The sequence below is a fragment of the Mustelus asterias genome, chromosome 6 (assembly GCF_964213995.1).
Source record: "Mustelus asterias chromosome 6, sMusAst1.hap1.1, whole genome shotgun sequence".
NCBI classification, from domain to species: Eukaryota; Metazoa; Chordata; class Chondrichthyes; order Carcharhiniformes; family Triakidae; genus Mustelus; species Mustelus asterias.
This window is the reverse complement of record NC_135806.1, coordinates 50,203,872-51,257,009: the sequence shown is the minus strand read 5'-3', so window position 1 is coordinate 51,257,009 and position 1,053,138 is coordinate 50,203,872. Positions and strand designations below refer to the sequence as shown.

The 1,053,138-nt window shown below is 43.9% G+C and overlaps 3 protein-coding genes across 9 annotated transcripts; 2 read left to right on the top strand and 1 right to left on the bottom strand.

Annotated features, from left to right (window-relative positions):
• Nucleotides 1-94,526: 94,526 nt before the first annotated feature.
• LOC144495292 (zinc finger protein GLIS3-like) lies at nt 94,527-693,277 on the bottom strand. The gene is made up of 11 exons (XM_078215378.1): nt 693,264-693,277; nt 688,549-689,054; nt 554,112-554,307; nt 528,637-529,672; nt 287,019-287,180; nt 281,768-281,878; nt 223,934-224,075; nt 198,591-198,756; nt 179,014-179,195; nt 122,500-122,682; nt 94,527-94,663 (listed from the first exon to the last, which is right to left on the bottom strand). The coding sequence occupies exons 2-11, from the start codon at nt 688,940-688,942 to the stop codon at nt 94,527-94,529; spliced, it is 2,709 nt and encodes a 902-aa protein (XP_078071504.1). The 5' UTR covers nt 688,943-689,054; nt 693,264-693,277.
• An 80,627-nt stretch (nt 693,278-773,904) lies between these two features.
• slc1a1 (solute carrier family 1 member 1) lies at nt 773,905-864,671 on the top strand. The gene is made up of 13 exons (XM_078213859.1): nt 773,905-773,995; nt 812,801-812,968; nt 816,351-816,443; nt 816,842-816,956; nt 825,306-825,348; nt 829,521-829,601; nt 829,750-829,818; nt 836,311-836,495; nt 837,164-837,271; nt 838,963-839,085; nt 839,775-839,969; nt 854,279-854,413; nt 864,425-864,671. The coding sequence occupies exons 1-13, from the start codon at nt 773,905-773,907 to the stop codon at nt 864,669-864,671; spliced, it is 1,653 nt and encodes a 550-aa protein (XP_078069985.1).
• Nucleotides 864,672-1,007,055: 142,384 nt separating this feature from the next.
• Nucleotides 1,007,056-1,045,888, top strand: plaa (phospholipase A2-activating protein). Of its 7 annotated transcripts, none has more exons than XM_078214292.1 (15): nt 1,007,220-1,007,381; nt 1,009,228-1,009,279; nt 1,014,321-1,014,514; nt 1,016,067-1,016,167; nt 1,016,541-1,016,661; nt 1,018,360-1,018,527; nt 1,020,554-1,020,689; nt 1,022,898-1,023,067; nt 1,027,496-1,027,653; nt 1,029,664-1,029,883; nt 1,031,994-1,032,062; nt 1,039,149-1,039,220; nt 1,041,367-1,041,483; nt 1,041,700-1,041,867; nt 1,044,959-1,045,888. In XM_078214292.1, exons 3-15 carry the CDS (start codon nt 1,014,343-1,014,345, stop codon nt 1,045,525-1,045,527), a joined length of 2,241 nt encoding a protein of 746 aa, XP_078070418.1. In that variant the 5' UTR covers nt 1,007,220-1,007,381; nt 1,009,228-1,009,279; nt 1,014,321-1,014,342; the 3' UTR covers nt 1,045,528-1,045,888. The 7 variants fall into 7 exon arrangements, with proteins under 7 accessions (XP_078070415.1, XP_078070417.1, XP_078070420.1 ...); XM_078214296.1 differs by having other exon boundaries at nt 1,007,221-1,007,381; nt 1,014,474-1,014,514; XM_078214289.1 differs by lacking the exon at nt 1,009,228-1,009,279 and having other exon boundaries at nt 1,007,056-1,007,381.
• Nucleotides 1,045,889-1,053,138: the final 7,250 nt, after the last annotated feature.

The following is a 1,053,138-nucleotide window of genomic DNA, read 5'->3' as shown; positions in this document are numbered from 1 at the left end:
AGAGAAGGAGGGAGGGGGTAGAGAGGGAGGGAGGGGTAGAGAGGGAGGGAGGGGGTAGAGAGGGAGGGAGGGGGTAGAGAGGGAGGGAGGGGGGTAGAGAGGGAGGGAGGGGGGTAGAGAGGGAGGGAGGGGGGTAGAGAGGGAGGGAGGGGGGCGTAGAGAGGGAGGGAGGGGGGTGGTAGAGGGAGGGAGGGGGTGGAGAGGGAGGGAGGGGGGTGGAGAGGGAGGGAGGGGGGTAGGGAGGGAGGGGGTGGAGAGGGAGGGAGGGGGGTGGAGAGGGAGGGAGGGGGGTGGAGAGGGAGGGAGGGGGGTGGAGAGGGAGGGAGGGGGGTGGAGAGGGAGGGAGGGGTGTGGAGAGGGAGGGAGGGGTGTGGAGAGGGAGGGAGGGGGAGTGGAGAGGGAGGGAGGGGGGTGGAGAGGGAGGGAGGGGGGTAGAGAGGGAGGGAGGGGGGATTAGAGAGGGAGGGAGGGGGGATTAGGGTGGGAGGGGAGTTAGAGAGGGAGGGGTGTAGAGAGGGAGAGAGGGAGGGGGGTAGAGAGGGAGGGGGTAGGGAGCGAGGGGGTAGACAGGGAGGGGGGAGGGGGTAGAGAGGGAAGGCGGGGGTGGAGAGGGGGGGTGGGTAGAGAGGGAGGGCGGGGGTGGAGAGGGAGGGGTAGGTGGAGAAGGAGGGCGGGTGTAGGGAGGGAGGGGGTGAGGAGGGAGGGAGGGGGTGAGGAGGGAGGGAGGGGGTAGAGAGGGAGGGAGGGAGGGAGGGGGTAGAGGGGGGTAGAGAGGGAGGAAGGGGGGTAGAGAGGGAGGGAGGGGGAGGAAGAGAGGGAGGGAGGGGAAGTTAGAGAGGGAGGGCGGGTGTGGAGAGGGAGGGAGGGGGTGAGGAGGGAGGGGGGGGTGAGGAGGGAGGGAGGGGGTGAGGAGAGAGGGAGGGGCTGAGGAGGGAGGGAGGGAGGGGGCTAAAGAGAGAGGGAGGGGGTTAAGAGGGAGGGAAAGAGGGAGGGAGGGAAAGAGGGAGGGAGGGAAAGAGGGAGGGAAGGGAAAGAGGGAGGGATGGAGGGAAGGGAAAGAGGGAGGGAGGGGAAAGAGGGAGGGAGGAGGGGGAAAGAGGGAGGGATGGAGGGAAGGGAAGGAGGGATGGAGGGAAGGGAAAGAGGGAGGTAGGGAGGGAAGGGAAAGAGGGAGGGAGGGGAAAGAGGGAGGGAGGGAGGGGAAAGAGGGAGGGGGAAAGAGGGAGGGAGGGAGGGGGAAAGAGGGAGGGAGGGAGGGGGAAAGAGGGAGGGGGGAAGAGGTAGGGAGGGAGGGGGAAAGAGGGAGGGAGGGGAAAGGGAGGGAGGGGGTAAGAGGGAAGGAGAGGAAAGATGGAGGGGGGAAGAGGGAAAGAGGGAGGGGAAAGAGGGACAGGAGGGAGGGAAGGGAAAGAGGGAGGGAAGGGAAAGAGGGAGGGAAGGGAAAGAGGGAGGGAGGGGAGGGAAGGGAAAGAGGGAGCGAAGGGAAAGAGGGAGGGCGGGGAGCGAAGGGAAAGAGGGAGGGAGGGGAGTGAAGGGAAAGAGGGCGGGAAGGGAAAGAGGGAGGAAGGGAAGGGAAAGAGGGAGGAAGGGAAAGAGGGAGGGAGGGAAGGGAAAGAGGGAGGGAGGGAAGGGAAAGAGGGAGGAAGGGAAGGGAAAGAGGGAGGAAGGGAAGGGAAAGAGGGAGGAAGGGAAGGGAAAGAGGGAGGGAGGGAAGGGAAAGAGGGAGGAAGGATAAAGAGGGAGAGATGGGAGGTAAAGAGGTAAGGAGGGGGGAAAGCGGGAGGGAGGGGGAAAGCGTGAGGGAGGGAGGGAGGGGGAAAGCGTGAGGGAGGGAGAGCGTGAGGGAGGGAGAGGGTGAGGGAGGAAGGGGGGGAGAGGGTGAGGGAGGAAGGGGGGGAGAGGGTGAGGGAGGAAGGGGGGGAGAGGGTGAGGGAGGAAAGGGGGGAGAGGGTGAGGGAGGAAGGGGGGGAGAGGGTGAGGGAGGGGGAGAGCGTGAGGGAGGGAGGGGGGAGAGCGTGAGGGAGGGAGGGAGGGGGGAGAGCGGGAGGAGGGAGGGGGCAAAGCGGGAGGGAGGGAGGGGGGAGAGCGGGAGGGAGGGGGGGAGCGGGAGGGAGGGAGGGGGGGAGCGGGAGGGGGGAGGAAGGGGGGGAAGTGGGGGGGGAGGGAGGGTGGAGAGCGGGAGGGAGGGGGGGAGAGCCGGAGGGAGGGAGGGAGGGGGGGGAGAGCGGGAGGGAGGGGGGGGGAGAGCGGGAGGGAGGGGGGGAGAGAGCGGGAGGGAGGGGGGGGAGAGAGCGGGAGGGAGGGGGGGGAGAGAGCGGGAGGGAGGGGGGGAGAGAGCGGGAGGGAGGGGGGGAGAGAGCGGGAGGGAGGGGGGGAGAGAGCGGGAGGGAGGGGGGGAGAGAGCGGGAGGGAGGGGGGGAGAGAGCGGGAGGGAGGGGGGGGAGAGAGCGGGAGGGAGGGGGGGGAGAGAGCGGGAGGGAGGGGGGGGAGAGAGCGGGAGGGAGGGGGGGGAGAGAGCGGGAGGGAGGGGGGGGAGAGAGCGGGAGGGAGGGGGGGGAGAGAGCGGGAGGGAGGGGGGGGAGAGAGCGGGAGGGAGGGGGGGAGAGAGCGGGAGGGAGGGGGGGGAGAGAGCGGGTGGGAGGGGGGAGAGAGCGGGAGGGAGGGGGGAGAGAGCGGGAGGGAGGGGGGGAGAGAGCGGGAGGGAGGGGGGGAGAGAGCGGGAGGGAGGGGGGGAGAGAGCGGGAGGGAGGGGGGAGAGAGCGGGAGGGAGGGGGGGAGAGAGCGGGAGGGAGGGGGGGAGAGAGCGGGAGGGAGGGGGGGAGAGAGCGGGAGGGAGGGGGGGAGAGAGCGGGAGGGGGGGGGAGAGAGCGGGAGGGAGGGGGGGAGAGAGCGGGAGGGAGGGGGGGAGAGAGCGGGAGGGAGGGGGGGAGAGAGCGGGAGGGAGGGGGGGAGAGAGCGGGAGGGAGGGGGGAGAGAGCGGGAGGGAGGGGGGGAGAGAGCGGGAGGGAGGGGGGAGAGAGCGGGAGGGAGGGGGGAGAGAGCGGGAGGGAGGGGGGAGAGAGCGGGAGGGAGGGGGGAGAGAGCGGGAGGGAGGGGGGGAGAGCGGGAGGGAGGGGGGAGAGCGGGAGGGAGGGTGAGAGCGGGAGGGGAGAGGGAGGGGGAGGGAGAGAGGGGGGAGGGAGAGAGGGGGGAGAGCGGGAGGGAGGGAGGGGGGAGAGCGGGAGGGAGGGAGGGAGAGAGCGGGAGGGAGGGAGGGAGAGAGCGGGAGGGAGGGAGGGAGAGAGCGGGAGGGAGGGAGGGGGAGAGCGGGAGGGAGGGAGGGGGAGAGCGGGAGGGAGGGAGGGGGAGAGCGGGAGGGAGGGAGGGGGAGAGCGGGAGGGAGGGAGGGGGAGAGCGGGAGGGAGGGAGGGGGAGAGCGGGAGGGAGGGAGGGGGAGAGCGGGAGGGAGGGAGGGGGAGAGCGGGAGGGAGGGAGGGGGAGAGCGGGAGGGAGGGGGGAGAGCGTGAGGGAGGGAGGGGGAGAGCGGGAGGGAGGGGGGAGAGCGTGAGGGAGGGTGGAGGGGGGAGAGCGTGAGGGAGGGGTGAAAGTGGGAGGGAGGGCGTGAGGGAGGGGTAAAGTGGGAGGGAGGGGCGTGAGGGAGCGGGTGAAAGTGGGAGGGAGGGCAGGGTGAAAGTGGAGAGGGGACAGGGTGAAAGTTGGAGGGGGGAAAGCATGTGAGAGGGAGGGGAAAGTGGGTGGGAGAGAGGGAGGGGAAAGTGGGAAGTAGGGAGGGGGGAAAGTGGGAGGAATGGGAAAGTGGGGGGGGGGGGGGAGTGAGATGGAGGGAAGGAAAAGTGGGTGGGGGGAGAAGTGGGAGAAAGGGAGGGGGGTGAGGGCGGGGGGAAGTGGAAGGGAGGGAGGGAGGAAGTGGAAGAGAGGGGGCGGAAAGTGGGAGGGAGGGGGAAGTGGGAGGGATGGAGGGGGGAAGTGGGAGGGACAGAGGGGGAAGTGGGAGGTAGGGGGGCGAAATTGGGAGGGAGGGAGAAAGTGGATGGGGAAAGTGAGAGGGGGGGGGGACGTGGGAGGGCGGAAGGGAGGGATGAAAGTGGCTGAGAGGGAAGGGTGAAAGTGGGAGGGGGGGAAAGCATGCGGGAGGGAGGGGGAAGGTGGGGAGGAAGCAGGAGGGAAGGAGGGAGAAGTGCGATGGAAGGTGGGGGGAAGAGGGAGGGCGAAAGTGGGAGGGAGGGAGAGGGGAAAGTGGGAGGTAGGGAGGCCGGAAAGTGGGAGGTAGGCAGGGGGGAGAGGGGGAATGCAGGAGGGGGGAAGCAGGAGGGAGGGGGAAGCGGGAGGAAGACAGGGAGGGGAAAGTGGGAGGGGGAAAGTAGGAGGGAGGTGGAAATCGGGAGAGAAGGAGGGGAAAGTGGGAGGTGGGGGGGGGAAGCGGGAAGGAGGGGGAAAGTGGAGGGAGGCTGGAAAAAGATGGAGTGAGGGAGGGAGGGGGAAGCTGGAGGGAGGAGGGGGGAAAGTGGGAGCGAGGGAGGGGGAAAGTGGGAGCGAGGGAGGGGGGAAAGTGGGAGCGAGGGAGGGGGAAAGTGGGAGCGAGGGAGGGGGGAAAGTGGGAGCGAGGGAGGGGGGAAAGTGGGAGCGAGGGAGGGGGGAAAGCTGGAGGGAGGGGGAAAGTGGGAGGGATGGAAGTGGGAGGAAGGGGGGAGAAAGTGGGAGGGAGGGAGAAAGTGAAGGGGGGAAGGGAAAGGGGAGGGAGGGAAAAGTGGGTGGGTCGGAGGGAGAGGGAAAGTGGGTGGGTGGGAGGGAGGGGGGAAAGTGGCAGGGATGGAGGGGGGACAGTGGGAGGGATGGAGGGGGCAAGTGGGAAGGAGGGAGGGGGAAAGTGGGAAGGAGGGAGAATCTGGAGGGGGGAACTGGAGGGAGGGAGAAACTGGAGGTGGGGAAACGGGAGGGAGGGGGTAACAGGAGGGAGGGATGGAGTGGGGAAACCGGAGGGAGGGAGTGGGGAATCTGGAGGGGGGAGAAACAGGAGGGAGGGGGTAACAGGAGGGGGGGATGGCGGGGGGAATCTGGAGGAAGGGAGGGAGAGGGGAAACTGGAGGGAGGGTGGGAGGGGAAAGTTGGAAGGAAGGAGGGGAAAACTGGAGGAGGAGGGTGGGGAAAATGAGGGAGGAGGGGAAACTGAAGGCAGGGAGGGGGGAAACTGGAGCGAGGGAGAGGGAAACGGGAGGGAGAGGGTAACAGGAAAGAGGGATGAAGGGGGAAACTGGAGGGATCGAGGAGGGAATCTGGAGGGAAGGGGGAAATGTAGGAGGGGAAAAGTGGAAGAGGGAGAGGAAGTCTGGAGGGAGGGAGAAAACTGGAGGGAAGGAGGGGGGAAATGTGGAGGGAGGGAAGGGAAAACTGGAGGGGGGAAAAGCAGGAAGGAGGGGGCAGGAGGGAGGAAAGCGGGAGGGAGGGAGGAATGTGGGGGGGAAGGGGAGGGAGGGAAGGGGAAAGCAGGAGCAAGGGGTGGAGGGGAAAAGCTGGAGGGTAATTCAGGGGAGGGGTAAATAGAGGAGGGTAAACAGGGACAGTACATTGGAGGGGGAAAGCAGGAAGGGGGAAAAGTGGGAGGGAGGGGGAATGCGGGGAGGGAGGGGGAAGATGGGACGAGGGAGGGAGGGGTAAAGCTGGAGGGGGAAGGCTGGAGGGACGGAGGGGGAAACCAGAGGGAGGAATAGAGTGGAGAAACTGGAGAGATGGAGGGGGGGAACTTGGTGGGATGGGGGAAAACTGGAGGGAGGGAGAGTTGGAGGAGGGAGGCTAGGGAAAATGAGGGAGGGAGGGAGGGGAACTCGGGAGAGAGGAGGGGAAACTAAAAGGAGGAGGAAAGCTGGAGGGAAGGGGGGAGAACTGGAGGGAGGGAGGGAGGGAGGGGGATCTGGAGAGATGGAAGGACAGAACTGGAGGGAGGGAGGGAGGGAGGGGGGAACCTGAAGGAAGGAAGGGAGGGAGGGAGGAAACAGGAGGGAGGGGGGAAACTGGAGGGAGGGAGGGGGGAAACTGGAGGGAGGGAGGGGGGAAACTGGAGGGAGGGGGAAACTGGAGGGAGGGAGCAGGGTGAACTCAGAAGGCGAAAACTGGAGGGATGGAGGAGAGAATGCTGGAGGGGGGGAACTCGAATGAATGAGGGAGGAAACTGGAGGGAGGGGGAATATCTGGGGGGTGGAGGAGGGAAAAACTGGAGGGGGAGGGTGGGGAACTCTGGAGGGAGAAAGGGGAAACGGGGGAGAGAGGGGAAAATTGGAGTGAAGGATGGAGGGGGAAATTTGGAGGGAGAGGGAAATGGAAGGGAGGATGGGGGGGAAACTGGAGACGGAGGGGGAAAACTGGAGGGAGGGGCAACTGGACGGAGGGATGGAATAGAGAATCTGGAGGGATGGAGGGGGAATCGGGAGGGAGGGGAAACATGGGGAGGGGGGAAACAGGAGAGGAGTTAACAGGAGGGATGGATGAGGGGAAACTGGAAGGAGGGGAAATTTGGAGGGAGGGAAGGAGGGGGGAAAGCAGGAGGGAGGGGGAAAGCGAGAGGGAAAATGAGAAGTGGGAGGGGGAGGGGAAAGTGCGAGAGTGGGTGGTAGGGAGGGGAAAAAGCAGGAGGGAGGGAGGGGAATGCGGGAGGGAGGGTGGGATGGACAGGGAAAAGTGGGAGGGGGAAAGGGGTGGGAGGGAGGAAAGTGGGAGGGAGTGAGGGGGAAAACAGGAGGGAGGGAAGAAGGGGGAAAGCAGGAGGGAGGCAGAAAGGGGGGAAGGGAGATAGGGGGGAAGATGGAGGGAGGGGGAAGATGGAGCGAGGGGGGGAAAGCTGGAGGGTAATTCAGAGGGAGGGGTTAAGAGGGGTGAAAGCCGTTGGGGGAAAGCCAGAGGGAGGGGGGAAAGCGGGCAGGAGGAAGGGGGGAAAGCTGGAGGGAGGGAGGGAGGATGATGAGGGAGGGAGGTGGAAAGCTGGAGGGAGGGAGGGGGAAACTGGAGGGAAGGAGGTGGAAACTGGAGGGAGGTTTGGAGGGGAAAAGTGGAGGGGGAGTGTGGGGAAAACAAGGCAGGGAAGGGAACTGTGGAGGGAAGAGGGGAGGGAGGGGGAAAACTGGAGGGAGGGAGTTGGAAAACTGGATGGAGGGAGGAGAGATCTGGAGGGAGGGATAGGGGAAGGCAGGAGGCAGGGAGGAGGAAAGCAGGTTGGAGGGGGGAAAATGGGAGGGAGGGGGAAAGCTGGAGGGTATTTCAAGGAGAGGGTAATTTAGAGGGCGGGGTAAACAGGAGGGTAAACGGGAGGGTAAATTGGAGGGGGGAAAGGGGAGAAGGGGGAAGATGGAGCGAGGGTAGGAGGAGGAAGCTGGGGGGTAAGTCAGGGGGAGGGTGATTCAGAGGAAGGGGTAAACAGAGGAGGGTAAATTGGGGAGGGTAAATCGGAGGGGAGAAAGCGGATGGGAGGAGGGGGAAAAGAGGGGAGGGAGGGGGAAAGCTTGAGGGAGGGGAAAACTGGAGGGAGGGAGGGAAATTTGGGAGGGAAGGAAGGAGGGAAACTGGAGGGGGAAAACGGAGGAAGGAAGGGAAAATGAGGGAGGGAGGGGAGAAACAGGAGGTAGGGATGGAAGGGGGAATCTGGAGGGAGGGAGGGGAAAATTGGAGGGGGAGTGTGGGGAATTGAGGGAGTGGAACTCTGGAGGGAAGGGAGGGGGAGAACTGGAGGGAAGGGATAGGGGAAACTGGAGGGAGGGGGGAAATAGGAGGGAGGGAGGAAAAAACTGGAGGGAGGGAGATGAACTCTGGAGGGAGCGGAAAACTGGAGGGAGGGAAGGAGGGGAAAACTGGATGTAGGGGGAGATAGACTGAGGGAGGAAGGGGGCAGATGGAGTGAGGGACGGAGGGGGAAGAGGGAGGGAGGGAAGGGAAAATTGGAGGGGGGTAAAACGGAGGGAGGGAAACTGGAGAGGGGGGAAATGGGCAGAGGGGAACTGGAGATGGAGGGTGGGGAAAACTGGAGGGAGGGGGTAAACTGGAGGTAGGAAGCTGGAGGAAGGGGGAAGATAGACCGAGGGAGGAAGGGGGGGCAGATTGAGTGAGAATTGGAGGGGGAAGAGGGAGCGAGGGAAGGGAAAACTGGAGGGAGGGTGGGGGGAACGCTGGAGGGAGGGGGAACTGGAATGGGGGAGGGGGGAACTGGAGGGAGGGGAGGAAAACTGGCAGGGAATGGAGGGAAACTGGAGAGGGTGGAATGGGTGGAGGGGAGGGGGTGATACTGGTGGGGGAGGGTGGGGAAAACTGGAGGGAGGGGGAAAACTGGAGTGAAGGACGGGGAAATTGGGGGCAGAGGGAGGGGAGATTGGATGGAGGAGAAATCTTGAGGGAGGGAGGGCAAACTGGAGAGAGAGGAAGGGAGTGGAAAACGAGGGAGGGAGAGAGTGAGGGAGGGGTAATATGGAGGGAGGGAAGGTAATCTGGAGGGAGGGGAAGTGAAAAGGGATGAAGGAGGGGGGAGAGGGGCGAAGGGACGGAGGGAGGGGGGAAAGGGAGAGGGCAAGCAAGAGAGGGACGGGCGAAGGGAGGGGGGTAGGGAGGGAGGGGGTAAAGGGGGGGAAGAGAGGGAGGGGGAGGCAAGGAAGGAGGGAGTAAGGGGGAGGGCAAAACTGGATGAAGGTAAAACAAGAGGGAGGGAGAGAGCGGAGAACTGGAGGGAAGGAGGAAGAGAAAACAGGGAAAAAGTGGAGGGACGGAGCGAGGTTGGGGGAGAAGACAACTGGAGGAAAGGGGAGGGAGGGATTGGAAAAGGGAAAATAGGTGGGAGGGAGGGGGAAAGAGGGGGAAGGTAAATGAAAAGGTGAGGGAGAGAGGCTCGGGAAGGAGGGGGAAGTGGAAGGAGGGTTGGAAGTAGAGGGAGGTGGAAGGAGCGGAAGAGAGGAAGAGAGGGGGAAAGGAGGGGAAGGAAGGGTGAAGTGATGGAGGGAGGGGGAAAGGGAGGGTGGAGGAGAGAGGAGGAGGAGAGAGTGGGAGAGGGAGGGAGTGGGTGGGAGGAGGGAAGGGATGGACAGGGAAAGGAAAGGGAGAGAGGAGGGGAGGGAGGGGGAAAGCGGAAGGAGGGAGGGTGGGCGGGTGGGAGAAGGGAAGGTAGAGAGAGAGGGAGGGGGAAAGGAAAGGGTGGGAGGGGGCGGAAATGGGTGGAAGAGATGGAGGGCAAATGGACAGGCAGGCGGGTAACAGATGTGTTGGAAAGGGGCAGGAGAGGGGAAATGGGGGAGGGAGGAGAAAACAGAGGGAGTGATGGAGAGGAAAATTGGAGGGAAAGGAAAATGGGAGGGACTGGGGGAAACCCGAGGAGGGAGGGAGGAGGAGAAACTGGAGGGAGTGAGGGGGCACAGCTGAAGGGAGGGGTCAAATGAGAGAAGGGGAAAACTTAAAGGAGGAAAGCAGGGAATCTGGAGGTAGGTCCTAAATTGGAGGAAGGGGGCAAATTGGAGGTAGAGAAGGAAGGGAAATTAGAGGGTAGGTAAACCAGAGGGAGGGGAACCTAGAGAGAGGGGAAATTAGAGGGCATGAGAGTGGGGAAAACTAGTGGGCAAGAGGGGCAAAAGCTAGTGAGAGGGAGGGATAGACTAATGGGAACGGAGATGGAGGGGCAAATTTGTGGGAGGGATGAATGAAGAGAGGGAGCGGGAAACCTGGGTTGCTCAAGATAAAATATTCTCTATCTCTGTGTTGGATTTTAAACTGGACTTGAGATGGGGCTTGACGTTGGAAAGAAGAGAAGGGAGTTTGCTTCATTGGCCAATTTTTCAGACTGCTGTTGCATTAAGTTGATCTTTCTCTATACCCTAGCTACGACTGAAATACGACATTCTGCACTCTCTTGTTTCCTTCTCTATGAATGGTATGCTCTGTCTGTATGGTGCACAAGAAACAATACTTTTCACTGTATGCTAATACATGTGGCAATAATAAATCAAATCAAATCAAAATCAGCTTTATTAAAAATACAATCAGCTGTATTAAAAACAATTTCATAAATGGTTATTCCAGTTACATGATCTCTCTCCCCATAATGGCCTCCTTCTGCACTATGATAATTCTGTGATTCATGATAATGATTCCAGAATTGCTGATATCTAGGCAGGTCTTTTGTTTATTGGCTGAGGACATTAGATTCTGTTAAGTCCCAGCCATTAGCTCCTGATTATCTATTGTTCAATTTGATGAGATAGGAAGAATCCCTCTCCATGTGGCTATTTTCCTAATGGGCTTTCTGTCTCCACTTGAGAAATAGCCTTATAGAAATACAGACGTAAGGTCCAGTTTCAGTAAATCTTTTGAAGTAGTCATTCGCATCAGAAGGTGTGAAATTGCATGAGAATTGTGTGGCATGTCTGAATTATAATTTACATTGGAACAATCCAGAAACTGGTCGGCACAGGAGCACAGTGGTTAGCACTGCTGCTTCACAGCTCCAGGGACCTGGGTTCGATTCCTGGCTTGGATCACTGTCTGTGTGGAGTTTGCACATTCTCCTTGTGTCTGCGTGGGTTTCCTCCGGGTGCTCCGGTTTCCTCCCACAGTCCAAAGATGTGCGGGTTAGGTTGATTGGCCATGCTAAAATTAGCCTCTTAGAGTCCTGAGATGCATAGGTTAGAGGGATTAGCGGGTAAATATGTAGGGATATGGGGCTGGGGCCTGGGTTGGATTGTGGTCGGTGCAGACTCGATGGGCCAAATGGCCTCTTTCTGCACTGTAGGTTTCTATGATTCTATGGTCAACTTGCAATACCAAATATCAGCTGATGTGTGGCAGCCATCTTAAGCCAGTGTCATTTCTTGCTTTTAAAAAGTCCTTTCTACAAATGTTCAAGAAACATTTGATCAACAAATGAAATTAGAGATTGATATCACTTTTACAAAAGTCACATCACTGTGATACCTTCACCTGACAAGCAATGAAACACAAATTTTATGAACATTATATGATAGTGTTCCAAATATGAGAATTAAAAATAACACTTGCACAGTAATTTACACTTTTAATCTGATTGCATCCATTCTACTCCACCGTGGTTTTGATACCCAGATGATCCTGAACTGCATTAGACTCTGGACTACATGCTCTTACATTGCTTTTCAAGTAGTCTCACTGAGTCACCTGATGAAGGGGCAGCGCTCCGAAAGCTCGTACTACCAAATAAATTTGTTGGACTTTAACCTGGTGTTGTGAGACTACTTACTGTGCCCACCCCAGTCCAACGCTGGCAATTCCACATCATTGCTTTTCAATTCAGAGTGTTAGTTGCAAATAAAACCTCTCTCCATTTGAAAAGATTAGACTTGTATCAAGGTTCTGAACTTGCTTTATTCTTTTGGTACAACAGATAATTTTGTCAGAGCGCTTTGCTGTAACTCCAGATTAAGCATTGCCTAAAGCAGTGGTTCCCAAAGGGTGCGGCGTGCCACACTGGTGCGGCAAGAGAGGATGGCAAGTGTGACGGGAAGATTCAAGGACAATCAAAGGAACATTTAAACATGGATTAGATATTTTTCCAAAGTGATTGTTTTATACTTTCTGGATGTCCCGTGATCATATTATAAAGTAATTGTGTTCTATGTTATGAATCAAGCACTGCTAGGAGTTCTTTTTTTTTGTTTTTGAATGTATTTCTTATCGATAAAAAATTTGGTGTGGCGCGAGCAAATTATTATTCCGAAAGTGCGGCCCAGTGAAAAAAGTTTGGGAACCAGTGGCCTAAAGGGTTTGGTACTTTTACATGGCTGTTAACTCCCAGGTATCTGGTAACAACCAAGCTGTTCTTGGTTACCATCAGTGGTAGGAGTATTCGGTACATCTGATTGGATCTGTCTTCATGCTGCTTAGCTCTTAATATGCAAATATTCCTGATTGCTAGCCCGTTCTTCTCTGATCAGTTTTAACCCTTCACTCATTGTCCACCTCTACAACCTGTGAATTTATTAGCTCAAACCCAGGCACTCCTACAAAGCTGATTTTTAGGCTGTTAATAGGCTGCAATTTGTTTTTTGCTTCCTGGAGAAATTCTGGACTAATGTTCAGCACTTTCAGTGAATTTTCCATCAACAATACTGGCCTGGTTGAGGTATAAAACTTTGTCTTGTTCATTTCACTTACCAGTGGCTAACCCTGCTTGGGTTTCATGGTGATTCCCCTTGTGGTCTCAAGTGTGATTTGGTTTGGGGGAGATTCCCTTTCCTTCCTCCTTTATCTTGGAAATGGGTTTCCGCCTATTCTGCTCCATGTCCCCGAGAACTCAAATGCCCCTAAGTGATGTTTAGCTCCTGCTGTACTCCCCTGTGGTTCTTCAACTGAGTGGGGCATCACCGTCACTCTCTTGGAACTTCCCTGGTCCCCCTTTAAACCTACCATGAAGGTATCTGTTTAACAGATCACTGTCTCTCTTCCCTTCATCCTTTTTAATCTTTATAGGACCTTCATAGACCTCTTTGACTTCTGCTGATCTGGCTTCAGCCATTTTAACTTCAAATGGCTGTTCCTTTCCTACCTCAGCCTTCACAGATTCTATCTTGACCCATTTTACTTCTACTGGCTTGGTGTTGCCCTTTTAAAATTCAAGTGGTTCTCTGTTAACCAGTTCAACCCTCACTGGAACCTCATGAGGACACACTGATGCCTGAGATTACGGAGTTCAGAGCAAGTTTGGCAGAGTTTGCCATTATGATGAGGCAATTTACAGACCTACTGGACATGCTTGTCCCAGATAAGGATACCCCCAGTCACCAATCGCAGATGCCTTCAACTAATGTAAGGACAAGAGGATGTCCTGATTGCCAGCAATGAAATGTTCACAGTGACAACTGCTGTGTGTGTCTCAGCTGAACATTATGCTAGAGGGTGCCAACCAAAAATGTCCAAGTCATACTACAGGATATGGTATTGGTTTGTTGCCACAGGACAGGCAGTAACTATGAACGCTTCCCTACCAAAGTCCCAGATTTATAGTATCTCTCCCACAAAGCAGGAAAACATTTCCAGTTAGTTGGGCAGAGATGCCTGACAAGCTGGGCCACTGGGGAAGTGAAGGCAAGAGCACATTGGGATACAGCAGCCCAAATCTCCACTGGAATGAAAAGATACACACTTAGCAAATATTCCCTGGTAGCCATTGAGGGAACTCATGGGACAAAGCAATCTCAACCTTCCTGTAGCGAATGAGTCTGATACCCCTTATGATGGATGAATTGATGTCCTCTTCCAGCTGCCATCGAACCCAATATCAGGATCACTGTCCCGTTTGCGGAGTCTAGAATTATTTTATTTATTAGTGTCACAAGTAGGCTTACATTAACACTGCAATGAAGTTTCTGTGAAAATCCCCGAGTCGCCACACACCGGCACCTGTTCGGGTACACTGAGGGGGAATTTAGCATGGCCAATGCACCTCACCAGCACATCTTTGGACTGTGGGAGGAAACCGGAGCACCGGGAGGAGATCCACGCAGACATGGGGAGAATTAGGGGACCTAGTTTAAAAAGTAGTCGTCTCGCATCTAAAACTGAGATGAGTAGAAATAATTTCTCACAGAAGATTGTTAGTCTGTAAAATTTGCTCCCCCCGAGACCAGGAGGCTGGTTGAGTTGGATAGATTTTTGATCGATAAGAGAGTCAAGGGCAGGGGGCAGGTAGGAAAGAGGAGTTAGGTCAGAATCAGATCAGCCATGATCTTATTGAATGGTGGCAGATCAAGCTCAATGGCCTACTCCTGTTCCTACTTCTCGTGCTCTTGTGTCCTAATTCTTGTGGCCCAAATCAAAGACATTCCCATTATTGGCTACAATGTAATAGAAAAGGTGGTAAGGAGAGACACCAGTGAGTTATAATCAATTCAAATAGTCTAAGCAGCATTTCCTGAGACGGGAAACAAAGTAGCTAATGCCCTAGTCTGGCAAGAGCCTTCTAAAAATCCTAGATGCATATCAGTGAAGGAGAAGGAAGATGTCACCATTCCAAAATGCAGATCTGTTGCTATGCCCTGTAGAGTTCACTCAACCCTCTCAGTTCAAGACCTCAAAACCATGTTCATGTGAACTGTACCTCTGCAGTTAGCTGAAGACCTACATGTTGACTCTTCACTTGCATGATTGCAGCAAAGGGACTGTCCCTTGGCATACGTCTCTGTCCTTGTGCCAACGACAGCCAATTGTGATGTAAAATACAAACCCCCATTTGGCTCTCTACAAATGGTTGATGCAATCAAAGCATTGCAACCCACAACAGCACCAGATAAGCTGAATTCTAACACTGCTTCTCTAAAACCAGTACAGGAGGACAGGGCTGTAATTTGGATTAGTTCTTAAAACAGAAGATGAACATTAAGGTGTCACCTGGTTGTTGAGAGAAGAGGCAGGAGAGGTGAGCATGACCTTCAATGCATCAATGACCTTCAGACACATATTTGCCTCAAAGATGATCAGCCTGTGCAAGAAGACGTACATGCTTATCCCGCATCACTGAATAGACAGGGGTCAGAGCATACTTCAAGACTTGGAAGTATAGAATCAAAGAATCTTACAGTACAGAAGAGGCCACTTGGTCCAACAAGTCTGCACCAACTCTGACAGATTATTTTACACAGGCCCATCTCTCCACTCGATCACTGTAACCCCACGCACATTTTCCATAGCTAATCCCCCTAGCATATACATCTTGGGTCTCTAAGGGGCAATTTACCCTGGCCAATCCACGTAACCTGCACATCTTTGGAGTGTGGGAGGAAACCGAAGCACCCGAAGGAAACCCACGCAGACATGGGGAGAATGTGCTGACTTCAGAGTCACCCAAGATCAGAATCGAACCCGGGTCCCTGGTGCTGTGAGGCAGCAGTGCTAACCACCGTGCCACTTGGTAAGTTGAATGGGATTACTAACCTGAATCATCCTATTCATCCCCAATCATGTGTCTGGAAAAATATGGGACCCTTTGCCTCTATACCAGACCCAAAAGAAATATTGGCTTGAATTTTATGTTCTGAGGTGTGCATGAGCCAAATGAACATAAAATTGCGCAAAATGCTGTCAGGCATGCATCCTGATATCATCGTGCACACATACAATATTGAGGTCGGTGAGTGCGCGGGAGCAAGAGCCACACTCGCTGACAATTAATGGGCCAATTAAGGCATTCAAAAAACCTATTGACTGAGATTTTATGTTGCCTGTGCGATTTTGTGCTCATCACTAGGGCAATACTGGCAGGCAGGCAGCATGTTTTATCAACTTGTCATCCAAGAGTGGGATAAAAGGCCCCTGGAGCACAAGCACTTTCAGTTTATTGGCAAGTTTGCTGCTGTCATAGTTCAGAGTTTTGCCAGATTTCCTTTCGATTGCTGTTGCTTTTTAAGCCTAACTCGCTCTATTTGAGCTCATTCTCTTCTCGGGAAGCTTTATCTTAGGATTGCAGCACAATGCATCCTTAGTTACAAGGCACAGGTCCTTGTGTATCTCATCCAATGGGGATAGTAAACTCGGTGGGATCTCCTCTTCTGAAGAGGAAGAGAGGGACAGGAGGAGAGGAGACTGGGTGAGCAGGGGCAGTGTCCCAGGGAGAGACCTTTGGGAGGAGTGACAAGGTCTCAGTTGGTGCAGGGCCAGCAGAGAGGCCAAGGCAGTAGAGTCCACAGAAACCACCATTACCCAATCCACAGGCAATGGTCCAACTATCTCAACATGTCCGAGGTCCAGTGCCGAAGAAGGCTCTGCCTCTTTAGGGACACAGTGACAGCCATGTGCTAGATGATTGGGCTGGAAATCGCCTCCAACTGCGAGGGCACACACCCCATGCCAGTGGCTTTGAAGGTCACAGTGGCTTCAACTTCTACTCCACCGTTTCTTTCCAAGGTGGGTGCGGCAAGGGCGGGGGTTGGTGAGGTAGGATCTGTGTGGTGTGCACCAATTAGCATCCATTTCTGGACCGGACAGATGAGGCCAGCCAGACTGAGAGAGCCAGAGACTTTGCAGTGATTCTTGGGTTATCCCATATCCAGGGTGCCAAAGGTTGTACTCATGTGGCCATCACGACGGCAGCAGGTAAGTTGGGTACTTTCGTCAACCGAAACGGCTTTGATTCAATGATCGTCTGTGACCATAGGACACAGATTCTGCAAGTCTGTCCTCATTACCTTAGCAGCTCACATGTGCTTACAACTTGCAATACCACATGTACCAAGGCTGTTTGTGGCTCCTGCAAGATTGGATGGATGATTCCTGGGTGACAAGGACCAACCCTTCAAAAGGTGACTCATGATCCCACTGTAGTACCCAAGATCAGAAGTGGTGGAGTCATGCTCCCATGAAGGTAGTGGAGGAGAGGGCCATTGCGCTGCTCAAATTGTGCTTTAAATGCCTGGACCATTAGAGGAAGCATTGTAGTATCCTCCAGAGTGCGTCTCGCTTATAGTCGTTACATTGCTGCACAAACTGGCTCTGGCAAGATGGGGATCCATTGGAGGCTAAAAACAGTGAGGCAACTCCACAGGGCACAGAGGATGATTGCAGTGATGGGTCTGAGGAGGAGCCTCAGGGTCAGGATGTGGAGGCTGATGGGAAGAGCCATAAGGGAGGCAGGGAAACCAGGATGCCTTAATCTTGAGATTCTTCAGCTAGGCCTCTAAGATATTGATGCTTCCTCATGCCAATGGCACAGCCTCCTTACCAAACCATCATGATATGCTAGACCAGCCTCAACTTCCATCTGCAGACTATGCAATTTAGTTACAAGCCTGTGCTGCATCCAACACCTACAGCAACGAGCAAACCAACTTCGCCTATTAAAGCAAAAATCAATGTTTGTGTCATTTTCAATGCACCAACAAAGGCATTCCGCCATACAGAAACATCAAAATATTGAATGCAAAGAATGTCACCCAACAAAGAAGCCTTTGTTGTGCTCAAAATGCTTTACACTAATGTTTGAGGATGCTGCAATTTGGGAGGATGCATCGAGCCCCATGGTTGGGCATTCCTCTGGCACTGCGGCACCATCAGATGCAGCAGTCACTGGAAGAGGGGCAGAGGCGAGCATCCTGAGAGAAACCCACACAGAGGCCAGGCCACCATGTATGAGGTGCTTTTGGACCTCCCTCCTCACCATTGGTGGATGGGGATCCAGCTGAGAGTCTAAGGTGCCTCATTCATTTCTCACATTGGGAGTGACCTGAGTTCAGTGGCAGTGTGTGGGATTGCAGGTCTGAGCACAACCCCAGAAACCCCTAATTTTGTCCCTGGAGCTGCCACTAGAGTTGCCACTGTCTCAATCGAGGGAGCTGTGTACCCAGTACTCAGGGTCAATGCAGTGGTCACATTCTATGTGGACTCCTCCAAGACAGAGACTATGACATGCAGACCCTCAGGGATGTCCACTGGATTTTCCCATGCATTTGCTGCATATCTAACATCTGCCACCTGCTGGACGATTACAGAGGCTATCATCTGTCTCAGACTCAGCATGGTCCTGGTCTCCAACCTGACTCTGACTGATGGTACCCTGAGAACACTCTGCCTCTGCTAGTCCTGCAATACCCACAGAGTCGATGGCTTAATGCCCACGAATGCATTAGTATCTATGCTGACACTTGCTTCAGATATATGGTGTGACATGGGTGAAGATGTCAGTGCCTCATCATCCAAGGTTAAAGAGGGGGTTTTTGGGGTCACTGGAGACACTTGCAGATGCAAGAAGAAAATGACATATCAGTACGTTCAATCATCACATCGTGACTGTGGGCTGGTAGGACAATGAAGAGCTACAGCATGGTGCCACCTGGACTGGAACTTCATGGGGCAATCTTGCTGCAACATTTCCATTTCAGATGAGAGGACCCCACAATGTTTGCGCTCCCTATCACACTCGCATCTGTGCACTGCACTCTCACCTTCATCCAAAACTCCTGCCTCATCACAACAAATGGAGCCAGCTCCGCAGTGGCATTCTAGTTTTATGGCATCCATCTTGTAGCAGTTCAGAACATGCAGATTGGGCTTCCCATCACCTTTTCTCCTGCGCTGTGCCGCATTATGGCTTCTCTTCTGAGAGGGAAGAATAAAATTCATCATTTTCATTCCTTCGCTCTGAAAGATCATTCCAGTTTGCCGCTTCTTCCCCCGCCCCCTTGCCGAGGGCCAAGTGGCAGGGTGTGTCAGAGTGGAACACCTCACCCTCCAGTGCACTTAGGCCAAGTGTGCAGACATCCCAGCCTTGGCAGCATAGGCTTCAGTGCCAGCTGACACACGCACTCTAACAGCCGAGCATCACGAGGAATGACCACCTGACTTCACTTCTCCACACAGTTCCATGTCATCGCTGTACTCACCCTAGCCAACTGCAGAAGCTCATTGAAGCTTTTGCGACACTGAAGCCACGTGTGGTGCACCGCGTCATGTCCACTGACCTGGTTGGCAACCTCAGTCTAGGCCTTCTTGGTGACACATAGCAGCTTCCTCATTTGTGTGTGTTATGGTGAGAGAGGCAAACCTGAACTCCTTTATTTGCTCACCATCTGTCTGTAAGTAAAGGTCTTTACATTTTTGAAATAGGCTGCGGTGTGTTTCCAGAAACCTTGGTTTGTGAGGTCAATTTTTAAAGTGATTCACAGTAAACTCTACTGAGGGTTAAAACAGAAGGATAGTTTATTCATACATTCAAACCTGAGGAATGGTTGCAACTTCACACACACACACACACACACACAATAACAAGATAAAAGAAAAAAGAATTTTTACAACTTTGAATAACTTAAAAGGGAAGGAACCACAGATATGAATATCAGTTCACATGATGGTCAGAGTCCAGAAAGTCATAATCCAGTTAGGATTCCTTCATGGAGGAGTTACAGGTCAGGCGAGTTCAGCTCGCTGAAGCAAGAGTTGCAGAGCTTATTTAATTGGGGATTTTCACAGTAACTTCATTGCAGTGTTAATGTAAGCCTACTTGTGACACTAATAAATAAACTTTAAACTTGATGGTGATGCAGTGAAATGAGGTTGGTATACAAGAGACTTGGTCTGTTCAGCAGGTAATGGAAGGAATCTTCCAGAGAAACAGACTTTGAGGAGGCTTAGACTTGATACAGGCTGTTGGTCAGCCTAGAATCCTGCTGTGGTGTTTGCAGGTTGGACATGAAACAGCAGACCAAGTTTGGTAAGTCTAGAAATGTAATTTTCAAAGGCAAGAAGCTTGGATCCTGTGATGTGGCCTGTCAATGAGTCAGTTACAAGTTAACAAGCAGTTTCCATGCTTCTGGTCAAGATCCATTGTTTACCTCAGGAGACAGATGGTGCATTTAGTGTATCAACTGGTCTAGTAATTTCAGATGGCTCTCCTTTTGTTATAGGATCAGAGTGGGCTGAGAGATTGTCTGCTGGTCCATGGTGTTTTTGATTGTAATGTGTTCTCACATTAAGAGGTGTGAGATTCAATGAGGATGAGTGTTGAGCTTTTATCCTGCAACTGCTATTGAAGATTTCCAGAAACTGTAGCCAACATATGATTCGTGTGACCTGCAGCAGCCATCTTTTTGTTCAGCAATGTCTAGTTCTTAAATAAGCGATAAAGTTTGATTTAAATAGTTTACTTTCTCTTTCATTTCTTAGGGAGATGAGATGTGCATATCAGTGTGACTTATTGTGGCTGACCATCCCTTGTGGTATGAAGACCAAAAGCTACATCCATTGGTAGCCATGGTGATTTACCAAAAAGGAGCTGAAATTGTGGAAGTTGTAACAATTGTGAAAATTAAAGTTCCATAATTATAAAAAAAAACCCTATCAAGTAATGGAAAATGATTATTAGCCAAACACGGCCTTCAGTCAGGCCTTCAGTAAGGCCAACACTGACGTACGCAGGATAAGCGAGTATATCTAAAACCTTGTTTCATAAACACTGCATTCCAGGTTAGGACAGCAGGATGAAAACAAAGAACAAGTTACCATGGTGATTACCAAATAGCAAGACATGGGGACATATTATGCTCATGAAGGATTGGTTTTCTATTGGATAAGAAAGGGCAAAAGGCTATGCTATGATTGGTGGATATGTATGTCAATGACAGATGTGAAAAATCTCTTGTTCCTGATTTGCTGTAATTGGCTATAACTGCTGAGCTGTTTCTCTGTAACCTCAGAACTGCTCCAGCCATTCCGTGTTGGCCATAGAGAGTTCTCCTTGTGCACAAGTAATTAAAGACCTTGCATTGGATGCATGGTGTCCCGTGCTGTTTATGTAAGGAGTTGACTGAGTGCCTTTAGATTGCTGTTACTCAAGAGAACTCTAACAAAATGGAGAGTAACCATAAACAACCTGCTGTTTGAAGTTGCATGCATGCACAACCTTGTTGACATGGTCTTTCCATCTGGACGTCTCATGAGAAGACAGAGTATGAAACATCCCCAACAGAGTCTTGTTAAAATCCACTGCTTGGCCAGTATCCTCTGGGTGGTACACAATTGAGTGGGACTTTTGGATTTTGCTGTAAAGGTGGTGTTGGTTGAACAACTGATTCTCAAATTCTGGTCCATCCTCATGGTGCATTTTCTTGGGAAATCTGAACATTAGTATAAAGTCAATGGACCACTTGTTAGCTGCTGCAGATAAACTTGTACAAATATGACATATTGATCCATGATCACCAATACCCTCATCCCCCTGTACTCTACTCAAGATGGAGGAAGTCTAAAGAGGCTATGTTTGGAGGGCTTAGTGGTGATTGGGTTGAGAGGTGCTTTGAGAGGGGTATTGGTATTCCGTAGTTTCAGACAGTACATGATCGAGTGGTGAAACGACTATCTGAATTTTCCTGTCTTGCCCGCCATCGGAATTGTAGTGGGCGGGACACAGACCGTGCAAAGGCCCATTGACCTCAGGAGGGATTTTCCGACCTTAGGGTGAGCATGGTCGGAAAATCTGTCCGACGTGCATATCAGTGTGGCAACATGTTGTTGCTTGTATTGTCAGTAAATTAAACTTTTCGCATAGTTGGCTCCAAGGTGTCCCATTTTATTATACAGCTGTTGAAGGGTCACGTTGTGATACTCAGCTGGAAGTACTAGCTGTAGATGATTTGCGGATCTCCTATGCGAGATGCCATTTTCATAGAGCATTTCCACTCATGAAGGAGGTTTCCATATAAGAAGCCTTTCCATGGAATCTGCACCTCATGTTCCTACTCATGGATGAACTCTGCTGTTTTGCCTTGAGTGCAGAGGCAAAGGTTGGGTCTTGCTCTTGGGCACCCCTTCCTGGTCAACGGCTATAAGGAAGTGAAGAGGGCTGCCCTTCCATCTGACAGATCTGATAATTGATTAATCAGGACACTCAACCAGCCTTTAGCACTGTTGGATTGCACTTGTATTCCCCTTTCCATTGTTCGGATCTATAGCCCAGTCTTTCCCGATATTTGTCAAAGTCTACAGGATTTCTACGAACAGCGTCTGCCACACTATTCTTCTTACCAGGGAGGTACTGGTTGGTAACACTGTAATATGCCAGCTCAGCTACCCATTGCCAATCCGTCACATTAAGCCTTGCTGTGGAGAGAATGTAAGTAAGCAGATTATTGTCAGTATGTACGGTGAGATGGGTGCATAATAAGTCTCTAAATTCGTTAGTCGTTATCCACTTCAAAGCTAAAAAATCTTAGCTTTCCTGAGTGTAGGTTGTAGTTCTTCTCTGAAAGGTTGAATGTTCAGGATCTGTAGCCTATGACTTGCTCTTCCACTTTTGCTGTTAGTATAGTGCAACAGCAAAGATCTTGTTTGAAACATTTTTGTACAGGATGAAAGAATGTACAGGATGAAAGGCTCATTATAGTCCAGAAAACTTATAACTGATATAGTTGTAAAGTAGTTCATCAAAACCTCTAGGGCTTTCTGATGGTCCTCTGGCATGATGGGACTTAACTACTGTTTTGCTCACTGCCTTTCCCCAAAATTTCTTTGTTGACATTGCTGGGAGTTCCTCTTCTGTGCTCTCATTAGACTTTTGCAGTAATTGGTACAGGAGCTTAGCAACGCTTGAGAAGCTGGGGATATATTGATGGTGGTATGTTAATATGCAAGAAGCTTCCTTGTAGAGTTGTCAGTTGTTTGTGACGGAGGCCGTCAACTGCAGCTATCTCTGCAGGAGCCATCTGAAAACCCTTGCTTGAGATGATCTCATCTAAGAACTTGACCGCATGTTTGAACAAAGATTATTTGCTGGGCTTTAGCTTAATTCCTCATTCCTGAAGGTGTCTCAGGACATGCTTGAAATCCATTATATGTGCCTCAAGGGAATTACTATACACCAGAATCTGGTCCAGATGTACAATGACAATTTCTCCTATCAAGTCACTAAGGTATGGCTCTATGCACCTTTGAAAAACCATGGGTGTGTTTGCTAAACCAAGGGGATTATGGTGCCAATCATATAAGCTCCATCGGGTGATGGAGGCAGTTGCTGCTTGAGTTTCTTCTGCAACAAAGTCTTGGTGGTCGGTTTTCCCTTGGTTCAGGATGGAAAAACGTGAACTTCCCCCAAGGTTATCCAGGACATCCTGTATCTGAGGCGTTGGTTTGGTATTGTTTTGTTCCTAAGTTTCTGATAGTCTATACAGAGGTAAAGGGTTCCATTTGGGGTGCCGGAATTTTTTGAATATGGAAGGGGGTTAGTGGAAGGGGATAATGTTTCCCCTAAACAAAAGATAGCGAGTGGCATTCTCCCAAAAAAATTATGTGTCGAATTCGCATGAAAACTGGAGTAATTCACGCTGTTTTTTCAGTGGGCGTTCGGAGAAGAATCGCACACATTCTGGGCTCAATTTTACCAACAAGTTGTGCCCATTTTCGGGTGTGAAAACTTGGTAAAGTCAGGCGTAAGGTGAGTAGCGTGATCTGTTCCTGCCTCCACGCCCGTTCCCCCTTTACCAAGTGGCTAAAATGGCCGCGATTGGCACCACGCCCAAAATGGACACAATGTCAATTTAAATGCATTTGCATGCATTTAAATTGACTTAATGGGCTGCACGCCCAAACTTACCAGCATTTCCCCCTTTACCACCGCATTCGCCCATCCAGATTCGGCGCAAAACAGACATGCTCGGCAAAAGTCTGTTTCGGCCGCACCAACTTCTGAGGAGGTAAATTCAGAGCTTCCAGCGACTCTCTAACTCAGATCGGTGATGGGGGGGAGGCGGGCCTGATCATTCTCTGGTGGGGGGGAGGAGGAGGAGGAGGGAGGTGGGCCAGATGGATCTCTCGTGGGGGGTGGGGGGGGTGAAGAGAAGGGAGACGGGTCAGATCGTTCTCTGGTGGGGGTGGAAGGGGGGGTCCGCTGCCACTCTGCGTGCAATCGGTGGGGGGGAAGTGAGGCAGGGGGCTGCGATCGGTATGGGTAACGGGGAGGTGGGTGGATAAGGGGGACAATTATATTGTGGGGGTGGGGCAATGTCTGTGGGGGACATCTTTATGTGGCCCGGAAGCGATGTGGCAGGGGAGCGTTTTTCAAATTTTCTTTACTGCGCATGCTCAGTTGAAGGCTCCGATCGGAGCAGCAGCGTTTCGGGCACGTTAAGCCCCGCCCACAGGCTTCTGCAGTGCGATTCAGAATCACTGCTTTTTTTTCAGGCAGAGTGCGTAAGGGGTCTCCAGAGAACAGGTTTACAAGTCGGGTCTGAAACACTCCCAGATTCAGCATTTAGAATCAAAATGGTAAAATGGGGCCCTCTGAGCACGCAGGGGTCACCAGGCCGAATATCATTAAATTTCAGGGGGCAGGACTTGCTGGAGAGGCAGAAATTACCGCGCTGAACAGGCTACTGCGCATGCACCGATCTGTCAGCACCGAGATCGGCCCATGTGCAGTAGTCCCGCACTATTGGCCTCCCGATTGCTGGATAGTTTGGTTGTTGGCCAGTCCTGTGACCCCCACAATGCCGGCTCTCTGACCCTTCATGGCCCGATTGCTGGTCCCGCAACCATTCCCAGGCCCAGCCCTGACCCCCCTCCTCCCGGCCCGCCACAATCGCCAAGCCCCCCTGACAGTAAACCACCCCCCTGCAGTGCTGACCCCCGTAGCAGGCTGACTGCCCCTCCCCCGCCAGCTGACCCCCACCCCCCAGGCTTGCTCTGATCGCTGGCATCCCTCCTTCCCCCACCGATCCCGACTGCAGAGTGGCAGTGGGACCCCTCACTCCCACCTTGGCTCTCCCCCATCAATTCCCTAGGCCCTGCCTCACATAGGCCTCACCCCCTTGGCGCTGCCTCATGCCCAATGGGCAGTGCCAAGGTGCCCTCTGGGCTTTGGCACTTTGCCCCTTGGGCAGTGCCAGAAGGCACAGGCTGGTACTGCCAGGGTACCCATGTTCGGGGGAGGGGGGGGGGCGTTGGGGGGACCATTCCCACACATGTGCGCAAGCCACATACACGCGCAAACCCAACAAATCGGCTGCCGTGGGATTCTCCAGGCCCACTGAGCTTATTTCATTAGCGTAGCGGGATGGGAGAATCGCGGCCAGAATCATAGAATCCCTACAGTGCAGAAGAAGGCCATTTGGCCCATTGAGCCTGCACCTACAACAATCCCACTCAGGCCCTATCCCCATAACCCCATGTTTTTACCCTGCTAGACCACTGACACTAAGGGCAATTTAGCATGGGCAATCAATCTAATTCGCACATCATTGATATAACAGGAGACATATATATATCAGCTGAAGTAGAATAAAGGAGTGGCCTTTGATTTAATACACAATAATACAATTGCTCATGTAATACAAGCTCATGAAACAATCAAGCAGATATAATAATGCAAACTCATTGCAGTGTACCTTTACACATCTCTCTAACAAGTCAAATGATCCAAGCTTCAATAATAAGTCCAGCTTCACATTAACTAATGATTATGAATGTGTGTTGATGCTGAAATAATTATAGTCATGGCTTATTGAACTTTAAGACTATGTCCCATGGATTATAGTAAACGAAGCACTAAATAAGCATTCTAACATTGAACCCTACCTTTACTATGTCTGTTATGCTATCCTAATCACTGGAAATAATAAAATTGCAACTTGGTTCAATGCATGGAATAATACCAGGTTTTTAAATAAGTCAGTGTGAATCATAGTTAACAACCGTCCAGAACATCTTAAACATAGTCAAAATTATACCGCTTGTATGCATCTTTCTTTACTTGGTTATAGAATACAGCAATTTATAAATATAAAGATATCAACTTACCTAAAACAAAAGAAAGAACTGGACATACTTATATAGGTTGAAGTAGCACAAGGGACTGGCAATGTGACAACAGCACAGTATCTGAGCAGACTGGTCCTTGTGTTTATGGGGGTGATTGGCTGTGGAGAAGAGGGTTGTGCAATCACACAGCCTTGTTTGATCCCAATCCAGACTGAGAATGGATTTGTGCTGGTGAGGATCACAGCTCACATATCATCATGGAGTAGGCTTGGTGACAACACAGTGAGGGTGCTGAAAGATCCTTACAAAACCATTCCAGTCTATCTACTGAAATTAAAATACAAATGATTTGTAAGTAACAGAAATATTATTCAATTAAATAAAAAAAATCAGCTCCAGCAATGTCATGATAAGATCAAGGATTTGCTATGTTAGACATTCCATTTCCCCGAGTATTGATGTAAGTGTACATAATTGATTGAATGTACATTCATTTTCTTATTCACTCTGATTGCATTTGAGATAAATTAATCTGCTTTGTGACAAATCAAATGACATTTACTGGTAACCCTGTCAATTTGGTTTGTGTGAGAGTGCGGCACTGCAGCCATCAAGAATTGATTTTTAAAAAAATCCAAGGCTGAACTACAAAATTTACTGCTGGTGAAAACTTTCGAGCAACATTAAAAAGTTAAAATAAAAACAAAAAAAAGCTGGAAAAAATGCACAGGTCTGTCAGCATCTGTGGAGAGAAAGAGTCCTCAGTGGAGATTTTCTGCTCCAGTTTTCATCTGGCCATTGGTTAGATTCAGCCACAGGAGTGGAAAATCTTATGAGGCGGCCATATTGTACTTTACATCGGTGGGCTAGGTCGTCCCCTCCCCCTGGCAGTGGCGGGGGTACGTTTCCCACCATGAAATGTTGGGAACATCATTTCACTATATTTACATCTAATTATCAGGCCTCCCAAGCAGGAATCATCCCCTCTGTCAAAATGTCCACCCACGGCGGTGTGACATCATGACGGTGTGAATTACAACTGCTTTCAAAAGGCAGGAATCTGGTGAACCGACCTCCGGTAGGAGATCAGAGAAGAGTGCAAAGCTTGCGAAAGTGCACTGGGAAAGTACTTAGGAATACTGGGGAAGGCCTCATAGAAGGCCTTGGGAGAACTGAGTAAGGCCTTGGGGGGACTGGGGAAGTACTCAGGGGTAGTTGGGAAGTCTTTGGGGCTAGAGTATTAGGGGGTTCTGGGGCAGGCCTCAGCAGTACCAGGGAAGTACCTGGGGGAAGGGGCAAGCATCTCGGAGTTGAGGAGTAATGACTCAAAGCAACTTGTGGATGATTTTGTTGAGGAGCCATGACTCAGACTTACTTTTGGAAAATTGGAGGTGAGGGGCGATGACTTGATGTTGTCTCCTCAGGACACGGGGTGTCCACTGAGGACTCCTATGCAGAAGCCACAGAGTACAGCTGAGACTAAATACGGTGAGGCTCTTGAGGATGAGGGTGTTGGCCATGAGGTCATAGCGCTGTCCAGATGAGGAAGAGGAACTTGGGATGTGCTAATTGCTGCTAGATATATGGAGGTTGATGAGGATATCCAGTGAGACCATTCCATTATCTTCACCTGACATCTGTGAGCATTGTACTTGCAATTGACTGATGGCAGCACATACGTGATAAGGCTCCTGTCATGGAGATGCAGCAGATGTCCATGGTCACTACATTGCAGGAGGATGATGATACTGATGGATGCCAGCAAGTTCCTTAGCCATTGAGTGCAGCCGCTGCAGTATTGAAGGATAGATGTCCTAGACCAAGGTCCCCTGGCGGCCAACACTCTACCAGTGTTGACCTCAGTCCTCTAGCATGTCAGTGCAATCACCTCAGTCTGAAGGTGGATGGAGTCTTCCATTGTGCCTTGCAATCTGAGGAGTGCAGCAGACATCTCTTGCTGATGTTCCTGAGCTTGTCTTTGCAGCTTCAGCAACTGAGGTATGATTGCGTCCAGAGATCCCTCATCTGGCTTGGACTCAGCAGATTCCTGGCCTCCACAATCCTTTGCATGCTGTCTGTCGATATGGATCAGATGGTGTGTTATACTCCCCAGATTGTGACCCTGAGGCATTTCTAGAACGAGGTCCCTCCGAGGAGTGTGTTGATGGAGGGTGCGGATGAGCGCTGCGACAGTTCTGGTGGAGGGAACAGATGAGTTCTGAGAGGGTCAGTGAATCCCTCTTCTATGCTGTTATCAGACTGGATTTGAGGAACTGGTTTGTGGACACCCTCAGCTGATCCTGATATGTCTGCAAGAGAAAGGAGAGATTATTAGTGCATGGCAGGGGTCTGAGAAACCTGAGGTATGACTCACAGCATAGCTTCTGATGAATGTTGCAGTCTGGATCCTCATTTGGTTGAGCAACGCTGACCTCACCATCAGCACAGAATGGGCCACATTCTCACCGGCCAGCTGAATGGCTCTCTACCCAACGTTCATGAGGACCTTGAGTTCTAACATCCCTCTACCCATCTGGGATCTCTCTCTCTCTCTTGTGAACCAGCTTGTCCTGCATGAAGACAAATGGAGAGAGTGTAAGCAGGGCATATGCAAGGGCAGATGATAAGGATGGCTGACATATGTGGATGGTGAGTGGGACCAGCGAGATGATAAGGACATGACCCGCAGGGGAAATAAAGATGTGTGTGGGAGATTTAGTGATGGTGTCCCTTGTGTTGACATTGATTGAGATCCCTGTAGATGTGTGGTGGGTTTTTAAGTGGTAAGTGCTGAGAAGAGTGACTTACCCTGACTGAATGGAGGGGGAGATAATTTATCCTCTTGCAGCATTGGATAGCTGCCCTCTTCTGCTCGGCATTTGTGCTGACTGCCACCACCTCCCATGCTGGATTAGTGACCCTACTTGCAGCTCTTCACCAGAGTGTGGGTAGCGCAGTTGAGGGCAGGCCTCCAGCAGGCGCTCAAGGGAGGCGTCAGTGCACTTGGATGCCAAATGTTTCCTGGGATCGGCACCCATAACTTCCCAGCTGCTTCCTAAGTGTGCTAGCTGTGCGGAGGGTGGCTTTTAAACATGGCGCCTAGATCATTGAAGCACTGAGGCGGTGGCAGGGCAGACAAACCAAAGGCCAGCTTCCAGTGGTGTGGAACCGTGCCTGCTCATTCCTTGAATTTAGTGCCACACAATACAATGGAAAAAGCCACTATTGCCGTCAACTGGTACAACACTTCTTTCCCTGCCTGAAATCGGACTTTGCCGATTTCTGGGATGATTCTGCCCTGTGTCTTGGGTGATATCGCTGAGGGTCAGAATGTAGATGAAAAAGAGGAGGGGGCCAAGCACAGATCCTTGGGGGACATCAGAGGTAATAATGTGGTAGCAGAAAGAGAAGCCATTGCATGGGATACTCTAACTATGACTGGACAGATAAGAATGGAACCAGGTGATAGCAGTCCCAACCAGCTAGACAATGGGGAGGCATCGGAGGAGGATGGTGTAGTCAACCATGCCAAAGGCTGCAGACAGATTGAGAAGGAGGAGGAAGAATAGTTTACTATGTCACAGTCACATAGGATGTCACTGGTGACTTTAATATGGTGTGGAGATGCCGGAGACAATGTGGAGATTTAATATGGAACAGGAAGTACAAGATGAGCTCAGAGAAAGCATGAGGGGCAATAGAAGTGAATATATGAACATACGAACTACGAGCATGCTCCACCATTCAATGAAATCATAGTTTATCTGATTGTAACCTTAACTACGTATTTCTCCCAACCCCTGATAACCTTTCCCCCTCTTGCTTATCAAAAATATATCTACTTCTGCCTTAAAAGTATTCCAACACCTTTTGAGGAAGAGTTCCAAAGATTCACAATTGTCTAAAAGAAAAATATCTCCTCATCTCTGTATTAAATGTGCAACACCTTATTTTTAGACAGTGACCCCTAGTTCACAAGAAGAAACATCCTTTCCACATCCACCCTGTCAAGACCCCTCAGGATCTTATATGTTTCAATCAAGTTGCCTCTTACTCTTTCAAACTCCAGAAACTGGAGAAAGGTTTTGAATTCAGAGCTAGGGACAGGGGGATCTTTAGGAGGAAGTTTGGTTCAGATGGTCAGTGGAAGGGAAGAACATGGTAAAGCTGATTGGATGATCTTGATTTTCATGAAGAAGACATCCATGACCCTATCTCACTTGTTATTCGAGGTGATGATGAAGGAGACAAAGCAGAGGAATTTAAAACACCATGTTTTTTAAGCTCTTTCATGGGCTGTGGGTGTCACTGGCAAGGCCAGCAATTATTACCATTCCTAATTGTCCATGAATCGAGTGGCTTGCTGGGCCACTTCAGACAGCAGCTAAGAGTTAACCACATTACTGTGAATCTGGAGTCACATGCGCGCCAGACCAGGTAATGATGGATGGTGTCTTTCCCGAAAGGACAACAGTGAACCAGATGGGGTTTTACGACATTCACTCATAGTTTCATTGTCATAATTACTGAGACTAGTTTTTCAATTCCAGATTTCATGAACTAAATTTAAATTCCACCAGCTGCTATGGTGCAATTTGAACCCGAGCTTCCAGAGCATTAATCGGGGCCTTTTGACTGTTAATCTAACGATGTTACCACTGCACCATCATCACAGCCCAAGACTGCAAGAAACTACAAGAGGTTGTGAATGTAGCCCAATTCATCATGCAAATCAGCCTCCCATCCATTGACTCTGTCGACACTTCCCGCTGCCTCGGAAAAGCAGCCAGTGTAATTAAGGACTCCACACACGTTGGACATACTCTCTTCCAACTTTTTCCATCGGGAAAAAGATACAAAAGTCTGAGGTCACGTACCAACTGACTCAAGAACAGCTTCTTCCCTGCTGCCATCAGACTTTTGAATGGACTGACCTTGCACTAAGTTGATCTTTCTCCACACCGAAGCTATGACTGCCACACTACATTCTGCACTCTGTCCTTTCCTTCTCTATGAACGGTATGCTTTGTCTGTATGGCGCGCAAGAAACAATACTTTTCATTGTATACTAATAAATGTGACAAAAATAAATCAAATCAAATTTATTTTGAAGGATGAAAGAAGCCAGGGATTATGATTAGATTCTGGAATAGTAAGATGCTTAGCAGATGAGGGTAAAACTTAATAGTGCTTGTGGTCCAGTCAGATTTGGTGGCCGGTGGCTAAACCAGTTGTCCATCATATCCTTTCAGGTTTTTGCGAGTTGATCTTAGAGGAGTGAAGATAAGGGCCATGCCAGGAGGAATGGTGTGGGTGAAACAGGATAATGCTGTTACCGGAAACTATGGCATCAAAGATGGAGGTGAGGGTGCCATCGAACAAAGCAGTAGCTTCAGAACTGTTGCAGCAAATGGAGAACCAACTGGGTCAGGCAACTGGGAGTTTGAAAGTGCTATTGTTAGTGAACTGAGGGATAGTTTTTTTTAAAAGCTGAGAGGATAAGAATGGAACTAAGAAAGATTAACTGGGAAAAGAACTCCAAAAGAGATAGAACAACAATGTTTAAATTAATATTTTAAACATTGATCAATTGCTGATTCAAAAACCAGCCCACAATAAACATCATGGATGAATGAGTAGAAAAAGCCAACATTAAGATCAAAAAAGGGCATAAAATATATAAACAAAAGGAGAGGATAAAAAAAAGGAAATACAAAGAGGTGGAGCAAGAAGATAAAAAACGTTAAGAAAGCAAAGATAAACTGCAAAATATATTATTAATGAATACAGAAATAAATAATAGAGTATTCTGCAGGCAGAATAAATAAGAAAAGAAAAATCATGATGGGTTTAGGGCCACACGATAAACACAAAGGTAATGACAATTAAATGGTAATTTAGATTAACAGGATGGCGCTGGAATTGAAGAGAGCTGAATTTAGGGCATTTAAGACAGAAACAAGGCAGTTCATTGATAAACCAATTAAATTCAGAAACAACCAAACCCCTGGTCTGGATGGATTCTACCCATGCATAGTAAAATAAGATTGGGAAAAGACAGCAAAGGCACTATAATAAATTCATGAGAAAAGGGAATAGTGTGATATCTGATTTCCTATGGGTGCCTTTTCCCTTTTGATTATTGACATTCCTCCCTCAGTGACTTTCAATTCAACCTGTAGAATTTAAATAATACCAGTCACTTTCGTCACACAATGAGGAGGACATTTCTGGTCCCGGGGAGGGGGCTGGGCGACGGAGTTGGGAATCGGAAAGTAGTGAGCGGCCATGCTGGGTCATCTCCCTGAGGCAGACCCACCGCCACCAGGGAAGTTTTCCAGTAGAGGGATTGGCACAGAGACGGACAGACAATTTAAATAATGAAAGGCCCTCTTAAGGGCATTTTTATCAGCCGTGCAGGGGTCCCGCCAGGGGAAAGCCACTGCCTCCCTGTTGTCAGCTTTCCTGCGGACATCACATGGTGGTGGGGGTTGGGGGGATCAGGTGGCCTCTGTGAGGAAGCCAAAGGTATGAAAGGCTCCAATGGGCCAATTGGAGGGGCCTATCTGAAAGCCCCTCTTGTTTTTAATCTTTGACTTACCTAGAGCATCTCAAAATTGAGGCATCCTCTGGAACCTGACCCACCTCAGCTCCTCCCACCTCTAGTAAGGATGCTGAGGCTTCAGAGTTGCCAGCTCTCTGATTAGGCCAGCAGCATCTATATCCTGTGGAGCCAGGAAGCCACCTCCGGGTTAAGTGCTGAGCTGGTCCCGCTGCTGGCAAGGTTTGACTCAGGGCACCCACAGAGTCCTGAAGCCTGTGGTAAAATCCAATAACTCGAAGGGCATAATTGTACAGTTCCCTACTGGTGGGTTTGCATGCAGTGGGGCCCATAAAGTTCCACGGGTTGCCTTCTGTGTTAAGCATGCCCTGGGGTGTGGCTCAATAGGCCTGCACTGGCATACAATAGGCAGACCCTGCTGCATTTTCTGTGGAGGAAGACAGTAGGCTAAGAAGGTGAATGATTCACTGGCCTCTGTTTTCTCTGGGCCCGCTTCACAGCAGCTGAGGTTTTTAACATTTCTGTTCATCTCTTCCAATACCTTTCTAAACAGTGAGCCTCCAGAGGTCAAGATTATCAGTGACTGTCGTCCAGTGGTCAGTGACCTTCATATCTTGCTGGGAGGTGACATTCTAGTAAAGATATGGACACCCAGGAGGTTGTGACCCAGTGTCCAACTCACAGTACATAGGGTCTTTGCATGTATGGCAATCATCCATCTGATGAATATGGCAGAGCCAGCAGAGACCTCATTGGCCTGAATGTATGCTGACTGTAATGAGCGTATGCTGAAAGAGTTAGCGTGCTGCAGGACCTCCGAGATGGTGACCTTGTCCTGCCAAGAGATGCCGAGGATACAGCTGAGATAAAGGCAACATGGGTAAATACTTTTCCCACAATGTTCAGCAGGGAGATGCCTTGATACCTGTTGCAATCACTGGGGTCACCTTATTATTATTATACATGGTCATCATTTTTAAATCATGTCTATCCTGGGCACTGCCACCTCCTTACAACAGAGATAGAGCAGTTCATGCAAATTCCGCAGGAGTGCACATTTCACAGACTTGATGGGTTCAGGCAGTATAACAACAGCACTGGAGCTTTCCCCATGGCTAGTGATTCCAAAGCTTTAGAAGCTCCTCTACTGCAAGTAGCCAGCTCTGCCATGACAGGTTAGCATTTTATAGTGTCTAGAGCTTCCATGGTGGCAGTGTTCTCTGCAGAGTGCAATTCAGGATAGTGTTCCACCCATTTCATCAACTGGTGATGACTTCCCTGCCTTTGTTTTTGATGGAGTCATTTTTTTTGCTGATCCCTGACACTCCCTGTGTTGAAGGATATCTGGATATTCTGGCAGAGCTGGAAGCAGTAGTCATTGGTGCACCACCTAGCAGTCTGCGGGAGTTTACTTTGATTGATTCTTGGTGTGTGCAGAGTTTTCTCACACCGATCAGTCTGAGAATAGACTGCTTGCTTTCAGTGATATTTTCAATCAGAGTGATGTTAACCTCAAACTACTCAGGATTCTTCTGCTCTTTCTTCCTTTATGTTGAGAGTATGGTATTGTAGATGGTGTTGAAGTTTGCATCTGCACTCTGTAATGGAGTGCTGGAGAGCGTGTGTTGAATTGAGTAATGGAACTGTTGATCTTTGTCTGGGTAGGCAATTTGGCTGACACTGATAAGAGGACAGTATCTCTGCTTTGAATGAAGAACCTTCCAGTGTACGCCTGAGAGTGATTTTCATCATAGTCAGCGCTGTGATAGCTGTGTGTGTTGTGATTGCTGTTCAGAGAGTCAAGTCTGGTGATGATTAGATCCAGCTGGTGCCAAGGAACATTTCTTGGACGTCTCCAGATTATAGTGTGGCATGACTTGTTCCGAAAGAAACTGTTAGCCACAGAAAGCTCAAGTAATAATGTAAGCCTACTTGTGAAACTAATAAATAAACTAAACTAGTCTCGAGTTACGATTATCACTTGTAACTTGTGTCTCCCATGCTGTGTTAACTCTAACAAAACTGGAGTGTCCTCTCCGGTGCTCAAGCCTGGGCAAAATTTATGGAGACCCTGGGCTGCCCAAACATCAGGGTCCCCATCTCGACCTTCCTGGTTGAGTCCAAAGGAATGCAAAGCACTGCCTCTGACACTGGTTGGTTGCAGGAGCTGCCGGAAAGATGGCATATTTAGACATCAGTCTGCCTTTGGGCTCCAGTACCAATTTTCTGTCAGGGTTTACTCCCTTAGCCTTCAACTCTCCTGAGGGGACCACAAGGCAGTGGAGCTCGTTGCGCAGAGCTGGGAGTTTAGTTCATGAGTATCTGGTGTGTCCAAAAGCCAATGGGCCGTCACACTGCCTGTCTGGAGGCCAAACCTCCTCTGGCTTCCACTGAAGTTTTAGCCAATGACTGTGAGGGACACATGTGTGGCCATGAGGAGGCACAGCTGAGGACTTGCCGATGGAGTGGGTGTGAATACACAGAGAGGCTCTCTCTTTTCGTATTGCTGCTGGCAGCAGTGTGGGCTGAAAATGAGAAGCAAACTAGCACCAAAAGCAGAAAGCATACTAACTCTCTTCACTTACACACTAGATGCTTCGCATTGACCTTTTGGGCACACAAGTGGTATTGGCCACTTAAGAGCCTCTTCTCACCAGGCTTCAATTTTGAGGCTAGCAGGAGCAGTGCAGGGACAGGGGAAAAGCCTGGTAGGTCATCCTGCTCAGGTCATGGGTAGGAAGTGTGTCGGGTGGGTCAAAGGCCTCCTTTCCACATTGGTGCCCCTCCCTCCCAAGGTCTGCCCCTCATGGTGCTCCCTCCATCCCTTGCCTTTCCATCAAGGCCTGCACCCCCACATCCCATCCGGGCCCCAACCTACCTGGCCCTGGATTCCACAACTCCTATTCTGGCAATTACTTGCAGTTCCAGTCCTGGTCAATAGTGCCACAGGCACTGTTAAGACTACAGAAAGCAGAGTAACTCTCTTCACCCCACACAAGACGTATCACATTAACCTTTTGGACACACAGAGCTGCAGAACAACCATTGGTGGTAACTTTCTGAGGCAGTATTTCTGCTTGAGCGATATGCAGAAGTTCTATCTCCAGCCAAGTTCAATTGGTCTGAGGCTGCTGTGATCGCCAGTAATGTGCCAACTCTACGGGTGATAGGGAAGGTAACCCCACCCATTTAAAAATGTCCTGCCCCAAATCCTGCTTTATAATTGAACAATATGTACAGGAAAAAAAAAGATCTTTCCACATCTTAGCCCCTTTGCACCCGGTTCCTCCCTCTTCTTGCAAACAGTTTCACAGTTACTGGCCATCCCTGATATCACACACAAAGGACTATTCTTCATTTGTTAACCTAGACAGCAAGGATTGGCAGGTTATTCAACCTTATGGAGCATTTTATCCTAAATCAATGTTCACAATGGCATTGTGGGTCAGCCCACAGCACGCGGACCGCAGCGTTTCAAGAACACAGCTCACCACCATCTTCTCAAGGGCAACTAGGGATGGGCAGTAAATGCTGGCCAGCCAGTGACACCCATGGCAGCATGGTGGCACAGTGGTTGGCACCATGGACCCGGATTCGATTTCTGGCTTGGGACATTGTCTGTGCGTTCTCCCCATGTCTATGTGGGTTTTCTCCAGGTGCTCCAGTTTCCTCCCACAGTCCGAAGTATGTGCTGGTTAGGTGCATTGGCCACGCTAAATTTTCCTTCAGTGTACCCGAACAAAAGCCAGAGCGTGGCAAATAGGGGATTTTCACAGTAACTTTATTGCAGTTGCAATGTAAGCCTACTTGTGACACCAATAAATAAACTTAAACTTAAACCTGTCCCACAGTTGAATAACAAAAAAACATCTTCAAATCAGGGATTGACAGTAGGGATTTTGACTAGTTTTCCTCATCTTTAGCCAGGATGTTATTGCCAGTTGTGAAATCCTCACTATTATCTTAACTGAAATGGATTAAGTCAGTACTGAACACAACCCACCATTTTTGCATTTATAAAAAAATTTGAGTTGCATCAAATGGAGGATGTATGAAATAAAACATAATTTTGCAAAATTGTTAACTTCAGATTTTGTCTCTCCTGTGTTAACATATCTCCATATCCTGCATTATCCAGTTGCTCCCCCCCTTGAGTTTAGAAACGTAGAAAACAAGAGCAGGAGGAGGCCATTTGACCCTTTAAGTCTGCTCTGCCATTCATTGTGATCAGGGCTAATCATCCAACTCAATTCCACCTTCCCCCATATCCTTTGATCCCCTTTGCCCCAGGTGCAATATCTAACTGCTTCTTGGAAACGTACAATGTTGTGGCCTCAACTACTTTCCTATGGTAGCGAATTCCAAAGGCTGACCACTCTCTGAGTGATGACATTTCTCCTCATCTCTGTGCTAAATGGTCAACTCTGTATCCTCAGATTGTGATGCCTAGCTCTGGACACCCCCACCATCGGGAACATCCTTCTTACATCGACCCCGTCTAGCCCTGTTAGAATTTTATAGATTTCTATGAGATCCTCCCTCATTCTTCTGAACTCCAGCGGATACAATCCTAACCAACTCAATCTCTCCTCATACATCAGTCCTGCTATCTCAGGGATCAGTCTGGTAAACCTTCTTTGCACTCCCTCGAGAGCAAGAACATCCTTCCTCAGTTAAGGAGACCAAAATTGCACACAATATTATAGGTGTGGCCTCACCAAGGCCCTGCATAATTGCATCAAAACATCCCTGCTCCTGTACTTGAATCCTCTCACTATGAAGGCCAACATACCATTTGCCTTTTGTACTGCCTGCTGCACCCTCATGCTTACCTTCAGTGGCTGGTGTACAAGGACACCCAGGTCTCATTGCACATTCCCTTCTCCTAATTTATGGCCAATCAGATAGTAATCTGCCTTCCAGTTTTTGCTACTAAAGTGGATCACATCACATTTATCTAAATTATACTGCATCGGCTATTCATTTGCCCACTCACTCAACTTGTCCAAATCACACTGAAGGATCTCAGCAAGCTCCTCACACCTTACCCTCCCATCCAGCTTTGTGTCATGTTTCCACATGTGTGCTGTGGACGTTCGCTGTCAATGCCACGCTGTAATCATTTCCACAGGGAAGCAGCTTGGGTGGAGTTGACCAACATATTTTTTCTCACCTTTATTTGTTCCTGTGCATCATTTTGTAAAGATTTTGGAACGTCTCCATGTGAGAAATAAAAGGAAGTAACATTTGGCTTACGAATAAGCATTGCAACGAATGCCATTACTGTAACATAGAATAGATTCATAGAATCACTACAATGCAGAAGGAGGCCATTCGGCCAATCGAGTCTACACCAACCACAATCCCACCCAGGCCCCATCCCCTCAACCCCACGTATTTACCCTACTAGTCCCCCTGACACTATGGAGCAATTTGCCCTGGCCAATCAACCTAACCCGCACATCTTTGGACTGTGGGAGGAAACTGGAGCATCCGGAGGAAACCCACGCAGACATGGGGAGAATGCGCAGACTCCGCACCGACAGTGACCCAAGCCGGGAATCGAACCCAGGTCCCTGGCACTGTGAGGCAGCAGCGCTAACCGTTGTGCCATATCTTTTCCATAATCCTTCCTTGATTTATCTTGGTACTGTATTCTTGTGTGTATTGTTTTAACTGCTGTAGACACAAAACCTCTGATTAAAAGTTGAATTATGTGGGATTGCTCATAAAACTTTGAGCCGGCCAGCACCGTCAAACTTTCCATTTTCAGCAGTACTTATTTCCTTCAACAGGTGTCACTGAAGCTCTATTTCTTACCTTACATTGACTGCTTAGTAACATTAAAGGTTAGACAGGAAACACCATTCATTTCAGAAGATTAACATTTCTCTACAATGTTCACTATGGCAGTTAGTTTTACAGCAGAGATTATCCAGGGAATGTGTCTCCTAGCTTCGGTTACAGCAGGAACATTTACATGCCTCTTGTACACTGAGCTGCCCCATTAGCTGATTGCAATCGGCTGTGTACCTGACAGTGATTAACTTGTAGATTTCAAGTAATTGATTTGTTCAAAATGAAATACACAGCTCCTCTCAACAGGATACATTTCAATATATTATGCATAAAATTAATAATAATTTCAGGGAAACTCACTTTCTCTATTTCTTGCATTATATCAGTTTATTTAAAGTTTATGCATTAGTGTCACGAGTCGGCTTACATTAACACTGCAATGAAGTTACTGTGAAAATTCCCTAGTCGCCACACTCTGGCGCCTGTTCGGGTATACTGAGAGAGAGTTTAGCACGGTGAATGCACCAACCAGTCTTTTGAACTGTGGGAGAAAACCAGAGCACCCGGAGGAAACCCACGCAGACACGGGGTGAACATGCAGACTCCACGCAATGGGCCAGATATTACCATCGTGTTGTGCCCATTTTCGGCACAAAAACTTGGAAGTGATCTGTTCCCGCCTCTGCGCCAGTTCCCCCTTTACCAAGGCCCGAAAATGGCTGCGATTTGCATGCATTTAAATTGACTTAAGGCTGCATGCCCAATTTTACCGGCACTTCCCCCTTTACCACTGCGTTCGCCCATCCAGAATTGGTGCGAAACAGACATGCTCCATAGAATTCTGATTCGGGCACTCCAGTTAGTGAGGAGATAGGTGCCTAGTGACTGATGGCTCCCTGCTTGAGATCGGTGGGGAGGGAAGGAGGAGTCTGCTGCCACTCTGCTTGACATCGGTGGGAGGAGGCAAGGGGGGGTCTGCTGCCACTCTGCCTGAGATCAGTGGAGGGGAAGGGAGGGGTTCGCTGCCACTTTGCCTGAGATCAGTAGAGGGGAAGGGGCCCATGATCGGTCTGTGTGGCGGGGGGTGGGGGGATAAGGGGGACAGTAATATTGTGGGGGTGGGGCAATGTCTGTGGGGGCCAGGGAGAGGCATTATCCGGCTTGGGAGGGATGTGGCAGGGGAGCAGCATTCTATCATTCCTTTTCTGTGTATGTCCAGTTGGAGGCGCCGATCGGAGTTGCAGGGTTTCGGGTGCGTTAAGCCCCGCCCACAGGCTTGTGCAGCGCGATTCGGAATCGCTGATATTTTTTCAGGCAGAGTGCGCATAGGGGTGCCTCAGAATGGGTCTAAAAGTCGGATCTGAAACACTCCCAGTTTCAAGACCGCCCACCACTTAGAATCAAAATGGTGAAATAGGGCCCTGTGAATCAAGCCGGGAATCAAACCCAAGTCCATGGCACTGTGAGGCAGCAGTTCTAGCTACTGTGCCTTGTGTATTTAGTTTTGAATGCATTTCATTTTAGTTTAACTTTGCACTTGAATATCTCGAGAACTCTTGATGGAAAATACAGATTTGCTCGCTGACTTAACAAACACTGGCCTTAACGGACAAATGCATTGGGTGCACTGATGTTAAGTGAGAACACCTTTTGCAAGCAGTAATTAAGGGTTACTTAATTAAGCATTGGGAGCCAGATAATCATTCAATGGGTTTAGTACATTGAACCGCATCTACTCAAGAGATTTTTTTATTGGATTGTGTTTGGACTAAGCACTGGTTACATTGAAGTGAAATCAAGCAGGCAACCATTCATCTTAAATGAGCAAAATTGCCCAGTGATTATCATTAACAAAAAATGATATAGAATGCTTTTGAAAAATATAAAACTAAACACATCATCATGTTTGCTAAATTAGTCCAGTGAACCATTGCAAAATGTTACTTACCTTGCCACTTAAGTCTTTTAATATTTTGTTGTTGGTTGGAATAAATTACAAACGCCACCAGATTATTTATTTAGTGGTTTTGTTGCAATTATAGAATCATAGAATCCCCACAGTGCCAATGAATGAGGCCATATGGCCCAGAGAGTCTGCACCAACCTCAATCCCACCCAGGCTCTATCCCCGCAACCCCACATATTTATCCTGCTAACCCCCTGACACTAAGGGACAATTTAGCATGGTCAATCAACCTAACCCACACATCTTTGGACTGTGGGAGGAAACCAGAGCACCCGGAGGAAACCCACGCAGACACGGGGAGAACACGCAGACTCCACACAGACAGTGACCCGAGGGCGGAATTGATTTTTTGATTTGATTTGATTTATTATTGTCACAGGTATTAGTATACAGTGAAAAGTATTGTTTCTTGCGTGCTATACAAACAAAGCATGCCATACATAGAGAAGGAAATGATAGAGTGCAGAATGTAGTGTTACAGTCATAGCTAGGGTGTAGAGAAAGATCAACTTAATGCGAGGTAGGTCCATTCAAACGTCTGACAGCAGCAGGGAAGAAGCTGTTCTTGAGTCGGTTGGTACATGACCTCAGACTTTTGTGTCTTTTTCCTGACGGAAGAAGGCGGAAGAGAGAATGTCCGGGGTGTGTGGGGTCCTTAATTATGCTGGCTGCTTTGCTGAGGCAGCGGGAAGTGTAGACAGAGTCAATGGATGGGAGGCTGGTTTGCGTGATGGATTGGGCTACATTCATGACCTTTTGTAGTTTTGTAGAACCTGGGTCCCTGATGCTGTGAGACAGAAGTGCTAACCACTGTGCCACTGTGCCGCCCCTATCAATCATGCCCCTTATCAATCTTGATAAGTCCCACTTTTCCCTCGCTGGAGTGAGTTGATTTTCAAATATTTTTGTATAGGTACACGGAAATATTTTAAACTTTATTTTAATAACATAAAGCCTCAGTTATTACTTGCATTATGGTGTTTCAGTTTTTAAATAGTTTTTCATGGGATTTGGGATATTGTTTGGTTTTTGATTATGTCTGTCTATTAACTCCTCACTGTGTGGTGTGCTATTAGTCAAACATGGGTGTGGTGACAGAGTGGGTCAAAATCCTGGAACTCCCTTCCTAACAGCAATGTGGATGTACTGACACCACATGGATTGCAGTGGTTCATGAAAGTGGTTCACCACCACCTTATCAAGGGCAATTAGGGATGGGCAATAAAATGCTGGTCTAGTCAACGATGCCATGATATCCCATGAATGAAAAAATAAAAACAAAAGCTTGAACTGAAGCAGGAAGCTGTAAGCACGAGTGCAGACATTTTAAAAGTACTGTAAATAAAGTTCCCATTTAGAAATAGAAACCAGTGTGTCATTTCTACTTATCTTTGAGGCAATGCTAAGAATACCAGCATTTATTTCCCATGCCTAGACTCAACACTTTGATTTACATGGTCTAAATATTGTGAGCGTTAATACAACAAAAGCAATTAATTGGTTATTTTGTGTAAAATTGAAAACAGTAGTGGATATTGATATAATGATATTTGTAAAGATATCCTTTTTGCCCAATTGAATAGCAAGACAGTACACGTGCCTAATATACAAAACACTTCCAAATTGTTGTAATAACTGCTCATAATGTAGTTGGAACACACCAGGCTGCAACTGGATGCAAAAGCTTCTACATTTTTACTCAGTCCCAAAGAACACAGAGTTAAAATAATGTAGATGGAGTTAATGTGGTTGCTGTTTTTCCTTCTACCTGAGTTGGGCCCCCATGTATCTGACAGTTCAATCAGTTCAATTCTTTTTGTGCGGCTGAAATAGATTAGAAGGTCCCGTGAACCAAAACTATTACCATATTGCAGCTTTTTAAACAAAACATTGGAAGAGAATGAGAATATTTGGTGCTCAGTGCTCCGTTTGGTCAGATCTCCACTCACCAAACAATGATTCCGAATACTTACTCCCTAATTAATTTTGGTTAATTTGTGTCTTTTGTGTGAGATATATTGCAGAACTGAAGAGGTTTTGAATACTTTAAGGTGGTACAGTGGTTAGCACTGCTGCCTCACAGCGCCAGGGACCCAGGTTCAATTCCGGCCTTGGGTGACTATTTGTGTGGAGTTTGCACATTCTCCCTGTGTCTGTGTGGGTTTCTTCCGGGTGCTCCGGTTTCCACCCACACTCCAAAAGATGTGTTGGTTGGATTGATTGCCCATGCTAAGTTGTCCCTTATTGTCAGGGGGACGAGCAGGGTAAATATGTTGCGTTATGGGGATAGGACCTGGGTGGGATTGATGTTGTCAGTGCAGGCTCATGGATCGAGTGGCCATGGATCGAATGGCCTTCTTCTGCACTACAGTGATTCTATGATTCTTTTCGATGAAAATTTTTAAAAAACTTTTGTATTTTAAAATACAGCAAAATACATCATTTTAAAAATGAATACAGTAACAGAGATTTAATTAGAATATAAAAGATAGATTTATCACTCCATCAGAGCGAGGAGAAGCAATTTAGGCCCTCTGGATAGAAGAACATCAAGCTGGTTACTCATGATTGCACCAAACCTCTTGAAAGCAGGCTTCATTCGGTACTAATTCACAAAACTCCATTCAGATACACTGCAGGGTGAGAACTTCATTTTCTATCATGATTTTCACTCTAGTCAAGTGAATCTTAATTAGTTAAATTGCATATCAGAACAAAACCCACCCTCCACATGGAAATACTGCTCCGGCCACCATGGGAATCGGAATGGGAGAGGGGCGGACAACGGAAAGGTCCATTGACCTCAGGGGGGACTTTATGGTTGCTGGACGAGCGAGGCAGTAAAATCCCATCTCAGCTGGAGAATTTTGAACAAAGTGGTCACTCGAATTTGTCAGCTCGGCTTCTCTTTGCAGTTTTATTGCAAATCTTACTTTGCTTCAAGAGGGCTGATTTATTTTAAAAGGCCAGCTTCCAAATAAAACCTGAAGTGGTTACACTTTGACAGTTTGGGACTGTACTGGAAAATTGCTGCAAGGTCCCATGGACAGTGTTCACTAATTCCACTGGAATTGTTTAACTGTAAACAGAGTAAGTGAGAAAGCCAGATCTGAGCACGCTCAGTTGCTGAGGCCTGCATTGTTTGAGTCAATTGAGTTGTCTCCGTGTTTGCAATGACATTTCAAAGAACGGGATCAAACTTCAAAACATTTATGCGACAAAAATCACAATCAGCATGCCGTGCTTCCCTTTGAAAGTTTCATTTCAGAAAGCAAAAGGGAAAAACACTGCATTTTAGTCATCCAGTAGCAGCAGTGTGTGCTATCTACAAGATGCACAGCAGCAATTCACCAAAGAACCTTAGACTGCACCTTACAAACCCAAGACCACTTCCATCTAGAAGGACAGGGGCAGTAGATGTATGGGAACACCACCATCTGCAAGTTCCCCTCCAAGCCACTCACCATCCTGACTTGGAAATATATCGCCGCTCCTTCGCAGTCGCTGGGTCAAAATCCTGGAATTCCCTCCCTAACGGCATTGTGGGACAATTTACAGAACATGGACTGCAGCAATTCAAGAAGGCAGCTCACCACCACCTTCTCAAGGGCAACTAGGGATGGACAATAATTGCTGGCCAGCCAGCGACGCCCATACCCCGTGAATGAATAAAACAAAACAACAAAAAAGATTGTAGCAGATCTCCAAATGTAGCTCCTGCTTCAAACATATTCCTCCCTGAATAGTTCTCTTCACAGCCCAGCAGACAGAATGATTTCCAAATCGTAGAATTTTGTTAAGGTTTAACCGTCTTACAAAGACCCAGTGAGCCCATCTACATTATTTTAACTCGGTGTTCTTTGGGATCGAGTGAAAATATAGAACCTCTTGCATTCAATTGCAGCCTGGTGTGTTCTAAATACATTATGAGCAGTTGTTAGAACAATTTGAAGATGTTTTGTATAATAGGCATGTATACCGTCCAGCTATTCAATTGGGCAAAAAGCATATTTTTAAAAACATCATTATATCAATATCCACTACTGATATCACTTTTACATAAAATTACCATATTTATTATTATCACAAGTAGGCTTACATTAACACTGCAGTGAAGTCATTGTGAAAATCCCCCAGTCGCCACACTCCAGCATTGTGGGACAATTTACAGAACATGTTCAGGTACACTGAGGGAGAATTTAGCATGGCCAATGCACCTAACACATGTGCAGGTTTCACAGCCTTCCACTGCAACAGATTCCAATTTGCAGGCTTGCCAGCAAGGAAACATTACTGGTGACTCTGGCAAAATCCTTATAAAGAATGTATCTAGAAAGACTGGAAAATCCCGTCCATACTTTCAGGAGATTTGCCAGTCTTTTAGGGGAATTTTGTCATTTCATACTTGTGCTTGTGTTCTCAGCATCCTCCTTTGGAGTAGCAAGGCATGGACAACTTATGCAAGCCAAGAAAAGTGGCTGAGCAGCTTCCACCTCTGCTGTCCTGGACAAATATTGAGCATCGCCTGGCAGGGTAAAAATGCAATTACTCCAGTGTGCCAGGTACATCAGCATGTTTGCCCTCTTGAGTCTGCAGCCACTCTGTTGGCTGCGTCATGCAAGCTGAATGCATGATGGCTGCATCCCCAAAGACATACTCTCTGGATTGCTATCAACACAAGGTCAACAGTTCACTCATGTTTATGACACAAGGATGTCTGTGTGGTGAACCATTGTTGGTTCCCACCAGGTAGTGCTGAGCCAGGGCCTGGCCAGTACTATGAGTCTGTATATACGTTACTGTTGGGGTTAGGGTTGGGCTGTTCTACATGTTACTGTTGGGGTTAGGGTTGGGCTGTTCTACCTGTAATATAGTTCTTATGGTACATCCCAGTCGGGCTCCACCTCCTGGGAGAGGTATAAAGGTCACTGCTCTGTCTGGGACCCTTTAGTCTGGGATTGTGTATTATATATGGTAGCTCTATTGTTGTAGTCAATAAAAGCCTTTATTTCCCCGAGTACCTCTAGCCTCGTGAGTTATATCGCGCATCAGTCTGCAAGTGAGATTTTAAGTTGGCTGGGATTGGATTCAATGGGGGCAGTTCTTCCACCCCGCCACACTAATTTTCTAGCACAGCGTGGTGGGAGAATCTCGCATCAAGGCATGTGTGGGATTCGCACATGCGTTCTTGCCGCGCGCGCATCTCCCATGGCGCCATCTGATTCGCGCTGGAAATTGGCAGGAATACCAGGTAGGTACTTTACATCGTATTTTAATGACTGAATTCTCTGGGCCTGCTAGCATCTCCCACACTGCCAGGACTATTTCACTCCAGCTGTGGGGTTCAGACTAGCTCCCCAGTTTTGGGGAACTAGTGGCCTGACTCCCCTGGAATGAAGGAGGGGCAATTGGAGTCCCCCAGGGGATCAGGCAGTGGGGGGGTGGTGTCCCTTGGGCATGGGCACCCTGGCAGTGCCAGCCTGTGCCCTCTGGCACTGCACAAGGGGCAAAGTGCCCATGCCCAGGGGGCACCTTGGCACTGCCATTGGGCATTGGGCACTGCCAAGAGGGCAGGGGCTGGTGGGGGCAGTGCTTAGGGGTAATCAGTGGGGATGGGGCTGGGGGTCCAGCTGCCACTCTGCATGGGTGTTGTGAGACTTCTTACTCTGCATGGAGATGGTTGGGGGCAGGAGTGAGGCCAGAGACCTCTGAGGGGTGGAGTGAATCTGTTTTGCAGCGGGTTGGAGATTGGGGCAGACTGGGGAGGGGTGCCTGCTGGGGAGGGGGGGTTTCTGTGGAGGGGTGCTGGGGGGATCGCCACTGCTGGGTGGATGGTGCTGGAGGTCGGGGCCCTCCAGGATTGGGGAGGGAGATCCAGGCTGGCCCAGGAATGGTCATGGGGCTGCAGTCGGCCATGGAGGGATTTGGGGGGCAGCACTGTGGGGGTCCCAGACTGGCCAGCGATTGAACTGGTAGCAAATGGAGAGCTTGACATTTCGGGGCCACTGCACATGCGCAGAGACCCGCTGATTTCAGCTTCTCCAGCGTGTACAGGTCCCGTCCCCTGAAATCTAATGATCTTCACGCTGGTGGCCTCTGCATTGCACAGAGTGTGGGAGATTCTGGTGTGAACTTGCACTAAACAAAACAGTGTGATTTACTCCAATTTGTCCATGAATTCAACACTTAGAACTTTTTTGGGAGAATTCCACCCAAATTCTCATTGCTGACTGGAGTGCCTGGAGCCAAGCAGTTTGGAAGGCCATGGGAAAAGCAGAGGACAAAGGAAATGACCAAATAGCAGAAAAGAGAGCCCGCTGGAAGGAAGGAAACATCAGTCAACCTCTGTCCAACGCTGTGTCAACTGCAGAATGGAATGCCACTCACAAATCAGCCTCAACAGCTACAAGAAACGATCTTCAATCCAGAAGTGACTTACACCCTGGGAGCAGTCCATCGTCTCCCGAGCTATATTTTCAATACCAGAGAGGTTGCTTCGCAGCAATTAACAATTCCTACATTGTTAAATGATACGTGGACTGGAATGGGCAAGCCATAACGTTTTGTGAAAAATTTAGTCCATATCTATAAAATCAGGACAGGAACTTCATGATGTTAAAGAATGTGGAGACAACACCTTTTTCACACAATTTATGAAGGAACTATACATCGAAACAGCAACTTCCAGATTTTCATGTTGAACTGCCCATCTGTCTCCTCTGGAATTTGCTACCAATTTGTGCATAAACAATAGTGAGCACTGTTAGTCTCACTATTATTTTCACTGTAAAATCCAGTGGACATTGCCCCTTTCTCAGTCTGATTCTGTAGCTCTTTCTTTAAAATGTAGTCATTGTCCTTAGTTTAACAGCAAATTAAAACAAAAATCATTGTCAGATTATCCTGATGTGGTAAAAGAAGGAAATATAGACTTCAATTTATATTGTAAAGTTTGTTAGCACCTATCAGGTAGAGGTAGGTCGGTGTATATTTAGCTAGTATGTATGGACATGATAATTGGTTCCAATTGTTTTTGACAGTCACTTTTTTGAAATTTTCTGCATGGCTAATTGTCATGCCCATCGAGCCCCATTAATTATTCTGCCAGCACAGTAACTGGCACTTGGATAATCTCAGAAGAAACACTTTAAAAGCGTCAGCGAAATCATCAGACATTTTTAAAATTTGAATTTAAAATTAAAAGATGAATAGTCCTGAAATGAATAATTCTCTGTATAAAGTTTAATTTAATTCATTGAGTGGTCACCTCTTACATTATTTACTTGAGGAGCTGTTACCACAACTTACTTGCAGCTCACCACCATCTCCTCAAAGGCCAGAAGGGACGTGCAATAAATGCTGGCTTTGCCAGTGACACTCACATTCCAGGCACAAATATAAAAAAGATAAAACATGCTGTACTAATGCTTCATTGTACTTTTATCACTGTGACTTGTTAACTCATTTGTTGTTCATTTAATAAATTTGCTTGCTTTTTAAACTTTTAAATTACATCTGCTATGATACTTCATAGTTTTGAAAGATTTTGAAAGTAAATTTTATGGATGTCCAAGGTAGTCCCAAAAAGTTACCTTAAAATGAATTAGCAATCAAGGTCTGCTGTTTTTTCTTTTACCGTGGCACTTTAACTGAATCCCAAGTTAAAGATAAACCTGCTCGGATGAAAGTTGGGAATCATCCATGAGGTCGAGTTAAGATGGGAAAGCCAAAGTAATTCATGGTAAGAAGATTTAAAAACACTCAGAGCAGTTCCTATTAATTATTATATGATTTGAGCTGGAGATATTAAGCAATTTAGATATTAGGACTGAGAAGTGATCGAGTCATGAGGGAACAGGAATCAGATTAGCTCTCTCCAAATACCAGATAGAGAAAATTCAAACAGGAGAAGCCAAGAGAAAGAAATATAAACTGAACTAGAGCAGAGGTGCCTGGACTTCACTGACATCATTGCTAGTATTGAGGGACTATAATGGCTCACCAACGTTTTTTAAATCATTCATGGGACATGGGTGTTGCTGGCTGACCACCATTTATTGCCCATCCTAATCGCCCTTGAACTGAATGGCTTGCTAGGACATTTCAGAGGGCAGTTGAGAGTGAACCACATTGCTGTGGCTCCGGAGTCACAAGTAGATCAGACCAGGTAAAGATAGCAGATTTCCTTCTCTAAAGAATAATTACTGAACCAGATGCGTTTTCCTGACAAGCGACAATGGTTTCATGGTCATCAGTAGATTCTTAATTCCAGATAGTTAAATTCCATCATCTTCATGGTGGGATTCAAACCTGGGTCCCCAGAACATTAGCTGAGATTCTGGATTAACAGTCTAGTGATAATACTACTGGGCCATCAACCCCCTGTAGATTGGACACTTTGGAATTAGCAGTTGATGTCTTATTGAAATTATGCCTTTCTACTCAAGGAGCTCTGTAAACTGTGTTGATACAAATATGTAGGAGTTAAACACAACAATGATTGGAAAATCTGACCCAGAGCTGTGTTGTTTTGAGTCCTACTTTGGTCCTATAGTGAGTGATTTTTGATTGTGGAAGCAACAGAATGACCTATTACTTTACAGTATGCTCATTGAGTTGTGAGAATTGACTGAACTTTTAAAAATTTATGATTGAGCAAATGAAGAAAATACAATCCATATCTTTTCATTCCCCTAATTACCCCATAATTCCATAAAAAGGATTTAAAGGTTGGAAGAGTCCCTGGAACATTTTAAAATTCAGGAGTTCCACTCTGAAGTGAAGACAGTGAAAGGAGATTGAAATTGACACAGACATTAGGAATTTGCTAAAATAAATTGGGAATGAGCACGTGGAATCTTTTCCTGGTGCACTTTCTGTCAACATTTTCAGCCTGATTATGCTCAGTGTTACAATTATTAGATTTGTAAGAGTAACATATTTTGTGAATGGAGTTTTAAATTTAGGCTAAAGGAATGACCTGTTCTGAAGTCTGCAGGACAGTAAACCAGTGGGTTTGTTTGAGATCAAGTAGAGACATAGGCGTTTTAGTGAGAGGACAATGCAAGGTATTTGCATTCAGAGACAATTGGCTGAATTTTATGGCCTGATCATGGAGGGACTGGGGCTGGAAAATGCGGTGAGCCATTCAAAGGTTCATTGACTTTGGTGGAAGCAGAAAATCCCACTGGCGGAAAATTCCACTCAGTGGCAGCAGACTCTGTATTTACAATGCGTAAACTTTGAGGGAGCGATCTTACCTTCTTGTTCCACCGGTCAATGGGCGGTGTGAGCTGGTAAGATTGCGAGATAGGTGCAAATTCGGGCTATCGCGATCTTGCCAGCACCAGATATCAGGCGAGATCAGCCTCGCGCTGAAATAGGGTATGAAGGTGATCTCGATATTTAAATTCTATCTAAACTAGAATTTAATTATTATTAGTGAGCCCAGGATGGAATCGTCCGGGGTCACCTGCCTTAGCAGCCGCGCTGGTGCACACGCTGCACACTCTGCAACCGCTGATCGACTGAGCCGAACCGAGGAGGCCGATTGACCAGGCTGGGGTTGGGCCGTGCAGGGCCCGTGCAGGGAGGGGGATACGATTGGCCATGGAGGCCAGTGATAGTGGGGGGGGGGAAGCAATGACAGCTCTCACTGTTCTGTGTAACAGCACAGAACAGAGAGATCTGCGCGTGATCGATTGCGTGCTCCGCTGTGAGCTGCCGGCTTTTGGGTGAGCTTAGGCCCCACCACCTCCCCCTGCTGGTGGGAAACAGATCTTGCTTCATTTTTTTGCTCAGTGTGTGGTAAGATTTGGTGCGATTCTCTCCCATTTTCACGCTTGTTCGGCACTTGGAATGTTCTTGGTAAGATCACCCCCAAGTCTCCTGAAGTCTCAGAAAGGTATTGTAGGAATTAGGTTGTAAATAGTTGTGCTGTAAACTGTCCATTTACTTCTAAGATGAAAGAGAGTTGGGATCAAGAATAGCTAGTCATCATTTCTACCTAGGTGCAAGTTTAATGTATTTCACATCGCTCGGGGGGAGGACAGAGGAAGGCATTTTTGAGATCAGGTTGCAGGTTTCCCTACAAATCAATGAATATCACAGATAGAATGAAAGCAAATTGCTGTGGATGCTGGAATCTGAAACCAAAAGAGAAAATGCTGGAAAATCTCAGCAGGTCTGACAGCATCTGTAAGGAGAGAAAAGAGCTGAGGTTTTGAGTCCAGATGACCCTTTGTCAAAGGTCATCTGGACTCCAAACGTCAGCTCTTTTCTCTCCTTACAGACAGACAGAAGTTTGGTGTGGTCAGCAGAGAATAGAGGCTGTTTGACTTTTTGAGTTGCCACGGCTAGATTCAGGAAACAGACAACCTCCAGCCAAAGATATGCAGCCTACATCCAGGAGAAGGTTCCAGGAGATTTGTCCTAGCATGACCATAGTGAAGAAGAATTAATAGAACAGACTTTGCTCTATTGGTGGTTTTAAGGAACTCTTTGAAAATGAAGGGAGGTACCTGGAGATGGTCACTCAAAGTTAATACTCAGCAAAATGAAGATATGGGAACCTATTGGAAACTGGGAGCAACACTGGACTGTTTGCTAAAATGACTGTTTGCTAATTCCATGGAGTGTGTGATGGGTGCTAAGTATAACAGGGAAATGCTCCTCTCTATAGTTTAAAGTATAGGTTGCCTTATTTAGTCAATTGTGTTTTTTAAAGTCATTTGTTACAGTAAAAGTTTTAAGATGTGAAATGTTGTCTCATTCTTTCAGCTAGTAATTAGAAGTTCAAATCTTATAAAATGTTATTAGTCTCTAAGGAGATTGTTACATTGGTTCTTGATTCTTTTGGAAACATCTTTCACGCTCCCCATCTCCTTTGTTGAAGGTGTTAATCTCACGGGATAAATTTTAATACCCTTGTCAGGCATTCTTGGGTAGAAACTGCCTCAATGGGAGATTGGAAGCGTTACTAGCCCATCAATGCTGGCTTCACTTTAACACACGTCTACTGCTGCACCTGTCTGATTCAACCAATAGGCCCTCTTTGATATATAAATCAGGGCCGTATATTGTAAAAAGGTCTGGTTGCAATTGGTTGAAGCATGCACAACATAAAATGGAAGAGCTTCACCACTGCAATAGATGGCCCACCAGCATGTTCTGTTAACTGGCTACCAAAAAGTCAAAATCAACCCCCCTGCTTAATCTGCACATGGCTTCTAAAATCTCACCCAAGTAGCATTCTTCCTACATGGGTCCATACAGCAAACATCAGCAGCTAATTATTAGCCAAACCTGATCCTGTCCTCAGCTGAGATTCCCATACACACATATCTAGTGGGAATCACTACACATAGTGACCAGGAGCCAGAATTCTTCGCCCATTTTCCCATTCTAATGATTGTTCAATGGTCATCTGGCAAAATGCTCTCTAAGTGAAGCCAGACTGTAATATCTCATTAATATTGCCTCTCTGGGATCAGCGCTTCAGACATGAAATGTAATGATGCCAACGGCCAGTTTAATGCAGCGTAATGAGAGTACGCTGCGACAGAAATAAAGTGGGCATTGGACCAACAAAGCCAATTTAATGGTGGTAAAATTGTCAGTCAAGACTAGAACTGGTACTTGGTTTCCTCGTTGAGGGTCCAGTGTTGTAATAAAATCATAGTATTGTGCTTATTCGAGCTGACTGTTAAAATTCCTTTATTTGAGGTAATTTATTACATCTCAGAGGAATTTTAAAACTGAAATAAAATGGGTATAAATTTACTGTTAAAATTCAAAGCATGTAGATAATTTGATTATATTTGTACACAATGAAAGCCATTTTTCCAAACATCGCTTATCTGAACTGACAGGTTATTGAAGCTGGCTGCACTCCCATTATTCCCTGTGTAATTGATTATTTCATTATGCTATATTTAAGTAGCTGTACTGCATATGCTTTCATATAATCCGCAGTAGAAATAGTATGTCATTCATTATGCAAATTATTCCCCGATCAAAAATGTCTGAATAAATAGTGTTCCACTGTTTTAGCTTTGATGACTTTTAATATTTATTGAATAAGTCTATGGAGGAGAAATAAAATTAAAAATATATAGTAGTAACCTCAATTAGTCTTATAAAGAAATTTACTGTTCTTCTTACCTCTGCAATTTAGATTTGCACCCGGCCCAAACCAATTAACACACATGCAAACATACGGATTAGGAGCAAGAGTAGGGCATTTGAACTCCCCCCCACTGAGTCGGCTCCGCCTTTCAACAAGATTATGGCTGATGTGATCGTGGCATCAACTGCACATTCCCACCAAACCTGATAACCTTTGACTCCATTGTTAATCAAGAATCTATCTTAAAAATAGTTGTTGACCTCTCTCCACTTCTCTCTGCGGAAGAGAGTTCCAAAGATCCGCGACCCTCTGAGAGAAAAGAAAATCCTCTCATCTCTGTCTTAAATGGGAGCCTCCTTCTTTTTAAACTGTGTCCCCCAGTTCTAGTCTTTCCCACATTGGGAAACACCCTTTCAGCATCCATGCTGTCAAGTCCCCTCAGGGAATGAAATGTTATAATAAGGACACCTCTTGTTTTTCTAAGTGGCACGGTGGCATGGTGGTTAGCACTGCCACCTCACAGGTCCAGGGACCTGGGTTCGATTCCTGGCTTGGGTGACTGCTGTGTGGAGTTTGCATGTCCTCCCCGTGTCTCCGTGGGTTTCCTCCAGGTACTCCGGTTTCCTTCCACACTCCAAACATGTGTGGGTTAGGTGCATTGGCCATGCTAAATTGCCCCTTAGTGTCCCTGGATGCGTAGGATAGAAGGATTAGTGGGGTAAATATGTGGGATGACGGGGATAGGGCATGGGTGGGATTGTTGTCGGTGCAGACTCGATGGGCTGAATGGCCTCCTTCCGCACTGTAGCATTTCTATGATTCTCCCAAAAGCATATGGATACAGTCCCAACTTGTCCAACCTTTCCTCATAAAATAATCCCCCATCCCAGGTATCAGTCAAGTGAACTTTTTCTGGACTGCTTCTGACACATTTATATCCTTTCTTAAATAAGGAGACCAAAATTGTACACAGGACTCCAGACGTGGTCTCACCATTGCCCTATAAAACTGCAGCAAACATCCCTACATTCCCCTTGCAATAAAAGATAACATTCCACTTACCTTCCTGATCACTTGCGTATCTGCATACTAACGTTTTATGATTCATGTACCAGGACACCCAAATCCTTTTATACCTCAGAGTTCGATAATCTCTTTCCATTTAAATAATATGCTGCTTTTCCATTCTTCCTGCCAAAGTGAACAATTCCACATTTTCACTTATTATACTCCAGCTACCAAAATTTTGCTCACTATCTTAACCTACCTCTTTTCATTCCTTGGTTTCTGGAACTTTCTATTATTTTGCTTCTGGGACTTGTTTTCTGCCCCTCTGTATTGTCCCACCTGTACTGGCAACTTCTGTGGAAACCTTGTTTCTTCTTGGGTCACCTGGTTCCAACTGAACTCAAATGCTTCTGCTTTTCAGTGTGAGCCTCTGGTTGCTAAGCAACAGCATAGTTTTTTTTAAAGCCTGCAATTGCTTTTATGTCGTAAATCTTCAATTATAATGCAGACAAAATTTAAAGTGGAACAGAAGCATAGAATTGCAGGCATCTCTGTTTAACATAAAGTAAACTAAAGTTTTAACTTTGTTAGCATGCAAATACAGAAACACAAATTAAGCTTAAATTTAACTTTATACCTTATTCCTAAAAACCACAATATAAGTATTAATTACTTAAACTCTCACTCTTTCCTATCAACCTCACTGCAGTTTCCTTTCTTCCTCTTCACAAAACCTTCCTACCTATCTTTCTATCATTAACAAATTTAGCAACCGTACAATCAGTCTCTTTATCCAAGTCATTGATATAAATTGTAAATAGTTGAGGCTCCTGTGGTATTCCACTTGTCACATCTTGCCAACCAGAAAAGGCACCATTTGTGGCTACTATCTTTGCTTATTAGCTACCCAATGCTCTATTCCTGCTAGTATATTACCCCCTGCACCATAAGCATTTAATTTGCATACTAACTTTTAATCTGGCACCTTGAAAACTCTCTTTTGGAAATAAAATACAGGAGATTCACACGTTCTCCTTTTTCTTTTGCTTGTTACTTGTTCAAAAAAACCAATAAATTAATCAAACATTATTTCCCTTTTACAGATCTATGTTGACTGTCCAATTGCATTGAGAATTTTGAAGTACCCTGCTACAACCAACTTAATAATAGATTCCAGCATTTTCCCTATAACAGATGTTGGAGTTGATTTTCCTGGCCCGCTGGACTACTCGAGGAGCGCAGTGGGCCGGGAGACATCAGTAGGAGGCCTGTAGCGGGACTCGCGACTGGCGTCCAGCCAATCACGAGCCTCCCAGGCAATGTTTTATGACATAATCAGTCCTATGCCAGAAATTGGCACGAGACTGATTATAATATTGAAATCGCAATTTCAATATCATTAGCGAGCCCGGGACAGTAGTCTCCGTGTCTGCTCTTGTCTCCATCCCAATGGGAAAGGTTTCCATCAGCGGGGATTATAACTAGTCCCCATCAACAAGGATCAGGCGTGATCACCCCGTTGGTGGGGACAGAGTCAGGGACAGGGGGGTGCCCCTTGGGGCACTGCCCACCAGGTACCCTCTCACCGGGTACCCTCCCCAACCTCCCAGGGGGGATCCTGGGGGAGCAGAGAGTGCTGGAGATTTGTTCTACTAAGTACGCCCAAAAAACGGGCAGGAAAATCTTCCGTTTTCCCACCTGTTGGGCACTTAGTTCTTTTTGGGAGAATCCCGGGCGTAATCCCTGCCTCCCTTCTTTCTTGAACAGAGGAATTACATTTACTATTCTCCAATCTGATGTGATATTTATAGGGAATGTAGGGAATTTTGGGAAATTAAGGTCAATGCACCTACTATCTCAGCAGCCACTTCTTTTAGACTCTAGCATGAAGTCAAGCAGGACCTAGGGACTTGTCCACATTTAATTCTGATCATTTTCTTGGTACCCTTTGGGTACAAGGGTGATTGCAATTGTGTTAAGTTCCTGCCTTCCTTTCACCTCCTGATTCTTTTCACCTCCTGATTATTTCTGGGATGTTACTGCACTTTTTTACAGTGAAGGCAGACACAAAATATCCGTTCAATTCATCTGCTATTTCCTTATTTTCCATTAATAATTTCCCAGAGGACCCAGAGGACCCAGAGGTTCTATAGAGGACCAACACTCATTAATTTTCCTTTTCAAATATCCATAGAAATTCACTCTGCTTTGATTTCTTTTGCTTTTTTATGATTATTTTTGTAAATTATTTTTGTGAATCTCTCCTGTCACGCTGTCCAATGCCTTCACATTGTTCCTCAAGTATGGTGACAGAACTGGACGCAGTACTCCAGATGAAGCCTAATTAATATCTTGTATAAGTTCAACATGACCTCTTAACTCTTGCACTCAATGCCCCTATTAAGAAAGCATTAGATACTATATGCTTTCATAACTACTCCCTCTGTCCTGCTATATTTAATGCGATATGTACATTCACATCTTTGATCCTGCACTTCCTTTAGAATTTATTGTCGCTACCAAAATGAATCACATCACATTTCTCCCCATTGATCTTCATCTGCCGGTTGTCTGCCCAATCCACCAACATGTCCAAGTCCTTTTGAAGTTCGAGACTATCCATATCACAATCTTCGTATCATCTGCAAACTTTGAAATCGTGCCCTGGCGCCACAGTCTATGTCATTGTCATATATCATGAAGCGCAAAGGTCCCAACACTGACCCCTGGGGAACTCCACTACAAACCTCGGTTTTCTGTCATTCAGCCAACCTTCTCTGTTACTTCTTCAAAAATCTCCATGTTGGTTAATTAAACATGGTTTTCCCTGAATGAATCCATGCTGGCTTTTCTTAATTATCCTGCACTAAGTGGCTATTGATTTTGTCCCAAACTATCGTTTCCAGAAGTTTCTCTCCCACTGAACTAAAATTGACTGATCTGTAGTTGCCAGCTGTATCCTAACACCCTTTTTGAACAAGTGTGTAACATTCGCAATTCTCCAGTCCTCTGGCAACACCCCTGTGTTTAAGGAAGACTGAAAGATTATCACGAGTGCCTCTGCAATTTCCACTATGCTTTCCCTCAGTACCCTTGGATGCATCTCATCCGGTCCTGGGATCTCATCTATTTTAAGTAAAGATGACAGGTGGAATTCACTGTTTTTGAGACTAAATGTGGTGGCGGGGGGCTCTGGTGGCACCTTTCCTGCTGGCCAGAATGGCAGGATCCCCTGCCAGATTCTGCACTTGGAATATTCAATTACATTAAATATTTCCTCTCCTATCTCTGGAAAAATTGGTGTGAGCATGCACAACTCGACTAAGTGTTTGAGGTTACCTTTAATGGTGTGGTGACATTTAACCAGATTCAAAAACTTTCTAGTCTTGTCTAATCATAATTTACCTGTTCAAATATTACATTGATAACATTAATTATACACAAGCAAACTCCCTCTGAATTTTCTAGCAGTTTGGAAGCTGATTTGTCCACCCGCAATCAGCTGGGAGGTTCGAATGTCCCATGCCATATATACACACAAGTCCAGCACACTCATATCACTCTCTCTAACCCACCGGTCTTCACCAGATCACACAGGATGCCAGAAATCCAGAGAAAAAAGGTTAGCAGCCTCAAGAAGAAATCTGTTCCTCAATTCTGAAATGCAATTATCAGGGAAGTCTAAGAAACTGGAATATATTCTGTGGGTTATGTTCTGGGGGTATATTTTAAATTGTGGGGATATGTGAGTAAGATAATTAAGGCAGGGACAGAATGACTGTGTGAATGGAATGAGTGCATTTGAGATGTTAATGAGCTGAGCAACACAGCAAATAGATATTTACCCAAGGCAATTTAGTAACAATGGATACAAAGCATGAATAGGTTGTTAACAATTCAAAGGAAGAGATGCAAGCTGTGAAGAAAATATGTCATTGGGAAGTAATTAGAGTGAGTTTACTTTGCTTTAAAACTTTAAAAGTTAAAGTAGAGAGATGAAGGTAAGTAAGTCTGGGAGGGGGTAGTTCTAACAAATTAGGTCAGATAAGGGAGAGATCAAAGGGGAAAAAGTATGTGAGGGGATACTGAAACATCTGCAAGAGAAATGTTTTTAGATCTCAGTCAACAACAGGAATGACTGTTTACCTCCCAGAAAGCAGTATGTGTGAAGGAAACCTAATGTGAAAAGAAAGCTGCTGGGTTACCTCAGAAGCAACAAGAGACGTAAAAGCCCTGTGTGGTAACAGTTGCTAGATTTTTATAGATCTTAAATTCTGTAGTGGAACAGAATGGGGAGAGTTAACTCTGAAGGTAGTTAAGATTGTTTGGAACTGTGTAAAGTATTGTCTTGGTTCCATTTTACTTTATTGTTTTTTCTTCTATTTTGTGATAAAGATTTACTTTACTAAAGTCATCACAAAGAGTCATTACTGATACCACTCTCTGGATTTCAAACATCTCTTCATACTACACAAATTGCAAACACACTTGAGGATAGTTGTTTCAAGTTTTCCTTATGGAATTTGAACAACTAGGAATTTACCATCAGCCATGCCCTTAACAATTCAGCTCCCCCCCCCGGCCCCACCGAGCCCATCACCTGTGAGGCATCTTTGCCCCACTTGACCTCCAACCCCGCATCTGGAGACTTTGTGCATCCTCTTCCTATAAACAATGTGGTATCCCTTTGACCCCCTTGTTTGTGAACTTTTCATGCATCATTGTTGGGATCCAGCTTCCCACTCTTCAGTCTTCCCTCTGCCTTCCATTGTTTCTCTCCTTCACCCACCCTGCCTGCAATTATGAGCCCTTGCCCTTCCCTCACTCCTTGCTCAGCCCTCCTTTCACATTTCTCCCCTTGCCTTTGTCAAGCCCCACCCCTCCCACCCCGGCCTCATCTTTCACTCCACCCCGGGTCAAGCTTTGGACCTTTGTTATCGTGGCTACAAGAGACCCATCACACAGTACTGTCCAGATAGACACCGATGTGTGGCAACAGTGAGAAGGAGATCCCTGTATTCCCCAACCCCTGACACAATACTGAACTGAGATGGTGACATAGGAGGGTCCATGGGTCCAGCAGCTGCCTATGAAGACCAGCCCCCCAGTATGGAGATGGAGGTAGAAACCAATCTGGCCTAGCAGAGTGGCATACAGTGCATCAGGAGCAATGCAGCACTATAGCAGAAAGACTTTGTTGCACTCATCTTGAAGCCTCTTGCCAATTTAGGACCACCTGGAATACACACTCCTTATCAATTGGGTTTGCTGCTGAAGTGGTTTCCTGTTGGCGTAGTGCAAGATTGGAAAGATTGATGGGATTCCGGCTGGCAGCTGTTTTAATGAACATTCATGAAATGCAACTGAATGCAAATGGTGTTCACGCCACCAGCCAGTAGTAAGACCAACCCACTATTAACCCGCCATTGGGAGAATTGCAATGTGATTTTACGGCAGCAGGTTTCTGACTTTATAGCTCCTGCTAGATTTTCCGCTTCTGCCCGCCAAACCCACCTCAGGCGGAATGGGAGAATTCCGCCCAGTGATTTTAACATCTCCTCCTTTTCAATTGTGAATCATTTGAGTGTATCAGTTATCTCCTCTCTTACCTCGGCCTGGATAACATCTTCTTCCTTTGTAAAGACTCGTTGCAAGGGACTTGTTTAATACCTCCGCTACTTCTCCTGCTTCCATGTGCAAGTCTCCTTTTTCTATCCCTAATTGTCCCTATTCTTTCTTTGATTGCCCTTTTATGATTTATATGCTTATAGAAGGCCTTGAGATTCCCTTTTATGTTAGCGGCCAGTCTCTTTTCATGTTTTTGTTATTAGTTTTTTTCAATTCCTCTCCAGTTCTTCGATATTCAGCCTGATTCCCCATTGTATTTTCTACCTGACATCCTTTGTATACGCACTTTTTCATTTTCACTATCACCTCTATCTCTCTTGCCGTTTAGGATGCTCACTGTCTAACCTGTCCCCATTAGGCGAATATACCTGGACATTGCCTACAATACCTTTTCTTCGAAGGTAACCCATTGTTCAGCCACCATCTTTTCTGACAGCATTTGATTCTGACTCACTCGACTCATTTGCATTCTTATCCCATCAAAGTTGTCTTTCCCCCATGTTTCTTGTCTTGTTCCATGGCCAACTTAAACCTTATGATAAAATGGTCACTGTCCCATAATGGTCTCCTACCGATACATGATTCACTTGGGCCAACTCATTCCCCAGAACTAGGTCTAACAGTGCCTGCCCTCTCATTGGTCCAGAAACATACCCTGCAGAAATGATCTTGAACACATTCCTTGGAACTCTTGCCCATCTTGTCCCTTTGCACTATTCCTAACCCAGTCTTTATTTGGATAATTGAAGTTCCCCGTTATAATTACTCCGTAATTCTTGCACCTCTTTGTAATTTCTTTGCATATTTGTTCCTTTACATTACTTCCACTTCTTGAACAGTTCTCCCCTGCCCCAGAGTTGATCCCAAAGCTTCAGAAATCTCAAACTCTCCCTACTATTCCATTTTTCCAACTGCATGTTGAACTGCTCAAGCTTCCAACTCTTACGCTCATTAGTGAGTGGTGCTGGGAGTAATCCCGAGATGACTGCTCTTCAGGTCCTGCTTCTTAATTTCTTTTCCCTCCCTAAAATCTGCTTTCAGGACTTCATTCCTTTTCCTATCTATCTCACTGGTCCCAAAGTAGACCATGACCTCTGGCTGCTCACTCTCCCCTATAAGAATGTTCTGTAGTCACTGTGTGACGCTCTTGACTGTGGCACCAGGGAGGCAACATACTATCCTGGAGTCATGTCTACTCCCCTGACTATGGAATCCCGTAATGCTATAGCAGTTCCACTCCTCCTCCCTGCTCCTGTGCAGCTGAGCCACCCATGGTGCCACAGACCTTGTTCTTGCTACAGTCCTCTGAGGAACCATCTCGCTCGCTAGTGTCCAAAATGGAAAAGTGCTTAGAGACCCTCTTGCACTTCCTGCCAGTTTAACTTAAATATTCTGGTGGTTTTGCATTCCCTCTGCCTTCTTAGCTGAGGTGTAACTATCTCTCTAATGTGCTATCCACACATCTTCCTCCTTGTGGATGCAACACAGTGACTCTAGCCACTGCTTGATCTTGTAACCCAGAGCTCAAGTTTCTGCAGTTGGTGACATTTCCTGCAAATGTAATAACTGAGGGCACTTTGTGCACATACGACTGCCCACATCCCACAGGATGCGCATTCCCACGCACTGACATATCTTAAACTTTATATAAAATGTTTACTAAATTATAGTATAATATAATAATCCACTTACCAATTGCCTCTGTCCGTACCGAGTCGAGAAAGGCCTAACTTAGCAACCAACTTACAGGAGCCCTGTGATTTTAGATTTTATCCAGTCTCTCTCTCTCTCTCCCTACTGATTTTTGGACTCTCTTTGTCTCCAAAGTCCCGTTACTTTATGAATTCCCCACATAGCAAAATAAAAACCAGATACTGGAGGCTGAGGAAAGGTAGAAAATGAAATGAGCGCCTCTTTTCCCCCTCTTCACCAAACTCTCTCACTCATCAAACTCCAACTTAACCATTCTATTGCAGCTCAAAGCAGCGCTCTATCAACACACAAGGTTGCACTGAAGATGACTGTCGCAACATGTATACTAACCTATCCCTTAACCAAAGTTCCCAGTTCATTTTAGTGAGGTGAATGAGGTGAAAATCTTTCAGTATAGCCTGTAAGAATCCTAGATGAGATTTGTTTGGGCTGTTTTAACCTAAGTTAATGAGATAGAGAATCTGGTGAACTGGTGCAGCAACAATAATCTCTCCCTCAATGTCAACAAAACAAAGGAGATTGTCATCGACTTCAAGAAGTGTAAAGGAGAACATGTCCCTGTCTACATCAACGGGGATGAAGTAGAAAGGGTGGAGAGCTTCAAGTTTTTAGGTGTCCAGATCACCAACAATCTGTCCTGGTCCTCCCATGCGGACACTATAGTTAAGAAAGCCCACCAGCGCCTCTACTTTCTCAGAAGACTAAGGAAATTTGGCATGCCAGCTACGACTCTGACCAACTTTTACAGATGCACTATAGAAAGCATTCTTTCTGGTTGTATCACAGCTTGGTATGGCTCATGCCCTGCCCAAGACCACAAGGAACTACATTGCATTAAGTTGAATGTAGCCCAATCCATCACGCAAACCAGCCTCCCATCCATTGACTCTGTCTACACTTCCCGTTGCCTCGGCAAAGGAGCCAGCATAATTAAGGACCGCATGCACCCCGGACATTCTCTGTTCCACCTTCTTCCATTGGGAAAAAGACACAAAAGTTTGAGGTCACGTACCAACCGATTCAAGAACAGCTTCTTCCTTGCAGCTGTCAGACTTTTGAATGGACCTACATTGCATTAAGTTGATTTTTCTCTACACCCTATCTATGACTGGAACACTACATTCTGCACTCTCACATTTTCTTCTCTATGAACGGTATGCTTTGTCTCTATAGCGCGCAAGAAACAATACTTTTCACTGTATGTTAATATATGTGACAATAATAAATCAAATCAAATCAAAGTTTGAGCAGATAAAAATAAATAATATATAATTGTCCATCATTTGCAAGCAGTTGCCAACCTTTGAGAAATCATCAGTATTGTTTGTGTGAGAATGGCAGCATTTCACTGATGCTCTACTAAGAGTGCTTCTGAGGATATGTTCAAGCTACTTTGCTGGGACAAGTTAGAGGTCCTTTTCTCTACACTTAATAAATGGTACAGTTTAAGTTTAAAGTTTATTTAATGGTGTCACAAGTAGGCTTACACTAACACTGCAATAAAGTAACTGTGAAAATCCCCTAGTTGCCACACTCCAGCACGTGTTCGGGTACACTGAGGGAGAATTTAGCATGGTCAATGCACCTAACCAGCACGTCTTTCAGACTGTGGGAGGAAACCGGAGCACCCGGAGGAAACCCATGCAGACATGAGGAGAACGTGTGGACTCCGCACAGACAATGACTCAAGCCAGGAATCGAACCCGGGTCCCTGGCACTGTGAGGCAGCAGTGCTAACTACTGTGCCACCGTGTCGCCCTTAAAAACAATGACACCCAACATGGGGCTCGAACCAACGACCCTGAGATTAAGAGTCTCATGCTCGACCGGCTGAGGTGGCCGGGCTACTGTAACCGGGAAGAGATTGATACGGAGACCAGTGGAAGGATATTGCATCATATCAGGAGCACAAGCACAAGGAAAAATAAATATAAACATTGAACATGGTTTGGTTAATAATAATTATTTCCATGTTTAGAAACTAAATTCTTAACCATGCTATGGAAAATATATAATTAGCACAAATATTTCTATGGAAACACCTACAATCCTTACTCTTGGCTATGGTTTTTTATGGGCTCCTGCTTAGTTCATTACACTCTGTGATTTAGAGAACAAACTGTACCAACTTTAACCACCTTATATCACGACGTGATAATACCAGTAAAGTTATGTCAATGAGCCTTTAAAAATTGAGAAGCGTTTCTGAATTTGTTCAGGGGTTGCTAATAGTGACAAGTTTAATCTGTGACAGGCCTCGTTCTAAAGTAAATTGTTTCAGTCTCAGCGATGGTGAGGACTACCTTCAGGCGCATACATTTCAAATAGATGATTAAACCGTCAACTTTAATCTTAATTGCTTTTTGGATCCTAAATTTATTCAGATTTATTCAGATTTTGAAGGTTTCTGTCATGTTTAAAGCCCAAGTGTCCGAAAACATGCTCCTCCTTTAAACATTGTGCAAAAAACCGATGTGAGGAGGACACTGGGTTGCAAGGGAGTAGAATAGACAGTATTACAGTTGATAAGGAGGATGTGCAGGATATTCTGGAGGTTCTGAAAATAGATAAATCCCCTGGTCCGGATGGGATTTATCCAAGGATTCTCTGGGAGGCAAGAGAAGTGATTGCAGAGCCTCTGGCTCTGATCTTCAGGTCGTCGTTGGCCTCTGGTATAGTACCAGAAGATTGGAGGTTAGCGAATGTTGTCCCATTGTTTAAGAAGGGGAACAGAGACTTCCCCGGGAATTATAGACCGGTGAGTCTCACTTCTGTTGTCGGCAAGATGTTGGAAAAAATTATAAGGGATAGGATTTATAGTTATTTGGAGAGTAATGAATTGATAGGTGATAGTCAGCATGGTTTTGTGGCAGGTAGGTCGTGCCTTACTAACCTTATTGAGTTTTTTGAGAAAGTGACCAAGGAGGTGGATGGGGGCAAGGCAGTGGACGTGGTATATATGGATTTTAGTAAGGCGTTTGATAAGGTTCACCATGGTAGGCTTCTGCAGAAAATGCAGATGTATGGGATTGGGGGTGATCTAGGAAATTGGATCAGGAATTGGCTAGCGGATAGGAAACAGAGGGTGGTGGTTGATAGTAAATATTCATCATGGAGTGCGGTTACAAGTGGTGTACCTCAGGGATCTGTTTTGGGGCCACTGCTGTTTGTAATATTTATTAATGATCTGGATGAGGGTATAGTTGGGTGGATTAGCAAATTTGCTGATGACACCAAAGTCGGTGGTGTGGTAGACAGTGAGGAAGGGTGTCGTAGTTTGCAGGAAGACTTAGACAGGTTGCAAAGTTGGGCCGAGAGGTGGCGGATGGAGTTTAATGCGGAGAAGTGTGAGGTAATTCACTTTGGTAGGAATAACAGATGTGTTGAGTATAGGGCTAACGGGAGGACTTTGAATAGTGTGGAGGAGCAGAGGGATCTAGGTGTATGTGTGCATAGATCCCTGAAAGTTGGGAATCAAGTAGATAAGGTTGTTAAGAAGGCATATGGTGTCTTGGCGTTTATTGGTAGGGGGATTGAATTTAGGAGTCGTAGCGTTATGTTGCAACTGTACACAACTCTGGTGCGGCCGCACTTGGAGTACTGTGTGCAGTTCTGGTCCCCACATTACAGGAAGGATGTGGAGGCTTTGGAGAGGGTGCAGAGGAGGTTTACCAGGATGTTGCCTGGTATGGAGGGGAGATCCTATGAGGAGAGGCTGAGGGATTTGGGATTGTTTTCGCTGGAAAGGCGGCGGCTAAGAGGGGATCTTATTGAAACATATAAGATGATTAGAGGTTTAGATAGGGTGGATAGTGATAGCCTTTTTCCTCTGATGGAGAAATCCAGCACGAGGGGGCATGGCTTTAAATTGAGGGGGGGTAGTTATAGAACCGATGTCAGGGGTAGGTTCTTTACCCAGAGGGTGGTGAGGGATTGGAATGCCCTGCCAGCATCAGTAGTAAATGCGCCTAGTTTGGGGGCGTTTAAGAGATCCGTAGATAGGTTCATGGACGAAAAGAAATTGGTTTAGGTTGGAGGGTCACAGTTTTTTGTTTTTTTTTAACTGGTCGGTGCAACATCGTGGGCCGAAGGGCCTGTTCTGCGCTGTAATGTTCTATGTTCTATGTTCTATGTTCTATTTGAAACAAGATTGTTTGTAAACTATTTGCACTGGCAAATGCATTGTCATAATGTTGAATACACGAGGAGACTATTTATCCCTTAAGTCTTGTCTCAAATAGGCACCCAAAGAGTGTGACATGGGGCTAGCATGCATTCATTGCGATGCCTGCTTTAGCATCAATAACAGCCAGCATAACAGATTAACTCCCTTTACTGGCATACAAATGGTGGCTACACGTTGACATTAGGATCAGCTGATGGTCCACTCTATGTTGATATTAAAGTGATTTAAAATTAAGCTTGACAAGTATTTGAACATAAGATTGCAGCAAATCATAGGTGTAAAGAAATTACTCTTGAGAGGTAATTTGCAACAAGTGCAACAAGACTGTCTCCGAGAACTGGTCTCCTATAATATGGCCTGAAGTGGACCATTGACTTGTCTCTCAAATGGTTGGCTGGAAATTGGATATCCCATTTTGTACCTGGCAACACTCTCAAACTGTGCACCACTTGCCCAGCAGTACACTCTGACACTCAAGACTCAAGTCTACTATCCAAATACTTTACCTCAGTCTCTCACGGGCTTTCTATGCTACCAGCCTCACACACATTTCTCATTGCCTCCAAATACCTCCAGTTATTCAGCAATAGCAGGCACGTCACTTATTCACAGTGGTATACAACCACTGACATTCTGCCCTCTCTTCTGCAGGACTGCCTGATAAAGAATGGAAGGAAGCAGAGCGGAATCAATGAGGGGCAAGGAAACTTGCATCTCTTAAGCCTAATGGAGGAGATGGTTGTCTCTATCATGGAAACAGCTGCCCTGGGGCCTGTGACATCCACTGGAAGCATTGAGGATGATGGCATGTTCCTGTTTTATGTACCTTCTTAACTCCCACCTCACCCTCATTCATGATGAGCAAGCTCTTGATGATGTGACCTCTTCCTTTACACCCACCACTCTTTTCTCAAACCAACACCCCTCTTCTGAATTCCTACTTTCAGATACCCAATGGGATGCTATCCTTTATTATGAAAGGAATTGAACATAAAAGTAAGGATGCTATGCTTCATTTATGCAGGAGAATATATCTAGAATACTGTGTGCAGTTTTGGTCTCCTTATTTAAGAAAGGATGTAAATGCGTTGAAGGTGGTTCACTGATGATTTACTAGACTGATACCTGGAATAAGCAGGTTGTCTTCTGAGGGTAGGTTGGACAGACTGGGCTTGTTTCCACTGGAGTTTAGAAGAGGGAGGTGTGACTTGATTGAAGTAAATAAGATCCTGAATGGTCTTGACAAGGTGGACGTGGAAAGGATGTTTCGACTTGTGGGTGAGTCCAGAACTAGGGGGCACTGTTTTAAACTTAGAGGTTGCTCTTATAGGACAGAGAAGAGGAGAAATTATTTTTCTCAGAGGGATATGTGACTTTGGAAGTCTCTACCATGGAAGGTGGTGGAAGTGGGGTCATAGAATATTTTTAAGGCAGCAATAGATAGATTCTTGTTAGACAGGGGAATCGAAGGTTATTGGAATAGGTGGGAATGCAGAACTCAAAATACAAACAGATCAGCCATGTTCTTATTGAATGGTGGAGCAGGCTCGAGGGGTTGAATGGTCTATGCCTGTTCCTATTTCATATATTCATATGTTAATTGCTACCTGCCCAGACACAATAGCCCCAGAAGTTTTATGTAAACAACACCACATCATTAATGAAGAATCCCCCATCACTTGATCTGACATTCCACAGCCACCAGTTCAGATACTGACAATGCATATACTTTGGAGGCTACTATCAGTTTGGGATCAGCACATGGTAAGGCAAGAGGGGCCTGTAGCCAGGCAGGGTAAAAGATGTTTTATTTGTAAGCTTTCTGAAAGGCAGGGCTGCAGATGAGTTACAGTGCAGAGGGTTCAGAGAAGGGGTTCAATGGCACAACATGCATGAAACCAGTGAGGAGTATGCACACTGTGTTCGCTGGGTACACTGACTGTCAGACAACCCCTTGCCACTGTCAAGGGCCCCAGCTTGGCAGAGGATGTAGTACAGAATTTTCCCTCTCCTCAGCCGCTATGCCATTTCCCTATCATGTTGCGGACACACAGGCATAACCATTGCTGCCCCATACCATTTCTAGTCTTGTTGTGTGGACAGCTCACCCACTCCTCTGGCCACCCCAGTGAAGATGAAGCAAAACTCTCTGGAAGATCCAGGAACTCACTAAACATCTCCCAAAGCACTTCAGAGTAATTCCAGACAATTTTTTAAAAACTACTGTACCTGAAAGTTGGGTGCAGGAAGACACTCCCTGCACATTGCGGACTAAACTTGGAATCCTACTGATGCATCAGTTGGTTTGGCTGTGTAATATCAAGCTAGCATCCTTTCAATGTTTTCTCATGCATGTAGGGGTTGCATCTCTTTGTGGTATCCATATCCAACATTAGGATCGACTACGCAACACAAGAATCGGCTAACTGTGTGGGGAAGAGAGAGAGAGAGCAATTTAAGGCCTCTTTAGTGCTGCTGTAATTGGTGCTATGTGAGGCAATTTTACAGGCCACATATCTGTTTTTGTTACCTCTGCCACTGAAGGTTGTCCATGGTCAGGATTTTTAGGATGGCAGTTTCCCTTCCTGCCATTCAAGGAGTTTGCGGAGAACACATCCCCACTGTTATTGCCAGCCCTGCAGCCATTTAATGCTCCACAAAGCCTTAACTGTAGGAGGATCTGTAGGGGCCAGTTCTTTGGTGGAGGGGAGAGGGGGGTGGGGGAGGGGAGGTGCGGTGGTGGTGCTCCCAACATTAAAAGGAGGCTGCTGATGGAGCCAACAACCCCCTCACCCCTCCCAATCTCCTGCCCAAGGCATGAACAGGATCACATTTCAGGCTTTCCCACTTTCCACTCAGCCCCTTCGACCAACCTGAAAATTGAGGCATGGTAGGAAACAGCCCTTAAGTTGTCAATAATTGACCACTTAATGGTCTTGTTGGCGCAAGGGTGGGTGGGCTGGTCAAGGCCCCACCAATCCCAGTGTAAAATTGTGAAGAGGTTGGGGGAACACTTACCCTGTGGGAAGGCTGCCTGAGAAGTTTTACGGTCGCTCCCTGCCTACCAACCTGCTGGTGGGGGAATGGAAAATTCTGCCCCATCTGTCTCCAAACCATCACCGGGATTCTCTGGCCCAACCGCGGCATTTTTCTCAGGGGGGGGAGGTGGTGAGCCATTGGCTGGCGGCGGGATCTTCTGGTCCTGTCTCTGTCAATGGGATTTCCCGTTGATTTCACTCCATTGGCAGCGATGAGATGGCATCTCTTAATAAAGTGAATTCTTTTTTCAACTTTATAATCGTAGAGCATCAACCAGGTAGGGACAAAACTCAAGGAAGAGATGAATAATTTTAATAACATTAACACAGAGTGGCGGAGATATGCGCTTTACTGAGTGTCCTCTCTACTTCTTTCAACGTGTGGCTGAAACTGCTTTGCTTTGATGCAAAATTGGGAATTGAACAAACACTTTTAAGTATCATTAGGCTCTGGATGTAATTTTACCATCCCGTCCGCCATGGGAATCAGAGTGGGCGAGGGGCAGAGCATGGGATGGTCCGTCGGGATTTTATGGTTTCGGGATGAGTGAGGCTGTAAATTCCCACCTTCTATGTCAGTTTGCAACAGAAACTCAGTGCCAGAATAGGAAGAAAAATTATATTGAAAAAATTCTCAATTTTATAAATATTGTGAACGTTAAATTGCTTCTTGATGATCATGAGATAGCAATCTAGCTCTGACAAACAACATAATGTGGAGTTGCTGGCGTTGGACTGGGGTAGGCACAGTAAGCAGTCTCACAACACCAGTATCACCTGATGAAGGGGCAGTGCTCCGAAAGCTCGTGCTACCAAATAAACCTGTCGGACTTTAACTTGGTGTTGTGAGACTACTTACTGTACAAACAACATAAGCTGCTCAACATTTGAGTTTGTGGTTTAAGGCATAATCCGGACCTTAATTTGAATTATCATCTTATATTTCACAGATGGGTATCCATTAGACTCCATTGAATTTTGGTCAGACAATGTACTGTACCTAATATCTTGAATTTATTCTGAATATATTTTATATATGGTGAAGTCACTGAACTAACCACACCACTATGTGTGTATCTGCTCAGAATTATTATACTTGCATTCTTGCTTTGTTGCAAAATCAGGAGTGAAGAGAAATGAGCAGGTTTTACTTGGTTAATTGATTATAACTCATGTATGGATTCTAAATCAAACATTGCAAGCCAGCCTTCATATATTCCAAGATTTCACAATGGCTTTGATGATCACTTTGGTTTTGCTCTTGACTTTGTATTTCATTGAAATTCAATTATCCCAATTTTTACTGCTTGACATTCTTGGATATGTTTTTCCCCTTCCGTGATTAATTATTTCAACTAGCGTGACTCAATGAAGCAGTTAACCCAGAATGACTTCAGGGTACATACTGTGCATCATTGGCAATTGATCCAACTCAAACTATGAACAAGAAAGAAAATGGAGAAAGTTGGACACCTATTAACTTTCTGTGTAGTACCATGTGTGAATAGGGTGAGTAATGATAAAACACCAGTGAAAGTAAAAGTTGATTAGAGTACTTCTAGAACCTTGCTGCGTACACCATCTGTCTTTACTTATCAAAGACATCTGGGTAAATGATTAACATTTCATCTGTCAGGTGTCCTTTGTCCTACCTCCTCTCTCCTTTCTGATAATTGGTCATTACTCAATAATACTGCCTTTGTGAAATACTTGCTGGGTGAAGTAACTCTAGGACAGTTGCCAGCATTTCTAAATTCACCCACTAGCAGCAAAAAGAGAATGTTTAGCCAGGAGCTTTGGTAGCGAAAGTGCATTTTTCTTTGTTTTGCGGTAAGTCAGCATATTTCCTCATTGCTCTTGACAATTTAGAACAACACATTTTGCTGAGGAAAGGAATTCTTATTCCAGGCTGTTTAATGTTATAAGGACAAGACTCGTCAGTCACTGGAAACGATGGTGTTAACAATAAATGCATCCTTGCATGATATTGGTATTTTCTGGTCACTTTCAAAAGTATGCTGTGAAACTTTTAAAAGAAGACCATACTTTCACAAACTAGTCATTTACTTTGTGAATCATTAATTTCTTACATTGGCAGATCAATTCATTGTATATTTACAAATGGAATGAAAGGATATGGTACACTGATTTTCATGGGTAGATTTAAGCTAAATTTAATTAAAGATGTATTTTCAATGATCAGCAGGAGGACAGCTATGAAGCTGTCCGCTCTTATTTTGGTTTATTGATAGTGCAGTTAACTGGTAATGCCATAACACAGTTTTATATAGTTCTGATTCACCAAGTTTCTGCTGAGCTTGCATAACGTTTAGCAATTTAAGTAATTGGTTAAAAGCAGAAAATATTGAAAATATTGGTTTATCAGCATCTGAAAAAGGCGATTTAGTTGGAACACTCATCAAACTAAAGTTTGTGTGGGAATCATTACTAGCCCTCTATAATGTTACATACATTGTTGAGTAGAATGTAAAGATATAACGGATGGGGTAATGTTGATATGAAGCTTCTACTTTTACTTTAACAGGTCGCAAAAGAATGTGAACCCAATAAGTAGGACACCCAAGGCTAAAGATATTTTCCCTGAGATTTCAGTCAGCTTCACCTCAATGTCAAATGTGCCTACGGTGAAGAATGAGGATAGATCACTCAAGGAGATTGAGCGTGTAGCATTTGCTTAAAAAAACTCTGACATTAAATTCCTCTGTATGAGGACAATGGGCAGAGTTTTCTCTGAAAAATTCTAAGGGTTTTCTAACCTCTAAACGAGAGGTTTTCTCGCTCGCTTTTCCAGCAAGTAATTCACTTCACTCTGTACAATACAGAGGCCATAATGTGATTCCCACCAGTAGTGGGGTACAGAGCCTATTCACACTGGGAACCGGCTGCAGACTGCTAGGCATGTTGCTCCGATCTCCTAGTATAGTGCGTTCACCGTGTACACAGTGTACTGGGAGATCTGTCAACTCCCCCCACCCCACCCACAAACATCGCCTCCGCCACCCCTCCACGGACCTCCCTCCCCACAATCATCACACCTACTCCCATGGACCGCTCCGATTGCCGACTCCCAAATCACCGGCCCCTCGATTGCCTTCCCGGGCAAAAGGCTGATTACGCTGGCAGAACGCGGATGGCAATATCAGAAGAGTCAAGAAATCGGGCGTGGGCCTGATTTTTCGCCTCTCCTTCCTATTTCCTGCCCCGCTGCGCTACTCAACCAGCACAGTGGAGCGGAAAAATTATATGCAATCATATCAGATCTTTGTGCACAAGTTACTAGCTAAAGTTATCAATTGAAAATTGCACTGATATATTTTTGACTGCATCACCATTTGTAAAGTGTTAAATTACACCTTTTACCGAGGGACATTTTTGAATTGCAACCTGAAATGATGTTGCATGAGGTCTAAAAGGCTGATGATCTTTACTTCCTGTGAGGCTGTCAGTTATTATCAGGGGATGTAAATTTTTACATGAGGGTCACATCATTCCATCTCAACATTGTACCTCATGGTGCATGGATGCAGTGCAAGAAAGGGAAAATAATTGCAGAGCTGTGAAGACAATAACACAGCTCCCTTTGTATCCTTTTTCATTAAAGGTGATTGGCTAGGCCGAAACATGTACTGAACAGACTTTGTTTCTTCAGGTAATTATTTCCTTGACTACAATACAGGAGTTCTACAATTTTAGCTGCTTTAAGAGCCAGAGGACTGAATTGGTTTACGAGCTGATGTAGGATGAATCTGGCTGGTCCGATGTCAAACCCAGGGTAAATAAATGTTGGCCTCTCCACTGATGCAAACATCCCATGAACGAATGAAGAAAATGCCTAGGGTAAGGACTGTATAGTGTTGCATGAACTCAATTTGCAGGCATGCTGTGGGTGAAGTATTTGGCTGCTGACGTAAGCATTTCTTTCTGGACGGCTTGTGTGTTTATGGTTCATCTTGATCTTGAATTGCAAATTGATTTATTTTGTAGCCACCACTGAGATTGGGGAATGTGTTTAGATTTGGTTAGAATATTCAGATTTGACTTTTGCTTCATGCTAATGTCACAATTCCAAAAAATTAATGATGCAGGTAAGAGTTAGAGAATTGTCAATGGAAAACAAGAGAATGGAGAAATAATAAAGAAAATGCAATGTGCCAGGGTGCTTCCTCAACACCACAGGCTGAATTATTAACTATTTCACATTGTGTTAAGAACATTACTTTTTAAAACTCAATGTTGACGTGTTGCAATAAATGAATGGAACTGTGAAACCATGGCAAATTACAAATACCAGTGATGCATAACCCAAGGTTATCTTACGCCATTGACTATAATTTAGGTAAAAATAATTCGAGTTGATTCACGGGCTGGGATTTTCCAGCCCCATTGTGGTGGGACACGCCACGGGAGATTCAGCAGCCCAGCCAAAAGTCCATTGACCATCGGTGGGACTGGGCGATCCTGGTGGTGGACAGGGGCCGACAATCCCACCCACTATCCACAAATGTGGCTTTGTGCGCAGCTCGGTTTGGGTAGTTACTGAGTCGGAACAATCTCTTTCCATCATGCATTAAAATAGTCGTCTCATCCCTTCACTGAACATAAATATTCAATGTAAAATAAACTCAAACAATCTCAAATTATTTCAGGGTGGCCATGGAGCAACTACAGAATCAATAAAATTGGCCGTGTATTGGCACTAAATGGATCATTGGGTTAAAAAGTATGATTTTTAAACAATGGGAAACAGCTAGAAATTCTAACCAAGATACTGATGAAGCACTTATACATTTCTAAATAGTTATATTAGGAGAGGAAACTGGAGTACCCAGAGGAAACCCACACCGACACGGGGAGAATGTGCAAACTCCACACAGACAGTGATACAAGCTGGGAATCAGACCTGGGTCCCTGGTGCTGTGAGGTAACAGTGCTAACCACCGTGTCACCGTGCCACCCCTCCTGTAGCAAGGAGATAGAGTAAATAAGGTGTGATGGTTTACTTACTGGAGACTTTTAGCAAGAAAATTCTTGTGACTATCGAGGTGGGTTAAAGGCGGGTCAAGCTTCCCAATGAACAATGTCAGGAAGCCCTTTTTGCAAACATTAGCAACTTACACTCGCTCATTAAAAGTCTATCTTACTGGAAGTAAGCTCGCCCTCCAAATTATGTTCCCCACCAGCAAGGAATAGAACGTTTGCATTTATGAGCTTGACTTTCAATGAGTTTGAAGTGAATAGTCGCTGCTTTGGCTTTCTTGGCGACCACTCACAAATCACAGTCTCTTGACTCAGGTCAGGTGCCAACAGGATAAGCTGCATGAAGGCTACATGTGGGAGGCAGGAGCGGAGGCTGGATATGGGAGGCGGGGATGGGTGGAATGGAGGCTGGACACTAGAGGAATGCTAAGGATTGAGTGGAGGTTGGGCTTGAGAGGCTGGCTAAGGGGGAGGGTAGGATGGAGCGAAGGCTGGACACTGGAGGCAGAATAAGGGTGGGGCAGAGGCTGGACATGAGAGGTAGGGGAAAGATGGAATGAAGATAGACACAGGAGGAAGGTAAAGGAGGGTAGGGTAGAATGGAGTGTGGACACTGGAGGGAGGAGAAGGGTGGAATGGACGCTGGACAGGAGGAAGGCTTAGGGGCATTGAACAGAAGGGTTGAGGGGAGGCTGGAGATGGGAGGCTGGCTAAGGGTGGAAGTGAGGGAGGCTGCATGAGGAAGGAAGACAGATTGTCTCATGGAGAATGACAGTGAGGGAATTCGAGGGTGCAGGGATGTGTGAAAGATGGAAAGACCAGGTTTGTTGAGGTGAGGGTCCTTTGGTTAGATAGGAGAGGTGTTTTCTGATGGTAAAGAGATAGTCCTGGCGGGTGGGGTTGGTTCTATCTACAGTGAGGTCCTAGGGGTTGAGCTGAAGGTACTGGTAGTCGAGGGTACAGTCACAGTGAGGGGGGAGTGAGATGCAGTAAGGTGGCAAGTCCAGAGTGATAGTCAGGTAGCTGAAGGTTTCATGGGGGTGAGTTAGTTTTAGAAACAGTGGCTCGGCTAACAGGTGGTGTCAGGGGCTGGGTGGACATGCGGAGGGAATGAGTGCTGCCTCAGAGGGAGAGAAGGCAAGTGGAGGGTGATGGTTAAAGGCGCAAGGGTAATTGGAGGAGGTTCAATGGTGTCAGAAAGGAGAAGAATGGTTATATTGGGTGGGTCAAGGATGGGGGAAGTTGATGGCTGAAAGGGGTAGGGTAGAAGTTGATGGAGTGAGTTTCGAACATGACACACACCATTTTGTGATTCTCAGCTACACAACGGCATCACTTTGAAACTGATCTCTCAAAGTGGGAGGAGAGTCGTTATAGCTGGGTGGGATTCAAGGTCAGCACAATTGGCCAATGAAAGGGGCATCCTAATAAACAGGAAGCATGAGAATCATGCTCAGTTTTGTTCTCCTCTCTATGGTGAAGCCCATATGATCACGGGTTTGTTCCCTGATCCATGGGTCTCATAACATTGAACTCTGGAGAAGAGCCATAGGGACTCTAAATGTTAGCTCTGTTTCTCCCTCCACAGATGCTGCCAGACCTCCTCAGTGTTTCCAGCACTTTCAGTTTTTATTTCAGATTTCCAGCAACAGCAGTATTTTGCTTTTATATTAATAAAGGTTTTTTTCTATATGGTATTTTCCTCCTCACAATCACTAAACTTTTAACCCATCTCTTTGCCTTCAGGGGGTTATAAAACTTAATTTAAAAAGTATTCCACAAACAAATGCAAAAGGCCTAACCTTTCAGTGAGCGGTCCATCCAGATTTCTCAGCACTAAGCTTCACAAAAAAAACAAAATAAAACTGGAACCCTTTCACCTTACTTAACACACACACACACACACACACACACACACACACACACACACACACACACACACACACACACACATATATTCAACTTAAAAATATACATTGTCCCTAACAGATTGACCATTTGAATTCGTGCAGAGATTCACTGAGGCCGAGATGATGCAGGGGCAGGTAAACCTGTCTTTCTATTCAGAGGAGGAGGTGATGTGATCAGCACAGGTTGGCACGGTGCCAGGAGCAGCAATGACCTGCAGCAAGAAGCTGCGGAACCTCAAGAAGGTCGGAATGCTTGTGACCAGAAGCTGGTGTGATGGCGCGCATTGGCTTTACGACGGGTATAATGCAGGGGTATCAACAGATCAGCGAAATGCATAAGGTTTTGGCTGCTTACGTCTGACAGCTTCTCCAAAATGACTTGGGGCCCAATTTTACCATTGCATCGTGCCCCACACTTGGTAAGGTCGGGCGTGTAGCCATTAACGCGATCCGTGCCCACGTCCGCGCAAATGCCCACTTTACCAAGACCCAAAAATGGTCACGATTAAATGGGCGCAACGGCGATTTAAATGCATTTGCCCGTCCAGATTCAGCGCAAAACAGACATGCTCGGCAAAGGTCTGTTTCAGCTTCTGAAGAGGTGAGTTCAGAGCTTCCAACAGCTCTCTGACTCAGATCGGTGGTGAGGGGAGTGTGGGGGGATGGGTGTGGGCGGGGGGGGGGGGGGGGGGGGGGGGGGGGGAGGAGGGAGGTAGGCCAGATCATTCTCTGGTGAACGGGGGGGTGGGGGGGCAGGGAGGAGGAGGAGGCGGGTCAGATGTATCTCTGGTGGGGGGAGGGATGGGGGGTGAGGGGGGAGGAGGGAGGCCAGATCATTCTCTGGTGGGGGAGAGGGGGAGGGGGGGAGGCGGGTAAGATGTATCTCTGGTGGGGGGGAGGCCCTGTCGTTCACTGGTTGGGGGGGAGAGAGGACAGATGGATCTCTGGTGAGGGGTGCGGGGGGCAGGGGGGGACCGCTGCCACTCTGCAGGCGATCAGTGGGGGGGAAGGGGGGGCAGAGAGTTGTGATCGGTCTGGGTAGCCAGGGGGGTGGGTGGATAAGGGGGACAGTTATGTTGTGGGGTGGGGCGATGTCTCTGGGGGCCATCGCTCACGTTTTATCCACTTTTTGTGGCCCGGGAACGGTGTGACAGGGGTGCGTTTTTCCAATTTTTTTCTCTCTGCGCATGTGCAGTTCAAAGCTCCGATCGGAGCAGCAGCGTTTCAGGTGTGATAGGCCCCGCCCACAGCGCGACTCAGACTTGCGATTCTTTTCTCAGGCTAAGTGCATAAGGGGGCGCCTGAGAACAGATTTCCAAGTTGGATCTGAATTGTGCCCAGATTCAGCACTTAGAATCAAAATGGTAAAATCAGGCCCTTGGAGGACATCCCATGACGGTGGCATTGAAAGTCACTGCTGCCTTAAACGTCTTTGATGTGGAGATGGCGGCGTTGGACTGGGGTAAACACAGTAAGAAGTCTCACAACACCAGGTTAAAGTCCAACAGGTTTATTTGGTAGCAAAAGCCACTAGCTTTCAGAGCGCTGCCCCTTCGTCAGGTGAGTGGGAGTTCGATTCACAAACAGGGCATATAAAGACACAAACTCAATTTACAAAATAATGGTTGGAATGCGAGTCTTTACAGGTAATCAAGTCTTAAAGGTACAGACAATGTGAGTGGAGAGAGCGTTAAGCACAGGTTAAAGAGCTGTGTATTGTCTCCAGACAGGACAGTTAGTGAGATTTTGCAAGCCCAGTCAAGTCGTGGGGGTTACAGATAGTGTGACATGAACCCAAAATCCCGGTTGAGGCCGTCCTCATGTGTGTGGAACTTGGCTATCAGTTTCTGCTCAGCGACTCTGCGTTGTCGTGTGTCGTGAAGGTTGCCTTGGAGAACGCTTACCCGAAGATCAGAGGCCGAATGCCCGTGACCGCTGAAGTGTTCCCCAACAGGTAGAGAACACTTTTGCCTGGTGATTGTCGAGCGGTGTTCATTCATCCATTGTCGTAGCATCTGCATTGTCTCCCCAATGTACCATGCCTCGGGACATCCTTTCCTGCAGCGTATCAGGTAGACAACGTTAGCCGAGTTGCAAGAGTATGTACCGTGTACCTGGTGGATGGTGTTCTCACGTGAGATGATGGCATCCGTGTGGATGATCCGGCACGTCTTGCAGAGGTTGCTGTGGCAGGGTTGTGTGGTGTCGTGGTCACTGTTCTCCTGAAGGCTGGGTAGTTTGCTGCGGACAATGGTCTGTTTGAGGTTGTGCGGTTGTTTGAAGGCAAGATATCCTGTTCTTATATATCCTCATAAGAACAGGACATGGCGCTCGACTCGTCACTTGACAGTTCCGACGCGCCACAGCAAGAAACCGCACCGACCTCCTCAGAAGACAAACACGGGATACGGTGAACAGAGTACCCTTCGTCGTCCAGTACTTCCCTGGAGCGGAGAAGCTACGACATCTTCTCCGGAGCCTTCAACATGTCATTGATGAAGACGAATATCTCACCAAGACCATCTCCACACCCCCACCTCTTGCCCTCAAACAACTGCACAACCTCAAACAGACCATTGTCCGCAGCCTTCAGGAGAACAGTGACCACGACACCACACAACCCTGCCACAGCAACCTCTGCAAGACATGCCGGATCATCGACTTGGATGCCATCATCTCACGTGAGAACACCATCCACCAGGTACACGGTACATACTCTTGCAACTCGGCCAACGTTGTCTACCTGATACGCTGCAGGAAAGGATGTCCCGAGGCATGGTACATTGGGCAGACCATGCTGATGCTACGACAACAGATGAATGAACACCGCTTGACAATCACCAGGCTAGACTGTTCTCTTCCTGTTGGGGAACACTTCAGCGGTCACGGGCATTCAGCCTCTGATCTTCGGGTAAGCGTTCTCCAAGGCAACCTTCACGACACACGACAACGCAGAGTTGCTGAGCAGAGACTGATAGCCAAGTTCCGCACACATGAGGATGGCCTCAACTGGGATCTTGGGTTCATGTCACACTATCTGTAATCACCACGACTTGCCTGGGCTTGCAAAATCTCACTAACTGTCCTGTCTGGAGACAATACACATCTCTTTAACCTGTGCTTAACACTCTCTCCACTCACATTGTCTGTACCTTTAAGACTTGATTACCTGTAAAGACTCACATTCCAACCATTATTTTGTAAATTGAGTTTGTGTCTTTATATACCCTGTTTGTGAATCGAACTCCCACTCACCTGACGAAGGGGCAGCGCTCCGAAAGCTAGTGGCTTTTGCTACCAAATAAACCTGTTGGACTTTAACCTGGTGTTGTGAGACTTCTTACCGTGTTTAAACGTCTTTGCCGGTGGCTTCTTCCGGAGCTTCTGTCCTGCACCTCCCAGCCAGTGACATACCTGTGCATTGGGGAGATGATGGATGCCCTGTTTAGGACAGCACACCAATGTTTCCAATTCTGCCTGAATTCCATCAGCCAGGCTGCAAGAGCTTTGGATTTTGTTCTCGTTCTGGTGGACCAGTTTTCTGTTCAGCATCATAGAATTCCTCCCGGACAGAAGGAGTACATTTGGCCCATCAGGTCTGCGCCAACTCTCCGAAGAACATTTTACCCAGGCCCACCCCCCCTGCCCAATCCCTGTAACCTTGCACATTTACCATGGCTAATCCACCTAACCCACAGATTTTGGGACACTAAGGGGCAATTTAGCATGGCCAATCCACCTAACCTGCACATCTTGGACTGTGGGAGGAAACTGGGGCACTTGGAGGAAACTCCACACAGTCACCTCAGGCCAGAATCGAAATCAGGTCCCTGGTGCTGTGAGGTAGCAGTGCTAACCACTTTGCCACTCTGCCACCCCTCAGGCACAGTGGCACAGTGGTTAGCACACATTCTTCAGTTTGTCCTGCTGGAGGAAATGGGATTACTGGCAGTGAGGAGGTGGAGCAGCAGACACCCTTGAAGGATGCTGGGGTGAAGATCTTGGGGTGTCTAGCTGGTGTTCCTCCTCACAGTGGATGTCCAATAGAGTGAGGCACACATACAGTGCACATGTCCCATCTGCTACTGCGTCCTGCAACCCTGTCCGACATCCATGTGTACTGGTGCACTCACAGTCCCTGAAGCCCTTATGAGTGTCACTTTGCAGTGAGTAGGATGTGCCACTGGCAAAGAACTGAAGATCATTCATTCACTCCCAGTACTACTGGGCACTTCTTTTGCCCATGGGTGCTAATCTCTGCTGCCACATCCGCCCATGCCACAGTAGTCAGTCGGATGGGAGGGCTTCCTGTTGCTATTCCTGTGAACCAGCACCGCCTGCCTTTCCTGGACGAGCTGGTGGAGAATTTTCAGGAAGTCTTCAATGAACTGCGTCTGGTCTGCAACGCCCTGGTCTTGGCAGAATCCAGAGCTCCCGGCTGGCAGTGAATGAAAGGCTGCCTAGGTGCCCTTTAAATATGGCGCTGGGACCTCCAACCCAATGAAGTAATGGCGGGGACAGTGACTTCCTGCCTGCCCCGCCATGGCATTTTGCAAATTCCTCGAGGATGTATATGTGAGCTGACCAGCGTGAGATTGTGCGTCATTGGGTTTGTCACCCACGGAGAGAATCATTCTGACATCTGTGTCCGCCACCAAACACAGACTCCAGAACAAAGGATTCTGGCCATTATTTCTCATTTAGTTGCTTGAAGGAAAGCTCTGCAATTTTGTTTCCCTGACCTCGAAAGACATTTAATTGAAGATCTTATCTATCCCTATCATTTACATTATATTCAACCCTGTGATCACTTGCCCTCTATTGGTACTTTCACAGTTCCATTAAATCTGTATCCTTCTGGACCATTGATGTGAGACAGGTTCCAGATCTCTAACATGCTGAAAGGCAGGTCCACTTAATAGTCTAGCGATAATACCACTAGGCCATCGCAAGCACCAAGCTAACATTAGATTGACAACTCCAATTCATTCAGACATCCACTGAGGCCTAGATGATGCAGGTGCAGGTAAGCCCGTCTTTCTATTGGTTTTGTCCAGAGGAGGCCTAGCGATGGCCGAGTGGTATTATCGCTAGACTATGAATCCAGAAACTCAGCTAATGTTCTGGAGACCTGAGTTCGAATCCCGCCATGGCAGATAGTGCAATTTGAATTCAATAAAAAGTATCTGGAATTAGGAATCCACTGATAGCCATGAAACCATTGCCAATTGTCGGGAAAACCCATCTGGTTCACTAATGTCCTTTAGGGAAGGAAATCTGCTGTCCTTACCCGGTCTGGCCCACATGTGACTCCAGAGCCACAGCAATGTGGTTGACCCTCAACTTCCCTGAAATGGCTGGGCAAGCCACTCAGTTCAAGGGCAACTTGGGTTGGGCAATAAATGCTGGCCAGCCAGCGACGCCCATGTCCACGAATTAATTTTTAAAAACTATCAGTATGATGATGATTCTGTCACTCAATTGGATATGGTCCACCCATTTCTACTTGGCTCATGCAGAAAGCAAGCTGATATGACTCATTTTGTTTCATTTGATATTAATATAAAACTGGATCGGTTGCCTTGGAAAATAAAGGCTGTTTTTTTTGTTTAGCTGTGTAGTATAAAGAGTTAACAGGTGAGCTACGCTAATATGTGACGTGGATGATGATGTACCACTGACATCAGTCAGGCATGTGTTAGACTCTTTCGCACCTTCCCTGTAACCTGTTTAGATGTAGTGCTGATAAACAAGTATTAAGCAGATACCAGAATATGTCTCCAGTCTGTCGAAGAGCTAAGTCACATGCTAAGAGTTCAAGTCCACTCACTCTCCCAAATACAGCTTCATCTCCCCTGTAAATCATCTCCTCATCAACTCACTCACCTATCATCCATACATGCCAGATATCCTTAGCATCTGCCCTGGCACGTGGCCTGCTTACACTCTCTCCATCTGTTTTCATGCAGGACAAGCTAATACATAAAAAAAGAGAGGGATGCCAGATAGGAGGGATGTCCAAGCTAAAAGTGCTTCCCGATTTTGAGGGGAGAGCCCTCTAGTTGGCCGGAAGGAACTTGTCTCCTCTTGTGTCAAGTGAAGTGGACGGCGACAAACCCAATGAGGGTCCAGGACACCATCATCCGTCACACAAAATTAACGAGTCATTTTTCCTGTATCTGAAGACTCCTGCCACATACGAATGAAATCTCCATTCCCTTGCAGACACATAGAAACAAAGAAACATAGAAAAACTACAGCACAAACAGGCCCTTCGGCCCACAAGTTGTGCCGAACACATCCCTACCTTCTAGACCTACCTATAACCCTCCATCCTGTTACGCTCCATGTACTCATCCAGTAGTCTCTTAAAAGACCCTATTGAGTTCGCCTCCACCACCACTGACAGCAGCCGATTCCACTCGCCCACCACCCTCTGTGTGAAAAACTTACCCCTAACATCTCCCCTGTACCTACTCCCCAGCACCCTAACCTGTGTCCTCTCGTAGCAGACATTTCCACCCTGGGAAAAAGCCTCTGAGAGTCCACCCAATCTATGCCTCTCAACATCTTATACACCTCTATTAGGTCTCCTCTCATCCTTCGTCTCTCCAAGGAGAAAAGACCAAGCTCCCTCAGCCTATCCTCATAAGGCATGCCACTCAATCCAGGCAACATCCTTGTAAATCTCCTCTGCACCCTTTCAATCTTTTCCACATCCTTCCTATAGTGAGGCGACCAGAACTGAGCACAGTACTCCAAGTGGGGTCTGACGAGGGTCTTATATAGCTGCATCATTATCCCCGGACTCCTAAACTCAATCCCTCGATTGATAAAGGCCAGCACACCATACGCCTTCTTAACCACCTCCTCCACCTGCGGGGCCGATTTCAGAGTCCTATGGACCCGGACCCCAAGGTCCTTCTGATCCTCGACAGTACTAAGAGTCTTTCCCTTTATATTGTACTCCTTCATCCCATTTGACCTGCCAAAATGGACCACTACGCATTTATCTGGGTTGAAGTCCATCTGCCACTTCTCCGCCCAGTCTTGCATCCTATCTATGTCCCTCTGTAACTACTGACATCCCTCCAGACTATCCACAACCCCACCAACCTTTGTGTCGTCGGCAAACTTACCAACCCATCCCTCCGCTTCCTCATCCAGGTCATTTATGAAAATGACAAACAGCAAGGGTCCCAGAACAGATCCCTGGGGCACACCACTGGTGACCGACCTCCATTTAGAAAAAGACCCATCTATACCCACTCTCTGCCTCCTTTGGGCAACCCAGTTCTGGATCCACAGGGCAGCAGCCCCTTGGATCCCATGCCCTCTCACTTTTTCTCGAAGCCTTGCATGGGGGACCTTATCGAACGCCTTGCTAAAATCCATATAAACCACATCTACCGCCTTCCCTTCGTCAATGTGTTTAGTCACATTTGCGAAGGACTCCACCAGGCTCGTAAGGCATGATCTGCCCTTGACAAAGCCATGCTGAGTATTCTTGAGCATACTAAACCTCTCTAAATGCTCATATATCCTGTCCCTCAGGATCTTCTCCATCAGTTTACCAACCACTGAGGTTAGACTCACCGGTCGGTAATTACCTGGGCTATCCCTATTCCCCTTCTTGAAAATAGGAACCACATCCGCAATCCTCCAATCCTCCGGCACCTCTCCATCTCCATCGTCGACGCAAAGATCATCGCCAGAGGCTCTGCAATCTCTTCCCTCGCCTCCCACAGTAACCTGGGGTACATTCCATCCGGACCCGGCAACTTATCTATCTTGATGCCATTCAAAGATTCCAGCACAACCTCTTTCTTAAAGTCCACATACTCAATCCTTCCAGTCCACCGCACGCCCGCAGTACATCCACCCAGGTCCTTCTCCTCTGTGAAAACCGAGGCAAAATACTCATTGAGCACCGCTGCCATTTCTACTGGTTCCGTACTGACTTTCCCGCCTTCACCTTTTATAGGCCCTATTCCGTCACGTCTCATCCTTTTACTCTTCACATATTTATAGAACGCCTTAGGGTTCTCCTTAATCCTACCTGCCAGGGCCTTCTCGTGACCCCTTCTGGCTCTCCTAATTTCCTTCTTTAGTCCCTTCCTACAAGCCGTATCCTCTTCTAAATCCCTATCTTCGCCAAGCTCTCCGAGCCTTTTGTACGCTTTCCTTTTCTTCTCGACGAGGTCCCGCACAGCTTTCGTGCACCACGGTTCCTTTAACCGACCAACACCTCCCTGTCTGCTCGGAACATTGTCCTGTCAAACTCTAGACAGACATTCCTTGAAAAACTGCCACCTCTCTTCAGTACATTTCCCCAAGAATACCTCCTTCCAATTTACTCCTCTAATTTGCTGTCTAATGTCTTCATATTTCCCCTTCATCAGGGAGAAGCCCAGCCAGTCCACCAGCCAGGTCCAAGAAAGCTCTGAGACCAGCAATGAAGATTTCTCTGAGGTGGAGATCGGAGACTGGTCACAGTTTTCACCCTCACCCTCCACCAACGCAGACGCACACACCTTGGTGGGATCTAGTTTTAGAGAGACCTCAGGGTCATAAACTGGTGAGAATCTCACCCTCTCTAATCCACAGCAGGCGGAAGTAGGGATGTCCCAGGATGCCAGTACTTGGAGGATGGCTGGAGGCCGGGAATTGGCTGAGGTCCAGTCAGATGACATACTCTGGACTCGGAAATCCTTCAATTGCTGGAAATCTATAGGCAAATCGGAAACAACTGCTTGAAAAGCACTCCAAGGCAACCGGGTCAACACAGTGAGGGTGGTGGCCACAGGGCATTAGTTGTGTAGTATAAAGAGTTCTGCTTGACTGCTGTCCTGCACCATGCGCTCCATGGTTCAGGCACTTGTGGGCATCCCGTAGTGCCAACACCAGAGGACGGCGGGACTCCTTGAACTCACTCCAGCTGCCCCTCTATCCCAGGGAGGAAGGCAGGGGCATCCACAGTGAGGAGAAGAGGCTGGTGCACAGCCCAGGGCCACACACCCAGGGGACCCCAGGGGTGTCCAGCCCATCTGAACCCCCTCTTCCTGTGACCACTTCAGCTCCACCTCCACAGGTCAAGGTGGATGGCACTGCCACACAGCAGCACTCCGTAAATAGCTCAGGGTCCTTCAGGTCTCAGCCCTCAATAGGACTCCTGCTAAGGTCATCACAGACAACAGGGTGTGACAGATCCACCACCGCTGTGGATCCTGGGGATACACCAAGATGTGGCAGGAAGGGTTAGAAAGGTTAAGAATGTCTAGTTTCATTGTGGACATGGGCGTTAGGCACTTGTCGAAAGCGTCTCCCTCTGTAATAAACTCTCACCTCTGTGAGTAAACTCTCACTTACTGCAGCATCTCTATGGCTCCTTGCTCTGATGAGCTGTCTTCCTGTTGAGCCACTCAGACAACTGGATTCCTGTGCCACCGAGAGGCTGGGAGCTCAGTCCTGCTCTTCCTCCATGTGCTTTCTGCAAGGTTGCCAGTGTATTAGTGGCGACCCCTCACAGAGACTGAACACATCAGTTATGCTATCTCCTATGGGGAATGAGGATTTCTCCCACAAGGTGCAATGTGGCCGTCACTCATTCCAATCAATGCCAGTGCGACTCTCTGCACACATTATCCTGCTGCTTGTCCCCATAAACTGTTAGTCTCGGCCTCCGTTGACACTGGACCTCAGGGGCACAGATCACTAAGGTGGACCTTAGATCAGGAGAGGTGAAAACCTCCACGTCCCATTGCCATGGTTTGACCCAAGATACTGAAATTAAACAAGCTGCCATCAGCCAGTTAGGAGTCAGACATTCATGATAGCTCTTTAAGGATCTATGCAATAAAAGTGGTTAGCACTGCTGCCTCACAGCACCAGGGGCCCGGCTTCAATTCCGGCCTCAGTTGACTGTCTGTGTGGAGTTGCACATTCTCCCCATGTCTGCGTGGGTTTCCTCCGGGTGCTCTGGTTTCCTCCCACAGTCCAAAGATATGCGGGTTAGGTTGATTGGCCATGCTAAATTGCCCCTTAATGTCAGGGGGACTAGCTAGGGTAAATATGTGGTGTCACGGGGATAGGGCCTGGATGGGATTGTTGTTGGTGCAGGCTCGGTGGGCCGAATGGCCTCCTTCTGCTCTGTAGGAATACTATAATTCAAAGTCAACATTATCTTTCTGCAATGTAGGGACTATGGGCGACCTCTCCCTCCTCATTTCAGAAGCCTTATTAGTGCGTTGTCAGCAATCAAACAGGAGAGCAATGCTGATGGAAGGAATGCTAGGATGATGGAATGTGTTCAGTAGTTTGTATCATCACCATCCATGAATCAGGTAGCTATGAGCATGTCTGGAGCTTGTCTGCCCTGTTGGCCATCACCATTGTCTCATGACTGAGCTCCTCACTTTCTAGGACCTCCTCTTCATCAGACTCCTCAATGTCCTCCTCATCTGAGGAAACGTGCTGCTCCTCCTTCTCCTCCTCAGACACTCCCCCCCTCCCCTATTGCTGTGCTAGATTGTGTAGGGCACAGCAGTTGATCACGATGAACAGGACTCTCTGTGGATTGTATTGCAGGGCTCCGCCAGACCCGTCAAGGCACTGGAACCTCACCCACAGCATCCCTATGGTCTGCTCCACTGAAGTACGAGTTGCAGCATAAGGTTCATTGTACCTTGTCTCATTTACACTCTGTGGCCTCCGTACAGGCGTCATCAGCCACCTCCTCAGTGGGTGTCCTCTGTCCCCCGAGGGGCCAACCCTGGAGCCATTGTGAACCCGCAAAAATGGCAGGGATCTGAGAGCGGCTCAGAATGTATGATTTGTGCACAGTCCCCAGGAACCTCACCCACACCTGGAGGGTGCACTTCGTGTGGTTGTGGACCAACTATACATTAAGGGAGTGGAAACCTTTGTGATTGACAAACTGTACCCCTTCATGCCACGGAGATCCGAGACCCACGTGAGTGCAGTTGATGGCACCTTGCCATCTATGGAAAGTCAGACATCTGGACAAATCCCATGGCTCTTGCATCCTGATCCTGCTCAAAATGGACATCGTTGTGTGCCCTTACAAAGAGTGGGTCCATCATCTCCTTGATGCATGTATGTGAGGAGGCTTGCAAGATGCCGCAAAGGTCGCCCTTGGAGCCTTGGAAGGAACCAGGCATGTAAAAGTTGAGGGCAACTGTGATATCCTTCAAGTCCCTGTGGTACCAACTCCTGCAGAAGGTGCATAAGTGAGCCATCAGTTTCCTTGATGGTGAAATCTTCATAAACACTGGTTGTTCCTCATCCGTCGGAACTTCAGCCGCTGCCTGTACACCCTGGGTGGTGGAAGGCACCTTTGACTGACCGCTCTCTGGGGTCTCTCCTGTGCCTGTGGAGCAGGTCTTGCCACCCCTTCCTCCTCAGGGTTTTGATCGTGCCTCTGGAGAACCAGGCACCTCTGTTAATGTCTTCCCTCCTCTATGTGCCAGAAGAATGATAGCCAGTTCCATAGAGTCCATCTCTCCCTCGTGCTAATCACTAAACAGAGAGTTAACAGTTAGCTTTTACCTCCAAGGATTCACCCTTTGTCCATTCAGCCTCAGTCGCTGTGACTTGACGGCCAGTGATTCATGTGCTGGCCACCACATTGATGAGCAGTCCTTCATTTACTCACAAAATGGACAGGACCCCACAGCACTCTTGCCACATCTTTGGACACTGTATCTCATCCTGCTGTCATCCTAGGCGCAGGCATTGTCCCAAGCTTTACCCTAAGGCTTACCTCCAAACTCCCCTGTGACGTGAACTCACTAAGTTCCCATCTTTTGAAAATAGTTGAGATTTGTGCCACTGTGACATTGCACTGCTGTAGATGGACCTTGAAAGGTGGGGGGGCGATTTTTGCGGGGAGACCCAATAACGAGATGCAAATGAATGGAAATTAGGTTTACGCATTGCAAGGCATGAAACCCTTTATGTCACTGGCGGGGGAAGGGCACGATCGCGATGTGATTTCATGCGGATGTAATGCGCAATTTGGACCTCTCGCGATTTTCCGCTCCCATTGCCAATATTGCCCGAAAAGAACGGGAGTGGAAATTCCTGACCATTAGGTTCACAAACAGCACAGATTTTGCTACATTGTTTGAATTATTTAAAGAAAATTACTCCAAATTTAGTGAACGAATGTTTAAAAGAATCAGTGCATAAAATGAGTCACAATACAGGTTTGTTTGATAAATTATAAAGAGGTATTGTGAACCATTGGGCAGAACATCTGAGGAGTGGCAGCCACAGTTGGATTGCCACTCTGCGCTTTATTACTCCATTTTTTGGAAAGTGAATTCTTCAACAAACACTTAAGATCTATTATATCTCAGAGTAGGTCCTGAGGTCTGCCCACAGTGGATACTGAGTGAATGAGCAGAGTAGCTGAAAGGGCAATGGATGGTACTGGGAATGCATGGGTTGGCATTAAATTCCACTGGGACTGTCAAGGGGCATGGGAGATAGGTAGAGAGACATAGGATATCACAGTGGATATTGAGGGACCATGGGGATGGGGCATTAGATGGCATGCATTGGCATGAATGGGGTATGTGGAGTGTATGGGGGCCGAGGGGCTATAAGTAGAGAGGGATGGATGGCTGTTTTATATTTTGTTTGATTAAAAAACTTTGGCACAGTGCCAGTGCCCGGAGGCAGGCCTTCCAGCAGCCTCTGCACTCATTCCGGGGTCACCTGCCACAATTTCAATTTTAACCCTCCAGTCCCCTGCACTAAAAATCGAATCTTCTGGGGCACTTTGGTGGAGCTGCGAATTGTCCCGACTCTGCGCTCCCAACTCAGGAGGGGAAGCTTAGGCCAATGTTTCTAAATTATCAAAGTTTCTAAATTATCAACTACAGATTAAGTTGAAAAGATATATAATAATTGCACTGCACATTATCACAGAGATGGGGGCTACATTTGTTATAATTTTAGCTTAAAAAATAATTGGAGTAAACAGGCTGGGAGATTGTTTTAATGATGATGTTGCGGCTTTAGAACTGGCTAATATTTTAAATTAGTTTTTTGCTTGTTCCTGGTGCTTCAGGTCATTGGTTTCCAAGGTGTCTAACTTGTAGTGCAGCCACATACAACTTCCAAAACTGACAATATGGACCTTGAAGCTCAAGCAGCCTGGTCCTGTTTCTGGTTATTATCTAGTTTAGTTTATTTAGTAGTGTCACAAGTAGGCTTACATCAACACTGCAATGAAATTACTGTGAACATTCCCTAGTCGCCACACTCCGCCGCCTGTTCAGGTACACTGCGGAGAATTTAGCAGGACCAATGCACCTAACCTGCACATCTTTCGGACTGTGGGAGGAAACCAGAGCACCCGGAGGAAACCCATGCAGACACGAGGAGAATGTGCAGACTCCACACAGACAGTGACCCAAATCGGAAATTGAACCTGGGTCCCTGACAACAAATCTATTTGTTGCTTTGCCCCATTTTGGATTTTGTGAGCTTGACCACCTGAAAAGGGAAAGTTTTTACTATTGCCTCACAATTGGATATATCCTAAATCAGAACGCTGAGACCTATTAGTATCAGAGACTTTAAGTATGTGCAGATTAATGGGGACACAGATTTAAACTTCATCCGAAGCTCATGAGACACACTGATATGTAGCTGTACGGCTCATGAAGACAAAAGCTTGGCTATCTCCAATCCATTGTATAACTAACCAGAATGACACATTTATGTTGTAGGAACATTTGAATGTGTAAAAGATGGAATATTTGAGATAAATACTCCAGACAAATCTCGAGCACCATAAACACAGCTTATGTTAATGGTTTAGCCTTATTCAGAGTGATGGATGACCTGTGGCCTGGAAAGAGGGTGGGGGGCGGGGAGAGTGGGGGGGGGGGGGGGGGGTCACATGCGGTCCATCTAGGTTCTGAGTGCAGACCCTGGAGACATTTTGTTGACCGTTGCCCATGCATAGGGTTGCCACATTCTGCTGATTGTCTTCCACATTGTTTAATCCCTATCAGTATGACTGAAGTGATACACACATAAAGCAAGGGCAAGTGAGGTGCATGCGGATTGCACATTGCACATGGGAACTGTTTATTTTTACCATTTGAAGTTGATGATTGTTCTATTAAAATATAAATGATTAAGCATTTTTTATAACTTGTTATGAAATAGCTGGTGCATATTATATGTATTTAATCTTATTCATGGTGTCATTGTTAGTGAACATGCCCGATTACAATCTTGCGGCCCACTGAGATAAAGGAGGGTCAGTCAAGTGGCCCACTCACTCGCCTAGGTTGCCCATCACTGCTCACATGGCTATGATCTGAGTGTAGCATAGAATCCCTACAGCATCTGCCTAAAGAGTAAACTTAAGTACCTAAATGTCCCTGCTTTACTCCTTAAACTATTTATCAGACATGCTTCCAGTATAGGGATCCTAAATTTAACAGATTTTGAAGCAAAGTGAATTATTGGTAAATTTTCACCTTGGTGCTGATCATTAACTTGACTCAGATCATACTGAGGCAGGCCAAGTCACAACTTGGGTGAAAAGAGTTGAATTAAACAAACAAGAAACTAACATTAATCACTTTTATCCATTTCAAAAGTTTTATTTGGGGTAGCTCCCATAGGGAAAAAAGTACAAAAAAATGTTCACTCCAGGTGCTGCAGTTTTATGACAGTTATTTCACAGCAATATAATCTACATTTCTAATCAATTCCAGTCCTAGAACTTTGGCCAAGAATAAAAACAAACCTCATTAGCAAAGACCTTAAAGCATTTTTTCTGTTTCTGATTATATAAAAAAGTAGCACAAGTACTCAGCAACAATAGTAAAACAAGTGGAAAAACTGCTTTATTTTTCAGTACATCCTTTAATTGTGTATTTCGGTTGTTTAAGTGCTGACAGATTTCCAGTTTCAATCTTGTACCATTTTTAGGGAAACAATTCTGCAATTTATTTTGTGCTCAAAGTAGTGAACTAATATAGCAAAAGAATAACATAAACTTAAGGGAAAAATAATTTATCAAAATAGTAATAAACCACAAGACTACATTATGTGTGTAAATGAAGATGTAGCCATTAACCTATCCTGTTGCAAACTCAAGCTCTAGCCACACAATTTACAGGATGTCGTAAGTATGGTATTGGACAAGAAAATCAACCAAATATACAACCAAAATTGTTGTTAAAAATCTACATGTGCAGATCGATGAAATATATACAAGCTCTACAAAACCATGCAAAAACATGATACATTTTCACATCATTTCCTATCAAAAGTGCTTCCAGAACTATAATTATGCAGAAAGCTCTAACGTATGTACAAAACTATTTAAAAATGTTTTTAACATGCATAATTACTACATTTTATTATGCCATTAGTATCCTCAGTGGGGAAATACAACTGTCTTGCCAGTGAGGACAATGCAATGTCATCTAGGGGAAACACAGCGAAAGAACCATTTCTCATGAAATATATAAAATAATAATCAAAGCTATATAGATGAGCAAAGCAGCATCTGAGCTAATTTGAATTGCAACGTGGCATTTACAGGGGGCTGAAATCTCATCACAGTGTCACACACATTATCGGAATCGGTTCATATCTGACAAACATTGACTATTATAATTAGGGAAATATGGCACACGATTCCTCACTTTTAATGCAACTCACAAAATATTTTATGTTGGCTACCGTTGCAACTGATGTAAGAATGGTTAATGTCCTTCCAGGAGGACATGACAAAGATTGAAAATAGTGCAATAGAAGATGAAGTAGTGGTTAAATGATACCAAACTTGCATTTCAAAAGCCTGCCAATTGTGCAAGCAAAAGGAAACTGAGGGAAGTAAAGACTTCGATGGTATTGAGGCTCTGCCAAAAGGGTGAGTTAGAGAAGGAGACAATGATAATTTTTGATTTCAAAAGTCAAATAATTTGAGGCAATACAGTTGTGCTGAGTACTCGGGGAATAAGGTTCTGTGACAAGGTGTCAAGGTTTAATCGACATTCAATCCTTGCTCTGTTTACTCCCTAATCTGGGCCAACACTAAGCAGTGTCTCCAACTTGAATGATGATGAATCAGCAGGAACATTCATGCCTGGAAATCTGAACTGATCAACAACAGGAAGATTGGCAGGGAGAGTAACAGGATGAGTGCCTGCTGTCTCAACTGCAGAGGTGTGAAATCCAAGAGGACCTGAAGCTAAAGACTAATTTACAACAAAAACATTTGTAAAAGGAAACCTAAGAAATGGTAAATGACCGTGTACTGAAATGATTTTTAAAACTACAGAATTTGGTCATTAGTGGATGATGATTGGGCTGGATTTAATGGCAACTGTGGCCCCAATAGCAGGCTTGAAGGGAGGGAAGGAAGAGAATGAGTGGATGCGTGCGTGGGATGGTGGATCCACGGTTCAATGGTCATCGGGCAATTAACTGCCTGGTATTGGGGTTACCATCCCTTTAAGGGTGAAGATCTGGCCTAAAAGAACGGTTGCCCAGAGACTTGACAATACTCTGGGGTGGGGTGGGGGGACTTTCTGAGGAAATGGCCTTGCTGCTAGGGGGCACCCCCACGGATTACAGGGTGCCTGATCAGGAGGGGACTCCCTGCTCACAAAGAGTGACTTTTATTGGGCAACCTCCCGAAGCCATGTAGGACTCCCTACTCAGCACTGGTACTCTACAGTGGGATGAGGCCCCCAAGCGGCCACTAAGAGTCTCAATTGGCTTTTGAATGGGAAGGCCATCTTCAACCATGCCTGCCCCTGACTATATCACAGAGTGTCAGGAAGGCAGAGGCACTCAAACCTACCCTCCTAATTAGATTGCATTCTTGCCTCAGAACACCCCCTATCCCCCTCCCCCCAACACCCACACATCCCGCCGAGGGTTGAATTAAATTCTGCTCATTTTGTGCAAGATGGAACATGAAGGGATTTTGATATTTAACTTGGTGTGTGAGTCAGCCTTGTCCAATGGGTAAAATGCCCTCACTTTCCTTCTGCTACATACATAGTCATCCATTTCAATGCTTGTGTGATTTTCAGGCCGTGTAAATAAAAGTCATACTTTCACATTGATGAATGACACAGTGAAATGGTGTCATCACTGCATGCTAAAGAATAGCATTCAATACTTTCCTGCAACTCTGGGCATTCACTTCAGCCAACTCTGGTGTCGGATTTCAAGCTTTAGGGCTACTCAATTAATTCAGATTGTCAATGGCAAAATTCTCACTAAAGTCAAAATCAGCATTGAAATCCCCAGGGCTTGCCTTTATTATAGGGCTCATGATCCTTGCATCTACTCTCTCCTTCATTCTGTGTGCTATCATAAAACACAGAACACACCATACAGACTTGTTATGCATATTTTATTATGTTACTTCTTGTGAAACTAAAAATCCTTTCACATAGATCAACCCCCATTCCATTATGTACCCTCTGTGTATTTAGAATCATAGAATCCCCACAGTACAGAAGGAGGCCATTCGGCCCATTAAGTCTGTACCGACCACAATCTCATCCAGGCCCTCTTCCCGTAACCCACACATTTATCCTGCTAATCCCCCTGACACTAGGATCAATTAAGCATGGCCAATTAATCTAACCTGCACGTCTTTGTACCCCATCTAAGCCCAATAAAATTGGAGTGTTATCCAATTTCTGTGCAGCAAGCAATTTTCTTGAAATTAAACAATGCCCCTTGTATGATTTTTACGGCAGTTTCCTTTTGTTCTTTTTGGATGTGGAGTCACTCATCCAAAAGGAGAAAGTCGCTGAATTGTCATAAATGTTATAAAGTGACTCGATTGGTTTTATTCCCTTCTTTTGGACTGCTGGTTAGTGGCAGCCTAGGTACAGACCTCTTGTGTAAAACCTCCTCTAATGTAATACCAAAAATTCTGTTCCATTACAAATGGGGACAATTAATTGTAAGAATAAATTCCTGTATTGTCACCGAAGCAGAATTTTGTGATCGTTTGCCAGTGGAAATGTTATACAAAATGGTTGCCCCGAGAATGTCTTGAGCAAGGAGTTTCAGATCATAAAATGCAGTGATTAGGGGAATGGGGCTTTGGTAAGTGTACATATGGACTCATTGATCGGAATACTGTTCCTCTTTAAACACCCGTCGTAATTTGCACAAATTGTGGTGAACGTTCAAGTGAACAAATCCTCAAGGGGTATAAAGGGAAAAATTCTGAATATTGTTCTATGATAATACATTTTCATTTCAAATAGTGGAAGTAGCAATGTATGACCCATTAGGAACAAATTTGTACAGCACACATTCAGGCTGTGGAGAATTAGAGTGTTATTGTACTATTCTGAGCACAGGATTAGTTTAAGAGGATAGAACAACACAAAAGGTGGTTGAGATCATATGGGCGAACTGAAGTTACCACATTCCTCTCAGCAATCCTTCTCCATGCATTTGTGATCCCTACATTCTACCATAACAGACAAGGTACTTAATTAAAATAGTGCAGTGTGTGGGATGCTGTATTACATCTCATTTCTTATTTTCAGCTCAGAAATAGAACAATATAATTAAAAATAAATAGATATTGTGCAATTTTGCACTCTGTACAACACAATAGACAGGAACTTGCTGGACAGGGGCATTTCACAGAATACACAGGGAGACTTTTTTCCTGCTCCTTACAGCTTAAAAATGTTTGCAATGCTGCACTTAGTGAAATAAAGGACCAACAATCTATTCAGTTAACCTATGAGATTCAAGTACTGAGAAGGACACAAAGGAATGATAGAGAAGGAGAGCGGATTAGAGTCAAATTAGGAACAGAAAGAGAAATAAAAAGACAAGATAAAAGGAGGAAAAGAAAATTGATGACGATAGAGAGGGAAAAGAAACAAGGGAAAAGTAGGTTTCTTTTACATTTTTATAATCTTTACCACAATAGGATTGAGTAGTTCAAATTGATCTTTGTCTGGAACAAAGCAGTTGATTGGCATTGTAGCAACACAGTTCAGTTCCAGTCTTAACTTTTGATGGCAAGTTTAATGGGCAATTAATGTGTATATCTCGCAAGTTCTTAATAATAACAGGGAGGTTATGAGAGTGGCATAAATCAAGCAACAAGTTCTGGAGATTTGCAACTCATGGCATAATCCCCTATTTCTCTGAACCTGGTGGCCAATTTGCACATTAATAACAGCATGCGTTGTTAACATACCATTATTTCTCCAGCAAGATCCGGCCCAATATCTTTATTAGTCTAAGTTGGACAGTGATTTGCAGGTGTGTGTACATTACTGTACATATATTAGAGCAATAAAGGTATTAGGCTTTAGTTAAATTACACTTTCCATAGTGTTTTAGTAAAAGCCATAGCATACAACTTGCACACTGCAAATCTAAGGATGTTAGTTTTTATTTTATTTGCTTGCTCTGTTTTTAATAAAACAAACTTGTAAAAGTATTTTGTGACACATCTTTGCATGTAGAGAAAGTGTAACCTTTGCTGAAACCTAGGGCTGTTTAATGCCAAACATCGGGGGAAAAACGAACACATTCTAGTTCGTGCGCTTCGAAAAAGAACACTGAAAAATGTAAATTTAATGATTTGAAAAGTGGGAAAATAAAAAAAAATACATTAAAAATGTGAGATATGTAATACATGTGTAAATAGAAGATAGTATAACAACAAAACAAAAAAAAATAACTGTTCTGGAAGCTTCTCTCCGCATGCAGTGCGACCTGCTCCACTGTTTTTAATGTTCAGGCTGCTTCAACACTAGGTGGTGCTATCATCCATTTTACCAGCATCCACTGTAAAAATGAAAGATGGGGCTGGGATGCACAAAGTTTCCATTGTACTGTGGCCTTAGCTTTGGAAGCACTGTAGCACCGTTCCTATAAGACTGATTGTGAAAACTCATCATTTTTTCAAAATGTTCAAGTTTGGGGAAAGAGCAGAACAATGAAAGAGAAACAAGGACTCTGCAAAGCAACATACGACCATTCATATAAATTGTGGTTCCCTTTTCTTTTTGAGTAGTTGTAATGTGGCCATGGGTAGATTAGCAGCACCTTGACTCCATGGACTACTTCCCTTCCATGACACAGCTCGTGGGTTTCACTTTTCTCCTCTCTCAGGTGCTGGGCTTCATGTGCAAAGAGAAACTAGAGGTGAACACTGTGCTTCTCTCAACTGGGAGAGGTAAGGCTGCAAAGTCTGAATTCACCAGGATAACGTCATTCAGAATCAAAACTTTTAAGGATTGGTTCAAAACAGAACAAAACAAAATAAAAGGTGAGGAGTTGCCTCCTTGTGGTCCGTCTCTGTTCTCAACCCTCTGTGTAAATGGAAGACAGCTGGCTGGGGCAGCGATCAATTGCATTAATCTGGAGGAAACCACTGTCCTCAGGACAATTCCGTACAGAGTCACCAAAAACCCCAGGGGAAGTTGCTTGAAAGTCGTAAGCTGCAAATTAGAAAAGAATATTGTTAATGCTTTGCATAAAATCAGAACACAAAAACTCCAAACTTCGGTATCTGGATCCACAGTTCCAACTACAAAGGGTTGTGAACATAGCCCAGTCCATCACGCAAACCAACCTCCCATCCATTGGCTCTGTCTATATTTCTTGCTGCCTCGGAAAAGCAGCCAGCATAACAAAGATCCCATGACCCCGGACATTCTTCCACCTTCTTCTTTCGGGAGAAAGATACAAAAGTCTGAAAACACGCACCAATAGATTCAAGAATAGCTTTTTCCCTGCTGTCATCAGACTTTTGAATGGTCCTTTCATATCATAAATCTCCTCTGTGGTTAACACTGCTGCCTCACAGCTCCAGGGACCCGGGTTCGAATCCTGGCTTGGGTCACTGTCTGTGTGGAGTTTGCACATTGTCCCCGTGTCTGCATGGGTTTCCTCCCACAGTCTGAAAGATGTGCTGGTTAGGTGGATTGGCCATGCTAGATTGCCCCTTGGTGTCAGGGGGGCTAGCTGGGGTAAATGCATGGGGTTGTGGGGATAGGGCCTGGATGAGATTGTGGTCGGTGCAGACTCGATGGGCCAAATGGCCTCCACCTGCGCTGTAGGTTTCTATATATTACATCAATCTTTCAGTTTAACCTATCTATAACTGTATTCTGCACCCTATCCTTTCCCTCTATGTATGTTATGAATGGTGTGTTTTGCCTGTATAGCGCGCAAGAAACAATACTTTTCACTCTATCCCAATACATGTGACCATAATAAATCAAATCAAAAAAGTAGATCCCAGCTGAGTTCTAATGAAGGGGGTCAAGTAAAGTCCAAAACGTTGATGGGCTCTGAAACAACTTGCACACTGCAAATCTAAGGATGTTAGTTTTTATTTTATTTGCTTGCTCTGTTTTTAATAAAACAAACTTGTAAAAGTATTTTGTGACACATCTTTGCATGTAGAGAAAGTGTAAGGATTTCTTGCCTCTGTACATGGCGGACTGGACCCAATCTGGGATTCATGTCCCATCCCTGACACTGGCAATTTTAAGCAGCATGGGATAGTGGGTAGTTAACCTGCACGCATTAGTCCTGGCCTTGCTGGCTTCACTGCGGATGTAGGCAACGGGTCAGGGTTCATAGGAATTATAGGTGAGGACATGCGAGGAGAAGGAATGGAGGTGGGGGGGTGAGGATTGGCCTTAGGTTGATTGGCCATGCTAAAAAAAAATTGCCCTTAGTGTCCTGAGGGATAGAGGGATTAGTGGGTAAATCTGTCGGGATATGGGGGTAGGGCCTGGGTGAGATTGTGGTCGGTGCAGACTCGATGGGCCAAATGGCCTCTTTCTGTACTGTAGGGTTTCTATGTTTCTCTGTCTGCCTCTGCCTGTGTCTTGAGCTGATTCCAGAAAAAATGACCCTGACTCAATTCTGTCCATGCCACCCCACCATGTAGACAGTATGGGCAGGTGCTGCCAGGCAGGAGGCATGATCACAATGTTGGGAAATGGCCCAACTCATGATTCCCACCTTGAAACTGAAAATCTGGCCCCAGAAACCTTCTAATCTGCATGGTTCCCAACGGTGGGGAGTTGTGGGTTGGGCAAAGGAGAGGAAAATTCAATGTTAGCCTCTATTGCTTGCTGTGATGAGCTCAACAATGTGGTTATATCTGTGGTGGAAGTGGGGCCCAATTACAATCTTATATTGTTTTCAGTCTTTGATGAATATCAGTCCACTTATAGAGGTGGCTTTCTGAGCTATATTCAAAAGATGTTCTCAGCAGGCGGTGCTCAGAGGCAATGCTACTTCTTCTGTTTCCCTCCTCCGTCGGGCACTTAAAATGTGTTCACAGTGGTGGAGACATCTTCTCAGCCTACATACAGGTGATCCTGCCCTGACCATGCATACCCTGGCACTTCTGGGGTCTGAAAGGGACCATGTATTTTTTTCCCTATGTGTTCACCATATGTCATGATGTGGAGATACCGGCGTTGGACTGGGGTAAACACAGTAAGTCTCACAACACCAGGTTAAAGTCCAACAGGTTTATTTGGTAGCAAAAGCCAGGCTTTTGCCACCAAATAAACCTGTTGGACTTTAACCTGGTGTTGTGAGACTTCTTACTGTGTTCACCATATGTGCCATATGGAACAGGCACATTTTTAAATACAAGTATCTGCACTTTCATTTGGTGGGCGTGAATCTTCGGCAAGTTGCTTGCAGTCTATTTTAAAACTGGAAGGCATAGAATCATTGGAGGTTTATGGCATAGAAAGAGGCCACTTGGCCCATCGTGTCTGTGCTGTTTGAAAAACGAGCTACATAGCCTAATCTCTCTTTGCAGCATTTGGTCCATAGCCCTGCTAGTTACAGCATTGGAGGTGTATATCCACACACCTTTTATGCGAGTTGTCGGTTTCTGCGTCTATCGTCCTTTCAGACAGTGAGTTCCAGACCTCCACAACCCTCTGCATGGAAAAAACAATCCTCATCTCCCCTCTAATCTTTCTACAAAACACTTTAAGTCTTTGCCCCCTATCTACTGACCCTCATTCTATGAGTAAATAAACGCTTCCCACGCACTCTATCCGGGCCCCTCACAATTCTGTACATCTCAATCAAATCTCCTCTCAGCCTCCTCTGTTCCAAGGAGAACAACCCCATCCTATCTAATCATTCCTCATTGTCCTGGCAACATCCTCATAAATCTCTTCTGTATCCTCCCTAATGCAATTAATTACATCCTTTTTGTAATGAGATGACCAGAACTACACATAGTACTCAAGTTGTGGTCTAACTAATGTTTTACATATTTCCAGCATAAACTCCCTGTTCTTATATTCAGCATCTCTGCTAATAAATGAAAGTATCCCATATGCCTTCTTAACCACCTTATCAATGGCACGGTGGCACAGTGATTAGCACTGCTGCCTCACAGCATCAGGGACCTGGGTTTGATTCCTGGCTTGGGTCACTGTCTGTGCAGAGTCTGCACGTTCTCCCCATATCTGCGTGGGTTTCCTCCCATAGTCTGAAAGACGTGCTGGTTAGGTTGATTGGCCATGCTAAATTGACCCCTAGTGTCAGGGGATTAACAGGGTAAATGTATGGTTATGGGAATAGGGCCTGGGTGGGATTATGGTCAGTGCAGACTCGATGGGCCGAATAGCCTCATTCTGCACTGTAGGGATTCTATGATTGCAGCGTTAATGTAGGCCTACTAGTGACACTAAGAAATAAACTTAAGCTTAACCTGCCTTGCTACCTCAGGGATCTGGGGACATTCACTCCAAGGTCCCTCAGTTCCTTTACCGTCAGTATCCTCACATTTATTGTGTAATACTTTGCCTTGTTTGCCCTCCACAGATGCATTCACATCATATCTCTCTGAATTGAAATCTATTTGCCACTTTTCTGCCCACTTGATCAGTCTATTGATATCTTCCTGCAGTTTACAGCAATCCTTCTTGCTATCAATCATATGGCCAGTCGTGTTGTCTGTAAATTTATTGATCATTCCCCCTACATTTACGTCTAAATTACCCAAGGCCAGAATCAAACTTGGGTCCCTGCTTCTGTGAGGCAGCAGTGCTAACCACTGTACCAGCATGCCACAGTTCATTCTCAGTGAGAGGCCTTATTGAAGTGAACAGAAATGGCAGCCTACAGTCAGGTTGCCTCATGGCAGAGTCACATGACTACAGCAAGTCAGGTGTGACACGTGGACTGATTGCATTTCAAAACTCAAACACGTCCCACCTCCCGTCAAACCAGTCCCAATATCCCAGGAATCTGAATCTCTCCTTCCTACACCATCTCTCCAGCCATGCATTCATCAGACCTAATCTCCTATTTCTGTGCTCACAAGTGTGTGTCACAGGTGGTAATCCGGAGATTGCGATCTCTGAGGTTCTGCCTTACCTGGCTTCCTAAAATCTGCTTTCAGGATCTCATCCCTCTTTTTACCCACGTCATTGGTGCAAATGTGAACCACGACTTCTGGCTGTTCACCCTCCCCCTTAAGAATGTCCTACGGCTGCTCTGTAATATCCTTGATCCTGGCACCAGGGAGGCAACATATCATTCTAGAGTCACGTCTACGGCTGCAGAGATGCTGGTCTGTTCCCCCAAAGCTATCGAATTCCCTATCATTACTCCTCTTCCATTCTTCTTCCTTTCCACAATTGCAAACTTGGGCCTTGCTGCACTACCCTGATAAACCATTGCCCTCACTGACACCCATAATGGAAAACCAGTGCAATAAACTCATAAGACTTCTGCACAACATGCGGACTGCTCCTAGATTTTCTGGTGGTCATCCACTCTCTGCCTGCACGCTCCTAAGCTGTGGTGTGACCACCTCCCTGAATGTGCTATCTACATAGTCCTCAACACTGCGGATGCGCCACAGAGACTCCAGCCGCCGCTCGAGTTCTGAAACCCAGAGCTCACATTTCTGCAGCTGGCGGCACCTGAAATGTTCATGACTTCACAGAACTGTGAAACAATACTTAATTTCTAATTAGCACTGCGATGATGAAAAGAAAGCAAAAGCAACTGGAAATGCTGAGAATCTGAAATATGAAACAGAGATTGCTGAAAGTATAGAACCGGTCAGTCGACACCCTCAAAACTGAAAGAAGCCTTAATGTTCAAGATGCAAGTCCTTTGTCAGAAACTGGCAAAATAGAAGCTCTGTCAAAGGGTCATCCAGACTCGAAACGTTAGTTCTGTTCTCCCTCTACAGGTGCTGCCAGACGTGCTAAGATTTTCCAGCATTTTCTGTGTATGTTGTACAAGTTAAGCATGCTGCGGACTGAATAACTTGAAGGGGTTGGAGGGAAACAACAGATATGAAACCAAGAATGCTGTCCTCTGGATATTTGTTCATTATTACATATTGTACTCAATACAGAAACAGACCACTTAGCCAATTAACCTGTGCTGGTATTTATACTGCACACAAGTCTTCTCCCATTCATTTTACCTCATCTCAACCTTTCAGCATACTTTTCTATTCCCTTTTCTCACATCGATATATCTGGTTTCCTTTTAAAAACACCTTTCATCTTTCAGATGAGATTTTAAATTAAGGCACCATCCACCTGCTTGACTGGATGTAAAAGATCCAATGGCAGTGTTTTAGAGAAGAGCAGGGGAGTTTCCCTGATGATCTGGCCAGTATTTAACCCTCACTCAGTGTCACATTAGGCAGATTTTTCTGATCATTATCACCTTGCTGCTAGTGGGAGATTGCTGAGTGCAAATTAGCTGCCACATTCCCTACATTACAACCGTGACTGCTACTTCATTGACTATAAAGCACTTTGAGACATCTGGTGGTCACAGAAAGCACTTTATGTGTGCAAAACTTTCTTTTAACTAAGTTCTTTGCCTCGACCATTTTCGGTGATAGTGGGTTCCAAATTCCAGCCACTCTCAGAGTAAACAAAATTCTCCTTATTTCTCTGTTAGAGTTATCTTGCATTTTCTATGTACTCTTCTACATTTAGGGCCCCGAGTTTTTGATCCAACTGGTTCATTTTTTCCCAAATGGCTGTAATCTCTCAGTTCTGGTATAATCTTTTTCTTATTTATTGGTGTCACAAGTAAGCTTACATTAACCTTGCAATGAAGTTACTGTGAAAATCCCCATGTCCCCTGTTCGGGTAGGCTGAGGGAGAATTTAGCACGGCCAATGCACCTAACCAGCACGTATTTCAGACTGTGGGAGGAAACCGGAGCACCCGAAGGAAACCCACACAGACATGGGGAGAACGTGCAAAGTCTACACGAACAGTGACTCAAGCCGGGAATCGAACCTGGGTCCCTGGCGTTGTGAGGCAGCAGTGTTAATCACTGTGCCCTCTAGTCCTTTATGTACTTTCTCCGATGTTTCAATGTCCTTTATATATATATTATATATATATAATATATGTATGTATGTATATAGGGCAGTCACCACGCTCCTGTGCAAGTTTATCGAATTTTACTACTTTTGAAAACCACTCAAGGAAAAATAAACTCAGTGATTTGCTAGTATTTTTAATTGTTTTGCTGACATGTGATGCTGCTTTTAATGATTTGTTGACCTGTATCCTTGGAACCCTTTGCTTTTCCATCCCACATCTGATTAGTTAGTTTGAAGATTTAAGTGATGTCTCTGTGTTTCCAACCAAAGTGCATAATTTCACATTTATCTATGTTAAAGTTCATTTTCCACTCAACTGCCCAGCCTGCATGTTTCCTCATGTCTTCTTGTCAAGTATTGCCTTTCCCACAGTTTCGTTTGAGTAGTCCAAAACCTGAAGTACAGTTCCTGATCTTTACCATAATCCTACTGGAACCTAAACACACCAGCAATCACCGATCGCTATAATATGGAAAATGTACTGAAGCAATGCAGAACATAACCATCACATAGAATTGTGTTTACTACGGGCACAGAGTCCGCAGCCAGTTTAGTCATACTCTCTGGAATTCCCTGAACATTCAGTCTCACTATTTCTCTGCCTCCTCTCTTCATTGAATTCCTACAGTACAGAAGGAGGCCAATTGGCCTATTGAGTCTGTACTGACCACAATCTGACCCAGGCCCTATTCCTGCAACCCCACACACTTACCCTGCTAATCTCCTTGACATTAGGGTCAATTTAGCACGGTCAATCAACCTAACCCGCATATCTTTGAACTGTGGGAGGAAACTGGAGCCCCGGAGGAAATCCACGCAGACACAGAGAGAATGTGCAAACTCCACACAGGCATTGACCCGAGGCTGGAATTGAACCTGGGACTCTGACACTGTGGGGCAGCAGTACTAATCACTGTGCCCTCTAGTCCTTTATGTACTTTCTTACAATGTGCCACCCCAACCTTTGAGATCTTTGGAAAACTTACTTCTTAGATCAACCTTTTGATCACCCATTGTGATCTTCTTTGGCTCAGTATTCACTTTCCACATGTTTGTCTGCAGAGTTAACATGCAATAATTTTTACTTTAAATGTGTTACTCTTCTGATAGCCTGTTATTATATCCTGACACTGATCAAGTCATATTGGCAACCTTCAATTCCAATGAAAATAGATGAACTTCCTTGTGAAACACTGACGACATGACACATGACATGACTGTCAGTTTATTAAGCTGATTATTGGCACATATGTTGAGGCTGTCATTTGTGTACTATTACATTTGGGACAATCTCACTATGGAAAATCTCCAGCAGCTGATACCTCGAAGAATAATCTTTGTAATTGTGCACTGACTGAATCTGGCTCCAATGCTCAAGTCGACATCATAGCACATTGTAGGCAGCCACTCATCTGACTCTGCACAAATAATAGGCAAATTTTATTCAATAGCTTAGAATTCCTATATGATAAATAGGTTTCTATGGACCACTCCAGTTCCCATCTCTTTCCTCTTTCTCTTAGAAAGAATGCAGGTGAGATTATCTAGGATGTCAGCAGGGATGATGGAGTTTAGTTATGTATTGCAACTAAAGAAGCTGGATGGTTCTCCATGGTGCAGGGAAGTTTAATGGATATTTAATGGGAGTCTTCAAATTTACGAGTGATTTTAAAAGAATAGATAAGGAGAACGTGTTTCCACTGATAGGAGGGCGGCACAGTGGTTAGCACTGCTGCCTCACAGCGCCAGGGACCCAGGTCCGATTCCCGGCTTGGGTCACGGTCTGTGCAAAGTCTGCACATTCTCCCTGTGTCTGTGTGGGTTTCCTCTGGGTGCTCCGGTTTCCTCCCTGATGCGCGTTATCATACATGAGGCGAGATGCTCGGGAAATAAAAGCTTTTATTTACTGTAATGAAGCAGCCAATAATTATATACACGATCCCAGACTGAGGGGTCCCAGCCAGAGCAGGGACCTTTATACCTCTCCCAGGAGGCGGAGCCCGACTGGGATGTACCACAACACTACAATACAAAGGTGTAACAACCCCACCCTAACCCCAACAGCAACAAGTAGCACAACCCATCCCTAACCCAACAGTAACATATGTACATCCTTGTAGTACTGGCCAGACCCTGGCTCAGTACTATCCAGTGGGAACCAACGATGGTTCACCACATTCACCCCTCCTTTGAGAACAAAGGCCGGCGGGGTACAAAAACAGAATAAAATGTCATCAGTCTATAAGTTCAGACGGTCAGGGGGACCGCACCGTCGTTGTGAGCTCCTCAATACCGGCGGTGACACCGGAGTAGGCACTTGAGGTGGCGTTCTCCCCAAGGCGGCGTCCAGCTGTTCTTCCACGGACTCACAGGCCGGTTGACCCTGAGGTGACAGTAGTCCATGGAGTCCTGACACGCCCTGCAGTGGCGACCATCCTCTGGACTCAGGCAAGCTGTACATGGGAGTAAAAGGGTTAAGCAATGGTCCCGATGCTGCCCGCGCCGTGTCCGGGGGAGAAACAAGAGTTAAGGAGTTTGTAACAGGAGGTATGGGAGCGACAGGGGTTGCTACGTCCCCTGCTGGCGCCAGACCGTGTCCTCTCGCCCGTCAGGGTATGGCACATAGGCATACTGAGGGTTGGCGTGGAGGAGATGGACCTGTTCGACCAACGGGTCGGACTTGCGGGCCCTTACATGTCGCCGCAGGAGGACGGGTCCTGAGTACGTCAACCAAGACGGTAATGAGGTCTCCGAGGAAGACTTCCGAGGGAATGAAAACATCCTCTCATGGAGAGTAGCATTGGTTGCCGTACACAGGAGTGAGCGAATAGAATGGAGCGCATCAGGGAGCACCTCTTGCCAACGGGAGACTGGAAGACTTTTTGACTTCAACGCCAGTAAGACAGCCTTCCAGACTGTAGCATTCTCACGTTCCACCTGTCCGTTACCCCTAGGGTTGTAGCTCGTGGTCCTACTAGAGGCAATCCCGTATGAGAGCAGGAATTGCCTCAAGTCATCGCTCATGAACGACGAGCCCCTGTCACTGTGAATGTAGCCGGGGTACCCGAACAGGGTAAAAAGATCACGGAATGCCTTGATAACCGTGGCAGCGGATGTATCAGAGCAGGGAACAACAAAAGGGAACCTAGAGTACTCGTCAATGATATTGAGGAAGTACACATTCCGATCTGTTGAGGGAAGGGGGCCCTTAAAATCGACACTCAGTCTCTCGAAGGGACGAGTGGCCTTGACTAAATGTGCCCGGTCAGGTCGGTAAAAGTGATGTTTGCATTCCGCGCAAACCCGACAGCTTCTTGTTACGGACCTGACGTCCTCCACCGAGTAGGGCAGGTTGCGGGCTTTTATAAAGTGGTAGAGCCGAGTGACCCCAGGATGGCATAGGTCATTATGGAGAGCCTGCAAACGGTCCTCCTGTATACTGGCGCATGTTCCACACGAGAGGGCATCCGAGGGCTCATTGAGTTTCCCTGGACGGTACATGATGTCGTAGTTATAGGTGGAGAGTTCAATTCTCCACTGCAAGATCTTGTCATTCTTGATCTTGCCCCTCTGCGTGTTATTAAACATGAACGCCACGGACCGCTGGTCCGTGATCAGGGTGAACCGTTTTCCCACCAAGTAATGGCGCCAGTGCCTGACGGCCTCCACAATAACCTGGGCCTCCTTTTCCACCGCTGAATGCCGGATTTCGGGGCCTTGGAGGGTGCGGGAAAAAAATGCGACGGGCCTGCCCGCCTGGTTAAGTGTGGCGGCCAGGGCGAAATCAGATGCATCGCTCTCCACCTGAAAGGGGATGGACTCGTCAACAGCGTGCATCGTAGCTTTCGCGATGTCGGCTTTTAATTTATCGAAGGCCAATCGGGCCTCTGGCGTTAGGGGAAAAGTTGTGGACTTAATGAGCGGACGGGTTTTGTCCGCGTAATTGGGAACCCACTGCGCATAATAAGAGAAGAAGCCTAAGCATCTTCTCAGTGCTTTTGCACTAGCGGGCAAGGGAAGTTCAGAAAGGGGGCGCATACGGTCTGGATCAGGGCCAATGACCCCGTTTTCCACCACATATCCTAGGATGGATAAACGGCGCGTACGAAACACACACTTCTCCCTGTTGTAGGTCAAGTTCAGGCGAGATGCAGTGCGTAGGAAATTCAGGAGATTTGTGTCGTGGTCCTGCTGGTCATGGCCGCAGATGGTGACATTATCCAGGTACGGGAAGGTAGCCCGCAGCCCGTTCTGGTCCACCATTCGGTCCATAGCACGCTGGAAGACCGAGACCCCATTGGTGACACCAAAGGGAACCCTGAGAAAGTGATACAAGCGACCATCCGCCTCAAAAGCTGTGTATTGTCGGTCCTCTGGGCGAATGGGGAGTTGGTGGTAGGCAGACTTGAGGTCTATGGTGGAGAACACCCGGTACTGCGCAATCTGATTGACCATATCAGATATGTGCGGGAGAGGATACGCATCCAGCTGTGTGTATCGATTAATGGTCTGACTGTAGTCAATGACCATCCGGGGTTTGTTCCCGCTCTTGACCACCACGACCTGCGCCCTCCACGGACTAGCGCTGGGTTGTATGATCCTTTCTTTGAGGAGCCGCTGAACCTCAGATCGAATGAAGATCCGATCCTCAGCGCTGTAACGCCTACATTTAGTCGCGATGGGCTTGCAGCCTGGCACAAGATTCTGGAACAGGGAGGGTGTGGTGATCTTCAGCGTCGAGAGGCTACAGGGCGCGTTGGGCAATTTGGAGGCTGCTGTTCACCCACTGCCAGTGAAGGGAGTGGCCCACCGTACTGTAGGGTTACACTCCTCAAGTGGACCATGACGTTTAGTCCGAGAAGTAGTGGCGCGCAAAGGTACGGCAACACTAGGAGCTTGAAACGCTCGTAAACAGTGCCTTGCACCGTCAAAGTTACCACGCAATTCCCTAGCACGGTGACAGACCGGGACCTCGATGCCATAGAGATTGTCTGTTTGGCAGGTTGAATCCGGAGTCCACACCGCTTCACTGTGTCTGGGTGGATAAAGCTCTCAGTGCTCCCGCTGTCAAACAGACAATAAATCACGTGGTCATTTACCTGGATGTTCATCATAGATTTGTCAAGTCTATGAGGCTTTGCCTGGTCCAGGATGATCGACGCCACCGTTGGTTCATGAGCGCCACTGCAGGCAGCTGAAATCGACGAGGAGGACCCCTGCTGGTCGTTCACGGTCGGTGCCGACCAACATGGCCGCTCCCATAGGTCGCACGTGGGTGATGGCGCCAAACTCAGCGACCCCTGGTGGTCACACACCTCCAACTCCGTCGACCGTAATGGTGTCGTCCTGGCCTCGCACGTGGACGAACCCCTCGATGATTTCGACGACGAAGAGCCGAGCTCTGAAGAATCGCAGGCTGCACTGCCGTTCCTAGATTTAGATCGGCACACTTTCGAATAGTGCCCCTTCTTACCACAGGCGGAGCACAACACAGCCTTAGCGGGACACCGTTGCCGAGTGTGCTTCGCTCCCCCACAGAAGTAACACCGCGGGCCGCCCGGAGCTGCTGCCGTCGTCTGGCCCGAGTGTGAGCACGCCATTACGCAGCATTTCGAACCCGAGGGACGAGGAGGGGTTGGCGACTGCTCCTGCCACGTTGTCTCCACGTGGTCTTCCAGATACAATACTAGGCTTTTGGAGGCCGTCTGCAGCATCTCCGCTAGCTCGATTGCCTGGGTAAGGTCAAGGTTACCTTTCTCCAATAGTTTAAGTCGAATGTACGACGATTCGACTCCCGCCACAAACGCATCTCGGGCGAGGTCGTTCATACTCTGCTCAGCCGACACAGCTTTGCAGTTACAGCCCCTGGCTAGCTGTAGGAGCTCGTTCGCATATTCCTCCATCGTTTCGCCAGACTGCCGTCGTCGAGTGGCTAAGAGGTAACGAGCGTGTATTTCATTGGGCGGTTTGATATAACGCTTCTTCAGAAGCTCGAGGGCCTTTGTGTAATCGGTGGCCGCACGGATCGCGAGGTAGACAGTGTCGCTTACCCTCGCATGGAGGACCCGGAGTCTGTCATCATCTGTGGTGACCGCTGCGGAGGCTGCCATGTAGTCTTCGAAACACTTCCGCCAGTGGTTGAAGGTGTTAGAGGCGCCCACCGCACGTGGATCTAGTGTAAGGCGTTCCGGCTTCAGTATCTGCTCCATACTCTCTTTTTTTTTCTTCGACGAGAGTTTAACAACAGTAAATAAAATTGATGCGCGTTATCATACACGAGGCTAGATGCTCGGGAAATAAAGGCTTTTATTTACTGTAATGAAACAGCCAATAATTATATACACGATCCCAGACTGAGGGGTCCCAGCCAGAGCAGGGACCTTTATACCTCTCCCAGGAGGCGGAGCCCGACTGGGATGTACCACAACACTACAATACAAAGGTGTAACAACCCCACCCTAACCCCAACAGCAACAAGTAGCACAACCCATCCCTAACCCAACAGTAACATATGTACATCCTTGTAGTACTGGCCAGACCCTGGCTCAGTACTATCCAGTGGGAACCAACAATGGTTCACCACACTCCTACAGTCTGGTTAGATGCATTGGCCATGCTAAATTCTCCCTTAGTGTACCCGAACAGGCGCTGGAGTGTGATGATAAGGGGATTTTCACACTACCTTCATTGTGACACTAATAAATAAAGTTAACGTTAATTAGAAGACACATATTTATGAAAATTAGTAAAAGAACCAGGGGGTGGGAAAGGGGGTGTTGTAGATGAGGAGAAACGTTTGAGCAGTAGGCTGTTGTGATCTGGGATGCACTGCCTGAAAGGATGGTGGAAGCAGGTTCAATAATAACTTTCAAAAGGAAAATATGTGAAAATGAACATTTTTCAAGACAATGGGCAAAGAGCAGGGTTATGGAATTAATTGGATAGCTTTTTCAGAGTTGTCAAAGGCACGATGTGTTGGATGGCCTCCTCTGGACATTTTCTGTGATCCTGACACACATACAAACATATCAAAAGGAGCTATAACTCCCTCACCCTTTTCCAATGATCTGCTTTGTGATGTGGATTATGGTAGTGCACACTGGATGTTGTAGTTGCACTAGGATGAAAACTTTGACTCTCAAGATGCAGCTCACTTTATAGCAAGCAGAAATCCACAGCATCCAAGGCTCAGGTAAACTTTATGGGTTGAATTTCTAATGTGCAACCACTGGCTCTCTGGGTGGGATTTTCTGGCCACACTCGTCCCAAAACCAGAAAATCCTGCCCGAGGTCAACGGGCCTTTGCATGGTCCAGCCCCCGCCCGCTATGATTCTTGTGACGGGCGGGATGGGAAAATTCCCCCGCCTAACCCCCACTGCCATTTCCCACTCACAGATTGTCGACAGCTCTTCAACCGACTAGGCATAGCGCTGCAGTGGCCAGAAGCGGTACTGCAGAGCTCTGCCTGGGACTAAGACCTAGGAACTTGGAGAATGAAAGCCCTCAGGGTCTGGGCAGGAAGATAGGGGATGCCTGGACGCGTATGGGGGGGGGGGGGGGGGGTGGGGGGGTGGGGGGGGGAGGGGTGGGGGCAGGCGATCACAGTGTTGGGGTGAGGGGGACACACTCCAGCATCTCGGGGAAGATGGCTCCCACTTTGAGGGGAGCATCCACCCATCCCTGCTTCCCACCCAAGATTGGGAAAGGCGGAAATGTCCATTTCCCACCCACCCCCACCAGCCTAAAAATTGAGGCTGCGCAGGATAAGGCCCTTAAAGTGACCACTTAAGGGCTTTAGTAGGTGAATGGACGGGCTTCCCGCCTGAGGCCCAACTTGGCCAATTGTGAAATTGGGCAGACTGGTTTCCAGGGAGAATCCCATCCATTCAATATTATGCTCCCCCACCCTTGCTTCAGAACCTGCCTTGGAGGAGCATAAAATTATGCCCTACGGATAACTTTAGCGATTTTGTTCTTCAGTTTTTCTCATGTAACTGTGGCTATTGAATGCTTTCTGACTAATGAAATTAGTTTGTTGCTTTCCATTTTCCCGCACAAAAAGTATCCTTTCTGAGAACAAATAGATTTTGAATGAACTTTTTCCTTCACTATTTTTAATATAAAAATGCAAGAATTCTGTAGGCCATGATTATATTTTTCCTTTAGGACGTATAAAATATTTATAGGTTTTTGGAACACATCTTACAGGATTGCTTAAAAAATCTGTATATGTTCCCATTACTTTTACAATGTGTACTAGGGTCCATTCAAATCTAATAGGCTGGATGATAAATTCTGCAGGATTTCTCCCAAGGGTCCAAGCACAGAATCTCTAGTGGTCTGTGGAGGTTTCAAATTGATGTTTCAAATCTGGCCTTTGTACATCCTTCTATAATCAAAAACAAGGATAGTTGGACTCGAAATAGATATATGTACTACACAAAATCGAATGCCAAGGTGGAATGCAAGATTCATGCTCCACAACCTTGTATAAATTCACAGCCATGGTACTCAGCTTGTTTATTTCTCAAATAAGAAGAATTAGGTTCCATATAAAAATTAGTGGCTGAGTCACCCTCACATGCTTTTATTCACCTCCAGCAGCTGCTTCCAGAGGGCCACGGTCAGCGGCTTGGGAGCTGGTCAGCTGCATCGATGGAATAGTTTAAGAATTTACAACAAAAATTGAAAACATGTCAGAATGTGGGAAGGAAGAGGGATTACACAATGCACCCAACCCCTTCCAATATATTGTTATTAAATAGCATTTTTATTGAGTCATTTACTTTATGTTTGTCTTTTTATCTCCCTCTTTCTCTGCATCTCCTCAAGTCATATATCTTCCTTAGCTGAGAAAATGAGCTGCTTCCAGAATTCCATGACCTCGGAGCCAAATGTTAGGATTACAGGAATGACCCAGTGTGCCTCAGACATTCCTTCACTTTCATGTGAATGAATGGGAAGTCTCTATCTGGTGCTTGGCCACGGTGATACCTGTGGAAAATATGAAGCACTTGGGGTGGGATTTTATAGCCTCGCTCGTTCCAACACCACAAAATTCTGCCCAAGATCAACGGACCTTTCCATGTTCCGCCCCTTGCCCGCTCCAATTCCCGTGGCATGTGGGGCAGTAAAATTCCGGCACTGGTCTGAATTTTGTCTGATTGTTTTTCATTCATAATCAGGTACAAAACATGAGATTGTAAAAAGCCACCTCATAGCCTCAGCCTACTTTGTTATATGTGATCTTAAGGTTGTTTTGGTCTTCTTGGTAGCAGCCTTGAGAAATGCCTTACACATGATTTTCAATATAGATGGACTTTATAATTGATCCAGTTAGGAGTAGACCATGTATCTTTTAGTTTAGTTTAATTTATTCATTTAGTTTAGCACAAGTGGGCTTACATTAACACTGCAATGAAGTCACTGTGAAAATCCCCAGGTCGCCACACTCCGGCACCTGTTCAGATATACTGAGGGAGAACTTAGCATGGCTAATGCACCTAACCAGCACATCTTTCGGACTGTGGGAGGAAACTGGAGCATTCAGAGGAATCCCACACAGACACGAGGAAAACATGCAGACTCCACACAAACAGCGGTCCAAACCGGGAATCGAACTTGGGTCCCTGGCGCTGTGAGACAGCAGTGCTAACCACTGGGCCACCATGCTGGAAGTTATGAATTGTGCTTCTTGGCAACAGGTTATGAGTTATAAAAAGCAATGACCAGAGAACAGTCATTTGAGAATTGAACAAATTGGGGCTTCATAGAGAGATACGTAAATTTGTTAGAAGATAGACGATAGCATTTTGACTTATTTATATGTATAGAGATGTTGCATATTTGCTTGTGCGTTGTTCAATTGATGAACTTGCTTCATCATTTAAAAGTCATGCTGTACTATCATTTAAAAAATACATGGAGATTGACCTCATGGAGACGTAGAAATCATTTTTAACCTTAAATATGAGCGGCAGGCCAGAATGGGCTGTCTGCTGTCTCAGCTATGTTAGTGAATGTTTACCCCAAAAGGAAAGTTGCTGAAGTGTAGGGACTCACCGAGGAAAGTGATGTAAGTTATAAGAGCCAAAACATCCAAGATAAAAAAGCAGAGAAAAGAACAGCAGCAACAACTTGCATTCATTTGGTGACTTTTCCTGCTTGTTGTTGGAGATGGAGATGGATTCAGTAGGGGAGAGGGTTTTAAGGAAATGGTCAACATTAGAGAAAGGTAGGTATGGCTTATTTTTGAATTTCAGATTGATCATTGAGTAATGAGCATTTCCCGCAAAGGGGAGCAGGACCTAATTGTGGTTGAAGTTACCCAGTCAGATCAGACATTGAGTATTAGTAAACTTGCAAAGCACCAGATACATTCAAGTTTTTGCCCCTTGTCTTATGGAAAGGAAGGTGGGACAACTACTAGGCTGGGTCTCATAACTGAGCTCCTATGAGCTCACAAAGAAGTTCTTACAAATGTCAAGAATTCACTTGCTTAAGACTCCTGAGACATGCAAGGAAGCATTACTTTGGGCTGCCGAGTGGCTTGAAGGATAGGGATAGTTGGACACTTTTAAAGTCACTAAACTAGTAATCCAAGGGTTAGGATAATGTTCTGGAGACACAAGTTCAAATCACACTATAGGAATTGAGGGAAATTAAATCTAATCAATAAATTTGGTATAAGATCCCTACTCACTTTAATAATGATTAACAAACTACTCACTGATCATGAAAACCCATCTTGTTCACTAAGGAGAGGAAGTCTGCCCTTTATGGGAGAATTCTGCTATCCTTATTTGGTCTGAACTACACGTAGCAACATTGTTTGCTCTTAACTGCACTCTGAAATGGCTTAGCAAGCTACTCAGTAGTATCAATCCACTACAGAAAAGTACCTTGGGAATACCTGTACCACATGGACTGCAATGGTTCCAGAGGTTGCTCATCGTCACCTTCTTGAGGATAATTAAGGATGGGCAATAAATGCTGACATGTGAGCAATTCTCACCTTCAAAGAATCAATGCAGAAAAAAACTGTTCCTGCTTCTCTCCCATTATGTGCTAAATTGGAAGATATTCCCCATCATTTCTAAGGTTCCATTTTAAACTTTTCCCTGCTTAAGCAATATCTCAATTTTAACATTTTGATCCTGGTTTTCAAATCCTTCCTTCTCTTGGTAATCTCTTCCAACCCCACAATTGTCCAAAATATCTGTGCTCCTGTAGTTCCGGCCCCTTGATTTTAATCACCCCTTCTTTATGGCCGTGTTTTCAGCTCTGGATAACAGAGGGATATGGTCCCTGGAAGGGTAGGGGGTTTTAGTTCAGTTGGGCAGCATGGTCGGTGCAGGCTTGGAGGGCCGAAGGGCCTGTTCCTGTGCTGTAATTTTCCTTGTTCTTTGTTCTCTGGAATACCCTCCCCAAAACTTTCCATCTCACTTTGCTGCATGAAACCTACGCCTTTGACCAAGCTTTTGGTCATCATCCCTAATATCTCCTTATCTGGCTGGGTGTCACATTTAATTATATAATGCCCTCAGGGAGCACCTTGGGTATTTTACATTCTATTATATTAAAGATGTTATACAAATACAAGTTGCTGCTGTTTATATTTAGAATGTAAGAATAACTAACTGCTTAAACTTTGTAATCTTGGTGTCATCCCTCACTCTCGCAGGCGCATCAATAGGGATTGTAGCATACATGGGACAGACAGGTTCCTCACAAGGAGCCATCCCTTTTATCTGTGCTAAGCTTGGGCAGCACGGTGGCACAGTGGTTAGCACTGCTGCCTCACAGTGCCAGGGACCCAGGTTCAATTCCCGGCTTGGGTCACTGTCTATGTGGAGTTTGCACATTGTCCCTGTGTCTGCATGAGTTTCTTCCGAGTGCTCCGGTTTCCTCCCACAGTCCAAAGCTGTGCGGGTTAGGTGGATTAGCCATGCTAAATTGCCTCTTAGTGTCAGGGGGAGTAGCTAGGGTAAATGGGGTTATGGGGATAGGGCCTGGGTGGGATTGTGGTCGGTGCAGACTTGATGGGCCAAATGGCCTCCTTCTGCACTGTAGGATTCTATGATCGATTCTTAAAAGGGTAGGTAGTGCAAAAAGCTGGCCATGCACAACAAAGGGAAACTAGAAAGAACATCTCTTGGTGTAGAGAGTTTTCGCGTACTTAACAGCTCTACTTTAAAAAGACAGATGATATGTATACCTGGTATTTGAATGTGAGTGGAAGTTAAAACTGAAAAAAAAAGCCATAAAACTGGCAAATCTCCAAAGTTAAGTCTTGTTCTGGTACAATTGAATCCTGATAAATGCGTAACCAGTTTGCCAAGAAATGTTCCGCTTGAGTCAGGATTATGCTTCATCAGAATTTTTATCTAATTTAGATTTTTAAAAAATAGCCAGTTGGCAAACTCTTGTACCACAACCCATTTAATCTTACAGCACTTGGGCCGAAACAAAAAGAAAATGATTAATAAGTTACATTTCACACAAAAGAGATTAGATTTCTAAAATGCTCTGGCATCTTGAGGTAAAATATCACAGTTGGTTTGCTTTCATGTGATGAACATAAAAATAGAGTTGGATGAAACAGCCTATTGAATGAATAGCTTTGTCCAGAAGTGTATATGACAAAAATCAGTTAAACGAGCTGCAATTCTATACAATGGGAGTGAATTGGAGTCAATTCAGTACATGGGATTCAATGCAATGTGGGTGCTATGAATTTAGGGTCACGTCTTAGCTGCAAGCTTTTGTTCAGTGGCACTCTTTAAGAGCTCATTTAGAGCTGTGATAGACTCACACCGCTCGGTGTCTATTTATATGACAGTATAGGTCATGGGTGCTATAAAAGCGTCTATTTGTTCGACAATGAATTGAATATGCCAATCAATTTCTTATGAACGTGCCACATATCTATCTAATGTATTCAAAGGTGGGCAGAAAACACAGGGTAAAATGAAACGAGATATGAATTGTTCAGCTGCTTATGTCAGAACAAGTGAACATTCAAAGCAAGATGTCAGATTTAATCAGTACAAATTGTTTTTCTGCAAAATTAAAAAATAATGATCATGCGAGGTTTTTACACATCAGTGAACTACCGTGCTTGACTTGAATTAAAACAACTCCTAACTACCCTCTTGTTTTCTGCTTCTGAGCTTGCCAAATGTTTGTCCTTGGAGTCTTCTGTTTTAAAACCTGACTGACTGCCTGTGTCTTTGTCTTTTATCACTCCCTGGTCAAAGTTAACTAAAGCTTGCCAGATGTTTGCTGCCAAGTAGCCAGTCCAGAGTCTTCTGAGCACAATGTGTGTGAGGTGATAATGCAAACAGAATCAGATTAATTCATTTCTTATTGGGCAAAACAAGTGGATTTCAGCCCAGGCAAATGTGATGTCATCCATTTTGGACCCAAGAAGGAGAGAATTGGGCACTTTCTAAATGGTGAAAAAATAGAAACAGAGCAGCTCCAAACTAACGACAGGAGGGGGGGGGGGGGGGGGGTTCTGGGGGTGGGGATGTGCAGTGGGTGGCAGAGTGAGAAGTGTGCGTCTAGGTACGTAGATAACTAAACTATCATGGACAAGTACAGAAATCAAAGAGCTGGTGGAATTCTGGTCTTATATCTGGAGGACTAGAATACAAGGTAGTAGAAGTCAAGCTTCAACTATATAAAGCAATAGTGTGACAACGCCAAGGACAGAATTTTACAGTTTCCCACCAGCACCTGTCCTGCAGATGAGGGGGAGTCTGTAAAATTGCTCGGGAGGCCTTCCTGCCTCATTCCTGCCCACCCCTGACCTGTTTGTAATTCTGGATGAGGGTAGGGGTTGAGGCCTAGGGTAGCTGGTCTACATTTGTCCCCAACCTATCATATCATAGAATCCCTACAGTGCAGAAGGAGGCCATTCCACCCTATCATCAGAAACCCAAGGATTTACCCTGCTCATCCACCTGACACTAGGGAGCAATTTATCATGGCCAATCAACCTAATTTGCACATCTTTGGACTGTGGGAGGAAATTGGAGCACCCGAAGGAAACCCACACAAACAGGGGAAACCGTACAAACTCGACACGGGCAGAACGTGCAAACTCCACACAGTCACCCGAGGCTGGAATTGAACCCGGGTCTCTGGCGCTGTGAGGCAGCAGTGCTAACCACTCTGTTGCCCAACCTAGACCCTTAAATTTTTAAAATTCTTTCATGGAACATGGGTGTCGCTGGCTGGCCAGCATTTATTGCCCATTCCTAGTTGCCCTTGAGAAGGTAGTGGTGAGCTACCTTCTTGAAATGCTGCAGTCCACTTGCTATGGGTTAACCCACAATGCTGATAGGGAGAGAATTCCAGGATTTTGATCCAGTGATTGTGAAGGAATTTCCAAGTCAGGACGGTGAGTGGCTTGGAGGGAAACTTGCATATGGCCAATGATACGCTGCTTAAAGGCCACTTCCCACCCAGCTACAATTTTTTGGCCAATGGGTGGAGGTCAGTAATGGAGTTGGAGAGCCTGCTCAGGCCTAGGGTGGGAAAAGAGAGGGGTGTGGGGGACTGGCTTCATCACTGGCCCGCTTTCCACAACAACCTTTCCCCAAATTATATCTCCTGAGTACTCCTTTCCCATCTGGCTTTGCCATAATGACCTCCACCATCCCGAACTCTCCCCGCCCACCCCGCCGCGAGACCCCTCAGCCATCTGCACTCGAGAGCTCTAATATTTAGATTGCTGGGACTGCTTGTAATTCCAGCAGTTGACACCACTCAAGGTGGCGCTACTGGGACTACAGAGCTGCTGACCAATTACATTGCCCAGCAGCTCTCTGAGGCATGACTTCCTCCTCAGTTAATGATAGAAATCTGGTCTCTAGCCAATTATTGCTCCTTGGAGCAGTAAATAGCCGAATGGCTGCTGTGATAGAATCATAGAATCCCTACAGTGCAGAAAGAGACCACTCGGCCCATTGAGTCTGCACTGACTCTCCGGCAGAAGATCCCACCCAATCCTTTCCCGTAACCCCACATATTTATCCCACTAATTGGCCTAACCTACACATCTTGGGACACTAAGGGGCAATTTATCATGGCCAATCCACCTAAGCTGCACATCTTTGATAGGTTGAGTGCATTGCACACTGACACTTTAGGTTGCGATGTGGGAACCGCACCATTTGAAAAATCCTACTCCCGGAGTTCTGTGTGCAGTTCTCGGCACCACAACTCAGGAAGATCTTTGAGAGAGTCCAGCCTATATTTACTGGAATGAAGGAAGGGTGGAATCTTCTGGAAGCAACAGATGTTTTGGCTGCTGCCTACAGAACCATTGAGACCCTTGCTTTGTCACTTTTAAGGAAGGCCCACTGCATTTTGTGCCACTCAGGCCCCTGAGATGCCCGCAGGCGGCCTTCCCCTATATTCAGGGACCCTGTGCAGGATGGAAGTCCAGCTCGCCCAGAGCTGCTGGTCACTCACAAGTTGGCAGCTCTTCTGCACTTGGCAACACTTCCGGAGAGACAGAGGCTACTGCCATCATGACACAGAATCGAGGCCTTGGATGGAGGACAGACCCAGGCACAGGTGAGGGTTTGTGGAATCGGGGTCAAGGGGCCGGGGTGGTCAGCAGCAAAGGCAGGAAATTGGTTTTCAGTGGGCCACCCCTTCCTGATGTGGGTGCCTCAATGAGGCACTGAGTAATTTGGAATGAGCAAGGGTTTGCTTGTTGTGCTCCCCGCATGCCAAGTACCTCACCACTCCAACCGCAGATGGGTTAACACCAACAATAGCAGGACGAGGCTCTTAAGTGGATAGTGGTTGTGCATTTAAGGGACTCAATTGGTAGCAGGGCAGGAAGGTCATCCATGGGCCATCCTGCCATGGCCTTATTCAGAGGCAGGAAGGTGGTGGAATGCCACCTGCCACCCCACCCCACCCAATTAAATGTCCTTCACCACCAAACTTGCCATGGGGAGAAGGGGAGGATGCAGGTGGGCACAAGATTTCAGCCCTAGATTCCATGTGTTAAATTATGAGGGTAGGTTATAAAATGGTTGTAATACCTGGAATTTAGAAGGTTAAGAGGTGATTTGGTCCAAGCTTTCAAGCTATTAAGGGCAACAGATAGGGTAGGTAAAGAGAAACTATTGCTACAGTTGGGGAGTCTAGGACTGGGATGCATTATCTGAAAATTATCGACAGATATTTTGGATGTGAGATAAGGGAACACTTTTATACACAAAGTGTGGTTGAAGTTATGAACCCTCTTCCACACACTACCTTGGCGGCACAGAAGCACAGTGATAAGCATTGCTGCCTCTCAGCGCCAATGACCCGAGTTCGAATCCGGGCTTGGGTCATTGTCTGTGTGGAGTCTGCAAGTTCTCCCTGTGTCTGCGCGGGTTTCCTCCAGGTGCTCCGGTTTCCTCCCACAATCTGAAAGACATGCTGGTTAGGTGCACTGGCCATGCTAAATTCTCCCTCAGTGTACCCGAACAGGCGCTGGAGTGGCGACGCGGGGATTTTCACAGTAACTTCATTGCAGTGTTAATGTAAGCCTACTTGTGACACTAATGAGTAAACTTTAAACAATTGATGCAATATCAACGGCAAATTTAAATCTGAAGGTGATAGGTTCTTGTTAATCAGGGGTTTCAAAGGCCAAATGGAAATTGGTCACAGATTCGCTATGATCCCATTGAATAACAGCAGAGCAGGCTTAAGGAGCGAAACACAAGAATGCAAGAAACAGGAGCAGGAGTGGAGCACGAGTTGAGACTGCTCTGCCATTCAATATGATCATGACTGATGTTGAGCTACGACTCTATTTTCCCATCCGCTCCCTATATTTCCTTAATTCCCTTGGAGACCAATAATCTGTTCATCCAGCCTTAAATGTATTCAATGATGGAGCATCTACAACTCTCTGAGATAGAAAATTCCCAAGATTCATAACCCTTTAAGTGAAGTAATTTCTTTTCCTCTCAGTCCTAAATAATCGGCCCCTAATTCTGATACTGTTGCCTCCATGTTTTCGATTCCCTGACCAGCAGAAACAATCTCTTAGTGTCTACCCTATCAAGTCCCTTCAGAATTTTATAGGTTTCCATGAGATGGCCTCTTATTCTTCTAAACGCGAAAGAAAATAACCCAATTGACTGAGCTTCTCATCATAGGACAACCCTCTCACCCCAGGGGCCAATTTAGTGAACTTTCGCTGTACCACCTTCAATGGAAGTATACCTTTTTTAAATATGGAGACCAATACTGCACACAGTATTCCAGATGTGGCCTCACCAAAGCTTTGTGCAATTATAAGAAGATTTCTTTATTCTTGTACTCCAATCCCTTTGCAATAAAGGCCAACATGCTATTTGTCTTCTTAATTGCTTGCAGCACCTATTTCTAACTTTCTACGTTCCTTGGATGAGCACACACAAGTCTCTTTGAACATAAGCATATACAAGTTTCACACCTTTTTAAAATATTCTGCTTTTCCATTCTTACAACCAAAGTGAATAATTTCACAATTCCCTACGTTATACAATATCTGCCATCTTGCTGCCGACTCACTTCGCTCATCAATATCTCTTTGCAGCCTCTCTGCACATTCCCCATAGCTTACATTTCAACTAGCTTGGTCCCATTAACAAACTTAGATACATTTTTCTGTCTCATCATCTAAGTCATTGATATAGATTGCAAATAGCTGAGGCCCCATCACTGATCCTTGTGGGACTCGCTGCTTGCCAACTTGAAAAGCCCTGTTTATGCTCACTCTGCTTTCTTATCCATTAACCAATCTTCTCTACATGTTTATATATTACTACCAGCTCCATGAGTCCTTATGTTGCCTATTAACCTTCTGTACTGTGTCAAATGTCTTTTGGAAAGTCAGGCGTACTATACCTACTGTTTTTCCTTTATCTATTCTAGTAGTTGCATCCACAAAAAAACTCTAATAAATCTGTCAAACATCGGGGGTGATTCTTTGTGGGGTGCTAGCCCCTGGTGGGAATCTCGATAACCTGTTGAATGGGCGGGATTTGATGCAGGTCCTGACAAGCATGGACCTGGCATATTGGACTCTGAAGGTGTGACCACCAGAGTGTCAATGCCACAGTGACATAGCCAGGGTGGCAGGGGGAATGTTGCCCACCTCTACTATGGCTGAAAGCCACCTCCAGTGCATGTATGCAATTCCAGCTTGAGTGTTTGAACTATGGAAGAAAAACAGTCAGCCAAGGTCCTCACATCAAAGAACAAGCCGGTTTGTAAACATTGTGGTTAGAGAAGAGGAAGTGAAAGCTCCTGCTTGCTGTTTAATAGCCTCGACCTGTCAACCAGAATAAGCACGCTTATAAACATTGCAGTTAAGAACAAAAACTTGAGATGCATTCAACCGTGAAGGAAACGAGAACAAACAAAGCTCCTGCTTACTGTGTAGTGGCCTCAAGCTGTAAATCAAGACACTACTTAAAGGTACTGAAGCATGAAATGGAATATAAACCAAGTATTTCAAAGCCCTTGAGTTTTCAAGGAAGGTTCATAGACTTGAAGTAAAAAGCAGTGTTAAAAGAATGGGGCTGAGTGAGTAGGTGTGGAAAAAAAGGTAAAATAAAAATAACTGTGGATGCTGGAATCTGAAACAAAAACAGAAAATGCAGGAAAATCTCAGCAGATCTGCCAGCATCAGTGGAGAGAGAATGGAACTCATGTTTTGAGCCTGGATAACCCTTCATCAGAGAAGAGGAATTTCTTGAGGCTTATTGGATTGCATCAACAATGAACTGCTTGATCTGCTCTGGAGCTGTCAATCAGAGCAGTTCAAAGTGGCCAGGCTGCACCTGCTGCTCATTTAGGCAAAAAAAGGGAATCCCACCACTGAAACTGACATCTCCTGTCAGTCAAAGAACTTCAAAGGGACCTACTCACACCTGGGACTTCTGTGAGTGAGCAAAGGAATCCCTTCTGTAGAATTGACTGCTGCTATGTAAATGAAGGCTTTCAGGTGTCCATGGGGCATGGAAATTAAAGTGACCAGTCCACTTCATAAGTTTCATAGTACACAGAGAAGAATGAAGATTTTGAACAGAAAGCTGCCCGAGATCACCATGGCAAGAGCGATCTCCATTTTTCCCAGCGCTCGAAGGGGCAGTTCAGCCATGAGACCTCCATCCCAGGAGGAAGTCCCGAGGTCAACACCTTACCCTCTGAGCCTGAGCCCACTCAACACCCAGGTCCCTTGGGGGGGGCCTTCCCTCTGCAGCTTGGCAATGGCAGTGGGGCGCATTGGCACATAACTTACCTCCTTGGCCACTCTCAGAGTCCAAGATGCCAGGTCAGGGTGTCACTGTCAGGTTGCCACTGTCAGGTTGCCAGTGGGCAGTGCAAGGTTGGCACTGTCAAGGAGTGGAGCTAGAAGAGGGAGGGGGTGGGTGGGTGGGGTTTCTTCTTAAAGAATGGTGTAATCCTTGTTAACTTCTATTCTCATGGGACTTTTCACAAATCTAAAGAATCTGCTATCTCTTTGGCTATCTATTTGCAATATGTTTATAATTTTATACTTCTGTGTTTATTTATCTATTCTGTGAATTTCTCTTGGATTTATAAATCTTCCTTCACCCATTCCCCCTCCCCCATGCCCCCATTAGATTACAGGCCTGTCCATTATCTACTTGTACGATTAGTGAATACACTCGTCCCAGCCCGGTTCAAGTCAGCCCATCCCAATGGATCGGTTGACTCCTCCCTGAGTACTGATGTCAATGAAACAAGAACTGAAGCCTGAAAATGCTGGGGAAACTCAACAGGTCTGACAGCAACTGTGGAGAGAGAATAGAGTAAGAGTTTTAACAACACCAGGTTAAAGTCCAACAGGTTTATTTGGTAGCAAATGCCATTAGCTTTCGGAGCGTGGCATTTGCTACCAAATAAACCTGTTGGACTTTAACCTGGTGTTGTTAAAACTCTTACTGTGTTTACCCCAGTCCAATGCCGGCATCTCCACATCGAGAGAGAATAGAGCCAGCGTTTCAAGTCAGGATGATGCAGTTCTGATGAAGGGTCATCCTGACTTGAAACGTTGGCTCTATTCTCTCTCCACAGATGCTGTCAGACCTGCTGAGTTTCTCTTGCATTTTCTGTTTTTGTTTCAGATTCCAGCACTAACAATATTTTGCCTTTTTCTTAAGAATTGAAACCCCTTCTTCCCACACCACCGCCTGCGCCCTGCATTCAATTCACTAGTCTGTTTGACCCTCTGTCAATGGCGTGAAAGACCTACACCCCTGTCCTTGGGTTGAGGAAAACAACCTCAGTATCTAGTCATTTGCAAATTAACTATCTTTTGTTTCGGTATTTTCTTGTCCCCATAACTTGTGGGAAAACACTTTGGCTCACAATGCTCTCGGAGTTGCTTTCATTTCCATCTTATGCCTGTGTTTTTATTGGAGATGTGGTGGGAATCTTGTTTACATGTGGAATTGCAATTTATGCAGCAATTCCAGCTACATTAGGAAGGCACAGTGGGAGGCGCTCTGAGTGCTGCTTGAAGAACTAACATTTAAAGGTAACTACTTTTCCAAACCCCTTGCATGGAAAAGTTGTCAAATAAATTCCCATAATGTCATAGGAAAGTATAACCAGCTTGAGTTTCTTGGCCATTTCACAATGTGGTTGGAACCACTTGTGTATATTATGAGCGTATTAATGCGCTTCCAATCAGCTTCAGTTCTCTGTTTAATGGCCTTTGCCACATTTGGCTTCCTGTCTGATTTTGGAAAATGAAAAATAAACAAAGCATAAAAATGAAATAACAGCAACATTTTCATTAGTGATTCGGATATCTCCTGAGCAGGTGTTGAAGTGGTTATTCAGTTTGACCACTTGAACCCATGGGAAAAGAAAAGTTTCTTAGTTTAAAATAATAATGTTGACGCTGATATAGCTGTAAATGATGTAAAATTTGCTTGCATCATTAAAATGATAACACTGCAATTGAAAAATTATTCAGGGACCGGACAAGCACCTAATTTTCAAATCAAAATTGCAACAAGGAGCAACACTGTATTCTTATTATTAATGATTGCTTAAGTGTTTTAAACTTTAATTCACCCTCCTTTTAATTCCCCCACCCACTTTCTTAAACATTTACACCCGCACCATACAATGTTACAAGACCTCTCCCCACCCCCGGGACCCAGGGTGAGAATTTCTCAAAATTCTTTGACAATGTTCCTCTTTAACCCAAGTTTAGAGATAAAGTTTATATCTCTTGACTTTCCCTCATTTTCATCAAAGAAACAATTTAAACCATCAGACATCGCGACTGAAGCTTTTTAGAATGAACTTTTATCTTTGATCTTTTCCTGCAGGCAACTGAAGGGTAAACAGGGATGGGCAATAAATGCTGGCCTAACCATATCCCGTAAAAATGAATATATTAAAAAAAGTCATAAGGTCCATTCCGAACACTGAAGATAGTTTAGTAACTACAGCTTGAAGATATTTCTTTAACTAGTCACATTTTTATGGCTCATTATAGAATGGGGGAACTGTGGCATTGTTGCATTGCATAAAAATGGGCGGCACGGCGGCACAGTGGTTAGCACTGCTGCCTCACAGCGCCCCAGGGTCCCAGGTTCGATTCCTGGCTTGGGTCACTGTCTATGTGGAGTTTGCATGTTCTCCCCGTGTCTGCATGGCCTTCCTCCGGGTGCTCCGGTTTCCTCACGCAGTCCAAAGATGTGCAGGTTAGGTGAATTGGCCATGCTAAATTCTCCCTCAATGTACCTGAACAGGTGCCAGAGTGGCCACTGGGGGATTTTCACAGTAATTTAATTGCAGTGTGAACGTAAGCCTACTTGTGACTAATAAATAAACTTTACTTTAAATAAACAGATGTTCACCTGGAAAACTGGGATGGGCAGACAATGCTCTGTGGAAGGCATCAAATCCAGCTTGTCCCACTGTTGTAGGAAGTACACAGTCTTCAAATGAAGGCACCATATTGCGAGGACTAGCTTGGCATATATTTCTAGAAGTTTCATTATACTGGGGTGGGTAGAAAGTCTGTAGCTGGCCATAATAACCTATAAAGAGAAACAAAGCAATTAGGTAATTAATTAGACCTAATTGTAGAATTTTATTTTTGCTGCGTTACTTGTGACATTCATCTTGTAAATTCTGAAAGTTGTCATAACTTCCCTCACAATCAGACAAAGACAGAATTCTCCTCCTTGACTCTAAAAGCTTGACACCCTCTCAGTAGCTGCCAAATATTAAGAAAAATATATAAACTGTAATGTCAGCAGGTTAGCCGAGATGGGGGAACTTGGAAAATAGTTTTGGACGCGCCAAAACTGACATTTTGCCACTCTTTGCATGAGTGATGAGCAAATGAATCAAAACTTAAAGTGATCTAAATTGACTAATGTGCATTTTCAAGTATGTACAAATAATTTAAACCAAATCAGTTTTCTAGCTTTGTTCTGTGCTCAACTCAAATCGGAAAAATCACTGCAGTGCAAGTGAAGTCAATTTATTTTATTACATTATGATACGCTATTCCAGGATGACATATTGTAAATACTGAATTCTCTATATAAATACCTGAATCGAAATAAGTGCCGATCAGCTTTAGAGACAACACTTCTTTGCACATGACTAAAAGCAGCTGTTCTCAATGTTCAGCAGAAAATTACAATGAATTAAGTGCTACACTTGCTGGAACAGGACTGTTCTGCAAAAGGTTACAGCTGAGTCCTATTACAAGAGAAAACTGCTTCTATCGAAGCCATGCCAGCTGGCAGGGCCAATCGGAACGCATACTGTACACATCTCTCACACCGCCTTGCCCTCATTCTACATGTTTGCACCCTGCTACAACTTCCTATTCACAAATCAGAGAATCCCATAATATTGTCTGCTGCAACTAATCATACTCGAGGATCAAGAAACCTAATAATGTGGAAGAAAAGGTACCATGTCCAATATCATGCCCAATGTGAAGGGAAAAGTGCAGAATAATTTAATAATTTCAATAACAGTTACGTTAAACAAATTAATCAATAAAACAAAATGCTCCCTTGCCCCATTCTTTCCAGTCAATGCTTTTGTTCTGCTTGATTGTTCTGTTACATTTATAAGGTTTATAACATTATATTTTAGAACTGTGGGCGAATGAAACAGTTCTTGTCACCTGTTCTGTAGTCTGCCTGACAGTAAGTCTGGGTGGTTTGATTGTTAGAGATCAAAGGAAGGCTTAGGTTGTTTTACTGAGCAAAAGGTGCAAGCTATTTATGCTTGGAGACAAAAGATGTGGTCTCTGAGTTTACAAAGCATAGAGTCTCCCAAAGCCCCAGAAAGGTGTTGAAGGTACCGGGTTGTTAACAGTGGTGCTGTAAACTGTCCATTAACTTCTAGATGAAAAGGAAAGTGAATTAGCATTTTTACCTAGATACAAGGTTGATTATTTCAAGTCGCCATGGGGAAGAGGGTAGAGAAAGCAATTTTTGTGATCAGGTTATAGGTTTCCCTCCAAATCAATGACTATCACAGACAGCAAGAAGTTCTGCATGGTAAGCAAAGAGAAGAGGCTGTTTGGCCTTATGAGCTACACCTGCTGGATATGAGAGTTTCTTGTAGAAGAAACACATCCTGTGTTACTTATGGATTCTGGGAGATTTGCACTGGCTTGGCCAATGCAAAAAGGAATTATTAGAACACACCTTATTGCTGATCACTGGGACAGGCCTTTCTGCTGCAGCCAACCCATTATTATAAAAATTGAGCAAAGTGCCTGGAGATGGCCACTTGAAGTTACTTCTCAGAGAAACGGGTATACAAGAATCCACTGAAAGCTGGGAGCAACTGTGGACTGCTTGCTATAACTTCCGTAATTCTGTGGGAAATGTGACGTCTGATAAGTATAAATAAGGAAAATTCCTCTCTGCAGTTTACAGTATAAGTTGTCTACAAAAAAGTAAAGTGTTGAGTCATAGTGCTTTTAGTCATCTGTAACAGTAAAAGTTTTAAAACAAGAAATCTTGCCATATGAGTCTTTCCGCAAGTAACTGGAAATTCAAATTTTTTGAAGTTATTGGTCTCTATGAAGATTGTAACAAAAGCTAAAATAATTCAGGGTTTTAGCACAAAACAAGTACATTTTTACCATTATGTTATTGATTAATTGACAATGGACGTGAAGCCCAGGTTAAAATGTTCACAATGAAGAAAAGATAAATCAGTTGCTGATGGTCTGGTTGTGTTTAATATAGAGAAAATGGCACTTACTTCAATCTATGATACATGTATGGCTTTCATTATGCTGTCTTTTTTTTATTTCTGTGTTATTTTCAATTAGAGTCATAGAAGTGTACAGCATGGAAACAGGCCCTTCGGCTCAACTTGTCCATGCCGCCCTTTTTTTAAACCCCAATTGCCCGCATTTGGCCCATATCCCTCTATATTCATTTTACCCATGTAACTGTCTAAATGCTTTTGAAAGGACAAAACTGTACCCGCCTCTACTACTACCTCTGACAGCTTGTTCCAGACACGCACCACCCTCTGTGTGAAAAGATTGCCCCTTTGGACACTTTTGTATCTCTCCCCTCTCATCTTAAACCTATGCCCTCTAGTTTTAGACTCCCCTACCTTTGGGAAAAGATAATGACTATCTAGCTGATCTATGCCCCTCATTATTTTATAGACCTCTATAAGATCACCCCTCAGCCTTCTACGCTCCAGAGAAAAAAGTCCCAATCTATCCAGCCTCTCCTTATAACTCAAACCATCAAGTCCCGGTAGCACCCTAGTAAATCTTTTCTGCACTCTTTCTAGTTTAATAATATCTTTTCTATAATATGGTGACCAGAACTGTGCACAGTATTCCAAGTGTGGCCGTACCAATGTCTTGTACAACTTCAACAAGACGTCCCAACTCCTGTATTCAATGTTCTGACCAATGAAATGAAGCATGCTGAATGCCACCTTCACCACTCTGTCCACCTGTGACTCCACTTCCAAGGAGCTATGAACATGTACTCCTAGATCTCTTTGTTCTATAACTCTCCCCAACGCCCTACCATTGACTGAGTAAGTCCTGCCCTGGTTCAATCTACCAAAATGCATCACCTCACATTTATCTAAATTAAACTCCATCTGCCATTCATCAGCCCACTGGCCCAATTGATCAAGATCCCGTTGCAATCGGAGATAACTTTCTTCACTATCCACTACACCACCAATCTTGGTGTCATCTGCAAACTTATTAACCATGCCTCCTATATTCCCATCCAAATCATTAACATAAATGACAAGTAACAGTGGACCCAGCACTGATCCCTGAGGCGCACCGCTGGCCACAGGCCTCCATTTTGAAAAACAACCCTCAACAACCACCCTCTGGCTTCTGTCAAGAAGCCAATTTTGTATCCAATTAGATACCTCACCCTGGATCCCATGAGATTTAACCTTATGCAATAAGCTACCATGCGGTACCTTGTCAAAGATACCTGCGCAATTACCTGTGCAAGCCTTCCAGAATGACCACATAAGCATACATTCCTTCACCACCCACACAGGTATTTCAGACATCTCATCTATTACTCTCTGACTCAGCTTTAGAATCTTTCTCTTTCTTTCTCACTCATTATTTTCTGTTTCTATCCCTAGTATTTCTCCCTTAGTACTTTTGAGGGCAGTGTCCAAAATGCAACCTACGGTCAAATGTGGTCTGCGAGATCCTTGATCTGGACTACAAAGCCCTTTCTGATTCTTGACATTTTTCTGTACGGTGAAATAAGTAATCTTAAAAAATCTTTTAGCTCCATTGGCCAGTGGATGTCAATCAAAATAAAAGCTGCATTTCTGCAGGGCAATGTTTTCAGAGAGAAGTGTTTCTAAAACCATCAGAGAAAATGCAGAATCAAATTAAATGTGTCATAGAATCATTAAGTGGTTACAGCACCCAGGAGGACATACAGCCCATCATGACAATACTAGCTGTCTGTAAGTGCAACTCAGTTACTCCCACTCCCCCATCGTTCCCCTGTAGCCTTGCAAATTTTCTTCTCAGCATGTAATTATCCAATTCCATTTTGAAAGCCACAATTGAATCTGTCACCACCACACTCTCAAGCTGTGCATTCCAGATCCAAAACACTTGCTGTGTAAAATAAATCTTCAAATCACTTCTGGTTCTTTGGCCAATCACCTTCAATCAGAGTGCTCTGGTTCTCAAGTCTTCCATCAGTGTGAACAGTTTTTCCCTCCACTCTGTCTAGACCCTTTATGATTTTGAACACCTCTATCAAATCGTTTGTCAGCCTTCTTTTCTCAATCTATCCCTGGAATTGAAAACCGTTAACCCTGGAACCATTCTTGTAAAATGTTTCTGCACCCGTTCTAATGCATTCACTTCCATCCGAAAATGTGATGCTCAAAATTTGGGCACAGTACTCCAGATGAGATCATTCCCGTGTTTTCTAAATAACTTACTTGCTCTGATACTGTATGCATTCATTTAAGTTCAGGATCCCATATGCCTTACTAATCGCTTTCTGAACCTGCCCTGTCACCTTTAGTGATTTGTGGGCATATACCCCCAAGCTCATGCACCCTTCTACAATTGTAGTATTTTATTCTTTCATAGGACATGAGAATCACTGGAAAGATCAGCATTTATTGCTCATCCCTAGTTGCCCTTGAGAAGGTGCTGGTGAGCCAACTTTTTGAACCACTGCAGTCCATGTGGTGTAGGTACAGTCATACTACTGTCAAAAAGGGAGGTCTAGGTTTTTGACCCAGTGGAAGCAAATGTATACAATTCTAAATCAGGACAGTGTGTGGATTGGGGGGGCCTTTCAAGTGATGGTATTCCCATGTGTCTGTTGTCCTTGTAGAGGTTAAGAGTCATGTGTTTGGGAGGTGCTGTTAAGGGTGGGCTGGTGAGTTGCTGCAGTGCATCATGTATATGGTATATGCTGCTGCCACTGTGTGGCAGTAGTGGTGGAGGGTATGAATGTTTATTAAGTTAGCTGCTTTGTCTTGAATGGTGTCGAACATCTCGAGTGTTATTGGAACTGCACTCATTCAGGCAAGTAGAGAATATTCCATTATGTTCCTGATCTGTGCCTGTTTAAAGATGGAGTCAGGAGGTGAGTTACTCAGTGCAGAATTCCTGGCCTTTGACTTGTTCCTGTAGCCACAGTATTTCATAGAAATCATAGAAACCCTACAGTGCAGAAGGAGGCCATTCGGCCCATCGAGTCTGCACCGACCACAATCCCACCCAGGCCCTACCCCCATATCCCTACATATTTACCCACTAATCCCTCTAACCTACGCATCTCAGGACACTAAGGGGCAATTTTTAGCATGGCCAATCAACCTAACCCGCACATCTTTGGTTATATGACTGGTTCAGTAATTTAGTTTCTAGACATTGGTAACGTCCAGGATGTTGTCAGTGGGGATTCAGCAATGGTAATGCCATTGAATGTTAAGTGGCGATGATTAGATCTCGCGTTGGAGATGGTCAGTGTCTGGCACTTGTCCTCCCTCCAAATTAAGTGCCCAGCCAGCGGGAATTTAGAACTTTCATTTTCACGACTGTAAAGAAGTGGAGTGCACCTGGTGAGATACGCATCTTCCTAGACTTTGAGGTCAGTAGACACTGCTTTTGCCTTTCTTTCACACAGTCACAGAGAGATGTCAGCTGCCTAGATTAATGGGATGGTAATTGGCCAGATTGGATTTGTTTAGCTTTCTGAGGACAGGACACATCTGGGCCATTTCCACACTGTTGGTTAGATGCCAGTGTTATAGCTGTACTGGAACAGCTTGGTCAGGGACACAGCTAATACTGGAACTAAGGTTTTGAGTACTACAGCTGAAATGTTGTCAGTGCCCATAGGCCTTTTTATATCCAGTACCTTCAGCCGTTTCTTGATATGACATGGAGTGAATCAAATTGGCTGAAAACTGGCATCTGTGATATTGAAAAATCAGGAGGAGGCCAAAATAGTGCAAGTACCTCAACCTTGTCCTCTGCACTGGCATGCTGAGTTCCCCCCCGCACCCTATCATTGAGGGATGTTTATGGAGCCCCCGCCTCCTCTGGTTAGTTGTTTATTTATCCACTGCCATACATGATTGAATGTGGCAGCACTGCAGAGCTTCTTCTTAACAAAATGTATCACTTCACTGTTCCCTGCATTAATTTTTTGTTTATGCCCTCTTGAAGTCTATCACATTTCAATATACAATATTTCCAAGTTTTGTGCCATCTGCCTTGCACACTCAAGTCTAAGTCAATATAGAAGAAGAAAAGCAGTGGTCCCAATCCTTGAGGAACCCACAAACCCATTCCTCCAGTCTAAAAAAAATAGCTGTTCAATCTAGTCTCTGTTTTCTAACACTCAGACAATTTTATATCCATGCTGCCACTGTCTCATGTATTCCATGAGCTCCAAATTCCTTTTGGACATCATATACATTATTTCAACTGCATTACTTCATCAACCCTCTCCGTTAACATATTGAACAACTCAATCAAATTAACTATCCCTTCACAAGATCTACGTTGCTTTCTTTAATTAATCCACATTTGCCTAAGGGACTGTTATTTCTGTTCTGGTTCATTGTTTTTAAAAGTTTTCCCACCAACAAGTTTATACTAACTGGCCTGTAGCTGTTGGTTTTACGTTTATACCTGTTTTTGAACAACGATGTAATATTTGCTATTCTCCAGTCCTCTGGCGCCATCTCTGTATTGAAGGAGGAGTGGAAGATTATGGTCAACACCTCTGCAATTTCGACCCTTCTGTCTCCTCAGATGGATCTCATCTAGTCTTGGTGACTAATTCACTAAGTACAAATAGTCTTTCTAATCCTTCCGCTTTATCAATTTTAACCCATCCAGTGTCTTAACCACCCAATCTTTCATTATGACTTTTGCAGCATTTTAATTCTTTGGTTTGGGTGATGCTTCTTGGGTGTGATATCTTTTGGTGAGATTTATTTTAATGAAAATAGGCTGTGTTCAACTAAACAGAGATCACATATTGTTTTATTACTATCAGAAAGGAAAACATAACAGGCATTTTCATGATGCATGTTGATGACTTCTTATGGGGTGGTTCTGTGAAATTTGAGAAATGCGTAATGAACATGATTTAGAGTAGAATTTAAGATTGGGAGTAAGGTCTGTGGGGTTTTAAAATATATTGGTTTAGATATTAAGCAAAGTAAGCCTTGAATAACTAAGTTGGCAATCCTATTCAGGGAGTGTTAGTCTCATCCCAATTACTCATCTTACATTCTCACAAAAAGATGAGACAGAACAGCTTGATTATTCAGTTGAACTGCTTGGGCACTGAGACTGGATCAGATGCTCGTGTTGATGAGTTGGATTCAAGTACAATAATAAAACACAAAGTTGAGAATGTTTTGAGGCTGTCTAGATCAGAACACCATTGTATGTTATTTAAGAAAAAAATGTACACTTAACCCTTTAGTAATCAAAAAGCCATGAACTAGTAATTTTAGTGATGTGTCACCTTCCTGTTGGGTACTCTATTGTAGCTGGTTTCAGAATAGTTCGGATGGATTGAAATGAGAAATGCTGTCCTTAGTTTGGGAATTCAAGAGAATAAACAGGATCATTAAAAGCACTTTGGCTGCTGAAATACTCATTTTCATGGTGGTATCGAGTGTAGATTTCTATTTGTCAAATATATTTAATTAGATTCTATACAATGGGCAGGGGAGGTGATGGCCTAGTGGTATTATCACTAGACTATTAATCCAGAAACTCAGCTAATGGCCACAGGTCATTCACATTGACCTTGATGGCTCAAAATGAATAGAAAGGAGAAAGGAAATTTCTAACATTAACTGTCTACTTATTTTACAAAACTAAAAGCATGTACAGATAAATTGTTAGGGGTTCCAGAGGACATCTGCCTTTCAGTGTAATGTTTTGCACAGAAAATTGAGCTTTTGATTTAATCATTTCACAGTTTGAGCTGTGCACATAAACTCTATTTTTTATTTAGATAAAGAGGAATGTGCTAATTGCAATTTAATGGTGTTTAGCACTCTGCAGGTGGTGGGTATAAGCAGGGGATTCATTTGGCCCCTATAGACACAGACTGAAGCTGTAGTAGTTTGGATTAGAAGGTGATTGCATGTGATGTAGAGAATGTAATGTGTAACTGTGTAATTAAATGCTTATAAGTGTGTATAGATTGATTCCATTAACTAACTGGCTTTCTGGATTGGAACATCATTGTGTTATTGTTGGCTAACGATACACAGTGCACTGCATTATAATGCTTTTTCCTCCTATTCTTTAAAGTTGCAGATTTCTTCCTATTCCAAATTCTCACTTTCAATTATTTTTGTAAAAAGTGTTCTGTCTTTATTTCTCTCTCTTGCTTTAACTGTGACTATTTCTGTCTGCTTAGTTCTACCATTTTTCAGTCTCCCCCCCTCCTTTATTTTTGATGACTTAAGGTGGAATTTTGTGGAGGTTGCGGGTCCTGGCCGTTGGATGGAGAGTTACTGAGAGCTCCACGCTCCCTCTTTATGGGAAGGCCTGTTCCATCTTCTGCCACTCAGGCACTTGACAGGCCTTCTCCCAGGATCAAGGAGCCCAGGGGGCAGAGGTTCAGCTTGCCAAGAGGTGCTAGCCAGTCAGAGACCAGCAGCTCCTCTGTGTACAGTGGCGCCACTGAGGAGGCAGTGGCTGATGCTGGTACAACGCCCACCTCAGATCAAGGAGGGATCCAAGCACAGGTGAGTTTAGTGGGAAGAGGGATGTGGGGTGGGGGCTATTGGGAGGAAGAAGGATGTGGGGTGGGAGTTATGGGAAGGAACGGGGGTTGGGGGTTGCCAGCAAAGGCAAAGGGGTGGCGCAAAGCAGAGACCCTCCTTCCTGATGTTAGGTTCCTCATTCAGGCGCCGAGTGCCTTTGAATGACTGACCCTCTGGCCCCTGGGAGCCTGCAAGCAAACACGTTAGGGATTGCAAGGTGTGCTAATGGATTTTCCCAATTTCCTGCCCGTTGGGCACTTAGGAAAATTGTCCCTGACCTATCCTTTAGAAACCCATGCGAGACTTCTCTGATTATTATCCATGCTAGACTTCTCTGAATATTTTCAAGGCGTTCAGACATCCTATCCTTGATTATATACTCTAGTAATTTTCCCACAACAGGTATTAGGCTAACTGGTCTATAATTCTCTGGTATCCCACTATCACGTGTCTTAAAATAGGAAAGTGAAATGCTTAATTTTCCAATATAAAGAAATAGTTCCTGAATTAAGAGCATTTAGGGAGATTATAGTTATAGCATCTGAATTGTCTCACCGAATCCCATTAAAACCGTGGGATGGAAACCAACTGGTCCTGCTAGTTTGTCACTTTCGAGAGTCATTAATTTCTCCATTACTGTTATCTTACTTATACTCAAGTTGTTGAGGCTCTTTCCCTGGTCCATTAATAATTTTCTTGGGAAGCTTGGTATGCTCTTCCTCTACAATTATTACTGATGCAAAGTAATTACTCAACATGTCCATCATTTCCTTATCTTCCTTGATGACACAACCATTATCAGTTTTCAGGAGGTCCATGTTACCTCCGACGATTCTCCTTTCCCTAATGTACTAACACCTATGTTCCATAGGCTGAACAATGCAGATTGTGCTGTAGGCCTGGAGATGGTGGAGTGGAGTTTTGAGTTAAGTAATGAAGCAATTTGTGGGCAAAGAGAAGAATTTTTTAATTCAGTTATACTGGATAAGAGGGACTCGGTAAAAGGTCGGGCACAAGAGGTGTAACAGCTGAGCAGCATTTGACACAGAAAGAAGATTTGGGCAGTATAGTTTCTGATAGGTTTAAGTTTGTGCAGGGCGCAGTTGAGGTTCTTGCGAAGAAGTCACAACTGGAGATATGGGTCAGTGTTTCAGCAGTAATGGGGTGTGATTGGGACAGAAGTGGGCTGTGTTGCAGAGGTGGAAGTAAATGATTTTGGTGATGGAAAGGATGTGGGATTTGAGGCTCAGTTCAAGATTGAAGAAGACAAGAGAGGCTATACACAGAGGCGATACACCATCTGTTTCAACTTGAGAAAATAGCCAGGGAAAGCAGTATTTTGCACATGGGCTGTTTATTTCTGCATGCACTATAAAAATAAATCCTTAATAAATCAGAGAATGCAATAGGCTATGACATTATTTGTGTTCTGAAACTCTGAATCCTCAGGGGAACTAGATGTAGGCCTCATAGATTCTACTGATTGATCTTGAAAAGATCCAAAAGAGCTCTGAATGGGTACTCCTTAGGGCTATTAGAAGTAGGAGGCCAACTAGTTTCTTAGTTGTGTGCAGAGCCAACCAGTTTCACCAGTTGCGTTTAGCCAAATTGCCAGGTCATTGCTCATTGGAGGATTACTAGACTGCATACTGTCACAGATATATTGAATGGTCTTATGAAACAAGCAATTACCTTCCTTTCAAATCCCTTGGGTTTGTGATCAGGATGTGATAAACAGTACCTGTCAACTGTGATGCTTTATCCTGTCTGTTGTAGTATACCTTCTGGCTTCTTGCGCCACAGGTGCAAAATTACAGCGCGGAGGCATGAGAGGCATAACCTTAACTTAAGGCATAACTTTCCAAAAGCACATTCCTAGTGGGTGAAGTTTCATGCTGGAAGCATAATGCTATAAAATTATCACTATAATGCAGGACAGTTTCTTTTTCATTGCTCAATCTTACGTAGATTAGATTTAAAACAGCATTGCAATGAGATCTTGTTTTTTCCAATGGGTTTGGGCTGTATATGTAGCCTGCCCATTAGTAGTAGCCTTCCAGAAGTATGTGATAAACAACAACATGCACACATTTAGTGCCTCTCAGTTTGGGAACTCCAGCTGTGCTACATGAAGTTTCTGTATGTTTTTGGAGGTGAAAGAAAATATTGAGGGAGATTCTTTCGCTAAAAGATGGATTATCCAAAGCCTCCTTGAACCACATAGATGTACGAAGAGAAATGGAATATAGGAATATAGAAGCAGGGCTAGGCCATTCAGCCCCTCTGGCCTGTTCTACCATTCAACTAAATCTTCCCACACTATCCCTGTATCCCTTGATGTAATTGGTATCTAGAAATCTATTGACATCTGCTTTGAACATACTCAATGATTGATGTTCCACAGCATTTGAGGTAGAGAATTCCCAATATTCACCATGCTCTGAAGAAACTTCTCCTCACCTCCTAAGTGGCTTTCCTCTTATTCTGAGACTGTCCCCACTGGTTCTAGAAACCCCAACCATGGAAAACAGCATCTACTCTGGCAAGCCCTGTAAAATAATTCAATGAGATCACCTCACATTCTTCTAAACAAAACATACAGGCCCAGACTCCTCAATCTCTCCTCCATAGAACAATCCGTCATCCCAGGGATTAGCCTAGTGAACATTCGTTGCACTCTCTCAATGGCCAGCATATCCTTCCTTAAGTGAGGAGACCAAAATTGCACATAATACTTCAGGTGAAGTCTCATCAAGGCTCCATACAACTGCAGCAAGACTTCATTATTCCTGTAATCAAAACCCCTTGCAATAAAGGGCTAACATACCTTTTGCCTTCCTAATTGCTTGTTGCACCTGCAACAAGCAATTGCATGTGATTTATGAATAAGGTTTATGAACAAGAACTCCCATCTCTATTTGGATGTCAACACTTCACAATTGCTCCCCAGCTATGAAATACTCAACACTTCAGTTTTTCCTACTAGAGTGGATAACTTCACGTTTTTTCACATTTCATTTCATCTGCCATGTTCTTGCCCACTCACTTGGCCTGTCTAAACCCCTTTGAAGCCTCTTTGTATCCTTCACAAGCCTCATTCCCACCAAGTTTTGTGTCATCAGCAAACTTGGAAATTTTGAAATATTTGGTCCCTCCATCCAAACCATTGATATAGATTATGAATAGTTGGGACCCAAGCATTGATCCTTTTAGTACCCACTAGTTACAGCCTGCCAACCTGAGAATGATCCATTTATCCCTACTGTTTTCAATCTGTTCACCAATCCTCAATCCATGCCAATGTTTTACCCCTATTCCATGTGCTATAATGTTGCTTGCTAACCACTTGTGTGGGATCTTATCAAAAGCCTTCTGAAAATCTGAATACACCACATCCACTGGTTCTCGCTTAACTATCCTGCTCGTAATATCTTTGAAAAACTCCAAAAGGTTTGTCAAACGTGATTTCCCTTTCATAAATCCATGCTGACTCTGCCCAATCCTACCATTATTTTCTAAGTGCCCAGTTATAATAGGTTCTAGCGTTCCCCCTGCTATTGATGTCAAAGTGAACAGGTGTCTATTTCCCCATTTTCTCTCTTCCTTCTTCTTAAACAATGGGGCTACACTTACTACCTTCCAACCTGCAGGCACCATTCCAGAATCTACACAATTTTGAAAGATAATCAATGCACCCACTGTCTCTACAGCCACTTCTTCCAACACTTTAGGATATAGATCATCAGGTCCAGTATCAATTTTAATTAAAGTCATAAGTTCAGACCCATTAATTTCTTCAGCACTACTTTTTTTAACCAAATACTATTTTCTTTCAGGTCGTGGTACAGTAGTTAGCACTGCTGCCTCACAGCGCCAGAGACCCGGGTTCAACTCCCGGCTTGAGTGACTGCCTGTGCGGAGTCTGCACATTCTCCCTGTGTCTGCGTGGGTTTCCTCCGGGTGCTCTGGTTTCCTCCCACAGTCCGAGAGACGTGTTGGTTAGGTGCATTGGCCAGGCTAAATTCTCCCCTCAGTGTCCCCAAACAGGCACCGGAGTGGGCGACTGGGGAAATTTCACAGTAACTTCATTACAGTGTTAATGTAAGCTTACTTGTGACTAATAAATAAACTAACTTCAATCTCACTTCTCTCTTGGCTCCCCAGAATTTCAGGGAGGTTTTTTGTATTTTCCTCTGCGATGACAGACACAAAGGGACGAAAATGCCACCAGTGACAGAAGGAGGCCCTTTAAGTGGCCCTCACTGGCTGCTTAAGAGTGTCAATTGGCCTCTGGCTGGGAGGCTGACCTCTACCTTCCCTGCCACTGTTTGAATTCCACGGCATTAGGAAGGCGATGGGTAACCAACCCCACCTTCCCCATGTGACTGTTGAGGCCCCTGCTTCCCAACCCATTCCCATTAAAATCTGTTCATCATGTGCATTTAATGAACCTCTGAAATCATGCATCTAGCCCGCTACTTCTTGGTTCCGTATTGTTGCTTTGTCCATGTCTTTAGATACCTACAATTTTATAACCCATAAAGTTTTGGGGTGGTTAGTTTTGTACTTCATGAGATTGATGCAAGATTATCCATAGTTAAATATGGAGTCTGACTGGCATTCGGAGAGGTGGTGGTGGGGGCTGATAGGTAAGATTTGAATTGTACAAATCAGCAGCCATTAACGGATGAAAAATTAAAGTCATAAGTTCATTAATGGCTGAAAATGAGGCAACACTTCATTGGCCTCTAAAAAGCTCTAAATATTTTTTATGTATATTATGATGTTAAGCATTTGGGTTCAAGTTTTACTCAGGGACCTGAGCACAAAACTCGAGGCTGACACTCCAGTATTGGACTGAGGGATCACTGCACTGTTGAAGGTGCAGCCGTTTAGATAAAACGTTGAACTCATATCCTGTCTCCCTATTCAGGAGGATGTAGAGGATGCCATGACACTGTTGCAAAGCAGAACAGGGAGGTTATCCATTGTGTTCTGGCCAATATTCATCTCTCAATCAACATCACAAAGCAATACAGATTACTTCATCATTATGACATAGGATGGACTTTTATTTCCTCCCCCAGCCCCCCATTCCACCGGTGAGAGGGGGGGGGGGGTGGTGTGAGTGCTGGGAGGTTGGTGAGGGGTGGCTTTGTTTCATTGGGTGGGAACAGACAGGCTGCAGGCTCCATTGCTTTTCTGACTCCCCTTTAGAAGTGTGTGGCAGGAAGGGTTGAAGATGGCCTTTCTGCTCGGAAGTCAATTGAGGCCTCTAAGTGGTCACTTAAATAACTCATCCCGCCACTGCAGGTACTCAAGTCAACAATGCACGGGGGCCATGCCATGTGGGCAACCTGTCAAGTAAATGCTGCTGGGTACGCCTACAACTTGTTAGGGGTGGTCTCTTCTACCTTGGCAGCCCATACTCAATGGACACATTCACAGGATGATGCCTTTGGGTGAACTCCCCCAGTTGTCCAAAATATTAAACCCCCTATTTCCCCTCATTGGTGCGTTTCTCCGAGCTACAATTCTCCAGGCTCCAGTAATGATTCTGTAGCCTGGACCTTCTGTAATACTCGTTGTGGACATTGCAGCTGGTGGCGCTGCAAGCATTGGACAGCTGCTGGCCTCTGATTGGCCAGCCGCTCTCAGAGGTGGGACATCCATCCTGGCGACAATGATGACCCAGACTCGGCAAGTGCCTGATTGACATTAAATCAGGTCAGGGGTGCGAGGAATGTTCCTGGCAGGATTGCCAATGGCTGGATGGGCCCATTAAACTTTGCCTGCAGTGTTTGTGGGAACTTATTTTGTGCAAATTGGTTGCCAGGTTCCCACATTGCAAGAGTGACCACGCTTACAAAAAACGTACTTCGCTGGCTGTAAGATGCTTTGGGATGTCCGGTATTCATGAAAGGTGTTATACAAGTGTAGGTCTTCCTATTTTTCTTTCTATTATAGTCTTTTCCAATTATCGTCTGGTCAAATTCTGGTGGTTGACACAATGGGCCATAGCTTCTGACTAGCATCGGAAAGCGATAGCCCGCGGAAATAGAAGAATTTAATGCACACTTTCTTAGCCTTGTAAAATGTGTTATGCACTGTTAGAGGCTGGGGTGGCAGTTGGAAGTTGGGATGTGGTTGGAGGTCAGGGAGTTGTGCCCTTGGGTCGGGGGTGGGGAGAAGTGTCAGCTCAGGTCTGTTCCACGAGTCCTGGTAGTGGGGAGGGGGGTGGGGTGGGGGTAGGTCTGCTCAGGTTTGGGGGGGGTGGCGGTCAGGTCCGTGGGTCAGGGGGAGTATCTTTGGGGGGGGGGGTCTTTGTGGTGGGGAAAATGGTGGGGGGGAGAGGTGGTGGTCAGTGGTAGTTGCGGGTGTGGGGGCATCTTCTGGTGGGGATCAGGGGGTGTGGGGAGAGAGTCCTTTGAGGAGATTGGTCTGGCTGTTTACAATAGTTATCCAAACGTTAGAAATGGTTTCAATTCTTCTAACTTTTTTGTTGTATCCCTGTTGGAACGATCTGAAGGTAATGTTTTGAATCTCACTTTCGGATGGTTCCCAGCTGTGCGATTGTCCCCAGCTGTGCGATTGTCCTGAGGAAATTCACACCTTTGGATAATTGCCATGCAGAAACGTGGTTGTAAAGTTCTGAGAGAGATTCCCCCGTGCACCTTTGGGGTAACCCCCATATCTGACACTGGGGTGCTCGGAAGGTGTGGCCCAATAAATATGTAGCAAATAAATATAGTTTGTGACATGGTATGGAGTGGCTCAGAATCCACCTCCCATATTGGACTATTGAAGAAGTGAAGGTTTTGTTACAGGAAGGCACTTTGTCCTATTTGTCGTGCTGGGACATTCTCCCCAGTGTTTGAAGTGCTTGGCCAACTTATATAATTTTGGGGATGCATAGGGACACATGGATGCATCCTCTGTGCAGGCTTTTATTTCATTATTATTATAGTCCAATCTTTAGATAATAATGATCCCAGTCCAAGAAAACTGGGCCATGTATAATACTGCATATTGACGTTGCCCAAGTAGCGAGGGCATTGCTTTTTGCCTAATTTTCTGAGTTTCCACCATGTGCAGGGAATCAAGTTCACGAGCTAATTGGCTGGCAATCAAAAGGCAGAGCGAGCCAGCAGCTCCTAAAGGTATACTCCTATCGCATAATAAGAAAGAAAGAAGGAACTTGCATTTGTATTGTGCCTTTCATGTCCTTAAAACAACCCAAAGTACTTTGCTCCAAATGACATTGTTTTCTTGTATAGTCACTATTGTGAAGTAGGAAATTGTGCAATGTACATGCAACAAGATGCCACAAAGATCAATGACTTAAACAATCGGTTAATCTGTTTTAGTGTTGTTGGTTCTGCCAGAACAATTGCTTTTCTTTGAACAGTACTGTAGGATCTTTTATAACTACCTGAGCGGGTAAAGATCCTGGTTTAATAACTCATCTGAAAAAGATGTTGTGTGGAGGTGGTGGTGTAGGATACATGTGGAACCTGAGTAATAATGGCTATGGGGAGGTTTCTGGCATTCAGCAGCAATACCTTGAAGGTCCTGATATAGGAACAGTGGTGAACCAAGGGTGATTCTCTTAAAATACAGGATGATCATAGGCTTGATTGGAATTCTTTGGGCAAGTGAAATCAGTGACTCAGTGTCACCAGGAATGAGCAAAATAAATGTGGAGTAACATTGGGCGTGCCAAGCAAAATACAGGTACATTGACATACATGTGTACTAGTACCCTTTGTTACCTTGTACAAGGAATTGGCCTCGTGTGTTATAGTTGGAGAGGTCATTTGAAATGTTATTACAAAACATTGGCCTCTTCTTTCAACACGCTGCTCTATAGAGGTTGTATGTCACATTGTGGGAAATAATTGTTCTACGCACAGAGCTCTTGGCAGGTCTGGCAGGAAGACCCATGCTAGGAAAAGCACCATGAAATAGGAGAGATCTAGGCCAACAAGAGACTTGGTCGTGTGAAATTCATTGTGGGCTTTAAAACTGGAAAACCCCTGGTCAGAAAATCAGGTGCCGTGGGAATTCAAAGTTCATGTCTTGAGATACATCAGCTGCCATTGATGCTCTGTCTTGCATTCAGAACCCCCAAAAATGTACCCTTTAATTTAACTGTTTAAGTCAAATTATTTAGAAGATTCACATTAGTTTAGAAACTTTTCAAACATTATATATGAAGATGGTCCAGGTTTTCAATGGTCTTCTGTTGTCAAAGCTGCAACAGTGCCAAGCCAAGCATGATTGAACCCAATGTACTGTTTCACCAGTACAAACAGTTCAACTTTACGGAAACATGCTGTCCTATGTTCGAGTTCTCCTTCTCTGCCAATTTTCACCTCTTTACTGCCACCAGTGTGACACATCATATTCATATTTATGTGCCAAGAAGCTAATTTCCACCATTTCAGCAATAAATTTGAATAACGTCAGCTCACATCTGACAGAAAGACAATCAGTGGGCCAGAAAATATAGTATTAATGACTCAGTTATAAGTGTATGTGATTGCTGCCAAAGAGCTGTCTACAATGCCTTTTGCACCCAATAGTTCAAGTATCTGTCACATACCCTGGCTTCATTTCAAAGAATGAATGGATGGATTCAAAAATTACAAAAGTTGTTGTTTCCATATAATTAGCGTAGCCATGTTGCTAAAAGTGAGGCACACTCAAGGGATGCGCAGATTGGGAATATTCCTGATTCACTGACCTGTGCTCCCTTTGAGCATAGCTCCTCAATGAGAGTAATGGAGAGGGTGGGGGAGATGTGGGGGCAATTAGTTTTATCTCAGTGAAGTGAATCACCTTTCAAGACGGGTAAGCCCATGGTGTTGGGAGTGATATATTAGCACGGGTAGAAGACTGACGAACTAAGAGGAAACAGAGTTGGGATAAATGATAATCAGATTGGTAAACTGTGACCAGTGGAGTGCTGCAGGGCTCAGTGCCGGGGCCTCAACTATTTATGATCTACATTAATGACTTGGATGAAGGGACTGACTGTATTGAAGCCAAGTTTACTGACAATCTGAAGATAGGCAAGAAAGAAAGTTGTGAGGAAGATACAAGGGGGGAAATTATCTGGGCCTGCCAGTAGCACAAAGCTTGGCGAGCGGGGGAACGTAGTTTGGCAGGAGGCCAAATGTCAGTTACCCAGTGACAGGATGAACTTTAGCAATTCTGTTTTCTGGGCTTTAAAGAGGGGTTAAAGGCGGAAGGTACTGTGCAGTCTGTTGGGTGCCCCTTAAATATGGCACTCGGACGTTTGACCTCATGAGGTAATGATGGGAATGGGGACTTCCTGCCTGCCGCACCACGAGAATCAATGAGCTCATCACAGCTGCATATGTGATGAGTTTAACAGTGCAAGATCATGCATGATTCACCATCCACCCCCCTCCCCATTGGAAATCACACTCGCTTCCACGCCCGCCACCAAACCCAGGGCAGAATTCTCCATTTTCAAGGCCAAATGTGCTGGCGGTGCTTTTCCTGCTGGCCAGAACGGCAGGATTCCGTGCCAGATTCTCATTCATTGTGCACAGTTGAGTTCACCTCCAAATCTCCTGGTGGGCAAGCAGTAGATTCTTCCATCCGCTGTCAGCTGGTGGGTTTGAATGTCCTGGCAACGTATTTAAACACGAGTCTGGCACATTCACGTCAATCTCTCCAGCCCACCTGTCTTCATCAAACGGTGCAGGGTGTGAGCAATCCAGATTGAAAAGCAGCATCAAGAAGTCGGCAACACCAGTTTTCACTGCCAGGACCCTTGAAGCCCTCCTTCAGGGAGTCTGAGCCCACTGTCACATGCATTACGCCAGGAACAGCTCAAAGAAGCACACCAACCTCACCTCTCTTGGGAGGCCATTGCCTAAGAGGTCAGCTAACCCTAATGGCTGCCACCCACCTTGAAGAGCCATGCAATGCAGGAAGTGAATGATTGATCCATGTTGCCAGGGTAAGTCCCCTCTCAGCTTTCATAAGACTATAAGATGTAGGAGCAGAAGTAGGCCATTTGGCCCATCAAGTCTATTTCTCCATTCAATGAGATCATGACTGATGCGCTCCCACCACTACCAAACTTTCAGCCTGGCATCATGTACTCAAATGGCTACCATTTCATGGATCAAACATTCAGCCATGTGGGGACACATATCAACACTCACTCTTTCAACAAAACTTTCATGACATCACTATCCCATCTGTCTTGTTGCTCACACTTGATTCTCTGTCCCTTCTGGGTAGGGCACACCACACACAGGGCCATGTATTTCACCCAAACTTCTGCTCCATCCCCTCGGATCACGTGTCTTTTGTCTCCACACAGGACAAACTTGCGCACAACAAACGAGAGCAAGCCCAGACTGGGGATGGGGATGGGCAGGGGGGCGGGGGGGACGACGACACAACAGAGATACTTACCCTCACTGAAGTTGAGGAGGCTGCAGCAGAGCTTGCCGGCGAGGACAGGGATTGCTCCTGTGGCAACACAGAGCCTGGCTTCTCACAACAACCTAGTGTGGATCGCGGCCCCATCACTTCATTGAATCCTGAAATTCACACTGAGTGCAATGTACTCAAAATAGCATCAGCTCATCCACTACAATGTCCTTTTGTCTTTTTCACGTTCCAGCAGACCATGGTCAGCTATCCAGCCTAACAACTCTTAGAGATCCAGACCCTGAAGAGGAGTGGGCGCAGACAGGGTGGATTCAGAAAGAATGTTCCCAATGTGGGGAAGTCCAGAACTAGGGGTCATAATTTGAGGATCAGGAGTAAACCTTTTAAGGCTGAGGTGAGGAGAAAATTCTTCACCCAGAGGGTGGTGAATGTGTGGAATTCGCTACCACAGAATGTAGTTGAGGCCAAAACATTGTCTGATTTCAAGAAGAAATTAGATATAGTTCTTGGGGCTAAAGAGATCAAGGGATATGGGAAGAAGGGGGGATCAGGATATTGAATTCGATAATCAGCCATGATCAAGATGAATGGTGGAGCAGGCTCGATGGGCCGAATGACCTCCTCCTGCTTCTCGTTTCTATGTTTCTAACTGTCACAGCGCTCACCTGCACCCTCCACCAGCGCAGAGACACAGATTTTGGTGGGGTGCAGTTCAAGGCTAGACTTGGTGATTTTCTGGAGAAAACCTCCCAGACATGTCTCTGCAGCAATTGGGAGGCAGGGACAGCCCACTCCGGCACTTGTAGGGCTGGTGGAGACTGGCAGATGATGCACCTCTGGGAGTGGCCATCAGTTCACAGGTGAAGATGCAAGAGCAGGCAGTGAAATGTCAGACAGAGCTTCTAGAGTCTCTTAGCAGACTAGAACTCATGATGGAGGAGCCCGTCTGCATTCTGTATGATGTGGTGGCTCCAACATGAGAGTGCCTCAAGGCACCATGGGAAGGTTGGCAAGCACCATGGAGATGTTGGTCCAGCAGGTGCTGCAAGATGGCCACAACTCTGGTGGGGACCATCAGAATGTAGGACAGGGCACCTTGACCTCCCACCAGGTGCCCCATCTCCACTAGGAATTATGGGAGGATGAGTGTCAGCCGGGCACCCCGAGTGCCTCCACTTAGGACACTCCAAATTTGTGCAGTCACTCAGAGTCCCCTCTGCCAGTGCCTGCATCAACTCCAACAGCATGGGCCGCCAAGGGTGCTTCTGCCCCTGAGCAGATCCTTATGAGTACAGACGCCTCCAGAGTTTGGGCCACCAGAGGATATCCACCAACCTAATCATAGGCATCAGGACGTAGCAGTCAGCAAGCTGCCTCCACTCCTGCTGCGGATGTTGAGGCTGCACCAAGACATAGAGGTAGGGTTAGGAAAATTAAAAAGTTCAGGTATATCCTCAGGGTGATTCCCGGCTTGGGTCACTGTCTGTGTGGAGTTTGCATATTCTCCCCATGTCTGGATGGGTTTCCTCTGAGTGCTCTGGTTTCCTCCCACAGTCTGAAAGATGTGCTGGTTAGGTGGATTGGCCATGCTAAATTCTCCCTCAGTGTACCCGAACAGGCGCCGGAGTGTGGCGATGAGGGGATTTTCACAGTAACTTCATTGCAGTGTTAATGTAAGCCTACTTGTGGCACTAATAAATAAACTTTAACTTTGGGTCAGGGGTGCTCTATTACTGTGAATAAATTGCAGTTTTTGAAAACCATTCTGTGGGAATGTGAATGTAATAGTCAGATAAAAGCATTTTGATTTGGATTTTTGCAATCCTTTTATTCCAAGGTTCAGCATCCCTCACACTCAGATTATCCCATTTTAAGTTTAACATTCATGTGATGCCAACCTCAGTGCCACTTGTGTGCGCGCTATCAGGGAGAAATGTGTCATTGTTTATTACATCAATGGTATATGATGGGTGAGTTCTTAACCCTTAGTCCTCATGGATGGCATTGGCTGAGGAAGGCTCATCAGCATTGTGACCCGCTGTACATCTGGGTTTCCCAACTGATAGTGTCCCAAACCAAGACATGCGCTTTAGGATCAGAGCCCTATGCTGGTCCGCAATTCCTTTACCGCAGTGTTTGCATCCTTACATGGCGTTGGAAGAGTTGATTCACGTTACTGTCCTTCCTTAATGGACTTTAAGTTGACAGATGAGTACATTAACAAACACTGATGACCACAGCTAAGGCCTGACCCTAGTGAATTGTAAGCTTTTAAGGCCCAAGTGTGAATGCAGAATGCAGGAATAGCCAGACTCAGTGATAGTCTGGCTATTCCCTCAGAAGTCAGGAAATGGCCTGGAGGGCTTGAGGAGATGTGTCTGATGAGTCGACTTAGTTTTACTCATTTTGGAGCTTTTCAGCTATGAGGGTATCACAAGCATGCCTCCCCCGTCCCCCTCCTCCATGGTATCATGGCGCTCATGTTGTCCCTCAGCATCACCCTGGGCTTCCTGTACCTCTTCAACTTCATCTTCCAAGGAAGGTTCCTCTTACTCCAGTTCACCCTCTGGCAGGGTCTCGCCTCTCTGCAGATCCAGATTGTGAAGGGCACGGCAAACTGATGTGGCAAATCCTCTCCAGTGCACATTGCAGAAAGCCAGCTGAGTGATCCAAGCATCTGAATCGCCTCTTCAGCAGTCCTATGATCTGCTCTATGAGGGAGTGTGAGGTGGTGTGAAACGTTATACCTTTCATTGGCTGGATCTGAGGGCAATGCACCCGAGTCATGAGTTACTGTTTAATGGGTAACCCTTATCCCACAGTAACTATCTCTGCAGACTTTCTGGCTCATCAAAGATCCCAGGCACCTGGGAGCAGCTGAGGATGTAGGAGTCATGGCAACTCCCAGGGAACCATGCAAAAACATGCAGGATGTGCTTGCGATGGTCATACACCAAACTGCACGTTGATGGAATGGAAGCCCTTGTGGTTGATGAATATCAAGACTTGCTACAAGGGAGGCTGTATAGCCACATGGGTGCAGTCTATTGCACTCTCCATTCTTGGGAACCTAGGGTTAGCTGTGAAGGCCGTGAATATCTGAGCCTCATTATCCTCAACCAGATCAAGTGTTATGTAATGATGGGCCCTCCTGTAAAGGGCATTGGTGTTGCTGACTTTTAAATGTTGCACAGGTCTCCAGTTGCTCCCTGGAAAGACCCAGAGGCAAAGAAATTGAGTGCTGCTGTCACCTTCAGGGCTACTGGCAGGAGGAAGCCTCAAAACCCAAGTGGTATCAGGGCTTGTAAGAAGTCTCACAACACCAGGTTAAAGTCCAACAGGTTTATTTGGTAGCGCAAGCCACAAGCTTTCGGAGCGCTGCTCCTTCATCAGGTGAGTGGGAATTCTGTTCACAAACAGGGCATATAAAGACACAACTCAAAGAAATGCATATAAAGACGCACACTCCATATCAGGCCTTCTCAGAGCATACGGCATATCTGGTGAAACAAATCTCTTGACAATAGCAGCCTTGTCCTGCACTGCCTTTCACTCATGTAGAAAGGAGACTTGTGGATGATAGACCCTCAGTGTTGCAAGTCCTCTCCACTCTCTGGGTCTCGGTTCTTCAGCCTCCTGTTGCTCCTCAGGCTCCCCATAGCCATGTCCTCCATACAGGGCCTCCTGCTGGAGCTGTGCACGTCGACACCTTTCCCCCTTCACTTCATGCATCGAAAGATCATTCTGAGAAAAGCTACCTGGACCATGAGATCCATTATCACTTTTGCCTCTTCTCTAAAATGATATATTGAAGACCAGAATGGTTAAAGGGTGCTGAACAAAAAGGGTGTAAATGAGAGTCCTATAGAAGAAGAGGGGTAGCTAAGCTTTGGCAGCTTATATTGCTTTGTCCCTCATGTTAAGCAGTACTAACTGCTTTCATATCCCATGTAATTGTCTGATCCATGGATCATCAACGCTTCTGACAAAGCAGCAAGTTACTCTCAGCAGCAGTTTTAAAAACACTTGTAGAATATTTTACGTCCACCATCATAAGAGCTTTTATGGTTTGCTGGTTAATCTTATTACATTCAAGTTTAGGAGTCTAGCAGATGGAATACAATGTGGGAAAATGTGAAGTTGTCCACTTTTGTAGGAAGAATAGAAAAGCAGATTATTTAAATGGAGAGGGACTGCAGAATGCTATGGTACAGAGGATAGTGGGTTCAGTCAGCATGCAAGTACAGCAAGTAAATAAGACAATCAGAATGATGGCCTTTATTGCAAGGAGGATGGAGTGTAAAGGGAGGGAAGGCTGGCTACAACTGTACAGGGTATCGGTGATACGAGGCCCAGAGTAGTATGTGCAGTTTTGGTCATCTTACTTAAGGAGGGACATACGCGCATTGGATGCAATTCAGAGAATGATCACTAGGCTGATTCCTAGGATGAAAGGATTGTCCGATGAGGAAAGTCTGATTCGTCCGAACTTATAGTTATTGGAATTTGTAAGAATGAGAAATTAACTTATTGAAATATGCAGGTTTTTGAGAGGATCTTAACGAGGTAGACGGCTTAACGAGGTAACGGGGCGGCATGGTAGCACAGTGGTGAGCACTGCTGCTTCACAGCTCCAGGGTCCTGGGTTCGATTCCCAGCTTGGGTCACTGTCTGTGTGGAGTTTGCACATTCTCCTCGTGTCTGCGTGGGTTTCCTCCGGGTGTTCCGGTTTCCTCCCACAGTCCAAAGATGTGCGGGTTAGGTTGATTGGCCATGCTAAAAATTGCCCTTAGTGTCCTGAGATGCGTAGGTTGAGGGATTAGTGGGTGGATATGGGGGTAGGGCCTGGGTGGGATTGTGGTCGGTGCAGACTCGATGGGCCAAATGGCCTCTTTCTGTACTGTAGGGTTTCTATGATTTCTATGATTTCCCCTTGTTGGGGAATCTGGAACTAGAATAAGGAATCTCCCATTTGAGATGGAGATGAGAAATTTATTCCCTCAGAGGGTCATTAGTGTTTGGAATTCTCTTCAACGGTGAACAGTGGAGGTTAGCCATTGAATATATTCAAGGCTGCGTTAGATTTTTGATTGACAAGGGAGTTAAGGGTTATGGGGGACAGGCAGGAGAGTAGAATTAAGGCCACAACAGATCAGCCATGACCTCATGGACAAGTGAATCAGAGACTCAAGGGGTTTAATGGCCTACTTCTATGTTCCCCTATTTCTTATGTTCCTATATTTGTATGTTTAAGGAGACCTAAATTGATTTATACATCTATTGAGTGCCTAAGTCCAACAGTGGTAAATATTATCTTTCAAATTGAGTTCTTTTATCAACGTCGAGTATACCGTTATGAGAATGGTTTGGAGAAAAAAATACATTTTAAATCTATTTAGTCCCAAGATATTAAAATGAAGCATTTATTGAATACATATCCGGATGATAACTGAACAATTCTGAAATGTTGACAGTTTGACTTGTCAGTCAGTCTTCCAGTTCACAGCTGCAGTAGAGTGTGGGGGTGGTGCAGGGGAAGCATTGGATTGTTAGTGGGTTAGCTGACTTGAATATATATCCCTAATTAGAAATAACTCAATAAAACAAACAGGGAAACACACAAAAATGTTCTCCCCTCTGGGAAGTTAGGAAAGATGGAGATGGAGATAAAACTGAACATGAATTGTCGGGGAAAGACTCCAATTTTTCCCAACCCCCAACTTAGAGAAAACAAGCACGGCAGATCTTGGAAGGGACGGCGAGACAGTTTAGAATTCAAGCTGGTTTTGCTTATGCAATGTTTGTGCTTTTTATTGACTTATAATCATATAATTAAAGTCTGGAGAAAATATCAGCAATCTGCAGAAACACTGGGACACTGAATGGGGCTGGTGGGGGGGGGGGGGGGGGGGGGTGAGATGGGTGATATTGATGAGTGACAAAGGCAGGGCAGTGCAGAACAAAATAAAAAAATTTGGCAGCTTTCTCTTCCAAGTTTGTGACTGTAATCTTATTTTAATATATGCATACGATTTCAGAAAAGAACATCTTTTTGTTGTTGGTGATTCCCACCCAAATCCAATGATGTCCTCATGTTTCGCTCAAGTTTGGACATGCATTTACTAAGCGGACCATTAGGGCAGCCATTTATTTAATTAAAACATTCTGAGATACAAATTTAAATTACTGCAGTGTTCTGAAAGGATACATAGAAAATGCTAACAACGGGGAGATTCTTGTGTGGAAAATGATTGATGCATTTGAACTAACATGAGCCAAATGATCTGCTACATTTCAATATCAACAGAAACTGATTGCCATATGTGACAGAATTTTCCTAAAACTATAAAAGACACATCACAAAGGATTAATTGGTATTATGTTGCAAGTTTGCAACCTATGTGGCGAATAGTAACCCCCAAAAGGGTCGGGTAGCATATAGAAACATAAAAATCTGAAATCTGCTCACAACGTGTTTACGTGCAGTTTTAACAAAGGCAAGATGGGGTGAGGGAGTGGCAACCAACCCCCTTGCAGGAGGCAGGTATGGATAGGATAATTTAAATATTATAAGGCTTTATATTTAACCACCATTTAAAATTTAACCCTGTCCAACAAGGTTCCTCAGGTCTCAGAAAGCCCACTCGATAAAGGGAGGCATGGGCTGCTGAATCTAGGAGGCAAATGTCATTCCGTTTATGTATTGGATCTAGTTTACCCGTTTTCAACCCCTGCAATCAGACACCCCTCCAACTCTTCCGATTTCCTCTACTCGACTCTTCTGATCTCCCACTCATCTCTTCCAGTCTCCCCCACAAGGTCTCCGGTCTCCCCGTTGACCTCCAATTCAAACTTCCATCCCAACTCTTCCGGTTCTCCCCTCCTCCCCCAAACTGCCCAAGGATCTCGATCTCTATCCTACACCGCCTCTTCTCCCCCATGGTCTCTGGTCCCTCCATCCTTCCTCTTCTCTCTTGCACTCTGGATGCAACCTAGTGCTGAAGGCTTATCTGCCTGACAACCAGCCAGTCTCTCAATCTGGTTGACCATGGGTGGGACATTGAGGAGAAAAATACTGATTCAGGACTGGGTTTCCAGACCATAAAACAGCACCCCACAAGCTCTCTGCACCTTAGGGCAGGATATTAGCTCAATGTATGAAACAGATATGGAGAACTGGCAGAATTGAAGAAAATACTTTTTGAAATAACCATGTTAAGATTTAACATACAATACAAAGAACAAAGAACAATACAGCACAGGAACAGGCCCTTCGGCCCTCCAAGCCCGTGCCGCTCCCTGGTCCAAACTAGACCATTCTTTTGTATCCCTCCATTCCCACTCCGTTCATATGGCTATCTAGATAAGTCTTAAATGTTCCCAGTGTCCCCGCCTCCACCACCTTGCCCGGCAGCGCGTTCCAGGCCCCCACCACCCTCTGTGTAAAATATGTCCTTCTGATATCTGTGTTAAACCTCCCCCCCTTCACCTTGAACCTATGACCCCTCGTGAACGTCACCACCGACCTGGGGAAAAGCTTCCCACCGTTCACCCTATCTATGCCTTTCATAATTTTATACACCTCTATTAAGTCTCCCCTCATCCTCCGTCTTTCCAGGGAGAACAACCCCAGTTTACCCAATCTCTCCTCGTAACTAAGCCCCTCCATACCAGGCAACATCCTGGTAAACCTCCTCTGTACTCTCTCCAAAGCCTCCACGTCCTTCTGGTAGTGTGGCGACCAGAACTGGACGCACTATTCCAAATGCGGCCGAACCAACGTTCTATACATCTGCAACATCAGACCCCAACTTTTATACTCTATGCCCCGTCCTATAAAGGCAAGCATGCCATATGCCTTCTTCTCCACCTTCAAGGATCTGTGGACTTGCACACCCAGGTCCCTCTGCGTATCTACACCCTTTATGGTTCTGCCATTTATCGTATAGCTCCTCCCTACATTATTTCTACCAAAATGCAACACTTCGCATTTATCAGGATTGAACTCAATCTGCCATTTCTTTGCCCAAATTTCCAGCCTATCTATATCCTTCTGTAGCTTCTGACAATGCTCCTCACTATCTGCAAGTCCTGCCGATTTTGTGTCGTCCGCAAACTTACTGATCACCCCAGTTACACCTTCTTCCAGATCGTTTATATAAATCACAAACAGCAGAGGTCCCAATACAGAGCCCTGCGGAACACCACTAGTCACAGGCCTCCAGCCGGAAAAAGACCCTTCCACTACCACCCTCTGTCTTCTGTGACCAAGCCAGTTCTCCACCCATCTAGCCACCTCCCCCTTTATCCCATGAGATCCAACCTTTTTCACCAGCCTAGCATGAGGGACTTTGTCAAACGCTTTACTAAAGTCCATATAGATGACATCCACGTCCTTCCCTCATCAACCATTCTGGTCACTTCTTCAAAAAACTCCACCAGGCTAGTGAGGCATGACCTCCCTCTCACAAAACCATGCTGACTATCGTTAATGAGTTTATTCCTTTCTAAATGCGCATACATCCTATCTCTAAGAATCTTCTCCAACAACTTCCCGACCACGGACGTCAAGCTCACCGGCCTATAATTACCCGGGTTATCCTTCCTACCCTTCTTAAATAACGGGACCACATTAGCTATCCTCCAATCCTCTGGGACCTCACCTGCGTCCAGTGACGAGACAAAGATTTGCGTCAGAGGCCCAGCGATTTCATCTCTCGTCTCCCTGAGCAGCCTTGGATAGATTCCATCAGGCCCTGGGGTTTTGTCAGTCTTTATATTCTCTAACAAACCTAACACTTCCTCCCTTGTAATGGAGATTTTCTCCAACGATTCAACACTCCCCTCCGAGACACTCCCAGAAATACCTTTTCAATGTTACATTCACTACTATAAATAGCAAAATTGGGACAATGACTTCAAATGTCTGGTAACAGACCTCATACTTGAGATATCTGGCTTGGGTGTGCAGTGCACATGGTCTTCTGGTCATTGTCCTCTGGTGAATCATGTGTAGTTTAGGAAGGGTGTGGGCATTCAAATGTGTGAGGGTGGGAGACAAAAGTCCATATGAATATACATGGGAACATGTGAATTAGGAGCTAGAGTAGGCCATTCACCCCTTCAAGCTTGCTCTGTTATTTGAGAAGACCATGGCTGATTTAGGGGGCATAACTATAGGGTTCATGGTGGGAGATATAGGAAGGATATCAGAGGTAGGTTCTTAACGCAGAGAGTGGTTGGGGTGTGGAATGGACTGCCTGCAGTGATAGTGGAGTCAGACACTTTAGGAACATTTAAGCGGTTATTGGATAGGCACATGGAGCACACCAGGATGATAGGGAGTAGGATAGCTTGATCTTGGTTTCAGATAAAGCTCTGCACAATATCGTGGGCTGAAGGGTCTGTTCTGTGCTGTACTGTTCTATGTTCTATGTTCTAATTGTGGCCTCTACTTTCCTGCTTATCGCTGCACCCTTTAACTCCAGTGACAGTCAAGAATCTAACTCAGCCTTAAAATTATTCAAAGACCCTGCCTCCACTGACTCTCTACAGAAGAGAATTCCACAGATTAAGTGACACGGTGCCTAGCACAGCTGCCCCATAGAGCCAGGGACCTGGGTTCAATTCCAGCCTCGGCTCACTGTCTGTGAGGAGTTTGCACATTTTCCCCGTGTCCGTGTGGATTTCTTCCGGGTGCTTTGGTTTCCTCCCACAGATGTGTAGGTTAGGTTGATGGGCTATGATAAATTGCCCTTTAGTGTCAAGGAATTAGTAGGGTAAATATGTAGGTTTACGGGAATAAGGCCTGGATGGGATTGTTATAGGTGCAGCCTCGATGGGCCAAACGGCCTCCTTCTGCGCTGTCGGGATTCAATGATTCTATTATTAATGACCCACAAAGGGGAAAAAAAATTCACCTTATCTCCATCTTAGAGACTCCTTATTTTTAAACTGTGCCCCCGAGTTTTAGTCTGTTCCACAAGGGGAAAAATTGCTGTGGCCACTGTGGCTCTTTACTCAAGATATAACAGGAAATGTCAACCTGTAGATTCAGGTCCACAAAGGCGGCTCCAACCCTGGGAGAGATAGGCATCTGAAAACAGCTACTGGTCTGCTGTAAAGTAATTGGGTAGTTGGAAATGTCACACCTGCTGAACAGAAGTAAGGAACCTTCTGCCCTTCTTGTAAATCCTGGTTCCCTCTAATAAGCTTACCTGTTAAGGCAACCTCTGGCAATTGGACTGTGGAAGCCATCACAGCTGCAGAGGCAGCTCTACAACCTCAAAACCTTAATTTCAGATGAAGCAACACCTCAGGCCTGCATCAAATCCAGACTAAACTTGATTTACATTTCGAAGTTTTGTTTTACCTTCATTTTAACTAATCTTTGTGTATATCTGTTAGCAACATTATCTTTTCTTAGATAACTTCCAGAGCAATGCACTGAAATAAACTAACCTTTTCTTTAAGTAAAAATGCTTTGCTGCTGGTTCTTCTTAAACTGAATTACTCCGATATACACACACATACATTGTTCATGGGTGACTTTGAGAAAACACCTTTAAAGTGTCTGTTACACACATTCTTCCCACATTCTCCTCCAGGATAGAGGATAATCCCTCTGTACCCTTCTGAGGGACATTCCCATGCTTTGCTGGAACACCCTATTTTGTGGAAACAGCGAAGTATCCTCATTACAGGGCTCTCAAAGGTCCCTGCACTCACAAAAGTTGGGTTCCTGATGTGAAGTGCTTGCACAAGCTTTGAAAGGACTAGAGGATGTTTAGTGTTCACTGTGGGCATCAGAGTTTTGCTATTGCAGAACCCAGGGTTTGGTGTATAGAAACTAAGATAGGGAGCAGTATGGTCTGGAATCATGATATGGATTTTGGTGATCACTTCAGACCCTACGATGTGGGCTATTTTAACTTGCAGTTCTCATTAAATTGATCGAAGTGTAGCGCTTGCCCAAACTCAGCAGGAAGGACAAACAGTGAAAACTTTGAGTGGTAGCCATCGGAATACAGTCCCTGATCTAAGCGAATTTGACGGGGGGGGGTCTGGAGACAATTGTGGCTAGGAGGCGGGATGGGAAGCCTGGAACAGAACAGACCAAAGGTGAGTAGCCCGGAGAAGGACTCCTCCTCCTCCTCACCCAAGAGGAAACCTGAAAATCACAAAAACTCTCAGTTCTCTGGGCTTCTTCTGGCCATGGTACTGTTTGTTGCCAACTTTCACTCGTGGCGCAAGCACAGACCATCAATGCTGTGATTGGCAGGAGCATTGGGATCCAACTGGTGTCATCCTAATATTTAAATACTCTTGAGGCCCCTGCCTGTCTGTGGTGGGCAGCCCCAATAATGTAAAAAATCTTGGAGTTAAGATGGCAATGGATGTAATCAAGTCAGGAACATGGTGGGTGGTATCCGAGTACCATTTTAACTTGCTATTTGCCTTACTCACACTGAGCAGGCTGGGTTATAATTGGGACTTAAATGTCTGTTTTTCTTTCCATCTTTATTTTAAAGTACTATTGTTAAAGCAACTTTCAAATCAAAGGCTCCTGGCCTTCAGACTCTCATGCTGATATGTTTCTTTCTATCATTCGTAAAGCTTGTCTGTATTATCCAAATGACTGCTTTTTACTTGAAAAAGAAACTAGGAAGAAATTTGGTTTGGACCCAATTAGCAGCAAGAATTTTTCTTAGAATAAATTTTCCTATAATTCATCATGACAGAGAAACGTGATGAAAGAAGTAAGATGTGAATGTTAGGACATGTGTTCATCTTTCCTATTTTTATTCCACTGAATTAAATTAAATGACAATTGGGCAGGTTCTGAAATGGGCTCGTAATCTCTTCCCTCAGATTACTGGGGATAGGGTGAAAATCAAAATTTGTATCATATGGTGTTGTTCTTGCTCATCTTTATCATGTTTGGATTTCTGCTTCTTTACCTGTTCCTCCACTGTTATAGACTCTAACTTTCGTGTTTGAGCTCCTTTGACCTCATTGTTTTAGGTTTTGGGTAGGAGGATGTGGATGGTGAGTTGTGGGAAAATGAGGTAGCAAGAGACAGCAGTGGCCATCCTTGGTGTCAGTTGTGAAGTGCTCGGTAGGGGGAGAAAATAAGGTAGCCCAATAATCTAGAAGATGAGAGGTCACACGATACCAGGTCGTAGTCCAACAGGTTTATTTGAAACCACAAACTTTCGGAGTGCTTCTCCTTCATCAGGTGCAGCGCTCTGAAAGCTTAATATTTCAAATAAACCTGTTGGACGATAACCTGGTGTCGTGTGAACTCTCATCTTGTCCACCCCAGTCCAACACCAGCATCTCCACATCAATAATCTAGAAGATGGTGGATAGGGTATGTTGAGTGTTGCTTATTGCCCTTGTTGCCAACGCCCCCCCCCCCCCACTCCCATGACCCACATCCCATGAAGCCCCCCACTTCCTTGTAGTTTGCTGGGCCTTCCTAAAAGGAGGCAGTATGGGTCTCTCAGCAGTCATCCAGCCAGCAACTCAGGTACCAAATTCCAGACACCCACACCCTCTGTGTAAAAAAGTTTTTCCTCATGTTCCCTCTAATCCTTCTGCCACATGGCTTGAATCTATGACCTCTGGTTTTTGAACTCTCTGCCAAGGGAAACAGATTCCTCCTGTCTACTCTATCTCTACCCCTCTCAATTTTGTATACTTCTATCCTGTCACCCCCTCAGCCTTCTCTGTTCCAAGGAAAACAACCCAATCTCATCACTCACTCCTCATAGCTACAATTTTCCAGCCCTGGCAAAATTTTAGTAAATCCGCACTCTCTCCAGACCAATTATTTCTTTCTTGTGCTTTAACAAAGGATCATCTGGACTCGAAACGTCAGCTCTTTTCTCTCCTTAATGATGCTGCCAGACCTGCTGAGATTTTCCAGCATTTTCTCTTTTGGTTTCAGATTCCAGCATCTGCAGTAATTTGCTTTTATCTCCTTCCTGTAATGCGGTGACCAGAACTGCGCACAATACTCCAGTTGTGGCCTCACCAGTCCCTTTTACAGTTTCATCATTATATCCCTACTTTTGTATGCTATACCTCTGCCAATGAAGGAGAGCATTCCATATCCCTGATTTACAACCGTATCTATCTGTAATGCTACCTTTAGGGACCTGTGCACTTGCACGTCAAGATCTCTCACTTCATCAACCTCTCTCCGTATTTTCCCTTTTATTGTTTATTCCCTTTTACTGTTTGACCTCCCTAACTGCATTACTTTACACTTGTCAGAGTTGAACTCCAATCTGCCACTTTCCTGCCCACTCCACCTACCCATCTATATCATTTTGGGGCTTACAGCTATCCTCTGTACTATCCACTACACAGCCAATTCTGCAAATTGCCCAATCATGCCGGAGGTTCAAGTCTAAATTATTAATGTAAAAAACAAACATCTGGGGTCCCAACACTGAGGCCTGCGGAACACCACTTGAAACAGTTTTCCATTCGCAAGGGCAGCCATCTACCATTACCCTTGGTTTCCTGTTGTTAAGCCAACTTTGGATCCAATTCACTGCATTACCCTGTATCCCATGGGTTTTTACTTCTTTGACCAGTCTGTGATGTGGGACCTTGTCGAATGTCTTATTAAAATCCACGTAGACAACATCCACTACCCTCATCAATCCTTCTAGTCACTTCTTCAAAGAATTCAATCAAGATTGAAAGGCATGACCTTCCCTTAACAAATCCATGCTGACCATCCCTGGCTAGTCCATGCCTTTCCAAGTGACAGTTTATCCGATCTGCCAGGATTGATTCTACCAATTTGTCCACCACTGAAGTAAAGCTAATTAGCCTATAATTGTTTGACATTTCCTTCAGACCTTTTTTAAACAATGGAACCACATTTGCATTCCTCCAGTCTTCCCACATCTCACCTGTGTTTAGTGAAGATTGGGAAATAATCCTCAGAGCATCCGTTATTTCCTCCCTGACCCCCTTCAACATCGTAGCGAACAATCCGTCTGGCTCTGGTGACTTATCCACTTTCAAGGATTCCAACTCCTCCAACACTCCTTCCCTTGTTATGATTATTTTATCTAATATTTCACACTGTTCCTCCTGGATTACTATATCCACGTCATCCCTTTCCTTTGTGAATACAGAGACAAAAAATCATTTAAAACTCTTCCCATATCCTCTGCCTCTTCAGACCAGTTCCCTTCTTCATCTCCGATAGAACAAAGAACAAAGAAAGAACAAAGAACAATACAGCACAGGAACAGGCCCTTCGGCCCTCCAAGCCCGCGCCGCTCCCCGGTCCAGGATTGAATCCTGAATCCAGGATCCCCGCCCAATTTTCCAGCCTATCTACATACCAATATCCTATCCACCGAGCTGTCCCTCACTGCAAATTGCCCAATCATGCCGGAGGTTCAAGTCTAAATTATTAATGTAAAAAACAAACATCTGGGGTCCTTATGGTATTTGCTACCAAATAAACCTGTTGGACTTTAACCTGGTGTTGTGAGACTTCTTACTGTCCCATAGGTGGATAGGTCCCACTTTTTCCTTAACTATCATTTGGGTTTCCCATAATTTGCTTGCTAATATTTTTTCATGATCTCTCTTTGATTTCCTTCTTTCTTTTTTTACTTGATCCCTGTATTTTCGCTACTCCTCTAGGCTATCTGCAATAGAGCTTTTGGTGACTACCATGAGCTTTCTTTTTCTGGTTAAACTTCCCCTGTATTTTTCTATACAGTAAGAAGTTTAACAACACCAGGTTAAAGTCCAACAGGTTTATTTGGTAGCAAAAGCCACACAAGCTTTCGAGGCTCTGAGCCCCTTCTTCAGGTGAGTGGGAATTCTGTTCACAAACAGAACTTATAAGACACAGACTCAATTTACATGAATAATGGTTGGAATGCGAATACTTACAACTAATCCAGTCTTTAAGAAACAAAACAATGGGAGTGGAGAGAGCATCAAGACAGGCTAAAAAGATGTGTATTGTCTCCAGACAAGACAGCCAGTGAAACTCTGCAGGTCCACGCAACTGTGGGAGTTACAAATAGTGTGACATAAATTCTGATTCTAGGATCGCATGATAAAGACTCAGGAGGAAAAAAGCAGAAATATTTATATGAAATAGTGTGACATAAACCCAATATCCCGGTTGAGGCCGTCCTTGTGTGTGCGGAACCTGGCTATCAGTTTCTGCTCCGCGACTCTGCGCTGTCGTGTGTCGCGAAGGCCGCCTTGGAGAACGCTTACCCGAATATCAGAGGCCGAATGCCCGTGACCGCTGAAGTGCTCCCCAACAGGAAGAGAACAGTCTTGCCTGGTGATTGTCGAGCGGTGTTCATTCATCCGTTGTCGCAGCGTCTGCATAGTTTCCCCAATGTACCATGCCTCGGGACATCCTTTCTTGCAGCGTATCAGGTAGACAACGTTGGCCGAGTTGCAAGAGTATGTACCGTGTACCTGGTGGATGGTGTTCTCACGTGAGATGATGGCATCTGTGTCGATGATCCGGCACGTCTTGCAGAGGTTGCTGTGGCAGGGTTGTGTGGTGTCTTGGTCACTGTTCTCCTGAAGGCTGGGTAGTTTGCTGCGGACAATGGTCTGTTTGAGGTTGTGCGGTTGTTTGAAGGCAAGAAGTGGGGGTGTGGGGATGGCCTTGGCGAGATGTTCGTCTTCATCAATGACATGTTGAAGGCTCCGGAGGAGATGCCGTAGCTTCTCCGCTCCGGGGAAGTACTGGACAACGAAGGGTACTCTGTCCACTGTGTCCCGTGTTTGTCTTCTGAGGAGGTCGGTGCGGTTTTTCGCTGTGGCGCGTTGGAACTGTTGATCAATGAGTCTAGCGCCATATCCTGTTCTTATGAGGGCATCTTTCAGCGTCTGGAGGTGTCTGTTGCGATCCTCCTCATCCGAGCAGATCCTGTGTATACGGAGGGCTTGTCCGTATACAGTCTATATGACTATACAGTCATGGGGGTCTAGATTTGGCAGTGCCATTCTTATTTTTGAAGGGGACATGTCTGCTTTGTACCCTATGTCGTCAAAAATGTAACTTCTTATAACTGTTCACACTTCCGGCTTGCTTCCATATATTTTTTAAAATTCTTGTGACACTTGGAATACTTAATAATAACCCAAATCACTCCTGAAGTAATAACTGCGTACATTACTACTAATGGAATCACTTTGGGTGGGATTTTCCCATCGGTGCTCTAAGTGCGATGGCCTCTCTCCTGCCAGTTGCAAAGATTGTTTTCTATGCTGTATTGTGCACTGCCCGCCATGTTAATAACGTGCACATGGGTAACACACCGGATCCGGTGTGGGCAGCCTCCTGTCCCGCTGTGAGTTTACCAGTCCCCCACTCCAGGTGCCATATTTAAAGAGCTGCTGTGCACAGCAATCCCACCACATGCAGTACAGGGACTGCTCCACTGGAAACGTGGCCCTGAAAGGCAAGAAGATGGGAGCCCTGAGGTTTAGTGACCCCTCCCTGGGCCACCTATGGGACAGTAAGAAGTCTCACAACACCAGGTTAAAGTCCAACAGGTTTATTTGGTAGCAAATACCATAAGCTTTCGGAGCAATGCTCCTTCGTCAGATGGAGTGGTCTCTGTTCTCAAACAGGGCACAGACACAGAAATCAAATTACAGAATACTGATTAGAATGCAAATCTCTACAGCCAGCCAGGTCTTGAATGTACAGACAATGTGGGTGGAGGGAGCATTCAACACAGGTTAAAGAGATGTGTATTGTCTCCAGACAGTACAGCTTGTGAAATTGTGCAAGTCCAGGAGGCAAGCTGTGGGGGTTACTGATAATGTGACATAAATCCAACATCCCGGTTTAGGCCGTCCTCATGTGTGCGGAACTTGGCTATCAGTTTCTGCTCAGTGACTCTGTCGTGTGTCGTGAAGGCCGCCTTGGAGAACGCTTACCTGTTGGACTTTAACCTGGTGTTGTGAGACTTCTTACTGTGCTTACCCCAGTCCAACGCCGGCATCTCCACATCATGACTACCTATTGGACACCATGGAGGACCAACACAATGTCTTCCACTCCCATTTTGGCTGCAGGACGTTCACCAACATCACCACTCTGGCTTGGCAGAAGGTCAGTAAGAAGTCTCACAACACCAGGTTAAAGTCCAACAGGTTTATTTGGTAGCAAATACCATAAGTTTTCGGAACACTGCTCCTTCGCAGTGCTCCGAAAGCTTATGGTATTTGCTACCAAATAAACCTGTTGGACTTTAACCTGGTGTTGTGAGACTTCTTACTGTGCTTACCCCAGTCCAACGCCGGCATCTCCACATCTTGGCAGAAGGTGGCAGATGCAGCTGGTGCCAATGCTCCACAGAAGAGGTCAACCATCCAGTGCAGAAAGAGCATTTTTTTTTAACTCATTCGTGGGACATGGGCATTGCTGACTGGCCAGTATTTATTGCCCATTCTTAGTTGCCCTTGGCTAGGCCATTTCAGAGGGCAGTTGAGAGTCAACCACATTGCTGTGGCTCTGGAGTCACATGTAGGCCAGACCGGGCAACGACAACAGATTTCCATCTCAAAAGGGCTTTAGTGAACCAGATAGGCTTTTCTGACAATTGACAATGGTTTCATGGTCATCAGTAGATTCTCAATTCCTTATTTTTTTAAATTATTGAATTCAAATTCCACCATCTGCTGTGGCTGGATTTGAACCCAGGTCCCCAGAACATTAGCTGAATTTCTAGATTAACGGTCTAGCAATAATACCACAAGACCATGGCTTCCCCTAATGGATGAATGGTCTCATCTGTTCCACCAGTGTAAGTCAACCAGGTCATCAATTTCAACTCCCATACTTACAAGCCATTCACAAGATGAAATTCCACAGGGATTTCACATACTGCCAGCTCAAGGGACATCACCACTTACTCACTCACATGCACCTACACATCTCCATCTGGGCTGGCATCCATCTGCTGGAGCTCATGTTTTCATCTTGTTCATGGCTCTACTCAACACCGCTCACACAAGGCAGGCATCTTTATTCCCCTGCTCACAATCTCTCCATGTCTTTACGTAGGAGACGCACACACAAAATTGGAGGGAGAGATCCCAGACCAGGAGTGGTGTGTCTTTAATTAAGTGTGTCTTTCATTAAGGTCCTCACAGAGCACGATAACAGAGCCATCGAGCTGGCAGGAGAGAATGTGAAGCATTCCTCCATTGACGGAGAGGTCAGCAACAATCAACCAAGTGGGAATCCTGCATCAGCTCAATCCTCAGGCAACCACTCTATGGGTTACTTAAATACGTATCAAGGTACTTGCCTTGCACTAAACATTTCTACTTTCTTTCAGAGGCACCTCTGCTAAGTATACAATACCCTCAACCAGCCAGGCTCTCAGCTTGAGCCTAGAAGACACCACAGATGAGGAAGCTGAGAACAGCACCCCATACGCTCATCCAGCACTCACCCACACCCCCGACCAGCACAGAGAAACACATATCAGCGGGACCTAGAAACAGGGCAGTCTTCACGTCATGATCTGCTGAGCACAGCGCATAGTCTGGTCCACAGTAGGTGGAGGCAGGGACATCCTGGGTAGCTGGCACTCAGAAGACGGCTTGAGGCTGTCTCTTCAGCTTTACTGAAAGGTGAAGATTTGGTGTGCAAGTAAAGATGTTGGATCGCATCGAGGAGGCTCATATGTATTGGAATTCTATTTCTCACTGTCATCCGGCAAGGTTTTCATTCAAGGAGCTGAAAATATCCTGATTAATGGTCAAATTATAAGTAATGGAATAACGTGTTTGGAAATTGATATTTGGAACAGGACCTGCAACAGTGAGAAAGCCTGAAGTGGGGTAAGTGTGGATGATTGGAACACAAAGTGGGAAGTTAGCGAGAAGCTGGGTTGATATTTCGTGAGGGGGCAATTTTTGGAATGGACCTGCAGCAAAAATAACACGGCCTGTAACAGTGGACAGGTCCTGATCTAGAGTTTGGAATGAAGGCCTTGCAGTAGCAGCCACTGGAAGTGGGAATGGTGGAGCAAACAGCAAGAGCTGGAGGCAGTGCTGGTTTTTGGGTGAGTGCAAAGGAGGAATACAGAGAGTTCTACAGGAGAGCTGGGGAAAATGTAAACAGAATTATGGCCAAGAAAAGGCTCAAATGCAATGGTGGGCAACCTGCGGCCCGGGGGACACGTGCAGCCCATCTGGGTTCTGAGTGTGGCCCACGAGACATTTTCTTGACCATTGGCCATGCACAGGGTCGTTACATTCCACTGATTTCCGCCTAGATATTTTCCTATCATTATGACTGAAGTGGTACGCAAGTGAAGTGAGATGCATGCTGATTGCACAGAACATTGACTGTGAGTGCCGTGCGCTCCTTGTGTCCAAAGTGTAAATATTTCTTTTGTCTTCACCTTTGAAGTTGATGATAGTTCTATTAATATATAAATGATGAAGCATATTCTATAACTTGTTATGAAATATTCAGTGTGTATTAAATGCATTTAATCTTATTCATGGGATCATGGTTAGTGAACAAGTCCGATTTCAATGTCGCGGCCCACTGAAGTGAAGGAGGGCCACTCAAGCGGCCAATTCACTAGCCTAGCTTGCCCATCACAGCTCAAAGATGTAGGACACAAAATTCATTGGGTGGGGGAGGGATAGAAACTTAATAACTAAAGATTTGAAATGGCCTGATCTGACTTAATTCATGGCATAAGGTGAAAAACGGGTGGGTTTGAATGAGATATCCTGTGCCAACAGTCAGGGAGGACTAAAAGAATGGCAGGTACAACATGAGAGATTTATTAACTTCTACTTAACAGCTGCTACACATACATACATCAGACGAGCCCAGGGTTTAAGGGTGGCACAGTGGTGAGCACTGCTGCCTCACAGCGCCAGGGACCCAGGTTTGATCCCCAGCTTGGGTCATTGTCTGCGTGGAGTTTGCACGTTCTCCCCGTGTCTGCGTGGGTTTCCTCTGGGTGCTCCGGTTTCCTCCCACAGTCCAAAGAAGTGCAAGTTAGGTGGATTGGCCATACTAAATTGCTCCTTAGTGTCAGGGGGACTAGCTAAGGTAAATGCATGGGGTTACAGAAATAGGGCCTGGGTGGGATTGTGGTCAGTGCAGCCTTGATGGGCCGAATGGCCTCCTTCTGCACTGTAGGATTCTATGATTCTATACAGTTTGGTGTGCAGCTGTGGTGAATGGAATGTGGAGGATTGCCAAGCATATACAAGTAGGTTTCATGAGTTGATGCTATAGCACTGATATAAATTGGAAAAGTAAACATCTTCCAAATGGCTTTATTCACCAAGTCAAACTATAATTACAAAATTTAAAGGTTTTTCCTCAACTAGCACCTAAAATGGTGAGCAGCAAACGCTCGCTTCAAGAATGTTCAAAATGAAAAGAAAATGTGCTGACGGCAACAGCAAAAACTGTTTTCACTCTATTTTTGTGTTAAGTCCAAGCAACACAACAACAGGGAAGAGTGAAGAAAAAAATCTCTAATTCTCGGCCTTTGGCAAGATTTACTTGAGAAGTACAGAAATGTTGCTGCAATCTTCAGAATAACTGCACGCAAATGTGAGATAAGGCCTAAAAGTCCATGAGTAATGCCTTTAGAAAGACATTATGATCATTTGAAAGCCTTTTATTCTTATGAAGAAAACATAGCTGAAAAACACAAGTAGTTTATGGAGTACATAGGACAGTTAATCTTGGACTGATTTCATGGCTGCTTGCTATTTAAGCGCTAACACTTGGAGATTCACATAGGCTTCCAAGACATCCAGTGTTCAGCAGGGAAACTGTTTACTGCTCTTTGTTGAAAAGGCATGTTGGCGATGGAACGTTCTCGCCTGGTACGGCCAATTTAAACTAAACTGACAAGTTTAAGACTGCACATTGAGATAGATAAATGTCACTATTGTTTGGTACCAGATTGAGCTGAAAGTTCAGTGACCATGGCTACAGCTCTTTAAATCATTTGAAACAAGCTGGAACAGCAAGGTAGTGAACTGCAGGAGATGGTGACTGTTAGAACTGGCTTCCCACAGCCACCTGATATTATGAAATAAACCAAAACTGATGAAGCAGCACCATTGTGCGCTTTTTAATGCATTGAGATGAGACAACGAAGGATAATTAAAATTTTTGCCCATGCCTGGGTGGTGAAGTTCAACTTGAAACTAATAAACTGCTGAAAGTCATACATCTTTCTCAGCTCAAAATGGTTAGATCTGCTGCGCACAGGAATGGGAGTTTTGAACTTATTTATGGCCATAGTTTTCATGAGGTGACTAAAATGCAATGACTGCTTATAAAATAAAGACATAAATAAAGGATTTACCATTGTATCAGTAAGCACATTCCAAGTTATCCATGCCAGAATACATAAGCAGTAACTTCAGCATCATTCAGGTAGTATAAAATCCCTTGGGTTTTAGTATTTTTAAAATCACTTAAATTCTGTCCATCGTGTTATTGTGAAGTTAAGTTCCCCAATGCCTCTGCTACTGATGTGATCTAATCTGCAGCTCTTCCAGCTTTGCATGGTGTGACCTGAGTAATACCCACATTGAGGAGGGTGCGACTGTGGACAAGCCATGCTCTTGCCATAGAATTTCGCAGTGGGCAGATCTGAATGCCAAACAGCTGTTCCAGCTGATTGGACACATGTTCCGGAAACCACACAAGTCCAGTGAATGCCAGTTCTATTCACGCACAGCTCCACCCCCAACTAAGAACTAATGATTCAACGATCAGGTGAGAAGTTTTTGACTCAGTGCGCCTCTGGCAGAGCTTCTGCGAGTATTGTGGAGTGTTTGTAGAAGTGTTGCGCCTTACTGAATTTAGCAGCGAATGTTACTGCATCCGTATGGGGGCAGAGACATTTTGTCACCTGTCCCAAATAAAAACTGCAACAATTATGGGGGCTGTAGTTGCAGTGCCTCTGGTAAATGGAGCAGAGGTGACAGAGGGAGAGAGTGTGGTAAACCACTGTTAGCTTATTGTCCTGTCTGTGTGACATGTCAGGACACGGCCCTGCCCGGGACTCCTCCACCCCTGGTCCAGGTATAAAGGCGACTGCTCCCCACCCCCCTGCCTCAGTCTGGACCAGTTCATCGGCATGGGTGTGCTCCAAGTCTTTTGCTAATAAAAACCTATTTGTTCTTGCATACAAACTAGTCTTTGCTTGATTGATAGTGCAACAATTTTATTAGCAAAAGTTTTGGGATGGAGCAGATACTAAAACCCGATAGACTCGAATTGGACCCTCAAACTGCAGAAGCCTCTAACAGCTTCGATCACTGGCTGCGCTGTTTCGAAACTTTCCTCACTGCCTCCTCCTCCGTCGTCCGGACCGAAACCAACAAGCTACACGTGCTCCACGCCCGGGTAAGCGATCAAGTATTCTCGATGATTAGAGACGCTGAAACTTACAAGGATGCGATCGAACTTTTATCAGGTCCGAAGTACAACGGCTCCTAGGGGAGGGGATCATTGAAGCCCCTGGAGAGCCCAAGTAGTAGATGTTAAAACTGGGGAGAAACATCGCATGGTCATTGACTTCAGTCAGACCATTAACCGATACACGCAGCTGGACACGTACTCCCTTCCCCGCATATCTGACATGGTTAATCAGATTGCGCAATATCGGGTGTTCTCCACCATCGACTTAAAATCTTCATACCACCAGCTCCCTATCCGCCCGGAAGACCACCAATATACTGCCTTCGAGGTGGATGGTCGCCTCTATCACTTCCTTAGGGTCCCCTTTGGCGTCACCAACGGGGTCTCGGTTTTCCAGCGTGAGATGGACCGAATGGTAGACCAGAATGGGCTGCGGGCCACCTTCCTGGATAACGTCACCATCTGCGGCCATGATCAGCAGGACCACGACACTAACCTCCACAAATTCCTCCACACCGCCACACTCCTAAATCTGACCTATAATAAGGAGAAGTGCGTATTCCGCACACACTGCCTCGCCATCCTTGGTTGTGTTGTGGAAAACGGGGTCATCGGTCCTGATCCCGACTGCATGCGTCCCCTCCTGGAACTCCCCCTCCCCACCAGCCTCAAAGCACTGAGGAGATGCCTGGGCTTCTTCTCGTATTACGCCCAGTGGGTCCCCAATTATGTGGATAAAGCCCGTCTGCTCATCAAATCCACCTCTTTTCCCCTGACGGCAGAGGCCCGACTGGCCTTCGACCGCATCAAAGCAGACATCGCAAAGGCCACGATGCACGCTGTAGACGAATCCATCCCGTTCCAGGTGGACAGCGATGCCCTAGCCGCCACCCTTAACCAGGCGGGCAGACCTGTGGCCTTCTTCTCACGAACCCTCCAAGGCCCTGAAATTCGACACTCCTCTGTCGAAAAGGAGGCCCAAGCCATAGTGGAAGCTGTACGGCACTGGCGCCACTACTTAGCTGGTAAACGATTCACCCTACTGACGGACCAACGGTCAGTTGCATTCATGTTTAATAACACGCAGCGGGGCAAGATCAAAAACGATAAAATAGTGAGGTGGAGAATCAAGCTCTCCACCTACAATTATGACATCTTATACCGGCCCGGGAAGCTCAATGAGCCCCCAGATGCCCTGTCCTGGGGAATATGTGCCAGCGCACAAATAGACCAATTGCAGACTCTCCACAATGACCTCTGCCACCCGGGGGTCACCAGGTTTTTTCACTTCATTAAAGCCCGTAACCTGCCCTACTCCATTGAGGAAGTCAGGTCTATAACCAGACACTGCCAGGTCTGCGCAGAGTGCAAACCGCACTTCTATCGGCCAGACAGAGCACACCTCATAAAAGCCACCCGCCCTTTCGAACGCCTAAGTGTCGACTTCAAAGGCCCCCTCCCCTCTTCTGACCGCAACATATACTTCCTCAACGTCATTGACGAATATTCACGTTTCCCCTTCGCTATTCCCGGCCCGGATATGACCTCGGCCACGGTCGTCAGGGCACAGCCTCTTCACCCTGTTCGGTTTCCCTAGCTATATCCATAGCGACCGGGGATCCTCCTTTATGAGTGATAAGCTGCGACAGTACCTGCTCTCCAAAGGCATAGCCTCGAGTAGGACCACCAGCTACAACCCCAGGGGGAATGGGCAGGTAGAGAGGGAGAACGCGACAGTCTGGAAGGCCGTTTTACTAACTGAGATCGAAAGGTCTTCCAGTCACCCGCTGGCAAGAGGTCCTCCCTGATGCACTACACTCGATTAGATCACTCCTTTGCACAGCTACCAATGCTACCCCTCATGAAAGAAGGTTTGTTTTCCCCAGGAAGTCCTCCTCGGGGACCTCACTACCATCGTGGCTGACGTCCCCAGGCCCTGTCCTGCTCCGGAAGCACGTGAGGACCCATAAGTTGGACCCCCTGGTCGAAAGGGTCCAACTCCTCCACGCCAACCCCCAATACGCCTATGTGGTGTACCCCGACAGGCGGGAGGACATGGTCTCTATTCGAGACCTGGCACCCACAGGTGCCCCAGGGACCACTACGACCCACAACCCCACACCCCCAACGTTGTCCATACAGCACCAGGGCCACAGCATGCTCCCCTAGCCCGAGTATACAGTATATGAGCCCCAGGAGCCGCGACCACGCACCCGACAATCTGAAGGGACTACAGACGACTCGAGCGACTATGACCTGGCGCCTGATCCAACACCGCGTCCACCTAAACCGACACCACAACCGGCACTACGGCGGTCGCAGAGGCAGATCAAGCCCCAGAGAGACTAAATTTGTAATTCTGTAAATATCGTTCCACCCACCTCACCCCCACCGGACTCTTTTTTAAAACAGGGGGTGAATGTGGTAAACCACTGTTAGCTTATTGCCTGTGTGTGTGACATGTCTGGACGTGCCCCTGCCGGCTCTGCCTGGGACTCCTCCCCCCCCCAGTCCAGGTATAAAGGCGACTGCTCCCCACCCCTCTGCCTCAGTCTGGACCAGTTCATTGGCATGGGTGTGCTCCAAGTCTTTTGCTAATAAAAGCCTATTTGTTCTTGCATACAAACTAGTCTTTGCTCGATTGATAATGCATCAGAGAGCACGGTAAGTAGTCTCACAACACCAGGTTAAAATCCAACAGGTTTACTTGGTAGCACGAGCTTTCGGAGCGCTGCTCCTTCATCAGGTGAGTGATTAATACCTGCTTGCCTGTTGAAGCTGTCCTCTTCCTCCTCTCCTTGAGAGTGCTCACCTCACTCCAGCCCCTCAGATCCCACAACAAGGCCTCCAAATCTTATCTCCATTTCTGTGGTCATTGCAGCCTCAAAATTCCAACTGCTAAGTCCAAGTTTCTAATCCATGTCATGTTTCTTTGATTTGATAGCCTTCCTTTGGCAGAACGGATATGTCTTCCGGCCCACTCTCCCCGATAGATCAAGGAACCCGGAGGTGGGACACTAATGTCATGGCTAATGTAAAGAGATTCAGCAAAACTCGCCCCAACTGCCAATGGGCTCTCGATTGACAAAAGGATCCGCCAGACTAAGTTTTGAAAATTCCACCACTATTTCAGCTGAGGCCTTTATAAAGGTTTATGATGAAGTCCTTGTTTTCGTACGTGATGTTAACACCCCCCCAGAATGGGTGTGAATGATTCAGGGAGGCGGTGGGGTCGGTATGAAAAATTAAAAATTGTGTATGTGTGTACTATCGTTCTGTCTCAAAGAGGTGGGACACTTCATCATTATTTTGTGGTTTGTCTCATGGCCATCATCTAAACTGGGAAGGCTTCCCTCTGCTCGTGAGTGACTCTGGTCTGCCTCAGGTAGGTTACTTCTAAACTACTTTATTAATGCTATGTACAGGATTGGCTACTGAGTAAGTATATTTTTCTTGGGTACAGACAGAGATTCGAGCACATGATTGCTGATGTTACATCAGCATAAACATCACTATCTCATTAGCATTAATATTAACTCATTATGCTACAATTATTATTTTAATTTCCACTTGGGTCTGGATGGGTTTCGCAGGATTTGGGAAGCCCAGCAGCTAAAAGGAAACACAGGGTTGAATTAAATCCAGTCCCGCTCAGACAGGAATGGAAGCAGGGTCAAGAAAAAGAGTGGCTACCAGGCCAGGCTGCTGGAATTCCCACCTCCATTTTCACCCCTTTCCCATTTTCTCCAGGGCAGGGATGGACACAGGCCCCAAAAAGGCACCATTCCTGTTATGCAGCTAACTCACATCATGGTGTGCTCACTGGCAGCCTGTCCCCTGTAAGTTTTTAAAACTTAAAATTCAAACCAGCTGCATAGAGACAAGAACCATGTGAGGCAGGAAGAGTTTTAAAATGGTTTTGCTTCATAGAATTTAACATACTCAGGATCTAATTCTCCCTGTGCTGCACTTTGCCTTTGATAACTGATTGATTTTATTCTCCCTATACGTAGTTCTCAAGAAATAAGTGGCTTCAGTTTGTGACTCTACAATCAATATTGCATTCAATCTTAGAATAGAATCATAGAATCCCTACAGTGCAGAAGGAGGCCATTCAGCCCATTGCGTCTGCATCGACCACAATCCCACCCAGGCCCTATTCCCGTAACCCCTTATATTTACCCTGCTAATCCCCCTAATACTAAGGGGCAATTTAGCATGGCCAATCAACTTAACCCTCACATTTTTGGATTATGGGAGGAAATGGATTAGGGGCGGCACGGTAGCACAGTGGTTAGCACTGCTGCTTCACAGCTCCAGGGACCTGGGTTCGATTCCTGGCTTGGGTCACTGTCTGTGTGGAGTTTGCACATTCTCCTCGTGTCTGCGTGGGTTTCCTCCAGGTGCTCCGGTTTCCTCCCACAGTCCAAAGATGTGCGGGTTAGGTTGATTGGCCATGCTAAAATTGCCCCTTAGTGTCCTGGGATGCGTAGATTAGAGGGATTAGCGGGTAAAATATGTAGGGATATGGGGGGAGGGCCTGGGTGGGATTGTGGTTGGTGCAGACTCGATGGGCCGAATGGCCTCTTTCTGTACTGTAGGGTTTCTGTGATTTCTATTAAACCAAAGCATCCGGAGGAAACCCATGCAGACACGAGGAGAATGTGCAAACTCCACACAGACAGTGACCCGAGGCCGGAATTGAACCCGGGTCCCTGGCGCTGTGAGGCAGCAGTGCTAACCACTATGCCATCCCTAAATATCTTATATTTAGAATGGATAGCTCGTCTTTTCAATCTGAAGATACTATGACTTTTGCCTCGATTTGGGATGCAACTGACCTCCTATCCAAATTCAAACTGTTTAAACAACATACAGAACTATGGTTTTGTGATTCAGGTGTATCTGAACGAGACCAGCAAACCATAAAAATTCACCTACCAATTGCTCTACACAGGCTGAATATGTCAGGATTAACAGCAGAAGAGCTAAAGGATCCACAAAAGACATGGACTATGTTGGAAGACTGGTTCAGAATTAGGTTAAACTTCTGTATTTGTCGACTAAAAGTCAAGTCATTTTGACAACAGGCTACAGAATCCCTCGACTGCTTTGACAGCTGATGGAGAGAAGAGTATGTACTATGATTTTTCAAACGCAGAGCTAGTAGACAGAATTGTTGAGTTTGTGATCACATCCACTCCCATAGAAGCATTCCAGAGAGATCTACCAGACAAGTCCAAAATGTATAGCATTGGTGAACTATTAATGGGTGGATGTAAGTATAAAGTGTTCCCTGCAGGTCAATGAAGCTAACTGGCTCAAAATGCAATCCCAGTTGCTGAGGCACTTAAGTATTTAAAACGAGCAAGCCATGTGGCCTTCTGCACGTACCAAGGAAATGCTCAGTTTTCCATCAACATTATAAGGCATGTGGCAGAAAGGACCTCTGGCAGTGGCAATGCACTAGAGTAAAGACTGAAGCAGCCACAAAGACCTGTGCACTGATTCAAACAGACCATATACAATAGGAATCTTCAAGCAGTAAAACTGACCATTTGGTATTCCTTCAGGAACAAATACATGAAGTGATCAACAAACCACAAAAATGACAATAATGCGCATGATGGAACAAGAATGGTGAGCACAGGTTTCACACTGTCAATCTCATTGAAAACACCATCCAAAATGTTTGCCAAGATTCAAATGATCTGCCCTCAGGAAGTGTGTAACTACTCGTTATTGGCCAACATTGACACAGGGGCAAATGCCAAAATACTACCCCTGCAAACTCAGAAAGACATGTATCCACAGCTATGGAAGGCCATGGCAAAACCTAGTGCTGTGTAACTTCCAGCGTACAATAGTTCACTCATGCCATATCCTCCTGGGTGCCACAGATGTGGTATAACATGGAGACTAAACGCCCAGCGATCGCAAGTCTACCAGCATGCCTTGAACTCGCACTAGTGACAATCCACGGAATTAGTCAAATAGCAAATCAACTTCAGAAACTATTCCTATCATCTCAGTTCACCTTGCCTAACATTAACATTTCCAGAACGTTTTAACAATATTGACAGTCTAATGCAAATTACTACGCTTGCAGGAGAATGCAAGTCTGTCCATTGATCTGGTACATTTTGTACAACACAAATGCCAACAGCAACAAGAAGAAATGATGAGAGGTTCCACACTACAGAAACTGTGGAAAATTATCATTGAGGGATGGGTTGATTCAATCCAACATATCTACTAACACACAACACCACTTTGGCCTGACTGAGACGTGCTAGGCATCTCCCAGGGAGTCAGTTTTAAAGGCAGGCAGGTCAGCATACCAGAATCTTTGCAACCTGACATTCTTCAACAACTTCATCACTTACACATGGGCATAGATTGGATGAGAAGATTTACAAGGGAGTCCAGCCTATTGGCCGGGTTTTAACAATGATGGTCTAGCCAGCGACACCCACATTCCATAAATAAATAAAACAAAAATTGCAGTTATCATCAAGAAGTGCGAGGCATGTCAGAAGTGTATGCCAAGTCAGTACAAAGAACGACTTATTCCACATGAAGTTCCTGCCCATCCTGGGTTCAAAATGTCATCCAGCCTCTTTCATGTCCGTCACATTGACTTCATCATTATCGTTGACTACTTTACCAAGTATCCCATTATTCAACAATTGCACAATATGTCAAGCACAATTGCCACACACACTCTCAGTGCTATTTTCAGTTTATTTGGTGTTAGTTATGGATAATGGTCTGTAGTTTACTGGTAAGCCATTTCAGGATGTGTGTGAGAAGTGGAAAATTGATCACACTACATCTTCTCCTCATGATTCACATGGTAGCATCCTTAGTTCTCAAATGTGGACAGACCACGCAAGATCTACACATTGCAATGTTACATCTGACAGTGACATCTTTAAATGCATCTATTCCATCACCATCAAAGCTATGTCCGACAGACCAGCACGTACCAATGTATCTACTCCTACCTGTTCTACTCTCTCAGAAACTAGAGAGCAACTTTTAAAAACTACACAACATGACAACCAACGTACGTGATAAAAATGTGGGTATAGAATTAACATGTTTACATTTAGGACAAAAGTTTGCATCCAGGGTCCCACATAGGGTACATGGAGATCAACTGAGGTGACATGGCTTTGTTCAGAACCCAGGTTCTATGAAGTCTTTACACACAAAGGTGCAATGTGAGCTGTAAACGAGGACCAATCAGATCTATTTCAGTTCCTCAGTCACCCCATACAGTCCTATTGCATCTCAGACTCAATCCCAAATGAAACCCAAGAACAACATCCAAGAATGACAATCCTCCAGGTCACTATGAGCAATGAAAGACACCTCCAGACAAGTTTACCATTACAAGATCTGGGTGTACCAGCAGATGACCGTTATGTTTTAGAAATGCATCAATTCATCAGTTCTATGCATTCATGTAATAGTAACTAGATATGAACATGTATTGTACATAGACATACTTCTTTGGAAGAGGAAAATTATCATTAAAAAGAAAGGGGGATTTTGTATTCTGCCTTTAAGAGATATCAGCATGAGATCTCTCGAAGGGAAGTGTGTCATGTGATCCAGCCACAGTTTCACTTTGGCCAGGAACAGGAAGCACACAGCCCTGCAGTTCTGATGTCCCCATGCTTTCTGCTCATGTATGCGTGTTCACATGTGCCTAGAATTAATAAATGGACCTAGGTGGTGTTTGCACAATCCCTTATGAATGATTCTTGCCTTCATATCACACTGCGTACACAATACCATCTATGCCTCCCATTAAAATTCTATTCTTTGCTCCCTCTCCCTCTCACTTAATTAGTCCTGACATGCTTCTCCCATGCTTCTTCTGAACTTATTAAGCTCTTGGCACCCTCTTAATATTTTCACTCCTCTTTACTGCCCTGCCCACCTCAGAGTGCCACTCTCAGCTTCTTCCCTTTTCATCCAAAGCTTAGCTTCAAACTTGTACCCCTTTCTTCTCTCCTTGCCATCCATGTCTTTTCCATTCAGTTCACCCTCTCCATTGCCATCCCATTGCTTTCCTCACCATGTCCCTTCAATGAATGGTTCCTCCTTCATTTCATTACCAAATAAAATTTCTCCCCTGTTATGTTGGGCATAGCCCCTTTAAGGGAATGGGTAATGTAACTTTGGGTACGGGGTGAGCTGTTGGAAACCGCCCTGTGTGGGCAGTCAACGCTTGGAGGGTGGAGCAAGTAGACATAATAAAGAGCGGTGTTCCCTGATGCTTGACTGTGGAGTAGTTATTGAGGAGAGGCCTCAGTACAATGGATTCAACATCCGCCCTCTCCTCTTCAATGTTATCAATTTCCATTTAATTTCTCTCTTCCCTCTCCTCTTTATTCAGCTTTTATGTTCTCTCCACTTTCTATTCCATCACCTTCACTTATTTCTGCTGCTTCCTTCAGTGCCATTCCTAATGCTGTTGATCATAATGTAAGTGATGCCAGCCACTGCATACCGCAGGTGGGAAAACCTTTCCTTGCCTGAACATTTGCCTACACTGTGCACCAGAGAAGAATCATTTGCATCAGCCACAGGGCAGTCAAAAATAATGGCACTGAGGTACATCTGTACTGATTTCTCTCAACAATCATTGACATGTTGACTGCCCACACCACCCCCCTCAATCCTCCTGCATTGTGTGGAGGATTTGTGTGGGCAACCAAACTGCTTTAAAGGACCAGGGCAAGAAGAAAAGGGTTTCCTTCGTGGCAAAAATACGAAGGATTTTCCTACTTTAAATCGGGAGAAGTACTGTGAAGGATCAAGTTAATGAGTGGTGAAATAAATATAAGTTGTTGTTGATTTGTGTTACAAAAAGGGCAGGCGTTATGTCATAGAATAGAGTGAAGTGAGCCACCATATCAGGCATGTGGAAGAAAGGCCAGTTAATGAGCAGTAATAGGAAAGGTGTGTGCTGCACTGGTGACAGGTCTGTGGCAAGGTGGAACTTGCATGTGCGCCATGCTAGCAATCTTCACCAGGCCAGTTACCAGGGGTGAGGGTAATTAGCAAGATTTGAACGGGTGCAAGTGTTGTTGACATCCTGGCTGCAACCTCCACCTCGGACGGATAAGGGGGATTGCTACGGCATTCAGCTGCCCTGTACTGAGACTTTGCATGAAGATCGTCCTTTTGAAGCTCATATTTAAACTGCCCCTAAAATCGCAAAGCAAAAACCCTTGGTAATAAATCGTCCTTTCCACATCTGCACAGCTGCCACCTGCCCACTAGCCCATATCAATGACAGACACCAGGAATGCATTAGCATTCTTGCAGCGAGTGTTGCTGTTGCAAATTATGGGAAATATGTCAGGTGACATCATCCCATCATTTACGTCTTACTGTAATACATGTGCTTGGATAGCCAGGAAATGGTAATGCTAAACCAGAAGGCGGCCACCTGCTCTGATCCATCCCTGAGGAGAATATGAGATAAATAGGAATGTAGGGCAGCGAAACATCTGCCTTCAGGTTTTGGAATGGTCCTTTCATCAGTATCATTCTCAACTGCCTCATTAATACCATTAAAATGGCATAAATGATGTGGAAAGTCCTGCTCTGAGTCTCAGCAATGCGCCTGCCCCAGCGTGAAGGAGGGACCGGTGTGCTCTGCCAACTTTGAAGTTGATGGCATGGTTTATTGTACATGAAGGAAAAGTTGAGGCAATCTTAGCAATGAACAAAGGGCACAATGCAATAATATTTGAAACTATAACAGGCCCAAAATGATTGTTGTCACATCTGCGGATTAATATTTTTAATGCATTAATATTTAAGGGCGGCATGGTGGCACAGTGGTTAGCACTAGTGCCTTACAGCGCCAGGGACCTGGGTTCAATTCCAGCCTTGGGTGACTATCTGTGTGGTGTTTGCATGTTCTCCCTGTGTCTGCATGGGTTTCCTCCAGGTGCTCCGGTTTCCATCTAAAGATGTGCAGGTTAGGTTGATTGCCATGCTAAATTGACGCTTAGTATCGGAAGATTAGCAGGGTAAATTTGTGGGGTTACGGGTATAGGGCCTGGGTGGGATTGTTGTAGGTGCAGGTTTGATGGGCTGAATAGCCTGCTTTTGCAGTGTAGGAATTCTATGATTCTCTGATATGATATTTCTGTGTTGTTATTTTAATGGTGTTATTAATCTGCTTGGGTCAAAACCTGAAGGCAGAGGAATGTCATACAAATGTGTTATGCATTTATTCACTAATACCAGTAACAGCAATTTCTCGAATCACGTATTTTGGCTTTCACTGAGAGATTTATGTGGGTTCGATTTTCCACCTATTGACTATTAATGGGTCAAAATCTGCTACAGCTGTAAGTGAACGAGGCCAATTTTACTTAAACTGACAAGAGCCAAAGCTGCAATTTTTAAAAATATGAGAATCCATAGTAAAGTGCCAAGGCTATTGTAGTGTACACCATCACGTTTGATTGGCATGAAAGAGAAGAGGAAGTAACTCAGGAAATTATAACTTGATGATTGCAGGCTTAAATTTTATGTAGCGTGGAGAAGATTGCAATTGCCCTGCAAACAGCATGGAAATTATGTATATTGAAGCCATGTTATATAAAGGAAGTCAATGCAGAATGAAGTTCATCAGCAGAAGGGGATATTATTGACTGATAAAAGTGGAAAATGATTGAAAAGATTGGGCAAATAGAAACGTTGGAAGTCCGAGTTCATGGAAAAAGCTCAAGGGATGTACCACTAATACTACCACAGATCAGAGCACAAAGAAGAGGAAGCTAAAGAGTCATGAAAACAACTTTGGTGAAAGGAAATATGATAAATATTACCACAACAGACCAAATAATACATGGCAAATGTTGATTTTTCACGCTGATGGTTTGTGTTCTGTGAGCCCAGTATGTGGCCCAGATTTTCGTCACTTTGGAGAGGTTCTCTGGCCACTGTGGCAAACACCTGGAAATGGCTGAAATTCTACCTCCCAATCCTGAACCCAACATTTCCTATCTTTGTGTGGGGAGGACTGGAGTTGGGCCAGGGTTCATGCATGCGCCATTTACAGAGGCAGCTGACCATTTAAATCATCAGTTGCTTCCACTGAAGTGGAATTTTGTAAGACCAGGAGCATGAAACCTGGGCCAGGTAAGAGGAGGTTTGAATCTTCTGGATTCATTTGGATAGCCAGGGTACTCTTTGGAGTGGTAAGGTACCCCTTTGAATAGGGTCTTGAGACACCACTGAGAGAGGTAAGGAACTCTTTGGGAGAGGTAAGGAACCTTTTTGGACAGTTAAAATTAAGCATGATGATACACTTTTTATGCACAAACTTACTGGAATTGTCATGCTATCAAGGTACTGTTCAAGAACTGTCTAGCTGTCAAGGAACTATCCAGTTGTCAAGGAACTGTCCAGGAAGTGTCCAAGGATATTAGGTGAGTTGGCATGGAGGGTGAAAGAGCAAAAGGTTTATGTGTTGGCATCTGGGCATGGGTTGGAATAGGGTGTTATGAGGGACCATGGGACATGGGTTGGCAAAAGAGGTATCATGCCATGGGGTTGAGTAGAGGGTCATGGTTGGCATGGGGTGTTAAATGGGGAGCTTGGGTTGGCTTCGATGGGGCATAGGAACTGTGTGGTGGGGGTAAGGATGGGTGAGGGATAAGGGCTGGAGGGCTGTTTTTTGTTTTAATCTTTTATTTGTACACAGAGACAGGCGCCTTCCCCAGCCTGCCTCGACATCTGGAAGCTTCTGCACTTGTTCCACAATTGTCCACCCTCACTCCTATTTTAGCCTGTTTCCCCACCCATCCCGACTGAAAATCCAACTTCTGGGAGGACATTTTTTAAAGGCCGGGTTTGGAGAGCTAAGAAATCTCCTGACTCTGCTCACTTGACCTGGGGATGAAAACATCGGCTTGTGTGTCAGTTTTGTGCACAAAAATCTCTTTTGCATTCAGTGCTGTTCCAATGACAAACCTGCTGTCAATCAATGTGATTTCTGCCAATGCAAACCTCAGGGTGGTATGAACAAGAGTTATCTCCCACTGTATGCAGTGACCAGAGTCCCTCTCATTAGCAGCAAAACATGAGTAGGTCAGACAACGAAGGGTGAGAAAATTGACTGCACTGAAGAAGAACAGTCATTGTGGTTTATAGCACAAGAAGAGGCCATTCATGCCATCAAGTCCATGTTATCGTTAAAAGGAAGTGAAATGGATGGTAATGGCTTGGGAGGTGAAACAAGAAGGTTAAGAGGGTCAGACGGTAGTGAGCAGTAGTTTGTGGATGGAACAGCATAGAAGCTGGGAGAGACAATCTTGAGGAAAGAAAGGAGTGCTTGAGGAACAACTGAGGAAGTGGAGAGGGAACTAAATAGAATGTACACCACAGGACCTGGCCATTTGGCTCAAACTAGCCAATGCCAGCTTTTATGCTTCATTTGAGCCTTTTCCCATCCTTCCTCATTCTCTATCACTATAACCTCCTATTCTTCCCTCCCTCATATATTTATCTACTTTCCTCTTAAATATACCTGAATGATTTGCCACATGGTAGCAAGTTCCACATTCTTATCACCCTCCAGGCAAAGAGGTTTCTTTTGAATCACAATCTGAAAAAAATGCTTTGAGATCTCCTTGAGGGCTACAAAAACTAGGACTGCTCCTCCTGGCCTCAAAAGGAATCCTTGAGCCTCCCTTACCTTGAGCTCTGCCCTTTCACTCAATTGTGGCCAGCGGATTCTTGCCCTCACTACGAAGCCTGATCAATTGACAGCCACAGGCCCTCTGCTGTGGCCTTCTGCCACTGATCCCCTGCTCCCAATGTGGACCAGGTCATGGATATGGCTGAGTTCAGGAGGTTTTCCTGGGAAATTGATGTAAATCTGATCCGGCCACGTTAAGATCAGCTGGACTTCCTCTGGGATTTCCTGGATTACTCATCTGCTTTTGGGATAGCATGCCCAGTTCTTATCCCCTCTCGAAACAGTGCCCAGTGTGTTTGTAAATCAATCAATTCAGCCATTTCTTTGTATTTCTCAGAAAAAAACGGCATCAAACATTGCAACATTCTGCCTGTTTCCAGTTATCATCAGAAGTTAAAAAGCTGCCCTCATTATGTCATTACTGCTTCACTAATACTGAACTTTATTTCTGGAACCAGAAGTTCAACATTCTTAAAAGAAAACCAAGGGGGTGACGGATGGGAAATATCAACGTATTTCCGCGAGTGTTTGCGCCGTGCTTGCGTCTCCCAGGCCCGGATTTCCGGCAGCGTCTGCACAGCACCAGATATCGGCTGGGAGGCAGGGTGAGCATTTAAATAGTATTTTACATAATTTACATACTATTTAAATGCTATTAGCGGGCCCGGGATTGAATTCTCCGTGAATAGGCCCCATCCCCTGAAATTTAATGAGATTCACGTTGGTGGCCTCTGCAGTGCACAGAGTGTGGGAGGTTCTTCTCTGAACTCCCACTGAAAAAAACCAGCGTGAATTACTCAAGTTTTCCTGCGAATTCAACACAGAATTTCTTTGGGAGAATCGCCGCCCCCACAAATGTCCAAAAGCACTTGGTGGCATCTTTCTGTCTTGTGAGATGACAGTTTGCACCATGAGCGGCACAGGGGCACAATGGTTAGCACTGCTGGCTCACAGCGTCAGGGACCTGAGTTTGATTCCCGACTTGGGTCACTGTTTGTGTGTTAAATTCTCCCTCAGTGAACCCGAACAGGCGCTGGAGTTTGACGACTAGGAGATTTTCACAGTAACTTCATTGCTGTGTTAATGTAAGGCTACTTGTGACATTAATAAATACATTTAAACTTAGTAATCAACTCTGTGTTAACTCCAGAAGCATAAGTTAAGTAAGTAAAGATACAATGGATTTGTCATTCCCATGTTCCTTTTCACTGAATCTGCACAGAGATTGCAAAGTCAGTTCTCTCTGAAAGCTGTCTGATGTTTTAAGCTGCTTCCAAATCCCATTGCAACTGCCATTATTGGTCCCTCTCAACGATGAGCTCCTGAAGACAAGGCAGCAACGCCACCTATTACCCACTGAAAATATGCATGACTGTGGAAAATTCACTGGGTCAGTGCTGGCAGCCTCAGGAAGGGAAAATACCTGACTCACCAATCTGTGGATTGCACAAGGGGAATAAAACCCCAGCTACTACTTGTTCTGCATTCAAATGAACTGCTCTACTTGAGACTTTAAACAATTCACTTCAAGAAAATGTTGAATTAACCCTTGTTAAGAGCTGCTCAGTTGAACTTCAAATAATTTGGAATTTTTCTTAATGTTTATTAATCTTGCAAGAATGGGAAGGGGTGGGGGGAGTTGTATGCAAATAGATTTACCTTGCAGAGTTGAGTTTTTGCCATTCTGATTATTAAAAGAGGAACATGGGGAAGTTTAGGGCAGTAACTTCCAGCCGCGCTCGCCCCAAAACTGGAAAATTCTGCTCGAGGTCAACGGACCTTTGCATGCCCCCCCCCACCCCCACCGCCCCCGGCCATTACAATTCCCATGGCAGCCGGGCGGGCGGGCAGGATGGGACAATTCCCCCCTCTTAAGACTTTGCAATAGGATATTGCAGAACTTTGCATCTATCAACAAGGGTTTCCAGTGTGGATTTGACTGTGTTTTTGCTCTTAGCATTCCTTCGTTCCTACCTTGGACATGGATGCTGCTGGAGTGTGCTGAAGAGGCTGTGATGGGTGGGTAGGGTTTGAGGTGGGACCCTGAAAACTGCTGGATTTGGGGTGGCTGTGGTGTCCTTCTGTGCATCAGGGGTGGAGGTGCTGTAATTCTCCTGGGGCTGATGTGATGAGGAGACGGATCTGAGGCTGCAAATCTGCTGGACAAATCAGAAATGACATCAATTTGACATTTTCACTTTACACAATTATCCCTTTCATGTGAGGGGTCTAATGCCCACTTACTTTAAAAAGAACCATGGGATGTCTTTAGTGCACACAATTGTGGTAGAAGTCCAAAGATATCAAAAATAGAGCGCACAGTCCGAAGTATTTCACATTGGGTTTAGCATCTGGGAAACAATTGCAAGTCATTTTGTACTACAAGAGAATGGTTTCATTTAATAGTACTTTCTGGCATTTAAAATAGTTCATGAATTACTTACTGAGTTCCTGGCCTGCTGACATTGGTGACTATAGCCATTATTAATAGTCCCATTTGCCTTATAAAAAGGCTATGTTGGACAGCTTTCAATCTACATCTGAATTTCTCCATTTATCAGAATTTTCCACTGGAAAACTGTAAACCTACTGCTGCTAAAATGAACAGTCAATAGCATTTGACACCATATGGATGCTGTTTCAAAAATGCTCATAGATTGCTCCCCCCTGTCCCTCAACGGTTAGGAAAAAATTGTGTTTCTTATATTGGCATTAAGAATTTTCAGATTCATGTGATTAAACAATGTGGTGGAATAGTGAATTGTTTGACTTGCCCTTTAACCATCTTTGCTGTTCTGCTTGTAGAACTGCCAGTTGAATTGGAAGCGACATCGAATGAATTGCAGCCACATTGGAAGCAGATACATTGATATTTATATCAGATGTGTTCTCTCTTCCCCTATCTGCTGCCAGTCCAGAATCCCTGTATTTGTAATATGCTAACAAGTAACCCCATCTCAAAGCCTGAACAATCCTTGCAGAAGATGTGCTAGGATCTGAAAGTATCCTTAAAATTGCAAATATTTAACAGCTCATTGTAGACTTTTGAGCTTTTATAATTTAGTCTTCCTTATATTATCTCATTCCATCTTCATTTTGACCTTCTTACGCTGTTTCTCAGGATAAGACTATAAGACATAGGAGCAGAATGAGGCCACTCGGCCCATCAAGTCTGCTCCACCATTCAATCATGGCTGGTATTTTTCTCATCTCCATTCTCCTGACTTTTCTGATCAAGGATAACTTGCTTCCACTCTGGGTTGATGGGTTCCAATGAGTGATCTGCAGAACCTGCTGCAGATAGGGCAAGTGGTGCATGAAGCATTGGGCAGGTGGGTTGTTTGGAAGTTTATGTGCTCCCTCTGACAGAGAGATTTTGTCCTGTTTCAATCTGGGAGACGGTATTCCAACTATGATTAAAGTTGCTTGGAACTAAATTACTGTGGATGAGGAATTGTGCCTTGTGGGATGAGATTGATATGATCACTGTGCATTATTGTGGCTGGGGCAGAGGCAACTGCATTGCTTCTGGCCTGCGCTGTATCTCATGTGGATGCACTTGATATTGACATATAATCACAACTTTAGCAGCATTACACTCAAAGTATATTTTATTGGATGATGTGGAGTAAGTGTTAGTGCTTTATGCCTAAAAATTTAAATTCCAATCTATCATCAATTTCATTTTGAAATTTTTTATTTTTAATTACAATCTTTGCTCACTTTTATTGTTCTGCTCTCAGGCCTCTGACTTTGCACTCCATGTCTGAATTCTAAAGAGTGTTTGAAAATAAGTTATTTCTCATCCTCCTTGTACAGAAATGTTAGTCTTCTATCCAACACCCTCTGATGAGAAGCTGAGATTGAAAACTCCCCAAGTGGAGAATTGTGGACTCAAAATAAACTATTCTACGGTGCATCAAACCATTAGACTATTGGCACCACAGAGTAGAACAAAGATTTGCATAGTTGGTTTCATGAGTTTAGTCCGTTGGCTTTAAAAGTCTTGGCTGCACTGGGTTTGGGGAAATCACCACATGGTTCCTACAATCTACAAACATTTCTATTGGGGTGCAATTTGGGAAATGGTTCCATTTTTTTTCACTCAAACAATCTCCCAGAAACTATTCAGCTGTTATTTAAAGGACTACATCTCCAACTGCTGAAGCAGCATTACACTGAAAGGAGGGCGCAGGTTTGGTGTTACGCTATTCCCGGACAATGGTTGGTTGTTCTGCCGTGGCGTACCCAGATTCAGGGATTTTGAAGCCTTATTTGATAAGTGAGTGAAGAAACTCTTTAGTGTTTGTACACTTCCCAAAGAAATGGCGAAATAAATTCTGGAGAGAAGAGTTGACAGGGTAAGTGCTACCAGCTAAAACCAAGAGAACATGACACTAAACTAGGAAGAAGATGGCAGACTTCAGGAAATTTACCAAATGAATCTACCCATCAAATAACTGGTCTAAGTATGTATGCTACACAGTGTTTCCTCATAATCTGTTATTCCTAAACTGCTCGCCAGAGAAAAACAGCTTTGTAAGAAAACTTTTCTGGACTGCATCGAGCAATTTGAGAGGCATCTGCACCTCAGCTTCCAGTGATATGATCCAAAACACATTGTGATATTCTCTCATGAATCTCAAAGTACTACTACAGTGGCCATGGGCTTTGATCTACAAAAAACTCTCTTACAACAAAAACAGAAAATGCTGGAAAATCTCAGCAGATCTGACAGCATCTGTGGGGAGAAAATAGAGCCAACGTTTCGAGTCTAGATGACCCTTTGTCAGAGTCATGAAGGGTCATCTAGACTCAAAACATTGGCTCTATTCTTTCTGCACAGATGCTGTCAGACCTACTGAGATTTACCAGCGTTTTCTGTTTTTGTTTCAGGTTCCAGCATCCGTAATATTTTGCTTTTATAAAAAACTTACTTATCTGTTTTCAGCAAGTTATAGGGTTGAGTTGAAAGAACCTCGAGGCTGAGATTCACATTATTTGTTGCTCTCCCTCACCATACAGATCACTAGATATGCTGCAGGGAAGCCCAGCAGCAGCAGTATGGCCAGAGAATAGCAAACATAAGGGTGGCACGGTGGCACAGTGCTTAGCATTGCTGCCTCACATTGCCAGGGACCCGTGTTCAATTCCCAGCTTGGGCCACTGTCCGTGTGGAGATTACACATTCTCCCCGTGTCTATGTGGGTTTCCTCCGGGTGCTCCGGTTTCCTTCCACAGTCGAAAGATGTGCAGGTTAGGTGGATCGGCCATGTTAAATTGCCTCTTATTGTCGGGGGACTAGCTAGGGTAAATGCATGGGGTTATGGGGATAGGGCCTGGGTGGGATTGTGATCGGTGCAGTCTCGATGGGCCAAATGGCATCATTCTGCACTGTAGGGATTCTATGGGATTCTTATTTCTCAGGGCAAATGACATATTCAGCCTTCCTGGCAAATAACAGTAAGTGTGTCAGAAAGTGGCTTATTTAGTGATAGAGCAAACTCAAAAGCAGCACAAGGAAGTAGAGAGCTAACAGAATATCACATAAAACTTAATGAAATTTGAAAACCAATGTATTTGGAATTAATCACTGATTATGAGTTGAAGTTACACACAATACATGAGCATTGAGAGGACGCATCATGGGAAAATATACAAACATAGCTGGCACGTGACAATGACAATGTAACAAATCAGTTACATTCTATTTCACCTTTCTCTACTTACTCTCTTTCTCTCTTTACAACAATCTGAGGTCCCTATCTGCTTTAAGAAAGCGACCATCATCCCGGTACCTAAGAAAAACCAAGCAGCGTGCCCCAATGACTATCGTCTAGTGGCTCCGACTTCCATCATTATGAAGTGCTTCCAAAGGTTAGTCATGGCACGAATCAATTCCAGCCTCCTGGACTACCTGGATCCACAGTAAGAAGTCTAACAACACCAGGTTAAAGTCCAACAAGTTTATTTGGGTAGCAAATTTGCTACCAAATAAACCTGTTGGACTTTTAACCTGGTGTTGTTAGACTTCTTACTGTGTTTACCCCAGTCCAACGCCGGCATCTCCATATCATGACTACCTGGATCCACTACAGTTTGCCTACCGCCGCAACAGGTCCACAGCAGATGCCATCTCCCTGGCCCTGCACTCGACCCGGGAACTCCTAGATAACAAAGACATCTATGTCAGACTCCTACTTATTGACTACAGCTCAGCCTTCAACACTATTATTCCCACGAAACTCATCTCCAAACTCCGTGGCCTGGGCCTTGGCTCCTCCCTCTGCGACTGGATCCACAAACAGTAAGGATAGGCAACAACACCTCCTCCATGATCATCTTCAATGCCAGTGCCCCACAAGACTGTGTTCTCAGCCCCCTACTATACTCCTTATACACCTATGACTGTGTGGCCAAATTCCCCTCCAATTCGATTTTCAAGTTTGCTGACGACACCACCATAATAGGTCGGATCTTAAACAATGATGAGACAAAGTACAGGAATGAAATAGAGAATCTGGTGACAAAAATCTCTCCCTCAATGTCAACAAAATGAAGATTATCATCATCTTCAGGAAGCATAGAGGAAAACATGCCCCTGTCTACATCAATGGGGACAAAGTAGAAAGGGTTGAGAGCTTCAAGCTTTTAGGTGTCCAATAACCTGTCCTAGTCCCCCCAAGCCGGCACTATAATTAAGAAAGCCCACCAACGCCTCTACTTTCTCAGAAGACTAAGGAAATTTGGCATTTCAGCTACGACTCTCACCAACTTTACAGATGCACCATAGAAAGCATTCTTTCTGGTTGTATCACAGCTTGGTATGGCTCCTGCTCTGCCCAAAATCGCAAGAAACTACAAAAGGTCGTGAATGTAGCCCAATCCATCACGCAAACCAGCCTCCCATCCATTGACTCTTTCTACGCTTCCTGCTGCCTCGGAAAAGCAGCCAGCACAATTAAGGACCCCACGCACCCCGGTCATTCTCTCTTCCACCTTTTTCCATTGGGAAAAAGATACAAAAGTCTGAGGTCATGTATCAACCGACTCACGAACAGCTTCTTCTCTGCTGCCGTCCAACTTTTGAATGGACCTACCTTGCAGTAAGTTGATCTTTCTCTACACCCTAGCTATGACTGTAACACTACATTCTTCATTCTCTTGTTTCCTTCTCTATGAACGGCATGCTTTGCCTGTATAGCGCGCAAGAAATAATACTTTTCACTGTATGCTAATACATGTGACAATAATAAATTCAAATCAAATCAAAACTTTGTTCAGAAGTTTACTTTTGATTGTCTAGAAAAAGGAAGCAGCATTGCAAAGCATGTGCCCCGATGTTAGCTGGGTAAATAAAGAGGATGCTGTATAAGTTGCTATAATTAATTTCTTGGTACCACGTGGCTAGTTTTTAAAACTTAGGCATTAAGTTGAATGTCTCTCAAACACTGGATGCCTCAGTCTTCCTTATCGTATTATTGTTCTTGCAGTGAAATCATTTGGCCAGTGTTTGCCTGCTGATCTGGCCTTGTTTTTAGTTTGTCATCCACCTCCACAGCTAGGCCATTTTATATTGCCATGTAGTCTGATCTTGTAGCAGATAATAATGATCTTCAAACCTTGGTGGGAAGGGTTTAAACAGTCAATTACCTCATGATCTGTTGGCATTTGAAGAACTGCCTCAAGATGCAAACAGCATACCATATGAACCTTCTGGTAGGTGGTGGGGTGGCACATTGGTTAGCACTGCTGTCTCACAGTGCCAGGGACCCAGGTTCAATTACGGCCTCTGGTCACTCTCTATGGAGTTTACATGTTCTACCCGTGTCTGCATGGGTTTCCTCCGGGTGCTCCAGTTTCCTCCTACAGTCCAAAGATGAGGTTAGGTGGATTGGCCACAGTAAAAATTGCCTCTTAGTGTCCCAAGATGTGTAGGTTAAATGGATTAGTCATGGTAAATGTGTGGTGTCACAGGGATAGGGTGGGGGAGAGAGCCTGGGTAAGATACTCTGACAGAGTCGGTGCAGACTCGATGGGCTGAATGGCCTCCTTCTGCACTAAGGAATTCTATGATTTTAAATGAGTCTCACTGCATCTGTCCTTTGCTTCTTTCCAAAGGTGTCGTAGAATTTCCTTAGTCATGACTAAAGAGCATCTTTGAAGCCTGCCTTTGATGTCAAATAAATCGAATTTACCAATGATATGAATAGATCATGAAAATTACCTGGCAAGTGATGACTGACGATGATGATGACGACAATGTTGCTACTGTTACATAAACAACAACGTGTACTTAGAGAACATTTTTAATCCATCGAATTTCCCAAAGGCAATTTACTGGAGAAAGAGATCTTAATCAATTATAGAAGAGTTTAAAGAGATGACGATAGACCATAGATATGCAACCAGAGTCTTTTGACCTGACTTTCACCCTTAAATATAACCTTATGGGTTTTATACAAACAATCAAGTTTCAGAAATGACCATGAATATGGATTTAATAGATGGATTTTTAAAAGTTCTGATTCATGAGGAAGTAAAATGATAGCAAGTTACCACTAAAGCAAAAAGGGAAATAACTATGCCCTGAATAATGATTTAAACTTTGGCTGAATTGAACTTTTCTTATGACGATCTCATTTTTCGTTAGCTCACTCTGTTCTTTAGTTGCGAGAATTCAATGTCTGAATAAATAAATTACGTTGAAAAGCGAAGAAGAAGACAGGATTAGCTCAGTTTCGGAAAATACTTCAGAAATATTAAACTATAATCCTTTAAAGCCGACAGTTACACAAGTTATTTTACAATGCAGTGCTAATATCACCATAGCAACCTTTTTATATTGCTGGCTAGGGCAGCATGATGGCACAGTGGTTAACGCTGCTACCACACAGCGCCAGAGACCCGGGTTCGATTCCTGGTTTGGATCACTGTGCAAAGTCTGCATGTTTTCCCCGTGTCTGCCTGGGTTTCCTCTGGGTGCTCCAGTTTCCTCCCACAGCCCGAAAGATTTGCTGGTTAGGTGCATTGGCACCTCAGTGTAGCTGGACAGGTGCCAGAGTGTGGCAACTAGGGGATTTTCACAGTAACTTCATTGCAGTATTAATATAAGCCTACTTGTGACACTAATAAATAAAATAAGGTTTTGATGAAATGGTAGAGCAACAGTGAAGAACAGTGATTTTATGTCACAGAGAAATGGGAGGCATTGCTCAATATGCCATGTGCATGGAAAACAACAGCGCGGGTGCAGATACTAGGTATGGCATAGTGCTACCATCTTGTTTCTTGGTGTTTATAGGACTAGCAACATGTTTTGTCCTGTTATCCTGATTCTTGTGAAAGTTTTTCATTTTATACCCTTTCCCAATCAGAAACTCATTTTAGGCCACAACAGGTTAATATAAACTGTGAATCTTTCTACTTGCAAGGGCTCCTGGACCAAGAAAATCTCTATTTTTAATTCAGAGCTCACATTATTGGTTGCAAATTCACCTGGCCTTGGAGGAGGAAGACCTGCGCCTACTCCAATCAGCTTGGCTCATGTCGATCAGGCCCAAGACAGGGGTTGCAGACCATGTCTTGTCAGCTTGGATCAGGAATGTCTCAACTTGTTGAGACTCTGAATTGGACTTGATTTGATTGAATTGGAATAAAAAAAAGAGATGCTTTCCTTGCCAGGCACGAGTAACTTTCTCATGCGCATTTTTAAATGCTGAAGTTTGCAGACAATAGTTGATGGTTCCTGCTTTAGGGACCCTGGAACACATTATCTGGGTGGTTCACAGCTTTCAAAATAAAAACAAAACCACAAAAATGACATTTGGAAAGATGAGTCATTTTTTTAGCCATTTGATTACACAGGTTTGAGTAACATTGCACACATGTAACCTAACAGTTCTGAACAACATCAAGTGGTATAGTGACTGAATTCCTTTCTAAAACACCACATTCAAAAGACAAAATAAAACATTGAATGCAATAATGGTGACAGAAGGAAATACTAAAACTTTGCTCCCCTCTTTGGGAATATTGAAAATAATCAAGACATGGTGGATCAGACCAACCAGCAAACCATATCTTCGAATCCCTACAGTACAGAAGGAGGCCATTTGACTCATTAAGTCTGTACCAACCATAATCCCACCCAAGTCCTATTCCCATAACTGCACACATTTACCCTGCTAATCCCCCTGACACTAGGGTCATTTTAGCATGGCCAATCCACCTAACCCGCACATCTTTGGACTGTGGGAGGAAACCGGAGCACCCAGAGGAAACCCAGGCAGACACAGGGAGAAAGTACAAACTCCACACAGACAGTGACCTGAGACCGGAATTGAACCCCGGTCCCTGGTGCTGTGAGGCGGCAGTGCTAACCACTGTGCCGCCCTTGCTTTCCTTTAATCATTTTTGATGTTGCCACCTAGAAATTATACTATGAGTGCTTTTCCTTTTTTGGGAACCTATCTGAACCAGATTCTTCAATCTATAATCACAAATCTAAAAGTTGTTGAGTGTAGAAAACTGCAGGTTGGCTGTCCAGGAGCTGTGGTTTAATCACTTCCAGCCCAGAAATGCTAAAACTGTCCTTTAAGAATGTCTGTGCAAGCATTGCCTCGGACTTACTCTGGTGAACAGTTCAGAGCATCTGTGCACACAGAATATCCTTAGAACCATTACTGATTAGTGTGATAATTGAGTGAGAAAAAAGTTGCTGATTTCATAGAATCCCTACAGTGCAGAAGGAGGCTGTTCGGCCCATCGAGTCTGCACCGACCACAGTCCCACTCTGGCCCTACTCCCGTAATCCCACATATTTACCCTGTTAATTTCCCTGACACTAAGAGGCAATTTAGCGTGGCCAATCCACCAAACCTGCACATCTTTGCACTGTGGGAGGATACCGGAGCACCTGAAGGAAACCAGCGCAGACACTGGGAGAATGTGCAAACTCCGCACAGACAATGACCCAAGCCGGGAATCGAACCCAGGTCCCTGGTTGCTGTGAGGCAGCAGTGCTAACCACTGTGCCACCTTGCCGCTCTGTGCCCATTCAATAACCACTGAAGACTGAAATAGTTATCAGCTTAAAACCTTGGAAGATCTTTTTCTGGAGGTGAGTAAAGAGTTGACTAATTCTGAAGTTTAAGTATTAATGTCACAAGTAGTCTTACATTAACACAGCAATGAAGTTACTGTAAAAATCCCCTAGTCACCACACTCCAGTGCCTGTTCGGGTACACTGAGGGAGAATTTAGAATGGCCAATGCACCTAACCAGCATGTCTTTCGGACTGTGGGAGGAAACCCATGCAGACAAGGGGAGAACGTGCAAACTCCACACAGACAGTGACCCAAGCTGGGAATTGAACCCGGGTCTGGCACTGTGAGGCAGCAATGCTAACCACTCTGCCGCCACTTCAAGAAAGTCCACAAATCATAAGATTTTGTGGTGTGGGTAATTATTTTTTCCCGAAAAGTTCAGTTCAGTAAATTGTTTTAAAACTTGAGATCGGCTGACCTGAAGGATTCTTTTAACTATGCAAAGTCATGCACATTTAGAAAGCAAAACTTGCATAATCCTGGGAATGAACATTCTGAATACATCCCCTCAGGCAGCAATTAATATGCTACATACAAACGGATGTCCCTGTTTCTGTATTCTCTTGAATGACAGAAGAGAGGAAAACAAAATAGGATGCATTTTCAGCTTCACAGACCTCAGAATGGCATTAAATGCATTGGTCACAAGAGAAATTCATCCAGTCTTTCTTCCTGATGAGTATTAGTCATAAAATCCTTTCATTTTTGGAATTAAACACAAGCTGAGGAATTTCATTGAGGCTTCAATTAACCACAAATTATATGTTGTTAGTTATTTAAGGATGGATTTTTCTAGCTGTGTGTTGATGGTTCAATTGGTACATCAGCAAAGTGACCCAGGGTGACATTTGTAAAATAGAGTCAAAGCCCCTTCATGAATTCAAGATGGCTGCCACGTCAGTAGATCCAAAAACATGTTGGTACAAGATGTACAGTAGAATATACTTTGAAAGACACTGCATGTTTTTTACTCATTTTTTTTTCAAATTAATTAATTCTTATATTTGTTGACAGTCTGATGTCCAGGCAGGCTTTGGGTAGGGTCTACATTGGGTTCCACAGAACAGTTGTCATCGAAAGTACTATCAAGGTATTTTGATGAAAATTAACCAAAATGAAGTGTGTTTGGGATGTATCTTTTCTCTGAAGATGTTAGCCCAGCTATCTAAATTCAACTAAAAAATGAACATCCATCACCCAATCTCAAATAAACATTCCATCAATTTACTAAGTTTTTGCTGAGGTGCTAAAATGCAAACATATCCATTTAGAATTTATCTCAACAACTTCTTCCAAAGGCTATTTACATGCCAACAACTACACCTCAGCACTTTCTGAACCCAGGTTATCTTTAAAGCTGGCAATGTTCTTCAGCATCTTAACAGGAAACAATTACAGATTGTAGTGGCATATAATATAAGGGCCGATATATCTCTACTGTTACTGGGTCAATAATGGCCCACTTGTTTCCAAAGAAAGAGTTGTGGTTTGTGCCCCATTGTAGACAGCCTCATTGAGTGGAGCAGTGGCTCTGAATACTGGCTTGATATTGAGCAAGGATACCTGCTGTGAACGCCTTCCTCCCTCAACATCCCATCGTGAAGGATAGGTGCAGTTCCATAAACCTGGTTGCAGCCCATCTAAGAGAAGGTACTCCAATGAAAAAAACCATGACAAAGGCAATGGGAAACTGCATCAACCGCTCTTCCTTAGTCAGTAGGTCAAGAACCTTATGGCAGAAGCTTGAGTTAGGACTAGCCCAGGGGCAGAACACAATGGAGTGATGGACTTCACTTGTGTAATATATTCTCCCCGGCTAATTTTCCTCTATGTTTAGTGCTCAGGTGATGTAATGATACCCAGGTGGATTAAGAGGAATATCTGCATCATGCAATCAAATAAGATACAAAACAATCAAATAAGCGACAAAACAATGTCCTGCTGTGGCCATGGAATTGTTAATTCTGGAACCTGGATTCTTTCCCATGCAGCAATCAGTCCCAGGTCCGTACTAAGTGTTCTTTTTAAAGCAATAAATTTGAGGCAGCACAAAATTGCACTGTATGATATTAGAGAATGTTCAAATAATTGGGTTCATGCCTCAACTGACATAATAGACAGAGGGCATTTCATACGAACATTTTAAACATTCACATGCAATTTCACCTCAGTAGGCATTTGATGAATTTTCTGTGGGCAATGAATCAAACACTGATTTGATTTTGTCCTCATCAATATTTTGCGGAGTTCATGTGACTTGGGCCAAAAAGGATTGGAAAATTTCAAATGTGGCTTCCATCTTCAAATGAAGGCTGAACGATCAAAATATAGATCTGTAAGCCTTGCTTCTACTATTAGGAAAGTGAGTGGGGAATTACATGAGGCAGCATCTGGAACAGAATGAGCTAATTCAAGACAGTTAGCATGGCTTTAAGAGCGGGAGGTCATGCTTTGCTATTTCTTTGAGAAAATGGCAAACCTAGTAGATAGAGGACAGACAGGAATTTGGCACCGTCACACATGATAAGCTACTGCATTAAGTTCAAGTGCAGAGGATAGATGGGAATGAATTAAAATGGTCTGATAAATGTTTGGCTGATTAAGTAGCAATGCATTCCAATTCTCTTCCCAGACCCAGTGGTGCACCAAGGCAGACTTTCGTCTGTTACTATAGCTAGTAATTCCCGGAACAAGTCGTTAGTCTGTCGCCAGGGGCTTATAGCTTATGGGGCGCCACTCCACATCAAGCGTGGCTGACCAGAGGTCTCTCCCACTCTTACCGCCAGCCAATGGCAAGTTGGAAGGATCTGCAGGTTGTTACTCAACCTGTTATTATGAACATGCCTTCCTTAACCATCAAGTCCTGAAGTGGGATTTGAACCTGGAGCTTCTGGCTCAGAGGCAGGGTCCCTACCACTGTGCTACAAGTTGCAATGCATGGAGACAAATATCTAGTTAACAGCCAGTTACCAGTGGAGTGTCATATGCTTCTGTTTTTAGGCCATTGTTGTCCATATTTTTTATATATGATTGAGAGGAAGAAATTGTATCCCATTTGCCCACATTTGCTGATGATAGCAAAGTAGGAGCAGTGGTAAATAATGAATATCAATGTGCATAAATTCAAAAGGATTGTGATGAGATTGTTCAGTGGGTGAAGAAATTGTAGGTGCAGTTTAATGCATGGAAATGCATGGTTACGAGGGAAAGCTGGTTTGGATCATGTACTAAAAGCAAATTACTTGAGAAATCAGTGCCGGTGAAAAATCTTGGCGTATTCCTGGAAAGGTCACTAAAACCATCGACACAAAGTTCCCATGCTGTTAACAGTGTGTTGGAATGCATAGCAAGGAGCATAATGTATAAATCCAGAGAGATCATTTTCAAACTACAATTGGCCTTGGGGAGTTCAAATCTGGAGTACCATGGTTATATTTGGTTTCCCGATTTCAAAAAAAGGGCACTGAGCTAATAAACGAGAGTGCAAGATGTTTGATCACAGAGTTTAATTGAATGATGTATGAGGATGAATTGATCCCTGCCACGACCTGAGTTTTTTCTTCATCGAAACAAGAAGTCAGAGGAGATGAAAGAGAAGTACTTAAAATTATGTAAGGTTTGGTCAAAGGGATCCAAGTTACCTTCCTTGCTGTCCACAGAATATCAGCACAAGGTATCTTATTTACAAATTGAGGACAACAAAATAGCAAGCACAGAAGAAACTTTTTTTTTAACCCAAAAGGATGTTCAGTATATGGATAAGGAAATCTTAGTGGCCAGTATTTTCTGTGGGGCGGCAAAAATGATTGGATTGCCTCTCTACTCAGATCTTTGTCTGTCTCAATGCCGACCCACATTTCTTGCCGGCTCTTCAAGTCCGGCTTTTCCAGAAATGCGGAGCTCAGTGTCCTTCAGAGAACTCTATTGCAGCACTGGAACGTTGGAGAAGACGAGACACTATTGAACGAATGAACAAATGGGTGAGTCAATGAATGACAAGGGTGGTAGGATGCGTTGGTGGATGAGTTCAGTGGTAAGTGGTTAGGGTGGGTGAGATAGGTGGGTAAGTGGTTAGGATGGGTGAGATAGGTGGGTAAATGGCTCGGGTGGGTGAGACAGGAAGGTAAGTGGGTCGGGTGGGTAAGATAACTGGGTAGTGGGTAGGGTGGTGAATGGGTAAGTTTGTAGGTGGCTAAGGTGGTAGGTTGATAAGGTGGCAGATGGAAGAGAGTAGATGGCTGAGGTGGGTTGCGGAGGTTGCGCCAGGTCAAGGATTAACCAGGTTGGGTTGGGAAGGTAAGAGCATGCCCCCCCTTCATGATCCACCCCTACACGACCCCCACCTCTGTACGAGCGCCCCTGCATGACCACATCTGCACAGCCCCACGGCATAACTCCCATTCAGGCTCTCGCGTCATAGCCCCCACTCAGGCCCCAGGCACAGAGTGTCAGCTGGATACTACCAGGCGGGAACTGCCTGATGGGTACTGTCCGGCCATGCCCCTGACCACGCAGGGGATTTAATGGCCTCCGAGATCCCAAGCTTGGCATCACGCCTGGTCTCTGTGGAGACCAGTAGTGATTCTCATTGTTTTCGCGCCATGCCCGAAGGTTTGGTCCTGGGCTCAGACCCAATTTTTAGGCCTGTGTGCTATTTTCTGGGATTGGTGCGATCTGTGCCAGACACGGTGAGGTCGGAAAACCACCCCACATGTTACAATGTTGCTATAATCAGGGCTCCAGGCCATTATATGCTCTAAAGGCATACGATCTAACATTCCCAGCAGTGTGAAGCCCTGCGTTGGCTTTACCATCTCTTCCCAAATGTGCTGTAATTGTTTACTGGAAACAAGACTTGAAGGTTTTGTTGGCCAGTTGCTGTAATGACCCATGTTTCACTGGATGATTGCTGCATAGCCCAAACATCAAATAAACCAAACCTTTTTACGTGTTTGTACAAATACCTAAAATATTTCCGAATAATATGAAGAATCAGTATCATAAAGAAACCACGGCTAACTGTGAACCTATAAAACATTAACACAAACAGATGGTCTCACAAATGGGAAAGAAAAACAAAAATCAGATGCATTCATTCCTAAAGTTCCCCATTTGATCAGAGATCATTGTTTGCCGTGCCTTCAAGGATTGTGTTGAAGAAAGGCCAATGGCTCCATGCAGGACAAAGAACAAAGAAAATTACAGCACAGGAACAGGCCCTTCGGCCCTGCAAGCCTGCACCGATCATGCTGCCCGACTTAACTAAAACCCCCTACCCTTCCGGGAAGCAAAGAGGAAGGAATGAAAATTTGAAGTTGAACCACAGTGAACAGCTTTTGCAGACTTCCTCGCAGCTGGTTCAGGAGTAGTAATAGTAGAAGTCTCACAGCACCAGGTTAAAATCCAACGGGTTTATTTGGAATCACGAGCTTTCGGAGCACTGCTCCTTCATCAGGTGAGAAGGATGAAGGAGCCTGGTGAAGGAGCAGCGCTGCAAAGCTCGTGATGCCAAATAAAACTGTTGGACTTTAACCTGGTGTTGTGAGACTTCTTACTGTGCCCAGCCCAGTCCAACGCCGGCATCTCCACATCGGTAGCAGTAATGACAGACAAAATGCAAATTTTAACAGGAACAGAATCTCACCTTGCTTCAAACTGTAACATCTCACTTTACATGAAATGTTGAATAGACAAATATATTATGAACACTGTTACCTGCAAAGTAATGAGGATGTATGTTGGCCACGGGAGGGATCGATGGAAATCCTTGATAATGAAGCATTAAGAGATTCGGACATCAGATGTAAATTCAAATAGTCTTTCGAAGAAAAATTGGACAAGGCCCGAAAACAGGAATGGGAATTGCGATGCCAGTTCATTGCAATGTAGGCAGCATGCAAATCTCATGCTGCTGGCTAATATAAATGGCAGTAGCAGTTCTGTCCAGAGTTAAACATGCTGCTGAGTGGCAGCACATCTCAGCAAAATGCCCAGGATTGTGCAAAGCTAGCACCACTTAAAGTGAGCCCACACTTCTTAAATGGGAGGTACATTCTGACTGTAGCTGGTGTTGGTTGTGGCTGGAGAAGAATGTCTGATCTGCAAGGTGTGTGAGTGCGGTGCAACAGACAGAGAGCTTGCTCCAAAGTTCTGTGACGCAGCATTAAAGACCTTGATATAGTAGGTGGACAGGAGGGGAGAAGGCCTCTATCCACAGGGCTGGGAGGGAGGGGGTAGGGGATAGGGGTGGCAGGAGGCCCTCCAGACAAACCCTTGGGAGTACGAGCAAATAGCTCTCACAATTAATGCCAACAGAGTAGCCCCAGAAGTCTGGATGCAGTGTTGCAAGGAGTTCAATGCTCTCACATGAGAAGTTGTCAGTGACTTTATAAAATTTATTTGTTTACTTGTGTCGCTGGCTCAGTCAATGTGGTGCGTTTCCTGCCGCGAAGGCCAGCAGGGAAACATGCCATATCTTCCGGCCCTCACCTCGCTCATTATGCACTGAGGGTTTGCGCCATATTCCGTGGTGGGGCAGACCTGATGGCATGTAGTTTGCTGTTGTGTATGGGTGCCACATTAAAAAGGTGCCCAACATCAGTGACCCACCATGGAAGAAAGAGACAAACCTCCTGAAAATGAAGTTGGATCTCCAGGAGCCTTCTGAGGCCAGAAGATGAACCTCCTGAAAAAGTAGATGAATCTCCAGGAACATTCGGTAGCTGGAATATGGACCTCCTCCAGGACATTGAATCTGGAAGATCCATCTGTAGATGCTTCCTCCCTATCCACTGCTGTACTTTCCCCAGGTCCAGGGTTGCTGGTGGCCTCCATTCCAGAGCTCCTGGGGGCAGCCCCAGACGTTGCTCAGGTGAGTCCCAACATCTGCATGTCTGTTGTTGCAGGTGTGTTTTGGACTGTTATGTTTTCCCACTGCCAGTGTGGAGAATCAGGCATGGGTGGTCGGGCCTTCTGCAACCTATTAATGGGATGCAAATCGGTTTCACACCTGTCTCCACGGGTTTCCAGATCCTGTGGCGGGCAAGGATCTCTTGGTACTCCCAATTCAAGGACTCTGTGGAAACTGCTCAGGAGGTGTGAACTTCCGGTGGGTAATTCCCCAGTTCCCTGAAAAAGTCTCCAACTCTGAGTTAGAGCCGGGGACTTCTCACAGTTCCACTTACTTACCTGGATAGTTACCCAGGAAATGTTAGACAGGGAGAACCTTGTCTTGGGTAAATGCACAACTGATCCCCAATCACTCACACAAACCCTCCAAACTACCCCTGAACCCCCGATTACACCCCTGATTCCCTGACCTGACATGTCTAGACCTCACCTCCTAATTCCAGCGCTCTGGAGCCCCTGATCCAAGCTGACTAGCCCCCAACATCTGACTACCTCACGACCTTCAACCTGACCCAACTCCCCTGACCCAATTACCCACCTCCCCACTTACTGTCTGACCAACCTACCACCTGACCCACCTACTGCTCTGTCAATCTCTCACTCTGTCACCCTTGCCCAGCCTACCCACTTATCCATTTACTTTACACACCCTACGTCCTTGTCCACTTTGCTTACCTACCCTATCCTCTTACCCACCTTACTCACCAGTCACCCTAATCACTCACCCACCCCATCAACCTACCCAGCCAACACCCTACCTCCCTATACACCTCATACCACTCTCTATCCACCTGCCACTCTTACCCACCTGACCCCCTTACACACTTGCCTTACACACTTACTTTCTCTCCGTAGCTGTTTTCTAAGCGGTTTTGGGACATTTGAACTCTTTACTTACTGGAAGATGGCAGCCAGTATGATAGAAAGAGGGCATGGTTTCTGCATGGATTCCTCTGTGTGGTTCCATGTGTGGCTTGCGATACTGAGTCGAACAAGAAAGCTTCTTCATCCAAAGCTCACACAGAAAAATTGGAGCAAGGTAACTGTATTTTCTTTTGGTCAGATCAGGGTCAGAAATAGGGGCCGCAATTCTCCCATTGCTACCCGCAACTTTTCTGGCGGGTCGGGGTGGGAGATGCGCATCGCCGGCCTTGTTCCGGGATTTGCGCATGCGCCGGGAACTCATACGTATCTCCCAGAGCCAGCAAACAATCGCTGGCCAGACCACACTGGGGGAGGCCTGCCTCCCGGTTTGGGGGGGGCGGGGTGGGGGGGGGGGGGTTGGGGCTTGCCTGGGAATTGTCGTGGGGGCCACGATTGGGCCGTGGTGGGGGGATGCTGGAGGGGCAGCTCTGCGGGGGTCCTGGGCTGGCCAGCAATCGGGCTGGCCAACAAACGGGGAGACTGACAGATCGGGGCCACTGCGCATGCGCAGAGTTCCGGAACTGTCAGACTCCAGTGTGAATAGGTCCCACCCCTCTGGGTTTTTAATGAGATTCCCGACTGGGATCTCTGCAGTGCAAGAGTGCGGAGATTCAGGTGAGAAGCTGCACTGAAAAAAACAGTCGTGACCTAGACCAGTTTTCCCACCGATTCAGCACTTTTGGGAGAATCGCAGCCAGGGTTTCCGATCCAGCTCGAATGTCCTGGGGCGATGGTTTACATGATCTAAGTACTGTGAAGGTTAATACAACAATTACATTTTGTTGTCGATTTCAAGTTAAAATTAAATTGGCAGATAGTGGACAGATCTTGTAAAAGAATTTTTAAAAATCACATTAAGAAGATTGCCAGCTGAGTGGTTCCTGAGGGTATTTGAATTCAAATGATTGAGCTATCAAGCAAAATAAGATAAAGGCAAAACACTGCGGATGCTGGAATCTGAAACCAAAACAGAAAATGCTGGAGAAACTCAGCAGGTCTGACAGCATCTGTGGAGAGAGAATAGAGACACTGATTGTCCTGATGAAGGGTGATCCAGACTCGAAACGTTGGCTCTATTCTCTCTGCACAGATGCTGTCAGACCTGCTGAGATTTTCCAGCATTTTCTGCTTTTGTGTGAGCTATGTAGCAAGTCACTTTCATTTAATAGAGTACAAAAATGTTATGGAAAATAGTTTGATGACAATTGACTTCTAGTATCAGATGTAAACCAAGTATTGATGAAAATAAAAATATCATCAAATAATGGGGGTGATTCTCCCATCTTGCTGTGCTGCCTTTGTAGTGCAGGGGGAGACTCGAGCAGAGGCCGTTTCGTGGCTTCCCACTGGGCGCCTCTGCCTCCTCCAGTCTCTGGCAGCCAGATTTCAGCTGAATAATTTATTTAAATTATCACTTCCATACTATTTAAATACCATTAGCGGGCCCGGGACGCAAATCTCAGGCTCGCTAGCATCTCCTCCTCACCGCCAGAGTGGTTCACTCCAGCGGGGTTTACAATAGCTCACCATTTGCGGGTAGCTGGCAACCCCGCAGGAGCTAAGGGAGGGCAATCGGGGCCCCCCCCCCAGAGGGTCAGGCACTGGGCGGGGAGAGGGGGGGGTGTCCCCTGGGCATTGCTATCTTGGCAGTGCCAGCTTGGGTCCCCAGCACTGCCCAAGGGGCAAAGTACCAATGCCCAAGGGGCACTTTGATACTGCCCATTGGACATTGGGTAGTGCCAAGGGGATGGGGCTTAATGGGGGCAGGGCCTCTGGGGCGATTGGTGGGGGTGGGGTGTCCCGCTGTCACTCTGCAGTCAGGCTGAGTGATAGAGGGAAGGAGGCCAGCGATCGGGGCTAGCCATTGGGGGGAGTCAGACTGCTGGGTGGGGGGGGGGGGGGGGTGTGGTGCTGCGGGGTGGTGGGGTGAGGGTCGGGGCTGCCAATGGTGGGGGTGGGGGGGGGGGCAATCGGGAGATCGGGACTGCTGCAGTGAGGGGGGGGGCGGGGAAATCGAGGCTGGCCTGGACATGTTCGGGGGGGCGTCAGCCTGCTGGTGTGGAGGGGGCATCGGGCCATCAGGGCTGTAGGGGGTGGGTGAGATTGGGCTGGTCCGCACCTGTTTAGGGGGCCAGTGATCGGGCCGTGTGGGTGTCGTGGAGGGCTGGCGATGCGGGGATTGCAGGGCTGGCCAGCGATCGGAATGATGTGGAGATGCAGAGACCACTCCATCTGACGAAGGAGCAGCAAGCTTCGAAAGCTTCTGGTATTTGCTACCAAATAAACCTGTTGGACTTTAACCTGGTGTTGTGAGACTTCTTACTGCGATCGGAAGGCCTGCACTACGGAGCTATTGCGCATGCCCCGATCTCAGTGCTGACAGATTGATGCATGCGCAGTGGCCCGCTCAGCGCTATGCTGCCAGCCTCTCCAGCGGCAACAGGCTCCACCCACAGATTTATGCTGAGGCACTCTGTGACGCACAGAGTGTAGGAGATTCACTTTGAAATTCCCGCTGAAAAAACCTGCAGGATTTACTCCAGCTTTGATGCTAATTCGACACTTGGAATGTTTTTTGTGAGAATCGCCCCCAATATCTAAATCACCTACCTCTCATTGCCCTCTTCTACCACAGGGAGTTGGGGTAGCTGTGTCTGTGGATTGTGCGGGCTCCCTTGCATGTTATGCACAGGGGATGGATGGTTTGGAGGATGGGAGGGAGGAATGATGCCTGTTGCCGTTCCGCATCGGCTTGAATGTGTGCTGGAAAACATCCCTGGAGAGAGAAATAAAAATGAAGCATTAATGAATACAAGCAGAATTGTTCTCAATAACAATACAGTCACTGCGATAGAATGAAATACCTTTCTCTCCAGAGAATAACAAATGTTCTCTTGGCATGAAAAAATGTTCAGATTCAATTTTCAACAATTGAAAAAATAATTTTGTAAATGTTCCTTTTCAAAAGAGTTATGAATTTGAAAATAGGATTGTTAGCAGATTTTTGAAGAAATCAACATGGCTACCTTCCTCAATTTCTACTTGTCAGTTGAAGGATTTTCAATTGTCCATGTTTGAAATATCCTAAGAAAATTTCGAGTGCCTACTGCTCGGAAAATTCATCAACGCGTGTAGATTTGCAAGAGAACATATAAAGTACGAACATCACTATGTATGTAGATTGCAGTATTAGTGTATTTGGATTACAATGCTCATTTAGATTACAGTGTAAATGTGTATGGATTATATTGTTAGAAATGTAAATGGATTCCAATGTGTGTAGAAAATTGCATCGATGTGTGCAGATTATAAATACATATTGTCTTGTTGAGAATGTGAAAAATATCAGTACAGTGCAAACATAGACTTTAAATTTTGGGTGGGATTTTCCAGCCCTCCCCCCGTACCCGCACAGCGTGTTTTTCGGTGGCGGAAGCAGTTCATCACTGGCCAATGATCCTGCCGGTGGGATGAGCCAGAAAATCCTACCCTGTTACGTTTCGGACCAGATTTCTGAAGAGAGTCAGGAAGACTCTGTACACCTTTAAAAATGGGAGCAGTCCCTGGATTTGTAAATTCAGGCCCTCCGTTTCCAGCCGAAACCATTTTTCCCAGGGTGTGATTTGCACAGGAGCGAATCATGAATCTAATCGTCCATTTAAAATTGGTTGAGAATTCCAACAGATCCCATTTTGGCTGTTGCAAGGGTCTTAACCCGCCGCACCGTGGGAGTCACAAACTGAAGGAGTAGGAGAGCGCATAATGTGTGCATAACTGTCATGATCTGAAATGTTTCAAATCCCCTGCTCTTTAAATTAGATCGTCAAACAGTGCAACAATACCTAATTGAGCCAGGCAGAGGCCTGCACCTAACCTGCGCAACAACTGAACTACTGCTGACATGTTTGAGGCATTATGTAGCCATCGCTGGTGACCACCTGAAATGAACACAGGCCTCTGTCCCCCATTGGAAGGCTAAGTTTGTTTCATCAAGTCAAAGCTTGCACTGCGCTGGCTCCAATTAGTATCTGTTGGCTCTGAGCAGCCTAACTTGTATTCTCTGGAGACGGCCCAAACAAAATGGCCCTAAAATGTAGAGGAGCGTAGTTTCTGGTGGAGCTGAAAGTAGCAGGTGTGTTCGGCTTGGTCGTGCAATACAATTGAGGACTATTGCTGTCCGGCGTGTCTTTGTCCTATGACAGGTTAGTGTCCCAGACTAACCTGTGGGCCACGGCCTAGAAACTCACCTGAGTCATAATGTTAATCATTATTTTTATGGAAAAGGATATTGTAAAATAAATCATGTGGCATTGTCACTGAAAAAAAGTTGTTTCTTTTAATGGTGCCTCATTCAATGGTGCCTCATTAGTCTTGTAAACCAACGGAATCCACAAATACAGATGTAATTATGCTTACATTTAAGAAGTTATTCACATAAAATTATTTCTGTCGCAGCATTGCTTCTGACAATGAGAGGTGAACGGATTTATATGTAACAAAATATACTTGTAACAACCTATGGTATGCAGGACAATAACGACAAGCATGCTGCAATACATTTACATTAAGTGCTGCCTTAGGGGGTTATGTTCATTGTCTGGATCTTTAAGATTCGTAAAAGTCACCCTTTTTTTCCTGCTGAATTGCTTTTAAGTTAGTTTTGAGACACTTAAAATGATTGACGGGTGGAACAATTGATTGGGCACGGCAGGAGAACATATCTGTAATTTTCATTGCTTGTGCGACTGGGAGATTTTGAGATTAATCTGGTGCTGGTACTTGTGGTATTAATAAGAATTTAAGATTATAGGATCTGGTTGTAGACCATTTTGCCTTTACACAACATTAATATCGGATTATTATTTCTACTGAAACAAAATACCCTAATACAGTAACAGTCTTAAGTAGTTATGCATTAAGGTCAACTTCTACACAATTTTAAACCATATCTATAGTTTTTTTTTCAGGGAATTGCTCATTTTAGTTTTTTTAGTTTTGTTTATTAGTTTCACAAGTAGGCTTACATTAACACTGCAATTCATTATTGTGAAAATCTCCTCATCACCACACTCCAGCGCCTATTTGGATACATTGAAGGAGAATTTAGCACGGCCATTGTACCTAACCAGCACGTCTTTCGGACTGTGGGAGGAAACTGGAGCACCTGGAGGAAACACCGGGAGAATATGCCGATTCCGCGCCGCCAATGACCCAAGCTGGGAATCGAACCCAGGTCCCTGGTGCTGTGAAGCAGCAGTGCTAACCACTGTGCTACCGTGCCGCCCCATGCTAAACTAGTAAACTTACAGAGCCCATTGATGGCCACTGCAGCATCATTTCTCATTATTTCAGAATTCAGTTGTGATCATAAAATATCATTTTATCACACGGATCTTTCATAAGTCGACTATTTCAATTTTGTACATGAGGTTTGATTGGGAAGCGTATTTTAAAATAGTGCCAGTGGCATTTAAAAACAAAATGAAAACATGAACTTAATTTCCTCGTGTTTCTCCATGTTCAGATCGCAATAGACACTGCATCTTCTGCCACTGAGGCTGGGCGATCTGTTCCTAGGCCTCGACAACTCTACTTTGCAGTCAGCTGCAAGGAGACATGTAACAATGATTTACACCGGCAAGATTTCATGTTGCAATTGTCCCCGAACCCAGCCAATTACATAGCGGAGATCCCAATGGCCAATACATTCATGCCTGATAGTCCCCCTCCATTAGATTGTCCATTCACGTTGGCGTGAGGGCACCATGACGTGAATTATGACAGATTTCCCACAGCATGTACTTGCGAGGAGCAGAACCCGCCATGGGAGTTCAAGTGAGTACTTGACTCAGGAGGGAGAGGGTCCTCCGGCACTGCCTGGGTATCACCCTCTCCCCCCCACTCCCCGAGCCAAGCAGAGCCAGGGGGGCGTTCCTGGGGGGAGAGATATTCAGTGGTTGGGAGGTGTTCAGTGGGGTGTCTGGGGGTATTCTATTTTTAATTTTTTGATCATTTAGAAGCTAAGTTGCTCACGGGGCAGACTCATCCAGAGCCCAGCCAGCCAGTGTGCTGTGGTGAGACCAATCCCTTCATTTTTTTACGGTTATGAGCCAAACGATTGGGGTGGGAAATTAGCCTTTGGGGTTCTTGTTGGTGCAGGCTGCATGGGTTGAATGGCCTCCGCCTGCACTGTAGAGATTCTATGATTGTATGAATGACATTTCACTGAAGATATTGACCACTTTCTTGCTGTTGTGGCTGGAAGATAATAAAAATTGGTCTCTATGATGAGAAGCAGAAAATCACATTGTATAAACAATCTAAATCCCCTTATTAGTGATGTGTAAGAACACTTTTTTATTAAAAGCTACAGGCAACAACTGGATCATTTCTGTTACAACCGGGATGGGAGGAATGCTCGAGCCCCATTACTCCACAGATTACAACATTAGTGTGAATGTTTAATTCACTCACCAAAATGATCAATTATTTACCTTTGCTACAGTTAGACCCAGAAGAAAGGAGACTTTAACATGACTTCTTTCTATAATCTCAGAACGATTGCTTTATTATAAAATAAAACTTGCTTTATTAAAACAAGTTGCTAGAACTTGTTAACACACACTTTGTAATCTGGAAGTATAACTATGTATCCCTTTTAAAATTCCCCAGCACGCGCACACAAGCAAAAACGTGGGGGCGGGATTTTACAGTCTCGCCTGAAATCCCTGCCCGAGGTCAGTGGAGATTTCCGTTGTCCGACGCTCGCCCGCTCCGATTCTGTGGCGGGCGAGGTGGTAGAGTTCTGGCCAGGGTCTCTGTAGAGACGGGCAGCTGAAGGAAGACTTTATAAAAAAAAGAGAGTTTGCAATGTTTTGGCATTCTCAACGTGGAGCGCCCTTGTGTGAAGACAGATTGCTAGTCCCAGTAGATGCCTGGAGGTTCTCACCAACAGAGCTTCTGTGCAGAGGAGAGCAGAATCGAATCAATCCTTCTTGTCTCAGCTTCTCGCTTTTCCAAATACAGGCAAGTTCCACTGAGATGAGAATTCCTGCCTGGACACTGATAACCACACTGTTTCAGGCCAGGCAGACATCGTGAGTTGTGTAGCTTTGCTTCTTCTCAGTTCATTCGCAACTGAGTTTAAAAAACAAAGCTCATCTTCATCAGGTGATTTCAGTAAATCACCAGGGCCTCTGTGTTTAAAACTGTTTTTTTCCTCCCAGCCGTTAAAGTAGTTACTGTTGAAATAAGCAAATAGCTCTCTCCCATAAGCACCATGCTGGGCAGTGAATCTTTGGAAAATGCATTCTTGCTCCCAGTCCAAAGATGATCATATGACCTATTTTTTAAAAAATCCATGTGTCCAAATAATGCAATTTCCTTACAAATTTTAAAAGAAAAATACAGTTCTTGAAGAAATGGGCTGTGATGTAGCAGTCGCACTAATCATGGGCGCAAATCCCGCAATGGCCGTTAAATCTTGCAAGAGGCCAAAAAGGGGATTTGTGCCAGTGTGATTTCTGAACATCATCTTCCCAGCTCTCCCCTGATGATGGTTAATCAGGTTTATGCTCAGGAGGGGAGTGGGCCTGATTAACACTTATTGGTATATATTTTAATATCCCTCGCAAGTTTAACACCACTACTTTGGGACGGCACAGTGGTTAGCACTGCTGCCTCACAGCACCAGCAACCCAGGTTAGATTCCAGCCTTGGGTGACTGTGTGTGTGAAGTTCGCACGTTCTCTCCGTGTCTGCATGAGTTTCCTTCGGATGCTCTGGTTTCCTCCCACAGTCCAAAGGTGTGCAGGCTAGGTGGATTGGCCATGCTAAATTGCCCCCTTAGTGTCCAAAGATGTGTAGGTTAGGTGTATTAGCCATGGTAAATCTGCGGGGTGATGGGGATAGGGTGGGGTGGGCCTGGGTAAGATGATCTTTCGTAGTGTCATTCAGACTTGACAGTCGGAATGGCCTCCTTCTGCACTGTAGGGATTCTATGATTGTGTGACTTCTGCCCTCCACATATGATTCCACCCAGATGGCATGATGTCATGCCAGTGTGAATAATTTCTGATTTTCAAAAATGAAAAGCAGTCACGATGACCATGCTGGGGTTGCACAGGTAAGCACAGTACCTGGGTGGTGAGGGATATACACAGAAAGCACCTTAGCACTACCCTGGCATCCTGTTGGGTGATGCATGAGAGGTGAGGGGGTAAGGGGGCAGAATGCCCCGATGCTTGCGTGGTCGGAGGGAGGGTCACCCGATGCTTGCATGGTGGGGGCAGTTGCCCTGATGCTTGTGTAGGGATCCTCTGTGCCCATGCAGGAGCGGGGGGGGGGGGGGGGGGGCTGACTTTGCCAATTCTATCAGGCCCTGCCCCAGCAGAATAATGGCACAAACCATGCCCCCCAGAGTCTCTGTGCAGCGAGTCCCAGAAATTCTGGAGTGAAAACTTGGCTGTGCGTCTGGAGAGTTTCACGTCGGTTTTCAGTCTGAACCTGACATTCTGACAAAATTTGAGAAAATTCTGCCCATGCTTTCTCAAGATTTCTGACAAGAGACAAAATTCTGTTTACTTTTGAAATTCCCTAAAAATATTATTGAGTGCTGTATCAGAATTGGTGCATCAATTTATTAAAGGGTAAATTGCTTCATATAAAGTTGCTAAGCACCTACTTTGTTTGGGATGGAAACCAGCAAACAAAATGTGCTCTCATGACTTTGATGTTATTGGATGCTGTCATGCTGTAATTTTGGAAAAATTAAGAGTGTAAAACAAATCTGTTCTTTTATGAAATCCTTTAATTCTAATTTTTAGCATAGGTTTTCACAATACATAATCTGTCAGTTGTCAACAGTCCCTATTTTTAGTCACTAACTATTTTTACTGATTCGGAGAGAGGAGAATAGGTTTACTTCTCTCTATATTCTATGGTCTGGTCGAGGAAAATAGACAGCAGCAAAACACCACACGAGTCATGGGATATCGAATATCTTCAACTACCATATCTGACTGGTAATCTTTACAGGATATTTGTGGAAAAAAAGTAATCAAACAGCAGTAACCTCAAGCAACATCAACAATCATGGATCATCATGTTCATTAGATAAATATATTTACTTTATATGACTACTGCACGTTATGTGGTATATAGAATCCTTACAGTGCAGGAGGAGGCCATTTGGCCCATCAAACCTGCACTGATAACAATCCCACCCAGTAACGCCATGTATTTATTATGCTAATCCCCCTGGCACTAATGCTGGAATTCTACCGCCCCGCCTGCCACGAAATCAGAGCAGGCGAGGGACGGACAATGGAAATGTCCATTGTCCTCGGGCGGGATTTTTCGGTCTTGCTCAAACGAGGCCATAAAACCTCGCCCAATGGGTCAATTTAGCATGGCCAATCAACCTAACCTGCACATCTTTAGACCGTGGGAGGAAAATGGAGCACTTGGAAGAAACCAACGCAGGCAGGGGGAGAACGTGCGAACTCCACACAGACAGTCACCCGGGTCCGGAGTTGAATCCGGGTCCCCGGCACTGTGAGGCAGCACTGTGCCACCTTATATACAAGAATTAAGTGGTGTGTTTTCTTTCAAACAAAACAAATCCATCAAAGTAAGCACACCCAAGAAGATATGACAGGTTAGATTTTTGAACTTAGAAAATATAGCTATTATAGCATCATGATGTTGTTAAGAAAAATATAATTGGCGCTCGTCGGTAATGAAAAGGTCTTCATGAGCAAAATGGCAAATGTTGCGATCATTGTGGTTCAGGAGATGAAAAACAACAAAGAGGATGCGTTTCCCTAGTCCTGTGTTTGATTTTGGCCAATTCTGCTGCTGCAGTTAAAAACATCGTTCATAAGCTATGTGTTAGGGCTGCTGACTGAGCATATTTTGACATAAAGACCACAAATAATCAAGGTGGTTGACTCTTAACTGCCCTTCAAGGGCAACTAGGGATGGGCAATAAATGCTGGCCAGCCAGTGACACCCATGTCCAATGAATAAAAAAATAGTCCACCTCCGACCAAATCTAAGTGGGGCCCAGAGTACAGTTATAATAATTTGCGAAAAATGAATGCAACTGATCAAGCACCTTTATTAGTGCTGCTGCTGCTGGGTCTGACTTCAGTCTGTTCTACTTTGCATTCAGCATATTCTCAGAAGGCTACAGAAGAGATAAAAATAAGAATTTCTATGTAAATTGTTGATGATCTGTGACATCTCGTGTGTTGAGGCAAAAGTTCCCAAGTGGCGAATATATTGGGTGGGCAGTAGGTCATGCCCTCTGCCTCCCGACAAAGTTGTGGGGCGGCACAACCATTTTTGTGGTTGGGTCCCATTTGAATACAACTGGTGTTCTGCTAGCACTAATCAGACTCGTTATAGGAAGCTCGACAACTGGGAGCACAAGAAATTCAACCTAAAGGGAACTGCTGCTATATAAGGAGGGAGGCAATTTTCCAAGGGTGGTCAGTCCAGCACCACAAGTTATTGAAGCGAAAGTCAGCACGACATGGTCCCAGGACCCTACTTCCCAGAATCTTCCATGGAGACGCTTGTGCTTTCCATATTTTGCTATATTGAACAGGCTTGAGACATATATAACCGTTAAATAGCCATTACAAAAAGATGAGAAAGAACCGAAATCCCAACTCCTTTCCTTTACTGTCCACAGTTAGTGTGTTTTTCAAAAAGAAGACATGTGTGTTCCTTACCCTTGAGTGTACTGTCGAATTGGTCAACAAGCAAGATGCTTTTCATGGGTTAGAATCCCTACAGAATCCCAAAAGTGCAGAAAGAGGCCACTTGGCTCATTGAGCCTGCACTGACAACAATCCCACCCAGGCCCTATCCCTGCAACCCCACTCATCCACCCTGTTAATCCCCCTGATACTAAGGGGCAATTTTAGCATGGCCAATTAACCTAACCTGCACATCTTTGGAGTGTGGGAGGAAACCAGAGCATCCGGAGGAAACCCATGCAGACATGGGGAGAATGTGCAAATACCACACAGATGAGTCCGGAATTGAACCCAAGTCCCTGGTGTTGCGAGGCAGCAGTGCTAACCACTGTGCCACTCCTAAATGAAGATTTAACTGAAGAGAATTATTTACTCACTGATGCACCCTGAAAGCCTAACTTCACATCACTAACTCAGCATTCTCTCTCTCTAACACATGCACACACACACTCAATATAACTAAAGAGAATAGTGCTCTTCTACAAGTCATAAACAAAATAATAGTTTGTAATTCACGTGTTTGGCTTGTCTTAGGATGAACATGTGTTGCAGGCCCAGGAAAGAAGGTGTTACATTCCTGTAGGATTGTCTAGGTGTATTCCATTAGTTGGAGTTGTACATCAGAATTGTTGCAGGATTCCCTCAAAGAAATGGCTTTTCAGCAGGTCATGAAGGTACTTATAGACTTCTTACCAGGTGGTGAGTTTTTGGTCCTGGTGGATTTGATAAGGAGCAGACTTGGAGATTTTAAGATGTTGTAAGCTTTAGTTTTTAAAGATAAAGAAGTTGCTGCCCTTTGCATTGTGGTTTGTGCAGCTATTGTTCAGTTTTCTCTCTAGCTCCTAGAGTAAAAGATTTGTTATCTGAAGGTAATTTCAATCATATGATCAGTATTTATATTGTCCAGCCAGAATTGTTTAAATTAGAAGCCATTGTTCCATGATTACTTATGATTTAACTCATTTCTCATTTTTATGGTTTAAGCTCAGAGACAGTGGCCAGGAGTTTTCGTAAAGTTTGGACATGTGCCTGACCCGGAAGGGTGTAAAATTGTGAGAGCAAGTGTTGGGGTGCATGTCCCAACGTCATCGCACCCTTGTGTAGTATTTCGGTTTGGAGGCACAAGCGCATAAGTCACCAATGTGCCCAAGAAACCAATTTCAATTAAGCAGGCAGCAATTGACTGGGATTTTACATTGCCCACCTGCCTCTATTGTTGGCGGGTGGGCTGATTGGCATGGCAACCTTTACGTTAAAGCTGCAACCACAATCCAGGGTGGATGAAAGGTCAGGGTTCAAATAAAATTAACAAATGTGTCTGGTGTCTGGGGACTGAGGTATGACAGTGCTGCCTAGAAACCCATTCATTTATACTTGTTCACAGGTCAGCAGCTCAGTCAGATAGCACGGTAGTGGCTGACCCCTGGGGAGCACATTGGAAGCGGCAGCCTGCATGCTCCTTTTCGTGCCACTGAATCCTCCCTCCCCGGCGGAGCTCAGCCTTTTACAAAGCGCCTTTCGCGCAGGATGCCCGTTAATTGACCAGCTGGCATGAAATTGCATTCTGAGGCTGACTGCGGCTGGGAACATGTTTCACACCCACTCCCGGGACTACCAAGTGTGCACAGTCAACGGGTGAAAAATTCAGGCCACTAAGTCTCGGGATGGGATTTTCCTATTTTTTTTCCCATATGATTCACGCCGTGCTCTTGGTGGATTGTCCCCACTTCGCTCATCCCGGAAAAACTTTATCTGTGTAATCAGTGGAGCGCTCTCCAACACTCCAGTCAGGGGGATAGCTGCCAGGAAGATATCACCACATTTCATGGAGGGAACTCTCACCAAACTCCTGGATGACGTGGAGCAGAGGCGGGACATCCTCTACCCGCGATCGGGCAGAATTCCAGCAAGGAAAGTCACCAACCCTGCCTGGGCCGCTCTGTAAGAGGACAGGGCAACAGTGCTGAAAGAAGGTGAATGACCTTCTTCATGCAGCCAGGTCAAGTCTGCCTCCTCATGTCTCCCACAACACCCCTTAATGCACCCTTCACACCACCATGTTGATCTCTCTCCAAGCCATCTCATGGGGTCCCAGCACATGTCATGCTGCCCACTCCCCCGCCTCCCAGTAGCTAATCTGCTTCTCACATGTCTGTTCCCACTCACCTCCCATGCAAGCTAGACTTCATCACCAACTGACCTTGCAGGACCAATTCAAGCACAACTGACTGAGTGGGCACAGCCTGCCAGAGTCACGCCTGAGCTGAGAACCCTCATGCCCTTTGAGGAGAGAGCCCTTGAGCTGACCAGTGAGGAGCAGAACTGCACCTGTGCAGAGGGCGAGATGGGGGCAAGAGGCAAAAGTGAGAACCCTCAACACATCCAGCCATAGTGCAAGCCTCACGTGATGACCTTTCTCCTGTCAATCTGCCCCGCGATGCACTAATCTTGCTACCCTTGTGAGTCAATCAATCAACCAGAACATCCTTGCACCCTCTGGAGACCACAGAGCAAGCAAATCTAAGAAACATCTCAGAGACAAGCATTGAGGATGTATCACAACTCTTACCCGCACGAGCCCAGATACTCACATCTTGGTGAGAATATTTAGCCGGCAGGCTTCTAGGTCTCTCTCAATGGTGAGCATCTCATAACTGAAAATCCACAGCAAGTGGAGGAAGGAACGTCCCAGGGATGCTGGAATACTGAACTCTGATGAGCCCAAGGCCAATGAGGTGTCCCTGGGTACGGTCATCCCAGAGATGTTGGAGTTTCAAAGACAGAGTCGCATCAAGAAGGGATGACTGCATCCATCCTCGGACACGAGGCCAACTGGAGGAGTCCCATCACCTTCTGTCCGAGAAGATGGTGCTGTCATTTGTATGCAATGAGGTCAACACTGTTGACCTCATTGCATCCATAATGGAGACCTTGGCGCAGGGCATGCATTCTATGGTGGGAGATGTCTGCTGCATGGTTCAGCCGAAGGTCAGAAGGCATGAACTCCATGCTGCAGGGCTTCAACTGCATGGTGCAAGCACTGGTGGGAATACACAATTGTTAGCACCAGATGACAACTTGGCTTCTGGATCTCTCTCCAGCTCCTCTATCCCATGGAGGAGCCCAGGGAACCCTGGGCGCACCAAAGGACAAGGATCGGCAGGAATACAGCCCCGGGCCCTCTATCCAGGAGACCCTGGGGGTGTCCAGTTCTTCTGACACCAACCTCCCTGTGAGCGACACTAAGGGAGATGAGTTCGACATTGGATTGCATTCAATGAACTTGCATTCTAACCACAAGGGGGAATGAGACCTTACCACCCATCATCTCCTGAAAGGGGCGACTGATGAGCACTTTCACCATAACGCCTTGCACTGGGGGGGGGGGGGGGGGGGGGGGGCAAAATCTCTTATGGAGTCCAATGCTTGGGTTCCAAAGGGTTGACAATTGGGCGCCAACCAGTAGCACACTCACACATTGTAATGCTGACTAAAGATATCTAGGTTAGCAGGGTAAATATGTGGTGTTACGGGGTAAGCCTGTGTAAGACTTGATGGGCTGAATGGCCTCCTTCTATGATTCTATGAGTGGGTCTAAGGCAGTGCTCTGGCAATGTAGATAAGCTACTTTTGTTTGGCTTTGTGATTTCAGGACGAATTGCTTGATTGAATTAAGTGAATTGAATTTTTTGAAACTCATTGCCAACTATCCCAGGAACATATACTAACTCTCAATTGGAAAAACATTTGATCTTGAAGCCTGTCAGGGACTGGAAAGACAATGTGTTGGGGAGATTGGTGGACTGTGCAATGCTGTAATGCACAAAGATATTCAAGAACCCACAGGTTTCATTAGTCAATAACATTAAAATAAGAAAGCAGAGACAAGGGATTTAGCCATTATGTGTCTGTGTTTCAAAGATTCATGTCTTGGACTAAATCCCTTTTAGTCGTAACAAAAATATTCAATTACGACACCGTACATAGCCAAATTCCCAGTTTTGAGAATTCAGGCTCTTGTTATTAAAATATATTAATTTTACTTTCTTAAAAAGACAGCAGGATATTGATGTTCATTCTTGCAATGTCTGCCATATGAAAAACCAGCTGGCTTGAGGAAGTGGATTCACCATTTTAATCCCTTCATCATCACAGCATTAATAATGTATGGAAAATGTTATTTTAGACAAAAGCTGAATTCTTTGCAGTCCTTTGAAAGCTCTCGTTTATTATTATCCACCAGGGAGATGACTAGACAAGTCCTTCTGGCTGCATCAGGTGCCCATCAGTGTGACAGGACAAGAGCTGGTTTGTCTTTAACATCAAACTCTTCGCTAATTTGATGGCAAACAATAGCACCTGCCACTTGCACTCCATTACTGAGAAAACAAACACTTGTTGGCTGACTGATTGGGACTGTGAATGTCAAACGCACAAATTTAGTTAGCCATTCTATTAATTAAAATATGCGACAGGTAAGTGTTTCACTGAAATCTCCATTATGTTTTAAGTCATAGGCCTGAATTTTTTCCAGGACAGGGAGGGTTTCTTGCTTTTCCAGAATGAGGGCCTGAATCCAGAATTCCCGCTCTGAATATGGCACGCAAGATTTTTGCCAAGGGGAATGGCAGTGGCAGGAGGGGGAGGTGGAAGAAGGGTTGTGGTTTGCACATCTGTGGTTCACAGAAGCAGCTGCACATGTTAAAGTGCAGCAGCCTTCAATCAGAACCAGTTTTTGCTAGTGGGATATCCAAAACATAAGTCGTATCTTTTGGATCTTTCAAGAGAAGGTCAAATGGTGCTAGGGTTCTGTGGAGTGATATGCACCCCTTTGGAACAGTGCAGGGACATCTTTGGGACAGGTATGTTGCACATTAGGAGAGGTCAGGTGCCCTTTGAAAGAAGTTGTGTGCCTTTTATTGTTAAAAGTAGACATGAATGTGCATATAAAGTGGATAAACTCATTGGAACGTCAAGACTTTTAAGCCTGGCCTTTAAATTTTTGAAAACAGAAACTGTCTGGAGTTTTAAAAAAAAAACTTGGTGCTTGGTATTTTGCTCTGTCTGTTGACCTAAACTGGAAGGTTATCATTACAGGATTTGTTCTACATGACTGATTCCATAACCTATCATTATCGCAGTGGGGTACCTCTCAGTTCACAGTTTGACCGACAGTTCCAAGTGCTGATAAATTCTTTGAAGTGACTCTATGTTTTCACAAAGGAGTAAATAGCTTAAAGAAGTTAAATGTAATGAACTAGGTTTTTTAAAATCAATGAGTGTGTTTTTTTAAACAGTAAATTTATCAGTAGACACTTAAGGGCCAGATAACTCCGATCTTGTTCATCCTACCACCGCTGCCTGTGAGAATGGAGAATTTGGCACTCCATCAAAACTACATTCACAACAGTGGGACTGGAGAATCCCCGTTGCAGGAAAGGTCAGAGAATTCTGGCCAAGGACTCTATTTCATTCACCTCAACTTGGGTCCCGACATCTACCCATGGTGGATACCAAGTGAGTTGTCATAGAGGATGTAAGGGCAAAGAGTGGTGGGTGCAGGGACATGGTTTGGCATGCATTGACAAAGTTAGCATAGGATTTTAGTACCTGACGAGTGATAAATAGTGCTGAACATTATGCAATCATCTGTGAACAACCCCACGTCTGACCTTATGATGGGAGAAGGGTGAAGCAGCTCAAGATGGTTGGGTCGAGGACACCACCCTGAGGAACTCCTGCAGTAATGTTCCTGAATTAAGATGTCAGTCATCTTCCTTTGTGCTAGAAATGACTCCAACCGGTGGAAGCTTCCCCCTTGATTCCCATTGGCTCCAGTTTGCTAGGGCTTGCGGAGCTGGGGATTTTTCGGTGGTGGGAGCAGGTAATCCTACAGGAATCCCAAAACATGGGAGATGCTGGCCTGATTTCCCATTCCAACTGTCCCTGCACCCACAACCACCCCCCACCAGCCACTCCCCCCGCCCCGGCACCTCCACCAATGGTGTAACAGAAATATCCCCATTTGAAGACATGCCAGTCAATCTGTACCCTTTCTATTGCCTAAATATCCTCGCTACAGTGTGGAACCCAACATAGCATCCAGCACTCCAAGGTGAATCCACCAAGGTACTAAGCACCAACCCAAGTAATAATACCATTAAAATGCTAATGAAATATGGTTTTAAGGCAAGAGTAAGTATTTTTTCTTTCCTTGCTTGGGTCATCATCTGGAAGAGCGATCACCTACCTGTTATAGAACCAACCCAATTTTCATTCCATTAAAATTACAATTTCTTAGTATTAGTTCTTAGCGGGCAAAGTTTCACATCATCCATCAACATTCAAAAACAGGGAATTAAAATACATGAAATGGAAGAATGTATTTTATGTACCATTTCAGAAGTGATGGAAATTTGGATGGAGTGAGCTTTGGACACTATGTGGTAAATCTTTACTTTGTGTGATAGAATAAAATGGATGATAGTGAGTTGACAGCTCGTCTTACATTGCTCCTGATCTTTCCATTTACTTTAAGATCTGCTCTTCATAAAGCAATGTGAAGAGAATACAAATTCCCAGTTCACCAGATACTTGATCCCATCCAGAACTAAAGGTAAGGAACCAGAGCTATATTTTATAGCCATGGGAAACTCTTCACACTGCAACATTTCTTAGAAATATGCTAACAAACTGGGAGTTTAACAGGTCATAAAATGTGAATGATAATTTCCCATGTATATTTCTCTCATGTAGACTTTCATGACTGAAGTAGATGTTCCCCTTGCCTCAGTATTCAGAGAGGTTAGGTTATCTTCACCAGTCTGTCAACTTACATATGTTGTTGGTTCAGCTGAGCTACTTCAATAGAAAATACTTTTATTTAATCAACTTCTGAACAAAAGTATAGACAGAGAAAATGAAAACATATTTAGGGCAGATGTTAATCACGGCATCGACTGTAAATCGACCTGGCCAGTTAAATAGATTTGTTATCACTAACGTAGAAATAATGGGAGTCCTTTAAATGTACAGCTGGCTGAAGCCATTTTTAAAACTAATTATTGAATTTACATCAAATTGAACAACATAAAAACATAAGAATCCTTTTGCTTTATTAAATCCCTCACTGCACTTTGCAGTGTTTTCTTTAAATCAGGTGACAAACATGATATGGGGAGAACATCACTGGATTAATGATAAGCCATCAAGGTGCCTTGTTTAGAACATGCTAAAATGAAGGAATGTTCATGTGATACATTGCTCAGTTTCATCTGAATGAAATGCATACCTCAAATTGATGTGCCGTTTGACAAGGTGGATTATGTTTGTAAAATAAAGCTGATTATTGTGAAAATACAGAAACCAGTATCATTGCAATGTACAGCATATCATCGAATTGATTTTAATTCAAGTCATATTTGGAATTGCTCTTGGTCATGTAAAAGTACTTTCCCAATTAAGCCACCTTTTTGTCTCCGTTAAAGCTAAAATAAAATAAAAATCATGTGTACACTAATGGGTAAAATCCATTAAACTGTTTCAATTCAGGAGGTTAAAAGGGAAAATAAATAGTGTAGTGGAAATATTAAAATATAATATACTACCAGAATGTCAAAATCAAGATTTCAGCAATGCTTCTTTGCTTAAGAAAATGTGTTAGTTTTCTGAATGTGAGTCAATGTCTTTTATGTTTTGATAAAGAGGTTATATTTATCTTTTTCCCTGCTCTGGTTAACTTGTGCCATATTGAACCTGGCCAACAGACTTAACAGGCAGATGACCAGCTCTAATTCCTTGCCAATTGGAAGCCCTGTGACTTGCATCTTTGAAGATTCTTCTTCCAGCTCTTATATTTGACAGGATACAAGAGAAGGCTCATTATCTAAGGGGGTAATTTTATTATTGTCCACTGTAACTCATTCTTTCCCAGGACATGAAAAGTGTGCAACTCCTTACCTCCCTCAGCCCTCCCTTCCATTTACAATTGGCATAATTCTAAAGCACAAGTTTGGTAATCTTCCGGCACTGAGCTTTGGCTGCTGTCATATGCCTTCAGGTCAACTATAGAGGGTGCCTACTGAAAAACCAAATCTGAAGGAAAGCTATTTAATATTGCTCCCCTGAGATCCAAGAAAAGGGTCAAGCCCACATCAGAGAGTTGCTCGATGCTGACAATGTTGCACTAACGTTCCATACTGAGAAACACCTGAAGTGGAAAACAGACAGACTCTCTCACACCTGTGAGAAGTTCACTTTGACGATCTGCGTCAGGAAGACAAACTTCATGGTCCAGGATGTTGACATACTGTCATCTATCCGAACTGACAATGTGACCCTGGAGATTGTTGATAGAGTCACATATCTAGACACCACAATCACCAGTAATCTGTCACTTGATGCTGAAATCAATACAAATATTGCAAAAGCTACAGCTGTTTATGTCTGAGATGAGTAAGAGAGTTTGGAATGACAGCAACCTGACTGAGAACACCAAACTTGAGAGTCTACCAAGTCAGTGCCCTCAGCAAACCCTTCTACAGTGCTGAGACCTGGACAATGTATGCTAGGCTGGAGAAAAGGCTGGACACTTTCCACCTTTGCCACCTCAGATATATTCTTGACATCTCTTGACAGGGCAAGGCCACCAGCTCAGAGGTCTTGGGTGTGTTATGTCCACCAGCATACACTCACTGCTGAGCCAATGACGTCTGTGCTGAGTTGGATCAGACATTTCAGCTGTGCACTCAAATATCTTCTGTATGCTGAACTGGCCACTGGGTCATGATGGCTCAGGTGTTCATACGCCTGTTACAAAGATAACTGCAAGCGAGATATGAAGATGTTGAATATTGATCCTCACACCTGGGAAACAGTTGTTGATGCCATGACTTTTTTAAAGGCTGACTACTTGGAATGACATTAAAGAAGTGAACAAAAATGAAAAGCTCAGCTGGGGGAAAAGTGGGCCGAAAGAATAGAGAGGCCAGTGATTTAGTGCACTTTCTCACCCCAATGTCTTCCTCTGGATCAAAAACAGCAGAGGCTGTCACACGAGACTCAATGGGTTGTATGGTCTCTTTCTGCACTATAGGGATTCTAATATTCAACAGGAAATTTCCATGTTTACAGGCGGAGGCCATTCAGTCCAACATACTGGGCGGAATTTTCTCAAAAAAATTCTAAGTGTAAAATGAAAGGTTATCTTAAGATCCCACTCACTAATTTCAATTCTCTTCCCACACCTAGTGGTGCACTAAGGCAGATTTACGTCATTTTATATAGCTAGTAGTTACAGCTGGGCAGCATGGTGTCACAGTGGTTAGCACTACCGCCTCACAGGGACCAGTGTTCGATTCCTGGCTTGGGTGACTATATCTGTGGATTCTACACGTTCCCCCACCCCGTGTCTGTGTGGGTTTCCTCCGAGCACTCCGGATTCCTCCGAAAGACGTGCTGGTTAGGTGCATTGGCCATGCTAAATTCTCCTTCAGTGTACCCGAACAGGTGCCAGAGTGTGGCGACGAGAGGATTTTCACAGTAACTTCTTTGTACTGTTAGTGTAAGCCTATTTGTGACACTAATGAACAAGCTTAATTTAGTAATTCTCAGAATAAGTCACTAGTCTCTCACCAGGAGCTTATAGCTTGAGGGGCACCACTCCACATCAAGCGTGGCTGAACCAGGAGTCTCTCTTGCTCTTACCACCAGCCAATTGCATGTTGGAAGGATTTTCAGGTTGACACATTCAACCTGTTTGACCGTATTAGAAACACACCTCCCTTGGCCATCAAGTCCGCAGGTGGGACTTCAACCCAGAGCTTCTGGCTCAGAGGCAGGAATGCTACCCACTGCACCACAAGACCTCCTCCCAGTGCTGGTGTGAGTTTAAAGTTGGAATTAATTTTTCCAATCCAAATTTCTTGCTCTTTCTCAAGCTTTTTATATAGAAACATAGAAAACTACAGCACAAAACAGGCCCTTCGGCCCCACAAGTTGTGCCGAACATATCCCTACCTTTTAGGCCTACCTATAACCCTCCATCCTATTAAGTCCCATGTACTCATCCAGGAGTCTCTTAAAAGACCCTATTGAGTTTGCCTCCACCACCACTGACAGCAGCCGATTCCACTCGCCCACCACCCTTTGTGTGAAAAACTTCCCCCTAACATTTCCCCTGTACCTACACCCCAGCACCTTAAACCTGTGTCCTCTCGTAGCAGCCATTTCCACCCTGGGAAAAAGCCTCAGAGTCCACTCGATCTATGCCTCTCAACATCTTATATACCTCTATTAGGTCTCCTCTCATCCTACGTCTCTCCAAGGAGAAAAGACCGAGCTCCCTCAGCCTATCCTCATAAGGCATGCCACTCAATCCAGGCAACATCCTTGTAAATCTCCCCTGCACCCTTTCAATCTTTTCCACATCCTTCCTGTAATGAGGCGACCAGAACTGAGCACAGTACTCCAAGTGGGCTCTGACGAGGGTCTTATATAGCTGCATCATTATTCCCGGACTCCTAAACTCAATCCCTCGATTGATAAAGGCCAGCACACCATACGCCTTCTTAACCACCTCCTCCACCTACGGGGCTGATTTTAGAGTCCTATGGACCCGGACTCCAAGGCCCTTCTGATGCTCTACAGTACTAAGAGTCTTTCCCTTAATATTGTACTCCTTCATCCAATTTGACCTGCCAAAATGGACCACTACGCATTTATCTGGGTTGAAGTCCATCTGCCACTTCTCCGCCCAGTCTTGCATCCTATCTATGTCCCTCTGTAACCTCTGACATCCCTCCAGACTATCCACAACCCCACCAACCTTCGTGTCGTCGGCAAACTTACCAACCCATCCCTCCACTTCCTCATCCAGGTCATTTATGAAAATGACAAACAGCAAGGGTCCTAGAACAGATCCCTGGGGCACACCACTGGTGACCGACCTCCAATTAGAAAAAGACCCATCTATACACATTCTCTGCCTCCTTTGGGCAAGCCAGTTCTGGATCCACAGGGCAGCAGCCCCTTGGATCCCGTGCCCTCTCACTTTTTCTAGAAGCCTTGCATGGGGGACCTTATCGAAGACCTTGCTAAAATCCATATAAACCACATCTACCGCTTTCCCTTCGTCAATGTGTTTAGTCACATTTTCGAAGAACTCCACCAGGCTCGTAAGGCACGATCTGCCTTTGACAAAGCCATGCTGAGTATTCTTGAGCATACTAAACCTCTCTAAATGCTCATAAATCTTGTCCCTCAGGATCTTCTCTAATCAGCTTACCAACCACTGAGGTTAGACTCACCGGTCGGTAATTTCCTGGGCTATCCCTATTCCCCTTCTTGAAAATAGGAACCACATCTGCCATCCTCCAGCACCTCTCCCGTCTCCATCGACGATGCAAAGATCATCGCCAGAGGCGCTGCAATCTCTTCCCTCGTCTCCCACAGTAACCTGGGGTACATCCCATCCGGACCCGGCGACTTATCTATCTTGATGCCATTCAAAGATTCCAGCACAACCTCTTTCTTAAAGTCCACATACTCAATCCTTTCAGTCCACCCCAAGCCCACAGTACATCCACCCATGTCCTCCTCTGTGAAAACCGAGGCAAAATACTCATTAAGCACCTCTGCCATTTCTACTGGTTCCGTACTGATTTTCCCACCTTCACCTTTTATAGGCCCTATTCCTTCACGTCTCATCCTTTTACTCTTCACATATTTATAGATAGCCTTAGGGTTTTCCTTAATTCTACTTGCCAAGGCCTTCTCGTGACCCCTTCTGGCTCTCCTAATTTCCTTCTTTAGTCCTTTCCTACAAGCTGTATACTCATCTAGATCCCTATCTTCGCCAAGCTCTCTGAACCTTTTGTACGCTTTCCTTTTCTTCTCGACTAGGTCCCGCACAGCTTTCGTGCACCACGGTTCCTTTAACCTACCAACTCCTACCTGTCTGCTCGGAACATTGTCCTGTAGAACCCTAGACAGACATTCCTTGAAAAACTGCCACCTCTCTTCAGTAGATTTCCCCGAGAATACCTCCTTCCAATTTACTCCTCTAATTTGCTGCCTTATGTCTTCATATTTCCCCTTACTCCATATAAACGCTTTCCTAGCTTGCCTGATCCTCTCTTTTTCCAATGCAAGCATAAAGGAGATAGAGTTATGATCGCTATCCCGCTATATTCTTTTAAAAGAGCATATCCAATTCTTTCATAAATGTTGTGATTAATTCTGCTTCAATAGCTGCATGATAAAGCATTCCATATTTTAACCATAATTATATTCTCCTGAACAAGACTATTCATTGTACAATGCTATCTATATTTGAAAATTAAACTTGTATTTTTAGCCTAATTTTATTCAATCAAAAAATCCTTTCCATTTCCCAGGCTTCTGGTAATTCTATTTTGAAAGCTAATGCAGGCACATAACTGGGTGAGTTGTCTCTTCTGTTACATGATACCTTTTCTTAAAATTTAGTGCTCACCATATGATGAGACATGAATGTAAATTATCATCCTTGTTGACGCAGCTTACTAGCAACCAAGTACAGGCACAAGGTGGCTAGCTTTCGTAGTGGGTTAAGGAAATGGTTCATTGACCACCAGGGACTGGCTTAATTCCAGCTCAGATTAATGGATAGAATGTCTCCTCTCTGTGCCGACCACTGAGGTTCCATGTAAAAATAGATTGGAATTGTCTCAAACCAGTTCCTAATCATTTGCAGCAGAGCCTGACATTGAGTTTGTATCCAATTAGCAATGCATACTTTGTAGAGACCATAAGGATATCACATGCAAAAACTGGAAAATGTCACATTGGTAAGCTGTAATTGGTGCTTTTCTAAAGTAGAATTTCAAGCATATTGTGGGGAATTTTCTCAGTCAGCTATTTGTAACGAAATTGGAAACATGCTCATTATACATTGATTTACAATTTTGCTATGGATGTTGAGCAGCATGGTTTTGGCAGATCAGGAGGAGTTTCACTCTGCAGCACTTTGCATTAGATTTGACTGGGGAATTCTCAATTTTAACTCCGGAGCCCAGATATTTACGAAGAGGCAGAGAGGTATGTTTGCATGAAGGAGGATGCAAACCAGAAAGCTAGGGAAGGCTGCCTGAGTACAACACCAGTAACACATTTTCATTGTTTTACTGCCGGGCAGCTGCCCAAATTGACCACTGGGGATGTACCTTGCAACCCAGAAACAACAGTGGGGAAATGAGGGGGAACCAGGAGAAAAGAGTTGCCTTGATGGGGAGAGAGGGACAGGTCATAGAGTCATAGAGGTTTACAGCATGGAAACAGGCCCTTTGGCCCAACTTGTCCATGCTACCTTTTTTTAAAAACCCCTAAGCTAGTCCCAATTGCCCGCATTCGGCCCATATCCCTCTATACCCAACTTACCCATGTAACTGTCTAAACGCTTTTTAAAAGACAAAATTGTACCCGCCTCTACTACTACCTCTGGCAGCTTGTTCCAGACACTCACCACCCTCTGTGTGAAAAAGTTGCCCCTCAGGACAATAGAGGGGCAATTGGTGGTGGGGCTGGTATGACATAAGCTTCAAAAGGTTTTGCCTGACAGATGTACCCTTGGTCCTCCTACATGGGAACATACAAACACATGAATTAGCAGCAGGAGTAGGCCACTCAGCCCCTCAAGCCTGCTCTGCCATTTAATAAGATCATGGCTGATCGGATTGTAACCTTAACCCCACATTCCTGCCTACCCCCGATAACCTTTCACCCCCTTGTTAATCAAGCTTCCATCTAGCTTGACCTTAAAATATTCAAAGACTCTGCTTCCACTGCCTTTTGAGGAAGAGAGTTCCAGAGACTCTCAAACCTCTGAGAGAAATTGTTTCTCCTCATCGCTTTCTTAAATGAATGACCTCTTATTTTTACACAGTGGCCCCTAGTTCTAGATTCTCTGACAAGAGGAAACATTCTCTCCTCATCCACCCTGTCAATACCCCTCAGGATCTTAAAGCTTTTGATCAAGTTGCCTCTTTCACTTTTAAACTTTAGGGGATGCAAACCTAACCTCTCCAACTTTTCCTCCCAAGACAACCTGCCCATTCCTGATATTAGTCCAGTAAACCTTCCCTGAATTGCTTCTAATGCATTTACATCTTTCCTTAAATAAGGAGACCAATACTGTACATTATACTCCAGATGTGGCCTCAACAATGTCCTGTACAACTGATGCATCACTGCATTCAAATGAATGCTGCAGGAAAGAGGTGTTTACCAAGCCATGAGTGGCTTCTGACAGCGCACACTGGTACCTTAATACATTCCAATCGCAATATTCCATACTTTTAACAGTACAACCTGAAAGAAAGCATTACAGGTAGAGCACATTTCTGGATTGGCTGCCCTGAAATCAAGGATAATATTTCCCAGGCTTATTTCCATCAGTTGTAGGTGAACAGGAAGCCATTCAGTGAGCATGTCATCGGGCACCTGCAGCCAAACAGCAGTTAACACTGAAGCAGCCATTTTATCCCTGCCCACCTGGTGAATACTGAGTGAATGGAGAGTTAGGATCACTGTGAGATTCACTTACCAACATCCCTCAGCCATCCACAAGCTACAACTTTAACCCTGTTTTAGGAGAAGATGAGGACACCTGCCATGTCCAGATTCAAATACGACAGTTGTAACATCACTGAGACTGAATTGCTGTTCTAACCGTGGGCCTGAGTAGTGAAGTGGGGTTGCATGGCAGAGCAATCTAGAGGAAAGAGAACTGGGCCGGAAGAAGCTCAAAATGGTGAGTCTTTTCACTTTCACAGGAACATCCATCTAGGCCTCGTTAGGAGAGATTAGGCTCCCTGCTTCTCAACTCCCTCCCACCTCAGGATCCTGCCCCACACAATCTCCTCCCACATCATCATTATCAGTTCACCTGGATGGCAGGGACTATTCCTTCTGCCGTTCAACATTCTGCTCTAGCCCACTGCGCTGCTGGAATTGTGTTGGGATTGGACTGGGGCCTAGCAGACCTGGCCTTGGAATTAAAGCCTCCTGAGCCTCAAGCTGCTGAGATATTTATGATTTGCCAACCATCTTGGCCCCCATCTGTCCAATTCCTGCCTCAAGTTAAAATGAGGGCTTTGGTCATTGTCTTAGCACTCAACCTTTCCACTGCGCTTCCTTCCAGTTGGGTATTGTCTAATAGTTTGGATGATACCAATTTGCTGCCCAGAGTTGTGTGAAATAACAGACTGGTGCATCCATTGTCTGTGTCATACAGCCAGCTGGAGCAGACTGCACTGAGCCATGCTGAGACTCTGCAATCACACCGAGAGCTGTTCAAGCTCTCCACCTGAAATGTCCTTAATGGAAGCTCAGCAAAATTCCCCCTCTCAAATTGTGCTCACTGGACAAAGACCCCGTAAAAACACTGGGATAGGTAATCAAGCACACAAGGCATTAGTGGATTGCACAAGGCGATTATTCTTGTTAACTTTTAATCAAAATGTAAGTAAGTTGTTGAACAGTTTTTGTTTTATTCATTTGGTGTTGGTGTTCATGTTTGTCATGGATTGAGGGCAAGACTGCAATGTCTGGGGTGTTATCAGGTGGCGGAACACAGAACAGAACTCTTGGTGTATTTTCTGTGCAAAATGAGCAAGTACCGTGCCCTGGGAAGGTGATGGCCTCGTGGTCTTATCACTAGACTATTAATCCAGAAACTCAGCTAATGTTCTGGGAATCCAGGTTCGAATCCCACCACGGCAGTTAGTGGAATTTGAATTCAATAAAAAGTATCTGGAATTAAGAATCTACTGATGACTGCTTTAATTGGGAATGGGTTGAAGGGTTATGGGAGACGGCAGGAAAATGGGGATGAGGAGCATATCAGCCATGATCAAATGGCCGAACAGATTCGATGGGCCGAATGGCCTAATTCGGCTCCTATATCTTACGAACTTATGACCATGAAACCATTGTCGATTGTCAGAAAAACCGATCTGGTTCACTAATGTTCTTTAAGGAAGGAAATCTGCCATCCTTACCTGGTCTGGCCTACATGTGACTCCAGAACCACAACAATGTGTGGTTGACTCTCAACTGCTCTCAGGCAACCAGGGTTGGGCAATAAATGCCGGCCAGCCAGCGACGCCCGTGTCCCATGAATGAATAAGAAAACAATGAAAACTGTTCTTTCTTTTCTTTGTAACTTGGTTACTGTCTGAAAAGTTCACTATGAATGGAATCCAGACACTTAGAAAGCCAAGAGGAATGCAATTACTGCAATTAGATCCCCACTAACAAACCAAGCCAAAGTGAGGGATGTGTAATTTTCTGCTATGTGCTAGATGAAACACAGCTGTATGGTCATTCTTAGTGTCAAGAATATGAGTGTGAACTCGAGCCCTAATGTGTTAGAAAAACACCCATTGTGAAGCTGGCACTGAAATAAGGAAGGTGCAGGGATAATTTATGGGTTGAATTTTTGGTGTGAGGGAGCAGGGTGCAGTAGCTTCTCCACTCCCCCCCCTCCCCGCCAACATAAAAGTCACAGGGCCCATCTGGGCTTGGCCAGCTTTCCTCTGCAGCTGTTGGGCCATTAACCCCATCGGAGAGTAGATCCCGAATCAGAGAGCTGTTGGTCAATTAAATGGCTCACAATAATTGTGTTGCAACAGTACCATCGAGAGTCCTGAAACAAAATGAGTGCAGGCCCGGGATTGACAGGACAGGGGAAAAGTGGTGGAGAGAAATTCCTTGGGGGTGAGGGAGCTCCAATGGTTACAGATTTCTGGCCAAGAAGACACCAAACCCCTCCAGCCCAGCCATGATGCAGCTAGGTGACTTATGGCACCAGTCTCCCTGACTCGGGTAAAATCCCCGTGGTGGTGGGAGCAGGTTTAGGGCCTCAATTTGTCCATAGGCGAACAGGCCGGCTGGTGCCTCTTCTGTGGGTTAAAACCTGCACGATGGACGGAAGTGGGTAGACAATGCTAATGCCATGGTGCCCAATTTTACATTGAAAAATTCCAGGCAATACATTGAAAAGTGCCTAGCCTAAAAGCTGGTGAATAATAAACCCTGAACTGTCTCTGAAATAAATGCATCATTGGGTTTAACTTCCTGACCATGTCGAAGCACAAAATACAAAAATGTATATCATGCAAACTGCTTGGGAGGTTTTTCAAAGCTTACCTGAATAGATGTCATGGGGTGGGCCTGGTGAGCAGCCCATAGTGCCGTCCACAGCATCTTGCGGTGATGTAGCAGGCTGCAGTGGTTGAATAGTGAGGCAGTCATTGAGCATTTCCTGATCAGGCTCGTTGCTGGATCTTAACTGCATACAGAATTAAAGCAGATTGAGTAAAGAAGAAAACAGTGCTCATACCCGAGAGGCGTCAAAATAACCGTGTTAAACATTATCAGATGGGTCACTGCCCGGTGAGTATATTCTTGAAATGGATCATCAGCTGAAACAGATTGACATTACAAACCTCAAAATGTTTTTAACGTGACTACTCACTATTCTACGCAGGAATGTAAGAAAAATTTGCAAAGTGGTTACACACTCAAAAATACATATGAAAGATTGTTACAAAGCGAAAATATTCATTCTAATTTGATCTATAAATTTGTTCTAATTTTTTGACAGACTGACATTTCCACGTGGAGTATATGTGAAATGGGAAGGTTCATCTCTCTGCATGAGAAAACATGGCTGAGCAGGTGGTGATAGGCCCTTAGTGCAGGAAACCAGATCGGATGCAACATGTGCATCTCCGACTCTCGGCAGTAAATCGTTATTGGGCCACTGGGAGGCCATATTAAAACAGTGCTTTCTCTGCCACTGTCCTGCTTAACTCTTCGGAATATGTACTCTGTGCAATTTACCCTTTTGCAGGCTATGGCTCGTCATTTTTGTGTCATTTTGTACTTTGCAGCTTTTGCAACATTCCCAAAGATGGTTTCAAAGATGTAAACACAGCAAAAAAATCATTAACAGTTAAGTAAGCTGCCCTTTCACTTCCAGGTGGTTTCTGAAATCCATTCCAGATTGGTGGAATGGAAGCTTAAGTGAGTTACTCACAAATTAAAACCTGGCAATAAGTAATTCAAAATTAGCAGGCTAATTAAGTTGGAGTAAGTGGAATAGGAAATGGAAATGTCAGACTTGCGCAACAGGCTGCAGTTCTGAACCTGGGGTTGTGCAGATGTAATTTAATTTCTCACTTCTGAGTGGGAGAAGTTAGAGTAGATGAAGAAGCAGTTGTGAGGATTCACAGATAATTTCAGGCAAAAGAGGGAGGAACAAAGTGAACATTTTTTTTTTGAAAATTAGCATTTACTGACATCTTGCAAGTGCTATAATTTAATTGTTTAAACAGGAAATACTGCCTAACTTGAGGATACAGAAGGGAACAATGAAACACATTTTATGACACCAGTGAGGATATTGAATAAGTTACAAGGTTTTTGCCTTGAGTAAAATCAGTCAATTTGTTATTCCACTGCTCAACATTACACATTCTATTTATACAATAAATGATTTTATATAGCAGTTACACTGCACATTTGTATCTTTATGACATGGTTTCAGATTCCCAGTCATGTACCATTTCTTTCATGTATTCAGAAAATTTGAACACCAGCTTTGAATGTGAAATTAACTTGAACAAGTATCACATCTTCCCTTTTCAGTTGGAAGGAACTGAGGCTAGTCAGAAGCTGGCCAGGGGCAATCTGTGCCTGCAATTAATTGCCTAAACATACAGTTTTGCTTTGCTCTATTCCTTCTGACCAGACCTGGAAATATGAGGTGAAACATCCGAGATGGCAGAGGGGTCAGTAAAATGCAGTGAAAAACCTAAAGCACTCCCTTCAAATATTTTACTGCACACACATACAGCTATGTTTTCCTCCACTGATGTGAACAGCCATTCACAGAATCATAGATTCTCCATACGGCAGTGGCTGCATGGAGAATGATCCAGCTGTGCTCTTTCCCACCTCTGCCTCTCCACCAATGCTCCAGAATGTAACCAATGATGACATTGGATTTGTAGTAGTGTGACCAATGGTAACAAGCCGTGAGGGTCAGCTGACCCAGTAAACTATGTAACCAATGATAAAAAGATGTGGTGGTCAGCTGACCATTGTCTCAGTGGAAATAAGAACCTGTTGGGAATTGTGGAGAGTTTGGAATAGCCCAGGGTGAGGCCTCAAGTGTTGGAGTAATGAAGTTTCTTTATTAAACTTTTTTCTTTGATTTATAAGTTGGAATAAGTTTTGTTTTATTTTATTGCCTACAACTGAAGGGGTTCTTCTGGAGGATCAACACCCTTGCTGGTTGGTTCCAATCATTCAGCCAGCCTAGACAGTTGCCCTCCATGCTGAGCTGTGCAGTCTACATCTGAGCCTTCTGGAGCTAGAACTCTGAGGTCATAGAACATAGAACATTATAGCGCAGTACAGGCCCTTTGGCCCTCAATGTTGCACCGACCTGTGAAACCAGTATAAAGCCCATCTAACCTACACTATTCCAATATCATCCATATGTTTATCCAATGACCATTTAAATGCCCTTAATGTTGGCGAGTCCACTACTGCTGCAGACAGGGCATTCCACGCCCTTACTACTCAATGAGTAAAGAATCTACCTCTGACATCCGTCCTATATCTATCACCCCTCAATTTAAAGCTATGACCCCTTATGCTAGCCATCACCATCCGAGGAAAAAGGCTCTCACTATCCACCCTATCTACTCCTCTGATCATCTTGTATGCCTCTAATAAGTCACCTCTTAACCTTCGTCTCTCTAACGAAAACAACCTCAAGTCCCTCAGCCTTTCCTCATAAGACCTTCCCACCATACCAGGCAACATCCTGGTAAATCTCCTCTGCACCCTTTCCAATGCTTCCACACCCTTCCTATAATGCAGCGACCAGAACTGTACGCAATACTCCAAGTGTGGCCGCACCAGAGTTTTGTACAGCTGCAACATGACCTCATGGCTCCGAAACTCAATCCCTCTACCAATAAAAGCTAACACACCGTACGCCTTCTTAACAACCCTATCAACCTGGGTGCCAACTTTCAGGGATCTATGTACATGGACACCGAAATCTCTCTGCTCATCCACACTACCAAGTATCTTACCATTAGCCCAGTACTCTGTAATCCTGTTACTCCTTCCAAAGTGAATCACCTCACATTTTTCCGCATTAAACTCCATTTGCCACCTCTCAGCCCAGCTCTGCAGCTTATCTATGTCCCTCTGTAACTTGCAACAACCTTCCGCACTGTCCACAACTCCACCGACTTTAGTGTCATCTGCAAATTTACTAATTCAACCACCACCCTCTGTCTTCTTACAGCTAGCCAATTCCTGATCTAAACCGCTAAATCACCCTCAATCCCATGTGTCCGTATTTTCTGCAATAGCTTACCGTGGGGAACCTTATCAAACGCTTTACTGAAATCCATATACACCACATCAACCGCTTTACCCTCATCCACCTCATACTCCAGCATCATTTGATATTGCCTTTCCTGAAATTCAACAGCCTTCTGCCTACCATGCTGCAGTCACCGGGGCAGTGCTGCAATGGAGCACCAGCACAGGCAAAGACATAAGAAAGACTGCAATTGAGTAGAGAAAGTCAGTGACCTCCTTTATGCAGTTGTGGATGGCAAACTGGGAGATGCTGCAACTAACTGCAGCTCTAGCCTGGAAGGAACCACATGCATAAAGGTTCATTGCCAAAGTAACCTTAACAACTACTGGTAATTGAGTCCAGTAAGGAATGCAGTCCTTAATGAATGCAGATGTCTCTCATGTTCTTTTTCACCGAGGGTCAGGTAGGAGAACTATTCACTCAACACCATGGGTAGATAGGGTTCCTGCTGAGTATCCTCTCTCTTTCTTCCTCCCCTTTTTTAGTCACGGTCCTTGTGTTGTATATCTGCAGTTCAACCTCTACATCATGCTGTATTCCAAATGTACTCATGTCTGAGAGCAACTGGTTTGTGGCAGAAGACTTGAAGTCAGCAAAAAGTCCCTCAACACCTGCCACACAACTCCTCTGTAGGCTTTTGCAATTTTATGCACCTATAGAAAGCCCCAAACTGTTGAAGCTCAGCCAGAAGAAACTTACCGGAAAATAACCCGTAGGTAAATGATGTTCCCTTTTAAATAGCATTGGTGCAGAATCCTTCCTGCTTCTTGTTCAGCTATGCACGATTTTAGTGGGGGACTGCTGTTAGCTGGAGCATTGAGCTCCAAAACAGTGCTGCAGATATCAATTCAATATTGTACACTGATTGGCTTCATGATTTTCCTGCCCTTGATACTTCTGGTAAACACTAACAGTGTGCACAATAACCCCCTTACCAATATGGTATCAGGTGTGATTTGCCCACAAGTGCATTGCTTGCTCTGTCACCATTTTGGACCTCTAAAGGCGCCTTAGCACCTTATACATGGATCCACGTGATCCCAGTTTTTTGCCCCGATGTTTTTAATATACATTAATGAACTTGAATTTAGAAAGTAAACTGGTGAAATCAGTGCTATTGGTACCAAATTAGCAGTTGAATCTGAGGCAGCAGCTTAAGAAATAAAAAGAAATAAAGACTTTTATTTCTGTGACATCTTTTATGATTTCAAGATGACCCGAAGCACTCTTGGGGGGGACTTCGGAAGTGTAGTGTCAAGAAATGCAAGTGCCAATTGGTGCCTAGCAAGATCCCACAAACATCAAGGAGATAAAAAAAAACAACTCATCTGCTTTTGTAACATTGTTTGAAGAGTAAATATTGGCCAGGACACTAGGGAGAACTCCTCTGCTCTCATCATGGAATCCCTGCAGTGCAGAAAGAGGCCATTCAGCCCAATGAGTCTGCAGCGACAACAGTCCCACCCAGGCCCTATCCCCTCATGTATTTACCCTACTAATCTCTCTGACACTAATGGGCAATTGAGCATGGTCAATCAAGCTAACCCATGCATCTTTGCACTATGGGAGGAAACCGGAGCATCCGGAGGAAACACATGCAGACAAGGACTTCAAATACTGTTGTGGAAACTTTTGGGAAGATTGGAATCTCCATTTAACTTTTTATTTAAAAGATGGCATCTCCAACACGACAGCCCATGAGTGTCAGCTAGATTTGATGCTGAAGTATCTGGAGTAGGACTCAAATATCTCATGAGGTGGTGAGATTTCCACTCAAAATGGCACATTATGACAAGTTCATCAAAATGCATGATGCTATAAAGTAGGACAGCTCACTGCTCAAATCTCAAGCAGAAGTTGAGTGCACATTTAAAAAGTAACAGTCAGAAAAAAACATGCACTGAGTACAGCCAAATTTCTTATGTTTCTGGTTGGGAAGGCTTCCTGCTGAGAGTGCAAAGTTTGGAGTTACCCCCAGTACTTAAGTGGGTTGAACAATAGCAGATGAAATTTAATATGAACAAACGTAAAATATTGCATTTGGCAGAAAAAAATTGGCCACATGAATGGCGAGAAAGAGCTATGGAAGAAGTTAAAAGAGATCCAGGAGTATAAAGTATTTCATCACTCAACACATTCAATCACTGTAGAGAAATAATCCACGATGCAAATAGAATACAGAACTATATCGTTGAAATGCATAATGCAAGTTGAGGGAAGACCTGCTCAAATCAGAGTACTCTGGTCATCACATCTTCAGTCTACCACCAACCTCTGGGGACTGAGGCACAAGAAAACCAATCAAGCCTTGAAAGCACCATAACAAGTCATGAAATGGATCCCTCCAACAATATGAAGAAAGCAAAATGAGGGAACCTTTTTTAGCCTCGACAAAATGTAACTGAGTCAATGTTTCAGATAAGAATGGTGCAGCAAAGAAAACCCAGAGCATGACTTAAAAACTATGTTGTGACGGCAAGATAAGGAGGCACATGTTCAAAATAACAATAGGCAAATTTGGAATCAATGTCAGGAAGTTCTTGTTTAAACAACGAGTGATCAAAAATGGAATAGAGGTCTGGGGCCAGATTTTCATGTCTCTGTCTGTAGTGGAATGGAAGTGGGTGAAATTTAAAAATGGTGGGTATGATCCAATTCTAACCCCCATTCTCCTTGTGTGGAACTTATAAGGATATAGGATAAGATAGGTTGCAAGCCAATATGCCACAATCCTGTCTTTGCCTACTGCATTTCATGAGTGGGTATTTAGAACTCTATCCCCCACGATTAGTTAGGCTTGTTTTGGTAGGAGTCATGAACAATGGGGGAGACCTAGTCTGGGATCATGAACATTTGATCGGCAAGTTGAAAAGGCATTGACAACTTCACATATAATGCAATAGCGCGTGATGAGCAATATATTTTAATACAGTGATTGATGACAATGGTTTGATTATAAAAGGTAACTGACCATTAAATTGACTAGCATTGTGAAAGTAATCAAATTCATTAGAGTTCATCATCCAATGGATAAAATGATATTGTGAATTCAAAAGTATTAAGGTTTTAATGTGTTATCTTTCCCATGATTTAATATTTTCTTTGATCGAGAGCACAGCCATCTGAAGAGCTTTTAAAATACATTTTTGCAATTGTATCCTATTATGCATACTTGGCCGAGCTTCAAACCCCACGAATGGATTCAGCTCAACAAGCGAGATGTGATAAGGCAAGATGGATGGGTGGAGGGGAAGGGAGTGAGTTGTATGCGTTAGGGTGCTTAACACTCAAATATACAACTGGTGCAATGTCTGTGTGATGGAGGTGGGTCTTCTAAACTGCCCACCTGGTTTATATCTCAGCCCTGCTTTAGGTGATGGAAGCCCCAATTCCAGCCAGTTTCCACAACCCTGCATGAAAATAGTATGGATAGGCATTTCTGGGCAGGAGGTGGGATCACAGCTTGGGAAATGGCCTGCCAAATATCCCTCCTCAAGGATGACAATTTGGGTCTCGGTTTGGTCAGTAGAGCCAAAATCAACTCTGGAATCATTTAAAAAATAGCTGGATGAAATGAAGGGAGTGTATGTTCTTTATAGATTGATGAGCTATGATATGTCTAAGGATCTAACTCATTTGCATCAATTATACAATTCAAACTTTTTGCTTTTGCTTCTTATAAGGTATATGTGTCTGAATATAACAGGGAGGAATTCTGTATTGGCCTTTCATCTCAATGGATTGACTCTGTTATGATCCCTGTGGGGGGGTCTGTAAAACAAAATAACCAAGTTTTCTGAATGACCCGTAAATGAAGAAATTACCAGCAAGATTTCACTTTTTGTAACTTTTACTGTAACATAAATCAGAACCAATGCAAACTACACATGAATAAATGGGTAAATGATGATTCAAATAAAAAGGTCAATTTCATTTTAAATATTCAATACAACATCGATACACCTTACGCAACCATAAGCACCCATATCATTCCCTGTACAAAATGGCATTGTATGCACTCCCAGGGACCAGCCCACCCACCAGAATTGTCTGGTCCTGCTGAAAGCCAATGACTTTTGGCTGGGCCGCCAAATCTCCTGCAGTAGGTCACCGCCATGACGGGGCTGGAAAATACCGACCTCACTCTTTCCAACTCAATTTATTCAGCCCTTGTGTTGCATTCACCAGCAGACATATTCCATTTGAGGTTCCCAGATACGGTTAGCACTAACATTTTAAAAAATTCTTTCATGGGATGTGGGCATTGCTGGCTGGGCTAACATCTGTCGCCCATCCCTAGATGTCCATTTCAGAGGGCATTTTAAGTCAACCATATTGCTATGGATCTGGAGTCACATGTAGGCCTGACTAGGTAAGGACGACAGATTTCCTTCCCTAAAAGACATTAGTAAACCAGATGGTTTCTTTTTCTTACAACAATCGACAATTGGGGCAGCACAGTGGTTAGCACTGCTGCCTCACAGTTCGATTCCCGGCTTTGGTCACTGCCCATGCAGAGTCTGTGAATTCTCCCCGTGCCTGGGTGGGTTTCCTCCAGTTGCACCAGTTTCCTCCCATAGCCCAAAGATGTGCGGGTTAGGTTGATTGGCCATCCTAAATTGCCCCTTAGTGTCCTGGAATGTGTAGGTTAGAGGGATTAGCGGGGCAAATATCTGGGGTGACGGGGATAGGGCCTGGGTGGAATTGTTGACGGTGCTGACTCAATGGGCCGAATGACCTCAAAGAACAAAGAAGAAAATTACAGCACAGGAACAGGCCCTTTGGCCCTCCAAGCCTGCACCTCCTTCTGCACTGTAGGATTCTATGATTATCGACAATGGTTTCATGGTCATCGTTAGGCTTTTAATTCCAGATTTTTAATTGAATTCAAATTTCACCATCTGCCATGGTGAGATTCAAACCCGGATCTCCAGAACTTTACCCTGGGTCTCTGAATTACTAGTCCAGACCACCACTGTGCCACTGCCTCCCCTTAAACACATACTAACCATCTCTCACTCGAGTCATTTCAACTGATGAAATAGCTTTCCAAAGTGCCTTTTCAACCAACAGAACCTGGTTTATAATCTGATCCTCTGTTACAAACTCTCAGTTCTTTTGCACGCCTGTGCTATTCACACCACTTTTTTGGAATTCACTCTCATTTAACTGGCTCATACATTGGCTCCCAAAGCTCCTGGAATTCTATGTTTCTTCTTACTGCCAAACAGAAAACTGATCTTCTCAGAGAGCTTTTTTGGCTTCTCCTCACACGAATTGTGTGTTCCTACTTCTGTTTCTACCTACTTTCTCTTGGTACCTGCATGTGTGTACTGATTATCTACTGCCTCCTGCTCTCCTTTGTGTCTTCCAACCACATGGCTTTCGTATGTTAAATTCCTTCCTGTTGGCACTGCTTCGGAGTCAACTGTTGCCAGGTCATGTGGACTGGTACTCGCATTTTCACTATTTTTCCAGAATTTTAGGGTTTAATCAGAGAATCCCAATAGTGCAGAAAGAGTCCATTTGGCCCACCAGGTTTGCACCAATTCTCTGACAGAGTATCTTACACAGCCCCTCACCTCCGCTCTATCCCCATAATCCCACACATTCACCATGGCAAATCCATCTAACCTACACATCCCGGGACACGAAAGGTCAATTTTACCGCGGCCAATCCACCTAACCTGCATATTTTTGAACTGTGGGAAGAAACCAGAGCACCCGGAGGAAATCCACGTAGACAAGGGGATAACGTGCAGACTCTACACAGAGAGTGACCCAAGGCCGAATCGAACCCAGGTCCCTGGAGCTGTGAGGCAGCAGTGCAAGCCATTGTGCCACCTCACCATCTCTTGCCATTTTCAGTGAAATTTAAAAACACAGAAGAATGTTAAAAATAATCTTTGCAAGATCACTCATCAGGATGTTGAAGCAATTCAACATAGAATACATGGAAATTCTGCGGACATTACATTCAACACAAAATTATTTCATTTATTCATAATTGTGTGGAATTGATACTTGTTTCCAGTTTTGTGATTGGCAGCAACTGAAACTGTGATGCCATTGTAATTGCAAACAATATGTATTCAAGTCTTATTGAATAAAACATAAAAACTTCACTGACATAAATTACATTAACAATATTTGTTTGGCATGTTAGATATATTCATTTGGAATATAAATATATCTGAGACCAAACTATTGAACTCTATCAGGAGTGTCATGTGAGATACTTTTAAATTAATAGTTAGGGTATATTGAGACTACATGTCTAAATATTAATCACGTTTAGTAGGAGGAATTTATAAGCTGCCTAAATAAACAGTTAGAAATGGACCAAATGACAACAGCTGTATTATTTGTAATGCTGTCATCTTGCATTTAACCCAGAGACATTTTAAATCCAACAGACTGACCAACTTCAGACTGCCTGGATTAGAAACCAGTTCCTGTCCCAATCCTGCAAACTGTTTTCCTGACACACCAACCTCAATTTTTACAGTGTCAGCCAATGAATGGCCCGGAAACAGACTTATCTTAAAATTGTGGATGCTGGACAGGCTCACACAGCTCGCGGGGCAATGGGTGGCCCTCCAGCACTGACACACCTACTGGCCTTGGTGGGAATGGCCAATTCATAATGCAAAGTGAGAAGGTGCCACAACATGGAAGGTCAGATTTTTAAAAATGTAAACGGCCACAGCTGCTTGGCTGTGATTGTGGAGGGAAAAAACCAAAAACAGGGCAGATAGTGACCTCATAAAATCCCTACATTGCAGAAAAGGCCATTCGGCCCATCGGGTCTGCACCAACTCTCTGACAGATGATCTTACCTCGGTCCTCTCCCCCGCCCTCTCTCTGTAACCCATTTACCATGGCTAATCCATCTGAACTACACATCTTGGGACTGTGGGAGGAAACCGGAGCAACTGGAGGAAACCCACGCAGACACGGGGAGAACGTGCAAACTCCACACAGACAGTTATGGAAGGCTGGAATTGAACCCAGATCCTTGGAACTATGAGACATCAGTGCTAACCACTGTGCCACCGTGCTGACCTCAGCTGTGGCCTGGCGACCTTGAAATGTAAGGGTTGGTGGTGGGGGGGGGGGGGGGGGGGGAGTCCCTCGTGGGATTATTCATATCCCCTCTCCTCCTCCCCCATCTTTCTTACCACAAGGCTGCCTTGATGCGCTGCCTGTGTTTAAGTTTGATGTGCGAAGTCCACATGCTGACTGGAAATTCCAATCGGTATGGGAAAGGGGTCTTAATAAAGTTTTTAAAGTTTACTTATTAATCACAAGAAAGACTTACATTAACAATGCAATGAAGTTACTGTGAAATTCCCTCAGTCCGGCACTGTTTGGGTCAATGCACCTAACCAGCACGTCTTTCAGAATGTGGGAAGAAACCGGAGCGCCCGGAGGAAACCCACACAGACACGGGGAGAACGTGCAAACTCCATACAGGCAGTGACCCAAGCCGGGAATCGAACCCGGGTCCCTGGCGCTGTAAGGCAGCAGTGCTAACCACTGTGCCACCATCCCTTAATCGTGCTTAATTGACTACCCACCACTTGTGGGCAGGCAATTTTGTTCTGACCCTGATCCAGCCTCTGTAAAAATGGCTCAGGGTTGGATTGTGACGTCTGACCGGTATGATTGCCGGAGGTGTAAGACAATGGGCCCACCCCTCATCCGATTCCGACTCCATGGCCCACGGAAAATCCCATCTCCTATTTTAAACTGAATCTAAAACAAACTATCAAAATTAAGGAATGCATATAAGTAAGGATAAAATATGCATGAGCATTTGGGAATTCAAATTCATAAGGAAGCTGTTCAAATACAAAGGAATGGAAAGTGGTTGAACCAGATACTTCTGAAACTGTCTGAATGAATTCACTTGGGGCCATTTCAGATCCTTAATTAAAATCAATAGCTGAAACCATCAACCTGGATAGAAGTTCCCAGAAAACCCAACATACGGTGCTTGGGATGCACAATTACCTGTGTCGATATTAATAAATAATACAAGTCGCTGACGCAGTTGAGACAGCAGGCTGAATTTTACCTACCCCTGAGTGACAGGATTGGAGACAGGGCCATGAGGAGGGGGGAGGGGCCTGTGAGGGTGGGAGCAGAGTGAGGAGCCACACCAGGATTTATTTTCTTTATTCTTTTCATGAGGCCAGCATTTGTTGCCCATACCTAATTGTCCTTGAACTGAATGGCCTGTCAGACCACTTGAGAAGGCAGTTAGGAATCAAACAATGCTGCGGGTCTGGAGTCACGTGTAGGTCAGACAGGGCAAGATTTTACTTCCTCCTCTGCAGGGCATTGATGAACTAAATGAGTTTATACAACAATCGACGATAGTTTTATGGTCACCATGACTGAAACTAGTTTTATATTCTGGATTTATTAATTTAATTTAAATTCCAGCAGCTGCTGTGATGGGATTTGAATCCATGTCTCCAGAGTTTTTGCTTGCTCCTCTGGATTCCGGTCACAGTACCATGGCACCACAGGCTCCTCATTGCTGTCCCACTGGCAGGGTGGTTTCCCCAGTGACAGGCAGGAGATGGACTACAAGGCAGATTGTTGCTTGCTCCACAAAGGTGGACAGCTGAGTTGCATAATTCATGGCCTAATTAAAGTCAATTTCATGGGGCTGTGGCATTATGCCAATGGCAAAACACCCCCGAGGATCTGCACAGAGGGGTTTTCCCCCCATTCTGCAGGAAGTATCGCCTTTGGTCCCTGATGCGCGTTATCATACACGACGCTTGATGCTCAGGAAATAAAGGCTTTTATTTGCTGTAACAAAGCAGCTATCAATTATATACACGATCCCAGACTGAGGGATCCCAGCCAGAGCAGGGACCTTTATATCCCTCCCAGGAGGCGGAGCCCGACTGGGATGTACCACAACACTACAATACAAAGGTGTAACAACCCCACCCTAACCCCAACAGCAACAAGTAGCACAACCCATCCCTAACCCAACAGCAACATATGTACATACTTGTAGTACTGGCCAGACCCTGGCTCAGTACTATCCAGTGGGAACCAACGATGGTTCACCACATTCACCCCTCCTTTGAAAACAAAGGCCGGCGGGGTACAAAAACAGAATAATTTGTCATCAATCTATAAGGTCAGACGGTCAGGGGGACCGCACCGTCGTTGTGACCTCCTCAATACCGGTGGTGACACCGGAGTAGGCACTTGCGGTGGCGTTCTCCCCAAGGCGATGTCCAGCTGTTCCTCCACAGACTCACAGGCCGATTGACCCTGAGGTGACGGTAATCCATGGAGTCCCGACACACCCTGAAGTGGCGACCATCCTCTGGACTCAGGCAAGCTGTACACGGAAGTAAAAGGGTTAAGCAATGGTCCCGATGCTGCCCGCGCTGTGTCCGGGGGGGGGAACAAGAGTTAAGCGGTTTGTATCAGGGGGTATGGGAGCGACAGGGGTTGCTACGTCCCCTGCTGGCGCCAGGTCTCGGATCGAGACCATGTCCTCTCGCCCGTCAGGGTATGCCACATAGGCATACTGAGGGTTAGCATGGAGGAGATGGACCTGTTCGACCAACGGGTCGGACTTGCGGGCCCTTACATGTCGCCGCAGGAGGACAGGTCCTGAGTACGTCAACCAAGATGGTAATCAGGTCCCCGAGGAAGACTTCCGAGGGAATGAAACCATCCTCTCATGGGGAGTAGCATTGGTTGCCGTACACAGGAGTGAGCGAATAGAATGGAGCGCATCAGGGAGCACCTCTTGCCAACGGGAGACTGGAAGGCTTTTTGACTTCAACGCCAGGAAGACAGCCTTCCAGACTGTAGCATTCTCATGTTCCACCTGTCCATTACACCTAGGGTTGTAGCTCGTGGTCCGACTAGAGGCAATCCCGTATGAGAGCAGGTATTGCCTCAAGTCATCGCTCATGAACGACGAGCCCCTGTCGCTGTGAATGTAGCCGGGGTACCCGAACAGGGTAAAAAGATCACGGAATGCCTTGATAACCGTGGCAGCGGATGTATCAGAGCAGGGAACAACAAAAGGGAATCTAGAGTACTCGTCAATGATGTTGAGGAAGTACACATTCCGATCTGTTGAGGGAAGGGGGCCCTTAAAATCGACACTCAGTCTCTCGAAGGGCCGAGTGGCCTTGACTAAATGTGCCCGGTCAGGTCGGTAAAAGTGCGGTTTGCATTCCGCGCATACCCGACAGCTTCTTGTTATGGACCTGACGTCCTCCACCGAGTAGGGCAGATTGCGGGCTTTTATAAAGTGGTAGAGCCGAGTGACCCCAGGATGGCATAGGTCATTATGGAGAGCCTGCAAACGGTCCTCCTGTATACTGGCGCATGTTCCACACGAGAGGGCATCCGAGGGCTCATTGAGTTTCCCTGGACGATACATGATGTCATAGTTATAGGTGGAGAGTTCAATTCTCCACCGCAAGATCTTGTCATTCTTGATCTTGCCCCTCTGTGTGTTATTAAACATGAACGCCACGGACCGCTGGTCCGTGATCAGGGTGAACCGTTTTCCCGCCAAGTAATGGCGCCAGTGCCTGACGGCCTCCACAATGGCCTGGGCCTCCTTTTCCACTGCTGAATGCTGGATTTTGGGGCCTTGGAGGGTGCGGGAAAAAAATGCGATGGGCCTGCCCGCCTGGTTAAGTGTGGCGGCCAGGGCGAAATCAGATGCATCGCTCTCCACCTGAAAGGGGATGGACTCGTCAACAGCGTGCATCGTAGCTTTCGCGATGTCGGCTTTTAATTTATCGAAGGCCAATCGGGCCTCTGGCGTTAGGGGAAAAGTAGTGGACTTAATGAGCGGACGGGCTTTGTCCGCGTAATTGGGAACCCACTGCGCATAATAAGAGAAGAAGCCTTAGCATCTTCTCAGTGCTTTTGCACGAGTGGGCAAGGGAAGTTCAGAAAGAGGGCGCATACGGTCTGGATCAGGGCCAATGACCCCGTTTTCCACCACGTATCCTAGGATGGCTAAACGGCACGTACAAAACACACACTTCTCCCTGTTGTAGGTCAGGTTCAGGCGAGATGCAGTGCGTAGGAAATTCAGGAGATTCGCGTCGTGGTCCTGCTGGTCATGGCCACAGATGGTGACATTATCCAGGTACGGGAAGGTAGCCCGCAGCCCGTTCTGGTCCACCATTCGGTCCATAGCACGCTGGAAGACCGAGACCCCATTGGTGACACCAAAGGGAACCCTGAGAAAGTGATACAAGCGACCATCCGCCTCAAAAGCCGTGTATTGTGGGTCCTCTGGGTGAATGGGGAGTTGGTGGTAGGCAGACCTGAGGTCTATGGTGGAGAACACCCGGTACTGCGCAATCTGATTGACCATGTCAGATATGCGCGGGAGAGGATACGCATCCAGCTGCGTGTATCGATTAATGGTCTGACTATAGTCAATGACCATCCGGGGTTTGTTCCCGCTCTTGACCACCACGACCTGCGCTCTCCACGGACTAGCGCTGGGTTGTATGATCCTTTCTTTGAGGAGCCGCTGAACCTCAGATCGAATGAAGATCCGATCCTCAGCGCTGTAATGCCTACTCTTAGTCGCAATGGGCTTGCAGCCTGGCACAAGATTCTGGAACAGGGAGGGTGTGGTGATCTTCAGCGTCGAGAGGCTACAGGCGGGGCGCGTTGGGCAATTTGGAGGCTGCTGTTCTCCCACTGAAAGCGAAGGGAGTGGCCCACCGTACTGTAGGGTTACACTCCTCAAGTGGACCATGAAGTTTAGTCTGAGAAGTATTGGCGTGCAAAGGTGCGGCAACACTAGGAGCTTGAAACGCTCGTAAACTGTGCCTTGCGCCGTTAAAGTTACCACGCAACTCCCGAGCACGGTGACAGACCGGGACCTCGATGCCATAGAAATTGTCTGTTTGACAGGTTGAATCCGGAGTCCACACCGCTTCACAGCGTCTGGGTGGATAAAGCTCTCAGTGCTCCCGCTGTCAAACAGACAATAAGTCAAGTGGTCATTTACCTTAATGTCCATCATAGATTTGTCAAGTCTATGAGGCTTGGCCTGGTCCAGGATGATCGACGCCACCGTTGGTTCATGAGCGCCACTGCAGGCAGCTGAAATTGACGAGGATGACACCTGCTGGTCGTTCGCGGTTGGTGCCGACCAACATGGCCGCTCCCATAGGTCGCACGTGGGTGATGGCGCCAAACTCAGCGACCCCTGGTGGTCACACATCTCCGAATCCGTCGACCGTAATGGCGTCGTCCTGGCCTCGCACGTGAATGAAACCCTCGATGATGTCGACGACGAAGAACCGGGCTCTGAGGAATCGCAGGCCGCACTGCTGTTCCTAGATTTGGATCGGCACACTTTCGAATAGTGCCCCTTCTTACCGCAGGCGGAGCACAACACAGCTTTAGCAGGACACCGTTGCCGAGTATGCTTCGCTCCCCCACAGAAGTAACACCGCGGGCCGCCCGGAGCTGCTGCCATCGTCTGGCCCGAGCGTGAGCACGCCATTACGCTGCATTTCGAACCCGAGGGACGAGGAGGGATTGGCGACTGCTCCTGCCACGTTGTCTCCACGTGGTCTTCAGGATACAATACTAGGCTTTTGGAGGCCGTCTCCAGCATCTCCGCTAGCTCTGTTGCCTGGGTAAGGTCAAGGTTACTTTTCTCCAGTAGTTTAAGTCGAATGTATGACGATCTTAGGATATTGGTATGTAGATAGGCTGGAAAATTGGGCGGGGATCCTGGATTCAGGATTCAATCCTGGACCGGGGAGCGGCGCGGGCTTGGAGGGCCGAAGGGCCTGTTCCTGTGCTGTATTGTTCTTTGTTCTTTGTTCTTTGATCTGACTCCCGCCACAAACGCATCTCGAGCGAGGTCGTTCATATTCTGCTCAGCCGACACAGCTTTGCAGTTACAGCCCCTGGCTAGCTGTAGGAGCTCGTTCGCGTATTCCTCCATCGTTTCGCCAGACTGCCGTCATCGAGTGGCTAAGAGGTAACGAGCGTGTATTTCGTTGGGCGGTTTGATATAACGCTTCTTCAGAAGCTCGAGGGCCTTTGTGTAATCGGTGGCCGCACGGATCGCGAGGTAGACAGTGTCGCTTACCCTCGCATGGAGGACCCGGAGTCTGTCATCATCTGTGGTGACCGCTGCGGAGGCTGCCAGGTAGTCTTCGAAACACTTCAGCCAGTGGTCGAAGGTGTTGGAGGCGCCCACCGCACGTGGATCTAGTGTGAGGCGTTCAGGCTTCAGTACCTGCTCCATACTCTCTTTTTTTTTCGACGAGAGTTTATTTACAGCAAATAAAATTGATGCACGTTATCATACACGAGGCTTGATGCTCAGGAAATAAAGGCTTTTATTTGCTGTAACAAAGCAGCTATCAATTATATACACGATCCCAGGCTGAGGGGTCCCAGCCAGAGCAGGGACCTTTATACCCCTCCCAGGAGGCGGAGCCCGACTGGGATGTACCACAACACTACAATACAAAGGTGTAACAACCCCACCCTAACCCCAACAGCAACAAGTAGCACAACCCATCCCTAACCCAACAGCAACATATGTACATACTTGTAGTACTGGCCAGACCCTGGCTCAGTACTATCCAGTGGGAACCAACGATGGTTCACCACAGTCCCCTAAATTTTAACTGTCAAACACCTGTCCAAGGCCATTTTGAGGTTCCCCGTCTCAGTGGCACTGTTGAGGTTTCAGGACTGTTGTTCCTCAGAGGGTCAGTGGGCCTCAATTGGATGGTGGGCCTGCAAACAGCCTGTGGTAAAGTCATGGAGTCATTCCTGCTGCCAGACAGTGCAGGCTTGGATCCCAAATTTGCCACAATGTCAGGGTCCCAAAACTTGCAGGAAAATTCAGCCCAACAAGTCAGGAAACTAATTTTTATCTTATAAAATATTGTTGTTTGGAAAATACAGCCTCAAACTTCCCTTAATTATATAAAGAACCTGAATGGTAAAACAATGTGTATAATTTAACGAACAGTGAATCCAAAACAAAAAATATGTATTTTAGTGACTCTAACTGGAACAGAATTCCGTGAAGCCACTGATAAACATATAAGTAATAAAATGGAGGTAAAAGAAAGAGTAGGGCTGATTAGGGATAAAAAGGGGACTTGCGTGTGGAGACAAGAGAAATAGTGGAGGTATTAAATGAGTACTTTGCATCTGTCTTTACAAAGAGGAAGATGTTACATGTGAGAGGGAGGAGGTGTTAGAAAGGCATCTTTACTTAAAATAGATGTGGTAGCAGGACCGGACGAGATGCATCCAAGTTTAATAAGGAAAATGCGAGTGGAAATTGCAGAGGCACTGTTGATAATCTTTCAGTCTCCCTGAAACACAGGAGTGCAAATCTTACACTCTTGTTCAGAAACATGTGCAAGGGTAAAGTCGGCAACTACAGACCAGTCAGTTTGACTTCTGTGGTAGAGAAAGTTCTGGAAACTGCTTTGTATTAAAATCAATAGTCACTTAGACAAGTGCAGGACAATTAAGGAAAGCCAGAACGGATTAATTAAGGGAAAACCATGTTGAACTAACTCCCTGGGGTTTTATGAAGAGGTAACAGAGAAGGTTGATCAGGGCAATGCTATTGATGTGGTGTATGTGGATTTTCAAAAAGCATTTGATACAGTGCTACACAACAGACTTGTGAGCGAAATTTCAGAATAAAAGGAAAAGTAGGCACTTGGATAAGAAATTGGCTGAGTGACAGGAAACAGAGATTAGTGATAAATAGTTACTTTTTAGATTGGAGGAAGGTTTGTGATGGAGTTCCCCAGAGCTCAGTGTTGAGACCCTTACTCTTCCTGATATATAATAATGGCCGAGACTCTGGTATGCAGGGTATGATTTCAAAATTTGCAGATATTACAAAGACTGGAAACGCTATCAACTATGATGAGGATAGTCTTGAACTTCAAAAAGACATAGGCATGTTGGTGGATTGGGTGAACAAATGGCACATAAAGTTAAATGCAGAGCAGTGTAAGATGATTCACTTTGGTAGGAAGAATAAGGGAGAATCTCTAAAGGAACAGAGGGACTATGGTGTATCGGAGCACAAGGCATTGAAGATGGCAGGGCCTGTTGAGAGTAAGGGGGTCATGTTGAACTTGTATATGATAACTGGTTAGGTCTCATCTGGAGCATTGTGTCCAGTTCTGGATGCCATCGTAAAGGAAGGGTGTGAAGGCATTGGGGAGGGTACAGAGGAGATTCACAAGAACAATTCCAGGGATGAAGAACTATAGCTATGAGGTTAGATTGGAGAGGTTGGGACTGTTTTCCTCAGAGAAAAGAAGGCCAAGAGGAGACTTGATAGAGGTATTCAAGATACTGAGGGCAGGATAAATAATGAGAAACCATTTCCATTCAAGAAAGCATCAAGAACTAGAAGGCACAGATTCAAAATAATTGTTGAAATGTAAAAGTGACGTGAGAAAATGTTTTTCATTCAGAGGGTGGTTGGAGTTTGGAATAAACTTCCTGAGAGGATGGTGGAGGCAGATTTGAATTAGGTATTCTAGAGGAAATTATATTGCTATCTGAAAAGAAAGAATGTGCAATGTTATAGGGTTCAGGCAGGGAAGTGGGACCAGGTAGAATGCTCTATCAGAGAGCCAGTGCAGACTCAATGGGCCAAATGGCCTTCTTCGGCACTGTAAAGGTTCTGTGATTTGTTAGGTAACTTTAACAATTTCACCATTTTTCCATCACCCTTATTATCCCTTTGAGCAACTTTAAATATTGGCTTCCAGGCCTACAAGCAGATGAATGTGATTCACCATTTAAAAAAAAAATGGTGGGGCCCAGAGGAACACTTTTACTCCTCCTGGGCCCGTGATGAAAAAAATGCTGATTTCAGGTACCCCCCAGTCCCACCCTACCAAGCAGAGATTGCATTCTTCCAACCTGCTTGATTTGGGGGGCAGCTGACTTCCTGCTCTCCACATCTAGTGAGCTGCAACATTGTGCCCACAACTTTCTTGTGGCAATTAGTTAAGATTGAACATTAAAATGGTTCAGATCTTGAACTGATAAGGATAAGCACGTAGTGTGGCAAATCCACTGACTGCACATGCATTTCAGACAAGAATTAAAAGACGTGTGGGATAGGTTGATTGGCCATGCTAAATTGACCCTCGTGTCAGGGGATTAGCAGGGTAAATTTGTGGGGTTACGGGAATAGGGCCTGGGTGGGATTTTGGTCGGTGCAGACTCGATGGGCCAAATGGCCTTCTTCTGTACTGTGGGCATTCTATGAGTCAACATTGCCTCATTTGATGCAATGCTATTTTGAAGGACCCTCCCATTCCTTCCAGTACTGAGTACTTTTGAATCGAACCTGTAGAAGAAATTATGCAGTGGTTTGTGTTCAATAGAGGTTAAAGGTTTAATTTCTAATATGCAAGCACAATGTTTAGACCTTGACAGGAACGTTAATGCTTAAATATGTTCTAACTGCATTTATACTCAATCTGTGAGTGCTTAATAATGACAATGGACACCTAAAATGGAAAACGCCAATGTTCCTCAATTTCATGAGCACAATATACAGAAAACAACTGTTTAAATTGTCAGAAAAAATCAGTCTGATATGCAAACATAATAGGGCAGTAGGACATTAGAGACTTCCTGACTTGCAATTAACAAGGAAGATTGAAAATGCCAGGCAACAAGGCAGGAGTGCACCATTTTGAGTAGTAGAAATGCGAATTTAGAATCATAGAATTCCTACAGCGTAGAAGGAGGCCATTCAGCCCATTGACTCTGCACCGACCCTCTGACAGAGCATCTTACTCAGGCCTATCCCCATAACCTCACAAATTTACGCCGCCAATCTCCCTAACCTACACATCTTTGGACACTAAGGGGCAGATTGGCAGAGCCAATCAACCTAACCTGCACAACTTTGGACTGTGGGGTGGAAACTGGAATACCCGAAGGAAACCCATGCAGATACGGGGAGAGCATGCAAACTCCACACAGACAGTGACCCAAGGCCAGAATTGAACCCGGGTCCGTGGCACTGTGAGGCAGTAGTGCTAACCACTGTGCCACCATGCCGCCTGACAGTTTTCCTGTGCACAAAACAGTTATTAACAGTCAGAACAAGTTTCTGTGAAGGCTGACTAAAGCCATGTTACTGGATTCACTAAAGACGTAACTAGCTGTAATCAAAACATGATAAAAGTTGCTTCCCCATCAAGAAACATATGTTATTTGAAAGGCATCTTCCTGAAAAGCAAAAAATGAAATGGCATGAATTACTTTGAATGGTATTTTTGTTTCATATCTTTGTGACATTGTCACAATAGAACTCTATACAGCTCTCCTCCTTTCCAAGCAAAATATAATTTGCTAAGTATTTTTCCATGATGGCATGTACACCTATATTATATTACTTGGCTTCATATCAAATTCACACAATCTGCAGTCAACTTTTTTGCTTGAAATGTTTTGGGAACGTACATTTTCTCAAAGCATTTAACTTAATTTTAAGTACATTTAAAATTATCTTGAAAGTCTAAGAAAGTGCCCAAACACTTTTCAAAACCAGATTAGACATCAAATTGGAATTATTTCTCCACGTGGTTCCAAGCACAAAACTGAGATTGCCTTCTACATTAAACAATGACAACATTTCAAAAGCTCTTTATTGGCGGTAAAGCCCTTTGGGATATCTTGAGATCATGATAGGCACTATATGAATACAAGTCTTTTTTTCCTTCCTTCCTCTGGGGATCTCTCATCACAGCCCTCAGGAGCCAAAAGAGACATCAGCTTGAGGGCTGAGGCTGGATTTTGCCGTGAGCAACAAATGAATGACACCATCCATTCTTCAGACTAGCATTTGCCCACAGACTTCCATGAGGTTACGCATGACAAGCTGCTATCAGCAAGCATCCTCTACAGGGCAGGCAACTGTGAACTCCCTTAACCAGTCGAATTGAAGAATAGTTAATAAGCAGGTTCTGAACCAGGAAGTGTTTGCAATGTGAATTCAATGTCAAGGTACAAAGTAAAATAATGAGATGGAAAGTAAGATTGAACTGAGAAAGAGAAAGGGAGTGAAACAAGGCACAATGTTTCAAGGGAACATGTGACCAAGCATGGCATCAAGCAGCATAAGTAAATTCAAGTCAATCAGCTGGAGCCAAACCTCACACAATGGAGGAGAGTTGTGGTTATTGGAGACCAATTATATCAGGCTCAGGACATTGCTGTAGGAGTTTCTCAAGGCAGTGTCCTTAGCCTAACCATCTACAGATGCACTTTCAATGACTTTCTCTCCAATATAGGGCCAGAGATGAGGATGACCACTGGTGATTGTACAGTGTTCAGTTCCATTCGCAATTCCTCAGACAATATAGCAATCCATGCCCATATACAGCATGGCATAGACAACTTTCAGGCTTGAGCAAGTAAGTGGCTCGTAATGTCTACACCAGACAAGTGTCAGATAATGATCATCTCTAATAAGAATTCATCTCTAACACTTCTCCTTCAATGGCATTAGTATCATTGAATCTCCGTGGATTGACATTCTAGGGATTACCATTAATCAGAAACTTAACTGGATCGGCCATATCAATACTGGAGCTCTAAAGGTCAGATGCTGGATATTGTTTGTTCAGTGAGTCATCTTCTGACTCCCCAGAGCCCTTCCACCACCTTCAAGGCACAATCTGAAGTGTGGTGGAATACTCTAAATTTGCCTGGACAATGGCAACTCCCTCAACACTCAAGAAGCTCAACCCATCCAGAACAAGGCATCCCACTTGAAGGACATACCATTCGCCTTGTTGAACATTGACAGCACTGTGGCAGCAGTGTATACCATCTACAATATGCAGTGTAACAACTTGCCAAGAGTTTTTCAAGAGCAGCTCCCAAACTCATGACCTCAACCAGCTAGAAAGACAAGGGCAACAGGCACATAGGAACACCGCGATCTGCAAGCTCCCCTTCCAAGTCACTCAACATCCTGAGTTGAAAATACATTGTCCTTCCTTCATTATCATTGCGCCAAAATCCAGGAAATCCCAAAAAAACAAGTGGGAGATCCTTCAACATATTGACAGCAGTCATTGAAGAGGGTGGTTCATCACCACCTCCACAAAGTCAATAAATGCTGGTCTTTCCAACAATGCTCACATCCCATAAATAAATCAATTGAACAAAAGGATTCTTAGACTGGAATGACCATTTCGCAGTGAGCTTAGTCCATATCTATGACATCAGAATAGGAACTTCACACTATTCGATATATTTGAATGGGGTGGCACATGGCAAGATACCATTTTTGCAAAACTTGCATTTCTGACATCTTGAAAAGCAACTTCTGGAATTTTGCATTTGCTGGCCCATTGTTACTTTCACTTTGTGCAGTGGAAACTGTCTGAAGTTGTTGCTGCTTTACTGCATGTCATGCATCCTTGCAATATTAGTTTCCCAATGGGATGTTGCATACTAAGCAAAACAATTGCTGAACTATCATTGGTTTGTCAATATGCCTCAGCTGTGCGAATGCTTAGAGGTGTCAAATCATGATAAAACCATCAAAGATACAAAAGTCTGAGATCACGTCCCAACCGAATCAAGAACAGCTTCTTCCCTGCTGCCATCAGACTTTTGAATGGACCTACCTCGCACTAAGTTGATCTTTCTCTACACCTTAGCTATGACTGTAACGCTACATTCTGCACTCTTTCCTTTCTTTCTCTATGAAGGTATGCTTTGACTGTATAGTGTGCAAGAAACAATACTTTTCACTGTATACTAATACATGTGACAATAATACTTGTTTGATGATAGAAACAATTGACAATATGCTCAGTTATTTTCTAAACCACTGGTATATGGAAACTGGTGAACAAAGTTCCCATGCATTTCATAGAAATAGAAGAATCATAGAAACCCTACAGCACAGAAAGAGGCCATTCGGCCCATCGAGTCTGCACCGACCACAATCCCACCCAGGCCCTATCCCCATATCCCTACATATTTACCCACTAATCCCTCTAACCTACGCATCTCAGGACACTAAGGGGCAATTTTAGCATGGCCAATCAACCTAACCCGCACATCTTTGGACTGTGGGAGGAAACCGGAGCACCCAGAGGAAACCCACGCAGACATGAGGAGAATGTGCAAACTCCACACAGACAGTGACCCAAGCCGGGAATCGAACCCAGGTCCCTGGAGCTGTGAAGCAGCAGTGCTAACCACTTTGCTACTGTGCCGCCCGGTATTCAATTTAATTTAAATACAAATTTGCAGAACTTTACATTCTCTTAGGGTGAGGGGCAACAAACGCAGAATGACTGTGCAACTGCTCCAAAAATAGGTATACTGGTACCAAATATAATTTCAAAGCCAAAATTAGTTTTTCTAATCATAGAATTCCCACAGTGCAGAAGGAGGCCATTTGGCCCATCGAGCTTGCACCGACAACAATCCCACCCAGATCCTATTCCAATACGCACATATTTACTCTGCTAATCCTCCTGACACTAAGGGACAATTTAGCATGGCCAATTCACCTAACCAGCACATCTTTGGAGCCTGGGAGGAAACCAGAGCACCCAGAGGAAACACACACAGTCAGAGGGAGAATGTGCAAACTCCACACAGACAGTGACCCAAGGCAGGAATTGAACCCGGATTCCTGGTGCTGTGAGGCAGCGGTGCTAATCACTGTGCTACCATGCCACCCATATCTACGTAATGGTAAGGCAGAATAACTGACATAAACTTAATTAAAAATTCCTCAATTGAATAATGCATATATCGTCAGTCATTTTTAAATTCTGTAATGCTTCATGACAAAAGCTTTAAAACGCTGCTTAACATTTTTTTTAACTTTGTAAATAATGTGAAATGCCAAAAAGTATGATAGATGCAACCATATGAGTAATATATTTCTGCAGCCAATGAATTTGGCTATGGTCGTCTTCCAGTACCTCTCATATTGTGGATAATGTATTCCGGCAACAACAAGCAAAATTCTGAAGCTGCAGCTTAAGCTTCATTTAATCTTTATTGCTTTCCTTATCATTTTAAAACATCCAATCTTATCCTACCAGGAAAAACATGAAGAAGCTTGTGATTATTTCTGTAATGCTTAAGAATCCAAGTTGTTTCGGTATCCACAACAATACTGCTTTCCGACAATATCCATAAAGGTGAAGGGCGCGATCTTATGAAAAAAATTCGAAGTGACAAACGAGTGAGCAAACGGGAGATAATTGCGCTGGTTTTTTGGGTGAGTTGCGGGTCGGAATCTTATGGCACTTAGAGCAAAAAAGCGGCAGGATGTGATTCTCGCCAGCAGAGAGGATGGAGCCTGAGCTTGCCGGGGAAGCCGGCTGCTAAGGGCGTCATTGCGCCGGCCATCCCCCTATCTCCCAGTGAATTGGCAGAATTCCTTTTGCCATTTTCCCCACCTGCCCCATGGACATCAGGCCCTCCTACCGCTGGATTGCCCTATGCCAGTCTACACCCAGTCGATCACCCCCGCCCGCAGAATTCCCTTCCTCCCCCTGCTGATCACCCCCATCTGTAGAGTTCCCTCCCTCCCTTCCCGATTGCCACCCCTGCAGAGTTCCCTCCCTCTCTGATCGCTGCCCCTGCAGAGTTCCCTCCCTCTCTGATCGCTGCCCCTGCAGAGGTCCCTCCCTCCCTTCCCTGTGGAGCTCCCCTTCTCTCCCTCCTTCTGTCATAGCTCCACCGCCACTCTGGCTCCATCCCCTTAGCACTGCCCCTGACAGTGTTATGGTGCCCAGTTTTCACCTCTCACCCGATTGTCCCACCTCGCCTCACCGAAAGTCGGGAGGAACGAGGTTGTAAAATCATGCCCACAGTCTTTTAAATAACACTGAAGTTGGAGAAATTAATCTATGTCGTTGTCAAGCTCAAGTTCTATTTTATTTTAAATCATTCAAACTCTTCCTTTCTATTTTCAATAAGTAACTTCAACTTGTAATTTTCTCCACTGTGGGGATTTAATTTGGCTTTCCTTGAAACTGGGAGTGTTCTTTTCTTTATGACATTCAGACCTTAATAATACTGTTTCAGGAAAAGTGCCAATGGCTTCATGTTCTGCAGAATTGTATCATTCAACACAGACAATTCTAATATTTACATTTATGAAAATCATGAGTTGCAAATGGTCTGGGTGAACTTATTTTGTTCTTTATTTCCAGCAGTGTTCAGCTTCATTCAATCATCATTATTATACCAATTTTTGTACAATGTACTGCAGACCACTAAAGGTAATTACTATAGTATTTCGACATAAATGCTGAGAGGAATTCTTCTACAAAATAGTTATGGACAAATCCTCGAGGAAGCACAATGTATAGCATGACATTTTCTGCTTGTGAATGTTCCAAGCCAAAGTGTACAAAATACTTAGGAATTACTGTGCAAAAAGGCAATTTATCCTTTTGGAAGAGCCAAGCGTCAGCATTTCCATAGTAGCATGAGCATTATTTTCTCTGGCCTGATCATTATAAATAACTTTTCCCCATTAGTTGTTTGGTATGGTAGTGTAATTGCATGAATCGCAGCATCACAGAATTATTACAGCGCAGAAGGAGGCTCTTTGGACCATCATGTTTGCACCGGCTCTCCCAATGAGCATCATGGCCGAGTGCCATACCTCTGCCTTTTCCTTGTAAATCTGCACATTGTTTCTATTCAAGTAATCATCAAAGCCCCTCTTGAATGCTTTGATCGAATCTACCTCCACATTCCCAGACGGTGTATTCCAGGCCCGAGCCACTTGTTCTGCAAAGAAGTTTTTTCTCACAGCACGGCTGCGATTCTCTCAAAAGCGTTGAATTGGCGGGAAAGCTGTTCTAGGTCCCGACTGTTTTCTCAGATCAACTCCTCACTTGAATCTCCCCACTCTGTGCACTGCAGAGGTCCCAATCGTGAATCTCATTAAAAACCCGAGGGGCGGGGCCTATTCGCGCCGGAGTCTGACAGTTTCGGAACTCTGAGCATGCACAGTGGCTCCGATCTGTCCATCTCCCCATTTGTTGGCCAGCTCGATCGCTGGGCAGCCCGGGACCCCCACAGTGTTGTCCCTCCAGCAACCCCACAACTCAATCACGGCCCCCACGACAATTCCCAGGTCAGCCCTGACCCCTGCCACCCTGGAGTACCCCAATGTCCAGTGCAACCCCCTCCCCGCAGTGGTGACCCCCCCCCCCTGCTGACCTCACCCCCGAGTCAGACCCCACCCGGGAGGGAGGCAGGCCCCCCGCCCCGGCAGACCAAGCCCCCATCCCCCAGCCCTCCCCAATCGCTGCCCTCCCTCCATCCCAGACCGATCCTTTCAGCAGAGTGGTAGCGGGACCCCCCCACCCCCACCCTTAGCCCCACCCACAGTAGGCCCCACCCCCTTGGCACTGCCCGATGCTCGATGGGCAGTGCCAAGATGCCCCCTGGGCATGAGCACATTGTCCCTTGGGCAGTGCCAGGGGGCACCAGGCTGGCACTGCCAGGCTGCCCATGCCCAGGGGGCACCCCCACCGCCCGATTCACTGGGGGGGCCCCTCTTCATTCCGGAGGGGTCTCCCGCTAGTTCCCCGAATGTGGGGAGCTACTCTGGAATGAAGTACTTCTGGCGGGGTGAGAGATTCAATCGGGAGCGGTAAGTTCCCGATAATGAAATGTAAAAGCCATTTAAAACATATTAAAAACAGATTTAAATTACTTACCTGTCTTCCTGCCGGTTTCCAGCGTGGTCTGACTGACGACTGTTCGCCGGCTCTGGGAGATGCGCATGCATTCCAGGCGCATGTGCAAATCCCGGAAAAAGGCTGGCGACGCGCATCTCCCACCGCGACCCACCAGAATAGTTGCGGCTCGGGATGGGAGAATCACGGCCCACATTTGTTTTTTTTTTGCCAATCACTAAACCTGTGCACTCTTAATCTTGACCCTTTTAACAGTGGGAACAGTTTCTCCCTATCTACTCTGTCCAACCCCTCATGATTTTGATGAGTTGTTTGAGACTTGGCAAATTTCTACAATGATAACTATCTGGTATGGAATTACTCATAGACTACCAGACCAAGTGAAATACAGGTCACACAAATATACATGCTTTTGGAAATACCTGCATATAACACAATGGTGCAACACGGAATGATGCAGTTGGTTTCTTGACCTTGATCTTGTTCTAGTTCTATACGGCTAAAGTTCAAGTAAAGTATGAACATTGATTTTTGTACCTACTCAAACAGCATATTAGACCTTTGTTTCTCAGTGATGTTTTTAGAAGAATCAGTTTGCTGGTGACTCAGAGCTGAAACCAATTCTTGCGCAGTCAAGATTGCGAAAAGAATTTCTAAAAGGAAGTCACCAATCTGACAGATAATTCATAGAATCCCTGCAGTGCAGGAAGTCACTCGGTCCATCGAGCCTGCACTGACAACAAATCCCACCTAGGCCCTATCCCCATAACCCGATGTATTTACCCTGCTAATCCCCCTGACATCAAGGGTCAATTTAGCATGGCCAAACAACCTAACCTCACATCTGAACACTCGTGAGGAGGCTTTTGTTTATGTAGCTGGTAAGTGACGTAGAGTTACTTTTATTACGAGGTATTGCTGCCTTGCACGAGAACATAGAAAAGCTACAGCACAAACAGGCCCTTCGGCCCACAAGTTGCGCCGAACATGTCCCTGCCTACTAGGCTTACCTATAACCCTCTATCTTACTAACTTCCATGAACTTATCCAAAAGTCTCTTAAAAGACCCTATCGAATCCGCCTCCACCACCACTACCGGCAGCCAATTCCATGCACCCACCACCCTCTGAGTGAAAAACTTACCCCTAACATCTCCTCTGTACCTACTCCCCAGCATCCTAAACCTGTGACCTCTTGTGGCAACCATTTCAGCCCTAGTTAAAAGCCTCTGAGAATCCACTCTATCAATACTCCTCAACATCTTATACGCCTCTATCAGGTCACCTCTCATCCTTCGCCTGTCCAAGGAGAAAAGACCGAGCTCTCTCAACCTATCCTCATAAAGCATGCCACCTAATCCAGGCAACATCCTTGTAAATCCTTGTAAATCTCCTCTGCACCCTTTCTATGGCTTCAACATCTTTTCTGTAATGAGGCGACCAGAACTGGGCACAGTACTCCAGGTGAGGTCTGACCAGGATCCTATACAGCTGCAGCATTATCTCCCAATTTCTAAACTCAATTCCTCTATTGATGAAGGCCAGTATTCCATACGCCTTCTTAACCACAGCCTCCACCTGCGATGCTGCTATGAACCTGGACCCCAAGATCCTTCTGATCTTCCACACTGCCAAGCGTCTTACCCTTAATATTATATTCTTTCATCCTGTTCGACCTGCCAAAATGAACCACCACACACTTATCTGGGTTGAAGTCCATCTGCCACTTCTCCGCCCAGTCTTGCATCTCATCTATGTCTCGTTGCAACTGCTGACATCCCTCTACACTATCCACAACCCCACCAACCTTTGTGTCATCAGCAAACTTGCTAACCCATCCTTCCACTTCCTTATCCAGGTCATTTATAAAAATCACAAAGAGCAAGGGTCCCCGAACAGATCCCTGGGGCACTCCACTGGTGACCGACCTCCATGCTGAAAAAGACCCATCTACAACCACTCTTTGCCTTCTGTGGGCAAGCCAGTTCTGAATCCACAAAGCAATGTCCCCTTGTATCCCATGCCCCTTCACTTTCTCAATGACCCTTGCATGGGGCACCTTATCAAACGCCTTGCTGAAATCCATATAAACTACATCTACCGCTCTTCCCTCATCTATGTGTCTAGTTACATCTTCAAAAAATTCAATTAGGCTCATGAGGCATGATCTGCCTTGGACAAAGCCATGCTGGCTATTTCTGCTCTAAAGAAAGCATGAGTGTTTAAGCAACACAGCAATGGCATAATAAAAAATGATCAAAACATTACACTTTGAAATGCTTGATCGAATGAAGAGTCAATTGGTTATTTAGGATATATTTTATATATTATAGCAAACTTGTTTTTGTCCATAATGACACACTTCGATAATGTTTTAAAGAACAGTTTTCTCTGCTTTTAAAATGCTGCAGGAATAACATTACGTGATCAAGGAAATAAACTTAATAATTTTGGATGGTTTGATATACCTCAATGTAACACCAGTTAGTCTGCTCAAAACTTACAGATCTTTTACAATATCCAGTGTTGGTTATTGTTCACATAAGTGTAGAACTTTGGAATTACAAAAACATCTGAAACATATAATAACTCACAGGGCTGCTTGTAAGTTGAAATCTTTAACAGTGGTCTTCCATGCCTTGACGTTATGTGTTGTACAAACACTGAGACTGCCTGCTATAATTTCGAGCTAAGTGTCAGTCGGAACCAGTTTCTAATCACGTTCAAAGTGTGTTTTGTTGTTCTTCCTTGGCTGCACTAAAAAGAATTGGTCAGTCATGGCCTGAAAAGTTTTACAACAAATTGTGTGATTAAATTCCTTAAACACTTTTGCCCATTACTAATCCTCTTTTGCCAACATCCCTTTCAGTAAAAATTGCTGCACGCCATGGTGCCTGATTTATATTTCATTCCTGAACAGGAAGTAGGGGGGATTAAAGTTTCAGGATTAGAACACTTGCTCTTCATTGCATTTTTGCACAGAATGTATCCTAGATACCATATGCACTGTTCAGTGACCCTGAGCCTTTTAGTGCACCTCTTTACACATACATAAAATATTTTAAATTAGCTTTAGGAATGTTTAAATATCCTCGAGTGACTGCAGTGGAACAAATTAGTCTTGTTTCCTTATGGCATGTTTTTTTTTCAATTTAACAGCAACAATTATAACCCATTGTTTGATGTGAGGAACAAAAAGGCAGAGAAGGCAATGAAAATACAGTAGGATCATTTTTCGGTAATGAGTTTCTTTTTTAGTAATCAGAGGATTAAACGATTAGCTATTTCCTTCATGAAAAAGATACGAATTTTAACTTAGGTGCAACATACTGAGGGAAAGCATGGCCTTGATTTTCAATCATGTGTGAGGGCAAGAATGCAAGTTAGTAGGCTTCGAAAATAATGCTTCCGGATGGCGTGTCAGTATCCCGATGCCTCTGGGATGTGTTGTTCATTTCAAAGCTTGTCAATGGGCTGAGGAGGGCCAGGTGATTTTCAAATCACCAGATCACCAAACACAAACAGTCTGGTGCACGTTACTGCATAGCTGTCCGACGCAAGGGAGGAAGCCATCAAGCAGTGTGTTTTCTGAAGAACAATTTTTGGCAACAAGGGTTATAGTATCAAATTGGGTGCAATTGGGTCCTCTGATGCCCTGCCTGCACTGTTCGGCAAGCTCCATCATGGCTGCCGTCTGCTTTACTCCCTGGAAAGACGGAGAATGAGGGGAGATCTAATAGAGGTGTACAAGATTATGAAGGGGATAGATAGGGTGAACGGTGGGAAGCTTTTTCCCAGATCAGAAGTGACGTTCACGAGGGGTCACGGGCTCAAGGTGAGAGGGGCGAAGTATAACTCAGATATTAGAGGGATGTTTTTTACACAGAGGGTGATGGGGGCCTGGAATGCGCTGCCAAGTAGGGTGGTGGAGGTAGGCACGCTGACATCGTTTAAGACTTACCTGGATAGTCACATGAGCAGCCTGGGAATCGAGGGATACAAACGATTGGTCTAGTTGGACCAAGGAGTGGCACAGGCTTGGAGGGCCGAAGGGCCTGTTTCCTGTGCTGTACTGTTCTTTGTTCAGGATCACCCTCAGCAGGCCGATCCCATCTTCTGGCAATGCTTGAAGTCACTAATTGGGCATCAAATTCATTCTGGCCTAATTAGAGCATGTGCATATGAAGATAGCACTATGTGAGTGACACAAAAGTGGCACAGTGTTGGCACCCAGAAATTAGCCGGGCAGCAAGCGGGTCTCTGACCACGGGTGGAAAATCCAGCCTATTGTTGACCTTAAAAACATAAATGAGTAAAAGGACGATGTACCATTTCTGGATTTCTGTCAGATAATGAACAAATTACCTTCTTTTTAAAAATGTTAGTAGCTGATTTCTTACATGAAGTGATGAAAAAAAACTATTTGTGTTATTGTTAATTTTTGAGCTGATAACCATGGAGCAATTAATTCAATGAAAAGGCTGAACATTTCTAGCCATGATGACTGGGTTGGAGCTGGAAAATAGTGGGGAATTGTGCCAGATGTCTTCCTGATCCATGGACATGGACGACCATTACACTGGTTATGGCTTCAATAGGAGCTGATTTTGTGGTCTCACTCACACTGTGTTGCCAGCAGGGTGGCCCCCACCATATGTGGGTGCCTACAGCTCAGGGGAGATGGTCTGCCTGGGGCAGGCTGGGTAGTTATTGGGGCCAGAGGCCCCATGATGCGTTGACAGGGCCACAAACATAAAAAGTCACAATTGTGGCTGTTCCCAACCCAGCAGAGGAGTTGCCTGTCCATCTCAAATGGACTTGCCAGCCTAGATTTTGTTTGGTTCTTCACCACTTGGAAAGCCATCATGGCGCCACCGTGTTGGGGCTCCTTTTTGGACCTGACTTGCTTCAGCAGCACCAAGCTTCTAAGGTGAGTCTGTCGAAGCTCCAGAACTGCCGGCACTTTGATTCGGCCTGTAGCATCAAGAGCCCGCCCACTATCCTTAATAGGATGGTGAACTAGAGGCAGCCAATTGGGAGGTCATGAGCTAGAAGATTGCTAAGCTTGTCTCACCACCATCAAACGCAAGCCCGAGATCACCATTAGGTCATGACACCGGGATCCCAAAGCCCACGGGAATATCCATTCCAAAGGTTCTACCCACTCGAAGTAATGCTCAGTAAATGCATAATCACAATTATATCACTAAATATGGAAATATATCAATATGATTGCTTCCTATTTCTGGAGAAACACATCCATGAGTTCAATTTCTTTCATGTGCTGTTTTTTGCTGACTGGTTAATGTGTTTTCTATTGTTATCGCAGTTATTAATGCATTTAGAATAACTTAAAATAGTGTAGACTCCAACATGTTAACCAGTGGTGTTAAAAACAGAGGAAATTAAACCCAGAAGTGGGCTATTTGGAATTTTTAAATCAGCAGTGCTGCTTGGACTTGGATGAATTCTGGCCATGACGATAACTAATCTTTTGAATGGCCAAATTGCACACACCCAGTTTTGCGCACAAGAAGAAAAGAGGGGGTGAGATTTTATGACCTTTGTTAAATTGTGGCCACTGGAGTCCAGTTACAAAATGTGACAATTATGAAATTCTAACTTTTGCTCAATTGGCATAGAAGACCTTCCACATTTTTGAAGGGCATTAAATTGGATAGCCCCCGTGCCCCCCTGGAATGAGCGTGGGAATCACAATGTGTGATTACCCTGCTCCTCTTTAATGTAAAGTAGGCAGCAGGGCATTTTCATGGTTCCTGCTCATTCTCATGATTTGTGTCCATGGCCAGGGCTAACTTTTTTATTGATTGGCTGCATGCATGAGCAAGGAGATGAAAATCAGAACTTGCTTCCATTAATTAAGTCTTGTCTGCATCTCTTAAAAGAGATTGTGGCTAAAAACTAGGCTAGCGACTGACATCACAAAGTCTGAACCACACACAATGTGGCCCGATGGTCAGAAAGAGTTAAAAGTCAGGGTCCGCAATGTGCAGGCACTAATAAATGTTCCAGAGGTGGAAATTTTAGACTTGAGAAACAGAGAAGCTACAGCACATCGCATAGGAGAACAAAGACATCTTCGGAGCAAAATAACTTTTCTCAGAAAAGGCCCGATGAGTGGTCAAGTTACAGATTTGGTTTGTTGACTATAACTTCTGTTTCTTGTTAAATGTCCTGATTTAGTGCACCAAATCATCTCCTGTTGCCTTACTGGTTTGTCTTGTCGAATTAAATCCTGAATGAGCTATGAAATTCACATTGTGGCTGATGCAGCTGCCGAGAGTCTTTTGAGTTGAATTTGACCTGGGAATGTGAGAAGAATGGCTGAACATAGAAGAATTGGGGCATCAAAGTTTTCAGACACTGTAATGGAGGTTTTGGTGGTAAAAAAGGAGAGATGCCTCTACGCACAAGGGATACAAGGCCACACAGTGTTGAGGAACTGGGAGCGGATAGTCATGGATGTCAATGCCAGAAGTTAAGCCCCAGGGACCTGGATGCAGTGCTAGAAGAAGTTCAATGACCTTACATAAGTGATCAAGGTCATTGAATGTATTTTCAAATGACGTATCCCACTGACTGCACCACTTACCTCAAACACTGTTCAAATCACCACATCTCCATCATTCATCCACCAAAAATCCACATCAGGAAGGATTCATAACTAAAATTCATATGTTTCACCTCAATGTTTAGCACTGCTAAATGTAACTCGACCAGCCATATAAATAACTTGGCTACAAGAGCAGGTCAGAGGTTGGGAATTCTGTGGTGATTGAGTCATCTCCTGACTCCTCTAAGCATGTCTAACATTTACAGGCATAAGTCAGGAGTGTGATCAAATACTCTCCACTTGCTGGATGAGTGCAGCTGCAACAACACTCTAGAAGCTTGACACCATCCACAACAAAGCAGCCACTGGAATGGCACCACGTCCACCACCAAAAATGCAATCCCCCTACCATTGGTATGCAGTGACAGCAGTGTATACAATATGCCAACATACAAATTAGAAACTGGAGGAGGCCATTCAACAAGATCGTGGCAGATCTGATTTCAACTTCAACTCCACATTCTGTCTATCCCTAAACTTTCACCCCCTTGCTCATCAAGAATGTATCTACCTCTGTCTTAAGGATATTTAAAGATTCTGCTTCCACCACCTTTTGAGGAAGAAAGTTTCAAATACTCATGACGCTTGGAGAAAAACATTTTCCTCATCTTTGTGTTAAATAGGTGACATCATATTTTTAAATAGTGACCCCTAGTTCTTTTTAGGCTCATTTCAATCACAACTGATGATGCACTGTCAATGCTGGGTGTCAATGCAGTTGCACTTTGCAAATGATTCTGAATTCCCCTCCTTTGTCAATTACCAGTGTGTTATCCATCAACAAGCACAAGCATTCGCATGTAATGACAGTTGCTGTCAAGATGGTCAACTCAATTCTTGCCAGAGCTCTGCGACATTGCTTGTTCAAATCATTACTCAATGAGCTTGATGCCACCTACAGTGAGCTAATCCTTCATGCAGATGTGAGGTGGTAAATTCAAGAAAAAGTCCTCCAGAGATCTTTAGATCTGCTCTCTGAAATTATCACCTTTCTTGGATCAAGAAATGAGGTGTATAGCAAGCTGTCGGATAATGGGTGGTTGCTAGACTTGGCGTTTCTTACGGACATAAGTGCAAATTGAATGAGCTGAATCACAAACTGCAGGGCAGGGACTGAGACTTGTCACACACGATCAGTGCAGTGAATGTGCTCAAGCTGAAACTGGGCCTATGGTCCTCCCAGTTAAAGAACAAAATTACTGAGCACTTCCCAAATCTGGAGAAAATCCAACGACAGGTCAAACAGAAAAGCTTCCACCCAAAATAATTCTGTGACCACCTGAACAAATTGTAAAAGGAATTCAACAGATGATTTCAGGAGGTAGACAAGATGGAACAAATCATTATGTTTGTCTCAAATCCTTTTCTTCAAGTGGACATTGGAGAACTGACAGCAATATTTCAGCATGTGTTCAAACAAAGCAGTGGAGTTGACATGGCAATCATTACCATGCAAAATGACAGAGCTGAAAGCTAGGTCAAGGGACAAAGATTTTTGGGGATTTGTAAACAGAGAGAAGTACCCTATTTCGACATCCTGTGCTCAAGGTGAAGGCCTACTTTGGCTCCACATACCTCTGTGAGATGGCTTTTTTCCTACATGAAAATAATCAAGCCCAACTAACGCACTCATCTCATAGATGCCCATCTGATGGACTGTATGAGACTACCCATTTCAAACGATGACCCAGACTTCACAGCACTCTCAGAGAGTGTGCAAGCACAGGCATCACACTAGGAATAGGCGAGTTTAAGCACAGCTTAGATTTTTGGGGGTTTTAGTAAAGTCAAATTTTTAAGAACAGATCTTGTGCTGCATTTAGATTGCAAAAGTGATCTTGTGTTTAAAAAGGCTGGCGACCACTGAGATAGAAACTCTTATTATCTGTCTTTTATTTCTAGCCATCTTTCTCTCAGACTCTAATTTTTCCCTCATTATTTTTTAGTCTTTCTTTGCTGTTGTTTTATATTCTGTCCAATCTTCTGATCTGCGACACACTTTCGTACATTATATTATTTCTCTTAAAATTTGATACTATCTTTAACTTTTTAGTTAACCACGGATGGTGGATTCTCCCCTCGGAATTTTTATTTCCCGTTGGGAGGTATCTATTTTGTGTCTTCTGGAATACCCCCTTAAAGTTCTGCCACTGCATTTCTATTGACTGAACCCTTAACCTAATTTGCCAGTCCACTTTAGCCACCTCTGCTTTCATGCCTTCATAATTGCACTTATTTAATTTTAAAATACTAGTCATAAACACCCTCTTCTCTCCATCAAACTGAATGTAAAATTCAATCATGGAAGATGCAGTGCAACAACTCGCAAAGCCCGCTTTGACAGCACCTTTCAAACCCAGGATCTTTACCACTTAGGAGAAAGGAAACAGATACATGAAAATATCACAGTTTGCAATTTCCCCTCCAAGTTACACACCATCCTGACTTGGATCTATACTGTTTTCCTTCACTGTCAATGGGTCAAGAACCTTCCTAACTGCACTACTGTGTGTCGACACCATGTGGACTGCAGTAGTTTAAGAAGACATCTCACCAGCACCATTTCAACGGCAATTAGGGATGGGTGACAAATGCTGGCAATGCCAGTAATGCTCACATCCCATGAAAGAACAAAACAAAACAATTCCCACTGTCATGCTCAACGTGAATTGAATGGCCAACTGGTGCATCTTTGTTTGGGAGCAACTAACTTGTAAAGATGCCTTCAAGTCAGCAAAAGGTCCTTCAGTTCACACCACACTATTTCCTGTGGATTTTTGAAACTTGAAACAACTAGAGAACACACCAACTATAGCAACACACCAACTGTAGCAATTATTCTTGACCAAGACCGCAAGAAACTACAAAGGGTTGTGAGCGTAACGCAGTCCATCATGCAAACCAGCCTCCCATCCATTGACTCAGTCTACAATTTCTACTCCCTCGGAAAAGCAGCCAGCATAATCAAGGACGCCACACACCCTGAACATACCCTCTTCCACCAGGAAAAAGAACAAAGCATAGAAACAGGCCCTTCGGCCCTCCAAATCTCCACCGATCACTTTGTCCTATCTAGACCAACTATTGTATCTCTCTATTCCCCGTCTGTTCATATGTTTATCCAGATAAGTCTTAAATGTCGCTCATGTGTCTGCCTCAACCACCTCACTTGGCAGTACATTCCAGGTCCCCACCACCCTCTATGTAAAAAACTACCCCCGCAAATCTCCACTGAACCTTTCCCCCCCTTACCTTGAATTTGTGCCCCCTTGTAATTGTCATTTCTGCCCTGGGAAATAGCTTCCAACTCTTTACCCTATCTATACCACTCATAATTTTATAAACTTCAATCAGGTCGCCCCTCAGTCTCCATTTTTCCAGGGAGAACAATCCCAGTTTATTCAATCTCTCCTCATAGCTAATACCCTCCCTGCCAGGCAACATCCTAGTAAACCTTTTCTGTACTCTCTCCAAAGCCTCCACATGCTTCTGGTAGTGTGGTGACCAGAATTGGACACAGTATTCCAAATGTGGCCTAACCAACCTTTTATATAACTGTAACATAATTTGCAAACTTTTATACTCGATGCCCCATCCAATGAAGGCAAGCATGCCATATGCGTTCTTCACCAGCTTTTCCACCTGTGCTGCCACGTTTAAGGATCTGTGGACCTGCTCGCCCAGATATCTATGTGCACTCCTGATGGTTCTACGATTTATTTTATAGCTCCCACCTGAATTGGACCTATCAAAATGCATCACCTCGCATTTGTCCGGATTAAATTCCATTTGCCATTTCTCCGCCCAATTTTCTAGCCTATCTATATCCTGCTGTATTCTCTGACAATCTTCATCACTATCCAAAACTCCAGCAATCTTAGTATCATCCGCAAACTTGCTAATCAGACCAGCTATATTTTCTTCCAAGTCACTTATATATATTACAAACAGCAGAGGTTCCAGCACTGATCCCTGCGGAACACCACTAGTTACAGACCTCCATTCAGAAAAACACCCTTCCACCGCTACCCTCTGTCTTCTATGGCCAAGCCAGTTCTGAATCCATCTAGCTAGTTCACCCCTGACCCTGTGAGATTTAATCTTTTGCACCAGTCTGCCATGAGGGACCTTGTCAAATCTTTACTAAAGTCCATGTAGACAATATCCACAGCCCTTCCCTTGTCAATCATTTTTGTCACCTCCTCAAAAAAATCAATTAAATTAGTGAGACATGATCTGCCTCGTACAAAACCATACTGTCTGTCGCTAATAAAACCATTCAGTTCCAAATGTATATAGATCCTATCTCTAAGAATCAAGATACAAAAGTCTGAGATCACGTACCAACCGACTCAAGAACAGCTTCTTCCCTGCTGCCATCCGACTTTTGAATGGACCTACTTTATATTAAGCTGATCTTTCTCTACGCCTAGCTAGGGCTGTAACACTACATTCTGCACCCTCTCCTCTCCTTCTCCCCTATGTACTCTATGAATGGTATGTTTTGTTTGTATAGAGTGCAAGAAAGAATACTTTCCACTGTAGCCAATACATGTGACAATAATAAATCAAATCAAATCAACAGTCAGAAAAAGAGGCCAACCTGCAACTATCATCTAAGGCATTGATGATCCCTTTAATAGCATTTTAGTGTTGCAGTAGAGGGGGTGTGGGTGGGGGGAGGTTATTCATGCTGCTTAACAAGTGTTGGACTATCGGGCCAAGTGTATGGAGTGTCAAAATGGCAGCAATGGCATCAAATGAATGTTGCATGCTGATTGAAGAAATGATCTGTCTGCTCACTTTTGACAGACTTTAACTGTGTATAATGTGATGTACTTACCAAGAAGGTGTCCAACATGTTTCAAGTCCTGCATTACTATTTTTGGATACATAATGGAGCTTGTCGTGCCAACACAATTTCTCTACTTTAGTACATCTGCATTTTTTACTGTGAGCAATACCTTTAGTCTGGCGATTTGATCCTCATGTGCAGCGATAACAATGCGCTAATGAATCCTAATCCTAGTTATTCATTTTATAATACATTTTCAAAATGTTCTCCTGTGCAATGCATTGTTTTGACAATAAAGAACTCTACATAATGGGGTGTAATTCTTTCTTCAATCTGTTAAGTCTCTGATGGCACCTTCTGATCAATCCAAAGCATTTAATTGTTATTTTCGGAAATCTCAAAGGAATGTTTGCTGAAAAGTGGAAGTCAAATGGTCGTCAATTCATCCTAAAGAACAACAATTATATTTTGCAGCTAATTTCTCTTTCTATCACGTAAATGCGCTCATCTGCACTTAAAGACATAAATACTATCTGTATTAGTTATTTTAACATTTTGGAATAAACAAATGCGGTATAATTTATGGCATTCACTATCTATAATCCAAGCTCCATTGAACATATTCAACGCATGAGCTCTGCATCCTCAACTAAGCTACCTTAGAAAACTATAACCCGATTGCGCATTGGTGAGTATTTTGAAGCGAACGGGGTATTTGCCTCACAGACATTAACGGTGAAATGGACAGCTGAACGTTTGCAATATGATAACTTTGAGAAATTGTAGAGAGTATTGGGATAATGTTCATTACCTGAACCTTGGACTGAGTTTCATTATGATGGAGAGCCTCGACATGGGTTGGTGGGATGTCAAAAAGCTTTTAAAACTTTTTTTTACTCCATTCATAAACTTACAAAGCCAATGCTCAGAATGGAGTGGGCAGACCCAAATCCATTGCTTGCCTGCTCCAAAAACCAAATTCAAAATGCAATTAAATCCAATTCATGGTCCTCACAAGAAAGACAAGCAAGATCCAAGCTGACAAGATAAGTCAATGCGCCCCATCTTGGGCTTGATCCTAGCCAAAAGGCTGAGAAGCGATGTCCAAAATCTTTGACACAGTGCTGGTGCTTTCAGCTCAGGCTGCCTCTGCATTGGTTATAGGGTCACCCTCCATGACTCCCATCTTCCTCCAGCCCACCACACCTCTGGACTGAAAATCTGATCTTCTAGGGCACACTTCCTCCTAGGTTGGGTTTGCAGACCTGATAATTGTCCCAACACTTTGCTCCTGACCCAAGAGCAACAATTAAGGCCCGCTGCCCTTTAACAATAAAAAAGGTTTTTCATAGAAACCCTACAGTGCAGAAAGAGGCCATCTGGCTCATCGAGTCTGCACCGATCACAATCCCACCCAGGCCCTACCCCCATATCCCTACACATTTTGTCAGTAAATCCCTGCACATTTACCCGCTAATCCCTCTAACCTACGCATCTCAGGACACTAAGGGGCAATTTTAGCATGGCCAATCAACCTAACCCGCACATCTTTCGACTGTGGGAGGAAACCGGAGCACCCGGAGGAAACCCACGCAGACACGAGGAGAATGTGCAAACTCCACACACAGTGACCCAAGCCGGGAATCGAACGCAGGTCCCTGGAGCTGTGAAACAGCAGTGCTAACCACTGTGCTACCGTTTGCACATGCATTATTAGTGAAATATATATATATTATATATATGTGTGCATATATATTGGGGTGGCATGGTGGCACAGTGGTTAGCACTGCTGCCTCAGTGCCAGGGACCTGGGTTCGATTCCCAGCTTGGGTCACTGTCTGTGTGGAGGTTGCACGTTCTCCCCATGTCTGTGTGGGTTTCCTCCGGGTGCTGCAGTTTCTTCCCATATTCCAAAGGTGTGTGTGTTAGGTAGATTGGCCATGCTAAATTGCCCCTTAGTCTCAGGGGGACTAGCTAGGGTAAATGCATGGTGTTATGGGGATAGTGCCTGGGTGGGATTGTGGTCGGTGCAGACTTGATGGGCCAAATGGCCTCCTTCTGCACTGTAGGGATTTTATGATATATACTCTATGCACACACATATATATTACTCACACACTACTTTACCATTGGTCATGGGACTTAACTTGCAGTCTTATTGTACAGTACAATAGATTTAATCTTGGATCTTTTTGAGGGTAAAACCTGTTCTTCAAACATACATCTTTGGAAGTAACTTGAGAAGTGCCTTTGTATATAATTGGTGACCTGAACCAACAACATACAGGTGACAACCTATTCTAGTTCGCTCACCATTGTGAATAGTTACACACTGTCCTTGTGCACTAATTGTACATACTGGGTCAGAACTGCAACCAGAAAGATTAATTGTGTTCGGTGTAATTTTTAACGCTTTTTAAAAACCACTTCCATTGAAAATAATGCTAAATGACAAATTAAAGAGCATTTGTAAACTTGCTATATAAATGAATCCATGACTAACAGGATGTGACAGCAGAGGTCTTTCATCCATTTGTCGGACTCTGGTAGCCTACTGCTGCAAAATTACTTCACCGAGCCTTCATCACCATGGAATTTTTATGGCGATTTTCGTTTTATGAATTTCACATTTTTGTATAAGGTTGCTTGGCCTCATGCCATCATTCAAGTTTAATTAAAGTCATAATTCAGTTTTGAGACAATTTATTGTTTCTTCAGCTTTCATTGTTATTAGCCGGGAATGTTTGTCCATGCCAAAGTGAGACTCAAGTTCTCAACTAAACTAAAACAACAAAGATGCCTCAGGAGCTTAGCATACTGATAGAGTCTGAGTTCACTGGGGCTTAAAATATTTGAACTTGTCTGCACTATAGAAGACAAGCCACTTAGTGTGCACTGCAGAAATTATTCAGTGTATCTAATCTATTTTCAAGATACTGATGGTCTACGGTGGCAGAAATGGAGTTCAAAAATAATTCATTACACTAGGAATTAACAAAATTGGAGCATATTACAATAATGAGAACAAACTGAGAGTTTGGACATTGTTTGAGACAGCATAAGCCAGTTTGTACAATTATCTAAATCTTGACAACATCCTAAAGCAATGAGCAGTATTGACCCCTTTTGAAATTTCTAATTTAATGTTATATATCAGCCCTGAGTTCCTAAAGGAAAATGGATAAGAATGAAGTTTCTAATCCTGGGGTTTAGACAGCAGGACTGGTATGCAGAAATTGATGTGCCTTACTCAGAATCCACATGCCCAGCCTCACTGGAAGTTAGAGGATTGGACTAATTAGATAGACATGCGGTGTGAGCTCCAGTGCAGAATGTGCCTCCTTCTGGGAGCTTGTAGAGGGAGCTGTGAAGGGAAATTCTTTGTGCGGCTGCAGTCATGTAAAACTGTGTGCAGAGCAACTTGAAGGATGCACAGCATTTGGCTGGCCAATGAATTCGGGTGCTAAAAAATCCAGAGGGAAGTAAGTAATTGGCACAGAGCTTAAACTTTCCATCAATGTGCAGCGAGGTGGAGATGCCCCTACATGAGGTAGGTGTCAGGAAGATTCCTTCATTGATGCTGCGGAGTACACCCTCCCTAAGTAAAGACAACACTGCAGTAGGAGGTGGAAGTGTTGTGGATGATAACAAACCTTAACAAAAAGCTGCAACAGAATGTTAACCAACAGTTCCACAGTGCCAAATGTATCACCCAGGCACACAAGCAACAAAGTGTTGCCCATTAACGTGCTACACATTTACTGATGGCTCATTCTCAGTCCTTAACTTTTCAGTTTCCCCATTGTTGATCATGCATGTTCATAATGCAGCATATTCAAACTCTGACTTACAACTGAAGCTCGAGAGAGCTTGATAACTTAAAAGAACTTCACCCGGTAAATTATTGTAACACAAAGTGCAAGGTGTTTATTTTCATATAGGACTAGCTGTAGGCTGAGCACATGACTATTATGTATGTGCTCCTTAGAATATCCTGATACTCTTATTCTGTTTGTGGGCCATGTTGGAGAGTAATGCAATATAAGCCTTTCTCCTACACCTGATTGATGATCAGCCCAGAAAATCTATTTTCAGCCACACTAAATATCCCTGCCTGTCAGAGCATTAAGTGCGGAGTGGGACATGAAACCTGAGCCACATTCTGTCCTGTTTCCCTTCTTGCCTGCTACTATGTTGTCACTTACGTTAGCACAGATACAACATCCATAATGTTCTACAATAAAGCTCGTTATGAATCAGCTTTCTAAAAGCATGTTCCTCTTTGGGTATTTTAGACTTGAAGAGCAGTCTGGCAGCACTGACAATGGCTCAAAATGCCACATGACCTGCTGGCACCTTGTGTTCCTCTCACCAACATTTTTATAGACAACAAAGCTGCACATATCCTGGGGGATTCAGCTTTAGGAGGCATCACCGTGATGAGTCAGAGTGGACAGGTAAGGGGAGCAAGTGACAGTGCAAGACAAAGGAAGGAATTTTCTGGGTTGCACTTGCCCCAGTGTGACCGGAAAAGTCAGTTGTTGCGAAGGCCATAAGGTGCCTCCATGCCTCAATGTATTCGAGAAATTCAGTAACTGTTGCTAGAAATTGTACTGTTCCTCGGCAGAAAAGAAATGAAAATTTTGGAAAAATCATCAGTTACTTTTCTTGTTATGTACTGCACTTGTAGGACAAAAGAACATAGTGATAGTACGTGGGGTTAGGTGCAAACAGCATCAGAGATTTATTCAATAGCTGTTAACTATATGATTTAGACTGTGGCAAAGCCCGCGAAGAGCTGATGGTATCACAAATCATAAACATGACTAGACTCTTAAGGTGACATAACATCCCTCCCCCTTTACATTTAAGGTCCCATACCAAACAAACATAGTACTTTTAAATAGCCATCAGCAGACATAAAAGGGCAGACAATGAATCGGTACACAATAAAAATAGTTCAGACGATCAGGTGGGTGTCTATTCCACACTGGTTGCCTGCGCACTTCAGGGATTTGGTTGTTCTAAACCTCAGAGATACGTTCTTCAGAGGATGTCTCTATCCTGGAAGACATAACGGTTTATTTCGTAGAAGGAAGGCCAATAGTAACAAAGAATTCTTCAACAATCTCGGTTTCTGCTGATTGACCAAAAGTGGCAGTCACAATATCTTGTGGTTCATCCTGACGTAGTTCTGGCATAACCAGTTCTGATACAATGGTGTATGTAGGTAATAACTGATCCACATGTCATCTCCATAATAGGTCATCTTCAGTTTGCTAGTGGCATTGCTGAATGCCAAAACTTGCTCTCCTTGTCGAAAGGAACGTCTTTTGAAATCACCTTCTCTTCTCTTAAGATTTGCGACTGCTGATTGTGTTCTACTATCTCAGACACCTCCTGTGGTAAGAGTAGATCAAATATAGTTCTCAGCTTCCTCTTCAGTAGTGGTCAAGCTGGGGAACTCTAAGTAGTCGCGTGTGTGGTATTGCGATACGTCCTTGGAAGCATTTAACGAATGCTTCAAAACCTTTTAGCTAATCCATTTGTTGCTGGTGATATGGTGTTGATTGTGTGTGTTGGATACCACTCATCATTAGATAGTCTTAAGCTATTTGTTGTGGTCTATTATCACTCAGGATTTGTTCTGGTTTCCCAAATCTAATGAAAATCTTATTGGGTTTTTGATGGTTTGTTTTGCAGTTGTTGACTTCATTTTAACAACTTCCAGTTCTTTGGAGTGTGCATTAATAACAACCATGTACACTTATATAGACCTGAAAAGTTTGTGTGTAGATGTTACCAAGGCATCTCAGGCCACTCCCATGAGTGCAATGGGGACAAGGATGGTGCATTCCTTACCCGTGCACATGACTGGCACAGTCCTGCTTTTTCCTTGATCTGAGCATCTAGTCCAGGCCACAAGTAACTCCTCACAAGTTCTTGCATTCAAACTATGCTCGAATGTCCTTCATCTAATTACTCTAACACTCCTTGTCACAAGTTTGGAGTAATTATTACCCTCATCCCCCACAACAGGCATCCGCTACCATACACTGTCAGCTCGAGTTTTCTGAAAATATATGGCTTTAATTTGGGATGTGTTTCCACTGTCCTCCCTTTTAACACCATTTCCAGTATGTTCCCCATCACAGGATCATTTCTGGTCTGTCGTTGGACTTGAGTTGCAGTCACTGGGATGCATTCTATCTGAGAAGAATAGAAAATATTGGAACCACTACTAGGTGATTCTTGACCAGTAGGCAAAGGCAATCATGACAATGCATTAGCATTGGCATGGCTCGCGGACTGATGGTACTTGATCTCGGTGGAATGTGCTGATAATATTAAAGACCATTATTGAAGTCTGCTGGCGGCAGGTGATGGAATATCTTTATGTGGCCCAAACAAGTTAAGGGATGTGGTTCATCAGCAATGTGTTGTGATGATCATAGAGGTATTGGGGAAATTTCCGCACTCCAAAGTTGCTCAGTGTTTCCTTCTTCAACTGGGCATAATATGATTCAGCACTTATTAAGGTACGCAATGCAAAAGCTATCAGTCTTTCTACCCCTGATGGTAGTAGATGTGACACGACCACTCCAACTCCGTATGGTGAGACACAACAAGCAAGTTGTATTGGCAACTTTGGGTTGAAATGTACCAACACTTCTGGCTTCCTCAGTTTTGTGCACAACAAATTTTGGAATGGTTTAATTAGGGTTGCTAGATTCAAAACAGATTTGCCATAATAAGTTACTAACCCTAGGAACAATCTAAACAGTGTTACATTATTGGTCATGAAGCCTCCATGATAGTCTTCATCTTCATAAGTGCCTTGTGTAAATCCTTGCTATCGATCATATGGCCTAAATAATGTATTGACATTTGAAAGTTGTCTCACTTATCTTTCTTCATATGAATACCATGCATCTGAAGGCATTTCAATGTGGTTTCTAGGTTACGTAAGTGTTCTTGTTCATTGGTACCAGTGATCAATGTGACATCAAGGTAACACTGTACGCCTTGTAGACGGCTTAAGATCTGGTCCATGGACTGTTGGAATAAAGCGGGTGCTGAAGTTGTTCCAATAGGTAATCTCTTACAGCGGAATATGTATTATAATGGTGAGCAGGTGTTGCAATTCAGCTGCAACGTTCATTTGAAGGTAGATCTGCGATAAGTCAATTTTGCTGAACTTCTGTCCTCCTGCTAGGCTGGCAAACAAATCCTCAATCAAAGATAGCTAGCGGATATAGATTTGTGCACAGAACTGCATTGCTTGTTGTCTTGAAATCTCTACAAATACACTTAGTCCCATCCTGCTTCATTACAGGCACAATTGGGGTTGCCCAGTCACTAGTGGTGATGGGTTTTAAGTCTTCTGTAGCTACAAGTCTCATTATTTCAGATTGTACCTTTGGACATATGACATAGGGTCCTGTTCTTGCCTTGAGACTCTTTATGCTGACATATTTGATGGATCTTAAATGTCATCTATACTCCTTTCATTGAACCGAGGGTGTCCTTAAATACACTATTGTATTTCTCTAGGATGTTCTGTAGATCTGTTTCAGCATCAACTAACCTGTTCACAACACTCCAGATCAGCATTATCTTCTCTTGCCAAGACTGGCCAAAGAGAACTGGAAAACCTCCTTGGACAACATTAAGTGGCAGCTCTGCAGTTTTCCCACAACTTTAATTTGACTACAATGTATCCTCTGAGAGGCTCCATTTCCTTGGTGTAGTCCTCAGTAAAACATCTGCTGGATTTAATGGTAGGTGATTCAATTTTTGCTTATAGGTGGTTCTTGGGGATTAAGGAGACAACAACCCATGTGTTGGCCTCCATTTCTGATAGGCTGTCCTACTAGACCTATCAGAATTACCCAGAGCTATGTGATTCACCTTGAACTGAAAGTACATTTAGTTTCGATTCCTTGTCAGATTTATGTGCTGTGTCTTCACTATTTGTATTATCTCTTCCACTCTGTAAATTCTTTTAGTGCACTTCCTATTATTCTTCCTTTTTGGTGTGCTCTGTTTCTTTTTTTGAACAATGCCTTCTGGAGAAACTGGTTTCTTCCAGCAAGCTCGTGCTATGTAGCCAATTTTGCCACAATTTTTGCATTGGCTGGCCTTGTTCCAGCATTTGGCCTGTGAATGGCCCATTTTTGCACAGCAATGACATGTTGTTTCTGGGAAGACTTTCTCTGAACAGCAGCCATTTTATGTATCCTCATGCCTGCTCCGAGAGGAGAAGCTTCCTAAGCAGCAAGCTCCAGCAAAAAGGCTATCTCTGTTTTCACATGCAAGTTTCATTCAGTTAGCCTCATGCCTCAGTCCGCAAACCAGATGGTCTCTAATCGCATTATCTAGAGAGTCACCAAATTCTCAAAGCTCCTAAGGTGCTTTAGGGTTGCAACAAATTGTGCTATATTTTCTCCTTTTAACTGATTTGTCTTATGGAACCTAAAACGCTTTGCAATAATTAATGGTTTGGGTGAATAATGGTCCTGTAGTATCTTATTAATTTCAAATGTTTTGCTACCGGGTTTCTCGGACTGGACCGAACTCCGGAGTAAGTTAGGTTTTACTGACAATGCTGCTGAGAAAAGCAGGGAATACTATATCGTCAGCAATCTTGCTTGCTCAGATATAAGGCTGAAATCTTTCTGCAAAGGATTTCCAATTCTCGAATTCTTCCTCAAATGGGCTAATGGCACCAAACTGTCCCGCCATTTTAGTGATATTGAGATCTGCTCAGCAATGTTCCTTCACGAGCTTCTCTTAATCTCAATGGTCCAGCTTATTTTGCAAATTGTAATAAGACCATAAGACATAAGAGTAGAATTAGGCCACTTGGCCCATCGAGTCTGCTCCACCATTCAATCATGGCTGATATTTTTCTCATCCTCATTCTTCTATCTTTTCCCCATAACCCCTAATCCCCATATTAATCAAGAACCTATCTATCTCTGTCTTAAAGACACTCAATGACCTGGCCTCCACAACCTTCTGCGGCAAAGAGTTCCACAGATTCATCACTCCCTGGTTGAAGAAAATTCTCCTCATCTCTGTTTTAAAGAATCGTCTCTTTAGCCTGAGGTTGTGCCCTCTGGTTCTAGTTTTTTCTACTCGTGGAAACATCCTCTCCACGTCCACTCTATCTAGGCCTCGCAGTATCCTGTAAGTTTCAAGAAGATGCTCCTCCATCCTTCTAAACTCCAATGAGTACAGATCCAAGTCCTCAACCATTCCTCATACGACAAGCTCTTCATTCCAGGGATCATTCTTGTGAACATCCTCTGGACCCTTTCCAAGACCAGCACATCCTTCCTTAGATATGGGGCCCAAAACTGCTCACAATACTCCAAATCGGGTCTGACCAGAGCGACATACAGCCTCAGAAGTACCTCCCTGCTCTTGTATTCTAGCCCTCTCGACATGAATGCTAACATTGCATTTGCCTTCCTAACCACCGACTGAACCGGCACGTTAACCTTAAGAGAATCTTGAATAATGACTCCCAAGTCCCTTTGTGCTCCTGATTTCCTAAGCAGTTCCCATTTAGAAAATAGTCTATGCCTCCATTCCTCCTTCCAAAGTGCATAACCTCACACTTTTCCACATTGTATTCCATCTGCTACATCCTTGCCCACTCTCCTAGCCTGTCCAAATCCTTCTGCAGCCCCCCTGCTTCCTCAATACTACTTGTCCCTCTAATATCTTTGTATCATCTGCAAACTTAGCAACAGTGCCTTCAGTTCCTTCTTCCAAATCATTAATGTATATTGTGAAAAGTTGTGATCTCAGCATTGACCCCTGAGGCACGCCAATGAAAAAGAGCCCTTTATCCCCACTCTCTGTCTTCTGCCAGTCAGCCAATCCTCTATCCATACCATGATCTTGCCCTTAACATCATGGGCTCTTAATTTAATCAACAGTCTGCTATGCGGTACCTTGTCGAAGGCTTTCTGGAAATCTAAATAAATCATGTTGACTGGTTCTCCTTTTTCTAACTTCCTTGTTACCTCCTCAAAGAACTCGAATAGATTTGTCAGACATGACCTCCCCTTGACGAAGCCGTGCTGACTCAGTCCTACTTTATCATGCACTGCCAAGCACTCTGCAATCTCATCTTTAATAATGGACTCTAAAATCTTGCCAATAACCGAAGTTAGGCTAACTGGCCTATAATTTCCCATCTGCTGCCTCCCTCCCTTCTTAAACAGCGATGTTACATTTTCCAGTGATATGTGCCAAATGTATCAGCTTTTCTTAGATTTAATGCAATGCACAAAATCTCTCTCTGTCTCACTCTACCTCCGTACCTCAATCTCACTGCATGTGGTGAGCTTGGCAGCCTGAACTTCTCGGGGTGCTGGCTTCAACTTTCAGCATGGACCTTTCTTTGCTTCTGCCCAACAACTGATGCAATGGCTGACCTGCTGTTGATTCTGCCTCAATGTCGAAAGTTTCCAGTTGGTAAATACAGCTCTGAATTTCTTTTTCTTCCTTGGTTTGAAAAGAATTTAACCTGCTCCTCATCGCCAGTACTCTTTTTCTCCTGTTATATACTGCACTTGTAGGGCAAAACAACGTGAAGTAATAGCACAATTATCTTAAATCTATGTCCCCTGGTTATTCACCTCTCTGTTAAGGTGGTTAGGTCATTTCTTTCCTTGCTGTATATGACCATAAATCCTTGAAGATAACAGGACAAAGGCATAAATATTACTTTCCTTTATGAGCCAAGACATAAGATATATCAGATTAAAGAAGTTATGCTACAGCTGTATAAAACACTAGTTACTGTTCTTGTCATCACATTACAGGAAGGATAAGATAGCAAACAACAACAGAGATCTATTCAATAGCTGTTAACTCTACAAAGGCTTGATTTAAACTGCGGCAAACTCGTGAAGCAGTCGATAACATCACAAACTATACACTTGACTAGACTCTTAAAGTGACAGCACAACAACACAACAATGATCCCAAATATCTAACATTTCCTGATGTATCAAAGTCCATCAAATTGTGACAACTCCAGATCAGAAATCCCTCTTGTAGAATGAAAGGTAGAGAAGCTGAAAGCGGAAGTTAACTGACTGCCACTGGTAATACTGTATCGTCATAATAGTGGAGACTGATTGCATGTCTCCCTGTAGCACAGTGCTCGCCTAAAGGCACAGAGGATGCTCCTTCAGTTTTTGCCCAATATATTTGTGCTATTGCTTAGAGAGGCATAACAGAGTGTGTGCCTCTACTGACAACTGACCGTCTTGATAGGATTTTAAAAAATCTTTTATCACTTCAGCCGATGGATATTGCAATTAAGGTGCATTAAAATAACCCCCAACACTAATTTTGAATTTGCCAAACAGAAAAGGTGGTAAGTTGGATCCAAATTTGGCTCAGTGCCAGAAAGCAAAGGGGAACTGGTCAATGGATGTCTTTGTGACTGGAAGGTTGTTTCCAGAGGGTTTCACAGGACTTAGAACTGGTTCTCTTGCTTTGTATGCTTTACATCAATGGTTTAGATAGAAATGTAGGATTAAGAAGTTCATAGCTGATTCAAAAATTGACCATGTGCATGAGAGTGAGGAAGAGAGCTGTAGATTGCAGGAAGATATCAATGGACTGGTTATGTGGGAAGAAAAAAAATCAGAAGGAATTCAACCAGAGACATTTGAGGTAATGCATTTGGGGAGAGCAAAGAAGACAAGAGTGTAAACCATAAATAGATGGATACTGATAAGTGCAGAAGAACAGAGAGACCTTGCTGTATGTGACCACAAATCCTTGAACAGGGAAAATGCATAAATACCATTTTCTTTTATTAGCCAAGACATAGGATATGTAGAAAAGTTATGCTACAGTTGTATAAAACACGTAACACCATTCGCAAGCAGGACCCAGACGCCAAGTAGGGTGGTGGAGGCAGACACACTGGCATCATTTAAGACTTACCTGGATAGTCACATGAGCAGTCTGGGAATGGAGGGATACAAACGAATGATCTAGTTGGACCAATGAGCGGCACAGGCTTGGAGGGCCAAAGGGCCTGTTTCCTGTGCTGTACTGTTCTTTGTTCTTTTTGTTCTTTGTTCCTGTCGCTTGCCACTTCAACACACTACCCTGCTCTCCAATCCAAATGTCTGTCATTGGCCTTTTGCAATGTTCCAGTGAACCCCAATGCAAACTGGAGGAACAGCATCTCATCCTCCGATTGGGCACTTTACAGCCTTCCGGACTTCAACAACTTCAGAGCATGAACCCTCCCCTCCACCTTCACCCCATTTCCATTTACTTTATTTCATTTTCTTTAATCGCATTCATCTATTTTATCATCCTTCTCTCTCGCTTCCATTTCTCCACTTCTCCATTCCAGCTCTCCTTATTTCACCTCCTCCCCCGCCTCCCCCAAAACCCCTTTCAGGGCAACTGCCACATTCCTCAGGCAGTCCTTCAACAATCTGTTCTCTGTTCTGCCATTCTCGCTTTCTGATCACTTAATGGACACTCTTAGCATCTTCTCAGCTTTCTGTATCCTTATTTACATCCCCTTTGTCCCATTCCACCCCACCCTCATAGTATAAGTCTCCACTGATTCTCTTTGCTCTCAGCTCTGATGAAGGGTCATCAAGACTTGAAAGATTGGCTCTATTCTCTCCCCACAGATGCTGTCAGACCTGTTGAGATTTTCAAGCATTTTCTGTTTTTGTTGTATAAAATACTAGTTACTGATCTGGTCACCACATGACAGGAAGGATTTGATTGCAGTGGAGAAGGTGCAGAGAGGATTGACAAGAATGTTTCCAGGACTTGAGGATTTTAGCTATGGGGAAGGATTGGATAGGCTGGTGTTCTTTCTTTTGGAATAAGGGAGGTTGAGGGGAGGTCTAATTTAGGTGTTTTTAATTATGGGGGAGGGGTGGGGGGCATATATAAAGTTGAAAGAAATGGCCTAACTACCTTAACAGCGAGGTCAATAAACAGGGGATATAGATTTAAAATAATTGTCAGAAAGATTAGAGGGGAGTTAAGATCAGTATGTCAGTTATTGCGGGTTCATCTCAGGATTTGTTGGTTTCTTAATCTAGATGAGATTTTCCTGGAGGCAATGGTCTTTTGTTCATTTATTTACATGCTAATGATTTACAAAGGTTAAATAAGTTCAAGTTGGAGCTACCCTCTGAGATGCTGCACACTCCTCTCCTCTCAGTGAATAACAACATCACTGTGACATAGCTCCTCAAGCACAAGGCCAGTAGCAATCTGTAGTGTTAACCCTTCACTCTACAGTAGGGATTTATAACTCACTGCCTGGAAGGGTAGTCGATACAAATATCCTCATTGCATATACTGAGAAATGCACTTGAGGTGCCACAACCTGCAGGGCTACAGACCAAAAACTAGAAAGTGGGATTCGACTGATAGTTCTTTCTTTGGCCAGGACGGGCATGAAAGGATAAATGGCCTCCTTCTATGCCGTAAGGTCTGTGATTCCATATGATTCAGAACTAGACTCTACAGATTTCAGTTCCATATCGTGTCATCTCCAAAGTTGGAATGAAAGTTTACATTTCAGGAACATTTGACATCCTCTCATCTTAGGAGAATCAAATCACTTCTCCAAAGTAAAGCAGCTAAAACAACCTTTCAGAAATGTCTTCCACATATAGCTTGCCTTTAATGCCCAGCACAATGCCATAGACAATGAGCAAGTCTTTTTTTAATAATCGTCAAATTTGTTCAATCTGCTTTCAGTTTTTATTTACACGTTGGATACAAGTTTAGTTCAGCTATTGCACATTCTGTAACCACTTATGTGACCATCACTGTTAATGATGTTCCCTTCTTCTTTGCCCTCCACTTGCATACATGACTGGAAACTGAAATACAGTTGTCCACAAAATGAGAGGACACAACATGCAACTGACTTTGCATCCACTACCATTTCACCCCTTTTGAATCAGTTCTCTATAACTCATATTAGTGCCAGATGAAATATTAATTTCAACTACTGGGATCGATTACTGAAAAAAATGGAACCTTACAGCAAAATGTAACCACTTTCCAATCCAAAGATCAATATTCATTTATACAGTACTTTTAACATAGTAAAATGTCCCGGGGTGCTTCACAGGACCACTGTCAAACACAATCTAATACTGGCCAACATAAGGTGACATTTGAACAGGTGACCAAAAAGCTTGACCAAAAAAAAACTGGGAGGGGTAGTAAGGCAAGAGATTTAGGTGGGGAATTTCAGAGTTTAGGGCTAAGCTACTGAAGGCATGGACCATAGTGAATAGGTAGATGTGCAAAAGGCCAGAATGGAAGGAGCATGTTGATCCTGGAGGGTCTGGGCTGGCACAAAGTATATACACTTCGCTGAAAATCAGTTGTGCAACTGTGCAGTCATATTCAATTGCAGACATCTCTGAGCACATCATTTGACTTCAACTGCAGCGACATTGTAACATGCATTATACTGCAGTCTTCCTCTCCATGTGACTCATGATGTGGACTTTTGTTCCATTGAATGAACCAAGAAAGCAAAAACTATCGTTTTTGATAATGGATACCAGGGAGTGGTTATATGATTAGAATCTTACTAAGAGGTTCAAACAATGTCACTAATTATTAAGGCAGAACAATTTATGGCAATTATCTCCTCAAAATGAAATGACAGCCTTGAAATTATACTCATTCATCTGTATGACTTATGCGACGGAGTTGATTAGGGAAGGGATTTGTTTGTTTTCAAAGTGGCAGTAAGTGTCTCAGTAGAATGCAAATGGTCAGTGTGTTTCACTTATTTAATTGTGTTGCTGTCATCTTGGAAGATTAATGATTGTGCTGCAATATTTGATTATTTCAAAATTATATTTACTCCCTCAACATGAAGGATTAATGTTCTTTATAACTTACCGATGTGTGGTTATTTGACCTTGGAGTTTGGAAACTTGACTAAGAATAGACGTAACGTTAAGTGGAACACTGCTTTATATTCAAAATCAGTTTTTGTTAAAATTGGCCAAGGAATTTCACCTCCTATGTTTCCAGAGTTTGTGCATTTAACTCGAGCTTGAAATAATGCTAATAAAGTAACTGAAGTCATTTTGTTGTTGTGAGCTCAACTGTCTGATGTTCAAAACCACAAGACTCCCATCATTAGAGTGAGTGCTATAGTTCATTCTGCAGGAGAGGCTAACTTTCCACAACGTTAGTCCATAATGAGCTGATCGTTCGCTCTTCAGACTCATTTTTAGCCAACTGTCAGAAATGCAAAGATTTGACCCAGTGTACAAAATATAACCAGGACGGACTTCTACTGGATCAGTAGTGGCACAGTAAGCTCAATTATGGCCAGATAAGATCATTTATCAGCCTAGGCAGGTGAGGGTGTTGTCGGGGTTGGGGAGGGAGTGTTGATTGGAGGGGTGGGGTGGGGGGGTGGTTAATCGCAGGGGGAAGAGGCAATTGCTTAGGTGGTCTGCTGATTTCGATTGAAATGGGGGAACATAAGGGGTTAAGGTAGGTGGGTGGCGGTGGGGTGCTGAGGGTTTGAAGGGATGGGGAGTTTGGGGCGGGGTTCAGAGGCGTTGTGATGGAATCAAAAGACTCAGGGACAAAGGCACATTTAATCGGTGCCCATTGAGTACTGTGCAGACAGCACATAAAATGTGCACTGCCTTTGATATTACATGATTGCATCATCCAGTCAGTACCCTCACTGTTGATTAGCTGGGGCCTCAACTGTTTACCATATACATAGACGATCTGGAGGAGGGGACCGAGTGTAGGGTAACAAAGTTTGCGGATGATACAAAGATGAGTGGGAAAGCGAATTGCGTGGAGGATGCGGAAAGTCTGCAGAGAGATTTGGATAGGCTGAGTGAGTGGGCGAGGATCTGGCAGATGGAGTATAACGTTGACAAGTGTGAGATTATACACTTTGGAAGGAATAATAGTAAAATCGACTATTATTTAAATGGTGAAAAATTACAACATGCTACTGTGCAGAGGGACCTGGGGGTCCTTGTGCATGAATCGCAAAAACTCAGTTTGCAGGTGCAGCAGGTGATCAAGAAGGCAAATGGAATGTTGGCCTTTATCGCGAGAGGGATGGAGTATAAAAGCAGGGAGGTCTTGCTGCAATTGTACAAGGTACTGGTGAGGCCGCAACTGGAGTACTGTGTGCAATTTTGGTCCCCTTATTTGCGGAAGGATGTATTGGCCTTGGTGGGAGTACAGAGAAGGTTCACCAGGTTGATACCGGAGATGAGGGGGTTAGCTTATGAGGAGAGATTGAGTAGATTGGGCCTGTACTCGTTGGAGTTTAGAAGGCTGAGGGGAGATCTTATAGAGACATATAAGATAATGAAGGGGCTAGACAGGGTAGAGGCAGAGAGATTCTTTCTACTTAGAAAGGAAACAAGAACGAGAGGACACAGCCTCAAAATAAGGGGGAGTCAGTTTAGGACAGAGTTGAGGAGGAACTTCTTCTGTCAGAGGGTAGTGAATCTCTGGAATTCTCTGCCCATTGAAGCAGTGGAGGTTACCTCGTTAAATATGTTTAAGTCACAGGTAGATAGATTTCTGATCAGTAAGGGAATTAAAGGTTATGGGGAGCGGGCGGGTAAGTGGAACTAAACCACTATCAGATCAGCCATGATCTTATTGAATGGCGGGGCAGGCTCGAGGGGCTAGATGGCCTACTCCTGCTCCTATTTCTTAGGTTCTTATGACAGCATTTGCACCAACCTGTCACTGAGGCTGGTGCAAATGCTGAGAGTCCTTTGTGAGCTGAATCAGACAGAAAGGCAGAAGAATGTGGCAGCATAGCAGACAGATTTTCAGATGCTGTACTGAATGCCTTGGTGGAAGAGGTGCAAGGGAAGAGAGATGACATGCATATATAGTGGGTCAGTAAGGCCCTCCGGATATGTTCAGAAGACAATCATGGAAGTCAATTTCAGGAGTCGAGGCTTGAGGACCTGGATGCAGTCCCATAATATTCAATGTGCTCACATCAGTAGAGAAGGTCAGTGAACACATCTTTGAATTCCATATCCAATCAGTTCCACCACTGGGCTCCGACACCGATCAATTCAACACAGCTTCATCATTCATCGACCAACAATTTGTAGCAATGCATTTTCCCTTCACTTAACTTCACTGAAAAGGAAATTCATGGAGGCAGTGTAATGGTGAGCAATTCACTTCTGCCTGTTACATTCTCTTTACCTGCCAAAGGTGAAAGTTCAGCTAACAGTTGTTAAAGTTGTACAAGTCCTGAACGCATCTTTGTCTGGGATCAAGTCTTAGAGCAGCCAAATATTCCCAAAGTTCTCGATTAGGCATTTCTACTGTCATAGTCATTGGGATAAATGAGAGATTCAACCCACAACAGTTGGAATCCACTTCTTATCGAGATGTAAAAAAAAGTGCCAATTTCAACATCCCAAAAAAAATGCTCGCTATTTCACTGACTGTTGACATGAGCCTGGGGGTTATCATTATAGAATTTGTATTGAATTACTGAGTTTACAACATATTATCACAGTTTGATAGCTCCAAGTTATGAAGTCCATAATGTGGTGTTGTTAATGGAAATGTTTGTTGTTGTAAAGGATTTAGTGGTTGAAGAAATTCCCGGCTTGGGTCACTGTCTGTGTGGAGTTTGCACATTCTCCTCGTGTCTGCGTGGGTTTCCTCCGGGTGCTCCGGTTTCCTCCCACGGTCCAAAGATGTGCGGGTTAGGTTGATTGGCCATGCTAAAATTGCCCTTAGTGTCCTGAGATGGGTAGGTTAGAGGGATTAGTGGATAAATATGTAGGGATATGGGGGTAGGGCCTGGGTGGGATTGTGGTCGGTGCAGACTCGATGGGCCGAATGGCCTCTTTCTGTACTGTAGGGATTCTATGAAATGTAGTGAATGGGTTTTTAATCAATGAAAGTGCTTTTTAATAGTGTTGGCATGGGAGTATGTGGAGCCATGGGGACTGTATGGAAAACATAGGTTGGCATGGAAGGTATAGGAAGACCATGGAAGGTGGGTGGAGGACATGCAATAGCATGGTTGGTATGGATGGAGCGTGGGGAATGTATGGAGGGGTGAACGCTAGAGGACTGCTTTTGATTTTCTTGTTTTTGTGCTGGATCACTGAGGCTGGCCTTTCGCCCGGCCCACCTTCACAACTAGCATCCCCTCTGCTGCTTCCCAATAGTTCTTCTGGGTTGCAGCCCTAGCTCCTATTAATACTAGCCAACCTGGAACAAAGATCCAAGTTTATCCCAAGTTGTGTTTGCAGAGCCAGGAGTGCCCAGGAGTGAAAATTCTGGCCCAGTTGTAGCATTCCTTCACACCCCTGACGCAGATACTTTGATCTAACATGGACCAAGGATTGTAGCGAGACCCTTGCACAATGTCTGATTCAAGTTCACAAGGATTATGCTTATCAATATATTGATAGAAAGCCATTCTATCTATTTTTGGATGTTGTAGCATTCATGGACACAGGCATCGCTGGCTGGCCAGCATTTACTGCCCATCCCCAGTTGCCTTGTTCAGAGGTCAGTTGAGAGTCAACCACAATACTGTGGCTCTGGAATCACGTGTAGGCCAGACCAGGTAAGGACAGCAGATTCCCTTTCCTAAAGGACATTAGTGAACCAGATGGGTTTTTCTGACAGTCGGCAATGGTTTCATGGTCATCAGTGGATTCTTAATTCCGGATTTTTTTTATTGAATTCTAATTCTGCTGCGGTGGGATTCGAACCCAGGTCCCCAGATTATTTGTCGAATTTCTGAATCTAGCAATAATACCACTATGCCATTGCCTCCCCAGATTCATCCTTTCAGTTTGAAACCTGTAATCTTATTAATAAATTTTGAGAATCTTGCACATTACTCCTCACATTATTAGTGAATCTAAATTCTTGTCATTTCAGAATAAGATAATCACAGCACATCAACTAAAGGTAATTTTCTCTGTTAGAGCTGCAGAGACTTTTATTGCCCTACATTGCTGAGAATTTAATAATGTTGAATTGGAAATCTGTTCAACTCCTTTCTATGACTAACCTAGCAATTAAAAAAAAGTTGTCAACTAACTTAAATAAATTCACTGGATTAGTGTGGTATTTCTTATTTTTATATATATAGCAAGAGTTATGCATTCATTGTGTTCCTGAATATTGAGAGTCATAACTTCAAAATTGAAGAGTTGCATCTTGCATGGAAAGTACCGTTAAACTAGAAATAAGAACTATATTTTTACTATAACAAGAGAATCAACGTTCTTTGCTGTTCCTGCTTCGTCGCAATTCATTTCTTCAATCCTCCCTAATTAACTCACCTTTTTTCTAGCCTGCTGTTCTTTTGTGGAATGTGCCTTCACATGCTTTCTGAGAGAGCTTGGGTCAGTGTACCGTTTAGTGCAGCCTGGGATCTGACATGCATACGGCTTCTAAACAAAGAGAGAAAACAGCACTAGCTTTAGTACAGTGAAGGCTGGTTGAGACGTCGAATCAAGAGCTGGTCAGGAGCATTCTGCTGTACTGTCCACCAGTCTGATCTCGAATAAGTTAACCTCACCTGGATCATATACTTGAGTTCTTGCATGCCTGGCTTTAGTGCAAGTCAAAGGTTACTGAGAAACACCCATTTCCCAGATGTGAATGAATTTAACACACCTCACAGGGCTGCATGCGAACCGTTCTATTGATTGACGTGCATTCCCTACCAAAGCAAACCGACTATTAAAATATGACTAAATTCTGTTCCTTTGTACCTTTTACCAGCTTTGTGAATTTAATTTATTTTTCAGTGAAAGCTTGCAGCTGACTTCTGTAATTATTGTAATTATATACTTACAATTATTTCAGCCCCTGAGACTGCGGCATAGTCAGAAACGATTAGCAAGAGAAAGCATTTAGGGTTTCAGCTCAAGAAACAGCAGAAAGTTCCATGTAACAGTATCTGATCGCTACGAGAGAAAATAAAATCTGCTAGGAAAGACAGAAAACAAAGGTAGAAATAAGAGATTAGTCCCGACAAACACAGAAGGTTTAGAACCTTGGTCATGTTTTTCCAAGCAATTTAATTTAGTTAATTAACTAGTACAGTTGTCATCTGACATGTGAACAATTTAAGGAGAAGTAACTGTCTCGGCAAGTGCTATCTATGAGCTATTTCTACAAGAGGAGGCTAACTATGATCAGGTGATTAGTACAGTCATGATTAATTAAAGGGGGAGTAACTCCTCACAATACAGGAGGAGGCCATTTGGCCTACTGTTCTTGCGTCAGTTCCTTGTAAGAGCTATCCAATTAGTCACATTTTCCTGTTCTTGCCCAAAAACTCTGAAACTTCTTCATTTTCAAATATATTCAATATTCAATTCCCTTTTGAAGGTTACTATCAAATCTTCCAGGTCATAACAACATGCTGAATTTTTAAAATTCTCTGCATTTTCCTTCGGGCTTCTCCCACACTTCCACCCTACCCCAGTTCCTTTGTCAATTGGTATAAATCTGTGCCTTTGGCTACCAACTTAACTTCCTGTGGAAACAGTTTCATTTTATCTAGCTAAACACAACACCTCTCTTACATCCACCCTTCATTTCTTCTGCTCTGAGAAGAGCATTTCCAGCTTCTAAAGTCTCATAGGATAGAATCATAGAATCCTATAGCACAGAAGGGGGCCATTCGGCCCATCGAGTTTGCACTGACCACAGTCCCACCCAGGCCTATCCCCAAAACCCCATGCATTTACTCTAGCTAGTCCCCCTGACACTAAGGGGCAATTTAGCATGGCCAATGCATCTAACCCACACATCTTTGGACTGTGGGAGGAAACCGGAGCACTCAGAGAAAACCCACACAGACACGGGGAGAATGTACAAACTCCACACGGACAGTGACCCAAGCCAGGAATCGAACCAGGGTCCCTGGCGTTGTGAAGCAGCACTGCTAACCACTGTGCCACCGTGCCTCTTAGCATAACTCAAGTCACTTATCTCTGCTTTCATTCTGGTAGATCTACTCTGCACCCTCTCCAAGGCCTTGACGTTCTTCCTAAAGTATGGGGCCCAGAATTGTGTCCAAATACAATCAATTTTAAATAATTTGTGGAATGTAATTCTATGTTGAATGACTCAAAAAACATGTGCTTTGCTTATTAGAGCAAATATGACAGAGCTGTTTAAAATTATGAAAGCATTGGACAAGATCAATACAAGTAGAATTGCTTCCAGTAGTTAAGAGATCAATAACCAAGGGTCATAGACATAAGATTAAATGTGGATTCAGAACAGCTTCAGAATGGGACTCAAGAGAGGCTATGAAATTCAGTTCCTCAGTTAGTGGTTGAGACAGAACCAATGTCAATACCCTAGACTAGATTGGACAGAGGGATGAAGGAAATGGGAATAAGATGGTAAAATGTAATTAAGGCTACATGATCATATGGATGGAAAACATTGACGTGAACTAGCCGATTTGTGTATTGTAATTTCCATCTATTTCTACAGTTAATTCTTCTGGCAACCAGCAACAACTGAATAATCTCCTTAGCCCCATTTTACTTTCGAGCTTCTAAATTTTCTCACATATTCAGTCTGTTAGTGATGCCAATGAAAAAATGTAAGATGTCTCCATATTGTACACTGATCTGTACTAGATGTGAGAAGTGCAGGGTCTGCACCTTGCCCTGAATAACAAGATTCAGCCGGGTAAGCTAAAAATCTTTTCAAGTTCCTGTATTCTTGAAAATTGATGGAACAAAAATAATTAACATTAGTGAAAGAGATGGGAACGGCATTGGAGGTTGTGTTCCCAAACCTCAATAGTTTACATTAACAAATAAGAAAAGTAAAAGAATTTCACAATGAACAAAGAATTAGACTCTGGTAATTTGGCACATCTTCACTTCTCTGGATCTTTGAACCATTTCACAACTCCAAGGACTGCTCCAGCTCTGTGTATTGTACTCTGTTACATTTGGGAACGTTATCTGGAAATTACTGTTGTTGTCATAAGGGAATGAACAATTGGAACATAATTTGGTATTCTTCATACTATTTGAACACATGCATTTCTATTCCATTTCATGAGTGCTCTGCCCAAAGGAGATCCTTGGCTCATTGTCTACTAATACTTCATCCTAATGTTTTCTTGCCAATGGTGGTCTGCCGTTGTCTACCGCTCTAAGGGGAAAGGTGAAGGGGCAGGTCCTAAATATACCCCGGGTAGAATGGGAATCCAGTCCATGCTGTTGGCTTGCTCACTATCTAGCCAATTGAACTAGCCACACACATTAACTCATTTATTTTAAAATAGCAATGTGTGTCTGCTGTATTCTTAACCGAGATTTTGGAATTGTATTTTTTTTAGTGTATTTATTAGTGTCACAAGTAGGCTTACATTAACACTGCACTGTTTAAGAAGGGAGAGAGGCAGCAGATGGGAAATTATAGGCCGGTTAGCCTGACTTCGGTCATTGGCAAGATTTTAGAGTCCATTATTAAAGATGAGATTGCGGAATTCTTGGAAGTACATGATAAAGTAGGACTGAGTCAGCACGGCTTTGTCAAGGGGAGGTCATGTCTGACAAATCTATTAGAGTTCTTTGAGGAGGTAACAAGAAAGTTAGATAAAGGAGAACGAGTGGACGTCATTTATTTAGATTTCCAGAAGGCCTTTGACAAGGTGCTGCATTGGAGACTGTTAAATAAGTTAAAAGCACGTGGTTTAAGAGTAAGATCCTGGCATGGATAGAGGATTGGTTGACTGGCAGAAGGCAGAGAGTGGGGATAAAGGGGTCTTTTTCATGATGGCAGCCGGTGACTAGTGGTATGCCTCAGGGATCAGTGCTGGGACCACAACTTTTCACAATATACATTAATGATTTGGAGGAAGGAACTGAAGGCACTGTTGCTAAGTTTGCAGATGATACAAAGATATTAGAGGGACAGGTAGTATTGAGGAAGCAGGAGGACTGCAGAAGGACTTGGGCAGGTTAGGAGAGTGGGCAAAGAAGTGGCAGATGGAATACAATGTGGGAAAGTATGAGGTTATGCACTTTGGAAGGAGGAATGGAAGCATAGACTATTTTCTAATTGGGAAAATGCTTAGGAAATCAGAAACACAAAGGGACTTGGGAGTCATTGTTCAAGATTCTCTTAAGGTTAACGTGCAGGTTCACTCAGCAGTTAGGAAGGCAAATGCAATGTTAGCATTCATGTCGAGAGGGCTAGAATACAAGAGCAGGGGTGTACTACTGAGGCTGTATAAGGCTCTGGTCAGGCCCCATTTAGAATATTGAGAGCAGTTTTGGGCCCCATATCTAAGGAAGGATGTGCTGGCCGTGGAAAGGGTCTAGAAGAGGTTCACAAGAATGATCCCTGGAATGAAGAGCTTGTCATATGAGGAATGGTTGCGGATTCTGGGTCTGTACTCGTTGGAGTTTAGAAGGATGAGGGGGGATCTTATTGAAATTTACAGGATACTGCGAGGCCTGGATAGAGTGGACATGGAGAGGATGTTTCCAATAGTAGGAAAAACTAGAACCAGAGGGCACAACCTCAGGCTAAAGGGCCGATCCTTTAAAACAGAGATGAGGAGGAATTTCTTCAGCCAGAGAGTGGTGAATCTGTGGAACTCTTTGCCGCAGAAGGCTGTAGAGGCCAGGTCGTTGAGTGTCTTTAAGACTGAGATAAATAGGTTCTTGATTAATAAGGGGATTGGGGTTATGGGGAAAAGGCAGGAGAATGGGGATAAGAAAAATAGCAGCCATGATTGAATGACGGAACAGACTCGATGGGCTGAGTGGCCTAATTCTGCTCCTATGTCTTATGGTCAATGAAGTTACTGCGAAAATCCCCCAGTTGCCACACTCCGGCGTCTGTTCGGGTACGCTGAGGAGAATTTAGCGTGGCTAATGCACCTAACCAGCACGTCTTTCAGACCTTGGGAGGAAACTGGAACATCCAGAGGAAACCCATGCAGGCACAGGGAGAAGGTGCGGACTCTGCACAGACAGTGACCCAAGCTGGGAATTGAACCTGGGTCCCTGGCTCTTTGAGGCAGCTGTGCTACCCACTGTGCCACCGTGTCGCCCCGACACCGTGTCTCTTCTCCAGCAAGAGCTGAATGGGATGAGACAGAAAATTGGATTAAGGTTTTCAACTCGTATGAAAAGATCAAATCTAAACAAGTTTAAATATTTAATTGAATAAATTTAAACTCACATAATAACAGATGGAAACAATTAACTGTTATCAGTTATTTAGGGGATTTGTTGCAGCAAATAAGGCTAAATAGTCAATGTGTTATATGTTATGTAACCTTAATATTATCTCCCAAACAATGTTTAAAAAAATATTAAGTAACATGGGAGCATTTTTGCAGGGCCTTTCATGGATTAGAATTGCTGTATTTTAGATACCAGGTGATGATTATGAAGGAGCTAAAAAATAAATTGAAGCAAGACCAGAAATATGATGACAGGATTATTTTTGAACAAGATTACAACATATTTATTTACAAGTTTAAAAGCTTTTATTTCTTAATAACAGAGAGCTGATTTCTGAATTAGAGACTCTTACTGTGTCTAGATGTGTTCTCTGGTGCTTGGCACGGTCACTCGAGTTGCTAAAAGCTTTTTGGCATCCTGGATGCTGACAAAGGTAAGGTTTTTCCCCTGTGTGACTTCGAAGGTGAATCTTGAGATTTTCCAGTCTTGAGAAAGCCTTATTACAGCCTTCAAACTACAGGAAAAGATTTGAGAAACTATTGTTAGAAGAAAGGCTCGGATACATTTTTTAAATCAGGAAACGCTAACGTTCCGCAGACGTCCACTTCTGATGATGGGTCACATTCAACAGATTAACCTCCTATCCTTTCCTTTTGGAAGGTAGCTGTCTTGCTGTGCATTTCCAATATATGACATCTTATCTCCAATTACCAATACTTGTAGGCTTTCTTCGTACTCTTCAGACTTCCACAATAGGTATAATTATTTCAATTCTTATTTTTAAGCTGAATATCTGGGTTGCCTTGTCAAAAATATCATAATCGTGGCAATATATCGGCAATGTGTTTACTTATGATATTTTTCAATCTTCTGTTTATCTTTAATAAATACGACTTATAGATAAGATGCATAGAAGCTTAGTTTTGAAAGAAAACAAACAAAGCCGCTTCTCATGCTGTCCACCCCAGAGATACTTAACTTCATTTAAAGGGGATAAATAACAAATGGCTAGACTATGTTGGAAAAATAACGACACATTAATGAACGATGCGCACCATTATTGTGCAAATTGGCCATCAGGATCAGGAGATTAGAAGAAACACTGTGGAAAATGTATCTCCAGATTTGCTGTCAATTTATGTTGCCCCTCTATTTGCTTGGCTCATACAGCATCTCAACCTTTGCATCTTCCTATATTTTTATCAACTTGCTAGATTTTCACATCGGTTCCTCATTCCAAATAAAAGTTAACTCCAGTAATTAATAGTATAAGTAACCTTTGAACAATCTCATAATTATTATTATTATGATACCACTAATCTGGCCTTGAAAGGGAATAATTTAATTTGTGGATTCCTTCAGGAGTTGAATTCTTCTGAGAGATTTTATGTCAACATAAACTTTTTCTGAATTTTTCTTTGCCTCTTTTTCTCTCTCAATCCAATTTTTCCTTCCCTCTATTTGCTTTTCTTGATTTGACTGTGATGCAGCTTGTTTCCTTCCCTGTTGTTTTTCATTTTTTTGTTCTCAATCCTGAAATAACATTGGTTGAGGAGGTAAATCCATTGGTTCCATCACCCACCAACGTCCATGATGCCATGTTGCCCTTGCTGCATAGTTGACAGCTTGAATTGCAGCAATATTCAGTGCAAATATTTTCAACAACAATTGCATTTAGCTAGCACCTTCAACATCATAAAGACATCCAAGGAACAAGCTGAATATGGAGAGAAAAAGTCTAACAGGGCATGCTCTAAAGTGTTCTGATGTGACCATCATGGCATATAGTTGAAGAAAAAAATCCCAAATAATGTATTAAGGTTTCAGCAATAAGGGAGGCATTTATAGATGGATTCACTGGGTCATATTTTTGTGCAGTCAGAAGGAGACTGAAGCCATTAACGATGGCGGGCAGGACCCAGTTTTGAGATTCCAGCCTCCATTCACAGCACCACCACTTTTTTAGTATTGCAGGATAAAGGTGAAGTAGTGAGTCCAGTCTCTGCACCCTTATCTAGCTGGCTCCATTGCAGGGGTAGACATCTCCCAGTCCCCTGCAATTTTCATGGAGTCAGCCCAGCGTTGTTACTCACTGCTCATTCGCAGAGCAAAAGCGGGATATAGAGCCAATCTTTAACATATTTATTCAAAGAATGGAGGAAGCTACAAAACCAAGACCACCGCTGCTGCTACCACCAGCACTGTCGCCACCACCCACACCAACCCACAGCCACACACAGAATAGATTTCTAGATATTAAAGGTATCAAGGTATATGGGGATAGCATCCAAAATTACATTGAGATTGAAGATCAACCATGATCTAATTGAATGGCAAAGACGACTCAAGGGTTCAAATGGCCTATTCCTGTTCCCATTGCCTTTGGCCATGTCCCTCACCATCCACAGTGGCCCCTCATATCATCCATGCTAGAAGAGCGAATGATCCTGATAGTGACAACAGCATGTGTGAAACTACTGAGAACAAACATCCATTCATAATTTCAAAAAACTTCCTACAACGCTATAAAAGTGTCAAACAGACCATTAAAGTTTTAAAGTTTTAATAACTGAGCAAAAAATATTGAGACATTGACAAAAGAGATCACATAAAATAACAATAAAACTCCATGGAGATATCAATCAAGCAAAGTTAATCGTTCTCTGCATCTGTGTCAACAAACTCACTGCCATAATCCTTTTATAAGATTTTGGCCTCTCAGCCAAGTTTTATTAGGGAATGTATTGGCATTGAGTTGGCATGGAGGTAGTATGGGTGTGACCTGGGAGGGTGATATGATGTGAGGGGTGAGGGCTAGAGAGCCAAACAATGGGGATGAAGTCCAGAGAACCAAGGTGGTCCTTTTAACTAACTTGGCTGCTCCTGTGGCCACTTCTGATCTGCTCTTGGCCTGACTCTCTTCTGCCCCTGCCTTTCGAGAGTGAAAATAACACATAAATGGTCACTTTATGCCAAGGTGGGTCTGTTGAATCGGAAATTTTTCTGAGTTGAGTGACCCATTTTGATAATGAAATCTGGCCTCCAAGAACACAAGAAAGCAGCAGGAATAGATTATATGACCCACCCAGCCTACTCAATACTATCATGTCTAATCTTGGGCTCCAACTTCAGTTTCCTGCCTGCTCCCCATATCCCTTAATTCCCTGAGAGACCAAAAATCTGTTTATCTGTCCATTATCTGCAAATCTTTTCTGTTTAGTATAGAAATCAGTATTGTAGTTTTGTCTTCCTCCCCTGTGTTACTCATCAGTAGCATCATCCAAAAAAAGGGCATCAACTTCTACATTTATATCAACAATGCCCATTCTACCTTTCCACCATCTTTCTCAACTCTTATTTGCTTCCTATTGTCAGGTTGTTTATTTAGATTCTAACCATTCATCAGCTCCAGTTAAATCACTGGGAACACCAAAGCCAAATTGCCTTCTAAACCTGTCACAAACTCCATACGATTGTCACTGATTCCATCCTAGAGCAGCAGGGTGGCGCAGTGGTTAGCACTGCTGCCTCATAGCGCCAGGGACACAGGTTGAATTCCAGCTTTGGGTTAGTGTCTGTGTGGGTTTCCTCCGGGTGCTCCGGTTTCCTCCCACAGTGAAAGATGTGCGGGTTAGGTTGACTGGTCATGCTAAATTGACCCAAGTGTCAGCGGGACTTGCAAGATAATTGAGGGTTGCGGGATAGGGTCTGGGTGGAATTGTGGTCAGTGCAGGCTCAATGGGCCAAATGGCCTCCTTCTGTACTGTAGGGATTCCAATGATTTTCTTATCTACCTTTCTGTCCAAAGGTGGATAGACCATTAACACCTTAGCATCCTGTTCAACCTCAAGCTGAGCTTCAAATCCCACATTTTCTAGACAAAATCAGCCTGCCTCCACCTCCGTAACATCATCCAATTCTGCCAATGTCTCAGCCTATCTGTTGCAGAAATCGTCATCCTCACCTTTTCCAATTGCAGACTCAACCATTAGTGTCTTCTTGGATGGTCTCCCAATTCTATCTCCCATAGATTATATACTGCACTAAAACTTGCTCACCCATCACTTGGTGTCCCTGCTGACTTAATATGGCCTCCTGTCCTCATATCACCTCCAATTTAAAATAATCACAATTTTACTTCAACCTTTTTAATGTCTTATCTTTCCATATCTCTGCAACCTCCTCCATCCTATGCTCCTCAAACTCTCTGTCCCTCTGAGTCTCGCCTCCTCCACATCCCGTCGCCGCTTTGTTCCCCCATTGGTGGTTCTACTTTTATTCATCTTGTAACCTCCCACCCATCACCCTGTAGAATTTCTCCATAATCCATTCACTTCCTTCCTTGAATATATTTGTTGAGCACTTCTCTCTCACCATGAACCTATGCAACCTTTTCATCAGAGCAGGATTCATGAACTGCTTACTCATAAAAACCCCCATTAAAATGCCATTACTGAACAGAGAACTTTTTTTTTGCTTTGCTTTTAAAATGAAACTCAAATATATTTGACTGACGTGATAGGAAAACAATTTGCACAAAATGCTCCTGTAGAACATTTTTAAAGGGCACAAGCTTTCCCTTAAGAATATAATCTGATTGTAAGAAAGTGTCTTTAATTAATAAAAATGGTAAAATATTCTGAAGTGGGAGGTAACACTAACAGTTGTGTGAAATTGATTTTCAAAATTCCTGTAGTCATATGTTGATCAATTTAAATAGGCTGGGGAAATAACAAATGAAAATGCAAGACATGCCATGAAGCCAAGTATACAAACATCTGCCTGTGATCTAGCAGTGCCTTGTGTTGGCTCATCAACATGGTGCACACATAGGACAGAAGAGGGTTACTTCCTGGAAAGTAAAATTGGAGGGCAAGTGAATTTGGCAAGTGAATCTCCTATGCCGCCTAACAATCATAGGCAGAGGAGTGAGTATCACTGGCTCATTTCCTTCAATTGAGGAACAGCCTTTGAGGGAGAAGGAAATGGAATTTTAAGATAAAAAATAAATGATTGGGGAACTATAACATACATTAAACTGACTTAAACATCACGGCCATGATTCACCCATCCCGCTGTGTTAATTTTTTAGCACAACGGGCTGGGAGAATCCCGCGGCAGCTGATTCGAGGCATTTGCCGAGCATTCGTGCCCCGCTTGCATTTCCCAGCGCTGGATTTCCGGCGGTGTCTGCTCCGTTCCGGAAATCAGCAGGAATATACACAGACCATGAAACTGGTCATTTCAATATCATTTGAATCTCATTAGCACACCTGGGACTGAAGTCTCCGGGCCCGCTAACATCTCTCGCCCTGCCAGAGTATTTCACTCCAGCTGGGTAGAAGAGCTCCCCACTAATGGGGAACAAGCAGCCCAACACCGCTGAAGTGAGAGAGAGAGGGGGGGGGGGGTGGCAATCAGGGCCCCCCTGAGTGTCGGATGGGGGAGTACCCAGCCATTGGCATCCTGACAGTGGCAGCCTACGCCCCCTGGCACTGCCCAAGGGCAAAGTGCCAACACCCAGGGGGTACCTTGGTACTGCTCGTTGGACTTGGGGCAGTGCCAAGGGAGCAGGGAATAAGGGGGCAGGGCTGATGGGGCAGGGTCTGGGAGTGATTGGTGGGGATGATGGGGTCCTGCTGACTCTACAGTTGGGATCAGTGGGGGAAGGGGGGAAGCCAGTGATCAGCATGGGGTGGGGTGGGGTGTCAGCCAGGTGGGCGGTCAGGCAGCTGGAGGGGGGTGGGGCACTGCGCGGGTTGGGATCGGTGGGGGGGGGGGGGGGGGGGGGGGGGTGGGGCTGGAGTTCAGGACGGGATGGGAGGTTCAGAGCTGAGCCTGGGAATAGTCCGGGGGCCAGCGACTACGCCATTGTGGGGGGGGGGCAGAAAGCCGGCTTTGTGGGGCTGGCCAGCAATCGGGAGGCCATCAGTGCGGGGCCACTGCGCATGAGCCAATCACGGCACTGGTAGATCGGCGCATGCATGGTGGCCCGCTCAGCGCGCTGACTTCAGCCTCTCCAGCAGGATTAGGCCCCACCCCCTGAAATTTAATGATATTCACGCTAGTGGCCTCTGCAGTGCACAGAATGTGGGAGATTCTTCTCTGAACTTCCACTGGAAAAAACAGCGCGAATTACTCCAGCTTTCACGCAAATTCGACACTTAGAATTTTTTTGGGAGAATTCCCCCCATTTTTTCTGTTCTGGGCAGTGGATGGTCACTGCTATGTGGCACAGTGTGTTGTTTTTATAAATTTAAGCACAATCAGTCTTATGACACCAGGCATTTTGCCTCCAGTTATCATTCCAGCCTTTGCGCAAATATGGAGGAAAGAGCGGAATTCCAGAGGTGAAGTGAGAATGACCGCCCTTAATATCAAGGGTGATGGAATGTGGCATCAAGGAGCACTGGCAAAACTGGAGTCAATAGGAATCAGGGGAAAAAAACTCCGCTAGTTGGAGTGATACCATGCACAAAGGATGATGGTTGTGGTTGTTGGAAGTCATTCACCTCAGCCGCAGGACATCACTACAGGAGTTCCTCAGGGAAGTGTCCTTGGCTCAATCAACTTCAGCTGCTTCATCAATGACCTTCCCTCCACGATAAGGGATGAAATGCAAGTATTTTCTCATTATTGCGGTATTCAGTCGTGTGTGTGACTCCTCGGATGATGAAGCAGTCTTTGATCACCAACAAGATCTATACAACATTCAGGCTTGGGTTGACAATTGGCAAGTGAGATTCACGCCACAAAAGTGACAGTTAAAGACCATCTCCAACAGAGTCTAACCACCTCCCCTTGACATTCAATGGCATTACTATCAATTAATCCTTCACCATCAACTTCCTGGGAGTCAGGATTGAGTAGAAACTTAACTGGACCAGCCACATAAATACTCCGGTTACAAAAGTCACAAGATGGCTTTCTGCTTCGAATAACTCATTTGAAGAATCCCCAAAGCTTTTCCGCCATCTACAAGGCACGAGTCAGGAGTGTGATGGAATATCCCCACACTGGCCTGGCTTGGGTACTATGGTGAAGGGTTTCCTCTCTACACAGATGACCTGGCTGCAAAAGCAAATAAAAAAGTTGGAGATGAGGCACCACCATTTTGAAGCACCCCCTCCCTTTACCTGCTATCACAACCTGCTGCTCCTCTCAACCTGGGGCACATTAGACAGTCCAGTTTTGAGAACAGTTGGCCACTAAGGAGAAAACACACAGAGTGACTGTTTCCCACACAATGTGCCTGATGGCAGGATTAGAAGCCCAGAGGAAAAATCATTCCCTCCACATTCTGCTCCACATCTTCAATGGGTCATATTGCTTGACTTGAAGCTAATTCACCAAACTTCTTGGCCCTGTATTCTATCCACCTCTTGACCTTGTCTGACTAATATCTACTTGTTTTTGCAGCTTTCTTTTTTTCTAAAAAAATAGCCTGACTCCAGTACCAGTCTCTGATCGAGCTGATTACCTCCTCACATTAGAATCCATCAGTCTAACCAACAATGACCCATCCTGAGTTCAAATGGGAAGAGTTAACCAGCTGTGTGAAATACGGTATCACGGGAACGTCGACTTAATATTTCTTGTCTCCAGCCTGTTGTTTCAGCTGTCCCATCTGAAGTGCATTGTTTGTATAAACCATCTGAGAGCAAGGTTTAGCCCAATGGTAACATTTCTTACACTAAGGTACCTTTGTATCCCAACGTTGTAGCAGCAGTCTGAATTACAATCACAGCAACCAATGAATTGAGATCAGACCCATTACTTAGATATGAATTATACATAATGGATCTACATAATTTATTCAGATTAATATATACTCGCCACTTAGCTCCATTTACACAACATTGTCTGTCTCAGCTTCTCTGCCACTGAACCCCTTATCCGTTCCTTTCCAACCGATTATTCCATTACTCTACTAAGTCCTCCACTTTGTATAAAGTTTGACTCATCCAAAGCTCTGTTGCCAATATCCAATCCTGCCCCAGTTTCAACTCACCTCTCAGCCCTGTGCTGGCCAAGTTGATGCTTAGTCCCCCAGTACTTCAGTTTAAAATTCACATCTTCACATTCAAGTCTTTCCATGGCCTCCCTAGTTGTCATCTCAACGCCGGGACATCACTGCAGGAGTTCCTCAGGACAGTGTCCTGGAGCCAACCAACTTCAGCTGCTCCATCAATGGCTTGCCTCCATCATCTGATCTGAAATGGAGGTGTTTACTCATGACTGCTGTATTCAGTCCCATTGGTGACTCTTCCAGCTTTGTACCCTTTGGATGCTGCAGCTTCTCCTTCAAGATTCTGTTTAAAACCCAACCCTCTGAACAACACTTTGGTTATTCGTTCTAATATTCCCTCCATTTACAACTGACAGTGCTTCAGTGAAATGCTTTGAAATGTTCTTCTATGAAATTTTATTATGTAACTGCATTATGTAAATTCCAAATTATTGATGTTTTATAATGTGCAGGGGAAATTAATATGGTAACTCAGTTTTAAAATTAGAATGAATCATTTAGTATTCTTTTGCCGTTTATGTTCAGCGTGTAAATGCTGGGGCGGCACAGTGGTTAGCACTGCTGTCTCACAGCGCCAGGGACCCGGGTTCGATTCCTGGCTTGGGTCACTGTCTGTGTGGAGTTTTCACATTCTCCCTGTGTCTGCGTGGGTTTCCTCTGGATGCACCGGTTTCCTCCCCCACAGTCCAAAGATGTGTAGGTTAGGTGGATTGACCATACTAAATTGCCCATTCATGTCAGGGGGACCAGCTAGGGTAAATGCATGGGGTTGTGGGGATAGGGCCTGGATGGGATTGTGGTCAGTGCAGACTTGATGGGCCGAATGGCCTCCTTCTGCACTGTAGGATTTTATGAATCTATAATCCATTGCTCCCTGATGTGGGATTAAAATGTTAATGTACATAATATAGAAAATACACATTTATTTCAGTAATTGCATGGAGATGGCAAAAGAAATTCAATCTTGCTTTGCCTATTTTTTGGATGTAGAGAAAGGGAAAACTCACCAAAGTCAGGCTAAAATCTTTCACACTTGATCTGCATCTGAAGTTCAGTGACTGCTATTTGGATTGCTCCCAGATTCATGGTCCCTTGCTAGATTTGCTAGTCACTAGGGAGGGTTTAAACTAGTATGGCAGGGGGGTGTGAACCAGAGTAGTAGGTCAGCAGGAGAAATAACTGAGAGAGAGCTACAGACTAAAGCCAGTATGATTAAGAGGAAGAGCAGGCAGGGAGTAGTTGTTGAACACAGCAGGACTGGTGGTCTAAAGTGCATTTGTTTCAATGCGAAGAGTATAACAGCTAAAATAGATGAACTTAGAGCTTGGATTAGTACTTGGATTAGTACTTGTTGCTATTACAGAGACTTGGTTGAAAGATGGACAGGACTTGCAGCTAAACATTCCAGGATTTAGAAACTTCAGGCAGGATAGAGGTGGATGTAAAAGGGTGGGGGAGTTGCATTACTGGTTAAGGAGAATATCCCAGCTGTACTGAGGGAGGACACCTCGGAGGGTTCAGGCAGCGAGGCCATATGGGTAGAGCTCAGGAACAGGAAGGGTGCAGTCACAATGTAGGGGGTTTATCACAGGTCTCCCAACAGCCAATGGGAGATAGAGGAACAGATATGCAGGCAGATTTTGGAAAGATGCAAAAACAGCAGGGTTGTTGCGGTGGGTGATTTTAACATTCCTTATATTGACTGGGACTCATTTACTGCTAGGGGCTTGGGTGGGGCAGAATTTGTAAGGAATGCCCAGGAGGGTTTCTTGAAACAGGATGTAAATAGCCCAAATCGGGAAGGAGCCATATTGGACCTGGTATTGGGGAATGAGCCCAACCAAGTGGTCGAAGTTTCAGTAGGAGAGCATTTTGGAAACAGTGATCATAACTCCATAAGTTTTAAGGTGCTTGTGGAAAAGGACAAGAGTGGTCCTCGGGCAAAAGTGTTAAACTGGGAGAAGACCAACTACAACAGCATTAGGCAGGATCTGGAGAGTGTAGATTGGGGGAGGTTGTTTGAGGGTAAATCAACATCCGACATGTGGGAGTCTTTCAAATGTCAGTTGATTGGAATTCAGGACCAGCATGTACCTGTGAGGATGAAGGATGACTGTGACAAGTATCGGGAACCCTGGATAAAGAGGGATATTATGAGCCTTGTCAAAAAGAAAAAGGAAGCATTCATAAGGTCTAAAAGGCTTAGGAGAGATGAAGCCCTTGAAGAATATAACGAACGTAGGAAGGAACTTAAGGAAAGAGCTAGGAGGGCTAAAAAGGGTCATGAAAAGTTCTTGGCAAACAGGATTAAGGAAAATCCTAAGGCATTTGATACGTATGTAAAGAGCAAGAGGGAAGCCAGGGAAAGGATTGGTCCACTCAAAAATAGTGGAGGAAATCTATGCTTGGAACCAGAGGAAATGGGCGAGATTCTAAATGAATACTTTGCCTCAGTATTCATCAAAGAGAGGGATTTGATGGATGAAGAGCCTAGGGTAGGGTGTGTAGATATTCTGGGTCATGATGATATCAAAAAGGTAGTGGTATTGGGTGTCTTAAAAAGCATTAAAGTAGATAAGTCCCCAGGGACTGATGGGATCTACCCCAGAATACTGAGGGTGGCAAGGGTGGAAATTGCTGAGGCCTTGACAGAAATATTTGTATCCCCTTTGGCTACAGGTGAAGTTCCAGAGGATTGGAGGATAGCCAATGTTCTTCCATTGTTTAAAAAGGGCGTACATGTCCACCAATCACTGAAAGTGGCAACGTAGGTGGATAAGGTAGTCAAGAAAGCATGTGGCATGCTTGCCTTCATCAGTCAGGGCATTTAGTATAAAAATTGGCGGGTCATGCTGCAGCTGTACAGAACCTTAGTTAGGCCTCATTTAGAATACTGTATACAATTCTGGTCATCACACAACCAGAAGGATGTGGATGCTTTGGCGAAGGTACAGAGGAGGTTTACCAGGATGTTGCCTGGTCTGGAGGGTATTAGCTATGAGAGAAGTTGGATAAACTCGGTTTGTTCTCACTGGAACGACGGAGGTTGAGGGGTGACCTGGTAGAGGCTTACAAGATGAGTGGCATGGACAGAGTGGATAGTCAGATGCTCTTTCCTAGGGTAGAAAAGTCAAGTACTGGGGACAGAAGTTTAAGGTGCGTGGGGAAAGGTTGAGAGGAGATGTATAAGGCAAGTTGTTTTTTTACAGAGGGTGGTGAATGCCTAGAACGCGCTGCCTGGGGAGGTGGTGGGAGCAAGTACGATAGCGTCAGTTAAGGGGCAACTAGACGAATACATGAATAGGCTGGGAATGGAAGGATGCAGACTTTGTAAGTGCATACAGTTTTAGTTTAGGCAGACTTCACGATCGGCACAGGCTTGGAGGGCTGAAGGGCCTGTTCCTATGCTGTACTTTTCTTTGTTCTTGCATAAGATAATCAGGGGAATAATAGTGGATTCAGAATACCAGTGCCCAATTGGGTAAAAACTGGTTGGCACATATAGTGAAAATGCTCTGCTCAATTTTTCTGGATTTTAAAAATTCTTCCATGGGATGAAAGTGTCGCTAGCAAAGCCAGAACTTTGGTGCCCATCTCAAATTGCCAAATCTGACTGACTTGCTATTTAGGCCATTTCAGCCGGCAAGAGTCAACCACATTGCTGTGGGTCTGAGGTCACTTGTAGGCCAGACCAGGGTATATAGTATATACTACATTAAATATAGCAGATTCCTTTCCCTCAAGGGCATTAGGGAGTGACATGCATTTTTATGACAATTGATGATAGTTTCTCAAGCGCCATTACTGAGACAAGCTTTAGTTCGAGATCTAATAACTAATGCAAATTCCACCAACTGCCATCGTGGGATTTGAACCCTTGCCCCTAGAATATTAGTCTGGGCCTCCGGATTACTAGTCCAGTGACATTACCAATATGCCACCGACTATATTCCCGCTGGCAGGATTTTCCCATCCCGCCACAGTGAATGGAGATTTGGCTGGCTGCCAAATTCTCTGATTTGGCTGCAGCAGGAGTATGGCATGAACGGCAGGTAAGGTCGCGCCAACTGTGTCCCCATTTATAAACAGCAGTCGTTCACTGGAACACGAGGTCTTCCGGACGAAGTGGTAAGTTTACTGATTTCCACTTAACTGGATTTGGAACCATGCTTGCATGAGGGTTGCTCCTGGTTCTACAGCAATACTGTAAGCCCCATAAAGCCAAACTCAAATAAAAGTAAAATATTGCAGATGCTGAAAGTCTGAAATAAAAACCGAAAATACTGCAAAAATTCAGCAGGTCTGGCAGCATCTGTGGAGGGAGAAACAGAGTTAACATTTCAAGTCCACATGAGTCATATGGACTTGAAACATGAACTCTACTTCTCTCTCTGCAGATGCTGCTCGACCTGCTGAGTTTATCCTGCATTTTCTGTTTTTATTAGTCAAAGTGTTCTCTCGTCCTGTTTCCCTCACCTTCTTCTTATTTTCCCTTCTCCATCTTCCCCTAGCTGGACTTACCTAGGAGCTAAGCAGGCATTTGGAACTGCTGATCTTCAGAAGTGTGGGATCAATGTACTGCTGATTGGTGTCCGCAGTTCACCAAATCTGAGGTCTGAGGTCCTGTTTGTGGTAATAGCCTTGGGCTTCTGCCTCTCGCAGAATCATAGCACCCGGAGGAAACTCACGTAAACACAGGGAGAACACGCAAACGCCACACAGACAGTAATCCAAGGCCAGAATTGAACTGGGTCCCTGGTGCTGTGAGGCAGCTGTGCTAACCACTGTGCCGCCTCTTGGTGTATATTTTCAACACATTATTGATTTCATGCCAGTTCCACATGAAAACGCAGTTTCTCCCCCAATGATATCTGAAAGGTGGTTTAACAATTCCAACAAATCATCTCGCAAAATGGTAAAGCATGGATTTGCATTCTAAATCATTCATGGAGTGCAATAATGCCTGATCTCTGTGGTGCTACCCTACAATGAAACAACCAGAGATCAATTATTTCTTCACAGCATAGTACTCACATAGTGGAAATTAATAAGAGAAACCTTTCCTGGGTTGCTGTAAGGATGCCCTGGTTATCATTCTAGCCTGGCATTGGCAAAAGTGCATGGCTGTTTTGACTACTCGACCTGTCAACTGGGGATGTGACATGAAAATATGAGAAAGGAAGGAAAAATATTTCTTCATTCTCACAATGTATTCTTGGTGAAATATGATTATTAGGCAAGGCATAAACAGAGTATAAACGTTCAGTAAACATATTTAAAGAGGGAGATTCTATGATTTTGCTGACATAGGAACAGGGAATAGCCAATTCATAGAATCATAGAATTCCTGCAGTACAGAAGGAGGCCATTCGGCCAATCGAGTTTGTACCGACCACAGTCCCACCCAGGTTCTATTCCCGTAACCCCACACATTTACTCTGCTAATCCCCCTGACACTAGGGTCAATTTAGCATGGCCAGTCAACCGAACCCACACATCTTTGGACTGTGGGAAGAAAGCTGAGCACCTGGAGGTAACCCACGCAGACACGGGGAGAACATGCAAACTCCATACAGACAGTCACCCAAGGCCAGAATTGACCCCGGGTCCCTGGCACTGTGAGGCAGCAGTGCTAACCACTGTGCCATCATGCCGCCCAATTAAAAAGGAAGAGTTTGCATCTCACTCATGGAATCAGTATTTCTCAGAAGCATTTCATAGCCTACTCTTGAAATATAACCACTACTTTTTTTTTTATTCATGGGATGTGGGCATTACTGGCTGGGCCAGCATTTATTGCCCATCCCTAAGGGTATTTAAGAGTCAATCACATTGCTGTGGGTCTGGAGTCACATGTAGGCCATACCAGGTAAGGATGGTAGACTTCCTTCCCTAAAGGACATGAGTGAACCAGATGTTTTTTTTATGACAATTAACAATGGTTTCATAGTCATCATTAGACTTTTAATTCCAGATTTTTATTGAATTCAAATTTCACCATCTGCCATGGTGGGATTTGAACCTGGGTCCCCAGAACATTACCCTGGGTCTCTGGATTACTAATCCAGCGACAATACCACTACACTACTGCCTCCCCATTGTAACACAGGGAAAGACAGCAACCAAATTGTTCCCAGTAAGGCTTCTCAAACGGTAATGGAACAATAGTCAGATCACTCATATTAGTGACGTTGGCTGAATGATGAATGTTGCCCAGAACACCAGGATAACTCCAACACACTCTTTTCTTTCCAATTACTGCTCTGGGAAGTTTTATGTCCATCTGAGTTGGCAGATGGAGCCTTGGTTTAACATTTTATTTGGAAGGCAGTACCTCCAGTGGTGCAGCGCTCCCTCAGTGGTAGCTGAGATTGTGTGCTCAAGTTTCTAAAATGGGCTTCAATCCATGACCTTCTGACTGATGAGTGCTCCTGCTGTAACTGTAAACTGAAACTATTGTGAAAATATTTAACCCGAATGACTTTAAAGAATTATCTTTTGATTAAACACTCCTGACCTATAGTTTATCTTACCTATGTGAACCTTTAGGGTAATCAATTTTCAATTCTTATTGACAATCTTCTGCATTAGGTTAAAAAAAACAGTTGTCTCATAAGGCAACCAATGTGGAGTGGGATTAATTTCACATGTCCAATCAACAATCACACGTGATCCCAATTCATCTTATTAATATGTTATTTTGCTGCCCTTGCTTTATGTGTACACACTGTTTAAAAGCTAACAGCATTGATATTCTTCAGATCAGGTTTCAGCACCGTCTCCGGTGTCAGTGAAACTGAAAACATGAAGGATTGTATGTCAAGTAGACCTATTCTATACCATTTGACTTCAATTAGAAGCAGAAAGTACAAAGTCGGCCAATTCCATCAGTCAAAGTCCCACACAGCCCTATTATTAGACACAGGTCAATAAGAGATGCAGTCTATATAGCTTGACAGGCAACTTTATACCCGAGACTGTATTAAAGCGTCTGACAACTTAATTACATACATGAACAAACTTGGAAAGCTGAAGTGTTTTGCAGTTCTACGTTAGAGTAACACTTGCAAAACTATAGAAATAAGTCACAGTTTCAAAGCGAGCCTCAGTTTCATATTTTCACTCCACCAACCTTGAAGGTTACAAGTTAGATTGCAATTTATTATTCTTTTCATCACTATAGTTATAGGCCTGCCACAGTTTAATCATTCAGTCACCAACACATTTGTAATTATATTACCAAGCTGTCTGTGGTGGACAGGAGTTCAAAAGAGAAACCTGCCATATACATGTCTGAGCTCCATATCAGTTATGATTGACAGCACACACACCAATGCCAAGCTTTACTCCATGGACAGGTTAAGTTGCATGGTTGTGGCACTATAGTTGGAGTTATTGCCACAGATTTCAAGAAACCAGATTCTGGAATTTAAAGGACTTGAAGTTAAAGATAATTAATTCTTCCCTTTGCCTTTTAGGATTATTTTTAATTAATAAGGGTTTTAATTTTGAGAAGACTCCTAAAATAAAAGGGACATGAACTCATAGGACATTGTAATATCTTAGAAGTGGTAGTGAGCACCAAGGGGAGTAACAACAAAACTATTTACTAAATGTAATAACTGTTTACAGAGAGCAAGAATGATGATATAGATTTGCTTTGACTCCAAGACTTGGACTGCTATGAACAGCCCGCATTCAGCCCAGGATTTGCACGCTTCGGCCTGAGTGACTGACCAAGTCACAGGACCCTCCCAAAACCTTGCCCCTTAAAGGGGTTCCCTGCTAGACATGTTTTACGGTCATTGGATTTTTCAAAGTGCTTTACAGTCAATGATGTACTTTTGAATGTAGTCATTGTTGTAACGTAGGAAATGTGGCAGCTAACTTGTATTCAGCAAACTCCCCGAATCAACAATAGAAACATAGAAATATAGAAACATAGAAGATAGGAGAAGGAGGAGGCTATTCGGCCCTTTGAGCCTGCTCCGTCATTCATTACGATCATGGCTGATCGTCCAACTCAATAGCCTAATCCTGCTTTTTTTTAATGATCAAATAATTTGCTTCATGTAATCTTGACTGAGGGGCAAATATGGCGAGGGCAGCAAGGATTACACCCCTGTTCTTCAAAATAATGCCATGAGATCTTTTACACCCACCCAAGGAGGCAGCTGGTTTAAAAAGACTTGAAGACAAAAATAATATCCAAAATAATGTTTTCAGTATTTTTTCCTTTGTGGGGAATGGATGTTGTTAGCTAGGTCAGAATTTATTGCATACACCTTATTGTCTTTAATAAGGTGGTAGTGAGATGCCTTCTTGAACTGTTGTAGTCCATGTGGTGTAGGTACACCCACAGTGCTGTTAAGGAGGAGGTTCCAAGATTTTGACCTAGCGACAGTGAAGGGACAGCAATATAGTTCCAAGTCAGGATGGTGAGTGGCTTGGAGGGGAACTTCCAGCTGGTGGCGTTCTCATGTACATACTGCCCTTTTCCTTCTAGATGATCATGGTTGTGGATTTAGAAGGTGCTGTCTAAGGAGCCTTGGAGTTCCTGCAGTGCACCTTGTAGATGGTTAACATTGCTGCCATTGTGTGGCCAGTGATGGATGGAGTTAATATTTGTGTAAGAGGTGTCAATCAAGTGGCTGCACTGCCCTGGATGGTGTCAAGCTTTTTGAGTGTTGTTGGAGCTACACACATCCAGGCAAGTGGAGGGTACTCCACCACACCTGACTTGTGCCTTGCTGATGGTGGACAGGCTTTGGGGAGTTCGGAGGCGAGTTACTCATTGCAGGATTCCCAGCCTCTCACATTCTCTTAGAGCCACAGTATTTATATAGCTGGTCCAGTTCATTTTCTGGTCAATGGTAACACTCAGGGTGTTGATAGTGGGGGATTCAGCCATGGTAATGCCATTCATTGATTGTCAAAGGTAATGGTTAGATTCTTGTTTGTTGGAGATGGTCATTGCCTGGCACTAATGTGGCACGAATGTTACTTGCCATTTGTTAACCCAAATCTGGATATTGGCCAGGTTTTGCTGTGTTTGGACATGGACTGCTTCAGTATCTGAGACATCACGAATGATGTTGAACATTGTGCAATCATCAGTGAACATCCCCACTTTTGACCTTATGATGGAAGGAAGGTCATTGATGAAGCAGCTAATAAGGTTGGACCTAGGACACTAACCTGAGAAATTCCTGCAAGGATGTCCTAGAACTGCAATGTTTGACCCCCAAAAACCACAACTATCTTTCTTTGTGCCAGGTATGACTCCAACCAGCAGGGAGTTTCCTACCCATTCCCATTGACTCCAATTTTGCTAGAACTTCTTGATGCCACACTCAGTCAAAAGCTGCCTTGATATCAAGGACAGTCACTCTCACCTCACTTCTGGTGGTCAGCTTTTTTGTCCAGGTTTGAACCAAGGCTGTAATAAGGTTAGGATTAGAATGACCCTGGCAGAACTCAAACTGAGCGTTAGTGAGCAAATTATTGCTAAGCAAGTGCCACTTGATAACAATGTTGATGAGTCCTTCTACTACTTTACTGGTGATCGAGAGAATACACTGATAGGGCAGCAATTGGTTGAATTGGATTTGTCCTGCTTTTTGTGCACAGGACATAACTAGACAATTTTGCACATTGCTGAGTAGATGCCAGTGTTGTTGCTGTACTGGAACAGCTTGGCTAGGAGCATGGCAAATTCTGGAGTACATGTCTTCAGCATTATTGCCAGAACAATGTCAAGGCCCATCACTTTTGCAGTATCCAGCTGTTTCTATCATATGGAGTAAATTGAATTGGCTGAAGACTGACACTGGGGACCACTGGAGGAGGCCAAAATGCATCATCCACTTGGCACTTCTGGCTGAAGATTGTTGCAAATGCTTCAGCCTTACCTTTTGCACTGATGTGCTGGGCTCCTCCATCACTGAGGAGCCTGCTCCTCCAATGAGTTGTTTTATTGTCTCCCACCATTCACAACCAGATATGGCAGGACTGCAGAGTTTAGATCTGATCCATTGGTTATGGAATCACTTCACCCTGCCTAAAAACATAAAAGTAATTTTAGGAACCCCAGGTTCAGGTTAAAACAATCATCAGCCAGGTCACTTCAATAATTTGACACGTGGGGCCGGATTTTCCCATCCCGCCAGCCACCAGAATCGTAGTGGGCGGGACATGGACTATGCAAAGATCTGCTGACCTTGGGCTGTATTTTCCAACGTTGGGGCGAGCAGGGCCAGAAAATCCCGCCAAAGGTTGCATCACCAAACCATTCTTAAAGTTCCTTCATTTTGCACAAACGAGGAAACAAAACAGAAACAGGAGGAAAAGGTTGAAAAGTTTTGCTGTCATTTAGCAATCAGAAGTTGATAATTCATGCAAGCTGCTTTTTCAAGAAAAGTAAAGTAGGAATGGTGAAACTCAGTCCAAATGACCTTTGCACAAATGATTTGCATTTTGACATTAATTACAACCCAAACTGCCAGAGAGGGAACAGTAGTTGTAAACACCTTTATAAAGTGCTATGACGACAATGGCGGTGCAGTTTGTATGACATACAATACCTCAGCTTTCAAATGAGGGTAACACAAATACAACACCTCTTTTTTTGGGTCACCTTTCACTAACAACAAATACATTGGGCTGCAAATTAGTTCTCTCCATAGATTTAACATAATTTCTAAGTTGGACAGAGAAAAGGACCAACTGATCACCAAATGGCAACAAAAAGGCAATCCTGTTAAAGGAGTAGCATTTCTTCAAAGCAGTTGTTGAGCAAGATTTTCACTCTTTTGTGAAAACAGAACCTTTAATTAATACAATGGTAAATTAGCCATTTGTCAACTTTTCCATCTCTCCCTGCTATTTAAGAAGAGGTATTAACCAGTTTCAGGGAAATCGGTTTATGCTTTGGCTGGAATAATGGAAAGAAACAATTCATGTAATCAGATCAACTTTTAGTGTGTTGGTATCCCAAAGTGCGATTTCAATATTGGATGCGATGACATAAATCACATTGCAATGACAGTGTGGCTGTCAGAAAACATTATCGTAACATAGAAATCCCAAAGCGACACTTTTGCATAATATTCATAACATGCCGATTTGCTGATTTTAAAAACCTTCCTTCTTTAAAATGAAGCAGATTTCCTTTAATTGGCTTGTTCCAGCACAATTCACCAAAGGGAAAAGCAAATGATGGCAGAACAGACAAATCGAAAGTGTGTAAAAGTGTCTTTCCCCCTCCATTGAAAGGTGGATCTGGAATGGTATGTTAGATTGCTGGGCTGGTTATAGAGAACAAGTACAGCTTCGGTTTTTTGCACTGATTCACTGAAACCAGAAGTTTTCTTAATCAACAATACAGATCCCAGCAGAATCATTTTATTTGTTCAGTAATGTTTTGTTAAGATTTTATTTGTCTTGTGGTTAAAAAATTAAATTACATGCTGAAGGTTTCACTTTATCCTAAAGCTGGTTTGTGCTACTCGTATTTGTGCAATCGCATACAAATTCAAACCATACAGAACCCCATAAAATGTAATTTCCTGACTGCATTCATTTCCTGTTTTCCTGGCTCTCTCTTAATGAGCCTCAAATAAAAGGATTATACCTATTTACATTACATGAATTGTGCTCAGAATATAAAGTGGAGACATTCTGAGCCTTTTAACAAGCTAAACATTTGATGCCAAATCAACTTACAACAAAATGCATCAGAAATTGTTTCAATCTATGTCTGCCTGGGCTTCACCCTGCTCAACACCCCCCCTCCCCCCGCTCCCCACAACAATCCCACTCTCACAATTTCAGTCTGCTTTATTGTTGATTGCCTCAACATTGCAATTTAGTCTGGTTTTGATAAAGACAGGCTGGTATGATCTTTCTGTATCTCTGTTGTGTTGTCTTTAGGTGTTAACGTTTTTTCTTTGCAAACCTTCAATATTAAAACTAAGATATGATTTTTCTATTGTTACATTGAGAATCTTGAATTAAAAACATTACTTAAGTCAGTCAGTCCTCTCATTTTAATTGTTTGAACATTTCAAATATTTGTAAGTTAATTTTGAAAGACTAACATTCCTATTATGCCATATTTGGTACAGCAGACAAAAAATAGACAATAGGTCAAATTCCTGTTGCCCTGCATGCATGTGGATGCAAAATTGTAGCCAAACAGGTTAGATAAAAGCACATGTACTCTGCTTAAAAGTGGAAATCTGCGACAGATAAAATGGGTATGCATTCAGCTGACCTCACCAGTGTTACCCACTACATCTTTCCATTATTGTGGGAATAGACTTGAGTTTTAGAATAATTCTACAAACTTAGGTCAGTTTTTTTGTACTTAAAGAAACTTGAGAGCCTTTTATTTACCCGGACGTTAAGATATTTTTGATTTTAGAAATGATTCATTGGACATTTTGGACATAATTTTAACCTAACCCAGCCAGTTGGATTGAGTGGAATATCCACTTGGCACGCCAGTTGATATTACTCCCTACTGTTTTTAATAGAGATTAAATTGGGAATGGTGTTAAATCAGAATTCAATTTAATCCTGACTGTTTACTGTCATATATGAGTTAAGTTAAAATTGCCCTCAATGAGTAACTAATTAAATGATAATTGTTGTTTAGTAATGAACTCTTTATGCACAGATAAGATTGGCACATTTACACATGAAACTGTACACATTTCTTTCAGGGCATGCCATACTTTTGCAAAGAATGAGATATTCCGTGAGTTTCAAGAGTAACATGGAATAACCAGCATGTTCACAAATGCATTAAAATTATTACCTGTACTTTGCAAATATGCTTGATTACAGTGATTTTAAAAACTGCTGCAATAAACAAAGGAACCAGTAAAATGTTTTCACTCTTAGTTTATGTAGACATATTAAAGAATATAATTCATCAATAAAGTTGCAGTAAAATAATCCAGGCAATGCTGGTTTCATCACATGTAAATCAGATAATTCTGACTGCAGCAGACCTGACACCTTCTGAATTCAGGGCAAATCAATTTCCGGTTCGGATCTAAAACAGGCACTAGGTCTTTTATTAACATATTCAAAATATATTTCAGATAATTAGCTGGAACACTTTGAACATGTCCGAACCAATGTGGTATGGAATGTTTTTTTGCTGATTCAGTTCATGACCAGGATATTGGCTCCCAAAATTGTGCCACTTTGCACCTGTTTTCTACTTTGAATGCAGTGTGCCTTTAGAATTAGATATGGTGATTTACATCGAAGTAGAAACTCAATCAAAGTAGATCAAATGTCTGTTTGCACCAGTACGAGTGCTATACTCATTGAATTCTGCATTGTTAGAGATGCTGTCCTTCAGATAAGACATTAAACCAGAATCCTGTGTGCTCCCGTGCATTGGATGAAGATCCCAAGACATTATAAAGAAGAGTGGGAACATCTTCTGGAATTGTGTCTAAAGCATTCCTCCCTCAGCCAACACAACTAGAAATGGTATCCATTTCACTCACTAATGACACCAAATACCTGTCATGTTTGCCTACTTATTGACAGTCGCTACTTTTCAAAAATCACTCACTGTGTGAAATGCTCTGAGATATTGGGCGGAATTTTATGGTCTCACTCATCCCAAAACCATAAAATCCCATCCGAGGTCAACGGACATTTCCGGGATCCACCTCTCGCCTGCTCCAATTCCTGTGGCAGGCAGGACAGTAAAATTCGCCCCATTTTAACAATATAAAGTGACCTACAAATGTAATTATTTTAACTGAGTGTCGGTAATATGAGGTCTCAATATAAGAAATGGTGTTTGAGAAACAATAAAAAGTGATGCTATATGACTGGAATGTAAATGCTGATCTACTGAAAAATCATTGTGACCTCAGAAATAATGTGACAATGGAAAATTCTTCCAAATTTGTTAAATAATATTTACCATTGTATCAATCCCTAAAAGAATACTTTATCCATTTTTAAACTGAGTAGAAAAAGAGTAAGTTTCAATACATCTAATCAATCAGTTTAAATAAAGTGGCATTCGGGAGAAGCAGGGTACGTGGATTGTATTGTTTTACTTATTTTCCAGCCATTTTGCTGCATAATTTTCACCATCAAAAGCCTTAGATTAAAAACAATGCGATTGTGGACCTGTTCAACACATGGAACAAATCCAGAAAGTAACTGTTTATCATGCAGAGCTTGAAAGGAGTCCCTATTACCTGTTAACCAAGTCAAGGCACAAGTCCAGGCGAGGAATTAACAGTTCTGTTCTGCACAAGAAAATTCTAAAGGTACACACATGAAGAACATCTGTCATGTGTTAGGGCAACACGGTGGCACAGTGGTTAGCACTGTTGCCTCACAGGGCCAGGGACCCAGGTTCAATTCTGGCCTCGGGTGACTGTCTGTGCAGGGTTTGCACATTCTCCCCGTGTCTGCATCTCTGGGTTTCCTCTGGGTGCTCCAGTTTCCTCCCACAGTCCAAAGATGTGCAGGTTAAGTGGATTGGTCATGGTACATTGCCTCTTAGTGTGTCCAAAGATGTGTAGGTTAGGTGGATTAGTCATGGTAAATGCACAGGTTACGGTGATAAGGCAGAGGGGAGGGCTCAGCTGGGATGCTCTTTCAGAGAATCGGTGCAGGCTCGATGGGCTGGATGACCTCATTCTGCACTGTAGGGATTCTATGAATATAGGCCAAGTAGCATATTTAATGATAAATAACGCACCTATAATCATTAGCGTTCTCTTCATATCCGTTTTCGATAATATTTTCTTTTGGCTGCAAATTATTTACTCCAACTCTCATACACAGATTTAACTAGTCTAACAACATCTGTTACCACGATTAAAAATAGACTTTAGCAGGGTAGAAATTAATGTTTGGAAAATGGGTTGTAATTTGCTATCTACCCATTTTGCGCTCCCATCTAAGCTTAAATTCTACTAAACAGTGAAGTATTTGAGCAGAATATATTATTGTTTAAAATACAGTTTGGGCTCAAAAACTAAGAAATCGAGAAATTCTTCCCAACATTACCATTTTGAACCCGTATTGAGGGATGAGTTTGCTTCTGTTCAGATGAACCTTGATGCTGTCACTGTCACCAGTATGCTGAAGACTACAGAACCTTCAATCAACTGATCAGCTGTAACATTGAGGCTTTTTAATCTTGTCAAGGTTTTTTATATGAATGGCCCTCAGTAAAGTTGTGGAAAATTGAAACCTTTTCATAAGTATGAAAATAATAAGGGGAATTGTCATTAAAATTTTTTTTCTGCTATCTGCATTTTGAAAACAAAATAATTTATGCTCTATAGGCCCAATTATAAATATAAAATTAAACACCAAAATTGGTTTGACTAACTCGAAATACAAATTTATTTTGCCAAAAGAAACAATTCTAACTAAAGGTCAAGTCAAGGTCTCCCCCATGTCCACAAAACCGATCCAGCTCCTATTAAATTCACAACGACATCTTGTGTGACTGCGACAAAGGGTAAACCTTCCCTCCTTATTCTTCTCGACTTGTCTGGATCCATTGACACAGTTGACTGCAACATCAGAGATCATGTTCGAAGAAACTTTTCAACAAATCTCTACAAAAGGATACTTGCCATTGGTGAAGAAAGGCAGCTTCAGTGGCAAGTGTTCCACGTCAAAGAACTTTGTTTATTGATTCTGTGGCATGCTTTTACCAATATTTCTTTATTTTTAAAATTCATTTATGAGATGTGGGCGTCACTGGCAAGTCTACATTTATTTCCCAACCCTAATTATACTTGAGAAGGTGGTGGTGAGCTGCCTTCTTGAATCATGAAATTCCTGTGGTGTAGCTACAGTGCTGTTAGGGAGGGAGTTCCAGGATTTTGACCCAGCGACAGTGAAGGAACGGTGATATATTTCAAAGTCAAGTGTACCCCGCGCAGCGTGGGTGTATCCCTCGCGGTGCTGGATATAATTCCAGGAGAGTATCCCTCGTGGTATGAATGTATCCCTTAAGATATTGAGTACAGTGACTTTCTTCTGACTCTAATACTTGGAGGGTAACCTCCAGATGGTGATGTTCCCATGTGTCTGCTGTCCTTGCCCTTTGAGATGATGGTGGTCATGGGTTTGGAAGGTGTTGCCTAAGAAGCCTCGGTGAATTCCTACAATGCATCTTGTAGATGGTACACATTGCCGCACTGTTCATCATTGGTAGAGGGAGCGGATGTTTGTGGAAGGGTGCCAATCAAGCGGATTGCTTTGTCTTGGAAGGTCTCAAGCTTCTTGAGTGTTTTTGGAGCTGAATTCATCCAGGCAAGTGGACAGTTTTCTATCATACTCCTGACTTGTGCCTTGTAGATGGTGAACAGGCTTTTGAGTGGTAGAGATGGAGTAGACAGGAGGAAACTGAAACAGGGGTCATAGATTCAAGCTAAGTGGCAGAAGGATGACCGTGGACATGAGGAAAATCTTTTTTATGCAGAGGGTGATGGGTATCTGGAATTCGCTGCCTGAGTTGGTGGTGGAGAGAGAGACCATAAACTCATTTAAAAAGTACCTGGATCTGCATTTAAAGTGATGCAAGTTTCAGGACTATGGGCCGTGTGCAGGAAGATGGGATCAGAAAGGGCATCTCAGTATGAATAAGATGGGCCAACTGGCTTCCTTCCGTGCTGTATCTTTTCCATGGTTCCTCAACCAACACAGTCCTATTACATAGAGGTCAAGATCCCAAGTACAATCAGGAATAACATCCAAGAACGATAATCCAACAGAATACTGTGAGCTATTAAAGAAATCTCCAGACAAAGTTACCATTGCAAGGTCTGGGCATGCCAGCTGATTACCGATATATTTTAGAAAGTCATAGATTCAACAGTTTTCTGCACTTATGTAATAGTAACTAAACATGTATTGTGAATAGTTATACATCTTTGGAAGCAGGGTAAGTAACTTCAAAAAAGGGTTTTTTTAAAAACATACCTTCAAGGACTATTGGCATTACATCACCGCAAGGGAAATATGTCCAGTGATCCAGTCTTAGTTTCACTTTTGCTTTGAGCAGAGCACACAGATCATGGCTTCGAGCTTTATATCCATGTATAACTGTTCTCATGTGCCGAGTCTTATTAAACAAAGCCACAGGGTGGGATTTTCCAGCTGCGCTCACCCCAAGTCTGGAAAATCCTGCCCAAGATCAACGGATCTTTTCATGGTCCGTGTCCCGCCCACTATAATTTATGTGGCGGGCAGAACAGCAAAATTCTGCCCACAATGTGTTTACCAAACGCCTCATGAGCAATTGGTGCCTTGTGCCTTATACAGTAGATAGCCTTCAGGCATTATTTCATTATAATAACAATGTTTTTCAGCTCCAACACATCACGGTAAGTTCCAATGCACCATATGCTGAATGTTGCAGTGAAACTATTGAGTGTAACTAGATGGGAAAGTTGAACTAATGCCTTGAAACCTCTTTGCTAGCAGCTCGGTCATATCGATAATGCACTCATTGAAATCTCTGATGGTACTACCCTGACAGCAACATCTGACAATTCCTCACAATTAGATGCACAAACCTTTGCAAAAAGCATTTCTACTTTCGAGTCTGTAGTTTCTCTTTATTGGGCAGGATCTTACGGCCTCGCTCGTCCCAAAACAGTAAAATCCCGCCCAAGGTCAACTGACCTTTCCATGGTCCATCCCTCACCTGCTCCAATTCATGTGGCAGGCGAGACAATAAATGCCTGGCCGTTGTGTGGGTGCCATTCTCTTTGAGATCAAAATGACGAGCAAATGACTTCAGGCAAAGGAATTTCCAAAACAATGCCCTCTAGCAATTGAAAGAAACCAAGAAATTTCTTGTAGCCTGCAGGAATGACAAAGGGTTTGAGGGAATACTGGTAGCTGCACAAGAACCTGCTGAGAATTTTGAGATATTTGCATACTTTGAACCAGATGAAGTCTATTATTAGGAGAAAGGGAAAGTAGTTGATATATTAAGCAGACGATGAGTCTTTGAGAGACCCAAGTGAACTTCTACCTCCTAGTTCTTGACACTGCAGTACAATCAGTTGAAGAAAGATTCACACAGATGCATCAGATTAGTTCTGTATTTGGCTTCCTCTATGCGGTTTGCAGTTTTCAGAAGAGCACATCAAAGCAGATTATCGAACATTGCTTGAAGCTAGAGCAAGTTTTAAAACATAAAGACTTCATGATATTGATGTTGCAGAGATGTGCAGTGAGTTGTGAGCCTTTGCAAGACGAGTTCCAAGTCTATATCAGCATTAGCACAAGACAAATTGAACTATGTGTGTAAAAATAAACAGCGATAATGTCCCCAACACGTTTGGATCAGGAATGTCTCACTTGTTGAGACTCTGAATTGGACTTGATTGGACTGAATTGGATGAAAAAAAACACGTTTATTGTTCCATGCATCCTCTTGACCTTCATTGTTTCTGTGGCCATTCATGAGCAAAGCTTTTCCGAGCTAAAAAATGCTCAGAACAAACATTGGTTCCTCATGATGAAAGCAAGATTTGTTGGACCTTCCACCTTGCAAATAGAACATGAAATTGCACAAAGTATTGGCCCGAAGGAACTTGTTTCTCCATTTGCCAAACTGGAAGAATGGAAAGTTGAATTCTAAATCTTGAGCAGCCTTTTTGCAGGAAAACAGAGAGGACTTGAACATCCACAGTGAGTCTGGGTCTGTATAATGGCTGCCCAGCAGTTAGAAACAGTATTAATTCTTAAAGTAAAATAAAAGTAAAGTTTATTTATTAGTCACAAGTAATGCTTACATTAACACCGCAATGAAGTTACTGTGAAATTTCCCTAGTTGCCACAGTCTGGCACCTGTTCGGGTCAATGCACCTAACCAGCACGTCTTTCAGAATGTGGGAGGAAACCGGAGCGCCCGGAGGAAACCCATGCAGACATGGAGAGAACGTGCAAACTCCACACAGACAGTGACCAAGCCGGGAATCGAACCCGGGTCCCTGGCGCTGTGAAGCAGCAGTGCTAACCACTGTAATTCTTCTAACTCTTCCTGGGTAACTATTGCTGTATGACAGTCAGAAACATCCAAAGTTTGCAATTAAAGTTGCAATTTTCAGATGTTTCCATGTGCCGGAGTGCAGGGCAATTGCTCATGGGAAGTTTGCACTTGCCAGGCAATTGCGTGAAATCCATACCTGGGAACCTCAGAGTTGGCAGAAGATTCCCCATTGCATTGTTGGAATCGCCTCCCTCCCCCCACCCGCTACGGTGCCCTGAAGCTTGGGAGGTACAGCCCATTCATTTTCAATATCATGACATGCGAGCCATATTACACGTTAAATGCATCATACGCAACAATGAGAATGTACAATTAGCATTATAGTAGTCTTCTCTTGTAAAATAAATATATAATAAATGCAGAATACTTATTCACACGAACGCAGAATATGTTAATTTCTATTATCCGATGTGTTTGTAGAATGGGTGCTGCTGTCAGTTATCTAAGTTGTGTGTTTTCAAGTTTCACCATTCAGAAAATTCCTGGGTGATCTTGCTATGCAGGTTTGTGAGAGGTGTGGGAGCAGAGCACATGACCCTAGTGAGTGACCCGAGGGAGTGTGGTACTGCAGAAGCAGAGCAATTGAGAGGCTGAGACTGGAGTGAGGGTTGAGGGCAGACCGTAGATAACAACTACCTGAGAGATGACAATTTTTAGCAGTTATATGAAAGTGGGACCATTTTTGTGTATTCATTTCTGAAAGTTCATTATTGGGGGTGGGGTGCACCGAGCTGAGGGTCTGCCTAGGGTGCCAAATACTAACTGAGGGTGGCAGACTGACTGAGATCATTTAGATGAAGCCTGAGAGTCAAATTCTTTTGCGCTCCATGATAGGAAGGTTGGGTCTATTTTCCACCCACTCTGACCCTCCTCACTCTTCTCATCACCAAGTTAAAATGAGGGCTCACATCATTCATTTTGCTCTCGATAAGGTTCAGAACTTTTACTGTTATACCCATAAAGTATAAAATACTTTCTCATTCCTATTGATAATTTTTGTTCTGTTGGATTTACTGCACTAATTAGATTAGCTACTCAACAAATAGTTTACACATTTGAAAACAAAAGGAATCAAGAAGAAGAAACCATAGTAACCTAATTACGGTGGGGGGAGGGGGGTATTGGTGCTGAAAAGGAGAAATGCAGATGTTTAAAGAAACATTTTTCCAATTAAAATGCATCAATTATTTTGCAAAAAAAAGTCTAGTTAAATGGGATTTAAGGCTGGCTTAAATGCTGGCTAAGCAACATTTTTGAGATGTTTTCATAGAATCCTACAGTGCAGGAGGCGGCCATTTGGCCCATCAAGTCTGCACTGACCATAATCCCACCCAGGCCATAATCCCATATATTTACCCTAGCTAGTCTTCCTGACACTAATGGTCAATTTAACATGGCCAATCCACCTAACCCATGCATCTTTGGACTGTGGGAGGAAACCGGAGCACCCAGAGGAAACCCACGCAGACATGGGGAGAATGTGCAGACTCCACGTAGACAGTTGGCCCAAGCCGAGAATCAAACCCAGGTCCCTGGCGCTGTGAGGCAGCTGTGCTAACCACTGTGCCACCGTGCCACCCTTTTCTTCAGCTTAAATAAAACTCTCAACACGTACCAAAAATGATAAAACCCATGTTACATCCTTAATCAGTTATTTAGGGGGTGAGGCAAACCCTCAATCTATGCTGAATCTTCCACTTATTAATAATTTTCTTTGTGATCACGCTCAATGCCACATGACAAACATATGCTCCAGAGCTTTCAACAGAACATGACTTGTTGAGGTTGTGTAGAAGCAACTAACACAAAGCTCCATGTTGAAAAAAGCACCAGGATTTCTGAATGGCAGATTTCTGCAAATACTTTACGTAATTCATCTTTTGGCACAAGTTATATTTTAGTTAGGCCCAAAATTCTTCCTGAATTGCATTAACTAATATTTCAGCTTGCTCCTGTACTCCTGTACCAATCAATTCCATTCAGGTTTCTGCTAGAAGCTTCTGCCAAACACAACTCGGGTTGCACCTGCATCTTGTTAATTTGGTGCAGTCCAAAGGAGTTCGCATCTGTCTTGGACTTTATACTAAACACACATGAAATGAATGCAGTTCAATTCAATTAAATTCCAGCGAAGCAAAAATGCCTTCTAAGGTAATATTTGATTAAATTATTCAAAGAGTAAATTAAATTAAAATACAAACTCATAACAAACTTATGTCCCAAATTTGATAAAGTGAAACTAGGTAGTTTTATCATAGGGTTAGCTCTTTTTGAAACATTTTGATTTTTGTCCTACTCCTGAGCCTTGTTTTTATTTGTTTGGGGCTGCCTGTCACAGATACCAGAGAGCCCAATTTTAACTCACTCAATACCCATTCATTTACACAGACTTAGAATCAGGCCCGAGTCTCTGGTTAAGTCGATCATATGTAGATTTTTAGAATGGTTAGAATCTGGTTCACAGTTCTTACATGGACTGTAGGGAAAAAAACAATGGACAGAGATGAGAGGTGGGATTTTTAGACTCATGGAGGTGAACTGCATGCCGGCATTCTCCACCCTCCCCCCGGAACATTTTCCAGGAGGTGTGATTGGGTGGCAGGACTACCTGCAGCAAGCAACGGCTAGCCAATTAAAGGGATTTAAAGGGCAATTTGTGTTTATAGGCTGACTGGAATTTTCCATTGAGGCATCAGGGACTGGGCCAGCTGCTTGGAGGCTGCCTCCTGGCAGCGGACCAAGGGGCAGCACTCCAGGCAGGCTTGGACACCCTTCCTGACTACCTAGTCATAGTTTAGGCAACAGGCTGCCCCGACAAGAGGCACCCCCTCAAAACACTGGCTGGCAGCTGAGTCAATTTTCAATACTCAAAGGTTTAAAAACCAGAGAGGACTGAAAAGTAACAACTGGAAAAAAAAAGTAGGAACAACTGTTTTTTTTTTAAAAGGGAGCTACTTAAAGATTCACAAAATGAGCATTCCATAATGTAACAATAATGCAGCCAAGTATATGGTTAAGAAAGTATTCAAAATAGAACATTGCATTCATATGTGGCACACACTTTCTCCCTTGCCTGAACTTCAAGCTGCTGCTCTACCCATGCGAGTGCCTCCTTAAGGCCCTCGAAATTAGAGCATCTGCCCACCAATTTCAACTGGATGGCATGCTCCTGGCCACTAACTGGCCAGTTCGGTGGGGGGCACATTTCTGGATGGCTGTTACCCACACAGTGCGAGGTTGTGACACCCGTTAGACCCCAACATCAGTGCCGCAACCCAAAGGCACCCAACTCCTCTCATACAACCACCAGCTGCCAGTGAGACAGCATTTCCAGTAGAGGGCTGCAAAAGGATGCCTCATCTCGAAGATTGAATTTGCTGCTTTGGGGTTGGGGGCTGAAAACTAACAAATGGAAAAGTAAGGTTAAAAGTGGGAACAACAGTGGGTTTTTTTTAAAGGGAGCTATTTAAAGACTCACAAAATGAGCATTCCATAGAGTAACAATAATGCAGCCAAGCATATGGTTAAGAAAGAAAATATTCAAAATAGAACATTGCATTTATATGCTTCCCATCAAAACTTCATTCATAAATATTTGGGGATTTATTTCCACTCGGAAATGGTACAAAATTCAAGGTAGAAATGATCAGAAAACTAAAAATATTTGGCAGTGTTATAAAATACACTTCAGTCAATTTCAGAAATGTCATGATTTCAGTGATTGCTTCTTGATGAGCGGAAAATAAATATTCCTGAAATTTGTGAAATAGTGCACTGACTTTTTAAAAACACCTCACGATCTTTACTTTCTCTGCACACAATTTTCAGAGAATTTCAAACAAAACTTTACCAATTGAAATGTTGAATTAATAATGGAACAGTAATTGAAATTGTAAGTCTGATGATGTTAATTCTTTTGTCTTACAATAATGCATGCATTATTTTAAATTTGTTTTCTCACTGTCTCCTGCCCATGCAATATGGCCGCCTGCGCATGTGCATTGGCCCACGCAGACATCACTGTGCTGTGCCCAGTCTGCCAAAAAGCCTTTAAATCAAACAATGTTTATCCTTCAGTAACAGTAAGGGAGAAAGAGACAGAGGATGGAGTTAGGGACAGAGCCAGGGTGAGTTAGGGCTGTGAAGATGTAGGCCGAAAAATTTCCATCTCATCCACCGTGGGAATCGTAGCGGACGAGACAGAAACTTCTGTGACTGTTCAAAGGTCTGTTGATCTCGGGCAGGAATTTCGGGTTTGGGGGACACACAGCTGGAAAGTTCCACCTGTGCTCTCATCTCTTACTGATATTGTATCAGAGATAAACATGGCATTGATCCCACACTTACCCATGTTTTAACCCTTTCTTGCCTGTTGTAATCCAAAAGACATGCTGGTCAGGTGCATTGGCCATGCTAAATTCGCCTCCAATCGCCAGAGCATGGCGATTAGGGGATTTTCACAGTAACTTCATTGCAATGTTAATGTAAGTCTACTTGTGACACTAATAATAAATAAACTTTTAAACTTTAACAGCTGCAGATTTCAGATAGAAATGTTTTTTAAATGAATGCCTCTGTAATGGTACTTCTGAGCACAGTTATTCACTTAGGCGCGGGGTCTACACGTTCTCCCCGTGTCTGCGCGGGTTCCTCTGGGTGCTCTGGTTTCCTCTCACAGTCCGAAAGACATGCTGGTTAGGTGCACTGACCATGCTAAATTCTCCCTCAGTGTACCTGAACAGGCGTTGGAGTGTGGCAACTCGAGGATTTTCACAGTAACTACATTGCAGTGTTAATGTAAGCCTACTTGTGACACTAATAAATAACTTTTAAACTTTAAGTGAAAGTTGTGCGAGAGGGATTTCCAAGGAATACGCATTAGACAACTGACTGTCTCTTTGAGGTGAAATTTGGCTTCATGTTTCACGTGGCAGGGAAACACTTGAACTCTGCACTCGCGGCGTTGGCAGCAAATGCACCTGGCTCTTTTGGAGAAACCCTGCCTTTTCTTCAACGTCAACTGATGTGAAGTGAAGGAGGTGGGTGAAGGGGATTGGGGTGAAGGATGGGGTAGATGAGAGTGTGAAGAAGGGGGAGATGACAGTGTGGAGGAAGGAAAGTGGGGTGAAGGAGGGGGATATGGGGAGCGGTGAAGGAGGAGTAGGCAGGGCAGACTTAACTGCTTTCCCGTCCCCGAAGCCTCCCCGTCACTCAAAACGCTCACGTTTCCCCCAACCCCTCAAATTTTCATCCTGAGGTCACGCAAAGTCTGAGGCATTAAAGTGGGGTCAGACTGGGAAATGTTTGGGAAGTACTGTCCTAGGGTCTAAACATATTCAAGATAAAGAGGTTTCTCCTGAATTCCGAATTGAATTTATTAATGATTATCTTATGTTTCTAACCTGCTACTGCCCCATTCATCCTGAAACAAGGTAGTAATGGGATGAAATTTCCTCAGTACATCAAGTAAGCCATGACAAGCAATGGTAATCTGATCTGGCATTTATAAATGATTCAGAAGTTGTACTGAAAATGGAATTTGTAGTATTCATGGGGGACAGAATCCAAGAGTCACAAATACCTAGCCTAGGTCTAGGATACAGATGGATAACTTTTAAAAAGCTAAATTTGATGAGACATTGGAACAACTGAAATTAATAAATAACTGGAGACTGTTCAATACATCAGTAGAAAAAAATGGCATACCATTAATGATATAATATATACAGGATAAATGCTTATATAAATGCATAAAAAACGATGGGAGCTACAAGGTATGTTGACCTGAGGGTTCCCATTCTAGAGAATGCTGGGAAAGTCAGAGCATGGGGCATCTGAAAATGATATGCCACTCATCTTTCCAATTGCCCTCAGACCCTGAACCCTCCCGTGATGCACTGGCTCTCAGTGGGAGGGGCTACATTCATCTGCTGACTTCTTTTGCCACTTCCTGCTTGGTTGGAGAGGTTGGCCTCCTCCGCCCACGCTTTGGAGAGTTCACCTCACTGCAACCACTCAGATAATGAATGATGACCTCCAAGTAAGTGACAGTGACCTTCCTAGGTCTCCTCAACAGCCTTGTGGTTACTACAGCCTCAAAATTTCAAGTGACGGTGAGCCCCAGTAATCCATGCTGTGGTCCCTTTAATTAGAGACCTTTCCTTTGTCAGAATGGACCCATTCTCCCGCCTGCCCAGAGATGGATGCCAAAGTCTTTGTTTTGGAAAGAGCATTGGCAAAGCACACCCATTAAGATATCGGCTTCCTGACCCAAAAGAAGGTCCGTCATTCCGGCAGGGACTAAATGGACAAGATTCCGCGCTATGGGGCAGCTCAGTTAACTTTGATAGATACAATCGTTGATATCCAGCGTTTCAGTGACTTCAGTAAGCATGTAACTTAATTCAATCCAGAGTGCAGAACCCAATACAGCCAATTTCCAATTATGACTCATTTTTCAATCCAAAATATTTGGAACAGAGCACATAGTCAGTGTTTCAGACCGAGACTCACGGTTCGAGCATTATCATTAAACTGTAATTTGGCAACTAAGATGTTACACAGGTTTTTAATATTGTAAATTATACTTTATATTTCCTAAACATGAATGAAATATGAAGTAGGGCCGTAACACAAGCTAAAAATGAACTGGCAAGAAGGGTCAAATCAGACATCTGTCTCTCTGCCAACCAACATCTGCTGTCAAGTATCATCACTGCAACTCTTTGACATATGTGCAGCTTTTCATATTGACCAGAATGATTCAATAGATAATCAGATAAAAGATGGGCATATCAAACTTCAAAGGCTTTAGAAACACCATATGAAACTGGTTATGTGTAACACAATATTTTTAGAGTGCTGAAATGATCGGACAATTTACAGATAAGTGCCATTGTACATTAAAGTATTTGGAAGTGAAGTGCACAGATGTGCTCTTTAATTTATAGGAGCTGTTTGAAAAAGCCTGAATACTTACCTTCAATCTGTCATCTTTAAACTTTCAGTATATTGGACTTTCTCAAGAATATTTCTCCGTTTGAGGGTAAAATGTTCCTACTGTTCCCAGCGTGCAGCTATGAGGAAAATAACTTACAACAAAAGTGTGCTGTATTCTTTTTGCCACTAAAACTTTAGTTTGTCAATGTAATTACATGGGCAATCTTTTAGTGCAGACATTCTACTATTACTGTTTTATTGCTAAATATGCAGGTGAAGTTATAAAGACTGACTATAAACATTGGGGTGTTTAAATGTCCAAACTCAAATAATACCATAATCACAACTTCCTGTATTTCACAGCCAGCTCACAATTCAACATAGGATATTACTTAGCCAACAACTACACATTCAACTCGAACACTTGGCTGCCTCAGACCTGACTTAGTTATCCATAATTTAAGCAGCACAATGTTAACGTTTAAATCATCTTTAAAGGGACCCATAAAGTACCATGGCATTAAATCAAACATGGGCTGGTGATGACCACCCACTGTCCTCCCTCAGTTGATGAATTGGTAGTCCTCCATATTGAATGTCACACGGAAGATGAACGGAAAGAACTGAATACAAGAGGCTTAACTGTCCTTAACATCAAGACAGCATTTGAATGCAGTATCAAGGAGCCCAAATAAAATTGAAGTCAATGAGATTCAGGGGAAAACTTTCCACTAGCTGGCTTGAGTCTTATCTGGTACAAAGGAAGGTAGTGTAGCTATTTAAGATCAATCACCTTAGCCCCAGGACATTGCTGCTAAAGTTCCTCAGGTGAGTGTCTTCGACGCAACCATCTTCAGCTGCTTCATCAAAGCCCTCCCCTTCATTGTAAGTTCAGTGAGAGAGATTTTTACAGATGTTTGCACAGTGTTCAGTACCATTCACAACTTCAGATACTGGGCAGTCAGGACAATTAATTTTCAGTTTTATGACTTTATTATGCTAAACTGGTCTCTGCAAAACTGACACAGCAACAGACAAGCAACATACTAAGGGATTTCAACAGTAATGGAAGGTTTGGAACCTTCTTCATAAATTAGATAGTGACACATTGCTATTAACTCAATATGATTAATCAATTGAAACACCTAGTGCTCAGACCTTTCAGATAATTTAAACTCACCGAGTTCCAAAATACACAATTATCTGCCCTAGTACTCTCAATCACATTGCTATTCAGCGCAGCTATGGAATGACATTGAAAACAAAATAGAAGTTGGATAGAGTAGATAGGGAGAAACTGTAACCACTTATAAAAGGATCAAGAACCAGAGGGTTGCAAAAGAAACAAAGTTAACGCAAGAAAAAAAACTTATCACACAATGCATGATTCAGGTTTGGAATGCACTGCCTAGAATAGTGGTGGAAGCAGGTTCAGTTGAGGCATTCAAGAGGGTATTGGATGATTACTTGAATAGAAACAATGCACAGCGAAAAGGAAGGGGAATGACACTAAGCCATGCTGTTTGTTTGGAGAGCTAGTTCAGACATGACAAGCTGAATGGCCTCCTTCTGCGCTGTAACAATCTTATGATTCTGTGATTGTTTCTTCAAGCTTCTTATATTCCTGTCACTTTTCTTACCACAACCTTTGTTTAGACAAAGTCTAAACCTTTACAGCTAATGTATCTGCAGATATGTTTTACATATTTTCCACTCTTTCCATCAGTAGATACAATGCTTTTACCAATAGTTTTATCCAGTGACTTTTTAAAACGACCTTATCGACAAAAAATATTAGCTGAAAATCCAATTTCCAGGATTTTTCACAACAGATGTTTTTCTGGAACAAATATGCAGCACTTTTTCTTGACTTGTGTATTATCTAAAATCTTGTTACATTCAAAAACGAGCTGAATGCTTGTGTCCTCTATTTTATAAAGCGATTACATTCTTCATGGCTTCTTCTCTTTTATGATTTGTACAATGGAGAAAGTGGAGGAATCAACTGAGCAGCAGGAAGGAAATTGAATGAATAGCTATAGGTTAGCATGGATCACAGAAATAGCACTTTCCAATTTTGCCCAATACAATTGCTTAACCTTAAATTACATTTTGCCTGCAAAATTATTATTCTGTGCATTTGAAACAAACATTTTCTGCTGAAAAGGATACTGTTTTTTGTGATTGTACTTTTTTAAAAAAAACTATGAACAGCGACTGTGATCTTAAAATTCAACTGGATGATGCTGTTGAGTGATCTCGCCATAAAATAATCATACGCAGTAAAACAAAGCATTCTCATTGTAGTCTAGCTGTTGTAATCATGAAGATACAATCTTGACTGAAGTCTAAGGGCTGAATTTTACTTCAGATGTCAGGGCCCCCGATGTTGGGGCGAGAGACGGGTCCCAGGCCCGTACTTGCTGGCAGCGGGATCGGCTTCGCGGCTATATTACAGGGGGCCTCCTAACTATCTGCCTCCATTATCCAATTAAGGATGGCAGGAAAGCTCTTGATGTTGCTGGCCCAGTAAGAGGACTGGCAGCTCTGCAGCACCATCAGGATAGGTGGTCATTGCCTCAGCATGCAGGAGACCTCAAGCATCTGACTGGTGGTGAAAGAAAGGAAAATAGCAGAGGAGAACCTCTCCAGGGAGATCACTGGGGCCACAGGGGTTGTCATGGAGAGGCTGCCTCCATGGTTCACCTTATGGATATGCTGCCCACATTTATGCGGTAGAGTCATGAGCCACATGGTCAGTAAGTGGTCATTATTGCTTGATACTTTGTGCCCAGTAGCCACTGTCATGTATATTGTGTGACAGCAGCTGTGGAGAGAGAATAGAGCCAACGCTTCGAGTCTGGATGTGCTCTGACGAAGGGTCATCTAGACTCGAAACGTTGGCTCTATTCTCTCTCCACAGACGCTGTCACACCTGCTGCGTTTTTCCAGCATTTTCTGCTTTTGTTTCAGGTTCCAGCATCCACAGTATTTTGCCTTTATCTCATGTTTATTGTGGTAGCTTATATGCAGATGTTACAATGGAAGGCTGCAGAATTACAGCATCATGGCTGCTGTCAGGAGACTGGACACAGACCTTGTGACACGCTAAGTATGTTCGCAAACTTTAAATACATATATATGAATTAGGAGAAGGCCACTTGGCCCCTCGAGCCTGCTCCAGCATTCAATAAGATCGCGACTGATCCGATTGTAACCTTAGCCGCACGTTTCTGCCTACCCTGATAACCTTTCACCCCTATTAATCAAGAATCTACCCAACTCTGCCTTAAAAATATTAAAACTCTGCTTCCACTGCCTTTTGAGGAAGTGAGTTCCAGACACTCATGACCCTCAGAGAAAACATTTCTCCTTATCTCTCTTAAATGAGTGACACTTATTTTTAAACAGTGTCCCCGAGTTCTAGATTCACTGACAAGAGAAAACATTATCTCCATACCCACCCTCTCGATACCCCTCAGGATCTTAAAGGTTTGGATAAATCGCCTCTTACTTTTCTAAACTCTAATGGATACAAACCTAACCTCACCAACCTTTCCTCATAGAATAACTCACCCATTCCCAGTGTTAGTCTAGTAAACCTTCTCGGAATTGCTTCTAACATTTTTACATTTTTCCTTAAATAAGGAGACCAATATTGTACACAGTTGTCCAGATCTGGTTTCACAATGCCCTGTACAACTGAAGCATAACCTCCCCACTTTTGTATTCATTCCCCTCACAATAAATGATAACATTCAATTAGCTTTCCTAATTACTTGCTGTATCTGTATACTAGCCTTCTGTGATTCCTGCACTCAGACATCCAGACCCACTCCCCTACTCAGGGGCCCCTCCTTAGCCCCCTTCAACCTCAGACCCCCCACAGGCCCCTTCCACCTCAGACCACTAACCAGCCCCCCTTCAGAGCACGCGCCTTGTCAATGCCCATGGTGTACTGCCCCTGGCATCTTGGCACTGACACCCTGAGCCCAAAGGGAGTTCAAGGAGGTAGGTCCAATGGCCATTTGCCCCTCTGCTGCTGCCAGGATGTTCAGGAAGGGTCCGTCAGGGATCCTGGGGCTTGAGTGGGTTCAAGCTGGGGGAAATGGGTTGATCTCACCATTCTCCCCCCAAGATGGGGGTGTCGTGGCTGAGTGGGCAGTCTGATGGGTGAAGGTAGCTAAATGGGGTGGGGGAGGGGGGATGTCTGAGGGGGGAGCGGGACTGAGTAGCGGTCTGAGGGAAGAGGGAGGATCTGGTTGGGTCACCCTTGCTCCTGTGTGATTTGTTTGTGGGGGGGAATGACCTGTGATTTGAGTGACGAGGGGGAATGCCCCTCTTTCCTTAGGTGCTCCCCTGGACTCTTGAGATCCAGCGACCATGACCCGCTTGTGGGTATCAAGTGAAAAGCCTGCCTGGTGTTATTCCCGCTGGGGGGCTGGATGAATGGCAGGAGGCAGGTGGATGGCATGTCAAACCCACTAATGACATTCCAGTTAGCGGGTTTGCATAATAATCGGGTTGCTGCCTGCTCTGGGCGGGAACCTGATTGCAGCCAGTGGAGTGGGTCAGGTGATTTCCGAGAGTCCTCATGTTGCACCCCCACCCCCCCAAACTCGAGAATCCCGATTTTTGGCTGATGCCCCATTCACTTGGGCATCGGGATTCCCGCCGGGTGTCTGAAGAGATCGGAGAATTAGGTCCTATACTGCATTTGCCAGAATTTTACCCACTCATTTAACCTTTTGGATATTTACGACTGGAATCACTTCCAGTTGTGGCACATTTCAGAATTAACGTGCGGTGTCCACTAAATAAGGTGTGCATGTACAGTGATACCCTCCTCCATTAGAAAACCTAAAATTCTAATAGAGTAGTATGCTCACTCCATCTGCTTCCCTCAGGGAAACGAGAGTGACACGTAGAAATCATAGAAACCCTACAGTGCAGAAGGAGGCCATTCGGCCCATCGAGTCTGCACCGACCACAATCCCACCCAGGCCCTACCCCCACATATTTTACCCGCTAATCCCTCTAACCTACGCATCCCAGGACTCTAAGGGGCATTTTTTTTTTAACCTGGCCAATCAACCTAACCCGCACATCTTTGGATTGTGGGAGGAAACCGGAGCACCCGGAGGAAACCCACGCAGACACGAGGAGAATGTGCAAACTCCACACAGACAGTGACCCGAGCTGGGAATCGAACCCGGGACCCTGGAGCTGTGAAGCAGCAGTGCTAACCACTGTGCTACCATGCCGCCCTTAATTCAGCTTTCTTTTAGCACAGCCTCACTTATTTCACAGCAGTAAGCACACTGGGAGATATTGCAAATATTGCTTCCTGCAGCCCGGGAGGAGCTTAGTGCAAAAAATCTCATGGCCCCAGTCACCTTCATAGCCACTGCCAATGCCATTCTCACCATGTTCGGGGGCTAGAATTTTGGCTGCAGCAGGTTAGTATCTTCTGAGTGAAGCAGAGATGTCTATCACTCTGCGTCTTGCTAAGATTCAGGCAGGTGATTGGCACATGCTGGGCTGGACGTAGTTTCCTGCAGATAACCCTTATCCCTATCTATCTTCCTTTAACTTGTCCTCCTCTTGTTGACTCTGCTCATTCTCCTTGTCAAGCTGTGGGCCAAGAGCAATGGAAACTATAACACCCATGTCTAGGAGCAAATGGTCGACGCAGAATCCTTGAAGTCAGGACTAAATCCTTCAGTTACACCACTCCCTGTAGACCTCAGCAACTTTAAATAACAGTAGAAACCACCAAACACGCCTACAAACTCAACGACAGCCAGATAAATCAATCAGCAACTAATCTATCAGTTGAGGACCTGTTTAAATAGTATGTGGTTTGTGGGTGTGCGCGCGTGCGTGCGTGTTTGTTGGTGGTTCAGGGATTTTTTTCTACATGGCTAAGAGAGGACATTAGTTGAAGCATTGAGCTCCATAAAGACATTACTGCATTACATTCTGATTAACATCACAAGTTGCCTACTTTTCATATTTCCACTGCATGCTCCCAGGGCCCATGCCAATGCCCTCCTCTAGATCTGGAATTTTGGGACCAAAGCAGAACCCATTGTACCAAATATACTGGCGCTACAAATCCAAATTTTGTGGCCCGTGTCCAGTTTTGGAAGCCTTACTTTGGAAAGGTTGCAGGACGTGTGCAGAGGTGATTCATCCAGGAGGACAGGCTTTAGTTTTCACCAGAGGGACTGAGGCATTTATTTCTTGGAACAAAAAATGTCAAAAGATGATCTGATGCATGTGTTCAAAATGATTCTTGTCAGTGGAGAGGCCATAAATTAAGGAATATAAACAGAGAAATAGATCATTTGGCATCTCAAGACGTTCAGATCACCAGCAAAAGAATACAGAGGCTAGAACAATTTTTTTCAAAAATGTAGAGGAGTTAAGAAATGGAATGCCCCATCAGAAACAATAGTGACAGCAGAATGCAAAACAGCTATTAGAAGCCGACAAATACTTGTACGAGCAAAATTGAGAATGGTATGGAGAAAGAGCCAAGGAGTGAACAAAGAACAATACAGCACAGGAACAGGCCCTTCGGCCCTCCAAGCCCGTGCCGCTCCCTGGTCCAAACTAGACCATTCTTTTGTAACCCTCCATTCCCACTCCGTTCATGTGGCTACCTAGATAAGTCTTAAACATTCCCAGTGTGCCCGCCTCCACCACCTTGCCTGGCAGCGCATTCCAGGCCCCCACCACCCTCTGTGTAAAATATGTCCTTCTGATATCCGTGTTAAACCTCCCCCCCTTCACCTTGAACCTATGACCCCTCGTGAACGTCACCACCGACCTGGGAAAAAGCTTCCCACTGTTCTCCCTATCTATGCCTTTCATAATTTTATACACCTCTATTAGGTCTCCCTTCATCCTCCGTCTTTCCAGTGAGAACAACCCCAGTTTACCCAATCTCTCCTCATAACTAAGCCCCTCCATGCCAGGCAACATCCTGGTGAACCTCCTCTGCACTCTCTCTAAAGCCTCCACGTCCTTCTGGTAGTGTGGTAACCAAAACTGGATGCAGTATTCCAAATGCGGCCGAACCAACGTTCTACACATCTGCAACATCAGACCCCAACTTTTATACTCTATGCCCCGTCCTATAAAGGCAAGCATGCCATATGCCTTCTTCACCACCTTCTCCGCCTGTGACGTCACCTTCAAGGATCTGTGGACTTGCACACCCAGGTCCCTCTACGTATCTACACACTTTATGGTTCTGCCATTTATCGTATAGCTCCCCCCTACATTAGCTCTACCAAAATGCATCACTTCGCATTTATCTGGATTGAACTCCATCTGCCATTTCTTTGCCCAAATTTCCAGCCTATCTATATCCATCTGTAGCCTCTGACAATGTTCCTCACTATCTGCAAGTCCAGCCAATTTCGGTCGTCTGCAAACTTACTGATCACCCCAGTTACACCTTCTTCCAGATCGTTTATATAAATCACAAACAGCAGAGGTCCCAATACAGAGCCCTGCGGAACACCACTAGTCACAGGCCTCCAGCCGGAAAAAGACCCTTCCACTACCACCCTTTGTCTTCTGTGACCAAGCCAGTTCTCCACCCATCTAGCCACCTCCCCCTTTATCCCATGAAATCCAACCTTTTGCACCAACTTACCAGGAGGTACTTTGTCAAACGCTTTACTAAAGTCCATATAGACGACATCCACGGCCCTTCCCCCGTCAACCATTCTAGTCACTTCTTCAAAAAACTCCACCAGGTTAGTGCCCTCTCACAAAGCCATGCTGACTATCGTTAATGAGTTTATTCCTTTCTAAATGCGCATACATCCTATCTCTAAGAATCCTCTCCAACAACTTCCCCACCACGGACGTCAAGCTCACCGGCCTATAATTACCCGGGTTATCCTTCCTACCCTTCTTAAATAACGGGACCACATTAGCAATCCTCCAATCCTCTGGGACCTCACCTGTGTCCAGTGACGAGACAAAGATTTGTGTCAGCGTCCCAGCGATTTCATCTCTCGTCTCCCTGAGCAGCCTTGGATAGATTCCATCAGGCCCTGGGGATTTGTCAGTCTTTATATTCTCTAAAAAACCTAACACTTCCTCCCATGTAATGGAGATTTTCTCTAACGGTTCAACACTCCCCTCCGAGACACTCCCAGTCAACTCATCCCTCTCCTTTGTGAATACCGATGCAAAGTATTCATTTAGGATCTCCCCTACTTCTTTGGGCTCAAAGCATAATTCCCCACTTTTGTCCCTGAGAGGTCTCAATGAGAGTGAGACTTAATGGACAACTCTTTCAAAGAGCTGCAAGGTGCAATGTCTTGAATGGCACTTTATGTGTTGTAAAATGATTCTAGTTTATTATTCTCACTCTTCCTTTCTCTTCCCTCCATTCCCCCTCTGAATCCCAACCCCATCAATATCCCAGAGCCAGGGGATTTCCACAGTTGTAGTTCATTTGAGAGCGCCACAATTGAGGAGAGATGGGCCTGGGTCCAGCTAATAAGTAATACTGCTGCAGAACATGGAAATACAGACTGAAAGTCTTATTACTTTAAGATACTGGTTTGTGTGGAAGGCCACTATGATTGATCAGAAACTATGCCTTGGTCACATACCTGATTTCTCTCAGGACTGAATGTTCTTATATGTGGCCTTGTTATAAAGAAAGCATGACATTGTACTTTTCAAAATACATCTCTATAAGGTTAGAACATAGAACATTACAGCGCAGTACAGGCCCTTCGGCCCTCGATGTTGCGCCGACCAGTGGAACCAATCTAAAGCCCCTCTAATCTACACTATTCCAATATCATCCATATGTTTATCCAATGACCATTTGAATGCTCTTAATGTTGACGAGTCCACTAATGCTGCAGGTCCACTATTTCCTCATGAAATAATTAAAATTGTAATGAATATCCTATTTTGTCAATGCTATTCTAATGTAGAGAGAAAACAAAATCAAGAAGAAAACAAAATGGGAGAGAATTCAGAAATCGGAAACTCAACGGGACTTAGGAGTCCGAGTTCAGGATTCTCTGAAGGTTAACTTGCAGATTGAGTTGGTAGTTAGGAAAGCAAATGCAATGCTAGCATTCATTTCGAGAGGACTGGAATACAAAAGCGGGGTTAGGTGCATTGGCCATGCTAAATACTCCCTCAGTGTACCCAAACATGCGCTGGAGTGTGGCAACTAGGGGATTTTCACAGTAATTTCATTACAGTGTTAATGTAAGTGTACTTGTGACAATAATAAAATAAACTTAATAAACTAGGGTGTACTGCTGAGGCTTTATAAGGCTCTTGGTCAGGCCACATTTGATTGAGAGCAATTTTGGGCCCTGTATCTAAGGAAGAATGTGCTGGCTAGAGATGGTTCAAGAGAATGATCCCAGGAATGAAAGTTTGATGTATGAGGAGTGTTTAAGGACTCTGGGTCTGTACTCAATGGAGTTTAGAAAGATGAGCGGGGATCTCATTGAAACTTATAGAATAAGCCTGGATAGAGTGGACGTGGGAAAGATGTTTCCATTAGTAGGAGAGACTGGGATCCAAGGGCACAGCCTCAGAATAAAGGGACAACCGTTTAGAACTGAGATGAGAAGGAATTTCTTCAGCCAGACGGTGGTGAATTTATAGAATTCATTGCCACATAAGGCTGTGGAGGCCAGGTCATTGAATTTATTTAAGTTAGATAGATAGGTTCTTGATTAACAAGAGGGTCAAAGGTTACAGGGAAAATGGGGTTGGGGATCAAAGGTTATGGGAGAATGGAGTTGAAAAACTTATCAGCCATGATTGAATGGCGGAGCAGACCCGATGGGCTGAGTGGCCTAATTCGGCTCCTTTATCTTATGACCGTATCTCCCATCAGTTTGCGGTACTCAGCAAAAGAACAGGACTGGAATGATACAATTGCTGTCTTGTTAGTTATTTTTGAAAGGAAAAATAAAATCAACTTAATACAAAAGGGTCAAACTGGCAGTGACTTGGATAGTCATAAGGGTTCCATAATTGGATTCTGATTTCAGGCTGTGGAGAGACAAATATTTTAAAGGTTCCTGTTCCTCATTGTTATCCAGTGACCCTTGCTGGAAAATAGGTGGGAAGGTGTCTCAGACACATAGGATCAGGGCAGGCTATGGTGGCTCACAAGAACGTGTAGTCAACTGAAGCTTATCTCAACTTATGTACAAAGACGACTTGAGTGAGACACTCCTTTTGGAAACCTACAGTAACTTCTGAGGAGGAGGGCCATGGAGAAAAATAAGAGGGATATATCCAAATGAAACAATATTAATTCCATTAATTCAATGTGTTGGTATTTTTTTAAATCTATAGATCCACGAATGCTAACTACTCTGTTTGATGTGCAGTTGGCCTGCCAGTGAGGATCTGGAATTTTAACACATTCCTCACTTGGCTGGGCTGACCAATTATTCTACCGTTTCTATCAACACCGGAGACTTTTCTTCTCTGGGGTCATTAAGCTTGTCAAAACTAATTTGTCACCACAACTGTGGACCCTCTGTGTATTTGACAGCAGCACAAGTTTCCACCTGCTCTGTAAAACAGCACCGGGCACGACAAGGAGAGCGAGTGACTGATTAGCTGCGGCATGTTATGTTCATAGGTCAATCTAGTCAACTTCAAAACCATTGGAGCAACAATAATCCAGTGCATGATATTGTTGTGATGATACAAAACCCCAGTTTTACTTTACCTTAAAATAATAATCCTAATGTCTGTGGATTCAAGAGCCTTACAAATGGGATTAGAACACTGGAAACAATCACTAGCTCCTGACTGATTCAATTATATTCATTCTTCATTATCTATCTAATTTCCAGAGTTTTCCAGTTATTTATTGATGTAATGAATACTAATGGTAGTACTTTTTTTTTCAGAGCAAAAGCTTTTTTAGAAAAGAATGGACTTCAGACTTTCCCAGTCCTATCCCTCCACGCTTTTGTAATGATGTCATTGCTTCCATAATCTGTTGCATCAGCATGTTTTTCCCTCCTTTCTTTGCTAATTGCCGCTCAAAACTTGGCAAACCCAATCTTAATGGAATTTAGCCGTTTCTCACTGCGCTCACAGCCAAAGCCTGCTGAGATCTGAATTTTAAGTTGTTTTCCTTTGTTTCTGCAATAGTTGATGTTATTGAGGTCCAGCAATGACTTATGCAGAGGTTATTCCCATATTTCATTCAGCCCCTGCTCTCTTTGCTTCTAGAATTCTTGGCCGAATCAATCGAGGTTTATTTGAAACTTCACAAATTTAAGACGTTGCCACAGCACACAGCGGAGAAATAGCATTGTACAAATGACCCACAAGCGACAAAAAAACTAACGTTTTGATGCTACAGCATGCAGCATCAAGCAATTGCACAATTCATAATTGCTACAGAAAAGTAGTCTTGCTTTACTTGCAATATACATACACTGGACTTGGGTACATTGCAAATATTTAACAGAGCAGAAAAGAGGAAACCCAGAGGAATGTAGAAAGGTAAAGACAAAGTTAATTAATTACTACAGAACGCATAGCTTCTGCGAGTGTAAAATTCATACTCATGATCTGTACCGTGGATAATAAAAGTATGAATGCAAGCATTCCCTAAATTTCCCTTCTGCCTACAATTTTCAGGCTTTAAAATCAATGCTTGGCATTATCTAATCACTACTTTCTCATTGACCTCATCTTCTCTGATACCTTTCAACCATGACAGACAACAAATGCTTGCCTTTTCTCTCGAAGTTCTCAATAGAAAATTACCATGTAAAAGTGTTGAACAACAAGACTAATGGAAACCTGGAAACATCTGTGAGTGATACAGTTTCCGCATTAATGACATAGAAGTGTATTCAGATACTGTATCCTCTATTGGCAGAAATATTGAGTGCTATAGAAGTAATGGTTTTGCCGTCTGCTTTGTAGCAATATTCTTGTGGATTTACTCACAGTATCTGACACAGCAAAATCACTGGCAACAGAAAAAACTTAAATAACAATGAGGTAATGTTGTTTGAACATTCCATTTTCTTAATGTGCAATGACACAATGTTACTTGACTAGGTTACGTGATTTTGATATTGAAAGGTGTAAAAACTGTGAGCGGAATTCTCCCAAAAAGATTCTAAGTGTCAAATTTGCATGAAAACTGGAGTAATTCATGCTATTTTTTTCAGTGGGAGTTCAGAGAAGAATCTTCCGCACTCTGTGCACTGCAGAGGGCACTAACATGAATATCATTAAAAACTAGGGGGCGGGGCCTATTCCTGCTGCTGAAATCAGTGCCCTGAGTGGGCTACTGCGCACGTCCCGATCTGCCAGTGCTGAGATCGGCGCATGCGCAATGTACACTAATGGCCTCCTGATTTCTGACCAGCCCCATGACCCCTGCAACGCCGGCTCTCCGCCCCCGCCCCCCCCCCCACCCCCCCCACAGCTCGTTCGTTGGCCCCACGACCATTCCCAGGCCCAGCCCCGACTCCCCTCTCCTGGCCCGCCATGATCTCGAGCCCCTCCCCCTCCGATCATTCCCCCGACAATTACCCCCCCTCAGTCCCTCTCCCCCAAAGTGCCAACCCCTCCAGCAGGTTGACTACCCCCCACTCACCTCGCTCCCCCCCCCTCCCCCCACCGCCGGCTAAGCCCACCATCAGCCTGCCCCAATCGCTGGCCTCCTTGCTTCCCCCACCGATCCTGTCTGCAGAGTGGCAGCGGGAGCCCCCACAGATTGCTCCTAGGCCCCACCCCATCAAACCCCACCCTGTGCCACTGCCCCATGCCTGATGGGCAGTGCCAAGGTGCCCCATGTTGGCATTTTGCCCCTTGGGCAGTGCCAGGGGGTACAGGCTGGCACCACCCACCCCAGCTGCCCAACCCCTTGGGGGCTCCAATTTCCCCCCTTCACTCCAGCGGGGTTGGGCTGCTAGCTCCCCGAAAGTGGGGAGCTACTGTAATCCCCGCTGGAGTGAAACACTCAGGCAGGGTGGCAGATGTTAGCATGCCGGAGACTTCAGTCTCAGACCTACTAAACATATTTAAATTAAAGCAATCATGTAAATGGTCTTTGCACCTCCCCAACGATTTCTGGCATGGAGCTGACGCAGTTGGAAATCCGGCACTGGGAGATGCAAAGGGAGCATGAACGCTGGTGCAAATCAGCCGACACGACAATCTCCCAGGATGGGAGAACCGCGGCCTATAACTGTGAAATTAAAATTATGCTAATTACATTCCAATGGTCTATTCCACAAAATGAGTCAGAGTCTTTCTTTAACAATGAAATGAAGCATCATAGAACCCCAAACAACGACAATGTATATATACATAGCACCTTTAATGTTATGAAACAATCCCAAGGCTCTTCACAGAAGCATTATAAATCAGAGCGTGACACTGAGCCACGTAAGAAGGTATTAGGTCAGATGATCAAAAGATGTTTTTAATACTTCTAACTTTCTCTGAATACTATCAGTGTGAGCCTGGTGGAACCATCCGAAGTTTGTGATTTCACTCACATTTTTGGATGGCTCACTTCAAGTTGATGATAGTTCTATCAATATATAAATGATTAAGTATTTTCTATAACTCGTTATGAAATATTCGGTGTGTATTGAACGTTTCTCGTCTTATTCATGGGGTCATGATAAGTGAACATGCCCGATTTCAATCTTGTGGCCCACTCTAGTTGAAGAGGGGTCTCTCAGGTGGCCCACTCACTAGCCTAGGTTGCTCGTCACTGTCCAAGAGGGATTCCCCAGCACATCTTTGGGGCAACTCCCAATCCAACACTGGGGAAGTTGGAAGTTACGGCCCCAGATAATTGTCCAATACCTATTTTCTTACAACAAAGTTTATTTACAGAAATAACTGAAGGATGTACATTGGATTTTTTACTGAAAACACACACACCTTTCTGGAGCAAAAATGATTGCTGCATTTCATAACAACAAAATAACAAGGAGAACTATACATTGGGTGCAGAGTAAATAATGTCGATGGGAATAAAGTTGCAAAAGGGCATTGACGGAGCAAGAGAGTGGGCAAGCCTATGACATGTTCTTCAATGTGGAGAAGTATAAGGTCATCCACAGTGGACCCAAGAAACATGGATCAAAGTATTTTCGAAATGATGGACAGCTCGGAACTGTGGAGGAGCAGCGACATTCAGGAGACCAGGCATAGAAGTCACAAAGCTGATGAGCAGCTCCAAAAATAATTCAATAGGGTAATGGAACGATAGCCTTAGTTCAAGGAGCTGGAATAGAAGCAGCTGCAAGAAGCTGCAGCTACTGAAAATGCATCTGGAAACACAAGGTTCTGTTTTTGAGCATTGCACCCTGGAAGGATTTAATGGCCTGGGAATGGAGGCAATGCTAAGTCACCAGAATGAGATTTGAGCTTAAAGAATTAAATTATGCAGAGACGAGGGCTTATATTCTCTTTAATATAGAAGATTAAGGGGTGATCTAATTAAATTGTTTAAAATGATGAAAGGATTCAATAAAGTTGGGAGCTTTCCTCATAGGCACTCAAAACTAAAATTAATGCTAGGTTATTCAGGGAGCACTTATTCGCAAAGAGGCTAGTAGCAATCTGGAATTTCCTCCCACCAGAAGCTATTGAGACTAATTCAATTAAAAAATTAGAAACTGGGATAGATGGATTTTTATTGGATAAGGATATTAGGAGATATGGGGCAAAAACAGGTAGAATTGAGATCAGAGGCGGACTTACAAGAAACATACCGTGCCTAATCAATGTATTTTTAAAAAATGTTTGACTCTCATTAGCTATCTGCACAATAAAACCTGAGTTTAGGATCTTGACCAAGGAAGGTTTTGCTGCAGAAAGCCTTGGACTAACAACATTCTCCACAACAGTCCAGCTATGTCAGGTGGTGATGCAGACTTGGACAGCAGGCTATGGAATCCTCAATGGATGTTTCCACAATGTACAAGCCACATAGAATGGCCTGAGATGACAAATGCTGATAATGAGCTACCAAAGAATATTTGTAATGAGGTTTTGTGAAGCCCAAATCTGCAAGGACAGCAGCTGAATTGTACTTCCACCTGGATATATTTACGTTTGCAGTCGTTGGAATTGGTCACTGGGAACTGAGAGATGCTGGAACAAGGTTATATTGTTGGCGCTGTCACTTCCTCCCGCTGGGAACCCAGACAAGGAGAAGAAACTACTTCAAAAAGCTTATAGTGCTACACACCTCAAAACTTCACTACATGTTGAAAACGATTGAATTGTATTACACTGAAATGGTACAATTATGTCTGCTGTTAAGGGGTTGAGTGAATGAATGAATCTAGAAATAAGCAATGAAAAGTAAAGATACTACTAATGAACTTGAGATAAAATTCAATCATTTTCCTCACTCTGCTGTTTTCATCTCCATACTCTTGGGGAAAGTTGTGTTTTGAGAAATTATGGGATGTGGTTTTAGTAACCAAATGCCTCACCCTCAACTAAAGAGCTGCTTCCTGTTATGTGCAGCTTTCATAGAATCATGGAATCCCTACAGTGCAGAAGGAGGCCATTCGGCCCATCAAGTCTGCACCAATCACAATCCCGCCCAGGCCCTATCCCCGTAATTCCACATATTTACCCCATTAATCTATGCATCCCGGGACACTAAGGGGCAATTTAGCATGACCAAGATATAAGAAAGGGTCATAGAAGGTGTTGGAGTATTAGCCCTATCAAAGTGTCAAGAACAAGCATGATATATGAATATGTTAACATGCAGTTTTAAGGAACTGTTAAGTTTTATACTTGCTGTTTGATGGATTTAATGGATAAATGGGCAACACTACGATAGTGGAGATCTGGCACAGCAGAACAGAAAACAATGACTATATTAGTGTATTTACAATGATCAGGAAATGGCAAAGTGCTCTTCATTCCCTTCTGTTTTGGTTCATCAAACTGATTATGTGAAGCCATAAAAAAGCAATTTACTATCTTGGCAAAACTTGAATGGATCAAAAATGCTTTCTTCACCTGTACCCAGGTTCAGGCAAAAGGACTGATGTGCTCTTTGGTGAGGTGGGGATAGTTGGTGGTTAAACCTGAAATGCAGCTTTGTTAAAAATTGTGCTCATCAAGGTAAGAGATATTAGTGCTATTGTAGAAACCCTACAGTGTAGAAGGAGGCCATTCAGCCCATCGAGTCTGCACCGACAACATTAACACCCAGCCCCAATCCTGTAACTCCACATATTTACCCCGCTAATCCCTCTAACCTACGCATCCCGGGACACTAAGGGGCAATTTAGCTTGGCCAATCAACCTAACTCGCACATCTTTGGACTGTGGGAGGAAACTGGAGCACCCGGAGGAAACCCATGCAGACACGAGGAGAATGTGCAAACTCCACACCGACAGTGACCCGAGGCGGGAATCGAACCCAGGTAACTGGAGCTGTGAGGCAGCAGTGCTAACCACTATACCACCATGAAGATCAGCAGCTTTTTTGCTCCAGCAGTCAAACATGGTATGAAGATTTAACTGTTCTGTGCCAACCTCAGCATGATATGGAGATGCCGGCGTTGGACTGGGGTAAACACAGTAAGAAGTCTCACAACACCAGGCTAAAGTCCAACAGGTTTATATGGTAGCAAAAGCCACTAGCTTTCGGAGCGCTGCTCCTTCGTCAGGTAAGTAGGAGTTCTGTTCACAAACAGGGCATATAAAGACACAAACTCAATTTACAAAATAATGGTTGGAATGTGAGTTTTTACAGGTAATCAAGTCTTAAAGGTACAGACAATGTGAGTGGAGACAGGCTTAAGCACAAGTTAAAGAGATGTGTATTGTCTCCAGCCAGGACAGTTAGTGAGATTTTGCAAGCCCAGGCAAGTCGTGGGGGTTACAGATAGTGTGACATGAACCCAAGGTCCCAGTTGAGGCCGCCCTCATGTGTGCGGAACTTGGCTATCAGTCTCTGCTCAGCGACTCTGCGTTGTTGTGTGTCGTGAAGGCTGCTTTGGAGAACGCTTACCCGAAGATCAGAGGCCGAATGCCCGTGACCGCTGAAGTGTTCCCCAACAGTAAGAGAACACTCTTGCCTTGTGATTGTCGAGCAGTGTTCATTCATCCATTGTCATAGCGTCTGCATGGTCTCCCCAATGTACCATGCCTCGGGACATCCTTTCCTGCAGCGTATCAGGTAGACAACGTTGGCCGAGTCGCAAGAGTATGTACCGTGTACCTGGTGAATGGTGTTCTCACGTGAGATGATGGCATCCGCGTCGATGATCCGGCATGTCTTGCAGAGGTTGCTGTGGCAGGGTTGTGTGGTGCTGTGGTCACTGTCCTCCTGAAGGCTGGGTAGTTTGCTGCGGACAATGGTCTGTTTGAGGTTGTGTGGTTGTTTGAAGGCAAGAAGTGGGGGTGTGGGGATGGCCTTGGCAAGATGTTCGTCTTCATCAATGACATGTTGAAGGCTCCGGAGAAGATGTCGTAGCTTCTCCACTCCGGGGAAGTACTGGACGATGAAGGGTACTCTGTCCGCCATATCCCGTGTTTGTCTTCTGAGGAGGTCGGTGTGGTTTTTCGCTGTGGTGCGTCGGAACTGTTGATCGATGAGTCGAGCGCCATATCCTGTTCATCTATCTTCATGCACACGTTCGAACAAGACCTCTTCACCGCACAAGACCTTCAACCGATGCTATACACTAGATACATCAATGACATTTTCTTCCTTTGGACTCATGGTGAACAATCACAGAAACAACTATATGATGACATCAACAAGTTCCACCATGGACTACTCTCCGGAATCGGTTGCATTCTTGGACACACGCATCTCCATCACGGACGGTCACCTCAGCAAGCTTCATTGTACCGCAAGCCCATGGATAACCTCACGATGCTCCACTTCTCCAGCTTCCACCCTAAACACGTTAAAGAAGCCTCCCCTATGGACAAGCCCTCCGTATACACAGGGATCTGCTCAGATGAGGAGGATCGCAATAGACACCTCCAGACGCTGAAAGATGCCCTCATAAGAACAGGATATGGCGCTAGAAAGACCGGACAGTCCCAACAAAATCAAACAGTTCATCCTTGCCTACACTGCACATTCACAGGTCTGAAATATAGCTCCACAGCCACATTAGAATTTTATGTATGCAAAAAATGAACGCATTTGATAATGAAAACAAACCACTGCATTGCTGCCTCACAGCGCCAAAGACTCGGGTTCAATTCCGGCCTCAGGTCACTGTATGTGTGGAGTTTGCACATTCTCCCCGTGCCTGCGTGGGTTTCCTCCGGGTGCTCCGGTTTACCCTCTCAGCCCAAAGTTGTGCAGGTTAGGTTGATTGGCCATGCTAAATTGACCCTTAGTGTCAGGGGATTAGCAGGGTAAATATGTGGTGTTACGGGATTAGGACCTGGGTGGGATTGTGGTCAGTGCAGGCTCGATGGGCAAATGGCCTCCTTCTGCACTGCAGGGATTCTATTAAAAAAAACTTCAAAGACAGAGACTGTGCAAACAGCAACTCAATCAGTTGCTGGTTTTATGAGTTGTATTAAGCAATCTGGGAGTTGGCCATAGAAAGAATAAAAAAAATCCCTGTGTTTATATAGTGGACCATTATATCCTTAGAATATCCCAAAATACCCTATGTCAATGAATTATTCTTTGAAATATATTTGCTGTCATGTAGGCAAGATGGCAGCCAATTTGGACCAACAAGGCTTTACAAGAATGCAAATAATTAAATGACTGGATGGATAAAACAACACACTACATACAAAAATCAAATAAACATCTATGCTCAATTTGAGCTAAATACTGCTATATTCCTCACTCATACTTTGTCATCTGCAGCTGATTATTCCAATGCCCTCTTTGCTGGTCTCCTATCCTACAAACTCCATAAACTCCAAGTTATTCAAAGTGTAGCCATCCTTTACTGTATCTAAAAATCATCCTGCTCTTGTGAACTATATCGGCTTTCGGTCTAACATGCAATAATTTCAAAATTAAATTTGATTGTATAGTGCCTGTATCTTTGATCTTACAAGTGTCATTTCAGATCCAAAATGATATCCACTGTGCATTTACACTTCTACTGCAATTCATGTTCCATACCCATCTCCATGCCCCCTTATACCCCTATGCCACCCCCATAGCCACTCTCCAAGTATCCACCAAAGGCAGGCCTCAGGAGCCACTTGGGAATGAAAAAAAACTTCTAACAATCCAATATTGCTGTCATTTATACACAGTTGATAGTAAACAATTCTTCCATTCATGAAACTCATTCATTTTTAAAAATCACCTCAAATGATCAATCTCTTATAAAAACAAACTTCTATTCAGATTGAACATCAAGGATAGCTTATTCTTTAATATACTCTCAACTATCAATCAAACTGTGAACTCAGAACCCCTTGCTGAGATAATGATAGCTTTTGAAAATCAGCCAAGCATTCAAAATGACTTTTAGCCCTTGGAGAAGTGCCAACACAGACCTCTATTGAAATTGCATGACCACATCCCCAATGCACTCATAGTGAGTGGAGGTGGTGGTAGATACCATTAAGCTGGAGAAGATGAGGTGCATGCTACATGGGTTCACTGTTAGATTCTTTAAGACCTGAAAACCATTTACAGCGCATGTAGAATCGCTGCAGTTGGAGCAGGGTAAGTAGATACCCGGTGGCCCCGGGCGCTCCCACAGAACCCCCCTGCCCCCCAATTGGTGGATGCGCCCTGGCCCTTTACCTGTATACCCGCCCACCCTGCCGAGGTGTGGGGACCAACTTGAGAACGTTTCTCTTTTCCCTCACTCTCTTTCTTCTCGCTTCTTCGCTGTCTCTTTCTTTTCTTTGCTCACTAGTTTATAGCCTGGGCTGTTTGGGCGCTCAGTTGGTTTTCCAGCAGCGTTCCTCTGCTTTTTTGTTTTTATATTATTACCATCATTACCGGTGCAATTAGACGGGACTTGGGCAGGGTGGGTGTCGGGGGTACCAGAGGCTTGTCCCCTGACCACGGGGAGCCCTGTGCCCAGTCATATTGGAATGTACAAGCGAGCACTGTGTGGATCTGTATCTATGTTTGTTTACTATGTAAAATATAAGAATATTTTCAATAAACATATCAAAAAAAAAGAAATTGCATGACCAGATAGCAATGTTTTTTCCTAAGCTACACCAAATGCATGACAATCAAAACAGTCTGGCAGAGGCTTTTTCAACTCCCACTGAAAGCTTCAATTTGCTTTTGAATGTATAAAGAGTTTAAAAACTTCAGATCATGACACTTAAATAGATCACATCCATCCTTCAGGACGGTTTGTGTCTATTCCATCAATGAGTGACTCCCACATTGTGAATTAAAGCCATTTCAATAGTCAAAATGAGATCAGCTTGAACTCAGCAATAGGTTCATTTGGCCCTGCTGAGTTTGGGTTTCCCTCCTGTGCGAACCATTACCCGCTTCTTCCCCTGCTGGCAAAAATTGGATCTGCCAGAAAGGGGGGGGGTGAGTCTTCTGCATCTGTCTTGACCACCATTTTTAAACATCTGTGCAATCTTCCTGACTCCATGAAAATTCAGCCTCCAATCTCAACTGAAGGTAATGAATATGTATTTGAAAAGGCAATGAGATGAGATAAAATTAGAATTCTGAAATATGCATTGAAAATCTCTGGGAAGCATAAATGCATGTGTAATGCTGCACCTTCGATAAAGGAAAGCTATGATTACAACAAGACAGACCACCCATACTGAGGAAGTACGTGAATCATGGAAAAAGATTCTCAGGGGATCTGATGTTCTCCTCTATGTTCAAAAGATTTGGTTTAACAGCTGCATAATGATCTGCAGTTGCAGTATTTAACATGTGTTGTTATTTGGAAAATGCATTCATTTTTGCCTCAAAACCTTTAAGGTCATTGAAAAAGGCCACTGGGTCCAGTAGCTGTCGCAATTGAGCACTTGGACTCCCAGCTAGAGAGCCTATGTTCGAGTCCCAGCTGAGACTGACACTTGAACCTGTACGTACTGATTGAGTTTTATTAGTACTTGCCTTGCTAGATGCAGTGTTTTTTTCAGGCAGGGAGCACTCCATCTCAGAGATAGGGAAGTGGAGGGAAAGGTGAACATGTTTAGCTAAAGATACAATATGAAGGTAGGTGGCAGTAGAGAGGAGTAGTGAATGGGAATAAAATGATAAAAACATAACTGGCTGAAAATTCACTGTATCTCTTTAAAATCAGAAAAATAGCACTGATATTGTACATTTAGTAGAATATTGAAAGCAAGATGCGCTTTGGCATCTTTAAGAAATTAAAGCATCTTTCATTCGGTTCAGAAATAAAAAGAAATAACATTGCTGCCAATGTTGGCTGTGTGCCATAACAATTAACACGTCCACATTCCAGAACTACTTCAGAATAAGTCAACAAGAACAATTCAATCAACCAACAAGACTTGACCTGTACTTGGTGACCCTAGCTTGAAACAATTTCACATCCCTGAAATGACGCCTTAATACTGCATAGTTTCTCTTCAACATTGATCTGGTTGTCATGAACAGTTTTCATAGAAAAAGATTGACTGAGTTTCAATTTTAACAGAATGATTTATGTAGGTGCGTGTGGATTTAAATTGGTCATTACAATGGGCACAACATTCAAATAAAATAAGTTACTGCAGTAGTTTTCAAAAGATCACAAAATATGAAGTAAAAGGCGTCTAAATGATTCTTTTTGATCGACTTTAGTAAAAGCCAATAAAAAAATTATTGAACCAGCGAAGATACAGAATTCCTTTATGCTCGTGTATTTAGCTGATATGAATGTTTTTCACTGCTTGCATCCAGCTCTTAAATCATTCAGCAGAAAAGCATTATTCTGCTCAAATTGACAATATCATCGTACAATAGACGGAGGCACCCGAAATAACCTTTCTTGATAATGGTTTCAAATAATAAATTGTTTAACACAGAATTTAATTGCGCCTTTGGGTACGGTTTGAGCAAAAGTCATTTCAAACTACTGGTAACAGCTACAAATTTCAGTTTTGGACAAGGTATTCTCTGCAGTTCAGTCTGAATAGTCTCTCTTTCGGAGCATCCTGCATTCTTTACACTTGGGAGTTTGCTGCTTAATAGCTGATTATATGTTAGCATGACCTGTCAATGTAACAAGTAAACCACTGTGTTATATGAACTGAAAATCATCAACTCAAACATGTCTCTGCATATGCTTCTCAACTTTTTGCTTAACTGACTAATATTTTTGTGACACCAGACCCTGCTTAATAGCAGAGAGAAAAAAGATCTTGGAGTGGCTCAGTAGAGAAAGAGATGAATGTTCTATTCATATGCAAGAGCATAAAATAAAGAGAGAAAAATCCCCTTTTAAGTGAGGGGGTTGGGGCGGGGGGTGATAATATGCATGGAATTTTTATTGCTCTGCTGTATTTCGACCATCTTGAGGATCTGGATGGAAAGGCAGAGAGAGAATAACACAGACACACCAAGTTGAAGAGAAATAAGTGCAAGAAATATCCTTGTTGGCGTGGAGATAGAAAAGGGAGGGAAACCTGTCAGTGAGAGGGAGGTACACACCTATCAAGTAGGAGTGGAGTGGGAATCTATTTGCAGGGATGAAGGGGACAGATTCTGTTGAGAGAGAAAAACCAACATCGGGCACAATTTTCAGGGCCCCCAGGAGGCAGGGATGGAGGTGGTGATCACCAATATTACTGGTGCCAGGCAGCATGTCATTTCAAGGCACTGATCCTGGCACTGGCGATAATGAGCACCATGGGGGGAGGGCACGACTGGAATCCCACTCTCCCTCCGTCATGTTATTATAGCGATGTAATACATTGGGCCTATTTACTGTACAAACCTCAAGACACCAATCACTCATAGGGGATTGGATAAACACATTGTGGGTTAATTTATGAAGACTAGGCACATGAAAACAGTTAATCACAGGTATAAAGGTTAAAGGCTTCAGAGCTGTGTATGCGCACTGTGCCCAAAGCAAAAGTGAAACTAAGACTTGATCATTTGATACATTTCCTTCCAGTGAATCTTTCAGAATCTCACAGAATTGTTATGGTGCAGGAGGCAGCTATTTGGCCCATCATGTCTGCACTGGCACTCCAACCGAGCATTATGACTTTGTGTAATTCTCTCTGCCTTTTCCCTGTAACCCTGTGCATTGTTTCTATTCAAATAATCTAATGCCCTCTTGAATCTGCCTCCACCGCACTTCCCAGGTTGTGCATTCCAGACCCAAACCACTCGCTGTGTGAAAACACTTTTTTCTCACATCACATTTGCTTCTTTGGAAAACCATTTTAAATCTGTGCCCTTTCATTCTCAATCTTTTATGAGTGGGAACAGTTTCTCCTGATTTGCTCTGTCCAGCTCCCTTATGATTTTGAACATCTTTATCAAAGTCAGGCTGATGTCCCTTAAAGGCATATTACAACATCCCTCTGTCCTTTTAAAAGATAATTTTCCCCTTCCAAAGAATTATAACTATTTACAATCCATGTTCATGTTTAGTTACCATTACATAAGGGCATATAACTAATGGAGTTTCTAAAATATTATGGTACAGAATTGCCATAATAGTAATCTGCTGGTATGCTCAGATCTTGCGATGGTAACATTATCTGGATGTCTCTTTAATTGCTCACAGCGATCTGTGGGATTCTCATTTTTAGATATTGTTCCTGATTGCATTTGGAATTTTGTCCAAGATGCAATTGAATGCAGGTTAAGGAGCTGGAATGGATTGGATTTGTCTTCAGTTGCACCTCATCATTGTGCCTTTGTGTGTGATTACTTCAGGGCCAAACACTTTTTGGATGGAGAGATGGTATTTATGTTTTCCATTAAATGTGCTCATCGCTGTTTGTCTTGTTGTGCACATAATCATAATTTACTGGTTTGTTGATCACCTCAAATATATGTTTCTGACAGGAAACGGGTTGACCAGTCTTACTGCCTGAAGGTATCCATTGAGTATGGTCCAGTGGATGGCTGTTTGTAGCTGCATCAGCCTTTGTCTGGTGCACTGTTGTTGTCAAGTCCCTTTCTGGCACATGCTTTGCAAAGTTGATGAAAGGCTGGGCATTTCCTTGGTGCATGTAAAAGTTCACACCTTTCAACTGTTTTGCTAGGTTTGGGTGTTCTTGTGAGTGTGCCAACAATTGGGGTTAAATTTAGGACTTGTAAGCTTTGTCAACCAATGAGGATTATCTCATATTTACATTGATCTTGGAGTAGCTCTTCATGTTACACGTTTTGGGCTTGTCCAGCAGATCATCATGGAATACTTCATTTTGAATAGAAGTGATCACCAACTCAACAATTCTGTCTGCCAACTCTGTGTTGGCAAAATGATAGCACGTACCATTTTCTGAATCTGCTGCTGAAGTGGATTCTGTAGGTTGCTGTCGAAATTACATGAACTCTAGCTGATGAATATGGAAGTTTAATCTGATACTGAACTAATTTTCCAATGTAGTCCATATCTTCTGGGGATCCTCTAGCTGTTCTTTAGTTAATCTTGACATGTTCAGTCTATGTAGACTTTGGTTCCCAATTGCCAGGCAAAATTTTAGGGCTTGCTTGTCTGATTCAGACATGGTAAATCAAGAGACCATACCTCCGGACGTTGTTTAAACATTTTGAATTCATTTAGGAGGTCAACTGCATCCCAATTCAAATTGGGGAATTATGTGGACATTCATAATGTCATTTTGACCTTCCTTCTTCTGTTATATCTGGGTGAGTGCCACGGTAGCCATTTTTGCATGCTTTTCCAAAACTTTGTGTACTAATACATGTTGTGGTGGGAATGCCCCAGGGAATAATGGCATCTTTGCTTTTTATTCAATTTATTGGGCAACAGCTCCCAAAGGAGGAAATGGCTGAAGGCATTGGATACGGCGAAGGCTTTGGGCCCTGACAGCAATCTGGCAATAGTACTGAAGGCCAATGCTCTAGAACGAGTTGCACCCCTAACTAAGATGTTCCAGTACCACCACAACACTGGTACCTACCTATGTGGAAAATTGCCCAGATATATCCTGACCATAAAAAGCAGGACAAATGCAACCTGGCCAGTTACCACATTATCAGTCTACTCTTGATCGTCAGCAAAGTGATGGAAAGTGTCATTGACAGTGCCATTAACTGGGACTTAGCAATAACCTGCTCACTAACACTCAGTTTGGGTCCACCAAAATCACTCATCTCCTGGCCTCATCATAGTCTTGATCCAAACATGGACAAACAAAAAAGAGATGAACTCAGGAGGGGAAGTGAGAGTAACTGCTCTGAACAACAAGACAGCATTTGACTGAATATGGCATCATGGGGCCCCAGCAAAACTGAAGTCAGTGGGAATCAGGGAAAAACCCTCCGTTGGTTGGAGTCATACCGAGTACAATGGAAGATGAGGACTTTGGGGAATCAGGAGGTGAATTACTCTTCACAGAATTCCCAGCTACTGATCTGCTCTTGTAGCCATAGTGTTTATATGGTTGGTCCAGTTCAGTTTTTGTTCAGTGGTATCTATCAGAATGCTGATAATTGTGCATTCAGCAATGGGAATCCCACTGAATATCAAGAGGAGATGGTTACATTCTTTCTTGTTGGAGATAGTCTTTGTGCGGTACTTGTACTGCACGGATGTTACCTGAATTTATTGCCCCTCATTGATTGCTCTTGAGATGGTGGCTGTTGGAGGTTAATCATCTCAGCAGGAGTTCTTTGGGGTAGTGTAGTAGGTCCAACCACCTTCAGCTGCTTCATCTATGACCTTCTTGCCATCATAACTTCAGAAGTGAGTATATTGGCAGATGCTTGCACAATGTTCACACCATTCGCGACTCTTCAGAAACTGAAGCATTCTTCCAGGTTTCCCTCCAAGTCACTCACCATCCAAACTTAGAACTTTTGCCAACATTCTGGTAGTTCCCATTGAACAGAAACTGAACTGGACCAGCCTTATAAATACTTTGGCAACAAGAACAGGTCAGCAGCTGGGAATTCAATGAAGAATACCTCACTTCTTGACTCCCCAAAGCCTGTTCACCATCTACAAGTCTCAAGTCTGCAATGTAATAGAATACTCTCCACTTGCTTGAATGACTTCATCTCCAAAACACTCGAGGAGCACAACACTGTCCAACACACAGCTATCTGTTCAATTGGCACCTCATCCAGCACCTTCAACATTCAATCCATCCACTACCAATGCACAGCAGCCAGAAGACGCATTGCAGCAACTCACAAACACTCCTCCAACAGCATCCCTAGCCAAGCTGCTCCAGTATAACTACAACACTGGCATCTACCTGGCAATGTGTAAAATTGCCCAGGAACATCCTCTTCACAAAAAACAGGACAAATCTAACCCAGCCAATTACCATCCCATAGTCTACTCTCGATATCAGTAAAGAGATGGAAAGGCTTGTCAACAGTGCAATCCAGTGGCTTAGCAATATCCTACTCACTGATTCTCAGTTTGGGTTTTGCCAGATTCGCTCAGCTCCTGACCTCATTATGGCCTCAGTTCAAACATGAACAAAAGATCTGAATGCCAGAGGTGAGGTGAGAGTAACTGCCCTTGACATCAAGGCCACGTTTGACCGAGTGTGGAGTCAATGGGAAGTAGAGGGGAAGGCCCTCTTCTGGTTGAAGGCATACCTGGCAAAAAGGAAGATGGTTATTGGTGGTTATTGGAGGTCAATAATCTCAGTTCCAGGACATCACTGCAGGAATTCCTCAGGGTAGTGTCCTCGGCCCAACCATCTACAGCTGCTCCATCAACGTCCATCCTTACATTGTAAGGTCAGAAGCGTGGATGTTTGCTGATGATTGCACAATGTTCAGCACCATTTGTGACTCCTCAGATATCAAAACAATCCATGCCCAAGTTCAGCAAGACCTGGACAACATTCAAACTTGGTCTGACAAGTGAGAAGTTACATTTGCTTGTGCCACACAAGTGCTAGGGAATGACCATTTCCAACACGAGAGAATCAAACCATTGCTCTTTGACATTCAATGATATTACCATTACTGAAACCCAAAATCAAAACCCTGGAGGCGACCATTGACCAGAAACTGAACTGGACTAGCCATATAAATATCGTGGCTACAAGAGAAGATCAGTGGATAGAAATTCTGCGGTGAGTAACTCATCTCCTGACTTCCCAAAGCCTGTCCACCAACTACAAAGGACAAATCAGAAGTGTGATGGAAATGTTTCACTTGCCTGGATGAGTGCAGCTCCAACAACACTCAAGACGCTTGACACCGTTCAGGACAAAGCAGTCCATTTTGTGTGCATCTACACCCCATGGACTGCATGGTTCAAGTAGACAGTTGACCACCATGTTCTCGAGGGGATGGACAATAAATGCTGGCCTGGCGTGTGATGCCCACATCCCCATGAATAGATAAAAATAATAATTAGCGACAGCACACTACTGCATTAAGGTGGTCACTGATCCTCTCTTTGCCAGAGCTGTACAGCACTTTTGCTTAATGCCAGATGTGGCATTGCAGGGACAGAGACTGAGTTTCACCTTCATCGCTGAATTTCTCCAGGCGAAGGGCACCATCAATTGCAGCCATGTGGCCACTCCAGACATTGAGTGAGTGGCCAAAAGGAAGGGTCTTCACTCCCTCTTGTCCAACCTTTGTCAACCACAGCAAGAGCTTCCTCCATGTTTTCCCATTACTCCTTAATCTTGCACCAGTCCAAGCAGCCTCAGATCTTCTCTTCAGCGCCCAAAATGTGTTGATGGATTCTCGGGGAAAAGGAAAATGCCTTGAAGAGATGGCCACTGCCTCCTCAACAGGAGCCTCAGACAGAGGCAGAGGCGATACAAGCAAAGTCACCTACTCAGCATGACATCGGGCTGCTGAATGCGTGACTCTGGCACCTGGACCATGTGAGTAGTGGTGCCTTCCAATACCCTCATGCAAGGGTCTGGGTCATTGTGGTGGTCTGATACACTCCACAATGGTGTGGACCCAGCTCATTTGGGGAGGAGCACAAGCAGTGAAAAAGTGAGGAAGAAGAATTAGAGGTAGATGGAGATGGCCCTGAACAGAAAAATCAGCCGATTCCACGCACCCACCACCCTCTGAGTGAAAAACTTACCCCTAACATCTCCTCTGTACCTACTCCCCAGCACCCTAAACCTGTGACCTCTTGCTGTTGCATGAGGTGGCCTCCCCCTGCCCTCTACCAAGAAGAGGACCTTCTTCCGCTCCTTCGCCTCCAGCGTTAGTTCCAGTCTGGCATCAATAAAGCGAGAGGCTGCTCTGCTCAAGTGCCAGGCCTCTGGCTTCCCTGTGAAGTCTCACTCCTCTCTGGTGAACTGGAAAGCTCTGACAAAAACCGGAGATCGCTCCCTCAGGACAGGCAGCAGGTTCCGTGATGGTTACCATGGGATGCCTAAATGAATCTCAAATTCATCTGAGCCACCTCCATTCCTGACTGTGCTGGCTCTGGATAGCAAACCTGTTTCCATAATCAACAGAAGGACACCTACGCAAAAATCTGAACTTTAAATACTTTCCCACATGAGGCGGATTTCTGGTTCTAAAACAGGTTTGTCTTCTATTTCCTGCCCCTTCCCAAGGTGAAAATTCAGCTGGTCATGTTGAGCTGAATGGTACAGAGAAGGCATCCTTGGATCTGCTAGCAATGAAGGGGCAATTGCAGTTGGTGCTTACTGAACACATGAGATCACTGAAACAACATCATTCAAATCACTGTCAGCAATGCTGGGTAGAGGCCATACATCACATTCCTACGGAAACGGATGTTTGCAGTTTGCCTTCTGGTATCTGGCTAAAAGTACATTAATAGTGATTGAGGAAGCAGATTCTTCACTCAGCTTAGGTGTAGGAGTGGACATCACAGGGGAAATATTACAGGGAAAAGCAGAAGTTCACTTTCATTAAACTGAAGCAGACAAAACAAACCCCAAGTCAGAAGAGCATTGCCATTTATAACTATTCCGGTGTACTCAATCCGAGAACAATCATTTACCAATTTAGACTTTAAGCTATTTTGTTATTCCCAATTTAAATTTGGTTATCATCTCCTATAAAAATGCCTTTTGTTTTTGCAATTACTCTCCTCTTCAAAAGCAAATGGTCCTTTATGGACATGGTGGTTTGAAATATACATGAGTGTTAACTTAATCAGCACCACCTTCTCAAGGGCAACTAGGGATGGGCAATAAATGCTGGCCAGCCAGCAATGCCCATGTCCCACGAATGAATATAAAAAAATAAGCGATTAGAATTTAATTACACAGCCGTAAAAGATTATCAATAATCATTAGGCAACAATCTGAGTCCAGACAATTGTTTTGCATCATCATCTGTTGTTACATTCCTCTCTAGAGAAATCAAAGGGCCACATGGTGGCACAGTGATTAGCATTGCTGCCACAGTGCCAGGGACCTGGGCTCAATTCCGATCACGTGTCACTGTCTGTGTGGAGTTTGCACATTCTCCCCGTGTCTGCGTGGGGTTTCCTCCAGGTGCTCTGGTTTCCTCCCACAGTTCAAAGACGTGTAGGTTCGGTGGATTTGTGATGGTAAATGTTTGGGGTTATAGGGATAGGTGGGAGAGAAAGCCTGGGTAAGGTACTCTGTCAGAAAGTTGGTGCAGACTCAGTAGACTGAATGGCCTCTTCTGCACTGAAGGGATTTAATGAAAAGTTAGTGGCCTATTGAAGATGTGTTCTTATCATAAGTGTCAGTGAAAAAGGTCATTCTCATGAGAAAAAACATGTGTTTTATCTACCTATTCCCATGCTCTGCTTGTTCCATGGACTTTGTGGGTAAAGGTTTGCACTAATGCTGGAAAGCAACATGCCGAACAGCCATTAATCAATATCTTTGTCGGTTTTTGTTTTCGTTAACCAAAATTATTCTCATATACTATCAGTAACTATTCTGGAATCTATATAATGCAAGCCAACATACGATCAACTGCAAATTCCAGGAGTGTTTCATCAAATGGAGTGTTCCAACATGAAAGTGAATGTTTCAATGGCACTCACGAAGAGATTTCTTCTAAATTCTCAAGCAAAATCTTGCATTATTCTCAGCAATATATTTACATGCTCTGCCACTGAGTGACAAAGCATTGAGTTAGAATCATAGAATCCCTACAGTGCAGACGAGGCCATCCAGCCCATCGAGTCTGCACTAACTTACCCAGTATCTTACCCAGGCCCTATCCCCGTAATCCAACATATTTACCCTGCTAATCCTCCTAACCTACACATCTTTGGACACTAAGGGGCAACATAGCATGTTCAATCCACCTAACCTGCACATCTTTGGACTGTGGGAGGAAATCGGAGCACCCATAGGGAACTCATGCAGGCACCGGAAGAATGTGTAAACTCTACACCGACAGTCACCCGAGGCTGGAATCCCTACTTAGCACTGCTCACCCTAGTTAGCATTGCTGCCTCTCAGTGCCAGAGACCCGGGTTGAATTCTGGCCTCTGGTCACTGTCTGTGTGGAATTTGCACGTTTTCTCTGTGTCTGCATGGGATTCTTCTGGGTGCTCTGGTTTCCGCCCACATTCCAAAGATATGCGGGTTAGGTTGATTGGCTATGCTAAATTGCACCTCAGTGTCCCAGGATGTAGGGGTTAGGGGGATTAGAGGGGTAAATATGTGGGGTTACGGGGATAGGGCCTAGTAGGATGATTTGTCAAAGAGTTGATGCAGACTCAATGGGCTGAATGTCCACCTTCTGCACTGTATGGATTCTATGATTTACAAATGAATGTTTTACTTACTGGCACCTGATATCTGGCACAAACAGGAGATATGGACTGTGTTGCAAATATACATGGGAGTGTAAGATAATTTCATCCTTTGCATTCAATGCTGATGACATTTCAAAATGGTGACCAACCACACCCAACCTCACAGTTCATTTTATACTTGGCATATAATCCAATGCCCGTTTTGGAGAAATGACATACAAGATTGTGGAGGGATTTTGAGAGGCTTCAAAAGTCGATTTACATGCTGGCATCTATGGTATGTGACATTTGTCAGTGCCTCTCTTTCACAGCATGGTTTAGATTACAAATTCAGCAAGTAGAGATTCAATGGCAGCTGCTGAATCCGATGTTGGATTCTGAACCGCTGCATCATTTTTCTTTGTTCCATTTTATCAATTATGGAAATCGGAGAGTGTACGAACTGAGAAAGGCATTCTTCATCACTGGAATTAGCTCTCAAAATATATTAAGAGGACTACAATTGAAGAAAGTCAAAGGTGATGGAATGAGGAATGCTGGAAGCAATCTGAATTAATTAGAGATGCACGATTAAAAGAATCCTGTGAAATAGGTGGAACAGAATTGAAATGAAACAAGTCACGAATAAATCACAATGCTTCACAATGGAATCACACCGAGTTAACCACTGGAAATATATGTGTACTAATCTTGTTCTCTGGATGTTGGCGAGAGGGTTCTCACCGAAGTTTTGCTATTGATGCCATCTTATCTGCACAATTAAATAAGGAGCCCCACTAACGAAACACATTCGTCATTCTGAATAGTACAGACCGCTCACCCAACACCCACAGAACCTTACAATGAAGAACTCATTTCCAGCATACATTTTAAATCAGCCATTTTACTACTCTCAAATACTGTTGGTTGTGCAACATAATCCTGCTGGGTTAGGATGCTTAAACAGTGATTTTTATCGCTTCACATGCTACTTTGTTACAAATGGAATGGCTCAGAGTTCATTCAAAATTCTGGCTCTAAGAGTGCAAATTAACCGCAAAAGGTTTACTTTGGAAGGGACCATAACTCCAGCAATTACAACCTGTTTGACTTGGTCTGGACAGTGCAGGAATCTAACAGAAATAAAAGCCAGATTGGATTCTAGATTCCACATTGATAATACATTAAACACTGATTTAATGATCAGATGTGTCTTATTAGTGTAATCATGCAGTGTGCCTGGGGCAAACCATGCTTAAGATGGAAAACACTTTTTAGCTTTTATCAAAGCTACAAATAATAAATTAAAGTCCATTTTTTTCATTCTAACTGGAACTTTATACATCCCAAGCACCAGAATTAGACTCGCTTCATAACAGGAATGAATATGCCACTGACTATAAAAGGGTTTTCACTCCATAGGTATCTTGTGAGCATATCTCTTGCTTCAATTCATCCCCTTTGCTTTCTATCTTGAAGCTATTTACACTGATTGTCTTCTGTACCTCACTCAAATCGTCTGATTGGCCCTAGACAAAAAAACTTGGTCGGCCTGCAGATGATGGAGATCCAACTCAGTTAAGCCTCTGATGAAGAGTTATCCAGACTTGAAACGTTAGTTCTGTTCTCTTTCCACAGATACTGTCAGGCCGACTGAGATTTTTCAGCATTTTCTGTTTTTGTTTTCAGACTCCAAAATTCACAGTAATTTGCTTTTGAAACGGTTCAGCTTCATCCTGGTTTAACCCAGCATCCATGTGCACATACTTAAATAAAGGCTCAATGTAAAGGAACCAACAGAGGAATATAGATGCCTTTTACTTTCCCTAGCTGGGGTGAATTATATCCAGACATAGGAGCCCTACTATCACCCTAACTGAGATAATCTAGCTTAGTACAGACCCCAAGACTAGGATATTCAGATGACCATGGCTAACTTAGATACAGCAAATGAACAATTGGGATAGATCAGCATGGTATCATTTGGCAAGTGATGACGTATATTGAAATCAAATAAAAATCTCAGGCACTTCAGTGGAGATCAATGTACCCTCTTTTTTGTAGAGTGTATTTGTCTCAATATGAGGGCCTATATTTCTTTTTGCAAGGCCCATGCATGTGCAATAACTCACTGGAGTTGAAATGTAGATGGGAAGTTTTGGGTTGTAGCGTGGTAATGCAGCTTAGAAGGAACATTAATGGGGGTAATTGCGCGAGCTCTTAATGACTAACAATACATATTGTATGACATTAGTACAACTAAAACCCCTTTCCTGGAGATCTTGTGGCATAGTGGTAGCCTTGCTTCTGAGTCAAGTCCAACATCGGAGTATGCCATTTGGCCCACTGAGCCTGTTGCGCTATTCAGTTAGAGTAGACCATGGCTGATCATTAACTTCCAGACCACTTTCCTGTGCTATCCCCATTTCCTTTGATGTCATTATATCCAGAAATCTATTAATTTCTCTTGAACATATTCGATGTTACTTGCCACTTATCAGCCGAAGCCTGATTATGGTCCAGATCTTGCTGCTTTATGAACATTGACTGCTTCAGTATCTTCAGAATCACGAATGGTACTGGCCACTGTGCATTCAGCAGCAAACATCCACATTTCAGAGTTTATGATGGAGAGAAGGTCATTGATACAAAGAACAAAGAAAATTACAGCACACGGACAGGCCCTTTGGCCCTCCAAGTCTGCACTGACCATGTTGCCTGCTTGAACTAAAACCCTTACCCTTCTGGGGATCATCTCCCTCTATTCCCATCCTATTCATTTATTTGTCAAGACGCCCCTTAAAGGTCATCATCGTATCTGCTCCCACTACCTCCCTCGGCAGCGAGTTCCAGGCACCCACCGCCCCGTATAAAAAACTTTCCTCATAGATCTCCTTTAAACCTTGCCTCTCACTCCTTAAACCTATGCCCCCTAGTAATTGACTCTTCCACTCTGGGAAAAAGCTTCTGACTATCCTCTCTGTCCATGCACCTCATAATCCTGTAGACTTCTATCAGGTCACCCCTCAACTTCCATCGTTCCACTGAGAACAAACCAAGTTTCTCCAACTTCACCTCATTGCTAATGCCCTCCATACCAGGCAACACCTGGTAAATCCTTTCTGTACCCTCTCCAAAGCCTCCACATCCTTTTGGTAGTGTGGCGACCAGAATTGAACACATATTCGAAGTGCGGCCTAAGGTTCTATAAAGCTGCAACATGACTTGCCAATTTTTAAACTCAATGCCCCAGCCGATGAAGGCAAGCATGCCGTATGCCTTCTTGACTACCTTCTCCACCTGTGTTGCAACTTTCAGTGACCTGCGTACCTGTACAAGAATAGCTTCTTCCCTGCTGCCATCACATTTTTGAATGGACCTACCTCGCATTAAGTTGATCTTTCTTTACACCCTAGCTATGATTGTAACACTACATTTGTCACTCTCTCCTTTCCTTCCCTATGTATGATATGCTTTGTCTGTATTGCATGCAAGAAACAGTACTTTTCACTGTCTACTAATACATGTGACAATAATAAATTAAATCAAAACATGATGCAGGAATATTTAAGCAACATTAAAACTGACGATATTTTGAGATGGGCTGGTTATAAATCTTGGACTGATAATGGATTGCTTGGATTCACTCGCTCTTGTAGCAGTGATCAACAGTTATACTGATGTTGTTGCATCTGTAACAGCGCTCTCAAGAAGTGGTATTTAATTCGCATTGTTTGTGGTCACTGCAATTTCATTGGTTCTTAAGAATTCCTTTGAAATTGTGCATTTCCTTTGAAATTGTGCATTTTAAACAGAGTGCAAGATGGGCAGAAGTATCCTTACATTTAACTATAGTGGATATTTTATACTCTAAAAATAATGGAACGTTGAAAGTGCATAAAACAGAGCAAGGTTCTGACAATGCAGCAGATTTTACCCATCACCAATTGACAGTATACATTGTAAATGAGAGTAATACATTTCCAGTTATCTAGGCCATCAAGGGGTCAGAACTAGTTTGGATAACTAATGTATTCAGTCTTCAGTGTGTTGGCAAACTAAGTTACTTATGGAGATGCACTTTTATTCCTGAGGCGATTGACAATGTTGCTTATCATAATAATGCACTGCAAAAAAATGAAAAGATTGACCTAGTTGCATCATGTACTTATTACAATATGTGAACTCAAAACTTGCAAATAGGTGTTATATTTGCGGAATTAGTGAAAATGTAAGGGTTAATAGTTCAGGAAATATTGCCACTACAAATACAACTATTATATCATAGAAACCCTACAGTGCAGAAGGAGGCCATTCGGCCCATCGAGTCTGCACCGACCACAATCTCACCCAGGCCCTACCCCCACATATTTTACCCACTAATCCCTCTAACCTACGCATCCCAGGACTCTAAGGGGCAATTTTTTTAACCTGGCCAATCAACCTAACCCACACATCTTTGGACTGTGGGAGGAAACCGGAGCACCCGGAGGAAACCCACGCAGACACGAGGAGAATGTGCAAACTCCACACAGACAGTGACCCGAGCCGGGAATCGAACCCGGGACCCTGGAGCTGTGAAGCAGCAGTGCTAACCACTGTGCTACCGTGCCGCCGTGTTGCCTTTAACATGGTAAAGTGTCCTTGTCATTTAAAGGTGGGTCATTAGTTGAGGGATAGGGATAATGAGCAGCAAGGAGGAGTTAGGGAAATAACTAGAGGGAATGTCTAAAGATATGGTTGAACAGATTTTTTTTTGTTCATTCTTGGACCAGCTTTTGTTGTTCTTCCCGAATTGCCTGAAGGAGATTATGGTGAGCCACCTTCTTGCATTGCTGTAGTCCATGTGGTGTAGGTACACACTGCTGCTAGGAAGGGTGTTCCAAGGTTTTGACCCAGCCACAGTGAAATAGTTCCTTGGTGAGTGACTTGAAGAGGAACTTGCAGGTGGTGGTGTCCCAATGAATCTGTTGCTCTTGTCCTTCTGGGTGGTAAAGGTTGCCAGTTTGGAAGGTGCTTTATAAAGCATCAAGGCAATGTGCTGCATTGCACCTTTCACTTACTCCTGAAACTGTGTGCCAGTGATGAAGGGAATGAATGTTTAAAGTTGTGATTGAGGTTGTTTTGTCTTGGATAATTTCCTGAGTGCTGTTGGAACTGCACTCAGTATTTTTCATCATACTCCACACTTGTGCCTTGTAGATAGTGGAAAGGCTTTGAAGAAGCTTTACAAGGTAGGGCAAAATACAATGGAGCACATTAAGCTAGGAAACCGCTTTCAAAGTGTGGTGGTATAATGGCTAAAAGTGCTGCTAGAATGTATGCAAAGTTTTGGAAAATTGGGATTTTGTGTAGGATAGCTAGGGTAGCATTTGGAAAATCAGTGCGGAAAGGTTTGAAAAAGTTGAGCTTGTGAATGATGAATGCATCAATGTGATTTTCAGCAATGATGGGAAGAGGTAAGGGCAGAGGTGAGTGTTTTACAAAGGTGTGCACCACAGGTAGCCATGGTGATATACAAGATACAGTCCTGACTATTTCGTCTATGGGCTTGTGCACTCGTGGGCTGGGAAGCAGGTGCGCAATGTGTTTCCAGCCACGATTGGCCCTGGAACATGATTTTCAGGCTGGTTGGACAACTCACTGGCAGCCAGCATGAAAGGCGGGCTGGGAAACACCCAGTGTTGCCAGGGAGGATGGGAAGAGGGCAGGCGCTGAGCAAAAAGAGCATGCAGGCTGGCACTGCTAATGTGCTACGGAGCTGCAGACCTGTGAAAAATAAATAGTGACTCAAAAACTATGCAAAGAGTGTCTCGGCAGCACATTCACACACAAACCTCAGTCCCTAAAAACCGCCTTTAATTTTATTCCACCCTGATCGAGGTTGAAGCTGAAACGCAAAAGCTACCTGCCAGTCATTGAAGCAGATGGGCCATGTAAAATTGCGTTCCGTTTGCTCTTTAATTGGCTAAATTGCCTGCTTGGTCACCAGCGGAGCATTGCCGATTTCCACGTGCATCCGCTGACCAAAACATTGCTCAAGTGCACAACAATGTTGGGACCCGCACCCGAGGTCTTCTCACACGATTTCACACACTGCTGGGCTGGGTGTGCGTCCGCCTAAGCAATGTAAAATTCTGGCCTTGAGGTTTGAAGGCTAGTTCAGGATTGACAGGACTCTGAAATTGCAGCCGAAGTAAGCAGTCAAAGCAGTGACTGGAATGGGAGCTAAATGCAGAGTCAATCAGACAGTCAGTCACTGTTAAACATGTGGAAGTTACTGTCAGGCTACAGATAGTGTGACAATCTGTCACATCTCTGCGCCATCCTATCCTAAAGCAATAATATTCCTTATAGGTAGTCTTGAGCCAGGAGAGCAGTTTTTGATATTTACTGTGGTTCCTGTTGTAAATGATAATCAGCAGCAATTGCACATCATTGTGGTCATTTACACATCTTTTACGGCAGCAACCTGAATGATATAAGCTATCATATAACTTGTTGATACAGTTGTCTGAGATAGCGTGTTTACGACAAAATTTACTTATTACTTTATAAAACTTGCTTAAGGTGAAAAGCATCTCCCAAAACCACCTCCTTTTTGTTAAATTATTTATTTTTGGTTTGGCTTTGTTTTCTATGCTGGATTTGTATTATTTGTTTCAATGCAACAAGTTAATTTATTTCTATGTTTATTTTTCCTTTTTCCTCTCTCTCTGAAATCTTCCTTCTTCTCAGCTGATTTCCAAATGTCCAACTGCTGCCTCACAGTGCCAAAGACCCGGGTTCAATTCCGGCCTCAGGTGACTGTGTGGAGTTTGTACGTTCTTCCCGTGTCTGCGTGGGTTTCCTTTGAGTGCTCCGGTTTCCTCCCATAGTCCAAAGATGTGTGGGTTAGGTTGATTAGTTATGTTAAATTGCCCCTTGGTGTCAGGGGTATTTGTAGGGTAAATGCGGGGGGCAAATACGCATAGGGTAAATATATGGCACAGTGGGCAGCACTGCTGCCTCACAGGGACCACAGTTCAATTCCGGCTCAGGTGACTGTGTGGAGTTTGTACGTTCTTCCCGTGTCTGCGTGGGTTTCCTTTGAGTGCTCCGGTTTCCTCCCATAGTCCAAAGATGTGTGGGTTAGGTTGATTAGTTATGTTAAATTGCCCCTTGGTGTCAGGGGTATTTGTAGGGTAAATGCGGGGGGTAAATACGCATAGGGTAAATATATGGCACAGTGGGCAGCACTGCTGCCTCACAGGGACCACAGTTCAATTCCGGCTTGGGTTACTGTGTGGAGTTTGCACGTTCTCCGTGTCTGCGTGGGTTTCCTCTGGGTGCTCCGGTTTCCTCCCCCACTCCAAAGATGTGCTGGTTAGGTTGTTTGGCCATGCTAAATTGCCTCTGAGTGACAGGGGGATTTGTAGAGTAAATGCGCGGGGTAAATACGAGTAGGGTAAATACACAGCACGGTGGCACAGTGGGTGGCACTGTTGCCTCACAGCACCAGGGACCCGGGTTCAATTCCCATCTCGGGTGACTGTGTGGAGTTTGCATGTTCTCCTGGTGTCTGCATAGGTTTCCTCCGGGTGCTCCAGTTTCCTCCCATACTGCAATGATGTGCAGGTTAGGTTGATTGGCCATGCTAAATTGACCCTTAGTGTTAGGGGGATTAGAAGGGAAAGTGCATGAGGTTACGGAGATAGGGCCTAGGTGGGATTGTTGTTGGTGCAGACTCGATGGGCTGAATGGCCTCCTTCTGCACTGTAGGAATTCTATGAACTCCAGCTCACTCAGAATTCCACTACTTAGTCCCTGTCTCACACTCACCTAACACTCTAATCCTTGACCAATCTTCATTGGATCCTCATCTTCGAGCACATAACCTTCGAAATTCTCATTCCTCATCAAATTATTTCAGCTTCCTCCTCAATATCTTTGCATCTCCTCTAGCTCAGTCTCCATCCTCTGTTCCCCCAATGCGATATCTTTCTCATCTTTCTAATTTTTCCATTATTTTCCCATTATAATATGACCAATCAGCATCAAAGCATTTGATAAAAAATAATCATGAGTTCCCCTCAACAGCACCAAAAATATTATTCAAATAATGTTGAATTGGATTTTAAAAAATTTCTTAGAATGTCGAGAAACTGAAATCTTTTATATTTTTGTTCTTTTCTGCTGGTCGCACCTCACAGTTGCTTGTAAGTGTTCTATCTAGTTATTACATTACATTTTGGGTGTTGGTAATTTCACAAGAATGGCACAGCCACATGTGCAATTTCTCCAATTCCACGTGACAATTTTTAAATTAGTGGTATGCTGGATAGACACAAACTTTTCAACAATGTGAATGTGAATGTTAATACAGTAAAAAAAAGAGAGTTAAAAGTGCAAAATGCTTATATCGTGAATTCATTTAGTGTTTGCAGTGCTGGGAAATGAGTCTTACAGTCAAATATGAAGTGACTTGGTCATTGTTCAACTTCATCCACTTCAGCCGTAAAATTGAATCATAGAATCCTACAGTGCAGGAGGTCACCATTTGGCCCATTGAGTCTCCATCGACCACAATCCCACCCAGGCCCTATCCTCATAACCCCATGCATTTACCCTAGCTAGTCCCCCTGATATTAAGGGGCAATTTATCATGGCCAATCCACCTAACCTTCACATCTTTGGACTGTGGGAGGAAACCAGAGCACCCGGAGGAAACCCACACAGACAAAGGGAGAATGTGCAAACTCCACACAGATAGTGACCCAAGCGGGGAATCGAACCCGGGCCCCTGGCGCTGTGAGGCAGCAGTGCTAACCACTGTGCCACGGTTCCGCCCGATGATGATGATGATGAAAATTGATGATAAGATCAATAAAATCTGGGTAGGGTAAGTTAGACTCCTGGCTAGAAGCCCAAAGCTTAAATTCCATTATCTGCTCAAATTGCCTGACTGAAAGGGTGGTGGAAGCAATTTGAACAGTAGATTTAAAAAGGAATGTATTTTTGAAAAGGAAAAGTTTGTCAGACTATGGGGAAAGGGGTAAGTTGGACTAATTGAATGGCCGTTTCAAACAGTAGGCATCGACATGATAGAATGAACAGGTTCCTTATTGGGTTTTCGACTCCAAGTTTGAACTTCTACTTTAGAATGAACTTCACCAGAAGGCACAGGAATCATCTGAAGGAGGGCAAAATGCCTAGGGAACCTTAATCTCTGCTATTTATAAACACTTCCAGCTAAGTTAATAGCATCCAGGGAGATGTTTATAGGAATAGTGTGGATGATGCAAGGAGGATGAGGAATGAAATAAATCACAAGACAAAAAGAAACATATTCCGATGAGGGGGAGGGAATAAAGATGGATAAGATACTTGTACCAAGAATTTCTGCCAATCTTCTACTGAAGATGGACACTCCGGGAAATTCTACTCTTCATTCTCTCGAACACTGTCATCAAGATTTTCTGATTGGTGTTATTTAATATTGGTGTTAAAATATTTAACAAAAATCGCTCACAAAACCATTAACGGTATGTTCAAAAATTCTGACTCGTGTCAACACAAAAACTTGATTTTCTTGAGGTGTTTACATCTCTTATGTGGATCCATAATTGTACAATTGCTATTGTGGTATACTGGGGCCCCTCAAGGAAGACTTTGTCCCCCCCCCCTCTGCCAAGTGCTGGTTAGGCTATCATTTTGGTCCGCTGTATGGTAAGAAACAGGTTCTCAAATAATTAGGACCTGCGATTAAGTTCTGCAGGACTGCCCTTTCTCCAGCCTTTTGTGTTCTTCAGCTAGTTTTGGCCTGCTTACACCCTCTCTATAAATAAATGGGCCAATATTTCAGTGTGGAAATAACATACTTGACCTCATCCTTACCAACCTGCTGGCTGCAGATGCATCTGTCCATGACAGTATCAGTAAGAGTGACCACCGCACAGTCGTTGTGGAGACGAAGTCCCGCCTTCATATTGAGAATAACCTCCATTGTGTGTGTGGCAATATCACCATGCTAAATGGAACAGACTTCGAACCAATCTAGGAACTCAAGATTGGGCATCCATGAGATGCTGTGGGCCATCAACAGCAGTGGAATTGTACTCCAGCACAATCTGCAACCTCATGGCCCGGCACACCCCCCACTCAACCATTATCATCGAACCAGGAGATCAACCCTGGTTCAATGGAGAGTGCAGGATTGCATGCCAAGATCAGCACCAGGCACACCTAAAAATGAGGTGTCAACCTGGTGAAGCTACCAAACAGGACTACTTGCCTGCCAAATGGCAAAAACAGCAAGTGACAGACAGAGCTAAGCGATCCCACAACCAGTGGATCAGATCTAAGCTCTGCAGTCCTTCCACATCCAGTTGAGAATGGTGGTGGACAATTAAACAACTGACTGGAGGAGGAGGCTCCACAAATATCCCCATCCTCAATGATAGAGGAGCCCAGCACATCAGTGCAAAAGATACGGCTGAAGTATTCGCAGCGGATGATCCATCTCGGCCTCCTCCAGTGGTCCCCAAAATCTCAGATGCCAGTTTCAGCCAATTCCATTCACTCCACGTGATATCATTGGAGGCACTGGATACTGCAAAGGCAATGCACCCTGATAACATTCCGGCAATAGTACTGAAGACTTGTGCTCCAGAACTTGCCACGCCCCTAGCCAAGTTCTTCCAGTGCAGTTACAACACTGGCATCTACCCAACAATGTGGAAAATTGCCCAGGTATGTCCTGTACACAAAATGTGGAGATGCCGGCGTTGGGCTGGGGTGAACACAGTAAGAAGTCTCACAACACCAGGTTAAAGTCCAACAGGTTTATTTGGTAGCAAATTATTTTATTTGCTTTTTATTTTATTTGTTTATTTGCTGCCAAATAAACCTGTTGGACTTTAACTTGGTGTTGTGAGACTTCTTACTCTGTACACAAAAAGCAGGACAAATCTAACCCGGCCAATTACCGCCCAATCAGTCTACTCTCGATCGTCAGTAAAGTGACGGAAGGGGTCATCAACAGTGCTATCAAGCAGCACCTGCTCAGCAATAACCTGCTCAGTGACGCCCAGTTTGGTCACTCAGCTCCTGACCTCATTACAGCCTTGGTTCAAACATGGACAAAAGAACTGAATTTCAGAGGTGAGGTGAGAGTGACAGCCCTTGACATCAAGGCCACATTCGTCCGAGTGTGGTGGCATCAAGGAGCCCTATCAAAACTGGAATCAATGGGTATCGGGGGGAAACTCTCTGCTGGTTGGAGTCATACCTGGTACATAGGAAGATGGTTGTGGTTGTGGAGCTTCAGTCATCTCAGCTCCACGACATCTCTGCAGGAGTCCCTCAGATTAGTGTCCTAGGCCCAACAATCTTCAGCTGCTTCATCAATGACCTTCCCTCCATCATAAGGTCAGAAGTGGGGATGTTCCCTGATGATTGCACAATGTTCAGCACCATTCGCAACTCCTCAGATACTGAAGCAGTCCATGTTCAAATGCAACAAGATCTGGACAATATCCAGGCTTGGGCCGACAAGTGGCAAATAACATTCGCGCCAAACAAATGCCAGGCAATGACCATCACCAATAAGAGACACTCCAACCACCGCCCCTTGACATTCAATGGTGTTACCATCACTGAATCCCCCATTGTCAGCATCCTTGGGGTTACTATTGACCAGAAACTCAACTGGACTCACCACATAAACACAGTGGCTGCAAGAGCAGGTCAGAGGCTAGGAATACTGTGGCGAGTAACTCACCTCCTGACTCCCCAAAGCCTATCCACCATCTACAAGGCACACGTCAGGAGTGTGATGGAATATTCCCCACTTGCCTGGATGGGTGCAGCTCCAACAACACTCAAGAAGCTTGACACCATCCAGGACAAAGCAGCCCGCTTGACTGGCACCACACCTACAAACATTCAATCCCTCTACCACCGATGCTCAGTAGCAGCAGTGTGTACTATCTACTAGATGCACTGCAGCAATTCACCAAAGATCCTTAGACAGCACCTTCCAAACCCACGACCACTTCCATCTAGAAGGACAAGGGCAGCAGATAAATGGGAACACCACCACCTGCAAGTTCTCCTCCAAGCCAGTCACCATCGTGACTTAAAAATATATCGCCATTCCTTCGCAGTTGCTGGGTCAAACTCCTGGAATTCCCTCCCTAACGGCATTGTGGGTCAACCCACAGAACATGGTGATTCAAGAAGGCAGCTCACCACCACCTTCTCAAGGGCAACTAGGGATGGGCAATAAATGCTGGCCAGCCAGCGACGCCCATCTCCCATGAATAAAAAAAAGTGTGATTAATCTATGGAACAGACTCCACAGGGAGAACCCATGGTTCCTTGTGTCTGTTGCAGATTTATGCAGGGGAATTTTACCGCCCCGACTGCCACGGGAATCGGAGCGGGTGAGGGGCAGACAATGGGAAGGTCCGTTGACCTCGGGTGGGATTTTATAGTTTTGGGACGACCGAGGCCGTAAAATCCCACCAATGGATTAAAAAAGAGGTGAATTGGTATTAATAATCAGCAATTGCATTAACATTTATATGTGATCACGTCGGATTATCGAAGGCAAACTAGATGGACTTTGATCTTCTTTCATCTAGCAATTCCAAAGTTCTTTTGGATTGGTTAAATATTTTAGTATTTCAAATGATTGAAAAATACAGTGGTCAATTTATCTTTCTCTTTACAATTTTTACTTATTTTGTAATGCAAAAGATGAATGAATAACACAATAAGTTGAACCTTTTTTTCCCCAGTGGGTGAAAAAACACAATTGGTTCACATTGCAATAAATGTGCTCAAGAGTTGGCCATAGTTTTTATAAATAGCAGGAATCAAAGGTCATTCAGTGTTTCTATCTGTTCCCATATTATAGTTTAAGTAACAACAGATTAATTTGGAGTAAATGTGCAAACCCTAAACCTTTTCCATCTGTAAAACAAAAAGGCCCCCGCTGCCAACTCTTTCTCAGTTTGTTCACTGTGAAATCGGTGCACTGGTGCTGAGTGCCAGAACACTTTTTGTATCGCATATTTATTTTATATTGCAAATTCTTTTGTTGGCTTTCTCACTGAAACAATTGTAATTACCCACTACCACAGTGAATGGATGAGAACATTAGTTTGCCATGTTCTTCCTCCCCTGATTTGCTCTGCATTAAACAGCATGTGGCAACTTTATACCACCAATTTAGAAACAGCTGCATAAATAATCAAATACAGCAGATTTATTAGCATCTGTTAAAAAAAGAAAGGTTTTAGCTGAGGGCTTTTCGAAAGCAAAGTACAGAACACCTAGGATAGTTCTTGGCCTCGACTCTGGATGTGAAGTCATGTCCATTTGTGCCAGCTACTTACAAGGATCTTTGTCATGGCAACTTTAATAAGTCAGTTAAAATGCTGTAATGTACAGAAATATTATTGCCTGCTGGGTCACCTTGCACTAACAAGCTACCAATTTAGGAGTTCGTGATACCTTCTTAAACAGTATTAACTGCATCTAAATAATTTGTCTGCCTTAATGGCAAACGGAGTCTTTCTTTTCGGGTCCAATGCAGCTTTCGTGATTAAAGGGTTATTAGTCTTTGGAATTCTCTTAAACAGAGCAATGGGACATGGGTCACTGAATGTGTTCAAGGCTGAGTTAGACAGATTTTTGATTGACAAGGGAGTTAAGGGTTATGGGGACAGGAAAAGAAGAGTTGTCGTAACCAGATCAGCCATAACCTTATCATGGTGGAGCAGGTGCTACTCCTGCTCCTATTTCTTATGACCTTATGAAGCAAACACCATAGGACCACAATATATTTCAAAATGTTAGCAAAGTAAATGATGCAATGCTCTTAAATCTATTCAACTTCCAGCAATATTAAATAGATTTAACAGCATGCTGAGAAGCAGTTTTATTTTTAATCCTGGCAGAAAATAGTTTTGGACTCCATTCTCACTGACACTGTCGCACTACCCCTCCACTGCAGATCCCACTGCCCCCAGACTCACCCTCCCACCTCAAGCCCAAACCATGCGTGAAAAAGTTCTATGTATACCTGTTGGAAAGACTGTATTGTGAGAAGATGTGCATGCACCTTGAAGGAAGCACATCTTAAATTACTGTTAATCAATACCACCTCTTCAGGACATGATGTATCAGCTCCATGACTTGCAGGTAGTCTGTAAGCAGCAGTGGTCGAGGTTAGACATGTACCTCACAGCCTCCCAAGTGAACACTATCAGTATTTGGTCTTATTGTCAAATAAAGAACCTGCATTATTGTTTCACCAATCCTCAAGTATGATTGGTCTGTTTATGTTGAAGAACATAACAGGCTGCAGTGACAGAAAAATCCATGTTAGTGAGCATGGTGGCAAAATGATTTTCCAAATTGGGCGAACTTAAGCTAAGCCAATGAGTCTGGTTTGGCTTCCAGACACAAAATTTTAGGTCCGCAAATTTAAAAAATATATTTTAAATTTCCTTTCTTCTCTTCTCTCCCTCCCCACAGCCCCCCCAATACACTTTTATTTTTAGACATTTTGTTATAATGCCCTCGAGAGACTTCTTTCTCCATTTTTCTATTGCAATGTAATCACTCTTTAAACTGCATAAACTATATGGTAAGGAACTGATCTAACCTGAATACCTATATATGGTTCTGCTTCAGATATCCAGCACACTGCATGCGTTATGCATTAAGAGCACTGTGGATTTATGTAAATGAATTGTGGATCAGAGCCAGTTCATTTGTGTGCCTCTATGGTCCATACATCAGCAGTAAAATGTAGGTGACACCCTGCAATGACTGCAATTGAACTTTGTGTTACTCAACTTGTATTTTCTGGAGATTAACTGCCATTGAGTTCACTCCAACTAACGTTTCTGGCAATTTCCTTCAAGTGTTGTTCAATTTCTGTCTGTATTTGTATCAAGCAGCTTCAGTGACAGAAGAAGTCTCAAATCCAACCATACTCAAACTCTACAATCTTTGCTTATAATTTACATTTTGTTCTATGTTCAAGGCTATTTAGAAATCCAAGTCCTTACTTTTGCAAGCGACTTGCTTCCACATCATACTTTCAGAGGGCATGAAATTGGCTCGGTATCAATCATTGATTGGGCATTATGAGTGTTGATTGGGACCAATGGCTTCTACCTATGCTCACTTCTGTCGCAAGTTGCACTGGGCACCACCTTGGTAAGGGCTTCAGTCTCCATGCACCTAATGTGCGCTAGATGAATGCAGAACAGACAGATCATGGTGTCAATTAGGGTGCAAAATTGATTGGAGTCCAGTGGTGCCATTTTGGAGCTCAATGCTCCAGCTGATACCCTTTATTAAACTTGCACATCTAAGCAAGCTTTAAGCAGCAGTCCATTCCAAAGGGGCTATTCAAAGGGATCATCAAGTTAGTTTGGCTGTTGTCATGTTCTACAAATGTCTTTTTTAAATTTGAAGGACATTTATTGACTTTAACCATGTCAAAGGTTGCAGACAGGGTCGAGAGGGACAAGGAAGGAAAATTTACCTTTGATGCGCTCTCATGGGATATCACTTGTGACTTTGACAAGAGATGTTTTGGTACTGTGGAGCGGCTGAAACCTGATTGAAGGCATTCAAACATGAAGCTCAGGGAAAGATTGGAATGGATTTGGGAGATGACAGCAAGCTGAAGGACATTGAAAAGGAGCGGGAGATTAGAGATGGGAAATAGTTTGCAACGAGTGTGGGGTCAAGAATTGGTTTTTGAAGAGAGGGGCGATGGCAAAAGATTTAAAGAGAGACACAACACCTGAGGAGAGAAAACCGTTAACAATATCGGCTAACATGGGGACCAGAGGGAGAAGTTGGGTGGTCAGCAGTTTAATGGGAAAAGGGTAGAAGGAGTACGTGATAGATGCCTTGGATAAGATGAGTTGGGAGAGGGCACAAAACGAGATAGGAGAGAAACTGGACAAAGATGCAAGGTCAGGGCTAGGGCATGCGAGGAGCTTTGGATGAGGTTTGACTCAGTGAACTAGTGGAGGGGTGGAACTCACCAGTGGCAGCTAATATCATCTCCATCTAAGTGACAAAGAAGTTCATGAGCTACTTACTTTTATTGTTGGAGGTGAGGGTGGACAAGGCAGGGAAGAGGAGTTTAAAAAGATGGTTTGCAGTAAGATAAGAAGCCAGGGATTATGTTGCATTCCAGGATGATAAATGAACAGTTTTAGCAGACCAGAGCAGGACTCAAACACGTGCTCCAGTTTGATCTTAAACTAGTTGTCTGCCATTGTCTCTAAAGTCTGCATTCTTGGGCTTAAGTCAGCAGTGATGAGGACCATGCAGAGGGGGAATGGTCAGGGTGAGAAAGAGCAATTATTTTTCTGGGGAGTATGGCATTCAAAGTGGAAGTGAGGGTATGGATGAGCAAATCAATAGCTGCAGAAATGCTGTAGCAAACAGAGCCATTGGGATTTTGAAACTGCAAATGGAGTGAATTGGAGGATAATTCTTTCCAGGGATGAATACAGAAGGAATTAAGATTGGAATATGGAAGCAGGATATTTTGGTGCAGAATGACATAAGGAAATGATTAGAGATAGCCTCATCTATCTATCATTGATATGATGCTATTTGTAAGACCACAAGAAGGTCAAGAGGGTGACCGGGACTATAGATTGGGGAGTTTACATGGAGGAAGATACTTCGGGAAGATGAGAGATCAGAGAGCCCAGAGAAAGATTGGAGATGGAGGTTGAACTGACAGAGGATGAGAAGCCATTTGGTGGAGAGGTTGAGGGAGCAAAGCAGCGAAGATGTCTTCGTGGGGAAATTTTTCTCATACTTAAGAGGGTAAGGGAAAACGAGGATTTTAAACAAGAGGTGAGAGGAGTGGAATAGGTGAGATGCTGAAAGAAGGTGAAACTGCTAAAAGAGTAACGGGTTCAGTCCAAAGCCTGATGTGATATTGAGCCCCAAACTGTCATCATGTTGGTCTTGAAGGGGCAAATGGCATGGCCAGGTGAGGAGGGTTCATAAAGGGGTAGCGTGTCATCACCCCTCTGCCAGGTTTCCATTAAGTCAATCCAATCATTCAGTGATGGTCACGTCCCATGGACAAATGATAAAAAAGTTGGTTATTCAATGGCAAGAGTTTGTTCCACCTTTCAATCCAAGCCAACTCCTGCTTACATCCCAACTGCCTGAGTTTCACTCATTTTGACTGTTTCAATTAATTTCCTGACAACAACCTAAGTTATTGGCAAAGAGAATTTCCACAAAGGCCATGTAGACAGTGGGAACGGTGCATTCCATGAATAACACATTCCTGAATTAGGTATGTGGCAATGAGCCCCAGCTCTGGATCAGAACCCTACAGAATGAGCTCCCAGAGTGATCTGAATCAGCTGGGAGCTCACACCATTGGGGGGTGCAGGAATTCCTGCACAATTTAAAGGTTGCGCCATGATTTTTATTTGCTATGAAGTTAAATAGATTACAGATTGAAGCTGCGATGGATCCACATGAAACAAAATCTGCACATTTCTCTGGAATCAGAACAGCAGTTACTGTTGCAAGGTGTGCGCCAAATGAAAGTTGCCCTGTTACTCCTCAGAGCCAAGACACACAAAAGTTATGGTAAATATGTTGAACAGTCTGTTATACTTGTACTTTACTCATATGGTGGCATTTTCTAAAGGTTGGATGTGTGTAATTCTTCCTGACACAATCAGGATTATATAAAAATAAACACAGAAATATCCCCCCTCCTTTTCCCCATCAACTTTCACCACTTTTTCTCTTCCCTTCCCTTGCTTCTTTCTTCCAATGGATTGGGATGGCACGGTGGCATAATGGTTAGCATTGCTGCCTCACAGTTCCAGGCACCTGCCTGGGTTCAATTCTCAGCTTGGGTCACTGTCTGTGTGGAGTTTGCATAGTCTCCCTGTGTCTGCATGGGTTTCTTCTGGGCGCTCCGGCTTCCTCCCACAGTCCAAAGGTGTGCGGGTTAGCTGCATTGGCCATGCTAAATTGGCCATTGTGTCCCAGGATGTGTGGGTTAGAGGGATTAGCGGGGTAAATATCTGGGATTGTGGGGATAGGGCCTGGGGTGGGATTGTTGTTGGTGCAGACACGATGAGCCGAATGGCCTCCTTCTGCACTGTGGGGTTTCTATGATTCTATGACCCCCTTTCACATGTGCCAGTTGCTCTCTGGCATCTTGTCAACTGACATTCTTCAGATGTGATACTAGAAAGTGAGTGCTGTCAACAATGGCAACATCACAATGGAGGCCAATCCTACCCTCGTGTGATGTGCATACTTCCAACAGCAGACAGTCAACACAACTGGGAGTAGGGGCCACAGTCAATTTTTCCTTTTTTAGCTCAGCAAAGTTGTAACCATTTTGAGGACCACTAAGTGACACCCCTGGTCAACTCTACATAAGTTGGGAGTTTGACTTGAGATCTTCCTGGTCTGTATGATCCGGTCATTCCTAATGTTAACTAGCTCAGTCATTGGGCTGCCATTTTTGAATTAAAATAGGAAATACTGTGGTGTCAGACCATTAGGTTAACAATCTGAGAATTTTGTCAGTAGTGCCATTCACAAGGTAATGTTCCAAGTAGTTTTACTCTGGCATGTGTGAGTAGTGGCATCACTGTGTGCCCGTATCAAAAGTACAACAATATTTTTATAGATTGTTCGTACCACCATCCTCCTGTTTATAGAGCACGTTTTGATAAGAAGATTACGGCACACTAATGAGAGCATATAGTAAAATAAAAGATGGAATGACTGAATTGCCAATCTGATGACTGAGAAACGTATGCTGCATTAGCAGATCTGCCAGAGAGTCTGTTCTCACTATCAAGGGACATAGAGGTGTCTTGCTCCAACTTGGCACAGGGTATCATGCAGAGCTCAGAGTCCATTTGTTCCAGCATGGGAGAGGTGGCCAACTCCAAGAGAGCACTTGTGAACCTAACAGTGATACAGTGTCTGATGCCCGATGTCTCAGTTTCCATTGTAGCATGGGTAGAACCCAAGCAACATCTGAAAGTTGCAATGGTAGTTCAGAGTGATGTGTTGAGATCTCTGCTTGTTGCCATGCAAGGCTAGCATGCTGCCAAACAGGCTGCGTATATTAATGCTTAAAAAGGAGCTTCCAGGGTCTCATGGCAGTCCAGCAATCCATACTCCAACAGTTTATCATGATACAATCCGTGTACAGACCATAACTTCTAAAAAGAAATTCCAACTTCCAATGTATGACTGGCCCGACAACAAGATTTCAAGTTTTAATACTGTTACTGTAACAAACAACCAAAAGCAACATTGACTAAACACTATTTCAATAGAATCCCTACAATGCAGGAGGCCGCCATTCGGTCCATTGAGTCTGCACCGACAACAATCCCACTTACCCACTAATCCCTCTAACCTACACATCCTGGGACACTAAGGGGCAATTTAGCATGGCCAATCAACCTAACCCACACATCTTTGGACTGTGGAAGGAAACCCATGCAGACACGGGGAGAAGGTGCAAACTCCACACAGACAGTGACCAAAGCCTGGAATCGAACCCAGGTCCCTGGAGCTTGAGGCAGCAGTGCTAACCACTGTGCTACCGTGCCGCCCATAGGCATCTTATACTCAACACTGCAGAAAAGGTCCCATATTTAACTTTTACAACAACCAAAACTCCCTTTGCCATGGTTATACATTAATTTGTTCCTTAGGTGGACACTTCATTCTCCAGGAAACAGTCCAAAGCTATTCTCCGCTCCTTTTTCTTTTCCAGCCAGATAACTTCCACTCCCCTAACTTAACTTTACACTGAGGGACAAATTGGAGATCCCTCCCTCTAAGAATGAGCTGAGACCTACATCCTGCACGGTGAACAATAGAGAGATGTTGCCCATATCTCTCTGCACTCTCTCCCTCCCTCGGATTCTTGCAGACTGACTCTTGCTGTGGGGTTCAGTGATATTTACAGAAACCTGCAACAAAATCATACAATGGCTTCCCGTTGGACTCTTCCCCTCTTAAGGCCCATTCCCATGACAATGTGAATCACACATGCCTTGTACTCAGGTAGAAATGTTAATTAACTAAACTCTGGACTTCCAACGCCATTCCAACTTTGAATTAAATAGGCAGTTTAAAGTAGAACTGTTTATAAAACCTCGATTCATAACACCTCCCTGGAACTTGCAGACTAACAGTCTACCTGCCATCAGTACAGCTACCCGGATCATTGTTTACAGGTGTAAAATTAATGCACGTTCTTCCCTGTAAAATAACCTGGGCTCCCCTTTAACAAACAAACCATTCATGCTTGCAGCCCGACAGAATGCAAAACAGGTCATGTGACCCAGTAAGCCCTCCATTTTACCCTAAATTAAGGAGACAGTTACAAATTCTTATAAACTTCATATTTGTAACAACTAAGATAGCATGGCTCCACCCCAGAGTGTGGTAATCACATCACTTCACCAGTGCCTTTTCTGTTCTCCCTCTGGTCCTCAAAGGCCAGAATTGCTTGAATGCATCCTGTAAGGCCATTTAGACTCTTACCTATTCATCATCTTCCACCAGCCATGCTGAAGACACTGGTGGTGTGCTGCACAGGAGCACTTGGACAGGCAAAGATACTTACAAGACAGGAAGCAACAGAAAGTACAATGGTGAATATTTGAGTGTTGCACATATTATTGGAAATGTTGTTGGCAGTGGCCATCAAGGATACCATGTACCTCCATGGTATTGTTGTTGGATAAGGTTGGTATGGTTAGTTTGTGGTATCTTTCATTTCAGTATTTGGCCAAGAGGAAACTGATGATCATGAACACTGGGGTAGACAGGTGGGGAAGTGTGAAGCTATGATGATGTTGGAATTTTTCATGGGAATCCTTGTCTGATGGGATATTTAAGACAGCTGTCTGGAGTGATGGACATCCTGGGTGCCTCCTTCCTTTCTCCTTCTCAGGTGATTATCGAAGACATGATGGAAATGCTTTCACTAAGATGCCAGTTATAGAAGACATAACCAATTACAACACATCGCAAGACACCCTCTGGTGAGCGAGTCCCTCAGTGGCCCAGGCAGTGGTCTTAGGATGCTGATGGTCCACTCCACGACATGCCGAGATGCAGCATGACTCTTGTTGCAGAAACAGTGTCCAGGTCTGGTAAATGGCAGAGGACAATCATGATCTACAAGTACAACTGGTAGCCTCGTCATCCAGCAGCCACTGTCTGGTTCAATATGGTGATGATGTGGAGATGCCGGTGTTGGACTGGGGTGAACACAGTAAGAGTTTTAACAACACCAGGTTAAAGTCCAACAGGTTTATTTGGTAGCAAATACCATAAGCTTTTGGAGCGCTGCTCCTTCGTTAGATGGAGTGGAAATGTGCTCTCAAACAGTGCACAGAGACACAAAATCAAGTTACAGAATACTGATTAGTAATCTGTATTCTGTATGTAATCAGTATTCTGTAACTTGATTTTGTGTCTTTGTGCACTGTTTGAGAGCACATTTCCACTCCATCTGATGAAGGAGCAGCGCTCCGAAAGCTTATGGTATTTGCTACCAAATAAACCTGTTGGACTTTAACCTGGTGTTGTTAAAACTCTTACTGTCAACATGGTGAGGCAGGAATGGCTGGAATGACTAACTGGCGTAGAATATAAGCATTATGACTGCTGCCAGGATAGTGGGCATTCACCAGCATGACAGTCCTTATGGATCTAGTACATCTCCCTCTTGAGATCTGGAAATTGTAGACTCTTGTGGATGAGGTTGATTATTCCCTGCATCACTGAGAAGCCCATAACCCCGGTAAAGCCATATGCCCTTTTCTCTTTGTTTAGAAACAATGAAGTTCCCTCACCTTGTGCTCAGAGCGACAGTGACCTCCCTGTTGTTGTGATATGTGACAAACTAAGAAATGTTGACAATGTCACCAGGTCCAGCCTGGAAGTTTCTGACACATAAAAGTGGAGGTCCACGGTATTCCTTGATGGCCACTGCCAACCCTGTTCACCCTGCTCTACTCTGCAGGTCATGTTTGAGGATGTGGCACAGTTCAGTGACCAGCTGTTTGGTGATGTGTAAAATGCAGACACTGCTGCTGGATGAAGTGGAGAGGTATGAGAGGTGCTCTGTGAAGACGCTAGGTGGATATGGATTTAATCACTTCTTCTCGCAAACAGCTTTTTCCCTCTGCTGTATGGATTCTATCACTGACCCCAAGTGGAACTGCAGCTATAGCACTCATGGCTCAAAGTATGTTTTCTGCTTAGAGGCCTTTCAAACCATACCATTCCTTGCAAAAGTTCAGCACCACTCTCTGCTGACTGAAACAATTTGTGTGAGCTCCTCCAATAACTAAGTGCAAAGTATTTGCAAGTACAACAGCAAAATAAAGACAAAAACACCTCACCACAGATTTGCAAGGTGATCCCTTTGAATGAATGGTCCCTTATGCAGTTAAACACATGTCCAACGATGCATGCTTAACAGAGGCCATTGACCAGACATGTTGGGCTAAATTTGCAAGGTGTCTAGGACACTCCATGGATCTTGGCAACCGAGACCTGACTCCGGGATTGCTGGCATCACCAATTTTCATCAAGGTGGGTAAGGATGTAGGTTAATGTGGGTTGCGAGCCCATGCCCTACACTCCCTACCTGACTGGTGCCATTGTGGGGTAAGGCAACTCCTAGCCCTCTGCAATTTTCATGAAGTTGGTCCAGCATTTCAAAGAGTTGTGCTTCACGACCCCTCAGAAATGTCATAAACCATTGTCTGGAGGAGGGAAACCTTTGACAGGTATGTACAAAAAAACCTTATCCATGCCTCTTCTACCAATCTATGCCCCTGCACCCACCCCAATGCCCCCTTATGCTCTATGCCAACCTATAACATGTCAATGTCTAATTACCAGTACACACAGTATAGAGAGCTGATGGAATCCGATAATAAACAATGTTAAACACTTTTTAAAACGTCATTAATTCATAACTTTCTTACTAAAGACTCCTTTTGCTACAGCTCTATAAATGTGTCAATTAATCAGCCCTTTAAACTATCAATAGCAGAAAATGCAAGCACTTGAAACCTCTTTATCTTGTGTAAATAAATATTGTACAATTGAGAAATACATCCAAGTCAGAGAGCCATCAATCAAGCAATGGTTTCCTTTGGGCACAACCCTTTCAACAGACGACTGGATGTTGGGCTCTTAGCTAAATCTCACGTATTCTTGGCTAAGAGATCAGATGTCCATTAGTCTGATGAAACAGCTGTGCCCAAGGGAAAAACATTCTTGATTGAAAGTTCTTTCTCTCATAAATCTATTTCTCAACTGTCTTAATATTTATCTCCACAAGATAAAGGGCTTGCAGTGTCTGCCATTGATAATTTAAAGGGTTCATTAATTGACACTTTTTGCGTCACAGTAAAAATAATTTTTTGTAAGAAAATTATGAATGACTGATTTTTAAAGCTTTTTCCACGTGACATTGTTATGATAGGGTTAATTGATTCTGTACAAAGTGCATGCTGGGTAAACATGTGTTGAAGTGCCATAAGTTGGCATGGAGGATATGAGGGACCATTAGGGATGGGGGGGGGGGGGGGGGGGCATCAGTTGGCATGACAAGGACATGGGGAATGTCTGGGAGGTGAATTGGTGTGAGATTTGAAGGCTAGAGGGCTGTTTTCTGTTTTCTCTTTATTGTACTTGGGACATAGTCCCAAAGCACTAAGATGAGCCTTATAAACAGCCCATTTCTGCACCCAGCAGCCTACTGTTGCCTCCAAACTCTTTCCCAGGGCAATGGGCCTGACTCCAGCATGCCCTGCACTCCTTCAGAACAAATAATTACACCCTTTCAGGTGCTTTCTCCCAAGGCGGGTGCTGAGCCAGGCAATTTCCCAACTGCTGCTACCCACCTCTGGGATGAAAGTCCAGCCTGTGAAGTGGTCGATCGGGTGTCAGGCCTGCCTCAGATCCTGCCTAATGTCACAATCTCCCCACTCTACACATTTCCAGTGCAGTCAGGAGATACCCATTCTGTTGCCCTTCCTACAGAGCTGAATTTAGTAATCCATATTTAATAACTACACATTTGTTTTCACTGCTTGTCTAGTTCTGTACACTTTTGCCATCTCAGTGTCCTAATAGCTGGTGTGCATCCAATTCACTAGTTTACAATTGGGAATGTATTTGATTACTGAGATCATCGTAAAAATTAATTTGGTTTCTTAGTGGCCTCGTGAATCTTGCTTTATGATCCGCTGACTATAAGCTCAAAAGTCATTTGTTTATACTTCAAATCTAAACTTGAACAATCAAAATGTTCAATGTTTTTCATCCAAGTTAATTTAAATCTGGAATTCAGGCTCTGAACTGTATTTAACCTGTGGAATTCTACAGTACTTGAAACTCGTAAGAAAAATGCTTGTCTCAGATAAAGAAAGCAGCTTATTATGTATGTTTATCAATCCAAGTGGTAAAGTTTGAATGTCAGATTGGCTGAAAAACATAAGTAACTTTTGTGCTTTGAGCATTTAAGTATATAAGTGCCTGAAGTCATGACTTTTTTGATGGGCAAATATAGGGTGTGCATCAACATGCTGGCTTTTCTTTTCCCCAGACGGTGCAAATCCCTTTACATTTTCCAGAATTTTCCTTTATCTCACCGCAGTGCACAGGACCATAAGATGTAGGGGCAGAAGTAGGCCTTTCGGCCCATCAAGTGTGATCAGCCATACATGAGATCATGACTGACCTGGCATGATAATCCACAACTCCACTTTCCCGCCTTATCCCCATAGCCAGTGATTCCCTTACTGATTAAAAATCTGTCTATCTCAACCTTAAACATAGTTAATGGCCCAGCTTCCACAGCCCTCTGCGGTAAAGAATTCCACAAATTCACTACCCTCTGAGAGGAGAAATTCCTCCTCATCTCTGTCTTGAATGAGTGACCCCTTACTCTCAGATTCTGCCCTTTGTCCTAAGCACTCCCATAAGGGGAAACAAACTCTCAACATCTACCCTGTCAAGCCCCCTGAGAATCCTATATGTATGAATGAGGTTGCCTCTCATTCTTCTAAACTCCAATGAGTACAAGCCCAACTTACTCAACCTCTCCTCATAAGAAACCCCCTCCCTACCAGGGGTCAACCTAATGAATCTTCTCTGGACTGCCTCCAATGCTGATATATCTTTCCTTAGATTGGGCACCAAAACTGTTCACAGTATTCCAGATGTGGTCTAATTAGTACCTTGTCTAGATTCAGCAAGGCTTCTCTACTTCTATATTCCATTCCCTTTGAAACAAAGGCTAACATTCCATTTGCCTTCCCTATTACCTTCTGAACTTGCATGCTTGCAATTTGTGATTTATGCACAAGGACCCCCAAATCCCTCTGTGCTGCAGCTTTCTGCAGTCTTTTTCCATTTAAGTAATATTCAGTCATAGACCTCCTCTCAAAGGCATGGATAGAAAACTTCCTTTGACATTCCCCAATGCTCTATGTAGTAACATTGTGCACAATAATTGCCCAGTTATGATAGCTCTTCATTTTTTTTTGTTTAGTTCACCGAGCAACAACATTGTATATTGTAAATACAGTGTGATAAGCTTTTGCAGCTGTATCCCTTGACACACTGTTGCTGCATCTTGATGCACTGTGAAACACAACATCTGTGTTGATATCTTCTCTGGAAATCAAGTAACTCAAAAGGTTCAGATATATTTCCAGAGGATAGCTAATTATATAGCACTAAAGACTCTGACTTATAAAACAACAGTACAGTACAGGAACAGGCCCTTCGGCCCACCAAGTCTGTGCCAACACAAATGCCTCTCTAATCTAATGTTCTAATGCCTCTATGTGGTCCATATCCCTTTATTCCCTGCCTATTCATAAATCTCTCTAGATACCACTTGAACATTGTTATAGAATCCGCTTCCACCACCACCTCCTCTGGCAGTGCGTCCCAGGCATTCACCACTTTGTGTGAAAAGCTTGCCCCTAACATCTCTTTTAAACTTTCCCCCTCTCACTTTCAACCTATGCCCCCTAGTAATTGACCCTTCGACCTCGGGAAAAAGACTCTGACTATCCACTCTATCCAAGCCTGTCATAATCTTGTAAACCTCTATCAGGTCCCCCCTCATCTTCCAACGCTCCAACGAAAACAATCCAAGTTTGTTCAACCTTTCTTCATAGTCCATATCCTCCAAACCAGGCGACATCCTGGTAAATCTCTTCTGCACCCTTCTAGTAGAGTGGCAACCAGAATTGTACACAATGCTCCAAATGTGGCCTTACCAAAGTCTTATACAACTGCAACATGATTTTCCAATTCCTATACTCAACGCCCCAACCGATGAAGGCCAGCATGCCATATGCCTTCTTGACCACCTTGTCCACCTGAGTTGCCACCTTCAGGGAAGTGTGGATCTGCATGCCTGGATCCCTCTGTATGCCAATATTTCTAAAGGCTCTACCATTGACTGTATACTTTCCTTCTGCAGTAGACCTTCCATATCTCATCAGCTCACATTTGTCTGGGTTAAATTCCATCTGCCTTCTCTCGGCCCAGGTCTCCAGCCAATTTATATCCTGCTGTATCATCTGACAATTCTACTTAGAGTTTCTATGTAAATGTTATTTGGTTTGAGACTAGTCTCTGGTAAATGTAAGCCATCATACTATAAAGGATTACTTTCTTCAAAAACTACAATATGAATAAATAAGTAAATAGTTAAACTGATCAAACAGCATCAGACCTAATAATTTCTCAGCATCTCAAAAGTTATAAAATCAGCACATTCTGAAAAATCCATGAACATTCTCGAATGTAGCTTTGCACAATGCTGGCAGCTTTTGATCTTGTGAGATGATGATTTGCACCTTGACGATCAACTCTGTGTTCAACATTGCCCGGTGTGGCTCAGGAACCCAACATCGACCTAACAGGTTCTGCTGCACCCGCTGCAATACAGGCGCTGGGCTGAGTAGATGCAGGAATTTCTGGTCTCTAAACGCATTTCTCGGTCAGCGAAGCAACCCGTTTCTCCTGGTCCATTCCAATGCACCTCCAAACAGTCAGCCGCCAGAGTCCAAGCTGCCAGCGACTGTTCAAGGATCCTGTGTTGATGTCCGCCACCTTAATATTTCACTTACATTGTCTTTGAAGTGGAGGTGCGGGTGTCCAGCAGATCCTGAGTCAGTGACCAGATCACAGTGTATACACCCTTTGGTTATAAGGCCATCATCCATCCGATGAGTAAACTTTGCTTTTCATCTTTAACTGTATCGCTATGAGGTCTTACCACATATCATTGTTCACAACAGGAATAATGTTAAATATACAATTGTAAACCCACGGAAATGATCCAGGGAAGTGATGTATTCGAGGGGTTCAGATGACACAATAAGCTGCAGGTCAGAATACTTAAAATCACATATTTGCACTTGTTGTTATTAATAGCATATAGATTTTTTACCCTGAAATTGTTTGTAGGTGCAGAGATACTACTGTTTTTTTTTGGCTTCATCAGTTTCAGTTCATGCCCGATAATAAACCTGATTTACTAAACTGCCAATATTAATAGGTATAGGTATAATAGGGATGACACGGTGGTTAGCACTGCTGCCTCACAGCGCCAGGGACCTGGGTTCGATTCCCGGCTTGGGTTATTGTCTGTGCAGAGTCTGCACGTTCTCCCTGTGTCAGTGTGGGTTTCCTTCCACAGTCCGAAAGACGTCCTGGTTTGGGGAATTGGCCATGCTACATTCTCCCTCAGTGTAGCCGAACAGGAACTGGAGTGTGGTGACTAGGGGCTTGTCACAGTAACATCATTGCAGTGTTAATGTAAGCCTACATGTGACACTAATAAATAAAATTTTAAACTTAAATCAGTACTAACAAAGAACAAAGAAAATTACAGCACAGGAACAGGCCCTTCGGCCCTCCAAGCCTGCACCGATCATGCTGCCCGACTTAACTAAATCCCCCTACCCTTCTGGGGACCATATCCCTCTATTCCCATCCTATTCATGTACTTGTCAAGACGCCCCTTAAAAATCACTACTGTATCCGCTTCCACTACCTCCCCTGGCAACGAGTTCCAGGCACCCACTACTCTCTGTGTAAAAAATCTGCCTCGTACATCTCCTTTAAACCTTACCTCTCGCACCTTAAACCTATGCCCCCTAGTAATTGACTCTTCCACCCTGGGAAAAAGCTTCTGACTATCCACTCTGTCCATGCCTCTCATAATCTTGTAGACTTCTATCAGGTCTCCCCTCAACCTCCGTCGCTCCAGTGAGAACAAACCAAGTTTCTCCAACCTCTCCTCATAGCTAATGCCCTCCATACCAGGCAACATCCTGGTAAATCTTTTCTGTACCCTCTCCAAAGCCTCCACATCCTTCTGGTAGTGTGGCAACCAGAATTGAACACTACATTCCAAGTGTGGCCTAACTAAGGTTCTATGAAGCTGCAACATGACTTGCCAATTTTTAAACTCAATACCCCCTGTCTCCCCCTGCCTCGAAGAATCCTCTCCAATAATTTCCCTACCACTGATGTAAGGCTCACCGGCCTGTAATTATCTGGATTATTCTTGCTACCCTTCTTAAACAAAGGAACAACATTGGCTATTCTTCAATCATCTGGGACCTCCCCTGTAGTCATGATGTGGAGATGCCGGCGTTGGACTGGGGTAAACACAGTAAGACGTTTAACAATACCAGGTTAAAGTCCAACAGGTTTATTTGGTAGCAAAAGCCACACAAGCTTTCGGAGCTGCAAGCCCCTTCTTCAGGTGAGTGGGAATTCTGTTCACAAACAGACGCTGAAAGATGCCCTCATAAGATGCCCTCATAAGAACAGGATATGGCGCTTGACTCATTGATCAACAGTTCCAACGCGCCACAGCGAAAAACCGCACCGACCTCCTCAGAAGACAAACACGGGACACAGTGGACAGAGTACCATTCGTTGTCCAGTACTTCCCCGGAGCGGAGAAGCTACGACATCTCCTCCGGAGCCTTCAACATGTCATTGATGAAGACGACCATCTCGCCAAGGCCATCCCCACACCCCCACTTCTTGCCTTCAAACAACCGCACAACCTCAAACAGACCATTGTCCGCAGCAAACTACCCAGCCTTCAGGAGAACAGTGACCATGACACCACACAACCCTGCCACAGCAACCTCTGCAAGATGTGCCGGATCATCGACACAGATGCCATCATCTCACGTGAGAACACCATCCACCAGGTACACGGTACATACTCTTGCAATTCGGCCAATGTTGTCTACCTGATACGCTGCAAGAAAGGATGTCCCGAGGCATGGTACATTGGGGAAACTATGCAGACGCTGCGACAACGGATGAATGAACACCGCTCGACAATCACCAGGCAAGACTGTTCTCTTCCTGTTGGGGAGCACTTCAGCGGTCACGGGCATTCGGCCTCTGATATTCAGGTAAGCGTTCTCCAAGGCGGCCTTCGCGACACACGACGACGCAGAGTCGCTGAGCAGAAACTGATAGCCAAGTTCCGCACACACGAGGATGGCCTCAACTGGGATATTGGGTTCATGTCCCACTATTTGTAACCCCCACAGAGTTTCACTGGCTGTCTTGTCTGGAGACAATACACATCTTTTTAGCCTGTCTTGATGCTCTCTCCACTCATGTTGTTTTGTTTCTTAAAGACTTGATTAGTTGTAAGTATTCGCATTCCAACCATTATTCATGTAAATTGAGTTTGTGTCTTTATATGCTCTGTTTGTGAACAGAATTCCCACTCACCTGAAGAAGGGGCTTGCAGCTCCGAAAGCTTGTGTGGCTTTTGCTACCAAATAAACCTGTTGGACTTTAACCTGGTGTTGTTAAACTTCTTACTGTGACCTCCCCTGTAGCCAGTGAGGATACAAAGATTTCTCTCAAGGCCCCAGCAATTTCCTCCCTTGCCTCTCTCAGTATTCTGGGGTATATCTCATTAGGCCCTGGGGACTTGTCTACTTTAATGTTTCTCAAGAACCCCAATACCTCCTCCTTTTTGATCTCAACATGACTCAAACTATCTACACATCCTTTCCCAGACTCATCATCCACCAAGTCCTTCTCTTTGGTGAATACTGACGCAAAGTACTTATTTAATACCTCGCCCATTTCCTCTGGCTCCACGCATAGATTCCCTCCCTTGTCCTTGAGTGGGCCAACCCTCTCCCTGGCTACCCTCTTGCTCTTTATATATATGTATAAAAAGCCTTGGGATTTTCCTTAATCCTGCTGGCCAATGCTTTTCTTAAAACATTAAGAATAGCCTTATTACTGTAGTACTGACACTAAACTTCAACTGAATTTGCCTCAAAAATGTTTTTCTAATTTTCCTTCTCTATTTATCTCCAATCTTTCTAAAGTACAACTTTTTTAATATGCTTTCTAACTAATATTGTAGTTATTTTGTTCATTTTTCAAATACGGCGTTATTTTATGAAATAGGGAAATTCAAAACCAGGTGAAAGGTGCTAAATTAAAAGAGACATGGTAAAAGCTTTCAGAGTCTCCGAGGATGGTTGCACCATATTTTGTTACAGACATTTTAAAAGCAGCTTTTAATTGAATTTTGATAAGTATGAGTTACGGCTGAAAAAAAAAGTTGCAGAATTGAAACATGCAAAACAGTAAATAAATCTCTTTCCTCTTTTTCCCAGAGCTCAAAGCATTGATTTGGCGATCAGTTTGAATAATAAGAAAATGTAAATATTTAATATCTTCCAAAATGTTTGCTCATGTTGTCCAGCTTCTACCACAGTGATCTCGGGGGATCCTTAGCCACAGCTCATGTGTGCCAATACAAGTTACAGTTAAAAAAAAATTGGCAGAAAACTTTTCTGATGTATTTTCTTCTGCGCATTAGAAACAGCCACCAAAGAGAAATGCTGGCTGTGGGCTACACCGAATGCCCTCATTAACATCCTTAGTGTTGGTGCCATCCTTTATTGATAATGATTTCCAGTTCTGATGAAAGATGATTGACCTGAAATGCTGGCTCTGCCTCTCTCCCTGCACAGATCCTGCCGAACCTGTTGAGAGTTTCCAGCATTTTGTTTTTATTTAAGATTTCCAGCAACTGATTATTTTCCTTTTGTTTGAGAGATCTGTACAAGCTCATTCAACAGTACAAGCGTAAGTAAAATGCCAGGAAAAAGATATTGGCAAGACTTTTGGCAATACACGATAACCTGATGACTCATGGCACTGAGCGGTGAAATATATTGGGGGGGGGGGTGCGATTCGCTTAATCTGCTGCGCATCAGGCCCGGAGACTCAAGCGGAGGCAGTGTAGCGAGCTTCCAACTGGGCGCCACGGTCTCCGCACTATTATATAAATGCTGCTTATATAAATGCTGCGAATTATATAAATGCTGCTTTTAATCTAATTAGCGGGCCCAGAGATTGAAGTGTCCGGGCCCACTAGTCTCTCCCCCCACACTACCAGGAGTGTTTCACTCCAGCAGAGTTTACAACAGCTCCCCACTAACGGGGAACTGGTGGCCTGACCCCGCTGGAGTGAAGGAGGGGGCCAATCAAGGCCCCCCAGGAGGTCGGGGGTAAGCAGGGGTGCCCCCTGGGCACTGCAAGTCTGGTAGTGCCAGCCTCAGCTCCGACACTGCCAAGGGGCAAAGTGGCAATGATCAGGGGCACTTTGGCACTGTTCACCAGGCATCAGGTAGTGCCAAGGGTGGGGGGGGGTGGATTGGTGGGGGTGGGTGTCCCGCTGCCACTCTGCATTCGGCAATGACAGAGGGAGGCAAAAGAAAGTCGGGACTGCTGAGGGCGGGGAGAGATCGAGGTAGGCCGGGGGAGCCGAGGCTGGCCCGGACACATCCGAAGGGCCAGCGATTGGGGCGTGGGGCGGTCGGAGGGGTAGCGATGTGGGGGACGCGGGGCTGGCCAGCAATCAGGAGGCCAACAGTGCGGGGCTACTGTGCATGTGCCAATCTTGGCGCTGACAGATTAGCACATCTGCAGTGGCCCACTCAGCGCTGTGCTGCCGGCCTCTCCAGTGGGAATAGGCTCCACTCCCTGATTTGTAATGAGATTCATGCTAGTGCACTCTGCAGTGCACAGAGAGTGGAAGATTCATTTTGAAAATCTTGCTGACAAACCAGCAGGATCTACTCCAGTTTTTACGCAAATTCGACACTTTGAATTTTTTTGGGAGAATCTCACCCATGATTCCTCACATGTTCTTAATATTAAATAAGTTATCTGGAACAGGCACAGAGTAGAAGCACAGAGTTTTTTCAAAGAGGAAAGGCAAAAATAGAAGGCATCTGCATCTTTTTGCAGCATGTATTGCACTATTTACTGTGCAAAGAGAATGAATTACCTTGATTGCCAGTTGGAAAATAAATTGCAGTCTGCTTGAAGTGTACTTTTATCCTTTTAAAATTCATTCATGGGATGTGGGTGCCATTGGCTCAGCCAACATCTATTGCCCATTCCTAATTGCCTTTGAGAAGGCGCTGGCGAGCTGCTTCTTGAACTGCTGCAGTCCAGGTGATGTAGGTACATCCATCGTGTTGTTAGGGAAGGGGTCCCAGCGTTCTGACCCAGTGATAATGAAGGATATATTTCCAAGTCAGGATGCTGAATGGTTTGGAGAGGAACTTCCAGGTGGTGCTGTGGGATGTGGATTCAAACTTAAAAAAATGATTTGTCTTAACAGTGGACCAGACGCAAGTGGAAAGAGCATGCTGCTATGATTAACTGGCTAATTTCTATGGTCTGGCTTCATTAGCATACTGATAGCAAGTTGCTTTGACATTTGTTGAAGTCTTTTAGTCATTGATCTGCAAGTGCCACTTAAAACCCTAGACAATAATACTCCTGATTCCAAAAAGAATTTATAAACCCCATTTAAAACATTTTTGAGAGGCCTACAGCTGTGCTTTTGAAGCCGTCTTTTGACCCTTTTTTCATATTCATTCATGGCACATGGGTGCCACTGGCTGGCCAGCATTTATTGCGCATCCCTTGTTGCCCAAAAGCAGTTGAGAATCAATCACATTGCTGTAGCTCTGGAGTCACATGTAGGCCAGACCAGGTAAGGATGGCAGATTTCCTTCCCTAAAGGACATTAGTGAACCAGATGGGTTTTTCTGACAATTGACAATGGTTTCATGGTCATCAGTAGATTCTTAATTCCAGATATTTTTATTGAATTCAAATTCCACCAGCTGCCATGGTGGGATTCGAACCCAGGTCCCCAGAATATCAACTGAATTTCTGGATTAATAGCCTAGTGATAATAACACTAGACCATCTCCTTCCCTAGTGTTCAACTTTGCATGGAGGTCCCCATGGTATCATCGGCTATCTTTTTCATGGCTCCCATTGCAATGGGCACAGCTCTGGAGAGCAAGTGAAACAGGGTGCTTGTACTGTCATTTTAATCGTGTTACCACCTCAATTTTGTGCACCTGTCATATTGCAAGTTGGCCTAATTTCTTCAGGACAATGTGTGTACTCACCTCAAACATGGTGGGAAAGTTTCATGTTCCCTATTTCCTCAAAGATCAGTACATATTCTTCGCAAAACACGTTGCACAACATTTCTGCAAATAGTGAACATATGAAATCTTCTGGCTGTACTTAGGTGTTTGTTTCTAATTGTGAAAAAAAAATTTCTGTCTGAATCTAATTCACATTATTACAGTCTTGAAGTAATTTGATGATGACACCGGGAGCTTCAAGTAGAAAAGCACTTCTGTTATCTGGCACCAACATTAAGGCAGTTTTTAAAAATGCAACATCACTGTTTCAATGCTTTCAACAGAGACTTTTCTGAAAAGCGACATGTATCAGACACGATGTCAATATTAGGTATATTAGATGGCTTTGCTTTGTAGAAAACATATATTAGATAGCTTTGCTTTGTAGAAAACATTTAAACTTGGGAAAGCCTGCAGACTTGTAAAGATTAATCAAAATGCCAGCTTTACCTACCAAATTAAACTGAATACTCTTTGCACACCTATGTCAAAAGGATCCCTTATTTGTTCTGAGCAATTAAGATTCCTTTCCTTGTCACATCGGGAACCTGTCATTATCTCTGTCACTGTACTTTCTATGTCTGATTAAATTGTTAACTAAAGACATATCAAAGAGAAGATAATAATTAGCTCAAATTGATTCTGACAGTGACTGTTCCAAATCATCACCTTACACCTTTCAGCTAAATGCTCTTTACGTAAAAAAATTTATGTTTCAAAGATTAAAGTGGTAACGTAATCTTTTCCCTGTCAGACCAAGAAACTTTCGCAAAGAAATTCATTTAAGCGTAAATTGTCTTTCAGGCCAGATAGTAATCTTGGCAGTGCACAGAAAACAAAATGTATCAGTGACCAGCATTGTCTTTGTCTGCAATCTGCATATCGAGCAATTCAGATATATCCTGTAATGATCACAGGTGTTCTGTTTTCACTAAAGTCACAGAACAAATAAAAATATGCATTTTACAAAGGGATCATTTTTCAGATGTGACAGGCAGCCATACAAAAGGACATCTGGGAAGAAGGTGATGGCAGAAATTAAGACAAAGAACTTGCATTTTTAAAGCAGCTTTCACTACCTCAGGAAGTGCCAAAATGCCTTGCAGACACTTTTGAAGAGCATTCACCTTTGTAATGTAAGAACTCAAACAGCCAAGTTGCAAACAGCAAAGTTCCACAAACAGCAATAGAGTGAGGCGATGGCTTCATGGTATTATCACTAGACTATTAATCCAGAAACTCAGCTAATGTTTTAGGGACCCGAGTTTGAATCCCGCTAAAGCAGCTGGTGGAATTTGAATTCAATTTTTAAAATTTGGAATTAAGAGTCTACTGATGACCATGAAAGCATTGTCGTTTGTCGGAAACACCCTTCTGGTTCAATGTCCTTTAGGGAAGGAAATCTGCCGTCCCTACCTGGTCTGGCCTGCATGTGACTCCAAAGCCACAGCAATGCGGTTGACTTTCAACTATCCTTGAAATGGCCTAGCAAGTCACTCAGTTGTATCAATCGCTACCAAGTCTCAAAGAAGTGAAACTGGATGGACTGCTTGGCATCGACCTAGGCACTGGAAAATACAACGGCAATGGCCCCGTCAACCCTGCTAAATCCTCCTTACTGACATCTGGGGGCTTGTGCCAAAATTGGGAGAGCTGTCTCATAGACTAGTCAAGCAATAGCCTGACATAGTCATTCTCACGGAATCATACCTTATAGATAACACTCCAGACACTACCATTCCCATCCCTGGATATGTTCTGTCCCAGCAGCACGACAGACACAGCAGAGGTATTCAGTCGGGAGGGAGTTGCTCTAGGAGTCCTTAACATTGGCTCCAGCCCAATGGCCAAATGCGGGCAATTGGGTCTAGCTTAGTAGTTAGAAAAAAGGGCAGCATGCACAAGTTGGGCCAAAGGGCCTGTTTCCATGCTGTAAACCTCTATGACTCCATGACTCTACCCCATGAAGTCTCATGGCTTCAGGCTAAACATGGGCAAGGAAACCTCTCACTGGTTACCACGTACCGTCCTCCTTTGGCTGATGAATCAGTATTCCTCCATGTTGAACAACACTTGGAGGAAGCACTGAGGGTGGTGGCTAGTGCACAAAATGTACTCTGGGTGGGGGATTTCAATGTCACCACCAAGAGTGGCTCAGCAGCAGCACTACTGATCGAGCTGGTCGGGTCCTAAAGGATATAATTGCTAGACTGGGTCTGCAGCAGGTGGTGAAGGAACCAACAAGAGGAAAAAACATACTTGACCTCATCCTTACCAATCTGCTGGCTGCAGATGCATCTGTCCATGACAGTATCAGTAAGAGTGACCACCGCACAGTCGTTGTGGAGACGAAGTCCCGCCTTCACATTGAGAATGACCTCCATTGTGTGTTTGGCAATATCACCGTGCTAAATGGGACAGACTTCGAACCAATCTAGCAACTCAAGATTGGGCATCCATGAGGCGCTGTGGGCCATCAACAGCAGCGGAATTGTACTCCAGCACAATCTGCAACCTCATGGCCTGGCACACCCCCACTCAACCATAATCATCGAACCAGGGGATCAACCCTGGTTCAATGGAAAGTGCAGGAGGGCATGCCAGGAGCAGCAGCAGGCATACCTAAAAATGAGGTGTCAACCTGGTCAAGCTTCCAAACAGGACTACTTGCATGCCAAACAGCATAAACAGCAAGTGATGGACGGAGCTAAGCGATCCCACAACCAGCAGATCAGATCTAAGCTCTGCAGTCCTTCCACATCCAGTTGAGAATGGTGGTGGACAATTAAACAACTCACTGGAGAAGGAGGCTCCACAAATATCCCCATCCTCGATGATGGAGGAGCCCAGCACATCAGTGCAAAAGAAAAAGCTGAAGTATTCACAGCAATCTTCAACCAGAAGTGCCAAGTGGTGGTCCCCAAAATCTCAGTCTCCAGCCAATTCGATTCACTCCACGTGATATCAAGAAACAGTTGGAGGCACAGGATATTGCAAAGGCAATGGACCCTGATAACCATTCGCGACTCCTCAGATACTGAAGCAGTCCATGTTCAAATGCAACAAATGCAATACTACTGAAGTTCCAGAACTTGCCGCTCTCTGAGCCAAGCTCAGACGGGGAGTTAGAAGGGCTAAAAGAGGTCACGAGATGTTCTTGGCAGGCAGGATTAAGGAGAATCCTAAGGCATTCTATTCATACGTTAGGAACAAAAGAGTTGTCAAGGAGAAAATCGGACCTCTCAGGGACAAAGGAGGGGAATTATGCTTAGAACCCAAGGGAATAGGGGAGATCCTAAATGAATACTTTGCATCGGTATTCACGAAGGAGAGGGGCGTGTTAACCGGGAGTGTCTCGGAGGGAGGTGTTGACCCGTTAGAGAAAATCTCCATTACAAGAGAGGAAGTGTTAGGTTTTTTTTAGGGAACATTAAAACTGACAAAGCCCCAGGGCCTGATGGCATCTATCCTCGACTGCTCAGGGAGACGAGAGGTGAAATTGCTGGGCCTCTGACGGAAATCTTTGTCGCTTCTTTGGACACGGGTGAGGTCCCTGAGGATTGGAGGATAGCGAATGTGGTCCCGTTGTTTAAGAAGGGTAGCAGGGATAACCCAGGAAATTATAGGCCGGTGAGCTTGACGTCCGTGGTAGGGAAGTTGTTGGAGAGGATTCTTAGAGACAGGATGTATGTGCATTTAGAACGGAACAATCTCATTAGTGACAGACAGCATGGTTTTGTAAGAGGGAGGTCGTGCCTTACAAATTTGGTGGAGTTTTTTGAGGAAGTGACAAAAACGGTTGATGAAGGAAGGGCCGTGGATGTCGTCTATATGGATTTCAGTAAGGCATTTGACAAAGTCCCACATGGCAGGTTGGTTAAGAAGGTTAAGGCTCATGGGATACAAGGAGAAATGGCTAGATGGTTGGAGAACTGGCTTGGCCATAGGAGACAGAGGGTAGTGGTCGAAGGGTCTTTTTCCGGCTGGAGGTCTGTGACCAGTGGTGTTCCGCAGGGCTCTGTACTGGGACCTCTGCTATTTGTGATATATATAAATGATTTGGAAGAAGGTGTAACTGGTGTAATCAGCAAGTTTGCGGATGACACGAAGATGGCTGGAATTGCGGATAGTGAAGAGTATTGTCGGGCAATACAGCAGGATATAGATAGGCTGGAAAATTGGGCGGAGAGGTGGCAGATGGAGTTTAATCCGGATAAATGCGAAGTGATGCATTTTGGAAGGAATAATGTAGGGAGGAGTTATACAATAAATGGCAGAGTCATCAGGAGTATAGAAACACAGAGGGACCTAGGTGTGCAAGTCCACAAATCCTTGAAGGTGGCAACACAGGTGGAGAAGGTGGTGAAGAAGGCATATGGTATGCTTGCCTTTATAGGACGGGGTATAGAGTATAAAAGCTGGAGTCTGATGATGCAGCTGTATAGAACACTGGTTAGGCCACATTTGGAGTACTGCGTCCAGTTCTGGTCGCCGCACTACCAGAAGGACGTGGAGGCATTGGAGAGAGTGCAGAGAAGGTTTACCAGGATGTTGCCTGGTATGGAGGGTCTTAGCTATGAGGAGAGATTGGGTAGACTGGGGTTGTTCTCCTTGGAAAGACGGAGAATGAGGGGAGATCTAATAGAGGTATACAAGATTATGAAGGGTGTAGATAGGGTGAACAGTGGGAAGCTTTTTCCCAGGTCGGAGGTGACAATCACGAGGGGTCACGGGCTCAAGCTGAGAGGGGTGAGGTATAACTCAGACATCAGAGGGATGTTTTTTACACAGAGGGTGGTGGGGGCCTGGAATGCGCTGCCAAGTAGGGTGGTGGAGGCAGGCACGCTGACATCGTTTAAGACTTACCTGGATAGTCACATGAGCAGCCTGGGAATGGAGGGATACAAACGATTGGTCTAGTTGGACCAAGGAGCGGCACAGGCCTGGAGGGCCGAAGGGCCTGTTTCCTGTGCTGTACTGTTCTTTGTTCTTTGTCCTCTTCCTGTATAATTACAACACTGGCATCTATCCAACAATGTGGAAAATCACCCAGGTATGTCCTGTACACAAAAAGCAGGACAAATCCAACCCGGCCAATTACCGCTCAGTCTACTCTCGATCATCAGTAAAGTTATGGAAGGGGTCATCAACGGTGCTATCAGGTAGCACCTGCTCAGCAATAACCTGCTCACGGACGCTCAGTTTGGGTTCTGTCAGGGTCACTCAGCTCCTGACCTCATTGCAGCCTTGGTTCAAACAAGGACAAAAGGGCTGAATTCCAGAGGTGAGAGTGACAGCCCTTGACATCAAGGCTGCATTCGACTGAGTGTGGCATCAAGGAGCCCGAGCAAAACTGGAATCAATGGGCATCAGGAGGCAAACTCTCTGCTCGTTGGAGTCATACCTGTTACATAGGAGGATGGTTGTGGTCGTGGAGGGTCAGTCATCTCAGCTCCAGGACATCTCTGCAGGAGTCCCTCAGGGCAGTGTTCTAGGCCCAACCATCTTCAGCTGCTTCATCAATGACCTTCCCTCCGTCAGGTCAGAAGTGGGGATGTTCACTGATGATTGCACAATGTTCAGCACCATTCGCAACTTCTCAGATACTGAAGCAGTCCATGTTCAAATGCAACAAGTTCTGGACAATATCCAGGCTTGGGCTGACAAATGGCAAGTAACATTAGTGCCACACAAATGCCAGGCAATGACCATCACCAATAAGGGACACTCTAACCACCGCCCCTTGACATTCAATGGTGTTACCATAACTGAATTCCTCACTGTCAACATCCTTGGGGTTTACCATTGACCAAAAACTCAACTGGACTCACCACATAAACACAGTGGCTACAACAGCAGTTCACAGGCTAGGAATACTGCAGCGAGTAACTCACCTCCTGACTTCCCAAAGTCTGTCCACCATTTACAAGGCACAAGTCAGGAGTGTGATGGAATACCCCCCACTTGCCTGGATGGGTGCAGTTCCAACAACACAAGAAGCTTGACACCATCCAGGACAAAGCAGCTTGCTTGATTGGCACCACACCTGCAAACATCCACTCCCTCCACCACCGACACTCAGTAGCAACAGTGTCTATTATCAACAAGATGCACTGCAGCAATTCACCAAAGATCCTTAGACAGCATCTTCCAAACCCATGCCCGCTTCCATCCAGAAGGATAAGGACAGCAGATACCTGGGAACACCACCACTTGCAAGTTCCCCTTCAAGCCACTCACTGTCCTGACTTGGAAATATATCGCTGTTCTTTCGCTGTTGCTGGGTCAAAATCCTGGAATTCTATCCCTCACGGCATTGTGTGTCAACCAACTGCATGTGGACTGCAGCGATTCAAGAAGGCGGCTCAGCATCACCTTCGCAAGGGCAACTAGGGATGGGCAATAAATGCTGGCCACTCACCGACGCCCATTTCCCATGAATGAATAAAAAAAAAATATCATTTATTTTAGATGTTGGTTGAGGATGATGAATAAATACTAACCAAGACTATGGGTGGAATTGTCCGATTTCTTTTTAAAGTGCTGTCTCAGGTGAGAAAAGTGGAGGGCAACCCGCCATCTGCCTTGCCGGGTTTTCCAGGCTGCTGTAATTTAAAACACTTTGGGGGAAAAAAAGTGAAGAGACGGGTTCCTGCGACGTCACGCTGGCACCTTGGCTCCTGACAGAACAGGGTGCCATTTTGAAAGGGCACCCCGATCTAGAATTTTTTAAAAAGAAGAACGCCCCTCCATCAGACACATGGAAACGCCCCTCGGAACTCACCCCCTCACCACAGACACTGAACAGCCCCAGATACATCGTACCCAACCCCCCGGGAACCCCCCGTCCAGGGAACCTACCCCCAGTAGGAGTGGAATTTCCAACATGGGGGGGGGGATGATACAACAAGGAGACCTGCTGTGTAAATGTTCATATACTTAAATGGAGTTCCCATCACTGCATGGCGGAATTTAATCCATCACTGTCGGGGGTGGGGGGGCATTGAGCAGGGAAATTCCTCTGGTGTGAAAACCTCCCAGCTTCATTTTCCGCCCCCACAGCCATTCCCACCCACCAAAACCCCTCAAAGGCATGTTTACCTTCAGCGATTGGTGTGCAAAGACACCCAGGTCTCGTTGCACATTCCCCTGTCTTAATTGAGCGCTATTCAGATAATAATCTGTTTTGCTACCAAAATGGATAACCTCACATTTATCCACATTATATTGCATCTGCCATACATTAGCCCACTCATTCTGCTTGTCAAAATTATCCTCACAGCTCACCCTCCCACCCAGCTTTATGTCATCTGCAAATTTGGAGATATTACATTTAATTCCCTCATCTAAATCATTAATATATATTGTGAATAGTTGGCGTCCAAGCACCGAACCCTGTGGTGCCCCACTAGTCACTGCCTGACATTCAAAAAATGACCCATTTATTCCTGCTCTGTGTGTCATGTCTGCCAACCAGATTTCTATCCATCTTAATACACTGCCCCCAGTCTCACGCTCTTTAATTTTACATGCTAATTGTTTATACAAGACTTTCTCTAAGTCCAAATAAACCACATCCGATGACACCCTCTCATCAGTTCTACTAGTTCAATTTCAGTAGATTTATCAAGCATGATTTCCCTTTTGTAAATCCACATTGTCTCTGTCCAATTCTGCCACTGTTTACCAAGTGCCCTGCTATAAAACCTTTGATAACTGACTCTCGGATTTTCCCCACTACCGATGTCAGGCTGACTGGTCTATAATTCTATTTTCTCTTTTCCTCCCTTTTTAAATAGTGGGGTTAGCTACACTCCAATCTGTAGGAACTATTCCAGAGTCTATCGAATCTTTGAAGATGACCACCAATGCATCCACTATTTCAAGGGCCACTTCCTTAAGTACTCTGGGGTGTAGATTATCAGGCCCCGGGGGATTTATTGGCCTTCAATCCCATCAATTTCCCCAAAGCCATTCCTATACTAATACTGATTTCCTTCAGTTCCTCGGTCTCATGAAACCCCCTGTTCCTGAACATTTCTGATATTATTTGTGCTCTCCTTTGTAAAGACTACTCAGTAACTTGATCAGTGACCTAACATCACTGATTTTGATTTGATTTATTATTGTCACATGTATTAGCACACAGTGAAAAGTATTGTTTCTTGCACGCTATACAGACAAAGCATACTGTTCATAGAGAAGGAAAGGAGAGAGCGCAGAATGTAGTGTTACAGTCATAGCTAGGGTGTAGCGAAAGATCAACTTAATGCAAGGTAGGTCCATTCAAAAGTCCGATGGCAGCAGGGAAGAAGCTGTTCTCGTGTTGGTTGGTACGTGACCTGAGACTTTTGTATCTTTTTCCTGATGGAAAAAGGTGGAAGAGAGAATGTCTGGGGTGCGTGGGATCCTTAATTATGCTGGCTGCTTTGCCGAGGCAGCGGGAAGCGTAGACAGAATCAATGGATGGGAGGCTGGTTTGCGTGATGATTGGGCTACATTCACGACCTTCTGTAATTTCTTGTGGTCTTGGGCAGAGCAGGAGCCATACCAGAAAGAATACTTTCTATAGTGTTTCTGTAAAAGTTGGTGAGAGTTGTAGCTGACATGCCAAATGACAGAACCAAAGTAAGTATTTACTGCTGACTTCTGAAGTCAGGCTAACTGGCCTGGCGGCTACTGTTTACACGCTCCTTTCTCCCTTGGATAGCAGTATTATATTTGCTATCTCTCAATCCACTGGGACCATTCCAGAATTTAGGGAATTTTAGGTGATCACAACCACTTCTTTTAGAACTCTGGGATGTAGGCCGTCAGGTCCAGGGCATGTGTCAGTTTTCTTCCCATTAATTTCTTGGAGTATTTTTTCTTTGTTCATGTAAATTACTTTAAGTTCCTCATTCTCATTAGATCATTGATTCCCCACTATTTCTGGTATGTTTTTTGGATCTTCTGCTGTGAATACACACACAAGATATTTGTTTCATGTCTCTGCCAATTTTTTATTCCTCATTGTAATTTCTCCAGTTTCAGCCTCCAGGAGAGCCATGTTTACTTTGGCAATTCGGAGAGAATTCAGAAAGCAATTAGAAAGGCAAAATAGGAACAATGAAATTAAATTATCAAGGAACATGAAACAAAATAGTCAAATGTTTTCAAGGCACATTGATAAACTAATGAAGGCCGGGATGGGATTAGGACCATTGGATATCCAGGATAATATCACAGGTAATGATAGAGAGATAGCAGAAATATTTTAATAACTTTTGATTGATATTTACCCGGGAAATGTGGCATGGTGGCACAATGGTTAGCACTGCTGCCTCACCACGCCAGGGACCGGGTTTGATTCCTGGCTTGAGACACTGTCTGTGCGGAGTCTGCACGTTCTCTCCGTGTCTGGGTGGGTTTCCTCTGGCTGCCCTGGTTCCCTCCCACAGTCTGAAAGACGTGCTGCTTAGGTGCATTGGCCATGCTAAATTCTCCCTCAGTGCCCAAACAGGCGCCGGAGTGAGGCGACTAGGGGATTTTCACAGTAACTTAATTGCAGTGTTAATATAAGCCTACATGTGACACGAATAAATAAACTTTAAATTTTAACTTTAGGTAGACATGGCAGTGAATAATGAGATGAGTAATAAGTGCAATTAAAGTAAAATAAAGGGGATGTATTTAGTAAACTAAAGAAACTCATTTAAAAAACCCTGGTGCAGCTGAATTGCAGCCACACATTTTATAATAATCTCGGGTAGGGATGGCAGGGACATTGCTACACATATTTATTAATTAGTTAGAAGAATGTGTGGTGGTTGAGTTCTGGCAGACAGCTAATGTAGTTCCTAAATTTCAAGGGGACAGAACATGCCCAGGAATTTTACAAGTCAGCTTAATGTCTGTGGTTGGAAAAAGAATGGAATCACTGCTAATGAAGGGAATAGAAGAACATCTCAAAAAGATCAATATAATAGTGAATCGTCAGCATAGATTTCAAAACAGGAAATCATGCTTGACCAACCTTGTTGAAATTTTTTGAGGAGGTCACAGACAGTAGACAATAAAATAGATCTAATTTATTTGGACTTTGAAAAGACCCTTGATGAGATGAACCAGAACAGATTAATGAATAAGATCGAAGAACAGAGTCAGGAGACAAGTGACAGAATGGCTTGAAGTCAGCTGCCTTCAAGACAGAGAGCAGAGGGTGGGAGTAAAGGATGTTTATTCAGAGTAACAAAACGTGAGAAGTGGTTGTCAAGGATCAATTTAAATTAACCATATGGGCTTTGAAATCAATAAAGACAGGCCGGACACGTAGGCCGGACTCATCACAGGCAAAACAGTACATTCAGAGAGACAGCCAAATGTCCATTGACTTTGGGTGGAAATTTCGGGTTCTGTTACAGGTGGGACTGGAAAATTCCAGACTCAATTTCTAAATTTGTGGTTGATATAAAATTGGGAGGGTTAGTCGGAGATACTGAATATCAAGGGAGGACTGTGAAGGGTGCTGATAAACCTTTAGAATGGGCATTTCATTGGCAAATGAAGTTAACACAAATATATGGGAGGGAGCACATTTCGGTAGGAAGAATAGGGAAGTCACTTATTATTTGGAAGTTATAAGTTTGATGGGTGCAGTAAGGGTGGAAGAACAAAAGAATCTAGGCAGACAAAGACATCAAACACTAAAGTGTCAATCTCAAGTCAGCAAGGCCTTAAACTAAAAGCGAGCCAAGCATTAGACTTTATTTCGAAACGGATAGAGTTGAAGAGTTGGACAGTTATGCTGAACCTGTATCAAACCTTGGTTCAACAACATTTAGAGTATTGTGTGCAGCTCTGGTGATCATTATAAAAAGAATGTTGAGGCACTGGGGAGTTGCAGAGGAAATTTATAAACATGATACATATTAGGAAAGGATTGTCAGGCTGGTCTCTTTCCTCTTGAGGAGTGACCAAACAGAGTGGATAAAGAGAGAACGTTTCCACTTGTGGGGGCAAGCATAACTGGAGTCCATTAATATAAGATAATCACCAAGAAATCTCATAGGCAATTTAGGAGAAATTTCTTTATCCAAAGAGTGGTGAGAATATGGAACTCTGCAACAAAGAATGGTTGAAGAAACTATTATTGATGCATTTAAGAGAAAGCTGGACAAGTATATGAGGGAAAATGGAATAAAGGGTTACTATGATTGATTGAGATGAGGATAGGAGGAAGCTCAAGTGGTGAACAAATGCTGGCATGGACTGGGTGGTAAAATGGACTGTTTCTATACATGGTATATAATCAAATGTAGCCAACTTGCCTGTTAGTCCCTTTGTATTTGGCTTTATTTAAATCCAACACTCTAGCATCACTATTGTTTGACACAAGGCAAACAGCACTCGGATTTTGCTGTGTATGTTCGATGTTGGCTCAGAACGTCCACGGAGTGGCAATCACTATCGGATCATCACTCTACTCCTTCTTATTTATCCAGACTGCACATTTCTTGCCTGATCCTCTGACCCAGGCTTGGTGAGAAAAGCACAGAGCAGCAACTCCAGACTCCTTCCAGAGCAGGGCAGCAGTGTCGGGGGAGCTGAGGCCACGCCCCCTTTTTACGGCACTAGCTGCCATAAAAAGGTGTGGGGTAGGTGGGCGAGTAATCAGGGGGGATTGAGAGGATGGTTGAGGAGTTGGGAGGGTGGAGGAGTAGTCAGCGATTGGGAGGATAGACAGGGATGGGGGCTAGACGGAAGGGTGGGAGGGGGTATATGTAGAGATAGGAGAGTAGTCTAAGTGTGGGAGGTAGTTAGAGGTTTGGGAGGGTGGTGAGGGGTGTTGCGGATTGGTATCGGGTGGTCTGGTGGTCCGGTGGAAGGGGTGGGATGAGGGGCAGTACCATAGTTACACAGGAGTTAGAAGTGATTTTAGTCCTTCTAAATTTTCCTGATAACCATTCTGCTAAGAGAGCCAGAACCATCCAAAGTCACGGGGACACAGTGGTTAGCACTGCTGTCTCAAAGCACCACGGATCCAGGTTCAATTCTGGCCTTGGGTGGCTGTCTGTGTGGAGTCTGCATGTTCTCCCTATGTCTGCGTGGGTTTCCTCTGGTGATCCGGTTTCCTCCCACAGTCCAAAGACATGTAGGTTAGGCGGATTGGCCATGCTAAATTGCCCCTTAGGTGTGTAGGTCAGGTGGATTAGCCACGGTAAATGGTTACAAAGATAGGGTGGAGGGGAGAATATTCCTTTGGAGAGTTGGTGCAGACCTGATGGGCCAGACGGCCTCTTACGACACTGTTGGGATTCTATCGTGTTATGACTCCAGGTGCAAAGTAACTGCTCATTGGAGTTTGAACAATTCCATGCATTTACTGCCTTGGGACTTCTGGGGGTCCCTAGTGCATCTTCTGGGTACCTCCAGGCCATACTTTGCGCTGACTTTGATCTGGTGTAAAATGGTTACTCGTCCATAGATATTTGTACTAGTTTGCACCTGAAGATTGTTTTAGTTATTGCACAAAGCACATTATGTAAAGATATTGTCAGTGATGCATTGTAATAAAATCTAAAGAATGGAAAGTTTGGTTATACAGATGAGAATTTCAAATTTATTTGGCACGTTCGATTCCTCCAAAAATGTTATGAATAATCTATATCTGAATCTAACTTTTAAAAACACTTCGATAAGAGGCAGTCAACCTTCCTGGGCATGACAAAAAAACCACATGCCTTAAAGTCCAACTCACTGGCCATTGGGAAATGAAACATTTACTTGTTTAGGTGCCCCCAACCCTCCTCCCACAATCAATCATCACAAAAGTTGTCATTTTCAATATACAGTCTTCAGTAGTTGTCAGGAATATATACGTATTGGACCCATGGCAATTAGAATCTGTGCTATGTGTAAAGATAAAGAAAAATGATTTTATGAAACTGGGGAGGTTTATACTCGGAGCATAATCTATCCACTAATCTCCATGGAACCTAGGTAGATCAGAAACTTTGGGATACAGAAAGTAGGAAAAAAATAAACAAAAGTTACTCCATGATCCACGTAATTAGAAATACAGAAAAGTACATGGGTCCCCATAAACACCACATGCTTTACTTGCAAGAAGGTGTTGCAGAAGACATGTTGCAGTGTGAATGTGTCATCCAGCTTTCCTAAATGTGATGTGATTTGATTCTTAATTCAGAACATTTCTGATTTCAAACTCATTGGCCTGAATTTTCAGAATGACAGAGGGCCTTTCCATCATTGCAAAAATGGAAGAGGACAAAATATGGGAGGTCTCACCCCTGCCTTCTTAGCTGAAAGCCCAGACATCCATTAGAGCAGTGAAATACCCGGATTCTGGGGATAGGGGGGTGGGGGAGGGGGGGGGGGGGCGGAAGAACATCACATGATTGGAAGCTCTGGCTCTCTGATCTCTTCTGTCAATTTCACAAAGTTTATTCATATAAGATAAGGAGATTTTTCAAATGCTTGTAGTTTTAGCTATTGATATTTTATGGGCTCTGGAAAACAGATACTTTTATTGACCGGTAGTAAAAATGAGTAATTTTAAGGAAGTGGAACATTATCAACAAATGACTATTTTTGTTTAAAGCTTTTTTTTTTACACATCCTATTTTCACTAGTTTCTTTGACAGCATCTTCCAAGTTGTAGGTGGGCCTGTGGTCATGCGAGGGTTGATAGTCCCCCACAGAGGTGACAATCCACTAGGTGCCACCCCTCCCTTTGCTAATGACCCCTGGGCACTCCTCCTCCCCCCACCCACTCCCCCTTCCCAACATTACTTACCTGCAGCCTGCGTTGCTAGGTGATCCCATGACTCGGTGCCTGTCCTTCCAGCAGCAGCCATGGCCTCCCCAGTGGCTGGCAGGTCTCTAATCCCCCTCTACCCACTCCCCATGGCCCTTTATAGCCTCATGCCAACCTAGTGCTAACCAATGCCCCCCACCAATCATCTTTTACCCTTATACCTGTCTCCTAGTATTCACACTGGGCAGATCTCTCATCAACCAGCCTCCCATCCATTGACTCTCTCTACACTTCCCACTGCCTCAGCAAGGCAGCCAGCACAATTAAGGACCCCATGCACCCCGGACATTCTCTCTTCCACTTTCTTCTGTCGGGAAAAAAATACAAAAGTCTGAAGTCACATACCAACCGACTCAAGAACAGCTTCTTCCCGCTGCCATCAGACTTTTGATTGGACCTACCTTGTACTAAGTTGATCTTTCTCTACACCCTGTGACTGTAACACTGTATTCTGCACTCTCTCCTTTCCTTCTCCCCTGTGTGCTCTATGAATGCTATGCTTTGTTTGTATAGTGTGCAAGAAACAATACTTTTCACTGTATCTCAATATATGTGACAATAATAAATCAAATCAAAATTTAAATCTCAGGGGCCATGCGGAGATAAAATAAAATGAAATTCTATGGGGGTGATTCTCTCATCCCGCTGCGCTGCTTTTGTAGTACAGCGGGCCGGGAGATTCGAGCGGGCTCCCTGCTGGGCACTAGGGCCCAACTTCACTTCAGAGGGAGCGGGCCGCCATCTCCCCACAAGTGGGGAATTATACTAAACCCTGCTGGAGTGAAGCATTCTTGGCTGAGGGGGAAAGATGCTAGTGGGCCTGGAGATTTCAGTCCCAGGCCCACGAATGATATTTAAAAGAAATGTAAATTAACATTTGTATAATTTCTTCAGCTCTGCACCAATTTCTGGCGCGAGCTGACCGTGCCAGAAATCTGACTGCCGGAGAATTGAGGAGGCCCATGCACCCACCAGGGAGCCTGTGAAATGGCCACCGGTCGAGTCTCCCGGCCCACTGCACAGCGGGATGGGTGAATCGCCCTCATAGAACTTCATTTTATTTTACCTCAGCATGGCTCCTGAGATCTGCCCAGGGTGAATATTGGGCGAGTTGGCATGATGGGTGTATGTAAATAAAAATAAATGAACCTATGTGGCTATCTTCCTAGCGGAGAGAGAAATTTTGTTGCAGTAGTGAGCCTCTTAAAGGGAGAGGTTGAGGGTCACGTGACCCATTAGGCCAATCGGGCCAAAGTGTGTGAATCCTGGGGCTGAGCGTGGGCTCCCCTGTACAGTCTGGAGTCAAAGTAATTGGTAGCATCTTTCCCACTCTTTGTATACAGTTAGTCCTGTTAATAAATAATTCTTTAGATACTCCACTCGGTGACCACCACTCTTTCCAAGATATTACAATTGCTTTCTCAGATTAGATCAAACAAGATTAATTTGATTTGTAAATTGAACCAGAATTTGGAGGTCGCATAGAAATGCTTAAAAAAAGCAATGTTATTTCTTAAAAAGCTATTTTTAACTCAAAAAATAACATTGCTGTGGAACAACTATTAAAGACTGCATTGGTAAAGGGATGTTTTCCGGCCAATTCTGAAAGCCTCATATAAAACCACATAATTGGTAAGCACCTGTGAGCAGTTACTGGTGTTTTTTTCCCCCTTTCTCAAACTTTTAATGCGCAGGAGGAACAATCACAAAAATGTATTGGACGCTTGAAATTCTTCGGCAGCCCTTCATTGTGTGAATCTATTGAAGTGCATGACGCTACAGAATAGTAATCCATTCAATGTCTCTTTGTCACTTATCTTGACAACAGTAGGGTAGTTATTATGCTCAATTATCTTTGCTATTGCTTCTGAGAAAGCTGCATTAACAGCTGCATTATTCTGTTAAACCATGACTGAATGGTATGTTCACACCAATGCCAATTGCATCAAGCTTTTACACAAGGATCAGGTCTTTTATAGACAAACTGAAATATACTAAGTCTGAACTGCGTATTTGACAGGTAAAAGATTTTGTACTAGACAAGATTAGTGAGAATGGCCAATTCTTGGGCTTTATTTTAATGAGATAGTGAGCACAAATTCGGCATAAAATTACTTATTCAGGCCAATCCTAGATGCAAGGAGTAATTTTATTAATCTGCTCTTGACAGGCAAAGCTCCGTACTGTGAGCATAAATTTACAAAATTGTTCTTGTAACTTCAAACCCAGAATCAAACTGGACATCTTTGAAAGATTCTCTTTGCTAAAATGACCAGAGATCTTGAAATTGCACCATGGAATAGGAGAAAATTAAAGCTCAGTGCATTTGTCCGTAATTGCGCTCTCTGCCATTTATTTCAAATAACTCCACTGAATGAGTAAGTAGAAGAATTTCAATTCATATGCTAGCAATTTCAAAGCCTACAGATTTTGTTTCTAATCCAACTGTAAGCTTAATATGAAACTGTCATGTTAAAAATATCCAAAGCTTGCCGACTAATCAGTTGGCTCACGTAGTGCAAACCTGTGCCACTCAAGTCAAGAAGGCTTTATATTTGCTTTGAGTTATTTGATCTCCATTCGCCTGTATTTTAGGTTAGGGAGAAGGACGCAGTTGATAATTATTATCCAATTACCTCTGCAAAAATGCATGATTGCGAAGATCAGGTGAGGGAGGTTTTGAGTTGGCCTTGATTCTACAATTAAACATCCTGTCAACAATCATCCCAGGCTCATAAAGAATGGTCACTGTGGTGCCCAAGCATGGAGTTAACACCTTAAAGACAAGGAGAAGATCGACAGAAAGAAGCAGAAGAAAAACAAAATATGTGAGGGTAATCCAATGATACTGTGTAAAAGCCGTGACTCGTGGTGGTAGTTTGGAGTCTTAGCATTTGATGTTGAAGGAGATAAACTCATCCCTCTCCTCACTCTGCCATTACAAATTCAATTTTTTTTTGGCTGCTGACATTTTTGACACCATTGCGCCAACTTGATCCATTATTCCAAACATTTATCACTCCATAATTAAGGAAGCCTTCCTAATTTTTAAAGTTTTCTTTCAACAATTATATATTTGTACTTTTGTCTGACTGCCCTTGCTTAATTTGATTTATTGTCACATGTATTAGTGTATAATGAAAAGTTTTTTCTTGCGCGCTATACAGACAAACCATACCGTACATAGAGACGGAAAGGAGAGAGAGCAGAGTGTAGTGTTAGTCAAACTCGGGTGTAGAAAAAGATCAACTTAATGCAAGGTAAGTCCATTCAAAAGTCTGATGGCAGCAGGGAAGAAGCTGTTCTCAAGTTGGTTGGTACATGTCCTCAGACTTTTGCATCTTTTTCCCGGCGGAAGAAGGTGGAAGAGAGTATGTCCAGGGTGCGTGGAGTCCTTGAGGCCATGGATTTTGGAGATGAGTAATATTCTGAGTCTGCCTGGTCTCAATCGTTAACTATTCTATATTTCTCAATGAGGTTTCTCTCAGTAGCCTTTTTTCACGACTCGAGGCTTCCAAACTTATTTTACTGAGCTGCACTTCAGAGATTCTATTTTCACGCATGCCTCCCCTTTCGAAGAAACAGTGAGGGGGATAAATTGATAGATCTCCAACTTTGGGCATGGGTACCATGATCTCCAATTAACCCGCATCCATTTTTAAATTTGTTGGCCGGGTGCCCCTAGTTAAAGCTGGAGAGAAGGATTCCACTAGCTATACTTCGGGTCAGTTATTCATCTTTTCCTTTCTAGATTTAATACTCCTGTTTCTTTCCGACTCTTTGGCCAGGTGGGGCATCTTCTTCACTGTTTCTTTACCTGTTGGAGGACTTTGCAGATCCTTATTCAGATTGAGGATATTTGGAGAAGCTATTTCAGATTCTAAGGGCCTTCTTGGGACCCTGCTTAATTTTACTGGCCTGGCTTTGGCCTAGCTACCTTCAAGCAGCTCTTGCCCGAGGTCTGTGAAAGCGATTCCACCCTTGTGGACTTTTTGCTTTTCTCTAGCTTTCTGCCCTTTGGCGAATTTCTGTTGCTTGGCTTCAGCTTCATGTCTTTTCACTGGCTAAGATCTGTTTTCAAGGCAATTTGTTTCCAAGTAAGAAATCACTTCTTGCCACTGGTAGCTTCGGGACAATGCCTACAGCTGGGCCTGAAACAAGGGCCGTGATTCTCCCATCGCGACCTGCAACTTTTCTGGCAGGTTGAGGTGGGAGATGCGCGTCGCCGGCCTTGAACTGGGATTTGCGCATGCGCCAGGAACGCATGCGCATCTCCCAGAGCTGGCGAACAGTCGCCGGTCAGACCACGCTGGAAACCGGCGGGAAAGCACCTAAGTAATTTGAATTTTTAAAAATGTATTTTAAATATGTTTAGCAGGTCATTATCGGGAACTTTTAGGTCCTGATTGAATCTCCCACCTCGCCAGGAGTACTTCATTCCGACGAGCTTCAGACTAGCTCTCCATGTTTGGGGAACTAGCGGGAGACCCCACCGGCATGAAAGGGGGGCAATCGGGGCCACCCAGGGGGTCGGGCGGTGGAGGGGTGGTGCCCCCTGGGCATGGGCACCCTGGCAGTGCCAGCCTGTGCCTCCTGGCACTGCTCAAAGGACAAAGTGCCCATGCCCAGGGGGCACCTTGGTACTGCCCGCCAGGCATTGGGCAGTGCCAAGGGGCAGGGCCTATTGTGGTCGGGGCCTAGGATCAATCGGTGGGTTAGGGGGTCCTGCTGTCACTCTGCAGACAGGATCGGTCCGGGATGGAGGGAGGACAGTAATTGGGACGGGGAGGGAAATTGCCACTGCTGGGGGAGGGGGGTGGGGGTGGGCTGTGCATCGGAGCATTCCGGGATGGGAGGGGTGGTCAGGGCTGGCCCAGGGATTGCTGTGGGGACTGCGATCGGGCCGTGGGGGAGCTGGAGGGGCAGCACTGCTGTGGTCCTAGGCTTGCCAGCGAGTGAGCTGGCCAGAAAAACGGGGAATCTGACAGATCGGGGCCACTGCGCATGCGCAGAATTCCAGAACTGTTAAACTCCGGCACCAATAGGCGCCCCCCATCCCCCGGGTTTTTAATTATATTCATGACTGGGACCTCTGCAGTGCACAGAGTGCGGAGATTCAGGTGAGAAGCTGAACTGAAAAACAGTCGGGATTCAGAACAGTTTTCTCGCCAATTCAGCACTTTTCAGCACCCCCAACGTTGCACTCTTGGTGGACATTTTTTTAAAAATCTTTTACAGCGTGTGTGCATCGCTGGCTGGGCCAGCATTTATTGCCCATCCCTAATTGTCCTTGAATGGAGTCCATTCCAGAGGGCATTTAAAAATCAATCACACTGCTGTGGGTCTGGAGTTCTCATGTAGGCCAGATCAGGTAAGAATGGCAGGTTTCCTTTCCTAAAGGACATTCGTAAACTAGATGGGTTTTTACAACAATTGACAATGGTTTTGTGAATTTCATTAGACTTTTAATTCTAGATTTTTACTGAATTCAAATTTCACCATCTGCCGTGGTGGAATTCAAACCAGGGCCCCCAGAGCGTTACCCAGGGCCTCTGGATTACTCATCCAGTGACAATACCACTACACCACCATCTCCTTCCCACACTACCTCATGGAGGGTTGCAAGCACAGGCCCTCCTCCAACTCCATTGCTCTGTCCTGGGTGGTGTTGAGCTCTTTGTATGTTGTTGGGGCCACAGTCATTCAGGCAAGCAAAGAGTATTCCATCACACTCCTGACTTGGTCTTTGCAGATGGTCAACAAACTTGGGGAGTCAGGAGGTGAATTACTCACTGCAGAATTCCCAGCCTCTTGTAGCCAAAGCATTCATATGGCTGGTCTGGTTCAGTTCCTGATCAAGTATAACCCATAGAATGCTGATAGTGGGTGTATTCAGTGATGATAATGCTGTTGAATGTCAAGGGGAGATGACTGGATTCTCCCCTTTTGGCGATGGTCATTGCCTGGCACTTTTATGGCATGAATATTAAATGGCACTTATCAGCTGAATCCTGAATGTTGTCTAGGTCTTGCTTCATATGAAGACAGACTACTTCAGTGTCTGAGTAGCAGCATATTGTGCTGAACATTGTGCAATCATCCACATACATCCCACTTCTGATCTTATGATGCAGGGAAGGTCATTGATGAGACAGCTGAAGATGTTTGGGCCTAGGACATTACCCTGAGAAACTTCTGCAGCAATGTCCTGGGACTGATTGGCTTCGAACAATGACAACCATCTTCCTTTGTGCCAGGTATGACTCCAACCAGTGGACAGATTTCCTCCTTATTCCCATTAACTTCAGTTTTGCCAGGGTTCCTTGATGCCATACTCAAATGCTGCCTTATGTTCTCACTAAAACTTGGAACCTCTGATTGATTTGGAGAATTTCAATTGCAAATCAGCCTCTACATTCAAGCACTTCAATATCTATTTTTTTTTCAGATAACATCTCAATTCACCCTGATACACTGAGGCAAAATGGAGAAGTATTTCAGCAGCACTTTGGAACAACACAGGAAATGCTTTTATAATTGAGAGCCAGAAGTGATTCAGAGGTGCGACTTCAACATTGTCCCTTGATTCACCAGCACTGAACAAATTCTACTCTTGCACATCATCCCACCACTGTTGACAATCCCTTGAGTAAATTCTGTCCACGAAACCTCTTTTCCCTCCTTAAAACCTACCTCTTTGACCAAACTTTTCACACTTACTGTAATATTGCCCTATATGCTTGGATGTCAAATTTTGTTTTATAATGTCTTTTGTGGTGATTGTAGTGCAATTAATATATATATTATATAGTATTTTATGTTTCTGCAGAATGTTTAAAATTTCAGCTTTATTTTGCAGGCAGTCGGTGTGTCTGGTAGACATTTAGGTCAAGCGTTGTAAAAGCAAATTAATTACTCATTTCAGCTAGGGATTTGTTGCTTTGATAGAGCTAATGGACTTTTGTTTATACAAAATATTCCTTGGGAAGTCAACTGACAGGGTCATGCGATAATGTGGTTACTATGCAGAGCTGGGTCTGTGATAGAGAGAAATAAGCTTTTGGAGTTTCAGTTAGTGCTGTGCTAAAATAAGAGGCATGTGCAGGCTGTTCCTGAGATCTCTCTCTCGCCAGAAAATTTCTCTCTGAAAGCTTCAAGACTGTTAACACAATTTATTGCAAGTATGACTGGGTTCACTAACTGTATTTATTTGAAAGTGGTTTTGATCTATGCATGAATGGGGCTTATTTGTAACTGGAACAGCATTAAACTCGCAAGTGGAGTCGCTTTCTTTCATTTTGAAATATCGTTTGACTGTTAATGGTTAAGCTGATTCATTTGTTAGAGTTATATTTAAATTGTGTTATTAAACAAAGTTTGTCTTACTATAAAAGATCCCCACTGTATCAGTGGAATCAGTCCTTGAGAGAAATATCCTATCCTCATATTTATGCCAAGAAGAAAAATTGTTGGGATCTAGTCTGGCTTCCTAATGTAACTTGGGGTTCTGATCTGGAACTTTATTATGTTAAAAATGCTCCATGAATAATGATTGTTATTCTTAATGTCGTTATAGATTCATTGCAACCCTGGGCTTTGCTAAAAAATCCTTTGAAAATACATTTCGAATCCAGGTGAAATCCTGCAATTCATTTGATTCTGAGTAAAATATTAACAGAATTTTGAGTAAAGCTCACATTAGTGCTCCAGAATTGCACCTTTAATCTTCACTTCATGTTCATAATGGCAGGAGACAATGTGGGGAACACACTTTAATGTCTTGCAGCACATAATTATTCCATAAGTAAAGCCTCTTGGTGAAGCTTGATACTTTTTCCATGCCTGATGAAAAGGCTGCCGTTCTTTGCAAAGAGAGGTTAAACTTCATTGAGCCTGTCAACTCCACTGTCCAAATAGCCGAGTAAAACCTGGAGGCTTTGAATGAAGAAATGATGGTGAAGTGATCTTTCGGAGTTGATTAAAAACAGGCAGTTCTCCTCCCGAGTTTACAGATTCTTGCAGCAGCTTTACCACGAGATAATCATCACATTTTTGTACAATGTGAACTTGCCAGTGCAACAACCCCACCTCTCCACACAGCACGAGGAAAAGGCAGGAGTTCAAAAGCAAAATACTGGAGATGCTGGAAGTCTGACAGAAAAACAGAAAATGCTGGAAATACACAGCGGGTTTGGCAACATGTACGGAAGGAGAGAGAGAGAGAGAGTTAATATTTCAGATCGATAAAGCTTCAGATCGATAACCTTTCTTCAGAAAGGAAACAACATAAAATCTTAATTCTATTTCTCTCACCATCAAAGCACAAGGTCACTGGTTAAGTTTTAAATGATTTGCAACCTTGACAGTAGCATTCAGTATACATCTTGCAGCTTTTTTTTGGGCACTACTTTTGTGACTAACACTTCCCTTTGTACACACGTTGACACTTGATGCCACATGATGCAATAACTTTCACCTGAGCAGCCAATCCACTGCAACATCCTATCATATCTATTGCCGCATTAGTTCAAACCTCAACAACAATAACTAGCTGGACACAATAACCCATTTATGTTTTAGTCTGTCACAAACCAGTTTTGAAATGTCCTCATCAGTAGTGTTGGTTAACAATGAAATCAAAATTCTCCTTTGATCTCAAATGAGCTGATGTAACAAACATAAAAAAACCTGCCATTTTTCCTGCATTCTTCAATTGCTCCTGTCAGGACCAGGATTTCATCAAGCGTATGAGATTCTTCCACTTCTTGCCATTTGATATGAGATTGTGTAGTGGGATTCAAGTACTTTGGCAGGGATAGCACTCTGTTCTTTGATTACATTCATTTTGTCATTTCAGCTGAAAGGGCTTTTGTTCGAAAAAATGAAATCTCATGCTTTATTTTTGAGGGAAGGATGTTTGGTGTCCAAGTGACGTTTCAGTTTGCTTGGCTTCATACAATCCTGAGCAAGAACTTCAGCGCAAACAACCCATTGCAGTTGATGATTTTTTGCAGAGCGTGGAGGATTGCATTTCATCTTTTTCGTCTGCTTGGCTCTCCTTGTTTCTCACACAAACTCAACACCTTCGACCCTTTATTTCAAAATATGATCCATTCCTGTATATTTATCAATGCCAGATATCATACTTATGCCAGTTCTATCACACTCTGGAGGGGCCCGGGGGAGGGGGGGGCGCTGCTAGGGGCACTGGTGGAATACTTTCACATTAAATGGTAGATCAGTGCAGTTATCAATCAGGCAAGGATGATCTTCAGTTCTCTGCCCAAAGCAGGTGTGACCTACAGCACCACGACTTCTACCATGGGTAGGGCATGGAGGCAGATCCCAAATCTACCCCAACCAGAATGAAGAACACACCCTTTGCTGTTGGTTTTATCTGATCCACACTAACTGCCCAGCCAACTGGGTCACACAGCTCCCCAAAGAGTCCAAGTTGCTATGACAACACGTACTTCTTATAGTGCAGAGCTACAAATAAAGATGGTAGGGACTCCAATAGTCTTTCCATCACATGGTTAACCAGGAATCACTCCCACTATGATTGCCTGCCATTGGAACATGTTGGAATGATTTGCAGATGGCTAATCAACCTATTTGATTGTGTTATGAATGCACCTTCCTTGGCCACTAAGTCCTGAAGTGGGACTCGAATCCAGAGCTTCTGGTTACATAGAAACATCAAAAATAGCAGCAGGAGTAGGCCATTCGGCCCTTCAAGCCTGCTCCACCATTTATTTTGATCATGGCTGATCATTAATCTCAATATCCTGATCCCACCTTCCCTCTATACCCCTTGATCACTTTAGCCCCAAGAGTTATGTCTGATTTCAAAGAGAAATCAGACAACATTTTAGCCTCAACTACATTCTGTGGTAGTGAATTCTACAAATTCGCCACCCTCTGGGTGAAGAAATTTCTCCTTACCTCAGTTCTAAAAGGTTTACCCCTTATCCTTGAACTATGACCCCTGGTTCTGGATTCCCCCACCAACAGAAACATTCTTTCTGATTCCATCCTGTCTAATCCTGTTAGACTTATATAAGTTTCTATGAGAGACCCTTACGAGACAGGGTCACTACCACTGTGCCACAAGACATCTGCGCAAGGATGATATGGACTAGTAAAAGAAATGATATCAAAAGATACTGCTCACCTTCTAGGTGCCTGTATCTGCCACTGGCACAGCCTCAAAACCTCCTACACTATTCTGGTCAAGTGACCTCCAAAACTCTGAATTTCTTTATATTTTAAATTAAAGCTTGCTTCCAAAGAGGAAATAAAGGTCACCTTGCATTGGATAACCATTCATTACTTTTGGCAAATGTTTTTCTTAACCCATTGTGCAATACTTTGTACTTAGTTGTCATAAATTTCATTTTACAATTGTCTGCCTTGTTGGATACCCACTCAAAATGTTCCGTAAATCTTTTGTTCCATCTTCTGTATGTATTATTCTCGCTTGTTATCAAATTTGACGAGCTTACATTTGGTTTTGATAACCAGGTCCATTCATGTGGAATGAAAACCAAGAGGGGCAAGATACTGTATTTTTGTGGAAAGCTCACATTAAAAGACAGTGCGGTGGATTTTTGACACTGATTGACTTCCCCACCATGGACAGTAGTGAATGTTCCAGGATCTGTGTCATTATCATTATTTTGGTGGGCTCCTGGCTGAATTCCCACCTGCAATAGGGAGCCTGCCTCAGCGACTGAAATAGCTGCTAACAATTTGAAAAATTGTGGAATGTGGGAGAATTGTCAAACCTTTTAAATGTTAAATCCCTTGCCGTTTGCCAGAGCAGTACTGGAGGCCAGTAGCATGCAGTCCTGTCCCACCCAAATCCACCCAAAACTGGGCAGGAAAGGCATGGAAAATCTTGCACCATGTATACAAGCACTGATGCTTATAAAACTTCATCTAAAACCTTTCCTTTTTCTCACTCCAGGGGCTGAATTTTCAGCCACAGAGGTGGGAGACAGGAGCCAGGTCTGTTTTTGGGTCAGAGACCTGTTTCTGGTTGAAGATCAGGAACTGAGCATTTAATTGATACAAAAAAATGGGTTTTCTATCCTCTTAACCAGTGGGGGAACAGCAATGGGTCAGATGACATGTGGGACTCACTCAAACAGCAGCCATCACTGATACTGTTGGTTACCTGAAGGGAGAAAACTTTTGATTGTGCCAAAGCCTTCCAGTTTGGTAGAAGGAAGTGAGATGCCACCATGGAGAAGGCCTGGCACTGAGGACAAGCTAGATCCTCACTTCATTCCTGAATCAAATGCTGGAGATCATGAAGCAAAGGGAAGGAGACCATGCAGCCATCTTACTGTGCAGTAGGGACACCTTTTTATTTAGCGTTTTCTTTCTCCACCTCCAATACCTCCTCCGCTCTTACATCCTGCTTTCCCCAGATGAGTTGTCTCCCACCTGGGTCTCACTACCCTCAAGGTCCTCATCTCTCTGAAGAATCATGTTACGAAGAGCACAGCAGACTGCCATAATGACTCAGACCCTTGCAGAAGAGTACTCAAGAACACCACCTGACTGGTCCAGGCATTAGACTTGTATCTTCAGAAGTCTGACGGCTTGCTCAATGGCTGTCCTACTAACTGGAGTTATTGGTTTTGTTGCCTCTGTCTCGCTCTTTCTGTGTCACGGGCGCCAGTAGGGGGATCACTGTCCATCTCATCCAATGATGTGCTTTGTCCCTCAGGATCCATCTGCTCACTTTGGGGATTTAGAATGAAGATCTGAGGCTGCCTGGACTGATGGAGGATGTAGGAATCAGGATCGCTACTAGGAAAGGAAGTGGCATCCATGGTGCCACTGAGGTCTGCAGCTGATTATTGAAATGAGAAGGTCACAGTGTGACAGCAACTGGCAACAATAGTTGTAAGATGCAAGATTTTCAGTGATGAGGGCACACATCTGTGACCATCTGCCAGGAGAGTCGCAGCCTCCTATGGCACTGGGTCTATGTCTTCTCAGGGTAACTCCATCTTTGGCAGTCAATTCTGTGTTGAGGATTTGACCTCTGTTGTCTTCCTGCTGTTCTTTCCCATGCCCTCCTGATGCCTGAGGTTCTGCCCTTCCTGTGAAGAGCATTGCCCCACATCTCCCACTGACAGGTGTGCCCCCATGGCCATCTGGACCTTTTTTTCTGGGCGGGTGAGCAGCCAGTCGTCTTTGGCAGCCATACCTACCGCGACCTCTGCCCTGGATGCCAGGGAAGTAATAATCATTTTCAAAACTAGGCTGCTCAGTGCCCATTCTCCCTGCCATCTGTATAGCACCAAGAGAGCCGAGCGACACTGGCATCAGTGCCTTGCAATTGCTACGCTGCCTGATGCTGGTATTTTTGCAGCCTCCCCAACTTTCATTTCCATCTTCTGGGGCCCTGAAAATTCAGCCCCAAGCCTCACAAATTTTCCTACTTTAATCATGTTCTCATTCAGTCCTGTATTTTACTTGGGATACTTTAAAGTTTAGCTTAATTAGACACTTTACAAGTAAAAATTATTGAAAAATATTTAAAATTCCAAATAAACAATTGAATATATAATAAAAGTTTGTAATAATGTCACTGAATTGGAATATCAGATCTATGGCGTCAAGCTATGTCACTGAGTGAATGGAAAGTTCTCTTGGCCCATTGATCTGTAGGCCCTAATTCCTGATATGTACTCTTGCTGTACTATGCTCTGCTCCAGAGTGCAAATTGTGTAAAATTTATCCTTGTAATTCTGAGACGACTATTAACGACATTATCCAAAACACCTTCAAAGAAGTCAACAAAGTTTGTCAGATAGAATCTTTCCCTGCGAAATGCACGCGAGTCATTTCTTATCATTTCAATTCATGCAAACTACACCTTAAAATGATGCCATAATTTCAATTGTTGATATTTGCCCTTATTCATTTCATATTCTAACTCTTTTATCTTCTTCAGTTTCAAGCTTTGTATCTTTATTTTTTTTATGTATAATTCTAACTTCTTTTCTAATCCCCATGTGGAGCAATGGGTACTCTAAATTCCTAAATATTGGAAAGCTGGACCACAATTGGGAATTGTAGGAGACCTATAGGGTTGCTATTGCATTCTGGGAAACAGCTTTCTGAGAAAATATAGTTAGAACTGAATCCCTACAGTGCAGCAAAGGCCATTTGGCCTATTGAGCCGACACCAACAACAACAATTTCACCCAGGCACTATCCCAGTATCTTCACATATTTACCCTGCTAGACTCCCTGACACTAAGGGGCAACTTAGCATGGCCAATCAACCTAATCTGCACAGCTTTGGACTGTGGGAGGAACTGGAGCACCCAGAGGAAACCCACGCAGACACGGGGAGAATGTGCAAACTCCACACAGACAGTCATCCAAGGATGAAATTGAATCCAGGCCCCTTGAGCTATGAGGCAGCAATGCTAACCACTGTGCCAGAAACTTTACTCAAATATTTTACCAAATGGCTGAGAAAAGAAACACAATTACTACCAGCATCCTAATATGAACTTACATTTACCTTAAAAATGTTAACCGGGTGAGTCAATTTGGCTGTAAGCTCGTCAAGGAACTCACAGAAGTGACAATTACCAGGAAATAAAAGTACTGATTAATGATTCTGGTTATATCAATAAGGTGTGCTTTGTTAATACAAAGAACAAAGAACAGTACAGCACAAGATACAGGCCCTTCAGCCCTCCAAGCCTGTGCCGCTCCTTGGTCCAACTAGACCAATCGTTTGTATCCCTCCATTCCCAGGCTGCTCATGTGACTATCCAGGTAAGTCTTAAAAGATGTCAGCGTGGCTGCCTCCACCACCATACTTGGCAGCGCATTCCAGGCCCCCACCACCCTCTGTGTAAAAAACATCCCTCTAATATCTGAGTTATACTTCGCCCCTCTGACCTTGAGCCCGTGACCCCTCGTGATCGTCACTTCTGATCTGGGAAAAAGCTTCCCACTGTTCACACTATCTATCCCCTTCATAATCTTGTACACCTCTATTAGATCTCCCCTCATTCTCCGTCTTTCCAGGGAGAACAAGCCCAGTTTACCCAATCTCTCCTCATAGCTAAGATCCTCCATACCAGGCAACATCCTGGTAAACCTTCTCTGCACTCTCTCTAACGCCTCCACGTCCTTCTGGTAGTGCGGCGACCAGAACTGGACGCAGTACTCCAAATGTGGCCTAACCAGCGTTCTATACAGCTGCATCATCAGACTCCAGCTTTTATACTCTATACCCCGTCCTATGAAGGCAAGCATACCATATGCCTTCTTCACCACCTTCTCCACCTGTGTTGCCACCTTCAAGGATTTGTGGACTTGCTAGGTCTCTCTAATACGCAAGGAAAGGGCAGGAATTGATGGTCATAGCACACTAAAGTTAACCATCAATAATTCCGAAACAAAATCCTTTCAATGTGGATTGTCACGTTTGAAGAGCCTTCCATAACCCAGTTCATTCTATTTAACTGGACATTGAACTGTGTCAATAAAACTCAAGATTGAGAAATGCCACTTTTCACTGTCTCCTCGAAGTACACTTAAACTCGTCCAGAAATATTCTGCTGTATTCTTTGTTTCTGTTATTTGCTTTTGTCAGTTTGACAAGCTTACATCTGACTTTGATGCCCAGATCATGAAAGTGTTTTGGAAATAACAGGGGCAACGTTTCCCACTTTAGTGGAAAATTCACATAAATATTGTATTATGGACTTTACTTCCTGACTTACCTATCACTAATCATGAAAAATATTTCCAGATCAAAGCCATCACTATAATTTTGGTAGGCTCCTTGGTGGATTCCTACCAGAGGGAGGAAAAGGAAAACAAAATTGAAAAAAATTGAGCAATGAGGGAAAATCCATCCTAAACGGGGCAGAATGGGAATGGGAAATCTTCCTTGATGTAATTGAGCTGAATATAGTTGGAAAGGATATTAGTCAACTCTAGTTTTGGACCTTGAAGCTTTTTGATTAGGAGGAAAGTAGTCTGACGTTAACAATATCAAACTGCTTCCCTCAGCAATCTACAACCAAAAATATTTAACTATTAATTTTTGCTTTGACCTTTTCTATTTGCTCCTTTGAAAGGTGAACATCAAGTCGGATTACATATCAGAAAGCTTAGACCTCCCAGAGAAATTTGCTGTGTTGAATAATTGAATAGATGCATCACAATCTTGAAAGGGTCAAATGACATATGCCACCGAATTGAATTGTCAGTGAATTAGTGAAGAGTATTTGGTAAAATAGCTCAGATTGTCACTGTGACATCGACAGTTGCAGAAGTCGATCTTTTCATGGTTGTCAGGTCATAGGAGAAGATTGCATTAACATTCAGGCAATTGATGGTCAGCTGGATTATCCATTGAACATCACAGTCCAGAGTTTGGGACTTGGGTGCCAGGGTACAGAAAGTGACTTGACCATGATATTAGAATAATATAATCACAAGGTTTGACTTGGGTCATTGCTATGAAGTATTACAAAGAGCACAAAATACACATGAAGTCACATTCCTTCTCTATTTCCCTGCTTACTTTTGCATCTAAATAGATCTTGAGCCAAATGAAACAGCACAGCAGACAATTCAAAGGTATTGATGGAGAATCGAACAACGTGCGTAGGAAAATATGGATATCAATGCAAAGCCTGTTAAATCTCTTAGTACTGAGATGTCTCCTCAAGAACTACTCCACAGCCAGGCATAGCTGTTTTTCTCCTGACACATTCCATAAGGATTGAATTGAAAATTGTACACAGCTCATTATTTTCAGAATTCACGCTGCCTTAGTACAAATTAAACACTCGCATATTCCAGAACACAGAAATCAGCAACAAATGCATGAGTTGCTATTTCTTAATTGTTTGAATTTGATTCTAATAACCAGAAAAATTATAAACTCTATAGCGTCTTTAAACAGTTGTTATGCTTTTATGTGGTAAGCGGCAAGAACAAAGAAGTGAAATTGATATTAAGTTATTTATTTGCTCAGTCTTAATGACTGGCTTCCCCCTATATTTGTAACAAATGTTCTAAACACATTTTATCAAGATGTTATTTTGCCTCAAATGCACACATTTTACTGGAAAACAGTAGGTGGGGAGTGTGCGTTAGTTATACAAATGTAATGGAAAATATGAAATTCAAGTATGGTTTTAATAAATCAGCTACCTTAATTGAAGTGGTGTATGGAACTAATTATATTTTTTCAATAGTTCTTTACAGTAGTAACATTGGCTTAGACTATAAGATATAATTAATTTGGGGTTTTATAACCGAAGCATTTTTTTCAATGTCAGAAGCAATTACAAGTTAAGGCCTCAATCCTCACATTCATAAAGTGAGCTCAAATTTTAAAAGTTATAATTAAGTGGACTTTATAAGACGAAGTAGTTTTCATTGGTTCAGATTCAGAAATCTCGTGCGATTAAGTGATGCTTGAAGGCTTGCTCAGTTGTGACAAAGATTATTGTTCCAAATTCTTTTGATTGCTTCTGCTCTGCTTCTGCAAACACTTGAACTGCTATGACAGATGCCACATTGATGACCAAATCCTGTGTATTTATTTCTATGAGCAACTGTTCTTGACCTATAATATTCCCATCAACTTGCATTTCTTTTTTCTGTTGTTGAGGCTCCCCACTTTTGCAGTAGCGCGTTTGCTTTCTTGATTTGCAGACTATCAAACCCAGCCAAAAGTTCCGCTTCTAGAGCTCCACTTGACCACCCTGCATGATTCAAATTGGGAACTTAATTGCGCAGATATTGTTGTTGAAAACTGTGACTATTCTGTGGCACAATACTTGGGTTCTGGCTCACTGCATCATCACACTTTCTGACTTAACGTTCAAAAACAGATTTAAATAATGACTCAGTAAATGTAGCATCAATGGGACCATAGGGGGTGGCACGGTGGCACAGTGGTTAGCACTGCTGCCTCACAGCGCGAGAGACCAGGGTTCAATTCCCAGCTTGGCTCACTGTCTATGCGGAGCCTGCACATTCTCCCAGTGTCTGCGTGGGTTTCCTCCCACAGTCTAAAAGACGTGCTGGTTAGGTGCATTGGCCACACTAAATTCTGAGCATGCAGAAGAATTTCTACATTTGAAATTAAATCAAGATTTTAAGCTCTTTTAGTCAAGATATTTAGTAAAGAATAAAATGTGAGCTCATTGTTTAAAAAGATTTTATTTCTTTTCAAGGGAAGTATTCTGAAGTAGTTTTTAAAGCAAAATTGATAGTTGGAAATCATTTTTTTGTTGAATCCAGGTGAATACTTTCAATTTTGTGGATTCAACACATGCAGCAATTCAGACTGGGTATTTGCTGCTATTTAGTCAATGTGCACAATTTCCTTCCTGTGTCACAAATCTATTTCATTTAAAAAAATATTCCATTAACTAGAAAAAAACTGATTACTTAAGACTTGGGGAATATAATAGAGAGACATAAATCCAAGTTTACCAATGACAAAAAGGTGGATGGTATTGAAAGTAGCATGCAAGGGAAGATTAAATTACAAAGAGCATTCATTGTTAAGTTAGTAGGCAAAACTGGTGGATGGATGTCAATTCAGGAAACTGTGACGTCATCTCAATTTGGGTCAAAAGGGAATAGTTCAGAGGATTTATCCAAGTTTACTTTAAACGGTGTAAAAAGATAGGTACAGTGGCGATCCAAAGAGACTTAGGTGTTCATGTACACAGATCATTAAAATGTTATGGTCAGATGCTAAAAGTAATAAAAATCGCGGCTAGGATTCTCTTATAACAACAGGGTTTCAATATAAAGAGGAAGAAGTTTGCGATACCTACACATTGCCCTAGTTAGACCACATCTGGAGTGTTGTGTACAGTGCTGGACACCATATCTTTGAAAGAATATAATGGTCTTAGGAAGGATTACAATACAGATTCGCCAGAATGTAACTACACTTCAAGAATTGGCTTATGAAGAGAGATTATATTTACTCGTCTTGTATTTGCTGGAATATAGAAGTTTAAAGGATTATTTAATAGATAGTCTTTGGATTTTGAAAGGAATTAATTCGCCTTTGAAGGACAGTGAATATTATGTGTAGTGGCCAATTAACGGCTGTCCAGTGGGCACACAGTGAGTACCTTCTTCTGCTGGTAAGGGAACGTAACCTTAAAATCAGAGCCAGGCTAGTTAGGATAGAAACTTGAAAGCATTTCTGACATGTGAGTTGGTAGAAGTGTGGACCCCTTTCCCACAAAAAGCAATAGATGCTTTCGCAATGAATCATTTAAAATCTGAGATCAATAGATTTTTGCTGGCAAAGGGTATTAAGGAATATGGAGCTAAAGTGTGTGGATCAGGTTAGTATACAGATTAGCCATGATTTCACTGAATAGTGGGATGGGCTCAAGGGGTTGAATGTTATACCCATTGTCCCTATGTTCCTGATGGGTGCCTTCTGCTCTAGGTTAATCTTGTATAGAGAATAGTTTAAAACCTTGGCTGGAATTTTACCGCCCCTCCCGCCATGTGAATCGGAGCAGGTGAGAGACGGCCATTGGACGTTGACCTTGGGCGTGATTTTACGGTTTTGGGACGAGCGAGGCTGTAAATTCCCGCCCCTTGTGTTTCTTGGTTAGATTCCTTGCAAGTTAAGATAAGTACAAGATTATACGTAGGTTACATTTTCAAAGATGGCAAATGACTAAGATTGGAATGATAGGATGGGGTTATTCACAACACTGATGAAAAAAAAAATGTTTTTTAAACTAACTTTATGCAGAGGAGGTTCACTTTATTATTCCCTAGTTGAAGGGCTATTAGAGCGCCCAAAGTTTTTCCTCTTTCTTTGCTCCCCTCACAGGTAGTGAGGCTAAGTGGGGATGCAATATGGGTAATGGTATGTATACATTATACATTGTTGGGATGTAACAGGAATTATTGACCGACTGAATTTTGCTTGGCCTTTTTTATTCATTGAAAATTCACAATAATGGTCCCTTTAAGATCAGTAATTCAGCACGCAGACATTAGTGCAGGTTCAACTATGGGCTGAATTTTACTTCCATCCAGCTTTGATCTGTGTAAGTTCTAGATTCAGTGGATCATTGACTCCTGTCTCCGCCTTTGGAAGATGATGAATAATACATGTTGATGCACTATCAATTACGACGCGAAGACTTTCGCGAGTGAGGGAAAACGAATAGGCTTTTATTCACTGAGAACAGGAGCACACCCTTGTAGCTGACCTGGTCTGAACTGAGGCAAGGAGGAGGGACCATCACCTTTATACCCCACTCTGGGTGGAAAGGGAGGGGCCCCAGGTGGAAAGGGAGGAGTCTCGGGCCAGGTGCAGCATGGGTGTGTCCAGGCACATACATGTAGTAACAGTGGTTCACCACACATGTAACGGCCCATTAATGGCTGTCCGACAGGCAGCCGGCAAACAGCCTCAGGCAATGCTGTGTCTAAACGGCCAATAAAGGAGGATGTCCAAAGATAGAAGCGCAGGTCGTGACGTGGAAGGAGGTCACAGCCACTCATTTAAAGGCACCCGGGTATAGGATTGTGGCAGATGCACCAGGAAGCATTATTTGGGCACATCAAAACTTTTTGTTGACGATTTAGATAAATCATTGAAGACGGCAAGTGATTATTTTTAAATACGTATGATGATTCTGGTTGGGAAGTATTCGGGACACTTGGCAGGAATGAAATAGCATTGGAATGTGCATGAGCCATAACCCTGAGGAATATCAGGTGTTTAGGAAGACATAGAACGTCAAACTGTTAACTCTCTGTGTCTCTCCAAAGATGGCCACACATAGTCTCGAGGAGGTGCAACTGTGCGGTGGAATCCCATCTGAGCGTATCCCTGCTCGGACAGAATTTCACATTGGTCCTAAACCCAGATCCTCCTTCCCGGTTGGGCACCCCACAGTTTGAGCTGCCTCAGGGAAATGCTCTCCATGCCCTTTGGCATTGCATGGAGGGAGTTCCTATATGAGTTGCTACTGCACACCTTCCATTCGCAGGCCTTTGCCTATTGCCCAGATACCCCTTGGCGGGCCTTGTTGCATTCCAGCGGCAGAGGTCCCCAGTGGAGGTCCCGCTATGGAGGGATCCTACCCCACTATGTCAGGGACCTGGGATAGAGGCTAGTGCACACAGCAGTACCATATAACCGTAAGCTGCACCAGTTCATGGGCTCCCCAGAAACCTGCTCCTTTTGCGATCTTGTGGAGTCTGTGGACCATGTCTATGTTGAATGTTATAGGTTGCACTATTTTTAGTTATCTAAAAAAATCTTTTACTGATGTTTTGTTTGCACTTCAGTCCCACGCTCCTGATTTACGGGCACTCGGTGTGGAGGGGGGTGGGGGATGGGGAAGGCAGGAGGACCTCCTCGTGAACCTGCTCCTGGGCCTGACCAAGCTTGCCATAAACAGGTCCAGGCAGCGGGCCTCATCCGACCCAACTGTCTGCCCCTCTGCTGTGGCTATATTTGCTGTTAGGTGTCCCTGGAGAGGGAGCATGCAGTATCCGAGGGCACCATCGAGGCCTTCTGTGCTCATTGGGCACCGCAGGGATTGGGATGTGTTACTGACCCCTTTAATCACATTTTGATTTAATGTTTTAAGTTTCCTTTCTGCTTTGCTTTTTGGTTCTGGCATTTCCCTTGTTATTGGGGCCTATCCTTCTTTCTTTTTCCCTAAGCTTTTTTAATTTGGTTGGCATCAAAAGATATGTAACTTTTAATGCCACTGGCATCAGGTGGCCACCCACACAATTGGAGGCTATCTCAGGCACAAGCATGTCACATAAGAATGTGATAGTCTCTCGTGAAAGGCAAAGTCTGCAGAGAGACCTGAACTCCATCATCTGAAGAGATTGCACCCTGTAAATTCAGTTGGCAGGGTCCATGGCCTTTGCATTTGTCAAAATGCCTGCTCCTTCCATTGCTCTGCAGTCCTTCACTCCCAAGTAACTTACCCATCTTCCTTCACTCATGCCATTCCTGATTGGATGGCCTTCTCCTTATCTCCTCAGTGGGGGAGGGAGGGGGGGTCTCCCACAATGTATAGAACACCATAGGGGACACCATTTCTCAACTGTGCTGTGCTCAGAGATGACTTGAGCACCAATATTTTGTACCCTTCCTTGAGGAATGGCCCTGATTCTGATCAAAAGTATATGAACAGTAATGATTTCCAAAATAAATATCAGCAGCCTCTCCTGCTAATATTAGGCATTGACTGAACTCCAGCCTTTATACCCACCCTTTCATAATCTGAAAATAATAGTGCTTCTCACCAGGCATGTTTCATGTACACCCATCTTAAATTGCATTGGGAGTCAATTGGACTATTAACTGACTTAAATTACCTTTAATTAATTATTTCAAAATGGTGGGTGGGCTGCCATCGTATTATTGTGCGCCAGTGTGATGACATAAGTTTCATGGCCCACCATTATGCTGGATACTATGCTTCTGGAGGATATGTCAGTCCCACTTTCACAATGTAAAATACTGTCCAATGCGTTTGACATGGCAGAGTGCTTTATGACTCTAATATGCCACTCTACCAATTTGCCTTATTTATTTTCAAAAAAAAAAATTTCTCCGCTTCTCCAGTACTGACAATTGACAGAATTGGAGGGAGGATCTATGCTACTTTTGATCTTTGAGGAATCATCATAAGAATTCATCCTCTGCATTCCTTTTACTCTGTGGGCGGCACGGTGCCACAGTGGTTTGCATTGCTCCCTCACAGCGCAAGGGACCCAGGTTCAATTCTGGCCTCGGGTGACTGTGTGGAGTTTGCACCTTCTCCCCGTGTCTGCGTGGGTTTCCTCCTAATCCTTCGGTTTCCTCCCAGAGTCCAAAGATGTGTGGGTTTGGTTGATTGGCCGTGCTAAATTGCCCTAATTTCAGGGGGATTAGCATGGTAAATATGTGGGGTTATGGGGATAGGGCCTGGGTGGGATTGTTGTTGGCGCAGGCTCGATGGGCCGAATGTCTTTCTTCTGTACTGGAGGGATTCTATGTTTCTATGATTCTAGAGACACAACCTCTATCTTATTTGTCTACCTACTGGTGTCGGAATAATCAGTGGGGTGGTGGGGGGGGGCAAATGTGCAGTCAAATGTCGGCATACATAGTATATCTGTTCGCCAGATGGTACAGAGTATTAAAGCATCATTGCAATGCACCAATTGGCTCCTTATAAAGAAGTGGCTAAATGATCAAATCTCTTGAAAGTACACATTTTATCCTGTATAAATATGTGCACACGACAAATTCTGAGTTATTTCCATTAACTGTCCTGATTAGAAAAAAAATAAACATTGATAGCTCTGTACACAACTTTTGTGTGTTTTTCACATGCTTCTGTTTTGATTGTTGGCTGGTGGATCAATATGTTTCATGGAACAGAATGGGGAAATGCTCATGAATGTTTCTCCTACTTTGGTATTTATTAAAATCAATCTCTGCATTGTGGTGGTTACCACTGAACAAACCTGTATGGCCTTGGAGAAGATCTATGGTTTCAGATTGGTACAGACTTTTTCCCTTTAACATTTGTGCTTGTCCTGTTAAAGCAAAACTATCTAAAAACTATTTTTTTTTACAATACTGTGTTTTTTTAACTTTTATTTGACAACAAAACTACTTCTAATATCATCGAATAATAGAATCCCTACAATGCAGAAGGAGGCCGTTTGGCCCATTGAGCCTGCTCTGACAACAATCCCACCCTGGCCCTATCTTTGTATTCCCACGTATTTACCCTGCTAATCCCTCTGACACTGAGGAGCAATTTAGCATGACCAATCAACCTAACTCGCACATTTTTGGAGTATGAGAGGAAACCCTCGCAGACATGGGGAGGAAGTGCAAATTCCACAGTCACCCGAGGTCGGAATTGAACCCGGGTCCTTGGCACTGTGAGGCAGCAGTGCTAACCACTGAGCCATTGTGTTCATAGAATCCCTACAGTACAGAAGGAGGCCATTCGGCCCATCGAGTCTGCACCGACCACAATCCCACCCAGGCCCTACCCCCACATATTTACCCACTAATCCCGCTAACCTACGAATCTCAGGGGCAATTTTTAACCTGGCCAATCAACCTAACCCGCACATCTTTGGACTGTGGGAGGAAACCGGAGCACCCGGAGGAAACCCACGCAGACACGAGGAGAATGTGCAAACTCCACACAGACAGTGACCCGAGCCGGGAATCGAACCCAGGACCCTGGAGCTGTGAAGCAGCAGTGCTAACCACTGTGCTACCGTGTTGTCCTACGATTTCATGGCTATCATCATTAGACTTTTTAATTCCAGATTTTTATTGAAAAATTTCAACTTTCACCATCTGCAATGGTGGGATTTGAACCCAAGTCCCCAAATCTTGCTCTGGATCTCTCAATTACTAGTCCAGTGACAATCCCACTCTACCATTGTCTCCCCATAAAAACTGGTGCAAAATTCTTAATTCAAATATTTTTTGTTATATGCAGTACAAGGATGATCCTTGAAATGTCACAGCCTAGAAGTCACTGTTAACAACAGTAGTGATGCGCAATTAATTCACTTGGGAGGCTAGGTCGTACCCGGGAATAAAGGCTTTTATTCGCAACAAGAATAGAGCATACTGCTTAACAATACTATCCCAGACTAAGAGCCACTAGGAAGTAGCAGTGACCTTTATACTCCTATAAGAAGGCGGAGCCAAATGGAGTGTATCACAGAACAATGCTAACAGGTGGAACACCCCAACCCTAACCCCAACAGTAACAAGAGTAACATATGTACAAGTACCCATAGTGGTAACCATCCATGGTTCACCACATTCACCCCTCCTTTAAAAACAAAGGCCAGTGGGGTAAAGAGACAATACAAACTGTCCATATGTTCACAAGTTCAGTCGTATCGGAGGTCCGCACCGTCTCTGCGACCTCCGCAGCACTGGCTCTAGTGCCGGTTCTGGTGACCTTGGTGTCCCTCTCTCCGAGGTGGTGTCCAGTGACTCCTCCAGTTCCTCACGCACCTGTGGACCTCGAGGTGGCGACAATCTCCCGGACTCAGGCAAGCTGTACACGGGAGTAAGAGGATTAAGTGGAGGTCCCGATGCTGCCCGCGCCGTGTCAGGAGGGGAGAGAATGGCCAAAGGAATCCTAACCAGGGGTGCGGGAGTGACAGGGGTTTCCAGGTCCCCTGCAGGCGCCAGATCTCTGATAGAGGCCGTGTCCTCTCACCCGTCAGGATATGCCACATAGGCATATTGAGGGTTGGCGTGGAGGAGATGGACCTGTTCAACCAAAGGGTCGGACTTGCGGGCCCTAACATGCCGCCGCAGGAGGACAGGTCCTGAGTACGTCAACCAAGACGGCAGTGAGGCCCCAGAGGAAGATTTCCTGGGGAAGGTAAACATCCGCTCATGCGGGGTAGCGTTGGTTGCCGTACACAGGAGGGACCGGATTGAATGGAGCGCATCAGAAAGTACCTCTTGCCAACGGGAGACTGGAAGACCCCTAGACCTTAACGTCAGTAAGACAGCCTTCCAGACTGTAGCATTTTCTCTCTCGACCTGCCCGTTACCCCCTGGGGTTGTAACTCGAAGTCCTACTTGAGGCAATTCCTTTAGAGAGCAGGTATTGCCTCAAGTCGTCGCTCATAAACGACGAACCCCTATCACTGTGGATATAACTGGGGTAGCCGAACAGGGTAAAAAGACTCCGCAGGGCTTTGATGACCGTGGCAGAGGACATGTCAGAACAGGGGATGGCAAAGGGGAATCGGGAGTACTTGTCAACCACGTTGAGGAAATACACATTTCGATCTGTCGAAGGAAGGGGGCCCTTGAAGTCGACACTCAGTCGTTCAAAAGGGCGAGTGGCCTTAATGAGGTGTGCCCTGTCAGGCCGGTAGAAGTGCGGCTTGCACTCTGCACATACCTGGCAGCTTCGAGTTATCGACCTGACATCCTCTATGGAGTAGGGCAGATTCCGGGCCTTTACAAAATGGAAGAGCCGAGTGATCCCCGGATGGCAGAGATCATTGTGGAGGGCCTGTAGCCGGTCCCCCTGCACACTGGCACATGTTCCACGCGACAGGGCATCTGAGGGCTCATTGAACTTCCCCGGACGGTACATGATGTCATAGTTGTAGGTGGAGAGTTCGATTCTCCACCTCAAGATTTTATCATTCTTAATTTTTCCCCTCAACGTGTTGTTGAACATGAAGGCCACGGACCGCTGGTCCGTGAGCAGGGTAAATCGTTTGCCAGCCAAATAATGGCACCAATGCCGTACGGCCTCCACAATGGCCTGAGCCTCTTTTTCCACAGAGGAGTGCCGAATTTCAGGGCCTTGGAGGGTGCGAGAGAAAAAGGCGACGGGCCTGCCCGCCTGGTTAAGTATGGCGGCCAGGGCGAAATCAGATGCATCACTCTCCACCTGAAAGGGGATGGACTCATCGACAGCGTGCATCGTGGCTTTCGCGACGTCGGCTTTTATCCCTTCAAAGGCTAGGCGAGCCTCTGCTGTCAGGAGAAAAGAAGTAGACTTTATGAGCGGACGGGCTTTGTCCGCGTAATTGGGAACCCACTGTGCATAATACGAAAAGAAGCCTAAGCATCTTCTCAGTGCTTTGATGCTAGTGGGTAGGGGAAGTTCAAGGAGGGGACGCATACAGTCTGGATCGGGGCCGATGACCCCGTTTTCCACCATGTATCCGAGGATTGCTAGGCGGTGCTTGTTAAATACGCACTTCTCCCTGTTATAGGTCAGGTTCAGGAGAGACGCAGTGCGTAAAAACTTCTGGAGGTTGGCGTCGTGGTCCTGCTGGTCATGGCCGCAGATAGTGACGTTGTCCAGGTACGGGAAGGTAGCCCGTAGCCCTTTTTGGTCCACCATTCGGTCCATCTCACGCTGGAAGACCGAGACCCCATTAGTGATGCCAAAAGGGACCCTTAAGAAGTGGTAGAGACGGCCATCCGCCTCAAAGGCCGTGTATTTCCGGTCCTCTGGGCGAATGGGGAGCTGGTGGTAGGCTGACTTCAAGTCGATGGTGGAGAACACCCGGTACTGCGCAATCTGGTTGACCATGTCAGATATGCGCGGGAGAGGGTACGCGTCCAGCTGCGTGTACCTATTAATGGTCTGACTATAGTTTATGGCCATCCGGAGCTTGTCTCCAGTCTTGACCACCACGACTTGTGCTCTCCATTGGCTAGTGCTAGGTTGAATGACCCCTTCCCTGAGGAGCCGCTGAACCTCAGATCGAATAAAGATCCGATCCTCAGCACTGTAACGCCTGCTCTTAGTCGCGATGGGCTTGCAGCCTGGCACGAGATTTTCAAATAAGGAAGGCGGGGTAATTTTGAGTGTCGAGAGACTGCATGTGGAGCGCGCTGGACAATTTGGAGGCTGCTGTTCTCCCACTGAAAGTGGAGGAAGTGGCCCATCGTACTGCAGGGTCACACTCTTCAGGTGGACCATAAAGTCTAGCCCCAGGAGTACCGGAGCGCAAAGGTGCGGTAACACGAGGAGCCTGAAGTTCTCGTAAACTGTGCCCCGCACCGTTAAGGTTACCATACAGCTCCCAAGAACAATAACAGATCGGGACCTCGACGCCATAGAGATTGTCTGCCTGACAGTTTGCACGCGGAGAGTGCACCGTTTCACTGTATCCAGATGGATGAAACTCTCCGTGCTCCCGCTGTCAAACAGGAAATGTGTCAGGCGCCCATTTACCTCTATGTCCATCATGGACTTGTCGAGTCTGTGAGGCTTGGCCTGGTCCAGGATGATTGACGCCACTGTTGGATCCTGAGTGTAACTGCAGGCAGCTGAGATAGTCGACGACGAGGACCCCTGCTGGTCTTCTGCGGCCGGTGTCGACCAAAATGGCTGCGCCCACGGATCGCACGTGGTCGATGGCGTTGAAAGCGGCGGCACCCGCAGGTTGCACGTGTCTTGCGTCGTCGTCATCAGAAATGGCAGCGCCCGTGAATCGCACGTGGTTGAAGACATCGACGAGGCCGGAGACGAGGAGACGGATCCTGGGGAGTCACACGCAGCACTGCTTGGCTTGGAAGGGGTCTTTGCTCGGCACACCTTTGCATAGTGCCCTTTCTTCCCACAGGCGGAGCAAAACACCGTTCTGGCCGGACATCTCTGACGAGGGTGCTTCGCCAATCCACAGAAATAGCACCGTGGGCCTCCTGGAGCTGCTGCAGCCGTCAGGTCTGAAGTTGAGAGCATTATCGCGCAGTTCCGAGGAGCCGCCGGGTACAGTTGAGGCGGTGGCTGTACTTGCCACGATGTTCCCACGTGGTCGGTGGGGTAGGTTTCAAGACTGCTGGAGGCCGTTTCCATTGCATCGGCTAATTCTACCGTCTTATCCAGGTCCAAGTTACCCTGCTCTAGCAGCCGCAGGCGAATATAGGATGAGCCGATTCCCGCCACGAACGCATCTCGGATCAGATCGTTGGTGTATTGAGTAGCCGACACCTCCTTGCAATTGCAGGCTCTGGCAAGCTGTTGAAGTTCGCGCAGGTACTGTCCCGTCGTTTCGCCGGGCTGCCGCCGTCAAGTGGCTAATAGGTGGCGAGCATGAATTTCGTTTGGCGGTTTATGGTACAGCTTCTTGAGTAATTCGATGGCCTCTTTGTAATCTTGGGAATCACGGATTGTTGCATACACAGTGTTGCTCACCCTTGCGTGGAGGACCTGCAATCTGTCGGTGTCGGTCTGGACTGCTGTCGAGGCGTCGATGTAATCCTAGAAACACTTCAACCAATGGTCGAAAGTGTTCGACGCTCCCGCGGCACGCGGATCCAAGGTTAGCCGATCGGGTTTCAGCATCTGCTCCATTTTTTTTGGAACAAAATTTGTTGCGAATAAAATTGATGCGCGATTAATTCACTCGGGAGGCTAGGTCGTACCCGGGAATAAAGGCTTTTATTCGCAACAAGAATAGAGCATACTGCTTAACAATACTATCCCAGACTAAGGGCCACTAGGAAGTAGCAGTGACCTTTATACTCCTATAAGAAGGCGGAGCCAAACGGAGTGTACCACAGAACAATGCTAACAGGTGGAACACCCCAACCCTAACCCCAACAGTAACAAGAGTAACATATGTACAAGTACCCATAGTGGTAACCATCTATGGTTCACCACAAGTAGGCAAAGCTTAATACAATTGTGTGGCAGTACTTTTCTGCTGTTTGTGACACAAGTTATTGATGCCCTTATTTTAAATGAGTCTGTCAAAATAACAAAGGTGTACAATACAATAGCATTCTTTTTGTCCGCAAGTATCACTAACAGTGACAAATATAGGCAATGTTGATCGGCGACATCTATGAGCAGTGTTGACATTTAAGAAGTATAACAATCCAGATAGATATGTTCACATAAACAATACTATTAAGTGCTTAAAAGAGCATTATGCTGCACACATCACCCACAACTTTTGGCAGTCTAATTCTCCACACTTTGGCTGAAACATAGTGACCTGGTTTTGTGGTAAAAATAATGTTGAGGCTCACAGAATTCATCATTGTTAAGGAGTAAATCAGACAGCAATATCTGACATCTGCCATGCACAGTTTAACATGTTCAAGTTGCCTTGCTCCTTCTCAAGCATTGTTACAGCAGTATTGTACGGAGACAAAAGCAGCAGCAACTTTTAACAAAATAAAGCAGCCCAAGGCATTTCACCAAGTCATGAAAGAATATTTGGCACAGAGCCACTTGAGGAGATGTTTGGATGGATGACCAAAAGTTTGGTCAAAGAGGTTGGTTTTATGGAGTGTATGAAAGGGAGATAAAGCAGCAGATGCTTTTAGGGAGGGAATTCCAGACCTTAGGGCCAAGGCAACTGAAGGGACAGCCACAAATGCTGGACTGATTAAAATGGAGGTTGCTCAGGAGGCTGGAATTAGAGGAGTGCAGATATCTCAGAGGGTTGCAGTGCAAGAGGAGATTACAAAGATAACGAGGGGTGAAGGCATGTAGAGATCTGAAAACAAGAATTAAATCAGTGAGTATGGGAGGAATGTAGTCATATTGTTTGGTGCAAGTCAGGTTCATGGAGAATAGAATGTGGGAGGATGGCCAGGTGTCCAATAGAACAGTCAAGCCTGGAGATAACAAGGATATGATGGTATGTTTCAGTCAGAAAAGCTGAGGCAGAGACAGATAATATTAAGGAGATGGTGGTCTTAGTGACAGTGTAAATATGTGTTTGACATCTCATCTCGGGGATCAAATATGACAAGATTGCGATTAGACTGATCCGTTGCCCTCAGTTTCCAAGGAGGAGCTAGAGTCAATGGCGAGGGAATGAAATTTGAGACAGGGCTCAAACACAATGAAACAAAGACTTTAAGCTTCCTCATATTTATTTGGAAGATATTTCTGCTGCTCTGAGGAGCAGCGTGCAGAGGAGAAATAGGGGCGATCCAAAGATAGACCTCTCAGGGACACCCGAGAGATCTATCCCAACCAATGGGAACAGTATGTGAATGGGAAGAGAAGCCATGATGATGATCTCCTGGCTACAATTAGGTAGAGAGGAATAGAACCAGGTGAGTGCAGTGCCACCCTGCTGGATGGCAGTGGCGAAGCATTAGAGGATGATGCAATTAACAGTGTGAAAGATTGCAGACAGGTCGAGATGGATGACAAGGGCGAGTCTGTCTTTGTCGCAGTCACGTAGAATGTCATGTGACTTTCATTCACCATTTCTTCCTTGCAAAAAAAAAGGGCAGATAATCACAGGTGTGAATCAAGGAGTAAGTTCGTTTAGTCTCCATCCATAAAGTAAACAGCTGGTTGCAGGCAAATTGCGAACAGAAATGCTTTTCATGATCGATCCCCCCAGGCATCGCCTGGCTCCTCTACCAGCCCTCATGCATCCGCATTCCAGCTCTACCCTCAGCATCCACAAATTCCCCCCGCCAGCAACCCACCCCCTACTCTGACTCCAGGCACTGCCCTTCCCCCATCCCGGCTCCACAGTCTCACCAAACTCTGTTCCCCTCCATCGAGTGCTTTTGATATTGTTGGGACTGAGGAACAGGGTCATTTGGAGAAGAAGTGAGGGGGGCAGAGTGGGGAGGGAGTTGGAGGTGCAGAGGCCAATTTTTGGAAGGTTTAGGGAGGGGGGAGTGAACCAGAGGAGCGAGAGAGGGGGGCCGAAGATGCCAAGTGAGGCAGGGTAGGCAGAGGAAGAGGAACTGGGATGTCAGTGTTAGGGGATGAAGAGGAGTATTCATGTCCAAGGGGATAGACATAGCAACTTAGGGGATGAAGAGGATTAAGGGGCATTCATGTCCAAGGGGATAGACACAGCAACTTTTAAAAACTGTTATAAAATTATTTAAATATTTATACGTTTTTAAAAGTACCATTATATTTTTAAAAATACTTAAAAAGCATTAAAAGAAATACCTGCCATTGAGCTGAAGACTAACCTCAAGGGTTGTGTTCAGCTTTTGATGAGGAAAGGGGACACAGTTTTGCCAACAATATGCTACTCTGGAACCCTCACAGTCTGTCCCATGTGGGCTCTGTTGCAGGAAGAAGTTGACGTTTTTGTTGCAGCTTATAGACAAGGTAAATGTGGATTTTTTGGGTTGTCAGCAGTGAACACTGCAGGTCCGCCAAACAGAGGGAAATCCAAGCCTCGATACCCTCTAAACATGACAGAAAATCAAGCTTTGCCATGCAAGTCTCAATGCATTGTTAACAGCATTACTATCAAATTACTTCCAAACAACCTTGCTGGCATTGAAAATTTATTTACACAAGTGTATCATTTTTTCAGACTTTAATTATCGTTGGAGATATTTTTAAAAGTCCAGTCTTTATGCATTGATTTCTCCTTTCCTGACATTAATTTCATCTCGGCAACAACTATAGGGGATCGCCAGTTCCAGCAACAGTGATGTCATCAAACAGGCTAAGCAGTAAATCACATTGAAGCTTTCTCACAAACTGCAAACCAGGAAGCAAAATGCAATTATTATCCTTCACTTTTTAATCATTTTACAAAGAGTGAAATGAAGTTTGGAACGTACAGATGTGATGAAGATCGATGTTTAAATATCACAAACAAAACTTTAAAAAAATACTTTAGTATGTTAAAGACCAATGGAATATTTATCAAAATAAAATGATCATTCTACAAATTTGTTTTCCAGGGCCCAGGAGGTTGTTCGGCAATAATTATGCAGTTTGTACATTGTCGAAAGCCCAGTAAATTTTCAAGGGTTTCACAGCAAGGTTAATAGCATAAGAGTTGAGGTTTATGTCAATTGAACTGATTTCTAAGATTTCCAACTGTGAGGACTTGAAAGAGCACTCTGAGGAGGAGTTGAAAATCACTGACAGCAACTTCTGAATTTTCAATTTAACTACCCATGGGTCGACACCAGGAGTTGCTATCAGTTTCACAATTGTTATGACAATGAACATTGATAGTTTTGCTGCCATTACAAATGCAGAATATAGACAAATAAAATACTAAAATCTCTTTTCGCTCTTTCTCAATCTCATCTTTCTTACCCTCGCTTATTTTGCTTTCTTCACACGTTGTTACATTTAAATGTTTCAGCTTACATTAGACTTTCCATTTCTCACTCAGGGACTCTTCAATACCATTGACTGCCCTGTTCCCAAAAGGCCCACATCCACAGTACAGATTGCTGCATGGCATCAGACTCTTGATAACCAAACGTTACTGTTCAAGAACTAACTAAAACCTGGGCAGACAGCTCTTAAATCTGGCTGTAAACGCAGAGAAACTTGTAGAAATTGTATTGCTATCTATAGGCAAGGAACACAATTTTTCAACAGCATATCCTACTAAATGTAAGGTGCAATAATTCTTACCATTAAAAATGTTGAACAACATTAATATTGGAGGTGCTGGTGCAGTGGAATTGTTACTGGACTAGTAACCAAGAGATCCAGGATAATGCTCCAGGGACCTGGATTCGAATCCCACCACATCAGATGGTGAAATTTGAATTGAATAAAAATCCAGAATTAAAAGTCTAATGATGACCGTGAAACCATTTTTGATTGTAGGGAAGGTAATCTGCCAACCCTTACTTGGCCTGACCTACAGGTGACTCCAGATCCCCACTCAGCAAGCCATTCAGTTCAAGGACAATTAGGGATGGGCAATAAATGTTGGCCTAGCCAGAGACTCCAATATCCCATAAATGAATAGAAAATATTAGAAAATTGGGAATATTCTCATTTGATTTAAAAAATTGTCTTAAACCTTGACCACGCTTTGTCCTGCTGATTATTATTTGGTATATTAACAGAGCTTTTGTTACAATCCTTAATCTTTTAGTGGAGAGATCAGCACTTGAGCACACATCAGTATCAGACAGCAAGCTAACCACTGCAGTCTGCTTTAACACAAAATGATGCAAAAATCACACAGCAATCAGTAAAATCACTCATGCAATTCATAGCATATATTAAAAAAGTGAAAACAAAGCATGGGAGGTATTTGAGGTTTGTAACACATTTTAGGGACTCAAGTGACAGTTACAACAACATTTGAATTCTTCAGTAAAATTATTGCCTCAGAATCATCAACAGGAATTGATCATTTCCTTTTTATGAAATACATTAGATTCAATTGAGTTGTTACAGACACAAGTGATTTATCCTCCTATAGTTCTTCAACAAATTTTGTTATGCAAAGCAGGAATGTGGCATCGGCAAATCTCAAAACGGTTGCTACAGGGAATATTCTGCTGATGCAGAAGTTTTGAATTCCTGTTCACATCATTTATGTTGCATTTAGCTTGACATTTCTGATGCACAAGTATCATAGAGAAGTTATGCCTCCATGTTTGACACTACCTCTGCAACACACTATTAATGGTCTTGCCCCAAGGGGAAGAGTGAAATATTGTTTGGTAACCGCAACTCAACCTGTTCCCAATTAGAAAAACTGACAGGATCCATGTAACACAGGTGTGCTAGATTTATTCAAGATGCCCTAATTTGGCACCACTTGAGAATGAGTAACAATGCACTGCAGGTACTGTTGCATAAATTTAATATGAAGAATAAATGTTATCTAATGAGGTAAGTTTCAGTTTTATTAGGTGTGTTAGAAACATAGTTAACTTGCCAGCTGAAGAAAAACTAACTAGCACTAGTAACATCTGGTTCAATTTCCAGAACCGATATTTCCACTTATTCAATATTTTTCAGCATTTTGTTTTATCAGTGCTATTTTACTTATTTTCAACCATGAGGTATACCTGGCAATTAAGACTTTTAGGACAAGACTGTCATGTAAAGAGTTTAAGGACTAATCACTGCATGTTGCAGCAACACAGAAGCCCCTCATCTTTCCCTCAGGGATCTGTCTGCCATCTTTGACTCAGTTGGTCGCACTCTCATTTTTCTGAGTCAGATAGCAGGAGTCCCACTCCAAACCTGTAGCATAAAACTGAAGGCTGGAACTCCAGTGCAGTACCAAGGAGCACTATCTTTATATGAAGCACTTCTTGTTGGAAGTGCTTGTGGTGAACCATCGTTGGTTCCCACTGGATAGTACCTGTGCATCAGAAATGTCAAGCTAAATGCAACATAAATGATGTGAACAGGAATTTTACTGGGAGAGGTATAAAAGTCCCTGCTCTAGCTGGGACCCCTTCAGTCTGGGATCGTGTATATAATTATTGACTGCTTCATTACAGTAAATAAAAGCCTTTTATTTCCCGAGCATCTAGCCTCGTGTATGATAACGCGCATCAATTTTATTTACTGTTGTTAAACTCTCGTCGAAGAAAAAAAAAAGAGAGTATGGAGCAGATCCTGAAGCCGGAACGCCTTACACTAGATCCACGTGCGGTGGGCGCCTCTAACACCTTTGACCACTGGCTGAAGTGCTTCGAAGACTACCTGGCAGCCTCCGCAGCGGTCACCACAGATGATGACAGACTCCGGGTCCTCCATGTGAGGGTAAGCGACACTGTCTACCTCGCGATCCGTGCGGCCACCGATTATACTAAGGCCCTCGAGCTTCTGAAGAAGCGTTATATCAAACCGCCCAATGAAATACACGCTCGTTACCTCCTAGCCACTCGACGACGGCAGTCTGGCGAAACGATGGAGGAATATGCGAACGAGCTCCTACAGCTAGCCAGGGGCAGTAACTGCAAAGCTGTGTCGGCTGAGCAGAGCATGAACGACCTCGCCCGAGATGCGTTTGTGGCGGGAGTCGGATCGTCGTACATTCGACTTAAACTATTGGAGAAAGGTAACCTTGACCTTACCCAGGCAATCGAGCTAGCGGAGATGCTGGAGACGGCCTCCAAAAGCTTAGTATTGTATCCGGAAGACCACGTGGAGACAACGTGGCAGGAGCAGTCGCCAATCCCTCCTCGTCCCTCGGGTTCGAAATGCTGCGTAATGGCGTGCTCACACTCGGGCCAGACGACGGCAGCAGCTCCGGGCGGCCCGCGGTGCTACTTCTGTGGGGGAGCGAAGCATACTCGGCAACGGTGTCCCGCTAAGGCTGTGTTGTGCTCCGCCTGCAGTAAGAAAGGGCACTATTCGAAAGTGTGCCGATCTAAACCTAGGAACGGCAGTGCGGCCTACGATTCTTCAGAGCTCGGGACTTCGTCGTCGAAATCATCGAGGGGTTCGTCCGTGCGAGGCCAGGACGACGCCATTACGGTCGACGGAGTCGGAGGTGTGTGACCACCAGGGGTCGCTGCGTTTGGCGCCATCACCCACGTGCGACTTATGGGAGCGGCCATGTTGGTCGGCACCGACCGCGAACGACCAGCAGGGGTCCTCCTCGTCAGTTTCAGCTGCCTGCAGTGGCGCTCATGAACCAACGGTGGCGTCGATCATCCTGGACCAGGCCAAGCCTCATAGACTTGACAAATCTATGATGAATATCCAGGTAAATGACCACGTGATTTATTGTCTGTTTGACAGCGGGAGCACTGAGAGCTTTATCCACCCAGACACTGTGAAGCGGTGTGGACTCCAGATTCAACCTGCCAAACAGACAATCTCTATGGCATCGAGGTCCTGGTCTGTCACCGTGCTAGGGAGTTGCATGGTAATTTTGAAGGTGCAAGGCACAGTTTACAAGCGTTTCAAGCTCCTAGTGTTGCCGTATCTTTGCGCGCCAATACTTCTCGGACTAAACTTCATGGTCCACTTGAGGAGTGTAATCCTACAGTACGGTGGGCCACTCCCTTCACTGGCAGTGGGAAAACAGCAGCAGCCTCCAAATTGCCCAACGCGCCCCGCCTGTAGCCTCTCGACGCTGAAGATCACCACACCCTCCCTGTTCCAGAATCTTGTGCCAGGCTGCAAGCCCATCGCGACTAAAAGTAGGCGTTACAGCGCTGAGGATCGGATCTTCATTAGATCTGAGGTTCAGCGGCTCCTCAAAGAAAGGATCATAAAACCTAGCGCTAGTCCGTGGAGAGCGCAGGTCGTGGTGGTCAAGAGCGGGAACAAACCCCGGATGGTCATTGACTATAGTCAGACCATTAATCGATATACGCAGCTGGATGCGTATCCTCTCCCGTGCATATCTGATATGGTCAATCAGATTGCGCAGTACCGGGTGTTCTCCACCATAGACCTCAAGTCTGCCTGCCACCAACTCCCCATTCGCCCAGAGGACCGACAATACACGGCTTTTGAGGCAGATGGTCGCTTGTATCACTTTCTCAGGGTTCCCTTTGGTGTCACCAATGGGGTCTCGGTCTTCCAGCGTGCTATGGACCGAATGGTGGACCAGAACGGGCTGCGGGCTACCTTCCCGTACCTGGATAATGTCACCATCTGCGGCCATGACCAGCAGGACCACGACACGAATCTCCTGAATTTCCTACGCACTGCATCTCGCCTGAACCTGACCTACAACAGGGAGAAGTGTGTGTTTCGTACGTGCCGTTTAGCCATCCTAGGATACGTGGTGGAAAACGGGGTCATTGGCCCTGATCCAGACCGTATGCGCCCCCTTTCTGAACTTCCCTTGCCTGCTAGTGCAAAAGCACTGAGAAGATGCTTTGGCTTCTTCTCTTATTATGCGCAGTGGGTTCCCAATTACGCGGACAAAGCCCGTCCGCTCATTAAGACCACGACTTTTCCCCTAACGCCAGAGGCCCGATTGGCCTTCGATAAATTAAAAGCCGACATCGCGAAAGCTATGGTGCACGCTGTTGATGAGTCCATCCCCTTTCAGGTGGAGAGCGATGCATCTGATTTCGCCCTGGCCGCCACACTTAACCAGGCGGGCAGGCCCGTCGCATTTTTTTCCCGCACCCTCCAAGGCCCCGAAATCCGGCATTCAGCGGTGGAAAAGGAGACCCAGGCCATTGTGGAGGCCGTCAGGCACTGGCGCCATTACTTGGCGGGAAAACGGTTCACCCTGATCACGGACCAGCGGTCCGTGGCGTTCATGTTTAACAACACGCAGAGGGGCAAGATCAAGAATGACAAGATCTTGCGGTGGAGAATTGAACTCTCCACCTATAACTACGACATCATGTACCGTCCAGGGAAACTCAATGAGCCCTCGGATGCCCTCTCGCGTGGAACATGCGCCAGTATACAGGAGGACCGTTTGCAGGCTCTCCATAATGACCTATGCCATCCAGGGGTCACTCGGCTCTACCACTTTATAAAAGCCCGCAACCTGCCCTACTCGGTGGAGGACGTCAGGTCCGTAACAAGAAGCTGTCGGGTTTGCGCGGAATGCAAACCGCACTTTTACCGACCTGTGGAATGGACTGCCTGCAGTGATAGTGGAGTCAGACACTTTAGAAACATTTAAGCGGTTATTGGATAGGCACATGGAGCACACCAGGATGATAGGGAGTGGGATAGCTTGATCTTGGTTTCAGATAAAGCTCGGCACAACATCGTGGGCCGAAGGGCCTGTTCTGTGCTGTACTGTTCTATGTTCTGACAGGGCACATTTAGTCAAGGCCACTCGTCCCTTCGAGAGACTGTGTGTCGATTTTAAGGGCCCCCTTCCCTCAACAGATCGGAATGTGTACTTCCTCAATATCATTGACGAGTACTCTAGGTTCCCTTTTGTTGTTCCCTGCTCTGATACATCCGCTGCCACGGTTATCAAGGCATTCCGTGATCTCTTTACCCTGTTCGGGTAGCCCGGCTACATCCATAGTAACAGGGGCTCGTCGTTCATGACTTGAGGCAATTCCTGCTCTCATACGGGATTGCCTCTTGTAGGACCACGAGCTACAATCCTCGGGGTAGCGGACAGGTGGAACGTGAGAATTCTACAGTCTGGAAGGCTGTCTTACTGGCGTTGAAGTCAAAAAGTCTTCCAGTCTCCCGTTGGCAAGAGGTGCTCCCTGATGCGCTCCATTCTATTCGCTCACTCCTGTGTACGGCAACCAATGCTACTCCCCATGAGAGGATGTTTTCATTCCCTCGGAAGTCTTCCTCGGGGACCTCATTACCGTCTTGGTTGACGTACTCAGGACCCGTCCTCCTGCGGCGACATGTAAGGGCCCGCAAGTCCGACCCGTTGGTCGAACAGGTCCATCTCCTCCACGCCAACCCTCAGTATGCCTATGTGGCATACCCTGGCGGGCGAGAGGACACGGTCTCGATCCGAGACCTGGCGCCAGCAGGGAACGTAGCAACCCCTGTCGCTCCCATACTCCCTGTTACAAACCCCTTAACTCTTGTATCTCCCCCGGACACGGCGCGGGCAGCATTGGGACCATTGCTTAACCCTTTTACTCCCGTGTACAGCTTGCCTGAGCCCAGAAGATGGTCGCCACTGCAGGGCATGTCAGGACCCCATGGACTACCGTCACCTCAGGGTCAACCGGCCTGTGAGTCCGTGGAAGAACAGCTGGACGCCGCCTTGGGGAGAACGCCACCATAAGTGCCTACTCCGGTGTCACCGCCGGTATTGAGGAGGTCACAACGACGGTGCGGTCCCCCTGACCGTCTGAACTTATAGACTGATGACAAATTATTCTGTTTTTGTACCCCACCGGCCTTTGTTCTCAAAGGAGGGGTGAATGTGGTGAACCATCGTTGGTTCCCACTGGATAGTACTGAGCCAGGGTCTGGCCAGTACGACAAGGATGTACATATGTTACTGTTGGGTTGTGCTACTTGTTGCTGTTGGGGTTAGGGTGGGGTTGTTACACCTTTGTACTGTAGTGTTGTGGTACATCCCAGTCGGGCTCTGCCTCCTGGAAGAGGTATAAAAGTCCCTGGGACCCCTTCAGTCTGGGATCGTGTATATAATTATTGACTGCTTCATTACAGTAAATAAAAGCCTTTTATTTCCCGAGCATCTAGCCTCGTGTTTGATAACGCGCATCCGTGCTGTCTTTTGGATGAGATGTTGAAGGATGGCTTCACATGCCCTCTCATGTGGATGTAAAGGTACCATGACACTGTTTTAGAAACATAGAAAAACTACAGCACAAACAGGCCCTTCGGTCCACAAGTTGTGCCGAACACATCCCTACCTTCTAGACCTACCTATAACCCTTCATCCTATTACGCTCCATGTACTCATCCAGGAGTCTCTTAAAAGACCCTATTGAGTTCATCTCCACCACCACTGACGGCAGCCGATTCCACTCGCCCACCACCCTCTGTGTGAAAAACTTACCCCTAACATCTCCCCTGTACCTACCCCCCAGCACCTTAAACCTGTGTCCTCTCGTAGCAGACATTTCCACCCTGGGAAAAAGCCTCTGAGAGTCCACCCGATCTATGCCTCTCAACATCTTATACACCTCTATTAGGTCTCCTCTCATCCTTCGTCTCTCCAAGGAGAAAAGACCAAGCTCCCTCAGCCTATCCTCATAAGGCATGCCGCTCAATCCAGGCAACATCCTTGTGTTTTGAAGAAGAGCTGTGGCATTATCCCCAGTGTCCCAGCCAATATTTATCCCTCAATCAAAAACAGATGATTTTGTTTTATTATTCATTCGTGGGACATGGGCATCACTAGCCGGCCAGCATTTATTGCCCTTCCCTCGTTGCCTTTGTTCAGAGGACAGTTGAGAGTCAACCACATTGCTGTGGCTCTGGAGTCACATGTAGCCCAGACCAGGTAAAGAGGGCAGATTTCCTTCCCTAAAGGACATTAGTGAACCAAATGGGTTTTTCTGACAATCGACAATGGTTTGGTGGTCATCAGTACGTTCTTAATTCCAGGTATATTTTATTGAATTCAAATTATCTGCTGTGGTGGGATTCAACATTCCCAGAATGTTCTGGGTCCCCATAACATCCATTGAGTTTCTGGACGAATAGTCTAGCGATAATACCATTATAGGCCATTGCCTCCCCTAATCTGGTCATTATCAAATTGCTATTTGTAGGAGCTTGGTGCGCACAAATTTGCTATTGTTTTTCCTACATTACAACAATGATTATACTCGAAAAAACAGTTTTGGTCTCCTTACTTAAGGAAGCATAAACAGTACTTTCATTAGAGGCAGTTCAGAGAAGGTGCATAGTGTTGATTCCAAGGATGAAGGTGCTGTCTTAATTGGAACATTTCAGTAGGTTGGATCGATACTCACTGGAGTTTAGAAGAATGAGAGGTGATCTTTTTGAAACATATATGATCCTGAGGGGACTTGATGGTGTAGATATTCCAAGGATGTTTCCCTCATGGGGAAATCTAGAACTAGGCGGCACAGTTTCAGGACAAGGGGTCTCTCAATTAAGAGAATTTCTTCTCGCAGAGGTTCAATAATCTTTGGAATTCATCACTCCCGAGAGCCGTGGAGGTAGGGGACATTGAATATAATCAAGGCTGATCTACACAGCAGTCAGAGGTTACTGTTACGCCGCTGTTTAAAAAAGGAAGTAGACAAAAGGCAGGTAACTACAGGCCGGTTAGTTTAATGTCTGTAGTTGGGAAGATGCTGGAGTCCATCATTAAAGAGGAAATAGCAGAGCACCTGGATAAGAATGGTTCAATCAAGCAGACGCAGCATGGATTCATGAAGGGAAAGTCGTGTTTGACGAATTTACTGGATTTTTCTGAAGATGTGACGAGTGCGGTTGACAGAGGGGAACCGCTGGATGTGGTGTTTTTAGATTTCCAGAAGGCATTCGATAAGGTGCCTCACAAAAGGTTGCTGCAGAAGATTGGGGTACACGGAGTTGGGGGTAATGTGTTGGCGTGGATTGGGGATTGGCTATCTAACAGGAAGCAGAGAGTTGGAATAAATGGGTGCTTTTCTGGTTGGCAGTTGGTGACTAGTGGCGTGCCACAGGGATTGGTGCTGGGGCCTCAACTGTTTACCATTTACATAGATGATCTGGAGGAGGGGACTGAGTATAGGGTATCAAAGTTTGCTGATGACACGAAGATGAGTGGGAAAGCAAATTGCGTGGAGGACGCGGAAAGTCTGCAGAGAGATTTGGATAGGCTGAGCGAGTGGGCGAGGATCTGGCAGATGGAATATAACGTTGGCAAATGTGAGGTTATCCACTTTGGAAGAAATAATAGTAGATTGGAATATTATTTAAATGGAGAAAAATTGCAACATGCTACTGTGCAGAGGGACCTGGGGTCCTTGTGCATGAATCGCAAAAACTCAGTCTGCAGGTGCAGCAGGTGATCAAGAAGGTGAATGAAATGTTGGCCTTTATCGCGAGGGGGATAGAATATAAAAGCAGGGAGGTCTTGCTGCAACTGTACAAGGCACTGGTGAGGCCGCAACTGGAGTACTGTGTGCAGTTTTGGTCCCCTTATTTGCGAAAGGATATATTGGCCTTGGAGGGAATGCAGAGAAGGTTCACCAGGTGGATACCGGAGATGAGGGGTGTAGCTTATGAGGAGAGATTGAACAGATTGGGTCTGTACTCGTTGGAGTTTAGAAGGATGAGGGGTGATCTTATAGAGACATATAAAATAATGAAGGGGCTGGATAGGGTAGAGGTAGAGAGATTCTTTCCACTTAGAAGAGAAACCAGAACTAGAGGGTACAGCCTCAAAATAAGTGGGGGCCGGCTCAGAACAGAGTTGAGGGGGAACTTCTTCTCTCAAAGGGTAGCGAATCTCTGGAATTCTCTGCCCATTGAAGTGGTGGCGGCTACCTCGTTGAATATGTTTAAATCACGGGTAGATAGATTTCTGATCGATAAGGGAATTAAGGGATATGGGGAGCAGGCGGGTAAGTGGAACTGATTCGCTTCAGATCAGCCATGATCTTGTTGAATGGCGGGGCAGGCTCGAGGGGCTAGATGGCCTACTCCTGCTCCTATTTCTTATGTTCTTATGTTACGGGGGCAATCAAGAAAATGCTGCTGAAGCCATAATCAGATCACAATCATTTTATTGCATGGCGGAGAATGCTCGAGGGGCAAAATGGCTTACTCCAGCATTGACTTGTTGCATTCTTATCCCTGAAGATCCTTAATTAATATAAGTCCATCAGACAGAGTTTGGAAAATTTACTCCAGTTTCCCAGCATTTACGACCTATTCATAGGATCACAGAAGCATGCAGAATGAAAGGATGCCATTCAGCTAGTTATACCTGAACTAGTTCTTTAAAAGAGCCAGTGTGTTTAGTCCTAAGTCCCTGTTTTTTCTTTATCACACAGACAACGATACCCATGACTGTGTGGCCAGATTCCCCTCCAACTCGATCTTCAAATTTGCTGATGACAGCACTGTGGTGGGTCAGATCTCAAACAATGATGAAATCAGGAAAGAGATAGAGAATCTGGTGAACTGCTGTGACAACAATAATCTCTCCCTCAATGTCAACAAAATGAAGGAGATAGTCATCGAGTTCAGGAAGCGTAGTGGAGGACATGCCCTGTTTACATCAACGGGGATAAAGTGAAAATGGTCGAGAGTTCCAAGTTTTTAGGTGTCTAGATCACCAACAACCTGTCCTGGTCCCTCCACGCCGATGTTATAGTTAAGGAAGCCCACCAACACCTTTACTTTCTCAGAAGGCTAAGGAAATTTGGCATGTCCACTATGACTCTCACCAACCTTTACAGATGCACCATAGAAAGTATTCTTTCTGGTTGTATCACAGCTTGATATGGCTCCTGCTCTGCCCAAGACTGCAAAAAACTACAAAGGGTCGTGAACAAAGCCCAGTCCATCACACAAACCAGCCTCCCATCCACTGACTCTGTCTACTTCCCGCTGCCTCGGCAAAGCAGCCAACATAATCAAGGACCCCACGCATCCTGGACATCCTCTGTTCCACCTTCTTCCGTCAGGAAAAAGTTACAAATGTCTGAGGGCACATACCAATCGACTTAAGAACAGCTTCTTCCCTGCTGCCAACAGATTTCTGAATGGACTTACCTTGCATTAAGTTGATCTTTCTCTACACCCTAGCTATGACTGTAAGACTACATTCTGCACTCTCTCGTTTTCTTCTCTATGATCGGTATGCTTTGTATAGCGCGCAAGAAACAATACTTTATACTAATACATGTGACAATATTAAATCATATCAAGTGAATCCCTGATCACCGGTTAACCTAAAAATAACTGATGATCCCTTTAAATAGTGTTGGTGTGTGTTGGGGAGTCTCCTTCCTGTTGCTGAATGCTGTTTAGCTGTGCATTAAGAGACTGTTAGTTGCAGCATGATGCTTGAAAATAGCTTCACTGGCATCAAATCAGCATTACACACTGACTGGCATCACAATTTATAACTTACACATTTCCTGCAGGTGTATTAATACCTTCACTAAAAGGATGTCTAGTGTCACTACCACCAGAATTGTGCGTGCAGGCTGCCAACATCAGATTTGAGGTGGCTGCAGTGATGAAAAACTATGTGCTATCAAGTCCAATTTTGTGGCTGCTGCGTTGTGTTTCCAATTTTCTGCATACTGCTATTTAGTTGTAGAATATTACACTCCCATCTGCCTTTAATCTGCAAGCTTGTAGGCAAATTAATTTGAAGTTATCATGCATTCAAATAAACAGACCTTGCACAAGAAAGAAAACGCATCGTGATCATTGCTGCTCACCTCACAAAGAGTGGATATTCATGTGCAAACTGTAATCGTCTCACGTCAGGAACATTGCACCCAAGCCCCACCCCATGCTTACCATTTCTCTGCCACACTTTATTTATTTGTGTCAAATTAGGCTTACATTAACACCGCAATGAAGTTATTGTGAAAATTCCCTAGTCAGGGCCTATTCGGGTACACTGAGGGAGAATTTAGCACGGCCAATGCACCTAACCAGCACGTCTTTTGGACTGCGGGAGGGAACCAGGGCACCCGGAGGAAACCCACGCAGACACGGGGAGAACGTGCAGACTCCGCACAGACAAGGAACCAAGCCGAGGATCGAATCAGGGTCCCTGGCACTGAAAGGCAGCAGTGCTAATCACTGTGCCACCGTGCCGCCACATAGTTCATGGCGTCAATTTATTCTGCTTTGTTCTACCCATCAATTACATGGTTCACTTCCAAATGCCCAATATGGTCAATGTTTCTTATTTTCTTTGCTAACTCACTTGTTGGAATAGTGAGAATGGACAGATGCTTCTCTGAACCATAACAACTTGGCCATATTGTAATGTGTGGTTTAGACACACGGACTGCACAAAAATGAAAAAGCAGGTTCCTTTATTCCACCAGCATTAAAACTGTGGAAACCAGGAAGGGAAAGCTTAACTCCAAGAAACAAAAATTTATAGATAGTATTCAGACAGACATGTTTCAGATACCTGTCCCAGTTGGGGCCTTGATCAGCTCCTCAGCACAGCAATCAATAAGTATGTTTGGGCTTGTCTTGCTTCCTCTCTCCATGAGGCATCTCAGACTCAGGGGTGCTGCCTGTCAGCCTGACTAGGCCCCAATTTCCCCTTCCTGGCTCTTCAGCCCCCATCAGGGTGGGGTCTAAGCTGCCCAAGGATTCTGCCACACTGTCACTCAAGTTCTCGCTGCTTTCTCTCTCCCATCATGGCCTCTGGCTCCACTCCTTAGCCTGCCAAAGACACCGTTCCTCGCACAGAGGGCCTCACAGGAGCTGGGCAGTTGACCTGCACATTGCTCTGCCCACCATTGCCACCTGCTATCAGAGGTCCTACTACAGTATAGATTATCAGCCAGAGTTTATCAGATATCATAGCTGGGCACTTTCTAACTACTTTTGAACTGGACATTACACCCCAAATTTCCCCCTCTGGAGCTGTGAGTCAGAGCTGTGGACAAACATGATTTTGTCAAAAATAGATGTTCACCAGTTTATCCACCACATCTTAATGAGAACAATGTGGAGGAACTAGGTGACAGAGGAATGGTAACCTTGGGACAGGGTTCGGGTGCAATATTTTTGACACAAATGTGGACAATTTCAAACCAGTTCTGCACCGCTGAATCATGATAATTACATTAAAAATCTATCTAATGGTTGACTTACTTTGGATGATAGCAAGGGTGTAAGATAGCAAGAATTTTCTGTTGAACCTGCTGAATAATAAATTAAATTCAAAGCATAATAAAAAAGAATTTGGATGAGAAACTATCATTTTTTTTAAAGTATGTGCTGACATACTGCCACAGATATTTATCAACACAGCACAAGTACTGACTAGGCAACCAAATTCACCCTTCTTTGGGTTAATAAGTAAAACATTAAACCTGCTAAATTAATCATTATTTTTCATTTATAGAGGTAGATCCACAGTAAACAAACACATCACATAACATGAAAAATGACACAAAATGAGGAAAGGACCTTATGACTGACTGTTCCTTTCCCAGACCAAATACAAATTGCTGTATCATTGACTCTGCTCCATGTAAAGATTATGCAAGTTTTCCTCTGCACCAAGTCTATTAAAACAATATTTTAAAGTAGCAATCTAACCTGTGTTGTCACAAGGGCCATCCATATGCTGCAGGGCTGGTATTTCAAACCCCCACACCTCCATTTTCAGGATTGCATCTGTCCCTCACTCAACATGGCTGCTGAGTACAACCATGCCTCACACAAGATGGCTACTGGTAATCCCAGAAGGAACTAGTTATCGTCAACCCAGAAGTGCTTCCACCTCAACCTCAAAGACGAGGTTCAACTGGAAACCCTTAGATACACTGTAAAAGTAGATAACCGAGCAATAGTGAAGTATGGAAATCTTCAGGAGGAAACCCTAGAGTAAAACCAAGGAGGGTATTGGAATCCTGTATGTGCAATTTGCTGTGTGCTTTGTTTATACAACCATGAACTTGGCCATCCCCATTAAAAGATTGTCTCTTTTCATCATCTGGGTCAGTATGTTTCTTTTCCTTCGTAAGCAGACTAGCTGCCCAGATATAGTTAGGGAGTTGTGGAAAAGTCAAGGTAGGCTCAGTATTGAACTAGAACATAGAACATAGAACATAGAACATTACAGCGCAGAACAGGCCCTTCGGCCCACGATGTTGCACCGACCAGTTAAAAAAAAAAACTGTGACCCTCCAACCTAAACGAATTTCTTTTCGTCCATGAACCTATCTACGGATCTCTTAAACGCCCCCAAACTAGGCGCATTTACTACTGATGCTGGCAGGGCATTCCAATCCCTCACCACCCTCTGGGTAAAGAACCTACCCCTGACATCGGTTCTATAACTACCCCCCCTCAATTTAAAGCCATGCCCCCTCGTGCTGGATTTCTCCATCAGAGGAAAAAGGCTATCACTATCCACCCTATCTAAACCTCTAATCATCTTATATGTTTCAATAAGATCCCCTCTTAGCCGCCGCCTTTCCAGCGAAAACAATCCCAAATCCCTCAGCCTCTCCTCATAGGATCTCCCCTCCATACCAGGCAACATCCTGGTAAACCTCCTCTGCACCCTCTCCAAAGCCTCCACATCCTTCCTGTAATGTGGGGACCAGAACTGCACACAGTACTCCAAGTGCGGCCGCACCAGAGTTGTGTACAGTTGCAACATAACGCTACGACTCCTAAATTCAATCCCCCTACCAATAAACGCCAAGACACCATATGCCTTCTTAACAACCTTATCTACTTGATTCCCAACTTTCAGGGATCTATGCACACATACACCTAGATCCCTCTGCTCCTCCACACTATTCAAAGTCCTCCCGTTAGCCCTATACTCAACATATCTGTTATTCCTACCAAAGTGAATTACCTCACACTTCTCCGCATTAAACTCCATCCGCCACCTCTCGGCCCAACTTTGCAACCTGTCTAAGTCTTCCTGCAAACTACGACACCCTTCCTCACTGTCTACCACACCACCGACTTTGGTGTCATCAGCAAATTTGCTAATCCACCCAACTATACCCTCATCCAGATCATTAATAAATATTACAAACAGCAGTGGCCCCAAAACAGATCCCTGAGGTACACCACTTGTAACCGCACTCCATGATGAATATTTACTATCAACCACCACCCTCTGTTTCCTATCCGCTAGCCAATTCCTGATCCAATTTCCTAGATCACCCCCAATCCCATACATCTGCATTTTCTGCAGAAGCCTACCATGGTGAACCTTATCAAACGCCTTACTAAAATCCATATATACCACGTCCACTGCCTTGCCCCCATCCACCTCCTTGGTCACTTTCTCAAAAAACTCAATAAGGTTAGTAAGGCACGACCTACCTGCCACAAAACCATGCTGACTATCACCTATCAATTCATTACTCTCCAAATAACTATAAATCCTATCCCTTATAATTTTTTCCAACATCTTGCCGACAACAGAAGTGAGACTCACCGGTCTATAATTCCCGGGGAAGTCTCTGTTCCCCTTCTTAAACAATGGGACAACATTCGCTAACCTCCAATCTTCTGGTACTATACCAGAGGCCAACGACGACCTGAAGATCAGAGCCAGAGGCTCTGCAATCACTTCTCTTGCCTCCCAGAGAATCCTTGGATAAATCCCATCCGGACCAGGGGATTTATCTATTTTCAGACCCTCCAGAATATCCTGCACATCCTCCTTATCAACTGTAATACTGTCTATTCTACTCCCTTGCAACCCAGTGTCCTCCTCAGCTATATTCATGTCCCCTTGCGTGAACACCGAAGAGAAATATTGGTTCAATGCTTCACCAATCTCCTCCGGTTCCACACATAACTTCCCTCTGCCATCTATAACTGGCCCTAAACTTGCCCTAACCAACCTTCTGTTCTTGACATACCTATAGAACGCCTTAGGATTCTCTTTAACCCTATCCGCCAAAGTCTTCTCATGTCCCCTTTTAGCCCTTCTAAGCTCGCTCTTCAACTCCCTCTTAGCCAATCTAAAGCTTTCTAGTGCACTACCCGAGTGCTCACGTCTCATCCGAACATAAGCCTCCTTTTTCTTTTTAACCAACAAAGAAACTTTTTTGGTGCACCACGGTTCCCTAGCCCTACCAATTCCTCCTTGCCTGACAGGGACATACCTATCACAGACTCGCAGTAGCTGCTCCTTGAAAAAACTCCACATGTCGGACGTTCCCAGTCCCTGTAATCTCCTAGTCCAACCTATGTTTCCTAATTCTCTCCTAATAGCCTCATAATTACCCTTCCCCCAGCTAAAACCACTGGCCCGAGGTTCATGCCTATCCCTTTCCATCACTAAGGTGAACGTAACCGAATTGTGGTCACTATCACCAAAATGCACACCAACTTCCAAGTCTAGCACCTGGTCTGGCTCATTTCCCAGCACCAGATCCAATATAGCCTCACCTCTAGTTGGCCTGTCTACATACTGAGTCAAAAAACCTTCCTGCACGCTTTGAACAAAAACTGACCCCTCTAACGAGCTAGAGCTATAACAATTCCAGTCAATATTAGTCAAGTTAAAATCCCCCATAACAATTGCCCTATTACTTTCACTCCTAAGCAGGATTGACTCCGCAATCCTTTCCTCAACCTCTCTAGAACTTTTAGGAGGTCTATAAAAGACTCCCAACAGGGTGACCTCTCCTCTCCTATTTCTAATCTCCGCCCATACTACCTCAACAGATAAGTCCTCATCAAACCTCCTCTCTGACACTGTGATACAATCTCTGACCAATAATGCTACCCCTCCCCCTCTTCTACCTCCTTCCCTACTTCGACAAAAACATTTGAACCCCGGGACCTGCAGCATCCATTCCTGCCCCTGCTCTATCCATGTCTCTGAAATAGCCACAACATCGAAGTCCCAGGTACTGATCCACGCTGCAAGTTCACCCACTTTATTGCGAATACTCCTGGCATTGAAGTATACACATTTCAAACCCTGCTCCACCCCACCTCTGCAATGCCGTGCATTGCAGTCCCCATCCATGCATCCCTCACTTTCAGCCCCACTACTCAGGATCCCTCCCCCCCCCCGAATCAGTTTAAACCTCCCTGCATGGCCTTAGCAAATTTACCCCCCAGGATATTGGTCCCCTTCTGATTAAGGTGTAGACCATCCTTCTCATAGAGGTCACACCTTCCCCAGTACGAGCCCCAATTGCTTAAGTACCTGAACCCCTCCCTCCTGCACCATCCCCTCAGCCATGAATTCAAACCTTCCCTCTCCCTATTCCTCTCTAAACTATCCCGTGGTACAGGCAAGAGTCCAGAGATAACCACTCTGTCAGTCTTGGCCTTTAGTTTCCACCCCAACTCCATAAATCCCTGCCTAATATCCCCTTCTCCTATCCTCCCTATGTCGTGTGTCCCCACATGTACAATAACTTGTGGTTTATCTCCCTCCCCCCTAAGAGTCCTGAATACCCTGTCAGACACATCCCGGACCCCAGCCCCTGGTAGGCAACACACCAACCCTGAGTCCCTACCTTTAGTTCCGACCCTCCTATCTGTCCCCTTAATTGTGGAGTCCCCAATCACAAGGCCCAGTCTTTTACAGCCCCTAACCACCTGAGCTTTCTCACTCGGCTCACCCCCAGAGATCTGCTCTCTATGCTCAGTTGATTCCTCCTCAACTGTAGCCTCCAGCACCGAAAACCTATTATGGAGGGGAACCGCCCCAGGGGATTGTCTTCCCGATTGCTTCTTACCCCTCCTCCTGGCATTGACCCAAGCCTCATTTCTAGGAGTTACTATTTCTCTATAACTCCTATCAACTTCCACCTCCGCCTCCCGAATTATGCGGAGTTCCTCTACCTCCCCTTCCAGCTCCTTTACACGCTCCTCCAGAAGCTGCAATCTAATGCACTTCTTACAACTAAAATCTCCTGAAACACTACTGGATTTCCTCACCACATACATCCCACAGGAGATGCAGCATACTGCCTGAACTGCCATCCCTGAAGCCATTACCAGCAAGAAAAAAAGAAAACAAAAAAAAAAAAAAAAAAACTTCCCCACACTTCCCCAACTGTCACTCTCTACTGCAGCCCGAGCAGCACTCCCTCACTGAGACACCAACTGTCAAACTAGGTGATTATTTGCTTTGTTTTTGGCTAGGTGCCCTCGTGTGTTAATCAATAAATTGTTTATTGGTTTGACTTGGTCTGGTTGCTGACTTTATCTCTAAATCCCACCTATATTGATGTCCAACCATTTGCAACATCACAAACCCTGCATTGTACATTACACATTATTGATCAAGTATTTTCTTCTTATACTCAATAAGCCCACTTTTCTGTGGCCCATAGCCTAACTCGTACCAAGTCTTATTCACCCATCATCCCTGTGCTCATTGATCTATATAGGTACCAATTTTAAAATGTACATCCTTGTTATTGAATCCCTCTATGGGTTCATCCCTCCCAGTGGAATCTCCTCCAGCCCTGCAACACCCGATGATATCTAGATTGGTCCAATTGAACATTCCTATTGTAGTTGCTTCACCAATAGTATTCAAGCTTTCAGCTGTCAAGTCCCTAAGCTCTGAATCTCATTCCTTAACCTCAAACTATAGAGAAAGCCAATGGTTACAAACAGCAAAATTCTTGATACATTGGCAGGCCTGCTAGAAAGTTTCAAGGAGCATGGAAAAGACTGAAACTATCTTAGCATGGGGCCTTAATCAGAGCTGGAGCCTAAGCTTTTCAGCATGAAACTGATGATCAACTCCATCAACACATCTGTCAACCCAAGCTTGACGCTGTGGTCAGTGTATCAGTTTCCATTGCAGTGCTAGCACCTTGTACCAAAGGCCTGAGTGCTGCAGTGGAAGCTAAGATGGCAGTCAACACTAGGGCAGCTAGCTGTCATGCAAATGGCATGGTGCCACAGTGGTTAGCACTACTGCCTCACAGTGCCAGGGACCTGGGTTCAATTCCAGCCTCAGGTCATTGTCTGTGTGGAGTTTGCACATTCTCCCCGTGTCTGCTTCGGTTTCCTCCCACAGTCCAAAGATCATAGAAATCATAGAAACCCTACAGTGCAGAAGGAGGCCATTCGGCCCATCGAGTCTGCACCGACCACAATCCCACCCAGGCCCTACCCCCAGATGTGCGGGTTAGGTGGATAAATGATAAATTGCCCCTTAGTGTCTAGGAGGATTAACAGGGTAAATATGTGGTGTTGCGATGATAGCGCACGGGTGGGATTGTTGTCGGTGCAGGCTCGATGGGCCGAATGGCCTCCTTCTGCACTGTAGGAAAAAAAACTCAGCTTGCGTGGCTGTAGATATTAGTATTCAAAGGCATTTGCAGAGTGTCACAGCAATCTGTTATTCAACAGATTAGTATGGTTGCTGTGGTGCCAATTGGCAATGGTAGCAGGGAGCACAAACCGGCTGTCCTCTCTCAGGATGACAGTATTCATGATCCCACCCCTGCCACTTTGCGCTTGCTGTTGCCCGTCAGCCAAGCAACTCGGATGCTTTCAACTACGCCATGATTATGCAGTCTGAAGCCAACCTTCCAGACTCAGAGCTGCATGAGTTTATCCTCCTCGGTGTGCATGCTAACCCCTGGATCAAGATGGCGTTGGATATGTTTCATGTCAGTAGTATGCTTCTGTACAGAGGACCACATTTTAGAGCCCTAATGTCCTCCAAAAATGGGTAAGACAAATCTCAACTTTACCCCCAACCTCTTAAAAATGAGAATCATTCCTTATTCAGAAGTAGTTGCATGAGGCTCGGCTTTCTGGTACACCTGCCTATTCTTCCCTTAACACAAAGTCACATCCAAAGTATGTGGGAAAAAGTGTTGTTTTGCTGAGGACTAATCTCTTCAGAGAGTAAAAGAAGGTGAAAACATCAAAGCAAAAATAATAAGCAAATACAAAACTTGTTCAGTTCTGACGAAAGGTCACATACCTGAAACTTGAACTCTTTTTAGCTTCACAGATGCTGCTTAATTGGCTGAATATTTCCACCATTTTCTCCTTTATTTCATAATTCCAGCATTTGGAATATTTCTCTTTGGCAAAACATTTGTGTGTGTTTCAAACTAGATGTTATTGGGACTATGCTGTATTGTTTTATCCTTTGACTTCACGGCCTGCAAATATGGGGAGAATAATGCCACTATACTCATGTAATCTGTGGCTGTAATATATTTCATAGAATTTTGGATCATACAATCATTACTAACTGCTTTACTTATGCAGCGTGATTCTCAGGCATGTTTTTATAAGATAATAAATGGGTCATTTTCAAATCAATGGTTTGGAGGCCGAGGCGGCGGGGGGGGGGGGGGGCGGGGGGGGGGGGGGGGGGGGGGGGGGGGGGGAATCACCAGCCTTAATTCTGGGTGTAGAAGACCAGATCTGGGTTACATGTCAAGAGGTGGTTCTTTTCCCAGAAAATAGTGGATCCCTGGAACAGACTCTCAGCTCTTGCACTTGCTGCCAATTCTCTCAAACAAAAGCTGGCCCTCTTTCTGGCTAGGGCTGAGATCATCTCATATAAAAGGTAGATACTGTATAGAATTATCAAGGCATGAGTGACCCCTTAGAGAAATGTTCCAGATTTATTTTCCCCAAATGGTTTGGATTGTTTTTTAAAAATTTGGCTTTGTGCCTTTCCCAGAGCGGTTGGAAGTATAAAATATATACATCTAGTGATGGGCAGGGTATTATGAAATGTGTGGTGTAACCTTTTCCTGTCCATCATTGTTCAAATGTTTCATAGCAAAGCTTTAGATCATAAGTTAGAGGCACAGATGTCATTTCCTAACAATGCAACATATGCAAACACACCAATGGTATCACCGTGCCAATGAAAAGAATTACTCAGCAATGTACAATTCTGAAGACGTTGCACATAAATAAGTATGAACTAAGGGTTGAATCTTGTTGAAACATTGGGGTCCCACCTACCAGCTGGAGAGCTGGCAAGAGTCCCATGTTGTCTGTGTTTGGGAAGGCTCATTAAGCCACATATCAATCAGGCAGTGGTGAGGCCAGTGATGGACCTTCAGCGGTTAGCACTGTTGCCCCACAGTGCCAGGGACCCGGGTTCGATTCCCAGCTTGGGTTACTGTCTGTACGGAGTCTGTACATTCTCCCCGTGTCTGCGTGGGTTTCCTCCGGGTGCTCCGGTTTCCTCCCACAATCCAAAAGACGTGCTGGTTAGGTGCATTGGCCATGCTAAATTCTCCCTCTGTGTACCCGAACAGGTGCCAGAGTGTGGCGACTAGGGGATTTTCACAGTAACTTCATTGCAGGGTTAATGTAAGCCTATTTGTGACACTAATATATAAACTTTAAACTTCCTCTGGAATCAAGGGCCCAGGGGTAGAATGCTCGTCTATCGTGAACTGCTGGCTAGGCAGAGGTCGGCAGCTCTTGTGCTTAGCAGCAACACTAGGAGGCTGTAGTTACTGCCAGTAGGACAGCCACTGGAGTCTCAGGATCACAGAGTGAGCCTGACCACAAGTAACTGACCACAAGTGGGGAGGAGGGGGTCTCTGGTGAGATGAGTGCAGGGAGATTGCAGCAAGGGAAGAGGTGTGCCTCTCAATGTGAGCCCTCAAGCTCCTCTATCCTGCTGTCCAGTCCTTGATCAGGTACCGAGTGCCTCTGATCGAGCGACCCTCCCTCCATGATCCCCAATTCCACCCCCCCCCTTCATTTTTTGGGAACTTCATGAATCTAAAGTCCCCGAATTTGAGTTTAGACCATAAGATGCAGGAGCAGAAATAGGCCATTTGGCCCATTGAATCTGATTCTAATCTGATGTAATAATCCTCAACTCCATTTTCCCCTGCTAGAGGTACCGTCTGTCTGTAGGGTGATAAACCAATGCTCTAACTAGCCCCACAACTGGACAGAAATTAATCAGAATAAGAAACCAAGAGTACCACTTGATGAATAGCAGAGAGTTGTCCTGATGTCTTGATGAATAATTAGTACCAGCAAAACAAATTATCTGGTCTTTGTTATCTAATTTCTCTGTGAGACCTAGTTGTGTGCAAACTGTTTGCCAGATTTACCTACATTATTTCAAGTGACTACATTTCAAAAAAATACTTTCACTAAGTGTCACAGAGTTGGGTGTCCGGAGGTTGTGAAAACCACTATATAAATGAGAGTTTAATGGCAGTGGAAAGTCAGAGCAATATGCAATGACAAAGCAACTTTTCTCCAAATGTGCACCATTGCATCTGCCAATGCAGAAAACATCCCATTTACTTATTGTGTGAAGAATGAAAATTCTCTCTCACTCCTGAGTACAAAATAGATGTATTTCGGGTTTGTATCAAATGTTCCATAACTTCAGTTTCTTTGAAAAAGATCCATATTGTAGTTAGAGAGCATTAGGCTTACAATAATCATCTCCATTTAATCAAAGAGTGCATTCCACCTCTTTATACCTCAAGCTAAAGCAGCTCCTATCAACGTGCCAGTAAATCAGCATAACTACTTGAAAAGTTTGCTGGAACTGAATTCTAAAGAATTGAAAACTTTGTTCACTCTTTTTCAATAAAATATACATCACTGTTAGAGTTCACACTTTTAAATGTAACCTTTGATCTGTTGCTGGGATGTTTATCTACTGTGAGTATTGGAGAAAGTGACCTTCAGTAACAGCTAAATTCTCTGGTCTGCAGGTTCACTGATGAGCAGAGTTGTGGAGAAAGTGAGCAGTTAACGGTTTAGTCACATGTAATGGATACTTGTGAGTGTTTCCAACACTTCAGTAAAAAATTCTTTCAGTGCAGTAAGCACAGCTCTATAAATCTAAGCTTCTCTTGATTCATATTCAATGTTAGAAAATGAATAGCTTGGCCATATGGCCAAATCATGAGAATGTTTATTTTGTGGTAGTTCTTTTTATTTTTGCATTACGGTCAAGAAAATGTGATTGCCAGTGACAGGCAAAAGGGAAAGTGTGTGAAAGCTGTTCAAATGTGAACTAAAGTTGCGCTCATGGGGATCACACACAGCGTAAATCACTGACAGTCTAAGACTATCTCGGATGCCTCCTCCCCATCTTCATATTCCTGCTCCACAGCCCTCCGCCATAGAGCTGGTAGCAAGGATCATGCATTGATGATGCGTGTTGTGCTGCATGGAGCAGATGATTAATCTTTAACACCCTCTCTGGTAAGTACTGCAGGGTTCCTCTCAGAGCAGTGCAGGTGATGGAAGTATTGTTGCAGCATAGCAATGGTACACATGAGTGCAGAAAAGATTTACTAGGATGCTAATCGGACTTGATGGTTTGAATTATAAGGAGAGGCTGGATAGACTGGGACTTTTTTCTCTGGAGTGTAGAAGGCTGAGGGGTGATCTTATAGAGGTCTATAAAATAATGAGGGGCACAGATCAGCTAGATAGTCAATATCTTTTCCCAAAGGTAGGGGAGTCTAAAACTAGAGGGCATAGGTTTAAGGTGAGAGGGGAGAGATACAAAAGTGTCCAGAGGAGCCATTTTTTCACACAGAGGGCGGTGAGTGTCTGGAACAAGCTGCCAGAGGTAACAGTAGAGGTGGGTACAATTTTGTCTTTTAAAAAGCATTTAGACAGTTACATGGGTAAGATGGGGATAGAGGGATATGGGCCAAATGCAGGCAATTGGGATTAGTGTAGGGGTTTAAAAAAAAAGGGTGGCATGGACAAGTCGGGCCGAAGGGCCTGTTTCCATGCTGTAAACCTCTATGACTCTATGACCACATTTAGTGGGGCAGCATGGCTTTAATTGTATGCATGCTGTACATGGGTATGTGGGTTGTACACTGGAGTCATCAGCTCTATCAACATATAGAATTGCCAAGTAGCCACGCTTTGGTTTGCCCTGATGGCTCAAATGCAGCTGGCACAGTAACTTGCTGCAGAATGAAGGCACCCTGAGTGTTGCCAGGCATTGGCCTGTATGATCCTCTGCATATGGTCGGTCACACACCAATTGGTTATTAAAGAAGTAGAATCATGCAAACCAGCCTTCTATCCATTGACTCCACCTACACTTCTCATTCCTTCGGAAAAGCAGCCAGCATAATCAAGGACCCTACTTAGCCCAGACATACTCTCTTCCACCTTCCTCCATCGGGAAAAAGATACAAAAGCCTGAGTTTGCATACCAAACGACTCAAGAACAGCTTCTTCCCGGCTGCCATCAGATTTTTGAATGGACCTACCTTATATTAAAGTTGAACTTTCTCTACACCTTATCTATGACTGTAACACTACATTCTGCACCCTCTCCTTCCCTTCTCTATGAACAGTATGCTTTGTCTGTATAGCACGCAAGAAACAATACTTTTCACTGTATACCAATATATGTGACAATAAATCAAATCAAATCAAAATGAATGCTTTTCAGTTCTGGTATAGGACAGAGTTAGGAGTCTAACAACACCAGGTTAAAGTCCAACAGATTTATTTGGTAGCAAACGCCACTAGCTTTCGGAGCGCTGCTCCTTCATCAGATGGAGTGGAAATCCTGACGAAGGAGCAGCACTCCGAAAGCTCGTGGCGTTTGCTACCAAATAAACCTGCTGGACTTTAACCTGGTGTTGTTAGACTCCTTATTGTGTTTACCCCAGTTCAATGCCGGCATTTCCACATTAGGACAGAGTTGCCAGGAGGTAGCTGCAAAGTGATTGCTTCATCAGCTTGTCTTACTGAAGACCAACTGACGTAGTTAACTCTGAATGAATAGCGTGACAGTGATCTCCCTCATGCAGCAGTAGATGGCAAACTGCAAGATATGATAAATAACTCCAGCCTGAGAGGAGCCAGGCACATCAATGATCATCACCATGTTCATCTTCCCAGCCATTGACAATGTTGTCCTCACCCTGTTCTGTGCTTGCAGCAGGTGGCAGCTTTCAGTGAGGATATCCTTATCGAAACACAAATGTCACATCAATTGTTTTTCACTGAGGTTCAGGTAGATACATTACTTTCAGAATACCACGGACATATATGGCCTCCCTCTTAGAGCCCTTCTTTATGTACTCCACCTGCTTGTCCTGCTCTGCACGGCCTCTTCTCATTCTTTGATTTGATTTGATTTATTATTGTCACATGTATTAACATACAATGAAAAGTACTGTTTCTTGCATGCTATATAGACAAAGCATACCTTTCATAGAGAAGGAAACGAGAGAGTGCAGAATGTAGTGTTATAGCCATAGCTAGGGTGTCGAGAAAGATCAACTTAATGCAAGGTAAGTCCATTCAAAAGTCTGACAGCAGCAGGGAAGAAGCTGTTCTATAGTCGGTTGGTACGTGATACCTTTTGTATCTTTTTCCCGATGGAAAAAGGTGGAAGAGAGAAAGTCCAGGGTGCTTAATAATGCTGGCTGCTTTGCCGAGGCAGCGGGAAGTGTAAACAGAGTCAATGGATGGGAGGCTGGTTTGCATGATGGATTGGGCTACATTCATGACCTTTTGTAGTTCCTTGCGGTCTTGGGCAGAGCAGGAGCCATACCAAGCTGTGATACAACCAGAAAGAATGCTTTCTATGGTGCATCTGTAAAAGTTAGTGAGAGTCATAACTGACATGCCAAATTTCCTTCGTTTTCTGAGAAAGTAGAAGCATTAGTGGGCTTTCTTAACTATAGTGTTGCATGGGGGGGACCAGGACAGGTTGTTGGTGATCTGGACGCCTAAAAACTTGAAGCTCTCGACCCTTTCTACTTCGTCCCTGTTGACGTAGACAGAGGCATGTTCTCCTTTACGCTTCCTGAAATCGATGACAATCTCCTTCATTTTGTTGACATTGAGGGAGAGGTTATTGTTGCCGCACCAGTTCACCAGATTCTCTATCTCATTCCTGTACTCTGTCTCATCATTGTTTGAGATCCAACCCACGATGGTGGTCCCATCAGCAAACTTGAAAATTGAATTGAAGGGGAATTTGACCACATAGTCATAGGTTTAAAAGGAGTATAGAAGGGGGCTGAGAACACAGCCTTGTGGGGCACCGGTGTTGAGGAGGATCGTGGAGGAGGTGTCGTTGCCGATCCTTACTGATTGTGGTCTGTGAGTTCAGAAGTTCAGGATCCAGTCGCAGAGGGAGGTGCCAAGGCCCAGGCCACGGAGTTTGGAGTTGAGATTCATGGGAATAATGGTGTTGAAGGCTGAGCTGTAGTCAATAAATATTGAGTACAGCTGAGCTGTAGTCAATAAATCCCAGTCATGCTGTATTCTGAGGAGAATGCCGACAAGTATACCAGTTCCTGGGAACAACTGCTTTGTGCAGAAGCCTTTTTTGAGCACTTGCTACACCAATCCATGTAGATGTTGGAAATTTTAAACAACTGCAGAAAGCATCAGACATCAGTAGGATCAAAGCTATTGCCTGAACCCGTAATCAGCTGATGGTTTTTTTAAGTAGTGCTGTTTAGGTGGGGTATGATATACACTGTTGAATGCATGAGCAGCTGTGTTAGGTTAGGACAGGGCAATAGCTGGAGCACTGAGCTCCAAAATAGCAGTGCTGGTATTAAATCAGTGTGAATGCCTGCTTGGCAAACTTCCAGAAAATGTTCACTTCATGCACACTGATGCTCCCACTAATTGGGCGCATCTCACCTCAGAAGTATGCATGTGTGCCATGGTCACCAATTTGGAAAGAAAATGACAGCAATACTGCGCAAATAACAGGTCCCTTCAATCCAAATTTTGTACCAATGGCATTAAAACATTTTGTCACAATTCCTGAATTCCGATCACTTTAATAGATATACCCTTGCAGTAATCATTATCCTTTTGAAAACAAGGGTTTGTCAAAAGTTTAACTCTACGTTCAGGATTTTTAAGACGGTGGGGTTTCTGGAGGGAACATGGAAAGATGCACTTTCAGAGACTCCATTAGTAAACACAAAAAGGATTTATGAACAGGAATTGTTTAGCAGCCTCATGGTTGCAGCTTGCTCCCCATGTGTCTCCTGCCTAAGAGAGTTCCCAAAATGTCTGTTTGCCTAGGGGATTCCGCCCTCTGGGGTGATTCCCTACTCTGTGAACCCACTGGTCCCCCAGGCCCAGTAACCCTTAATCTGCTGTGTTGCCCTTAAAGGAACAATCTGTCAGTAAAAAGATGCAAAAGTCGCAAGTCACGTACCAAATCTTCCGTGCTGCCATCAGATTTTTGAATGGACCTACCTTATATTAAGTTGATCTTTCTCTAGACACTAGCTATGACTGTAACACTACCTTCTGCATCCTCGCCTTTCCATCTTTATGAACAGTATGCTTTGTCTGTATAGCGCGCAAGATTAGTAAACACAAAAAAGATTTATCAATAAGAATCGTTCAGCAGCTTCATGGCTGAAGCTTGCTCCGCACGTGTCTCCTGCCTAAAAGAACTCCCAAAGTGTCTCTTTGCCTAAGAGGTCTCCACCCCCGAGGATGATTCCCTACTCTGAATCCCCATTGGTCTATAGAATCATAGAATCCTACAGTGCAGAAAGAGGCCATTCGGCCCATCGAGTCTGCAGCAACCACAATCCCACCCAGGCCCTATCCACATATCCCTACATATTTACCCACTAACCCCTCTAACCTATGCATCCCGGGACACAAAGGGGCAATTTAGAATGGCCAATCAACCTAGCCCGCACATCTTTGGACTGTGGGAGGAAACCGGAGCACCCAGAGGAAACCCACGCAGACACGAGGAGAATGTGCAAACTCCACACAGACAGTGACCCAAGCCGGGATTTGAACCCAGGTCCCTGGAGCTGTGAAGCAGCAGTGCTAACCACTGTGCTACCGTGCCGCCTCAGACACTTGATCTGCTGCGTTGCCCTTAAAGAGACAATTACCACAGAACACATCCCTGCCAACACTGTCTGTTCCACAGCCCATTTCACGCTCCAAAGAGCATTAAATGGCTGGAGGTGGGACTTTCACCCTTTACTCGGGAGGCTGGGAGGAGGGAAGTCATTTGGTTAACAGACCTTTTTAAAGGAGGCTGTTGATGCAGGCGCCCTCCCCCCGCAAACCATCCTGCTTGAGGCTAGAACCAGAAATTTATTTTGGGCTTCCCCTATACTCTCAAATTCCTCCTGCCAGCTTGAAAATTGAGGCAGGCGGGAAACAACCCTTTAGTGGTCAATCATTGGTCACATAAGGGCCTCAACTGGGGCAAAGGTGGATAGGCCAGCCAAGGCCTCGCCAGCCCAATTTAAAATTGCAGAGAGTTGGAGTGGGTGGGAACCCTACAGGAAGCCCATCCGAGGAATTTTATTCTCAACCGCCGGCCTCAAACCCGCCAGCAGGGAAGAGTAACATTCTGCCTGATATCTTATTAAGGCATTTGTTAAATTCTAACAAACCTGCTTACTGTACTTGACCCAAATTACATTTACTTAATTAGTACCAACTTAAATTTTATTGACCACAACTGTAACTGTAAAACTAGAATCCGCTGCTTTATATCTTTCACTTTTCTGATCTTTTTGGGCTAATTGCCTGCACATATGCATGAAAACATGCAAGTAATTTTCAGTTTACACAGACTGTACTTCACTTATGTCTCTTAAAATTAAACAAATAACATCTGATGCTATATTCTAGACTCATCATTCATGTTCCTGATCGTAATAGGATTGAGAATGAGACAGCACAGATTTAAAGTGATAGGCAAAAGAAGCAAATATGGTGTGAGAAAAAACGTTCCCACACAGTGGGTGGTTCAGGTCTGGAGTGCACTGCCTGATGTGTGGTGGAGGCAGGCTCAATCGAAACATTCAAGAAGGCATCAGATAATTATTTGAACAGAAACAACATGCAGGGGTACAGGGAAAAGGCAGGGGAATGGCACTAAGTCATGATGGCCATTTGGAGAGCTGATGTGGACACAATCGCCGGGCCTTTACTGCCCCACCCGCCACGGGAACTGGAACGGAGGAGGGGCAGACAATGGGAAGGTCCGATGACCTCGGGCAGGTTTTTACGGTTTTGGGATGAGCAAGGCTGTAAAATCCTGCCCAATGGGTCAAATGGCCCCCAAAAGCACCAGAACAATTTTGTGATTCTGTGAAATGGATTGGCAAAATACCTGGGTTGTAATGTGCAGCAAAAATAATGGTGAGGTGAACAGCTCTCCCCTATATTTATACACAAATCAGAATACAACTTCTGGTTGATGCTGACTGAAATGCGCCACTTCCTATAATCTGTGCTAATATTGCATTTCGCTGTTTGGCTCTCCACTCAATCAGGAAGATTCTGTTTTTACACAGTACATATGGACCTAGCTCACCAGTGAAAAATTAGGCTGTGCCATTTCAGTTAAAGTACCTTTATAATATGTCATAATTCTTAATCATCGACAAGCAAATTCTCTGGTACTGAAAATTAACTTTTACAAATACAGGAATCCAACAGATTTTAATTGCTGGATATTGAAAAATAATCTAAATATTTTGTTTTAAAAAACTTTTTTTATTCTGCCCCTTTTAAAAATTTTAACCCAATTTTTTCTTCCCTCTCATTGGCTGGATTCTCATGGAGTTGGGAAGACTCCACAGAAATGCCACTTGGCGCCGGCTCCTACGAATTGTGCCCCCATTTCTTATGCCTTCAATTTTCATTGGCACAGAAGGAGGATATGAGCAGTGAGTCTGCATTCTGCATTCTCAATGTGTCTGGTTCCATTGCGGGCGTAGGCATCTTCAAGCCTCCAGCACTCAAGGATTAATAGTTCACGACCCCTTCAACGTGTCACAAACTGTAGTCTAGATGCAGGAATCTTTTGAAAGATAACTTCAAATGGTCTTACCTGTATCCCTCATGTCAACTCATGCAGCCATATCCATCTTCCAATGGTCCCTCATATCCGCTATGCCAACCCATGCCCCCTTCCCAGCTCCAATCGACCCCACACCCCTCAATGCCAACTCATAGCTCATCCATGCCCAGTATATACTCTGTACAGTATCAGTAACAATTTCATGTATCTAAATACTCAAAAAGACATTCATAACTTTCTTAGAAAAAAATCAGTTGTTATTCCAACCTCATAAATGTGTCAATCTACTTTAAACTATCAATAACAGAAAATATAAGCACTTGACACTTCCTTACCTTGTGAAAATTAATATGGAGCTTGACAAGATAGATCAAAGAGAACACCATTTTAAACCTATCAATCAAATAATATTTTCCCTTGTATGCATCTGTTTCACCTTGAGGGAGAACCCAGACCTCCATTCATTTGTGGAAACAGGCGTACAGAGGGGAAAACATTGAGGGTGATTCTCAAGTTCTGTACACCCCGGTGCAAATCATGTTATGGCTGGAGAATAGTGAGAGAAGGGCCAAACATGATTCTCCTGGCCCCTCCACAGTGATGTAATCTGGTTCATGCCCATTGCATGCAAATTTGGAATACCAGGTTTGAGCTGGATTCACCTGGCTCCCAGCATTCACTGACCCACCAGCGCAACGGGAAGCCGGCAGGAATCACTACTAGCCTCCACAAATGGAGCCGACATGTAATGGCCATGCCAGAGTGGGGGGGATGGTTGGAGGTAATCGTAATCACCAGGTAGTCAGGGACATTGCTGAGCAGTGCATTAGCATTGCCTCCTACCACCGAGCAGTGCCAACCTGGGAATGCCAAATTGGCACATGCAGGATGCCAGCATAGTACTGGCAAAGGGTGGAACCTGACAGGGGCCACTGAAGGGGGCAGGGTCCTAAGTGACCCCAGAGCAGGGTATTTTGTACTTTGGGGGGACACTAAGGCCCGAAGCCCTGTAGCCAGCAAGGATTGATGGAGGGGAGGGGTGCAGGTCAACATGATGCCTGCATGGTGTGAGGGGTGGGGGGGGGGGGGGGGGGGGTGGGGGGGGGAGGGGGAGGAGACTCGGACATTTTGTGATGGTGTTGCCCATCTGGCATTAAGGGTTGGGGGTGTTCCCCATATCTGATCTCCGAGGAGCCAGCTTTGCCAGTGGGAATCTGCCCAAGCTGCAGAAAAATGATTAAGTATGGGTGAATTGTGGTCTGGATCGTGCCAACACACCTGGTGGAATTCACATCGCTTTTCCCACCGGAGATTACATGTTTTTGGGAGAATTCAGCCCATTGTTTGGTTGTTTCTTTGTGATCTATTTTTTCTCTGGTTTACCAGCTCCCGGGGGATCATTTAATTGTGCACGTCTATCGGTAAAGTGAAAACGCTGCCCCAGAGGGCTACCAGTAGATCTCCAGATAAAGTAAGTAGGAGCAGGAAGGGGTCATGAGGGGCAGCAAGGTCAGAGGATTGGGCAGAGAGGTGGCTCTCAGCACTTCCCCCAACAGATGCCCAGTCTCTCGATCAGGCATTTAGTATCTTTGAATGAGAGGCCCTACCTACTAAACCAAAATGGGTTTGTTTGTTAATCGCCCCACATAGGGTGACACGGCCTACCACTGATTGAATACCAGAGGCAGCGGGATGAGGGCCTCCATAGAACCCCGACGGTGCAGAAGGAGGCCATTCAGCTAATCGAGTCTGCACCAAAGGAACATCTTACCCAGGCACAGACCTCCACCCTATCCCTGTAACCCCGCACATTTACATAGCCAAGCCACCTAACCTGCACATCTTTGGCGTGTGGGAGGAAACCTGAGCACGCAGAGGAAACCCACGCAGACACAGGGAGAATGTGCAACCTCCACACAGACAGTGACCCAAGGTTGGAATCAAACACGGGTCCCTGGCGCTGTGAGGCAGCAGTGCTAACCACTGTGCCACCCTGCCATCCCATTGGTATTGAGATGGGAAGCCGTCCTCTAGCCTTCCCGCCCAGGACTTAATCAGAGGGAGGTGGAATCCCTAACCCACACCCTCCCACCTGATCAAACTGTCCTCCCTGGCTGGGAACAAACCTCCGGGGGGGGGGGGGGGGGGGGGGGGGGGGTTGGTTGTTGGAGGTGGGCAATAAATTCCATCCTTACAGTGCAAAAGGCCATAGGAATTAAGGGACAAGGGGAAGTCTAATAAAAGGCCGCTGCCAATCATTCATCAGCTTCAGAAAATTTTGACTATTCTATTTACAATTTACACATGGGTCCATTGATAAATATGTCCACGCTGCTTCCTTCAACTTGAATCAAAACATTTACACTTTCTCACTGGTATCGTGTGTTGGATGGATAGATGCCATACATACATAAACTAGAAAAGCTGTTCAGGAATATCAAAAACCCCTAAAAACAAAAGCTGCTCCTTTTTATTACACTTGGTTTCGGCTTTTTATTGGTGTTTTGGGATCACATTCTATCGTTTAGTGTAAGAAAGATAGATTTGCATTTATATAGCATCTTTCAGTGCCCCAGGGGAGTTCCAAAATGCTTTATAGTCAATGTCGTACTTTTGAAGTGTTGTAATGTATCAGGCAGTGTAAGGTTGATTTTGATTTGCCCCCAGCTGTCTCCCATTCCCGGCACGATTACTCAATATCAAATTATTCCTCCACATGGATTTCGATGGATAACAGCTTCAAGCTGGGAGCTAAATCTCAGTAGAGAAACAATATGAAGAGCTGCATACAGCCAAGGACAGCAAAGGGGACGTAAAAGGAAGATTCTCAACTACAAGCTCACTGCACGAAACACAAAAACATCACAAACTCGCAAAATTCATCATCACAGATGGAGGCCTAATGCACATTTCGCTACTGATGCATGTAGCTCAGGACTCCATTTGACCTAGTTTTCACTCTGAGGTGGCAGGGATGGGATTGAGCTGGGCCCGCCAAAGCCGGAAGCAGATTCTAAGCAGTTCCTGGAGCAAGCAATTGACAAGACAAGCTGATTTTCTAGGGATTTGTCCTAGTTGTTTTAGATGCTGTTAGACCCCTCACACTTCCAGACACCCCAACGTACCCCCTTTCATAATCCCCCATGCAGGTCATGTCACCCGTCCACTCACCCCCATGCTCTCTCATATGCCCATGTCCTCTCATGCCCCCCATGCCACCTCTCTAATGACTTACCCAGTACCCACCATGAGCAGGCCTCAGCAGCCATAGAACATAGAACAGTACAGCACAGAACAGGCCCTTCGGCCCACGATGTTGTGCCGAGCTTTATCTGAAACCAAGATCAAGCTATCCCACTCCCTATCATCCTGGTGTGCTCCATGTGCCTATCCAATAACCACTTAAATGTTCCTAAAGTGTCTGACTCCACTATCACTGCAGGCAGTCCATTCCATACCCCAACCACTCTCTGCGTAAAGAACCTACCTCTGATATCCTTCCTATATCTCCCACCATGAACCCTATAGTTATGCCCCCTTGTAATAGCTCCATCCATCCGAGGAAATAGTCTTTGAACGTTCACTCTATCCCCTTCATCATTTTATAAACCTCTATTAAGTCTCCCCTCCTCCGCTCCAGAGAGAACAGCCCTCGCTCCCTCAACCTTTCCTCATAAGACATACCCCCCAAACCAGGCAGCATCCTGGTAAATCTCCTCTGCACTCTTTCCAGCGCTTCCACATCCTTCTTATAGTGAGGTGACCAGAACTGCACACAATATTCCAAATGTGGTCTCATCAAGGTCCTGTACAGTTGTAGCATAACCCCACGGCTCTTAAACTCCAACCCCCTGTTAATAAAAGCTAACACACTATAGGCCTTCTTCACAGCTCTTTCCACTTGAGTGGCAACCTTTAGAGATCTGTGGATATGGACCCCAAGATCTCTCTGTTCCTCCACAGTCGTCAGAACCCTACCTTTGACCCTGTAATCCACATTTAAATTAGTCCTACCAAAATGAATCACCTCACATTTATCAGGGTTAAACTCCATTTGTCATTTTTCAGCCCAGCTTTGCATCCTATCTATGTCTCTTTGCAGCCTACAACAGCCCTCCACCTCATCCACTACTCCACCAATCTTGGTGTCATCAGCAAATTTACTGATCCACCCTTCAGCCCCCTCCTCTAAGTCATTAATAAAAATCACAAAGAGCAGAGGACCAAGCACTGATCCCTGTGGCACTCCACTAGCAACCTGCCTCCAATCCGAACATTTTCCATCCACCACCACCCTCTGTCTTCGATCAGATAGCCAGTTACCTATCCAATCTGCCAACTTTCCCTCTATCCCACACCTCCTCACTTTCATCATAAGCCGACCATGGGGGACCTTATCAAACGCCTTACTAAAATCCATGTATATGACATCAACTGCCCTACCTTCATCAACACACTTAGTTACCTCCTCAAAAAATTCTATCAAATTTGTGAGGCACGACTTGCCCTTCACGAATCTGTGCTGACTATCCCGGATTAATCCGCATCTTTCTAAATGGTCGTAAATCCCATCCCTAAGGACCTTTTCCATCAATTTACCAACCACCGAAGTAAGACTAACCGGTCTATAATTACCAGGGTCATTTCTATTCCCTTTCTTAAACAGAGGAACAACATTCGCCACTCTCCAGTCATCTGGCACCATCCCCGTGGACAGTGAGGACCCAAAGATCAAAGCCAAAGGCTCTGCAATCTCATCCCTTGCCTCCCAAAGAATCCTAGGATATATTTCATCAGGCCCAGGGGACTTATCGACCTTCAGTTTATTCAAAACTGCCAGTACATCCTCCCTCCGAACAACTATTTCCTCCAGCCTATTAGCCTGTAACATCTTCTCTTCCTCAAAAACATGGCCCTTCTCCTTGGTGAACACTGAAGAAAAGTATTCATTCATCACCTCGCCTATCTCTACTGACTCCATACACAAGTTCCCACTACTGTCCTTGACCGGCCCTAACCTCACCCTGGTCATTCTTTTATTCCTCACATAAGAGTAAAAAGCCTTGGGGTTTTCCTTGATCCGACCCGCCAAGGACTTCTCATGTCCCCTCCAAGCTCTCCTAAGCCCCTTTTTCAGCTCATTCCTTGCTAACTTGTAACCCTCAATCGAGCCATCTGAACCTTGTTTCCTCATCCCTACATAAGCTTCCCTCTTCCTTTTCACAAGACATTCCACCTCTTTTGTGAACCATGGTTCCCTCACTCGGCCATTTCCTCCCTGCCTGACAGGGACATACCTATCAAGGACACCCAGTATTTGTTCCTTGAAAAAGTTCCACTTTTCATTAGTGCCTTTCCCTGACAGTTTCTGTGCCCATCTTATGCCCCCTAATTCTTGCCATATGACGATGAAAAAAAAATCTCTAACAAGCTAATACTTCTCTCACTCATACATATTTGATTGTGAAAGAAATTCTCATTCAAGAAACCCATTTAAAGATTTTAAATCTCAAGTGGTCAATTTCTAATAAAACCTAAAAACGTCTATTCAAATCTCACATTAAGGATGGCTAATCCTTTAATACCTTATTTAAACTGTCAATCAAACTTTGAACTCAGAACCCCCTGTTGAGATAGTGATAGCTTTTGAAACTCAGACAAGCATTCAGAATGACACAATAATATTTCTTGGGGAATTTCAACAAAGATCTCTACTGAAATTGCATGCCCAGATGGGAATGTTTTTTTCTAACCTACACTAGGTTGCTTTCAACCAATGCAGCCTTGCAGAGGATTAAAAATAAACTCTCACTGACAGCTTAAATCTTTTTTTTAATGTCTAATGAGTTGGAGATTTAAAAGAAAACATCAGATCACAATATTTAAACGGGCCTCCCTGCCCTTTAGAGTATTTACATATAGTCCATCAATTCATAACTTCTACACTGTAGGTTTAGGCCCTTGCAACAGACAAAATGGTGTTCTTTGAACTCACCATGAAGTTTGATTAGCCCTATGTTAGATTTCCCTCCTGTGTGAGTGAAATCCTGCCCCCTTTTCCCTTCTGGCAAAAATTGGATGTGTCTTTTTTTTCATTCATTCATGGGATGTCGGCATTGCTGACTGGGCCAGCATTTATTGCCCATCTCTGAAGGCATTTAAATGTCAATCACATTGCTGTGCATTTGGAGTCACATGTAGGCCAGATAAGGATGGCAGATGTCCTTCCCTAAAGGACATTAGTGAACCAATTTTTTAATGACAATAGACAATGAATTCATGTCATCATTAAACTTTTAATTCCAGATTTTTATTGAATTTAAATTTCGCCATGTACCATGGTGGGATTTAAACCCGGGTCCCCAGAGCCTTATCCTGGGTTTATTAGCCCAGTGACATTACCACTACGTCACTACCTCCCCTTGTCTGAAAAAGGGGCAGGACTTCTGCATCTGGGTTTAAGTCAAAAGTTTATTTATTAAAGTTCATTTATTATTCGCGAGTAGGTTTATATTAACACTGCAATGAAGTTACTGTGAAAATCCCCTAGTTGCCACACTCTGCACCTGTTTGGGGACATTGAGGGAGAATTTAGCATGGCCAATGCACCTAACCAGCACGCCTTTCGGACTGTGGGAGGAAACCAGAGCACCCGGAGGAAACCCACACAGACACGGGCAGAATGTGCAGACTCCGCGCACACAGTGACCCAATCCGGGAATCAAACCCAGGTTCTTGGCACTGTGAGGCAGCAGTGCTAACCACTGTGCCACCGTGCCTTCAACCTTTTTTTAATAAGGTCCGCAACCTTCCCAACCCAATGTTAATTTGGCCATTTCTCTTTTATGAGCTGGCTTTCTCACACTTTCAAACTTTTAACAGCATAATACTGAAATTAGTTCCGGCATTTAAAAGTTTTAATTATAGAGTCATCAAGATTCCAGAATCAAAATAAGAAACCAATAAACGAGATGCTTCAAATACTACATTCCCTCGTTTGAAACTGTGGTCGATATGAAAATCCCTGTGGCTGCTTGACAAGAGGTAAATGCATTACAAATTCCAACTTGTATTATGCATGTGGTTTAGCTTTTTAAATGTAATGACATACACAGCCCTGATTATTAAAGACCTCAGTTCAATGTTTATAATGTCCTTCAGCAAAAAAACATTTAACAAAGCAGGATATCATTCCGACTCAAGGGAAAGCAGCTCAACAGTAATATAATTATAAGTAAGGACATCTTTCAGTTTACCTTAACATCATTTGAAAAGGTTCTTTTCAGCACTCTGCGGCAAGAACTGAGTCTTCAGATATTAAACGTGCATTCCTGTTTTCTATCATAAAGTAGCAAAATCTCTTTCAATCTGTAAAAATGATTGCTAAGAGGAAAATATTCCTCAAGATAAAGCTTCCCACATTTTTCACAGAGTGCATACCTCCCCCCACAACCCCACCCCCACAATAATGCCTCTGATTTCATGTGAAACCAAGGTAAAGATTTGCAGGATACGAGAGTTATTGAGCGGGAGGGATATGGGGGGCAGTTGATGAGAAAGCGGAAAACAGTTGAGCCTGCCCCATCTCCCCATTCTTCAATCCCCATCTGTCCCCCCCTCTTTCAACCAGCACTCATCTGCCCCTTCCTTCAACTCTCATTTGCTTCCTCCTTCAACACGCATCTTCCCACTCTTTCACCACCTCAAAATCTCATCCCATTAGCCCTGTCCTGAGAGAGTGATGTCAGGCCAAATTGCCATCTCCAATTTTCTTTCGTTGTCCAACAGGAAGGTAGAGGATTCAGTTGCTCCCAAAAACGAACATATGCTTTGAGATGCATGAACAATTTGTATCTGTTCAAAATAACGCAGGAAGCAAGCAAACTTTGTTCTTCCCGAGATTTGAAGTGATAGTAATACGCAGCTAAATGTGCTGTTGAGTGCCCGCACACCTCCCGGGGATGGGGTGGTGGGGGCGGGGGGGGGGGGGGGGGGGGGGGGGAGGGGGGGGTCAAGTTCGTGAAGTTAGCATCACTTAAAGCTAGCCTGCACTACCTCAACATGGCAAAGAGCGAAGTCCCAGATTTTCTGAAATAGTATTCCAGGACCTGATGCAGGGCGCAAACAGGAGAAAAGGAGTTCCCACAGGGGCCAGGAGGTTAGTGGTTTACCAGACACAGAGGTCAGTGTAAACAGTGTTACTCTGAGAACTTGGATTCACTGCAGTAGTCAAATCCAGTAAATTCATTTTCAAGTTCCATATCTTTACAAAGGAGCCGGTTGTATTACACACCGCTCAATTCACTTTATCTCCCTCACTCACTCACCAAAAATCTCTACTCAGCATGGCTAATACCACACATTCATAACTTCAACCCACCCTCACACACGAGGAACTGCTGCAAGCCTCCACACCCACATCTCCCACCTTGCACACATTGCCAGTTATTCAATCATGAATCTAATTCAGAGCCTATTACCTGATCATATGGCAAACATCAGCAGAAAAACTAGAAATGATTAAATAGGAAATCCAAAAATGTGCAATACCTTTCCCGAACAATGTCACACCCTTCAAAGCAAATGTTTGGTGAACTGTAAATTATTTTTTACATCCTGAATGATCTCGTACTTAAAATTTTGGCCATTTACATTTGAGATGCATGAACAATTTGTGTGTGTTCAAAATAATGCAGGAAGCAAACAAATGTTGTTCTTCCCGATATTTGAAATGATAGTAATACACAGCTAAATGTGCTGTTGAGTGCCCGCACAGCTAGCATTTTGATAGAAAAAGTGAACTAATTTTCCAGGAACCAATCTGTCCTCTTAAAAACTGAAAACTAATTAAAAATTGGAAGAATGTATGTCTGAGTAAGAAAGATGTCATGCAATTACTGAATTTCTGCATCTTGTACAAAGCAACATCAGTTATATCAAATTACATTAATAAATATTTTGGCTGATTTCCATGTGAATTTATGCATATCCCTTCGAAAATTAATCCTTTTAAATCTTTTAATGCAAAATATCCAGAGTGGCAGTGTGACCCCTGATACAAAATACTTCCTGCAAGTCAAGTGTTTCTGTATTAAATCAAACTTGACTCAATATCTTAACGCCCATTGATAATACATTATTTTTAAAATAATTAATTGTTGAAACTGTCAAGTGGATTTGACAACAACGCACAGATGTGCACAAAGTCTGCATTGGACCGAACTGTTCACTAATGTTGCAGAAGAGTTCCACAAGCCAGCGATATTGTAAGCTCTTATCATCAGAGGCAATCCTGAGGTAGCAGTCCACCAGTTGCCCACTGTGCATTGCAGTGAGAACTTTTCTTTGGATGGTCTGTTTCGAGTGATGGAGTTTGGAAATTGTTGACAAATGGATTTGTTTCCAAAACATAGTAGATCAATAATTCAAACGCACACTATCTATTTAAGCCTATATCTGTGATGCACATCAATTTAGACACGAGGCTCGAAGCTCAGTAAATGAAGGCTTTTATTTACTATTAATGAAGCTATCAGAACTTATGTACACTATCCCAGACTGAAGGGGTCCCGGCCAGAGCAGGGACTCTTATACCTCTCCCAGGAGGCGGAGCCCGACTGGGATGTGCCACAACACTATCATACAAAGGTGTAACAACCCCACCCTAACCCAACAGCAACAATAGCACAATCCAACAGTAACATATGTACATCCTTGTAGTCCTGGCCAGCCCCTGGCTCAGCACTATCCAGTGGGATCCAACGATGGTTCACCACAATCTGTCATCTTTATTTTATGACAGATACATTTTTAACTTTCTTTATTCTTGAACATTAAATTGAAGTATGTATATATACCAGAAAGCGGGAGTGAAGTTCATCAGGCCGCCATGGAGGTTGGATATTTTACGAGCCCTGTAAAATCCCACAATTATTGACGTGCTACATCTTTGCTGATTTTGTACCTTAGGAAGGAGCATGAATTAAAAGTTCCATTAAAAAAGTGCAAAATCCTATGTTGGGGATGGATTTCTACAGGCCTTCTCCCATCCTGCTTAATTTAAAAAATATACAATTGAGATGTGGGCATTGAAGGAAAGGTGAAGATCTTTTAGCCCCAGGAAGGTGGTGGGGTGGTCTTTCTTCTTAAACCACTGTAGCACGGTGAGGTCATTAATATATTGAGCAAGCCAGGCATCTGTAAGGGCACCTCATTGACATCTGACGCAATACAGCCTCTTTGAGACTAATTGCTGTGGCAGTCTCCATCCCCCATGGAAAAGCCAGTGATTTAAGAAGAAGGAACACCCCCACCACCTTCTTGGGGCTAAAGAGTCTTCGCCTTTCCTTCAATGCCCACATCGAATTATATATTTTTTAAAATTAAGCAGGGTGGGAGAAGGCCTGAAGAAATCCATCCCTGACAACTGTTTCCATCAAAATGGGTGAACAGTAAACCAGGTGGTCCCTTGCCCGCAGTCAGAAACTGGAACAAAGGATAAAACTTAAACAATTATTTGATGTAAATGAAGTCTTCACATGCTGGTTGGATGATTTCATTTTGGCCACAAAATTGTCCATTGGGAAATCTTCATGATGCAAATCAAGCATTTTTAGGGCTCCCTGCCTGAACTCAAGAGCCCTAAAATTCCAGCCTGGGCCAAGGCAGAGCCTCAGAGGATATCCAGAATAAAGATTGGAAAAAAACTATTTTCTGGTGGCGGTGAGGCTGGGGGTTGGGGGGAGTTGCATGGGTGGATCTTCAATGAAAGGGCATGTCAGGAGTGAGGATTCCTACACCGTCGTGGGAATTCTGTCCTTTATACATTAAAAGACACGAGTGAAACTGAACAGCAGCAAGCTGGCGAGAGTGGATTTAAAGCCTCTTGAATGATCCCAAAGCTGATTTGGGTTAAGGATATTAGAGATTATTGAATATCTTCTATCTTGAGGCAAAATGGCTTTTCCATGGGAGATGGAGACTGCCACAGCTATTAGTCTCAAAGAGGCTGCATTGGGTCAGGTGTCAATGAGGTGCCCTTGCAGATGCCTGGCTTGCTCAATATATTAATGACTTCATCTCCACAGTTTAAAACAGGGTTAACAGCCAAGTATCTGTACATGGGAGAGTTTTAATCTGCTGTTCTTTTGCCAGAAGCAACCCCTGTGGAATTTTAAGAAAGGGGTTTATGTTTCACTAACAGATGACTAATATAACTTTGTTTCATGTTAGGTCATCCTCAGAATTCTGTCTGTTTAATAGGCCAATTAAGTAACATTGGCAATCATAGAATCCCTACAGTGAAGAAGAGGCCATTCAGCCTCTAATTCTCTGGCAGAGCATCTTACCCAGGCCCTCTCCCCTGCCCTATCCCCATAACCCCACACATTTCCAATGGCTAATCCATCTCCTACACATCTTTGGACTATGGGAGGAATGATGTGGAGATGCCGGCGTTGGACTGGGGTAAGCACAGTAAGAGTTTTAGACTTGATTCGCATTCTAACCAGTATTCTGTAACTTGATTTTGTGTCTTTGTGTGCCTTGTTTGCGAGCAGATATCCACTCCATCTGACGAAGGGGCAGCGCTCCGAAAGCTAATGGCATTTGCTACCAAATAAACCTGTTGGACTTTAACCTGGTGTTGTTAAAACTCTTACTGTGGGAGGAAACCAGAGCACCCAGAGGAAACCCACGCAGACACGGGGACAACATGCAAACTCCACACAGATAGAGTGTCATCCAAGGTCGGAATTGAACCTGGGTCCCTGGAGCTGTGAGGCAGCAGTGCTAACCACTGTGCCGCCCATGTTTAGAATTCTTCAGCATTCTATTAATGTAACGACTATTTAATTTGGTAGAATGTGCAGATTAACCGCATTAAAATCAAGGCAATTTCTTGACAATAAAATTTACTGAATACCGCAATGATTGGCATCACATAGCATCAAATGGCTTGAGATTTTGGAACTAATATTTAAATTATTGGTACACAGGCAAACTGCTGGGAATGGGAATAGAATTAGAAACTGCTGAAAATGCTCAGCAGGTCATGCAGCACCTGTGGAGAGGGGAAACATTTCAGGTGAATGACCTTCCATCAGAACAGGTGTTCAGTCTATTATAGGTGTTGCACATGTGTGACTGCACAAAAAACATTTAAGGGATTGCGCACTTAAATAAATTACCTGCGCACCACAAAAAAGAGCGAATGTATTGAGAGGGCGGGGGATCGGGGTGGAATTTCTAATATTAAAAGATTACAGTAGACAAGGACTGGGTTAGTTGCAGACAGATACCTATCTAACTATAGACATATTTAAAGTTTATTTATTAGTGTCAGAAGTCAGCTTACATTAACACTGCAATGAAGTTACTGTGAACATCTCCTAGTTGCCACACTCTGGCGCCTGTTCGGGTACACTGAGGGAGAATTTAACATGGCTAATGCACCTAACCAGCATGTCCTTTTATTCACCTTGATTAGCCTATATTAGTTATCATGCTTTTTTAACATTTCCAATTAAAGAGCAAATGTTGTTGCACTATTGATTATAATTCAAAAAACACTAACAAGCTGACAAAGATTCATTTGGATATGTCAGCTGGTGGAGGGAAAATGCATTGTTATTTTCTTTTCTCAAGTCTTCTTGGCGACAAGTCTCAAACCTGTTTTGGGGAGAGGTTGGAACTGCAGGCTCAAGTTCAGAGTGGAAATGTGAATGAACATTCTGGAATCTGACTTATATTCGCAAAGAATTTCAGCTACAGTCTCACAAGTTGACAGATTCCACAATAAGATAGATTGCATGAGGTTTTTGAAAGCCTCAGGCTTAAAGCACCAATGGTATTTTCTCATTTGATGTCTCCTTTCAATTTCTTTAACCGAGCACATAGTTTTTGCTTCTTTTCCTTACAGGGCATGGGCAAAAAGCATTTGTTGCACCTATGACTGAGTACCTCCCCTCGAAAAAGGTTTTGTACAGCACAGTTTAAAATGAAAAATAATTGCCAGAAATATTAACATAATTCAGTCCATTGATCAGAGACATTCCAGACTCTTTAATGATGTCTGATTGAAAAATCAGACAGATTTGTATAGCCTCTGGACTCTAGCATTCGGTGAATGGTTCGTGGAGTGGAATGCCAGGGTTTGCAAGTGGCTGCTGATTTTAGTTACTAAAAACCAGCTTTTTGCTTGCCAACCTTTTCTAACTGATTTAAGATATAAATATTCCACTGCAGAACCTCCTTGAATAGGAGGTTTCGTTCATCCGCACACCCCCCCCCCCCCCTTCCTTACCCTTTTAAACCATCACACCTCTGTACATGAGATTTATGAGATATAGCTTCCTATTGACATTAATGAACTCAGTCAAAGCATATAGAAATTTACAGCATGGAAGGGTATTTGGCCCACTTTGTTTATGCCACCACTTTGGAAGGTGATCCATTAGAATCCCAGTGTTCTGGCCTCATTCCCTAGCCATGTATCCTTTCTTATTTCAAATGCCAATTTGCTCTTCTCTTTAAAAATGCAATGGCCTCTGCCTCGAACATTCTGACTTTGCACATTGGTACCAAGCACATCCAGTGCCAGGTAATATGATTTTAAGATAGGAAATAAAATAATTTGATATTAAATTGACAATGTCATTATTGAATATTGTTGAAAAAAAAACACATTACTATTGAAGCTTTTCATTGTGCACTCATCAGGCCAATTCGTAAGAATACCAATGTCAGGGGAAAACAAGACATTTACACTTTCTGAGAAGAGAATGCTAACTGATTGGCAAATGGACTGTGATTGGTAGAGGCATTGCAGTGGAGAATGAGGTTGATGGTGGCAGACAGTTAAGTGCCAAGCATTGTTTGAAATTTAAACCAGGCAGTTTGACTCTAATTGGTCAAGGCATTGCCCTGAGGAATGAACCAATAAATCATAGAATCATAGAAACCCTACAGTGCAGAAAGAGGTCATCTGGCCCATCGAGTCTGCACAGACCACAATCCCACCCAGGCCCTACCCCCATATCCCTACACATTTACCCGCTAATCCCTTTAACCTACACATCTCAGAACACTAAGGGGCAATTTTAGCATGGCCAATCAACCTAACCCGCACATCTTTGGACTGTGGGAGGAAACCGGAGCACCCAGAGGAAACCCACGCAGACACGAGGAGAATGTGCAAACTCCACACAGACAGTGACCCAAGCTGGGAATCGAACCCAGGTCGCTGGAGCTGTGAAGCAGCAGTGCTAACCACTGTGCTACCGTGCCGCCCCTGTTTAGCTGAAATGGGCACAATGTGTGTACATGTTCCTTCGATCTGCAAAAAAAGGGCCCTGTGTATTAATATGTGCAGCTTCCAGTACACACAAATGTACCACGCTACGAGCCCAACTGATGACCTTAAATTGGTTGTCAGCATAATTCATGTAATTATGACATAACATGAAAATTATTGATATTCACTTTGACATATTTAAGTTGAATTTTCCAAACCTCTTTCAAACATAATTTGGCAATGCATATGTTGTTTACAGTTAATCATGTGTGGTCTGTAAATCAATTTGCCTTTATTATTTGATTTTGGTCTGTTTGAAAACTATTTAAAAAATATTCCTTTGCATTTTAAATATGCTGCAGATCAGTTGGGCACAATAATGGATATATTGTCCCATCAGAAAGAGCACTTCAACCAAGAATTGAAGGTACAAAGTAAACACTTAATAGCATCTCCTTTAAGATTATGGTAAATAGTAATACTTAGAATAATAATAATGGAGTTTAATGTGGCACATTGTAAGATTTTGTCACAGGTCTGTGGTGGTTTGAAACAGAGACAATTGCCGATGACTGCAATCCAGTTCTGTATCAAATGCTATAAACTGATTAGCATGAACTCTATTGAATAGACTTTTGTAGTTTAAAGTTTATTTATTAGTGTCACAAGTAAACTTACAGTAACACTGCAATGAAGTTACTGTGAAAATCCACTAGGTACCACATTCCAGCGCCTGTTTGGTTACACGGGGGGATATTTAGCTTGGCTAATTCACGTAACCAGCACGTCTTTGGAACTGTGGGAGGAAACCAGAGCACCCGGAGGAAACCCACACATGCATGGGGAGAACATGCAAACTCTGCACAGACAGTGACCCAAACCGGGAATCAAATCCGGGTCCCTGGCACTGTGAGGCAATAGTGCTGACCATTATGCCACTGTGCTGTGCATAGTTGGGGGAAGTTAAGCATAAGATTATACTTACCATTAAATAACTCCTGGTTTGTTGTACATTGAAGAATTAAGATGAAGTATAGTATTCAGGTCAAGCAGGTTCAGAAAGTAAGCAATTGAACCCGGGGATGGAAATGTGCAATAGAGAAGGCAAATGGGAGGGGGAGGAAAGAAGAATGGAGATCAAAGGAGGAAAAAATGATGGAGTACAGACAGGAGTGGGAAGAGACATCAGGAGAGAGAGTCAGAGGGGAGAGATTCGAAGGGGAGAAGTAGAGGAGGAAGGAGGGAAAAAGAGGATAGGAGAGGATGGGAAAGGTGGAGTGTTCAAGAGAGGGAGGAAAGGTGGAAAGGAAAGGGAGAGGATAGGATGGGAGATGGAAAAGAAGAGGAGGATGACAGAGCACAGAACAGTCAAGGCGGTTATCAGAACAGGCACGGATGGTCCATTTGAGCTAAACTTCCTTGCTTACACTTAAAATAATCTTCCCAGTAGAGATTAAGCGGACAGATTCACTTCACCAGAAATTGGGCGGCGGGGGAGCCGAGAGGCATTGCAATCTTCAGCTCTCGCAGTAGGGGTGGCAGGGTGGCACAACGGTTAGCACTACTACCTCACAATGCCAAGGACCCGGGTTCGATTCCCAGCTTGGGTCACTGTCTGTGTGGAGTCTACACGTTCTCCCCGTGTCTGCATGGGTTTCTTCCGGGTGCTCCGGTTTCCTCCCACATTCTGAAAGATGTGGTGGTTAGGTGCATTAACCTGAACAGGCAGCGAGCGGATTGTGGCGACTAGGGGAATTTCACAGTAATTTCATTGCAATGTTAATGTAAGCTTTACCTGTGACTGATAAATAAACTTTAAAAAGGATGGTGTACAAGTTGGTGGGCACTGCAGTAGATTAAGTTTGTTTCAATGCACTGAAACTTTTAAATATTTAGTGCTCACAATGGTAGTGGGGATGTCTCAAAATTAGTATCTACAGGGAAGTGGAATTTAAAGGTTTTAGTATATTTTATGTATTAATTTCAACGTATGGTGAAGGTAGTAATATTCAGATACATTAGATTAGATTAGGCCTTAGAAAGGTGTCACTTCTTCTACGGAGTATTATTACATTAAGGGTGGTGCAATTTTGGTGGTGTCCAGGACATTGATGAAAATTTTATCTCAAGAGCATTTACCACAATGGGTGAAACTGTAATAAGTGTAAGGGTAATTTGTAATCGAGTGACAGGGATGTCAGCAGGTTACAGCTTTGTTGAGTTCACAGTCCAGGCAGAGTGGTGTCTACGTAAAATCAATGAAAAAACTTCCAGGTGCTTCACCTCCCAGAGAAGGTGGTGTAGGACAAGTGACTAAAATTTGACCATGTTTTACCACATAGAAAGGTTTAAAACCCTATCCATATAATCAGAATCATTCATCAAAGTCTTGCTGGTGTTTATGCTGGCGGGCTCTTACGGTCCTGCTGATGGCATATCTCCACCGCGGATTTCCCATTGGCAAGAGGTATGTTCAACAGAAAACCCTGTTGACAACGGCGGGGCCATAAGGTCCCTGCCGCCAGCAAGTGCACACAGCCTCCTGCCACCGCGAAACACGCCACAGAGAGGAAGGAAAATCCCACTCACTGTACCAGACACCAGGCTGAGTGAATCTGTACAACTCTGATCACAAAGCCTCCTGCAGACACAAATTATACAAAAAGCAGTTTTATTGGTTTTCCCAAAGTTGCTGTGAAAACTTTTGATGAACTTACACCCCTACATACCGAATTTAACATATAGGGTGGGATTTTACTCCCCGTCCGTGGTGCTTGATGGGAGGCAGCACACTGATCGCTGGCAGCAGATCTTATGGTCATGCCGTTTCCATTGGGGTTCCTGTTGAATGCACCCCTTGCTGCTTCGAAACCTACAGCGGGGGTGCGCCATTGGCAGAACCGTAAGATCCCGCCAGAGTAAACAGCAGCAGGATTTCAGCGATAATAAATACTCCATACTTGCTGTAGTTATTAACCTCACAATCTTATCACATTTTCTTTGCCACATTTTGTTGGTAACACATTATTGTAAAACATTGCAAAGCTGCTTACGCTGTGGTAATTCTGACAGGAGGCAGAAGGTTTGTCGGCCAGAAGTGTACTAATGATTACCACAGAGTTTGCAGGAATATTTCATCACAATATTGACAGGGGCAGCATGTACGTGAAAAGCAGGCAGGCTAGGAATAGTGTTGCTATGAACAGATCTTAAACATAGCTTGAGTAGTTTTAAAGCATTTCCTAATCTAATTATATGAGGCTCTCTCGCGTCTGCACAGTTAATTACCAGTAGTCAGATATGTTTAGCATTTTTTGTCGTATGGCAACAAAGGTTTCTGTGGAAAGTTCTGCAACTCTTCCACAGAAAACAAACCAATTACACTGCTCATCACCCTACTCAGAATGCACTGCAGGAAAGAGAAACAATGCTGTCTCCTTGGTGATGAAAGAAATAACTGTATTATGAGCTGGATTTCCCGACAACAGTAACATGTAATTTACCACGTGAACCGGAGGATTGTCTTTGACAGTAAACTGCTGAGAATTACAATATCTGTCAAATAGAGTAGAGTTTCCCCATAAACATGTTTCTATTAAAAACTGCATCGAAATACAATTACTTACTGTATTTTATACATTATCTACACAATGCATTTTCATTAAATTGCATTCCAAGAAATTATTTCCAATCCTTTCTAGAGGATAAAACTCTATAAAAAAATGCATTGCACCATATCAACTCCCACAGCTGGATTTGCACCTGTGTACACTGAAAAACTGATTTTATCCAATTTTTGTGGCTGAAATTTAACCACAAAACTCCTTTAAATTACAAAGAGTCATACTTGCTATGCATTGACTGAGAAATTTGCCACAGTATTTAACATTGTGTTCTAATATCTTGAGGTCATGTAAAAGTTAATTCTTTTTGGCTCAGGCTAGATCCAAGAAGGTTTTTTTTTGGTTTAAGGAATCAATTATTTATTGATTTAGGGGATGGCACGGTGGTTATGACTGCTGCCTCACAGTGCCAGGGACTAGGGTTCAACTCCAGCCTCGGGTAACTGTCTGTGTGGAGTTTGCAAGTTCTCCCCGTGTGCGTGGGCTCCCTTTGGGTGCTCTGGTTTCCTCCCATACTCTAAAGAGTGTGGTGGATTGGCCATGATAAATTGCCCCTTAGTGTCAGGGGGATTAGCAGGGTAAACACATGGGGGTTCAGGGATAGGATGTGGGTGGCATTGTGGTCGATGCAGACTTGATGGGCCAAACAGCCTTCTTCTGCACTATAGGGATTCTATGATTTATGCAGCAAGAATAAACGGTTTGATTTTGTTTTTTTTGAGTAGACAGTAGAATTTTACATATCTTTACATTTTTCTGTTTCAATTCTTATTTCCCTTAACAGTAATGGAGGGTTTTACATTTGAAACTATTGTGGAGCTAAGGCATTTGTGATGTCCTCAAATCTTCAACTAAACTTACAATGATAATTTTTTTTAAAGGCTTTGTTAAAAAATAGTTTATCCAAGTTGATGTCAGTCCCAGTTTCCACTTTCAGCACTAATTGTGCCTTTTGGCATCTTCTAATGGTAGCTTTGATGATCTGAATTGGATTTCCTTACAACGTCAAAGTTTGATGTTTTGTAGATCTTTATGTCCTTCTGCTGCCATATTTCACGGATCTTTATGTCCTTCTGCTGCCATAAATCACGGATAGACGGATTCCTGATCAGTAAGGGAATTAGGGGTTATAGGGATCAGGCGGGTAAGTGGAACTGATCCACTTCAGATCAGCCATGATCTTATTGAATGGCGGGGCAGGCTCGAGGGGCTAGATGGCCTACTCCTGCTCCTATTTCTTATGTTCTTATGTTCTTATATTTCCCTCTTTGGGCTCAATTTTCACTAATGTAGTAGGAAGGTCTAGTCAGGAAATTTCCCAATTTGCACAATAATTCATTATAAATGGCCCCTCCACACACTACCTCCAGGGAAGTGGGCATGGGGTTGAGTTAGGACAGCTGACCTCAAAAGCAGTTTGGTTGCAGACATGGAGGCTGGTGAGGGCCAAGGCACACTGTTAGAAGACTCGCATCAGTTCTCTGTAATTTCAAGTCAATAATGTATTGAGGGTTGTTAGGCCATCTAGTCATCACCCCTTACACACCATCATTCCTTAACCTACACTCACTTCTCATGGGCCGTCCATACTTGATACTACCATACCTCATGTCCCTTCCACACCCACTCACCCACTATGCACTGAGTACAGAACCAATGAGCCATTTAATACAAATGGCCACTCTTGAAATGTTCAAATCACCCATTTAGAATCTGCTTTAAAAAAAACTGCTGTTCCTACACCCTTATAAAACTGTCAATCAGACACTGTCATTTGTAATTTCAATAAGAGAAGCTTTACCTCACTTCACACCTCTTAATCTTAACCAGATAACCAGGGGGGGAGGGGGGGGGGGGTGTCACACAGCCAGCGATGCAGGGGTCACGGGGCTGGCCAGTGATCGAGCGGGCAACTGCGTATGCGCCAATCTCGGCATTGACAGAATGGCGCATGCACAGTGGCCTGCTCAACGTTATGCTGCCGGCCTCTCCAGTGGAATAGGTCCCGCTTTTTGGACTGATTTACGTTCGTGCACTCAGCAGTGCACAGAGTGTGGGAGATTCATTTTGGGACCCTGCTGAAAAAAGCAGCGTAATTTACTCCAGTTTTTACACGAATTTGACACTTAGAATTTTCTGGGGAGAATCGCCTCCATAAAGTTTTCATACTTCCTCATCCAGCATTACAAAAGAACATAAGAACCAGGAGCAGGAGTAGGCCATCTGCTCCTTGGAGCCTGCTCTGCCATTAAATAAGATCTTGGTTAATCTTTTCTTGGACTCAGCACACTTACCTGCCCACTCACCATAACCCTTAATTCCTTTACTGTTTAAAAATGTATCTATCATTACCTTAAAAATATTCAACGAGGTAGCCTCAACTACTAACACAACTTTGTGATAAAATGGTTACCTAACACTTGACTTACTGATAAAATGGTGAAGAAACACAGCTTCCTCCCACACTTGTATTCTTTACTAGATCTGAGTCATACATTAATTTTTTTCCCTCGGCACTGGTGAAGAGCCTCAGGGGTCATGAGTGGCTTTGGCAAATGGCGACCATGCAGATGCTCGATTGATAACTTCAGAAGCAAAAATGTTGCTGCACTAGCTTATAAAGCACAGGCCTCAATTGTATCTCACTTTTGTTTCAGTTATTTTTACTTGCAAGTGAGGAACCACTCTTGAAATTACACTTCTTCATTTTAAACATGCATATCAGACATTTTCTTTAACTGATACATCCAGAATCTATTTGTTTTATACCTTTTGATTTGTGTTGCCTTAAGCATTATTTGACATTTTTAGGCATTCTGCCACTTGAATTTTCTTTGCCAATTTGCCCTTCAATCCAATTTACAATGTGTCATTTTAATGATAATGAACATGGGCATTCTTTGCTGGGTTCCAAATTCACTGGATGCTTCAGGTTAGGAGAAACAGTTTGTGGGGGGCTGCTGATGTCTGCTGCTGTCCTTATCATGGGAATTGAGGAAGTACCTGGTCTGGAAGCCGGAGCATCTGTTTGATTTCCAACACTCATCACCTCTACTTGCATTGGAAGTATGCCCCGCAGCTTTGGTAGAATGAAAGTGCATGTGCAAACTGACAATGACTCCATGCAATGTGTTAAATGGCATCTTCCACCGAATTTCCAGGTTCCATCTTAGCATACTGCCCATTTGTAACCAGGTGGAAGAGACTTTGGTGGCTGCAAAACCAACCTCCCTCAATGGGGCTTTTACCTTTTGGGCTGAATTTAGTGCAGCCCATCGTACTGGGAACCATGGCAGTCAGATCCACTTAATCATGACGGTAGGAGACCCTTCCTGATTAAGTTGGGGCTGACACGGGACTCCCGATTTCCGGCAGTGGAATATCCATTAGACTCATTAATGAGGCAACTGCACATCGTGGTGGCTCAGGGATTTAATGGGAACTCCATGGCCTTCCTGCACCTCACAAAGGCTGCCCAGCAAATCCTATTGCGATTGCCAGCAGCCTATCAAGGACGACAGGGAGTGGGCCCCACGTTATGCCTGATCATGGACCCTGAATAGCTAAGTGGGTGGTGGGCATTGAGGTTCACCCAGTGCTCTTTCCTACGACCCCCCTTTTCCCTGACACCCACCTTATGACCCCCATCCCACACCCACTCATTGGATCGGAGATCCCGCGATGTTCCTGGGTCTCTGTTGGGTGCAGTGCCACCAGAAGCCACTGCTGGTGCTGGTAGTGACAAGTAGCTTCCGGCCTCTGCTTGGGCTGCCACCTCTTGTGGGCGGAAACCCCACCAATAGGCCTCCCTCGTGACTGAGGAGGCCACATAAAGAATTCATCAGGCGTCCCCTGTGGAACTAATGAGGATTCTCCAGTGGGGTGAGATGCCATCAGCTCCAGACAATCCAGCCCATCGGTTTACTCAACATATTTTTTAGCCCAAATAATTTTTTTTAAGTTTTAAAGTTTATTTATTAGTGTCATAAGTAGGCTTACATTAACACTGCAATGAAGTTACTGTGAAAATCCCCTAGTCACCACATTCCGCCGCCTGTTCGGGTACACTGAGGGAGGATTTAGCATGGCCAATTCACCTAATCAGCATGTCTTTCAGACCGTGGGAGGAAACTGGAGCACTCGGAGGAAACCCACGCAGACACGAGGAGAACGCACTGACTCCATACGACAGTGACCCAAGTCAGGAATCAAACCTGGGTCTCTGGCACTGTAAGGCAGCAGTGCAAACCGCTGTGCCACCGTGCTGCCCTAGTGCTACCCTTTTTTGGTGTACTACCTGAAACAGTACACTCAAATTATGCACATGACTTCATCATGTGATTGCTGATCAATTCTCCATTCTTCTGTATGGACTTGGACATCCTCTTTAATAACTAACGAAAATCTTTAAAGAGTTTCTCCATCACTGGATTTTCCAAATTGTAGTCTATGTTCTCCTGGCCAAGCTTTGGTCTATTCAGATTAGTGGAGTGCTTCCTATTGAAATATTGGCCCTCTAACCTACAGATAACATGCATATTGGACCAACTTAAACTTCTTTTAACCATTACTGGGGGAGGGTCAAAAAACCGGCACAGGATATATGCTCTTGACAGCTGGCAGGATACATTGGAAAAACTTGCATGATCTAATTTCTTCTATTGGAATTTAGCTGGTTTTAAGGAGCAATCTATAGGAGGAGAGAGAAATAAAGAGATGGAAAGGTTTAGGGTGAGACTTGCAGCACTTAGGACCTAGGCTGCTTCAGACACTGCAATTAAGGTGGAGTAATTAAAATCCTGAATGCTCAGCAGGTCAGTATTGGAGGGGTGCAGAGATCTCAAAGGGCTGGATTAGGCTACAGGGGTAGGGAATGGAAAAGTCATGGAATAATTTGAAAACAAGGATGAGAATTTTAAAATTGAGAAACTCCCAGATGTGGAACAAATATGAGCACAGGGATGGATGATGGGTGAAAGGGACTTGTTGGAATTAGGATATTGGCAGCAAATTGGAGGGTGATCTAAAGCTTACCTGTGTATAATGTGGGAGACTGGTCAAATGTGCATCGGAATAGTCAAGTCTGCAAGTAACAAAGGCATAGTTTCAGCAGGAGATGTGCTGAGGTGAGGAAAAGTTATGGAGCAGTGCTGGGGAGGCTTCCATTGGGGAGGCCCGTGGAGGAGTTTTTCCCCATGACTGGGGCGGCAGGGGAGAGGTTTTCCCGTGTTCATTGCAGGGGAAATTCCTCCATATTCATGGAAGGTTCCTATATCCTTGGCAGTGGAGGGGAACCTCTTTCTTAAAGGGTGACCTGATCTCTTGAAGGCCAACATTGCTGGCAGGGAAGGCTCATTTAGAGCCTGCCCCGCTAGCGTAATGTTGTGGGACCCACCTCTTAAGATATTTTTTGACGAGTTTTTTTTTTACCAAGTGTCAAAAAATAAGACGGGAAAAGCCTGCAGTGGAGCCGGTGGGAAGCACGTTGCTTTTCCTGCCTGAGCTGACACTTAGTCAAGAAAAGGGAAACTTCCACCCAATGGTTCCTGCTGTACCTTTATTTAGTTGGAGGAAATTCCTGTTCATCTAGTACTAGATGTCAGATCAGGAGTCTGACAATTTGGAGATAGTAGAGGGGTTGAGAGAGGTGGTAGTGGGGTAAATGTGGATGTTGCCAGCATACATGTGAAAACTAATACTTTGCTTTCAGATGATGTCATCAATAGGCAGCAAGTAAGTAGGAAATAGAAGGGCCGGAGGGGGGTGTGGGGGGAGGATTTTGTGGGATTCATGAGGTAATGGTGCAGGAGTAGGAAGAGAAGTCACTGCAGGTGATGCCCTGGCTATGACTTGAGAGACAAGAATAAAATTGGATAAGTGTCATCCTACTCAGCGAGATGACAGTGGAGAAGCTTTGGAGGAGAATGGTGTGGTTAACAATGCCAAAGGCTGCAGACCGGCTGAGATGAATGAGAAGGGATCATTTACTATGGTAACGGTCAAATAGCATGTCACATGTGACTTTGATGAGAGCATTTCAGTATTGTGGCAGAGGCAGAAACCTGATGGAAGGGATGCAAAAATAGAATTTTGAGAAAAATGGATATGGATTGGAGAAGCAACAAGGACTTAGGAAGGAAAAGGATAATTTGAGCTGAGGCATAGTTAGCAGAACAAAGGGGTCAAGGGTGGATTTTTTTTTGAGGAGGGGGCTGTTGAAGGCTGGTTTGAAGTGGATGCTCACCTTCTAAGGAAAGGGAACTGTCAACAATACCAGCTAACATGGGGGCCAGGAAGGGAAGTTGGGTGGTCAGCTATTTGGTGGGAATAGGGTCAAGAGAGAGCAGTATGTTGGTCCCATGGACAAGATGGACTTGGAGAGGACATGACGGGAGGGACACTAGAGAAAGGTGAGAGCTTTAGGTCAAATGAATGCTTTGGAGATGCTTGGCCCAGTGGGTTAGTGGAAAGGTGGCAAGTAGCAGAGATCAGATGATGTTAATCTTTATGACAAGGACATCCATGAGCTCCTTGTGATTGTTGTTGGAGCTGAGGATAGAGAAGACAGAAGGGTTTAAGACGTTGGTTTGCAGTGGTGAACTGATCCTGGAATAGTGCCGTAGTTTTGGCAGAGGAGAGCAGGATCCATACTTTATGTGCTCTAGCCAGATGAACAGTTAAACTAGTTGTTGGTCATTGCCATTTAGGTCTGCATACCTTGATCTTAAAGGAGTGAAAATGGAATCTTTGATGTATCTGAAGGGAACAAAGATATCAACAGTGGAAGATTGGTGATGTTTGAGTCGAACGTTAGCTACAGAAATGTAATGGTGAATGAATTGTCAAAGGTTAGACAGATGTCAGTGTATTTATAAGTGATTCAGACAAGAGCTTTTTCCAGGGTAGACACAGAAAGAAGTGGAGCTGGAAGGGGGATGTGGGTGGAGAGGCAGACAGGAAAACAATAAGATAAGCATAAAAAGCTTCTGCTGAAGCGAAACATTTGCGATCTGGAAATTCAAAATTCTCCTGGAAAACCAGGCACCAAAAAGATCCTATGACCAATGACCTATAGCTCTTTCGCCTGTCATGTAACTTCAATGCTTCACTGTCTATTAGAAACCAATCCTATCAGGTTTTATTGATGGGTCAGGCACAGTATGGGATTTGCACTATTTTACACTTAAAATAGATTGCATCATTGAACCTTGATTTTTTATATACTCATGAGGCTCCTTTCCTGCCTGAGACAGGTACAAATTCTGAATCATAATTTGACATTCAGATGGTGGTGACAGGCTTCAGGAACACAAGACTGGCATTTAAGCACCCACCTATTCCATTTCAATTGGTCATGCAACATTAAAATTGGACCAAACAGAAGATTAACTTTTCCTATTCTGGATATAGAAATTTGTGAAGGGAGAAGTGAATTCTGATAGTGAAAAAATTATTTTCTCGGAAAGGTCACAGGGAATGTACCTCACAGACCTTTTTCTGGAAAGCATAACCTTGGGACACTTTTTTGAATGAATTATCTGAAATTTGAAGTGTTTTGTGTATAGCATTAAAGAGAGGGATACCCAGAGAGAACTCAACAAAACCAACGAGTATCTGTCCTTAGATCCCTGGGGTTTAAAGAGTGTATCACATAGGAAGAATTGGTGACATTAATGGTGGCAAATGTAAAGTAACACAAAAAATTTGCAAGTTTCTGGCATGACTATATGTCACAAAAATATGATTCGTGAAAAATATGATTAGTGCTTGCTTAGTAATTCTGCATGTTTTGAACTCCTTGCATAATTGCCTAGAACAAAGGGTTTTGGTTATACTTGTAGGATTGAAATAAAGAGAAGCAAGTACTAGTCAACAAGTACTAGCTTATCCTGACAACAGAATTTGCCACGATTCATCATGAGGTCTGAAGTTAGAATGTTGCAGACAACATTCAGTCAGACTGAAATGGACACAGTCAGTCAGAGTGTAACTGACAGGTAGATGGCAGTCAACAGGGCAAAATACAAAACATTTGACAGATGAATATTACTTTAGAGTACAGTCACACTCATCCTACACTTAATGCCAGCAGAGATAAGTCATGTTTTGTTATCAGTTAACAGATAGCTAATAGGTGTGCAAGACAGTGATACCTTAAGATGGTTACCTCTGGTCTGAAACCTGACAATCAACCCACAGAGTTACTTAGTCCTCATAAAAGCAATATCTGGTGTACTGATAATTTAGAGGCCAATTTAATTGAAGAGACTCCAAAACGAAGAAGATAATTTCTCATGGAAGTGTTAGGTAATGTATAGCTGAGGTCTCAGGTTGATTTTCTTAACTTTATATCCAGGGTTTATTTATCTTGAGGCAAAGATGCTGCCCCTAGTTTCAAACTATTTAAATCCAGTTTCATGCCCTTTTTTGAAAAAGAAAATGAAACTTCGGGTGGGATTTTGAGTTCGCACTCTCCGTGTGTGGCATCATCAACATGGGCCCAAATTCTGGAGAGAATCGGGAAATGCAATTCTCTCAGGAGAAGTCAGTTGAGTCTCAGCTGGTTAGTGTTAGATCAGACAAAGCAGGAAGCTTAATCAACAATAAACTATGACTTTAAATGTAGCTTTAATAAACGTTTCTAGTGGAGATGTCAGTCAAATTTTCAAGTGTCCAAACTTTGAATAGAAAATGCATCACGTTTGGCTGAAATAACTACTGTTCAGCGCCAGCACGAGATCCTATATTAGCATCAATTCATCAGAGGAGATTTAATGTACTATCGATAAACATTTATTAGTTTCTTTCAATTGAAATGTATTTTTTCTCGATTTATATTACCTAACATGCCATTCAAGATTGTTCTACAACTACTCCACTGGCTTGGAGATGTCCAAAAACAGCTTCTAATTACACACCTTTCTATGTTTTCCTGTTCCTGCTGCAAAATGTCTTGACTCCATTCAATGTCCTCTTCCCTAGCACAGCCAAGATCAGGAAATTATTGGATGGAGAATTGGTATCCCATTATTCCAGTGTAAAATAAGTTGGATCAATGAGGCAAATGCCTGAAAAGAATTTTTCATTGAACTTAGTTTGGGTCTTAATTTGACATCTGAAGGCTGAATAGATTTTTTTTCAGTGCAACAGATGTAATTGAGTTGATGCTTTTCGTTTTATAAAAGAAAGTGTAGTTGGGTATTTTAATCTGATGTACTTGCACTTTTAATAGAAGGCATGGCTTCTAGTGTCCTGCCAGTTCCTAATCATTGTTCACCATCAAGAATTGTACATGTCTGAGCTGAGATATCTGCACACATGGTATCTTTAACCTTAGTTTTCTTGAAAATGAATTTTGCCTTGATCTCGGTCCAGGTGGGCTTCTCCTCGAAGTACGGAGATGATATCAGAGACTGTGCTGTTTTAATGATTGGTACAAGAGGTGAATTGGTGAGTTTAAATTGGTAAATTGTGAGTTTAGTTGCAAGAGGAGGCCCGAAACAAGTTTCGCTTGTACATTCCCTTTGCAGCCATGAGGATTCAGGAGTTTGGGTCTTCCCTGCCTCCTGCAGGTTTCAGACGTTTACTTGTATCTACCACAAGTTCCAGAGAGATTGCTTGCCATTTGAATATGGGACCATCGAGAGCACGAGTGTGAACCTAGAGCAGTGTTGGGCAACCTAGGCTAATGAGTGAGCTGCATGAGTGGCCCTCCTTCAACTCAATGGACCGCAAGATTGAAATCAGGCTTGTTCACTAATCATGACCCCCATGAATAAGATTAAATACATTTAATACGTGCCGAATATTTCATGAGTTACAGAAAATATTCAATCATTCATATGTTAATAAAACTATCAACTTCAAATGGTAAAATAAAATAAACATTTGTGTTTGGATGCAGAGGGAGCGCACGGCTCGAACAGTCAGTGTTGTGTGCAATCAGCTTGCACCTCACTTTACTTGCCCAGGCTTTCCCAGTGGGATCTGGCAACACTGCATGTGGGTAGCAGTCACTTAAATGTTTCATGGGCTGCACTCAGAACCCAGATGGGACTGCATGTGACTCCCGGGCTGCAGGGTGCCCACCACTGGTCAAGAAGATGTGGGGCATACAAGTCTTTGAGCAGTCTACTCTAGTAACTCCCCTCCCAAGGAAGAAGCATCGCATTACTCTGGAAGCTTACTATGTTTGTTGGGTGAATACTGCAAGTGCTAATGAGGACATCTGGCATTTAGAATGGAGGCGTGGTGAGGGCAGACCCGCAGAGAAAAGGTACAACACCACACCTCAGGCGATGCAAGTGTGGAACTAGAACCTCTATGTCATTAGCTTTAATAAGTATCCTCTAACTTGTTATGTGTTGTGAGCGTTGGCTGAGTGGCCGCTTCCTGCTTCTGTGTAGGAAAGTTATGAGTTTGATTCCCACTCTGAGCAGGAGGGAAATGCATGTGGAGCATCAACCGGGAGACTGGAAAATAGAATGGAACCTCATTCTGCCAGATTCTGTTATATATAGCAGCAAGGCATGCAAATTCGGAGTGTAGAGGGTGAATCTTGCCATCCACCCTTATGTGCCACATCTGAGAGAGTCTAAGCTTATCCAAAGAATTCCACAAATTATGTCCTAATGGCTCATAATCCTCAGCAGCTAAAGGTAATGAATTGACTCCATTGCAGCTTTGAGAGAAAACAAAACACTTTTCTCTTAGGCTGTTCTGTTCTCAGAAGTTAGGGACACCTCTGCGTACTCAGGCTTCTGTCAGGGTAGTTGTTATGAGGCTTTTTATAGAGTTTAATCACAAGTTTGTCACACATACTCGATGTTGACTACCTTAGTCAATATTCCATTCTGTTTCCTGCTTTCTATCAATTGAACCTGTTGTGCTTGAGCCTAAAGTCTCCTAAAGTTCTTTCAGCTTTATCCTTAATTCAACACAATTCATGCAGTGTATATGTTATCCATTTTTTCTTCCTATGCACATAGTACATCACACTTGTTTGCATTCATTTCATTTGTTATTGTTATGTCTCTCGTATTTCATTCAATTCATTTTGTAGTTTTTGAATGCCTCTATTCTTTCCAAATGGAAATGCGTGCACTAGTTACTGATTATTCCTGAAATTTACTTTGTTCTTATGCTTTGTGTCAGTACTATAAAGGTAATTCTCCTTAAAAATGATTGAATTTTGGCCCAACGAGGGAATTTCAATATTCTGAGTAACTAGCTCCTGTTCAGGAAACTAGTCTACTAAAAGCAAAGTCTAGCCTACACTAGCCAACCTGAAATATTGCCCAGGCATGTCCTATCCTTAAATTAACTAAACCAGCCCTTTATAACCATTTTAACCTCATCCCAATTATCAGTCATGTGATAGAAAGAACAAAAGCAAAATACTACGGATGCTGGAATCTGAAACAAAAACAGAAAATGCTGGAAAATCTCAACAGGTCTGACACCATCTATGGGGAGAGAATAAAGCCAATGTTTCAAGTCTAGGTAATACTCAAGTCCATCTAGGCTTGAAACACTGGCTCTATTCTCTCCCACAAATGCTGTCAGACCTGCTAAGATTTTCCAGCATTTTCTATTTATGATAGAAATAACAACATTGGTATAATGATGCGCGATTAATTCACTCGGGAGGCTAGATTGTACCCGGGAAATAAAGGCTTTTATTACTGACAAGAATGGAGCATACTATATACAATACAATCCCAGACTAAAGGGTCTCCAGGCAGTGCAGTGACCTTTATACTTCCCCTGGTAGGCGGAGCCAACTGGAGTGTACCACAGAACAATATCAACAGGTAGAACAGCCCAACCCTAACACCAACAGTAATTACAGTAACATATCTACAAACCCCATAGTGCTGACCATCCATGGCTCAGCACTCATAGTGGTAACCAACTATGGTTCACCACATATAATTTAGGAACACCAATGCAATAATAACCTGCCCATCTATATGTAGTTCAGATTTTGCCAGAACTGCTTGGCTTCAGACATCATCACCATCTTCATCTAGTTATACATCCAAGAGCTGAATGGCAGACAAGAGGGAGAAACTGCCTTCAATATTAAGGCAGTATTTGGGGAAAAAAAGAACTTCAGTAAGACTGATCTCAATGGAAAGCAAAGAGGAATCCCTTCAGAGGCTTGAATACACCTGATAAAAGCGAAAATGTTTGTAAATGTTGAAATGATCACATCCTTAGCAGATCATTGCAAGTATTCCTCTGAGAAATATTGAGACCATTTCGGGTGTTTTAACAACTTAATTCCCTCATAAAATCAGAATGAGACTGGAACCTGACAATATTCAGCTCAATTGCTGATTCCTATAATGAAGCAATCCTTGTTTACATCATGTTTTGAACCATAAGCAGGCTTGAATTAATAATTGTTCAGAAACATTTGCACTAAATAAGTATAAATCATCAAGGAAAAAGCCCAACTCTATCCTGGCTTGTAATGACACCACCATTGTGAGATCCCCACCATCAACATTTTGGAGGCCAACTGATCTGTTCATATCAATATCACTGATTCAAGAACAAGGCGGGGGCTATGATGAATGTCTCAGCTCATGAACCCTCAAAGTTTTTTCTGTCATTGACAAGTTTGAAGCCTGGGAGACTTTGGCATGATGGTAATGCCACTGGATGTGTAAACCCAGGCTAATGTAGGTACACGTCCCACGACTGCAGCTGGTGGAATTTAAATCCAATAGATTAAGAAAAAAAAACTGGAACTGAAAGCTAGTCTCACCATGAAACTATCACGACTGTCATAGAAACCCAGAGAAACATAGAAACTAGAAGCAGGAGTGGGCCATTCGGCCCTTCGAGCCTGCTCCGCCATTCATTTTGATCATGGTTGATCATCAAAATCAATATCCTGATCCTGCTTCCCCTCCATATCGCTTTAGCCCCAAGAGCTATATCTCATTTCTTCTTGAAAGCACACAATGGGCCAGATTTTACCATTTTGAGTCTAAGTGCCGAATCTGGGCGTCAAATAGATCTGAGCCCGGAATCCTCTTTCCAGCGCGCCCATACGCTTTTTGCCGGCTCCGTTCCGATTTGCGCTGTGGGCGGGGCTTAGCGCTGCCGGACCGATCGGAGCTCTGAACTGCGCACGCGCAGTTCGAAAAAAAATCCAAAGCAGTGCGCCCGGGCGGGGAGAAAAAGGCAAAGAGAGCGGCTCTCTGACCCAGATCATCTGGGGGGTGGGGGGGGGGGGGGAGGGGGCGGGACCCAGATCACCCTCTGGGGGCGGGGGGGAGTGGGGGGAGAGGAGAGGGGGTGGGACCCAGATTACCCTCTGGGGGGGAGGGGGGGTGGGAGGAGGAGAGGGGGTGTGACGGGTCCATCTGGCTCACCAAGTCAGTTACAATACTGTGTTCAGCATCTACTGAACCATCTTGGATACAAAGGATAATGCCATTAGGGCTCTGCATGTAAGCCTTGCTCATGCTAAAAACTATATCCTTGGTGTCGGCAGACATTCCTGATGTTACAGTACTGATAGCAACAGGAAGGTCGACCAGTACCATTCATTATCCTTTGTATCCAAGATGGTTCAATAGATGCTGAACGCAGTATTGTAACTGACTTGGTGAGCCAGATGGACCCACAAGGCAGAAGGACCATCTTTGTGTTGACCCAAAGTAGATCTAGCTGAGGAACATACAGCTTATCTTGCTAACGGAAGGATGGTGGAGGGAGACCAGCGATCGAGGGAGGTTGGGGGTGTGCTCTGCCGAGGGGGGCCTGCCTCCCAGAGGTGGCTGATCCCGGAGGGTGTCTGCCAGGGGGGCCTGCCTCCCAGGGGGGTCTGATCCGGGGGCGGGGGGGGGGGGGGGGGGGGGGCGGTCTGCCGGGGTGGTTAGCGGGGGGGTCCGCGAAGGATGGTCGAGGAGGATGGTGACTTCACAAGGGCAGAGAGGGCTTCGGAGGTTCCCCTGCAGAATAGAAATCCGCTTCGGACTTTTATTCTGCAGGTCGCTAAAAGCTCGGATTCGCAACGGACCAGGAGACAGTAAAGTGGGATTTGGTGGTAGGGTTGGGTGTGCGGTTCATTAAGTCAATTTAAATGCATGCCCGATTCGAACGTGGGCCGGACCCACGTCCGAATCGGGTGTCGGTAAAGCCGCGATCTGCTCGGAATCGGGTGCAGATTGCGGTATAGGCCCGACGCCCAACTTTACCGCGATTTCATGCCCGAAAAGGGGCGCAAAGTTTTGGTAAAATCGGGCCCAGTGTTTTGGCCTCAATTACTGTCTATAGTAGTGAATTCCACAGATTCACCACTCTCTGGGTGAAGAAATTTCACTAACATCCGTTAGGGAAGGAAATCTACCATCCTTGACTGGTCTGGTCTACATGTGACCAAAACAATGTGGCTGTCTCTGTCCTCCAAAATGGCCTAGCAAGTCATTGAGTTGTCCCAAATGTCTACAGGAAAGTCAAAAAAGGCATCGAACCAGATGGAGCACCTGGCATCAACTTGAGCACTGGAAAAGAAAATGGCTCATCCGGCCCTGTCTACTTTGAGCAGCCTGAAATACTCATACTCACTGAATCATACTTTACAGGCAATGTCCCAGACACCACTGTCACCCTCTGCAGTCATGAATGGTGGTGGACAATTAAACAAATAACAGGAGACAATGGCACCTCCCAAACAAAGAGGGAAATTGTCCTATCCAAAAAAGCTAGGACCAAGTCAAATTTGCCCACTTACTGCTGTTGCTTGATTTATCTACGAGACACCCCTCTCAATTTCGGCACAAGCCCCCCCAGTTAGTAAGGAGGACTTTGCAGGGTTGATAGGACTGGATTCGCCCTTGTCGTCTCCATGCCTAGATTGATGCCGGGTGACCCATTAGATTTCATTTGTTTTTTGTCGACTTTGTAGCAGTTTGATACAGTGAGTGGCTTGCTAGGCCATTTAAGAGTCATGGAATCATAGAATCCCTACAGTGCAGAAGGAGACCATTCAGTCCATCTAATCCACACCGACTCTCTGACAAAGTATCTAACCCAGGCCCTATCCCTGTAGCCTCATGTATTTACCCTGCTAATGCCCCTAATCTACATATCTTGGGATACTAAGGAGCAATTTAGCATGGCTAATCCATGCAACCTGCACATCTTTGGATTGTTGGAGGAAACTGGATGAAACCCACGCCGACATTGGGTGAATGTGCAAACTCCACACAGTCACCCAAGTTTGGAATCAAACCGGATCCCTGGTGCTGTGAGGAGGCAGTGCTAACCACTGTGCCCCTCAAGCTGCCATGGTGAGATTTGAATCCATGTCCACAGAGGATTAGCCTGGGCCGTTTAAGTATTAATCTCGTGATGTTTCCACTGCACCACCATCTACCGAAACCACATCTCTGTCGATCTGGAATCACATATAGGCCAGATCAGGTGAGGATAGCAGGTTGCCTTCCCTGAAGGACATTAGTACCATTCACAATTCTTCAGGTGCTGAAGCAGTCCTTGCCAATATGCAGCAAGATGTGGACAATGTAGCAAAGATGTGCTACAAAGATGTAGTCCAAAGATGTGCGGGTTAGGTTGATTAGCCATGCTAAAATTGCCCCTTAGTGTCCTGAGATGTGTAGGTTCGAGGGATTAGCGGGTAAATATGTCGGGATATGGGGGTAGGGCCTGGGTGGGATTGTGGTCGGTGCAGACTCGATGGGCCGAATGGCCTCTTTCTGCACTGTAGGTTTTCTATGATTCTATGATAGCAGCATGTATCATATACAAAATACAATGCAGCAATTCACCAAGTCTCCTCCAAACTTCCAACCTCTATCACCCGGAATTATGGCAACATCACCACCATCTGCAAGTTCCCCTCCAAGTAACACACCATCCTTACTTGAAAATATATTTTCATTCCTTCATGGTCACTGGGTCAAAATCCTGGAATTCCCACCTTAACAGGTAACAGCTGGTAGCTCCACAACACTACTGCAGTTGATGAAGACAGCTCGCCATCACTTTCTCAAGGGCAATTAGGGATCAACAATAAATGTTGGCCTTGCCAGTGGTGTCCATGAACAATATAAAAATAAAAACTTTAATCCTCAAGCACTATAATCAATCACATAAATACAGATGTTTCTTCTGAGATTCTAGGTTTTGATCCATAATTTATTCTTTGTTATTTCAATAAATTAAGAAATAACCGAGTTGTCCTCGAGATCCGCAAATATTTTATGGTTGACTGTTTAAAAGGATTTCAGACATTTTAATACCCTCCTACATTCCTACTGGTCATGAAACCATAGTTTCATCAAACAGTGTTGAAAGGGCTAATCGCAGTATCTGAATATTTATCTCAAGCTGGAATGCTTTCTAATTATTTTGCTAGTCTATAGGTGGGAGCTAATTATGCTAGTGTATTAAAACATTTTATTCTTTAGCACATTAGTTCTGAAGTTTTCAATGAGCAAATCAACAATGTGCAGATGATATAGTCTTACCAATGTCTGCTTTTCATTGCTAGTCAATAGTAGAGACTAAACCAAGGGGGTTATTAGTCGAACTCAAAGATGTATTTATAGAATGCTGTATCCAAGCAACATGTAGTTATTCAGTCACTAACTTGAACTGCCATTCCAGTGGACACTGGATAAGCAAACTGGATACATGTTTGCTGGAAATTTTGTTATTTGAGTAAAAATATTTATGAATTTGTCAAAATTAAGACAGTATATTTTTTTCACAGGGAGCTCCTGAAATATAGTTAAACTGAGATTTATGGCAGAATCCTCGAGTATACAGGTAATAAACGGTTCCTGTACACGATATAACTACCAAAGCCATAAAGAATAATTCAAAAGAAAGACATTCAAACTGACACAACACTACTTCAACAACATCAACAGCTCATACTTACGTAGTGCCTCTAGTGAAATAAAATGTCTCACGGTGCTTCACATGAACCTTACAAAAAACATTTGACACCAAGGTGTAATGACTTCAGTGAAGCCTATGAGGTTGGCCTTTTGGATAGGCAGTTGGGCAGGCAATTATGACCTCTCAATCAGGGATATCTTTCAACACCAACCATATAAACTAACTCAAATTAACTTAGGGACAAATTAAAAGGGGCAGCTCCCCAAAAGGAGGGGGAACAGCCCGAACAAAAAACAAAGTCGAAAGGAAATTTAAAACATTAAATCATAATGTGATTTTTGGGGTTTATAAATACAACCCAACCCCTGCGGTGCCCAACGGGCGCGGAAGGCGTCAACTGCGCCTGTGGACACTGCATGCTCCCTCTCCAGGGACATCTGGCCGCGAATATAGCCGCAGTAGAGGGGCAGACAGTCAGGATGGATGACCCGTCGATTGCCCGCTGCCTGGACCTGTTGATAGCTCGCCTCGCCAGGCCCAGGAGCAGGTTCACGAGGAGGTCGCCATCCCGACCCGCCCCTCTCCGCACCAGGTGTCTGTAGATCAGGAGCTACCTCAATCAGGGATCTTATACTCCAAGAGGCCCACCTCATGTGCCTCATTGAAGTCATTACACAAGCCTCATCAGGAGATATTAAAATGAGATGATCAAAAGCCTGGTGAAAGAAGTTGTTTTAACATAAGAAATAGGTGCGAGGCCAGCTAGCCCTTTGGGTCTGCTCCTCCATTCAACTAAGACATGGCTGATCTTCTTTCTACCTCACCTCCATTTTCCTCATATTCTTTTCTTTATATCCTTTCATGGGGCACAGGTGTCACTGGTAAGGCCAGCATTTGTGACCCATCCCTAATTGCCCTTGGGCTGAGAGGCTTGCTGAGCCATTCCAGAGGGCAGTTAAGAGTCAAACACATTATTGTGGATCTGGGGTTGCCTTTCGGCCAGACCAAGTAAGGATGGCAGATTTTCTTCCCCAAAGGACATTCATGAACCAGATTCCAACAATTAATGATATTTTCATGGTCACTCAGTTTATATTCAAGATTTATTAATTGAATTTAAATTCCGTCAGGTGCTTTGGTGGATTTGAACCTGTGACCAGGTCATTAGCCCAGGCCTCTGAATTACTAGTCCAATGATGTTACCAATGTAGCACCATCTCCGAAAAAATCTAGAAACCTTTCTCAAACGTACTCACATCTACAACTCTCTGGAGTACTGAATTTCAAAGATCTATAATCCTTTGAATGAAGAAAGTTCTCCACATTCCAATTCTAAATTGGAACTCATTATTAACTTTCCCACCGAAGTTGAGCAGAGGTCATGTTTTCATCCCTGTTTGGATGTCTGTGAGTTTGTAAACAATATATCCCAAAAAACTAACATGGATTTAAACGAAACCTGATACATTGATAGGGAATGGCCCAATAAAGAATCAGTTGGTTTTTGGTGATGATGCGGAGTTTCTACAGGATCTGTTAATATTGGGAGGTAGGTCACATTGACCTTTTATAAGGATATTGTGAGTTGTTTTATTTGGAATGTTGTTGATTGTTTTGGAATGTTGTAGTTCGTCTTAGCTGCTGTAGTCAAATTTGTTACAAGTGTCGCAATTTGAGCAGAATTTTCAGATCAACTTGTTGGATGTGGATTGAAAGCTCTTAGAAGATTTACTTTTCATCTTTGTAGATAGATAACAGCATAAACTGGGCAAGGAAAAGTCACAAATAAGAGTTGCTCGAGTTAATACAGGAAGTATGCACTCCACTGAGTGTCCTTGTCACTTGTTCTGAGACTATGACCCAACATTTTGCATTACCCAGCCAGGGGAAATATTTTCTCAGTATCTCCCAAATCAAATTTCTTATGATTTTTATCGATTTCAATTAGATCACCTCTAATTCTTCTAAACGTCAGGGAACATGGACCTATGCCGAAAACCTCCAACCTTGTCCGCGGCACGGATTCTCCAGTGCTGCAACAGTGATTGGAGTTTTGGCTGAGCATCAAATTCTCCATTCGCGCTGGCAGAGGAGTGGCTATGGACAAGGTCAGAGAATCCTACCCCTAATCCTGTCCCTTCACTCCAGGAATCAGTCTAGTGAACCTTCATTGCACTAAGGCAAGTATGCCCTCTATATGACACTAATAAATAAACTTTAAACTGTATTTTCCATACCAAAGTAGATAACTTCATGCTTGGCCACATTGTATTCCATCTGCCATGCTTCTGCCCATTCACTTAACCTGTCAATTATCCCTCTGCAGTCTCTTTGTTTCCTTCTCACTGCTTACTTTCCACCTAATTTCATATCATCAGCAAAATTTGATAAGTTGCATTCAGTCCCCTCATCTAAGTTATGAATATAGATTGTAAATAGCTGAGAGCTAAATACTGATCCATGTGGGGCACTGTTAGTTACAGCCTGTTTATTGATTAATTACAGCCAATCAATCTCTGCACCGAGAATGAACTGTAACAAGCGTAGATTTTCATTCCTTGAGATTTTAATTGTTGAGGATTTAAAATTAATTTTTATTTACTTTTCCATTCTGTCTCTGTGGGCGGCATGGTGGCACAGGCACAGCTCCAGGGACTCGGGTTCAATTCCAGCCTCGGATAATGTCTGTGTGTGGGGTTTGCATGTTCTCCCCGTATCTGCGTGGGTTTCCTCTGGGTGCTTCCGTTTCCCCCCACAATCCAAAGATGTGCGGAGCAGGTTGATTTGCCATGATAAATTACCCCTCAGAGTCAGGGGGATAAGCAGGGTAAATAAGTGGGGTTATGGGGAGAGGGCCTGGGTGGGATTGTTGTCAGTGCAGGCTCGATGGTCTGACTGGCCTCTTTCTGTACTGGAGGGATTCTGTAATTCTATTCTATGATTCTTTTTTTCTTTGAATCTTTTAAAATAATTTTTACTATATTGTTAAAGTTACAAAGCCAATGCATAGAGTGGGCCGGGCGAGGCATTAATCCATCTCCTTTCTTTCTCCAAAGACCAATTCAAATTTAATCCAATTCATAATACACAAAAAGGAAACACACAAGATCCAAGCTGACAAGAAGAGGCATTGCACCTGATCGTGGGTTTGATCTGGTGCTTAATCTTAGCCAAAATGCCAAGAAGAAGCATACCCCTGCCAGGTAATCATGATTTCACCTCTGTCAGGTAAGTATACTTCTCTTTCTGCAACTGATTTGATACTGAATTCACTCCCTCTGATTTATACTTCCTTCTCAGTCTTTGTGCTGTTAATTTCCTAATTACATTATCTGATTGGTTAAAGAGATACATGGTTCCTTTCCCTGTTCACTCAGGTCCTAGATGGCTGATTTCTCTTGCTGTGATGTTATCAGCTCATGCTTTTAGCAACTTGCCAGCCAAAGAGAGATTTAAAACCTATACATGCAAGGGCATGTCTAATTAAGGCAGTCCTGCTCCAGAAAACAATGATGTGGAGATGCCGTGCAGTAATCCGTTCTGTTCAGTATGACAATGGCCCCTCCTTTGTCTGCTGGTTTGATGACAATGTTGCGGTTGGTCTTGAGAGCGTGGATGGCGTTGCGTTGTGCTTGGGTGATGGAAAACAATTGCCCAATATAGTCACTAACTCTTTCTTCACTATATTTCCAATTTTTAAATTCCAGGTGCTTCTAAATAAATGGTTATTCCTGACGTTGTCTGCCATTCGCTGGCTTCGATGCACTCAATCTCTCATTCTATTCACTTAATTTGTCTGCTTTGTTTCCCCCAATCTAAAATTCTCAAGTCAACACAGCAACACAGATGCCACTGTAACGTCACATCATCTGTAGCTGTTGGATATTGACATCCAAAGGACAATATTCATGCAATAATATTTTTCATACATGAATATAGGAGGATAAGAAGGCATGATATGAGAAACTTATCTGTTTCTTCTGGAGACTCCAAATAAACCAGTTTATTGTATTACCGAGTTTACCATCTTGTAAAGTTTATTCCTGTATCCCAAGGTAAATCTGACAAGCATTCAAAATGTCCATCTAAACTTACATCTGGCATGTTATGTTCTTGCCCAATTACTTTCACAATTTCTATTATCTCATCAACCAGTTGGTTCTGTAAAATATACATTGAATCTCTACTATTCTGTAAGTTTATGGTCCTAAATATCTAATAAGATGCACATTGGGCCTTTATTGAAAAATACTTTGTTGTTGCAGTATTAACTCTTATTGCCGGGGAATTGAATTCATTTGACTCATAGGACTAACTGATAAGCATTGGAATTCGCACCAACTTCTTGCTGTGTGCCTTCTATGTGCAGCTGTTCTGGAACAACTGAAATCTTTGCTTTTGCTTCATGGGGCCTTTATTATTCTTGCTGTGCCCATAGTTTCTACAAGCCATAGCTGAGAAGGCAGAGAGATAGCCTGCTATGACTTATGACTGGCAGCGCTGTTTTATATTTATGGAATCACAGAACATAACTCAGAAACAGAACTTCAGGCCCATCATATTCAGACTGGTGTTTTTTCTCCAAGAACCATTTATCTAATATTCTTCTTTTGTCTGGGCTTTCTGCAGCTCCTCCTAAAATTTCAGATTATTGGAAGAAGTGCCAATGGAAATTAATTTCCTCGGTCCCTATCTTCAAGGATTATGTTTTTTTTTCTTATGGCCTTAACTGTGTGTATTGTAGTAATTATGTCATTGCATAAGTAATCCAGTGGTTTGGACTCATAAGGCTTGACCCAGAGACCTGGGATAAAAATGTGAGCTGAAATCCTGCCTTGGCCATTTGAGAAACTGAAAACAGTTAAAATAAATTAGACATGTAAAATTATTGGTTAAAAAGTCACAAAGAAGTTATTTGATTGTTGAAAGAGCTCTAATTGTTCACTGAAGTCTTCTAAGAAAAAGAACGTGCTGTCCTAACCTAATCTGGCCTTATATGTGAATCCAATTTCATTCCAATTTTGTTGACTCTAAAGTGGCTTAGCAAGCACTCAGCAATATCAAAATACTTAGGAATGGGCCATAAGCATTGTCCTTACCAGCAACCTCCACATTCTGAGAATGAATGATGATCAGTACATTTGTACGACAAATGCTGTCTTTTACTACATTTAGAATTTAGAAAATACTTATTTCCTTATTCCTCCTTTGTATTTCCATACACTAGCCAACTCTCCCCATGTCTGTGTGGGTTTCCTCCAGAGTGTGATGTTAGTGTACCTTGAAGAGGTTTTAAAAAAAAATCATGCTCACAGCCTTAGGTGATGTCATTGTTGGGAGGAAGAAAAAAACTGGGCAGGTCAGGTGACAAGTGTTGTTTTTAGTTTCAGTTTTGAGCTGAACATTTTAGAAGGGACAGCAAGCTAAAAGAAGTGTTTTCTCTCTCTCCCTGTTGTTTTGAAAATTCTGCTGGTTAGCTGAAAACAAGATCTTGTTTTCCTGAAAGGTGAAAGTTTGCTGTTGTTGAGGGCTGGTGCTTTCTGATCTTTGGGAAGTCCCTCTGGTGCTCTGGGAAGCTGACTTGTCTTCATTCTGTTTGAAGTGAATCCAGGGAAGCGCAGACTTCAACCAAGAGAATCAAATTTCCATTATCATGTGAGCAGTAGCCTGTGGTGTGTTAAACTTGTGAAAAGGGTTTTTGTTGTCTATGGGTTTTGGTTTTAATTGAAACACATTAGAGATATATTAAGAGTTATTAACTCATAACTCGTTAAGAGTTATAATTATAGTGGCTGTTTTGTTTGTTGTTTGTAATTGATAAAAGTTCTGGCTAATTTTTTTACTGTACATGTTAACTATATTCTTAAATAAACTTTGTTTGATAAAAGCTCCCTAGTGGGTCACTTGAATTATACCTGACGTGAAACATCTCATGCTTATCCCAGGCAAATTCAAAATGCAAAACTTACAATTCAGGCGGGCTTCATAACACACTTTGGAGTTTCTGACATGAACCATAACAGGAGGGCCTGGGTAAGATGTGCTGTTGAAGAGTTGGTGCAGACTCAATGGGCCGAATGGCCTCCTTTTGCACTGGAGGGATTCTATGATTTGTCTTCCTACCAGTCTGACAATGAAATCTTTCACAATTCACATTATAATTTGTCACATCCCTCAATTCGGTATAAATCAGAATTTTAACATTGTTTGCTCAATTCCTCACATCAAACTATTTTTTGTATAGGATAAACAACAGTGGCCCCCTGTGGAATATCAGTCAACATAATTTTTTGTCTGAAAAGTTTTCCATTTACCTCTACCTATATTTTGCATCTATCCCCATGTCAACTTTTTGAAAACCCAAATAAAGCATTGATTTTCTATTGCTAATCTTCAAACAATTCTATGGCTTGTTCTTTACAAATATACTCTGATTGACATTAATTAATTCATATCTCTTAGAGAGCTTCACAATTTAATTCTATATTGTACCTGGGCCTGGTTATTAACTGGGAAAGGTCCTGGAGGGAATGCAGAGTCACATTGCAAATACCAGACATGGAAATTCAACGTTCCCTGCATGCTGGGGCTTTTGAACTCTACAGCATGTGGCATTTGTCATTGACAGTTCCCCACCTGGAAGGCAGCCTCATTAGGCAGTCGAGCAGGGAAGATCCTGAAGCAGGTGGTAGTATAGATAAATCCATGAATCTGGTGAGGGGAATTTGATCCTGGGGTGGAGGGGGGGGGGGTCTTTGAATGAGGGGTGGTCTGATGAGTGGAGCCATGGGTGCACGAAGATTGGGAAGAAGCACTCCTCCCCCCCTCCCTTGTTTACAAGTAGTGCTGTAAAGGTATCTACCTTCTCGAGGAAGCTGTTCATATCTCCCTTTAACTGTTGGGTTTTCAGAGGCCTGAGAACCAGGCCAAAACACTTCAAATCAGAGGTTCAGCCAGCCTCATTAAAATATTTAAATGGTTAACCCAGTTCCTGAGAAGCATATTGGCCACCTGCCCCTTATCCCACCTTTATCAGGCACAGTGGATAAATTGGAGGCGGTTTGGGATCAGGTTTCAGATGTTGAAAATTTTAACATCTGTTCTCATCACAAACCAAGCATTTTTGACTGTTAAAATTCAGCCTCAGATATTTACCAATTCAGCTATTCCTAATTAGTCTTATTTCCTAGATTATTTTGGTCTCAATTCTTGAGAAGATGCATCATGTTTGTCACCCTCCAAATGGGGGAGGGGAATAACTGGGCAAGAGACAGAAACCTGACACAGCAGCAGGATAATAAAATCTGTTCCTAGAATCACAGAATCCCTCCAGTGCAGAAAGAGGCCATGTGGCCCATCGAGCCTGCACCGACAACAATCCCACCCAAGCTCTATCCCCATAACCCCATGCATTTACTCTGTAAATCCTCCTGACACTAAGGGTCATGGCCAAACCACCTGCTCACCTTCGGAGTGTGGGAGGAAACCAGAGCACCCGGTGGAAACTCATGCAGACACAGGGGGAAGGTGCAAACTCCACACAGACAGTCACCTGAGACCAGAATTTAACCCAGGTCCCTGGCGTTGTGAGGCAGCAGTGCTAAACACTGTGTCACCATGCCACTCTGCACAAATAAGAAAGGCTGACACCAAAGGAAACCGGAATCCTGGATGACAAAGAGGGTAGGTAGATTGAAGAAATGAGTGACAAACTTCAAACTGTTGGAACAAAAACAGAAAATGCTGGAAAATCTCAGCAGGTTTACAGCAGCTGTGCAGAGCCAATGTTTCAAGTTTGGATGACCCTTTATCGGAGCTCTGATTTCAGCCTTTATTTCAGACCGTTGGACTTGGAGGTCTTCCTAATGGAAAAGATAAGGGTGGCATGGTGGCATAATGGTTAACACTGCTGCCTCACAGTGCCAGGGACCCAGGTTCAATTCCGGCCTGGGGTCACTGTTTGCACATTCTCCCCATGTCTGCGTGGGTTTCCTCCCACAGTCCAAAGATGTGCAGGTTAGATTGATTGGTCATGCTAATTTGACTCTAGTGTCAGAGGGATTAGCAGGGAAAACTGTGTGGGGTTACGGGAATCGGGCCTGGGTGAAATGTGGTTGGTACAGACCCGATGGGCTGAATGGCCTCCTTCTGTACTGTAGGGGTTCTATGATGACCATAAAGCAGGGAAATGGCCTGTTTAGGACTGGAGTCCAGTGACCTGCAAATTACATATTGTGTATTCTGTGGGGTAGGTACTGTAGCCATGAGTTCCAATCTGTTATTTCTCCTCCCCTTCCCAACCCATTTTGGAATGCAGAACAACATTTGACAACCTTTGAAAGGGAAGTTGGATCAGCGTCACATTCACAGAGGTGCTAAAGGCTATTTTGGAGGATCTAAGATGGATAAGGCAGAGTCACAACAGACTCCAGTGCCGTTCTCAGTGCTAATATTGGAGTAAAACTTGACATAATGCATCAATACTTTGAACAAGAGGCAGCATCTGAAGCATTTACATCAGTCAACAATTCCTTAAATGTATATAGTACAATGCAATTGCACAACTTAACGTAATGAAATGTTCCAAAGCGTCCCACAGAAGCATCACATTACTAAGTATGACACTGAGCCACAAAACGAGATAGTAGGTCAGGTGACTAAAAGGCCAGGCAATTTAGAGAGAAAATTAAAATTGGTTTCTAAGAGCTTGAAGGTGTTCCCAAAGATACCATCAGGTTTGCCTCCTTGTTGATCGAGGAGCACTCAGATCCAGACAAATGACAGGTACAATCTACCTTCGTGATGCCAGCTTCTCACCGGATGGTAGTTTTATTTGAATATTGCAGATGTCTGTTCATGTTGGTAGCAGGATACAGGACTGGGCAATCTACATGCCTGCAAAGGCAACTCAACCAGCTGAAGAATACTCCAATGACTCAAAATTCCTGAGAAATCCTACAACTATCCCAGCTACACAACACGCCGGAAATCTAAAATGATTCATACATGGCATCTCAGATAATCAAGCCGGTTATTTTCTTAATATTTTCAAGTGTATTATGATAGACACTGTCATTGATAGCATAAGTCAGTCCTTTTAGCTCTCACTAACCAACATCTCTCAATTATTTCAGCAATCATTTTTGGATGAGGTTTTCTCGGAAGGGACTCCTTAATGGCCAACTTTCAGCAGATAATAGTTTCACAACTCAGTGATACACGATGCACATAAATGCACTGCTGGCTCAATAAATGATGCATGATGTTCATGCTTTCCTGAACAAACATAGTACCATTTATTAACAAGTATGTGATGTCTGTTTGCCAAATTGTCATTAAACAAATATCTGGAACATGTTTAGACAAGTGCTGTTGAGTCAGTTAGGTCATAACAGAAGAGACTTTCCATTCCCAGTAACCAAAATGACTGCAAGTCCAAGTAAATTAGCAATTAAGAAAACAACAGTGCCATTGTCTTCAGTCCATCACGTAGAACAGACCTGATTAGAATCAATGACGCTCTATTATAATGATAAAAGTGTGCTTGTATAGCTGCACTTTTAAACATTTTTTGAAATACAGAATGAGTTGTCAAGAATTTTATCTGACAAGCATAAATTATGACAACCTTGAACTTTGTCCTTACATCTTATTTTACAGACATTTCCTGGTGATTTCAATCTCTAAACCAAGCCATTTATGTCGAAGGGAAAAAAAAAGACACCAACAAAAAGTATGAATGTCATAACCTGATTAAAAAAGAGTAACATTTGTACACAATTGTTTAACATGCTGTTATGAAAATCCTGTATTTGCTATTTTAACAGAGATGTTGAAAATGAATAAGTTAATCCTGTTAATGTAGAAAACAAAGGAATTCCATAAGAGTGTGTCAAACATGTTTAGATCAATACTTGTACAAGATGATTATTCAACTCTCACTGGTGCATTGCAGACTGAGAAATACAATATCCATGGGTTCACCTCTATGTGACCCAATGTCCACCACAATAAACTGATGCTATTTAAAAGAGGAACTGAGTAACACAGTAGTCTAATATATTATTTTCTTAATTGTGAAATCAATTTCAAACCAAGCCTAGATTACAGGGCTGAAAAGGTCTTTTGCTAGCCTTCATGAAATCATAGAATCCCTACAGTGCAGAAGGAGGACATTCAGCCCATCAAGTCTGTACCAACCCACTTTTTTTCACCTTACCCAGGGTTTATCCCTGTAACCCCATATATTTACCACACTAATCCTCCTAACCTATACATCTTGAGATACTAAAGGGCAATTTACCATGGCCAATCCACCTAACCAGCACACCTTAGGACTGTGGGAGGAAACCCATGCAGACACGAGGAAAACGTGGAAACTCCACACAGACAGTGACCCAAGGCAAATTAATTTGGGAACGCTCAGTCCAGTTATTACTTTGCATAATGTCACAACGGAAAATGCCTACAAACTGAAAATAAAACAGGCACCTTTCCTCATAATGCCTAGAAGGATGACTGCTGTGGGATATTTTAAAAATTACAAAACAGCAACAGAGGGTTTCTTCTGATATTTAATTTCAAGTCACTCCTGGGATTACACCCCTTTAATGAGTCTGTACAGAAACATTGTGAACAAGGTTGGACGAAAATTTTGATAGTGCCTGATAATGGCGGTGAGGATTGTCACTTTAACTGTCACTCACAGGCACCCATTCAGATAATGGTACTGCGCCTACGTTAGAGGGTGTATAAAAAACACCCAGTACTCACGGTACCCTCCATGCTTTTTCCAAGTGGTGTTCAGCCTGGAGGAGTTCTGACTCATCAGCTGGGGCAGAGCAGTAGGTGGCCATTATTAGCTCATATTTGATTAGCACCTTTTGCCCTATGATAATCTGGTAGCTTTATTAAGAAGTCTCACAACACCAGGTTAAAGTCCAACAGGTTTATCTGGTTTCACAAGCTTTCGGAGCGCTGCCCCTTCATCAGGTGAGTGCCCCACTCCCCTGATGAAGGAGCAGTGCTCCAAAAGCTCGTGATATCAAATAAACTTGTTGGACTTTAACCTGGTATTGTGAGCCTTCTTACTGTGCCCACCCCCAGTCCAACGCCAACATCTCCACATCATGGTAACTTTATGGTTGCCCATACTGATTCTCGCTTTCTGTTTCAAATATACTTACTTGTGGAATTTTCCACTGCAAATATTCTCCCCCACCCCTCCCCAACTATGTGCAAAAGTATTCATGTGACATCATGTGACATATGTTTGATCCTTATTATCATCATAATATAAGGAATATTAGTTAGTTCCTGAGGCAACCAGCATTCTAATCAATGACACTCCATTAAACTGAAATCTCTCCTAAGGGAATGCAATCAATTAATCAGTTAAACTACCAAACCCACCAACATCATTTTTTTTTACAAAGCTGATTACTGTTCAGCTGCCATGTGGTCGCTAATCATCTTCTCCAAGGAGGACATCCCTCAGCAGGTGGGAATGCTAACTGGTGCCACCAAAATGGGAAATTGGTTGAAATCAGAAATAAATTGAGGTCACCATTCAGGCAAACCAGAGGCTGGGTGTCCCACTCTGCTCCAGATATAGCAGGAAATTTGCCTAAGCTAAATAAAAAAAACTCCGAATGTATCGCAGAATTGGGCAGGCTTTGAAAAACTGCTTGAACTTTATTGTTGCAGTATACAGCATAATTTCAACATCTCCCTGCATCACTGCTTTGTAGCACAGTTCCTCCTATATGCTATGCTATGCAAATACAATTAATTCCTTGGTATCAGCTGTTAATTAGAACTTAATAACACTAAGGAAATTTGGCATGTCACCGACAACTCTCACCAACTTTTACAGATGCACCATAGAAAGCAATCTTTCTGGTTGTACCACAGCTTGGGATGGCTCCTGCTCTGCTCAAGACTGCAAGGAACTACAAAAAGTCGTGAATGTAGCCCAATCCATCACACAAACCAGCGTCCAATCCATTGACTCTGTCTACACTTGTCGCTGCCTTGGCAAAGCAGCCAGCATAATTAAGGACCCCATGCACCCCGAACATTCTCTCTTCCACTTTCTTCCATCTGGAAAAAGTTACAAAGGTCTGAGGACATGTACCAACCGTCTCAAGAACAGCTTCTTCCCTACTGCCATCCTGCTGAATGGACCTACCTTGCATTAAGTTGATCTTTCTCTACACCCTAGCGAAGACTGTAACACTACATTCTGCACTCTCTCCTTTTCTTCTCTATGAATGGTATGCTTTATCTGTATAGCGCGCAACAATAATTTTCATTGTATACTAATACATGTGACAATAATAAATCAAATCAAATACATTTGTAGCAATTATGTTGATTTGTTTAGTTTAGATCTCATCTTGAATTATCAGCTAAGTGTATTGTTCGTATTGTCAGTCACTGCTGAGAAACAATTCATGGTTGAATAACATGTTCTGATAAGCAGCTGAAACATTCACCCTGTTTTGTTCTCTACAGATGCTGCCAGATGTGTGGAGTATTTCTAGCATTTTCTGTTTTGATTTCAAAATTGAATAAGTTGAGTTCATGTAAAACAAAGACTTTGAGTGACTTCAGGGCATTAATCTAATTTCACAATTCAGAGAATGATTATCAACCAATTCGGTTTGCAGCAGGTGATATTATCTGAATTGACTTGATGTGATCCCACATCTTTGCCTTATTGTCACTCTCAGTTATCTATGGAATATCAAAACAAGCATCTATCGTACAATGAAATGAAATGAAAAATACTGGAAACACCCATCTAGTCAGGTGGTATCTGTGGAGAAAGCAAAACGTTTGGGTGTGGATTCTTTGTCAAAACTAGGGTGCTTCATTCCTGCAATGTTTCCCTCCACAAAAGCCGCCTGATTGACATGTGTTTTCAGCACATCTGGTTTTTGTTTTAGATTTTCAGTTTTTGCTCAAGTTAAATATCTCAAACCAATTTCAGCAAAGTACCAAACTGAATTTTGTTGAGCACAAGCAGTCTACAAAATGTCCCTGTTGATGGCAAATAACTCATATTTTGCATATTTGTTATATTTTAATGACAGCAAAGTTGTCAATGTTTGTTTTTTTATTTGTTTATGGGACATGGGCGTCGATGGCTGAGCCATCGTTTATTGCCCATCCCTGAGAGCATTTAAGAGTTAATTACATTTCTGTGGTTCTGAAGTCACATGCCGGCCAGACCAGGATGGCAGATTTCATTCTCTAAAGGACAATAACGAACCCGTTGGGTTTTTATGACAATCGACAATGGTTTCATGGTCATCATTCGACTTTTTTTAAATTCCAGATTTTTTACTGAATTCAAATTTCACCATCTGCCGTGGTGAACCCCTGCTGACAAGGGGAGCATCCCCGACCCCTTGGAACAGAGGGACATTCTTCCTCACACCACTAAAAAAAAAGTCACCCCCTCCCCCACACCACACAGGCATGAGGTTGACTCTCACCCCCTCTCCCCCACAAGAAATACACTCTGAAATGGGGTCCCCTCAGGTGCTCCCTTCAGGCCCTGCTCTATGGTAATGCCAATCTTGCACTGCCCCCTGACATTGCCCCCTGACACCCTGTAGCTAGTGTCTTAGACTCTGAGGAGGAGCAAGCTCCAGAGGGAGAATGTCCCAAGGGACCTGGGGTTGGGTAGGCTCGGGCTGTGAGAAAGGGGTTGACCTCGTGTCTCTCCTCCTAGGGTGGGGGGACTCATGGCTGGACTGCCCCTTCTAGCCCTGGGAAAAGTGGAGATCGGTCTTAGCATGGTGATCTCAGGCAGCTTTCAGTTCAAAATCTTCATTCTTGTCTGTGCACCTTCAAACCATTGAAGTGCCCTGGTCACTTTAATACCCATGCCCCCTGGACACCTGGAAGCCTTCAAAATCACAGCAGCATTCCATTCTGCAGAAGGATTGCCCTTTCTCTCTCCCAGAAGCCTCAAGTGTTAGAAGACCCTTTTGAAGTCCTCAGACTGACAGGAGATGTCAGTTTCAGTCGCGGCAATTCCCTTCAGTAGCCTGAATGAGCAGCAGGTGCAGCCTGGCCACTTTGATCTGCTCTGATTGACAGCTCCAGAGCAGATCAGGCAATTCATTGTTAATACAATCCAGTAAGCATCATCAACCTCTTCATTCCATCAGACCTGCTCACTCAGGCCCATTCTTTTAATACTACCATATTTTTTAGGTCTCTGAACCTTCCTGGAAAGCTGACGTCATGAAAATCTTTGTGTTAATTCGATTTCATGCTCCAGTACCTTTAACTAGCCTTTGATTGACAGGTTGGATCTATTACACACCAGGTAGGAGCTTTTTTGTCTTTTTTCTTTCATGGTTGATTAAATCTCAAGACTTGGTTTTGTTCCTAACTGTAATCTTTATAAACATTCTTGTTCTGATTGACAGGTTAGATCAATTACACAACAGGCAGGAGGTTTCACTTCCTCTTTTCTAACTGCAATGTTGTTTATAGTTAGTGCAAAACAGTGTCACTGGCCTTAAGAGTTTTTTTAGATTTAGTTTGACATACTCTTAACCTTTTTTCAATAGGATATTTTAGTTACTGCTTCAATCCCATGTGTTAATCCCAAACATTTATTTCACTACCTGTAAAATTTTTAAAATACAAGTGAATGGATTCAATGGTTTTTACTTCCTGATTTGCTGTCTGAGAGAATACTTCTATATGATTGGCTGTCTGATGATATCAACATTGCTAAACACCTGGAGATCCTTGACTTTGGCTTAGCACTCGAGTCAAAGGAAATTCATGCCACAGAGATTGCTAGATATTTGTGGACAGCCTTCTTTGGGGCCAACAGCAAGTGCTGTTGCTTCATCATTGATTGTAATATTCAACCCAACAGATTTGTGAAGCAAGGATATTATATTTCTAAAGTGCAAACAGTTTTCAGCACAGCCTGCTAACTTAATTACTGACTGGTTTTGGAGCTATCCTCAGCACATATTGGCCAGAATTTTCCAGCCGTTCATGCCTCACCACCACTGCCAGCGAGGATGGAGAATTTGGTGCTCAGCCAAATCCCTATTCACTGCAGCAGGCCTGGAAAATCCTGCTGGTGTGAAAGGTCAGAGAATCCCGCCCCTTATCTTTTGATGTCACTTCTCACCCAACTGAATGTGATCCCAATGACCATACCCACAACAATCAGTGGTAGATTGAGGAGGTTACTGGGGTTTGATACTTGATCCGAGGTAGTTGGACCAATATGAGCTGCTCAGAGAGAAGCAGCATGGGTTTGGTATGGGGGAAATATGCTTAACAACCTAGCTGATTTTTTTCTGGAGGGAACTAACATGGAAAATTAAAAGTGTCGATGGACGTTAATTTTATGGATTTGAAGAAGATCTTGTACAAAGTTCCAGTGAAAATACTTGACAAAAATGAGAGCACATGGAATTGGAGGTAGCTCATTGACTTTTAGAGGGAATTGATTTTGGGATAAGAGACAGAGGGCCCGATTTTACCATTTTGATTCTACGTGCTGAATCTGGGAGTGTTTCAGATCCGATCTTTAGACCGGTTCTCCCGTTTAGACCCATTCTCAGGTGCCTCATATGCATTCTGCCTGAAAAAAAAGCAGCGATTCTGAATCGCGCTGCAGAAGCCTGTGGGCAGGGCTTAACGCACTTGAAATCCTGCTGCTCCGATCGGAGCCTTCAACTGCGCATGCGCAGTAAAAGAAAAAATAGAAAAACGCTCCCCTGCCACATCGCTCCCGGGCCGGTTAATGTCTCCCCCCCCCGGCCCCATCGACATTGCCTCACCCCCACAACATAATTGTCCCCCTTATCCCCTCACCACCCCGCTACCCAAACCGATTGTGGCCCCCTACCCCCCTTCACTCCCATCGATCGCATGCAGAGTGGCAGTGGACCCTCCATTCCTCCCCCCCCCCCCCCCCCCCCCGAGAGCCATCTGACACCTCCCTCCCTCCCACCAGAGAGCGATCTGACCCACCTCCTTCCCCTCCACCAGAAAGCGATTTGACCTGCCTCCCTCCCCCCCAACCAGAGAGCGATATGACGCGCCTCCTTCCCCTTCCCCCTCCACCAGAGAGCAATATGACCCACCTCCCCCCGCACCCCCACCACCGATTTGAGTCAGAGAGCCGCCGGAAGCTCTGAACTTACCACCTCAGAAGCTGGAGCGTCCGAATTGGACCTGTTTGTTTTGCGCCGAATCTGGATGGGCGAATGCAGTGGTAAAGGGGGAAATGCCGGTAAGCTTAGGCGTCCAGTCCATTAAGTCAATTTAAATGCATGCAAATGTGAAATGGGCGTGGTCCTGATCGCGGCCATTTTAGGCGCTTGTTAAAGGAGGAACAGGCGTGGAGGCGGTTGCAGATCGCGCTACTCGCCTCAGGCCCAATTTTACCGTTTTCAGGTGCAACTTGATGGTAAAATTGGGCCCAGAGAATAGGGATAGTGGATGTTTCCAAATTATGCTCCCTCCAGGGAACTGTCCTGGGGCTACAGTTTTTCATTGCATTTATAATGACTTGGATGAAGGAATAGAAAGCTCTAATGGCTCGACATTAAACAGCACAATAAATACAGTAGATGGGAGTAAAAGATTGCAAAGGGACATTGATAGATTAGGTGAGTGAGTGAAACTATGGCAGATGAAGTTCAACATAAGTAGTACGAGGTCACTCATTTTGGAGACATAGACCAATGTATTGGCCAAATGGTATGAAGCTTGGAATCATGGAAGACAGAAGCATTTCAACATGGAGATGCCCACTCACCAGCACTGGTATGTTTGGACCCCTTCATCCTCTGTTCCCGCCTATAGCAGGGCCCAAAGATTCAGCCAAAGGTCTATCCTGAAGACTAAATGGTGATCTAATTGAAGTACTTGAGATAGTTAAAGTATTCAATACATTTGATAAATAAACCATTTTTTCTGGTGTGAGAATCCAGAATAGGGAGGCATAACAATACGAGAACTTGGATGTTCAGGCCAAGTGTCAAACATTACCTATTCACACAATGGTAGTGGAAATCTGGAACTCTCTCTCCCCCAAAGAACTTTGAATCCAGATCAAAAACTGAAATTGATAATTTTTCTTAGGCAGGGGTATTAAAAGTTATGGAACCAAGGCAGGTTGATGGAGTATTTCAATCTCCATAAATAAATAGAACTTTTGAAAAATAAAGGAACTTCATGTCGCCAACAGAAAGAAAACCAATGGACAAGGTTTCATTTCTTTAAACCTTGACTGTACCAAACCAATTAAAATAAACAGTAATTAACAGGCAAAGGATACTTCAAATAAAAAGGTAACATTTCACTTTAAATACAACAAAGATATGTCTCACACAGTTACAAATGTTCGCATTCCTTCTTGTGCAGTGGGACCACATGCAATCTCTCAAGTTATGTGGGATCTCTCACTTCCCATTCAATCATTTTGGTTCTTGGGTCTCATTCACCAGCAGCCATATTCCATCTAAGTCCCTGGACAAGGTTACCACCAACAAAGTGCATGTCCATGAACAGTCCCTCACTCAGATCGTGACAGTCCTAAAGGCACAGAAACTCCAGAGAATCCCTCCTCTGACAACTTTAAATCATCTGATGAATTCTGGCAACACTGAAACAGCAGAAATGGGACTTGTCCAATCCGTAATCCCTCACCCTTCCTGTCTTCACTGTACTTTCCAACTGAATAATAAACATAGTAGCACTGTCTCTGCTCTATTCCCAAAGCCCTGCTTCAATAACAATTGTATGTGTCCATTCAACATAAATGTACCAAACATACAACATGGATTGGTAATACAATAAAGTGGATTCATTTTTTGAAGATAAGACTACATGAAGATAGAATTAACTGGGAAACTATCAATAGTGAATCTGTCCTTGGCCATTGCTGCCTATAGACTGAAACTATTACATATTCTGCAGAGGTGGTAGTGATTGACAGCAGTTTAAGATATGCTCCTTTAAAGCTCCATGTACCTCATATCACCACAATGCCAGGATCTGTTCCAAAACTGCCAAACAGAAAACTGTTCTATTTGTGGAGAACTTAGCTTGTTTCCTCTTTACATGAATTTTCAGTGTGTTCCAAACTGCTAAATAGCACAACACAGGCCAACTCACCCCCACTGCTATTAGCTTTCCATTTACAGTTTGCTTCTTAGCTGTTCACCCCTATGGCAATTTCAGGTCACTTGCATTGAAGAGCTTGAATTTAGAAATGGAGGCACTAAAACAAAGAATGATTAATGCCGTCTCAACAGGTTTACCAACATTCTATGTCACCATAACTGTCCCATACACTACTGGTGGCTCTTGTAAAAATGCAGTACTCTACCAGATATGTTCCACTGAATTGAAAGGTCCCTATTGTTGCTATAGATCGGAGCATATTACAATGTTTATTTTATACCACAATATGAATCGACTTAATATAACATCTTAAAACATGTTTTTTTCATTCAAAGGATGTAGGCTTCGCTGGCTATGCCAATATTCATTGCCCATCCCTAATTGCCCTTGAGAAGGTGGTTGCGAGTTGCCTTCTTGAACCGCTGCAGTCCATGAGGTGTAGGAGCATCCATAGTGTTGTTAATGGGGACAGTTATTTAAAGATAACAATGCCTCATTTTTGTCAAAGATTGAGCACTATATAGGCTTCTATAATTGTCACAGTACATACGGAATTAAAAACCAGCTTCTCTCACAAAAATCATGATCCTGCTTAACTTGATGCAACTGCTACACAAGTAGTCTGTTTGTTTGAGATTGGTTTCTGAAAGAAGGGTTAAATCATTTAGTTCAAATACAGATATATTGTGAGATTTATTCAAATACAAGTTTGATTGATAGCTTTTGTTTTGAAACAAAAATGATATTTAAATTGATCTGGATAACCATTTCTATGTGACCAATGACAAACTTCAAATGCAGGAAGTTTTTAAAAGAACAGGAGTATGATCTGGAGGATCAGTACAGGACAAGCTGTACCAGATGTATTCTAATTCATTCCAGTTCTTTTTCCGCACCTAATGGTGCACTAAGGAAGACTTTCATCTGTTTCCATAGCTAGTAATTCCCGAAACAGGTCGCTAATCTATCACTGGGGTTTATAGCTTGAGGGGCAACATTCCACATCAAGTGTGGCTGACCAGGAGTCTCTCCCACTCTTACCAGCAGCCACTGGCATGTTTGGAAGGATTTGCAGGTTGACACATTCAATCTGTTTGATTGTGTCATGTCCGCATCTTCCTTGGCCATCAAGTCCTGGGGCGGGTTTCAAACACAGAGCTCCTGGCTCAGAGGCAGAGATGCTACCCACTGCACCACAAGACCTCCAATGTGTTCTATAGCCATCCTCAAACCCAGATCTACAAAGAGAGGTCCAGGTATCTAACTTTGTCAGAGAAATAAAGCTTGTTGGAACTCTTATACCAAAGAGAATGCTGTGTCAGGGGATCGAATGACACAAATATATGGAATGTCTGATTAATTATAATTTGAATACATCTTCGAAAGCACCCAATCAAGATATGTCATGCTTGTAATGCAAGAAGATTTTTAAAAATCTTGGAGTCTTGGAGCATGACCACTGCAATCATTACCACCTTGAAGAGAAGGGGATGATGTCATAGAATTGGACTTGGCTACGCCCATCAAATTGTTGCCAAGCATTATATACAGGCATTAATATGACTACCTACAATGAGCTTGAGAAACTTTCTACACAGGTTTCACATCAGCAGTGAGGCAAATGCAGAACTGTGCCAACTACTGGCATGAAATTGATAAATAGTATGCAGCCAGCAGCTGTGGGCTTCTTACTTGCCATCTCCTACTGCTTCCAGGTAAGTTGCAATGTTGAGCTAAGGGAATGATATCTTAATTAGGCAAAAGGGACCATCAAACAACTTTCTCATGCAATATTAAGGCTACTTAAGCAATTTTCAAATGAGAACTGGTGCTATGCCACACTCTCAGGCCTACTTTCTTTTTAGCTTTGCCCATCACTTCTTCGCCATCTCCACTTTAAGCTTGGAAATTGTTGACAATGGACAACGTAGCCTTTTGAGCTGTTTCCCCCAATCTGGCAATTTCCCGTAACTTACAATTCACTGATATTGAATTTTACTTTCACCACTATTGTGTTCCTTGCACATATCCAATTTTGTACTTATAGCTGTGAATAATTATCCAAATGGTATGGCCCACAAAGATTGGGTCCTATGAGCACATTACCATTCTGGTGAGATTTGGCCCATATGCTTCTTAGATTGTTAATTTTGCAATACTAATGATGGCTGGATTCCTGAACGCAAAATCATTGACCCTAAATAATCTGATTGTTCAATTTACTTGATTACAGTTACTTTTTTGGACTGGTGCTCAAAAGTAGATGGAGTTTTATTTATCTCTTCAATCATCATGACAGGTGCTTATATGTTTGGGAAATTTTAAAAAACAATTGAAATTACTAATTGAAACATTTCTTTAAAAATACATGCCTGAAGATCCATTTTTAAAATTCATTTATGGGACATGTGTGTCGTTGGCTAGGTCAGCATTTATTCCCGATCACTAGGTGTCCTTGAGAAGATGGTAGTGAGCTTCCTTCCTGAACTGCTGCAGTGTAGGTGCATCCACTTGTGAATGTCAAAGGGTGATGGTTAGATTCTCTCTTGTTGGTGATGGTTATTGCCTGGCACCTCTGTGGCATGAACGTTACTTGCCACTTATCAGCCCATGCCTGGATATTGCCCAGGTCTTGTTGCATTTGGACAATATACTGCTTCAGAATCTGAGGAGTCACAAATGGTGTTGAACATTGTGTAATCATCAGAAAACGTCCCCACTTCTGGCCTCATGAGGAGGAGGAGGATTATTAATGAAACAGCTGAAGACAGTTAGACCTAGGACACAACCCTGAGGAATTTAAATTCTTCCCTTAGAAGCATTGTCTCAACATAAATGCCACCATTCCAACACTTATTTTGACAATAGTCTCAGTTGCCAGACATGGGGAGTTAATGCTCCGAATTGAGTTTTGTGTTTGACAGTAGAATTGGGATTGGTTTTATATTAGCTGTTTATGCTTTTCTTCCAGAATTCTTTGTGAATTATGCATGTATTTGAACAGACAGACATGTTTAATCTTACTTCTGTCATGGCTTTGCCTCTGATAATAATGTCAATTTAGCATCAAAGTTTTGTTCAGTACTACTCTTGAAAAAGTATGTCCAACATCACAATATAATTTAATCTGATATGAATGGCTCTTTAAAAATTGTAAATATAGATTTTTTAAATGCTAAGTGAATATTTTCCAGTGACCCAAAGGGACAATTTAAATTTAACTCACCTCACAAGCTAACTACAAAATTGGAAGCATTGCTGGTGTTATATCTGCCTGATTTTTCTTCGAATTGTGGACAATCAAGAGTAATAATGGATAAATCGTCGACCTGAGCCTGTCTGTTTCCCACCTGGAGAGTTAAGTTCAAATTGCGCCAAATATGTTGAAACAAAAGTAGCTAAGAAGTCTGGATTGAGCACTTCTCATGTTTCATCACTTGTCTGTACTAATTTATCTGGTCTTAAGCAGAACAACAGGATTGATGTTACAATTGCCCTCAAATTCAAACATACTGTATAATCATATTGTAGCCACGTTCTTGTGTGTTTATTGATAAGAGTACCAAATGCGAGAGACTTTGAACTATAGTCTCAGCATAAGATTTCCATTAGAAAATGACACTAGTTTTCCTTTGGATTCGTTTGGGTACCCTTTAGATAACATGTACAGAGGAAAAGAGTATAGAAAAAAGACCAGCAAATCAAACAAATGTAATTAATCTGTACCGATGTTAAGCATTAATAGGAGAAAGTATTTCAGTTAGCAGCTAAAATATTAGTTTTTTTGCATAATTGAGTTAAATATCAGGGGCGTAAGCATTCTTTTCTAAGTTTCTTTCAATAAAATTCTACAGTGGTCCTTAAATCCATTAAATATTTAAACGATAATAGCTTGAGCTAAGGTCAACAACCTGGAGAGTTTGCTTTCAATGTAACAATTACATTTTGGTGAAATAGTCACAAGGGATGCAATTTGGTAGCAAAATATTTTGTGGCTGAATCTCTAACATTAGCTGAAAATCAATAATAAATGTCAAGGGGAACTGGTTAGATTCAATCTTGGAGATTGTCATTACCGGGCACTTGTGTGGCACATGTGTTAATTACCACTTATCAGCCCAAGCCTGAATGTTGTCCAGGTTTTGTTGCATATTGGCATGGACTGCTTCAGAATCCGAGTTGTGAATGAAACTGAACACTGCGCAATCATCAGTGGACATCCTGACATTTGACCTTACGATGGAAGAAAAGTCATTGGTGAAGAAGGCAAACATTGTTTGGCCTTGAACACAACCTTGGGGAACTCCTGCAAAAATGTCCTAAGACTGAGATGATTGACCTCCAGAAATCACAACCACTTTCCTTTGTGCTAGGTATGACTCCAGGAAATGGAGACCTTTTCCTTCTGATTCCAAATGATGCCTGTTTGGTGCCACACTTGGTCAAATGCTGCATTGATATCAAAGACTGCAGTATGTACTGTGTGCAAGATACGTTGCAGCAACCCATCAAGGCTCCTTCTGCGGTATCTTCCAAACCCATGAACCCCTCTACACCTCGAAGGAAAAGGGCAGCAGATGCATGGGAACACCACCACCTGCAAGTTCCTCTGCAGGCCACACACCATCTTGACTTGGAACTATATTGCCATTCCTTCACTGCCACTGAATCAAAATTATGGAACCCCCTCCCCAGTAGTACTGTGGGTGTACCTGCACTACATGGATTGCAGCAGTTCAAGAAAATGGCTCATCACCACCTTCTCAAGGGCAATAAAGGATGGGCAACAAATGCTGGCCCACATCTCCTGAGAATTTGTTTTTAAAGTTGGGTGTGGATGGTAATGGGTACATTAAGATAATACGCTGTGGGATTAATAGCTGACAGCAACACCATAACTCTTGAAAAAGTATCAATTGATTTATGAAATATTGTAACAAGTATTTATCTAAATTAGTAAATAATTTACAAAAACCAAGAAATGATGAAGAGGCTTAAAACAAAATAACTGATTTTTTAACAACTATTGCAATCTCTTATTTTATGGAATAGATTACTCATATTGAAAAGATCCTGCCAAAATATCAGCTACATATTTCTTAGGCTATGGGCAGAATTATCTGCCCTCTTTAGCGGCATGTTTGGAAGCAGGCTGGACATTTATTAGAGAGGAAGGGTGGCATGAGCATTCTGTCAACTTCTAACCACCACACTGATTATGTCTGGGGAAGGCAAGCTCATGGTTGACCTTCCCACCCGCTGCCATTCGAGGTCCTTAAGTGGACAAGTATTGACCACGTAAAGGTCTCATCTCACTACTGCTCGTATTAACCCAACTGCAGGTGGGCCTGTCACCATCCAGCATGCATAACAAATCACCCTACCATCACCCAGTGGGTAATCTCCCCTTTAAAGGCACCCAGTGCCTGATTTAAGGATCTAATATTGGAAATGAGGGTGGGTTCGCGAAGAGCATATTAGCTAAGAGCATATAATCCCATTGCTATGAACCACCCCCTCCCTACCCCACACCCCGTGCACCCTCTGACCCCTTGGCCCCAACCATTACTAAATTGTAGCCTGGGTTGCTCTGCAATCCTGGGCCTCCAGTGCGTGTCTTTCCAATGCCTCTCCTCTGGTGCCACTGAACAAAAGAGCTAGCCTCTGATTGGTCAACAGCTCTCGGTAGGCAGGACATGTCAACCTCAGCAGAACTCCCTGAGCCTCTGGGATTCTGACTCTGTGGAAAGGCCTGTTGCTGGCCTCTCCACTGCCTGATTGGTGATCGGTTTGGCAAGTTTTTTTTATTCGACATGGCGTTGCCGGCTGCCCAGCATTTATTGCCTATCCCTAGTTACCCTCGAGAAGGTGGTGGTGAGTTGCCTTCTAGAAATGCTGCAGTCCACGTGCTGTGGGTTGACCCACAATGCCATTAGGGAGGGAATCCAGCAACTGTGAAGGAACGGCAATATAATTCCAAGTCAGGATGGTGAATGGCTTGAGGGAACTTGCAGGTGGTGGTGTTCCCATGTATCTGCTTGTCCTTCTAGATGGAAATGGTCTTGGGTTTGGAAGGTGCTGTAAGGATCTTTGGTGAACTGCTGCAGTGCATCTTGTAGATGGTACACACTGCTGCTACTGAGCATCGGTGGTTGAGGGAGTGGTTGTTTGTGGATGTGGTGCCAATCAAGTGGGCTGCTTTGCCCTGGAGGGTGTCAAGCTTCCCCAAAGGAGGCATCTCCTGCCTGCTCTCCAGGCAAAACTTCCATCACCTGCACACAATTCTGTCCTATGTTACAGAAAATGTTTAGATACCACAACTCAACACACATCAAAAAATAATTTCCTAGGGCTGGATTTTCCCATTGGAGGTGGAAATTGGAAAGTGGGTTTGATTCCGGACAGCTGCCCCCAAAGCTAGCATGGCGTGAAGCATGGTTTTCATGGGATAGAGATCTGAAATAACCTAGAGATGGGTCAGCCTCCCAATTAGTAGCCAAGGGAGCAAGAATGGAGGCAGTAACCAAGGAATTAGGCCGTGTTCTGGCCTAAATCAGCAGCCATTATTGAAGCCACTGTCTGTGCATGGGCTTAAAAGAAAGAGAGAATATCTTCATGTCCAAAGTGACCTAGGCAGATGGAGAGCTAGGGTTTTAGATAGAGCAGGGGGACTTTGGTTATTAATATGCTATTAGTGCTCAGTAGTTTTTTTTGCATTAAATGAAACAATTTTGGCACTGCCGTCCCTTTTACCACCAGGCTGCGGCTGGTCAACTTCAGAACATTCTTAATGGTCACTGCCCCATGAAAATCAACTCTGAATCAACTCTCTAATGACCTCAATCCACCTAATTGATGAGGTGAGCGACTTTACTTTTCCACCTGCGTTCCACTCTCTCCCATCCTTAGGAAAATTGGCAGAGTCAGGAACTGTGGCACTTGACCGGCATACAGACGGTTAGTGCCATTTTTGTTGAGTTGTCCTGAGTGGTTCTGTTCCAAGTCGGCAAGGAAAATCAGTTCCCTACCTAATAAATGTTTGTTAAAATACATGTTTATATATGTGCAAACAACAGATGTAAAAGGGAGAAGACTCCAGCAAAAAAGAGAATTGTTAATAAAGGAATTGGTGAAAGAAAAATTGCTTGCATGCAACAACATATCTGGTTTTATACTTTAAAAAGAGCGATGAAAATAAAGGGAGGCAGAGGCACAGTGGTAATGTCACTGTATTAGTAATCCAGAGACCCAGAACAAGATCTGGGGACCCGGATTCAAGGCAGTTGGTGAAATTTGAATTCAATAAAAAATCTGGAATTAAAAGTCTAATGATGATCATGAAACCATTGTTGATTGTTGTAAAAACCCCATCAGGTTCACTAATGTCCTTTAAGGAATTATATCTGCCATCCTTAGCTGGTCTGGCCTACATGTGACTCCAGACCCACAGCAACATGGTTGACTCTCAAATGTCTTCTGAAATGGAGGGCAGTTAGGGACGAGCAAAAAATCCTGGCCTGGCCAGCAATGCTCACATCCCGTAAAATGAAAATAATATAATTCAATATTATGCCTGAATTATTTATTTTCTGCTCACAAAGCTACAACTTAATTCACCCAGAAGTCAATATACCCAGGATAGTTTTGCCCGATTATTTCAACAAATGTCACTCAATCACATTTTCACCATATTCAATAACAATTCAATGGAACAGGAAAACATCGTTGGTTGTACTCAGTCACAAGGCTGCATTTTCTTTCTAATATGTACAAATCAAATTTGGAAATACACAATGCTACAAATCATATAAAGCATATCATTGTGTCGGTGTGTCAATTTTCATTGTAACTCACGATGAAGTCTAGCTATTATGGTTCCTCTCTAGAACTAAACAGTGAGATTGGTCAAACAACTGGGGGTATAAATTCACCTTGGGTGGTTGCCTGAACAGGCGCTCTCGCTTTGGCTGCCTCTTCAACCCTCTTGTCATGTTTTCACCTCTATTTAATTAAAGTGAACTGTATACCTGGTCAGGTATAACAGGTGCCTGATGTAAGATGATCATATTACGCAGGTGCCCAAGAAAGATTTCTATGTTTTTTCCCCCATGATGACAATATCCCTTTAAAATATATTTTCTCCCTGATCCGAGCCAGTGATGTTTCTCCGACACAGGGAAACTACTTTTTCAAATAAAAAATATCAAATCTGGTTCTGATTTTCCACAAAAAGCATAGTATAAAACAAGGCCAGTTGCTCAGGTATGCTAGATCGCATGCCACCTCATGGGAAGTGAAATTAAAATTACTGAATGACAGATCTTAAATTGTGCTTTCTGAAGTAAAATAGTTTCTGGCAGGTATCCTTACTGACTGCTGCCAGTAGAACATCTGGAGAGGATTTCTGCCCTCTGTTTAACTTTTTTTTATTTCCCATCCTTCCAGCAAATGTCATTCAAAAATTTCTGAAGATCATACTTCTATCATACCTGTTAAAGAGTTTGATATACCAGATGCCTCATGGGATTCATGCCAATGGCTCAGCAATGTTTCTTCCCTGACATGGCTAAACTTCCCCAGATGTTGGCAAACAGCATGTTTTTGTTTTCAGTTTCCAGTAGTAGTGGAGATGTTACCATTCGTCATGTTTATTTAAAATGATAGCACGCCGTACTGTCAATTTGATCAGAGGAAAGTTCATTTTGTCTATTCATGCGACTCAAAGACACTGGTATTAACAAGAAAACTTGTGTTTGGTTTTTTTTGGTTTAAATCTGGAAGAAAATGTTTCATTCAGGCATGAGACTCAGAGTTACCCTGATCCACCTATATGAAATCTCATTGTCAATGTAAATCGAATTCAGACTGTGAAATGCGGTTTCCTGGAACCGCATTTTATTGGCTATCTTACTCGATAGCCACTTACAAAAGCTTCATATTTCAATGAAGAGGGTAACACAATATAAAAAAAACTGAGAGATGGATATAATTCTATCCATATGGACAAAAATTAGATTGCATTCAGATTTACTAAACATGGTTCTTATGACTGGTAAAATGTCATTAGAGGAATTCAATTCTAATTCAAATCATGAGCAAATGTTGCTTCTGGCTGTGCAGTGTTACCAGTTCCAGATATATCAGGAATAACTGAAGAACTAAATAATGACAGGGAATTTAAGAAGAATTTTTGTGTTATTCTACTTTTATGCCAGTTTCAACATACCAAAGGATGAGTGGGTGGCACTGTGGGTGTAATGTTGTCCTTTGCCATCTGATATCCAGTTCAAATAAAGATCAATGAGATGAAAATCTTCTCTCGTGATAGTAAGGGTGTAAAAGGAAACAAGTTGAAGGATTCTCAGCCCCACATTTAAAAAAAATCTTTGTCTACAAAACTAAGCTGTCTCAAATACTTCAGGAATTTCGTCTGAAGATACGAAATTGAAGATTTAAAGATTCGAGATTGGAGCCAGCATTTATTACTCATCACTGGTTATTCTGAAAAGTGATGGTGAGACTTTTCTTGAATCATTGCAGTCCATATGTGGCAAAGGTGCTCCCACAATACTGTCTTGTAGGGAGCTCCATATTTGTCAACTAGCAGTGATGAAACAAGGGCAACATTTGTCCAAATCAGGGTGGTATGCGAGTTTGAGGAGAACTTGGAAGTTATGGTGTTGTTATACCTGGATTTGGGTCACAGATTTGGGAGATAATACCAAGAAGCCTTGGTGCGGTGCTGTTGTGCATCCTGTAGTTAGTACACGCTGCAGCCATGGCACACCAGTGACGGAGGGGGTGGATATTCAGGCTTGTAGACAAGATGCAATCAGCAGACTGTTTTGGCCTGGCTGTTGTTAAGATGTTTGAGTGTTGTTGCAATAGCACCCATCCAAGCAAGTGGAGAGTATTCCACCGCTCCCCTAATCTGTGCTTTTGTGACTCGAGGCAATGGTTTGGTGTGTCCATTTGTTTTGGAACACTACATTACTGAGGGTTCACTCCAAAGATGTGTTCAGGACCATCCGGACATCCGCAGGTAAGGATTGACTGGCAGTTCTGCACTGTAGGCTTTCTATGATTCTATGAATTGTCTGGCAAATTCAAACTTCCATTGGAAAATTGCCCTGCAATCGAAACTATCCAAACTTTTCTTGTGATTTGAATCACAAACTTCAGATGGTTTCAACTGTCTTACAGCAATAGTTACCTGGAAAATGTTAGGATTAAAACCATTCATAACTCCTGGGCAAGCAAACCCCATGGGATGCCCCCCCACCCTTCAACACCCCCAGGTTACTCCCTGAATACCCAAACCCACCAGACTGGTCGCCCAAATATTCCCGACACTCCCAGTCTAACCTCACTGACCACCTGCCCTCCATGATGTGGAGATGCTGGCGTTGGACTGGGGTGGGCACAGTAACAAGTCTCACAACACCAGGTTAAAGTCCACCAGGTTTATTTGGTAGCACAAGCTTTCGGAGTGTCACTTCTTCTTCAGGTGAAGAAGGAGCGACACTCTGACAGCTTGTGCTACCAAATAAACCTGTTGGACTTTAACCTGGTGTTGTGAGACTTCTTACTATACCTGCCCACCCCCCTCCAATCCGCCTCCCTCTAAATATAAATCCACTCCCCACTGACCGCAGACCACCTGACCTCCTAGACCCCCAACCGCTGACCAAACAACCCCATCCCCAACCAATCTCCCACCCCCCCAAACCCCCCGCACGCGCACACACAATGCTACTCACTTACTTTTCAAATCTACCTTCTCCCTGGCTTTTGCAAGCGACTGGACATTCATACTTACTTGCTTTATGGCTGTTATTGCCCTTGAGAAATGGGGGCATGTCTTCCTTACTTCTAGCTCTCCAGCCCACGACTAAAGGCCACAGGAGTGCACTGCCATAGATAGTTGCTGCCTGGCCTGAGTTGGAAGATTGGGAGAGAAAGGAGCGGCTGGATATCCAGAAGCAGAGTAGCAATCCAACTCTGACTGCCATTCTGTGGAAGTTCAGGTCCAATTGTGTTTCTCGTCGAAGACAGCGCTCAGAATGTTGATGGTGAGGGACTCCATAAGTGAATATTAGGGAAAGTGGTTAGATGATCACCTGTGAAAGTTGACCAGCACTTGTGTAATGCAGATATTACTTACCATTCATGTCTAAAGCATGGAGGGTGTTTCGACTTTGCTGCACATGTGCACGGATTGCTTTATGATCTGAGGAATGGCGAATGGAATGTACACTATGCAATCAAATGAGAAGGGCCTCAATTCTGACCTTATGATGGAGGACAGTTGATTGACAAAGTTAATTGAGTAATGAGACTTGGAGCGAAGTCATTCTGGCAGAACCCAGCATGGTGAGCACGTTATAGATAAGTAAATGCCTCTCAATAGCATTGATGATGACTCTTCCCTTAAATTGTCATGTTGGAGTGTTCTTTTCCAAGGCTATTTTTATAGGGCAATTTTAGGATATCTCAAGAGGGGTTGGATATTCAATTTTATTTATTATCCACATGGTTTGCGGGTATGGTTTTGTCAGAGTAATATAAAGACAGATGTCCTATGTCATGTTAAGTCTAAAATGCTGATGTCACGGGAGACAAGATTATTTTTCCCCCTCTCTTGAATACAGCTGACCGATCCACTCAGAGCAATACATGCCCACAGCTGACATCTCAGTTCTTGTAATATAAACATTCAAAGTAAATTCTCCGTTGCTATTCTGGAATAATTTTAAATAAACATATGGATTTTGCAAACAATTGATAGTTTCAGAAAACATTTGTGGCGTTTCCATTTTCCTTCCTGTGCTAGTCAAAGGGAAATAAAATCAATCTGGAGGCTGAACTGACTGCTTTTCCAACAGGAAATGTGTAAGATAGGGCTGGGTTGCTGGGTTTTAAGGGGTGTTGTTTGAGAAGCCTGAGGGGCGGGGGTCACCTAAGAAGAAGAATACTCTGTTCAGTCCAGATGACCTGCAAAGGAGGTCCCCACTTCTTGCCTGACACTGGCTTGCCCAGCTAAAACTGCCATCTTACCCACATGATGCAGGCCTCCCTCTGCCCCAGATGTAATAGTGGCAGTGGCGGGTGCGGCCCTTAAATGCCCATTGATTGGCCATGCACTTAAGAACCTCAATAGGTCCAGGAGTGTGTGACTGGGTGGCATGATGGCACAGTGGTTAGCACTGCTGCCTCACAGCACCAGGGGCCCAAGTTCAATTCCGCCCTAGGGTGACTGTTTGTGTGGAGTCTGCACATTCTCCCTGTGTCTGCGTGGGTTTCCTCCGGGTTCTCCGCTTTCCTCCAACAGTCCAAACATGTGTTGGTTTGGTGGATTGGCCATGCTAAATTGCCCCTTAGTGTCCCAGGATGTGTAGGTTAGGTGGATTAGCCATGGGAAATACGTGGGGTTACATCGATAGGGTCTGGGTAAAATGCTCTTTCGGAGAGTCAGTGCAGACTTGATGGGCTGAATGGCCTGCTTCTGCACTGTAGGAATTCTATGTTTCTATGAGTGACCAGATGTTGGTGAGGGAATCAAGGGTTATAGGGATAGGCGGAAACGTTGAATTAAGGATGATCACATCAGATCAGCCATGACATTATTGGATAGCAGAGCAGATTCAATGAGCCGAATGGCCTACTTCTGCTCCTATGTCTTATGGCTCCACCATCCCAGATTGGGGGAGCACCCAACAACCTGTCTATTGCATTTTATGAGCCCCCGCACCCCATCCCACCACTTTCAAATCCATTGGCAAGGGAGTGTAAAATTCAGCCCACCTGTTAGACCTCACCTTCTCCGTGATTGCTTGTATGAAAAGATGTGAAATTCTTGCTGGAAAAATCTCTCCGAGATTGAGGGCCGATTTTGGCTGGGGAGGTAGGATGTGAGAGCTGGTTTCCTTTCTAGTCGCAAATCCCCTCCCCAATGGGAAAAAGAGAATGATTTTGGTGAGAGAGAGGGATCAATTGGTGAGGAGTCAAAATTGGCAGCTAATTAGTGGCCACGGTTCGGGGGGGATGAAGAGTGGTTGAGGGACACCAGGGAACGGGCCACATTCTGGCCTGACTTGGCAGCCAGTGCTTTGTTTGCCATCTGTGCATGATTTAAAAAAATGAAAGCATCCAAACTGACCAGGACAAATGGAGAGCCGTAACCTGGGATAGGATCGGAAAATGTTAATGCTACTAAAATGGAATAGATTTGCTTCAAAACTTCCACTTCTTTCAATTCAATAAAACTTTTCCCACATTGTTGTTCCTGACAGGCTAGTGCTCTTCAGCTTTACACAGCTCCCAATGGTTGCCTAAACAGGCAAAAACTGAGACCTTAGAAAGGGAGCTCTAAAGAAGTTGTTTAATTACCTAAATGCATCCAATGACATGGGCCTCTTCACTTTCCCGCTCTCCACTCACTCTACTTATGCCCGCATGAAAATTGGCAAGATCAGGAACGGAGGTGGGGTGTCTTCATGCACGATGCCAGTGCCATTTTCTTTCATTGCCCATCTCCATTCCAACTCGATCTGAGCAACAACTATCCAGCTCCTAAAACAGGACTGTAATCTATACCAGACACCACAATCTTTATAATCTATTGCTCACACCATATAGAGGTGGCAATGCAACCACAAACACATGGGACTTGAAAAATAACAGGACACAATAATTTTACTGCAACCATTTCAAAATCTGTGTATCTACTCCGTTCCTGTCGAAGATTCACATCCAACCTTTATCGCAAAATTTTAATTACTAACTTGACTTGTACTAGCAGTAGGATTCACATACAACAGTTGCAACAGTGATGACCAAACCTTAGTGACAGACTGCAAACTATCAGATGTGGATATGGAGCACATGTCATATCCATAACTTCTCATCACTGTTCCTCTGCGTAGTTTCACAGAATTGAAAAATACAGCATTTGAAACAATTTTTAATTCTCAATTGTTCATTTTCATAGAAACCCTACAGTGCAGAAGGAGGCCATTCAGCCCATCGAGTCTGCACTGACAACAATCCCACCCAGGACCTATCCCCGTAACCTCATGCATTTACCCTGCTACTCCCTCTAACCTAAGCATCCGGGGAAACTAAGGGGCAATTTAGCATGGCCAATCAACCTAACTCACACATCTTTGAACTGTGGGAAGAAACCGGAGCACCCGGAGGAAACCCACGCAGATGTGGGAAGAATGTGCAAACCCCACACAGACAGTGACCCAAGCCAGGAATCGAACCCAGATCCCTGGCGCTGTGAGGCAGCAATGCTAACCACTGTGCCACCATGCCGCCCCAATACTGGTATTATGTTGTTTTTAGTGTTTTTAGTTCTTCAGTAACGATAATATGGAATCCTTACCATGTAGGAGGAGATCATTTGGCCCATTAAGTCTGCACTGGCTCACTGAAGGAGCATTCTACCTAATCCCACTCTCCTGACCTATCCCTGTAACCTTGCACATTCTTTCTTTTCAGTTAGAAATCCAATTCCCTTTTGAATACAATGGTTAAATATTAAAGCATTTGTCAATGTCTGGGCTATTGTGCCTTTACCATATTTCTTGCATTTAAAAAGTCACCTTGCATTTAAGGGGCATTGTACAGTACATCATTCAGTTGGGAGAGTATTTCAGGAAACTGTGAACATGAAATCTATGATTTTTTTCTTTGCTAACATGTGCTCCTTATGAGTTCCTTGCTGGGAATGTTGACTCACAGGTCATTCCCAAATGCAAACAACATTCCTCATACATTTCCTGCATCATGAATCAACTTTGATCAAGAGGGTCAGAGCAGCTAACACCTTACACCAAATCCTTTCTTGGATCTGTTGCTTTCATTTACATAATGTCATTCTGGTGATAACTCGCCCTCTGATTATTCTCCAGCCTCCTTCCCTTTCCATGGGGAAATGCTGTGGCTTCCATTCAGTGTCTCCCTATGAAGGGCGATTCAATAAAGTGACGGCTTTTAAATCCGGAAGCCATCATTGCATGATATAATTCATCATTAATGGATCACTGCTGTCCTATCCTGCTTACCCTTTAAACTTAAAAACTTGCACAGTCTTTCCCTTTATGCCCTTATTGTAGAAATAATGTTTGCTGCTCTTAGTAACTAGGCTACTGCTTGATTTTATGCAACTGTATTCGAGACAATAAAACTGAACGTTCAGGTTTGGCATCATATTTGTAACCACTTCTGCACAAAAGAAATCTTTTGGAATGTTAATCCTTCATTGAATAAATACATTGGAGTTGTTTTCTTTGCATCACAGTTACGTTATATTTGAGATACCCTGAACATCGCTAAGACTGCAGCACTCCATTATATTAGATGTGCAAAATAGAAGTTACTTTATTTTTGAAGGATCTTTTGCAACAATCAAGATGGCAACTGAAACTAGATATGATAAACATGACCAATTAGCCTGTAATGCCTTATAATGCCTCATGTCAATAAAATTGTTCATTTGTATGCAAATACAAAAGAGTTTACAGAACTTTGCTTTGTCACCTACCGTACACTTGTTTGGCTTTTCTCCTGAATGCACCCTCATGTGGATCAACAGTTTGTAGCGAGCATTAAATGGCTTGTATCTGCGTGGACAACCAGCCCAGAAGCAAGTGAAGTCCTCTCCTTTACGCTGATCTATGTGTGCCTTTTCAATATGTCGCACAAGCTCCTCCTGTTCATCATACAATGCACTGCAGTCTATCCATCGGCAGCAGTGCTTTCCATTCACTCTTGATGGCTCGCCGTCCTCATCCAGCTGTGTCCCTTGTGGTGATGGCTGCCCATGTGGATGGGAATGGGTCATGAGATGCTGGTGGGCGTGGTAAGGTGGTGGAGGGCCCTGGGGCAGTGTAGGAATTTCCATGCCTGAAGAGAATTCATCCATTTGATCATTTTTAAATACATCATACTGCTGATTACCAATCACTGAGATACCCTGTTGAACAACCATGTTGTTCATCACCATGGGATGCACAGATGACTGCTCCAGCTGTTGCATCCTCTGGTACAGCCCATTACTGGCTTCAAGGTCAGTGAGTGTAAAGAGATTACGCTCTTTACCTGTTGTATTGTAGGCCTGAGGGATGCAACTACCTCTGACTCCGAGGAAATGTCCACACACTTCAGGCTGAGGAGAAACGTCAGCCGGAGACCCTCTAGATCCATTGATGTACGCGACTAATGACGTCGGAGATGTGCGGATAATGAGGTCGATTCCAACTCCGTCTGAAAAGGGTGAGGTGGAAAGACCTCTTTTTCTTGATCGAGCAGAATTAGATCTGGCAGAATTGCGAGAGCTGTTCTCATTCCCAAACAGATAGGATGGTAATGAGTTTGAGGTGCTGTTATTTGACATGGCAGTTCCAGGCGGGATACTCAGCACATCCCCGAGTTCGCTGCCATTCTGAGAACCTTGATTCGATGGGAGTGATGGAAGGATCGGGTAACCATGAGGCCACTCTTGCTTCACATTCAGTGTTGACTGGCTTTCTATGAGGCTTAGTGCAGTTGAGCCCAGTGATCCACCTGAGGTAATGGATCTAAAAAAGTAAAAATAAAAACAAGACAATGAAAAATAAAATCAACTTGGTCACAACTTTATCCTCACAGGTGACTAAACACCAGCAATCGTCTGAAATATCTGTTTCTGTGGAAAATGGTGCTTTGAAGTTGCCTTAATCTAACCTAATTGCACAATTTCCTTTCAGTGGGAAGGAGCCTAATTGTTGGAGACTGAAAGTTCAAATTTCATAAAGCAAAGCTCAATTCATTTGAAGAAATCAAAAAGAGCTTAAGTGTTGAATTGTGTGCCATCCCCTCCATTTCGCACGGGCAGAACACAACTGATAAAACTGCAAGATTTATTCATACTGAAGACAGATCCTGACAATCTAAATTTTCAAACCTTATTTCAGGAGCGATATAAAATGGAAATTAAAAAAAACATTCAAATTAGTTCCTTTATGATGTAAGATAACCAAGAGGCAAAATGCAATCACACTCAAAAACAGGCAGGGGTATTATAGAACATAGAAAAGAACATAGAAAAGCTACAGCACAAACAGGCCCTTCGGCCCACAAGTTGCGCCAAACATGTCCCTACCTACTAGGCTTACCTATAACCCTCTATCTTACTAACTTCCATGAACGTATCCAAAAGTCTCTTAAAAGACCCTATCGAATCCGCCTCCACCACCACTACTGGCAGCCGATTCCACACACCCACCACCCTCTGAGTGAAAAACGTACCCCTAACATCTCCTCTGTACCTACTCCCCAGCACCCTAAACCCCTGACCTCTTGTGGCAATCATTCCAGCCCTGGCTAAATGCCTCTGAGAATCCACTCGATCAATACCTCTCAACATCTTATACACCTCTATCAGGTCACCTCTCATCCTTCGCCTCTCCAAGGAGAAAAGATCTCGCTCTCTCAACCTATCTTCATAAGGCATGCCACCTAATCCAGGCAACATCCTTGAAAATCTCCTCTGCACCCTTTCTATGGCTTCTACATCCTTTCTGTAATGAGGCAACCAAGTACTCCAGGTGGGGTCTGACCAGGGTCCTATACAGCTGCAGCATTATCTCCCGATTTCTAAACTCAATTCCTCTATTGATGAAGGCCTCTACCTGCGACGCTGCTTTGAATGTCCTATGAACCCGGACCCCAAGATCCTTCTGATCTTCCACACTGCCAAGCGTCTCACCCTTAATATTATCTTCTTTCATCATATTCAACCAGCCAAAATGAACCACCACACACTTATCTGGGTTGAAGTCCATCTGCCACTTCTCCGCCCAGTCTTGCATCTTATCTATGTCTTGTTGCAACTGCTGACATCCCTCTACACTATCCACAACCCCACCAACCTTTGTGTCATCAGCAAACTTGCCAACCCATCTTTCCACTTCCTCATCCAGGTCATTTATAAAAATCACAAAGAGCAAGGGTCTCAGAACAGATCCCTGGGGCATTCCACTGGTGATCGACCTCCATGCTGAAAAAGACCCATCTACAACCACTCTTTGCCTTCTGTGGGCAAGCCAGTTCTGAATCCACAAAGCAATGTCCCCTTGAATCCCTTGCCCCTTCACTTTCTCAATAAGCCTTGCATGGGGCACCTTATTATGTTATTATGTTGCTCCATTAGCCACACCCCTGTCTTCCAATGCAGGCAATATGCAAACTCCATTTATTTGGACAATGGTCGTGCGCAACAGCGCTAAGCTGAGTGGCTGCATACCAGAGCAGGGGAAACTGATGATTTAGTGGAGATGTCACTGGAGTAATAATCAAGAAGCCTATGCTAATACTCTGAGAACATGGGTTCAAATCCCATCATGGCAGCTGGTGGAATTTGAACTCAATAAATAAATGTGAATATAAAGCTAGTCTCAGTAATAGTGGCCCTGTCAATAATCATCGATTGTTCTAAAAACTCATCTGGTTCACTAATGTCCTTTAGGGAAGGAAATCTGCCATTCTATATAGTCTGGGCTACATGAGGCTCCAGACCCACTGAAATGTGATTGGCTTTTAACTACCCCTGAAATGGCCTAGCGAGTCACTCGGTCTAAGAACAATTAGGGGTGGGCAATAAATGCTGGCTTTGTCAGTGACACTCACATCCTACGAAAAAATTAAAAAAGTAAACATTAGTTTAAGCTAGCCTGTGCTAGTTTAAACCAACCTTTTGTCTGGAGAAGGTGTCGGAAGTTATTCCAGCAGTCAGTTTGTTCTGGGAAAGGTACAGGAGTGGCACAAACAGGCGAAGTGTGGGCTCTGAGGTTCACTAACAGCACTGGAGTCCTTGGTGCAGGAGGTGGAGAGGAGGAGAGGTATCCTCCCCTCCCCAGGGGCTAGGAGGCTCCTCAGACAAACAGAAGGTAGAGTGAGACGAGATAGCTGTGCCAATCAATACAAAAAATGTAGTCCCTGTAACCTGGATGCATTGAAAGGAATTTAATGTTCTCACGCAAATTGTGAAGGTTAGTGAGTGCATCTTCAAATGTCATATCCTACCAACTACACCACTAACTCCACACACTCCTCAAATTACCACATCACTCTCCCACTAACAATCTCTGTCAAATACATTCAAAGCTTCACCTCACACTCACACACATTTAGCACTGCTTCAAGCCTCATACCCACATCTCACAACCTGCACACACTGCCAGCGATTCAACCATGTCGGGTACATCAACCCCACCACACCACACTCACTAACACACTTGTCTCTCCCACTAGCAGGACAGTGTAGAGCATAACTGTGGTCAGAAGCAACAAGCAGAGTGAACAGTTACAAATGCATGCCTTCACTCCTATGGAGGAAACTGTATATTGGAGCAGCCATGACTGAGGTCTTGGCTAACAGGGAGATGAAAGCAATGAAAATTACTTTATGCTCCTATCTTATCCTCCTTCTAACATCCCACTTCCCCCTCATCCTACAATCTCTTCTGATTTACAAATTACAGATGAAGCAAGCATTGTTCTTGCACTTCTCTCCCCTTCCCTCGTGTCAACTCTACTGTTGTGCTTTTCTTCTTTAAGACGCCCTAAGAATTGTAACTTGGCCAGGCAGTGGTGCAAGAAGTATGATGTGCAAAAGAAAGCAGAGATTGCTGATGATGAAACATCATTACTCTGTCTCCCACTTGTAGATACCAACACAGATACTTGCACTGCACGTGCTTTAGAGGTTGGCTGAGAGACAAGATCTGCATGTGGTGTGTCACAGGGAACAGGTGACCTGTGGTCAGGGCAGGGGGTAAGGTTAGCTCGACAGAAGGTGATGAGGACATCAATAGGGTGGCATAACAGCAAAAGGCTGTTATGGGTAAACTCACGGAAATGCTTGGTGCATTGTGGGCCTGCTTTTGGTCACTGCCGTGGAGCACAGAGGAGTCCAGCACAAACTTCATGCCCAGATTTGCACAAGTCCATCGATTGCAGCATGGCAGTGGTGCCCAACTTCATCAGCTCATTCACAGGCCGAACCATGATGGCTGATATCTCGGCTTCCACTGCAGTACAACAGGAGGCATCCAATGTCTGAGCGGCAGGGGAAGACTGAGCCATGCAGGCTCAGCTTGTTACCTTGCAAACTCAGACTGCTGTCTCATGTGGTCAAATGTTTGCAGTGTCTCGCAGCATTCCAATAATCTGTCCACCGACCCCTGACTAGAATAACAGAGTACCTCCCCAGAAGAGTGGCAGTGGCTCTGTAAACACAGACTTGCTGCCTTCTCTCAAGGAGAGCATTGATGTTCTCAGCACTGCCACTCAGACTGTGGCCTTGCTGTTGCCTGTCAGGCAGCCCAGATTACTACCACCTGTTGAGGTGCTGCAATCTGAAACTCGACCTTTTCAGACCAGGGGTCAGCCTCCAAAGCCACCTGTCATCTCCCCATGCTGCAAGTCGGTAGTCTTTTGCCAACCTTGCTGTGTCACTGCATAGCTCCTGGCAACATGGGGAAGTCAACTACCCCGATGAAGCCACATGCATGCTCCATCTGCTTCTCTCTGAGAAAACAGAAGGCGATGTATCCCTTCTATTCCCATGCAGTGTATCAGTTGCCACCCTTATACAACTGAGGGGCTGGACACATCCCCTGTTCCACACTGGAAAAACAACATGGGAAGTTAACTACACCATGCTGTTCTCATCTGTGCTGAGGCTGTAGGTCTGTCTGTAACAGGTGGTGGATTTGAGTGAGCACTAGTGTGGTGAAGAGGAGGCATCTACTGCATTACTGCTTGCTGAATTGGAGGTAGGAGAACTGCTACCTGAAGACCCTGGGTAGATATCATCTCTTGCTGAGCCCTTCTGCTCCTACCTCTTCAAACAACTTATCCTCCTCTATGATGCCTCTGCTCATTCTCTCCATTATGCTAAGGGAAATGAAAACTTAAGAAAATAATGTTTGGGAGCAAGTGTTTGCAACTCGAAGTCAGAATCAAGGCCATGTGCCACATCACTGCCGAAATAAGTCAAGTGGAGGCCAGTATCCCTTCACCAGATTTATTTTATTTACAAGTACTATTTACGTTCCCAGAGTGTTAACAAGCTCTGAGTCAGCATTCAAAGTGCCAGGAGTCCTGTCACTCCCAGTTATATATACAACAAAGGCTCCATGATTGGACAAGCAATAAAGAGCTCAATCAGAAAACTATTCTTGTGTACAATCAAATAAATGAAATCAAATTAAATTAGGGACAACTCAAAAGGGACAGCTCCCTAAAAGGAGGGGAACCGCCCGAAACAAAAAACAAAGCGGAAAGAGCTCAATCAGAGACATCTTTTGATGGGATCCTTAATCAGGGAACTCTTTTTTTTTGCGTTTAACCAAATAACTCAATCAGGGAGTTCATATTCTAAGAGGCCAACCTCAAAGGCCTCATTGAAGTCATTCCAACTCCCTTTGGATTTCCCCAACATTACATGACCAAGCACTTCTACTAACTCAGCAGCAATCAGTAGAAATGAATCAACAACTAACCAGAGAATGGTTGATGACCTCTTTCAATAGCACTGTGCTGGAGACTGTTCTGCTGCTGAATGCATGTTCAGCTGTGCGATGTTAAGAGAGGCATTAATTGGAATCTTGTGCTTGAAAATATCACAGCTAAAGTTCAATCAGTTTTACATACCAAATGACATCAGTCTTCCGACACTACATACTTCCAGTTCACACCACGAGCGCAGGTACTATTGATTCACCCAAATGGTGTGTGCCACAGCCCACACCAGAAGCGTCTGAACATGTCACTTTGGACAATAAGTAGCACCAATAGCACCCAAAACATGGCCACCATGGAGCCCAGTTCTACAGTGCATCAGGGAAATCTGGCAGGGGATAAGGTGTCAGAAGGAGTTACAGGAAGGAGGCTATAGCCTTTCAAGAAAAGTACCTTAGGCCATTTAAAGGAGCAGTTTGCTCATTTGGTTTCCCCTGGCATTAATGATTTTGTGAGCCTTGTTGTTGGGTGGGATTATTTACTTATTTGAATTGCCTCAATTTCTCTTTATTGGGGTCAGACAGTTTGCCAGTATGAAATCTCCAGGCTGAGAATTGTCTGAATTGACAAGGGAATCTATGGACATATGCCAATCTGGTTAGGTTTCCCAAAAGGTGTCTTTAATCTCCTGCCCACACTGGCACCCCAGTATTCAGTGACATTCTGACATACCAAATGTGCCAAGTCTTGCTTGAAGGGAACATTTTGCAGCACATACCATTAGTCTTTTCCCTGCATCCTTTATCTTAAATTATTTTACCCCTTAATTTGCTGGAAATGCGAGCTGGTAATGGCATGGTGAGAACAGAAAATCCATTTGGGCATCTCCTTAACCAATGAGTTTTAGGATTGAAAAAGAAACAGAGAAACCAATGAAAGGAAGGTGAATTGGAGTCAAATCAGGTACAGAAAGAGAAGGAAAGAAAGTTTGGGTTGAAAATGGAGAAATAAAAAGAAGATAGTGAAAGGAAAATTAAGAAAATAAATTACATCTCAAATAGCCATAGTTTCTGATTTAAATGCCCTGTCAAAAGCTGAAATTTAAAAGACTGACATGGTTGGAATAGCACAATAAGAAGTCTCACAACACCAGGTTAAAGTCCAACAGGTTTATTTGGCAGCACAAGTTTTCGGAGCGCCACTCCTTCTGCAGGGAAGGAGCAGCGCTCCGAAAGCTTGTGCTGCCAAATAAACCTGTTGGACTTTAACGTGGTGTTGTGAGACTTCTTGCTGTGCTTACCTCACTCCAACGTGGCATCTCCACATCATGGTTGGAATAAACATTGTTGGGATTGGACTGAAAGTGCTGTGATATAGGCTTTCTCACACATTTTGTCCTGGCCAGCGATATGTTCACCCACAGATCCCTGGAAAGTCTTGGTGCAACTTAGGACTGGGCAAGAATAGGCACCGATAAGTCTGTCACCTCCTGAACTTGTACCATATCTGCTCCATCCAACTGCTTCAAAGTGTAACATAAACACAGCATCTACCTTTCTTAATTTAATTGGATCTTTGCCCTTTAGAAATTAGCTCAGTTTTGTTTTCCTCAATGTTCGTTCATGTAACTTGTTACCAAGCTGTCTAAAAAATTTCAAGTTTGCCAGGCGCTACATAGCATTATGTAATAGCAGAACTTCTCCATATATGGAAGTGCAGACGTGCTAAAACAAGACCATCAATATCTCCAAAAATTCTAGAAAGGCTCAGCAGGTCAGGCAGCACCTGTGGAGAGGATCAGAGTTACCGTTTCAGGTCAAGATGACCTTTCATCAAACTGTTCATCACCACATTGATTTTACCAGAGCTTGTTGTGTGCAAATTAGCTTTCACACACATTACCTTACAACAGTGACTACACTTCAAAACTACTTAGCTGTAAAATTCTTTGGGATGTACTGTTGTGAAGAAAGATGCTATATAAAAGCAAGTCTTTTTTTCTCTCTGGGGTTTGGTGGCCTTCGTATCCAAGCTCCAACAATATCTACCTCTATGCAGGAATTGCAATATTAAGTAGGAGCTGAGGACAATTTCTAATCCCCTAGGCTGTGCCACTGAGGTCAACTGAAATGTCTCTCCCTGACTGATTTAAATTAATTCATATAAACCGATGATTGAATCTGGAATACTTTTGGTCTTAACCAACTGAGTCATCAAGAAAATGTTTTCTTGGTGAGCCATAAAATTCTGAATATTTAAAGTGGGTAAAAAGATGAATATCTTTCCAATTAATTTTCAATCCAAATCATCTAAAATTGAATTGAATTTTATTATTTGCCCAGAAGTTAAGATGAACATCACTGCAGAATGAGAATACATGAAATAAAGAAATGTTCTGTATTTTTAAAAATTAGATATATATTTCACATATACCTTATTACTGGAGCAAACCTTGGTTTTAGAAGTTGTGCTTGTTGCATTTCAGGACCAAAATTTTGAAAGAGATTTTAATCTTTCAGTTATAATAAAACATATTTTAAGATTCTGCTTTTAAAAAATTGTTTTGCAAGCTATGAATGTACTCGCTATTGTTTTAGTTGTTTCTGAATGTGTGTTCACAAATGAATTTGATGAGGAACAAGTCCTGAATGGTCTTTGATATTATGCCAGGACAGTAAGGCCCGAATTTTCACAAAGGCAGAAAGGTTCTATTCCATAGCCAAAATAGCACTTGAGCCTCAAATCCAGAAGTCCTGCCCCCATATCTGGCACCCATTATTCCTACTGGAGGTGGGATGTTGGGGAATAAGGCAGGGTGTCTTTCACATGTTCATCATTCATGGAGGCAGCGCCATATTTAGAAGTGGAGCTGCCTTCAATCAGAAGCAATTTTCATCTCCCAGGTTTCTGAAACATGACACACAGTCTTTACAAATTTGTGGAAAATGACTAAACCTATTGGAGAGATCAGGTACGCTGTGGGGATTTTTAAGAGTAGACATGAATGTGCATAAAAGGACAGATAAGAAAAGTGGAATTGTCAAGCTTCCAAGTCATTTAAATTCCCTGCTCTTTAAACTTAAAAAAAACAGCCTTCTCTGTCTCTCAGTTGAAGAAAGAATTAGTGCTTGCAATTTCAATAGATATTTGTTGACAATAACCTGTAGGCTATCATTCTCATATCAGTACTGCTTGACTTTCCCACACTTATCATTATTACAGTGGGAGACCTGAAAATCCATAGTTTAATTGGCATCTCCAAATGGTTATAAAGGGATTAACTGCCAATGATGTGCAGTTATGTGTACAATATTTTTAAATTTAGGAGATTAAATATTTGAAGGGATTTAGATATATTGAGTGACTTTTTATCAATGAAAGTGTTTTTTTTAAAAAAGCTATTGAAGTCAGTAATAGATACTTAGAACTTTTAGAACTAAAATATATCCCAGTGAGGAAGAAAGATGGTAAGGGGGGTAAAAAACATTCATGGCTAAACAAGGAGGTCAAGGACAACATAAAGACAAAAACTAAGATATACCGTATTGCAAAGGCCAGTGGCAGGCTTGAAAATTGGGAAACTTTCAAACATAAACAAAGGGATACTAAAAAAGTAATAAAAAGAGCTAAGGTAAATTACGAAAAAAAACTAGCGCAAAATATCAAGAAGGATAGCAAAAGCTTCTATCGGTATATAAAAATGAAGAGAGTCACTAGGGTGAATGTTGGCCCCTTGGAAGATGAAACCAGAGAGTTAATAGAGGGGAACACTGAAATGGCAGAGATGCTAAATCAATACTTTGCCTCAGTTTTCACAGTCGAGGACACTAGTACCATTCCTATAGGAATGGGCAAGTCAGAGAAAATAGAAAGGGTAGAACTTAGAACAATCAACATTGATAGGGAAAAGGTACTCCGCAAACTATTGGGATTGAGGGCAGATAAGTCCCCTGGGCCTGATGGCCTACATCCTAGGGTATTAAAAGAAGTGGCGGCAGAGATAGCGGATCCATTGGTTATAATATTCCAAAATTCCCTGGACACAGGAAAGGTTTCAATGGATTCAAAAAATGCTAATGTAGCGCCCTTATTCAAAAGGGAGAGAGGCAAAATGTGGGAAATTACAGACCAGTTAGTTTAACATCTGTTGTTAGGAATGTGTTAGAATCACTTATCAAGGAAGCAATATCAGGACATTTGGAAAGTCAAAACACTGTCCATCAGAGTCAGCATGGTTTTATGAAAGGCAAATCATGTTTGACTAATTTGCTAGAGTTCTTCGAGGATATAACAAGCAAAATGGATAATGGGGATCCTGTAGGTGCAGTATAACTGGACTTCTGCAAGATGTTTGATAAGGTGCTGCACAAAAGGTTAATTCACAAGGTTAGATCACATGGGATTAGGGGTAATTTATTAGCTTGGATAGGTGACTGGCTGATGGACAGAATCAGGATAGATGTTTTTTTTTCTGGATGGCAAGAAATAACTAGTGGGGGGCCACAGGGTTTGGTCCTTGGGCCCCAGCTATTTACAATCTATATTAATGACTTGGATACAGGAATAGAAGGCTCTATAGTCAAATATGCGGATGACACAAAATAGGCTGGACAGTAAGTTGCAATGAGGAAATAAGAACCTTACAAATGAATATAGATAGGTTAGTAGAGTGGTCCAAAATGTGGCAGATGGAGTTTAACATGGGTAAGTGTGTGGTCATGCATTTTGGGCGAAAAAATGGGAAGGCGACTTATTATCTAAATGGGGAGAGACTTTGGGGTGCTCTGGTGCAGAGGGATCTGGATATTCTCATTCATGAGACACAGAAATCTAGCGTGCAGGTACAACAGTTAATAAAGAAAGCAAATGAAATGTTGGCATTTTTAGCTAAAAGAATAGAATATAAAGGTAAGGAAGTATTGTTGCAGCTATACAAGGCATTGGCAAGATCACATCTGGAGTATTGTGCACAGTTTTGGTCCACTTGTTTGAGGAAAGATGTAGTGGCATTGGAGACAGTTCAGAAGAGGTTCACGAGATTGATTCCAGAAATGAGGGGTTTGTCGTATGAAGAGAGATTGAACAGTTTAGGACTATACTCTCTGGAACTTAGAAGAATGAGGGGAGATCAAATTGAGACATTCAAGATGATAAAATGTATGGGTAGACATGGAGTGGATGCTTCCTCTTGTGGGGCATTCTAGTACGAGAGGTCATAGTCTTAGGATAAGGTGTAACAAATTTAAAACAGAGTTGAGGAGAAATTACTTCTCCCAAAGGGTTGTGAATCTGTGGAATTTGCCACCCCAAAGTACGGTGGATGCTGGGACAGTGAGTAAATTTAAGGAGGAGTTAGACAGATTTTTAAATGGTAATGGGTTGAAAGGTTATGGGGAGAAGGCAAGGAAATGGGGATGAGGAGCATATCAGCCATGATTGAATGGCGGAGCAGACTCAATGGCCCGAATGGCTTAATTCTGCTCCTATATCTTATGAACTTTATTTTATTTTGTCTCAGCATGGAGCCTGAGGTCAGCCTATAGTGGATATTGGGTGAGTTGACTTGGAGGTTGTAAGGGCAAAAGCTGGTGTGTTAAGGAGCATGGGCTAGCACTAAGTTGGAATTAGGGCTATAAAAGTCAATGAATAAAGTGGCTAGCATGTGCTGGCATGGAGGGCATGAGGTGCTTCAGGGGGTGGGTAGAGATGCATAGGTTGGCATGGGGGAGCCATAAGTGGCCAGGGATGTGCATGCAAGGCATGAGGTAGTATGAGTTGTAATGGATGGGACATGGGGAGTGTAGGATATTGGTGAGGGAATGTCCAAATGTGAGGGCCTTACTGTTTCTATTATAAATGGGGCAAAGTGTCAGAGCACAGAGAACTGCCTCAGCAGCCCCTCTGGGAGTAACGGGCCCAAATCCAGTTAGCACCGGTTACCCCCACACTTCCCATTCAGGGAAGTTTCTCCCAAGCCAGGTTTGGGGAGTCAGAAAATTTCCTGACTCTGTGTACCCAATGGAAGGGAAAATTGTGGCCTCAATGAGCATAATGTTATCATGCAATGTGGTCATGGCAGAGGAGGAGTAAAACAAAGGAGTAAAGTAAGGATATCATTTATTATTATCACCTGATTTTACCCCAATTTTATTTTAGTAGAGATGACATTTAAAAGCTTTCCCGGTGGATTGGTGGTGAGATCAATACATCATTAAATCGATTTTACTGCTGACCAGAAGGTGTACAGATTTCTTCTATTCATGAGTCTAAGAGCCACAATCATTAAAGGAATGTGGATGTCAGCATATTCTTCAATGTTAACGGACAGTAAATCTTGCCTGACCTCCACAGCTGAATTTCTAGTATATTCTCATGATTCATCAATTCATAAAATTAACCTTTATATCTTTCAAATGCTGATGCCCTAGAAATAGCTTTTATTGATTATCAAGGACATTGTTCTGTTACAGCAAGTACACACAAATTAAATGGTTTACACTAAGTCCCAGCACGCTTTCAATCACAATGTGACTAAATCAATATAACATATTTACAGCAAGGCAAAGAAATTGAGGTTCTGCACCACGTCATGAAGATACGGTGGTTAATGAGTAGTTTGTTGGAAGTTTTTACAAATGCATGCCTACATGTGCGCTCTCACACACATACATACAACAGTTCTGCAGAATTTCAACTGGGGAAAAATGTGGAGGACATATCAAAACCTGGGATATTTCAAGTGCCAAACAATAACCAAAGAATAAAGTAAAGTTTACAAATGACGCAGAATAATATGTTGGCCTTGACCATGTTTGTACCTCACCAAATCACCTTAGAAATTTTTGAAATTCCTTCATAGATTAGTTAGGTCAGTAAGAGAACTGTAATTAGTCGTGCAAGTGTCAGAGAGACAACTTGAAACAATATCCTTGCTTTGTTTCGCTGCTATCATGTGACTTCAAGGTACATAAATTTTGATTTTTCTCCCCTCCCAAAGATAACCATTTGCTTTCATTCTGTCAATGGATAACTGAAAGAAATCAAGTAAACTTGGAGGTTCTTTCCTGAGGGTCACTTTACGATGAAACTTTCATAAATTGCAATAGAATTTCAGTTTGAAAGAACAATGATCACATTTTAAGACATCATTTTATTGTTATGGTTTTTGTTTTGGACTAAGGGGCATGAGTATCCCCATGCTCGGGTCAGGACCCTGAAGTGCACATTTCAATTCATTAACACTGGCTTTCTTACAAGTCAGAAACTTGTGATTGTGTCCACTCAAGGCATGCATCTGTGGCCAACTCATGTCGCACCGGCACAGTGGTTAGCACTGCTGCCTCACAGCGCTTAGCACTGCTGCCTCACAGCGCTAGGGACCCTGGTTTGATTCCCGGCTTGGGTCACTGTCTGTGCGGAGTCTGCAAGTTCTCCCCGTGTCTGCGTGGGTTTCCTCCCACAATCCAAAAGATGTGCTGGTTAGGTGCATTGGCCGTGCTAAATTCTCCCTCAGTGTACCCGAACAGGTGCCGGAGTGTGGCGACTAGGGGATTTTAACAGTAACTTCATTGCAGTGTTAATGTAAGCCTACTTGTGACACCAATAAATAAACCTTCCACACAACCTTTTCTCATGGGGATCCAGAACATGCCCATACTGACATGAATGTGGATGAAAATATTTAATAAAGTTGACAAAGCCCTGACTCTGAATAGTCCGGGTGTTGGGGAGGGAGGAGAAATCAATCGCAGAGCAGGAATCATCCTCGGCATCATTCAAATGTTGTGAAGAGGAAATAAGGAGTAGTTTATAAATGGATAGATCGGTTGAGTAAATGGCAAAAGTCTGGCAGATTGAACATAATGTGGGAAAATTCTTTGATATCTAATGCTGGCTTTAACATGAATCGATATTAGGGCCAATTTCAAGTGTCCCCAAGAGGAAATGGGAAGATAGTTTGTTACAGACACAAACATTCACAAATCATTAACACAAGAGAACAGCGATGCAATAGCCCTTTCTCCATTCTCAAAACACCCACTTTCAGCAGCACTGAGAATATCCTTCGGGCCTCTGCAGAGCCCACTCCATATTGGTGGTTCCGACATTGAGCAAACAGCAGGAAGGTGGAACTATTGAAAGATAAATGAACATATCTTTTGCAGATCCTTAGAAACATCTTCACAGATGGAGACTATGTTTTTGGAAAGCAATTGGAAGGCCCCACAAGAAGCAGCTATTATTCTGGCAGATTGTATCAAGCATGCAGCCGGATTTCCATCTTTTCCCTGACACAAGGGGCAAATATAGGCTGAGCATGCCGGGCATATCTCCCGAACCCATAAAATCAGGCTTGGTCAGGTGGAGTTCACATGTTTGCCTGATTTAAACCAATGTAGATTGGGGCTAATTGAGGTGAAGAAAAGCAGCTCCATTATCTCCAGAATAAACACCAGGACACAATCATTTAAGAGAATTAATTAACCTCTTCTTTCATTTAATCACTCACAAATCATTCAAATTTGTTAAAGCTAAAGATGGCGGTGTATAGTATAATAAGTAACAAGAGAATGAAAATGTCATTGGTCATGCATGCCATGAAATTACACTGTTGAACATTCGTATATAGTTCTGCTTATGTAAAATATGTTTTTGCAACAAAATTATGAAAAAAACTTTTTAGATTCACAAGGGCATTTTGCATTGGATTTTCTTCCATTCTCCACCTGGAATTATGTTGTGGGAGAATGGTGATGTATTCCTGTGCTTGCTGTAATACAAACTTACCAATCTCACACAGGACAGGTAAACGAATCATAGGTTGGGTTTACTTGAAGATGTAGTACAGGATTTACTATAAAGATTCAACAACTATTGTTGACATGAAGCTGCAACTCCTTCAGGCCACATGCTGCTTACAAAACTGAAAGTGACTCTGAGCAATGGCCACTGGTCACATGGTTCACATCCTGGCTACTTCCTGATTAGCATATTTTCTCTTAAAGCGATATGACAAGTGATGGTGAAAGAAAATAGCCCAAGCTTGGATTTCCTTACCCTTGGCAGTAGCCCTGACAGTCACCCAATAAATATAAATGCAATTGGAGAATTCCCATCTGAGTTCCCTCTTAGCCCAGTCACCTGGATGGTATATCTCCTGTATGCACCTCTCACCACCTAATGGCAGGCATTGGATAGTGGCATAAGGATCTAGTAAATGTTTTCTATCCCTCAAGTATGACTGCAAAGCATTAATTATTGCAGACTTCTTCCCTCTTCAGGACTTTTTTCAAGATCCCTCATCAGTTGGTAAGACAACGGAATACACAATTCATTTCTCTTTAGTTCTTGCGGGTTTGCTCCAGGTGGTGAGAATCCCAGTATGGACTAGTCCTGAATAGTCAATAGCCCATGACCAAGAAACTTGGATCAGAATGGGGCGGCACGGTAGCACAGTGGTTAGCACTGCTGCTTCACAGCTCCAGGGACCTGGGTTCGATTCCCGGCTTGGGTCACTGTCTGTGTGGAGTTTGCACATTCTCCTCGTGTCTGCGTGGGTTTCCTTCGGGTGCTCCGGTTTCCTCCCACAGTCCAAAGATGTGCGGGTTAGGTTGATTGGCCGTGCTAAAATTGCCCCTTAGTGTCTTGAGATGGGTAGGTTAGAGGGATTAGCGGGTAAATATGTAGGGATATGGAGATAGGGCCTGGGTAGGATTGTGGTCGGTGTAGACTCGATGGGCTGAATGGCCTCTTTCTACACTGTAGGGTTTCTATTTAAAAAAATTGCAGTGGAGTCAGAGGGTCAGGCAGAAGTACCACCACCTCTCACACTCTGTGAGAAAAAGTCACTCCATTATTCTTATTACCATTGCCAGAAATCAAATATCTAATACTGACATCCAACAGGAATACACTTCGACTCAGGGCCAAGGGCGGCACGGTGGCACAGTGGTTAGCACTGCTGCCTCACAGTGCCAGGGACCTGGGTTCAATTCCGGCTTCGGGTGACTGTCTGTGTGGAGTTTGCACATTCTTCCTGTGTCTCCGTGGGTTTTCTACGGATGCTGCGATTTCCTCCCACAGTCCAGAGATATGTGGGTGAGGTTGATTATTGGCCATGCTCAATTGCCCCTCAGTGTCGAGGAGATTAGCAGGGTAAATACGTGGGGTTCTGGAGATAGGGCCTGGGTGGGGTTGCTGTTGGTACAGGCTCGATGGGCTGAAGGGATTCTATGATTCTAGGAAGGAAGTGGTTATCTATCTATGAGGGCCACAAATAAGTGCTGTAATTTTCACTGCAGTACAAGGAGTACTTGGGAAAGGGAGGAGAGAAAAGATATGTAATGGTCCATGATGCATAAGTCACGGCAATCTGCTGGAAGTGGGAGTAAGGTGAAAGAGTACATTTTGTACTCTGGAAAAGATAACAGTTTTGAATAATCCCCTTATTCCCTGTGATTTTCAAAGGATGAATGGACAGAGAATTCTAACCATAAATAAACTCAAGTAACTAAGCACTGTTCTGCACAGGGTATTTGCTGAATCTTTGAAAAACCCAGTATCATAGATGGATAGGAACTGCAGAAACCAGTCACTCTGTGCATAAGTTGTGTAAACCTAATAGTATAAATTTATGGTTTAACAAAAGGCACTAATTTGCTGAAAATAATGTATAATAAATCTTATTAGGTTTTGATATTGAGACCTATAAGAGTGGCATAGTGGTTAGCACTGCTGCCTCACAGCGCCAGGGACCCAGGTTCGATTCCTGGCTTGGGTCACTGTCTGCGCGGAATCTGGACATTCTCCCTGTGTCTGTGTGGGTTTCCTCCGGGTGCACTGGTTTCCTCCCACAGTCCGAAAGACGTGCTGGTTAGGTGCACTGGCCATGCTACATTTTCCCTCTGTGTACCCAAACAGGTGCCGGAGTGTAGCGACTAGGAGTTTTCACAGTAACTTCATTGCGGTGTTAATGTAAGCCTACTTGTGACATGAATAAATAAACTTTAAACTTTATATTGAATTGCACTTTTTGAAATTTCTGTTTTGCATGTGACGGGCGTAATCTCACACAACTTTGGTTTCAAACAACACCGAACCAATACCAAGTGTCATTCGTCTCTTGTTGGTGACTTTAGAAATCACAGCAACATTTAGTCGCAGTTAGGAGAACATTGAACACATGAAGTAGGAGAATCCATGTTACATAGGAGAGCAGAGAAACAGCAAGTGAAAACAATGCAGATGAGAGTAAAGTATTATCTGTAGGAAGGGAAAATAAGTGACACATGACATGTTCCATGGTATTAAAATAATGAAGGATGAAACTGAGTCAGGGCAGAATCATCCCAGATATTGACGGAATCCAATTTTGGATGGGGTAAGTGGTGTTTAACCTGCTAAGAGCAATGGCAGCTTTTTCCACTGAATTATACAGCATTTAGTGAAAAAAGAGCAGACATGGGTTTCACGTCGGATCACTAGCAAGTGGCTCTGATTCACCTGTCCCACCATCACCTCAGTGTTTCAATGATCCGGGCGCCATATTTAAAGACTGCCCCTGCACACAGCCAGCATTCTTCAAGTCAAAGGAAACCACTGGGAAGTCATGGCTGCCAAACCCAGGACATTTACTGCACCCAAGTTTACCGACACCCCCCTCGGGTGTCTGTTGGATGCACTGGAGGCCCACTGTGATGTCTTATACCCACGCTCTGGGCAAAGACCTGCAAGCAAAGTCACCAATCCAGCATGGCAGTGGTGGCCAATGCAAATGTCCTGAGGAAGAGGACAGCCATCCAGTGATGCAAAAGGATAAAAGCAAATTACTGCGGATGCTGGAATCTGAAACCAAAAGAGAAAATGCTGGAAAATCTCAGCAGGTCTGGCAACATCTGTAAGGAGAGAAAAGAGCTGATGTTTCGAGTCCAGGTGACCCTTAGTCAAAGCTAAAAGCATAGAAAGTGGGAGATATTTATACTCTAGGGTGAAAGATGAGTCATAGCCGCAAAACCAAGGGGAAAGGCTGCTCACCCTACAGTATAAATATCTCCCATTTTCTATGCCTTTTAGGGATCACTGTGCCAGCTGAAGGGACACCATCACTAACTCTCCCACACACATCTTCATCTCCCTTGAGGGTCATGTCCTCATCACCTCACCGGTCCCACTCAGCATCCACAGATACCAGGCATCCTTTTCATCTGCCCTGGCATGTGTTCTACTCAAACCCTCTCCATGTGTCTTCATGCAGGACAAGCTGGCTCACAACAGGAGGGAGAGAGATCCCAGATGGGTAGAGGAAGGTTAGAACTCAAGGTCCTCATGAACATTGAGGAGAGAGCCATTCAGCTGGCCGGTGAGGATGTGGCCCATTCCTGTGCTGATGGTGAGGTCAGCGTTGCTCAACCAAATGAGGGTCCAGATCATCAGATAACCATGCTGTGAGTCATGTCTCCTTTTTCTCAGGCTCTTGTCATGCACTAATGACCTCTAGAACATAGAACATAGAACAGTACAGCACAGAACAGGCCCTTCGGCCCATGATGTTGTGCCGAGCTTTATCTGAAACCAAGATCAAGCTATCCCACTCCCTATCATCCTGGTGTGCTCCATGTGCCTATCCAATAACCGCTTAAATGTTCCTAAAGTGTCCGACTCCACTATCACTGCAGGCAGTCCATTCCACACCCCAACCACTCTCTGCGTAAAGAACCTACCTCTGATATCTTTCCTGTATCTCCCACCACGAACCCTATAGTTATGCCCCCTTGTAATAGCTCCATCCACCCAAGGAAATCCACCTCTCCTTTCCTTTCTTTCACAGGCACATATGGGAAGCAATCGAGTATGTCTGTGAGCCATGTCCTCAATTCCAACCACAAAAGCAGCACAGAAGAGGAATTCACAGACCCCAAAATAGAAAACAGTCCCAGTGCTCACCCACACTCTCTGCCAGTGCAGAGGCACACATCTCGGTGGGACCTAGTTCTTGAGTAGCCTAGGGCTCACAATCTGCTGAGCACATTGCAAAGTCTGATCAACAGCAGGTGGAGACTGGGGTACCCAAGGGTGTCAGCACTCACAGGATTGCTGGAAGCCAGGAATTTCCTGAGTCCGAGTCAGATGGCGAGCCTCTGGACTCGGTCATTTCTCAGTTGCTGGAGTTCGAAAGGCAACATAGGGAAAATAAAGAGGGGATGTCTGGTACACTCTTCAGATTGCAAGGCACGATAGAGGAATCCGTCTGCCTTCAGACTGAGGTGATAGTGCCAGCAGGTCAATGCAGCAAGGTCAATACTGGTAAGGTGGTGGCCGCTATGGTCCAAGACTTATGTCCTACACGACTGCAGGAGCTGCAATCAATGGCAGAAGCACTGGCTGGCATGCATCAGTGTCAATGCCAGAGGGGGACGGGATTCTCGAGCTCACTTCAGCTGCCCCTCCCTCTCATGGAGGCAGCCAAGGGCCCTTAGGCATCCACAGAGAGGAGCATCAGCTGGTGCACACTCCGGGCCATCCATCCAAGTGACTGTGGGAGTGTCCGGCCCATCCAAATCCCCTCTTCCTGTGACCACTTCAGCTCCAGCTCCAAGGGCCTAGGAGTGTGGCACTGCCACATTCCAGCTCCACAGGCCTAGGAGGAAGGCACTGCCACATAGCAGGACCCCAAAAGTTGGCTGGGATACCCCAGGTCTCGTCCCTCCAGGGAATGCCTGCCACGGTCATCGCAGACAACGGGGCGTGGCAGTTAGCAGACTATCTCCACCTGAACTGTGAATGTTGAGAGTGCACCAAGCTGTAGTGCAAGGTTTGAAAGATCAAGAATTTGTAGCTGCGCAGAACAGGCATGAGTATTAATAATTTGTACATGATGTTCACTCCTATAAATACACTCCATTAATTTTACCCTTTCTATGGCTCCTTATTATGATGAGCATTGTTCCTGTCAGTCTGAAGTGAAAACATGATTCCTGAACAAAATAAAGGCAGGGCTCTCAGTCCAATGCATCCTCCCTGTGCTGTGTACAAGCTTCCCAGAACATTGATGGTGTTGCTTCATGGTGACTGAACACGTCACTCATGCCCGTATCTCATTGGGAATTGTGTCTGTCAATGTCCTGGGCTGGCATCACACATTTCAGTCATTCTCCAAGTGCACTCTGGAGCTGGTCTCCTATCCCATCAGCTTTTGTCTCCAGTGACTCTGTGGTCCTTAAGAGATCAGCTCACAAAAGATGTCATAGGATCAGGAAAAGTTAAAGCTTCCCTGCTGCAACGCCATGATGTGACCCTTGAGAGCAAGTGAGTTGCCATCAGACAGACAGGAGTCAGACATTCACAGGAGATCTGTGGGGATCTATGGACTGTCCCCACTGCAAGTTGTCATCATTCTCCTGTATTATTTTAAGTTTTATTTATTAGTGTCACAAGTAGGGTTACATTAACACTGCAATTAAGTTACTGTGAAATTCCCTTAGTTGTCACACTCTGCCGCCTGTTCGGGTACACTGAGGGGGAATTTAGCATGGCCAATGGACCTAACCAGCGTGTCTTTCGGACTGTGGAAGGAAACCGGAGCACCCGGAGGAAACCCACACAGACATGGGGGGCACTTGCAAACTCCACCCAGACAGTGACCCAAGCCAGGAATTGAACCCGGGTCCCTGGCGCTGTGAGGATGCAGTACTAACCACCGTGCCACCCCCTAGTGACCATGGGCATCTGCTGCAGCATGACAGGAGCCTTATCATAGAGGGTATCTGTACTGCCATCAGTCAGATGCAAGTGCAATGCCATGTGAAGATTATGGGATGTCCTCACTGGATATCCTTATCACTCACCATGAATCCACCAGCTGTGAGCTCATCCTGAGCTTGTCTGCCTCATCTGGACGTTGCCATGGTCTCATGGTCAATATTATCACCCTCAAGGACCACCTCAGTCTCACTGTCTTTGATGTCCTTGTCATTGGAGGTGATCTCCATCTCCTCCTCTGGCCATTCTTCCCCCATTGCAGCGGCAGGTTGTGTAGGTGACGATGATGCCTGAAATCCTCTGCAGATTATATAGCAGGGACCCGCACACCAGTCCAGGCACTGGAGCATCCCTATGGTTTGATCAACCAAAGTACGACTGGCAACATGAGCCTCATTGTATCCTATCTTTGCTTTATTGTGGCCTCTGCGCAGGCATCATCAGCCACCTCCTGTCCTTGAGGAGCCAACTCTGCAGCCTCAGTGGCCCCTGAAACATGTCAGGGACTGAGAGTGGCTCAGGTTGTAAGGATCTTGTACACTCACTGGGAATCATGCACATACCAGCAGGATGAGTCTGGTGTGGTCTCAGACCAGCTGAACATTCAACAAGTGGAAGCCCTTTCGGTACACATAGTTCACAGCTTAATGCTCTGGAGATCAGAGTGCCATGTTAGTGCAGTCAATGGCAACCTGCATCAGTAGATAACTGGAGGTCTGCACAAATCCATCGCTCTTCCTTCCTGGCTTGCCTGATCCCAGTCAAAATGTACAAAGCTGCGTGCCCTTGTGAAAATTACTTCCGTGAACTCCTGGATACACTTGTGGGCAGAGGCTTGTGAAATCTTGCAGAGGCCAGCTCTGGAGCCCTGGAATGAACAACTTATGGAATAATTGAGCACCGCAGTCACTTTGAGCAAAACTGGCAGTGGATACTCTCCAAGTCTCCATCACCCCAATCATGTAGCAAGTGAGAGATGTGACCAATTGGTTCCCTGGGCATAAGCAGTCTTTGGCAACACTGGTTCTCAAACATCTGTAGGTATGACAAGTATCATCTGGAGGCCCTGAGTCTAGCAAGATGCCTACAAACTCTCTTGGGTTCATCCTCTGTGCAGAGCAAAACCTGCCACCCTTTCCTCTTGACGATTTTGCTACCACATTGGCGAGCCAAACGCCACTATCGACCATCTTCCTCTCTCCTGCTTATAAGCGAGAAGGCAGACAGTGAGATCAGCAGGCTCCAAGTCCCTGATGGTCTCCACAATGCAGGATCAAAGGAAGAAACTTGATGGTTAGCGTTTGTCCGAAGGACCACTTTTTGCCCATCATCATCTGCAGCTGCCTCGCAAAGATCTTTGACTCATGTCTCAGCCACAACATTGATTCCCAGTCCTTATTTCACATGCTGGTTGGACACGATCTCACACCACCCTGGCCCACACCACATGATTGAGTGCCAACATCTTTGACCACGTGACTGCATCCTGAACTCTCATCTCAGATGTAGGCATTGTCCTAATCTTCACTTCAAGGCCTTGCACTCACTTTAGCCCTTGGGGCACTTGTCAGTAGGCACTTCAGCATGGACTGAAGATTTAGGAGTGCCATCCTTGGGCAGTGAGCTGTGGCCACCTTTTTTGAGTACATATTGCCATTTGCCCAGTCTGGCAATGTACTGCCACACCATTGCAATCATTGGATTTGGAAGACTGTGGGCTAAGGTTTAAATTCTGAGCAGCAGTCATTGGCATTTTCACACATCAGTGCTGCTTGAGTAGGCACAATTGTCTGACTCGTCTGACTCCAAGTATGTCAATTGAGCTCATGCTAAACAGTCTCAGCTGTAACAAAGTAGTCATCTTCGATATGTTTTTCATTTGCCTTGCCCTTTTCTTCATCCGACCCCATGATTGCATGGAACCATTAGTCCGTGCTGATGACACCCGCGCCCCGTTTCCCTCCACACCCCCAAACTGCAGTGGGACCCATGCCCAGGCATCCCTTTCCTTGCACTTCTGCAGCCCTTCAATGAAGCCTGTGCTCCGATACCACAGGGCAGACGTGAAGAAGCTGCTGCGCAGATTTTCCTGTGACCACCCCCCAATTCCCCTGAAGACATGGGCTATACCAGCTTGAATATATTCACCGCTGAGTTCCCTAGGAGTTCCACTCAGCAGGTGAATGCCTTTTGAAACGTGACTTACATTGCGCCACTCTGACGAAGATTAATTTGATTTGGGATATGGGCTGGATAATGAAATGCTAATATATAGTAATGATGTTCCCTGTGTTGGACAGTGGGAAACGTGACCCACCGCTGAAGGGAGGTGGGTAGATGATCCCGTCTCACATTTCTGGGCCTTCTCTCAATATTTTCCACTCGTACCGCCAAACCCACCCAAATAGGTGTGGATAAGCCCAGGCTTAGTGAGCTTAATATTCACTATGTATTTTGGAACATCCCCCAGCTCCACACTTCTCCAGGCTAAAAGCTTGAGGCATTTGTTTTCTGAAAGCAAAACACCAGCTTCATGTTAAGTGCTGCCCACACTGGGAACTAGTGGGCAGTTGGCCAGCCTAAAACTGAATAGAAGGAAACTCAATCCTGATATCTGCCTGATTACGCAGCACCTCCAATTATTTTGTCTTCTTCCTCTTTGTCTACCAAGGCCTCATGCAGCCTGCCTCTCCTGCTGCATATTTGCATCTCTCTGCAGGGTGCGATTGTGCTATAAACACTGGTGCAGACATCAATTCTCAACATCTTATTGGGCACCCCCTCCCCCAACCTTCCCCACACCTATCTATGCAATCAAATGAATGTCTGCTTCAGAATGATACACTGGAATTTCAGTGGTGGAATGTGTCTTATTGTATCTGTGTTCCTGATTTGATCATATCTTCTCACATATGCCCTTGCTTCTTCAACAATTATTCATCCTGTATGTCCATTCCTTAAATAATGGTGGTATCATGAACTGGTGCAAAATGAAGATTTTACGACTCTGCTCAGCTGATGGCTATTTTACTTGCATCATTCTGTTCCAACAACATCTGAATATTAATAGAAATCTTCTCTACAATCCATAATATACCACACGTTCTTGTTAGGAGTTCCAAGGGTCTTTGGTGCATCATTTATATGGTCTGACTTTTTAGACAGGTATATTATATTATGCTGTTGCCATTATTCCTTTAGAAAATTGATGAAAGTGTTCCTTTGGCAAATGTGAATCTGTTACTTGATGGGGAAAATGTTATTGGTATTAGCTTGGAAAGATTGAATCTTATAATAAAATACTGCAGCAACTTGGGGCTGGTTAGTTCAGTTGGCTAGATGGCTAGTGTGCGGTTCTGATGAATGTCAACAGCATGGCTGTGATTCCCATTCTGGCTGAAGTAGACTTGAGACCTGTCTCCTCACCCTGCCCCTGAGCTTGGAAGGCAATGACAAACCACTGCAGACAAAAACTGCTAGGATGATGGATCAGCAGGGAATGAACCAAGGCTTTTGAGCAGAGCACACATACCATGCTATATTACAGTACTATTCATAGCTTCAGGTGAGGCTCCCAATGTGGTAACATTTGTGAGAGGTCAGACTTGAGGAGATATTCTGGCCCCTCCAACTGGCGGGATCTTCCAGTCCTGCCAAAGTCAACCCTCCACGGTGAAAGCTGGTGAGCCAGGCAAAAAAACCATCGACTTCAGTGGGCCTGGAAGAGCCTGCTAATGGCCAGTAGATCACCACATCCACTATGGGCAATTCGCCACAAAGGTTTAAGTAGTGAGGACTGATCCCTTTACATTTTCCCAAGTAGGAGCGCTTACGTCAGAAGACTTGGCTCATGCGATGAGGATGAGTGGATATATGGCATCTGTATTTGCATGAATTCTTCCTTTTCAAATCCATCATTGATAGTGGAATACTAAATCTCATTCTCATGCTGGTCACTGGAGTAACTACTGTCTGCAAGTGCACTGTGGGAAAGGAGTTCTATAAAAGGTGTCATGCTGAAAATCCCTGGAACAAATAATCCTAGAATCGTAGAATCCCGACAGGAAGGAGGCCATTCGGCCCATTGAGCCTGGACTGACAACAATCCCAGGCCCTATCGCCATAGTTCCACCTATTTACCCTACTAATCTCCTTGACACTAAGGGTCAATTTACCATGGCCATTCAACCAAACCTGCACATCGTTGGACTGTGGGAGGGAACTGGAGCACCAAGATTATGTAGATACAGCAGTGTGATAGCTAAGAAAAATCATTTTAAATCTAATATAAATTCCCTATCAAAATCATAAAATCCAAAGTAGCAAATTGCAGAAATACCCAGTTTTGATGGGTGTGCAGTACTGAAAAAGTGAATTGATGAGAAAAGCCCATTGATTCTGGCACAGGGCCAATTTACAAAGGTCTGTACAAAATTCGCAAGGACGAATGATACCCTCGATGTTCAGGCAAGATGTCCAAAAATCTCACCATTTGTACCTCATGCAAGTTGTGCCCACCAGACCAGATGTTCAGACATACTAGCCTGACTTCGTAAGATCCTAAAATGCAAGCAAATAAAACGCAGCAGTTTCATATCTTCCTGTTTTGCTCAATGTTATCAATTCCCCTTTCTCAAACCGTGCCTATTATTTGAAACTGTATAAATATGAGAGATCTTCTAATGATTCAGGATTGAAATCTGGAATAAAAGGTCAACTAAATCAACAAATTAAAATCAAAAAACATCACAAGACCTTGTATCGGAAGCAGGAATGTTTAGATTTGGGTGCATCTGACGATAGATGGTGCGATTGAGGTGGTTGTTGTGAACAAATGCTTGGTTTGATAGAAGTCCGGTTCTCTGGAGTGCCATGGGACTGTTTGTAACCACTAAATTGTTGCTGGTGCCTTTCCCAATTGCTTTGCATTGTGGTCCAAACCCAGGGTTCCCTGAAGTATAGATAAAAGTAGGCGTTAGTCTTGCAACAGAATATATCAAAATCATATAAAGTTCCACGCAAGTGATGTGCACAGAAATGAATAACACCTAATATCTTCAATAATGGTGTGCTTTCAGCTTAGACACACAACAGTGCGGAGGCAACTTCCTCTGAAAGGGTTTGCTTCAGAGCTGACAATGTGGATGCTGGAAAATCCAAGCACATCATTTCTACAACTTATAAACTAGGTTGAGATGATTTTTATTCAAACTGTAAATTCACTTTTAATGACGCTTACACAGCTTTTTCAGCTGTGGAAGATATAATTAATAGTTATGCTTATCATGTTCAATAATGATACATCATTGCTGCACTGTCATGACAACATGTACTGTGCTTGTGTTTACAATCCTGGTAATGAAGCATATAAGTGAATCACTTCAGAAGAGTGCTGCCCATTGCTGTATGAAAGTGAGTTCTTTGTTAAATGAGTCTCAGTTTATCCAAATAATAATGGCAATTCCCTGTATCTCTATGATTGTAGAACTGTATGAGAGCAGTGCTCCAAATTGCTTTTTGATCTGTCTGGGTTGTTGCAATGATTGGTCACATTATAAACAAAAACAATTTTTAAAAGCAAGCATGTTGGGATAGCTCTTAACCAGTTAAACTAAGTAATCTAGAATGGAAGTTCTGTCATTTTAACTAACTTGAAGACACGCCTCAGAGAAGCTTAAAACTCATGACCATAAACAGAGGTTAGCAAGTAATGTTTACAAAATTCAATTATTTTCGTATGGGACATCAATGAGTTTGTATTTTCAAAAAATCTTGTTGGATGACAGAATGTCTCTTCTTCTTCATAGCTTATATTTCACTCCATTTTACACCACAGTGAGGTTCGGACTTGCATTTATTTACGTGGCAGTGCTGATTTTACTATCCCTCTCCTCTCCACCTCTACCCCCCACTCCTTACTATGTGTTCAACCAGTGGATATGCTTGATATGCCAGACAATGCTAACTGGTGAAGTTGCAACACAGAATACATGCATGTTGAACAACATCAACATCAACTATTGACCAAGCTAAAAGATCCATGAGATCACATTAAAATCCCCAGACCAGTGCTGCAGATCAAAGCAGTCCTGCCATGCACAACCATGAATGGTTGGAAAATTAAACAACCCCTAGCAGGAGGAGAAGGACCCATGAACCCCATCTTCAATGATGGTGGAACCAAGTATTTGAGTGCAAAAGACAAGGCTGAGACATTTGTACCCATTGTCAGCCAGAAGTGCCTAAAAGATGATCCATCGAGGCCTCCACTTGGCTTACAGCAGGCTTGCCCAAACCTTTTTGCTTGGGTTGTCACATTTCCAATTCTTTCTCACTCAAGGGGTTGATGAGCAAATTTCAGAAAGATCAGTTTTGACACAACATTAAATTGAGTTCCAAAAAGAACAAGTTGAAGTTCAGAAAAAAGGCAACTTGCTGAGAAAAAATAAAGCAATGTCAAAGCAATAAATTATAAAGTGAAAAAAAGAGTAATTAATAAAAATTATCATTTGAGTGTGAGAGGGTTAGACTGTGTGTGATTGTGTGTCAGGTTCACTCCAAGTCTCAGAGTGTTCAATCACTTACCCTCACCCACACTCACTCTCACTCCCATAAACACACAAACTCATTCTCACTCCCATAAACACACACACTCACTCTCTCACTCCCATAAACACACACACTCACAATCTCACTCCCATAAACACACAAACTCATTCTCACTCCCATAAACACACACACTCACTCTCTCACTCCCATAAACACACACACTCACTCTCTCACTCCCATAAACACACACACTCACAATCTCACTCCCATAAACACACACACTCACAATCTCACTCCCGTAAACACACACACTCACAATCTCACTCCCGTAAACACACACACTCACAATCTCACTCCCATAAACACACACACTCACAATCTCACTCCCATAAACACACACTCACTCTCTCACTCCCATAAACACACACACTCACTCTCTCACTCCCATAAACACACACACTCACAATCTCACTCCCGTAAACACACACACTCACAATCTCACTCCCGTAAACACACACACTCACAATCTCACTCCCATAAACACACACACTCACAATCTCACTCCCATAAACACACACACTCACAATCTCACTCCCATAAACAAGCACACTCACTCTCTCACTCCCGTAAACACACACTCTCTATCTCATTCCCAAGCACATACACACAAATCCCACGTATTTACCCTGCTAATCCCCCTGACACTAAGGGGCAATTTATCATGGCCAATCAACCTAACCCGCACATTTTTGGGGTGTGGGAAGAAATTGGAACACCAAGAGAAAACCTTTGCAGACATGGGGAGAACATGCAGTCTCCGCACAGACAGTGACCTGAGCTGGGAATCGAACCCAGGTCCCTGGCGCTGTGAGGCAGCAGTGCTAACCACTGTGCCAATTTAACAGAGGTCTTTAAAATTGTGAAAGGTTTTGTTTATGAAAGGTAGAGTAGAAACAGAAAGAATATTCCTTCTTATGGAGGAGAGTATAACTAGTGTTCATTAATATAAGATAGTCACAGAGAAATCTGATAGGGAACTTTTTACCCAAAGACTGGTGAGAATTGGAGACTCATTATCACAGGGATTGGTTGAAGTGAATAGTATAGATGGATTTAGGGGGAAGCTGGACAAGCAGTTGAGGAAGAAGGGAATAGATGTTACGTTGGTAGATTTAGACATGGAAAATCGGAAGGAGGCTCAACTGGATCTTAAACACTAGCATGGATTGATTGGACCAAATGGCCTGCTCCTACGCTGTATATCCAATGCAAATTGTATTTTACATCAAGGGTGAATGAAGAGAGCCAATAATTAGTAACAACGGCTGCAATCTAAGGGCCACTGAGACCCTTCTGATTTCCACCTAACACCAACTCTCCCAATTTCCCAACACCTCAGAGGCCTTTGATTCCTCCTTTCCACTTCTCAACCACAGGTTAGTGTTGAAGGCCTCGCCATTTAGTAGCCAGAAGTTAAAATTTGCAGGATCGACAGGAAATATTCCTCTTATGTGAGGAATAAAAGAATGACCAGGGTGAGGTTAGGGCTGGTCAAGGACAGTAGTGGGAACTTGAGTATGGAGTCAGTAGAGATAGGCAAGGTGATGAATGAATACTTTTCTTCAGTGTTCACCAAGGAGAGGGGCCATGTTTTTGAGGAAGAGAAGGTGTTACAGGCTGGAGGAAATAGATGTTCGGAGGGAGGATGTCCTGGCAGTTTTGAATAAACTGAAGGTCGATAAGTCCCCTGGGCCTGATTAAATATATCCTAGGATTCTTTGGGAGGCAAGGGATGAGATTGCAGAGCCTTTGGCTTTGATCTTTGGGTCCTCACTGTCCACGGGGATGGTGCCAGAGGACTGGAGAATGGCGAATGTTGTTCCTCTGTTTAAGAGGGAATAGAAATGACCCTGGTAATTATAGACCAGGTAGTCTCACTTCGGTGGTTGGTAAATTGATGGAAAAGGTCCTTAGGGATGGGATTTACAACCATTTAGAAAGATGCGGATTAATCCGGGATAGTCAGCACGGATTCGTGAAGGGCAAGTCGTGCCTCACAAATTTGATTGAATTTTTTGAGGAGGTAATTAAGTGTGTTGATGAAGGTAGGGCAGTTGATGTCATATACATGGATTTTAGTAAGGCGTTTGATAAGGTCCCCCATGGTCGGCTTATGATGAAAGTGAGGAGGTGTGGGATAGAGGGAAAGTTGGCCGATTGGATAGGTAACTGGCTGTCTGATCGAAGACAGAGGGTGGTGGTGGATGGAAAATTTTCGGATTGGAGGCAGGTTGCTAGCGGAGTGCCACAGGGATCAGTGCTTGGTCCTCTGCTCTTTGTGATTTTTATTAATGACTTAGAGGAGGGGGCTGAAGGGTGGATCAGTAAATTTGCTAATGACACCAAGATTGGTGGAGTAGTGGATGAGGTGGAGGGCTGTTGTAGGTTGCAAAGAGACATAGATAGGATGCAAAGCTGGGCTGAAAAATGGCAAATGGAGTTTAACCCTGATAAATGTGAGGTGATTCATTTTGGTAGGACTAATTTAAATGTGGATTACAGGGTCAAAGGTAGGGTTCTGAAGACTGTGGAGGAACAGAGAGATCTTGGGGTCCATATCCACAGATCTCTAAAGGTTGCCACTCAAGTGGATAGAGCTGTGAAGAAGGCCTATAGTGTGTTAGCTTTTATTAACAGGGGGTTGGAGTTTAAGAGCCGTGGGGTTATGCTGCAACTGTACAGGACCTTGGTGAGACCACATTTGGAATATTGTGTGCAGTTCTGGTCACCTCACTATAAGAAGGATGTGGAAGCGCTGGAAAGAGTGCAGAGGAGATTTACCAGGATGCTGCCTGGTTTGGAGGGTAGGTCTTATGAGGAAAGGTTGAGGGAGCTAGGGCTGTTCTCTCTGGAGCGGAGGAGGCTGAGGGGAGACTTAATAGAGGTTTATAAAATGATGAAGGGGATAGATAGAGTGAACATTCAAAGACTATTTCCTCAGGTGGATGGAGCTATTACAAGGGGGCATAACTATAGGGTTTGTGGTGGGAGATATAGGAAGGATATCAGAGGTAGGTTCTTTACGCAGAGAGTGGTTGGGGTGTGGAATGGACTGCCTGCAGTGATAGTGGAGTCAGACACTTTAGGAACATTTAAGCGGTTATTGGATAGGCACATGGAGCACACCAGGATGATAGGGAGTGGGATAGCTTGATCTTGGTTTCAGATAAAGCTCGGCACAACATCGTGGGCCGAAGGGCCTGTTCTGTGCTGTACCGTTCTATGTTCTATGTTCTAATACATTTTTCCGGTTTTTCCAAGCTCTACACAGCTTCTCAGTTACCGTCCCCACACCACCACTCAACTTCATACCCATGCCTGACCCTTGAGATCATTTTCAGTCTTCTGAATTGATTGTCATTGTGGTAATGCTTCAACAATGTACCAAGTGGAACATTCTCTGGTCTTTACTTATCTCTGGTATCACCCTCTGTACTTTCTTACAATACATTGACCATCTAAAATTTAATATCATAAATATATATTGGAGATTTAATAGTTTGAGATAAGAAGAGCTGTTCCTATCACAGTCAGCACAAAACAAGGAATTATTCTCTTTATCTTCACCTGGAGACAAGTTGAAAATCACAAATGTTGGCCTGGCCCTTGAATAGAATGAGAACGTTATTCTTAACTAAGATTTTATTCAAACACTCAAATCAGCAACTAATTTTCATTGAAGTTTTTAATGTGGTGAGGATTATTTTTGTTTATTTTTCATGTCACATCCAAATTATGAAGTCTGTTGAAGGCACAGCTCATGACTTTATCAGTCACAACAGTAATAAATATTGACCTGTTTTGATTGATTGAACATGTTCCCATCTGTACTGGTGCCATCTTAAATACTTCTTGAAGTGAAATGCATTAGCTTGTGATTGAATGCACTCATACAACACAATTGTAAGCAAATATCTGCTGAAATAAAGACATGCCATGGAATAAACGTAAGATTAGGAGAAAGTACACAGATATACAGATGTAAAAAGACTAGCTAGTCCATCAGGCCTACTCCACACCATGATAGCCAGAGTATCATGGTGAAACACTTCTGTCCCTGCCATATCATATCGGGTAAATGCAATCCAAGATGACAGACTAGTACAAAGGGCAGGCTTGTTTCTATAATACATCTCACTACAAGTCAAGTGTAAATCCTTTATACCGGTTTGACAACTTTAATAAGATGAACTGATATAAAGGCAACGCTTTTGACCAGAATCTTACCACCGCTGGTGCGATTTTCCCAGCCCGCTGCAGTGAATGGAGATTTGGCTGGCTGCCAAATTCTCCTACCTCGCTGCAACAGGAGCGTAGCGTGAAGGGCAAGTAAGATCCCGCCATTTTTTTCTTGATTCCAGTAATGAACCAGTTTGGTTTGTGTAATTATTGAGGATGAATCATTAATAACTGATTATGCCACTAACTTATTGGGTGGGATTTTCCAGCCATGCTCGCCCTAAGACTGGAAAATCCTGCCCGAGGTCATCGATCTTTGCATGGTTTGTGTCCTGCCTGCTATGATTCCCATGGTGGGCAGGAAACATTCCGCCAGTTGAGTTTGCTCAATATGCATTGCTAATTAAAATATTCCCCATAGCTACAGCTGCACCTAAAGTTGCATGAATCAATGTGAATTGCAAAAGTCTTTTTGTTCAGAGTGCATGTGTCAACCAATGTGTATTATCTCTTAAAAGTAACTTTTGTATCACAAAACATGATGGGACTATCATAACATTTTCTTTCTTTTAATGAATTTTAGACACCACTAGAAATGGAATAAATATGTCTGACCAACTGACTATATGTTCAATTTTTCTTGGTTCAGCTGGTGGTGAGTGACAGAACAATTAGCTGGTTTCAAATGAGAAAATGCAAGGGTAAATCCATTTCCTGCCTAACATTGGTGGAATTAAACACAGCTGATTTGCTAACCACTGTGCCACGTGATATCGTCTTGATAAAACTATCGGACAACATGTATCAATCTTTTAATCATACCTTTTGTATCATAAATGCAAAGGCAGCTTTAGAGTAGTTAAATCAGCAATACCTGAACCCTGATTGATCTGACTTAAAGTTTTTACATCACAGTTAAGAAAAATGTTAAAATTTTCATAGCCGAAGATGTATAAATCATGGATGAACTGTTCCAGGCTGTATACTTTCAATGATACAGCTGATGTGTTGAGTATGTGGAGTTAAATTTGGCAAAGCAAAAATTTGGGGGCTAGAATTCTCCGATTTTGCCTGCAGCAGATATTCTCCGGTCCCGCTGCTGTGAATGGAGATTTGGCTGAGCGCCAGATTCTCCGTTCATTCTTGAAGCGGGGCAGGAAATTCTCCGTTCTCTCTGGCAGCGGGACATGAACAGCTGGAAAATACCAACCTGGAGCTGTGGTTATCGCCAAAACCTTGTTGCTGTTCATGCCAGCAGGATCTTACAGTCCCACCTACAGCGCACCCCTGCCACGGGTTTCTCAGCAGCAAGGGTTGTGGAGGGTCAACGGGGAACCATGTTGACAATGACGGGACCATAAGAGGCCACCACCACAAAACATGCTGCGGAGAGGGGGAAAAATCCTGCCCTGTATTTTGAGTGCAGGGGCAAGCAATGGGCCAGATGGATGAAGATCACCAATTTAGATAAATCAGGCCCACCCCCCGAACAATTCTACCAACTGTGACATCTGACCGGGAGATTGGTAGGGAGCTAGGTAGGGTTGAATGGAGAGGTGATGGCCTTGTGGCATTATCTAAAGAGTAAGGTGGATTGGCCATGCTAAATTGCCCCTTAGTGTCAGGGGTACTAGTTAGAGTAAATGCAATGGGTTATGGGGATAGGGCTTGGATGGGATTGTGGTCAGTGTAGACTCGATGGGTCGAATGGCCTCCTTCTGCAGTGTAGGATTCTATGATTATTGCTGGACTATTAATTCAGAAACTCAACTAATATTCTGGGAACACGGGTTCGAATCCCGCTTTGCCAGATGGTGGGACTTCGCATTCGAGTAAAATATATCTGGAATTAAGAATCTACTGATGAACATGAAACCATTGCCGATTGTCGTAAAAACTCATCTGGTTCACTAATGTCCTTTCAGGAAGGAAATCTGCCATCCTTACCTGGTCTGGCCTACACGTGACTCCAGAGCCACAGCAATGTGATTGACTCTTAACTGCCCTCTGAGGGCAACTACGGATGAGCAACAAATGCTGGCCAGCCAGCGACATCCATGTTCCATGAATGAATAAAAAAATACAGTGAAAAGTATTGTTTCCTGTGCACTATACAGACAAAACATACTGTTCATAGAGTACATGGGGAGAAGGAAAGGATGCCCATGTCCCACGAATGAATAAAACAAAATGGAGACTTCAGCCACGAATCTGTGAGAACAATTAACAGCAACACAAGTGAAGCGGAGGGCGTGTCTAATGCTTCCTTCTGGGCCTTGAGGAGCAATTAAAACCAAGGTTTTGGTCTTTCATTTTTGCTGTTGTAATAAACATTGTGCCCTTTATTTTCTCCTTTTAAATTATAATCTCCATCTTCCAAAATATGCTGGCAAATTATAAAAATTTGTGTTTGATTTAGCCTCTAAACGTTTATCACGATTTCAAGATAGTTGCAAACCAAGGCCCCAAAACAGGGGAGTATTTGTGGAGGAAGCTTTATTCTGCATGAACTGAAATGTCTTTAAAGCTGACACCAGGTATACAATTCTTTTGCATGAAAAGCTCACAAATTTACCAACAAATACAAATCGAAGTAACAATACACTACATGGTATTTTTGGACCTACTGTTGTGAGGGGGAATTGTAGAATTGTTTATATGCTCCAACATTATTTGGTGTCTTCAGGATTGCTGGAGAGATACCTTGAAATTGTGCAATAGAGGAACTATAAAAACATACTTAGGGAGAACAAAATAACTTAACTCCCAAAACGTTCCTTATAAAAAGTCTTAAAAGGTACTGTACATTGCAAAAAAATGGGCACAAGAAGGTGCTTTACTTTGTTTCCATTCCAATCATTACACAAGGAATAGAATACTTAACCCAGGAAAAGTCTTGCAAAGGAACATATCACAGCCACTGTTCATACAAACACTTTCCTACTGATAGCAGCGATTAGCAATTTATAGTAGTAGTCTCCTCCTCAATAGACCAAGGGAGCTAAGTACTATGGCAATGCCCCACTGCAGCCAAAATCAGCTAGCTCAGCACAGATCCATGATTGAGTCCAGACTCTTTGGTGGCTCAGGTACTTCCTGGTTTCATCAACTGAGGCATTGTGAGAATCAGAAATCTTTTTTTATGTATTCATTCATGAGGTGCAGGCATCGTTGGCTAGACCAGCATTTATATTTCCATCCCAAATTGCCTTTGAAATGGTGGTGAACCGTCATCTTCAACTGCTGCTGTTCACTATAGGACCACCCAGTGTTGTTAGGAAGGGAGTTACAGGATTTTGACCCACTGACAGTGAAGGAACAGCGATATAGTTTTAAGTCAGGGTGGTGAGTGGCTTGGAAGGGAACTTGCAGGTGGTGTGGTGTGTTCTCTTGCATCTGTTGCCCTTAATCTTCTAAGTGGTAGATGTTGCTGGTTTAGAAGGTGCTGTCGAGAAATGCTTGGCAAATATCTGTAGCACAACACTATGCATCAGTGATGCAGGGAGTGAATATTGAACATGGTGGATGAGGTGCCAGTCAAGGGCTCTTTGCATTGGAAGGTGTCGAGCTTCTTGAGTGTTGGTGGAGTTTACTCATTTTGACAAGTGGAGAGTGTTCCCTCACACTCCTGACTTGTGCCTTGTGGACAGACTTTGGGGAGTCTGGAGGTGAGTTATTCTCCATAGAATCTCCAGCTTTTGATCTGCTTTTGTAGCCACATCCATGTATGGAACATCCAGTTCAATTTCTGTTCTATAATAATCCACAGGGTGTTGATAGCAGAGTGGTGGCGGGGGGCGGGGGGCGGGGGGGGGGCATTTATTCTATGATTCATTTGTGAGACATGGGCATCGCTGCTGGCCAGCATTTATTGCCCATCCCTAGTTGCCTCAGGGCAGTTGAGAGTCAACCACATTGCTGTGGCTCTGGAGTCACATGTAGGCCAGACCAGGTAAGGATGGCAGATTTCCTTCCCTAAAGGACATTAGTGAACCAGATGGGTTTTTCCGTGAATCGACAATGGTTTCATGTTCATCAGTAGATTCTTAATTTCAGATATTTTTTATTGAATACGAATTCCACCATCTACCGTGGCGGGATTTGGATCCGGGTCCCCAGAACATTATTGTCAAGGAGGGATTGTTAGATTCTCTCTTGATGGAGATGGTCATTGCCAAGCACTTGTGAAGCACAAATGCTACTTGCCATTCATCAGCCTAAGTCTGAATATTGTTGAGGTTTTGCTGCATACGGACATGGTTTGCTTCAGTATCTAAGGAGTGGTGTAGGTTCTGAACATTGTGCAATCCATGAATATCCCCACTCCTGACATTATGATGGAGGGAAGGTCATTGAAGGAGCAGCTGAAGAACTCCTGCAGCAATGTCCCAGGACTGAGATGATTGACTTCCAATAACCACAAACTTCTTCTTTTGTGCTAGGTATGACTCCAACCAGTGGAGAGATTTTCCCCTGATTCTCACTGGCTTTCGTTTTTAGGTTTGCTTAATGTCATACTCGGTCAAATGCAGTCAAGGGCATTCACTCCCACTTCATCTTTGGCACTAAAATGCATATGGAATTAAGGAAATGAACTATACAAATATCTGTTAATACACAAAGCCAATGAATAAATGTTTACTTAATCTATTGTTCCATGTTTGTAAGAGGGATGTTAGGCTGACGGGTCTGTTTCTGTGCTGTATATCCTAATCAATTCACTTTTTAAAACTGGCTTTATCTCCGACAGGTCCCCATTCTAGTGTGGCAATACGTAAGACTGACAGTGCTTTCAATGGAAAATGCCTGTCCCAAGTGACCGGCTTTGTTTTGTTTAATTGGCTTTGTCCAGAGCGAATTAAACCATAAGGTTGCTTTGAGGACTCAAGCCTATTTAGAATGCTAAATTATGCAGATGAATAAACGGCAGACTTAGAGACAGATTTTCCCTGCGTGCTTCATAAACCTGCCATCAAGGTCAAATTGGGGTCAGAATCCTGCATTGTGTGGGGCCATGATTTTTTATGGATTGGCCAATTAATGGATGTTGGCCAGGCTGTTGAAGTTGGAGGCCCTCCAGTTCATCAGAAGCAGCAGGATACCCAACGGGTAAGTGAGACACAGGGCACTCTGAGATTAAGGCATCCTCGGTCCAGCACTTCTAACTTCGAAGGGAGAAAATCTCCTTAGCAGCTATCTCTATGGAGGGAAGCCCTCAGCAACCTGTGGCTGCAGCTGAAGCCAAGCAAGTATGGCCACCAAGCCTGCCGGGAGCATAGGCCACCTGGTCCGCTGCCACAATGCCTCTTACAGGCAGCTAATCTGTAATTTGGTGCATGCAGGAATCCAGAGGCTCACTGAAAATCAGCCATTTACTCGCTGAGTTGGCTACTGCTACTTGTGAGGGGGTAGCGTTGTCATTCCTATCCCAATCCTGCCTCTGGCAAAAATGGCCTGCGGTGGGGGTGGGCAAGGTGCTGCCAGGAAAATAGCACCCTGGCCAGCAGTGTGAAGTTCCGAGCCTACCCACCTCCATGCCTGCCCACATCAGACTTCAAAAACTTAACCCTTTATCTCAGATTGTAAAGGAAATTTTTCAATCCAGAGAAGTGTCCTTTAGACTCGGATCATGTGTCCCTTTACCTCTCAGCGTGGGCGATACCCAGTCCCACATTAACCCTTTCAGGCAGTTTAGAGGCTTTATCATTCTTCCAGGTCTTGTCTTCACAGCAGCTGCAGGAGTGGTAGACTCTGTTGTACTGGGTATACCTCGGTGAATAGGAGTTTGTTTTGAATGTGATCGGTTTCTTCCATTTCTTTCCAATGTATAGTGAAGGGTCACCTCAAGGGATGAGGAGAAGACTCCTTCTGATACTCCTGACTGTATCGTTAGAGCGTTGAGAAGGAAGTACTGTGGCTGACAATAACACCCCCTCTAACAAAGTCCTTAATCCAGACTCTGTTGACTTTGTGTGCATGTGGGAGGTATGGTGTATAACCTTATTGTTGCAGATAGAAGCCTGCGTCTGCCTGTGAGACTGTTCTCTGCCCAAGATGCTTTGGTAATCTTTGGCTGCCAACACTGGTATTAGTTCCTTTGGCAGCATAGGGAGTTGTATGCAGAGATTTCTGCCCATCAGGCATTCAGATGGAGCTAAATTGCATTGTAGTGGGATGGTACCATAGGTTAACAATGCTGTTGAGAAGGCATCACTTTTCCTTCGGCAAGCTTTTATGGTGTGGATCCCTCTTTCAGCCTCACTGATTGATTGTGGTTATGTTGGGGGAGCTGGTGCGGTGCTGGAAGCTGTACATGATGGCAAATTGGATGAAGCATTCAGTTATACATTGGGGACATTATCTGGTCTGGGATGCAATGACTTATGAACATTTCCTTCAACAGTCTCACCACTGTCTCTGTCATTGCCGTGCCCAATTGCTTCACCTCAATCCATCAAGGAGAAGTCATTCACTACACCACACGGAGAAGATCCGCCAACGAATAACTCAATACCCAGATAGTCGGGAACTGTGTGGGGAGAAAAGGAACCCTCTGGTCCTGTGATAAAAGCAAATTACTGCAAAAGCTGAAATCTGAAACAAAAACCAAAAATGCTGAAAAATCTCAGCAGAGCTGATAGCATCTGTGGAGAGAGAATAGAGCCAACGTTTTGAGTCTGGATGGCAGAGTTCTGACGAAAGGTCATCCAGACTCGAAACGTTGGCTCTGTTCTCTCCTCCACAGATGGTGTCAGACCTGCTGAGACTTTCCAGCATTTTCTGTTTGTGTCGCTCTGGTCCTGCTTGTTCAGCACACATATCTGCCAGTTTGTTATCATGTTCTTGAAGTACCTGGCCACCACACTGTGGATTCGGCCTGTGTTTACAGTTGGCAATGCCCAAAGGTCCCCAGTGTATTATTTGGAGCATCTGCAGCCGAAGGGAGGTTGGAATGTTCAGCATATTGCTAATGACGGTAAAGTTATACATGATGCTACAGATCGGTCTTTGCTGTGGCTCACCTGATGAAGGAGCAGCGCTCCGAAAGCTCAGGATTCCAAATAAACCTGTTGGACTTTAACCTGGTGCTGTGAGGCTTCTTATTGTGCCCACCCCAATCCAAAGCTGTAATCTCCACATCATGGCTACAAAATGAGCTGAATTATGGAGGTAGCAAGAAGTCACAGAAGTGACAGCAAGGGGACATTTGACCGAGTGTGGCATCAAGGAACGCTCATAAAATTGAAGTTAATAGGAATCACGGCAAAACTGCGGCTGGAGTCATATCCAGTACAAATGAGTCTGAAAGTCTGAAAGACGTGCTGGTTAGGTACATTGGCCATATTAAATTCTCCCTCAGTGTACCCGAACAGGTGCCAGAGTGTGGCGACTAGGGGATTTTCACAGTAACTTCATTGCAGTGTTAATGTAAGCCTAGTTATGGCACTAATAAATAAACTTAAACTTAAATGAAAACAGCTGTGCTTGTTGAAGGCTAATCATCTCAGCCCCCCACCCCCTCCCCCCGCCCCCGGATATCATTGCAGGAGTTCCTCATGGCAATATCCTAGGCCCAAACATTCTCATCTGCTTCAATATCCTTCCCCCCATCAGGGGGGTGTTTGTTGACCATTGCACAGAATTGAGACGCAACTAAACTCAGATAATGAAGCAGTCCATATCTGCAGGCAGTGAATCCTGGGCAACATTCAGGCTTATACTGACAAGTGCAAAGACATATTCTTGCCAGATAAGTTCCAGACAATGACTACGTCTGACAAGAGAGAATCAAACCACCTCCCATTGGCATTCAATGGTATTACCATCATCAAATCCCCCACATCAACATCCTGGAGAAACATTTCAATGACTGATGGAATCATGGAAATTTACAGCATGAAAAATAAGCATTTGACCCATCCTGCTGGCACTGGCTGACAGGGAACCAACCAGTATAATTCCACTTTCCATCTCTTTGTCTGTAGACTTGTAGGTAATGGAACTTCCATTATTTTTTTAATACTATGAGATTCTGTCTCTACCACTCTTTCAGACAGTAAGGGTGGGATTTTCCAACCGCGCTCGCGCCCAAACCGGAAAATTCCGCCCGAGGTCAACATAGCTGTCCATGGTCCATTCCCCCTCTCCGCCCGCTACGATTCCCATGGCGGGCGGGACGGGAAAATCCCTCCCTAAGTGTCACATCTCTTCCATCCTCTGAGTGAAACTATTTCCCCTCAAATCTCCTTTAAACCTCATCACCCTTATCCTAAAGCTACGCTCCATGGTTACAGACTGTGTTACGAGCCCAGTTGATGTTATAGCTGCCCAGGAAGACCTGAGAGTGGAACATTGGCTCAAAAGTCCATACTTACCTTTGTTAATGAAATATGGAGCAGCAGAGTTACAGGACCTCTATTTTTTTTAACAACAAGAAAAACATCATGTATTAAACATTAAAAAATTGTATCATCATACAATACTCCTTTACTCCACCCTTAGTTTAATAATTACTCATAGATTTTAAGATTAACATGGATTACAAAGTGCATTTTAAGCTACAAGAGCAATGATCTCATGAACACACAAAGGCCGGAATCTTACCACCTCTATTCGATTAACTGCAGGCTGCTTGGAAAATTCTCTTCATTTCTCTAGTTTTCTTAAATAGATGGATTTTAGATTTCTGACATCTGCTCTCTTAACCATTACTCCATAGTATGGCTTTACTTCCAGCCAGGCTGAGAGAGATGTTCTCTTTTAGTCTTTTGAAACCAACTGCTTCTAGCTGAGCTGTAAGAGCTGCCTTCTCTCTCACTACCTATCTTTAACTGCAATCAGAATCGCTAAACTAAAACTCAAAAACTTCACTACTTTACGAGGCCCCAGCTGCTCTTCACACCATAACCCTTTTAATTGAAACCAACCCCCACACATACTAATAGCTTTGCCCAGCCTGAATCTAACTATAGGTTTTTCTCCAGGCACAGAAACATTAAATTAAACCTCATGTAAAATTATATCTATACCTTATTTCTAATGTTTACCTATACAAATACCTTAAAAACACCTTGGTTTTCCTAACAACTGCTCAACAAAGGGGAATAGGAGCTTGTAACCCACTCAAACTAGACTCCTCGTGATATTTATTACTTTTATCACTTTTATTATTATCCCATCCTAGCCCTTACATTCTCTGCCTTGGCAAATAAAGGCAAGTATCCCATTATGTCTTCTTGATGATCTTATCTACCTGTCCAGGTATCATCAGAGATCTGTGGACATGCACTTGAAGGACCCTCTGCTCTTCTGTACCATTGGTTCCCAAACTTTGTGTCCTGACCTCTAATCGGGTCCTAGAGATCACATTTGGGTTGTGAGTTTCCCCCTCCTCTGAGCAGCAATGGTGACTATGTAGAGAAGATAATCCAGTTTGGGGGATCTGTGGGACAGTTCTAGACCCACTGGATCAATGCTATCACAGTAAGAAGTCTCACAACACCAGGTTAAAGTCCAACAGGTTTATTTGGTAGCAAATACCATAAGCTTTCGGAGCGCTGCCCCTTCGTCAGATGGAGTGGATATCTGTTCTCCAACAGTGCACAGAGACACAGAAATCAAGTTACAGAATACTAATTAGAATGCAAATCTCTACAGCCAGCCAGGTCTTAAAGGTACAGATAATGTGGGTGGAGGGAACATTAAACACAGGTTAAAGAGATGTGTATTGTCTCCAGACAGAACAGCTAGTAAGATTCTGCAAGATCAGGGGGAAAGCTGTGGGGGTTACTGATAATGTGACATAAATCCAACGTCCCGGTTTAGGCCGTCCTCATGTGTGCGGAACTTGGCTATCAGTTTCTGCTCAGCGACTCTGCGCTGTCGTGTGTCGTGAAGGCCGCCTTGGAGAACGCTTACCCGAAGATCAGAGGCTGACTGCCCGTGACTGCTGAAGTGCTCAATGCTATCAAACAGCAAGAGACAGGTGATGAACCCAGAGTGCCCTTTAACATTAGCAAATGCTTTTAGTGGTGAGTTGAAGCCTACCTGGGATGATTGTGCAGTGGTTTAGTACAGGCAAAGGCCAGCATGTGTTCACCAGTCATGGACTGAGTGCAGGAAAAGCATGAGGTCATGCAGCTGAGCCAGGAAGTTGAGTGGCAACTTCAAATTTTACTGTGTTTCTGCTCTTGTTGACTTTTTATTTACAGATTCTTTATCCCAGGCACAAGAAACTAGATCAAAAGGAGAGAAGGGGTGAGTGGCTTGTGAATGACAATGTTTGTGTGGGGGAGGAAAGAGACTGTTGAATGAGTGAGTTAGTAGAGGGGGTGGTCGATGAAAAGGAGCTGCTGAGTGAATGTCTGGGCAGAGGGGGTTGGGAATAGGAGTTGCTGAGTGAGTAATGGGAGGGAGTTGGGAATACAGGTTGCTGAGTGAATAATGGGAGGGGGTTGGGAAGAGGGCTGCTGTGAGCGAGTGTGGGACAGGTGTGATGGGAAGGGAGGCTTTTGAGTGAGTGAGTGGGTGGGAAGGGATTTGGGAAAACTGAGTGAGTGAGTGAATGTGAGGGTGAGTAGCAGGAAGACAAACTGTTGAGTGAGTGAATGGGAAGAGGTTTGGGAAGTGGGGCTGCTAAGTGAGTGAGTGAATGAGTAAATGTGGGGAGTGTGTTGGGAAGAGGAACTTTTGGGTGAATGATTGGGTGGGGGGAGGGTTCGGAAGAAGGGCTGTTGAACGAGTTAATGAGTGGGGGGGGGGGGGGTTGGGGAGAGGGGCTGCTTTGCTTGGGGAGATGGGAGGGAGGTTGGGAAGAGGGGCTGCTGAGTGATTGTGAGATGGGACAGAGAGGATTTTGTACAGAATCACTCTAATCATGGAATGATATATAATTGATAGTATGATGAACCAACTGTCACAATAAAGTGTGTCTTCAGTTAATCTGTAAGAAAAAGCCAAAAGCTATTTGACCAATAGGAGCTCAATTTTCTCAGACCACAACTCTCCCTGCTCAGTATTCAATTGCATGCTGAATGTCTACTATTCCATCTCCATTCTCCCTTGCAAATTATTCCACACTTATGTCACTCTTTGCGCAATGAAGATCCTCACAATGTGTTTTAAATTTCCTTTTCATTCATAATTTATGTCACTGTCTGGCCCTATTTCCTGTGAACTAATATTTTTGGTAAGTTCCAGGCTCTGTGACCCACCACTGGAAGAATGGTGCGGCAGACATTACACCCGCCCAATGGCCCTGGTTACAACCACATCGGAAGTCACAGGGTCAGCTCATGTTGACAATCCTGGCTGGGACATAGACCCAGTGCCCACTAACAATTTGAGAGAAGCTTCGGAAAATATGTCGGAGAGATGGGAGAAGTGCTTGGAAGGATTTTTGAGGTCACAGCTGCAGCATTTAAAGCTGGACAGTTCTGAAAGCAGAACCAGAGTGCGGGAAGGTGATGGCAGGAGTCCAGCAGGAATACTCCAACAGGAAAACTGAAGAAGAAAGCAACAAACATCCGTCGGAGTGCACAAAAATTCTTCTGACTGAAATCAAGCACAGGAGGAATGCAATAGAGTCCTCCCAACACAGCAAAGGGGACCATCCAGAAAGGAGAGCACAGGCAATCAGTCCCTAACCTGGAAGAGGAGAAAGCAATCATCGTATTCAGATTCTAATCAACTGAGGCAACGGGAGAAAGAATTAGAAGATCATTTGTGCAGAATAATTGCTCCAAAAAAGTTTTTTTTTAATTTCACTTTTCCGATACGGATTTGGAGGAGACTCTTGCATATGCAGGAAACTGCAGCTAGTTGGAAGCTCATTTCTGTTGTGCCTTGTTGTCTATCCACCAGAACCGGAAGTGAGGAAGAAGGAGCATGAGAGGTGTGATCCTGAGAAACAGGGACATTGAGCAGAATGCTGCAGGAGATAGTTCTTATGATCCTACTATCCCTCGGTACAGCAGCATCAGAGTTTCCCTGGATCCTGAAAGAGCCCAAGGATATCAGACTGCTGAAGAATGGATTGAATAAATCACAGCAGTTTCCTACATACGGCACTTTGACAGAAATTGTGCCTATAGTTTCACATACTAATTGGACATTGAGAGAATGAAATCCTTTTGGTTGCTGTAATGATATGGATTGATGGTGAGAGTTCCTACATCCCCATGAGTGAAACGTCTAGTTCCAAGAAGTTATGAAGCCTAGTGATCCATTGAAAATTAATGGGGCACCTCAATTATCTTGTTCATGTGTTAAATGTTGTGAACTGGGTTAAACTAACAAGGAGGGCATTAAGTACTTCCCTAATGCAAGAATGAATCTGGCAGATGTTGTCTATTGCCTCGTGGAATAGGCCAAGAAATTAAACACAATAATGACTTTCTGGGACAGTTAGAGCTGTCTTGTTCCTCGAAGTTTGAGGACCCCCTCCCTGTAGGATGGTTTCAAAGTTCTTCCAAGACTTCTGTTGTGAAGTGCAACCATTGTCCTACATAACTCAAAGGATCTTATAGAATTACACATTCTCACCGCTGGGAATCTGCGAGACTGTGGATCTCTTGTGGTTTTGCCTTATGAGGCACTTCTTCTGCATTTTGTGCTATTCACTATTCTGCACACACACGCACACATGCATACATATGCAGAGGTGAGGCCACAATCTTCCAAACCTCCTCAGATACAGTGGTGGTGCCAAAGGATTAAAAGATTGCAAATTTTACACCCTTGCTTAAAAAAGGAGGGAAAGATAAACCTGGCCATTACAGGCCAATCAGCTTAACCTTGGGAACATCTACACATTGGAAAGCTTTTTTTGGAAACAACATTATGGGCAAAAATTAACAGCCACTTGGACAAGCATGGGTTAACAAAAGATCACGAGTACAGATCTGTTGAGAGCAAATCATGTTTGACTAGCCTGATTGATATTTTTGGTGAGATAACAGATAACAGAGGGTGGAAAAAAGACACAGTAGCAGCATGGACAAAAAATAGGCTAAAAGTAAGAGGCAGAGTTTGATGAATGGGTTTTTTTTCAGACTGTAGGAAGGTGTACAGTGGTGTTGTCCACTGCTGTGTCTGTTATACATTAATAACTTGGAGGCTCGAGGTGGAATTTCAAATGTGGCAGATGACACAAAGCTGGTAGTAAACAGTGAAGATCACCCTCCTTTAGTTGCTCTTAAACAGTGGCATAAACTAGGTTGGCACATCCAAGAGTGAAGATGATGGCATTAAGTAGTAATGATGCCTCCTTGGTCTAACCCATTATTTGTATAGCTGTACCATAGATAGAACTAGAACATTGCAACCCCTCCTTCATTTCAGCAGCGCTTAAATGGTGCATTAAATTAGTGGTTCCTTTTCTCCTTAACCCTCCCCGCCCCCCCACCCCACATTGTGTCCCCCTCCTCCTGAGATAGATCACTCGGTTTACATTCCACCAAATTATTGGACTTGTGGAGCTGATGTGTATAGATGAGGCTCACCTTATTCCCTTCCTTATGGACTGCAGATCTTGAATTTCTGAAAACTTTCCTCCTTCTGTATAGCTTGGTGATTAGAAACAAACCAGTATCACTTCACCATTGTCTAGTTCCAAGAAGTTATGGAAACCTAGTGATCCACCTCATTGTTTTAATCTTACATTCTCATTCTGGATCTATCACAGAATATACAAACATACGAACAAGGAACAGGAGTAGGCCATTCAGCCCTTCAAGCCTGCTCTCCACCATTTAATAAGATCATGGCTGATTTGATAGTAATCTCAAATCTGCATCCTGCCTACACCTGATAAGCTATTACCCCTTTGCTTACCAAGAATCTATCTACCTCCACTGCCTTTTCAGGAAGAGAGTTCCAAAGACTCACGACCCTCTAAATGAAAGAATTTCACCTCATCTCCACTTTAAATGGGTGACCCCTTATTTTTAAACAGTGACACCTAGTTCTAGAAGAAACATCCTCTCCACATCCACCCTGTCAATACCCCTCAGGATCATATATGTTTCAATCAAGTCGCCTCTTACTCTTCGAAACTCCAGTGGATAAAACACAAGGCTGTCCAACCTTTCCTCAGTAGTCATGATGTGGAGATGCCGGCGTTGGACTGGGGTAAACACAGTAAGAAGTCTCACAGCCAGCCAGGTCTTAAAGGTACAGACAATGTGGGTGTTCTGTCTGGAGACAATACACATCTCTTTAACTTGTGTTGAATGCTCCCTCCACCCACATTGTCTGTACTTTTAAGACCTGGCTGGCTGTAGAGATTCACATTCTAATTAGTATTCTGTAACTTGATTTCTGTGTCTGTGCACTGTTTGAGAGCACATTTCCACTCCATCTGACAAAGGAGCAGTGCTCCGAAAGCTTATGGTATTTGCTACCAAATAAACCTGTTGGACTTTAACCTGGTGTTGTGAGACTTCTTACAACCTTCCCTCATCAGACAACCCACCCATTTCAAGTATTTTTTTGTTAAACTCTTAAGAACTCTAAAGAACTTTGTCACATTCGATCTGTGTCAGCTCCTTTCCTCATTTATTTGTTCTTTGCCCATGGACATTCAAATTTCTCTTTCTCAAATATATATCTACTTTTTTTAAAGCTCCTATCGAATCAGCTTCCAACACCTTTTCAAGTAGTCATTCCAGATATGTTCTGAAATATTCTACTAATTTTTTTTTGTTACTTTACCGCATCGTCTGAACTTTAAAAATGATGGAATAAAAATAATTCTCCAGTCACTTTTCAAATTTCCCTCAGGCAGGTCAGGACATTCTTGACTGATGTTGCACATTTTTCAAACAAATGGCAATAATTTATATTCATTACTGCATTTCTGTTGACACTCCTACTCAACAATCACGCTCAAAGAGTCTAGAGAATGTGAATATACTCGGCCTTTTCAATGTGCAAGTTCCAGATTTGTACAGCTTCCTGATTTCACTGGTGATTTGCTTAGCTTTAATTTGAAAAGTTGTGCCCCATTGTGTTGAATGCCCCCACCAGAGGAAATAATTTCTTGGCAACTACCCTACCATTGAGTCACGGCAAGGGAGACAGTACACAAGGATGCCATCTTGCTTGCCCCTACTCTTTGGTAGAGCTATCCAATTAGTCCCACTCTCCTGTTCTGAATACATTCCTGCCAATATGCTCCCTTTTGGCATTTGTCCATTTCCCTTTTGAAAGATATTATTTAGTCAGCTTTCACCACCCTTTCAGGCAGATTAAATAACTCACAGTTATGCTTCCCTGTGTTGCCCCTGGTTCTTTTGTCATTCACCTTAAATCTGTGTCTTGTTACCAACACTTCTTCCACTTAATATCCATTTGAAATCCCCATTTGAAAGCTAATTTTAACTTTCTCTGTTTCAAGGAGAGCATCACCAGATTCTCTGGTCTTTCCATATAATTCAAGTCATAATTTCTGGAACCATTCTAGCAAATCTCTTCTGCACTCTCACTAAGGGCTGGATTTTTTCAGAGCTGGGGAAGCTCTGTTGACCTTTCTAAAATGATGTCTGGGACACATTTCTGGGATTTCCAGCCCTATCCTAAATGCCCTCAATTTTCAACAGAGTAAGGATCTGGCCTGATCCGGGTTCACGACCCAGATCCTGATGCTGGGAAGGCTGAGAATGGGGCTGGTGCAGTTCATGAGCCTGCACCCCTAACCTGTCCGGCTGCAAAACAAGGATAGGCATCTCCTAGCTCTTTGCAATTTTCATGGCATTGGGGCCAGTCCTTCAAGGACTTGTTTTTCATTTGTCTCTCAGTGATCTTGTGACCCATGGTTTGGATGAGGGAACCTTTTAAAAGGCAAGTTCAAAAGATCTTACCCATCCCCAATGGTCCCTCATAGCTAAAAGCCCAGACATCCATTAGATACAGCTGAACCCAAGGGAAAACATTGCTTGATTGACAGATTCTTCTCTGTGATCTAACCTGTCAATTGCACAATTTTAATACATGAGATAAAGACTTGTTAAGTGCATGTACTTTCTGTTATTGACACTTCAACATTCTGGATGACTGACACTTCTAAGAAATTAGAAAATTATGAATTAATAACAGTTTTTAAAAGCTTTCCCATTGGGGATGGGTAAGCCCTTTTGAACTTGCCTTTTAAAAGGTTCCCTCATCCAAACTATGGTTCGCAAGACCTCAGAGGGGCGAATGAAAAACAAGTTCTTATTACTATTGGGCTAATTGATTCTGTACAGGATCTATACTGATTTAATGAGCATGGAAGTCCCACAAGTTGGCATGGAGAGTTTGAGGGGCCATTGGAGGTGAGTAGAGGGATACAGATTAAATATGGAGGATATGAGGGGCCATGAGGGAGGGTGGAGGGGCATAGTTTGGCATGGGGAAATGAGGGGCCTTGGGGAGTATGTGAGTAAGTTTGGGATGATGGCTAGTTGCCCTTGTTTTGCTATTATTATTACAATGGGGTGAAGTCCCAGAGCACTGAGGCAGGCCTTTTAACCAGGCCACTTCGGTGCTCCGCAGTGTCTGGAGCTGCCTCTGAACTGTTTCTGGGGGCGAGGGGCCTGACCCGTTATGACACTGCCCATCCCCCACTACTCCAGAATGAAAATTTGCAGGCACTTTCTCTCGAGGTGGGCACACTGAGCTGAGAAATTTGCCAAGCTCCTCTATTCGCCTCTTGAATGAAAACCTTGGCATCCTTGGGGCAGCGCGGTGGCACAGTGGTTAGTGCTGCTGCCTCACAGCACCAGGGACCCTCGTTCAATTCCCGGCTTGGGTCACTGTCTGTGCAGAGTCTGCATGTTCTCCCCGTGTTTGTGTGGGTTTCCTCCGGATGCTCCGGTTTCCTCCCACAGTCTGAAAGAAGTGCAGATTAGGTGCCTTGGCCTTGGCTATGCTAAATTCTCCCTCAGTGTACCTGAACAGGCGTCAGAGTGTGGTGACGAGGGGATTTACACAGTAACGTCACTGCAGTGTAGACTGAGGGAGAATTTACCATGGCCAATCAACCTAACCGGCACATCTTTCAGACTGTGGGAGGAAACCAGAGCACCCAGAGGAAACCCACGCAGACACAGGGAGAAAGTGCAAACTCCGCACAGACAGTGACCCAAGCCGGGAATCAAACCTGGGTCCCTGCCACCATGTCAACACCCCCCGTCCCCCTTCCCTTAAACAACATTCATAGTCACCTTTGCTAGAGTACTGAGCAGAGCAATGTAATCCATTGTTTGAGAATCATCAAGATGCATACTTGCATTGGTCTCATCAGTCATTGTCTCTCAACAGCCAGGTAGACATCAAATTGTCTCATTCAATAATTATCGGAGGATGGGTTTTGGCAGTATGAAGGAAGTATAGCTGTTCCCTTAACTGTCCGTTATCCTCAGGTGGGATTTTATGGTCTCACTTGAGCGACGCCGTAAAATCCCGCCCACTGAGTGGGTATAAGCCCTCTATTCCTGTGAAGATGTCCGCATAGCCATTACCTATGTTGCCTTCAACTTGTGAAAAGGCTGCCCAAGTTAAATAAATTCTCAAGTTCTCATCTGCTGTTGATTCCTTTCCTTTAGCAAAAGGACAACTGAATATGTGATGATTGTCCCTTTAAGGGCAACACAGCAGAAGAAGGTCACCTGGCTTAGGTGACTAACTGGGACTGAGAGTGGGCAATCACCCCAGGGCTGGAGTTCTCTCTTAGGTAGAAGTCATCCAGAAGACATGTAGGGACTTGAGCAGTAAATGGGCTGCTCCAGGGCAGCTAGGGAGCTGCCAGTCTCTGCACAGTTTTTTCATGTTAACAAATACCTTTTGTGTTCCGAATGAAGTCTGTGAGTTACATCACTATAGATTACCAAAGGCAAATATGGCATATTCAACTACATACTTGTTGATGTAGCAGATGTTAGTTGAAAGTGCCTGGAAATACTCTTGGCATTTTGTGAAGTCATCGTGGAAGGGCTGATTGAAACTAATAACTGGAAGAAGGCTTTAGGAGTTCAGGCCAAGGCTGAGCCTGAAACGTCACCAGCGGCCCCACATCGACCAACCTGTAGGTTGGTGGATCCAATTTGTCCTAATGTGGAAGCATCCCAGATGAACCCAGACTTGGATGAGTAAATTTCTGGTCAGGAATGTCTATCACTCCACCCATGGTCTCTGATTTACAGAAACAATGTGCATATGGGCAACTTTGTGTTGCCAGCTTCCATGCTGGCTCACTGCCACAATCTCAACCCCCTTTGCAATAAGGACGGTCCAGGGACGGATCATTTGCTCACTGGCAAGTGGTGGGAAGCCAATTAAGGCCAATTATTCTCAACTAATGGACCTATTAAGGCCCTGTTCCCATGCCAACTCTGATTTTCAGTTGGCATCGTAAGCAGCCCATGGACCATATCCAGGCCATTGTGTGTTGGATGCAGGGTGGAAATAGAGAAGAAATGAATGATCGAGCAAGAAACACCTCCCCCCCACCCCCAAACCACATTCGTTCCCTTGGACCCACAACATGTCAGCCACGCCTATTGGCCATTCCTTGGAGGGGTTTCTACTCTCTCCAAAATCATGACCAGCCAGCTGCAGTGATTTAAACCTTAAAAACAAACTTCCCTGGCCTTCTCCCTCACAGTTTCTATGCTCAGATTGGCAGTTCCCATAAGACCATAAGACATAGGAGCAGAATTAGACCACTCGGCCCATCGAGTCTGCTCTGCCATTCAATCATGGCTGATATTTTTCTCATCCCCATTCTCCTGCCTTTTCCCCATAACCCCTGATCCCCTTATTAATCAAGAACTACCTATCTCTGTCTTAAAGACACTCAATGACCTGGCCTCCACAGCCTTCGACGGAGTTCCACAGATTCACCAGTCTCTGGCTAAAGAAATTCCTCCTCATCTCTGTTTTAAAGGATCGTCCCTTTAGTCTGAGGTTGTGCCCTCTGGTTCTAGTTTTTCCTACTATTGGAAACATCCTCTCCACATCCACTCTATGGAGGCCTCATAGTATCCTGTAAGTTTCAATAAGATCCCTCCTCATCCTTCTAAACTCCAATGAGTACAGACCCAGAGTCCTCAACCGTTCCAGAAACGACACGTTCTTCATTCCAGGGATCATTCTTGTGAACTTCCTCTGGACTCTTTCCAAGGCCAGCACATCCTTCCTTAGATATGGGGCCCAAAACTGTTCACAATCCTCCAAATGAGGGTCTGACCAGAGCCTTATACAGCCTCAGAAGTAAATCCCTGCTCTTGTATTCTAACCCTCTCGAAATGAATGCTAACATTGCACTTGCCTTCCTAACTGCTGACTGAACCTGCACGTTAACCTTAAGAGAATCTTGAACAAAGACTCCTAAGTCCCTTTGAGCTTTTGATTTCCTAAACATTTCCACATTTAGAAAATAGTCTATGCCTCCATTCCTCCTTCCAAAGTGCATAACCTCACACTTCTCCACATTGTACTCCATCTGCCATTTCTTTGCTCACTCTCCTAGCCTGTCCAAGTCCTTCTCCAGCCCTTCTGCTTTCTCAATAATACCTGTCCCTCTAATATCTTTGTATCATCTGCAAACTTAGCAACAGTGCCGTCAGTTCCTTCTTCCAAATCGTTAATGTATATTGTGAAAAGTAGTGGTTTCAGCACTGACCCCTGAGGCACACCACTAGTCACCAGCTACCATCCTGAAAAAGACCCCTTTATCCCCACTCTCTGCCTTTTCCAGTCAGCCAATCCTCTATCCATGCCAGGATCTTACCCTTAACACCATGGGCTCTTAACTTATTTAACAGTCTCCTATGCGGCACCTTGTCAAAGGCCTTCTGGAAATCTAAATAAATCACGTCCACTGGCTCTCCTTTATCTAACTTCCTTGTTACCTCCTCAAAGAACTCTAACAGATTTGTCAGACATGACATCCCCTTGACAAAGCCGTGCTGACTCAGTCCTATTTTATCATGCACTTCCAAGTACTCTGCGATCTAATCTTTAATAATGGACTCTAAAATCTTGCCAATGACTGAAGTCAGGCTAACCGGCCTATAATTTCCTGTCTGCTGCCTCCCTCCCTTCTTAAACAGCAGTGTTACATTAGCTACTTTCCAGTCCCCTGAGGACCTCCCTGCCTCCAGTGATTCCTGAAAGATCACCACCAATGCCTCCACAATGTTCTCAGCTATCTCTATTAGAACCCTGGGGTGTAGTCCATCCGATCCAGGGAATTTATCCGCCTTCAGACCTTTCAGACCTTCAGACCTTTCAGTTTCCCCAGAACCTTCTCCTTAGTGATGGCCACTACACTCACCTGTGCCCCCTGATTCTCCTGGAGCTCTAGCATCCCACTGGTGTCTTCCACTGTGAAGACTGATGCAAAGTAAATATTCAGTTCCTCTGCCATTTCTTTGTTTCCTATTATTACTTCTCCAGTCTGTGGCCAAACGGGCCACCTAAAATGGCGATTTGTAAAGCACTCTGGGACAATTGGGCAAATCCCATTTCGTCCAAACCTCTATGCTCGTTGACTGATACTAGCACCTGGTTGAACAACAGTTAAGATTCTTATCCTGGTTATTTTTAACACTCCTAACCATTCCAACTACTGTAACACCTCCAGCCCTACAACTTTGAGATATCTGCACGCCTCTAATTCTGGTCTCAAGCAATTGCTTCACCATTGGTGACTACACCTTCAGTTGCCCAGATCCTAAACCTCCATCTTCCCCGGCACTCCTTAAAACCTCCATTTTTGACCAAGCTTTTGATCATCTAATTTAATGTCTAATGTGGCTCTGTGTCATATTTTGTTTTACATACCTCTGTGAAGCAACATGAGGTGTTTTATTACATTAAATGTGTTATATCAATACGCATTGTTGTTACGTAAATAAGGAGTGTTTGAAGACGCTAATGTCATTACTGGAGAATCAAAATTGAAGAATAATTGAAGCATTTAACCTTTGAAGATACTCTTGGCATCTAATGCGTATTGTGATATGATGACATGGGACATAGAAAATCACAACAAGAGGAATTTTCCACCTGCGGGATTTTACGACCCCTCCTGCCAAAGTCAATGGGCTTTGAATGGTTCATCATATTTTATGGCCCTGCCCTGCTGAAATGGAGCAGACAATTTCTGTCCAATTTGTTTAAGCAACCTGGGCTGAATGGAAATCAAGTTTGACAAATTTGTTAGAGATTTTTGAGGGTGTACTTTGAGGATAGCACAGTGGTTAGCACTGCTGCCTCACAATGCCAGGGATCCGGGTTCGATTCTGGCCTCAGGTGACTGTGTGGAGTTTGCATGTTCTCCTCGTGTCAGTGTGGGTTTTCTCCCACAGTCCAAAGAGGTGCAAGTTTGGTGGATTAGCTATGCTAAATTGCCCGTTACTGTCAGGGTAAATATGTGGGGTGATGGGGATAGGGCCTGGGTGAGATTGTTGTCAGTGTAGGCTCGATGGGCAAAGTGGCCTTCTGCGCTTAGGAATTCTATGATAAAGGGGAGGCAGTGAATGTAATGTATCTAGATTTTCAAAAAAGCATTTGATAAACTGGTGCCATACAGAAGATTATTACACAAAATAAGGACTCATTGATTAACTTCTCTGTCTCTGTTTCTGGGATAAACAATCAGCCAATATGTACAAGCCCACTGACACCCATAGTTACCTTGACTACACCTCCTCACACTACACTTCCAAGGAGGACTCTATTCCATTCTCCCTGTTCCTCCATCTCCATTACATCCATTTGAAGGATATAACCTTCCATATCAGAACTTCCATAGTATCTTTCTTCATCCTCAAACCAGGATTCCTCCCACCATGATTGACAGGGCCCTTGGCGGCAGCTATTCTATTTCACCTATTTCTGTCCTCACGTCTTGTTCAACCAGAATCCTGATAAGGTTCTCCTTGCCCTCATCTTCTCTTCCACCATCCTCTATATTCAATGGATCATCCTCTTCTAATTCTGCCACCTCCATCTTCTCCTCCCCTTCCAGCATTCCAAAGGGATCATTCCATGACACCCTGGTCAATTCCTCAGTCACACCAACATCCCACTCTATCTAATGGCACCTTCCCATGCAAACCTTTTTACCTCCTGCCTTATGATTGCCCAAGGGCCCAAACACTCCTTTCAAGTGAAACAGCGATTGGTTACTGAATATTTACACAGACAAATGAACTAAGGAAAGTTAATCATAAAAAGCTGCTACATGTCCGTCTTCAACAATATTGACCTATAAGCTGTGGTGTGTTTAGATCCACTGTTACTTATCTAAATCCCCATTTGAAGTATTTTTGTTTCATTCATACAATAACAACAGGAAATTAGAACAAGCACTAAAGGTTAAAGGTAAAGCAATGGGAAAGGCACGGCAGAGTGACATGAATGAATCTACTCTTAACATCCTTAACCAATACTTTGCTTCCAATTCAGGATATTCAGAACAGCAAATTAATCTCATGCCTCATTATACTGTACATTTGAGATTGTCAAGGTAAAAGCTGCCTTTCTCTAGCTGGACTGATTTGCGCTATTTTTTATCGATTGATTCATACAGCATTAGTATTCATACATAAGGAAGTACAGTTTCAAAACAAATACAGAATGCTCAGGATACCAGTCGCAAATGTTAAGCCTCTCAGTTGCAGTCCAGTAATAAAAGATGATGCAAGTCCAGCTTCTTCACAAACTCACTTTATTCTCTTTTACAACTCCACATACACACACCCAACACCCAGTGCCACCTGTAACCCCTTTATATATGCCAGTGAGTACTACAATTAACATACAAATTAGGTCTGAAGTGGAAGGTAGCAGTTAACCCATTCCTAACAACAAATAAGCTACTAATAAGCTTTGAGGATGAATAGCATAAGACAAGATTCAGGTAATAAATTTACCACATTCAAATAAAGAAAATCAAATCTATATTACCCACTGTAGTTTAGCGTGCAAGTGAATCCAAATCATTTTTTCTGACACTATAAATAAAACACAAATGTGTAAACGTTTCAAATTCAGGAGCCAAAGAAAATGTAACAGAAGTGACCAATAGGTTGGTTAAAGGGATAGGTTATAAGGAAGGTATTAAAGGGGAAGAGAGAGGAGGAGAGGCAGAGAGATCATATAAAAGTGTTCCAGAGTGTGAAATGGCGATAAGCGCAAGGCACAAACAGGCACAAAAGGTAAAGGAAAATAACTTTTACAGGAAGTTGTAGAACTGTAGCAAAGGGAGAAGCCTTGAAAAGTATTAAACATGAAGGCTAGAATTTTAACTTCGAGATATTGGGGAATTGTGAGCCAACATAAGTTGGCAAGGACAGGAATGATTGGTAAGAGAGACCAGATCTGCTATAAATTACAGGCAGCAAAATTTTGCAAGTCAAAATTTAGAGGATAGAGAAAGGGGAGGCCGGCCATGAGAACACAGGAATAATTGCTTGGAGGGGACAAAGACTTGGATGACTATTTCAGTTACAGATGGACTCAGGCAGAGGTTAAGGTGGATGTGCTATGGAGGAGGGAATGGGTGGTCTTTGTGACCAAATAGGGTCAGAAGCTCGACACAGGTTCAAATAGGATACCGTGAGAAGCCTGAGACAATGGCTAAGCAGGAGGAAGGAATTAATGGCATGGGTATGGAATTCATCACCTCGGCCAGATACAATGACCGCAGTATGCCAACTATTTCATTAGAGGAACGTGCGTCCCCAAGATGAGGAGAAAGAGGAAATGGCCAAAGGTAGAACCTTGGACAATTCCAGAGGTAACACTGCGCAGAGAAAAAGAGAAACCATTGTCACATGTATGCTGGCTATGATTAGATAGGTTAAGAATGGAGCAAAAAAGGGTAATCCCAATCAGTTAGCTAATGAGGAAAGGCATTGGATGTGGACATTGTGATTGATGGTATTGATGGCTACATTACAAAATATCACAAAACACTGATGTGGTGGATCTCAGCATTGAAGGATAGAAGATAGGAAAGGGTGAGCATCAACTTAAAAAGTATTTATGGCACAGGAACAGGTTATTCCACCCAACATTTTCATATTGGGTATTTATTCTCTTCACGGGTGTTCTCCCAGCCTCTGCATCTAACTCCATGGATGTATTCGTTCACCACTGTGTGCTTATCAACCATCTATGCTATCCACCTCAACTGGTCCCTGTGGTAGAGAGTTTCATGTTCTAACGCTTCTCTGGCAAAGAAGCTTTGCCTGAATTGCCTGTTTGATTTGTTTATGATCATCATATAGTTATCATTCCTCGTGCTGGTCTCACCCATGAATGGAAGTATTATCAATAGTAGTTGCATCTTATTTAAGACAGAAAGCATCAAAATAAGTTTGACGCAAATTAAAGGAGTAACTTATAAAATAGATAATTCTTGAAAAATTTGGAAGGCAAGAGAGTTAACATTTTGGGTCCATATAACTTCTTCAGAGCTAAAGAGAGGAGGAAAGTGATGGGTTTTATACTGTTTAAGAGGGGGTGAAAATAGGAGCAAAATAGAAGAAAGGATGCACTGTTGGACCTGGTTCTTGGAAATGAGATGGGCCAAGTAGATCAAGTGTCAGTGGGGGAACATTTAGGAAACAGTGATCACTGTATTATACAGTTTAGGATGACGCTAGAAAAGAAAAAAGGCAATCCAGAGTAAAAATAATTAACTGCGGGAGAGCCGACTGCAATGGGGCAAGAACAGAGCTGGGCCAGTTAGACGGGAATGAAAGATTGGCAGGAAAAAACATAGCTGAACAATGGGCTAATGACAGGTGTCAGCTAGAAAATACAGTTGAGAACCAATACAGAAGGTTCAGAGGGGAGGTGAAAAAGCACATTAGAGAAGCAAAGAGGGATTATGAGAAAAGACTGGCAACCAACAAAATGAGGAATCCCAAAGTCTACTACAGGCATATACATAGTAAAAGAGTGGTGAAAGGAGGAGTGGAGCCAATTAGGGACCAAAACAGGGATTTACACATGGAAGCAGGGAGCATGGCTGAGGTATTCAATGCATGCTTTGTACCCACTTTTACCAATGAGGCTACACAGGACATGGTGACAGTCGAGGAAATTCTATTCCGAGAAAGATTCAAAATTGTGAAATAGACTGTTGGTATGGAAAGTTGGCAAGATACCAGGCTATATGAGATGCATCCTAGGTTACTGAAGGAAGTGAGAATGGAAACTGTGAGGCCACTGACCATAATCTTTCAGTCTTCTCTAGACTCAGGAGAGGTGCCAGAGGACAGGAGAATTGCAGACATTATGCCCTTGTTCAAAAAAGGCTGTAAGAATAAGTCATGATGTGGAGATGCCGGTGTTGGACTGGGGTAAGCACAGTAAGAAGTCTCACAACACCAGGTTAAAGTCCAACATGTATTATACAGTTTAGGATGACGCTAGAAAAGAAAAAAGGCAATCCAGAGTAAAAATAATTTACTGGAAGTGACCAAATAAACCTGTTGGACTTTAACCTGGTGTTGTGAGACTTCTTACTGTAAGAATAAGCCCAGTCCAGGCCAGATAAGGTAAGATGGTGAGTTGAAATTGCAAGCGATAGGAAGGTTGGAGTCATGCTTGCGGATTGAGGGAAGATGTACACATGGAACCAAAACGTTAACTCCGTTTCTCCCTCCACAGATGCTGCCGGACCTGCTGGTTTTTTCTCTCATTTTCTGTTTTTATTTCAGATTTTCAGCATCCGCAGTACTTTGTTCCTGGCTGCCAAGGTTTACCTGGTTGTGGAGCCCTCCCAATGAGGGCAAAAATTCCCTCAGAAGCTGGAAGTGACCCTCATTTTTCCACTTAAGTGGTTTAATCAGTCAACCAGATAGTGACCAGGCCACCAAGCTTCCTGCTCCTAGCAATGTGTGATGATGGCAGGATAATGTCGGGTTCCCTTCCCCCACCATTCCATAGCCCTCCCAGCCTGTTTCCAATGAGAAAATTCAGACTATTGTATGAGATGCATTGAAACTTAGTCAGCCAACATATTAAATGTAACAGTGCACGATATGACAATTTGAGAGAAATTATTATTTTCCAAAATATAGTCACCTTAGAATTTGACATATCAGCAAATGGTAAATAATATAAAGATGTTTAGGGTTCAATTATATCATTTAGACTAAAAACTTTCTGGTGCTTTCAAGCACAAGTAGTGACCGGTTCTTGCTGATATATCCAGAGCAAATCTTAAAGGCTGGAATGGTTAATAACAGTTCCACCACAAGAAGGAGTACACAGGCAGCACTGATTAATTAAAGACCTATAAATATAAATTATTTTGGTCAGTTTGAAGCTTAGAATTTATGTTACAAGTCATAACAATATTTCAGTAGAAGGACAACATTCAGACAATGGAGGAAAGCATAGACGTTTCAGAAGTGATATCCAATTTTTGGTAATAGAAAACATGACTGAGGCAAAAAAAATGTTAATTCTGAATTCAATGGCAGCAAGATGAATCATAATGTCGATTATAAAATATGCTGAATGGAAATCTTTTCAAAAAGAATCTCAAATGATTCATTTGGTTGCCTAACCTTTTCAACAATATTATTGCCAAGTCACCCAGGATTGTTTGATTTCTCGAGTCCTTAGTTTCTTATTAGCGGTTTGCTGGCTACCTTTGACTCATATTTCCCTTCCTTTTCATTTCTGATATACTTCTGTTTGAACAAATCAACACAGTATTATTACAAAAATATCATTGAAAGAATTTGACAAAAAAGACATTTCTACAAGACAATTATTAATATAACATGAGTAATTCTCCTGTGATATTGAGTACAGGGAGCGGGTCAGTTAGCTCACTTGGCTGGATGGCTGGTTAGTGATGCAAAGTGACATCAACAGCATGGGTTCAATTTCTGTACCAGCGAAGGCTATTCATGAAGGGCAAAGGTAGGAGTGTCTAAAACTAGAGGGCATAGGTTTAAGGTGAGAGGGGAGAGATACAAAAGGGTCCAAGAGGAGCATTTATTTCACACAGAGGGTGATGAGTGTCTTGAAGAGCTGCTGGGGGTAATAGTAGAGGCGGGTACAATTTTGACTTATAAAAAGCATTTAGACATTTACATGGGTAAGGTGGATATAGAGGGATATGAGCCAAACGCAGGCAATTGGGAACAGCTTAGTGGTAAAAACTGGGCTGTATGAACAAGTTGGACCAAAGGGCCTGTTTCCATGCTGTAAACCTCAATGACTGTGTGGAGTTTGCACATTCTCCCCGCGTCTGTGTGGGTTTCCTCCGGGTGCTCCGGTTTTCTCCCACAGTCCAAAGTTTTGCGGGTTAGGTTGATTGGCCATGCTAAATTGCTATTTTGTACATCCCAATGTAACCCCCATCCCTCCCTCACAGGGCAATCTGCCACTTGTTCTTAATTTTGCTTTCACAGATCGCTGATCTTTGTTCTGCCATTAATACATTCTGCTATCTTACCTATATGCCACTATCAGCACCTTCATTATCATGCGTGATCATTAACACTCCCTTTGTCCTGTGCCATAATAGGTGAAATCGTATCAAAAAAGGGCAGAGTGTTGGTTCCGGTGTGAAAAACTAAGTTTTTCCTGCTGACAGCACCAGCGTGTTTTCAGGTTGAATCTTATGTCTCACTAGTAATTATTTCTCTGCTCATGAGTTTCACACGTATTCCCTCTGATTCGCCCATCCCACAATGACTTAACTGCTACAAGTTCTATATGAATGGCTCCCCAGCACTTATTCCACAGCGACTGCAGGAAATGGCAGCCAAAGTGCAGGAAATCCCATCCCAGAGCTCTGACAGTGCAGCAGTCCCTCAATACTGGGCAAATGGCAACCTAATCTAATTTTCAAAACAAACATTTTCAAAAAAAAACCCACAAGAGAACCATGGAATATTTGCCCGACTTCCATTGTAAACAAAGCTTTACCTTAACCCCTTGGTATATATCGTCAGCTAAAAGAGGAAAGGGCAAAGAGAATGGGGGAAAAGTATGAGATACCTTCTTTAATCGTCTCACCTCTCTGGAGTGATGCATGAACCCATGACCTTCTCTGTCAAAGAGAATGTTGCAAACAAGCCAAAACTGACACTAAAGGACATGCAAGATATTGATCACACTTACAACTGATTGGCTCAGAAATCTGCTATTTTGTTAACTCTGGTGAACCATAGACTGACAGTAAAGATATCAATCTCAAACCAGCAAGTGTTGAGGCAAAGCTGCCAATTGAATATCAGCAGCATATGCAAAACCACACAAATTGCTCATTTCTTTTTTGAAGCCACAAATAATGATTCACCATACTTTTTCCCCATTTTCTTTGTCCTGCCCTCTTTTAGCTGACTATGTACACCAAAGGGTTAACATTGTTGACAGTGGAAGTAGAACATAACTTCCATGGTTCTGTTGTGGTTTTATTTCTGTTTTGAAAGTTACACTAGGTTGCCAAAGAGCACAATCATTTAATTACAGTAATACAATTTACTGTTTTAAGAAAACATATATATTGACGGAAAAGGCTACGATACAAATAACTTCTTTATGCAACTAATCTGTATTTTCAGTGAAATACTTCTTCTCCAGCAAGTACCTAAGAGCATTTTCCAATTTTGGCAGAGGACAGAGACAATTGCTGGCTCCATATAAATTGCTGATGTGCTTTCAGTGGTTTCACGCTCAGTTAATGAGCTTAACTATTATTTTCATGGTTCGTTTAAAAGTTTATGGCTCATTAAATAAAAATAAGTATGACAGAAAATGTTTCCGTTGGGATGATATTTTTTCCGAGGCTAGTAGAAAACCCTGATTATTGAGTCAGATAATGTTTATATAAATTATTTTTTAAAGTTCACGAAGTATGTATGCATTACCGCTCACATACATTCTCACAAATTAAGATAAAACTTAAAATGATCTCCTTTAGCTATTTAGAAAAAAATAATAATTTCATTCCTTCCTATGAGCCACAGTTGTGTAATTCACGGACCCAAGCAACTTCAAACCGGATATTAAAGTCAATGCATTCAGTATTAAACAGCATTTCAAATAACAAGAATGTATTCTAATATGGCAAGAAATGCATTGAAGGTTCAAACATTAACATTGCCACTGTGGGCCTGGGTATTTGTAAAATCAAAGGCTGCAAATTTGCTGAATTGAGACAGTTTTCTGTGGGCCCCCTCTTCATGTTTTGCCCGCCATTGTCAAGGGGTTGTATAGACCGTCTGTTGCCAGGGAACCCGTGGTGTGGGTTCTCCATCAGCAGGACTGGAAGATACCGCCAGTTGGAATGGCCAGAAAATTCTGTCCAGAATGTTAGTTTGATTTCCACTTGGGGGGGCGGGGAGTGGTGGGGAGGGGGTTGGGTGGGGGGGGGGGGGGGGGCGAGGGTGCAGAACTTAGGCTTGAAGCCGGATCCAGCAGGATTCTCTCCAGTTTCGAATGGATCTTTAAATTTGGATTGCGGGAGCGTTCCAAATCAAGGGACATGGGGGAAAGAATTGCCCAAGCTCCGTTAGGGAATTTCTCCCTTTACACACTTGAAAGGCCTCAGCTGAACTCACACCAATTGAGACTTGGATGTGAGTCATATGTTTCAAACATTTACTGGAATCTGGTCCCAAAGGGATTGTTTTTTTGTCAGGGAATTCTACATTCTTTTGCACACTTCACACTCCCAAATACTTTTTTCTGACCCGCCTTCATTCTAAATTTTAAACTTATTTTAAAGTTATTTTAAACTTATGCTCTTTGTTATTGTCTTGCTCACAGGTCTCAATTTGGATTACGTAATCCTTCATACATTTGAATACTTCAGTCACGTCTCCCCTTGACCCCCTCAGCTTTAATTTTTAAAATTCCTAAATTCTGAAGTCTTTATACATAACTGTAATCCTTCATCCTTGGTAACATACTTGGTCATGGTCCAGTGAATCTATGCAACACCATTTCCATTTCTGTTAGATCCTCTATATAATGGGTGCCCAAAACTATGCTAAATGCTGCAGTTGTGGCCTAAGATTTTGTACAAAGGTTCAACATCAACACCTTGCTTTGTGCTTTTAGTACAAAACAAGGATATTGTGTGTCATTTTATGACTTTATTTACTGAAACTTTGATGATGTGGCCAAGTGGTCAATGGCCTGAGCAACTAGGCCCGACACAGAATTGGACAATCTAAATTAAACAACTGTCAACAGCCTACACAGCCATGCCTGATGGGAATTCAGACAGACCAAGTTTAAACGCAGACACAGATCAGAGGTGAGCAAGAAGGCTGGTACCAGAGATGCTCAACCCTGCCCAAATAAGGACAGTATTTGTGTATTCCCCATTTCAGCCAGACTCTCTGGCACCTCACATTCCCACCTTAACCTTATATAGAAAGGGTGCACCCCGTGCAGCTGGCGATGGACACCCAGGGGACCCTGGCATTCTCCATATAGAGAATCGGTAACCTCATTGGGTGCAGTTACCCCTATGCAGCGATCTCATTGGCTGAAAGCCAGAGAATCTTCCAGGAGGGAGTGAAGAGGAGAATAAGTAGAGACATCTGGAGCCACCCCCAGTGAAGATTCGACCTACGACAAAGAATAGGGAGAGACCAGTGCTAATGGAAGAGGGCGTGTGAGACTAACCTTCGTGAGTTCGATGGCGAGAGAGGGCAGAGCTCAGCAAACCAGACCCGGCAGCTCGGTCAAGTTCATCAACACGGGTAGTGTCAGAAATCTCAAACAGATCCATAAAGCATTAAGTTGTTCTTGGAGTTGAGAGGTGTTTTCAAGTAGAGTTTGCATGATTAAGATTTGTTAATGATATTTGGGTTGATCAGTGGACTGTCCTTTGCCTAGCTCATGAGTAAGGCTACCTGGATAAAGTATTTTAACGCAAACTGGTCAAAATGCCTGTTCCCAGACAACAATGACCTATAGATTTGTGCAAGATCCATCTGTTCTCTATTCCATTGACATTTACATGTGTGTCCCTTGCCTATTCTTCTTTTAAAATACTATTGTGTATTGTTTAACATTGAACTGTCTTTGCTATCTATTAACCCTTTCAGTTAACTTATCTCCCAGAATCTTCAAAACAATGGCTGGAATTCACCCAAAACAATTTCTAAGTGATATAACAGTGAGAATAACGGGGTGATCCGTGCCAATCTCTCAGGCGCGCTCCACACGGCAATCCTCCAACACTCAGTCATGTTTTTGGAGAGTTTTGCATCGGTACTGGGCAGGGCGGGGGGGGGGGGGGGGGGGGGGGGGGAAGAAGGGGGCTTCAGAGCACTCTGGCGCCGTTTCGCAAGAGCGCCCTGATCTCACAGTGCACTGGGAGACCCCTCCCTCTCCCCCCATGGACATCAGGAGCCCCTCCCCCCTCATTGGCTGCATGTTCCCCCACCCCCTCCCTGACATGGGGTGCCAGCAGCAAAGCACTCCCAATGGGTCCCACTGTCCGACCCCCGACATGTCCCTCCATCAAGACCTCCCACATGCCCCTCCAACAAGACCCCCGACATGCCCCCCACCAAGACCCCTGACATGTCCCTTCATCAAGACCTCCCACATGCCCCCATCCATCAAAACCCTCCACATTCCCCCCCACCAAGACTCCTGACATGCCTCTCCACCAAGACCCCCGACATCATAGAAACCCTACAGTGCAGAAGGAGGCCATTCGGCCCATCGAGTCTGCACCGACCACAATCCCACCCAGGCCCTACCCCCACATATTTTACCCACTAATCCCACTAACCTACGCATCACAGGACTCTAAGGGGCAATTTTTAACCTGGCCAATCAACCTAACCTGCACATCTTTGGACTGTGGGAGGAAACCGGAGCACCCGGAGGAAACCCACGCAGACATGAGGAGAATGTGCAAACTCCACACAGACAGTGACCCAAGCTGGGAATGGAAACCGGGACCCTGGAGCTGTGAAGCAGCAGTGCTAACCACTGTGCTACCGTGCCGCCCCATCCCCCCTCCATCAAGGCAGCCAACAGCCCCCATCATGACCGGCTTCATGATCCACCCCTACATGACCACCCCCTCACCCATCAGACACCGTAGCCCCCCTGTCATGGCCCCACTCAGCCCCTACCCCCTTGACACTGCCCCGGCACATTGGCAGTGCTCAAATGGCACCTTGATGGTGCCCAACTGACACTGGTTGGACCCCGCCAGGCTGTCCAGTGGCTACTGCCGGGCTCCCCATTATTCTAGTTGGGCATCACCAGTATGCCAAGTGGACGCTGCTAGGTGGGCACTGTCCGATGGGCACTGCCTGGCCATGCCCCCAACCACCCTGAGGCTTCAATGGTCCGCGTGCCCCCTGGCATGACCATCGCACCAGCTCTCCGTTTGTGGAGACCAGTTATCATGCCGTGCCCGAATGCAGGAGAGTTCTGTGCGCTGGGATTTGAATGGGCTATGCATAATTGAATGCTATTTTAAATATGTTAATTGACCTCGTGCCCCTTCTGGGCGTGATCTAGTTGGCACCATTAGAAAGAGGCCGGGAGGATCGCAAACGGTTTGGCACTGGCAGTGAAACTATTTTTATACACTCACACTATTCTTCAGAATCGGTGTGATCTGCTGCAGGTACAGTGAGGTCAGAGCTCCCTAAGTGTCACTGTGAGTGAGAAAGCCGGTGTGAGTCACACCGGCATGTCCAGTACGAATCAAATCACAATTTTCCCAAACTTAATCATTTTCTGTGAGAAGGGCGAGCTTTGCACTGCTTCTGAGAGGGGTGGAGCCTAAAGACGTCAGAAGCCCAAAATCACAAATCGGGCTCTGTTTTTAAAGGGCACCCAATCTCAAAGTGAAGTTGAAGATGCCCCTCTCCCCTCCCACAAAATCAAGGACCACTCCGCACATTGAAAGGATGTTTCCCCATCCCTCGCCCCAACAAAGACCGTCAGCATCAGGGCCCTCACCATTGCTCCCCTTCAGGATTCTGTTCATGTCCCCTTCAAGCCACCCCCATTATGACCCCCCTCAGGCCCCAGACCCCTCAGGTTCCACTACCTTGGCAGTGCCACCAGGCAGTGCCAACCTGGCGGTTCCAGGGTGTCAATTTGCACCGCCAGGTGGGCACTGCCCAGCCATGTCCCAGACCACCCAAGGACTTCAATGGCCTCTGAGTCCTCCCACGTGGCCATCACACCCGATCTCCATTTGTGGAGACCAGTAGTGATTCTCGCTGGGTTCCTGCTGCGCCCGAGGTTTGGAAAATCCCAGGAGCAGGGAGAATCTGGCCTCAAACAGACTCAGCATATTTAAATACTTATTTAGATAAGCCCTTACTGGGCAGGAACCAGATTACATCCAGGCACGGTGGCTGGGAGGATCCCAATGGGGTTTTGCACTAGCACTGAACGTGCTAAGCCCCTCATCCAGGATTCTCCGGCCCTGCTGTGCTCTAACGCAATCTGCCCCGGGGGCAATGTGGCTGCAAAATCATGACCTGGGTTCAATTCCAGCCTTGGGTCACTGTCTGTGTGGAGTTTGTACATTCTCCCTGTGTCTGCGTGGGAATCCTGGATGAGGAGTTTAGCACGTTCAGTGCTAGTGCAAAACCCCATTGGGATCCTCCCAGCCACCGTGCCTGGATGTAATCTGGTTCCTGCCCAGTAAGGGCTTATCTAAATAAGTATTTAAATATGCTGAGTCTGTTTGAGGCCAGATTCTCCCTGCTCCTGGGATTTTACAAATCTCAGGCGCAGCAGGAACCCAGCGATAATCACTACTGGTCTCCACAAATGGAGATCGGATGTGTTTCCTCCCACAGTCCAAAGATGTGCAGGTTAGGTGGATTGGCCATGCTAAAAAAAAATGACCCTTCGGGCAGAATTTTACTGGCACGTCCACCCGAGGTTCATATGATCCCACCTGAAGCCATCGGAGGATGCTATTCTCCAAGCCTTGCCTGCCCCCAGAATTGGAGCGGGCATGCCGGTAAAATTCCAGTCTTATTGTGGGGGGTTAGTAGGGTAGATCCATGGGGTTATGGGGATAGGGCCTGGGTGCAGACTCGATGGGCCAAATGGCCTTCTTCTGTACGGAAGGGATTCTATGATTCATGAAAGAAAAACCTTTTAGAAATTTACACCAACTTGATGGAGCACTAATGTGCAACCCATAGATTCTGTCAGCCAGAGATTCACCCCACTCTCCTCACGCCGAATTCCTGTTGTCAGCACGTTGTCAGCTGACAGGTGCCAAGCCACTTGGCAAGAGGGGAACAGAAATATTGACATTGAATTAAGGAAGGTTGCTCCCATTTACCTTTCAGTCTTTCTGCCAATATTGCACCATTGGCTCACAGAATGGTTTGGCTCAAAGTGTCGGAGTTTATTTTAGGACCTTCATTTACAAACACGTGTGAACTTACGTGCATTGGCTTTTTATCGAAATGACTTTTAATCGACTGTGACCAGGTACAAAGAGAATAAGTTCGGTGAACTGGCTATGTATTTATTTTATTCTGACATTTCAAGTAACAGCATTGTTCTATCTTTCATCACGACCTAAACAAAATCATCCATTTGTCCATTGCTTCTCATTGACCAAACTTACAGGAGGGAAAACCCTGAGAAAATTATACAAACGGCCACAAATATTTAAAACCTGCATTCCTCTTGTGTGCTTACATTCATCTCAGACCTGAAGGCATTTTTCTTTTCAGTTTCATTCTTTCATTTGCCTACAGCATGCTAATTAATTGAAATTTTCCAGTGCTTTTGTAGCACTGACAAAAACTCCGTTCCTCCAACTTAAAGAGGTTCTATATACCTTCCAAAGGGCAGCACAAAGCCACTGGGAATAAGAGGTAGGATTAAGCCCAATTTGAATGACTCAGTCCCTGTAAAGACTACTCCAGTTCCTGCCCCTAGCCTTCAGTCTTGCCAAATCTGATTTAATGGGGACTGACATCTTAACCACAGCTATTCTTTCTTCGAAGAGGAGGCTATTTTGTTAACGCGGTTTCAGATCAGAAATTAGCCCTTGTACAGACTGGCCTATTTTAAAATGGGGAAACAAAAACTGATTTTGTTTTTGATAAAAAGATTTGGCTGCCAATGAAAGTATTTGTACCTAACACTGTTTCTTGTCCATCTCATTGTTTTTCATATATTTGAAATGCACGTGACATTGTATGGGCATTATATATGTTACAGATTATAATCGGTTTAGCAAAAGAAGTAGGAAATCTTCCTAGGTTATGTGTCGGAGTAACCGCATGATAGCCAGTTGTTATTGCTATTGGATTCCATACAATACAATGGTCTGGCTCCAAAACAGACCCATAAAAAGCACAACATACTCAGCTGAACTTTAACTAACTTCACTGAATATTTACACGCACAATTTAGTTTTGCCACATGACACAAAGCTTTAATTGTGCTTTATGTCCAGACACAAAAAGGCAGTGATTTTGTACTAGCTAGCTAATTAGAGTTTCAAGTTTGTGCTCCTTTAGGTTTGCATTATTAGAAGGCAACCAACAAGGACAATTTTAACCCTACCCACATGGTGGAAACTGAATGGGCATGTAGTTAAAAATCACGTGCTCCGTTCTTGCTGTCTTCTATTTTAACCAAATGCCCTAAGTAGGTAGCAAGAGCACCAGTGATGTCTTTATTTAAATATGTCAATCAGGCTTGGATGACACAAGTGGGCACAACCACAGCTTTAACTGGTGACCTGAGCAAAGATATCATTCTTGCTTTCCCACTTGGTAAAGCTGCTGCAAAGAATAGCTGAGGCCTGGGCTTCTACAATAAAGAGGTGGAATAACTGGCCCCATCTGTACTGTTTCTGCTGGAAATTCTGTACCATTGCCTGCAAGACTGATGCTTCTCTGCATGCCTATCTCATCTTGTGAAGTCAACACCACCAGAAAAAATAATTATCCAGCATCGGTTTTCAACCCTCATTAGACATTGGTTCTAGATCTTGGGACCCACATTAGACCATTTTTTTTTCTTTGCTCTCTGTACTGTAAATCTTTCTTTTCTCTACCCCTCTCTTTACTATCTGAATGTGAGGGGAACACTGCAGCCCATTTTTTTTGCGTTTTGAGTGTCTGCAACTAAACTAATCCTTTGAGTTCATCCTATCTCGAGTTTACTGTGGGTTTATTCACAGAAAATTGGATCACACAAAAAAATCGAGGAGTTGGGAGATAGACCATTGTTTATAAAGGGACAAATCAAAATACCTTTGTGTTTATGGATGGGTGGTGGGAGGAAGAATTTGCACTGTTTAAATTAACCCCCCCCTCCTGCCCAGTACTGAATGCTGACTTTGTTTATTTTCTTTGGTTTTGGATTTGTGTGCAGAAAGTCATGGTCAAATGTTAGCATTATAAGCAAAGTAATTAAACTTTTTGAAGGGGTTCTATGGGGATATAAAAAATAAAGTAAATTACTTTCCTGAAAAAAACAAACCAGATTTTATAAGTTGAATATTTTCTTAATAAATAATCATCTAGGCACATTTAACTTCATTCAATCCCATGGTAAAAACAAGCTGAATTAGATCACCTATTTACTAACCTTGCAAGAAAGCAAGAAGCCATGCTACAATGGGCAAGATATAGTTAAAGTGAGGTTACCAAAGCCAAACATGAAGGCAGGCACCACTTGTCTGTTGACTAGAACGGAGGACAGATTCATGTATTGTTTCCTTAAACTATGCTATTTTCTGGATGAACAAAGCACAGACTTGGCATATGAAAGTCTTCCAATCCTATGCTAGGATGTCTTAGCAGAGCAACATTTTTTGATGCTGCTGAGCTGGAAGCCTTGGTTGAGGTCATGAAGGAGAGGAAGAATGCTATTTTTACCCCGAGGCTAGAAAGAGGATGCCAGCTGCCTAGAGTAAGAGGGCATGGATTAAGATTGGCAGCATTGTTTTACGCTTCTAATGCTCACAAAGGACATGGATCCAGTACAGGGAAAAGTTCAGTGTCCTCTTATATTCTGACAAGGTGTGTACTACCTCCAATCAATGGGATAGGCAGCTGGGAAATAAGCACTAACACTCACAGCAGTTGAGGAGACACAGGACACATGCATATTCTGAACTGTGGAGGAACATATACCTAGGACACTCTGTGGACATCTCAATACTCAAACATGGTTTTCCTCCATCATTGCCAAGTGCAGAATGGCAGTGAGACCTCCCCACCCCCACCGATCTCTCCCTCTCAGAAGCCCTGCCCCGCTGAAGGCCCTGTCACCTCAGGCCCCGCCCCCTTTACACTGATGGGCAGTGGCAAGCTACCCTCTAGGCATTGTTACCTTGCCCCTTGCGCAGTGCCAGGGGGCCAACCTGGCACTGCCAAGCTGGCATTGCCCAGTGGACACCATCCTTCACTCCAGTGGGGTCGGGCCACCAGCTCCCCGCAAGTGGGGAGATAGTGTAAACCCTGCTGGAGTGAAACATTCCTGGCGGGCGGGCGGGCGGGCAGGCAGGCGGGCGGTGGGGGGGGGGGAGGGGGGGAGCTAGTGGGGGGGACACTCTTATACAACTCCACGTCGATTTCTACGAAAGCAGTGCAGCGGATTGGGAGAATCGCCCCAGACTGGTTGATTTGGAGTAGTTGACCTTGTTTATTTGTAGTGCATAATCTCTTTCTCTTTTGTCCTCGCAGTATAAATTGGCACATAACACTACCTACTTCCAGTGAAGGTCACTGAATCATAGAATCCTTACAGTGCAGAAGGAGGCCATTCGGCCCAACAAGCCTACACTGACAACAATCCCACCCATACTCTTTCCTGGTATTTACACTTCTCATGCCCCAACACTCTGGGGCAATTTAGCATGGCCAATCCACCTAACCTGCACATGTTTGGACTGTGGGAGGAAACCAGAGCACATGAAGGAAAGCTACGCCGACACAGGGAAAAGTTCAAATTCCACATAGACAGTCAGCTGAGACTGAAATTGAATCCGCGTCCTTAGCGCTGTGAGGCAGCAGTGCTAACCACTGTGCTATCATGCCGCCCAAGAAGGAAGCAATTGAAATAGCTAGGGTGCTGTAGCAGGTTCTTCCCTGACTTTTGAATGGACCTATCTCGTATTAAGTTGATCTTTCTCTACACCCTAGCTATGACTGTAACATTACGTTCTGCACTCTCTCCTTTCCTTCTCTATGAACGATATGCTTTGTCTGCATAGCGCGCAAGAAACAATACTTTTCACTGTATACTAATACATGTGACAATAATAAATCAAAATCAAAGGAGGAAGTTGGAGAAGGGGGGACTGCAATTCCAGGTGCAAATGTAAATTCAAAAGGCCATGTAAGTAAAGCATCTGTTGATTGATGGACATTTAAAACTATTAAATTTCTACAAAACATTCACAACAGTGTGTCAACAAAACAATAGCTCCTCACCAGCAATAATGATGATCCCATGCTGTAGTTCAGCTCTCTGCGACAGTAAGATTTCAGAGTACAGGTTTCTGCAAGTGCATGTTGCAATTTATTTTTTCATTCATAAATTACTTTATATTTGGGACTGGATTCAGAATAAATGGCGTTGGACCCTGAATCATGAAGTCTCTACAACTACTTTTATTTTCAAAGAACAAAGAACAAAGAAAATTACAGCACAGGAACAGGCCCTTCGGCCCTCCAAGCCTGCACTGACCATGCTGCCTGACTTAACTAAAACCCCCGACCCTTCCGGGGACCGTATCCCTCTATTCCCATCCTATTCATATATTTGTCAAGATGCCGCTTAAATGTCACTCTCGTATCTGCTTCCACTCCCTCCCCGGCAGCGAATTCCAGGCACCCTCCACCCTCTGTGTAAAAAACTTGCCTCGGTGCATCTCCTTTAAACCTTGCTCCTCGCACCTTAAACCTATGCCCCCTAGTAATTGACTCTTCCACCCTGGGAAAAAGCTTCTGACTATCCACTCTGTCCATGCCTCTCATAACCTTATAGACTTCTATCAGGTCTCCCCATAACCTCCGTCGTTCCAGTGAGAACAAACCAAGTTTCTCCAACCTCTCTGATTCTGAAGTCCCATTGTATCCCGTGAAGTAAATTTCTTACGTCTCACTTAAATATTTCATATTTAAGTTTTTTCTAATTTGTTCTCCAAAATTGGATAACATTAGCAAGGTTGCATTTACTGTCTCCCTTGTATTGTTCTGGCTGGTGATTGTTTTGAAATGCTTTTATCCCTTACAGGATATATTCATTTTGAATAAATGCATCAAATGGGATGTCAGACATTTTGCTCGAAAATACTTCAAGTTTTTCAATTCCCATTAGTATTTTCAAATCCTACAATAAAAGTGGCCACATGTTGTAGATATCTGCATATCAAGTCATAATAAACTTGTATCCACTAAAATTACAGTCTCATTTCTTGACTTTTAAGTTTATTTATTAGTGTCACAAGTAGGCTTACATTAGCACTGCAATGAAGTTACTGTGAAAATCCCCGAGTCGCCACACTCCAGCACCTGTTCGGGTACACTAAGGGAGAATTTAGCATGGCTAATGCACCCAACCAGAGCACCCGGAGGAAACCCATGCAGACACGGGGAGAACATACAGACTCCGCACGGATAGTGACCCAAGCCTGAATCGAGCCCAGGTCAATGGCATTGTGCGGCAGCAGTGCCACCATGCCATCCATCTACGTCCTCCAGTTGCACACACAAATTACCACTGTGGTCCTTAATGGGCCCTACTCTTCCCTATTTATCCTTTTACCCTTAAAGTATTTGTAAAACAACATAATATTTTCCTTTATTCTACATGTCAGTATCTTTTCATGTAGCCTTTTTGCTCTCCTAATTTCCCTTTTAAGTTCCCTCTTGCACATTCTACACACCTCGAGATCTTCTGTTGTTTTAAGCCCTCGATGTCTACCATAAGCCTCCCTTTTACGCTTTATCCAATGCAGTATATCTCTTGATATTCAGGCATCCCTGGATTCGTTGATCCCACCCTTTTTTCCTTTATTGGAACATGTTGGCCCTGTACTCTCATAATTCCCTTCTTGAATATGCTCCACTGTTCTGTCACAGATTTACCTAAAAGTGTCTGCTCCCATTCCTCTCTGGCCAAATCATATCTGATCTTATTAAAATCGGCCTTCCCCCAATTTAAAACTATGATTTCAGGTCCATTCTTGTCCTTTTTCAATCTTTAATCTAAGTGAGTTATGATCACTGTCTACAAAATGCTCCCCCACTGATACTTCAACCACTTGCCCGGCTGTATTACCTAAAATTAAGTGCAGGGCCACCCCTTCACTTGTAGGACCTTCTACGCGCTGGCTTTAAAAAGTTATCCTGGATGCATTTTAAGAATGATGTTCCCTCTAAACCTTTTGCATTATGACTACCCCAGTTAATGTTGGGAAATTGAAATCCCTTACTACCCCATTACGTTTACTCTTCTTTCAAATTTGCCTACGTATCTGCTCTTATATTTCTCTTGGACGGTTTCCTCCCACAGTCCAAAGATGTGCAGGCTAGGTGCGCTGGCCATGCCAAATTACCCCTTAGTGTCCTGGGATGCATAGGTTAGGGGGATTAGTGGGGTAAATATGTGGGGTTACGAGGATAGGGCCTAGGTGGGATTGTTGTCGGTGCAGACTCAATGGGCCGAATGGCCTTCTTCTGCACTGTAGGGTTTCTATGGTAGGGTTCTAAATAAGTACATTGTGTTGGTGTTCACTGGTGAGAGAGAGAATGTGGGTGTAGAAATCAGGGAGAAGGACTGCGATACAATTAAAGATATGAACACAGAGAGAAAGTTCTGAGTGGTCTGGCAGGTTTAAAAGTAGATAAATCTCCAGGGCCGGATGAAATGTATCCCAGTCTGTTGAATAAGAGAGGAAATAGCAGGGCTGCTGGCAATAATTTTCAATTGCTCTCTAGCCACAGGAGAGGTGCTGGAAGACTAGAGGATAGCTAATATAGTACCATATTCAAGAAGGGAAGAAGGGATGAACCTCAGTGGTGGGGAAACTATTGGAAGCAATTCTGAAAAACAATTGATCTGCATTTGGAGAGGCAGAAATTAATCAACAACAGTCAGCATGGTTTTGGTAAGGGGAGGTCATGTCTGACCAACTTGATAGAATTTTACGAAGAGGCGACCAGGTATGTAGATGAGGGCAATGCATATGATGTAGCCTTCTTTGACTTCAGCAAAGCTTTTGACAAGGTCGCACATGGGAGACTGATAGTGAAGTAAGAGCCCATGAGATTCAAGGAAATTTGGCAAATTGGATCCAGAATTGGCTGAGTACCAGAAAGCAGAAGGTAATGATTGAGGGATATATTTCGGACTGGAAGATTGTGTCCAGTGGGGTCCCGCAGGGATCAATTTTGGGGCCCTTGCTGTTTGTGGTTTATATAAATGATTTAGACTTGGATGTAGGAGGGTTGATCAGTAAGTTTGGGGATGATATGAAAATTGGTGGGGTGGTAACTAGTGAGGAGAATAGCCTTAGATCACAGGAGGATATAGACGGCTGGTCAGATGGGCTGACCAGGTGCAAATTAATTCAATCCAGATAAGTATGAGGTGATGCACTTGGGCAGGTCAAACAAAGCAAGGGAATACATGATGAATGGCAGGACCCTGGAAAGAAACGGGGATTAGAGGGAGCTTGGTGTGCATGTATACCAATCCCTCTAGGTAGCAGGACACGTGGATAAAGTGGTTACGAAGACAGATGCTTTACTTATCTTTATTAGCCGAGGGTTTAAGAGCAGGGAGATTATGCTGGAACTATGTAAAATGTTGGTTAGGCCACAGCTAGAGTATTGTGTGCAGTTCTGGAATCCACATTATAGAAGGAATACTGGATAGGGTGCAGAGGAGATTTATCGAGATGTTGTCTGGGCTGGAGAGTTTTAGTTATGAAGAGAGATTGGATAGAATGGGGTTGTTTTACCTTGGAGCAGAGGAGTCTGAGTGGGTACATGATTGAGATGAATAAAATTATGATGCACATAGATAGAGTAGACAGGAAGAAACTTTTCCCCTTGGTGGAGGTATCAATGACCGGAGGCAGAGATTTAAGGTAAGGGGGAGGAGGTTTAGAGGGCTGTAAGGATGAACCTTTTCACACAAAGGGTGGTGGGAATCTGGAACTCATTGCCTGAAAGGGTGGTGGAGGCACAGACCCTCACAACATTTAAGAAGTATTTGGATATGCACTTGTGATGCCAAGGTATACAAGGCTATGGACCAAGTGCTGGAAAATGGGATTACAATAGTTGGGTTGTTTGTCTTTGACCGACACAGATGTGATGGGCCAAATAGCCTTTTTCTGTGCTGTAGAACTCTGTGACTCAATGATGAAACACCCTCTCTCTTATTTACCTTCCATTACAGCCTGCTGCTTTTTTCAAGCATGAAGGTTCTGATTGGCACTCGAGCTTCAGGAGCCCGCCCACCACCCTGAATTGGATGCAAATCTGGCCCCTGGCCATCAATTGGCTGACCCAGGATTACAGGTGAGCAACTGAAGAGAAGGTTTGGGATTCAAAAAGAGTTGTGACTTTTGTTTCCTGCCCTGGAAGGAAAATGCAATCCTGTCGCTACGACCAATGAAATTTATGTATAGATAAAGAAACAGAGGCATGCATGAATTCCGGTAAAGTTAGATAGGGGAAGAGAAGTACGGAGAGGTGGAAGAAAGATTGGATTAAGAAAGAAGAATAAGAGTCAAAGAAAAAGTAAGGCTTAAGTAAAACTTAAATAAAACTTTTAAATGGAATAAACCTCTAGGAGCAATTGACTACTTGCAGAAATGAGACTCCAAAATTTCTTTTCTGGCTCAGATAGATCATATGACATTATAAGACTATGAAGCTTGTAATTAAAAGGGTCCTTATATCACTAATGAACAGCCCTAACTTTCCGTGACAAATTAATACACTTTCACAATGAAAATGCAGCAATTTCTTCATTGATGGCGAGTTCCTGTTTTCATGAGGCAAATGGCAGAATGGCATAAATCATCCAGCAAACTAACATTTTGCAACTTACATCATAAAGCTTCCTTACTACAAATTGGTGGATTATTTATATATACATTCATAACAGTGTACACATTGTCAAATTCTGGGCCAAAACACACCCATTATCTATAGAATTTGGCATTATTTTGTAAATTATGATGACCAGCTGTCTTGAATCAGAAAACTAAACATTTGCTCTGTTGATGAATTGTGCAGTGATGATGTAATTTTTAAAAATTGAAATGCCTGTTAAATAATGACCAGACAGTTGAGGAATAATTTAATTTGAGATTTAATTATTGATTTATTAAAATATTTAAAACCAACGATTGAAAAGTATTTGCTGATTATTTTTTAATCACACCAAGATGTAATGAAAACACATCATGCCCTATTTACCTGATGTTCTAATATCTTTAACCTGAACTCTTTTTAAAATCACTAGGGTGGCACTGTGGTCAGCACTGCTGTCTCACACCGCCAAGGATTCCTGGCTTGGATCACTGTCTGTGCGGACTCTCTTGTTCTCCCCGTATCTGCGTGGGTTTCCTCCGGGTGCTCCGGTTTCCATCCGCAGTTTGAAAGATGTGCTGGTTAGATGGATTGGCCATGCTAAATTCTCCCTCAGTGTACCCGAACAAATGCTGGAGTGCGGCAACTAGGGGATTTTCACAGTAACTTCGCAGCAGTGTAAATGTAAGCCTACTTGTGTCACTAATAAAAATAATAATAAAATTCCCTCATTTTTAAAGTTATGTCCTCTAGCTTTCTGTGATGCTTTCACCTTGCACAGTGTGTCATTTATCAATGAAACCAGCATGTTTTTTCAAGCAAACATTACGTCATTCTGAATTGAAGCTGAAGGAGTTGATTGAAAACTGTGACCATTGGCTCAACCACTGGTTTCTTATTCTTTCTGGAAGAGTCTAATGGCTGCCAGCCTGCTGAAGATCACAAGTAATGTTTGTGTGAGCCTTGAGACCTGTTACCAGCTCATGAGTATAACAATAGTTTCTCAGTTACTATTCTATGAGAGAAAGGATAACCAATTTAGAAGACTGGAAAGGAAGTGTAAAATTGCTGAAGGACTTGGAGCTAAATAGCAGTACAAGCTTCCAAGTTTCAATACTTCAGAATTTAATTTTTTAATTTTAAATTTTAATTTTAAAAAAGAAAAACAGTGGCACAGTGGTTAGCACTGCTACCTCACAGCATCAGGGACCCAAGTTCAATTCCGGTCTGTGTGAAGTTTGCACATTCTCCCCGTGTCTGCATGGGTTTCCTCCGGGTGCTCTGGTTTCCTGTGCAGGTTAGATTAATCGCCCATGCTAAATCGCCCTTTCGTGTCAAGGCGATTAGCAGGGTAAATGTGGGGTTACAGAGATAGGGCTTGGGTGGGATAGTGGATGGGGCAGACTCGATGGGCCCAATGGCCTCCTTCTGCACTGTATCATAGAAGCCATAGAAGAAGCCCTACAGTACAGACAGAGGCCATTCGGCCCATCGAGTCTGCACCAACCACAATCCCACCCAGGCCCTACCCCCATACCCCTACATATTTTACCCACTAATCCCTCTAACCTATGCATCTCAGGACACTAAGGGGCAATTTTAGCATGGCCAATCAACCTAACCCGCGCATCTTTGGACTGTGGGAGGAAACCGGAGCACCCGGAGGAAACCCACGCAGACACGAGGAGAATGTGCAAACTCCACACAGACAGTGACCCAAGCCGGGAATCAAACTCAGGTCCCTGGAGCTGTGAAGCAGCAGTGCTAACCACTGTGCTACCATGCCGCCCTAGAATACCTGTAGGTATTCTATGATTCTATGAATTGCACCCTTTGTCCAGAATATATTCCAGTCTGTCTCTTCACTGAGATATGGTCTGTGGTGGTTCCACACCACTTCCCCTCATTGATTAAGATTCATGGTGAGATCCTGGAAAATGTGGTCTATGTTCCAAAACTAAAGAGATTGGGAGGCTTCATCAGGAGCACATAGACGTGAAGCCGACGCATCAGTGATGGAACCCAAACCTCCAACCATCTCATCTGCCCAACTGTTCAAGCATCAACTGGCCCGCATATGGGAGAGTCTGCAGATCATGCATTGGAGCCATCTCAGTAGCCACTGAACTGGAATGGAAGCATGATATCCTTAAGTCTGAAGGACTGCCCTAAAAAGATTAAAGAGCACTTTGCATATGCCTTTACTAAGGAAGAGGATGTTGCAGTGTCACAGTAAAGGATGAGGTGGTGAAGAAATAGGACAGTATAAAAATACAGAATGTGGATGAAAGTAAAAAATAATCACTTATGGATGCATCTTAATTTGCCAAGAGGAGTAAGGGTGGAAATTGCAGAACTGCTAGCCACAATTTTGCAATCTTCTTTAGCTATGGGGACAGGGCAGAAAACTAGAGGATTTCTAACATTACACCTCTTTTCAAAAAAGGGTGATGGGATAAATCTGTCAAGTACAAGCCAGCCAGCCTCGGACATATTGTCCATGCTGACCCAAAGGCACCCAGGTGCCCTTTCTAATCCCACCTTCCTGTACTCAGCCCATAGCCCTGCAGCTCACAGCACTTAAGGTACAGATCCAGGTACATTTTAAAAGAGTTTCGGGGCCTCTGCCTCCACTACCAACTTAGGCAGTGTATTTCAGACACCCTCCACCCTCTGTGTAAAAACATTTTTCCCCATGTCTCCTCTAATCCTTCTGCCACATAGCTTGAACCTATGACCCTTGCTATGAACTCTCTGCCAAGAGAAGCAGGTTCCTCCTGTCTACTCTATCTCTATCCCTCACAATTCTGTACATTTCAATCATACCACCCCTCAGGGTGCAGTATGGTGAAATGGAACAGATATGCTCTAGTTGCCTTATAGAAACAGTCTCCTAATCCAAGGAAGCAGTAATGTACCCAATCAAGTCTAAGGGATCATCTACAGGTCTCAAACCACTGATTCACTCCAAGAGTGAAGAGAATCCTTTCTGGTGGGCTCATAAAATCGCCACAATGGTTGTCTGTGAAAGAAGAGGACCTAAGAGAAGAAAACATGATTAAAGACTGCAACACAACAGAGTTTAAAGTTTCTTTGATCTTCACAACATACCAAGAGGAATCAGACAGGAGATGTGGTGTACTGTCTTGTTTTGGATTGTTAATGGATTATTAATTCTAATCATTCAACATACTAATCATATAATGTGTACATCATAACAGGAAGTGATGCAGCATCACGTGATTGAGTTTCTCCAGTAACCTCCTGGAAGATGCAAGCCAGAACAGCAAAATACAGTCCAATAAAACTTTGCTTTCATATACATCTGTGGCCTCATTAATTTTTTTGTGTTGGTCTAACAATACCAAGAATATTTTAAACTCAGATTTGCTGTTTTTCCCCATTGAATGCATGTCAGTTGCAGGACTCAATGACTTCTTGTTGTGCACACACCTCCTCTCAACTGCCTTGTTCCAGACACAGCCAGTGACCCCTCACAGCTGGCAAACAACCATTGCAGGTACAAATTGCAGTACTTCCTGCAATTATCTCCACCATTGACACACAGGTTTTGATCCACCCCTTGAATAGGCTGATGGGGATAGGAAGGTACCAGGATGGTGGGTTTTTTTCCCCCTCAATTTTTCCACCCCTTCATCTCCAAACATGCTTGGGAAAATTTCTCCCATTTCTTTTTTCTTCGACAATGTGAATTGTACACTTTCAGTTCAAAACCCAGAGAAATGTTTCTTCAGCCTGTTTCCATGCTGTAAACCTCTATGTCTCTATGACTCTAAAAGCATAAAATTGCAATTAATTAAGATTCATTTCATTATGATTCAGCTGAAATGAAAAGACTGCATTTTGTAAGTAAGTTTAAATGTTGGAAGGTTTAACAGCCTTGAAATGGTTGTGTCTGCATGCACATGTTCAGGTCTAGTCACAGCTAGCATGTTAAATTTGATAAAAGCAAAATACTGTGGATGCTGGAATCTGAAACAATAACAGAAAATGCTGGAAAATCTCAACAGGTCTGAAAGCATCTGTGGAGAGTGAATAGAGCCACCATTTCAAGTCTGGATGAGCTTTCATCAGAGCGAAGATCAAAGAAAATTAAAACACATTTATACTATGAGGATGGGGGGGGGGGGGGGCGGTGGGGAGTGCGGTGGTGGTTGTAATAGGACAAAGGGAATGTAAATGAGGATGAAAGAGGCCAAGAGAGGTGCTAAAAGTGTCAATTAAGTGATCAGAATGTGCAAATGGCAGAACAGAGGTACAGATGGTTAAGGCAGTTGGTCTGAAAGGGGTGGGTAAGAAGGAGAAGTGGAAAAATGGAAGTGAGAAAGAAGGATGATAATAATGGATGAATGAGATGAAAAGAACAGAATGAAATAAAATAAATGGAAATGGGGTGAAGATGGACGGGATAGTTCATGCTCTGAAGTTGTTGAATTCAATGTTCAGTCCGGAAGGTTGTAAAGTGCCCAATCAGAAGGTAAAGGAAGATAAGGTGCTGTTCCTCCAGTTTGCATTGGGGTTCACTAGAACATTGTAAAAGGCCAAGGATGAGCAGGGTGGTGTGTTGAAGTGGCAAGCTACCAGAAGGTCAGGATCCTGCTTGCAGATGAACCGAAGGTGTTCAGCAAAGCGGTCACCCAGTCTACGTTTGGTCTCTCCGATGTAGAGTAGACCGCATTTGGAGCAGCAAATGCAATAGACTAGATTGAAGGAGGTGCATGTGAAGTGCTGCTTCACCTGAAAGAAGTGTTTCGGCCCTGGAATGGTGAGCTGGGAGGAGGTAAAGGGGCAGGTATTGCATCTTCAATGATTGCATGGGAAGGTGCAGTGGGCAGGGGGTGAGGTGTTGGGTGTGATGGAGAAGTGGAGCAAGGTGTCCCAGAGAGAACAGTCCCTGCGGAATGCTGACAGGGGGAGTGAGGGGAAGATGTGTTGAGTAATGACATCGTGTTGGATTTAGTGGAAATGGCAGAGGATGACCCTTTGAACGCAAGGCCGGTGGGATGAAAAGTGAGGACAAGTGGGGCCCTCTCCTGGCTCTGGGAGGGAGAAGAGGGGGTGAGAGCAGTGGCCTGGGGGATGGGTCAGATGTGGTTGGGAGCCCTGTCAATCGCAGTGGGTGGAAAACCACAATTGAGGAAGAAGACAGAAATATTGGCACTGCTATTTTGGAAAGTGGCATCATCAGAACAGATGCGGCGGAGGCAAAGGAACTGAGAGAATGGGAAATGTTAAATTTGAGCTGAGAACATATTAAAACAATTCAGTTGTGCAGTATCACCTCAGCAGTCCGAGTCAAATCTTCAGCCAGTAAAGAGACCAAAAATAACAAGAGTTGGCCAGCAACCACAAATGCGACACCAACTGCTAACCTGTAAGTAGTGAATCAGTGCTGATTAAGCAATGTTCCTCCCTATTTCTGGGAGTTTATCATTTGGTTCGATTAATATCAGAAAAATGGTCCTGCAATATATATTGAATATTTTATGCATCCTTTTAAATAATCCTGGACCCTTTACAGGGCACCCCAATCAAACAGAACAAGTGGTACAGTTCCAATCTGCAATAAACATGCACTTACAGCATATTGACAGGTTAAGTGCCCGTTTTGTGCCTGATATAAAGGCATTGCACTATCAGATTTCCAGGACTTGACCTGCAGCCTGTTTTGAACCTATCAGGTAATTTCCACGAAAGCAGACAATTCAAAGTCTGATAATCTCCTCATGAATTCAAGAGTGTGTTCTGTATGCTATTTATCCCTTAGTAGTTTTAACTTTGATAAACTACTTTTAAAACCTTTTCTTTTTAGTTCGAGGATTTGGTTTAGTCATGGTTCATTATATTGGTCTGGATTCTACACAATTCAACAAAACCTAGTGCTTCAAAAATATTTTAAAACAAAATGTAATGAGATGATGATTGCTGTTTTGAATAATTGCATGTCCATTTCTAAACGTGTCACTGCGTATAATAAGTCCTCAAAGACAGAAGTCCCTTCACCAAAAACCCATTATTTACAAGTCTGACAACAACATACAGCGTGCTTTCAGTTAGCAGTCCACAATAGGAGTCCCAGAGGAACTGGCACTTCTGGTTAAATACAAAACAAGAGGCTCCCTGATTGGCCCATCGATTGGCCCTTAATCAGGGAGTTCATATTCTAACAGGCCCACCTCAAATGCCTGATTAAAGTCATTACACTGTGGAAGACTGTTTTATGCAGAAGATGTCAACTTGAAGTTCATCTGCATTAAAATGAATGTTTTTGAAAGGAAATTTTGAAAAGAAACTCATGGATTTATCAAAATTCATACAACATAGCAAAATAGATCATTCATCTTACCACCAACAGAATGTACTTAATCTGAAACCTAACTCATGCTCAAGATATTGTTGGTCTTTCCTCAGATGTAATTCATTGCTACAATTTCATCAGAGTGTCCACTGTATCCACAGTCGATGAAATCAGGGAATCATGAAATTAATTATCCAAAAACTAAATCCAGTGGAGCCCGAGATTTCCTAGCATTGATTCTATTTCTTTAAACAAGAGCTTTAGGCATTTAGCATCAGGTTCTCCTGTAACAATCTGTTTATGGAGTGTTGATGTGAACGATCTCATATAATGTTTCATCAGTTGAAGTCTTTCTTCTGTTGGATTGTGATACTTGCCTATTGGGTAATGTTAATACGTGCAAAATGCTACCGTGGTGTTTATAATAGCAGCATTATACTTCCGACATCATGCAATTGAGGTACCATTAAACCGTGCTGCATTATTTGCACTTGCCATATAATCATTACTTGGAACTCCAATTTCAGTTCAACTTGGATCAAATAAAAGGGCCTGCCAACTTAATTATCAGCTTGAGTCTGCAAGCCTGCAGAATGGCAAGAACTGTGCTGGTTACCAAGCTAACTACAACTTATTCAGAGTTATAATTTCCAATTGTTATTCTGGAACCCTTATAGCATTGGTGCAAACTCAAGTCACTTGTGATGAAGGATCATAGAATCCCTACAGTGCAGAAGAAGACCATTCGGCCTGTCGAGTCTGCACTGACTCTCCGACAAAACATCTTACCCAGGGCCTATCCCCATAACCCCACATATTTACCCTGCCAATCCCCCGAACCTACATGTCTTGGGACACTATGGGGCAATTTAGCACGGCCAATCCACCTAATCTGCACATCTTTGGACTGTGGGAGGAAACTGGAGCACCCGGAGGAAACCCATGCAGACACGGGGAGAATGTGCAAATTCCACGCACTCACCCATGGCCGGAATTGAACCCAGGTCCCTGGTGCTGTGAGGCAGCAGTGTTAACCACTGTGCCACCATGCTGCCATCAACCAGGAATTTCAAAATAATCAGTACATTTAGGTCTTACAAAACCAATTTACCATCAGATTTACGTCAATACGTTTATGACTCTGAAGTAGGCAATCATAGTAGATTGAAGAAGTTAAGACAGTTTTCCTTGGAGAAAAGAAGGCTGAGAGGAGTTTTTGTTCGAGGTATCCAAAATCATAAGGGGTCTGGATAGAGTAGGACAGGAGAAACTGTTCCCACTCATGAAAGGATCAAGGACAAGAGGGCAACATTTTAAATAATTGGCAAAAGAAGCAAAAGTGACATGGGAAAGAAACTTCATCATGCAGTGAGTGGTTAAGGTCTGAAATGCACTGTCTCAGAGAGCGATGAAGGTAGGTTCAATCGAAACATTGAAAATTGAATTAGACTGCTATCTGAAATGAAAAAAATATGAAGGGTTATCGGGGCGGCCCGGTGGCACAGTGGTTAGCACTGCTGCTTCACAGCGCCAGGAACCTGGTTCGATTCCTGGCTTGGGTCTCTGCCTGTGTGGAGTTTACACATTCTCCCCATGTCTACGTGCGTTTCCTCCGGGTGCTCCGGTTTCCTCCCACAATCCGAAAGACATGTTGGTTGGGTAGATTGGCCATGCTAAATTGCCCCTTAGTGTCAGGGGGACTAGCTAGGGTTATGGGAATAGGGCCTGGGTGGGATTGTGGTCAGTGCAGACTCAATGGGCCGAATGGTCTCCTTCTGCACTGTAGGATTCTATGATTCTATGGTTACAAAGAAATGGGAGAATTACACAGAGTGCCATTCAGTGAACTTATGCAGACACATTGGGCTGAATGGCCCTTCTTCTGCACCAGAACAATTCTGTGGTGCTGTGAAATTGGGCAGAAATGATGGGACAACTAGGAGACTATGAGACAGAACAGTGAAATCCATCAGATATATTAAGAACAACCGATAAATAAAAATGTGAGCTCATTAAAGACAAATAGAAGTTATATTATAATGGATAATAATAAGGACATGGTAAGCATGTTAAATGAGAACTTTGTATCTATTTTCACAGTGCAGGAGAAAATATCAGCAGTAGAAGAAAACCTAAATATCAGTTCATGGGAGAAAGTTAGTAGATTTAATATTTAAAAATAGGCATGGAGAAAATAATGGAACTTAAATCTCCAGAAAACTGATGATATTCTCCCAAGGTATTAAAAGGAATAAGTGGTAACACTGACAAAATTGTATGAGTTGGTCATAACTTTTCAAAAGTCTTACCTTGAGAATTGTGCCTTTGAATTGTAAAATTACAAATCTCATTTTATTATTTAAGGAGAGGAAGAAACCAGATAACTTCTCTCCCACGCATTTAGTAACAATTATGAGGATTATAGGGAACTTACCACAGAGTGACTGACCATATAGACAAATATATGCTCATCAAAGAAGAGTGGCATTTAATTGAAGTATGAATCATGTCTGACTGATGTGTTGATTGAGGATATGGCAGATATGAGAGTATGTACGGATGTTGCCTGTGTGGATTTCTATAACATACTTGGTAAGGTTTAGTACAAGAGAAGTCATTAGCAAAATTAAAAGCACACAGAATTGGAGGCAATCTGCAACATCAGTTGGTAAAACACAGGTAGGTAGGAAACAGAGGGCAGGATTTTCCAGCTCTTCCCTCTGACAGCATCTTCTGATACCGCTGAAGCAGCGGGTTCCCAGGTGGCATGGCTGACGAGTACGCAAAACGCTGTAGACTTTGGCGGGACAGGAAGATCCGACGGTGAACCATCTCTGCCGCCATGGAACAGATCCATCGGGGGGGGGCTGGAAATTCGTACAGAGAGAATCTCAAGTCCACCAAAGCAATATGAATCACATGGACCATATATCCAGGTAAAAATATTGATTAGCTATCCCTGAAATGGCAACTCTGTTATCTTAGAAGTAAATGGAGAGTTTAAAGCTTAACTATTTACAATCTGACATTCTCAACACCTTCCTAGAATAGGAAGAAGTGAAGAGCTCTCAGACTGTTGTGGAGGAGGATGGAGATGTAGAGAAATTGGACACTCATATTGAAAACAACACAGTCAGGGTGAGGAAATTGTAAACTGTGAAAGTGATCGAGGGCATTGGAAAACTCATGGATGTAGGTGAGAAGACACTGGAAAGGGGAGAAAAATAATAGAGCCAAGAGATGAAGAAATTATTTTGTGGGACATGAACAGGCTGAAACGATTGGTCTATCCAGGAGTGTCGTGTTTGTGATTTCAGGAACTTATCCTAGTTCTAGCAAAAAGGTCATCGGGCTGAAACATTAACTCTTTTTCTTTCTTGTAGATGCCACCAAACCTTGCAGAGTTTTCTGTTTTATTTTAAACTTGAGAGAGTTCTCAGTGCCTACATTCCGAATACATTGTACTTAACATTGTGCAGCATTAAAAATGCAGAAGAAATTTGCTAGAGCAACTGTGAAATAGGAATATTTCTGTTCTGTTAATTCAAAAGTATAGTATATGAACAAATTAGAAATAGTTCTGACAATAGGTGTCATTCTACCTATGGTGGCATGGTGGTTCGCACTGCTGCCTCACAGTGCCTGGAACCCGGGTTCAATTCTGGCCTCGGGTGACTGTGTGGGGTTTTTCTCCCCGTGTCTGCATGGGTTTCCTCCAGGTGCTCCGGTTGCCTCCCACAGTCTAAAGATGTACGGGTTAGGTTGACTGGCAATTCTAAATTGATCCTAGTTTTAGGGGGCTTAGCAATATAAATGAAGGTGACAGGAATGGGGCCTGGGTGGGATTGTGGTCAGTACAGACTCAATGGGCCAAATGGCCTCCTCTGTACTTTAGGGATTCTATGATTCTCACCTGTTTATATTGTTTGCACCATTTGGTGTCACAAATGCTCACCGGCTACTTCTCTGGCATAATTACAGGACTGTAGCCAGAAGTGGGGCAAAATCTGCTTCTGCCAGGATTCCACCCCATGGAGACAGAAGATCAGGAAATTCTGGTGGGTGGAAAGACAGTAGATCATCTCTTGGATTCTTATGTCACTGGTGTAGTTGGCAAAATTGCCAGGAATTCTGCCTATTACACCTTTGTAAATCCTCAGACAAGCTCTGACAAATCAAAATGCCTTTTGAAAGTCTGACACTTTAATGAAGAAAAATTGATCCGCAAATAGATTCATTATGTTTACAAAATGTCCTGCTGGTTCCACTGGCAATCAAAGACACCAAAAACTGATCTGCTATATGGGTCCTTTAGGCCTCTTCTCCAATAATTAGAAGCACCATAGCACAACTTGGATTCTCAGGAGTGATGGCTGAGCAGATACCATGAACGTTCACTTGCAGGACCTGGCAACTTGTGTCCTACATACATATAATCTCAGCTCCAGGATTTGAGACAGGGTCTAATCCTGTCCACATACTAGTCGCCTAGCATTGGCAGAATGCCCTACAAAAATTTATCTTTTTCATTGTGAAAGTATGTTGTAATTGAGAATATTCCATGGAAAGAATGGGAATAATTTGTGACCAATCACGATTATTAAGTTATTGAAGATATTGTTATACTTTTTCCCAGCATAGTCATCTTTCAAGCTGATGATAAATCATTGTGAAAATAAAGTCACTACTGAGAAAATATATGGGCCAGGATTTTTAGGGTGGCTGGGTTTTCTGTCCCACCAGGGCGGCACGGTAGCACAGTGGTTAGCACTGCTGCTTCATAGCTCCAGGGTCCTGGGTTCGATTCCCGGCTCGGGTCACTGTCTGTGTGGAGTTTGCACGTTCTCCCCGTGTCTGCGTGGGTTTCCTCCGGGTGCTCCGGTTTCCTCCCACAGTCCAAAGATGTGCGGGTTAGGTTGATTGGCCAGGTTAAAAAATTGCCCCTTAGAGTCCTGAGATGCGTAGGTTACAGGGATTAGTGGGTAAAATATGTGGGGGTAGGGCCTGGGTGGGATTGTGGTCGGTGTAGACTCGATGGGCCGAATGGCCTCCTTCTGCACTGTAGGGTTTCTATGATTCTTTCTATGATCAACAAACCATCTGAAGAATCAGTGGGAAACACATTCCCCGACGACACTCTCTGCCTTGCAGCTATCTCCTGACCCAATGAGTGTTAATTGGGGCAGCCGGGACTTCTGCCCCTCACTCGGGAGGAAGTTCCACATTAGACAGCTGCCAGTTAATCTGATTGGTCGGCAGCTCTCTAGACCCTGCAGCACCAGAAGCTACAGTGGACACGGCTGGTACTGCATGCAGTCCCCAGAGTCTCAGTCCTGGGATTCCAGGACCAGGTAAGCTTTCGGGATCTCGGAGTGGGGAGGGTGGGAGAGGCCTAGCCTGCCCCAGTGTAAGAGATAGATGCAAGAAGAACTTTCCCGATAGTGGGGGTGTCCAGAGCTAGGGGCCGCAGACTGAGAATACAGGGTAGACCTTTTAGGACAGAGATGAGGAGAAATCTGTTCACCTGTCAGCCTATGGAATTCGCTTCCACTGAAAGTAGTTGGGGGCCAAAACATTGTATATTGTCAAGAAGCCGTTCGATATAGCACTTGAGGTGAAGGAGATTAGAGGATATGGGAGGAAGGCGGGATCAGGCTATTGAGTTGGATGATAAGCCATGATCACAATGAATGGCTCAACAGGCTCGAAGAGCCAATTGGCCTCCACCTGCTCCTATTTTCTAAGTAAAATTGCAGAGGTTGGGGTGGGCGCGAAGCCCATCATTGCTATTTCAGGCTCACCCCTCCCCACACCTCCAAACCCATCAACAGGAGAGCGTAAAATTCAGACCATGATTTCGAGCTGAATTCACAGAACAACCATAATAGGTTTGCCAGCAAGTGCTGTGAAAAGTATTCCTTGCTTCCCGGTGGTGCAACAAGAGATTAAAGATGTTTTGTTTCTATTAAATAAGTAAATTGGAGTGTAATATTTTATCCTGAATTTGTTTAATATTTTTGTAATACATAACTTTAATTTCCATTCATCTTCTTGGGGCTTAGCTTCCTCAATCCTAACCTTTACAGTGGACAGAATAGTCAGACAGTTCTTCCCAACTGCTCGACACTGGTGTTTATGCTGTTAATGCACCTCCCCCCCCACTCAACCCGATCTCTTCCCATCAGCGAATCTTCCTATTCCTTTCTTTTTCTGCACTTATCTAGTTTTCCCAATAGTTCATTATTTATTCTTAATAAATGGAAAATCAGTGATTTCTGAGACCTCTGCTTGTTGAATGCTTCTTCCAGCTGAATAATATTTTACGCATAAAGAAAGCATAAAGTGTAATAAAATTATAAATCTCTTCCTTATGATACGTAGTGCCCGGAGTCACATTAAATGTACAGGAACACTTGTTCCCAATAGGGCGAAAACCATAATTTTCCCAAATCTTCATTGTGATCAATCCGTGTATTTATTTGATGATGCTGGTCAGTAACGCTACCGAGCTCTCATACAATCATAGAACCTTACAGTGCAGAAGGAGGCCATTCGGCCCATCAGGTCTGCACCGACCACAATCCCACCCAGGCCCTATCCCCATAACCCCATACATTTACCCTAGCTAGTCCCCCTGACACTAAGGGGCAATTTAGCATGGCCAATCCACTTAACCCACACATCTTTCAGACTGTGGGAGGAAACCCACGCAGACACGGGGAGAACGTGCAAACTCTTCACAAACAGCGACCCAAGCCGGCACTCAAACTCGGGTCCCTGGTGCTGTGAGGCAGCAGTGCAAACCACTGTGACACCATGCTGCTCAAAATGCTTAAATGCATCTACGGCGATTCAACTTCACAACTCCATGTAATAGCAAGTTCTGCACTCTCACCACTGACTGGGTAAGTTACTTCAGAAATCCTTTCCAGATTTAATGACTATTTTATATTTACATTTCGATTTGGATGCCTCCACAAGTGGAAACTTCCTCTCTGCGTCTACCTTATTAAACCCCTTCAAAATTTTAAAGGCCTCTCTTATGTCAGCAGTCAGCCTCGGAGAGAAAAAGCCCTTACCTATTACGGCTTTCCTGATAGTCGAAACCGCAGACCACCACAAGAAGAATTAACTAAATTGTTCAAAATGTTTGGTTTGAAACTTAAAACAGGGTGCTGAAGATTACTTTAGACAGAAGATATTAAAACAGAATAAATACAAAATACCAGACTGCCAGTTTTTGTGTAAAAGAACAGCTGTGGATCCACTACTTCAAAGAGAAACATTAATTATAATCAGAAAACTGCACCAAAATATAAAATAACCCTAGCATTTAATCTGTCAGACAGAAAATAGATTTCAAATGGAAAGACAGAAATCTGAAGATTATAAAATTTGTTTTCATTATCCAGTGAGACTTTGTTGATGTGATATTATGTCTTTACCTAGACCCTGCAGGCTCTTTTGGAGACTGATGGTTGTGTTTTCTTTCACATGAAGTGCCATGTGCAGCTTGCTATATCTAATAAAACAGGCTAATCATTGAACTGGAGTGCCCATGTTACAGATTGCCATTCAAACTTCATTTACCTTAATGGGTGGGTTGTTAGGTGGATTCCGTTAAAATATGGCAGCTGCTTCTCAGTAAATGTTGCGGGGTTTTTTAATGGGTGATTGGAAAGAGGGAAAACCTTAACTCCAACAGATTAACCTTGGAGAAGCTTAACGTCCCTGACCTGTGGTTGAAATTGACATTAGCTGTGCAGATGTCTATGTCCATCATGGCTGTTAATGGGCTTCCCACATTAAGTAATGTCAGGGGGATTAGCAGGGTAAATGCATGGAGTTATGGAGATGAGGACTGGGTGGGATTTCGGTTGGTGCAGACTCGATGGGCCAAATGGCCTCATTCTGCACTGTAGGATCCTATCATTCTAAATTGGTTAGTTTGCAGGCTTTAACATCTGGTGGCATCACAAGGATAAGGTGGCATACTTGAAATTTTTTCAAGGAAGGTGAAGTTTCTATGTCAAATTTTATTATTTTGCACAGCGTTACCCTTGGAAAGGAGAACACATTTGCTTTTGTCACAAAACATTTTATTGAAACAGATTTGGACAGAAATGTGCTTGTGTTATGCTTGTAAGATGTTCCCTGTTTGTTTCATGGCACACAACCCCAAATAGTGACTCTATGGGGGTCCTGTGTAGCTAAAGGGGATCAGGCTGTTCCTGTTACTGGCAATGACTCAGTCAACCCTGCCATTGAGGAATTGACATTTTCACTTCCACAAATGATAAATGCCCTGTTTTGTAAAATAGTGACAATTACAATAAAACAGTGACTTTGAAAAGAGAGGGAACAACACGCTGCCAACATCACAGCATGCTATCGTCACTGACACTTCTGGTGCCCGGAGCAAAAAAAAACAAGACAGTTAATCATGACAGGTGAAAAATTTTCACACATGGATAACATTTAAATTAACAAGGTGAGACAAGTAATGTCAATTTGTCCTACTACATATGAGGAGAGCAATTTTCAGCTGCTGGCCACATGTTTAGCACAGAAAAAGCTGGCAACCAGTAACCCGGGATTTCGGGTGGTAGTGTGGAATTGGGAACCTCCTTTCCCCCATTAACACTCGAGCATTGTCTGATAAAACTTTCAGCTGGACTATAAATGGGCAAGCAGCCCAATCAGCAGAAACAGGCAGGAGGTTGAACTCTGTAATTTGGGGCTGTGCGCTGATTTCGAATCCTGAATGTAATTTTCAGGTGTAAATGGGCAACACATTTAATGGCTTAAGCAGCTCTCCTGAAGGGAATCTCGAAATAAAACATGTTTTTTTTTCCTTTATGTAGATCGAGGAGTAGCAGGAAGCTCAGGGCATGTGCCTGCCCTTTTGAAGCCCACCTCAGGATCGGCTCTATGCCCTGCCTGAGGCTTGCCATGCCATCTGGTTCAATATGGGTGCAATGTAGGGGCACTCTCGGCATTGTCATGAGACTTCAGACTTCTTTAGGAACAAAAGATATTTATTGATAAATATTTGGTACAGGGGTTTGCAGTCCTAGGCTGCCTCGGTGCCATGCTCCAATCTTTATTATCTTAATTACATGACTGCTGGGTGATTCTGCCCAGAGTGGACTCCATCCTCTGGGGCGATCACTTACTCTCAGAATGGGGCATGGAGTGGGGAGAGATACCCCATGAAAAGCCCTGATGGAGGTGGGGGGGGGGTACCATCCCTTAAGGCTTGGTGACCTCCAGAGCTCCTTCCCCTCCTGGCCTATGCCCTGAGACTCTGATCTGAATGTGTTTGGCAGTTGATATTTATTTCTTAAAAAATATTAATTTGAAGCATTGGGATGAAGCATCAAGAAAAAAACATGTAAAAGAATGGAAAAATGCACTTAAGTGCAAAACTAACACATGACTTGCAGAATGAAATAAATTTCCAATTGCTTTTAATCTGAGTAAACAATTATAAATCTTTTGTATTATTAACAGTAAAATCCAAATTGTAAGATTCAAAATAGAACAAACGTTTCTATTGTTCCAACCTGCCATTGACCTTCATAGAATCCCTACAGTGCAGAAGGAGGCCATGTGGCCCATTGAGCCTGCACCGATAATCCCACCCAGGCCCTACCCCGTAAACCCACATATTTACACCGTTAGTCCCCTGACACTAAGGGCAATTTAGCATGGTCAATCCACCTAACTTGCACACTTTGGACTGTGGGAGGAAACCGGAGCACCTGGAGGAAACCCACGCAGACACGGGGAGAATGTGCAAACTCCGCACGGGCGGCACGGTAGCACAGTGGGGGCGGCACGGTAGCACAGTGGTTAGCACTGCTGCTTCACAGCTCCAAGGTCCCGGGTTCGATTCCCGGCTCGGGTCACTGTCTGTGTGGAGTTTGTACATTCTCCTCGTGTCTGCGTGGGTTTCCTCCGGGTGCTCCAGTTTCCTCCCACAGTCCAAAGATGTGCGGGTTAGGTTGATTGGCCAGGTTAAAAATTGCCCCTTAGAGTCCTGAGATGCGTAAGTTAGAGGGATTAGCGGGTAAATATGTGGGGGTAGGGCCTGGGTGGGATTGTGGTCGGTGCAGACTCAATGGGCCGAATGGCCTCTTTCTGCACTGTAGGGTTTCTATGATTTCCACACAGACAGTGACCCAAGGCCAGAATCGAACCCGGATCCCTGGTGCTGTGAGGCAGCCGTGCTAACCACTGTGCCACCATGCTGCCCCAAAGTCGATCCACTTATGTCCACTTAAAGCTGCCACTGAAGTTCAAAATCCTGGCAATTGGTTATAAAATTGCCCATTGCCTTACTGAAATGAGATCCTGAGAACTGAGAAATGGTCAAGGCCGGTGGAGGCCTCCCAGGCCTGCGTATCCTGAGCCCAGCAGAGGCTGCGGCCCTCGAACCAGCAGGGTCGCAGGACAGCCACAAAATTGATGTTGGAAAAACAAGAGTGGCATCACAGTGAGAGAGTGAATGAGTACAGGGGCACAAGGATGCTTCTGGGCCACATGAGGTCCAGCGTTCATGTGTCCACCACTCGAGCCCCACATCAGGCATTGTTGGGATGAGCAGATGAGAAGCCTTTAACTTCAAAATGTCTGTAATTTCTTGTGCCGGTCTCAGGAAGCCTGAAAAATATGTAGCTGGAGAGACTGGGAGCCATCCATTCACCTCTGAGGAGGAGGAGGGATTCTCAGATGTTGGAGCATCACGTCATTCCCCTGCACCATCCACCAGCGTAGCTACTCTCATGTTCTTTGCGACTAAATTTCAAGGTCACAACATGGTGAGTTCATCACAGACGTACCTGAGCAGCTGTTGGTGGTGTGACTGCAGGAGGCTAGGACCATACAGAGCCGCAGGCTGATGATGGGCCTGTTGGCAACATGGCACCTGCTGGAACTGCAGCAAAGTGTACAGGAACATCTGGAGGAGCAATGCACACCCATGCACAGATAAGGGAATCCATTCACGCCTGTGCATGTGTGGCTTTCTCCATCCAGAAGTTGCCAACCCTCATGGGCACTCTAGCAGACTACTCAATGGCTGGTGGAGATGCACGCAGATCTGCGTACCGCCACCTTGTCCATGAGCTGTATGCAGCAATGGCAACAAGAGTGGGACAAGGCATCTGGAATTTCCCCAGCTCCTTGTCCTTCTCAGATGAGCAGGAAGGCATGTGTGCTTCGTAAGCGAGGAGGAGCAGCTGCCTTTTGCATCTGAGCGCTCCTCTTAGGGTGTTCCAAATTTGCATTGTGCTCCTCAGACCCTCTGCCGGTGACCCCAGTGCCTGCAATTGCCATGATGACAGCATGTCCTGCATCAATGCAGAAGTTCCCTAGCATGTTGGGACTTATAGGCCTCAGGCGGTATGAGGATGGCCACCAAGGTCATCTCAGACCATGAAGCAGCAAGGTCAGTAATCTGCACCCACCTCAGTTGCAGCACAGGCATGACACCTCATAGGAGCAAGTTAGGAAGAGCAGGTAGTTGCACTTGGGGTTTACGGGTGTTTAAATTATGGTGAAATTTCTTTACGTTGTGTCACTCAATAAATGTTAGAATCACTACTGCTGGTCATCCCTTCCAATCTTGCCATCTTGATAGATGCCATCTACATCGTTCCTCCCTTAATGGGCTGTGTTGGAGTACGCCGGGTCTAGTCAGCTCCTCAGCTTTGTTATTGTGTGCTCTGAACCAGAACTAGGGGGCATAGTCTCAAAATAACGGGGAGCAGATTTAGGACTGAGTTGAGGAGGGACTTCTTCACCCAAAGGGTTGTGAATCTATGGAATTCCCTGCCCAGTGAAGCAGTTGAGGCTATCTCATTGAGTGTTTTTAAGGCAGAGATGGATAGATTTTTGAACAGTAAAGCAGTTAAGGGTTATGATGAGCGGGCGGGTAAGTGAAACTGAACCCACGAAAAAATCAGCCATGATCTTATTGAATGGCGGAGCAGATTTGAGGGGCCAAATGGCCTACACCTGCTCCTAGTTCTTATGTTCTAACCTGGACACGAGGTGGTGGAGTGTGAGATGATGGAGGTCACCGCAGATCTGCATATAGCACTAGGTCACAAGAAATAGTTCTGTATGAGATGGCCCTGAACCTCCCTTGTGCGTCTGTCATTTCCTTTTGATTCTGATACAAGGGATTCCTCATTCTTGCCACCTGCTCAGCAGTCTCGTCCACATCCAGTCCTTGGATAAGAAGTGGCAATCGATGATATCCTCATTGTGCAAGGCAAAGTTGTGAAGAGCATGGCAGACCACAATGACCCTCATGAACTTCGCTGAGGCACACTGAGCCCCAGATTGACCCAGGCACCAGGATTTCATCCTCAGCAGCCCAACAGCCTGCTAGATGGTCACTCGGATGGACTTGTGCCAGGTTCTGTACTTCTTTACTGCAATGCGTAGGTTCCTCACAGGCATGAGTAACCCTGCCTTCAGTGAGTAGCCCTTGACTACAAGAATCCATCCCTGAAGATGCAGAGGTGTCCAGAAGTGCTCTGCAATGGTTGTGGACCAGTTGTACATTGATTGAATGGAAGCCCTTCCTATTCATGAAGGCTCCAGGATGGTCCATGGGAGCCTTGATGGCCACACATTTGCAACTGATCACACCGTCCATCTGGGAGAATCTAGTGATGGTTGTAAAGTTGATGGATATTTCTGCCTGATTGTCAGTGGTGCAATAGAAATAGCCACCGTCCCCTTGAACAGGGCATCGGTTACCTCCTTGATGCACAGATAGGCTGCAGCCTGTGAGATTCCACACATGCAGCAAGTGGTTAGTTTCTGGAATGCACTGTCTGAGAAGGTGGTGGAGGCAGATTCAATGGCAGTTTTTAAAAGGGAATTGAATCATTATCTGAAAAGGAAAGATTTGCAGGGCTACAGGGAAAAGGTGGGGGAGTGAATTGTTCTTGCAGAGACGTACATGACGGGTCAAATGGCCTCATTCTGTGCTTCCAGCTATGATTCTCTATCCCCAGTGGATGCATGGAAAAATCCAAAGGCATAAAAGTCGAGACGCAAGGTGATTATCAGGGCCACTGGTGCTAGATATTCATTGGACCCCATGGATCTCAGTTCATTCTGAAGATTGGTGGATAAATCAATGGCCATCTCCGTGGAGAGCCTCAATATGTACGAAGAGTGCTACTCAGACTTCTGGAGTTAGTTGAACCACAATCTCCTGCTGATAGAATTTTCTTCATGCAAGCAGCTGTTGGCACACCAAGCTGGCATGTTTACCCAAAGGCTAGCTTCCTGTTATCCTTGCCCCATTGGTGCTGGACCTGCTTCCCTCTGCGCTGCTCCTCATCTTTGGGCGGGTGGGCACAAAGACAAGGTGGAGCATGGTAGATGGGGTCTCTCCGACACATGGATCGACCACCCCCAATTCCTTTCCCTGGCTAGTCCATTGGGAGCAAGTGCCTCTGCCCCTCTGTAACCCTTGCATGCCCCCTCCATTAGTGCTGTCAACTTTACCCCACTGCTATCAAAGCCTAACAATGTCCTGCATTCCCTTCAACCACACACTGGCACACTGGATGACTGGCTGACCGAGACAATAATAAACTCCCATCTCCTTGCTATGTCCTTTAACCAGGTGTGGCTCTGACGCTCTGTGGTTCTTGTGCGCTATTTATAAAATTCTAAAAACACTGTAAAATTTACAACTTTAATTGATGCTCCACCATATCTTAGCAAGATTACCATCCTTATTCCCACGATACGTACAATCCAAAAGTGACACCGCGGAGTCAGATTTGCAATCAAACTCATCACCACTACATTTTACATTCCCCACCCCACCCCATTGCCAAGTCCAGTCTCAGCAGGCCAGGCAGATCCCAACCATAGAATATTTGTAACCTAGGTCTCTGCAAACAGTCACAAAATCTAGTGCAAATGCAACTACCTATAAAATAGATTGCAGATTTTATAAGGCAGCTAAACTGAATTTAAAATGGCCTCTCCAGAGGTGAATTGTAAAAGACATTATAACCTATAAAGCCATGTTCCTCAGTAAGTGTCAAACCATAGCAAGTTCTGTTCAGCTCAAGTGAACAGTGACTGTACTGACGTAAAGAATAAAGTAAAAGATCTCTGAGGAGTGTACACAATGAATCACTGCCACTTCGAAGAAATGATTCACAATGTTTTTGGTCATGAAACAATTGGGTGAATCTCAAAAGGCATCACATGTAGAGCCAGTACTTGGCATAGAGGCAAATGTGTAGACCTTCAAAGATAAGTGGCAGGAATGAGAATTAACACGTTTGAGGGCTCCTCAAAGAAAGAAAATTGTAAATATTTCAGATTATTCACAGATCACACTGATCTGTTCATTCCTTTGGTACATTCATCAAGGTTTTGTATTGCAAACTGCAAAGCTGGAATATGAGTGTGCAGTTAAAATATGTTAATAAGTCATCATGAACTAACTTCAATGTGGTTGAAAGTTTATGTCCCTTCTGGCACACTCTTGCGTAACTTCAGTGGGAGGAAGTCCAAAGATGTGCAGGTTCAGGGGATTGGCCATGGTAAGTTGTCCCTCACTGTCCAAAGATGTGTAGCTTAGGTGGATTTATCATGGTAAGGCGTTGCGGGGTGGGGCGGGGGGGCGGGGGTGGTGGTGGTGCCTTGGGTAAGTTGCTCTTTGCAGAGTCGATTCAGACTGCATGGCTGAATAGCCCTCCTTCTGCACTTTAGGGATTCTATGGTTCTTACAGGTGTTGAAGAAACTTGAAATTAGGCTCAAACCTGTTTAGGCCAGGATCCAGCCTAACATCAGGGTTTCCAAGATGATCTGGTGGGTTGGTGCCTTCTTCTGACCATCAAAACCATTAGTGTTGTTAAAAGGGGGGACTCCTTATGTGGTGAGTTTCTGCACTCCCAGCCCTCAGAGGTATCTGTTATGTAGGATCAGTGAGGTACACCCGCCCTTGCACATGTGCTGAAGGCCAGCTGAAAGTGGATGGATGCACTTTGATCCAGGATGGGGGAATGGCTTTGAAATCTGAAGGGAAAATGTATTTAAAAGCGACTCCATTACAAAGAAACCCTCAATAAGCAGTTACTTTCTTTTTTCCAGGAGGTATCCCACTCCTCCCCAACAACACCAGTCAACCTGGATCTCTGGCTGGGAGTGCCAGGTATGAGCTAGTGCCTTCCGATAGAATGAGAACTGAGGAATCGTTCAACCATGTGAACATTGGTGACTCATCTGCAGAAATCCTGGCAAGTGTACCTTGCCCTTTCCCCACTTTCTGTCATGAAATTTTGGTCTTATAACAGCACTGATGTAGAAAACAATGTTCTGCAATTGCGGCGAATGCATATTGTTGGAATGTTTCTTTGAATTTAAACTAGCTACATGTAACTTACAATAGTTTCATATGGAAATTAACACACTAAAGACATGGAGCATTCTACCCAATGGAATCATTGGTTTTACTAGCATTTCAAATCTTAAATGGAAACTAAACATAAATGATAAGTATTAAATAATCAATATTTATTGACAATATTTCCATTCAAGACTTCAAGAAATTTGGTATTTCCTTTTTTAATCTTAGAATCATAGAATCCCACAGTGCAGAAGGAGGCCATTCGGCCCATCAAGCCTGTACCGACAACAATCCCACCCTATCCCTGTAACCCTACGTATTTCCTGGAATTGAGGATTTAAAAAAATAATAATTTACAGGACGTGGGCATTGCTGGCTGGACCAGCATTTATTGAAATCCCTAACTGCCTTCCATTTCAGAGGGCAACCACATTGCTGAGGATCTGGAAACACATGTAGTCACAGACCAGGTAATGACAGCAGATTTTCTCCCCCAAAGGACATTAGTAAACCAGTTGGTTTTTAACTACAATCGACAATAGTTTTACTCGACTTCGAATTCCAGATTTCTTTATTGAATTCAAATTTCACCATCTGCCACGGTGGGATTTGAACCCTGGTCCCCTGCATCTCTGCGTTATAATCCAGTGACAATATCACTATGCTACTGGCCCCCCATGCATCATCTGAGCGTTGGTTGGAGCAAGCTGGGACAAAAATTCTAAATGTGCCTGGTCACCATGGTTTCTGAATCTCGAACAGTGTAGTTTGTTCTTTACCTATTCCTTTTTAACATATTGCAGCTTTCCCCAGCCAGCCCTGAGTTCTTCGGTGCCACCCTGTGCACTGTTCACCCAAAAGAACTACTTCAGCAGCATCGGTCACTGAATGGCCTTACTGTTCAGAAAGCACTCCCACAACAGGTAGAGAATTCATTTGGGTGCAGAAGTAAGATTATGTGCTGTTAAAATATAACCAAAACTTCCCCCTGATGTAAAACAAGGTGCGATGTTATCTCTTGCATCCACCTTTCCTAGTGACAAAGTTGATCTCCTCATCGCACATAAAGTTTGTTTATTAGTCACAAATAAGGCTTACATTAACACTGCAATGAAGTTACTGTAAAATTCCCCTAGTCGCCACAGTCCGACGCCTGTTCGGGTCAATGCACTTAACTTCAATGCACCTAACATCGTGTCCTTTGTTGAAGCTGCCCCGACCCACTGGAACTCACTATCTCACTTCATAGTAAAGAATTTGTATATCCTGAGCAGTTCATGACCGTACCAATGCTAAAATCTCAGAAATACAACCAATTGGAACTAATGAAAAGATCTCTGTCTCACCTCTAAACTTTCAATCTCTGTTATATCCTTACCTGTCTACCAATTGCTGCAATATCATTACAGTTATAAAGAACAAAAAACAAAGAATAATATAGTACAGGAACAGGCCTTTTGGCCGACTAAGCCTGCACCAATTCACAGTTTCTATCCCTTTCTTTGCCTTCCATTCATGTATCTATCAAGAGACACCTGAACGTCACTAATGTGCCTGCATCCTCCAGCTCCATTGGCAATGCATTCCAAGCACTCACCACCCTCTGTGAAAAATTTTCCCCGCGCGTCCTCCCTAAACTTACCACCTCTTGTAGTCGATTCTTCCACCTTTGACTATCCACCCTATCTATGCCTCTCATAATTTTGTAGACTTCTATCAGGTCGCCCCTCAGTCTCCGTCTTTCCAGTGAAACCATCCGAGTTTATTCAACCTCTTCTCATACCCTAAACGCTCCAGACCAGGTGATATCCTGGTAAACCTTCTTTCCACCCTCTCCAAAGCATCCATGCTCTCTTTCTTTTCTTTTCTGAATTCTAGGCACTCTTACATGCTCTTTCTCCTGCCTGCACCCTTCATGTAGTGAATATAAACATAACCTCGACACATTTAATAGTGCATATGCTTTCAAGCTGAAGCAATTTGATCACCGAGCTTTCTGAAACATGACTTGTCAGAATTATGAAATTGATTGAAAGGTCTAAACCCCCCCCCCCGAGTTATTTAGAGAGGTCAAGTATCCCCTTAGGAATTGTTAACAGTTGATAACAATGTGTGTAAAAAGTAAATAAGATCTGTGGAACTGTCAAGCCATTCAAATTTACTGCTTTTTAGATTTTGCAAAAATAAGCCATCCTGTAATTGAATAAAAAAGTCAGTATTTGCAATTTTAATAGATGTTGGTTGACATAAGATTGAGTACTATCATTATGATATTATTTCTCTTTGACTGCTCCCTAAACCTATCAATATCATGGGGTTGGGGAGTTGAGTTCATAATTTAATTGACAACTCTAAATAGCTATAATAATGTGGGGCTATAAGTACAAATGTTTGTTTTGATACTGGATTTAATACTTGAAGGGATTTAAGTGTATTGAATCAATACATTTATCAATGTGTCTTATCAACACAAGTGTTCTTTTTAATATGGTAAGGTCTGTAATTTGGTGCAATCTGTAATAGATAGAGCTTTATTTTATTTTATCTCACTATGGCTCCTGAGGTCTGCCCATGGCAGATGCTGGGTGAGGTGACGTGGAAGGTATAAGAGCAAAGGGTCGTAGGTGAGGGCATGGATTGGTGCAAGGTGGAACTAAATTGACAAAAGGGCTATAAAGGGCCAAGGGAATGAACCATGTGTTGACATGAAGATTTTAGAGCCATGGGGAATGGTTGGGGAGGGGTGGAGGTGGTGAGAGTTGTTTTTTGGTTGCACTATTACTATTACAACTGGGGGAAAGTCTCAGTGCAGTGAGATGGTCCTTTTAAACAGCCCACATCTGCACTCAACAGCCCATGTAGTTAGCTTTTGTTTCCGGGATCAGTGGGTCTGACTCCAGTTAGTACCCACATTCCCCACACTCCTCTAGAATGGAAACCCAATGGGTTGGGGAAATTTCTCCCAAGTTTTATTTGCAGGGTCAGGGAATTGCCCCATCTCTGCCTACCAAACTATAAAGCAAAATTTCAGGCCTAAAACAATGTGGAATCCAATGTTTTTGAAACATTTGGCAACTGTTCTGAGATATGGCATCATATGATCAGATGTTTCATAATAAAACATACAACAAGACTTGGCAGCACTTGTTAAACTTTGCCAGGGATGGAGTGGTGCTGGAGGTGCAACCAGGCCATTTGAAAGAATTAATCACTAAATTTGCGTGCCCATTCACAACGGCAGGTGAAGGGAGAACTGGAAATTCATCGACTTAGATGGAAGAATAATGAACATATCAGACCTGTAATGGCATTAAACTGCACCCTTCCCAGGCTCCTAAGTACTTAATCCATTTGTGTCCTTGTTATACTGGTTATTATGGTGAAAAACATTTGACACAAGAAATATATTACAGAATTGTGCCATCTCTTTTCAGTTCAGGTTTCTCAATGAGCTACAGTCCAAAAGCTGGAAATCAAATTTAATGCACATTGTTGCATCGCAACATCAGTGATTTCCTCAACTTGTATCTATTTACTGGTGCAAATCCAACCCCTCTAGCTGGGATTTGCATTAGTAAGTTTGTACAGCTGGACTATGTCCACTGCACACTTTGGGTTCTCTGGTTTTTGGACCACTGGCTTTTGGACAGTATGCAGATGCATATGAATAACAGATGACGGAGTCCATATGCTTTGGTGTATGTGTCGCAGTGCTGTTTGGAAACAAAAGTCCTGTATGAACTGTCAGCTATGAGTGAGTCAGAATTACTATTGCTGAACACTGTCATCAGCATCTCGATTAGCAGACAGGTTCACAATTCTGTGTGAATCCAACAGGAATCTGAATTCGGGAGCGAACGGGCCCTCATTTTTCATTCTATATCCTTTTTTAAATTAAAACAACAAACCAAAATGAAGATGAGGACCTCTGGTTCAAGCTTGGGTTTAAGAAGTCTAGGATCAAGGGAATAATATTTTCCACTCTGCCTGCAGTTTAAATTCAGATCATTTGCCAGAGCAAGTTATGTGTCCCTCGCTCTGCAGATGTGAATGTGTGGTACGTGTGCATATACCTCTTCTGGAGCCTAACCTGTTTGCTTTTCCTCTGTTCATTCTCATTGTTTTTCTGAAAGCTTAGATAGATGGATTCCCACTGGGGATGCTGCTAGCAGGCAACTAAAACTAAATCAATAAGCACAAAAGCTAGTGGGAATCTAAATACCAGCAGAGAGAAATCAGTAAGAAATTGCAAAAATACATTAACCTCTATATAATGCATATTCATCATGATCTTTGGTATGTTTGTTCTCACCCAGCAAACCTCAAACTCCATTTCAGTGTAGTGATTACAAATGGGTATCCTGCATGTCCATTAGAAAGTAAAACTTCTGTCTCTTTGAAACATTCACTTCTTACTCTGGGTTTCTCGTCCACAGGAATGTGGGTCACCACCCATGTTCTGATCAAAATCATCTGATCACCTGTCAGCTAACCCATCCAACTAAATAAGCCAGGTTAAAGAATTGCACAAAGATTTAAGAGCCTAAGAGTAATAAGTTGGACTGGAAAGAAGAATTGATTATCAAGTGATACCATTTTTTCCCCCGGTATTCCGTCTCAAAACATAAGACCATAAGAACATAAGAAATAGGAGCAAGAGTAGGCCATCTAGCCCCTCGGGCCTGCCCCGCCATTCAACAAGATCATGGCTGATCTGAGGCGAATCAGTTCCACTTACCCACCTGCTCCCCATATCCCTTAATTCCCTTATCGATCAGAAATCTATCTACCCATGATTTACATATATTCAATGAGGTAGCCTCCACCACTTCAATGGGCAGAGAATTCCAGAGATTCACTACCCTCTGAGAGAAGACGTTCCCCGTCAACTCTGTTCTGAACCGGCCCCCACTTATTTTGAGGCTGTGCCCTCTAGTTCTGGTTTCCCTTCTAAGTGGAAAGAATCTCTCTACCTCTACCCTATCCAGCCCCTTCATTATCTTATATGTTTCTATAAGATCACCCCTCAGCCTTCTAAACTCCAACGAGTACAGACCCAATCTGTTCAATCTCTCCTCATAAGCTACACCCCTCATCTCCGGTATCAACCTGGTGAACCTTCTCTGCACTCCCTCCAAGGCCAATATATCCTTTCGCAAATAAGGAGACCAAAACTGCACACAGTACTCCAGTTGCGGCCTCACCAGTGCCTTGTACAGTTGCAGCAAGACCTCCCTGCTTTTATATTCTACCCCCCTCACGATAAATGAGGAACGAGAATGATCTTCGCGGATCTGGGAGCAATTATAGATGAGTTTTATCAAAAGTAACAAGTACTTGAGAGAGAAAAATAAACGTTTGGTATGTGAAGGGAAGCTGATCCTTTTGAATGCAAGATTGACACTAGGGATGATGTAGGTCTTCGTCTTGGGGTCATATGAGGTAGTGAAACCATTATAAATAAATGAAGGTGATGGAACCATTAAGTAATAAGCAGTAGCTGTTGGCATAATCTTATTGAAATTTACCACTATCAGAGCTTATTCCTCTGCCTACAGATGCAAAAACATTTCACTTCACTGTGGAAGACGACCAGTTTTTTTATAGGTCCCCAGAAAATAGGAAACATGATATTTGTTCTAGTTCCATATCATTTGTGATAAGAATATATAGCTCCTGCTGTCAATGACAAGAGTATAGCAACAAGAAAATGAACTCTGGAAGTGCCCAGGGCTTGATTGTTCGTGAATCCTGAGATTTGTGTGGTGGTGAGCTCCCTCTGTAGAGGAAATCACCACTGCAAGACCACCCGGTATACACAATTAACTTCAAAGTAGGGACAAGGTCAGAGTCATGACAAGTTCAGGGCAGCAGGTGGAAACTGCTCCAACCCGCTTCTGGCAATAACATTACTCTAGAAGAAAATCATTACTGATATTGTGATGACTAGAGTTTGAAGAAGTAGAACACACACAAGCTTCTTTCTATTAGCACTTGAATAGAGAAAGTTTGGGCAGAGGCAAGGCGCAATGAGGAGAGAAAACAGCACAAATAAAAGCCAATGATCCTGGTTGGAGAACGGAGTTTGGAAGCAAAAATGAAGTGCTCATTTCCATAATCATTTGTCAACACTGAAAACTCCTTCTTAAGTAATTTAGTTTCTGAACGTGCAAAACAAAACTAAATTTATATTCGTGGAGCTGTTCCCGTGTGTCCTGGGATTTCAACTGAACCAGAATCAGAGTGAAATCACCCCAAGGTGATTCTTGTTGGTACTAGTGCTTTATGAGTTGTATAATTGAAACTTAAAAAAGCATTTAATAAAATGCCACACAACAGGCCTATTCAGAAATTAGGACAATTAAAGAATTAAAGGGGTAGTGGTAACTTGGGCAGGTAATTGACTCAGAGGCAAAGAGTCGTGGTGAATGGATTTTTCTCTGACTGAAGAGAAGGATGCACTCTCTGATCCCTGGGCTGCTATGAAGACCATTGCTGTTCTTGTTATATCTAAATAATCTGGATTTGGCGTAGGGAATAGTTTGTAGGATGTACAAAAATTTGGCAACACAATAAATAGTGAGGTTTATAGTACGGATGAGGGACTTCAGTTCTGCGAAGAGATTGTAAAAGTTGGGATTATTCTTCGTAGAGCAGAGAAATGTGAGACGAACCCGAATTGAGGAATTCAAAATTATGAAGAGTTTTGGTGGAGCAAGAAAGGACAAACATTCCACTCTGGCAACTTGATCGAGTTTTTCGAGGAAGTGACGAAGATGATTGATGAGGGTAGGGCAGTGGATGTTGTCTACATGGACTTCAGTAAGGCCTTTGACAAGGTCCCTCATGGCAGACTGGTGCAGAAGGTGAAGTCGCATGGGATCAGAGGTGAGCTAGCAAGGTGGATACAAAACTGGCTCGGTCAAAGAAGACAGAGGGTAGCAGTGGAAGGGTGTGTTTCTGAATGGAGGGCTGTGACAGGTGGTGTTCCTCAGGGATCAGTGCTGGGATATTTGCTGTTTGAAATATATATAAATGATTTGGAGGAAAATGTAACTGGATTGATTAGTAAGTTTGTGGACGACACAAAGGTTGGTGGATTTGCAGATAGCGATGAGGACCATCAGACGATACAGCAGGATATAGATCAGTTGGACACTTGGGCGGAGAGATGGCAGATGGAGTTTAATCCGGACAAATGTGAGGTAATGCATTTTGGAAGGTCGAATACAGATAGGAAATATACAGTAAATGGCAGAACCCTCAAGAGTATTGATAGGCAAAGGAATCGGGGTGTACAGGTACACAGGTCACTGAAAGTGGCAATGCAGGTGGAGAAGGTAGTCAAGAAGGTATATGGCATGCTTGCCTTCATCGGCTGGGGCATTGACATTAAAAATTGGCAAGTCATGTTGCAGCTTTATAGAACCTTAGTTAGGCCGCACTTGGAATATAGTGTTCAATTCTGGTCGCCACACTACCAGAAGGATGTGGAGGCTTTGGAGCGGGTACAGAAAAGATTTACCAGGATGTTGCCAGGTATGGAGGAGAGATTGGAGAAATGTGGTTTGTTCTCACTGGAGCGACGGAGGTTGAGGGGAGACCTGATAGAAGTCTACAAGATTATGAGAGGCGTGGACAGAGTGGACAGTCAGAAGCTTTTTCCCAGGGTGGAAGAGACAATTACTCAGGGGCATAGGTTTAAGGTGCGAGGGGCAATGTTTAAAGGAGATGTACGAGGCAGATTTTTTACACAGAGCGTAGTGGGTGCCAGGAACTCGTTGCCGGGGGAGGTAGTTGAAGCGGATACGGTAGTGACTTTTAAGGGGCGTCTTGACAAGTACATGAATCGGATGGGAATAGAGGGATATGCTCCCTGGAAGGGTAGGGGCTTTTAGTTAAGTCGGGCAGCATGGTCGGTGCAGGCTTGGAGGGCAGAAGGGCCTGTTCCTGTGCTGTAATTTTCTTTGTTCTTTGTGTCTGTGTGGGTTTCCTCCGGGTGCTCCGGTTTCCTCCCATAGTCCCAAGGTGTGCGGGTTAGGTGGATTGGCCATGCTAAATTGCCTCTTAGAGTCAGGGGGACTAGCTAGGGTAAATGCATGGGGTTGTGGGGATATGGCCTGGGTGGGATTGTGGTCGGTGCAGACCCGATGGGCTGAATGGCCTCTTTCTGCACTGTAGAATTCTATGATTCTAAGCTAAATGTTCTTCCTGCTCCCTGCAGGAATCCTAGCCTCGATTGTCTGCCATAAAATATAGCAGAGGGAGTAGGGTTGAAAGGCAGTGAAACAGGTAAATGTTTTTGCCTGTCTGCCCACAGTGAGAACACAGGGTGATAATGCTGACTGTCACACCAGGAACCGTACCATAGCTAGTGAAGGGGGCAGCACATGTCTGTCCTCTCCCTCTATTATATCAATCTGATATTAGGATATGAGATTTGTGTTCACTCGGAACACTGCTTACAAAATGTCATTCAGAGTTTTCTGCATCTTCATGTCACTTCTCTCCCTTCAAAGTATCCTGCTTCTGGACTGTGAGATGTTGCATCTGCACAGTGATGGGTTCCATCTGAGGAAGGTGTTTCCACTGTGAGATCACCCTACTTACATAATTAACAACAAGAAAAGAAAATGAGCCAGAGACATGTATTGTTCAGGACAGCAGGTGAAAGCTTTGCTCTTCTGTCAGCAATACTGCCCCAGAAGAAAATCATTACCCCATGGGTTTTGCTGACTGGTCAAAAGGATAAATTGACACAATGTTATTAGGGGCGTTGATTATTCTTATTCTACTGGCAAAACCTGGAAAGGTTTAGAGAACGTCACGTCCACTCATATTGATATGGAGTTAGCAATTTATGAAACTTGCCCGTACACTGATTGATATGTTTTGACTGGATAGTGATTTGTTCATCACTTGAATGTTTTCCTTCTTTTGTGAATTCTACAACTGGACAGCGTCCAACAATTTGGCTTGAATTCTAAAGTTTTCTTCAGCTTGATTGGAATTTTCCAGTTGGCCTTTTGGACCTCTTGAGGCATCAGGGGTGAAGACAGCCACCTACAGACATTCCCCCAGCAGCAGATTAGGCCAACGCTCTGCCCTCCCCTACCTGCCTGACCACAGCTACAGCCACAGGCCACACTGGCCATGCTACTTGTTAATTAAAAACTTTTAAAACATTGTAGTTACCAAATATCAACCATATCAAAGAAGCTCAAAAAGGAGTCACCCTCCCTTTCTCTTACCTTAATTGAATGGTGAGCCCACCGTCTGGCCACTAATTTTAGTCAATTCAGGGAAATCAAATGACGATTTCCCTCAGAGTCTGGGGTCATGACTCCATTTGACCCCGATGTCAGGGCCCTGACATCAAACCAAAAATCTTGCTCTATTTAAGAACATGGAGAATGTTTCTGCATTATGAGACAGGGAAGGTGTCCCAAAAGAATCGCCTTTATTTTCAAATTTAAACTTTGGCCTTTCTTCAAAATAACTAAGCTGTCCAATCTCACAATAAACAGACAGTACTTTGAGAAATCTCGAATGTGTCAAAATCACTAGAGTTGCCAATGCACAGTTTTGTTGATGTGAAACGGGCCAACACTAACTTCACGATCGATGGTCATTTTTAAAATAGTCATTTTTCAAATTTATCAATCAGATTTCATGCAATCAAAGAAAGCAACATCTGTCAACACTACGTAAATAAGATGTTTTGATTCAAAGATATGCTGACTGTGAAAGAGTTTAACGCTGAGTATTTACCTTACATATGCTGATGAAGAAAGGAGTCAGGTTTCTTTCAAGCATTTCAAACACTTACCCAAATAGGCCATTCATTGCTGCCAATAGTAGTAAATGTTTAAATGGAAAACAGCAGATCTCATATTTAAGTTATATAACTAATGAAGTTAGTAGTAAAAGATGTCCTTTGTTCTAGAAATGCTAATTGCCTGGCAGAAGGGACAGATGAAACTCTACCATGAAACCGTTCCTGTAAACAAAAGCACAAGCTTATACTATAAAACTGCAGGAAACACAACAATGAATAATTTAAACCACAACTTCACCTGGGAATTAGCTGTTAACTTGCTTTTATTTCTAACTTTCTTTTCGATAAAGAAAAGTAATAGATTTAAAAAAAAATCTTTTTGTCGGAAATACACAAGATCTCCGTCAAAATCTGCAGACTTTGTGGCGGCACAGTGGTCAGCACTGCTGCCTCACAGCTCTAGGAACCTGGGGTTCGATTCCCGGCTTGGGTCACTGTCTGTGTGGAGTTTGCACATTCTCCCCGTGTCTCTGTGGGTTTCCTCCAGGTGCTCCAGTTTCCTCCCACAGACCAAAGATGTGCGGGTTAGGTTGATTGGCCATGCTAAATTGCCCCTTAGTGTCCTGAAATGCGTAGGTTAGAGGGATTAGCGGGGTAAATATGTGGGGTTACGGGGCCTGGGTGGGATTGTTGTCAGGGCAGGCTCGATGGGCCGAATGGGCTCCATTGCACTGTAGGGATTCTATGATTGTTTGGAACAATAAACTGCAGCAGAAAGAGCAAGTTTCTATTTTTTTAAAATTTTACTCCATTCTTTAAGTTACAAAGCCAATGTGCAGGGTGGTCAGGGCAAGCAAACCCTTAATCCATCATCCTGCTTGCTCCAAAAACCAATTCAAATTGAAATTGAATCCAATTCATGGAGACATACAAGATCCAAGCTGACAAAAACAGGCATTACACCTGATCTTGGGTGTGATCTCTCGTTTGATCTTAGCCAAGTTTCTAAATTGTGGTTTTACTCCAGTTCTTTCACTGCTGATGGCACAGATAACATGTTGATAAGTGCGAAATCATACATTTGCTTGCACCTCCTTAATGCCACAATCACATATTTCTTTCGCCAACAAGATTTGGTCATGGCAACTATGGGGGAATGGGGCCAAGCTTCAAATTTGTGTTAATATTACTTGATCTGGTTATGGGGTGTTGCTTACATCTCGGTAGGTTTGATGAAATCTTTGAAAGTCTTTATTAACTACTAGAACTATTTTCAAATATACAGAAAAGGATACAAGCTAGGAGATTTCTCCATGCTTAGGTAAACACACGGCTCTGTCCAACACCATACTGTGTCAGGTATATATACTATACAGGTCATCTTTTACATCACACTGCGGGTGATGCTATACGCAGTTCCACATAAATCCTGTGGCTGGGATTTTACGACCTTGCTCGGGCGAGGCTCGTAAAATCTTGCCCGAGGCCAACGGAGAATCCCATTCTGCAAGCCTCGCCCGCGTGCCGGTAAAATTCCGGCTTATATGTGCCAGACTATAGATCTGACCTCACTTTATCCTTAATTTCATCAAGAACTGAGCCCTCATAACCCTCAAAATCTCCACATCTCTCAGTCCAGCTATTTTTCCCAATGATGGGAATGCTTTCAGCTACTCGAGCCCATTTTCCAGAAATCCATCGCAAAATATCACCTAAAGCTCCAGCAACAAAATACTCACATAAAAGTCAGCCCCCAGAAAGATTCTTGAGTGACAATTTTTGTCACTGATAAATATTCAGCACGCTGGGAACTTGGAGAGAGAGTTGAGACAAAGTGAATTAATATCTATAATATATATAGCTTTCACACTGTAATGGTGATCCGGGAGGTCAGCAGCGTGAACCTAAAGGAGTTCAGGGAGCAGCAGAGCAGACGGAGATGTTAAAAAGCATGTAAGCTTTGATCCGAAAGCTTGGTGTTAAGGACCATTGATGGAAAGGAGTTTGAGTGTGGAGCTGTAGACTGGAGGGCATTTGATTGTCAAAGAGCCAGGTTAAAAAAAGATATCAGCACTCAAGACAGTCCCACGGCTTTGACCCAGTGACATTGGAGGAATGGCAATAAACTTTCAAGTCAAGATTCTAGGTAAGGGGGAATGAAAAATATATTGGCAAATGAAATCAAGGAAAATCCAAAGATTTTTAGAAATACGTAGAAAGGAAGAGGATAACTTAAGGAGTAGAGTCTGTTAGGGATGATACAGGTAAACTGAGTATGGAGGTGGAGGATGTTGCTATGGTTCCTAATGAATACTTTGCAGCTGTTTTCACAAAAGAGAGAAGCTACACAGGCATTCCAATGGGGGGTGGGGGGAGTTTTTATGTTATTTGTTTATGGGTGTTGCTGACTGGGTCAGCATTTATTGCCTATCCCTAAATGCCCTCAAGAAGGTGCTGGTGATCCAGTTTCTTAAACGGCTACAATCCTCGTGGTGTAGGTACACCCACAGTGCTGTTAGAAAGTGAGTTTCAGGGTTTTGACCCAACGGCAGTGAAGGATCAGCGACATAGTTCCAAGTCAGGATATTTTGTAGATTGGAAGGGAACTTGCAGGTGGTGATGTCCTTGTGCATCTGCTGCCTTTGTCCTTCTAGGTGGTAGAGGTGGCAGTTTGGAAGGTGCTCTAGAAGGAGGCTTGGTGAGTTGCTGCAGTGCATCTTGTAGATGGTACACACTGCTGCCACAGTTTGTCAGTGGGAAAGCCAGTGATTGTTTAAAAATATGTGTAATATTAGATGAAATTAACACAGAGAAAAAGTGCTCAGAGTTTAAGATTACAAAGGTGTATAAATCTCCAGGACTTGATGAAGTATATCCTAGTTTGTGAAAGGAAGCAAAAGAAGGGGAGGAAATGTGGTATTATCACTCGAATATTCATCCAGAAACTCAGCTAATGTTCTGGGGACCCGGCTTCGAATCCCTCCATGGCAGATGGTGGAATTCGAATTCAATAAAAAAAATCCATGTGACTCTTCTTCAGAGCAAAATAGAGGGAGAAATGTGATGGAGAAAAGTAGCCATGATGTGGAGATGCCGGCGTTGGACTGAGGTGGGCACAGTAAGAAGTCTCACAACATCAGGTTAAAGTCCAACTGGTTTATCTGGTATCACGAGCTTTCGGAGTGCTGCTCCTTCCTTACCTGATGAAGGAGTAGCACTCCGAAAGCTCTTGATACCAAATAAATCTGTTGGACTTTAATGTGGTGGTGTGAGACTTCTTATGGAGAAAAGTAGGTCAGTCATAGGTGGGAGCTAGGATGTTTGGACACAAAACAGAGGAAGTGTTAATGGCAGTTTGAAGGACTCTCGAAGGTGTTGATAGTGGTTGTAATGATGCACTTTCACAGACTTCATTTGTGAATACAAAAAGGATTTGTTAATAGGGCTCATGGTTGCACCTAGCTCCCTACATTCTCCTGCCTAAAGGACTCCACCCCCTGGGTGATTGCCCACTCTTAGTCCCCCAAGCTAGGTGACCCTTACTCTGTTGTGTTGCCTTTAAAGGGACAATCACCACATCGGTATAAAGTTAAGACACAGAATATGTCACTGGGATAACAAAAGCCGGTGTTCAGTGAAAACGTAACTTAAGAACAAATGATTAATGGCAGTATGGGGGAGAGGGGTTATTTAGGATTCAAAAAAAGGGGTCAAGATGGAGGAGAAAGTTCACAAACTGAAGTTGTTGAACTCAATGTTAACCCCGTAAGGCTGTAAATTTCCTAATCGGAAGTTGGGCCTTATTGGACCATTGCAGCAGGCCAACAGTGGACATATGGGCATGGAGGCAAGGTGCTGAGTTAAAATGGCAAGTAACAGGAAGGCGGACTGAGTGAAGATGTTCCGCAAATTGGTCATCCAGTCTCCCCAATGTAGAGGAGACCGCATTGGGAGCAGCGAATACAGCAGGTCAAATTGGAGGAGGTGCAAGTGAAACGTTGCTTCATCTGAAAGGAATGTTTCGGGCTTTGGATAGTGATGAGGTAAACAGGCAGGTGTTACATCTTCTGTAATTGCATGGGAAGGAGATGAGGAACTGGGGATGATGGAAGAGTGGACCAGGGTGTCACAGCGTTCCCAGTGGAACGCTGATGGGCAGGGGGCCGGGGCGGGGGGGTTGAGGGGAAGATGCGTTTGGTGGTGGCATCATGCTGGAGTTGGGAGAGGATGATCCTTTGAATGGGAAGGCTGGTAGGGTGAAAAGTGAAGATGACGGGGACTCTATCATGGTTCTGGGAGAGAGGGGAAGGAGTGAGGGCAGAAGTGTGGGAGACTGTGCCCCATCAACCACAGTGGGTGCCAAACCTCAGTTAAGGAAAAAGGCAGACATGTCAGAAGCATCAGTTGTGAAGGTGGAATCATCGGATGCGACGGAGGCAGAGAAACTGGAATAATGGATTGGGACTGTACAGGAAGTGGGATGTGAGGAGCTATAGTTAAGGTAGCTGTGGGAGTCGGTGGGTTTATAATGAATATCGGTGGACAGTCTATCACCAGAAATGGAGACAGAGAGGTCAAGGAAGGGAAGGGAAGTGTCAGAGCTGGACCATGTGCGGGTGAGAGAGAGAAGTGGAAATTGGAAGCAAAAAATCAATACATTTTTTCAGGTCCAGTCTGTAAGACCATACCCAGTGGAGCAGTGGGATTCACTGACTTCTGAATTTATAGGTGGAATTCTCCAGCCCTTCCTGTCAGTGGGATCTTCCAATCCCCCATGGCACATTCCCTGACAGTGGCAGTGTAAATCGCTATTGACTTCGGTGGGACCGGAAGATTCTGCTGATGGCCGATGGTCAGCTGCTTCCACAGCCGGAGTGGGGGGGGGGGGGGGGGGGGGGGGTTGGAGTGGTTTGCTGTCAGTTTTACTTTGATTTGATTTCTTATTGTCACATGTATTAGTATACAGTGAAAATTATTGTTTTTTGCATGCCATACAGACAAGGCATACTGTTCATAGAGAAGGAAAGGAGAGGGTGCAGAATGTAGTTTTACAGTCATAGCTAGGATGTAGAGAAATTTCAACTTAATGCAAGGTAGGTCCATTCAAAAGTCTGTTGGCAGCAGGGAAGAAACTGTTCTTGAGTTGGTTGGTAAGTGACCTCAGACTTTTGTATCTTTTTCCCGACAGAAGAAGGTGGAAGAGAGAATGTCCAGGCTGCATGGGGCTTTAATTATGCTGGCCACTTTGCTGAGGCAGCAGGAAATGTCGACAGAGCCAATGGATGAGAGCTGGTTTGCGTGATGGATTGGGCTACATTCACGGCCTTTTGTAGTTTCTTGCGGTCTTGAGCAGAGCAGGATCCATACCAAGCTGTGATACAACCAGAAAGAGTGCTTTCTATGATGCATCTATAAAAGTTGGTGAGATTCGTAGCTGACATGCGAAATTTCCATGCCAAATTTCAGAGTAATTTGGTGACAGATACTGACAGTTCCTGCATCATTACAACAGCAAAATCTGGCCAATATAATTAACAAATCATTAATAATTGGGTGAAGTTGCATCTAAATTAGAATCATTGCCATGAAACTATTTTTAGTTCAAATAATTTATATAAATCTAATATTTTTGCATTTCATTAACTTTTTTTTAAATTGGAAAGAGGATTTCTTTTGCACTGTTTCTCAAAGAGGTACACATACAAATTTATTGAGTTATGATACATTGATTTATTCATTTGTATGTTTGTTCATGCAGATATATATCACAAAGCCATTGGCCTAGAATTTCACAAAGCGGTTTGTACACTTTTACAGATCTTTGCTGGTGAATCAGATTGGCTTGCTGTTCCCTGGCTCTGCCAGGAACAACCAGAAGAGGCAGTGTAGGGAGCTGCCTGGAGCTGATTGTCAAGAACCGGAGGAGATGTAAGTGGCAGGAGTTCCAACGTGGGGAGGGTAGGGAAGGCCGAGGAGCATGAGGGGAGGAGATCAGCTTCCTGGGGGACAGGCCAGTTGGAGGAGGGAGTTGTGGAGGTCACTGGGCCTTAAGGAGAGGGCAGCCCCAGTTAGAAGGGGCTTTCTGATGGATTCCCATGCCCTCCCCTTCAATCCAAAACTTAGTTTGTAAACATTTTGGCCAGAGTGTTTTCTGCTGGTGTGGGGGGTGGTTTGCATGGGACAGCTGCCTTTATGTAATCTTGTGCTGGTCAGCTAATTACTTAATCATGATGACTCTCGTGACAGGGGTGGGCAGGAAGTCGCCCTCCCTCACTGTTACCTCATGGGGTCAAAGTCTGAGCAGCATATTTATAGACATCTGGACAGCCTCCCTCCTTCCCCCCTCTTCGTCTGGGATCCAGATTCAAGGCCCTGTGGAATGGTAATAGATGCTGACCTGCCAGATACTGCTTTCTCTTTAGACAGCAGCACATGCCGGACCTCCTGCCTTCCCTCTCAGGTTACCACATCTGTACAGACTGGAAGACCATCTCAAATGAACTGTAGAAATGCAGCTCTCTGGCAGGAAGAAAGATACCACAAGAAATGGACCAAACTCAGGTGGCCCTTCTGCTAAAAGCAGTCAACCACAGACCCTAAGATTGCATCGAGGAGAAGCACAAGAATATATGAAAGGGAGGCTCATGTAAACACTCGGGAGAACTAATCTAGAAATAGATTAGCTCCAGTTCACTTTAAAATAGAATGTGCAATAACATTCAGCTTTGGAGGTTAGGAGTCATACTGGAAAATGTACATTTACTTGGCCCAGGGTTATTCACTTAGGTGATCATTATTAGCACATTCATGCATGATTTGTCATATTATAGGATGGTTAGTGGATTAAGGAAGTGTTGCTTTATTTGAAAATGGGGAAGATAAGGTTCTGGAGTCAAAGGTAAACTTTGTTATAAAATGTATCTGATTGGATACCCCTTCTTGCAATCCCTTAAGTACCAGCCAAACTAATACTCTCTTTCTAGAGTTCTGGCTCCAATGAAGCTGGAGACCTCCCATTAGGAATATTAAAACTCAGTTTTAAGTTGCAAAATATACAGCAGGCTATGGATGAGTGAGAGTGATATGTGTTGGTGGTCACACCTTGTCAGGAACAGAATAAAATAAAGTTTAATTCTGTACAGGCAGAAAATCCGCAAGGAGACAGACTGGCATCCTTTTCATTTTTCATGGAAAACTACGTAATGAGAAAAGCAACAAACTGCAATGAAAGCAAATGTGGTATAACAATCAAGACAAAAAAAGACTCAAAGTATCCAACTATACTTTGCTTTTGCAGTTCACAGGATTTTGGGTGGCATGGCAGCAGAGTGGTTAGCGTTGCTGCCTAACAGCGCCAGGGACCTGGGTTCAATTCCCAGTTTGGGTCACTCACTGTCTGTGTGGAGTCTGCATGTACTCCCTGTGTCTGCATGGGTTTCCTCCCGCAGTCCGAAAGACTTGCTGGTTAGGTGCATTGGCCATGTTAAATTCTCCTTCAGTGTACCCGAACAGGCACAGGAGTGTGGCGACTAGAGGATTTATTTATTTATTTTTTTACAAGTAGGCTTACATTCACACTGCAATGAAGTTACTGTGAAAATACCCTAGTCGCCACACTCTGGCGCCTGTTCAGGTACACTGAGGGAGAATTTAGCATGGCCAATGCACCTAACCAGCACGTCTTTCAGACTGTGGGAGGAAACCGGAGCACCCGGAGGAAACTCCACGCAGACACGTGGCAAATGTGCAAACTCCACACAGACAGTGACCGAAAGTGGGAATTGAACCCGGGTCCCTGGCACTGTGAGGCAGCACTGCTAACCACTTCACAATAACTTCATTCAGTTAACGTAAGAATGGTTGTGATGCTAATAAATAAACTTTAACACATTGCTTTTTGTAGTAACAGTCGAAGGTGGACACAAGCTATTAACTAAGGTGAAAAAAGTGCACAATCTTGGGTTCAAACGAATTGAGAGAAAATCAAATCGTGAAAGACTTTTGAATTCAAATGGTGAATCAAATCAAACCTTCTCCTCGGGCACGTTTTAAATTATTTTGGGTGCAGAACTACATTTATATAATACGCAGGTCACATAACTACATACATTATCAGTTAAAATATTGAAAATGATATTTTGCTGTATTGGCTCAATCTGCAAAAGAATGACATAATAAGTATTAAAATTGCAGCTTGTTATTGAAGCAAATATTCAATTTTGAATTACAAAATAGTTTTGGCAACTCTGCTGTTTATATTATGTGCATTCTATCTTCCCATGTTTCAATTTCAAAAGTCAACAATTATTGGTGTTTTTGGAAGAAAATGGTGGTTGTTGGACAACCACAAATTTCTGCTTCTAATTGTTCAGCATTAAAGACCTTCAAATATGTGGGCCCAAAATCTCGGAAAAAGTTCTCATATTCTCATCCAGGGAAATGAACATGTCATAATACTGCACTTTCAAAAACATGTCAGATTCTTTGTGTCACCATTACTTTAATTCAGAAAGAATATATATTTGGTTTAAGTTTGGAGATCTTCTAGCAAAATAATTTTGTAAATTGCAGGAGCAAGTGATTTTGGAGATCATTATCCTTACATCAGAAATTGGTATTATGACTGTCCAACACCAAAGTCTGAAGAATTTCATTAGGACAGAATTTCATTTATACAACTATGAAAACTTGTTTTTTGGTTAAAAAAAGAAACTTTCATACATGTAGCATAAGTCAAAAACTTTGCATTCTGTGCCTTGGTTTCCCATTACACTGTAGTTTTATATTCCGATTTGTTCTCAGATTTCATGCAAACATCTTGGGAGGATCACAAGTTTGTCAAACGTAACTGATAATGCAAAATCTAATTTGAGTTCCCATTGAATGTTTACCAAATCTGCACATTTACCATAATTTGTGGTCTATCTTCATGCAGTTCCATCCTACCCTGCACACCACCTAACAAATCTGATTTAAAATATTCCTTTTTTTGTTGACTGTAACTTGTGGTTTGTAATATTTAGGGTGATTGTGATGCTTGGGACAACGTATGGTGGTCACGGTGAATAGGTCTGCTCCCTTTCTGAGCTAAGCCAGACTTTTGCTGTTGAAGAGCAGACAGTAATAGTGGCTGAGAGCTGGGGTGATGGAGTGGGCATGCACGGGCCAGCAGCAGGCTGGTAGCGTTAAGAGAGGCTTGGCGGAGCTACCTGCTGTATTCCTGTTAAGGTATGTTTGTCAGGCTGCTAGACTAGAGCATATGAGATGCACACTCATGACGTTTGAATATGTCTCAGGTAAAAATCAGACAACAGAAGACACACTTTCAAGGCCACACTCAGCCTCCCGACAAAACAAGATATCAATCTCATTGAACAACTGGAAGCTTATTCCCAATTAACAAGGAGACCCTTGTCAGCGACCACAAGAAAATTCCAACAGATCTGCCAAGAACAAATGTGTGATGAGGAGTGTGCCCGCTTCCACAGAGAACAAACAGAGGGACCATGAATACTTGGTTTGGAAAACACTTTACGATTATAGGTGGCTTGCTGCTCTATGATGAGCAGCTGGTCATCCCAGCCTCCCTGCAGCTGGAGATCATTCAAAAAATGTACCAGGGCCAACTGGGCATCACCAAGCACAGAGCACACCCCAATCTGCTGCCTGGTGGCCTGGCATTTCCAAGGTATTGAAGACATCTTTGCAAATTGACAGGTATGTGCATTGCACAGGCAGGACAAAAGAGAGCCCTTCATCCCCACACAGTTACTTACCAGGTGATAGGAGAAGCTGTGCATTGACCTGTTCATCATCAACAACAAATCATTCCTTGTAGTGGTGGATGACTTCTCTAGGTGTGTTGAGGTGAAGCAAATTCATACGAGTACAGAGGTAGTAATTAAGGGTGGAATTTCCTGATTTTTTTTGTCTAAGGCAGGAATTTTACCGGCGCGCCCGCCCCGGAAGCAGAATGGAATTCTCCATTGGCCTCGGGCGGAATTTTACAAGCCTCGCCTGAGCGGGGTCGTAAAATCCCACTCTAATGTCAACTTGGGCAGGAAAAGCAGAGTGTAGTCCATCGACTCCGCTGTCGGCTTTTCCCGCCGGATTGTTAGACACTATCACAAAAATCCAAGGGGCAGGTCCCACAATGACGCACAGACAGGTCGGCTCTGAGTGAATCCGCCCCGCCAGCAACTTCGGCTTTGCCCCAGTGTAAGAAAATTTAAAGTGGAAATGGAAACTCCCTTTCCCCCAGCACATCCCCCACAGAACTCCCCCTACCCCACTTCCCCAGTCTGCACAACAAAATCTCCTCCATGCAACCCTCTCCCACACAGTATACCCACCTTCCCCCACAGAACCACCCCTGACACTGGGCAGTTCCAGGATACTGCCTGGGCATAACCCTGTGCCCCCTGGGGGCTGTACCCACCCGTATGCCTCTGATAGGTTCTGATCGCCAGGTGCAGATTGTGGGGGATCTGTCCTGATTTCCATTGGTCTGCCCTCACACCAATGTGAATGGACATTTTAACATGGGGGGACTATTAGGCGTAAAGTCCTGATATGCATAGTTCAATAGATATAAATTGGATCACAGCTTTTAAAGTCAGGGTTTCCGTTACATCGCTGGCAGGGAGGCAGGGAAATCCCACCGGTGGAAAAGCCATTTTGGGATTCCCACTCGATTCTCCACCCCCTCCACCATTCCCACCCCCCAAAAAAAACTGGAGCGGAAAATCATTCAAAGGGACGAAAAGAGATGTTTGTGAGCCCACAGTTTCCAAATGTGTACTTTGCGCACTTTTCCACCACATCAGCTTTCACCACTGCACTAGTTCCTTGAGATACTAATGGGAAGGCAAATGGGGAGCTGTAAGAGGGGCCTGTACAGTAAAAGCCCTGCTAAACAAAAAATGAGGGCTTCCCTACAGCACTGCTCCTGTACAGGTCCACCCCATTACAATGCGGCCTGTCCCCATCTGAACTCCTGATGTTTAGGATGCTCCACACACAACTTTCAATCCTGCTGAAAAAACTTATACCAGGGTTAATAACCAAGGATTACCAGGATATCTTACCAAGAGAGCAGTCTTAAATGCCGGAGCTTCTGCCTGTAACAGACACTTGCCAAAATTACAGAAAGGTGACTAAGTATGGATTAAACACATGGCTGAGGGCAGACTTTCTTATCCCGCCTGCCAAGGGAATCGTATCGGATGGGTTGGTGGGGGGTGGCGGGGGGGGGGAGATGGTGGACCATGGAAAGGTCCGTTGACCTTGGGTGGGATTTTCCGGTTTTGGGGTGAGTGTGGCTGGAAAATCCCACCCATGGACAGAGAAGGTACCGTCATTAGAAGGGACAAGGACCAACCACACTCCGACCCAGATACCATAAACCTACAGAAGAAACTAGTGGTGGCAGAGCATACAACTCCTCTGACAGTAGTATGTATGGAAAGGTTAAAAGGCCTCTAAATCACCTGAAACTTTCATTTCAAGGACATGAAGTGGGGAGATGTGATGGTGATAATGTAGAAATAACAACATATAAATGTATGATAGTAGCAACAATGTAAGGCACAAGATAAACTTTCAGCACTTAAAATACATTGGATAAAAACTTGCGGGGGGAAAGTGTAATATAAGATCTGGCATATAGAGGGTAAATATGGGACTGAGCACAATAGTGTCCATAATGTGATGTAAGTCAGCACAAGACCTGCATCCAGGGTCAGTCTAGTGGTGGACAGAGCCATGTACACCAACAAGCATGGAGACAGTGCCTAGCTTGTACCCTTTATTGTATAATTGTAAATAGTTCTAAGAGTCATGACAATGAAGACTTCATCAGACTTACTAAATTGTAACCAGTACACTAAGACTGGGCTCCTGATTTGCATGTTGCAAGCAGGCAGGTGCCTGGACGTGTGAAGGTTTTGGTAGAAATGCTACCTGGTGCTACTGCCTAGTGGAATCAGAGCAGTAAGCTCAAACTTGCAATTTTTCGGGTGCTAAAGCATTGTCCCCATCAGGAAGAGGCTTTGAAAATTCGGGCCCTATTTCAATCTCTTCTCAGGTCTACAATGAATTTTCCTGGCCTTGAGTTCAAGTTAAGATATTTGTAGATAATAATCTAAAGTCTACAGTAAAGATAAGCGGCAAAGTTCAAATAAAGTCCTTTCCAGGAATAAGGCCCAGTTCATGATAGAAATCTAAGATGTTAACAGCCATGCTTTCAGAGGTTTTCATTACTACGAGGGACATTTCCTCTTGCATGTAAATTAGGTTGGTTAGCAGGAACAAATAAACTACGCTTACAATCCTGTACATGTATGCTCAATATATCAAGTTACTCAGCCTTTCTTTGTTATTCAGTAACTCTTACACTGCTGAAACATTGTCTCGAATTTTAAAGATTATCAGACTGTAGATTATAAAGAAATCATTAATTTCAGTGGTGATAACACTAAGCAGTTTTTTTTTAAAATCAAGAGCACAGCAAGATTGAATAACTCTTTGAAACTCAACTTGAAAAAACTTGCAATACTTTAGATATTTTAGTATTGAATGTTAAGGAATTGAGAATCATACAGCTAACACAGGAGAAGTTTATGGAGAAAAGCTGACTGTACAGGAAGAACAGATCTGAATTATGGCCCGCGTTGGAAAACATTTTGTCCATGAATCTACAGAGGAAATCATAGTATCTCTACTGTGCAGAAGAAGGCCATTCGACCATTGAGCCTGCACTGACTCTCTGAAAGAGCATCTGACTCAGGCCCGCACCCCGCCTTATCCCCATAACCCAGCGCATTTACCATGGCCAATCCACCTAACCTGCACATCTGTGGATTGTGGGAGGAAACCGGAGCATCCGGAGAAAACCCACGCAGACACGGAGAGAATGTACAAACTCCACACAGTCATCCAAGGCTGGAACTGAACCCAGGTCCCTAGCGCTGTGAAACAGCAGTGCTAATCACTCTGCCACCTTCTTCAAGAAGATGAAGATGAATAACTTCAGAAGACATCTAACAGCAGCTACTCAATAACAACACTAAACAAGCAAATGGTATAAATAGCGTAATGGAACCTAAGGTTGACAGACCTGATTTTTTGGTACTGAGGCTGAAGCATAGCATTTACTGATATCACACTTATGGCTGAACTTATGGGTTTTCCTGAGGTCAGTCAGATTATTTATGCGCAGTGAGATTTTGGGCTGGCATTAGGCTGCCAGCTAGGAGTGGGAAATAGCATTCAGTTGAGGTACTTAATGATTGGATGTGCTGTTTGAAGGTATGTGGGGGAGGACCACCTATTTGCGATCCTGAGACACCCACCCCACAAATGTGCAGTGTGTTCTTGGCTAGAGGTTCTGTACACCATAGAGTATGTGTTAAATAGCCAAAGGTTATAGCAGATGAGAACAAAAAAACTATAAGCCTCAAAAGGCTGGCCAAGAAAAGATTAGTCAAAATTTTATTATTAATTAGATGGACAAATTATGTATCCAACAAAGAATTCTCTCATCCCAGAAAACAAATCTATCAACTACCTGGGAAAAGGGTCCATCAGTTAAGGACATTTTAATAGTTTACTATATGCTCACAGCATGTCTTTATAAACTACTTATAAATATATACATATATACTATATATAGATATAGAGGACAAAAATCTCTCCCTCAATGTCAACAAATCAAAGGAGATAGTCATTGACTTCAGGAAGTATAGTGGAGGGCATGCCCCTGTCTACATCAATGGGATGAAGTGGAAATGGTCGAGCGCTTCAAGTCCACCATCTACAAGGCACAAGTCAAAAGTATGATGGAATATTCCCCACTTGCCTGGATGGGTGCAGCTCCAACAACACTCAAGAAGCTTGACACCATCCAGGACAAAGCAGGCCGCTTGATTGGCACCACACCTACAAACATGTACTCCCTCCACCAATGACGCTCAGTAGCAGCAGTGTGTACTATCTACAAGATGCACTGCAGCAATTCACCAAAGATCCTTAGACACCAACTTCCAAACCCATGACCACTTGCAATTAGAAGGACAAGAGCAGCAGATACATGGGAACACCACCTGCAAGTTTCTCTCCAAGCCACTCACTATCCTGACTTGGAAATATATGTCCATTCCTTCACAGTTGCTGGGTCAAAATCCTGGAATTCTCTCCCTAATGGCATTGTGGATCAACCCACAGCACGTGGACTGCAGCGTTTCTGGAAGGCAACTCCCCGCCACCTTCTCAAGGGCAACTAGGGATGGGCAATAAATGCTGGCCAGCCAGCGACGCCCATGTCGCACAAATGTATAAAAAGCAGTCTCTGGCCAACACCATACTGGTTCTAGGGCTGGATCATGTGCCTTCTTACATCATTGTGTGGGTGGGACAGTATTCAGTTCCACATTAACCCTGTATATCGCAGACCCTTATACTATAGTGGCTGCATGCTAAGTCAACACAAAACAGCTTCTTTGGAGCATCCCCATACTGTCGTGCCCACTTATTACTGCCACCTCAAACTGGAATTGTAATCACATTACTGTTCAGAAAGCTGAGCACAGAAATCAATCTGACAAAACAACCTGATAAAACAACCTGCTAACTCACCGAAAACCTCTTGTGAATCCTTGAATCACCAAGTTGTAAATCAATTCCTCTTCGACTTTTGTGGGTAAATCCCAAGGACTATCACGAATTCCCCTGGTGCCAAGACAGCATTCAACATCACCCAACATCATTCACCCTTTTCACTGTAAGCATTAGCATCAGTGTATCAATGGAAAGATTTCCCCAGGTTTTGAGCTCAGTGATTCAGGCTTCATGTTGCTTACATTTCAAACTGCTACTTGAACGCCAACTTTGCAATTTTATTATTAGTAGAATGCACCAAGTACCTGCATGGCCTAGTGGACAAAGTGAAGGAGTATTACACACACGTGCAGAACTATTTAACAGAACTGTAACCTAAAATGTAGTGTGGCAACGTTGGGACTATCTGTCGTAGAGTCTCAGTGAAAGAAGCTGGAACATTTTTCACAAAATTTGTTGTTTATTTTGAATTCCAATCTGCAAGAGAATTTACTGTCCAAATTGAACATGCCGAGAAATGGAATAGAAAGATTTAACATGCCGGGGTCATAGTCCTTATCATTAACAGGAGGTTTCCCTCATGGAGCTAGCTGGGCATAATCATGAGTACCCCACTGGTGCTATAAGGGCATTGTTAGAATAGTCATGGTTGAGGCATCGGACTCTTAGGATGAAGGCTCAAATGGCTCTTCCAGCACTTCATCCCAAACCCCCTCCCTCCCCGAACATACACGCAGACACTCTTAAATGACAGAATTAGAGCCAGAAAGTTGGGAGGAACAGCAGCTACTTCAAGAGGAAGTACTTATTTGTTCTGAGTGAGCCTGCCTCATGACGTTTATATCTGTGGTGATACTTTTTCCCCAGCAGCAATACCTTCTGTCTGATTGTCAATGAGTTGCTCTGCCCTTCACTGTGTATGAGCCACTTAGGACTGTAAAGTTGTACAATGTGCTGAAAGCATTACGACCAGTGTTTGAGAAATGGACATAGGCTGCTGAATCTTGTGCTGTTGGCATTGATCAGCTGGAAACTGATGGTGCAAAACCCCTTGAGGTTGGGGAGGGGGTGACAAAGGAGTCACAGTTCTTATCATAGGCTGTGTACAGAACCCAAATGGCACATGAAGTCCTGAACTGCAGAGGCATCTCATTCAGCTACCAGGTTTCCAAGAAGAATTTTCTCCTACTCTCTTCCCTGTAGTTTGACTGTTGTTGCCAATATCTCCTATGGTAATTTGGAATGCACCTAAGGGCTCCAGACTCTGATCATCTTGTCTGTCACTTTAGAAACATAGAAACATAGAAACTAGAAGCCGCTCGGCCCATCAAGCCTGCTCCACCATTCATTACGATCACGGCTGATCATCAAATTCAATATCCTGATCCTGCCTTCCCCCCATATCCATTGATTCCTTTAGCCACAAGAGCTATATCTAATTTCTCCTTGAAAGCACACAACGTTTTGACCTTAACTACTTTCTGCGGTAGTGAATTCCACACATTCACCACTCTCTGGGTGAAGAAATTTATCCTCACCTCAGTCTTAAAAGGTTTACCCCATATCCTCAAACTATAACCGCTAGCTCTGGACCCACCACCATCAGGAACATTCATTATGAATCTACCCTGTCTAATCCTGTTAGAATTTTATAAGTTTCTGAGATCCCCCCTCACTCTTCTAAACTCCAATTAATATAATCCTAACCAACTGAATGTCTCCTCATATAACAGACCTGCCATCCTAGGAATCAGCCTACTAAACCTTCGCTGTACTCCCTCTGTAGCAAGGACATCCTTCCTCAGATGAGGACACGAAAACTACACACAATAATCCAAGTGTGGCCTCACTAACCTATAGAATTGCAGTAAAACATCCCTATTTGTATACTCAAATCCTCTTGCTATGAAGGCCAACATACCATTTGCCTTCTTTACTGCCTGCTGTACCTGCACACTTACTTTCAGCGACTGATGCATAATGACATCGAAGTCTCGCTGAGTATCCACCTCTCCCAATTTACACCCATTCAAATAATAATCTGCTTTCCTAATTTTGCTACCAAAGTGGATAACCTCACATTTATCCACATTATAGTGCATCTGCCATACATATGCCCGCTCACTCTGCCTGTCCAAATTGTGCTGAAGCATCTCTGCATCCTCCTCACAACTTACCCTCCCACCCACTTTCAGTGACAGTTTTACACAAATTTGATTTCCATAAATTTCCATAGTAAAATAATTGAAAATGAAACCCTTTGGAGCATTCCAAGAACACAATAAGATTGCATATAAAATGTGTCCCCTCCTGCTAGATTAAATCGCATATTTTATATCACTGGTTTCCAAACAGGTACACTGCCCCTTGCATCCTATATTCCAATATCGATTGAAGCAAAAATATCTCCTATACAACAGGAGTACAAAAATGGACAATTCTCCATATATTGTACTTTAGCTGCTGAAATCAAAATACAGTAAGTACTGTTCTCAGTTCTGCATTCCTCAGTGAAACACAATATACTGCACCAGCAAAATTGAATAAGGCAGTCTACATATTTTGTCCCAAATTGGATCTAGCAACTTAATTCTTGAATGTAAGTCTATCAAAATGTATCATAATAATTTTATAAATAGCATCTTTATCACAGTAAAATGTACCAAGGGACTTCAAAAGAACGTAATCATACCACAAAAACACCGAGTCGCAGACAGGGACATTTGGAGATGGCCTAAGGCTTGGATAAAAATTAGATTTTACAGACAGGAGTGCAGATATGGGAGGTTAAGGTTAAAGTTGCCGGGGTCAAGAGTTTAGACAGCTTAAGATTCAACTGCCTATGGTAGATGATGGTTTAATCATGGCTGATCATCAAATTCAATATCCTGATCCCGCCTTCCCCCTATAGCCCTTGATCCCTTTAGCCCAAGAGCTATATCTAATTTCTTTTTGAAATCACACAATGTTTTGGCCTCAACTACTTTCTGGGGGAGTGAATTCCACAGATTTACCACTCTCTGGGTAAAGAGATTTCTCCTCACCTCAGTGAAGAAAATAGGGGATGAAAAAGAGGTCAGTGTAAGAAGAAAGAAACGTTTTATGGTTAGAGGAGGTTGTAGAGATTGAGAGAGGAGAAACCATGACAGGACTTGAATTCAAAGGACTAGGAACCAATATAGGTCAGCAAGGACATGGATGATGACTGACCTGGATAATACAAGTTCACTTCCACGCAACAGAGCTTCAGATGAATTTAATTTATGGAAAGTGAAAGATGGGAAGTCAGCCAAGAAAGCTTTGAAATGTTCAAAGATGGAGGTAACAGCGGGCACAAGGTGTCGGATCAGGCATGTACCCATTCAAACCACATAAAATTCGGGCCTGAGTGGTTGAGGTGTTGCCATGAAGAATTCCCCAGGGAACAGTTGTCTGTCATACTTTTGTTTAATTGAAAAAGAGGCAATACTTGGACATGTTTTTTCTGGTTGCAGAGGACAGGGACCCTGCGTATGAATATATGTAGCTTTCAGCAAATGTAAGTGAGCGATATTTTGAGCCAAACTGATAATCTTAAAATGCTTGTTATTATATTTCTTAGCACACTTGGGATTGTTCAGTAAGTACTACCCTATTGCAGAATAACATCTAATGTTGGACACTAGGTTCTGAGTTCTGCAAGCATGGGTTGGTTGAGTATGGTCAGTACTTGGCCTGTTGCAAACAGTGGAGGAGTTTATTAGGATCCACCAGTCACTGGGACATATAGCCTATGCCTGGCAGCACTAAAATTCATATACATTACTCATTTGTATGGTCGGTAGAATGTTGTTTTGTCCTGATGGCAGCATCCTGTTAGTTGAGAATACCACTCATGTTGCAACTACGTGGTACCAACATGAAACACTGGGAGAATAACTGTTACCTGATGCATTTTCCACAGCAATGCCTTGACGAGAGTCACTTTGCAATCAATCGCACCCATTTCTCATGCAGTATAAATTGTTGTTTTCTTTGAAATTGCTATTCTTTATTTCACAGAATCACAGAAAGAAACCCTACAGTGCAGAAGGAGGCCATTCGGCCCATCGAGTCTGCACCGACCACAATCCCACCCAGGCCCTAACCCCACATATTTTACCCACTAATCCCTCTAACCTACGCATCCCGGGACTCTAATGGGCAATTTTTTTTAACCTGGCCAATCAACCTAACCCGCACATCTTTGGACTGTGGGAGGAAACCAGAGCACCCGGAGGAAACCCACACAGACACAAGGAGAATGTGCAAACTCCACACAGACAGTGACCCGAGCCGGGAATCGAACCCGGGACCCTGGAGCTGTGAAGCAGCAGTGCTAACCACTGTGCTACCGTGCCGCCCATCTGTCTGATGAGTGCAAGACAAAAAGCTTTGACAGCATTTCTTTCTTTTCAGCAACACTTAATTTCGGTAGACCAAATGACCGTTCAAAATATATCTCATCATTTTTGTGAATGTATATTAATAAATTTCCTGCATACTTTTTCATGTTGACCAACACTTTAAAATGTTTGTAAGAACAAAAATATTTATTGTAAAAGTTTTCAAGTGCAACTCAGACCAATTACCGATTAACCCATTTTCACATACATGGAGATTCCAGCCTCCCTAAGGCTCCTCCATACCTTTGGAGCTTTGTTCCTGACAAAGTAAATATTTGATAACTTGGGAAAAATGTCCCTTTCTGACTAACTTCCCAGTTCTCACATATATGAACAGTTAGATAGTTGCTGCTTTTCCATTGCCCAAAAGGGACTCACATTATCAGCAACAAGAACTACTCAGGTGTATCATAGAACCATAGAATTGCTACAATACAGAAGGAGGCCATTTAGCCCATCGAGTCTGCACCAATTCTCTGACAGAGCCTCTTACCCAGGCCCACATCCCGCAGTATCCTCATAACCCCATGCACTTACCCCTTGGAACACTTGGTGAGAGTGAAACAACGCGGTCCCAAGGCCCCCCTCCCCAGCTTACTCCTTGCAAATGTCCAGTCTCCGGAAAACAAGCTAGAGGAACATAGAGCCAGACTCACTTTCCAAAGAGAACTGAGGGACTGCTGTGTACCCTGTTTCACAGAGACGTGGCTCACTCCTGCTTCACCGGACAGTGCCCTACAACCAGAAAGCTTCTCAATCCATCGAATGGACCACACAGTGGCCTCAGGCAAGGCTAGGGGAGGTGGGGTCTGCTTCCTAATCAACACCTCGTCGTGCCTAGATGTAGCAACACTGGCAACTTTCTGCTCGGTAAGAAGTCTCACAACAACAGGTTAAAGCCCAACAGGTTTATTTGCTGGTACAAGCTTTCGGAGTGTCTCTCCTTCTTCAGGTGAGTGAGGAGTTGTGTTCACAAACAGGGCATATATAGACTCAAACTCAATTTACAAGATAATGGTTGGAATGCGAGTCTTTACAGGTAATCAAGCCTTAAAGGTACAGACAATGTGAGTGGAGAGAGGACCAAGCACAGGTTAAAGAGGTGTGTATTATCTCCAGCCAGGACAGTTGGCTGGAGACAACACACACCTCTTTAACCTGTGGCTAACCCTCTCTCCACTCACATTGTCTTTACCTTTAAGACTTGATTACCTGTAAAGACTCGCATTCCAATCATTATCTTGTAAATTGAGTTTGTGTCTATATATGCCCTGTTTGTGAACACAACTCCTCACTCACCTGAAGAAGGAGTGACACTCCGAAAGCTTGTGCTACCAAATGAACCTGTTGGACTTTAACCTGGTGAGACTTCTTACTGTGCTTACCCCAGTCCAACGCCGGCATCTCCACATTATAACTTTCTGCTCCCCAGACCTAGAATACCTGACGCTAAAATGCCGCCCCTACTACCTTCCGCGGGAGTTCACCTCCGTTATCCTGATGGCAGTTTACATCTCACCCCATGCGGACGTGAAGATCGCGCTGGACAAAATATACAGCACTACGAATAGCCTTGAGACGAAACATCCCGAGGCCTTCTTCATCGTGGCCAGGGGACTTCAATCAGGCCAAGCTCAAGAGCGTACTACTAAGTTACCACCAACTCGTCTCCTGCTCCACCAGAGGCCCAAACATCCTAGACCACTGCTACACAAATATCAAACATGCCTACTGCTCTATCACCCGCCCACACTTTGGCAAATCAGACCACAAGGCTATGCTCCTGCTCCCAGCTTACAAGTAAAAACTGAAGCGGGAGAATCCATCAAAGAAAGTCATGCAATGTTGGTCTGAGGAATCAGATGATCTCCTACAGGACTGCTTGGAGTCAGTGGACTGGTCAGTATTTGAAAACTCTGCGACCAGCCTGAACGAGTACGCCACTACAGTAACTGACTTCATTAATAAGTGTGTAGAAGACTGTGTGCCAAAGAAGCAAATCGTGTGTTTCCCAACCGGAAATCATGGATGAACAGGGATATCCACTGCTTGTTGAAGTCCAGGTCTGGGGCGTTCAAATCAGGTGACACTGACCTATACAAGAAAGCCAGATACGATCTAAGGAGATCCATCAAAGATGCCAAAAGACAGTACCGGACCAAGCTAGAGTTCCAGGCTAGCCACATAGACCCCGCCAACTCCGCAAGGTCGACAAGACATAACAGGCTACAAGATGAAGGCATGTAAAATGGCCGGCTCCAACGCACCCCTTCCTGATGAGCTCAATGCATTCTACGCCCGTTTTGAGCAAGAGGTCAGCGAGAGCATGCGCTCCAACCTGGAAGCCCTGGGTGAACCTGTATCTGGGGTCACCACTGCAGATGTCAGAGCAGCTTTCTTGAAGGTCAACCCACGGAAAGCGACTGGCCCAGATGGGGTACCTGGACATGCACTCAGATCCTGCGTGGATCAGCTGGTGGAGGTATTCACAGACATCTTCAACCTCTCTACAACAATCTGAGATCCCTATCTGCTTCAAGAAGACGACAATCATCCCGGTACCTAAGAAAAACCAAGCAGCGCGCCTTAATAACTATCGGCCGGTGGCTCTGACATCCATCATTATGAAGTGCTTCGAAAGGTTAGTCATGGCACGAATCAATTCCAGCCTCCTGGACTACCTGGATCCACTACAGTTCGCCTACCGCCACAACAGGTCCACAGCAGACGCCATTTCCCTGGCCCTGCACTCAACCCTGGAACACCTAGGTAACAAGGACACCTATGTCAGACTCCTATTTATTGACTACAGCTCAGCCTTCGACACTATTATTCCCACGAAGCTCATCTCCAAACATGGCCTGGGCCTCGGCAACTCCCTCTGCGACTGGATCCTGAACTTCCTAACTCACAGACCACAATCAGTAAGGATAGGCAACAACACCTCCTCCACAATCATCCTCAGCACCGGTGCCCCACAAGGCTGTGTTCTCAGCCCCCTACTATACTCCTTATACATCTATGACTGTGTGGCCAAATTCCCCTCCAATTTGATTTTCAAGTTTGCTGACGACACCGCTGTAGTGGGTTGGATCTCAAACAATGATGAGACAGAGTACAGGAATGAAATATTGAATCTGGTGAACTGGTGCGGCAACAATAATCTCTCCCTCAATGTCAACAAAACGATAGAGATTGTCATCAACTTCAGGAAGCGTAAACGAGAACATGCTCCTGTCTACATCAATGGGGACGAAGTAGAAAGGGTCGAGAGCTTCAACTTTTTAGGTGTCCAGATCACAACAATCTGTCCTGGTCCCCTCATGCCAACACTATAGTTAAGAAAGCCCACCAATGCCTCTACTTTCTCAGAAGACTAAGGAAATTTGGCATGTCAGCTATGACTCTCACCAACTTTTACAGATGCATCTAGAAAGCATTCTTTCTGGTTGTATCAGAGCTTGGTATGGCTCCTGCTCTGCCCAAGACTGCAAGGAACTACAAAAGGCCGTGAATGTAGCCCAATCCATCACACAAACCAGCCTCCCATCCATTGACTCTGTCTACACTTCCTGCTGCCTCAGAAAAGCAACCAGCATAATTAAGGACCCCATGCACCCCGGACATTCTCTCCTTCCTTCGGGAAAAAGATACAGAAGTCTGAGGTCACGTACCAACCGACTCAAGAACAGCTTCTTCCCTGCTGCTGTCAGACTTTTGAATGGACTTACCTCGCATTAAGTTGATCTTTCTCTACACCCTAGCTATGACTGTAACACTACATTTTGCACTCTCTCGTTTCCTTCTCTATGATTGGTTTTGGCTGTACAGCGCGCAAGAAACAATATTTTTCACTGTATGTTAATACATGTACCAATAATAAATCAAATCAAATCAAATCAAAATCAAACAAAGCAGGGAGGTTTGGTTCAACTCAAGTGGCTAGCTTAAGGGACTGAATGAGCTGTGGCCATACAGCTCACAGGGAACAAAACTCAGCAGGTCAAACAGCATCAACACAGTGGTTAGCACTGCTGCCTCACAGCACCAGGGACCTGGGTTCGATTCCCGGCTTGGTTCACTGTCTGTGTGGAGTTTGCACGTTCTCCCGATGTCTGCGTGTGTTTCCTCCAGGTGCTCCGGTTTCCTCCCACAGTCCAAAAATGTGCGGGTGATTGGTTATGCTAACTTGCCCCTTAGTGTTAGGGGGACTTACTAGGGTAAATGCATGGCGTTATGGTGATAGGGCTTGGGAGGGATTGTACTCGGTGCAGACTTGATGGGCCGAATGGCCTCCTTCTGCACTGTAGGATTGCATGATCCTATGATTCCTTGCACTCTCACATCTAATCGTAATGTTCTCCAAGGATCAGGCTTTTTTGATCAGTGTGTACAAAGAAAATGTTAAAAAGAGAATTTTTCAATAATACTCAATGCAAACTTGCATTTTCTAACTATACAAACATTAATATTCTAGATTGAGCTGGAAAATACCAAAGATTTGTTACACCAAAAGGTATGCACTTTTGATCACTGAACAATGGAAAAGAAAAGAGATGAAGGATGATGTACATAGACAAATTAAGGAGGTTTTGTTTATTAGAAAATTTAAGTTATCCAAAAATAGATTCGTTGAAGAAGAGGTTCGTACTGAGCAAGGAAGTCTTTATTTTACAGTATTCAGGACTTTTTTCTTGGTTAATATGTTATTGTTACAATTAGGAAAGAACAATACTTGACCAAGTTATAAATAGTGAAGCAAAAAATAGGAGAACTTTTGAGGCCAGGATTCTCCAGCCCTTCCCGTCAGTGGGATCTTCTGTTCCCGTCACTTCCCCGACAGCGGCACGAGTGAGGAATATAAATCGCCATCGACTTTGTCAGGACTGGAAGATCCTGCCAGTGGCTGATGGTGAATAGGATAGAATAGAATAGAATAGAACAGAAACCCTACAGTGCAAAAAGAGGCCATTTGGCCCATCAAGTCTGCACCGACCACAATCCCACCCAGGCTCTATTCCCATAACCCCACATATTTACCCTGCTAATCACCTGGCAATTTAGCATGGTCAATCAACCTAACCTGCACATCTTTGGACTGTGGGAGGAAACCGGAGCACCCAGAGGAAATCCATGCAGACACGGGGAGAATGTGCAAACTCCACACAGACAGTGACCTGAGGCTGGAATTGAACCCGGGTCCCTGGCACAGTAAGGCAGCAGTGCTAACCACTGTGCCACCGTGCCGCCACCTTTGCTGCCGTAAAACCCACCATTTGGGCTTTGGGCTGGAGAATTCAGCCTTATATAATTCAGTTCTACGCATGAATAGAATTCAGGAAAAAGGCCAAGAACAAGGAAGCTTTACTCAAAACAAAATCAAATTAATGAGAGATGAAAATGAAAACCTTGCCAAGATTAAATAGGAGGAAAAGTTGACAAAGAAAAATCATAGTTCAACGATGAGGAATGTTTAAAAAATGGAAATGCAATGGATACCAATGAAATATATTCCAGTGAGGAAAATGGAGAATATGTGAAAGGAAATTTCAAGGACAAATATGGCAAATAGATCAAATTTGATACTTGAAAGCAGTTACTCACTGAAGATACTTATAAAAAGCATTTCGCACTTCAGAACAGATAAGTGGAAAATTTAGACAAATGTAAAGAACATCAGAAAGCTACAAAAAGGGAGATTAGAAAAGGTCCAACAATTTGAAAGAAAATTAGCAAAGCATGGAGAAGATGCATGTTAATCTTTCTATAGGCACACTCGTGATAGGATCACTAAAAGGTGAAGGAGATGAGTTTGTACTGGAGAATGATATTGGCAAAAATATAAAGTATGCTGTTTGTCTTGGTTTTCACAAAGGAAAGAGGTGCTGTGATCATAGATTTTAATAGCTAGATGTGTTGCAGGTCATGATGGTTACTGTTTAATAGGAATCATATTAAAAGGATTATGGCCACATACTGTTTCTGTGGTTTAACATTTCATCATTCACTTATTCTTTTTATTGTTTGTTCACAGTAAGTAGACATCACTGGTAAAGCCAGCTTTTGTTGTCTTCCTTAACTGCCCTTGAGAAGGTGTTAGAGAATCACCTTCTTGGAAGCTCTGCAGTTCACGTTGTGAAGGCAGTCCCATAGTGTGATTAGGTCAAGAGTTTCAGGATATTGATCCAGTGATGATGAAGGAGCAGCGATACATTTCCAAGTTAGGAGTGGTGTGTGACTTGGGAAGAAATTGCAGGTGTCTTCTCCTCTTATCTTTCTAGACTAAACTGGGGTCTACAGAACCTCAGGAGTCCATGAAGGGTCTCCAGGGAGTCCATGGAGCTGGCGGCTGCCAAGTGACTAGCCAACACCAGTTTGAAAGGAGGAACCAACCTATTTCAAAAATAATTACGGCAATGAAATAGGCCAAATAGGTCAGCCTATGAGAATCCAGTGATCCAAGAGACATTTCACTGACTGACGCATTTAATTTATTCCATCTTGCTGTTGCTGGACAGAAAGGCCCATGGCCAACCGCGAGGCTTGATCCTGAGAATGGAGTCAGCAGTAAAAGAGGTGGCAAAAAGCAGTGAGATGCCTTGGGAAGGCACATGTGAGAGAACAGGGGGGAATCGGGCCTCAGAAAGAATCATAGAATCCCTACCTACAGCGCAGAAAGAGGCCATTCTGCCCATTGGGCCTGCACTGATAACAATCCCACCCAGGACCTATCCCCACAACCCCACGCATTTACCCTGCTAATCGCCCTGACACTAAGGGGTAACTGATCATGACAAATCAACCTAACCAGCACATATTTGGACTGCACGAGGAAACTGGAGCATCCGGTGGAAACCCACGCAGTTACAGGGAGAAAATGCGAACTCCAGATAGAGTCACCCAAAGCCGGAATTGAACCTGGGACCCTGATGCTGTGAGGCAGCAGTGCTAGCCACTGTGCCACATGTCTGAGGCGTGTCTGAGAGAGCTGGGATGGTGGGGGGTGGGGGAGGGGAGGGGGAGTTACAGGTTTGTGTGAGGGTTGGGGGAGTGGAGGAAGTGTTCAGGACCTTGGAGAGTTATGCATGAGAGAGGCAGGGGTCCAGGCCTCAGAAAAGTACATGTGAGAGAGTAGTGGCGGGGGGGGCGGGGGGTGCAGAGTGCTGTATGAAAGAGGGGTGAGTGTGTGTGTACATCTGTGTGTGAGAGAGAGAGGTGATTGTATGTAAAAGAGAGGGGAGTGTGTGTGTGTGTGTGTGTGTAAGAGAGAGGGAAGTGAGTGAGTGTGTGTGTGTTTGAGAGAGAGGGGAGTGTGTGAGACAGAGAGGTGTTTGTGTGTGTGAGAGAGAGGGGAGTGATTGTGTGTGTGTGTAAGAGAGAGACATGGGTGAGTGCATGTGAGAGAGAGATTTGAGTGTGTCTGTATGTGTGAGGGTAATGAGGAAGAGAGAGGTGTGTGTGTCCAATTTGTGAATCAGCTTTCCAGCATCATCCCTCCCATTAAAAATGACAAAAGGTAAGATTTAAGTAGTTTTTAACAAGAGAACTTTAAACTCTGACAAGATTACCCACTCCTAGAATAGGTATTACATCCAGGGGTTAATGTTAAGGGGTCAAAGGAGGGTGGCCAGGATTAATATGAGGGGCCATGTAGCTGGCGAATGTATTTGCACTGTATGCATCTTCACAATTCCTAATATATGCAGAGCTATAGCGAGAAAAGACTTATTCACGTTTGATTTTTGTATTCACTTGGGGTTCCCGAAACTCTTGGGAGGTCACTAGGGGTTCCACACCTCAAAAACTTTGGGAACCCCTGTTCTAGGTGATAGAGGTCACAGATTTGGGCAGTGCTGGCAAAAAAGCCTTGGCAAGTTACTGGAGTGCACCTTGTAGATGGTACACTAGGCTAACAGATGATGCCAGTGCTGTTGGGATGGTTTTGTTAAGGTGGTGGATTGAGTGCTAATCAAGCAGGCTACCAACACATCTTCCAGTGGAAACCATTTCTCTCTAATCTATCAAAACATCTCAATTTTGAAAAGCTCTATTAAATTTCCCCTTAACCTTCTCTGCTCTAAGGAGAACAATACCAGCATCCCCAGTTTCCAAACATAATTTAAGTCCCTCGTCCCTGGTCCCATTCATATTTTTTTATGTTCTTCTCTCAAGTGAAGATTTGACATGATCAGAAAATGTATGCCTTAATAGAATTCATAGCTATAAAGAATCCTTCAAAATTCTGTTTAAGAATGGCAGAGGTGATATTAGATTCTACGGACAGAATCTTTACTCTGACACGGTTTCCAACAGCCCACTGGAGTGGTCTGCAACACATCATTGTTGATTAGTGCTGTAGACCAGTGATGCCCACAGCTATTTAACTCTCTGAAGAATGTTATTTAATTGGAGTGGAACTTCTGCTCACAGGGGTGGAGGTTATGCCTCAGAGAGCGGCATTGGCTGGCAGCTCTGTAGACCCAGCAGTGCCACTGGGAGTGGTGACCACAGCTGTGACTATAGGCAGTCCTCACAGTCAAAGTGCTTGAGCCCCAAGGTGCAGGGAATTGTGTGCTTTCGCAGCAAGGGAATGGGAGTGAGGGGGTGATTTGAAGGCAAGTCGGGAGGAAGCACCTGGGGAGTCCAGCCATTTGGGGTGGGGGTTGGGTGGGTGGACCTGATCCTGAAAACGAGCCAGTAATGGAGGCGCCCCACTTTCCACTCCTCTGTAATCTGAGGCCCGAGCTGGGTTGAGCTACTGGGCTTCCCACTCTCATCCCTGCATCCCTACAGACAGCATCAAAATGGAGGCCAAGGTAGGAAGTGGCCTTGTAAGGGCCTCAGGCCATGTGAGGGCAGATAGGTCTTGCCTGTTTCCTGTAAAATTGTCAATAGGGAATGGATAGGAGGGTGGTGGGATGGTAGAAGGCAGCCCAGGGAATTTTACAGTTCCCTCTGCAAACATCCCATTCCCACAATTGCAAATGTGTTGGTGGAGACCTGTAAAGTTCTGCCCTAGATCTGTCAAAGGAAGTTGTAAATAATGAAGTCAGATCACGCAATCGAGGAAAAATGTGAGGGAAATTCCCAATGAACCATTTGAGGAAATAATTGAGGAAGTCACTAATTGTAATTCTGAAAAAAACAATATTAGTTTGGAATATATTTCTTTGTTGCATGACCTTATATTCAAAGACCTTGTGAAAACAAAAGGGTATAGTGTGAAGCTTTAATAGATCAGTGAATCAATTTCAATAATTTTATTTTGAGCACATTTTGCAAGTAACAGAATAGGGAATATAATCACAATATGCATAACCTTCAAAGGAGAAATTTTGAGAGTGCAGAGTTTATATGTTCCTGTCAGGATTAAAAGCAAAATAAATAGGAATAAGGAACCTTGGTTCTCGAGGGAGATTGTAACACTGATTAAGAGGAAGAGAGAGTTGGATGAAATGTACAGGCAGCAAGGAACAGATCAGATGCTCGAGGAGTATAAAAAGTGCAAGAAGCTACTTAAGAGGGAAATCAGGAGGGCTAAAAGAAGACATGAGGTTGCTTTGGCAAACAGAGTGAAGGAAAATCCAAAGAGCTTCGATAGGTATGTTAGGAGCAAAAGGATAGTGAGGGATAAAATTGGTCCTCTTGAAGACCAGAGTGGTAGACTGTGTATGGAACCAAAAGAGATGGGGGAGATACTAAATGGTTTTTTTGCATCCATATTTACTGAGGAAATGGGCATGGAGTCTACGGAAATAGGGCAAACAGGTAGGGAGGTCATGGAACCTTTACAGATTAAAGGGGAGGAGGTGCTCACTGTCTTGAGGCAAATCAGAGTGGATAAATCCCCAGGACCAGACAGGGTATTCCCATGGACCTTGAGGGAAGCTAGTGTTGAACTTGCAGGGGCCTGGCAGACATATTTAAAATGTCAGTATTCACGGGGGAGGTGCCGGATGATTGGAGGGTGGCTCATGTTGTTCCGTTGTTTAAAAAAGGTTCCAAAAGAAATCCGGGAAATTATAGGCCAGTAGGTTTGACGTCGGTGGTGGGCAAGTTATTGGAAGGTGTGATAAGGGATAGGATCTACAAATATTTGGATAGACAGGGACTTATTAGGGAGAGTCAATATGGCTTTGTGCGTGGTAGGTCATGTTTGACCAATCTATTAGAGTTTTTCGAGGAGGTTACCAGGAAAGTGGATGAAGGGAAGGCGGTGGATGTTGTCTACCTGGATTTCAGCAAGGCCTTTGACAAGGTCCCTCATGGGAGGTTAGTTAGGAAGGTTCAGTCGCTAGGTATACATGGGGAGGTAGTAAATTGGATAAGACACTGGCTCAATGGAAGAACGAGACCACTCCATCTGACGAAGGAGCATTGCTCCGAAAGCTTATGGTATTTGCTACCAAATAAACCTGTTGGACTTTAACCTGGTGTTGTGAGACTTCTTTCAATGGAAGAAGCCAGAGAGTGGTTGTGGAGGATTGTTTCTCTGAGTGGAGGCCTGTGACTAGTGGTGTGCCGCAGGGATCGGTGTTGGGTCCATTGTTGTTTGTCATCTATATCAATGATCTGGGTGATAATGTGGTCAATTGGATCAGCAAGTTTGCTGATGATACAAAGATTGGAGGTGTAGTGGACAGTGAGGAAGGTTTTCAAAGCTTGCAGAGGGATTTGGACCAACTAGAAAAATGGGCTGAAAAATGGCAAATGGAATTTAACGCAGACAAGTGTGAGATATTGCACTTTGGAAGGACAAATCAAAGTAGAACGTACAGGGTAAATGGTAGGACTCTGAAGAGTGCAGTTGAACAGAGGGATCTGGGAATACAGGTACAGAATTCCCTAAAAGTGATGTCACAGGTGGATAGGGTCGTAAAGAGTGCCTTTGGTACATTGGCCTTTATAAATCGGAGTATCGAGTATAAAAGTTGGAGTGTTATGGTAAGGTTATATAAGGCATTGGTGAGACCGAATTTGGAGTATTGTGTACAGTTTTGGTCACCTAGTTACAGGAAGGATGTAAATAAGATTGAAAGAGTGCAGAGAAGGTTCACAAGGATGTTGCCGGGACTTGAGAAGCTGAGTTACAGAGAGAGATTGAATAGGTTGGGACTTTATTCCCTGGAGCGTAGAAGATTGAGGGGAGATTTGATAGAGGTGTATAAGATTTTGATGGGTATAGATAGAGTGAATGCAAGCAGGCTTTTTCCGCTGAGGCTAGGGGAGAAAAAAACCAGAGGGCATGGGTTAAGGGTGAAAGGAGAAAAGTTTAAAGGGAATATTAGGGGGGGCTTCTTCACGCAGAGAGTGATGGGAGTGTGGAATGAGCTGCCGGATAAAGTGGTAAATGCGGGGTCACTTTTAACATTTAAGAAAAACTTGGACGGTTTCATGGATGAGAGGGGTGTGGAGGGATATGGTCCAAGTGCAGGTCAGTGGGACTAGGCATAAAATGGTTCGGCACAGACAAGAAGGGCCAAAAGGCCTGTTTCTGAGCTGTAATTTTCTATGGTTCTATGGTTCTAACCCAAGGCAGAAACCAGAAAAGTAAAATATTTCTAAGGTAACATCCAGACATGTAGCAATTTGAGAATTAAGAGAATTAGCTTGACCGTACCAAGTTTATCCCTATACCCAGAAGTACAATGTCCTTCATGGAATGGTTCCAGATAGTTGTAGTAAAACACTTAATCACACTAAAGGCAATGGAGCAATATTCAATCTTTTGTCAAGTTAGCATACAAGTGGCCATGTAAAAGCGAAATTCTCATGGAGGTATAAAAGCAAAGCAAAAACAGTTTTCACATTGCTTAGTTGGTAAATACATTGACTCATATAAACCAGAAATTCCAAACTTGAACTCTGGTCCACGCTGAGTTAGCTGATTAATGGGTGGTAGGAGATGCGTCACAATTAGTTTCAAGATAGAATAGCTAACAAAAATAAGTTTTGTTGTTGATGTTATCAAGAACAAAATGAATTTCACTTTCATCACTTTGGGAGTCCATTATAATTGGGCTTCAAAGCAAGTGCTATATCCATTAAATATGGTTTATTGTCCAATACACAGCATAAGATTGAAGATAGCCTCTCCTTAAAAAGAATGATGCAACACAAAATATTTATTACTCCTGTTTCACCACTTTCAACTTCTATCCAAGTAGAAAGTGATGAAAGAAACCAATCTATGGGGAGCAGGGGCTGGAAACACTGACAAATGCATGACCATGTATCATTACGAATGAGCTACAACATTTACTAGTGCTATTACTCTGACTGCTTCCTTCACTCCCTGAATTATGCCACCCTCTCCCACATTCACTTCAGTGCACTCTTCTTGATAGGAAGGCTCCCCACTGCTCCTAGCTCCTGACAATGTAATTTCACTTTGAACTTCATTCTATCTGACATCATCATCTTTGTATCCACTGGCACCAACCCTACGTCCTTCAGTACTATTCTCACAGGAACACATTAGGAATGTCGGGTTTTGTAAATGGTTATAGTTTTGAACTGTCTATAATTCCAAGATGAGATGGTGTTGGGCATCTATAAGATAGTTAATTAGAATGTTTACCTAGATACAAGACCCATGTGATTCATTATACATAGAACAGTACAGCACAGAACAGGCCCTTCGGCCCACGATGTTGTGCCGAGCTTTATCTGAAACCAAGATCAAGCTATCCCACTCCCTATCATCCTGGTGTGCTCCATGTGCCTATCCAATAACCGCTTAAATGTTCCTAAAGTGTCTGACTCCACTATCACTGCAGACAGTCCATTCCACACCCCAACCACTCTCTGAGTAAAGAACCTACCTCTGATATCCTTCCTATGGAAATGGATTTGAGAGGTGAAGAATTCATAATCCATATCATTGTATCATTGTTGTACGGTTTCCTAAGGTACCCTTGAACCTCACAACACAAGTCAGTCTGCAAGAATCTAAGAGAGAGCAAGAGATTGAAGCAGCTGATGCTCAACCTGAAGCAGAGAAAACACTGCCCTTATTGTTCACCATACAGAATGCAGGTGGAACCTTGTGCTCAGATTGAAAAAAAATACAAATTTATGAGAAGGGAAAGGGGGCTGGGCAATTTTCCAGAAAATGAAAGTCAGTTCTAGAAGTAGAAGTTATGCTCAGCTGGCAAAGGCAAATGGAAGCAAGTCATCGGGAGTGGAGAATGCCTTTGGACTGGTTCTGGGAAAAAAATGCCTACTTAGAGTCATAGAGTCATAGAGGTTTACAGCATGGAAACAGGCCCTTTGGCCCAACTTCTCCATGCCGCCCTTTTTTTTAAACCCCTAAGCTAATCCCAATTACCCGTCTTACCCATGTAACTATCTAAATGCCTTTTAAAAGACAAAATTGTACCCGCCTCCACTACTACCTCTGGCAGCTTGTTCCAGACACTCCCCACCCTCTGTGTGAAAAAATTGCCCCTCTGGACACTTTTATATCTCTCTCCTCTCACCTTAAACCTATGCCCTCTAGTTTTAGATTCCCGTACCTTTGGGAAAAGATATTGACTATCTAGCTGATCTATGCCCCTCATTATTTTATAGACCTCTATAAGGTCACCCCTCAGCCTCCTATGCTCCAGAGAAAAAAGTCCCAGTCTATTCAGCCTCTCCTTATAACTCAAACCATCAAGTCCCGGTAGCATCCTAGTAAATCTTTTCTCCACTCTTTCTAGTTTAATAATATCCTTTCTATAATAGGGTGACCAGAACTGCACACAGTATTCCAAGTGTGGCCTTACCAATGTCTTTTACAACTTCAACAAGACGTCCCAACTCCTGTATTCAATGTTCTAACCGATGAAACCAAGCATGCCGTATGCCTTCTTCACCACTCTGTCCACCTGTGACTCCACTTTCAAGGAGCTATGAACATGTACCTCTAGATCTCTTTGTTCTGTAACTCTCCCCAACGCCCTATCATTAACTGAGTAAGTCCTGCCCTGGTTCAATCTACCAAAATGCATCACCTCGCATTTGTCTAAATTAAACTCCATCTGCCATTCGTCAGCCCACTGGCCCAATTGATCAAGATCCCGTTGCAATCGGGAATAGCGTAAGCTTAAGAGATAGTGTAAAGTATAACTCATAGCAGAAGATTTTCAGTCATTTTAAAAGTTTAATTGGGAAACTTGTTTGTGCTTTAGAGTATACATTGCCTACAAAATAATGATTAGTCAATAAAAACAGAAGATGCTGGAAAATGTAGGTCTGATAGCATCTGTGGAGAGAGAATAGAGCCAACATTTCGAGTCTGGATGGCGCTTGATGAAGGGTCATCCAGACTCAGAACATTGGCCCTATTCTCTCTCCACCGATGCTGTCAGACCTGCTGAGATTTTCCAGCATCCTCTGTTTCTGTTTCAGCTTCCAGCATCTGCAGTATTTTGCTTTTATCTTAATGTTTAGTCAATGTTACTTTTAGTTTGCTTGTTACAATCAAAGTCTTAAAAGTTGAAATCATATTGTTTATTCCTTTCAACCATTCATAAGAATTGTTTCTAATTTAATGCTATCTACAGAGATCATAACAAACAGCAAGGTGGTCTACCTTCATCTGAACTTAAGCAAGTTAGTGTCAATGCCCCTTAGTATCTCAGTCTTTTTGGTGGTACTGGTTCAACAATATATTGTTGTAAGTTATAATTTGGACCATAACAATCAATCTATTGTGTAAATTAAAATACCGATCCGACATTGCGACCCTCTAACTAAATATCATTACTGAGAAAAAAACTGCAGTTTAAACAAATTTCAGATGAAATTTGGGTAATCCATTCCACAACATCAGTTCGTGGTCAAAGTATAGAATTACAGAATTATGGAAAATCCTGCTAAAAACGTGATACAGTAGATATTACCAGATGTGGACACTGTATTGAAAAACCCAAACACTATTAAATGGAAAGCTGACAGAACATGCTATTTTTATTATATAGATATTAGCCAAATGTAATGAGCCACAAAGTAATGATGTAGCTTTGGTTTTCAGCAAATAAACTGCTCCAGCTCTGCCCAGTTTATGATATAATTCAGACTCATTGCATGGTTCATTGCACAGCTATCCAATATTCTCCACGTATTTCTCCGTGCCACGTAACTTCTTTTAAAATAATCAGCCCAGAATATTGATGACTATATTTAGAGACTGTTGTTTACGCAGGAGAAGTATTCAGACATCCTCAGAATATCTAAGCAGCCAGTTGTCCAGTGGTTGCTAACTGCTGACTCACTGCATGCTTATTGTTAACCTAAAGTGCTATTGCTGTTCTCTCTCAAGATGGATGTCCATTAGAAGAGCTGAAGAGAAAACACTGATTCTCTGCAATTAAAAGTCCCATTTGCCCAGAAAATTTTGCTGTCATTCCAAAAGTAATTTTAAATCTGATCAACATAGATTGAGAAAATGATATATAGATTTGTGAAAACAGTCAATGGCGAAACTTTAGTTTCTCCTTTGGATTTTGGTATTTCAGTGCAATGATAAAAATATTTTAATTTGGAGTACTGAAACATTTTTAGAATGGCTTTATGAAAACAGAGGCAAAATTTAAAAGTTAATCCTTGTCATATTGGAAAAGTACCAGCAAGTCTGCACAGTGGCACAGTGATTAGCACTGCTGCCTCACAGCTCCAGGGACCCAGATTCAATTCCAGCCTTGGGGAATTGTCTGTGCGGAGTTTGCACATTCTCCCAATGTTTGTATGGGTTTCCTCTGGGTGCTCAGGTTTCGTCCCACATTCCAAACATGTGCAGGTTAAGTGGATTGGCCATGCTAAACTGCCCCTTAGTGTCTCAAAATATGTAGGTTAGAGGGATTAGCAACATAAGTGGGGATAGCTTATGGGGATAGAGCCTGGGTAAAGTTGCTCTTTCAGAGAGTTGGTTCATGCTTGATGGGTTGAATGGCACTGTAGGGATTCTATGATTCTAAGGCTCAGCTCCTGGAACTAAAATTCCTTTTCTTCTTAGGCAGTCTTTGGAGACGAGGGTGACTTGATTCTACACTAAAAATGAGTTCTCAGGAGTATAATCAGTGATCCACAGACTCTGTCAGTGGTGGAACAGACAAAGGTTGAAGGAACGGGTGGCTAGGGTACCCGGGTTGCCACGCGCTCCTTTCACTGTCAAGGCTTGGCTTCAGCTTATTCTTGGCGATTTAACTCGAGGTGTTTAGCTCCTTCCTAGAAGCTTTTCTTCCACTTCGGGCAGTCTTGGGCCAGGGAGTCCCAGGTTTTGGTGTGGATATTACACTTTTTCAAGAAGGCTTTGAGGATGATCTTGAAGAGTTTCCTCTGCACACCTGGGGCTTGTCTGCTGTGTTGAAGCTCCAAGTAGAGTAATTGTTTTGGGTATCTCATGCCAGGCTTGTGGACAAGATGGCCCACACAGTGGCGATGACTGAGCGTGGTCAATGCTTCGATGCTGAGGATATCGGTCTGTGTGGAGACGGGGGCAGGTAGCATGCTGCGGGATGGAGTCAAGGACACTCACATTGAAGACAGGCCGAAATTTTACCAGCCCATTCGCCACGGGAATCGGAACGGGCGAGGGGCGGAGCATAGGAAGGTCCACTGACGTCGAGCTGGAATTTCTGGTGGCACGCGCCCCAAGACCGGAAAATCCTGCCCGAGGTCAATGGACCTTTGCAAGGTCCATCCCCCTGCGCCTGCTCTGATTCCCTTGGCGGGCAGGAAGGGAAAATTCCACTGTCTGCGTCTCAGGGTCACTGGGAGTCAATCAGGTTGACAGTGAGGAGTTGGCTGGAAGGGTTGTCTTATTGGGGTCTTGGAATGCCTCAGTGTTGATTTTCCTGTGGCATTGTTTCTGCTGTGGACACGGCTTTAGGCCTATATTGATGTTGATTACAGAGATGATTAGATGGTGGTCTGTCCAGCAGTTTTATTGTTCATGGTGAGGGTGATATGCATGTCCTCAAGCAGTGCCAGTGTTTAGAGCAAGATGGTTGCCATGAGGCCTCTCTGATGAAACAATGGTCGAAACCCTACCGCCTCGCCCTTCCATGTCTCTAACTTCATTTTAAGGGGTAGAAGATTCCTGTGCATGAGTTCTTTTAACGTGAGATGGCTGTTGCACACCAGCTACCACACGGCTTGATGGAGCAAGGCCTTGGTCCCATGGAAGGGGGGGTTCAAGATGACTAGAGACCAGATTCCACTGCATGGGCCGATGACATACAAGCACACCTACTCCTTTCTTGTTTCCACAGGACTTCTCTCCCTGGGATACATAAAGTGTGGTGGTGGCCTCAGGAGGGTGGCACTGGTCTGTTGGTCCATTTTGAAAAATATAATTCCATTCAGCATGCGCCTGTCCAAGTGCTGCTTTATATTGGCTTTGCTACTCTCCACCCTTTCTCTGCCTTGCCGCTTCTAACCGCTGCTGTAGCTCTCGTTGCTTTTCACACTGAAATCCCCCTCTGTCTCCCTGCTTTTAACCTCCGCTGCTTCTCTCACCAATTCTCACACTTTTATCCTGCTTTTTCTTCACTTTTAGCCCCACTGCTGCTCTTATTGATTTCTCACACTAGATTCTGCTCTGTTTCTCTGCTTTTAGCTGCCGTTAATCCCTAATCTATCTTTTGTTGCATGTTTGAGACATGCTGGCTGGAATTTTACCGCCCTGCCTGCTACAGGAATTGGAGCAGGTGAAGGGCGGACAATGGGAAGGTCCGTTGACCTCGGGTGGGATTTTACAGTTTCGGGATGAATGGGGCTCGTCCCAAGTAGCTTACGATTGGTTTATTAGTTTATTGTGGTGAAGTTTGTTAAAATAAAATATGCTGTGTGGGATTTTACTTTTTCGGTACGAGCGAGGCCGTAAAAACCCACCCAGCTTATTTTATTTTAACAAACTTCACCATAATAAACTAATAAACCAATAGTGAGCTGTTTACCTGCACTAGTTCACGATGATTGATGTTAGTAACTAACTTGCATGTACACCTAATTTGTGTATGTGTTGCAGCTTTAGCCAACACTTTGTGGTTTCCAATAGGTTATGGTTGGCAAGTTCTTCGAAGGCGACTAGCAGCATGAACACAATAATTTGCAATGCCTTAATGAAACAATTAAATGGTCTAGAAGAAAGCTACTTTCAAATAAGTGCCCACTTACTGTATAAAATAAAACTCTACGACCAAAAATGCTCCCAGTTAATTAATGCATTCCTTTTACAACTACTAGAAACAACCTGTAATCATCAACAACCCAGGTCCACAACTGGAGGAAACCTCACTAAAAATTAGTCATTGGCTAGCATCAATTTTCTATAACACTATTCCATATCCTTTTGGTACTAAATTTTACATTATTGTCTCTGCTTAATGAAACTCAGCCAATAAATTGAATAACTTGGTTGTACGTTTTCATTCTGCACCTGCAGTTCAGTCACTCAGCAAAATATGTTGTAAAAGGCGTTAGTTTCTTCTATGGGTGGGATCCACATCCAGTGGTGTGCTTGAGGTTGGTCAATATCATAGAATCACAGAATCCCGACAGTGCAGAAAGAAGCCATTCAGCCCATCCAGCCTGCACCTACAACATTCCCATCCAGGCCCTATCCCGTTACACTATGTATTTACCCTGCTAATCCCCCTGACACTAAGGGGCAATTTACCATGACCAATCAACCTAATCTGCACATCTTTGGGGTGTGGGAGCAAACCAGGGCACCCGGAGGAAACCCACGTAGACAAGGAGCGAACAGATAGTCAGCCGAGGCCAGAATTGAACCCGGGCCTCTGGCGCTGTGAGGCAGCAGAGCTAACCACTGTGCCACCGTGCTGCCCAATAGGGACGGGATCTACAATAAATATGCATCTCAAGACTGGATTAATTTACACTGAATAAATCTTATTTTTTTAATGGAGTTCTCAATGGAACAAAGTGTCACAAGGTCCTGAGTTTGACCCTTGTTTATGTAACTATTCCAATAAGGATTATTGACCTTGGTGTGTGCTCCAGGTGAAAATTTAGTCAAGGATCTAGTTTGATTGTCAACCAGTCATTCCTGCTGAGAAATACTTGTGTATAGGTATCGGCTATCTTGGTTATGAAGTTTCTCCAGTCAAATAGCATACAGAGCAATTTGGCTAAGTTAGAAACTCCTATTCGGAGTCAAAAGATGTCAAGCTGTACCCCAATATTTAAGCACCGTGGTCATTTCAAGGCCGGGGCTTCTCTAAGTTGTCTCTGATAATTACTTGCTGCTATTCATTAAGCACTGAAAACATATATATACTGAAGCATATATTCTGCAACTGAGCAATGTCCCAATGCCAACCTAATTCTTGTTCCTTTTCTCTTTCCTCTCGGTTCTTTTCAACAGCCAGAGCCCTCCACACCTCAGAGGAAGAGAATCTTTCTGAATGAGACGGTCATACATTCCATCACTACCAAACTCAGAAATTAACATTATGGCCAGCTTAGAGTGAGATATAAGGATTGGCATGTGGTGATGTCCTTAATACTACAGCACAATACTTATGCACAGGAACGGCGAGTGATAATGGAACAGTCCTTTCCTAGTTGAAACATATCACAAGATGCTGATTTGCAAGTATTAGTAAGCATGAACCTTTTGCAATGGGTGCCTTTCTAATTCATTTCAATGCTTCAGTTAATAGGGCATTCCGAGGTTTCCAGCAGGAATAGGACAGTAAGACTATTTTTGTCATTTTAACTGCCCAACTGCCCTGTTCCTGCTGGGTGGGCAAGATTAAGATGAAGAGGAATTCTGTTTACATTTAGGAGCATGAGTAAAAGACATAAGGTAGGAGTTCATGCCCCCGTGGGTGGTGTGCAGGCAGGAGGCACAGTGAAATGCCATGGCATCTTTCCTGGTGCCTATCTGCCTGCCCCGTCCTTGCTGCAAATTAATGAGTGGCAGGGGAGGTGCTGTGCCTGCTCTGGTACCAATTAAGAACCCCCCCCCTCCCACTTTCTCTGTCCAACCAGGCCCCTGAACCCCCTTCATGCCAGCTAGCCTGGCTCTGACAGTACTCTATATCATGCCCCATCTGCCACCCCCCTCATCCACCCCCGACACGTCCCATCATGTAGCTCTACTGATCACCCTTGTTGGGATCTGCTGCAGTCTCGGCTGTGGCCACTGCCTCCCAGTATTTTGCTGGGGTTAGGGAACTGAGGGGCATTCAATTGGCTAGCAGCCTTTGGAGGTGGGACTTCCTGCCCAGCTGGGGGCAGCATTCTCACCACGAGGAAACTAGCACCCTGACTGATGTTAATTTGCTGTGGGGCAAGGGGTCTGGGCTGGATAAGGTGAAACGTCCACTTCTGCTCCTGCCCACAGCACCTGGTCACTCGATTTAAAATCCAGCCCATAGTAACGTGAGAGAATGGGAAAGAATAAGCAAGATCTTTTGAAGAATATTCATGAGGGATATTCCATTCTTAAATCTGAATAGTCTAGAATCTTTTGTGAGAGAGAAATATGCAAAAGTTGCATTTTGTGCCCAATACTATCAGCTTAAGAATTAATATTTAATGCTTATGATACTTAAGTGTGGAAGAGAATATGGGTTCAATAGCTGAGATGCAGAAAAGTTTCATAGTACTAAATTTCTTCTGCACTGACTCAAATAACAAGTAACAGCATACCATTATCTGTTGTAAGTTTAAATAGAATATTGGAATCTCCTATACATCTTTTGGCACCTTTCACAAAGTGTGATTATTTAAGGTACAAATTTTCCACCTAACTGAAAAGTGTGTGAGCAAGAAAGATAAACTAGATCCTAACTTACTGCACAAACACTGGATTGTATTAATTGTGAGAGCAACAAGAGGGTTGATTGTGATGAGAAATGGGTCAATTATCCAGCTAAAATTCAAGAACTAAATTCAATTGTGTATTTCAGAAACCCACAGAGGACCATATGGTGTAATATTAGCAGATACAGATCAAAAACCTTTATGTTTCCATTGACCTCCGTTGAGTTAATAAACTTGAACTGTAGAGCATGCAGTTGTGTTTGTTTTATTGTTCTCGGACTAGGGAATGGAAATACTCACAGCCCTGATTGCTGCTCACTGTTACCTTGCTGAAAGCACGTTTGTATGGATGTCATAGGAGGACAGGATATTGCTCAGCTTTGATACCTTTTCTATTGAATGGACATTTGTTTAGGTATATCGATGTAGTATCAGAGGACTGTTGGCACTTGTGAAACTGTACACTTTTCACTTTTGTCATGTCCATAAGACATGAAAGAGACCATAAACTGTTTAAACCTGTGATAAACCCCATGGAGGCTCACCAATTGATCTCCCTGTGAGCTTGTTGATATGAATTCCCTTGATAACCGGCAATCGCCCACCCTGGTGGAACTCATCATCTGAGTCCTTTATAAAGACATTGGGAAGGGTCTGCAGAACTGTGTCCTGGCTGGGACTTGTGTATGTATGCCATGGAGTAGAGAATTAATGTTGTGTTTAACTATAAATATCATTCCTTTCTAGTCAGGCTTTTTGAGCTATTACAAAAATCAAACCTTACTTTTTGCTTGTTCAAAAATGGACTTTGCTGGACCAAAAATCTGACTGCTACGGTCACATGATTTGAAAATTGACTACAGTTCTGAAACCAGCTAACAATTATTACAAGCCAGAGCTCAACCCTCATCCTTGTGGAATCTTACACCCATCATTGTGTGAATCCATTAGAATCAATGAAACAAGGGAACAGCAGATGGCCTGTCCCTTTTGAACTTATATAAAAAAAGAGCCATTGAAACTTGTTATACCTACGGAGGTGTTAATAGTTGATTTACATTAAGTTGATCTTTCTCTATATCCTAGCTATGACTGTAACACTACATTCTACACTTTCTCATTTCCTTCTCTATGAATGGTATGCTTTGTCTGCAGAGCGCGCAAGGAACAATACTTTTCACAGGTATGTGAATACATGTGACAATAATAAATTAAATCAAATCAAATCAAATAGTTACCACCTATCTCCTAAGGTGAACAATGGATTATGACCAGAGATAGAAACTGATTGTCAACCAGAAACTGACTCATCAATGCCAGATGACCTAAGGTCCTTTAACATTTGGAAACTTTTACTGTTACATTCCTGCATTCCCAGGACAGTCTGCTGTTAACTTCCAGTCTATCAACACTAAAGCAGGGTTCCAGGCTGAGAACAAAGCCTGTGTCAAATTTAAACTTCCTCGAAGCCTGGTTCTCCAAAGGATTCCTGCCATCCTCAGTAGAACAAATCAAGCCTCTGTGTACCAATCTCATCTTGTTGTGTCATCACCAGCCTTGAAAGAATTCAGCAACTTCTGCATTCAGCTAGATGAACCTGCCTGAACGTTAACCCCTACATGAAGGAACCCTCACTGGATGGACTCTGACATTCTGGACTCTGGCATTCATGTGAATCAATACCCATATTTTATTTTAAAGTTATTCCTAGTTGTAAATCTTTTATTCCTATCTCCTTTTTGTGTGCTTGTGAGTGTATGTAGCTGTAATGGTGATATCCCAAGTTTGAATATTTGAATAAACATAGGGCAGCACTGCTGCCTCACAGCACCAGTGACCCGGGTTAAGTTCTGGCCTCGGGTGACTGTCTGTGTAGAGTTTGCTCATTCTTCCCGTGTCTGCTTGTGTTTCCTCCGGGTGCTCCGGTTTCCTCCCACAGTTCAAAGATGTGCAGGTTAGGTGGATTGGCAATGTTAAATTACCCCTTAGTGTCCCAAGATGTGCTATGATAAATGTATGGGGTTATGGGGATAGGGCAGGGGGAAGAGCTTGGGTAAGGTACTCTGTCAGAGAGAGTCAGTGCAGATTTGATGGGCCGAATGGGCTCCTTTTGCACTGTAGGGACTCTATGATTCTGATGTAAACCTAAAGAAGTTTACTGTGAGTCACTTTAAAATTGACTTCACAAACTGAGGGTTTGGGAAAACGCCACGGTCTATTTTAAAAATTAAAACGCCTCTGCTTATAAACAGGTGGCCAGAAAAATGACGGAGCTCAATGTGTCTTTCTCGTCTGACTATAACACTTCCCAGAGGGAAGAGGTGAATTTAATAAAGATTCTCAAGATAATCAATGAATCAAGTTTATTCATGAGATCCTATTTTCATGTGCTGTGCACCAACTGCGAAACAAACTTCCACAACTCAATTACCATAGCCACCTGGCACCATAATTGTGTAAAAGATCCAAGTATTAGAATGAACATAATTCTAGAACAATAGGTTGAACTCATAAAACTACTTTTCAAGTTTATTTGTTAGTGTCACAAGTAGGCTTATATTAACACTGCAATTGAGTTACTGTGAAAATAGTAGCCACACCCCATCACCTGTTCGGTTACACTGAGGGAGAATTTAGCATGGCCAATGCACCTAACCAGCATATCTTTTGGACTGTGGGAGGAAACCAGAATACCCGGAGGAAACCCACGCAGACATGAGGAAAATGTGCAGACACTGCACAGACTGTGATCCAAGCCGGGAATTGAACCCAGGTCCCTGGCGCTCTGAGGCAGCAGTGCTAACCACTGTGCCACCGTGCCACCCAGACTAGAAAGAACTTTGCCGAGGCTGAGTTGTTTCATTGTAAACTGACACATTTCTCAATTCTCCAAAAGACTCAAAATAGCAGCTGATGGGAAACCAGTCACGGAGCCCAGTTTACACGTGTGCTGTTGATTTTGAGAAACAGTTTCCAGTGGTTATAATCTGGTTTTGACTTTGATGACCTGCAGTGTGGAGTCAGATTAGATTGAACTGAACCAAAAAATCAGAATCATTTCCACAGTTTGTTCTGTGCTAATAATAATATTGTGTACAAAACCTCTGTGCATGATGGCCAACTGCATATCGATTTAAACAAAAAGCTCTGAAATCCATTTATATTAAGTACATTATTAAAAAATGATGTAACATGCCCATATATGTTCTAGTGCTTTATTTCCTAGTCCCTCATTATTATTTTAATAACCCACAACCCTTGAAAAAACACATCGCTCATTGTTTTTTTTCTCTAATAGAAACCAGATAAGACTGCAATCTCTCCCTAAAACTGGCTTCTTGTTATAATACTTCTTGTCTACCTTCTGAAAAGGATTTTGCACTGGTCTTGCATACATTAGTCCTGATTGATCTGCATGTCTCTTGGATAGGGATTCTAGCCATGTGATTTGTTTAGCACAGGTGCAGGAAGAAAAGATTACGAAAGATTAAAGAGATTTGTCACCAACAATACTTGGTATTTTTTTTGACTAAACTGTCTTAAAGCTCCGGATCGTGCTATAATTACTTCTTGGGACAAGTGCCAGAAGTGCATATTTACAGTTCACAGGGGCCAAGGTTGAGTAAATCTATCATATTTAATTAGCTAATGCTTCACACAGTCTCTAGGGCTAACCAATTAAACAGTATACAAAGTATCACACAAAAAGACAATCGCTCAAAGTATCTGTGGGGATGTGTTGAGATGCATCTGCCTTGGCCCTCCACAACTCACCCCCTCCCCCCGTCATCTGATGGGTCCAACATCCCAGAGGAAACATGCAGATGCTCTTGCAGCCCCTTACAAAACTTGTAAAGAAAACATTGGCCAGATGGAAGGTTAACATGGGCCCCACACCTTATCTTGATCAGTCAATATATCTGGTCATAACTAGGCATACCTGTGCTGACTACATACTGGTCCCAAAGAAGATCCAGGGTGTAGGAACTCGAATATGTAAAGGTGTTTGGCTGTATTTTCCCCTTGGGAATTTGTTTTGTAAGTTGACCATTTTGCAGCTTGTGAGCTGCACCCCTGGCTGATGCGTGACTTTGGCCAGGATTCTTGGCTTTCCCTGCAGCGTTTGGGTTTCAGTTTGTAAACCTCTTGGGCGAAGGCGCATTTGAAGGCAGCTTGGTGAGAAGGCCCACCTCAGTTCTCAGTGACAGCAGCATGACTCCTAACCTTGCTTAACGACTCCCTAAATGTTACCCTCCTCCCCCACACACCCCTTGCCATCTCCTGCCCCCCTCCATGCAGTACCTTGCATCCTCCATAGCCACTCATCCTGTATCCACTATCTTCAGTCCTTGGACTCAATGCAATATTAATGGAAAATATGTTATATTCCTTGGAGAATAAATAAACCTCTCACAATCTTCTAGAAGCCTCCATCAATCTTCTAGAAGCCTCCATCAAACAGACTGTCGCCAATACTAGGAAAAGAATACATTCTGCCATGTCAAAACAATTTGCAATACTTGCAGTTCGATTAGTTTTTATCAACAAATAAGAAAACCATCGCAGAGGCACTATCTGTTTTTACAGCCTCTTAAAAATGCCATTCTTTCATGATGAATGGAAGACCTGCTGTGTTGAAACCATTGGTACTTGAAACTCAGCTAAGTAGTTATAATGGGCACGGCTGTCTAAACATTACCTTGCATTAAGTTGATCTTTCTCTACCCTAGCTATGACTGTAACACTATACTCTGCACTCTCTTGTTTCCTTCTCCATGTATGGCATGTTTTGTCTGTATAGTGTGCAAGATGCGTCACACATCTGTATAGTGTGCAAATACTTTTCACTGAATGTTAATATATGTGACAATAATAAATCAAATCAAAAATAGAGTATCAGAGATGGAATGAACAGAACTTGCTCATCTCAGTTTCATAACAGTGTGATTGTTAATTAATGGACAAAGGCAGCTGATTATTTTTTCCCCCAAGTGTCAAAAACAGAGGGCGGGATTTCTCACCCGGGATTTCCCACCCTCCCCTCACACTCCCCATGGCATGTTTTGCGGTGGTGGAGGCAGCCGGCCATTGGCTGTGTATACTTTGAGTTTCAGCTGGAAATGGCAGACCTTTCACTAAGATGCATTTGGGCAATGTTGATGCAAAATGAATATATCACAACACCAACTGCTGTTAATTGCCCACCCTTATGTAGAAATGTAACTGCTGTCTAATTTACAAAGCAGGAGAGATAATAGTAAATGTATTTAACATTACTTTTAAACATTTGTGACTACAAAATCGCCTCTATTATAAATGCTTAAGCTTCAATGCTGTTACTGACAATAACTAGCTAAGCTAGTGAGAGATGGTAGCTTGGTAGTAATGTCACTGGACTAGTAAAGTCAAGCCCCAGCTTGATGTTCGGTAACATGGGTTCAAATCCCATAGCAATTTGTGGAGTCTAATTTAGAATGTGATTGATTCTTAACTCTCCTCTAAAATGGCCTAGCAAGTCACTCAAGAAGTCAATTAAATATCCAATAAAAGAAGAAATTAAGGCTGGAACTCTCCCATCCTGCCCGCCACTGGAATTTTAGCGGGTGGGTTGCGGACAATGTGAAACCCCATTGACAGTTGGGTGGGAATTTCCGGTTTTTAGATCAGCATGGCTGGAGAATTCTGCCCTAATCTCCAGTGCCTGATGTGACTTGAAGGGCAGTGTTTTCAGGTTCAACAGTGGGGGTGATCTGTATCAAATAGAGAGTCATAGATTTATTTGCAGCACAGAGGGTGACCATTCAGCCCATCGAGTCTACGCTGTCTCCCTATGGACCAATTCAGGCAGTCCAATCCCCTGCTCAAATGTAGACATCGAAATTAAATGCTTTGCACATTATTATTAAATTGTCAGCAACCCACTCAAATGTGATGTTCAACTTTATGGGAGCAATTTGGGAGTGGTTTCATTGTTACATATCAAAAAGGGACTGGTTTGCTCTGCCAGAAGATACTTTCTCCAGGCTACACAACCAAAATTTCACACGACTGCTATCTTCTCCAAAGTGCTGTGTGTGATAGGCTGTAACTATAAAAATGTGAGAACTGTTGATGTACACCTGTAAAAACATCTCGTGCCTCAATGTGCTAGTGATCTGTGCTAATCTGGAAAGGGTCCTTCGAGTGAAATGCAGTATAAATCCTCACCTATGATTATTCATGTTGAACCAGTTAGAGGTTTCAGTCATCTGAAAAAATAAATCCAAGGCTGTCAATTTTAGAAACAAGGTTATTCGTCGAAATTGTGGCAATGGCAGTGATAACGAGTCTCCAATACAAAATAACAACAAAACATAATTTGTATGAGAGACAAGATCCAACTTAATTGAATAGAAAATATAAATGAAACATGTTGAATGCACTCGGCAGATCAGACAGCCTTTGTGGATGAAGCAAAGTTAACATTGCTTTCACCCTTCAATGGAAGGGGAAGATGTTGCAGATGGACAGTTTGTAAGCAGAAACTAGAATAGAATAGAATAAAATCCCTATAGTGCAGAAGGAAGCCATTCAGCCCATCGAGTCTGCACCGACCAAAATCCGACCCAGGCCCCATTCCCGTAACTCCACATATTTATCCTGCAAATATACTGATATTAGGGTCAATTTAGCATGGCCAATCAACCTAACCTGCATATCTTTGGACTGTGGGAAACCAGAGCAGCTGGAGGAAACCCACGCAGACATGGGGAGAATGTGCAAACTCCACACAGACAGTGACACTGGGCTGGAATTGAACCCAGGTCCCTGATGCTGTGAGGCAGCAGTGCTAACCACTGTGCCACCATGCAAAGGAAAAGATGAAGAGAAACATGCTTTATAGGGTGGTTAGATGAGTAAGAAGAGATGTGACAGAACAGATAGCATAAAATGAAATGAGACATGCTGAGAGAAATGATACATATGTGAGACCCAGAGGATGCCTGAAGACTTAAAAAGCAAAATTGCAGATCTGGGAAAGCAGGGAAAAACTGTTAAAAGTAAAACGGATTCTCATGGCCCAGGACTGAGATGAAGTTAGTGCACATGGGATGGAGATTTTTGTTGGCAATGTAGAAACTGTAATGCAATGTATATTTTGTAATACTACGCTCTCTGTTGGATAAGTAAAGCCTTCTATGTGGCTGTGTGCAATGAATCCACCTGGTGAGTCTTTTTTCAGTTCAGTACACATTTTCTGCCATTTTAAAAGGATTTAAAATTGCAAAGAAAATTTCAGTGCATGTGCGTAAAATATTGGTTTCATAACATCCTGAATAACATAATGGAAGTAGTAGTTCAGTCGGTAGTATTCTCACTGTTGAGTCAGAAGATTGTGGATTTAAGTTGCATTCAAGTGATTTGAGTTGGCTTTTTAGCTCCTATGGGGGTGTGGGAACATAGGCAAGTAGGTGGAGATTTCAAACTGGTGGCCTGCATGCTGGTCCCCCAGCTCCATTAAACCTACACACTCCAGGCCATTTTCCAGCCAGCCTTCAGGTGCAGGGAACAGTACAGCGGCCTCAAGATAGCCTCCTGACTAGCAGACTAAGGAGCCAGCTCAGCTGCCAACTGCAAAGGCTTTTTAAAATTATAAATGTGAAAATGTTGGAGACATGGACTCCATTTTGTGGTGCCCTCTCCCTCATTTACCTCTTGCAACAGAGGGCCTTCTATTGGCCCTTCAGTTTCAAGAATCGACGTGGGTTTCCTCCGGGTAGTCTGGTTTCCTCCCACAGTCCAAAGATGTGTGGGTTAGGTTGATTGGACATAGTAAATTGCCCTTTACTGTCATGGGGACTAGCAGGGTAAATACGTGGGGCTACAGGGATAGGGGCTGGGTAGGGTTGTGACTGGTGCAGACTCAATGGGCCAAATGGCTTCCTTCTGCACTGTAGGAATTCTACGAGTCTAAATGTGTCAGGACACCAGAGAGAGATGTTGACAGTGGTATGGAGAGAAGGAGAAAGAGAGAGGCATTGGGGAGCAGCAGAGAAAATGACATGAGGAAGAGAACATAAAATAACGTTAAAGGGAAGAGAACGACTGAAATTAGTTCCAGAACTGGTGAAAACATACATTTACTGAAATAACAGCTGAAGGGCAATTGAGATAATTGTGGCAGAAATATAAACACCTTCAAATAAACCAATACTTCTCTGACCACCAAATGTGAGACAATGGTTTAGTTACAGTGTGCCACTAGTTTTCTTACCCCATCTTCACAAGTGAGTTATGGATGTATTTCATCAGAATGAAATAAATTTGGTAGCACACCATATCCAACTTCAGGATTTCGCGTCAACAGTTTTTCTGTTCTAAGCACTATTTCTGGGCTTTTATTTCAAATTGTTTCAAAGTGCCAAAATATTAAAGCTGAAGATCATTGCTATCTTCCTTATCAGTAGAAAACATTACTATGCAGGATGGTAAAAGTTCCACTGATACTTGCAAGATGCATGGCAAACATTTGTGCTTATGTATACTGATCAGTGTAATAATAGCTGTGATTCTATTCACTTATGCACAATGTACAACAGGCAAAAGAGATCAGTCAACAAGAGTAAATATTCTGTAGATATTGAGAATTGATTTTAATGCCATAATATAGTAATGGCAGACTCTATCCCCTTCTATTACACAAATCTATGAAATACTTGAAATCCTTAATTTTAAAGTCAGTTTAACCATGGGGCTTTTAGTATTTTTATTCATTTCAACAACATAAAGTTACCTTTATATAGCTCCTTAAACATAATAAAACATCCCAAGATGCTTCACATGAACATTATAAACAAATATGACACCAAAACACATAAGGAGATATTGGGTCAGATGACAAAAGCTTGGTCAAAGCAATAGTTTTTAAGATGTGTCTGAAAGGAGGAAAGCAAGGTAGAGAGTCTGTGGAAGGAATTCCAGAACTTAGGACAGAGGCAACTGAAGGCATTGTCACCAATAGTTTAACAATTAAGAGACTAGAATTAGGGAAGTACAGATATCTCAGAGGGTTGTGGGGCTGGAGGAAATTACAGAGATAGGGAGTATGATGCTGTGTAGGGATCTGAAAGCAAGGATGAGGATTTAAAATGGAGATGTTGCTTAACTAGGTGCCAATGTAAGTCAGCAAAGACAGATAATGAAAGAACTTCTTTACCAAAAGTCAGAAAATAAGTTTTTTTTAAAAATTACAGTTTAGTAACATCATAGTTAAAAAATATAGGTTTTCCCATCCCCATTATTTGCATAAAGTGCAATTAAATCTCTTAATTTCTCATTAAAATAATCATATTTCCCACCTTAAAAACAAAGCAAGATAGGGCAGAGGATTGATTGGCAAAGTAATAGGCTTAGGTGAATTCTGAAGTGTATGGATAGGATGGGAATCAGCATCAAAACCTTGGACTTACCAAGCACTTGGAGAAGTGGGTAGAGAATGGGGACACAGTGAGGGAAGAGGAGAAGTACAGGCCAGGTGTGGGTATATTTGGTGTATTGCTAGAAGGCAGATTCAAGATTGAAATGCATTATGTCTACTCATTATTCACCAATGACCAATGATACAGGGAGTCCCAGTTTTTAGTTGCCCAATTATAAGACAATTGCTTTAATGTCAGTTTATTAAGGGGACCTGTATTTTCATTTAATGCTGCGGGTTTTTTAAGGATGTTTCAGACTGGGACTGGTGATGTGAACTAATCAGTATCATTTAGAAGCAATCTCTGCCGCTCCCCAGCTCTCCATCTCGTCACCTTCAGTTTGCCATCTCTACTGTGCTCTTACCCTCTCTTTTGCTACTGGCCCTCTGATTCACAGCATCCTTCCTAACCCTCACTCTCCATGCCCTCAAACTCCTGATTTACCATCTGCAAGTTAAACATGCTCTTCCACCATCTCACCATACTTCTGCAGAAGACTCTCCGCTTGCCTGGATGAGTGTAACTATAACAATACTCAAGAAGCTCGACACCGTCCAGGACAAAGCAGCTCAATACATAAAACATGCATTCCCTCCACCACCGATGTGCAATGGCAGCAGTGTGTACCATCTACAAGGTGCACTGCAGTAACGTGTCAAGGCTCTTTCAATAGCACCTACCAAACCCACAAAGTCTACCACCCAGAAGGACAGAGGCGACAGATGCTTAGAAACACCACCACTTGCAAGTTCCCTTCCAACTGCACAGCGTACTGACTTGGAACTATATCGTCTTTCCTTCAACATCACTGAGTCAAAGTCCTGAAACTTCTTCCCTAACAGCAGTATGGGTGTTCCTGCCAAACATTGACTGCAGCAGTTCAAGATCGCACACCACCACCTTTTTAAGGGCAAATAGGGATGGGCAATAATGCTGGCCTAGCCAGTGACAGGCACATTCATGAATGAAAACAAAGTAAAATGGTAATTGTTTGAACATGGTGCTGCTGAGACTATGGAATTGCCAGCTAAGCAGATTGGTGAGCAGCTCTCTAAGGCAGGACTCCCTCCACTGCCTCACCCAGCCCCCCAGATGGGAGCAGAGGTCTCACTCTGAGCCATTTAACTAAAATAGCTGCAGGGCGGCCAGATATTTCATGGGGAGGGGGGGGGGGGTCCTTCCAATCTGTTTTCTAGTTGCTAGGGAGAGGGGAGGGGTGGGCAGGAGCGATAGCAGGGAACACACGGTGCCCCGTCAAATCCAGGCCATGTTTTTGGATACATACCAACACATAATTAGTACAGGAGTCAAGTTGGTAATCTTATGTAAGATTTGATTTATTTTGCATGGCGTGTGGTATAACTCCAGCTCAGTACAGCACTAATTTTTAAAAATACCAAAGGAATCCAATATTAGTTTTATAAAAAAGATTCCTTTGCATAATTGAACAAGGCTTCCTGCTGGCCCATGTGGACAATGGGCCTCAGGAAAAATGGCAGTGAGTCAACCAGCTTTACTTTCAACTCCATCACTGCCCTGGTTCCATCAGGTGGAGAGGGTTGAAGTCTCCCTCACTGTTTCATAGGGTTAATGCTTCACTTCCTCCTCTTCCCACTCCTTCTTCACCCCACCCTAATGAACAGCAGCATCACTTTGCCATATTACCTTTCAGAAAATACAGGGGATCATGTATAGCATCCATCTGGCCATCTTGCAACCTTTCCTGTGTATCAGTAACTGAACATGCCTCATGCAGCTGGAATGTGTTGGCAAGATTTGCTGTGTGACGCACTTAGGATTTCAGTACAATAGTTCCAAGTATAACTTATTCTCTGTTTGTGGGCCATGCTGCTTTATGACCATGCATGCTAAGCATTCAAAGGACCACAAAATGTTCCAACAACTTGGGAGCATGAACAGTTAAAGAATGCAGCTCTGATAACCTATTTTGTGGCATGTTTACATGAGACTCATATCTGCTTTATTTTGGCATCCCTCCTCATTTCAGCCATATTTTTCTCCATTTGTAACCAGGTCCATTGGATTTGGCAGAAATCAGTTAGCCAGTTAGTTATCTCTTGTCAGGCTTTTTTAAAACATTGGGGCTTTTAGTACTCTATTTATTAACTCTCTTTTGCTTCACTGTACACATCAACAATCATCAAATATGCCCACATATTTTCAGGAAACTTCCATTGATGAGAATGTGTAAATCTCAAATCGTCTCCTGTTAAATGGAAATGTAACTCACGGAATGTACGTACTTGAAATTCAAAATTATCCTTTGAATTGATATACTTTAGTTGTAGACCTTTAGGGAAAATCTTACTATTTCAGCTGTACTTTGCTCAGCATTGCTTTTGCAACCTACTGGAGGTTGCTTTGAAATAATATCTCACCATTTTACAAATCTCAGATCGAGGTAGACTGTAGTTGAGTGCAAAATGCAAAATGAGTTAAAATACTGTGAGATTTAAAAATCTCAGTATTCTTACAATGCAAAATGCCTGAATTCACTATGTTCAAAACCTTATGATGTTCCACTTTATAAACCTAGGGAAAAATATTTAATTTCCTTCTGCATACTCAAGCTCTGCAGTCTGTCGGTTAGCTGCAATCTCATTTTAACAAATTAATCCAGAGTTTATCAATGACTGAAATTATGGGGGAAAGAAGAAGAACCTTTTAGTCATCATACTGCCATAGTGTTCTAAAATCTCACTTCTGTGCCCACAAACTCCTGGGGCTAAAACGCGGGAGCTTGTCATATACAATTAGGGGTCAAATTAAATATCCAATATGACAGCAATATCAAACCATTTTTGCTCAATAGAACCAGCAGTGTTCTACTATAACCAGTGGTTGCCTTGGCAGCACTCATTATGACATTTATGCTTTCATTTCTATAGCATTGCTAAAGGCTTGGAAAATGCCAAACATTAGTGACCTGGAACACAGGAACAGTTATAAATCGATCTGCTCCACAGTTTGAATTTATTTGCAATTAAGTACAAGCTCTTCTCTAGCTCAGTTTGAATTTATTTGCAATTAAGTACAAGCTCTTTTAGTATCATAAATTCATACAACTTTGTTCTAATTCACTAAACATGGAAGAACTTAATCATGTGATGTGTTGGGATATCTTTATTTATGCAAGTTCCTGTTCAGATTCAACCAATAAACTAAAGATACAGTATAGGGCTCCTCCTAACAACGGTAAAGACTCAAAAGAGATATAAATATTTGGTCATTTTTGCACTAATGGGAAGCTAGAAGAAAAAAATGTAACTTAAGGAGTGTACTTTAACCTCCTGGAGATCTGGATTATAAACCGTAATATTGGAAACTGACGTGATGAGTTGGGTGGAAGACCAGTGAAGAAAGACAATCGCATTGTAACTAACTCATGCCATTATTAAACAGTCAGTTCAGTGCAAAGCAGAAACATATTGGTGAGAAGCTAACATCTGCAAGGACTGCTTATGGAACTGAATAATCTCAGTGCACCACTTACTTTCAAAACATTGAATTCTGAACTATGCTGCTTGCAATGTACACCCCCCCAACCCCACCACCCACATAGTCAAGTTCTGATTATTCTAAAGAACATCTAGTAAGTACTGTATATGTATGAAACAATGATTCCCTGTTTAACTTCTTTGTGGGATATACTGTCAACTACAGAAGGAATGATCATTGTGCAAAATGCTAACTCTGAGATCTCAAATCAGTATTTATCACAGTGGGAATGAATTCAAATAAAGAGTAACAAGCAACCAAAACAACCAAGGAATTCAAGTGATGTAATAATAGGTAACTGTTTATAACCAGCATTATAGCTTTAAGATGTAATCACTCTCACGTATTTCCACGTATTCTTCATTTCATAATATATACTGAGGATAATTTTATTCCACTGTTTTTGTTGGTGGTTAGGTCATGGTAGACATCAACAGCCAAGATATTCCATGCAGTTAATACATTATGGTGTATATTGAATGATTAATAATCATGGTATAATCAGAGTGAGTCATCAAGTTGTAATTTGCAGTTCAATTCCTGAGAATAATAAATCACTGTATTATTATAAAACATCACATTTAGAAGTGCTGGTTATTGATTCACTGCATGTACTGTAGGAGTCCTGTGCTACAGTTACCAAGCAAAAGGTTAAAAAAAAAGCAGGCAGTAATAGATTAGCAAGGGTCACTTACTATTTAACCAAGCATATTTTAACTTGCTGGCTGTATGCTGACATCACCACAAACATGCAAAGGCATGCTGGAGGCAGTGGATCAGGACAGGTCAGTTAATTACTAATCAATCATCCATTTATTCACATACCCTTTACCCAACGAACGAAGTATGATACTATTTGGGAAAGTAGTCACAATATACATAAACCAAAGATATATTATATGTGTATATAAATTCCAATCTTAGCTGAGAAACACACCAGACGTTCATCAGCTAATTTTATCGGTATAGATTAACCCAGTCCTGGATATTCAGGTTAAAAAAAACCCCAGCAAAATCAATTTCAGTTAATGAAATCCATACCTTTTATAGTGCTGTTCGAAAAAATGCCTCCAAAATCCATGTGTTTTGGTTTTGAGGAGAGGGCTGTTGAATGCCCAAGTGACTGGGGTACTTGAAAAGTGTGTTTTGTTACCACGTGCCTTCTCGGACTTAAAGCAGGTAGATGGATGGCATTGTCGGGCATGTTGCTGTTTTGGGGTGTCACTGTGGCATGCTGGCAGCCATTCAGGAACAGTTTCGTGTGCATGTTGTTTGGCAGCATGCCAGTGGCGGGACTCGGTGTTGCGCTGTTTGAAGACGGGCATGGTGTTTCTGTCTGAATGATGATGGGGGGAATCTGTTGTCCGTTGATCAAAGCTGGCCCCTGAGGAGTACCTGTACCCCTGTGGTTAATATTACAGGGTCTTCCATTCATGTTTAAGACGATTCTTCGGCAACAAAATGCGCTTTAATTATCCGCAATGGTGTCGATCCAGAAAGAGTTAATAACAGTTCACTACATTATCCAAACCATGTCAGAGAATCTCCTGTTAAAAGAGCAGATACAATTATAAAAGCAAAAGTTACCAAATAAAGTACTGGGATATTTATTGTCTGAGAAAATGCATCAATGGTTATTACATATAAAACTATCATCCTATTCGAACGAACAATCATTGCTACTGTGTTCTTGATGCTTGATGTTTCTGAAAATGCCATCAAATCCGTTTAAATAATTTCATTTTTTATCGGAAATTAACGCGAATAGTTTGAGTAACGGTGCATGTACCCGGACTGAACTAAGTATTGTAAACGAAATAACAACATCATGAGCGTGAATCTAACTTAAATTGATTGTTTAATTATTTCTTTATCCCAATGCTTGGATCAATTTTTTTTCCAGTTTTTATATAGCAATAGAAAGCAATCAATAGTCGGATCTTCGTATTTTTATTTTCCAGGCTTGGTATAATATCTAGCCAAATACACTCTTCGTAGGAACATCTGTATGGTTAAAACATGAGGTTGGTCTCAAAGGCAAAGAACCACAGACTGCGCCTCTATGTTTGCCTCATTCATTTCACAATTCGCAACATTTTTCAGCCGATTTAATCTTTTTTATGATTGGATCGATTGCACCATTCCTCTTTCTGGAGTGTCAGGAATGAGGACAGTAGAAATAACCAGGCCAGAAAAAATGGGAATGTCCAATATTGGTACTAATGATTCCTATTATTTGGGGATAGAATTCGGGGAGGCGACCCCAAGTTGGTTCTTCTCTCTGTAAAGTTTGCAAAATGTCAACCTAGTCTTCATACTTCGGAAATACATGGCTTTGTGGAATGGTGTCGCTTATTGCAAGGGGGATGGAAGATTAAAGTAAGGATGTTTTGCTACAGTTGTGCAGGGCTTTCGTGAGACCAGCTCTAGAAAGCTGTGTACAGCTTTGGCCCTCTTATTTAAGGAAGGATACAAACACGTTCGAAGCAGTTCAAAGCAGCTTTACTCCAATGATACCTGGGATGGGAAGTATCTTATCAGAAAAGATTAGCAACCTCAAAACTTTCAATTGAAGAGCAGGAGTAGACCATTCAGGAAACGCAACCCCCCCCCCCCCCCCCCACCCCCCCCCAGTCTGTTCTGCCACTATTAAGATATTGGTTGATCTGATAGTAACCTCAAAACTGCATCCCGCCTACCCCTGAAAACCTATCCACCCCCCCCCCCCCGCCTTGTTTACCAACAATCTCTCCACATCGGCCTTTAAAATATTCAAAGACTCTGCTTCCACCATCTTTTCAGGAAGAAAGTCCCAAACACTGATAACTTTCTGAGAGAAAACAAAATCGTCTCAACTCCGTTTTAAATCAGTGACCCCTTATTTTTAAACAGTAAATCCTAGTTCTAGATTCTCCAACATCCTCCCCACATCCACCCTGTCACGATCCCTCAGGTTGGACGGGCTGGGCCTATCCACTCTAGTTAGAAGAATGTGTAGTGATCCTATTGAAACATACAATATCCTGAGGGAACTTAACAGGGTGGATGCTGAAAGGATGTGTCCCCTTCTGGGAGAGACTAGAACAAGGGGAGTGAGTTTAAAATGGTTTCCCATTTGCGATGGAGATGAGAAGAATGTGTTCTCCCAGAGGGAGACTTTTGGAACTGTCTCTCACAATAGCAGTGGAGGCTGGGTCATTGACTATTTTTGAAGGCAGAGATAGATAGATTCTTGACAAACATGGGAGTCAAATGTAGAGTTGAGACCACAATTAGATCAGCCATGATCTTAATCAATGGCGGAACAGGCTCGAGGAACCGAATGGTCTATTCCTGCTCCTGATTCGTATGTTCGCATGTTTATACGTTAATATGTTACACTTCAGGAATTGGGTCTCACTTTTGCAGCTGTGTATCAGCTTGCAAGGGTATGCTAGATGATCTCCAAGAAGCATTAGACATAACTGCGTGTGAATCCAGATTAGTTGAGTTAATGTGGTCAGCATTTAAAGATAATCCGCTAAACTTTGCAGTGTGATTCTGTTATGGGAAAGGGGAGAGCAGGGCCGAAATAAATTCAAAGGTTGCCATGTAGCCTATGAGCAGCAACAGGCGTTGATAGTTATGTCAGATTTGTTTAAAGGAGGCCAAACATATATATACAAACGGTAGTACCGGGAGTACATTGGACCTGGATGTCCTACCCCTTGTGTTGAAGACACAAGAGAAAGATCCGACCTAATATACCAAATTCAATTGATCGAGTGAGTCGCAGAACCTCACTGGAAGGTGAAATGTGAATTAATTGTGTCAGAGGCACTACTAGAGCCAATTGTGTAACCTACGTGACGTATAAAAGAGGAAAAAAATGAAGGCAAGGAAAGGAAAGGGGGAAAAAGACAAATAGAGTTAGGTTCACCTTCTGTTTTCATGTAGAACGTTTGGACAGGATTCAGGTAGCTTGCGAATTCTTTATCAAGACCAACATATATGTCAGGGCTCAATCGTGACAGAGAAACGGAAAAAGAAGGGACTTAATACAAAAACATAATCAGACTGACACATTTCATACAGACTGCGTTGTTTTGGTAGGAAATGTTGCCCAAAGACCAGAATTTCTCCAGGAGATGTTTGTGAAACGGAATACAAGGTTTGATGAAGTTTCCATTGAAAGAGAGAGAAAAAAGGCATTCAATAAACCGACCGCAACAACAAAGCAACGGAGTAACCAGTGCACTAAGGGAAGGTCAGTGAAAATAGATTTACTCTAATAATAATCATCATATTTTTAAAAAATTTAAAGTGATTTCAGGTTACCTTTTTGAAAATAAAACACACACACACAATACGAATGACATTAACGTGCATCAGAGGAAAACATAGGAACTTAGCACTCATGAAAATAAATAGAATTGAGGTTATTGATTGAAAGTGAAGTGGCGGGAGTCTGTGTACCTGGCGGCGGGAGCTGTAGTGAACACCTTCAGGAGCAGAAAAGCAGCCAAAACAGGCAGCGAACCATCTCACTGTCCTCTCACCTGACCGGCCATTGGGGGAAAGGTCATCCCCTCACATTCAAAAGGTCAAGAATGTATATTTATAATCAAAACTCATTATTTTTAACAAAATACTTTTCAGTGTTAATATCCACAATAACCCTATTTGCGGCTATTGATTATTGTCATTTAGGTTAAATTATTTTAAATGCTACAGTGTTATGATGTGTGAAACAGCATTCGCTTAAGAGATGAAATAATCAGTATATGTAAAACATTTAACTACATTTTCTGCATACAATGTTACACACTGATTAAGGAACAGAAAGGACAGACTGATCTCGCAATTTGAAAGCGGTGGGTGTTATTAATAGATGCTGAAGGGAACAACACTACTTTTCTCACTAATTCGGTTGCACGACTTCATTCCAAGGATAACAAGCAAATACTTCTAAAGGATTTCTCATATCAATATACAGACACAAAGGGCACGCTCTCTCTGCAAATCAACGATTTGATCCATCGGCATCTGATGGATTTGGGATTTCAATAAGAAAGTTTCCTGTTGATTGGATGAGGGGCCATGACCGTCTTGGACAACTCGATCAGAGGGGAAGCCGCGGAGAGGCGAACCTTTGGCAGTTGGTTGCGCACACCACGTTTCCTATCTTCAATGTGATCCCTGCATCAGGTTTACCGTGCCTCCAATATAGCTCATGACACCTGAATGCAATCCCTGCTAAAAGCCTAGTCTTAAAAAAAATGCAATCCTTAAAAATAAACAATTTGTGTTTGGCATTGAGTCACCGACAGGCTGAGAAGTCCACCTGTCGTAAACACACAACTACAACTCGACGTTTGCTTAAAAGGACAGACTTTGCAAACAAAACTTCCACAGTGTTGGATTATTTATCCGAGAGTTTGGCAAAATATTGACCAGCACTTTAATTCCACGCCGATTCTACCGCTTCATAACAGGGATAGTGTAAAATAAACCTGCCTGTTTGAAGCAGCCCGCATTCGCTCCTGTTTGTGGGCGTTCGGGTAAGTGTTGCATTCATTAAACCATACTGCTACTACTTGTCACCTGTGTTTCGAACCCACAAACAGGCCGGCAATGGGGATACCGAAATCCATTATATCTATCATGACAGCTGACAGGAGAACTTCTTAAACATTCACGTTAGCAACTGCGGATCACGCTGATATTAGTCATTGAGGGAGTTATTTTGCAACTTATTAAAATCAAGAGCCACTTACCGGGTACTTAAAAAAATTGCACAGCACACCGCAAACACCCTCATGACAGTGAGTATCTCTGGATCCAGGCGAATATATTCCCCAGTGAAGTTAGTCGGCGTTCAAAGATGGAGCTGTGTCGCCAGTGAGTTTTCCCAGCAGATCTCTCTCTCTCTGGCCGTACAGAAGCTTTCCCTTTCTCTCTCTTTTTGCAGAGGGGGAGGGGTTGTATAAGCTTTGGGATCACTGCGATATACTCGGTTCTACTGGTGATACTTGTGTTATGTTGTGAGCGTGGCTGTATCTATGCCAGTGACTGGAGCTATGTGTGTATGTGTGTGTGTGCAACCCGACTCGACTGCGGGGGCGGCTAATTGGTGACCGATTTGTGGAAGCTCATTCAACCAAGGACTGCACCAGCCATTCGCTGAAGGAACTTAAGCAGGTCCACTCTCCTGCATGCTATCGAGTATCGAACAGCGATGTTATTCACAGTTACATTCCGCGTTGGAAAGTTTCTTTCGTTTATTCACCGTTTTAAAAAATAACTTTAATGTGTTTGTGCTGTTGAATAATTGGCATGGACGCAATATGCTTACTGATATCCACATACTCGCTGCATTTACGTACGCACGGATATAGTATCGCCGACTGAATGAAAAGCGGGTTAATCCCACTCCCCTAAACTTTGATCGACACTTGAGTACACTCTGAGTTGACAAGTTAGTGAGGCCCGTGCTCTCGAATTGATTTAAATACGCGATAGCCGCACTTAATTTGCTGCATTCACTGAAAAATTGTTTTACAAGAGAAAACGATCACAGCTTGTGTTGTTCAATAACCCTTGAAAACTGGGAGAACGGGACAATAAAAGGGCTAAGCTATAATACAAGGACACTACCATTTGCTCACCCTTGGCGTTGCTCATAGTATATACACAAATTAGGTATTGTCCCACACTCAGATGTTTTGTTTAATCGTTGCCCACATTGGTGTAAACGCAGAAAGATACCGACACACACTAATGAAAGGGAAGAACATGTTGAATCAGCATCCCCTTCCAACGTGTGACCTTTTCGCTGCATTTGTGAAAGGTATTTCTGAAGTTCAAGAACGCTTCCTCAACCCACCTTGTTCATTGTAACCAGGAATGACACACTCACTTGGTTACCAAAACCCACTGAGCAACGATTACCTTGGACCAATGACAGATGAAATTCCTCACTTGCATTGTAACCATGCACCAAAGTACGACTGGTAAAACCCCACGACTATGAAAACCCCATACTGAGAGTCTTGTAATTAATCACGACTGGTAGGAATTTTAGAAAGAGAACCGATCAGTTGGATTGGTCATAATTATTGGTGGACATTAATGTGCTAGAAAGTGTGAGCAGCAAGTTCGCACATACATGCATACCGGACACACTCTCTTCCAACTTCTTCCTTCGGGAAAAAGATATAAAAGTACCAACCGACTCAAAAACTTCTTCCCAACTGCCTTCAGATTTTTGAATGGACATATTAAGTTGATCTTTCTCTACACCCTAGCTATTACTGTAAGGCTACATTCCGCACTCTCCTTTCCTTCTCTATGTATGGTATATTTTGTCTGTATGGAGTGCAAGAAACAATACTTTTCACTGTATACCAATACATGTAACAATAATAAATCAAATCAAATCGGATGGCACGGAAATTGGTGTTGTGGCAAATAGCGGGCAGGGAAGCTTTAAATTACAGGAAGAAATAGACGGACTGGTCAGATGGGCAAAACAATATCAAATAAAATTTAACCCTGAAAAGTGTGAGGTGATACATCTCAGGGGCACTAACAAGACAATAGAATACACAGTGAATGATAAGAGGCTTGGAAGTACAGAAGACCGGAGGGATTTTGAGGTTTATGACCATAGATCCTAGAAGGCAGCCGGACAAGAAGGTAAGGTGGTTAAGAAGTAATATGGGATACTTGCTCTATTAGCTGAAGCATAGAATATAAGAACAGAGAGCACAGTGGCACAATGATTAGCACTGTTGCCTCACAGCGCTAGGGACCCTCTTGGAGCCTTGGGTGACAGTCTGTGTGGAGTTTGCATATTCTCCCCGTGTCCTCCTTCGGGTGCTCCAGTTTCCTCCCACAGTCCAAAGATGTGCAGGTTAGGTGAATTGGCCATGCTAAATTGCCCCTTAGTGTCCCACGTTGTGTAGGTTAGGGGGATTAGCAGGATAACGGGGTTACGGGAATAGGACAGATTGTGGGCCTGGGTGGGATGCTTTTTCGGAGCATCGGTGCAGACTTGATGGGCCAAATGGCTTCTTCTGCACTGTAAAGATTCTACGATGGAACTGTTTATAACTCTAGTTAGGCCACAGCTAGAGTATTGTGAGCAGTTCTGGTCACCACACTAAAGGAAAGATGTGATTGTGGAGCGTTTCAGTTGGTTAGGATGGGGTTGTTTCCCTTTGAGCAGAGAAGGCTGAGAGGGACCTGATAGAGGTGTATAAAATTATGAGGGACATAGATGGGGTAGATAGGAAGGCACTTTTTATCTTAGTAGAGGAGTCAATAGCCAAGGGGCAAAGATTTAAGGGAAGGGGTGAGAGATTTAGAGGGGATTTGAGGAAGAGCTTCTCTATCTAGAAGGTGGTGGGAATCTGGAACTCACTGCCTAAAAGGGGAGTAAAGGAGGGAACATTCACAAGCTTTAAGAAACGTTTAGGTGAGCACTTAAAAGGCCGTAACATACAAAGCGACGGAACAAGTGCTGGAAAATGGGATTATAATACATGGATGCTTGATGGCTGGCGCAGACACGATGGGCCGAAGGACTTCTTTCTGTGCTGTCAAGCTCGATGACTATTCATGTTACTCTTCTTTCCGTAACTCTTCCCCGGCGTTTGTTTTCAAGAAAAAGGGAGAGCTGGTCGCTTTGTGCCTATTGGACATGGGGAGAATGCAGTTTGCAGAATTCCTGTGGTCCTAAACCCTACTCCTGGATGTCATAGCTCCTGGTTCAATGAAGGAGGATGGGCGCCCTATGCAGGCGGGAGGTTCAATGGGAGCACCCGGGGGTCTGGGCAGAAGCACCAGCGCTGCTGCTGCAGCTGAGAATATTGGGGGCGCCTCATAATATCCGAAATCTTCCAAAAAAAACGTCAAAATAAGAATTGCCACAGTTTCCAGGCCATCATTCTGTAACTCTGCAAAGGGGACGGCAGTAGAGAAGGGAACAGGACTGCCCAATGCGATACTCTCTCCAGGCACCTTCTTCTGCCTCAGCTGAGAGTTTGTCTGTTGCCAGTCAGATGGCTGGATTGTTCCTAAGTGGGCATTCAATTGACAGTTGACCTTGCACTGCCAGACGGGTGCCGGAATGACACCTGTTGCAGCAACCTAGCTCGGAGGCAAGATTATGCAGCATTGACAACCCATCCGAACCTTTCGAAAATCCCCCCTCACTTCCAAAGCCACCCCCGCAGGTTAGTAAGATGTTGCCCATTAGCCAATCTTATTTTTACTATTATCACTGCTCATTTTGTTCACACGACTTGCTCGTTGCCATTGTCACACGGATTCCTTGCTCTTTGTATTGTTACTTTACACCTTGGATGCTCTCTCTCTCTCACCTGTTACCACACCGCTCTCGCCCCATTTCTTATACCCTCAGTCCCCTCCTCTGTGATTGCATGTCAAACTCCTCTGTCCCATTTACTTACCATTCTTTTCACCTAATGGGCCTTTAAGGTCCATTCCACGGCACTGTGGCCAACAGCCCCTCAGCTCACCTTCTCTGTCTCTTGCTCCTTATTCCCATTGTCTGCCTGTCACAAACCGCGGCTAAAGGTAAAGATGGAGACTTGGCCCAAAAACTGTGAGGGCCAACAGAAGAAAAACTGAGCCCATGCTGGAATTACACTGGGGTGGAGCGGCAATGGCAATAATTGATTCCGCAGTGGGGCATTAATCTGTAAGAATGTAGATGATGTGTCCCTACGGAAGAGAAAAATAAAATGAATGAAATAAAAGTTGAGTTTGAGCAGCGGGAAAAAAAACTGGTAGAGGAGGGCAAAGCTTGCACTCTGTAAATACAAGCAAAAGTATGCGGATGCTGGAACTCTGAAATACAAACAGAAAATGCTGGAAAGTCTCAGCAGCTCTGGTAGCATCTGTGGAGTGAGAAAAACAGAGAAACTGAGATCCACAGGCCAATCTTTCAAAAGTAAAGTGCTGCGAATACCGATGAAGCTCGAGTAAAGTTTGGGTTGATGGTGGTTAGAGCAGCTGGAAGAACTGGATATTGGGGCTGGGATGTTTAGAATGAACTAGGATAGAGCAAAAGAGATCCAGATGCAATGTTGCAGACAAAAGAACTGTCCCAGAGACTAAAGCCTCACAGGGGAGGAGAGGATGGAAGATGAGAATAGGAGCTCCACTTGTGGTGGAGGTCCTGCGATTACACTGTAACAGATAATTGCTTGTGCTGAAAGTGCCATTGTAAGTGTTTGCATTGCCATATTCAGTCAGAAATATTGGCACAGCGGCATTATTCAAAAATAACAACAGGAAGACATAAGGCTTGTGAAAGAATGCATGCTTGGCAATATTTTAAATGATATATATGTTATAGATATACATACATAGGCATACAGTCTCGACAGTGTGGCACAGTGGCACAGTGGTTAGTACTGCTGCCTCACAGCTCCAAGGACTTGGGTTCGATTCCCGGCTTGGGTCACTGTCTGTGTGGAGTCTGCACATTCTCCTCGCATCTGCGTGGGTTTCCTCCAGGTGCTCTGGTTTCCTCCCATAGTCCAAAGATGTGCAGGTTAGGTTGATTGGCCATGCAAAATTGCCCCTTAGTGGCCTGGGATGTGTAGGTTAGATGGATTAGTGGGGTAAATGTATGAGGTAGTGGGGGTAAGGCCTAGGTGGGATTGTTGTCGGTGCAGACTCGATAGGTCAAATGGCCTCCTTCTGCACTGTAGGGTTTCTATGATTCTATGAATGTATGCATAGTCACATGCCTATTGCCACTAATACATTAATATATTTAGGTTTATATAAATGTTATTTTACATGTATCTGCACAGGAACACATTAAATACACATAAATCATATATTTATAAATGGACACATATTTATTTGGTTAGTTGTATATAGATAATTATGTATATTATGTCATTATAGATAATTATAATTATCTATTAGTTGTAATAGATAATTATGATAAATGCATCACCAGACTTGAACAAAATTTTATAACAAACGTGATTTTTGAAGTACTATATGATCTTATTTTAGCCCTGCCAATTTTATATGGTAAATAATTTTGTTCTTCAACTGGCAACATGTTTAGACAAATACCAGATGGTTTAGTTTCTAGTGCAACATGTTATATCTGTTCAGCTCATTCTTTAAACAAAAAACAAAATAGTATTTTTGGGGGGGCATTTTCTTCTACCGTCTAAGTCCAACAGCCCATTAGCTGATAAGATTAGTTTCTGATTGGTTAATCATGAGTTAATAGCTTTCACCATCAAACAATTAAATCCTAGAACTACTACGGTTGGCATTGTCTCATTCCAAGTATAGCAACATTAATCTTTAATTGTAAGGATCAAATTTAACCATTTGCACTAGACTAGATGATCTATCTTGGCTTTAGTGTCAACATCTCAATTGTTCATAGATAAGACATGCATAGTGGATTGAGGTTAATACTGTTCCTGTCTTTATGTGAAATTACTTTTCAAAAGACTATTCATTTAAAACTTCACTAATAGTTAAGTATCAAAGAATGGTGGCATCCACAAACAACACTTTAATAAGATTCCACATGTTCAGTTTAAATTTCTATCTCTCCAGCTCTTTGGTATTATAAATGCTGCTATAATGAATGGTGTCACATTGTCTTTTTGATAATTCCCCATAAAACTCTCTCCACTTTAATCCTTTTTCAAATTGACAATATATATTTGTGACTATTTATCCACATGACAACAGTCACGGTATTCCAAAGTCAGTTCACTGCAGGTTAAGTGTGTTGGAATGTTGTAAGAATTGTGATAAAACTATTGAGGCGGACACGCTGGGATCGTTTAAGGCTTATCTAGATAGCCACATGAACAGACTGGGAATAGAGGGATACAAATGAATGGTCTAGTTGGGCACATGAGCGGCGCAGGCTTGGAGGGCCGAAGGGCCTGTTCTTGTGCTGTATTGTTCTTTGTTCTTTTGTTATTATATAAATGCAAGATTATTTATTTTGTAGGGGAGCTCATACATGAAGAAAAGCCACTAAGGTAAAGTACTGAGGCGGTGTGACTGCACAGTGAATGTATCACAGGCTAGAAATGTAGACTAGTTTATGACGGATTGTTAATTATATTATCATCTTAAAGTACTAACTGAGTAAGTTCAGAAGATTAGATCAATTTTCTGGACCTAAAATATTGGATAATAAAAGAAAATATATTTGTTGCATCATCTGGATCCAACATTAGTGGGATTAAAGTATTTATATGTGTGCAGAAATTATCACTAATAGCATCATGATAATTGATATTTCCTTTATACAGCATATAAAATTATTTCAATGCAAAATCATATTTTCAGTGGAACTACTGCCAATGGAAAGCAGTTGGAGCTTATTTTAGACTCTGGCAAAGACACAATAAGCACCGCCTGTGCTGTTAATTTTCTGTTACTAAATTTTCTGTTTATATGAAACAATGAGGTACATACTGACAAACATACATATAATTTACGCACATGCATATATGTGATATATCAAACAATTCAAGCATGTGCTTCATGTACATAAAACTTTCCTTCCCTTTGCTACACCGCTACATCATTTGTTTCTATTGTAAAATTGAATGGACAATTTTCATGCAACAAATGACACTGTTAAAGTTTATTTATCAGTCACAAGTAGGCTTACATTAACACTGCAATGAAGTTACTGTGAAATTCCTCTAGTTGCCACATTCCGCCGCCTATTCGGATCAATCCACCTAACCAGCACATTTTTTGGACTGTGGGAGGAAACCGGAGCACCCGGAGTAAACCCACACAGACACAGGGAGAACTTGCAAACTCCACACAGTGACCCAAGCGGGGAATTGAACGCAGGTCCCTGGGCTGTGAGGCAGCAGTGCTAATCACTGTGCCACTGTGCCGCCCACACTGATAGATGTTGACTCAAATAAGTGTATTAAAAATTATGTCAAGACATAAGGTTGTCATGGGGCAGTAAAAATACTGATGTAGACATCGTATCATCAGAGTTGACTTAACAGTTGATGCAAATTCACTAACTATAGTTCTTCATTTAATAGTTTTTCAGAAATATTGGGATTCCACATCTTATGAGAAGAATAATTAACTTGTATGGCAAAACATAATAATTTGTCATAATATGATTCTATTTTCTTCAAATGCTTTCCATTTCACATGACACCAACACATTTTAGTCACCAAAACGTCTTCCTTTGAAAATGTGTTACATACAAAATGTTGCAAATGTAAACTATTTAAACGCAACAAACATATAAAGAGCCTAATCATCGCTCTTCAAACTCCAGCCGCATTTTAAGTAAACAAGAAGGAATACAGTGCACCCTTAAACCAATCTGTTTCTTTTATACCTCTTTGCCTGACTAACTTCGTGTTTTTTTTTACAGACCCATTTTTTAACATTTGATAATGTAAAAAATATGAAAATCTTTTGGTTACCAGTTATATACTTGTCCTGGGATTTATGTACTCCCAACCTTTTCCTGATTGCTTTACATCAGCATTGGGAAATTGAGTGTATTTTTTACATTGTCTATATATTCCATTGGTGTGTCATTGGTTGCTTTACAGTTTCTACCGATTGCAATGTATTAAACTCGCAAGGACCACAAGGACATGCCACACTAATTGGATACATTTCTTTAATCAATCCGTTTCAGAAAACATCCAAAACTCCACGAAATAAATATTGCCGGATTACGGCTAAAAAACAAGTGGGCGTAATCAGACCTGATTACTAATTTGCGACTCCCACGTTCAGTTGAATTTTGGCACAAATGGAGAGATAATTTAAAAGTTCCTGGAGAGAAAGTTTTGCGCGCGGGCGCATTGCCAGAGTTCTGACCAAGGGATCACATCTGAAATCCAGGTTTGATGCCGAGCCCGCGCCTCAAACGTTAACAAATCTGTTCTGTCCGTGGATGTTGCTAGATTTACTTTTTTGATTTTATCCAGCGTACCAGTGCTTTTGTAGATTTGTTTAGTTTATGAAATATTTTGTGCTTGTGATGCAAAACTATTAAACGTGAACGCAGTAGATGTGGCGTTTTACACAAATTGTTCTCCATGCTAACAATGGCTATTAGTATCCCTTAAGTAAGTTATTTATTAAAATGAAGGTTGATGTATGCATCGGGCTTCAATTAGCTTCAAGTACACAATTTCCTATAAAGTTTTAGAATAAATGGCGTAATCCATAACAACATTCATGCATTGTGTATCCAATTTTAGCGTTGCTCATTGAAATGAAGCTCTAGTTCTGAAGCAAGTAACGCCCCTGGAGTAGGTGGTTCTGCGCCAAAGCATCTTACACACAAAAATTGCCATTGATGGTGAATTAATATTTTGAACACAAATAATTGCAACACGCAATTGTATCAATGGAAACAATGAGACAGATGAATTAGTATGTTTTTACTTTAGGTACAGATATCTACTTGAAATTGGATTACACCTGTAAATGAATCAATAGTATTGTCATTGCAATTCAATACATGATGTAGAGGGTCAATTGGTCATACTCAATTCCAGAGAAATAATTTTCATTGTTTCTTTCTTTTTGGCTCATCTATTACAGCTCGTTGAAGCTCGAACTCCTTAGCTGGGTTTCCAATTTGCTTACACTAAACAATGTAATTCATTCACATGTGCTCTGCCGCAAGGCTGGCCCTTGGCTCATTATCCTCTGATGCTTCATCCTGAGCCGCTTTCTTGGCTGTTTTTCCAATGGTGGCTTGCCATTGTCTACCACTCTCGAGGACAACGTAAGGAAACAATACTCAAGTCTACCTCAAGCCCAACTGGATTGAATCCGCGTTGTTACCGTTGTTCTGATCTACACGCTAGTCATCTAGAGTAATAGCATATTCAACAGGTTATAAACTCCAAAGCACCTACTTCATAGGAAAGTTGTGAAAAATAATTTTACACATAAGGACAGGTGAACCCAACTTTGATCAAAAGCAGGTTATCTGGTCATTCTGGCACTGCTGTTTATGGAAGATGTTGTCTACAAATTGCTTGCCACGTTTCCAACATAACATCAGTCACTAGATTCAAAATTTGCCTATATAGTTCTTTGGGACATCCCGAGGGCATGAAGGGCCTTAACGAAAATACAAATCTTTCTGCTCTTTCTTTTTCTGGAAGGGAAGGACATCGGAGGTTGGCCAGGAGTGCATTGGAATAGTTAAGTGTAGAAGTCACAAAGGCATGGATAAAGGTTTCAGCAGGAGATGAACTGAGGCCCAATACTGCTTCATCAATGAATTTCCCTCCATCGTAAGGTCAGAAGTGCGAATGTTCACTGATGATTGCAGAATGTTCAGCACCATTTGCGACTCAGCAGATACTGAAACAGTCCATATCCATATGCAGCAAGATCTGGACAGCATTTAGACTTGGATTGATAAGTGGCAAGTAATATTGTATCATACAAGTATCATCTCCAGTAAAGGAGAATTCAACCATCTCCCCAATACATTCAATGACATTACCATTGCTGAATCTCCCACCTCTAACATCCTGGGGGTTACCATTGACCTGAAACTGATCTGGACTAGCTACACAAATATTGTGGCTACATGAGCAGGTCAGAGGCTCGGAATCATGTGGTGAGTAACTCACCTTCTGACTCCCCAAAGCCTGTCTACCATCTACAATGTACAAGTCAGGAGTGTGATGGAAAACTCCCCACTTGCCTGGATGGGTGCAACTGCAACAACACTCAAGAAGCTTGACACTATCCAGGACAAAGCAGCCTGCTTGACTGGCACCCCATCCACCACCTTCAACATCTATTCCCTCCACCACTGACACATACTGGCAGCAGTTTAAAACATCTACAAGATGCACTGCAGCAACTCAACAAAACTCTTTTGACAACAACTTCCAAACTACTATTTAGAAGGACAGGGGCATCAGATACATGGAAACATCACCACCTCCAAGTCCCCCTCCAAACCACATACCATCCTTATTTGGAACACTGTTCCTTCATTGTTGTTGGACCAAAATCTTAGAACTCCCTTCCTAAAGGTATTGTGGATGCAGCGACACCACATGTCCTGCAGTGATTTAATAAGGTGGATCATAAGGGCAATTAGGGATGGGTATCAAAATGCTGGCATAGCCAGTGTTGCCCAGGACATTCTGAAGATGTGCAGGTTAGGTAAATTGCCCCTTAGTGTCCCAAGATGTGTAGGTTAGGGGGGGTTCGCAGCGTATATACGTGGGGTTAGGAGGATAGGGCCTGGGTAAGATCTCTGTCGAAGAGCCGGGTGCAGGCTCGTTGGGCCGAACGGCGTTCTTTCGCAATTTAGCGATTCTATAATTCTATGGGAAAGAATATATTTTTGGGTCATGCCATGAAAGTAGAGATTGATAGTCTTAGTGGTGGCGCAAATCTATGACCTGAAGTTCATCTCAGGGTCAAATATGACACAATGAACAGATTGGTTCAGTCTCAGTTGCTTGGGAGAGGAATGGAGTCAGTGACCAGGCAACTGAGTCTGTGTCATTACTAAACACAATTAATCTTTATTTATAAAATTCAACAGTGATTCTGAGGTCTGTGCGTACATCATGTTTGAGGAAAACAAAACGTTGAATTATTGGACGTCGTGGATGATTATAATTAATTTGATTTTCAGGCAAAATCTCAATTAAAAAATGTACAGTACCTCAATAAGGCAATCAGTATTAATAGCAATGGATAGGTAGACAGGCGCAGACTGATTGATGGTAAGTACTATATAACTGGAAGAGATTTCAGGCTCACACGTTGTCTGAATTGATCATGACCGCATTGTGTGTGTTGAAATCCATTTTGTGTTATCATGTGTGAGGGGAATGATGTACCTCAGTCATCTGGCAGAACAAACGTTTGGAGAGACAGGCATTATCAGATGGAAGGGAATGCAACTGCGTCTGGGAATTCTAGTAATTTTTAACTTTTGAATAATCTGAGTAACAAAAGCTTGTCAGTTTGATGTGAACTTATGACAAGAAGCTAGTTCCTGTAAATCGTTCGAAAGTGATTCCCCCCACCCCCTCTCTCCCTTGTTCGCTTTGACGCAAACACTCCAGCTTCAGTTTCTAGGTGCTTTTATCGTTCCTGAAGCTAAGCATGAAGCCGCTGGAGGGACTGCCAGTTCTCTCTATTCTTCTACAGTGAACGTCTCCTGTAACAATCCAAAAACTGCCCGTGGTTATAACTCCCGACAGACTGCAGTAGCTTTAGCAATCGTCTGAAGTAATTATATTCCCATTTAATATACTCAGTTGCTCAGGTGATTGTAGTTTTTTAAAATGCCCTGATGACAAATAATGATCATAAGATATAGGAGCAGAATTAAGCCATTCGACCCATTGAGTCTGCCCCCATTCAATCATGGCTGAAAAGTTTCTCAACACCATTCTACCGTCTTTCCCGCAACCTTTGATCCCCTTACCAATCAAGAACTATCTCTGTCTTCAATACACTCAATGAATTGGCCTCCACAGCCTTCTCTGGCAATGAATTCCACAGATTCACCACCCTCTGGCTGAAGAAATTCGTTCTAAAGGGTCCTCCTTTATCCCGAGACTCCCCTTGAATTCTAGTCTCTCTTGCTAACGGAAACACCTTCCCCACGTCCACTCTATCCAGGCTTTCTCACCTTCACGATATTTGAAAGGAAGTTTTCAATGTACAATGCAAACAATGAGGCAAGAATGATATATATTGCCTTGATACTAATTATGAATACCTGGCACGTTCTTCTAAAATGCCCCTCTCCTTCTCCGCTCTTTTAGACTATCTTTTTAAGGGCATCTTTATATAGCAAGTTTAGCATCAGCACCGATCACTTTCAACTTTACGGTGACATTAGGATGGTCTGGGGTAAGTGGGAGTCAAAAGTCTGCCATAAAACCAGTCAAGTGACTGTCCACAGTTTGTCCTCTTGCCAGTTTGGGATGTGACTTTAGATTCAGACTAAATGTGTCCTCGTACTGCAGTACTGGTGTGAAGCGAATGATCGGAGTGTGAATGCTATCTTTAAATAAATGGGTTAACATCTGCTAAAATGACACTTGAAACGAAGGATTTAAGCTGTTTTACACAGAGGGCAACTTCAGGCCACACCATGTTTTAGGTACCTTTGGCATGGCAAAAAAAAATAATTTTTTAATCAGGATATTTTTTAGCTTTAAAGTGTAGTTAGTAGTGTTATAAGTAGGCTTACATTAACACTGTAATGAAGTTATATCCAAACAGCGGTTTTGTTCTCTCGGGATTAAGTATTTGTATCTGTGTTAAGTATCAATATTATGTCATTCTGTTGGGCATGCAGCTAATTAAAGCCATGTATCACTAAAATGTCGAAAAGCATAAATTAAAAATAGGAACTGAAGTGACAACTTTCATTTTGCAGCAAGGTGAAGAGTGAACGGCTAGGAGACTTGTCCCAGCCACAGTCACAACGATAGGATTACATAGGGTGTGACACTTTCCCAGTAACTTCATTACAGCGTTAATGTAAGCCTGCGTGTGACACTAATAAACTTTAAACTTCAAGCACTTTCTTGGAGGACACAGTCTCACACATCGCCTATCCCTACTGCAGTGTCAAGCTTCATTCACTATCTGTCAAAGAGTTCTCTGGGGGCTCCCTTGTGTTTGCAAGCAGAGGATTCTGCCCTGCCCAGATCCTCAGAATTCACCTCGCAGCCAGACAACGCCAGCAGGGTTGCAATCCATCAGACCAAGTAGCTACGGCACAAACACAGCCTGACGAGGGTGGAGGACTGAAGACTCTACAAATGTCGGTCTGTTGAAAGGGGGAAAAAAAATGCCCATTCTTGGCAGCCAAGATTTCTGCTTAAAATGTAAGCCCACGTTTCTTCGCACCGCACGGCATAGTGCCATGCATGGGCTTTAACTGACTTGTCAGCTGATTCTGCATCAGTTTTATGAGTGCCCCAATCATCGTTTATTCCACAGAGGCAATTATTAGTGAGGACGCACCGAAGAAGGGATGGGGGAGGAGGAGTCGAGCGGTTTGAATTAGAGCGACTTGTTTCCAGCCACTTGGCGGTGTTTCCGTTTCTCCTTTGTGACTGGGATTGTTGGATAGCTGTTGAAGTGTGTTTGTTCGCTGCATTGACACAGCTAACCCCGCTTCAGCGAGGCCATGGCAACGCCATTGTTTATGTCTGGCTGACATGGGGAAGGTAACCTAGGAATACTCGGACAACTAACCAGAGAACTGCCAGTGACTTTTAAACATGTTTTAAGCACACCTCATGCATTAAAAGGCATTCCGCTTTTCACAGTAGAACCTCACGTATCAATTTTGACTATCAACTTAAATTTACAAAGGAATTTCCCACACTGGAAATCACACCAAAACTGTCCTCAATTTTGATTTTCTGTCCTTGTACATATTGGTTTGGTTTGTGCTGACGGTGCCATATTATCCTTTTGGCTGCTTCAATTAGAATCAACACCCCTTTCTGTGAAGCTAAAGCAAAGTGTTCATGCAAGCGTATTTGTAACACTGATAAACAAACAGCCAGTCAAAGAATAAAGTTTGTTTATCAGTGTTACAAATACGCTTGCATGAACACTGCAATGAAGTTACTGTGAAAATCCCCAAGTCGCCACACTCAGGTGTCTGTTTAGGTACACTGAGGGAGAATTTAGCGTGGCACCGAACCAGCACATCTTTTCCGACTGTTGGAGGAAACTCACGCAGAGACGAGTAGAATGTGCAGACTCCGCACAGACAGTGACCCAAGTCAGCAGTGCTAACCACTGTGCCACCATGCTACCCTGCATTACATGAAAATAGCCCATTTCCTTCCCACCAAGACTTGAAATTACATTGTATGATGACACTTGTGGGAGTGCTTTGTATAAATTGTCCCTACTAATAACTCCATTAATTTTCATTCCACCTATGCTAACGTAATTGTGAATAATTCTTTTAAATAATCAGTTGATCCCTTTGCTTTAGCTTCACAGAAAGGGGTGTTGATTCTAATTGAAGCAGCCAAAAGGATAATATGGCACCGTCAGCACAAACCAAATCAATATGTACAATCAAAAACAATAGTTTTACATCCTTTTAGTTATTATTTCTGTGAAATGTGTTGTGAATTACAATCAATGTCTTGGACAGTTCTTTCACAGACATGGCACCAGCCATTTGCTTTTATATAGTTATTGCCTTTAAGGTATAAAAAATCCCTAGATAACAGTGATATTGCAATAAAACACTAACATGTAAGTGCAAGATGTTCTCCAGGTGAAGAACAAACCACACCATCAGTTACTTAACTGCTTTGAAATCCTACTGAAAAATAGTTCAGCATATACAGTCATTTCTTAATAAATTGTGGCTTCCAAATTTTACACAAAAAAAATGTTTTGTAACTGAACGGCATTTGTTTATTTTGCTGTTTTTGTGCCGGTAATTATTTGGTAATTTGTGTCCTGGGCTGTTTCTTTACTGAAAGCATCTTCCCTGTTTCCTCTGCCATCTCTTCCAATAATAAATGAGAGGTGCTCATTGACTTCCTTCTCACTAAGCTGAGACCACCAACCGTAGAAACTCTACAATGCCTAAGAGGCCATTGGGCCGGTCATGTCTGCACTGACTCTCTGACAGTATCCTGTCCAGGCCCTCCCCCCCTGCCCTATTCCCATAACCCCAGACATTTCCTCATGGCTAATCCATCTAACCTACACATCTTGGGACACTAAGGGGAAAGTTAACATGGCCAATCCACCTAACCTGCACATCTATGTTTCTATCTTTGGACTCTGGGAGGAAACCAGAGCACCCGGAGGAAACCCACACAGACATGGGAAGAACATGCAAACTCCACACAGACAGTCACCCAGGGCCAGAATCGAAACCGGATCCCTGGTGTTGTGAGGCAGCAATGCTAACCAATGTGCCACCTTGAAGAAGAAGTGTACCTCCACACATGATAGAAAACCTATCGAGAGTGAAAGCCAAGGCAAAAGTGAGGCATGTGCTGACCAGAGAACTTCTATATGTTCATGCTACCGCTCTAGATGTCCAACCAGTTAAAGGCACATGGATTTGTCACCGCTATGGTTTCAGATGCTCCAAATAGCCCTCCAAACATGACTTCAGCAGAGGCCACCCCGCACCAATGGTAAGGGACAGCTTGATGTGTGGCACTTGTGGCAGACTTTGCCTTTCTGACTTGTTGAGTCACCAGAAGAAATGTGACAGATGTTCTCACCTGGTCTTACTGAAGCTCTGAGGCTGCATTCCCATCATCTCTTGCAGATGGATGGATGCCAATAAATCATATCCAGAGTATCGCATGCAATATCTGCTCTTTCTGCTCCTGCAACCTTAACTCTGATAGCCCCCAAAGGTCTATCCTTGGGCCCTTCTATTTCTTACCCTCATGCGGCAGCTCGGTAACAGCTTCTGAAAATGCAGCAATAGTTTTCACACGTACACTGACATCACCACCTTTCTTACTCCTCCACTGTCTCAAAATTATCAGACTGTTTGTCTGACATCCTGTATGGGAGCAGCAAAAATTATTTCCAATTAAGTACCTCCTGTATGGGTATGACCAAAGGCATTGTCTTTAGTCCCACCTACAAACTCCATTCCCTAACTATCAACTCTCCATGGTAATTATCTGTGACTGAACCAGAGAGTTCACAATCTTTGGTGTCATGTTTACCCTTGAGGTAATAGTCCGACCATATACCTGCTCCATCATTAAAACAACCTATTTCCACCTCTGCAATATTGCCAAACTCTGCCTCTACCTTAGTTTACCTGTTGCAGAAGCCCTCATTAAGGCCTTTTTAGGTCTGGATTTGACATGCTCCTGGCTGGCCTTCTACATTCTACCCTCCATAAACTTGAGATCATCCAAGTTTATGCCTGTGTCCTTAGTCCCAACTAGTCACATTTGGTCATCACCCCTTTGCTCACTGACCTATACTAATTCCTAGTCAAACAATACCTCAATTTTAAAATTAGCATCCTTGTTTTCAAATCCCTCAATAGCCTTGCTACTTCTTATCTCTATTATTGTCTCCAGCCCCACAATCCTTCGACGTCTGTGCTTCTGTAAATCTAGACTCTTGAGCATCCTGATTTTAATTGTTCCATCATTGGTGGCCATTGCCTTCAACTGCCTAGACGCCAAACTCTGGGATTACTTCCCAAAACTTCTCCGCCCTGTCCTTTCACCTTTAAGGTGTTCCTTAAGATGCCTTTTGGACATTGGTCTTCATGTACACAAAATCAAATGATGGTTATTCTCACCCAACTGCAAGTTATTTTAAATTTTAACTATTTGGACAAAAATGTAGATCATCAACTTTCAAGCAGCATCAACACATTCTTCAACCTCTCTTTTGATACATTTCGAGTTGTTATAAATTTCTCTACTCACTAGTTACTGGCCAGAGAGTTAATTGACTCTCTGGCCAGTAACTATTGAGCTCTGGAGCACTGTAACTGGGAGAGAAACCCTAAAGATGTGCTGGGAACCCCTTGGAAGTCCCCTCATAACCTCTGTTGGACAATTGCCCTGCAATAGGAATGACCTGAAACTAGAATATAAATCACAAACTTTGGATATTTCCCAATGTCTTACATGAAAAATTACCCAGAAAAGGTTATTAAAAAACTAGACCATAAGAAGTAGGCCATTTGGCCCATTGAATTTGCTCTGCCATTCAATGAGATCGTGATTGATCTGATCTTGATCTGATCCTCAACTCCACTTTCCTGCTTTATTCCAATAATCCTTGATCCTCTTACTGATTAGAAATCTGTCTATCTCAGCCTTGAACATACTTGATGACCCAGCCTCTACAGCCTTCTGTGGTAAAGAATTCCACAGATTCACTACCCTCTGAGAGAAGAAATTCCTCCTCATCTTTGTCTTAAATGGGTGCCCTCTCTTCTGAGATTATGCCTTCTGGTCCTAGACTCTCCCACAAGGGGAAACAATCACTTCTAATCACAGGGTATGATCCTTCTAACACCAGGTTAGAAGAATTAAAACCATTTCTGACTTGTTCTCTGTATTAGAAACATTTGAAAATGGAAAAGACTCAAATGGAGGGTTTAACCATGCAACCTGCCATATATCTCATGGCTGTTGTCGATGGGGGTTTCTGGTTGAGTGCACCCTCTCTGCCATGAAACCCACAGCAGAGGTGTGCATCAGCAGGACTGCAAGATCCCGCCGGCATGAATGACTGGAAAATTCCAGCCAACAGCTGTAATTCCATTCCTTGTACCTTTTACAGAAATACCTGTATGCAAATAACAGGTAATGGGTGGCATGTTGGCACAGTGGTTAGCACTGCTGCCCCACAGCGCCAGGGACATAAGTTCGATTCTCGGCTTGGATCATTGTCTGTGTGGAGTCTGCATGTCCTCCCCTTGTCTGCATGGGTTTCCTCCAGGTGCTCCGGTTTCCTCCCACAGTCTGAAAGATGTGCTGGTTAGGTGCATTGGCCATGCTAAATTCTCCCTCAGTGTACCCGAACAGGCACCAGAGTGTGGCGACTAGGGAATTGTCACAGTAACTTCATTGCAGCGTGAATATAAACCTACTCGTGACACTAATAAATAAACTTAAATTTAGAAGGGTGTTGTGTTGCTCATAAAACTTATGGATCAGCTGAGCTTCTCTCCCTTGAGTTTATGAAACAATGAAAACTGATTGAGTGAGGTACAGCAATGTAATAAAGAAAAATAATTTGCATTTCTATAGTGTCTTTCACAACTTCAGGACATTCCAAAGTGCTTGACAACATTTTATTATCTTGTCACTGTTGAAATTGGGAAATACTTTCTCTTCCCCTCTCGTGTCATGAATTTGAATGGTATTTTTTCTGTTTGATAATCTGAACCAAAATGTAATAATTCCGGAACATGTTTACAAAAATACTGAAAAAATTACACAGCGTGTCACAATTGTTTTAAAAATAGAACATTATAAACTACCTATAAAACAACTGGCAGCCACCCTGTGTCTAATATAAATAAGACAGATGATATTCCAGCAAGCTATCAATAAAAACTTTCCGATACTTCAAAACACACAATACTATTAGCCCTAACTTTATCTTTGGTGGGAAAGGCTAGGGTGATAAAGGATCTTACTCAGTGAGAAACACCCTCTATCCGCCATTGCTACCACTATTGTTCGTAGTAGCTGGGAGGGATTGGGAGGGGAAGGATCCAGTTGTTGTGGTTGATTTACCAACAATTTAGATAGGACTAAGAAAGAGGTTCCGTTTAGGGAATGTGAACAGCTAGGATATAAATTGAAAAGGAGAACCTCAAAGGCAATAAGCTTTGGATCATTATCTGAACCATGAGCTAATTGGCAAAGGGAAAATAAGATAAGAATGATGGCTTAAAGATTGGCGTGGGAAAAATGGGTTTCAGTTCATGGGGCCCCAGTATTGGGGAAAGTCGGAGCTGTAGCATTGGGATGGTCTTCATCTGAACTGTGTTGGGGCCAGTGTTCTCGCAATTTTTATAATCAGGGCAGTAGAGAGGGAAGTAAGCTAAATACTGGGGGGGGAATGGATCATGAGAGGGGAGATTTGGTAAATGACAAGACAATAAAACAGGGTTGTGATTTGAGTAATGATAAGCATTGTGTGACTGGAAGGGACAGAGCATATAAACTAAGAGTGCTTCAGCAGATAAGACCAGAATTTGTAAAAATATTAAAAAGACAGAGTTAAAGTTCTGTATCTGAATGGACACAGCATTCATAAAAACATGGATGAATTGTTCGTAGTGATAGAAATAAATATGTATGACCTGATAGCCATCATAGAGACTTCGTCGCAGGGTGACCAAGGCTGGGACCTAAAGATTGAAGGGCATTTGATATTTTGGAATGAAGGGAAACCAGAAAAAGCAGCTGGGACAGCTCTGTTAATTAAGGATGACATGATTTCAATAATGGGAGATGAACTTAACTCAAAAGAGCATGATGGAGAATCAGTTTTACAGAGATGAGAAATGGGAAAGATAAGAGGTCACTTGTAGGAATAGTTTATAGGCCTCCTAACAGTAGTCACAACATAGAGAGAGTATACAGGAAGAAATAAGTACACGAAAGCTTCTGCAATAATAATGGGTAATTTTAATCTTCATGTAGATTGGACGAATCAGATTGGCAAAGGTATCCTGAAAAATGAGTCATTGATTGTATTCAGGAAAATTTCTTAAAGCAGTAGCTTCTAGAGTCAACCAAGGAGCAAGCTATTCAATACATGGTAATGTGCAACGAGACAACATTAATCAATGGCCTCATGGTAAGGGAGCCTTTAGGAACAATGATCATAATATTATAGGATTTCACATTCTGTCTGAGGATGAGAAGACTAAATGGTGTTTTAAACCTACATAAAGATAATTATACGCATATGAATGTAGAGTTGGCTAAAGTAACTGGGAAGCAAGGTTAAAAGCTAGGACAGTAGTGATGCAATGGGAGATTTTTAAGGAGATGCTTAATAACTCTTGGCAGAGATTTATCCCAGTGATAAAGAAATGTTCTTTGAGAAGGATGCATCATCTGTGGCTAAGTAAGGAAATTTAAGATAGTATAAAGTTACAAGGAACACTCTAACATTTTGAAAAGCCTGGTGGTAGGTCAGGAGATTGAGCAGATTTTAAGAACCTGCAAAGAAAGATTAAAAATCGAGAGAAATTAAAGTATGAGAGAAAGTTAGTTAGAAATATAAAAATAGATACCGTAGTAAGAGATATACAGCTATTTAAAAGGAAAAAAGTAACTAAAGTGAGTGTTCATCCTCTAAAGGATGAATCTGGGAATTAATAATGGAAAACAAGGAAATGATGGAAGCATTGAACAGCTTATATCTGTAGAAGACTTAGAAAGAGCTTCCTTGAGATACTTGAAAATCAAGAGGTGAACAGGAAGGCGGAACTTAAAACAATCACCATTACCAGGAAAAAGGTACTGGAAATAGTACCTGAAGGCTGAAAGTCCCAGGACATGATGGCTTGCATCCAAAGGTTTTAAAATAAGCAGCTGTAGAGAAAGTAGAGGAATTGGTTATAATCTTCCAAAATTCCTTAGATTCTGGAAAGGTCCTAGTGGACTGGAAAACAGTTAATGTAACACCTTTATTCAAGGAAGGAGGGAGACAGAACGCCGGAAACTACAAACCAGTTAGCCTAACCTCTGTCAGAGGGAAATTGCTAGAATATATTTTTAAGGAAGTTGCAACAGGATACTATGGTAATCATAATGGGATCAGGTAGAGTCAAAATAGTTGACTCAATATCCCTTTATAGACTCTTTGCATCCTCTTGACAAATAATTTTTTACCTATCTTGGTGTCACAGCAAATTTAGCTCCCATGCAGAGTCAATACAGGTTGTGAAAGAGAAATCATGGTTTAACTGATGTATGAGAGTTCTTTGAGGAAATAACAATAGGTAGTCTGCATTGGAATATCTTCTCCCTTTGCACGTGCAGATATTTATACTAATTACAATGTTTTGGGAGGAAAATGAAAATGGTGAAGACTCTTTAACTGATGTTAATTAGCACTATTGCTACTATCAAGAGGAAAATGGTCACAGTTGCTGTTGGATGTCCCTTGATTCGAGGTTAACACCTACCAAAAGTTGGGAGTTTTTGCCATGGGTTTTCATGTGATTGAACAGGCCGATTCTCAATCCACAGATCTTTGGTGTCAGTGATCTACCTATCAACAGCAGTAATAAATATTTAAAATGATAAGATGCGATCTGTCCAGCAACAGGTAGAAATCTGGCCACATGAAATCTAGATACGATCTACGGAGAACTATCAAAAATGCAAAGAGATAGTACTGGCCCAAGCTACAGTCCCAACTAGCCACACAAACACCCATTGATTATAACAAGGTCTGAAAGACATAACAGGCTACAAAATGAAGGCATGTAGAATTGCCGGTGCCAATACACCCCTCCCTGATGAGTTCAACGTGTTCTAAGCCTGTTTTGAGCAAGAGGTCAGCAAGCGCACGTCTTCCACCCCAGAAGCCTCGGCCAAACCTGTTTCCGAAGTCGCAGTCAGATTAGCCTTCTTGAAAGTCAACCCACAGAAAGCGACTGGCCCAGATGGGGTACCCGGATGAGCACTCAGATCCTGCATGAACCAGCTGGCAAGGGTATCCTTATCCTCTCCTTACACTGATCTGAGGTACCCACCTGCTTCAAGATGATGACCATCATCCCTGAACCAAAGAGAAGCCAGGCAGCTTGCCTTAATGACTATCGTTCAGTGGCTTTGACATCCATCATTATGAAGTTCTTCGAAAGGTGAGTCATGGCATGGATTATTCCAGCCTCCCAGATTGCCTGGATCCACTACAATTTGCCTACTTCCACAACAAGTCCTCAGCAGACCCATCTCCCTGGCTCTACGCACAACCCTGGAACACCTGGATAACAAAGAAACTTATGCCAGACTCCTATTTATTGACTACAGCTGAGCCTTCAACACCATTATTCCTACAAAACTCATCTACAAACTCTGTAGCCTGGGGCTCGGCTCTTCTCCCTGCGACTGGATCCTCGACTTCCTAACCCACAGCGTGCAATCAGGAAGGATAGGCAACAACACCTCCTCCACGATTCATCTCAATACTGGTGCCCCACAGGCTGTGTTCTCAGCCCCCGCTATACTTCTTATACACCAATGGCTGTGTGGCCAAATTCCTGACCAACTCGATTTTCAGGTTTGCTGATGACACTGCCATAGTGGGTTGGATCTCTAACAATGATGAGATGGAGTACAGGAAAGAGATAGAGAATCTGGTGAAATGGTGCAACTACAATAATCTCTCCCTGAATGTCAGTAAAACAAAGGAGATAATCATCAACTTCAGGAAGCATAGTGGAGGATATGACCCTGGGGACCAAGTAGAAATGGTCGAGAGCTTCAAGTTTCCAGATGTCCAGATCACCAAAAACTTGCCCTGGTCCCTCCATGCCAATGCTATAGTTAAGAAAGCCCACCAACGCCTCTACTTTCCCAGTAGGCTAAGGAAATTTGGCATGTCTGCTAAGACTTTCATCAACTTTTACAGATGCACCATAGAAAGCAGCCTTTCTGGATGAATCACAGCTTTGCATAGCTCCTGCTCTGACCAAGACCGTAAGAAACTACAAAGGGTTGTGAACGTAGTCCAATCAATCATGCAAATCAGCCTCCAATCCATTGACTTTGTCTACACTTCCTGCTGCCTCAGAAAAGCAACCAGCATAATCAAGAACCCCATGCACCCTGGGCATACCCTCTTTCACCTTCTTCTGTTGGGAAGAAGATACAAAAATCTGAGGTCACGGATCAACTGACTGAAGAATAGCTTCTTCCCTGCCTGACATCAGACTTTTGAATGGACCTACCTTGTATTAAGTTGATCTGTCTCTACATCCTAACTAGTAACACTACATTCTGCACTCTCTCCTTTTCTTCTCCCTTATGTACTCAATTGACGGTCTGCTTTTCCTGTATAGCATGTAAGAAACAATACTTTTCACTGTATACCAACACAAGTGACAATATTAAATCAAATCAAACCAGTAGCCAGCATTCTAAAGGCATGATGAGAAATGATTTGCCCAGTAACAAGATTAGCAGGCCTCTAGACAGAATCAGGTGTAAATTGCCCTGTTAATAGAAATAGCCTAATTAGATGCTAATTTCTAGAATCAAGAAATTTGAGAGATTCAGCTAGCCAAATCGATAGAATGAAATATCAAAGAGGCTAAATGGTATGATTGCCAGCACCCTTAGTGGGAAGTAGACGAGTTTACATCCAAGGCTCATTTCCATCTAACAGCCAGACAGGCAAAACTCTTTGGCGAGGCCTGTGCCACTTAAGATTTAGAGCCACAGCAGAATGCAGATATTCTCCTCTACAGGACATAGTTTCATATCTTCGCTGAAGCAGTAATAGCTGGTTTCCCAAACCTGGTCATCTAAGCTGTATTATGTGGTAACTATGAGCTGGATTTGTTTTATAGACTGGAATTTTAGCATCCCGCCTGCCTGCTACGGGAATCAGAGCGGCTGAGGGGTGGACCATGGAAAGGTCTGTTGACCTCGGGCAGGATTTTACGGTTTCGGGATGAGCGAGACCATAAAATACCACCCATAGAGTCACAAAATTAGATGTAATTTGGGAAAAGGGGTATCTCAGTGAGTTCAGGAAACATGGGTATAGTTTGGGAATGAGAGGTAATCTCAGGGAAACAGTGTGTGTTTAAATCATTCTTATACTTAAATGTCATAGTGTATTATAGTCTTTCTTGTCATGTATTTTTCTTCATTTCTTTTACTTTAATATATACTCTTTATTAATTGTTTACATAAAGACTGGTCTGCTTACCTCACTGGGTTGTATGTTGCTCCTCACATTAATCCAAACACATTTTCACCACTATGAACCAGTATTTCAAATTGGGACACTCTTGCATATAACATCAGTGATGTTCATAATATTGGGCATATGGGGCTGGATGGCACAGGAGGCAGTTGGATCCAGAGTGCAGGATTTACTTCCTTTTCTTTCCTCTCTGCCACTGCTGTGCCACATCATTAAGATACTGTGACACAAAGAATAATGCAGCTTGATGGACAAGTTATCATTATTCTGAACAATTGGCAGCAAGCTTTATCCAGTCATTAATGTCAATGGTATCACTCTTCAAGCAGAGCTTGCCAGTGTCTTTGAAGACAATGGCCATTTAAGAGTTGAGAGAACAGGACTCTGCAGGGGAGATGCTTTTCTGCCAGCCGGACACATTGTCCAGTCCATTGTGGTTAATAGTTTTCCCTGCATACTGGTGGAGCTGGCTTCAAGAAGGACACCAGCATTTGGTTGATGTTCCTTCCATTGAATTCCAATGCAATGGAAGCGTTGTTGATGTAATTTCTCCAGCGCTCTTATGTGTCACTGATACACAGTCCACGTCACACTGCAGTACAGGACTGTGGTGACGGCAACTGCGCTGTGCACTAGGACTTGTATTGAATTGCAGATCTCTTTGTTGTCAAACACTCGCTGCCGTAGTTTGTAGAAGATTGAGCTGGCACAGCTGATCTAGTGCTGGATCTCCCTGTCAATGGTGGCCTTTTAAGATAGGTGGCTGCCAAGGTATGGGAAGTGTTCTACATGTTCTAGAGTCTCTCCTTCAATACATATGAGGAGTGTAATATTTGGCTGACCGGATGTGGGTTGATAAGTGAGTTCTGTTAACATTCAAGGACAGGCTGAGTTTCTAACATGCAGAATTGAAAAGATCGTGAGTGATTTACAAATCTGGAGCAGAGAGGGCAACAACAATGCAGTCATCTGTAAACCATACATCATTTATATCTATGATGGTCAGTTTAGTTTTGACGCAGTGGAGACAAAGCTTAAAGAGTTTTTCATCAATAAGATATTTAATATTGATAGCAGAGGGCAGTTGATCTTTCATGAGGTCAATAGCCACTGTCAGGTGGATTGTAAATTGTATGCTGGCTGTTGTTAGCGCGAGTGGGCGAACACGACCACTTCGGACTCAGAGTCAGGTTCAACAGCGGTACAGCTTTATTAACGTCGACGGAGGTGCAATCAGGACATACAAACAGCACTGTCCCGAAAGCACTCTGCAGGCCCGCCAAAAATGGGCTACAGTTATACTCGAACTTTGACACTTTGTATGATTCAAATGTTAATGTTTTGTTTACAGTATTTGACTCTGACCATTCTGTGGTTGATGTGTAAATGGTTTGTTTATGGTGTTCTGATATGGTCATCCTGTTTAATGGGTTTTTAGGTGCGGAATTGATGTGTTAAGTCTGGTGATTGCCCAGTCTAGGGAGGTGATAATTGTCTGAGATCTCCGGAGTTGCTTATACAATAGGTGTTTAATTGGATATCAGGAAGTCTTCCAGGTCTCAGAGACCTTCTGAAGTGTTTGATGAGGGCTTCCTGATATCCTTGGAGCCAATTTAATTAAATGCTAATGTGAGTTCCTGAGTCCTTTTGTCAACCTTGTTTCTGTGTTTTAAAAGACCTGCTTGTCTGTTCACACTTTGTGCCTGGGTGCTGCTTTGTCCTGTTTCATTTATTTGATTTTATTCTGAGAAATATATATCTAAGGAATCACAGAAATTTGTGTCCGCTTACACTGTCAAGCAGATTTGCTTGAAAATGATCTGGATTTTGAAGGCCTCTATTTCAGACCTCCCACTCAAGACAGTAGCAGTCATATTATCATGAAGCAATTGTAGGATTGTGGTTATGTTTCTTGGATAGAGTCGGCTACAGTGGAAAGGGAAATAGGTTAAAAGGTAAAATGGTAGGTATACAGCGGCAGGCATTTAAGGCGATACTTCAACAAAGATGTATTACGTTGAGAAAGAAAGACTGTTGGGGAAGGATGCACCATCGTGACAAACAAAGATAGCTGTTGGAGCTGCATTCATCTAGACAAGTGGACTGCATTCCATCATGCTCCTGACAGGCTTTGGGGAGTTAGGCGGTGAGTTACTTATCACAGAATTCATAGCCTCTGACATGCTGTTGTAACCCCAATATTTATATGGCTGGTCCAGTTCAGTTTCTGGTCAATGGAGGCTCCCAGGATGTTGTTAGTGGGGGATTCCAAGATGGTAAAGCCATTGAATGTAAAGAGGAGACGGTTAGATTCTCTCTTACTGGAGATGGTCATTGCCTGGCACTTACATAGAATGAATGTTACTTGTCACTTAGCCAAAGTCTAAATGTTTCTCTGGTTTTTCTGCAAGTGGTCATAGCTCCTTCAGCCCAGGGAGTTGGAAATGGTGCTGAATGTTGTGCAATCATCCACGAACATCCCCGTGCTTGATCTTATGATGGCAGGAAGGTCATTGATGAAGAAGCTGAAGATGGTTGGGCCCAAGACACTACCCTGAGGAACTCCTGCAGTGGTGATCTGGGGGCCTCCAATCACCACAACCATCTTCCTTTATGCTAGGTATGACTTCCCCTGATCCCCATTGACTTCAATTTTCCTTGGTTTCCTTCATGCCACATTCAGTCAAAGTACCTTGATGTCAAGGGCAGTCACTCTCACTCTCACCTCAAATGGGCCTTGGTAGAAGACTGCACATGATTTTGTTTAATATGGGAACTGTCATTGTTCACATGACCATGGTGGTTGGTGTTCGGATTTTGGTGATGTGTTAAGTCGCAAATACTTCAACCACCTTGCCATTGCAGACTTCAGAGCTGTTGAAACGCACAGTCTTCTGCCACCTGTTCTGCCCTTTAGGACTTTTTGGACCACACTTTTGTTTGGCACCTACCTCTGTACTTGCAGCTAAGGGTGACTCTACCAGGAGCAAGGAACTCCTAATGGCATCATTCAAGAGATCATTGGGGCACACAAACCTCTCCATCACCCTGACCTATACAAGAAAGCCAGATATGATCTAAGGAGATCCACCAAAGATGCCAAAAGACAGTACCAGACCAAGCTAGAGTACCAGGCTAGCCACACAGACGCCTGCCGACTATGGCATGGTCTGCAGGACATAGCACGCTACAAGATGAAGGCATGTAAAATCGCCGGCTCCAACGCACCCCTCCCTGATGAGCTTAATGCATTCTACACCTGCTTTGAGCAAGAGGTCAGCGAGAGCATGCCCTCCACCCTGGAAGCCCTGGATGAACCTGTATCTGGGGTCACCACTGCAGATGTCAGAGCAGCTTTCTCGAAGGTCAACCCATGGAAAACAACTGGCTCGGATGGGGTACCCGGACAAGCACTCAGATCCTGTGCGGATCAGCCGACGGGCGTGTTCACAGACATCTTTAACCTTTCTTTACAACAATTTGAGGTCACTCTCTGCTTTAAGAAGATGACCATCATCCCGGTACCTAAGAAAAACCAAGCAGCGTGCCTTAATGACTATCGGCCGGTGGCTCTGACATCCATCATTATGAAGTGCTTCGAAAGGTTAGTCATGGCATGAATCAATTCCAGCTTCCTGGACTACCTGGATCCACTACAGTTTGCCTACTGTCACAACAGGTCCTTAATTATGCTGGCTGCTTTGCCGAGGCAGCAGGAAGTGTAGACAGAGTCAATAGATGGGAGACTGCTTTGCATGATGGATTGGGCTACATTCATGACCTTTTGTAGTTTCTTGCGGTCTTGGGCAGAGCAGGAGCCATACCAAGCTGTGATACAACCAGAAAGAATGCTTTCTATGGTGCATCTGTAAAAGTTGGTGAGAGTCGTAGCTGACATGCCAAATTTCCTTGTTGGTGGGCTTTCTTAACTATAGAGTCGGCATGGAGGGACTTTGCCATCTCCCTGGCCCTGCACTCAACTAAGGAACCAAGATAACAAAGACACGTATGTCAGACTCCTATTTATTGACGACAGCTCGGCCTTCAACATAATTATTCCCACGAAACTCATCTCCAAACTCCGTGGCCTGGGCCTCGGCTCCTCCCTCTGCGACTGGATCCTGAACTTCCTAACTCACAGACCACAATCAGTAAGGATAGGCAACAACATCTCCCTCACGATCATCCTCAATACCGGCGCCCCACAAGGCTGTGTTCTCAGCCCCCTACTATACTCCTTATACACCTATGACTGTGTGGCCAAATTCCCCTCCAATTTGATTTTCAAGTTTGCTGACGACACCACCGTAGTGGGTCAGATCTCAAACAATGACGACTCAGAGTACAGAGAATCTGGTGAACTGGTGCGGTGACAATAATCTCTCCCTCAATGTCAACAAAACAAAGGAGATTGTCATTGACTTCAGGAAGCGTAAAGGAGAACACGCCCCTGTCTACATCAATGGGGACGAAGTAGAAAGGGTCGAAAGCTTCAAGTTTTTAGGTGTCCAGATCACCAATAACCTGTCCTGGTCCCCCCATGCTGACTCTATAGTTAAGAAAGCTCACCAATGCCTCTACTTTCTCAGAAGACTAAGGAAATTTGGCATGTCAGCTACGTCTCCCACCAACTTTTACAGATGCACCATAGAAAGCATTCTTTCTATTTGTATCACAGCTTGGTATGCTCTGCCCAAGACTGCAAGAAACTACAAAAGGTCATGAATGTAGCCCAATCCATCATGCAAACCAGCCTCCCATCCATTGACTCTGTCTACACTTCCCGCTGCCTCGGCAAAGCAGCCAGCATAATTAAGGACCCCACGCACCCTGGATATTCTCTCTTCCACCTTCTTCCTTCGAGAAAAAGATACAAAAGTCTGAGGTCACGTACCAACCGACTCAAGAACAGCTTCTTCCCTGCTTCCATCAGACTTTTGAATGGATGTACCTTGCATTAAGTTGATCTTTCTCTACACCCTAGCTATGACTGTAACACTACATTCTGCATTCCCTCGTTTCCTTCTCTATGAACATTACGCTTTGTCTGTATAGCGCTCAGGAAACAATACTTTTCACTGTATGCTAATACATGTGACAATAATAAATCAAATCAAATCAAAGTCATGTCCAGGGGTCATCCACGGAGATCATTTGGCTATGTTGTCATGCATCAAGAAGGCAAAGGCAAAGGCTGTATTTATTATAGTAGAAGCTTAGGGGTATTTTTGAAACAACTGAACAATTTTGGTTCAAAAAGCAATGTTAATAAATTGCATCTGCTTCAATTCTTAATTTCAACCTTTGTACAACTAATTGCTTTTGACCTAATTTCGATTTGTTGAATTAAATAAATTGATTCACGCATTTCACAACAAAATTGGACTTTATAAATCTATCAGCCATATAGATATTAACCTTGGGACACAGCTTCAGTGATGTATAAAATATATTACGTCTGATAGAAGCTATGCCTTTAGGTGGCACTGTGGTAATAATTTTCAATGCTAAGACTATACTGTAAAACTTTGGTTGTCATAGATTCAACAATCCTGATGTACCACACTGTGGTTAATTAGATGGTGTTTCTCATGGCTCAAGGCAACCTATTTTTCCTACCGTCCATGACAAGATATTTCACTTCAAATAGACTATTGTCATGTCTTATGTCACTGGGGCAGCACGGTGACACAATGGTTAGCACTGCTGACTTATCGCGCCAGGGACCTGGGCTCGATTCCTGGCTTGGGTCACTATCTGTGCAGAGTCTGCATGTTCTCCCCGTGTCTGCATGGGTTTCCTCTGGGTGCTAGTTAGGTGCATTGGCCATGCTAAATTCTGCAGCAGTGTACCCGAACAGGCACCGGAGTGTGGCAACTAGGGATTTTCACAGTGTCTTCATTGCAGAGTTAATGTAAGCCTACTTGTGAAACTAATAAATAAACTCTAAACTTTACATGCAGCAGATTTTGGTTTATCACAGTTGATGTTTATATTTATACGTCTGTAATGTCTCCAAGTTGTCAATGTAATGGAAAGCATTTTTACATCAATAGGCCTGACTCATATCCCTTGAAAGAAGACCAATAGCAAGTTGGCCTTCATCTGTTTCATACCTTTCACCCCCATCTAATTTGGGTGGGCATACTCCCACCTGCAAAGCTCTTAGGATGATAAAACACACAAACGTTCCCACAATGTTAAGCCAAAGAGAAAGGTTCAATATTATATTGACTTTTTATCACCAAGTTATTTTACCAAAATGCTTTCGCAATATGAACTTTATATCCATTTATTTCAGATGGATTTTTAAATCTCTTAAAATAAATGTAAATGTTTGATATGTCTCTTGGTCTTAGGTTTTTCCCCTGTTCTTCTCCTCTTTCCAGCTCTACTTTTATCCATTTATATTTATGTAAGTACAACTCTATATGACATCTCCGCTAAATCCTCCACTTGCTAAAACTCATTACTTCACTTGCATTCACCAACCCCACAGATACCTATTGTCTTCTCATCAGCCACTTCCCAACACCAAACTATTTGGTTCTCCCAATCACTCACTCACCTCAAATACATAGGGGGCGATTTGATGAGAAAAATTCTAAGTGCCTAGCTAGCGTGAAAACAGGAGAGTTTCAGATCTGTTTTTTGGGTGAGTCAAAATTGCCTATCTTATGCACTCAGAGTAGGAGAAAATGGACTAGACTGTTCCTAGCCACTAGAGGGAGGGGGTGGGGCTTAACTCACCTGTTTCCAGTCCCCTGCTCAACACCATTGACAGAGCCAAACAAACACAGATGAGTCAGGATGCCTGGAAGATGAGATTGGAAGGTTTAGGAAGGTGATTCCATGCAGCATCTGTATTAATGATACTGTTGGCTTTCAGGCACTATAGGTAGGCCCGGGTGCCATTTAAAAATGATGTCCAGACTTGTGACACACTAACTCTCGGCATGGCATCTTCATGCTGGCCCCCATCACATAATTAGCTGAGCCTATTATTTGTGCCACATTAATTGGCTGGGTGCTCTCTAATCACATCTGGCCAGCCCTTCCCACCCCTGGCAATAATTCTACCCACTTTGAGGTCCACCATTGGGATTTATGCCAGTAAAATTAAATTCTGCCCTCTTGCTCCACAAATACTTCTTCTTGATACACCATCCGACCTGTTGGAAACTCAGTACCGTAACCTACATGCACTTACCGACTGGATAAAAGCAAATTACTGCGGATGCTGGAATCTGAAGCCAAAAGGGAAAATGCTGAAAAATCTCAGCGGGTCTGGCAGCATCTGTAAGGAGAGAAAAGAGCTGATGTTTCGAGTCCAGATGACCCTTTGTCAAAGCTAAAAGGCATAGAAAGTTGGAGATATTTATACTGTGGGGTGAGGGAATGAAAGATGAGTCATAGCCACAAAAACAGGGTGAAAGGCTGCTAATGGCAGTCCATAGAGAGAATAAAAGGTGTGAACGGTTAAACGTCAGAGAAGCTGAAATTAGATGGTAAACTGTGACAGATGAAGATGTGGAGTGGGGGGGGAATGGTGGGAGAGATAAAATGGAGAAAAAGGGGAAGCAAAGGGGGAGAAAAGGTAAGGAAAGGGGGGATAAAATAGGGGGGAAGAGTGGGAGGGGGGAATGAAACTCAACATAAACTGGAGGAACAGCACCTCATCTTCCAGCAGGCACATTCCAACCTTCCGGTCTCAACATCGAATTCAACAACTTCAGAGAATTAGCTCTACCCCACCTCGATCCCTTTGTTTTCATTTCATTTCATTTTTAACTGTTCTCTACCTTTAACTTCTTCATTGTCTTTCTTTATTTTTCTTCTCCCCCCCCCACTCTTCCCCTCTATTTTATCTGCCCTTCCCTTACCTTTTCACCCCCTTTGCTTCCCCTTTTTCTCCATTTTATCTCTCTCCCACCCATCTCCCCCTCCCCCCACATTTTCATCTGTCACAACTTACCCTCTGATTTCAGCCTCTCTGCCATTTGGCCATTCACACCTTCTATTCTCTCTATGGACTGCCATTAGCAGCCTTTTTCCCTGGTTTTTGTGGCTATAACTCATCTTTCATTCCCTCACCCTACAGTATAAATATCTCCCACTTTCTATGCCTTTTAGCTTTGACAAAGGGTCATCCAGACGTGAAACGTCAGCTCTTTTCTCTCCTTACAGATACTGCCAGACCTGCTGAGATTTTCCAGCATTTTCTCTTTTGGTTGCACTTATCGACTATTTTGCATCCCTTACTCTCTCCCAAAACTACTCACAATCTCATAAATCCATAGTTCCCTAAAATTACGTTTGTATAATCTTCCAAATGATCACTTATCCAATACCTCCTAAATATTATCACTTATCCAATACCACCTCACTTATTATTATTATCAAGAGTAAATCAGGTTCATTTCCATAGAATCCCTACAGTGCAGAAGGAGGCCATTCAGCCCATCAAATCTGCACCGACTGTCACTGAAATCCCATCCCACTGCCCTATCCACGTAATCCCCATGCATCTACCTATCCCGTGCATCTTTTGGACACTAAGGGACAATTTATTATGGCCAATCCACCTAATCTGCACATCTTTGAAACAGTATAATCTGACCTTAAGTCAAGTGGAGATTAGACCTGCTAACACCTGATTTCCATCCCAAAAAGTAGGCCAGAGGTAAATGGTGAATTTATCCAAAATCCTTGGATTTGAATAGGCCATGTAATTGATGGAATGACATTGCGCACTGGAATTCCTACTGCTCCTGACTTATCTTCCCCAAAGAAACAGATAGCAGAATCTAGTTGAGCGAAGTGGAATAATTGAGGTCCACAGGAAGTGTGGAACACCTCAAAAGATAAAGGGTAACCAAAGTGAAATCAATCCCCCTTTAACTGGCTTATTTGGTTAGCTCTTTCAAGTTTAATTACATGAAGGATCATGATTACCTACTAATGACCTTGAGCAAAATTGTTTCCTGTATGAATTTTTAAAATCAAGCGAATGAAAATTATTATTCACAGAGGAAGTTCACCAGTTCATCTTCTACAAGCATAGGACAGGTGAAATGCTGTAAGAGGAGCTGGTGCTTAAGCTAAACTAGGAAGAGTTGCTGCAGCTGAACTCCAATGCTTCATGGTAATGCCCATGTGGAATGCCAACACTTAAAGTTTCATGCATCATTTCTGTTGTTCAGTGGCCTCATTGTTATTGAGAACTCTATCCCTTTGGTCCAAATGTTTAAATGCAGAATTAACAATAAACCATTAAATTAAGATTTTGTCAGTGCTTATTAGGCCACTTAAAGGATGGGATTTACCGGCCACGCTCACCCAAAACTGGAAAATCCTGCCCGAGGTCAATGAACCTTTGCATGGTCTCTCCCCTGCCCGCTACCACTCCTGTGGTGGGCAGGATGGGAAAACTCCCCCCAAAGTCTGTCTGATTTCTCCATGATCATTACATAAAATGCCTGGGCTGTTTTGTGCTTTCCGCAGTCATAGAATCTCATGCTGGGCATACCAGGGCTGTTCCATTTCAACCTTACAATGGTTTACATCTGACGAACATGTATGGAGAAAACATGAAAGTATGGGCTTTGAAAATATCAAAGTTCTGAGTTTGACCCGCACCTACAGCAACCAATCCTTTTCAGCACAATTTTGATGGGCCAAATGTCCTCCTCTCCATAGCCTTGCCCCTCCCTGTCTCCAATCCCCTTCAGCAGCACAACCCTCGGATATCTGTACTTCTCTAATTTTAGCTACTTGTGCATTCTCAGTTCTAATTGCTAAGCCTTCAGCTTGCTGAGGCCCCAAGCACTGGAATTATCTCCATTCACCTCTCCATCGTCTGCTTCACTTTCCTTCCTGATTGTTAAAACCTGACTCCTTGAACAAGGTTTCAGTAATCTGACCTAGGATCTCCTTATGTGGCCTGGTGTCACACTAATATTCTAATGCTCCATAAAATGCCTTGGGGTGTTTCATTATAAATATTAAATGTTGTTGTTGTATCATTCTAAATCACTATGAAATTTCATGAAACAGCTTTCATCTTCACAGTTGCAACTTATTACCCCAGGCATTCCATGATCACTAACTGCGGCAGATATATTCGAATGGAATGTGAAACAGCATCTAGTCCTTGTCGATGTACTCAGGCTGGTAATGAAGTGGGCTATCTGCCCAATATAAAAAGCAACACAGTGATTGGAAAGCTGAAGAGGCATTTCACTGCATATGGCTTTCCCCAGAGGATGATGACAGACAATGCTTAGCAATTTGTCTCCACAGAGTTCAAGGACTTAGTGCATACGTGAGACTTTAATCACACCAAAAGTAGCCCCCTCTACCCACAATCGACTGGCTAGGCAGAAAGGGCAGTATGTTCAGCAAAGCATCTCCTCAGAAAATGCCACTGTGACAACATAGGCTTCTATGCCGCAATACTCATTCTGCAAAGTTTGCTGAGATGAGGCCTGACTTTGTCAGCACTGAGAATGTTCTGCAGACATACCAGATCCCTGTCGCCATGGCCCTTCTGCAACCCAAAGCGGGTGGAGCCCTCATAAAATGGTGACAAAGATGAACCGCAATGCCGGTTCAGACTCTGCACTCTAGAACCGGGCCACACAATCAGCATGAAGACCACATGTGGCCATGGCAGTGGTCTATAGTCATGCCCCCCTCCACCATTCAACCAAACTGATATGTGGTTGCCTCAGATGGTGCTCTCTATGTCAGGAGCTGACGTCACTTATTACAGATATCTAAACCAGCTCCATCAATCGCCATAGAGTTCAACACCGAGTCTGCAATCTATGCGCCCTGAACTAGTGGAGATGGAAGCTCCTGCAGTCAAGTACTGCAGCCACTGTGCGACCCCAGGAATTCCTGATGCCAGGTGGATAACAACCCGAGTGTACCCCAAGCACAGCCAACTGGCACAATTATACATTTGACACGCCTGAGCAGACAAAACTCCAAGATCAAGGACTATGAACTGACTTAGTCTGCATATGGGCCATTATTTTTAAAAGGGAGGGGGAAGAAGGGCCATGATGGGCTTTGCACCAGGTGTAACAGCCTAGATCTGCGTTCTGTATATTGTAAATAGTTAATGACCTGTTACCGACGTCCAACATTGTCAGATGCCTGTAGTCCCAACTAAAACTGGGAAGATGTAGACCGGGTGGTCATGTGTAGATTGTGATGATGTGTACACAGGAAGTGACATGTGGGGAGTGCGGGGTAGCACAGGGGCAGAAACACAGCATGTAAGAGCTGCTAACATCTTTCAGTAAATGGATTAACCTTTGTCATCATTTCCATACAACTCAGCAACTGTACACCCACTACCTCCCTGTCCACCCCTGAGCTCACCTCCCCAACACATTAGGTGAACCTGGAATAAGGGGCTGCTTGTTATTGGGGTGGGGTAAATAGCTTAGCTCCCTGGAAGCAAAGTCAGTGGGAAGCGAGGTCACTTAATGCCAAACCACCCTGCAGTGATAACACACTGTGGGCAGGCTAGGTGGGTGCGGTATGGGACATCTCCCTTTCTGTGAGATACTTTGATCAAATTGCCCAAATAAATAGAATGTTGAATATTGTTCCTAAACTGTGAGGTAAGGAAATTAAAATAAAGCAGCAACGTATATTAAAACCATTGGCAAAAAATTGATGACAAATGAGATGACAATAAAAAGATTTAATGAGGGACATAAAATTATTCAGACAAGAGAGAAAAAAATACAGAATAAATAAATTTTACTCGTGCTTAAGATAATGCTTGCAAAGGGCAAAACTCTTTGGAGTGCTAACTCCTTATTGTCCACATGGTGGTGCTTTTCAAAGGTTTACAGCATGATGGCAAGTGGCAAGCATGAGAGGCCTTCTTCATTAAGTTAATTTAACTAACATTAAAAAGAAAAAAACTTACAATTTTTAAGCTGCTAAAATGATAGCCTTATGTAAATGCTTAAAAGCATATGGATTTTTGTTGTTTTTTTTAGCTCTGAGTTTTTTGCAGAAACAATGAACTCCTGATTTTACTGACATCACAGTACAGATCTCAGGCAGATATTCCTCTGAACAACAAAGCTGCGGCATTGGCCACTGACTGCACCAAGACATCCGCTCTTACCTCGTCCGCAGGTTGCATTGAAAACTTCCTCTTCTTCCTGCGGCAGGGTTTAACATCATAACAGCGAGATCTCCCTGTGTGGTGTATTGCCAGCAAAACCAGGCTCCCTAGCAATGTCACATGCTGAAGACATGCACCATTGAGGTCAGCTTTCAGCTCAGTGACATATTAAATGGTTTAAAAAAAAAAAATTTTCAAAACCGTTATAAACTTTTCAATACCTCTGCCACAATTTTTAGAAATTTGCCAGGGCCTGTCCCTCAGAGATTAATGCCAGTGGGGTATAGGGGGAGCCAAGGAGCCAAGGGTGCCAGTGGCTGTGAGCTGGAGGTGCCCACAGGGGAAACCAGATAAAGTGCGGCTGCCTGGAGTGTCATGGGGAGGGCTGCGGGTGGGGGGGGGGTGGGGCAGCTGGGGTGGGGAGGCGGGGCTGCCAGTGTGGGGAGGGGGGCTGCTGGGATGAAGAGGCGGGCCTGCTGGTGTAGGGCTGCCGGTGGGGGAGAGGGGGTTAGGGGGGCTGCTGGTGGGGGTGGGGGGAGGGGGCCAGTGGAGTGAGGGCATTTGTAGAGAACCAATGGAACCAGGAGAATTATGAACATTTTTACTGTTTATTTAGTGTAACATTTTTAACACTATCAACATTTTAATATCGGTAGACAGGAACAAAGTTCTCATCTACCCTGACTGTTTACTGACTTAACGCCTGTGCTTATCAGCTCAAACATTTTGTATGTAAAAATTGGTTGAAGTTATGGGCAAGGAAGCCCAATTTTTGCACTAAAATCATCTGCCGCAGAATGGCGGGGCAATCTTCCAGAGGGCGCTTAGGTGCAGCGTAACCTCTGGATTTCAGCATCAGTGAGCTCACTAGAAGTTGTGATACTGTCGCAGCCCTCAATAGTGGTGAACACATGAGCTCACTGCTGTTGAGGAAGGAAAATCTGGGGCAAGAAATTTTTAACTGACCTGAGAATTCTTGATTGCTGTGTTAACTGGTCAGATATAGACTCTAATAAATTGACATTCTCCATTCTATTTGTACAATCAGTGGTATTAAACTGCACCATACTGTATCACATTATTCATCTTCAGAACACATTTTTATCAGCCTGAAGATGCAATGCTAACTGCTGTAAAATCACCTTTCACCCTCATCAGGAAGACAGAAGTGGCCAGGGTGGGACCCTGGAGGAGATTTTCAAGGGGAAGATAATTAAAAAGCCCAGCAGACCATCCAATTAAATATTTCAGATGACCTCTGCAGCTGGGAGGGCTAATAGAATTTATGAGGCTCCGGGTAGCTGGCAACACCCTTTGGAAAGGTGGGTGCTGCTGATGTAAGTGGGAATTAGTGAAGGCGCTTCAAGATGGGGGCACCCTCTAAAGATTTGTAAATGGTTCAAAATATGAGCAGAATTCTCTAGCTGTTCACGTAGGTGGATTCTCCAGTCCCGCTGGCAGCACACTCTCGCCCGTGGGTTTCCCGCCAGCAGGAAACACACGGCTGGGAGGCCAGAGAATCTTGTCCATACTGTGGCCACAGCTGCTGGGCCATCACTACACAGGGGATACCTGCCCACAGGATGGTCTACGTTTGTGGCCCCTGCGACCCAGCGTATCTGTGCTGGGATCCATTGCAGCCTGCAACTCTGGCCCCCACAAGCCTATTACAGGAAGGTTGCCACTATTCCTCTAGGGATTCTAGCCATACCAGGAGGCCCAAGCTGGTATGGCTAGAAGTCTGCTCAACGAATCTTTCTCATTTGTGTACTATTGGATTTGTTTTACGTAGAAACTACAAGCAGGAGTAGGCCATTTGGCCCTTCGAGTCTGCTCCGCCATTCATTTTGATCATGGCTGATCATTGAATTCAATATCCTGACCCCCCTTTCCCCCATATCCCTTGATCCCTTTAGCTCCAAGAGCTATATCTAATTTCTTCTTGAAATCAGACAACATTTTGGCCTCAACTACATTCTGTGGTCGTGAATTCCACACATTCACCACCCTCTGGGGGAAGACATTTCTCCTCACCTCAGTTCTAAAAGGTTTACCCTTTTGTGATGTACATGACATTTAGAAAGTCAAAACCTATAAAAAAATAAAGTCCTTTAATGAATGGAACAAGATTGCTATCTGATAAATTCTACATTACAAAATGTCTGCACAGGTTTTCTTTTTCTCTTAACCCATCCAATTTAGGCACAGTAATGCTAAAATATTTATAATATCTGTGAGCTACTGTTTAATTACTGCTGACTTTGACAAAATCAGAATTTTTTCTGTTAAGCCATCCTCCACTGACATGATTTCACATCTTCAATGGTAAACAATTATTGGCATTACCAATACTTCCACCTGCTGGTTATAATAATTTACCAGACCAAAAAATCTATCCAAAGTCAATTTGTACACTTAGTGCCAATAGAAATAACCAGATCATGATTATTTGGTTATTTTTCTGTGATGTAAGCCATAAAATTGTGTTCATTTTGTTATAAACCAGACATTGACAAGATTTAAAATTCTGATTTGTGTGAATCACCACAGTGATTTTGCAAATCTCTTTGGAGGTTACTTAAATGTTGTCAGCTTTGCTGAAAAAAAGTTCTAATCTTGGTAGACCAAAGCCTTTCAGTATTTGGATTAACGTATGCATATACAATGGGGGAACTTTGCAGTCTCCCTCGTGGTGGATTTAATGGTGGGCGATGAGGGACAATGCGGTAGAAGCAGAAGAATCGTTTTTCTGACATCTCCTCCTGCTGTTCCTCCACCTCTTACTGCCTCTCTAGCATCTTGTGGGAGACTGATTCCAGGAGCCTGTCATCGGACTCAAACCTTGCAGATGCCTCTTCCCCTGCAGTCCTCCAAGTGCTGGTGAGTTAGGCGGACCCTGCCTCCTGCTGCTGCAGACACATGTCCATGCAATGACCACCAGAATGTGAGACCCTTTCTAAACTAGACTGATTACCCTTGAGATGTGTGTCTCTGGGTTGGTAGAGGATTCAGGTGACTCCTGTGAGGCCTCTACAGGTGCACTTTCTTCCTCCGCAATATCTTTGGTCCTCTCCAGGTTTGCCTGGATGCTGGACAGAGTTTCATCTCTTTTGGGCATTGCCTTTTCCCTGCTGGCACCTGTGTGTGAGAGAGAGCAAGTGACTGCATGAGCTGCCTCCAACATGAAGGAACGTGCTTCCCTTAGACTTCAACATGAGTTTCATGGAGCATTCATCATTAGATTGAAGCTGCCTGTTGACCTCTCCATCTCCGCAGCCTCTGTCCTGTTCCACACCAGGCGGCTAGACTGCCCACTTCTCGAGGGCAGTGAGGTTTTTGAAGTGTGGCTGGCCTCCTCATGTCTTCTTCCTGTCACTCTTAATATAGCTTAACTTATCCTACACAAAGAAAGAAGGTGGGGTTGAGAGCAATTGAGTTTCATGTATTTTTCTCATGCTTCCAGTCTTACAAATGACTGACTGGATTGTGTGGCATGTAATTGATGCACTGTAGCTTATTCACAAGGTTCTGGAGCAGCACCCTCCAGAGCGGTGAGTACGTGCAGTTTTAAGGATAAGGCTCACAGACATATATCCTTAGTGGTGTTTATGGATGTCTAACACCTTTCCACCCATCTCTTCTAGGCAGCATGTGAGCTCTTTGTGTGGAATGCTCAGGGATCCATAGTGGCCTGCTTACTTTAAGAGTAGATGGACTGCAGTGGGGTTATTAGGCATCACCTTAGCATGTTGCCACTGAGGCTCATGCCCCCTGTAATGTCCAGTGAGGTGAGTGTGAGCAGTTCACTTATGCTGGTGGAGTGGATGAGGTCATTCATCTGCTTCCTGCACTGCAGGGCAACCCTCTGGTGCACACCTTGGTCGTGGACTGCCCTACAGACTTCCTTCCATGCTGGGTTCATCACTCTGCTCGGCCTCCTCCTCCCATCCTCTGAATGGAAGACATCCCTCCTGGCCTTCACTTTAACCTGGTGTTGTGAGACTTCTTACTGTGCTTACCCCAGTCCAACGCCGGCATCTCCACATCTTCACTTCATTGTGCAGACTGCCTGAGGAGACATTGCTAAATTTGTGTGCTTGAGCTCCCTGTCCTCTTCAGGCCATCTCCTCCCCCAGCATTAGGTAAATTGCTGTCCAGGCACCTTTGAAAAATGGCGGCCATATACGATGCTGGGACACGTGTCATCCAGCCCACCTCGCTGAATAATATGTGAGGAAACCCCCCCCATCCTCCACTGCATAAGTAATGAGGCCAGGGTCACACAATATGGTGTGAATTGTCAGTGACCACTGCAGTGGGAAACACGCTAAGTTCCCGCTCCTGCCACGGGATATACACTAGAATTCTATCACCCTGCCTGCCACAGAATCAGAGCAGGCGAGGGGCGGACAACAGAAATGTCCGTTCACCTCAGGTGGGAATTTCCGGTCTCACTCGAGCGAGGCCGCAAAATCCCACCCAAATATATATATATAGTCCCTGAATGAAAAATTCTGCCCAATGACTCAATGCAACAGTGAATCGAATGTCAAGGTAAACAAGCCCAATGTCTGTGAGCCCATGCTGTAAATAATTCTATTACTTCTTGGTCCCACTTTTGACAATCACTTGGCCCAATCGATTTTGACATTTTGTAAATCATTTAATAATGAATGACCTCTTCCTCATGAGTTAACCAATGAACGTAACTTATTCCTCCTTCACTGATGGGATCAAAGATTATGGGAAAAAAGCAGGATTAGGCTATTGAGTTGGATGATCAGCCACGATCGTAATAAATAGTGGAGCAGGCTCAAAGGGCCAAATGGCCTCCCCCTGCTCCTATCTTCTATGTTTCTATGATAGAAAGGGAGGGGAGCTATTCTATAACATTGAAATTGCAGCTGTACCAACATGCATGCATCCTGATTCATTGAAATGGAATTGCCATTGTATAATTTACATTTATGTGCTGAAATATCTTGAAATTCAGGACTTCTCTGTCAATCTGCAATCTGCTGTTCTCACAGGCATCATTTGAAAAGCGTAAAAGGCTCATTTTGATCAAGTCAACATATAACCTAGCTGTATCAGTAAAGTAAAATCAAAGGCCAAGAAACAGGGATCGACAGTTGGCCGATGCATTCCAGGATTAGGAATGGGATAAGTTGTCCAGTTACCTGGGTGGTGGAATACATGGTGAAGAGAGGATCTGGCTCTGATGTGATGTTAGAATAGCCCACCTACCACTCATACACCGAGCCCTGTATAAAGCAAGCCTCTCAGTGGGTCCATTACTGTATCGTCCCGATTGGAAGCTGTTTGTGTTCACCACAAGCTTGTGATTTTGTTTTGCTTTATTTTGTGCAATGGAGCACTGTTACTTTACAGCCAGCTCCTGGAGTTATTATAGCAGTAAAAAGGAAAGAATGGATAAAAACAAATCGAAATAGCTTTCAACATTGGAAAAGCTCAAACCACTGCTCTCCAGCCAGTGCTTGAAAATTAACATCAAAAATAATCTTTGATTAATACAAATTAACTCAGTTCTCTGGACATTTGACCAAGTATGCTAAAGTCCTCTGTAATAGTATTAGTGTCACATTTTAATAAATCTGATTTAAACTGAATTGCTTGTGCATTCTTAAACTGATTTGGTTTAAATCACTCCTTTTACAAATGAGCATAAATCCCTATCAAAAGCAAAAGAATGTACACAATCCCTGCATCTGTTCTCCTGTTTTTGGAAGAATAAACAATGAAGTGAACTTAGAAAAGATTGATTGAGATCAAATATCATAATATTTAAAACAATTGATTAAATTGCAAATGTTTTAACTGCTATTTCCAATCCAAGCCTGAGTGAAAAGCCTATGGCAGCAAAGTTTGGCTTCTTAGTGCCAGTTCAGTGCCCTGAGTGCTGTTTTAGCTTCAAAATAGCATCTATAGTGCATACTTACACTTTTGATGTGAGTCGCACTGGACACCATTTGGTGAGGGTGTTGGTGCACATTCATGGATCTTTGAACAACAGTGCACAGAGTAGGCAGATAGTGATGTCAAGTTCTGTGTAATGCTGATTAGAAACCAGGCCTGCCATTTTCGAATCTCAATGTTCGTACTAATACCCTCTCTTAAAATACACACAGCTGAACACGCATTCATAAGCAGGAAGGACTCCCGCCAGCACTATTTAAAGGGATCATCAGCAGCTTAGTTGCTGATTAAGTTATACTGGCTGTTGCTGTGATTACAGAAGTGTTGGATGGCTGTTAGAATTCTTCAAAGTTGCTAAAGTCTTCAGCGAATGTGGCATACACTGAAGGTCGCTGCCCTGATTTCACGGATCCTGGGTGTCTCACCATGTGCAAATCCTGCCTCGGGTCTATTCTCTAAAATATACACACAGTTACGTATCTGAGCTGGTGGCTGAGATTGTAAAATCAACTAATAACATTGCTTATTCATCACTGACTTGTTGCACTTTCACCTCTTGCTCTTCCAGCACCGCCTGGCCAGATTACTGTTGCTGGGTATTAGAAAGAAGAAAGGCGCAACAGTAAGTTGAGGGAGTTGGGGGTGTGGAGAGGAGATGGTGGGTGGGGGGGTGTGGTGGGGAGTGGGGAAGCAAAATGTGTATCTTTATACTGTCTGCTGCTTGCAAATTGTAAGAGTTTCTGGGTTGAGGGGGAAATGGGATTTGAGAAAGAAGATCAGGTATAAAGATGCCATCATCCTTGATGGTTTCAACACACCATTATTGGCCACAGCCTCAGCAATGGCCATTCACGTGATGGTGAGCACTGGGTCAGGATGCAGAGCCATGCTTGTCCCTTGTCAGTAAGTTGCTGCTGCCTCCAGTTAAAAGCTAGCTTTTGTTTGTTCATTTACAGGATGTGGGTATCGCTGGCTCAGCCAGCAGTTATTGCCCATCCCTAGCTTGAGAAGGTGGTGGTGAGATGCCTTCCTGAACCGCTGCAATTCCTGAGGTGCTGGTATACCCACAGTGCTGTTAGGAAGGGAGTTCCCAGAGTTTGACCCAGTGACAATGAAGGAACAGTGATATAAAATCCTACAATGCAGAAGGAAGCCATTCGGCCCATCGAGTCTGCACCGATCACAATCCCACCCAGGCCCTATCCCCATAACCCCATGCATTTACCCTCGCCTAGTCCCCTGACACTAAGGGACAATTTAGCATGGCCAGTCCACCTAACCTGCGCATCTTTGGACTGTGGGAGAAAACCAGAGCACCCGGAGGAAACCCACGCAGACACGGGGAGAATGTGCAAACTCCACACAGGCAATGACCCAAGCCGGGAATCAAACCCAGGTCCCTGGCACTGTGAGGCAGCAGTGCTAACCACTCTGCCACCGTGCCACCCTATTATATTTCCAAGTCAAAATGGTGAATAACTTGGAGGTGAAGTTCCAGGTGGTGGTGTTCCCAGGTATCTTCTGCTCTTGTCCTGAAAGAGAGAGGGAAATGTGTCAGTAGGTACAGTGCATTCCAGTTTAATGATTTGGCTGTCATGGATGAATAGCAGATATTGCATGCAAGCTGTGAGATGTTGGTGTGAGACTTGCAGCAATGCTAAGATACCTGAGGAATGAGGTGAAGCTCTGAATGTTAAGTGTGAGTCGTGATTGATAGAGTTGCTGGTGAGTGAGTGATGGGGTGAGGGACATTGAATAGTTTGTGACAATACAGCATGTTAAGATATTCACTGATCATGACCACTTGTGTGAGATAATTGAACTTTTTTGCAGAAATACATCTATCCTCAGGGCATGACTCTTGGTGTTGACTGGAATGTCTTCTCAAAATTTGTCTTGGGACCAGCTAGCCTTCTGTGTATACATCACATCTCTCTTCCTCTCTGCATCCCCCACCAAGGTCTCCAGTGCTACATCAAATAACCTTGGAGCAACCCTCCTCTGCAACACAATAATTCACTTCACTTTCCGCTCAGATTCTCCTGCACAAACAGTTTCACAATCTGCCCTGGCCAGAAAACATCTCCCAGAGGCTGCCTTTAAGTCGTGCTGGCCTCGTCCAAGAACGGGCCCCCTGCTGAGGTGTGCAGTCACTCAACAGTGCATTTAGTCATATCTACACGCAGCAAGCTTGCAAATTAGCAAACTGCACAAAATTGGCACGCTGCCTGCATCAGAAGCAACAGGCACGAGTTCATCATTGTTTGGATAAATACTTTTGTACACTGTGGCTTGCCATACTCAAATGACCTCTGATGTCATGATATATCGATAAAGGCTCTAAGTCATTTTACACACCAGATGGAACATGGTGCCAGAAATGTGAAGCCTGGATCAGGATAACAAATTCCAAGGAAAATAAATAAGGGATACTTTAAAGCGGGGTTGCTGGTGAGACCTGAGACCGGAGACCAGGTGGTGGGGGGTGGTTATGCAAGACTTTGAAGAAAGATGAAAGATACTTACAGTATGTCTCCTTGATCCCAACTACACTGTGGATGCTGCTTCATTGCAGTTTCATGTTGCTCCCCCCCCCCCCCCCCCCACCACACACACACACACACAGCTAACTCTGCCAGACTCCCCTCCCCCTAAGGATATACTCAGCAGCCCCTCTCCCCAATGTCTACCCCACTCACTTAGACACTCCTCTCACCAGCCATCATCCCCTGGTCATCCAGCAGCCCCTCTCCCCGACATCCCAGCCCTGCCTGAATCGCGGACCTGCTGGATGCCAGATGTCCCACTGGTCAGTAGATTGCCCCTGCCTCCAACTTGCGCCTTTTGCTGGATGCATCTCCCACCCCTTGACTCGGGCCTGCTACTGAATCTCTTCCTGATTTATGCTTGCCATTAGATCTTGAGCCCATTGTCAGATCCCTCCAGCTGACTTGGGACTGCTGCTGGATCCAGCCCCCACTGACTCAGGCCTGCCAGCCATCAGACCCCCACAACCACCTGCAGGCCTGATGAACCTGATCAGAGCCCCACCAGAGATGCCCTCCCCACACCCCAAACTCCGATCCAACTTCTAAGCCCCATTGTTTAGAATTGGAAATGGATTCATCAACAATCAAGCTGGCCAGTCCCCCTGTTCCTCACGGCCAGTGGGCTGTGCATATGTAGCAGCATGGTGCACATGCACAGACACCAAGAATACTTGGACAATAGTAAGAGTAGACTCTGAGCAGTCTCATTTACTGCCTGGAGAAATACAGGACAAATAGCATCTCAAGAAGTCAATAAAAAGGTGGTGGGACAAAATGGAAAATTATAGGAAAATCCTGTAAAACATGGGATGGTTGGTCACTCCGGAATTGGGTGGATTTTGATAACTGTAAGAGAGCCAGCAGAAGTAAAAGAAAAGAAAATTCGATTTACAACTTTGTATAGGATATTGACATCTGGGTGAATTATTATGGCTTTGAATAGTCCAGTATCTGCGTCTTTAGAGAAGAAAGGAGATTTGAGATGGAATTGGCAATTCTTCCGAGATGGAACTGACAGAATTATGAGATTGCCACAGGGTTCAATTCTATGATTCTATGATTCAATGTGAAACCTGAACAAATAAGAGCAGCAAATCTATTATCAGTGGTGGGGAAGGAGAACTTAAACCTTTAGTGCACCTCAGAGCTTCTGCACATACCCATAATGTTCTTGAGAGTAAGTGTCTCTTCTCTCAGCAAAGGTGCTCTCACCACAGGATATCTTATTCCTAAGACAATGCTAACTCTGATGAGATCAACTTTCAGTTGTCCAAACTCACAAACTTGAGCTAGATGTCTCTGTGCAGTCATATACTGATTAATATGCTCCCTCTCTTTCTGAGCTTGTGTTAACCACATAGCATTCATAAACGATTTCAGTAAAGAGTGGATTTTCAAGGTCTGTAAAATTTCAAAAGTCTCATTTTTCCATTCCTCAGTGAGGTTTAGGATGCACTACAGGTTTAAGTTCTCCTTCCCCACCACTGATAATAGATTTGGTGTGGCGACTAAGGAATTTTCACAGTAAGCCTACTTGTGACACTGATAACATTTTTTAAAATGTGGACACGAAATGTAAAGACTCAATTTTATAACCCACAGAATGGAACTTCAGCCATCAAGAACGCACATCTACAAATTAGGGGTTTTGCCTCTGCAAATTTCTGTTCATTGATTGTCAGGAAGTTGTGATTTCCCAAGGGGGACTCCTGGCATATAAAACTCTGTGCTGAAAGACTGCATGCAAAAAACAGGTCTGTCGCCTTTCCTTACAAATAAACCTATGAACGTGTTAAAACACACTGATCCTCAAGAGGGCAGACTTGCACAACACTGGACTGAATCATACGTGAAGGCCCAGATCTTCCAAACAGGGTCGGAAATCCTATTTTTATAAGTGATCTTCCGACAGAGGATCCTTCACATCTGACCCTTAGAGAGCAGCACAGAGCATCCATGCAGAAACCATGCCCCTCTTTTCGACATTAGCTGCCAAGGGGCAGCACGGTGGCACAGTGGTTAACACTGCTGCCCCTCAGCGCCAGGGACCCAGGTTTGATTCCCAGCTTGGATAACTGTCCGTGTGGAATTTGCATGTTATCCCTGTGGGTTCCCTCCGGGTGCTCTGGTTTCCTCCCACATTCTGAAAGACGTGCTAGTTAGGGGCATTGACCCAAATATTAAGTTGATCTTTCTCTACACCCTAGCTATGACTGTAACACTACATTCTGCACTCTCTCGTTTCCTTCTCTATGAACGATATGTTTTGTTTGTATAGCGTGCAAGAAACAATACCTTTCACTGTAGGTTAATACATGTGACAATAATAAATCAAACCAAATCAAATCAAACAGGCGCCAGACTGTGGCGACTAGGGGGAATTTCACAGTAACTTCATTGCAGTGTTAATGTAAGCCTTACTTGTGACTAAGAAATAAACTTTAACTTTACTTTAATATATTTTGCTTAGTCATAGAGTCATAGAGCTTTACAGCATGGAAACAGGCCCTTCGGCCCAACTTGTCCATGCCGCCCCTTTTTTTTAAACCGCTAAGCTTGTCTCAATTGCCTGTGTTTGGCCCATATCCCTCTATACCCATCTTACCCATGTAACTATCTAAATGCTTTTTAAAAGACAAAATTGTACCCACCTCTACTACTGCCTCTGGCAGCTTGTTCCAGGCACTCACCACCCTCTGTGTGAAAAAATTGCCCCTCTGGACCCTTCTGTACCTCTCCACTCTCACCTTAAATCTATGCCCTCTAGTTTTAGACTTCCCTACCTTTGGAAAAGGTATTGACTACCTAGCTGATCTATTCCCCTCATTATTTTATAGACCTCTATAAGATCATCCCTCAGCCTCCTACGCTCCAGAGAAAAAAATCCCAGTCTATCCAGCCGCTCCTTATAACTCAAACCATCAAATCCTGGTAGCATCCTAGTAAATTCTTTCTGCACTCTTTCTAGTTTAATAGTATCCTTTCTATAATAGGGTGACCAGAACTGTACACAGCATTCCAAGTGTGGCCTTACCAATGTCTTGTACAACTTCAACAAGACGGCCCAACTCCTGTATTCAATGTTCTGACCAATGAATCCAAGCATGCCGGATGCCTTCTTCACCACTCTGTCCACCTGTGACTCCACTTTCAATGAGCCATGAACATGTACTCCTAGATCTCTTTCTTCTATAACTCTCCCCAATACCCTAGCATTAACTGAGTAAGTCCTGCCCTGGTTCAATCTACCAAAATGCATCACCTCGCATTTATCTAAATTAAACTCCATCCGCCATTTGTCAGCCCACTAACCCAATTGATCGAGATCCCATTGCAAAGAGTAAAGTAAAGAGTTTAAATATCCAAATGCTGCTTTGAAAACAGCTACAGAGTGAGGGTAAGTGGATACGGTGGGTAAGGAAAATGGTTATGGTGGATAGGGGCAAACGGTGGAAGCTTGGTAGCGTGGCAGATGGTTATGGTGTTAGGTGGGTGATGTGAGTGAAGGTGATAGGCTGGCAGGTGGGTGAGGTGGGTCAGGTGGCAGATAGGTGGTGTAGATAGCATGGCAGGTGGGTGAGTGGATTGGTGGGTCAGGGCCATTGGGTCTCAGGGGAGTCAGGTCAGATCAGGCTGAGATGTGGTCAAGTCGGGTTGGGGGCTGCTCAGTTTGGGTCAGGGTGGAGTTGGGGAATCAGGATGGTGGAGTTAGGGAAGTGCGGTCTTAGTCGAGGGTGGCGAGTGTCGGCAATGTGGTCGTGGAGTTCAGTGTGAGTGACTGGGGGTCAGTTGTGTAATTAACAAGGTGTTAGATTAGCCTTGTCTATCCTTCCCTGGGTAAGTATCCAGGTATGTAAGTCAGAACTGTCTGAAATCTCCGATTCTAACAAGAGTTAGAGATTTCTTCGGAGGAGCAGGGGAATTGCCCATCGGAAGTTCAAACTTCTCAGGCAATGCTACAGAGTCCCATAGCACATTTTCCAAGGTACATCTTGCCTCTGACTCACATGAGACCAGAAGAATTGCATGTGGCCAATGCAATTAATTTGCTGTATCATATTGATAACATTTACTAAGTTCAAATGAAAATTACATTCATGTTTGCATCGATATAAAAGCAAAACATTAGAAGAAAAAAAGTGCCAATCATCTAATGAAAAATATACATTCATTGTATTGATCGCGGCAAGTCCTTGGATTAATAAATGAGTATTTTACAACAGGCATTTTATTTCCAAATATAAGACATTCATCGTATACTTCACCAGAATTTGAACTTCAGATTAAATTTTTAAATTAGTTAGAATTGTTCTCATACATGTATAAGATGATGAAAGATTTAGATAAGTTAGATAAGGAAAAAATCTTGCCATTGGCAGATTGTACAAGGACTAGAGGACACAGATTTAAGATTTGGGGTAAACAATGCAGGGGAAATTTGAGGAAGCAAGTTTTATGCAGAGAGTGGTAATGAGCTGGATTGTGCTGCCTATGGATACAAAAACAATCAATGGTGTGTGATGATATTGTGCTATTTTGCTATATTTTATGTTTAAGGTTAGGCTGCTTTAAGAAGCAGTGTTTTGTTATAAGAGTCAATTCGTCTGGGAAAACTTGGAGTTCACATTCTGAGAATGCATGCTAAAGCTGATTTTAGCTCAGAATTTTAGCTTACTCTGTAGAGTTAATGGACCTTTTGTTTTCTTATGTTCTCCTGGGGTTTTAGACTAGGTTTGCAGAGATATGTGAGTTTTTGATTAGATTGACAGGTCGGGACAGATTCATGTGGTTAATGAGAGGTTCGAAGCTTGCAGGAAGGAACAGTTTCATTTTCATTTTAAACAGAGAACAGTTGCTGCCTGGGGCTGATGGAAGAAACAAGTGTCTCACTGTCTCTCTCCCTCAGAAGCCTTCTGAAAGCTCCAAGACTATTAACCTAACTCACAAGCCAATATGACTGTGTTTAGCTAACTAATTTTAAAGAGGGGTTTAAGTCTCGAAGAGAAATATTGTTTGATTGGAACTAATAATGATAGATTAGCAGTTAATACTTATATATTGTCATGTTTAAGTATTTTTCAACTGTTAAAAGTCAAGTTAATTCATTTTTATAGTTAAATTGCGTTGTTAAATAAAGTTTGATTTGATAGAAACTCTCTAATTTGTCACGCATGGAGGGAAACATATTATCTTCACATTATTTCCAAGATAGAAACTTTTTGAGATCTTGTCTGGCTTTGTAATATACCTAGAGGCCGGAATTTTACTGGCACGCCTGCCCCAGTTCCGGGAATGGGCAAGGCTCGGAGAACGGCATTCTCCATTGGCCTCGGGTGGAATCGTATGAACCTCTGGCGGACGTGCCGGTAAAATTCCACCCAGAGTTTCTGATCTGGTACCCTAACAGGTGTCTAAAGGAATGAATGAAAATTTGAAGGAAATAAATTGCAGAGCTACAGGGATCAAATGGGAGAGAGTGACTCAGTGGTTAGTCCTTGGGGAGCCAGCATGGACTCAATGGGTTGAGTGGCCTCCTTCTGTGCTGCAAATGACTCTATGAATCTATGTCTTGAAGTGGCTGTATTCTTTTGACTTTAACAATCCAGGACCAATTCCAAAGAAAAATTAAACTTTAAAAAAAAAGTTTATGTATTACTGTCACAAGTAGGCTCACATTAACAATTCAATGAAGTTACTGTGAAAATCCCCTAGTCGCCACACTCCGGCGCTTGTTCGGGTACACTGCATGGCATGGCCAATGCACATAACCAACACATCTTTCGGACTGTGGGAGGAAACCAGAACACCCGAAGGAAACCACGCAGACACGGGGAGAATGGGCAGACTCCGCACAGCCAGTGACCCAAGCCAGGAATTGAACCCGAGTCCCTGGCACTGTGGGGCAGAAGTGCTAACCACTGTGCCATTCTTTTATGCATTGTTGCTTCTTTACTAAGTATCACTTACAAATTTCTGATTTAAATCAAACATGTTCAAACCTCAGAACCTCAATAACAAAGTACATTTTTTTGGATGGGCATAGACATATAACATGATGTCAACACGGTTTCCCGTTGTTAGCACTTTCTGCTGCCAGGGAACCCATGGCACGTGGGCGCTAGGGGGTGGCCACCATTGGCGGGACTGGAAATCCCTCCCAGAGAAACAGCAGAGCCCAAATATAGATAGCGAGTCCAATGGTGCACTTGAGACAGTTTGAAGAAGGCAGAGGCTAGATCCAGAAGTTGAGAATAAGCAAAGCTATAGGGCCGGATTCTCCGACCTTATTCGTAGCCAGGATTCTCCCGTCCAATTGCAGTGAACGGAGGTTTGTCTGAGACCTAAATTCTCCGTCCTCGCTGGCAGTGGCGGCAGGGCACGAACAGCCGGAGAATTCCAGCCATAGTCCCTGCAGCTCCTTTTGCTACTTGATGATAACATTTGGTGGATCTGCACCATCCAGAACGTCATTAGGCAGAGACGAGGAGGCTCTGCAGACTTGTGCCATTTTTAGTCCAGACCCTGTCCGTGGAACTCAGGTTGGTCATGTCTGTTGTCAGTTGAAGATTACGTTACATCCCAGAAGAAGAGCTGAAATTCTTTGTGAGGAAACAGAATTTTGAAGGTCTTTGTGAATGAGAATGATGATATATTGCTGAGTTGACTGCGAGCCAATTCGTAAGATCTGACTGCATTACATCCGCCATTTAATGTGCAATTTCTAGTTTATAGTTAAACATAATTTGCCTGATAACCCTGTTAACCCTGTTTAACTGAAGTTGATTCTGGGTTTTAGAGTGATTGGGGGTTAGCTCTGTTTGGCTCCTGTATAGTAAAAATTATTTTGTTTAAACAATGAAATTTTGTGGTTTCATTCTTTCAGTAATTAACTGGGATTTTGGATTTATTTTTCAAAAATTTATTGATCTCAAATGTGACTGTAACAATGAAAAGGCATAATGACAATATATGATGTTAAAGTGCAACACTTTAAGTTCTATGAACAAATATGAGCCAAATACAACCCTTTACAGATTACAGACTTAATTATCTGTAGAATTGTGGAAGAATGTTCCATGAGGCATTTATTGCACGATTATCCTCAGAATGAAATAGAAATCAGCTAGACTACCAGAGTATGATCCTCCATTTTATTGTCCTCAAGATCTTGAGTTGAGCAGAGTTTTGGACTCAGATATCATCTTAGCATGGTTCAGGAGCTGGAAATATAGGTCTGTGTAGCTTGTCAACAAGGGAAACACTCATGCAATTGGTACCTTGTGATAGTACAAAATATTTGACAGGGAACTTTAGATCATAACATTGCAGTTGTGGGCATAGAAATTGGTTGGCACCACACAAAATGAGTGCCCAACCTTTCAACTGCTGCTTCATAGATGTCCGGGACACATGATGGGCCTTGAACTACGTTAACCTATCATTAAAATATTTAAATAAGAATTCTAAGATTGATGTAGAAACCAAAGCTTAATTGACACACCATGTGGTACACTTACACCTCATTAGGCTAAAATACATGATAGAGCTTTCAGCTGTGCTTTTTCAAAGATCATCCAATATACAAGTGTTCACTGCTGGTTTAGCCTTTCATGCTACTGATTAACGTCTGACATGTAAAAATTAATTCTGGCTTTTGGCAAAGTTGGTTTTGGTGTGCTTCAGTGTTTTTGGCTATCCTTGAAAGCGTTTGACTACAATCATTGCTGGTCTGGTAGGGCTGCTTTCAACATTAGAGGATGCGGAGGAGCAGCAAGGAAGACAGGAGAGAACAGGAGAAGCTGGAAGAAGAGATAGGAAGAAGTGGACACTGCAAAGATGGTTACACCCCTAGCTGGTCTTCAGAGACCACTTCTCCTACCTAAACATCACTGAAGATCAATGTATCAATGTATCTTCAATTCTGTATGTCCATATGTTTGTCCTACCTTGGCTTCAACAAGGAGGCTATCATCGAAATATGCCACCTGTTGCAGCTATACCTTTGCTAAAATCTTGCTGCTGTTCACGCCAGCAGGATCTTAAATTCCCGCCAACAGTGCACTCCTACTGTGCGTTTCCCGCCGGCAAGAAGTATGTTCAATGGGAAACCCTGTTCATAACGGTGGGACTGTAAGATCCCGCCGCCAATGAGTTGTGTGCCACCTCCTGCCACTGGCAAACATGCCATGGGAGAGGGACAAAAATCCCACCCAATGAGTCTGGAACCAGAACATGGACTGTACCGATTGTGGTTGTTAATGCCACCATGACCAGTTTCAAGTGTTACAAAAGTTTCTTACATTGCGACAGTGACTACACTTCAAAAGTACTTCAAAGACTGTGAAGTTCTTTGAGATGTCAAAACATTTTCTTTCCATTCACCACTCTATCAGAAAGGTCACCAAAACTCTCTGCAGCAGAGGTGACAGGTACTTTTCCTTCCATATGGATAGGGTGAATCAGGACAAGACAGCATGGGCTTTGGCCATGCACCATGGCCATGCCACTACAGTACCAATGGACAATGTACACTGTATGCATGGACAGCAAATGTGGAATCCAAAGATGCATAAAAGCCCTACATTGCAGATGGAAGCCATTCAGCCCATCGAGTCTGCACCAACTCTCCAAGTCTGCACTAACATACTTTTTGGGGCAGTACAGTGCTGCCTCACGGTGCCAGGGACCTGAGCTTGATTCCAGGCTTGGGTCACTGTCTGTGCGGAGTCTGCACATTCTCCCTGTGTCTACGTGGGTTTTCTCTGGGTGCTCCGGTTTCCTCCCACAGTAGAAAGACGTGCTGGTTAGGTGTATTGACCCAAAGAGGCGCTGGAGTGTGGCGACAAGGGAATTTTCACAGTAACTTCATTGCAGTGTTAATGTAAGCCTACTTGTGACGCTAATAAATAAACTTTACTTTAACTTTTCCACCCTCTACAATCACACCCTACCTAGGCCTCCCCTTCACCCTATCCCCATGCATTTACCATGGCTAATCTACTTTGCATTCGCATCTTTGGACACTAAGGGGCAATTTAGCATGACAAATCCACCTACATTGCAGAAGGAGGTCATTCAGCCCATCAAGTCTGCACCAAGTCTCTGACTGAGTATCTTACCCAGGGTCTGTATCCCATCCTATTCTTGTAACCCCACACATTCACCATGCTAATCCAGCTAACCTACAAATCTTGGGACACGAGGGGGAAATTTAGCACGGCCAATCCACCTAACCCACACATCTTTGGACTGTGGGAGGAAACTGGACCACCCGGAGGAAACCCACGCAGACACGAGAAGAATGTGCAAACTCCACACAGACAGTGACCCAAGGCTGGAATCGAAACCGAGTCCCTGGCGCTGTGAGACAGCAACGCTAACCACTGTGCCATCGTGCTGCCCTTGGGAGAGAAGTAAATAAAAATCTCAATTAGGAAGGTAAAGAGGAACAATGAAATTAAATTTTCAAGGAACATAAAACAAAATAGTAAGTGTTCTACAGTCGCAAATAATAAAGGAAAGTCCAAATGGAAATAGGGCTACTAAGGAATTGACAGGATAAGATCAGCAATAGTGAAATTACTGAAATATTAAATCATTACTTTGCTTCAGGTCAATGGATCAGATGAACATGACATTGGAAGATGAGATTAGTAATGGTATAACTATTTAAAATAAAAAGAGAAATATTAAATGAACTAATGAAAACTCAAAAACTATTAAACTCTTGGTCTGAACAGATTACATCCACATATTTTAAAATAATCTAGGAAAGAGGTAGCAGAGGCATTATTACACATATTTCAGCACTATTACACATATTTCATATTGATTGGGAAAAGGTGTAATTCCAGAGGATTGGCAGGTATCTAATGCCACACCTAGATTTGAGAAGAGAGATAGAAGATATCTAAGGAACTATAGACAAGTCAGCGAAGATCAGTGGTGGGAAAGGTAATGGCCGAGCTATTTTGTGATAAGAATGACAGCAAACATATCAACATTTGTGGAAGTGACAGAAATTTCTCAGTTAAACATGGAAATCTAGCAGTCACTGTCTGTGATTACCCCATTCTGCGCAGACTATGCTGTTGTTGCAATTACTATGGAGATCACCATCGTAGCATTAACTTGGATTAATCGTCCATCTTTTCTGAACTATAATCACCGGAAAATTTTATGTCTTGTTGAGAAGCCACGAGGAGCCAATTGCTAATTGAAGCCAGGGTTCAGCCAGAAGGAGATTTTTACATGGGAGAAACTTATATAAAATGGCTGAGAAAAACACTACTTTCTGATGTTCTGAAATCTTACAAGATACTGTGAGGCTTGGATAGAGTGAACGTGGAGAGGATGTTTCCACTAGTAGGAAAAGCTAGAACCAGAGGGCACAACCTCAGGCTAAAGGGATGATCCTTTAAAATAAAGACGAGGAGGAATTTCTTTAGCCAGAGAGTGGTGAATTTGTGGAACTCTTTGCTGCAGAAGGCTGTGGAGGCCGGGTCATAGAGGTTTACAGCATGGAAACAGGCCCTTCGGCCCAACTTGTCCATGCCACCCTTTTTTTTTAAAACACCTCAGTCCCAATTGCCCGCATTTGGCCCATATCCCTCCATACCCATCTTCCCCATGTAACTATCTAAATGCTTTTTAAAAGGTAAAATTGTACCCACCTCTACTGCTACCTCTGGCAGCTTGTTCCAGACACTCACCACCCTCTTGTATGAAAAAACTGCCCCTCTGGACCCTTTTGTATCTCTCCCCTCTCACCTTAAACCTATGCCCTCTAATTTTAGACTCCCCTACCTTTGGGAAAAGATACTGACTATCTAGCTGATCTGTGCCCCTCATTATTTTATAGACCTCTATAAGATCACCCTTCAGCCTTTTACGCTCCAGTGAAAAAAGTCCCAGTCTATCCAGCCTCTCCTTATAACTCAAACCATCAAGTCCCGATAGCAGATCTTTTCTGCACTCTTTCCAGTTTAATAATATCCTTTTTATGACATTTAATTACTGATGTGTGATTTTTCAAGAAACAGGTCATTCACAAACTTTTTTTTCATTGAGTGTCTTTAAGACAGAGATAGATAGGTTCTTGATTAATAAGTGGATCAGGGGTTATGGGGAAAAGGCAGGAGAATGGGGATGAGAAAAATATCAGCCATGATTGAATGGCGGAGCAGACTCGATGGGCTGAGTGGCCTAATTCTGCTCCTATGTCTTATGATCTTATGGTCTAATGGTCTTTTCACCTTCTGTGACTTTTTCAAATTTTGTTCACTTTTTAATCACTTCGTCAATTTTTTTTCAAGCCTATCTGCCTTTTTCAACTTCTTTGCACATTTCCTGGAACTGCTCAGTGAGGAAGCCTGTGAAGGAGAAAATGCTCTCTCCAATTGTACCCCCAGCTTTATATGCTGTGTAAGCAATGCGAGTCTGATGCAGGGAACAGCAAAGAAGAATTAGGTGCCTTGCCCATCAACTGACCAGAGGAAACTTTAACACAGGAGAGGTTGTCTTTAGGAGATGAGTCGATGGAAATGTGTGTGGCTAGGCTGAGCTTCAATAAAGAGTCAGTTGCCTATCTCTGTTGAATATGAAGGACATCCACCAAAATTTAGTCCTTTCAATCCTTGCCTGTAGCTGTCAAGGTAACCGTTGCACTCAAATTTTGAAGCACAAGGCTAATTTCAGTCAGCTACCGGTGACCTGTTCAAAATCACCCAGAGCATTACAAGGACCTACATTTGCCATATCTTGGATGCCATATTGCATGACGCCTCTGAGTTCATTGATTTTAATGGGTCCCCTGCAACAAAGGGAGAGGTCCATCACATTTCAAGGTAATCACTGGCAAAGTGCTTGGGACCTTCCATGGAACTCAATGAAGGAATTGAATGATGCAACCGTCAAGTACATCAACAGGAAGGCATGTCACTCATTAAATATTACGATTCTTCGTGATATCCATTCATGATCCTGAATGCAGAAATCATACTTCCAGTCCTTAGGCAGGTCAAGAAGGCCCTTGCAGCACTCACTTATCAAAGTAGCAAGGATTGTGGTAGTCTCTTGCAAATTACATAATTTTGCCTTGTGGAAAGGGCTGATCTTTAGCCCAAGAGACAAGATTCTGGTGGAAATGGAGGATTCCAACATGGATGTCACTGAGGCCATGCTTTGTGGACTACCCGGGGAAGCCAGGAGGACAGTTAGAGAATGGCTGTTTGATCATGCTGATAAGAATCGCAAAATGACTCCTCCTTCCCCCATCACCCCGCCCAGGAAGAAAAGGCAATTGGGAAGGAAACAGTGAAGTTTCATTGCACCAGCAAATACTCAGATAGGTAATGCCACACTATTTTTAAGAAAAGAGATAAAACATATCTTGGGTACTATAGACAAGTCAGCTTAACATCAGTGGTAGGAAAGGTAATGGCCCAGCTTTTGTGATAAGAATGACAGCAGCCATGTTAACATTTGTAGAAGTGACAGAAATTTCTCAGAATCACACATGCAGGCAGGGATTCTCCCAAAAAAATTCTAAGTTCCCAATGTGCAGAAAAATGGGAGTAAATCCTGTTGTTTCTTAGCGTGATTTCCAGAATGAATCTCTGACATTTTGTGCATCATGGAGTGCACTGGCATAATTCATTCTGAAAATCTGGGGATGGGGCCTATTCCTGTCCGAGAGGCCGCAGCATAGTGCAGAGCGGGCCACTGCGCATGCGCCAATCTGTCAGAGCAGAGATCAGTGCACGTGCAGTGGTCCACATTGCCGGCTCCCAATCACTGGCCTGCCCCCCCTCCTGATTGCTGGCCTTCCAACTCCCCACCCCCCCCTCCCGATTGCTGGCCTTCCAACCCCCCCCCCGGTGGGCAGTGCCAAGGTGCCCCTTGTGCAGTGCCAGTTTGCCCCTTAGGCAGTGCTAGGTTGGCACTGCTTGGCTGGCACTGTCCAAGGGGTACTCCCGGGTGGACCTCAGTGGCCTCTCTTCCTACCAGCGGGGTCAGGCCGCCTGTTCTCCATTAGTGGGGAGCAGTAGTAAACTCCTCTGGAGGGAACCACTCCCAGCTGGAGTGATTTGGGGCAGGTGGGGCTGGTAGCGGAGAGAGCGCGGAGCTGATTATGTCAGAAATCTTTGCCTGGGAGATTCTCGGAGGCCACGCCGCCCAGCGGGAATCCCGTGAAAGGGCCGCCCTGATGTCTCCCAACCTGCTGCGCTAGGCTGGGAGAATCGCCCCCATGCAGTTAAACAGGAAAATCTAGCAGTTGCTGCCTGTCAGTATCGGGCTTATGAGATATCTATTACTAAATCTTACATAAATATTGAGGTACCAAAATCAATTTACCAGGAAAAAAGTGTGGGAGAGGGCCTGAGTTGGATTGGAACAAGGACTGTTTTACATATCCCCAAAAAAGGCAGGCATAGCTTGGACCCATGCGCAAACCCACAGCAATTTGTTATATATAAAGGAAGTAAGTGGAATTAAAATAGAAAATGTTAAACATCAGAACAAAGTGACCTTATATCTCTTCTACTCTCTTTCAGTTTTTGCTGTTTAATGTATATTTATCCTTCTTTCCACTCTCCTATACATACTTTCACCTTTCATTCCATCTGATAACTGTTCCATACTAACCTACCTATGTCCTCCTGAAGTTACTTTTCACAGATATCTGTATTCCTTAGTTTGCTATCACTTGCAAACATTGCAATTGTGCTCTCTTTGGGGGAGGCCAGTTGCCTTTGGGGAGGATACCCCTTGAGAGGGATAAGGTGCTCCTTAGAGTTGTTAAAAGTAGGCTAGAATGTGCAGAAGAAGTGCATAAACTCATAAATTCTCAAGCTAATTGGCACTGTCAAAACAGTCAAAATAAACTATTAGAAGCAACTGTCAAAATTTTCAAAACGAACTGTCCAAAACAACTGTCAAGCTGTCAAGGCATTTAAAACTCCTGCACTTTAAATCTTTGAAAAATATGGCTGGAGTGTTAAAAATGCTAGTTATTTCACTCTCTGTTGAAACAAGCCTGGTATTTGCAGCAGGAGATGCTGAAATCCCTGTTTATTATGGGGTTTTTAATACAAAGTAGACTAGTCTAAAATAGGGACCATAATGTGCCTTATATATACCAAAGATATCAAAGATGTGCCCCCTACATATATTATACGAAGGCCTTAACCAGATATATAACCAATAGTAATGAATTTTTAAGAAGTATTGTAACTTTGAAATGTAGTTTAAAGGTGTTTGTGAGCTTTGGCCAAAAGCAACTGCCCCACAGCATAATGGGAAAAAGCAGAACCAGACCACATTCAAACGGAACAATGAAGTATCGAACTTAATCAGTGAAAGGCTTTGGAAGACCTTGCAGTTGTGAAGTACTAGATAATGAAGTGAATAGAAGGATTCTACTGCTAATTAAAATGAATAGGAGCATTCCACTCCTCTCTTGGCCTGATAAGATATAACTAGTTCAACAGGATGACTCCCTGACTCCCTTTTAATTCTCATAGTATGGTAGGTGGCAGAAGCGAGCCTTGAACCTGTCAGACGTGCGTAAGCAAGTCGTTAAGCAATGGAGGAAAGACCTTTGAGTCCAAGTAGCCAATGAATTCCTAATTCTGCTCGGAGGTAGAACGCTGTTGGCCAAGGTAAATAATATGTATGAATGTAATTGGACCATCCAGTTTGTGTGAAAGATTGGGCGGGGAATACAAATCTTCAATAATAGTATATCAGATGTGTTCACGTGATGCAATTTTAGAGAGAAGTTAGAATCCATCCAGCATCTCTCTCCCAATGCATATTGATCAAATAAAGAGATTCTTTAACTGTACACTCTCTCTCGCAAGTTTTGTATCAGCTGAATTTGGCTCAATGCAGGACCCCAGAGGGAAGTCTCCAGAAAATTCCACTAAGAGTACTGAATGGCTGATTTCACTACCTTCCCTTTCACAGTAAGGTGCCTTCTATTTCACAGTTTGATTAACAGCTCCTTGAAGTACCATTATGAATTCCAATGTTTGTTTTAATAGAGGGTGAAGCACTTGAATTAAATGTTTATTTTTATAAGGATATAGTTGAATAATGTAAATATAGAGGGAGCGATCTTACCAGAATTTGGCAAAGTGTCGGTTTAGGCAAGAAAAAAGATGTGTTTCTCTCCAGAGAAACGGGCCGTTTTCTCTGCAGATTATATGACACTCTAGTCAAAAAATAACAGGTGGGCATGTTTGCTTGTAGGCTCTTGGGATATATGTGTTTCTTGTTCAATGGAAGTCCCTGCCTGATCAAGTAACCAGTATTGGGAAGGAGGGGGTATTGCACTAAGAGCTCTCCCCACTGCCCTTGCTACCAACACCCCTCTTCCCTCTCACATTGTTGTGAGATAGTATTCAGCAGTGTTATTCTTTCGGGGGGGGCGGGGGTGGGGGACGACAATTAACTCAGTTGGCGAGGTAGCTAGTATGTTGTTCTATAAAACACCAACAGCATGTGTTCAATTTCCTTTCCATTTGGGGTAGATATTTGGATCTGTCTCCTTGCCCTGTCCATGAGAGTGCAAAGCAATGTCATCGCTAACAAACAAGTTGCCAAGGAAACAGCTCAGGATGAAGCAATAGCAGACAATGAACCAAGAACCTGCTCTCAGGCAGATCTCACATGAATGTATTTGCCCTTCAATCCCAATCTCTGAACCCAATCTTTCTCTGTTTCCCCTTCCGTTTCCCATGATGCTCAGCCAGGAGGAAACCTTGCACTTCTCCTTGCTTTCCATGTCCCTCTCCCAACCAAGATGCCCTCTCAACCTCCCTGCTAAGTAGTCACCTCACTTCTGCTGATAATTACTCTGGCCATTTAAACTGACCCACCTGCCAGCTAATATTTTGGGTTCAGGTAGGAGGCAAACATGATCCATGTAGATAAGAACCGGGAATTCAAATCTAGTAGGCACTGTGGAAGGCAAGATTGTTTCTGTTCTAGCTTGAGCACCTGAACTTCAAGTCCAATCAATGCAATGAAAGTCAGACAGAATCCATAAAGACCAGATTTCTGTCCCAGCAATGAAGACAAAAATGTACCCCTTTGTTTGATAGCCTTAAAGAAGGCTACCTTGGTGCTATTTGCCTTTTACACAAATTAATAGGAAAGATTTACAGTAATGATAGAACAAAAATTCTTAACATATAAAGAATCTTAGCGAAGCATTCCAAACGGGGGAAGATCCATTCTCCAAGCACGAATTAGGAGTAGAATTAAAGGAGGTAACTAAAGATCAGGTCTAAAAAGTAGGTTTTGATAAGATTTTTATAGAAGTGAATAAGATAAGGGGGGCTTGAGAAGAGAATCCCACAGAGCAGAGTCATGATCGTTGAAATGTTGGTGAAAGGGTGGAACAACGCAAAGTAATCCAGATTCAGGCTGGAGCGAACGACGCAACCTGGGACACAAAACTGGAGAAGGTTGCAAAGATCAAATAGATAACACCATGAAGGGATTTATATCCAGGAATGAGGATTTCGAAGACAGTGCACTTAGAGATGGGAAACCAATGGATGACAGCAAAGAGAAGCATGATAAAAAAATTGGCACTTCGCTTGCTGTCAGCAACAGAGGAATAGAAATGGTTATTAAAATGCCAGTTGTAATTTCTATTAGTTTTACTCACCTATTTACTCAAACTCATTTTATTTAAAAAATCTTGTTGAAGTCTCAGCAAGCATAAACTGCCCTTCTGATGGACGTTGTTGAATGACTGCCTCAATCTTAAAAGCTTAACAATTCTGCTTAACATGGATGATTATTGAAGCGAACCATTACTGTCTACAAATGGAAAGTACCCAACTTGCAAATCATTGGCTTTTAATATGGTGAAGCTGTTAGCAGATCCCTTTTTCCAGACAAATCATTCGTATTTCAGTCCACACACATGACAGAGCTTCAGTGCATTGCTTAGGTGTGAGTATGCAAAGATCATGTTACATTATGAATATTGTTGCATTCCACTAAACAAATAAGGCTGTGATTCATTCAACAGTGGTAAAGAGTACCGAGGCTGCACAATATTCTATCTGGTGAGTGCACCAACAAATCTTAAAGCAGGATTCAGGGGAAAAGGACAAGATGAACAATTAATAAATGGAGGGTGAGGCTCAACTGTAACATTGGTCTCTTGGCTGCCTTTTCTCATTTTTAATTTCCTTTAAATTGATTCTATCTTGGTCACTATGCCAGAACTGTTCACATTGTTATTTTTCTACAGCACAGAAACAGGGCATTCAGCCCAACAGATTGTTGCTGGTGTTTAGAACAAAAAATAAAGAAAATTTCAGCACAGGAACAGGCCCTTCAGCCCCCCAAGCCTGCACCGACCATGCTGCCCGTCTGAACTAAAACCCTCTACCCTTCCGGGGATCATATCCCTCCATTCCCATCCTATTCATGTATTTGTCTCGACGCCCCTTAAAAGTCACTATTGTATCTGCTTCTACTATCTCCCCTGGCAATGAGTTCCAGGCACTCACCACCCTCTGTGTAAAAAAACTCGCCTCGCACATCTCCTTTAAACCTTGCCCCTTGCACCTTAAACCTGTGCCCCCTAGTAATTGACTCTTCCACTCTGGAAAAAGGCTCCTGACTACCCACTCTGTCTAAGCTCCTCATAATCTTGCAGACTTCTATCAGGTCGCCCCTCAATCTCTGTCATTCCAGTGAGAACAAACCAAGTTTCTCCAACCTCTCCTCATAGCTAATGTCCTCCATACCAGGCAACATCCTGGTAAATCTTTTCTGTATCCTCTCCAAAGCTTCCACATCCTTCTGGTGGTGTGGCGACCAGAATTGAACACTATATTCCAAGTGCGGCCTAACTAAAGTTCTATAAAGCTGCAACATGACTTGCCAATTTTTAACTCAATGCCCGGCTGATGAAGGCAAGCACGCCGTATGCCTTCTTGACTACCTTCTCCTCCTGCATTGCCACTTTCAGTGACCTGTGTGCCTGTCCAACCAGATCCCTCTTCCTATCAATACTCTTAAGGATTCTGCCATTTAGTGCATATTTTCCATCTGAATTAGACCTTCCAAAATGCATTACCTCACATTTGTCTGGATTAAACTCCATTTGCCATCTCTCCGCCCAAGTCTCCAACTGACCTATATCCTGCTGTATCGACCGACGGTCCTCATCGCTATCCACAATTCCATCTCATGAGCCTTCTGCCACCCCACTTCATCGAACTCTACAATGTATTCTTCTATTCCATTCTCCTTCTGTTACTTATCTATCTTTCCCTTTCAGATACTACCTTTTTCAGATTCGAATTATGAATGAGAGATACTATTTTCATTTTTGGATTAGTATTTACAAATTGGAATACTTACTGTAGCTTAAGAAGTTGACCTATTTTTCTCCACAAATAGGGAAAGGAAATGAAAAAAAGGGCAACAGAAGCATTGGGCAGAATTTCCCCCCAAAATTACTGTGTCATAACAATGAGAAAACAGAAGTTTCCATACTAGTCTCTTAGGCGCGCTCTGCATCACAATCTTTCATACTTAGTGCAATGAAAGAGCCTCCATGCGAATCATGTGTGACTCGCCTGAAGTGATGAGGGGAAGTTCTATTTAAACACTAACAATACACCCACAGTCAATCACGCCAGGAAGAAAGCACCGCGTAGAACTGCTCCACGGTGGGAGAGCTGGGACACCATGGAGGGCAGGAGGACCATCTTCTACCCCAGAGACAGTCGGCGGCCCAGGGGTCAGGCCGGCAACGCGGCCTGGAAAGCGATGGCAGTGGCTGTCAGTGACCGTGCACTGGCACAGAGAACTGGGGGCCAGTGCAGAAAGAAAATGAATGACCTTATTCGGACAGCAAGGGCGAGTGTCCATCCCGTCCTGGCATCAGTCCCATCTGTCGTACCTGGAACATCCACAACGATCCGCTCCCTGATACCCTGCAGCCTCCCAGCACCTGACCCCCTAGCACCTGCCTCCAACCCCTCTAGCAACCCCTGTCACAACCCCTGCCAGCCAAGGCATAGTCCTGACATATGCTTCCCAATTGTCCCCACCCCCAGCACCCTGACATCCCATGCCCTTCTAGTCATCAGGCTTTCAACTCCCCCTCTGTCTCCGCAGGAGAAGATGGCCTATAATTGCAGGGAGTGGGCAGAGCCCAGAGGTGGAGCTGCATATCCTTACTATATTCAAGCACTGAGCCATGGAGCTGTTGGGGGAGGGCAAGTTTAATGCTGTGACTGACAACCAGATCGGGATGCGCTACAGAACTGAGGAGCCACAAAACATTTATAAGCTCCATCTCAAGTAAGTTGCAATCTGTCCAGTTATTTGCCCCATGTGTCTTGTTTTGCAAGGGACAGCCCCGATGAGGCATGCCCTTCGGCCTCGACAGCCCATCACCGGCTCCTGGCCTCCAAAGGACGCCTGCCAATGGCATCAAAGGCCACGGGGCACAGAACACAGCAAGCCACCTAAAACTCTGATATTCATCCTGGGCAGACATCTAGACATAGGGTTAAACCATGCAAGATTTAGAAGGTTTAGGAGAATCGAGAGGGCATGGGTGAAGGCAGACACCATAGTTAGGGATAGGGTAATTGGCACTGTAACTAATCAACATTAAAGAATATTGCAGCTCAAAGCTGCAGCTCCTCCGCCTTTGTCCCCTTTCCCATAGAGAGTGTAACTCCCCATCTGTACTCAGAATTTCCTACCAGCCCACCCCCCCCCCCCCCCAAGCAATCCCAACAGTGAGAGCCACGGAGGCCCATGCTGACAGACACCCTGGAATGACAGACTCATTACTCACTGAACCGTAGGCTTGGCACCCCGCCCCTCCCCACCCCCACTCCTGGGCACTGGGCCAAACAATGGTGCCCCCGACCCTCACTCAACCTGAGTCTGGGAGTCTCTGTGCAGAGACAAGACAAACAGGAGTCAGACTTCAGCAGCACCAGAGCAGCATCAGCGCTTGCCTCACAGCGAGTTGTCATCACCCTCCTGCCTTGACAAGTCACCCGCTGACACGGTCAACCCAGGCCCATCATCCTGGTGTGATGTCAATGAAAGTCTTGGAAGGGGGAAGTTGGAAGTTTTATCCTGGGGATGTGGGCAAGGGTTCTGGAAGGGTAGGCAAGGATCTTGGAAGAGTGGGCAGGGTTCTTGAAAGAAGGGGATGGGGTTGCAGGCTCTCCTCGGCATAGCTGGGGCGGGGGGGGCAGATGCTGCTGGACACCAAGCCTCCTAATTGGAGCATGTGGTGACAATGAGGGCCTCTCTGGCCCGACTGGCATACTGGACACTTGCCAACGCCATCTGTCCTCCATCCTCGGGTCCTCCTGATGCTCTCTGTCCACTCCGTCCTGGTCTGCCTCCTCCCCATAGGAATACGCATGGTCTACCTCCTCCAGAATGTCACACCTCTGCTGCACAATGTTGTGGAGGGTATAGCAGACCACCACGATGCAGGAGACCCTTAGGGGGCTGTACTGAAGAACACCGCCAGAATGGTCCAGGCAGCAGAACTACCTCTATCAGGATGCCAATGCACTACTCAATGGTAGATCAGTTAGCAGGACGGGCCTCATTGTAGCGGGTCTCCACCTTGGTCTCTGTACCGGTGTCATCAGCCATGATCTCAGCAGGTAACCCTTGCCCCCCACAGGCCATCCCGGCAGCCTGGGATGCTTCACACGGACCCCGGGGATATCTGAGTACCCCAGGATGAAGCTGTCATGCTGTTATACTCAATGCACATGTGCAGTCAGTGTATGGACTGAGACTTGTAGCCCAACAGGGAGTCAGAAGTTAGACCCCTCCCCCGCCCTGAGGATGGCTGTTCTGACTGCTCTCTCTCTGAGTGACATACAGCCAGCCCCTTGTTTTGGCACGTTTCAGTCATAGAAGTCCCTCCCACCCAGAAACAGACCCCTGGCAGCCCCGGCCACTGGCAGCAGCTGCAGACCTGACCTGTGAGTGAAACCTGGGATGAAATGTCAAAATCAACCACAGAGCCTTTCAAGCAGGGTGGGCCCTTACACCACTGCATTTTACACAACTGGATACGATTATTCCTCTCTTCCCCAGTGAGGAAGTTTGTCGGCCTGTTCACATAACACCAACCAGGTTAAGTTCATTTATTCCAATAAGGAGAGTTTGTTGGGCTCCTGAGGAGTTACATGTTAATGATCATGCGTCTTTGTACCGTGAAGCAAAAGACATTGCCAGTGTCTCAGGGATATCTATAAATGGTATCTGTGTAAAGAAATATGTGGCATTAATGGCACTGGCTTTGGGTGATTAACGGATAACTTTGGCAGCCAAAGTAATAAACACTGGTAGAGGGATCCATAAACAATAATTTAGAAATATAATGGCTAATAGGCCTATTCTTCAAAGTGGTTCAGAACAGTTACATCAGCAAATTCTGTTTGAAGCAAATAATTTTGGAGTAAACAATTACCCTTGTTTACATGGATGCCTGCTTCAAAACAACTTGGGAACGGATACATCATGAGGTCTTACCTGTGACGTTTGCCTTTGACGTGGTGCATAAAGGAGTTTTCAACAGTTGCTCAAAGAACTTGAAAGATATAGAAATCCAAAAGCTGCTCTCGAACACTGTGTGTATCAGCAAAATCTGTTCAGTACACGCAGTCATCAATTTTTTAATGAGGTGTCTCTGGCGAGGCCAGAATTTATTGCCCATCCCTATTTCCCTTTGAGAAGGTGGTGTCTCAGGCTTCTCAAGATGTTGTTGTGAATTAGAGAAGGAAGCTAGGTGAATTCTAACATTGCTAGCCAAGAATACAGTTATAACACTGCGGTACCTTAATTCGCAACCCGTGGGAGTAAATTTTAGCACATGTCAACTGGGCATTAATTTCAACTGTCTAAGCACTGGTTCCTTTTATTATCTTTATTCTTTCATGGGGCGTGGGCGTCGCTGGCAAAGTGAGCCATCCCTAATTGCTCTTGAACTGAAAGGCTTGCTTGGCCATTTCAGAGAACAGTTTAGAGTCAACCATATTGCTGAGTCTGGAGTCACATGTAGACCAGATCAGGGTAAGGATGACAGTTCCCTTACTTAAAGGACATTCGTGAAGTGGATTGATTTTTTACAACAATAAACGATTGTTTCATAGTTACCATTAGTGAGACTAGCTTTAAAGGAGAAAGGGCAATACAGGTGATCATCACCCTACTGGCATCATCATAGAATCATAGAATCCCTACAGTGCAGAAGGAGGCCATTCGGCCCATCAAGTCTGCACCGACCACAATCCCACCCAGGCCCTACCCCCACATGTTTTACCCGCTAATCCCTCTAACCTACGCACCTCAGGACTCTAAGGGGCAATTTTTAACCTGGCCAATCAACCTAACCCGCACATCTTTGGACTGTGGGAGGAAACCGGAGCACCTGGAGGAAACCCACGCATGAGGCATAAGAACATAGGGCAAGTTCTGCCAGAAATAATTGGACAGCCACCTTACCAGGAAGAAGGCAGCATCTGCCAATGGGGGCACCTCTCTCTCATTTTAGGTCCATTAGCGATAGGGAGCAACTCAGGATGGCATAGCACCAGGCATCAGTAAGAAGGGGGGAGGGACCAGATCATATGTCCATCATAGAAGCCCTGGTGAAAACAGAGCTACCTGAAAATGACCAAGAACCAGTGCCACAGGAGACTGCAAATCTCCAGGCTGAAAGTCACAGACATCTGTGCCCTTGTTGCCAAAAACCTCATACCACACAACACTCCTCACCATGCCCTGCCTGTAGTCACCTGCCTGCTGTAGCCACTTTGGTTTTGAACTTCTTTGCTTTGGCTTGTCCCAAGGATTGATCAGTTATGGACATTGATGGACAAACAGCAGCATACCACAGCATCTCAAAAGATACTGATGCCCTATATGTCAGAGCTGGACAGTGTATGACAGACATGCCTCAGAGGCACAGATGTTTGTGGGTTTCATCACCATCACTGGATTCTCCCAGGTATAGATTATCATCAATTGTCCCCATTTGACAACCAAGTCACCCAGTGAATACCCACTCAGATTCATCCTCAGGGTGGATTTTGTGCTCAGTGTTCAGCTGCTCTGAGAGAACACCCAGAGTTTCCTCCATGTGTGCGCTCAGTTACCTCACAGGTGCCACGACTCCTCTGCCAATCCATCTGCCACAGCTCTTCACGCTGCTCCCAAGATTGCATGGATGAATATAGGGAGTCAGCGGCCTAGTGGTATTGTCACTGGATGAGTAATCTGGGGATCTGGGTTCACATCCCACCATGGCAAATGGTGAAATTTAAATTCAATAACAATCTGGAATGAAAAGTCGAATGATGACTATTGTCAATTGTTGTAAAAGCCCATCTTGTTCAATAATCTGCTGTCCTTACCTGGTCTGGCCTACCTGTGACTCCAGCAATGTGAATGATTCTTAACTGCCCCCTCAAGAGGAATGATAAATTAATAATGGCCCAGCGGTGATGCCCATGTCCCATAGTTTTTTTAAAATATCCTAAGGGACACCTCATGAAGAGATAATTACTAACACTTCGACAAGAACCCTAGAAAGAGACACAGTGGCAATACAACTGTAGTCATTTCTGCTCAGCAGGACCACAATTAAGAAAGTAAATGGCACTAGCTGCTCTTTGGTAAAGTTAAATGTCCAGTTTGAGTGCTCGTGAATGGATGAGTGAATGAATGTTAGTGAATGTGTGAACGGATGGGTGAGTGAAAGGACAGGGTGGGAGGATGGGTAAGGTAAGCGGCTAAGTGGACACGGTGGGATGAGATAAGTGGATATGTGAGGAGGATGGATGAGATGACTAAGTGGGTAAGTTGGTAAGGGATGAGGTGGGTAGGGTGGGTGAGATGGTGGGTTTGATGGCAGGTGAGTAAGGTAGTGGCAGAGGTGGCAGGTACATGAGATGGTAGGTGGCTGAGGTGGTAATCGGTTCTGGTGGTATTCGGTTGGTTGAGGGGGTAGTTGGATCCGGTCAGGGTGGAAGTTGGGTGGTTGGATCCAGAAACCAGAAGATTTGGGCCCAAATTGGGCTTCAAACCCGTTTTTGTCTGGACTGAGGGCATGGTAGGAGTTAGATTGCTGCTGCTGAATCCTGTAAATAGTTTTCTGTAAATAGTTTTTCTGCTTGTAAATAAATAGTTTATTGCCTTATTCCCTGGTGGTCACTTGGAGATTTTGTTACTACACTGACACCTCAATGATGTTATCTGCCTCAGCATAAATGAGAGCACAACATTTGAATCCTATGGAGAGAACCAATGGTCTGATAGTAGAGATAGCTGCAGCTTCCAATGATATCTTAGCATTTAGTCACATGGTTGCAGATATTCAACAACTGATCTTCCAGACAATGACATCCACTGTAAAGACATCACTCTGGAGTCAGATAAAAGGGAGGAACAATGGCATATTATGACAAACTGTAAATAGCAATGCCCATTACACAACAGAACAAATAAGAATCAGCCACATACCAGGTCTCCTTACTAGCACGTAGGCATATTCTACACCGTGCTGCACCAGTGTATCATCATAGCAGATTTTGTGCTTCACTGAACCTAACAAGGAGCAAATGTATTGTAATGGACAAGCAGCAGTGAAGTCAGCCATCTTATTAAACTGCTCAGGATTACAAAAGGATACCTGTGACTATCAGGCTAAGGGGTTTGAAAACGAATTCATGACTTACTTGTATCCAAAATCATTGCATGAAATTGAGAATTTAGGCAGAATGTGCAAATTGCATCAGATATTAGGATCCTTAGGAATGTCTCAGAACTGTGGAAAATGCAAGTGTAATGTGGGAGAATAGTGGGTCCTATTACTAGTTGATGTGTTTGAGCAGAGCATATAATTCAATACATAAAGAAATTAGTCATCAAAGTGAGACAGGAATGCCTTGTCCATGTCACATCATTATCTGAAGCTTCAGAATCTTCTTCAAATGTGTCCAGTTCTACCTGAGCGGGATCTCTAGATGTATTGTAACCCTTCTTTGCAATTTTGATCAACAGGCAATTTGCTGCTATCATTGTTCTGGCTTAACATAGAAACTAGAAGCAGGAGTAGGCCATTCAGCCCTTCGAGCCTGCTCCACCATTCATTTTGATCATGGCTGACCATCATTCCCCCCAATATCCCTCGATCCCTTTAGTTCAGGTCAGGAGCATCCTGCAGAGCACTTCCTCACTGGATGAGGCAGCTTTTGCATTGCTTTATGCCCTTAAAATTCTATCCATCATAGTTTTGGCTATTATATGTTCTCTAATTACCTACTCTCCACTGCAAAATAAGAATTCTTCGGGGGTGGCATTAGCTATTTTAACGCAACATAACATTGTATGCCTAAAATCATCCTTACACTCTGCCATCTCGCTGCAAGAAGGTATTCTCAATATTGTGACAAATGAAGGCGTCAGGTAAATTGCCAGGAAATTTGTAAATTATGTGCCGGTGGAAGTAAACATCTCAGTATATTTTCTATGTTTATTAAAATCAGCAATTGGCAGCCACAGGAAAGGGAACTTTCATTACTTCTCAATTGTCAGAATATTTCACAGATTGAACAGTCATTGAGGGCTAAGAATACTGATCTATAGATACGCATCAAGAGGCAGCATGGAAGAAAATGCTAGAACTTGGTATAGTGTTGAAGAGATTTTCCTACCTCTATGATCAAATACACAGGGTCGCTTGGAAATATCAGAAAAGCAGACAGGTAACTCAAGTGCCCAGCCTTGTGATGGCTATCAAACCATGGTTAAAATTAATCATTGTGGTGAAGTGCCACAAATTGCAAGATTTCATGGCTAAGGTGCTACTTAATGAAACCAGGGCCAGTTTCAAGTATTTGTAACTTTTCATTTTATCTTTATGAAAAAGCAGAGCATTTTCCAGATGGCCACACTCAAAATTATGCCATGAACCTTATTTATTTGTTATGGCACAGAAGGAGGCCACTTGGCCCATCGTGTCTGCACCCGCTCTCCAAATGAGACTTAGTGCCATTCCCCTGCCTTTTCCCCGCATCCCTGAACATCGTTTCTGTTCAAAAGTTATCTAATGCCCTCTTGACTGTTCCGATTGAACCTGCCTCCACCACACTTCCAGACAGTGCATTCCAGACCCGAACCACCCGTTGTGTGAACAGGTTTTTTATCAAATCGTATTAACTCCTTTTGCAACTCACTTTAAATCCATGTCCTCTTGTTCTTGATCGTTTTACATATCGCTACACTCTCCCCCTGCGCTCCCCCTGCCTCCCCACCGCCCCAGTCCCAGGAATATTCCCCCTTCCCCATGTCTGCAAACCCTGACATATCCACCCAACAGTTACCATGGAAACTGGCACTGCAGATCCAGTTAAGGATATAAATTGTGGATGAATGGCATGTGCTGTAAGGACACACACAGCAAACTTGCATCTTTGATGAACTTCCAGTGATGGGGCCAATAAAAGCTGGAAGTTCACCAGAGCTTAAATCAAGATTGCTGACCTTCAAAATCCTGGGAATTCAGACAGGCAAGAAGTTGGTTTCTGTTATATTCGCTATGAGAAGTCTCACAACACCAGGTTAAAGTCCAACAGGTTTATTTGGTAGCAAATACCATAAGCTTTCGGAGCACAGCTCCTTCATCAGATGGAGTGGATATCTGTGGATATCCACTCCATCAGGTGGATATTGACAGATATCCACTCCATCTGACGAAGGAGCTGTGCTCCGAAAGCTTATGGTATTTGCTACCAAATAAACCTGTTGGACTTTAACCTGGTGTTGTGAGACTTCTTACTGAGCTTACCCCAGTCCAACGCCGGCATCTCCACATCATATTCACTATGATCCAGACTTGTCACCTTAGCATTTGAATTTGAATATAAATCCCTCAGTATCAGTAGACTATTTAACCAACTAAAAATTGGGATATCTATATATATGTATATATATATATATATAGCAGTCCTAACAAAAAAACTTATCTCAATTTGCCTTGAATGAAGAACAGGAATTGCAATTGAAACTTTTCATGTGTAACACCATATGGCACATTTCCCTAATGAAGCATAAATAAACATGGAGTGTTAATGTCTGCTGAGCATACTGTCTATATTACTACACCTAAGCCTTTTAAAAATCTTTCTCAACCGGCCCTTCCACCATCAATGATTTGCGCACATATTGCCCTCATCTCTCTGTGGAACCCCTTCAGAATTTTACTCTTTAGTTTATATTGTCTCTTCTCCCACCAAAATGTATCACTTTGCTCTTCTCCGCATTAAATTTCATCCATTCTGTCAGCCTGTCTGTGCCATCGGGAAGTCTATCACTCTTTTCCTCAATACTTGTGAGTTTTGTACCATGGCAGATTTTCAAATTGCGCCCCTGTACATCCAAGTCAAGGTCATTAATATAGCTCATGAAAAGCTGTGACCCTAATACCGAAACCTAGTGTTGTACCTGTTAATTCTCAGATACTTTCAACCAGTTTACTTACTCCAAAGTTTTACCCCGGTGCCCTTATTTGCAAGGTGGACAAAGGACAAACACAAGTAAAGGTTCAACAAGTTTATTAATAATAACACTATTAACCCTTAAATTACCCACATAAAACAAGAGGATACCCCAGATTCAAGTATACTACTCGCAAAGATGGCTTGGTTAAACTGCAGGCCCGATTCTCTGAGTCCCTCTGGTCTGTCATCACGAAGGTGAGTCTCGATGGCAGCTTCTTCCTTCTCTGGTCAGTCTTCCGAATGGTCACAACTGCCTCCCTCGTCGAGTCTTCGCTGCTGTGTGCCTCTGAGTGTGTCCCTTTATCCCCAGCCTGCTTGCCTTTCCAGAAACTTCTCTGGCTTCCGGCCAATGGTCCCAGGAGGGGGTTCCAATACCCAGTGGGTTTCTTGATGTCTGCCTGACAGGACACCAGGGTCCGCCCCCCAGGTGTCCATCTCCATGTTGTTGAACTTGTTATCAGATAAGGTATCTACTGGAACTCTTGGTGACAGAAAGTCTGGCCCGATCTGGGCTTCTAACAAGAGACCGATGCATTTCAATGAGGTGCCATGATCTCCTGCTAAGTCTCAAGTAGAGTGTAACGACCTTTGATGGGTGGTTGATGGGTCAGGCCCAGACACATTTGTGTATTGTACAATTGGCCTGCCTGAGGTGTGACTGTATTTGATTTCAAAATGCCCAATTCTTTAATTTAGGATATCCAATTTTATCAGCCTTAAAACTAGGCCCTGTTTATATCACCACACTAGGGTACCCCACTACAAACTTTCCTCCAGTCTGAAAAACAATTATTTTCTTTCTGTTTCCTGTCACTGAGCCAATTTTGCATCCGAGATTCCCATTGTTCCTTTTATTTCATGGACTTCAATGTTGCTGGCAAACCCATTATGTGGCACACTATCAAACACCTGGATAACCATACTTCACCATCGCCTGTTCTTTTTCAGGGTCAGAGAGGTCAATTGGTGTTTCATTAACAATCATCACATTGTTTTAAAGGCTGTTAATTGCCAGCGCAATTTTTCTGTGGAAAGTTTGATGAGCAATTAGTGTGCTATACCAGCAAATTCCTTTAAATAGCAAGGAGGCTAAGTGTACAAAAGCATTTGTGTGAAGCAATCCCTCCGATTCCACGTCAGGAGCTCTAGGTAAGAGTGAGAGATCCAGGGAAGCAGCTTACCAGGTTTTCTCTCCATTCCTGTAGAATTGGTACAGTGTCAGTGATCAATGTCCAGCTGAGCAGAGCAATGCAAATTGACCAACAGGTTCTGGAGGTTCTCAACTCACAGTGTGGATGGAATTTCTAAATATGATAGATCGCACTGAAATGACAGGATCTCTAGTGGATTGGGAATCCATTGAAAGCTGCACTGGGCTTTATTGTGTCTCACTGTAACTTTGCCACAGCAATAACATCCATTTCTAGGCCTCCCAACCAATCAGACAGGGCAGCAGGGATGGTGAGCCAAATCTGCCCAGGGCTCAGAATAGATCAAAGCATAAAAGCAAATTATTGCAGATGCTGGAATCTGAAACCAAAAGAGAAAATGATGGAAAATCTTGGCAGATCTGGCAGCATCAGTAAAGAGAGAAAAGAGCTGACGTTTCGAGTCCAGATGACCCTTTGTCAAAGCTTTGACAAAGGGTTATCTGAACTCGAAACGTCGGCTCTTTACTCTTCTTGCAGAAGCTGCCAGACCTGCTGAGATTTTCCAGCATTTTCCCGCTCAGAATAGATCAGCTGGACATGGATTACTGACACTGTACCAACTACAGGAATGGAGAGAAGACTTGGGTACGCTGTTTCCCTGGATCTCGCACTCTTACCTGGAGCTCCTGACGTGGAATCGGAGGGATTGCGATAAGGTGATTTTTCCCAAGAATAGGAGGATGCTGTCAGCATCTCAAACCAAGCTGGCAAGCAGGGAAGAGTCTCAGGTAATGAGCAACAGGAGCATGGTCCCTCCAGTCTGGAGACAGTGCACCAGGAGGAGCCAGGACCTCAAGCTGACATGACAGATAAACAACATAATATAGCCAAGCCTTGCAGTGCAACACTCAACAACACATGCAGCAGCTCCACTCATTCCCCTCTCTCCAGCCAGCTGGGCATCCAACACTCACCCCATTCTAATAACCTCTCACAAACAGGTCATTCTTGCCCCCTTGAGAAGTCATTTAACATACATAACTCTCAGCTTTCTCCCCTTGCAGGGAAGACTGCGCACAACTCCAGGAGAAGCTGAGACTTGGGTTCGAGGGGGTATGGAGTGGGGTAGTAAGGTAGGCTTGCAATGGCGGCCAGTTTGATGGTGCAGCAATGTGTGCCCAGCTGACCCATTGAGAGAGCTCTTATACTAGGAGGCTGCAGATGTCAACATTGATCTGCTGTGAAAGTATAAGCTTCCTGAGTCACAAGTGCTCTTACGTGTCAGGAGAGCTGATTCTTTCTGCCTGTTGACACTGAGTTGGGGATCTTGCATCACTGGAACTGGGTCTCTGCGTCCCACACCTCTGAATTATGGAGTGGCTGAGGAGACGGCAGCTGGTGTTGCTCCCTCTGATGCTGTTGGTGTTGCTGCTCATTTGTTCCCCAGTATAGGCGCACAGTAGAGTTGCATTATCTGCTCCCATTTCACAGTGAAGGCTGGTACAGGGAAATGCAGATCAAGGTGGGTGATGTAGAAGATAGGTGAACTGACTAAAGGGCACTAATGTCCTTTTGGGGAAAGAAATCAGCCATCCTTCTTCGCTGGTCTCACCGACATGTATGTCAGACCAACAGAAATATGATTGACTCTTGACTTCCCTCTGAAATGGTCTAGGAAGCCAATGAGTTGATGTAAACTGTTACAAAAAAGTCAGAAAGGAATAAAACTAGACGGCCCACCTGGCATTATGCACCAGAAACGACAATGTTACCCAGCCCTGCCAACCCTTCAAAGTCTTCCATACTACCTCATGGGAGCTTGTGCCAAATTGTGACAGCTGTCCCACAAACTAGTCAAAAAACAGTCTGACATAAACCTTAGAGGAAATATCTCAGACAGCATCATCACCATCCCAAGATATGTCTGACTTACAAGACAGATCCATCACAGGTGATGGCATGGTGATACACCGTTGTGAGGGAATTGCTCTGGGAGTCCTCAATATTCACTCTGGGTGAAGGTTTCCCAGGCTGATTCCTGGGATGGGATGTCTGTCGTATGAGGAGAGACTAAGTCGGTTAGGATTACATTTACTGGAGTTTAGAAGAGAGGGGATCTCATAGAAACTTATAAAATTCTAACAGGGTTAGACAGGGTAGATTCAGAAAGAATGTTCCCAGTGGTGGGGGAGTCCAGAACTAAGGTTCATAGTTTGAGGATAAGGGATAAACCCTTAAGAACTGAGGTGAGGATAAATTTCTTCACCCAGAGGGTGGTGAGTGTGTGGAATTCACTACCACCGACTAGTTGAGACCAAAACGTCTGATTTCAAGAAGAAATTAGATATAGCTCTTGGGACTAAAGGGATCAAGGGATATGGGAGGAAGCGGGGATCAGGATATTGAATTCGATGATCAGCCATGATCAAGATGAATGGTGGAGCAGGCTCGAAGGGCCGAATGGCCTACTCCTGCTTCTATCTTCTAGGTTTCTATGTAATGCTCATGGCATCCAAGTCAAACTTGGACAAGGAAATCTCCTGGCTGATTATCACCCACCACCCGCCCTCAGCTGATATATCAGTACTTCCCCATGTTGAACACCATTTGGAGGAAAGACTGAGGGTGGCAAAGGCACAGAATGTACTGTGGCTGAGGGACCTCAATGTCCATCACCAAGAGTGGCTTAGTAGCATCACCACAGACCGAGCTGGTTGGGTCCTAAAGAACATAGCTACTAGACTGGGTCTGGTGTAAGTGGTGAGGGAATCAACAAGAGGGAAAAGGCTGCCTGACCTCGTCCTCACCAGTTTACCTGTCCCAGATGTAGCTGTCCATGACAGTATTGGGATGAGTGGACAAATGTGAGGCAATGTGAGGTATCTGGACAAATGTGAGGTAATGCATTTTGGAAGGTCTAATACAGATAGGAAATATACAGTAAATGGCAGAACCCTTAAGAGTGTTGATAGGCAGAGGGATCTGGGTGTACAGATACACAGGTCACTGAAAGTGGCAATGCAGGTGGAGAAGGTAGTCAAGAAGGCATACGGCATGCTTGCCTTCATCGGCCGGGGTATTGAGTTTAAAAATTGGCAAGTCATGTTGCAGCTTTATAGAACCTTAGTTAGGCCGCACTTGGAATATAGTGTTCAATTCTGGTCGCCACACTACCTGAAGGATGTGGAGGCTTTGGAGAGGGTACAGAAAAAAGTTACCAGGATGTTGCCTGGTATGGAGGGCATTAGCTATGAGGAGAGGTTGGAGAAACTTGGTTTGTTCTCACTGGAGCAACGGAGGTTGAGGGGAGACCTGATAGAAGTCTACAAGATTATGAGAGGCATGGACAGAGTGGATAGTCAGAAGCTTTTTCCCAGGGTGGAAGAGTCAATTACTAGGGGGCATTGGTTTAAGGTGCGAGGGGTAAGTTTAAAGGAGATGTACGAGGCAGATTTTTTACACAGAGAGTAATGGGTGCCTGGAACTTGTTGCCAGGGGAGGTAGTGGAAGCGAATACGGTAGTGACTTTTAAGGGACGTCTTGACAAGTACATGAATAGGATGGGAATAGAGGGATATGGTGCCCGGAAGGGTAGGGGGTTTTAGTTAAGTCGGGCAGCATGGTTGATGCAGACGTGGAGGGCCGAAGGGCCTGTTCCTGTGCTGTAATTTTCTTTATTCTTTGTTCTTTGAGTGAACGCTGCACAGTCCTTGTGGAGACGACACTCCATCTTCACACAAAATATACACGCCATCATGTTATGTGGCATTACCACTGTGCCAAATGGTATAGAGTCAGATCTGGCATCTCAAAACTGGGCATCCATGAGGTACATTGAGCCAGTATTGTAATCAACCACAATCTGTAACCTTATGGCCCAGCATATCCCTCATTCCACCATTCCCAGCAAAGGATTAATCTGGCTTAATGATGAAGGAAGGAGGGCCTGCCAGGAGCATAAACATATCTACGTGAAAATGAGCTATCAACCTGAGTCAGCTACACCTCAGAACTACATGAATGCCAAACAGAGGAAGCAATATGCTATACACAGAATTAAGCAATCTCTCAATTAACGGTTCAGATCAAAGGTCAGCAGTCCTGTAACACCCAGCCATGAAAGGTGGTGGACAATTAGACAACTAACAAGAGGAGGAGGTCCAACAAATATCTCCATCCCCAATGATGGAGGAGCCCAGCACATCAGTGCAACAGATAAGGCTGAATCGTTTGCAACAATCCTCAGCCAGAAGTGCCGAGTGGATGATCCATCTCAGCCTCCTCCAGAGGTCCCCAGTATCACTGAGGCCAGTTTGTCAGCCAATTTGATTCACTCTGCAGTTATCAAGAAACGGCTGAAGGCACTGGATGCTGCAAAGGTTACGGACCCTGACAATATCCCGGCAATAGTACAGAAGACTGCTCCAGAGGAGAACTGTGTCCCTAGCCAAGCTGTTCCAGTGCAGCCACAACACTGGCAGCTACCCGACAATGTAAAAAATTGCCCAAATATGTCTGGTCCACAAAAGTAGAACAAATCCAATCCAGCCAATTACCATCACATCAACTCCCTCTCAAAGTGGTTGAAGATGTCATCAACACAGCTACCAAACAGCACTTAATAGCAATAGCCTGGTCACTGATGCTCAGTTTGGGTTCTACCAGTGTCACTCAGCTCTTAAGCTCATCACTGCCTTTCTCCAAACATGGACAAAAGAGTTGAACTCAAGAAGGGAGTGAGAGTGACTGCCCTTCACAGTAAGGCAGCATTTGACTGAGTGTGGCATTAAAAAACCTGGCAAAATTGAAGTCCATGAAAAGCACGGGAAGCATTCGCTAGTGGTTGTAGTCACATTGAGCACAAAGCACGGTGGTTATGGTTGTTGGGGTCAATCATCTTAGTCACAGGACTTTGCTACAGGAGTTCCTGATGGTAGTTCCCAAGGCCAACCATCTTCAGTTGCTTCATCAACGACCTTCACTCCATCATAAGTTCAGAAACGGGGATATTTGCTGATGATTATATAATGTTCAGTGCAATTTGCGACTCCTCAGATAGTGAAGCAATCCGCGACAAACATACAGCAAGAACAGCTTTCAGCCTTGGACTGATGAGTGGTAAGTAACATTCACACCACACAAATGCCAGGCAATAACCATCTCTAATAAGAGAAAATCTTACTACCTCCCCATGACAGTTAATGGCTTTTCCATCATTGAATTCTCCTGCTATCAACATCCTGGGGGCTATCAAACCCACAATGTTTACCACCTGGAAGGAGAAGGGCAGCAGATACATGGGAGCACCACCACCTTCAAGTTCCACGCCAAGCCACACACCATCCTTACTTGGGAATATATCGCTATTCTTTCACTGTCACGGGATTAAAATCCTGGAACATCTTTCCCAGGAGTTCTGTGGGTTTACCTGTACCAGAGGGACTACAACAGCTTGAGATGGTGATTCATGATCTCCTACTCGAGGGCAAATATGGATGGGTAGCAAATGCTGGAGTGCAGGGTGAAGCATCAGCAGACCATGAGACAAGGACCTGTCGTTTGGCAGAGCACTTATGAATGAAATTAATGAACCAATGCTGACCTTATCCCATCTAGCCACATCCCATGGAACCTCCAAGAAGGTTACAATCACTTATAAAACAATGAAAGCACATTTGGAGAAGGAGAACTGTGAGTAGCAGCCTCTCACCCTGGTCATGGCTACAGCTCTTCAGTTTCATCGTTATGAAGCCCTCTCAGGCTGTCCATTTCACTGAAGAAGTACTCCCATCTGTGCACTCATCTGCTTGAACATAGTGAGCTGCTCAGAGTTCAGGAAATAGGTGCGTGAGCTGTTAAAGCCAGAATGTTTACGATTATGTTGAAGTTTATTTATTAGTGTCACAAGTAGGCTTACATTCACACTGCAAAAAAGTTACTGTGAAAATCCCTGAGTTGCCACACTCTGGCGCCTGTTCAGGTACACTGACGGAGAATTTAGTATGGCCAATGCACTTAACCAGCACGTCTTTCCGACTGGGAGGGAACTGGAGCACCTGGAGGAAACCCACTCAGACATATAGAGAACGTACAGACTCCGCACAGACAGTGAGCCAAGCCGAGAATCGAACCCGGGTCCCTGGCGCTGTGAGGCAGCAGTGCTAATCACTGTGCCACGATTCCCCCCTGAAATAGCAGGTAATGATCTGAATATTTGGATATTTTAATGACCCGCGGCTTCAAGGGGAGAACCTACTTGCCTGTAAACCCACCCGAGTGAAACCTAAAAGTGGGTGGGATGATGTCCAGGTCCCAATCCCATGTCACTTCTAAGGGATTTAATTCCCTGCACATTCCACAAATGCCTTCCCTTGCTTGTTAAAAATCACCCTTGTTTCTCTACTCTCCTGAACTTAGTTGTTGATCTGTGTGCAACTGGCAGTGTGCATCACTACATGCCATTATTTCTCCAGCTGTACTTGGCCTAAAACCTCACGACTCAGACTGAGAACTTTTTACAAATGTCCAATTGAAGCAAATAAGTGGAATTGACAGGCAACCTTCTGGCTCAGAATTGTTCACCTTCTGCTAAGAAGGCGGGTGCTCCAGTGTTGAAATGCCTGCTTTATTTTTACTTCTAATGAACGGCTTCTCAACGTTGGGCCATTTTCTGATGCTTGCAATTGTGATAGATGGCCAAACCCCACTGAGTCTAGACACTTAAAACATGTAATTTGTTCGTGTTTCGAAGTCTTTTGACATTTATTAGAAATTAAGACGTTCATGAACAGCAGTTCTGTCAGAAAGCTTTTCTTAATGCCGAGTGAGTCGATTATTGGTATATCACATGTAAACAGGTTCAGGACTGATGATTTAATTAGGCTTATGCTTTCAGTAGGAGAGGGACAACGTAAATTTGAACAAAAGAAGATTCCAAAATTTAAATTCATTGGGATTGAGATTCACGAATTTTGACTTAAACACATAACCCACTCCAGTGTCACCTCTGCATTAATGAAATGGACTTGAGATCAATTTTACCACTTTTAATCATAAACATCACATTTTTCCAATGTTGACAGTTCTTCACATCACGTTGAGTATGGCAAGTAAGCAGAGAAAATCATTTTCCCCTTCCAAAAGCCCATTTAATATTCAATACAAAACATTTTTTAATGGAAAAGGAATGTTTATGTCAGTGGCTGAGGGCTTGATTCTACCAATTGTGGGAGGGAGGTGCAGAATCCATGGCTTAATGATGGACAGGGCATTTTTAAAAAGCGTGGTTCAATGTTTTAAATGTAGCCATTGTTATGTTCCTCTCGCTGCATTCAGAAGGGGCGGTACTTAGTTACAACTGAGTGCATGAAATGGCCAGATTATGTATTTGTCTGCAGTGACGGAATACAGTGCAGTGGAGTGAAGGCAGCAGCATTTCACACCGATATCAGCATTCCCTTTTTACTGTCTAAGTGTTGTGTCTCCTGCGTGTGTGTGTGCAATGCCTGTGTTTCCTCTCGGCTCCGACGATCAACCAAGAATGGGGAAGAAATTCTTCGGAAAATGTGATTATAAAGCCATCATGAAGAAGAACTGGTTGCTCCTGTGCACAATTGCCGCTGTAATCATAGGTAAGCGTTGAATCTGTAGACCCCTGAATCCTTTTTCTTTTTTATACGATGCTCATTCCTTTCTGAAAGAACGGATTAGTTCTGGTAATTTAACTGGTGATATTGGTGTGTAGAATTATGCATAATTTGAATCAAATCTTATCAGTCTCAAGATCTCTGTTTTTATATTAACACCCTTTTTAAGTTGTAGGCTTTTAACAAAAGAATTCTATTGTCCTAGTCTCTTTTGAGCCGACATAATAACAAATGCCTGAAAGCAATTTCTTATCATGGAATGTCTCACTGGAATTAAAGTACCCTGCTCAAGTCTGTAAATGTAGGAGTTGTTATACCCCATAAAGCTCTTCTTAGTTGGCTTTCATTCCCCCCCCCCCCCACTATTTTATTGGGTTACTTAATGTCACTTACTATTTCCATAAGGCGAACAACCTTCTTTCTACTATTTCCTCGAGTGGATGGAGCTATTACAAGGGGGCATAACTATAGGGTTCATGGTGGGAGATATAGGAAGGATATCAGAGGTAGGTTCTTTACGCAGAGAGTGGTTGGGGTGTGGAATGGACTGCCTGCAGTGATAGTGGAGTCAGACACTTTAGGAACATTTAAGCGGTTATTGGATAGGCACATGGAGCACACCAGGATGATAGGGAGTGGGATAGCTTGATCTTGGTTTCAGATAAAGCTCGGCACAACATCGTGGGCCGAAGGGCCTGTTCTGTGCTGTACTGTTGTATGTTCTATGTTCTCAGACTTGGTTCTCCAGGAGTTTTGCATGATTTTTATGGAATAAGATGTTTGTCTGATTAACATGTGGAATAGGTTTCCAGACAAGATAGTGAAGACCATGGAACCATTTAAGAAATTGTTGGGATTTGTTGTGGAGGAATGTACTGCTGGCTAAATGAGTTAAGATGGGTTGGATGGCCTGTGTTAGCAGTACCTTACTTGCGGAATGGCAGCATTTCTACGCTGTTAGGAAAATAAATTTTACCTTTATTGAGTGTTTCCACACAGAGAGAGTATACAAAGCCTCATCTGAGTTCAAGAGTTTGCCCCAAAGGGGATTCGTAAAGGCTGAGAGAGAGAATACGGTTAATAACTGAAATATATGTTCATTAAAATGGCATATAATTCCCTAAGCAACTATCCGTAAAACTACTAATATCAAAAAAAGTTCAGAAGATTCTAGAGGGACCTGGAATAAAAGCACATAAATACCGAAAATACATAACAGATTTGACAGCATCTGTGGAGTGAGAAACAGAGTTAACATTTCAGATTGCTGACCTCACATCTGATGAAAGGTCGTTGATGTGTGAAACAACTTGTGGGTTTGCTTTTTAAAGATACAATAATTTATAACTCCATCTGTAATTAAACTGAAGTTAACATCAAAAAATCTTGAATGCTTTTAAGTGTTGCAATTTCTTCCCTAGATGTCGCAAGTAACATTTGAAAACTTTGTGCATGAGGATGTTTCATACAATGTGATTGTGCAAAAGTGATTTGCGAGGGTTAATGTCTTACATATAATGTCCCTTCTCTGTTATGTCAATCATTTTCTGTCCAAGTGGACCAATCATCATTCATTATTCACCCCTTAACCAATCTACTTTCTTCTGACAACGGACCCTTTCTACCAACTACATCTGTTAATATCCGTCATTCCGTAGCCTCTGTTTTCCATGTGTAGGTTATCACTAGCATCTCTCTAAAGTGTATGGATGTACCCAGTCATTGTGTAAGCAACACAACCAGCCAAGGCTTTTGACCGAGAGGAATGTAAGATTCATTACGGTGCATTGATCCCAGTTCCCCTCAATTCTTGGTATTGTTTACATAAAGTTAATTTACTGCCAAAGTTAAGCTTGTATCAGCATTAACCCAGTATTCTAATATTGGTAAATTACTAGAGTGAATTTGTCTTTTAAAATCAGCACCCGAAACCACCTCGAAACAGAGCCAGACTAACATTCTATTCCAGCATCCGCAGTAATTTGCTTTTATCACATTCTGTTGCCTCAGATGGATTCAACCCGTGCTTTATTTCACCAAAGCCAAATGCATGGCGGGTATGTCTCAGTGCCTGTACCTAGCTGAAGTGAATGGCACACACTGAACATTCACTATATGCAGTTACTCTCTGACTTTTGAAGACAATTGGAGGTACAATCCTGCAGGCATAAGCAAAGAGGTGCCGTTCCAGATATAAAGTAGAGGAAGTTTCACCACTGATGATATTGCAAAACTGAGACTTGGGGCAGTAGAGTCGATGTGTTGTGATAGTACGTGTGCTTCCACAGAGAGAATGGGATATCATGTTTGACAAATTATGAGTTCTTTAAAAATGTAATAATCAGGGTGGATAAAGCATATGTCATGCATTTGGGTTTCCAAAAAGCATAGGATAAGGTGATACTACGACAAAACCATTTTTTCCATGTTCCCCTGTGCAAGTTAGCAGTGCGTGGAGATTGTAACATTTGAAGTACAAGATGTTCACAACACTTGTTACATCTGTTCCTGCCTCGTAACATAGTGTGTAAATCGCAATAGGTTAATAGAATGCTATCGAATTGAATGTTAAAGGAGAGAGTTTATGCTCAGTTATGCATTGATCAGGCCACATCTGGAGTACTGTGTACAGTTGGCTTGTATCCGCTGGATTTCAGAAGAGTAAGAAGCGGCTTGTTTGAAATGTAAGATGGGTCGTAACAGGGTGGATGTGGGCGAATCTAGAATGAGGAGGTCACGTTTTGAAAATAAGGGGGTCACACATTTAAGATAGAGATGAGGGGATATTTCTTTCTCTCGGGGGCGTGAGTCTTTGGAACTCTTCCTCAAAAGGTGGTGAAAGCAGAACTTTGAAATATTTTTAAGGCAGAGCTCAATAGATTTATGATACGCAAAGGTGTGAAAGGTTTTTGGGGTCAGTAGGAATGTTGAGTTGAGGTTAAAATCAAATCGGCCATGATGCCATTGGATGGCGGAGCAAGCTCAAATGGCCGAGCTGCTCCTAATTCATATGTTTGTAGATAATAAGGGTAAGACCCTCTTTGAGTGTTGTGATTGAACACCAGATAAGTTCAAGAGTCAGTAGTTCTGATGCAGTCAACTTTAGTGAGTCAGTTTTAATGAAAGCCAAGTAAGTATCCCAGACTTCAAGGAGAGGTCCCAACATGAAGTCCAAGGTAGGGGATAGAGACAAGAGACAGAGACAGCTCCCAGTTAAGGAAAAAAAGAGGGAGCAGAGAAAGAAGATCCAAAGAAACAGGTTCTGGGGCAGCAGACTTTAAAGTGAAGAGGGCTCAGGGGAAGTCCTGAATTTCCAAAAAGTCAGGAGAAAGTTGGTGAATCCATGCTGTGGGCTGTTGGAGGAAAAGTACTGCTTTGGAGAAGTATATCGAAACCCTATCACCTGCCGGAATCGGGGTGGGCGAGGTTCCCAGAACAAAAATCTCCGTTGGCCTCGGGTGGGATTTTACGATCTTGGCCAAGCAAGGCCGCAAAATCCTGCCCGTAGTGTTCTGTTCGGCACAGCTGAGGAGTCAAAGTTTTGCTTGTGAGTTGGTGCTTGAGTGCATACTCAGGAATTCAGGGGAACGGAATCTCATTACACAAGGTTGGAATCCTACCATTGCTATTGCCGCCTGCAACTTTTGGAGAGAATCCCAAAGCGAAATATTCAGAGCTGAATACTGGAATACCTTGTGAGAGAGATGAAGTTTCAGCAAGATTAATTGACTCACGGGGTGGAATTTTCCCATCCAGCCCACCACAGGAATCATAGTGGGCGAGACAGGATCATGCAAAGGTCCGTTGCCCTCGTGTGGGATTTTTCAGTCTTGGGGTGAGTGCGGCTGGAAAATCCCACCCACTGCAGTGTTTACTGCAGTCTGAGGTGGGTTGTTGAGAAGTCAATGGACTCTGTCTTGGTCGCATCTATCATTTGTTGTGCAGTATCATAGAATCATACAGTGCAGAAGGAGGTAATTCAGCCCATCGAGTCTGCACCGACCACAATCCCATCCAGGCTCTATCCTTATAAACCCACATATTTACCCTACTAATCCCCCTGATACTAAGGGGCAATTTAGCATAGCCAATCCACCTAACCCGCACATCTTTGGACAGTGGAAGGAAACCGGAGCACCTGGAGGAAACCCACACAGACATGGGGAAAATATGCAGACTCCGCACAGACAGTGACCCAAGGCGGGAATTGAACCCAGGTCTCTGACGCTGTGAGGCAGCAGTGCTAACAATTGTGCCACTGTGCCGCCCAGTATGATGTGTTCGACCACAATTTACCTATTTACATGTAGCTCATATGTACCTTGAATGTTAAAATATAAGAAAGATTTATAAATAGTTTTATCATTCTGTTCTTGTATAGTAAAACTTTTCCTTGCTTGTTCAAAACCTGTGAAATCTTCTGAGTTCATAGAATCCCTACAGTGCATAAGGAAGCCATTTGGCCCATTGAGTCAGTACTGACTCTCTGAAAGAGCATCTTACCCACGCCCTCTCCCCCACCCTATCTCCCTGCACATTTACCATGGCTAATCCATCTAACCTACACATCTTTGGAGTGTGAGAGGAAACTGAAGCATCCAGAGGAAACCCATGCCGACACAGGGAAAGTGTGGAAACTCCACACAGTCACCAAGGCTGGGATCGAACCCAGGTCCCTGGTGCTGTGAGGCAGCAGAGAGTAAAAGATAGAATTAGAAGGCATGCTGGGCAGAGTTTGCAAGAAGCCTCGCTCCGTCGCCATCTTGGAAAAAAACTAACCACTAACAAAGAGCTAAACACTGTGCCACCATGCCACTCATCTAGGATCATATCAACTCATAAAAAGTTACTGCACAAGCATATGGTGTTGGGGGTGATATATTAGCATGGATAAATTTACTACCTAACAGGAAAGAGAGGGTCGAGATAAATAGATCATTTTCAGGTTCATGGAATCATCGAACCCCTACAGGGCAGAAGGAGGCTATTTGGCCAATCGAGTCTCCACTGACCACAGTCCTATCCCCATAACCCCATGCATTTACGCTAGCTAGTCCCCCGGCACTAAAGGGCAATTTGGCATGGCCAATTCACCTAACGTGCATATCTTTGGACTGTGGGAGGAAATTGGAGCACCCGGAGGAAACCCAAGCAGACACAGGGAGAACATACAAACTCCACACAGATAGCAACCCAAATCAGGAATCGAACCCCGGTCCCTGGCGCTGGGAGGCAGCAGTGCTAACCGCTGTGCCATTGTGCCGCCAAACTGTAACTTAGTCCAGCACATCTCAAGTATTTACGATCTACATTGATGGTTTGGATGAAGTGACAGATGGTGTTGTAACCAAATCTGCTGATGATACAATATAAATAGGAAAGACGGTTGTGGGAAGACACAAAGGGCGATGGACAAGTTAATCGAGAGGGCAGGAATTTGGCAGGTGGAGTATAATGTGTGAAGTTGTCTACTTTGTTGGGAAGAAAAGAGCAAAGAAAAGCAAAATATTATTGAAATGAAGAAATACAGAATGCTAAGGTACAGAGGGATCTTGGTGCCCTTGTACATGAATCACAAGAAGTCAGCAAGCAGGTACAGCAAATAATCAAAAGGGCAATTGGCCTTTATTGCAAGGGATATGAAGTATAAAAGTATTACTACTACTGTACAGGACATTTGTGAGATCACACCGAGAGTATTGTTTGTAGTTTTGGTCAGTTACGGAGTGATATACTTGCATTGGAGACAGTCCAGAGAAGGTTCACTAGATTGATACCTGGGATGAAGGATTGTCTTCTGAGGAGAGGCTGAGCAGGTTGGATCTATACTCATTGGAGTTTAGAAGAATGAAGGGCGATCGTATTGAAACAGATAAAATACTGAGGGGGCTTGACAGGGTAGATTCTGAGAGGATGTTTCCCCTCACAGAGGCATCTAGAAGTAGGAGGCCCAGTTTCGAAATAAAGGATCTCTAATTAAAGAAGAAAATGAGGAGGAATTTCTGTAAGAAGTTCATGCTCCCTTTTCCCCTTACTGATAGCTCTTGACTTCAGGATTTTATAAAGGACAAAATTACAGACACATGGTTTGGCTCAACCACAAACTTATTGTTTATTTAAAAACTCCTATTACAAAGAGCTCTAAGCTAGTGTAAATGACACGACACAACACTTTGTCCCATTTAAATCCCTCCACACCACGCTTAGCTTCTGCTTAAACACATAACATCATCATGACATATTAGAAAGCCTCTACTTAAAAACCGGAGGCAAAATCCCACATTTCTGCCCAAACTGTCCTCAATTCATACCTAAATCCCCCAGTTTAAAAACTCACCCCCAATACATCTCAGATTTATAAGGATAACTTATAACTTCCCGTGAGGGTAGTCCTTGTAGTTCCACCAGCCAGGTTCACCATTCCTGACCCTCTTTCTTGACTGCAGTGCCAGACCCTTCAATATTGTCCTTTTCATGATGATTCTTATTGTAATATCATAAACACTTTTCTTAAAGTCATCCTGCTGGATGGTCAATTCTTAACACCTTTCAATCTCTTTAGTCTGTTACATGCCCTGGTTACTCAGCGCTGATGTTATTTCCATAATTGGACTTTATTAAAGTGAGGTACCTCAGGCTACAAGCAGATATGCATGTAAAAGTTCCTCTTCTTCCTCAACCTTGTGAATGCTGTTTGTGTTGTGGTTGTTGTCTGGTGTCATTTGTAACAATGGCCTCCTCAGTTTCTCAATTGGGTTATCTGGTGGCAGCCATCTTTGTTTCTTGGGATCAGAATTAACGGGAAAAAAAGTCTCGATTCGTGAGGAAATTTGGCTTTGATTTTCTTCTGACACGGATCTGTTGGCTGAGTTAGAAGCAAAAAGTGGAGGAGTCAGATCTCGCAAAAAAAGGTTGTGCAGATGCCAAAGATCAAGAGAGTACACCTACCAGAAAAGAGTGAACAGGCTGGGTCTCTTTTCTTTATACTGTGAGGTGACCTGATTGCGGTTTTTAAGACAATGAAGCAGCTCAATAGAGTTGACACAGGGTAGATGTTTCCAATTGTCAGGTCGTCCAAAACTAAGGGGCAAAAATACAAAATAGTCAGAAAAGAAATGCCATAAAAGAAATCATGAGAAACCTGCTCACTGACTGGAGATTGTTTAGAATGTGGAACTTATTACCACATGGAGTGGTTGAGGTGAATAGCAGATGAATTTAAGGGGATCTTAGATAAACACATGAGGGGAAAAAGGAACAGAAGGCGTCCTTGGCAGGGTGAGATCAAGTAGGGTAGGAGGAAGCTTATCTGGATCATAAGCATACACCAGTTGGACCGGATAGTTTGTGCTGTACATTCTATGTAATTCGATGTAAAATGCTAACTAACCCACAAAAGGAAAAAGGTATGTTTCTTCTTTTGACATTTCTTTTGAGGAAGTGGGCTTGCATTAAGTCTATGGAATTTACTCTGTCTAGTTCCTTGCCCTCTGTGAAAAAAGCAGCTTAATGTTCAATCTCCGGCCTGGTTTAATGCTGCAAGTATATCAGTTCACCTTTGAAAAGATTGGAGAAATGCGCCTTCTGCTGGCCGGCTGTCCAACAGCCCAATTCCTTCAAAGTGTGTCAGACTAAAACTTAAGAACAGAGGATAAGAAGAAGGGTCAAACCTCTTCTGAAAAATACAGAGATAACTTGATGACATTGCACTTCCAGTGCGACCCCTCTTCTGCCTGAATTAAGGATGCATTGAAAATTAATGACTGCAAATCAAAGGGAAGGGTCATCAAACTGCCTCTAACAAGTAAGATCAAACTAAAATTCAAGATTCAGTGTGAAGATTAGAACTAAAGTTCATCTTATTTTTGTTGCTGCCGCAGGCGTCTGCCAAGGCAACTTTGTCAGCTATCATTGTGTGATATTAAGAATAGGCCTGGAATTATCTACCCACTTTGTTCGATTTGTCCATGAGATATGGACATCACTGACAAGGCCAGCATTTATTGTCCTAGTCTTAATTGACCTTGAATTGAATGGTTTGCGTGGCCATTCTGGACTCAACTGCATTACTGTGGACCTGTCGTATGTAGTCAGGACAGCAGATTTCCTCCCCTAAAGGGCAGTAGTGAACCAGATGGGTTCTTACAGCAGTCAGTGATTGTTTCAGGGTTATCAGATTCTATTAACTTAATTTACATTCCACTAGCAGCCATAGTGGGATTTGAACCTGTAACCAGAGCATTAGCAGGCCTCTGGATTACGAGTCCAGTGACATTATCACTACGGCATGACAACCATACCATCTTCCTTTGTGTTATGCATGACTCCACCCAGTGATGAGGATTTCACCCTGATTCCCATTGACTCCAGTTTTGCTCAGGCTCCTTGATGCCACACTTGGTCAAATACTGCCTTAATATCAAGGGCAGTAACCCTCACTTCAGCTCAGGAATTCAGCTCTTTTGTCCATATTTGGACTTTGTTGGTGATAAGGTCGGAAGCCGATCGGTCCTTTTGGAAACCAAATTAAACGTCAGTGTGCAAGTTATTGGTAAGTGAATGCGGTTAGTTAGCATTCAATCATTTTGCCGATGATTGAGAGAAGCCTAATGAGGTGTCAATTAGATCAGTCCTCGTAGAATCCTTACAGTGCAAAAAGAGGTCATTGGGCCCATCGAGTCTGCACCAACTCTCAGACTGTGTATATCTTAGCCAGGCCCTGTACCTCGTCCTATTCCTGTAACCCCATACATTTACCATGGCTAATCCATCTAACCAACACATCTTGGGACACTAAGGACCAATTTACCATGGCCAAACCACCTAACCCGCACATCCTTGGAACATAAGAACTTAGGAATTCGGAGCAAGAGTAGACAATTTAGCCCTTCGAGCCCATTCTGCCATTTTATATGATCATGGCTGATCTCCATCTCATCCTAACTCCACTTCCCTGCCTTTTCCCCATAGTAAGAAGTTTAACAACACCAGGTTAAAGTCCAACAGGTTTATTTGGTAGCAAAAGCCACACAAGCTTTCGGAGCTCTTAGCCCCTTCTTCAGGTGAGTGGGAATTCTGTTCACAAACAGAGCTTATAAAGACACAGACTCAATTTACATGAATAGTGGTTGGAATGCAAATACTTACAACTAATCAAGTCTTTAAGAGACGAAACATTGTGAGTGGAGAGAGCATCAAGACAGGCTAAAAAGATGTGTATTGTCTCCAGACAAGACAGCCAGTGAAACTCTGCAGGTCCACGCAACTGTGGGAGTTACAAATAGTGTGACATGAACCCAATATCCCGGTTGAGGCGTCCTCGTGTGTGCGGAACTTGGCTATCAGTTTCTGCTCAGCGACTCTGCGCTGTCGTGTGTCGCGAAGGCCGCCTTGGAGAACGCTTACCCGAATATCAGAGGCCGAATGCCCGTGACCGCTGTGGCCCATTATCCCGCTTTTGATCAAATATTTATCTATCTCTTTGTTGAATCCATTGATTGATTCTGCATCCACTGCACTCTAGGAGGAAACCAGAGCAGCCAGACGAAACCCATGCAGACACGGGGAGAATGGGCAAACTCCTCACAGAGAGTCGCCCAAGGCCAGAATTGAACCCGTGTCCCAGGCGCTGTGAGGCAGGAGTGCTAACCACTGTGCCAACATGCCGTCCTGCTTGTGATTTGGACAGGATATACCTGGGCAATTTTCCACATCGTCAGGTAGATGCCAGTCTTGTCGCTGTACTAAAATTGCTCGGCTAAAAGCGTGGCTGGTCCTGGAGCAATGATCAGCAGGACAGCTGGGATGAATTTGGGCCCATAGCCTTTGCTATATTCACTGCACTCAGCCGTTTCCTGATAACAGGTAGAGTGAATCACACTGACTGAAGACTGGTATCTGTGATGGTGGAAAGCTCAAGAAGAGGCCGAGATGGGTCATCCACTCGGCACTTCTGACTAAGATGGCTGCAAATGCTACAGTTTTGTCCTTTGCATTCACTTGCTGAGTTCCGCCGTCAGTCAGGGTAGAATGTGTCAGGACTGCAGAGCTTTGATCTGCTCCATATGAGTGTTTCTCTCTGTTGCATTCTGCATTCACTGTTTAGCATACATGTAACCCTGAGTTACTGCATCAAGCTGATACCTCATTTTTAGGTATGCCTTGTACAGGTCCTCCCACACTCTACATATAACTTGAGTTGGTCAACTGGCTTGGTGCAATTGAGAGATTGACGAATACGCTGGGTCATGAGGTTACAGGTTGTGCGTGAATATAATTCTGCTATTGCTGATGCCACAGCAACTCATGGATGCCCAGTAGTAAACTGCTAGCTTTGTTCTGAATTTACCCCATTTAAGTACATACATAGTACCTCACAATATGATGGAGGATATCCTCAGTGTGAAGATAGGACTTTGTCTCCACAAGGACTGTATGGTGTTTGCTCCTGCTAATATTGCCATGGATAAATGCATCTAGAGCAGTTAGACTGGTGAGCACAAGATCAAGAAGGTTTTTGTTTGCAGGTCCTCCCACGCTCTATATCTAACCTGGGCTGGTCAACTGACTTGGTGCAGTTGAGAGAGTGAGGGATATGCTGGGCCATGGGGTTACAGGATGTGCTTGAATACAATTCTGCTGTTGCTGATGCCTACAGCTCCTCAAGCGTTGATTTTCTCACCACATGCCACAATATGGCAGATATATCCTTCAGGATTCGACCAGCTTAATCAGTAGTGATGCTATCAAATGATGCTTGGTGATGGGCAGTGAAGTCCCCCATCAAGACTACATCATGAGCCTTTTCTAGGCTCAATACTTCTTCCAAATGGTGTTCAGTGTGAAATAGTATTGACTGATTGATTGAGGGAGTGGTAGATGGTAATCAGCAGGAGGTTTCCTTGTCCATGTTTGACCTGATGCTATGAGGCATTATGAGAACCAGAGGAGTCAATGCTGAGGACTCCCAGCATCACTCTGTCCCCACTATGTAGGTTCTGTTCTCCAAGTGGGACAGGATATACCCAGGGATGGTGATGGAGAAGTCTAGCACATATTGTCTAAAGGATTTTATTCAATGAATGTGGCTATATCAGGCTATTGCTTGACTAGTATGTGGGATAGCTCTTCCAATTTTTATACAAGATGTTACTAAGGAGGACTTTGCGGTGTTGAATTTGCAGGATCCTACCATTTGATAGCTTCATGGTCATTATTACTAAGACAAACCGAGTACTCCAGATTTATTTATTCAATTGAATTTAAATACTTCAGTTGCCATGGTGGGATTCTAAAAGCCAGACAACCTTTTAAAAATTCAACCACAACCATGAAGTCAATTTTAAAAAATGCAAAGCGAAAAAAAAGTTGGTAAAACATTTTTGCATGTTGTGTTTGATTCAGTGAGTATTTAGAGAGTATTGCCGGAATTTTATTGCCACGCCCACCCGAGGCTCATAACATCCCGCCGGAGGCCAACAGGGAATGCTGTTCTGCGAGCCTCACTCGCCCCGATTCTGGGGCAGACGAGGCAGTAAAATTCTGGCCTATGTCTATATCATTGGGCCATAACTTCCAAGCTCCCCAGTGTTGTATTGGGGGTGTTGCGCTGGGACAACCCATTTGCAAGTCCTCAGGTAAGGTTTCCACAGCAATTTCCCAGAAAAGCAAACTTTCTCTGGGCAATTGCATGGGAACGTCCAAACATCTGATTTAAATTGCAAGCTCCAGGTGGTTCCGACTGGGTTACACCAATAGTTACCCAGAGAAAGTTAAAAGGATTAAAACAACTTTTGACTTTTGGGTAACTATTGTACAGACACAGACCGACATCCAATGGGACTCTTCTTGCACCCTCGACTTGTCCAGTGGACACTTCCCATCCCTTGACGACACCGCACCCTCCCCCCCACCCTGGAGGTCCCCCACCCAACCTCAGACTAGCCTCCCCACGGGAGTCCCACTACACCCCAACTGCATCAGAGGACTCCCCCTGCTCCCCACAGGACACCCCAATTGCCTGACCCTCCAGGGGTCTCCCCCAACCTCTAAATATCTTTCCCCGCCACAGGATTGCCCCAAATCCCACGGGAACTCTTCCCCGGGTGTGTCAGGTCCAACTCTCACCCACACCAATCCCTTGAGGACCAACAATCCTTCCCCCACAATAACTCCCCCACTGGCTTGACCCAACCTGAACTAAGGTCCGCCCCGACCCAGAGACCCAACACCTTCCATCCTACCACCCACCAGGACCCAGCCGACCCAACTCAAGACCAACCACCCTGCCAATGCCTGAAACCTTCCCCCACAGCCCCTCCAATCCTGAACCAACCCGACCCAAGGCCATTCCCTTTGCCCGCTGAGGTTCAAAAATCTCCCCCAGCCCACAAGGCCTGACCCTCCCAACACTCCCTCCATCCTCTGCCCCGCTTCGACCAACCCATTTGACCTCCGACCATTCTAGTTCTTCTGATCACCCCCCAGCTCATCCCTCCTCCCACTGGTTTTCTCTCCTGAACTTATCCCCCACAAACCTCCTTCCTTCCAAATTCTCACGACCTCCAACCCCCTGAACTCCTGACTTCCGAGCCAACCTCACAACCTACCTGATACCTTCAACCCAACCTTTCCCCAAGACCTTCCTCCTCACAACCCCTCCTCTGAAACCCCACAACCTTCAATGCCCTGACCTCCAAGCCCTGACCTTCAATTGTCCCCATCCCCAAATCCTATCCACTTACTTTAAATGCTTAACTTCCTTCTGACCTGCCTAGGAGCTTTAAATTTCAATGGACCCTTAAACGTACCTGGTTTACTGTAGCTAGTGCTGTAAAAAAGGGAGTGTGGCCTCCTTTTTGATTCAAGAGGAAACCCAGCTGTCTTCAACCCTCAATGGGCTGTTTCTCCGGCCATTCCCGCCAGCGGGATTCTCTGGTCCCGCTACAGTGAACGGAGATTTGGCTGAGCGACAGATGCAGCGGAGGCGTGAATGGCCAGAGAATTGCAGCCATGGTGTCAGAAGTGAGGGTAAAACAGATTTTTGAATCCTGCAAAGGCTGCAGAGAAGGCACTGAGAATCCAGACATACGCAGAAAGGTTGAAATCTGTCCAAAAAGCTGCTGAAACAAGGACAAAGGAAAATCAAACAACACCTACAAATAAAATACTGGCTGCAGAAAATACACAGCTAAGAAAATCACACAGAAAAGTTCAAATCTACAGAAAGTCACAGCAAATGGACAAAGGAAAAGCAAATATAAAAAGACAAAAGGAAAGCAGACAAAAGCTGAATAAAAAGTATTGAGTGAGTACAATGGCTGCAGCAAACTTTCCAATCTCAGCTCCAGCAAACATGCAATGGCAAGAAGGAGGATCTAGACTTCCAGGTCATAGATGGGACACAATAGCCACTCATTTCAGCTAAAGCAAGTCTAAAGTTTGGACTGGTAATCCTGAATGTGCCATCAGAGATTCACAAAACGTTACAGCACACAAACGCATTGACAGCAGAACAGATCTTAGAGCAGTACAAACATAGAATCATAGAATCTGACAGTGCAAAAGGAGGCCATTCAACCCATCAAGTCTGCACCGACGAAAATCCCACTCAGGTCCTATCCCCATAGCCTATGTACTTATCCTAACTCGCCCCCCCTTACAGTAAGTGGCAATTTAGCATGGCCAATCAACGAACCCCACACATCTTTGGACTGTGGGAGGAAACCGGAGCGCCCGGAGGAAACCCATGCAGACACGACATGTGTGGGTTGGGATGTCCAACAGGAAAATATCATCTGGAGGTGGATTAGAGTTTAAGACCAATGCAGCATCTGCCGAGAAGAGTTCACAGTAACTTCATTGCAGTGTTAATGCAAGCCTACTTGTGACTAATAAATAAACTTTTTCCAGCTGCCCTCAAGTCAAGCCTACACGCAAAATCTTTGTCTAATTTGTCAACAGAGTGTGAACTATCACACACAAGCTCACTGCCAAGGAGGTGCTGTGGTATTGGGAAACAGAACAAGAAGCAGCGTTCACTAAAATCAAGCAAGTAGTGACAACAATGCCAGTGCTGAAGTACTCCGATGGCAAAAGAACCATAGAAATGTTATGGTGCAAAAGAGACCATTCAGTCCCTTGTGTCTGTGCCAGCCACAAAAGAGAATAAAGGAAACTATCCATTCATGATAATCCCACTTTCCACAATCTGGTCCATAGCTTTGCAGGTCACAGCACTTCAGGTACAGATCCAGGTGTCTTTTAAATGAGTTGAGTGTTTTAGCCTCAACCACCAACTTAATCACTGAATTCCAGACACCCACCACCTTCTGGGTGAAGCAGTGAATTCTAGGTGTCCACCACTTTCTGGGTGAAAAAGCTTTTCCTCATATCCCCTCTACTTCTCCGACTGATCACCTTAAATCTATGTTCCCTGGTAATCGAGATGTCTGCAAGGAGAATATCATCCAGAGGTGGAACTCTTCTTGTCAGATGTTGAATGGGTCTTACACTGTAATCCCTCCAGGTAAGGGAAACACGTCCTTTCTGTCTACTCTGTCTAGACCCCTCATAATTTTGTATATTTTAATTAGGTCACCCCTTAACCTCCTTTGTTCTATGAATAACAACCCTAGCCTACCCAAACTCTGCTCAATGAGGAAGTCAACTTGCAAAGTGACGCCAGTGGGGAAGGTCTGGAAGCAATTCTGATGCCACATGGACAACCAGTCACATTTATATCCATTGTAAACAGAACGATGCTATGCTCAGATCAAGAAAAGCGTTTGGCTATTGTTCTTGTTTCTGAGCATTTTAATGGTACCTGATTGGGGGAAACAAAGTAAAGTGGAGTCTGACCACAAGCCATTTCAAAGCATTCTTTGCAAACCACGATTAACTGATCCAAAGCACCTTCATAGCATTTACAAAGCTAAACATCTGGACCTGACATACAAGCAAGGGAAGCAGATGTGCATCACAGACATGCTGTTGAGAGCAGCTGTCCTCATGAAAGTTGAGAATGCTATAACAGACTGTGAACTCTTCCAGCTTCAGCATGAAGCAGCAGCTAGATGTGTTGTATAAGTCATCAACCCAGCAGAGTCATTCACTGGAATTTTCCCGTCTCGCCCACCATGGGAATCGTAGTGGGCAGGAATAGGTCCGTTGACCCCAGATGGGATTTTCCAGTTTTGCGGCAAGCACAGCGGGAAAATAACTCCCATTGAAGCAGCTGGATAAGTGCCTTGCTCAAATCAAGCAAACTATTCAACAAGATGTAACTCTACGAGATGTAGTGATCAAGGGATGGCCTGAGAGCATCAATGACATACTGTGGTCACAAGAGCTTATTGAATTGAGATGAATTGATGGCTGAAGATGGCATCTTATAAAAAGGAAATCGAATCATTGTCCCTAAGGAGAGGAGAGATGCTTAAATGCTTGCATGCAAGCCATCAAGGAATTGAATCAACTCTGAGAAAGGCAAGAGATGAGCTCCACTGGCCAAACATGAGCCAGTGCGGTGTTTCTAATGAATGCCAAGACAAACAAATTAGAGAGCTATTGATGACACATGACACCCCAGACAGGCTATGGATGAAGCTGAAAGTAGACCTTTTCAATTTTGCAGCAACTAATTATTTTGCCAGAGTGGACTACTGTTCTGACTATTAGGGGTTAGACCAGTTGACTGAAACGATGATAGGAGAAATAGTAGGGTACCTGAAAGCACACTTCAGTCAGTACAGCATTCCAGGCATTGTGGTGAGTGACAATGGCCCTCAGTTCACGTATGAAGAATTTAGCCAATTCACAAAGGATTTGGAAACTCAGAACCACACATCATCTCCACATAATCCCCAGTGAAATCGAAAGGCTGAGGCAGCAGTGAAAATTGCCAAAAGACTCATTAAGAAATTGATAGAAATTAGCACAGACATATACAAGGCAATCCTTAATTGGAGAAACAAACCAACTAAAGGCATGGAAAGTAATCCTGTCCAGAGACTGATTTCACGCTGCATGCAAGCTACTCTTCAAATAGCAAAAAAACTACTGAAGCCAGAAGTAGCAACAGACATGAGTAAAAAGATCAAGGTGAAACAGCAGGAAACCAAGTGACAATTTGACAAGACTGCCAAGCCATTACGAGAGCTAAACATTGGAAAGCCAGTAAGGGTACAAATCTTCAAAGCTCTCATCAGGAATCAGTCCACATGGAAACTTACACTATGTGTGCAATGGCAAACTGGTAGAATAAACAAGTATTAATGCATGAGAACAGTGAGTGTATAGTGGGTAACTTGAGTAACTCAGAGCCACACAGGATCATGCATGCAAATGTGTCTTTTGTTTGTTAGGAATAGGGGGATGCTTGTATCTTTTGTCCAATTTGAAAAGGAGGATGTTTGGGTTTTGGAGTGTAAGCAACCTGATGTCACATCTAGCTTTCCAGGGTCATATGTCTCTGCCATGAGGCAGCCTGTCTGTGAGCATTCATCTTAAGATCAGTTCAATAAAGCTTCTCATTAAGAAGACTCTGAGGAAGCTTGCTGTCATAGAATCCCTACAGTGCAGAAGGAGGCCATTTGGCCCATTGAGCCTGCACCGACAACAATGCCCTATCCCCACAACCCCATGTATTTACCCTGCTAATCCATCCCCCTGACACAATTTTGCATAGCCAATCCACCTAACTGCACATCTTTGGACTGTGAGAGGAAACCGGAGAACCCGAAGGAAATCCACACAGACATGGGAAGAATGTGCAAACTCCACTCCACTAACTCCACTCTGCATAGTCACCCAAGGCCAGAATTGAACCTGGGTCCCTGATGTTGTGAGGCAGCAGTGCTAACCACTGTTCCACCATGCCACCTGGTGCTGTCCTTAAACTTGAAATAATTGCCACTCCAAGGAAGCTCAGATGGAAATTATTTCTCAGCAGTGGCCTTGATCCCTCAACTTTGCATAGTATATCAGTGGTATCCAAAAGAACATGTTACCTGTAATGTGGAAAACAATGTCAGTCACATTGGTAGGCAATGTGGAACAGTGGTTAGCACTGCTGTCTCAAGCGCCAGGGGCCCAGGTTCGAGTCCAGACTTGGGTGACTATGCAGAGTCTGCATGTTTGCCCCTTGTCTGCGTGAGTTTCCGCCGGGTGTTCCGGTTTCCTCCCACAGTCCGAAAGATATGCTGGTTAGGTGGATTAGCCATGCTAAATTGCCTCTTTGTGTTCCAAGATGTGTAGGTTAGGGGGATTAGCAGGGTAAATGTGTGGGGTTATGGGGATAGGCATGATGCTCTTTCGGAATGTTGGTGCAGACTTGATAGGCCGAATGGCCTCCTCCTGCACTGTAAGAATTCTATGGGATGAGTGAGAGAATGGGGTAAAGGAGTTCAATGACAAAATGGCTATTGAAATTCAGAGCAGCTAAGGGATAATGTGGGTAGAATTTTCCCACCTGCTTCAGGATCCCAACATTAGGATCACATGGGATTTTGGAGTCCACACTGGCTGACAGGGAGATTGGTTGAACGATCTTCCTGGAGAGAGCCTATTAATCACAAAGAGCAGACTCCTGATGCTGCTGGCACAATCACAGGGCCAGCACCTCGGGAGCCTCGTCCACCCCAGTGGGAGAGGTGAGCATTTCTGAGGCAGAGAACTCAAAAGGCAAAAATTAACATCATCATTTTAGAGGGACCAAGCAGGCAGGCCCATTGATTTGGCAGGCCCTCTAGTGGCAATACCTGGTCACAGGTCTAACCTTTCCTGCTGGTGGGTCGCCTCTTGAATGCATGAAACCCTCATGGCTGGGGGACGGTTTGCTGTGGGGAGGCTTCTTCCATGGAGCTGGTGGCCTCAGCACGTGGTGGGGTCTGGTACGCTCTTCACTGCTGACAAAATGTTGCCATTGCCACAGAATTGTCCCTAATCAGGGCCTTAAGTATTTAAATTGACTTCCCACCTTCATTCAGAGGGCAGCAGATCTGTTTTCCGGGCTTCCTCTGGGAAACGTTCCCAGCAGTGGGAATGCTTCGGGGAGTCATCTGGATGTGATTTCCCCCTCCCCCGCTCATTTGTCTGTGCCGTTCACTTCCAAGCCTGTTATTACAGTGCTGAGGAAATTCAACCCCGTTTTTCAGAGCTCTTATGAAAAGATGTGTCAAACAGGAGAATGTCTGGTGATGGTTAATTTATAATAACTTGTTAAATTCCAATCCATAAATGTCATCTTGACTCAGCCAGTAGCATTGCCGCCTCTATATAAGATTGTAGGCTCCTGCTTCATTAAGGATTTGATTAATTAATGAGATTTTCAAGCAAAGATTCCAGCATCCGCAGTAATTTGCTTTTGTTCAAGCAAAGTTTTGTCTGTCTTTTCCTAAAAGATCCCTTTGAACCATTTAAGAACACTTGCTGAATAACTGTCTCCCTACGTGTCCTGGATGCCTTAGATTGAATAGCCTCTTTTAAATAACAGTACAGTTTGGATACGGTTCAAACCATCACAAGAACATCACTTCGAAATATAAACCTCGAATTTCTTGCTGAATACCTCCTCCTTTCGCTGATGAATTAGTATCCCTCCATGCTGAATGCCACTTGGAAGAATCACTGAGGTTCGCAAAGGTACAGAGTGCACTTTGGCTTGGGAACTTCAAAGTCTACAAGCAAGAGTGGCCCATTAGCACCACTACTAACCATTATTGAATCCCCCTTCCCCCCCAAACCATTAATATCCTGGGTGTCACTATTGACTAGAAACTTAATTAGAACAGGCATATAAATGCTGGGGCTGCAAGAGGAGCTTGGATATGGGCATTCGACTCACCTCCGACCTCACCATTTACAAGGCATGTGTCAAGACTGTAATGGAACACTGCCCACTTGTTGGACTGAATGCAGCTGCAATGATACTCAAGAGATACTATCGAGAACAAAGAAAATTACAGCACAGGAACAAGCCTTTCGGCCCTCCAGGCCTGCACCGACCATGCTGCCCCACTTAACTAAAACCCCCTACTCTTCCGGGTACCATATCCCTCTATTCCCATCCTACTCATGTACTTGTCAAGACGCCCCTTAAAAATCACTACCGTATCCGCTTCCACTACCTCCCCCGGCAACGTGTTCCAGGCACCCACCTCTCTGTTAAAAAATCTGCCTCGTACATCTCCTTTAAACCTTGCTCCTCTCACCTTAAACCTATGCCCCCTAGTAATTGACTCTTCCACCCTGGGAAAAAGCTTCTGACTATCCACTCTGTCCATGCCTTTCATAATCTTGTAGACTTCTATCAGGTCTTCCCTCACCCTCCATTGCTCCAGTGAGAACAAACCAAGTTTCTCCAACCTCTCCTCGTAGCTAATGCCCTCCATACCAGGCAACATCCTGGTAAATCTTTTCTGTACCCTCTCCAAAGCCTCCACATCCTTCTGGTAGTGTGGCGACCAGAATTGAACACTACATTCCAAGTGCGGCCTAACTAAGGTTCTATAACGCTGCAACATGACTTGCCAATTTTTAAACTCAGCACCCTGGCCGATGAAGGCAAGCATGCCGTATGCCTTCTTGACTACCTTCTCCACCTGCATTGCCACTTTCAGTGACCTGTGTACCTGTACACCCAGATCCCTTTGCCTATCAATATTCTTAAGGGTTCTGCCATTAACTGTATATTTCCTATTTGTATTAGACCTTCCAAAATGCATTACCTCACATTTGTCCGGATTAAACTCCATCTGCCATCTCTCCGCCCAAGTCTCCAACTGATCTATATCCTGCTGTATCCTCTGATGGTCCTCATCGCTATCCGCAAATGTACCAACCGTTGTGTCGTCCGCAAACTTACTAATCAATCCAGTTACATTTTCCTCCAAATCATTTATATATATTACAAACAGCAAAGGTCCCAGCACTGATCTGTGAGGAACACCACTTGTCACAGCCCTCCATTCAGAAACGCACCCTTCCACTGCTACCCTCTGTCTTCTTTGACCGAGCCAGTTTTGTATCCACCTTGCCAGCTCACCTCTGATCCCATGCGACTTCGCCTTCTGCACCAGCCTGCCATGAGGGACCTTGTCAAAGGCCTTACTGAAGTCCATGTAGACAACATCCGCTGCCCTACTCTCATCAATCATGTTCGTCACTTTCTCGAAAAACCCGATCAAGTTTGTGAGACACTGCCTCCCCTTCACAAAACCATGTTGCCTCTCACTAATATGTCCACTTATTTCCAAGTGGGAATAAATCCTGTCTTGAAAAATCCTCTCCAATAATTTCCCTACCACTGATGTAAGGCTCACCCACCTGACGAAGGGACAGCCTGTTCTGAAAGCTAGTGGCTTTTGCTACCAAATAAACCTGTTGGACTTTAACCTGGTGTTGTTAGACTTCTTACTGTGTGTACCTCCCCTGTAGCCAGTGAGGATACAAAGAATTCTCTCAAGGCCCCAGCAATTTCCTCCCTTGCCTCTCTCAGTATTCTGGGCTATATCCCATCAGGCCCTGGGGACTTGTCTACCTTAATGTTTCTCAAGAACCCCAATACCTCCTCCTTTTTGATCTCAACATGACTCAAACTATCTACACATTCTTTCCCAGACTCATCATCCACCAAGTCCTTCTCTTTGGTGAATACTGATGCAAAGTACTCATTTAATACCTCGCCCATTTCCTCTGGCTCCACGCATAGATTCCCTCCCTTGTCCTTGAGTGGGCCAACTCTCTCCCTGGCTACCCTCTTGCTCTTTATATATGTATAAAAAGCATTGGGATTTTCCTTAATCCTGCTGGCCAATGCTTTTTCATGACCCCATTTAGCCCTCCTTACTCCTTGCTTAAGTTTCTTTCTACTTTCCTTGTATTCCACACTTGCTTTGTGTGTTCCCAGCCTCCTAGCTTTGACAAATGCTTTGGAACAAGACATCAGCTTGGTTGATACCCCATCCACCACCTTAAACATTCACTCTCTCCACCATTACAAAATGCACTACAGCAATTCACCATGGATTCTTTGACAGCACCACCAAAACCTACAATCTCTACCATCTAGAACCATGTGGGCAGCAGACACATAGGAACACCCACCACCTCCAAGTTCCCCTCCAAGTGACATACAGTCTAGACTTTGAAATGTGTCACAGTTCCTTCTTTGTTGTTGTGTCATAATGCTGGATTTCCCTATCTTAACAGCACTGTGGGAGTATTTCCGCCACACAGACTGCAGGGTTTCGAGAAGGTGGCTTGCAAGGGCAATGAGGGGCGAACAATAAACGCTGACCTTGCTGAGAGTTATATCCAAAGAATGAATAAATATGTTTAAAAATTTTTTTAACCTGAATATTTATTATGAAGTGAATGATTATGATGCCAAATGATGTGTCTCAATGAGATTGCTTCTGTACCTGATTAGTGACTGTAAAGTTGAACTCTATGACCGGGAATCTCCTAAACAAATTCTCAGTGCCGAATTTGTGTAAAAACGGGAGTAACTCGTGCTGGTTTTTTTTAGAAGGATTTTCAAAATGAATCTCCCACACCTTGAGCACTGCAGAATGCCTCAGGGAGATTCACGCTAAAATCAAGGGGTGGGGTCTATTCCCGCCCAGGAAGCCGACAGCATAGTGCTGAGCGGGCCACTGCACATGCGCTGGTCTGTCATAGTGAAGGTCGGCGCATGCGCAGTAACCCCACATTGTTGGCCTCCCAATCACTGGCCAGATCCACGACCCGATCGCTAGCCTCCCAGATGTCTCCTGATGTCTCCCCCCCACTAGTCCTGATCTCTCCAACAACCCCCCCCCCCCATATCCATCCCCTGGCGTCCCGATCTCCCCCCATCCCGGGGAGCTCTCCCCCCCACATCGATGGCCAGCCCTGATCAGACCCTTCCCTCCATCTGCCACTGATCCTGACTGCAGAGTGGCAGCGGATCCCCCATCCCCATCAACCTCCCCCCCATAGTCCCCACCCCCTCTGGCCCCGGCCCCCTGGCATTGCCCGATGCCTGGTGGACAGTGCCAAGGTGCCGCTTGGGCATTGCCACTTTGCCCTTTGGCCAGTACCAGGGTGCCTGGCCGGCAGTGCCAGGTTTGCAATCCCCAGAGTGCACATCTGCTTACCTCTTAGGGAGCCTCCATGGCCTCCCTTCACTCCAGTGGGGTCGGACCGTCAGCTCCCAGTTAATGGGGAACTGTTGTAAACCCCGCTGGAGTGAACCACTCCTGGCTGGGGTAGGGAGGAGAGGCTAGCGGACCCGAGACTTCTGTCCCGGGCTCGCTAATGATGTTAAAATGAGAATTATAATATTTAAATCATCGGCGCAAAGCTGATGATGTCGGAAATCTCCCCGGAGATGCACGGAGGCCGTGGCGCCCAGTGGGGAGCCCACTAAACGGCCTCAGCTAATGCCTTCCGGCCTGTAGCAGCGCAGCAGGCTGGGGGAATCGCCCCTATATATTCCTTCCAGACAGATGTGATAGCTGTGAACCCATTCATGTAAATGGACCTGGTGACTGCATTTGGACTTATCTCGATGAGAAGCAGAAAGTACACCCTCCCAAAACCATCTTGAACAAATGGAGAGGGCATTCAGTAGAGCGCATACTTCCACCACACTGTGATAATTCAGTGTTTTTAGAATTACACAGCTCTTCCCTAAGATTTTTCCCTGCCTGGTTGATGCCCTGTAACTGCAACGCTTAAAAAAAAGTACCTTCCTTCCATCTCATTGATGACAACTAAGTCCAATTCATATCAAACAACCTGCTCTGAAAACTCTACTCACATTTTAACAGCTGTGGCAATTCTACCACAGCAGCTGAGATGATCCACAATATTTTAAAACAATCAAAAGCATTTTAAATACAACAGTACACAACATTCTAAACAAAAAGCCAATTTGTACTAGCTCCAAATATTAAGGATTTCCTTAAAAATGTCTAGGATCCGGATCTGCATCTTCACCAAAAAACTAATCATTTCTTCCTTGGGCCATACCCGATCTGTGTAGCAGATTTCATTGAAATCCACCCTTTAGTTTTTGAGATATTATTTCCAAACAAACAAACAGGGGCCAACTAAACTTCTGCCCACCTTCAATGGAAGAGGTAATAAAGACGTAACCTGCAATGCTGCCAGCTCTGTAGTGCCATTACAAATTGCAGAGATATGAAGACATTACCATCTTGCCACAGCGGGACACTGGTGGATAGTCCCTCCCATCCAGATGCTAATTGAGTCACTTGAATGGTCACTTCCTACCTCTGCTGGCATTTATCCAGTAGAGCAGTGGGTGACCCACTGCTGCGTCAGGAGACCATCAGGTAAACCATGGTGACCTCCTACCAGCTCCTGGGGGACCCTCCAGTTCAGGTACTTTTTGACCTATGCAGGTTACTCCAGGCACTAATGGTCACCCCCATTGGAATGCACTGCCTGCCCAAGTCATCACCTACCACCCCTGGGATCTACCTGACTGGTCCCTTTCCTAAGAAGATGGGAAGGCATCAGAGGAGAAGTGTGAGAAATGGGAAAGTGTGGAATGGACACCATCAAGGACCCTGTCAGTCATAGTGGAGGGGGTCCACAATAGAGGGAAGTGAAAGACATAGCAGAAGCATTGACATGGAACATGGTTTCAGAGAACATATACATTGGATACACAGAAACTGGGTGAATGGAATCATAGAATCATAAATCCTACAGTGCTGAAGGAGGCCATTTGGCCCATCGAGTCTGCACCGACCACAGACCCTATTCTCATAACCCCATGCATTTACCCTAGCTTGTCCCCCTGACACTAAGGGGTAATTCAGCATGGCCAATCCACCTAACCTGCATATCTTTGACTGTGGGAGGAAACTGAAGCACTCGGAGAAACCCACACGGACAAGGGGAGAATGTGCAAACTCCACACAGATAGTGACCCAAGCCAGGAATCAAACCTGGGTTCCTGGCACTGTGAGGCAGCAGTGCTAACCACTGTAAGAAAATAAGAAGTCTCATCAAAACCCTGTAACAGGAAGCAGAGTGGAAAGAAGTGAAGTTGAGATATTTGTGGGAGTCATTAGCTTATGGTGGATTTAGGTGATAGCTTATCCCCAGAAATGGAGATGGAGAGGTTGAGGAAGGAAAGAGAATGGACCATATGACCATGGACCATGTGAAGATAAGGGAATGATTGAAATTGAAATCAAGGTTGATGACTCAGGGCAAGTGCAGGAAGCAGCACCAATGTGCCAGAAAAAGATGGTCTGAGTGAGGCTGGAGTAAAGAATGTTCAACATATCCCACACAATGCCAGACATGATTAGGACCCATACAGGTTCTCTTCACATGAACTCGTATCTGGAGGAAGCGAGTGGAGTCAAAGAAGGAGTTGTTTTATGCAAGAGCAATTTCAGCCAAGCGGAAGAGGGTGCAGGTAGATAGGAAATGTTGACCCTCCATCCAATGAAGAAACAGGCAACCCTCACATCATCCTGATGGTGGGAGGAGGTGGCAGAGGAATTGGATGTTCATGGTGAAAATGAGATGGTCAAAGCCGGAAAACTGGAAACTCAAAGTGGCCGAGGGCTTTGGAAGACTGGGAGGTGAGCAGGGGCTGGCCACAGGAGAGGAAAGAATAGTGTAGAGATGGGAATAAGTTTGTTTCATGGGGCAGGGACAGGCTGAATCAATGGCATTTTATTCTCTCAGTGGCATCTAGCAGGAGGGAGGTGATGGTGTAGTGGTATTGTCACTGAACTAGTGATCCAGAGGCCCTGGGTAATGCTCTGGGGGCCCTGGTTCGAATCCCACCACAGCAGATGGTTAAATTTGAATTAAATAAAAATCTGGAATTAAAAGTCTAATGATAGCCATGAAACCATTGTCGATTGTTCTAAAAGCCCATCTAGTTCACTAATGTTCTTTAGGGAAGGAAATCTGCCATCCTTAAGGGACGGCACAATGGTTAGCACTGCTGCCTCACAGCGCGAGGGACCCGGGTTCAATTCCCAGCTTGGGTCACTGTCTGTGTGGAGTTTGCACATTCTCCCGTGTCTGCGTGGGTTTCTTCCGAGTGCTCCGGTTTTCTCTCACAGTCCAAAGATGTGCGGGTTAGGTGGATTGGCCATGCTAAATTGCCCCTTAGTGTCAAGGGGACTAGCTAGGGTAAATGCGTGGGGTTATGGGGATAGGGCCTGGGTGGGATTGTGGTCGGTGCAGACTCGATGGGCCGAATAGCCCCCTTCTGTACTGTAGGATTCTATGATTCTATCCTGATGACTGGTGAAAAAGCCAAGGGCAACCTGGCCTCAGCCATTGTGGGACTGACAGTTGTGTTTGACAGGTGTCAGGCAAATAATTGGTTGCCTTGGCGGCTGCCACTCCTTGAAAGGACAACAGGTTGCCACCCAGGAGCTGCTGGCCAATCGGTGGGTTGGCAGCTTGGTAGTCTCAGCAGCATCACTTGGAGTATTGGCCACTACTGGGATAGCAGCTGCTGCCCTCCTACCCAGGAAATTGGAATCTGCAGGCATTAGGCCTGCTCAGGCAGAACCCAGTGAAGGATGTGGGAATTGGTGAAGGCAGGTGACTCTGTACCCACAAGGGGGGCCACTAGAGTTTAGAAGTGTGAGGGATGACTTGATTGAAATATATACGATCCTGAATGGTTTTGACAAGGTGAATGTGGAAAGGATGTTTTCTCTTGTGGGTGAGTACAGAATTAGAGCCCACTGTTTTAAAATTAAGGGTCACCCTTTTAGGACAGAGATGAGGAGAATGTTTTTCTCTTAGGGGGTTGTGTGACTTTGGAACTCTCTGCCTCAGAAGCTGGTAGAAGCGGGGTCACTGAATATTTTTAAGGCAGTAGATTGATTCTTGTCAGTCAGGGCAATGAAAAGTTATCAGGTAGTTGGAAAAGTGGAATTCAAAACACAAAGAGGCCAACCATGATCTTATTGAGTAGTGGAGCAGGCACAAGGGGCCAAATGGCCTACTTCTGCTCCTATTACGTATGCTCATTGACACTGGTTGTCCCTCTGTAGGCCAACGATTAGCATAGAAGAGCTCCCTAAGCCCATAGGCCCATCTGACATTTTCCCCAGAGAGGGTGCCCATATTTGGCCAATTGGTGGGAGGGCTGAGCTCCACTTTCCCCGCTGTTGGTAAATGGCATAGTGGCACATAAATAATGGGTTCTCCACCCCCTCAACACTTCATGAGTCCCCCTATCTCCCAACCCATTCCCAGGGGGCTGGTAAAATGTGGCCTGCTGGGTTTACTGGGTTGTCCTTTTTGTTTGAGCTTGAGAAGGAGGTAGATTTGAGCTGGAATTGGGGCATCGTGAGGTTGGAAGCCATGGAGGGAAAATCTCCAGAGGAGATGAGGGCAGTGACATGGTTTGATGTTAGCACTGCTGCTTCACAGCTCCAGGGTCCCGGGTTCAATTCCCGGCTCGGGTCACTGTCTGTGTGGAGTTTGCACATTCTCCTCGTGTTTGCGTGGGTTTCCTCCGGGTGCTCCGGTTTCCTCCCACAGTCCAAAGATGTGCGGGTTAGGTTGATTGGCCAGGTTAAAAATTGCCCCTTAGAGTCCTGGGATGCATAGGTTAGAGGGATTAGTGGGTAAAAATATGTGGGGATAGGGCCTGGGTGGGATTGTGGTCGGTGCAGACTCGATGGGCCGAATGGCCTCCTTCTGCACTGTAGGGTTTCTATGATTCTATGTTCCTAATGGGATGACCTTCTTGATAGAAGTAAGCGGAGGTGTGAGTGTGTTGGTGTCACTCTGAGTAGCAGAGGTCGGTTTGCCAGACCACAACAGTCCCATATCCTCATCAGCAGCTTTAATGGCAAATTAGGATTAGTCCTGAGAGAATGAAGTGCTGAAAGTTTAGAAGTGTGTAGGTTAGAGTGATTGAGTGGAGTGGAAAAATTGACTCAGTCGATGTCATGCCAGCAGTTACAAATGAGAAAATCTAGAGTGGCAAGAGACCAGAGAGCAGTCTGGGAGGAACAGGATTTCTATGATTGGAGAAAGAATAAATTGACCAGAATGTATAGAATATAGCATTCCCATACTCTACTGAGTACTAATGCTTTACTTCATAAAATAATGATTGATAAATGTCAAGTGCTTTTATAGACATTTGATTCCAAAAACAGAAAATGAAATGTATACCAAAAATAAGAGATTGGGATGGTTAGACAAAAGGCTTGAAGTCTGAGAATAGAATGGAACAATTTAAATGGCCAAAGCAAAAACATTTGATAGTAATGAGCTGAGAAAGGGAAAACAGAAAAAAAAAATTCAATAATTTGCTTTAGGAATTTAAGAAGAGAACAATGACCATAAGACCATAAGATAAAGGAGCAGAATTAGGTCATCCCATTAGGGCGGCACGGTAGCATAGTGGTTAGCACTGCTGCTTCACAGCTCCAGGGACCTGGGTTCGATTCCCGGCTCGGATCACTGTCTGTGCGGAGTTTGCACATTCTCCCCGTGTCTGCGTGGGTTTCCTCTGGGTGCTCCGGTTTCCTCCCACAGTCCAAAGATGTGCGGGTTAGGTTGATTGGCCAAGCTAAATTGCCCCTTAGTGTCCCGGGATGCGTGGATTAGTGGGTAAATATGAAGATTAGAGGGATTAGCAGGTAAAACATGTAGGGATACGGGGATAGGGCCTGGATGGGATTGTTGTCGGTGCAGACTCGATGGGCCGAATGGCCTCTTTCTGCACTGTAGGGTTTCTATGGTTATTCGTCCCTTCAAGTCTGCTCCGCCATTCAATCATGGCTGATGTGATTCTCATCCCCATTCTCCTGGCTTCTCCCTGTAACCATTGATCCCGTTATTGATCAAGAAACTATCTATCTCTGTCTTAAAGACACTTAATGACCTGGCCTCCACAGCCCCTTTGTTGCAATGAGTTCCACAGAGTCGCCACACTCTGGCTCAAGAAATTCCTTCTCATCTCAGTTTTAAAGGAACGTCCCTTCACACTGAAGATGTGCCCTCAAGTTTTCGTCTCTCCCACTAGTGGTTAACACAGCATCATTTCACACACCCACACTGCAATAGATAGTTGAGTGGGAGTGGCCCTGGGAGTCCTCAACATTGACTCCGGACCCCATGAGGTCTGATGGCATCAGGCCAAACATGAGCAAGGAAATTTCCTGCTCAACTGCCCTCCCGCAGATGAATCAATGTTCTTCCTACATGTTGAACATCACTGGCAATAACCATCACCAGCAAGATTCTAATCACCTCCCCTTGGCTTTCAACAGCATTATCACTGCCGAATTCCCCACCATCAACATCTTGGAACTCCCTGCCCAGCAGCATTTTGGGTCTACCTGCAACCCGTGGACCACAGTGGTTCAAGAATTCGACTCACCGCCACTTTCTCAAGGGCACTTACATATGGGCTTTCCAGCAATGCCGACATCTCTGAATGGATAGTGGAAAAAAAAGGTGTGGGATCTGGGCTTGGATACAAGCTAGACTAATAGTTGAAAGCATATTGGCAATTAGCGTGCTTTTTGAAAAGAGGTTGTACTTGCCGGAATTATACTGCCTCACCCGCCCGAGGCTTGTAAGATCCCGCCCAAGGCCAACAGAGAATGCCGTTCTGCGAGCCTCACCCGCCCCGATTCCGGTCTGGCGTGCCAGTAAAATTCCGGCAACTGTCTCAATAAAGTTCCGAAAGGGTATAAATCCACACAACAAAATTAACTGATATTCCACAAAAATGACTTTGGTTGAGATTCATTAATTCACATTTTTGTCCTGAAGTACAAAAGTGGCTGGAAAAAAGCAAAATATAGTTTGAAAATTATCTTATCAACTTCAAATTAAGAGAATAATTTGTGTTTTTTTTAGTAGCTGTTAATAACCATTGGATTATTTTTGAAGTACAGTCACAGTTATCACGTAGGCGGCATGGTGGCACAATGGTTGGCATTGCTGTCTCACATTGCCAGGGGCCCAGGTTTCATTCCTGCCATGGACTATGTGGAGTTTGCACATTCTCCACGTGCCTATGGGTGTTTCCTCTGGGTGCTCCGGCTTCCTCTCACAGTCCAAAGATGTGAAGGTTAGGTGGATTAGCCATGGTAAAAATGGCCACTTAGTGTCCCAAGATGTGTGGATTACGTTGATCGATAAATGTGTGGGGTTACGGGGATAGGGCAGGAGAGAGGGCCTGAGTAAGATACTCGATCAGACAGTCAGTGCAGACTCAATGGGTCGAATGGCCTCCTTTTGAACTCCAAGGACTCTACGATAGATAAACCTGACAGCCAACCTGTGTATAGAAAGGTCCTGCAAACAACAGATGGATGAATGGCCAGATAATATAAGCTTTACTGTTTTAAATGTGTTATGTAAGTGCAATTTGTTACTATTGATTATTGTTTAAGAGTTTTGAGATTAAGTTGAAAATCTCTGTCGGAGAGATATCTGACTTGGAGGTTTGCACGGACATTGTCAGAGGCAAAACTGTGGAGGATTCCATCAAATGTGTGTTTCCCGCAAGTCAAGAATATAGCTTGCGGACTGGCTAATGGATCTCTTGTTTGCAAACAATGTGGTCTGTATCCTCCTGCCAGACATCTCAACAAAGCCTTTGTCATCTCTCTGTTTTCCTCTTCTAAACCTTGGAATAATTCCAAGGATGTGCTTGCACCAGCTGGGGAGATGAAAGGATATTTATATTAATTGATTTTTAATCATACATGAACGGCAGGTTTTTAACACGAGGGTCGTCTAGATGACAAGAGGGTTGAGAATTAATGTGTCTGCTTCACTCACAGCACACAATTATGGGCAAATTACATTATTCATGGGTATGGCAATTTATTACATATCATCGATCAGCAGGCTGTGAAACATGATAAAACAGTACTCATGTGATATTATTTCTTATTCAACAGTGTTGAAAACCTGTATATCTCTTATCAAATCAGAAGTGTCAGAACAGGTGGGGGCTGCAGCTTTGGGCGTTTGGGGGAATAATTAATGGAGCACGCAGGCTGAAGGCTGGCTTGGCTCAGATCTTCCGATCAGCAATGAGACTGTGAAACTCACCACTGATCAATGCACCCATTCCATTTGGGTCTGATAAACCTTCTCTGAACTTCTTCCAATGTATTCACATCCTTACTTGAATAAGGTGATCAATATTGTACACAGTGCTCCAAATGTGGGGGGAAATTCTCCCAGCCCGCTGAGCTGCTTTTATAGTGCAGTGGACCAGGAGATTCTATGTTTTGCGGGCTTCATGCTGGGCACCACGGCCCCCACACGTCTTCAGCAGCCGGATTTCTGTCACCATCAGCTCCCTGCCAGAAATCGGCGCGGAGCTGCAGAATGGCTGCAAATGACAATTTAAATGTACTTTACACCTCATTAGTGGGCCCGGGGCTGAAGTATTCGGGCGTGCTAGCGGCTGCCCCCACTGGCCAGAAGTGGTTCACTCCAGCAGGGTTCACTATAGTTCTCCACTTGCGGGGAGCTGGCAACCGGACACTGCTGGAGTGAAGGGGGACGTTTGAGGACCCCCCCCCAGAGGGTCAGGTGCCAGCGGGGTGCCCCCTGGGCATTGTCATCTTGGCAGTGTCAGCCTGGGCCCCCAGGCAAGGCACAAGGGGGTGGGTTCTAATGGGGGATGGGGCCTAATGGGGGGCAGAGCCTCTTGGGGGTGGAGGGGAGGGGGAATCATTGGGATGGGTGTCCCGCTGCCTCTCTGCAGAGAGATCAGTGACAGAGGGAGGGAGGCCAGCGATTAGGGCTGGGCATCAACTCTGACCTAATTTTAACCTGACTGGCTGATGCGCGACAATTAAGCACGTGGAACCAAGGCTTCGATATTGAAGGCTTTTATTGTGTAACAATGGAACTACTAACACGAATACACCAGTTCAGACTGAAGGAGTAGTGGATTCGTGACTGGGGGAATAGGAGCGACAGGAGTTGCTACGTCCCCTGCGGGCGCCAGGTCTCTAATGGAGACAGTGTCCTCTCGCCCGTCAGGATATGCCACATAGGCATACTGAGGGTTGGCGTGGAGGAGTTGGACCGGTTCGACCAAGGGGTCGGACCTGCGAGCCCTCACATGTCGCCGCAGAAGGACGGGTCCTGGGTACGTCAACCAGGCTGGCAATGAGGTTCCCGAGGATGACTTCCGAGGGAATGAGAACATCCTCTCGTGGGGAGTAGCATTGGTTGCCGTACACAGGAGGGAGTGGATAGAATGGAGCGCATTTGGAAGGACCTCCTGCCAACGGGAGACTGGAAGGCCCCTGGATTTCAGTGCCAGTAGGACAGCCTTCCAGACTGTAGCATTCTCCCTTTCCACCTGTCCGTTACCCCTAGGGTTGTAGCTCGTGGTTCTACTAGAGGCAATCCCGAATGAGAGCAGGAATTGCCTCAAGTCGTTGCTCATGAACGACGAGCCCCTGTCGCTATGAATGTAGCAGGGGTACCCGAACAGGGTAAAAAGCTCACTGAATGCCTTGATGACGGTGGCAGTCGACGTGTCCGCACAGGGGACAACAAACGGAAACCGGGAATACTCGTCTATTATGTTGAGGAAATAGACATTCCGGTCCGTTGAGGGAAGGGGGCCCTTAAAATCCACACTCAGCCTCTCAAAAGGGCGAGTGGCCTTGACCAATTGTGCCCGGTCTGGTCGATAAAAGTGTGGTTTGCATTCTGCGCAAATCCGACAGCTTCTCGTCACTGACCTGACATCCTCCACCGAGTAGGGCAGGTTGCGGGCTTTGACGAAGTGGTAGAGTCTGGTGACTCCAGGATGACACAGATCATTGTGGAGAGCCTTCAAGCGGTCCTCCTGCATGATGGCGCATGTTCCGCGCGAGAGGGCATCCGAGGGCTCATTGAGCTTCCCTGGACGATACATAATATCGTAATTATAGGTGGAGAGCTCAATTCTCCACCGCAAGATCTTGCCCCTCTGCGTGTTGCTGAACATAAACGCCACGGATCGTTGATCCGTGATCAGGGTGAACTGCTTCCCTGCCAGGTAATGGCGCCAGTGTCTGACTGCCTCCACAATGGCCTGAGCCTTCTTCTCCACCGCTGAGTGCCGAATTTCGGGGCCTTGAAGGGTGCGGGAGAAGAACGCGACGGGCCTGCCTGCCTGGTTTAGTGTGGCGGCTAGGGCGAAATCAGATGCATCACTCTCCACCTGGAAAGGGATGGATTCATCCACCGCGTGCATCGTGGCTTTCGAGATGTCGCTTTTCAAAGCCTTGAAGGCCAATTGGGCCTCCGGCGTAAGTGGGAAGGTCGTGGACTTAATGAGCGGACGAGCTTTGTCCGCGTAGTTGGGGACCCACTGTGCATAATACGAAAAGAACCCGAGGCATCTCCTCAGTGCTTTCGTGCTAGCGGGCAAGGGAAGTTCAGTGAGTGGGCGCATACGGTCTGGATCAGGGCCAATGACCCCGTTTTCCACCACGTATCTGAGGATGGCTAACTTACGCGTACGGAATACGCACTTCTCCCTGTTATAGGTCAGATTCAGGCGAGATGCAGTGCGCAGAAAGTGTTGGAGATTCGTGTCGTGGTCCTGCTGGTCATGGCCGCAGATGGTGACGTTATCCAGGTACGGGAAGGTAGCCCGCAACCCGTTCTGGTCCACCATTCGGTCCATAGCACGCTGGAAGACCGAGACCCCATTGGTGACACCAAATGGAACCCTGAGGAATTGGTATAGACGACCATCCGCCTCAAAAGCCGTATATTGTCGGTCCTCTGGGCGGATGGGGAGTTGATGGTAGGCGGACTTAAGGTCTATGGTAGAAAACACTCGGTACTGCGCAATCTGATTGACCATATCAGAAATGCGCAGGAGAGGATACGCATCCAGCTGCGTATAACGATTAATGGTCTGACTATAGTCGATGACCATCCGAGGTTTGTTCCCGCTTTTGACTACCACGACCTGCGCTCTCCACGGACTAGCACTGGCCTGTATAATCCCTTCCTTGAGGAGCCGCCGAACCTCAGATCTAATAAAGATCCGGTCCTCAGCGCTGTAACGCCTACTTTTAGTAGCGATGGGCTTGCAGCCAGGAACCAGATTTTTAAAAAGGGATGGTGTAGTGATTTTCAGGGTGGATAGATTGCATGCGGGGCGCTTTGGGCAATTTGGAGGCTGCGGCTGATTCCCTACTGCCAGTGAAGGGAGTGGCCCACCGTACTGTAGGATCACACTCTTCATGTGGGCCATAAAGTTTAGTCCGAGGAGAATTGGCGCGCAAAGGTGAGGTAACACAAGGAGCCTGTATTGCTTGTAAATTGTGCCCTGTACCTCAAGAGTTACCATACATCGTCCTTGGATCGGTACAGACCGGGACCGTGATGCCATGGAAATTGTCTGCTTGGCAGGGAGAACCCGGAGTCCACACCTTTTAGCAGTTTCAGGGTGTATGAAACTTTCGGTGCTCCCACTGTCAAACAGACAATTCACAGTTCGACCACTAACCTTTATATCCATCATGGAATTTTCAAGTCTGTAGTGCCTGGTCTGGTCCAGGGAGATCGACGCCACCGTTGGCCCCTGGGCGCCACTGCATGCTGCCGATGTGGATGCTGAGGACCCCTGCTGGTCGCTCCTAGTCGTCGTGGACCATGATGGCCGCCCCCATGGATCGCACGTGGGCGAGGGCGCCAAGCGCAGCGACTCCTGGTGGTCTTCCTCCTCCTCCGTCAGCCACGATGGCGCCGTCCTGGGATCGCACGTGGTCGGACCTCGTGGGTACTGCGATGCCGAAGGAGATTGTCTCCGTTCTGGAGGGTTACAAGCTGCACTGCCGTTTTTAGACTTAGACCAAGCTGCACTGCCGTTTTTAGGCTTGGACCTGCAGACTTTGCCTTAGTGGCCTTTTTTACCGCACTGGCTGCAGATTGCCGTTCTTGCCGGACACTGTTGCCGTGGATGCTTGGCCCCACCACAAAAATAGCATTGCTGGCCACCTGGAGCTGCCGCCGTCGTCGGATCGATCTGGGAGCGCGGGTTAGTGGGGCGAGGAGGGAGCTGAGCTTGCTCCAGCCACGTTGACTGCACGTGGTCCTCGGGGTACAGCGCCAAGCTCTTCGACGCCGCTTCCAGCATCACGGCCATCTCCATTGCTTGGGTCAAGTTGAGTTTCCCCTTTTCCAGCAATTTAAGCCTGATGTACGAGGACCCTACCCCTGCTACGAACGCGTCTCGGGCGAGGTCGTACATATATTGTTCGGCTGTTACGTCTTTACAATCGCAACCCCTGGCAAGCTGCAGGAGCTCATTGGCGTAGTCCTCCATGGTTTCGCCCGACTGCCGACGTCGTGTAGCGAGGAGGTAACGAGCATGTATCTCGTTGGGTGGCTTCGTGTATCTTTTTTTTAGGAGCTCGACGGCACCCGGGTAAGTGGGAGCTGCACGAATGGCGAGATAAATCGTGTCGCTTACCCTTGCGTGGAGGACCTGGAGTTTATCACTGTCTGTAGTGATAGCTACCGAGGCTGCCAGGTAGTCCTCGAAACACTTCCCCCAATGGTCGAATGTGTTAGCGGCACCGACCGCACGTGGGTCCAGTGTCAGACGATCTGGTTTTAAGATCTGTTCCATACTCTCTTTTTTTTTGTACAGCTGTGAGTTTTCTGTTACACAATAAAATTGATGCGCGACAATTAAGCACGTGGAACCAAGGCTTCGATATTGAAGGCTTTTATTGTGTAACAATGGAACTACTAACACGAATACACCAGTTCAGACTGAAGGGGTCCTGCCGGAGCAGGGGGTCTTATACCTCGCCACCGGAGGCGGGACCCCACTGGAATGTGCCATGATAACTCTTATAACAGGTAAACACCCTAACCCAACAACATTGTACAACCCCCACAGTAACAACACCCTAGCCCAACAGTAACATAATAACAACCCCCAGTGGTGAACCAACGATGGTTCACCACACTGGCAAAGTTCCTGATGCTATATGAGGGTGCTGAGGCAGCACCCTCATATAGCATCCAAGATAGGAGCCATGGAAACTTTGGTAGTTTGGAGCATCGGTGGCAGCTGCAGTTAGGTCCTTGCACAGGTGACGGCGGGTGTAATATGTTTGGAACCAGAAGAGGACTCTAATCACTTGTTCCCTCACACAAATAAATGCAGACTCTGCGGGAGCCATTTTGGCTGGACCTCCAACTGACAGTGGACAAAGCAGTGCTCACTCTACCAGTGGTCTCCTGAAATTATACTTGGGGCCTTATGTATGTCGTAGAACCCAATGTGCATTTTAACTGAGTTCTGAAGAAGATTTATATTTGACTTGAAAATTTAACTCTGTTTCTCTTGTGATAAATGCTGCCAGACCTGCAATGTATTCCTAGTACTTAGTGTTTTTATTTTGCATTTTTACTGACTTATCACCTGATTTAGGACTGTTTCCACAGCCCGTTGGCACAGTCAGGGGGAGAATTCCCAAGACCACACCAAAGATTATAATTGGGGTGGGACCTGCGGGGTGGTCTTTCTTCACGATTTTTGGATTGCTCTTCTCTCATTCCTGAATAGCTGGAGACCTGAAAATTCAGTCCTTGATGTTGGTTCATTCTTTCCAAATGTGGTGCACTTTGATAGTTGCAGTATCAGTGATCCTGCTCTCTTCACTCGTCAATAATCTCTTTGTTCCTTACCTGCCACTTTAAAGCTCAGAGTATACTTGAAGTCACTGATTTATTTTAAGTCATCTGCATCAAGTTGGAGTTCAGAAATTGTGTTGATTTTGCAGACAGAAAAATGAATTTTGACCTTCATGAATTGCTTTGTATGATAACTCCATGAGTCGGCTCTAAACAAACACTGCTTTTAATGCACAAAATTAAATAAAACAAAAGCCACAAGCCTGTGATGAATATAACTGGTCCTAACCGAAACAAAAGGAATAATGGACCCACTCATGGTCCTGCTTTATACAGGGCTCGGTGCACAAGTTTCACCTGGTTGGTTAATTACCAATTACCCATCCCGCCCATCATGGCATTCGTAGTGGGCGGGACATGGACCATGCAAAAGTCCATTGATATCAGACAGGGTTTTCTGGCCTTGGGGACAAGAGCAGCCAGAAAATCCTGCCCTCTGTAATCTTTTAAAAAACACTTGCTAATCTATTAATATAAATTATGCAACGAGTCCTACAGGGAGATCAATCAGTGATTCGCCATGCAAGTCATGGGGGTTACCACACTTTACTAATATACAGATCCAATTTGTATTAAAATGTCTTCACTGTACAACTTTCTTGTTTGCCTTAGACTCATACAGATATTGGGTCAACGCCTTAAGATGTCTGAATACCTTGTGTTCTGAAATGTGCTGATGCCACACAATATCTAATTCTCCAATAGTCTAAACCAGGGACGTAACAATATGACCTCCTTGTGATCTGATTGCATGTTGTGGCTTTTGCACTTGACATGCACACTTACCCAATGTTTTTGAAGATTGTCTTGATAATTCCCTTTGTGAAATATAGCAGCCAGATATAAATCATTAAGCTGCTTAATGTAACAAAATAAATAAGTGAACAAAGTAAGATATTCAAAGTAGATTATAATTATTCAGCTCAATTTAGTTTCTCACCTCAAAAATAGGAACACCGAAACTAAATTTGTGAATGAAGTTATATTTGCCCTAGATAATTTCTAGCTGCAAATTCTGACCCCCTGCGTTTTAGCTTCCAGCTCCAGATAAAGAAAAATGCTATTCCGTTCTTTGTTTAAAACCTGTCTGGCCCCAAACTTCTTTTCCATCAATTCCAGTCCAAGAAAACAGAGGGATCGGGATAATAAAGCATGCGTTTCCTCCGCGTGCTCCGGTTTCCTCCCACAGTTCAAAGATGTGCGGGTTAGGTTGATTAGCCATGCTAAATTGGCCCTAGTGTCAGGGGATTAACAGGGAATAGGACCTGGGTGGGATTGTGGTTGGTGCAGACTTGATGGGCCGAATGGCCTCTTTCTGCACTGTCGGGATTCTATAAACTGCAACATTAAATCAATGGGAAGGAAAATATTTTCTATTTCAGAGCCTGAACCCCAATACGCGTTTCATGCTCCAGCAATCAATTAAACATTAGTCACATAGTGCACGCAGAACTGGAATGTCATGGCTTCAATAATTAGCACTATTTGATCGTCTGAGGTAAGATGTTTAATATTTCACTGATTTTGGCTAATAGGCCTGGGAAATTACAGTAGAGCCTTATTTGAAATATACTGTGGGATATAACACTCCGAAGACTATCTTGTTTAGAATTGTGAAATCCCTACAGTGCAGAAGGAGGTCTTTCAGCCCATCGAGCCTGTGCCGACAACAATCCCACCCAGGCCCTATCCCCATAACCCCAAATATTTGCCTCGCTAATCCCCCTAAGGGGCAATTTGGCATGATTAATTACCTAATCTGCACATCTTTGGACTGTGGGAGGAAACCAGAGCAGCCGGAGGAAATCCACCCAGACACAGTGAGAACATGCCAACACCACACAGACTGTCACCTGAGGCCGGAATTGAACCTGGGTCCCTGGTACTGTGAGACAGCTGTGCTAACCACTGTGCCACCGCGCCGTTAACACAAATCTTCAATTCTCATGGCTTGTGACCCTTTTATTTAAGAAAAACTTGGTGAACTTACTGTGCTTTGTTTTGAAGTAGATCAATCCCAAAATTCTTTCAGAAGTCGGGATCGGTGCTTGGTCCTCTGCTCTTTGTGATTTTTATTAATGACTTAGAGGCGGGGGCTGAAGGGTGGATCAGTAAATTTGCTGATGACACCAAGATTGGTGGAGTAGTGGATGAGGTGGAGGGCTGTTGTAGGCTGCAAAGAGACATAGATAGGATGCAAAGCTGGGCTGAAAAATGGCAAATGGAGTTTAACCCTGATAAATGTGAGGTGATTCATTTTGGTAGGACTAATTTAAATGTGGATTACAGGGTCAAAGGTAGGGTTCTGAAGACTGTGGAGGAACAGAGAGATCTTGGGGTCCATATCCACAGATCTCTAAAGGTTGCCACTCAAGTGGATAGAGCTGTGAAGAAGGCCTATAGTGTGTTAGCTTTTATTAACAGGGGGTTGGAGTTTAAGAGCCGTGGGGTTATGCTGCAACTGTACAGGACCTTGGTGAGACCACATTTGGAATATTGTGTGCAGTTCTGGTCACCTCACTATAAGAAGGATGTGGAAGCGCTGGAAAGAGTGCAGAGGAGATTTACCAGGATGCTGCCTGGTTTGGAGGGTAGGTCTTATGAGGAAAGGTTGAGGGAGCTAGGGCTGTACTCTCTGGAGCAGAGGAGGCTAAGGGGAGACTTAATAGAGGTTTATAAAATAATGAAGGGGATAGATAGAGTGAACATTCAAAGACTATTTCCTCGGATGGATGGAGCTATTACAAGGGGGCATAACTATAGGGTTCGTGGTGGGAGATACAGGAAGGATATCAGAGGTAGGTTCTTTACGCAGAGAGTGGTTGGGGTGTGGAATGGACTGCCTGCAGTGATAGTGGAGTCAGACATTTTAGGAACATTTAAGCGGTTATTGGATAGGCACATGGAGCACACCAGGATGATAGGGAGTGGGATAGCTTGATCTTGGTTTCAGATAAAGCTCGGCACAACATCGTGGGCCGAAGGGCCTGTTCTGTGCTGTACTGTTCTATGTTCTAAGTCCCATTATGTGATAGGTTTCAAATGTCTCTCAATGTGATAAAGAATCTTGAATACTGTCCTTAATGATGTCCTACTTTCCAGGTATATTGTTAGGATTTCTGGTGCGTGAATATGCTGTTTTGACAGCCCTAGACAAATACTACTTTGGGTTTCCTGGAGACATCCTGATGAGAATGCTGAAGATGATCATTTTACCTTTAATCATCTCCAGTATAATTACAGGTAAATAATCTTATTAAGTTGCATCACTGAATGAGTGTATTGAAATCAGAGAGATTGACTCTTGGAATCTTTGATTTTTATTTCAATGTGTGTTAATTGGAATGAAGGTAACAATATTTATGACAAATGACTTACTGATGCAAATTTTCAACTTGTCCTCTTTCCTCTTCCCACACTTAAAACCACCATTACAAAGAGCTTTCCGTTACATAAACTGATCAAGTTTCGTTTCTATTGAATTCAGTGGCAGTTGTTATATATAGGCAACCAATCTACAATGCCAGAATCACAACTGGCAGTGATTCAAGGACAAATAGGGATGGGCAATAAATGCTGGTCTAGCCAGCGACACCAACATCTCATGAATGAATAAATTGAAAATAGCTGAAAATCTACTGTGTTGATCTGAAATAAGTCTAGGGGGGAAGTTTCCCATCCTGCCCACCATGGGAATTGTAGCGGGCGGGACATGGACCATGCAAGGGACCGTTGACCTCGGACAGGATTTTCCAGCCTTGGGGCGAATGCGGCTGGAAAATCTCGCCCTCTGTAATATTTTAAAAAAACATTTGTTAATCCATTAATGTGAAACAGCACACAAAGGAACTTTATACGAATAGCATGGTGCATTTGTTGTATCTCAGGACACAATTTTACCCAACTATTGTTATGTAGATTATCTTTCATTAAAATTGCAAGGAATTGAGCAATATAAATTCTCAATAATAAGTATAAAATTCTTACTAATATTTCACTGTGAATGCCTGACATGAGAACCCCTTATAAATAAATTACAATTTTGGCAGATTATTCCCTTAATTGGAACTGATTGCATACAATGACAATCAAAATAAGCAACATGCATTTATACAGCACCTTGTCCCTTTCTGAAATGTTCCAAGGGCCATTCTTGATCGTAAGAAGTCTAACAACACCACCTGGAGTCCACCTGACGAAGGAGCAGCGCTCCGAAAGCTAGTGGCATTTGCTACCAAATAAGCCTGTTGGACTTTAACCTGCTGTTGTTAGACTTCTTACTGTGTTTACCCCAGTCCAACGCCGGCATCTCCACATCATTCTTGATAGAACAGAGGGAGTTAGTTCTTGGATGATTTAACGGATGTGTTTCAAATTATCAAGTGATAGAACCTAGTAGTTGAAACAGATCCAATTTGTTTCGAATGGATGAGGGGTCTAGAATAAAATATAAGATTAAATTCAAACAATTTAGGATGGGGAGCGGGAAAATACTTTTTACACAGAAGTTTGTGAGGTTGTGGATTGCATGGCCAGAGTTAATGACTGAAACACGGCCTGTTTATTTATAGATAGTGTAGGTGACATAAGGAAAGAAAAATTACATGAGCAAAAGATGGGTGTTTGGGATGAGGACTATTGTTCATGTCGAAAAACCAGACAGTACAGACTGCTTGAGCCAAGCAGCCAGCTTCCATGTTGTAATTGCAATTGTAATTCAGTGTAAGGGATTTCACATAAAATGAAACACAGTGACTGTGACCAGAGCAAATATTTGTATGCAGCAAGACCTGACAATCAGCATTAGTAGCTGCCCTGTGTTTGATGGTATTAACAGAATCATAGAATCACACAGTGCAGAAGAGGCCCTTTGGCCCACCGAGTCTGCACTGACACACGAGAAACACCTGACCTTCCACCTAATCCCATTTACCAGCACTTGGCCCATAGCCTTGAATGTTTTGATGTGCCAAGTGCTCATCCAGGTGTTTTTTAAAGGTTGTGAGGCAACCCGTCTCCACCACCCTCCCAGGCAGTGCATTCCAAACCATCACCACCCTCAGGGCAGAAAGGAATTTCCTCACATTCCCCCTAAACCTCCCGCCCTCACCTTGAACCTCTGTCCCCTTGTGACTGACCCTTCAACTAAGGGGAACAGCTGCTCCTTATCCACTCTGTCCATGTCTCTCATAATCGTGCACGCCTCGATCATGTCACCTCTCTGTCTTCTCTGCTCCAATGAAAACAACCCAAGCCTATCCCACCTCTCTTCATAACTTAAATGTTCCATTCCAGGCAGCATCCTGGTGAATCTTCTCTGCACCCCATCCAGTGCAATCACATCCTTACTATATTGACCAGAATGCCAGGAAAGCTCTGTTTTTCTTTGGACCACTGAATCAGACAGTTTGCATCTCAATTTATTTATTTATTCAATCATGGGACATAGGCATCACTGGCTGGCCAGCATTTCTTGACCATCCCTGGTTGCCCTTGAGAAGGTGGTGGTGAGTTGCCTTCTTGAAATGCTGTAGTCCGCATGCTGTTATCTAATTTGAACCAGCCTCTGTACTGCACTGATTTGTCATCTTACACTGTATTGGTATTTAATATTTGGAGAAGAGCTTGAACTTACAAATCAGTGGTGCAGGTGTCACAGTGAAACCAAGTGCCTCAATGGTGTTGATGACATATGAATCAATTATCTTTCTATTTTTGCAATTATTTTAAAATCCTCTCCAGTCTTCATTATACTCAAACTCTGTGGTTAATCTAAGATAACACTTCACTGCAGTATTGGGGTGTTCTGTACTGTTAGAGGTGCTAAATTTTGGGTTAATCATTAAACTGAGGACCTGTCTACCCTCTCAGGTGCATCTAAAAGATCCCATAACACCCTTCAAGGAATTGCATGGGCATGGACAAAAATAGCATCCTGAAAATATTATCTCTCAACCACCACCAAATGATTAGGTTAATCAACTCATTCCTGCGACCTTGTGGGACTTAGTGGGACCTGGGCGGCATGATGGCACAGTGATTAGCACTGCTGTCTCACAGCTCCAAGAATTTGGGTTCGATTTCTGGCTTGGATCACTGTCTGTGCAGAGTCTGCACTTTCTCACTGTGACTGTGTGGGCTTCCTCTGGGTGCTCCGGTTTCCTCCCACAGTCTGAAAGACTGCATTGGCCATGCTAAATTCTCCCTCAGTGTACCGAACAGGTGCCAGAGTGTGGCAACTAGGGGATTTTCACAGTAACTTCCTTGCAGTGATAATGTAAGCCTACCTGTGACACTAATAGATAAACTTAAAAACTATTTGTTTTCCTGCAGTATAATCATGATAATCTTGACTCTGAAGCATTTTGCAATGTCCTGAGGTCATGAAAAACATTATATGTATACAAGTTATTCCTTTCATATATAAAAAGAACTAGTAAATTATTATTTTGAGAGGTTTAACCAATGAAAGAGTGGTGTAGTATATTGGAGCACTAAAAGATGGTCAGCAACAGATATGCTTTTACATATTTTAAGTAGTTAACAGATAGCTCATTTAAGATATCTTTGCACTAGATTTAAGTCTGGCACTGTGCTAATGAAGTTCCTGAACTTTCCTCCACAGGAGTCGCCACGCTGGATTCAAGTGTCTCTAAGAAAATTGGAACACGGGCAATAATATATTACTTTTCAACCACCATAACTGCTGTAATCCTAGGTAGTAAATTATGCTAAATAGTATTATGTATAACGAGAAAATCTTCTATTGTTTTACTTCCAAGGTCTAGTATTCTGGTCATATTGTGCAGTAACATTGTAAATGTGCTTTTAAAGAATCTTGAAGTAGATAACAATTTCCCCTTTGATTTAATCTTGTTGCTCAGTAATTACTCGAGTGCAAAGTAACTCAGCATGTTAAATAACTGCTTTTGCAGTAAAGCACAGACACAAGCATGACTTGGAGTTCATTACTGGCATTAAATCATGAGATTTGCATTTAATACACAATTAAATGATAAGTGCACCTCATTCTATCAACATTCATTTCCTCCACAAGGTTTAAATGTGTTTCATTAAAGCAGGCCTCATATATAATATATATTTTGTTTGTACAAGGAATTGTGTTGGTGATGACCATCAAACCTGGTGTCTCCCAACGTGCCGAAGACATTGGCAGGCGTGGAAGTTTGCCAGAGGTCACCACTATAGATGCCATGTTTGATCTCATTCGGTGAGTAAATCACCTAGAGCGTTCTTTTTTTATTTACTCATTCGTGGGATGTGGGCATCGCTGGCTAGGCCAGCAGTTATTGCCCATTCCTCATTGCCCCTGAGAAGCGTAGGTAAGCAACTTTATGAACTGGCTCATTGCTCCTGGGATATGATACTCACTTGGGAATTTTCATGTCTCATCGATGCAATGATTGGTCCTGCTTCACTTCTGCAGACGTTATCTACAAGCAACACCCACGTTTTGCATGGGCACAGCTTAATCACACTTCACTCCATCACAGCACATGTAAAAGTGTCACATTATAACTCACAAATATCACTTTTTAAACAGCTTGGTTTGCCTGTGTCTTTTTAAAGTTATACTCGTTGGTAGCCAGAAATTGCATGTGGGCATCATCTTTTATTGATTAGGCATTTGTTTTGTGCTGAAAATGCTGGAACATCAGCAGGTGATTGAATAAATATGATGTAAAAATTATGGAACAGACGTAAGGGGCGGGATTTTCCGGCCACGCTTGCCCCAAAACCAGAAAATCCCATCCATGGTCAACTGACTTTTTCATGGTCCATCCCCCTGCCCGCTACGATTCCTGTGACAGGCAGGATGGGAAAATTCCAGCCAAGATTGGTAACCATCAATCCAAGCTCAAATATCTGAGTGCCAGGGACAGTTCCTGATTGGGGAGCGGTTGTTGCGTGAGGGGTTGTTCCATGGGGGGATGTTCAGAGAGTCCAGTTGGGGGGGGGGGGGTTCTATTTTTGATTTTCTTTGTGTGGGATGACCTTCATAAAAGGCGCCCCGATCTTTTAAATCCAAGTTGCTGGCGGGTCAGGCTCAATCAGAGCCTACCACACCACCATGTTGTCGCAGGATCTGTCCCTTGGAGTTTTTTCTCTCCATGTTGCTCGCAATATGGCAGAGGAAGTTGTTGCTGGGACCGGTGGGTTCCGTGTCGTATTTCCTGCTTGCCACGACACTCTGCGATAAAAAAAGAGAAAATTGCGGCCTTGGTCTGCAACCTGATTCTGGTGGACTAAAGTTGTGTAAATCAATTCATGATTCTAGAATTCAGAACATGCAAAGAAAAGCTTACTTTTTATGAACTGAAAAAAAATCACAAAATCTTTAGCAAAGGAAAATTGGTCATTTTTGTGGCCATAAACCTCAGGTTGAGAAGATAGAAAAGCATAGATTAGAAAAGGCCATTTCTCCAACCGAGATACCTCCTTCCACAGACCATGTGCAATTCACCTTTTGATGGACTTTTGCCATATATAAAATTTTTAAAAAAGTTTATTTATTAGTGTCACAAGTAGACTTACATTAATACCGCAATGAAGTTACTGTGAAAATCCCCCACTCACCACACTCCGGCGCTTGTTCGGGTACACTGAGGGAGAATTTAGCATGACCAATCCACCTAACTAGCGTGTCTTTCAGACTGCAGGAGGAAACCAGAGCACCCGGAGGAAACCCAAGCAGACACGGGGAGAATGTGCAGACTCCACACGGATAGTGACCCAAGCCAGGAAATTGAACCCAGATCCCTGGCGCTGTGAGGCAGTAGTGCTAACCACTGTGCCAGCATGCCACCGTTACCCTTTTGAGAAAAAGTTCTGCAGTAATATACTTTAATTTTCCAAATGCACCAAATATAATTCAGCGGTAGTCATCCTTCTCTCCATTTTATTATTCAGTCCTGGTTTGCTGCTTTCCACAGAAACAGTGAATTCATCACCTTGTTTGTGGCAAAATCCACATATATATAGGTAGATCGAGGCAGCATTAGTTTTATGTATGAATCTCAATTACTATTCAGTGCTTGTACAAATATATTGTGAAGCTTTAATTGCTATCCAATTAAAACTGCGTCTAGTCTTCAGAAGATTTTTTTTTCTAAAGGTTAAGATATTACTGTGTTAACTAAATTAGGAAGGTATTGTTTAAATCAGGGTGAGAAACACTGTCCTCTGGATCATTGAACCTGGAAATGGAACTGTCAAAGGAAGCCTTAGACCATTAACAGGCATCTATCTTATTTTTGCTAGAATTCAAAATGAATTCCAGGTAACTCAAAGGCTAATGGGATAATTAAACCTCTGGTGCAGAAATAGATAGAATCATAGAATCCTACAGTGTAGAAGGAGGCCATTTGGCCCATCGAGTCTGCACCGACCACAATCCCACCAAGGCCCTATCCCCATAGCCCTAGCTAGTCCCCCAAACACTAAGGGGCAATTTTAGCATGGCCAGTCCAGCTAACCCGCACATATTTGGACTGTGGGAGAAAACTGGAGCACCCGGAGGAAACCCATGCTGACACGGAAAGAATGTGCAAACTCCACACAGACAGTGACCCAAGCCGGGAATCGAATCCGGGTCCCTGGCACTATGAGGTAGCAGTGCTAACCACTGTGCCACTGTGCTGCATCAAAAACAGTGGAAACAAAGTGGCCCTATTGAAACAAAGCTATATGAGAGGGCTGGAAAATATTGAACTACGATTATTAATAGACTCCATTGACATTCACTCTGAGGTGCAGAGTGAAGTTTTTAAAGATTCAAAGAAAAAAACTGTTTGAGGTAAATTACAAGATGAGACTGTGGGCGGAGTATATATCTTCCAGAGTTTTGCACCTGGTGGGAAGAACAGTCTGGAAGCTTCCAGCCCCAATGGTGGCTTCCTCCATCGTAGAAAAAAAATTCCAAGGGGCGAGCCCCACAACACCACGCTGGTGAAGTGCGCCCTCAACAAAGGTTATTCTGGCAGGAGATCAGGTTGTTGTTGGAGGAAGTCACTGTGGGATGGGAGGAGTTCTGGGTGTGGCCCATGCATGCATCATGCATTCCCATTGGTCAAGTGCAGCTCCTTTAGGAATGAAGGCCGTGTAAACAGAAGAGCTCATATCTGAAGAGGAGTCATTTCGACTCAAAACGCTAACTGTGCTTCTCTCTCCAGACCTGCTGAGTTTATCCAGCATTTTGTTTTCCAGCATCTGCAGTACTTTGCTTTTATTTGAGCTCATATCTTTGCCCGCCTTCTTCACACAGTTCACTTTTTAGATTCACGATGTGTCTCATACACTCAATCTGTTAGAAACCTGGGCAGTGGAGAAGATGAAGAGGGTCTTGGTCACATAACATCATAGGTCACAAGGTCATCAAGAGGTACCAACCAAGGGGGAGCGAGGTCAGGAGGAAACCAACCAGGGCCATCTTCAACACCAAAGAGCATTGGCACACGAATGCATGTTCAGAAAGTGCACCAATTACCTCCAAATATCCGAGAGGCAATACCAGAGACAGCTAAGGTTTTTCTGGAGGCAGTCACTGACCTGTGTGTGCTCCTTGAACATGACCTACAAATTTGGAGGGAATCGGATGCCTGTTGCCCTCAACGTGACTGGGCATTGAATTTCTATGTCAATGGCTCATTCCAGAGGTCATTGGAATACACTTTCGACATATTCCAGGCTGCAACACAAAGATGCATCAAAGAGATGATCAATTCCTTCTTCAGAAGGGTAAATTACTTCATTCAGTTCAAACCCAATGCTAATAGTCAGGCTGCAATAGAAGTTGTCTTTCTGTCTATCGTACGATTCCCGTAAGCACAGGGAGTAACTGACAGCACTTATATGACCATTGGAACTCCCTGGGAACAGCCAATTGCATTTGCCAATCAGAAAGGGTTTCAACTAGTCTGTGAGCACAGAAAATGAATTTTGTAGATATGTGCTTGTTTCCCAAGAAACTCTCATGACTCCTACATTTTACATGACTCTCAGCTCCCAGAGCTATTTGAGGCCCCTACCCAAGTACTCATGATATCAGTCAACCCCCACACCCGATAGAGAAGTGCAACAATACAGCATACGATCAACCAGGGCAATAATGGCTTGCCGAAAATGCACTTCCGCTGCCATGACCAGCCCAATGGAGCATTGCAATATGTGCCAAAGAGGGAATCCATCTGCTGTGCATTGCGCAATGTGGCATCGCAATGGGGAGAGGCATTTTCAGGGCAGGACAGGGAGGAGCTACTCACTTCATCAGGTGAGAATTATGAAGAGGAACATGAGGAAAGAGACCAGAGATATCAGAGCACTTTTCCAAGCTACCAGGGCAATGGAGAGGTGTGCCAGGGTTGTCGGCGACAATCACTTCTTTTATCAGTTATGCAGGAATGAAACAGCTACCTGATGAGTAGTACTACGTCTGCAAACTATTACCTGCTCTGTATCTGTGTTCACCTCTGTCAGCCTCCTCCCAGAGTTGTCTCCCTACTCATGTTCTCTACCCTCTCGAAGGCCATGAGCCTTTATCACACAAAATCAAAAGATAAGGCTACCTCCGAGGATACAGGCTTCACACTTGTACATAAATCACAAAGCTATTATGAGTGAACTTTCTGTTCCTTGCCCACAGTGACAGGGCCATGAGTGCGTGAACATCACATCACTTCTCTCACTAGCAAATAATCTCGGCCAATCTCCTCGGTGTGACAAATATGGTGGGCACCAGAAATTGAAGTTTAACTGTGTCACATTTTCTTGAGAACAAAAATCAAACCACGTATATGATTCTGCAATAAAGACTGAACACAAACACACTAAAACATTGTTGCCTCCACAAGTGAGACATTCCTCAGTAACCTTCACTCATCAATGATTGACAATCATCAATCATGACAGTACAATATTCCTTCTGAATAAACACATCCCAAAAAATGCACACAATTATCACGTGAAACAAATATACAGTGAATGTTATATTTATGCAGAAGTGTAACAGAGTCTCAATAACGATATTACCATTGTGCCCTTTAAATGTCTAAACTTTTCTCTTACACTCACCATGCCTTGGTGCGACCCTGACATCCACAATTGAGGCTGAGGCAGGCTGCTGAGAATGATGTGCAGGTACTTGCAATGAACTTGGCAACTGTCCTCTGCTCAGTCAAGACTGTGAGGGCCCTGGCCTTCTGGGGGTCTCCGAGGGAGCACCCTCTTCAGCCTCGTCTACTAGAGGGCACTGTGATCTTCAGCAGAGTGAATGAGGAGTGACCACGCCTGGGAGTGCACTGAGTGGATATTCCTGTGATGGCTGGCTGGTGCTTCTCTCATTTTGATGATTAATGGCACCTCCCTGTCTCCCTGAGGAGAGGGGGGGACCAGGAGAGAGGTCCAGGAAGCTTGTTCCCATTCAGCCTAGCAAATGCTCTACTGAGCCCATGGCCAGGGTGTTGGAATGCAGGTTTGGGCGCATGAGTTGCATAACAGACCTGGCTCTCCTTGGAGATGACCAACCTATCCATGGAAGAAGCCATGTGTTTACATGTCAGAGCCATGGAATAACCTAAGGCTTGGATGGACACCTCTGCCGTATATGTAATGTTCCTTCTCTGGATGTTTTCCTGCCTGTCTCAGCATCTCCAACAAGCTTGTTGTGACCTAGATGAGAGATCTATTGCCAGCCTGGGGTTCATCATGGGCCTGGTCTCCAACAGTTCTCCTACTGTGACATTGACTGACACAGCCTCCATGTGGCCTGGTGGTGAACCTGCAGAGGGAGACATCACTGAACTGTGGGACAATTCATTTGGAATCCAACATGGCACTGTGAGGGTGGATCAGTGGGGGTCGTAAGGAAAGGGGGGAGTGAGGTGGCTTAAAGGACAAAAGCTAGAAAGGGAGATGCAAGCTGTGGCTCCAGAAACAATGCTTTAGTGACCCTAAAGACGCAATATCTTGCTCCCAGCTTTCTCCTACTTCTCTCTGCCTGCAGAGACTGGATATTAAGAGAGCCCGGACTTGTATAGCCTGCCCTGAACTGAAATTAAATATGTTGGCAGAGGGGATGGACACACTTCCTACTCTCTGCTGCCACTTTGCATCATAACTGGGTGTATAACAGCTCTCGACACGTAAGCTGAATTGGTCCAGTTCTGGTCCCGCCATCAGGGATTGTGCTCTTTTCATTAAATTCTGCCCTCTGGACCAATAAACAAATCCCTATCACATTTGCCAACTAATTCTAAACAACGTGACTTTCCCTAATTTATAACAGGTTGATTGAAATGTTAATTCTCACACATATCTTTGCTTTTACTTCCTGTCTGACCCCAGACATACTCTCTTCCACTTTCTTCCATCGGGAAAAAGATACAAAAATCTGAGGACACGGACACGACTCAAGAACAGCTTCTTCCCTGCTGCCATCAGACTTTTGAATGGGCCTACCTGGCATCTTTCTCTACACCCTAGCTATGACTGTAACACTACATTCTGCACTCTCTCCCTTCCTTCTCTATGTATGATATGCTTCGTCTGTATTGCGCGCAAGAAATAATACTTTTCACTGTATACTAATACATGTGACAATAATAAATAGAATCAAATCAAATCTATTGCATGGATAAATCTCTAAGTTTCTGTGATATTGTTTATTTGTTGACTACCTCTTACACTACCTTGAGTTTCATTTGGAATAGCACTTTCTCCTTGTCCTCCTCTAATCTACTTTAAGTGATTCTCAATATCAGCTTTAATGTTATTTTGGCACCTCTTTATCCTTAACTGGTTAAAGAGAAACATGTCTCTCTTGTAACAAGCTCAGTCATTCTGAAAGCATTCGCTGTCATTTAAGAGTCATATAGTGATGTTTACAACATGTCCCAGTCACTTATTTACATCCTGCGAACATTATTCATATTCCTTTCTTTGCATTTTGAGAGGATTCTCAAGTAAGTGACTTTTAAAACCCATATTATGTCATTTATTCACACGAGTTAACGCCACAGTGTTATCTCTTTTAACCTTTCCCCAGTATGTACTGAGCCAGTTTCAGCCAGATAATTTGGCATTCTGCAATATGTTCCTTATGATAAATTTGACTGTCAACTTACAGGAGTTCCCATACAAACTATTATGTCTCTACAGCATCCGGGTAGCATCTTCTAGCTGCTTTTCCTTCTGGTGCTTTGTTTCTTTTTAGATTTATTGTCAGTGTCTGGTATTTATTGTTCTTGGTAACATTACAAATATTTGTACTTGCGACAACCTTAATTGATCTTGAATTTCTAGTATTGTGGTTTCCATCCATACTTGTCTCTGTTTCAGGGCAATCGTCCAATTCTGATCCCTGATCAGTGGGTCTAATGCCAACCCATTCTTTTTGTTAACTAAGAATAACTCACTTACAATCTTATATCTCTTATTGCCCTTCTTTGGAGTAACTTTTCCTAAGAGCTCTTGTTGCTTTTCCTTCTTCTGTTTGACCCCTTTTGCAATTTTACTGCTTCAGGGAATCTTCTGTTTTAAAATTAATTCACTCAAATTCTTCCTTATTGTGTCCTTTTTAAATTTGTTTTCATTTTTAGCTGGTATCTTTAATTATCTATTGATTCTTTTGGATACACCTGCTTTAGTTTTGCTTTTACCAGCTCTCCCCTTTGACTTTTAACAAATTCAGCCCCAGAAGTAACATCAACATCGTGTTGTACTGTTACAGGCGCAGGCACTTGCTTCCATTATTGAAATTAGCCGAGACCCAAAATTTAACTTGGGGTCATGGCCAAGTCAAAGGTTAGGGTGCAGGTTCGAGCTGCCATACTTCCATTGATCCATCGGAAGCACTAGGCCCCAGCCTTCCTGCTGCCTTTAAGCATGTTGACTTGAGGCCTATAAATAAATTGAGTTAATTCAGAATCTGAGTCCAGTTCCAATGTAATGTCTTGATGATATAATCTTCCAGAGTGGCTTGCAATAAAGTACAGTGTGGTAGGCATTGCTAATGTAGGATTTTGTGACTCTTAAATGTACAAAGCCTTTTGAAGAGCAGAAAACTGAGTGGGTAGTTTAAAAAAAATGTTTTTACTCCATTCTGAAAGTTACAAAGCCAATGCTCAGAATGGAATGGACAAATCCAAGTCTATGCCTTGCTTGCTCCAAAAAACAAATTCAAATTACAATTGAATCCAATTCAAGGTCCCCACAAGAGAAACAAGCAAGATCCAAGCTGACAAGATAAGACATTGCAGCCCATCTTGGACTTGATCTGATGCTTGACCTTAGCCAAAAAGCCAAGAAGTGATATGACTAAATGAATAATTAGGAACATGATCTATGCTCACTAGAAATATAAAGATATAGTTGAAAGAAGAAATAGCTCACTCTAATAGCCAGGCTTACATTAAACTGGTAGCCAGTTGTTAACACTACTCACCTTTATTCAATTAATGTTGTAAACTAGTCAATACAACGTTATTACTTTGAGTGGAGTTGGTTCCACATATCCAATTCTTTGTGACATACTCTTATAACTCATGTTTTTTTTTTCACACAGGAATGCATTCCCAGAAAACCTGGTGCAGGCTGGCTTTCAGCAGGTAATATAACTGTTGTTTCTTTTTCTCTTGAAAAACCATCATTTTTTTTTTCGTTCATGGGATGTGGGCTCACTGGCAAAGCTGGCATTTGTTTCCCATCTCTACTTGCCCTTGAACTGAATGGCTTGCTAGATTATTTCAGAGGACAGTTATGAGTCAACCGCATTCCTCTGGTCTGGAGTCACATGTAGGTCAGACCAGGTAACGATGGCAGATTTCCTTCCCTCAGGGACATTAGGGAACTAGATGGGCTTTTACGACAATTGACAATGGTTTAATGAGCATCATTAGACTTTCAATTCCAGATTTTTATTGAATTCAAATTTCAACATCTGCCATGGTACGATTTGGACTTGGGACCCTAGACCATTACCTTGGGCCTCTGGATTACTAGTCCAGTGACAATACCACTGCGCCACTGCCTCCCCAATTATGTTTAAAATTGCTACCAGATAATTGAAAAATGGAAAATTACCATCATAAAAATATTGCAAAATCATAACACCATCCTTGCCACTGTTTCCAAATAAGACATAAGTAATATATCAGGAATAAAAACATAAAACTTCTGGATCTGGCAGATAAATAAATGTTACATCCTTAAACATCCCTTGCATATTGATACCTGCTGAGACAGTGCAAAGTAATCTGAAGTCTCAACTTATATCCATGTGGCTCCAATCCAAAGGTCACTTCAATGGTGTTGCTGCAGCATGCCAACATTTTCCTCAGTGGCTCTGGAGCTGTTCTCAAGTCAGTCAGGAGCCATGGTCTCTCATTAAATTCCTACAACTGTGATGTTCCTTTAAAACATTTTTGTGCTGGTGAAAGCAACCGCTCTCATTTTAAGAAGTCTCACAACACCAGGTTAAAGTCCAACAGGTCTATTTGGTATCACAGGATACCAAATAAACCTGTTGGACTTTAACCTGGTGTTGTGAGACTTCTTACTGTGTTCACCCCAGTCCAACGCCGTCATCTCCACATCATGGCTCTCATCCCAAAACAGCAAAAGCACAGCCAGCTGCCCTATAAAGCAGGTCTGACGAAAGGTCATCAAACTGAAACCTTGGCCTGAATTTTCTGGTTGTTCATGCTGGCTGGATCTCCTGCTCCTGCCAATGGCTTGCCCCTGCCATGGAGTTCTCAGCAGCATGGGGTGCAGTCAATGGGAAATCCCATTGACGTGGCAGGACCAGAAGATCCCGCCACTGGCAAACAGCATGCTGCCTCCCGTCATGAGAAAGATGTCTTGGGGAGGCCAGAGAATTCCCTCTCCATCCCTTAACTCTGTTTCTCTCCACAGACGCTGCCTGACCTGCTGAGTATTTTTCCAGCACTTTTTTGTTCTTGTTTCAGATTTCCAGCATCGGCAGTATTTTGCTTTTTCATTGTAAAGCTCCCTTGTATTTATCCCCACAAAACATGATCGGGTTCCAATCTGAGGAGATACACCCGGAGCAATCACATGGCATCTCAAAATGAGAATGTCAACTATTACCAATTTTGTGCTATGGTCCATGATCATTAGGAGCTGGGTTGAGACTTTATCAACTCACTTCACAAGTAGCCAATAGTTTAGAGGAGACAGTCATCTCAAAAGACTGGTCTGGATTTGAATTCTGATTCCAGAGACGAAAGGTCATAGCTGCGATTTTCCAGCCCCCGCAACTTATTTGCTAGAGGTAGAGGCTACTCACCAATGTTCGGCTGCAGGATCTTCCAGTCCCACCGATGTCTACGAGGTTTTGCATGCCCCACACCCTCTGCTGCTGGGAATGCGCAACGGGGTGTCGCCATTGGCTAGGCTGGATGATCCCACTGGCGGGAAGGGCAGGAAAATTTTAGCCCATCTTTTCACTCTGATGCTAGACATCAGTAACCTTTCTTTTTCCCCTAAAATATTTCATATCTTCTCAAGCTTGTGGTATTTGTATGGTTCTTTAAAAAAAAAACTGAATTGAGTTGTCTTAATAATTATTTAGAGCTGTATATAATATTGTGGATCAATCTTAGTGTAATTCAAAACATGTTGCCTTTGACATTTTGTTAGGAAATATAGATAGTTTAAATAATTTATCTTTGTACCATGTATGTTAGAAATAAGGTACAGTTTTAAGTTTAAGCTTAATTTCTGTTTCTGTATTTGAGTGCTAAGAAATAGTTAAAATTTTAGTTTAGCTTCATGTTGAACATAGATACCTACAAGTCTATGGGCGCGATCTTACCTGCCATTTATGCCACACACTCGCTGTAGCGAAGCTGGAGAATTTGGCGATAGCTAAATCTCTGTTCTCTGCGGCGGGATGGGTAAAGCCCGCTGGTATGAATGGTGGTGAGATTCCGGCCTCTGTGTTTTAGTTTCACTTAAAACTTTGCCTGTATTGTAATTAAGGGTTTACAAAGTAAGAGCAGTCACAGGTTTTAAAAATCCAGGTTGTTGCTCGGAGGCCCACACTGAAAGTCAGAAACATTTGAGATCAGTTGGAACCAGGTAACTGAAAAGAAAGCAGCTCTCACAGAAACTGCCAGTAGATTACAGGGACACTAAAGTAAGGGGCACATAATAAGTCGCAGAAGTTAAAAAAGATAGTTCCAGAAACCAGTGAATGAAATGAGGAAGGCGCAGGAAGATTGAAATCAAAGGGACAAAGAACCAATATCTGACCAAGGTTCTATTCACTGAATAAGAGACAGAGAGAGGCTCCCAGTTAAAAACAAAGTTGCAGGGTGCAGATCTGGTGAAGTCGGCTCTCCAAAAGCCAGACATCCGAAATAATCCTGAGATTGGTGACACCCTAGTGTCCTAGTACATCAGTCACTGAAAGCAAGCATGCAGGTACAGCAAGCAGTTAGGAAGGCAAATGGTATGTTGGCCTTCATTGCAAGAGGATTTGAATACAGGAGCAAGGATGTCATACTGCAGCTGTTCAACACCTTGGTGAGACCATAACTGGAGTATTGTGTGAGGCTTGGTCTCTATCTAAGAAAGGATATGTTTGCTATAGAGTGCAGGAAAGCTTCACCTGACTGATTCCCAGGATGGCAGGATTGTTGTATGAGGAGAGATTGGGTTGACAGGGTCAGTATTCATTGGAGTTTAAAAGAATGAGAGGGGAAGCATTAAAACTTTTGACAGGGCTGGACAGACTGGATTCAGGGATGCTGTTTCCTTCGGCTGGGTGGGCGAGTCTACAGCAAGGCGTCACAGTCTCAGGATACGGAGTCGGCCATTTATGACTGAGATGAGAACTTTCTTCACTCAGAGTTCTCTATCACAGAAGGCTGTTATATATTTAATAAGGAAATGGATGGATTTCTAGACTCAAGGGGTGGAATTTGCAGTAGAGGATCAGCCATGATCATATTGAATAGTGGAGCAGGCTCAAAGAGCCACAAATAGCCAAATCCCGCTCCTATTTTCTATGTAATACAGCCTGTCAGATAGTGATGTTCTGTTGGCATGGCTGCATACCTGTGAGATTGCATGGAAACTTGAATACATGTGGTTTTCCAGGCCAGAGGAATACTGAAAGGAGAGGTTGAAATACTGGATGTGGATCCTTGATGAAGGCATCTGAGAGAAAGCCTTGCGTGGGACAAATTTTAAAAGTGTGTCCTTCGAGAGTGATGATTGGAAATTCTAGTGTGAAAGCCAGAGTTCCAGTGAGACCAGTTGGCTCACAGTGTGACAAATATCTGGGGGGATTTGATGAGAAATCCACAGAAGTTGTTTTGGGCTGGATCTGTCACTTGCTTTCAGAGTGTGGTGCGTCTGACTACATTTCACCGATTGGTTTACAATGGACTGTGTAATTACTGAGAACATTAGAGCATGATATATTCTGTAAGTTGTGTTATACTTATATATCAGCATAAAGATCTGTAAATGTATGGCTGGAGTAAAGGTTGTGTTATACTTATATATCTGTATATAGATCTATAAAGGTATGGCTGGGGTGAAGGAGTAGCGTGTTATAATTTATCTTTTGTTTAATAATATTTTGTTCTTTGGTTAAAAGTTAATCGGCAGTCCTGCGACTCTGTCCATCCCTGTCTCTAAACAAAAATTAAAGGTTACAATCTATAGAGCCAGGGTTCCGCTCTGCGATCTGACTGTCCAGTAGTGATGTCAGCTGGATCGTAACATCTTTTATTTTGTTTTTTTTCAGTTTAAAAGCAGGCGAGTGGAAATTAAACCTGCAACTAATGCCAACAGTAATGCCTCAACCGATGGCGCGGCAGTAAATGAGGTAACATAGAACTGTTTTGCTGAATGGTCATCTTGGTCTGGAATGTCATCTGTTTCTCCCTCCACAGATGCAGTCTAACTGGCTGAATGTTTCCAGTACTTTTTGTTTTTCTGGTTTCTGAGTATTTCGCTTTTTGTATTTGTTGTAGAATAACTTCCTCGCCGCTCAGTGGCATCGCAATAGTTCCCAAGCCATTGTTATGAAATGTGAAAGCAAGGTCCAAGCTTCTGAACGTGCTCAGCCTGCATTGAATTAGGATAGCATCACAGAGCATCAATATACAACATCACATGGTGAAGCAAAACGCCTTCAATCTCCCAGAGTCTCAGAGAATCAATGTACATCATCATAGAGGGCATCATCTTACACTCCCCCCCACCCCAAGGCAGGTTTTATTGGGGGGGGGGGGGGGAGGTGAATTGAATAGACGGGATTCTTCCGAGGACACTGCCCGCCCAAACCCAGATGTAGTTTTACATTTGGGCAGGCAGGTCCTTGGCCAGATCCAGCCCTACACCTATTCAAGCCCTTAAGTGACCATTCAATAGCCACTTAAGAACCTTATTCTGCTCAGTCTCAATTTTTAGGCTGGTGGGAGCAGGTGCATGTAGGGTATGAAAGTGACATTTGAACTTTCCCTCAACTCAGGAGGAAGGGCCCCTCAGAGCTTTGGCCTCTCCCCAGGATGTTGAAGCCCCGGGACCCTTTCACCCTGCCACCTACCTGCCAACGCCATGATTGCCCCCCTCCTGGTCACACCGGGCCTTTTTAAAGCCTTTTTAAAAGTAGAGCACTGCAGTACTGCTTCTGGCCACTGCAGCGCTGTGCCTGGCCAGGGTGAACAGCTGCCGGCCAATTAGAAGTCCTGCCTACTGCCAAGCAACAGTCAAGTGAGAGTTCAAGTCAGCAGCTCTGCATGGAACCAGCTCTCAGGGTGGTGAGCACCGATTACTCATCACCCTTAAAATTCTACCCAGAATCTCCAAGCATCTCAGAGCACCTACACCGTACATCATTCCACAGAGTGAAGAGAAACAGCTTCCACTGTATGTTTTTTCAGCAGTTTTGTTTCAAACTGCAGGCATGGAAAGTGTATGGTTTGGTATGGCTATAGAAGGAAAGAAGAAAAATGTGGGGCGACACGGTAGCACAGTGGTTAGTACTGCTGCTTCACAGCTCCAGGAACCCGGCTTCGATTTCCAGCTTGGGTCACTGTGTGTGTGGAGTTTGCACATTCTCCTCGTGTCTGCGTGGGTTTCCTTCGGGTGCTCCGGTTTCCTCCCACAGTCCAAAGATGTGCGGGTTAGGTTGATTGGCCATGCTAAAATTGCCCCTTAGTGTCCTGAGATGTGTAGGTTAGAGGGATTAACGGGTAAATGTGTAGGGGTATGGGGGTAGAGCCTGGGTGGGATTGTGGTTGGTGCAGACTCGATGGGCCAGATAGCCTCTTTCTGCACTGTTGGGTTTCTATGATTCTATGAAATCGATTTTCATGCTCTACTTTTTGAAAGATCAATAAGGATCACTGAAATGAATTTAGCATTGCCATGTAAAACTCAAATTATTTTTATTGGTAGTCTAAAAAACAGGGAGAAAATCATCAGGGAAACTAATTGGACTGCATACTGTCACTAAAACCTAGTCTTTGGTTTGAACATTGTAAACAGATTCATAACTAAAGAAGACCCAGATCCCAATGAATAATCCTTCAGGCAGAATTTTACATGTAATTGGCAGAATGTGGTCGCAGGCAGGAAAAGCGCCGTTGAAGCCAGCAGTGGCATACTCTGCCGTATTGCTTGGACATAGAAGGAAAAAAACCAAGGGGTGGGTCCCATGATATAATGCTGGTGGGCTAAGTTCTAATTGAGCCTATAAAGATTGGGATGCCATTTTTAAAAGCTGCCCTGGAACACAAAAGTTCAAACAGACACTCCTGAACTCTCACAACACCCACCACCTGGCACTGCCACTTAGCACTGCCCCACGGCATGGCTTGTATAGTGCCAAGGCAGTGCTCAGGTATGACCTCTCACCCCTGAGCGATGCACTCACCTGAGATCCTCTGGGAGTTCGACCTGCCAACTGCATGTTTTAAAGTTTTAAAAAAAAGTTTATTTATCAGTGTCACAAGTAGGCTTACGTTAACACCGCATTGAAGTTACTGTGAAAATCCCCTAGTCTCCGGCGCCTTTTTGGGTACACTGAGGGAGAATTTAGCATGGTCAATACACCCAACCTACACTTCTTTCGGACCGCAGAAGGAAACCGGAGCACCTGGAGGAAACCCAGGCATGGGGAGAATGTGCAGACTCTGCACAGACAGTGATCCAAGCCAAGAATCAAACCCGGGTCCTTGGCCCTGTAAGGCAGCAGTGCTAACCACTGTGCCGCTCTGGGAAACCAGTCATAATTCACACTGGTCTGCCCACACACCGAAGTGAATGGATTACCTTACAGGTAGAGATGATACAGGCATAAAGACCTGATAATAATTTTCAGATTTATTATAATGGTGTTCCTGACATGGAACTTTTGGATTTCTGTTGTGTCACTGCTCAATTGCAGCAAGATTTCACTCTGATGTGAAACACGATTCGGGCCTCTCACGAGATTTTTCGCTCCAATCACCATACTCGTCTGAAAAGAAAGGGAGCGGAAACTCACGGTCATAGAATCCCTACAGTATAGAAGGAGGCCATTCGGCCCATCGAGTCCGTACCGACCACAATCCCACCCAGGCCCTATTCCCGCAACCCTCATTTACCCTGCTAATCCCCCTGACACTAGGGTCAATTTAGCATGGCCAATCAACCTAACCGCACATCTTTGGACTGTGGGAGGAAACCCACACAGACACGGAAAAAAAGTGCAAACTCCACACAGACAGTGACCCAAGGCTAGAATTGAACCTGAGTCTCTGATGCTGTGAGGCAGCAGTGCTAACCACCGTGTGCCAGGCTGATTCCTTGTCTGATTTTCTGCTGAAAGATATATCTAAAGATGAGCATGCTAATGATTGGCTGCAGCACAAAACATATGTCCTGACATCAGAGTACAACGCAGTAACAGTTTTAACAACACCAGGTTAAAGTCTAACAGGTTTATTTGGCAGCAAATACCATTAGCTTTCGGAGTGCTGCTCCTTCGTCAGATGGAGTGGAAATCTGCTCTCAAACAGGGCACAGAGACACAAATGTCTTTTTGTGTCTCTGTGCCCTGTTTGAGAGCAGATTTCCACTCCATCTGAAAGCTAATGGTATTTGCTACCAAATAAACCTGTTGGACTTTAACCTGGTGTTGTTAAAATTCTTACTGTGTTTACCCCAGTCCAACGCCGGCATCTCCACATCAGAGTACAATGCATACATACCTGCAAACTTGAACTCTGATAAGAAAAATTAGCATTTTCTTTTTTCCCTCAATTCCAAGAAGATTTTAAAAATGGATTTACTCCCAAATAATTAAAACTATATCGGTGAAAATTATTAAAAATTTACTTTGATGAAGACTAAATTTACTTGAGTGAATGAATAAAATTTGCTTTCATAAATTAAGTGGTTTTCATGAGTGAGCACCTCACAGCCTTGGTTCAAACATGGGCAAAAGAGCTGAACCCTAGATGTGCAGTGACATTGATTGCCCTTGACATCAAAGCAGCGTTTGAATGAATGTGGCATCAATCAGCCCTCGCAAAACTGGAGTCAATAGAAATCAGGGTGAAAACTTTCTGCTGGTTGGAATTATACCTAGCACAAAGGAAGATAGTTGTTGCTTTATGAAGGGCAATCATCTCAGCTCCAGGATAGCACTGCAAGAATTTCACATAGTATCCTATGCCCAACCATCATCAGCTACTTCATCAATTACCATCTCAGATACTGAAACAGCCCATGTCCAAAGACCAGCAAAACCTGGACAATATCTAGGGGTGGGCTAATAAGTGGTAAGTAACATTCGCATCACGCAAGTGCCAGGCAATGACCATCTCCAACAAGAGACTATCTAACCGTAACTCCTTGACATTCAATGGCATTGTCATCATTGAAACTCCCTATCAACATCTTGGAGATTCCCATTGACTAGAAACTGAACTGGACTAGCCATATAAATACTGTGGCTACAAGAGCAGGTCAGAGTCTTGGAATCCTGTGGCGAGTAACTCACCTCCTGATACCCTAAAGCTTGTCTACTATTGACAGGAGTGTGATAGAATACTCTCAACTTGCCTAGATAATGCAGCCCGACATCATCCAGGACAAAGCAGCCCATTTCATTGGCACTACATCAATAAACATTCACTCCCTTCACCACGGATGCACAGTGGTGAAGTAAGTGTATACCATTTACAAGCTGCACTGCAGCAACTCGCCAAGGTTCCTTCGACAGCACCTTCCAAACCCACAGCCGCTAGCAACTAGAAGGGTAGCAGACACATGGAAACACCACCACCTGGAAGTTCCCCTCCAAGCCATTGACCATCCTGACTTGGCATTCCTTCACTGTCACTTGGTCAATACCTTGGAACTCTTTCCCTAACAACACGTGGGGTGTACCTACACCACATGGACTGCAGCGGTTCAAGGAGGCAGCTCACCACCACCTTCTCTAGAGCAGTTAGGGATGGGCAATAAATGCTGGCCTAGCCAGTGATGCCCACATCCCATGATTGAATAAAATAATAAGCCTGTGCTACATTTACTGGAACACAAATGAACTACATAAATTTAGGATGGGGGAGCCACACAAATAAAATGTTCACCAGGTGAACTTGGTGGATGAACTGGACTAGCTGAGGAATGTGGTAAACAGAAGCTTGGAAATTCCCTACTGATAGTGAGACATAATGAATCTTTCTGGGTTTCCCACTGACTGGAGGCAGGATAGCAGCGGTAGAAGCCACAGGGAAGGTTACTTCACTCTTACTGCCAGGGAAGGTTACTTCACTCTTACTGCCTCTCGCTCTCTCGAACACACTCAGATACAAACTTCTTTTGTATGCTGGCTACACAACAGGCATTATTAGGCATGCTGATAAGTGAATTGAAAGAACACATGCCTAGAAGAAAAACACCAAAGCCCATATCTTCCATAATTTATATAGACAAATGCTTCCTCAAGGCATCTGAACAAAACATAAACAAGAAAAGAAAGGCCTATATCCTTTAAACTGGTGCCACATTTTCATTATAGTAACTTTTTAAGTTAAGACCTGACAATAGAGAAAACCTATTAATTTTATCAGGCTTGTAAAAAAATGTCTCTATATATAATGCAGAGACTCACAAGGTTTGATTCCACAGCATGTAACAAGCATCTCCTAGTTGCCAGCCCTTCCATATTCCACTCCATGCCAATAATTCTGATAACATGTGTGTAATTTGTAAAGATCAGTCAATCTTTCTGCATCTGGCAATTAAATTCTCTCCTAACAATCTCTCCAATGATGGTTTTCCCACTGTCCTGTATCTCTAAAGCCATTATTGTGGCAATGAAGGGGCATTATTCATGTCACACAGCAAAGTGTTAATTCCCAAATGGTTACCTCCCTTAGAGAGTAGGGACTGAGTCATACGGAGCAGGAAGATTCCATATTTAATATCTGACCTCAGTTGGTGTGCACTGCAGTCATTTTCTATATCATTGGGTTAGACTGGAAATTCAGTCCCAGACTTTAACCTCCATAAAATCATTCAATGACCTTCCCTTCAAAAATGTCGAGACACTTTCTACACTTGAAAACTTGGCTGTGCTACCCTGTAAATCGCAGAAACATCGATGTTAAAATAAAATTGTGCACCCGTGGTAGTTTGTCGGGTTCTATGCATGTGATACCCTTTTACCATGGAAGCATACAGTGCAGAAGAGGCCCTTTAGCCCATTGAGTCCGCACCGACACTTTAGAAATACCTGAACTCCCACCTAATCCCATCTGCCAGCGCTTTGCCTATAGCCCTGAATGTTATGATGTGCCAAGTGCTCATCCAGATACTTTTTAAAGGCTGTGGCCTCTACCACCCTCCCAGACAGTGCATTCCAGATCGTCACCAAGCTCTGGGTTAAAAAAGCTTTTCCTCACATCCCCTCTAAACCTCCTGCCCCTAATTTTAACCTATGTCCCCTCGTTACTGATCCTTCAACTAAGGAGAACAGCTGCTCCTTATCCACTCTGTCCATGTCTCTCATAATTATGTACACCTCAACCAAGTTGCCTCTCAGTCTTCTCTGTTCCAATGAAAACAACCCAAGCCTAGGCAACCTCTCTTCATAACTTAAATGTTCCATCCCAGGCAGTACCCTGGTGAGTCTCCTCTGCACCCCCTCTAGTGCAATCACATCCTTCCGATAATGTGGCGACCAGAACTGCACACAATACTCTAGTTGTAGCCTCACCAAAGTTCTATACAACTCCAACATGACTTCCCTGTTTTTGTAATCTAGCCTTGACTGATAAAGACAAGTGTCCCATATGCCTTTTTCACTACCCTACTAACATGCCCTTCCGCTTTCAGAGATCTGTGGACAAACATGCCAAGATCCCTTTGTTCCACTTTGTTTAAACATATTACATTTATGTGCCCTGGTAATTGGATGAATGTCAGTAATACTAAATACACAGAAAATGTATTGAGCCATTGAAAACAAATCATATACAAATAATATAAACAGGCCACAATTCTCATTTTAATCTGTTCAAAAATCTTCTTAGACTAAAGTCAAAGACTACAAGGTGGTTGGCACATACTCTGATGGACTCAATGTACTGGGCATCATAGTCTTCTGCCTCGTGTTTGGGATTGTCATTGGACAGATGGGAGAAAAAGGCAGAATTCTCTTCGACTTCTTTGAGGCATTGAATGAAGCTACCATGAAAATAGTACAGATCATCATGTGGTGAGTAGGATGCGGCACCAAATAATTCTCGACATTATTTCAGCACCATCCTTCTTGTGCTAACTGAGAGAACGCTGTGGCTTTGCTTTCTTCCCTGACTGTAACAAAAAGTGTAAAGTGCTATCCGGTCTCTGATTCCTTCTCCCCCTTCATGCAAGAATCTCCTCTAGCAAGGAGTAGATTCATCTCTGAGATCAGGGGATTATAGCTATTTTTGTTGTCTATGACCCAAATTTCTCCTTCGATGGCTGTTTCCATTGTTCATGGAGGCACTGTCAGTGAAAAAGCTACATTTAGTTCTTACCATGGTCCCTGGAGTCAGGTTCCTTGGTAGCATTCCACATTACAACATCCAAAATGTCATGTCAACTATATTTCGGGGGAAGGGTAAGCAAAGTATTTAAAAGGCAAACAAAAAGCTCCTTAACCCCTCGGCCAAGACTTAATCCATTACAGTATGGTGCCATTGGCTACTACTGTGTATAAAGTTCACATATTTAAATGTTGTTTTACTATCAAAAAGGGAACTTTTCTACTGAAGTATTTGAGCTGCAAATAAAATAAAATTAACTACTATTTCTGAAATATGTGTCAAAAATGATAATGTACCAAAATTCACTTGAAATTACTTTTTCTAATATGATGACTTGTTGATGTTTTTCTTTTAGCTATATGCCGATAGGTATATTATTCATCATTGCTACAAAAGTTGTGCAAGTGGATGACTGGGAAATTTTCCGTAGACTTGGGCTTTATATGGCTACAGTGTTAATTGGGTATGTATTAAAGACCTTTGAAGTGCTTTTGGAGCAAATTTTGAAAAGTTACTCAAGCAGTTATAATTTAAATTAAGTGAGTCCAGGTTATTGACTTGTTTCAAAGAAAATATATGGATTAAGATTGCTTTATGGAGTTATATATCAACGTGGATTCAAATCTTTCAGTGATGAGGCAGGTTTGAATCTTCCAGGATTGGGTGTTTCTGTATGTTCATAAGCTGCCCCATTATCAGACTATATTACATATCATAGAAATCATCATAGAAATCATAGAAACCCTACAGTGCAGAAGGAGGCCATTCGGCCCATCGAGTCTGCACCGACCACAATCCCACCCCACATATTTACCCACTAATCCCTCTAACCTACGCATCCCAGGACTCTAAGGGGCAATTTTTAACCTGGCCAATCAACCTAACCCGCACATCTATATAGCCCAAGGACAGCATAATCGTTGTTGTGGTCCACATATTAAATAGGCAGAAGCAGTCTTAATCCACATTGCACTGGACAAAGATTCAGAGAGTAAAACTGTCTTCAAATTCATCATTAATTCAAATTGGTTTGGGTGCCTCACTCTGTAAAACTATGACGTGAGGACTGAATACTTGATAGTGGTTTAAAGTTTAATTTATTAGTCACAATTAGGCATACATTAACACTGCAATGAAGTTACTGTGAAATTCCCTTAGTCGCCACAGTCGGGTCAATGCACCTAACCAGCACATCTTTCAGAATGTGGGAGGAAACCAGAGCACCCGGAGGAAACCCACACAGACACGGGGAGAACGTGCAGACTCCACACAGACAGCGACCCAAGCCAGGAATCAAATCCGAGTTCCCGGTGCTGTGAAGCAGCAGTGCTAACCATTGTGTTACCGTGAATAATCTGATATTTGTTGGAGTGCACTTTTGGGTTAAGGAAAGAGTTGTATTGTAAAATAAATGATGTGTATATTTGTGTATGTGTGTTCCAGGAGCATAAAGATGTCCGTTCATTGTCTTTACTACATTAGTGCTGTTAGCCTTTGCCTTGCTGAGTCCGTAGACTGTAAAGTTTTTAGGAGAAAAGATTTAAATGTTGACTGCAACAGCAATTTTCCAGCCCTTCCTGCCGACAAGGTCTTCCAATTCCACCAAAGGTGACCCCCCCACTGCGGCGGGTTCCCCACTGGCACAGCCAGTGAGCAACGCAAGCAGCCATTGACTTTAGCGGGACTGGAAGATCTCGCTGGCAGCCCCCTCTGCCATTGGAAAACTGACTGCTGGGGGAGGGAGATGAGGTGGGGGAGGCTGCGGGGGTGGAGGGGGGTGGTGGGGGGAGTCCCAGCCAGTGCCTTTCATATTGTAAAATATCCCAAGATGCTTCACAGGAGCACCCCTCATCTTGTTGTTTGCAACATAGGCTGAGGATCATCTTGCATATTGCCCTACTATTCTGTGTATTACTGGATCTTCTGAAATCTATGATGTTGGTTAGTGCAGGGTTATCAAAGTAGAGACAAAATGTTGGATAATGCAATTATACCTTTGAGGTCCTCAACAATGAATTAATGAGTAACTGGGTGGCGTTTGATTTAAATTATGCCAAGTCGAATGATTCTATATTGGATTTTATTAGTCTTTATTGGATGCAATGTAACTTAAGACCTGATTAATTTTAACTTGGCTTTAATTTTCTTTTGCAGATTGGCCATCCATAGTATTATTATTCTACCCTCGATCTATTTTATTGTGGTGCGGAAAAACCCCTTTGTGTTCATTGGAGGAATGGCTGAGGCATTACTGACATCTGTTATGATTTCATCCAGGTAACAGGACATACTTCAGCAATGCAATACAATCCAGTAAGGAGTGATTCTTGGATAAGAATTTATAGAGTTACAGATTGGAGAGCGCAGGTATTCTTTACACAAAAGAAAAAGGTTACTTTTGTTCCCCAACAGAATGTAATTAGGAGACCTGCTCATCAGAGTCCCATTAAAATTCAAAATGCTGGGTCTCTGAAGACTTATTGAGTTAATGCAATTCATGACCTGTTGCTGAACCACCTAGGCTGCAAGTTTAATTCCTGCATGCTGATTTAACAGCATTCAGGTAGAGCAGTAATAAGCATGGTACTTTTAGCCAGGGAGGTGATATTCATCTGAGGATCATTCCTCTGTTTGCTATTTAGCAATCCCATTGGAAAGCGCATTTGGGTGAATGTTGGACAAGTACAGGATCAGGCTTGTTTACGATGTTCCTTGCTGCTGCACAAGTTACCGAATATCCCGGTCTGTTCACTCATTATCTTCCAGTATGTGAAGCACCAGAGAGCTGTTGAAGTCTTTAGAATCTCATTTCCTCAGGAGCTGGTCAACAGTGAATCTTTTGTAGAAATGAATGTGAAGGCTTTCTGGAGGAATCCTTATTCCTCAGTATAATAGTGCTAAAATGATCATTTAAATTGTTTTAAAGAGTCTTTTGCTTTGGCAATAACACACATTCTTCCATGCAGCTCCGCGACTTTGCCAGTAACATTCCGATGCGCAGAGGAAAAAAACAAAGTGGACAAAAGGATCACAAGATTTGTGTTGCCAGTGGGTGCCACAATAAACATGGATGGAACAGCTCTGTATGAAGCAGTCGCTGCAATATTTATTGCTCAGCTTAATGACTACCCATTGAATGTCGGACAGATAGTCACCATCAGGTGAGACTTCCAACTCAGGCTTTAATCAAAGTATTAGGAATTTTGTTGCGTTTTTTCAGGCCATTAGAAATAAAATACTGTGTTGCTTGAATTGAACCATTTCTTAAAGTTGATTTATTAGTGTCACAAGTAGGCTTACATTAACACTGCAATGAAGTTACTGTGAAAATCCCTGAGTCGTCACTCTCCAGTGCCTGTTTGGGTACTCTGAAGGAGAATTTAGCATACCAATGCACCTCACCAGCATGTTTTTTGGACTGTGGGAGGAAACTGGAGCACCTGGAGGGAACCCACGCAGACATAGGGAAAACATGCAGACTCCGCACAGACAGTGACCCAAGCCGCGAATCGAACCCGAGTCCCTGGCGCTGTGAGGCAGCAGTGCTAACCACTGTGTCACTGTGCTGCCCTTCGTGCCACTGTGCCACCCATTTCCCTCCACTTTTCTTGCAAAGTGCACTTGAATGAATGATCATAAAGTTACAATCTAGATGATAGTGCTAATTATATCTGCCAATCTCAGGGAGACACAGCACCAAGTGTCCTCTCCTTCCAATCACACATACACTTATTGGGTAGATTTTATTAGCGGTGTTCCATTCCAGATGGCGGAGCTGGAAGTGAGAACCACTTCCTCTTTCCTGATCTTTTCCTATTTCTAATGTGATTACAGCAGCATGAATTTTTGATTTGATTTTGATTTGATTTATTATTGTCAAATGTATTGGGATACAGTGAAAAGTATTGTTTCTTGCCTGCATAGAGTATAGAATCATAGAATCCCTACAATGCAGAAGGAGGCCATTCAACCCATTGAGTCTGCACAGACCACAGTACATAGGGGAGAAGGAAAGGAGAGGGTGCAGAATATAGTGTTACAGTCACAGCTAGGGGGAAGAGAAAAATCAGCTTAATACATGGTAGGTCCATTCAAAAGTCTGATGGCAGCAGGGAAGAAGCTGTTCTTGAGTCGGTCGGTATGTGATCTCAGACTTTTGTATCTTTATCCCAATGGAAGAAGGTGGAAGAGAGTATGTCTGGGGTGTGTAGGGTCCTTGCTGGCTATGTTTCCGAGGCAGTGAGAAGTGTAGACAGAGTCAATGGATGGGAGGCTGGTTTGCATAATGGATTAGGCTACATTCACTTTGTAGTTTCTTGAGGTTTTGGACAGAGCAGGAGCCGTACCAATACATCCGGAATACATCCGGAAAGGATGCTTTCTATGGTGCATCTGTAAAAATTGTTGAGAGTCGTAGCGAACATGCCGAATTTCCTTAGCCTCCTGAGAAAGTAGAGGTTGGTGGGCTTTCTAAACTATAGCGTCAGCGTGCAGAGACCAGGACAGATTGTTGGTGATCTGGACACCTAGATACTTGAAGCTCTCAACCATTTCCACTCCAGCACTGTTGATGTAGACAGGGGCATGTCCTCCACTATGCTTCCTGATGTCGATGACTATTTCCTTCATTTTACTGACATTGAGGGGGAGATTATTATTGTTGCAGCATGAACAGGAGGCCCATGGAATTCCATGGCGGGGGAAGCTTTTCAGTGGTGAACCATGCATCAGATGACAGTGTCAGGAAAGTGCTTCCTGGTCAAACAAGGAAGTTTTGTATCACAACCAAAAGATTCCTGCATAACTGAACCTGGGCAGGTGTCAGATGAACCTGGGCAGTTGTCAGATCTCTCAGTGGGAGAGCATTTTGGGGATAGTGATCATAACTCTATCTCCTTTACATTAGCATTGGAGAGAGATAGGATCAGTCAAGCTCGGAAAGTGTTTATTTGGAGTAAGGGCAATTATGAAGCTATTAGGCAGGAAATTAGAGGCATAAATTGGAAGGAGGTTTTCTCAGGGAAATGTACAGAAGAAATGTGACAAATTTTCAAGGAAAATTTGTTTGGAGCTCTACACAGCAATGTTCCAATGAGACAGGGGAGTTATGGTAGGTCACAGGAACCATGATGCACGAAAGCTGTAACAAATTCAGTCAAGAAGAAAAGAAAAGCCTACAAAAGGTTCAGGGAGCTAGGTAATGTTAGAAATCTAGAAGAGTATACGACTAGTAGGAAGGAACTTAAGAGGGAAATTAGAAGAGCAAGAAGGGGTCATGAGAAGGCCTTGCAGACAGGATAAAGGAAAACCCCAAGGCATTCTACAAGTATGTTAAGAGCAAGAGGATAAGATGTGAAGGAGTAGGACCTATCAAATGTGACGGTGGGAAAGTCTGTATAGAACCGGTAGAAATGGCAGAGGTACTCAATGAATACTTTGCTTCAGTATTCACAGTGGAAAAGGATCTTGGTAGTTGCAGTGCAGACTGAGGAGATTGAGCATGTGGACATTAGGAAAGAGGATGGGGCCGATTTTACCAAATTGGGACTAAGTGCCGGGTCCGGTCATCAAACGGATCCGCGCCCAGCAGCCGCGCTCCAGCGCGCCCATACGCCTTTTTTTGGCGCCGGTCTATTGGGCGGAGCTTAGCGCTGTTGGAGCAGCCGGAGCTCCAACTGCACATGCGCAGTTCGGAACAGACCGCAGGCAGCGCGCCCGGGCGCGAAAGGCAAAGCAGCACAGACAGCAGAGAGGATGAAAGGAATTCCCTTTGGAGGATAATGTCCAAATCACAGGAACTAAAACCTGACAGTCCAAAATCTGGGATAATATTACAGGACAGGGATGGGGGGATATACATTTTGAAATATTATCCCAGATTTTGGACTGTCAGGTTTTTAGTTGCTGTGATTTGGACATTATCCTCCAAAGGGAATTCCTTTCATCCTCTCTGCTGTCTGTGCTGCTTTGCCTTTCCCTGGGGGGCGGGGGGGGGGGGGGGGGGGGCGGCGGGGTGGGGGGGAGGGAGGGGAAGGGGGGGAGGATGGGGGGGGGGATGGAGAAGGGGAATGACGTGTCTCCCCTGAGGGGGGGGGGGGGGGGGGGGGGACGGTGGGGGGGGGTGGATGGAGAGGGGGAGTGAAGCGCCTGTCCCTGGGGGGGTGGGGAGGGGGGATCCCTCCTCCGGTGAGGAGGAGGGATCGGCCGCAGACTGGCAGCGCCCCCCCCCCCTGACTGGCAGCATCACTCCCCTTCTCCATTCCCCACCACCCCTCCAGGGGCAGACACGTCATTCCCCTTCTCCATTCCACCCCCCCCCCCCTCCCTCAGGGGCAGCCATGTCACTCCTTTCCCAATCCCCCCCCACCCACCCAGGGGGCAGACATGTCATTCCCCTTCTCCATCCTCCGCCCCCCCCCCCCCCCCTCATCCCCAGGGAAAGGCAGAGCAAGGCCAGGAACGTGCAGGAAGCTGTCGACGGATTGCAGATCAGAAGGATGGTGGAGGGAGACCAGCGATCAAGCTAGGTCGGGGGTGTGCCTCCCAGGGGGGTCCGATCCCGAGGGCGGGGGGGGGGGTCTGCCAGCGGTGCCTGCCTCCCAGGGGGGTCCAATCGGGGGGAGGGGCCTGCTGGGGTGGTTCACGGGAGGGGTCCGCGAAGGATGGTCGGGGGGGGGATTGGCTTCGGCGGTTCCCCTGCTGAATTGGAGCCCCATTCGGACTTTTATTTCGCAGGTCGTTTAATGCGCGGATGCGAAATGGGCCGCAACCTGGTAAAGTCAGATTCGTCGGTAAAGTTGGGCGCGAGCTTCATTAAGTCGATTTAAATGCATGCAAATGCATTTAAATCATCGCGCCGGCCCATTCGGGCGCACGCCAGACCCGCGCCCGGATCGGGGCTCGGTAATGACACGATCTGCCACGAGTCGGGTGTAGATCGCGTTTTAGGCCTGACGCCCAACTTTACCGCGATTCCGGACGCGAAAGTTTGGCAAAATCGGGCCCGATGTGTTGGAGCTTTTGAAAAGCATCAAGTTAGATAAATCGCCGGGACCAGATGGGATGTACCCCAGGTTACTGTGGGAGGCAAGGGAACAGATTGCTGAGCCTCTGTTGATGATCTTTGTGTCATCAATGGAGACGGGAGAGGTTCCGGAGGATTGGTGGATTGCGGATGTGGTTCCGTTATTCAAGAAAGGGAGAAGAGATAGCCCAGGAAATTATAGACCAGTGAGTCTAACCTCAGTGGTTGGTAAGTTGATGGAGAAGATCTTGAGAGGCAGGATTTATGAACATCTGGAGAGGAATAGTATGATCAGAAATAGCCAGCACGGCTTTGTCCAAGGCAGATCATGCCTTACGAGCCTAATTGAATTTTTTGAAGATGTAACTAGACACATAGACGAGGGAAGAGCAGTAGATGTAGTTTATATGGATTTCAGCAAGGCGTTTGATAAGGTGCCCCATGCAAGGCTCATTGAGAAAGTGAAGGGGCATGGGATACAAGGGGACATTGCTTTGTGGATTCAGAACTGGCTTGCCCACAGAAAGCAAAGAGTGGTTGTAGATGGGTCTTTTTCAGCATGGAAGTCGGTCACCAGTGGAGTGCCCCAGGGATCTGTTCTGGGACCCTTGCTCTTTGTGATTTTTATAAATGACCTGGATAAGGAAGTGGAGGGATGGGTTGGCAAGTTTGCTGATGACACAAAGGTTGGTGGGGTTGTGGATAGTGTAGAGGGATGTCAGCAGTTGCAACGAGACATAGATAAGATGCAAGACTGGGCGGAGAAGTGGCAGATGGACTTCAACCCAGATAAGTGTGTGGTGGTTCATTTTGGCAGGTCAAATAGGATGAAAGAATATAATATTAAGGGTAAGACGCTTGGCAGTGTGGAAGATCAGAAGGATCTTGGGGTCTGGGTTCATAGGACGCTCAAAGCAGCGTCGCAGGTGGAGGCTGTGGTTAAGAAGGCGTATGGAATACTGGCCTTCATCAATAGAGGAATTGAGTTTAGAAATCGGGAGATAATGCTGCAGCTGTATAGGACCCTGGTCAGACCCCACCTGGAGTACTGTGCCCAGTTCTGGTCGCCTCATTACAGAAAGGACGTGGAAGCCATAGAAAGGGTGCAGAGGAGATTTACAAGGATGTTGCCTGGATTAGGTGGCATGCCTTATGAGGATAGGTTGAGAGAGCTCGGTCTTTTCTCCTTGGAGAGGCGAAGGATGAGAGGTGACCTGATCGAGGTGTATAAGATGTTGAGGGGTATTGATAGAGTGGATTCTCAGAGGCTTTTACCCAGGGCTGAAATGTTTGCCACAAGAGGTCACAGGTTTAGGGTGCTGGGAAGTAGGTACAGAGGAGATGTTAGGGGTAAGTTTTTCACTCGGGCGGTAGTGGGTGCGTGGAATCGGCTGCCGGTAGTGGTGGTGGAGGCGGCGGATTCGATAGAGTCTTTTAAGAGACTTTTGGATAAGTTCATGGAAGTTAGTAAGATAGAGGGTTATAGGTAAGCCTAGTAGGTAGGGACATGTTCGGCGCAACTTGTGGGCCGAAGGGCCTGCTTGTGCTGTAGCTTTTCTATGTTCTATGTTCTAACTCCATTGCTATTAACAACAGGCTGATTAAGAGCAGGAAAGTAGCACAGGTACTCTTCAAGTTTAAATTTCAAGTGTAAATAATTCACATTACATTAGCTTCATTTAATTCATGTTTGCATCATTGTTATCTATTGGGATTAGCTTAGTTGGAGGGCTAAATGTCTTATAGTTGGCTCACATTAATGGTTAGAAAGCCGTTAGGGACATTTCCTTTATTGTGGAAGAAATATGTGTTTTTTTTTGTTAACTGATTATTGAATGTTCCTGATAGTATCTAATATTGTATTTGCCATTTTGTGGGACATGGCTAAACGTTCAGGTTCAGCTGGCCCTACCTTCAATGCACAAGAAATAACATTGCCCAAAGGCTCTGCGAGGACTCTGCCAGCCAGCATTCTGAGATAGACCCACATTTGGATAGTACCAACTGACCCTTTAGGTCTCTCATTTTCTTAACTTGCCTGACTTCCCCGACCACACCCACGATGCCAGTGTGTCAGGCCCTTCCCATTTCATCCATCTCCCTGACCCCACCATCTGTCCTCCCTTGGTTCCCTCTTCCACGCACCCGAATCCCAACTTTTCAATCCCGACCATCATCTCCACCTCAGCCTTGACGCGCCCTTTCCAGTCCTGAGCCTCCATGCTTGCGGCCATTTTCCTGCGGCAGAGGTTCAACAAGGAAAACTGCTGACCTCAGACACAACTGCAGTTGGAGTCTGAATCGTTGAATGGTTTCATGAGGGAGGTAAACCTATTCCCAATAAAAAAGAGGGAAAAAGAGATATGGGGAGGTGGATTTGAAACCAGGGAGAGATCAGCCATGATCTGATTGAATGGCAGAGCAGGATTGAAAGGCTGAATTTGCCTACTTCTGCTCCTAATTCCTATATTCCTCTGTACAAGTCCACCTTTAAACAAGTATGAACAGGGTGCCATGAGATTCTCCTGCGCTGCTGACTATATCTTGAAGGTAGGACATAATTTTAAAACACTTTAGGCAAATGAATATTCATGGCAGACAACTGTATTACAAGTATGAACCCACTACAGGACAGACTGAAGTCCGACACACCACTGACTTAATCGCTGCCTCTCAACCCGCTGCCAGGAAATCGAAAAGTCACACTCCATCTAATTCAGTCATCCCAAACTCCACTTTTTCACTCTTGTGTTATTATTGGCGTGGTGGCACAGTGGTTAGCACTGCCGCCTCACAGCACCAGGAACCTGTGTTCGTATCCCTGCTTGGGTCACTGTCTGCATGGAGTCTGCACGTTCTCCCCGTGTCTGCGTGGGTTTCCTCCAGGTGCTCCGGTTTCCACCCACAGTCCGAAAGACGTGCTGCTTAGGTGCATTTGCCGCGTTGAATTCTCCCTCAGTGTACCCAAACAGGTGCCGGAGTGTGGCAACTAGCGGATTTTCACAGTGACTTCATTGCAGTGTTCATGTAAACCTACTTGTGACATAATAAATAAACTTTAAAACTATCACAACCGACCTCTGGCCGCCTTAGATAGAAGAGACTGGAAAAGCCACGCTGTTGCAAGCTAGTGACCATTTATTGATTGTTCACACTAACTATTCTCAGAGACGGACTTTGACAGGACTCCATTCAAACTTCTTGCCTCAGATTCCAGTTCATTGTGATCTGACATCACTGATGATGCATTCTAGATATTAGCAGAATTGGAATTAATCCTTTATATTACACCCCACTCCAAGTATTTTGTTCTATCCATTAATTATTTACATATCCTGTGAAGATTTGTACAGATGCAGAGGGGCTACAGACATCTACTGGTACAACAAATAAGTATTATGTAATGCTTCATCCATGAACAAATCAAATGGATGAAGAGAAGGATGAAGAATATTCTGAAGAAAAAATGATGATTATCCTGCTAATACAGTTGGAATTTTTTATAAGTAGTGGCAGGACTTGCACACTTTCTGCAGTGTGGACCTTGCCTCTCAGCAAGCCTGAATTTCTCTGGATCTTCATCACAATGTATGACGTCACGAGGATCAGCCACGTCAGCAGATAAACTGTACTTCATTGTACACCTACAGGAGGTGATTCTCCCCCAAAAAAGTACCCAACAGACGGAAAAATGGGAGATTTTTCCGCCTGTTTTTTGCACGTACTTAATTTCACAGATCTCCAGCACTCTGATTCACAGAATACCTCAGGAGGATTCACACCAGAAAGTGGGTGGGGCCTCATCGCACTGGAGAGGCCAGAATCAGCATGCTCAGCGGGCCACGGCGCATGAGCCAATCTGTCATTGGGGAGATCGGTGCATGCACATTGGCCCCTCCATCGCCGGCCTCTCGATCACTGGCCTCCTGATTTCTTTCCAGGCCACTTCTCCTGATCACCGGCTTCCCAGGCGTATAAATTGGCCAAAAAAAACAACAGACCTGAGGATTGGGAGCAGTTTTGACTTCAGCAAAGGAGGACCAAGGGGTTGATTAAGAAGGGGAAAATAGAGTATGAGAATAAACTTGCGGGGAACATAAAAACTGATTGTAGAAGTTTCTATAGGTATGGGAGGAGAAAAAGTCAGAAACAGGGGAATTTATATTGGGGAACAAAGAAATAGCTGACCAACTGAAATCATACTTTTCTTCTATCTTCACAATGGAGGACACAAATAACATATCAGAAATGTTGGAGAAAGTGAGAGGGAGGAGCTGAAGGAAATCAGTGTTAGTAGGGAAATGGTGTTGGGGAAATCGATGGGATTGAAGGCCGATAAATCCCCAGGGCCTGATAATCTACACCCCAGAGTACTGAGGAAAGTGGCCCTAGAAATAATGGATGTATTGGTGGTCATCTTCCAAGATTCTATAGATTCTGAAATAGCTCCTACAGATTGGAAATTAGCAAATGTAACCCTGCTATTTAAAAGGGAGGTAGAGAGAAAACAAGGAATTATAGACCAGTCAGCCTGACGGCAGTAGTAGGGAAAATTTTAGACTCCATTATAAAAGATTTCATCGCAAAGCACTTGGAAACCATTGGTAGAATTGGACAGAGTCAGCATAGATTTGTGAAAGATAAATCATGCTTGACAAATCTATTAGAATTCTTTGAGGCTGCCATGAAGGTAGGCAGTAATGACGCATGGTTTCCCTTCTGTCCTCCAGACATTTCTCCCTCAAAAAATACTACTGCAAAAAAAAACAATTTAATCAATGATTCACCTTATCACTAATTATGGGTTATTGCTCATGCAGGATAGCTGTTGCATTAAGCTGCATGACAAGCCACTGAATTTCAAAAGTAATTTATTGTGCAAAGGGCTTTGAGAGTTTTCCAGATGATAGGTTGCCATGCAAGAACAACTTTACTGTATCTGGGTTAGTCCACAATTCTGCCCAGTTTTGGTTGCCTTAATTTGGAAAGGATATGGATAATGAGGAGAGTAACCTGAAGGAAACCCACGCAGACACAGGGAGTACGTGCAAATGCCACACAGTTACCCAAGGCCGAAATTGAATCCAGGCCCCTGGCCCTGTGAAGTAGCAGTGCTAACCATTGTGCCACCATGCCATCCACGTAGCTGATTCCAAAACATTATATGTTTTCAAGAAGGAGTTGATATAGCTCTTGGGGTGAAAGGGATCAAAGCATATGTGGGGAAAGCAGGAACAGTCTATTGAACTGGATGATCAGCCAAGATCATAATGAATGACAGAGCAGGCTCAAAGGCCTGAATGGCCTACCCCGCTCCTATTTTTTGTGTTTCTATGCTGTCCTTCTGTGGTTGCAGGGCTGAAGTTTTGTCCACTAAGAATATTCACAGTGTTGCAAGTCACATAACTGTAAATATTATACATTGACTCACTCAGCAATACAGGTTGTTTGTAAATTAATTAATATTCTCTCTGTGTTCCTGGCTGGGCTAATTGAATTTTGTCAGGTTTATTATTGTGGTAACGTGACCCCTTCAAGGGGCAACCCTTTGTGGGCCACGTGATTGGGCCAGACCCTATGGAATGGAAGCATGGGAAACTGGGCCAATCGGGTGTAAGGGTGCTTATCCTGGTGACTGGGAGGAGATCAGTTGGAGCCAGAGAGGAGGCGAGAGTGGATCTGTATGCTGGTTCTGTCACCCCTATAATGTAAAGAGTCATCATAGTTTTAAAATTCTTTCATTGTTGAAGCCACACTCGATTGTCTCCAGTCTTCTTTCATCAGTCGTCAAGCGATCACCACACGCAGTTAGAGGGAGGGAGGAAAAGTTCATCGAAGCCAAGAGAAAAAGGTACATGTGCTGTTCAGATGCCTTTAATTGTGAAGATAAAGTCTTTGACCCAGAGGTCGAGAGCTAGAGGCAATATATCGAAAAGCTGCATTATTTCTTCATGACTAACAAAATCACTAAGGAGGAAAAACAAAAGGTGATATTACTCACAGCCTGTGGCCCATAGACTTGCAGCCTGGTGAGGAGCCTAACATCATCTGAAACTCAGTACACAAAGTCTTTCGATCAAATAGTGGGACTGGCCAAAGACCATTTTAACCCCCAACCTTCAATCACCATGTTAAGGTATAAGTTTCATTCTGCTTTGAGGGAACCAGGGGAGACGGCCTCCGGGTCCATGGTTAGACTGCCACATTTAGTAGAGCACTGTGAATTTGGCCCAGCTTTGGGGGAGATGTTGAGAGACTGTTTGGTCTATGCAAAAAAAGCTGCTGGCTGAAACTAAAATCTCTTTGGAGAAAGCCATAGAGATGGCCCAGACAATGTGAATGTACTGAGCAGGACGTGAGTGAATTACAAGGAGAGCCATTGTGGTGAAACGTTTGTGGTGGGAAGCGGCTGCTGTGAGGGACAGCCCGAGTCATGGTGCAGCAGAGCCCAAGAGGGGTCGTACAGCACCAGAGATGGAAGCATGTTTTTGGTGTGGGGGAGAGTACTCCGAGGAGACATGCCGGTGCAAACATTTTACATGTTTTCGCTGCAAGAACAATGGTCATTTGCAGGCTTGTTGTAGAGCAAAACAGGCAGGACTGATCGTACAAAAGAAATGGACGGTTAAGCTAACGCTGTTAAACCAACTGGCTGAGGAACCCAGTAAGGGAGCTAAAACTTACATGTTAAACCAGGTCCAACTCAGTAAGGTACCACCTATCAAGATTGTCTTGATGGCCAACTGCAGAGCCCTGAAGATGGAGCCATGGCCACGGTCATAAGTGAACGAGCATTCTGGTACCTCCAGAAAGGACTGCGACCCATGAGGTTGAGTCATTCGGAAGCCATTTTATCAACCTATACGGGAGAGATGCTGAAGACAGTAGAGTCAGTTGCAGAAACGGTATCCTTTAGGAAGCAGACAGCACAGTTACTAGTAACAGACCTTGTCTCATGGGTTGAGACAGGTTGAAACAGATAAAATTGGACTGGTTGGAGATATTGAATGTCCGGGATGGAGGTTTTCAAGAGCTCCTCTGCAGATACTCAGAAGTTTTCCAGAAGGAACTGAGCAGAATAAAAGGAGCTAAAGTCAAAATTTACCTACATCCAAGGCCACCTAAATTCTTTCGAGCTCGCCCAGTGCTTTATGAACTTCACCATAAAGCGGAAGTGGAGTTGAAAAGATTGGAAGACTCGGGTGTTGTAAAACCAGTACAATTTTCTGAGTGGGTTACACCCATAGTCCCTATTTTTAAGCCAGATCACACTGGAAGAATCTACGGAGACTACAAGTTAACAGAGAACTGAGGAGCTTAGATAGAGCGATACTTCATTCCAAAGTTAGAGGACCTCTGTGCAAAATTAGCAGGAGGCCTTAAGTATACCAAGCTAGATTTGAGTCATGCATATCAACAGCTGGATGAAGACTCCTAAACGGTGGTCACTGTTAACACCTAAAGTACACTCGATTGCCATTTGGGGTCTCCTCGATCCTGCATCTTCCAGCGCACTGTAGAAACCCTGTTACAAAGACTCCCCAAAGCGGTGGTGTACTCAGATGATGTCCTAGTTACAGGAACGTCCCAGAGGTGCACAGAGCAAACCTGGAAGAGGTCCTAAAAGGTTTAAAGAAGCAGGCATCTGATTAAAATGCTAGAATTGCACCGTTCACGTGGATGAGGTGACGTTCCTCGGTTTCAAGGTAGATGCCAAGGATTTGCATCCTCTCGAGGGTAAAGTGAAAGCTATTAAAAAAGTACACAGCATAGGATTGTGACAGAGTTAAAGTCCTTCCTAGGGATGGTAAGCTATTAAGGGAGTTTCCTGCAGAATGTGTCCATGACTCTGGCCCCATTTCACTAAATACTGAAGAAGCATCAGTGATGGAAACGGGGAGAAGTGCAAAAAGAGGCATTTGCTAAAATAAAGTGAGTCAACACTACTCATACATTTTGATCCAACCAAACCGCTGGCAGTGACCTGTGATGCATCGCCATATGGAGTGGAAGTAGTCCTTTCCCACAAGATCTCCCATGGAATAGAGGCCATCTGAACTTGCATCAAGAACCTTATGTGATGCTGAGAAGAAACATTCTCAAATTGACAAAGCCGAGCCCCGCGATAACCTATGCTGTGATATATATATATATATGGGGGCTACTTCACCATTGTATTGGATCACAAGCCACTAGAGGTTATTCCGAGAGGATAAGCCTGTGCCACCGATTGCCGCTGCGCGAGTATAGAGATGGGTCTTGCTGTTGGCTGCATACAGCTATTCCTTCCGGCATAGACCATGGATGTAAATTTCAAATGAGGATACACTCAGCTGCCTCCCTCTGCTGCACAGAGTATCCACAAGAAATATTGTTGGCATTGCACCTTCTCGAGGCATTGTCAGTCTCAGCTGGCCATATAAAGTCGTGGAACGATAGAGATCCATTGTTCTCCAAAATTAAGAAGATGGTGCTTGAAGGTTGGCACAATGACAAGTCGGAGCAGATCGGACTCTATCTATAACGTAGGAAGGAGATAACATGTGAGGGTGGCGTGTTATTGTGGGGAGATCATGTTATTGTGACAGGGGCGATGGCCTTTACTACAGGAGCTGCATGATGCACACCCTGGGCAGAGCAGGATGAAGGCATTGGCCCAAAGCCATGCTGGGTGACCTGGCATCCACAAGGAAATTGAAAGAATGGTCAGCCAATACCCGCGTTGTCAGACTCAGCAGTCATTGCTGCCCCAAGCAAAATTTGCATCCATGGGAGTGGACAGGCTGGCCATGGTCCCAATTACACATAGGTTTCACTGGACCTTTCATGGGAAATATGTTCCTCACTGTGGTTTCTGAGCAAGTCCAGCAGCAGACCAGTGTTGACTGAATCAGCAACGCCAGTATCTCCAGCCTCCAGATTGGTTGGGGCCCTCCATGATATCCGGGAGCTCAAGCGTTGGTAAGACTTTCTCTATATCTGTCGGTACTTGGATTTGGCTGTGGAACTCCAATAACAGTTAGTTGCTCCGATTGATGCTGCAGGCATTTCCCAAGTGTGCTCTACCAGGCCAATGACTTTCACTGCTCCCGCCTTTATCGGCATTGACGGGGATCTTTGGGAAACAGTTCGCAGACTGCTGCCATCATGTAAAATAATGTCACAACCAGACTCTGGGTGCCTGGATAGAAGAGAGCTGGAAACCATGTTGTGGAAATTGATGAACATTCATTGACTATTTATGGAGACAGACTTTAGCAGATCTTCATTAGAACCTCCTTGTCTCGGGTTCCAGTTGCATGTGATCTGCATTATCAATGATGTGCTATAGCCAATAGTATAATCGCCATTAACCTATTATACTACAGTGGGCTTCGTAAAATTCCACCCACACCTCCATTTTTTCACAATTGGAATCATTAACAGTTTTCAGCTTCTGTCTAGTAGCAACTGCCAATCATTTCCACTTGCAAGTGTAAAAATGGTGTCAGTGTCTTGTTGATACTATAGAAGCACAGGTTCCATATTTCAACGAGGCTCTGACCTACTTTGGGCAGGCATCAAGGCCACCCTTGTGAAGATACTGTGCGAATGGTAGCAGAGAGGATCTGACTGGGAATGAGGCAGGAAGGGCAGCATTGAAATGTTAGAGATGCTACTGTCTCATCCCCATTGGCCTCAGCAAGTTCAAATCACCCCATGATACCATAGTTACTCGGTGAAAGTTGTCCAATTCCATGGTTCTTAATTAAGAAATAAAATATGGCAATCATTGTTCTCTATCTTTTGGTACAATAATTAATGATTATAGAATCTACAATCTTCTTAATTTATTTGAACTACCCTCGGGTAGAGTATAAACGAAAAGGTAACTAAACCGTTCAACTGAAATCGTAAGACAATTATTGTTTTAGACAGAAGAATTTTTGTTCTTGCTCTAGTATTTCCCCTGATTATTCTCCCCAGTCCCCCTTCTTATGTTCTGGCGCGTTGGTACCTAAAGAAATGCCTATTCTTCATGCGTAAACCTGAACAATGAGTGCTGATGAACGATTGAACTAAAGGGATTATTGATCCAAAGAAACAGATGGCTGAATAATGGAATCTTTATCCAGTTCCCGCTTCCAGTGAAATTACTGGATAGGATCGGGAACAGCAACCCTAGACATTTCTCCTTGTTATTCTAAGAACCCTTTGGGCTAATAATGACATTCCCATCTTTTTCCCCTGACTGACTGAACGCCACAAACCAGGGAACTCCCAGTCTCAATGTCGTACCGGCCTGTGTAATGACCCACCGAGCCCCTCAGGGTAGACGGGCTACGTGTGGACAAACTGCGACAGCATTTTACATTTTTTCTGGCAGAGGTAAAAGCAACAAACAAGGTAGAGAATAATCACAATACTGTTTCTCTATTAACTTTAAAATGTCTTGTTTCTTTCTAGTGTTACAGCAACGGCAGCCAGTATAGGAGCAGCTGGAGTCCCTCAGGCTGGAATGGTCACCATGGTGATTGTTCTTACTGCAGTTGGCTTACCTGCTAATGACGTCACTCTGATCATCGCTGTGGATTGGCTTCTGTAAGTATCCATGAAGATAACAAAATCCTTTCTTTCAGGAAAAATATCTATTTTAATCATAATTTTGAAATGGAAAAGAGAATTGTTTTCAGTGGTCAAGATGCATGTTATCGATGGTACCATTTTTACTGTTTTTTTAGTTAAGATAATACTGTTTTTACTGTTTTTATTTCAGATTATGGGTGGCACGATGGCACAATGGTTAGCATTACTGCTTCACAGCGCCAGGGTTCAATTCTGGCCTTGGGTCACTGTCTATGCGAAGTTTGCATGTTCTCTCCAAGTGTGCGTGCATTTCCTCCGGGTGCTCTGGTTTCCTCCCACAGTCCAAAGATGTGGTTAGGTTGATTGGCCATGCTAAATTGCCCCTTAGTGTCAGGGGGATTAGCAGGGTAAATACATAGAGTTATGGGGATAGGGCCTGGGTGGGAGTGTTGTCGGTTGGTACAGGCCCAATGGGCTGAATGGCCTCCTTCTACAGTGTATGGATACTATGATAATAATTCTAGAGCATGCAGGTCAAATATCACATCATTCAGTGAGGCAGTGTGTTTTTGGGATCAGTATTTATGTCAAATTTCTGTTATGCCATGGGATACTCTCTAAAATTAGTCAGCCTGCCGGATGCACAGGCATTTTTCAGGTGCCAGAGTCACTTTACACAACAGGTGGGGAAGACATCATAGAAAAGCAGCAACCAAATAGGGCCATCCAGGTTTTAGAGGTTGCTACCTATAGTCCAACACGCAGCCAATGGTGCCCATGTTGATTTGCAAACTTCCTTAAAAAGGAAGGTCTTCCACTTTGTCATTGTACTAGGGCAGCACGGTGGCACAGTAGTTAGCACTGCTGCCTCATAGCGCCGGGGACCCAGGTTCAATTTCCAGCTTGGGCCACTGTCTGTGTGGAGTTTGCACATTCTCCCCGTGTCTGCGTGTGTTTCCTCCAGGTGCTCTGGTTTCCTCCCACAGTCCAAAAGACATGCTGGTTAGGTGAATTAGCCATGCTAAATTCTCCCTCAGTGTACCAAAACAGGCGCCGGAGTGTGGTGACACAGGGATTTTCACAGTAACTCCATTGCAGTTTAATGTAAGCCAACTTGTGACACTAATAAATGAATTTAAAATATATAGTATATGCCAAAATGTCAATTTGAAATCTGCTCAGAGTTGCATTCATCTATCAACATTTAGCCATTCTGCTCCAGGGAAACCAAATATGCCAACACATATTGATGTACCATTGATTTACGCAAAGACTAGATGTTGCGAAACAACAGGCTTTTATTAACAAGAACAGAAGCAGTCCCAAACCGAGGGCTAACCCGAACTGAGGCAAAAGGGGCGGAGAGCAGCCACCTTTATACCCCGAGGAGGGCGGAGCCCTGGATTGAGGCAGTAGGGGCGTGCCCAGGCATATCCCATATACAGACAGTATTATAGTGGTTCACCACACATAGCTTCTGGGTGACAAAGCTTACCATTGTCCCATGGTTAATGAATAACAGGAGCAGAGCAGCACTACCACAAGTCCTCCGTTACATTTGAAGGCATGGTCTTAAAAGAAAGCTGTTGCTCCATAGACAGGTTGGCCTGCCACATCATATATATTTGTATCTTGCTGCACCTTTGCAACGACTCCGTTCTCAAAGATCTAGCTGTTAACATTTATGGGGAAGTAGCTCGAGCAACGCGCATAGTTAATGGAGGTAAATGTCACAGTGACCGGCACTTGAAATGTGCAGCTATTGTTCCACAGGACACGAGAGCACATTTCATTATTGAACTCTTCTTTTCTGAATAATAGTGGTGTTGACCTTTGATATCATTTTTTATTAATTGTATTTAATTGTATGCAAGTGGTTCTCCCCACCTCCAACTAAATGATAATTTCCTCAGTCCACCACAGATCTTGCAAAATGTCAACAGACTTAACCTCTGCATGAGCATGTCAATAATCATTGTCTGATTTCTGATGCCAACATCAAATAAGTGTAACATTTCCCAGACTGACTCAATTTGCAATGAATAACAAAGCCCAATGTCAGTGCACGTTCTATTTCAATAAAGTCCTTGGTGATGTACTCCAAAAAGACAGGTGGTGAAGGATAGAACAGGAGCCAATCTTTATGTATTTTCATAAGCCTTTATTTATAGAGATACATGTTACAAGCATGGACCTCCTCACCCAACAATCATAATTTCAGTCTGTTCTTTTTTATGGGGGCACCACTTAATGCCACCACCTGCATACAATTAAATACAATTAATATACAATGAACACTAAGTGAAAAGAAACCAATATTTTCTACACTGTGCTTTCTCCTGAATAGTTGCATGGTCCTTTATTTTACCTGTTTACTTCTTAATTCTCCTGGTTGTAGAATGATGGCCATTCAAAAGGGTTGGCTACTCATCAACAAAAGTCTGATGGGATTGAGGTGGCCTTCTTCTCAGGAAGGTTTGCTATCAACTGCCTGTCTAGTGCTGGTTTCTGGGTAGCCTCATATCACCTGTAAGGTTTTGTAAGTGTGGCGTTCCAAAGGAAAACTCATCTGATGTCTGCAAGTAACCATACCCTAGAAGACAACACACAATGGCATTTTGGACCACTGTACATTAGTAAAATAGGTGAAGGCTGGCATTTGATGGCTGCATGCCAAGTGGCAAAGGAAAGTTGAAGTCATAGAATAATGGTATCAGCTTGTTAAAGTGAAAGGAGGATATTTTATAGTTGTCAGTAATTGCAGTTAGGGAAATGGATAGTCATTCTCTAAAATTCCAAATTAATGCCCTTATTCTTTGTGAAAAATTCAATGTATTTTACATTTAGAAGTTAAAGAATAGTGTGGTAGTAGGAGTTCTCAAGGGAAAAAAAGAGGATAATGACCATTGTGTTACCTTGTCTGTCCTGGCCAGACAATTGTATTTTTTGCAGCATTGGTTTGCAATCATGAGGGTGAAATGGTGACTCTTAAGTGCTGATTCCACTCCCCTAGAACTTGGCAAGTATGACATTTGGAAAGATTTCTAACACCAGCAGCCAACAGCCTGCATCTTCTGGTTTCAATCTCATCGAGGAAAGTGGGTAGCCCTTGAATTTGTGGCATCTTCTTTCCCTCGTCAACGGGCCTAGCAGAGCTGAGCAAAAAATTCACTTCTAAGCCACGAAAAGTTTGAAAAGCTTCAGTGCTGAAACAGAAAGTCAGACTGTTTCCGAAAACACCATAGTCAGCCCAGGGTCAGAATCGGTTCCATTCCACATAGCAACTGAGCTTGTTGTAAGAAAAGGATTTGATTTGATTTATTATTGTCTCATGTATTAGTATACAGTGAAAAGTATTGTTTATTGCGCGCTCTACAGACAAAGCATACTGTACATAGAGAGGGAAAGGAGAGGGTGCAGAATGTAGTGTTACAGTAATAGCTAGAGTATAGAGAAAGATCACTTGGTGCGAGATAAGTCCATTCAAATGTCTGATGGCAGCAGGGAAGAAGCTGTTCTTGAGTCAGTTGGTACGTGACCTCAGACTTTTGTATCTTTTTCCCGACAGAAGAAGGTGGTAGAGAGTATGTCCGGGGTGTGTGGGGTCCTTAATTATGCTGGCTGCTTTTCCAAGGCAGCAGGAAGTGTAGACAGAGTCAATGGATGGGAGGCTGGATTGCGTGATGGATTGGGCTACATTCACGACCTTTTGTAGTCCCTTGCGGTCTTGGGCAGAGCAGGAGCCATACCAAGCTGTGATACGACCAGAAAGAATGCTTTCTGTGGTGCAGCTGTAAAAGTTGGTGAGAGTTGTAGCTGACATGCCAAAGGAGAAGGAGAAGGTTTAGAAATCTCAGTCAAAGCCAGGAATCAATTGTACAATTCCCGAAAATCCTCCAATATAGCAGGGAAGACCCCAAATCAGTAATTTGCTAATTGCTGCAAAAAAACTAAACACCAATGATGTCAGAACTGCCGTCACCATGGGAACCTGCTAAAACACGACCAGCACAGGAAGACTCTGAAAAAATGGTTTCTGCAATGCCAACTTTAAAATCTGCACAGCATTTAAAGCTCCACCCACCTGAAGTTTAAAGCAACCATGGGCAACAAATCAACATTCACAGACCAATTTCAGACTAAACACAAAGGGGGTGATTCTCCCACCCCGCTGCGCTAATTTTCTAGCATAGCGGGATGGGAGAGTCTCGCACCGGGCATGTGCAGAATTCACGCATGCATTCCCGCCGCGCGTGCATCTCCCTGCGCCAGATTTCCGGTGCCATCTGATTCACGCTGGAAACCAGCGGAAACATCAGGTAATACTTTACATTTCATTTTAATGTGATTAGCGGGCAGAAGTCTCCGGGCCTGCAGGCATCTCCCACCCTGCCAGGGCTCAGAGTAGCTCCCCACTTTCGGGGAGCTGGCAGCCCGACCCCACGAGAGTGAAGGGTGGGCAATTGGGCCTCCTCAGGGGGTTGGGGGTTGGGCGGCTGGGGAGTGGTGCCCCCTGGGCATGGGCATCCTGGCACTGCCAGCCTGTGCCCCTGGCACTGTCCAAAGTGCAAAGTGCCCATGTCCAGGGGGCATCTTGACACTGTCCGTCAGGCATCAGGCAGTGCCAAGGGGATGGGGCCTATGAGGCGGGGAATGGTGGGGGCAGGGCTTAGAGGCAAGCAGTGGCGGTGGGGGGGGTCCCACTGCCATTCTGCATAGGTGTTGTGAGACTTCTTACACTACATGGGGATTAATGGGGGCAGGAGGGAGGCCAGCGATTGGGACGAGCAGGGGGGTGGGGGTGGGAACTTCTGTGGGGGGAGTAAATCTGTTTTAGGGGCAACTAGAGATGGGGCAGGCTAGGAGGTGCCTGCTGGGGTGTGGGGAAGTCATCACTGCTGGGCAGATGCTGGAGATTGGGACCGTCTGGGACAATGGGGGTCGAGGCTGGCCCGGGAATGGTTAGGGGGGCCACGATCAGACCGGGGGGAGGGAGGGGCAGCACTGCAAGGGTCCCGGGCTGGCCAGCAATCAAGCTGGCCAGCAAATGGGCAGGCCGACAGTTCAGGGCCACTGCGCATGCACAGAGACTCGCTGATTTCAGCCTCTCCAGTGTGAATAGGCTCCGCCCCCTGAAATTTAATGATCTTCACACTGGTGGCCTCTGCATTGCACAGAGTGTGGGAGATTCTGGTGTGAACTCCCACTGGAAAAAAACAGCGTGATTTATTCCGGTTTTCCCACAAATTTGAAACTTAGAACTTCTTTGGGAGAATTCCACCCAAAATTGGGGCTTTGGCAGAAAAGAGTCTTAAAGTACATGATAGCTTCAGGTTAAATAAAAATAAAGAAGCTGAACAAGTGAATACACTACTTCATTCAATAGGTTTGAAAGTACGGGTTAGGTGTAGAAGGAGGCCACTTTGTCCCTTCAGCCTGTTCCGCCATTCAATGAGATCATAGCTGATCTCATTTTAACTTCAATTCCACATTCCTGCCTACCTCAGTGACCTTTCACCCCCTTGCATATCAAGAATCTATCTAACTCTGATTGAAGATATTCAAAGACTCTGCCTTAATCACATTTTGAGGAAGAGAATTCCAAAGTCTTACAACCCTCTGTGAGAAAAAAAATCCTCATCTCTCTTTTAAGTGGGTAACCCCTTATTTTTTAGCAGTAACTAAATTATAGACTAATTCTAGACTCTCCCAGAGGAGGAAACATCCTTTCTATAATCTATGGATCCCTCTATGGATCCCTCTATGTTTCAATCAAGTCAAATCTTACTCTTCTAAACTCCAGCAGATACTAGCCCAGCCTGTCCGCCTTTCCTCATCAGACCAATTCCTAGTATTAATCTAGTAAACCTCCTCTGAACTGCTTCCAACACATTTTCACCTTTCCTTAAATAAGGAGACCAATATTGTACATAATACTCCAGATGTGGCCTCACCAATGGCCTGCATAACTGGAGCATAACTCCCCAGTCCGGGATTCAATTCCTCTCACAATAAACTATAACATTCTATTAGCTTTGTTAATTACTTACTGCACCTGCAAGATTAAGTTTTATGATTCATGCATCAGGGCACCCAGATCCCTCTGCACCTCAGAGCTCTGCAATCTCCCAACATTTAGACAAAATGCTGTTTTTGATTCATTCTGCCAAAATGGACAACCCCACGTTTTCACACATCTTCCAAATCATTTACCAAATAATAAAGAGTCGAGGCCCCAGCACTTGGGAAAACCACTCATCACATTCTGCCAACCAGAAAATAAGCCATTTATGCCCACTTTGTTTCATGTTAGCTAGCCAATCTTCTATCCATATCAATATGTTACCCCCTACACCATGAGCTTTTATTTTCTGCAATAACCTTTGATGAGGCACTTTGTCAAATGCCTTCTGAAAATCTGAGTGCAGTACATCCACATGATCCCCTTTATCCACAGCACATGTTACTTCCTCATGAGCAAACTGGTTAAACATGATATCCCTATCACAAAACCATATTGACTCTGCTGGATTTCCTTGAATTTATCTAAATGCCCAGTTAGGAGCTTTTGGTGCTGTGTAGCGCCTCTACTACTGGACCAGAAGCACCAGGTTCGAGTCCGATGCCAGGATCTGTTGGCCATGGAAGGAATGTTCAATAGGCTGATAGTCAGGTTAGAAATCCTTCGTCTGCCACTGTTCTCCAAAGGGAAGAACAGGTTGGTGTGAAGATGCGTGAGAAAGAGTGCCTTGAGAAAGAGGGCGTGATTTTACGGCCTCGCTCGAGCAAGACCAGAAATTCCCGCCCGAGGTCAACAGACCTTTCCATTATCTGCCACTCGCTCGCTCCGATTCCGTGGCGGGCGGGGCGGTAAAATTCTGTGATAAGGTTTTTAATAATAGCTGATTGTCGATGATATTATTACAACGTAAGGAATAAACAAATCCTCAGATAAATTTTATGAAATTCTAAAATCATTCAATACATATTTTAATCGAAGAAGCAACAAAAGTTTAGAGAGAGCAAAATTCCACAAAGGTGTACAACAACCTGATAAACTGGTTACCTCTTTTATAAACAAACAATATGCATTGGCTGAAGGCTGTTACGGAGATGACCCTAAGACAGAACTCATAAGAGACAGAATTGTTGTCGGAGTGGCAGACTGCCCTTTCAGAGATATTATGGACCAAGAAAGGTCTCGACATCTTCTGCTGTTTTCAGAGGATTAAGGGAAACACAGGCATCACTGCTCAAGAGAGAAAAAGCATTGATTTTGATGACATGCACTTTGGACGGAATTTTTCTGCCCTCCCCGCCACAGGAATCGTACCAGGCAGGACAGGACCATGCAACGGTCCATTGACCTTGAGCAGGATTTTCCGGTCTTGGGGCGAGCTCGGCTGGAAAATCCTGCCCTAGAAATGTCATCCAAATAGTCATACAGTCTGAAATCCGCCAACAGGACTGATCCATTTTACATGGTGAAGGCAAACCAAGGTACAGAGCAACCCCAGCTATCCAGCTAAGAAAGCAATAGAGGGGCAGAGCGACTCCAGGCCAAGGAACGCCCAAACCAACCACAAGAGGCTGAGTGACCATGTCATTGCTGTGGAGCCAAACAAAATCCCAGACGAGAACAATGTCCAGCAATCCCAGTGCATTGTTTCAACCGTAAGAGCATGGACCATTTCGGAAAGCTATGAAAAGCTCAGGTACCCAGATGGACCAGGATCTCAAGAAAATCCATGCGATACAGGTGCCACACCAGGAAGAGACCCAATCTCGCTTCTTGGGTGAGGTCAAGGATCCTGGATTCTCATTTTGGAATGTGGACCTCTCACTAAACAGTCCCCTCACCGACTTAAAATTGGACACAGGAGCCAGTGTTAGAGTTCTCTCAGCTAAGGAACCACAACTGAGAGCCCTCTGGATATGATTGACATACACATCACTGAAGGAACCTGACTTCCAATTATAGGCATGACCCTCGAACAACTAAGATATGGCGACAAGCAGATGTTCTCTATGCATGTCATCAAAATCAATGCTTTTTCTCTCTTGAGCCGTGATGCCTGTGTTTCCCTTAATCCCCTGAAAACAACAGAAGATGTCGAGACATCCTCTGTCATCAACTACATGGAACTGCAAATTCCTAAAAGGCCGACCAGTAAAGAGACTCTCAGCTGGGACTTCAGCTCTGAATTATTTTCACTCTTCAAAGTCAGTTTGTCCAATTTCTTTGCAGGTGACAAAATGGTCAGATCAGCCAAATTTTCAGAGAATTACCCTTGTGCCATGAGTGGAAGACATGCAGGAAAATGACCAGCAACAGAAGAATGGGGCCCAACCTCAGGTTCCAATGGCACACTACTTGTAAACATCATGCCAAAGACACTGCAACCTCCAGTCAATCTACAAAACTGCAAGACAATGCTGGAGCAACAAACTAGCAACCACCAATTCGCCTGAGCATACCTCAGTTGAGGCACAGGAGACACATAGAAGAACACAGTGTTGCGATAAAATCCAAACTGAGGTGAGCCCATTGCAGAGGAACATCCAAACGACGGGGAGAGACACCTTGGACTCCCACAAAGATCACAGTGGGCTACACAGTAAAGAAAAAACAGGTTCCTACCATGAATGAATGGAGTGAACACACTCTTTGGAAAGAATGAGATAAGCTGGTCGTCCCCAAGTATAACAGATGGGGAGTTGATAAAGAGAAATTCAATTCCAAGCAATGGGAAAATCATATTAAAAGGTCACAAAAGGCTAGAAACACAGACTGCAACTCAAACTCTGAATCAACAAAGGTTTCCCAAATCAACAGTCTACCACTCCTCTAAATAGGACCAGGACAAGGTCTGGATGAATTGTCAAGTTTCCAAACTGTCTGAATTTATAAAGTCAGAGACTTGACAGGGGGAGAAGGGGTAGCACAATTGTAATGTACATTGGGTAAGTACTTGGTGAAGGTGTATTATAAGGGTATCAATAGCAATAGCTAATGGGACTGGGAAACAGTACCATCCACAATGTGATGCAAAGAGACACATGAACTAAGACTAGGGTTAGTTTTGGACTGGACAGAGACCACAGGTCTCTGTCCAGTCCAAAACTAACCCTAGTCTTAGTTCATGTGTCTCTTTGCATCACATTGTGGATGGTACTGTTTCCCAGTCCCATTAGCTATTGCTATTGATACCCTGATACCTGTGGTCTCTGTCTAGAAGCAAGCATGGAGTTAGCTCGTAGCTTGGGCTACACTTTGCATATATGTACATAGTTGTGTGTTATCAATAAACAGTTAATGTTCAACCATACAAGACTCAGGATGTCTTTTGTGAGGCCTACTGAACATACAACATACAACAACTATCTTTTTCTCTATACCAGTCTCTTGGGCAGATTGGTTGCCCAAGCCCATGGAGTTTACAATTAAAATGGAAAATTATTTAAGTTGTTGATTAGTAAGCTTCAAGGTTTCATTTTGAACAGGAGTGTCAATAACATGTACATTCTTTTTATTTCTATGGAACAAAATTTGTGAATGTCACTGTGAGAACTGTATTCTGTTTATATATGGTTATATGTAAAATAAAACCTATCTATTGGATTGCTCGGATCTTTTTCCTAAAGGTATGTGAATGTACATGGTGATGTGTGGAAGATTGCAGTAGCGTTATTGTTTAACTAATTACTAAGCAGCAGAAAGTCCAGTCCGGTCATTGGAGACATGAGATTCACTTCTGGAAGGGGCTAGCGAAAAGAATAGCAACTCAAAGTCAAATATTTGTAACAATCTCTGTTTGCCAAAGAGTGCTTTTGGAAACTGAGAAATTGATAGCATAAACGAAACAGAGAGAATTATATTTCAGAGTATTTTGCATAGGTTATTCCAAAAGATCGTGGATGTTCAGATTACTTCAAGAACATATACTTTTAAAGACAGGATGGTCAACAGTAGACAGCCTCATTGTGTACAAATACTCAGTCTGTGTGCTCTTTGTGTTTCTTCAGGGATCGGTTTCGGACTATGGTGAATGTACTTGGAGATTCTTTTGGAGCTGGAATTGTGGAGAAGTTGTCCCGGAAAGAATTACACCAGGGGGATCCCCAAGGTGGCATCAATATAGTGAATCCATTTGCTGTGGAAACTTCTTCATCTAATAAAAGTGAGACAAGGATGAAAGAAGCATATCTCAACGGGGCATTTGACGCTGATAAAACAGACTTTGTAGTTGTCACAGAAACATCGCAATTTTGATCGAGTAAGAATGAGTTGAGAATGACTATTTGTGAATAAGATACACATAAGGATTACCTTGCAAAACTGTAAATTTGAATCAATTCATAAATTTATTCTCATCAATAATGAGTACCTTAAGCTAAACATTTGAAAATATAATATACACTGGCCATTGAACACCCTGATAATCAACAGCAAACTATTCCTTAATTTGCTTGCAAGCAAGGTAGGTTAATACTTCATTCTGAATGTATGGAATGAGCTAGAACAGTCATGCAAGACAGCTGTTGGAACTGAAACAAAGTCAAGACTGAATAAGCTCGCCTTGAAATTAAACATTACATTCTGTAAAAAAAAATTAGATGCCCAGAATTAATATTGAGTAGCAATCCTAAATCATAATTCAGATAATGATTCTTAAATGTGTGCTTAAGCTTATGCTGTTGTCTTATCTCTCAGTTAGTCTATCTCATAATCATTCTAGGTTATCAATATGTTCTAATGTTTCAAAGAGTGCAAGTATAGCCTTTAATGTTAAAAGGAAATAATGGTTATGGTATTGCACATGCAGTGAAATTTGTCTGAAACCTGCCTTAAAGTCTATCTGCTTATCATGACCAATTAGCTACAGTTTACGATAATAAGTGTCACACCTATAATGCTATCAATGCAACTTACATTTCCTGACATTGGTGTGAAAACCCCAGGCCAAGCAGATAAATTCAAAATGGCTTTGACTGCATTCACTCCTCCAAGGACTAACCAAAGTCACGATATGACAGTGGAATAACATTTGGCATAAATTCCCTCAGAGGATTCTGCTTCGCCACCGTAACGTTGGCAGAGGTTTGGTGGAAACCCAGTTTGCGTTCATTAACAGAACTTCTGACAGGTTTCTAATGACACCCTGGCAGCAGAGTGGGAGAAACCCCCAAGGAAATTCACCCACATTATGTTGGCTGCAATATGAATAAGGAGCTCCAAAATATCCAATTCGCTTCATGATTTTACCATGTCACTGTTCATGGAGCACTATTAATGCCGACATACAAATGACAGCCTGAATTAGGTTACACAGATGTTCCAACCAGATATTTGCAAATGATGTACCAATATTTAGTTTTATATCTTTGTGTGGCCTCATTACGTTGGCTGCAAACATAGAGTTTACTGGCATCTTCCAAAACTTAGATGCCATGATACTTGTCTCCATATATATATACATATACATGTGCCATACAATGCAGGGTCTATGTACATTGCTACTCTTGGCAAGCTGCTGCTCCAAGTTTATAAAAAGATAAAGTAACCTGTATGATGTAGTTGAGCCAACATTAGTCAATGCATCTCAGCAGTTGTGATTTGCATTCATGATTGGAACAATATAAGCGTGTGAATTATTTATTCTGGTTCGTGTTTTAGGATCTGACCCCAAAGACCATCTCAACTTGAGATCTTATAAACTAGCAACACTTTGATCTCTGGCAACTGCATTTCTGGAAATTGATCTTGATTTTACTGTAAATAACTGACAGGAGAAGCAATGGTGTGTGCGTTACGTGAATTTAGTCTGATATGAAAAGAGAAATTGCTGGAAATACTTAGCAGATCAGGCAGCATCTGCAGAGAGAGAAACAGAGCTAATGTTTCAGGTCAATGGCATTTCATCAGAATTGGATCAAATGGAGTTGCTGTCTGAAGAAACTGAGAGCAGTTACGATGATCTAAATTGCTGAAACTCAACAGTGAGTTCAGAAGGCAGCAAGGTGGCACAGTGGTTAGCACTGCTGCCTCACAGAGCCAGGGATCCGGGGTCAATTCCAGCCTCAGGTCACTGTCTGTGTGGAGTTTGCACATTCTCCCCATGTCTGCGTGGGTTTCCTCCGGGTGCTCTGGTTTCCTCCCACAGTCCAAAGAGGTGTGGTTAGGTTGATTGGTCGTGCTAAATTGACCTTAGTGTCAAGGGAATTAGCAGGGGGGACGGGAATAGGGCCTGGGTGGGATTGTGGTTGATGCAGACTCGATTGGCCAAATGGCCTCCTTCTGCACTGTCGGGATTTTATGATTCCAAGCAGCTGGGTTTCGTTTAGTTGCAAGCCGCGACAGTCAGGGTGCTGCATATGTTTGAACCATGAAACTAAGGACTGTTTCTCCCAATCCATCAGCTGCAGTGCTCAGGAAATCAGTCATGAAATCTGGTAGGTGATGAGAATACAATACAATATAGCTCCACAATCTGCCAATGGCTTGATGTAAAAAAAATCTAACTTCAAAAATCCCCTTATGCTCCAACACACATTCATTACACAACAAATTTAACAGACTACTGAATTTCTTCCAACTCCCTAATATATATCTTCATGATCTCTCCAAAAGGCTAGTCAGTGTACAGATTGGGACACAAGAGCAGTAGAAATTGCCTGGGTGTAGATCCCATAAAAATTCAAAGTAACTTTGGCCATTACTGGAATTGCACCTGGTCTTCAGCAATGATTGTCACTGGACCTAGATGGGAGGTGATTGAGAGGCTCTGGCAGGGCCACATTACGAGCACCCAATGAGGGGGGAAGCGAGGGGTGGTGGGAACGCTTCCAATAGGTTGAGGGGCAAATAAAAGAGGAACCTACTACCCATGCCCAGCACCACTCTCCCTCTCCTCCTCCTCCTCCCAACCAAAGAGACCTACAGGGATTCAAACATGGCTTCCTCCTCTGTCTCTCATGCTTGTTTAAATCTAGGGTATCTCCAGGAAATGAAGAACAATGCTGAACGACATCAGGCAAGCAACCATTCACATTGAAGTATTCGCACAGAATGGCCAAATGCCTCCTTCTGCACTGTAGTGATTCTTTGATTCTATTTTATTCAAAGGCTATAAAGTTCTGAATTAGAACCATAGAACATTACAGCACAGAAACAGGCCTTTTGGCCCTTCTTGCCTGTGCCGAACCATTTTTGTGCTTAGTCCCACTGACCTGCACCTGGACCATATCCCTCCACACCCCTCTCATCCATGTACCTGTTCAAGTTTTTCTTAAATGTTAAAAGTGAGCCCGCATTCACCACTTCATCTGGCAGCTCATTCCAAACTCCCACCACTCTCTGTGTGAAGAAGCCCCTCCTAATATTCCCTTTAAACTTTTCCCCCCTCACCCTTCACCCCATGTCCTCTAGTTATTTTCTCCCCTAGCCTCAGTGGAAAAAGCCTGCTTGCATTCACTCTATCTACACCCATCATAATTTTATACACCTCTATCAAATCTCCCCTCATTCTTCTACGCTCCAGGGAATAAAGTCCTAACCTATTCAACCTTTCTCTGTAACTCAGTTTCTCATGTCCCGGCAACATCCTTGTAAACCTTCTCTGCACTCTTTCAACCTTATTTACATCCTTCCTGTAACTAGGTGACCAAAACTGCAAACAATACTCTAAATTTGGCCTCACCAATGTCTTATACCTCACCATAACATTCCAACTACTATACTCAATACTTTGATTTATAAAGGCCAATGTACCAAAAGCACTCTTTACGACCCTATCTACCTGTGACGCCACTCTTAGGGAATTATGTATCTGTATTCCCAGATCCCTCTGTTCTACTGAACTCTTCAGTGTCCTACCATTTACCTTGTATGTTCTACCTTGGTTTGTCCTTCCAAAGTGCAATACCTCACACTTGTCTACATTAAACTCCATCTGCCATTTTTCAGCCCAATTTTCTAGCTGGTCCAAATCCCTCTGCAAGCTTTGAAAACCTTCCTCACTGTCCACTACACCTCCAATCTTTGTATCATCAGCAAACTTGCTGATCCAATTTACCACATTATCATCCAGATCATTGACATAGATGACAAACAACAATGGACCCAACACTGATCCCTGTGGCACACCACTAGTCACAGGCCTCCACTCAGAGAAGCAGTCCTCCACTACCACTCTCTGGCTTCTTCCATTGAGCCAATGTCTAATCCAATTTACTACCTCTCCATGTATACTTAGCAACTGAACCTTCCTGACTAACCTCCCATGCGGGACCTTGTCAAAGGTCTTACTGAAGTCCATGTAGACAACATCAACTGCCTTCCCTTCATCCACTTTCCTGGTAACCTCCTGAAAAAACTCTAATAGATTGGTTAAACATGACCTACCATGCACAAAGCCATGTTGACTCTCCCTAATAAGTCCCTGTCTATCCAAATATTTGTAGATTCTATCTCTTAATACTCCTTCCAATAATTTACCTACTACTGACGTCAAACTTACCGGCTTATAATTTCCCGCATTACTTTTTGAGCCTTTTTTAAACAACGGAACAACATGAGCTATCCTCCAATCATCCGGCACCTCACCCGTGGATACCGACATTTTAAATATATCTGCCAGGTCCCCTGCAATTTCAACACTAGTCTCCTTCAAGGTCCGAGGGAATACCCTGTCCAGTCCTGGGGATTTATCTACTCTGATTTGCCTCAAGACAGCAAGCACCTCCTCCCCTTTAATCTGTATAGATTCCATGACCTCCCTACTTGTTTGCCTTATTTCCATAGACTCCATGCCAGTTTCCTTAGTAAATACAGATGCAAAAAACCCATTTAATATCTCCCCCATTTCTTTTGGTTCCATACGTAGCCGACCACTCTGATCTTCAAGAGGACCAATTTTATCCCTTACTATCCTTTTGCTCTTAATATACCTGTAGAAGCTCTTCGGATGATCCTTCACCTTGTCTGCCAAAGCAACCTCATGTCTTCATTTAGCCCTCCTGATTTCTTTCTTAAGTAGTTCCTTGCACTTTTTATACTCCTCAAGCATCTTATTTGCTTCCTGTTGCCTATACATGTCATACATCTCTCTCTTCTTCTTTATCAGAGTTCCAATATCCCTCGAGAACCAAGGTTCCTTATTCTTACTCACTTTGAAAGATAAGATGGTATTTTTTGAGCTTCCTTTGACTTAATTTAACATCATTGGAGGCCGAGGACAGAATGATCAGAGTGGGAATGGTAAGGAAAATTAAAATGATGGGCAATCGGAGGTATACGGTTATTTATGCTTGTCAACCGAATGGAGGTGTTTAGCAAAGCAATTACCCAGTTTCTGTTGGGTTTCCTCGATGTACATGAGACTCCATCATTGGCAGCAAACACACAGGGCGGGATTTTCCAGTCACGTTTGCCTTGAAACTGGAAAATCCCGCTCGAGGTCAATGGACCTTTCCATGGTCCACTCTTCACCCGCTCCAATTCCCATGACGAGCGGGATAGTAAAATTCGCCCCACAGTGCGTTAATTTGGAAGAAGTATATGTAAATCTTTGCTTCATCTGGAAGAGGTGTTTGGGGCCCCAGACAGTGGGAAGGGAGCAGGTGAAACCTGCTCAACTGAGATGTTGATGCTGTTCTCTTCTCCACAGATTGTATCTGACTTGATGATTATTTCCAGCAATTTTTGTTTTTTGTCCCAGATTTCCAGAATTTGTGATATTTTGATTTTTGACTATATTTTCATCTTTTGCATCTTTTTGATTTCTACCATTTTCTTTTTCAAGTTTTCTCTACGCTTAAGAGAGTTTTTCTTTAATTTAGCTTTGAAAAGCATTGATGTTCTTGCAGAAAGCATCAATACTGCTGAAGATGGAAATATTTTGGGGTGGCACAGTGGCACAGTGGTTAGCACTGCTGCCTCACAGCGCCAGGGACCCGGGTTCAATTCCAGCCTCGGGTCACTGTCTGTGTGGAGTTTGCACATTCTCCCCATGTCTGCCTGGGTTTCTTCTGGGTGCTCCAGTTTCCTCGAGCAGTCCAAAGATATGCAGGTTAGGTGGGTTGGCTGTGCTAAATTGACCCCTAGTGTCAGGGGATTAGCAGGGTAAATATGTGGGGCTACAGGAATAGGACCTGGGGGGGATTGTTGTCAGTGCAGACTTGATGGGCCGAATGCCCTCCTTCTGCACTATAGGGATTCTATTTTTGCTTGATCTTTCTTCCAGAAATAAAACTTACTTACTAATTACTTGCTACTTTGTAAAGTAATGTAGGATTCAACAAGAATAGCAGGGGATGTAGAGTGATCCAGAGCACAATGCCAGGTTGATTTTTAATTTAATTTTTTTATTTTGTATTGTAAGGGTCTCATTATTGATTTAGAGCATTTTTATACATTGGATTTACTGACATACCCCAGAGTTTTAGGTTCTAGGGTTTTGAATGTTTGGTAACTTGGATAGGATTCAAGAAGGGACAAAAAGGAATGGATGGAGAATATAGGCAATTATTTACTGAATGGTAAAATGGAATTGGAAGGCTTAAAAATTGTTCCAAAGGTTTTCTTAAAATGCAAGAAAGAAAACAGCTATGAATGTCACTCCAAACCAATACAAAATTAGGCACTGTCAGAAAACTGCTGGTCATACCTTAAAAATTCTGAAGCAACTGTCCAATAGAATTCTGCTAGAAAATATTTCATTCAGTTTTGAAAACCTAGGCTACGAAATTTGATTGCCCAATTAGTGTCAGGTTGGCAGAGCAATTGCTCTGCTCTTCGGTCCACACTAGTCCCCTGAAGCTAGAGCCAGAAGTGAATCTCATTTACACATGACTCATGAGCTGTTGATGCTCTGTTGCAAGTTACCAATCTGGAAGGGTGGGAAATGAGCTGGTTTGCATGTGGAGCTGGTCGGTAAGTGGGGAAGATGTAATAGCAGGAGGAACCTTGGAAGTAGCTGCAGTGGATGGAAATTGTTATGGCCCCAGTACAATAACACACACCACAGATGTAAAAGTTAAGGGTTTCCTTTGTTTTGTTTTGAGAAACACCTACTTAAGGACCACTAGTTAGGCCACGCAATGCTTTGGACGTCTAAGTCACACGTGACCAACATAAGCTTTCACCTATCTATACCTGAAGTTTGCAATTGGAGCCCTATTCTCGACATACAGCCTTAATCTGCATTTTCAAGCAGAAATATCAACCATGGCTCATTGGGTAGCAATCTTTTGGGTTGAAATCCCACTCCAGGGCTCGAGTACTTAAATCAAGGCTGACACTCCACTATATTACTGAAGGAACACTGCACAGTTGGAGGTGCTGTCTTTTGGGTGAGACATTAAACTGAGGCCCCACTTCCCCTTGGGTGAATGCAAAAATTCCCATATCATTATTTTGAAAAAAAAGTAGGGGAGTTAACCCTGGGTTTCCCAGCCATTTGTTATCCCTCAAACAACATCACATAAAATAAACAAATTATCTGGTCATGATCACAATGCTGTCCATGGGAGTTTGCTGTGTGTGTATTAACTGTCACATTTCCTACACTGCAATCGTCATTACATTTCAAAAGTAATTAATTGGTTATAAAGCACTTTGAGACATCAGGTGGTTGTGAGAAATGCTGCATAAATGTAAGTCTTTCTATTTTTTTGTTGCTTGCTCCAGGTGACCATGTGTTACATTAATACTGCATGGTTAAATCATTTAATTGTAGGGAAACATCAAATTTGTCCCTAACATTGACAGAGTTTCATTTTCTAAAGATGAGCCCAACCCGAGCTGATACTTTTCCTTTTGTTGCCCAGAGGCAGTAACACCATTTGCTGCACCAGACTGCTATCCTGGGTGAATTCAGTTGACTCAGCATAGATCAAGGATCAAGGCTAGAAAGGTCCAAATCTGGAAGGATCACTAATACACAAGGCATATTTATCAAGTTTTCTACATCGTGCACCCATGCATGCAATTTCTATATTTGTAACAGATTCTGTTTGCATTTTGTATGTTAACATTAAAACCAAGTTTTATCTTACCAACATTCACATTGGTGGGATTTTCCCATCCCGCTGCAGTGAATGGAGATTTGGCTGGGCGCCAAATTCTCCGACCTCACTTCAATGGCAGCATGGCGTGAACGGCTGGTCAGATCGTGCGCAATGTCGTCATTTATCTTTGGCTTCTTTCCAAAGTTCTGGAAGGGAATGGCACTGATCAAATAATTCTCGACTTGGCAAAATCAAGCCATACCATTTTGAATGTGGCATGTAGGATTGCCATTGAGTACCAGAAGGAGGTTGGCAGGAATGGTTGGCAATCTTACACAGGAGTGAGCCGGCTGCTCAGGCATTTCCATTGGAAAGTAGCAGCCAGCCAATGTGAGACAGAGATCAGGCAATCTGGAGACCATGCAACTGTATTGAGAGAAGACTGATGGCAGCAAGGTTTGCGGTGAAATGGGGTTATGGGAGAGTATTGCAGTCAGCTGGTTAACCTAGACCCTGGTGGAGCAGCTTCAGCTGGGGTAAAGGGGCAGGGGGGAGGTGTACGGTGGGAGGCTGATTTGGCTGTGGTTGGTGCTCCACTTTGGAGAGACTGAAGTTTCAAGGGGGTCCCATCCATACCGTAGGACCTCGATTTACATTTACTAATGAGGCCCCTGCCAGAATCCAGCAGGAGCCCCACATTCCACCAAAATCAGCAGTGATAAGATTGCAGGCGAGTGGGAAATGGAACTGCTCCATTTTAACGATTCTTCTGCACCATTCTGGCGAATTGGGGAGGGTTAAAATTGCCACTTTTATTGTACATAAACACTCAAAGGGTTGGAGTTTTAATTAACACATTTTAATAAAGCATATTCAAACCATGCAATGTTCAATTAACATTTAATCATTGCAAAGGCTTCTGTGTAAAACAAAAAGTTTTAAAAGATTTTACAAACACAAAATTGACATTTTCTCTTGAAACTTGGAATATTTTTATGGTAGATAAAAGTGTTGCATTTTTGATAAAAGAGTTAAGTAAGCTTTGTTGTATTAATTTGTAGTACGGAAATATTAATGCAAATGTGTCACCAGGAATAACAATGCATGTACGGTTAATTCAAAGGTAACTTTGCTTGCAAAAGTCCACATAAACAAGATGTTAGTCCTGACCACTTGAAAAGCATTTGAGCTGTTACTGGAGTTCTATGGAAAAAGATTATTTGTAGTTGCTCTTGCTTCACTTCTGAACCTTACCTGAAGTTTGCTGTGAACAACCCATTGTAAAGTATCTGAGCAGACCAAACTTATGATTAGAGGAAACATTTGAAATAATTGTAAACTAAAGCGTTCCAGAGCTTAAAAACAAGTGGAATCTGTATTAAAGTGTAAACCATTGTAAGAAATGCATTGAAGCTAACTTGTTCTTTGTTTGTTAAACAACAATGAGAGAATACTGTGGAATATGAATGGAAATAAACACATTTAAAGATATTTCATATGTAAACTTCAATGGATTGGTTGTTGTGTTAGAGCTGGAGGTCATCAATTTATTTGTAAATCTTGTTTTTTGCTAAATAAAGACCTTACTGTATATGTGCACAATGACTGTTTGGGTCAATATGGACCATAATTTATCACTGACAATAATCTTTATGCACATTATGATAAGGGAGAACTATTAACCGCACCAGATGCTGTGATGGCATTTGAATCCATGTCTCCCTGAGCCTTAGTCTGGGCTTCTTGATTACTAGTCCAGTGACATATTCACAGCACCAACATCTGCCTTAGCTGTATCCTTTGCACGTTATTCTAATGCAACCAGAACACTGGCATTTAGCTGGCAATGTGGAAAATTGTGCAGATATGTCCTGGTCACAAAAAGCAGGATAAATCCTACCCAGTCAATTATTGGCCCAAGAGTCTATTCTCGATCAACAGCAAAGTGCTAGAAGTTGTCATTGACAGTGCTGTCAAGCAGTATTTACTCTGACCTGATATGCTCACTGTTGCTCAGTTTGGGTTCTGCCTGAGCCATTCGACTCCCGACCTCATTATAACCTTGATCCAACCATGGACAAAACAGCTGAACTCAAGTGGTGAGGTGAGAGTGACTGCCCATCAAGCATTTGACTGAGTGTACCATCCATGAGCCCTAGCAAAATGAGAATTGGAAAAAATAAAGACACCTTTGCATGCACGATCATCATAGAATCCCCACAGTACAGAAGGAGGCCATTCAGCCCATCGAGTCTGCATCAACTCTCTGAAAGAGCATCTTACCCATACCCAAACCCCCCACACCCATTCCCTTGACCACATGCATTTACCATGGCTCATCCGCCTAATTTATATGTCTTTGGACACTAAGGGGCAATTTAGCATAGTCAATCCACCTAACCCGCGCATCTTTGGAATGTGGGAGGAAACCGAAGCATCTGAATGAAAGCCATGCAGACATGGGGAGAATGTCCAAACTCCATTAGGGTTAGTCTACACAGACAGCCAAGGCTGGAATTGAATCCGGGCCCCTGGCACTGTGAGGCAGCTGTGCTAACCACTATGTCACTGTGCCATCTGCTGTGTGTTACCCAAATTATCAGCTATACACCCACTGTTCTCATACAGTAACAATTGTGTGTTCTAGTAGTCAGTCTCTGCACCAGCATTGTATACATAGTCTTAAATCATGCAAGTGTCTTGTAATGCTATATGTGCACATTATCACTGACTGCTCATCTGAATGATATTCCTTGTCTGGGAAGTGTCATCCCCATGGCACATGTTGCACATGTTATCATGGTAGCTTGTCCATTGCCATTTTTGGGGACAAGTGGACCTCTGGGATTCATGGTAGTTCAATGCTCAGTACAACTGGTGAGATTCCTCCTCCCTGACCAGCTGACTGGGCCGAAGGAAAAGCTTTGCTTGTTGTTTGTATATGTTGGCAGTTGTGCCAGTATATTTGATCTTTCACTTCCACCACGTTCAATCAAGGGGAATATTTCTGTAAATATGTTCCAAGTTGGACTGATTCCTGTTGAGAGTGTTGAATTGCACCCAGACTGCCTCTCCAATGCTCAACTCTGGCAATAATTGACAGTTTTGTCAAAATGAACTTTGGCTTTGTGCCATTTCACCTTGATTTTTTCACTCATATATGTTGCTACTTCTGGCTTCAGTAGCTTTTTTGCCTTTGGAAGAGGAGTTTGTGTGAGGCGTGACATTAGTCTTTGGACTGGGCTACGCTCTATGCTATCTGCTGGTGTGTTTCCCCACTCGAGGACTATCTTGTATATACCTGTGTTATATTTGCTCTTTTTTTTTATGAATCCTTTGGTGATTTTCACTCCCACCTCAGCCTTTTTTATTCAACTGGTGTTGTGTGAAGATGATATCTGTTGTTGAATTTCCCAATCCTTTGTGAAGCGGCTGGATTCTTCACTTGTGAATTGAGGATCATTGTCACTCACCAGAATATCTGGAATGCAGTGATGACTGAAGTATGCTTTCAGGAATTCTACTATTTTCCCTGTCATAATTGAAGTCAATTGGTCTGACTCCCAGTTGTCAGAATAGTCATCATTAGTGACAAGATAATCAGCTCCTGCCATAGTGAAGAGGTCTTGTTCCAGTCCAGGGATGGGGAGGGCATGTCAGGTCAGTTTCAGTCATGTCCAGCATGTTGTGCACAGAGCATTGTAATATCATGTCCATATTGTTTCTGGCATCATAATGGGCTGTAGATGACATACTCAGTAAATGGAGGCACCTGCAGGCTACAAATGGAGAAAGTTATTGTGGAGGCACCCAAAGGTGTCGTGTGGAGGTGGGGGAGGTGGTGGGTATATTTTTAATTGTGCAGGTGGCCTCAAGCATAGGCACGTCCACCTCAATATACTCAGGGGATAACAAAGAGACCTGCATCACAAACACAATGGCACCAAGGAATACAGGCCAAGGATTGGGAGGTCTGTGAAGGAGGGAAACCTGATCATCAAGGTCTTCTGCATCCAATTTTGGTGGCTCTGAAAGTAACAGCTGCATTGAACCTCTGAGCGAATGTCTCCTTCCAGGGATTCATCGGGGACCTCTGCAGGATCGATAAAGCGTCCATGCACAAATGTACATATGATGTAACAGATGCCCTTTTTGCCAAGACCCAGAATTATATTAACTTTGACAGAGATCAAGCAAGCCAGAACAACAGATCACTGGGCTTTGCTGACATTTCCTGTCATCGACTGCACTCATGTGGCTATAAAAGCTCCCTAGCAACAGACACTCCAATACATAAACCAAAAAGGCGACCACTTGCTCAGTAGAGAAGTTGGTCTGCGATCTTAAGAAACTTATCATGCAGGCTTGTGCCAGATACCCAGGAAGCGTCCATGACTCATACATCTTGAGTAGATCACAGATCCTGCACACCTTCGAGGGACCAAACAGGATCCAGGGTTGGCTCCCCAGTGACAAAGGGTGCCCACAATGGACATGACTAATGACACCTGGCAGCCACAGAATCCTGCAGTGAGAAGGTATGATGAAGCTCATGCTGCTCCCCAAACGTTGGTGGAGCACACCATACACATTTTAATGATATGAGTCCGATGCATGGACAGATCCAGCAAAACACCACAGTACAGTCCCAGAGGATCTCTCAGATCACTGCAGCTTTCTGCAAGCTACACAACCTAGCGCTGCAAAGGGCAGAGGACTTGCCAGAGGATGAGATAGAAGGGCTGCACTTTACTCTGATGAAGAGGACATCGAGGTGGATGAAGGTGATGAGTTTGAGAAAGGCGAGACTGCAGGAAATGAGGCCATAGCACTAACCAGCCGAGGCATGTGTGTGAGGCTCTTATAGCCAGTGGGTTCCACAAGGAGGATGATAAACTTCAGTGAGTACCCTCTTGGACATGTGTCCTCCATTATAGGCCAGCATGAACTCTAACATTGCTATTCCCCTCATTTCACCCATGCACTTCGATATGGGAGTGAATAGTTACACGTCAGGCTCACATTGTCCTGATCTTTTGGAGGATGGCAAAGCCTCGGGAGAATGTGTCTTTGCTGAGATGAGGTGCTAACTGGTGGATGGAGTCTCGGCATCAGACATCAGAAGGTGTTGTCTCTCCAAGCATCTCTCCAGCATCCCACAATGGCAGCCTACAAGAGCAAGGAGCTGTTCCACTCTCTTCAGTGAGCTTGAGGCTGCATGCCTTCAACCTGACAAAACTCTGCAAAGAGATCCATCCCTCACAAGGCAACACTGCATTCTGTATAACCTTGATGGTAAAACTGATACTTGGGCCAAGGCAGCCAAGGTTATTCTGCAGATAGGAATCTATTTCGGGATGACTCAATCCTCTGCGTCACCTTCTTCTCTATCACGTTAACTTCTGCTGTTCTCAGTTAGGAATGCAGGCCTGCATTAAACCTCACCTTACCATGCATGTGACATTTTGGAGTTCACAAGGGCCAGCCATGGCCCTTGTGAACTCCAAAATGCGCACACACCATGAAGCCCTCAAAGACATGGCTCGTTGATACCATGTATTCTGGGAAAGTCGAAACGTTGGCAGACAGGAGCACACTTCAGCTCTGAATATGCGCTCATGGCAAGAAAAGCCTGCCGCATGACTCTGCAGATCCTTAGCCTCCAATGGTTCTCTGAATGCCAGTGATCCTGCCTCCACCTGCTGTGGAACAGATTGGACACTGTGCTCACCAGATTGTGACCCTGAGGTTGCTCAAGAACTAGGTCCCACCACGGGGTGTCTGTCCTTGTGCTGCTGCAATTGTCGTAAGCGCTGTGATGGGTCTTCTGCTGTGGTGCCCTCTGGTTCCTCATCCGAGATGTCCTCAATGTCGGAGATGCAGGCCTGGCTTGTGGACGCCCTTGGGTGCTTTCCAGAGGTAGCACTGAAAGAAAGGAGAGATCATTAGCTAATGGCAGGTGACTCTATAATAGGCAATGCACTCACAGTTGTTAGGGATGAGCTGGTGAGGGTCTTCAATTGAGTGTGTGCTGCCTGCCTCACCTTCACCACAGGCAGGGTCCACATCCCCTCCAGCCAGCTCAATGGCTCCATTCTTGTAAGAGTGAGAACCTTGATTTTGGTCACTCCACCTCCAGTCTGAGACTTCTCCCTCCAATTGTGTGTGAACTTGTCCTGGATAAAGGCAATTAGAAAGTGTGAGCAGGTCACATGCTCGCAAAGATGATAAGGATTTTTCCCATGTATGTGTAGCGAATCCAGCCATGGACTGGATGAGGACGCAAACCCCAGGGTGTATGAGCCAATAGGGCGGGTCCTAATGGGGGCAGGGCCTCTCGGGGGAGGTCGGTGGGGGTGTCCTGCTGCACTCTGCCACATGAAGACATGAGGGTGTATGTGAGAGTGTGAGTTGCGATGTCCCTAAACTGGCAGCAGGTGAGATCCCAGCAAACGTCTAATGGGCTGATGAGTGTGTGAGTTAAGATTGATTGACTTATTTTGGTGACACAGAAGAAATTATTCATCCACTTTCTGGTCTAAGTGGCAGATCTTTTCTGTTGCGTTGGCACTGAGCTTCCCTGCAACTGCATCCAAGCCGGAGGTTAGGGATTTCCTCCGGCCATTAAGGGGGTTGATGACATTGCAGCAGGCCTGGACTGAGTACAGCAGGTATCCATGATGTGGAGATGCCAGCGTTGGACTGGGGTAAGCACAGTAAGAAGTCTCACAGCACCAGGTTAAAGTCCAACAGGTTTATTTGGTAACAGAAGCTTGTGCTATCAAATAAACCTATTGGACTTTAACCTGGTGTTGTGAGACTTCTTACTGTACAGCAGGTATTCCAGGGAGGCGTCACTCAATTTGGGGGCAGCATCCATCTCCCCTCTTGGCGCTATCATTCATGGCTGTCCTGGGCTGCAGACATTGGGAGAGATGTGCATAGGTTCCTTTTAAATATGACATGTGGAGAGAGGGCGTGGTAAGCTCACAATGAGACGGGTGAGTCAAAGGCCACCCCCCTGCCATCTGGTGCATTTCCCATGCGTGCACGATTAATGAGGACGATATCTCGCAAAAACCTGCCATCACAGCCAGTGGATACAACATTGATTTTCATGCTCTTTCCACACTTACAGCAGAATCTTACAACCATTCACACCAGTGAATCTGGTCCCACAGCAGTGAATGGAGATTTGGCTGAGCTAGCCCTGACAAAGGGTCATCTAGACTCGAAACATTGGCTCTATTGTCTCCCCACAGATGCTGTCAGACCTGCTGAGATTTTCCCGCATTTTCCTGCATTTTCTGTTTCTGTTTCGGATTCCAGCATTCTTTGCAGACGCTTTGGAACGGATATTAAGAGTTTGAGAGAAATGCTTTGAAGTGGTTTGTGGTTGGGCTCCACTGTCACTTTGTCTCTCCCAAGCAGGTAGTGATGGAAATGCTCACAAACTATAGCCACGCATTCTTCCTCGATCTGAGTGTAACGTCATTCAATCTGCACTGGTGCCCTAGCTGCAAAAGTGATTGTTCTCACTGTGCTCGGCTTACCCCAAGACCTGTCTTATTGGCCTCATGGATGATTTCATGGTGACCATTACAGCTTTTTTAAATTCCAGATTTATCAATTGAATAGAAATTCTACCAGCTGCCGTGGTGGGAATTGTGACCCCGGTCCCCAGATCCATTAGCCTGGATTTCAGAGTTGCTCATTACCACCACACCACCACCTTATGTTTTTTGAAGGAGAATGCGAGGATGCATGTTTGAAATGGTCAGACAAGATCATGGCTGGCAATGAGATACCAGCTTTGGCTTCAAACAGAGCTGTACGGATGATTCTGCAGACAGTTACATTCATTCATTAACTCCAGAGATCACTCCTGAATATGAGCTGACCTTTTTTTGCAGTGAATGCTGTTAATCATTTGATTAGCTACTTAAAGAGGAACCTTACTCTTTCTTTGCTTCCATCAAAAGAATTCTACTTCTCTTAGGGTCTTTACAGTGCAGAAGGAGACCATTCACCCCATCAAGTCTGCACCGACCACAATCCCACCCAGGCCTTATTCCCGTAACCCCATTTAGTTACCCTGTGAAACCCCCTGACACTAGGGTCAATTTAGTATGGCCAATCAGCCTAACCCAATATATTTAAACTGTGGGAGGAAACCGGTAGACCTGGAGGAAACCCACACAGACACAGGGAGAACATGCAAACTCCACACAGACAGTGACCCGAGACCAGAATTGAACCCGGGTCCCTGGCGCTGTGAAGCAGCAGTGCTAACCATTGCACAATCATGCCGCCGACATGTACATGTGCCGCCCTCTTGTTCATGAAATGTTTTCTTTTCCATTTTTTCTTATACTCTGATAATGCTTTTTTGTTTTTTCTAAGTGTTCATGGGTGCAAATTAACAAAGAGATCCAGGGCGGGAATTTACAGCCTCGCTCATCCCAAAACCATAAAATCCTGCCCGAGGTCAACGGACCTTCCCATTGTCTGCCCGTCACCTGCTCCAATTCCCGTGGCGGGTGGGGCAGTAAAATTCCGGTGCCAGAAACAAGGCAAAAATCATATTTTGGTATTCTATTTTGGCGATAATAAATAAACATGCAGTTCTACCTGGCTGAGAGTGACGCACCTCATTAACTTATTCATACCATTTCAAAGGTCCCCAAACTCGTGTCAAATTTACAACCACACAGATACAACCTCATACATTGCTGCTTCTATTTGGCTCATTAATGAAAGGAATACATTTTTCTGGGGTTCTGAAATAGTGATGGTTCTACCAGTCTCCCATTGCAACACCAATGGTAGAAGCCCAGAGAATAGCAGAAATGTTTTGCCGGTATTCTAGGTTTTCTTTTGTTATGCAAACCTATGAGTTTTAACCTCTAATAGTGAATAAATACATTCAATCTATTTTAATTATTTACACACAAATTTCTTTATTTTGTAGCTACTTAGAAAATAGTCAATACTTACAATGTATAAACTAAGTACTTACTATCTGTTACCTAACTTAAGGCAGATTTCCACTTACACATGAAACCTGGCCAGGGTTTTGCCGCATGGCTATCAGTCTTTCCCTTCTTCCAGATGTTGTCGTCTTCTGTGAATGTTAGTCCTGGATTTTCATTGACCACAACCTCTTTGTGTTAGCATTTTCATACCCCAGAAGTTCCTCGGCAACCGGTCAATGAATTGATCAGAAACCGATTTGCATTGTTCGATTAGGCCAATCAGATAGAGCCCACACAGATAGGGTCAGAATCCTCCAGACCCCATCATATTTATGCCTTACAGCACATAGCCCATATTCCAATGCCCATATAAGGAAACACTGGCTGCAAAAGGTCTTCTGTTTGTTTTGGAACAAGCCGTAACCTGGTTTAACACCTTTGTCAGAATTCTACTGTCTCACTCACCACGGAATCGGAGTGGGTGAGGTGCAGACAATGGAAATGTCCATTGACCTCCGACGGGAATTTCTGGTCTTGCCCAAGCGAGGTTGTAAAATCCCGCTCCTTGTCTTCTTTGATATGTCTCAAGCCAACTTGGCCACAGGGAATCCCAGCATACTTAAAAAAATAACTTGGGCCAAAAATTAGGCTCGCTTGATTCAAGATCTTTTAGAATATTAAAATTTAAATCTCTGCAGGCCATTTGACCACAGTTTTTAACCTGTTGCCCATTGGAGTTATAGTAAAAGACTTGTATCGTCGTAAAATTTCCAGGTTTAGTATTCCCATGGATATGCATTTAAGGTCAGGTTAGGAATAATCTTCTTATTTGAGGAGGTAACCCAATTGCATCCAAGAACCCCTACGACCATACACATGCACACACACACACGCACTTTCCGTAACATAGGGGAGTGTGTGAAAGATCTGAAATTCAAACGACCAGTGCAACTGGGGTGGAATCGAGCTAGCATCGGGTTCCATCTCAAAGTCCTGCATTCGCACAAAGCAAAAATCAGTCATTGTGCTTACTTTGGGCCTAGGATTTTTAGGATTTATGATTCTATGAGGCAGACAGCTATAATTACCCCATTGTAAGAACTTGATTTTTGTTAGGAATCTGGCTATGTGACCTCTCTGGCCTACCCCAGTAGCTTGGCCTTGGAGATTGTATTTTACAGATGTGGTATCACTTCAGAAAGCTTAAATTTACCTTTTGAGTAAAGGGATGTTTTTTGCTGGAGGTAAAGTTGTTTTGATGGTTCTTGATGGCCCATGTCTACATTTCCAGACGAAGTATATCAAGATATATTCAGGAAACATCAGTAAACTTCTACTGACAATTATCTATGTTTAGAAGAACTTTTTGGCAATAGGTAAAGGGTGGGGCTATTGCATTTATAAGTCAACATCCGAAATGGATGTATTATATGCAGCCAGTTCATTTATTTACAATACATTGGATCAGCTCCATTTCAGTATTTCAAGGATCTAACAAACACAATGATTATGTGCAAGGTGTTAATGGCCATCAGACCTGCTCTAATCTTTGCAATCATTGCCAAACTAAAATTGCATAGTTCCACATAAAAAGTAAATAGGGGCAGTACAATGGCACAGTGGTTAGCACTGTTGCCTCAGCATCCGGGACCCAGGTTTGATTCCTGGATTGGGTCACTGTCTGTGTTGAGTTTGCACATTCTCCCCGTGTCTGTGTGGCTTTCCTCCAGGTGCTCCAGTTTCCTCCCACAGTCCAAAGGTGTGCTGGTTAGATGGATTGGCCATGTTGTGTCCCAAGATGCGTAGGTTAGGATGAATAGCGGAGTATGTGGGGCTATGGGGATAGAGCCTGGGTGGGTTGCTCTGTTGGGGAGCCGGTGCAGACTCAATGGGTTGTAAGGCCTCCTTCTGCACTGTAGGGATTCTATGATTCCTCCAGTTGGACCTGGAAGTGATTGAAAATTTTGTGGATTGGGAAAAGCTATAATCAGCAACAAAGGGATAGAAACAAAGTAATACTTTTGTATTACTTTGTATTACTGTAGGAACAGACCAGATGCTCGAGGAGTATAAAAAGTGCAAGAAGCTACTTAAGAGGGAGATCAGGAGGGCTAAAAGAAGACATGAGGTTGCTTTGGCAGACAGAGTGAAGGAAAATCCAAAGAGCTTCTCTAGGTATGTTAGGAGCAAAAGGATAGTGAGGGATAAAATTGGTCCTCTTGAAGACCAGAGTGGTAGACTGTGTATGGAACCAAAAGAGATGGGGGAGATACTAAATGGCTTTTTTGCATCCGTATTTACTGAGGAAATGGGCATGGAGTCTACGGAAATAGGGCAAACAGGTAGGGAGGTCATGGAACCTTTACAGATTAAAGGGGAGGAGGTGCTCGCTGTCTTGAGGCAAATCAGAGTGGATAAATCCCCAGGACCGAACAGGGTATTCCCACGGACCTTGAGGGAAGCTAGTGTTGAACTTGCAAGGGCCCTGGCAGACATATTTAAAATGTCAGTATTCATGGGGGAGGTGCCGGATGATTGGAGGGTGGCTCATGTTGTTCCGTTGTTTAAAAAAGGTTCCAAAAGAAATCCGGGAAATTATAGGCCAGTAAGTTTGACGTCGGTAGTGGGCAAGTTATTGGAAGGTGTGATAAGGGATAGGATCTACAAATATTTGGATAGACAGGGACTTATTAGGGAGAGTCAACATGGCTTTGTGCGTGGTAGGTCATGTTTGACCAATCTATTAGAGTTTTTCGAGGAGGTTACCAGGAAAGTGGATGAAGGGAAGGCGGTGGATGTTGTCTAACTGGATTTCAGCAAGGCCTTTGACAAGGTCCCTCATGGGAGGTTAGTTAGGAAGGTTCAGTCGCTAGGTATACATGGGGAGGTAGTAAATTGGATTAGACACTGGCTCAATGGAAGAAGCCAGAGAGTGGTTGTGGAGGACTGCTTCTCTGAGTGGAGGCCTGTGACTAGTGGTGTGCCGCAGGGATCGGTGTTGGGTCCATTGTTGTTTGTCATCTATATCAATGATCTGGATGATAATGTGGTAAATTGGATCAGCAAGTTTGCTGATGATACAAAGATTGGAGGTGTAGTGGACAGTGAGGAAGGTTTTCAAAGCTTGCAGAGGGATTTGGACCAACTAGAAAAATGGGCTCAAAAATGGCAAATGGAATTTAACGCAGACAAGTGTGAGATATTGCACTTTGGAAGGACAAACCAAAGTAGAACGTACAGGGTAAATGGTAGGACTCTGAAGAGTGCAGTCGAACAGAGGGATCTGGGAATACAGGTACAGAATTCCCTAAAAGTGATGTCACAGGTGGATAGGGTCGTAAAGAGTGCCTTTGGTACATTGGCCTTTATAAATCGGAGTATCGAGTATAAAAGTTGGAGTGTTATGGTAAGGTTATATAAGGCATTGGTGAGGCCGAATTTGGAGTATTGTGTACAGTTTTGGTCACCTAGTTACAGGAAGGATGTAAATAAGGTTGAAAGAGTGCAGAGAAGGTTCACAAGGATGTTGCCGGGACTTGAGAAGCTGAGTTACAGAGAGAGATTGAATAGGTTGGGACTTTATTCCCTGGAGCGTAGAAGATTGAGGGGAGATTTGATAGAGGTGTATAAGATTTTGATGGGTATAGATAGAGTGAATGCAAGCAGGCTTTTTCCGCTGAGGCTAGGGGAGAAAAAAACCAAAGGGCACGGGTTAAGGGTGAAAGGAGAAAAGTTTAAAGGGAATATTAGGGGGGGCTTCTTCACGCAGAGAGTGGTGGGAGTGTGGAATGAGCTGCCGGATAAAGTGGTAAATGCGGGGTCACTTTTAACATTTAAGAAAAACTTGGACGGGTTCATGGATGAGAGGGGTGTGGAGGGATATGGTCCAAGTGCAGGTCAGTGGGACTAGGCATAAAATGGTTCGGCACAGACAAGAAGGGCCAAAAGGCCTGTTTCTGAGCTGTAATTTTCTATGGTTCTATGGTTCTAATACGAGGAACAAGGAAGAAATCTCATAAGGGATTTCAAAATTTATTACAAAACATTTTATTGTAAGGTTGCTTGGTGTCTCACTGAGAAGCCTGGAAGTTTGTGTGAGTTGAACATAAACTGTTTATTGTTAACACACAACTATATACAAATCTCCAAGTTATAGTCCAATCCAGATGCTTTCTTCCTGCTGACTTCTCTCAGGTTCTCTCTACACTGTCTACCATCACGTGGCTCTCTACATCATGATGTGGGCAGGGCTGTTCTCCAGTCCCACATTAACACTTGTTATGCCAAAACCCTTATACTACATCTCCCACAAATCTTTACCCAACATATTTACAATACAAATCTTTCTTTATGTACTATCCCTTCTACCCCCCCACAAGTCATTGACTTTATAAATCAGATGAGCTGGAGGCTTAACCATTCTCCCAGGTTTTGTTCTTGTCACATTTGGAGGAGTGGTGGGCTCAGTTGCTTGAGGCAGACCTTGTTGGTTTGGAGTTGACATGTTGGATTCTGTGTTCCTGACACTTGGTTGCCTCCATCAGTTTTTCTTAAATGTATGCTAGGGGGTTCGCCTTGGGAGGTGAGGAGGAGACTCATCATACTCCACCTGATTGTGCCTGCTGGGATAGGTATCAGGTATGACCTGATTTGATCATCATCTCTCCAGACCATGATGCCCTTTTTTTCAACGTCCTTGATCCAAACCTTGTCACCTTTGTGCACTGAAGCAGGTTTATAGTTTGGTACATTCGATTGCATTGTTGGGGTTGGGACTCGCTAACTTCCTTCATTTTGTATGGGTTCACACGACGCCTCTGCTGCTCACAATATGTTCTAAAAACTAAATAGAGGTCTTAGACACCTCTCATTTCTCACTTACTGTCAGCCCTGCTTCCTGCATTCTAAGAAAGCTGTGAGCCTCCTGTCAAATTCCTCAGTGGTCGTATTGTGGACCAACACGTAAACTGTTGGGTAAATGCCACCTCCAGACCTGGTAAGATGGCCAAAATTGCGCGTTGAAAAATCTTGGGTGTGAGGCAAAGCCAAATGGCAAGTGGTCGAAACAGAAACTGCCAAATGAGGTGATAAACATAGTCAACAATCTGGACTTCTCATCTAGTGGAAGTTGCCAGAAGCTACTTGAGCATTGAGCTTCAAAAACACATTGGGGGCTATTCTCCCATCCTGCTGCGCATCGGCCGATTCACGGGATTCCCGCGGGCGTTTGCATCGTGTCTGCGTGGCACCGGAAATCGGCTGGGAGGTGGGGCTAGTATTTAAATAGTATTTTATATACTATTTAAATGCTATTAGCAGGCCTGGGGCTGAATTCTCCGGGCCCGCTAATATCTCCCACCCCACAGAGTGTTTCACTCTAGCAGGGATTACACTAGCTCCCCACTTTCAGGGAGTTAGCAGCCTGACCCTGCTGGAGTGAAGGGGGGGGTGTCAATCAGGACCCCCTAAGGTTCGGGCAGCAGGTGGGATGGTACCCCTGGGCATGGGCACCCAGGCAGTGCCCAAGGGGCAAAGTTCCCATGCACAAGGGGCACTTTGGCACTGCTCGTCGGGTATGGGGAAGTGCGAAGGGTTGGGATCTATTGGGTCCTAGGGGGCAGAGCCTGTTGGGGCGGGGCCTACGGGCAATTGGTGGGAGGAGGGGATCCCGCTGCCACTCTGCATAGGGATCGAAGGGGGGAGGAGGCAGGGCAGCATTCGGGAGAGGCTGGGGGTTTGGGAGGGCAGCACTGCAGGGGTCATGGCCTGGCCAGCGATTGTTACTGGCCAGCAAATGAGAGGATGGCATTTCCGGTCCACTGCACAGAGGCCCGCTGATTTCAGCCTCTCCAGCGTGAATAGGCCCCGCCCCCTGAAACTTAATGATCTTCATGCTGGTGACCTCTGCACAGAGTGTGGGAGATTCTTCTCTGAATCCCACTGAAAAAACAGCGTGAATTGCTCCAGTTTTCCTGTGAATTCGACACTTGGAATTTTTTTGGGAGAGTCACCCCCCCGCCCACCACCCCCCCATGCTATTGGAGAGCTTTGTCATACTATTGATCACCAAGAACATTGGATTGATTTCTCACACCATTGCCTTATTCAGTTGCATCAGGTTGACACAGATTTGAATGGATCCATTTGTCTTCAGAAATGGGACCGCCCCAGGACACAATTCCATCAACTGAGTGACAAGGCAGCTAAGCCCAATGTTGGTCATCTCATCCAGTTGTTGCTGCATTTGCTTGATATGTGAGTGCATGGTGTTTTTGAAGCTCAATGCTGAAGTAGTTTCTGGCAACTTCCACTAGATGAGAAGTCCAGATTGCTGACAATGTTTATCACCCCATTTGGCAGTTTCTGTTTCGACCACTTGCCATTTGGTATTACCTCATCCCCAAGATTTATCAGCGCACAATTTTGGCCATCTTACCAGGTCTGGAGGTGGCATTTATCCAATAGGTTATGTATTTTCTGTTGTGTGAACAGGCGCACCAGGTTTGTCATCCTTTCCCACTGTATGCGATCTTCACTCACCCCAATCCAGTGTAAAGATTCAGAAACTTTTTCATGAGACTGGAACCAGATACTTTCTGGCTAACCTCATCAATTTTCTAAAGGAACTTGAGGTCGACACAGACTTTCCTGCTTGAGAGGGAATATTCTTGATTGTGGAGTACAAAGGCTGTCTCCCATATTTGTATTGAAGTGTGGCTTGCAACACACCTTTAACTGGATGTTTAATGCCACCTACTCTGTATAGGCATGTTGTGGGTGGCTATAGTTATTGCTTCACCAGCAATGATTCCTTAAATGAGAGGACCGTAACAATAGCTTCTATGTCCAATTTGAAATTTGTGAGGTGATACTTTTCAGAGATGTCTGCATTCCAAAATGAGAATCCATGAGCATTAATCTCACCCAAGAATCACAGTTGGACTTCCTGGTGTGGTACCTCAATCTCGTGGACTGTTTTGAGATCTTCCATATGTCTTGAAGTCCTAGACTTACATATCTTTGCAAAGGGAGGGTGTGGCCTAATGGTATTATTGCTAGACTATTAATTCCGAGAAACTCGGCTAATGTTCTGGGGAACCGGGTTCGATTTCTGCCTCGGCAGCTGGTGGAATTTGAATTCAATAAAAAGTATCTGGAATTAAGAATCTACTGATGGCCATGAAACCATTGTCGATTGTCAGAAAAACCCATCTGGTCCTTGAGGGAAGAACATCTGCCGTCCTTACCTGGTCTGGCCTATATGTGACTCCAGAGCCATAGCAACGTGGTTGACTCTCAGCTGCCCTCTGAAATGGCCTCGCAAGGCACTCAGTTCAAGGGCAGTCCTATTAAAAAGGTGGATAATGGAAGCATATTTTTCCTCTCAGAGTCAGAGCAGCAACATGCTCTGTAGACTTGGTGCAGTATGCCTCATATTACAGATCTTAGAGTAGGGGAAGATCCCAGAATGTACGAGCAGCCCTTACAATGCAAATTAGGGAATCTTCTCCAACACTAGAAATTCATCCAGGGTCAACAGTGGAGGTCTCCACTGGACACGATCCTAAAATAATTGCCAGGGTCGCAAGTCCATGAATTTTCCGGGCTGTTGCACTTTCCAAAATATCCCTGTCTTAATCCTTCCTCACTGCTTGCAAAATCTCTTTGCAACTGATCTGCTGGCTAATACCTTTAAAAACACTTTGTTCCTCTCCACTCAATGTCTATTCCATTCTCCAATCTATAAAATGGTTTCTGACATGTTTCTGTGAGAGGGATGCTATCTAAATGCCAGCTTGTGTTGATGCACTTTATCGCATCATGATATCTGGCACTCGTGAGCAGAACAACAGCATTAATGGTTCATGTGAGAATAGGTCACGAGGCAGCTTTTCATTAGGCTATCAGTCAACTCAGGGAAAGACAAAATCAATTCTAATCCAGTATCAGCCAAAAGTTAAAGACTGTGGATCTGGTTTGATGGTCTGGAAAATTATCAGCAATGTCTGCACAATTGTTGGAGCATTCAGCAATGTATTTCATTTGGCAAGCCATTCATCTTCACCTTAAAGAGCACCTGCAATACCAGTGATAACATTTCCTTTTTTCTTTTCGCTGGCACAGCATTCGTGAACACATCTCCAATGGAAATCTGGTTCAAACTTTTTTGAGGTTCTACAAGAATTTTTCAGTTCTATTTCATTAGCCATTTACCTATCTCGACTATGTTTTTCCAGCAAAGTGGTTTTTATTATTTACTGCAAACAAACATGCAACTCACTGAATAGGTTAAAGGATCCTTTCTCTTTGGAGCAGCTCCAACCTTCTTGTTAACCTTCAAAAATACTCAGCTTGGCTGGATTTGACTACATTCTGTTGGTCATTAAATCCAGTTGACTACATGTTTTTTAAAGTTTACTTATTAGTGTCACAAGTAAGCTTACATTAACACTGCAATTAAGTTACTGTGAAAATCCCCTAGTCACCACAGTCCTGCACCTGTTCAGGTACACTGAGGGAGAATTTAAAATGGCCAATGCACCTCACCAGCACATCTTTTGGACTGTGGGGGAAAACCGGAGGAAACCCACATGGGGAGAATGCACAGACTCCACACAAACAGTGGCCCAAGCCAGGATTCGAACCGAGGTCCCTGGTGCTGTTAGGCAGCAGTGCTAACCGCTGGACCACTGCGGGAGATATGCTGAATGCAACAATATTCAAAAGATATCTTTGACCGTTGCCAATGAATGTAAACTACTTTCATGCAGTAAATAATTGAAGAGACAGAGACCTGTAAGCGTTGATATCAGGCATTTGGAGCAGTTATGAGATTAGGGCTGGGGATCAGATTGGCATGGCAGTGATAGTAGAAGTGATCATGTATTTTAATGTAAGGCCAGGGATGCACTTTTGTTCTTCCCGGCTCCACAATTTGGTAATTTACTAACATTGTGCAGGCAATGCTTAGGCTGGAATCCCTAAGGTATGTAAAAGGCCAAACAGCTACTTCAGACATTGGTAAAGGACTCCTTTTGTTTATCATGTGTGGGTCCACCTCTAGTTTTCAACACCACGTGCACTGCATGCTCCAATACACTTCCTCCCATTTAACAAACAAACCTCCTATTTCACTACTCCCATGCCACTTGGTACACACCTACTGACTCAAATACCAGATTTACTGACCTGTTTTCATGAATGTTTGTCCACAATGCCAGGGCTTGACACCTTTATACTGCTTATCTGCTTTGAAGTCAGGGCAGGACTACTTATGAAGAAATATTCAGCTCTTGTTGTGGGAGACAGTGAGTTTTGTGGCACCTTGCCAGCACTTGGCTACCGACTGACCAATAACAACTTCCCCATGAGCTTCCATGCCAGGAAAGTTTCCAGCACAACCAATGTATGGAATCAGCAAGAAAATTCAACCCATATTGTTCTTTAGATTGATACTGTAGTCGGTTCATCATAAATTCTATTCCCTCGCCATCCCTCTCCTTGAAATTGTTTGAGGCTGAAATTGTTCACAGCCATGGTGTTATGTTTGATCAAAGTATGCGTTTCTTACCATATATCCATCATCATCATTACAACAACCTACTTCTGTCTTCACATCACTTGACTCCACCTTTGCTTCAACCTCTCTGCTGCTGAAACCCTCATCTATGTCTTGTTTACCGTTACGTTTGACTATTCCAATGCAGTTCTAGCCATCCTCCTCAGGTTTATCCTCCGCAAACTTGAAGTCATCCAAAATTCAATTGCCTGTGTCTTAATTTGCATCAAGATCTCCCTTGTACTCACTGACCTATATTGGCCCCGACTTATGCAACAACGCCCCAATTAAAAAATTCTAATCTTTCTTTTATATTCCTCCATGGCCTCACCCATCCATCCTTGTCTCTGATATCGCCTCCAGCTTGATAACCCCATGCTGTCCGACAATTGTAATCTTGTGTACATTCCTGATTTCAATTGCTTCACTGGTGGTAGCCAATTTTTCAATTACCATGGCCCTTAGCTCTTGAATTCATTCCTTAAATTTCGCCCATGCTTTACCTCACTTTTCTCCTTTTAGACATAGAACATAGAACATAGAACAGTACAGCACAGAACAGGCCCTTCGGCCCACGATGTTGTGCCAAGCTTTATCTGAAACCAAGATCAAGCTACTCAATCCCTATCATCCTGGTGTGCTCCATGTGCCTATCCAATAACCGCTTAAATGTTCCTAAAGTGTCTGACTCCACTATCACTGCAGGCAGTCCATTCCACACCCCAACCACTCTGCGTAAAGAACCTACCTCTGATATCCTTCCTATATCTCCCACCATGAACCCTATAGTTATGCCCCCTTGTAATAGCTCCATCCACCCGAGGAAATAGTCTTTGAACGTTCACTCGATCTATCCCCTTCATCATTTTATAAACCTCTATTAAGTCTCCCCTCAGCCTCCTCCGCTCCAGAGAGAACAGCCCTAGCTCCCTCAACCTTTCCTCATAAGACCTACCCTCCAAACCAGGCAGCATCCTGGTAAATTTCCTCTGCACTCTTTCCAGCGCTTCCACATCCTTCTTATAGTGAGGTGACCAGAACTGCACACAATATTCCAAATGTGGTCTCACCAAGGTCCTGTACAGTTGCAGCATAACCCCACGGCTCTTAAACTCCAATCCCCTGTTAATAAAAGCTAACACACTATAGACCTTCTTCACAGCTCTATCCACTTGAGTGGCAACCTTTAGAGATCTGTGGATATGGACCCCAAGGTCTCTCTGTTCCTCCACAGTCTTCAGAACCCTACCTTTGACCCTGTAATCCACATTTAAATTAGTCCTACCAAAATGAATCACCTCACATTTATAATGTGAGGTGATTCACCTCACCTCACATGCCTTCAAACATATTCCTTTGACCAAACTTTTGCTTATCTGTCCTAAGACCACTTTATGTGGCTTGGTGTCAGTTTTTGTTCGATAATGCTTGACACTTTGTTATGTTAGAGATGGTATGTGCATGCAAGTTGTTGTGGTTGTGTCGCCATCATCTTGGGCTAGAATGTTTTACATGGCAAAATGATGTTGGACCATATATACCTCTTTATGGCAATGATTTGATTTGATTTATTATTGTCACATGTATTGGTATACAGTGAAAAGTATTGTTTCTTGCACGTTAACCATACCATTCCAAACCATACCATTCATAAAGTACATAGGGGAGAAGGAAAGAACAGGATTCAGAATATAGTGTTACTATTATAGCTAGGGTGTAGAGAAAGATCAACTTAATATAAGGTAGATCCATTCAAAAGTCTGACGGCAGCAGGGAAGAAGCTGTTCTTGAGTTGGTTGATACATGACCACAGACTTTTGTAACTTTTTCCCGACGGAAGAAGGTGGAAGAGAGCATGTCCGGGGTGCGTGGGGTCCTTTCCAGTTATGAAATGATACAAGCTAGATATCATATTTAATTTGTTGGGATAAGTAATATATTTGATGACGGTTAAAAATAAGTACAGTGCCCAGGGATTGGTGAGTAGGTGTTCTATTTTATCATCAGATTAACTTGTCACATTATCCTCAAGGGCACTATAAACACCAACAAGCTACATTTATCAATGAAAAAAACAAGCTCTCATGGGCACACTCTGCTAACAATCTTAAAGCGGGTACATTCTATAGATCTCCAAAACCTGCAACAAGTCTCTTTATTCCAATCCATCATATATATAGACTGTTGATTATCATGCTTTAGGTGTAAGACCTGAAGATGTTTACAGATTGGATTGTAACCCAAATACAGGGGAAGAGACAATCTGGTGATTGTTTGCACTAATTAAAAAAGCGAGGATGGATTGTAACTTCCAAGCTCACCAGTATCGGGGAGGGTGCCCCAAAGATGCATTGGGGATGCCCTCTCTGAACATACAGATAAGTGTTTGCATGGCAATCGCCTAGAATCGTAAACTTCCTCTGGCAAGTACCATGCATTGTGAGCCATCCGAAAATGTGATTTAAACCGCAAACTTTGGATAGTTCCAACAGGGTTACACCAATAATCACACAAAATGTTAGAAGAATTAAAACCTTTCCTAATTTCTGGGTAACTATTGTAAAGATCCAGACTAACACCCCCGCCCCCCACAGGATTCCCCCCACATGCCTTATCTCCATAACACGATTCCCTTATTGATTAAAAATCTATTTCAGTCTTGAACATACTTAAAGACCCAATCTCTACAGCCCTCTACAGTAAAGAATTCCACAGAATCACCACCCTCTGAGAGAAGAAATTCTTTCACATCTCTGTCTTAAATGGGCAACCCTGCACTCTGAGGTTATGCCCTCTGGTCCTGGACTCTCCCAAAGGGGAAATAACCTCTCAGCATTTAACCTGTCACTTCCCCTGAGAATCCTATATGTCTCAATAAGGTCCCCCTCTCATTCTTTTAAACTCCAATGAGTACAGGCCCAACCTATTCAACCTCTCCTGAAAAGAAAAGTCCTCCATACCTGACATCAACCTAATGAACTTCTCTGGACTGTCTCCAAATCCAGTATATATTTCCTTAGATAAGGGGACCAGAACTGTTCACAGTCTTCCAGGTCTGATCTAACTAGTGCATAGTTTTAGCAAGACTTCTCTATATTTATACTCCATTCCCTTTGAAATAAAGATTAACATTCCATTTGCCTATTCTAGTACCTGCTTAACTTACATGCTCATTTTTTGTGATTTATGCATGAGGACCCCCAAATCCTCAGTGCTGCAGCTTTCTCCATTTAAACAACATTCAACTGCTTTATTCTTCCTATCAAAGTGCATAACTCACATTTTTCTACATTATATTCTATCTGCCAAGTTCTTGCTCACTCATTTAACCTGTCTCTATCCCTCTGTAGATACTTTGTGTTACCCTCACCATTTGCCTTCCAATCTCATTTTGTGTCATTGCAAACTTGTCAATAGCACATTCACTTCCCTCATCCAAGTTGTTAACATATATTGTCAATATTTGTGCCCCCAGCACAGATTCCTGTGGCCATCACGTTGCCATCCTGAAAATGCCCCTCTTATTCCAACTCTCTGTTTTCTATCAGTTAGTGAATCCTCTATCCATGCTAAGATACAACCCCCGACACCATGGACTCATCTCTAATTAAGCAGCCTTTTGTGCAGTACCTTATCGAGCACTTTTTGGAAATCCAAGCATTTTACATCTACTGGTTCCCATTTATCTATCCTGCTCATTGCCATCTCAAAGAATTCTCATAAATTTTATAAGGCATTATTTCCCCTTCATGAAGCCACGCTGACTCTGCTAGATTATATTATGCATTTCCAAATGCTCTGCTATTACATCCTTTATAATGGATTCTAATATTTTCCTAATGACAGATGTTAAACTAACTGCTTTTTGTCTTCCTGTCTTTTTTAATGAGGCCACTATATTGGCAGTTTTCCAATTCTCTGGGACTTTTCCAGAAATTAAGGATTTCTGGAAGATTACTGCCAATGCATCCATTATTTTTGTAGCAGTTTCCTTTACTATCCAAGGATGCAACCCATCAGGTCCAGGGGACGTATTAGCAATAACCCCATTAGTTTCCCTACTTTTTCTCCAGTGATATTTATTATGCTTATTTCTCCTCCCCCTTTTTTCCCCTTGAATATTTAGTATTTTTGGAATGATATTAGTGTCTTCTACTCATAGAAGTCATAGAAACCCTACAGTGCAGAAAGAGGCCATTCGGCCCATCGGGTCTGCACCGACCTCAATCCCACCCAAGCCCTACCCCCATATCCCTACATAATTACCCGCTAAACCCTTTAGCCGATGCATCTCAGGACACTAAGGGGCAATGTTAGCATGGCCAATCAACCTACCCTGCACATCTTTGGACTGTGGGAGGAAACCGGAGCACCCGGAGGAAAGCCATGCAGACACGAGGAGAACGTGCAAACTCCACACAGACAGTGACCCAAGCCAGGAATCGAACCCAGGTCCCTGGAGCTGTGAAGCAGTAGTGCTAACCACTGTGCTACTGTGCCGCTCAAACTACTGGGCTACTGTGGGGACTGACATGAAGTATTTATTTAACTTATCTGTCATTTCCTAATTCCCCATTATTATTTCTCCAGTCTCATTCTCTAAGGAGTTTATTCCACTTTGGCCTCTCTCTTCCCTTTTACATATTTAAAGAATCTCTTACTATCCCTTTTTGTATTACTTGCTATTTTATCCTCATTTGCATGCATTTAAATTGACTAAATAGGCTGCTTGCCCAACTTTACCGGCACTTCCCCCTTTACCACCGCTTTCGCCCATCCAGAATCGGCGCGAAACATACATGCTCCACAAAAGTCTGATTCCGGTGCTCCAGTTAGTGAGGAGGTAGGTGTCTAGCGTCCAACGTCTTTCTCCTTGAGATCGGTGGGGGGGGAGGGAAGGGGGGGGTCCGCTGCCACTCTACCTGAGATCAGTGGGGGAAAGGGAGTGAGGGACCCTCGATTTGTCTGGGTGGCGGTGGGGTGGGGGGGATAAGGGGGCCAGTAATGTTGGGGAGGTGGGGCAATGTCTGTGGGGGTCAGGGGGAGGCATTATCCATCCCGGGAGGGGAGCTGCATTCTATCATTTCTCTTTCTGCGCATGCGCAGTTGGAGGTGCTGATCGGAGCTGCAGGATTTTGGGCGTGTTAACCCCCGCTCACGGGCTTTGACAGCGCAATTCAGAATTTCTGATATTTTTTCAGGTAGAGTGCTTATGGGGGCACTGAAGAATGGGTCTAAAAGTCGGATCTGAAACACGTCCAGTTTTAAGTCCGCCCAGCACTTAGAATCAAAATAGTAAAATAGGGCCCTCAGCGTTCCCATTGTGTTTGTGCTCCGTGTTCTGTGCCATTGAATTGTGGTATGGTCTTGCATGTTCGAAGCATAGACAGACACAAACTAGATGCAAGAGTAGGCCATTCGGTCCTTCAAGCCTGATCCGCCATTTATTTTGATCATGGCTGATCATCAAATTCAATATCCTGGACCCCCCCCCCCACCCGCATATCCCTTGATCCCTTGTGGTAAACCACTGTTATGTCCTGATAACCACTGTTATGTTTTGATAACCACTGTTATGTTCTGATGACTGGACACACCCCTACCGGTGCTACAAAAAAGAACAAAGAACAATACAGCACAGGAACAGGCCCTTCGGCCCTCCAAGCCCGTGCCGCTCCCTGGTCCAAACTAGGCCATTCTTTTGTATCCCTCCATTCCCACTCCGTTCATATGGCTATCCAGATAAGTCTTAAACATTCCCAGTGTGTCCGCCTCCACCACCTTGCCTGGCAGCGTATTCCAGGCCCCCACCACCCTCTGTGTAAAATATGTCCTTCTGATATCTGTGTTAAACCTCCCCCCCCTTCACCTTGAACCTATGACCCCTCGTGAACGTCACCACCGACCTGGGGAAAAGCTTCCCACCGTTCACCCTATCTATGCCTTTCATAATTTTATACACCTCTATTAAGTCTCCCCTCATCCTCCGTCTTTCCAGGGAGAACAACCCCAGTTTACCCAATCTCTCCTCATATCTAAGCCCCTCCATACCAGGCAACATCCTGGTAAACCTCCTCTGTACTCTCTCCAAAGCCTCCACGTCCTTCTGGTAGTGTGGCGACCAGAACTGGATGCAGTATTCCAAATGCGGCCGAACCAACGTTCTATACATCTGCAACATCGGACCCCAACTTTTATACTCTATGCCCCGTCCTATAAAGGCAAGCATGCCATATGCCTTCTTCACCACCTTCTCCACCTGTGACGTCACCTTCAAGGATTTGTGGACTTGCACACCCAGGTCCCTCTGCGTATCTACACCCTTTATGGTTCTGCCATTTATCGTATAGTTCCTCCCTACATTATTTCTACCAAAATGCATCACTTCGCATTTATCAGGATTGAACTCCATCTGCCATTTCTTTGCCCAAATTTCCAGCCTATCTATATCCTTCTGTAGCCTCTGACAATGCTCCTCACTATCTGCAAGTCCGGCCAATTTTGTGTCGTCCGCAAACTTACTGATCACCCCAGTTACACCTTCTTCCAGATCGTTTATATAAATCACAAACAGCAGAGGTCCCAATACAGAGCCCTGCGGAACACCACTAGTCACAGGCCTCCAGCCGGAAAAAGACCCTTCCACTACCACCCTCTGTCTTCTGTGACCAAGATGTGGAGATGCCGGCGTTGGACTGGGGTAAGCACAGTAAGAAGTCTCACAACACCAGGTTAAAGTCCAACAGGTTTATTTGGTAGCAAATACCATAAGCTTTCGGAGCAGAGCTTCTTCGTCAGATGGAGTGGATATCTGTTCTCAACTCTTGAGAACAGATATCCACTCCATCTGACGAAGGAGCTCTGCTCCGAAAGCTTATGGTATTTGCTACCAAATAAACCTGTTGGACTTTAACCTGGTGTTGTGAGACTTCTTACTGTTCTGTGACCAAGCCAGTTCTCCACCCATCTAGCCACCTCCCCCTTTATCCCATGAGATCCAACCTTTTTCACCAGCCTACCATGAGGGACTTTGTCAAACGCTTTACTAAAGTCCATATAGACGACATCCACGGCCCTTCCCTCATCAACCATTCCAGTCACTTCTTGAATAAACTCCACCAGGTTAGTGAGGCATGACGTCCCTCTCACAAAACCATGCTGACTATCGTTAATGAGTTTATTCCTTTCTAAATGCGCATACATCCTATCTCTAAGAATCTTCTCCAACAACTTCCCCACCACCGACGTCAAGCTCACCGGCCTATAATTACCCAGGTTATCCTTCCTACCCTACTTAAATAATGGGACCACATTAGCTATCCTCCAATCCTCTGGGACCTCACCTGCGTCCAGTGACGAGACAAAGATTTGCGTCAGAGGCCCAGCGATTTCATCTCTCGTCTCCCTGAGCAGCCTGGGATAGATTCCATCAGGCACTGGGGATTTGTCAGTCCTTATATTCTCTAACAAACCTAACACTTCCTCCCTTGTAATGGAGATTTTCTCCAACGGTTCAACACTCCTCTCCGAGACACTCCCAGTCAACACATCCCTCTCCTTTGTGAATACCGACGCAAAGTATTCATTTAGGATCTCCCCTACTTCTTTGGGCTCCAAGCATAATTCCCCACTTTTGTCCCTGAGAGGTCCGATTTTTTCCCTGACAACCTTTTTGTTCCTTTTGCTGCCTGAGGCTCCTCCCCTGTTTACTGGGGTATAAAGGTGGCTGCTCCTCCCCTTCGCCTCATTCTGGTCCGGTCCCTTGGTTAGAGTTTACTGTAGAGTTAGTTCCCTTTTATAGTTGATAAAAGCCTATTATTCCAGATTCCGTCTCTGGGTGTTGATAGTGCATCAATTTTATTAACTATTTTAAAATTTTCTTGTGATGGAGCATTGTTTGTTTGACCGTGGGAGCACAGAGAGCTTTATTCACCCTGATACGGTGAGACGATACGTCCTTTCCGTGCGGCCCATCAAACAAACGATCTCCATGGCATCACAATCCCGCTCCGTAAATGTCCTCGGATACTGCGTAGTGACCCTGATGGTGAGGGGCACGGTATATGAGAATTTCAGGCTCCTCGTGCTGCCTCATCTCTGTGCGGCTGTACTCTTGGGGCTGGATTTCCAGACCCACCTGAGGAGTGTGACTATGATTTATAATGGGCCTCTTCCCCCGCTCTCCGTCTGCAACCAGCAGTTTCGAAATTGCCCACCGCGCACAGCCTGCAGTCTCTCGACTCTTAAAATCACCCCTCCCTCTCTGTTTGCTAATCTTGCCCCTGGTTGCAAGCCTATCGCCACCAAGAGCAGGCGGTATAGCGCTGGAGACAAGGCCTTTATCAGGTCCGAGGTCCAACGGCTCCTCAAGGAGGGGATCATTCAGGCCAGTACCAGCCCCTGGAGAGCTCAAGTGACAGTCATAAAGTCTGGTAAGAAACACAGAATGGTCATTGACTACAGTCAGACCATTAATCGATACATGCAGCTGGACACGTACCCTCTTCCTCGCACATCTGACATGGTCAATCAGATTGCGCACTATCGGCTGTTCTCCACCATTGACTTGAAGTCGGCATACCACCAGCTCCCCATCCGCCCGGAGGACAGGCCATATACGGCCTTTGAGGCGGATGGTCGCCTATACCATTTCCTTAGGGTCCCTTTCGGCGGCGTCACCAATGGGGTCTCGGTCTTCCAGCGTAAGATGGACCAAATGGTGGACCAGAACAGGCTACCAGAACCAGAACCAGAACAACCTTCCCGTACCTGGATAATGTCACCATCTGCGGCCATGATCAGCAGGACCACGACGCCAACCTCCACAAATTCCTGCACACAGCAAATCTCCTTAACCTGACCTATAATAAGAAGAAGTGTGTATTCCGCACACACCGCCTTGCCATCCTCGGGTACGTGGTGGAAAACGGGGTCATCGGCCCCGATCCCGAACGTATGCGTCCCCTCCTGGAACTCCCCCTCCCCACTAGCATCAAAGCACTGAGAAGATGCCTCGGCTTCTTCTCGTACTATGCCCAGTGGGTCCCAATTATGCGAACAAAGCCCGTCCGCTGATCAAATCCGCCTCTTTTCCCCTGACGGCACAGGCCCGTCTGGCCTTCAACCGTATCAAAGCTGATATCGCGAAGGCCACGATGCACGCTATAGACGAATCCATCCCGTTCCGTGTGGAGAGCGATGTGTCTGACTTTGCCTTAGCCGCCACTCTTAACCAGGCGGGCAGACCTGTGGCCTTCTTTTCCCGAACCCTCCAAGGCCCTGAAATTCGACACTCCTCTGTCGAAAAAGAGACCCAAGCCATAGTGGAAGCTGTACGGCACTGGCGCCATTACTTAGCCGGTAAACGGTTCACCTTGCTCACAGACCAACGATCCGTCGCCTTCATGTTCAATGAGCCCCCGGATGCCCTGTCCCATGGAACATGTGCCAGCGCGCAGGTGGACCGGTTGCAGGCTCTCCACAACGACCTCTGCCACCCGGGGGTCACCAGGTTTTTCCATTTTATTAAAGCCCGCAACCTTCCCCACTCCATTGAGGAAGTCAGGTCTGTAACTAGACACTGCCAGGTCTGTAAGCTGCACCTCTATCGGCCAGATAGAGCGCACCTCATAAAAGCCACCTGCCCTTTTGAACGCCTAAGTGTCGACTTCAAAGGGCCCCTCCCCTCTTCTGACCACAATATCTATTTTCTGAACGTGGTAGATGAATATTCACGTTTCCCCTTTGCCATTCCCTGCCCGGATATGACCTCGGCCACGGTCGTCAGGGCCCTGCATGGTCTCTTCATTCTGTTCGGTTACCCCAGCTACATCCACAGCGACCGGGGATCCTCCTTCATGAGTGATGAGCTGTGACAGTACCTACTCTCTAAAGGCATAGCCTCGAGTAGGACTACCAGCTACAACCCCCGGGAAACGGACAGGTGGAAAGAGAGAACGCAACAGTCTGGAAGGCCGTTCTACTAGCTCTGCGGTCTAAGGGTCTTCCAGTCACCCGCTGGCAAGAGGTCCTCCCTGAGGCACTACACTCGATTAGGTCCCTCCTGTGTACAGCAACCAATGCCACTCCCCACGCATGAATGTTCGCGTTCCCCAGGAAGTCGTCCTCGGGGACATCCCTACCGTTGTGGCTGGTGTACCCCGGCCCTGTTTTGCTCTGGAGGCATGTTCGGACCCGCAAGTCGGATCCCCTGGTCGATAGGGTCCAGCTCCTCCACGCCAACTCCCAATATGCCTACGTTGCGTATCTCGATGGGCGAGAGGACACAGTCTCGATTCGAGACCTGGCACCCACGGGTGCCCCGGAGTCCACTACGCCCCTCAACCCCACAGCCCCAAACTCTTTTGGTCTCCAAACAGCGCCAGGGTCACTGCTCACTCCTCTCACCCCTGTGTACAGCTCGCCTGAGCCCCGGGAACCATCACCACGCACCCGACAGTTGGATGAGGCTGTGGATGGGTCCGATAATCGGGTTTTGGCGCCCGAACGGACACCGCAATCTCCACAACTGACTTCGCGGCCACCGGAACCGACATCGCAAACTACACTATGGCGGTCGCAGCGGCCATCGGAACCGAAATCGCAACCTACACTATGGCGGTCGCAGCGGTGGATCAAGCCACTGAACCGACTTAATCTGTGACTCTGTATATATAGTTCCACCCATCTCACCTCCGCTGGACTCTTTTTTTTAAACAGGGGGTGAATGTGGTAAACCACTGTTATGTTATGATAACCACTGTTATGTTCTGATAACCACTGTTATGTTCTGATGACTAGACACACCCCTACCGGTGCTGCCTGAGGCTCCTCCCCTTCGCCTCATTCTGGTCCGGTCCCTTGGTTAGAGTTTACTGTAGAGTTAGTTCCCTTTTATAGTTAATAAAAGCCTATTATTCCAGATTCCGTCTCTGGGTGTTGATAGTGCATCATCCCTTTCACCCTAAGAGCTATATCTAATTTTTTCTTGAAATCACACGTTTTCCAGTTTTGTTATTTAATGCGTGTACTGTATATATTCATGTTAAAATTGATTAAAGTGAGGAGAATGAAAAATGTAACTTTGTAGTGTCTGTGTCTTTAAGGATCTCTCTGCGACTGTAATCCCTGCTGCTAGCTATGCAAGGGCTGATGGGTGATTTTGTTTTTGGGTGAAGAATGCTGAATGTTTTTTTTTGTGTAATTAACCTTTCCTGTAATTTTCAATTACAGGCATTTATAAAAGTAGCTGAGGATAGAAGACAAGTCATGCAATTTTTATCCTCTTTTCCCCTTTTGAAAAGCATGTACTATTCTGTCCTGAGTTTAGTGGATAAGGTGTTGGTTTGACGTAAGCTTTAAGTTCTTCAGGTTAAACCTACCCAGAGGAGTAATTGAAGTGTGGTGAGAAAAGGATAAGGTATGTGTCTGTGTGAGTGGAAGCTTACTGATTTGTGAACAAAATGATTTGAGTACACTCTGTGCTGCACTTTTAAAAAACCTGCTCAAACTTTAACTTGTTTTTCCGTGGAACTTGCAATGTGCGATAGTAGATTTGCTACTTTTGAGCTAAATATTTTAAGCATGGTCTCAAGGGATGTGCAATTAATAAAGTAAATTTTTTAAATTGTGAAAACTGGAATTGTATTGGTCAACACAGTGACATTCCAGTTACTATGATGAAACACATGGGAACTTCAATACACAAACAAATTCAGACTTCTAAAGAATGGGTAGTTTCTCAAGTTTGATAGAAGTGTGAATTTGAATTTGGGATATTTGAGGTGATTGTTCAATCACCTAGTTTGGATCATTACAGAAGATAAAAGGTCTTAGGGGCAAATTTTAATTTAAGATGTTCTAATCCATTTTGCTTCAGGGTTTTTTGTTCAGAAGCAACTAATTTGAACTGGTGCATACACATGGCTTGGAGAAAAGGAATGGTGACGTAATTCCATCCATCTGAGAACTCTCACTCCGTCCTATTTTTAAACTAACAGAGAAAGTTAACCCTTTCGGCAAGCAGCTTAGCTCGGCACAGAACTTTTAGTTTGTTGAACTAAAACTTATATACAACATGTTGGGTATTATGAAGTTTTACGTTTCTGAGTTGACAGATCTGTTTGGATGAATTAAGTAAGAAGTCTCACAACACCAGGTTACACCAGATGAATTAACCCATTCAGCTTGGAGCAGAATGGATCTTTTGTGTTTGCTTTTCTAAATAGATGACAGTGGTATCCGATAGTGCAACAACATTTCCATCATTCAGATAGGACGGAACTCAGTTATTCTCAATGTCATTGAATCCACTCATTAATTCTTATGGGTATTTCCTACTTGAGTTATTTAAAAACGATTCTCGGGAACTTCAGTTTTCATAGGGCAAGATCTTGCTCCCTAAACCCTTATCCCATTATTATACTTGACCACATTTCCTTTCTTGCGCCCATGGTGGGGCGATCTGCACATATCTTTTCACAAAAGTGTTTTCTCTTTTAAAGATATTGGTTTCCTCTCTCATTAACCCAAGATGACTACTGGGGATGAAAGAATTTCAGAATTTATTTGCAAACTAAATGTCATGGCACAGTCATGGGCAAAAGGCGTTGTCTTACAAAAACAATTGAAACTACTACATTACAAGAAGCCCAGAACATTACAGTGGAAGTCAGGCAAGTGCAGATCAGACAAGTAATTTGAAAACTTTCTCTTGGAAATGATTGTGTCCTTGATTGTGAATCTTTTTAAGGAAAGCTGTAGTTGATAGATTGGCCGCTAACCAAGGGGTTGACACCATGCAGGGGAAGGAAAGCAAAGATGCTGCAACAAACACCCCCAACCCGCCCACACAGTGCAGCACGGTGACACAGTGGTTAGCACTGCTGCGTCACAGCACCAGGATCCAGGTTCAATGCCCGGCTTGGTCACTGTCTGTGTGGAGTTTGCACGTTCTCCCTGTGTCTGCGTGGGATTCCTCCGGGCGTTCCAGTTTCCTCCCACAGTCCAAAGATGTGCAGGTTAGATGAATTGGCTATGCTAAATTCTCCCTCAGTGTACCTGAACAGGCGCCGGCGTGTGGCGACTAGGAGATTTTCACAAAAGCTTCCTTGCAGTGTTAATGTAAGCATACTTGTAACTAATAAATAAACTTTAAAACTTTTTCACATCTTGATGATTTGATAAGATCACCTGAAAATCCAGAAATGGACTATATCAGATGGATGAGTGGCATGACTTTGTATGCAGGTGTGATCTGTCACAGGTCGGGGCACCCTTTAAAGATAGCTGGAGCCAGCCTTGTCGGCTCTATCAGGCCCCATCCCACCAAAATGACAGTGCAAACCGCACCCCAGATCCTCTGGGCACTGAGTGCCAGAGGAGTGAAAGCTCAGCTGTGCATTTGGAGAGATACACACCGGTTTTCAATCTGAACCTGAGAATTTGGGAAAATTACTTCCATTAAGTAATGATTGATATATGTTTACCATTAATTAAGTAATGATTGATTGGCTAGATTGTGCAAGGAACCAGTGTAGCTGCATTTCATCCTTGAGGATTGGTGGGTTTTATTTAAAATTATTTTTTATGTTTTTAATAATTCCTTTGCATAGCATCACTTAACCTCTGACACAGCTTGAGCAAAGTTAAATGTTAATGGAAGGCAGAGTGGGCAGGGAGAGACAGCGTAATGATCGTTCACACTAATCAAGGAGGAGACAATATGTAAACGAGACAATCTAACAATTCAAGTGATAAACAAAATATGAAAGGTGAGGTGATACCTGACCAATTAAGTGGGTAATGTTGGAACATGGTCAAATATGGTATGAAAGGGACTCGAAGAGGGATATAAAAAAAGAGCTGGAAGGCATTGTAGGCATAATTAGAAGACAGAGAAGCAGCAGAACAAAAGAAGCAGGAAAGAGAGGCCAATGAAGACATTGCCTGTGCTAAGACAACTCGGGAAGCAAGGACTGAAAGTGATTGTTAATCACCATCTTTATTATGTTTTTCATTATTGCTTAATAAATTTTACTTGATTCATTATACTCATTATTCTACCTGTATTTGGGTCACAAACTAACCCATAGTTTTTACACTAGGATGTCTTTTTTCTTCAATCTGGCAGGTACGCTGCTGCTGCAGAATACATACACACATACTGCTCACATATTAGACATGTCGGTGCCATTTTAACAACTGTAAAATGGATGCGATATCAATCAATTTCTCGGATAATGTATTTTGGGAAATTTGTATGGAATTGTAGAAAATAGTGAACTCAAAGAGCTTTTCTCATGAAAATTAACATGCTGATGAGAATCTGGGTTCACTAAGTGTATACAGTAAGAAGTTTAACAACACCAGGTTAAAGTCCAACAAGTTTATTTGGTAGCAAAAGCCACACAAGCTTTTGGAGCCTTAAGCCCCTTCTTCAGGTGAATGGGAATTCTGTTCACAAACAGGGCATATAAAGACACAAACTCAATTTACAGAATAATGGTTGGAATGCGAATTCTGTAAATTGAGTTTGTGTCTTTATATGCCCTGTTTGTGAACAGAATTCCCACTCACCTGAAGAAGGGGCTTAAGGCTCCGAAAGCTTGTGTGGCTTTTGCTACCAAATAAACCTGTTGGACTTTAACCTGGTGTTGTTAAACTTCTTACTGTGTTTACCCCAGTCCAATGCCGGCATCTCCACATCTTCACTAAGTGTATGACAGATTCATATCTGAAATATTCCTTAGCTTTTTTTTAGTATATTCAAATTCAATGAGAATTATGTTTGTACTTGGTAAGTGAGGGAGATCTCACAGTAATAGTCCAGACAGGCAGAAGAATGAAAGTAGATGATGTAGCTTGAATAGAATACACTATCAGATAAAGGTTACAGAACAGCTCCAGAACAGAACTTTGGACCCCCTACAGACATAATGATAAATTGTGTAAATAATTAATAATATAATGATAACCCCTGGAGTAAAGTCAACCAAACAGCTATTATAACTGCTGGAAAATATTTTTTCAACTGTCATTGACACAGGCTGGCTGTCTTTTTCCAAATTAATAAAGATCTGGGGATTTAAATAACTTCCCAGCTTGAGTTTATTAACCTGCACTGAACACAGGCAGACTTTTTTAATCTTTAAAGGGTTGGGGACTTAAATAACTTCACAGATTGATTTTGCTATATGCCTTATTCATTCTTCGTGAGCATTTATGTCTCCTCCATAAATTTGTGATTCCAAAACTAGAGGATAAGAAAGTTGCCAGCAAGAATGGGACCTATATGAACTTGGCAGCGAGTTCAAATGGCCCTGAGTCTGGGTTCCCCTGCTGTGTGAGTCATGCCCAAACCTCTTTCACCTACGAATGAAAATGGGATCTTGTGGAAATGGGAATCAGATTTGGGTCCCATCAGCCATTTGTAAAGGTCTGTGGAGTCTCCATTACTTCTCAAAATCCATCTTTAGGACTTTGAAACAGCTGTTTTTGTTGAATATTAGGCCCTCACATCATTAACTGCCAAGCACTCCCCATGCCCTTTCCCTGTCAGTTTGGGTCTCTACGCACTCCCATGGCCTCTCGTATGCACCATAATCAACTCGTACTTTACCCATGACCCATCCATGCCAACACATGGCCCCCACCTGCTCCCATGGGTCATTTTAGTCCCCCTGTGAACTTAATGCCAATCCATGTCCCCCACCCATCCCAATGGCCCCATATACTTCCATGTCAACTTAATGCCAACTAATGCTAACCCATGTCCCCTACCAACCAATCATTTCCCTTATATCCTCAATGTCAATTCACTCAGTATCCACCATTGCTAAACTTCAGGTTGAAATGGGATTATGTTGGGAAGAAATATATATATGGAAAAAATATTCCCATTCATGAAAACTTGTTCAGAACTTTAAAAGATCCTCAAATTCAAAATCTCTTATTAAAATAAACAAATTTATATTCATAACCCCACATCAAATACGACAAATCCCTTACTGACCATTTTGAACTGTCAACTGTGAACTTAGGTGGTTGTGGAAAGCAGCCAACCATGAATAGTAATATAGTTATAGCCCTGAGAGTGATGTTAACAAACAGTTGTTGTAACTACTAGAACAGATTTGTTTTCAAGTCACTGACACAGACAAGCTGTTCTAAATTTTTTAATTGAATGGGGATTGAAACAACTTCACAGCTTGATAGGGGTGATCAGCAAGTTTGCGGACGACACAAAACTGGCAGGACTTGCAGATAGTGAGGAACATTGTCAGAGGCTACAGAAGGATATAGATAGGCTGGAAATTTGGGCAAGGAAATGGCAGATGGAGTTCAATCCTGATAAATGCGAAGTGATGCATTTTGGTGGGAATAATGTAGGGAGGAGCTACACGATAAATGGAAGAACCATAAAGGGTGTAGAGACGCAGAGGGACCTGGGTGTGCAAGTCCACAGATCTTTGAAGGTGACGTCACAGGTGGACAAGGTGGTGAAGAAGGCATATGGCATGCTTGCCTTTATAGGACGGGGCATAGAGTATAAGAGTTGGGGTCTGATGTTGCAGATGTATAGAACGTTCGTTCGGCCGCATTTGGATACTGCGTCCAGTTCTGGTCGCCACACTACCAGAAGGACGTGGAGGCTTTGGAGAGAGTACAGAGGAGGTTTACCAGGATGTTGCCTGGTATGGAGGGGCTTGGTTATGAGGAGAGATTGGGGAAACTGGGGTTGTTCTCCTTGGAAAGACGGAGGATGAGGGGAGACTTAATAGAGGTGTATAAAATTATGAAAGGCATAGATAGGGTGAACGGTGGGAAGCTTTTCCCCGGGTCGGTGGTGACGTTCACGAGGGGTCATAGGTTCAAGGTGAAGGGGGGGAGGTTTAACACAGATATCAGAAGGACATATTTTACACAGAGGGTCGTGGGGGCCTGGAATGTGTTGCCGGGCAAGGTGGTGGAGGCGGACACACTGGGAACGTTTAAGACTTATCTAGACAGCTATATGAACGGAGTGGGAATGGAGGGATACAAAAGAGTGGTCTAGTTTGGACCAGGGAGCGGCGCGGGCTAATTGTTCCTTGTTTCTCGTTCCAAGGCTTCATTCTATGATCATCTTGCTGGTGCCAGTACAGAGCGAGACTGCGGATAGTTGGGAACCTGTCTCGGGGGCAGGGAATTCATATGGTGTTCGTGGAAGTGGAAATGACTAGGGTTGGGAAGCATTTTCCGATCAGGGCCAGTGTGATCTCCTGGATTCGTTTCGATCGCCTCAGGGGGTCGGAGAGGAATTTCCCAGATTTTTTTTCCCCATATTGGCCCTGGGGTTTTCACTCTGGGTTTTCGCCTCTCCCTGGAGATCACATGGTCTGGAATGGGGGGGTGGGGGTGAGTTAATAGGTTGTGATGAACAAAGCATCGTAGCTGTGAGGGACAGCTCGGTGGATAGGATATTGGCATGTAGATAGACTGGAAAATTGGGCGGGGTTCCTGGATTCAGGATTCAATCCTGGACCAGGGAGCGGCGCGGGCTTGGAGGGCCGAAGGGCCTGTTCCTGTGCTGTATTTTGTTCTTTGTTCTTTGATAGTTCTGTATACCATATCCATCCTTCGTGAGCATTTACATCTCCTGCATACATTTATGGCTCTCACGCTGCAGGATAAAGCCCTTGCTACTGTAAAAATGGGGTCTGTTTGAACACACAACTGAGTTCAAATGGCCCTGCTGAGTTTGCGTTTCCCTTATGTGTGAGTTATGAAATGCCTGCTTTCCCCTAGCGTGAAATTGGGATGTGTTGGAAATGGGGCAGGACTTCTGAATGAAGGTCGTTTCTGTGACTTGCAAAAGTCCATCTTCCAGTAATGCGATTGATCCCTTGCAATTATTCTCTTCAGTTCAAAGGGATTCCGTTTAGGCCACTAAATCGATTAAAGTAATTGCAATAATTTAAAAACCAATCAAGGAAAAGAAGAAAACCATTGAATAAATAGTATTAGCCAAAAGCTTTACATCAGTGGCGCTTTGCACAATAACATTTATTTTATAAATATATACAAATCCAAACTGACTGATATGAATATTTTGATTCGATTTTAAACATGAGTAAATTAAAACCAAAAGTACAAATAATTAATAAAACAAAGAAGCAATGATACATTTTAAAGCTTGGAAATTCACCTGGTTTGTCTTGTAGGTGAACATTTTTAATGTGATCCTGGACTATATTAATCATGATTACAAAGCAAATGTTAAATACTTATTTGATCTCTACCATTCAAACACACATACTATTTCTGCAAGATAGTAACATTTTGAGAGAGAACTATAATTCTTACATAATAAATAGAATACATGAAAAACCACATAATACAATGATTTGAGAAAATGAAGCAAGTAATTAAAAGATAGTGCAGCAGGGAATACTGAATCTCCACTAATTGTTTAACATTTTAGCTATGTTGAATTTTGTTAACAACCTGTACTAGTTACTGCAAGTACAAACAGACACATTTTATTGTTAAAAATGCATTTCCTACCCAAACGTTGCATTCTAATATTATATTTATATATGAGTTAATAGCCAAGTATAATGGGAATAAGAACATTTAATGACAATGGCCCCAAAGTCCTGGGAGCTCTGATCTGTTGAGGTATTACAAAATCAAATTCCCAGCCATCCATGGAGTTTTTTTGGAGACATTAGCATTTGTCATTTTGGATAATAATGTCTATAAGAGGACTTGCTATCAAACTGAGTTACTTTGGTTTTTCTGCCTCAGTTACTGCTAACATAACTTGTGCCTGCTTTTGCTATTTGGAGCAAGTGAAAAATTAGCCAATGGAAAAAGGAGACAAACTTAAGAAAAGGGAGATGCTAATATTGTTGAAATTTTAAATTTTCATTTAATATTTGCCTTTGTCATTTTGAAATATTTCTTCACTATGGAAACAGAGCATTACCCCCAACATAATACTCCCCCTGGCAATAGTGCTAGAAAAGGACCATTCGACTTCAGTTCTGTTTTTATTCCAGATTTCCAACATCTGCAGCATTTTGCTTTTTTTTATAGAACCCCTACAGTGCAGAAGGAGGTCATGTGGCCCATCAAGTCTGCACCGACCACAACCCTACCCAGCCCCTATCCCTGTAGCCCCACATATTTACCCCACTTGTCCTCCTGACACTAGGGGGCAATTTAGCATGGCCAATCAACCTAACCCGCACATCTTTGGACTGTGGGAGGAAACCGGGGCACCCGGAGGAAACCCACACAGACACAGGGAGAATGTGCAAACTTCACACAGTGACCCAAGCCGGGAATTGAACCCGGGTCCCTGGCACTGTGAGGCAGCAGTGCTAACCACTGTGCCACCGTGCTGCCTCTTATTCAGCTTCAGTGCATGACAGGACATGCATAAATACATGGATCCAAGTATACAGTATTTTATGGAGAAATATTGGCTAGAAGGATTAAAATATCATGGAAAGTTTCAAAATTTCTGAAGCAAATAAAAAAAAAAAATTCTGCTCATGTGAATTTTTCTCTCAAATAAATGTTTGGTTTTTTTTACAGCATTTGACCGTATAAATCTTCAAAACAATTTTCGATTAGATTTCAGTAGCTTTCCAGGTCGGTAATGACATGGTTTTCTAGGGCTGACAATGGTGCAACACCAGGAGACCTTCTGCTGGACTTGCAGAGAAAACAGCTGATGTTGCAATATTACATAAAACCAGCTTCTTTAAAAAAAATCTGCAAATGGCACCTAGTCCTTGTTGTGCATTGCAGAGCAGGCTGGATTATGGACTGCAATCTTGCTGCACAGCTATGGGGAATAATTATAGGGGGATGGTCACTTAAAGCTAACATGAGTTCACTGCAGGGCCAGGATATCTTTAATTATATAATTAAAAAATATATATTTATAGCTTTTCATAAGTTCATAGTTTGGATTTTACCCCAACCCATGCAGGTGAGAAACTAGCATGTTCTGGTCAAGTGCCCAACTTACATTTGTTTGATCTCATGCTCCATTAATCTTAATGGAGCTGAACATTGTGTAGGATGTAAATCAGACATCCAACTCTAACCAGGCCTGTTGTTAGCAGGTGGTCTAGTTAAGATTGAGCTTTTGTGTGGGATAAAGGAATAAAATGGTAGGGTAAATAAAATCTTAAGGGACAAAAAAATGAACAATTCCAAAACAACCTGAAATCCAAGGTGTGCAGCAACCCAGTGCCATTTCTACAGTGGAGCAGCGCAGTGCCATTCCTGTCATGGAGCAGCCCAGTGCCGTTCCTGTCATGGAACAGTGCAGTGCCATTCCTAGCGTGAGCAGCCCAATGCCATTCCTAGGGTGAGCAGCCCAGTGCTATTCCTACAGTGGTGCAGCCCAGTGCCATTCCTATCGTGAAGCAGCCCAGTGCCATTCCTATCGTGGAGTAGCCCAATGCCATTCCTATACCTTCTACCCATAACCCTGCACATTCATCCTTTTCATTTAATAATCCAATTCCCTTTTCAATGCCTCAATTGAATCAGTCTCGGGCAGGGCATTCGAAATCTTAACCACTTTCTGTTTCTCATGTCTCCATTGAAAAATATCTTAAACCTGTGCCCGCTCATTCTTGATCCTTGCACCAGTTTTTCTCTATCTACTCTGTCTGGAACTCTCATCATTTTGAATACCTTTATCAAATCTCCTCTTTTATTTACATAACAGAAGTTCCTCATCACTGGAACCATTCTGATGAATCTTTCTGCATTCTCTTTCATATCTTCATATCTTTGTGATGCCCAGAACTGGGCATAATACGCCATTTGAGGCCAAACCATTGCTTTGTGCAAATTTAACATAAACTCCTTGCTCTTGAACTCTACCCCAATTAATAAAGCCTAGGATACTGTATACTTAAGGCCCCCTTACTGATTTTGCAGATATACACCCAGGTTCCATTCCTCCTGTATATCCTTTAGAATTGTTGTAATCCTTTATTTTATATTGTCTCTTCTCATTCTTCCTCCAAAAATGAAGCACTTCATGCTTCCCTGTATTGAATTTTGTCTGCTCTTTGTCCACACATTCCACCTACTTGTCATTTTGAAGTTCTACACTAACCTCCTCACAGTTCACAATGCTTCCAAATTTTGTATCATCTGTAAATTTTGAAATTGTGCGCTATACACCAAGATCCAGGTCATAAATTATCTATCAGGAAAAGCAAAGATCCCTGGAGAACTCCATTACAAACCTTCCTCCAGTCCAAAAAGACATTTATTAACCACTATTCCGTTTCCTGTCATTTGGCCAATTTCATAGCCACCTTGCTACTGTCCCCTTTATTTGAGCTAGAACTTTGCTCACAATTCTAAAATATAGCCTTTTGGAAGTCCATGTACACCACATCAACAGCATTGCCCCCCATCAGCCCTCTCTGCTACTTCTACAAATAAACTGAATACTATGAGCAACCCTGTAATATTACATGAATCATGTGTCATATACCAACATGATGGCACAAGGGTAACAAAATGATGCCTTTCAACCAGATTGTTTGCTCGGGTCATGTTCTCAAACAAATTTACAACTTGTTTTTTGCACATCATGGATGCCAATACTTCAGCAGGTTACACACTTTAGCTGCAACTTACAGTGAAAACTGTGTCGTGCTCAAATTTTCAAAGAGCTTTATACACCAACCCTCTTCACACCATTGAACTTGGGCACTTTGAGCAGCATGGTGACATTGAGCACCTTCCCAAGCTCAATGGGAAAGACAAAAACTGTAGGTTTGTTATTCCTGTTAACAAATTGTTGTTAGGGGAGGCCACAAATATAAAAATTAAGGGAAGTGCAATTCTATGCAAGTATTTGCAAGTAGCAAAGTTGAGCACCAGGCTCCCTGCTGACCCACAGGAAGTTGAGGCGCATTGATAGTTGCCAAGGTTTGCACATTTAGTCTGATCACAGTTGATCTATGGCAACCCAAAACTCAAAATACTGTAACTGAGGTCCTTAAAAAATTGTATCTTGGAAAATAAATAAAAATATTTTGCCACCCACCTGGCACAAAATAGGGCAGAGAACAATTAAAATGGAGTGGAGGATTTACTCACTTGCTTCCTACTCTAGTCTGACTGCTACTTTTTACCTGAGGTCTGACTGAGCACAGCAACATGCTGGGATCCCAATCGAGAGGCAGACAAATCTAGCTCAGTGTAAATCATGTGAGGCAGGAGGAGCTGGTTCGACAAGGCCATCTTAAATCTTTCCCCTGCCCCAATTGGACTTTCTTTCTCAAGCCTACCGATCCACTCACATTGCACCAGGAACCAATTTCCTGGGTGTCTAGCCACTTTCTCCATGCCACTCCATTTTAACAGGCAGTCACACCTTGTCAACTTCAACTTCCTAACCATTTTGGTTGGTATGTGGCACAGCAGTTAACTTCAGGTGGACCTTTCTGTTGATCTTCCTGCCTGGGGGCAAAAGTCAACTGTGATTTTGCACTAAAAACATTAAGAAGTAAAAAGACCTTAAAGATTTGTTCATTTTAAGAACTCTTTCACTCATGGGGCTTCTTTTGCTTGTATTTCCAATAAAGTTAAAGAAAACAAAAACAAAGCCAGCCCAAAGAATGAATTATAAGAACATTATGGTGCTATGTGCTCTTTTAAATTTAGTTTTGCACGATATCTGAGGCTTTTAAGAGTTTTTCTCATAATTTGTGTACGAGAACTCAGCTCCACAGCAGGAGAATGGCCACACTCAGGCTAATGTCCTAGACAATGGGATGAGTCAGTACTTGCAACAATGCATCACTACTGAAGCTAAGAAGCACATTGCTAGCTCAGGGTTCTCAATATCCATCTGAATCACCTTTTTTCTGCAGCCCACCATAAGCTGCTTTGACGTTTTTAGGCAATAACATCTCAATACTAAACACAGTTTTTAGTAATTGCACTTGACTTATAATTTTGTTTGTATTATTTCAAATGCGCATCAGAAAATGTTTAATTTTCAGTATATGATAAAGCAATGTAAATTAAATATTTGGAGAATAAAACCTTTTGATCCCTTAAAAATGTCACTTTCCTTCAATGGATGGAGAGCGAGATGGTATCCTTTCACATTATAGCCCAACTAAATCAACCTACGCAGTAATACAAAGTTAAAATATTATTGTTTGTAATTTCAAAGTTCTGCCTAGTAGTACAATATTCATAGCAAAACTAGAATTGAGATAACAGAAATTGGACAGTCAGCCTTTCAGCTAACTGCAGATGCTGTAAATTACTTAAGGAACGGGGGAAGAGATATTCTTAGCTATTGATACTGATGTGAATTAAATGAGTTACCCATACCATTCCTTTTCTGACAGACCATAAATAAGCATGGAATGTGTGCCCTTGTGTTAAGGAGAACTGCTGAGAAAGAAAAGCTATGCATTAAACTTGGCACATTAAGTCAGCAAATCATTTAGTTGGAAAGGACTTTGTATTGAGTTGCCCCTTGAACAGTGCTGAGCTGACAATCTACTGCTGCTTTATTCTGTTGTCTTCTGTCAAACGACATTAATCAGTAATTGGGCCTTTTGAGGACACAGAAATAATTTTCTTCTGTGTTGGTGCATCATTAAATTGTACTTCCTGAAATTGCACATTGATACAATTTATGCTTTAATCAAAAGTAATTAATTGCAGCAAACCAAAAATCCATTTAAGAATTCATTTCATAAAAAAGCAAGTCAGTCAGCTACAATATGGTGCACTAGTGCACTGCAATGGTCTTTATGTTATTAACACCAGCTATGTCTGAATAATTAAGTTAAATAACAGCTGATAAGAGAATTACATTACACATCGTTGATATATTTATTCTTGCTTTATTTTCCAAGTTTTGTAGCACCAGTAGAATCCAGGAAGGTCTCATTAGTAGTTTGTCCATAACATGCTGTCAAAAGAATTAAGTACTAAGTTTAATATCAAATGATGATGCTTTATATCTCAAGATTTTAAAAAAACACATGCATATAACTATTCCACTTGCATGAAGAAGTCAGTTTGCTTATCTGTAAAATTTGACTTGGTAGAACTCATTATAGTCAAAGATGCATACAAACTCCATCTGAAGAACACCCAAGCAGCAAAGAGCATTCTACAAAAGGTCATGATTAAAATAATAATCCTAGAAACATCTGACACAACAAGTAGCTAATCTTGTCTGCTAAGTATGAGTTTCTTTCTTGGGTAGAATTATTTACTTACTGTTTTGTATGTGCAGCTTTGACATACAGGGCACGATTCACCCAAATTGGTTCTAAGAGTTGCCGCCAGCGGGAAAATCAGAATTTCCTGCTGGTGTTAGCAGTGCTGAACAGGCCCTACAGCCGATATAAATGGGCCAGCTCTTCCTCACGAGAATCAAGCTGATTTTTCAACTTCACCGGCACCTGATTAGCTGGAGTCTGGGAATCACCCGTTATCCCTTTACAAGCGAGAGCAGCATAGAAGCGCTCCCTTCAGCACCTGCTCTCATTTCAGCCAGCAACGGAGCTGCAAGAAGAGCCGCCCCAAGATTCCTGGATGCAGATGTGGACTTGATGCTGTGGAGGAGAGGAATGTCATCCTCTGTCCAAGGGTTGTGTCAGAAGCCTGAGATATGGTGGCAGAGGCAGTCAGTTCCAGCAGCATTACCAGGAGGACTGGACTTCAATGCTGGAAGAAGATGAGTGACCTCCTCCAAGCTGCAAGGATGCCTGTCCCAACATCAGTCCCATCCCTAACCTCTGGCATCTCACCCTAAACCCTTACAACCGTCAAGCACTACCAGCATTTCCTTCACAATCTATCTTCCCTTCCCCAGCAATCCCCATCACAAACCCTGGTAAGCTAGGTGCAGTGCCGACATACGCCACCTGCTTTAATCATCCGCATACTTGCCAGGCCACTATCTCACAATGTCCATGTTTGCCTCGATGTCGAGATGCCGGCGTTGGACTGGGGTAAGCACAGTAAGAAGTCTCACAACACCAGGTTAAAGTCCAACAGGTTTATTTGGTAGCACAAGCCACAAGCGTTCAGAGCGCTGCTCCTTCATTAGGTGAGTGGGAGTCGTGTTCACAAACAGGGCACATAAAGACACAAACTCAATTTACAAGATAAGCTTGGTTCAGTCACAGAGGACAATGGCTGAGGGCTTCGGCACCATGGTTCAAACAATGGTGGGCCAGATGACATTGAGGCTTCTGGAGCTCACTCCAGTTGCTGCTCTGTCCCATAGAGTTGCCCAGGGGCCACCCTGCATCTTGAGGGAGGAGAAAGCACTGGAGCCCATCTTGGGGTCTTCCACCAGGGAGACTCTGGCAGTCTCCAGTGCTTCTAAAACCCCCCTTACTGACACCAGCGCATCTCATGGGCAGCACCAGAACAGGGTGGCATAACATCACCTGTGACACCTGCAAGTCAGTCAGGCCCTCCAAAGGATACCCGTCAAGTCATCACAAGCCACAGGCAATCTGGGGGAACACCGAGAAGGAATAGAAGGCCACAGAGGGTTAGGAAGATGCAGGACCACTGAGTTGGCATAGGTTCAATCACACAGCTTTCGTTAGGGAGAAGTGACCATTGAATGTAAAGTATCACAATTGAGCAATTTTGACAACCAGACTGATTTGCTTCTCACTCTGATTGCTTTCCCTCAGCTGTGACAGGATGATGGGGTGTGGTGGGGAGGCGGTGGGGGGGGCGGGGGTGTTTCTGCCTGAATGCCTGACCTCTGATCTTCCCACAGACCCTCCAAACTCACCCAGAAGTGGGAGGCCATGAGAGCACCAGTCTGACACATCCTCAAACAGTAGCATCACCATTCTATGAGGCCGAACCTTGCTCCCTCTCCCTGCGCCCCTATACTATGGCAAAGAACAAATTACCCCCATCGTACACTCAGGAATGAGCCGGGAGGTTAGTGCTCTGCCATCAGAAAGACGGGAGTCAGACTTTCTCAGAATTTGAGGAGCACCACAGGTTTTCTCACAGTTCGCAAGGTTGGTGAGTAGGTTATTTTAGGGTTAGTATAAACTGAAGAGAAAACTGTGAAACATCTATCAGTCTTGAAGTTAAGAGTGATCATCTGTCCTGAGACATTTATGCAAATCTTGACTCCGGAACGTTGTTCTTGAGTTAAATCAAGAGATCCCAGTGTCGAGGGCACTGATTTATCTATCTAGCATGTGAGTATCCAGCCCCTTTACTGTAGGTGGGAACTGTGAAGCAGTGACTGTTCAGCAGTGAAGGGGTGAACTGTGAAGTGGTGATCCAGCCTTTGTAGTAGAGGTGTTGAAGATGAACAAGTGAAAAATGCCCTGGCAGTATGCCTAGTTAAGGTGTTAATGTTTATAGAAAGAAATAATTTGGAGATTTGTGCTGGCTGTATTCTGGAAAACAATGAAGTACTCAATAGGCACTGTTGTAAAAATTGATTTGTATTTTACATGCTTTTCAGGAGTAAAAATGGTACATTGTGTATACCAATTCCTTGACATGAAGTCCCGCTCCTGGTTTTGTATGGCAGCTCATGCTTTTATTCCCTGCGTGGTTGCTTGAAAGTCAAATGAACCAAATCTAATAAACAAAGAATGGGTACAGTTACAGGATCTTCTGTCACTCAATGGGGGCTCTACACTGTGCAAGCTGATGCCTAAAACAAAAATCCTGAAAGGGACTTCTGGAGGCAATAGAAGAAACATAGTACCTTGCCTTAGCAAAGTATTAAATTCTTCCTGAGTGTGGAACCAGGACAAGCAGGACTACTCCTCATGGTTCCACATTAAACTTGCCATCGCTGTGACCTACCCCACACATCCCTCTTACAATCTGCTCCCCACAACTCAAATTTATATGACTTCAGCTGATGCCCAAGTTGGCCAATTTTATATCCCTGTGGTGGGAACTACCTCTGGGGCATGCCTATTGTTCACAGCATGCAAGTCCCCTTTTGATAATGCAAGAGGACCAATATTGTGTGGTCCTCCTGTTCATCAGTTTGGCTGTTTCCTCTGTTTGCTTCACACCCCAATAAGTGCACAAAACGGATTCCTAAGCCTTTGTTCAATGTAGACAATTTTCAGAAATTGAGGAGCAGTGTCCGTTTGCATTTTTGAAGAGAGATCTAAAAAGAAAACATCAGATAAGCCCCATGCACTGGCTGATTGGTGTAGGTTGATGACAGTCATGATGGACCCCATTGGTCAGAGGGGTGAAGAGCTATACTACCACTGGGCACAGACAAAAGGACAGGTAGATGTCTTCCATCCTCCAGCAACTACAGTTGACAGTGGGTAGATGACTGGTGTCTAATCCTTTATCATTTATGGCTGAGAGGGTAGGCAGGTACTGAATGTCTAACCCTCCATCATTTTCAGAATGAGACGTTAAACCAAGATAATCTGGACATAAAGTTTCTGTGCCACTATTTGAAGCAGTGCAAAAATTGACTGATATAGTTGACAATAGCTATCCATCAACCAGTATCTCTACAACAGGTTATTTGGCCATTAACCTCATTGCCCTTTGTCGATCCTTGTTATTTCCCTCCACTAGAACACTTTCTGTTACATATCATCTGCAAAGCCCTTTGGAGTGTCCTGGAGTTTTGAAAGTTGCCAGATAAATATGGGCTTTTTTTTCTTATTAACAATGTTTTGTGATAAATGGGTCAATTATCATGTTTCTATGTTTGACAGATACCACATGATCTAATGCACAATATCAACAACAAAGTGTATTTATGTATTTAACACAGAAAAATATCTCAAGGTATTTCAGAGGCATAATAAGATGGACACTGAGGAAAAGGAGATAGTGTATTAAGAAGCATGATCTAAAGTTTAGTTAACGAAGCGGGCTTTAAGGAGTAATTTAAGGGAGAGGGAGGAGGAGGGGTTTAAGAAGGGAATTCCAGAGTAAGGGCAAAGCAGATGGAGACACAGTCACCAATAGTGGGGTAAGTGAATAAGGGATACCTAATGGTTGTAGTCAGAAGAAGTGAAATTTTGGAAAGAGTATTGTATGACTGCAAGAAGTTAGAGAGATGTGGAAAACAATGTCATGGAAAGAATTAAACACAAAGATGAGAATCTTAAATTTGGGGGATTGGAACCAAAGCAGGTCAATGAGCACAGAAATGATGAGCAAGCAGGATTTGGTGTAGGATCAAATATAAACATCAGTGTTTTGGATGAGCCAATTTTAATGTAGAGTGAAGGTTAGGAGACTGGTCAGGAATAGTCATTGGGACATGACAAAGATGTGCACCAACACTGATGTTATTATCCTGCACTAATAATAGATACTAAATAGTCTGATTCAGTAATGGTATAAGATCCTTACAATGAGATAGAGAACCCAACTGCAGCAACTATCAACTCTGCCATATATTCGTGAGTGAATAGTTATGAAGTATTAGGGTAAATGTTCATCTTGAATATCTGGGTAGTAATCTGGCAGAGTAGATCACCTACCTCTTCGATTTTGAAACCATCTGTTTCATTACATTTTCCACTGTAAGACTTTCTGACCTTGCAATCGAACACAAAAAGATTTATGTTGGCCTTTTCATTTCACAGAATCACTTTTTGAGTTTCTTATCTTTTCTTTTGTGCCAAATGTTGCCACCTTCTGGACAATGGTCTCCTCTCAACTGCTCCATAAAGCAGGACTTCAGACTTTTCTGTAGTATTTGTCTGCATTTTCCTAATCAGCTATGAAGTTCTTAGTTAGTGCACTGTCAGTGCACTACTTTATTATGTTATTTTCTTGCTAAGATACTAAGCTGTAAATATTTTAGCAGTGCGATTCAGCAGCTTGGTTTATTGCTTTAATTAAGATGCCGCAATTTGAAATTTGTAGTTGGGCAATATGTGAAGGCAGTTACAGAATTATAATGCCTTAATACCATGAGCTGGGATATTGTGCACGGCAATTTCAATCAATGTATTTACTTTTGATTCCATAAATACATGACACGTTAGATTAGAAATATTGTAATAAACATACCTGTCCTGATTAGAAAATGTTGCATTTTCTCTCATTGAGTCTTATAAGCATGGCGAACAGTTGAAACTATAATTCCTCTAAGGGATAGATAAATTTCACAATCATTAGCAGTGTTAAAAATTTTGTTTCCTTGATCCCTTACAATTACTATGCGACAATCAAAACATTACTTCCCATTATTACAGGTTTCATCATTGCATTATCAACGCTCATGATATGTAGGAGCATTTTTATTTTTCACGGGCAAGAACCTATTTGAATTTGGTGAGAAGATTTTATGTACCTTAACTCACAAAAGTGAAGCTCGCTGAGAATTAATCAACTAATAGATGGAATGGTTTTAAAATTTTCATTTGTGTTTTCCAATCGTTCCATGGTTTAAGCCCTCCAAATTTCCATAATCTCTTCCAGCCCTCTAATCCGCCGAGATATTTGTACTCACCTATTTCTAGTCTCCTGAGCATCTCTAATTTTAATCACCATTTGCCTCCCCTTTAATTTTAAGAATTTGCTCTATCTCTATATTAATAGACCATTTAACTTGCTATCAAAGGTTACGGTTGCAACTTGAGGGTAAAATACATTTTTAACAGTGGAATTATTCTTAATGCAATGCCAATCAACTCTCTTTTACAGAAAAGTAACAAACTGAACACAATCTCATCTCTGTATTTTATATTGTTGTTAGAAATTTTAAAAAATGTAATTTCTCTTTACTTTTCTTTCCATACCTAATTCTATACCTAATTTGACTATTTCATCCATTCTGATCCACCCTTCTTTTCCATTATTCCTATGCTTTTTTTTATAGTGGTGGTGGGGTGTTACAGTTCACGCAGAAAGTCTGATTTGCATTTTTACATGTATTTTGTCGTCTGGAGCTATGGATAGAGATGGTAGAGGCTCTAACATGGCTGACAAGAAATATCTCCTTCTTTTATGTCCTGCCATTGGCATCTGTTGGAAGATTTAAAGGTTGATACTCATCGACACAGTGGCACAGAGTTAACACTACTGCTTCACAGCATCAGGGAACCGTGTTCGATTCAGGTCTTGGGTCACTGTGTGGAGTTTGCATATTCTCCCCATGTCTTCCTCCCACAGGCCAAAGATATGCAGGTAGGTGGGTTAGCCATGGTAATTGTGCGGGGATAGGGTAGAGGGGAGGGTCTGGGCGGGATGCTCTTTTGGGTTCAGACTCGATCGGCTGAATGGCCTCTTTCTCCACTGTATGGATTACATGGTTCTATGCTTGGCTGCATTATGAATGTTTCTTTCTTGGTCATTAAATCCTGGTGTGGGAATTGAACCCAGTGTTTCTATTTCAGAGTAGGGGTATTATCCACCATTCCCAACAAGACCTCCTGCCTTTTTTGTAGTCTAGAGTTCATATTACATAATCATTTACTCCTCATACATGAATGATTTTGTTATTGTAAATTAGGAATAACTCAATGCTGTAATATTAGGGATTGTTTACTCCCTGCAGCTATTCCTTAATGGTAACCATGAATTCTTTAACTCTTTACATAGTACATCTGGGGCTTCAGGTAAACATATTAGGAATCCTGAAAGCCCTTCGCTCATTGATTGCAACTCCTGGTTTTCCTTTTTGGGGTTCATGTGTTCATTAAGGTGCAAGATAGAAAACAAGACAATTGTCCACTTCAGTGCATTAAATGTTCAAAGGTCAGGAACAACATGGTGGAACAGCAAAATATCTTACAGCATCACTCCACTTTACAGACCGTTTGCCAAATACTGATTCCTGAAGGGTGGAATTCTCCCATTTTGGGACTAAGTTCCGTAAGGAGGGCGGGGGGGGGGGGGGGGGGGGGGGATTGTGGTGGTGGTGGAATGTGGAATGTTTCCCACTACAGAGGCCTAAAAAAAGGTTTAGCTACCACTGGTGACTAAACATGGCAAATCTTCCAGACCTGACCTCATTAATTATGCAACTGGCCGTTTTGTGCTGCATTCTGTAGTAGGTCAGGCCTGATGGCGCATAGTCCACTGTCCTATCCAGCAGCCATGTCAAAAAGGCACCCAACATCACTGACCCACTATTGGAGATAGAAAGTGGACCTTCTGAAAATGAAGCTGGCTCTTTGGGGACACTGAGGCCAGAATGTGCATCTCCTGAGGAAGAAGATGGCTCTCCAGAAACATTCTCAGGCTGGAAGATAGATTCCCTACAGGATACTGAATCTGGAAGGTCCAACTGATGATGCTTCCCCCAACCCACTGCTGTGGTGTTCCAGAGTTGCTGGTGGCCTCCATCCTGGACTCTGAAGGCAGCCCTAGGCATTGTTCAGGTGAGTCCCGACATCTGCACGCTCCGTTGTTCCAACGTGTTTCACAGCGGCTGGCAATGCAGAGAATCGGTCATGGGTTGGACCATTGTCTGCAACGCATTAGCTAGATGCAAATGAGTTTCATACCGGTCTTCAGTGGCTTTCCTGATTCATCATGGCGGGCACAAGCAGAAGTTCCTATTGTAAATTCACGCTGATTTTTGGACCTCCTACCGAATTTTGCCACCCCTACCCTTGGCCATTCCCCACCCTCCCAGCCATCACTGAACTGCCGACAGGGGCTTGGGAGAATGCTGCCCGAAGAGTTTGATGGTTAAATCAAAAGGAAATATTGTGCACTGATCTAATGCTTTCAAGAAATTAACTGAAATTGTCCACCTTAGATCCATTTACTGTAATGCTTATTCATCACATATCTATTTCTGCATTCTTTGATATAAATGTTGCTTTAGGATTAAGACTATATTCCGAGGAGGAATCATTCAACTGAAATGTTAATTCTGAATCACTCCCCACAGATGCTCCCAGACCTACTGAGTTTTTCAAGCACCTTACGTTTTTATTTAAAGTACAGCACAGGCTTGGAGGGCCAAAGGGCCTGTTCCTGTGCTGTACTTTACTTTGTTCTTCTTTGTTCTTTGTTCTCTGTTGGAGGATGTTTTAAAATACAGTTAAATTTTGTTTACTGACATTCATAGCCAACTACAGATATTTACCGCTGAGGCCTTTTCCTGTGCATCAATACTTGCCAGTAGCTTTTGGACTCTCTCATGTATTCTATCCCAAGCAGGGTGGCTCACTGGATCAAAATAATACCTATTTAACAAACAAAACACTTTCATAACAGAGCCGTTTTTGCAAGCCTCATCATGATTTGTCTACTTTATGATCATTAAATGAGTGGAGATATCTTGAAAAATCTTTCTTAGGTTTGTCCTTGCAAGATTTACTTAAGTTACTTCAGAATTTAATAGTAGGGTCATTTCCTCCTCCCATGCTTCCACTGCAGAGCTATGCTCAGAGAGACCATCAGCTGGATGATACACTTCCCAGTTGCCATGTTTGAAGTCGGGAGGCCTCATAAAATGCAGAGTGACCTGCCCGCCACCTTCCTGCCTGCCCCTGACCAGTCACCCATTTTACAGGGGGCATCTCCATCCTCCATGTCGGCGGTCATTGGTAAATGTAGGACCAACGTGAAAACATTTGATGTTGTTTGTTTGGATTTTACTCCCCCCCGCCTGCCTTTGAATCTTTTCCAAACTGCTATGTATAATTCAGTCCTCTGTCCCCTTGTACAAGTCCACTCAAGTCTCTCTGAACAAACTAAAAGTTTCACGCCTTTTAAAAATGTTCTGCATCTCTATTCTTACTACCAAAGTGATTAACTTCACACTTCCCCACATTATCCCCTTTTAGTCACCTGTACGTTCATTCACTTAACCTGTTTGGCTCTCTTTCCAGCCTCTTTGTGTCCTCCTCACAACTTACATTCCCACCTAGGTTTGTATAGTCAGCAAAATACAATACGTGCCTCTCAGTCTCTTAATCTAAGTCATAACTATAAACTATTAAAATCTGATTCCCCAGCACTATTGTTATTCTCATTGTCCGCATTAGTTTCCTGTTCTAACCTACAATTGTTTCCAATGAATTTAAAAACGTTGCCCTCATTTTAAATTCATCCACATTCTCACCTCACTCTATCTCTACAGCCTCATTCAGATGTTTACACTCTTCCTGCACATTACAGTCCCTAAACCTAACTTGTTGTGCATTGCCTTTGCCCCAGCATTTATGGCACAAACTTTGGTTCACTCAGCTCAGCTCGATGGAAAATCCCTCCCTAAACCCATTTCTCTCTCTACTTCTCTTCCACCATTAATACCCATTGCCCATTTCTTTATTCTTAGGGTCTATTTTATATCATTTCTCCCCTATTGTAAAAGTATAATGTTTTAGATGTTAGAGACATCTATAGATGCAGATTGATGTTGTTGTGCATGGAACAATGCCATGAAACAATCTGTGCTAGGATATTATGCTTTATAATTTTTACCCAAAAAGCTGGTCTTTTATCTGCAAAAAGAACAATGCAGTTATTAGTGCTTTCATTACCTGTTGGGCTGACATGGCGATTTTTTCCTTGAACAAGCAGAAGTTGAGCAGGGATCACTTGGATTATTGCGCATAGTGGAACTCAGTGGATAACTAATAAGTTCGTCTGCTTCACTGGACAGTTCGTCCCATGTAACAGGTTCTCTGACACTCAGATTCTAGGATCCAAACAGGTAAAAGTATTATTTCATTTGAAAATTAAACATCAATGCTGTCAGAAAATGTTTACCCCTATTACTTGACTTGTGTAGATTAAGTTGATGCAAAATTCCTTTTCTAAATTGAATTGGAAAAATTACTAAAAGTGTAAACAAGGATTAAACTTTTCCCCATTTTTAGTGTAGTTAAAGGGGTGAAACCTGCAAATGCAGTGCAAGTCCCTGATGATTTCTGTCTCTGATTGTCTAAATGTTAAGTAAGAAATCCAATGAAAAGGGCAGCACGGTGGCACAGTGGTTAGCACTGCTGCCTCACAGCACCAGGAACCCTGGGTTCAATTACAGCCTTGGGTCACTGTCTGTGTGGAGTTTACATATTCTCCCCGTGTCTGCATGGGTTTCCTCCAGGTGCTCCAGTTTCCTTCCACAGTCCAAAGATTGGCCATGCTGCATTGTCCCTTGGTGTCCCATGATGTATAGGTTAGGGGGATAAGTGGGGTAAATACATGAGGTTAAGAGGATTGGGTCTGGGTAAGATGCTCTATCGGAGAGTCGGTACAGGCATGATGGGCCAAATGGCCTCCTTCTGTACAATAGGGATTCTATGATTCTATGAAAACTGGGAAATTCTACTGTAATAAAACTGGAAATAGATATGGACAGAATCTAATTTTGCCCAGCCAACCCAATGTGAGCATTCCTTGTCAGAATTTCTAAGGTTAGTCTAATTTAAATATTTGGAGCAAGCTTCGGGCATTCAACAACACCATTGGCAGATGGTTTTACCATTAGTGGACAGAAACTAGTATTTTGCTCCAGGAATTAATAGCCTCCAACAGCTTAGAGATTCATACAAGAACTAGGGGCAGGAGCAGGCAATTCAGCCCCTCGAGCCTGCTCCGCCATTCAATACAATAGCGTCTGATCTCATCTTGGCCTCATCTCCGCCTTCTTGCTCACTCCCATAAACCTTCATCACTTTACTTATTAAAAACCTATCTATTTCCTCCTTAAATTGGTTTAGTGTTCTGGCGCCCACTGCACTCTGGGGTAGAGAATTCCACAGATTCACAACCCTTTGAATGGAGTAATTCCTGCTAATTTCTGTTTTAAATCTGCCACCTTTTAGCCTAAAGCTATGGCCCGCTCATTCTAAAGAGTGTCCGACAAGTGGAACCATTCACTCCATATCTACCCTGTCAATCCTCTTTAGCATCTTATATACCTCAATTAGATCTCCTCTCATTTTTTCATTCAGGAGAACTGATTGGGAAAAGAGTGAAACATGTTGGTTAATGATGTCTATGAGTTCTGCAAGAGGGTAGAGAGCTGTGATATGCACTAACTAAGTTTTCAAATTGCTGAAAGTTATATATGTTAGATGAGTAGAATATTCTATTTGGAACAGAGTTAGACAGGTCATTAAAAAGAATTGCCTGGGTCAGCAGAATGATTGGCTAGGTCACTCAATTACAAGGTCCCATACATACACATCATCTCATTGTTGTTAAAAATGTAACAAAACCATATCAAGTCAGGCAAGATAAGAGCAACACTTTCTAGGAATGCACAAGCAAAGCATGCCTGTCAATTACACTGGGCTTCCTGTTTTTTAAGCTTTCCTATCCTTTTTATCCAAGATATACTTTTAGTGTATGTCTCAGGCTACTCTTGCAAATTAGTCTTTATATCCTCAAGATTGTTCAAATTTGCTCTGATGTCCAGATACACTGATATTGTGCACGTAAACTTGTTCAGATTTATTACCTCTGGCTCTGAAGGGGGGAAAAAGTAATGTTTTCACCCCTTATTTGTCTGTAAATAATATAAAACGTGATGCACAGATAGAATATAGTCTAATGAAGAACTGATTACTTTTAGACAAAGATGTGGATCGAGATCTGGATCTTGAATTTTTTTTAATGGATCCATTAACACGGGGAGATGGGGGAATTTACTTTTCTTTAGAATTTTATGGGTTGTTTGATTTAGAATGTTGTGGATTGTTTTAAAATGTTGTGGATTATCTCAGCTGCTGTAGTGGATTTGTCACAGCTGTCAAAATATGAGCAGAGTTTTCAGAGCAGGTTGTTAGGAGTGGAGTGGCCCGAAGCCTCCTCAGTAAGATGGAAGTTCTTACTAAAAAGATTTTTTTTTCAGATTTATAGTTACAGAACGTCAACCAGGCAGGGAGCAGTCTCAAGGAAAAGTTGCATAAATATATTAACACTGACTTAATACTGCCTGCTGGAAACATGTGCTCTACTAAATACCTTCACTTATTTTAGCTACTGTTTCTGTCTCATTCCTTTTCACACAAAACTCTTTATATCTTTGAGATGTATCAGAATGACACAACATCAATACAATAATTTTGTTTGGTTTAACTGCCAATTGAACTTCTTAATAGATAACTGAACGAGCAATTGAATAAAATTGTATAGAATTATATATATTCAGTAATTACACATTATTGTAACTTTTCACATATAAAGTATGATTTGCAAATTTACAGTGAACTATATTTCATAATTAACTAACATACGTGGCTCATTCTCACCAGGTAGTGAGTGACAGGTCAGCTAATTTACGATGTGGAGATGCCAGCATTGGACTGGGATAAGCACAGTAAGAAATTTCACAACACCAGGTTAAAGTCCAACAAGTTTATTTGGCAACACAAGCTTTCGGAGTCTCAGGCTCCTTCTTCAGGTGAGTGAGGAGTTGTGTTCACAAACAGGTCATATACAGACACAAACTCAATTTACAAGATAATGGTTGGAATGCGAGTCTTTACAGATAATCAAGTCTTAAAGGTACAGACAATGTGAGTGGAGAGAGGGCCAAGCACAGGTTAAAGAGGTATTGTCTCCAGCCAGGACAGTTTGTGAGATTTTGTAAGCCCAGGCAAGTTGTGGGGGTTACAATGTAACATTACTACCATTCAAGACTGGATGTAGTAGAACTGCAGATCATAGAAACCCTACAGTGCAGAAGGAGGCCATTCGGCCCATCGAGTCTGCACCGACCACAATCCCACCCAGGCCCTACCCCCACATATTTACCCGCTAATCCCTCTAACCTACACATCCCAGGACTCTAAGGGGCAATTTTTAACCTGGCCAATCAACCTAACCCGCACATCTTTGGACTGTGGGAGGAAACCGGAGCACCCGGAGGAAACCCACGCAGACACAAGGAGAATGTGCAAACTCCACACAGACAGTGACCTGAGCCGGGAATCGAACCCGGGACCCTGGAGCTGTGAAGCAGCAGTGCTAACCACTGTGCTACCGTGCCGCCATTTGAATTAATCAGTTGTTTGTGAGATCACTTTCTGTTTCCACTGTTTACCATGCAAAAAGGCCGGTGTCACCAGGTTGGCATCTCATTTATAGGTATGTCTGGTGGTTCTGCTGCTGGCTTGTTCTCCTACACTCCTCATTACCATCAATCTAGGGGACCGACAGTAGTTTAATGGCAGAGTGAGGGATCTTCTTGACCATGAAGTTTCAGATTGTGGTGGAATAGATTTCTGATGCTGGCGATTGCCACAATGTCTCATGGATGATAGTTTGGAATTGCAAGATCTATTCTGAATCTATCATATTTTGCATAATGGTTAGTGCTATATACATGTTGGTGAGTGTCCTCAGGCTCCTACCAAAGCTCTTATGGATAGATACATCTACAACAGGTAGATTGGTGAGAAGAAGATAATTGTTTTCCTTGCACCACCTTCCACAGGTGCTATCTAGCAGCTATATCTTTCAGGAATTGGCTAGTTTGGTGAGTAGTGGTGCTACCAAGCCACTTCTGGTGATGAACATTAATGTCTTCCATCCAGGATGCATGTACATTTGCTGCAATTAATACTTTGTCCAAGTGATGTGCCATCAAGGAGCCCTGGCAAAATTGAGGCCATGAGAATCAGGAAGAAAATTCTCCACTGGTTGGTGACATACTGAGCACAAAGCAAGATGGTTGTGATTTTTGAGGCCAATCATCTCAAACCCAGGACATCGCTGCAGGAGCCCCTCAGCCATAATCTAACAGAATGGCAGAGCAGGCTTGAGGGGCCGAGTGGTCAACGCTTACTGCTAATTTGTATGTATGTTCATATTTGCAACTTCAATCTATAGATCTCTTCAATCTTTGACAGAGATGGTGGTTGAATGGTTTACGTCCTTCAATGTCGAATCAAGGGAAGCAAAGACTGTTAATGATGGGGTAAAAACAAAATACTGTGGATGCTTGAATCTGAAAAAGACCCAGAAAATGCTGGAAAATTTCAGCAGGTCTGGCAGCATCTGTGGCGACAGAATAGAGCCACCGTTTCAAGTCTGGTTGACCCTTGGGCAGCAATTTCACACTCTCTGTTCTTTTCTCCCTCATGTACTTACCTAGCTTCTCATTAAATATATGTGTCATTTGTCTCATCTAGTCTATCGTCGGAATTCTACTGCCTCACCCGCCATGGAATCTGAGTGGCGAGGGGTGGACAATGGAAATGTCTGTTGACCACAGGTGGGATTTTCCGGTCTCAGGTCGAGCAAGGGGTGAGCTCCACATTCTAAGCTCTTTCTGGGTAAAGAATTTCTTTGGAATGTCCTATTGAATCTATTAGCGACCATCTTACATTTATGATGCCTGGTTTATAAAATCCTCACAAGTGGAAACATTTTGGGGGCTAAACTGGAGAACCCCCAGAAACAGGTATAGGGATTGTGATTGCAAACAGGCAGCATGCCAACATTGTGCTGCCAGTTCATTTGAATGACCTACGCCTCCAGCTCACATTAACCATGTTGTTCGTTAGCCAGACACCTCAGATTAACACCAAGATTGTGAATGACTACTCTTGTTTAAAGTTAGCTTGCACTATTTGCAGCTAGCCTGTATCTCTTAAAAGAGAGATGTGCATTGTGGCTGGAACCATTGTGCTGGGAGTCCTGGTTGAAAACAATCTAACTTGGAAAAGGAATGGCACAAAAGGGGAGAGCACAGGCTCTGAGGATATTGGACTAACATTGCAGCTATTGGTGGAGAAGTGGAAAGGAGTAGAGTTGTTTTGTTTCCACAGTGGGGAAGGAGGTGAAGAGGACTTCACGATATACAAAGGAAGTCTATTCACGTCATTTAAATCCCCTGAGGTACTTAAATTCTTATTTAAAATTTAAACTTTATTTATTATTGTCACAAGTAGGCCTTTGTTAACACTGCAATGTAGTAAAACTCCCTGAGTTACCACACTCCGGCGCCTGTTCGGGTATACTGAGGGAGAATTTAGCATGGCCAATGCACCTAACCAGCACGTCTTTTGGACTGCGGGAGGAAACTGGAGCACCTGGAGGAAACCCATGCAGACACAGGGAGAATGTGTAGACTCTGCACAGACAGTGACCCAAGCCAGGAATTGAACCCGGGTCCCTGGCACTGTGAGGCAGCTGTGCTCAGGGCTGTGCTCAGGGCTGATTTTAATGTTCAGGAGAGAAAGATCTGGATGTTAACAGTCCTCCCAAATCCAGGGGCCTTTAAAAATGACGACCAGGATCTTGGTCTGGAAGTCACATCCCCATTTTCTCTAGTGGGGCACAACTGAGCGAAAACCAAATTCCACAGGCCATTCAAACTCAGTGCTGAGTTCAAACAAACCCCACTTTCATTGGAGCAAGGGCCTTAAACCCACAGTGTGTGAGTTGCAAATTTTTAGAGCAGATGTAAATGCTTTTGAGGGATGAATTAGGCCGGTAGAACCGTAGTTAGTTGTTTAATAAATAGTGGCATGACAGCATGGCTCAATCCTGCTGTATGCACATCCTGTGCTATGTGGGTGCTCCGGTACACTTCACATATGTGCAGTAAGCATCTTTATCTGGAGGAGCTTGAGCTTCATGTTTCCAAGTTGAGCAGCAGCTGGCATCACTGCAGTGCATCTACGAAATAAAGAGCTACCTCACTAAGGGAGGGTGGCCGATGATACTGGTAGAAAGAAAAACAAGATCCAGCAGACAGCTTTTAGGAACTTAGGAAAGACATCAAAGAGTAAATTGTCAAAAGTAGTAATCTCTGGATTATTCGCAGTGCCTTGGACTGAGTGTGGAAATAGGCAGATAGAACAGGAGAAGCTTGGCTGGAGAGATGGTGCAGCAGGGAGAGGTTTAGATGTCTGGGGCATTGGGTCTGTATCCGGTATGCATAGGAACTGTACAAGCTGGACAGAGTGCATCTCAAAAGAGTTAGGGCGACTACTATAGTGGGGATGTTTGCTAGTGCTTTGCGAAGTGTTTAAACTAGTTAGGATGTGCCCCTTAATAATAAGTACTCCTGTCTGAGTACTACTGGGGTGGACAGCCCACCTGGGGGAAGCAGCGGTGGCAGTGTCTCTGGAGCTGAGCCTGGCCCAGTAGTGCAAAGGGGTAAGGAAAGGAGGGTAGTGCTAATTGGGGACTCTACGGTGAGAGGGTCAGATAGGCGTTTTTGCGGACACAGACGGGACTCTCGGATGGTGGTTTGCCTCCCTGGTGCAGGGGTCCGGGATGTCTCTGGTCGAGTCCCAGAAATCCTGAAGGGGGAGGGAGAGGAGCCCAAGGTCGTGATGCATATAGGTACTGCTGACATCGGTAGGAAGAGGGAAGGGGTCATGAAAAGAGAATATAGGGAGTTGGGTAGACAGCTGAGAAAGAGGAATGCAAAGGTAGTAATCTCGGGATTGCTGCCTGTGCCGCGGGAGAGTGAGAACAGGAATCGGTGGAGAATTAATGCGTGGCTGAGGGACTGGAGCAAGGGACAAGGATTTGGGTACTTGGATCATTGGGACCTCTTTAGGGGCAGGTGTGACCTGTTTAAAAAAGACGGGTGGCACTTGAATCCCAGGGGGACCAATATCCTGGCGGGAAGGTTGGCTAAGGCTACTGGAGAGACTTTAAACTAGAAAGGTTGGGGGGAGGGAATCGAAATGAGGGGACTGAGAGCGAGGAGGTTAGCTCGCAAATAGATAAGGAATGTAGACAGGGTAAGAGGGAGGTTAGACGAGTGAGGGAGAAGGGAAGTGCTCAGGCTGAAGGTCTGAGATGTGTCTATTTTAATGCCAGGAGTGTAGTGAATAAAGTGGATGAGCTTGGAGCGTGGATTGCTGCTTCGAATTGTGATGTGGTGGCCATTACGGAGACTTGGATGTCTCAGGGACAGGACTGGGTGCTTCAGGTGCCAGGTTTTAGATGTTTCAGGAAGGACAGGGAGGGAGGCAAGAGAGGGGGGGGAGTGGCACTGTTGATCAGGGATAGTGTCACGGCTGTAGAGAAGGTGGACGCCGTGGAGGGACTGACTACGGAATCTCTGTGGGTGGAGGTTAGGAATAGGAAGGGGTCGGTAACTTTGCTGGGTGTTTTCTATAGGCCGCCCAATAGTAACAGAGATGTTGAGGAGCAGATGGGGAAACAGATCCTGGAGAGATGTAGGAATAACAGAGTTGTCGTGATGGGAGATTTTAATTTCCCAAACATAGATTGGAATATCCCTAGGGCTAGGGGTTTGGATGGAGAGGAGTTTGTTAGGTGTGTCCAGGAGAGTTTCCTGACACAGTATGTGGATAAGCCTACTAGAGGAGAGGCTGTTCTTGATCTGGTGCTGGCTAATGAACCTGGACAGGTGGAGGATCTCTCGGTGGGTGAACATCTTGGGGATAGCGATCATAATTCTATCTCCTTCACGATAGCATTGGAAAGAGATAGGGTCAGGCAGGCTAGGAAAGTGTTTCTCTGGAGTAAAGGGAAATACAGTGTCATCAGGGAGGAAATTAGACGGGTAAATTGGAAGGAGGCAGTCTTGGGGAAAAGTACCGAAGGAAAGTGGAGGATTTTCAAGGAATGTTTGTCTGGAGCTCTGCATGACAACGTTCCGATGAGACAGGGGGGTGTTGGTAGGGTACGGGAACCGTGGTGCACGAAGGTTGTGATGAACCTGGTGAATAAGAAAAGAGAGGCGTACAGAAGGTTCAGAGAGCTAGGAGGTGTTAAGGATTTAGAGGAGTATACGCGATGTAGGAAGGAGCTTAAGAAGGAAATTAGGAGAGCGAGAAGGGGTCATGAGAAGACCTTGGCGGGTAAGATTAAGGAGAATCCCAAGGCTTTCTACAAATATGTCAAGAGTAAAAGGATGAGATGTGAAGGCATAGGACCCTTAAAAGGTGAAGGGGGAAAAGTTTGTGCGGAACCGTTAGAAATGGCGGAGGTGCTTAATGAATACTTTACCTCGGTATTCACGGTGGAAAGGGATCTGGGTGGTTGTACTGCTGGATTGCGGAGGACAGAAAGGATCGAGCATGTGGACATAAAGAAAGAGGATGTGTTGGAACTATTGAATGGCATCAAGGTTGGTAAGTCGCCGGGACCGGATGGGATGTACCCCAGGTTACTGTGGGAGGCGAGGGAGGAGATTGCGGAGCCTTTGGCGATGATCTTTGCATCGTCGATGGAGACGGGAGAGGTTCCGGAGGATTGGAGGATTGCGGATGTGGTCCCTATATTCAAGAAAGGGAACAGGGACAGCCCGGGAAATTACCGACCGGTGAGTCTAACCTCAGTGGTTGGTAAGTTGATGGAGAGGATCCTGAGAGACAGGATTTATGATCATCTAGAGAAGTTTAGTATGATCAAAAGTAGTCAGCACGGCTTTGTCAGGGGCAGGTCGTGCCTTACGAGCCTGGTTGAGTTCTTTGAAAATGTGACCAAGCACATTGACGAAGGAAGAGCGGTGGATGTGGTCTATATGGACTTCAGCAAAGTGTTCGATAAGGTCCCCCATGCAAGACTTCTTGAGAAAGTGAGAGGGCATGGGATCCAAGGGGCTGTTGCCTTGTGGATCCAGAACTGGCTTGCCTGCAGAAGGCAGAGAGTGGCTGTGGAGGGGTCTTTCTCTGCATGGAGGTCAGTGACCAGTGGAGTGCCCCAGGGATCTGTTCTGGGACCCTTGCTGTTTGTCATTTTCATAAATGACCTGGATGAGGAAGTGGAGGGATGGGTTGGTAAGTTTGCTGACGACACCAAGGTAGGTGGTGTTGTGGATAGTTTGGAGGGATGTCAGAAGTTGCAGCGAGACATAGATAGAATGCAAGACTGGGCGGAGAAGTGGCAGATGGACTTCAACCCGGATAAGTGTGTAGTGATCCATTTTGGCAGATCCAATGGGATGGAGCAGCAGTATAAAATGAAGGGTACCATTCTTAGCAGTGTAGAGGATCAGAAGGACCTTGGGGTCCGGGTCCATAGGACTCTTAAATCGGCCTCGCAGGTGGAGGATGCGGTCAAGAAGGCGTATGGCGTACTAGCCTTCATTAATCGAGGGATTGAGTTTAGGAGTCGGGAGATAATGCTGCAGCTTTATAGGACCCTGGTTAGACCCCACTTGGAGTACTGCGCGCAGTTCTGGTCACCTCATTACAGGAAAGATGTTGAAGCCATTGAAAGGGTGCAGAGGAGATTTACAAGGATGTTGCCTGGATTGGGGGGCATGCCTTATGAGGATAGGTTGAGGGAGCTTGGTCTCTTCTCCCTGGAGAGACGAAGGATGAGAGGTGACCTGATAGAGGTTTACAAGATGTTGAGGGGTCTGGATAGGGTGGACTCTCAGAGGCTATTTCCAAGGGCTGAAATGGTTGCTACGAGAGGACACAGGTTTAAGGTGCTGGGGGGTAGGTACAGGGGGGATGTCAGGGGTAAGTTTTTCACTCAGAGGGTGGTGGGTGAGTGGAATCGGCTGACGTCGGTGGTGGTGGAGGCAAACTCGTTGGGGTCTTTTAAGAGACTTCTGGATGAGTACATGGGATTTAATGGGATTGAGGGCTATAGATAGGCCTAGAGGTGGGGATGTGATCGGCGCAACTTGTGGGCCGAAGGGCCTGTTTGTGCTGTGACTTTCTATGTTCTATGTTCTATGTAAGGGTTTGAAAACCTGAGCATAAACTCAAAGGGAGAGAAGCAAAGCTGGAAATGAAGGCAGGAGAATAGTGAGCGAGTACAGAAGGCAGAGAAAACAAAGGCGAGAAAACCACTATGAGCCACTACAAGTATCAGAGGCAAGAAGCAGCACTTCCTTCGCCTCTGTATTAAATTCCAGTTTCTGCACGCTTGTTTAAAATACATGCTATCCTGCGACCTGTCTGCACCATCAGCTTAAAGCTGTTCAAGGTCGTCCTCAAGATCAGTGAAACCTCTTTCATCAGAAGTCAGCAGCCTTCTATCTGTCATGCTACAGTGATTTGCACAGTTCTGCAAAGGGACACTACATCAGATAAAGGCACAATGAAGACAGGCACTAAAGGAATGCACGGGGGTGATAAGTTGACTTTTATATACAGTATGGCATGTTTTAATTTATAAATTTGGTTTGGAATATTCATTTTGCAGTTGCTTTTATTTTTGCCTCGTGACCATGTGAATGCTGTGATGGTCAATGACAGCAGAAGGTAAGGTGCGGAATTGTCAGGTAGTGGGTAATTGTGGTTGCAGCTACTGATATTGCACCCAAGGAGTTCTTCATGGACATTCTTGTCAGAGAGATGTTTTATAGGTTATCCCCTTCCTCCTCCGAATGCTTCTCTTCCTCTCCCCATGCATCTGCTCGCCATATAGCTGCAAGCCAAAGCTGCCCCTGAAGATGTTGAGGCTGTACAGAAGGCAGTAGACCACCACAAATCTTGACACATAATCTGCCAGCTACTGCAGGACTCCACCAGAGTGGTCCTGGTGGAGGAATTATTATTTCAGCATGCCAACGGTCTGCTCTGTCACATTTTGTATGGCAGCACGACTTTCATTATACGCATGCAGTGTTCTTGTGTGATAGTTGCACACCAGCGTTATCAGCTATGTTGTCAGCTGATGGACTTTGTGCTCCATTGTGGCTCAAATGCAACTAGGGCAGTGGACTGCTGCGGAATGAAGGCAATATGTCTACAGCCAGGATACTGGGCATCGACCTGCATGATTTGCTACCTGGAGAAATGAGCCCCACCTGTTCAGTCTTTCCTGATAATTATATCCTCTCTTTCTGACATCATCCTTATAAACATTTATCATCTCTAGTGCTTCTATAACTTCTGTAAAATGGAAACTGGAACTGTACATAGTACTCTATGAGTGGTCTAGCCATCACTCTATCCAAGTTTAGCATCACTTTTTTGTTTTTGAATTCTATTCCTCTGAAAAACCCTTGTCTTTTGTTTACATGTTATGACTTTGTTAATTTGTATTGCTATTTTCCATGATTGTGAACGTGTAAATCTAAATCCATTTTCTCCTCTAATTTATTCAGACTCTATGGCTGAAATTTTCTGGCTGTTGTGTGGAGTTTGCACATTCTCCTTGTGTCTGTGTGGGTTTCCTCCGGGTGCTCCGGTTTCTTCCCACAGTCCCAAGATGTGCGGGTTAGGTTGATTGGCCGTGCTAAAATTGCCCCTGAGTGTCTTGAGATGGGTAGGTTAGAGGGATTAGCGGGTAAATATGTAGGGATATGGGGGTAGGGCCTGGGTGGGATTGTGGTCGGTGTAGACTCGATGGGCCGAATGGCCTCTTTCTACACTGTAGGGTTTCTATGATTCTATGTTCTTGCCGTCAGGATCTTCTGGTCCTGCTGGTGGCAAGCTCCTGCCACGGGTTTCCCAGAATGGGGACTCCCATTGACAGTGGTGGGATTAGAAGGAGGGCCAGCGGGGGGGCCACCTCCACTGCTGTGAAACATACCGCAGAAAATCCTGCCCTTATTTTTCTCTTTCTGCCTTCAAACAAAATTCACCACTCGAGACTGATCTGTATTGAAATTAATTTACTATTTACATACCCAATCTATGAGTCTATTAATCTTTTCTTGTAATTTCTTATTGACTTTATCATTACTAATTACATGCCTTACTTTGGTGTCATCTACAAATTTTGAAATTGTACTTCCAGTTAGGGTGAAGAACAGCAATTTCATCACCCATCCCTGTGGTGCACTATTTTTCACCTTTGCTAGTCTGAGAAACTATCTTTAAACAAAAGAAAAATAGTGCGGGTGCTGGAAATTTGAAATAAAGCAGAAAATTCTAGAAATGCACAGCATACAAAGAACTTCAGTAGTTGAGCAAAACCCTTGAATGTGAATTCTGGATGACCTGCAATATTAACTCTGTTTCTCATTCCACATATGCTACTAGTCCTGCTGATTATTTCCAATGTATTCAATGTTTCTTTAAATCTGTACTATCTGATTCCCATGTAATAGTCAGCTTGCTATACATTCTGCTAATTGCCCTCCATCCTCAATGTCACATACTCTGATCCAGTCATTATTGTACTTATCAAAGATCTTTTGAAAAGTATACCATCACATCAACTGCTTTTTCCTTATCTGCTCTTTCTGTTTATTCCTCAAAGTATTCAATAAGGCTGGTCATGAAAAACCCTTCACTTTTGGAATTTTTGAAATTTTCCCGTCCCACTTACCTTGGATGAGATTTTCTGGTTTTGGGGCGAACACAGCCGGAAAATCCCGCCCAACATCTTTCTTTAAATTCTCATCCTGGTTTTAAAATCCCTCCATTGCCTTGCCCCAAAACATCCTGAGATGTCAACACTCTAATTCTGGCCTCTTTTACTTTCCCAATCATAATTGCTCCATTGTTGATGGCTCAGCCTTAACTTGCCTGGGCCCCAAGCTCTGGAATTCCCTCCCTACACCTCTTCACCTCTCTTTCACCCTTTAAGATATTTATTAAAAACCTATTCCTTTGCTCAAACATTTGGTTATCTGACCTAATAGCTCCTCATGTGGCTCGGAGTCATACTGACTTTACAAAGCTACTGTGAAGTGCCTTGGGAGATTTCATTTCATTAAAAACACCGCTTAAATGTAAGTTGCTGTTGTTGATGATGATTAGTCTTTGTATATTTTCTGTTTCTAGATGTTTTTCTGTTATATCTTTGACTTAAGATTTGGTTATCCTTCCTATCACCAACATTAAGCTAAGTGGGCTATAGGTTCCTGGATTTGTTGTATGTCTCTATTGAATATAATGATCACATTAGTCATCTTCCAGTCCTCTGGCAATATTTTTTCTTAAATAAATTTATAATATATATAAAATAATACCACTTCTCTCATTTCCTTTGCTTATATTGTGTGTGGATGCATCTTATGTGGCCCTAGGTTATTATCCTCGCTTTGACTCGCTTATCCACCATCTCCCCTGTTTTTTAAACTTAAATGTCATGATAGTTTTTTTTTATCCCCTGCTACTGTCATGTCCACACTGTTACTCATCTTGGGAACCACTGAGGCAAAGTAATTATTCAGTACTTTGTTATTATTATCTGTATGTTTGTCTTGTGGCTCAACCCCTATATTGATTTTCTTTTTCTTGTTTATATGGAAGTGATTCTCCCACCCTGGCATGCTAGTTTTCTAGTGCAGTGGGTGGGAGAATCTCGCGTCCGTGAATGCACGGGATTCGCACATGTATTCCTGCTGTGTGTACCTCTTCCAGCCCTGGATTTCTGGTGCCGTCAAGTCCACACTGGAAACCGGTGGGAAGACAGGCAAGTTATTTTAATCTAATCTTAACGTATTTAATTGTGATTAGTGGGCTCGGGACTGAATTCTCCAGGCCCGCTAGCCTCTCCCACCCTGCCAGAGTGTTTCACTCTAGCGGGTTTACAGTAACTTCCTGCTTTCGGGGAACTATCGGGAGGACCCCGCTGAAGTGAAGAGAGGACAATTGGGGCCCCCCCGGGGGGGTTGGGCGGTGGGAGGGGGTGGTGACCCCTGGGCATGGACACCCTGGCAGTGCCAGCCTGTGCCCCCGGCACTGCCCAAGGGCCAAAGTGCCAATGCCCAGGGGCACCTTGGCACTGCCCACCAGGCATAGGGTAGTGCCAAGGGGGTGGGGCCTGATGGGGCCTAGGGGGCCATCAGTGAGGCTGGGGATCCCACTGCCACTCTGCATTGAGGCAGGAGAGAGGCCAGCGATCGGGGGGGGGGGGGGGGGGGGAGGGGAGAGGAGTGTAGGGGGTCTGCCTGCGGGTGGGGGGGAACTGTTTGGGGAGGCCGTGAGGCGTTTGTGGGGCAGCACTGCAGGGGTCCCGGGCTGGCCAGTGATTGAGCTGGCCAGCAATCTGCAGGTTGACAGGGTGGGTCACTGCGCATTCGCAGAGGTTGCTGGTTTCAGCCTCCAAGGCGGGAATAGGCCCTGCCCACTGATTTATAATGATATTCACACTGGTGGCTGCAGTGCACAGAGTGTGGGAGATTCTAGTCTGAACTCCCACTGGAAAAACCAGCATGAATTACTCCAGTTTCCACACAAATTCAACACTTCGAATATTTCTGGGAGAATTCCACCCCATATCAGTAATATACTGTTTTATTTCTTTTATCTTCCTGGATAACTTAATTTGCTAATTTTTTTTCAAGTTCCTTCCTAACTTCTTTGAGTTCTTTGTTGTCACTCTTTTCTTTATTGTTGTGTTTTAGAATATGCCCTTTTCTTTCGCTTTAACTCTGAGTCACTTACAGTGGTTCATTATTGGCCAGTTTATTCTTATTTTTTAGCGGAATGTATTTCTCTCAAACTTCACTGGATCACCAGTTCAAATATTTCTTACTTCTGTTCTTGTGGGTATTTTTTTTCCACTCTCTCATCAACACTTCCATCCTTATTTCGCAAAAATTAGCTTCCCGTCCCCTGAATCTATTACTTTGATCTTTATCTTAATTATGTATTTTTCAGGTCATGATCTTACACTTTATCGTGGGCCTGAGTAGCCAGCCAGTGCAAAACGCATGCTGTGAAAGACTGAGTCCTGCCGGATAGAGGGCAGGTGCTGAAAAAAGGAGGGTGCGGGGGACAGCCGCTGCAGAGCTGCGTCAGGGACATGTTGACCCGTGAAAAATAAACTAGGCAGCACAATCATACTCAGACTTTAGCCCCGAGGCACATTTGTTAATTTTATTTGAGCCCTGACCTTTCATCTTGCCCGGGGTCGGGGTTGCAGCCTAAATGTAAAGGTCACCTTGCCAATTGGCCCGCCTGCCAACAGTAAAGGCAGGTGGGCAATATAAAATTCTGGTCAATTGCTGGTTAACTAACGTAAATTAGCTTTTTGGTTGTCGGCGGCCGCGCTTCCATGGGGCAGTAACAGGGGGCAGTGTTGGGGGGGCTTCCGTTGGAGAGATTCAGGGTAGGGGTAGATCCCCAAAGGGAGCAGGAGCCTCCCGTGCCTGTGGGGGCATTCTTTTTGCTTTTTTTAAGATTGAGGGCACCCTGATTTGTCGAAGGCCGAAGTCGCTGGTGGGGCAGGCTCTGAATGAGCCAATGTGATGTTGTGGGACCCTCCTCCAGGATTTTTTTACTATCTGTCAAAAAATATAGTGGGAAAGCTGGCAATGCAGCCGATCAGCAACACACCGCTTTTCCCGCCAGAACTGACACAGAGGGCTGGATTTTACAGTCTCGCTCATCCCAAAATCATAGAACCCTGCCCAAGGTCAACGAATCTTCCTTTTGTCCACTCTTCGCCCACTCCGATTCCCATGGTGGGCGGGGTGGTAAAATTCCAGCTATAGCCAAAAGAAGAGAATATTCCACCCAATGCAGATATTAGGGAAGATAACCAAAAGTGGTAGGTTCTATGTAATGTTTTAAAGGAAGGAAGAAATGAAATGAAGTGGGGAGGTTTAGGGAGGGAATTTTAGAGCTTTAGGCCTTGACAGCTGAAGAGACAGCCACCAATGGTGGAACAATTAATATCAGGGATGCTCAAAGGACCAGAATTGAAGGAACATAGATTGCTTCCTGAAGGGTTGAGGGGTTGGAGGAGTTTACAATGTTTGGGAAGGGCAAAGCCATGGATGGATTTGAAAACAAGGCATTAGAATTTTCAAATCAAGGTAATGTTTAACTGGAAGCCAATGCAAATCAGTGAGTACAGGGGTGATGAGCAAACGGAACTTGGTGCGAATAAGCACAAGGGTAATACAGTTTTGGATGACGTAAAGTTTGTAGAGGATAGAATGTAAGAAGCCAGACAGGAATGCATTTGAATAGTCAAGTCTCAGGACATGGATAACGGCCTTCTTAGCAGATGAGCTGAGAAAGGGGTGAGGCAGATGACGTTACAGAGGTGGAAATAGGCGATCCTAGTGATGGTGGATGTATGGTTGGCAACTCAACTCGAAGACATATATAACACCAATATTGTGAATAGTGTGATTCAGCTGCTCGGAAGAGCAATGGACTCTGTGACTAGGGTACAGAACAATGCTCTCTCTAATTTTCTTTTGAGCTTACAAATGATTTCTTTAAGTGTGCTGCCCCTTTCAATTTTCTTGTGCACACCAAATCATTTAGAAGGGTTAACTTGTAAACAGCCTTACGTGGGGCCATGTGGGCTGTTGTACTGTGCAGCCTAGAGGAAATTTAGGTATGGACTTCATAGCTGGGACTGACGAATTGGAAAATTAAACTGCTACTTACCCAGTACTAGATGTCAAACAACCAATCTGATAATTTAGAGACAGTGGATGAGTTGAGAGAGGTGGTAATGAGTCAGAGCTGGGTGTAGTCAGCATACATATAAAAATTGAAGCTGTGTTTCAGATCATATCACCACAGGATAATGTGCAATGAGAAATAGGGCTGGTGGGAGCAAAGATAGTTCCTTGGGGGGGGTATACTTAAGTTAAGGGTACAGGAGTGTAACTAGACATGTGCAGTGGGGAGGGGTTGGAGGAAGATGGTGCCAGGAAGGATGACGGCAGATAGTTTACCTTTGCATAGTGACACAGGATGTCATCTTGGTTTTGATAAGAACTGTTTCAGTACAGCAGCAGGGGAGGAAACCTGATTCCAGGGATTCAAACACAAAGCTCGAGGAAAGATGGGACTTGGGAGACAATAAAACTTTCAAGGATTTTGGAGAGGAAAGGGAGGTTGGGGTCAAGACTGTTTTCTGACAGGAGTGAGTGATAACAGCAGATTTTGGAGAGGGGGGGGGGGGGGGGGGGGGGGGTGCTAGCGACAGAACCAGAAGAGAGAGAATCGATAACAATATCAGAAGCTGGGAAGGGGGGGTTGGATGGTTAGCAGTTTAGCAGCAATGGGGTCAAGGCAGCAGAGGTGGGTTTCATGGACAAGACAAACTCAGAGAAGACATGAAAGGAGACTGGAGAAAAAACAGAGAATAACGTGTAGTCAGGACGAGGGCTGGGGAGGGGTATGTTTACAACAACAACAACAACAACTTTTATTGATATGGTCTATTTAACATTTTAAAATATTGTAAGGTGCTTCGCAGGAGCATTATAAAACTAAATATGACACTGAGTTACATAAGACGTTTTTAGGGCAGATGACTAAAAGCTTGTGAAAGAGGTAGGTTTTAAGAAGTGTCTTAAAGGAGCATAGCGAGGTAGAGAGGGTAGGATAGCAGGCTATGCCAGGTCCTAGGATCAAGGCAACTGAAAGCATGGCCACCTATGGTGAAGTGATTAAAATTGTAGTTCCTCAAGAGGCCAGAATTAGGTGAGCACAGATACCTGAGAGGATTACGAGGCTGGAGGAGATCACAGTGCTATGGCCAAGGAGGGTTTAGAAAACAAAAATGAGAATTTTAAAATCAAGATGTTGCTTGACCAGGAGCAAATATAGGTCAGCAAGCAGTAGGGTGGAAAGGTGAGTGAGACTTAGTGCAAGTGAAGACACATGCAGCAGAATTTTGAATGACCTCAAGGTTACAGAGGGGAGAATGTTGGAGAAAGCTCAAAATGCATAGCAATAGACAAGTCTAGAGTTAACTAAGGCATGGATGAGGGTTTCAGTAGCACATCAGCCGAGATTAGGTTGAAGTTAGACAATGTTAGCGCTGGAAATAGGCAGTTTTAATGATGGTGCAAATATGAGGTTGGGAGCTCAACTCAGGGTCAAATATAGCATCAAGGTTGCAAGGAGACTGATTTAATTTCAGTTATGGGCCAGAGAGAGTGATAGATTCAGTAGCTAGGGAATGGAGTTTAGAACAGGGACCAAAAACAATGGCTTCAGTCTTCCTAGTATTTAATTAGAGAAAACTTCTGCTCATCCAGTACTAGATTTCCGATAAGCAATTGATAATTTCACAACAATGGAAGAATTGACCGAAGCAGTGGTGCAATGGAGCTGGATGTCATTAACGAGCTTATGAAACTAACATTTTACTTATGGATGTTATCACCGAGGGACAGAATGCAGATGAGAAAAAGGAAGGTGCCAAGGATTAATTCTTTGGGGAACATCAGAGGTAATGTGTGGAAACAAAAAGAGAAGCAATTGCAAATTGGGACGTCTTGTTGAAGTTGTACAAGACATTGGTAAGGCCACACTTGGAATACTGTGTGCAATTCTGGTCACCCTATTATAGAAAGGATATTATTAAACTAGAAAGAGTGCAGAAAATATTTACTTGGATGCTACCGGGACTTGATGGATTGAGTTATAAGGAGAGGCTGAATAAACTGGGACTTTTTTCTCTGGAGCGCAGGAGGCTGAGGGGTGACCTTATAGAGGTCTATAAAATAATGAGGGGCATAGACAAGGTAGATAGTCAATATCTTTTCCCAAAGGTAGGGGAGTCTAAAACTAGAGGGCATAGGTTTAAGGTGAGAGGGGAGAGATACAAAAGTGTCCAGAGGGGCAATTTGTTCACAGAGGGTGGTGAGTGTCTGGAACAAGCTGCCAGAGGTAGTAGTAGAGGCGGGTACAATTTTATCTTTTAAAAAGCATTTAGATAGTTACATGGGTACGATGGGTATAGAGGAATACGGGCCAAATGCGGGCAATTGGGATTAGCTTCGGGGTTTTAAAAAAAAAAAGGGCGGCATGGACAAGTTGGGCCGAATGGCTTGTTTCCAAGGTGTAAACGTCTATGACTCTAAGTGATTCTCTGGTTACTATTAGTTAAGAATGGGACCAGGTGAGAATAGCCAGAGGAAGTTTGGTCCAGTGGGCTAGAGGAAGGGAAGGAAGTTGCAGAGGCAGTTGGTTGAAGGGTCTCAATAAGCATATCCAAATAGCTTTGCGCAAATACACTGGTAATTACAACAAAAATTTAAGTTCGACTCACCTTGTCTACTTCAAATCGTGATCTGCAACTATCTAAATAAGGAAACAAAAAAAGAAGCTCAAGAGCACAAGAAAGCTAATATAAATCCCTTTGTCAGTCACTCCGCTCTGACCTTGAGAAAATGCTGTGTTTTGGTTTTTATCCCGAATCTACCTATTAAGCTTTTTCACTTGTATGCCTTCAAATTGATAACAGAAATATTTTTATCACTCCTCTGACATCTTTATAGTTCATTAAGAGTTTAATACATTTCCTACAGCCTCTTTATATAACCCGACAGTTTAATTCCTATACAATTGCCTTATAACTTTCCCAGCTTTCATTAGTGTGACACACACAACTATTTCTTTCACATTATACATCAGCTGGAAAGATGGACACATTAAAAAGGTAATAACATAATTTTGATCACACAATTCCAAACAGATATTTTAGCATTTGATATTAGCACTCCACTGTCCACTTTCTTTTCCTACTCATAATTCATTTTTTATTTCCTTCTGCACAGACCATATAAGCTGATTTTAAATGCTTCTCCAATTATCTCTACCTCTTTAATTTTAACACAACATTCTCTGGCCTTGAAATTCCACCCAATTTTCAGGGACCTCCAATTAGGGCAGCCCACTTGATCCACAAGCATTTTGGCAAGTAAGTCATTGTGTCAACTTCCATTACAAAAACAAAATACCTGAAGTTCTAAATATGACTGTACCCTTTCTGCTATCCAGCCACTGATTTGCCATGCATTGAATGACCAAATATTGAAATGAGAATCAGTGACTCAGTTGTGGATTCCTGGATTTATGCTCCTAATATATAATTGGTAAGTTAGAAAATATAGGGCACAAGTTTGAGAAGGAATCACTGCAACCAATGTATTGCAGCATTTCTTTTACAGCTTGAGCTGCAAAAGTTAAGTTTGCAGAAACCCTCGACAAACATAAATCATAGAATTGTAGAATCCCTCCAGTGCAGAAGGAGGCCATTTGGGTGATTGAGTCTGCACCGAACAGAATCCTACTCAGACCCTATCCCTTAACCCAAGTATTTACCCTGCTAGTCCCACTGGCACTGAGGGGTAATTTAGCATGGCCAGTCAACCTAACCTGGCACACCTTTGGAGTGTGGGAGGAAACCGGAGCACTCGGAGGAAACCCACGCAGACACTGGGAGAACGTGCAAACTCCACACAGACAGTGACCCAAGGCCGGAATTGAACCAGGTCCCTGACGCTGTGAGGCAGCAGTGCTAACCACTGTGCTACCGTGATACCTTATAAAGGTAGAAACTTTTACGATGAATCCAAAATAATAGTGGAAAGCAAGTTTTTGGCTTCCCCAGCTTCAACAGATGAAGAATGTCAAAAGGACAGCTACTCAATAGTTAAATTCAGTATTTAATAGTAAATAACTCCTGCCGCTAACCATTTTGATTCACAATGAATCTGTCACTATCAGTTAATCTGCATCAACAAAAACTAAATAACCATTACCTTAAGCAATTTTAAAAATAACTTCCTAACAATTGTAACAAAAGACTCTATCCATCTGTGCTTTACTAAACTCTAAATTTTTAGATATTATTTAATTTACTCTATGAGAAAATATATCCTTGGAAATGCTCAAAGTGCTTCATTTGCTGATACTGTTTTTACATAATGCCATTCTGGCACACTCCAGTTCATTAAGTTCCTGCTTATTTTTGTTCATTGGAATGGTTAGATATAGGGGTAAACTTTCCAGTTCCACCCGCCGTTGGAATAGTAGCGGGCTGGGCAGAAAATGTGGCGGACCATTTGAAGGTCTTTTGACTTTGGGCGGGAATTCCCGGTCTCGGGGCACACGTGGCATGAAAATCCCGTCCAGACACTGGAAAACGTTAGCTATCATTTCTTCAATGTCACTAGGTCCAAATGATGTGGAGATGCCGGCGTTGGACTGGGGTAAACACAGTAAGAAGTTTAACAACACCAGGTTAAAGTCCAACAGGTTTATTTGGTAGCAAAAGCCACACAAGCTTTCGAGGCTCTGAGCCCCTTCTTCAGGTGAGTGGGAATTCTGTTCACAAACAGAACTTATAAGACACAGACTCAATTTACATGAATAATGGTTGGAATGCGAATACTTACAACTAATCCAGTCTTTAAGAAACAAAACAATGGGAGTGGAGAGAGCATCAAGACAGGTTAAAAAGATGTGTATTGTCTCCAGACAAGACAGCCAGTGAAACTCTGCAGGTCCACGCAACTGTGGGAGTTACAAATAGTGTGACATAAATTCTGATTCTAGGATCGCATGATAAAGACTCAGGAGGAAAAAAGCAGAAATATTTATGTGAAATAGTGTGACATAAACCCAATATCCCGGTTGAGGCCGTCCTTGTGTGTGCGGAACCTGGCTATCAGTTTCTGCTCCGCGACTCTGCGCTGTCGTGTGTCGCGAAGGCCGCCTTGGAGAACGCTTACCCGAATATCAGAGGCCGAATGCCCGTGACCGCTGAAGTGCTCCCCAACAGGAAGAGAACAGTCTTGCCTGGTGATTGTCGAGCGGTGTTCATTCATCCGTTGTCGCAGCGTCTGCATGGTTTCCCCAATGTACCATGCCTCGGGACATCCTTTCTTGCAGCGTATCAGGTAGACAACGTTGGCCGAGTTGCAAGAGTATGTACCGTGTACCTGGTGGATGGTGTTCTCACGTGAGATGATGGCATCTGTGTCGATGATCCGGCACGTCTTGCAGAGGTTGCTGTGGCAGGGTTGTGTGGTGTCTTGGTCACTGTTCTCCTGAAGGCTGGGTAGTTTGCTGCGGACAATGGTCTGTTTGAGGTTGTGCGGTTGTTTGAAGGCAAGAAGTGGGGGTGTGGGGATGGCCTTGGCGAGATGTTCGTCTTCATCAATGACATGTTGAAGGCTCCGGAGGAGATGCCGTAGCTTCTCCGCTCCGGGGAAGTACTGGACAACGAAGGGTACTCTGTCCACTGTGTCCCGTGTTTGTCTTCTGAGGAGGTCGGTGCGGTTTTTCGCTGTGGCGCGTTGGAACTGTTGATCAATGAGTCTAGCGCCATATCCTGTTCTTATGAGGGCATCTTTCAGCGTCTGGAGGTGTCTGTTGCGATCCTCCTCATCCGAGCAGATCCTGTGTATTCGGAGGGCTTGTCCGTAGGGGATGGCTTCTTTAACGTGTTTAGGGTGGAAGCTGGAGAAGTGGAGCATCGTGAGGTTATCCGTGGGCTTGCGGTACAGTGAGGTGCTGAGGTGACCGTCCTTAATGGAGATGCGCGTGTCCAAGAATGCAACCGATTCCGGAGAGTAGTCTATGGTGAGCCTGATGGTGGGATGGAACTTGTTGATGTCATCATAGAGTTGTTTCAGTGATTGTTCACTGATGAGGAGGATCGCAACAGACACCTCCAGACGCTGAAAGATGCCCTCATAAGAACAGGATATGGCGCTAGACTCATTGATCAACAGTTCCAACGCGCCACAGCGAAAAACCGCACCGACCTCCTCAGAAGACAAACACGGGACACAGTGGACAGAGTACCCTTCGTTGTCCAGTACTTCCCCGGAGCGGAGAAGCTACGGCATCTCCTCCGGAGCCTTCAACATGTCATTGATGAAGACGAACATCTCGCCAAGGCCATCCCCACACCCCCACTTCTTGCCTTCAAACAACCGCACAACCTCAAACAGACCATTGTCCGCAGCAAACTACCCAGCCTTCAGGAGAACAGTGACCAAGACACCACACAACCCTGCCACAGCAACCTCTGCAAGACGTGCCGGATCATCGACACAGATGCCATCATCTCACGTGAGAACACCATCCACCAGGTACACGGTACATACTCTTGCAACTCGGCCAACGTTGTCTACCTGATACGCTGCAAGAAAGGATGTCCCGAGGCATGGTACATTGGGGAAACCATGCAGACGCTGCGACAACGGATGAATGAACACCGCTCGACAATCACCAGGCAAGACTGTTCTCTTCCTGTTGGGGAGCACTTCAGCGGTCACGGGCATTCGGCCTCTGATATTCGGGTAAGCGTTCTCCAAGGCGGCCTTCGCGACACACGACAGCGCAGAGTCGCGGAGCAGAAACTGATAGCCAGGTTCCGCACACACAAGGACGGCCTCAACCGGGATATTGGGTTTATGTCACACTATTTCACATAAATATTTCTGCTTTTTTCCTCCTGAGTCTTTATCATGCGATCCTAGAATCAGAATTTATGTCACACTATTTGTAACTCCCACAGTTGCGTGGACCTGCAGAGTTTCACTGGCTGTCTTGTCTGGAGACAATACACATCTTTTTAACCTGTCTTGATGCTCTCTCCACTCCCATTGTTTTGTTTCTTAAAGACTGGATTAGTTGTAAGTATTCGCATTCCAACCATTATTCATGTAAATTGAGTCTGTGTCTTATAAGTTCTGTTTGTGAACAGAATTCCCACTCACCTGAAGAAGGGGCTCAGAGCCTCGAAAGCTTGTGTGGCTTTTGCTACCAAATAAACCTGTTGGACTTTAACCTGGTGTTGTTAAACTTCTTACTAGGTCCAAATCCAGAGACTCCCTACCTAACAGCTTTACGGGAATAATCACCACAGGGACGGCAGCAACTCAAGAAGAAGGGTCACCATCATCTTCTTCAAGAGTAACTCGGTATGGGCAATAATACTGGTCCGGCTTGTATTGCCCATATCCCATAAATTAATATTAAAAATATTCAAAAAACTCAGACATTTGATTCAACTTCTTTTAACCATCTGTATCATGAGTTAATTTTTCATTTAAACTAGCTTTTTATACATCTACATAATTCATTTCTCAATTACTTATCACAATGTGCAAATGTAGAATCTTACCAGGACAATAACTCGACAGAGGAGCAGTTCTTGGCCTGGCCTTTGCACTTCTATCAAACGCTGAGCATGATAGCGATGATGTATGATTTTTCTCAGGCCAACTTCTGTCACACTAAAAAAAAACCAAAATATACTTTGAAATTATAATGCTATAGTTTTATATTATGTATCCAAACATTTTCAAACAAAATATCTACGATGCAATCAGGTGAATCACTATTTCAAATTTCATGCCTAGAAACAAGGAACTCTACTGCTTATGAAACAAGATTGTGGCCTGATGAAATGATTGGTAATACAGTAAGAGTTAAATTTTTCAAAAGGTCTAAAAGCTTATCGAGCCAATCTCATGTATACAAGTACATCTTCTAGTTGCACAATAATTTTATTTTATAGTTTTGTCTCTCAAAACAGCAGCAGCATCAAAACATTATCAGAAAACATGTTGCTCTGGTCAGTAAATCTTTCCCACGCATCACAGACCAGTTTTTGCTCCATAGGTAGACACAGGAGCCGGGAAATCTCCTTGTGATAATATGCTTCGAATGAGAGGACTTTCACCCTGTGGAGGGGGCATGCAGTTTGGAGTAGGGCCTACCAGCCCCGGAAACAATTTAGAGTGGCCACGAGGTCCACCAGGTGCCAAAGTGGGCGGTTTGAAGGTCCTGCCTCAGTTCCCTGGGGCTTCAATCCAGTTGTTTTCTCCAACATTAGGTGCTCTATCCCTCATCTCTCACACCCTCACAACATTCCACCCACCTTCCATGCCCATGCATGCCAACACATGCCCCGTGGCCACACCTATAGTCCTCAATCACACTCATGGCACATTTATAGCTCCTATGTCAACTTAGTGCCAACTTATGAAAGCCCATGATGAACCCACACATTCCCATGGCCTTTGATAGTTCCTATGCCAACTTAGTGTCAACCCATGATCTCTGCCCATCTCTGTGGCCCATATAAGCCCCCAATGCCATCATAGTGTCAATGCAGGCCAATTCATGCCACACCCACCTTCCTCTGCCCATATATCCTCCATGCCAACTCACCCAGTATCCACTATGTGCAGACCTCAGGAGCTATGTTGGGGTGAAATAAAGCTCTAAATATCTATTACAGACTTCACGATATAAAAAAACACTCATTCATGAAAGTCCATTCAATACATTTGAATCCCTCAAGTACAAAGAACAAAGAACAATACAGCACGGGAACAGGCCCTTCGGCCCTCCAAGCCCATGCCGCTCCCTGGTCCAAACTAGACCATTCTTTTGTATCCCTCCATTCCCACTCCGTTCATATGGCTATCTGGATAAGTCTTAAACATTCCCAGTGTGTCCGCCTCCACCACCTTGCCTGGCAGCGCATTCCAGGCCCCCACCACCCTCTGTGTAAAATATGTCCTTCTGATATCTGTGTTAAACCTCCCCCCATTCACCTTGAACCTAGTTGATCCCTTGTTAAAGACAAGCATTTGTATTCATAACCCCAAATCAAAGACCGCTAATACTTTAGTAACCTCTTCGAGCTGTCAAACTGTGAACTTACAATCCCCCACTGTGATAATGATAGATTATGGAAAACAGTCAAGCAATAATTTGAAATCAGATGGCCCTCCTGCATTTGTGTTTTCTCCCCGTGAGACTCACTTGCTGTCCCAAGCCCCAATCCACCACCGAGTGTAACTTGTTTCTTTGGGATATTGGATATGGGTCAGGTCTTCCAGATCTGGAGTCCATCCGCCATTTTGGATACACAGTGGAGTCTTCACGGCTCCGTGGAAATACTACTTCCTTTCCAGGAGATAAGTGAAGTAACAATTTCTTCAGGTAAATATTTTTGTGTTATTTTCATAACACATTCTGGACTCCACATGTTAGGACACATGTCAAAGTCTTGCAGAAGATAGGGAGAAGATTTACTAAACTCAAAGCAGGGATGAGGATTTCAGTTTTGTGTAAACACTAGAGAAAATAAGAGCGCTCTCCTTCGAGCAGAGACATCATGATGGGTTTTTGCAGAAAAAGTAAGGAAGAAAGGCAGAGGGTCAGTAACTAAAAGTCACAGCTTTAAAGTAATTGACAAAAGAGCCAGAGGTGACGCAGCAAGTTATTATATGGAATGCACTGCCTAAAAGGTTAGTGGAAGCAGATTCAAAATTAACTTTCAAAGTGAAATTGATAAATAATTGAAGAGGAGAAAATTGCAGGGCAATGGAAAAAGAGCAGGGGAATGCGACTGACTGCTTGCTGCTGTGAAAGAGCTGGGACAGGATGATGCACTGAAATGCCTCATTCTGGGCTGTCAGGTTTTTTTTGGGCACAATTATCCCATGGGCTTCAGCACCCTGACATCAGGACAAAATGGGGGTTCTAAGCTCCCACCTACTGCGAGCCAGACCAGCAGAGTGATTTTCTCCAGAGGTGGCCCCTATGTGCCACCCCCAGGCTGGTAGCTTGGCAGGCTCCCAGTGCTTCCAGCCCAGAGAGCCAGCAGCTGTACAGGGGCCTTCAGAGACACAGAAGTAATTAACCATTTTAAATCGGGAAAATCACTTGGAACTGACAGGAAAGCCCTCCAGAAGCATTATTGGGGCCGCGGGGTGAGTTAGCAACCTCCAACTACGCCTCATTCTATGTTTGGCAGGGTGGACATCTCCTTCCACCCTCTGGAAAGAGGATGTCCTTCCTCTCTTCACAGCCTCCAGGAGATCTTGAGGTCAGCAATGTAAAGTCACGAGGCTGTAATACCCCACGTGCCAGGCCTCTGCCCCTCTTCCTGAATACCTGTATTATTTGCTCTTGGACGATGGCCACATTAATGGAACTCATAATGTCTTTAAATGGAGTCCGCACTTAGAGTCCCACCTCCATCTGCACCTGCGGCCATTAATTGGCCACCAAACTTGCCCGCTAGCTAATTAGCATTCTACCCCTCCAAAAATCACAGGCTGTGGCTATTTGCCTCCCAGGATGAGGTCATGACCCAGCAATGATCGCAATGTCAGTTTTTCTGCTCAAGGCTTGACAATGTGAAACATAGATTTATAATAGAAAAATCCTATTGAAATATCATTGAGCTATGAACTCTAGCCTTCACTCAGCAACAGCACTTTCACCTCTAAATCATACAGTTGAGGATACACCATTTCACAACCTTACAGTAAGTAATATGGTCCTGAGTTTGCCAGAATCTAGAACAAAGAACAAAGAACAATACAGCACAGGAACAGGCTCTTCGGCCCTCCAAGCCCATGCCGCTCCTTGGTCCAAACTAGACCATTCTTTTGTATCCCTCCATTCCCACTCCGTTCATATGGCTATCTGGATAAGTCTTAAACATTCCCAGTGTGTCTGCCTCCACCACCTTGCCTGGCAGCCCATTTAGACCATGGGCGGAATTTTATTGGCCCGCCTGCCCGAGTTTTGTATGACCCCGCCCGAAGAATGCCATTCTCCAAGCCTCACCCGCCCCGATTCCGGTAAAATTCCAGCCCCAGACATCTGGATCACAATTAGTAAAAGTGCACAAGATTACTGCTCATAGTAATAGATTATTTTGCATTGAGATTTAGAGTTAATCAAACTTCACATAATCATATTTTCCTGGCTGCATGAAGATGGGAGGTTATGTTTTCCAGGGGAAGAATGGGATCAGCTCCCCTCTATGTGTAGGTGGGCAAGCAATTTAAATAGTGAGGCCTTAATTGAGGAAAGTTGACATGTTTGTTGGCAATTTGGTGGCAGTGGAGCAACCCATTGCCTTGTGTGGACACCTTCAGCCTCTCTTCCCCCTTCCCCCGCCAGGAGTATTTCACTCTTATAACTTGCTATAACTATAACTCCCAACTTGTGGGGAGCTGGTGGCCTAACCCCCTGGAGTGGAGTGATGGGGGGAAAAAAATTGAGGAATTCCAGAGGGCCAGGTGCTGGGGAAGGTGGGGAGGGGCATTGCCACCACGGCATGGCGCAAGAGGCAAAGTGCCAATGCCCAGGGGACACATTGGCACTGCCCATCAGGCATTGGGTAGTGCCAAGGAGACGGGGCCTCTGAGGGGGGGGGGCGATCAGTAGGGGTGAGGGACTTTGCACTTTGGGTGACTGACAGAGGGAGGGAGGCCAGCGAGCAGGGCTGGACATCAGAGTGTGGGGGGTGGGTCAGCCTGCTGGGGAGCAAGGGGGTGGGGTGGGGGGGAAAATCGAGAGATTGAGTGTGTCAAGGCTGGCCTGGGCATGTTTGGGGGGGGCCAGCGATCGGGCCGTGGGTTGGTGGGAGCACCAGCAATGTGGGCTCATGGGACTGGCAGCGATTGAGGTGGCCAGCAATCAGGAGACCGGCAGTGCAGAGCTACTGTGCATGCGCCCATCTCGGCGCTAACAGATTGGCGCATGCGCATGGCCCACTCAGCGCTATTCTGCCAGCCTCTCGTGCGGGATTAGGCCCCACCCACTGATTTTCAATGGGATTTACGCTGAGGCCCTCTGTGATGCACAGAGTGTGGGAGATTCATTTTGAGACTCCCGCAGAAAAAAAGCAGCGGGATTTACACCAGTTTTTATGCAAAATTGACACTTAGAATGTTTTTGGGAGAACAGCCCACCTTGTTTAGGATGGGTTCTCAATTACAGGTGGCGGGTAGCAATTGATGGTTGGAGATGGTTCAAGGAAGGGAAGGCAGATGGTGGCCTGGAGAAGATTAGGCATATTGCCTACATAAGATTGACAGCAACATTTCAAGAAGGCAGCTCATCTCCATTTCTCAAAAGCAATTAGAGATGGGCAACAATTGCCGGCCTTGCCATCACATCCCATGCAAGAATATTGAAAAGAAAATTGCATAACAAAAGTCATTGGGCACGATCTTACCTGCTGATCATGCCGCGCTCCTGTTACAGCGAGGTCGGAGAATTTGATGGCCAGCCAAATCTCCATTCAATGCAGCAGGATGGGAAAATCCCACCGACATGAATGATGATAAGATTCCGGCCACTGTATTTCAAATAATTTGATGTATGTGAAAATTGAGACTTTTTAAAAGAGATGTGAAGACACCTGTACATAAGCACAAATCATTTTTTGGTGCTTAATTAAAAGCAAGCTTCATTTAACGACTGGTCTTGTTGTATGTCGGTCCTTTTTTTTCTTTTACTTTCAGTAATTTTCAATATTTTTAGATTTGTGAGCGATACAGAAAGCATGGGTGAAATTATGCTGTGAATACTAATGCATGGATACATAACAGGTTTTTAAAAAAATATATCCTTGCTATCTTTAAGGGAGGCATGAATCAGTTTTTTTTCTAAATGAGATAGTCTCTTTCAAGAGTGTTTCACAATGTTATTTCAAGGAACATGGTTTCTCTGTTCGGATAAAACTACAAACGTGCGTGATAAATTTGAGCTTGTTACAGTGAGAAGACAATCATCTTTTATTAAATTCTTAAAGCAAATTTCTATTGAGCATTTAAATCAATTCAAAAATACTCACAGAGCGATTCACAAAAGATGTCCTGCCAATAGGATCTGACATGCGTGCGGAAGAATGTTGCAAATCATCTAAACAAAGCTCGAGTAAACACTTCCTACAGTAGGGAGAAAGCGATCTTGATCTGTTCGCTATTACTGGTTTCTTGCGTTCCTTTTCACACTTCTTTTCAGTGTACGATTTTCCTATCAGGTTAAATGATTTTGCAGACCTTGGTCTTCTGAATTGATTCTCCTTTCTTCCACTTTCTGACTGCATTAAATAAATAAAGTTTGACAAAATCAAAGCTGTGGCTTTATAAAATGAACTCTTTAAATCTTGCTTTTCTTCTTAGGCCCTGAATACCTCTGGATCTTTTGCCTTTGCAATGCCATAACTTTAGTCGGAGGTGTGGCAGGAACTCTGTTTACTTGCATATAGATGCAGAGTTTTACACACACATCTGACAAAGTTACAATCGCAACTAATCCAATAGAATATAGATTTTCTGCATTATAAAATAAAGGCACCATAGCGACAAGAAATCACAAAGAACATGTTATTAAATATAGCAATATTTTTCAGTTTAGGTTTATTTTTAAATTCAAGAATGGTTTTAAAAGTGTGATAAGCACAATTTGTGCAATATGGAATTTCCTGGAATATTTATATTAAAGACTTACCAGGCATAAACTAGAGGAAATTGTCTTTGCTGATCTAGGAGAACACTCTGTAATTGTTGTTGTTGTGGAAAATTCCAATTTAGGTGAAATCAGCTGAAATAATGAATAAAATATTGCATTACCAGTTTAATGTACTGATCTACCTTAATGTAAAATGGAGGTATGTTGTACAGTCTAATACTTGTAAAAATACTTGTGCTGCAGTGGGAAGCCTCAACCGTAGGTGTGCACAGCAGAGATGTATGCATAGTGCTCACAATTTTCTGGCCAAAATGGTGGGAATCTTTTGGGAAGAACATGCTTGAATTTTTAAGAAGATGTCACTGGTGGATGAGGCTCCCTGCTGGTAGGGTGGACTCATCAAATTATTTGTTATAAACAACACATTTTACTGTCATGCTATATGTAATATATCTATGCAGTAAACACTGGGGCTGAATTTTCAGCATTTAGCACATTATGGATACAGTTTATTGGAACCATTACTTGGAAGGCCAGTTTGAAATAGGAAGTGTTGGTGTCATGATCCCAGCTCATGTTAATGCTGGACAAGTCAGATCCCAGAGTGAAACCTAGTCTGATAGATCCTAACATTTGTTTTTAGAAATTGAGGAGGAAAGGTGCTGAACAAATTCCCAGAAGTCTGCTGATGAATTTGCCACAGTAAGGAGTCTTACAACACCAGGTTAAAATCCAACAGATTTGGTAGCAAACGCCACTAGCTTTCGGAGCGCTGCTCCTTCGTCAGGAACCTGACCTGACCTGACGAAGGAGCAGCGCTCCGAATGCTAGTGGTGTTTGCTACCAAATAAACCTGTTGGATTTTAACCTGGTGTTGTTAGACTCCTTACTGTGTTTACCCCAGTCCAAAGCCGGCATCTCCACATGATGAATTTGTCCTCAGGGTAGACACTTTCTTCCATTATGTCAGAAGCGGGATATTTGCTGATAATGTCCCCCCCCCCACCCCATTAGCCATATAAATACTGTGGCTGCAATCCAGGAATCTCAGAAGCTGGGATCAAAAAGGAATACCTTTTGAAGCCATCCAAATAGGAATGACATTTGTTGAGAATTCCAAGGAGATTTCTTCAAATATGGAGATTAGAATTTTTTTATTCATACCTTGACTGTGGGCATTGCTGGCTAAGCCACAATGTATTGCGCATCTCTAATTTCCCTTCACAAGGCGGTGATGAGCTGCCTTCTTGAACTGCTGCAGTTCCTGTGGTGTAGTGCTGTTAGGAAGGGAGTTCTAGGATTTTGACCCAGTGATAGTGAGGCTAGGAAATCTGTGCAGATTTGCTCACCTCATGACTCCTCAAAGCCTGAACACCATCTACAAGGCAAAAGTCATGAGTGTGATGGAATTCTCTGCACTTCGCTGGACGAGTGCAGCTCCAACAACACTCAAAAAGCTTGATGGCCTCCAAGACAAAGTAGCATGTTTGATTGGCACCCCATCCACAAATATTCACTCCCTTCACCATTGATGCACAGTGGCAGCAGTGTGCACCCTCTACAAGATGCACTGTAGAAACTTACCAAAGCTCCTTAGACAACTCCTTCCAAACTTGTGACCGCTACCATCTAGAAGGACAAGGGCAGTGGACTTATGGGAACATTGCCATCTGGAAGTTTCCATCAAAGACACTCACCATCTTGACTTGGAAATATATCACCATTCCTTCGCTATCACTGGGTCAAAATCCTAGAACTCCCTTCCTAACAGCAGTACACCACAGGGACTGCAGCAGTTCAAGAAGGCAGCTCATCACCACCTTGTGAAGGGAAATTAGAGATGCGCAATACATTGTGGCCTAGCCAGAAATGTCCACATTCAAGGTATGAAGAAAAAAAAGGTTTCCAATCTCCATATTTGAAGAAATCTCCTTGGAATTCTCCCCAAATGTCATTCCTATTTGGATGGCTTCAAAAGGCATCCCTTTTTGATCCCACCTTCCGAGATTCCTGGATTTCTAATCAATCTCAAACCTCATCTTTCAAGCACTATTTCAGATCTTTGGCTATGCCAAGCAGAACATTGCTGCTCCAAAATGGTTGTAATAAGGAGTCACCAACCTTTAGCTGGCTCCTTGCATCTTATAGAATCCCTACAGTGCAGAAGAAGGCCATTCGGACCTTCGAGCCTGCATTGACCACAATCCCACCCAGGCTCTATCCCCGTAATCCAAATATTTACCCTGCTAATCCCACTGACACTAAGGGGCTATTTAGCATGGCCTATCCAGCTAACCCGCACATCTTTGGCGTGTGGGAGGAAACTGGAGCGCCCGGAGGAAACCCACACAAACACAGGGAGAACGTGCAAACTCCACATAGACAGTCACCGAAGGCCGGAATTGAACCCGGGTCCCTGGCGCTGTGAGACAGCAGTGCTAACCACTGTGCTCCCACACTGCCCTTAAGGGATTCTCTCCAGTCAAATTCCCTTCAAATCTGCTATTTGCAGCTCTCTCTTTAACTTGGAGCATATTGTTCTGCTCCTTTCTTTCATCCTGACTTCTGTCTGCTCCCTGTCTTTGTCCCTGCTTGCGATTTTCTTCGGGATCTCTCTCTCTTCCCTTCCCTGTGTTCTGATCCCTGGGATATCTGCTCTGATATGGCACTCCTGTTCAAGTCACTAGACCTGCTTTTCACACTGTTTGTTCTTCCTGGCTTCTGTGCAAGCACACAGGGCTGATTCATGGCCTGAAGATGTGGAAACATATGAGCTACACATGTGCACAGTCACTTCCCAGCCAGCACATGCACAGGGGACCTGGGTTCCTGATCTAATGTCAGTAAAAGACACTAATTGGATATATGCAGTCACTCCCAGCCAGCTCATGCACAGAAAGCTTGAGGCTCGCTGGGAACTTAAGTTTCCAACCTCCAAGATAAGTATTTGTTTCAATACAGTAGGGTCTCAGCCATTTTTAATGACTGGGTCTCATTTATGTGCTGGCAGTGTGAAATTTGTTTCCAATGGAACAATACGAGTTAGCAAATCCACCAGGGCAGTTGATTTTGAAGAGTCTACTATGGAATTGTGAAGGAAAGGGACAAAAGTCTCAAGAGTGAAAGATGCAGTAGCCAGCAAAATCTTTGTTGTAGCCAGAACAGGAAAGATACTAAGCATGAAGGCTTTTCCCTACCCAAAATCTTTCATATCATTTGACATCATTTGCTTTCAACAGCTTTCATCTGACATCAACTGCACTCAATTGCAATCATTTTGCCATCGTTTGATGTCAATTGTTCTCAATTGTTACAATTTTGTCCAAATTCTATACCATTTTCACACACAAGCAATCACCTGGTTATCATTTTATTTCATTTGCACTCACAACTGACTAATCTGGCTATCATTTTCACACAGAAACATATTTGCGATGATGAGTTATAGTTATCAACTGATATCATTGTCATCAATTGCCACCCTGCAGTGATCATAACAAAATGTAACTTTATGCAGACAAAATTTTCCTAATACTCAGCTGATTATGCATGCAATGAGTAGGGTCACACTCTGCAACCTGCATATCCCCATTCAACCTTTCTCTCTCCCTTATCCCCTTTCCCCAAAACCCTCTTCTTCCCTTGAAACTTTTATTTCCCTTCCTCTCCTTTCCCCCACTACCTCCCCTCTTCTCTCAATATATTGAAACTATATATTAAAATGCCTTCTGCCCATTTCCCCTCCCCTCCTTTCCCACTTCCCCTCCCCTCCTTTCCCCTTCCCTTTCTGTCCAATCTCCATTCCCAGCCCCCATCTTCCCCCACCCCTTGTGTCTGCCCCGCCTGCCCCCTTCCCCTCGCCTCCCTCTCCTCTCTATCAAACTTGATAGATGCGCAAATTCCCAAATTGGAAGTTAGCCTTTCAACCAGTTTCAATATCTTGGTTCCACTACTGTTCCCTATATTTTATGTATCTAATAGAGGCACATGGACTAAATGGCTTCCTTCTCCATTATAGATACCAAGAGACATAGAGCAGAGGTATCCCAAATTGTTCTAATTTTAATACAGCCTCTCACTTAAGCACATATGCCAAATAGTTGTTACACATGTGGGACGCTGCTCACACACTGCAAGCTGACTAATTAAATGTAGGATTCATGTGCCTAATCAATCTGGTGTAGAGCTTTTTCAAAGGATCCCATGCCCTTCTTGAAACTGTGACACTCACATCAGACTGGTTTTGATACTATTGCAGTTTCCTGGCTTTAGTCTTGTCATGCTGCTTAGTTTTTGTATTTTGGGTTTTGCTACATTTATCCACAGTTGTGGCTGAAAGTCAAAGTGTAACGCTAGTTCATAGCAATACAAATGCAATTTTTAAAGTATGAAATTACTTAACTTTATAATGCACAAAGTATAATAAAAACAATCACAAACCAATCACTAAATTTTGAGTGCTATCAAATGAAAATGTTATCTTACAAAAACTGGTGAGCATCTTTTCATCAGCACTTCTCTATCCACTCCAGGGTACGAGGGAGTCAACTTTGGTTCAGGGAACAAAAAGTTTCTGGTGTTGTCTTCATATTTTGCTAAGATTTCATCCACTATAAGCAAAAAGATGAAAATGCCATCAGTCGTTATGTAAGTAAGTAAGTCACATAACTTACTCCCAGGGTCCTCTGCAATCAAATGTTCAAATGCATCGCAAAATAAATTTTGCAATATTCATCAGAAAAGTTTTGAATCACAGGAACTTAAATGACATAAAAGTTAAACTAATGCAATGTAACTGCATATTCAGAAGTTAAAGATAGTGGCAGGGTATTGTAATTTGGAATAGTGATTTCTTCTAAAAGTTCGATCTTATGTAATCCCCCTCATTGCTATCACATATTTGTCACTGCTTACATCCATGCGTAAGGTGGGGAAATTTCAACGCCGTTACAAAGAAGCATGCTACCTGTGTGGACTGTTAGGCATTCATCATTGATATTATTGAAGAAACCCATGCAACCTGTGATGCCTCCTGCCCTGGTTTATGTGGTCGCAATAGAAAACAGCACCACGTGGACAAATTTCTCCCTCTAAAATTATAAATGAAACTTCTGGTCAATATCCAAAGTTGGACAGTTTTATTTGCCATTCATGGTATTCAGCATCTGTGGCAAGGTGAGTATTAATTGTCCATCCTAATTGCCATTGAGAAATTGGTGGTGAGCTACCTTCTTGAAGCACTGAAGTCCATGTGGCGCAGGTACAGCCACAGTGCTGCTAGGACATGGGAGTTCTCAGGCTTTGACCCAGTGATAGTGGAGGAATAGCAATATAGTTCCAAGTCAAGATGGTGTGTGACTTGGTGGTGGAAAGGCAGCGATGGTGGAACCTGCAGATGATGGTGTTACCATCAATCTGCTGCCCTTGTGCTTTCAGTTGGTAAAGGTATTTTGTGCCAATTCACACTATGCGACTGGAAATTAAGGTGCAGTTAAGTGGCATAAATGCTGGGTCACATTCTATTACAGGCTTAACGTGGCTATAAACAGTTAAAGCCAGTCAACTGAAACTATCAAGTTAACCAATTATGACAATCAGATACAATTAATTCCCTACATGAATATAAAAACAACAAATAAGTGAGCACTTGGCAAAAACACTGCAATCAAAAGCTTATAACTGATAAAGTAAAATGTACATGATTGTGGCCACCTCTCCTGGAGACTAATGTTTATATAAGCGGTGAGGCCTTGTCCACAGCCAGCACCCAATCAGAATCACATATTGATGGGTGAAAACTCATTGGCGGGATTTCAGGCAGCAGAGGTGGTTCACCATTGGCCTCTGACCCTGCCGGTAGGAAGGACCAGAAAATCCCGCCCACACCTGACATTTTCTGATGTGACTCCCACCAGTTCTGAGTTCCAGTTTGCCAATTTATCCGTATTTTTAAAAAATCAAGAAAAACATGCAACACAAATTAAAAGTTTTGGTGCACTTTATTAATTCTGCCAATGTGGTCAGAATTTTCCCAGTCCAATGAAAGCAATTTTGGAGCCGGGGTGGAGAAATTCTGAATATGTGTCAGGCTGGCTTGCACCTCCTTGAGCTTTTGCTGGAACATAAGAACTAGGAGCAGGAGTAGGCAATTCAGCCCCTTGAGCCTGCTCTGCTGATTTCATCTTGGCCTCAACTCCAATTTCCTGCCCGTTCTCCATGACCCTTAAACCCATTACTAATTAAAAATCTTGTCTATCTCCTCCTTAAATTTACTCAATGTCCCGGCATCTACCGGGGTAGTGAATTCCACAGATTTGTGACCCCTTGAGACAAGTAATTTCTCCTCATTTCTGTTTTGAACCTTCTACCCCTTATCTTAAAACTATGACCTCTTGCTCTAGATTTTCCCACAGGAGGAAACATCCTCTCTATGTCTACCTTGTCAATCCCCTTTATTATTTTATATACCTCAATTAGATCTCCTCTCATTCTTCTAAAAGAGTGTAGGCCTAAACTACTCACTCTCTCTTCATAAGACAAACCTCTCATCTCAATCTAGTGAACCTCCTCTGAACTGCCTCCACTGCAACTATATCCCTCCTGAAGTAAGGGGACCAAAACTGTACACAATACTCCAGATTCAGTTTCAAAGAACAAAGAACAAAGAACAATACAGCACAGGAACAGGCCCTTCGGCCCTCCAAGCCCGCGCCGCTCCCCGGTCCAGGATTGAATCCTGAATCCAGGATCCCCGCCCAATTTTCCAGCCTATCTACATACCAATATCCTATCCACCGAGCTGTCCCTCACAGCTACGATGCTTTGTTCATTACAACCTATTAACTCACCCCCACCCCCCTATTCCAGACCATGTGATCCCCAGGGAGAGGCGAAAACCCAGAGTGAAAAACCCCAGGGCCAATATGGGGAAAAAAAAAAAATCTGGGAAATTCCTCTCCGACCCCCTGAGGCGATCGAAACGAGTCCAGGAGATCACAATGGCCCTGATCGGAAAATGCTTCCCAACCCTAGTCATTTCCACTTCCATGAACACCATATGAATTCCCTGCCCCCGAGACAGGTTCCCAACTATCCGCAGTCTCGCTCTGTACTGGCACCAGCAAGATGATCATAGAATGAAGCCTTGAAACGAGAAACAAGGAACAATTAGCCCGCGCCGCTCCCTGGTCCAAACTAGACCACTCTTTTGTATCCCTCCATTCCCACTCTGGTCATATAGCTGTCTAGATAAGTCTTAAACGTTCCCAGTGTGTCCGCCTCCACCACCTTGCCCGGCAACACATTCCAGGCCCCCACGACCCTCTGTGTGAAATATGTCCTTCTGATATCTGTGTTAAACCTCCCCCCCTTCAAAGAACAAAGAACAAAGAACAGTACAGCACAGGAAACAGGCCTTCGGCCCTCCAAGCCTGTGCCGCTCCTTGGTCCAACTAGACCAATCGTTTGTATCCCTCCATTCCCAGGCTGCTCATGTGACTATCCAGGTAAGTCTTAAACGATGTCAGCGTGCCTGCCTCCACCACCCTACTTGGCAGCGCATTCCAGGCCCCCACCACCCTCTGTGTAAAAAACGTCCCTCTGATGTCTGAGTTATACTTCGCCCCTCTCAGCTTGAGCCCGTGACCCCTCGTGATCGTCACCTCCGACCTGGGAAAAAGCTTCCATAATACCTTGTATAGTAGCTGGAACACTTTACTACTTTTATATTCTGTTCCTTTAGCAATGAATGCCAAAATTCCATTGGCCTTCCTTATTACCCGCTGTACATGCATGCTAGTTTTTTGTGATTCATGCACGAGGACACCCAGATCCCTCTGCACTGCAGCACTCCAAAGTTTCTCTCCATTTAGATAATAATTTGCCTTTGTATTTTTCTGATCAAAATGGATACCAAAACCTCAGTTATCCACATTAAACTCACTCTGCCACATTTTGGCCCACTCACCTAACCTATCCATATCCATTTGTTAATTTCTTATTTCTTTATCGCAACTTATATCACACAAATTTCATCTGCAAATGTGGTGATACTGCCAGCTATCCCTGCATCCAAGTCATTAACATAGATTGTAAATACTTGGGGCCTGAAGATCAAACCCTGTGTCACCCCACTAGTTACATCTTGCCAAACAGAAAAAGACCCATTTATCCCGATTCTCTGCTTTCTGTTGGTTAACCAATCCTCTATCCAAGCTTATAAATCCCATGTGATCTTACTTCATGTATTAACCTTTTTTGCAGCACCTTATCAAATGCCTGCGGCTCACCACCTGGCCGTGGCGGCGATGGGCAGCTAATCAAGGCAGTTGAAAGGTCAATTCACCCTACTTTGCGACTTCAATTATATTTTCCAAACATCTCACGGCCCTCGACTGTATCTGCTGCTTCTCAGCTCACAGTAGGCGAGAGCAGCATGGGCGGTCAGTGCGTCATGGCAGGCATATGCTGAGGTTACTTTAAAGGAGCCACATTGTTCTTTGCAACAGAACCACTGAAAAATGCTTTCAGCTGGAAACATTTCTCCTGTAGATGGATCGACTGCATCATGTTGGGTGACAGGGTGTGGCTAGTAGTTCCAGCACCAATCTTGCCATCTTGTGCTGCCCTTTCCTCTACTCGAGCTACCCACAACATTCTCAGTGTTGTTGCTGGCTGCCATTTCTTTTGGCTGCTCTGCTCTGAATGACCCTCCCAATTCTGTGCCCACCCGCTATTCCGAACTGGAGGGCATACGCAGAGCCAGCCTGTTAATAGATTGCACCTGATAATGGATTGCTGACATGAGCAGGAACAAGGGGGAAAAAACAGTAAAAACGGGGAACTATATATTTGGTCTGAACTGGCCTTGTATATCTCAAAATGGAACACCCCTAAAAATTGGGAAATAAGAATACTGGTCCAAACTGTTTTTTCGCATTGGGGTACAGATGCCAAAATGGTCCCAATGAGCAAAAATATTTTAAATGGAGAACATTCTGTCCTATAGGAGCACAACATGCAACAGTAGATTAATGATTAAAGAAAATAAATGTTTTAATTTATGTTGGATGGTTTTTGACTTCAGCTGTACAACATTTCTAATTGGTCTGCATTGCTTCAACACCTGCCTAAATCTCAAGTACATAATTCTGCTTTCTCAGCATCTCTTTTGTGAAAGAGAAATCATGTTTAATCAATTTATTGGAAATCTTTGAAGGGGTAACATGCGCTGTAGATAAAGGAGAACCAGTGATGTACTATACTTGGATTTCTAGAATACATCTGATAAGGTGCCACATCAAAGGTTGTGTGGAAAATAAAAGTTTATGGTGTAAGGGATAACATGTTAACATGAATAGAAGATTGGCTGGCTGAGGGTATGCATAAATGGGTCTTTTTCGGATTGACAGAATGTGACGAGTGGATTCCTGCAGAGGTTTGTGCTGGGGCCTCAACTTTTTACACTTTATACCGATGACTTAGGTGAGGGAAGTGAAGGCACAGTAGCTAAACTTGCAGATGATGCAAAGATAGGTAGAGAAGTATGTTGTGAAGAGAACATAAGGAGGTTGAAGATGGATATACATAGGTTGAGTGAGTGGGCAAAAATCTGGCAGATGGAGTATAATGTGGAAAAATGGTAAGTTGTTCAGTTAGGCAGAAAGAATAAAAAAACAGAGTATTACTTGAATAGAGAACAATTGTAGAATTCTAAGATGCAGAGGGATCTAGGTGTTCTAGTGCATGAGTCAGAAAATTTTAGTATGCAGATACAGCACACAATCAAGAAAGCTAATGGAATGCTATCATTTATTACAAGAGGAATTGAATATAAAAATAAGGATGTTATCTTTCAGATAGACAGGACATTGATGAGACCATATCTTGAATACTGGGTGCAGCTTTGATCTGCTTATTTAAGGAATAATTTTATTTTTAATTCATTTATAGGATGTGGTGTCGCTGGTGAGGCCAGCATTTATCACCCATCTCTAGTTGCCTTTGAGAAGATGGTGGTGAGCTTTCGTCTTGAACCGCTGCAGTTGCTGAGATGTCGGTACATCCACCATGCTGTTAGACAGGGAGTTCCAGGATTTTGACCCAGTGATAGTAAATGTGTTGGAAGTGGTTCAGAGGAGATCTACTGATAACTGGAATGAGCGGGTTGTATTATGAGGACAGGTTGGACATACTGGGCTTGTTTCTGTAGGAGTTTACAAGAGTGGGGGTGACTTGATTGAAATATATAAGATTCTGAATGACCTCGATAAAGTGGACACGGAAAGGATGTTTCCTCTTGTGGGTGAGTTCAGAACTAGGAGACACTATTTTAAAATTAGACATTTGGACAGAGATGAGGAGAAAAATTTTCCCTTGGAAGGTTGTGCGACTGGAACTCTGGCTTAAAAGGTGGTGGACGTAGGGTCATTGAATATTTTTAAGGCAGAGATAGATAGATTCTTGTTATGTGAGGAAATTAAAGGTTATTGCAGGTAGATGGGAGTGTCGGATTTGAAACGCAAACAGAGAAACCATAATCTTATTAAATGATGGAGCAGGCTCAAGGGATAAAATAGCTAACTTCTTCCCCTGTCTCATATGTTTGTATGCTTGCATGAAAGGGTGGGAGAATATTCAATGACAAGATTCAATAGATAATTGGGTAAATACTTCAAGGGAAAAAATAAGGGTTCTGGGTAAAGAGCATGGGAGTAAGATTAATGAGTCAGCTCTATTGCATGCCTGATGGTATGAATGGTTTCCTTTTGTACAATATCACACTGTGAGTCTATGATTCATGGATACACAGCATGTTCATTGTTTTGAAGTTATTCTATTTTTATACCCGATAGATTATGCTATTGCATAGTTAGATATTGGGCAATATAGGCAAACACCCAAATGTAAGACGCTCATTGGGCTTACAGGGATCACTAGCACAGCTGTATTCAAGTGAACATCTAAGGCAGGATCCAAATTTGTAATACTCATTCTCATATTCTTCAGCAGCGAAAAGAGGCAAATAAATGATAATAAGTAGAAGTATTATTATAGATCATTATTTAAATTTCAATTTAATCATAGCACAAGGGGATTTAGATATAATCTAACAAAAGGCAAGTTCAGAGATGATGAAGAGAAGCACTTCATGCAAGATAACTTGGAATAGTCACACAGAAGTACTTATTTTTGTGATCTTTACATGCGCTCTGCTATAAAAATGGTCAGTGCCACTTGTGCAACAGAGAATAATTTTTAAAATTACAGGGTACAACTATGGACTAACATCATATACAATTTATGCTGGAAAAAGTAACAAATACGATGTTAATGTCCAGCAAGATAAAGTGATTTGTCCCATTTTGTTGAGTAAGTAAACAGGAACTAAAACAAATTGAAATGTGAATAAATTGCAATTGCTTTGTAAAACGTGTTTGTAAAAAATGATGGCAATACCTGAAGAACAATATTGCATCAGTTCAAACTTAGTACTGTCACCTGAAAGAGAAGGAAAAAATTCCATCAGCAAAGTTTTAGTATCCGAATAAATAAGCATTCTTACTTTAAAATAGCAGGATCATTGTCTTTTTGTCTTCAAATATGCAATACTAACAAAGGCAACTGCCCTATTTATGTTGTAAGTGTCTTGGGTTTACATAGCACATGACTGGCATTATTTACTGTATTATTGCTCTATCGAGATTCATAATTTCATCACAAATTAATGAAATTATCATGATGAAAATGATGCAGAGTTTCTTTCTAATCCAAACAAAACATGTTTTCATTGTTGCCTTACTGAAAAAGACTATAGTCATCTCCATTTTAAAAGAGTTAAAGATTAGGTTTAAAATTAATGGCTGCAAGATTCAGTTGTATAGCACCCATATACGCACTGGGTCTCATTTTGCATATAAAGTAGCATTGTCTGGCATGCATTCACTTCTGTTGTGGTCCATGACAGATGCCTTTTTGGAAAAGGCTGTGTGTCACCATTGGGAGCCTGCACTGGAACTGTGCAGGGTTGGCAGTTTATGATGTCAGTCAGTATGTAACATCAACTTTGTGTCAACAGTGGCATTTTTGACATGCACGTTCCAGCTAAAATCCTCTCTTAACCTTGTGCAGCTGAACATGAATTCAGAAACAGGGAGTTCCCCCTAGAGGTGCTATTTAAAGGGATCATCAATTACTTTCAGGTTAGTTGCTGATTGATTTCTATTGGTTGTTATTGAGTTAGTAGAAGCCTTTGATGGTTTGTGCTGAGGTCTTCAGGGAGTGGTGTGGCACATAGTGAAGGCCTTGGTTCTGACTTCAAGTTCTGCTCAGCCATTGCCCCCAGACATGGGTACAAATATGCATCAACACCAGATGGACTGCAGTGTTTCAAGAAGGCAGCTCACCACCACCTTCTCAAGGGCAATTAAGAGTGGCAATAAATGCTGGTCTAGCCAATGATGCCCACATCCTGTGAACAAATATATCTTTAAAAAGGTATTATCCCTCTTTGCCTGTAGAATGACAGGAAGAATGAACAGAGGTGACACAGAGGTGGGGAAGTTTCTTGAAGGAGGAGCAGGAGGAAGGGGAGAAGAGCTTTCAGCAAGAGGCCATGTGGTGAACCATAGTTGGTTACCACTATGAGTCCTGAACCAAAGATGGTCAGCACTATGGGTACTTGTAGATATGTTACTGTTGTCACTGTTGGGGGTTAGGGTTGGGCTGTTCTACCTGTTGATATTGTTCTGTGGTACACTCCAGTTGGCTCCGCCTACCTGGAGGAGTATAAAGGTCAGTGCACTGCTGACCCTTTAGTCTGGGATTGTATTGTATATAGTGTGCTCCATTCTTGTTAGTAATAAAAGCCTTTATTTCCCGGGTACGATCTAGCCTCCCGAGTGATTTAATCGCGCATCAATTTTATTACTAACAAAATTTTGGTAAAAAAAAACCATGGAGCAAATGTTGAAACCTGATCGGCTTACTTTAGATCCACGTGCGGCAGGAGCGTCGAACACTTTCGACCATTGGTTAAAGTGTTTTCAAGACTACATCGACGCCTCAACAGCCATTCAAAACGATGCCGATAGACTGTGGGTCCTCCACGCGAGGGTAAGCGACACTGTATACTCATCAATCCGCGATGCTCAAGACTACAAAGGGGCCATCGAGCTACTTAAGAAACTGTACAACAAACCGCCAAACGAGATCCATGCTCGGCACCTTCTAGCCACTCGACGGCGGCAGCCCGGCGAAACAACAGGACAGTACCTGCGCAAACTTCAGCAGCTAGCCAGAGCCTGCAACTGCAAGCCAGTGTCGGCGGCCCAGTATACGAACGACTTGATCCGAGATGCGTTCGTGGCGGGAATCGGCTCATCGTATATTTCCCTTCGGCTGCAAGAGCAAGGTAACCTAGACCTCGCTAAGACGGTAGAATTGGCTGACACAATGGAAACGGCCTCCAGAAGTCTAGAAACGTACCCCACCGACCACGTGGGAACATCGTGGAAAGTACAGCCACCGACTCAACTTTACCCAGCGGCTCCGAAAAACTGCGCGATTGTGCTTTCAACCTCGGACCTGAAGACGGCGGCAGCTCCAGGAGGCCCGCGGTGCTATTTCTGTGGATTGGCGAAACACCCTCGGCAGCGATGTCCAGCTAGAACAGTATTTTGCTCCGCGTGTGGGAAGAAAGGGCATCATGCCAAAGTCTGCAGGGCCAAACCACCCTCCAAGCATAGCAGCGCGGCGTGCGATTCTCCAGTGCCTGTCTCCTTGTCTCCAGCTTCTTCGAGGTCTTCCACCACGTGCGATTCCAGAGCGCCGCCATTCCTGACGACGAAGACGCAAGACACGTGCGACCTGCAGGGGCTGCCACTTTTAGCGCCACCAACCACGTGCGATCCATGGGCGCAGCCATTTTGGTCGGCACCGACCGCAGACAACCAGCAGGGGTCATCATCATCAACCATCTCAGCTGCCTGCAGTTGCACTCAAAACCCAACGGTGGCGTCAATCATCCTGGACCAGGCCAAGCCTCACAGACTCGACAAGTCCATGATGGGCATAGAGGTAAATGGACGCCTAATTCATTGTTTGTTTGACAGCGGGAGCACGGAGAGTTTCATTCACCCTGACACCGTGAAACGGTGCGGTCTCCGGGTACGGACTGTCAGACAGACAATTTCGATGGCGTCGAGGTCCCGGTCTGTTACCGTGCTAGGGAGCTGCGTGGTCAACCTAACGGTGCGGGGCACAGTTTACGAGAACTTCAGGCTCCTCGTGTTACCGCACCTTTGCGCTCCAATACTCCTGGGACTAGACTTTATGGTCCACCTGAGGAGTGTAACCCTGCAGTACGATGGGCCACTCCCTCCACTTTCAGTGGGAGCACTGCAGCCTCCAAATTGCCCTGCGCGCTCCACGTGTAGCCTATCGACACTCAGAATCAGCCCACCATCTTTATTCGAGAATCTCGTGCCAGGCTGCAAGCCCATCGCAACCAAGAGCAGGCATTACAGCGCTGAGGATCGGATCTTTATTCGATCTGAAGTTCAGCGGCTCCTCAAGGAAGGGATCATTCAACCTAGCACTAGTCCATGGAGAGCGCAAGTCGTGGTGGTTAAAACTGGAGACAAACCCCGGATGGTCATAGACTATAGTCAGACCATTAATAGATACACGCAGCTGGATGCGTATCCTCTCCCGCGCATATCTGACATGGTCAACCAGATTGCACAGTACCGGGTGTTCTCCACCATTGACTTGAAGTCAGCTTACCACCAGCTCCCCATTCGCCCAGAGGACCGAAAATATACAGCCTTTGAGGCGGATGGTCGTCTTTACCACTTTTTAAGGGTTCCTTTTGGCGTCATGAATGGGGTCTCGGTCTTCCAGCATGCAATGGACCGAATGGTGGCCCAGAACGGGCTGCGGGCTACCTTCCCGTACCTGGATAACGTCACTATCTGCGGCCATGACCAGCAGGACCACGATGCCAACCTCCTTAGATTTTTACGCACTGCGTCTCGCCTGAATCTGACCTATAACAGGGAGAAGTGCGTATTTAGCAAGCGCCGCCTAGCAATTCTCGGATACGTGGTGGAAAACGGGGTCCTTGGCTCTGATCCAGACCGTATGCGTCCCCTCCTTGAACTTCCCCTGCCCACTAGTATCAAAGCACTGAGAAGATGCTTAGGTTTCTTTTCATACTATGCACAGTGGGTTCCCAATTATGCGGACAAAGCCTGTCCGCTCATCAAGTCTACCTCTTTTCCCCTAGCAGCAGAGGCTCGCTTAGCCTTTGAAGGGATAAAAGCCGACATCGCGAAAGCCACGATGCATGCTGTTGATGAGTCCATCCCCTTTCAGGTGGAGAGTGATGCATCTGATTTCGCCCTGGCCGCCACACTTAACCAGGTGGGCAGGCCCATCGCCTTTATCTCTCGCACCCTCCAAGGCCCTGAAATTCGGCACTCCGCGGTGGAAAAAGAGGCTCAGGCCATTGTGGAGGCCATCCGGCATTGGCGCCATTACTTGGCGGGAAAACGATTCACCCTGCTCACGGACCAGTGGTCCGTGGCGTTCATGTTCAACAACACGTTACGGGGTAAGATCAAAAATGATAAAATCTTGAGGTGGAGAATCGAACTCTCCACCTACAACTATGATATCATGTACCGTCCAGGGAAGCTCAATGAGCCCTGTCGCGTGGGACACGTGCAAGTGTGCAGGAGGATCGATTACAGGCCCTCCACAATGATCTCTGCCATCCGGGGATCACTTGGCTCTTCCATTTCGTAAAGGCCCGGAATCTACCCTACTCAGTGGATGATGTCAGGTCCATAACCCGAAGCTGCCAGGTATGTGCTGAATGCAAACCGCACTTCTACCGACCTGACAGGGCACACCTCATTAAGGCCACTCGCCCTTTTGAAAGACTGAGTGTGGACTTCAAGGGCCCCCTTCCTTCGACAGATCGGAACGTGTACTTCCTCAACGTGATTGACGAGTACTCACGATTCCCTTTTGCCATTCCCTGTTCAGACATGACCGCTGCCACGGTTATCAAAGCATTACGGGATCTTTTCATCCTGTTCGGTTACCCCAGCTATATCCACAGTGATCGGGGCTCGTCATTTATGAGTGACGACTTGAGGCAATACCTGCTCTCAAAAGGGATTGCCTCGAGTAGAACTACGAGTTACAACCCCAGGGGTAACGGACAGGTTGAACGAGAAAATGCTACAGTCTGGAAGGCTGTCTTACTGGCATTGAGGTCTAAAGGTCTTCCAGTCTCCCGTTGGCAAGAGGTACTCTCTGATGCGCTCCATTCCATCCGCTCCCTCCTGTGTACGGCAACCAACGCTACTCCACATGAGAGGATGTTTTCCTTCCCTAGGAAGTCTTCCTCTGGGACCTCATTACCGTCTTGGTTGATGTACTCAGGACCTGTCCTCCTGCGGCGGCATGTTAGGACCCGCAAGTCCGACCCTTTGGTTGAACAGGTCCATCTCCTCCACGCCAACCCTCAATATGCCTATGTGGCATATCCTGACGGGCGAGAGGACATGGTCTCTATTAGAGATCTGGCGCCTGCAGGGGACTTGGAAACCCCAGTCGCTCCCACACCCCCAGTTAGGGACCCCTTGACCTTTATCTCCCCTCCTGACACGGCGCGGGCAGTATCGGGACCACCACTTAATCCTCTTACTCCCGTGTGCAGCTTGCCTGAGTCCAGGAGATTGTCGCCACCTCGAGGCGTGCTTGAGTCCAGCAGATTGTCGCCACCTCGTGGTCCACCCGTCCGTGAGGAACTGGAGGAGTCACTGGACACCGCCTTGGAGGGAAGGTCACCACGGTCACCAGAACCAGCGTTACTGCCAGTGTTGAGGAGGTCGCAGAGACGGTGCGGTCCTCCAACACGACTGAACTTGTGAATATATGAACAGTTGTTCTGTTTTTTTGCCCCGCCGGCCTTGTTTTAAAGGAGGGGTGAATGTGGTGAACCATAGTTGGTTACCACTATGAGTACTGAACCATAGATGGTCAGCACTATGGGTACTTGTAGATATGTTACTGTTGTCACTGTTGGGGTAGGGTTGGGTTGTTCTACCTGTTGATATTATTCTGTGGTACACTCCAGTTGGCTCCGCCTACCTGGAGGAGTATAAAGGTCAGTGCACTGCCTGGTGACCCTTTAGTCTGGGATTGTATTGTATATGGTGTGCTCCATTCTTGTTAGTAATAAAAGCCTTTATTTCCCGGGTACGATCTAGCCTCCCGAGTTTTTTAATCGCGCATCAGGCCATATCTACCCAGGATCCTCAGCGAGGCAATTCGGCTATCTGAACCTCAGTGATGAACAGTACAGTAGACACTGCTGCTTCATGAAGTGGTGCATCACTGAAATCTGCCACCTTTGTAGCCCAAATTATAGCTTCAGAACAGGGTGAGGTCGGCATCGCAAGTGGCTGCGTAGGTGACTGTGGCCTGGAAGTTTAATGTGTCTGGCTACTTCCAGCTGGTCATCCACTATTGCGTTAGGGAGGTGACTCAGGTTCTGTAGGATTAGAACTGTGATCTGGATGGCTTACGAGCAACATCAAGAGCATTGACATAGTGGCAGTAGTAGGGAGGACAAATTTTATAATTTTGAGAGAGGATGCCACTGTCTCTCCAACAGGAAGTCATTTCACAATCCTAACAATCTGCTGGAGGATAGATAGATGGATTACTGTAAAACCCTGCAATCCCATTTGCACACTGGTATTTGCAGCTATGATGTTGGCACTCTGAGCAAAAGATGGGGTTTTCACAGGTGACATTCTTTCATTTTATCAGTGTTATGTTTTTGTGTGACAGTAAAATTATGTTCCTTTTTTGCAACTATGGAAAATATAAATCTACATTTTATTTCAATGGCCTGAATGTCCTTCATGTTTTCCATAGGGTGCAAGCCTCATCAATGCCATATGGTAGATGGCGGGAGCAGCAAACCTCATTAGAGGTTGTGAACCATCATCAGGGTCATGGGATGGCCTCCTCAGAAATGTGTGCTAAGGAGCTGGCACCATTGCATGATATTTAAGCCTGCCTTGGCAGTCTAGCTGGAGAACTGAATCCAGGTTTCCTTGTTGTTCCTGCCTCCACGTCCTCACGCTGTGCCTGTCTGGCTCCTCATGAGGAGGAGGTTTTTGAGGAAGAGAAGGTGTTACAGGCTAATAGGCTGGAGGAAATAGATGTTCGGAGGGAGGATGTCTTGGCAGTTTTGAATAAACTAAAGGTCGATAAGTCCCCTGGGCCTGATGAAATGTATCCTAGGATTCTTTGGGAGGCAAGGGATGAGATTGCAGAGCCTTTGGCGTTGATCTTTGGGTCCTCGCTGTCCACGGGGATGGTGCCAGAGGACTGGAGAATGGCGAATGTTGTTCCTCTGTTTAAGAAAGGGAATAGAAATGACCCTGGTAATTATAGACCGGTTAGTCTTACTTCGGTGGTTGGTAAATTGATGGAAAGGGTCCTTAGGGATGGGATTTACGACCATTTAGAAAGATGCGGATTAATCCGAGATAGTCAGCACGGATTCGTGAAGGGCAAGTCGTGCCTCACAAATTTGATAGAATTTTTTGAGGAGGTAACTAAGTGTGTTGATGAAGGTAGGGCAGTTGATGTCATATACATGGATTTTAGTAAGGCGTTTGATAAGGTCCCCCATGGTCGGCTTATGATGAAAGTGAGGAGGTGTGGGATAGAGGGAAAGTTGGCCGATTGGATAGGTAACTGGCTGTCTGACCGAAGACAGAGGGTGGTGGTCGATGGAAAATTTTCGGATTGGAGGCAGGTTGCTAGCGGTGTGCCGCAGGGATCAGTGCTTGGTCCTCTGCTCTTTGTGATTTTTATTAATGACTTAGAGGAGCGGGCTGAAGGGTGGATCAGTAAATTTGCTGATGACACCAAGATTGGTGGAGTAGTGGATGAGGTGGAGGGCTGTTGTAGGCTGCAAAGAGACATAGATAGGATGCAAAGCTGGGCTGAAAAATGGCAAATGGAGTTTAACCCTGATAAATGTGAGGTGATTCATTTTGGTAGGACTAATTTAAATGTGGATTACAGGGTCAAAGGTAGGGTTCTGAAGACTGTGGAGGAACAGAGAGATCTTGGGGTCCATATCCACAGATCTCTAAAGGTTGCCAGTCAAGTGGATAGAGCTGTGAAGAAGGCCTATAGTGTGTTAGCTTTTATTAACAGGGGGTTGGAGTTTAAGAGCCGTGGGGTTACGCTGCAACTGTACAGGACCTTGGTGAGACCACATTTGGAATATTGTGTGCAGTTCTGGTCACCTCACTATAAGAAGGATGTGGAAGCGCTGGAAGGAGTGCAGAGGAGATTTACCAGGATGCTGCCTGGTTTGGAGGGTAGGTCATATGAGGAAAGGTTGAGGGAGCTAGGGCTGTTCTCTCTGGAGCGGAGGAGACTGAGGGGAGACTTAATAGAGGTGTATAAAATGATGAAGGGGATAGATAGAGTGAACGTTCAAAGACTATTTCCTCGGGTGGATGGAGCTATTACAAGGGGGCATAACTATAGGGTTCGTGGTGGGAGATACAGGACGGATATCAGAGGTAGGTTCTTTACGCAGAGAGTGGTTGGGGTGTGGAATGGACTGCCTGCAGTGATAGTGGAGTCAGACACTTTAGAAACATTTAAGCGGTTATTGGATAGGCACATGGAGCACACCAGGATGATAGGGAGTGGGATAGCTTGATCTTGGTTTCAGATAAAGCTCGGCACAACATCGTGGGCCGAAGGGCCTATTCTGTGCTGTACTGTTCTATGTTCTATGTTCTCATCAGACCAATCAGTATAGTCATCCTCTGAGTCCTGTGGATCTGCCTCACTATCCTCATCCTCAAGTGGATACTTCCTTGTCACTGTTAGAGTGCAGCAGACAATGACTACATGCGACGTGCATTCTGGAGGATATTGCAGTGCACCCCCTGATCAGTCCAGACTTTGGAACCTCATCTTCAGCAGCCCAACGGTCCTAAGACCATACGAGATAGGAACAGGAGTCAACCATTTGGTCCCTTGAGCCTGCTCCGCCATAAAATAGAATCATGAGAGGTCCAACGTCCACTTTCCTCGTAACCCTTGATTCCCTTACTGATCAAAAATTCATCTATCTCAGCCTTAAATATACATAAGGACTCTGCCCCACAGCTCTCTGGGGCAAGGAGCTCCAAAGACTTAACAACCCTCAGTGAAGAAATTCCCCCTCATCTCAGTCTTAAATTAGCGCCCCTTTATTCTGAGACTATGCCCTCTGCTCCTAGATTCTCCCATGAGGGGAAACATCTTCTCAACATTTATCCTGTCAAGCCTTTTCAGAATGTGATATGTTTCAATGAGATCACCTATCATTCTTCTAAATTCCGGTGAGTTGGGTCCCAACCTGTTTAACCTTCCCTCATAAGACAATCTCTCCATGCAGGGGATCTTCCTAGTGAACCTTCTCTGAACTGCATCCAATAAAATAGTATATTTCCTTAAATAAGGGGACCAAAACTGCTCACAGTACTCCAGATGTGGTCTCACCAGTATCTTGTTTAGTTGCAGCAAGACTTTCCTACTCTTATACTCCAATCCCCTTGAAATAAGAGCCAACATTCCATTAGTCTTTCTGATTACCTGCTGCAACTCCTAACAACCTACACAGCCAATACTCTGGTCTCTCTGTATCCTGCCTTTGGATGAGAAAGATGAAAAAATGGGTTGGCCGCCTGCCTGCAACAAGCACTAAATCACACGAGCAACGTAACATTCTAATCAGTTGGGTTGTTAATGGGCTTAATTGTCCATTTAATTGTCAGCGGCTGCACTTCCCACACCCATGCACACCTGTCGAATGTAATGTTGAGTATGAACACAAAGACATTGGGGTGAGTGCTCAATGTCTTCTCATGCGATTTTGGGTTGGTTGCGCAGCCACTCAATCAATGCCAAATTCTGGCCCAAATGATTAGACTTTTTTTGTGAATCCCAATGTGTATGCTTTAGTACAACCTCATGGTGCTGTGGAGCTTTGGTGTAAATAAAAACTATTGGGTAACAGTAGCTTAATACATGATTCAACACTCATTGATAACAGAAGTGTGTGTAAACAATTAGGCACATATGTAAGTTACTGATGTAACATCCAAAGTTGTATTGCAAAGTTGCTCTGCTTTGATGAAAATTTGTGCCATCTTGTCATTTTCAATATCAATGCAATGGTACAAACAATTGTATACTATTCCGAACTATAGGAAAAACTTACTTTGTCAAATAATGTTCAAGTTTCTTTGTATTGCAGCAACTTAATATTGATATTACTCAATAAACATAACAATTTACACTATAAAAATGTAAATGGAGACAATTCAGTTAGGTAGCTATTGTTTAGTTAATTTCTTCCCTGTAATTACACAGTATATAGATCACCAAAGGCCAAATGAACTACTCCTTTTTATTATTTCACAATATTTTTATCACATCTCGAGGCTATGTTTTGTGATGGAAGAGAGGTCCAGTAACTGAAGGGTAAGTGCACAAATTGCGAGGGAGGAGCGCTTAGTGACAAAGAGGGGGGGGGGGGGGGGTGCTGAAGGATGGTGGACAATGACAACTTTAAGGAGGTGATGGGCTGGGGCAAGGTGAAGTGCTCGAAGGAGGGCAGCATAGAAGAGTACGAGGAGAACGAGGTGTTATTTGGTATTCGGAACAAATCGTCAGCCAGGCAAACTTGTTAGGGCAGAGGATGGAAAATATATGTTTTTTGGGATGTGGGCATTGCTGGCAAGGTCAGCATGTATTGCACTTTAGTTAACTAGGTTTACATTACAGTCGGCAGGTGTGCATAGGAGTTGAAAGTTCAGCCACTGACAACTAAATGGGCAATTAAGCCCATTAACAACCCAACTGATTATGTTACATTGATTTAGTGCTTGTTGCATGAGCAACACAGACAGATGGCCAATCCATTTTCTCACATTTCTCATCCAAGGGCAGGATGTGGGGGGACCAGAGCATTGGCTGTGTAGGTTGTTAGAAATTCAGGTGACAATTTGCTGCTGCTTTATTGCTGACATTTACGCAAGGTCTTGGTGTGAGGTGTAAACCTTGTGACTTAAAGACCAGAGTGATGGTAATCAAATCAAACCGAGCTGTGATTAATTTAAACTTATGCAGTCTTATTTTGCGATTGTGGTAAACCACTGTTAGCTTATTGCCTGTGAGTGTGACATGCCTGGACACGTCCCTGCCGGCCCTGCCCGGGACTCCTCCCCTCTCCCCCCCTCCCCTGGTCCAGGTATAAAGGCGACTGCTCCCCACCTCCTGCCTCAGTCTGGACCAGTTCATCGGCATGGGTGTGCTCCAAGTCTTTTGTTAATAAAAGCCTATTTGTTCTTGCATACAAACTAGTCTTTGCTTGATTGATGGTGCATCAATTTTATGAGCAAAAGTTTTGAGATGGAGCAGATACTGAAACACGACAAACTCGAATTGGACCCTCAAGCTGTAGGAGCCTCCAACAGCTTCGATCACTGGCTGCGTTGTTTCGAAACTTTCCTCACCTCCTCCTCTGTCGTCCAGACAAACTACACGTGCTCCACGCCCGGGTAAGCGATCAAGTATTCTCGATGATTAGAGATGCTGAAACTTACAAGGATGCGATCGAACTTTTAAAAGGCCAGTACAACAAATAGTCTCATGATATGTACGCCAGACATCTTCTGGCTACTCGCAGATAACGGCCAGGAGAATCGGGTGATGAATTCCTACGTGCGTTGCGAGCACTTGGCAGGGCCTGCAACTGCAAGACCGTAACAGCCGCCCAAAACACTGAGGACTTAATCAGAGATGCCTATGTCACGGGTATCAGGTCAAACTATATCTGACAATGACTGCTGGAACAGGGTGGACTGGACCTACAAAAGACTGTGGCGCTTGCCGACTCGTTAGAGGTGGCCTTCCGTAATCTCGAGGCCTACACTCCCGACCACGGGGGCGCATCGTGGACACCGCGGCCACCTCTGTACTCGAGAGGGCCGCAGGCCTACGCCACGCCACGTCCCACCAATGACCCGCCCGCTGTGACAGTCTCCGGAGGCCCGCAGTGTTACTTCTGCAGCCTGGGGAAGCACCCCCCACAACGCTGCCCGGCGAAGGATGCGAACTGCTCCGGATGTGGAAAGAAGGGCCATTACGTGAAGGTATGCAGAGCGAAATTGACCTCCAAGCCCAGTAGCTCCGCATGTGACCCGCGGGGGCCACCATCTTGGGCGCCGGTAGCCGCGTGTGACCCGTGTGGGCCGCCATCTTGGACGCCATCAGCCACGTGCGGGCCGCCATCTTGGACTACTCGCAAAATCCAACGGTGGCTTTGATTACGCTGGACCAATCCAGGCCTCACCAACTCGCCAGGTCCATGATGGACGTCGAGGCAAATGGTCGCATTACAAACTGTTTATTTGACTGTGGGAGTACGGAGAGCTTTATTCACCCTAACACAGTGAGTTGCTACGCCCTTTCAGTACTGCCAGTGAAGCAAACAATCTCCATGGCTTCAATGTCCCACTCGGTGGATGTCCTCGGGTACTGCGTGGCGACCCTGACTGTATGTGGCACAGTGTACAAAAATTTCAGGCTCCTCGTGCTGCCACAACTCTGTGCTGCCGTACTCCTGGGGCTAGATTTCCTGAGTCACCGTCGGAGCGTCACCATGGAGTATAATGGGCCTTTTCCCCCGCTCTCCGTTTGCAATCAGCAGTTCTTAGATCGCCCACCGCGCACCACCTGCAGCCTCTCGACCCTTAAAGTCACCCCCCCCTCACTGTTTGAAAATCTCACCCCCGATTGCAAGCCCATCGTCACCAAGAGCAGATGGTACAGTGCTGGAGACAGGGCTTTTATCAGGTACGAAGTGCAACGGCTCCTAGGGGAGGGGATCATTGAGGCCAGTACCAGCCCCTGGAGAGCCCAAGTAGTAGTTGTTAAAACTGGGGAGAAACATTGCATGGTCATTGACTACAGTCAGACCATTAACCGATACACGCAGCTGGACGCGTACCCCCTTCCCCACATATCTGACATGGTTAATCAGATTGCGCAATATCGGGTGTTCTCCACCATCGACTTAAAATCTGCATACCACCAGCTCCCTATCCGCCCGGAGGACTGCCAATATACTGCCTTCGAGGCGGATGGCCGCCTCTATCACTTCCTTAGGGTCCCCTTCCGAAGGCCACGATGTACGCTGTAGACGAATCCATCCCATTCCAGGTGGAGAGCGATGCGTCTGACTTCGCCCTAGCCACCACCCTTAACCAGGCGGGCAGACCTGTGGCCTTCTTCTCACGAACCCTCCAAGGCCCTGAAATTCGACACTCCTGTCAAAAAGGAGGCCCAAGCCATAGTGGAAGCTGTACGGCACTGGCGCCACGACTTAGCTGATAAACAATTCACCCTACTCACGGACCAATGGTCAGTTGCATTCATGTTTAATAACACGCAGCGGGGCAAGATCAAAAACGATAAAATATTGAGGTGGAGAATCGAGCTCTCCACCTACAATTACGACATCTTATACCGGCCCGGGAAGCTCAATGAGCCCCCAGACGCCTTGTCCCGGGGAATATGTGCCAGCGCACAAATAGACCAATTGCAGACTCTCCACAACGACCTCTGCCACCCGGGGTCACCAGCTTTTTTCACTTCATTAAAGCCCGTAACCTGCCCTACTCCATTGAAGAAGTCAGGTCTATAACTAGACACTGCCAGGTCTGCGCAGAGTGCAAGCCGCACTTCTATTGGCCAGACAGAGCACACCTCATAAAAGCCACCCGCCCTTTCGAACGCCTCAGCGTCGACTTCAAAGGCCCCCTCCCCTCTTCTGACCGCAACATATATTTCCTCAACGTCATTGACGAATATTCACGTTTCCCCTTCGCTATTCCCTGCCCAGATATGACCTCGGCCACAGTTGTCAGGGCCCTGCACAGCTTCTTCACCCTGTTCGGTTTCCCTAGCTATATCCATAGCGACCGGGGATCCTCCTTTATGAGTGCTGAGCTACGACAGTACCTGCTCTCCAAAGGCATAGCCTCGAGTAGGACCACCAGCTACAACCCCAGGGGGAACGGACAGGTAGAAAGGGAGACGCGACAGTCTGGAAGGCCGTTTTACTAGCTCTGAGACCTAAAGGTCTTCCAGTCACCCACTGGCAAGAGGTCCTCCCTGATGCACTACACTCGATTAGATCACTCCTTTGCACAGCTACCAATGCTACCCCTCATGAAAGAATGTTTGTTTTCCCCAGGAAGTCCTCTTCGGGGACCTCACTACCGTCGTGGCTGATGTCCCCAGGCCCTGTCCTGCTCCGGAAGCACGTGAGGACCCATAAGTCGGACCCCCTGGTCGAAAAGGGTCCAACTCCTCCACGCCAACCCCCAATACGCCTATGTGGTGTACCCTGACGGGCGGGAGGACACGGTCTCTATTCAAGACCTGGCACCCGCAGGTGCCCCAGGGACCACTATGACCCACAACCCCACACCCCCAATGTTGTCCATACAGCACCAGAGCCACAGCACGCTCCCCTAGCCCCTGTATACAGCACACCTGAGCCCCAGGAGCCGCCACCACACACCCGACAATCTGAAGGGACTACAGATGACTCGAGTGACTACGACCTGGCGCCTGATCCAACACCGCGGCCACCTGAACTGACACCACAACCGGCACTACGGCGGTTGCAGCGGCAGATCAAGCCCCCAGAGAGACTAAATCTGTAATTCTGTAAATATCGTTCCACCCACCTCATCCCCGCCGGACTCTTTTTTAAAAACAGAGGGTGAATGTGGTAAACCACTGTTAGCTTATTGCCTGTGTGTGTGACATGCCTGGACACATCCCTGCCAGCCCTGCCCGGGACTCCTCCCCCCCCCGGTCCAGATATAAAGGCGACTGCTCCCCACCCCCCTGCCTCAGTCTGGACCAGTTCATCGGCATGGGTGTGCTCCAAGTCTTTTATTAATAAAAGCCTATTTGTTCTTGCATACAATCTAGTCTTTGCTTGATTGATGGTGCATCAGCGATTAGACTAAATTATTGTTTATTTTCTTCTGAAAGAAAATGGTTCAATTTAAAGTAAGGCAATACTTTCGATAAAGCTTATTACAGTTCAATATATTAGCAGTTAATTTTGATAATTCTTGAACTTCAACAAGATATTGATATTTTATTTTTGCAGGTGCTAATTACAATCAAGAGTAATCGTAGATTTTCAATTTATATATTAAGATTTTGGTTTGAAATTACCACTAGTCTGCCATTATTAAATAATTTGTAATTTTTGTACATACATTCCAAGAATGCAGCAACATCTGCAGGGTCAATAATTTCTTTTCCAAAAACCTGTTAAAGAGAACACGGATATATGAAATAATGACAAAGAGATTACACAACAATCTGATACAAAATATGGTAGAAACAAAACAAGAACCAATTACAAGTGGTAATCTGCAAAGAAGGTAATGGCATAGGGGAAAAAATAATAATTCTGTGCAAATGCACACGATTACACAAATTTGTGTAGAACTAAATAAACCTGAAGAGGGTAATTTTATCTTAACACCATCCAATTTTACTTAAATGTTTTCCTGCTGATGTTACACTCCCAGAGGCAGTCAGAAGCATGTACGTTTGCAGGCTGAATGCAAAAACAGCCTCTGCTTGTGTTTCCAGCTGCAGAAATTGCTACTCAAACTTCAGCAATACTCTGGCTCAAAAATAGCTCACTTCCCGCAGTCACAGTTGATTCTTGAAAGAGCTGTGTCTTTTATTTCTGTTCCCAACAGAAAATATGAGCAAGAAACCATTTGAAGCTTTCAGTATCACTGGCTCCAAGCTTGGCCCAGGTACGATTCTGATGATAGCTCCTGAGACAGATGGGGTATTTGTTGGATTCCATGGGTTAAACCCATAAATCAACAAGACTCTTCGATCACAATCCAATTATACCAATTAAGTTTGAATTTCTGGATTCACTTGTCTGAGCTGCGCACCGAGTATTATGCAAACCATATGACATGATCTCAGTAGTATTTAAAGGGAAAATGTGCAAATGGGAATTGCAATTTGTAACAAGATCTACACTGATTGATGCAGTCAAAACTAAGAAACAGTGCCTTTCCTTGTTGAGAGAATTTATTGACTTTGTTCAGTGCCAACACTCTTCACATCCAACCAGTGTCCCAGCTATTTCCTGTTTACATATGTTCAGATGCCCATTACATTTCCCTTAACAATGCAATAGATATTATCAAATGTAATAATTTAATTGATTAGACATTGATAGAAGTGTTCAGGATCAATGGTGGACCTAGAATAAGAATGGCATCCAGATTCAATGATGCATCACTGGCAATACTAGTGAGTACAATCAGGGGCAGAAAGGGTATAAAGTTCTCCATCAATGGGAGGAAGAAACCTGTGGCTCCCATCAAGGTGGTGCTGTTGGCGTTAAAGGTGAACAGCATGAACTTGTTCCTTGGTGTTGGATGCAATGTAGGAAACAGATAAATGTCCTAACTAAGTCAGGAAGATGGAGTACATTTGTTGATTCAACTACATCCTGTACTTTAAGCTCCCCCTTCCCACCTCCTACTCTGTCCAGCTAAACATTCTCCATCACATTATTCATTAAACCCACTCAACTTCCAATGCTACCAAGCTTTTACTTTCTATTTTCTTTATCCTCCCTAGATATCCTCTCCGCGCAGTCAAATTCTCATGCAATGCAATGTACCCTCACCAAATGCATTGCATCCATAGGATGAATACCTGAATTTCATTCACTCACAGGTCTGTTTCATTGTCTCTGGTAGAAGAGAGGGCAAACACAAGACAAAAACAGACGGCTGGGAGTGGATCACCATAACTAACCCGGTTCACATATGCAGAGGAGATAAATGGCCGATCTGTATTCCTCTCAGTCTGAAATGACAAGGCAGAGAGCTCACAAATACCTGCTAATAGAATTACAAATATCTCTGACACACATGCTGACATTATGTCATTGATAAATGAATAATGAGAAGACAGATTATAGTAATTGTCAAGATTGTGATTTTGTCACAATTATATATTGGATTCTGTTCTCTTCCAGGGTCTTCATGTGTGCTGAATGATTCACAGCACATTCATGAGGACCTCAATCCTTTTGAGTGTGCACAATCACAGGATACACAGACAGCATACACCTGCACATATCCTCACTCTTTGGTGGGTCCCATTAGCCAGTTACAGTGGTTAGTTATTTACCTGGTGGTTCACATCTCACATGTGAGCACAAGCAGACCCTGGTGCTACAGAGAGCTGTGGAGAGATCAATCAAATCTCCAAGCTCTGCTCAGCTGGGTGCAGATGCTGAACCCTGGGGGCTATTGTTGAGAAGAAAAGTGCTGGACATGAAATAGCAACATAAATAGGAACTGAAAGGCGTACCACACACAATCTGCACAACTCTGCAAAGAGAATGGAGGGTCCAACATAATTGCTGGTTGATTGGTGTAGCAGTTAATGATGAGACTGTTTATTCTGGAGAGAATGTGTGCCTCCATGGAGCTTCAAACATGACTCTTAACTGAACCCAAGAAAAAACAAAATGTTGAAAATTGTATGTAATTAAGGAGCCAGAACACTGTCTGACACAATGCATCAAGGAGTGCATGAGCGAATGCTCTTTTCCAGACTCTATTCTTGTAAGTGAACCATGCATTGTTCAAGGATTAAATGAAGCCAAACTGCTCGGCAATAGCAGCCACGAACTTCAAGCTGACCTTGGAACGTAACCAGTTTCAGGCAGGAAAATATAGAGCATGATGGTCTAGTTAGGAACACAGACAAAACCTCTGCAATTCCCCCCACTATCCCCAACCCTAATATCTTCTGTCTCATTACATATTCCCCCACCCTCAAAAGCTTCCTTTTAAAATCGCGCTGTTTGACTGTAATCTCAAGCACCTGCTAGAAGCTTCTCCTCTGTTCCTGCTTGGATCTGACATTAAAATGTGAAATGCCTTTGGATGTTTTGCTGCATTAATGTGACTATATAAATGTAAGCTGTTGTTGTTCTGTTGTTTCATGTTGCACATCAGTGCAATAAGCTCACACATTAAACATTTATTTGGACGGGACATAAATTCAGTATATGTTTATGCTGATTTCCTTTTCCTGCATTATTTTTGAAGCAGTTCATTTGAAGAGATGACTCACTGAAAGATGATTACATAAGATTTTTAATTTATTTGGCTTTATTCACCCAGTTTCATCCTGATTTGTAACAAAATAAAATACAATTTTAATGTCTCTTTGAACATTAAAAAAAAGTATCATACATCACCATCTGTTATATACATCTGAGTTTATAAAGCACATTGGTGGTATCTAGTGGTAGCAGGAAGGAATTGCATGGACATTGATTCAAATCGACTTTGAGGAAAAATCCACAACAAATTTCTGTCTGTTTGCAGATCGTTCAACAAAGGAAGATACTCTGAGGTTGGGGCTTGAAATTCCTGTTTTGGGGAGGACAGGAAAGTTTTTTGAAGAGCAGGAATTTTGGACAGAATGCATTTCTGTAGGGATTCCACCCTATTTATATTGTCCTTTTAATTTCCTGTGGGAGGGACTGAATAGGAGAGAATAAATTAGCAGGTTGGTCATTGCAAATATATATATATTTTAAAAGTAATTCAGATGGAAATCTTTTCATCAATTGCATCAAAAGCTCCTTCACCCCTGCAAACCTCACCACCTCAGAGTATCCTTCTGGCTTTTAAGCTTTTGCGTGATTTTGTCCACGTATCCACTGGTTTTACCAGAGTGAAAGCCAGTGGCATCGTAGTTTAGGACTTCCGAGTCTTGCACTACTACAGCACTCTGGGTTTGACTGAGATGTATGAAGAACAGCTATTATGAGGATCACCTGATCAAGAGTCAGCAGTTTATCGTCTTGAAGATTTTGGCAACTTTATATATTGATTTCTTCAGTTTGGAGAAGTTTTTACAATTTCTCCCCAATTATCATGTTCCACAAATGCCAATAGATGATTCTCACGGCCTCTCACAGGCTAAGTATTCTCGGATATTTTAGAATCCCAACCTATCACCAGTCACGTTACCATGCTTTACCTGTGGGTATATTGCTCGATACTCAGGTATCTGCAACTAGTGATGGCCACAACTAGTGGAGATGGCAGGAGTGTGGCACTGCTGAGGTTGTTGAGCTGCTGGACCTCTGGACTGGTAGCCCTTAGGGGGTGGGCTGCCATCCTTAATTGGACCACGGCCCTGGCGGCAGTCATTTAATGAGCCACTGCAGGGAATATGCCTTTCTGGGTTTCCCAGTTGAAGGTGCACCTGGTTTTGAGCCTGGTGGCAGGACACTTGTGCCATCACTGTAAAGTCCATTTCATCGAGTCAAACACACTCACAAAAAAGCATGCTAATACATGTAGAGATGATGTAAGAAAGAAGCTCTTCAAGTAACGCATGAAAAACACTTGGAATGATCATATAGATAATGCAAGCAGTTAGTTTGGCATACAGTTTGATGACATAATAGGGGATTGTATATTTTATCCTCAGATGCATTAATTAAAAAAGATATATTATAACTGGTAAGTGGTCTCAAGATTCCAAACATATTGACCATAAACATCAGTTGTGTAACGCCCAAATTTTCAAAGCTCCCGATGCCACCAAATACTATCTTCAGTAGGTCAATGGCACGAGCTCTCTCAGAAAGTTCCAGAAGTATGCAAAGCAGACGGACTATGAAGACAGTCAGCATGTAATGCTGCTTTGACTCAAGAAGTGCCATTTCAACCTCAACGCTCCAGCTCACCCATCTCTTAATGTTGCACAGCTGAACCTTCCATCAGCGCTATTTGAAAGGATCATCAACTTTCAAGTTAGTTGCTAATTGATTTCTACTTGCTGTTGTTGAAGTAGTGGAAGTACTTAGAGGTTTGTGTTAAATTGATAAAATTTGTATTTCATTGTATGCAATGGTGGGCATTAACTGGACATTTGCTTGAGCTCCCCATTGATAGATATAGACAAAAATTGTGGTTGTTGGGTGGGCAGTGCAAATAAATATAGTAGTGTGTAAAGATACACTCCAGATCTAGCCTTCACCAACTGGCATTCCTATGAGGCAGCACCTCTGCAATCTTAATAATGGGTTGGAGGACAGGTTGCCAGATCTGTTTTACTGACACCCTCTGAAATCCCCTTTGAACATCAAAATCTGCAGCCATGAGCATTCATGGTGTTGTGTATGTGGTGACTGTCTCTTTTAGACAGTACTGCAGAAGTGAGTCACCTGACTTGAGTGACCAATGTAAACAGAGTGAGTGATCACATCAGAGGGTGGAGTCCTCTCTTTCAGGCAGAATCATCTGGAAACCATGCAAGGACTGGAGTTCTACTCCAAGACAGCCTAGAGCTGCAACCTTCCTGTACCAAGTTTCTCTTATCAATAAATATCTTTTGTTCCAAACAAAGTCTGAAATCTCCTGATGATGACATAGCAGCCACAACATAACATATTGACAATGAGGTAGATCAATTTGATGGCATGACCTACCTGTGAATATCCCATTTAATTGAAACTGGAAAAGAGGGATATATTTGGGCTAATAGACTCAACAAAAGTTGTTGAGCTAGTGCCAGACTCTGAATAGCAGATGAAGCACCGAATCTGGTGTGGCTGGTGAGTAAAGAGATTTGGAAAGATATTTTAAAAATTAAAATGGAGAGATTAGCCTTCAGGAGCAAAGAAAGAGAAATGTTTAAAAACCCAGGTTTTTTAAAATAAAAGGAAGATATAACCAGCTGGAAGAAAGCTGTGTTTCAGATTTAACAAGGAGAAATAGAAAGCAGAGATTTGCAGCACTGAATAAGTTCAGAGACTAGCAAGGGGAAGAAAAGCCTCAGGGAGTAACTCTCTCAATCTGAACAGAACCTATGGGGGTGTGGGGGCAGGGGTGGGGGGGTAGTGGTCCAGGAAGAGAGAGCCCTTGCATTGAAGGACTTCCAACAGAGAAGTTCTGAAGCTTTTAGAAGATAAGTCCTTTAGCTGCTAAAAAAAATTTAAAAAGTGAATGGAAGATAATGTGCCTGAAAGGACAGTGCCGATCTCGGGGTGAAATTACTTAGTGAGTGGCACGCTTAGAGAAAAAAATCAGGAAACAAATAAGCTGCAGAAGTCGTAAAAGTCTTCCACCAGCTGAAAAGAGAAATTACATCGTTTACAAAGGGTCCAAAAAGGAGGAGCTGTAGTTTCCCGCCAATACTGCAGAAGTGCAGGAAGAAATGTTGAACGTAGAAGTAGAGTTCAATACAATTACAGCAAAAGGAATCTGGCACTTGTCTGAAAATATGCAAAGCAGAAGTAGGAAGAGATCAATACCAAATGTTGTTCGGAGGGAATGATGGATTCATCTTGGAAGAAAATCAGAAACAGATAAACTGAATGGATTGCAAAAGCAGATGCATGGAATAAAGAATTCAGGTTTAAGCATAAGATTGGTTGATACGGAATACAAAAGGAGATCTGCTGGAGAGAACTTGACAAAACAGCAATTGAAGTAGAAAAGGAAACAGATTACGTGCCAGAACAAGATAGCTGAAATTGTGACACTAATGGTCAATGGGTAAGATGCCAAATAGAAATAGTAGAAAGAGAAGAAACTTTGTCACATGACCTAAGTACCAGAAATAGACTACCCACAATCATTTCCTTCACAAATAACAAACCAAGATTGTGCAATAACTGTCAAGATGTAAGACTGTGTTGTGTTGCAAGGACAGTACCTGCATGCATTGTAGAGTAAGCTGCTTGATAGAGAAAAGAATCAACAGTGGATTGGAGAGTGACACCATCCGCAGATTAAAATATGTAGTCCTGATCAGTGCACAGTCCAGGACAGAACTCCAAAAGCAGCAAGCTTGTATGGAAGAATCCCGGACAAGACTATATATGGAACTATATATAGTTGAAGCTTTCTAGAAGTATTATGTTAAATGCAATCCTTAAGACACCTCTATAGAAAAATCACTACATTGATTGATAAATGTCTAACTTGTGTGTATAATGTTTTTTTAGAATGTGGGTTGAGTAAATTGATTTTGCAGATTGTATAAGGAAGTTTAAGGGGGAGGGATGATCCTATCTCTTTAGGATAATATAGCAGAAGTGAGTCACCTGACTTGAGGAACCAATGGAAACAGAGTGAGTGATCACACCAGGGGGTACCGTCCTGTTATTCAGGCAGAATCATCCAGAAGCCATGTTGTAAGAATGGAGCTCTGCTCTAGGGCAGCCTAGAGTTGCAACCCTCCTGTACCAAGTTTCCCTCATCAATAAATACCTATTGTTTCTAACAAGGTCTGAAATCTCGTGACGATGTCATAACAGCCAGAACATAACACATGGCAGCAAGCTGAGCTTGAATGACTTCAGTCTGAATTTCCACTGTAGCACTCAAAGATTGGATGATTTCTACTTGTGTTACAATGAAAGCTGAGGCATCCGATGTTGCATCATGGTTGAGTCCACAAGTGTGGAAATAGAGTTGTTTACTAATTCCACGCTGGAAACAATGGACTCCAAGCTCTGCGGAAAGCCATGTGTATGGTTGGTGCTGGACTCCTCCATGCTTGACCATTACAGCAGGCTTTTGGGCAGCCCTGCCAATGCACCAAGCATTTCTATGTGTGCACCCATCACCATTTCTCTTTACACTGCTCCAAAGTCCTGACTTGATTTCTCTGGAGCAGAATTTGAGAGCAAACTCACTCTCTGGCTGGCTGCAGGCCACTCATAAATAACTAGTGTCACATCATGTAAAGATCCTGCCTCAAAGTACCTTTTAACATACATGGTGTCAGTGTCTGAGCTGCTGCTTGCGAGTGTGTGAGCAAGTAACGATGTTTCATCTTCATCCCTGTCTCCCTCCTTTTTCACCACCACCTGTTCTAGGGGAACGTAAAAGAGAAAGAAACAAGGGTTGATTGCAATGGTGTGAGGGAGGTGGGGGCTACCAAATTGTACAGTTGTAAAAGAATTGTGAGATGAGAGGTAATGGATGGTGAGAAGGAAAATTAGTGACAAGTGTACCATCATCTTCAATGCTTTCAGTCCCACCACTGCCAGAGCCTCAGTCATGGCCATTCCAATGATAGTGAGTACCATCTCCTTCACTGGAACCATGCCTTACTGGTTAGTTTCTGCTACCTGCAGTTGACAAGACCTTGTCCTGTAAGAGACAGGGAAGTGTGTCAGTAAGTGTGGTGTGATGCATTTGGGTTATATGACTGTCAGGATTGGATAGCTGGTAGTACATGCAAGCTATGAGATGTGGGTGTGAGGTTTGCAGCAATGTTAAGTGTGTGAGCATGTGGTGAAATTCTGAATGTGAGGTATGAGTTGTGACTCATGGAGATTGATCAGTGAATAAAGGTAATGTGTTGTATTGGACAATGTGTGAGGATAGTGAATAAAGCTGGTGGGAAATGGGGTTTGAAGATGCATTCACTAACCTTGACTAATTGGTGAGGTCATTGACTTCTTGAGGCACTGCATCCAGATCACTGGCCACACTTGTCCACCATCTATAAGGCATAGGTCAGGAGTGTGATGAAATTCTCTCCATTTGCCTGGATGGATGCAGCTCCAACAACACTCAATAAGCTTGACACCATCCAGGACAAATCAGCCCATCTACAAAATTCACTCCCTCCACCAGTGATGCACAGTAGCAGCAGTGTGTATCATCGACAAAATGCACTGCAGGAACTCACCAAGGCTCCTCGCACAGTACCTTCCAAACCTACAACTACACCATCCAGAAGCACAGGAGCAGCAGAAACATGGGAACACCAGCGCCTGGACGTTCTCCTCCAAGTTACTTGCCATCCTGACTTGGAAATATATCATCATTTGTTCACTGTCGCTGGGTCAAAATCTTGGAACTGCCTTCCTAACAGAATTGTGGGTATACCTACACCAGATAGACTGCAGCCGTTCAAGAAGGCAGCTCACCATTGCCTTTTCTAGGGCAATTAGGGATGGGCAATAAATGCCCACAGCCAGCGACACCCACATCCAATTAATTTAAAACATTGTCAGCATTGAGTGCAATGGCAATCCGCTCCCAGTGCCGTGTATTGTCCGTTTGGTCCCTTGTGGTTCAAGAGCCCCTCTCCTCCTGTCCAGCTCCTGTGGCAAGACCTCCAGAACTGTGGAGCCTGTTGATTCTTGTGTTGTATCAGGATCCCTCTTCTTGCAGGCCAGATGCTCTTCACCAGCCACTATCAATACCTGCTCAAGTCAAATTGCACCGCTGCTTTAAGAAGTGCAAACGAGCCTGACCTTGTGCTATTCTCTCACAATTTTACAGTCTCGGCCCAGGCCCACTTAGCACTGGCTGCATGCTGCAATTGTGCACATCAACAGACAATGTCAAATGTGTGCTGTTTCCACTGGAATCCACAAGCATGATATAAGCAGGCATCGCGATCCAAACGCCTGTTTTCAAACCTCCTTGAATTTCACTGTTCGTTAACGGTGACGTGATTGTAAAATTACCTGAATAATTCAGTAAACTAGGGCGACATGTAACATTAAATGACATCGCTGTACTCTTCTTCAGAAATCCCAATAGACCCAGTTCACGCCCTGGATGCTTATGATGTATATGAGAATAAAGAAGTTTAAAATAGGAAAGTCATCAGGAAGCAGTTGCCAATAGATACGATTAAAGTAAGCTTAGAACAACATGTCTCGTAATTTTAAAGGATGCCCACCTGTCAACTAGAATCAATTTGCACATAAGGATGCCTGGGAATGAAAATAAAACAGCTGCCAGCAACAAATATTGGATTGGAAAGCTGAATTTAACTTCAAGGACTATTCTCATTGGCAGAAAATGAATAGAATGGCAGAAATGGAAGCATTGAGCAGTTGAAGGATTGTAAAGGTTGGAAAATCTATAACTTCCTTGTAAACTCATCGACCACCTGGACATCACATTAATAACAGTGAAGCATAAGGTGTAAAAATCAAGGGAAAACTAACCACAGTTCCATTTCTACTGCAGTCAAATAATAATGCCAGCAAGTTGGCACAAAATCATGGAAAACAACTGTTTTGTGCAGTTTCTTCCATTTCTTCATTCCTCTGCCACTAATCAGAGATTCTTTGTAAGCCTGTTTAACTTCTACTGAACCCATAAAGCTTGTCTTCCCACTGAAAATTTCCATTATATTTCTCTGCTATAAAGAGTTACTCTTCTTTTAAAATAGTCTCCCAATTGGCACTATGACTTATTGAAAGTTGCTATCATTTTTGTGTCTCCTGTGACATCCCCAATTGGGCGGGGATCCTGGATTCAGGATTCAATCCTGGACCGGGGAGCGGCGCGGGCTTGGAGGGCCGAAGGGCCTGTTCCTGTGCTGTATTGTTCTTTGTTCTTTGTTCTTCCTTCCCTCCTTCTCCTGGTTTTGTCCCTCCTGTTCCTTTTTCCTCCTCCGCCTTTTCACTTTGTGTTCTCTCCCTCCCCTTCTTTCTGCCTCAGTTTCTTCCTTTTCTATATTTCCTTCCACTCGTCCTCTCCCATCTTCTTCCCCTGCCCAATAACATTCCTCTCTTGTCTGTTCCATCTTTCATCTCCTCTCTCTCTCGCTGCTTTTCCTCTATTGTCTCTCCCTTTATCTCCTATCTTCCTCTCCCTATTCTTTCCCTTTCCAAGTCTCTTCTGCTTTTACTCACTTACATTTTCACCTCGCTATCCGTATCTATCTCCTTCCCTGTCTTGTTCTAGCTGACAAGTAGCAAGTAACATTTGTGCCACACAAATGCCAGACAATGACTATTACCAATAAGAGACACTCTAACCACCACCCCTTGACATTCATTGGTATTACCATCACTAAATCGCCCGCTGTCAACATCCTTGGGGTTACCATTGACCAGAAACTCAACTGGACTCACCACATAAACAGTGGTGAGAAGAGCAGGTCAAAGGCTAGGAATACTGCGACAAGTATCCTGACTCCCCAAAGCCTGTCCACCATCTACAAGGCACAAGTCTGGTGTGCGATGGAGCCCTCCCCATTTGCCTAGATGGATGCAGCTCCAACAACACTCAAGGAACTTGACAACATCCAGGACAAAGCAGCCCACTTGACTGGCACCACATCCACTCCCTCCACCACTGACACTCAGTAGCAGCAGTGTGTACTATCTACAAGATGCGCTGCAGCAATTCATCAAAGATCCAAAGATAGCACCTTTCAAACCTATGACTACTTCCATCTAGAAGGACAAGGGCAGCATATACATGGGAATACCACCTTCAAGTTCCGTTCCAAGCCACTCACCATCCTGACTTGGAAATACATCGCCATTCCTTTGCAGTTGCTGGGTCAAAATCCTGGAATTCCCTCCCTAACGGCATTGTGGGCCAACTCACAACATATGGACTGCAGTGATTCAAGGAGGCAGCTCACCACCACCTTCTCAAGGGCAACTAGGGATGGGCAATAAATGCTGGCCAGCCAACTACAGCCATGACCCACAAATGAACAAAAAAAACTGTTTCCCTGAGTGGTATTTTGCCATTTTTAGTCTAAGTGCCGGGTGGCGTGGAACTGGGAGAGTTCCAGATCTGCTTTTTGGGCGTGTTTTTAGGCCCCCCCCCCCCCCCATATGCACTCTGGCTGCAAAATTTTGAGCGAGCCTGTTGCTCGCCGCAGAAGCCTGTGGGTGAGGTTTAATGCATCTGAAAGCCTGCAGAGGGAGTTAGTGCGCATGTGCAGGCCTCTGATGCTGCATTAGCAATAGCAGGGGTCTGACAGACAAAGAGAGAGCTATCAGGCCTCTGCTACTGCAGGCAGCCTGAAGCAGCTCCCCCCCTGCAATCGTGAGGGCCCGCGGCCATTGATGCAGCCTCCGCCGAACCACCCCCGCCACCCAGACCAATTGCTGCAGAATGGCCCCAGCTGTCCTCCCCCGACTGATCGCTGCAGAGTGGCAGTGGAGCCCTGCCCCTCCACTGGACCCTCGTCGCCAATGGTGCCTCCAACCATTAGCTCACCACCTGGCACTGCCAACTGGGCATTGCCCTGGTACCAGGGTGGAACTGCCAGTCTGTCCCTGCCGAAGGGTCACCCTCCTTTGCCCTCCGCCTCCCCGGGGGGCCTCAATGGCTTCCGGTTCCAGCAGTGCGGCCAATTAATGGGGACGTGTCTATTTCTCGCCGGTGGGAACCTTTCCTGGCAAAGTCATAAAGGCAGGTGAGCCCGGATGATTGAGCACCGTGCTCACTAATAACATGTAAATGCTTATTTAAATAAATTTCAATAAATTAACCTGCCTCTTCCCATTCCCGGCGAGAGGCTGACGGCGCTGGAAATCCAGTGCTCGTAAAATGGCGCCAGTCGTGAAAACCGATGCCAATTGCACTAATCGCTTTACACCCCTTTTTACAACTGTGCCGGCCCGAAAACGGGTGCAACACGATGGTAAAATCCTGGCCCCTGTCTTCTAACCCTGGATACTGTGCTTTGTTTCAACTTATGTGCTTTTCGAAGACATTTAAATACAATGTACACTACAAATGCCCAATTCAAGCATAATTAAGCATATAAAAAAAAGATGTGCATTTATAAAGCACCCTCCATGATCATGGCACATCTCAAAGCACCTTACAACCATTGAAGTACTTTTTGAAGTATTGTCACCATTGTGTAGGAAATGCAACAGTCAATTTGTACACAGCAAACTCCCACAATGCGCAATGTGATAACTAGCTAACTAATTTTTGTGATGTTGATTGAGGAATAATGGCCAGGATAGCTCCCTTGCTCTTTCCAAAATAGTGCCATGGGATCTTTTATGTTTACTTAAGGAGGGCAAATGGGTCTTGGTATAATATTTCTTTCAAGTGAAGGCACCTCTAACACTCCAGTGTCGGTCTTGATTTCTCAAATCCTGGAGAGGGACTTGAACCCTGAATTTTGTGACAACAGAAATAATTGTTACTTGGCACTCACCTTTTCAAATTGCAGTCTTTCATGAATAAGAAGTGGGAATACTGGCATAACACACTTTGTCTTCCAGTACTGACCGAGCATACTAATATGGATATAGACATCATCTCTCCTTGGTAAAATCACACCCGGACATGTTACCTTAATTAGGAAATAAAAGTACAGTAATAGCTCAATTAGTATCTTGAGTTAACAATTTTTAAAACTGTCTTTTCCCTGTCCCTTAGTAAAGCAAGAAAGAGTACTGAAAATCCATTTGAAATCTATCTACATATAAGTTTTAAAATCTTGAGACTATATGAGTTAATTGCAATGCTGCCAATTTTGGGACCTCACTAAGGATGGCTGAAGGTTTATTAATCTTTTTGGATCGTTTTGATACTGGATATTGTGGAAATTGTTGTAATGAGTTCTGACTGGTGTGTGATCTCAGTGTCAATCGCTTAACTGCTGTCCCATCATCCTGATTAAATGTTGCTAAGGTCTGTCACCAATTGAGGACCCACGAGCAATGTAGTGTTGCAAATGTACTCGGGTAAGATTTGTTCTTCATGCTATCAGCTGTCATGGCTTTGTGCAGCTGACTCTTCTGGTATAGATATCCTTTCTTCCATTGCTTAGAGTCTACAAATGTTATGCAGATATTTGAGCAGGTAGAGCATGAGAAAGAATAGATTGTCTTTATTGCCCAATTCTGGATTGGTTGCTGGAATGAAAGATAAAACTCTCAGGCACATACTGTTGCTATCTACGAGGACGGAAGTGCAGCTTGGGGTCTAAGCCAGTGTGCTTTTTGTCTGTGCTGCCAGGCAGCCTCAGTCCTCAGGACATTTTATGGGACAGCTGCGAGCACAAAAGTGCGAGCAAAGACATTCAATCACAGGGAACCCCACTCTTATAGATAAATACAAAAACATTTTGAACTCTGGCAAGTACTGTGTGATCACATAATATCAGATATTACAATCAGATGTCACACGAGCAGATGCTAGGTGACTAATTATTTGTGAACAAAATGTTATGTGATCAACTTTCCAGAAAATGTCCAACCAAAGCTGGCAACCCTAACAAAGCATCCAATTGGAGGCCTTCAAATGCAACAGCAAGATGTATTTTTGTCGGGTCAGCAGAAGCAAACTTACCCGTACTCTATTCCTGAACTCACTCCCAACTAAATACACTCCAAATCACAACAGGGAGAACTGATGCGCTTCTCAAACACGAGGCCAGATGCTCGGGAAATAAAAGGCTTTTATTTACTGTAATGAAGCAGCCAATAATTATATACACTATCCCAGACTGAAGGGGTCCCAGCCAGAGCAGGGACTTTTATACCTCTCCCAGGAGGCGGAGCCCGACTGGGATGTACCACAACACTACAGTACAAAGGTGTAGCAACCCCACCCTAACCCCAACAGCAACAAGTAGCACAACCCAACAGTAACATATGTACATCCTTGTAGTACTGGCCAGACCCTGGCTCAGTACTATCCAGTGGGAACCAACGATGGTTCACCACATTCACCCCTCCTTTGAGAACAAAGGCCGGCGGGGTACAAAAAACAGAATAAAGTGTCATCAGTCTAGAAGTTCAGACGGTCAGGGGGACCGCACCGTCGTTGTGACCTCCTCAATACCGGCGGTGACACCGGAGTAGGCACTTGTGGTGGCGTTCTCCCCAAGGCGGCGTCCAGCTGTTCTTCCACGGACTCACAGGCCGGTTGACCCCGAGGTGACGGTAGTCCATGGGGTCCTGACACGCCCTGCAGTGGCGACCATCTTCTGGGCTCAGGCAAGCTGTACACGGGAGTAAAAGGGTTAAGCAATGGTCCCGATGCTGCCCGCGCCGTGTCCGGGGGAGAAACAAGAGTTAAGGGGTTTGTAACAGGGGGTATGGGAGCGACAGGTGTTGCTACGTCCCCTGCTGGCGCCAGGTCTCGGATCGAGACCGTGTCCTCTCGCCCGTCAGGGTATGCCACATAGGCATACTGAGGGTTGGCGTGGAGGAGATGGACCTGTTCGACCAACGGGTCGGACCTGCGGGCCTTTACATGTCGCCGCAGGAGGGCGGGTCCTGAGTACGTCAACCAAGACGGTAATGAGGTCCCCGAGGACGACTTCCGAGGGAATGAGAACATCCTCTCGTGGGGAGTAGCATTGGTTGCCGTACACAGGAGGGAGCGAGTAGAATGGAGCGCATCAGAGAGCACCTCTGGCCAACGGGAGACTGGAAGACCTTTTGACTTCAATACCAGTAAGACAGCCTTCCAGACTGTAGCATTCTCACGTTCCACCTGTCCGTTACCCCTAGGGTTGTAGCTCGTGGTCCTACTAGAGGCAATCCCGTGTGAGAGCAGGAATTGCCTCAAGTCATCGCTCATGAACGACGAGCCCCTGTCGCTATGGATGTAGCCGGGGTACCCGAACAGGGTAAAGAGATCACGGAATGCCTTGATAACCGTGGCAGCGGATGTATCAGAGCAGGGAACAACAAAAGGGAACCGAGAATACTCGTCAATGATATTGAGGAAGTACACATTCCGATCTGTTGAGGGAAGGGGGCCCTTAAAATCGACACTCAGTCTCTCGAAGGGACGAGTGGCCTTGACTAAATGTGCCCGGTCAGGTCGATAAAAGTGCGGTTTGCATTCCGCGCAAACCCGACAGCTTCTTGTTACTGACCTGACGTCCTCCACCGAGTAGGGCAGGTTGCGGGCTTTTATAAAGTGGTAGAGCCGAGTGACCCCAGGATGGCATAGGTCATTATGGAGAGCCTGCAAACGGTCCTCCTGTATATTGGCGCATGTTCCACGCGAGAGGGCATCCGAGGGCTCATTGAGTTTCCCTGGACGGTACATGATATCGTAGTTATAGGTGGAGAGTTCAATTCTCCACCGCAAGATCTTGTCATTCTTGATCTTGCCCCTCTGCGTGTTGTTAAACATGAACGCCACGGACCGCTGGTCCGTGATCAGGGTGAACCGTTTTCCCGCCAAGTAATGGCGCCAGTGCCTGACGGCCTCCACAATGGCCTGGGCCTCCTTTTCCACCGCTGAATGCCGAATTTCGGGGCCTTGGAGGGTGCGGGAAAAAAATGCGACGGGCCTGCCCGCCTGGTTAAGTGTGACGGCCAGGGCGAAATCAGATGCATCGCTCTCCACCTGAAAGGGGATGGACTCGTCAACAGCGTCGGCTTTCAATTTATCGAAGGCCAATCGGGCCTCTGGCGTTAGGGGAAAAGTCGTGGACTTAATGAGCGGACGGGCTTTGTCCGCGTAATTGGGAACCCACTGCGCATAATAAGAGAAGAAGCCTAAGCATCTTCTCAGTGCTTTTGCACTAGCAGGCAAGGGAAGTTCAGAAAGGGGGCGCATACGGTCTGGATCAGGGCCAATGACCCCGTTTTCCACCACGTATCCTAGGATGGCTAAACGGCGCGTACGAAACACACACTTCTCCCTGTTGTAGGTCAAGTTCAGGCGAGATGCAGTGCGTAGGAAGTTCAGGAGATTCGTGTCATGGTCCTGCTGGTCATGGCCGCAGATGGTGACATTATCCAGGTACGGGAAGGTAGCCCGCAGCCCGTTCTGGTCCACCATTCGGTCCATAGCACGCTGGAAGACCGAGACCCCATTGGTGACACCAAAGGGAACCCTGAGAAAGTGATACAAGCGACCATCCGCCTCAAAAGCCGTGTATTGTCGGTCCTCTAGGTGAATGGGGAGTTGGTGGTAGGCAGACTTGAGGTCTATGGTGGAGAACACCCGGTACTGCGCAATCTGATTGACCATATCAGATATGCGCGGGAGAGGATACGCATCCAGCTGCGTATATCGATTAATGGTCTGACTGTAGTCAATGACCATCCGGGGTTTGTTCCCGCTCTTGACCACCACAACCTGTGCTCTCCACGGACTAGCGCTGGGTTGTATGATCCTTTCTTTGAGGAGCCGCTGAACCTCAGATCTAATGAAGATCCGATCCTCAGCGCTGTACCGCCTACTTTTAGTCGCGATGGGCTTGCCGCCTGGCACAAGATTCTGGAACAGGGAGGGTGTGGTGATCTTCAGCGTCGAGAGGCTACAGGCGGGGCAATTTGGAGGCTGCTGCTGTTTTCCCACTGCCAGTGAAGGGAGTGGCCCACCGTACTGTCGGGTTACACTTCTCAAGTGGACCATGAAGTTTAGTCCGAGAAGTATTGGCGCGCAAAGATACGGCAACACTAGGAGCTTGAAACGCTCGTAAACTGTGCCTTGCACCTTCAAAGTTACCACGCAACTCCCTAGCACGGTGACAGACCGGGACCTCGATGCCATAGAGATTGTCTGTTTGGCAGGTTGAATCTGGAGTCCACACCGCTTCACAGTGTCTGGGTGGATAAAGCTCTCAGTGCTCCCGCTGTCAAACAGACAATAAATCACGTGGTCATTTACCTGGATATTCATCATAGATTTGTCAAGTCTATGAGGCTTGGCCTGGTCCAGGATGATCGACACCACCGTTGGTTCATGAGCGCCACTGCAGGCAGCTGAAATCGATGAGGAGGACCCCTGCTGGTCGTTCGCGGTCAGTGCCGACCAACATGGCCGCTCCCATGAGTCGCACGTGGGTGATGGCGCCAAACGCAGCGACCCCTGGTGGTCACACACCTCCGACTCCATCGACCGTAATGGCGTCGTCCTGGCCTCGCACGTGGACGAACCCCTCGATGACTTCGACGACGAAGACCCGAGCTCTGAAGAATCGCAGGCCGCACTGCCGTTCCTAGGTTTAGATCGGCACACTTTCGAATAGAGCCCTTTCTTACCGCATGCGGTGCACAACACAGCCTTAGCAGGACACCGTTGCCGAGCATGCTTCACTCCCCCACAGAAGTAGCACCGCGGGGCGCCCGGAGCTGCTGCCGTCGTCTGGCCCGAGTGTGAGCACGCCATTACGCTGCATTTCGAACCCGAGGGACGAGGAGGGATTGGCGACTGCTCCTGCCACGTTGTCTCCACATGGTCCTCCGGATATAATACTAAGCTTTTGGAGGCCGTCTCGAGCATCTCCGCTAGCTCGATTGCCTGGGTAAGGTTAAGGTTACCCTTCTCCAATAGTTTAAGTCGAATGTACGACGATCCGACTCCCGCCACAAACGCATCTCGGGCGAGGTCGTTCATGCTCTGCTCAACCGACACAGCTTTGCAGTTACAGCCCCTGGCTAGCTGTAGGAGCTCATTCGCATATTCCTCCATCGTTTCGCCAGACTGCCGTCGTTGAGTGGCTAGGAGGTAACGAGCGTGTATTTCATTGGGTGGTTTGATATAACGCTTCTTCAGAAGCTCGAGGGCCTTAGTATAATCGGTGGCCGCACGGATCGCGAGGTAGACAGTGTCGCTTACCCTCGCATGGAGGACCCGGAGTCTGTCATCATCTGTGGTGAACGCTGCGGAGGCTGCCAGGTAGTCTTCGAAGCACTTCAGCCAGTGGTCGAAGGTGTTAGAAGCGGCCACCGCACGTGGATCTAGTGTAAGGCGTTCCGGCTTCAGGATCTGCTCCATACTCTCTTTTTTTTTCTTCGACGAGAGTTTAACAACAGTAAATAAAATTGATGCGCTTCTCAAACACGAGGCCAGATGCTCAGGAAATAAAAGGCTTTTATTTACCGTAATGAAGCAGCCAATAATTATATACACTATCCCAGACTGAAGGGGTCCCAGCCAGAGCAGGGACTTTTATACCTCTCCCAGGAGGCGGAGCCCGACTGGGATGTACCACAACACTACAGTACAAAGGTGTAACAACCCCACCCTAACCCCAACAGCAACAAGTAGCACAACCCAACAGTAACATATGTACATCCTTGTAGTACTGGCTCAGTACTATCCAGTGGGAACCAACGATGGTTCACCACAAGAACACATATCTATTAACAGAAAATTAAACACAATTGAACACTTATGACTGCATCATTTTCTGCCCTTCAATGTTGGATCTATGCTCCCTCCAGTGGTTTTACACTTAGCCCTTTCTCCTTATACTCAATGGTCTAAATTTTCCCCATTACAAACGTGGTAAACTTCACCAATTCTTACTCCAAGAGTTCCTCTCCTGCCTGTTATACCTCAAGCTCTAAGTCTTGAGTCATGCCTCAATCTCAGCCTCCAGACTCAGACTAACTGAACGCTGCAGTCTCTGCAGTGCTAACATCCAAAGTAAGTGACTTAATGATTCTCAGGAAATTAACATTAAGGCATATCACTGAGCTCTGTCTGATTATTTGAATGTTTATAAATGTTAACTTTGGCTAAATAAATGGCTTGTTATATTTCAAAAGGAATGGTAGCTGGACACAGAAAAGGAAAAAAAAAGTCATATTATATCTTCAACACCATTATTCCTACAAAACTCATCTCCAAAATACATGGCCTGGAACTCAGCTCCTCCCTCTGCAACTGGATCCTAGACTTCCTAACCCACAGACCACAATCAGTAAGAATAGGCAAAAAAACCTTCTCCACGATGCTCCTCAACATCGGTGCCCCACAAGGCTGTGTCCTCAGCCCCTTACTATATTCCTTATACACCTATGACTGTTTGGCCAAATTCCCCTCCAATTCAATTTTCATGTTTGCTAATGACACCACCGTAGTGGATCAGATCGCAAACAATGATGAAATGGAGTACAGGAAAGAGATAGAGGAACTGGTGTGACAACAATAATCTCTCCCTCAATGTTAAAAAACAAAAGAGATAGTCATCAACTTCAAGAAACATAGTGGAGGACATACCCCTGTCTACATCAATGGGGACAAAGTGGAAATGGTTGAGAGCTTCAAGTTTCTAGGTGTCCAAATCACCAACAACCTGTCCTGGTCCCTCCATGCCAATGCTATAGTTAAGAAAGCCCACCAACACCTCTACTTTCTCAGGAGACCAAGGAAATTTGGCATGTCCACTACAATTCTCACCAACTTTTACAGATGCACCATAGAAAGCATTCTTTCTGGTTGTATCACAGCTTGCTATGGCTCCTGCTCTGCCAAGATAGCAAAAAACTACAAAGGGTCGTGAACAAAGCCCAATCCATCACGCAAACCAGTCTCCCCATCCACTGATTCTGTCTACTCTTTTTCAGCTGCCTTGGAAAAGCAGCCAGCATAATTAAGGACCCCACGCACATTCTCTTTTCCACCTTCTCCCATCAGGAAAAAGATACAAACGTCTGAGAACATGTACCAACCGACTCAAGAATAGCGTCTTCCCTGCTGCCATCAGACTTTTGACTGGACCTACCTCGTAATAAGTTGATCTTTTTCTACACCCTAGCTATGACTGTAACACGATATTCTGCACTCTCTCCTTTCCTTCTCTATGTACAGAATGCGTTGTCTGATAGCACACAAGAAAAATACTTTTCACTGTACACTAATACATGACAAATCAAATATCAGTGATTTGCATAAAAATATGGAAATCTGTATCTATGCATGTGGAGGCCCTTAAATTAAAAAATACCCATGAGAGCCATACACAGAAACAAGGTGAAAAAAATTTTGAGAAGACAGACCGAATGAAAGAAATGGGAGCAGAAACAAGCAGAGAGATAATTACAACAATAGATAGAGATGCAGATTTCTGATTTCCCCTGAGCAGTGCAATGAGACATTGCTTAGTAACGTATTATATTTCTAAGTGTGTAAAACCCAGAGCAGGAGTAAGAATCCTTGACATCCTGGCATTATGGTCAGACTAATATATTCCTTTAAGCTGTGCAGGAACCCAAACGTTCCCATATGGGCCACAAAAAGCCATCCCCTTTAAATTACCACATGGGTGCGGCCACACAGTTAAACAAATCAGCCACTAACTCAAAAAAATTATGGGATACCTAAATTGATCAGACCCTTCTGAAACTCCTATGCAAACACCTCCCTGACCCCACAATCCATTAAAACACAATTGTATCATCCTATGCATAACGCAAAAGATCTGCCAAATGTTTCTACACTGAAGAGATAAGAAATATACAACATTTAAATAAAACGCTTTGGAGGAGCATGTGTTAATCCCAGTGAAATCCACTTAGGATTGCTGCACTATGAAATATTTGGATTTGACTTGTAAAGCAAGCAACATGCTGGACTGGCCTAACTTCATAAACTGTTTCCTCATCTATTTCCAAATAAAGCTGTCCCTTTCTATATTCCTGGCAGGAATAAAATCACTACCCATAAGAATACAATTATAATGTTAAATAGCATCAGCTGCAAATAAGATAGTGCACCTGTTTGATATACCCCCATTTGAAAAAAATGATCAATTGACTTTTTTTTGTTGAAGTTAACTGCACTATTCTGGAACAATTATTGGATGGTTTAAATGGAGCAAATACTACTTTGCAATATTACCCAATCAGTTTTGGTTGGATGATGATGAACACCAATTCTATTTTTTCTAGAGATTCAAAGGGATATGAGGAAGTGCTATCATATCCTTTGAAATACAGGGGCACTTGTGGAATTACAGTGTAGCTATATATATATGTACGCGACAGCTGCTTGGAATTGAAGGGTCATGATTCCTTGACAAAAAGAACCAAGGAATTATGTGCAATTGATAGGAAAAAAAATCCACGTATGTAAGATCAATCCTACAGACAGCAATGTAGGTAGGGGAGTCTAAAGCTAGAGGGCATAGGTTTAAGGTGAAAGGGGAGAGATACAAAAGTGTCCAGAGGGACAATTTTTTCACACAGAGGGTGGTGAGTGTCTGGAACAAGCTGCCAGAGGTAGCAGTAGAGGCGGGTACAATTTTATATTTTAAAAAGCATTTAGATAGTTACATGGGTACGATGGGTATAGAGGGATATGGGCCAAATGCAGGCAATTGGGATTAGCTTAAGGGGTTTTAAAAACAAAAGGGCGGCATGGACAAGTTGGGCCGAAGGGCCTGTTTCCATGCTGTAAACCTCTATGACTATGTCAATAAATTTGACACACAGGTAAACAATGATCAAAGCATCTTTCTACATCTGCAGTAGTACTGTAATTAAGATAAAGGATGTACAAATATTAGATATATTCATAAACAGTTAGAACTTGGGATGGCATAATTACTAAAAACTTGAATGTGCGGGTCTCAGTGCTGGATTTAGGCATAAGCTAAACAAGCTACAGCTTAGGGCCTCACAATCCGCAGGGGCCTCACAAAATTTCAGAAGGTTTACAATGAAGAGAACATTTAAGAGTGGATACCAGAAAAGAAAAAGGAAGCACCAGCTTGAAGAGCAACTCAAAAAATTACCAAAATCTATGAGAGAGATCAAAAGAGCCAATGATAAATATGTAATGAGTAAATGAATTCATTTGAAAATAATTTGTATTTTTCACTTTAAATACTTGCTATTAAATAATTAAAAGGCATAATTATGTTTTCAATTTTTTTGTGGCGACCCAAGGTCCTGCTTTGGTACGCACCTTTGTGAGACCTTTTGGTGTAACTTTTTAACAAGGGGCCTCTAAGCTCTATATAGCTTAGGGCCTCATCAAGTCTAAATCCGGCACTGGCGGGTCTGCCTTTTGCTTTGGATCATGCTTGACTCGGAATGTTTGTATTGTTTACATAGTGTACATGTAACCAGGGACTCATTATGTTTGTTAAACCTATCAAAAAAATTGTATTTGTTCGTGAACTAGAACTATGTGCATTTTGCCTGTTACCTGGTTATAATCAACAATCATGAAAGGTTAACTTTTACTCATCTTAGAATACATTGGAACTGATCTTTTTTTTACATGTATTGCATTCTACTTTTCTAAAGTACGTATTTTTCAATAACTTAATGATAAAATGCAAATTTCACAAGCTTGCAATAAAAGGGGGTTGCCACGTATGGTACTACATCATTGGCAGCCCCGACATTGTGTATCGTCCTCAACTTCAAGGACTTCTGGAAGAAGGTGCTTAAAGAGAAATACAAACATGAAGCACGGATATTGTTGTAAAGGCGAATACGCACACAAAGGAAAGTTATAATTGTGAATCATACATTAAAATAAAGCAGCCGTTTCACTAATATCGAGAAAAAGATTACGGATAAAAAACAGGGATCCTCCCTTTCTATAAAGGGCGTTTTTTTCCCGGAATAATCACTGTTTTCGCTACCTTAGCAACACATGTCACAGACCGAGTCCACGATTGTCTGCAGTTCATAAGCACTGGCTTGTTTCAATGCATGTTATTAATTAAACCTCGAATGCAATGTAGAGATCACCACTAGAATTTATATTTACGGTGCATCTGTCTTATTTTAAATACGTATTGAATTAAATGTACAAAGAATGTGCATCTTACCGCGTGGATGTCAAGTTGAATAACACACTTGAGAACTTTTTGAGGCATTTTACAGATTCACCGGTCTGGAGGGGAAAAAAAACAACGTCAAATTAATGATATTGGTATGAAAATAAAGTTACTTGCTGATCACAAACTGCTTGTTGTACTCACCGCCGCTCTGGGGAAGCGTCACGTTTCCTTGGTGATTCAGTGAGTGAGTCACGCCTGATTAGAGTCTAAACATGAAGAAAATGAAGCACCACTTCAACACATCACTAAAGGTATCATTTATTTTTTTTTAAAAATGACTCGTGTGTACAGGCTGGCGGGGGTTCTCATTATTACTGCCTCACTACTACCACAAATGATACACCATCAATGACAAGTTAAGGATGGAATTAAATTTGAAGGTGTACAATGCTGTGAAGATTAGTCTTGATGTGGAGATGCGGGCGTTGGACTGGGGAAAGGACAGTAGGAAGTCTCTCAACACCAGGTTAAAGTCCAACAGGTTTATTTGGCAGCACTAGCTTTCAGAGTCTCAGGCTCCTTCATCAGGTGAGTGAGGACTTGTGATCTCAAACAGGTCATATACAGACACTAAACTCAATTTACAAGATAATGGTTTACAAGACTCGCATTCCAACCATTATCTTGTAAATTGAGTTTGTGGCTGTATATGACCTGTTTGAGAACACAAGTCCTCACTCACCTGATGAAGGAGCCTGAGACTCTGAAAGCTAGTGCTGCCAAATAAACCTGTCGGACTTTAACCTGGTGTTGTGAGACATCTTACTGTGAAGATTAGTAGCAGGCCAGAACATTAAAAACATTTTGGAAACCAGCAACGAATGACAAAAAAAGAGGGAAATGAGAGTAAACTAGCAAGAAATATAAAAGCAGACAGTAAGAAGTACCACAAGTATATAAAAAGGAAGATTGTAGCTCTGGGGCAGCACGGTGGCAAAGTGGCTAGCACTGCTGCCTCACAGTGCTAGGGACTCAGGTTCGATTCCTGGCTTGGGTAACTGTGTGTGGAGTCTGCACATTCTCCCTGTGTCTGTGTGGGTTTCCTCCAGGTGATTTGGTTTCTTCCCACAGTCTGAAAGACATCTGGTTCGGTACATTGGCCATGCTAAATTCTCCCTCAGTGTACCCAAACAGGAACCAGAGTGTGGCGACTAGGGGATTTTCATGGTGAGTGATTTCATTGCAGTGTTAATATAAGCCTACTTGTGACACTAATAAATAAACTTTAAACTTATCTCACAACAACAAAAAGACTACTGAAAATTAAAGCAGTGGGAACATAGTTAATTTGGTGGGATCTATAAAGCTTGCAGATAAACCAACAGGTTTATTTATTTGGAATCATGAGCTTTTGGAGCGCTGCTCCTTCATCAGGTGAGTGGAGAGGTAGGTTTCACAAACATGACATATATAGACAAAGACACAATTGCAAGATAATGGGTGGAATGCGAGTCTTTTCAGGTAATCAAGTCTTTACAGGTACAGGTCGCAGACTTGATTATCTGAAAAGAATCACATTCCAACCATTATCTTGCAATTGTGTCTTTGTTTATATATTCCACGTTTGTGAAACCTACCTCTCCGCTCACCTGATGAAGGAGCAGTGCTCTGAAAGCTCGTGATTCCAAATAAACCTGGTGTTGTGAGACTTCTTATTGTTGTCCATCATCCCAGTCCAACGCCGGCATCTCCACAACATAAAAAATAGGAACAGGTATGGATTATTTGGCTTGTTGAGTCTGCTCCTATGTCAGTAAAATCCTAGTTGATTTATTTCAACTTCACCTGAATCCATCTTCTTGCTTAAAGCTTATTTATTAGTGTAGGAGGAAACTGGAGGGCTTGGAAGAAACCTACGCAGATACAGAGAACATGCAGACTCCGCACAGACAGTGACCCAAGCCGGGAATCAACCCTGGGTCCTTAACACTGTGAGGCAGCAATGCTAACGACTGTGCCACCACGCCGTCCTTGGGCTCACTCCAAAAAACAATTCAAATTCAAATTGAATCCAATTCATGGTCTGCCACAAGAGATGATGTGGAGATGCCGGCGTTGGACTGGGGTAAACACAGTTAGAAGTTTAACAACACCAGGTTAAAATCCAACAGGTTGGACTTTAACCTGGTGTTGTTAAACTTCTTACTGTGCCACAAGAGAGGCATACTAGATCCAAGCTGACAAGAACAGGCATTATACCTGATCCCACATGCGGTGTCCACGGGCGTGGTTGAGGCCTTCCGCGACCGCTGGGCACCGCAGGGACTGGGGTGTATTATCGACCCTGATAATCACCTTTTGGTTTGACGTTTTAAGTTTCCTTTCGACTTTGTTTTTGGTTCGGGCTGTTCCCCCTTTCTTTTGGGGAGCTGCCCCTTTTAATTTGTCCCTAAGTTAGTTTGAGTTCGTTTACTTGGTTGGTATCAAAAGAAATACCTGATCCCACCCCTGATCTTAGCTCATTGGCCTTATGCATTGAGTGTTTTGGAGAGAAAGTTCATAGGCATTGAACTAGAGTGGGGCTACCTGTGTTACCTGTCTGACTCAGTGCCAGGACCGGGACGCTGGCTTCGACTTGGTCATCCGAACCTCTAGATGTCGTTGTGGTTCCCTCTCCCGCAGCCGCCGCCCCTCCCCGCCGGTGACTCCGCTCAGTAAACCCGCCGACACGAACAAAAAAAATTCTTAATCCTTTTTTTAAAATCCTCCCGTTAATTTGCTTTCTAACCAGAATTAAATGTGCACCTTTGTCCGGGCCCCGGCGAATGATAATGATCAGCCTTTGATGACGGTTACCATGGCTACGCACCCTCTGACCCGTCCGTGGCACGTTGATAATTGTTAACGTATATGTTTTTTTAAATGTTATGATTTTAAAAGTGTACCGATGGTTGAGAGTTTTGGCGGGAGCTGCATGTTGGATAATAATTTTGCAGCCAGGGGAGGGTGCTGGCTTTGCTACTCCCAGGGTGCCGCCATGTTACCGGCACACACGGCCAGGCCGACATGGCGTCGTCCGGATTCAGGCTCAGCTGCTCCTTAGCCGGTCACCAAATGGACGTCAGGGGTCTGGCCACCACTTTATTCCCCGTGGGAGCCTTCGTGTCCGTGTCCAGGGACCGCTCTGCTCGAGTGTGGGTGCCCAACAGGTAAAGAACTCATAAAGTTCGGGAGCTTAGCCATAGGCCTCGCCACAGAGAGAGAGAGAGAGGCGCCTCTGATGACTTGACAGCTTCAGCCCTGGGGTGGGGAAAATTGGTGAAATGGGGAAGGGAGTGCAATGTCCCCACTTTTAATACTCGGATCTCCATTCTACGTTTTTCTATACAAATGGGCAGCTTCTGGCGATCACCTGTATTGAAGGCAGATTATTTTTTTCTCTCTTTCGTTTTTCAATAAAGGAACTCTTAAAATTAAGGCCCTTCTCTCAATTTAGCAACAACTTGCATTTCCATAGCACCTTAAATGTTCCAAGGCCCTTCGCAGGAGTGTTATCAAATAAAACTGGACCCTGAGCCACAGAAGGCAATATGACAACAAGATTGGCTATAGAGATAGGGTTTTAAGACGTGGCTTTAAAGAGAGACCAATACTTTCAGGGTTGGAAGAGGTTACCGAGATCGAGAAGGGCAAGGCTATGCAGGATTTGAAATCCAGTATGAATGTAAGAGCATACAAATAGGAGGTGTAGGCCATTTGGACCTGTTGAGTCTGTTCCTCTGATAAATCAACTAGGATCTTGCTTCCAGTGGAAGAAAATTTCAAAGACTCATGACCCTCACAGAAAAAAAATTCTCATCTGTCTTAAATGAGCAACCCCTTATTTTTAAAAAGTGACCCCCAGTTCTAGATTCTCTGAGAGAAAGCATTCTCTCCACATCCAGCATGTCAATACCCCTCAAGAACTTAAAAGGTTTTGATCAAGTCAAAGAACAAAGAAAAATACTTTTCACTGTATGCTAATACATGTGACAATAATAAATCAAAATCAAATTCAGTAAGATCCTAGTTGATTTATCTCCACTCCACCTTCCAGCACCAACCTATTTTCCTTGATTTTCTTACTATCCAAAAATGTATTGATCTCTATCTTGAATGTACACACCAGCTGAATATCCACAGCTCTTGGGCTAAAAAATTCCTTTGAAGAAATTTCTCCTTGTTCTTCATTTCAGGGCCATTTTTTTGAACTCACCCGAGTTCCAGACCCCTCAGCCAGGGCAAATATCCCACCAGCATTTATCCTGCTAAGCCATTTAAGATTTTTTGTATGTTTCAATGAGATCACGCTTGTTCTTCTAAATAGATTAGAAGCAGTTCAGCGAAGCTTTACTAAACTAATACCAGGAATGGATGGGTTGTCTTACGAGGAAAGATTGAAGAGGTTAGATTTGTATCCACTACAGTTTCGAAGACGAAGAGGTGACTTAAGGCTTCTTGCTTGGCATGGATTGGAGGGCTGAATTTGATTTTGATTTATTATTGTCACATGTATTAGCATACAGTGAAAAGTATTTTTCTTTGTTCTTTGACTTGATCAAAACCTTTTAAGTTCTTGAGGGGTATTGACATGCTGGATGTGGAGAGAATGCTTTCTCTCAGAGAATCTAGAACTGGGGGGTCACTTTTTAAAAATAAGGGGTTGCTCATTTAAGACAGATGAGAATTTTTTTTCTGTGAGGGTCGTGAGTCTTTGAAATTTTCTTCCACTGGAAGCAGAGTCTATAGTTTTAAGGTAGAGCTAGATAGATTCTTGATTAACAAAGGAGTGAAAGATTAGCTGGGTAGACAGGAATGTGGAGTTGAAGTTACAAGCAGATCAGCCATGATCTTGAATGGTGGAGCAGGCTTGGGGAACCTACTACTTCTAATTTGTAAGTTCGTAACTCTGGGGAATGTTGACCAAGTCTCTTCAAAGGACAATCCTATGATCCCAGGAGTCAGTTTAGTGAGCCTTTGTTGCACTCCCTCTAAGGAAAACGTATCCTTTCTTAGGCAACAAGACCAAAACTGTACACGGGTGTGATTTTACCAAGACACAATTGCAGTAAGACTTTACTTTTCTACTCCAATCACATTGTATAAAAATGCTATTTGCTTTCTTAATTGCTGCTGTACCTGCATTTTAACCTAATGTTCATTGACATTCAAGTATTTCTGAAAACAAGCATTACCCAGTTTCTCACCTTTTTAAAAACAAAATCTGCTTCCCTATCATTCCTGCCAAAGTGGGTCACTGCACAATTTTCACTATGTAATCCATCTTCGATGTTCTTCCCCACTCGCTTAATTTGTCTATATCCCTTTACAACATCATTTCCATCTATATCGGTATCATGAGCAAAATGTGATAAGTTCTAATTCATTGACATGAGTTATAAAGAGCTGAGGTCCAAGCATAGATACTTGTGGTATCCCACTTGTTGTGGTCATAAATTTTGAAATTGAGAGGTTGAACCAGGAGTCAATGGAAGTCGGTGAGCAGGACTTGGTGTAAGTTAGCATATGGGCAGTAGAGATTTGAATAATCTTAAATTTATGGAGGATAGAAGACTGGACACCATCCAGGGATGCATTGGAATAGTCAAGAGCAGAGATGACAAAAGCACAGATGAGGAGGGCTTGACTAGCAAATGAGCTGAGGCAGGATCGATGTCACGCAATTCTCCAGAGGTTGAAATGGATGATCTTGATGATGGCACGGATATGTGGTCAGAAGCTCATCTTGGGTTCAAACATGACACCAAGGTTGCATAAAATGTTCAACTACGTCAAGAGGGGTTGTGCGGTGAGGAAGAGTTGGGTGCTGTAAGCATACAGGCGAAAACTGATACAGTTTTTGTTTTGAATAATGGGGTGTGGGGGAGGGGTGGAGCAGCAGCACTTAACTGATTGTGCTCTGTTGTCTTTTGGGGCCTTAGTTTTGATCTTAAACGAGAAGCCTGAGCAAACACATAACAGAAAAAGTTCTTGGGAAATTAATACAGACACAGAGCAGAACATCCTCATTCATTTTCAACAATAATTCATTTGGGTAAATTGAATATTTATATCATTGGTACAAGAGTTAGCTTCAGAAATCAGTTTTGATCCCACATTTATGATAATACAGATGTTTGCTGAGCTGTAATTGGACCGAGCACCTTTTTGGAGGAGCAAAACTTGTTAGGATTCCTGTTGATAGTTGCTAATCTGTGATCCACTGCTCAGAAATGTAGACAAGATGAGCACATATTGACAGCTCTTATTTTCCTTTGCAAGTGCAATTTGGATTTGGTGCTTTTCTTTAAAATCCTTGAATTGTGGTTCCTTAATATGCAATGATGACAAGCAATACAATATTTAAATTCTCTCCTTATAGCCTTGCGTTGTTTAACATCATTGCATATTTATGCACAGTAGTCCTGTGAATTTTGTGAAATTATTAGCATTGTTGAGTTTACAAAGAAAGATGCTGCATTAAGCTTGTTTCTTTCTTCATTGTTGCTGCTGAATCCTACCTACATATCCTGGACACAGGGAATAAAAGCATGAAGTGCTGTACGTGAATCTCAAAAAGTTAGTATGCAGGGACAGCAAGTGGCTATGAAGGCAAATAGAATATTGTCATTGTATGCAAGAGGAATGTAGTGTAAAAGTAGGGATGTTTTGCTACAGTTGTACAGGGCCTTGGTGAAACCACATATGAAGTGCTGTGTACAGTTTTGATCTCATTTAAGAAAGGATATAAATGAAGGGGTTATCTTGTGAGGAAAGGTTGGATAGGCTGGGCCTGTATCCATTGGAATTGATGTTATTGAAGTATGTAAAATCCTAAGCATACTTACCTGGGTGGATGCTGAAAGTATGTTTTCCCTTGTGGAAAAGGGTAGAACTAGGAGAGACAGTTTAGAAATAAGGGGTGTCCCATTTAAGACGGAAATGAGAAGAAATTTTCCCTCTGAGGATTGTGAATCTTTGCAACTCTTTCCCAGAGAGCAGTGGAGGCAGGGTCATTTAATATTTTTAAGGTCCTTGGCTAACAAGGAAGTCATCAAGGGTAGGTGGAATGTGGAGTCAGGCCACAATCAGATCAGCCATGACCTTATTGCATGGCGGAACAAGCTTGAGGGGGCAAATGGCCTGCTGCTCCTTAATTTGTATGCTAAAATGGGGAAGAGAAAAACATTGATATTTTCAGAGACATTTGCTTTTAGCTCCATTGAGGATTTGAAATAGAGGATGTTGGGTAATGTGCATTCCAATTGGTGTTTGCATCACCTCAGAACCCTGCCCTATGTCTGATTTCCAGTGAAGCCAAGTTTGTTTTTACAGCTGAGAGGTTGTAGTTGTATTGTTATAGGAGAATGAATTTTAGAAAAAAAATTGTTACATATTTTGCTCTTACCATCCCCCCTCAGGTTGTCTTTTCCTGCACTATATCAAACTTGCTTCCACAAGTCCAAAATGCTTAGAGTGGTGGGAAGGGTTTAGATTTTTGGTACTTGCCCAAAACAAAATACTGGAGCACAGTATGTACTGAATCACCTAAACTTATATTAACCGTTGGAGGAGAAATTGTATTATCTTGCCTGACCTTGCAGCTCTTGTTTTAAATATTGGGAAGATTGAAGCAATTGTTTTCAGTCCCTGCTCCAAACTTCGATCCCTAAGTACCAATTCCATTCTTTTCCTGTAACACTCTGCGATTAAGCTTGCCTCTTTGCAATCTTGATGTCACATTTCATCCCAAAATGAGCTTCCAATCCTGTATTCGTGCATTCATTAAGACTGCCTATTTCTTCCTCTGTAATGTTGCTCAACTGTCCCTGTCTCTGTTAATGAATACCTCATTCATGTCTTCGTTTCATCTAGACTCGACTATTCCAATACACCCTGGATGGTCTCCCACATTCTACACTTCTAAACTTAAGATCATCCAAACTCTACTGCCTGTATTTTAACTCTCAGCAAGTCCTGTTTCTTTATCACCCTTTTGCTTGCAGGCCTATCTTTGTTTCCAGTCAAGCAAAGCTTTAACTTTAAAATTCTCATCCTTATTTTCAATCCCACTGTGACCTCACCTCTCACTCTATCGGTGATCTTCTCAAGCCCCACAACTCTGAGGTACTGTGATCATCTAATTCTGGCCTCTTTAGTATCCCTGATTTTAATTCCTCCAACATTGGTGGTCGTATCTTCAGGTATCCTTGGCCCCAATCCCTGGACTACCTTGCTTGCACCTTAGAGCCTCTCTATTTTGCTTTCCTTCTTTTAAGACATTTCTTAAAACCTACCTTTTTGACTAAGCTTTTTAATATCTGACCTCATGTCTCCTTATGTGCCACGGTATCATGTTTTGTTTTATAATGCTCCTATGAAGTGCCTTGATAGGTTTAGCTCAGTTAGCTGGACAGCTGGTAAGTGATGCACAGCAATGCCAACAGCATGGGTTCAATTCCCATACCAGCTGAGGTTATTCACGAAGGCCTGCCTTCTCAATCTTGCCCTCGCCTGAGGTGTGATCCTCAGGTTAAACTACAAGTCAGCTCTCCCACTCAAAGGGGAAAGCAGCCAAGAGTCATCTAAGACAATGGTGACATTATCTTTACCTTTTATTAACTGTAAAGATGCTATATAAATATAAATTGTTGATGCAGTAATTTAAATAGAATTTGCCTTGTCCCCAAAGTGTTTGCAGTTACCCCTTTGTGCAAATTGAGACATGTGCTAATTATTAATCTTCTTAATACCACCTATCATTGGTCCATTCAAAATGTCTTATAGACCTTAAACATGCATAATTAGTTCACTCGTGTATTGTCCTACAGGTATGTTGTGAAACCAACTTTGGCAATCTTCAGTTATTGTTAATGGTGAATTAAAGGACTGCTTGCCATTTTCTGGAATGCAGAACATTGGGGATTTGGTTTGCAAAAAAAAATGTAAATTAGATGGTTGAAGTGTGCAGTGAAACTAAAAATAACGTGGGGAAACTTTTTTTTATATTCGCACATACAACTTTTTTTAATATTCACTCAGGACATTGGCGTCACTGACTAGGCCAGCACTTTTTTACTGCCCATCTCTAATTGCCCCTTTGAAAAGGTGATGGTGAGCCACCACCTTGAATCGCAGCTGTCCATGTGGTGTAGGAAAACCCATGAAGCTGTGAGGAAAATATGCTTGGGCAAAGTAAAGTATTGACAATTAGAACAACACCTTGGATGTAATTTGTTTAGAAGCAAAATAGAAATAACAAGCATAAATCCCCACTATAACAGAAATATCAGGATTTAAGTTCATGCTTTAATGATTAATCTGAAATAATAAGGCATGGTCTTGGAAATTTAGAGGCCAATTTTCAACCAAATTGCAATTAAAAATAAGAATGGGATAGAATTCAGCACCGTGTCAAAGTTAATAAAATTTAGGATGAGGTTGTGCATCAAATTTCAAGCAGATGCATGATTGCATACTGTTATAACAGCAAAATAATCCTGTAGACCGGAAAATTGACTGGCCTACTCCTATTTCTGAAGATCTTTAAATCCTAGATTAGATGTCTGATCTTTTCTGCATGTGCTGGTTTTAACTACATGATAGGTGAGGTGCTACACAGATTAGAGAGGGGAAATCAGTCAGACCGCCTTCAGTTTATGAAATGATTTCTGGCATTACCAGTTGTGTAATCCTTGTTGGTCATTGTGTTTTCTAATCTGGTTCCCTCTTTCTAGAGGAGCATACCCACAGTATTCTAACCTGGACTTTATGTTGACCAATTTTTGTCTATATAATCCTAACTCCTGCACAATTTAGCGATAATATACTCCACCTTTCAATGACCATAATAGGAAACAGTTCGATGTTGCAGGGGCTATCGCTGTCTTTTGGTAATTATTAATCATATTATGAATCTTGACATGTATGTTTTCCTTATTCAAGAAGTAAGGCTATCCAGACTGACAGACTGTAGGCCAATAACTTACATGATGAATATAGTAGAATTTTTTGGAAGGCTCTGTTTGATGCAATACTACTAATGTTTTACAGTTTGAAGCATTACCTCATTCTGGTGATGAAAGTTAACTGGATTGTTTCTATTTTAGTCCAAACAGGGGTTTTACAGAGATGCACTGTATGAATGGACATTCAAATTTTGTGTCTTGTGTGTGCATCATAGCACCCAATGACACATACCCTCGTGGACTGATTGTAACCGGAGGCAATGACCATAACATTTGTGTTTTCACTTTGGATAGCCCAGCACCATTGTACATTCTAAAGGGACATAAAAATACAGGTAAGAGTTCAGTATTCTATATGTTGATTTCCTAAATTGACTAATGCTAATTTGCAATGACCCTTTAAAATGCACAGCATTAGGGTGAGGTTTCACAGTTATCAAGCTGAAAGTTAGGATTATTTTTCACCAGATTTGAGGAAGTTAAGGGAGTGACTTTATAGAGTCAACAAGATTTATACATAATTGTAAGGGGGTTGATAATGACGGATTGTTTATATTGGTAAGCAAAATGTTAATGAGAGGCCAGATTTAATCCGAGATGATTTGCCTCCAACAATCTCAACCTTGTGCTAGGTATGACTCCAAACAGTGGAGAGTTTTCCCCCTCTTGCCATTGACTTCAATTTTGTTATGACTTCTTGATGCCAAACTCTTGTCACGTGCTGCCTTCATGTCAAGTGCAGTCCCCCTCACCTCACTTTGAGTTTGGCTCTTTTGAAAGAAGTTGTTCTACCAAAAACTTGTCAAACCAGAATTTGCTAGATGTTTTTAAAAGGAAGTTGGGTAGTTGCTTGGAAAAAGAGGTACTTTAATGTGTATGCCACAGATTTTAATGAGACAAATGGCTTGTTACTGTATTGTATATCATATTAATTTCAGTTACATTGCCATTGCAGGTTATATTTAGTGAAATGCACTTTTAAAATTTTTATGAATAACATACACTTTTTGGAAAATTGTATTTTATGTACTCTTGGCACTTAATATTGTTGAATTTTGATTATGCTTCATGGTGGAGCAATGTCGGTGGATAATGGAAATTGAGAGAAGAAAGATTTTGCTTTCACATCTCCATGGTATTCCAAAGTGTTTCGTAATTAATTTTGAAATTTGGTCTCTATGGCTGTCATACAAACATACATAACCAATGTGTTCTCAACAATATTCCATTTGCAACAGTAAAGGTGAATGATCAGTTAACTAATTTTTGGTCATATTAACTGACACTGGGAGAACTTTCTGCTTTTCATCAAAAGAGTGTTGTGGGATCTTTTGGGAAACACTAGTCATGTTGAATCTGAAAATTAAATCTATGATATTGTGGTGCTTAAAACTTCACTGAAGTGACAACCTAGGTTATGTGCGCCAGTCCTGGAATAGAGTCGTAGAGTTCTACAGCACAGAAAAAGGCTCTTCGACCTACAGTGTCTGTGCCGGTGAAAGATACCAACTTACCTATGCTAATCTAATTTTCCAGCAGTTGGCCCATAGCCTTGTGTGCCTTGGCATCACAAATGCGTATCTAAATACTTCTTAAATACTTATAAATTTTCTTGAAAAGAAGTATCGGGATTTTAATGTCTACTGCTTTCTTATTTGAATCTGACTGACTTGTGGCTGAATATTAGAATATCTTGGAATTGAATTCTACCAAATACTGAATGTTTTGACTGAATCTAGAGCATGTGCAAAATCAATTAAAAAACCTGCATTGTGTATAGATAGTTTATTCAGAACTAAATCCAACTTGTGCCTCATCATTCATTATTTGTTTAAATAATCCAGGTTCCACACTACACAGTTTTTCATGCATTTTTCTTTCTTCTAGTCTGTAGTCTGTCAGCTGGAAAATTTGGGACGTTACTTAGTGGATCTTGGGACACAACCTCTAAAGTCTGGCTAAATGAGAAATGTTTGATGACTTTACAGGTATATCTTATTTTCTAAAGTAAAGTTTATTTATTAGTCATAAGTAAGGCTCACATTAACACTGCAATGAAGTTACTGTGAAATTCCTCTAGTCGCCACACTCCAGTGCCTGTTCGGGTCAATGCACCTAACCAGCATGTCTTTCAGACTGTGGGCGGAAACCAGAGCACCCGGAGGAAACCCACATAGACACAGGGAGAATGTGCAAACTCCACACAGACAGTGACCCAAGCCGGGAATTGAACCCAGGTCTCTGGCGCTGTGAGGCAGCAGTGCTAACTACTGTACCACCATGCTGCCCATATCCCTTTAACAAAAATGGTTAAGTGCATTCTTTTGCTGTGCAATTATTTTGAATGTGTTTTGCTTTTAGGGTCACACAGCAGCAGTGTGGGCAGTAAAAATACTCCCTGAACAAGGTTTCATGCTGACAGGTTCTGCTGACAAGACAATTAAGATGTGGAAAGCAGGCCGATGTGAGCATACGTTTACGGGTATGTCTGTTTATTTTGGACAGATGCAATTCATAGTTTCATGCATATTTGCTGTTGAAATAAAGTGAATTTTACTAAATGTCTTTGAATTCTAAAATCATGAAAAATGACCACCGATCTTTAAAATAACTTCTCTCTGCTAAAAATATCACCTCAGCAAGAAAACCTTTAAAATCTTAACTAAATTTTAATGTGTTTTTCTATAAATCTTTTTAAAAAAGGAGAAACATCGGGTAAATGCACTGCACTTTTGGACCATACAACAGGCTTTCTGCTAAATTAATTGATTGATGTACAGTCCCAACACAATCTGATTTGGAATTGAAGCTACACAACATAGTTGAAATGAAGTATGCATAAAAATGTTCCTAAAACTATGTGCCCAAGTATATTTGCAACTTTACTAAACCAGTCTCTAAGCTGACTATGGATTTCTTCATAAAAGTATATTTCCATTTATTTAAGATTATCGGTGTTAAATCTAAGTCAAATGTCCAACGTACAGTTGATGTTCCAAGTGGGCAGAACAAAGTTAATCTATCAAAATTAGACTGATGAATTATTAGCACAGTATTCATAGAACCATAGAATCTGTACAATGCAGAAAGAGGCCATTCAGCCCATCAGGTCTGCACTGTCTCTCCAAAACAGCATCCCACCCAGGCCTGTCCCTCCACCCTATCTCTGCAACCCCATGCATTTATCATGGTTAATCCACCTAATATGCACATTTTTGGACACTAAGGGGCAACTTAGCATGACCAATCCACGTATCTTTGGACTGTGGGAGGAAATCGGAGCACCCGGAGGAAACCCACGCAGATACTGGGAGAACGTGCAAACTCCACACACTCACCCAAAGCTGAAATCGAATCCGGCTCCCTGACACTAAGGCAGCAGTGCTAATCACTGTGCCACCTTACTGCCCTTGTAGATCAGAAGATGTACTAATTGTCAGTAGCAAGTCAATAAGGGCATAACAAAAGCAAGCAAAGTGGTAGAGTTCATTTCTAGAGGATAGAATTGTAAAGTGGAGAAGTCATGCTGAACTTTTATGAAACATTAATTGAACCACATTTAGTGGCACTGGAGGGAATGCAAATGAAATTATAGGAATGGTACCTGAACAACAGAGTTATCAGGAAAGGAACAGGCTGCATTTTTCCCCCCAGTGAAGGTTCAGGGGTGACCTAATAGAGGTCTTTAAAACTATGAAAGGTTTTGATAGAGTAAGCAGAATGACAGAGTTTTTATTTGTGGGAACAGTAAAATTAGAGACCATCAATTCAAGATAGTCACCAAAAATTAAATAGTAAATTCAGAGGAATTTCCTTAACTCAGATAATGATGAGAACATAGAACTCACTGCCACATTGTGATAGTATTGATGCATTTAACAGAAAACTTAGAGAAACATCTGAGCAGGAATGAAATAGGTGAGGATGGTTGGGAGGAGACTTGAGTTGGGAGGAGACTTGAGTGGGGCATCAATGCCATCGTGGACTAGCTGGTTCGAATGGCTTATTTTATATTATATGACATACTTGCATGCAAAACCCACTCTTAATTATCATTCTGAAAGAGTTTACTGTTTTTGATTTTGGGTTCCTGTTCATGTTTTTAGAAAGACTTTTCTGTGACAATTGATGGAAAGCATTTCTCAGTTATGTTTTTTATATTAACTTTGGCCTTTTTTAGGTCATAACGACTGTGTTAGAGGACTGGCCATTTTGAATGAATTAGAGTTCCTGTCTTGCAGTAACGATGCCACCATTCGCCGATGGCAAATCTCTGGGCAATGTTTGCACATTTATTATGGACATACAAATTATATCTATTCCTTATCAGTCTTCCCAAATGGAGAAGGTAAGGTTTTTTTTTGTTTTAAAAGTAACTCCACAGCTGCCCTCATTTAGGGTGCATTTGATGCACTTAAATTTAACTGGCCAGACTGCAAGTATTTGCATGCATTGAATCATATATTTGAAGCAATTTGTTAGCAATTAAATGGTAGATCTGACCAGTTGAATTTGTGCCAAGATTTGTTGTGCTCTTCAGATGCTTTATTCTCAGGACCTAAAAGTTCAAATGCAATTTTCCGCCTAATAGTATTCATCTCTCCAATATGTGCACTTGTATCCATCTTGAATCTGATCAAATAATGTAGGTAATGTTACTTTTGGACAAATTGGAGACTGTTTGGAACTAGTGTTCTTACAGTAAGGGAGCTAAAGCATGCAGCACTTCAAGATTGCTTTGCATCAATAGGAGAGCTCAACTCTTGAGGTAGAAATTAGAATCACTACTGCTCTGCAGTAGCACGGAGCAGGTGCCATGGCCACACTGGGGGGATTGTGGAGGCCTTTGAAGCCCCTGGGTGGTAGGGGCATGAACGGGCAATGCTTATTGGGCAATGCCAGCCTGGCTGTGCCCACCTGGCACCCTGTCAATGCCCAGTTGGGCACCATAAGTGTGCCAGGGCAGTGCCATGGGGGTGGGGCTATGATGGGGGGGGGGGGTGCTTATGTAGGGAGGGCAGTTCTGCAGGGGGGGAACTCTGCAGGTGGGTTGGATATCTCGGTTCATTAGCAGATTGCACCTACCCGGACTCATAGCTCCCAGATGTCAGGGAAAACTGACGAGTGCCGGAAGATTGCAGTGCTGAGCTCGTCCAAAAGACCGACGTGGAGGACTCGCGTTTTCACGCTGTTATGACACTTTAAAGTTTTAGGGGGGAAATTACACCCATGGTTTTTTTGAATCTACTTCACCATTTAATAAGATTATGGCAAATCTCCAACCTCAACTCCACTTTCCTGATCGATCCTTACATTCTTTGATTCATATTGATCTTAAAATTTAATGTATATGATGACTGAGCAGATATCTACAGCCCTCTTGGGTGGAGAATTCCTGAGATTCAGAACCCTCTCAGTGAAAAGATTTCTCCTCCTCTTTTAAAGTTTATTTATTAGTGTCATAAGTAGGCTTTCCCTAGCTATGACTGTAACACTACATTCTGCACTCTCTCGTTTCCTTCTCTATGAATGGTATGTTTGTCTGTATAGCGCGCAAGAAACAATGCTTTTCACTGTATGTTAGTACATGTGACAATAAATCAAATCAAATACATTACTGCGAAAATCCCCTAGCCACTACATTCCGGCATCTGTTCGGGTACATTGAGGGAGAATTTAGCATGGCCAATGCACCGAACCAGCACATCTTTCAGACTGTGTGTGGAAACTGGAGTACCCAGAAGAAACTCACGCGGGCATGGGGAGAACATGCAGACTCTGCACAGACCCAAGCTGGGAATCGAATCTGGGTCCCTGGCGCTGTGAGGTGGCAGTGCTAACAACTATGCCACCGATCTCAGTCCAAAGTGGCCAACACCATACTCTGGAACTACAACCTTTAGTTCTACAGCCTCCCAGTCTCTACCCCCTCAATTTTTTTTTAAATGTTCAATGAAATCACCTCTTGTTCTTTACTCCAAAAACATAGGTCGATGCTACTCAATCTCTCCTCATATGACAGCCCTTTCATCCCAGGAATAAATCTAGTAAACCTTTGTTGCAGCCCTCTAAGACAAATTTATTCCTCCTTGGGTATTGAGACCATAACTGTACACCGTGTTACAGATGTGATCTCACCAAAGCGGTAAACATTAACAGCAAAACTGTCTAATTTTTGTGAAATACACCAGGAATGCCTCGTTATTTTAGTACAACCAGGAATTAACTCCTCAACAGACCAGCTGACCAAACCTTGGTCTGTCATTTTCATTTTATGAAGTAGAACGTTTTCAGCTTAGAATATTTTAATGCTTATTTTTTATGAATACTTTTCTCCAATTGTGATTTTGGATTGGTCTCTTTCTTCCCTTCAGATTTTGTTACTACAGGAGAAGATCGGTCTTTAAGAATTTGGAAGGATGGAGAATGTACTCAAACTATCAGGCTGCCAGCTCAGTCTATCTGGTCCTGCTGTGTATTGGATAATGGTGATGTTGTTGTGGGTTCAAGGTAAATTTACTGTACAACTATAAAATCTGATTATTTATAACTATACTATAAAACTCAATCCTTCAAAGCTTCGTTCAATAGAATGTTGATAAATTCCAAAATTGGTCTGCTCTAGATTTTAGGGCCTAGAATCTATCTTCTCTTTTTCTTGCTGCTTTTCTCTAGCCCCACTCCCTCCTGTTTATTGCTGTTGGTTTCCATCATGAACAATACTTTAAGACTTAATTTCTTCAGACAGCAAAAGTATAGGGTTGACAATGTCAGATTTCTATCTGCTGTTGAATATTTTGGAATATTCAGGTGGTTGCAGATTAACTAAATTGAATACTATTTCTATTGGAAGTTCTTGTGTAGATATTTGAACATAAACTCTTTAAACCCTTTTAAGATTTCAGTTGTGTTTTTACTGGATTGGAGAATAATTGGAGCATTTTTTTACATCTTCCCTACTCTTCTACAAAATAGACTTTTTATATTTTGTATTTTTTCTTTTCGTATGACTGATGTGTTGGTTTTTACTTACAAGAGCATTTTACTTCATAGCTGAGGCCAGATGCATTTTAAATCCATTTTGACGAAACTACTCAGCCCCATTACTTAATCTGATACATTTCTGTGCATAAAACTAAGCTGTCCAAAGTAGCAATCCAGATTATTAATTAGTCTTCACAAGAGTGTGCAAGTTCAACTTATCTTTTTCTGATCCTGCACACCTGTTTCTTGTCCTAACACTTTGTATTCCGTATAGTTTTTTTTCCTAATGTTTTGTTATTTCTGATCTCCTTGCACCTTTCACATTTCCATGCTGTCCAATATATCACTATATTGTGTTGTAACATGTTGAGATTTGGATTTTCTCCTATCACTTTTCTACTTTGAGTTTATGGAAATAAAAAGCCATTCCCATAAGTAGCCCACATCTCCAAATTACACAAATATGAATCTTATGTAATGCATTGGATCACAACTCACAAATCACAATTACACCAGCTGTGATGTAATGCACTAGCAACCATGTGGGATGACTACCACACTGTCTTATCAATTTTGGAAGGTAGTAAATGCTGGTAAGGCAGCCCCGTACATTCGGACCAGAACTTAGATTTATTAACAAGGTAGAAGCAATAAGATCCAACAAAGTACTAATGACTGCAGATGCTTAAAAAATAATCAGTTGAAAACATTTCCAGGACACACTTCTGCCTTTCTGATTATCCGTAAGACTTTTGTGTTTAGGTGCAAAGTCTTTATGAAGGCTAATTCCTAAGACAATCTTTGACATCCAAGCACCTGTTTCAGGAAATGGACTAGACTCTGAGCTTGTATATTAAACTAAATTTTTTTGAAATTTAGATTTTTAAAAAAAATCTGAGCTTTGTGAAAAATTTATATTTGACACGAAAGTAATGATTTAAACTGAAATTTTAAGGTGGGCAGACATAGCTCGGTTGGACAGCTGGTTAGTGATGCAGTGATACGAACAGTGCATGTTCAATTCTCATACCAGCGGAAGTTATTCATGAAGCTTTGCCTTTTCAGCCTTGCCCCATGCCCGAGTTGTGATGACCTTTAGGTTAAATCACCACCAGTCACCAGGGACTATGACTGGCGACTTTTAATACTAGACAGTTAGATTTGTGTGCAACTAACTTTCATAAATGTAATTACAAAACCTGGGAAAAGTTATCAGCCATCCAGTTATACCTGATTTACTTTCAAGCTGAGTTTAGATGATTTCATATCTGTATTCCAAATAGCTCAAGTCCCACATACCCAGCACTCCTGTTTTGCTGAGCTGCATTGGCTCCCAGTCCAGCAATGCCTCAGTTTTAAAGCTCTTCCTTTTGTTCAAACTGATCTGGCCTTGCCCCTCTTTACCTTTGTAATCTCTTACAGCCATACAACCCTCAAATTTATGCACTGCTAAAATCTTAGCTTCCTGCGCATTCCTGAATTGCTTTGATCTGCCATTAAGCCATGGAATTCCCTCCCTAAACCCAGTTAGCTTTCTCTGTCCTCCTTTAAAGCCTATCTCTGTGACTTGGTCACTTGATGTAAAATCTCAGGCCGGTGTCAAATTTTGTATAGCTCCATGCATCATTCTTTTGAGCAGGTTTGAGACATTTTACTACATTTAAGGCACTATATAAATACAAGCTTTTGTTTTCAGAAAACTTGTGTTGCTTATACATTTTTTTTCTACTGCAGTGATAGCATAATAAGAGTGTTCACTGAGGCTGAAGAACGGACGGCCTCTGCGGAAGAGATCCAAACTTTTGAGAATGAATTGTCCAGTGCAACTATTGACCCTAAAACGGGAGATTTAGGGGATATAAATATTAATGAACTTCCAGGAAGAGAACATCTTGATGAACCTGGTATGTAATGTAATTTCTCTTCAACACAACTAAGAATGGTTTTGCACTAAACTGAAAATTAAGTTTAGCAGCATCCCCGAATTCTTATTTACAAAATGGAAAGATTATTATTTGACTTTGCAAATAATTTGTTTTTATTTGGAATAGTTTGGAGGTGATAAAATATGTTTATCCCATACTGATTGATAGGTTAAACACCTGACAATTTGATAACATGTCTTTTAGAAACCATGACTGATTTATGTATTTCCAGTGTTTTCTGTTTTGATGTGCAGCATTTGCAATTTTTTTCCTTGTGTGAATTTATCCTCTTGATACCAGAGAATGATTTAACAACAACAAAATGTGACTATTTACTTCTAATTTGCAACTCTCCACATGTGCAGCACAGTGATTACCACTGTTTCCTCACCCAAATCCGGGCTTGGGTGACTGTCTGTGTGGAGTTTGCACATTTTCCCCATGTCTGTGTGTATTTCCCCTGGGTGCTCCAAAGATTTGCAGGTTAGGTGGATTGACCATGGTAAATGTGCAGGATTACGGGGATAGGGTGGCAGAGGGGGCCTGCGTAAGATAGTCGTTGCAGATTTGATGGGCCAAATTGCTTCCTGCACTGTAGGGATTCTATGATTCTAAAGGGACATGCATGTATGCGCACACATTACGTTTAACCAATTTATTGGAGTTCGTTGAAGAAGCTGCATGTGCTGTGGATAAAGAAGAACTAGTGGATTTACTGTTCTTGGATTTCCAGAAGGCACTTGACAAGGTGCTACATCAAAGGTTGTTGCAGGAAAACAAAATCTTTAGGTGCAGGGGGTAACACAAAAGCATGGATAGAAGATTGGGTAGCTAACAAGAAATAAAGTATCCATAAATGAGTCTTTATCTGGTTGGCAAAATGTAATGAGTGGTGTTCCACAGGAATCAGTGCTGGGGCCTAACCTTTTACAATTTAGATAAACGACATGGATGAACGGACTGGAGGAATGGTTGATAAATTTGCTGATTACGCAAATAGGTAGACAAATGAGTTGTAAAGACATCAACAGGCTACAAAAGAACATAGCTGGGTGAGTGGGCAAAGAGTTAGCAAATGGAGTATAATGTGAGCAAATGTGAATGTCAATTTTGACAGGAAGAATTAAAACTAAGCATATATAAATGGTCAGAGATTGCAGAGCTCTTGAAATTTAAAGGAGTCTGGATGTCCTAGTGCATGAAACGCAAAAGGCTAATATACAATTACAGCAAGTAATTAGGAAAGCTAATGGAATGTTATCATTTGTTGTGAGGGAAATTAAATATAAAAGTAGGGATGTTATGCTTCAGTTGTACAGGACACTAGTGAGACCTCATCTGGAATACTGTGTACTGTATTGGTCTCCTTTTATTTAAGAAAGAATGTAAATGCATTCGAAACAGTTCAGAGAAGGTTTACTAGGTTAATACCAGGAATGAGTAGGTTGACTTATGAAGAAAGCATGGACAGATTAGGCTTGTATCCATTGGAGTTTCGAATGGTAAGAGGAGATTTGATGTGGGCGTGGAAAGATGTTTTGTTTTTGTGGGAGAATCAAAACTAGGGGTCACTGTTGAAAAATAAGGGGTCGCCCATTTAGACAGAGATGTGGAGAATTGTTTTCTCTGAGGGTATTGAGTTTTTGAAACTCCGTTCCTGAAAAGGTAGCGAAGGTAGAGTCTTTGAATATTTTTAAGGTAAAGGCAGATGGATTCTTGATCAAGGGTGAAGGGTTATCCAGCAGGTGGGAGGTTATACTCAGATCAGACATGATCTTATTGAATGGCGGAGCAGTCTCAAAGGCCTACACCTCCTAATTCATATGTTTATATGATTGTTAACTTCATGTTACATGGAGTTGGGCAATATTGATAATGGTCAGAATGCTGCTGAATAGAGGTAATGTTTCCTTAATATCTGGGTATGTTGAATAATCATGTGATCGGGTGAAATCATTGCAGTGTACTAAGTTCATAATTACTGCTAAGTAATCCCACTGGCTCTGAAAAGCAATTTTATATTTGTGGAATATTAAATTTCTCCATTATGATAAGACTTTTTCAAATTAACCTTTTTAAAGTTTGCTTATATTTATGTTGATCCTGTTCCAATTATATTCATTTATTTTGTAATCTGATTTTTTTTCTTCTTTCAATTCAAAGTGAAGCAAAAGATGTTTTTAACTTGCTTGTTTGGTTTCTGTGAGAATACTTCAATGTGAATGGCTGCTTGCCTGTTGCCTTTCAGCATTGTTCTTTGTTTGCTGGAGATCCCCCAGATTTAATCAAGCATGAGAGACAGAAGAGGAATCAAGTTTGAATCCCTGTCGGTCTCTTTGATTGGGAGGAGAAGGAGAGGGGGGCTGGGCACGGGCAGGTTTTGTCCCTCAGCCTATTGGAAGCATTCGCATCACCCCTCGCTTCCCCCCTCATCGGACCCTCCTAATGTGGCCCTGCCAGAGCCTCTCAATCACCTCCCATCTAGGTCCAGTGACAATCATTGCTGAAGACCAGGTGCAATTCCAGTAATGGCCAAAATTACTTTGAATTTTTATAGGATCTACACCCAGGCAATTTCTACTGCTCTTGTGTCCCAATCTGTACACTGACTAGCTTTTTGGAGAGATCATGAAGATATATATTAGGGAGTTGGAAGAAATTCAGTAGTCTGTTAAATTTGTTGTGTAATGAATGTGTGTTGGAGCATAAGGGGATTTTTGAAGTTAGATTTTTTAAAATCAAACCATTGGCAGATTGTGGAGCTATATTGTATTGTATTCTCATCACCTACCAGATTTCATGACTGATTTCCTGAGCACTGCAGCTGATGGATTGGGAGAAACAGTCCTTAGTTTCATGGTTCAAACATATGCAACACCCTGACTGTCGCGGCTTGCAACTAAACGAAGCCCAGCTGCTTGGAATCATAGAATCCCGACAGTGCAGAAGGAGGCCATTCGGCCCATTGAGCCCGCATCAACCACAATCCCACCCAGACCCCACACAGTGACCCGAGGCTGGAAGTGAACCTGGGTCCCTGGCGCTGTGAGGCAGCAGTTCTAACCATTGTGCTGCCCCTCTCCCCTCCATCCTGAGTGCACCACTTAATTTACTTACTTTTATTGTCACAAGTAGGCTTATATTAACACTGCAATGAAGTTACTGTGAAAATCCCCTAGTCGCCACACTCTGGCCCCTGTTCAGGTACACTGAGGGAGAATTTAGCATGGGCAATGCACCTAGCCAACACATCTTTCAGACTGTGGGAGGAAACCGGAGCACCCGGAAGAAATCCACGCAGTCACGGGGAGAACGTGCAAACTCCATACAGACAGTGATTCAAGCCGGGAATTGAATTCGGGTCCCTGGTGCTGTGAGACAGCAGTGCTGATCACTGTGCCGCTGCAATGGGTCAATGAAAATTGCCTCAAAACTCCAAAATCCTGAGAGAAATAAACTGGTGGCGGAAGAGAGAGGGAGATAGAGAAACACAAACTGGACTGAGAGGGAAAAAAAGACACAAAGTGAGAAAGAGGGAGAAAACGAGCAGGATGAGTGGGAGAGGGAAATGCAAATGGGAAGGGTGGGTGAGGGAGCGCAATGCAAATGTAAAGCGGGAGAGATGTGACAAACGTATAATGGATGGAGAGACCACAAAGGAAGCAATAGAAGAAGGAGGGGAAAAAAAGGAAACACAAACTGGAGTGAGATGGAATTCATGTCAGCCTGTTATGTGTTCTGTTATATAATGAGTTTTATTACAAGAGTTGAATAGCTATGGTGCTTCTCGCTGAAGACTCCATCTCATCTCCCTGAAGCTGGGCTTCGTAGGCAGAGTGTGAGAGTCAGTTATTTGAATTAGGTTTATTACTTTTATAATTTGTCATAAAATTATAATTTATTTCCATCAATAATTCTGATGGTATTAACTTGTTGTTTTCATTATGATTGAAACTATAGAAATGTCACAAAAGCAATTTTTATTTAAACTATATCTTTCTATTATGTGTTCTTTGTCTGATAGTGAAATAAGCAAGTTAATAAACCAAAGGTAATATTTTATTCAGAGCTTGGTGATACTGATGAACTCAACTGTCCAAATCCACAAGTTTCATTCCACCACAACAAACTTGTGTTTTATGATATTTCTATTGCTAAAGAAGCAACGTTAATATAATTCAGTGTTGGGGGAAGAAAAACCTCTTATCTACAAAGGATTGGCTGGCTTAGTCAGTTCCCAAAGCTAGGGGTTAAGCACAAAATCTTTTGCACAAAACAATTTGTCTTGCATTTTCTGATAAGTCCAATGTCATTGCGTTAAGCCCAAAGATGTATACAAGAACGAGGTCAAATTTCAGTTGCAGTATTCGATTTGTGAACTTTAAACTTCTATTTTTTTTCTTTTAGGCACAAGGGAAGGACAAACACGGCTGATCAGAGTTGAAGATTCTGTTCAGGCTTATCAGTGGAGTGTTGTCGATGGGCGATGGATTAAGATTGGTGATGTGGTGGGTTCATCAGGAGGAACCCAGAAAACCTCGGGAAAAGTTCTTTACGAAGGCAAAGTATGTTTCACTATCTGTATTTTTACCTTCATTTTTACAAAACAAAAAATTGGAACATCTCTATTACAGTTTAGAAAATGTAATTGTATCGAAAACTGGTGATTTTCTCCAACATTTATTGGCTATAATATAAATTCACTTCTATGCATAATTAACAAATAATTTGTGTAGTTTCACAAGTTTCGTAAAGGTTGTCAAAATATATCGAAGAGTGCAGCTCAAACAACACTCAAGAAACTTGATACCATCCAAGACAAAGCTACCCACTTGATTGGCACCCCATCCACCACCTTAAGCATTCACTCTCTCTACCACCGATGCACAATGTCAGCAGTGTACGCCATCTACAAGATGAATTGCAGCCAAGGTTCCTTCGGCAGTACTTTCCAAACTCAAGACCTCCTAACTCCTAGAAGGGGAAGGGCAGCAGACACATGGGAACACAACCACCTGCAAGTTTCCCTCCAAGCCATCCTGACTTGGCACTATATTCCTGTTCCTTCACTGTCGCTAGGTCAAAATCCTGGAACTTCCTTCCTAACCGCATTGTTGTTGTACCTGCACCACATGTACTGCAGTGGTTCAGGAAGATGGCTCAATATCCACCTTCTCAAGAACAATTAATTAAGATGGGCAACCAATGCTGGCCAAGCCAGCGACACCAGCATCCTGTGAAAGAATTTTAAAAATGTTTCCCAAAATAAATTGAAAGTAAAGTGTTATTTATCTAGCTTCTGGAGCATTCATAACTGGTGTCTGCTAACCTTATCATACTTAGTTGCTGCTGTCATGTCACCACATCATTGCAAAAGTAAAAATCAGCCACAAGTTCCAGGAAGCTTCACCCTCAGCATTTATAACCAAATAAGCAATACATTTAACAAGAGCTCAGTACTGGAAAGCCTACCGACTCCTTGTGCACTCTCAGACCTGCTGGTTGGCATAGCATCCTACCCAGTCGTTCTGTTCCTCAGCTTATCCTGCCTCCAAATGCACATTCCACATGTGCATCCCTGTGGCTGGTTGCCTGAGCTCATCAACCTAACCTCTTCCACACCTGAGTAACATGGTGGGAATTCCAGTATAATGTGTGTCCAACAGATCGATGTGATGTGTTTGCTGTGAGGGTGAATAGAATTAATATACTTTTAGTCTATGCATGCTAGTTTGCTTCTCCTTTTCAGCTTATTCTGCTGGCTAGCAGCAATGCAGAAAAGAGACCCAAATATATAAGTCTCGCCCTGTCGGTGCACATCCTCTCCATTGGCAGGTCTTCAGCTGTACCTCTTTCTGGTGTTACATGCAAACTGGGGCCCTCGTGGCCCCAGGCTAAAGCTTAAGAGAAACCTTGACCCCCAGATATGCAGTGTGCAGGCCTACCTGCATGTGGACATGCCCTGATACTCATGAACCAAATTCCCAGCAATGGGTGAATAGTTCCACTGCCTTTTGGATACCCCCAGAGAATTAAAGGCTAAGGGAATAAACCTGGAGTAGAGTCCAAAGACCGACTCATGTCTAAATATGTCCTATTTCCAGTAAATCCTGCAAACCCGTCAGTGCCAAACATAGTGCTTTCCATTCCTTTGGACTCTGCTGGGAATGTTGAAATGGGGACCCTGATATTTGGGCAGCCCTGGTCTCCATAAATTTTACCCAGGCATGCTCCCTGGAGAGGTCACTCCAGTATCGCTGCAGAGTGACAATAGTATAGGGGAGATGGGCTTAACACAAAGTTGACCACCACTGTGCAAATCACTGTTTTATATGAAGGAAGGCTGCAACTGTATTAAAATTAATTTAGCAGTCCACTCAGCATTATTATTGAACAGGGAGTTTCTGTAACATTGTACAATGCATCATCTTATTTGTTTGCTACCAACCTGGGTAGTCTGGTTTGACTTTATCACTCTTGTCACGTAGTCAGTGAATATGCAGTTGTATTATAGTTTGAGGCTAGCTGAAGTTCAGACCCACAACAATAATTTTTCTTTGTATCTCATATTTTAGGAGTTCGATTATGTGTTTACTATTGATATTAATGAGGGTGGACCTTCAATGAAACTGCCTTACAATATCACTGATGATCCATGGCTTGTTGCCCACAATTTCTTACAAAAGAATGACCTGAACCCAATGTTTCTAGATCAGGTTGCGAATTTTATTATTGAGAATACAAAAGGAAATACACTTGGATCAACAGGCACAGGGTTTTCAGATCCTTTTACAGGTCAGTGAGATTAATGTACTGTAAATGTATGTATCTCATTTTTTAATATGCAGTGAACCCATATATTCCACTCCACTTACAAAGTGAGAGTAATAACAATGTACAACCAGTTTGTGGTGGAGTTGAACGAATATTCTTGTACCATGGTATTTTAAAAGATACTTATTTTTATTTATTATTAGTGTCACAAGTAGGCTTACAATGAAATTACTCTGGAAATCCCCTCATGGCCACACTCCGGCACCTGCTCGGGTACACTGAGGGAGAATTTAGCATGGTCAATGCACCTAACCAGCACATCCTTCAGACTGTGGGAGGAAACCGGAGCATCCAGAGGAAACTCAGGCAGACACGAGGAGAACATGCAGACTCCACACAGACAGTGATCCGAGCTGGGAATCGAACCCGGATCCCTGGCGCTGTGAGGCATCAGTGCTAACCACTGTGCCATCATGCTGCCCCTAGTTTCTGATTGAAACCCAAATATATACTGCCATAATACGTTGAAATGCATGTAATTCACAATATTAAAATGGGTAGTTCACCCAAGTGGTCTATTTATTCTCCATATTAGCAAATAGACCGAATCACGCTTGTTTACCATCTGCTCATATCCCTTATTCCCCTTTTCTCTCATCTACATATCCAGTCCAATTTTGAATGTTAACACAGTTTTATGATCTTTATTCCCTTTTGAAAGTTATCGTTTAATCTGCTTATCCAACCTTTCTGGCAGTGCATTCTAGGCCATGACAACTTGCTGCATTTAAAAAAACAAAATTTATCTTGCCTCTGGTTCTTTTGACAATTACTTTAAATCTTTATTTCTGGTTACCGGTATTACCGGTATCAAGAAGGCAAATGGGATGTTGGCCTATATCGCAAGGGGGATAGAATATAAAAGCAGAGATGTCTTGCTGCATCTGTACAGGGCATTGGTGAGGCCGCAGTTGGAATACTGTGTGCAGTTTTGGTCCCCTTATTTGCGGAAGGATATATTGGCCTTGGAGGGAGTGCAGAGAAGGTTCACCAGGCTGATACCAGAGATGAGGGGTGTTGATTATGAGGAGAGACTGAGCAGATTGGGTTTGTACTCGTTGGAATTTAGAAGGCTGAGGAGGGATCTTATAGAGACCTATAAGATAATGAAGGGGCTGGATAGGGTAGAGATGGAGAGATTCTTTCCACTTAGAAAGGAAACTAGAACTAGAGGGCACAGCCTCAAAATAAAGGAGGGTCAGTTTAGGACAGAGTTGAGGAGGAACTTCTTCTCTCAGAGGGTGGTGAATCTCTGGAATTCTCTTCCCACTGAAGTGGTGGAGGCTACCTCATTGAATATGTTTAAATCACGGATAGATGGATTCCTGATCGGTAAGGGAATTAGGGGTTATAGGGATCAAGCGGGTAAGTGGAACTGATCCACTTCAGATCAGCCATGATCTTATTGAATGGTGGGGCAGGCTCGAGGGGCTAGATGGCCTGCTCCTGCTCCTATTTCTTATGTTCTTATTACTTCTATTGTAAACAGAGCAACGAAGGAGAACTATAGAATCCCTACAATGCAAAAGAAGGTAATTTGGCCCTTCAAGTCTGCACAGACTGTCCCAAAAGAGTATCATACCCAGATCCACTCCCTGCCCTAACCCCATAACCCTGCACATTTACCTGGCTAATCCACCTAATCTGCACAATACCCTTATGATTTTGAAATCTATTAAATCTCCCTCAACTTTCTCCGCTTTAGAAAGAACAACCCCAGCTTTTCTAATCTCTCCACTTAGCTCAGATGTGGGTATGTGTTGGACATGTCAGTTTATTATTTTGGAGTGGGAAAAATACTTGTACAACCTTTGTAATTTGATTTTGTGAAGATAAAAAAATTTTCACTTCATTGATAGCAAGGTTTCAGACCAGATTTTGACTACAGCAAATGCAAAATACTGCAGATGCTGGAAATCTGAAACGAGAGCCAGTGAACAGCTGAAGGAGACTGAATCTGCCTCACTTATTGACAGATTACAAATCCTGGGTAAAACAAGTGGAGGAGTTCTCTCTTATATGATCAAATGAGACAAATTTAACAATTTGTAATGTATTTAATACTTTGCAGGTTCAGGCCGCTATATACCAGGGACTGGTTTAGGCACTGGAGGTACGAGTGGAATAGATCCATTTACAGGTAATGTTTGTCTTTAGGAAAGAGCCTTTTTTGAATAAATCATATAGCAACTTTGTTAAAAATTAGTGTTTTGACAAACATTTTTATGACTTCTTTAAACAATAATAGATGACCTGGCATATTCCTAAAAATCTGAAGCTTTAATGGGATTTTTGCTTCATTCCATCCTCTGTGTGCAACAATAAGCTCAGTTAAGAATGTATGGTCCTTAAAGAGCAGTCTGTTCTAAATTTATATTACCCAAATAAGCGCAACAGTTCCCCCCCCCCTTGTTTTATTTCAGTTGAATGAACACTTGTGCTGCTCTTAGGCATGCAATACTTTGTTTTTATTTCAGCAAAGTGTTACTACTTTATTATTTTGGCTGCAGGAGAACTTTGATTTTAGAACTGGCGGAGAAAGTTGCTGCGCTAGTTCCACCTGCAAGGAGGAATTGAGCTATAATTGATGGATGAGTTGGGAGGATTTGCCTTGCTCCGTTAAGAAATTCATTGTGGGAGAGTGTAAGAAACAGGAGCAGCAGTAGGCCATGTAGCCCCTCAGTAAAATCTTAACTAAACTTCTACATCAACTCTACTTTCCTGATCTCTTCCCTTAGTGAACCTCCCCGCCAAAAAAAATTATTGATCTTTGCCTTAAATATAGTCACCGACTGAGAATCCACGAAGAATTCCAAACATTCACAAACCTTTGAAATTTCTTCTAATCTCAGTCTTAAATGACAGACCCCTTTTCCCGAGAATTTGATCCCGAGTTCTAGACTCCTCAGCCAGAGGAAATAACCTTTCAGCGTCTATCCTGTCAAGCTGTCTGAAAAATTTAAACATGACAATGCGATCACCTCTTTCTTCTAAATTCTAGAGAATGTAAGAAATCTCTCATTCCAAGAATCAATTTAGTAAGCCTTTGTTGCACCCTCCTCAAGGGAAGCCTTCCTTGCATAAAGGAATTAAAACTGTGAACAATATTTCATGAGCGATTTCACCAAATTCTTATGTGTCAACCCCTTGCAATAAATGCTGACATACTATTTGCCTTCATATTTGCTTGCTGTATTTGCATGTTAACGTTCTCTGATTCAAATACAAGGACAGCCAAATTCTACTAAATATTAGCATTTCCCAGTCTCTCATCTTTTCTTAAAAATTTGTTTTTTTTTCATTCTTCCTTCCATTCTTCCCACTGTTACGATCAGGCGAGAAGGAGTTGGTTGGTTCCCCTTTTTTTCTCCCCCTCCTTGTTTGACTAACTTTTTTTGGAAAAGGACATACTTGCCAATTCAGTAAGTAGTTAACTGTTTACTTGCTGTGATCGTAAAAGACACAATCAAATTGGTTTTCTTGAACTCGATCAAAGAAAGGAGGATAGCTTTGATTGTAACTAATCTTGTCTAAGTAAAATGAAAATGTATGCTCTAACATTTTCACACACATGCGCTCAAAGTTTATATACACACAAATAGATTGCAGAGTAGTGAAGGATAGATTAAGCATGTTCGAGTCCAATAAGCTTAAAGGGGGTGACAGGTGGTGGAATTTGGTAACTTGGCTAGCTTCAGGCTGAATTTGACCATCCTGCTGCTTTCACTTTATGGTTCTGATGCTTCCAGCATTGAGGCAATTTAAAGATGCAGCCAGATGACTTACCTGTTCTTCTGCAGACAGTAGTGCTGGGTTGACTTCTTTCAAAAAGCCCTTACCATCAGCAGGTAAGGTTCAATAACTTGCAAGTTGGGTGGAGCAAGAGAGGAAAGAACCCACTCCAGTTTTGCAAAGAAAGCAGGTGCTTAAAACACACTCAAGATTAGATTGTTATGTGACCTTTCCAACTGCCCCAGATATTCAAATAAGTCATGGGCAGTGTATTCCAATTATAGGTTGATTATTTCATATCTGGGAATCCCTCCCTCAGTCAGGATCCCATCGCCCAAGTGGTTTTTTTTTGGTTTGCCTCCACCCAGTTGAGTACCCAGATGAGTGTCTGAATGGTGTGCCAATGAGTTAGGGATATGGTTCATTCACATCCCCCTGAGGCCTTTCTCTTCGATAGGTTTTTGCAGACCAGGTAGACTCCATCTCAAATGTGTTGGACTCAATACTAGATTCAAAAAGCTTTTTTTTTTGATACAAAGCAGGTTTTTGTGACATTACCATGAATATTTTCACACATTTTATGCTCCATCTGCCACCTTGCCCAATCAATTAATCAGTTTGTATCCTTTTGTAGGCTTTTTCTGACCACCTCAAAGCTTACTTTCCCACAGCTTTGAATTATCAGAAAACTTGACATTACACTTGGTCCCATCATCTGGGTAATTGAGATCAATTGTAAATCACTGAGGCTCAAGGACTGTTCCTTGCAGCACACCACTAGTTACACCATGCCATCACGAGAATTGCTACCTTCTGTTTACTGATCGTTAACAAACCCTCAATCTACACTAATAATCTACCTCAATCTCATGAGGTTGAATCTTGTATAACACTCTCTTGAGCAAGAAATTGATTTGATCCTGTTTTCTGGGTGCAGGAGTTGCAATAATTATCAGCTCTTGCCCAGTGAGGTTGAGGCAGGCAGTATGCAAACCTCTTGTTGCGTCCTTATTTGAATTTGCTCAACTGAGCACAACATGTGCTGCTTGTTGGCTAAATGCTCAATGGGGGTCCAGCAACATGAATGGATAGCATGTATCTTAGCTGCATTGATGCAAAAAAAGCTACTGCTGATCCTGTCAAAGTCTCCCCAGTGACACCTGTGCAGCACCTCATCAGTTTGGGGGTAGGGTGCACTTTGTCAGAGGCTTTGACATGCAGGTGCCTAGAGGAGAGCAGCCATTGCCATATCCCTATCTAATTCTTCCTTCTTGCGGCCTATCTCCACTTCCGTGTTAATCAAGAGAGGGAGAGCACTTAGTTGTATTTGAATGTAATGTTCAACCATCAAGACAACTGTTTTGACCGTTTTTCAAGTTTGTCGCCATCATATGGAAGACATTGTTGTGAGCCTGCATCCACTCTTTGGCCTGCTGCATATAACTCCCGGTAAAGTTGGCTATTCTTTCAGTGGAGGTGCTCAAATGTTTGAGACATCACTGCACTTGTGGTAGAGAGAGACTCTTCTATCTTTGGTGCCTGGGTGCAGACAACCTCAAGAAATTCTGACAGATGCTCACAGATTTCAATTTGCTACTCCACAAGTACTCGCCTTGGTGTACGACTTCTGAGGGTAAATATCTGTCTCCAGCTTGAATGTAGCTCAAGGTGTCCTTCGGCCTCAATGGGGACGAACCATGCTGTCTCACTGCCAACCTACTAATCCCATGTGAAAGTCCATGCTATGTGGCATTGTAATTATATAGTGCCTTCACTGGTTCTCTCTCTCTCGCCTCTATTTCTCCATGGGCAACAGTGGGCACTGCTGCTACACTTCTGATTTCTAGATACCTACCTGCAGTGTTGCTCACTTGCATTCTGCAGTGAGTAATTCACTACCTGATTCCCCAAAACTTGTCGACTATCTACGAGGCACAAGTCAGGGGTTTGATGGAATGCTCCTCACTTGCTCCAGCAGCACTCAACAGTCCAGGACAAAGTCATTTGATTGGCATCCTCTCCATTACCTTAAACATCCAATTCCTTCACCATTGGTGCACTACAGCAGTAGTCTGTACCAACAACAAGAGGCAATGCAGCTCCGAGGCTCTTTCGGTACCATCTAAATCTATGACCCCCCACTGCCTAGAAGAACAAGGAAACACCACCATCTGCAAGTTCCTCTCCAAGTCACATAACATACTGACTTGGAACAATATAATTGTTCCATCACTGTCACTAGGTAAATATCCTGGAACTCCCTTCCTTAATTGCACTGTGGACTGCAGTAGTTCAAAAAGGTGGCACACCAGCAGCTTGAGGGCAGTTTGAGCAATAAATGTTAGCCTTACTGCAGCACTTGTATCCCATGGAAACAAAACATGCATCTCTCCAACTCAACTCCACCTCAAATCAAGAATCCATCCAACTCATCTAACTTAAAAATGTACAATGACCCTGCTGCCATTGCTTTCTGAGGAAGAGAATTCCACAAACTAACGGTTCTCTGAGAGGAAAGAAAATCTCCTCATCTGTGTCTTAAATAGGAGACCCCTTATTTTTAAACTGTGTCCCCTAATTCTAGTCTCTCCCAAGAGGGGAAACATGTTCGCAGAAATCACCATGCCATGTCCCCTCAGGATCTTATTTTTCAGTAAGGTAACCTTATTCTTCTAAACTCTGATAGATACAGAACCACCCTTTTATCCACTTCCTTTATCCAAGAATCTGCCTAGCAAACCTTCTCTGAACTACTTCCATTACAAATATAATCTTTTTTTGAGTAAGGAGACCAAAACTACATAATACTCCAGATGTGATCTCACCAATCCTTTGTAAAGCTGTAGCAAAACTATCCTACTTCTTTATTCCATTCCCCTTGGCATAAACAGCAATATTCTATTTGCATTCATAATCACTTGATGAACTTGCATGCTAACTTTTTGCGATTCACGGACCAGGGACATCCAGATCCCTCTATACCTCAAGAGTTTTATAATCTTTGTCCATTTAAATAATGTGCTGCTTTTCTATTCCTGCCATAGTGAACAATTTCACCTTTTCCCATATTGCACTCCATCTGCCAAATGTTTGCCCACTTACAGCCTATCTAAGTCCCTTTGTAGACTTTTTATGTTCCTTTTAACAACTTATATTTCTACCCATCTCTGTGTCATCAGCAAATTTAGGAACCATGTATTTGTTCCCTTAATCCAAGTCATTGATCTAGATGATAAATAGTTGAGGCCCCAGCACTGATCCCTGTGGAACTCTGCTCATTACAGCATGCCAACCTGAAAATCACCCAATTCTCCCTAGTATATGTTACCTGCTAACATCTCTCCATACTAATATGTTACCTCCAGCATTTCTTATTGAGTTGAACATTATTCTCCTTTCACAAAACCATGTTGATTTTTACCTGACTGCATTAACATTTCTAAGTGTCCTTCTATAATCTCCTTAGTACAAAATTATAGCATTTTCGGTATGACAGATGTGAAGCTAACTGGCCTGTAGTTTTTTTTTATGTTCTTCCTTTCTTGAACAGAGGTGTTACATTTACTATTTTCCAATCTGCTGGGATCTTTCCAGAATTTTAAGGAAGTTGGGGAAATTACAATGAATGCATCTCCTACCTCTGTAGCTAACCACTTCTTTTAAGACCCTAGGATGTGGGCCACCAGGTAGTGGAGACTTATCAGCCTTTAGTTCTAACAATTTTCTCAGTATCCTTTCTCTGGTGATAATTGTTTTGATTTCCTCCCTTTCTATCACTTTTTCATCTACAAGTATTTCTAAAATGTTATTAGTGTATTTTACAGTAAAGACAGACACAAAATATCTGTTCAATGCTTCTGCCATTTCTTTATTTCCCATTATTAATTCCCCTGACACACACTCCAGAGGACCAATGTTCATTTTTGTTGCCTTTCCTTTTTAAATACTTGTAGAAATTCATACTCTCCCTCATTATTTTTAGTCATTCTTTGCTAGTTTTTAAATTCTGTCCAAACATCTGTCCTACCACTCACTTCACAGAATTGCACTATTTTTCTTTCAATTTGATACTATCATTAACTTCCTTCGCTATAGATGGTGAGTCTTTCTCATAGTCTTCCTTTCTCGCTGGAATATATTGAGTCCTTCTCATGTCGTTCTCATTGGTATATCTTTGCTGAGAGTTATGAAACATCTTAAATGCCTGCTCCTGCATCTCTACTGTTCTACCCATTAACTGAAGCACCCATTTCACTAGCCAGCTCTATCTTTGTACCCTTTAACTGGGAGTCAATGATCAAGCAGGTTGATCTTCCAGGGTGGGGCTATTCCATTGCACTTGGGTGTGTTGATGGCTGTGATGTCCCCAAACGCAGGATATTCAACTGCAAAATGTATAATTGCCTTTATTTACTTTGAGATAAATCATGTTAGATGACTGCTAAAGGCTCCTTTACTATATGGTCATTAATTAATCCTGACTCATTGCGCATCACCAAGTGTTTAATAGCCTGCTCTATGGTTGGCTCTAAAACATGCTGCTCTAAGAAATTGTCCTCCATACACTCACCTTCCAGGTTCTCTTTGCCAATCTATATGTAGATTAAAGTCACCCATTATTATTGCAGTATGTTTCTTACAAGCCCCCATTATTTCTTCCTGTATACTCTGCCCTGCATTGTAATTACTGTTAGGGGACTGATAAACTACTCTCGCAAGTGACTCCTTACCTTTGCTATGTCGTATCTCTGAACATGCTGGATCAATTAATATTCTCAAGACTGAGATTGATGACTTTTCTTTGATGTGGATATTGTAAGATACAAAAATAAAGGTGTGTAAATGAAGTTAAGGTACAGACTGGTAACGGTCTAAGCGAGTAATGGAACAGGTTTGAGGTGGCAAATGACCTACCTCTATTCCTGTCTTCTCTGAGAATGAGAGAAGGAATTCTGTTCCACTCAAGTTTTAACGATCTTAGCTCCACTCCCATTCGACTTTCTTTCAATTCCTAAGCTCTAAGTGAGCCAGTCATTTTTAATACCTCTAGCATTAATGACTTGGTCCTGGGTGGTTCTCTATCTGTGGCTACCTATTGGTCATAATCTTCAGTATTTTGGGGACTTTGCACTGCCACACACACCCCTTTTTGGAGCCATTTGTGGCCTGTAATCTGAGTCAGGGTTGTCATTGATGTGCCCAGTTTCAACTGCATGTTGCACACTGCACTTCGTTGTACACCAATTCTGATCTGCAGATCAGAAAACTGGATACATTTGGAAGATTATGCATTACTAATGAGGTTTATTGAAATATAAATGTATAATATTCCTCAGTAAATGTGTGATGGATTTTTCCATGTGAAAAATAAACCTTAATTGAGGGGAGTCTTTGTTGACATAATGATAACAAAGAGTATGTAATGCGTTTTTAAGATTGTGCAAAGTACATGTATTTTGCTGTTCATACAACTGTCTGTCCATTGTTATTGCAGGATCTGGACGCTATGTACCTGGCTCTGAACCATCTAATCTGGCCCCTTCTGCAGGAGGTGATCCCTTTACAGGTGGAGTTTGAGAATTAGATGGAGAGAAATTATACAATTTTTTAAAAAATCTAGATTTTCCTGTTCATTGCTGCATTTCTCCACAATTCACTGAATGCTGTTTTGTAGATGAACTTGCTTTCTTTATCAAGAATTAGTTGCTGCATTTGATGTAGTTTATGCACCCCAGGAAAGTTTAGAAAGGATTATTCTTCACTTCATTGCTGGATAAACCATAAATTAGAAATTTAAGCTCTGTTAGTATTAGTCTTGGAAATTAATTGGATTAGATTGTTAATGTGACCAGTAGTATGCACTTAGAATAACCCACAAGCCAGGTGAATCCAAGCCTTTTGGTTTTTCTGAGACCAATGATTTTTTTTTTTATTCCTTTAGTGGGACGTGGGTATTGCTGGGAAGGCCAGCATTTGTTGACCATTTCTAATTGCCCTTGAGATGACTGGCGATATGGTTAATAAATTTGTTGATGACACAAAGATACATAGGATAGTAATTGTGAAGAGAACATGAGGCATAAAGGGACATAAAGGTTAAGTGAGTGGCAAAGATATAGCGAATGGAGTATAATGTGGGTAAATGCAAAATTGTCCACTTTGGCAGGAAGATTAAAAAGGAAGTGTATTATCTAAATTGTGAGAAATTGAAGAGCTCTGAGATTCAGAGAGATCTGGGTGTCTTGGTGCATGATTCACAAAAGACTAAGCTAATAGAATGTTATTGTTTATTGCGAGAGGAATTGAATATCAAAGTAGGGAGGTTTTGCTTCCGTTATACAGGACACTAGTGAGACCACATCTGGAGTACAGTGTACAGTATTGATATCCTTATTTAAGAAAAGATGTAAATGCTTTCGAAGCAGTTCAGAGAAGGTTTACTCAACTAATACCAAGAAGGGACATGTTGTCTGATAAAGAAAGGTTGGACCAGCCATGAATGAATGGCGGAGCAGACTCAATGGGCAGAGTGGCCTAATTCTGCTCTTGTGTCTTGTGGTCTTATGGATCAAGTTTAGAAGAGTAAGCAGTGACTTAATTGAAACCTTTAAGGTCCTGAGGGGTATTGATGAGGTGGATGTGGAGAGGATGTTTCCTTTTGTGGGAGAATTTAGAACTAGGGGGCTCTGTTTAAAAATAAGAGGTCACCCATTTAAGGCAGAGGTGAAGAGAAATATTTTCTGAGGGTACAAGTCTTTGGTATTCTCTTTCTCAAAAGGCAGTGGAAGCAGAGTCTGTTGAATATTTTAAGGCAGAGGTAGATAGATTCTTGATAAACAAGGGATTGAAAGGTTATCGGCGGTAGGCAGGAGATTACAATCCGATCAGCTATGATCTTATTAAATGGCGGAGCAGGCTGGAGGGCCAAATGCCTACTCCTAATTCCTGTCTGCAGAGTTGCAGGAGGAAAGTAGGGAAGTTGTATTAGGTGAGTTGCTCATTTGGAGAGCTGGTCCAGACATGATGGGCCAAATGGTCTGCTGTGCCGCAACAATTCTGTGAGGACAGTTAATCAACCACATTGCTATGGTTCTGGTGCCATATGTAGGCCAGACCGAGTAAGGATGATAGGTTTCCTTCCCTAATGGGCATTAGTGAAACAGATAACTTTTTACAACAATCGATTATTTCACTCAAAGGATTGCAATGAATCTCGGGTACTTCACTCAAAGGGTTGGGAATCTTTGGAATCCTCTATCCCAGAGGGTTGTAGATGCTCCATTATTGAATGCACTTAAGCCTGGGGTAGACATATGTTTGGCCTCTCCAGGAATTAAGAAATATGGTGAGCAGGCAGGAAAATGGATTTGAAGTTCAAGATCAAACGCGATCCTATTGAATGGCAGAGCAGGATCGATGGCCAATGTGGTCTAAAACTCCTCTATTTCTTAATTGAGTTTCATGGTCATGATTAGTTTTGTATTCAAAATGTTATTAATTGAATTTTTAAATTGCACTTGCTGGGCTTTTAAACTGTGACCCCACGCCCCCCCCAGAGCTTTAGCCTAGGTATCTGAATTACTAATCAAGTGACATTAACTGTACGCCACCATCTCCTTCTAATGTCTCTATGGTATCTCATGATTGAGTAAAAGAATTTTCTTAAAATAAGCAAACCACTTCTACATTATAAAATTCCTTATTGTTCACAGGAGGAAATGCCTATGTTTCTGCTGATGGGCATGCAGCTACTAAACCCGTCAATAACCCTTACTTTCCCAAAAAAGACCCTGTCACATTTGATCAAGCAAATATAACCCAGATAATAGGTAAGTGTTATTAATCTGTCCTTTGTAAGAACCACACTGTTGCTTCCTTTTCACGAGAGTTTTGTTTTCATCACTTTTTTTGTTAACTCATTATGAAAGTGCATGTTGAAATTATGACAGTAATCTGTTTCTCATGTTCATATTGCTGCGCAATGGGACATCCTCAAAGGTATTTTTGAAAATATGCCAATTTATGAAAGAAACAATGTGTTACAGGGAAACTAAAGGAACTGAATGAGAGAACATCTGCTGAACAAAAATTATCTGAAGATGACCTGCAAATGCTTGAGAAGTTTCTTTCTATTGTTTCTACTCCCTCTGCACTAGAAACTCCAACATCACAACAGTTGGAGATTTTATGGAAAGCTGCTCAGTGGCCTGAAGGTGGGTAAATGGCTACACAAATTGACTATTTTTACAATTGTCTCGAGATGACCTTGAAACTCAAGTGATCACACTGAGCAACTAAAAGAATCTTAATATTCAAGTATCATTTTAAATGCCTACAGTAAAATTTCTATGTGCAACAGAAATGTGTACCAATTAGTGCTACCATTTGATTTTCTTCTTGCCAAGAGTAGCGACATATTCTCTGACTGAAAGAAGTAAACTATTTTTTCTTTAATGTACTATAGTATGTGGCATGATGATGGCTTTGTTAGTTTTGTTAGTCAGTTTGTATGAATTAGTTGTTACAGGATTTAATTGGTAGAAAGCAGAGGAGAGAGCTTTTTTTTTCTGAAAGTGTATTTAACATGATATTGAAATGCAGTACTGCAGGATATTTTCTCCACTTCGCCCTAATAGTAATCATAAGCTGTTTCTGTGGGTTTTGTTTAAAAACGCTAACTTTTTGCTGCCCTAATAGTCACTCGTGTATTCTGCGGCATTATATTCAGTGAAACCAGCTTGGATTTCTGCACCTGGTTGCATGTGTTCACTGGGTGAGGAGAGGGTGAGACTCACTTTTTATTCTCCTGTGGATGAATAATCTTGAAGTTTGCTGTTGCGTTCACCTGTGAATCGTTGCTAGGGTGAGGTACCAGGGAGGAGTTAACCTTAGGAATGGCAGCTAAAATAATTAGTGAAGAGGAATAAAATGTGTTGCAAAGCAGATTACCCACAAGTGTTTGGTGAGTAAAGGATTTCTCTGTCTACAATCATATTTGCTCAAAGGATTCTCTTCACACTTACAGGTCTTTTTAAAATTTAAATTAACTCAAACTTCTCTTCCTCACCTTAATTGTACAACTCTCAGGGGTGGGGGCACAATGACACAGTGGTTAACACTGCTACCTCTCAGTACCAGAAACCAAGGTTCAATTCTGGCCATGGGTGACTGTGTGGAGTTTGCACGTTCTCCCTGTGTCTGCATGGGTTTCCTCTGGGTGCTCCGATTTCCTCCCCCATCATCCAAAGGTGTGCAGGTTATGTGGATTGGCCATGCTAAATTGCCCCTTAATGTTGTGAGATGTGTAGGTTAAGGGGTTATCAGGGTAAATATGTGGGGTTACAGGGATAGGGCTCTGTTGGAGAGAAGGTGCAGATTCGATGAGCCAAATGGCTTCCGTTTGCACTGTAGGGATTCTATGAACATTTAGAACACCCAGAAGAATATCCAAACTTGTGTCTTTGTGCAGCCTGATTTCTTAATTAGCAACAACCAAGATATTGACACACAAAATTCAAAATACGGACAACCCTGCAAAGCCAATTAATATTACACAAAATGCAGTACAAGATAATTAAAATCATAAAAACACCTCCAGCAGAAACTACTGCCCATTTTAAGCAGTCTAATCAAGCAAATCTTGGCACTTCTTTGTCCAATTCTTTAATGGTTGCAAACATTTTTGGCAGAGGTGTAAGTACTGATATGAGATCTAGTATGGAACCCATTTTTACATCTTGATAATTTTTTACCCCTTTATCCTGAGGGTAACTCCCTGGTGTCTCTATTCATGTATGAACTAGTGAACTGGTATTTTCCGGAAGCTACAAGAGTTCTTATGTTGGTTTGTATCGTGGTTGCTAATACCGGGCAAGAAATATTTGGAAAAGTGGGAATCCCAAGCTTGCCTTCACATTGCTTCTGATACTAGCAAACATCATCTTTGAATACAGACAGATACAATCTGGGTGATTGTCTCAATGATCTCTGAAGTTGGTGCTTCTGATTTTATTGGATAATGCCTTTTGGCCCTAAATACAATACCTAAAGTAGGCTCATTAAATTTTCAGTAATAAACAACAGCAATGTTAAGCAAGTTTTGCCCCTGTTGTTAGGTGTAATTTACGCAGGTTTGGAGGTTGGCTTGGGAAGGGGGGGGGGGGGCACAGTCAGACAGACAGTTGAGTGCTGGGTGGGGACCCTGCCATCTTCCTATCTCTGCCCCAATCAATTCAGGGGCAGAAAGTCTTGTGGATGGCCTTCCTGCCTAGTGCCATTTGAGACCATTAGTAGTCAATTGATGCCCAGTTAAGGGCCAAATCCAGCCACTGTTGGTATTGAAGCAGCAGTAGACAGGAAGCCCAAGAAGCAAACCTGACAAGGGGGACGGGTATGTCCCTCACTCGTCAGACTCCCAGTGTCTAATCTAGGGACCCAGCATGGGAAAAGGTGGATGGCTGTTGAGAGCAACCTCCCATCCTTTCTATCCCCTGCATTGGTGGCACTGAGAGGCTTCTGGATATAGGGGGAAAGGCAGCATTTCTGCCCCTGGGTTCCTTGATTCCAGGGAAAACCCGCCGCTGGCTAGTTAAGTGCCTGACTGGTACTAAGTATAGTGGGTCTTCCCCAGAGGGAACAATATAGGGCTCTCACTGGCAAGCGAGACCCCCTGTCATCTGGATTAAATTCCATTTTCCTGCAATCATGGCGAGTTTACATTTTATGGCAAACTGCACTATAAGAGCTTCTATCTTGCTGGATTTTGTATTCCCTGCTCTGTGTGCCCTGGGCAAGCTTTTGTTGTCAGCGTTTTTGAACTTTGGATGATATGACCAGCCACCTGGGTTGCGTTGGCCAGCATAATTTGTTCCATTGACAAAATCAAGGCTACTTTCCATTTAATATCTGAGAAACTGTTATCCATATCTGATGAAAATATAACTCTAAATTACTGCATAGCTCTTGTTATTTCTAGACTTAGTGATTTGTTGTGGCAAGAATTGAGATTGTTAAACTAAGTTTATTGTTTTATGTATTTTTATTAGTGAGTGAATTAGCAGCAAAAAGTAACTAGCTAGGTGCAGAATTGATTTACTTTTAATTTTTTAAAGAAGCCAAGTCTTACAACAGTCCAGTAATCACTTCAAAAATCTCAGCTTAATGAAATGTCATCAATTTTTTTTAAACTTGCATCTATGCATTCATTCTGATTCTCTTTTAGCTTTGTGCTTTCAATATTTTATTATTTGGTAGTTGTCAGTGCTATATAAATTTAACTCATGTTAAATCTTTTCCCTAATCTAGATATTGTGTTTCCTGTGCTGGATATTCTTCGTCTGGCTATGAGACACCCAGCAGTAAATGAACATTTCTGCAGTGGAAACTATAGCACACAGTTCAGCAACTACCTCTTAAACAAAATCAACGTGCAGGGAAAACCAGCAAATCAAATGCTTGTTCTCCGAACAGTCTGCAACTGTTTTTCTAGCCCATCGTATGGTTCAAAGCTCATGATGTCCTTGAGAGAGAGAGTACTTTCCCAAGCAATTGAAATGAGATCAACTAGCAACAAGAACGTTCATATAGCACTGTCCACTTTGATATTAAACTATGCAGTAAATCTGCATGCAGGAAATGATATTGAAGGTAAAGCAAATTGTTTATCCATTATTAGCGCAGCCATAGAAGCTCTCCAAGATTATGAAGCTATTTTCAGACTTTTGGTGGCACTTGGGACAATTATCAGTAATGATCCTAATGCCTTGCAACTGGCTCAATCGTTGGGAGTTGATTCACAGATCCGAAAGTACTCTTCCGTATCAGATCCAGCTAAAGTTGGTGACTGCTGTAGATTTGTTCTGAAGATGCTGTGATTGCCAATTATAGATTTTCATGGGTTACCGCTAAGTGATATCAATTTTGATTACATTGTTCCATAAACTCTGACAAATGCGACATGTAGTCAGTAAAGAAATGCTGGAGTGTTTGATTCTCGTGATGGAGCTGTCACAGAGGAAAAGTACAACATATAAATAAAATATTAAGAATAAATGATTTGCAAAAATGTGATTGTGAATATTTTGCTGTACTTCTGAGACGTTTCCAGTAAATTTGAACAGTTGAATTGTCATTTTATATGTAAAACTGTAAATGGAAACATTCAGATTTCTCTCAGAACTATTCTTTTTATTGGCCACTGAATAATTCCTGAATTAAATTGCTCTTTTAATTTCACAGACATTTGGGAAGGATTATTATCTGGTCTCAGGGCTTCTCCAATATGTTACCACATTCTTGTTGTCCAATTCAGTTCCTTCTGTATGTAACATATTCACATGTTTGTTACACTATGGAAAATGGCCACCATCTGTCATTAAATCCTTCATTGTGGCGGGAACATTCACCTTGCAGTTTCTCTTCCGCCCTCTCTTTTATGTTAGCGAGATAGTGGAATTTGCCACATAATGGAGAGTTGCAAATTTTGGTCTTGCATGTGGGAGACTACATTACTCTACTTTTGCTGTGAAGACCATCTTGTGTGTGAGGATGCTGATCATGATCTAGACAGTGGGTTGCACTTTTATTCATGAAATCAGCAAGCTAGATATCAAGGGTTCTACACAAGTACAAATCTGTCAAAATATTAGGCCAGTTTCAAACCAGTATGAATATTTTTATGCAAATTCACTTTGTTATACGCATCGTTTATTTAAACCGTGAAGCCAAGGAAGGGAAAGAAGAGGAAGAATACACTTTTTATATGTAAAACTCTCAACATGGTATTCCTAGAATCAGGCTACTTCACAATGGATAGAAATGAAAAAACATAATATTTTTAAAAAGGCATGAAACTTCTTGAAATGTCGATGTTCAGAGAGACTTGGGCAAATTCAAAGGAACACACAATTAGCAGGCAGGTACAGCAACCACATAGGCAAATTAACAATGTCCATGAATAAAGAAGTCTTGCTACAATTGTACGGAGCTTTGGTGAGACCATTCCTGGAATACTGTGTGCAGGTTTAGTTTATATTCAAGGAAATATATACTTGCCTTGGAGCCAGTACCACTCAGGTTCACGATGGCTTTGGGGATAAGATACTTGTCCTATGATGTGTTGTTGAGTAAACTGGGCTAAACTCCCCAGAGTTTAAAAGAATAAGAGGTAACCCCATTGAAGTATGCAAGATTCTGAAGTGTTCGACAGGGTAGAAACTGAGAATTTATTTCCCCTGACTGGGGAATCTAGAACACTGAACACAACCTCAGAATAAGGGATCAACCATTTAACACTGAAGCGAAAAGTTTCTTCAATAAAAGGGTTGTGAATCTTTGGAACCATCTATCTCAGGATACTCAGTGTACAATATATTCAAGACAGATTTTTGATATCTTGACAAATCAAAGCATATACGGATTGGGCAGAAAAGGGGAGGTAGAAGATCAGCCATGATTATCTTGAATGGCTCAACAGGCTTGAGTGTCAAATGGTTTACTCCTGTGCCTTTTCTTTATGATGTGTTGCACCTCAGGTTCATTGAGCATTGGGGTCTCCATTGCTTCCAATGGAATTGTTTTAACATGTCCATGTTAGTGATACTGAGGCAGCTTAAGAGGAGATTCTAATAGACGGGTCTCCAGATATGAATATTACTACAGTCTATGAATATTCATACATTGTCAAGTATAATGGGACAGTACTTTGTACAAACATACACATCCTTAACTACTTCTTTCTAACTTAAGATAGATGCAAGTAGAGTTTAAAAAAATAACTAAGGTCAGGGAATTAAACACTTAACAAGGAAGAATATAAATAGTCCAATAAACGCGTTAAGATAATTCAACTTTCTTTACATTGTTCACATAGACTGCTTTTGCCAAACTCTACAGCTACCATTCAATAGTACCTGTAATTCAACAAGCATATTTATATTTTGCTATCAATTGGCCATTTTGCTATCAATTAGCCATTTTGTCTCATTGTTTAGTCGTATGAGGTCCAGTTGATTTTATTAAAACAAAATCAAATAGCATTGTAAGACCCAGTGTTTTACTTAAGTTTATTTGTTCTTCATGTCATTGTGATGTGAGCCTGATACTAGAAATAGGTTTAATCAAACAAGAAGCTTGCTTTGTTTTGCCAAATATGAGCTTTCTCAGACCACAAGTGATGTAGTTTTAGTAGATTCATTACAAGATGTGGAGTGAGGGTGACAAAAGAGGAGGGGGTGATGCTTTACTGATTAGGGAGAATATCACAACTATACAGAGGGAGGACACCTTGGTGGGATCATACAGTGAGGCCATATGGATAGAACTCAGGAACAGGAGCGGTGCAACCACACTGTTGGAGTTGTGCTACAGCCCTCCCAACAGCCAGCGTGAAGAGGAGGAACTGATATGTCAGCAGATTATGGGAAGATGTATAAACAACAGGGTTGTTGTGATGGGTGATTTTAACTTTAACTACCACTTGTCTTTTTGTTCTCCCCTCTTGAATGTCCTGTACCACGGTGCAGTGGTCGGCCAGTTCATCCTTCCTATAATCTTTTTCCTCATCCTCACAGGGAGCAAGTACCTCGTACCTGTTGGACTAGGTCAAGAGCTGAGGCTCCTCCATTCCTGAATTCAGGATCCCTCTACTTGCCTCACTTGCAGTTACACACTGCTGTCCCTGATCACTGACCGAATTAGAGGTACTTAATCCACTGAGTGTGACCGCCTTCTGAACTTAAAGCTCTCTGTTCCAGTATCCAGTTTAAAATTATACTATTATACCAGGTAGTTGTAGGGGATTCTATAATTGGGGGAGATTGATAGCATCCTTTGTAAGCAGGATCGAGAATCCCAGTGCCAGGGTGAGGGATATCTCTGACTGGCTTGAAAGGGTCAGGGTGGGGTGGGGGTGGGGTGGGGGGAGGCTCCAGTTGTGGTCCACGTTGGGACAAACAACATAGGCAAGACGAGGAAAGAGGACGAGTTTGGAGATAATCGAGCACTAGAAACTAAATTAAAGAACAAGTCCTCAAGGGATATAATCTCTAGATTACTACCCAAGTCACTTGCGAATTGGCATAGGGGTGAGAAAATTAGGGAAGTAAACACATGGCTAAAGGAGTGGTGCGGGAAAGGAGTTCCATTTCATGGGGCATTGGCCTCAGTATTGGAACATGAGGGATCTGTACCATTGGGACAGTCTTCACCTGAACCGATCTGGGATCAGTGTTCTAACGGAAAAGATAAATAATGTGGTCACAACTAGCAAGTGGGGGAGACGGGAAGGGTAAAACTACGGTAAGTGTAATGGTTAATGGGAAGCAAAGCAGCAGGTTAGCATGTGGGGAGGAGGGTTCAACTACATGGAAAATTATGAAAAAAGTTAAAAGGAGAATTCGAGATGTTATTGATGGAGGTGTTAGGATTCAAAAATAAGGTATAAAAGCAAGCATAAGGGCACTTTACCTAAATGCTCGTAGCATTCAAAACAAGGTAAATGAGTTGATGTCACAAATCATCGCGAATGAGTATGATTTAGTGGCCACTACAAAGACATAGTTACAGGGTGGTCACGACTGAGAGTTAAAATGCAGGGTATCAGACTATTCGGAAGGACAGGCAGTGAGGCCATATGGATAGAACTCAGGAACAGGAGGACTGTAGAAAAAGGGATTATTAGCCATGGATATCTAAGGAAATAAAGGAGGGTATCAAATTGAAAGATAATGCATACAAAGTGGCAATGATTAGTGGGAAACAAGATTAGGAAATCTTTGATGGTCAACAGCCACAAAAAAGCTATAAAGAAAAGTAAGACAGATTGAGAATAAACTAGCTCAGAATATAAAAACAGATAGCAAAATTTTCTATAAGTATATAAAATGAAAGAGAGTAGCGAAGGTAAAATTGGTGAGGATGAGAAGGGGGATTTAATAATGGCAAATGAGGAAATGGCCAAGGTATTGAACAAGTATTTTGTGCCAGTCTTCATAGTGGAAGACCCAAATAACGTGCCAAAAATTGATGACAAGGAGGCTATGGCAGGTGAGAACCTGGAAACGATCATTATCGCTGAAGAGGTAGCATTGGGCAAACTAATGGGACTAAAGGTAGACAAGTCTCCTGGTCCTGATGGAATGCATCCCAGGGTATTAAAAGAGCTGGTGGGGGAAATAGCAAATGCACTAGTGATAATTTACCAAAATTCGCTGGACTGTGGGGTGGTTCCCACAGATTGGAAAACAGCAAATATGGCACCACTGTTTAAAAAAGGAGGTAGACAAAAGGTGGATAACTATAGGTTGGTTAGCTTAACTTCTGTAGTAGGGAAAATACTTGAATCTATCATCAAGGAAGAAATAGCAAGACATCTGGATACAAATTGTACCATTGGGCAGATATGAAAAGCTGGGCATGTTTAACTAATTTACTGGAATTCTTTGAGAACATGGTGGGCAATGGGGAAGCCAGTGGATGTGGTGTATCTGGATTTCCAGAAGGCATTCGACAGGGTGCTGCACAAGAGGCTGCTGCATAAGATAAAAATGCACAGTGTTATGGGTAATGTAATATCATAGATAGAGGATTGGTTAACAGAAAGCAAAGTGGAGATAAATGGGTGCTTTTCTGGTTGGCGATCAGTGACTAGTGGTGTGCCTCAGGGATCAGTGTTGGGACCGCAATTGTTTACGATTTACATAGATGATTTGGAGTTGGGGACCAAGTGTGTGTCAAAGTTTGCAGATGACACTAAGATGAGTGGCAGAGCAAAGTGTGCAGAGGACACTGAACGTCTGCATAGTAATATAGATAGTTTAAGTGAGTGGGCGAGGGTCTGGCAGATGGAGTACAATGTTGGTAAATGTGAGGTCATCCATTTTGGTAGGAAAACAGCAAAATGGACTATTATTTAAATGGGGGAAAAATTGCAGCATGCTGCTGTGTAGAGGGACCTGGGTGTCCTTGTGCATGAATTGCAAAAAGTTGGTTTGCAGGTAATTAAGAAGGCAAATTGAATTTTGTCCTTCATTGTTAGAGGGATGGAGTTTAAAAATAGGGAGGTAATGTTGCAGCTGTATAAGATGCTGGTGAGGCCACACTTGGAGTACTGTGTACAGTTTTGATCTCACTTGAGAAAGGATGTACTGGCACTGGAGGGGGTACAGAGGAGACTCACTAGGTTGATTCCGGAGTTGTGAGGGTTGGCTTATGAGCAGAGACTGAGTAGACTGGGATTATACTCATTGGAATTTAGAAGAATGAGGGGGGTCCATTACGAATGGAATAGAAAAGATAGAAGCAGGGAGGTTGTTTCCACAGGCGGGTGAAACTAGAACTAGGAGATATAGCCTCAAAATAAGGGGGAGCAGATTTAGGACTGAGTTGAGGAGGAACTTCTTCACCCAAAGGGTTGTGAACCTGTGGAATTCCCTGCCCAGTGAAGCAGTTGAGGCTACCTCGTTGAATGTTTTTGAGGCAAAGATAGATTTTTGAACAGTAAGGGAATTAAGGGTTATGGTGAGCGGGTGGGTAAGTGGAGCTGAGTCCACGAAAAGATCAGTCATGATCTTATTGAATGGTGGACTAGGCTCGAGGGGCCAGATGGTCTACTCCTGTTCCTAATTCTTATGTTCTTAATGTATGCACACAGTTTAAAGCTGTCAATGCAAGTTATGAAGAAATTTGGAATCTTAATTTTATAAATAGAAACACATGAGTACAAAAGCAAAGCAGTTATGCTAAATCTTTTTAAAGAACTGGTTAGGCCCCAGCTGTAAATGCGCCAAATTCTGGGCATCACACTAAAGAAGAATGTCAAAGCCCTGGAGAGGATGCAGAAAAAACTTTGAGAGTGACATCAGTATTTGAAACTCCCTGTTACTTTAAAAGATGGGGAAAAACTAAGCTTGTCCTTAGAGTGGGGAAGGGTAAATGGAGATTTGATGAAGAAGTTCAAATTCATGAAGAGTTTTTGGTAGAGTAAACGAGAAAATTTACAATGGCAGAAGGATCAACAGTGAGAGGACACAGATTTCAGAATTTTGGAAAAAAAGGGGGCAAAATTAAAAGTTTTTAAAAATAGAGCAAGTTATGTGTAATTTACTTGAAAGGATGATGGAAGCAGATTCAATGGCAAATTTCAAGAACTTACTGAATAAATACTGAAAAAGGAAATACTTAATGGGCGTGGGGAAAGAGCAGGGGAATGATACTACTCCGATAGCTCTTTCAGAGTTGACAGCCTCGATGGGCCAAATGGATTTCTGTGCTGTATTATTTAATCAACTTTAGTTAATTTTTCTCTCGCATTGTCAGCATCTCATTGTTCCAGAAAAATATACACTAATCTCTCTAGAATGCTTAATATTTTTATTTAATTTAATGAGAAGTTTTAATCAAAGGGGTTGACATTCAAAAAATGAAGCTGTTTGAATGAATGATGGTCGATGACCCAACATATTTTTCTTTTTGTGATAGATATAATGTGGTGGGCAATAGGTCTTGACTGTGTTAAAGTTATATGTTGTATAGGCAAATCAGAACACTTTAGTAATTATTTTCATCTGTCCTTAATTTGAAAAATCTCATGCAAAGAACAATGTAGCTTATATAATTTTTAAAAATCTAAATCTCCTGCCTTCATGGGATGCACTAGATTGTTCAATATTTTTCAGACATTTCTGAGAATGAATGTTGTTTTTATTGGAAATAAAACATTGTTTTCAATTCTGATTTTATCTCTGATTTGAATAATTCATAAGGCTGATAAATTACACAATACTGCTCCTGTTATATTTTATAGAAAGTGTATTTGTCATAAACATTAATAATTATTAATGCAAAACAACTACACTGTATATGCTTGGTCATATTGCCAACATGTGGATGTAACGGAAGTAATCCAGTGGAAAAGGTAAACCATATAGTTTAGTACAATGGGATGGCAATTAGCTCAGGTGGCTAGAGGGTTAGTGTGTGGTTCAGAATAATGCCAACAGTGCAGGTTTGATTCCTGTTCTGGCTGAGGGAGGAAGCTTGTGACCAGCCTCCTCACTCTGCCACTGAGAGTAGGAGGCAATGGCAAAGCACCAGTGACAAGAACTGCTGAGTTCAGGATAGAGTATCAGCAAAGAACCAAGGACCTGCCTTCGGACAGAGCACTCGTGGAATTAAATTAGGGGCAGCATGGTGGCACAGTGGTTAGCACTGCTGCCTCACAACAACATGCCTCACAATGCCAGGGACCTGGTTTTGATTCCTGGCTTGGGTCACTGTCTGCGGGGAGTTTGCACGTTCTCCCCATGTCTGTGTGGGTTTCCTCAGGTGTTCCGGTTTCCTCCCACAGTCTTAAAGACGTGCTGGTTAGGTACATTTACCTCAACAGGCGCCAGAGTGTGGCGACGAGGGGAATTTCACAGTAACTCCATTGCAGTGTAATGTAAGCCTTACTTGTGACTAATAAATAAACTTTAAAATTTTGAATT

Coding starts and splice junctions, on each gene's coding strand:
- LOC144495292 (XM_078215378.1), bottom strand. CDS start 688,942: ATGAATGGAAGACCCTGTAATATTAACCACAGGGGTACAGGTACTCCT. Junction 287,181..528,636: donor AAAAGCCAAACAAGTGTACG/GTAGGTGACAAA, acceptor CTTTTCCTGTAG/TTTGAAGGCTGTAATAAGGC. Junction 198,757..223,933: donor ACCCCATGACATCTATTCAG/GTAAGCTTTGAA, acceptor TTCTCTCTCCAG/GGATGTTTTCCAGCACACAT.
- slc1a1 (XM_078213859.1), top strand. CDS start 773,905: ATGGGGAAGAAATTCTTCGGAAAATGTGATTATAAAGCCATCATGAAG. Junction 812,969..816,350: donor CATCTCCAGTATAATTACAG/GTAAATAATCTT, acceptor TTTCCTCCACAG/GAGTCGCCACGCTGGATTCA. Junction 836,496..837,163: donor ATAGTACAGATCATCATGTG/GTGAGTAGGATG, acceptor TTTTTCTTTTAG/CTATATGCCGATAGGTATAT.
- plaa (XM_078214289.1), top strand. CDS start 1,007,239: ATGGCGTCGTCCGGATTCAGGCTCAGCTGCTCCTTAGCCGGTCACCAA. Junction 1,029,884..1,031,993: donor GTTTTCAGATCCTTTTACAG/GTCAGTGAGATT, acceptor AATACTTTGCAG/GTTCAGGCCGCTATATACCA. Junction 1,032,063..1,039,148: donor TGGAATAGATCCATTTACAG/GTAATGTTTGTC, acceptor TTGTTATTGCAG/GATCTGGACGCTATGTACCT.